Source organism: Rousettus aegyptiacus, unplaced genomic scaffold (assembly GCF_014176215.1).
Source record: "Rousettus aegyptiacus isolate mRouAeg1 unplaced genomic scaffold, mRouAeg1.p scaffold_m13_p_1, whole genome shotgun sequence".
In the NCBI taxonomy this organism is placed as follows: Eukaryota; Metazoa; Chordata; class Mammalia; order Chiroptera; family Pteropodidae; genus Rousettus; species Rousettus aegyptiacus.
In genome coordinates, this window is record NW_023416284.1 from 111,208,157 (window position 1) to 112,361,589 (window position 1,153,433).

At 33.0% G+C, this 1,153,433-nt stretch overlaps 2 protein-coding genes, 1 long non-coding RNA gene, 1 other non-coding gene and 6 pseudogenes across 27 annotated transcripts; 4 read left to right on the forward strand and 6 right to left on the reverse strand.

Moving 5' to 3' along the window:
* The first annotated feature begins 10,232 nt into the window (after positions 1 to 10,232).
* Positions 10,233 to 10,351, forward strand: LOC118607226 (annotated as a pseudogene).
* A 48,852-nt stretch (positions 10,352 to 59,203) lies between these two features.
* On the forward strand, positions 59,204 to 59,306 carry LOC118606390. Its single transcript, XR_004952341.1, has one exon. It is a non-coding gene; the product is annotated as a U6 spliceosomal RNA (small nuclear RNA).
* Positions 59,307 to 160,667: 101,361 nt separating this feature from the next.
* LOC107514709 lies at positions 160,668 to 205,582 on the forward strand. The gene is made up of 3 exons (XR_001597852.2): positions 160,668 to 160,790; positions 199,994 to 201,279; positions 205,118 to 205,582. It is a non-coding gene; the product is annotated as an uncharacterized LOC107514709 (long non-coding RNA).
* A 1,976-nt stretch (positions 205,583 to 207,558) lies between these two features.
* LOC118613687 (serine/threonine-protein kinase MARK2-like) lies at positions 207,559 to 210,337 on the reverse strand. Its single transcript, XM_036236844.1, has 2 exons — positions 208,617 to 210,337; positions 207,559 to 208,310 (listed from the first exon to the last, which is right to left on the reverse strand). Exon 1 carries the CDS (start codon positions 210,335 to 210,337, stop codon positions 208,895 to 208,897), a length of 1,443 nt encoding a protein of 480 aa, XP_036092737.1. The 3' UTR covers positions 207,559 to 208,310; positions 208,617 to 208,894.
* Positions 210,338 to 218,594: 8,257 nt separating this feature from the next.
* KHDRBS2 (KH RNA binding domain containing, signal transduction associated 2) lies at positions 218,595 to 725,979 on the reverse strand. 24 transcript variants are annotated; one of them, XR_004950408.1, is made up of 15 exons: positions 725,626 to 725,949; positions 654,124 to 654,251; positions 561,517 to 561,633; positions 489,979 to 490,125; positions 418,241 to 418,368; positions 410,282 to 410,480; positions 285,522 to 285,604; positions 263,059 to 263,117; positions 259,484 to 259,612; positions 242,105 to 242,278; positions 233,290 to 240,160; positions 226,624 to 226,702; positions 224,493 to 224,523; positions 224,214 to 224,271; positions 218,595 to 223,898 (listed from the first exon to the last, which is right to left on the reverse strand). XR_004950408.1 is itself a non-coding variant. In XM_036219037.1 (12 exons), exons 1-11 carry the CDS (start codon positions 725,714 to 725,716, stop codon positions 240,136 to 240,138), a joined length of 1,158 nt encoding a protein of 385 aa, XP_036074930.1. In that variant the 5' UTR covers positions 725,717 to 725,949; the 3' UTR covers positions 218,595 to 226,702; positions 240,100 to 240,135. The 24 variants fall into 24 exon arrangements, 5 of the variants coding, with proteins under 5 accessions (XP_036074930.1, XP_036074951.1, XP_036074938.1 ...); XR_004950403.1 differs by having other exon boundaries at positions 218,595 to 223,958; XR_004950413.1 differs by lacking the exon at positions 224,493 to 224,523 and having other exon boundaries at positions 240,100 to 240,160.
* LOC118606870 lies at positions 434,901 to 435,020 on the reverse strand (annotated as a pseudogene).
* LOC118605143 lies at positions 435,655 to 435,773 on the reverse strand (annotated as a pseudogene).
* A 66,681-nt stretch (positions 725,980 to 792,660) lies between the features above and the next one.
* Positions 792,661 to 792,779, reverse strand: LOC118605195 (annotated as a pseudogene).
* Positions 792,780 to 882,151: 89,372 nt separating this feature from the next.
* LOC118605416 lies at positions 882,152 to 882,270 on the reverse strand (annotated as a pseudogene).
* A 33,065-nt stretch (positions 882,271 to 915,335) lies between these two features.
* LOC118605173 lies at positions 915,336 to 915,454 on the forward strand (annotated as a pseudogene).
* Positions 915,455 to 1,153,433: the final 237,979 nt, after the last annotated feature.

The following is a 1,153,433-nucleotide window of genomic DNA, read 5'->3' on the forward strand; positions in this document are numbered from 1 at the left end:
AAGAATGAGGGAATAGGAATGGAGGAATTTGGGGAATGATGGAAGTACTCTATAGCTTGCGTATGTTTATTACAGGACTGTATAGGCTTCTCAACGCCTCCCCCCACCCTGGCAACTATATATCTAAAAATGGTGAATTTTACTGTGTATAAATTAGACTTCAGTAAACCTCATTTAAAACAAAAATGTTGTTGGAAGAGAAATATCTGTAGAAACAGCACAGTATCTGACTAGTGTTTTGTAGAAAATTGAGAAGAAAAATACCCCTAAATAGAGTTAACTGCATATAGAGAAACAAAAATGTAAATTCTATTTTTTATAAGAAAAAAACAAAGCATTAAAAAGTAACCAAAAATCAGATTTCTGTTTCTTACCCCAAATCTCAAAGTTTTTTCCTAGTTTCTTATATATTTGAATTAATATGTGGCATCCCTTGTTTATAATAATAAATAAAAATCTTTCTTACATGGATGCAATTTTTCTGTCTTCTTAGCAAGTAAAAATTGCATTACAGTTTAATTATTAATTTATAGATAACATTCAAATATTCACAATGCATACACGTTTCCTGTCTCTTCAGAAAGTATTCTTCTAGAATCTAGAAGAATCTAGATCAATTCATTCTTCACTTCCTGCCCTTTGTCACTGCCCATATTCACTATACCCTGTTTCTAATAAAAGTACCTATTCAACTGAGAACAGTATCAATACCTTTATAAAACACAAGAACACAATATTATAGATTATTAGGACTGAAATAAGGCTTCAAATAACCTAGTTTATTTCCTTATTTTGCACATCCCAGTTTGTCAGTTTAAACTATATGCACATCAGTGTATAAGAAATTCAGGAGCATGTGGGGATACTATCTGTGTAATGAACTGTGATAATGACCATGTGACGTATGACCTGGAGAGTCAGAAATAATTGTGTAGATTTTGAAGATTAATGTACATATCAGTGGATGGGGCAGAGCCGGAGTGAAACTAATGTTAACACCCTGATTTTCACTTCCTAGCTCATTTGCCTTGAGATATAGTTATTATTTAAAGAAAACAAGAATTTTTATTTAGGTATTTGCCTGAAATCCTTCTGTCTTTTTTTTAACCTGTTGACTCCTACTCATCTTCAAGTCTGAGCTTAAATTCCTGAGGTCATTCTTCCTGCCCTGGGATAAAATCAAGTTTCTTTCCTGTACTTTATCCTATCATATAGCTTGATTTTAGTTAGTTAGTTAGTTAGTTAATTTGTTTGTTTGTTTTATGCATCTCCCACTCAAATATAATCTCCTGAAGAAAAAGGACAGTATCTGTCTTGGTGACCACTCTTTACCCAGCACCTGATTCTGTGTCTTGTTCAGGATAAGTGTACAACAAATGTTTGATTTTCCATTAGGAGTTTGCTGGTCACGCTGCAGAAATAATTTGTGTTTATTTTTATTTATGTTTATTACCCAGATCTATTACTCTGTGGAATATCCTATATTGGGCTCCTCTGAGAATCCTAATTTGATCAGTGCCCTTGGGAAAACTGGATGGAGGCTCTACCAGAAGCTCCCATCATATCCTTGTCATTGCCAGCAGCTGGACAAATACCTAAATCTCCTTTCTAATATCCCACTCAGACCATCTGCTGTCTTTCTGAAACACTGACTTTAGCGACCACACTGACTTCATCATCACCACCCATCCAGTGGTCCTTTTATATTCTGAATGTCCATCAACTACTCCTTTTCCTTCTTTATTCTAGTTAGATTGCATGACCCATTATTATAATCACTCCTTGAAAATAGCTTCAACCTGCTTGCACCTCTCTTCCTCCATTGTGCTTCCTCCATTGTGCTCATATGATAAAATCTTGCACTGGGAGAGGGCCGAACATGTCTTCATTCCTGCTCCCTTCAGGCAAACGGTGCTTCAGAAAATTCATACATTTTTGAAGTGTTTCACTTTGAATTCAGAAACACAAAAGTTAAATGTATACCCTACGATGCCCAACAACTGTACCAAATGGTCTTTAAATATGAATTACTAGTGAATCAGTAATTTTATTAAGATATATCATTTTCCTGATAAATTTTTAGGAATTCTGCGCATCATGAATTAAATTCTCTGCATGTAATTTCTATTACTTATTGTTTATAGTGCTGTTAAGATTATTTCTGTCTTATTGCACACTTTTATTTTCTTCTGAATATGTTGTCTTTCCAGTGCACCTTTTGTGTTTTCTTTAATTTTCTTGAGAATGTAAAAGAATTGTCTAAAATGTTCTTTTGTTTGTAAAGGTAATTTTAAATGTATTGTGAACAAAAAAAAAGGGTTCTGCAGGAAGTAACCTCACAGGATGATTTGATCATAAATTCCAAACTGTGCAGGTCCTGGTAAATAGTCACACACTAGGCATATAACTTTTTTTTTTTTCATTTCATTTTATATTTATTTTAATAATTTTTTATTTTTCAATTACAGTTGACATACAATATTATATTAGCTTCAGGTGTATAACACAGTGATTAGACATTTATATAACATAATTTATGAAGTGATCACACCAATAAATCTACTACACATCTGGCACCATAAGTAGTTATTACAATATTATTGAGTATGTTTCTTATGCTGTACTTTAAATTCCCATGCTTATTCTGTAACTACCAATTTGTACTTCTTAATCCCTTTCCCTTTTTCATCTATCCCCCTCAAACCTCCTCCCATCTGGCAGCCATCAAATGTTCTTTGTATCTATTTGTTTCTGTTTTGTTTGTTTGTTTTTGTTCTTTAGATTCCACATGTAAGTGAAATCATGACATTTGTCTTTCCCTGTCAGACTTAGTCCTCTTAGCATAATATCCTCTAGGTTCCTCCATGTTGTTGCAGTTGGCAAGATTTCATTTTTTTTTTTATGGTTGAGCAATATTCCATTGTCTTTATGTTCCACCTTTTCTTTACCCATTTATCCATTGACGGACACCCAGGTTGCCTCCATATCTCGGCTGTCATAAATAAGGTTGCAATGAACTTATGGATAACATGTCTCTTTGAAATAGTTTAGGTTTCTTTAGATAAATACGCAGAAGTGGGATTATTGTCTCTTGTTATAGCCTTTGTTTTAAAGTCTGTTTTGTCTGGTATAAGCTTTGCTACCACAGCTTTTGTTTGTTTGTTTTCATTTTCATGAAATATCTTTTTTATCTCTTTAATTGCAGTCTGTGTGTGCCTTTCTATCTGAAGTGAGTCTCTTGCAGGCAACATGTGTAAGGGTCTTGTTTTCTTATCCATTCAGCCACCCTGTCTTTTGATTGGAGCATTAAATCCATTTACATTTAAAATAATTATTGATAGATTTGTAATTATTATTATTCATATTTTTGCTCTTTTTATCCTTGTTCTTAAAGAAGTCCCTCCTTTAGCTTTTTCTTGTTTGGGAAGCTCTTTATCTGCCCTTTGATTCTAAATGAGAGCTGGGTAGAGTAATCTTAGTTGTGGGTCCTCGCTATTCATCACTTTGAATGTTTCATGCCAATCTCTTCTGGCCTGCAAAGTTTCTGTTGAAAATCAGTCTTATAGGAGCTCCCTTGTAGGTAACTGCTTTACTCTTGCTGCTTTTAAGAGTCTCACTTTGTCTGTAACCTTTGGCATTTTAATTATGTTGTGTCTTGATGTCAGCTTCTTTAAGTTCATCTTGTTTGGAACTCTCTGTGCTTCCTGGGCTTGTTTTCCTTCACCAGGTTAGGGAAGTTTTTGTTATTATTTCTTCAAATAGGTTTTCAATTCCTTGCTCTGTCTCTTCTCCTTCTGGTACCACTATGATGCGAATGTTTGTATGCCTGATGTTGTCCCAGAGTCCCCTTAAACATATTTTTGGATTCTTTTTTTCTTGTTGCTGTTCTGATTGAGTTTTTTCTGCTACCTTATTTTCCAAATCTCTGATTTGATTCTCTGCTTCATTGGGTCCACTATTGATTCCTCCTAAGGTATTCTTCATTTCAGTTACTGAATTCTCCATTTCTGACTGGTTCTTTTTTATGTTTTTTTTTTTTTAATCTCCATTTTTGTTTTCTATCTCTTTGTTAAAGTTCTCACTGAGTTCATCTACTCTTCCCCTAAGTTCATTGAGTATCCTTATAACCAGTGTTTTGAACTCTGCATCTGGTAGATTGCTTGTCTCCATTTTCTTTAGTCCTTTTTCTAGAGCTTTGTTCTTTTCTTTTATTTGAGATATGTTTCTTATCTCCCTATTTTGGCTGCCTTCTTGTGTCTGTTTCTATGTATGAGGTAGAGCTGCTATGTATCCCGGTCTTAGTAGAGTAGCCTTATGTAGTAGGTGTCCTATGGAGCCCAGTGGCCCAGTGGCATAGGTCATCTGAGCCAGGTGCTCTAGCTATGTTCCTTATTATGGGTGTGTGTGCCATTCTGTTGTAGCTAAGCCTTGGTTGCTCTTGGCATGTCAGTGGAGGTACTGACCCATGGGTTGATTGGGTGTGAGTAGTGGCCGGTGACTATAGTGAAGGGGCTATTGTGCAGGGGCTAATTCTATGGAGCATGAGTCACTTTAGCAGGGCTCTGGTGCCTTCCCAGTCTACTTTTTGGGTGTGTCATCCTTAGAAGTGGCCCTGGGTAGTGCTCTGGCTAGGTGCACATTTGGCCACAGAGCATGCCAGCCACAGGGCCCCAACCTCTGCCCTGCCCAAAGCCACCTGTCATGAGCCACTAAGCAATCCCCAGATGGCTGCCACCTGTGCAGGGTTTGATGGTACCTCAAGAGGCCAAGCCATATACTGAGGCCAGCTTTCACTAGTGCTGGGCTTGGGCGACTTAGCAAGAAGTATGGGGCATGCTGATGCTAGATGCTGCTAGTTTAGGTTTTGTGAACCTTTGAGAGATTTCAGGAAAGTTTGCAGCACCAGCCAAGATAGGCCATTTATGTGGAAACACAACTGGAAGCAGCTTGGGTGAGCCTGCAGGTTGTCCTGTAGTTTAGTTATAATTTTGATGTGGTCGTGAGGGAAGACCCCTCTTGACCGGAAAGTAAGTGGTTTATTTTCAGTAAGTGTTTTATTTTTGCCTTAAGCAAGCCCTGTCTATTGTCCTTGCATATCTAGTTAACCCATCTTTGAAATAAGCATAACCACCCACAGGAAAGCACACATTCCTGTTAACTATTTTGTAATCCAATCTCTGCCTTGCTGCCTCCCACCCTCATGTAATCTTCCTTACATCCTCTTCTTAATTTCAAATGTGTAAAAGAAACCTTGAAACTGTCATTCTTCAGAGCATTTGAGATCTTGTTTCCTGGCAATTATCATCCATTTTGGCTCAGTTAATTCATAAAAATTATCTACAGGTTTGGATATTTCTTACATTGACAAGATATTCTTCATTTTTTATTTGTTTGATTTTTTTGTTGTTGTTGCTGTTGTTATTTAAAAAATTATTTTCCTTTGATTTTTAAAGATTTAAATAGTCTATGTGGAATTGTTTTCATTTCATTGGGTGAGGGGGATTTACCCCAAGATGAAACATAAGGATTTCCTTTGCATCATTTACCTATCACCTCAGCACTGTTCAGAGTGTTTTATGGAACTAAAGAATGGAGATTTATACTTTCACTTAGACAGGACCACCGCATACGGTTGAATAGCTCATGCACTGCACAAGAATACCCGGCTGGGTATGAGTTAGCTACAACAGAATGGCACACACACCCATAATAAGGAGATGGAAACTATGCTCCGCTCAACAGGTCCTGTGCCCCAGTGTGGAGTGGTGTCTTCCTAGAGGAAGAGACTCCCTTCCATCACAAACATAGTCCACCCACCCAGCTGTGTGTCTACAGAGCAGCCTACCTGCTGGAAAATATTAGTAATCAGAAGAGATCTTCTTCATGCTCCCTGCCTATCAACATCTCCGTGGGTGTACCTGTCTTCTCTCTGAGCCACCCACGCTGAGCTCTTAAAGCTGGCTTTTCCAATATCACCCAGCAATTTCCCCATCTCTTGCATCATAAGTTATTTCCTCACCACCAGAACAATCCCATCAGCATTCAAACATGTTGTAATTTCTTCCATCTAAATAAAAATCTCTTTGTCCCTACATGCTGTTCCATGTACTGCCCCGTATCTCTGCTCCCCCGTCAGAGCATAACTCCTCAGCAGGGCAGAACATTTGTCTCTCCCATGTTAGCTTGGAGAGCTCCCTCATGTTCTTCAGACCTCTGTTCAAATTTACTTTCTCAATGAGGCCCTCCCTAATTACCTTCTTTTAAATTGCTGTCTCCTCCTTGGCATTATCTCTCTTCCCTAAATTGATTTTCTCTATAACACTTAACTATCCGATATATTGTAAATGTTGTTTAGTTTCAACTATCTAAGACTTTGAGCTAGATAAAACTATATATAAGCATTTTCTAGAGCATGCCACCAAACCATTATTTCAGCAAGATTAAAAAGGGTATCTTGTCACAGAGCTAGGTTACTACCAAGGCAATGAAGCTTAAGTGTCAGGATCCCTCCCTGTACAAACCACTGAGAATATTGGGAGCTGCCGACAGTTGTCAAGTGTTCTAGTTACATGAGGAAAAAGGGTTGCCACAGGTAACATTTCTAAGGAAGCATTTCTGGTATATTGGCACAGAAAGCTCAGAAGAAAAATGATATGAATCTCTAAGAACTTTAAAGTGACTTTAAATAAATATATACTATGTCCTTAGCTCTATTTTATTTTGTATTTTTTTTTCCATAAACAGGGTTCCCAAACTATAAAAGTTTCAGGCTTCACAGAACCTAGGTTCAGCACTGTGTGGTTTACTAAACAGAACAAAACAGAATGAAACAGGTTTCCTTCATGTGGAATTTTGGAGGCACTTAACCACACAAATTTGTAATATAAATCTCTTAGAGAAAGTTGGGATATGCAGTTTTTTTTCTAAATGTGCACATTCCTTTTTCCATAAAGCACCTTAAGCAATCAACATTCTGTAGAACATTCTTAGGGAAGCTTTTCTCTGGCCACTGGCCCACTCCTGCTTCCTATCCCATTTCCATCCGAAAGAATGAGCACTTCTTCAACAGCTTTCAGCGAACCACTGGAAATGACTGGAATGCCACTTCATAATGAATTTTATGTTTACAGGAAATATGAAGTAGATTCTTTCTAAGTTTGAGCCTCCTATGTTTATCATGACCCTGGATGACATAAGAAAGCTTAAAACTTTGAATACAGTGTAACTTGCCCATTTTAACCCTTATCTGTCTCTCATCATGAAGGTGATTATAGTTACTTTCCTGAAATGAAGAGTACATGTGTCATTATATTTTTAGATTTAATCTACATTTTCAAATTCTACTGCCCACTGGGAGTTGACAGTAACCTAAAATAGTAACCTGAATGACAGACACCTCAGAGATATTTCAATGCAATTGCCAAATGGAAGCTATTATAACCCTCCAAGAATAATTTTTAAATAGTTTCAAAATGTTTTAAATTGCTAAATATAAAAAAGAACTGTGGTTTTTCATAATAGAATTAAACTAGGTGAGACCCACCCTAAATAGTAGACAATAAATTAAGCTGTTCAGAAATCTGTATTAGAAGAAAAAGTGTTTTATATGGTGAAAGTTAAATTGTACCTTATCCACACTAGGTGGCATTTTAAATAATATTTTCCATAGACAACTCAGTGATGAGTGTGTGTGTGTGTGTGTGTGTGTGCGCGCGCGCGTGCACGCGTGCGTGTGTGTGTTGGCGAGAATCACATCTGTCTTCATATTTGGCTTTCTTCTAATTTTTTTTTCTAAATTTTCATTTTAGTTCTATCACATTTACAACATCTGCATTCACAAGATTACTCACTTCCCTAGCTCAGATTTCATGGCATTTAACAACTATAATTATACTTTTCAAGTGCTGTACCAATCTTCAGTATTACATTCACTGGCAGGGACATTAGCTTTCAAAAATGCTGAAAAGCTCATGGAAGTTTCATTTGTAAAGATGGGAATACTTAATTTTGATGACAGTTATCTTGTTCATAACCATACTAAAAAGATCAATCTTATTAAAAGTGTATTTCAACTGGCAAATCTAAATATAACTTCCTAAATTCTATTATCATATTGTGGAAATGGTCTTAGATATAAATTACCTAGAGTTTAAAGAGGAGAGGTGATAAAAATAAAATTCCCTTACTTTTTGGGTAAATATTGTTAAAGATTCAAAGATAGGGTGAAGATTCGTCCAGATTTTCCCAGTACGGTCCCAGGTTATGCCTATTGTTTTAGCTTAATTATCGCTGTCATCTTCCACTCTCAAAACTTTTTTGGTATGGGTGATAAATTATATAGTTGCCCTGTTTATAGATTATCCACTAAATCTAGAATGATTTGATCTAAGTCATTCAGTTCTTTCTACCACTTTCTTCCAATTCCTGCTATGCTACAAAACTTGGATGGATTTGTAATAATAAATGAGAAAAATATGGTTGTTTAGTAAGAATAATTGAAATTTAAATCATATGACTATTTCAGTTTTTGTGGTTGTTATTGTTGCAAATTTGATTTAATGATAATATCTCAGCACTAATAGAACTAATGTGTGATAAAGACCATTAAGTAGTTTATAATTTCCCTCTTTGCAAAATAACTTCCTTGATTGATGGATAGGATTCTTAGGATAATGTGTCATGGTTTACTTTTCCATTTTATTTATTATATATTTTTAATATATAGAAATATAAAACATAATATTTAAATGGTTCATATTCCCACTAACTGGATTACTCATACGCATTAATATTTAAATATATCCAACCTCTCACCCTTCTACCCCATCACGCACACATAAAATTTTACTTTTATGCATGGTATAATTATCTATTATTGTATAATAAATTACTGTATAACATGTTAGCAGATTAAAACACAAACTTTTACGATTTCTCAGTTTCTGTGGAGCAGGAATTCAGCTGTGGCTTAGTTGGGTGGTTGTGGCTCAGGATCTCTCATGAGGATGCAGTCAAGCTGTAGGCCAGAGCTATAGTCATCTGAAGGCCTGACTATGGCTGTAGGATTTATTTCTAAGATGGTTTACTCACATGGCTATTAGCTGGAGGACTCAGTTCTTTGCTGGTTGCTGGCAGTAGGCCTTTGCGTCTTGCCATGAGGTCCCTTCCTAGGGCTGCTTGACTTAAAGCTATGCGAGTGGAATTCCAGAGAGCAAGTGATCCAAGAGATCCGAGAAGAAAGCTGAAAAATGCCTTTTGTTATCCAGTCTCAGACATTACACACGATTACTAATCATTAGAAGCAGTTCACCAAATCCAGTTCACATTCAAGGAGAGGGAAATTAATCTAGACCTTTTGAAGTGAGGAGTGTCAAAGAATTTGTGGATATGTTTTAAAACCACCACATATGGTAAAAATGTAGGAAGCTAGTGTAAAGTGGAAGCGCACTGGAAACTATAAATCATTGCTGAAAGAAGGATCTAAACAAATGGAGAGATATTCACCAGTTGGAGACTCAGTACTGTTATGATGTTAATTTGCTCCAAATTTATTTATGTATTCTGTGCTATTACAACAAAAACCAAGCAGTCTTTCTTGTAGAAATTGACAAGATGAGTCCTAAATTAATATGGAAGTGCAAAAGGCATGGAACAGTAAGACAGTCCTAAAGAAAACTAGAAAACATACATTAAGACATTTCAAGATTTACTATATAGTTATGATAGTAATTAAGACAAGAGTGTTTGGGGCATGAGGATAGATAAGTAATTTAATGAAACAGAACAAAAAGTTTAGAAAGAGACACTATACTGTCAGTTGACTCTTGGCAGAAGTGCCAAACAATTTAAAGGGCAAAGTCCTAAACTGGAAACAATCAAATGGCTATCAAAAGGAGAATGGATTAACAAATCATGATATATTCATACTGTGGAATCCACTTGGCAATAAAGGCAACAAAATACTGACATATACAAAAGCATGAATAGATCTATAATACATTTTGCTGAGCAAAAGAAGCCAGAAGTAAGTAAATACATATACATATTCCCATTTAAATGAAGTTAAGAACAGGTAAAACTAATCTATGAGAAAAATCAGCATAGTGGTTACCATTGGGAGACAGTATAAATAGGGAAAGAAAATCAGGAAACTTTCTGGGGTGATGAAAATGTTTTATAACATGATCTTCTTGGTGTTTCTGTGAGCATATGCAGAAATAAAAATGCATTGAATCTACAGCCGTGCCACCTTGAGTGTGCCCAATCTCGTCTGATCTTGGAAGCTAAGCAGTGTCAGGCCTAGTTAGTACGTGGATGGGAGACCACCTAGGAAGACTAGGTGCTGTAGACGGAAAAAAAAAATGCATCGAACTTTACATGTAACTGTTACACATTTTTTTTTCCATATGGTATTCATTCTACAACTAAAAAGAAGCAGAATAAAATCTTGCAGTTTCTACTAAGGTACCAAAGTATTATAGAATCTGCATACTAAAAGATGTGCCAGATCAAAGATCAGAATTTACAAAAAAAGTTCAAATTTAGTTTTACAACTTAGACTCCTGAGCAAAATCAAGACAAAATGTGTTCTATCGAGAAGAAACTATACTGTCTTCATTTGATGGATTATAAGATGTGAGAATGTTTACCATAAATCAAATATAGAGCATGCAAGAGAGGCAGCTGGCTTGCCATGTTTTAGTTCCCACCTGGGATAGCAAGAAGACCCCAAAGATGAAAAGGAGCAGGAAGGAACGATAAACATTCATAGTCTTCTCTATAGCATGAAGCTCACCATCTATAGGCCTTATATCTGAGAAAAGAGAATTATTTGTTTTGAATAAAGATTAATGTGTTGCTTAATATCTTGAATTTGGCACCTTCTGAATTTCTGAGTTGACACTGTGGCTTGTGTTTTAAAACCACTCTAAGACTATTATCTAGCAGCAGAAAAGTCACAGAACCAGCCGAGTTTTCATTGCATAGGGGGGGAGGTTTCCTCTACTGCATATAGTTAGTTTGCTGGGAAGAGGAAACTAACAATAAAGTTGTGTTTTTGTTACATCATACGTGTTGTGCCTATTAAACTTCCAGTTATATTCATATTCCTTGGAATTAAGATGCATATTTTGAAGAATGTGGATATACATTTTTCCAGTTTTCAAGAAGGGGATAAAAATACTGATTCTGGAAGCTATACTGCATTGGATCTGCAGTTTTAATTATGTAGTTTCCCTTTTAATCATTGATATGGAAAAAGGTAAGGAAGGAATGCTTATCAACTTTATAGTGGATAAATGGTCAGAGGAATACCTCACATAATGTGGATTTTTAATTCTAGTTAAACAAAATCAAAGACAATGTCAGAGGTGATGATTGAAATTTCTTAAATCGTCTTGATTTCCACTCCAGCTCCTACAGGCATTTCTACCAAATGTTTAATGAATCATGAGTCCAATTCCCATCATCCTCTTTGGTTTTCAAAACCAAACTATGGCACCAAAAATGAACCTTGGTTGCATGACTAGCCTATGAATCATAGCATGTTAATCCAGACCACAGGAGGTTATAATAATAATCAGACTACACCTGGATTATACTGTGCTTTGTATTCCAATGCTTCAGAAGAGTATCACCCACTTGAAAAATATCCCATTGAGCATGATTACAATTATGACATATCTGAAAAGGTTGAGCCAAACTTTGGTATTTAGCACAGAGAAGTCTAAAAAGAAAGCTAGTGCTATCATTTCGAAGTTAACAGGAAATAGATTCTATCTTTTTTACTTTAGAAGCACACAAAAAAGGATGTGTCAGCTTTCTAACAATTAAAGCAACCAACAACAGATTGGTCTTTCCTGTGGGTTTGTTGAGAATTCTGTCACTGAGAATACTTAGTGAGTTAACTGCCACTTTTCAGAAAGTTTATAAATGGAATCGACTTATTGATCGAAATTCATCTGAATTTCTTCATAATACTAAGATAATATTACTCCATGAGTTTATAAATTTTCTTCACAATTCCCAAAAGCAAAGTTATACTTTTATAAAATGGAAAAAATAGGAAGACAATTTTAATAAATTCCAGTAATTTATCTATGTATATATTTTTCTATTACATAATTTTAAGCATATTTCTATATCCCAATGTTTATGTTTTCTCCCTAGATTTTAACTATCATCAATATTTTTTATGCTATTGCTAATTTGAACATATTTTCATTGATGGTATATTTTCATGTAGATATTCTAAAATGTATCAGTTCTTTTCTACCTGAAAATTTAGGTTATTTCCAATTATGTACTAATTATAAATAATACTGTGCTAAGCAACTTTATTTATAAAGGTTGTGTGTGTGTGTGCATATGCACGTGTAGGCATTCTTTCTCCTATTTATTATTTTGCCTTACAATAGATTTCCATAAATAACTATTGAATTAAAGGGATTTAGTTTTGTGAGACTTAAAATATGCTGACAAATTGCTTCATAGATTTTTATAATTTTTACTGCTACAGCAATGTCAGAGAGTGAATTTGTCATGTAATTTGCCTCAGCTTTCATTGTGCATATTTGCATGCTTTTTTAAACTAATGTTTGAGCATTTCTTCATATACCAGTTATCTAGCTAGTTTTTAAATTATATATGTATTAAAGACTTTTGATCATTTATTTGAAGTCTTAGAGCTTCAAAAAATATATAATTATATCCTATAATACAGTGAATACAGTCTGTGGACCTTTAGCAGTTTTACATCCACTATGAAACTATCAAAGATAATTTTTTTTTTTAATTAAAGGCTTTTATTTTGTTTTGTTTTTTTAGTTAAGGGAAGTAGCTTTCATCCAACTCTTAAAGCAGCTTGTGAAAACGAAGGTTAAGAACCGTTAATATAAAAATAGTATTTATATTATCTGTAAATGTTTTCTGAAAATAATTTTCCTGTTTTTGTTTGCTTTTTAATTTCAAGTATGCTTATTTTGTTGGATTTTTTTTTAAATGTAGTCATGTTTTCATTTTTCATGACTTCAAATGCTTCTAAAATAAGAATGCCTTTGTTTCACCAATTTATATTCTTCCAATTTAAAAATTCACTCTTACATGTAAGTTACCTGAAGACATATGGATATTGTATCAATAAATTTTGTCACAAGTTTTCTATTTAATGTCTGTGGAATAATTCATTAAACGGTTTATCTTCTAAAAGTGCTTCGCATATTTAGGATGTACTGGAAGTATCTTCCATATTTTATATTCTACTAAAATATCAGTAACTTTATCACCTGATAATCCTGTTGTATCAGTTGATACTTACCTTATCAATACTACTGTTCCTTTTATTCAACTTTATGTCGAATAACAAGTAGTGCAATTTGATAGCCTCGATTTAAGTAATGATATTTATAAAATTATTATTATGAACCCAAAGAAAATATGATTTATTTCCTTGAAATTTCTTTTCTATAATTTCCATTGAAGGGGTATACTATTAAAGGAAATACAATGCACTCAAGTAACATATAATTACCATTTTTTGAGAATTTTCAATATTATAACTTAGTATGTAATAAATATCCCTGAGAAGGAGTTTATTGGGTCTATATGAAAGCACTGTTCTCAGAATGTGTGCTGTGGGTAGCTGAGTATCATGCAAATATAGTCACATGTTTAGCATCATTGATAATCAATTACAAGGCCTTCATTGGGAACCACAGGGTAGCTCAGAATGGCAAAAACAAGCATTTTGAAACAAACGATAGACAAATAAGTGGCAGTAGTTTTGTACTTCAACTATCAGCCACATTTTCATACCTGTTCAAATATCTTATTCAAAGCACTAAAGTATAACTTTTTCTTCCATCCTAGAGCAGGATCATCATCTCCTCTGTTAGGGTCTGAACTCCTGGAGGCAGGGAAAATGGCTCTTCAGTCTTACTTGGGCCATACCTATGCCACCATTCTGTACATTCAAATGATCGCTTCCTCAGGATTTTGACAGCTAACAGGGATGGAACAAAATTGTAAGGAAAATTGAAGATTTCCTTAATATAACTGAATACTAAGACTCTGAGATTAGCAATGAAACAGGAATCTCCAGGTGAGAATGGACCAATACCCCTGTCTCCAACCATGGAGATTATTTTCTCTTGCTAAATCTTCTACCATTAGCCAGCTGTGTTTTACCAGGAGGATATTCTCTCATTTTTGTCAACTCTGGAAGACTAGGGTTTAATTTATGGAAGGAATCCCTTGGTTTTCCTTTCAGGAGTCCGTTTTATTTTATTTTATTTTTTCCCATTACGGCACTGGATTCACCCTTATTTAGGTTTTTCAATCCTGGCCTCTAGAGTCACTGCCCCCAAATTACAATTTAGTACCTCAACCTAGCTTTACAGAGAAGGAAACCCTGAAACTCAGAGAGATTAAATGACTTGGTTGAGGGTAAAAAATGGGTCATCTTGAATGTGAAATAGAAACCAATTCTTTTGATCATATTTCATGGATTTCTTACCATGTGACTGTGGCATCTGTTTTCGGCTGATTCAATCTTCTTTTCTTCTTCATATTCTCTAGCAGGAGTGTGCCATCGTTCAGTTTTCAGTGACAATGCCATTTCTTTTTACCTGTAATACTGTCTTTTACTTCAATACGTCTTTGGATGTTTCCTATGTTCGGTGTGTTTTGTTTGTATGTTTGTTTTTTGACTACTTGACTCCATTTTGTTTTTACAATGTATTCACAATTTTATGTAAGTATTCTACTCTTAATAGTCTTTCTATTTTTAGAAATTTATTTTCTCTATAATTGTCATCTTTTGCCTTTATTTATCTTTATTATAAAATTTGATTCTTCTTTCAAAATATCTTTTATGTTTACCTGTCTCACCCTTTTCATTAGTGAAGTGCCTAAATCACTACAAACATTATCACTTTCAGTCCATCCTGCATACCACCTGACTAATCTTTTGAAATGCATATTTTATCATTTTACTCTTCTGTTCAAAGTCTACATTTCATAATGATAACTGCTAAAAGGCGAACAGAGATGTAAAGATATTTTCAAACCCAGTTCTGGCAACATTTATGGAAGGAACAGTGATGATAAAAATAAGCAAACAAACAAACAAAACATACATACACAGCTAAGGAGCCTTCGACACAGAAGTTAAAACCTATGCCATGGGATATGGTCCAGGTAGGTGACAGGAGAAATGCCAGGACCAAGATGGAAAATGGAAACAACTCCGCATGGTTCCAAGGATCCTTCCCCAAGACATACATCAGGCATGAGAATATTGGTTACAAAATGCCCAGCAGATCCCATCAGTCTTCCTCAGTGTCCCATAATGTCTCTGGGATGACATACAATGAACTGTCGCATCTCCATCAACACTCCTAACACATGTATTCAGAAAGTAAAATCCTGAAAAAAATGCTTAGGGATGAAGGAAATAAGAGACTTCAGTTCAGAACACAGCATCTCAGCTTGTAAAATTCTCATAAGCGGAGCACTACAGGATGGGCAGGGACAATTGGTAGTGCATTGTGGATTTTGCAGTGTATCTTAGCATATCATATAGCAGGACACTGGGATTAGGAGGGAACCCATCACTTTATAGCATTATTGCACTTGAAGAAAGCTGGTAGGTCACTGGGATTTATACTAATAGCTGAAAGAGAATCCTGTTATATAGCTTTAGATTTGAGAAGGGGTTCAAATAAGCACTCTAAGTGACCACAAATTATCCTGGAATTACAGCTTTGGAAAATACAAAATGAAGAGAGCTCTTTTCCCTGTATGAAAAGGAATAAACAGAATAGAGAAACTCTGGGAAAAGTATTGTAAGACTGCAGAAAGGGAACATCCTCTTGAAGACACAGAGGAAGAGTGAATTTCAGCGAAGAATTTATTCAGAATCCAAAGCAACCTTGATGAAACTGCCATTTTCTATAGGATACAAGAAGAATGTTTTCTATGAAACAGAAAAACACATTGAGAAAGAAGACAATAGGACTAGATGAAAATGTAGAGTGATGAGATAAATGATTTTAAGGAACCTAAAATGCAATAGCAGTGAAGTTATAAAAGACAGAAAAGACACTGAAAAATTAAGTTAAATTAATTATTGATTTGAAGGATGAACTTGACAGGATCTCCCAAAGGAAGAGAATAAGACAAACACAAAATAATTATACCTCAATAAAACTAAAAGCAAAACAAAACAAAACAAAAAATCCACAAAGAAAACTTGTTAAAAATACTTAAGCCATTTGCTTATTTTTTAATTCTTTATTTTTTTCTCCTACAAGAATATGTCTTTGAGGTTAGAAATCTCTTTTATTTTACACACTTAACACTTAGAACAATGACTAGCCTAATGTTAACACTTAAAAGTATTTATTGACTGAAGAGAAAACCTCAGATATATAAGGACCCATATAATGAATTATCTTTGATCTATATTGCACATTTCGTGTTAAGCACATTGAAACTGACAAAAGGAAGACTAAAAATAGTGAAGAATACTGTAAAAAAGGCTTTGCAGCTTGTCCCTTACTTGGTTTGGTTTCTGTGATATAGAAGATATGTGTGCGGTTGGTATCCCATGAGCTCTACTGCTTCCTTTCCCTTCTTCTCTTGCAATTAATCTTCATCACTGTGAGTGACAGTGACATGTGTTACTTCTGGGAGGAGAAATTTAAGAGCCATTGTACTCCCTCCATCTTCTTCTCCCATGTTGTGATCAAGAGGCCACATGTTCCAGATATCAGAGCTAAAGATCTGTACCATCCTTTATAATAATGAGAAATAACCTTAATTGTGTTATAGAACTAAGATTCTGTGGGCTTAGAAAGTTGCAGCAGTTAGCTTTAATAGAAGCAAATTCTAGAATGCAGTTGGTTTATAAGATTTTTAGCTTCCACAAGTTAAAAGTGAAGATTGTGCTTTGGATACTTTTTTTAGGTTCTTTTTCTTTTTTGGTATCAAAAAAGGTACATCTTGAGATTTATCTTTCAATGCAGAGGTCAAATAACATTTTGTATCTTCATTGTTGACCATTTAAAACAATAGTACTGTTCTATTACTGCACTTGTTAACTATGGCTAAGTAGTATTCCACCTGGGAGATTTCTGGGAGAAATATTAACCTTTTCATTCTGCTCTCTTCTTTCTCCAAAATTTGAACTTCATAGAATACCATGATACCCATTTCCATTGCCCAATAACTTTAGTAATGATTTTATGCATCTTAGAAAATAACAAAAATAACACTGAATCAACTGAAACATTTTTTAACTGAAAGATTAATAAACTATCTGATAGATATTTTTGTTACCAAGTTCACTGCATAGCCACATTTATCAGCCTTTGTATGAGCTCTAATATTCTATCTAGTGTGGGGGCCAGCAATGTTTTTCTATAAAGGGCCAAAATGTAAATATTTTCAGCTTTTTGGGCCACATCGTCACTCTTACGACTACAATTCTGCCATTGTAGCATGAAATCAGCTATAGGCAATACCTTAATGAATGAGTGCCCCTGTGTTCCAATACAACTTTATTTATAGAAACAGTGACTATAGTTTGTCAACCCTTGTTGGAGAGGAATGCAAGATATTCCTCTTTGTTACAGTATCTTATTCTTGGCAGTAATTTTCAACCAAGGGTCCCAAATCTCCCAGGAGAAGGATGGTGAGTGAGTATGTAAGTCAGGGTTCTGTAAGAGAAACAGGAACAATAGGATTTTATGTACACATACATGCACACATACATACATACACAGGTGATTCTTGCTGTTTGTACTTATGTTCTATAGTGTCTCTAAGAACAATGAATCGGTGAATAATGAACCATTGATCCATTACTCCTAGGGGAAATTCAGGATAATTCCTACAAGCCTCTAGTCACAACATTTTTGTTAAACAATTCTTATTTTATGCACGCTTCTGTTAAAGACATCTTATTTAATAATATATACCGTTGATTCATTAACATCGAACGGTTGACAGCACTATAACGCATAACTGAATTAAGCTTACCTAACACACGTATTTTCTCTTAAGGCACATCACAGCCTTCTCATGATTAGGAACACTAGAGAACACTTCCGTACTCCACTTGAGCCATTTTAAACAGTGAAATCACCAACCACATGGCCCAAAATGCAAAATTATATATATATCCATCTCTCTCTCTCTCTCTCTCTCTCTCTCTCTCTCTCTCTCTATATATATATATATATATATATATATATATATATATATATATATATAGGCAGGATCAAGTTTAGACTATTTGAAGAATATATATATATATATATATATATATATATATATAGGCACCAAGTAAGCTGTGAAAAAAATGCTTTTTTATAGTTTGAGAACTAAAATGAGAAGACAAAACATTGCCTTGTTTGATCTCAACTGGTAACATTTGCATCTGGTGACTTAAATTTTCTACTATTCTTTGTGTATCCAAGAAGGACCATGAAATTGTCATGAGTGTAGGTTTCAAGGTTACGAATAAATTTTAACAAATTCACCAATATGAAATTTGTGAACAATGAGGACCTTCTACACACATGCACTCACAGAAATACACACACACACACACACACACACACACAATTTATTTCAAGGAATCAATGTACCTGATTGTGAGATCTGGCAAGTCTCAAATTTGTGCAGCAGGCTGGGATCTAGGACAAAGCTGCTATTTCAGTCAAGGCAGAATTTCTTCTTCCTCAGGTTTAAAGATAAAAGTGTAATTAAGCTCTTTTCTTTCCTCTGAGCTTCTCCCTAGATCCCCTCTATAAGGTCAGTGACTCTTAAAATTTTGAGGTATCCTTTTGTAAGTTATCTAGCTTTCCCTTTTCACTAAACACTGCCTGTCAGCTGGGAGCCTCTCTCAGCTCCTTAAGGCTCTTGCCTACATTTCTCATCACATTGCCCTTTCATTTTCAAACCAGCAATAGTGTACTGAGTCCTTTTCGTGCTTTAAATCTCTCAGACTCCTTCTGTTGCATTTCTTCTGCCTTTAGAAAGTTCTCTGCTTTTAATGGCTCATAGGATTACCTTAGGGCCATATAGATCATGTAGGATAATCTATTTTAAGGTCTTTATCCTTAATTAAATTTTGTGAAGTCTCTTTTACCATGTAACAAAACATGCTCACAGGTTCCAGATTAGTATACAGACATGCTTGGGGGCCATTATGTAGCCTACCACACATATCAAAGAAGGCAGTCATATTTCCCTATACATCCCATCCCTAAATCTTCATGCTTATCAGATCTAGGTTTGTAGTCTAACGGAAGAAGATGCATCATATTTAGAGTGGTCTCTTTGTCTTTTAGACCCTATTTTAAATAGATTATTTCATTTTCTTGCATAAAATACTATAATAGCTTACTGTTATACTCAATAAAATTTAAACTCTTCCCCCTGGCTCATGAAGTGGACCTTATTTACCCCTCTCTAATTTCAAGCCACTATGCTCTTGCTATTACCATGTATGTCTAACAACACTGTTCACCCTTTGGTTCTTCAAATACTCTAAACTTTATCCGGCTTTAAGGCCTTGGGACTTGTCCTTCCTCTGCATCAGATATTCTTGCTACTGTCTTGTTGTTCCTGATACTCTCTTGTTGTTTAGTCTCATATCAAATATCTTATCAAAGAGACCTTGATAAGGCATCTGACCATCCTATAAGTTGTCCTGTTTATAGCTCTCCTTGGTAATTATTGATTTGTGTGTTTTCATGGTGCCTATCCTTATATCCCTTCATATGTGGATGATAGAAAATGATTTAAAGATTATAATCCAGAATCATAGCGGTTCTCACCAGTAAATGAAAATACAAAAGTGAATCTTGTGTCACCAAATGGCTTTAGAAAGGACTAGGTTTTTGAATAATTTTTTTTTTTTTTTTTTTTTGTGTGATGTTGGAGAGTTGTCCTCACTGAGCTACAAGAGTGAGAATATCACTCAGTGCCATCAGTTGTGTTGTTCAAGTTCTAATGCTGGTTGGTGATGAGAAAGTTGTTTCATCTCTTTCTCAACTTATTTCTTCTCACATAAAAAACAAAAACAAAAACAAAAACAAACCAGGACCCGAATGATTTAATCTCGGTTTATCTTCTACTTGGAAGATAAATGATTTTGAGTTCTGGAGTCATTTCGATATTAAGAAATCCTATAAAATTTCTTGGATTATATGAGCCAGTAGTTTTCAAGTGTGGCCAGCAGGTCTCTGGAGGTCTTTCAGAGAGTCTGTGAGGTCAAAAGCACTTTAAAAAAATATTAATATATAGTTGTCTTTTTCACTACATTGACATTTACACTGATAGTGTAAAATCAAAAACTTATCAGCACCTTAGCACTAATCAAGGCAATGGCACTAAAATCTACAAATAGTTATTGCACTCTTCAGGACATTAAAAAATACATTCACATTAAAAAGAATCTTTTTCATCTAAGAATGCTCTTAGTGAAGCAGTAAAAATTCTTAAATGTGTTAAATCATTGACCTTGAGTATACATCTTCTTAATATTCACCATGACAAAATGGGAAACAGATGTAAAACACTTCTGCTGCATACCAAAGAACCAAAGTATGGTGGTGGTTGTTTAAAGGAAAAAACTTGTGTGATTGAGTTGCAAGCTGAACCAGCCACTGTTTGGTAGAACACTATTTTCTGCATGAAAGAATGACAGACAAACTGTGGTTATTCATTTTAAATAATAAACTGTATTTGGCAAACATTATCTCAAATTTGAACACGGTGAAACTGTCAATTCAGAGAACACCTCTGGCGGTATTTGTTGCTAAAGATAAAATGAGTTTTCAAGTGAAAATTAGAATTTTGTAAAACTTGTATCAACTTCTCAAATCCTTAAAGACTTTTTGATGAGATTAATAGTGATATTAATATAGGTATGGTTTTTAAAAACTGAATAATGAATGAAATGTGTCGACACTTAAAAGAACTCAGTGATAACTCAGTGAACTAATATTTTCTAAATGAAAATTGAATGATGTTACTGCACATGGACAAAAGAATTATGTAAAGGACCATATTGGACCAATGGACTTAATATAACAACATAAAAATTCATCGGTATGTTTTCTGATACCACATGTAACTACTTTAGGAAACCATTCTTGGCTTAATTTGTGTATGGTCTCAAAGAAAAATATTCAAACTTATCTCAAAGGACTTATAAATTTTCCTTTCAACTACATAACTGTATGAGAATGGATTTTCTTCATATACTTCAACCAAAGTAACATTCTAACAAATTGATTATAGACACAGATATGAAGATAACAACTGTCTTCTATTTAGTTAGATATTAAAGATATTTTTTAAAATGAAACACATTTCCATTTTTCTCACTATATTACTTATATATTGGAAAATATAAACTTCATAAAATGTGTTATGTTTGTATGTGATGAGTTTATTATTTAAAATGAATTAGTTAATATTTTAAATTTTCTGAGTTTCAATCTCTAATATTGTAAACATTAGTAGATATAATTATATAAACAAAAGTTTTTTGGATCCTCATTAATTTTTAGGAGTGTAAAGGGTAGGAATTTTTAGGTTGAGCAGAATCAAATAATGTTTTGCCCAGTAGGAATGACTGACTATTAAGAATTTTTAAAAATCGTGGTAAAATACTTATAAAATAAAATTTGCTATCTTAATCATTCTTAAGTGTGCAGTTTAGTGATAATAACTGCATTCACATTGTTGTACAACCATCACACCATTTACTTACAGAACTCTTTCATCTTGCTAAGTGAAACTCTGTACCTATATTCAACAGTAATTCTGTATTTCTTTCTCTCCCCAGTCTCTGGCAATCATTACTTTTATTAATCAGGATTCCCCAGAGAAATAGGACCAATAGAAAAAGATTTATTATAAGGAATTGATTCATATAATTATGGAAGCTAACAAGTCTGAGATCTACAGTCAGCAAGCTGCAGACTCAGTGGAGCCAATGGTATAGTTCTAGTGTGATTCTGAAGGACCGGGAAGCAGGAGAGCCAGTGGTATAAGTTCCAGTCAAGTCTGAGTCCAAAGCAGGAGAAAACTGATGTTCCAGCTTGACAAGTGAGGCAGAGAATGAATTCTCCCTTTACTCAACTTTTTCATTCTATTCAAGCCTTCAATGGATTGGATGAAGTCCACTTACATTAAAGAGGGGAATCTGCTTCACTCAGTCTAGGGATTCAAATGTTAATCTCATTCAGAAACACTCTTACAGACACCTCCAGGGTAATGTTCAACCAAATACTGGGCACCTTGCAGCCCAGTCAAGTTGACACATAAAATTAACCATCACAACATTCTACTTTTTGTTTCTATGAATTCAACTATTCTAGATTCCTCATATAAGTGGAATCATACAGTATTTATCCATTTGTAACTGGCATACTTTTCTTAGCATAATGTCCTCAGTGTTCATTCATGTTGTAGCATGTGTCAGAATTTTATTTCTTTTTATGGCTGAATGATGTTCCACTGTATGTATACCACTTTTATTTATCCATTCATCTATTGATAGACACTTGAGTTGCTTCTGCATTTTGGTTATTGTGAATAGTGCTATTACGAACATAGATGTACAAATATCTGTTTGAGATCCTGTTTTCATTTCTTTTGTGTATATACTCAGAAGTGAAATTTCAGGATCATATGGTAATTCAATTTATAATTTTTTGAGGAACTATCATACCGTTTTCAGTAATGGCTATACCATTTTACATCCCCAGCAATATTGCATAAAGATTCCAATTTCTCCACATCCTTGCCAGTGCTTGCTATTGTCTGGGATTTTTCTTTTCTTCATAGTAGCCATCCTAATAGATGTGACGTAGTATCTCGTTGTTGTTTTGATTTGCATTTCCTTAATAAATAGCGATGTCATGTACCTTTTCATGTATTTATTGGCCTTTTATGTATCTTCTTTGGAGGAATTTCTATTCAAGCCCTTTGCTTATTTTTAAACTGCTTTGTTTGCTCTTTGGTTATGGAGCAATAGGACTTCTTTATGTATTATGGATATTAATTCCTTATCAGATATGTGATTTGCAAATATTTTCTCTCATTCTGAGTGTTGCATTCTTATTGTTGATTTTGTCCTTTGATCCTTTGATACTCAGAAGTTTAAAATTTTGATGTAGTCCAATATGTCTTTTTTTGCTTTTGGTTGCTATGCTTTTGTTATTTAAGAGATCATTGACAATTCCAATATCTTGATGATTACCCTTATATTTTCTTTAAGAATCTTCTTGTTTTAGCTCTTATGTTTAGGTCTTTGATACATTTTGGATTATTTATTGCTTGTGGTGAAAGATAAGGTTCCAATTTTATTCTTTGTATGTGGATATCCAATTTTCCCAACACCATTTGTTGAAAAGACTGTTCTTTCCTCCTTGACTGGTCTTGGCACATCAAAAATCATTTGACCATATATACAAGGGTTTATTTTTAGGATCTCGATTCTATTCCATTGATCTATATGTCAGTTTTTTATGCCACTACCACATTGTTTTGATTAGCTACTTAATAAGTTTCATAATCAGGAAATGGGAGACCACCAACTTTGCTCCTCTTTTTCAAATCATTTTGGCTGTTCAGGGTTCCTTGAGATTCCATGAGTTTTGTGATAGACTTTTCTATTTATGCAAAATAAAAATGCCATTGAGATTTTGACAGGTATTGCATTGAATCAGTAGGTATCTTTGGGCAATATTGACATCTTAATCCTATTAAATTTTCCAGTCCATGAACATGAGATGTCTTTCCATTTATTTATGTGTTCTTTAATTTATTTAAGCAACATTTTGTGGTTTTCAGTGTATAAGTATTTGTCTCCTTGGTTTATTCCTTAGTGTGTACACACACACACACACACACACACTTTAGTAGGTGTGACTATTGTTTGTAGGCAACATTCACTGAACATGGGCACTTTTCTGGTGATTAAAATAGAACGTCACTTGGATTGTATCCTCAATTTCTGTTAAAGATGGATATAATGCATTGTAATATATACCATAAAGGTGATTTTCACTGGGTACCATTGGAGAATATAAGACTCGTTTTTATCCCAACTTGAGATATCAGGCATGTTGGTAGTTACATCTCAATGGAATCTTGAAGGAAAAGTAGGCTTAAGAAGGAATAAAGGAAAGAGGACTAGGAAGAAAGTTAAAAGTAGAGGAAATATCCCCTGAACAGGAAATTGGAGGTATGAAACAGAGTGATGTGTACAAAGAATTGGAAACAGCTTAATATTTTATGATCATATAGTGCACTGCAAGGAAGCATTGAGAGGAGGCTGGAAAAGCAAACAGAATCAAATCTCTCTAGTTTTAGCTCAAACTGTTACTCTTCTTCAGCTGTTACCAAGTCTAAGAAGCCCTCCCTGACACCTTTTCCTCTCTCCAAGTTGGATTAGATCCCCACTGCTGTGCTCCATTAATAGTTTGGATAAAGGCCTCTTACTTAATACACTTAACATTAGTTATTAAACTTCTCTGAATTAGATACATTTTTGAACAGATGAATTCTATAGTAACACTAATGCTTAAGGAAGATAATTTTTGTTGCTCTTTATCTGACAGTAGGATCTGATTTAGATTGGTGATAGGGAGAAGAAACAATGTGACTAGGGCTTGGATCATCACAGCACTGGAAGTAGATGAAAACAGCCTACAGTGTGCTTCATTTCACCCACTGTGAAAATAAGTGCTACCAGTGAAGCATGGCAGTAGGGTGGGACACTGAATGATGACAAATGCAAGCTGAACTCTGAGGAAGGGCCAATGTCCACAGATTTTGAGTTGCATATGAGAAACACCCGTTTATCTCTTATGTGAAAGACAATCAGAAGCGATGCAGGAATATAAAATAAAAATAGCTGTGTAAAATTTTAAGAGAGATTTGAGAAGAATTTGAAGAGCCTAAAAACAAAAGTAAAAACTCTTGCTTAACTCAAGGCAGTACATGTTTCTCAGACATGAAGCCAAATTAACCATCTGTCTTTTTGACCTACTGTTGGAAGTCCCCATGCTCTGCTGCTGAGGTCGAGTGCTCCTTTCTTGTTTGTCCACCTTCACCTACTGCATGGTGTGAAGATTTTTATTTTTGTCTTTGTTGTAAAAAGGCAAGATCATTTTAGAAAATGAGTTTTCTCAAGAATTTCCGAGTACAGTATTAATCTTTAGTAGTGCAAAATAAAGTCAGCACTATTTCACATTTTTTTGAAGAAAGAAAAATGTGCAAAATTATTCAAGGTGACAGCAACCACCTTCAACTTTTCATATGCCAGCAATGCAAATTTTTTATGGAGTGACCTTGAATCAGTGAAACAGTGAAAAGAATCAGATGTAATATATTAGGTCTGCTGTAAGACTGCTAGAAAAAAAGGAGAAGTACAAATAATTTTTATAATGTAAAATTCTTATAATCCACTGTTTTAAAAATCAGATAGTACATGAAAGCATGTTGTTATCTCTTCTAGCAAGCTTCCCACAATGAGATAAAAACCGTCCCAGTTTCAGCTAGGAATTCTAAAGTAATCTTAATTACTGTGTGGAACATAGCAGAAGTAAAGTAATATATAAATAAATATACATGGATATATTTATTTTTGTGCTTTATAATCATCAATTACTTTTCTGCACAATCTTTGGAAAACCATTCCATTTATTACTTAGAGACCTAAGTTTAAGAGAGAAGCAATATATTAGGACTAAATTAGTGACCTGGCAGGATTTAAGTTTTGAAATTTTAACTTGCATTCCTTCGCTTTAGTTTTTAAATAGAACATAACCTTTGGGTTAAAGCAATTAAAATTTATTTAATTTTTCTGTAGTAGAACATGTCAAAAACTTAAATCCTCAGCCCATGGCCTGAGAACCATAAAAGAAGCAACTGAAAAACAGCCAAAATTGATAATACTACTGAAAACTGGATACTTCACTATTGGGGGAATCTTTCAAATTTTGACATGCTATTGCTACACAGAGTGAGGAGATAGTATGACAACAAACAGGAGCTACCTTTCTTCTAACACACACACGCACACAAATACACACACACACCCCATTTGGGCTCTTTCATATAGGACAAAAGGGCCTAATGATCTTCTATTTCTCAAGTGCACTTGTAGCACTGTACAATCATTGATGCTTGCCATCATAGCTTGAGTCATCTGGAAAAGATTAAATAATGTTTGGTAGTAAATACATTTTTAAGAAAATACAATATAAAAATATTTTAACACTGTCCTAAAGGGGCCAGACTCTTGGCTCTTTAAAATACTTTCCTGTGCAGACTTGTTTCTTGATGACTCTGAATAATTATGATTTTATAGTAGTTTGAGTTAAGGCAGGGTTTGCTATGACACAGTGCATTCTTCTTTTGTTACAGGTGTACTAGAAAATAAAAATATTTTAGTTTCTCATAAATCATATTTTTATTGGGCATAATAGCTAAGCAGGACCTCCTAGTTTGTAGACAAAAGTCAGTTCATAAATTGACTTTTATGTCAATATGTAATTCATAAGAATTACTAGAATGAGACTTGCCATATGGCACACAGTCAGTAGCAGAAATAAAACTCTAACCTTAGCTCCTTATTACCAGTTCAACATTATTTTGTCATGTCTCATTATTTTACCGTGTTTAATAAAGCAAATAATTATTCTATCTACATTTGTTTATATAGTACTGTTGTAAAAAGCATGTCTTGAAAAGCTAAGTTGAATGAAATAAGGAACTTATGCAAGGCAAATTACCGTTCCCTCTAGGAGTTTGAAATAAAGTAAGAAAGTAAGACTAAAATAAAGGAAGGAAGAAGGAAAAACTAGTTTATCAAGTACCTCGTATATCAGGCCTTAAGCTCAATTAATTAAAAATTTTGATTCTCAAGAATTCCTGTGTTACAGGTGAAAGACATGAAATTCATTCTATATTTAAACAACTGATGACCAGCAAAACCAGAACTCTGAGGCCTTTCTGGCTTTAAAATTCCCGTGGTTTTTCACTACACATCCAGCGACACACACAACCACTTAACCACCTGAGGAAGATGAATAATGCAAAACTAGGATCTTGAGAATAGCCAAGGGAAGAGGTTAATTGGGTTGGGGAGATGAGAAAAAGTATACATTAGAAAGAAGTTTTTATAGATTTCACAAAAGGAGAATCTCGGTAAGAGGAGGAAGAGGTAAAAGTTTATCTAGTTTTCGGTCACCAGTTACCATAAATGTTTACAGTTCTTGTATGGAACATTAATATCTTCAGTTTTAATAAGATGGCCAGAATTACAGAAAACATTTTTGTTTTAATAGAGTGTATATTCACCAGTCATACATGCAGGGATTCTTCAAAATTTTGTAAATACAAAAGTTTCCCTGAAAAAAATAGTACATTTGGAATTTTTCTAAAATAGTGGAAATTGAATCACTGATACAAATATAACTACAGATGAACATATTTCTCTGCATATTGATGTTCAATCAGTAATGTTAATATTAATAGTAGTAGCTGATATTTACTGACAACTTTTTTTGCCAGCTTTGACCTGAGCGATTTAATCCTCAGAATAACGATTTGAAATATTGTTATCCCCACTTTACAGACAAGTAAACTGCAGTGTGGAATATTTAAGTAATCTAACTAAGGTAGCACAATGTATGTTGCATTTCTTCATTTTCTCTTCAGATTCCTCTGTATCCTTATGCATTCCATTCTGTGAGTCTTGAGACTAGACTGGCTCCATGAGCATGCGAATGATGCAACACACAGGGTCTCATGCTCAGAAGGGCCCTACATCTGGTTTAATGGTTTGCCGTCACTGCTTTGAAATTCTTAGTAATTTTTCAAAAAGGGGCCCTGCATTTTCATTTTTCACTGCACCCTGTAAATTATGTAGCTAGTCTTGTCTGAACAGCTAACCCATTTGACCCATTTATTAGCATCAATGAACGTCTCCCTGGTTTCACGTTGATTTAGCCAAAGGGAGGCACCAGCAAGAAATAAAAGAGTGGGAAGAAAGTGAGGCTGGAGTAGTAATTACTCCACAAAACCACAGCTCATGTGGTTTCTAAACAGTTCCTTTATTAAGCTCTCCTCAAATTATCCAGTTTGAATATACATCTGTTTCTTGCAGGGACCATGACTGATATATACAGTTACTTAAAAAAAGAAAAATATCTGTGCATAGTAATTAGAAAAAGTGAATAGCTCGGGGTTGGAAAACTCATGGTTTGATAGAAAGACAAACTGGACTCTACCTGCTTCCATTCTATCCCATACATCTTCTAATCAGAGATACAGTAGAAATCACCTCAAGACAGCAGGAGCCAGCCGATGGAAAACTAGGAGCACTGGAGGGACCAGAGGCAACAGGCTCCAGGACCTCACTGCCAACTTTCTCTCCCCATAGCTTAAATAAGCTTACATGCCTACAAGCTCTATGCTTGCATGCCTGTTTCATCGCATCTTTAATTTTACTGGGTTTGGTAATTTGCCCCAACCCTATCTCTGATCCTTAAAGGAAAAAGGGCCCAGAATTGGTTTGTAGTGATGAGCGATCCTGGGAGGGATGGGGGAACAAGAGGTTGGTAAAATATATGTAACTATATTCTACATATAAATTTAAATTTCTAAAGCTATTAATTTAGTTTCTGATAAATACCTACATTATTACTTTCTTAGACAAGCTCTAGAAGTTTAGAATAAATATCTTAATTCCGCAAATCCTCTGACATTAAGAATAAATATGCGAAAGTTTTTGTCGAGGAAAATAAGTAAAATATTAGCATTTACTCTACATTTCACTTTCAATGAGCATGTTTAATGGCTTTTTTTCCTTAATATTAAGATGTTAAAATCATGGTTATTTTCTTCCTTTACAAGGGTTTTCTCTGATGTTCAATTTTATTATGTTTCAATTTCTTATTATAGAATTTTCCTTTTTAGGCAGAGAAGCTGAAGTCCTAGAAATACTTCCATTGGATATTAATAGCATCTATGAATAGAGATTCAAATTTTGGAAATGGGATTTTGTACCTTTACTCTCAGAGTGGTACTAATACATTATTAGCTCATTAGTGTTGACTTAAAGTATATATGAGAGTTGGAGTTTTCAATTAGGACTTGATATATCATTGTACAAGAGTAACTGAAGATTTTTACTCCAAAGGAAAATTAGAAATCATCACATATAGAGTCTCCAATCACTAAACTTTTATCTCATTTCATAAAGACAAAACACTGTCTTGATTTACATCTCTATCAAAAGGAGGCAATATGCTTACTATAAATATAATAACGAAGGAATTTATTTCTCTTTTCTATCGATGCTCACTCCCTTCATGAATTCACTGAGGCTTGTGGTTTTAAATACCACTTATAGGCTGATAACTCGAAAATTTCTATCTCCAGCCTAGATCTCCTGACTTGTGTATACAGCCCAATTTTACTTCTCCTCTTGGATGTTAAATTTCACCCCCCAAACTGGGCTCCTGATTTATGCTGCAGAACTGGTCCGCATGCATCCATTTCGTTTAATGGTACTCATCTTTCCTATTGATTAGACCAAACCCTGGAGTCATCCTCTATATGTTTTCTTCCATGTTCTATATTCACTCCATCAAGAAATTCTATTGACATTACTTCAAAATCTATGTACTTTTTAACACCTCCACTACTACCCTCTGATTTAAGCTACCATCACCTGTCTTCTGGACTACTGCAATAGCCTCTTACCCATTTTTATATCTGTTCTCTCTGTATTGCCTTTGCTTTTCCTCCATTGATTCTCAGCACAACAGCAAAAGTAATCATTAGAAATGTAAGTCAGATTATGTCACTTTTCTGCCTGAAGCCCTGAAATGACTTTCTACTTCTTTAAGAATAAAAGCCAAAGTATACGAGGCTTTATGCTATCTGACTCTCCCTACTTCTTCTCTGACCTTGTTTCCTACTACCCTCCCCTTACTGTCTCTGACCCAAGCACACTGCTACTTCCCCTCTGCTCCCAATCCTTTTTTATCCTGCTCTATTTTTCCTTGTTCAACAGAACCTACCATCTTTTAACACATGATGTCATTTACTTATTATGTTTATTATTTTTGTATTTCACTATTAGATCTTCCTCTGTTTTGTTTACTGATCTATCCCCCTGTGCCTAAAATAGTGTCTGGGTCTTAGTAGCCAATCAATATCTCTTAAAAGACTGAAAGGTTTGTTTATGTTTCCTCCCACTCCCTTGGTAAACTGCTTGTTTGAAGGGCTATGTAGGGAGGTACTTTTATGCCCAAACTATTTGCATGAAAAGATTTCAGATTGGTACCAAGTCTTTTCTCAGTACAGAAAGATTTTGAGAATTATTTTAAACCAGAGTTAATATTTCCTAGTAGAAACCTAAAAGTGATAATTTCCCATTCTGACTATGGGGAATGTTTATGTAGAGGAACTGAAAGGAGTTTTAAAGTTAGTTAGACTGGTGTTCCACATACCTCTGATACTTATGAGTGGAATGGCCTTGCACAGACTTTGGCCTCTCTGAGCCTTTGTGTTGTCCTCTGTGATATGATTATGATAACGTTAGCTGCTTCCTAGACTTAGTTTAAAGTCAGTGAGTTACTACATGTAAAATACCTAGCCCAAGCATGCCATGGAGTCAAACAGGATTCCCATCCAGTGCATTTAATTCAGAATGTGACTGAATGGGGTTCTTTTCTACAAGGACAAAGATAAACTTGATCTTTACCCTGCTGCTATTTGAGACATTTTCAAACACATTCTCTTCTCATGAGTAGCTAAAAAAAAAAAAGAGAGAGAGAGAGAGAGAGAGATAAAAGCTGTTTCAAAATGGGGAGATTCATCACTCCAAAAGTGAAATTACTGTTTCAGTGAGTGAATAGAGCTGAAGGAGTGTGGAGATTTGCAGGTATTAGATATATCATTGGATCAGAGATGTAGTGGTAAACTGAGAATATCAGGGTCATTGCTAAGTTCTTAGTGAATTAAATATGAGGATAGGCTTGTCCTTAAAGGAAATGTTATTTATGGAATGAATTCTCAAGGTGCAAGATGAATTAAAATGACAACAACAGTGACGATCCTTTTCAGAAACTCAAAAGGGTTTTTGAATCTTGTGTAACTAATGTTTATTGATAATTTGGAAATTTAGTATTATTCTCTTAGGGATTAAGTCAAGTCAGTTTACATGTACTATGCATTTGGTTTATACAACATTTTTCAATTGGTAAGATCATTTCTGTTCAGCTTCCCTGCATAATACATAGAAATAATCTTATTTTTCCATTTTAGAGACAAAAAAATTTACAAGAATTCATCTGTTCAACTTCCCTGCATAGTATGTAGAAATAATCATCTTTTTCCATTTTAGAGATAAAAAAAAATTACAAGAAAGGTTAAATGACTAATCTGGGGTCAATCACTCAATCAGTAACAAGACCGGAATTAAAACACAGCTATTTTGATTTTCTTACCAGATTTGTATGTAGTGTGATAATCTCACCAAATGCTGTTAAAATTTTATTTATTTTAAAAAAATTCTTACATAGGGTAGATTAAGTAAGTGCAAGTGACATAATAGCATCTTTCAGCTATGGTAAAATGAATATAAATGTTCCTAATGTATACCTAAACAACTAGGGGCAGCAGAAGCAAAAGCAACCACCTCTCCTCTCTACTGACCTCTTTAGGGGAAATTTTCCCTTATTTCAGAATCTTAGAAGAAATATTCATGCTGTTAACTGTGGGGGAAATACAAATGACAATTGAACTCATCTGGGAAAACATACAGGTCTGTAAAACTCTGTACTTCTCTGGACTTACTCACTTGGGTGATTTCATCTGAAGGTCAGCAAAGAGTTCAAAGAAAGATACAGTTGACAGGATAAAGTGATAAGACTGTCCTTTAGTCCTATAACTGTGCAACTGTTATTTTACTGAGGCTTGGTGCTGGGTGCCAACATCAAGGTAGAATGCATGGAATTTTCTTCACGAAGGTTTGATTGCAGCAAAAGCACTGTAATCAATATGTACTCACCACTATTTTCTACAATATGAATAATTGATTGCTAAAACAGTGGATCAAATAACTGTCCAATTTATCGCTGTAGGAGGCTCTCCTTCAACTTACCATATAAATTATTGCCCTATATCCTTTCATTAAATCTAGTTTTGTATTTTAGCATTATAGAAAATTCTATGCTTGAATTCCCTATAAAGTCATATTAGGCTGCCTATTAACTGCAGGGGCTTTGAGTTTGATGTTTGAGTACTTTAATTGTCACTGTAATTGATTTTACCTTTGACTTGACATGGTGATTTCTTTGTAATTTGTTGATGATTAATGACCATCCTCTGCTTATCGCTGCTCAGCTGGCCAGAAATGAAGCAATTGGTTTGTCTTGCCTCTTAACTTTTCTTAAAAGACTTTAAGAATCAAGGATGGCTTTGTGAAAGGGTTTTATATCCTCTGCGGTTTAACTGCTTGTAGGAAGAGGCTGGAGGTCAGAATTAAGTAAATGTGGGTTCATTTTATCTTTGTCCTTAAGATACATTAATATTTAAAATGTTCTTCTTCATTGTATTTTGTTCAATATATCAGTTTTAGAAAAGTAGTCGCTTTTTTAAAGAGTACAAGAAATTAGGTTATTTGACTTATTACAAAAATTTTCTAAGTAAAAGCTTCCAAAGAAATGATACCATTATTACTAATGATATTATTAAGATCTAAGAAATATACAGTATTCATCAGAACACCTTGGGGCAGGGGTGGGGAGGAGTGCATAATGGCATTAGGTGATTTACAGGGATCTCACTGAATAAGCATTCTTTTGAAGTGATCTATAACTAAAAATTTAAAACATGAAATACAGAGTAAAAATAGATTTGGTGATTACTGATTTGTTAATTTATTTAGCAAATGGGTTGATACTGTGCAAAAGCATTTTTCCAGATACTGATGAGACAAATATGTAGATACAACTTTTTGTCCACCTCTCCCCAATACTCACACAATCATATAGATGTGATAATCTAAGAAGGAAAATTTAGAAATAACAAAAAAGTAGGGAAAATGTATTCCATATACAAAATGGTTATCAAAAAAATTTGAATTGTGCACTGCATCTTTGAATGCAACTTCTTTTTAAAAAAAGAAAGCACACATGAATTAAGATATGTAAATATTTTAAATCTCAAAAAAATAAATAAAATAAGTAAAAAAAATAAAATCTCTGGGAAAAGTTTTAAATACTCTATTGACCAGACTACATAAATAGAATACTTAGGAGTGAAAATATCGTTGGTTATAGGGAGAGCATATAATCACTGAGAAATATATTTAATCTAACTTAAAAATTTAGTCTAATATAGTTCTATTTTGGACATAACTACAAACTGTTGCAATGTAAAGTTACATATTCTCATGTAATTGATTTTCTAAGAGCAACCATTTTTTCTAATGAATATTTACATTTGACTTATGTTGAATGTTATTACACGTTTGTAAATTTTAAAAAATAATCAGTAAGAAAATAAATTTAGTTTCAGGCACATAGATAAATTTCTTGAATTTATAAAATAAGCTAGCAATTTCTGAGTATTTTACTAAAAGGAAAAAGAAAATGTGTTCTAAGTAATTGGGAAAGCTGCCGCCTTCGCCAGGGATTCTGGCCCTGATTTTCAAATATTTTCAGATCTTCAACACATGTTGAAATTCTTAATGGATCATGTTTCAAAAAATTATTACAATTAACAAATTTTTTTAAAATGTTGATTATTTCAAAAGACAAAATATTTTATATGATTGTTACATTTTCAGGACAAGACAATAAAATCTTTTTGTCTCAATATTCCATTCCTGATGATCTTTACAAATAATATAAGACCTTAATCACTATGAATAATGATGTTTCAAAAGGAAAACCTGTTTGGAAATCCCCCTTGAGATAATAGGAACACACTGTTCCCCACTCTGCACCTGTCAAGATTCAGCTACTCTGGGTAACATGATTTGAGTCTCTAAGAAGGTGAGTGCAGGGAAATTAAAGATGGGAATTAGGTTCTCTGCAGCCTCTGGTCGTATAAATCCTCCAGGATTTTTCTTTGCCATTAGCTATTTCTACAATGGAGAATTTAATTCATTTTTCTTCTTTACCATATTACAGAACACAGCCTCTGCTTTTACTCTACCATTGCATCTGCGAGTCCAAGCACATGTTTCTTTTTTAGTTTTCGGGGAACTCTGGAGGTTGGGTAACAGTAGTTCAGTGATAAGTAGTCTTTGGACTTAAAAGAAGTCATCTCTCATTGGCTGAATGATTTGTGCAGTTTATATAAAGCATCTGACTTTTGTTTCCTTGTGAAAATAGTGACTATAATGTACCTTGTGCAGCTTTGAGAAGAAATAGTGTGAAGCAAAACCTGGAGCTATGTTTTACTCACTTAAAACTTGTATTAAAAAAAAAATGAAATGATATAGGTAATTATTCTTTTTGTAGATGAAGAATTCAAGTACTTTTCACATACACTTTAAAGGACTTTAAATGTATCAAGGGCTTTTAAATAAGAAGTATGACTGGGTGTTGGATCATCAAGGGCTTCTAAATAATAAATGTAGCTGGGTACTAGATCAGAAGCTAAGAGAACTGAACCTCTTTGATGATGCTGGGTGGTAGAACAGGGAAAATTTGGAATTCTGATTATGAGACCCAAGCTGAGCTGGTCTTCTCCTCCCTCCCCCCACCCCCACCCCTTTTTTTTTATTTTGGCACTTGCCGTCTTTTGTCATCATAGACTACATCCAGGATCATGGATGATCCCTGGATAATTTCAGAATCAAGAATTAGAGCTCACTAATTCATTCAGACACTTAACAATCAGGTGCTAGGCACCAATCACAAATATATAAATCCTTCCTCCCTGTCCCCTAGCCCACCCCCACCCCCCAACAGTCTGTTTTCTCATAAAGCTTATAGCCCAACAGGCTTACAGATCCAGATCAAATAATCTCTAAGCACATGTAAAATGACAATTGTGACCTATGCAGAGAGGCAAAGACCCACATTATGCCTTGACTCACCACGGGAGAATTTGAACTAGTCCTGAAGGTCAGGAGAGGCTTACTTGAGAAAGTGATGTTTAAGGTAATAGCTGGAAGGGGTTAACTCTTGGGTGAAAAGGGAATAGAAGCATATTCTAGCCAGGGAACATAACTGTTAAAAATCAAGCAAACCAAATGTGTCAGTGCAAGTCTAATGAACCATTTGCAAATGTCTTTACCTAAAGAGCAGTAGGAAGCTTGACAAGTGTTGGGGAGGGCAAGTGGGAAAGCCACAGTAACATGATCTGATAATCATTTATCCAGTTTGAAAAGACTATTCTGGCTGGAACAGGCAGACCTACTAGGGCCCATTGAGTAAGTCCCAGGTGAGAAATGGCACCTTGAACAAGACTGTAGTTGATATACATGAGAGAAATGAAGAGATTAAGAATTATTTAGAATGTAAAATGGATAAGAATTGCTATAATTTAGAAGAGGATTGCTGGGGATCTATAATCCCTATTGAAATTGGAAAAATAAAACCCTGTTAGTCTAATAGAGAAGGAAAGGAGAAAGAGTTCTCATCCTGAACAGAGATTGGAGGTGGTAGGAGATGAGAACGTGTTGGTAGAAATCTTCCAGACAACTGTGTGTTTGATCTGAGTATAGAATTGCTATAATTTATGTTGGCCAAAAACTTATTTTATAAAATACTGATTCATTTCTTCCTCCTTTCTTCTTTTTATCCCTTCACTTATAAGAAAATAAGAGAAATAATCAGTCTTCCATTTGGAGGTAATTAGTAGAAAGAATCAAATATTTTTCTCATGTTTGTTAACAATCTATCAAGTCTGAATGATTCATATTCACAATTATTTATCAAAAAATGCTACTTATACTGTATGCTTTCTAAAAGTTTGAATTTTATATTATTTGTACTACATACATGATATATTATTCAATATATAGCTTTAAACATTGTTTGTGATTCAGTTTTCTATGACTAGTTGCACAATAAAGCCTAGATTGTCAAGGTAGGGTAAGACTATAAAAAAGCAACCTCAACATTTTTCCATAAAAAAAAAAAAAGGTGTATGTCTTCTTATTGCTCTAATACAAATAAGTAGGGGGCCTCTGTTCTACTTACTTAGAGATTTAGGCTACTTCCATCTAGTATTGCCTTCATCTTTCTTTTAAGCCTAGGGGATCTTCATTTGATTCTTCTGCATCCATCAGACAGGCAATGAAAGACATAGAGCACAGAGAATTGTCGAAAGATTTTAGGAGGCAGGCCTGGGAGTGATGTGACTATTTCCACCCACTTTCCGCTGGCCAAAATTCAGTCACAAAACCAACCTACTCTAGGGAGGTGGAAAAAGGTGTACTGTGCTCACTTTTAAAGTTGTTTCTGTTCTGAAAGAAATCAAATTCTGCAGTGTGTTTAAATAATAATATAACATGAAAAAGTATAATTTATTTCAGGAATTTAAGTATTATTCAACACTAAACTATTGAATTCTTTTATTAGTAAATGAATCATGAGAAACCATGACATTTTATCAATAGTGAAATAATTTTAAGTAAAAGACAATAATTTAAACTATAAGTAGAGCAGGAATAAAAGTAAATACCATAAGTATGTCCAGGCTTTTTACATAAAGCTAAAATAAAAGATTATATTAAATGCTGAAATATAAAAGTTTAGAGTACTATAGGTTAGGTTAATAGAGTATTAGTATTTGAGTTAGAAATGAGACAGAAGTCATTATCTCTTGGTAGACACACACACACATACATGTATTTACATATAAAATCTTTGGAAAAGAAAAGGTAGGGGCTAGAGAAAAGATAGTGGAACTTCCAGGTGAACAAAGAGAAAAAGTATACCTCAGTCCAAAGAACAAATATAAGGAAAATGAAAAGAAATAAAGAACAAAATAGAACAATGAAAATCACAAAGTAAAATGGAAAAATAAAAATAATATGCCATTCATTACAATAAACAAAAATGACCAGAAGTTACTTATTACAGTACTAGATTCTTTGGTTGAAAAAAATAATAATAATTTTAAAAAGCTAAATGCGGTAGGACCGTGCTTAAATTCTACTGATAACATAGGTAATACAACCAAATACGAATTTATAAAGGGAGAGAAAAGTTATAACAAGGAAGATATAACAGTTATAAACCTACATGTACCACATAATATAAAAACTGATCCCTCACACACACACACACACACACACACACGCATGCACCTCTACTGGAAATGCAGTGAAAACTTGAGAAAATAGGGAGATAGGAAAAGTAAACAAAAACTAAATAAGGATATGAGCATTTAAAGGCACATTAATGATTATACATAGAACTTTGAAAACTAAATCTACAATCACCAATGACCACAGTTGATTTAAGAAGAAATAGAAAATTCATAGAGAGAACCCTTGTAAAATCTGAATTTATAGTTAATAGTTTTTTTCTCCCTTACCTGTCCTCCTCGCCCTTAAAGAAAAGACCCTATAGGAAAGTTGTAACATTCTTCCAAGGTATAGGTACTAACAATCTTTTGCAATTGTTTCAAAGACAGAGAAAGAACTAAAATTACATAGTGCATTTTGTGAGATTAGTGTAACCGTGATACTCCAACAGAATGACACAAGAAAGGAAAATAAGTACATAGACTTGTGGGGGCCACTTCACTATGTGCCTTTTGAGCACTTGAAATATGGGTAGTGCTGTTGAGGAACTGAATTTTTAATTTTCTTTAATTTTAAAACTGACACTGGTTTCATTTATTGGAAAACCTTACATATGCTTGCAATGACTTGGTTATGTGAATCTGCCTTTCAACTGTAAATTTTATGAAATCTAAATTTTATGAAATACTTATAGATAGGTAAGTATTTTTGATGAAATATTAACAACTGAATTGAGATGTGCTCTAGTGTAAAATATGTGCAGATCTAGAGACTTAGGACAAATAAAGAATAAAATATCTATTAATTACACTGATGTATTATTACATTTATATAATATTTTAGTTTATTGGATTAAATATATTGTTAAAATTAATTTGACTTGTTTATCTTTTAATCTGGTACTAAAAATGTTAAATTAAATGTGGCTCACATATTTCTATTACACAGCACTATTATAAACAAATATCACTTATGAAAAAAATACATGCAACTAATAAAATTTTAACAAACTGAAATTAGCACTGTATAATTATTCTTGTGTATTACTATTTATCACAGGAGCTCAAGGATGATTTAACAATGGAAAATTTATCAATGCAAACACTACATAAATAAATTAAAGTTTATTTTAAGTGCAGTCTTTATTTTTTCTAATTGTCTGTTTGACTGTCCCCTTGCACATATAACTCTTCCTTTCTTTCAGATAATACCTTAACAATCAGTTGTGTAGTGCTCAATAATTTTCTCTATACTTATATATTTGTAGAAAATGTACATGTAATGGACACTGATATATTCTTGTCATTTCCTTGCTTTGAAGATACAATATTTGTGTCTCTGCTTCACACGTTTTTTTATTCATCATATCCTCATTGAAATCACTCTAGGCAACTATGTAACTATCATTCTAACCATTGCATAATATTCCATGGTGGCAACATATAAAATTTGTATAAAAACTTATCCAACCTTTATTTTATTGGAAATAGAATAAAGTTTATGCCACTAGAGCAATGTTTAACATCCTTGAATATATAAAATTTATATGAGGTCTGTCACATCTACAGATTGAAGTGATATCATTGCATCAAAATTTAAGATTTTAATAAATGCCACCAATTAGATTTCAAAAAGACAGTCACAATTTACCTTCTCACCATTAATTATGGTATATTCCTTGTACCATCAATAAGAGCAGTAGGTAGTATAACCATCTATGGAATTCCCCTGGGTAAAAAGGAGAGAGTGACCGATTCTGCAGAGTGTGGAAGAGATATCATAGAAGAAAACTTAAGTCTGGAAAGATAGTTTCATATATTTATGTATCTCGACATATAAAACGAGAAAACATATTCAGTGCACTAGAAATAGTTGCTTCTATATAAAAGTTCTATACTCCTATACAGTCCAGAAGGCAAGTAAGAATGATTTTCTAAGAAAAATAAATTGCCTTCCTTGTAATTAATTTTGTGGATCTTGTTCTTTCCTGATAATTAATTTGTAGGGAAATTTTTCAAATATAGGACATAGATATTTTTCCCTAAAGAATTGTCTTTACTGAGATTTTTATTTTAAAGTGAACTCATGTTCATTATGAAAACATAAAATTTATAAAATTTTATAAAGTAGAAACTTCATGCTCTCATCTGATTTGCTATCAACATGGCCTATCCCTTATAATTCTAATTTTTCACAAATTTCCTGATTCCTCTAGAAAAAGACTGGCAGAATTCATTAGATTCATAAAAATTTTAATGGAATTTTAAATGGAATTCAATTCAATTTATAGGTTATAGAGAATTGAGAGCTTCATAATACTGAATTTTTCTTTCCAGTAACATGGTATATCTTTCCATTTATTAAATTATTCTTGAGCTTTTAAAACTCAATGAGCCTTTCTGAGAAGATGAAATGGGAAATGGTAGAAGGTTCAGTTTAAGCAGAATCAGATTCTCTTTCAAAGCTGTGGAACTTTCTTTATAGTTTATGCCACATAGAGATAAGCTCATAAAATGATATCTAGTTTCTCTGTAAGATAAGACCAGAGGGAGCACTTATCATCTGAAAACATCTTTAAGCCAAGAAACACATTTGTTATAGTCAGTGGCTGACATTTTTAGATTGACTTTCCTAAGCTATGAAATATTTTTCTAACTATCAAAGTTTTTTGGATAAGTTTGAGAAAATGTTGAAAATGCATAAATTATTTGATTGCTTGTACTTTTAATAAAAGATGTATGAGTGTTAGACTCTTAATAACTTTAAAATATCAATGCAACATTTATTTTGCATTTGGATAAACATTTGTTGTTTATCCAAAAGTGCCTCTATGTCTTTTTATAAAAATTTTATTAAAGAAATAATGTTAAAAATTAAATTTTATTAATATTTTTCCTTATGAAATTTGTTACAAAGGTTTTTCTCTAATTTGGACAGTTTATTTGGCACCGACTTACTTCATGTCTAATTCGAGACTTTTGCTTTGGTTTTTTGTTTTGTTTAATTTAGAAATTTGTGAGATTTCAAGGTCTTCTGAGAGTTATGTTGTTCAAATTTAGACCTGGGGGTCGTTCAGTTCTTACTTACTGTGCCCCACCCCCAAAAGCTTTATTTATCCTATTTTAAAAGTTCTCTATGAGTTGAGGTAGCATTACATCTTTTAGGGCTATACAAAGGAATACATTATATCATTCAAGGAATACATTAATTTCTAAATGAGCTTTCTTTTGCTCTCCACACATTTGTGATTCTGTCAAAATCAGTTGGTTAAAAGGCCCTTTATTCTCACATGGGCCTATTTGTTTTTCTCTACTCAAGCACTGGAACTCTATTTCTCCTATTGATGAGTATTAGGAATACCTCACAAAGTGTGTGATCTGCATAAATTCATTAATAACCACTACATTAAATTAACTTTGGTTTAAGGGAGGGTTTTTGACTCACCACTTAATTTTATCTTTTTAGGCTCAATTTCCTTTAACTCCTTCCATTTTAATCGTATGCTTGATTTTTAAACAAATTTTAATTGCTTTTTTCCTACTTTTCATCTTTTATTCTTTTTGATTTGAACTTTAGCTAAAACTGGTTATGCTACCCTATGCATAATTCGTCTTGGATGTTGGGGAAGATTTGCTTGCCTGTCCTTATTCTAGTATCCTTTTCCTATCCAATATCCAACATTCTGTTAGGAAATAATGATGTCTGCCTATATAGTGAAGAATTAACTTTACCTAAACAGAGATCTGACTTTTGTCCTTGGCTACTGGGAAGTGGTCTCAAGGCCCCTGGAATGTCCTGTCTGATAAGAGTGTCTTTGTTTCCCTGAGGTCTTTTGCCACAGGACAGTCTAATAGTGTAATTTATGATGGGCCTTTGGAATATGCCAAACCTGTTCAGACTTCTTGAGAGCTAATAAAGATATTAGCCTGAATCCCCAGGATGGGCTGGTGACTAAAGATCAGCCACGAAGGCAGCATGTAATCAACAAAAACTCTGTACTCTAAAAGCTCAGCTGAGCTTCCCAGTTGGCAATATTCTGCATTATCACACACTGTGGCCACATGCTTTCATGAATTCTGTGTGTCGTTCTAGTGAATTATCAAACCTAAGGTTGATCATGAGAATTCCCAAATTTATAACTAGCTGGTCTGAAATGAGGGATGCCCTGGAGATAAACTCCTCTACTTGGCTAGTGTCTAAAGTGAGGGTGGTCTTTGTGGAGGCTATTCTTTCAATTGTGTAGTTTGTCTAAGTCATAATAATGTTCTAAAATTAATTAATGCAATATATAACTACAGGGTAGTACTTCATTTGTTATGCCTAGATATAGCCATGTTAAAAAGATCTACTTTGTTTAAGAAACCTCACTGAGTGATAGCTATGTGTCAAGCACTGGGAAAGGGAAGGATTTCAGCAATTCCTTTTTCCATAAGCAATGTTATTTTTGAATGTATGTATTGTTTCATCTTAAAAACATATGCCTAACTAGAATATGATAATATTTTAGGAAAAATGAAGTCTAAAAGGACACCACTATACTTGTGAGCAGTTCTAATGACTTGAACTTGGGATACCAGTTAAAAATTAAACCTCTCGAGTCTAGTTATAGTCTAAAATTCTCTTCTATTGTCATTATATGCTTTTTCAGTTTGTTAGAAGACTCATTCTTGTTTTATAGCAATATCTTGAGGAAAATGGAAGAGATCAATGAAACCACAAAATTTGACAATTTAAAGTCTATTTTGAATTGAGATAAACTCCTCTACTTGAAGTTTTTCTAGGTTTCATTGTGTTCAAATGTTACCAGGGATTAAAAACTCCTATAACAAAAGAATTGAAAGACCACAAAGATTACCAATGAATAACCCTCTATTGAGTCTGGAGGAAGTGGTTATTGTGAGACCCAATGATCAGTCTCCTAAAATGGCTTTATTAAAGACCTCAGAGAGACTGTCAAAGCATCTAATGAAATTTCAGAGATGCTAAGCAAAGGTCTTTGAAACACCACAAAATTGGCCAAATTATTTAGCTACCGTTAGAAACCTAGGATGTCAGTATTTCTATGGATTCAAGTAGTAACAGTCAGGAAGCAGTAACAACAATCATGAGAGCCATTTTTGATTTCCCACAAGAGGGTCTGCTCCTGTCCTGCTAATTCATTATGTAGCTTATATATACTTGTGGACTATTTGACTATATTCTGATAGTTTTCATAATTGCCAACAAACCATCTATGTTACTTGAAATTGAATGCCATGGTTAATGCTGTATTCATATTTAAAAGTAATAAAATAGGAATTGACAGTTTTGGTTTGGAGGAAAATGTCATTGAGCAGATTAATTATCCAGCCCGAGCCATTTGATTCTTCCACCCATAAACTCTTTCATGTGGTTATTTTTATAAGATCAAACATGCATGTTTTGCTACATAGCTTTCATAGAATCAATATCTGCTCTTACAGCTAACAGAGATTCTCAATGTTATAATTTTTTCATACTCCTCTTTGAAATCCTTTAAGGCTTACCATCATTTTCCAAGAACAGTGTTAAGAATAATTCAAAACCATTTAGTAAATTGCTGCTTTTATACCTTCTATTCAGTGGCAAGAGTGGGGGATGTAGCTGAAAGAGTTAATGTAGCTTTGATTGGTGTCTATTTACAACCACAGAGTGGCAAGCCCAGGGAGAATACTGCTAAGTGCATGTTTGTGGAGTCAGCTAGTAGCAGCAGGATTTCAGAAAATGACTTAATGCTTTGGTCATGTGCTTCAGTTCCAGGGTTGGGACTATTGGAGTGAAGACAATATTCACAGTGTCTTACACCTTCTGAGTGTTCGACATTATGTTATCCTTCCAACTGTGAAATGAATTCCGGGCTGTCCTTAAATCCCAGTAAGTAACTAAAACTCCTTTAATGTAAAGTAGGTAGCAGAGCAGTAATTACTGCATGCACTTAAAAATGTTCCAAGCTCATTTACCCTGTGTTTTTAAAGTGATACATGGGGTGGCTAAACTGACACTAATTAGACTCATGGGTTTTGCCATAGGACAGCATGGACAAGGACATGATTATTGCAATCACAGCTTCCTCCGAGTCATGCTTTATAGTAGCTTAAAGACTGGGTGTAGTGGGTGTGATACTAAAACCCCAAGTTTTAGACAGAGACTGCAGGAATTTATGACCAGACAATCTTGAGTGTTTCATAGCAGCTCTGTGGGTACACACACTGAGCCATCAAAAAATGTCGGCTGAGAGGTGGATCATGGCTTCTCAAACAGCATCTTCCCCTGAACGGGGCTCAGGAAATTATTCCAAACACAGAAAAACAATGATGATGATGATGATGCCTAATCTAACATGTATGGAGAATTCAAAATATATTAGACATTGTTTGTCAGGTATGAACATGTTGAGTAAACACAACTCATTTAGTCCTTGAAATAGGTTCTATTGTTATTTCTATTTTACAAATGAGAAGGAAATATAGACTAAGTAGTAAGTTTTCCATGGTCACACTGTGAGTACACCAGAATTCAAACTCATGCCATATAATAGTCTCTCCACCCTCAATCACCACTCCATGATGATTTAAGAATTTTGGCATATTTGACCCCTGTTTCTATAGTTTAAATTATGTTTAGAAACTCTCCAGACTTTGATTTGACAAGCAAACTTAAGACAAAAATAATTTTATGCTGGCTTCTTAAGAAGAATAACAACTTGTGATATGCATGACTTTTAGACATCTTGGGAGTGCTGTCAGGTTAAAAATATGTTTTATAAGATCATAGCTATTAGACACGGAGGGGTCTATGTAGATATCTGATGCAGAAATCCTGGTTCCTTGCAATGATGACTTTAAGAAGGTGCTTGAAAATGAAGTAACATGCAGGACATTTTTATAGGTAGATTTTCTCTGAGTTGAATATTTATCATTTTCATCAGATTCTCAAAGGATTCTGTGACCGTCAATATTAAGAATCCAATCCAAATGTCTTTAGATAAGCCTTCTTTCCTTCCTTCTCTTCAGTACCACAATTTTCTTGTGCTCATTCATTTTCATCTTATCGACCCTCTTCCTACTTCTACCCCAAGCCCATCACCACATAGGACCAGGCCCTCCAGCTTCTCACTCCTTTGGAGATCTGATAATAAAGGCAGTTCAGTCAGTCATCTCTGAAATGAGCTCACTATTCTCTTAGTGTACAAAAGGACCCAAAATTCAACTACAGTAATGGCCTGAAGGAGCTTGGTTTTTTCGGGCCCACTTTCCCCCAATTATTCTTCACTCTGCTGATTCTCCTTGGTATATCATGTTGCTGTCTTCCAGAGCCTGAAATTCAGAAAGTTTCAGAGGTTACATAACAAAGTTTGATTATAAAGTCTCATGGCTCTTTATCCGTATGCAACTTAGCCTTTCTCTCATATAAGCTATCCTTTAGTGAGTTTTTTCCTCATGTCTCCTTTCAAGACAGACACCGGAAAACAAGAATGTACTGAGTAGGGAAAACCCAAACTATAGAACACATTCTCCTAGTTTCCTAGATTCTTAACTTAAAACGCTAACTGAATATACTCATCAAGTATCTATAAGTCAGAAATCTCCTTAGTTACTGATTAATTCATTGATTTATTTTTTATTTCATTCAGTGACCTCCTAGGTGCTAATGACATAACAGTAAATAAGCTGTGGTTCAAACCAAACTTTAAATCTTGGGTAGTTAATGAATTCCATGTTTTTAAAGTGAGCACAATATTTTAGTTCTCTGAACAGGGCCAATCATATATCTTTATACTGTCTTGCTAAGTAGCCTATAGCAAATTTTTTAATATTTCAGTTTCTTATTAACTGATGAGCGTGTAGAATAGAGATAATAGTAATGCTGTGTGATTTTAATGACTAGACAGTTTCCTAAAATATGCAGCGCTGAGCGAGTTCCAGGTAGTAAGGGGACCATTTGAAATCTCATTTCCATCTGGCTGCTTATGCAAACGTTTAACTTGTGTGTTGTCCTCTTTATGTGTATTTCCTTTGTGGTTGTAGGCATCCCTGATGCCATTATCTGCTGTTTGACTTGAAAATTGAGTCTGTCTCTTTGAAATATGTTGCATAGTTTAAAAAGTGTAAGCAAACTCTGACATTAAAATCAACTTAAGTAGAAACAAAGAAATGAATATAGATGGGGTACTTTGCTGCTTTTCCCCTGGCTTCTTCCCCCGACTGCCCTTTGGCTGAGATGTGCATCTTCGACAGAGCTGTAATTCAGTATGTGTTCAAACACTACAGATTCAGCAGTGAGCGCTTAAATGGTACTGTAAGTGATATCTTAACAACCGCTGTTAGGCTTAAAAATGAATCCTTGTAGAGACCAATATATTGTACAATTTTTTAAAAAGATAAATGGCAAAAAATAGCCTGACTTTAATAGAGTGTTCTTCCCATAATAGTTAGAATTTGTGATTCACCAGCATACCCACATAATAGTTTTTGCAATAGTAGTATTACAGTTTAAGAAAATCTCCCTAGGCCTCGGTTAATTCAAATATATGTTTAATTAACATAAAAATAGAAATCTAGGATAAAAATTACATCTTTAGCATTTCTTGAAGAGTTTTAGAATCTGTAGCAGACATATTTCTGAACATTGCTTCTCTTGTGATTTTTCCAAAATGTTGAATACAGCTGTAGGTTCTGATTGCTGCAAAAATTGGATCTGGGATAAATGTTTGTCACGGTTGGCAAAGGAGGGTAAAGGTCCCAGGACAGGTGACTGGCTTTCCTTAGTCAAGTTAGGAAACTGACAGAATACAGAATACAGTGGTTCTTGTCTAGTACAGTAATCTTAATTGCATTGGAGAAACTCGAAGCCATGAAAATGTTGCAAAAACTTGGCAACTGTGGGCTTTGAGAATAAGATGGCGCATTCCCTGGGGTTCTCAAAGACAGGCTGTGAGATCTAATAGAGGGTTGGAATCAGCTTTGGCTAAGCGTACCTGTGTGGGAAGATACTAATAAAAGACAACTTTTGCTTGCCTTCGTCTTCATCTGTCTTTTCAAGTTTATTTATTTATTTGGTCTCCAAGAAACTACTCTCCTAAGGGAAACCGAGGCAACAAGCTATATTCTTAAACCATGTTAGCGGTTCTCTTGAAACCTTGAGATTCCAAACAGGCCTATGGAATTTTTTTCTAAGCAAATTAGACCTGCATGCTTGGATAAAGGAACGAACCAGTTCTGGGACAGATTTCTGTGCATTCCTGAGATGCGTAGAGCACATGCAGAAGGAGTGAAGGAGAGGACACAGAATAGTTGTGTGCAGGAGGAGCTCAGACCTGATGAGCTCACCTAATCTCCCTTCTTCCTGTGTATAAATGGACACAGAATAAGTAACTGAATCAGCAGGTGGATAAATAGATGAAGTTAGATAGAATACTCTGAACTTCCTGAATAATATGAAAATCAGGAAGACTAAATTAAGATTATAGAAAATCCAGAGCATACAAAGGAAAAAAAAAAGAATCTCAGAAATATTAAGAAAACAATTGATTTCTGTAAGTGGTTTAATTCAGTGACTTCAAATTGGAGTCCTGCCAGTTGGGTGCTAATTGGAAAGAGTTTCAACTCTGGGAATTTATACAATAGGAAAATTCATTTTTACTTCATGTTTTTAGGGTTCCTACTGGACTCATAGGAAACAATTTTTCGTTAAACCGATAAGTCAACAGCCTTTATTGAACATTCTTTGTAAACAGAACAACATATCTTTCGCTACAGTTTGGGAAACTGAATATGAAGGTTTCAGAGAAGAGACAGATGCAGGTTCGAGTTTGGTAACATGAGGGACCTCATTAAGAAGCAGCCTTACCAATTCTGTGGTTCAGCTTGTAGGTTCCAAAGACTGTGTCAGAACGAGGCTTCTTTTCATTATTTGGGCTTTCTTTTCTTGGAGCTAAGTAATAAATCATATCCGATTGAAGCAGCTGCATTTTAGCATTGGTTTCTTCTCTTCAACAAAGGCTCAATCTCCACAGGAAATTTTCTTTACTATGGAGCAACTGCATCAAATTCAGATCATGCTTATAATCAGATTTTGGTATTCAGAGCAGAACTGTTTCTGCAAACAATCTTTATCTGTCAGGAAATACATGTGACCTTTTCCAAAAAGCTTTAGTTGGTCAATTCACATTTCCCCAATCTCTCCCTGTCCTGTAGGTGCTCCTTCTACAGTTCCCTTCCTATAATCTTTGCTTCCCACCTACCCCTGTGCTGTGCATTATAACACATTCTCTGAAGATAGGGTATTTATCACTTCTAATGGGTACCTGGCTTCACCAGGAGAGTGGGGAGGAGAGCAGTCACAACAAGAATGATAACGTAGGATTTTCTAGCATGAAAGGGGGGAAAAAAACCCGGCACCAAGCAATTTACTTGAGTCATGTACAACTCTGGCCATTTGATGTTTAAAAGCCACAGTAGACCTGCTTTAATCTCTACACATGTTGGTTTAGCTGCAGTTCTTAGCAGAGCATGAGTTCAAAGGGGAAAAATGCAATACCCAACAACAACAACAACAACAAAATCCAATACGTGCTCAGAGGGTTTTAGCAGCCCAGAAGCACTAAACAATTTGTTTCACATGGAGGTACAGACTGGGATCAGCCCATTAGAGAGAGGGGGAGAGAGAGAGAGAGAGAGAGAGAGAGAGAGAGAGAGAGAGAGAGAGAGACAGAGAGAGAGAGAGAGAGAGAGAGAAAGAGAGAGAGACAGAGAGAGACACAGAGAGATACAGAGAGAGAGAGAGATCTAAGATAAGAACTACAGTGCAGTTTTTAGAAATATGCTGCTTCTATGCAGCAAAGTTATGGTTTGAAACATGGAACAAAACGTTACAGAACATTACAGTCACCTTCACTGATTCACGTGGCAAACCCATTGTGATGCAGCAAGCACAGACCTCATGCATGTCTTTAGGTCTCAGCTATTCTGAATAACAAATGTAAATGTGGTTGGTCATCCTGTTAGTGTGCATGATCTGTGTTTGCTTATATAGTGGTGTAAGGTGCTTCTTTTTTCCTACTACCCTGGATTTTGAAATTGAGCTTTATCTCTACAGTATTCTCCACAGTTCTGCACTACAGTGTTCTCAGCTTCCCTAGATTTCTCGCTCTATTCCAAATTGCCAAATCAGCAGCTTAGAAGTTTGGCTAAATTACAACAGCTGTTGCATTAATGGCTTTTGGGTTAATTTGTTTGGAAACTATTTATGAGGGGATGAGTTATTGTTCTTCGTAATACCTTTTCAAATATTCAAATGACATTGTCAGCTGCATTAACTAGCCTTCAGGAATTAAGGGATAATTTCTCTTCAGGTACCACATTTCTGAATGGTTTTGCTTTAGAATACTTTTAGATGATGAGGTTTACCATTCAATAAAAATTATACCTCTGGGGGATGATTTATTCTCTTATAATATAAGTTTATATTGCTGTTACGGAAGTAACGTGAATAGGTAGACCAAGAGATTTTTTTTTTTTTTAATGAGTGGAAAGCACTTTTTAGTAATTTTTTTCTGTTATTAAGTAACCACCTGATAGTTTTTGACAATTACTTACTATTCGTATGTGGCCGCTTACTTGCCCCTGGGCACAGTAAGTTATGCCCCAACACAGCCTATGTGACTGAGGAGATCTCCAGAGTTCACCAATAAAGGCATGAGGTATGCATTTCCCAGACCCATAGATGGATGGAAGAAGAAACATTCTTTGTTTGCAAAACTGCCATTCACACGATTATAAATTAGATTATTTTATTTGGACAGCTTAAATTTTTTAAAAATCCTTTTTTCTCTTTTATTCTTGCTAGTTCGCTTTTCAGCTTAGATCAAGTTTATTTTTATGACCATTTTCAGAATTTTATTAGATCTAAAATATGAAGAAAGGTAGCATTGGTTTGTTCAGAAACCTAGATTTCAGAATAGAGAATTGGACTTGAGGGCAAATTATGTCACTTGCCAGCTGTTGGACCTTGGGCAAATGTCTTCATCTCTTTCTAATCCTAAATTTGCTCATGGACCAAAGGGTAATAAGAGCTTGTTTCTCGCAGCATCACTGTGAAAATTAAAAGCATGATATAAGTAGAAGGTGTTTTTGTTATATCATCTGGGGTTTGTTATTTCAATATGATGATCTAAAATAAAAATTGCTACGGCTATATAAATAATGTTTTATACTAGTTGATTTTATTCCAGTTTATATTTAAAGCCATGGAGTGTGAATTTCAGATTATGGCTTTAAAACTTGTCACTATTGAATAAATGAAAGAGAAAGAACCCTATAAGGAAATCTAAATAACATTTATTTATTCATTTATCAACTCATTCATTCACTGACATTTATTATTTCCTACAATATAGAGGTACTTAATGTGAAAAGTTAATTATGATAACGTTCTTACCTTTGTTGTGATAAGTGTTATAGGTATGTAATAAATACTATAGTAAAGTAGGGTCTTAAAAGAGAAAGATAATTATTCTGTCTGGGTAGAGGAGTCAGGTGGTGAAGATGGGGGTGCAGAACAGGCTTGCATAAAGGTCCTTGTTCTCTAGCAGCCCGTGGCCTGATGGAGAAGCAGGCATATACTTAATTTTAACAAGGAAGTTGCTTCAGTAAAGATTTGTACAGAAAGATAAAGATGTGTACAGATATTTATTTCGAGAGCACAGAAGAGTGACTGACTGCATGGAGAAGGTGGAAAAGGCTTCACTGTGGCTGAAAAACATTTCCAGGAATGCTTTATAGAGGTACCAGTCTCTCCCGGGCTTGTGCCAAACACTTTATAGATACTAGCTCATTCCATTATCGTAGGCAGTATTGCCTGCTGGTTAAGAACACACTTTTTGAGAACCCTAAAAACCTGGATTTTTAGCTTAGTTTACAGGACTTACCAGTAGTATTACTTAAGATACTTAGCCTCCAAACGTTTCATCTGTAAAGAAGGGACAAACATACTACTTTTTTGAAAAGCAGGCATTCAGATTAGTCAGTCTAATGCCCAGCATATAGTAAACAGTCACTATATAGTGCATTATGTAGTTCTTGTTGGAGCAATAGTGGCAGTAATAGTAGTAGCAGAGAAGGAGTGGCAGCAATGCAAAAATGAGGTCAATGTCATCAGTCTCTTTTGACATGTGAGGAAATCAAGTCTTTGAGAGCTCAGTTAAGGAGCTTGCTCAGTGATAGTAGTGACAGAGCCATTCTTAGAACCCTGTGTTATCTTACTCCAAAGTTCAAGATCTTAAACACTGAAAGAACTTAATATTGAGCTGATTTCTGAAGGAATAATTTGGCATCTGTCAAAAGACATGAAGATGAGTACTTTTTGAAGGCCCAGGATGCCATACCATGCCAATTGGAGGAAAAGTATTCACAGTTTAAAAAATATTTGTCCACATTACTGCAAATCAGATCTGAGAGAGGAGGCTTCATGTTAATTAGGTAAGTTCTTTCAATTTCTTCTTGCTCTGAGATTTGAAGAATATATGAATCAGCACTGGCTGCTGTAACAAAATACCATAAACTGGTTTAAACAACAGAAATTTATTTCTCACTATTCTGAAGCCTGGGAAGTCCAATACCAAGGTGTTAGCTAGATGAGTTTCATTCCGTAGGTTTCCTTTTTTGGCTGGAAGGGTGCTGCTGTCTTGCTGTGTGCCCATATAACCTCTTCCTTGTGCACACAAATAAAGAGTGAGGTCTCTGGTGTCTCTTTTTATAAGTACGCTAATCTTATCATATCAGGCCCATACCCTATGACCTCATTAAAGTTTAATTTCTTCCTTAAAGGTCCTATCTCTGTATACAGCCACGCTGGAAGTTATGGCTTCAACATACAAATTTTGAGGGGACACAAACATTCAGTCCAAAAGAAAGAAATGGATGACATATTTCTAGTTATATGTCCAGAACTAGTCTAAATCAGATGTAAAAAGTGGTTTCTATTTATGCATGTGTATATATGATTTTCATCAGCATGTGTGTTTCTTGATGAAGCTATTTTTCAAGTTCATGGTGTCATTGTTTTACCCCTACTCTCCTCATTTCAGAGGCCATAATTTGGGGCACAATACATCTCCACCCACCTGTTAGCGAGCAAATATTTCATATTGATTTAGATGCTATTCCCTACCCCAGCCTTAACAAAACTCTGTTAGCAATAGTTCCTCTCCTCTCTCAGGCTTTGGAACTCCAACACCTTGGAGCCTCATCATGTAGAGCCACAAAAGTTTTCAGGGTGGTAGAGGTATTGCGGGATGAGCCTCTTCGTGTCAACAGGCCTATGTTCAAATCCTGGGCAGGTAACTCCCTTTCTCAGAATCTGTTTCCTTATCTGGAAAAGGAGATATTATCTATCTGTTAGGTTAATATAGTAATCAACTATAAGTGGTAATTAACAATAAGTTATGGTCATCAACAATAAGTGGTAATTGCAAATCGTGATACTTAAAAATAGTAATCTCTTCTTTCATGCCAGAAGGGCCGAGGGCCCTGGAGTTTGGTAATAGAAACTGTCTGTTTTGGAGGTCATTTTAAAAAGCTAGCTTGCTGAATTTTTGACCTCCTCCTTTCACAGAGAAGACAACAGCATGTCAAGTATGCCTTTACCTAGAGACCTTGTCATCTATGGAAAATCCTGGTCTGTGACCCAGGTGGCCAGCTTTGACCTGCCTTCACTTATGAAGATTCTGCCAGCTCTTTGCCAGGGCTCAGCTTCTGCTTCCCACATCTTTCCCTTACTTATAACCAACAAGCCAATTAATGACACAGACTACCTGTTACTGAGTATGTCCTTTAGCCACATTCCTCAAGCTGTGCCCTGCTCTTTTTCCCTAATTTATCTTTACTGACTGGTGCCCATGGACAGACTAGAGTTGGGCTATTATCCCTGGAACTTTGTACTCAGTTTCTCCAACTTGCCCATGTTTGCCTCATGTTCCACTCACTTCCTTAGCACTGTATAATCTTCATTTTCTTCCTTCCATGCCACAAGGCCATCCCCATGCTGTGGAGTGTACAAACCTCTCCTGGGAGCCAGTCTGAGCTGTTACTGTCATTGTTGTGGATGCATATGTTGTGAGGAAAAAAAAGTATCTATTTCACTGTGAAAATCTACAGAAAAAAAATGATAATGCATACGTAAAAAAGTAGAAAATGGGTCTCGTGACCATTTTCTTTAAAATTATTTTACTTTAAAGTGTATCTGCAGGAAGGTAAACCAAAAACAAATGCATTTTAATGGTTGATTATATCTCAGTAACTCAAGTTGTTATGCAGCAAACACCAATACTATTATGAATAGTTCAATATCACCTTGAGCTGAGCTGGTTGATGAAACAGTACTCCAAGATACTAAAAGACACATCGATTGCTTTGAATGAGGAGGGAATTGTTCCTGTTTATCTGTATCATATAGAGCTCATGTGTGCGATTGGCATATATAAACATACACGCAATTGCTCATGTATAAATGTGTTTGTTGAGTCCTATACAAGAAAATATTGTCCTGGCTGGGAAACAAAAAGATAACTAAGACACAGCAAATTCCTTTCAAAGATGTTACATAGAGTTTAGTCTGAGAGATTTTATTCTACACAGTATAGAAAGTAATATGCCATTAAAAAAAAAAGTGAGAAAATGCTACAGGATTTTGCCCAGTAATAGGATGTGGATCATTGCCTTTTGAGCATATCTTTTTTTAAAACTGAGGGACTTAAAAACAACAAACACGCATCTACAATTGAGGCACAGTTCAACAGGAATGGCTACTTTTTGATCCAAGATGTCTTCATCCACGTGGTTGGCACCTTGGGTGGGATGGTCGAGGTTGGCTGGCCTTTCTCTGTAGCTCTTCATAGTCTCTCATCCTCCAGAGCTGCTCCTCACCTTATGGCCTCTCTCTCTAACAAAGTGATCAGACTTTTTTAGATGGTTTCTGGATTCCAAGGAGGTGAATGTGTGAGTTTCCAGGCCTCGTAAAGCCTAGACCCAGACCTGGCAAAGTTTCACTTCTGCCACATTGTACTGATCAAAGCAAGTCACAAGAGTAAGCCTTATTCAAAAGGAGGGGAACTAGCAGGTGTGTACAGGTATGGGAAGAATTACTGGTGGCCATCTTTGGAAATAATTTACTGTACTGGACTTGATAGCATTTGTATAATTAGGGCATATGGAAATGTGAAAAAAGAATAAACTTGTTAGAAAAAGTAGGCTAAGTAAAGGCTTAGACATTAGAAAGAGTGTGAAAGACGATTGTTGAATTTGTTTGGAGCCCAAACTCTGAAGGTCGATCGAGATTAGAGTCTGGAAGACTAAACTGGTCTATAGGTGAGGAATCACTCAATGTTCTTCATAGACCTTCACACACAAACCCCTCATGTTCACTTATTTTAGGTCTGCTCAAAGCTCCAACTAAAGTAATCCAATACATCTTTTTGTTCCTAACCAAACTTTTGTTAGTAGAAAAATAATGCATATACTTTGTCAAAAAAAAAAAAAAAAAGACCTGGAGATTATGTCTACAGACACAGATCTGAGTAGCCCAAAGTGAAATGAAGAACAGTTCCCAGAGTATTTAAGTCGTATTAGATACTGACAGTTAAGCATCCATAGGGCACCAGGTAGGAGAATGGAACCTGCTGGCTTGTGTTTCTGTACATGAAACATAAATAACATAGTATTGATTGAGTTAAGTGACAAATTCTGTAGTAGTCTTGGAGAAGGGGGTGGAAAGGCGAAGCAGAACAGGTAGACGGCTTCTAGTGATAAGTGAGAGAATGTACATTTATCCTAAGTGAAGTGAGAAAACAAAGAAATTCAAAGGAAATACAGCTATGGGATGAGGATGACATCTATTCGATAAACTGTAAGATTTAAATTTTTGTGGTATTTTAAAAAATACTTGTCCGAAATGTACTTATGTATTTATTTATTTGTTCATACATTAAAAATCATACAGATGTGTTGCAGAAAATTAGCTTACCTATAACAATCACTTACGTAGTACTTACAGTGTGTCTGGTGCAAAGAGCTTTACAGCCATTAACTCCTTTAACAAGGACAACTCTGAATTGTACGTTGTTATTATACCCATTTTAAAGATGAGGGAACTGAAGCATAGAAGGCTGCCAGGTTCACACAGTATGCAGTGAGCAGAGCTAGGCTTTACACCCAGACTAGCTCTGCCATACTGCATTATCTGCTAAGTACGGATGTTATGCAATGAGCATGTTAAAATAAGAATCTTAGATAAAAAGGTAGACATAGGACAAAGGGAGAAATAATTACACCAGGAAATTAGTGCAACTAATTTAGTGCAACTAAACTGGATCTTTGAGTTTCTTAGTACTCAGGATGAAAACAGAAACATAATTTACACACGTGAAGATTAGGTATAGCTGCTGACCAGGGATCAATCATAGGAGGAACTAGTTTGTAATGTAACATGATGTGTGTTATGGGCTGAATTGTGTCTTCTCAAAATTCATATGTTGAAGTCCTAACCCCTCAGTATATCAGAATGTGACTGTGTTTGGATGTAGGGCCATTAAAGAAGTGATTAAGTTAAAATGAGGCCCTTAGGATGGGCCCTATTCCAGCCAGACTAGTGTTATAAGAAGAGGAAATTTGGACATCCAGAGAGAAATTAGTTGCACGTACAGAGGAAAGACCATGTGAGGACACAACAAAAAAAGTGGCCATCTGCAAGCCAAGAAGATCGGCCTCAGGAGAAAGCAAACCTACGAATATCTTGATCTTGCACTTCTAGCCTCGAGAACTATGAGAAAATAAATCTCTGCTGTGTAAACCACCAGCCTGTGATATTTTGTTATGGAAGCCTGAACAAAATTACAATGGGGATTGTAATTTCGAACAAAACAGTTTAGGCGGACCTCACAGCAGAGTAGGCATTTCGACCAAGTTTGTTCATCAGTGGACTGTGTAGAAAGAAAGCTTTAGGCTACATTATCACCTCTGTAGAACCAGACAACTCTAGTAACTATCCAAGCACAGCAGAAATCCAATGATGATTATGTTTACTACAATTTATGTACTGGCAGTTTTCCCTGGCACATTTCAAAGAAATGCGGGGGGGAAAAAACTGAAGACACTTTCACGTTAACCAGACGACCCTGTGTTATATGATTTTCTTCAAGAAAAAATTTCCTCCCTCTGTCTGTGGTTTTATTTTAGCTACACACTTGTGAAATCGACTTGCAGAAAAATGTTCCGAAAACTGACATTTTCAGGCAGGTCCAGGCACTGCGTGGGGCACTGAAGCAACCCTCTCCGCGTGTTGACCTCGGCCTTTCCTCCACCAAGTTCTGATCGCAGCGGGAGATTTGAACACATTATGAAATAGAATTCGGCTTTCAGAACTGGGTACCATATGTCTTCCTTGGTGATAAGGTTGACATTTGCATCCATTGAAAATGCATAAGTCAAGTCATTCTTGTGCTAATGCTCAAGGGAAGAACTTGCAACTGACTTAAATCCAAGCACTGACAGGTAGCAGCCAGGGGATTCTGCAGTTTTTCATATCAGCACATCTTCCAGAAGGTGTAATTGTAAGGCAGTCATGTCTGGGAATTTTGAAACAAACAATAGACACGAAGTAAAAGGAAGTTAGGATTTTCTCTTTCTCTTCTTCTTTTATCTCTGTTGGTCACACTGCTCACTGAGAGACTTTCTTCACTGTACAATTTTTATTTTCTTTCGTTTTACAGGCAGTAAATTTCTCTATAGCAAATTAAAAAAATCTCTTTGTGTTCTGTGTTTGTTGAAAAATGTTAATATTGCCTTATATTAGTAGAGAGTTAAGAAAAATGTATTTGCTGAGGTTTCTCATTGTTCACTATATTCTATCAGTGAAATGTTATGACCTTAGAGTAATATTTTATAGAGGGACCAGAGTAAAAAGTAGGTAGAAATAACCATTTTCATTATTTTCTGACTAATATGACTTGATAAATTTAAAATATTCATATGCAATTATAAGGTATAATAATGACCAATAACATGCTTTTTTTCATTCTTATTTTAAAAATTATTTTCCTATTACTTTTAAAAATTAAATTGGTTAATTTTGGTTAGTAAAATTATATAGGTTTAAAGTGTATTATGTATTTAAAGTGTATTACATATGATGTATTGTCGAATGATACATCATAAGTATATTGCATTATGTGTTCAATAATACATCATATTCAATAATATTCAATAATACATCATATATATAGCATTGTGCGTTCACCACCCAAAGTTAAAACTTCTGTCACCATATATTTGATAACCTTTACCCTTATCTATCTTCCCCCTCCCTTTTTTCCCTCTGGTAACCACTAAACTGTCGTCTTTGTCTATGAATTTTTATTTGTTTGACGTGTTCCTGTGTTGCTTTCAGTTTTACATTCCACATACGAATGAAATCATACGGTTCTCAACTTTTTTCTATCTGACTTACTTTGCTTAGCATGATTATCTCGAGCCATCCATGTTGTCACAAATGGCAACATTTCATTTTTTCTTATGGCTGAGTAAAATGCCATTATATATATGTACCACATCTTTATCCTCTTCTATCAAAGGACACTGGTTGTATTCACCGTGAATAATGCTGCAATGAACATTGGTGTGCATATATTGTTATGGATAAATGTTTTCAAAATTTTGGGTAGATACCCAGAAGAGGAATTGCTGGGTCATATCATAATTCTATTCGTAAGGTTTTGAGGAAACTGCATATCGTTTTTCATAGTGGCTGTACCAATTTACATTCCCACCAGCAGTGTATGAGGATTCCTTTTTCTCTACAACCTCTCCAACACTTGTTATTACTTGTCTTGTTGATAACAGCCATTCTTATGGGTGTGAGGTGGTATCTCATTGTGGTTTTGATTTGCATTTCCCTAATAGCTAGTGAAGTTGAGCGTGTTTTCATTTATCTGTTGGCTGTTTGTATTCTGTCTTGAAAGAAGTGTCTGTTCAGAGTCTCTGCCCATTGTTTAATTGGATTGTTTGTTTAATTGTTGCTGAATTGTATGAGTTCTTTATATATTTTGGTTATTAACCTCTTATCGGAGGTGTTGTTTGTGAATATCTTCTCCCGTTCAGAAGGTTGCCTCTTTGTTTTGTTGATGTTTTCTGTTTTTTGTTTTTTTGGTTTTTTTTTTCTGCTGTGCAGAAGCTTTTTAGTTCCATATAGTCTCATTCATTTATTTTTGCTTTTATCTCCCTTGTCTTTGCGGTCAAATTCATAAAATCATCTCTAAAACCAAGGTCTATGAGGTTCTTCTATGCAATTTATTGTTTCAGGTCTTATATTTAGTTTTTGATCCAATTTGATTTAATATTGGTGTATGGCGACAGATAGCAGTCTACTTTCATTATTTTGCATGTGGCCTTCCAATTTTCCCACCATTTATTGAAGTAGTTTTCTTTTCTCTATTGTATGTTTTTGGCTCCTTTGTCGAAAAATATTTGCCCATATGTATGTGGATTAATTCCTGGCCTCTCAATTCTTTTGTATTGGTCTGTGTGTCTGTTTTTCTGCCAATATCATGCTGTTTTGATTATTGTTCCTTTGTAGTATAATTTGAAGTCAGGCAGTGTGATACCTCCAGCCTTGTTCTTCTTTCTCAGGATTGCTTTGATTATTTTGGGTCTTTTGTCATTTTATACAAATCTGATGATTTTTTGTTTCATTCTTTAAATGTTCTTGGGATTTTGAAGGGTATTACATTAAATCTGTATATCGCTTTGGGGAATATGGCCATTTTAACTATGCTGATTCCTCCAATTCATAAACACAGAATGTCTTCCATTTCTTTGTCTTCAATTTCTTTTAATAATATCTTGTAGTTTTCAGTGTATAGGTTCCTCCCATGCCTTTTAAAGTTTATTTCTATGTATGTTTTTGTTACAATTGCAAGAGAAATTCTTTTTCCTGAAATTTTATTGTTAGTATATAGGAATACAATGGATTTTTGTGCATTGATTTTGTATCCTGAAACTTTAATGTATTTGTTTATTGTTTCTAATATGAGTCAAAGATGATTTAAAAGGAGAGATCAGAAGATACAAGGAAACAAATGGGAGTGAAAATACAACACATTGAAACTTTTGCGATACAACAAAAGCGGTAATAAGAGAAAAGTTTATATTATTATAGGCCTATCTCAAGAAACAAGAAAAATCCCAAATAAACAATTTAACATTACACTTAAAGGACTGGAAAATTAAAAATAAATGAAGCTCAAAGTCAGCAGAAGGAAGGAAATACTTAAAATTAGGACATAATTAAATGAAAATGAGAACAAAAGGACAATAGAAAAACACTAATAAGACATAGAGCTGGTTCTTTAAAAAGATTAATAAAATTTACAAACTCTGGCTATACTACTAAGGAAAAAAGAGAAAAGATGGAAATAAACAAAATCAGAAATGAAAGAGAAGTTATTATGAATACCACCAAAATACAAAAATAATCTGAAAGACTATATCCCACCAAATTCAATAACCTAAAAGAAATGGACAAGTTCTTAGGACTATACAACCTTCCTAGACTGAATAATGAAGAGCTGGAAAATCTAAATAGACCAACAGTAAGGAAATTGAAATAACCATCGACAGTCTCCCAAAAAGTAAAGTCTAGGACCAGATAGCTTCACTAGCGAATTGTGCCAGACATTCAAAGGTAACTTAATATCTGTCCTTCTCAAACTCTTACAAAAAATTGAAGAAGGGGCCATATTTTCTAACTCATTTTATAAGGCCAACATTACCCTGATACGAAAACCTAGTAAGGATCACACAAAAAACTGCGGATTAGCGCTTGCTTCAGCAGCAAATATACTAAAATTGTAATGATACATAGAAGATTAGTATGGCCCCTGTGCAAGGATGACATACAAATTCATGAAGCATTCCATATTTTTATGAAAATTCTTATTCTCTTAGTTTAATAAAAGTTTCCTCATTGAGAGTTAGGTTACAAATAAGATAGTAAATAAAATCTAACTAGAAAGATTAAAAAAAACCCTGCAGACTGATATCTCTGATGAATACAGAAACAAAAAATCCTAAACAAAGTACAAGGAAATCAAATACAGCAATACATTAAAAAATTATACATCATGGTCATGGGTGGGGTTCATTCCAGGGGTGCAAAGATGGTTCAACACATTAAAATCGATCAATGTGATACAGCACATAAACAAAACAAAGGATAAAAATTATACAATCATATCATAGATGTAAGAAAAACATTTGATAAGATACAGCATCCATTTTATGATAAAAACTCTTAATAAAATGGGTATAGAAAGAAATTACCACAACATGATAAGGGCCATGTACAATAAAACCCCAACTAGTATTGCACTTAATGGTGAAAAAAATGAAACTTTTTCCTCTAGGATCAGGGGAACCAAGACAGGATTCCTGCTCTCACCATTCTTATTCAATATAGTATTGGAAGTCCTAGATAGAGCAGTCAGGCAGGAGATAGAAATAAAAAGCATCCATATTGGGAATGAAGAGGTCATATTGTCACTTTTTGCAGATGACATGATTCTTTATATAGAACACCCTAGAGACTCCTCCAAAAACCTATTAGATATACTTATTTTTTAATAAATATTTTATACCTTAAATGTATTCAAATTCTTGCTTTGTTATTTATTTGACTTTGAGCAAACCATCTTATATCGCCATCACAATTACTTTGTATTTACACTGTTCTGCAAACAAATAATAATTATTTAGTGGTTAATTATCCATCTTGGATCTTTGGACAACAATGTAATTGCTTAACATTTTCACTAAAGGACAGGAAGAGGGAGGAAGATTTAATAAAACTCAAGTTCATTACCTTAATGTTAATTGGGTATTTGAATGTCTAAAACTTTTCTTTTAAAAAGCACTGAAGTCTTAAGGGAAAATTTAGCCTTTATTTTGTTACATCATTTAAATAAAAACAGGTTGGAGATTTTTCATGGTACAAAAATAAAACAGTGGGGTAGTGGGAAAAGCAATGGGAAAGCAGTTAAGAGGATCTGGCTTTTCATCTTCCTTCTGCCACTGACTTTCTATTGGATCTTACTCTACTAAATTTCTTGAGATTAAATTAGGTGATGCAGGAGAAAGTACCTAGAAAATATGTCATATATGTATTCTTACTATTAATTAGAGGTTTGAGTATTGCTTAACTACAATGTATAGTTAAGCTAAGAATGGAAAGTTCCTTTCTTAAGTATTCCTCCCTCAGAACAGATACTACACTCTGCCTGATTACTAATTCTTTATTTTAATAACATTTTTATAGGTTAAAAAATGGTGTTCACAGAGTCTCATCTAATTTTAGACCCCATAATACTGAGCAGGGCGTGTTGATGTGGTAGGTATTTGATAGATAACTGAACACATTTTAAATGAATGAATCAACCAATAAATGCAAATATGTTCAAGGTATTTCATTCTCAAAAAAAAAAAAAAAGAGGAAAGAAAATTGGACAGTAAAGTATTGTGAAAGGAAAGAAAATTGGACAGTAAAGTATTGTGAAATAGTTTCATGCTACATCATTTAAGATAAGCATTGATTCCCAGTAATAATGTAAACTGAGAAGAAAAAACTATCCCCCTGACATTATTTTGCTTTATATAATTTAGTTATTTCTTATTGCAACTTACTTATCACTTTAAAAAGTTTTTATGATTGCTGTTTCTTCTTATCAAAGAGATTTGGAAGAAACAGTTTTCACCTGCTTTGTGAGGCTCCTTGGATGCACAGGTGGAGGATGATGGGTGATGGGACTCGATGACAGCTGAAGCTAATGCCACGTGTTCTAGCTGCATTCAGGAGATCAGGGAAAGCATTGGAATGAATGTATAAGACAATAGATAGCAACCTGAAATTGAATGGACCTGTCCTGATCAGGTTTAAATTTTGAAAAGGGAGCTTCTCTTAATGTAATGGAAGACGCAGGAGACATTTCTTTTCTTCCTCCCTCTCTCCCTCTGTCCCTCCTCTTCTTTCCTTTGTTCTTCCCTTTTCTTTTTTCTTTCATTCAGCTCTAGGACTCCCTTTTACTTCCTTTCTAGGTTTATAAAATATTCTCCTTTTCTGATATTCCACAGACACTGCCTTTTGCTTTCAGAAAAGTAATTTCTCTGCTTTAGAAAAAGAAACCATGGAGATTGGTCTTGTTCACCCACCATTTCCTTTAACCATCTTCTTTCCATTGATATTACTAAGATTTATAATTGTTTCACAGGATATTGCTTTTCATTCTATTAGTATTTTTCTTATACTTAGGTCATTGACTAAGTATAACTAGTATCATCACCCGGATAATATTGAGTTACCTCAGTGAAACATGATTGTAAGTAGCTGTCCATGAAACAAAAATTGCTTATCTGTTTTTTTCCATGATAAGTTGACCTGGGAGGTGTACTTATGTACTTAAGTGTACACTCTGCTCATGATAGGTGTTTTATTTCAATGGTAAAGATAGCCGGAGTTCTGAAAAATGAAATGCTTGATAGCTAAAAGTTATCACCGATAAAACTGTAAAGCTCCAACATTTTATGAGAAATCATATCAGAACCATGTATACTGAATTTTTTTAGCCCATTTCCAAGATTCTATTCTATTTGCACAAAAAAAACATAGTGTTTAAACTGTACTTTTCAATTTTTTTTGTAACATATTATTTATTGTAGTAGGGTTGACCATGGAAACAGAACTGATAAGATATATCTATATATCAACATCTTTATCTGTATCTATCAATGTATATATAGAAAGACGTTTGGCTCAAATCCTTAGAGTCAAAAAAGTCCCATGATTTGCCATCTGCAAATTGGAGATTTGGAGAAGCTAGTGTTGCGGTTTGAAGGCCCGAGAGCCAGAGAGCCAGTGGTGTGGATTCCAGTCCAGACTCGAAAGCCTGAGAACCAAGAGGTTTTACTGGAAGGCAGTAGAGAAGAATGATGTCCTGACTACACACTTGTCAGAGAGAGAATTCAGATATCTTCCACCTTTTTGTTCTATTCAGTAAAACTGATTGGATGATGCTCGCCCACACTGGGGAAGGCCATCTGCCTTGCTTGGTCCATTCATTCAAATGCTAATCTCTTCCAGAAACACTTTCACAGATACTCAAGGAAATAATGTTTAGCCAGAGCTGGACATTTCTTGGTCCAGTAAAGTTCACATATAAAATTAATAATTACATTTATGTAATTTGCATTTGAAATATCAGTGATAGAATGTTACATTTACAAAATATTTAATTTACTTATAAAACTTTATACAGTGTCTATATAATATCCCACATTAATTGCATTTAAATTGAGAGTTGTCTAATATTAAATTTTTTTTGTAGCTAAAAAATAAAATGTAATAATATCTCTCTAAGACTGGCATTAGAATATTATATGCACATCAGATTTTATTATCTCAGTGATTTAACCTGGCTTCTCCATGCTTATCTGAGTTTATTATTTATTTCTTCTTTCATATACATATGAAAAAGTTTCTTTGTCCATCAATGTATTATAATCTTGATGTAATGAAATTTTTAATTAGCCTTTCATATCTGGAACCATGGTTCAATATTCTTGCATTGTAGGATGATATGTTTTTTTTCAAATATAGATATTCTGGGGACTTAATTGTCTGAAATATGCCTATCTTTTAAACCCGTAACTAAAATCCAAATTGTTTCCCAACTATTGTACAGTTGTGCCATTGCACACAAATCAAAGACATAGGTTTCTCAGAATATACATAAACAACTCGTTAATGTAAAATGTATAACTCTACATGCAAATTCATATAGTATAAGGGCTAATACTTTGTACAAGTATCAAAATTAAAATATTTGAGTTAATACATGTGTGCATCATCAAAGACTGTGCACTACAAAATACTTTTCTCGGACACAATAAGATTTACCTGACTCATTTTTGCTTCCTCAATCTGACTCTTTATTAATCAACTAGGAATTTAATTAATGTAAATAAAGATTCACTGAGAGTTGAAGAAAAATAAGAATACTAACTCTGACTGTATTTCTTTGTGACTTCGTGCCAATCACTGAAGCTCTTTTACCATCCTTGGCTGTCCAACCTCTATATCTCCCTCACCTGTAAGTCCCGCCTTATCCTTCTTAATAGCAATTGGTCTCTTTTTTTCTATGCATTTTTTTTTTATTCACAATCCAGTTTCTGACCATAACACATACCACATTTTCCTCCTGGTATTTTAAATTAGGTCTGATTCCTTCACTATATTATAAAATCTTAGTGGTCAGGGACCAGGCCTTTTCTTTTAGTATCCCTCATGATGTTTTAGATTAAATGCTAATGACAAATTACGTGTGAAACTCTGGAGGGTCAGGAATGTTACCCTACTTGCAAACTAAGGAGTTAGCATGCCACAGAAACATGAGACCTTTGAATCAGAGGACAGAACTTTTACTCACAGAATATTTTGTGCTGGTCTCCTGTCCAAAATTCCTATAGGTCATGCAATGACAGCCAGATTTCCACCACAAAAGAGGAACCCTCAAATATGTAACTTGGAGCTTGTATAGATGGCTGGCTGGCAGGTCTGACCATCTCCTCTTTGGAAGGAGAAAAAAAGACCTTTGTTCTAGAATATAAATAAAGTCTCTCTGGGAAGAAGAGGAAAAGGTTATTACCCTGGAGAGTAAACAAACGGCTTTGGGGACATAAGTCTCTTTATGTCTCCAGGAGTCTCTGTCTTTAGGGTTGTTTTCCAATCATCTTTTAATTCAAATGCCAGTGCTCTTTGCTTAGAAACCTCTGTGTCAAGCAGAAACATGACAATATTCATGGAGCATTTTCTCTCAACACTGATAAGTAAGGTGACATGTAATGTATTATTCAAACAGGAATACTTTGAGAGTGAAAAGTATATTATTAATTTTTTTTTTGCCATAACAATATCATGAAAGACAAAGAAAAGATGAGAAACTGTTTTAGATTAAAGAAAACAAGATGCATGTCACCCAAATTCAATGTGTGATCTGGATGGATCCTGAACCTGAAAAATAAATAAAAAATATTGAGGGACATTATTGGGACAATAGGAAAAGTTTTAATATGTACTATATTTTAGATGACACTATATACTAGATGATACTCTAATATCACGATAGATGATACTAAGGTTAAATGTCTTGACTTTGATAATGTTACAGAAGCCATTTAAGAAAATGATCTTGTTCTTGGCATATACATGACAAAGAATTCAAAGTTGAATTGTCATGGTGTCTGTAACTTACCTTCAAATGGTTTGGGAAAAAATATGTATTTGTGTGTGTTTATACAGACAATAAGAGAAAGAAAGAGGAATTCTTTGTACTAGTTATGCAACTTTTCTGAAGTTTTAAACTTTTCAAAATTAAAAAAAAAATTGAAAAATGTTTACATTGGGAAAACAAGAATATGCTGGGGCTGTGCCAGGCAAACCATGAAATAAGATTACTGTTAATAAAGCATATAACTGTGTGCCAAGTACTATTCTAGCCTCTGGGGATAGAAAGCTAAGGAATTTTTTTTTTTTTTTTTGGATATCATCACATAGAGCAAAAATAAATAAATAACAAATGTGGAATTTGTTGCAGGGAAAATTTTGTGTAGAGATAATATTTTTGTGTGTGTGCCTGTGGAGTTGAGGGCATTCTAAACAAATTTTCCTGAAACTTGAGATCTGTGCTAAAAGATCAAGCTACCAAGAGAAATTTACAACTGTATAAAGTAGTGAGAATTCCAGGGAGATTTACCTAACTTCAGAAGTTTGTGTTTGTGTTTCAAGGAGGGTTGAGGCCTGAGACCTTGGGAACCTCTCTGGGTTGTGAGGCTGGAGATGCTAGCTTTATCTGGCTGGTAAAGAGATTTATTTATATATTAAAGGTTATAGTAAGAACCTAAGATTCCTCCTTAGTTTTCATGGCATCATGCCAGGGATAAGAATTTCTCCAGTGCTATTTGCTGTGAGTGAATAACAATCCATCTCTGATCCAGAAAATGTAGTACATGCATTCAGGACAAAGTTAATGAAGATGAAAAATAAAAACCCAACAGAAATACATTAGGGGTTCTATTAAATAAGAGTTATGAGCGTTTTGTAAACAGAGAGGACAGGATTTAATGTATGTGTTATACATTAAGACCTGTCTTCCAGGATTTGGTCAGATCTGGAAGACTTACTAGTTTGACAGAAATGAAGAAAAAGAGTACCCATAATTGTTTCTGAAAATGTGCATTTGAATTAAAACATGTGTCATGTTTCACTCTTTAAATTTATAGAGTGAAACCTGTTCTTGTCTAAAAGATTATTTGGAAAGACTGACATAGACTAACAATTAGCAGACATTCAGGGGCCAGCATGTACAGAGAGTGTGCATTCATGGGCTTCATTCAGAGCCAGTCAGACCTTAGTTTGGATCTCATCTGTGGGAGACTGGACTTGTTAATTAAAATCTGATGATCAGTTTCAATATATTAAAGATGGAATATTAATGTTTAATGTAAAGGATTGTAACTGGTAAATGAAATAACTCATTTAAGTGCTTAAAGAGTAATAGAAATAATTGGCATGAAATAAGTATTTGTTCTCTTTCCTTTTTTTTAGTTTTTTCTACCATTTTGTAAAAGGCTATCACAATTATAAAACTGAATAATTGAAGGATATTATTTCTATTATGTACTTGTGTATGCAAGTATTTCATTCTCAAAATGGGACTTTGTACATGTTGATCTTTTTTATGTCAGGAATTGACTGCACATTGCAAACATATAAAAAGTAACTTTGCTTGAGCGGGTGGCATTAGACTTTTGAGAAATCTTAAAGGAACCATGGGACTTGGAGACCTATTTTATCAGTTATCTAAAATCAGATTGCAAATAATCTTAGTGTATTAGTCACATTCTAAACTCTTTTTAGCTAAACACAATTAAATGGGAGAGAAAATGCCATTTTTTTATTCATTCATAAATTTCCATACTTTATTGAAATTATTTAAATATTGAAATTTCTATAGATGCACAATCTGAAAAATATAAGATAGGTATATTTCTCCAACTATTTGCTTTGAAAAAAAGATTTTTTTTCTAACGAGATGATCCCAACCTTCTTAGCAGTAGACTTGTTTGAAACTGAGTCTATCTCAGAGGAGCTGTGCAACTCAGACTTCAGGTACTCCATATTTCTAAAGGTAAGAACTCCTGGGTTTTCAGAGTGAATTTAGTTGAATCATATTTTGTTTGTAGTAATAAGAGCTGAGAGTTATTTATATGTTCCTTTTCCCATCTTTGTTTATGGTGTAATACCCGTGCACAGAAATATTCCCATGGACAGAGAAGAGAGTCATGTGCACATGTTAATGGGAAATAGAAGGAAGACCACTAAGGGTGATGATATAACTGTTGCAAAAGATTTCTTTATGTAAGACCAGATAAAAGAAAAGTGCATACCATTGCAAGAATACAGTCATCATCTTTTCTCTGTGCAGTTTTCTGATAAAGGAAAACAGTCCGGTTTTCAAAAAAGATATTGTATTAGCTGGATTAGCTAGCGCCTTCTATTTCTTTGAGATCATGGGCCAACCAAATGGAGCTGTATATGTGATGATTGAGTTGCCTCGAATGCCAAAGCTCCTTGAAGGAATGTTCCTTTCATGCTAAAAAGCAGGAAAACAACAGGTTCATTTAACATTATGAATAGTAGTCAGTCATCATTGATCTAATTACCCAAGTTATTTTACCTTTGTTCTCTCTTTCCTCGCTGTCTCCTAGTCAGAGCCCTCTCACTTAATGGCAACATAAAGAAAGTACATGACCGGGAGGTGGTGAGTGGGTGAGTGGGTGGGGGTGTTTGGGGGGGTTTGAGGAAGACTGGAACATTTCGATTTGTTTTTCCAGCAACCCATAATCTTTACTATGGTAGAGCTAAGAAATCTGTCTCTCTTTCTGTTATATCACTAAAGAATTCAGGCCGATATAATTATTCCATTACATAAATCATTTGACAGAAAGATCCTTAAGTAACTGGAACCAAAAGAGACAGGGACATAATTCATCTGCTTGATTCCTCTTTTAAAATATGTATATCTGAATTCTCTTCCTTTAATTAATCCTACATTAATCTTCCTTGATATTACTTTTAAAGATGTCCTATTGAAAATTTTTTTCCGTTTCAATATATCAGGGAATTTACATTTTTGTGGTAGTGACTAGTACAGGTCTAGTTCATTTTTATCTTCATGATATTTATTTGTTCTCTCAATAAATATTTATTGGGGCCCTAATATGTGGTTGGCACAGTGTCTTCTCTTGAGAAACTTACAGACTAGTAAAAGAGACAAAGAAAAAAAAATACATGCTATGAGGTATGGGGAGATAAGAGAGCTCATGGAATAGACATCTGATTCAGTCTTGATGGGGTCAGGGAGACCTTTCTGGAGGAAAAGTCTCTTGTCTCAGTTGATATCTGAGGGATAAAGGAAGTTAATATGGGAAGAGGTGGATACAGTACTTCAAGCAAATGGAACAGAATGTGCTAGAGACCAGACAAAAAGATGAGAATGGAGGCATGACAATTTGGGGTAGAGGAACCTGGGTGGTGGAGGGAGAGAGAGTTAAAAAAAAAATAGTTAATTAAGAACTAAGATGAGCTAGTTAGAGTTTTCACAATGATTATATTAATAAGTTACCTCATATTACTAATTTATTACTCATGTCTGAGAAAATGATAAATTTCAGCAGTGATTTCACATTGTTAGACATTTCTCATGATTTAAGGTTCAAAACTGTACATAGCACAAATCATCTTTGCTATAATAGAATTCAACTTTTTAAAAAGTTTTCTGAATAAATTAATATAGTTTGGCACAATATGCCAGAATATGCACAGAGTACATATGATAAATATGTTCTATCATGTTGCTTTTCTCCTTAGAAAAACTGTTTTGCTTTACTTTATGAACTGAAACCATTAGATAAGGCTTTTGACGAGGTAGACAGGATTTTTCTTTGCTTAGTCTTGCATGCACGCACACTTAATCAGATCATTCTATAGCAGTTTATATGAATTTGCATAGACAATCGGTGTTTTGTTGCCCGTCCACCTTATATATTCATAATTATAATGACTGTTATGCCTATTACCAGCCATATTAAAGAGTCCACATAATGAATTAAATAAGATTTCCTATTGTGCAATTCATTAGCAGTAGTCCTGGTCCATTCAACTACAAGAAAAAACAGTTTCAGGAAAGGAATTAGCTAATACATATGGACGTGGCTATTAGTTGTGGAAAAGGCCTACCGTTTAAAATGTTTTGTCAAAGCAAATGTTTAAAGCCAGTGAATTTTTCTCTTTTAAGGGACTTTGCCCATATAGAAATGTAATATTTTGCCTCCATCAATGGTACCATATTTAGAAGCCTATTCTGCCTCCTTTTAAACTAGTCTATATAAACAAACAACTAAGTGTATTCAAATAGTAGACAACCTAGAACATTTAAAGACAATGGATTTGTTTCCCAAGGTCAAATTTGTTTAATATGAATTTTGTCTGGTGAATTAATATAATCTGAGTTATTCCTATGCAATATTTAGTAGAAACTTTGCTTTTGTCACTTCCTCCCCTTGCCTTTTCCATTCACATCTATGTTTTAAATGTCCAGCGCTGTTTAGCAGACCCTGGAATCTCAGACGCTCTCCTGAAGCCTTCTTATTATACTCTCTTCTGTGGTGGTCTCAAACTCCAGGATATTTTCCCTAAGTTCTTCAACTGAAATAGACATGACTACACACGTTTTCCCATTATATCTGAAAACAGAGTGTTTCTATGAAATCTTTTTGTAAGCCGAAATGGCGTAAAATGAAGTAATTACCTTAGGACATATCTTGCCAAAAGATGCACAAAATAAATTGATAAAGCACAGATGCTCACAAACGCAATTCAAAGCTCTGATGGCTTCGTGCTGAGATGCTGAGTAGTCCCGGAAAAGGAACTTGGCTGGGCCACTCTTGATGCTGAAAGTGTGAGAAGGCTCTGTAAAGCCTCACTGCAAAACAAATCCTGAACACTCTTTTCACTTTTTACCTCTTTTTCATAAAAGTGAAATTCCTCTTCAGATTTCTTTTTTGGTTGGAGAAAACAGGTACTAACGTAGGTCTTTCATAAAAGCAAAGTGGTGTAAAGCGAACTTTGAAAAGTGGTGGAAACTTGTAATCAGAGGACTATTTTCTATGATATTCTAAGAGTTCCTATATGTTTGTTAGAACACAGGCATTATAGTAGAAAGTCAGTAAAATGTAAGAATATGCAATTCACAGAAAAATTAAAATCTTACTGAAATACATTCAATGTAATTTATAATTAAATAAATGCAAATTAGGACAAAATGTACTTTTTTCACAAATATTCAGAAAGTTAATGGTATCTAATGATGATTTTGTGGAAACAATTATTCTCATAAACTGTTGGTTAACATAAACTGACATTATTTTTGGCAATTTAGCAGTATTCAGATTTTTAAAATGCTCACAGCCTTTTACTCTACAATTCTACTTTTAGGATATTATCTGCAGCATAAACTCACACAACATCATTTGCAACAAACCATACAAAATATCCAAAAGAAAAAGTAGAAACAATATAAACTGTAGTACATCTACTTAACCTTACTATGAAGAATTAGAAAGATAAAAGTAGATCTGTACATTTTTTTCTGGGACTATTTATGACATTGTGTGGGAAGAAAAAGCAAGTTGCAATGTACATAGCAAGACTAAAATTTCTTGGTGTGATATTGTGATTTATCATAAATATAGATATATTTGGTCTTTGTGCCTTTTCTGGTATGGGGCTGGTAAAACTCTTAGAATTTCCTAAGCAATGAAAGAGAGAAAGTTGTCTTTTGTTATGGTAATGAGGTGACTTTTGGACAGCATGGAAGGATGAAGGCTGGTTGCTAGGAGAACCAACTATATGATTAGATTTTTTATTTTTTATTTTTTAAATTTTTTATTCCACCTCCTCCCTGACTTCTGAGGAAGGGAGAGGGGCTGAAGAATGAGTTCCGTTGTCAGTGGCCAATGATTTACTCTATCATGTCTGCAGTGAAGTCTCCACAAAAGCCCAAAAAGATGGGCAGACATGGGGCATGATCTTCTTCCAGTGAACAGTACGGATGCAAAAGCCAAATCAAACCACATAAGCATATTTAAGACTGCTGGTTGTGTCATATTGTTAATATCCTGCTATACTGTACTATGTTTCTTGATTTAACTACTAGAGCAAAGACTTGATATAGAGCTATCGCCCTCATTTGTGACCATGAAGTCAAAAGCCTGATGACAAAAAGCCAAGATGTAGAGGATGGCAGAACAAAAAGAATGAAGCCTCTGGATCCTTGTCGAGCTGCTGAATCAGTGGTGGAATGCTTATGTCTGTACTCTTATTCAGTAAACAAAAAGCATTCTTGTGATTCATAACACTGTAGTCACATTCTTGGTTATTTATAATAAAAATTATTCTTAATGGAGCATGGATAGTATGATCACATTTGTGTAAATATGTGTGTTTGTGGTAGTACTTTTTAATTTATGAATTTAATGCACATCCTTTTTTTTAGTGTTTTCTCATTATATTATTCACATTATTCTTAAAATAATTATGTAAAGTAGGGTATAGTTAAATCTCATCTCATAGAAGAGAAAATGGAGACTACTGAGGAGATGAACCAAAACTTAACACAAAAGAAATGATGTAATGAGACAATGCATGTGGCTCTGAGATCTTTTTCTTTTTTTTTTTTTAATTACACAAATCTGCTATTTGTTAATCTATATAGGTATTTTATGGGTTTTCAGTCTATAATGGTAGAAATAAAGTTGGGGTTATTTCTTTAAATATATTTGAGGTGGCAATAATGGAAATGAAGACTCCCTAGTCCTAATGTAGCATGGAATGAATTCAATATTTGTGAATTTAATGCACATTTTTTGAATGTATTCCTCTAGGAAGATACCTGATAGAAACTGCTGAAAAACAGACATTGCTGTCCTCATATAGATTGTATTTTAGTAGGGGAGAATGGTGATCATTAAACAGATAAATTATTACAAATTAGAGATGCCATATGTAGTAAAGAAACGAACTGTTATTTTTTGGATTATACCTAGCCATGTACCTTGTTTTGGCCAATGGGATGTTAATAAATATGACACAACTAGCAGTCTTAAATATGCTTGTATGGTTTGACTTGGCTTTTGCATCCCTACCACTTACTGTAAGAAGAGTGTGTTTTGGGTAGTTGCTGGTACTAAACAGATAAAAGGTATGTGAATCCTGAAGCCAACCCATAGATCTGTGAGTGAGAAATACATACTTGGTGTTTTAGGCACAGAGTTTTGAGGTAGTTTGTTATAGAGCATCATTGTGGCAATAGCTGACTGGTATATAAATAATACTTTTATGTGTTCCTTAATGGGCTTATGTTTCTTTTAGTGTTACTTTCATGCAGACAACTTCAATTTTTTTTTTTTTTTGTAGCAAACTCTTAACTCTCTTACCTGCTAATCAATCAACAATATTTGACAATGAAAGTGGGACTTAGAGTAGGATTTTATATAACTTACCCTCAGAGAAAATAGACTGTGGAACCAAGTTGAGCTGGGGCGAGAGAAAATAGACTGTGGAATCAAGTTGAGCTGGGGCGAATGAGGATCTCTCTGTCCCAAGGAGGAGAGTCAGCAGTTCGTGGTCAATAGCAATCAGGCAATGAGACAAACTATACCCTCAAAAGGTGAAGCTGTGGGGGGCGGCCACAGAGCAATTCTTGCAGAAAAAGAACTCAAAGAAAGTTGTGATTAGAGGCATAATTCAGAGCATTCAATGTCTATTAGAGAAAGTATGATTTCATTCTCATATAATTCTGCTGAAGGAACATTGGTCTTCTACAGTGTGCTTTTGCATGTGTTTCTGTGTTGAATTGAAACTTCTTATAGTTCCCAGACAATTTAACTTTTTGCTTCTGTGGTGAAAGTTAGTTAATATCTTCATTGTCAAACACAAGATGAGGAAACATGGGAGGAGTGGAGATTCTGAATATGCAGCCCAGTATAAAGCACTTGCCTTCGTGTACCTCCCCCAAACATCTACCTCATTGTGAGATATATTCAGTCATGAGGATTAAATGCTTCAAGGCTTAGAGAGATTGAAAAATCATAGTAGAAAAATAATATTTAAAAAGCTATGCTTTTGTCAGTGATTATATAAATAAATCAAATGATTATATAAACGAAGGCAATAATAGAAAATTGCATGCACTACTATTGTATGCAGCAGTGTTTCCTAAACGTGCCTTATCATTAGAATCTCGCGGGGCTCTTATTAAGCACACAAGGTCTTGTTCCAGCCCAAAATGACTGAATCAGATTCTCTAAAAGAGATAAATTCACATATTTTAAAAATGCTCCAGGTGAATGATATGATCAGGGAAGTTAGAAAATGCAGGTTTATTAGATTTTATTTCATAGCAGCAATTTTCAACATGTGAGTCCTGGACCAGGAGCATCAGCATATTCTGAGGACTTGTTAGAAATGCAGAGTCTCAGGCCTATTCCAGACCTACTGCAACAGAAATTCAGGGAGTGGGGCCTGGCAGTCGAGGTTATATAAGCCCTCCAGGTGATTTCAATTATGGCTATCGTTTGTGAGCCAGCGGTAAACAGGTTAAAGAATGGTGAAGACCAATTGGATGTGCCTACAACAAATCTAAAGTAAAAAGCATCAATACTTAGAGATGTTAGACTGCATGATGGACAAGGAGCTTTTAAAAATGGACCTTCCCATTGTACTGTAAATAATACATAAACATACAACTTTTGAATTTTCTCCTACTGGGAAGAGTGTCTTTCAGCCAATCAATTGAATGGCTACTATGTGCCTGGCACTGATGAAGCCCTTTTGCTTATAGCTCAATAACCATTGAGCTCCATTTACAAGTGAGCACTTCATGGAGTGGCATTTTAGTGAGACCTTGAAAAGTAACTAGATAACTAGTTTCAACAGGTAGAAAACTGGGGGAAAAGTCAGAAGGCAGAGGAAAGAACATCAGCAAAAGCAAGGACAATGAAAAATAAGGCAAATTTCAATAATAGTGAATGGACTAGAAAAGTGGATCTCAAACTTTATCTGCGTCAGAATCACCTTGAAGGCTTGTTTATACACTGGGATCTTCCCCCAGAGCTTCTAATTCAGGACATCTGGGGTGGAGCCCAAGAATTTGAACTTAGAAAAAACATTCTCAGGTTGCGCCGATGCTGCCAATCTGGGGACTGCTCTTTGAGAATCACTAGTGTAGTGTGTGTGATGGGAGTTGGTGGAAAACAAATAAATGGAAATGTTGTTATATGAGGCTGAATTCATCCCATGAAGTAATGACTTATTTTATGCATATGTGTATTTATTCATTTATTTTGGTTGATATTTAAAGGAGGATCGATGACATGGCCAGGGTCATTCAGGATTACGTTGGTGTAATATGCTCAGCTGAATCAAGGAAGGAGAAACAGGTGTGTTCTAGGATTACCTAATTCCAGTTTGCCTACTTTACTGCTATTGTTCTCACCCTTCAGCTCCATGCCTCTTAGAAAATATATTAAATTTTTTCCAGCTTAAACACAGATCAACAAAGGAGATGACAGTGTGAAAGAGTGATAATTATTTAGCAGTCCTTAGTTATTTGCATTTTAAAGGTGGTACATACTAATCTCAATGAACCTCTATTCTGGAACTCCAGCTACGATTATAGTGTTAAGAGAAAAATGCCAGGCAGTGTGTGAGAGGAAAGGGAATGTAGCCTTCTGAGTGGGAGGGCTTTCTTGTAGGTTGCTCTAAAGGTTAGTTCTCCCTGTCTGATTCTGCTCTATGGTATTACCTGCTTCTCTTTCATGACCCACAGATCTCAGACAGTGCCAGGTTTCTCTGCAGTAGATTAGTTTCTGACTGCAGTTATATTCTGATCCATTGCTAACCAATCAGCTGTACCAACTATGTATAGTGATCTGACTTTAGTTAGGGTATGTGCTTTCAGAACCTATTTAGTTGGAGTTTTCAGATTTCTCTAGAAGTAAAGATTGAGGATATGTTAATGCAAATTTTTGTTAGTTTGTAGATGAAAATACTCCCATGTCTATGTGGTTTTTGGTCTGTTTTTTTTATCCTTATTTTAAATACCCTGTGCGCATTCTACTTTTACAGTGAGTTTCCTGAAATTCTTTTGGGAGTTGGTAGGGATATGGATAAATAAAACATGGGAATATCATGATATTATTGTTGTCTTTTATATGCTGCAGTTCCAGTTATCACTTCAATTCCATATTAGAGACACATGTAAAAAAAAAAAAAGATGATTCACTTTATATGAGTGTTATTTTCTCAGCTAATGCTTCAATAAATAAAAGCCTCTCAACAAAATAACTTGGCAGAAGTATCATTTAGCTCTTTAATGAACAGTTCTCCTTGTCTGCAGCCACATTCCTCTAGCTGTTGCCACTTCAAGAAAGCCAGAAAACACTTCAGTAGATGAAAGGAGACTATAAACAGAGGAACAGGAGAACTTTATCCAGGAAAATAATATCACAGACTTTAACAACCACCAGCGAGAACGGGACAGTAATTTGACAAAGAAACATATGAAGTTATCCAGATTGGAAACAAACTAGATGAAGATGAATAACTATTTGAAAAAAAAGAAAGAGACAAGTAGAATAAGACAGTAATGTGAGCCAAAATGCATGACCCAGAAATTAAAATAATATACATCCATTTGAAAAATATACTCTAGGAATGCAATAAATGGGCAATTAAGCATATTTAAGTTATGCCCAAATATATTGAGACCAGTAAATTTAAGACCATCCTCTGGGCTTGTGGAAACTAATTTTCTTATCTCGACAAAGTCAGTTGAAAACTGCTCAGAAATATAAGTATACACACATATAAAATACACCTAACATATTATTTTACATTATAGAGAACAACATCGAAATAAAGAAGATGTTTTCTGAGAGGTCACATATTTTAAAATGAATCAGAAATGGTGCTGATGATAGGTATTTTTATTTCACTCTCTCAGAAAATGATACTGGACCTTTCCAACTACACCATCAAGATAATCATGGTAGTGATATATTAGACTTGATTGAGATTTGAGTGTTTCAATGATATTTTTACTAACATCATTTTTCCTGAAATAAAATGTCATTGGTGATACTTCTCTTATGTCCTTTCATGTCTCAATATGGAGCAAATATAGAAAAGCACAAATAATAGTTGGGGCAAGGTCAGTGTTTAAATCAGGGTATAAATCTCAGAGGATTTCATATTCGATGTCATTTTTTGCTGTTGACATCAGAGGAAAAGGTTAAGATATCTACTTTCAGCTTGCGGGAGGAATCTGTTGCCCTTTTGTTTATAGTGGCACTATCCCAGCAGACTAATGAAAAAAATTTTTTAAATAGGCCATCAAAATTGCTATTGAATATTCAAGTATAACAGTATGTGCTTCTCTCTTCCATTTTAAATAATGAGTCTATTAAGAATATAGATAATATGGTGGTTTTTTTTTTTTTTTTTTTTTTACCATTGATATCTGTCTGGTATTCTATAGCCACTCATGAATGATGTTGAGAATATAATGCAAAGGAGAAAAAATATGCACGTGAATATGTATAGATTCAGAGATTATTAGAACTGAAAAAAAAAAAACAACTAGGAGATCATCTGGACTACTGACTTCTGAGGCATCAAAGCATAAGACTAAGTTTGCCATTATGGCTCCATCATTTACCAGCTGTGTAACTTTGGATAGAGTCTCAGTTTCCATAGATAAAATAAAATACTTCAAATATACTTTCTTTAGAGTGGGTTCCTCCAAAAGTAGAGCCTCAGTCAAGAACGTGAGTACAGGCAGCTTACTTGGGACATGATCCCAGCATGCAGGAGTAAAAATGTAGGGAAAATGAGACTGGGAAGGAGGCAAAGCCAAGAGCATAAGGGTTTATGATTGTTTGCTATTCTAGCTAATAGGGCCTTGATTCCACTTGGGCTTCTGAGGAGAGTCTAGAATACTTCCTAGAAATGTTGCTCCAAAGGACAGGAGATTGAAGATTGAAGATTGTTTCCAGGGTCCCCCACCCTTTATGCCGCTCTTGTAAAGGATCGCAGCTGGCTCTCTAAGGTGTGGAGACAGAACAGTAGAGACATGTGAAAATCTCTTAGTGCACATAAAACTTCTCACCAAAGCTGCAGCAGAAATCAGGGGTAGATTGAAGCGATGAGGGGGCATCAGAAGCATATAAAATTGTTTGAAATACCTAATAAGATTATGTAATTGACATACTCGATACTTTGTTAGCTCTCAGGAAGTGTTTCCATTTTCTTTATTTTAAAAATGAGAGAAGACATTAGCAGGAGTATTATTCAATTTCATACAGTTATTTAATGTCAGAACTGGGGCTGGATCCCATGTCACCTGACTCTCATTTAGTTCATTTCTCTTTTCTGGTATACCACCATGAATTTGACTTAAAGTACAAGATTGTATACTTATTATCATTCTTTAATTAAGCTTGGAATAAATGCTGGGCATTTTATTTGTAATGGTCTGAAATTTCTACCTACCTCTTTCCAAAGAAGGGACAAGAAGAAGAGTAACATTAACATAAATTTGATCTTGTAAAAATGTGATTAAACTTATCACATGGTTGAAATCCTAAAGAAAAATGGTTTTTAAGTAATTGTTGAAACTCTTTTTTCTTTTAGGCGTGAGGTAGCGCTCACCCTCACACACATCCCAGACCTCCAAAGGTAACTTATCGAGGCAGGTTTAGTGATGGAAAAATAGGTCCCCTGGCAAGAAAAGACACTATGTTTTGTTTTGTTTTATTTATTTATTTATTTTTTTAAAGTGGTTTATAGCTTTCACTGCTTCTTACATTTTTGTTTGCTTTTTCGAAATCCACCGCTTTCACTTTCACATATTGGTTCTTTAAGTGGTTTTTATATGTCTAATTTTCAAAAATGTATATTATAGTAACTCTCCATCCCACAGGCTGATCCTCAGGTTTCCTATCCACTCCTTCCTTCCTACCCCACTACAAATCTGCTCACTACGACTTGGCAGATAACAACTTCTAACTCTTCTCTTAGGATTCTATTTTTACTCTTTCTCAGCTAAGCTACATGGCAGGCAGTTGCCTTTTGGTTATCAAATAATTTATTTGTATTAACTTGGTCTCGTTCTCTAAAATGACCTGAGTACAAATTAAAGGGTTGTATATAAAAGAGAAATGTCCAAGACGATCATGGAAATAAAGAGCTTTAATATTGTGGTGCTGGCAGATTGTCAAAATGATTTCTTTTCTGGGCGTGCAATAAAACTACATTTCCCAGCCTTCCTTTCAATTAGGTGCATCCATGTGACCAATTTCTAGCCATAGAAATAAGTGGAAATAATGTTTGTCATTTCCAGGCCTAGTCCATAAAACCTCCCAAGTGATCCTCAATGTTCATCGACCATTGGTCAGTGAAATATCAGTCCCTAGGGGGACTCAGGAAGTTACTTAAAGATGGTAGAAATGGCAGCAGCGTAGGTCACTGAAAACTGCAGCAGACCCCCTCTCCTTACCAGGTGAACCCAGTCTCATCTGTTACGTAAATGATAAATAAAGTTGTACTGTTTTAAGTCAATGAAATCTTAGGGTTTCTTTGTTATAGCAGTCATATTTAACTAATATAGAAATCTTACCTTATAATTGAAAACACTTCAAAAAAATTTTACATACTCACTTGATGATTATTTCTATGACATATTTTTCATACCCATTTTCAAATAAAAGAATTAAGTACATAGTGTTAGCAAGGACTTAGAGTCAAGTTCGAGATAGATTTACATGGCTTGAAAGATTAAAATACCACTATTGTGACAGGCAAGAGGTCGAGTGAAAACAGTAAGGTTTGACACACGAGTCTATAGTATATAAACATCCAGTAAGGCAGGAGACATAAAATACAAGGGCTGATCCTGGGCCAAAGACAGAGTATTTTCTCCTGTGAATTAGAACTGCAAGAGTTTTCAGCAATGTGTGTGGATGTATAGCTAAAGAGAATGAAGCATCCCCAGAGGTGCAGCTCATTCCTGAATAAATTAGGTTAGAGGGCTAGGCCTTCTGGGAGATGCTTATACTAATCAGAAACTGTGCTAACACATACTGCCTTCCTAGCCACTAGACTTCGCTCAGCTCTCCATAATTATTTCCTTCCTAGGCCCTAATGTGATAATGGGGTTCAAAAGTTTTAAACATATAACTTGAGCTCTTGTTACTGTGAAGATAATGAAATCTCTGAGGGATCCTGTGTGACTGGCTGGCAGGGAATTGGAGGTCCTGCTGTGTGATCCAAAAGTGTCTCTTCCCAGGTATGGTTTGGTATCTTCTGGTTGCTGTTGTCCCCTCCACTTAAATTCTGTGGAAACAATACTGATCCTGTGGCTAGCTGGGATCCCTACAATAATGGCAGGTCTATTTGTCTAACTTTGTCCAATGTCACAATGACTTAATTAGTGTAGTTTATAATATTCTTTATGTCTCATAAAATATGGCTACCTTCTGTGTTCTACTTGAGGAATGTCTTATTTCTTCTTGAGCTTTTATATTTCTATATAAATTTTAGAATAAACGTAATTGATTGGGATCGTATTGAATCTAAAAACATATTTAAGGAACATTTACTCATGTCACAATGAATATGAAGTTTTCCAATTCATGAACTTAAAACATTTCTCCATTTATGTACATCTCCTCTAACTGGTCTTTAGTGCATTATAGTTATTTCGTGTAGATAAGTTTTTTTTTTTAAAACAGCTTTATTTAGACAAATTTATATACCATATAGTTCAAATATCATCCTTTAAAATACAGAATTCAGTGGTCTTTACTACATTCAGTATATTCATCTGTTACCACTATTTAATTCAGAATGTTTTCATCACTCCAATACCCACTAGGATTCACTTCACATTCCCAAGCCCTTTACCCTTGGCAATCTGCTCTCTGTCACTATGGAGTTACATATTCTGAACATTTCATATAAATGAGATCATACAGTATGTGGCCTTTTGTGACCAGTTTCTTTCATTTAACATACTGTTTTCAAGGTCCATCCATGTTGTAGCATGTATTATTATTTCATTTCTTTATATGGTTGAATAATATTCTGTTATCCATTGATCCATAGATGATAGACATTTGAGTTGTTTCCACTTTGGCTGTTTTGAATAATTATTCTATGAACATTTGTGTTCAAGTTTGTGTGTGTGGTGTGTGTGCGTGCGTGTGCACGTGTGTATTGTCTTCAGTTTTCTTTGATATATATCTAGGAATTCAAATGCTAGGTTATATGATAACACTATTTTTAACTTTTTGAGAAACTGCCAGACTGTTTTCCAAAGATGAACCATTTCACCTGTTTACCAACAATATATTTCTAATTTCTTAATATCCTTGATAATACTATATCGCTCATCTTTTTGACTAGAGCTATCCTAGTGAGTATGACATGGTGTTTCATTATGGTTTTAATTTGCATTTATTGGATTGCAAAGGACATTGAGAATCTTTTCCTGTGCTCATTGACCATTTGTATATCTTCTTTGGAGAAATGCCTATTCAGACCATTTGCACATATTTTTTTATAGAGATATAATTAATATATAAGATTGTATTAGTTTCAGGTGTATAATAATAATGTACAATAATAATAATGTGTTGATATGTATTACAAAATGATCACCATTTTTTAAAAAATTAAGTTTATTGGGGTAACATTGGTTAACACAATTATATAATTTTTGTAATTTTCATAAATTTTATAATTTTTATAATTTGACATCTGTATATTCTATTGTGTTTACCACCCAAAGTCTAGTTTCCTTCAGCTGCCATATATTTGATCCCCTTTACCTAATGCACCATCACCCTGCCCCCCGCATATGTGACCCTCTTTACCACATCTAGTTTCATTCTTTTACGGGTGACTTTCCAGTTTTCCCAGCACCATTTATTGAGAGGTTTTCCTTTCTTCACTGTGTGTTTTTGGCTTTTTTTTTTTTTTTTGTCAAAAATTATTTGCCCATATAAAATGGGTTTACTTATGGTCTCTCAATTCTTTCATGTACCTGTGGGCCATGTGCATGTCTTCTTTACAAAAATGTTTTTTTTGCCATTGAATCATATGAGCTTCTTATGTATTTTTTGGATATTAACAACTTATTGCATATGTGGCAAATATTTTCTCCCTTTCTATAGGTTGCCTTTTCATTTTGTTGATGATTTCTTTTGCTGTGAAGAAACTTTTAAATTTGATATAGTCACGCCTGTTTATTCTTGCTTTTGTTGCTTGTGCTTTTGCTGTCATGTCCATAAAATTATTGCCAATGTCAAAATTAAGACTAATGTCAAAGAGCTTTTACCCTATGCTTTCTTCTAAGAATTTTATGGTTTCCGGTCTTTCATTTAAATTTTTAATCCATTTTGAGTTAATTTTTGTGAGTGTTATAAGATTGGAGTCTGGTTTTATTCTTTTAATGTGTTCTTTTTTCTCATTAACAAGTGCTTGGCAATGCAGTAGAATACAACTAGCATTCACAAATAGGAGCCATTTATTGAAGAAGATTTTTCTCATTGAGAATTCTTGGCTTCCTTGTCAAATATTAGTCGACTGTTTATGCATGGGTTTATTTCTGGGTTCTCAGTTCTGTCCCATTGGTCTATGTGTCTGTTTTTATGCCAGTACCATACTATTTTGATTGTTTCGTACTATAGTTTGAAAATGGGAAGTGTGGCTAGTGTGAATGAGGAATTTAATTTTTCATTTTATTTCATTTTAATTCATTTAAATTTGATTGGAAATAAGCACATGTGGGTGGTGGCTACATGTTGGTGCAGCTCTTGTGGACTCAGCTTGCTTTCTCTCCTTATTCAGTTTATGTGATACATTGAGAGAGTTTCTTTGGTGGCAACACTCACTTCATCCTTGTCTAATTTTAATACAGGACTTCCTTCATGATTCTAAAACATGATGCTTAGTGCTAGATATATACACACTCACATTGTTTAGAGGTTCTGACACTTAAGGGTGCACGAAGAATGAAATGGTAATGGTCTCAAGAAATCTCCCCTCCAGGGAGGTTTACTTTCACTCATTTAACACCAAATACTCTTACCCTCCACTCATTCACAGTTCCTTGTGAATCATATATTTATAAAAACAAAGTCTTCTACTACGGGTCAAGGGAAGCCCGGATCTCTAAGACCAAAAGCCTTGACTCCTCCTTTTGAGGGAATGAGAATGGAAAAACCTCTTTTTTTCTTTTTCATGCATGGCTCACAATGGTGAAAACAAAGACACAGTTAATTTCTTAGTCAAGCTATCTTGCTACATATAGATCAGTGTGACAAAAAAGTTAGGAAAAATCAACAAATGAGGAAAATCATGTGTATTCAACACTATATGCTCCTGTTTTGAATGCTAGTTATGTTCTTGCTGCATTGCCAAACACATAGTAAATGAGGGGGGAAAGTGCTTAGAAATATTCTTTGCAAACATGAGTTTTGCATTTCTGGGAACCAAATGCAATGTAATAACTGTGTAATAATTTACGAATTATTATAGAAGCCTAGCAACATTTCTGTGTGAGCAAATTCGAAACATAGAAAGATTATAACATAAATGGTCATAAAGATTCAATGATGACTGCCTTAAAATGTCCTTGTTTCCATGGCAATTCTAAAGTAATTATCTCATCTCTCAGTAAACATATAAATTCAGGTTTAGTTACAGAATATTCAGATTATATGTTGTGTGTCTTGTTATAATAAAAACAACCTACCTATTTTTTCTTATGTTAGTGAACATACTCTCATGTGATTATTACAGCTTTCCTTAGATACTTGGCTAAACAGCTTTTGCAAATTAGCCAAATAGAATTTTTTACATGTCACATGTGATTTATGAATTACAATAGGAAATAAAAAGTAAACATAAGCCACAGTAATTCTTATTAAAATCGTGTTGCATTCATGGTGTAAAACTTTTTGTGGAATAAGTAACATTATTATATCAGTCACAATTAACTTGCAGAAGTGAAAAATTCACAAAATCGTCTTGGCTATCATCATAAAAATAGTATGGCTTATCTTTAGTAACCATTTTGAATGTGGATTAAATTGAAGTATATGATTTCTTTGCTATTAGAGAAATATTGCCTTAATATATGTTAAAAACTTCACCACTTATTTTGAATTAAATAGGACAGAGTGCAGATAAATAATATATGAGATACTGAATATGATGTGACTTAAAGAACTTGGAAATCATCATATGTTAAAATGCAAGGTTATTTTTTAATATTCCATATACGTTTTTTATGTGTAGATTCTTTTTCTGACTTATATTAAAACAATAGACATAGACTAGAAGTAAGAAACCCTATATTCTAATCCTAATTCTATGACCTGCCAGCCATGAGACCATGAGGAAATAATTTTTATATCTCTCAGTCATAGTTTATTTACTTATTAAATTGCAATAATTTCTACCCTGTTCACCCTAAAACCTGGTAGTAATGATAAAATGGTATTGTTAAAATATAGAGAATTTGTGATGCTTTTTGATTAAATAGAGAGCTACTGAAATGTCAAAGCACATCTGATTTCAAGGCAAAAAATAGGTAATCTGGTTTAGAGAAGGCTTGGGATAGTGATTGTATAAAATCAGGGTAAACAGTCTCCCTATCTATTGGGTTTAGACAGTGTGTTAACTATAAATGTGTAAAAAAGTTTTAGTGACTGCTTAGTATGAATATCCAGAAGCCATATTTTAGAATGGAATTTCTTCCCAGCAACATTATGGAGTAGTCCAACATGGAAAAATTGAATATGCAATAGAAGACTATATGGATGTTATGGGAGTGATAATGTTGGCAAAGGGATATGAGAAGGTTTAGGTATCTGTTAAGATCCAATTATCCTGCATATGACTGAAAGCCTAGCATATTGGCTACACAAAATATAGTTTTATTTCTTATTCATTAATAAGAATCAGGAAGAGACGATACTCAGCTAGTCTGGCAGGTCCTTACTCAACCAGATGCCTTCGTTCTTTACTCCATTATCTTTAGTGACGTCACTCTTCAAGGCTGACATATTGTCCAAAATAGCCACAAGTCTTTGCTCCAAAAACGTGGTTAAGAAGGGTTTTTAGAAATTCTTTTTACTTTTTTTATAGTGTTTCATAAACCTGAATTTACTTCAAAATGAAAAGTTGACAATTTTTAGAAAATATAAAAGAAAAGAGGGATTCAATTGGTGTAGTGGCGACCATTTTAATTTAACATATATCATACAATGGCCAAGAAAATGTATTAAGTTTTAAACATAATAAAGATTATTTCAACAGTAGTTCACAATCTTGATGAGGGAAGACAGTAGTTGTTAATCTTAATATAAGGAGAAGGATTAAATGTTTATCTGTACATTTAATGATTTAATAAGAATGTTCATTACTTTCATTAAAATTTCAACAGAGTAACTTAGAACAAATGGGTAAGTTTTAAATTTCATACTTAAACGATCTCTCCTTATTCAATGAATTTTCTTCTTAAATATCAGTCAAAATAAAAACCATGAGTTCATACTACACAAAAAGGAGAAAACCAAAAGCAATATAAAAACATAAAATAAAACTGAACTCATTGGTCATAGGAAGTAACGAGGACACAACTCTTTATTATGAAAATTGGCAGTTAGAAGGAAAGCAATTAATTTTGTTTTTCCCATAAAACTTCCATTGTAGGGTAATCAAGTAGCTTATATTGATAAAAGAAAGTTATTACTCATAGAAGAATCTATGCCAGTAAATGTAGAAGAAATAATAGAATTATAAAATTATGATTTTTTAAATCCTAATTCCATAGTCCTCTTTATTGGTTGAAATGATTAAATAAAGATTGATGGGTAACTTTACAATAGAGGAGTGTGTTGCCTAACATGAATACAATTTGAGATTCAAGCAACATTTATGAAGTATTTTTGCCCAAAATATTGATCCTTAGTCCAACCAATCCTTCATAAGTAACTTCTAGCTTATACAAAATATGAAAGATAAGAACACAAGTTAAAAACACTACGAAAGTGGAGGGCAGACAAATTCAGAATGCAGGATAGTCTATAGAACCTTGATCAGTTCTTTCAATAAGTAGGTAGCACAAAAAAAACTAGAGAAAAAGAGACAAAAATAACAACTCTGGCAGACACAGGGATATAGCTCTCAGATTCTCCTTCAAGAAAACAAGTATTGCTTAGCTGTGACCAGTGTGGCTAACTGAGAGCCAACAGATATGAGTTTCTGTAGAATCTCTTCAACTTTTCTCTCTGCTTTAGCTAATGATTGAACAAGAATGTGGTACAAGGGCCTGGGCATTTCTGCCCTATATGGGGTGCTTAAAAAAGGCAGTCTTTGCTCCAGAGCTTCCTGTTGGACTAACAGAAATTTTGTTACAATTGCATAATGGTCCCTCTGTCCAAGTCTGCTTTCTCTCTTTTTCCTACTCCCAATGAATCCATTGTATTCTTAATGCAGTTTTTCATAAGATGATAAGTCCAGTGTGACCACAAGAGGGGACATGGAGAGGCACAGGAAAGCAGTTTATTATGCTCACAGGTCCCAGAGAGCCACCCTATGGCACTAAGGGGTCACACAGGCCGCAGGGGAAGCACCCAAGATTCAGGCTCAACGAAACAGTTGGGGAGTTGGTAGAGAGAGAGAGAGAGAGAGGAGAGGTGAGGGAAAAGGGGAGAGGAGGAAGGGAAGGGAAGGGAGAAGAGGAGGAAACAGGAGAGGAGAGGATAGGGAAAAAACCCATGGGCAAGTGCCTTAATTGAGGGCCAGGGTGGCATACACAAGCAAAAGATGAGGGCAGGGATTTCACTGGTGTGTTCGAGTGTCACTAGGTCAGTCAAGGGGGGTAGGTAAAAGGGGAATTTATGACAGGGACCAGGCTTATCACACTAGTTTCTGGTTACCTGTGGGCAGGATACTCAACAGCTTGTTTGTGGGAATGTTGAGGCAGTAGGAAAACACCTGTTTGTGGGGATGTTGAGGCAGTAGGAATTATGAAGTTTTAAAATGTACAATACATCAACTAATGCCAACCTCATGCCTCCTGGGAGACTTAATAGTCACATAGAAATGTGAGGACCTTATTTGAATTGGGAATCATAAAACCAAATGTGAACACACATTTTTTTAGTCAATTAAAAAAATTTGAATATGACCTGAATATCATGCCAAGGTATTTTCATTTTATTGTGTATAATAATGGTATTAGAATTATATGCGAGAATGTTAACATTTTTTGGACACATATACTAAAAGAAGTAGTGAAATGATGTGACATATAGGCTTTACTTTAAAATGTTTTGACAGATGAATTAGAACAATTATCTTGATAATCTTGGTGATGAAATCACTATAGTATTTTTAGTTTGTTGATTAAAACACACTAGGACTAGTTTTTAGGCATTTAATATGTGACCTTGGGTGAATTAACATTGAAGAGACCACACATTTGTTGTGGGACTACATGAAATGGAAAAAGGAAATAAGATGGGTCGTTTATGAAGACAGAAGAACAATAGGAAGCTATTTGGAAATAAGATTTGTGTCCTTACTCATTGCAGCCATTTCAGCTAACAACTTTAAAAGGTGAATTGCTATAAGGGAAAGGAAATATCCTTTTTAAATCAAAAGACCTAGACCCTATTATTACTTACATCACTGGTAAATCATCTCTTGTATTTAATTTAAATTATTTAACTATACTGAATTTCAGTTTCTAAAATATAAAGTGGAAATTATCTCCATTCTTTTAGTTTATGATCTATGAATATAATAAATGGACAAAATGCAAGGTACAATATTATATACTAACTGAATATTTTGAGTATTGCATCTGACAAGTTTCAATGTATTATAATCTCAATGAGATAAAAATATGCACAGAAGTAAAAAACAAAAGCAAAAACAAAAGAAATAACATATAAAATCATTAATAATAATTATTTTCAGGAGTTTGAGTAATTTTATTTCTTCTTTATTTCTTTATTATTTTATCATTTATTATATTTCCTAGGTAGAATGAGCATTAATTATTTTGATAATTAGAGGACAAACTTTAGACAAAAGGATCATGTTCCCTTAAATTTAAATACATTACACAAGATAATATAGAAAACTTCTTTTAAAAATGTAAAATGCTATACATTAATAATAGCTAACATACGTTTAACACTGTCCGAAGTAATGCTGTAATGCAAGTGCTTTACATGCATTACTTCATGTAATCTCTGTATGAGCTCTGTGATTTTAAAATGATGCATGTGAAGAGAGGGCAAGCACGCTGTTCAAATTTACTTGGCCAATGCCATAGTTAGAATTTGGACCCGAGAATTCTATCGCAATATCCCGTCCTCTTAACCACATAAATACAATATAGAATAGCACCCTGTTATTAGGAAATGGGAATGTGATAATAGAACATCTGCTTATAGTTCTTATACATCATGTTAGAAAACATGGTGTGATAATTTTTACCTCCTTTTGAAGCACAACTGGCATTTTAACTATTTTTGAGCAGAAAAGTAAGTGCGAGCGAATGGGATGCCTTTGATTTTCAAGACAACCTGAAACCTCTCACTTATTTCATTGGCATGTGTGAAAGCCTGACACCTATTCATTTAGTGAATAAGCATGCTTAGTGTAGGCATATTCACTATGAACAAGCTAGTAAACTCTATTTTTCAAGTTTATATAATCACAATGATGTCCTGTCTCACCCTCATTTTTTTCCCTTTCTGTGAGAAATGAGCAGAGCTAATGAAAAGTGTCACGGTTGATTGACATGAATTCCACCTTCTCATTTTGATGCCCACTCTCAGGAGTGAGTCAGTGCTAAGGAGCCCTGGAATGCAGAGGGACAGGGAGCAAGAGGAAGGCCAGACATGCAGGCTCTGTAATCAGCTCCTGAAAACTTGAGAGCTGGAAGGATTTACTGAGAGCTTAATTACTTGAATTATAGATGGCTAGTCATCTTCTGTATTTTGTCTAACATCATTTATCACATTTTCCTCCATCCTAACATTTGAGAAAACAGAAAAAGAGAAGATACCGCTATTGCCTGAAGCTATGAAATGAAATTGGAATATAATTCAGATATTTCTGACAATCACAGCTGTATTTGGAGCATGATGGCCATTATTGTGATCCTTTTCATGATGTTCTCTGTATATACACATCACTGTCTTTTTTGAAAATGTTTAGTAAAACCTGGAGGTCTTCATAAATATAAAATTTCCTTGCAAAATACCGTATTATATTCAGTTATACTATGGGTCAAGCCATGTCCTCCAAGGGGGGGTGGAATATATATATATACATATATATATATATCTCAAGAAAAAATGTATATATTTATGTATATAATTTGGAGTATATTAAAATCATCTGACATGCTTATTCAAAGACGTGTTTCAAAGCTCCACCCTCAGAGACTCTGACTCATTATATGTGATGTAGGGTCCAGGAATTTGAGTAGTCAATTTAATTTCCATTACTATCAGTTCAAAAAGAAATCTCAATCCCATTAAGCTATTACTGTCTGCTTCCGTTCTTCTTCCAGGTCTTGGCAACCATTAATTTATTTTCTGTCTCTATGGATTCGCAAATTTTAGACATTTTATATAAATGGAATTATGTACATCTTTATCTTGCACAATGAATTTGGTGTGTAATTATACCACTTCACTTATAAAAATGAGAACCTTACAAGGTTTTCCCTTCTTGACCTTTGTATTCTTGTTGCTATACATTATCCTTTTACTTGTGATATAACTTCCCAAATATGTTATTTTTAAAAATACTCAGATATCTTTGAAGGAGATTTAATTAATAAAAACATCTCATCTAATTTCCTGTTTCCAGTGTTATTTATCCTTTATGTAGATCCATATTTACAATTGGAATCAAATTTTTTTTTCCGTATTAGTTCCCTTAAAACTCGTTTTAGTGCAGGTCTGCTGTTAATGAATCCATTCAGCTTTTTTGTATGTCTGAAAAAGTGAAAAAATATTTACTTTCATTTGTGAAAGATATTTTCACTAGGTTTATAATTCTAAGTTGACAGATTTTTTTTTCTTCTTTGATTACTCTAAAGATGTTTCTTCAATATCTTCTTAGTTGCATGTTTCTAACAAGAAATCTGCTGTCATCTTTATCTTCCTTTGTTGATAATGTGACTTTTTACTCTGGTTGCTTTTAAGGTTTTCTCTTTATCCCTGATTTTGAGCAATTTGAGTGAGATATGCTTTACTCAGATTATTTTCATCATATTTCTTGTGCTTTGGATTTGTTGATTTTCTTGGATTTCATTATATTTAGGAAAATGTTGACATTATTATTTCAAATATTTTCTGCCTTCCTCATCCTTTAGGCATCCTCCTATTGAAAGTATATGGGGCTTTTTGAAGTTATGCCATAGCTTATTCATGTTCTTTTTGCTTTGATTCTTTTTTCCCTACATGTTTCATTTTGGATAACTGTTGCCATCTTCACCTTTGCTAATCTTTTCCTCTGCAATATCTATTCTATATTAATTTAATTCAGTATATTTTTCATCTTTTTTAATCTTCCATGTCTCTACTTAACTTCTTGCAAGTATGGAATACTGTGCTACTGACCTTGACTGCTAATTCTAACATATGTTTCAATCCTGGTTCAGTTTTAAGGTTCATTTTTCTCCTCAATATGAGCCGTATTTTCTTATTTTATTGAATGCCTCAGAATTCTGGATGAATGTCAGACATTATGAATTTTATCTTGTTAGATGATATATTTATTCCCTTAAATATCCTTGAACTTTGTCCTAGAATGCAATTATTTGGAGCCTATTTGATCATTTTGTCTCTTGCTTTTATGATTCGTTTTATGGGTTTGGAGCAGTGCTCGCTCAGTCTGAGGACAGCTGTTTCCCACTGTTGGGTCTAGCTCCTTATTTGTATTCTACGCAATGTTCCATGAATGTGTAGTTTATCTTATCTAGTTATTAGAAACAAGCACTCTTTCAGTCTCTGTGTTGGCATCAGACATTATCTCTAATCATTTTGTATGTTTCTTTCCCTGGTTTTAGTGATAATCAGTACTCTGCAGAATACATAAAGAAAACACTAAAGATCTCTGGAATTCTCTCTCTGTACAGCTTTCTTTTCTCTGGAACTCTATCCTGAGAACTCCAGTTGCCCTGATCTCTTTGGACTTTCAGCTCCATCTCTTCAACTTAGGGAGTCCATTTGGCTCCACTTGGGTTCCCTCTACTTATGCCATGACCTGAAATTCTGGCAAGGCAGTGAGCTTGGGCAATTGTAGGACTCACCTTATTTGTTTCCTTTCTCTCAGGGACAACTGTTTGTTGCCTATAAACCATTGCTTCATATATTTTCTCCATTTTGTGTGTGTGTGTAGTTTCAAGTGTGAGAGCATATAAGGTCCCTGTTTATTCACTTTGTCTAGAAGCTTACTTGTGTTCATTTAACCATTCTATTTAATGCCTTAGGTAATTGCTTTCCCACTATTCCTCCTAACTAAACCCACACATCCTCCTATAACGATACTCTGCAATCCACCCAGAATCTTGTGTGTTCATCTAATAAGACCTTACCATGTATCTGTCTGAATGATATATAGTGATTTAGTAGGAATGAGAAAATTATGTTTTTATGGATGTAGTCAAATCCTCTGTCTACAAGTAGTTTAATCTATAGATATAAAGACAAGATATTGAGAAGCAACTTCAGAATAGAGATAAATAGAGATAAATTTTTAGAGCATGAAGTGTACAAATAATTTTCTGTAGATTTATTTCTCTCTTGCATGCAGCCTATATCCCCCAAATCTGGGAAATTCAACCTACTGGACAATCTCGTGCTCTTCTTTCAGAGTAAAAACTCGGGTCATAAAATATCTTTTAATAACAACAATAAGCAGCGTTATCCGTGGCCTCTAAAATAGCAGTGCACTGCCTGCTCTACATAGGTTTTTGGGACTTGTCAAGGTCATTTAGAGCCAGTGATAATATATATCATTTTGCATTAAAAGACCTCTCTTCATTTGGTTTACTGCTACTTTTTATTTGGCCAGTGCTATTGGCATATTAATAATCACACCAAACACTATTACTGGTTATTTTTAAAGCATAAGCTGGTGCCTTAAGCATTATATATACATGGTTTTAGTTAATCCTTGGAAGCCCCATTTTAAAGTTAAGAAAACGAATTCAGAGAGGACAAATGATTTTCCTAGGTTTAAACATAGTTGGTAAGAACTGAAACATGTTAATTTGATTCCAGGGTGCTGACAGAGCAGCTGTAGGACACAACACTGAGTTGCTATAAGAAATAACAGTAACAGCAGTTAACACTTCTGTAGTCGTTACTACATGTCAGAGTTAATCATACGTACACCAGAGACATTAAATAATTTAATTATTATAACTACCTTATGAAAATGGGATAGGTTCTATTATTATCCTTATTTTACAGATAATGGAGAGACAAATAGGTCATATAGCTAGGAAGTGGCAGAGCTGGGATCTGAATCCCCATATGCCGTTTTAGGAGTTCATGATCTTAACTTCTTATCTGTGCTAACAAGGTCAAGTGCTACCATGTGACCTGCTGGTTTCCATTTTAGCTTTTATATGTCTTCTCTGGTTTTTGCATAATTACCCTGCAACCAGTAACTGGGCCGAGGAAACATTTTTATATTTTTCTACCCTTTTAACATTATTTTCTGTTCTATTAACTTGTTTGGGAAATGGCAGATAACTAGAAGGTCATCTCAGTTAAGGTCACCTCTGACTCACTCGAGCTTTGTGTTATTGAAGAAATCGGCTATTCTTTCCCATGTGTGCTGTTAATTGTTTTATTTGCCCTCAATTCCTGCTAAGAGATACTGAGGCATGTTTACCAAATGAAGAACATACATACCACATACACACATGCAAGTACCACCAACGAACCATGACGGGCATATTAATACAGAACACGCAAATTCTGTGTGTGTGTGTGTGTGTGTGTGTGTGTGTGTGTGTGTAAAACATCTGTTAAAAATGATAGGGCATCAGAGGATATTTTGGAGAAATTCATTCTTTCAATAAATCTATTATATTTCTCTTTGATCTAGCTTGTCTTTCTGAAATGTATTCATGCCTTAACACCTTCCTGGAGCCTTTCTGGATCTGTTTCCTCTTGTCAAACGAGTGTAATAGCTCTTACTGTGATCATTACATTTATTTAGTCTTTCCTTATACCTCTTATTAGACTCTAAGCCTCTGAAGACAAAGAGCTTTTAAACTAGTGCAATTATATAAGTTAAAAGCAATCTCCAGTTCACTTACTAAAGTCTAGGGAACTTTAATGTTTGTGGGACCATGACTTTGATCTATCTGCAAATACATTTCTGACAACTCTTTCTCTCCTATATATCACTCTGCCCCATCCTGCCACAATTCTTTCCTGTAAGTTTCCTGCTTGCCCAATGCTTTATTTTCTCTTATTGATGTGTTGGAGCTTGCAGGCTATCTATTATTGTAAGTTAGACATTCTGTCTGTGTCTAAGCCTTTCAACCTAAAAATGCTATTGAAATCCAGAAATCATTCCGAAAATCAAGTTTAAAAAGTAAGGTCAATTCGGCCTGATCCAAACACTCTCAGTATGGGGTCCCAATTAGTTCTTGGCCTTAAGACATTGTTTGGGATCATCTATCACTTACTCAGCTTCTATTAGCAAGAGCAAATATAGGGAGAATGGGAGTTTTGAACTCTAGAGTTGGAAGGGAATTTGAGACCTCTCTTAACTCTTTGCCTCCAGGCAGAAATAGTCCTACTCCTTACTAGACAGCTGGATGTGTGTCCTATTTTCCAAAAGAAAGAAACTCAGCTCTTGGAACACATACTAGCGTTTATTTAAAATTCAACCACAGGCTTTAAAGTGGAGAAAGATGACAGACACTACCACAGCCATGCAATCTAGGTCAACATCAATAGTCATGTTGGTTTCATGTCCCCTGGATGTGTTGAGAATAACACTTCGCCTGTGACCTTCCTCCTTTGAACCCATGACCCCACTTTAACAATAATATAAACATCAGACAAACCAAAACTGAGGGACATTCTATAAAATATATAACCAGTACTCTCTCCAACTGCCAAGGGCATCAAAAAGAAAAAAGTCTGAGAAACTGTCACAGCTGAAAGAAGCCTAAAGAGTCATGACAGTTAAATGTGATGTGGTATCCTGAGTGGGATCCTGGAACAGGAAATGGTCATTAGGGAGAAAGTAATGAAGTTTGAATAAAGTGTGGATTTTAGTTAATAATCCAGTATCAAAATTGGCTTACAGGTTGTGACAAATATACCGTACTAATATAAGGAGTTAATCATAGGAACAACTGAGTACAGAGTATGTGAGAACTTTGTACTATCCTTGAAACTTTTCTGTAAAAACTTATTCTAAAACTAAAAATTATTTTAAATGTAAAAATGTCATCCAACTATAGGAGATACTTTTTCATTCAGAAAAGAATACCTTGATGCAAGCAGAAATGCACATTTGTCTTGTTTTACTACAATGACTAAGGCTATTACAGAATTGTGGATTATGGTAAGTGTTAGTATTTGGGTTGGTTATTTCTTTAGACCTTTTGAAAATCCAGAAGGTTTAATAAGCATCCCAGTCTTTTAAAACTAAATCAGTGGTTCCTTATTATTCAGCAATTTCTATGAAAGTGGGAGTCTTCTTACAGTGAAAAATTTCTTGTTCATGCTCAATTTGTTGCAGAGAGAGTTACCATCACTTGGAAGGATAATTACTTCTAAAATTTTGGGGAAACAATATTGATGTGGTCATTTAGCATAGGCTAGGAATCTTGACACTTCTTGAAGTGATGTCCTAAAAATAGTACACTACTTAATTTTTGTACAACCAGAGCCATGGTTATATGTCTTATATACTAAACTTCTTTTTTAGGACTTGTGCCTTTGTACTTTTAAAATCTTTTGTAGAAAAAAAACACTTCCTGCTTTGATCCTGTTTTATTCCTAGAACACATATCGTTTATGTGGCTGATTGAAGAGTCTTTAAAAAGCCATCCTGAGACACAGTTCTTTATCTGCACAAATAAAGTAAAGAATAGCAATTGTATGTGTTATATTTTACAACTCTATGCTTATTTCATTTAATTTTTTTATCATCTTTTAAATTTTGTATCTCTAACAAATGAATTAGTAGCACTTTTAGTACTTTGTATAAAATTTTCTGCTACTCAGAAATTCATAAATCTATTTATTTGACCTTCATAATGAGGTGGAGTTGGTACTATAAGGTTAATGAGGCAATTATTCTTATAGAGAACATCCGTCATGAAGGCATAGTTTTTTCCTCCCTTTAATATGCACATTAATTAAAATAATTTTTTCTTGCTATTTGCATTGATAAGTAATCCTCACTGAAGGAAGAAATAATTAAGTTTCCAAGTATCTCAACTGTAGTTTTGGATCTTAATTTCTATGGTATAAAACTTTTTCTAATAACATATGTACTTTCATATTTGCCCCCAATAATTGTATATTTTTTTTCTTTTTTTCCACTTATTGCAGAGGCAGAAGCAATGGATGTTGCTATAGCTATCTGTCAATTATGTGCGGAAGAACATATGCTGAAAGTATTTCCAGAACTTGCCCTTGACTACTAAATACAACTCACTTGGTTAGTCATGACATTTAATCATAAACTAATAGTTCAAAATTATTTATTGACTTTTCTTTCAGGTTAACCTGTAGAATCTTCTCAGGGTACAGCAAAAATTGTTTTCTATTAATAGCAAAATACACATTTATGGGTACACCTTTCAGAACACAGATCCTTAGTAATTTTTCATTAACACGAGTTGAATCTACCATAGCAATGAACCAGCCAAACCAATGGATTTGTAAATTTATGAATAAGTTTAATTACATATTATTTGACTGGTGTACAGTAACTTTCTGTACTAAACCTAAACCAAATTTAATTTAGTTTAAATATAGTTATATGTATCAATATATGTATTTAGAAATATATTTATACACACATATTGAAGAAAAAATAGGGATAATATATGTACATCTGTAACTTTGAGGAAGAGAATCATTTTTTCTCAAGTTTACTTTCTTTTGCCTAGCAAAATGCTTTGATGAGACACTTGCTTGTGAAAAATGGAGCTTAGACATAGCTAGGAGGGCTGAGGAGGTAGACAGATAAATATTAAATTTCTCTTCATAAATGAGACTTTTTGAACTTCTTGACAACAGGTTGAAGTGGGGGAAAGGAAAGGGAGAATGCCACTGAAAGGAAGGAGGAGAAATGAGCCCAACAACTCAAGAAAGCCAGAATGCTACATAGTGTGATGGTCAATTAGCATGGCTCTGAAGGATGATTAATAAACATAATGTCTGATTTCCCATAATAAACTCTTGGCTGTACAGACTCTTTGTCAGCTATCCCCCACCCTGCCCTTGTTTTATAACTCCTCAAACTTCTGTGAAAGTCTGAGCAAGGGCACACCCACTTGGGGAATAGATACACTTTTCAGGAGAATGAAGAACCACAGAAGAGCAGCACTCTCCTGTCTTGAATAGAGAGAGAGAGGACCCTGCTGGGTAGAATAGAACTTAGAGCTAGCAGCGTTCAGAAACCAGTGAAAAGATTCTCCCCTCTGGTTTATACACATTTCAGGTGAATGTTACAGTACGTTCAGTATGTCCAGGTTTTATATATAACATATCTCATACTATGTGAACAAGATTTAGTTACTAATAGCATCATCACATTCCCAAAGAATATTATCTAAGGATTTATTAGTGAATATGCTAAACTCCAAAAAGAAATGAGTTCTGATTTTGAGAAAGTAAATGCCCCAAATAATAAAACTTAAAGCCACCTCTCTTGTATATGATAACAATGTTAGATTAAAGCACCACATTTCTCTATGGTTGTATAAACTTCTCCATAGAAATCTGGTAAGGAGAGTGTGTCAGTATTCATAACCACCCAAACTGGATGGAGGGAACTTGGGCTCAACTTCGAATTTTCCATTTAAGGATAATAAGTTGCCTTATATTTTACTATTTCTTTTCTTAAGCTGTAGAATGTAAGAAATGATTTGGGGTCATAATTAAAAATTAATCTCAGTTAAAATGTTTAATCCTTGCCCCATATGGCTGACAATCAACGCCAAATTCTGTTAATTCTGTTAATCAGGTTGGTTGCCAGTTGTTACCATTTAAAGTTGTTTTATTTTAAAAAATTGATTTATTTTCTTATTTATGTATTTTGAACAAAAAATAACTTTTGAGAAGCCTAAGTTATATACACTGATTATGTTGAGTAATTTTTTTTTTCCCTTATAAGATTAGGAAAAAAACTGCATCTGGAGTAAAATTTTAGTGTTTCTCATTCAGATTAAAATTTCACAATTTCGAAACTTATTTGGTTAAAAAGAGACTTTTTTAAAGTGGAAATGATGAGGGACATTAGTCATTCATACGTTAGTATTCATTGTTTAGTAGATAACCTTTTTTCTAACATGTAGGTAAAATCAGGCACAATGAATATTTGAGAGTATTAAAAGAGCCAAAGAGAGGGAAGTTAATTTTGAGTGAAGGCTAATAATACTATCATCCCTGATAGTGACCCTGTAGGAGGTCCTTTGGGGAAATGAAAAAGATAAAAATGAAACAAGAACATGTCAAGGTAAACAGTCTTCTTTGCAGTTTGCCTATAGTAATCCATATACTAATCAGACTCAACTATTAAGATAAACATAAGATTTAAGATAATTAGGGAAAATGTGGGTAAAACACATTTTCTTTTTTTACAAATTAAAGCAGTGGAACAAGAATTTTAAAATCTATTTCTGTCCAACACTCTTACTTAAAAAAAAAAAAAAAGTGCTATTTCTGTGTATCTCCCCTCTAGACTCCAGCGTCTTCCAACAATAAATCATTAGCAACCTTATGAAATGCCACAGAGAATGGGCTTTTGTGGTAGAAAGATGAACATAAAAAGAGAAGCTGAGAGCAATCAAACATCCACTTAGGAAGCAGTTTTACCTATGGGACTCTTCATTGGGTGCCTTTATTTCATTTTGATTACTACCTTTACTGTTTCCTGGAGAACAAAGCCCTGATTTCTAGAAGTATGCTTTCTCTCCTGAGCACATAATTTCTGAGCCCACAGGTATCTTATAGATACTAACTACACTGATTCAATAGACTCAGATAATTTCGTATTTCTGATTTTTTTCCTAGGTGGATTCCAAAGATTTAGGATAGCTATTTTTTTTCCGTCGCAAATACATATAATACAGTGTAAAAATGAATTTGCATCACTATGACGATCTTGCAGGATGCTTTTCCTCTAACAAGCTCAACAAACTTTTTGGCATGAGTCGAATTCATTAGGACCCTCAATGACAAAGTGGAATGTATATTGAATTTCATTCTGGTGCCCCTCAATAGTAATTACTGTCCATAAGACAGCGGAAAGAATTATTTGGGGGAAAAATCATTTGAGTTTATGAGATAAGAAATGTAAACATACCATAAACTATAAAATACATATAATTTCCTATATCCATGCAGTCTGTTTTCATCACCAGATACAACACACTTTGCCTTACACTATAATAGCAGAATGTATGGTAAACATATTAGCATAAGGAGATTATGTACATGTTGTGGTATATAAGGTCATAACTATTTCTGGCAGTAAATCAGATAACACTTATTCTATTGTGAATTGTTAGGAATTACGTTTTGCGAATGTCAGTACCCTTTTCTGCTTTACAAGGACAGAATGTCGGAAAGAGCAGTTAGGTTAGATAACCTGTAAGGTCCCATCCAGCTCTAAGATTTTATCATTTGAGGACTAGCATGTGTTCCATAATAAATAGTGAGTTTCCAAACTAGAGTCTAGTTAGGTTTGGGGAAAATCTTCCTTATTTTAAATATCTTGACATTTCTGTTAGGTAGAATGATAAACTCTTTTTAGTTTGAGACATGTCTATTTATAGAAACGTGTATAACTTGCTCGTGGTTACACAGGATATAATCACAGATGAAATTTCTTGACTTTGAACCTTTTCTTAACATCTTTGCATGTTCTATTGGGTCTGAATTCACTACAAGAAATAGAAACCACTCTAGGAATTTTAAGCAGAAAGATAATTAGGTTCTTATTAAATCACTGGAAGGGCTGGAGGAAGCAGAGATCGTGCTGGGCTTTTAAGAGTGACTCTCAAAACACCAAGGAACTGACTGACCTACCAGGGGAGCTACCACGCCTGCAGAGCCAGAAGCTGAGGACTCAGGTCACTGTGAGAATCTCTGCTGAAGCTGAGCTCCAGGGAAAAGGAAGCTGAAACTAGGCCACCTCTGCTGGGAGCTGGACACAGGAATGTTACTGTAGAAAAATTCCAGTTCTCTATACACTTGTGCGCCAGCAGGAAACAGCCAGAAGGAACATGAAATAAGCTTCTGCCTTTTGTTCATTCTCTAAATCACAGGAGATGGCATTTAATTGATGGAACCTAATTCACTTCCAGATTCTTAGCTGCAAGGGGATCTGGAAAACGTAGTTTTCGCTTTCCAGTCTCTGAAACACAAAGTGATAGTGGTTCTAAAAGTATTGTACTTTAGAGCAGTAGCATTAACATCTCCTAGGAACTTGTGAAAAATGCAAATTCTTGGCCCACTTTTCACCTACTGAATCAGAAAATTTGGGGCTGTGGTCCAGCAGCCTTGGTTTCTAATGCACACTGAAGTTCGAGAACCACTGTAATAAGGCAAACTATAAATATCTGGAAAAGAACGCTGATTGCCATTCAATCATATTTAGTAAGTATGTCAGGAAACACATACTATGACACACAAGTGGTCCAAAGAAGGAAAAAGGAACATAAATTAACTAAGCATGCCGAAAATTTAAATCATAACCTGTTTATTTTGGTTAACTGTATTGTTGTTAGAAGTATACGACCTTAAATTCTTATAAAATTGAACAAATGTTTCATGACTTTTATGGGAGTTTATTGTGTTCAAGAAAAGTAATTTTTATGTTTTGTTTTTGATCTTTCCATTTCAATACCTTTATGAGTACACCACTAGGTGAAACATGCCTGTGTGAAGTTTTAAGAGGTTATCTGCCAAAAGCCCTCACAGAAGAATCAGCAAAGTTTATTAGCTTTTACATGGTTTTTCTGAAAACATAACTTCTTAATTATAAGAATCTTTGCATTTAAGATTTCTTTTCAAGTCAAATTAATGAACTTTCTTAAAAAGTGAATGTGTCTATGCATATTAAGAAGACCTAAGTTTGTTTGATGTGATATATTTCATTTTCAAGGAAAATGAAATTCAATTGCTAGAGATTTAAATATTTATTAGTTTTCAGAATGTGAAAAATTAACAAAAAAAGTGAAAATATCCCCATTATTTTACCATTTAAAGGTAATAGAAAGTCAATCCCACTCCATCATTCTTTCCTTCCAACCCTCTTTCAGAAGGAACTACTGATAATAGTCTAGAATTTTTGATGCTTATACAGATACACACATAGTAAGATAATAATTAAACAGTTAATTTACTTATTCATTTACCTGGAAAAAATCACTTATTTTTATGTATAAACCTACATGTTTCAATTATTAGTCGTATCATGAATTTCTTTTTAAATTAGTAGTCCATTTTTTATGATCGCTGTATGAATTAAATGATATGAATGTAACTAATTATTCTTCCATTACTATGTATTTATGTCTCTAATTTTCAATATTGAGAACAGTAATGCATTTAATATTTTTGTACATACATTCTTATATATTACTCTTTGTATTTTCTAGGCTAAATCTTAAAAGAATACTTATTGAGCCTCACATTTTAAAAATGTCAATAGATATTATCTTTTATAAAGATTACTCCAATTTAAACTTTCAATAATTATGCACCTTTTAAAACTTTATAAATTGAATAGATTAAAAATGAAAGTTATAATCTAAATCACGGGAGATGGCATTAATTTTCATTTCCTTAGTTAGATGTAAAGGTGAAGAAATTTTAAAAATCTTACTATGTTTTCTGATGTGAATACCAGTTCTTATCCATAACTTAATTTTTTCAACTGCACTGATTTTCTTCTTTATAAATAGGAGTTATTAGTATATTTGAGATACTAACCATTGTTAAATATATTGCAGATATTTTATCTCAGTGCATTGCTTTAACATTTTTTGTTTTACTTTTTATTATGAGTTAGCTTTAAATTTTGGAAAGTCAGATTTGTCAAAATATTTAATGGCTTTTGGGTTGGGAAACTATCTCCACCTCAGGATTATTTTTTAAACCTCCTTAATATTTAAAATTTGTATAATTATTTATACTTTGATAGTTTTATTTGGTACTTCATATCTTTAATCTACGAGTAATATATTTTATAGTGTACATTTTCTTATACGAATGGATAGACATCATTTATTGAGTAATCTATCTCTTTCCCATTAATTCGAATGCCATCTTTATGAAACATTTAATTCTCAAATACTGTGTGTCGGTCCTATATTTTATTTTCCTAGTCTGTACCTTACTGCCAGTAACTTACTTAATGAAAATAGTTTTTTAAATGTTAAATTTTGTCTCCTTTTGATGACTTTTAAATGGTCATACTAGCAGAACTATTTCATTTCCCTTATTTCCAACAATCTTTAAAAATTATGTGTGTATGGGAATTTCTAATGCAGCCTAATTTTCATTTTTTTCAATTATTTTCAGTTTTTGATATAAATATTAATTAACCTTTATTCACATATGGCATAAAAACCCTGTATAAACAGTCATTTATAAATTCCTAGGAGTGCTTCTATTATAATATTTTCAATTTAACATTGCTTTTATATAAAGAATATTTTCAGCAATGTATCTTTTCAAGGAAAACCTAAAAAATCAATAACATTTCAAGTACCTGACTAAGAAAATGGAGTTGTCCTTATTAAATTCTAAGTTGTTATTTAGTGGTGTTCAGTCTTATTAAGAACAAGTCAATAATAGTAACTTCTAACAAATGTATATTGAGCACCCAAAGGATATGTGTAAACTGCAGGATTTCCCTGGAGGACAAAGTAATTCTCTAAAGAATTCTCTGGCTTTCTAGCTATTCAATAAGATCATCACTTACCACTGAAAGGCTCAGAGTAAAGCTATATTACCATAGATTTTTTTTTAGGAAAGGAAATTCAGGGGGTAGGAGTGAAGAATTCTAGGGCTGGAAATTATTTCTTGACATAAAGATTTCCAGTTTCCTGAAATACAGTTCTTTCTTTTTTGAATCTAATCTTTACTGAAATTTATAAAGAAATGTTAGCATAAATCCTCTCATGAAATAACTAACTTCATAAGTTCCTATTCTGTGGACATGCTCAGTGAGTCAATGCTATGGGTTAGCAATTAATCTACCAGGTTGCAATTGCCTTTACAATTAATTTATGTTAGAAACTTGTAATATTTTTAGTGCTGCTGACTTTTGCATGATTATTTGCAAAACTTTATTGTTTTATTATTTCCTTCTAGTGTTTTATGTATATCATCACTTAGATTGGCAGTCCGATGATTGGAAATGATGACAGTGAAGAGATTCTAATATTGCCTATTTTCGAAAAAGCCAGAATATGAGATAAATTATTTTATTCAGTGGTCAAATGTAGCCACTCACCTTTAAGAACAATATCGTAGTTTTCGTATAACAATATGCCATAAGATAAAAACCTTTCCTTGACTTTGCATCTGGAAAAAAACTTAAATAGTTAAATTTCGCTCCATCAGATAAAAACGATTTTTGTTATTTGTTGATCAGAATGTCTGATTTATAAACGCTAATTGAGGAAAGAGATAATTCCAATAATTCCAACCATGATTTGTTCAATATGCAAGATTTCTTTGATTCGCATGTCTAAAGATGCTGGTATGAATCACAATATTTTTTAACTTCTATTTTTATTCAACTGGCATTTTCAGTTATTTTACATAATCACACTTTCTTGGCCTTTGCTTATATATGTCTTCCTCTGTACTTTCCACAAATAATAAAACCTCATTAAAATGCTGTTTTACAAAGTCAGATATACTGCAGTTCAAATCATGTCTCCTGAAACATAACTACATACAGTAAAACCTTGATATAAGACAGCTTAAACAAATGGGTGTTTTTATTGTCCTCTGACAGTATCATAAAGAATTTCTGTGACTACCCATGTATAATCCAAGAGTGGGGAAATAGGGTAGATGAATATTTCGTAAATGACAGAAACGCTTTGAAAAACAGTCCTTTCTTTGGTAACTTGCCAGGGTAATCCCAGGTGGGGTCAGGACCTGGGGTAGGTGCTAATTTAAGGTCTGTTACATTGAATTGTGTTTTTAAGTATCTGCTGCCTGTCCAGTTAGGCACTGTGTTGTGCTTGGGAAATTTTGAACAGATATTAGACAGATTTCCTTCTCCTTTCCTTACTCAAATTAATGATTTTTTTTTTTTTTTTTTTTTTTTTTTTTTTACTTTTCTAAGCAATGATTCAGAATTCAAAGAGACAAATTAAAACAGTGTTTCTCAGACTATAATGTACATAGTAATCACCTGGGGATCTTGTTAAAATGGAAATTTTGATGCAATAGGTTTGGGGCAAGTCTGAGAGGCTATATTTCTAACACTTAAGAGTAGTAAAGATCTAAAGAATTTTTCATCAGTGCATTTTTATTCTCTACTCAAAATAATATTGAATAATAATCATATACAATATAGCTTTCACTGATGTCTTAGCCCTCTAGTGGTGAAGTTACTATTTTATATAACAAGTAATTCTAGTGGACACCACCCCACTTCACTCTGCTGTTTTAGGAAGAGTGGTTTAATGAGATCGAAATTTTAGAAATGACCTGGTCACGGCTTCCGAAGAGTACAATGAGTCGATTGTCTTTGATGATGAAACTATGATGATGAAAGTGTTAACAAGCAAATCCAACACTTCTCTTGTCATTTGAAGACTAACTGGCTAGCTTCCTCTATTTCCTAAAAGACATGTTACAAAGTAGAAGCCACGTATCATGATTTTTCAAGACACAGAGAATATATGAAAATTTTGTAGAACATGTTGCTCTTATATTTTTTGTTGAAACTTGAAGTAAATGTTTTTTTGGAATTAAGCATTGAAAGCCTTGCTCTATCGCACTCTAGGAATTTCAGTGAGAGTTTATACAACCTACTACTTCACAGATAAAGAAGCATAGCAAATAGCCATAGGCATCATCTTTGCCTACAAGTACAGGATTTTAAATGTGTCCCAGATAATAAGGAAGTACAAATACAAACAAAACATCGTATTTAAGGGATTTACAATCTAGTTTTTTTTTTTTTTTTTTTTTTTTTTAGTCTTAGCAATAGGTAAGCTGTTTTTTTAAGGCATTACAGTCTGAATTAAAGGACAGAGCATACCATACCTTTCACATTTGAACGCACAGAGAATTTGTCTAATTATTTCCAAAATGAGATTTTAAATTTATCTTATTTAGTTCCTTCTTTGTGATTTGCTTGAAAATTGTCATTTTCTCAAATCTAACGTAGGCTAAGATTTCCCAGTCATTTAGTGAAAAAAGACATTTCTGAATAGTAAATTTATTACTCACTGTTCTTTCTCTTGTTGATCTTAACCTTTCTCTATTAATCACATAAATAAAACTTCTTTCCGATGTTTCATTTTCTGTGTCCTCATAATATTTAGCATAGATTCCCTTTGAATCTATCTTAGTCATGGTCATTATCCTCCTCCATATAGTATCCATCAACTTCGTTCCCTCCTTCTTACAGTTACCCTAATCTTATCCTCCTCCTTTGTATCTCTCCTTTGCATCCAGTTGTATTATTTCACCAATCAGGTCTTCATATTTTTTCCAGCAGTAACACAGTATTTCACTTCATGTGTATTTCTACTTGTATCTTTATTATATCTTTTTTACCTTTTAGATTTTTTGTGGTGATTTCCTTTTATTCCTCTAATATCTCATTCGAGCATAAAATTATTGTTGCAGCTATTACCTCCTGATTTTTAGTCATCAGTCCCCTTGGGAAACATGATACCCAGGGCTTTATCAGATTTATCTCAAATGCTATAAAGAAATATCCATTTTTCAGCCTGAGGTTTTCTTCTCCAGTTCTAATAGGAGCATCACAATCCATAAAAACGAGGTCAGGTAAAAATACAAACAAAAAAACAAGCAAACTTGCATCAACTTCTCTTATTCAGATAAAATGAATTCTCCTCCCCTTGGTAAAGTCTCAATAAGTCATTCTTATTGCTGATGGATAGTTTATAAAATTAGCCTCATTATGTAAGAAACATTTCTGGATTTTTCAGCCCTTCCATATGTGAAACTGCCTTGAAAATTAGCATTTATGTGTACTGTATAATTTATATCTCATTTTCTTCCTAAAATGTTTTGTCAGTTTTTAATAAAGACGCACCTAAACAAGATAATTAAAATTTGCAGTTAAAAGCTAATGAAACAAACAAGTATCGGAAATATAGAGGAATTGAGTCAAATCTAATATTCCATTCATTTATTCCTGAAACACTGTCCAATATCCACCGTTTGGTAGGTATTTGTTAGGTACTTGATCAGAAAACAAAATCAAAACAAAGGGTACGATATAGTTCCTAGTTTTCAGAAGATCAAAACCTAGTAAAAAGAGACAGACAAGTAAAAGTTAATTAAATGTCAATATGTTGACTGCTATATGCAAATATTGCATATTGAATATGGGACTAGAGAACTTGATTTATGCTTCCTTTAAAACTTGTCAAGTGATCTTGGTTCTTCTATGTAGCCTGGCTATGTTGGCTATTTGTAAAGATGAGGCCCATCTAGATCCTTTAATGATAAAAGGAAAGATACTTTTACTGCATCTTATGAAAAAAAAATCCTGCTATTTTTTTGGGATGAGGGGGCCTTTTTGTTTCAGTAAATCAATTACATAAATCCCATATGCCAATTAAACAAAGAAAGGAAAAGCCAGGTTCAGTCTGCTCTAAGTTATAGTTAGAAACAGTTCACCCCAATGTACATTCTGAGAAAGTTAGTTGTCTTTTTAAAATTTCATCAGATTTGAAGGGAATTTGTGATAACTTTTATTCTACTATAGGTTGATGCTCTATAAAATGAGGTCTGGATTGAATTTAAGAGTATATTAGCAATGTTAGAAACAAAATTGCCAAATTACTTCTATTTGAGAAAAGTAAGAGTCGAAGGTTGTGATTATGAAATATCAGGTGATGTTGAATCAGATGGATAGTGTATACTCAGCTGTGGGTACCACCTCCCTTGAATTCTAGGACTGGTCCTTAGGGGTTTTTTTTCCTATCTAAGACCAAGACTATAGGCACATGCACAGAATTTATTAATTCTACTCATTATTTCCCCAGCATTGACTTCTACAAAAACTACCTAGCTTGTCTTCGATTATGCCATTCTTTTTTACTATTCCAATTCATACTTCCAGCTGACGCCTTTATGGTTTCTAAGCTCAGCTCTAAATATTAGCACCCTGTTTGCCTTCTAAAAGCCCAAACTCAATAGCCCATCCTTGATGACTCTGTGTTCTTTCCAAATTTGACTCCAACTGCCCTCATCACCCTGCTGGATCTTTCATTCCAAATATACCCACTCACCATTTGCCATTGACACCCAGGATGTTCACTTTTACTTTTATGTCTTTGCTCACATGATTCCCCTTATGTATCCAAATCCTGCATCTCTTTCAAACTACATCTCTACAACTTGAGCACAAATTTCATGCCCTATGCAGACTTCCTGGTATTCCAAGTTGGAAAAACCTTTCTAATCATTAACATGTAAGACTGGCACTGCATCTTTATCTCTTTACATACACTCACCACTTTCTGGGTAACATTAAATTTGATAAGTTCTGTTCCCTTTAAATATCTTAGGAAAAAGGTCTGTCTTATTCATCACTGAAATAGTGATAATAATAGGTAACATTTATTGAGGGCTCACTCTATTATTTTAATACAACTGGGCAGTAAAGATTACTGAATAAAAAGAAAGTCCACTTAAGAAATACAACTAAAGAATGACTAAATTAACTGCTCCATTAAACATGAGACATGAATTATCAAACTTACTGCCATAAAACCATGTCCTAAGAAGCAAATACTATTACCCTGTTTTATGTGGGAGGAACCTAATATTCACAGAGTTCAGAAACTTCACCATTGTCACACAGTGAATAAGTAGTAGGCTATACTTCTAACCCACATGTATCAAATATCAGATCCAAATTCTTGACCATTATTCTATATTGCTTCTCATGCATTTCAATCTATATTTTTGTTTAGTTTTGTGTCTCGGGTTACATACGTGTTTTTATTTTTGTTTTGCCATAGGAAGTGGTTATGGAGATCTGTTGGAGAAACAAATGAGTGATTCAATCAAGAAAGACACATATTTAAGGGTTTATACATGTTTATTTATGTCTAGACTGCAAGATATAAAAATTTCGTTCTATGTATATAGAAGATAATTTACATAAAATTTTCTCCCTGGCACATAAACTCTAAGATTTATGCTAGAGTTCCAATTTGTGCTTTTCATCACATAAAATAGGAGAATTATAGGTTTTTTTTTTAAAAATTAACTTTCTCCTTTGAAATTTTTAAGAACTTCAGGAAATAATATGAGTACATCATTCAGCAGAAAGAAGTTACATAAATCCAAATTTTTATAAAAGATCTTTCATTTAATGTCTGATCTGAGCTTTGACCTATTTGCCCTTATATTAATTTGTTCTGCTTTCTTCTCTTTTTTTCTAAATGGTGGAACCAATCTCTACGATTTGTTTCCCAGCCTTCCAGTTGTGTTGGGACAATGTGGGGTCCTTGAAGAAGACAGGAGAGCAGGAAGAAGGGAGAAGCTTGAGTGTTTCTTGTCCTCTCTGTCGCCAGTGACATCTTCTGTACTAGCTATATCTCCTTTTTAGCTCTAGTTGCCTTAGACAGGCCCCATTAGGGATTTAGCTTTTACTATGGCCCCTGGGCTCTGGTAACACCACCCATTCTTTGTATCTTCAATTTAGAGATGATTCTGTATTCCTGCAATTGATAATCTCTGGGTTGCTTCATTAACCCTAGTTGGTGTTTTAGCAATTCTATCATCTATGTCCTGATTCCTGGTACTAAATCCCTTCTGTGGGATCACATCTCTTCGATGATATGATTAAAGGTAGAAAAATTTTAGATTTAATATTGGGAACATTTAAAAAATATTTATGTATGTTTGTCTCTCATTGATGTGCCTCTTTTTTGGAGGATGTGAAAGTTAATAAACAGAAACCTTAATTAGAATGGAGTTGGGAGTCTGGAAGAGAGCATTCTCATTCAGTGCACAACAGGAAGAGACATGCCTTGCATGTCCAACAGAAAGTGATGCTACTTTACTGCCTCAGCGGGTGGAAGAAAAGATTCCTTCTTGTGCAGTAACAGCTCAGCCAAAAGGACACTGCCATAACTCAGTCAATGAAAAGTCTTTATTCTTTGAACTTTGTTTCCTCCAATAGACTCTTTGCTTATAACACCCCCTCCAAAGTCCATAAAAAAGCATTCTCCTTTGTTTCTCTGGACTTGCATGTGGTTTACCATTGGATTACATGTCCAGAATTGCAATTCTCTGTTGTTTCTGAATAGTGCTGGAGAAATATCTGGTTGTCTATTTGTTTAAGTTCATCAGGCACTTGCTTTTTGACTTCCTTTGCTCTGCTATTGCAGTTATCTCTTAGTTTTCCATCTTCCAAAATTTTCTTGACGTCTCATGCCGATTCTTCTATTCTGTCATCATTCAGGGCGTACATCTGTTTTAGTCCTTTACCTTCATTTTTGTAGAACTCTGGGGGCGAGAATGAGGGATAAGTTTGCTACATTTAATGGGAAGTCTATTTTTACACTTATAAAACTACAACCTTACACTTTAAAGCACAAAAAGGGAGACAAATATCTCCTCGAATACATGAATATCTTTTTAAATTTCAATTTTAGCTGTTCACCTACTTCAGAAATATTTTAAACAATGCATATATGAACATTTTTATTTCAGAATATGGCCTCCTAGTTTATCTTCAGATGTTGAAAAAGGCGATAAATCAAAACATACTAATGGAAATATGTAATCAGTTTCTACAGCCATATTTTTTTACAATTTAAAAAAATATGGATCAATAGGCATTGATAAAAAAAAAACACTCTTTTCAGCAAATATTATGCATTTATTCTTTAAAAGATAAAATATTTTATGAACTTTAGTCTCCTGATGCCAGAGTCAGTGTTAAATTGTGCCAAGTTAGTTCAGTAACAGCATTTAGTCTTGGATGATTTTATCTAGCATTCACTGTGAACTGGCCTCATGAGCCTCCTGCCTTTGTTTCTTTCAGTCTTATCACTTAGTTTAGAAAGTACAAAGACTTCATTCTAGTGTTGAAGAGTGAAAGAATGAGATAAAGATCATATTACCTGTACGAGAAAGAGAAATGGATGACTTATCAGGTTTTCATGTTCCTAAGGTTTCTAGGTGAAATTTCCTACCATAAATGTCAGTTAAATAAATGTCTGGAACAACATAGCTTCTTTTTTGCTTTTCCCCCTAAGACTGGCATTAGAATTGTTCTGAATTACTTTGCCTGTGGGACTAGCAGACAGAGCTCTAGAATTTGTTCCGTTATCACCTTTATACTTTTAGGAATGAGATTTATTTAATTAAAGTGATTGAAAAAGGGACACAGAAGCATTAGCCTTATAAATAGTGAGGAAGTTATAAATAGTCTCTTGCAGAAATTTTATTTCCAGAACCAATCATTTAATTTTGTTTCATGACTTTCTCTCTGTGCCATAAAGAAATGGCTTTTATAATTTTCTGTGATGAGTTTTAAGGCAATATTTTAAAAAGGAGGTAACAGCCATATATTGTTGCTTCTCTGGAAACTCATGTTATAGCATAAACATGAAGGCAAGTATATCTTACCAAATAAGAAACAGACTTGTAAAAGAAAAAAAAAACACTTTTAAAATCATTTTAAAATCAAATAATACATTTGTACTTCTAAAGATGAGTTCTCAAGGCACTATTTTGTACCTGTAGAAATGTGTATCTCTACCTGCAAATATTTTTTATTCTTTTCAGAGAAGTGAATATTACTAATTTAATGTAAGGAAAACACTTTCTGTGATTGAGACTTAGAATGTCTCCCCCCATTTTTTTAATACATTTGCATATGTGCTTCTTGCATCAGGAATGGGAGCCAGCATATCTAGGTGGACTCCTCACCTTGTATCACAACACTCCAACTTTTCTGCCATGGAATGATCTTGAGAGCACCAGTGTGACATGGATATTTTATGTTCTCTGGGAGAGATGTTCCTGAACCTCTCGCTGATGACTCACAGTCCTTCCTGAGAGGCTTATAACATGATGCAGTGTCCTTGATCTTAAACTGCTTTTGATAGACTAAGGGTTTGGAAATCAGGGAATCTACCAGAGTACACTCTCCAATTGATAAATTCAGATCTTGGCACAGTGTGCTCTATTCTAGCAAGGTTTATCTGCGTATTTAAACCAGTCACAAATATCCAAAGTATGACTCACATGCCTAATATTAGGATAGGCCCGTAAAAGGATGAGATAGCAAAACTCTGAGGAACAGGCAGGGAACCTACAGAGACGGTAATATACTCTACTTCCCCTTCATTCTCGCTTTTGATTCGTTGTTTTGTTTGTTTGTTTTGTGTTTGTTTGTTTGTTTGTTTGTTTTAATCAGGCTCTGGGGAGCGAACTGTGGAGTGTATATGAGATGAGATGTTCTTCTCTACAGACCAACATTACGGGAACAAAGTTGAGGATTGTTACTGTGGATGCAAATAATACTTTCCAAGCTGTATAAAACTTTGTGAGTCTACAGAGTTTCGAAAACTATATAGTATCATTACAGCAGGAATGCCATCAGTATAGCCTAGAAATCTAAATTAGATTAAATAACCTCTGAGGCAAAGGTCAACCTTTGAAATTTGTGATTTGTTTTTTTCTCGACATCTATTGTAAACATAATCCAGTTAGTGTTTTTTGAATGATTTTCTATAAATTTTAATTTCCTTATCTAATTGGTTCACATAAACAAAGATGCAAAGATTTTAGCTATCTTAAAATTCACAACAATTTCAAGTTTATATCAAATTATACAAATTTTGAATGAAAATATGCATCCGCAGATGCTGCTGAATTGCATAAAATTAATTACTACATGTGCAAGTTTTCAGTAATTAATTCCAGCGAGGCCTGTAAAAATCCATTGTGAGCAGAATTACATGCTTCTTAACCTCTTCCCTTCCAACCTGGCGGTTACTTTTTCACTTTTGAGAACAAGTTAAAGTGACATGGAAACATAAAGCTCATTCAGGGAAAGTGCATAAGTTTTTCAGGATAAAACAGAACCAAGCTCTTGGATTATGATGAGTTCCCATAGGCTCGTAGGTTTTCATTTAAAGAGTGATTGATTTTTCTCAGTGGTAGGATGGAAAAGTCAATATTGGCAATGCCAGGGCTGTTGCTTTGCATACATTGTCTAGCTATGCCTGGGCATAGATTGACAGTGGGATTTGTCTAGTATCTCAGTCCTTGGCCTTAGTATTGCTATGGAATGTTCATTTCTCCATCATTTTTCTGTGGTCTTCATGAAGGAATGATTACCAGACAAAAACTTAATTCATGCAATTGAATATTTTCAGTATAATAATAAGTGTTTCTGTCAATAAAAGTGAAGAGGCTGCTAATACCAGATGATGAAGAAACAGGAAAATTTCAGACTTTTAATTCATACTAATAATATTAAAAATGAGAATTTTTACTAGGCTTTTAGGTTCTATTTTGAATCATTGGTCTTCAGAGTCTTCATGAGGACTGGGAATTGTGGAAATTTCTATGCCGTTCTCATCTCAGCCACATGGCATAATTCTGTCTCTATTGTGAAATCTGGTGCTAGATTTAGATGTTTAAATAGAGGCATTTTGTGTAGCCACCATTTATTCATGTGAATGAAATCAAGAGGTAAAAATATCTTAAACTCAAGCTTGGAAGGCTCTTAAAGACTGACTGCTCTCCAGATACTTTTGAGTACCAATATTCCATTTCTTTAGGCACACATACAGCTATGACTCTTCACGCTAGCTACACATCAGAGTTAACTATGGGGCTTTTCAAAATAAATTTAAAGCTTGAGTCCCACCCCAGGAAAAGGGAAATACATATACATTCACCCACGTGCATACTCATTCACTCACACACACGTTACTAAACTATTTCTTGGCTATCTTGCTGAAAAATAACCTATACAAAATTTTGGATGAAAAATTGCTGCTTTTGCTTTGTAAGAACATGATCTTCATTCTAGATTCATGAAGCTTTCCTTGGCCTAAAGAGAGATTAGAATAAATTACAGAAACAGTTCAAAGATTGATATTAAGTAATATTTAGTTTCTGACATTCAAAAATGTAACTCCTCAATAAAACAATGGATTCTATACAAAAATACTTCTTTTGAGGAAGGATTGTCTAAATTTTCTTACTTTTCATTCAGTTTATCAGAGAACAGACTTGGCAGATTACATCTTAGAGTTTTATATAAAATAGATACAGATCAGAAGGAAGAAAAGTCTTCTTTCTGATGATGAGGGAATTTTGAGTGGAAGAAGGGGAGAGAGAATTAGGAGTGCAAAATGAAATAATTTTTTTTTTTTTTTTTTTAGCTTTTCCAAGTATTGTTCCTAGAGGAAGAGAATTCTTGTCTTCCTTCTTCCTGTTTGGGACTCTTTTTGAAAAGATGCCACTTTGCAATCAATAGTTTTGGCCCACAGCTACATCGAATAAAATTGCCATCCCTGAAAGGTTGGAAAGATCTAAGGTGTCACTTTCCTGTGCTGTTGTTATCTTCTAAGTCAGTAGTCTCCGACCCCAGGCCATGGACTGGTCCCCATCCATGACCTGTTAGGAACAGGGCCTCACAGCAGTAGGTGAGTGGTGGATGAATGAGCAAAACTTCCTCTGTATTTGCAGCCACTCGCCAACACTAGCATCACCACCTCAGCTTCACCTCAGATCATCAGGCATGAAATTCTCATAGGAGCCCCAGTCCCTGATGCCAAAAAGATTGGGGACTTCTCTAAGTGACATTGAACAGACTCAAGTAACTGAAGATATAGCTAGTAAACTTGACAGAGGAAGAAGTTATGTTGGTACAGAGTAGTTCTGGGGTATGGCACAGGGGAGATCCCTTGAGCACAGAGTGAATGTAAGTTGAAACCTACATGACAAAAACCAGGGTGAATTCAAGTTGAACAGAGACCACCACCAGGAGCCTTGCCTAGGCCAACAGAAGAACTATGAGTAATTAGCTGAAGACTTCGGTATAGGAGGCCAACAGAGCATCTAGTCGCTTGTCAGTCAATGGGCATTACCTTGGTGACCTGAGCATGCTAGCCAGCACAACCTCAAGAACTATGAGAGGTTGCAGACCCCCTTCTACCCCACACCATAGGGATATCTATGCTACACTCCTATCCCAATGTATACCTGAATGACATCTTAGGAAGAGGAGTAGGAGGAAAGAGAGGTTATTATCAGAAAGACTATGCTAAAAATATATTCTAGGTAATTAAGCTTTAAATCTATTAAGACTGTGTTTGTTTATTTATTGTTTGTTTATTTTTTTCTGTTAGCAGATCCGGACTTGGGAGAAAAGTCAGATTTGTCCTATAGAAATATTTTCTCTGCAAATTTGAGTTGTAACATAATATATATTTGATGTATAGTCTTAGAAAATTTAGCTGACATCTATATATTTCCACTTATACCACATGTTTGCTTGGATTGTAATTCAAAAGCATTCTCACATAAAAATTGAAATTTTTGAATTTTACTGGATGCAGTGAATAGTAAAATTTTATTGATGTAGAATCTAATCCATTATATTAGTTAGTTTGAGCTGCCATAACAAAATACCATAGACCAGGTGGCTTAAACAATAGAAATTTATTTTCTCGCAGTGCTGGAGACTGGAAGTCCAAAATGAAGGTGCCAGCAGGGCTGGTGTCTGGTGAGGACTGTCCGTTTGAGTAGCAGATGGACCTGCCTTCTCACTGTGTGCTCACATTGAGGTCTCTTCTTTATGCATTCATAGATGCCTCTACCTTCCTCTTTTTATAAGCAAGCAATCCTATCAGATTAGAAGCCCACTTATATCTTATTTAATTTTAATTACTTCCTAAAGGCGCTCTCCCCAAATACAGACACATTGGGGATTAGAGTTTCAACATATGAATTTCGAGAGAACACACTTAAGTCCATAACAGGCATGAAACGCAAACATAGTATTTTTAACATAATTCTGTCTAATTCTAATTTATGTATATAAATAGAACTTTAGGCAATGTATGATAATGAAGTGCATTCTGAAGCAAAAGCAATGAATTAAATTATGTCCAGTATACTTCTTGTGTAAATTATTTTTAAACTGGTAATTTATGTATAGAGCATATGGTAGCATTTGATAACTAACATAATAAGTTGACCACTGCATTCTACTCTTTATTAATTATGAGAAAATAGATCTCATCATATTTTCAGCTGGGAACTGATCTAACATAAGATATTTGAATGTGATGCAATGCAAGCATTCATTTAAGCTAAAACTTTTCTAGTATGCAGAATAGCTAGTAAATAAGAATTTCTTTATTTAGCCATACCCAGAGTCATAGCCAATGAGTTAATTAAGTGTATGTAATTGGAATAATATTTTGAAACCACTGTAATTATGTTTTTTATTTCTTGTCCTTATAAATTACATTCCCAAGCATTCTGCCATCATTGTGGCCACAATGACAGGGGGAAAGCAAATGTTTTGTTATGAGGCAATAGTCTCTAGCTCAGGGCTGCCACAGAGTTATTAGTCATCAGGGGTGTATACTGCACGATGATACCATATCTAGCAAGGCTCCGTTCACATCATAGGCAACATAGTTCGCATATTTATTTTAACAAAAAGTTCCCAGCAGATGGCAGTAAAATGTCTTATTCTAAAGATAATAACATAAAGCAACAATTTTCTTACAAATGGAAATAAAGTTTTTTGAGGCAGGATCACATTTTTCTAATTTGCAAAAAGGTACTGAATAGGCTAGCTCATGGAGGATATATACCTTATGGGGGACTTCTAAGGATTAAATCAGTGACAATAGTTCCTGGCTCACAGAAAGCTCTAAATAAATGTCAGCTACTAACAGCTATGACTACTACAATTACTACTACTGTCACCAATATCATTATCTCCATAAGTATAAGTAAAGAGTCCTCCCATATACAAGTGACATCTCTTAGGAGAAGAGAGATGATATAGAGCCCTTTCTTACCTAGAAAGACTGACTGTTCCATTAGATATTATTTAAACAAACCCAGTTGGGGATTTAAACTTAAAGTAGAATGAATATTCAAAACAAAAAAACTTATATGTTTGTTTGATCAACTATTTTGTAAATGCAAGTTTTTTTTTTTAGGAGCTCTAGAAACATTTTTAAGAAGGAGAGACTTCCATCTCATCCCGTGTTTTAAGTGTAAATGCTTTTTTTTAAAAAAAGGTGAAATCATTTGCTGGTTGTTTACTTTGTCGTACAACCAGAAAATAATGGGATAGTGAATATGGGAGGTTTTGATTGTCTTGGGTGTCACTTTAACATTCCATAGATGGGGGTAGTTTTTATATTCTATAACACCAAGCATACTAAATGGCAATTTGGAGTCAGTCATGTGTTTAATATGTCTTAAACATTTTAAATTATTTGTATTCCCATGTTTTTGGTAGAATCATTTCCTAAAGAAAACTTCTCCTTGATCTTGGCTCTCCTTGTCAGAGTTTTGTGTAACTTCTTTGTCATGGTAGTCCAGTTTTCCTAGTAACTTTGTTAAAGTCCTGTGAAAATTTGGTTATGTAGTATATATGATAGTAAATTGTCAATTAGTCGGACTTTGATGTAACAGCATATTGACATTTGAAGATATTTGTACTCGATATTAGGAAAATTAGCCTCCCAATTTTAAGTTGGAAAGTCACTGGAATAACTACTTAGGAAAGAATCACAACTATGTGACTTTTTAGGTTTGTGGTAAATACGTTAAGAATTGTGTACAAATTGAAATGTCTGTGTACTTATTCTCAAAACAACCAATAAAATCTCAGTTATAAAAGAAAAAAATTTATAGGCTAAACCAACTCACTTTAGAGACAAAATAATTTAACGTAGTGAATTATAAGTATTAAGCAATGATGATTTGGTCAGGAGAGGTGGGTTGGATTTTAAAATATCAATTTAGTTATTAAGTTGTCAAAGGAAGTAGGAATCTAAACACGAGTTTCTTTAAAATCTCTTGAACATATTTGCATTTCAAGAAAGAGAGAAATTTTTAGAAACAAAAACAAAACACTCTCCAAACTTAATTTATGGAAATGTCACTTGAGTGAATTAGTTCCAACATTCTCCAAGGCATTTTTATGAAAGAATCAAAGCTCTAGGGTTTAGACCCTTTTCTAGAGTAAAACTTTATTACTATTTTATGGCACTTTCTCTTAAGTACATGACAAATGTAATATTAACATTTTATGACTAAGATTTATATAAACACTTCAGTAAACTGGGGAAAAAAATAGTACCATCATTAGATGATAATCTATTCCACTCTTGGATGAGAAATTTCTCTAAATATCAGAATATTTGAAATCAGTATGTGGCTAAAGGAAACACAACATTATTGAAAAACAACTAACTCCAATTATTATTATTTAAAATTTAAAGTATATTTGATATTATTGAATAACAACTTTACATTTTGAGAAAGTCTATTAGACATGGTTATTTTCTACTAATTAGAATATGTTCAGAACGTTAATGATAAATGATGAACTCACATACTTTTATCACATCTCCAAACTTTTAACATAGATGTATAGAAGTAATTCCCCAAATTTCTTTTCTTTTTTATTTCAAGAAATAATTTTTTTTCTGATGAAAAAGTTGTAGGATAAAAACACATAGATACACATGCACAACATACAGAAATCACTTGTTAATTCCTCTTTTAAAGGAAACTGTATAAACAATAATGACATTTTAAATGGTTTATGTAATGACAATGAAAGACTGCTGAGTCCAACTGAATGCATTAGAGAGTCAAAATGAAATTTAGCTCTTGGGTCTCTAAACTACATATATTTACACATCAGTGTGTGGGAGAGGAGTGTTGGGTGTTGGAAGGAAATTGTTTTCTTATTCCAATCGAAAGCTTGTTGAATAGAATCATATCCTTGTGAATCAACTATATTCACGTATTTGAATGAGAATTATACAGTTCAGTGAGGTTGGTATATACGTATCTATGCCTAAGATCACATTTAAAAAATCCAGTAAAAGCATTAGCAAGCACACATTTTCTACCAATTCCGTAAATCCCATTTTCTGCATACCTGCCCAGGACAGCTACTTCTCTCCAGCCATGACTTGACCACAACTCGTCTCTCTCCACTCTTTACTTGACTTAATGAGTTCCAGCTTCACTGGCTATTTCCCCAAAGCTCTAGTGCTCTAATTCTTTCTCCTAATAATCGGAAGAGAGTTAGAAAGCTTTTGAGGAGAAAAATTGGGATTGTCATAAATATGTATGTACAGAAATGGTGGGACATATAAAGCTCCCTTCACCAGTGCACTCTGTTGAATTTATAGAACACATCATCTAATTTTGGTAGCTATTTATTGATTTATTTTCATGAAAATATTTCCATTGCTGTGTTCTAAACCAAGTCACCATGAATCAAATCACCCAAGGTGTTCAACTCCTGTGGTTAGAAATCTCTATCATCTTGAAGTTGTGATGTAATTGGGTGTGTGTGTGGCAAGTTTCTTAAATGTATTTTAAATGTGGAGGTCCTACTAAACAGTATAATAAGAAAGAAACATTACAAGCATGTAGCAAAGGCATTTTCTATGCCTCGTATGCTCAGCCTGTGGCTCAGTGGCCATTAACTATGATTACAAGATCAAGGTGTACGTATGCTTTCTGTGTGCTTTCGTTAACCTTGTACACCAGACTTCACTGCATAAATATTCAATACATCATTATCTGGTTTTGTAATCAAAGGCATGCAGTCTGCCAGAAAGCAAAGCCAATTCATACTTCTATTATACTGTAGTTGTGTTTTAATGTCAATTAATCAATTATTGATTTGATTTTGAAATTTTCTTATGTTACAAGGTGGAAAATTGTGTTTTCCAGAAATCCGGAAGTATGCAATCATGTAGGAAAAGTGATAAGAGCAGAACGCTATGCCAAGGTGACGGAGTCATTTGGGTAGGGGTACTTAGGAAGGCAATTGATAGTGCGGAGAGAGAGAAGGTGGTGGAGGGGAGATCGAGTGTCCAGTGTGAAGGAAGAATGCTATAAAGAGGGCAGGAGACTGAGGGGAAAGGGAGGGGAAAAAAGAGAAAGGAGGAAGAGGAGGACAAGGGGAGGGAGGAAGAGAAGGGAGAGAGGGATAAAAGTAGGGACAGTGAAAGAAAGCGTCAGAGAATGGGGAACAGACAGATATAGAGATGAGAGAGAGAGAGAGAGAGAGAGAGAGAGAGAGAGAGAGAGAGAGAGAGAGAGAGAGAGAGAGATTGAGAGAGATTGAGAATGCAGACACTAGACATTAGAAATAGAATTTGTCTGGTAGCTCCGAAGGGTTAAGAAACCTCACTCAGTAAAAGAGTGATAGCAAGCAAAGTAGTAAATGGGAAATGTTGGATGCTATGTAACTTCTTTCTCCTATTTCTTAAGATTTTTCTGAATTTTTGGCTTCTCTAAGCCTCTGCAAAGAAACACTTCTGAACTTGATTTTTTTTTAATGTGGCAATCAATGTATGTAAAGTGGTCCCCAAAGTGGCAGAAAGAGCCAATTTGTATTTGAATGGTATAACGAAAATCATGAAACATTTTTTGAGAAGTAATAAAATAATGTACCCTGTAGCATTATTATTATTATTATTATTATTATTATTATTATTATTATTATTTTAATGTGGCTCCTTCCAATATTTTAAAACTGTTTAAAATCAGTCTTACATCTGATCTTGGCAGCTAAGCAGGGTCAGGCCTGGTTAGGACTTGGATGGGAGACCACCTAGGAAGACCAGGTGCTGTAGGTGTAAAAAATAAAAACATAGGAGATTGTGAGCTGACAAGGTCCTTGCAATCTGTGAGGTCAACCAAGAGTTGCCTCACCTAAAAAAGAAAAAAATAAAAACAATCTTACAATTTTGAATGCTCGTTTCCATGTTCCATACAGTTCGTCTTATACTTGACTGTCGCCATTAACTCAGCTTCATCCTTCTAATAATTCTATGCTCTTTTGTCAAAGAGGAGGCATATTTAAAGAAAGCATTTGACAGACTCTTTTCCTTAAATTGTTAATAAACGAATTCTTACAGATTTCCAAAATTGCATAAAACAACAAGCAAGTCAGCTTCACAAAATGCAGTTGTTTTTATGGTTCAAATATGGACTGCCTATAAGAGATATAAAAATTTTAAATATAATAGAATATGAGAACAATTGTCTAGGAACCAAGACACTGGGGCATGTGAAACACAGCTCTGCCTCAAGTTAGTCCTAGGACCTAGGCCACCCCACTTTAAACTTCCTTGGCTTCTGTTTTTTATCTCTCATATGAGAAGTTTTATCTAGGTGACCTTTTAAATCTCTACCAATTTTAAACCTTTATGTGTGTTCTAAGGGTTCATCACTTGAAAAATCAGGGGTCAAAGAGTACAGTCCCTGTGTGTGCAGTGAGGACTGGTGTTTATAGCTTGCTTTAATTCTGATACTCAGCTGTAAAGTAGTCAATATCCCATAGTATAGCCTACTGATAAATTTTTTAAGTAATATGAATTACCACTCTGTTCATACACTACAAAATACAGTTTTTGAAAGTTTTCTGAAAGTTTTGTGTTCAGACAAACTTAAGGGTTTACAGAAAGAGAGGAGACCCTTCCATATATTTTTCAAATTATACTTTTCATTTTAAGATAATTGTAGATTCACATACTGTCGTAAGAAATAGTACACAGAGATTCTGTGTACCCCTTTACCCAGTACATCTTTAAAACTATAGCATCACAACCAGAATCTTAACATTGATACACTCAAAATACAAGATAGTTTCATCACCACGAGGATTCCTCCCATGTCCTTTAATAACTACCCCTATATCAATCCCACCCTCACCTCCACCTCAACCCCCTGGCAACTGCTGATCTTTTCTCTATTTCTATAATTTTTCATTTCAAGAATGTTATAGAAATGGAATTATAATATTTAACCTTCCAGAGTTGTATTTTATAATTCAGCATAATCAGCTAAAGATTCATCTTGGTCGTTGCATGTATCAATAGTCCATTTTTATTCCTGAGTAGTGGTATGGATGTGTCACAGCTTCTTTTACGATTCCCCACTGAGAGACACTGGGTGGTTGTTACCCGTTTGGGGCTATTGTGAATAAAACTAATATAAATCTTTGAGTACAGGTTTTTGTGTGAACATAGGTTTTCATTTCATTGGGATAAATGACTATCAGTGCAATTGCTGAGTTGTATGGTGGTCGCTTGTTTCATTTTTTGAGAGACTGCCAAACTCTTTTCCAGAATGGCTATACCATAACGCGATCACATCAACAGTGTGTGAGTGATTGTTACTCCACAACCTCTTCAGCATTTGGCATTATTACCAGTTTTTAAAATAATAGACATTTTTAGGAGAATATTAGATTGACATAAATTCCTCACCCCTCCCTAGTTTACCTTATTATTATCATTTTACATTAGTATGCTACATCTTTTACAATTAACAAAACATTAGTGCATTATCATTACTGAAGTCAATAGTTTATTCAGATTTCCTAAGTTTTTACCTAATAAATTTTTAATATTTCAGAATACCATCTAAGACACCACATTATGTTTAGTTGCCCTATCTCCTTAGGCTCATCTTATCTGTGACAGTTTCTCAGATTTTCCGTGTTTTTGACGGCCTTAATCTTGATGACATGGTGTTACCATTTTACCAGTTCAAGTGAAGTGCAAAACCTTTCCTTTATAGCCTGTTGCCCTTCCTCATTTGTAATATAATTGCCTTAAACATTTCTTCCACATACACTTAGAATCATATCAGTGTTTTCATTTTAGCTCTCTCAAATATAATTAAGAGGAGAAATATAAAAATTATTCTCGAGAGAAGAAAACCAACTTAATCCATATTTTTCTTACTGGTTTTTCTTCCTTTATGATTCTCCAAGAGTTCTCCTTTTATTGTTTCCTTTCTGTTTAAAGAGCTTCTTTTAACCATTTTTTTTAGAGTAAGTCTGCTGACGACAGTCCTTTCAATTTCCTTTCATCTGAGCATGTCTTGATTTGCCCCTCCATTCCTGGAGGGTACTTTGACTGGATATGGTGTTTAAGAGTCATGATTTTTTTTTTTTTCAGGGTTAGAAAATATTGCTCCACCTTTTTGTGACCTCCTTGGTTTCTGATGAGAAATCTTCTATAATTCAAATTGTTTTCTGCCATAGGTAAGGTGTTCTTGCATTGCTTCCAAATGTTATTTTTTGTCTTTAGTTTTCAGAAGTTTGACTATGATTTGCTTGGCGTGATTTTTTGTGTCTGTTTTTTTCTCGTTTGAGATTGGCTCTGCTTCTTGAATCTCTATGTGTATGTCTTTTTTGCCAAACGTGAAAGGTATAAAGCTATTACTTATTCAGTAACTTTTCTGTCATACTGTCTTTATCTTCTCCTCCCAGGACTTTGATAACGCAGGTCCCTGAGACTCTAGTTTCTTTCTTTCTCTCTCTTTCTCTCTCTCTCTCTCTCTCTCTCTCTCTCTCTCTCTCTCTCTCTCTTTTTCTTTCTTTCTTTCTTTTCCAGTCAGATTTCTCCTTGTTGTCCAGACTGGCTAATTTCTCCATTTTCATCCTGAGCCCATCAATTGAATTATTTTTTATTATAATTTCAGTTGTGTATTTTTTAGTTCTAAAATTTCCATTTGGTTTTTTAATGTATCTTCTATTTGCTTAGACTTTCCATTTCTTTGCCAAGACTTTCTATTTTTCATTTATTTCAAGCATGTTAATAATTCTGAATTGACTCATTTTTATGATGGATACTTTTAATTCTTTGCCAGATTCTAACATTACAGTCATCCGGTATTGCTCTTTATGAATATATTTTTCCATTCAGCTTGAGATCTTCTTGTTTTTTGATATGACTAGATGCTTCAATGTCGACTGGAAAAAAAATTTTTTTTTATGAGGTACTAGTTTTTATTTAAACCTTCTGTTTTAGCTGGCTTCCTCTTACCTTGTTCTGATAAGGGAAGAAAATATGCACTACCTGTGTTATTGCCAGGTGGGGATAAAAGTCCCAGTGTTCCCCACTTTTCCTGTTTTAGGAGAGGTGTTCCTCATTATTGCTAAGTACAAGTGGACGTTTCAGCTCTCCACCCCCTCCACTGATACCTCCCTGGCTTGGAGACATAGGAATGCCTTGTTACTGCTCCCCAAATTACTTCTCCTGACACAGCATTGTAGGAGTGGGGGCATGATGAAGGATGGCCTTATCACTGTGTGATGGTGAAAGTCTTGCCTCTCCATCATGCATCCTCTGACATCACCCCAGTGGGAATAGGGAGGTGTATCCAATCAGGATAGTGGGAATAGGGAGGTGTAGGTTACTGTTGGATGAGGATGCACATGGTCTGCAGGCCTAGTTACCACCTGGTGGGAATGAAAGTCTCAGTCCTTTTCTTGGTCTTCCATAACACCAAAACAAAGAGAGAGTTGGGATGCATTAGTATAGTCTGATAAAGGTTAAAGTCAAGGTTCTCCACTCAGACTTTGTTGGCATGGATGGGGTGGGTCTACAGTTTTTTTTCTGTGGTTTTTGGATGGATTAGACCAGTTATTGTCTAAAAGTTTACAGTCTTGTTAGCTTGCCCATTTCCTAGTTCTTCGTCTGGACAGAGACGACTTTTGTTGGGATTTTTTCTTGTTTTTTTCTTTCTGCATTCATTGATGTTTTGGAGTTGCTAGCTTCATCAGTTCCAAGTTGTGTAGGATAGATGAAGCAAATGGAAAACCCAGAGAACTCACCAGCATGTTGTTCCACAGGTCCTGTGTCCCTAGCCTCTCTGCCTTCTTTTCTCTACCTTTCTGAGTCTTCTTATGTTTATTATGTTCTTATATTTAAACATATTATATATATTATTTATGTCTTATGTTTATTATATATAAACATATTATGTATATATATATATATAATAAACATAAGAAGAAAATTTCTGTCTTTGAAACCATAAGAATCTTTTACACTTGTTTTATCTGTGGCCACTCTACTTGTGGGTATTCTTACCTCCTGATTTCTTGCTGTGATTTCTGACTTCCTCCGGAATTTGCATTCCCATATAACACCAACAACTGCCCCAGAGTTAATGGTTCCAGAATCTGATCTAGTTTTACCCATGCACATATTTTTTGCTTGTTCGATTGATTGATTGAATACATGGATGTGTTTTCAGTCACTGCTGGCCACTCACTTAACTCTTGAGACTGAAATTATTCATTTAATTTATCTAGTCTTGATCTAGGCTTTTTTCTCTTCTCATAATTATGAGAACCTTGATACTAATAACTGATTGTAAAAGTCAGGCAATCATAAGATAGATAGATAGATAGATAGATAGATAGATAGATAGATAGATAGATAGAAATACACTTTTTTGTATCTCAGAGCTCGGATATTTCTTTCTTGAGATTTGCCGGATGGCTGGAGGATTTCAAAAGTGTACTAAATAATCCCAATTAGAATCTCAGTGTGCCTAGATAATATCCCTTTACAGCTTGGGGAAAATGAGACTCAAAGAAGTGAATCAATTTACCTAAGTTTATGATGGAAAATGGTTTCTGATCTCAAAACCTGAAGTCTGTTCACATGTCTCTCTTTGTGAGGCTGGTGATGCTTACACATGGAAAATAATTGTTCATCTGAGAGGCAAGTTTTTCTGTATTTTTAGTGCCCTATACCTAAATTCTTCTATTCTCTTTGCTTTGCCCACCTAAATCTTTAGCTTTCCTAGCAGCTATGAAATCTAACATCTCAATTTCCCATCACCTAAAGGATTTATCAGTTGAGTTCATTTTTGATTGACCAAGTTTTGGGTTGACTGTTTACTTGATTGCTAACCTGCCATCTATCTATGTGAATGCAGTTGTCTCTTTTTTTCCTCATATTTTAAACTTTCTCTACTCTAATTCTGGTACATGTGAAATTTGAGCTCTCTACTCTCAGAATCATTGTCTAGGTCAGAACTTAGACTTTCTAGCTATGCCTCCAACTCACCTGGTTCCGATTCATTAATTGCATTATCTTGGCAAATCTCTGCTTCCTTATTTCTGGAATGAACATAAAAATACTCCCTCAGCTTCTGTGTCCATTGTTAGGCAATGATGAATGGAGAGGGGACTCAAGCATAGTGCCTGACACATTATTTTACTATTATTACTATTTCCTTTAGAAGAACACTTTGCAATCCTATAAATTTAGCACTTTTAATTTTAATCTTATTACAAGAATACCTGTTTGAATTATGGCCATAAAACTTGAAAGATAGGCTATTTAACTTTCCTTTTAATTTTCTCTTTTAACCTTTAAGGCTAAATTTATTATAAACAACCCATTACTATGAGTCTATTAACCTCTCGACTAGTTTATAAAACTGTTAATTGGTTATGGAAAACAGACATCTACTAAAACTTTTTTTTTTAACTCAATACCCCTATTTTAATTATTTTTCTATTCCGAACATCTTGTGATTTATGCATTTTTAACATTTCTTCAGTAGATACATAGTTGGCTTTCTGCACTCAGTTGTTTCAGTTGGCTTGACGGTGATGACTTTGCATTTGTAGGTTTAGGGCAAAGTAATTTAATGAGAATCATTGTTAATAAAAACCAATTTTAGGATTTTTTGTTCCTTTATATAACAATATATATTTTTCTTACAATCAAAGGTCAACACTCTAGGGAAGGACCTTTTTTAGGTTGCCTTTCAAATGAACAATTATTTTCCATGTGTAAGCAAGAGGAACTATTTTGTAAGAAACATTTATTTTCTCACTTATTTAGTAGCTGTTCCTGTTTGCCCAATTATAGCACAGGTCTCTATGTGCTTGAAGAATCTGGCATGCAAGTTCGCTCACTAGAATTCTCAGAGGCTGATCAGCACAAAATTTAGGAGCTTGAAACATTGGAATGTTATTTTTGATGGAAGGTATTATTGAGCCCCTATCAAAACAAGGTACATTATTTGATTTACCTAGTGACAGATTTTATCCTGATTTATTAAGTAATTTTTCTTACGTATTACCTAAATGGGACCAAAAATGAATTCTAAGATTTATGTTTCTCTTCAGCGATCTTTACAGGGTTTGTTTCATAGGTTTGTGTATTTGTTAACATGGATTCTGGCCTAAGAGCTGGCTTTGAGAGCAGAGAGTATATGCTATAATTTATGTTATGATATGTGTCTTATCTGGGAAAGGTTTCTTAATTTATGTGTCTCTTCATTTTAGACTAAAAAATTATCATCTTTATAATTGGGGTTAGCTTGAAAGTTCTCTATTGCAGTAGTAAGTTAATGGTAGATCATCAGTGTAATATTTTGTTTTACTAGGCCTTGGAAGGCAATAACAACTGTCAGGAGAGAAGAGGAAAAGTGAGAACTAGAGGCAGAACTCAGAAATTTTTGTAAGGTTAGAAAAAAAGTCATAGATCTAACTATAAGAGCAAGGCCAGAGATAAACACATAAGAGTCTGTGTGAATGGAAGAAGAATTGTTAAACTAAGAGGTCAGCTGGATGAAAAGTGGGAACTTACTTTAGGTCTAAAATAGATCTAGTTAGTTTTTTGAATTATGATAGCATATTTATGTTAATGCTTTTGATAGTGGCTGGCACCTGGTAAATGTTTAATCAATGACACCCATCATCATCATCATCATTTATATTTAAAATGAGGAATCCATTTCTAATAATATTTGCCAAATATGAAAATTTTGAAATGGTTACTTGTATCAAAAGTAAATAGGTATTTGGTGCATGCTTTTTTAACCCTAATGCCATTGGAGTTCATGTCACATGTTTCTGCTTTTTTTAAAATTTTTATCACAGAGGGTACAGCCTCCCCTTTCTACTCATGATGAGTTCAGTGATTTATAAACCAAGCCATGTAGCCACATTACCTATTCAGTTGCTGAACTGTGACACTAGGTTTCATTAGTCATACCCGGTTGTTTTGGAACTATGTCCCACCATCTTATAAATTATGGAACTGCTATTATAAATTCATAACACAACTATATGAGAAGTTTTAGATTAAGTGCATATTTTCTTTAGCTGAATTAAAATATGAATGAGCTACTTTGCATCCAAGAATTTGGTTCACAGAGTGTCTGAAGTGGGAGACATAATGTTAGATAAAAGTATATGAGAAAATAGTATTATTTGAAGTCTATATCCAACCTGTCATTTTTTCAGATACATGTTTTTGGTTTAGTCTGAAAAAAAATTAAGAATTCTAGTTCAGTATTCTATGAGGGAAAGAAAATCATCATGAGAGACTCTAAATAAAGGAGGAAGTTTTCTACCTGATGATATTATTAACTCAGGATGTTGTTTATGGCTCTAGTAAGTTATTGTGTTATTTTGCCATGTCCTTAATTCAATCAAGCAATGAGGATGTATTGACTGCTAGGTTATATAGATACAATGATTGGTACCTGCTCTCTAAGGGTATGTAGGTACAGTGTGTGTGTGTGTGTGTGTGTGTATAAGTGTGTATATATATATATATATATATATATATATATATATATAGACAACAATGGTAGAGGGTCTATTTTATTGTTAAACAAATTATATTGAAGGCAAGTGCTATCAAACTTCAGTGTATTGCCTTCTGTTCTAAAAATGTTGTAGGGATTTCACTCTCAGGCTGGGAGTAGTAACTCTTTACAGAAGACTCCAGCCTGGCCTCCAGCATTGACATCTTTACCAGCTCAGGTTACTCACCTCTCATCACTTGTGGGATAAACCAGAGTAGGACTTAACCAGGCTAGGAGAATAATTATATGGTGAAACCATATATAGATTATTTACATGATCCTAGATAGCCATCAACTTATGGTCCCCCAAAATTCATTGTCAGATGACATCAGATTCCCTGATTGTAGTGATAGTGCTTAGCACAAAGAAGAAACTTAACAGATGTTAGTATAATCAATGGTTTCAAAAGTTATTTTAACCTGCATTCGGATGTCACTATGTTTTAAAATATATAATTCCAACATTACTGAATTGCATTTTCTGAGAAGCCTGATGACCACGACCTATGTTTACAAAAGTCTAGCATTATATGGCATTCACATACCTCATACACTATGTATTTCCCTCAGAAAGAGCCTTTGCATATACTTTCTGTATTTATCTATTCAGGTTTTCCTTCATACCAAATTTATTGAGTGCATATGATTTTAAGATTCTAGACACCAGGGATGCAGTAGTAAACAAGATATATGAAGCCTTTGTCCTTGCATTCTGTTGAAAAAAAAAAAAAGGACAATAAGCAAATGCAGACATATCAGCAATCATAAGGGCTAAGAAGAAGAGCAAAACAAAGATGAGAAAATGCAGAGGGATTAACGGTAAGAGAGGGGGGCTTGGTCAAAGTAGTTCTCTTTGAAAAGATATTTGAACTGAGACCTGAATGAAGTAAGGAAGTAAGCGACAAGCATTCAGGCAGAGAGAAGAGCAACTGTGTGGGTACTGAGTCTGAGGCATGTGTGGTATGTCCAGAGGCCACGGGCTGGTGGCATTGAGGCAGGTGGACAGTGATGTAGTATGAAGTTAGAGAGATAGTAGGAGCTTTACTGGAGAAGGATTTTTAGACTATCCTAAGGACTTTGTATTTACTCTGTGTGAAGCAAGAAAGGAATGACAAAAATTGACTTGTGCTGTAAAAGGAAATCTCTGTTGTGTTGAGATTAATGTTTAGGAAGTCAAGTTAGCAGCAAGGAGAACATTTCAGAAATCTCTGGCAATAGACCTGAAGGGAAATATGGTAGCTTGAGTGGTAGTGGTAGCTGTTAAGTGGGAGATATGGTAAGGCTTCTTGATAAATTTCAAAAGTAGATCTGATGGGGTGTGTTAATGGGTTGAATGTGAGTTGTGAACGAGAGGATCCAAGTGTTTTGTAAGCATGGAGCTTACTGAGATAAGGAACACTGGCAGGAAAGCAGGTACGTGTGTGTTTGTAGGGACAAAATAGTTGGTTTTGGATGTGTTAAATTTGAGATAGCTATCAGACACCAAAATTGAGAGGTCTAATTGGCAAGTTTAGAGTTGGGGGAGCAGCAAGGAATAAAAAATATAATATTGGGAGTCTTGGGCATGTACCTAGAGGGAAAATGCTGATATAGAAAGGAGTAGATTAGAGAGCTGAGTCAGTCCTTAGGGCTCTCCAAAATGTCAAGGTAAGGGAGATGCGGAATAGTTATGGTACTGGTAGAAGCAACAAGTGAGGAAGGAAGATTCCTAAGAGAGAGCATCATAAAAGAGAAGAAGGTGTTTCAGGAAGAGGGAAATTGTAAGATGCATTAAATGCTGTTGAGAGAGTGAGTAAAATGAGAATTGAGAATTGACCAAAAGATTTTAGAATAAGAAAATCATTGATTAACCTTTTCCTGAAAGGCCCTTTTTTCACCTTTCCTATAACTGATTACTACCCAACATTCAAATCCCTATAGTACAAAAATAATTTTCTAAAAACAAAACAAACAAAATAATTGAAAGAGGAGAGAGAGAATGAGAATATAACTGAATATTATATCAATATCTAAAAATATTAAACAATAAAATAGGGGTGGATTCTCAGCAGAGGTCTAGGCTAAACGACAGCATTGGCAGATACTGCTGAGTTGGAGGTGAAGGGATGAGCCATAGGCTAAACATGCCTATTAACAAGCCATGTGGGAGAAGACATCAAAATCTCGAAAGCGTGCTATGATAGAGCATGAACTAATACATAGAAGAGTTCAAAAACAGAGCTTTTCTCTCTTTGCATCATCACCTAATCTGATGACAAATGAAAGTCAATTTTCAGAAATCTTGTTATTATTCCAAGAAAACAAGCTGTTGCTATCACTCTGTAAGATTTTTTTTTTTTTTACACAAATATGCTAGAGAATAGTTTGTGAAAGTACAATATACATTCATTTTGAGTTAGGAAATATTTGAGATAATAACACTACTTTCTTAAAGTCATTTTTAGTAAAAACACTAGTATGAATGAAGGAAAAAAGAAGTAATTGCGGCCTCTCCAATAAAGACAGAAGAATGCAGGTGGCTTACTAGATAACTTTATGTATTAAGTAAAATATAGTTATCGGTGGAATGGCTCTACAGTCTATCTAGATACTTAAAGGAATTAAACTGAGCTGTTTGAGAATTATTTTCTTAAGTCTTGTGGTATTAGGAAACAGAATTGAGATTTAAAAATTGTTTGGCTTCAACATAGAGCCAAGAAGGCAGATGCATAAATTACAATTGAAACACGTATCTATAGTCCAAGAGAAAACAGGGCTAACAGAAAGAGGATAATGAATTTAAAAATAGCAATATTATTAGTAATATTAATAGTAAATTTTATTAATTTTTCATGGAATGTTACACTCTTATCAAGTGAGGAATGTTGGCTGTATTGTTCCAGGAAGACAATTATTTCCTTTTTTTAAAACAATATAATGGTTTCAGATATGATATTATAAATATAAGAGTTGTTGCCACAAATGTGTGGGTCTAGCCAATTGCTGTTCAAACTTTAATGCACATACAATTTAACAGGGGATCCTACTTTAGATTCTGGCTCCATATGTCTAGAATGGGTTCTGAGATTCTGCATTTCTAACCAGTTTCCAAGTGAAGTCATTGCTGCTGATGGTGTATGATGCTTTGAGCAGGAATGTACAGAGGAATTGTACTTGCTAGGTGCTTGGTCTGACTTAGAAATAATGTTTCATTCTTTCTCAGAGTGAATCTCTATGGAATGGATTCCACCTTATCTTTTCAATTTGCATTGTTCTTCATGTATAAATGATGTTCTTAATAATAACTGAGTTGGCTTAGTCGAAGTGATTTGCATTTGTCTCTTCTCCTTTTTGCCCAGGCTTTCTGGCTAAGAGGGACCATTTTGAGTATTGAGGAACACTCTGTAGCCATGGGATAGAATGAAGTCAATGATCCAGTGTAAAGATTGTGACCATGGTCTCATTAGCACTGTGTTTTAAAGGAGGTTTCATTCAGTTTTGTTAATCAGTTAGATTTTTTAGATAATAAGACTCAGAGTGGAGCCAATGATCTCTATCTTGTTCCATGAATGTGGACTGCATCCCAAACCAAACTAGTTATTTTAGAAGTATGGGCCATTGTTGTTTGAAGATCAGGTGTTTTTAAAGAAAAGTGGCACAAATACCAATACTTATAAAAGCCACTCCAAATTAATCATATACATAGACTAAAACAACCTCCTTCCTGTCTCTATCCTCTGCAATGGTAGCTCTCAACCCTGGCTTCCCATTTGTACCATGTGGGGAAACTTTATAAAATATCTAAATCTGGATCAACATCTGTAAAGGTACTGATTTAAGTGGTAGAGTGATGTCCTAGGCATCAGCATTTTTTAAAAAGATCCTTGTTAGTTCTAATGTGTAGTTAATTTTAAGAACCGCTATTTTAAGAGCTGGAAAAGGGAAAGTTTACACATTTCCCTTTTTGAGAAAAAATATAAACCACATAATAAGTGGCTTCAAAATAGTAATTGTTCAATAAATATTTATTTAACAAATGAGTGGTATTTAAAATCAAGGATAATGCTGCTTACCTGATCTGTGTACTCCTTCAAAAGAGATACAGAAAATGAGTAATGACAGCCCTGGAGTTTCACAAGATTTCTTTTTCTCATCTCTAAGCTGAAAAACAAATATCCATTAAATTTTTAATAGTTTTCTCAGTACCTAATAATATGTTTATACCTCTTCTAACTGACAGTTGTTCAGTCAAATGTGACTAGGACAAACCACCTTTCTCCTATAATATAAATGAAAAAGTTACCATTTTTTGAAAGGTATCTTGGTTCAACTATCTGAAGTAACACTTTCAAAAGGATTTTCTTTCTTAGCAAATTATATCTACATATATCTACTACTCAAGAATTCCAGTTATTTTTTTTCTTATATCTTTGTTCATTTATGAGATTCCTATTCTCACATCCACAAAACTATAAATTAGAGCATTCTACTCATTTTGAAGGCTATATTTGAAATTCTGCTTACTCCATGAGGCTTTCTTTTTTCCCCTGGTCAGAATAATTCTCTCCTACATGAAATATTAATTATAATTAATTTAAAAAATAAAGACTTATCTTTAATAGAATATCATGCCTTGTCTAGTAATTATTTATGTATATTATTATTAATAAACAAATTCTATTTTGATCAATTTAAACTAATCTTCAATAATATGATTTTATTTTTATTAATTTTCAATTCAGAGGATGTTCTACTGATTGTATCATCAAATTTTTGGACATTGTACTTTTTCATTTGTGGACCAACCATATTATGTGAATTAAAAAGTATAAATTATTTAAATTAAAAGCATTGTATCTACTCCCAAAATTTGAAAACATTTATTTGTAAAGAGATATGCACACCTATATTTATTGCAACATTATATGTGGTGGCCAAGACGTGGAAACAGCCAAAGTGTCCTTCAATAGACAATTGGATAAGAAAGATATGGTATATATATACAGTGGACTATTACTCAGCCATAAGAAATGATGAAATAAGTGCCATTTGTGACAATATAGGTAGAGCTCAAGAGTATCATGCTAAACAAAATAAGTCAGACAGCAAAAGTTGAGAACAATAAGATTTCACTCATGTGTGGGATATAAACTTGAAAGCCAGAGATGAACAAGATGAACAAACAAAAACTCATAGACACAGACAACAATTTAGTGGTTATGAAAGAGAAAGAAAGAGAGGGTGGAGGTAGAAAAGGGTAAAGAAGGTTAAATATATGGCAATGGAAGGAAATTTGGCTTTGGGTGATGAACACACATTCAATATTCAGATAGTGTATTATAGAATTGTATACTTGGAATCTATTTATGATTTTATTAGCCAAGATCACCCCAATAAATTCCATTAAAAATAAATAAGTAAAAATTTAATTAATTAAAAGCCATTTCTGACAAAGAATATAATAGTGACATTTTAAAAAATCAATCCTTCTATAAAAACCAGTTAAATTAACTAGCTTTGTTTTTAGCAAGCTAGATGACCAGAATTTCCACAAACCTCAGAAGATAGGAGGATGTAGCTAACACTCAACACAGGAAGCTAGGCATATAAATCAATGAAACACAAAATTTTACACAAATTCTAAACTGCAGACGAGAAGGAAAAGCTGTAAGCAATCACTAAGCACTCAGAATCTCATACAGCAGTGAAGCAGCCTAAGCCTGCAAGAATCTCAATGGTATTCAACAAATATTCCCTTTTCAAAAGATAGAGAAGCAACTGAAGAAAAAACTATTAGAACAGAATCTAAACTGAGCAAATTGAAACCTGAGGGAATGGGCCAGAAGAGAGAAACCTCAAGATATACTATAAGCACTTGAGGACACTGATGTGGAAGGCCGTAGAACTCTAGATCTATCAGAAGTAGAGTCAGGACAACTTTCCAAATTGAGCCTAGCTTCCAAAGACAGAAATGGAAACAAAAAAGAGTTATATTTCTCAAGACATCGTGGCCACAACAGAGAAAAGAGCTCTTGAGCCATGAATTTGTGAAAGCTACTTTGACTTTTCTCTATACTCTGTGTAGGAACTTTCTTCTAATAGTTAAAAAAAAAAGAAAAGAAAGAAAACATTTAAACAGAAAAAAAAATATTTACAATCAAATTCCATATAAATAAATTGCAAAAAATATAAAGATAAGCTAAATAATTTCCAACAGACAATGAGATCACACTGGAAAAATGTAGCCACAAAGAAGATAAAAATTGTACTCTCTGATTTTTAAATAATCTAGAAAATTAAGAAAATGATCAAAGTTTTGCAAGAACATCATAAGTAATATAACAGCTTTGAAGTGAGAGGTAGCTAGACAATAGAATCTGAAAAAGGAGTGGACAGGAATTAGTTATGAATTACAAAAATACAAAGCAGAGATTTTAGAAATGGACATTTTAAAATAGAAGAAATACAGAACATATAGTTGTAAACTCAAAAAAGAGTAGTGTAGGAAATAAGATATAGAATAGAGAAATGCAATTTTAATGAACAACAATAAAAACAACAACAAAATAAGATAAAAGTATTTAAAGAGAAAAAATTATAAATACAGAAACTACATATAATATATATTGTTATATCAATAAATTGAAACTGATTAACTTAATAAAAAATAATTTTGGATTGGCCAATAAAATAACATTCAATTTTATTGCTTTAACAAGAGACAAACATAAACAAATTAATAGATATTAAAAATGAAAAGAATGGATAGAGATATGTATCAAGACAAGTAATGTCTGCAAGCCATTTAAAACATATTGAATATATAAAAGTCCCAATTAATAATCATACTAAAACAAACCAACCAAAATCAGAGAGATAAAAATTATTGTATTTCATTGGAAGTGGCCAGAACCCCCACTTACTACCTTGAAAATTGATTATTGAAATAAAATAAGCAGTTATTACCTTTAGGGTAAAATGTATATTTCAGGGTAACTAAATAGCCTTAGTAGGTAGATTCTTCAATGCATAAGATTTCTCACTAATTTGTGTAAAAGAAATAATAGAATTAGTGATCTCAGATGAAACAAATTATCCAGACAGTAGGCATTAATAGATAGATAAGCTCTTAGGTAAAATTTGATGGGAAACTTTTCAATGAAACTTCTCAATTGATCCTTTTCAATGTTGCAATTGATTATTTGTATTTTCACTAAAAATGAGATACCTAGACATCATACGCCTCTTAATGTGATGTAATATGAAGAACATAGCACCACCTATGAAGTATTCTGGTCACACACACACTGGGAGTCATGGTTTACGCCTGTTATCCCACTTAATTATTATTGGTCTCCTTTTTCTTTTACTCTCAGAAGTATTTGGAGTAGGGTTATAGATTATGACTACCTTGCTTACAAGACGTATAGCCAAATACACTGAGGAGATTAATTCGATGCCGATTCACACAAACAAAAGCCCCCTTCCAAAAGCCATCCTCCAAAAACCCAAACAAACAAATAACAAATCACACACATTTTTTTCAACAATTGGGTGAGTTTGAATATGAATTGGGATTTGGGTGACATTATGGAATTTCTTTTAGGGAATTCTTTGTGACAATGACATTGTAGTTATATATTTTAATATATCAGTATTTAGTCTAAAATGACATGATGCTGAGATTTGTTTTAAAATACTCAAGCAAAAAAAAAAAAGAAGAGAGGGAGAGGAAGGACACTTTGAGGATTGAACATATGTGACAAACACGGACAGTTGTGGAAGCCGAGAGATGGGTATACAGGTATTCATTTACTCTCTGCTTTTGTGTGTGTTTGGAAATTTTCAAAATGAAAATTTGAAATAAAATAATTGTTTTTATAGAAGAAAAATATAATACTGATCACGTTTAGTATCAGTTCATCATCAATATGAATTCTAAATGTTTATATATCTGACCAAAAAAAAAACAATTAAAAAGTTAAATACAATAATTCACACTATACAATAATTCACACTAGTAGTCAGAGATTTCAATACTATATCCTTTATTCAACAGTGTTTTGAAGGTTCTAGTCAGTGCAACAAAATAAGAAAAAATAAAAAGCTTCTGATTTGGAAAGGATTAAGCAAACTGATTTTAGTTGAAGATAAAATTATTATCTATGTATAATTATGATGGAATCTACAAGAAAACCATTAGAACCAATAAGTTAGGTTAGAATGGTTGCAGGATAAAAGATCAATATACAAAAACCAATTACTTTTCAAAAATCAATATTAGCAACAGAAAATTGGAAATAGATCACAAAAATAAAAATTCCACGTGATTGGATTATTGGCCACAATTATTAAGTATTAGTATTAGTATTTGCTTTAAAAGGCACTTTGAAGCAAGTGACAAAAGGAAAATAAGGTTAGTCAATTATACAATAGTATTATATCGATATTGATTATCTGATTTAATAGACTGTAGTTGTGAAGATTCATTAGATACTGGAGTGTTCTAAAGAATTTCAAAAGGTTAGTCTGTTTTATAGACTATAGTAAAGCCTTTGACTGCTTGGATCATAAAAAGCTGTGAGTTGTTCTGAGATGAACATGCCTGAGCACTTGATTGTCCTGATGTATAACCTGTATTGTGACAAGAAACCAGTGTCAAGACAGACTATGGAGAGACAGAATGGTTTCCTATAGGTCAAGGCATCAGACAAGGGTGCATTTTATCTCTCTATTTATTTAATCTGCATGCAGAACATTATCATACGAGAAACTGGACTAGACTCAGAAAAAGGAATGAAAATTGGTGATAGAACTATTATTGAGTTAAGATATGCAGATGACACTCTCTTATAGACAGAAAGTAACAATGACTTGAAATGACTTCTGATGCAAGTGAAAGAAGAAAATACCAAGCAGGATTGTATTTGAACACCAAGAAGACAAAAATGACTACAGAAGAAATACACAGCTAACATAGACAATGAAGGCATTGCGATTGTGAAAGATTTTGCCTATCTTGGTTCAGTCATCAGTTCAAATGGAGACTGCAGCTAGAACATCAAGAGAAAGCCTTGTAAGATTCAGAAGGGCAGCAGTGGAATAATTAGGAAAGATCCCCAAGAGCAAAGATGTGTCATTGGAGACCAAGGCTAAGATCATACACACCCTCATATTTCCAGTTACTATGTTTGGATGTGAAAGCTGGACAATGAAGAAGGCTGATAAAAATTGAATCATTTGAAATATGGTGTTGGAGGAGAGTTCTATGGATACCCTGGACGACCAGAAAGAACAAGTAGGTCCTGGAGCTGATTATGCCTGAAAGATCACTGGAAGCAAAAATGCCAAAACTGAAGCTGTCCTGTACCAGGCACATCATGAGAAGGCAGGGTTCTTTGGAAAAGACAGTAATGCTGTGAAAAATGGAAGGCAGCAAGGAAAGAGGAAGGTCAAGCATGAGATGGATTGACTCCATAAAAGAAGCCATAAGCATGAATGAGTCTACAGGAGCTTAGCAGGACTACTGAGAACAGGACATTATGGATGTCACTCATGCATAACATCGCCAAAAGTGGGAACTGATTTAATGGCACTATGTAAGAGACTAATCTTATATTTAGGAAATGCACAATGAAGTATGTTTAGGTTTATAAGAGACACTTTGAGTAATTTCGGAAAAAAATTAATATGTGTATATGAAAGTAAAAGAGAAATGATAGCACAAATGATAAGGTGATAATCAGGGGATCTAGATGAAGGGTATACAGGACCTCTTTGTCCTATTCTTATATCTTTTGTATAAGCAAGGCTGAAATTGATTTAAAGTAAAATATTAGAAAATAGAATTTGAGAAAATAAATTGAAAATAGTGTGAATAAGCCACTCTTTGGGAGAATTTTGCTGTAAATAGAGCCATAGCAGATTGGACAGGTAAGGGAAAGAGGTATAAAACCTTTATAACATTTAGCACAGAGAGAAGGCATTAGGTCAGTGAGACAAACCTCAGAGAAAGGCGTATCTAGGTCTTCATACTCCGATCACTCTGATGAGCTGAAATCAACACCACCATTAATTCTCTTTCCCTTTCTCACTCTTTCATCTCTCTGACTCGTGCAGTTGAGTTTTTGTAAGTGCCATCATTATACATTGTATTACCAAATCTCATACCCAAGACCAGAATTTGCAATGTACATCCATTTAATTTAAGATGCCAAAAAAGCGTCAATAATCATAATAGAATAAATTTTCTTTCTTTTTTTAAAACAAAATCCGCATAGTTCTCCAAACGGGAATGAGGCAGTCTATCATCATCAAGATGGGACAGCATCTACTGAAACAGAAGTAGGGAGATGATAAAAATATTATTTTTTTTAACCAAATGATTCCCTTTTGTAGATCCTTCTCCTATTTATTGTCCTCCAAGGTAAGCAGGACAAGTGAAAGCTCTTCTCTAAAGGACCCTGATACTTTTTCAATTTATGAGATGCTACTTTAATCTTCTCAGACCATTCTGGGTAATGTGACCCATAGGATTCTGCCTCCACCATTATTAACCCACTGCTCTGCAAGAAAGGTAATCAGAGAGACTGGGGAAAGGGTGTGGAAAGCCTTGTGTTGTGAATACTACGGTCAATATTTTAATTAAAGTTGTATATTTACAAGAAAAATACTCGTTATATGGCAGTTTTCCTAGACTTAAGTCAGATTAGCACCCTTCAATAACCAACACACATTTATCTTTGACACTTGACAATATTATTTAGTAGGTGGCAAATTTTTCAAAAGTGTCCTCTCTCTTCTTAATTAGATGCTGAGAAAACATGGTTCTATTAACAACATATAACAAAACTTTCCTCATTTTTTTTTCTTTTTTTTCCTGCAATAGATGAGTCTTTTTTATTATTTTTTTTTCTATTTGAATTTTAGAGGATGAGTGATATCTAGGAATACTTTACTATATCTTGTTATTTACAGTGCCCAAATTCAAATTTAGTTCCCCATAAATAATACTTACTATATTGTTAGAAGGTGAGATACAGTGAAAAGAACACTTTATTCATTTCTAGAAGCAAGAGAGGTGTGTGTGTGTGTGTGTGTGTGTGTGTGTGTGTGTGTGTGTGTGTATGTGTTTATGCCAGTATGGCCACTTACTAACTCTTGGGGTTCAAAGAAATCATGGCAATCAATCATAGAGTTAAGATCCAAATAAATTAAGGTAATAGATGTAAAAGTGATTGTAGAAGTTAACAAGTGCTATATAAATTTTCGGTATACTTATTACCAAAAAAAAAGAGAAAATAGCATTTAGCAATAAGAAGATTTGTGGTTAGTGATATTTATTTTAGGATGTATTTTTTTCTTTATAAGCTATTTACACCACAAAATTGGGCTAAGTTGTATATTTATTGATGTTTGTTGGTAAACCGATCCATTAAAAGGCATACAGGAATACAAAACAATAATACAATGCAAGATATAAACTGTAAAAAAGTCAAAATGTAATTTAGGGGAAGAAAATTTGAATAATGTCAACTTTATAACCTATATATAGGTGGAAAGATGTATATACTGGGTTGTCTGATTAAAAATAAATTGGAATTATAGTATATGTCCAACATGATATTAACTGAATTTTTGCATTAAAAATAAGAAGACAATACTGTTTCCTATCCTTGTCTGGCCACACCATCCCTACTAAATGGTGGTCTTTTGACTATCTCAGTAATAGCCGGCAGCAAGGGAATTTGCAGAATATCAAGCAAGCAAACTAGAGACAAGAAAGTTTGACTTCTAGTGGAAACAAAGAACAAAAACAATTCAATTTATAAAGCTTGGCCAAATTGAAATGCTTCTAGACAAGAATCTGTAGGGTATAAAGGAGAAAGAAAAATTGTTTAGAATATAGTAATGGGATGCAATTAGGGAAAAGAAAATGTAGGCTGAATATTAAAAACAATTTCCTAACAGTCTATTAGACTGTACATTAGTTTCCCCGGGGGAAGAAATGGAAGCCTCATTGCCCTAGTCATTTAGAGCTAGACTGATTCCCAGAGGGTGTGGTAACCTAGAAGGAAATGAAAAACGAAGAGTCATGAAAGTCTGTCTAAATTAATTTTGTAGCACAGTGAAATGCTGTTTTAGGTATTGGATGGGATCTGAAATCACTGCAATGGACATATCCTATCACTTTAAAATTAGTGGTTTAACCAGCCTTATACCATCAGCAGCATCAAATAAAGTCCTCTTTTAGGCAAATCCAGTACAATTTCTGGGTTGAGGGCTGGGACAGAACAGCAACAGATGCCATTAAAATGTGAAAAGAACCACAATATGGCTGCAACTTCTACTACTCCAAGAGGCCATAGGGCTGATTTAGATAATCCAGGTCCCTAGCTATGTTTAAAGTATTTTTTTCTAATTCATCCATTTTCTTCTTATCACCAAATATTCGGTATTTCTGATGAACACTTATCTCTCCTACCCCGCCCCAAGATTTTCCAAATAGTTATGTTCAGCCAGCATTAATATAAACTAGAATGTAGGTTTATTAATGTAAGACACCATTATGACTCACAAAGAATGAAAAACACATGCTTTCCATTAAACTGGCATGACTTTACCTCTTATAATTTTTATCTGTGCTTATTGAAATAGCTTTTTAAAGTTTTTTTTTTTTGTTATTCATACTCATGTATATTTTTTAAATTGGTGGAATAAATTGCTCAAGCTATTCTAAAACAATTTCATATTTAAAGTGCAACTTTCCTGCATCCCTTTTAAACCAAGAGTTATCGATATCTGTTACTGATGCAGTGTTTCTTTAAAAAGTGCTCCACTATAGTCTCTGGAATTTTCTCACAAGTAAGTGACACCTGTTCTGCAAAATTTTGTTGAGGGCACTTTCTTGTTTAGCATTTATTAGTCAATAGAAGCAAAAGACAGCACATCTTTATCTTTTTGTAGGGCCTTTCTTCTTTAGCTCCAATAGATCACTTTGTTTCGGCTGCCCACGAAAATAAATATTTGCATTCATTCCTTTTAGGTTGGAAATATGCATCTGGGCTATTAAATATATGTCCTGCTATATGGTTTCCATGCTTTTCTGAACACAGAACTTTTCATTTCAGTGCAGAATCATAATAAAATTCTTAAAGTCGTTTTAAATGGTAATTAAAGGTAACACCTGCGGTACTAACATAACTCAATTAAAATGACAATATGAACAGCCATGACCAAATTTGCTTATGTGCAGGCAATGGTATCTGCATCATTACTGCCACGTGGTTAAAAATGACAATAAGATGTGAAAAAAACATTTTTTTTTCTAAAAATATATTGAGCCCCCTGTTTTTATAACACTTTCTCCAGGACTTATTGGAAAATTCCACCTACCCCTGAGTTAAAGGTAAGTTACTAAGAAAAACCACTGGTATCTTTCTCAAGGAAAACTGTAGGGCTCCTTCTTTTCGTGCTCACGGCAAACACCATTTGATGAAAATTCACATGTTTGAGTGCTTGAAACTGCTTGCCATTCTTAGAAATTTTGTTACATGTTGTGAGAGGGGCTCTGTCCCCTCAAAAATCTGTAAAATTAGTGCTCTACATACTGACTTCAAAACAGTTTTTCTTCAGAGGCTTTCTTTCTTGCTGTTCTTATCTAATAAGGAACAATACTTTATTTCTTCAGATCTTATTGATTTGTATGAGTATCATTTATTTTAAAATGATTTCATATTTTGGAGAGATTAAATGATGGAAAAATATGTATCTTAGAATTGATTCAATAAAGTATCTGTCACTATATAGTTTTCCATTCCTATTTATTTTAACTCTAGCTAACACTAGGTACCATGTCTGTACTGGGATTCTGTTGCCATATACTGAATATTATTTGTGTCTCGCTTCCTTCCTATGGATAATCCTTAACTACTGAAGGATTCATGCAAATGCAATGTTTTGTTTTGTTTTGATTGTTTGTTTGTGACTAAGTACCATAACTTTTATTTTTTAAAGTATCTTTGAGAGTTACTAATATTACTAGGGAGTATGTACACTCTCAGCCATATAAATTCATGTTCCCTTTTCCTAGTGAACAAATGCTTATTGAGCATCTACTATGTACCATGTTTCGTACCAGCCACTAGAGAGAACAATGAATGAGGTAGGTAATTCCTGACCTTGCAGAGTCTACAGACTTGTTTTACACAAAGTATCTATAGAATGCTGAGAAACTGATGATTTGGGCAGCTCCAGTATCAACCTGTCCCTAAAATTATTATAAAAATGGTCCTGAAACCATCCCCAAACAAATGCACTGGAATAACTGTGATCTGCATCACAGCAGCTTTGGAATTGTGTGTGTGTGTGTGTGTGTGTGTGTGTGTGCGCGCGCGCGCGTGTGTGTGAGCGTGTTAGGAGATATAAACTATATCTAAAATATATCTAAAAGTACCCAAAATTTTCTAGAAAAAAGCACTAGAGATAGTTTTTGTTTGCATGTGGGCTTCTCTCAAGACTGTCAAAGCCTCTTCTTGAAATGAAAGAGCTGAACTTTGAAGTCAATAGAATAATTTTGCTGGCCTCTGTACACTTGAAAGAAATTAATGGAGAGAAAAAAATACCCATTTAAATTAACCAAGGAAGTGCTTTTAAGAGACTGAAATAATCCCCTTCAAACCATTCTGTTTCAAAAGGACAAACAAGTTGTTAATTGAATGTTTAATTAACATTTATTGCTAGTATATTAATTTTACATGACTCAGATTGAGTAATACAGTAGTGTATTGCTACCGTATGTGCACTTTACAGCATACTCAGTCCCCATGTATATAATCAACGCATATGGTTCATTTACACCTACTTTGTCACACTCAGAATATAATATCCAAATTTTAAATGATCATAGGGGTTTATAGTTCCATCACTATTTCCACTGAATTCAGGAAGAATTTATTGAGGAAACTAAGTATCAAGTACTTTGCTAATGACACTGCAAGAGGCATAAAGATGAAATAGATATGGTATGGTTCTCCATGCTGCTTAAAGAATTTGGCATCTGAGGGTAGAACAGGTTTTTATTATGCACCATTACATGCTTTGTACTAAGTTAAGCACCGAAGATTCAGAGAGAAGAGATCATTTCTACCCTATGCTGTTTAACTTTAGCGGGGCATTGGGCTAGCCAGAAAGAAATGCAAGTATGTTCAAAGAATCAGAGGCAAAAGAGATAAGGTATATTTGCAGAAATATGTATTAGCATGTATTAAGAATAGAAGTTGAAAGGTGAGAGAAATCGCTGGAAATCAGGTTGTGTAAGTAGGCAAAGTTTTGACAGCAATAGGCTTTATGTTATAAAATTTGAAAGAGAATTAAAGATATTCATTGATGAGGTTTTAAAGTGGGAGTGACATGGGGACTTTTTGTTTTAGAAGAATTACTCCAGAGATGGCAGAAGAGATAGAGAGGCAAAGATTTGAGGGAGGTTAGGCCCCATTCCTTGAGCTAATAAATGTAAGATGTGGGGGGAATTGAAGGGTGAAGATTATAGAGTCTTCCTAATAGTTCCCCAATTTTGTCTTTGCTTTTACAATTCACTTTATGTCCCCAGGCCAAAATAGTGTCATCTCTGCTTTTGTTTGTAGGTTGGCTCTGTTATTCCTTCATTATAACAAAATTATCCTTCCTATATTTCATATTATGTAGTTCAAACCTTGGAGGAAATTGGTCTAACTGACTAAATTAATATCTTGGTATTGCCTGGTTATTCCACAGGCTGCTTCAAATTTAAATGGCCAACTATTAATCTATATTTTTGAACATGTACTGAATTCTAGGCAATATGCTAAGTAATCGGTATCCGTTGACTTTGAAGAAGAGCTAAGTACTGTGGGACTCCCTAGTGCTGTCTTGGTTCCTGCAGATGTGCTGTCCCAATTCCAGGGCTACTATATCATTATCATAGACCATAAACTTTTTTCTCTGAAGTTGGCGTGATGGTTAATATTATGTGTCAACTTGGCTAGATTATAGTACCCAGTAATTTAATCTAACAAATCTAGGTATTTCTGTGAAGGTAATTTGCAGATGTGGTTAACATCTACGATCAGTTGACTTTAATTAAAGCAGATTGCCCTCAATAATATGTGTGAGCCTCATCCATTCCTTGAAGTCCTTTAGAGCAAAAGCTTGAGTTTTCTTGAGAAAAAGAGGAATTAAGCTTCAGTACTGCGCTTTAGATATCCTGCCCACGTTTCCAGCCTGCCAAACTGCCCCACAAATTTCAGACTCAAGACAGCAGCATCAGTTCTTGCCTGGTTTCCAGCCCACTGGCCAACCCTACAGATTTTGAACTTGCTGTTCTCCAAAATTAATGTGAGCCAATTCCTTAACATAAATCACATATTCTCCTGTTGGTTCTATTTCTCTGGAGAACCCTGATTGATAACAGTTGGCTTTTAGTTTCATTTTAGTTGTTTAGTCCCAAGGATTTTGTCCCTAAGTGGGAGCCTGAGTAGTGGGAATGGGAGAGAAACTCCACGTATGCCAAGTAAAAGGTGGCTTAGGACCCAAACATTGAAAAGTTTTGAAAGTAATTTATTCTAAGAATGGTTCCTGTTCTTTTTGATTCCTGGACTTTCTTATTACTTTTATTATATGACCTATTTCATGTTTTCTTATTAGATCTAACTCTCCACAGGAAACACAAATCAATTTTTATGTGCTATGTTATATGTTTTCATGTGCTATTTGTAGGAGTTGTCATTAGTTAAAGAATAAAATGACTGTAGATATACTTTGGTATCAACATAGAAAGCGAGTAGCTTTTTATCTTTTTATATTCTTTTTACATTCTTCTTTGCACTGCTGCTATTTATAGTTCTAAATGATATATATTCAGTGTTACAATTTTCATAAGTGACTTTTTTTTTTATTCAGTATTTTATTTTTAAGGTAAAAGATTCACAACCATTCCTGAATAAAAACCATGGAGGCATTTTTTTTTTTTCCACCATGACTTCCATCTCATTGCTACTTTCAGAAGCAGGCAAAACATTTTATATTCACTGAAACACTGTGGGTAATGATCCTTAAAAATTTTAGCCATTTTCTCCAATTAGTGCCTCCCCAGGGAGGAAGTGGTGGCTGTGGAGGAAAAATTGACTATATGGGTATTCTATTGATTAACACTGCTGCAATAGGAACAGACAACAGGAAGATAATTTTTAAATTACTAAATTAGTTAAATGGAAACCAATCAATTGGGACATATTCTATTCAAAGGTAGCATAACCACTGCTCTTCATAAGTGATTCAGAATGCCTTTACCATTGTTGGTATAGCTGTAGATTTATACAGTGTATTTCAGTGATGAGAGGGCATAAAGAAAAGTAAGGAATTTTGAGTTCTAATCCTGGCTATTCCATGAGTTTTAGAAACTGATTCCACATGCATTTCAGAAAATTATTATGGTGAGTGACACCTTTAAAGATCTTTAAAAAAAAAAAAGCCAGTAATAGGTATAATGTTAAAAAATAGAATTGAAGGAGTAGAAAATCTTAAAATTAGAAGATTGCAGGATATAAGGTGTGACACTGAACTTTATTCTCTGCTCTTACTCATCATTTTCTGGAAAGAATAATTCTCCTGAGAACTTCAATTACTCTGCATGTAGTGGCACAGGGCTTTGTAAAATCACTTTAAGGAAAACAAAATGAGTTCTAGTTAAGGCTTCCAGTTAAGAAAATTTGACTGTTAATATTTAAAAGGCATTAACATTTTTAAGATAAAAGTATTGTTATCTAAAGAGGATTAAGTTCTTTTTTCTATTTTATTTCTTAAGCTGAACACTATATACATATATAGTTCCTTAAGCTAAAATGTCATCAAAGCTGACTTCATGGGCTTGCCACCTGTGCCATTGAATGTCCCATGCATAGAAGAGCCATAAACTTGTTTTTCCTTTTCCTCTACTGAGAACGATTTTGTCTTTGAATATGTTTCGTACATGAAATCCAATGGCACAGTGGAGCCCATGCTTAAGTAGAAGACATATATTTGTAGCCATATACATGTGTCTGCCATTTTTTGTTACTCCAGTGTGTAGTATTTGTGACATCACGTGAACATAGAGTTCTTGTGGATTTAGGATGTACTGATGTTCAGAGAGACTCAAAGCAATGCCAAGGAAGCGTGCTACTTCACCAACTGGTAGCAATGAAAGTCCTGGGAGGCTATGCTTTTTCTTTGAACCAGAAATTGCTTCAATGCAGACAGAAGGAAGTGGCACTCTATGAACATTAACGACCACAAATGCTGCCATATTTTTTCTTACTCTTGTTACCTTCCTGTATCAGCCAACCACCTATGATAAAAATGATATAGAAGAAAAACAAAAGAGTGAGGAATCTACAGCCCCTTTCCTTTCAGTCCTTCCTTACCAGTAAGCCTGTGTGTTGTATTCTCCCAATTATGATTGCAGTAATTATATTTGACCAATACAGAGCTTGACTTTCACCTGAGTTACTTTCCCTTAGGTCTCACTCCGCTCTTTCATTCTGATCCCACATGTTCAAGATACTGTGGGTTGCTTTCTACCTAAGTATAGGATGTTATTTAGTTCTATTAAATTTAATCATGTTGACATATCTCATTGGCAAAATTGATTTTCTATTAATTAACTCTTATAAAATAGTACTGAACCCCGAGACAGCCCTCTTCATTTTGTCAAGATATCTTGACTTCGAAAAGATCTTCACTCCAGTTCAGTGTTCTCTGCTGCAAGAGATATTTATTTCCTTCTCAGGAACTTATCTTTTTTCTCTAAGATTTAGAAGGATTTTCTTCATAACATTTGGCTTACTCCAATGACACACATGGTGGCTATTACTTGTCTCATATTCAATCACCAACTAATTATATGCATGAAGTATAATTCAGTAGTTTTCCAGCTGGGTACATCAGCCTAAAATACTAATCTTTAAGGAGAACTAATACAGTTTTTCCGGCTTTAGTACGTTTAATAAGAAACTCCAAAATTACTTCCAAATAATATTAAAATATGTGTGTGCTTTTACATTGTAACCAGATATTATCTGTTGTCTGCTTTCATATATTCTTCACACCTCTTTCCAATACCTACATTTATTTTTGCTTATTAAAAAAGGTAACAAATGTTCTCACATATATAAACATTATTTAGCAGTTTATTAAGTTACGTAACACGTGAGAAGCTTATTAGTGATGAAGCACCAAAATTAGTTTTCGTAAAAGTAACCTTTGCTTAACCGATATTCAAAGAATTTTAAACAGGCCAATTGTATAACCTTGGACAATTTACTTGATTAAAGGCTCTGCCTTCCTTATTTGTAAAACGAAGGTAATAATAGAACCTAATTTAAACTTCTGCAAGAGGAATGCCTGTGACACCATAACCATTCAATAAATGCCTTCTCATACTGCAGTGTTTTTCTTCTCCTCTCTGCCACTCCCCCACTTCCTTCTCCTTCTCCTTCTTCTGTTTATTGTCAAGTATAGCTAATTGCTACAAATTTTCCCCTTCTTCCTAGCTAACAGAAGTTAGACTGGGAATCGAAGCAGCACTGTGTTTGCCTCAGGAATTGGGCCATGATTAGTCTTAGGAAGTAAGAACTATCCTGTTTCTTGCTCTTTCTTAATTTCCCAATATCCCTTGTAGTTAGTGAAGCCAAATACCAGTTACCCTAAAAATAAAAGGCCTTTCAAAGTGAGAAGAAATAAGCCTTTATTCGAGATCAAAGAATAGCTATTTGGGAAGCACTGATTCAGGCAGAAGCCCAGATGTTTTGATTATGAGACAAAGGCAATGGATATTTATGATGAAGGAAAGGAGAACAATTATATCAATAGAAGGAAGGCATTTCTATTGGTTTAGATAATATAACATACTGATGTTTATTTTAAAGGATGTTTTTAATTTTTAGTCCTGTAACCATCAGTCTGGCAGTCATAATACCAGTTTTCTTGCTATCTTTGCAAACACTTCTTTGGGAGACAATGTTGCTTTCTACCCTGTTCAAAGGTTACTTTGCCCTATTTTAACATTCCAAAGATTTGAGGCATAAGACAAACAAGACGATTCTGTCATGGCAGCTCTGGCTCCATTTTAAAGTGGCTACATTTATCATTTCTTTTTTTTTTTTTTTTTTTAAAAGACCCACATTGGGCCAATCATATCTAAGCATAAATTTTCTGATGAGGTTTATGAGAAGACATTTATATACTTTGTCAAAGGGAACAGTTGTGGCTGGAATAACCCCATGGCCCCATAACCTCTGGCCTCTCCCGTCCTTTTGCTTTCTTTGAATGTGGACCTCATGCAACAGCCATCGTTTGACAAGGTGTAAGGATAAAAGCAAACAGAAATGGAAAGGATCTGTGTATCTAATGCCGTCACTGAGCAGCGATGCGCAGTTTGTGTACATCCTATGACCGCTAAGGAATACAGACTGGCGTCATTTTTAATACTTCCGATACTTCTAAAAAGATCGTACATGATCTTTCAGATAATTTTCTTCTCAGTGTATAACTGCAGTAGCATGTAGTATGTAAATAGAGTCTTTAAAATGATTTCAAGGGAAAAAACTGAATTGCTTAAGTGATTTTCCTGAAAAATTGGTTGAATATCACCTTTTAGAAAATTTCAGAATGATCTGGCTATTATTGTCTACTCATTTCTGGATCCATAAAAGTCATTTAAATTAAATAACTACACATTATTTTAAAGAATGGCCTTCACACATATAAAGTAGTGGTCCTCCACCAACAACGCCTTTGCAATTTGCCATGTCCAGAGGTGTTTTTAGTTTAATACTGGAGAGCATCTATTGCATCGTGTGTAGAGGCCCAGGATGCTGCCAAATGCAAATATTATATAATATACAGTAATTTACCATGCACAGGATTCCTGCCCCCACTGCCAACAAAGAATTATCCTGCCTAAATGCCAGTAGAGTCAAAGTATTTACAGAGATTTGGAATGTGTTCATTGGAAATGTTAAGGGTTTACTTAAAAAGTATTTTTCTTAATTAAATTATTTCTTATTTAGTCATACTTAATGACCAGATTCTACTTGTGGCAAAGCTAGTGCCGAAATTCAGATATCTTGACAGTTTCTGTAATTGAAATGATGTCCATTTAAACAAGTTTTGATCGCATAGCTAGAGATGAGATCAAAATATTAACTTATAACTACACGTAGTAAAAATCAGGCAATACACATAGTGAGACCATCCTCATGTTATAAGTGGCCTCCACTCCACTGACTAATGAAGAACTAATGTTATTATTTTTGCATTTTTATCCCTTCAAAATCCCATACCCTATGGTTCAATAACAAATGTATAAAAGTTAAAAAGTTGTCATACGTTGTATCTATTACCATAAATATTTTGTATTAATTAGATGGTTACCACTAGCTTAATTTGCAGCCAAAAAACTAGAGGAGCTAACATAATCTGACGTAAATTCACAATTAGAACCTCAACCATGGGAAGTCAAGTTTGCTATTTAATTTATAGTACTAAGATACACGTGTTTGGGCACATACTTTTCACAATTAATTTTCTCAGTATGTTCTATTCATTCTTGTACTTTTGACTGCTTCTGGAACAACAAAGTATTCTATTTTAGTTTTCCTAAAAAAGTTATGGGACCATACAAAGTATAACTGCTTTTCTGTAAGGAGCTGGGCTCCATTCACCATTCATTATTTTATGACCATGGAGCCACACTCAGAATTTTGTATAACAGGGATTGCAATAAGGTCTAAATGAGATTTTGCAGGCAAAGAAAGTGCTTCGCCCTACCTGGCACAGAATGAGTTCTCAAGAATATCAAGTTACTTTCCATCTCTTTGCTTTGGTATTCTTGCTCTAGCACAAGTGCTTGTGATGATTCATGGCTCGTTGTCATACCTTAAAACTCACCTTGTTTTTACTGAGCAACATCTGTGTTTCAGAAGAGGAAATAGATCCCTGATGTCCTCTTTCTAATCTATCAATTTTTATGCTATTGAGTTTTAATATTCTGCTCATTAGACAGACAATTTCATTGTGTGTATATGCTTTGGATTAAACAATGAATTAAGACAAACAGATTTACTTTAAACAATAAATTGGAATCCCATGACTTGAACTGACATTTAAAACAAAGGGTTAATGAAATCCTCCTTTAAACTATAAGTCTTTTCTTTATCATCAAGTTGAAGTGTAACTGTTTTCCTGCTTTATATTCATAAGAAAAGATGAGCTTTAATATTATCAAGTCCATTGGAATCCCTTCAGAAGTGATTTTTTTTATATTGTTGACTTCAGGGGTAATTTCTGTTCAAACAGAGATCGCGTTAAATAGGTTACTTAGGAAAATGTCTGCCATTTTAGGTTGCAACCTGCCGCTTTGCTTTTCACTGGAAGCCGTGCAAAGCCATATGTGGTAGGGTAAATTGAGAGAAGCCCAGCCGGTGTTAACTTGCTCCATGAAGATCTAATGATATACCTACTTTTTTGCTGAGGATGCTTTTGCACCAAGGAAGAGCACAACTGAGAGATGCAGGTACCCAATGTCTGACTGACAGCAGATGTGAATCTTTTTTAACAGGTATATAACAAACAAATAGAATTCAGCAGCTCTTAAATTAAGAACAAGAATACTTATTTTATTTTTTCTACAATCGCATTATTTTGTGATTCAAATGTTAACTCATCCTATGTTATTTTTAAGCTATAGTCAAAAAAGAACAAAATTTCCATACCCTTTGAAAGGTTCTAACCTCATTTCACAGATGAAGCTTGAACAGTTTACTCAGATTTTTTCTTAGGACTAGAAACTGTTTTTTCTCCCTTTAAGGTAAGTGATTTTGAAGTCAATATGCTATGTTATTTCTGGTGTAAACAGGCATAGTCTCTGAACAGTACTAGGTTTGAAGTAAGCTTGGAGATTTGTCTAGATTAAATTCAGATCTGCTTTTAGATTCAAAATGACCCAATACATTCAATTTCAGAATCACCTTTGTTTGCTGTGATGTGGATTAGAGACTGCACACCCTGAGATTTTCATTTTCCTTTTTGAGTATGCAAGTGACATTTTCCTGTTCATCTGAAGAATAAAGTAAACTCGATTAGATTTGTTCTCCATCTGGGAGCAGGAAATTAACTTTGAAAATGATTTAAATCTCTTGCCTGGGGAGGGACTTTTACTGCCCTGAGTTCAATAGTTCAATTTGACAGAAGCCTCTGCCAGATTTCTAATACATAGTTGTGTTTAAAAGAAGGATGAAAATGAGCTGCTTTAAATTTTATTAACTGAATTCTTATATCAGGCCAAATTTGGAGACTGTTAAATTGATAAAGTTGGCCCAATAAACCTTTTAAGTAGACATATATTACTAGTTTCAAAGGATAAGAAATCTAGGCTTTTGTGTAGAGGAATTCTTCAGGTCTGACAATTATTCTATGTGTGTGTGCGCGTGTGTGTGTGCGCGCATGTGTGTATCTTATATTGTAACTATAAGGACTGCAAGTCAGAAACTATGAAAAATGAACTCATCGTCTATTTCGATAATCAAAAAAAAGTCATTCTGACACATTTCTTTTGATAAACATAATAATTGTGCTGAAAAGTGTATAGTCAAAGATATTAAGATGCACATAAATAACTTTATTTTGAAATTTTTATACAAACACATGCCAATTTTAGAGTGTTTTCTTCTCAGTTTGTTTATTTATACATAGCCATAATTAACATTGGTGATGACAATATTCCCTTGTGACTATTTCTTACAGCCTCACACACATATTTGTGTTTTCCTTAATGCTCATACTTCAAATGAAGTTCTTGTTCAGTATTTACGCAGCAGGAAATAGTTTAGGTTAAGTGATATTGTAGTAGCAAACGATTCCTAAATTTCTGTCTTTTTTTTTTTAAAGATTTGTTTATATATTTATTGGGAATTGATCATATTCTGCTTTATGCCTTTTTCATTCAAAGACTCAGGCTGATGGATTAGTTTATATTGCGATATTATCAAATTCATGGCAGAGGAAAAAGAGCAGAGGTGCTTTTAAATTTTCTGCTTGGAAGATATAGCATCATGTCCCCTCATATTTAATTGACCAAATCAAGTCATGTGGCCAAGCCCAATGTCTGTAGGGTGGGGGATATAATTCTTGCCTATGGAGAGGTTTGACAGGGATGCATCTCAGATATTTGAAATAAATGTGACTGAGACCACAAATGAAATACATTTTAATGACTCTCTATACATATGCACACATAAGCCAGTGCAGGAACATGGTAGGTGTTCAATAAATATTTCTCAAATGGATAAAAGAATGAATGTGTCCATTGCCAAAAAATTACTATATGACATACTCTGATATTTCTATTCTATTGTATTCCCTTATATTGTATTCTCTTTCATTTTGTAAAGTCCTAATCATGACTCACTAAATTGATTTCATGACTTACAATTTAGAAACACTGATTAGCAAGTGTAAGACTATGAAGATAATATTTTCAATCCTTGATTCTGTTCTTTTCCTTAAAAAACATAATAAACATTTTTTAAACATCTGTGTGCTAGGTATGTGTTAGCATTGGTGTTATGAAATAATTATAAAGTTTAATTAGACATCTAAAAAGCTCAAGGTTAATACCTACACAATTAATATAAAAGAAACGTATGGAGATAACTCTTATGAGAGAGGTAGAAAAACTGAGAGAGAATTGTAAAGGTTTCCCCAAGGAAATGATGCTTAAACTAAGTCGTGATGATGAATAATAGGATTTTGAAACCTAAGAAAGAACTGCATAAGAAAATTCTCAAAGGTGTAAAATTTTATGGTGAGTTTGAGGAAGACAAATGTTCCAAGAGAAGAGTGGTCAGAAATATTGATAAAAAGTGAATACTCGTACATAACCAACTGACTATTGTTCATCTACTAGATATGTCAGTAATTCTGCCCCTTTAAAAAAACAGGGGAAAGGAAAGCAGAAAGTTGTGAAAATTAGAACTTTGTTTCATAAACAGATCATATTTAAGGTTTACAAATTCCCTCACATTATCTCACATATTTATTAGATGAGCTTTTTGTGTCTTCCAAGTGTACTGGGCTGATTTTTTCTCTTTTTAAAATTTCTCCCATTTGCCATTTGCCATGTACCAATTAGATAGTTGTAGAGCAAATTTGCCTCAATTTCCATATCTATATAAATAATTTCACAATACTTACCTTCTATGTCCTTTAGGAAATAATTTGGCAGCATGTAACAACAACAACAACAAAATACTGCATAACGTTTTAATTACATGAGAACTAAAAGGATACACCAGAACAGATAGAATGGCTCAAGACTGTTGAGGCCAACATCACTATGTTTTTATAGTTTTTCTTCATGCTTGCATGCTAATTCTTGCCTTTCAGTTAAAATATCCATATACCAGGCAGAAAGGAGAAAGAGACAATGAAAAAGAGGCAAGCCTAAATCAGCAATCTAAACTTTTCCAGGAACTCCCAACTTTGACTCACATCTTAATGGCCTTAGTCCATATTCACATCATATAGTCACTTCCAGCTGCAAAGGAGTCTGAGAAATAAATTTAAACTGTGATACTGCTACCTTGAATAAAATTCGAGTTCCTGATAATAAAGAAGGGGAGATGTTAATTGCCACATCCTCCTACCTCACAGTGTTGTTGAAATCAAATAAGAATATAGGTATAAAAAAAAAAACAAGTAATTTCAATAATCATGAGCGTATACAATATTATTTTTAAAAAAGTAAGAAATATACAAAATTAAGCTTAGCTAGTTGTTTCTGACATAAAAAATAGTTGGAAATTCCAACAGGCAACCTAATCATTCATACACATAGGTGCTGCATTGATGTACACAGTATATAAACATTTAATTATCTATGTGTATATGCCTTTATATGTCATTGACAAATAATTTATACTAGTTAAGTTTCACACATGTAGATGTAGCCACATATAATTATATAAACTCAAAAAAATAACTGTGAAAAATCAGATTATATTTTTCTCTTAACTTTATGCTACTGACTCAAAATTTCCACAATGTGATATTATGAATTTATTTTACAACCTCCCACCAAAGAGCTTAAGATTTACATGGTAATTTTGTCTTTTCCAAGAAGACTTTCTAACAGAAAACTTGGAATATACAAATTAACAAAGGGGACACACGTATACATTCACCACAAAGTTCACAGGCAATTTGCAAATCTCACATAGTTCTGAAAATTCAGGTGGAGTTTAGAAAAGTTGGCTCTGATGGACAAAGAAAACAAGACCAAAGGAAAGCATGATAACTCTCAGATATATAAAGGTGTGTTATAATGGGTTCAATCTTCTACAAGGAGTGTTTTATTAACTAATACGGGAAAAGGCAATGGAAGCTTTCAGAAAGATGCCTTATTACACCTACTGGAGATATCCAAGGAGCAATATCATTGATATTTTGAGTATGTCTTTCTGACATAATAGAAGAGCTACTTTAATTATATCCTCTCTGCACTTTTGGACATTTTATTTTAGTTTTTAACATTATTGTTATATTTTCTAGAACAATTGGCTGGGAACTTTATATTATTGCACTGTAATTAAAGCAAGATAATATGCATGAAGACCCTTCCTATACAACAAAATACTATAATAAAAGCATAAGCAAACACTATGAGATATTATTATGACTGTATTGTAACACAAAATCCTGGGCTGATGCAATACTACAGAGCAGTGAGTGGTCTTCTAAGTGTAGCCGCAGATGCCTTGGGGGCCAGAGACTATTTCAGGTGTCATGTGAGGTCAAAAGATTTCACAATAATGGGAAGACTTATCTGCCCTTTTTTATCATGTTGACACTTGCGCTGATGGTGCAAAAACAATAGTGGAGAAAACTACTGGCACTTTAGCATGAATCAAGACAGCGGCACCAATTGTACTAGTAGTTATAGTTTTCACAACCATGTACTGACAGTATGAAATAAAATAAATAAATAAATAAATAAATAAATAAATAAATAAATAAATAAATAAAATAAAATAAAATAAAGCCAGTTTCACTTAGGAGTATCCTTTGTAAAGCAGTAAATATTATCAATTATGTTGAATGCTAACTCTGAGTACATGCTTTTTTAATATTCTGTGTGATAAAACTGAGTTGGGAGAGGTGTCTGTAGCACTTCTGTTGGACTCTGAAGTTCCCAGTTTGTCTTGAGGAAAAGCACTGTGCTGTGAGCTAAACTAGCTTCTTTTTAAATTGAACTTTGTCTTTTCTTGAAAAAAAAAAAAACCTGACAAACTATGATATTGACTTAGGGCCAACAGTTTCTCAAAAATAAATGAATTGAGACTATCACTTCAAGGAAAAAAACTTACAATATGTTTGCCAATGAATGTATTTGAGCTTTAAAGTGAAAATTAGAATTTTTTTTTTTTAAAGCTTGCCTTTGCCACCATGAGCTTGACTGCTTTCCAATTCTTACTGACTTTTCTGAGATCAGAAGTGATATTAATGAATGACATTTTTGATATCACATAATGAAACGTCAAAGTTTGGAAGCTCTGTATAACTCAGTGAAATAATATTTTTCAAATAACCAATGTGATGAGTGAAAGATCTATTTAACCTGTAAAACTGACCAAATATTTTAATGTAACAGTACCAAGAGGTCGTTGATATGATTTATTAAAGAATAGTTGCCAAGTTGGATCTGAAACTATCACTTGTTATGTTTTGGTGAAGAATAGAAGAAACATATCCACAATCATCTGAAAAGCTTACTAAAATACTTCTTCCAACTTCTTATCTGTGTGTGTCCAGATATCCTTCGCATGCTTCAACCAAAGCAAAATAAGACAACGGAATGAATGCAAAAGCAAATAGGAGGATCCGGCTATCTCTATTGAGGCAGACATTAGATCTGCAAAAACAATGCAATTTTTTGTTATACGTGTTTGTTGGGGGAAAATATAGATATTGTTCATAAATAATAAGTTCTTGTGTGAACAAGTTATGGGTTTTTACTATTACTTGTAAGTAGCTTAATGCATAAAAGGTATGAAATATCTCTAATTTCGAATCTTGCAAACACCAATTGATGTTATCATATAAATAAATGCTCATTGGGGTATTCACTAATTTTTAAGATTATCAAGGAGTCCTGAGACCAAATGTTTGTGAACCACAGCTACAAAGAAACCATTAAAACATCATTGTTTAACATCATGCCCTTATTTATTTAATACAATTTAGACTTTGATCCATTTGTCACTTTTGTGTTCTTCCTTTTGTCCCATGCTTTGGTTTGTTCTCTAATATTTATTTTCACCATTCAGATAAGAAGATGGTCTCCTTAAGCTTCCTGTACTTTTTAAATCCTGAAGCTCTCCAAGGCTATTGCATTTCTCACTGTGTTTCACATTAGGTTTGCATTTTTTTTGTTCCAGAATTATGTGATAAGCCAGGAGCCATGTTATGCTGGTAGACCCACTCTGGGGACGGGGAGGAGGGAAAGGCCCTGATTCAAAGCACTTGCTATGCCTTTAAGCTACCAAGTTGGCATCGCTCTACACGGAGCTGGTGTTGGAAAGAAATGCTCATAGTTGACTCTCCTGGTAGGAACTGGCTCCAGCACATGCTTGACCCAGGTCAATATTAGTGGCACGTGATTTCTGTCTTTCATGTTTAAGGAAAGAAAATTCCTTATTTTTCCTGTTTATCTGTGGTGATGACGCTGACATCTCTGTCAAAAATTAGTCAGTTTGGTTTGTTTTTACTTCTCTAAATCTAGCAGTCAACCATTTAGACCCTCAGTGTTGTGTGGAGATGCCTGGCATTATACAAAGCTGTTAGAAGTATCAGATGTTCTCTGCTCTGGAAGAGCCAGATTCACCTGATACACTTTGAATGTTAAAATGGACTATTGTGTGGATAACCTTATCAGTGATAGCTTTAACGAGGAATAGTTTGCCTTGTTACTCAAAGTATAGTTATTGGACTGCAACTGCCACGTCCCCTGGGAGCTTGTTAGCAATGCAGAATCTCAGGCCTCACCCCCAACTTCATTAAAAGCTGCATTTTAACAAGATTTCCAGGTGATTGTTATGGACATAAATTTTGTGAGTGCTGGTTTAGGGTAATTTGAGCCCTAGTGATCTCAATTAGCTTATATTGGCAAAAGCTTACCGTGTAAATGCAACCTTCATAATATGTGTTATGTTTCAGGATATTAGTCAAAATATTCTACTTGCCTTATTTCTCAGTTTGTCCTTAACGTTATTTTTCCCTCGTGAATTGAAATTAAGTCTTTCTTCAGATGCTGGAATGTTTTTATGTATTATCATAATCTATTTCCTTTAAAACATAGAATTTCTATTCTCTTTTGAAGCATCAGATTCATCACTTCAGCTCCTATTAGATTTTCGTCTCCTTGAAAATATTGATGTATAAATTCTTTGGTCTGTGGAATGATCAGTCAGAGCTGGTACATATTTTTTCGTCTCTGTTGATTTGGAAATTCACTTTTATGTGTTACTAATTTAGTAAAGTATTAAAACACTGTGCCTCTGAATTCTGTGAATCATCCCCAGTCCCTTGGCTATAAAAGCTAACATAATTTATTGTCGTATAGTTCAAGAGCTTGACAGAGAAATTCGACATCTTTTAGAAGAAGATTACATATAAAGTATATTAACACATTTATTGGAGTTTAAACAAGTCCCTTTAAGGCAGCCGATCTCACCCAGATTGCCCTTTAGAATTATCCAGAAGTTTTAAAGAAACCCCAAGACTGGGTCTTCTCCCCAGATACAGGGTTATTTTCCTGTGTCTGTATTGTTCCAAACTCTTCCAAATGGTGTAAACCAGGGACCGAGAGTCACTGCTCTACAGAGTGGCAAAGCTAAGAATAAACAGGTGTTAGGTAGGTATAGTGCTGACGGCATTCTCTTTCCTTAAGGGGTTTGCTTACCCTATGTCCTGGTATGGTGATTAAATCTGTTAGCTGGGTCCGTCAAGTTTATGTATCTTTAACAATTACAGAAATGTTTGTTTTTAACCTTCCCTTATGAAGACAGCAAAGAGACTGGACAAAGATCAGGAGGTTAGACTATGAGATAAATTATATAAAGCTTAATAGCTAATTTCAAGTTACATCTATATCCATCAAACTAAAAAGAATGTAAGAAAAATATATATGTCAATTTCCTCAAACCTGTTCTCCAAGTAAAACAATGTAAATACACAATCTCAGTTGAGTCTAAAGACATAAACACAAACTAGCCTAATACGATAACTTGCAGTTGTTTGAAGTTTTTCTTTAAGTTTCATGTCAGCTTTGCATTCCTTTTATAAATATATTTCATAATAATATATTTAATATATGATTTAATGTATATTCTACTTATTAATACATAATTTAGAATATAGTGACTTTTAATATTAATTTAATATTTCATCAGAAAACTTCTGTCAGAAAACTTTTCATTATTAACGTCTTCAGGTTAAATCAGAAGGAGAATAGATTAAGCTTTTCAGGTTAATGTCCTATATCATTATATATTTGATAAAAGTATAAACATTTAGAGAGACGTATTGGCTTTGGCTGTCATAACAAAATGCCACAGACTGGATGACTTAAGCTACAGAAATCTATGTTCTCACAGTTCTGGAGGCCGGAAGTCTGAAACCACAGTATCATAGTGGTCAGGTTCTAGTGAGAGTTCTCCCCTTGGATTGCAGATGGCTGCCACCTCCTCTTTGTGGACTCTCATGTGGAGAGAGTTCTCTGGTGTCTCTCTTATAAAGTCCTTAATCCTGTCAGATCAGGGCCCCCACTTTTATGACCATCTTTAACCTTAATTACTTCTTAGAAGTTTCAGCTCCAAATACAGCTATGGTGGATGTTAGGACTTCAACATATGAATTTGGGAAAGACACAAACATTCCATAACAGAGAGGTTTTCAATCTATCATATACATCTCTTATACAACATTTACAATATGCTAGAAATACTGTTTTTGAGTATGGCTTGACCTGTGTGTGTGAACATTAGAAGAAATATATACTGAGAGGAGAGAGACAGAGACAGACAGAGATTGGTATTAAATAAAAATTATATAGATTACCCATGAGTTGACATATCCCCTTTATTCCTCCTTCCCAATGTCCTAAAATACTATGTCAAAAAAACACATAATAGCTAAGGATCCAAGAATGAGGTTTGGGAGTCTCCTTCAAGTAAATGGAGAAGAGTAAACCCACCCTGGGAAAGGAAAAAACAGCTGGGAATGATGGCCTAACACCTGACTATCACTACTTAAGCCTGACCATGTTCCCACTGAAGAGCTAAAAACGTTGAGCCAGCCACTAAGAAGCTTTCGCCTCAGTTTTCTAAAAGAAATTCACTACTTAACCTAGTGTAGTGTCTAGAAAGTCTTCTGGAGTATCAGTCATTCAGCCACATCTGGAGAGTCAGGAACTAAAAGAATATTTCAGGACCTCTACCTTATCACCTCCCCAAATAAAAAGAGATGGGAGAGTGATAAGCTTTTGAAACCAGAAACTGTCTTTGCCTTTTGTTCTTCGTTACCATTTTGGCCTTGAGGCAAAGTGCTTTTTACTTTAAAAAAAAAAAATGAGAAGTGATTAATAAAAATTATTAATTGTTAATAAAGAGTTTTCAAATTCAAAAGCAACCCAACCTCCACTTATAAAATTTTTAGTTCCATAGGGCTCTGAGTTAAGATGTTTATTGTAAGAGCTACTGAAGTTACCGGCTGATTTGGTGAGAACGACAATGTTCATTCAGAATACCAATCTACAATTTTCCCTGTCAGAGGTTTGGTCCTTGTTGTATGCACATCCATATGCTGCCTCACCCTCACCTTTAGCCTCTTAAATAGGAAGCTACACCAGTAAAAGCACACTTCTTTTGCCAGTACAATACTCTCAATATTTCATGGCCAAACATTTCACATAATATCTTCCCAGACATAATTTTTATAAACAGACAAGAGAAAAATTCTGAGAGGTTCTAAATTAAATTACAGTAGGCAGGAGATTGGGAGGAAGAGGTAAGAGATTAATCAGTTAACAGAACCACAGGCGGAAACCAGCAAAGGACTGTTCATCATCTGAATGTATGTTAAACTTTGAATCAACCCTCAGGTGGCTATCTCAAAAAAAACAGCTGACCACCAGACACCACCACATCCCACATATGCATGAAAATTCCGGGCTGTTTCCCATAACCAGTCCAGAAGTAGGAAATATTTCTTCCTTTTAGACTGTGCACCTATCCTAGAATTGCCCTCACTTCACCTTTTCCTTCCCTTCTTATCTATAGCCTATGTAAATTCTTTCAAAACAACTTATATCTTTCTTCCCCAAACTTTGTATAAAAAGCCCTGTGAGCTCTAAGATGGGAGATACGTTGGTCTTTTTTATCCACCCTACTGCAGGTGGTTCTGACTGCATGACCCAGGACCAGGTGCCTTTTTGGCTGACGTATGCCTCAATAAGGCCTCTCATTCAGAAAAGCTTTCAGCCATGAAAGTTTTTGTTTAACGAAACCGGACAAAATGGCCATATTGACCATGTTTTAACTATAAAGAAATCTTGAGATCGTTGACCTCATACAAGCATAGAATTCCCATAATATCGTCTGCATGGTTCATTCCGTAATCTTTCTTGCACATGTGTAGGGACAAAAGTCAAAATTAAAAATTTTTTCTTAAATCTTCTAGTCAAATAAATAGTTTAGGGAGATAAGACAAGTTTGTCCTCACTTAAAGCAATATCAGGTATTTTCTTAGAGTGAGAGGCAAAAACAGGGAGACGGCTCAGTGTTAACCAATTTGGGCTTTGGTAGATCGAGCAGCCATGAATGACCAGGGCAGTGGCCCTGCCGTGGTCCCTTAGGGGGGATCGCTTCACAGTCTGGTTTGCGACTATTGGTTGATTCACAAATATGTTTCTTGTGTATGGTTGTTGAAAATAAGAAAAGAGATTTCCATCCTCTCCTTTTTCTTAGAGGCTTTACTTTAGAAAAACTTTGTAAGTACTCTCTTCTCTCTTTAAAATGTACATAACTTTAGAAAACTCAGTAGACCATTTGTCAGCTTTAAGACCCAGGAATGTCTTTTTCAAGGACCTAGGCTACATATTTTTGGAATATAAACATCAAGGGAAATAGCACTCTTATCTCTCAGTTTTTGAGGGAGGGCAGGAACATAATTTGGATGGGTGCCTTGCTCCCAGTTGCAAAACCATATCCTGTCAAAAAAGATAAGTTTCGTTTTCCTTTGGATAAAGATAATTAACACAGATGGTCACTCCAATTAGCAGGTAAAGTTAAGATGAATAATGTGTGACATCCGGTACTGTCAAGTCTTCTTACTTGAGGACTAGTTATTGTTGATCTTGAAAACATGCAGGTAATTGGTTATATAGGCTTGGTATGCCGATTTCTACCCGTCTTTGCACTCTGAGCAGATGGCCTGTAATGTACGTCACATTCTGGTTTAATACTTATTTTCTAATAACGTGTTTTCATTCTCTACTATAGATTTGTGGAGAAGATTTCTGGGTTGGGAGAAGACTTTGCTTTGAATCGTATTTCCCCAACACTGGTTTCGTTGATGTGTGTTGCAGGCGCCATCTATGAAGTCCTGTCGTCTTTACATTCCTCAATTAGAAAGTATTTTTAAACCTCCTTATTTTTAGGTAGTCAGAGAATAACTTCTAAAGTTCTCTGACTTTACTTTTAAGGGGTAAATGTTAATTGCTTATCTTGGGCTGAATTTTAACTAAGATTGCTGACCTTTACTCTATTAATGTTAACACTGATAAGATCAATTTAACTTATTAACAAATGGAAGGAAGGTACAGGCATTCCAAAGAAAAGTCATGATCAATAGATCATAGATTTACAGGAATTGAGGGTAATCTAAGCCACAGCCCTTTTTACCTCCAAAAGGCCTTCCTTCTGAATAGACTTTCAGCTGTACTTTTCAGACAAAGTATGTACAGAAAAATGTCTAGTAAAATAGATTCCAAAGCTTTTATTACTGAGACCCAGTCATAGAAAATGCATTACAGAGTGTCCGTTAGAGCTTAAGAGGGAAGGGGATAGTTAACTTGAGCCAAAAGAGCTCACTGCAGCACGTGAAACAGCATTTTGAAAGTCATTTGCACATAAATGAAGAGCTTGCTTTCCACTACTGCCTGTTAAAATTTTGAAACATGCAGCAGTAGAAAAATGGGAGTCTGATTATGCCCTTGGACAGTCTGTTAGAGCCAGTAGTCTATCTTATTTTCCATGTGGTGGTCATTAATGTCAGGTCAAGTAAAAGCATTTTTTCTCCCTCTGTGAGTACTGGTATGAAATCATCAGCTTAGAGAAAACAAGTAGTTGTCTGGGTCAAATACCTCGGCCAAGCACAAAATAAATCTTTGTAAAAATCTTAAAAGGCACTAATCAGCCCCACAGCATGTCTATCTTTAATAAACATGACAATTCACTTAAATTCATTATATTTAGCGCTTACTGTACACCTTTGTTGCCAAATGCTCTGAAAACTTTAAAGGAAGTAGAAGACGTAGTACCTATTCTTTAAAGAGCGCAATATTCAAACAGAATCGGAATGAACTGAGTGAAAGTTCAGAAATAATTTTCCAACCTTTCTTGGTGTATAAAATAGTGATGTACATTATTATCTCCTCTGGGTGGGAAGAGCTATAAATGGTTTACATTTGTGTAATGGCTTTCCTTTTGTTCCTTCTGTTGTCTCAAGTAATTGCTTGTTTATAACATTTTCTAGGTCTCTGATGAGTACCTCCCTCTGTTATGAAAAATATAGGTCATTTGGATTCTTCCAAAACATAAAGCTGAAGTTGATTTCTGAAGAGTGAGGATGGTATCACAACCCTGGGATACCTGGGAGAAGACAAGTTCAAAACAGAAGTAAGAAATGTCTACTTCTATCTCTTTTGTTCTGTTTACTAGGGAAAAAGTAGGCTGTGGGGAAGGAGATGAAATCAGCAAGTTAAGGAGGTGATTGTATAAATGCTTTGACTTTGAATGGAGCTCTCAATTAGCCATGGCATTTCCCTCTCTAGGTCAGGCTTACCTCTGATGAGTACCATGCTGTCAAAATAAAGTTCTGATTTTTCGGGCCAATCAAACTACCTCTTCAGTAAGTTATTCAAGGATCTAAGAAGCCAAATCTGCAGGGTGAATAAATGGATCCTGTCACTTACTTATTAGAGTCTTCATTAAAGATATGCTAAATAAAGTTAGAATAATGACAAATGTAAAAAAAAAAAAAATGCACCGGATTTGATACATAGGCAAGGAAGACTTCATTCAAGACTATTGTAATAGAGGAGAGAGATTGAACTCAATTCCTCGGAGCAGGGGTGGGAGGGGTGGGGGGGTGTTGGGTAGAGGGGAAGATGGAAAGATTTTTAAATGCTAGGGTTTTTAAATGGGGGAGAGGGAGGAAGGTTGGTGAATGTGATTAAGCATCTTTGTTTGCTAATTGATGAATTTAGACTCCTGCTCTCCCACAGAAACTGGGAGAGAAGGGCCCTATCTCCTCCCGTGATTACATTTCAGAGGGGTGACTTCTAGATCCTTAAGAGAGACATTTCTAGGTTGTAGAATATTTATATCTCAAAGAGGCTGGGAAAGAATCTACAATAGCAAATTTGCTAAAGTAACTGTTCTAAGGAAAGATGGGTCAGGGGCCTAGAGTCAGGAAGAGGCCTGCCTAAAGTTCAGCCAAGATGAAGGGAATGTTAAGGCTACCTTGGTCACAAATGTAAGTGTAAAATATGGCTCAGGTTTTTTTTCTCTCTTTTCTTCCCTTCCTTTCTCCCTTCTTCCTTCCTTCCTTCCTTCCTTCCTTCCTTCCTTCCTTCCTTCCTTCCTTCCTTCCTTCCTTCCTTCCTTCCTTCCTTCTTTCTTCTCCCTCCTTCTCTTCCTGCCATCAATTTTTTCTTTCTTTCCAGTCTATGAAATGACACTAATGTACATTAGTACATTAACTTTTATTTTAACCTATATGATCTGTTAAGGGGAATTTAGACCAAGAACAAATTATCATAATAATCATACATTTAGCAATAGTCAATTAGAGTGTGATGAAATATAGCTATACTTGGAATGTGATAAAATGTATTTATCACAACAATACAAAATATAATTGGTTTGTCATTCATGAGATACTTGAAATGTTTTGTGAGTTATAAATAAAATCACCATTATCTCATAATTTTTAAAAGCCTGAAACAATTTTGGTTATTTTATAATATTAATGGCTTTAGAATAGAATGTGTAGAATGATATTTTTATTTTGGTAACATATAATTGTGAAAGTTAATGTTATGGAAATAGACCTATTTTCCTAAAAGTTATACAGAATTTTTGACGTTTTTTTATTGGTGTTAATTTAAAAGGCAAAAATATTTTTAAAGTATAAAAATTGTGATTGAGATTCCTAAAAAGATTTAATATCAAAGCAATATTTCAATAAGTATATTCAAAGATATCTATCATATACCCTGTAGGAGTTCAAAATAAGTTACCCCAAGATACACTTTTGTGGTATGCAGATTATTCTGAGCTAAAGGCAACTGAGACCATGTAGGCTAAAGAGAAACTTCTGCCTCTCTCAACTACCTAGGAGAATTTACCTTTTTTTAACCTATCTGTATTGCAGGGCAAACTATTCATTACTGAACACCCACTCTTATGTGGGGTTCCCATACATGCATGTATAATTAAATTTGGTTATTTCTCTTGTTAATCTGTCTCATGTAGATTTAATCATTAGACCAGCCTAAGGAACACCGAAGGATAAGAGAATGTTTCTGCCTCATCTATAACCCTGACTCCAATTAGTTTTATTGTGTGCCTTGCTCATTCAAATCCAGGAATACATGTCTAAAGACCATGACTTTTCAATTTTAAAATAGTTTCTTCATAATCAGAAAATGTAATAGTCCATAATCAGCCAAGACCTGGATGATTATTGACCCACTTTATCTTCTAGGGCTAGCAAAGATAAGCTGATTACATATGATTCTCTATTTGTTCTTACCAGTACTAGGTTATTTGTTGCCTATAGTAAAGTTTTAACCAGGAGGAATCCAAATGCTATGGTCAAAAGCTAGGTAAAGAATTTTACTAAAATAAAAGCTGAGAAAAAGAAGAAAGAATAAATCAACAGTTTGAGAAGACAGCAAAAAAAGTCAAGGCTATGAAATAAGTAGAACTTGTCATGTAACAAAGCCTAAGTTTAGCAGGCCAGAATTTACCTGTTAGTTACAGAACTATGCATAGGCCTGTCCTCTGAATCTCAATCAATTCCTTAAAATGGCCATTGCCTTGGACCTAAGCTAAGAGTGATATAGAACAGCTTTCTTTTTTGAAAAAATGACATCAGGGAAGACTCTGATACTTTCATGTCTCAATTTTGTCTTTCGGTTGGATATTTGAGAGACAAAATGTTATGGTGTATAAGAGCACAAGCTTTGGAGACAGATTGCCTGAGTTTGAATTTTAGCCCTACTGCTTACTAACTTCATGACCTGGACAAGTTACTTAACCTCAGTTTCCCAATCTCTCAAAATGAAGATGAAAGTACTCACAGGACAGGTTTTGTATGAAGATTAAGTGAAGTAATAACAAGATATCACACTGGAAATCTCAACTTAAGTACCAAGAGATAAAAGAGATGCTAAGGTGATTTTGTAAGATAAAGCATTCTTAAAGTAGAAATTTCAAAGCTAGATGATGATATATCACTTGTATAAAAGAGATTATTGGAGATTAAGATATCTGTGAGCAGAATCAAGAGAGCAGCTACTGCCCTTTATCTGCCCTTCACCACCATGCCAACGTGTAAGAGTATGGATACTTCTGCATTTCCCTCAGGTCAGGGAAGAAGGCTTCAATCATAGCCTTAAGAGAGCTTAGTATGTCATCTAACTTGGTGGATACATCTTATTCCTACCTTAGGAATCGTTGAACTTGACTATCAGAGTGAAGTCAAATTGAACTTTTTGGCTTTCTTCTGCATCCTGCACTCCTAATATTGGTTCCAGAAGTAAATGCATGGATATTTTCTGTGGACTAGATGTGTTTTGAGAGATGTATCCAAAGGGACTTCTTGGAGGACTATCAGGCCTCAACGTGGGGGAAGCTGAATACGGACCACATGATTTCTAGGAGCTAAGGACAGAGGAAGCGGTCTTAGAGGGTTCATTTTTCTGGATACTGTGGACTTTTGAGGTAGTAACCACTAGTAGCCTTATGAGAAAAGGGTCAGGTGTCGGCACAGCAATCAGGATGTCATTTTGTGAGGCTTCTTACATGAAATTTGTTCATGTAAGAATTTTCCTGACCTCTTTACCTTTCTGTGTAATCTTCGTCCTTTGTCCGGCTGAGAAATTTGATTATTACATGGAAGGACAGAATTTTTTAATTTACTAAACCGAAGCTGTGTTTGTAATGTAAAAAGATGGCAGGGCTTATATTGCCAATGGCAGAAAACTCATATGAACCCACCGAAGTTTTTCAGAAGAGAGAGAGACATTTCCCAATTGAGTACATTCATAGAGAGAAGAAATAAAAAATAAAGTTGCATTCTGATTATATCCCAGGAGTCAAGCTTGTTCCATAGACATAGTACAAATATAAAGCAGTTAGAACTGTGATTAGCATGTAAGAAACACTCAGTAACTGTGAAGGCTTCTTTTTGTTAGTTTTGTTTTGTTTTGCTTTAATGATTTTACTTACAGGCTTCCATCTGAATCCAGAACATTAACCGTACCTGGGAATTTGTTTCCACTTTTGCATGCACAGCATAAAAACTCCTTTGAGAATGTCAAGTTTTGCTTCCATTTTACAGGCCCTTATTTTGGGTTTCCTCCCTTTTTTGTCCCATCTTTTTGGGTTTTGTAAATATCCTGGTCATTGATTATCTACCTGAAGTTTTCAAATCTCAGTTTGCCTGTGTCTTTTGAATCATGGTTTCTGTCTGCCAGACTTAATGTCTGATTCATGGTTGACTCCAATTTTGAATGTTGGTATGTTTCTGAACATTTTAGTGATTTACTATCATTTTTCATCTTCTACCTGTGTTGGGCATCTAACCTCTGGACTAGACCACACTGTACTGGACTTCTCGTGTTCCCATACTGTATTCCAGCTGCTCATGGCTGCAGCCATTCTGAGTGACCACTTTAATCAAACAATGAGGGATCCTGACTGTCTTCAAATCTCGTTAGTTACTTAATACAATGAAATCTTTTGAGACCTTTTTCTTGTTAAAGTAACCCAATTCTGGCACAAGTGAATAAAAAGTATTCCTTTGTGCTTTTCTGTGTATGAACCTCTATATCCTTCTACACTATGCTTACCTTTCCACATATGCACCCCGAAAACCTGAAAGTAGAGGAAAATTCCTTGCATTAATAGAAATTCAGCTATAACTTACGTTACCCGCCCCATCTCAGAAAATTTAATGTGTCAACAGGGAGGGAGAAGGGCAGAAGATTTGGAGGCGCGAAGCATACAAATTGTAGTCTTGACTTTAATGGAAACATGAAGCATAATAAAACTCTTCTTCCATCAGAAAGAAGAGAAGATGGATGTTCTTTCCACTTGTGTGAATTGCTATACAGCGATTGCACTGGAAACAGGATTGAGAGCGCACACTGATAATCAAAGTGTACGTGTCTCCTTCTCAAAGGAGCTGATTTAATAAAAAGAAATGGGGAAGACAGAGAACTAAGGATATGATAGGAGATGATGTAATTATTGCTGACTTGAGTCCTACATATTTATAATGTGATTGGTAGTGATCCCTTTGGGTCAGTTGTTTTCTGAGTCTGTTTGTTTTATTCATGCTGACAGGAACACTGCTGACAAACTACATGTGGATCATCAAATATTTACTCATTATTGAATTGATATAACACCTCCCTTCTTAAGAGCTTACTGTGCTCTGCATGAAACTTTTAAATGGTACAACTAACTTTTCGATAAGTACTCACATACGGAAACAGTAAAGCACAATATCAAGAGCCTGGGAGAAAAGCGATGGGAAATGGAATGGCAGGACTAGTACTTGGTTTTCTCTAACCTTTGCCCAGCCATGTTCTAAAAGAAATAATAGAAGAGATGTTTAAGCCAAATACTCTCTCTAATTCCATGAAGAGAGCAACTGCCCAGAATTCTGCTTAAATTACTTAAGGATTGGAGTAGGCAGTTAGAAAGAAATTTTTTCCTTATCCACCCTCCTACCCCACTTTGCCTCCCTCCTCATAATGAAATCCCAAAGCAAACTTCGAGGAGCCTCCTCTCCATTTTTTCTCCCTTGGTTTGTCTCAACAGTTCAGATTTGATGCTAGTGCCCAAACCTCAACCTCAAAATGTACTTTCTTCAGTCTCATCATAAAATTAGCACTCTATATAGGCAGAGTGGAGAAGGAAGAGGTGGATAAAAGCTGTTATAATTCTTCATATACTCTATAAACAGGATAGCCTACCCTCCACCTCTAATAGCAAGGGGAGGCAGATATAGGAAGATGTTACTTACTTCTGTGTCCCTAGGAAATGGATGTTGTTCTCTCACTTCCAAATCTGTTTTTAAGTCTCATCTAGCAGAGTGACAGTCCAGGTGGGTTCAGCAGCTTCCAGGCTAAAGCAGCTGGAGGAGGTCAGATTTGAATATCGTGGTGACAGTGACACAATATAAAAGAATCATCTCAACACAGGATCTTTGCTGAAATCCTCCTGGTTCCTAGCATGGTGCCTGCACATAATAGATGCTTAATAAGTATTTGTCAAGATAGCCAGTTGCAACAAAGTAAAGATGTGTTACCCTTGACCAATAGATATTAAATTGAATTTATAGCAAGTATAAGTTGCCCAAATGTGCAATTTGGTCTTCAGAGGAGCTAGCAAAAGTTTGGACTTTTCATATCAATACTTTCAGATCTTTATTCGAATTTAGATTTCATTCATTAGATTACGGTCCAGTTAAAAAACAATGGCTCCTCATTGCCTGTAGGACAATGTCTATGCTCTTAAACCTGGCACTAGCTTCTCCCTTCTCAACTCCTAGAAACCTATCATGATTATTTTTAAAAGCTTATTAAACCATGGGTGTTGCAAACTATATTTTACTGATGATTGTGTGAATATTATAGTAAGGAAAATGATTTTATTTACTTGTCATGTCTCGTTAAATAGTAAAAAGAGTTATTAATATTTATAATGATTAAAATATCACACCTATGATCTCACAGTTTTGGAAAAAATGCTAAAGGCATTAAAAATACATAGTACTTATTTATCACCCTCACCAATGATCCCATGGTTTAAATTGCTGGGTGAGTCAATGCTTCCTTTAAGGTAAAAGGAAAAAGTAAAGTGCTTAAAGTTGATCATTGAATGTGGATAGGTTTCAAGTAAGTGAATGAAAATGGGGAAGGCTTTTCAGGAGATATATCCAAAGGCACAGAAACTGGAATATGCCTGACTTCCGGTGGCAGAGTAATAGGAGATGTAGTGCAAAGATGTAATTTAAATTGAAAAAAGAAAGAAGGAGGAGCAGGTGGAGGAGGGGAAGGGGAAGAAGAAGAAGGTTTCAGAAAATTAGAAGCTAATAGTGACTTAATGTGCTTAGAAGAAAAAAATGACCCTGGCTCTCTAAATTATACTAAAGTTTCTTTTGCACATTCTGGCTCAATTCACCCTAGAACAAAGGTGGTAGTTAAGTGCCAAAATAAAAGACCTTAAGCTGATACTGATGAAATTTTTCGAATTATTTTCTTTGTCACTCACAATATCTTTGATTATTAGTTAAAAGTATAATTTTATACCAGTTCTTCTCTGTTCATTCTGAAACATCTTCATAGATTTTTTTTTTAAATTCCCGGTCATATTTGTAGATACTTTGCTTACATTCATTTTAATACAAGAGAATTACTTTTTTTCCCAGTATAAATATGAGTTTAAGCTAATAATTACTAAAGTTGCATTTTATGCTCATCTATTCTTTTAACTTTTATCACTGTAACATCATTATAATGTAGCATTAATATTTAGGATGTTACATAATTTGGTAATGTACAGAATACAATAAAAAAAATTTTAAAAAATGCTCCCACATAGTTTAAATTTACTTTAAAACCCAAGAGGATTCCAAAAACAATTTTAAACACTTTTGTGAATAAGCAATACATGCAAACTGTAAAAATATTTAAGCTTTCAATAGATTATCATCACAGCAATGTTCTAGGCATATATAGGATTTATATAGTGTATGTATGTATGTATATATGTATGTATAGATATATATATGTAAACCCATTGCAAAATTTAAAATGTTAACTATTTGAAAATTGCTCTACAAAGTGAACTGCCAATTATACTTTCCACAGTAAAACAGCAGTATATGAAGATCTCTGTTTCCTTACATCCTCATCAACCTAATATACTATCAAATTTTCTGATTGGTATTGCTTTGTAATCTTAACTTGCATTTTTCTATCGTGAAAGAGGTTGAGTGTATTTTCATTTGTTTAACATATTTATTTCTTATTGTTTGCACCATCTGTGTATCTATTTTTACCATTGTTTATTGTTTGTCCTTTTCTTATTAATTTACAGTAGCTTTTTACATATTAAAGAAATTAGACCATGATTCTGATATGAGTTACATACTTTTTTGTGAAATTTGGAGTCTCTCTAATTTAATATTTTTTCTCTCATAGAATCTGGTATTTGTGTTCCAATACTCAATTTTTTTTTTCCCAAAAAGACATTAAGGTTTCTTCAGTATTTTTGTTTGTTTGCTTTTCTGGAATTTATTTTGGAATAAAATATGAACTGTAGAACCTACTACCTAATACCCACCCTGCACAAAAACATGTGGCTTTCTAATTGTCCTAACATCGTTTATTGAGAATACAGCTATTTGTCATATCCTAAATTCCAGTATGCATTTAGGTGTATTTCTTGGCTCCCTAGAATTCAATTCTATCTATTCATAAGCCAGTTCCACGCTGTTTTAATTTTTGTGACATTATAAAACATGGTACAATTAATCCTGCATAGTTATTTTTAATTAGTCAGAAATTTTTTAGTTAATTTTGTTTGTTTATTTTTCTATGTAAAATTTAGAAACATCTTCTTAATTACCTCCCAAAAAATTATGGTTAGAATCGTTAGATTCATGTATTTTTTTTTGAAAGAATTGTTACTTATAAGATATTGAGTCATCTTTGCAAATCATAGTAAGCCTTTTTAATTTGATCGTATTCCTTTACATTCTTTGGTAGAGTTTTAAAAAATTTTAGTTCGGTTTTTGCATATTTTTCCTAAGTTTATTCCTAGATGTTTATGGTTGAATTGCTTTTGTAAATATGGCCTTTTCCTTCCATTAATTCTTCTAATAATTTTTTTATAAAGTAGTGATTTTTACAAGGGTAAACACTGCAGATTGGTGTACCCAACACCAACTACATCCAAATCTCCTTCTTCTTTGTCTGCCTGCACTATAAAGATTGTCCAAAATAATAATTGAGTTCTCAGCCTCAACTGCAAGAATAAGTATCCACTCATAGTAGCTATCTTGTGGCCATCGAGGGACAGGCCTAGGGAATGTCAGAGACATTAACAGTGCTATTATAGAGTCATTGATCCAACACTAACAAACCTCCTACTCCCTGCCTGACCTCAGGCTTTTGATTTTGAGGGGGGGCGGAAAAAAAAAACTTCTTATAAAACTTTGAATGATTGTATATGATTGCTATGAGCATTTTTTAAGAAATCATATATTTAAAGATATTTTCCAAAAGAATTACCTGTAATCAGACTGTACATGCAGATTAATAATACTAAAATCAGAGTATTATACTAATAACTGAAATGCTCTTTATATGATATATGTTTTTCAAAAAATTAAAAATATAGAAATAATATTCTTATGGTAAAACATTTATTAACATTTTAGAATAGCTGTTCTGGGGCAGATAAAAAACCACATTCATTTTGTTTATATAATCTCAGCCTGACAAACATGAGAGTTGTAAAAATTTTAGTCAAAGAATGAGAATATTTCCCTCAGAATTTTTAATTCAGTGATTATTTCACAAAGTTAAACTTTACAGTAAAATTAATATCAATAGGCAGATATTTGAGAACTACTTATAAAGAAAACCTGTCTTTGTTAATAAAATTTAACTTTTACTATTTTACTGAGCAAAAATGTATTTCTGACCTTTGAATCATAAAGAAGCCTCATACACGAGGAGAGGACACATTGGACTCTTGGGGGAAAAAAGGATATATGTAGTGTCCTCAGCTGGGTCAAAGCAATGCGAGCTGTGGGAGATGGTGGAGGTAGGGTAGAGCTTGAGGTCAGGTCATAAGGAGAAAGTGTTTATCTTTATAGATTCCATTACTGGTGCAATACATTAACATCTTGTTAAGTGTTTATGATATTATTTGCTTATTTTCATTCAAGAATTCAGAGTGATCATTCAGAAAAATAGTACAGTAGTCAAAAATATGTGTACAAGTGATTATCGTGACAATTCCATATCATGATTGCATTTAAAATTGAGAAGGCAATGTGGCTGTGAAATCCCTGACTTCAACAGAATGAGTTTTGGAGTCTCTGGTTTATTAGGTCAGTTGCTTGTATCTCCAGAGCAGTAAAGCTTTCAGCCAGATAAAGCGTTGCAGATATCATTGCCCTTGCATTCTACAGTTCATCTGAAAGTGCTTTTATCTGCCAGTAAAAATTTGCCGTATAAACACCAAATTGGATTCATCAAGTAAGAAGTGTGGCTGCTCCATTGTGTCTGTATCATAGTTGCAGTGATAAGATATTTTTAATGTGATGAAATTATCTTTTTTCCAGATTTGTGGGTAGTAAAGCTATTACAATCAGATGTTTGGACAATGAAACTATCCTCACCGATTAAATAAAAGATTCCAATTTATCGAAGGCAATGAGAAGCAGATTTTCTTTTTCTTTCCTCTTTGTCTTCGTTAACATTTAGCTAGCACTTTTCATTTGCATCTAAAACCTTGTACTTTCTGTGGAATTTACATGTTACTGGTAATTTCCTCTCTCAGCCCTGGAGTGAGGTCCGTAATAGTTTTATCCCTAGTTAAACAAGCTCGGAGTGTGACAGCATGTCACAAAATATTAGTTTTAGTTGGTCCTTGAAGCAGGGAGAGAGGGAGGTGGGCTGCCAGTGCTAAGTTACATATAGAATGAGGATGAGGGTGAGAATGAGGCTGGAAAAGTACAAGTGTACACTCCGATTAACAGCAGTAAAGAGAACTGTTTCTACCATTGCTAGGAACCTCAGTCCTTCACTGTGCCTTCTTTAGAATTTCCTCTTTAGGATCTTAATTCTATGTCCAGCTCAGTTCTGTTCCTGGAACTCTGACCTCAGCTCACTCCCTCCTTGATAATGAGGGATAGACTGTTTGGAACTCAGTGTTTGGAAATGTTAGCCCTTATGCAAACTGTGAATACCAGATCAAGACTGTTAGCAAACCTGTATGGTTAAAGTACAGAGATACTGGGAAGCCAATGCAAACATTTTCTTATGAAGGCTGCCAAGGGTCTGAAACACAAGCCTCACCCTAAAAGACTCAAAGACTAACCTCATGACCCCCATTTGCCACTCATTCTCAACACAAACTGTCTGCCTCAGTCAAGCTACTGAGCATGTACTTTACAAATCATATGCCATATCCTTCTCTCTGCCTCTGTCCTTGTTCTTAGCCCTCAAACTGGGATGTTTGTCTTGTCCCTTTCTGTAGTGGTGGAGGGCGGGGGGGGGGGCATTTCTTCTATAAAAACTTCAATATCACCTAATAAAACTTCCCTTTTTTGATTGACCTTGTTTAATCTGTGTTTCTGTCTTTGGGGCTGAGATGTGTCTCCTGGAGTCAGTATATGGTTGGGTTTTGTTTTTTGATCCATTCTGCAACTCTGTGCCTTTCTATTGGTGAGTTCAGTCCATTTACATTTAGGGCGATTATTAAAATATAATGTAATGGAAATTATGACTAACACCACAGAAATATAAAGGATCATAGAAGAATACTGTGAAAAATTATATAACACCAAATTTAATAACCTAGAAGAAATGGACCAGTACTTAGAAAAATACAACCTTCCTAGACTGAATCAAGAAGAACTGGAAAATCTAAATAGACTGATCAGCAGTATGGAAATTGAAACAATCATCAAAAACCTTCCAAAAAGTAAAAGTCCAGGACCAGATGGCTTCACCAGTGAATTCTACCAAACATTCAAAGAAGATTTAATACCTATTCTCCTCAAAGTCTTCCAAATAATCGAAGAGGAGGCAATATTTCCCAGCTCATTTTATGAGGCCAATATCATCCTGATACCAAAACTTGGTAAAGATAAGGCAAAAAAAAGAAAACTATAGACCATTATCTCTCATGAACACGGATGGGAAAATCCTAAATAAGATATTAGTGAACCAAATACAGTGACGTATTAAAAAGATTATATACCATGATCAAGTGGGTTTCATCCCAGAAATAATCAAAATTAGAGTGGAAATAAATGTAATGGAAATTATGACTAACACCACAGAAATATAAAGGATCATAGAAGAATACATGGATGATTTAATATACTCAAATCAATTATTGTGATACACTATGTAAATGAATTAAAAAATAAGAATCATATGATCATATCTATAGATGCAGAAAAAGCCTTCAACAAGATGCTTCAACAAGCATCCATTTATGATCAAAACTTCTAACAAACTTGGTATAGAAGGAAGGTACCTTAACATAATAAAAGTCATATATGACAAACTCTCAGCCAACATTATACTTAATGGTGAAAAACTAAAAACCTTCACTCTAAGATCAGGAACACGGCAAGGCTGTCCACTATCGCCACTGTTATTCAATATAACATTGGAGACCCTAGCAAGTGCAATTAGGCAAGGGAAAGATATAAAAGGCATCCAAATAGAAAACGAAGTCAAACTGTCAGTATTTGTGGAAGATGTGATTCTCTATATAGAAAACTCTAAAGATTCCACAAGAACACTACTAGAAACAATAAGCAAATACAGTAAAGTCTTCGGGTACAAAATCAATGTTCAAAAATCCATAGCATTCCTATACTCTAATAATGAAGTGTTAGAAAAAGAATTGGAAAAATTAATTTTTTTCAATTGCAACAAAAAGAATAAAATACCTAGGAATAAATCTAACAAAACATGTGAAGGACTGATATAATGAAAACTATAAGACCTTAGTAAAAAAAATCAAAGAAGATACAAGAAATGGAAAGATATTCTGTGTTCTTGGATTGGAAGAATCAACATAATTAAAATGACTATCTTACCTAAAGCATTATACAAATTTAATGCAATCTCCATCAAAATGTTATCAGCTTTTTTTTTTTTTAAAGAAATAGAACAAAAAACCATTAGATTTGTATGGAAGCACAAAAGACCTCGAATTGCCAAAGCCACCCTGAGAAAAAAGAACAAGGCTGGAGGCATCACTCTGCCCAACTTCAAATTATACTACAAAGGGACAGTAATCGAAACAGCATGGTATTGGCAGCATGGTATTGGCAGCACATGGACCAGTGGAACAGAATTGATAGACCATAAGTAAACCCATATTTATATGGGCAAATAATTTTCAACAAAAAGCCAAAAACATACAGTGGAGAAAGGAAAGCCTCTTCAATAAATGGAGCTGGGAAAACTGGAAAGTTACCTGCAAAAGAATGAAACTAGATGATTGTCTTTGACCACTCGCCAAAATTAACTCAAAATGGATAAAGGACCTGAATATAATACCTGAAACAATAAAATGCATAGAAGAAAACATAGGAACTAAACTCAAGGACCTTGGACTTAGAGAGGATTTTATGAATTTGACCTCAAAAGCAAGGGAAGTAAAAACTAAAATAAATGAATGGGACTTCATCAAACTAAAACGCTTCTGCTCAGCAAAAGAAATCATCGGTGAGGTAAAGAGACAACCAGAATGGGAAAACATATTTGCAAGCATCGCCTCTGATAAGGGCCTAATATGCAAAATACACAAAGCACTCATAAAACCTGTTAGAATAGCTATAATCAACAAGACAAATAATAACAAACGTTAGAGAGGATGCAGAGAAAAAGAAACCCTCATACTCTGCTAGTGGGACTGCAAACTGGTACAACCACTATGAAAGACAGTATGGTTCCTCAAAAAACTAAGAATTGATCTACCATATGATCCAGCAATCCCTCTACTGAGTATTGACCCCAAAGACTTGAAAACTCAGATCCAAAAATATATTTGCACACTGATGTTCATAGTAGCATTATTCACAGTAGCCAGGACATGGAAGCAACTGAAGTGTCCTACAATAGATAATTGGCTAAAGAAGCTGTGGTACATATATACAATGGAAATATTACTCATAAGAAGAGATGAAATACTGCCATTTGCAACAATATGGATGGACCTGGAGATAATCATGCTAAGCAAAATAAGCCAGACAGAAAAAGTTGAAGATCACATGATATCACTTATATATGGAATATAAACCTAAAAAGCAGCAAATGAACAGGACGAACAGAGACTCATGGACATGGACTATAGACTAGTGGTTGCCAGAGAGAAGGAGGTGAGGAAGGAGGGGGGAGATAGATGGGGTAAAGGGGATCAATATAGGGGGGTAGGGGGAAGGTGAAGTAGGTAAAGGGGATCAAATATACAGTAGCTGAAGGAAACTGGACTTTGGGTGGTAAATACACAATAGAATCTACAGATGTCAAATTATAATATACACCTGAAAATTATATAATTGTATTAACTGACGTTACCCCCAATAAACTTAATTTAAAATATATATAAAGGAAACATAGAATTATAAGGAAAAATTCACAGAAATATAATTGATGTGGGAAATCTGAAAACATCACTCTCTTTTTATGACAGCTCAACTAAACTATATTGAAATGGGGAGTCTGAGTAACATTTAAAAAGGTTGATAAAGAGATATATGGAAAGATCTACACCCAAGAATAAAAAAGAATATACATTATTTTTAAATGTCAGTGGAACATTTTTAAAACTTATCTTTTTTTAAAAAAAAAAAAAAAAGAAAATTAGTAATGGTAGCAACCACATTCTTCAATCCTAAATCTAGATATGAATAACAAAGATATCTGGGGGGCAATGTCCTAAAACTCAGACATTTTTTTTTAAAAAGAATCTCGATTTTTTTTTTAAAAAAAGATAATACTACAACTTACATAAGTAAAAACCAAATGAAACACCTATTAAATCGGTAGTAAATTTATTACCTACAAGCTTTTATATTAAAAGAGAAAGAGTGAAAATAAAGTGAAAAATAAATAAACTAAGCATTCAGCTTAAAAAGTTTAAAAAAAAAAGAGCAGATATAGAACAGTATATAGAAGGCAATAAGAAGCAGAAAAGCAGAAAAACAGTAATTTCACACGGACAGATCCAAGAGTTCTTTGTTTCATTTTTTTAAAGAAAACAATACATGAAAAAATCTAGAAAGCTAATGCAGAAAAAAAAAATAATGATATACAAATAGATACAGCAGATATTAAAAATAAATTACGTGCTTCTGGGAAAATATAAATGACCTAAATTTTCTCAGAATAAAGTATAATGTCTGAATAGACCATTAAGCAGACAATTAACTAAAATAGTATTCAAAGCACCACTAATAAAATGATTCACGAATGAAGTGGTTTAATAGACAATTCTTACCAACATTAAAGAACAAAATTTCCATGTCATATAAAATGTTTTAGGATGTAGAAAAGGAGGGAAAACAGCTTATTTTAACAAGTTTAAAAAATAAAATTAACAATCTGACAAAGATAAATTCTTCATACTTCATATGATAATTATGTAACTTGGTATTTTACTGGGCTCTTTAGAAGCACAAAGATAAATTTAAAGTTCAAATATAAATATAGGTGCATAGTTGTAATCATCTTTTCTTGGTTCTGTTTTTCTTTCGATCTCATTCTCTAATTTATCTACCCCAGCTTTATTTAGAAATTAGAGAAAGATTTATTTTTGTGCTTATCATGAATGAGAAAGCATGACACCTTGGAAGCTATTCGCAGCTATCTCAGGACCACAAAGGGGAAGCTTGCTGAGAGTGCAGCCAACACTGAGAAAGAGCTGTCGAATGAAGACCCAGAATCAAGTTTATGATCACTTTGTTCAAGCTTTTAAATCAAGTGTTACCAGAAAATACCAAAACCTTTAGATTCTTTAGTTACTTAAATTCCTTTATTTTCTAAACTAATTTGGTTTGGGTATCGATTACTTTAACCAAAAACACCCTGCTTATATTAATTGGGGAAATACTTTCTTTTAAACATAGCTAGACAGGCTTCAAAGACCATGTGTCTCCTCATATGTGTAGCAGTACATTGTCCCTTTAGTGGTGATTTCTTTTCCTGCTCAGTACATTTCCCACTTCCTTTCTTTTTTTAAATTAACAAGTAAAATAAATTTTTTCCCATTTCCCCAATCCCTCCTCTTTGGCAGCCATCAGCTGTTTTTATTTATTTGTTTGTTTGGTTGGTTGGTTGGTTTTTTATCTTTATATCTATAGGTCTGTTTCAGAGTTTTGTTTTGTTTTGTTTTCAGATTCTACATGTAAATAAAATCTTTATCTGACTTCTTTCACTTAACATAATACCCTCTAGGTTCATCTATGTTTTAACAAGTGGCAAGATTTTGTTATTTTTTTATTGCTGAATGATATTCCATGCATATATAGATCACATCTTCTTTATTGACTCATCTATCGATAGACAGTTAGGTTGCTTCCATATCTTGGCTGCAGTAAACATAGAGATGCATATATCTTTTTGAGTTAGTGTTTTTATTTTCTTCAGATTAATACCCAAAAGTTAGATTGTTGGGTCATATGGTACCGATTTTTAAGTTTTTTTGAGGAATCTCCATACTGTTTTCCATAGTGGCTGCACCAGTTTACAATCCTAGCAATGGTGTAGAAGGGTTTCCTTTTTAAGAAGTCCTCACCAGCACCTGTTATTTGTTTCCCATTCCCCTTCTTTATGAAACAAATCCATTTCCTTTGGGAACATGTTCCATTTATTCCATCTCACTTCTTCTGGGACCAGCTTATACTTTCCTCAGGGCAACTTCCTCACTATTTCTGTGTGTTCCGATGGTGCCTGTAATGATAATCTCCAAGCCATTTATGCTAGCTTGGGCCAATTAAATTATGCAAAATTCTTGGTAGAGTGACTAGTACAAGGCTAGACATGTGTCTCAATAAAGGATTCAGTTTTCTTTACATCAATGTATGACATCTAGAAAGAGGAGCCTTTTTTTTCTGCTTGGAGTTCTAGGATGGGAGGATTTGAGTTTAGGAATCCCGATGACCATGTCCCCAGTCACTCAATGGGAATGCATATGCAATAGAAAGCATATGCAGTAGAATGAAGCCAGACCAGAAAAAAAGCAGAAACAGAAGAGAGTAGGAGCCCAGAAAATAGCATTCAACACCAATATTCCTGACACACTCAAAGCTAGCTTTATCTTTGCACCTTTCTGTTCTTTTGGTTAATAAATTCCTTTTTGAGGTTAATATAGCCCAAGTAAGGTTTCTGCACTTATCAACACCTAGCTAATAATACATAGAAAAACCTGTTCAAACTTCTGCATACATAAAGATACCTTCTGATTAATTTAGCTGCAAACCTGCTTATTTCACTTTCTCCTTGACATTGGTATTTTTTATTTCTTCAGCATTCGATGCTCTCATGGTGTTGGGGAAACTGATAGCACTCCCTACTCACTCCCCACACTGTGCTGTCCATGCCTCTCCTGATAGCAAGCCTCCTAATGAGGAAGCAGCCATTGCTGACTTTTTGAATCACTGGTTGGTGCCTTATATCAACTAGACTTAGCAGGCATTTCTATTGGAGCTGCCATATAGAGCATATTGGCCTGCATATGAATTGATTAACTGAACTCTTACCGTCATTTTGCTGACCTCGTACCCAGGGACAGTCAGATGGTGTTAGGGAGATGATGATGGCATTTTAATCTCTCTCTCTGCAAACTTTTTTCTAGGACAGAGCCAGCTATTTGAGCACATCCGTGAAACACCCGGTCTCTATCATCACCTTGCATAAGTCTAGCTTGATACTGAATTTCATCCTTATTTTTGCTTTTTAATGGACAACTTACTTTTCTTTCTATTTCTAGATATTCAGAAATAGCCCTAAGGTTGGCATGGATGCCCCTACTTTCCTCAATGTGGGGTCAGTTTAATACAGTACTAGTACTAGGTGAACTATGGTTGAGGCCAAATGCATGGTATATTTTATTTGACAAATTATGCTCCTTTAACTGTATCAGAGCAATGTATTGGTTAACTTTCAAAATGTCACTTGTTATTGTACATACCTTTATACTAAGCTGTCCCTGTCTTTTTCTCTGACCCGATCTTTTTTCCAAATTGCCCTTCCACAGTCCCATGCACTTACATCATTTTAAATGACTAATATCTCCCTTCTAGGGATTTGTATTACCATCTAGTTACAGGCACTTAGAAAACTAATTATCAACATCTTTCTCATTCTTGCATTTAAACCTATACTTAAGAAACTATATTTCATAGAGTAGACTGCTTCATCCTTTGTCTATTCGAGCCAGACACCATGGCAAACAAGAAAAGGCTACACCCTATTGTCATCAAGCTAGTTGCTGAAAAATGAGTTGAGGAGTTCTTACATCTATTCTTATTTAGTCAACTGTCCATTTATCAGGGTTTAATGCATCATTCAATTATAATTCATATAACTACTGTTTGTACACACTTTGTAAATTAAAAAGCTTTATGCAAATATAAGTAATTAATTGTGTCAATAACTCTAAAAACAACAAGAAGATAAAGAGGATATTTATTGCAGCTACTGCTGTTTGTTTTGTATCCTTCTCTCCACTTTTCTTATTTTTTAGGCACAAATTTAAGGACAATTAAAACTTCTTTAACAACCATTATGGTAACTATATTATTGCATTGCCTGAGGATGCGAGAGTGATCATTTATGAATCATTGTGATTTAAATTGGAAATCTCCACAATTATACCCAGATATAATACTTAAAAAAAATAGATGCTGACATTTTACAGATATTTGATTAATTTCACCATTGTAGTTAGATGGTTCAGATAATTCTAGGTCTAGACTTGTAGTTTCTCAAAGAGAATGAGAGTCATTGGGGAGACCTCTTGGGAGACTTGCCTGTCTTGGGACAATATCTGAATATACATTTACAGTTGAGAATGAATATGTATTCCAGCAACTAAGTTCTAGCAAGTTTTTTTCTTAATTTCTCATCAAAATGACATTTTCTTTTCTTTGTTAACAAGTTTTTTAGGATAGTGCAACTGAAAAAGATCTCTTAACTAGATACATAACTAAAATTTATGCAAAAGTGCCCTTTTCATCATTCGAATATAATTTGACAACATGGTATAAACTGAATAGGGAAGATTTAAGGAAGGAAGGCCTCTCAACCCCAGACGTGAGTGATTATCTGACTCTGTGTCTTCCTTGTAGTAGGTATTTGGAGAAATTTGTTTACCATAGAGAAAGGTTGGGGCAGTAGAGAAATGATCTTTTTAGTTACATTTTGGCTGGAATTCCCCACATTCTCCACAGAGGTTATAGTCAGTTCCAACCACAAACAGTGAAAGGAAGAAAGTCTATTGATATCTTTTTAAATTTCCAAACGTTCAACTGCTCAAAAATAGCCCCACTATGGTAACAGAAAACCCTACTATTGGATGTGCCTACTTTGGGATATACGCAAGGCATGTCTATCCAGGAAGTATCTGCTGAAAAATAGAATAGCAACTATAATAGAAGCATATGTTTACTGAGAAACCCTGACAGTTTAATCTACTGAAATTTTCTTAATCCATTTTTTTACATTCCTGAATTAATTATTCAGGTCATGAGGCCTGGGTACTGGGATCTTAAAATACAAATTGTGATGGTAGAAAAATATGAGGACTATTTAAAGTATGGAGTACTGATGCTATATAGAATTTCTTGGTGTGGAGTATATACACCAGAAAGATATGACTACTAAAAATTAATCATTACCAGACACATGGAGATGTCTAGGTATTGTCTCTTAGACACATACAGACCTATAGTCTTTCAGGAGACCATCAGGTGACATGTCTTTTTGGTGTACCTTTTCCCAAAGTATTATCTGAAGAAGTAAATCTCAAGAGCCACTCTGAAATAAAATAATTTAGGAGTAAAATAAGTTTGCTTCAGTATCATATTCTGCTATTAACGATTCAAATATGTTGCATATAATACATTAAGAGATCTGAGAAGCAATGAATTAAATATACCCGCTTAACTTTGTTTCACATGGTAAAACCTCTTTTAAAAAAAAAAAAAAAAACAAGCAACATCTTGTGGGTTTACTTTGGATAACAGGGCTTATGTGAATTTTATTTGTGATGTTTTTTGTCAACACTTATAAAATGTTGTCTATATGGCAAATTACTTTCTTAGATGGGGAAGCTGAGACGACAAGATGTTACTGTTCTCAAAAGGTGGAGCCAGAACTGAAACTCAGATAGCCTGGTGCCAAAGTCCAGACATCTGATCACTGCACTTTAAGGTTTGACATTAAATCTTGGATTTTGGGAACTTGAATTTGCTTACAAGTCACAAGATGCTCCATCTGTAGGGTTGGAGGCACATTAAACAAAATTAAGAGAATGAAGTTTTAACTAGATTGTCTACTTCCTTACTTACAAGCAGTTGCCACTATAGAGATTAGAACATTCAAACTATATCATTTATGCATTGTTTCCTTCTGGAAGACCTATGTGGGAAGCCAGACCACATGCAAAATACTGCTGGATGAGAATAGAATCAGGACAAGGAGAGTTGATTAGATCAGCTGTGCTTCAGGAACTCGGAATCACGAGAAGATGAGTCGACATTCTTCATCATTGATATGGTGAAGTTCAATTTTTTTTCCCATGAAAACTATCAGTAATAGGGAGACTGTACCAAAATAAACAGATTGAGAACATATGCTTACTCACCTTTCCCTCTAAAAGCCAATGAAAAGAAAAAAGAAGATTCATTTATTTAATGAATAAGTCCATGACTATGGAAACACTATACAGAATGTCATGAAATAGCCAGAACTATCATAAAACTCCTGAAAGATAAAAAGCAAATATGAATAGATTTTTGAAGAGTAGAACCACCGGAAAACAAAATATAAAACATGATAAGAATATTCCTAAGGTGGTAGTGATACTTCCTGAATAATCCTGACTTGATATAATGAACATAAGCGGTTAGGAAGAACATGGAGCATTGGTCAAGACGATTTCATGACTGAGCTGCATCTTGTGCACCTAGAGCAATTGCCCTCTCCCCTTTCCCCTCTACTCAATCGAGCAATGCTTTGGGTGTTATTTGATCACAGGACAAAGAAGAATACCAGAACAGAATTATGAAATCAAGGCAAAATACCAAATAGCTATTGTTCTCCAAAAAAGACAGAATTGCCTCTATTCATGAGACAATTTAACTCACATCTCAAAATCACCATAGCCGTGCCCACTTATCTCCAATTAGCATAAAGGGCAAGATGTGGTCATCAAAGTAGTCAGGGGTTGTCTAATTTAAATATGATCAAATAGCCAAATATATGAATCAGCAAGAATCGCCAAGCAATTCTCAGAGGTAATTAACAGTGTGAGAGTCACCAAAATAAACATATGTCCAAATAACATCTGACAAAATAGAGTATTGAGAAAAGAGGAAAAACCTTCGGATAAGCATAATCAGTACAGTTAAGGGGAGTTACAAAAAGAATGTTATGGTTATAAAAATGAATAAAGTAGAAATTTGGGACATTAAATGTTCATTGAAATTAAAACTACAATAGAGGAACTGGATGTAAAATAGGCACAACTACAGAGCATATTTGTGAGCTGGGAAATTAACCTGGGAATTTTCCGAAAATTTCACAAAAATTTTTTTAAAAGGTTGGAACATATAGCACAATAAAATAAACCTATAAAAATAAGAAAAAGGAAATTAATTCAGATAAAAACTAATGAATGTAAAAACCAAGAGAAACAAAACCTGTTTAAAAAAAAAATGAATGAAATAAACAAGACTTGGGAATACTTCATCGAGAAAAAGAGAATATGGAAATAAATTTTATTAAACATTGAAAGAAGATATAAATACAGATTCAGGGGAGATTAAACTGTGTGAGAAATTCTGTACAATTTTTTGCCAATGCATTTAAAAATCTACACAAAATGGATGACTTTTTAGAATTGAAACTCGCTGATATTGACTCAAGAAGAAACAGAAATTGTGCAAAGACCAATAACCAATTGAAGAAATAAAAATATGGGTAATGATTTACTCCAAATTGATCTTTGAACTAAATGCAATTCCTACCTAAGACTTGATACACTGAGTCTCTAAAGTTTATATAAAAGTAAAGAATCCCAAGAATAGCCTGGATACTTTTTGTAAAGGATAACAAGAAAGAAAACATTTCTTGCGAGTTCTCAAAGCATATCATAGCTATAACAATCTAAGCAAATTTACATTAGTACAAATACAGAGTTAAAAAACAGTTCTATGAATATTTGTGAGAATTTAGTATTTAAATTTAGAGGTGAAATGATGAACTATTCAATAAATTATGTTGGAATAGCAAGGAGGGTTATATGCATATTTACTGAATTAATTTAGGATAGATTAAAGAGCTAAATGAATTTTACTTTTAAAAAAAACTCTGAAAGCATTAGAAAAACTAAGAGTTTTCTTTTAATAATGATCTGGTGATGAGGAAGACTTCTTAGGTAAGACACAAAATTTAGAACTTATAAAATGTTAGAGAGGCAACATGGACCTCATGCAAATTAATTTTTTTTTCTGATGGTAAATCCCCTAAACATGGTTTTAAAAAGCTAACATAAAAATATTTGTTGCTTTATTTATAGCCAAATATTTACCATTATGATATTTCAAGCACTACCAAAATTCTGTCAGAAATCATCCCATTAGAAAAAATGGCCCTACCAAGTCTCCTTTACTATGTTATTTTCCTCCAGAGTACCAGACATACTTACATATGTTACTTATGTGCATTTTAGTGTTTCCCTTCTCCCTATGAGAATGTAAATTCCAAGACTGCAATAATTTGGTTTCTGTGTTGGTCAATTTTGCATCTTCAGTTCCTAAGGTATCATAATGGTTCATAGGCAGTTCATAGAACCCAGATACAAATAGTCAATGGCATGTGATTCTCTTTGAGAATCCAGGAAGAGCAAATTAAAACAAGTTCTAAATTTTTGTTTATTATGTAGGCAAAAAGGAAAAGGGTTTTAATGGTATTGGAAGATATGGGAAATAAGTTTTCTTCGTGGAATTTTAAACAGAAGGGCACTTTTAGAAAGCAATTTGAAATTATTTATTGACATTTAAAATGCATAAACTTTTTGTCCATGAAATTTTACTTCTACGAACTATTTCTAAAAAATACTTGTACATTTGCATAAGCTATCTGAGCAAGTATGTGTTACAAATCTGTCAGTTCATATGAAGTAGATATGTATGTATTAATATAGAAAGATCTAAAAACCTTTTAATAACTTTAGTTATAAAAGATAGTTATGGTTTTATCTCTACATAAATATATAATTTATAAACATAAAACTACAAAAGGATGAGACCAATAGGATGGATACACACCAAACTTTTATTAGCACTTAGTCTGGGTAGAGGATAGAAGTGGAGGATTTTAAAACTCTGTATCTTTCTGTACGCTAAAATAAGAATGATTTCCTGTTTTACCTGTGTAGTTAAATGTGTATATGTATTATTAGTGGTTTACTCTAAGAGGTGATAGCAGAGTTTTCTCAGAGCTTATTAAGAAATATCTTTTTTTCTTTTGAACTAAAATTATAAACACTATAGACATTTTGAAAAACAAAACAAATAAAATGTGTAATCTTTCTAACTACCGCTTTTATGTAGCTTATTTATATTTGTGAATATCTTTTCAAGATTATTTCTAATGCATGTAATATTCATGTTGTCACGATTATAATATATTTGATTTCAAGTCCTTAAAATCTTGCATTATGTAGATTATAGGCTTCATAATTATCATTTATGCTATTTTAATATTCTCTAAAACTGGCTAGTCACTGATTTTAGGTAGGTTTTTAAACGTGCTCAGTGGAACTAGAAAAGGATTAATGAATTATTTGTTGAGTTAACTTTGGCTAGTTTAAGCCAATAACCCTTCAAAGACAGAAGAAAGCTTATGAATCTCCAAGCAGTCAGTTCTAACAGTAAGAGGAGAGTATGCTTTAAAATAGTTTTTCTCAGAATATGTTCTGAGGACCACTAGTCTTGGATAATTCAGATCAAATATTTTGAAAACAGAAAAACTTTAAAAACTATAGCTTTCCTGTAGTAGTTGACGAATTCTATTAAAGTTCTAGGGAAAAAGTCATAGATCTCTATCATGGCTAAGAAAAGATTTTCCTTGATGTATTTAACAATTTTATTTCTATTTAATAATTTTATTAGTCTTCTGTTGCTTTGTAACAAACTGTTTCAAATTTTAGCAGCTTAAAAGAACAAAAAAAAATCTCACAATTTCTCTGGGTCAAGAAATTGAGGGTAGCGTAGCTGTATTGTTTCTGAGTAGGAGCCTAATGGGTTTGCAGTCAAGACATTGGCTGAATGCCTTCTTTAGAGAAATGTCTCTTCAGATCCTCTGCCCATTTTTTGATTGGATTATTTATATTTTTGTTATTGAGTTGTATGACATCCTTGTGCATTTGGATATCAACTGCTAATCAGATACATCACTTGCAAATATTTTCTCCCATTCAGTATGTTGTCTTTTTATTTTGTTGATGGTTTCCTTCACTGTACAGAAGACATACAGATGGCCAACAGACATATGAAAAGATTCTCAATATTACTAATCATCGGGGAAATGCAAATCAAAACCACAATGAAATAGCACCTTATACCAGTCAGAATGGCGATTATCAAAAAGTCAATAAATAAAAAGTGATGGCGAGGCTGTAGAGAAATGGGAATCCTCCTCACTGTTGGTGAGACTGGAAATTGGTGCAGCCACTATGGAAAACTGTATGGGGATTTCTCAAGAAACTAAAAATAGAACAACTATACAACCCAGCAATTCCACTTCTGAGTACTTGTTCGAAGAAAACAAAGACTAATTTGAAAAGATATATGTACCCCTATGTTCACTGTAGCATTATTTACAGTAGCCAAGATATATAATCAACCTAGGTGTCCATCGATAGATAAATGGATAAAGAAGATGATTATGTATGTATGTATGTATGTATGTATGTATGTATGTATGTATGGAATGGAATATTACTCAGAAATAAAGAAGAATGAAATCCTGCCATTTGCGACAACATGGATGGACCTAGAGGGTATTGTGCTAAGTGAAGTAAGTCAGAGAAAGGCAATGATGTGTAATTTCACTTAAATGTGGAATTTTTAAAAACCAAAAGAAACAAACAAAAGAAAATAAAAACAGACTCTTAGAACAAAGAATAAGCTGATGGTTGCCAGAGGGGAGATGGTTGGAGGGGTGGGTGAAAAGGTGAAAGGGAATATTGTCAATAATAGTGTAATAACTTTGTATGGTGATATATGGTTTTGAGACTTAGTGTGGTGATCACGTTGTAAGATAAATAAATGTTGAATCACTATGTTCTACACCTGAAACCAACATAAAATTGTATGCCAACTATATTTTAATTTAAAACAGGATGTTTTCTGTGGCTTCAGTTGCCTAAAAGCTTCCTGGCCCTAGAGGATACTTCCAACTTGGCTCACCCACTTACCAGCCTGAGGTCTATGTTCCTTACCATGCAGAGCTCTCCAGAGGGCTACTTGAACGTCTTCATGACATGGCAGCTGGCTTCTCCCAGAACAATTGATCTGAGAGAGAGGAAGGAGGAATGCAATCCTTTTTTTCTCCTAATGCCTTTTATGACCTTGTTTAAGAAGTTATACATTAATAAAAACAAGTCACTAAGTACAACCTGTACTCAGGGGGAGAGGACCTAATTTCTAGTTTTTGAAGAGAAGAGCCCCAAAGAATTTGTGGGCATATTTTGAAAAACTACAGTAGCAGAATCCTTTCTCATCCTTTAATATACCTGTTAGCATCCTGAGAATTACTTTGGGAATACATGACAATAGGGTTTTAACCCTGAAGAACGTGCCTTATGTCACCTCTCTGAGGGAGAGAATAGGAAAAACTGACTAGTTCTGTTTTAAGTATTTGCATGGTAACTGCATTTCTCATCTTTTTAAGAACAATATATTTTAAATAATGTATAAATGTGTCACCTATGATACCTTTTCAAATGAAGTAAAGTACAAATCAAAACAATCAATGACATGTAAATCCTGTAAAAAAATCAAGCAATTGCTGATGAGACGTGTTATTGTATCTTGGACTGCTCTCTAATATTCACTCATTTTTCTTTTCATCCATCTATTCATCCATCCATCCACCCCTCCATCTATCCAACCATTCATTATGAACCTGTTTTCCAGAACTTATTGTTCACCAGACTTTTCTGTATCGTGGTATACAAAGTCTAGTGAAGAGAAACCTCCACCCACCTCTTGAAAAATATCAGTCTCGTGGAAGGAGACATACATAGAACTATTTTTCAAGAAAAAGGCTAAAATATAAACCTTCTCAGAGATAAGACAAAAGGATGAGATAACTAATTATTCTTGGGGACTATCTAATTTGATACCAAATCAACTGGGTCTATAGGTATGGGTATATGATTAGATACATGAACATACATAACCTTTAGCCTGTCAGAGTCATATGCAAGAACTAGAAAGAAGCTAAAAGAAATCTTGAAGATTTTCTATGCATTTTGTTTTTCGAAGTTTGCTAGAGAGAAAGCCTGTAACATATGGTTGCTATCTGTATAGGCTTTATTTATTTATTTTTTTTAGGACCAACCCAAGTCTTATTCTAAGACTGGGGTTAAAAGAAGAGCATAAAATCTTATATAATGGCTTTTTGTTGGGGGAGAGAATGAGGTCTGTTAGAATAAATACAGGCTTTAGCATCATTTTTTAATAAGCTCAGTATTGCTGTCTGGGTGACACTAAGTATTTAAATTCTGTAAGCCTCAATTTTCTCAACTGTAAAGTGGGAATAATCAGATCAACTTCCAGCATTGTTGTGGGAGAGTAAATAAAATATTATCTCTAAATGCTTACTTTATTACAAACGTGTTAAGCACTTCATACACATCATTTTTAAAATCCTATTAACTTGTAACAGACTGAGGCCAGAAGATTAGGACCTTTCTGAAGTCATTGGCCAATAGTAAATCAACCCAGCATTCAGACTCAGGTGTGCCTAACTGTCCTGCAATTAGTGCCTTCTCTAGCAGTTTAAGTGATACAGTGTCATGCCCATAAATTTTTTTTTTCCCTGTTACATTGGTAAATGTCCATATGGGTTTAATCTTTCAAAAGTGTTCTAGATGTAAAGTCTTTCAAAAGTGTTTTAGATCTAGGAATTTGTCAAATGGGTCATATTCTTTTTTAAAAAATCATATTTAGCTATGATAATCAGGAAAAATGATTATGTCCCTATTACCAGCATCCAAGACAAGTTCCAAGGAGAGTTTCAATTATAGAGAAGGGAAAAGAGGACTTTTTGCTGTGTTCTTTCAGTAATCTCTTAGAGACCTATTTTGGCTGTTACCTTTCCATAGTCACTTATCTCTGCACTTTTTCATTTATACCACTGTTTCATGAACCCCTTGGGAATGCTGCAAAATAACATAGAATATAGGACAATATTTGATACATATTGGGGCTCAATGAGTGTCATTTGATTAAATAATTGATTAAATGAATTCATGGAAGGATGGATAAATACAGAAAGAATTGATGAGATGCAGGGTGGGCATGAGGTTGAAGGATGATTCTGACATCATAAGCCAGACCTATTATGGAAATGCATTAATATTCCTCAACTCACTGCTTATGGAGCTCTCAGAGTGAGCAGAATAGCACTCAACATCACTGTGTCTTGCAGACCAGGACAGCCCATGTATGGTCCAACAGAGCACCTCTGAATAGGAAAGTCACGTGTTCCTGTCACCCGCCAGTGCTCAGGACTTTCCATTCTTTACATTTTTATGGATTCAAATGTTACAGGTACCACCACCACATTATCTCCTCCCCACAGGTAAAGCAGTCTAATGCAATCTAAAGTATAGCTTTTTATTTGTTTACTGTTTCTCTTTACAGTTTCCTCTTCTAGAATGTAATGGTCATGAGGACAGGAACCTTGTTTGACTTATTTTCTGCTGTAAACTCTCTTCCTAAAATGGTGTCTGGCATCTAATAGTTGCTCAAGAAATTTTTCTTAGCTGTTTAGTGAGTGAATATTTATGTTTGGTAACATTTAATTTTACAACAGCTCTTTGCCAAAACTTAATAGAATCATAGAATGTTTGAGACCTTGGGACTCAACCTAGTGAGTCCATTTCATTCATTTCTCAAATAAGGCAGCTGTGGCCCAGAGAGATTACATTAGTTGTAGAAAATCATATACCATTTATTACAGCATTTGACTGAGGAATCAGGTCTCATGTCTGTCAGACAAAGGCATTTCTGACTCATCCACATTTCTTCCTACTTTTCTTACACCCACTCTTTACTATTATCTTTCTACAGTCACTATAATCTTGCTTTCTTTAGCTGTAAGAAACCCTTAGTGTTTATTCGTTGGTATACATAACTCTAAATAAAGGTGTTCTTTGCATCTGGTCAGTATTCTGCTAGATAATGCAAATTTGTGTCTCAAAGAACTAGAGGAAAGCTATCACTATGAATATCAACTGCCATCGGAAGATGTACCAGAAAAACCCATGGCATAAACTCTTCCCTTAAACTTGCAAACATATAGACAGCATTATTTGAGCTTTTTCTACTCAAGCATTTTACCACATGATATGTTGAGTCATCTCTCCATTTGCTGGATTAACCGGCCTACCTCATGGCTGTTTCATCATCTTGAACAACAACAAAAAAAAACCAAAGTCAATTTATACACCCATTTATTTTGATTCAGGTCAGAAGGATTTTAACCCAGAAGTGATGCTTGACACCTTAAGATACATTACTTCATTTGCTTTTTTCAACAGTACCATTAGCCCCATTTTAGACGAGAGAATGAGGGTCCCAAATGATGACTTGCCCACAATGACATATTAAGTGCAAAGTCAGAGTTGAGGCCAGTTTGCTGTGTTTGCTTACTGAACATGTTGTGACCTCTCTTTCCTGTAGTCACCCATGCCTGTGGGGATGGTGGGTGGGAAGCATAGGCATCACTATCAATTCTGGTGATAAACAATCAGGCTGACTCAGCTGTTAATTTACCCGCCACTATGATTACCAGAATAGATTTACAATCTACTACTTTTCTCAACTTCATTGGTAAGGATAACAATGCTTCCAAAGATTCCTAACGTGACAATTCACAAGACAAGGGAATTTTATTTTTACTTCTTCTGATTAAATATAATGGCTGAATCTGTGGAATGATAATAGTCTCATCTTTTGCAGTGACTTTCTGTTTGGTCTTTCAGGGTAGGATGTAAATTATAATGATCATTAATGACAATCTGGGCTACATCTAGACAAAAAGAATAGTGAGATGAGGTCCACTTAGTCTACTAATATTTTCACTGTAGTTGGGGGCATCATCATGAGCATCAGATTTTCTTTTTTCAAAGAGTACAATGAAGTTTTTGCTTTGTTTTAAAATCATGACTTGGAATTTTGTATTAGTGTTAAAATGTCAGGCTCCAGAGGCAGTGTGACCTTGGTTTTAAACTTAGGTCTGTGACATGCAAGCTAATAAACTTTAGCAAGTTAACCTGAAGGAACCTAAGTTTTCTCATCTTCAAAATGGAAATAACAACGACAACAACAACAATAATATATTTCATATGCTTAATATCAAGATTAAATGAATTACTGCAGATAACAGTACATGGCTCATTGTAAACATTAAGTATATATTAATATTTGATGAACTTTACCTAGCAAAGAGTCTGCTGGCCTTTCTTCTTTACTCATATTGGAGCAATTATAGGTAGATCTCATTCAAAATTTAAAACATGAAAAATCAGAACTAAAAACTAATTAAGTAATAAGCAACATTGCCGCTTTTTCATACTTTGTCTACTCCCATACTCAAAGTCAGATACCCTCTTCTTTTTCTTTGGGAATCACTGAATCCCTTGATGTTATTGATTGATAATAGCCTGGACACATTACCTAACAAAAAAGGAATTGGATAAATGGCCTAAATCTGTTCATCTTAGTTGTTTTATCTCTGCAAGCATTTATAATGTCAGTTGGATAAGTTCAAAGTTGACCAATCCATTAAAGTCTATGAAAAAGACATTTAGGGCTGTTCCAAGTATATTATAAAGTACAACAATCATTTTTTTCCTCCAAATGTCACTTTTTATTTCTGTTAAGAGACAGAATCCTGAGTTGGATAAATTATGGTTCTGTCTAAAAATGGCATTTGCTTCCTGAAAGGAGTTGACTATAGACAAATGTTTATGTTCCTGTGTCCCCTGAACTATTCGGCAGCAGAAACATTGAGTATTAATGGATAGTATGAAAGTGAGAATTGTAGGTGCAAAATATTTATGAGCTAAGAATGTGACCAAGCTTATTGTTTGCTTTAAAATGCTCTAAAGCCTTCCTGGAAGATTAGGACATATGATTATATTATAACACTATTGTAGTATTTCATGTTGAACTCAATGGCCACGTGTGTTGGTTTGAAGGAAGGATTATTAATGCATGGTTAGCTGGAAAAATGGAATATGATGATCTTAGAGTAAAAATGTTTTAACAGCATCTTAGTTATGAGATGAAAAAATGTTTAAAATGCTATTGCATTCTAAACTATTCATAGCCTAAACTATTTTTGTAATATTTGTAGATGATTGAGTGATTTAATTAATTTGACTCATATGCTAGAATGGATCCTTGGCATTTGCTAAGGCCAAATATGAATGATAAGCTTATATATATTAAACATGTATATTTCCTTTAGCTTGATCCGAACAATCCTGCTGAGAGGCATATTAATGAGATGTCTGAGGCTCACTGGAGTCAAATGTTTTACAAAGTTTGGTTAGACTATTGATCCCAGGTATATAGTAGACCAGCTCCCTGCATTCACCATTGGAACTTTCCTCCGTCTTTTCTCAACTTAAATGGAGAAAATTTTTAAACATTCAAGAGAAATCTATTTTATTAAGCTAGATTCAAACCTACGAAAACAATCAATGTCACAATGACTGTTCTATTATCAGGCACAAGTTATTTCATTGAGTAAGCTAGCTGTCAGGTTTTTTTTTTTTTTTTTAATGTATGCAGAAAATAGGAAGAAGATGACAACCAAAACTTTATGCCAGTTGAGGCCAATTTCAAAACAAGAAAAATGAGAATGTAGATACAGATGTGAAGCAATTATTTTCACCGAAAATAATTGGACGATTGGAATTTAAAAATATATATGTATGACATCTATTTAGATATATATATATACAAGTGTTGAGTTTTGTCTTAAACTTAGAAACAGTAAAACTAATCCCATACCACATTTTAAACTGTAGTCTCTCTACAGGTCTGTACACCTTGAATTTAAAAACCGATCCATGAAAAAATGGACTAATTTCAGCCTTCTCAATGACCAGTGTGGCTGTCTGCATATATTCTGGGTGTTGATTTTTGAAGTAGAGCTGTGCTTTCATCCAGGTTATCTATTTCTTTGTCTCAGCCATCATCTTATTTTTGATGATCTTCTTTCTAAAACACTACTTATTATTAAAGTAATTACCTCTGAATATTTTTCTTGCATCAGTGCTTTATAACATTCCAATATCTAACAAACCACATTTATTTTAATATGTTAGACAGCCAGACTATGTGATTAGAATTAAATATTAAAAATACAAATTAAGAAGAATGTTAATTTATTTTGTTCTGAAAGCTTATTAACTGAAGAAGTCTCTTATTTTTTATCTATTTTGAGTATCTAGTGTCAGCAATATCATGTTCATAGCACACCTCATTAAGTAAAGCAATTTAACAACAAAACTGTATCCAAATGAATGCTAATAACTTATAGAAGTACAAATAAAATTGAATTTGTATGAAGAAGTGTTTGTCTATGTCTAGACACTAGATAATCATTAATTTCCACATATTTCCTAAAAATTATTAGAAAATTTTATTGTTTTGCCCAACCTTTTGATTTCCAAGAATCCTACATGATTAAAGTTAAAAATTAAGCCATAAATCTTAACTTCTCCAAATTGTCATTTTTTAAAGAAAATTTAGCACTATTTTAAATCAATTTGCATTTATTTCTTTTTTCTTTCGAAGATTCTCATTAAGTTTCATATCGAATTGTGAGTTTTCAAAATTAAGAAGGAATTTGAACGTGAGTAGAAAGTCACAATAGTGAGTAATGATGTTCTTTTAGCAATTATAATATTTTTGAAGGCAAATATTTCCTATAGATGCTCCTGAATCAAATCAATCAACAAATTTTGACTCCACTACTTGTGAGACACTATTTTGAACCCAGTAGCCTCAGAGGCTGTACCTTTGGGAAACAACTTTCTCTTATACGGTGGTCATCTAGTTACCTAGAAGTTCTAGGATTCAGTCTGCCTTTATACATGGAACTTTTTTTAAGACACATGCTTAATGTGGCCAGTTTTCAAGGAATAAGATGGTTTTTAAAGGAATTTTGAAAATATTTTAATTTTCACCTGACATTTTTCTGTTAAACAATTACTGATCTTAATGTGGATAAGCCTTTTGAGGTATACCTAGCCACTCAAAAAGTTGCAGCTTTTTTAGTAGACATTTGCTGACATCTGTATAACTGATCATAATTTTTTTTCACCTGTCTAGTTCTTTCTCTAATGCCTTAATTAATTTATTTGTTTATATTTTTATTCATCTATTGTTGGTCTTTCCAACTAGAACATAACCTGTATCAGGACAGAGTTTTTTGTCTGTTTTGTTTTATGCTATTTCATTTTCAGTAGCGCATTTAACCTAACATTGTCTCTGTCCTTAGGAACTTGGTCTTTTTTTTCCTTTTTTTTTATAATGGTGAAGAGTAAGTGAGCTAAATTTTGTTAATTTACTCTTTTAGAAATATTGAAAGTTTAATCAAAGTCAGTCATTTTGCATTTAGACTTCCAGTCTCTTTAATATGAAATTATTTGTGCAAAGTTTGTTTTAAGAATCAAAAATATAATAATTATGAATCACTTAGAAAAATGCTTGCCACAGTCATTCTATCATTCTATTCTGTCCTCCAGACTTCACATATAGCCTTTTTCTTTGCCCGATTTTTTAAATTAAAAAAAAAAATTAAAAATAACTGTATAGTTATATGATTTGAAAGTCAAAATTGTGTTAAAATTTATACCTTGAGAAGTTTGCTTCTATTCTCATGTCTTTTACTCATTCCTTCTTACCTGCTTTGGAAATTACTTTTTTTAATTTTCATTTATTCTACTAATGACTATAGAACATTATTCTACCAAATGACTTATTTCATTAGTAATATTTAATAAATTTTAATTGAAAATTTTCCTATGTATATCTTGTACATTTAAGGCAGCAACTATTCTTACCAAAGTTCTTATGGTGAACTAGAGGTACATAGTTAGTAATTATAGTATTATAGTCTGTTACTGGAGAGGCACCATGGCTTCTGAAACCAGGCTGAATTCAGTTAACATTCTAGCTCTGCTACTTGTAAGATGTGTGGTTCTGTGAAGTTAGTTGGTGTTTCTGTGCTAAATTTTAGCATTGCAAAGTGGACACAATAAAACCTCTTAAAGATTAAATGAAATGTGGTAGTTATGGAGTTGTGATGCTTAGATCTCCCTTCAAGAGAAACTATCTCTTTCTAATAAGAGATAGCATGTTTCCTATTAGTGCAGAAACTGTAATGGTATCTCCCCTGCAAGGCAATAGAATTCCTTCCAGGAGTCGCCCTACTACCTCTCCTGGCTGCTAGGGTTAAATCTCAATATAACTTGGCTGGAGACAAGCTGAGCCTTATAATGGAGGAAAAAGAATATATTCAAAGGAACTACAAAAAGGAGTTAGCACATGCTAGCTGGATCCAAAGGAATGCCTCTAAGATTGGATTTTGAGTTTGCTTGACCAATTAGGCCAGAATGTAAATCTGAATATGCAACAATGCATTGAATTGGATTTCTTTTCTTGGAACATGGGATTTAAGACTATAGCATGGGAAATGATGGAGGACAGGCATGTAGACTTGCAAGGAATTGTGGGGATGGTTAGTGATGTCTCTAGGGTCAAAATAGATAGCAGTCTATAAGGGAGCTGCTTAACATTTACACACAGAGGAAAGTAAATGTGAAATCATTAGTCTGAAGGAAGTCACCTTTATAAAAGGCATGATCACTTACTCAGTCCCTGGACCTGAACAAATTTTCTGATATGAAACCCACTTACTAAGGAGATGGGCATTCAAACAAGAAGGATACTGCAACAATAGAGCAAATATAGACCGTAAAGTTTCCTCTAGTCTTTGTGGTAGATTTTATGGTGTAGTAGATGTCAGTGGTGGGTAATGATGCAGTGTAGAGTTTATAAGACCTAGTGGGAAAAATTACAACATAGGTCTCTGGGTTTCTGGAGCAAGACTATGCTGTCTGTAGCAGAGACGTATATGCATTCTGAGGAACCACCCCTACTGTATTACTGAGCCCTGGAACAGACAGAACAAAACCCTTGTCCGTGGGGTAACAAATGAGCATGCATTCAGAACTATTCATTATAAATTGGGCTCTTTTGGAACTGCCAAGTCATAAAGTTGAACAGGCTCATCAGCATTCCATCATAAAATGGAAATAGTATATCCTGGATCCTGGATGAACCAGAAGAGGACCAGAGGGCATGAGCCTAACACATAAGCATGTTACCCATCACAGTTGCATCAGTGCTCCTCTATCAGTTTACACCTATAGCCTGATGAATGGGGGTTCCATATGACCAGATGAAGAAGGAAAAAAGTCTGAGTTGGGCTTATGGATAGGTCAGTTTGATACGTGGATGTAAGCAGAAAATCGATGTTGGCTAAATTATTGTAACACTCAGGAGAGGCTTAGAAATTCAATGGAGAGTGAAATCCTTCCCAATGAGTGGGGCTGCAAGCAGTGCACATGGTTTCTGCTTTCTGGGGAAGGAAGAAAGGCCCGAGGTAAAAATATATGCAGACTCTCAAGCAGAAACCAATGGCCTAGGACTGGAAAAGAACAGGATTAGAGTAAGGAAGATACGGTTGTCTGGAGTAGAAACATGTGGAAAGACATATGGGAGAGACACAGAGTTTGAAGAGTTTTGTATTATAAGTCCGTGCCAGCCGGAAATCATCTCCTACTGCAAAATTACTGAATAACTAGACAAAAATATTTGGCTTTAGCTTGCCTTTGTCATTGATTACCCCAGAACTGCCATAATGGGCACATGAACAGAGCGGTCATATAGCAAAGATAGGAGTTATACATTGGTCCGATAGCATGGATTCCCAATTACCAAGACAGCTACTGCCACTTTTGAAGGTTCAGTCTTTCTGCAACAGATACCAAGTGAACACTTGTTAACAATTCATTTACACTGGGTTTGCCCTATTGAAAGAGTCAGGAGTTCACCCTCACAGGGATACTTATTATGAATATGGATACACTTACTGGTTTCACTTTCCTTCCCACAGAGCTTTAGTCAGCACCACTATTTAGAAGTATACTAAAAGTTTGATCCATAGGCATTGAATCCCTTATAACATCATCCAACAGGGAAACCAATTCAGAACAAAGTCAGTATAGTAATGGACCAATAACCACAGGATCCACAGATTGAATCACATACTACACCATTTAGAGGCAGCTGGCATCACAGAATGCTGGAATAAACTCCTAATGGAGTACTAGCTTGATGGCAATACTGTGCAAAGATGGGTTGCCATACTTCAGGATGTATTACATGCACTAAGTCATAGGTCTAAATAGGAAAACTATATGGGCTGAAGAACCAGGAGGTAGAAAAAAAGTAATGCCACTTACCATTTACTATAACTCCCAATGACCCACTGTGGGACTTTTCAAATAAAGGGAGCATTAATAACGCTGACCTCATCATTTTTGAATTTGTCTCATAAGAATGAAGTACTCAAGTAACTGCTATGTCAATTTTGGTTTTACATATTTTTAATCACATTTTATTGTTAGGGATCGTTTTATATGGTTGTAAAAGATATATTTTAGATATCTAGTGAAGAGAGAAGATGCAAAAAGAATGGTTTCTATTCAAGTTAATGTTAGTATCAGGCTAAGTGTTGATTTCTTTTGAAAAATATGCTATATGTGTTTGAGTTTCTTTCCCATGTGTATCCATTTGTCAAAGACTTGGCCCCCAACTGTAGCCCTTGCTGAGTAGCTATGAACACTGAACTATACCATATGACCTTTCACTTTGTGGTCAAAGTCACATCTGTAGTCCTATTTTCTCTTTCTATCTCCAGCTTGTTTCAGAATTTCAAGTCTGTTGCGAGATTTCACCTGAAAGATCCTAGACTTACTTCAAATTCATTCTGCTATGTAACAAAAAATTTGACTTTTGTCTCTGGTTTTGGGGAGGGATCCTCTAAATCTTTGGATTTCTCAAATGATAGGAATGTTTTTGTTATTTATGGTGGGTCTCTTGGGCCACACCTGAATTTATGCTAATGAGATGAGTCATGGAGTGCCTGCCTGTGGATAGCTTTTGCTAACAAAAGGAATCAGGATGGCAACTAACCCTGCCAGAGAGATCAGTCATATGATTAGTGGTTTAGGGCTTTGAATCCTGTGATATCAGCCTGGCCTTTGTGCAAGGGAAGGGACTGGCAATTGAGTTCAATTTCATAGCCAATGATTAGATCAATCGTGCTTCTGTATTGTAACTCCATGAAAATTCTGTACGATGATGCTTACTTCCTTCAGTTTTTTGGCCAGCGATACACATTGATATGCTGAGAGAGTGATACCCCTTAGGGACAAAGGAGCTTCATGTTTGAGAAGCTTCCAGATCTTTCCCTATATGTTTCTTCATTTGGCTGGTCTTGATTTTTTCCTTCATGATAAAACATTAGCTTTCCTGAATTCTGTGAATCGCTCTGAAGAATTATAAAACCTGAGAGAACCCCTAAATTTGTAGCCAGCTGGCCCTAAGTGTGGGTGTTCTGGGAACCCTAGAGCTCACGGCTGGTGTATGAAATGAGGGTACTCTTGTGGGGGACTGTGCCTTTAATCTGTGAAGTTTGACCTAACTTGGGTTGTTAGCATCAGAAATGCATTGCACTCTTTAAATCCTCAAGCAGAGCACAATCTCCTCTGATAGTCGACAGACTTATCTGCTAAACTTTCTATTTCTCTTCCCACATTATAAGCCATTCAGTTCAATTTCTTTTTCCTTCATAACAGCTCTCACATGCATCTCCTTCACTTCAATATGATTTAAACTGGTCTATCCTCATTGCAATCTACTCTGTATTATTCAGTCAAATTTATCTCCTTTACCCTCCCCTGAAGCTCAAATGCCTTTTTCAGAGATATGTTTAGTGCCCACTACAACATTTCTCAAATAGCAGACACTTATTTATATGTCGAATAAATGTCTCCCTGCAGTCTAAACTCCATAGCTCCAAGGACCCCACAAGTGGGTCCCTACACATCTCTTCAATTCCATAAATGGATCCTTTTTCCAACTCAGTTACTTTACTTATTGTTCCCAAACAATATGGGTCCAACTTCATTCCATTGAACAAACTGCATGTCTGAAATGCTTCATTTTCCTTTCTACTTGTCTAAGCTCCACCTCTGCTAGCCTTCTTGGACTTCTCCATTCCTCAAGGATTGCTCTCATTTACGAATTCTCTTAGCACATATTGTATGCATATTGTATGTATTGTGTTCAGTTCATTTGGTTCTTAGTCTAGACCACCAGGGATTTTTGCTTACCTTTTTTTATAATTTCAGATTCTTTTGAAAACTGTGTCATGGTGTTTTGAAAACAGGCAAATGCAGTATAATTTTTTTGTGAGCTCAAGGACTAGTAGGTAAAAAGTACATAAGCTTTTCAGTTTTTATATAGATTTTCTTTTATTCTGTATAATCAGCACAAGCAGTCAAGTCTGATATGTAAAAACAACAAAGATGGGAAAATAGCTTAGCTACTAATTCTGAAGCTGTTCTAATCAACCCAACAATTTTGTGTCTTTGAAATCATAGAGGTAATATTGTCCTTACTGTCCTACTTATAGCCAGAATTACAGAGAAAATAGAAGTCATTTGTGGTTCTTCAACAAGGCATGTGTGATTTTTTTCACTTATGTATTGTTATCTAAACTTTTCTCATCTGAATGTCCAAAGTCAACAAAAGTTCACATTTCCCACCAGGAAACCAAGTGAAAAATGCATTTACAAACATAATACAGCAGTTCTCACTGTTTCCAAACAGGAAAGGAACCATGCCTCAAGCATCATTTAAGCAATACAGCATTTCAAGGCAGCTTTGCAGTCCTTTATTTAGTATATCTGCTTACACTACTTGCATGCCCAATATATAATTGAGAACTAAATATTGACATGACTTAAGTTTTTTATTTTGTGGCAAAGAGAAGAAAAACAAGACTCCAGTCTCACTAATCAGGAAAGATACACCATTCAGCATTCATTTAATAGAGACATGCCTTGGGAAGAATTGACCTTTCTGTGAGAAAACACAACCTTTAAAAAAAAATCAAATCCTAGAAGTGACTTCTGGGAGTTTACTAAGGCTTTTGGGCAAATAGGCTCTGGGGCATTAGGTCTACATTTGTTTTAAAGAAGTTTATATGTTCTTAAACTGACTGATCAATAATAATACTAGGATGTTATAGAGCTGAATTTTCAAGTACAGCACATCTAATCTGTGAATAAAGATGAATGTGTTTGAAAATGAAGATAAAGGGAATACTGAAAACTTACTTCTCTGGAAAGTCTTATCCAATAAATTTCAAATTTCCTTGTAGGATTCTACATTATTTTTACTTACTGTCAATGGAAATACATTTTTACAGATCTTGCTTTGTCAAATATAATCTTGTAGTAGTTCCGTATCTCTACACCTGAGTTAATGGTTTCTCTCACATAGTATTTTCAACCATTTACAGGTTTGTGGGTCAATACACATTTAAAAACACTCAGTAGGAAATTTTAAAATTAGCTCCTATTAACTCAAAGTAATAGCGAAACTATATACTGATATAATGGTCTATAAAATGAGATGGTGATTGAAAAGTTCCATTATTTTTATTGTCTTATTCCTGTCTCTTGATTTAGTTGTTAAGCATTATTGAGCTAGCAAGAAATCAGGGTAGTAGAAAGAAATATAAACATGCAAGTATTTTAGATGCTTGTTTATTTTCAAATTTTACAGATGTATGATAGGGTCTGGTTACTGAAGCTCATACTTGGATTGAAATTGATTTCAAGAATGAAAGAGCGAAAATATAGATGAATGACTGCTTTCTGGTGAAGGTCCCCAGCTCCAGCTACTGGAGGCTCCAATGTCTTCCGTGGTGATAAGATTATCTTTGGAGGAATGTACCTAAAACCAAACCAGTGGTACATAATTGAATTAAGAAAGGCTTCTTGGGAAATTTCTCAGGTGCAATAAAAGGTTGTATTATGGCAACAGTGTGGTATATGCTTACAAAGCAGAGTAAGTTTTGAATTTATGCCTGAAATGAGGAAGCATTGAACAGATACCAATGGACTGGTTTTTCTGTCTTCAGAGTCCTCAGACATTGGGCCAGAGAAGAGAGTGACCAGGAGACGGTGGCAAGAGATGTGAGTAGGGAACGAAGAACTGGGGCTCTATACATGGAGGACATAAACTGTTTCAAATAATGATATTATGGAATTCGATGCATGTTTCTAGGGGCCATGTTGAGTGCTGAAGCCATATGTCAGAATTTCGGAATTCTGCATATACTGCCTATTTCTTTCTTGACTGTAGCTTTTTAGGCTCCTTAGTGAGAGGCAGCATTGCTAGAAACAAGTTCTTTTAAGTTTCACATTGGGAGCCCCAAGACACATCTCTCCCTTTCTTTGATGAATATCTGACTATTTCCAAAGAAGTTAAATTCAATCCAAGTTTAGGAGGTAGAAGAAAGACAAAGCTAGAAAAAGAGAGAAAGGCATCATTTTACCTAGAAGAGACACATCAGTAAGTTTCTGGCATTAGAGACACAATCCCTAATTCAGGAAATGTCGATTTAATAATCATTTTTGAGCATTTCCTACATACCGATTCTTTGGTAGGATTTGGAACTATAAAGATTAGTAGGACATGTTTCTCCCCACAAGAAACTTATATCCTAATACAGAATGCAAACAAATAAGCAAAAAATGACAACACAGTATGTTCCATTCTCTGATGGATATGCCAGAGGTACTCTGGGAAGGAAGGGGTACCTAACTGACATTAGGGACAAGTGGGAAGATTCAGAAAGTATTTTCAAAAAAGTGGTGGCTGAGACAAATTTAAATATCAAATATATGTGCTTGTGACTGTGTACAGGGCTGTCTATTGATTTGTGGCAAATAATATATCAGCGCTATCAAAAATGAGTTAGTATTGGCCCTGAATGTCAAACTGGAGAATTTTGTTTGATAGAAATAGAAGATTATTTAAGATTTTAAACTGGGAATAATATGGCAGAAATGCATTGAAGGCTTTTTATCAGTAGGGCAATTGGGTGAGAGGAGATTGGAGGCAGAGAGGTAAGCTAGTAATTTGTTTTCATCAAAAACTTAAGTATGAGGCTATGAAGACTTGAATCTAGGATGATGGTTTTGGGGAAAGTTCAAATTGTCAAAATGTGAATCTGGATTCTGAGTTTGTCTCAGATGGTTTTTTTTTTTTTCCCCTCCTTAAAAGTGGTCATTTGATTGAAACTAGAGAAGAGAAGAAAGCCGTAAATCATTCAACAAGAGTACCCAACTAATAACTCTTTCGAAGACTATGAAACTCTCTTGAGATGTAATTACAGGATTTGAAAGAGACATGGAAATAGAGGTAAAACTAGAAGGTAATAGGTGGTTCCAAGATGAAGCTTTTAGTGCCCACTTACATGCCCATTTATTCCTTTAACAGTTCCACTTTCCTTTTTTTTTTTTTTTTAGCATAAAATGATAAAATGTTCTAACAGAAAACAGGAATAACTATGTTGTGAAAAGATTGGCCAAATAATGTGAGTGTGGCCAATAAAAACTGGTGATTTAAAATAAACTTTAACATACCTAATAATGAGTAAATATTACTTTAATACCAAATGATCTTTGGAACAGAGTGTATTATGTGGCACTTAGGTAACATCTTAGTATGAGATGAGAATTAAGCTATCTTAAAATAATTTGTCATGATAAATGTCATAGAGAAAAGGAGAAAGAAAACATTTAATGACCACTTATGATATTCCAGACATTATGCTAGGCACTTTATTAGAACAAAAATATTTCTTGAATTTGAAAGTGTAAATGTTGTATTTTATCATTTTAGTTGAGAAGTTTAATGGAATGACATTAATTCATCCTAACAAATAAGGTTATAGCATAAACGATTTTGAAAAATAGTTTATAATCAAAAAAATAAATATTCAGATCAAATTTAAAACATTTAAGAAATTGACTGTGAATGGCATATTCTTGATTATACATATTTTCTACCTTTACTTGTATGTAGTTATATTTGTTGGTGCCTGTGCTCTAGGTTTAGTCCCTATGAGAATCGCAACTTTTCATCTTTTTGTTGGTTGAAGCTACTTTTTGACAGGGACATTTTTCTCAGGGATGGATCACCTCGAATTTATCACTGCCACCAGAAAATTAACAAATCAGATATCTTACTGATCTCAGTTTGCAATAATCATCTACAAATATGAAAGGCAGCGTGCAATTGCCAAATATAAGTGAAAATCAATATTCTCCTTTAAACATTCTAATTTATCTCTGAGTTATCTTTTTTGAAGTATTCATGATTTGAGGTAAAAAAAAAAATGAACTGTCTAAAAGCCTACTTAGAACAAAATAAATTACCCTTTGATATCCAATGCAGCAACCTAGTATTTGAGAAAAACAGAACTTCACAAAAGCTTAATATATTCAGTATTTGACAAAGTGTGACCCATTTACTGAAGCAGAAAACACCACAGGTTTTTCAGTGCTTCTTTTTTTTTTTCTTCCAAAAGCAGATAAATCATATTTACCAGCCAAAGAAAAGAAATACTTCTAGACTTATTTAGGGGAGAATTGGGAGAGAAACAGTAGAGGAAAAATACAACAATTTTGACTCAGAAAGATACTCCTAAAATAAAATGTGGTGGGTTTTGTAGGATATTGAACTGTTAAAAAAGTCACGTGTTCACGTTGCCATTTTTCATAGGCAACTTCTGAGATTTTTGTCAGGATTTTAAGTTTACTGGAAAAAGAATAAACACTTCAATACAAAATCCTTACTCTGACATGTACTCTAAGTGCTCATCTCTATGGTAGTATTTTTTACATTTTCTGCATGTACCAATTTTATTGTTTCCTCCATTAGACTGTCAGCTTCTTGTGAATGGGGATCTCTGTCTTCTACACTTCCATGTGCCAAGCCCCTTATACTACACTAAACACATAATAGATGGATCAACAGAAGCTTGCCAAATGTGAGAATAAGGAAAAAAAAAAAAAACAGAGCCCATGGTCAATTCATTATAAAAAGATCATATATTACTGTATAGATCGATAGATATATGTTTGTTTATCAAGTATTTAAAATTGACAAATTTGATCACTGATTACATTTATATATCTTATCCTTCTAAAAAGAAGTAAAACTCATTTACATCATTGCGTTTTATAAAATACCAAAAACATGTAATTGTAATTAATATCACTTTAAAAATTCTAAGTGATGAATATTATGTTGATAAGGTAGGAGAAAGCTTGAGAGATTTTTTTCTTAACCACATTTTTAGATTTCTTGGATCTTTTAGATTTTTTGAGATCCACACTTGAAGCTAAAGTCAGAAATGGAACTAAAATTTTGTTTTCTAACAATCTAGGTTTTTTGTCTTTCATTTAGCTCAATATAAATTTTAAGTTATGTAGAAGGATTACAGAGGCATTCAAACACAATTCCTTCATTCATTAACAGTCACTCCAAATGGCCTGAAAGAACAGATCAGATGTAGTTAGAATGAGTTGTGTCCAAATGCTGCAGACCAAATTAAGAAAAAAAAAAATTGGAATTAGCTTTTGGCACCCTTGAAAACCACTTATAGTCTAAAGCCACAGGGGCAGAAATGATCAATAATCATGGCTGTTCTGTTCATTCATTTCTTTTAATGACGACACGACTCACTAAAAGCATTCTTGCAGGACTGGAATGGATTCCAATTCTCTGGTGACTAACAGAAAGAGAGCTTTTGATAAAACGTGGAGGGAGTAGTACTGATCCCCACCATCTCCCGCCCCACCCTGCCTCATCATTACAAGTTGGTGCTGTTTAAGTTAGAAAGTATGTCATCTTGATAGAGACTGACAAGCAGTTGCTCAGCAACTATTAGCAAAGTTGTTCATAATCCTTAATGCATTTTATTTTGGATTAGATGATTCTTAATGCAATTTATTTTAAGAAAACATCCTAAAACTTTGAGTTTGTCTCAAATATGTAAAGTCTAGTGAATGTAGGAATAAAACACCCAAGAAGAAATGGGCACTGAGCTGGTTTAATCATTTTATTACTATTCAGTAGGACCATTTCCATTTCTGTAGTCACTGCCCTAGTTCAAGTGAGCATTAATTAATGTCCAATAAAGTGGCATTAATGCTGTAGATACTTATAAACTGCTTTTGATGAATGAACAACATCTGGATTACGGCAGCAGCCTCTTAACTTATCTCACTTATTCAAGTTTCTTCCAATTATTATCTATTATATATCTAACTGCCAGGGGAAAAAAACCTTCTCTTGAATTTCCACCAATATTTAATTCCCTTCTTATGAAACTAGAATTTGCTGATTTAATGAAATCAAAATTCTTATGCCTAAGATTAAATTTTGTGTCCCACCAATTTCCCTAGGTTTTTATTTCTTCCTAACCCATCAATCTCTTATTACTTTCACTGCATCTATACCTTCTAGAGTGCATTGTAATTTTTTGGTGTCATAATCTCAAAAATGTAAGTTTAAGAATTTCTAAAATAAATATACTAGCCTGATAGTAAAGGATAGAAGGTCTTTGTGATTTCAGAAAGTGCCCCTTTCTTGGATCTAAGTCATAAGTGACTTGGGCAAGACTGGAAGATGTGGGGGTGAGGGGGAGGTGACGACTTACTGGGACTTTTTTTCTCTTTTGACAGTTGCTTCCTCTTCTCCCTATTTTTAATTTCATATCGTTTGCACATGAGAGATTTTAATGTTCACAGGGATAGTAAATCTTTCCAGAGCAAATGAACAGTGTAGTTACTAATCAAGAACAAATTCACTAAGTATACATTTTAATTCTTCAGATGGGGTTTTCAGAGGTTCTAGTATTATAGTTGCATGTCACATGAAATTGAATTACGTCCTGTTCTAATTTTTCATGACACGAATGGGCTCTGAGGATAAGCTTAGATCAAAACTCTCAAGAGATGAGGAGACCTTCAGAAGTCTGTTTGTGTGATGAGAGTCTTCATGTGGATAAATATTAATTTTAGCGATCTTTATTCAGCAGACAAGTAGTGAACACTTTTTCTGTGTCGGCACTTGGAATTTAAATTGAATACTTTTCTGCAACAAAAATTCTTAAATTCTTAGTTTCCTACTTTCTATACAATTGGAGAGTGAGTTGTTTTTGAGAATAACACTGTCTTTGTTTTCACAGCTCTGCAATATCAGTTACAACTTTCCACTTCATGGAGTCATAGAATCTGGACATATTTGTCAGTCAGCTCCATCATGAAGTGTCAACCCCATTATGAGAAAGCAATTTCGACAACAATTTATGAGATCAAACATAGAAGCAAGTTATAGAGTTTACTTCACTTGTTTTTCCTTTCTAATCCCACATTAGAAAATACAGCTCCCGTAAGTATATCCTCCAGTCTATGCCAAATTATGTTCTTAACCGAATCCCGGACTTACAATACTTTCTTGTTTGTCCAAATCATTCTGCTCAGAACTGACATATTAACATTTCAAAATGATGCTTTATTTATTTCACCCTCATGTTCAAATGGCATTCCTACAAAACAACAACAACAACAACAACAACAACAACAACAACAAACAAACCATACTCTTTATTTTATAATCAAGGACCTCCATAATTGATTGCTTTTTACTTTATCAGTTTTTCTCTACTAACCACCTCCAGAGCACTGAATGCTACATGACTCTTGAATATAATTTATGCTCATACACTTAGCTTCCCATCATGTGTAGCCAATTTCTCACTATATTCTGTACTCTTGAAATGCTCTCTTCTCAATCTACTCATATTAGCCATCTTTCCCTCTATAGACTTTACTCGATTTCCCCAACTAGAAGTTATTTTCATTAGCAAGATGTGTATAGGACTTTCCATCTAATACAGTGGTTCAAAACTACAAATGATTTTTCACTCAGTTCTCAGGGAACAGTTGGTAATATCTGGAGATATCTTTGCTTGTCACAACTGGGAGGGTGCTATTGGCATCTAGTGGGTAGAGTCAAGGATGCTGCTAAAATCCTGCAATATACAAGAGGGCTCCTAACCACTAAGAATGATCTGATTCAAAATGTCAGTAGTGCTACTGTTAAAATAACCTAACTTAATCCAGTTAGAGACCTCTATTTCAATCCTGCCTGTAATTTTACTTCTATGTGTATGTGTTTAATCATCTGTACTAGAATGCAAGCCTTTAGAATACCAGGGTAACATCTTATGTACAATTTTTTCCCTCAAAAGTCTAGCACTAACTCTGCTATATATGGACACTCAAAAATATGTAAAACTCTATATAATATGGAATACCTGTATCACCATTTATTAAGGAATAGCATGCAAGAAGAAAATACTTGCCAATCAAGTAATATTATGTTCAATGTATACTTTCTTTGAAGGCCTTGATAATTCGGCTGTCATTTAGGATCTTTTAATAATGAAAATCAATTAGGATTATGCTGGTACAGAGAAAATGTATGGGTCTATATATGTATTTTGATAGACCAAAAAAAAAAAAAAAACCAAAAAACAAAGACAGACATGTAACACTATATTTCCATAGTAGATGAAAAATGAAGAGTCTGAGGTTTGCAAGGCTGGTATAGCTATCTTTAGTAGTCATCTTCTATCTCTCCTATGGTAGATTTGTTGTGTAGTGTGTGTTGGTTAAATCAGTATCTAGCTGTTGGGAAAAATAAAACATTAAATTATCTTGCCAACTTGCTATGAATATTTGAGAATGATTTCTATTGGAATACATAAAGTTTTTAAAGTTTCCTTGTGAAACAAACTGATTCGTTTTGCTTACTCATAGGGTATCTATATTTACTTTATATCCAGCAATCTCCAATATCTTGAAAAATGAATGGAGCTAACGGCTAGGGGACACATTCAAGCTATTTAGCCCGCCATTTAAGACCCTCCCCCATCTACCCTCTACTTACCTGTATCTCTTACAAATGTCCAGCTTCAGCTGATTATTTCATTTGTAATTCCTTGAATGTATGTCTTATTTCCTTCACCTCTAAGGTTTATGTTCTTTTTTTTTTTTCCTTCAGGTTTTTCAACCATAGAATGCACTTCATCTTACCCTTCTTAAAACCCAGTTGTCTCTTGAGTTGTTGGTCACTCTAAACCATCTATGTCACAATGCCAACCCCTCTAAAAAGTTTCCCTTTATCTTCTAAACTGTATTTCTGCCTTTAAAACTACAGTATCTCATACCACTTAATTAATTTCTACTGACATGTTGTCGTCATTATATTTGTGCATGATTATTTTTCCTTTTCCTCCAGACTGTAAAGTCCTAGCTTAGGGGCCATAATTTATGAACATCTTCGAATCGCACTCAGCACTAGAACACTGTCCTGTACACGGTAATCATTCATTATACAATAAATAAATGTTGAATGAATTATTATTTTTGCTTTAGAAGTTAAAAATAGTGTGACAAACGGGTCATAAAATATGAAATGAAATTTGTTTTCTAATAAATAAATGTCAAGAAAAAAGTGAAAGAAGGACTGTTACAGACATAATAACCAAAAGTAATATTTGGATACTGAGTTGAATAAACTAACTGTAAAGGAACATCTTTGAAATAATTGGAAAAATGTACATATGGAATGTATAATAGGAATGTATATTAAGAAACTATGACATGACAAAAGCATGCTCATTATGTCAAAAATAGTTCTTGTTAGTTAGAAATGCATACTAACTTATTTACAAATGACATGTTTGATTTAAAATATTCCAATAAAAATATGAGGGATAATAAAAAAGTTGGCGGTGTTTGGCAAAATATCAATAATTATTGAAACAGCAAAGGATAATAGTGTACCTTATACTGTATCTCTATACTTTAGTGTAAGTTTAAATGTTTCCATAAAAAAGTTAAAAAACTTATTAAGTAAAGTGTTATAAGAGAATAACCTTTTAGTCACTTTTACAGTAGCAGGATTATTGTTCAGTCATTTAAGATATTAACTATGAGACTCCAATTGAATAAATTTTTATTTCACAGTGTTTAACCCAACACTTAAGAACCAATTCAACACTTCCTTGTATGTCACAGAAGACTATCAAGTACTTTAATAAGAACAACCCCCTTCCTCATGGAAGAAGAGAGGAGCAGAGGCGGGGAGAAGGGACCCAGGGAAAACAGTCCAGTCTCTGAAGTTTCACCCGGATGGGGGTCCAGGTGTAGATCTCCAGGGAGGGCCCTCTCCCCTTGTCCCTCAGAGAGCTCCAGGCCGTCCTCCAAGCTCACCAGGGTACGATGCTCCTGAAGGCCATGGAGATGCCTGACACTGTGCCGATTTCACTCCTGTGCAGAGAACGCTGAGACAGGTTGCACACCTCCATCGTCCTGTGAATATAATGAAAACCATTGCATCACACAGGTTTGTTTGTTTGTTTGTTTGTTTGTTTGTTTGTTTGTTTTCTTGGACCATACAGTTTATGATACGACTTGGGGAAAACCGAGTACTTTAATAAGAACCACCCCCTTCCTCATAAACATGGACGAAGAGAGGAGCAGCGGCGGGGAGAAGGGCCCCAGGGAAAACAGTCCAGTCTCTGAAGTTTCACCCAGGTGGGGGTCCAGGTGTAGATCTCCAGGGAGGGCCCTCTCCCCTTGACCCTCAGAGAGCTCCAGGCCATCTTCCAAGCTCACCAGGGTACGATGCTCCTGAAGGCCACGGAGATGCCCGACACCGTGCTGATTTCAATCCTGTGCAGAGAACGCTGAGACAGGTTGCACACCTCCATCGTCCACCGGACCAAGTCCTTGCACCTTCCCTCCAACAGCTGTTTGCGTCCAGCCTCCGGCCCATCTCCTGCGCCACATTGCCAGCCTCCCCGGAGCTCAGCAAATGACTTCGATTTAAATTGCAGGGAGAGCGGCTTGAGCTCTCCTGTCGTTGACTCCGACTCTGCCTCTTCCGTCCACGCTTACAGTGGTTTCACCTGGGCCCGTTTACTCAGTTTGATACGATGCTTCTTGGCAAATGGCTTCGAACAGACATGCTTTACTATGAATTTCCAAAACCTCTTGGCCAATCCCCGACAGCCCTGGCCACGCCCCAAGGAAGAGGTTGGGGACACACTGTCAGGCTGCTCAGAAGGAAGGGCATTTTCCCCATGGATTCCTTCTGGGGCTTTGCCACTGCATTTGCTGCTGGTGACATACATAGAAGACGACTCCACTGTGCCACACTGCAGGGCCGGGCTGGGGGTGGCAGTCCTGAAGTCCGGGCTGGGGGTGGCAGTCCTGAAGTCCAGGCTGGCTGGGGGAGTGGCTGGCTCTTCGGCCTTCTGACCGGATGGCTGATTGTCTTTCATCAAAGAAGGACCATCGCTGTCGGGGGAGGACTCTGCACCAGGGAATGGCCTTACTTTGATAGTGCGGTGCTTCACCTTTGGTGAGTTGTGACTTAGGATTAAGTATGTGGCCAACACACTGTTGTACTTTGCACCCGTGACAGCCTCTTGAATTTTTTGCTGCTCAAAGCCCAAGTTCAGCATCTCCTTGACCACCTTGGGGTTTATGCTGTCCCTGGGCAGCTCCGTATAAGGCTCAAGTGCCTCCTCCTGCCCCATATTTACCCACGGGTCTTTCATCAACTGTTCGAGAGTGATTCGCTTTTGGGGGTCGAGTACCAAAATTTTTTTCACAACGTTCTTGCACAGAAAGGACACAAAGTAGGGGAGCTGGAATTCTCCTCTCATGATCTTCCTCCGTAGTCCAGTCTCGTCTACCGCCATAAATGGCCATTTACCCGTGACAACTTCATAAAGGATAACTCCCAGGCTCCATACGTCGGCTCCGGGGCCATCGTAGCATTCGCTCAGGAAGACCTCTGGGGCGAGATAAGGAAGGCTGCCACGGACAGTACACATCTTGCGGCCAACATACGTACTGCTTAGTCCAAAGTCTGCCAACTTCACATTGAGCTCCGCATCCAAGAGTACATTCTCTGCCTTCAGGTCCCTGTGTATGATGTCCTTCTGGTGGCAGTAATGGACGGCTGAAATCAGCTGACGGAACATGTGCTGGGCCTCGTGCTCATTCATACGGCCAAAACGCCGAAGATATCTAAATAAGTTCCCTCTGCTCGCGTGCTCCATGAACAGGAAGATGGTGTATTCGGTGTCAATCACCTGATATAGTTTGACAATATTGGGGTGGTTCAGTCTTTTCATGGTTTTCACTTCTTGTCGAGGTCTGTAGGCGCCCCGCCGATCAATGACTTTGACAGCCACCTCTACCCCTGTAATAATATGTCGGGCCAACTTCACCACACCATAAGTGCCCTCGCCAATGGTTTGCAAGAGCTGGTAGTGACCGATACAAGGCTCCCGGACGGGAGAGATGGCTGCAAGGTCATGTGGCATAGTGACCACTCACTACACTAACTGATACTACTACCACTGTAAACTATACTAGCAGACAATACTAACTATGCTAACTGTGCTAATACTAATCAACAACGCTAACTATACTGATTAACTGTGCTAATACTGATCAACAACGCTAACTATACTAATTAACTGTGCTAATACTAATCAACAATGCTAACTATTCTAACTGTGCTAATACTAATCAACAACGCTAACTAGACTAACGATACCAATACTAACTCTACTAAATGTACTAACAATGCTAACTACAAATACTACCTAAAAAAAATTTCAAAGAAAAAATGAGAAAACAACAAAAAAAGAAAATATGACAAAAGAACAAAAAAAGAAAAATATGAGAAAAGAACAAAGAAGAAAACTGAGGAAAAGAAAATGAAATGGGGGAAACAAAAGAAAAAAAATAAAGAAAAAAGAAAAAAATAAGGAAAAGGAGAATAAAAAATGAGAAAAAGAAAGTAAAGGCAGGAGGAAAAATAAGCAAAACAACAACCAACAAAACCAAAAGAGAAAGCAAGCTAACTAGTCCAGTCCAACAGGTCACCACAGATCAGCTTCCTGGTCTCTACGGACAAAAACCTCAGCCCAGTCAGGGCCTTTTATAGGAATTTTTGGTAATTGCATCACAGTGGTGCTTTATGAGGTCAGAGCACGACGTGGACCAATCACGGCTGGATATAAACCAGTGGTTTCCTCACTTCTTGGTCTCAAGAGCTTATATTTTTTACACTTATGTGAGATAGTAAAGATTGATATTCGCTTTTTTATAAATTAAAATCTGTAGGATGCTTCAGTGACCTTTTCATTTAGAATTTGAAGCTCCGTAATAATTTTTGTCTTTTAAGGACCTTAGAGTATCTACACTTAAAATATTCCATTCTTTGTTCTTAAAAATGATGCTACAAGTTAACTGATACCATGATACTATAGGAAAATGTTCTGTTGAATAAGATAACATCATTAACATCTGTAAAGCTGAGAGGAGGCAGCTTCATCATATTTTTGCCAATAAGATAATGAGCAGATTTCTCAACAGAAACTGTGGTGATCGGGGGGCAGTGGGTTGATGTACTCAAAGTGTTGAAGGAAAAAAAGCTATTAGCTAAGAATCCTATATCTGGCAAAACTATCTGAAAATGAGGGAGACCTTAAGACACTCCCAGATACACCAACGCTGAGGAGGTTCTTTACCACTAGACCTGCCTGGCATGTAGCACATCCTTCAGGTTGGAATAAAAGGACACTGGGCAGAGACACAATGCTTTATTAAGAAATTAAGGTCTCTGCTGACACTCAGTCCATGGACAATTATAAAAGCTAGTACTCTATGGCCACGCCACTCTGAACAAGAGCCTATCTTATCTCGGTAGTTATGCAGGGTCTGGCCTGGTACTTGAATGGGAGACCATCTTGGTGCTGTAGGTGTAAAAAATAAAAAATAAGAGATTGTTAGCTGACAAGGTCCTTGCAATCTGTGAGGTCAACCAAGGGTTGCCTTGCCTAAAAACAAACAAACAAACAAACAAAAAACATTTACAGGTTGTATAATTATGGAACATTATTGAATGCCTCTAAGCCTCAGTCTCTAAATGTAAAATACAGAAACCACAACACCTATCATGATGTTGTTCAGAGGTTAAATGAGGCCACCTATGCAAAGTGCTTGGAACCGTATTCAGTCACTCAATAATGGTGTGATCGTGGATAATTCCTGTAGGCCAGCTGGAAAACATGCATATTTCCACACAGTGGCAATATTTCTTTTTGGTAGTTTCCAATTACAGAAATGTTATGTAAATGATCACACAGTGCTCTAATCAGAGGTATTTTTTTTTACAGTGAACACTAAATAAGCTCCCAGAGCACCGAGTGCCTTAAAACAGTCTGTGTTTAGAGCCCTTGCAGATCTAGAGCGGCGGGATGCGCTAGATATGCACCGTATGTGTCTGTCCCTCAAAGGACAACTACCTTTTGCCTTCTATGTTGCTTTTTGTGGGTTAAAAAAAATACACAAACTCCTTCTCACTTCTAAAGGATCATTTATTACATAAGAAAACAATGCATTTATATGAGCATAATTTTGGTATACAAATGTATAGCATTTGGCAATTATAGAGAGATGCCTCAATACACATTATTGACCTGTAAAGTATTAAGAAGGTAATTGTTCTGGTTTCTTTAAGTTGTAAAGTTGTGAAGAGTATATATAGCCTTTGTAATTTGGGTTTTGAGTATTTACAGAAAAGTTCCTGAGGCTCCTTGGCAACCATAATACCATCATCTTCCAGAAAAACACTCTTCATTCAACTATGCAACCAGAAAGATTAATTAGCTACTTGGACTCTTTGGATCTAACTTTCATCAGGAAAAAACAAGTAGGAAATGAGCACATATGATACCTGTTTAAGTGTGCAACCTTTATTGTCTTAATATCCTCTACTGTTATGGGTCTAATGATAAAGTAAGATCACTAAGAAATGCCTGTGAAAGCATTCTGTAAGTGGTAAGTTATAAAAATATGTTTAATGATAGCAACAATAATAATTTGGTGTGTGGGATTTTTATACTTAGGTCTATAATTTTACTTGTTTATATCGCAAAGGAAGAACCTCTTCAATGTTTCCACAAACAGATATCAATAAGTCAGTACAACATAATGTTTATGTAAGTTAATATGTAATTATCTACAGTTATATGTAATCATAGATAATTACATAACATAAATACAGAATTCTAAAACATTCATTAACCATTCCTTCCAGACATAGAAATTAATTCAGTTCAGTTATTAGTTGTGACACATAAGTATTTTTTAAAAATCAATTGTAAAATACACTTATTATGCTTAAATTTTGAAATTGAGATGCTTCTCAGAATCAATATTTAAAATTTTGCTGATTACTTATCTTTTACACTGAAACGCTTTCATTAATGGTATCTTACAACCAATTTTGTTTCATAGTCAAGGAAGTAGAGGATATTGTACCACCACCGCATGTCAGAAACATTTTTGTGGATATAAATCTATATTACACAATTAGCCTCCATAATCTTTTATGCATTCCATTTATTTTCTGTTACAAAGTATTATGAATGCTTATTCTCCTTTAGTCATCAGACGCTGTAATTCAGAGGCCACAAACTTCTCTAATGTTAGTTTTTGTTTTTAAAGGCCAAATTGTGAATGATGAACATGTATTTTAGTAAAAAATATATGGAAGCAATGCTTTAACACATCCATAACATTCTTGGACCAGTCTTGTTCCCTTAAATGAAACTCAAAAGATAACAGCACTGAAATCACAAAAGGAGTTCTAAGTTAAGAATAGAGAATTACCTCAGACGTGACTCAGATTTAGATCTTATACAATTCGATGTAAAACAACATTTTTTTTCTTAATTTTGAATTTATCGTAAAGAAGCAAAACCAAATTAATATAAGATAAACTTTAAAATGGCCCTGAGTCTTATGCTATCTGGAACTAGCTGCCTTTCTAATTCCTTGAAATATTTTCACATTCCATTACCTCTACCTGTGGTTTCTATGGTACAATACATGTGAGCCTAACGTTCCAATATCCTTATTTAGGGTAAGTGTAGATTCTAACTTCAGACTGAGAAAGAGGAATGGACAGTAACACTAACAAACATGTCATGAAAACAAAAGGTGTACTAATGTTCCTCAGCCACTTGAAGACTTCCACCACCACATTATCAGCACTAGTCTCTACCCATTCTAATATAGTCAGATAGTATCATTCATTCACTCATTCATTCAGAAAATCTTTATTTAGCAATCTGTGTCAGGTGCTGTCATGGATCTCTGGAATTTAGTGTTGAACACCTTCAATGACGGCCTCACGTGGAGGCAGACAACAACCAGATACTTCTGCTAATATGTGGCACAGAGGTAGTATAGAAAAACCCAGGAGCAGAGAGGAAGACAGTCATTCTAAAACAGCTTGGCTGAGTAGGGGAGGAGACAGGGTTTTATCTTAAAGGAGCCAATGTCTGGCCTGAGTTATAGAATATGAGCAGAAATTAACCAAGAGGTTACATTTGTATGTTTTTCCTCTTTACTACAGCTCATATTTTGAAATCTTCGGTTTACTTCTGGGCCTTCTTGCCTGATTTCTATACACTCCTGCAATATCATCATCGATTCTCATGGCCTTAATGCCATCTCTATGCTAAGTATTTCCATATAGACTCTGACAGCAGATTTTTTCCTTTGAGCTTTTTGTAGGAGGTTCAAGAGATTCTGTGGCTGATCAAGGAAAAAGCTTTGATCACAAGGTGGCAGGTAGCGCAAACTTTATTGGGAGATGCTTTGACAGGTTGAGTGGTAAAGTCCCTCACAGCAGGAGTCTGTTTGAAGACGAGGCTGCAACTCAGAATTTGAAGAAGGCAAGGGAATTTCTGGGAGAGAGGGTTTTGTAGAGGGGCCTTCTGTGTGCAGGTAATGTCACTCAGCAGTATGGCAGGCATCTCTGGTTAGAGAGCTCGGAAGAAGAGTAGCAGTGGCTTGGGGTCTTTATGGCCTCGGGTTTATCTATTACTAGCAGATGTGGGATGAGATTTTGCAGTGGTATGCAAAACAGGCAGGCTCTAAATCTGCTTGTTTGGTCTACTGTAAAAATAAATGGATGTGTAAATACTTGATTTTGTTCCTGGTGGGCTTCTGAACTAATATGTCTCAGCCTGCAGTGAAGAAATAAAAGACCTAGGGGCCAACACACAGAAGCCATCTTTGGCTCATTTACATAACAGCTTCACATCAATATATTCAAATGTTTATTTAACATCTCCATTCAGGTGGCACAAAAGTACCTTGAACTTAACCTGATCAAGATGGAACTGGTACTTCTCCAGTTTTTCCTTTTCACTAAATGAATTATTATCTAATATTTGAGGCAGAAACTTAAGAGTCATATATTATTCCTCCCCTTTCAATCTAATCTATCATCAAATTTTGTCATTTCTACCTCCTAAGCACTTCTCATATTCAGTTCTCTACACCCCATCGCCAACGCTGAAGTCTAAGATAAAGTCTCTCTCACTTGGATTATTCTAATGTTCTGCTCAGTTGTCTTCTCATCTTACTCATACCTCCTTTCCATAAATTCCCCATACAGCAAACAGGGTTATTTTTGAACCATAGATCATGCTCATACTAGCTCCTTGTTTACATAGCTTTTAACAGTGTTCAGTTCCACATCGAATATATCCAAATCAGATGCTCTTCTCATGCCATTCCCCCCATTGCTTACCAGTGTCCAGTTACAGTCCCAGTGACTTATGCATGTTCTTTTCCACACCATGATCTCTGTACTGTTGACCATTCTACCTGGAATGTGCTTCTCTCCCAGCAGGTTGAATGGCTGCTTCCTTTTTACCTTTAGATGTCGCTTAAATGTTACTTTCTCAGAAAGGCCTTCTGTAATTGGCCTAATATAGCCCTCGCCATCCCTACCACCCATTCTCATTATTTTCTTTCAAGCTCTGTATTTATTTCGGGCATAACGATGATCTCAATTTGTAATTGAGATATTATGTGTCTTGCTTATTTCTTCAAATCCTCTCTAGGTTTCATGAAAACAGAGATTTTTGTCTTGTTCGCTGCCTTTGTTTTATTGCCTTTTTAAAACCTAGCTTCTAGTGTAATGCCTGACACATAATAGAAACTAAATAAATTTTTGTCAAGTAACATATTCATTTATAAGTAACAAATAAACAGGGAGAGGTGCGGTCAGGTAGAGAAGTATTTTTTTTTAAGGGCTAAAGATGTTATTGTATTATGTTATGCAATTACACAATATGGAAAATTTAATGCCTTTCTTGATGAGATAAAGACATTCAAACAACTCTGGGGAATATGAATGGCCTTCGAATGAACGAGTTTAAAATCACTGAATTAAATTACTTAAACAAGGCTGGGGTTATTAAAAGTAGATTGTAGTCCGCTGTTCTTCAAATTTTTTAGAGCAATAAAGATTAAATAAGAGTAACCATTAGGTATTTAAAAGTTATATGAAGGAACATTTTCTATCAGGAGTAGGAATTAAAGAAAAACTGTTTATGAAGAGGGCATAAAATCTTAGTATTGTCACCTTCTACCATGCCTTTTAACATTTACAATGGATCTACTACTATATTTCCTTTTCACATTTATTATTATTTATATGTGCTTCCTCCATTTTTTCCTTGCCCATTCTTAATGGGAATTTGTCCATTCTGTATTAGAAGTAAATCTGCCTTAATTCGGCAATGGTGCAAATAAGAATATGATTATTGAATATCGAGCATTTACTATGTGCCAGACGTTATTCTAAGGGCTTAATATGTTCTACTTATTTAATCCAATTAGAAGCCCTGTGAGTCAGGTACTAGTATTACCTCCACTTTACAAACAAGGAGACAGAAACAAAGCACGGTTACACGACTCGCCTACAACCTCAGTTAGAAAGCCGTGCACCAGGTGGTCCAGCTCACAGTGCCTGTTGTTAACCACATGCTCGCTGCTTACTCCTATAATTATGCCCCACTCTTTCGTTTTAGTGACCAGAAGTTTATTTAGGAGAAAGGCGTGCACATGCTGTAGATATATTCTAAAGATATCAGGATTGTGCTCAAAGAGAAGAAAGAGGAGAAGTTTGTAACAGCAAACATAGGAATGCCCAATTAGTTTTTTTGCTACACTATTTGGAAATCATTAACTTTTTGCTAAAATATTTGTAGTTTTTATTAGTGGGTAACACCAACAGTGGACAGCAGAGAGTTTCTTGTCTTCCTCTTTCCCCTCTCCAGGTGAAAACAAATTGAGAAGTTTGTGAGCCTCTTTCCAGGAGGAGAAAGATTATAAATCTGAAATTGTGGAGAGAACACTGATTTCTTTCTTTTTCTATGCTTCTATTTCTCTCCTCTTTTTACTTTTTCACTGTAATACTTTAGATGATGTGATTAAGATTGGAAAGAATTCTTCATTCTTACAGCTTCATTCATTCACATATTATTTATTCAACAAATACTTCTAAGATTCTACAATGTGTTAGCCTCTGTGTTAGGCTTGGATGTTAAGTGGTAAAACATGTTGTGGGGAAGAAACTCTGTAGACAGAAAAGGAAAATGAAAACATAATATATAATACATACATATATATACACTCACGCATATGGGTATTTTTGTATATATTACCTATACATATACATACATACGCTTTATATCTACTGTATATTTTATTTATTTATATAAATTAACTTCTCTATATGCTTATTCTACATAAACTTTATATGTATGTATATAGTTATTAATTATCTTAAGTGCTATGAAGGAAATGGACAGGTTTAGTGACAGAGAACTGATTATCGAGGGTGGGAACTACTAGCAGGCCCATACTAAGTTCCTCAGGGGAGGTAACTTGGGGTTATTTCTGGCTTTAAGGAAAGGTGGCAAAGGCATCTTTGAAGTCCCTGTGCTGCTCGGCCTAGCCCACAGACTCTCCAGCCTGGAATAAAGGAACCAACCATGGCTGTGTTCAGTGAGGGTGACTAAATGCTCAGGGGTCCATCCGGCCACAGAGTATTGTGTTCATTCGACAAGGAACTAAAACTACTAGCAAAGATATTGGTGAGATCTAGACAATATTTAGTTCACAAGCCTATGTTTTGAACATGGTGTAAGGAGATAGAAAAAGTACCTCTGACCGCAAAACTTCGAGTTTAATTGGGTAGAATAAACAGATGCATGAGAAATGACACCAGAGGCAATGGACCAAATTGTGCAAAGAGAACCATTATAAAAGGAATGAACAGAGCACAGTCAAGTTCATCCTTTTCAAGGGAAATGAGTTAGAGACATGGCATTTACTTAATTGATGGTGGAGGCAGTAGGAATGGAATATACTTGGACACAAAAAATAAGGGCTCAAATTTAGGAAGACAAGCACAGAAAGAAAATGTAACTACTCATGAAGGAGAACATAAAAAAGACAAAGAATTGAGAAGCATTTTCCTAAACTTGTTCAAGTGCTACTGCTCCTCTTGCGAGCCTATTTCCCTATTTATCAATGTTGTTCAACAAAACGTAAGGACTTCTATATGCGGGGCACCAAACACTAGGCATTTTGTGAAATAACCAGTGTCTGCCATATGGTTGTTAGTAAAATATTCCTAGTGCAAAAAAAAAAAACAAAAAACCAATACAATCCTTTTTTTTTTTTTTTTTTTTTGTCCAGCATAAGATGCCTTGGAGCATTCAGAGTGTGGTTTAAAAGCAGTTCAAAAAATACGTTTTGAATGATTCCTAAGTGCCAAGGAAGTTATAGAGCACTTACTGCAAAAATGAAACACAGTCCTTTCATTTGGGAGCTTAAAGGCTAACGTGAGACAGAGGGAGACATAGTGTATTTCATACAATGCAGTGTCAGGGCACAAATAGGGGACAAGTGGAGTCACCCAGACAGTGAGTAGGAAAGTTCAGAGAACGCTCCTGGAAATTTGGTTGTTTGATTGAGAATACATAACACAACAAAAGAAAATAGAAAGAAAAAGATCATTTCAGGAAGGGGAAGCAGTGTGGCAATGTAATAGGACGGGGTTTGTGGAAAAAGGTGGAAAATCTTTATTAAATTATTGTTTTTAGAAACTCTGGATTAAGGTATGTTTCAATGTTCAAATTCCAGAATGAGGTTAACAAATGCATGGGATATACAACCCTAGTTTGAAACTTTTGGATTAAGAGTATATTTCTAGAACTAATTTAAATTCCTTCAAACCATATTAAAATATGGAGTTTTGTGGCCCAAACTTCCTTTTTTGGAAAGAAAGCAGCAGGCATAGCACTTTAGAATAGTAACAGCTCACGGGACTGACAGAAGCCAGTCCTGTCAGCCATATATGTAGAAATAACCTGGGGACCCTGTCATCCTTTGTGATTTTTAAGGCAAGGCACTAATATTTGGTAGGACAAACACCTGTAAATCAGCTTCCTGCAGTGACTTTGAGGGGTGTAGCCTGAAAGCCGGGGGACAGGCTTGGCTAACAATCAAGTGTAATGGCTGAGTATCTTGTGACACTAATGTGAACAGAGACAAAGAAAATAGTTTTTCTCTGCCTCCATCTCAGGAACATGGCACAGAGCAGGCTTGCGGTAGAATCTTCATTTAACTAAAGAGGAAGGGCTGCAAAAGGAACAGTGACTGAAGGAGTTCGTGCTCTGGTAGGTCCTCTGAGATCTTTGGGATGAATACAGAGTAACTGAATTCAGTTGAACAGGTACCTATGTTAGACCTTGGGTCAGTCAGGGTCCAATTAAGGAAAACAGGATTCACCTGGAATATTTAAATGGTGGCCTCTACTGCAGGGGATTGATTGAAGCATGAAACAGGTGATGAAAGAGACAGATGAAGCCAATTAGAGAAAAGTGAGACAATCAGATTTAGCAACGGAAGCAAGTCACAACCAACACCAGGCTGGAAGGACACAAGGACAAGGAGGGGCTACCTGGGTTCCTTGGCAAGAACTGGAACTATCTATGGTAGGCTTCAGGGGTGGGAAGTGAAGAATGGAAGAGACAAAGCTGATACATGAGAAGGTACAGGAGGCAAACTGAATGTCAGGAGAAATGCCCCAGCTCCTCCTTCTTCCCAGCCTCAAGTCTCTGCCATTGCCCCCGCCCCCAAGCCCGCATTGGCAGAAGCCACTGCAAGCCAACTGAGACAGTTCTCTGGGGAAGAAAGCCTACGTCATGCTCAGGGAGGGGCCGGGAACAAGGAATGAATCCATGGAGAGACTGGTACAAGCCTCAACTAGGAGAGTGAAATTATAGAGCTTTTAGGGTTATCTTGCTTATAAAAAAAAGGAAACCTGGATTTCAAAGATTGGCTTCTTAGAAGGTATGAGTGTAAGAAAAATATCTTTAAAAACGTTCCCCCTCTTTCTCTGCTTTGCTTGGCCAGGTCAACGTAAAATGCATACTCCCAAAATTAGTTTTAATTTGGCTAGAAACATTCATTCAAAAAGACAAACTGATTTTTTTTTTCTCTAAAAGAAATTGCATTTTATTATCTTATTTTGTACAACTTAGCCGACATGTAAGATTTTGTTTGTTGTGCTAGCACATTCTACAAATCAGAAAATCTTTGATTTATCAAACAAAGGCTTATTTGCCTAAATTACCATGCCGGCCTGACACTGAGATGTGTGGTCTGTTTTGAGTCTTTGTACATTTAGTGGCCTGTAGTATTTTGATAAATGCCATTGCCTAAAACTCTTCAGTAGGAGGTTTGGGCACCATCTGTGATTGCTTCTGTAGGAGCAGTAACTGCCTAGAGAAAAATCTGATGCTCATTTCAAAGATGCAGTATAAACAAAATTCAAGATGATGCCTTTAACATAATTATTCCACCTTTCATTTACATAGTGCTTTATGCATTTCAAAGTGATTTGATGTGATTTCACTTAACCGTTCTTCACAGAACTTGTGGAAGTTGGGTATGGGTTTCTGAAAGATAAAAAAGCTCAACAAGGAAAAGAACACTGAAATTATATAGTCTTTTATAAGACTCTAAAGAACCAAACTCCTGTTGATATTAATAGAAAATATTTATTGAGCACCTTCTCTGTGCCAGGCACTCTTAAAAGTGTATCACGTATATAACTCATTTAATCATCATAATTCTGTGAAGTAAGTATTATTATGTTCTCATTTTAAGGATCGGGAGACTGAAGCACAGGGAGGTTAACTTACAGCTAATAAAAGATATGTGAGCCTTAGCAGTCTAACAAAATACAATCTCTCTTAAGCAATATATTCTTTAAATATTTACTCAGAAAGCAACAATCTTAATTACAAAGACATATATTTATATTGGGTTTCTTCTTCGAAAGTGTGCATGTAACTCAGTGGTGTGCTGGTAAACTGGCTCACTGGCTCTCTGCAAAAGAAAAGAAAAGGCATGATCGTTTGTGTACCCCCCCAAATGCACATATTGGAATCCTTAATGCCCAATGTGATGGTGTTAGAAGGTGGGGCCTTTGGGAGATGATTCAGTCGTGAAGGAGGTGCTCCCTCGAATGTGATTAGTGCTCTTATGAAAAGAGATCCCACAGAGCTCTCTAGCCACTTCCACCATAAGAGAATAGAAGGAGAAAAGTCTGCGACCTGGAAGAAGGCCCTCATCTGACCATGCGGCAGCTCGATCTCAAACTTTCGGCCTTCAGGATTGTGAGAAATTAATTTCTGTTGTTTCTAAGCCGTACATTCTGTGGCATTTTATTATAAGAGCTCAGACAGATTAAGACATAGCATTTGCCAATTTCTGTGGTATAAATAGTCCCACCAGTGTCCACTTTAAGCTGTTGAAGTAAAGTCACTGAATGCCTAGTGACTAGTTGAGAAGGGATGCACATAATCAGATCTCGTGAACTTGTGGCTTCAGCACACCACTGGCTGATTAAAATTGCCGTTGTGCTCAAGATGACACGTATGCCATGGAGGGGATGATCCGCTTCAGAAATATTCTTAAAACATGAATTCATTTTATTTTCAACTGTTTTATAAAACTCAGTGTGAATTAAACCGTTTTATATATGTTCATGTTTAATCACTGCTCGTTAAAAATAATGTAATCATATTTATTTTTGGTATGTTTTTCACTGATAATAATCAGGCTTATCTAGGATGAGGTAATCACATAGCAGCTGAAGAAAGGAGAAGGGAGGCTGAAAAAATTCAACTACTCATCTGATGGCCAATAGATATTATGCCTTGACATATATCTATTTTCAAACATAGTTCCCTTGGCTCTTTTGAAGCCAGTAAGGTTACTAAGATTCCAATTAGCAATTGGAAGTCTTAGGTTTTGGTCCGAATAAGAATTTCATGTGTCTCTTATGGCATGTAGTCACTTTAAGAGTTCATTCATTCGTCCTTTAGGGAGGGGTGGCTATTCGTTTAAGCCTCACTAGCGGAGCCATGCCACTGAACCAGAGGCAATGGGACAAGACAACCAGGACTTCCCCGGTGTGGCACCAAGGCTGAGCTGCGCAGGCATGCTGTGCTGTTTGCTTCTGTCCAAGCTCCCTCTTCTGGGTCCAACCTGTCCTTTCTCTACTATCAACACAAGTGGCTGTCTTTATTATCAAAGCTGTATCGCCACCGAAAACATTGTACAAATAAATGTCCACAGCTACACACTGTATCATGCCTCCCACTCTCCCTTTTATTCTCCAAAACACATACATGAATAATAAAATAAAAGCTTTCTGTCATCAGCTCACTATGCTCTTTTTCTATGTGTGTTTTGTTTCCTTTCATTCTTTCTTCTTCCTATTATTTCCCCACCTAAGAAATGTTTCCAAAGGTACTATAAAATTCCACAGGGGGAATATGAATATCTCCTAACATTTTCTTCCATATTAAAAGAAAAAAAAAGTTAAAGAAGCTTGCTCGATTGGTGCTGGAGAAAGGCAATGCAGTAAGACAAAGGTTTTTAGTGATCTTTTCAACAGTCATGCCTTTAAAAATCTCTATTAATAACCCCAACCAAAACAATGACAAAACAACCCTGTTTTACAAAAATATCAGGTCAACAGATAGAGCTTGAGAATGATTGGGAAGCCTTATTCTTTCCTGTTGAGAAGTTTGGTGACTGCTTGCTCCTCCCTCTGGAGAGACTGGTCGCAAAAGAGGGATTTGCCAGCTGTTCTGGGCATAAATAAACATGGATGGAGAACTCTCCTTGCAGCTCTTTTGCCTTTTCCACTTTTCTTCTTCCCCTCCCTTCTTTTCCTCCCTTCTAGGGAAAGAAAAAGCCTAAAAGCTTACTCTTATAAACTAACGATTGTCAAAAGTCTTTGCCAGCTCAGGGGTCCTGGGTCAAAAAACAAACCAACCCAAACCTCCATAGGTAAAATACTTTATCCTTCAGATGGAGGCCACAGAAAGCCACCCCACAAACAGGTGCAATGAATAAACAAAGTAAATCCAAATGTATCATTCATTCAACAAACATATATTATGCTTATTCTAGATACTGAAACATGTGCTAAAGATCTAAGAATCCAAATTTGAATAAAACATAGATTCTGCCCTTTAGCAGTTTGCAGTCTTAATTTACTAATCAATAATTTGCTAATCAAAATTTACTAATTATAATTCAATTTCTTCATTTCAGATATTAATATTAATCCATAATAGTGTACAAGTATGTATTACTTGAATACAAAATAGTATTCAAGTAAGACTTTAAACCTGAGTTGCATTTAGCTATATCATAGATACATTAAAAGGTAATTGAACATTTCTGGGTATTTATTGTTATGAGTCTTATGAGCTATTCTATACCAATCCATTTAGGAATCTGAAATGCAGAAAAAAACAGTACTGAAGGCAAGATTTAATTTTGAGCTAAAAAAGGAAAAGGAAAAAGTTCTGTTGCACCTACCTTCTGTCCGTCTGTGACCTTTCATTCAAATCTCATCTCTTCTATGAAGCCATCTTTTAAAATCCCAGCATAAATTGACCACTTCTCTTCAATCTGCATAATTAACATATTAATATGTTCCACATATATTTTAATCCGACGGTTGCTAATCACCTGTGGAGTTTAAAAAGTACACATTTCCAGGCTCCAACATCATAAACTTATTTAGTCAAGGCAAGTATGGTTTTGGCATCTGTATTTTTAAAATACACCTCATATAACACACTCTCAGTTAAGAACAACTGTCCAAATTACATGATACGATTCAGCATCATATAAGAGCACATAATTCTATTTGCGCATTTATATTATTGTATCCTCAAGTGAACTGTAATCATCCTTTGGGTAAAGGTACAGATTTATACTTACTTTGTTCTCTACAGTACAGAACTTACTCTGCACTAGGAAGAATTTCCACACTTCTCATCTGAAAAAATGACAAAGAATTTCCTTTCAGCAATCTTTATATAATACTATCATATTTGTTTTTCTATTCATAGTGGTGGAACAAATTTGATCATGAGCAAATATTATGTGTGCATGTTTATTTAGCATTGTTTTTCAGAAAGGTTTTAGGGGTGGGGTGTGGTAATCCCCAGGGAGTTTCACAGAAGCATGCTATCACTAGCACAGTGCAGTTAAACTTACATTGGGTCAAATCCAAATTCTCTTATTTAGCCTATGGTGAGGAGAAAAACATGAGAAAAGATAAACGTTTGTTAAGTGCATGCCCTTAATAAGCACTCAATGCATGATAACTAATATAAATATGAGGTATCAGGGAAGTCTCTTTGCCCCCAAGAATTTATCCTCAGCATTTAGATTTTATGCCTTATATCCTGGTAATCAGTTACTCTCAGAGACATCAAATCTAGTCATATAACGTCAGAGTTGGAAAGGCCTGTTGAATTGATTCAATCCTACAGTCTTCATTTTTAACCTTTGAACCAATTTAGGGCTAAGAGCTAAAACCATTTATACACTTCTATGGGGTTCAAATGTTCTGCTTTGCAGCGCTGTGTTAAGGATTAGTGAGAGAACACAGGGAAACCTCAAGTACACTGACTGCCATAACTAGTCACGTAATGAATCATTGCTATTACCGTTAATACGATAGTAGTATAAAAAGTCAGCTGACTTTTAGTTGAGTTCAGTGCTCTTTTCCTGCCTCTTAAAATCCACAGTACTTATAAAAATATTGTTGTAACAGCTAGGAAGAATAACAAATTACTATTGATAATCTTCAAATGCATTAAATAAAACCAAGTTAATCATATTGACCAGCAAATAGTATATCACCTTCTGGCATGTATTGTTGCAGAGTCAGACCTTTATCTGGATTCAGATTTGCCTACTATGAGAGTAGAACAATGTTATTTAACCTCTCTAGCTCTTTGTTTCCTCAAATGTAAAATGGAAACAATAAAATGCTTCCTTCTTTGGGTTATTGTGAAGAATTCATTATGCATGAAAGTATTTTAAAGCCTCTGATAAATTGCAAGCTTCTAATAAAGGTTATTTTATTATTATAAACATTTCATTATTATGTGTAGGTAAGGTTACCATAATTTGTCATCCATACTGGGGACACATCTGAGAGTGGATGGTAATGTTATTAGTAATTGCACTGGGACAACAGGCATAACCAGGATGCATGGTCGCCTTATGGAGAATATATTTTCTAGCTCAAAGCAAATTCCTAAGGGAGTGCGATATACTGTGCAGGACAATTTACATGGACCTCTTTGGAAAGATGTTATGTATGGGTCAGATTCAAGATGAGCAGAAAAGTATGGTGCCGCCTTCTTCCAGACTCCTCTGAGACAAAATAGAAGGAGGCGTGGCGTTTCTATAGTATTTATAACAACTGAAGTCTTTCCTAAGTTCTCTCTGAAGAAAATGTCCTAGGAAATGATTTTTATTTAATTTTTATTTAAAAAATTTCCCTTAAAAATAATTTTTAAAAATTTTAAGTATTTTCAAGAGAAACTTTCTGATGTATACAATTTCCTGTCTCATTAAACAAACATATACATTGTAATTTTTACACTCTAAACAAGATCTTTTTAAAGTGTCCATAAAGAAGAAAACAGAAACTTCTGAATCACCCATATCACTGAGTACTCATGCAGCCCTACATTTATTCCTTCTTTTGTTTTAGAACAAATTAGAATTTTAGGAGAGAACAAATAATCATGGTCCTAGTCTGTTCCATTCTGCTCCATTCCACCCCATTTGATTCTAAAAACATTTATTGGAAGCCCACTATATATCAGCCCTCTCTCTGATAAAACTGAACTTTCACTGTAATACACAAAGGTGATATTAGGAAGGACAAGTACAATAACTCTTTAGACAAAGGCTCCATAAAGATCCACTCAGGTATGGTGGATGACATTTACTCTCCTCAGGAACTTTTGTCCCCTGCTCCCCTTCTTGTCAGAATAGTGTGAATATTTATCACAATTGTCTCGACAAAGTATATTATTAATTGATTTTAGTTCTGGTTTTTACTCTGTAATACAGAAATTCACAACCTTAAATTCAGGTGCTATAAGACATGAAAATCATGTGCATTTGAGAATCAACACATTACTGCTATGCTGTTGCAACGTATAATGAAACTAAAAGTTTCTCACTTGTTTGACGTTAATGTCCCACTTAGTTTCTATCAGATACAAAGAGCTGCTTCATCCATTTAAGCATTTCTTTTGGGGCCCATAATGAAGTGTTCTGTACCTGAAATCAGGAATGGTTTCTATTCTATAAGGGGACTTACCTTCCTTGTTAAAAAGTTTGACCCTCCAGTCAGCATCCAATTTATTCCAGGTCTTGGTTTTTCTATCACAGATCTTCACCTATAGTCCCAAATGAGCAGAACGACTTTAAAACATTATGCAATTACACACATAGGCCTCGATAAGGCATTCCCATATGGGATATCAATTCAGCTTATGGCAATCTTAACAACAGTAGCAGCTGTCAAACATACTCAAAACAAAATAAATTATCCATCCAACCTCTTGTACTTAAGTGCTTTTTATATTCTGTGTTTTAGAAAAACAGTTTAACTTTAAGCAGCATTCTAGCTATAATCAGTCTCTCCTGAAGAAGTTTTTTATGAGATTGAATGAAGATAATGACAACCATTAGTCAGTCATTGCATTAGCATAAGGCATAAGGCACACTACAATATTTATAAGCAGCTAAGCCATGACAGTAAAAATATGACTTCCTATAACTTGGGCAGCCTTCTGACTACAGCTGACTGCTATTTTGTAAAGTAGAACTCGTCTAAGTCTGGTATATTTAATGACCATGTTCATCATAAGACCTAATTGTTTTCCACCACAGGGTACAAAGCTTTATGTCCCCTATCAACCAAAAACAAACAGTCATACTGCTTAATGGCTGTTCAATTAATGTTTATGTGCTACTTTTACACTCTGAATTATTTGATGAATAAACTCTAAGAAGCTATTAGAGAACTAAGTTTAATAGAACCTCTACTATTATTAAAAATTCCCAGGTTCTTAACAGTAGCTGAAACTATCCCAGCTAAGGAATAGAGAACATACATTGATACTCAAATATCTTCTACTCTTCTGTAAGAATGACAGAAAAATCAAACATTGGAAGGCAATGATCTATGTACCTTGAGCCTTGTTGTATTGAAATTGGAGATCAAAACATGTTTAGAATAGAAATGACTGTCAGATGAAGTCAAAAGGTGAGACTTGGTTTCTTATACTAGAAAGACTCAGCTTTTCTTATTTCAATTGCCTTCTCGTAACTCTGTATCTATTGATATTTCTGTTTTCCTTATGTAAGATATAGCAGAAAGCACTAGTTGATTGAATGTATTAATTCAACACCTGTCCTTAGGTAGAAGTTTTGTAAAATTACTGAAAAAATATTTTTTACTGAAAGATTGTCATTTTTGAGTTTATGAGAAAAATGGTTTTCGTTTTTTGTAATTATTTAGATATAGCGGTATTATCTTTATTCACTGTTTTCATTCTACTATATGAGCCCTGATGTCCCCAACACTGAAGCAAATTAGTTGGTACCATTAGACAAAAGAAAAAGAAAGAAAGATGAAAAAGAAGAAAAACTGAGGAAATGTAATTGAGGATCTTTTCACATTATATACATTATTTGCAAATACTGATGTATATATCTTAATGGAGCTGCCGTTGGGGTCTTCTTCCTGTTCTATGGTTTAAGATGCAACATGAGGTTCATAAACAGGGACAAATGAGGGAGCAAGTTTAGAAATGTCAAACATATTTGACAACTCCCCACTAAGAACACAGCTGAGAAATGACAAACTCATTACCTGGTCGGTTGAAGATTAAAGCTGTGTTTCTGGTTATAAGGCAATGAACTTTTCATTTTTTTTTTTTTAGTCTATTTTGTGTGAAACACTGTTTCACTGAAGTGCATATAATTGGATTGATTTGAATTTGATTAGTTTAGTACTTCATTTTTTTTATTATAAAGGTGGCTATATGGTTTTAGTCCATTAAGAAACATTTTTGCAGAGTAATTGACTTTTATTATAATTTTTAAATGTATCATTACTTGATATTAAAACCAAACTCATTGCAACTTAACTGGATATATTTTTCTAATTCTACATATTGTTAGATACTAACTAATATTCTAATTAATGTCTAGTCTATTTTTGAAGCTACTGAGCAAATAACTTGTGGCATAAAATTTCAAATATGTTGGGTGGGCATTTGGTAGATAAACTGATTAGAAATGAAATAATAAATCTTTAATTTTATGTCCAATTAAAAATCCATATAGTATGTTCCCCAGTTATTTTATAGCTGATTTTCATATGTCAAAAATTAGAGCAGAGGAAAATCTTTTAGGAAATAAAATAGTAAGAAAAACCCTTGGGTGTTATTATGTTAATATGAGACATAAATCTTTGGTGTTAAAAGCACTCAGAATTACTAGATGATAAGTGTTTTATGGAATGCATTTTTTCTATTAACGCCATTATAAAAGTACATTTCAAAATGTGAGAGGAACTGAATCAATTGTAAGCAATGCTTACATTCGCCACAAATGAATAGGGGAAAAGAGAGTTGACAGTTTGTTGGCTAATTTTGGCAAATGTCCTATTTTGGACTGATTATCAGTTTAATAGATAATACTTATTTCTAAACCTCACTGTTTTAAAGTAGGAAAAAGATAAACTTTCTAAAATGCCTAATCAATAAAAGTAGAGGCTAGGTAAGTATGTGATATGGAATATAGAAAATTTACACAAATTTCATTAAAGTATAAAGTAAGAATCTTATTCATTCACTTAAGTTCTGGCAAGATCTGAATATCTTTTCAAGGGATTAGTATACCCAATATTAAAGATATTTAAGAAATAGATATTCTATACAATATAAGATCTCATTTTTATTTTTCTCATCATAAAGCCCATTCATAGCTTATTTTGTGCTCCAATAATTTTATTTTGAAGTTTAATTTCATCGTAATATATAGTCATTGACAAATTAACAGACTGGGCCTTGTCCTGAAATTTCTGGTCTCCAATTCCATTTTGTCTATTTGTACATTGAAGGCGATTAAAAATAAATAAAACTACTCTTTTTAGGAACAGTCTGATAAGTTAACTATTTTGATTTGTCTATAATTCTATTAAGAATTAAATCTTAGTTATAAAACGAATGATTTGAGAACTAAGGTGTATGTCTTTTCTACGACTTGGTAAGTCTATAAAATTGAATGCAGCTGCAAACTATTAATCAGGATTACTTTGAGAAATAAGGTATGCAGTAATAGTGAATAAATAAAGCAATTATAAATTATTTTTACATGCTAAAAACAAATCCATCCTCAGGAGAGAAGGAAATACTCCCTAATTAGATATTTATCAAGTGCCATTTTCAAATAATTTATCTTTATAAATAAATACATGCTCTAGAAACACTCTGTATCCTATCGAAATCTTACTGTTTTACTGGCGCGGACATTGTAGATATAAAGTTCTCTCTCATTTTTACTGCATTTCTAGACCCTTCCTTCCCTTACATTGCGTGAGGAAGGCAGTAAGAATGATCTCATCACCAACTATATGTACTTGTTTTACTATTTGAACCTTAAGTGCTGTATCTTATTTATATAATGAACCGTAATATTTTAGTTAGTCATCTATGCTTAATAAGAAAGTACATTTCTTGATCTCAGTATTAACCAGAAATCTGTGAGGTTCTGAGCACATCAGAACCTGAAGTGGATTGCACAGTTCAGCTATCTGACCACAGAGCGAGAATTCAGGAACTCATGTCAAATTCAGGAATGAGGTTTGACCTGGAAACTTAGTAAACCTAAGACTCTCATACACACTGCTTTTATACCACAAAAAGAGCTAGTATGTTTTCTATACAGTGTAACACAGCAAATTATTGTAAAAGTTAAAATCTATATTGATTTGCTGTTTTCCTTCAACAGTAGCTTCATGACAAATAGATATTTCTGAGTCCTTGCAATATCCTTTAATAATCAAGGTGAACAAAGATAAATTGGACCAGATATAAAAATCTTTCCAGATGACTATACTCATGGAAAAAACCTAAGTCTCTGAATTGCTAAATAAAATTGTTCAGTAAATTAAATCAAGATCAATTGCTGTTCTGTTTAATTTAGTCTCAAAACTTCTGAGACCTTTTCCTCAAAATGGTGCTTGGCTTAAAATTAAAAATTACAGTGCCTTTTTTTTGGCCTTTGCAAACTGATCCAAAATTAGATTTTGAAATTTACCGGGCATCAAAAATGTCAATTACCTAATAGTCATAAAGTTTTATTTGTTTTTGTTTTTGTTTTTAAAATGGAAGGACTAATGTACAGAAAAGTGATGGCCAAAGCTATGCTAACTTTTATCTAGTGGTAAAATGATTACCCAGGTTTTGAAGTTCTGATAATCATAGATGCTAAAGAAATGGAGTCTCAATTTTGATGTATTACAAATCAAAATTAGAATGTTTCCATTAATTTCTTAGTGTTTTATACTTTTAGTTAATTAATTTCATTCTCTTGCAGCTAAATCAGAAAAATTATTACTTAATTTAGATATTACAAATTCAGTGTACATTTTTGTAATGATTAAGCTCTTGATTTTGAGTAATTGCTCATACCAGTATTCTGGGTTTAAGTATTCAATATTATGACATGTCTTTAGGAGGTATCTAAATGTTAATTATCAAGGTTAGGAGTAAACATTTATATGAAGGTAAAAGTAAATCTCAAAACTTTCAGTTAATAGTGTTTTTTATTAAAATATATTTAATAATTATTGCATATGAACAGTGTTCTGTCTCATAAAACCTTGATCTCTTTTCTACCACTGGATGCTATCATTTATAAAAACAAGATGGTTAGTTATTTTGGAGATGTTCTTTCCCTGAATATTTCTTGAACATGTTTAAACAAAGATGCTGCACTTGATGACATTTTTCCTTATGTGATAGCTAGCAAAGTATTTAGGTCAGCAGACTATTTGGCATCCACTGAGTATTTTTTTAGCTGTAAAGTGTAGTGAGGCCGCTTTCTTTTGAACTTATTTTGCTTAGTTATGGGTTTGTATTTCTAGTCTCATTTGCAGGTTAAAGGATTTCCCTGAGTAATGCAATAAACTGGTAGAAGTAGTAATGGAAAATTATGTGGATTCAGTAAATCATTTGGCTATTACTTAAAACACATGAACACCTTGAAATTAAAACCTGAGAAAATTAATTAACAAACTTCTGAGCAACAAATCAACTCATCACCAACTCATCACTTATTAGTAATTAACCTTTACATCTTATGTTAGACAATCTTCTGTCTTCTAATAATCCAAATACAACAAATAAGCAATTCTAATTGAGAATTTTTATAGAGTTAATGCTTCCAAAGGATCTGTTTTTTAACTCATAGTGTATAGTATGCCAAATTACAGGATTCTTCAAATATAGATTGGAGTACAGTATCTCTCAAACAATAATTTGTAATTTTCTAAAAGCATGAATTTGAATTAATGTATCCTGTGAGAAGTTGGGGCAAATATTTGTCCTTAACCCAACACTGGACACAGAAATTTTCTGAAGTGGTAAAGAATATCTTCTGGTAGAAGTGAAGGGAAATGCAATGGCCTAAGAAAGTGATTGTTCTGAGACAGACAACAGAAGTTCTAGATATATTCAGTAGCAGAATGTTCTGTATTTGCTGTAAAGGGAAAGCATATTTTAAATTTCTAAAGTTACTGCCTTAGGTGATAAGTTGCAAATGATGGTGATTTATGAGATTTTTAGATCTCAGGAATTACATTCTTTTTTCATATTACTACCTATTTCATCTTAGCACTTCTAATGATTCTTTCCCACCCTCCTAGCTACGTTTCTTTTCTTTCTAAATCATTTTTTTCTTTTTCCTATGTTCACCTTCATTCTGGTATCCTATTATTAAATTTAATAAAGTATAAAACACATTTCAATGTGTGGATCATCGATAAAACAAGCGATAGTAAAGGAAAGCTACATTTTATCTTTATAATCACACTAATTAGGCCAAATCAATACAATAGAGCATGCCATTAGTAAACAAGTAAGTAACCATGACTATTTTTCTAGAAATAAATTTTTATAGTTTATTTTAATTTCATATCTTTCTCAATGAAGTTGTATGTTATTTTATTATTTAGGATGTCTCAACCACAATGCTACAATTAGATACACATAGCTTCCATTTAATCGATAGTAAGACTGACAAATAAATACACTCAGGCACAACATATACAAAGTTTAGGGTTATGTAAGATTGTTTTTTGAATAATCCAGTGAAAAGAGATATTCTGAATATTTTGGCTTATGCACATTGAGGTGTTTAGCAATTTATCGTCAGACTTTAAAGTTAATACTCGTCTTGGAAATATTCATAGTAGAGAATTTCTTTTAATTCCTTTTGACTAGCTTGAAAAATGAATTACACATTTGCATTTTTTTCCCTCTCAAATTAGTATACTACAAAACTTGTCATTAAAATCGGAGGGGAGAGTAGAGTGTAGTGGTTAAGGATAAGGTCTCTGATTGTGACTGCCTGGATTTAGAGGCCACCCCACTGCCCAGTGATGAGACTTTCGGTAGGTTGCTTCTCTCTCAGGCTCAGTTCTCCCATTTAGAAAATGAGGATACCTTAGATCTTATATCCCAGGGTTGCTGAGAAAGTATATTCAGTCATTTCTAAAAATACTTAATCTAGTGCTTGACTTGTATTATGCATTGCATTACTGTGAATGCCTCTTTCATCACATTATTGAAACAACTATATTGAATTATTGCTAATCTTACTTTCATTTTTAGTCTTGACTATTTCAATGTAAACAACGTATGTGTAGCATTATTATATGCTTATTATGTATAAACATATCTTATAATACCTGTTATGAAGATATCCAATATATGATTGCTAAAGAAAATATAATAATGAGCATTTTTATAACTGTGTTCTAAAGTCTACATTAGCTGAATATTTTAGTAAAGGATAATTTTAAAATGTCTATGCTGCTAATCAACTTAGATAATATGAGTATTTTTATGGATTAAACTAGTTTTTTTTTTTTTAAACACATTTGATACATACCATTAAGATATCTTAAAGTAAAAATTTTCAGTCAAGGAAAAATAATTTTGGGGAGAATAGTAACTAAATTTGTGGAGGATATACACACACTTATATATGATTTTACCTTACTTTTCAAAACCTCACAATTCTATGAGTAGGTGCTATTATTATCTCCATTTTACCTGTAATAAAAATGAAGCTTGAAAAGTTAAAGTAACTTCACTTATACTTTAGAGTGTGCAGTGTGAGTTAAAATTTCATAGTGTATTAAAACAACTTTACTCTTCCACACACAAATCAACCTTATAGAAATGGTTATTCACAAAAGAAGAAAATTCACCTCATTTCTGAAAATTAAAATTGCACATATGTATATAGCAGGATCTCATTTCAAATAAATAAATAAATAACAGGCAGCTATGGAATAGAGGAAGAAAAGAAAAAGGAGAGAAAGAAAATCAGAAGGAATATAAACCAATCTGTTAAGAATTATCTTTGAGGAGTAAGATTATAGACATTCTATTTTTAGATTACATATTTACATTATATAGTCTAATTATTTAAACCCTGAGTATGAATTACTTTTGTAATAAAAAAACAGCATATATTTTAAAAAACCCAAAATAAAAACAAATCACCAAAAAAAACCAATACTAATTCACAGACAATTCTGTCATATTATAAGGTAACTGTTATTTGTACCTGAATGATATACTGACTGGAAATAAAAAAAAAAATTTTAAGAAGTTGAACCAATTTGTACTTTGTTTGAAGTTATCAAATATAAAGAGATTCCAGAGAAGTTTCTCTGATGAAATGTGGTATTATTTATTTTAAAAATCACTGCCTTATAAAAAAGAGTAAACAGCATACTTAATATTCTAAATTATTATCTATTGATTAGTAAATCAATTTATATTCTTAAATGCACAACAGGAAAGTTGAAAGAAACATTTTCAAAATTCAACACTAATTCCATTATCAAGATGGTCTTTATGCAACTTGTAAATATAATCTTCCCTGTTTAAAGACATTTAAAACTGTTTTCATTCCAGTCACAGACATTATACACTGATCTTAGTGAATTCTATATGTAAGTTTATTTATTTTTAATTTTTGGGTTTTGTATTTTGAAACAGAACTTAAATTGCAGGTATTTTCTGACCTATTGAATCCCCTTATACTTTATAACTAAGAAATGTGACCAGTAGGCTATAAGTAAATGTTAACAGTTGTTATCTCTGTTTTAATTAAATGTGATTTTTTTCTTTTCATACTTTTTGTTTACAATAGACATATATTGATTTCATTATTAACCCAGTAAACATCTCTTAATGTAAGGGCTCCACTGAATAGATTGGACAGTGTTCCTTCTCTGCAGTCATCAATTGCCTTTCTTTTTGTCTTCTCACATTCCTGTGAGCAGTTGAAAAGATGACAGCAGACATCGGGAAGGGAAGGACCATCGATGTATCAGAGAAGTTGAAAAATGTCCTGATGTCAAAAAAGGCAGGCATGAGGTTAGAATAAAGGAAAAAGGGAACACCTGTGTTAGGGCAAATAAAGAATGAGACAGAGAAGGGAACATTTTCCTACTGATAGAAGTCATCTTTAGAGGCATAAAGGTGGTAGGAAACCTTTGTCTAGTGGTGACATTTGCTTCCAGAGAGGTTCTAAGAAGAAGGTCCGAACTTCTCCAAATATCTTTTGGAAATAATAGATCGTTCACTATATTCCACTGTGCAGTATAAACCATGGCGGAACAAAAGCTTGAACAAAAATCATGTTTAGTAACTTGTTACCAATTCTGTAATTTTTTATGCTAAAGGCAGATAATAAGTTGGCTGTTGTTCAGGCATCTAGTAGTATATGAATCAGACAACTTCCTCTCCTGGTTTCTCCATTCCCCTCACAAAGAAGTGTAAGAAACCAAGATATAAGACAGCATATCAAGTAGAGTGACCTTTTCCTCTCAATGTAAATAATCTTTTAAGTATGAATTAATAAATTCTATGTAAAGAGACTAGAAAATTAAACTTTATGATGGTATGAAGACTGGTGCCTGCCAGTCAACAAGAATAGCTAACTCAAATACTTTAATAGGACATAAGGATGTCCGGACAAATGCTACACAATATATTGGCAACAGGAAATGCTTTGTTTATAAATATTTAACATTGAACGATATCTTCACTTTGTGTTCTCAAAACATGACTGCATGGCTTATGTGAGTCTCATACTTTAAAGCAGAGTTCTGATTTATAGATCAAACAATAAAAGCCTGAAATTGCTCTCATGGTTATTTAATCATGTGTTTTTTAATGTCAAAATAGAATTTAGATTATAAATGAATTCATTTGTTCTACAAAACTGTAGTCTTGCTTTATGAGAAATGTAGAATTCTTCTATATTTTTCTATGACAAAATCAGAACTTCTGAAAGAATGACGTTTGAGGAAAGATCAAAGTAAAGATGCATTTCAAGTTAAACTTTTTTATCATAATTTTTTTAAAGTCACTATCGTATTACTATAGAATAGAAATTATGATAAGGTTATTTGAGATTTTAGATTCCCTTTTCAATCAAATTCATTAAAAGTAAGGAATCACCATAGCATTCTGGAAAATGTGTGGGTTATCAAACTGTTTTAAATATTGGTTTTGCTATGTATTAACTGTGAAATTAGTTAAACCTCTGAATTTCTCTTTCCTCTTCCTCTTCCTCTTCCTCTTTCAACTTTGCTTTAAAATGGGGTTAAGTGTACTTCCTTTGAAAGCTTGTTCTAAGGATTACAGACGTTTCGTCTTAGTTTTACGTGAAAATTCCAGAACCTTGTCAGGGAAGTACACTCAGAAAAGAAACAGCACCACTATTATTGTTGTTGTTATTATTAATACTCTGCCCTCATACAAAATATAAATCATGGTATCGATTTTGTAAATTACCATACAATTAGATATTTTCAATCATTTATTACATAATCTTTTGCAGTAAGTATTAAACCTTCCCATGGAACCTGCGAGAGTGTCGAACAGGTGGAGTTTTCAGTAACACGCAGCCCCTTGATACTGAAACTGCTACTTGATATTTAGCCAACTCAGATTACGGATCACTATTCTCTGTTCCCTTTAACACACACACACAAACACACACAGACGCTCACACATACACCTCCTACAGGCTTCTATATTACATTAATCAAGAGACATAGAAAGAGAGAGATAGAGAATGCTATAGAATTAAAGGGTTACATTTTTAAGGGGCATTAGTGGTTTTCAAAGTACCAATCTATTTTTAAGTAAAGAATGAAAGGAACAAGAGTAATAGTTTAATAACACATTAAAAAAAAAAACAATTTCCATTAAAAGAATTAATGAGAACTTTTAATAAGTCATTCTGTTCCAAATAGTTTTAAAAACTGTCAATACTTCAATTGTTACTAAGCTAAGTGGCCTAAGTTCCATTAATATACTGAAAGCAATAATTACCTAAATATTGCAAATAAGACCTAAAAGCACTATTTGGTCTCTTAATTGGCATCAAATTGATTCTGATTTAATCAGAGTTGAATGTAGTAAAACATTTTGCTGGACAAAAATAAGCAGACAAAAAGACTTTATTACTTATTAATGTTTTGTTACTTTTAATATACTTTGTTTAGTGCCCAACACCTTTGATGTTTTGCTGAGTTCCTTATGGTCAGAGGATCATTAGTGTGCCAAGAGTTACAGCATTTTCTGATAGAATGTATGGAGCATGCACACAGATAACTTCAATTATACTTAGATGGAACTCACTGTAATTTAAAAAGCTTAATTTGCCATTCAAGTTTGTTTGACTTGAACAAGGCAAATGTCAGACATGAGAATGTTTGTACTGGCAATGACTCTAGAACTGGCAGGGTATCTATTCTGCTCTCTGTGGGAACCAGCACATGGAAATTAGTAAGAACACACACGATGTCATGAAGGGATCCAAATGGAACCCAGCAACATTATCTGATACTGACAAGAGAAGAAGGCACCCTCTGACTGGGCAGATGTTCCTTAGTTTGGGTCACTCTTGAAACAGTTTTTATTCTATCGGTTTTTGCTGAGAGGCCACTAACAGAGAAATTCTCATTCCTTTTTGCCCGAAAAACCTACTGTATTCACTTCTGATTATTTTAAGTTAGACAAGTTATGTCATAAACAACAGCAATGTATGTGTAATTATATTTTTTTATACATCAGCTTGATTTCAATCTCAAGTCCCCATACTGCTGGGCGGAGAAAAATAAACTCAGCCAGGTCAGAGAACAGCTGATCTCACTTTTCCAAGTTTTATCCACTGATACATCTGCATCCTGGTCAGTGTTAGTTCATGCAGATGCTACTGAATCCTCCCCTGCCTTCCTGCAGAGGCGACTGTATGTCTGGCTCTCTCTGCCACACTCGCTTCACTCTTGCCAGCACGGAGAAACATTCTACAGAAACATTCTTCTACAGAATTGCACATGGAACACTGACGTGGGGAACGCTGTGAAGTATGCTGACTCCCCAGGTTCCACTTTAGACAAAGGTCCCTTTTATAGTCCAAAACTATCTTAAGCTTTTATCGGATAATTGATGTAGTGTACAGAAACTCATGCTTAAGGCTACACTAATATCTTACACTACTATCTTAGCTGTCGCCTCCTCTTTAGCTTTCTTCTCAGCCTAGACAATATTTGTTTTGTAGATGTGTGGAGATAGGTAGATGGAAGGCGGTTAGTTATGAATCTATCTATTTATGGATGAGAGTCTTTTAAAGCTATTGTTAACACATAAACTTTGTCTCCTACTTAAAGCCTACTAAAAACGCATGTTTTTGAAACTCAAATTTCCTTTCTTACAAATTATTGTTTTTGAGCTTTAAAAATTCTTACTTTTAAACTCAATAGCCAAGAATGTTCTCTTCTCTTATTTCTTCTGTGAGAGCTCTGCCCAGAATTAATGAATTCAAAGATCTACTCTGAATGGTGAGAGAGCCACAGGGTTAAAAAACAATAACAGCAACAATAAAAAAATTACAAAAACATTGATTGATATATCAAAATAGTAGCATAGTGACTGGTTTTCTTTCCTTACTTTACAAGATCAAGCCTATTGTTTGAAAAGGATCAAGGGAAAATAACACATAAAATATCTGGATTAGAGATTCTTTCTCTCCTTGGCTTTTAAAAACTAACATTTTTTTCAGAGTCAGATATGGGAAGTTACTGATAAACATAATGTCAGAATTGCAGTCTCTGTAAATTGATCATTGATTCTACAGCTCAACAAAGGGACATGATTACTCAAAGCATGTACAGTATTAAATAGTTATTTTAACAATTTGATTTTTAGAAAAGTTATCTCAGATGAAGAAGCATTAGTAATTATAAAATTGACTAAATGTAAGGTTTTCCCTGGTTACTTGGGATAATTTCCTTCAGGGAATAGCTCTAATTCTTTACTTTGAAACTACAGTAGTTTTCTTTTATTTTTTCCAAAAAAATCTGAAAATTTAACACAGTATTCAGGGACAACAGTGACCTGACTGGACCTCACCTCTCTGGGTATTTCGTACGCTTTGTGCCTTCATGAATCTGGCCTTCAGGGTTCATTGAACTGGTTGGTTTCCTTTCTAATACGTTCTGAACTTTTCGGACTCCACAAATTGTCATAGCCTATTGCCTTCACCAGGTGGCGCTCCCTTCCTCATCAATGAATTGGTTACCCCTTTCATTCCCTGATTCCCTCAATTTCTACCCTACCTCCACTCATGAGGAATCTCCAGGCTCTCTCTTTTATGGCACTTGTTTGAGGCGAAACTGTATTGCAGATATTTTGATATTTGTGTAGTAAAAAGGGGATCAGACAGAAGACGGGTTTTACTCTATTTCAAATATCATGGCAAGGCCATTTCAATTCTCTGAATGTCAGGGTAGTCTGTGGATTTTGTAACTGCCTTTGCATTTTTTTCAGTTTGAAGTTTATTGGCTAAAGTTTTCAAGTTCTTGTGTACAGAAATCAAGTCCCAATTTCCAATAGTGCTTTATACTCAGTAAACATTAGCAGAATCAAATAGAATGGCAGGTGAGACACAAGAAGTTTACAGATAAATCCAGTGAGATGAATGTGAAAAAATAGCGGTGATTTTAGTTATTTTATTTGACTAAATAAATGTTAATGTTATTAACTATTATCTCATTTACAAGGGGTAAGTGGAGAATTGGTTATGAGGTCTCTTTCTCATCCCTCCATCTCAGCAAACAATTGTGATTTCCTTCTTTTATATCTTCAGGCCAAAAGTTTTACTATTCTTTCTTCATACAATTAAAGAGAGGTAATATATAGTAGTTCATAGCAAAGAAAAGTGCTGAATATTAACTACGAATTCATAATTCCTTTGACAAGCTTCTAAATAACCTCAGAAAGCCTTTCTAGGTAAATACCAAGTTGGATCACTTTATTTCAAAGAAAATAAAAATAACTCAGTTCCTTGACAAGAATCTAAACCTTTTCAGTATTTCAACAAGCGGCATTCGGTGTCGTAGTTCACTGCCATAGCTTCATGTGGGTAAAGACGATCTATTTCAGAGAAAATAAAAAACTAAGCTTACCTCTATCCTTCATAGCCCATCACTTCTGCTATTCAATTATGTGCTCTTTGCTTGTGGGTCCCTGAAACAGTGAGAAAGAATAAAAAAAAAAAAATTAAATATAACGCAATAGCATTTTGTGAAAGGCAAATATTTACAATTTTAATTGATGACAGACACACACTTCATAAAACTATTAGCATGCAACTCCAGCTGCAAAAACTGAACAGCAATATGCCTAAGCTGGTTAGCAGCAAAAAAGTAAACCAATCACATCGACAAAAGCCACCATAAACAAAAAAACTGTATTTAAAAGATTAATAGTTTTGGCATTCATCCCTATCATCAAGTCTTTCACTTTCTTTTTTTCCATCAAAATTTAGCTTACGTTTGATGTTAGCAAGAGTTGCATTACTATTATTGTTAATTTTAGTTCTGTTTATTACCTTGAGGGTTATATATTGTAAAATAATTTTGGTGCCTCTAGTTAATGTTAATTAGTTGTTTTAATAACCTATAACCCTATTTGTTATATTTTTGTAGGTTTACTTTTTTAACTATCAGGAACTTAATAACTGAGAATATTTAACATTACTGTTGCATAGGCAAAATTACATAGTTACTATTAGTGTTACCTGTTTAACGTTTAGTCATCCTTTGAGTCCTGCGACATATTTCCTTAATAATCATCAGCCATCAAGTCTGATAGTCTCAAAAGAAATATCAGCCCTTTAAACTGCCTTCAAGGGCGGTGATATTTAGCACTGAAAATTACAAATAAAGTTTTTGAGGTTGAATAGCAACAACTGGCCAGTGACACTGATGATTTGTTTGTCAAAACAAATTGTTATAAACTACGCAAATGAAGTCCACACACTCCTTTGAGTGAAAACAATAAAGTGAATCTACGCAATGCTTACATGTTGGATGGGATATTTAATGTGCGGGGGAAACTCAAAGGTTGAAGAACTAGGCATTTAGACAGTGGTAAGTGGTAATCTTACCTCTTTATACTCCATTACTCTTTCTCACGAGAGACATGCTAATGCAAACAAGTCAATCAGAATTTGTGTTTAGCAAGATAAAGCTTAGAGGATAGTTTAAAATCCATTTATTATTCTAAATCCATTTTTTTCCATTAACATATTATACATTAGTGTTTACTAACCATGATTCATGTAACAGTTTAGTTTGTTAACTTTTAAATTATTTAACAACCATAAGTTATTAATACATTTTTTTAAGTATTACACAAATATCTTAAAACAAACTTGGGTTCATTTTTGTAATTTTTAAATAGAAAACATTTTAGGCATCTCTTGAAGAAGAAATAAAGCAGGCATTTAAAGCTAGAAAACAAGTAATTCCAAATTTAGTTTTTACAAAAGTTTTCAGCTTTATTGACAAATTATGGCAAACATATTTGACAAATTGTGGTTTCCTATTTAGAGAAGCTTACACATGGAACTTTATGTGTGTGTTTTTTTTTTTTTTAACAAATACAGGTTAAAACACTGAACAAATTCAGTTAGCTACATACATACAGTAGCTGCTTGTTTTCAACCCCATTAAAACAGCATTTAAAATTAAATTTACAAACTTAATATCGAACATCTTCATCTAACTAACATATTAAAAGACAGGTTAAAACATCTTATCTACAACTTTATTATCAGCTAGTTCAAAAACCATATTACAGTCTTTTAGCAACCCTAAACAAAGTTTTTGCTAGTTGAGACTCAAAATCTGTTAACAAATTCATGCTTTCTTTAAAAAAAAAAAAAAAGAAAAAGAAAAAGAAAAAAGAAAAAAAAAGTTACACACAACAATGAAAACAACCAAGAGAATATCATTCTTCTGAATGGTTTATAGACAATGCTTGCCAATGTCTCTTTTAGTCCGTTTTGTAAAATAATACTAGTGTCAATGTCACACCAACAGTATAGGGGAAATACAAGAAATATATGGGAGTAATCATGAGCAGTTATCCTTAGAATAGGAAAAAAAAAAAAAAAAGGACTATTACTTGTCTTGTTGTTGTTTATGTGGAGACCACAGGCTATGAATTGTCTTTGAGGTGAGGTCACCGGTGAGGAGGACCTTCAATATCTACCATAGGGGTGCTCCCTGTATACCCCTCTGGCTGACCTTGGTGGTGGTGCCTTCAGGCTGGAGCGGGTCGTGGCCCATTCTTCTGGTGCTGTGAACGAGAGAATGACAATAACATTCACCTGGCTTCACAGTTATCAGAAATAATCATTTAAGACACATTAGTCAAACAAAGAAAAGAAAATAAAAGATCTCACACTGACAGCACAAGCCTTATTACATGTTCTACATGGTGAGATCATCCAAAAAAAAGTACATATTTTGAAATGCAGCCACTTGGAGTTAAGCTTGCAGGGCATTGTTCAAGAAGACAAAGTCATTAGACTCCATATTTTTTATGTGTTAAATTTCTATGCCACAAAAATAGAAAGAGGAGTATTAATATAAACCATTCCATATTGTATCCTTTATACACACTCCTAAAAGAACTTATATAGAAAACCAGTAGTCCTTAGGCCTTGATTAACTTTAGAATCACCTGGGAATCTTAACATGAAAACAAAACTAAACAAAACAAAATAAAAAAACAAATAATGCCTATTCTCTGTCTCCCAAACTAATTGAGAAGAAAACTCTACATGGTGGAGCCTAGGGTTTAGTATTTTTCAAATGCTTCCCTAAATGATTCTTAAGTGGCCCTGTGTTGATATCCATTGTGCAAAACAAAGTGAGAGGTAAGCAGGATACAAAGCAGAGTAAATTTTATGTAGCAAAATCAGTAAATAGAAAAAAAAATCTCATATTAATTTTTTCAAATAAACAACTTAGAAATACACTGGTACACTAGGAAAACTCTTTATTTACCTGTTAATCAAACTTCCAGCAACCTCAGTGTTTTGGAACCCAGCCCAAACCCAAGAAACAAGCAACCAAGCTTTTGAGTATTATGGAAGATAACACCTGTAAAGTCGATGCCCCCAGAAAAGAAATGCAGCCCTCCTTCAAAGGGCCGGAGCCTAATATTGGGTTTATGATGACTTATTTGAGGCCAGAACTAGGTTATCTGGATTTTTCAATTAGAAATCAGTTCAGGAGAGAGCAGATTTCACACATGAGGCTATGGTGGGAGGAAATACGTACATAAGAAAAGGGATTACTTGAAAAGAGATGCACTGATATTGATAACAGGTATAAAAGGTGGTGGTAATGGCAATATCAACAGGAAAATCATAGCAAACTGAGACTAACTGATGTAGATATATGCTCCCAGATAGTTCAAGTACCCCTAGGAATATCTATAGCCATTTGCCCAAACTGAAGTATAAACTGCACTAACTATAAGATGAAGGATAATAATCAATAATACAGAAAAATGATCAAAATTTATCACGTAGAAACAAATAGCATTGAAATGTGTAAACATTAGGTTTCTGAGGAAATCATCAGGACATCATTATGACAAATGATATCTGATGACAAATGAAAAATTATATATCTCCTTCACAATTTAAGGTAAATAGTTTGTTTCACTATATGATAGGACATAAAATAGAAGTGAGAACTTAAAGAAATAGGAGAAATGTTTCCTTTACTCAGAATATAGAGTAGGGGTTGGCTAACTATGGTCTGTGAGCCAAATTTAGTCAGCTACCTGTTTTGATAAAGTTTTACTGGAACACAGGGATGCTTATTTACTAATCTTGTCTATGTCTGCTTTCACTCTACAAAGGCAGAGTTGAGTAACTGTGATGGAAACCATATTGCCTGCAAAGCCTAAAATTTTTACATTCCGGGTTTTTATAGAAAAGGTTTACAGACTCTTGCTTTAGATCCTATTTTCTTTTTGGTGAGAGACTGAAGATGTTGGTCTTTCTGATGTGATCTCTTAAGGAGGAATTTATCTTTGAGCTTCCAAAATTTCTCAGCATAGACATTTTGGAGAATTTTATGTATATATGTTCTTGTTTGGATTTAAGTAAATTTTCTTTGATGTACTAGAAAAGAAATGAATTTTTGCTTACAAGTTTGAGGTGACTTCTTAGCTTTATGTAATATAAATTTTATACTTTGTCTAAGAAGAATCATGAATATGTTAATGGTTTTTGTCCTCTAATGGTAAAATACCCCAGTTTATTATTGTTTTTAACAATGGGAATGTACCGCTTTTTGCTCGATTTGTTCTAGTGTTAGGGATCCCTGGATGGCTGTCTATAAGGTGGCTGAGATAATATAAATTTCAAGTGTTCTCAGGAAATGGAGGTTCTGGATCCTTTATCAGATGCTGAACATTCCTGGTTAGTTCTGAAAATAGCAGAACAACCATGAATAGAGTGATAGCAATACCTGCCACATCTACCCCCAGATCTGTGATAACCTTTAAACTGGCATAATCTTGGGGATTTGCCACAGAACACATAAGTGTTTAATAAGAACACATTAACTTGGCTTTACCTGACTTCATCTAAAGCTCTAGACAGCCAATTGATGGACTAAAAACTTAGATTTCTTAACCGTTGGCCAACTTTGAAATGGGAAGTGTCACTGTTCACTGCTACATCCTTAGTGCCTGGAAAAAATGCAGTGTCTTGTAGGGGTTTAATGCAATGAAAGAGTGCAAGAATGATTAACTCTAGGGACTATGAGACAGAAAGAGCTTCTGAAGACAACCTTGAAAACAGTGACAATTGAGCTGAAGAAATTCAACATTAATTTTAAAAAAAACTCTAACTAGAAATTTTATATATTTGTTATTGAGTTGAAGTCAGACTTCTTACTGAAGAAAGTTTATTAGGTAAGTACCAAAAATATTCACTCCTAGATTCAGTGAAACAAATAGGCGAATCCCATTACAAAAAAAGTGTAATAACATTATATTTCATTGCACAAAAGTGTGCTCTTTTATAATTTTGTTTGTATGCAAATAAGTAGTAGGCTTTTTCCTTGAAAAGGGTAGGAAAACTGGAAGTACTATTAGTCTTCCATAATTATAACCAGAAAGGCTAATGGGAAGGAATCTATTTTCTTTTTGCAAGGTATTTTCTATTTGTCCCATCTGCTTTTACTTTCTTTTTTCTTTCTTTCTTTCTTCCTTTTCTTAATGTTAAGGAATCTTTAAAAATTCTAAAACTTTACCATTAGCAGAGGAAATCCAGGATTTATTTCACTAAGTTCAGGTCTTGTGTCCATTTTTCACATATTCTCAATAACAACAGTGAATACAGGTCAGGAAAATATTATTCCTATTTGTGCCAAGTTTCCTTGGTCTATTTTTCCTAATATCATAATGTTTATTTTTCCTAATATCATAATGTTTATTAATGTTTATAATACAAGCCAGCTTCTTTTAGTGAAATTATTGTCTTTGATCAGGACTGAAGAGCATTGACCCAATGAATGTTTTCCCTTTGTCATTGAGCCTCAAATGTCAACCAGTCCCCGCATTGCTCACCAGAAGCTATTGAATTTCTTTACTGTAAGTATCGGGATAGATTCTTAGAAATCTAAAGGAATTCTATCTTGTGTCCACATGGAACCCTGCACATGGGAAAACCCCAAACATAGTAAGAGACAAACTATTGTAAGGTCTTCATGGTGGGAATTCTCTAAAATTTAAAGTTATAAAGACCCAGGAATGGGCATAGCATTTATGTTTTCCTGGGGTTCTTCTGTTCAGCAAGCACCCTGAGGTGGTTTTAAAACATTTTAGGGCTTCATGCAAATTTTGGAGCCCTGGATAATTGTTTCTATTCCCATGAGGTGGTCTAGGGGGTCATTTAAAAAAATCATTGCAGACAATGAAATTTAGATATAATCTTTCTTTGTCCTTCTGGAAAATGGTAAAGGAAGTAAGATACTCTTAAAATCAGGATAACTGTCATATGCAAAGCATTAGCTAGACAAAGCATGTGAATTGAGCAACTAAATTATTACTTAGAGAGAGAAGTTAGAAAATAACTGTCTGCCGAGTTGAAATTACTAGAATGGTTTACAGAATTGTGGATCTGGAAATAACAAATGAGGTGATGAAAAACAGCTCAAGTGATTTGATCAAATTCCCCAAATTTCCAGACTTCCCAACTCAGATTTTAATGCACCATAGGTATAAAATAAGAAGGGGGTAGATAAAGCCTTCATTAAATAAACTTTTCGCTCTGTTTTTCTTTACTAAAGATCTCTCATGTACTAGTCATTGTACTTAGTCGTGCATCTGAGGACGGTTTAAGAAGCCTTAAGGAGATCACAGGACAAAACTAATAAGAAGTTTCATAGATTACGATGCAATTATAATTGAAATTTGAGAAAGTTCAGGGGATAGCCGAGAGAAGGCAGCTACTAACTTCCATTATTTAAATGAACTTGGATTGAACTCGAGCATTTATAGTCAAAGAAGTAATTTTCCGAACAAATATGTAGCATAATTAAGAATGCAGATGTTGTTTAACCTACTCAAAGGGACTCACTTTCTTTAAAGGTTTTCCTGTATTAATTAATTTGTATCATCTGGCCTTGTTTCTTAAACTGGATTCTAAAATCTGTGAGAGAAAAGACCTTCTTCTAAATTGGAAGGCACGTAGTAAGAACACCATAAATATTTGTAAGCTACATATAAATGATATTATTAACAAAATGAATTTTGAAATTAATTATGCAAAATTAAAAAAAGATTCTTACTCAGAGCACGTTGTTAGCAATTAGGTTATAGTGTTGTGCATATTTGAAATATACCCATATTCCTTTTAAAAATACTCCACCTCTGGCTTTTTGACTCAGACTGATTGTTTACCCAGCCGAGTCAAGTTTTACAGAACACCTGTAGAGTGCATCTCCATTAAAAGGTAATAAGAATCATTGAGGAACATTTTACTTTGATAAAGGGGTGTAAATTACCCAGGTAACTCTTTCCTGTCCATTAAATGTTACTATACTTAAAAAGCTTTTGCATCTCAAATACTCTGCTCTCAGCAGAATGGGGACTATTAAGTGGTGTGCATTCCTCAAGGTGCTCTCTGCCAGGACCAGGTACCTTGGGGAGCATTCAGAGTGGGAAAGAAAAATCTGGATGATTTTTAAAGTTGCAAAACTGTGTTCTATGATTGTTCCACAGATACTATAAACACTGAGGTTGGTGGGGGGAAAAAATGAAACATAGGAGCAAAGTGCAACTTTGAAAAAAGGTAGCATTATTTAAGTACTTGCAAAGGAAACCTTTAATGTTTATCTTTCTGTAAGTAGGTTTAAAATGCCACCTTCAGAGTAATGAGTAAATTAACTTTAGAAACCAGTTCAGAAAGGATATAAGATAGCAGAGAGATTACTGAGGGCATGGCTCTTAAATCCACACTTTGCTAGACCTACATAGCTAGTTGATATGTTTCTGAGCTCTGAAAAAAAAAAAAAAAAAACCTCAAAAATAATTTATTTTAAACACACTATAACGAAAAAGTACAGCTCATGCTATTTATTTCTGGTACACTATAGACTGATATGCAAAACCCACAACTAAAGTAGGAAACCTAAATTAATCTCTATTGCTACTGGCTAGTGTCTGGTTTTCCTAGTGTCTATTGCTAGTGTCTGGTTTGCCAATCACAAAAGAGCATTACAACAAAATTCGCACTGGCTCTAAGCCACTCGGTTTGCCAATCTCAGTTAAGTTTCTAATCTTTCAGAAAATATCATTCTTTCTAAAATCATCTTTCAAATATACACTTACATGTTATTTTATGGCTATTTATTACCTCCCAAAATATGTTAAATATTTTATCATTGTAATTCACTATAATCATAATGTCCATTTTCTTTATTTAATTTAAAAATATCTATCCTATTTTTTAAAAGGAGATATTACCATCATACTTTCTGAGAGTGAAGCACAATGCTAGGCGTTTTATGTATATTATTAGCAAATACAATTTTTCTTCAAGAGAGGTGCTAACATTGCCTTCCTTTAAAAGATGAGGAAGCTATAGCTCTCAGAAGTTTAGATGTTGGGAAGACCTAGAATTTTTATCTATTACTCTCTCACCTTCTATCGGAAAGAAATTCCTCATTGTCACTTCCTTTTCTTTTCTTTCCCAGAAATAGGGCTTAATTTTTACTCCCTTTGGATTACATAACAATTGATGATTCCAATGATAATTAACTAAATAATTAAGATCATAGCTTTAATTTTGTGAACAAGAATGTGGGCTGCTTGAACTGAATTTCTTAAGGTGAAATCCAGGTGTTCATCCAAAGTGCTAGGCAGGGTTTATCTCCTCATATCTTAGTATTTAAAAAAATTAATGGAATTTTGGAACCAAATGGCTCAACCATTTCATCCACACAATTTGTATTGCCACTATTTGTTATCGTTGAGTTTATGGTTTTAAGATGCAGTTAGTAAAAGAGAAAAATACCGAAGAAGAAATATAGATGACTAGCATCTGTTTTCACAGACAAACAGAGTGAATTATGTTCCAAGAAGAGTTAACTTTCAGTTCATTATTAGTTATGCACTAAGTAAATTCAGTCAGTTCATGGGAAGCATTTAAAAATTCTATCATTGTTTCAAAATTTTTATTAGATATTTTCTGTTAGAAAAAAGTAACACTTGGGATAATCCACTCAGAGATTAACAAAGAGCTGGCCTATTCACAACTCTAGAATCTTAAAATGCACATGGCAGACACTCGGTAATCACTTATTGAATAAATTAATTATGTTTAAATATTTTACATCTTCATTTTATACTCATAAAAGGAACCATAAGCTTCCTTCAGATGGATCCTCCCTCTTTGAATGGGAGTCCCAAAAGTCTTGCAGTGAGGGCTGCCTCTGAATTTTGTTTTTTCCTCTTCTTGTTGAAAGACCCTTTCAGCAAGTCTCTTAATCTGTATACTGATAACACATTTAAATTGTCACAAACCATTCTGGGGTTCTGACATGCATATCCAACTGCCTGTGGGACATCTCCTCAGGTGTCTCAAAGTAAACATTTTCCCAAACTAAACTCATCTTTTTTCCATAGTACATACTAATTTTCCCAAGTTTCCTATTTGAGAGAAAGATGCTACTACCTAGTTACCCACCAAAAACTCTTTGCATCTTCATGACCTCCTCTTTTCTTTGCCTAATGGATCTAAGCAATAACAAAGCTTTATCTTTTTTCTTTAATAGATATTTAACTCATGCATTTCTTTCCATCTCTGTTACCCTTATTTCACTGCAAGTCATTATCATCTTTGCCCAGAATTCTCAGCTACTTAGTTCCTTTTTTATCTTTCCATTATTTTTATGCATTCATTCTATGTTTATATCCTCCCTACTGTGGGTGTGTACAATTCCTTACTCTTATCCATTTTCTAGCCAAGAGACTTTTCTAAGTACAATTGATTAAGCCTGTACAATTGCCCCTGTAGCACATTCAAAATCAAATCCAAATTCCTTAGCAAGGAATTCCATACAAGGCCCAACTTGATCTGATCCCTGACTTCATTTTAGGCAAGTGGAGTTGACGACTTTACTGATCACTTAAAGTACAAGTATTGCACTGTATTCATTGAAAAATTTCTTGGATAAATACCCAGAAGTGAGATTACTTTATCTCTTGGTCTCTTGTTATAACCTTTGTTTTAAAGTCTTTTTTTGTGTGGTGTAAGTATTGCTACCCCAGTTTTTTGTTTGTTTGTTTGTTTGTTTTCATTTTCATGGAATATCTTTTACCATCCCTTTACTGTCAGTCTCTGTGTGCCTTTCGATCAGAAGTGAGTCTTGTTTAGGCAGCATATGATAGGAACATTTAATCCATTTACATTTAAAGTAATTTGATAAACCAAAATATATATGGGCAAATAATTTTTGACAATGGAGCCAAAAACACAATGGAGAAAAGAAAGCCTCTTCAATAAATGGTGCTGAGAAAATTGGAAAGCCACAAGCATAAGAAACTAAACTGCTGTCATCATATACCGAAATTAACTCACGATGTATCAAAGATCTAAATATATGACCTCAAACAATAAATTGGAAAAGAAAACACCAAAAAAACAGATACTAACTTATGGACCTTGGTCTTAGACAGTATTTTATGAATTTGACTCAAAGGTAAGAGAAGTAAAAGCAAAAATAAATGAATGGGCCTATATCAAACTAAAAAGCTTCTGCACAGCAAAAGAAACCACCAACAAAACAAAGAGGCAACCATCTGAATGGGAGAAGATATTTGCAAACAATACCACTGATAAGGGGCTAATATCCAAAATATATGAAGAACTTATACAACTCAATGACAATAAAATAAACAATCCAATTAAAAATGGGCAGAGGTGGGAGGTAGATGGGGTAAAGAGGGTCAAATATGTGGTGACAAAGAAATCTAATTATGGTAGGTAAACACACAGTTTACTGTTAAAGCTGAAACTTACTGGATTTTGTTAACCAATGTCACCATAAAAATAAATTAAATAAATAAATAAATAAATAAATAAATAAACAAATAAATAAATAACATGGGGAGGGGAAGGGGACAGAGGACATCAACAGACACTTCTCCCAAGAAGACATACAAACAGCCAACAGACATATAAAAATGCTAAAATTCGCTAGCGTTAAGGAAATATAATTCAAAACCACAATGAGGTAACACCTCACACCTGTTAGGATAGCTATCATCAATAAGACAAATGATAACAAGTGTTGGAGAGATTTTGGAAAAAAATGAGTCCTCATACACTGTTAGTGGACCTCTAAATTGGTGCAGCCACTATGAAAAACAGTGTAGAGGTACTTCAAAGAATTAAGAATAGAATTACCATATGGCTCAGCAAGCGCTCTTCTGAGTACCCCCAAATTCGAAAACATTTATGTGTAAAGAAACATGTACTCCAATTTTCACTACAGCATTATTCTCAGTGGTCAAGACATAGAGACAACCAAAGTGTTCTTCAATAGATGATTGGATAAAGACAATGTGGTGCATATATACAATGGAACATTACTCAGCCACTAAAAAGATGAAATACTTCCATTTGTGACAACATGGATAAATCTTGAGGTAATCATGCTAAGTGAAATAAATCAGACAGAAAAACTTGAAAACCATATAATTTCACTCACATGTGGGGAAAAAAAAAACAGAAAGCAACAAATGAACAGGAAAACAAAACCACATTGACACAGACAACAGTTTAATGGTTAACAGAGGGAAGGAAGTGACAACAGAGATAGGTACCTGTAAAGAGGGCAGAAAATTTGGTAATGGAAGATTTGACTTTGGGTGGTGAATATACAATGCAATAAATAGATTATGTTTTATTGAATTGTATACTTGAGACCTATATAGTTTTATTTACCAATGTCACCCCGATACATTTAATAAAAATAATTATTGATAGATGTGTAGTTATTGCCATTTTATTATTTGTATTTTTGATTTTTTTTTCTTCTTCCTAAAGAAGTCTCTATAACATTTCTTGTAATACTCATTTGAGGCTGATGAACACCCTTAGCTTTTTCTTGTCTGGGAAGCTCTTTATCTGTCCTTTGATTTGGGGTATTTATCTGAAGAATCTGAAACACTACTTCAAATGGACATGTGAATCCATATATCATTGCGGCATTATTTACAATAGCCAAGATATAGAGACAACCTGGGTGTCCATTAATGGATGAATAAATAAAGAGGAGGTGGTATATATACACAATGGAATATTGCTCAGCCATGAAAAAGAATGAAATTTTGTCATCTGTAATATGTATAGGCCTAGAGGGTATTGTGTTGAGTAATTTAGACAAAGACAAATGCCATGTGATTTCACTTACATACGGAGTCTAAAGAATAAAACAAACAAAACAGAAACAAATTCATAGATAGAACATTTTGAAGGTTGTCAGATAAGAGGTAGTCTGGGTGCATGGATGAAAAAAGGGGAAGGGATTAAGAAGTACAAACTGGTAGTTACAAAATAGTTGTGGAGGTATAATGTATAAGGAATATAGTCAATATTATTGTAATAACTATGTATGGTGTCAGATGCATACTATATTTATCAGGTCATCACTTTGTAAGACATATAAATGTCTAATCGCTATGTTGTGCACCTGAAATATATATTATTGTGTGACAACTGTAATTAAAAAAATATTTAAAAAAAGAAAATCAGTTTCTAAAGAAGATAGTATTAATTCGAAGGGAGTTAGTCTCAGATAAAGCAGGATTAGAGAGGGAAAAATAAAAATAAAATGGTTACCATTTGCAGAAAATATTATTGAGTCTTGAAACACAAGAAGTGTTGTAGTATTAAGATTTTGAAATCTATTTCTCAAAAGCAAAGCCATCTTATCTTTGCAAGGAAATAGACTCAGAGGCAGTTAAAGAAAGTAACTAGAAGAACAAATCAGTTTAAGGTTTCAAATGCAAACGATCCAAACTTTAGAAACCTGTTAAATTTTGGCAAATGAATGATTTCACTTAATGTATTAAGAAAAATTTTCATTTTCCGTAACCATTAGTAAATACTTATGGATTAGCTTTTTTGATCACTTATTTTGATTCATCTTAAGAATGATGATGATCATTTCTGGTAGGGATCTTACAAACAAGAATGGCTTGGGTCTTTTGTGACTTTTGAAGAAGAGCCTCTCTTACTTCCTGGAGAAATGGCCCTAAATACCAACATTCTCCTCAAAAGCAGCAAAATCCGTTCTAGTCTTTGAGGAAGTTTTTAGGTGAAGTCCTTAACTGGCTTTTGAAAGTGGATGTTTCCAGTAGGCCACATGGACCATGAAACAAATAAATAAGTCTGAACTTTATGTGAGCAAATATAAATGTTTAAAATATGTTACATACTGAAAATATGAATGGGTAAATTCAGAAAGACAGTTGATAAATATATGAATAATCTATAATGATGACAAGTATAAAAACTTTCAAGTGTAAATTGGTGCTTGATATTTCTCTATTAACTTTAATTCAGCTCAAGGTAATGTGGCCATGACTGGGTTTTTTCAACCTAGGAATTAAATCCTCTTCCAGTTTCTTTTTTCAGTTTCAGTATTGAAATCTTAGGGCCATTTTCTTTATTTTTTCTCCATTTTTCTACTTACCCTTGTTTAATACCACTCAATTTACTTCACGGATGTACCTAATTTCCAGATCATAGTGTAGTCTCACAATTTTATCTTCTGTGTTAAGCTTAGGTTGTTCGAATTGCTGCTATTTCTGATTGTGAAGTCCTAGAGGGTTAAAAAATGCCCAAAGAGCTTGAGGCTACACCGAGAATAGTATTCCAAATAGTTTAGCTTGCAATGGGTGATTTTTATAAGCTTTTATGTTCCCAGGTGAGGCTTCCATAATTTGCAATGTTAAACAGAATCGCCTTAAGCCAAATATGTTGTGACCAGTATAAAACCCTTTCCCTTGGTGATGGTGGTATTTTTAAATTGTTTATTCTGTACAGGTCAGTGGTTTAAAAAGAAAAATTAAGTAAATATGTATCTAAGTAAAAGGGAGATAAAGATGACAGCTAGAGAAAGTATTTTCAAAATAGAAGGTTCAGAAAAAAAATGGTGAATAATTCAACATAATGTAGAAGCTTATCTGACTTGAGTTTAAATATACTTTTAAAAAACACTTTTATTATTGCCAAAAAAAATCCTGAATTAACCAAAGCCTGTAGAATTCAGCCATTGCCTTTCTTTTGGAATGTACATAGGGACTTTATGAGAAATGCTAGAAGGACGAATAAGACTAGTGATACAAAATAATATTTTATAATTCTCTTCTCAAAGAATTTCAATAATGTCTTTAATTCAGTGAGGAAGGCAGGCTTGGCGACACAGTTTCAGAAGAGATTGAATTTGTAGTAATTTGATTGTCTTATTCTCTCCAAATCCCTCCTATCTATATTGAGAATAGAAATGAGCCCAGTATATTCTTACAGCAACGCTAAGTGATGGGAGTTCGAGGAAAAAAAAAAAAAAAAAAACAGGCTTTAAACTAAACAAAATGTCAATCTGGCTGCTTGACCAGCTCTAACTATCTGGGATTTTGCCTCAAAGTGCCTCTGCTTGCTTTCCCAGGTTGGTACTCTGCCCTCACCACTTCTGTCACAAAAATATTGGCTAGCCTTTGTCCTTGGTTACTGTAACGTAAATTCTAAACCATGAAATTTATTAGAGTAACTGGAGTGTCTTTGTTTTGCACGGTGGATCCCTCTGACCACACCTGATCATTTACTCTAAGAGATGATCCAGGATAGGGGAGGGGAGCTGGTCATGCCAGAAAGACCAACCAAGAGATTAGAGGGTTTGGCTTTGACCATGTGACCTGGGGAGAGGAAGAGGCCGGAAACTGAAATGATTCAATCATGCCTACATAATGAAATCATGATAAAAATTCTGAACATGGAGGTTTAAATGAGTTTCCCTGGTTGGCAAAACTTTGTGTGTCACTACATATCAGTGTGCCCAGAGGATAATGCAGCCCTGAAGATGCTGGAAGCTTCACATTTGGGACTCTCCCAGACCTTGCCTGTTGTGTTTCTCCTTTCGTCTGGTTCTGCTTTCTATTCTTTTGCTAAAATGAAACTGTAATTTTAAGGAGAGTGCTTTCCTTGCTTCTTTGAGTTGTTCTAGCAAATGATCAAATCTGAGGGTTAATAGGAACCCTCGAATTTGTAGCCCCCTGATCAGAAGTAAGGGTGGCCTAGGGTCTACTGAACTTGTGACTGGTTGTGAAGTGGGGGCAGTTTTATGCAGAACCGTGCTCTTAACTTATGAAATTTGGTCTAAATCTGGACACCTCCCTCACCCAGTCTTGACTCTTTCCACTCTTCTCAGCAGCCTGAATCTTAGCTCTTTGTCCGTGACTGGCCAGCACCTGACAGAACTTACAAATGCCAAAAGCCTCCCGGCATATCTGTCTATTGCCTGCCACTGCCCTCTCCTGAGTATGAGGGGCCTTCTCCTGAGATCTTTCTGCACAACTGCCAAGCTCCAAAGAGACTGACCTAAGTAGTCTAGGTATTTTGTTTATGTTTTCCTGGTACATCTTAGCAACTGAGCAAAAAGCTTGACAGGGTACCAGTATGGTTAAATCATTTGTTCAACACAAAAATACATTGATTATAAGTCATCAATAATTATAATTACATTTTCAACTGGCATAGATTTTCCAGCAATCCACATATATCAGTTCCTATTGAGTTATTCAATAAATTATGACATATTTGCTAAATGAAGTGTAGCACATTTATATCAAACAACGTATCTTAGTCTTTTTTTTTTTTTTAAATACATGACCTCTTTTTGATGAACACAAAAATATCCCCAAACTCTGGAAATTATGTAAAGCCCTTCTAAGATAGCATATCTCCTGGATATATATTCTCTTAGCTGGTATATTTCCATGTAGACAGGAAAACGTTTTCCTAGTTTTGTATATCATATTCTGTATTTTTTTAAAAAAGTTTCTTTTTTCTACATTCTAAGTATAAATCTATATCATACTGGATACTTTTTGTACATTATCCATTCACCCCAAGATTCTGACAATAAATGGTTCAATGTTTCCCTCCCCCTCAGTTAAAATGACTGCACCATTAACTCCGGAGAAAAGAAAGTGATAAAAAAAAAACTTTCCTAAGTCAGATAAAGATAAATACCATATGATTTCACTTATGTGTGGAATCTAAGGGACAAAAAGAACAAACTAATCAAAAATAGACTCACAAATATAGTGGACAATTTGGTGACAGAAAGAGGGGCGAGGGGGTTGGGGGACTGGGAGAACTGGGAGAATGGGGTGAAGGGTTAAAGAAGTACAAATTAGTAGTTAGTTGATAGTTGGTCACGCTGATGGGTGAGCATGGAAGAGGGAATACGGTTAGCATTAATATGATGGCTATGTGGAGGGCCCGGGGAGGGAGGGAGCAATGGGGTGGGGGGGTCATTTTATGAACTATATAGATATCTAACCAATGTACTGTATACTTGAAGCTAATTTAAATAAATAAATTTTAAAAAACTTTCCCATGGCTCATTTAATTATGTCAACAAGAGAGTTGTTAGATGCATGTGGACTGAAATTTTTGTAGACCCTATCTGTCGAGTAAATTTTAGACAAAGACAGATCTGAGATTTAACTGTTCAACATACAATAGTTCAAAAAGGGACTAAATTCTACTTCCATTACTTAAGCATATATATTTTAAAGTGAATTTGAAATGCCAGGTTCTATAACATAATGTTTACTTACAAAATACCTCATGTTCTAAAAGTGGTTTGCATATAACTTGCATGTCATCTCCAAGAATGCAAACTCTTGGCACAGTCTTGACCATTCATATTAAGATCATAGGCTACTTTTCACCATGCTCTCATGCATATATCTATCTAAGATTTATTTTCAACCTTTGCTTGCAGTAGGACCACCCAGCAATCTTTAAAACTGATGCTCAGTTCTCATCCTCAAATACTATGATATAGCTGTTCTGGAATAGTAACTAGACATTGATATCTTTTTTTCAAAACTCACCAGGTGATTCTAAAATATATAATTATGTAAAGAATCTCTGATCTAAAATAATAAAAAGCATGTTTCACTTTGGCCTAAAACTGTTAAATTGAAGAGTGCATAATTCAAACAAAATTAAAACTGTAAATACAGCTAATAAAGTTAGAAATACAAACAATAAGGTAGTGGTGTACTGTATACATTATCAAGACTAGTTGTATTAGATGTTCATCTTATTGTAATCTCTGAAATGTAAGAAATAGAAAAATTTTAAGCCAATGTTACATTAAATTCTAAAATACTTTAGAAGCACAATAGCATTAGCCTTTCAGTTAAAAATCTATATAAAAATTAAATTGAATAAATCACTATTATTCTCAGTGGCTTATCAGATAACAACCTTGATATTTATAAACCTAGGACAAATAAGTTGTGTATATTAGTTTTAAAACGACTACTAAATTTTTGCCTACATTAAGAAAACTCAGCTTTATGTATAAAATCGATTTCCGCAAATGTAAATTTCTATTTACTGACAGTCTTTGTTCTTGAATCACATGGCTGGCATGGTGGCCAGTTAGCTTTGTTTTCCTTTTCTGTTTTACAGATTAATCAATGCAGAGCTTATTTTCACACTGGGATAATAATTATCTCAGCTTCTCAACACAAAATGAATATGTTCATGTTCTGCGATTGACTTGAAGTGAGGCACTCAAATGCCCTAGAATATGGCACAAAATTCTTTTTGCTTTCATTCATTTCATGACAATGTATTAATATTATCCTCCTTCGTTCCACACAGCTGTCATCTAAAATGCCACTAAGAATGGATGCATAATTAGCTCTCCAGTTCATACATTAAATACATTTTAATAAATAGCTCTTTCCTCCGAGAAGAAAATACTGCTGTCCATTCTTGGATGTCAGTCTCGGAAAGAATTTAGAGAGTATTTCTTATGTGAAGCATGGCTTAGCCAAGCTGATCTATGTACTATGTTTAAAATGCACCCTAATGACTTATGAGCTATTCACACTTATCTAAAACAATTACAATGACTGATAAGTTAGGAAGTATTTTAAAGATGCAGAATCTGATTTGCAATACTTATAAGTCAAATATTTATATTCTAAAAATAAACTCAAGTTATCAGAAATTTAATATTTAAATATTAAATAATTAACATCAATGAAATATTTACTATATATTAATACATTAAATATTATATGATAAATAATAATTATATTATATTTAGTCCTATTTATGTAAAGATTTAATATTTAAAATTGTATATTTACATTGCTGTAAGAAAAATAGCTTAATATTTAATATTAAATTGTTTGCAAAGACCTTAAATAATTTAATTGCTATGAAGTCCAGAGGATATATGATTTTGTTAGAAGTCAGTATATTTATTACTTCAATATGAATTATGGGCCCAAGAGAGACAAATTCAATTTCAATCCGGGGATACATACAACACAATGTATGAAGAAGTGTCATACTGAACGACTGGATTTTTACTTCTAGTGGTGAATTTAAAACCATTTCTTAAGGAATCCTGAATGAGAGATGAGTTTTCTGAATGTAGGACCCAGGCTCGCAGACGACATGCCTTCTTTCCCTCCCAAAACCACGGTTTGCCCCATAGTTCCTTCTGCCAACCTGAGCAGGAGGGAAGGTAGTCAGTCTGCAGTGGCTTACCCTAAGCCTACTTACACACCAACTCTGGGGCGTTGCCAAGAAACTGAGAGTAGGGCTATTTATTTTATAAAAATACTGACATTCCACTGAGATTCGGCATCTGTACCCATCACACAACCAAAAAGTAACAAAGAGGAATTACTAATTCAGAATGGAAGTGAACAAATAAGTGGAGATGCAAGATTTTCATTTTGGAATGTTATTGACTTAAAAATTGCACGAGGTTCATTAAAGATAAGCTATAAATGGATACTAATATACCAGTTAATGTGAGGTATGGATAATTAAAAACATAAAATTGATGTGAGTGGGTCCTCAAATCGCTTTTCCACATGCATATTTAAATTTTATCTTCTGCCCATTTGGATATCATAGGATGAGCAACTTATCAGCTAGACAACTATAAATATATTACATTGCACTTAATACCAAAAGCTGAGTGCATATAATATATATCAATTTAATTAGACTTTAAGGTTATAATGCTGAGCTCTTACTTTTTCTCATCATTTGACTTGGTCCTTTTTAGATTGTCTATGTGGGATTCGAGCATATGAAAATTAATCAAATTTAAATCTCATGACCATATGGTTGACATGCAATATTTCTCTTTATTACCTGGTTATATAAAAGGAAGAGGTATCCCTTTTCAACTGAACATATTAATAGTTATTTCTGACAGCACATGTGAAACTATGTTAAACTCTGCATTCTGTCAAGGTATAATCCTAATGATACAAAGTGAAAAAAAAAAAAAACTTCTTTATTTTTTGATAGAAAAATCTTAAAGGAATTTTTATAAAGCAGTGTAAGTTGTGTTCTCTTTTTAAATAAAATGCATAATCATGATTGCTTAAAAACTAGTAAAACATGTAACAAAAGTAAAGACTGAATGAATACAGTAGTATAATTTAGAGCGATTTGAATTTCCTTCTGTTCGTGACCAACATTTTCCATAGTGTATGTGTATTATTTTTAGAGTAAGAAAAGAAATGATTTATTTTTCTCTGTTAATCAGACCTCTGTACCAGCTTAGATTTCTAAACACCTGTGGTGAAAATGATTCTTAAAAAATATAATTAACGCACATCTGCTTCATTTAAAACATGGGTGCTTTTGTTCAGAGTTCCCTGACCCCTAATCTGTTGTCCAGTGTTTACCACAGATGGGCCACTGTGAGCCCAGAGGATCATCAGACAGTGGGATGAGCCTGGGCTGCTGAAATCCTGGTGTGTGAGCAGCTTTCTTCCTCAGCTCCACTTCTCCACACATATCATTTTCTATGAAATCTGTACCATGGGAAAAGGTTGTAATGAATTGGTGAGATTTCTTTTCCTCAGTCCCTGCACTATCATCTCTGGACCCTGATGAAATAAGTAAATAAATTCTGTCCTGAATAATTATCCTTCTGACATGAAAAGCAAGCAGCACTTCCCAAATTAGAACGCATGAAGAGTTGACATAACAACTTTTTCAAACAAAGAATAAAAACACCTTGAATGTGAAGTGCATTCTTGAACTAATGCTTGCTCAGTAACATCAGAAAATGGCAACAGATCCTGTGGCCAAAGAAAAGATCACAGCTTATAAAGAACAGTTTTTTTCCAGGCATACGTGTATATAGTCTTTCGACATTACGAATGTGCTCGGTTTGGCTAATATTTTAGTTAATAAAATCACAAAATAAAAATTAAGTAGAAATTGCTGCCTAACTAATATCTTCCTTACTCTGTCTAGGTAGTTAAATCCCTTTCTGAATTTTCCCCATTCCTTTATTAAAAATAATTTATCATCTACTTTCTGTGTGCAGAGAATTGCTTATTGGTAAACATTATTTGATCCAGAATGAAATCTAGTGCTTACAGGCAAGTGTATAACTTCTAAAGTAAAATGGATGTTTGTCTCTAGACTTTATTGCAGTAGAAAACCAAACAACCACAAAGGAACACTGTGAGATCCATTGGTTAGAGAGATGAGTCCATCTCTACTGACTATGGCTCCTGCATCTCCAGTAATACAATAGTTTGTATTACATTTTCCCTATTGCCTTACATGGAATTAACATTTTAAAATTTAAGGATTAAGAAATAGAAATCTTGTCTCTCATTACCAACTACCCAGTCATACATATATCACCAAACTCATCCCTACCATTGATTTCAGTGCATATAATGCTATAAAGTAGAGCTCATATATGTGAATTTCCTGAAACCGATGTGCCAAGTGTAGAAAATAATGACCATATTTTGTAAAAAAAAATTATTTTTAATAAAGTGGTTTATAAATATGTCTTCTCATTTGAACATCAGCTTCAAGAGATTGTTCAGGTCACTACAGCATCTCCAGGGCTGAGAATAGTGGCTTGTATGTATTAGCCATTAAATAAATATTTGTTTGATGAGTACTGTTCTCTGACCTTGTATAGAACTATTGCATCACATGGGTTATAACGTGGCACAATTTTTTATATGTAGCCATGTTTCTCAACAGCAGACAGGAGGAATCAGGGAAGCACAAGGTCTATCTTGCACACTATCATATTCCTAAAGCCTGGCAATATTATGAGCACTAAACTGAAGTTGGATGAATTAAAGAGAGGGCCATATTATGTCTTACTCATTTATTATACTAGTCATACAAGGCCTCTGATTTGATTCCCATTCGATTAAGAATCTGCCTGGAACAATGGAAATATACTTGTTGCTGTGTTGAACTCAGAGAATGCTTCAGTGTTAGGTGTGGCTGCTCTGAAGTGCTAGGCAATCTCTCAGCTCAGCCAGGCTGGCCCATTGATGTAGTTTTGAAGAAGGCCTGGGTTTTGGATGCTATTGTTCTTATTAAACACCAAATGATGACTTTGACCCTTTCTTTTCAAAGAAGGAAAAATATACAGAGAACAAAATTAAAACTATACTTTCTGTGGCACCTCACCAGTTGAGCCAGACCTATGCAAACTTATCCATCATCTATTACTGCTGCGAAATAATTTCCTAAGATATGTTTAAGTTGTGTTGAAGAATATCCATATCTTTCACAGCAGCAAAAGATTAGGTCAATTTGATTGATGCTGGAGAAGCTGGAGTCTGAAAAATATTGAGCCTAGTGCTCATTTTGTATTAACTCTTTATTTTGTTTTCCCTGTGAAATATTACAGACTTTCTTCCCCTTAGATTAGTAGGACAGCAGCTGGTAGGATTTAGAGAAATATTGCTAAGATGAACATCCTTCCTTTAAAGAAAAAGCCTCAAGGTTAAAGTACCAGATCCTGTTCTGTCTCCCAGGGTCCACTGAACTTTGTCTGCCCCAACTCCCAACAACAACAAAATGAGACAAACAAATACAATTCTTGCTCTCCCATTTGCTACTTGTTTAGCTGAGACAGGTTAGTCAATGCTCTAAGCCTTAGTTCCTCATTTGCAAAACGCAGATGACAATATGAGTGTGTAACCTGCTCGATTCTAATGGGGATTAAATTATATAGCTATACATATAATGCGTAATTAGGATTATCTTCATAATCTCTAATCCTCATTATAAATTGTTTGGCAGAGAGCTGTAATAGGTACACTATGCATGGCAGCAGCAATGAATAGCATTCTAACCACTGATGAGAATATAAAAAAAGAAGTTGAGCTGCACAGCTCTACTCTCATGTTGACTTAATCTCTGTTGTGCAGTTTCCTCATTATGAAGATAAAAATATTCAATATTACAATTTATAATAAAGAAATGCAAGAGGAAAATATATGAGTAATCGACATGAATGGCAACCATTGTGGTATTACTTTATTTTTCTACTCCTACTTCTGAGCTTGGCCTAGTTACATTCCTCTGAGAGAAATGAGTCGATTTGGTGACTGTGGTTGCCAGGAGGGTGTATTCTTCCTTTCCTGCCAACGTCTGGGATGTCCCTTCCCCATCCTGATGAAGCGCTACCGCTTCACCATGTGCAGCCCCACACAGGGAACATGCATCTTCTCCTTTACTGCTCCCCATAAAGAAGAACAGAGTGGCCTCGGCATTATTTTTCTAAAACTACAGAACTGGACACATTTAAATGAGTTTTTTTAAAGTGGTCAACTTTGACGCTGCAGAGGTACTTTATAGAACCAGAAACTACCTTTCAAAAGTAATGTACTATATTGGTATATCATAGAAACTTGATACAATCTTACTGAATTGAACTATTATTAATTTTAATGGCGTGTATTTTAATTAGGCAGTGTATTTCTGAAATTAATTAATTTTATAGGTTAGTATACTTATTCTCTATTAATTCTTATGAGTTAAGCATTATTTGGCAATTTTAAGATCTATGCGCACTATAGAAAATAGCTTGAAAGCTACAATATCTGCTCTTAAAAGTTTTTAAATATTTTAACTGCATATTACTTTGATGATTTTTGTGACAGCAAGAAAGACATATGATTATTGTCAAATCAATGAGTCAGACAATGGACACAGTGAAACATATAAGACACTATTCAGAATGTTCACTGTTGCTGTTGAAAATGATCTATGATTGTGATTAATTGCTTTTGAAATTTTGATCAAAATTGATCTGTCCAATTTTCTGGCACTGGCTCTGTACGTCAAATCTTACCCTGGAATTACATAAATCAATTTAGTCTGGACTTCTGTAAAAACTGGGGGGAGAAAGATAGAAGTAATTTCTGAGTTGTCAGTGACTGATGGATGTTCTCATTTCACAGTTTTAGTAAAGAAAAGGTCTTACCGTAGCTGTCATAGGCATCCTCACTTACTCCATGACCGTAGTCATAGTATTCAGGCACACTGCAACAGATTTAGACAGCAATCAATGTTACTGTAATCAGGAGGGATCAACCCAGAAACTCATATGGAATTTGAAAGCAAAATGTGTGCTAAAGCAGCATCCAAGAATCTGTGGCATAACACAATCCTAAAGAAATAGTAAGAAAAATACAGGTTATCGACAAGGAGTGCTATGAATTTCTCTTGCCACATCGGTACTTCTTTATCTCTATCCCCCAATTTATAAATCAAATTTCTCCTAAAATACAAGTATAATACTTCAAAATTTGTCAAGAAGAGGATTATAAAAGGTCTATTTCCAAGAAAAAGTGCTATATAAGATGACAATCTGGTCAATCATGTATGGCTTTTAATGCTGTTATCTTAAGAAATATACATCAATTTCATCTTCACTTCCAAACACTGAAATTATATTTACACACCTGTCTACAGCATATCCATGCACTCCTCAAATATACAAGCTATTTCTTTTTACTTAACATTTTGCTAGATGCTTCCACATTTCAGTAACTGAGAAAAAGGTGTTCTTCCTTTATTTCTTACTCAAGTTACTTAAAATCCACCCCCACCCCACTACAATTGTCATTACTTTGTCTTATAGCAAGTTTCCCCCTGTAAGGCACCATTCCTTAGCATCCAAGCATCTTATATATCTCCCAATCTCAAAACTCCCTTCCTCATCCTGAGGTCTCCTGCTAGTGACTCACCCTTTCTCTGATCCTTCATAGCAAATTTCTTGAAAAGAAGCAACTTCATTCCCTCTTTTTCACTGCCCCTCCTTTCATATGCATTTGAAGATGTTCCAGTCAGGCCATTTTCTCCACCGAAAAAGCACATCTCAATATCTTGACATTTTCAAATGCAGTGGTCAAGACTTGGTCCTCAGTTTACTCTAGAACCGTTTAACATAGTTGACCATTTCCTGCTCCTTCAAACACTTCAATTGCTTTTGAGATGTTCCCTCTCTTGGATCTCCTTAGCTCACTCTATTTCTCCTACTTCTCTACTGGTATCTCTTTATTTTTACAGCCACTTAATTCTGAAGACCACTGGGGCTCAGTTATTAGAATTTTTCTTGTTTCTATTGATACTCCCTAGGCAATCTCATTTGATCCTATTGTTTTAATACCATCACTACTCTGATGACTTCCAAATTATGTGTGCAGCCTTAGCACTTCCCCTTTACTCTGGTCTCAGACATCCAGTTGCCTTCTGTACATTTACATTTGGATGTAAAATTTAAAATAATTCAATAAAAATTTTGATTTTCTTCCCAACTCAGATGTGCTCCTTTTGAATGCTGTCTTTATAAAAGTGTTACTCATGCTGAAAAAGTGGAGTCCTACCCTTTCTATTCTAAGGTTATCCTTAATGTTTAATCTAACAGCAAATTCTTTCACTTCTACTTGAAAAATATATCCAGAGTTTGAACATTTCTAAACATTTCCACAGCTATGACTGTGGTTAAAGTTTCAGTATCTTTCACTTAAACAAATATATATCCTTCTAATTAATCTCTATGCCCTGCTTCCTCAGTCTCTATTTTCCACATAGCAGTCAAGATAATTCTTATAGAAGTAAATTAGATCGTATTAGTTCTCTATTCAAAATCCATCAATAGCTTCCCATATCCTTTAGGAAAAAAAAATCTTATTTTGCTTACACACATTGGCATCCTCGTATTTCTTAGAACTCTGCCTCTTTCCCTTTTGCATACTCTGCTCAGGGCACTTTGGCCTCCTAGCTATTCCCTGAACATGACAAACACATTACTGTCTCAGCACCTTTTCATTTGCTATCCCCACTACCTGGAACATGCTTTTTTCTAAACATTTAGTTGTCTATTCTCTCATTCTTTCAGAAGTCACGTCAATGGCATATATGAGAGGTTTCTCTCACTAATCTGTTTAAACTAGCATTCACGCATCCTTACCTTGCTTTGTTCATCTTAGTGTTTATCAATCATCATTGCACATATTATATAACTAAACAAGCAAACACACATTTGTTTATTTACTTATTGGCTGTTTCCCACTTTTAGAATACATAAGCTCTCTGGTACAGAACTTGGTCTCTCCTTTGTTCACATGCTCTCATTGTTCCAGGCTGAGTGATCCAGAAAAATGCTTGGCACATGATAGCTGCTCAGTAAATATTTACGGAAAAGTGTGAATTGCTCATAGAAAGATTAGACACCATTTATATGAGTAGCCTAATGTAACCAAATTATAAATTTTTAAAGTACTTTACAAAAAGTGGAAATTATTTTAATTGAGCTTAGTATTTGGATAACCAATGCATTTTTAAATCTTGCTTAGGGATCTATAAATATTTATGATACACTTGTATTCTCTCCTAAAATAAACTCCTTCATTTAAAGTCTTCTGCCTAAATCTTCATTTATAAATTTACATATATATGAATTTATATTACAAATCATCTCAAGATAATATTCATTTTAAGTATATAAAAGTGTGGCAAGAAAATGGTTTTATGTCAAATACCAAATTGTAGAAGAGTTGAGGATGAATGATAGATGCCAAAGGGTTAGGGTAGAAGGAAAAATAAGAAAGCCTAAAATAACGTGTTGTCATTATCCCTCGGAGTAATTTGATAGGTCTCATTATATTAAATACTTGAGATTTCATTGATGATAAGGAAAGAGAAGCAAAAGTAAAATGAAAGTCTATATATTAGAGATGAAGTGAGAGAAAGAAGTTCAGCAATCTTTTATCTTTCTGCGAGGCAACTGGTAATGCACTAATTCAATGTCAGTGTAAAGCAGCTTGGAAAAAAAATAAAATTACCTAGCCCAGCCTTTGTGGTGGAGGATATTTATATACAATCTAGGAAAAATGTATGGTAATATGTTCTGCTCCCCATTCTTCTAATGACTTGAAATTGGAGAAGTCTAAGGCCATCGGCTAGTGGCTGGATGTTTATCTCCTTTTTCACATACTGATCTTAATGGAAATGATGCAGCCCAATTGAGAGCCTTCGTATATGTGTAGCAAATTCCCGAGAGTCGTTACATTGATATCCTGGATGATCAGGATGTGGCAGTCCTGAGAATATGATTTAAGAAGCAACGTTCCCATTTACAGGGATGAAAAGAAAAATGAAGGCATTGACAGCAGCTCTCTCCGCCTTCCTCACAATCAGCAATTTTTTCTGTGAGCAAGCCTGATTATGCTTCCCAAAGTGTGCTCTATGAAGACTAGTAGCCTCAAACACTATCTAGTGCTATTAATATGTCTCTCATTGTATTTCAATTTTAATTTTAGTTGATGAAGATAAGAGAGTAAAAAAAAAATAGTGGTGAGAGTCCACGACAAAGAAGCTACAGTTATTGTCTATCATAAATGATGCATATGCACCGAGAGAATTTTAACTTTCAGAACTCTAAAAAGGAGAAAGTGGATCATATATTTGTATGATAATACATAATGCAAAATAATGGAAATAGTGGGTAGTAATCATGATGGACTCTGCCAGAGTCCATACCTTTGCTTATAGAAGTATTACTTCTCATTTCTTCCATAGGAAAATATTTTACATGGACAAAAAATACACTCCTCAGCCTTGTTTGCAGCTAGAAGTGCCCTTGCGACTGAGTCAGGAAACTTGGGATGTGCACACAAGTGAGGGTGGCAACCTGGAGGCCATTTCCAATTTAAGAGCAAGCTCCTCATCTTGAACTTGTGCACCATCATCTTCTCCATTGGTAGAATGCACTTGAAGTGGTAATCAAGTATCTCCGTGCAAATAAAGACAATACTTTAGGACCATAACTTTCAGGGAGCATAATATTGGAGGAACTTGTCTACAGCCAACCAAATTGAAACAGATTTACTTTAAACCACTCACCTCAGAGATTATTCTGAGAAAAAATAAAAATTTTTTATCTTTTTTGAGCCACTGAATGTTGAATCTCTGTTACAACAACCATTTAGTCAAACATTGAAATAAATATGTAGAAGTGTAGAACTGCCTTTAAAATCCCTAAATACAGGTTTAAGCTTAACAGGTGGGTGAAGAGCTCAAGGAAAAAATACTGCAGGGTGCAAAGCTGATAACCCTTGTTACACCATCGCCAGTAAAAACTCGGACGGCAGGCTATCAGCCTGTGTATACTTTGGCGCTACAGGAAAAAAGAACTCGACAAATCCTATTAGTAATTTTTGCTGCTTTTGAAAAGGTTTACAAAACATATAAGCTTGAATAAAAATAAGCCATTTTTTTCCAGAAGACAGAAAAGTGAATAGAACTTTGCTAAGGGAAGTTATAGTTATCTCTGCCTGACTTATAAGCTAGTTCTATCATTTAAAATGGGAGAGGGTTCAGAAATTTGCGGCGTAACAGGATTAGAGAAATCAACTGTTTCTGTCTTCTGAGATAATTAGTCTTGCTCAAAGAGTCCTTTATATCTTCTTATTAGACTTTGCTACCATATATGAGCCTCAGAGCAATCCGCAGGTCCTCAAACATGCAACAGAAGGAAGCATGCTGCAAAACTTGTGAAGTCCCCAATGAGGCCATGCTCTACTTTACTCCATTCACATATGGCCATGGATAAGGCCATTTAGCCATTAGGATAAGGAAGAACTTTCCTGTAAAGCTAGTGTGATTTTCAAAAACTAAAACCAGGGTTCCCAGATGCATTAATCAGAAAAACATTTCAGTGCTGCCGGTTAGGTGTTTAATCACTGCTCAACAGAACTTTGTAATCATTATTTCCTATGGAGCCTTCAGTGTTTCCCCGCAAAAATAACTGTTGTAGTTATTCTGTTCCTTTTCCGCTACTTTATATTAGGTATTTTGTATGGGCAAGAGGACAGAAAAAATAATCTGTCAATTATTTTATAGGTTAACAGACTTCAAAGAACCATATCAAGACCAATGCAGAGGTCTGCATATTTCCCAGGATTCTGTATTTTGAGCTGGCTGTAGTAATTAGAACTGAACTTGGATTTTCCCTGTTGGTCAGAAGCTAGGTATATCTTTGCTTGTTTGTGTGTTTGTTTAATGAGAAAAAGTGTATTCACTCACATTTGAATGACTAGAAGTTGGGCCATAGAAGGCATCTAGTTACTACCTTCTAAAACCTATTTGTCACTTCTTCCAGAAGAGAGACACACCTTCTTAAGATTACATTTCCTAGTCTCTTTCACATTTAAGTGTGACCATGTGCAGAGTGATATGTACAAATTCTTCGTGATTTGCATAAAAGTAAATTCCATGTCCTCTACTTCTTTCAATTTTCATGTAACTGGCTGAAAATGTCAATGGTTGAATCCACTTTGGAAAGCTAATGTTAATGATGGTACAATGGACTGAATCTTTGTGTCTCCCAAAATTCACATGTTAAAATCTCAATATCAAGGCATTAGGAGCTGGGGCCTTTGGGGAGTAATTAGTTCAAGAGGGTGATGCTTTCACGAATAGAATTAGTTCCCTTAAAAAAAGGGACCTAAAGAGCTCTCCTGCTCTCTTTCTACCATGGGAAGGTACAGAAGACAGTACTAGCCTTCAACCCAGAATTCAACTATGCTGGCATCCTGATCTGGGACTTCCAGCCTTCCAGACTATAGAAAATTAATTTCTGTTGTTTATAAGCCACCCAGCCTATGGTATTCTGTTATGGCAGCCTGAATTGACTAAGACAGATGGCAACCCACTAGCTTGGATCCCTAAATGGTGTCATGGAGCAGAGCCCATCTACTTGCCCTAGTCTATAATGTATGAGAGACATAAACCTTTCTCTTGTTTGGACCACTGACTTGTGGATCTCCTTATTATGGAAGCTTAGCCCATACCCTAAATAATATAGTTGACAATTAAAGCAATCCCTTGAGGATAAACAGATACTCAGTAAAGATCTACTGAATGAATAAATGATTTAATCAAATAATTAAAAAAAACCCCAGATGATTGCATTTAAATATGAACAATCTTAGAATATTTTGCTATAAATATCTTTATAAAACTTTCTACATGCTTCAGAAAGGATGCCTATGCATATCAACAGTGATGGAAATACTAAAAAAGAAAAAAAAATCACCCATTTATTTTCTAACATGAATGAAATTCAGATTAAAGTTTAGAAATAATGTAACTGACCAATGCATGTGGGACTTTTATAATGTTATGTTATTTTTCAATTTTAAAAACATATATAATTTGGCTAGATGAGGTATACTATGGTGTTGGTTTTATGCTTTCCATTTCATTATTTCAGAAAGCTACTATTTCATTACACTGTTTCATTAGCGTGTCTAATTATTTTAAAATATGAGAAAATGTGGAAAAATGAATTCAGTATAAACACGACCAGGTTATTTAATTTTAAAATCATTATTATTTCATCTTATATTTTAGAAAATATAGTGATCTAGGTTTCTAAACATACTATTACAACTATAGAGGTATTAATTAAAATTATGACAATTATTAGAGATTTGGAACTTATTCACATGGTTATAGCAGACATAATTTCCCTAGAAACTGATATATACAATCAGTATATAACATGTCAGCTCCATTGACTCATTAAACAATATCTAAATATTAGTAAAATTCTATACAAAATTTTGGCCTTTAGATATCAAGGCTTTAGACACTAATAAATATTTGGAAAATAATTAATAAAAAAGTAAAGTATGGTAGCAGGAAAATATGAGATTAAGTTATTAATGGCCAAATTTAAAACTAGATAAAAATTTTTGGCTTTTTTTTTCTTGGTGGGTAGAAGAGTGTTTTACTGTAAATTGACCATATTAGCAGTATACTAAGACAATTAATTAAATGGAAATGAGCACAATAGAAAAAAATTAGGATGATATTTGGTTTCTAGGAAACCAAATAGTACCTTCAACATCGTTAAACTATTTCTTCCAAGCAAGCTCTACCTGTGACATAATAACACATATATTTCTGTAGTGCTTCACAATCTAGCAGCTGGTATTTCACATTCCTGTAGCAGGAGATACCACACTGATGGTGGAGCAGACTTGTTTAGAAGTCAGTGAGACTAAGCAAGTTTGTAAAGGAAACTTTTTAGACATCCAATTATTACAAATCAAGATACTGGCAGTGATATAAATAATAGCATTGCTCTATACAACATGTTCATACAATCAAACCATTTAGACTGGCATAAGTGGGAAAAAATAGAGCATGCAACTTTAAAAAAATCAACACTTTGTTTAATATTTGAACTGCTTACTTGGTAGTATATAAGAATTACCAGAGATAATTAAAAATTACAAATATATTACACCTTGTTGTGGCCCTCAAAAGAATAAAGCTCCCACATTCATGGTTTCCAGTTGCATTTGGTTTATGCCATGTTGTCCTTCATTTAAGCCTTTCCCTGACTCTTGACTAAGCTGAAGATTTATGTGCATGAAAACAGGACCATATGAGAGTGAGTTTCAACTAAAGCTTCCTTAATTATTTTCTGCATGAAAGAAAACTAAGAAATACAAAATAATACTTTAGAAGAAGGGATAAAGGGATGATTAAAATATTAATATGAAAGATTTATAGCCATCCAACTATTTTTAGCACTTAAGTGGGTGCCTTAAAATTTGTTCTCTTCAATGTTTATGCTGAATCCTCGTTATGTTGTGCATTTACATTGCATTTCCAGAAATATCTGTCAAGTAAAGATAAATTTTCAGCCCTGCTCTCATCCTCAAATTGCAAATTGGTAGTTTCTTTATTTTCATATCCATTTATATAATTATCAAATCTTTCTGTTAGATATCAAAAGCTCCATGGAAGTGCTACTTACAAAGCTGTAAGCCTAGTGTATAGATTAATGAGTGTAAAAAATAGGTACATGTGTCAATTCTTATCACCAAGCACAACCCTCCCCCAATGTCGTTCAGGGCATTAATCAAACATGTTGGGATGGAGAAAAGGGAGACTTCACTAAACAGCTCAAGGCTCCATTGCTTTCTTCTATATCATATTCCTGTACTGTTACCTGCGAATTCTGTTATTCCTGGGTCTTTCCTTGAGGCCATCTTCTTTTATTTCCAGCACTAAGGGTGAAATTTACCAACATGGGATCAACTCTATTGTTATGATGGAAAATGGGACCTAATTGCAAATAGTTTTTAAAATGGTTTTCTTTTGTCTATCTCTTCTAGAACAAATCTTACCTTCCCATGGAAACTAGCTGCATATATCTCTCCTCACTCGCCTCTCCCAACATATTTTTTTCACTTTCTGTATTGCTGGCTACACAAAGTAATTTTATAATAAGACAAAACAAAACAACAAAACAAAAAACCCTAACAGCTACATATAGACATATTGCCTATTCTGTAAAGCATTAAAAATCAAACAGGTGGGAATGAAAAAGCCTTCATAAAAATTATAATCTAGCAGAAAAGCCATTTGACAAGTGATAAGGAGTGATTCATTATCATTATTATTTTCCTTTCATTCATCAAATGATGAAACCCTGAAAGAGAGGAGGAATTAATTGCCCAGGTAAATGGAATGAAGGAGACTTACAGGCAGGGGTCAGCACCAGCCAGGGTTCAGAGGCAAGAAAAGGCGTGGGTTCGCAACTACTCCTGAGTGTTCAGGAGGTTACTAAAAGGGAGAGAGAGGCCCAAGGTTATATCTCAAGGACGCAGAGGCCACATCTTAAAGGACCTTGTATTAGTTAAGGTAAGGAGTTTGGATTTTATCTTAGGCTACCAGTGAAGGATTTAAGAAGGAGATAGACATGCTTATATGCTCATATTTAGCCTTAAACAAACCCCTCTGTTGCTGGTATCTTTTGTTGTTGTTGCTGTATCATCAGCTCCAGGCAGAGCATCTAGCACATAGTAGATACTCAACAAATATTTATCAAATAAATGAATGAATAAGTATATGCCTGTAGAATGAATATTCTTCTTCATAATTGCTGTTTCCCTTGCGTTTTTGCATTTCTATTTCCTTTATATCCCTGGCTTGGGTTTTTTTCTTAAATTGTGTGAGAAAACTTGCATATTAGGGTAAATTATTGGTGAACGTAATTCATAATTATTTCATTTCATTAGATGCTACATTTAGGATCTAGAGTTTGAACTGCTAAATGTCTTTTTATTCCCCCCACAACTTTGCAGAAATTAAAAAGCAAGACAAAAAGAAGACAATTATGGTTAACTTCAGTAAGCAGGTCAAAAAAGTATTTTTGGAAGATTTAGTGGCTATTGAGAACAATACATAAATTAACTCTGATGTTTTGGAGGTCCAAACCCAAATGTGTGAATTATAAAGAGGCGTGATTTGCTTAATTCTCTTTTTGCTAATATTTTAGTAACATCTGCAGTGAAAGACAGACTCTATATCTATTAAATGCTATTTCCTTGCTGGTTTAAAACTTCTTTCCTATTCCTTCACCAATTCTACCACTCGATTTTTGAATTGAAACATTTTAAATGGGAAGGGACCCGAAACAAGAAATTTAGTTATTTGACTCTTTGAAATTCTTCTCTTCTTCCCTCACAGAAGCAATGATAGCTGTAATAACCATAAAGACATATATCTAATATGTTCCAAACACTTAATACATGCCAAACACTGCTAAGAGCTTTACATACCTTGTCTTAATCACCACAACAATTTTTTAGTTGGTATTAGGTAAAGTACTAAAGAAGAAATCTATGTTTAGCTGATTAAGTTACTTGTCCTAAGCTACCCAGCCCTTCAGTGATGAATCTGGGATTTAAATCTTCATGTATCTGATGATAGAATTCATATGGACAATTTGTAATTCATCTAGTCCATTGTATGTATTCAAACAATCATTATTAACTTCATCTGCATAGTACCAGACAAATATATGGAAAATAATCTACTTAAAGCCAGTATGATCTTGGGGTAATTGTGGTTAGAAAGATCAGAGGAGCTGTGAGTTCTCCTCTACGTTTACCTGTTCTCCTTCTCAGAAACATGCAGCTATCATCAATAACAAGGGCCTGACAAAAGCACACAAAATTCACAACACCCTCTTATCCCCTCCTGATTTTTTTCCTTCTCTAGGAAACCTTCTCAGATCCAAAATAACCCTACAAATATACTTCCCGCATATCCACATTTCTTAGTCATTTTTGTAATTTCACCTATTATTTACTTGTCTGTTTCCCCAATTAAAATAATATTTTTGTGAAGTGAGGGCTATTTGGATCATCAGAGTAGTCACAAGTAGTAACTCAGCACAAGGCACACAGAAGATGCTCAAGATACCCTGACTAAATGAATGAATTAAAGTCATGGAACTGAGGAGCTAGCTTTGTATTTATTCCAATTCTAAATAGCAATCTGCTAACCTGAAGGCATCATCCAATCCACTGTATTGATCACCCACCACCTATTCTTCCCTGTGTTCTCTCCTTAAACTCCCCCTTTTATTTGGGGAACCTAATGCTATCTTATCTCACTAAGCTTTTATCATTCAGTTATATTTGGAATGAGCTCTCCAATTTCCTTTACCAATTTTCTTGCTCCTTCTATAACTTTATTTCGTTTAGAGTCAACTCTGTAACTATATATTTAAAAAAATGTAGTCAACCCTCTAACTACATATAAGAAATGTATGGGAGACCTAACATTTTGAGATGTTTATATCAGGAAAAGTAGATTTGGTGTTTACTTAGAAAGCTTCTAGGTGACAGAATAAAAGATGCTACTGACCTACAAAAGAATAGGGGATAAGCTAGGGGAATTAGACAAGATATCTTTAAGTTATGGTAGACTGAACCTTGGGTTTTAAAGTATGGAGATTTTGAGTTTCCTTTTCTCCTTTTCAACTTCCTGTGAGACTAATAGCAAAACTTTTACATTCTAGTTATCTAGAAAGGTGTGATATGAAATTTCCAACAGCTTTGCTTTTAGAATATTTTCCCTAACTGTATTTTCAGTGGACCAGTTTCATATGCTATAGAGATAGGGGATCTCTGTTGTCTTTTAGGTAAAGTTTTCCAGAGAAACTGCTTTTCAATTTTAAAATGTGTGGTCAGTGAAGAGATGTAATGCCTGTACAATGCAAATAAGAATGTAGATTACAGAAAGATGTCAGCATTTGGCCTCTTTTGTCATTAATCTAGGCAGTTGGGTTTGAACTTAACTGACACTTTTAGAAAACATGTACATGTCTGTTTAGCAATCCCCATTAACAGTTATTTGATTTTATGCCAGTGACACATAGTGTTGGTATAAAATAAACCATATTAAAACCCTTAAACTTTTCTCTATAACTTTTATTTTATACATTTCTGGAACAGAAATAATCAAAATGGATTTGATAGAAATTAAACTTTCTTAAAATATTTTTATTCAACATTAAAATAGTTTATCATTTCATGTGTGTGTGCTCAAAATTATTAAGTGAAATATACTTTTTGTGTGTACGTGTTGCAACTAAATTGTAAATACCCCGTTTTATACTCTAGCATCACTGATTTTAACAGAGTTCTAACAAGGGAAAGATGAAGGCTTTAGATAACATATTTCTAAAATATCTTTGAAATTCCATTAAGAACGCATTAATAGTTTTAAAATAGTTTTTGAAATTTATTATTGCATTATTTATTTATTCCTTGCATTTAACCAATAGTGTTATACAGAAAGCATTGTGTAATATAGTAGCCATCTTTGCGAAAAATATAATATAAATTTGTGTCTTCCAAAATTAACTGGTAAACTAAATACTTTAAACTTAAATATATAAATAAATAGATAGCACAATAACCCACTGCAGTTATTTTTCTGGCCAGTTTGCTTTGAGAAATTTAAAGATAAATCTCTCACTCAAAGATTCATTACAACACAGAACTCATCAAGAAAAAGAAAAAGTCTATAGGTTCAAGAGTGGAGAACAGTGAGGTTTCCATGTTCTATTCGTTTGGAGGAAAATCAGTATGTCCACACAGAACACAGAGAAAAGGTATTGGAACTTAAATTCAGAGCTGATATTTTTATTGAGTGTGTCATTTTGGAAAAATCATTTAATCTCTCTAAACTACAGTTTCTTCATCTTTAATATGGCAATAATAATATCTACCTCAAGTATTAATAAGATAACCTGAGATAGCCCCATGATAAGTGCCTAATACATAGCAGGCACTCAATAAATATTAAAAATGGGTAACTATCCAATCAATGAAGGCATAGACATAAAATATCTCTCTTCTCATATTCATAAAGGTTTCAGTGTTGATAGAGATTTCATCTTCTTGAAATATTCTGAAACATTACATAACCATACATGCCCTCTTAAGTTTCAGTTGATGGCATTTAATGTTCACAGGATGAAATATAGGCTGATTATTCATGAGAGAAGTGACATATTTGTTCTGCTTATAAATTAAGGATCAAGATAGATGATCTATGTATAAAGCATCTAGGGTGGAATTATGATCAGCTTTGCAATGATCTTCTTATAGAAAATGAATGTTTAGAAAGTACAACCTCATGCCCCAAATGAGATAGAAATACATTTAGATATGTTTGTTTTTTGGATTCAACACTGTTCATACATTTTTGCAAATGGTCTCTGTTTCTAGACACTCTTTGAGAATTTTTTCTAATTCAGCTTGTATTTTTTGCTTACTTTGACCCTTTATTACACAAATGAGGGTTGAGCAAAATTATAAAAAAACATTAATCTTCTGTTTTTTTATGTGGAATTATCATTAGAACATAGCTATTATTTTCTATAAATAAGACCTTCAACTGGCTGATTAATTAGGTTCATTGGTACATGGCATTATTAAATGAACCGTTACATGCCTTTGGTACAAATACACAGAAGTTATTGAACCTTTGTTTGAAATGGACATAATTCTAACTGTATACACATATTTATTTGGCCAAATCATAATTCATGAGTATCAGTAAGATTTCAGTGCTGTAGACATAAACATAATTTCTAATTATTTCAATGATTTAATCTAGTTGACTTTGAGACCGAATTCACTGGTGCAGATTGCACCATGGCTATGTGTTAATGGTGATATATTCTACTCCATTCAAATCGCAAATGGAATCTCACCTCACCTGTGTTGTGTAATGTTCCAGAATAACTTGTTACTTATTAAAGAAGTGTCATGTACCAGACTTTGGAAATTTAAATAAATCAACTAGAGTCTGGGAAAAGAATATATGAATTGATAACAATGATTCCATTTGACAAGTCTAGTCTTTATGCAAAGAAACAAGGCTACATTCATCCAGAAACTCTCAATATATTTCAAGTTAGTAAGGCTCTGTCATGTACCACCACTGTGGCAAGCTTTGAACCAAATTATAGTTATATATTTTAATGTCTTCCTTTTCTCTAATCCTCAGACTATGAGTGGTAATTCCTTAGTACAGTGCACAAATTCCTTTTCTATCAATGTTCCAATGACCTATATCTAGTCTCTTTCCTATCACTCCCTTTTACCACATCCTACACCCTGACATGGTAAAGTGTCTCCTGGAGTCACAAACCCTTTCATAAAACTGTGCCCTTGACCATAGTTATCCTTCAAGCTAGATGGAACTTCTATTTCTTGTCCTAGGGAGGTAGTTGTCATCTTCCTAAGATCCAGCTCAATTGTCAGCTTCGTATGAAAGCTTTACTTAACCTTGCAGGCAAGGTGTCACCCCCTTCCCACTTGCCTTCTGTAAGATCTTGCTCACATCTTCATGTAGAACAGCTCTCATTGTACCAGAACTCGCTCTCTCTCTCTCTCTCTCTCTCTCTCTCTCTCTCTCTCTCTCTCTCTCTCTCTCTTTTTTTTAAATCTTTCTTCTCTACTGGCAGAGTGGCTCTCAGTATCTATAGTGTGCATAAACATCATATGGGTATTGTGCTAAAAATGTGGATTCCTGAGCCCCATTCTTCAAACTCTGAATCAGCTGGCCTCAGCGGGGGACCAGAAATCTGCAATTTTATTTGCAGGTATTTCTGATGCAGAAGTCTAGGACCATACTTTATGAAAAACTATATTAATTGTGAATAAACTGGTGTCTGGGCTATGTCTTATTTGTTTTGAATACATAGGTCCAGAACAGTAATGTTGAATGAATGTTTACTGAATAAATGAATGAGTAGTTTTAAAATACTATGTAATTTATTTTTGAATAATTTATAAGCTGCCTGACAGTATAGCCATGCTGTTTTTTGACTATGTTAACAACTGTTCTCATGGAATTTTAATTAATGGTCCAATGCCAACTTAAAGTTGCTACTGAACTTTGTCTTCGGTACTCTTTTTTTTTTCAAGAAAAATTTTAAAGTTCTTGATAAAGAAATATAAGCTATGCTAGGAAGTATAACTAAGAATTAGTATTGCAACAAAGTTTTAAGTATTAATATTCCAACAAAGTAGCTTCAAATCAACAAGAGAAGGCCTAAATAAAAAGGTGAACTGTCACAGAGATAAATGTACATTTCTGTGTTTAGGTTAAAAAAATCAATTGCAAAGATGCAGGATGGTTGTAGAACTGGCTTGACAGCAGTTCATTGAGAAAGAACCTAGGTTTTCAGTTTAAAACAAATTCAATAAAACCTAATAATGTGACATAGCCACTTAGAAAAAAAACCACATGGTCAGATGTTGAAAGGCTTTAAAGCAAGAAGCGCAGGATGCAAGAATGCCATTTGTTTCTGTACTGGTCAACTCTCATCTGTTATATTGTACTTCAAAATCTCTGTGCCACAACTTAAGGTGGAAATTTGGACAACTGGAATGGTTTTAGAAGAGAGCAACTAGGACATTTGGTGAAATAGGAACCACAACATACCAAAAACAGTTGAGAAAAACTATATCTATGTAAATATTTACCCTGGATACTGGCTTGTTACCGGTACAGTAATGTTGCTCAACAACAACAACAAAAATCACAAAATATTAGCATCATACAACAATAAGTAATTATTTGGGTCATGTGCTTTGGTGTGGTTGGAGGTTCACTGATCTAGGTTGGGGTTACTGGGTTTCTGTTCATTGCTATAGATGGAGCTGGGCTTGGTTTCCATGCGGTCTGGGCTCCCCCATGAGCTCAGTCTGGAGCCCAGATGAAGGATGCAGCAGCTACCTGGAGAAGTTCTTCTCATGGCAATGGCAAGAGAGCAAGTGGGAAACATCGTCCTCTTCATGAGTAGGTATAGAAGTGGCATTATTGTATCAGTTAAAGTAAGATACGTGATAGCGAGCAGTCACGAAAACACACTCAGCTTCTCTTTTGAGTGGGACTGAAAAGTCACACAGCAAAGGATGTGAGCACAGGGAGGTGAAGAACTGAAGCCAGGAATGTATTCTAGCACACTCTGGATGGATACTGAAAGAGGGATATTATCTTCATAAAAAAAGGCTGATATGTGAGGAAAAGCTAGATATATTATTTGTAGCTTCACAAAGCTGATTAGTGATCAATGTATATAAATGGAGGTTACAGAGAAGGAGATATTCCTTCAGTTTATGAGTTTCCTACAAAGCTGAAGTATTAAAAAACGAAACAAAGTATTGGGAAGGCAATATGGTATTAGTACAAAAAGCCCAGTTTTGAGAATTGGACAGGAATCAGTTCAAAGCTTGGACCTTTTACTAGTAGGCTATAAAGTCTTAGGCAAGGTAAACGTTCTGAGTCCTAGTTCCTTTATTTGTAACATGAGTATCAAACTATCCACATCATTCGATAATGTTTATGAAGTACCTAATATAGGCGCCTGCATATAGCAACTGGTCTCTATTGTGGCTATTATTATTAGAAATTACCTTTAGTATCGGTCAAGTGTTCCCTGCCCAGTCCTTCAAACACATCTCTTGCTTCTTTCACACATCTTCTATAACTAAATCATACTGAATATTATAGAATACAAGTCTACTATTACTTATACTTGTATACCAGGTTCAAAAGCTCTGAAACCAAAATTATTTTAACTGGGTGTCTGAAATCATTATGCAATAAAACTCTGATCTAAAGTGATAAGAAGTGATTTACTGCTATGTATATTCTATGTAGTTATTCATATATTTTATGCATGCAGAGATCTATATTACTCATATATTTCAATATAACAATATTTAATATATATATTTGGCCCAGATACCACTGAAAGTGATATGTAATATATAGTATATGGATTGTATTGCCTTCATAAAATACAAGTACTTCTGAATATAAAACATCTGGTCCACATTTTGCCCGAAGTTTCCTTTTTCCTGTTGAGGGGTATCTCTAGATCTAAACTAATCTGCTGAGGAGAAATGGCTGACATGCTGACATGTCCTGCTATTAATAAATGGTTAAGCAGGTTTCAGTTACTAATTGGGATACTTCCTTAAAAGTTCTTTTTCATTGGAATAACTAGGGAAAATAGTTTTTCTAACTTCTCATTAGAGTCTTAGAAAAATAACTTTAATAGTAAATTTCGACGTAAAAATGATTATTTAAGCAGGTAGTTTACTTATCATTGAAATTAACCTTAAAGTAAGAAAAAATTAACAAATACAATGACTACATAATGAATAATTTGATGAAAAATGCGGTTTGTTTCGCAAAAGTAATAAGTTATCTTAGATACATAAAATAAATATGACAGATGAGGACAATAAATAAATAGTTTGTATCAAGAGCTGAGTCACACCCTGATGATATAAATTTAAATAGTACCATATCCAGCATTTATGCATGCAGAGGACTGTAGATGGCATGAAAATACAGCTAACTTGTAGAATAACTGTGGAAAATATTTCAAATCCAATAACCGTCTGTAAAGTTAATGTCATCATTGACTAGAGTCTGAGACATAAAAGAATTGAATTACAAAATGAGGGTGAGTCACTTTACAGTGAATAGTGTGCACTTAAATGACCAGGACAAGCTGTTATATACTTAACATTATAACTTTTATTAAATTACAGGGTAACTGCAGTGCCTTACACTTAAGTTTTCATTAGAAGGGTTTCTGTAGACTCTTAGTATCATATTAAACTTGTAGCCTAAAAACAATAGTTAATGTAAAATAATTGCATTCTTTTTTTTCTTGATTAGAAGTATCCTTTGGTCAGAGCCTTTTGAAAAGCGTGCAAATAACTCGCTATATTCTTATATTGAATGCATATTCTCTCTGGTATGTTCAGGTGCATAACAGAAACCTGAATTGAATCAATAAATTAATTTAGGTTTTAGACAATATTTATTAGTCTTTATGTCTGAGGTCTCTGGAGTCAGCAGATATGATTTTGAATTCAACATTTACTACTTGAATGAACTTGAGAAAGTTACTTAATATTTTTAAGCTTCAATTTTTCTCTGCCTCGCATGTCTTTGCAAGGATTAAATGAGATAAAGTGGCCTAAATAATTAGTATAGCAGCTAGAACAAAACTAATGTTAGTTATTATGACTCCTGATTTCCAACTAGCCTCTGAACAACAGAGCAGCAGTTCCTAACCTTTAGGCTCTGAGACTTGAGGAGCTAAGAAGTTGTGCAAGAGGGTCCAAGAACCCATTTGTTCACTGCATATTCTGCCTTTTTTGGCTATTGTGCTGAATCTTTTCCACTTCTATTCTTCTCTCCAATCTGCATTAGACCCTGGAGATGACTAACGGCAACTCACCTACTGGGTCTCTCACCCTCTGCCTCCTAATGGCAGCCAAGGGGAGCAATGGAAGTGGCTGCCATTCTGAATCAGCTCCTATCTGGGGCCCTCTTTGACAGCTTTCACTCCTTTTTATTCCTAGTTTTGGTGGCAAACACCCTGCCCCAGGGAACCAAGCACCAGGGGACTGCATTCTCTTCTGGTTTCACTATACTCTGTCACTGAAAATAGTTCCCTTATTAAATTCTTCTTAAATTATCCTAATTTAAGAGTATCATTTTTTTCCCTACACTGTAGACTCAGGTGTATACATAGGTATTCAGAAAGGGTCTACATCCTAGAAAATTTTGAGAACTATTGACTCATATATCACAGGGAGCTATATCTTTGCAATCACCACATTCTTCCATTAATTTACAGAAAAGAGGATTCTCTTCCTAGGTTGTGTGAGTTTCTCACCTGATTCATGCTTCAGGAAAGAAAGTAAAGGCTTCCGTTTTTGATATTTTGTTTATTACATCAACCTATAGTTAAAAAATTTACACTGAAAAATTATAAATTCTTAACATTTTGCATCTCAATTAAATTGCTGATAGAATCAAATATTGGAATCGGTCTTTTGACTTTCATTTGCAATACTTCTATTTGTTTCTAAGTACTGTTAATGAAAGTTACTCTTTTCTACATCTATTCTTGCTTAAAATTTGGGCATTAAGAAAAACCAATTGGTTGGTAAAACCTTATGAATTTACATAATTTAAGAAGATTGATCTCTGAAAATGTTAATGACTTTGAAGAATACATTAACGTGTTAAAATGGGGTATAAAAATATGAACAGAATTTAATATTTGGTCCAATTAAAGGTGTTAATCACAGGATGTAACTTGTCTTCAGCCAAAGACTTCAAGTAATTGTGTTCCCCTGGAAATTGCAATACAGTACAATTCGAAGCTTGCCTACTAAATTTGTCATCTATTTCTTTACTTTTTCTCCTCATAGACACAGAGCAAGAAAAAATGATGGCTGGAGACCAGTCCTTAATATGTCATTTAGTCGAGTTGCCTCTTAAGGACTCTTTAGTGAAGTTCCTTTTCTGTTCTATTTGAAATTTTCCAGAACTAAAGACACCTTATCAGACAAGTGGGGATTAATTAAAATTGTTACAGCTTCTGAACTTCAGGTGAACCTTTTTAGGGTTGTTACCTTGTGAACTTCCCTTAGACTCTCTACTGAAAATGATATAATTATTCCATTTAGGCACTTGCCAGATTTTACTTTATAATTTTCGCAAATTCTGTACTCACTGGTGCTGACTAACTAGTCAATTAAAGATAATTTTCTCTAAATATTTTTAGTTTTTTATCTCAGTTCTGCTAAGTCACCAGTATAATCAATTTTTTTTATCTTCAATCAGCATTTATTGTGATTTCGACCATGACAATGTTAAAATAACATTCATATTGTTTGTAAATAATAAGGAAGGTTTATGCACAGTTATCTTTATATTACTTCATTAGAAACTTACTGCATTTCCTTCCATAAATCCAAATCACACTTAAAATCCACCTTGTAAAAAAAAAAAACAATTCTAGACTCTTATAGGTAATGAACTTTCACTTCTAATTTCTAATACTTGATCATCCTATAGTAGTTCTTTCACTTATATTTATTTAAATATATACACAGCTTGCAAATGGCTCATCGAACAAATTTTTAGGGGCAAATACTAAAATATATTTCAAAATTAAAAAAAAAAGTACTGTCACTATATAGTAAGTATACTTTCTGACACACATAATTATTTTTAAAACGCTCATTTAACTGAACTGTTAATCTTAACTTCTGCTGGCATAGTTGGATCAACAGAAGGAATCTGAAAGTGGGGATTTAATACATTATGTAATAAATTTTCTCAGTGTTTATCCATTTGTATTACAAATTGGTATTAAAGTTAAGAATACTTCCACAGAGCTTTCTGAAATAATACTGTTAATTTCATTTATTAATCAATTCATTTATTAATGCATTTATTTATTTATTAATGCATTTATTTTTATTTCATTTATTCTTTACTGAGAACTTCTAGTGTGCCATACACTATACTACTATTAAAGTTCTGTTTTGGCCAAAATAGATAATTCGTAATTACTGTAATAAAGAATATTATTTTATATTAATTATAATAAAGAATATTAGTATCATTTTGACTAATTTCATGACTTAATTTCTTTATCCTTTTTTAATTACCAGTAAGATATCTCAGAAATGTACATTTTAGTGAGTAAAGATGATACGTATAATTCTGAATATTGTATTCTCTTTGAGGGATGAGACTCTTATCTGTTGGTATACATTAGGCCTATAATTCATGTATTCAACCTGCACACATTCTATGAAATACTCAATGCTAGATAATGTAAAGGACATGATGGTGCACCAGACAAGGATTCTGGGCAAGAAGTAAGGGTGGTAAGGGAGAGTAGTACACAAATGATCCCAATGTAAGATACAGAAAGTGCCAAAGAGAGATGAAGATACAGTGTTACTGGAATTCAGGGCAGAAACAGGTTATTCACGAATAAAGAATTGAGGAAAGACTTTTTGGAAGAGTTATATTTTGAGCTAGACCTAGAAGGATGGGGAGAATTTAGCATAGAAAATTGAATGGATAATAAAGGGAAAAGAGAAGGTAGCACGAAGCACATAGAACGTGTCCTTTTACACATAAATCGTACTTTGTTAAAACAAAGTATTTTCCAAAATTATTTTATGTTGCCATTACTTTTTATACATAATCATGTGCAATTATCCTAGTACTCACTTTTAGAATATTCACATATAAATTATCCTAATTCCCAATTTTTTCTTCTTCTTTATCTCTTGGCATCAGTTACGCCTATTTATATTTAACCGGAAGAAAGATGTAGAAAGTTCCTTACTTTCAGAAAACTATTTCAAAATCTTTACGAGTTAAATGTAGCTCTGCAGAACTTCAACAAGAAATTATTTTACTCATATTCTGGTTGTGTTTGTAGTGTGGCAATTGTGCTTTCTACCAAACAGTTTCTGAAAAAGTTATAGAACTTTATTATCACTATTTTTATGTGCTAATATACAACAATGAACTAGCAATTTAATTGAAAATATTAGTTTTAAGTATGTAGCCAAGTTGCATATACTGCTGTATTCAGTGTCTGTGATGTGATGCTAAACTTTCCCCAATCTTAAATAACTGTGCTGTGTTCCAATAGATAATTGGGTAATTAAGATATTACCTATAGTAAAAACTCTTAGTTTATGGTGATTTTTCTATTTAACCTACTGTAAATTCACCAATTTCTAAAAGTTGAAGATGTCATTTTCATAATGATACCTTATGCTTAGCTTTAAAGGTATCAGCTCACACTCATCTTTCTCCTAATTGCCTACAATATTCTTTTTAAATAGAATTTCCCTTAACCCCTTTCATTATGTTGTCCCTCAGGCCATGAAAAATGCACACTTAATACATGTAGATTTCCTCCACCTCATAATGACCTAAAGTTGTTTCTTTCTTTGTTACCTTCCCTCCTCTAAATATTACTTACTAAATCATTCAAATTTCTTTGGGTGCCAATATAGTTGATTTAAAAATGGTCAATTCTATAATGATTTTGTGACAAGGAATTCTATTGGTTTCTGTCAATCACAAATAGAATCACTTAATTAAGTTCACACCAATTTGACTTTTCCATGAAATTTGTAACTAGGTAAAAAAAAAATTGTTTTTTTCAGAAAAAAAACGACTGATTTTTCTAAAATTCGTTTGTTTTTTTATTAATTTTATTCATAACTGCAAGAAAATAGAGACAACCCAAATGTCCTTCAACTGGTAAATGAAGTACTGTGGTATACTCTTACAACAAACACTACATGGCAACAAAAGGGAACAAAACACTGATATGCATAACAACGTGAATATCAAACACATTATATTAAGTAAAGAAGCCAGACTCAAAAGGCCACATATTGTATTGCTTCTATTATATGATATTCTAGAAAAAAAAAAATTGTATTGACAAAAAACAGGTCATGGTTGCCAAGGCCTGGGTTGCTAAGTTGTCTATAAAGGTCCATGAGGAAACATCTTGGACTGATTAAAACGCCCTGTATCTTACTTTTGGTGGTGGTTACATGATAGTTTGCATTTGCCAAACTCATACAATCATACCCTCAATGGGCAAAATATAGGTGTATAAATAATACCTAAATAAATTTGACTTTAAACAAGCAAGAATTCATTGACATCACAAATTTTGAGTCAATCTAAAGAGATATATGTTCAACGAATCATTTAGAAATCCACCAAAAAGGTAAGGAATTCTTGATTCATTAAGGTATTTTATTAATTTCCCTGTTTTCAGAGCACCAATAACATTTCCTTATCTTTTGTATAACAAATGAAAATTATATTTTAGAGAAAAAAGTTACATTGAACAAGTAACTTGATTTCACTGTTGTCTTAATTATGAATTCACTAAAATAATTTCTAAAAATAACAGTATTTCATTAAATACACACTTGTTAATAAGTTGATTGGTTATGATAATCATCTAGTCTTAAAATAACACACTATTTCATTATTAGCATTGCAAGATTATTATCTTTTACCTCTCAGAGGAAACAACTTGATTCAGAAAGACGATGGAGAAAAAAATGCTACTAGAAACTCTCACATAATATGACTGATATTCAGATACAAGAAATAAAATAGCAGGATTAAAAATAATCCTGGGAAGGATGCTTTAGACAGTAACTGCCTTACCTTTGCGTTTGAGTAGCATAGCTGTTATCGTATGTCTCATAAGTCTGGTCATCATATTCACCCCCGTAGCCATCATCATACCCCTGAAGCAGAAAATGGTGGAAAGACCTATTAGCAATCAATTGGATTAATTGTGACATGTTTTTCCTTAATTGAGATTTTATATAATATGAGCTTGATTTAGATTTTAGGTTTGGTTAGTTACTCTGCATCAGAGTTTACTAGATTAATAATTTCCACATGACTTTGAATAATATTTCATGGATTGGATATTAATGTTTAATACTTAAATTCAGTACATCACTGAAGTATTAATACCTATGCTAGGATTTATTTAAAATTTTGATTAATACTAATGAAGATGATTTAAGAAATTAAAAATAAGCTTTTCTTTTGAAAATATTATGGGTAGATAAAAACAACTGTGATAGCCCAATAGTGGTGCTAACATATTTGTTACAATCCCACTGGGAGTTTATTCTTCCCTTAATAGTAACTGTAATTAAGACTGAGACTATGAAATTCAGGATCCTTAAATTGTAATTTTCTGTAAAAAATATGTAGCCATTATTGCTAAAAAAAAGAAAGTATAGAAGAGAAAGGAAGGAAAAGAGGGAGGAAAGAAAGAAGGAAAGAAAAAAGAAAGGAAGAAAGGAAGATAAATAAGCAAAATAAAGACCATTTATTTTGTTGTGCATTCTATGGTTTTTAAATCTCATAAGTAAAATAATGTTGTGTGGTGAGTTTGATTACCTGACTGTATTAACACTAAATAAGCTAATGCAGATTTGTCAATGCAGAATGTGCAAGCAAGTTAGCAATTAAAAATTTTAGTTATCCATCACTCTGTGAATGATTTAGTTTTATTTCCCTTTGAGGTCATTGGCTTTACTCTAAGCTCTGTTCATTCATCTTGATTACTACCTACTTCTGAAAAAATCTTTAGTTTTTCTGCTTCTGGACATTTGCTGGTGTGTTTTTTTTCCCCTGGAATGTACTTCTATACTACCCCGTCAATTCATAACTTCATTTTAGTCTGGAGGTTTATAAATCTATCTTGTTTAGAAATGTAAACGAAAATGTTTAGATGTGAAAGTTACCACATTAATCTCAACTAAGACTTCTGAGATCATTTAATCTGAAGAGTAGTATTTTTCATCAATTTAAAAAGTTTTTAAAATGTTATTTCTTTATTATTTTTCCATCTGGTTTTCTTTTTATAGAATATTTACATATGTGATTTTCTGAGTGTAACTTCCATTTCTTTAATTTTTTCATTCATGGTTTCCAGCTCATTATATTTTTGCTCTGTAGTATGGGATAGTTTCGAGCTGTTGAAATGCTACTGATTTAAAGTCCATTTTATAGTGCATGATCTTCAGGAAGTTTTTCCTGCTCCTTCCAAGTGTATGGCAACTCTCTACTCTCTGAATTCTAATGGCCTGGTTTCCACACCTTCCGCCCCCACTGGCACTTAAAATGTCTAAATGTGTATTGTATTTTTCTTACAATTTTCTCTATTTTTAGAATTTAAGTTCTTGCATTGCAGGATCTATATCATTATCACTTTTTTTTTTTTTTACGGTGCTTAACATAGTGTATTCCAGAGAGTATCTGCTCAATAAATATATATTGAATTGTTAAATTAGTACAAAGGAGACTATTCTCATCTAGTATAGATATTGATTGACTCAAATCGATGACCATTAAAATAGAAATATTTCATATGATGGTTATATAGTCGTACTGCCTCTGTTTATGAAGGATAGCTTTACTGTTTGCTCTGTGGAAGACTATTTTATTTTCTATCCTCACTTACACTTTTATTTCTTATAAGTCTTACACAGAAAATCCAAACTATGTAGAAATCCTTGAAACTTTCATTTATGTTGGCAAGTAAAATTAAAGGGAAATCTCAAATATATATGTCAGAACTTTACTCATTTGTCAGTGATGTGAACAACTTTGTTCTGAACTGGACAATGGTTTTCACATGCTAGAAGAATATTTCCTCGATTTTGTGTTCTATGCAAAATGTAATGGCTATTGACATAATACACTTTAAATCTGCATTATTGGTGTTTTCTCCATCATTTTCTTCAGTCTACATAAACATTGTAACAAAAGATTAAGTACCGGTTTTATGGGTTTGACAATATGTGTGGCGTAAGTACTCTTACCATGGCTAATTTCAAGTTGTCAACGTGATGATTTTAAACACAGATTTGGAAAAAGATAAATAGTAGTGCACCATTATATATTACTTCTACCATGCAGATACAATAGACATAAAAAACTCAGAGGATAGATAATAAATTAGATAATAATGACTTTTTAAATGTTGACTGTCTTTAACATAATTTATTTAATTTTAAGTATATATAACTTAAATTTTAATAATAGTTGTGTTTAAGAAGCAATTCACAAAATTATTACACGAGATCTCTCTCATGAGCCAGCATGTCAGTTCTAGCATATTACTGCTCTTGGTCTACTAGAGGAGACCAACAGAGATATAAAAAATTGATATAAAATATCAATGGAAAGTGTTTCAATGGAGTATGCAATAGGTACTATGAGAACATTGAAAAGAATGCCTATATATGTCTGAGAGTTTTAAGGAGAACTTCTCAGGGAGGGCCTCATTTGAGATGGTTATTTATACATAAATATATATTTTCTAAGTAGACAAGCAGGTAGTATGAGAGCACTCCAATTTCTAAGAGCATCAAGTGTGAATGCATTGTAACATGAAAGAAAACATTGTGTTTGGTGGCCTGCTATCAGTTGGATCTAACTAAAGCACAGAATGCTTAAGAAATGGTAGGCAGATAGGTTAAAGAAGTAAGTAGGAGTCAGGACTGAAGTGCTTCCTCTATCTACCATGGTAAGAAGCTGATCAGTATCTATAACAAAGGAACAAAGGAAAGGTTTCAAGCAGTGAAATAACAATATATAGAATGCATTTTATAAATTGCATTTGACTCTTTAAAAAAAAATTCCAAGTCTTTTGGGACTAAGCTCCATTTTTCCCTCAACTTTCTTGAGTATGTTAATTATAATCGCTATAAAACCTTTGGATGATAACTATAACATCTGAATCATCTGTGTCTTTATTTTTTCTCTTGCTTTTTGTTGATTTGATATTGTTTTTAGCATGCCTTATAATTTTTCACTGAACTCTCATTATTGTGTGTGTAAATTTGTAAAGGATTTTGGCTAATGATGTTTTCTTCCATTGGATTAAGGGTTCCCCTGGCAGGCAGAAATAATAACAACAGATAACACTGATGTCATGGAGAAATGGTTTTAGGCAACTGAGATAGAAGAAATATGAAGCTCACACAGTCTGGGCTAGAGCTGTCACTCTGGAAGTCATCACCCTATAGATGACAATTGAAATGACAACCATTGTTCAGAGTGTTTCCTGAGAAGAGCAACTTAGGCTACACCATACTTTACATGAACATTGCATTATAAGCCCCACTTCTCCTCTTTAATTGTTCTTTATATCACTAGGACATGAAGGCACAAACGTCAACTGTAGTAAATATAATGATGTTTTCTACAAGAAGACCCTGTGATAAAAAGAAAATCAGTCTTGAACTTATAAAAAAAGACATTATCTTTTGAAGGATCTGTTGTAAAATCCCCATGCCAATGTATTTCTTAACACTGACCTGTGAGAATCTCTGGCTGTACCTTTGTGTATACTACCCATAGACACTAAATAAAAAAATGCTGACAAAAAGGGAAAGAAACATAAACAGAATATATATTAAATTTCCTCTAGAAATAGAGCTTTTCTAATTAACACTCATTTATAGAGTTTTCAAAGGTTTCTTATAAAAGAAAATAATAAAAGAGTTTAGAACATCTCTCATCACATATTTTAGAAAATACTTGCTTCCAAATATTATATTATGTTACTGACAGTTTGACTAATAATTACTGCATTGAATTTTCTTATTTTAAAAAGTTAAGTTGGATTATATGAAATTGCTATTTTTGTAGTGTGTACTATATATATATTACACATATTACACATATTATATGTATATAGTATATACATTTGAACTATAGTTAAACCTAATATATTAGAAACTATAAAATGACATGTTTTTGTTAGCTAAAGAGAAACAAAAATGTCTCATGATGCTAGTAAGCTACTGTGGCTTCTAGAAGAAATTCTTTTGAAAATTTAAATGATATGAAATGTCATCCGGACTCTGTTATATTACCCACACTTTATTTGAAGACTTTTAAATTTCACAGGCCTTGGTGACAGAGTTAGCATTTGATTATTATTCTCATTTTGGGGTTTTATTTTCTGTAGAAGGTCAGCAGATATTAAAGAAAATAAAAGGAAATAATGTGGAATTTTCTATAACAATTATGAGGGGAAAAAAAGTCAAGCTGTGTGCAATCAAGAACCATAAAATATTCTAGAATTAAATAATTTAATTATGAGGGTCAAGATCATAAATTTGTCACCAAATATTAAAATACTAGGCATGGAAGCAATTTGCAAATTCTGCTCTTTAATGTTATTGAATATAATTAACAGGTCAGATAGGAACGTGACATTTAACTTTCTTTATGAAGTGTGGTTAATTCTTATAAACATACGTTCCTTTCTTAATGAGTTAAACTACAAAATACATAGCATGGCCACTTTATAGATAACTTCTTGTTACTACGAAAGCACTTCATTATAAAAGTTCGAATTTTAAAACATATCATGAAATATTATTAAAACAAAAACTAAACACAGAATACTAATGTTTTAATAGACACTATTCCCTTAGGATAAAAATGATCAATGCTTCAGACAAGTATCTGAATTATTTATACTTTCTTATGTTTCTTTTCTTTAAACTTCTTTAAAACTTCTTTACAGTTTTATTTTTATGTGAATATCTCCATACGCTTTTATCATACATTTTCTGCTTGATGTTGAATAGATGAACCTCTTATAAAATAGAAAAGATTTTAATAGCATCTTCTCATCTCTTTTTCCCACTGAAAAAATGGGTGCCTATTACTGACTGCTGGCTGGTTTGGATCAACATGGCAATGGATACCTCCCAATGTGTAGCTTTTGTTACTGGTGCAGTAGGTCAGCTCACTCACTCTCTGTGGGAAGTCATTATCTGTTCAAAACTATACTATAGCATGAGGATCCCACACAGTCAGTGAGGAACCACTACGCCTAAGTCTAGCTCTTCAATGAGGGGATACTTCAATTTTCTGAAAGTTTTCTATGGAAATAAATGAATAATTCCTTAATAAGGGGAAAGGTACTCTATTACATCTTTATCTCCTGGGTGGATTGTAGCTATTAAACAAATTCCCCATGTAAATATAAACTCAGTGTGAAAGCTGGAAACTGTATATTTCTGAGATCGTACTCTTTGGAAATTAAAAGTTCCCAAGTAACTATAACTATCTCTGACAGCCATGCATATACATACTCTACACTGCAAAATTAATCTTGAGGGAGGCTAAATCTAACTTTTAAAGCAGCTCAGTAAAACCAAATAACAAACCTTAGCAGGTACATATGAAGATTATATACAGTTAAAGATGAAATTAATAACATTCCATTCAATTGAACATTTAGTTTCATATATGATAAGAATGTATTAGGAGGTAACTAAGTGACAGTATGTGAAGTGCTTATACACACAGTATTTCATTAGCAACCTAAATCAACCTCATAAGCAATGTTCTCTATCTTTACATCCATTTTACAGGTTAGGACAAAAGCAATTGCGTGAGACCATAGCCTGTCAGCAAGAGGCCAGGCCAGAATTCAAATCCAGTCTTTGAAATTATCTAGTGTTTAATCTCTAGTTGTGTTACTAAAGGTCTAATATCATTAATGACAAAATAAAATTCTCATGACTATTTTAAAATTATTTTGAATATATAAGTTTTTATTAAAAATGTTTGAGGTTGTTAAAACAGACGTGAGGAAATAATTTTAAAATATTTTGGGGTAATAATTTTTATTATCTATTTCTTAAAAGTAGTGTTCTATTTTTAACTGTCAAGAATTCTACAGGGTCTGAGATTTTAATCTACTTATAAGTTAACAAGCTAGCCTGTTACTGTTTCATGGATGCCGGCAGAAAACAAGACTCTTGGGTCAGAGACAAGGGACTGCACAGTGAAGCAAGAGCCAGAGCTTCATATTGGTTTGTGCTAGTTCTCCATGTGTCCCGCATTCCACAAGAGATAGTGCAGGTGGGGCCGACCCAGCCGTCTTTGCACTCATTGAGTTGCATTACAGGGGAAGAAGAGAGAGCTTAGGGAATCTTAAAACAAAGGGAAGCAAACCTACTCTTTATCTGGGAGGAGATGTTACCTTATACTTTTAGCAGCGTTTCTTGCTTAAAGCACAGCCTTGAGAAATAGGAGTAAAGAGCAGCAAGGCCCTGTATTATTTGGCATACCCAGCTAGGAAGTGCAGGGTCACTCAGGGTCCATGGCAGATTGCTTTTGCCCACAAGAGCGAAGCAGAATGTGAAAACTATAAGTCTTTTTACAGTGATTTACAGTATAGAAGAAGAAAGGATGTCTTATTAAATTGTTTCTTTGTTTAATGAACATCTGAAGGCTGAGTCAGCAGATGATAATATGTGCCTTTAATTTTACTTCTTCAGCAACATTCAGTGTGCTTTCTCCTTTTTTATTCTGCGTTCCTTTTGTCTCTTAGTTTTCTATACTGTTTTCCCATGGATTGTGCCAGCCAGCAACCCTTTCCTGTCAGTAGCAATAAACATTGTCAATTGTGATATATTATCTCCTAAAACATAAATATATATATTTTAGTGAGGCCCTCTGGTTCCTGCAGAATATTAACATTTTCTACCAAAATGATTTTAAATCTGCTTTCCTCTGTTGGGAAGAATGACTGTAAATAAATTTCCAAAGTTTTACAGGTTTTAAAGCTCATCTAACTGTATTTTTGGTGATCAATATTATTTAATGTAGTTTAAGTTTCTAAGTAGGTGATTTTTGATCATAAACACTTGTGTTAATTTTCTGTTAAAACAACTATATAATAAAGCAAGATATATCATAAGCTCCAGATTAATAAAAATCATCAAACTTTGTATTAGTGAGGACAGAGGAAAGCAGTACTTATTTATAGAATGCCTCCAGGACATAATTCAAATTAGATCTACTGTAATATTTTAGTTATTTTTCTCTAGTATGCTAAGAAAGGTTGTTAACTTTGTGTCTTTTTTGAAAAGATTCATTTGTCAGTACAGTTCTCCCACCCCTGTTTTTATAACTACTTGAGAAATTAGATAGCAATATGTTCAATCTAGTTAATGAACAGAACTATGACTAATGAAACTGGTAGTTTACAATAATGTACTAATGAGTGCTAGTTTGCTTATGGATCCATTTTAAATGTGTTAATGCTTTATGTACTTCACATTGTAGGCATCATTACTACTTCATAATCGAGCTTTAAAAACAGTGGTATATAAGTCTCTAAGGCCTTCTAATATACTCAATGGAAGAAAAGACAGTTAAAATTGGTATATCCTGCATGACTAAGAACAAGATCAAGTTTTAGAAGATAATTTATGTTTCTCACTTGTAAATACCAAAAGGTTAAAGATGAATAGAAGAGCATTATCATATCTTAATATATTGCTAATCACAGGAATCCAGTGGGCTGGCCTCACAGAGGGAGAGGTTTTATTTTAAAGATCTTTTTACCTCCAATAATCTATCTACATAGTGCCTTGAGGTTGCTGCTGTGTATTTTATATTTATGCTGCTTTTTTAGACTATAAAAAACCAAAGTCTAGAAGTTGTTAACATCATCGTAGTTGATATGATTCAAATGATCTAACTCAACCTATATATGGCAGGGGATAAATTAGAAAAAAAAAATGCAAAAATTCAGCATCTTATAATGACTCCAGCCACACTTCTTGGTAATATGATTTGGGTTGTTGAAACAGGGATTTTATAGCTTGTAAAACAAGAGAATAATGGCATGATATATCTATTTAATATTTTTTTGATATTTCTTTCCCCAAAGTATTTGAGTTTTTATCTTTAGTAACATTTTTCAATTAGAAAACAATTTACGAACCTATTATTTACATTTATAAATAAAGCAATTTTAATATTTTTGTTTTACGCAACTATTACTTCCTAATAAATTATGTATCAGACAAATGAGTTTCAAAAATAAATAATTTTACATAAATCGATTAGGTAATTTTCATATTTATGGTGATTATGTGGTACCACATATCACACAAATTCCCTTATTTTCCTAAGAGGGAGGCATTTATTAAACTTTTTGTGATTTCTATGATCAGAAAAATATTAAGATATGATAATGCACTTCTATTCATCTTTAACCTTTTGGTACTTACAAATGAAAAACATACGTTGTCTTTTGAAACATGATCCTTACTGTCTCATAACCACTAACTGTTGTCTGTGTCTATGAGTCTGTCTTGTTAGTTTGTTGCTTTCAGTTTTATATCCCACATATGATTGAAATCAACACACAAGGGAATTTACATATGTTGTATTATTGAATTGTACACTTGAAACCTATATAATATTTACTCATGTCACCCCAATAAATTTAATAAAAATAAATAAAAATAAATTTGATCCTGTTCTTAGTCATGATAGCATTACCAATTTTATTTTTCTAGAATGTTTGTGTTTCAAGCAGTGCTTATTTTCACAGAGAAAATGTAAATATCCTAGTTAAGTAAATTATTAAAAATTAAATATTTATTTTGATACTGAATAAGAAAGGGTCTGACTGCTGAATTAAGTTTAGTTCTGATATTTAATATTCTACATTTTAAACTACTCTCCCTACTCTTGGTCAGGGCCTGCATTTTTTTAAAAATAATTTTCAACAAAGGAGTCAAAAACATACAGCGGGGAAAGGAAAGCCTCTTCAATAAATGGTGCTGGGAAAATGGAAAAGCCACATGCAAAAGAATAGAACTAGACTGTTATCTGTCACCATACATCAAAGAGAACGCCAAATGGATCAAAGACCTAAATATAAGACCTGAAACAATAAACTGCATAGAAGAAAACACAAGTACTAAATTCATGGACCTTGGATTTAGAGAGGATTTTATGATTTTGACCTCAAAGGCAAGGGAAGTAAAAGCAAAAATAAATGAATGGGCCTATATCAAACTAAAAAGCTTCTGCATAGCAAAAGAAACCATCAACAAGTCAAAGAGGCAACCAACTGAATGGGAGAAAATATTGGCAAACAACATCTCCAATAAAGGGCTAATATCTAAACATACAAAGAACTCATACAACTCAGCAATAAAAAAAAAAATCCAATTAAAAAGTGAGGAGCGGACCTGAACAAACAGTTCTCCCATAAAGACATACAAATGGCTAACAGACATACAAAAAGATGCTCAACTTCACTAGCTGTTAGGGAAATGCAAATCAAAACTACAATGAGATACCATCTCACACCTGTTAGAAAGGTTATCATCAACAGGGCCCGTTATCACAAGTGGTGGAGAGGTTGTGGGGAAAAAAAGAACCCTCCTACATTGTTGGTGCGAATGTAAATCAGTGCAGCCACTATGAAACGTACAGTATGGAGGTTTCTCAAAAAACCAAAAATAGAATTACCATATGACCCAGCAATCCTTTTTCTGAGTATTTATCCAAAAAATTTGAAAACATTTATCTGTAAAGATATATGCACCCTGATGTTCATTGCAGCATTATTCACAGTGGCCAAGACATGGAAACAACCATAGTGTCCTTTGATAAATGACTGGATAAAGAAGATAAGGTATATGTAAATAATGGAATATTACTCAGCCATAAGAAAAGATGAAATACTGCCATTTGTGATAACATGGATGGATCTTGAGATTATTATGCTAAGTGAAATAAGTCAGACAAAAAAAGCCGAGAATCATATAATTTCATATGTATGTGGGATATAAAACTCAAAGCAACAAATGAACAAGACAAACAGAGACTCATGGACAGGAATAATAGTTTGGTGGTTACCAGAGGGAAAGAGGGGAGGGTGGGGGGTACATAAAGTTTAAAAGGGTCAAATATTTGGTGACTGAAGGAAATTTAACTGTGAGTAATGAACATAGACTGTGATATACATATGGCATTATTAAATTGTATACTCAAAACCGATATAATTGTAATAAACAATATCACCGCAATAAATTTAATAAAAAATAACACAGAATAAATAAAACATATTTACTCATAAAAAAGAAAGAAAAAGAACCACCACCTTGGGTTACATTCTCCAAACTATATAAGCACTTCTCAGAAGGTAAAAGTAACAAAAGTATTGTCCAGTACAATAGAGATAAATCTCTTTCTTTAAGCAGAGAAAAATTTGAAACTTATCGTCAACCCCACTGAGTTAGTCAGTAATGGTTATGCTAAACCAATTGTGGAGCTTTTGCTCATATATGTGCAGTGTTGGGACTTTCATTTTCTTCCCAAAGCTGTATAAAAAGAGAAGAAAGCGCAAAGATGGGAGGGAGTTTGGGAATACGGCAGACATACAGAAATGGCTTCAACTCTGTTACCCACCTCTACAAATAAGTTGTTGTAAAATGGTGTAGACTGATAATAGCTCTATATGTCCATATTTTAATGCCATGGATCTGTAATGTTACTTTATATAGAAAAAGGATTTTTGCAGATGTAATTTAATTAAGCATTTTGAAATGAAAAGATTATACTGTATTGCCTAGATGGGCTCTAACTGCCATCACAAGCGTCTTTAATAGAGAGAGGCAGAGGGATATCACACACACACACAGGCGAGGAATGCTAACAGCCACTAGAAGGTGGAAGAAGCAAGGAAAGATTCTATCACAAAGCTTCTAGATGGAATGCAACCCTGCTGACACCTTGATGTTAGACTTCTGGCCTCTAGAACTTGAGAGAATAAAGTTCTATTGTTTCCACCATATTGTAGTTTGTTACAGCAGCCATAGGTAGCTAATATAGATGGGAAGGAGTAAAAAGGGGGCTGGGATTCTCAGTTAAATCTAATTGAGAAGCTAGAAGCTATCTACATGACTTTTTTCACCTACTATACTGTTTTTGAATATCATCTATGTTGTAGTGTTGTGGCGCGTTCAAATCTAAGACCCACGGAGCCAATTGAGATAAATTATGAGCCTTTATTAGTCGGCCTGGCCGGCGACTGACTCTCCCCATTAGAGAGTCAGCCTGGAACTTTCAGAGGAGATCCCTTATAAAGCCTACAATTACATTAAACAAGCAAGCAGGTTTACAGAAGCAGGAGTTATCCATTAGCATATCTTTGCACAGGATAACTCCCAGAACTATACCCTGGTTAAACATTAAACAAGCAAGCAAAAGTTGGCCATTCGAAAATCCGCCCCTCCCTTAACAGTAGCATATATCCTTACTTCATTCCTTTTTATTGTCAAATAGTACTGTGTGGTATGTATATATTACATTTTGTTTAGGTATTTATCAAGTGATGAGTATTTGGGTTATTAGCATATATATATTATTTTTTACATTTCTTATAGGCTATATAAAGCTGGGTCTTTTAAAAATTATTCAATGTGACAATCTTTGTCTTTTAATTGGGGGTATTTAGAGCTATTTACATTTTGTATGATTATTGACATGGTTAGGTTTAAAACTATCATTTTGTTATTTATTTTCACCTTCTCCCATTTGTTCTTTGTTCCTCTTTTCGGACTTATTTTGGATTAATTCGATATTTTTATCATTCAATTTTATCTCCTTTGTTCTCTTTGTTTTATTATTTTGCTGGTGGCTTTATAATTTGTAGTATAAATCTTTAAGTTATCACAGTCTACCTTCATGTGATATTATACTACTCATTTGTTGTATAAGAATCTTACATTACTCTACTTCTAGTTTCCTCTGCATTGTTATGCTATTGTTGTCACACAATTTACTTTTATATGTCATGGTCAATTATTTTCTTAAATGACACAAGTGCTAAGAAATAAACCTTATACGTTTACTCATGCAATTATCATTCTTAGTCCTATTCATTCCTTTGTGAATATCCAGATTTTCATCTAGTACGACCCTTTTACTTCTGCCTAATGAACTACTTTAAATAAATTTCATAGTTCGTGTGTGTCGCTAATGAGTTATTTCAGCTTTTACATGTCTGAAAGTGTTTATTTCATCTTTATTTTTGAAAGATTTTTTTTTTTTCCTGGGTATAGAATTCTAAGCTCAAAGTCCTTTCAGTACTTTAAAAGTTGCTCCACTATCTTTTTGCACACACCATTTCTTAGGAGAAATCTGCTATTACCCTTACTTTTGTACACTTGCATATTATGTGTCCTTTTCCTCTGGCTGTATTTAAGATTTTCTTTTATTGCTGGTTTGATCAGTTTGATTATGATACACCTCAGAATGGTTTTCTTTATGTTTCGTATGCTTAGAATGCATTGCATGTCTTGGATGTGTGTAGGTTTAAACAATTTTCATGAAAGCTGAGAAATTTTAACTAAAACTCTTTTCAAAAGTTTTTTTGTCCTTTCTTTTTTCTACTTCTTTATATTTGGCTTCTTGAAATTTTCCCACAGCTAGCTAGTGCTCTATTTATTTTTATTCCTTTCTGTGCTTCATTGTACATAGTTCACTAGTCTTCAAGTTCCCTAGATTTTTCTTCAATGCCTTATCTGCTATTAATCCAATATGGTTTCTTTTTCATCTTAGATATTAGATATTCGATACAGAAGTTTGATCTGTATCTGTATCTTTTTTATGTCTTTGATGTCTCTACATAACATTTGGAACAACTAGAATATAGTTATAGCAGCTGTTTAGTATCTTTGTTTACTAATTTTAATGTGTGTCAATTCTGGATAAGTTTCGATCGGTTCTTCTCTTTACTATGTGTCATGTTTTCCTACTTTCTTGCATACCTGGTATTTTTGATTGGATGACATACATTGTGTATTTTAACTTTTTTAGGTGTTGCATTTTTAAAAATATAAATATTTTAGTTTTTTTCTGAGATGCAGTTTAATTATATGAAAACCAATTTTTCTTTCCAGTCCTGCTTCTAATATTTGTTAGGTGGGACCATGGAAGTGCTCAGCTTAGGGCTCTTTATTCCCTACTACTAAATAAGACCTTCCTGTGTCCTCTACTTAATGTCCCATTAATCATAAATAATGTTTTCGGTATGAAAGTTGGGAACACAATAGTGTCTATTCCTAGTCTGTGTGACTGCTGGGCGCTGTTACTGCTAATCCTTCTGGGTGGTATTCTTTTCGAAACTCAGATATTTATTCAAACACCTGTGCTAATCACTATTCTACAGATTCTAGAAATCACTCTCTGCGCTTCTCTCTCCTGTGGAGCACTCTGGCAATCTCCAGCTGCCTTGACCTCCCTGTACTCTCAGTTCTGTTTCCTCAGTTAAGGAAGCTTGTTGAGAGCATTCCAGAGTCCCTCCTCACCTTATCAGTGTGGAAACTCTCTCAAAGCTGTAAGTTGGGCAATCGCTGGGCTCATTTCATTTGTTTACCATCTCTCAGAGATCACTGTCTTTCACTTACTGATATCCAGTGTCATGATGCTATTATCTCATATATTTTGTGTGTTGTTTTGCCATTTTAGGTGAAATGTTTGCTCCATTTGGCCAGAATCACTTGTTATATGAATTTACATTCTACTTGTAAGAACAGCTTTGTGTCTGTCTCCACCGCTAGATCATGAGTTTTTGACAGTTTTGTCCGTTTTTATCTTAACACCTCTCCCCAGTGCCAACACAGTATCTTTCTTGTATGTATTAAGGATTTAATGATGTTTGTTCGTTTTGAACAGTTCATCAAAGCTCCAAACTGGGATTTGATGACTGTTGTATATTTTACTCTCCATAATTCAGAAACATGGAAAATTATCCACCCTCACCCCCTTACCACATTTTATAACTATATCAAACATGGCCCACAAGTGTGAATATCTTTTCCCAAACTAGAGTCCAACATAAAATGCAGTCCTGTTGTATTATTTTAAGCAAATTACTTAGTCAACTTGTGGTAGATGGTTTATATCCATCTATAAAATGGATATAATTATGCTGGCCCTCAATAAATGATCATTATACAGTCAAAATGAAAGCTCGGTGTATATGTAACAGTGTTCTCTCAGCAGCTATCTGAAATATTAATGAAAATAGTGATTTTGCATATAGATAATTTGATGTTCGAAGGACTCCAATTCTTTCAAAGAATTCAGTGGAAAAAGCATAAGAGCATAGTCACTAGTCCTTTATTCAAAAGAATAAATACAACATTATTAACTCGATATTGTTAAGGGTGGAAAATTTTCAAAGTGAGCCAATTAACTAAGTCAGCTACAGAGAAGAAATATCTTTAGATACCAGAAGTTGTCCTACTTGCTTGGGTATGGTTTTAAGAAATGCATTGTATAAAATATGAAGATGGCCAGTATCTGCTTCTGTAATCTGCTCACTTATTAACCAGAGTGTAGTACAAGGTGATGTATTTGTATTGTGTTAATGGTCAACTCCTGCTTCTGTAATCTGCTTACTTGTTTGATGTAGTTTTAGGCTTTATGAGCTGTCTCTTTTGAGAATGTAAGGGTAAAGACTTCCCAGTAAATCGGTAACAAAGAGGTGATTCCTCTAGGCACCAAAGCCCCAAGAAGAGGTGCAACATTCCAGGATACAGATAACAAGACTGTCTACCAGGCTATGTTTGATCTAGCAATTCCCCAGATACATTTATCTTTGTAAAGGACATTAACGGTTAACTTATGCTTTCTATAATTTCTTTACTCTCTTTGTTCTAAGATGTAGTCAGAGGCTTCATAAACTGCCTCAAACAAAGACCCGGGGCTGATCTCCTCTAACCCTGTGTGGTAGAGAGTCAGTCACCACAGGCTAATAAAGGCTCATAATTAATCTCAATTGGCTCCATGGGTCTTAGATTTGAATGCTTCACAACAGATATCTGTTCCTATATGCAGGTTAGCAATGTTGGTACTGTGATGGATACTAAATCCTGACTTATATAGCACTGCTACACCATAAGTACTTTCCCTCCTACATTGCTTTATGCATTTCTTTGTGTGACTCTGTCCTTTCTATGCTTCTTAAAAATAAAAGTTAAAGTGTGATGTCCATTCCTCTCATATAGTATTTTTTAAATGTATCACATAAAAGCAATTTTAATAGCAATTATGAACCTTCTTACATCTTATAATTTAAAATATTATCTTGAGAGTATCATGCTAAGTGAAATAAGTCTACCGGAAAAGGACAAGAACCATATTATTTTACTCATATGTGGGATTTAAAACAAAAAGGGACAAATGAACGAACAAAACGAATGCATAAAAGGACTTACTGTTGTTACTTCTTTTTTTCAGTATTTTATTTCATTTTATTTTTTGAGATTTAAGAATTGTGTTTAGTCGACTAGATTATAGAAGTACCCCAAAAGTTAGTCAGCTCTCCTTTTTAAGTACAGGAAGTCAACCTCACTAAGCCACTTACTTGCTCCCAGTATGTAGCTCATTCTTTGACATTTGTAAAACACCAAACAACATAAGAGCTCTTTCATTTCCCCTGGTAGCACATTTCAGCCTCAAGTCACTGTGAATAGCAGCAGCCTGATACAATTGATGAGCATCATAATAGTAGGATTTGGCTAATCAACAAAAATTAAATGAACACTAGCAGCCTAAAGGAACCAGAATGTGTGCAAAGGATTGTTGTTTCAGCTTTAATTAACTTTTGTCTTCGCCCAGAACATTCTCTTTTAAGCTCAGCCAAACTTTGTAAAGGTCTTAGCCTTTGGGCAGGCGTTAAATGGCAAACTTAATTTACTGGAGAAGAAATCAGTTCATTTGTACTTGTTTACTTATTCACAAAATAACTTGAAAAAAAAAATGCACTTAATATTTTGTATGTCCTATTGTTGAACTTCATCTAAAAAAAAAAAAAGATGAGCTATTTAAAATGCATGCTGCATTATTTTTAATTGGGAAATTCAATTATACATAGTCTGCTTAAACATTCTGAAGTTATTATAGGTGAGAGAAATTCATTAAATTTATAATTGTCTTTCTAAAAGCATTTGTATTAGTCTCTTACAGAAGGTTTGCAAACAAGTGTGGAAATAAAGAACAAAGCTCCAAACTGTTCTTTATACCAGTAGCGCTCTGGAGAGGAACTTTAAAAAAGAAAAGCCTTTACTAACAAAATAGTAAAACATTCCTTTTAGGAATATTTTATGACAGTTCCAGTTTTAACATATCTGAAATGGAAATTTACAGAAAACTAATAATTTGACAGAGAGTCTTAACATTAAGCATAAAATCTAAATGTGTTGGCAGATAGACACACATAGACTTATTGAGTGACACATTGGAATACTGTGGAGAAATGCTTGAGTAGTTTTGAAAATTTCGTCAATAATTGAGTGGCAAAGATAATTGTTTTTTGTATCACATTTTGTTTACTAATAATATGAAACATATTTTTAGTGGTGGGTTTCAGGCAAAAAATCAGGATTGAAAGGTATTTTAAATGAAATTTGCAGCAGCTTTGCTTTTAGAATATTTTCCCTAACTGTATTTTCAGTGGACCAGTTTCATATGCTATAGAGAAAGGGGATTTCTGTTGTCTTTTAGGTAAAGTTTTCCAGAGAACCTGCTTTTCAATTTTAAAATGTGTGGTCAGTGAAGAGATGTAATGCCTGTACGATGCAAATAAGAATGTAGATTACAGAAAGATGTCAGCATTTGGCCTCCTTTGGCATTAATCAAGGCAGTTGGGTTTGAACTTAACTGACACTTTTAGAAAACATGTACATGTCTGCTTAGCAATTCTTATAAACACTTATTTGATTTTATGCCAGTGACACATAATGTTGGTTTATGTTTTTCATTATAATAATGATATTCTGATATCAGTTTATAAAATTCTAATGGTTCGTTTTAATCTGGAAGAATTCGTACACACCAACTAATATGTCCCTTATCATTATGTTAGGTATGTCATACTATTCGTTTGGACACTAACACCATAAATATCAAAGATCACTTAGTACAGATTCTTTAAACCTGCTGATGGAAATTCTATGAAATAAATACATATATATATATATTAAACAGAACTGTTTTTACATATGCAAGTTACAGAAAGTTTGCAAGATCAGTGTGGTACACTAAAAAACTATGAATTTTTAAACCAAATTAACCATTACTTGAATTTTGGCTTTAACACTTCTCCATTTTGTAAAATGTTGATAACAATATATACATTGTACTTGTGAGGAATTTAATCTGCACAACTAAACTCAATTGCCTTGGTACCATAAATTTACAAAATATTTAAGTTTTGTTCCATTAGGCTTTTCAAAAATCCTTTCTGTAATATCTGTTATCACTAAGAAAAATATAAGTTCACTTACAATATCAAATAATGTAAATATACTATAAAAAATATGGTCTAAGGGGGAAAAAAGAAATCAAAACTCTTGGTTTTCTTCATTTCAAATGAATAATTTGTAGATGCCATTATAAAATGATTTAAACTGGCAAAGGGATAATTTTCACTGGTTATGTTTCATATAGTTCAGTGATTAGCCTAGTATAAATGAAGGGCATAATCCCTAAGAATAAACAAAATTGAATAATTTGAAAAAAATGCTGTAGAAAAATGAAATCCTGCACAACCTCTCCATAACCATTTCTCAGGTTTAGCTACAGAGAAACTAGTCACTTTTTCTTAATTTTTTTTATCATGAGAAGAATCCCCTTTAGACTTGTATGTTAAAAACAACAGGGCAGACTCTAAGCCAGTCTCAACATGGTGCCATAAAGAGAGAAGCTCAAGTTCAATGCCAATAGCCTTGAACAACAATGACATTTAGGGGTTCTCAAACAGGTAGCAATAGGGCTATAATGCAGAGCAGAAGGTCTCAAAGCTCAACATATTAAGTAGGCCTGACATTTCTTCCTGTTCCCAAACTCTTAAAACACTTCAGCTGAGGTTGGGGTGAGCGGGTTCAGGGGAAGCAGGTCTTCTGCCTCTTCGTCCTCAGCTTCTATAAATCTCACTTCCTCACTCCATGTTCTGCCTTTGGGATCTATTCAATCCACTTTTCCACGAAAAGCTCCAAGTTCTTTTTAATCTATATTAACAAAATCTCCTCCCAAGTTCTCTCTTCACCTGTGACCTCATTTGGAACCAAAGAAACCCCAGGAGTTGAGCAGAAAAATCAAAGAAACCTCCTAGAAACAGCGATAAAAACTGAGAATAGAGTCCCCACAAGAGGAATGGTGTTCATGTTTTGTTCACTTGGGTATTCTCTCACCCCTGGCTCATAGAAAGGGCTTGATAAATGTTTGTTGGATAAATAATTGTATGAATAAATGAATATTTAAATGTCAGTACTTTGATTTCCTAACACTCTTGTATCTCTAAATACTATACTCTAGAAGCAGTATATGTAGGTCTCTCAGATTTTACTGTGGAGAATTTGGAACATTGCTTGAACCAAGACAGGAGATGAGAGTATAATCAGAGGCCAAGGGTTCCTGGAGAGTTTGTGCTGAGCACCAATAAACAGGAATTTCTGACCAGATTCAAATATGAGCTCATTAGGCGCCCTTTCGGAGTTGAAAATGGGGCAAAGTTTCTAAAATAAATAAATACATAAATAAATAAATAAATAAATAAATAAATAAATAAATAAAAATGTTTTTTATACGATGAAAGCACATGAGTCATAAAATATTGAAAGCAAGCCAATAACAATAGAGACTCACAACTTTTTAAATGTATATGGGGGAACCTCATATACATTCAATATTCATTGAATTTCTATGCGCAATTGGGTGGCTAGGGACTATCTTTTGGTTCATATTTCTACATCATATTACAGGTGTGCCTTGATTTATTTTTTCTAAAATTTTGAAAACTTAAAAAACTTAAGAAAATCTACATTAAATAAAAATTTCAAAAAAGCTAAATTAAATATAGATTAATAAAATAGAACCATTAGAGGAAATTATTTAAATTGCAAAGGACCTTTCTCAGGTTCAACAAAAAAATACATAAAAAATTCAAAATGGTTAACTCATTGATTGTAAAATTTGATTCAATTTACAAAGATTTAGAAGGAATCAACTTTCTTTTTAAAACAAAGTAAATTTGTATCGTTTTCCTCTAAAAGTGAAAGAATCATATTGCTAACTTCAGCTCATTTCTAATCTTTCTTCAAGGTCTTTCATGCTTTTTGTGTAGGGCAAAGATAGATATTCATATAAAAGGCACGATGTATGTAACCATCTTTCTGTTTGATATGTTGCATTTTAGGCCGATGTGAAGCAGAGGTCACCTAACATATTTATGATTAAAAATGATACTTTACTACAGTTTTATCTGTAGTAAAGGACCTGAATAAAGGAGGGAAAAAGTGTATTTTCCCATGTTGTGCCTATTAACCCATTGACAATGAAACAGCAACACTAGAAACTACTGCCAATAGAGAAAAAGAGTAACAAAGTTATTTTGCTTCTCATTTGCAAATAAATATTGAAGCAGAGAATGCCAAGAAACCATGAGAAAGCATTAAAAAAATTCTAAGTCTTACTTACTCATTTGGAAATGAACAAAGTGAAATTATAAAGTGATACAACAACGGAAGCATCCAGAGAGATCCATGTGTACGGGAAAAAAAGTTACCTGTATGGCTGTGGTCTCTGATGACAGAAACTTCAAAGGAAATACCCTCTTTAATGTGTAAAGAGCATGACAACATATGTTTGGTACCTTTCCAACATTTCAGCACTCTTATATTAAGGGTATGAAATATAATATCATATAGTTGTAAAAATAAAGATTTGTGTCAGCCGCCATACTTTTTAATAAAAATTATTTACCAGAGTGTATCTTTGAGACAATGAACAACTACTAAGATTTATTAATACCAGCTCCAAAAATCAGACTTTTGAGGATTTATTTAACTCCATGGAGTTTGGCACTATGTCAACTGGGTCACGTTGGCACCGCCTATTATGCCCAGGACTGTGTGAGGTGCTTTCTCATCCTTAAACTCGTGTGTAACACCCTATCGTAACTTGGTGAAATTACAGCTGAAGAAATTTAGAGGTGATGATAATTTACCTAAGACCACACAGCTGGTTAATCTGACAGTGAAGTCAATTACTATGTGTCTCTCCAAGCAAAGGGCATAGTAAATATGATTCACAGATAATACTATAAATTAAAACAGGCTGTTAAAAATAAAAGATAAAAAGACTAATTCGATGGGTAGAGGTGTTCAAGCATAAAAGATAGTTTTCTAAAGTCATACACCGCACAGATGACTCCTCTTTGCCAGAACATAGTGCCACCATGCCACAATGGCTTTTCTGTGTCTTCTTTCCTTCCTTCCTTCACTTCACTGTCAGTTCTAAATTACATACTCTATCCCTTAATGGCAAAAGAAATTACATTATTTTTTATCTCTTTGTTCCGTAAATTTAAAGGACAAGATGTCAGAAAGAAGAGATTGACTATTGACTAGAAGCCAAACCCTTCTGCCTTGATTTCAGACCCTTAGCAATTTGGTTCCACTTACTTCTGTAACCTTATTTCCCCAATGTACCTTGTCCACTGACGGTCCACCACTCAGTTACTCTCTAACCCCTGTAAGTCTCAGACTCATTTCTACAGACATTTCCTTTCCTCCTATTGAACTTATTACCCAAATGTGCTCCAGTTTCTCACTGCTTTAAAAACGAGAAAGGGGGCACTTAATTTATTTGGCTATTTGGGATATTGGCAGACATTTTCCCAATCATAACCCCAGTTTCTAAACTGATTATCTTTCTATCATGCCATCCATCGACATGAGTAGAACACATTCCTCTATTTAATTATACTAATTTGAATATATAAATGTAATGTAGTATAAGAATTTTTATTTTATTTTAGTTATACCAAAAATATTTATATTTCTTGAGTTCACTTCTTAGCAACCAATATCTGAACTCTCTTCCTGTGGGAACCATAAGAAATATACCCCCCAGAGTTGCAATGGTATCGGATAATATAATAGCAAAAGCTAGACATTTGTCTTAATAAATGTGGCAATAATATAAGGGTGTATATACTATGGAAACAGTTGAATTAAAATTGCTGATTTTTAGATGAGTGTGTAGTCCAAGAAGAAAAAATGGGGTAATCTATATTTGTGGCAAATGATATAATTCTCTTGAATGGATTAAACTGAGAAATAAATGAAGGCATAATTGAGAACATTTGACCAGAAAATGTGTAAAATGCTTAATTTTTTAAACCACTCAATCAGAAAACCATCCAGTTAGAAAATATGATAGTGGAAAACAAATGTTAGACTTAAATTTATATTAATAATAATAATAATAACTAACATTCAATAGATGTGATATTGCAGGCACATTTCTTATATTAACTATTATAATTTGTTCTGATTATAACCCCTAGAGGTAGGTACTGTCAAACTCCATTTCACTCATCATAAAACTGAAGCACAAAGTCCAAAAACATACAGTTCAGATATATCCAAGCTAGGAATTAAACCCACATTTGTCTGACTCAAAAGCTGATTGCTTAGCATTCGAAGATAGAACTTGATGATAAAAATACTATAAAAACAGAAGAAATTCACCAAATTGTAGTACTTTATTTCTTCAGCTGGGTTACATTTCAGTACACTAACTCTCTTTGTACTTTATACAAACAGGCCACATGTTACAGGCATTTTTTATCCATGAACTAGACAGAGAACTTTATTTAATCAATGACTTAACAGTAGTAGTATGAGTAATTAAACTTAGCTAAACTTAGGACACTCATTTTTCAGAGCAAAACTGGAAAAAGCTATATCATCAGTACCAAAATGCAAAACACCTATAGGTTTTAAAAAATATGTAATACTCCATTTTACCAGATGTGACTAGTATTTCTCTTCTTGAATTCTTCAAATCTGTTCATGATCATTTTTATCCCCCGCAAAAGATCTACCCATGGCTCTCTAGTAATTTCCTTTTAACAAACAACAGTCATTTACATATAATTTTGAATCTTCCTCTGAAATTATATATTTTCACTATTTGGGAAAAGAATAAACCATTTATATGATAAATGTATACCTGTCGCTACCTATTGTTGTCCATATGAGAAGCAACCTGCCTATAATCAGAGTGGCTGCCCTTGTGCATTTCACCTGGGGGCTCCTATTTGAAACCATTTTGTTCCCTCTCAGTGGCATCTCCATGCATTTAGGGTATCTACTCTGTTTTGCAGCCATATGAACCTCTTCTGTACTTCAGATTAATTTATTACAGAAAATGGTGGCCTTTTGCTTTGAGGGCCTGGTAAAGTTCCTAAGTTATAATTATGTAAGCCACTAGCCAATATTTAAAATGGTATATCTCAAACATATGTTCTAAGTTTGAGGAAAATGTGTCCAATTATTTTTTTTTATGATGCAATAACACAAAGACAGAACTTTAATTTTATTTAGATTACCTAACATCTCTTTCATTCTATTCTAGACGCCAGAAAAATATTGAGAATTTTAAGATATATGTGCATATCATTTATTCCTACAATAACTCTCAAGCTACATTTACATGAAATGATGTTCCAAAATAAAAGACAAAGTAAAAATTGATCAAATGTGAATAATATTTCTATTATAAACTGAATCTTCCCTTTAAAAGATCAATTTTAAGAAATTCAAGCTAAATTTAAGCTAATATTTTTCTACAAATTTCTTTTTCAAAATCACATTAAGTGTAGACAACTTAATGCTATCAATAAGACCTGTTATCCAAAACAAGAAAATAAATAAAAATAAAATAACCAAAACATTCATTTTCCAGATTAGAAATTTCTAAAGTTTTTGCTTCCCCAAGCTTTAAAACTGGAGGACAGATGATGCTTACGAAGCTCCAAGGAGAGAGAAAAAGAACCTTGTTATAAATTAACTTTAAATGCACTTTAGAATCTCACTCTGAGAACCTTTGTATAACAAGAAGAGAAATTGATTTCACCCAGGGAATACAAACATGATACTGAGCACTGATTCCTGTGCGCCAAATTAAGTGTTTTGGACAAATGTTGGAAGGGGCATGTTGAATGATATATCTCCTGTAAGGGAAATTGGGGAAGTGTTTATTTATTTATTTATTTTTCGCTGATTGGTTGGCTTGCTTGTTTTGTTTTTGTTTTTGAGAGTTGACAATCCAGTCTCTATCACATAATAGGAGACCAAAGTCTCTGGCTACTACTGGTTAGGTGTTTTGTAGATAATGAGCTGTTTTTCTTGTTGTTGGTCCTCCCATCCCCCCCCCCCCCAGGAAGTGGTCTTGCTATGTAAACAAAACATCAGTGTTGTAGCAGCATTCAGATTTGTACATCTATCTTCAGGTTGGGTGGCTTTGCTAAGATTTGTCATGAGTTAAGATCAATAAACTGATTTTAGTTGCTAATTTTATTCCCCTTTTATAGACTAAGAAATGTCATTTATGAAGGGCCCAAATATAATCTTTCTGCACAAGAATCTTGTTTTTTCAGTGAGGGTTTAATATAATTTATAAAAATGTAGATAAATCCAATTTTCCAAACAACTGTAACAAATAAATTAAGTTCTTCCCTCCATTCAGAAAAGTTGTATTGACCACCAACCTGGTAGGATTTGTGCTCAAAACTGTGTATTAGTTAGCTATTACAGCACAACAAACACCACAATTTCAGTAGCATATAATAATAAGCACATATTTTTCGCTCATGTGTCTCATGCATCTTACTTATATATGACCTGTCTGCAGTTGGGTTGATCTAGGCTGGGCATGGCTGAACATACCCATAGCTGAAGGTTGCATCCACACATCTGTTATCCTTCTTGAACTAAAGGGCTACTCAGGCCATATTCTTTTAAAGGAAATGACAAAGCAGAAGAGGACTCAGGCACATTTCATACCTTTTCTTACTTTATTTCACAACATGACATTGGCCAAAGCAAGTCATATGGCCATGGCCATAGTCAAAGGGTAGAGAAACACACTCTGTCCACTATTAGGCTATGTCAAATTATAAATGCATAATGCTGGTCTGGGTGGAATGAAGAATTGAGTAAAATACTTGAAACTCTGATAACTTGGGGGAGAAAATAAAATTTTTACAAAATGAAAATCACTGTTGGAAACAATAAAGATCCTCAGACTCTATCATTGTACAATTTATTTGTAATCAACTGCTTCTTATCACTCATTTCCCTTCATGCCCACACTTGGCTCTTTCTCCTAGAATGTTTTGCTCCCTATTCTCAACTTGTTAAATTGTTACATATCCATATGCTCATTACAGTTGACCCTTGAACAACATGGGTTTGAATTGCATGTGCCCACTTATATACAGTTTTTTTAAAAATAAATAAAATAAATATGTGCTGTACCATAAATGTATTTTCAATTCTTTATGATTTTCTTAATAACTTTTTCTTTTCTCTGACTTAATTTGTAGCAAGAATCAATATATAATACATATAACATACAAACATGTGTTAACTGTTTATGTTATTGATAAGGCCTCCAGTCAACAATAGGTTATTAGTAAAGTTTTGGGGGAGTCAAAAGTTATACCAAAATTTTCAACTCGTGGGGTTTGGTATTCCCTAACCCCCACATTGTTCACGGGTAAGTTGTATATTTTTATTATGAGAAGATAATAAATGAAAACAAAAGAAGCCAAAAGACACAGTTCCTCCCTTCAAAACTCATGTCCCACATTTTTTCTCAATAGTTTTATTCAAGCAAATTTGAATTATAAAGTCAAACTTATTTTCTTAATGAAATGGTCACATAACTATGTAGATTATCCATTTAAAAATTTAATGCCATGTTATCTCCTAAAACGATGTAATATGTATTTATTCTATAAAACTAATTGAATTTTAATTTTATATAGAACTATAATATGTGTAGGAGATTAATAAAAGTAGCTATTATCTATACAAATTTGAGCTTGGTTGTTAATCATTTATAAACTACCAAACTGCTATATTAGAAAGAAAATATAACATTTAATTATTATGAATGGTTGTTAAGAATTACTTGATAACATCGGGTACAACCCTTTTAAATTATAAAATGTGAATCACTGAAGTAATTAAATTATCACCCTCAAATTTCATTAAAGAAGTATAAAACAAATCTTAGAATGACTCTATCAAGTAAGTGTCTTTTATTCAGTCAAAAAAAAAAAAAAGAAAAGAAAAGAAAAAAAACCCTGAAACTAACCTACCAAGTATAGATTTCCCAGCTGGGAATAACTTCTGAAAATTATTTCCAAACCAGAAATTCTGGTTAAAATACACTTATTTAATTTGAATGCACATATATATCCCCAAAGGCTTTCAGTGTTTTATTAATCTTAGCCTCATATTCTGGGATATAACTTCCAATTCAGAATTTGAAAAGTATTTATTAGTCATTATAGTAATCAAGTGATAAATTTTTAAAATGATCTATTTCATTTAATGACTTTGTCAAAAATTGTACTTTGTCTTTTAGTAATTTTTAAAGGTTATTTCTTTTTAATTATTTTGAAGGGGTAAATTTAAAAAAATCTATACCAGGAGTTATAGTATGACAAATAACTCAAAATATGAGTAAGAACGCTTTTTTCCAATTCATCACACCAATTTTGTTTTTTAAATTGATTTAGTCTGGAAATTAGCATGGTATATGGTATCTCCTTCCATTAATGGTGTGAATATTTAATAAAATTAAGTGCATAAATATGAACTGTTTCAACTTAACACTGTTACTATAATTTCTGGTGAATATATTAGGTCAAACCAAATAGTATTGACAATATCTATTGTTTCTTTGAACCCACAAAAAATGATCATTTTACATGGTTGACTTTACATAAAAGATGTATTAACAAAACACTACACATGCCTGTGCATTCATGCAGAAATGTTAATGTTTCATTTTTAAATGATTGCCAAATTAGGATTTTTAAGTTACTCAAATTTTATGTTTTAAAAAATGTATATATAAACAAGCAATTAAAGAAAATAAAAACATGGAAAAAGAGTATAAGACATGCTACTCAGATTTTAATATTCAGAGAAAGGCAAATTTTATAAAATGAAATAATTCTTTTTTGCCTCTCACTTCAACAAAAATTACAAGCAGTTGTTATTATTCTAATGTAGAAAAAAGTAATATTTCTATTCTTTGATTGTGGTAGTATGAATTTTGAACAGTAATTGGACTTATATTAAAATTTAATTTCAAGCATATTCTAGAACCTAGCATTATACTTATAGAACTCTATTCCACAAATATGCGTTGGTGAAAGTACAATTGGACCCTTTTTTGAAGAATAATATGTGTGTATATGTGTATATATACAAAAAATTGACAATACTGTTAAAATAATTTTCTATGAGACTGGTATGGGAGAGATTTTAAAAAGATATATTCCAATCTAAAGAGAAAGAAAATATTGAGATTATTTAGCTTGACTGCATATGTTTTAAAAATACTTTCTATATCAAAATTGCTTTACAACATAGAAAATTAAATGTTGCTCATCCCTGACGTCCACAATTAAAAAAGGAAAAAATAAAGTGTATACATTTTGTGACTATGTAAGAGTACTACATTAAAAAAAACCTCTGTTTTTGTTTTGTTTTGTTTTGTTTTGTTTTGGTCTCCCAGTTTTATTCAGTTGAGCTTATTAAGGCAAATGTAATAATTTATATTTGTTCTCCTGCTGACTAGATCTCTGGCTAAAACCAAACCAAGACACACACACACACAACTAATTCTGTCATTTTCTAGGTACCAAGTACTCCTTTAAGACAGTTTGAAAAGAGCAAACACTGCTAACCTTTAAACTACATTTATTTATTTAGTTTCTATAATCAAATGATAAAAGGAAGAAAGAAAGAAAAGGGAATGTAAGACAGGAAGAATAGTAAAGGAAGATGAGTATAGAGTGGAAAAATTTTGTTATTAAGTCAATTAATATATGTTGAAAAATATTCCATAACTCCCAAACATGTTTCTTTAAGTGAATTCCCTGTCTTTTTCATGATTAGAAGTCTTATTTAATCATGAAATATAACATTATTTGCTTAATAAACATTTTTGTTTCATTAGAGAATTTTAAAAAATATTTTGAAATTTAAAATCATTCACGATTCTTTCAAGACCGCTAGAAAAGCAAAGAACCTGCTAGATAAAATAAAACTAAGTTTATAGTGACTTTAAATGGGGAATTAGAATGGAGTATGTATAGAATCTTAGGACATGGGCTGAGTGATTTTGAGGTGGGCCTTGCAAGTAAGGGAATTAGGATCTGGCACAGTTTATGACATAACTTTGGATTGGTGGATGGAAAGAACAAGGCAGAGGTTCTGATTTCCGTCTTTATGAGTAAGTGGTTAGTTTTGTACATAAACTGTTTAGTTGGTTTGATCTTAATTTCCAGAAGTAGGCACAGTAACTTCAGTATTTTCTATTGTTCTCAGTATGCTTCAGACACACACACATACACACACGTACACACACAAGAATAATACATGCTTTGTCACAGAATCATTCAGCACCAGAATAGGAAATTATTTTGGCTTGTCTCAATTCCATAATCCAAAAATATTATCAATAAAAACTTTAGGTAAACGTCATTACCCAAATTTTCTTTTATATAAACCTGTACATATTTTTATACAATTAGTAGAATTTTAAAATATATAATATGTAATAAATATATAATATTCTATCAAGGAAGCTATTTTCTTTATTCTTAATTCCTAAAATTATACTATATTAGTGCACAGAGTTATGGTGTATTTAGAAATGTACAGAGATTTATTTTATCCTGTCTCTTTTACTTGATATTTTAATTTGTTTTTGACATTTGGTTCTTATAAGTAATGCTCTAATGAACATATGTGCATATAAATCTCTGACCTCATCTCCCGTTACCTACCTAGGACTGATTTCTAAAAATAAAATTTATTGCCAAAGACTGTCCACTTTTATTTAGTAAAAAATTGTGAGTGATTATATATGACTTTACCGTGATCACAGTTTCAATCTTATAATTTTGGGGAATATTGTATAACAAATGCTATTACAGAAAATAAATAATTTACACATTGTAACTCTTATGGTTTTTCTTTACAAATGAAAACCATGGATTTCCTTTAGAAAGTGATTACTCTGCTTTATATGTCTCTCATTAAAAAAAAAAAAAAGCAAAAGGTATTGTATTAAGCACTCCATCTTTCCTCTTACTAAATTTTATCACTTATTTGTTTTCGTTTTATTTACTTTGTAAATGGTCTTACCTATTATCAATCTCAAAAGCCCTGGTATTTTTCACTGATGTCAAGGTCTTAACCTGAATTCTGGCACAATGCCAAATTGAGTAAGTGCATATTTCCAGCCTTCTTACAATCAGCTTCATTTGGGAAAGTTATTCTCTTCTTCCTTTGAAATGACAGTGTGTAATGTTACTTTTACTATAAAAGTGTGTTTTTAAATGCAGACTGTATTTAAGTAGTAAAGGTTTACCATTATCTCAGCTCAGCTCAGGAAACCTGCAGTCAGTTTGCTCCCTAAAAAGTTGCTTTATGTGTAGGTCTGAATAACAACACACTGTATGCACAATACATCATAATATAGCATTGTTTGGACACTGTAATCTATTATGTAAGTATTATATTTTAGTAAAGTTCACTGATATATTTTTTTGGAAATAACTTTTTCTACATGTGTCCCAAATTAATGTTGGCAAAAAATTGGGGTACTTTTCTACTTGTAAGCAAAATAGTATTTATAAGCTATTAAAAACCAAAATCTTCTCTTAAATATTGTTAGGGGAAAAAAAACTTAATCATTCTCAAGCTCTGAAAAATATTGATTGTTTTTGACTCTGGCCTATGTCATCTATGACCAAAGACAGAAATATCAAGAACAAAAATTACTGAGAACTCCTACTACATATAGCTGTTAGATGAGGTTTATGTGGTAATTATTTCTAAGCTTATTGTCATTTCAAACAAATCATGTGCTTAACATCATTGTATTTTAATGAGAGTGGGAAAATAGTTATTTCCATCTGTAGCTCAAATGTTGCTTTATTTTATCATGCAAAATATCAGTGTGAGAACAATTTGTTGGTATACATTTGACATCTAATTGTGAGATATTTATGTAGTATCTCACATATTTTTATCTGGCTTTTGTAAAAGAGCCTTGCATATTTTATGCAAATGTATATTCCCTTATTCACAAAGAGACAGCACATATCTAATCAAGTAAAATTATTATAGGCTAAATTCAGATAGGCTAATTTTATTTAAACTTAAAACTCCCAAGTTTCCCCCCCGCCCCCAAACTCGCATGCTAATTCTAGGACGATAATTTTCAATCAGAAATTTAACTGAAGACAAATCGACTTGGGTTCCTTCAAAATATGCCATTGCTAAGAAGAGAAATATTCATGGATTGCATTTATAAAAACCATATATCATGATGTTTGAAAAGCACACAAAATTTTCTGGTATTTTTTTACACATTAAAGACAAGATATATGTAAAAATGATGAGGATAAATTAAAGATGTAGCAGACTGAAGTTAAGTGTAGGGTTTTTAAAAAATAAATTTATATATTTATATTAGTTTCAGGTATACAGTATATAGGTTAGACATTTATAATGTTCACAAAATTATCCCCCCAATTGCTCTCTCCTCCTCTGGCCCTCCACTGAGCCATCATATTAAAGCTAACTGCATTCCCTCTGCCATGCTCCCCATGCCCAAGTATCAAATTTGTACTTCTTTAACTCTTCACCCCAGTCTCCCAACCCTCCTCCCCTCTGTCCATCACTAAATTGTCCACTATATTTGTGAGTCTGTATTTGATTAGTTTGTCCTTTTTGCTTCTTAGATACCGCATATAAGTGAAATCATATAGTATCTGTCTTTCTCTGTCTGACTTATTTCACTCAGCATAATAAACTCTAGGTCCATTCATGTCATTGAAAATGGTAGGATTTCATTTTTATTTTTTTATGTTTTTATTATTTATTTTTTAAAGTTGTTTATTGGGGTAACATATTATTGGGTTAATATATTATATAAGCAACACCTCCCACAAAGGCCTAATATCCAAAATATACAAAGAACTCATATGACTCAATACAAAAAAAAAGACAAATCATCCAGTCAAAAAATGAGAAGAAGATCTGAATAGATATTTCTCCCTAGAGGACATACAAATGGTCAACAAATATATGAAAAGATGCTCAACATCGCTAGCTATTAGGGAAATGCGAATCAAAACCACAATGAGATACCATCTCACACATGTTAGAATAGCTGTAATCAACAGGATAAGTAATAACAAATGCTGGAGAGGATGTGGAGAAACAGGAATCTTCATACACTGCTGGTGGGACTGCAAATTGGTACAGCCATTATGGAAAACAGTATGGTGGTTCCTTAAAAAATTAAGAATTGATCCAGCAATCCTTCTACTGGGTATTTACCCAAAAGACTTGAAAAATCATATCCAAAAAGATATTTGCACACCAATGTTCATAGCAGCATTATTCACAGTGGCCAGGACATGGAAGCAACCGAAGTGTCCTATGGTAGATGACTGGCTAAAGAAGCTGTGGTACGTATATACAAAAATTACTCAGCCATAAGAAGAGATGAAATATTGCCATTTGCAAAAACATGGATGGACCTTGAGATAATCACGCTAAGCGAAATAAGTCAGATAGAAAAAGTTGAAAGTCACATGATATCACTTATATGTGGGATATAGACCTAAAAGCAACAAAGGAACAGGACAAACAGAGACTTATGGACATAGACTATAGACTAGTGGTTACCAGAGGGTAGGGAGTGGTTGAGGAGGGGGGAGGTAGATGGGGTAAACGGGGTGAAATATAGAGGGGTAGGGGAAGAGCGAAGTGAGTAAAGGGGATCAAATATACGGTAGATGAAGGAAATTGGACTTTGGGTGGCAAACATACAACAGAATATAAAGAGTAGAGTTTTTAAACTAAATTCTTGGATTACAATCATGGATTTATACTTAGTTACTTGGACAAGTCTTAACCTTTCTATGTCTCATTTTTTTCATCTGCAAAATGGTTATGATAAGAGTTGTTATCTGGTAATTTATATAAGCAGAACAGTGCTTAGCACCTAATAACCTTCAATAAATATTAACACCATATTATTATTACCAGCTTATTTTGAAAAGTTAAATATTCAGTCATTAGTTAATATTTGTTGAAAACCCAATATATGCAGACTGTGTATAGATGTTAGTAATTTGCAGAGCTAATTGAAAAGGCAAATCTTGAGTATTTAAAATCGAAAATATAGTAGAAGATAAGCATAGGCATAGTGAGAAAGCAGATAAAATTACTGGACAATTGGCAGTGAAGGTAAAAATAAAAATTAAATAACAAGTTTATTATTAAATATAAAAGAATAAAACAAATTTGAAGAGTGAAATTGCTAAGCACACATGCATGGAAAGAAGAAAAATGTAGTGTTTCTATTTTAGAGGGACTATCTGTGTAGGTAGGTAACATGTGTTCCAAAGATACATTTATGATGATTAGCCAAAAGAAAACTCAAAAGAATCAAAAAAATAAGAGGCCCTGTAAATTAAGTTTCTATCATTCTATTTTGACACACAAAGGCCAGGGTTTTGGGTTCTCTTATAGGAAGGGTACCTTTGCAAGACATTTGGTCCTCTCCCAAATGTTCATGGAGACATTTGGTCATTGCAAAATGGTCCTCGATATTTGGTCCATGCTTAGAAAACATCCCTGAATTCAAATAGCCCACAATGCGTGTTTATGCTTTCGGTTTACATGATTAATACATAAAAAATATCATGTTTCATTGATCCAATAATTATGTTCTGGCCATATTGCAAATAATAATCCTTTTGTTTCAGTAGTCTAGTTGGTAATGGCATAGGATCAAAGACCTTTTGATGTGGACCAAATGTTTATGTGGGCATTTTGGACAGAATCAAAATGTCAAGGACCTTCTGACATTGACCAATGTCTTTGTGGATATTTTGAGCAGGACTAAGTGTCTGCTATTCAATGGGGCTGGTTTGCTGTATTTACGCTTAAATATCTTGTGACCAGAGAACAATTTTCAAGATAATTCTTTAGAGTTAGAGTTTCAGAGTTTGATTAGTAAGTGGAGTACCAGTAATCAATGCATGATCACATCTACATTGGTAGCCAGTGAAAACCTACCTAAGAATACTTATTTCACAAGTATCCAGTAAGCATTTTGCTTATTGTGGAGGAAACAAACTTTTTTTTTTTCATGTGTTCAAAGTCCAACAGCTAATAAGTGAAAAAAAAAAAAAAAGATCTGAAGTCCTGCCTAACTTCTATGTTGATTTTTTTTCTGTGGAAATCACACTGTCTTGATAAAACTCAAAGGGAGGCATTAGAAAGCATGGAGATCATAAGGCAATAGAAAGGAATGGGAAAAGGAGAACTGAAGATTTCAAATATTTCATTTGAAATAATGCACAGATAAAGAAGCAGGCGATGGAGACACTTTTTTTTTTTTCAAGCCTTGAGCAAAGTGCTAGAACAAACAAAAAAATGCAGCCAACAAAATAGTGATCATCCACTTCCATAAAACAAAGCATTGGTGCCATTGGTAATTAGGAATTGTATACTTCCATGAGATTATTATTATCAATTATTGTAATTCTTGGGAAACGATGTTTTAGAAAAAGTGAGGGTAAATAATCTATTATTCAAGTTAGTCTGGGCACAAACACATTGATTCAAGCATATACCCCTTGTAAAATCAATGGTATTTTATATCCAGAACAAGACTATAGATTGTAATGACCAAAATGAGCAATGCACTTTCCATATTAAGGGTGCTTTTCGAAAGATGTCTTCATTAGAAATAAAGCAGAAATTCTTGTAAAAGTAAAATACGACCAGGCTTTCTTCATTAGGTAGTCCTCTGCCTTTCCCTCTTCTTATTTTGAAATATTTGCCTTTTAGTTTCATCAAGATTTCTAATCCTTTAGATTTGAAAAATGCCTAAGTGAGTGCAATATAAAGCAGTGATTACTAAAGAAATTAATCAAAGCTCTCACAATATACATTACTTGCAATTTTGTTTTTAAAACAAAAGCGGAGTAACAAAAGAGCAGCCTGAACCAGCAAGAATAATTCTTTAACGGCAGTTCAAATTAAGAAAACTCTTCACCTGTGCTGTTTCACCTGGGCATCAAAATAACTCCAAACTAATGATGTGAATTTTCTCCTTTAAGCTGTTATTCTCATGAATTCATTCATTGATTTTTAAATTAAACTACCTTGTGTTCTTGGGATAAACCTAATTTTTCCATCGCATATTTTCTTTTGTTGGATTACTGTTATCATTGTTGGATATAGTTCCCTAATATTTTGTTTAGGATTTTTTGCATCTGTGCTCATGATGAGTGACAGTTCTCAGAAACGCACCTTTCAAGTAATGCCCTTGGTGTTCAAGTTATGCAGATTCAAAAAAATGGTTTCTGAATTTCTGTATTCTGCAATAGTATGTGTAAACATTGGCATTTGTTCCTTGAATGTTTCATATAACGTCTGGCGAAGCCATTAGGGTAGAGAATCTTCTCACAATCCTATCTCTTTGTCTTTATTTGGCCTTCATGTTCTGTTCCACCCCTCGCCCCCTTCTGTCTTAAATCTGTTGAAAAAAATTTTCTGATTCTATGTTTTGCTCTTTACTGGTTTGGAAATTAAATCTTCTGCTTTTATTCTTTATCTGTCTCCAATTGATTATAAAGTCTTTAATTTGTCTATAGTTACACTTAATTTTAAAGAGTCTAAAATTAATTAACATATCTGTATGAATTTCTTGAGAAATAGGACATTTGAACACTTTAATTCCATTCACTCATTTGTTGCCTTGATGCATATGCTACTTATTTACATATAAATTTGTATTTCTATTTAAATTTTATATTATTTTAAATTACATAAGAAATATCTAGTTCTAGATTGAAAAATCTTTACTTTTGGTACTTTGAAAGTATCACCCCTATCACCCTATTTTCACTATTGCTGATGAAAAGTCAGGATGACAAAAACTAATTAGGAAAATATAATAAAAATTTTTAAAATACTCTCCCCAAATCTATAAGGTGACTAGAAGTAAAAATTTAGTATAGATTATTCTGAGTAGACAAATACATCATATTCTTGAAAAAAAAAGGACTCAATATCATAAAGCTATCAGCCCTCCCTAAAATAATCCATCAATATGATATAATTTCAGTCAAAATTCTAAAAAGTATGTGTGTATACACATCTTGAAATTCATATGGAAGTATAAACAGTCAGTAATAACAGCCAAGAAAATTCTGAAGAAGATTAAGAAGAGTAGTGTGGTTTTTCTCTACTTAATTTCAAGACTTATTACAAAGATCTGGTGATTGTTATCTTTGAATTTATATAGGGATAAAAAAAAGAAGAGAAAGTTGAGAAACAGATCTATGTATATATGGAAACACTATATGACAGTGTGGATATTATAAACAGTGATAAAACAATGGTCTATTTATAAATGTGTTGAGACAGTAAACTTAATACAGAAAAAAGTAAAACATGGACTCCACTAGATTTACAAAATAGATTTCAGATAAAGTTCTAAATCAAAAAGTGAAACGTGAAAAAAACTGAATAAGTAAATATAGGGTAATATATGTATGTCATTGTATAGGGTCAGGTTTTATTAAGTAAGAATGGCATGAGAAAATAATTAAGGAATATATATTTATGGATGCATATAATGTAGTAAAATATAAAAATATAAACAGAAACCTACCAAGTTAGGTAAACTAATTAGGTCAGGATAAAGAGATATGGAAAGGGAGCTTCGACAAAACTATAATATCTTATTTCTTTAAAACAAATCAGTTAAATCAGGATACTGCAATATGTTAATATTAGTTGGTGAATCCAGGGAGGTAGGTCACATTATTTTGCATATCTTTCAATATGTTACAAATATTTCATAATTTTAAAAAGTTGCTTTGGAAATATAAACTGGTTTGCAAATTGCACCAGATGCTACAAACCAAATCAAACAATTATTTTTAATGGTTATATACATACAATGTTTTTGTTCCTAGTGCACTCACACTGATTTTTCCAGATGTTGCCTCATAAAGAGATCATAACCATCAACAACTATGGCATTGCCTATGAATTATGAGTGTTAATGTCATATATTAGAATAAGAACAGTTCTCATGGCAATGGGCAATGGCAATTTACCTCAATGATGATGATTTCAGTATTGCTTTATAATTCAAATTTGGCATGCTACCAGGACAGTAAATCACACTAGGATGTCTTCAGTCAAAAAACTGTTAAATATATAAAATGCAAAAATAAATTTACAAAACAACAAGGTTTAGACTGTTTTGATAGTACTAAAATCTTTATATACTACATTAATAGCTCAAATTACTGAGCCCTTCCTAGGTTCTGAGCAGAGTGTCAAAAATTGTATATACATAAACTTGTGTATTATCTTATTTGATAGTCACAATCACCCTGGGAGTTATAACCATTATCCATTTCACTGAAGGGGAAACTGAGGCTTAGTGATCCAACACTGTGTCTGAGATCATAGAGTAAGTGACACAGCACAGCAAATGCAGCCTGTACTGGGTCCGAAGCCCTAGCCATGAACGACAACTTTATAATTACCACATAAGTCGTTTTCCCCAGCAAGAAACATGTTTTCTATGGCCTGTTAGCTAGCTCTATTCTAAGATGTCAAAGCATCTGTACATTACAGTGGCGAAGAATTTTTATCTAGCATCAAATCTAAAAAGAATCAGTTAAATGTAATAGCTTTTACATGCCTAGATAAGGTTTCACTAAAAATTCAAACATTTTGTTTTAGAAATAGTGTTTTTATCTCAGAAAATATGTGAAACTTTACCAAAATGATATAGAGAACAAGGAATTAGAATGGTAGATTTTCAAATTATAAAATCACTGAAAATTTGAAATATAGTCAAGATTTCTTCATAAAGTACCACAGTAGTTCTTTACAAGTTTAAAAAGTTGTATAGGCATAAATGCTATCTATCATCTATCTATCTATCTATCTATCTATCTATCTATCTATCTATCTATCTATTTATTTTTCTTTAAAATAATTTCATTTACTTAGTACAGATAATTGTGTAATTAATATATATGTCAGGCAACCATTGAGAAACACCACCGCTATTTGATATTATCAGACACTTGTTTTTATCTAGTCTTTCAAAGCCCAATAACATTATGTTAAGCAATATCTGACAAATCCTGACATTTATGGACTTGCATATTTCTCTTATGAGCACTGTTTTAAAATATTGTAGTTAGCTGACAGTTCACCTTTAGAATTGGCTGTGTGCTGGAATTTATTATTATTTTTAATTTTTTAAATTTATTTTTTAATTGAAAAAATGATTTTAATTTTTTCCCTGTCTACCTAACCCCTCATCCTACCCTCTGTCTATTGTCCATAATGCATGCTATTTTAAAAGTATGTCCCTGAAAATTGTTTTATCAGAGCATTTTTGGTGAACCAAAATTCTTCCAGAAATTAAAAAAATATTTAATGTCATTTTTTGTTTGCATATTATCTATACTATCTTCTAATTATGCATTAGAAATACTGAACTCAAAATATTAAAGAATATACTATTAAAAATGCTGAGAAAAGAAAATAAATGATTAGTCAAGGTTTGTAATACAGCAGAAAACTCAACCTGAAAACATCTAAAGAGAGGCATGTCAGTTTACATACAAGATTAAATCTCCTGGCTGCAAAATATTTTGTAAATAACCTAATGGGGACTGCATACAGTCAGAGCTATACTTGTCATACACAAGTACTTGCACATCTTTAAAACTGTTTTAGTTGAGGCAGGCATATTGTATCCACTTACATAAATAACATTTTTAAAAAATCAATGCTCACTAATGTAACAAGAAAAAGATGGTTTTGATGTCACTTTGTTTCAATTTTATCTCTCTTCCGTTGGTTTCATGGCAGGTTTTACTTGCCACAATTTTCTTACTTGTATATACCCTCTCCAGATAAGTGTAATTTATAATTTGTTCTTCCCCTGAAAATCAGTTTTACAATTTTTTTTTTCTTCTTACTGTAGAGTATATATTTGAGCAACAAATAAGATACTGTACCCTTTGGTTTATTTGGTCTGCTCTACTTCAGTCATCTTTCAGTAGACATAAGTACTTTTTTTCTGAAATAATGAGGACTGTCGTTGTTCTACTATGATTGAATCCCTGAATGTTAGGATCTTTAAAGGGAAGTAAAAGAAAAGAACAAATGGCATAGTCAAGTGGTGAATACGGGATTTGGAATAAGATGGAAAGAGTATGAGTCTCAATTTCGTCACTTAAGCTGTGTGACCACAGATAATTTTGTTTCCTCATTTGAAAACGGAAAAATATTAGTAAGGCTGTTCTAAGATTAAATGAGATTTAAAATTCCACTTTCTGGAATACAGAAAATACTAGTCTTTCATAATTTCACCAATTGACTGAGATCTTTATTTATCAATCAAGTATGATTCAAATGATAAAAGTTTGGTATTAAACAAAGCAAGTATAATTTTATACTCACAAAACTAACTTTTTGAAAATATTCCTCTTAAAGGTTACATTAAAAACCATTAATTTGATATAGTCCCATTCATTTATTTTTGCTTTTACTTTCCTTGCCTTTGAGGTAAAATTCATAAAATCTCCTCTAAAACCAAGGTCCATGAGTTTAGTACCTATCTTTTCTTCTATACGATTTATTGTTTCAGTATTTATATTCAGGCCTTTAATCCATTTTGAGTTAATTTTGGTGTATGGTGACAGAGAGTAGTCTAGGTTTATTATTTTGCATGTGGCTTTCCGATTTTCCCAGCACCATTTATTGACAAGGCTTTCCTTTCTCCATTGTATACTTTTGGCTCCTTTGTCAACAGTAAAACGCAAGGCGTTTATTTCTGGGCTCTCCATTCTGTTCCATTGGTCTGTGTGTCTGTTTTTCTGCCAATGCCATGCTGTTGTGATTATTGTCGCTTTGTAGTATAATTTGAAGTCAGGCAGAATGATACCTCTTGCCTTGTTCTTTTTTCCCTGGATTGCTTTGGCTATTTGGGATCTTTTGTGCTTCCACAGAAATCTGATGATTTTTTTGTTCTATTTCTTTAAAAAATGCCATTGAGATTTTGATAGGGGTTGCATTAAAGCTGTATATTGCTTTGGATAATTAAGTTGATTCGTCCAATCCATGAACACATACCTTTCCATTTCTTTGTGTTTTCTTCAATTTCTTTTAATAATAACATAGTTTTCAGTGTATAGGTCCTTCACACGCTTTGTTAGGAATGGTAATATATAAATACAATAGTTATGTAATTTCAAATTAATATAGTGTGTAATGACAAAAGAATCCACAAATTGCTTCAGGAATTTGAAAAATCTTTAGTATCTAGCATGGCTGTAATTTTCGTTATGCAAAAGATTTCCCATACACTTAAAAAATATATTGGCTATATTTAAAAGGGACAATATATTTGATTTTTGCAGACTTTCAAAAAATGTAATTTAGCCTCATATACTGTATACTATTGCAATAGTTTATTAGAACAGATGATCACGCTTGAAAATATGTCATGGAATATGAGGACTGCCCATTATTTAATGAGAATTCTTTATTACTTTATAAAATGATGATAATGAACTTGAGTTTCCAAGCTACAGAAACTCAAGTTTTATATTTCCATATAAACATATATGCAAAACAAAATATGCTGAACAAATATCAAAGTTTTCTAAATTATGTAGGTGATTATAGAGAACAAAACTAAGAAGTCTGGTATTTTACACAATGAAGCTTCTGCTTGAATGCAGCATCTCTTTGCAGTCTCTTTGTAAATTAAGAGAAATTTAAAAATACGTAAGTAGCACTGAAGATACATTAGCAAAACATGTTTTGATCGTAAAAGAAGGAAAAATGAGGATCCTGTTTCATGTTGTGATTTGGAGAAGAAAGAAATTGAGCAAAGGGAGAAAATGTCTGTTAAGCATCAGATGGCATACTATGCCAAACAAAATGCTACCTACGTGAGTTCCCATCCATGCATAAAAACCTTCTAATAGCTTATTAGGTGTACGTGACATATATTTTGTTTCACAAATTTTCATCACAACCCAGTAAGAAAGGTATTTCTATTTCTATATTTATCAACAAGGACATAGGATCATGAGCCTAGCTTGCATGAGATGAGAGAAGCATGGTAACTGACCTTTAAGACTCAATCATGGCTAATTCCACAAACATTTTTTTAAGCACTTAACAAGTGCATAAGGGCCTGCTCCCACCTCTATTAGTGCTCTTTCCTTTCCACTCCTGACCTCTGAGCTGTCTGGTCCTTTCTAGGAAATTCCAAGTTTCTCCCTCATTGGTTATACCTCACACACATTATCTAATATTGCCCCATTTTAACATAATAGTCTCCAAAGTAAGAATAACTCACTGGCCTCACAAAATAGTCTAATGATGATAGCACATCAGTAATGGTACACACACAATATGTAACTACTTCAGATAAATATACATGCATTGGTAGAAGAGATTTCAATATTTTAATTGAAAAGAGAAATATTTCATGCCTGGATTAGTATAACTATCTCCAGGTAGAGGGGTCATTTTTAAAAAGTGAAATATAATTGATATGTAACATTGCATAAGTTTAATGTCTACAACATGTTGATTTAACATATTTATATTTTCCAATATGGTTACCACTTTTTCTTTAGCTAACACCTCTAAATTGTTACAGAATTATCATCTCAAAGTTTAAAATACAGTTTTGTTGATTATAATCACTATGTTATGCATTAGCTCTACAAGACATATCTACTAGCTCCCAGTTTGTACCCTTAAACAACATATCCCAAATTCCCCCAGCTCTAATCCCCTGATGACCACCATTCTACAAGTTAGGTGTTTTGAGATTTGATATATATATTTGCTATCATACAGTATATGTTAGTATGTGTCTCACCATAATGAGCTCAAAGTCCATCCATGCTGTTGTAAATGACAGGATTTCCTTCTTTCTCATGGCTGAATGATATTCAATCATCCATTGAAAGACACTTAGCTTGTGTCCAAATCTAACTATTGTGAATAATGTATTAAACAAAGGAGTATATATATATGTCTTTAAACTCCTGTTTTCGTTTCCTCTGGATATGTAACCAGAAGTAGTTCTATTTTTGATTATTTAAGGATTCTCCATACTATTTTTCATTGTGGCTCAATCAATGTAATTTTTTACCCACTGTGTACAAGGGTTCTCTTTTCTTCACATATTTACTAGTGTTGTTATCTCTGGTATTCTTGATGATGGCTATTCTAACAAATGTGAGGTGATATCTAATTGTGGCTTCGATTTGCATTTCCCTGACCATTAATGATCTTTTTCATGTACTTGATGGCCATTTGGATGCTTTCTTTGGAAAAATGTATATTTAATTTTTGGGCCATTTTTTTAATAGGATTTTTTTTATTGAGTTGTATGAGTTCTTTATACATTTTGAATATTACTCCCTTATCCAATATATGTTTTACAAATATTTTCTCTCATTCTATAGGTTGCCTTTTCATTTAGTTGCTTGTATTTTGATGTTGTCCCATTTGATTTTTTTTCTTTTGTTGCTTGTAGCTTCTGGTGTTATATCTAAAAAAATTATTGCTCAGTCCAATGTCAAGAACTGTCTTTCCTATGTTTTTCTTCTAGGAGTTTTGTGTTGTCAAATGTCTAAATCTTTAATACAGTTTGAGTTCATTTTTGTGAGTGATGTTAAGATAGGAGTCCAATTTAATTTTTCTGTATGTGGTTATTCAGGTTTTGGTTTTTTTTTTTTAACACCATTTTCACATCGATTACTCTCATCGCCCTTGTCAAATATTAGTTGACCATATACATGGAGGTTTAATTCTGGGCTCTCTATTTCATTCCATTGGTCTATGGGTATATTTTTTTTATCCAGCACCATATTGTTTTTTTTTTTAATACTTGTGTCTTTTTATTAAAAATTATTGGGGTGACATTAATAAAATCAAATAAGTTTCAAGTTCATGATTTAAGAGCATGTTGTATGTATATTGCATTGTATGTTCACCTCCTAAAGTTAGATTTCCTTCTGTCACCAAACATTTGACCCCTTTTACCCCTATATACCTCCCCCATCACCCCTTCTCTCTGGAAACCACTAATCCACAGTCCATGTCCATGAGTCTCTGTTTGAATTGTTTTAATTACTATAACTTTGTAGTATAGTCTGAAATCAGGAAATGCAATCAATGCCTCTGGCTTTGCTCTTTCTCGGAATTGGTTTAGCTATCTGCGGTCTTTTTTGTTTCCATGAAAATTTTAGTATTGTGTTTTCTATATCTATGAAAAATGCCATTGGGATTTTGATAGGAATTGAATTGAATTAATAGATGGCTTTCCATAGTATGGAAATTTTAACAACATTAATTATTCTGATCCGTGAACACAGAATATCTTTCCATTTATTTGCATATTAATCAATTTCTTTCATCAGGGTTTTGGAGTTTTCATTGGACGGATCTTTTACTTCCTTGGTTAAATTTATTTCCAAGTAATTATAATGTTTTTGAAGCTATTGTGAATGAGATACTTTTCTTTATTTCTTTTTCTGATATTTCCTTGTTAGTGTATAGAAATGCTACAGATTTCTGTATGTTGATTTCATATTCAGCAACTTTTACTGAATTCATTGATTAGTTCTAAGTTTTGTTTTTTTTGTCTTTAGGATTTTCTATATAAGATATTATCATCTGCAAATAATAACAGTGATCGCAACTTATTTGTTTAATAGTTATTATTTGGGGGGCCTAATTGATCTAGCTCTGAATTCCAGTACTATGTTTAATAAGAGTGGTAAGAGTGGGCCCCTTGTCTTACTCATAATCTAGAGAAAAAGCTCTCAAATTTTTACCATTGAGTATAGTGTGAGATGTGAGTTTGTCATATGTGACCTTTATTATGTTGAAATATGTTCCTTCTATACCCAATTTACTGAGGGTATTAATCATGAAAGGATGTATTGTGTCAAATCCTTTTTCCACATCTATTGAGATGATCATATGATTTTTATTCTTCATTTTGTTAATGTGGTTTATCATATAGATTGACTTATATATGTTGAACCATATATATCTCTGACAATCAAGAGATAAGCCATACTTGATCACAATGTATAATCCTTTTAATGTATTGTTAAATTCAGTCTACTGATATTTTTTTGACCATTTTTACATCTATGTTCATCCAGAATATTGGTCTATAGTTTTCTTTTTTTGTAATATCCTTATCTGGCTTTGGTATAAGGGTAATCTGGCCTCATAAAATGAGTTTTTTAGTGTTGCTTCCTTTCCAACTTTTTGGAAAGGGTTGAGAAGAACTGGTATTATTTTTAAATGCTTGGTAAAATTCTCTGGTTAATTCATCTAGTTCTGATCTTTTCTGTGTTGAGAGGTTTCTGATTATCAATCTAATATTCTTTTTGTTATCAGCCTATTCTGATTTTCTATTTCATCCTGATTCAGTATTAATAAGTTGTATGTTTCTGGAAGTTTATCCATTTCTCCTAGGTTATCCAATTTTTTGACATATAAATATTCACAATTGTCTCATAATCCTTTGTATTTCTGTGGTATCAGTTGTAGTGCCTCTTTCATTTCTGATTTTACTTATTTGAGTCTTGTCTATATATATATATATATATATATATATATATATATTTTAGTTTAGCTGAAGATTTGACAATTTTGTTTATCATTTCAAAAAAGCAGCTCATTGATTTTTTTCTCTATTGTTTGTGTCTGGTCTCTGTTTCATTACTTTTCTCTCTGATTTTTGTTATTTCCTTCACCCTGCTAACTTTGAGCTTCTTTTGTTCTTCTTTTTCTAATCCCTTGAGGTGTAAAGTTAGATTGTGTGAGATCTATTTTCTAATATATGAATTTATTGCTATAAACTTTCCACTTAAAACTACTCTGCAACAACCCATAGGTTTTGGTATGTTGTGTTTACATTTTCATTTGTTTTGAGATAATTTTTGTGTTGCTGTTTATTTTTCCCTTGATCCATTAGTTTTTTAGGAAAGTTTTGTTATTTTCCACTTATTTGCAGATTTTCCTCTTGTTGTTGATTTCTAGTTTTATACCATTGTGACTGGAAAAGATACTTGGTGTCATTTCAGTATTTTTAACTTTGTTGAGACTTGTTTTGTGTCCTATCATCTGTTCTGACCTGGAGATGTTTCATGTGCACTTGAGAAGAACCTATAGTCTGCATCTGTTGAAAGGAGTGTTTTAAAAATGTCTGTTGCTTATCGGGGATCATTTTATAAGTTACGAAAATATCTAACCACTATGCTGTATACCTGAAACTAATATAATATTGAATGTCAACAGCAATTTCAAACTAAAAATTAAAATTAAAAACTAAAAAATTAATTAATTAAAATGTATGTTGGATCCACTATTTGGTTCAATGTATGGTTCGAATCCATTGTTTTCTTTGTTGATTTTCTGTCTGGAAAAAAGACATATCCATTACTCTAAGTAGGGTATTGAATTACCCTAATATTATTGCATTGTTATATATTTATCCCTTCAGATCTGTTAGCATTTACTTAATATATTTAGGTGCTCCAATGTTGGGTGCATATACATTTATGATTGTTATATCTTCTGGATGGACTCACACTTTTATTGCTATATAATAAATCTCTTTGTTTCTTGTTACAGTTTTTGTCGAAAGTCTGTTTTGTCTGATACAGGTATAGCTATGCCTGATTTCTTTTGGTTTCCACTTGAATGAAATATCTATTCCCACATACTCGCTTTAAGCCTATGTGTGTTTTTAAAGTTGAAGCGAGTCTTTTGTAGACAGCATATAGTTAGATCTTGGTTTTTATCCATCCAGTCACTCTATGCCTTTTGATTGTGAATTCAATCCATTTACATTTAGAATTATTGATACGTGGGCTTACTTATACTATCTTAACTGTTTTGTATTTCCATTTTTTTTTTCCTTTTCCTTTTATTCATGCCTACCTTTATAAATTGGTAATTTTATCTGGTGCTATGCTCTATTTCCTCTTTATTTTCTGTGCACCTGTTCCAGGATTTTGCTTTGTGGTTACCATGAGGCTTATATAAGATGTCTCATAGATAAAACAGTCCAATTTAAGCTGACAGCAAATTAACTTCAATTGTCTATAAAAGCTTCACCCTTTTACTCCTTCTCTTTTTTATTTTTGATGCAATTATTTACCTCTTTTATAGTATGTATCTGTTAACATATTGTAGTAGTGATAATTGCTTTTAATACTATTTTTCTTTGACCTATTACACTATCTTATTACAGATTGAGAGTTTTCTAAGTCTGAATACATATTTACCTTTATCGGTGTGTTGTAAATGCTCATGTTTTAATGTCGCTGATTAGGGTTTTTTGATTTCAGCTTAAAGAACTTCTTTTAGCATTTCTTGCATGTTTGTCTAGGAAAGTATTTCTTTTTTGTATCTGAAGGATAATTTTGTTGGATAGAGTATTCTTGGCTGGCAATTTTTTTTTTTTTCAACACTATGCCATTCTACTTTCTCCAGGCCTGTAGCGTTTCTGCTTAAAAATTCACTGATAGCCTAGTGGAGGGTTCTTGTAAATTACAATTTTTTTTTTCCCCCTGGCTGCTTTTTAGATTTTTTATTTGTCTTTGATTTTTGACAATTTCATTATAAGTTGTCTTTGGGAAGGTCGTTTTGCATTGAGATAATACGGTGATATAAATTCGGATGTCTAATTCTATCCCAAGGTTGGCAATTTCTTAGCTATTATATTTATAAATAAATTTTTCTGTTCTATTCTCCCACTCTTCTCCTTCTAGAATTGCAATTATTCTAATATTCGTTCTTTTAAAGAAGTCCTATAGATCACATAGGCTTTCTTCATCCTTTTCATTCTTTAATTTTGTTCTCCTTTAACAGTGTTATTTCAAAATTCCTATCCTCCAACTCACTTACTTTGTCTTCCACTTGTTTTACTCTACTGCAGATTTTTCATTTCATTCATTGTGTTCTTTAGCTCCAGATCTCTGTTTGATTCATTTTATATAATTTCTGTATCTTTATGGGGAAAAAAATCTCATTAGGAGCATGTATTTTTTTTTTTTAATTTCATTGAATTGTCCTGAGTTTTCTTGCTGCTGAGTTCTATCAGCTATTTTGAATTTTTTATTAGCTAGATCATAAAAATTCATGCCTTCGGGCCTGGTTATTAGAGAATTATTATTATTTTTTGTGTGTGTGTGATAATGGTTCCTTTACTTTTCATGTTCTTTGTAGTTTTGTGCTGCTGTTTAAACATTTGAAGTAGCACACACCTCTTTAGATCTTTGCTGGTTGTCTTCGGTTGGGATATTTTGTTCAGTTGGGATATTTTGTTCGACAATGGTGTTTTTATAACATGGGTTTTTCTGTCCTTGTACTGGTAAGCCTGCTGCATTGTATTTGCTTCCTCTTGTGGCAAGATTTATGTCTTTTCTAGTTCCTACAAATCACCACATTGCCTACTAGAAACCTTTTTGTTTCCAGAAAGTGGGGCTGTAGCTCAACTTTGTGGTTTCTCTCTTGCCGCACAGTCCATGGCCTGTTTTCTGAGTGCACTCTGTCTACCTCTCTTGATGCAACTCTTGGGGGAGGTGTGAATGTAGTCCTCTGGATATTGCGCACAGGCCTGTGGACCTGTTAGGGAGGTCCCTGGGTGTGGTATACCCAGAAGCTCTTAGGTAGACTTTCTGCAGAGTACAGTTAACAATAAAACCAAGTCCCTTATCTGCTTCTTTCTCAATCTCTTCCCTCCCCAAGTGTTGAGGATCCCACTTTAGTACTTGGTGCCACTGGAGAGAAATGGGTTTCTCCACCTATATAATGGGAATAGCTAGACCACTCAGGTCTCCTTTTACTCTATGGGAGAGATTACTGCTGCCAGATAGGCCAGCCCTGTGTACCGTTTACTTAAAAATGAGAGAGACGTTGGGAAAGTTTCTCTTACAGTTGCCTCCTCTGTGACCAAATGTATTTTTTTCTCCAATGGTGTGCCTAAATCTCCCTTATGGAAGGCTGGACTTCTGTACACTCTCTTTCATGTGTGAGTATCTGCCCAGGTCAGCACTCTCTAGTTTTTTTTTTTTTTTTTTTCCAATGGGGCCAAAAGGGGTCTGAGTATGTTCACTGTCTTCCCTGGTTCTACAGCTTGTAGTGAGGTCTGTCTGCTTACTACTAGATGCACAGGTGGGTGCAAGCCCTTCTGGGTCCCTTGGCCTATAGTGTTAGATCCCATAACGTCACAAAAACACTTTTGTTTGAGGATGGATATCTATTTCATTGTTTAAAAAAGGGCTTAAAAAGGAGGAACATTTTACACTGCTATGCTACTGATATCACTCTCCAGAGTGGTCATGTTGATGTATTTGCATCAAACTCTTAGCAACCTATGTGCACATTTCATTCTCTGTATGAGTAGAAACATACAAATGCAGAAACAAGAACCCTATGCAATGTGAATTATTTCATCTTGATGTTCACGAGCATGAAGTTGCCTAATCTGTGCTTACTGTCAAAGTAGCAAAGAGTATACAAGATCACATTTTGTACCAGTGAAATGTGTTTAAAGTCATGTAACATCATTAGAAAAGAGTAATTAGTTTTGATTAGTTTGGTAAGCAAATACTGTAGTTCATTCATTAATGTTTATGTACAAAACATAACCATTTTTTCAGTATAAATACATTTTATACCACTTGTTAAAGTAATCCAAAAAAAAAAAACTACAGAATTTTAGGATATTCGAATAAGTTCTAAATTATAAATTATATAGTCATTCTACTAGGCCACCACAATCATCATAAAAGCAAATATGTATCTTTTGTTTCTTATTACATTAATGTCTTGGGTAAATGATGTATTGTAGCTTACTTAATATTTAAAGGATAAAACTGGAAACTATATTTTTTATGTTTTTCAGTTATTACGCTGTAGTTTTCTCCTAAATAAAAAAAATTATACACATTTTATAGTAGCATATACCTATAGTATATATAGATATATACTATGGTATGTATAAGACAAAAATAACTGTTCAATATATTTAATTCATAAGTAAATAGTTATATAGTTGTAATATTAAATTGATAAAATTAGCTGAAAATAACATAGAAAATTAAAGAATTGATGATGAAGACATACTTTAGCCTCAGTTTTTGACAGCTATTAAAATTAGGGTCAAAGGAACAAGTGAAAAACTAACTAGTCTGGACTTGAAACATCTTCTATGAGGCTTGGTATTCTTTTACTAAGCTTTGCAGTATTAACCATGAATTACAGTACAGCAAGTTTTTAATGCTCTAGTTTTTTGTGTTGTTCTTTCTTTTTTTTTTTTAATTTCCAGGGTATCAGTTCTAAGACATTATTTTATTTTTATTTTTATTTTAGAAATCATTAAATAAGTAGTCATGGATATAAGCAAGCACAGATATAAGCTATACAAGTGTCCTTTTTTTCTTTTCTTGTCATCATTTTGAATATCTTGAGGATATTTCATTGCAGATTCCTACTGCTATAACCTAAAAAATGTGTTCTTATTTCTAAGCTTACTATAACTCTTTTCCTTTTACATAGTTCATGCTTTTCTGAATAATGTATACCTTCGATAAAATAATCAAGAGATATTACCATTAAGAGATACTAACATTTGTTTTATTAAGAGACCTTCATAAAACAAAGTAATGACTTAGAATTTCTAATATGAAATCAAAAAATTTTTAATACATAATCATCGAAACTTCATAGATTACTTTTCCAGTTAGCTTCCTTCTAATTAAAATTTCTCAAATTAATCTCTTGGCATATAAAACCAAAACCTTCATCAACACTACTATATGACTAAATTTCTCCATATTGTTATATTCATTCAGGCATGGAATGTACTACTACAATGTTTAGAAGAAAAAAAAAAATAGCTGGATGGGCAGTTAAATGAGGTTTGAGGAATAATCCTTACTTTATCTTTCTGAACTTAGCTTCTTCTTTCAATATTATAATTCCACTGTGGTTTAACAGTTCTATGAAAATGTTATTTATGGATATTGATCATTACATGTAAAAGTTATAAAGTAGTAAGTTATGTGTATTAATTAAAACACATGAGTATCTAAATTATGAGTATGCTAGTATATACACACACATCTCTAAGTAATAAGATTTCCTTTATAATATGCTTATATTTGGATCTCTCAAATCTCTAAGAATGACTGAAAAGGCTTTTTTTTTTTTTTTTTTTTTTTTTTTTTGCATCCTAAGCTCAAGTTTGGAACTGTAATAATGCTGCTTAGACTTAATCTAAGGATAAGAGTTATTGGTCCCTAATTAATCTTAGTGCAAAACTCTTACAAAAAGAATGATTCAGAAGTTAATTCCATGTTTTTGTAATTCAAATCCTATACAGACCAGCTACATATTGTACTGTTAGGTACAAAGTCAGGTAATTCTGTCTGAAAAAAAGGTGTTAAAATCAGCTTCTTTGACCATTAACGCGAGGAGCTTGAGCGAGGTGATCATGACTGCTCCTTTCTGCTGTGCCTAGACTCCCTCAATTCCTTCCCCATGAGCAGCAAAGCAAATGCTCCATGTGTCTCAGAATCACTCCTTCAAAATTAACCTGCTTCTACACTGGAGAGTAGTTGTGTAGTAGTATCAGTGCTACATTTACCTTTTTTAACATGAGCTAATTGGAAAAAAAATCCTACTCTGATGTGCTATTTTCAGGGTCTTCCTAAATCTGGATATTTCTCAAATTAACAGCTGGATCTACTTTCTTCAGATATGGGGCCCATTCTGGCTGTAAGTAGGAAACAAGGCCTTCGGGTATTCACTTTTATTTCTGACCTAGGCATCTCCATCTCATACCCTAGTATGGAAATCACTTTTTTATCTGTGCACCTTTGCTTAGTTCCTGTTTTAGATTTCTATCTGTAGTATCTCCTTCTTCAGGATTGGGACACCAACTTGTTCTTGCCCGTTCTTCACACTTGGACAGCACTCCTACTTCTAAACACCTGTGACTGTGGACCTCCTTCCTAATGTAGATTGCTTTGGGGGAAATCTAAGTATCATCAGCTCCTAGATTCTGTGTGGCCATAGCCTACTCATCTGCTTGTTAGGACAAGCTGGGCGCCTATGCTAGATTTCTATCATGTCAAATACCTGTCTGCATTAGTGCACCTGTATAGTGATGATAATAGGAACATAACAATAGTTATTACCATTTCTACCATAATTCTAATTCCTTACATATTTTGTATATTATACTGAATCAGTAAATTTTTTTTCTTGCTTTAATTTTAGATAGCATGTAATATATGAAAGCAATTTTTTTCTCAATTTTCCACTGGTTATTTTTTATTTAACAAATAATTTCGGAGCATCTCATTACACTAGAACATTTCCTAGGGATGATAGGTATTATTTTTTTATCCTTAAAAAGTCCAAATACTACTTGGAGAACAGAATATGGTAACAGCAGGTGGTAGTTCTGAAAGAGTATAAGAAGGGCTCCCTAATTAAGCTTGGTTGGAAGAAAGAAGGAAATGGCATCAATTAGAACTTTTTAGAGGAGATGATAGTATTTATATTTACCTTTAATGATTAAGTACTTTTTATCAATGTCCAGTGAAATTATATCTGCTTCCACATTTCTCTACGGAAATTGATAATTCATAGATATTATAATTGGTAAAGAAAGAACACCAATAAGCAGCTCCTTGATCTTACTTGCTCTGGCTGCATTTCAGTCAAAATTGATTTAAGGTGTCACTGCTCCTAATTTTCTGTTGATGATGATAATTACATGATGACAACAGTGGTGATGATGATAACAAACACCACTTAAGTGTTCATATATTCCGGAAAGTTTGCTAAAATGGATTTATAGCTTATATATTTGATCTCGTTAGATAGATCTTAGCAGTATGTAGAATTTTAAGATGACTCCTAAGATTCCTGGCCACTGATGTACACACAACTCCTCCCAATATTCAATCAAATACTAATTTAGGTACTGCCATGGAGGGATTTTACAGATGTTATCAATATCTCAAATATTTGACCTCAATATAAGGGTATTATCCACATGGTCCTGAATTAATCATATGAGTCCTTTAAATCTGGTCATAGAGAGAGGTCAGAGACAGAGAAAGTCGGAGAGATCCAAAGCATGAGAAAGATTCACTGTGTCATTGCTGGCTTTGAAGAAGCCACATGGCAAAGAAGTGGGTGGCTTCTAGGATATGAAAGTGGCCCCTCGCTGACAACCAGCAAGGAATCAAGGGCCTCAGAGTCTACTCAAATGAGTAACTGAATCCTTCCATGATCACATGAGCTTGAAAGAGGACTCCAAGCTCCAAATGAGATCAGAGCTGATACCATGGTCTTAGACTTCTGAGACTCTGAATAGAAGACCTAGTTGAGCCCACCAAGACTTCTGAGTCTTGACTGTAAGATAATAAATGGGCATTGTTTGGGCTACTAAGTTTGCTGCAAAAAAATATAAAACTGATATAATTTTTCTAATCAATAAATTGGTAGCATCGTTATACTCATTTTAAGATGAGGAGAGTGAAACTTAAGGATTTTCCCAAATATTGTTCATATTTACCATGTTTTACTATGGCTGATCATACAAAACACAGAACTTCTTCAATATTGTGAAATAATGCTTTCATATTATACTAGTTTTACTCTTGATGTTATGACTAAGGGCTCATGTCTACTAAATCTGTGCACAAGACATTACAGTATTTTTACCCATAGTCTAGCTCCAAACATGGACAAAGTAGACTGAAGTGACTCTTATCTTATGTCCTTAAGTGCAAAAGGCAATATTTAGAAAATGCTCCAAATTTTATTCAAGGTGAGGTAGGGGTTATAATTGTCCTCTCTTTAGTATTTTACCTATAACTTTATCCATTTCTTTAGGTACAATTTGTAGCTGTGGGTTTCAGAAATGTTTTTTTTCTCATCTATTCATTGGCAGATCTTTCTCGATGGGTCATGGAAAAGAAGCCTAAGGATTGCTATATTCATGCCCCCCAAGAAAGTTATGGCTCCGCAGATTCTAATAAAGAGTAGATATAAAAACTGAAGGCAATTATCTCAAAAACTTAAAAGAAATTAGACAGGTTTTTTAGCCTGAGATCTTTTGACTACAACACTGACTTAATTTAAATCTCGAGTGTTTTCACAGATTCAAAATGTACTTTCTGAATCATAGACTGAATCATACTGCCCTGCTTCCTCCTCTTCCCCTCCATAATCAGTTCTCCAGTTGTTTTATGAGGGTAGGAATTGAAGACCAACCAATTTGTCAATTGTTTGAAAACACAATAGGCAATTCTTTTACAGGTGATCTTGTTGCTTAAGAAAATAATGTTTATTAAGAAGCATAAGAATTAAGGTCATTCCCAGCACCCCTTCCAGAGAGGCATGAATGCTCACAGGCATCCTTATAAGGAAAAAATATTAAAAGTCTACTGACTCTGGATCTATAGGGGTAATTTAGACACACTTCCTGTTACTGAGAACCCCACAGTCTCATATATGTTATACTTTCAAGCTTACTTGAACAAATGTGACTGAATTATTGTAATAGTAGACACTTAATAATCATACCTAGTATATGTCAGGCACTGCACATGGCACTTTTACACATATCATCTGATTTAATCTTTATAACAATACTGTAGGGTAGGCACAACTATTATCCCCACTTTAGAGATAAGAATTTTGAGGCGGAGTTGCTCAACAATCTGCGCATGGTCAGATAAGTAGTTAGTAGTTGAGCTGGGATGTGAACCGAAAAAGTCAAGCTTCAGAGATTATGCCCTAAACACTGATGCTGTGACAGAATTTCTTTTTCAAAGATGTTTGCAACAATATGTCATATCCAACTGGTTTTCTCGCAATGTAATATGGACACTGGAGCCCTGAGCAGCCAGATAAGCACTCTAATATCCCTGGGGTCACCATCATGTGAGGAAGCTCAAATTCGTCCATGAGTAAAGAGACCACATGGAGAGGCCCTGAGTCTGCATGAAGATGGAGAGATGCCTAGGAAGCCCCCAGCTGCTTCAGCATCCCCACTCTACTCCAGTTCCAGACACCATCTGACTACAACCACATGAGAGAGCTGAGTCAGAAATGCTTAGCCAAGCCATTCCCAAACTCCTGACCCCCTCCTCCAAAACCCTGAGCAGTAATAAAATAATTGTTAATATTTTAAGCCGCAATCTCTGGGGATGATTTGTTATGTAGCAACAGATAACTAGAACGCCCTTTCTACAAGTGCATTCAGTTAAAAATGAAGGATGCACAAATAATATATGTACTGATTTAAAGTGTTTAAATTGGAAGTTTAAATTTTGGTATATGTCCTGGTTTCCCAAATAAAAATTTTCTTACAATGACATTTTTGTTTGAATCTCAAAGGTTAGTTTAATCTAGTTTTCAGTTTTGTCTTCTGTATTTCAAAGGATGTGTTAACTTCTATAGAAACTACAGTAACTAAATTTTAACACTTTCAACTTTTAAAATTAATATAATTTACTTACTGTCCTCCCAATGTAAAATCATTTCTTCAAGATGAATGTACTCTACTTGCCTGCAAAATATCCCTTTTTCTGTAAAACATATTTCTACTTTATGAATAAAGTACCACAGATCACTATAAATAATATAGCCAGAACACCCCTACTGAATAGTAATATTAAATCAACTGTCATGTTAGGGGGAGATTTGAAGAAGAAATTAAATTCCCATTCAGTTACTCAAATAAAGCAACTGCTTGAATGCTCACCCAGTAGGCATCATCTTATCATTCGGTGGGCATCTTATTTGAGAAGGAATATTCCCACTGGCAAACTTACTTACTCCCTAATTTAAATATATACATCAAATAAAATGTGAGAGCATGAACTCAACTACTGTGAGTTGTTAAAATCTATAAAATTGATTCATCTTAAATATTTAAGTGTAGAATTCCTTCTAGTGGACAATCACATTAAGTACCTAGTTTCCATGTATGCCTGCTAAAAAGACACAAAAATTAATATTAATCCATTAATATGAACATGGAGTATTCAAATGGACTCTAAAACAAAATATAAAACTGAGGTTTTACATGATGTTAGATTATGAACATGAAACTATATCCAGAATTGTAGTTCTAGTTCTATTAAACAAGTTTTTTACTAGAAGTCAGTGTAATTACAATGAAATTGAACTTCGGCAATAGGTTTCTGAAGAAGTATTGACCAAAGGGCAAATGTGATTTCTCTCAATGACATGATCTATTTTCTCCTAAATGTAACTCTAAAATGGCACCAAAGGAGTCATTGCTGTACTAATGTGTGCTCATTAAAGATAAAACTGAAAATAAATAAATGAGACATGCATTCTTTGCAGTATTTTTTTATGTTGGATATGAATTACAATCTATATTTCTGTATTTCAATTACTGTCATTGTAGCGCTAGGAAAAATAGGACATTTTAGGATTTAAAATGAGCTTAAGAGATTACTAAATGTGAAAAAGATATTCAGATTGCCATTTCATACATTTTTAGCTGTTTTTATAATTTTTTCCTCATTTATGATATATAGATTGAAGGAACAATTTCATCTCTAAAAAGAATGAAGAGAAGATAAAAGGAAAAAAAATAATTAAATTTGGCATAAAAATCTGCTTAAAGCAATTTGTTGAATGCATCTATTTCTTCATTTCCAGGATTGAGATAAAAATAATCTATAGTAATGATTTCCTAAATATAAGTTTCTTACCTAAGTTGTAGCCAGTAGATTCCACTGGAAAAAAGGTAAACTATCAAGTAATGGTGTCACACTTAAGTACTAGCCTCCTTTTACTATATTTGCAGAAGTCAAAATGCACTAATATCAGAATAATGTTTTGTAGTCCCTTCATGTAGATGGTGGCAAAGCAGGCATAATAAATCAATAGAACAAATTGTCAGACCAGTAATGTGGCTTCTGTTGTTCTGTTTCTCATTAAAAGCAGTGGCAATTGGAGAAAAGCTATTACTGCATCCAGAATTCTTAATGAGGTTTGCAACCAATTAGTTTACTGCCCAAGTATATGCTTTGACATTTGGTTAGCAAGAAAATTGGGCAACTTTTCATGCAAAAGGATATTATTACACATAAGCCTGAAATGCTTAGCTATTTTAATGTTTGAGTCAGCTAAGAGAATAGGTACCTGCAAAATATCTTAAGAAAACATTGACCTTCAGATTCCTGCTTTCTTCTGAGTTGATGCTGAATCGATAAAGAAACCTAAAGCCAATGTTTTATTGATATGTGAACTAATACAGTTTGCAAAAAATTTTTATTAAGCTTTGCAAACCAATGTCAGCTTAAACTATTGTGCCCAGAAAACGTCATCCTCAAAAAATTGTCTGACAAATGTGATGGAGCTTCTTTGACACATTCTCATTAAGACCCTACTCTGATACCTTCTTCTTTTCAATCACTTCAAAGCTATGAATAAATATTGCAGTAATCTTTATACTGTAACTAGGATTTTAGCTGTATAAATCATGGAGGGAAATCCTGGTGCATTGGTCATTGAATATTTTTAGTTTTATCACTGTAAAGAGAGATTTGTAATATAAAGAAAATTTTGTAAAATATTGTAGGAGAAAAATCTGTAGCTTCTGTCACAGGATCTCAAGAAAATTCACATTTAAAAGAATACTAATACTCCTCTGCATAAGAGATTTTTGGGTAGATTAAAGAGATACTGTTTATTACAAATTTAAAAAGAACAAAGACATGACACCTGATACTGAATTAGGAACAAAAACTTTCTAAAACATCTAGAGTATCTGAGAATTAAATACAATAAGCTAACTTTTATAATTCAGAATAGAGTAAAACAGCATTATGATTTAAAGAGTAATGAAGAAATATTCTTTGGGGGTACAGAGGGAAGGATATCTAGAGTCAATATGTGTCCTGATACTTCAGCTTCAATATCATTTGCTCAATCTGGTTCTTCTCTACCTGAATGACATTTATTCCTGGCTTAAACCTATTTAACATTTTTCTCATTGCTTTTTATATTTCTATCTGTTCATATACCTAAATGTCACAAAACTTCAATTTTCACTCCTTTGAGATTTATTTATATTCAGTCCATGATCAAATCTGAAGTTTCTTCATGTACAAGTTAGGTAACATTTTCTTACTCCAGGCCCAATACTATTGAATTTATAGCCATCTAGCTTATGACTTAAAATGCCTCATCAATGTTAACCTTATCAATAAAAAGATAAACTGTAAAACAAATCACTACTTTGGAAAACAGAATAAACATACATATAATGTGGTAAAATCTCCAAGGAAACAAAAACAAAAAATGTTATTAATATTCTATAACTTGAGAGTTGAGATATGAGCATTTACCTGTTTTTCTAATATATATTCACCATTGGTCTTAGCATATTTTCACATTTTTATAGATATGTTCTTATATCTTTTTCACATGTGTGTTATGTTCATCATATTTTAAGTTACCTTAAGTTTAATTTTGAGAACCCCTCAAAATCTAACATGGTTTGCAACTAAGAGGATTTACATCCCCAATAAAAAATTTTGAATGTACCATCATATATCAAATGTGCATGTAAATGTATTTGGGTGAATTCCGCTTAAAATGTGGGACTTAGAATAGAAAAGGCATTTTGGTATTTTGGGAACTACATGGAGGAAGAAAGAAAAGATGATCCAAGGAAAAAGGTTAGGCTTAGTTAAGTTAATGGATCATATACTAACTACTCAGATGGAAGACTGACTCTTGCTATGCGACAACATTGTACTTATAATTATTCTTGATATTATATTATTAAAGCCCACTGACCACTGGGAGCTCAACTATAGTCAAATAAAATTGGGTTTATTAACTTGTTGTAAGGAAGACCACGTAACTAGGCAGACTATCAAACTGGCAAAGATGGGTCAGAATTTGTACACTAAAGAATTTCTGGATCCACACGAGTCTGTGAGGAGTTATTATTTGCTGTAGTTTTTGGATCTGATAATTCTGAATGAACCGATATTAAAAAGTTTGAGCTTAGACAGTTTGTCTTATATATCATTATTTGCTACCTTTTATTTGTTTTGAAAATCATAGTACAATCTTGCAAGGTGTGGTTTCTATTTGAATTCTCAGTTCCCTGCTCATCACTTAGCCATTAGCATAACTGCTTTTACTTACCAGTATCAATGTGGTCAAATCCAATAAGGTTAAAGGAAATTAACTCATGTTCTAGAATTAACTAGACAGTAACTAATTATAACAAACAAAAGAGATTTATTTTCTCCTTGATGGTTTCCCAGTTCATAGAGGAAGTGCTGTTATACACACTTGGAACTGTCCCTCCATTACTGCCTCCTCTTTTTCCTCACCTTCCATTGTTCTCCAGTATTTGCTGACCCACCCTTATCCCTTCCATGTTTACGTCAGTAACAAAGTGTTCAGTCCTGGCTTTAGTCTGGTTGAACTCCAGCAAGATTAACAAAAGAAATAACTGAATTTATGTAATCCTTTATGGAGATGTGGCTGAAAATTTATACTAGCTATCTTCCAGCTTCATTCAAATGAGAATTTCTATGAATCTTTGAATCCTGTCACAAAAATATATCAAATAGATTCTTCAAGGCAAAACAGTCATTTATTGATTCAACAAAAATCATAACTTTGAGCCACTGTTGCCTTCTATAACAATATAACAATCCACCATGATTGAAATTAAATTATAACAATCCAGTCCATGGGTTAAAGGAAATAAGCACTATTAAAAGTTGTACACATGATGCTAATATGGTTTAGGCCTTAACCTAAAATTTGGAATTATAAGTGTTTATTTGATTCAAGAAACTGCAGTGGGAAGTTAGCATAAATAACATGATAAAGATAATAATGTTCTATTCCTTCAAATGTCATTCCTTGCTCATAAGTAGCTAAGCATATACGTTACCTGCAGTTTTAGCAAAGGTTATGAGTTCTTGCTGATATACTTATATATTTACAGTGGTCTGGACTTAATCTATATTTGTGAGTGGTTGGCAGGGACTGCCATTCGGGTCAGTGGCCATAGACATGTGAGACTGTACCTGGTCCCCAGGGCATTCAATCTTGAGACAATTATTAGAATTATTATGGACTTGATCTCCATAAACACTTCTACTCCTGAAGTAATTATTACAGAAAATAAATTTTTGCTCTCGCTTTTAATGAAAAATGTATAATTAATTTTCTCAACCAAGTAAATGAGTTCTGTACTCTACCTTTACTTTTGGGGCCTTCTTCATCCTAGACAAGGTTACATAAATTTCGGCCTTTGTATAACTTGTCCATGGATACCCATCATAAAATCTTATATTGATAATAACCAATGCACTGAGAAACCTTGCTAAATGTATTTTTAAATCTGTTCTACTAGAATATTTGTTAATATTAAAACAGAATAAATAAACAAAACTCAAATTTTATTATAGGAAGGATTTCTAGCTGTGTTCAACTAAACAGAGCTCTCACAAATATCAAAATTTCCTTAGTGAACCAAACCTCACCCTTACCACCCACTCCATGAAATCTAAGATGATGGAGTAATGCATCTCTCAGACTTATCACTTGTCAAAACAATAAATAAATTTGAGTTAAAATAATGCTTCTGATTTAAAAAATACTTCCACAAAACAGTTGTTACAGATTAAATTGTTTCCGCAAAAGATATGTTGAAATTCTAACCCTTGAAACCTGTAAATGTGACGTATGTGGAAGTAAGGCTTTTCCAGATATAATTAAGGTAAGATGAGGTCATTAGGATGAGCATTACTCTGGTATGTTTGGTGTCCTTATAAGAGACAAAAACTTCATGTAAAGCCAGAAACACAAGTAGAATTCTATGTGTCTACAGAGGAAAAGATTGACATGGTGCAGCTGCAAGCCAAGGAATATCAAGGATTGACAGCTATCACCAAAAGTTAGGGGGAAGCAAGGGAGGAGTCTATTTAATTTTTCAGAGAAAGCATGGCCCTGCTGACCCCTTGATTTCAGACTTCTAACCTCCAGAACTATGAAGGAATAAATTTCTATTGTTTTAAGCCACCCGTTTTGTGGTATTTTGTTACCATGGCCCTAGGAAACAAAAATAACAGTGTTATTTATCTTTACAATCAAGTCTGCCAAAGAAAAATGACTTTACTCTTAATAAGTTTATTAAAATGTGGACTGTCATGAAGTTATATAATGAAATGAAATTAACTCATCATATTCATATGATGTGATCTTCCCACATGAATTTTATTCATACTGATACGTTCAGAGAAAAAAATATTCTTTTTCAATCTTTGAGAGTTGTCCTAATTTAAACCACATATTTTCTACAATTGATAGCATTTCTAGAAGTTAGTAGATTTCAATTTTGGTGCTTCTATTTAAGATAATTTACCAGATGGTATTTCTGTCATGGTCCCCAGAAACGAGGAACAGAGAGGTGGCTGCTGATCCACTAAGTAGAGGCAGAGAGGTATGAAATCGGTATTTGTTCCTGTGGAAAACATGCAGCTTTTCTGAAAAAATTCCCCAAACACAACCTGAGTTCTCTTGTTTTTCTACAAAGAATGTAAATGCTGCTTTCCAAATGATGGCTCTACTGCAAAGTGATGATGATATTTCTCAAGAATTACATTTAACAGTAATGAAAAATAGCATTACTGATAGTGGTGGTTTTTTTTTTTTTTTTTTTTTTTGAAGCACTTACTTTGGAAAAGAAGATGAAAGTCACTGCTTTATGATTTTCTTGTGCTCATGTAGAAGTCCAAAATTATTCCTATACACATTAGTTTTCTTTGTGGAGTTCTCCATCTGTCATTTATCGTGTCAAAATATCATATTAAATGCACTGCTATATCATAGAAGAATGGCCATTATTGAAATGCTAAGCACTATATTAAAAAACTCACACTGCTAAATGTCCACTGGTATATAGATTTATTTTTTAATTTTAATTTTTTTTTTTTTTGCCACAGGAAACATCTAAATACCTTTTCTGGAAGAAAAATAAAATACATTAGACTTGAAAAAGTAAATGCTATGTTTTTAGATAGTTATTAATAAATGCATTTGGTTTAGGAAAAATTTCAATTCACAAAACAACTCTCTATTTTCACCACCTACTGTGACTTTCAGTATTTATTAGTTATTAGCCATATTAGTACCAAGTCAAAGCTGCGGTTTTGTATACACCACCCTGAAAGCTCACCCCACTAACCTTTACACAGACTTACAAGTCACTGATGCATAATAAGTATAGCCTCCACTTAATGAAGCTAGATCTTTATATTTTTAACACCCATTTGGAAAACCAATTAACTCTGGCTCTATTGAACAAATTGAACAGGAAATAAATCAAGTGTTAAAACATTGGTGATGAGCCAGACTATCTGTAATTAGGGTGCTGATATGCCCAAGGCTGTCTATGTAGATTGACAACTTTGACATATTAAAGGCATTGAATTTTTTTTAAGACACTGCCCTTTTCTCTCATTTCAAATCACAGGAAAAAGTCTTAAAATGCCGCACAATTTACAATAGGAATTGCACTTAGCATTTCATATTCCTCTTGCCAAGATAATATTTACTGTGCTAAGTAAGATGCAATTCTATTGTCCTTCACATTAGTTCCAATTCAGAAAGGACATTTTGCTGCCTGGTTTTTTAAAAAAAGATTTTCCCATTATTAAAATCAGAAATTAGTCAGGGGAAGCATAATGAAGTAAAAGAAATGGAAAGCAGGCAACGGAAAGATCAAGGAGAAAAAAAGGATGATAGAAAGAAGGATGTATTATTGAATTATACACTTGAAACCTATATAATTTTATTAAACAACATCACTCCAAAAAATTTCATTTCAAAAAAACTATTTACTAGAGTTCTGGTTTTGATAATAGTTGTTTTTTTTGGGGGGGAGGGTGGACAGTAAATTATATGGCAGTAAACACCAGATAACTGGAAGAAGCAAAGTGCTACTTGGACAGACATATTTGTCTGCTACTCCTTCCTCATAATCTTGAACAACTCTGCCTTGGAATATTTCCTTTCAATTTTCCCATATTTCAGAGGTTTTCAAAGTGTAATCTGCAGACAACCTCTGTCAGAGTTTACTGGGGCACTATTTAAACAATATGAAAACCTAGGCCCTATCAAGCCCTCTTAAATCAGAAAGTCTAGATTTAGGGCTCAGAAAGGGCATTTTTAATAAACTGCCAGGATGATTCTTGTTTTTGTTAAAATTTGAGAATAACTGCTTTACTTAATTGGTACAATGTGTGTAATTGTATTGTCTCATTAATAGATGCAGTATACGAATTAGGACTCAGCCCTATCCATCTGGAAACTTTTCAGTAGACAGGTTTCCATGACCTAAAATGCTGACAGAATACATAAGGTAAAATGACACTTCTAAGATTAATTATCTCAGAATTGAAGGTGAAAATTTTATTGGCACACTTCTCATTCCACCTCTCCTTTATTATGCTCCTACTATCCCTCTACAGATTGCTACAGTGATTGGAGATGAAAGCTCATTTTATTACTTCAATGAATTTTTTTTTTCCCACTTAAAAGTCTTAGAAAGATGATTTCCATTTAGCTAAGGTTTCAGATGTCCTATAGACTGCTTTCATTATTGGCGGGTATCATATCACTAAGGTGTTCCATCTCTTCCCCTCGCCCCTCCTCTGCCCATCAGAGCAATCTCTTCAGCTTTATATAATTCTAGAACAACACTGCGCCACACCTAGGGACCAATGAAGGGGATTCCTGGTAGAGTAAAAATTCAATTTAAAAAGTCTAGACTTTATAGGTGCCTTGAATAGTCTAAGGCTTCAACATGTTAAGATGCTCACCCCAGATAAAACTTTCTTCGTTTATGTAGTCAGGAGACACAGTTGGCCCATGTGTAAAACTTTCCAAAGAATTTTCATAAATTCCCTTGAATGTTTTTATTATTTGAAAATTTCTCATTTATGTGCCCCCAGATTAACTCTCCAGGCTTGCCTATTTCCACTTTATGCTTCGTGCACTTCTGTTCAGTTCTGTGACTATACCAGGTCAGCATTGTGCTCTTACAAAGGAGCTTTCTCTCTCAGACTTTAACTTCATCCTCCAAATTATGAAATGGATTTAATCCCAACCTATAATATTCTCTTTTCCAGCTTCCGGTTGCAGAGATCGGTATCTCTTTTCTCCGTATTCATTATTACCTGTATTATTTCCATTTCAATCTGTGAAACAGTCTACTCTCGTTAGCTGTTTTTGTAATTCTGTATGCCACCAGTTGGTCGGCTCCATGAGCACAGGCTACATTCCTACTTATTGTTACTCTTCACTGTTGTGTTTCCAGTGCCTAGCACTGTGCCTAGATTAGCATATATGTGCTGAACAATGAATGATGTGGTGACTCTGATAGATGCCGTTTGCCTGGTTTAGATTCCAAGCCTCTGATGACTTATCGGCAAAGGGGCCGTGAGGAGGGATTACCCATGTCTGCCATAGTCAGGACGGTAGGATCTGTGGAACATATACCACAGTGTTGCTGCCCTGTAGCTCTGGATAAGGGTCCCTCCGCCCCCGGCTCTTTAGCGGGAGATGTTAGGAATTTATATTGGAATCTTTCACAAGAGTTGTATATAATATTTTATATTAAGCTAAAATATTTTAATACTTTTTTTTCTGATAAACTACGTGGGTTCAGTGTTTTGCAACTTATCACTGTTCTTCATAAAATTCTCACTTAAAAATGAAGCCTTTTATAGATGAAGAGACTGAGTAGAACTTATTTGATGGCTACAAATAACATTTCAGTGCCCCAAATGAGCACATTCACCACCATGTGACTGCTTTCACAGACTATCTCTTCCAGAATCTTGTTCTAACATGGATTATTTCTCTCTGAATCTGATACACATTATAAGCAAAGTAGTGTAATGATTCTATTCATCAATGCGGTTATTGCGTTAAAATGGTTTCCCATTATTTTTTTCCTGAATATCAGGAAGTATCTATGAATAGTCACTTCCTCATAACATAATTTGCCTCCTGAATATTTGTGTGTGTTTTGGATGATTTTGTGTTGGAAGTAAAAGTTACTCAAATTTAGTTTTCAAAAATGCGGCTACTATAAAATCTAGAGGTGACAAAATTAAAGCCAAGAAACTAGGGGCTAGTAAAATATGTATATGGGTCTCTTAATGAAGAAATAATGCCTGAAATAACATGCTCTCAAATATCAGATCTGTAATCTAGGTTGAATCACATAGAAACATTTATTATTGATCCTTTCTTAATTTGGTGATACGAAAACACATTTAGTTTTATCTTTGGAGTTTTCCCTGAAGATAGATTTTCCTCCCTATTTTAATTATATGAGAGGTGCATGACTGTTAAGCTCAAAGAGTATTTTAAAATCATCAAGCATCTGAATTGACAGCCAAAAAGCTCTGAATTGAGTAAACCTTGTGCTGCTATTTTTATTCATCCTGTCTAGTCAACATTGAAAGCAAAAGACTCCACTTTATACTAGAATCTGACCACTGGAAGACATGCATTTTAGAACTTCCACTTTCAAATACATCGTAAAAATTAAGGTACCCTGAAAATCTGTACAGCATACATACCTGGGAAGGAGGCCTGATTTTAAGTTTTAATAGTAAGACATTCAAATCATTTGTTTAAGGTAATACTATGATGTGGTTCAAGTTCAGTTGTTAAATTGTTTGCAAATGATTTCTGATGTAAAATTGCCAGACCTTGACTGGAAACCTAAATTCCTAAAAATAAAATTTACTATATATTTTAAAAGTGAGAGTAATGTAGTAATCATAGTCAAGCCATTCAAATGGCCTATTGTCCAGATTTATTGTGCTAGGTGGTTTTAAATCTATAATTTCACAGCTCTTATCTGGAAAAATTTCATAGAGACTCATCTTTTTATCACAAATTTAATTAGTATTTACTTTAATATTCATTTTATTTTAGTCAAAATCAAGGGGTAAATTATTTTATTAGCCAAAAACATGTAGAAAAGGATATGATTTAGGTTGTAAAAATGGAATTCATTTATGTTAAAGGGTATTTTTATAAAATGTCATTGAGGTCTTCAAAAATTATACCTGTCAAAAAATTCTCATCTGAGAATGCATACATTTTCTTTTTTATGAAAGTAAATGAATTATTAGCTTAAAATAGGGTTTCCCTATTGGGAAACACATTTTGAGTCTTTGGGATTGATGGACTTGCTGGATTTGGTCACATTAATAGCTACCATAATGATGAAACAAATTATACTTACTCTTCTAATGTGCCTCAAAATTTCCAGTTCTGAAAAAAAGCACCATGATCTATGTGTACTTACATGAAAATTATCTCGACCAGTTTTTGTAGTAGATTTGACTGTGAGGAGACAATGTATCTTCTCTACAAGTTTTATAAACAAGTTAATATAGAGGATTGTGAAAGTTCATGGGCAAAAAAATCATCTGATCTGTTGACATGGTCACTATTTAAAATTTACTTGTACTGGGAATAACAAGTCCCCCATAAAAGAGGCAGCACATTGTAACGATTAAGAGTATAGACACTGTAGCCCAAGAGCTTGGTAGAGAAGGTGGCTCCACCATCTATTATCTATGTGAATTAGGGCAAGCCATTTCACTTAACTGTGTCTCTATGCCCTCAGATACTAAATGAGGATGATGAGAATTGAGTTGATTTTACATCACTGTATGAGAATTAAATTAATAGGTCAGTATCTATAAAAATTTTCAGAGCAGCACCAACCATATAATATTCATTATAAAATTGACTGTAAATAACATTTAAAAGAAACAGTGCTAGATAAAGATGTCACCACTTAAAAGATTTTTCTCCTTTCCAAAAATAGAAGGTAGGATATCCTTTACCAGACACAACAATGGAAGAAGACGTCTGCGTTGCAAACGATGAACGAAGGGTTTTTTTCAAACATATTCTGCTTATTTTCCAAAGGTTCTTAACTTATTTTCAGACTTTGGCCCTGATTTTCATGTAAAGAATTGTGGCATTTTTAGGGGTCTCCTGATAGCTGTTTTTTGTTTGCCTTCCCATGTCTATTATTTTGCCCTATTCCATTATACTCTGTGCCCTAGGAGACTGGCCTCTACAGGTTGTATCACTCGGGCTCTCTTGCCATCTTGCTTTCTCTTGATTAGGCCACAGGGAGGCACTAACAAGAAATCAAAGGACAGAAAGACAAAGAAATGAGGATATTCACCCCCCACCATCACTCTTGATGTCTTTTGCTGGACCACGATCTGACACTGTCACCTGTAGGATCCCTTTACCACTGTGTGACTGCTTTTACAGATTCCATAATAGTGTCTTCTGCTTGCCCCTTTTGGGTATGCTTTTTAAAAACTAAATTTATTGGGGTAACATTGGTTAATAACATTATACAGATTTCAGGTGTACAAGTTTACAATATGACATCTGTACACTCTATTGTGTGCTCACTACCCAAAGTCTAGTCTCCTTTGGTCACCATGTATTTGACTCCCTTTATCATATATGGGATATAAACTTCAAAGCAATAAATAAATGAACAAAACAAACAAACACTCTCAGAGCAGGGTTTTATAGGCTTCTTGCTATTAGTAGACTCTGATTGCTTTACCATCCCCAGTTGACATGGTCTCTTCAGAGTTCTCTTGAATTGGCTATGTGAGTGTGCCATCTGGTCAATGCTGACAGCTGGGCTCATATAGGTAGTATTCATTAATTAGTTATAAATTTGGTTTTTCTGGTCTCTAAAGAAACTCGTGTTCAATTTTCAAAATAATTGAATAATTCATTGTTTCCTATCTTCTGTGGAAATGTTTATTTGCATAAAATTTAGGGGTTCTTTGGGGAAATATTTTCTACTTTTTTACTAATCAATAAAATTTCTACTTTTTTACTAACTGATAAAATTTGGCAATTTTTTTAGAGCAGAGAGCTTTCATAATTTTTCTATCATGAGTTACAGAACCCAAAGTAATATTAAAAATGAACCCATCATAACATGATATATAAAAATTGACTGTCAGACAGAAGGCACCAAAACCTGTTTGTTTTTTTTTTTCAATTACTCTACGTCTACAAAAACATAATTTCATTAAGGAAATCGTTTGGACTACATAAAATTAAGCCAATTGTTTGCTTCATTAGAAAACATAGGGCACTCAGTTCAATGACGAATTCAATCACCAAGTGGAAGTAGAGTATATTTCTTGGGGCTTTACAGAAACATATTTAGAACAAACAATATTATAGTTTTACCCAGCAGTTAATATGCATCATTACTTCACTCATTCTTTCAATAGTTCTGAGCTGGCTGTAGCTCTGTGTTATTCTAGCTCTGCAAAGTGCTGGATAAACACTATTGAACAAAATACACAAAGTTCCTGTCCTTATCAAGTTGGGAGGAATGTATGGAAGCAGCCTGCCTACAATCCCTTCCCTCCCTCTGCAGGAGCAGGAGTCTCGGCATTGACCCTTGGGAAAAAGAGAAGACAAAGAAACACAGTATATTTTTTGACCTACTGGATTTCCAGGTAAGCGGACACATGCCACTTATTAGGAGGAAGAGGTCATCTCTGTTGAAAGTGCTAGGCAGGATATCCTTGGCTAGAAGATTCCATATGGTTAATATATTCAGAATCAATGGATTTATGAGGCGTGGTTCCCTGTCGAATCTGGACTACTTTCTGGAATATTGTCCTAGTTTGTTCAGGGTGCCATAACAAAATATCATTAACCGAGTGGCTTAAACAACAGAAATTTATTTTCTGATAGCTCTCGCCAAATCCTGGAAAAGTCTAAGATTAGGGTGCCAACATGGTGGGGTTTTGGTGAGAGCTCTCTTTCTGATTTCAGATAGTCCCTTCTCTCTGTGTCCTCAAAAGGAAGGGAGATAGAAAGTAAGTTCTCTTGTATCTCTACTTACAATGGTGCTAGTCCCATCATAAGGGTCCTACCCTCATGACTTTATCTGAACCAAATTATCTCCCAAAAGAACCATCTCTAAAAACCATCATATTGGAGGGTAGGGATTCAACAAATGAAGTTTGGCTCACACAGGCCCACAACTGATATTTGATGGAGATGTTGTGTATATTAATGCTTCTTGGTCCATAAGTTGACTATGAGGACCTCATCTAGAGACATGATTATTCTCGGATATATCTGATACAGGAAGGAAGAACCTAGGAGATGTTTTTGATGCCTGTGAACTCTTTGGCTTCTGTACCAAAGCCTCTGGATTGCCTGTATCCTTCACACTTAGTACAATCTCTGATCAATGGATGCAATTTGACAAACTGATCCAGGATCTAGTGAGGATGCAGTGCACAAATAAGCACAGACACAACATCAAATTATGAATTTTTATAAAGGTTATAATAGAAAAAACAAATTTAGATTTGAGTGTCAGCTAAAGTTTCCTTGAAAAGGTGACTTTGGGTTAAGATCTGAATGTTAGTTTCAGATTAGCAAAGAGGGTTACAGGCTGGGTATGGGAAGGGAGTTACAAATTCTCTTTAGTTATTTGTATGTTTAATTGTTATCAGTTTTCTTCATTTCATTATTAACCTAATATTCAATAAAACATCAAGAGTGCATCATAACCGATGATTAAATCACTAAAAGTGTTAGCTATTCTTCAAGTCTTAGCTTAAAGTTTCTCTCTTCTGTGTATCTTGTCTGTATCCCTCAGGTGGCTGGGTAACAATTTCCACATTTTAAGATAGCCCTCTAGTCTACTCTGCCCCTTGCCTGCCTTGAGATATGCTTCTCTTATAGCATATATCACATTGATTCTCCTTGCCTACCTATGAGACCCTTGATGCTAGATGCCATTTTAAATTCATATTTGCACATTTTTTCTATCCTTCACTTGTCCTATGTATTTTTATTTACATTTCTGTATTTTTGTGTACCTGGCACATATTTTTGTATACCTTCACAAAAGTTTGCCAAATAAATATATCTTACGTTGAAAGTGTGTAAAGCATTTATAGTTATCCTTATGCGGGGAGTTAGAAACCATTCATCATGAGTAAAATGAGTGTTGATAATTTTATTTAGTTTTTGACTCCAGAGAGCTATTAACTATTCATATTAATTTGGTAATATCTATTAATATAACACTGTGTGTATGTATGTGCGTGCGGGTGTGCAATTCAGATAGTGTGTGTATTTATAGTTAAGACAGGATTTTGAGTAGTTCTCTTTATTATTAACTTAGAAAAGTAAACTGAATCGAGAAACATAAACTCAAGAAGCGTAGAAATCAAAATGATCTAATAAAAGAAAGTATAGTAGTATATAATGATATTTCTTAAAACTATTTACAGGTCTATTAAACACCATGGGGAAAAAAAAGTTACAAAGTTATATTATAGGTAGAGCCAGAAGCAAAATATAAAATGGTCCCCATAAACTCATATACCAAATCATTTTCATGAGTCCACAGTAATTCATCAATTTAAAACTAAAGTCCTACATTATATTCAGTCTTTAGTGCACTAAAATGGTCAAGGCAAATACTAGACCCATAGTCTGGGACCTCACAGAATGTTCATCCAGAGTGAGTGAACAAAAAGTGCTGTGACTGGATGAGCCCCACTGGAAAGCAACAAGGAGATTAGAAGACAAATTTCATTTTTATTTTTTTTCAGGCAAGGCAACCATTGGTTGACCTCACAGATTGCAAGGACCTTGTCAGCTTACAATCCTTTATTTTTTATTTTTTACACCTACAGCACTGGGTTTTCCTAAGTGGTCTCCCATCCAAGTGCTAAACAGGCCCGACCCTGCTTATCTACTGAGATCAGATGGGATCTTGTTCAGGGTGGCGTGGCCATAGAGTACCAGCTTTTATAATTGTCCATGCACTGAGTTTCAGCAGAGATCTTAATTTCTTCATAAAGCTTTGCGTCTCTGCCCAGTGTCCTTTTATTCCAACCTGAAGGATGTGCTATGTGCCAGGCAGGTTTAGTGGTAAAGAACGTCCTAGCGTTGGTTTATCTGGGAATGTCTTAAGGTCTCCCTCATTTTCAGATAGTTTTGCCAAATATATGATTCCTGGCTACTGGCTTTTTTTCCTTCAACACTTTCAATACATCAACCCACTGCCCCCTGATCGCCACAGTTTCTGTTGAGAAATCTGCTCATTATTTTATTGGCAAAAATATGATAAAGCTGCCTCCTCTCAGCTTTACAGATGTTAATGATGTACCTTATCTTATTCAACAGAACATTTTCCTATAGTATCATGGTATCAGTTAACTCGTAGCATCATTTTTAAGAAAAAAGAATGGAATATTTTAAGTGTAGATACTCTAAGGTCCTTAAAAGACAAAAATTATTACGGAGCTTCAAATTCTAAATGAAAAGGTCACTGAAGCATCCTACAGATTTTAATTTATAATAAAGTGAATATCAATCTTTACCATCTCACATAAGTGTAAAAAATATAAGCTCTTGAGACCAAGAAGTGAGGAAACCACTGGTTTATATCCAGCCGGGATTGGTCCACATCCTGCTCTGACCTCATAAAGCACCACTGTGATGCAATTACCAAAAACTCCTATAAAAGGCCCTGACTGGGCTGAGGTTTTTGTCCGTAGAGCCCAGGAAGCTGATCTGTGGTGACCTGTTGGACTGGACTAGTTAGCTTGCTTTCTCCTTTTTTGGTTTTTTGGTTGTTGTTTTGCTTATTTTTCCTCTTGCCTTTACTTTCTTTTTCTCATTTTTTTATTCTCCTTTTTCTTATTTTCTCCTTTTTTGTTTTTTGTTTGGTTGTTGTTTTGATTATTTTTCCTCTTGCCTTTACTTTTTTTTCTCATTTTTTATTCTCTTTTTCCTTCTTTTTTTCTTTTTTCTTTATTTTTTTTCTTTTGTTTCCCCCATTTCATTTTCTTTTCCTCAGTTTTCTTCTTTGTTCTTTTCTCATATTTTTCTTTTTTTGTTCTTTTGTCATATTTTATTGTTGTTTTCTCATTTTTTGGTTTGAAAATTTTTTTAGATAGTATTTGTAGTTAGCATTGTTAGTACATTTAGTAGTTAGTATTGGTATCGTTAGTCTAGTTAGCGTTGTTGATCAGTATTAGCACAGTTAGCATAGTTAGTATTGTCTGCTAGTATAGTTTACAGTGGTAGTAGTATCAGTTAGTTTAGTGAGTGGTCACTATGCCACATGACCTTGCAGCCATCTCTCCCGTCCGGGAGCCTCGTATTGGTCACTACCAGCTCTTGTAAACCATTGGCGAGGGCACTTATGGCGTGGTGAAGTTGGCCCGACATATTATTACAGGGGTAGAGGTGGCTGTCAAAGTCATTGATCGGCGGGGCGCCTACAGACCTCGACGAGAAGTGAAAACCATGAAAAGACTGAACCACCCCAATATTGTCAAACTATATCAGGTGATTGACACCGAATATACCATCTTCCTGTTCATGGAGCACGCGAGCAGAGGGAACTTATTTAGATATCTTCGGCGTTTTGGCCGTATGAATGAGCACGAGGCCCAGCGCATGTTCCGTCAGCTGATTTCAGCCATCCATTACTGCCACCAGAAGGACATCATACACAGGGACCTGAAGGCAGAGAATGTACTCTTGGATGCGGAGCTCAATGTGAAGTTGGCAGACTTTGGACTAAGCAGTACGTATGTTGGCCGCAAGATGTGTACTGTCCGTGGCAGCCTTCCTTATCTCGCCCCAGAGGTCTTCCTGAGCGAATGCTATGATGGCCCCGGAGCCGACGTATGGAGCCTGGGAGTTATCCTTTATGAAATTGTCACGGGTAAATGGCCATTTATGGCGGTAGACGAGACTGGACTACGGAGGAAGATCATGAGAGGAGAATTCCAGCTCCCCTACTTTGTGTCCTTTCTGTGCAAGAACGTTGTGAAAAAAATTTTGGTACTCGACCCCCAAAAGCGAGTCACTCTCGAACAGTTGATGAAAGACCCCTGGGTAAATATGGGGCAGGAGGAGGCACTTGAGCCTTATACGGAGCTGCCCAGGGACAGCATAAACCCCAAGGTGGTCAAGGAGATGCTGAACTTGGGCTTTGAGCAGCAAAAAATTGAAGAGGCTGTCACGGGTGCCAAGTACAACAGTGTGTTGGCCACATACTTAATTCTAAGTCACAACTCACCAAAGGTGAAGCACCGCACTATCAAAGTAAGGCCATTCCCTGGTGCAGAGTCCTCCCCCGACAGCGACGGTCCTTCTTTGACCAAAGGCGATCAGCCATCCGGTCAGAAGGCCGAAGAGCCAGCCACTCCCCCAGCCAGCCTGGACTTCAGGACTGCCACCCCCAGCCCGGGCTTCAGGACTGCCACCCCCAGCCCGGCCCTGCAGCGTGGCACAGTGGAGTCGTCTTCTATGTATGTCACCAGCAGCAAATACAGTGGCAAAGCCCCAGAAGGAATCCATGGGGAAAACGCCCTTCCTTCTGAGCAGCCTGACAGTGTGTCCCCAACCTCTTCCTTGGGGCGTGGCCAGGGCTGTCGGGGATTGGCCAAGAGGTTTTGGAAATTCATAGTAAAGCATGTCTGTTCGAAGCCATTTGCCAAGAAGCATCGTATCAAACTGAGTAAACGGGCCCAGGTGAAACCACTGTAAGCGTGGACGGAAGAGGCAGAGTCGGAGTCAACGACAGGAGAGCTCAAGCCGCTCTCCCTGCAATTTAAATTGAAGTCATTTGCTGAGCTCCAGGGAGGCTGGCAATGTGGCGCAGGAGATGGGCCGGAGGCTGGACGCAAACAGCTGTTGAAGGGAACGTGCAAGGACTTGGTCCGGTGGACGATGGAGGTGTGCAACCTGTCTCAGCGTTCTCTGCACAGGAGTGAAATCAGCATGGTGCTGGGCATCTCCGTGGCCTTCAGGAGCATCGTACTCTGGTGAGCTTGGAGGATGGCCTGGATCTCTCTGAGGGACAAGGGGAGAGGGCCCTCCCTGGAGATCTACACCTGGACCCCCACCTGGGTGAAACTTCAGAGACTGGACTGTTTTCCCTGGGGCCCTTCTCCCCTCTTCTGCTCCTCTCTTCTTCCATGTTCGTGAGGAAGGGGGTGGTTCTTATTAAAGTACTCGGTTTTCCCCAAGTCGTATCATAAACTGTATGCTCCACAAAAAAAACAAAAAAACAAAAAACAAACAAACCTGTGTGATGCAATGGTTTTCATTATATTCACAGGACGATGGAGGTGTGCAACCTGTCTCAGCGTTCTCTGCACAGGAGTGAAATTGGCACGGTGTCGGGCATCTCTGTGGCCTTCAGGTGCATCGTACCCTGGTGAGCTTGGAGGACGGCCTGGAGCTCTCTGAGGGACAAGGGGAGAGGGCCCTCCCTGGAGATCTACACGGGGACCCCCATCCGGGTGAAACTTCAGAGACTGGACTGTTTTCCCTGGGGCCCTTCTCCCTGCCTCTGCTCTTCTTTTCTTCCTTGTTCATGAGGAAAGGGGTGGTTCTTATTAAATTACTTGGTTTTCCCCCAAGTCTTATCATAAACTGTATGCTCCATGAAAAAAACAAAAAACAAAAAACAAACAAACCTGTGTGATGCAATGGTTTTGATTATATTCACAGGTACGTGTAACCATCACCAGAGTCAATTTTAGAACATTTTCATTGAAAAACTCCTTACTCTTTAGCTGTCATTTCCATCTGCCGCATTCCTCTCCCCTAGCCCGAGGCAACCACTAATCTACTTTCAATCTCTATGGATTTCTCTTTTCTGGACTTTCACATGAATGGAATCATACAGTATGTGGTCTTCTGTGACTGGCTTGTTTCACTCAGCATAATGTCTTCAAGGTTCGTCTATGTTGTAGCATATATTAGCGCTTCATTCCTTAACGTGGCTGAATAATATACATATACCATATTTTGTTTAGCCATTTTGCACGTTCATAGATAATTGAATTGTTTCCATCTTTTGGTTATTATAAACAATGCTGCTAAAAATATTCAGTTACAAATTTCTGTGTGGACATATGTTTTTATCTTTGTTGGGTATTTACCTAGGAGTGGAATTGCTGGGTCATATGATAACTGTATTTAATCCTTTCAGGAACTGCCAGACTGTTTTCCAAAGTGGCTGCGCTACTTCATATTCCCACCAGCAGTGCGTGAGGGTTCCACCTTTTCCACATCTTGCTAACATTTATCTGACTTTTGGATTCTTGCTCTACTACTGAGTATGAAGTGGTATCTCTGTGATTTTGATCTGCATTTCTCTAATGATGCCGAACATCTCTTCATGGACTTATTTACTATCTGCATATCTTCTTTGGAGAAATGTCTATCTGGATCTGTTATAGACTAAATAGGTGTCGCTCAAACTTCAATGTTGGAGCCTTCATCCCTAAATCTGATGGTCTTTGGAGGTGAAGACTTTGGGAGATAATTGGGTTTAGATGAGGTCATTAGGGTAAGGTTCCATGATGAGATCAGTGTCCTTATTGGAGGAGAAGAGAGACCAGTTCTCTTTTTCTCTCTGTCCACCATGTGAGGACACAATGAGAAGGCAGCTGTCCATGAGCCAGGAAGTGGGCCCTCATCAGAAAGCGAGGCTACTGGCACCTTGACCTGGGACTTCTCAGCCTCCAGAAATGTGAGAAATAAATGTTTTGTTTAAATTACCTAGTCTGTGGCATTTTGTTATGGCAGCCTAAGCTGACCAATGCAAAATACTTTGTCAATTTTTTTAAAAAAAATTATTATTAATTTTGATTATACAGTACATTGGTTAGACATTTATATAGTTTCTAAAACAATCCCCCTAGTTAGTCAATTTTTAGTTGAGATATTTATTTTTAATTATTGAATTGTAAGAGTCCTTTATATGTTCTAGATACTAGTTCCTTTTCAGACATACATATGAATACAAATATTTTCCCCCATTCTATGCGTTGTGTTTTCACTTTCTTGATGATATCCTTTGAAGCACAAAAGTTCTCAATTTCGATAAAGTCCAACTTTCCTTTTTTTAGTTAATTGTACTTTGGTGTCAAGTCTTAAAAGGTTTTGCCAAATCCAAAGTCATGAAGAGTTAGCTTTACGTTTCCTTTTAACAGTTTAATAGATTTTACTCTCAATTTAGGTCTGCAATACATTGTAAGTTGATTTTTGTAGATGGTGTGAGAAGAATATCCAATTTCATTATTTTGCCTGTAGCTATCTATTCAGTTGTCCGATTGCCATTTGTTGAAAAAATTATTCCTTCCCCATTAAGATGGGCTTGGCATCTTTGTCAAAAATTAGTTGGCCATATATGTGGGGGTTTATTTCTGTATTCTCAATACTGTTCCTGTGTATTATGTATCTGTCATTATGCCAGTACGACATAGTCTTTCTATTTTTTTTTCACTTTTAGAGAAGGTGTTTTTTAAAAATTAATTTATTGATTCTAATTAGTTTCAAGTATGCAGCACATTGGGTAGACATCCATATAGTTCGTAAAATGATCCCGCCAATTGTTCCCTCTCTCCTGTTGCCCTCCACCTAGACAACATATTAATGTTAACTGCATTCCCCATGCCATGCTCCCCATCCCTGTGACCATCCATCAGCTACTAATTTGTACTTCTTTAACCCTTCACCCCATTCTCCTAGCCCCCCAAGACCCCCTCCCCTCTGTCCATCACTAAATTGTCCAGTATATTTGTGAGTCTGTTTTTGATTCATTTGTTCTTTTTGTTCCTTAGATTCTGCAGATAAGTGAAATCATATGGTACTTGTCCTTCTCTGTCTGATTTATTTCACTCAGCACAATAATCTCTAGGTCCATCCATGTCATTGCACATGGTACGATTTCATTTTTTTAAATGGCTGAGTAATATTCCATCGTATATATGAACCATAATTTATCCATGTCAAGACTCTTAATTTAATTACATCTGCAAAGACCTCTTTTCCTTCGCAGGTAACATCTGCAGGGATTAGGACTTGACATTTTTGGGTGGCCGTTATTCAGCGTGCTACGCTTGTTATCCTGTCTACCGGTAGTACCCTTTTCTTTCGGGTTCTTCCTCCTCTTTAACACTTCAGGGCATTGTGAGCCAGAAATCACAGATGAAGACCGAATATCATAAGAACTATTTTTTGTCACTGGAATGACCTAGCATTCCTAAAGTTGTAACACTTGTATGTGAATCTATACCAGCTCAACTTTAAGAACATATAAAAACTCTTCTTCATAGCTCTGACCCTAATACGGTGTTGATGTCACCAAATTACATCTTTATACATTGTATGTCCAAAAACACAGACTAATAATTTTATTTTACATTAGTCTCTTAAGTCAGATAAAAAACAAACAGTATAGCTACAAACCAAAGTCACAATAGTACTAGCTTTTTAAAAAAACTTTATTTTTATTTATTTTCTTAAGCAAAGCAACCCTTGGTTGACCTCACAGAGTGCGAGAACCTTATCAGCTTACAATTTCTCTTTTTTTTTTTTTTTTTTTACACCTACAGCACCTGGTCTTACTAGGTGGTCTCTTATTCAAGTACTAACCAGGCCCGACCCTGCTTAGCTTCTGAGATAAGATGGGACCAGGCTTGTTCAGGACAGTGTGGCCAACGAAGAAGGCAAATTTCAAAAACTGCTTTTTTATCTCTTATTTCCTATGCTCGCTCATAACTGTTTCAGAAAAACTGCAAGATAATTTCTTATAATTCCTAATTAAGTTGACTTCTACTCTGAATCGACTCTGGAATTAGTTGAAAGCAAGTTCATGCTGCATATAGACATCATCTTGAGAAGCTTGAAGGCAAAGAAATATGGACTATTTGCAGTTTGAAACCACATTTTTCACATCCTCTCTAATTAAATTTTTGAAGCAGATAATATAAGAATCTCAAATGTATATTGATGTTGGTGGAGCCAATTCTTAGAATGGAGGAGGAATGTGGTCTCCATCTCAGCCTAGTCACATTTTAAGTAGTTTTTGCTGCCTTTTCCTGTTTAGGGCAAATCCAGAGTGAGTTACAGGAGTGATATGTGGAAAGGTAAAAATTCAGTTGTTTTCAGAGACTTTCTCTACCATCTATCTAAGTCTTTTCCAAATTTATCCTTCCCCAACTCACTGTCTATGAAAGGAAATCGGAAGGAATAATTGGCGAGCAATACAAAATTTTGCCAGCATATTTGCAATTTTCCCTAAAGCGATAGAGATGAATGTTGAAATCTCTATTTATTCTTGAATTCTGCATTTCTGCATCCAGCACAGAATTTTTTTTTTTGAATCTCATAATTCCCTTTCCTTTCTTTTCTCATTGATAAACAGGCTGCCAGTCCTGCTTTCTCTCCTAAGTCTATCTGCTTTAACTTGGCTCCTGTATCACTGGCTTCACATTTGTAGGTCTAATGTTGTAATCCAATTTCCAGTTCAAGTTAACTTGTAACTCACCTCCCAACCAAAGGGAAAAGTAGAAGGTGAAAGATATGTTTGTTCATTGTAACAATATACTCTAAAGGCTTGTTATTAGTCATGATAATACAATAAAAATAATATTAGGGATATGGATAATTTGAACACTTGATAACATTTTACTTAATCAAATCTAAGACGTCTTTAGATAGGTCATCATTTTATACCATTAAGAAAAAAAAAAAAAAACATGCTCTTAGCTAAACGCTGACTTTAAGATATACCTCTTTTTCAGAGATCTTAAAATGTGAAAAATGTACATCTGAATATTTGAGAAAAGCTGTATTTAGATCAGATACTTTTTTTTTTCTTAACATACTTAGATGCACTGAACACAATAACAGGTCAGAGGCTCAGTGATTTCTCTCTTTCTAAAGTTGGGAAATCTGTTATTAGCATTAAGGCTTCTTAAGCCTTAGTCAGATATGTTTAGCAGTTTCTACACCAAAGGAAATTTTTGCTTTATAGGACAGTTAGCAATATCTTTTTGCTGTCTTAATTCAGGAAGATTATTGAATGACTGGCTCGTTACTAATATTTTATTACATTATAGACTAAAAAACACAAATAATTAAAAAGTAACATATCTATTGACACTTACTGTATCATCAAGTGCACAATTCCTGAAGGCAACACAAAGAAAAATGTGTGTGGTGTGTGTGTGTGTGTGTGTGTGTGTGGTATACACATTAGGGTTTATAATGTACCCTTTGTTTTAACTTAAAAATATTACAGGTTTCTACTGGGTATTTTAATTATTTCTGTGTTTCCTTCATTTGTCCTGTGACTTAAAGGGACTTTTGAAGATGTATCTTGAGATATAATTAATAAATATTTGTAACATTACTTTGTAGTGGAAAATTAAATTCTAAGCAACTGATTAATACCAGAAACTTTACAATATAACTTAATTAAAAATTGGGAGCTTCTTGTATTTTCATAAATGTGATTAATATGTTCAGTGCACATTAAATGTACTTAATATGGTCAACAGATTTAACTATAATTTCTCAAATATCTTCTGAAATCTTATAGCGATAATATAATTAGATTAACTAAAAAATCCCTTATTGACAAATGAAATTATCTAGCTCTTCAAAATATGTCAATATAGAACAAATTAAGAAAGAATTTAATAACATAGTATTTTTCCATAATAATTACTAAGGGCATTTTAACCATAATAAACTGTAAACATACTGTAAGTATAATTACGGATAATAAGTCATCATATGAAGTGAAGATATCTGTACACTAATAAAGTGGGGGAAGTATTAAAAGTTCTAAATAATTTCTAAATATTATAATGAATAGATATTTTACTCAGGGCTGGTTTTAAAAATGAGGCCACTTAAATCATAATTTAGAGTGTGGCCCACATATATTCTTATTTAAAAGTCTCTTCCCTCTTGTCTACTATGTGTGTCTCAAACGTTCTAACAGATTTAAAAATATTAAAATATAATAAATTAAATAAAGGCTGCCATTTGATATCAGAAAATTCAGCTGCCATTTCTGCCTTTGGAATGCCGTGGTTTTTTTTCCTCAAAGCAGATGAGATGATTAGAATACTTAACGTCCAAGGATTACTGAGAGGCACACAGGAGAAAATATTTGCAAAAGCCAGTTTTAAACTGTGAAGTATCATGATTGGCAGCTAGTACTTTGTTAGGGATTAGGGGCAGCTGACTGGTAACTAAACTCCTTAAGAATGGTCCAAATAGAGAAAGGAAAATTGCTGAACACCAGTTATGATCTGGCTGCTGCTGACCCTTGGTGTTTTGAGAATTTAGAGACCAGTGGGAGAAGAGTCGCAAAGCCTTTTGTTTCTAAATAAGGCTTGCATGATTGAATCCTAACTTTTTTGGTTGTAAGTCTTAGAGTTAAGAGTGTAATTCTTAAATGCTTTTGAAGGTCAGATTTGTTCCATATTTTTATCTTTAAAATGGTGATTGAAATTAATAGTAATTTAAAATTAGCAAATAGTAAGTTGAAATTAAATTTTATGAACCTTTTAACAGAGTATAAATATCTAGATCAAATACATGCAATTTATGCTGCTCCTCAATTATACACACTAATCGCAATTTGATTTTTTTTTTCGTTGTAACTTTCCTATAAAGCATCTTCTCTCTTTTAATATTTCAATAGATTTACCAGAATGGATGTTTAAAGGACAAAATGGGTAGGCTGTTTAGATTAGATATCTTTGTATATCTATGAAATTACAGTATGTGAAGCTATTATTGACACTGGTATGAATGATGCCTGTTGCACAGAGTCATGACAATTTGTTAGCAATGCTTTCTGGCCTGAGTGACATTTTTCACATTACCTACATTCTTTGTCCTGGAGTCTTTTTAAAACTCTTGCTGTTGATTAAATTCTAGGCCAGGCAATTGCTAACATCTCCAAAATGTAATATTTTTGAAATAGCTTTGAAAATACAATTTCACTCACACATTTTGGAAGAGTTTCTTTTCCTATATAATACCATATGTTCAGCTTCTATCATATATTCCCAATTCAAAAAACCTTCTGTCTTACAATGCATCACATCAATCAACACGGTGTTTATTTAGAAGACATTTGGTCATGAGCTATAACATTCCTTCCAGATAAAAATTAAATGAAACCCCAGCATATAGTTCTCCATCATTCATCATTCCAGGTAGTTGGACAAGACAGGCTTTAATGACTTGAAGAGCTCTTCCAAAGGCAAGAAAGCTCCAGACATTTTGCTGTGAAAAATGCTATGATTACACTGAATTCATGCTTAGTTTCTCTCCAGTAAAATATATTTCTGGGACTTTTTGAGAAAACCAATAATATCCGTAAGCAACTCTTAATTTCTTTAAAATTTCAGAAAGACTCTCTCTCCCTACCTCTCTCTATCCCTCTTTCTCTTTCCATTTGCCCCAATTCCACCTCCCTCATTTCCTCTACTCTTCATTTAAACTTTTTTTCAAATGACTGTTAGAGTTTTTCTATACAAGAAGCCGAGTTTGGCTAAAGATCACCTACACATGGACATAAAACAGAAATGAACAAACATCTGATAGATACCAGTGACCTGATGGATATCTCTTAGTGGATTTCTAAATGAAAAATCATGTTACTTTCATTTTCTGTGCCAACAAGCTTTCGCCTGTACTTCCATTAACCTCAGCGGTATTTTTGTTTTCCTTTTATTTAACCATTTGTATTATTTCTATATATTACTAAACATTAATATTTTTGAAAAAAGAAATGCTCTTAAGGTAGTCACTCAAATAAAGAGAATTATTTTGTGCTGCCCAATGTATTTTACCCACTTTGGGAACCCAAACATTTTTTTCATTATTGTTATTTAAAAACAAAAATATGTGTTTAATAACCATATGAAATTAAAGATACAATGAAACTACATAATGAATGAACGTGCAAATGTAATCAATTAGCATCATAAAGCTAATTAACAGCAGAGAGGATGAGTATTTTCACCTTTGGTTGTTCTGATTCCATTTTAATTTTCTGTATTATAATTGCAGTAAAGAATACTCTCAAAAGTTAACTCCTTTTGGTTTAAGGGCATCTATTGTATTTGCATTTTTATGTTTGTTACTCTAGAAATAAATGCAAAGATGTCATTGTGTCAATATCCTTAGCAGATGAGAATCAAGATAGGGACTTGGTTTTCTTGTAATTATAATAGGGTTTACCATTCAATTCAAAGGGTATACCGAAAATAAGTCAAATTGACTAAATCTTAATGCACAGGCATCTTTTTTGTAAAAAGGATAATTTAATAGAAAAAGTACAATTCTATTTTATGTTTACTTATAAATTTGACTAATTTTTACTTGTCTATCACCAGGCTAATTGAAAGTCGATGTTGCAAAGTTTTAAAATAATAAATGTATGATTTGTTGATAGAAAATTTACATATATTCAATTAATTTTTCCTTATTTCCTTCCACCATTTCTCAATCTCTCTCTCTCTCTTTCTACCTTCCTTACTTTCAAACATTAAGCATCCACAGTGAGCAAAGCAAAGGGATGCAAAGTGCATTTATTCATTGGGGTCTCAAACTGGAATTCTTTTTTTTTTTTTTTGCCAGAATAATGCCTTTGCTATCACAGATTTACTCTCATCAGATTTTTTAAGTTTGCCAATTTGATTAGGAAAGTGAGAAAAGCTTAAGATTCATCATTTGAATTTTGGAGCTTTTAAGTCTATAGAGATCCAGCCAAAATCTGCCCGCTGACATTTTGAATAATGCAGATGGAGACGACAATTCAGACTGTACCAGCTGGAGAAGGTTCCTTAAAAACACTCTTCTCATGCCGACACAGTAATTTTATATGAAATGTTTCTTATTATTGTGTTTTAATTGCAACAGCGGTGTGGTTGAGAGTCAGGGGTGTTTTACTAATCAGTCGTAGTGTATGAACCTTGGACATAGCTTCTTAATCAGAGCGAGCATTTCTCTATTCTATGGCATAGAGATATAGCCATACGCTAGAACTGTTGGGTAGCTAGTCAGACATGAGCAGCAAGGGTAACAAGGGAATAGATGCCCAGCCCAGAGATCACCCGAAGAACACCCTATTGGTAGTTAGAGAATCCCTCCTGCATCCCCACAGACAAAGGGCAGGAGGGTCACGGTCTTAGCTGGACTAATCCGGCTGCAGACACCTGCGCAGGAGGTACTACCCTAATTTGCCCACAATTTAAACTTCATTATAATACTATGTTTATGCCTAGAATGTACATGAATCTAATTATAACAGACTGAACTCTGGGTAAGTACATGTGCACTAGGCAAAGAGTTATATAGCAGCCAGGTGTCAATCAAAATGACCTCACTTGCCTATCAGCTAGAAATGCCTTTGGAACCACTCATCACAGTCCACATATAAGGCAGACATTCCCATTTCTGAGCTCTTTTTTCTGCCCTTCTGGGCCCCTTTTGTGTGGCCTTTTGCAGTCTTTTTGCCTCTTTTTTGAGCCCTTTTTGTGTTTGTTGCAGGGCCGGGATCATGTGCCTCCTTGGGGCATCCTTTGTCTTTCTAAAATATGCTTTTAATAAATCTTTTCTAAATCTCAATAGCCTGTGTCCCTTGAGGAAGAACTGAGGGGAAATGCTAAGTACACTTCTGAGCCGCTGTTATCCATCTCCCTGCCCTCTGCCGTTGGGGCGACATCGAACTCCAATCGGACTTATCTCACGGCGTCATTGCTAGGATCTACTGATATAATGAATATGAAAAAAAAAAAAGTTTGAATAGTAGAGGGCAATGCAGAAAGACAAAAACATATGTCAACACAGAATGTACATTATATTTTCCCAAGCTTTTAAGAGGATTAAATTTACAACTCTGGAATAAAACAATATTGTACTGAGAGCATTTCTAGATTCCAAAAATATAGACTTAAATGTACTGTGTCAGTCACTGCAAACCCAAATAGGAATAGTTAAGGTACTAAGAAAATTCAGAATATGCTGCAGCCTTAGCAATGAATTAATTAATTAGTTTTGCAGATCTAATGACCATCATTCATTTTCTCAGCCATTCATGCACATATTGAGAATTTGTTGTTTAGTTTATTATTTTTAAACTTGGGGAAGTTTCCCAGGATGACAAACTTTAATCATGAACAACTTCATAAACCATCTATGTTAAACTGTGTTCCTTAGTTTTTAAAGCGATAATCCTAAAGTTCATGAAGGATTAAGTACTCTTCTGACTCAGGACAAGTAGAGCTGGAATACCTGCCTTTTTTTGAACTTTATGAAATTTTTCATATTTTATTACCTATCTACTCATAAAATTAGATAGGACTTGTTTTTAATGCTTCCAATAAACAAGAAAAATGTGCCTGCAGCATGAAAAATCCTGTGACTGCCTTGTGTTATTTGCAACAGACAAATCTAATTTGTATTCGGACAACTATAACTAACTAGAGAAATAAAATGGATGTCTATGACTGCTCTTTAATTATTTAGTAAGGATGAAGTGTCAATTGGCTAAAAGTAATGACGCTGTGGCTATATTTAGTGTTAAACTTAAGATAGAATTCAAAATGGGATATGCACATATACACACATACATACAATAGATTAGTAGCATTGAAGGTTAAGCAAGCCATAACCACCATATTACTTTTTGAAGACCAATGTGTTTAAACTCAATTAGTTGGTGTTGACAAGAGGCTTAAAATTATTCTCTCATATTATGCACATAGAATAATGTTTTTTTCTTTAAACATTTCCATATTAGAAAATAAATTATTTGAAGGTTAAGAATCTATCTATTGAGCAATTGTAGTAAATTCATTCATCCATGACACATCCTTCTAGACCAAGGATATAATGAGTGTTAAGAAAACTTTAAATGTATTATAAAGCATATTAAAAAAATTAGATGTAAAGTACCATTCTGGGTTTAACCCTAAACGCAGTAACCTTTGTTCATGTATTCCATATACATTTCCAGATTTCTCTTATGCATAGACTCCACTTAAAGTAAGTTTCATTTTTTTTTTTTTTTGAAACTTACATGTATCATTGGATATGGTAATACTCATCATGATACCAGTTGTAACTTTTAAAAAGCAATAAAAAATAAAATTCATAAATCACTACGTTTTATTCTATCACTAACTAAAGGCAAAGAATTATTATTTAATGGCAGATAACTATTCAAAATGTACCTTATTGTTCCACATTTCAGTAAGTACTGAAATAACAGAAAATATGTGGGCTATAATTTTAACACAAGATTCTACATGCTTTTCTGCCTCTGTTGTCACCAAACTTTTTTACTCTGGAGACCATCTCTTCGTTAGGCACCAATGGCTAGACATGAGTGAGCTACTATTTTGGTGAAGGAAAGGGTCATAATAAAACCCAAAATTGAAGGCAATGAATTCATGACCGTGAAATAAAAGCTGCTAGCCTTAGTTTAAGACAGAAATATTCAAACATTGACTTAAAGAGTGAATATCCCCACCCTTTTTACTATTTGGTGGGAATAGGTGAGAAGTGACTGCACCAGCAGGGGTACCTCCTGACTCAAAGACTGAAAGTTTCAAAAGACCACATGTCATTTTTCACTAGCACAGGGACCAAGTGGGCGAACAGTTACCACTTGTGTGTGTGTGTGTGTGTGTGTGTGTGTGTGTGTGTTTCTGGTAGAGACACCTAATTCATTAACAGCCCGGTTTACAAGAACTCCCTTTCTGACCAACTTTTGTGAACAAACCTCATTTAACAACTCAGGAAGCTAGAGGACCTGCCTACCCATCATATCAGAAATGGAGGTGAAAAGCCTGGACACCTACAGGAGTAGTATGAAGGAGATGTCCCTTCAGCTGACCGAGGAGAGGAAATGTATAACTGAGAACTTCCAATAATCTTAGACAATGCCAAAAGATCCTCTTCTGGTACAAGTAAGAGTCAGAAAGAATTTAAATACAGAATATTTTTCTTTAGAACTAAGAAAAGGGAAGGAGAAAAATAGCACACTGATTTGATAAAATTCTTTCCACTATAGGAATTCAATGACAGATGGTCTTGGTTCATTATTGACACAGACTACTTCTTACACATATAGCTTACAATGTTATGAAATTAATTAATTGGGGGTACATCCAACATTGTTTTAAAAACTTATGTTGTGAAACATATTACATAAATCAATTTAGAGATGTTAAAACTTAAAAAAAAATTGTAGAAGAAAAAAATCCGTAAGTTATATTCAATTCATGTCCAAGCCAAAGATAAAAAAAAAAAAAAAATTAAAGAAAGGATATCATCCTATCACTAACCCTGTCATAAACAAAGAGCATGATGATGCTTTTATTATTATTAATAGTAGATCATGTGTTTTGGAAATATTTCTTCTATATGCAATTTATCTCAAAAATATTTACACAGCCACTATGGAAAATAGTATGGAGTTTCCTCGAAAAATTAAAAATTGATCTACCTTATGATCCAGCAATCCCTCTACTGGGTATTTACCCTAAAAACTTGAAAACATAACTGAAAAGATATTTGCACACCAATGTTCACAGCAGCATTATTCATGATGGCCAGGACATGGAAGCAACTGAAGTGTCCTACCATAGATGACTGGCTAAAGAAGCTGTGGTACATTTATACAATGGACTATTACTCAGTCATAAGAAGAGATGAAATACTGCCATTTGCGACAACATGAATGGACCTCAAGATAATCATCCTAAGCAAAATAAGCCAGACAGAAAAAGTTGAAAATCACATGATATCACTTATATGTGGGATATAAAACTAAAAGCAACAAACAAACAGGACAAACAGAGATTCATTGACATGGACAATTGACTAGTACTTACTAGATTAGGGAGCAGGGGGGAGAAAGATGGGGTAAAAGGGGTCAAATATGTGGTGGCAGAAAAAAATCTAACTATGGGGAGTGAACACATAATGCAATATATATGTATGTATGTATATGCCTTACTGTCGAATTATACACCTGAAACTTACTAGATTTTGTTAACCAATGTCATCATAATAAAAAATAAAAGTAAATAAATAAAAAATAAATAATAAAACAAATTTTAAAAATTGATGTACTCCATTGTCAAATACCTTATTGTCTCTTCTAAGAAATCAAAGCTCTAACTTACGTTTCCTTTTCCAATTTGTATATTGTGAAGAATCCAGTAAAGATATAAAGGAGTCTGTAAAGCCCAAAATGATTTGCTTAGGAATAGAAATATCCCTGAATCCATCTACTCTTTTCCAATCTCATCATCACTACAGCAAGCCAAGATACTATCACCTTTCACTTGGACTAAAATAATAGATGCATAAATGGTCCCTACTTCTTCACTTGCTTCCAATTAATTTTCTGTGCTGTAATTGGGTGAAATCTTAAAAATCAAAATGTGTTCATATATTCTATTGCTTAAAAGTTCAAAGATTTTTTATTGCATAAGGTTAAAGAAAAACTCAGCATGAGTAAAAGTTGCTGACTAATCTAGCCCTGCCTACCTCTCCTGGGTCATTTCTCACCACTTTCCTCCAGGCTTATAATGCTCCAGTAACTATAGATTTCTTTTAATAGGCCAACCCTTTGCCCACCTGGGGGATTCTGCAAATGCTTTTCCTGTAGCTGAAATGGTGTTCCCCTTGCTGTAACTGTCTAATTTTAAGAAGATCTCTTCTTAAAAGTTCTTTCCTCAGAAGAAAAAAAGGCTTCTTTGAACCTCCAATTTAAAATACTCATTCATCTTATACTATCTTGTAACATCTATTTTACTTATATAACAAATGGATTATAATTTGTAGTTATCTATTTATTTCTGTGATTATTTGTGTTATTTCTCTATCATTTCACTGTATTTCATGACTTTTGTAGTTGCTATACATTGAATACCCTGTTCCTAGCAAAGGCATGGCTAGTAGCAAACCAGTAAATAAATATTTGTGAGAGAGTGACTAAACGACAGAAGAGGTGGATAGGTGGATAAATGGACAGAGCCCAAGGCTAATATCTAAGGAAGAAAAAGTGTTTGATAGTTAAGTTTACAGGGTTCATTGTTGGCGAGGTTTAAATCTCAGCTTTGCTATTTATTTTCTCTGTGATATTGGACAATTAATAAACTTCTAAGCCTTTTTAAATCTTTCTTTAAAAGTTTTACTATAATAGTAAAATTGAGATTATCTGTAGGATAAGAAAGCTAGTAAAGAGGTAAAAAATGAAGAGGTTTTAGGGGAAAATAATATGTTAATAAGTTATTGAAAGTCAGTGAAAGACCAAGAAAACAGGTGTTTGGACAGCCTTAGATAAGAAAGAAGCACAAATACTGCAAGAAAAGAGGAGAGAGAATATCATATGGATATTGAAAGAAGGAAGGAAGAATAGATGATAAAGAAACATAGAGGATAAAATAACAAGTTCATGACTACTGCTTCTAGTTTTGCTATTTCTTCCCACATTGGAATGAACATTTATTTTAAAATGAAAATATCTAAAGATTGTTATTACATTAATTTATTAAAAATATTTTCAATAAAACAATCTATCGGGGTTTTTTTGTGTTACCTTTATATAATAATATACGTCCTCAATTATTATTAGGGCAAGGAAACAAAAATTTAAAATATTGCATTAGTAAAAACAAAAGGCCATTTTCAAAAAACTTTCAAAGGAATTTTGCAGCATCATTTTCAGTTCAAATGAGAAGAGACCTGAACAAAAACCTGGGGTTTACACTGTAAAATGTATTAAAATTGCGTATTTTAAAAATATGTGTTTTGCCTTTGCCAGGCTAGTAGCAAGGGATTTATTTTTACATCATTAAATGTAATGACTTTTAGCACTGTAAAAATAGATAATATAAATAAGTTTTTGTTTGGTGGTTGCAATATCTCGATTCATATATTCTAAGATGTAACTGTAACACATAATCTAGTATGTTTTAAGTAACAGCAATTTTCTGTTAATTGATAATAGTTAAAGCTACTTTTAGTTCATAGGACAGGTGCTTTAGCAAACAAATAATACAAAACAAATAAACAAGGAAGGGGAGAACAATCTGAAGCTTAAAGTCCTCTGCAACAAGAAGATACTAATAGAAAATAAATAATACAGGTTGATTCTAACTAACTTATGCTAAGCTGGCTTTTTCTTAGAAGTCCTGGGCACCAAGAAGAGACAAAACAAGCACGGGTGCCCACTGAAACAGAGGGAGAAGTCACCTTCTCATCCAAAGCGGCGTGTGTGATGGTACTTGGGGATGCTGGGCATGACTGGTGCTTCTGCTTCAGCTTCATTCCATAGTGAATCCTCAATGTTGGCAGCCCAACTGAGCTCATTAAACTCAGAGGGTGGAACCAAGGAGAAATAAATTCTCATCCTGCCTCTCCGGTGGAGGAGAAAAAGAGCTCTCTAACTCTAAGTGCCCATTTTTCATTCCATCATCACACAGAAAATGATCTTTAGAAAATAAAATGCAGACATGTAGCCCAAACAGACCTCTGTGACCACTGGGGTTTGTCTTTATCATATGTGTTTATTATGTCCTGGAATTAAGTTTGAGTGTTAAATTTTTATCAAAATAAATCTAAATTTTTACCCTTTTAGTAGTCCTCAAAACAACTAAAGTTCCACAATCTGGGAGGCATTTGAGCTCTGCTAGTACTAATCAAAAGAAATGGTGGTTTCCTTATTTCTAAAGTAAAACAAACATCTGACAAGCTCCAACTGGAACTGATCAGTCTCAGTTTTAGTAATCTTTTCCAAATTACTCTCCCAAGTGTTATTTAAATACTCTGAAAATATAGTTTTTCATGGTTACTAGATTACAAGCCCTCTTCAGGGAAGACTCCACATTTTCAAATTTACCTCCTTTCCTATAATGGTGCTTCACATGTGAAAATATTCTGTAAATATCATCTGAATAGATTTGTAACACAAAATAATTCAGCTTTTTAAAATTTCATCATTATATTTAAAATAAAGCAGCAAAGTAGATATAGAGAATAAACAAGATCCAGGAGATTAATTTTGCTTTACAAAGACCAATGTTACTCTCTGCTTTTATAAGTAACTTTATTAAAATACATATTTATTGGGACCTTTCTGATGACATGACCCTGACCTTGGTTCTATGGATTAAACACTCGTTATTTCCGTGCACTCTATTGAGACAGGATTGACTACATCTTCCCGAATGAGCACCACACTTGCATCTTCCTGAGAACAGTAAGAATCATTTACAACAGTTAGCACTGAAAAGCATAGTTGATGTGGTAGCATTTATTATAAAACATACTCATCTGAGGCAGTAATTGTTCTGCTACTAGGGCACAACCTTTTATAACATCCTTTAAACAGCTTTTTATGAAGATGGAACTTTAATTTTTTTAGAAGCTACCAAGTGCAATGCTTGAGTACCTTTCCTCATTTGTTTTTCATCATGTATCACTACCCAGAGGCGATCATTAGCTAATTTGCTGATTTATGGTTGCAGTTTATGAGCATTAAACAATGCTAAACCATTTTTATTCCTTCCTCATTGCACTGGCAGATGAAGAATGTCTGTCCTTTATATTTTTAGCTGTGTAAAGAAAATGCGCCTCGTCCTATGTGTTCTTGGCTTCTATGACATCTGAAATTGCTGCCTTATTACTTTCCTGCTGGATCTTAACTGAAAGCAATGTTTACCTAGCTACCCAATCTGAAAGCTGCTAAAGTTCTTCGTGCTGCCACCTACGACAAAACAAGGTCAGAACACCAGTATAGCGTGAGAATCTAACAGCTATTACTTATGCAGTATTCTAGTGACAGACATTGAAGAGCAAAATTGGTTACCGCTGTGTAGGCTGACAGGACCTGGCATCCTAGCTGTGTGAGGCATGTATTCATTATTCAATGAGACACAAACATTCGCATTCAAAATTTGTTTTGAATAAAGACAATCTATATTATATTTGCATATGTGACCCAAATTTCACAGGAAAGAGGGGAAGGATTTAGAATGCATCCTGGGACTGACCTGATAGCTGAGTTTCAAGTGTCTGAAGAGCTGAAAAGGCCAAGGTATGAAACAGCATTAAGTATGCATCTACATTTGCAGACAAAATACACATATCAGATGGACAAAAGCAAGTGTTGGCGAGGATATGGAGTAATTGGTACTCTCACACACTGCCGGTGGGAATATAAAATGGTACAGCTGCTTTAGAAAATAGTCTGGCAGCTCCTCAAAGAGTTAAAGATAGTTATACTATGACCTACTAATTCCATTCCTAGGTATATACCCATAGAACTGAAAACAAATCAACACAAAAACTTGCATACAAATGTTCATAGCAGCATTATTCATAACAGCCAGAAAGTGGAAACAACCCAAATACTATCAACAGATGAATGGATAAACACAGTGAAGTATATCCGTATATTGTTCAGCCATAAAAAGGAATAGTATACTGATACGTGCTACAACATGGATGAACCTTGAAAACATTATGCTAAGTGAAAGAAGCCAGACACAAAAAGCCACAGATTCGATTATATGACTCCATTTTCATGAGATGTCCAGAATAAGCAAATCCATAGAGATAGAAAGTAGGTTGGTGTTGGCCAGGGGCTGGAGGGAAAGTGGAATGGAGAATGAAAGACTCATAATGGGTATAGAGTTTATTTTTGGGGTGAAAAAAAAATCTAGAATTAGACTGCGGTGTTGGTTGCACAATTGAGTGTACTAACAACCACTGAATCTGCGCTTTAAAAGGATGAATGATATAGTGTGTCAATTATATCTTAAAAATTCACATTATTTATTGACATCATTTTGTGATATGCAACTTCATAGTAGACAATGTTAGCCATGATTTTTCTATCTGTTCATAGAAAGCTTATTTGTATTAATTTCTTTTAACAAGCCCAGAATTTAGTTTTTAAAATATAGTTGTTAATATGTCATTTGATCTATCACGTTTGATATTTTTTACCTCTTTTTCTGAATGAATCCCTGTTTCTCTTTGTTTGAATTTTTTTAGCATGCTTAATGTGACAATTTTTCTGTTTCTGATAATGAGAATTAAGTCATCTTCAATATTTATAGTGGTTTAAAATCAGCCGTTGGAGAGGGAGATGAGGAAGATGATCATGCTGTTTCTACTTTGTGATTCTATTTCTAGAAGTCTAATGGAAATAGAATTCTATCTCTCATCAAAAATAAATACATTAAAGATTTCAAATTATCACATTTCTCAAAATTTTACTACATGATTTCAGATATTTTATTACCTTTCACTGGGACTATAACAATGGTCTCTTAACTGGTATCACCTGATCTCTGGCCCCACCTCTGGTTTATCCTACACACTTAATCTTCACCAAAGCACATTCTGTTATAGTGTTACTTTCCTCAGAAACCTTTGATAAATACCACTTTCTTCTTGATCTTAATATAATTTTTGGTATGGTATTTTCATTTTTCTCCCCATTTCTTATCTTAGTAATTCGTATTTGTACCTTATACTCCCTCCTATTTTCTATTTTCTCACTCATTCTTGCCATGATCCTGGTGATACCTCATTGCCTGGAATAACTGCATTTCACTTACCCCTGTCGATAGTCCATCCAACTCTTAAGGCTTCCGTCAAGGGCAAGTAACATGAAAATCCCGTTAAATCAAGAACATTTTCTTGTTCTCTAGTTTAATCATAGGGACCAGAACGGTCCCTGGCACTAAGTAGACATTCAAACAACAAATATCTTATTTGCAACATTCAAACAAATAAGCAAAAAAAAGTCTGTAGTTAAATGAAGGCACTAATAGATTCTATATATCCTTTTTGATAACCCAATTCTCTCTCCTCTTCTAAAATCTCGTTAAACTACTTTTTCAATGTACTTAATATTCCACTATACATTTGAGTTATTTGAATATTTATCTTTATCTTCCTGTCTCTTATTCATTTCTTATTTCCTGCATTTTTTTATACCTCACCTTGAACTTAGTCTCTGTAGAGTCAATATTGGCTGAATTAAATTAATCAACATAGCTCAATATCCCCACTTTGGAAACTGTATTTGCTTTGCATTTTTTTCCACTGCAACCTGACATACATAAATATTACATGCTCAGAAAGAGAAAAACTTTACTTAAGAAAGAACAAAGTAAACTCTAGAAATTTTAATAATTTAGTTTTTATTTCAAATGGTATACATAGTGATATAGTTTCTTTGGGAATTTTGGATTTTTGCAGAAAGTGTCTTTTACAAATAAGTGTGATTGACATATAAGACCACACAAATAAAAACCATTCAAAAGCCTGGGGCTTTTGAAGGTAAATGTACATAGTATTTAAACATATAAACATATAAGCATTTTCCTACTTTGTCAATTGTCTGATGGCAGAGGCTATCACCTCCCAATTCTGATTCAACTTTGAGATCAGAGTTGATGTCAATGCAATTTTAGAACATTTCTCACTAACTGCTATTGGCGGGGGATGTGATGGTGGTGGATGTGGAGAGACTAAATCTGAGAATGCCTCATTATCCATCATTCTTTCAAAGGAACATCAGTGTTTCTTAGAAGCTGTGCACCTCTCATTTCCTTACTATTATTGTAACTATATTTCTGGGCAAGGGAAATATAGACCAAATCATAGAATACAGGACAAATTATATGGAGAATATCTTCATGTCAATTTATAAGTGGATTTCTCACATAATATGATAAAAAAAAAAATCTAAACCATAGTTGCTATCCTTGTTTACCCTACAGTGGCTACAATTTCCATAAAATGAGTCACATATGGATGTGTTACTGCCTTCTTGATTGGTTACACAGCGCACGGCTGCTATCTACCTGCTAGTTAATGAGTTCAGAAAAGTCTGACCTGAGCTGGGTTTTGCTCTATTTAAAATATTTCTCTATAAATATATTTCCATCTGAGAAATTAAACTTAAGGACAGTAAATCGATAATATTTTTAAGTAATTTAATAGTAAATCATTGGCAAATACAAATTTGTCTATCCACTGAGATGTCCTGTAATAATTACAGAGATTTATAATTCAATTCTTAAAAGTAGAAGATATTCCTTATAGGTTTTAAACAGTTGCATAAGGTAAGAACTCCAAAAATAAACACCATGGAATCTGGTGGTTCTAAAAATATAAGATAAGATAGAGTTCTAGCAAAAAAAAAACAAAAACAAAAAACATTACACACACATACTGATAAGCATAGGCAATCATTGAGTAATTTCTTGGACAAAAACAGTAAAACATTTTAAAAGTTACATTTACAATTATTTTTCTTCAATGCCATTTAAAGATAGAAAAAATATGTATTATTTTGTTCCAGTAAAAGGGTAGTTATTGCAATACATGTATGATGGTTTTCATATTGTTGTAAAGACAGAGTAAATTGTAACTATCAAACTATCATAGTTCTTCCTGAGAAATATACTTTACTTTCAAACATTTACCGAGTAAAAATTTCATTTTATATTAAGTGTATTATGATCATTTAATACAAATCACAAAATTTAACCTAAATAAATTGGTTCTAATTTTATACTCTATTATATAAGGTCACATAATATTTCTACCCACGTTTAACTTCTATAAGGCAAGGACAAATAAAAATTAAAAATAAAACGCTAAATTCTCCCTGTTGAAAATAAGGGAGGTGTGTGTGTGTGTGTGTGTGTGTGTGTGTGTGTGTGTGTCCTTTTGAATACCTAGGAATATCTTTCTCAATGACCTGAGAGCTAGTCCACTGAAATGTAAACATCATGGGAGATGGCACTCTTTTCTCCCAGTTTCTGTGGGAGGGTAGGAGCCAAATTTGGTGGGCACTTTGCTCCAAATTGCAAAACTACCCCTAATCATAAAGATAACAAGAAGTTTTTATTTACCCTCTTTGGATAAAGCCAATTAGCTAACACAGATGGTCACCTCAATAACCAAATAAAGTCAGTATGAACTCTGTGTGACAAATGGTGCTGTCAGATCCACTTACTTGAAGATTAGTTACTGTTTATCTTGAAAATATGTATGTAAAGGGTTGTAGCCACTTGGTTAAATAAAAGAGTGAGATTTCTTTCTGTCTTTGCAATCTCTTAGTGGATTGTCTGTGATGTCAATCACATACTAGTTTAATGCTTATTCAATAACAAAAATGTTTTTATTATTGAATAAAATGTCAATCACATTCTAGTTTAATGCTTATTCAATCATAAAACTTTTTCTCTACCATGTTGGTGGAAAGGATTTCTCGATTTCTCGATTTTGCTTTTAAATATTCACCCAATAATTCATTAAGTTATTAGCATATGTAGGTATGTGCTTTCAGAGAAACAAATGCTATCAATTAATTGTATTTTACAAGTCAGAACATATTTGATACAGTTGTTAAAAATAGTTGCTTCTGCTTAATGTTATAAACTGATTCAACTGTTATTAAGAAATCACTACTACTCTTCCATAATTGGAATACTTTAATACTTTTTTAGATACTTTTTTGCATCCTTCTTCTTGGTTTACTGACTGGCACACTTTTGGTAATCTCTAACCCCCTAGCCAACTATCTGTTACAGTACTAGCTCCTAAAGTTCAGTTTAGAAAGCAATTGTTGAAGTACCATTATGTGCCAGGCTGTACACGGGCTGTGAGTACAAAACAAGGCAAGATGGTCACGAGGGAAGTGAACTCAGAAACCTGTCTTTTTAAAAAATCTCATTATACTGAAGCCCGCATTTTATAAAACACCATTTATAAAATTGACTAGCTTACCTCTATTTCCTTACACATCTAAACTTCTAAGACCCAAAATATCTATAGAAAATTGCCTAACATATATGCCAGTAAACAAGTGGTAGGTTGCAATGTTATATGTACAATATTAACATGTATAAAATTCCCCATCTAGACATGAAGATAGAGGGAAATGCACCAAAAAACTATATGTTGAAAGAGATAGAGGTATATTTTCTTTTTGCTGGATTGCAAAAGTTCCTTATAGTCCACCTGTTCTTCAATGTATTATATATACCTCATGTCATCTCCTTAAGGAATTTTTCTGATCACCGAATCCTGAAATCCATGGCCCACTTCAGAATGCTACCATTACTTATTCATATCTCTTTTACTATGTTTATCATAATACATTGTATACCTGTTTATTTCCCTTTTATACTGTAAAGTACTTGAAGACAGGGTAAATTTGTTATTTACATTTTCTACCTGTATTGAGTTGAAAAGCAGACACACAGTGTATAAATTTTGAATGGTTAAGTAAATATATTTCTTCACAAATTTGAATTTAAGCATTTTGTTGCCAGAAAAAATATTCAAACTTTGATAGAAAGCAAAAAGATGGCCAGCACAATCTTTAATTATCACACAGATGCAACAGCTACCCATGGATTGTCTAGGGGTGAATTTGGTTCAGCTCACTGTTCATTTTTTTATACAGACTTTGCTTGCTAAAGTCTAGATTTTCTTTAGAAGAAATGCACGTTTCTGTTTGGTAGAACAGATAATCATAAAGACTGATGGCCTGTTAGATAGTAACCAGTTTGTATCTTATTAATCAGTTTGTATGCTAATTTAACATTTCTTTGTTAAATTGCCTACAAATATCCTAACTTCTTAAATGCTCCTTGACCTGATCACAATATTACCTCTTCTCTCATTAATTGAGTTAAATAGAACCTTTGACACAGATTTCTGTAACATTTGCCTGGCAGTAATGGTTCTCCTCTTTGGAAATTAAACTTTAACAGAAATAGTTTTCTTTATTAAAAGAACTATTTCTGTTTCAAGCATCACTTAGAAGTTACTTACATGTTAATAAAAGTCATGCTATTTTAAACATTTCCCTTATAAAAAGTAATCTATGACGTACATAAACTTAGGCTTTATTCAAATGAACTAAAAATCTCTTTAATGAGCTCTAAATAGACAATTTAGCACCCTTTTTGGATTATCAATAACGGGCTTATTTTAATCGTTAACTTGCTAAGTCTAAGAAAATGGATCTGCCCTTAGCATTGCCTTTAATGGCCTGAGAAGTAATGTTTCCTTTCTTAAAGAAATGAGGTGTTTATTTTGAAAATAAAACTTTTCCAAAGACACAGAGGAACTTTCAATGAGATTCATAAAATGCTATTAATATGAATCACGGACCATGATTAATCCTCTTTAGAATATTACTGTGGATAAGATCTCTTAAGAGCTCCCTTTTGCTTAAAGGTTTACTAGAACTAATTTTAACCTTATAGTGGGAACAGGAAATAGCTACATTGCTGTTGTGGGATGATACATGGCTAATTGACTGGGAAGGAAGTACCAATATCCATGGACCATCCTAATGTAAATGAACTTACTAGCATCTCAGTTAATTTAGTCTAAACTCTGAGAACCAGAGTTTTCAAATATGAATACTTTCTAAAATCAAAGCTCCTCATCATAATAGATTAGGCTTTGCTAGCCGGAGACCTGGGTGAAATCCAGGCCTTGACTCTTACTAACTCTCCATACCTGAGTAATCTTTCGGAGCCTCAATCTCTTATCAAGTAGAATAAAGATACAAACTTATGTTTTAATGGATCCCCTGGGGGGATAAAATAAGAACACTACTATATATATATACACCTAGTCCAAAATCTGGTACCCACTGGTCAGACTTCCAATACAGCTCAGCTATTACGTTAATACTTGCTTTTTGACCAGCCCTAAGTCACTACTATTATATCTTAACTAAGTGTGACCATCTAGTATTCAGGGAAAAATAGTAATTTTTATTGTACCATTGGTAAATACATTTGTATGTCTTATGAATAAGTGATTAGCAAGAAGACAATTACTTTAAAAAAAATTAGTCTATCCTAGCTTGAAGATTTCTGTTAATATTTCCAGCTTTACCTAGTCATGTGATGTTGACTCAGTATCCAAAGAAGCTATTTAAAATAATTTGCCTATAATTTATACCAATCATGCTTCCAAAAAGGACTTTAGGCATCTGCTCTCTGAAAAGTTCAGAGTCAATTATCAGAGTCATTTGACACAAAATTTATTTAAAATGCTCAGAGGTCTTTTCTATTAAAATGGAATTATTATAATTTCAGACACTCGTCTGATTTCAAATTTTCAGCTACCTAGCACAGAGCACCTGTCAGTGTCGTTCAGATGACTGCTGAAGGGAGGCCAAAGCAATGCTTCTGAAGGGAGTGGTAATGGGCTCCATGGGGATGGGCCTTGGAGGACCAAAGGCAACAGGGTGCTGTAGAACATGGATGTCCCTCACATTATTGTCCAAGCTACCATAACCACAGGAATTTTGTTATATCCTACAGTCCTATTCATGATGGAGAAGACTGTAAATGACCCATCTAAGAAAAAGAAAATGCCTTCTGAATGATTCTCTTATCCAGTACCCTGGCCACATGATTGAAGACTTATTCTAGCTAGTTACAAATTTCCATTTTTTCTCTAATCCAGTCTACCCTCTACAATGCTGTTCAGATTAACTGTCATCCAATAAATATGATTATTTTACTTGCTTGCCTAAAAACTGAAAAGTAGAGCAAAAAAATATATCCTACTTACCATGATGTAATGTAAATCCTGCCTTTGGCATTTGGATATTGTTATGGTCTGAACTGTGTCTCCACAAAATTCATGTTGAAGTCCTAACATGGCTCAATATTTCAGAATATGACTGTATTTGGAAATAGGACCTTTAAAGAGGTAATTAAGGTGAAATGATGTCATATGTGTGGCCCTTATCTGATATATCTGGTGTTCTTATAAGAAAAGAAGATTGGGACACAGACAATACCCAGACTGAGAGGTGACCAAGTGAGGACGCAGCAAAAAGGCAGCTTGTGGCAAGCCAAGGGGTGAGGCCTCAGAAGAAACCAAACCTGCTAATGCCTCAGTCTTGGATTTATAATCTCCAGAACTGTGAGGAAATATATATTTCTGTTGTTTAAGCCACCCAGACTGTGTTATTTTGTTAGGGCAACCCGAGCAATCTAATACATATACATTAAACAAAGAAATAGTCACAAAGTTTTATGCTTTATTACTACTTCATCAGTGAATTAGATGCAATATGTGTTTGACAGGCAAACACATATTTATTGAAGAACTAAATTTAGTATATAATTATAAGAAAATATCTACTCCTGTAGTAATAAAAAAGTGTAAATCAGAATAACATTGATTTTATCGCCTATCAAATGTTTTTTTTTTCTTTTTAATTATTTCTGATAATACTCAGTATGATTAAAAAAGAAGGTCAAATCCATTACTGGTATCAGTCTTATTTGCTAGAACTTCTATGGAAAGTAATTAAGAAAATTTTATAAAATGATTTAACAAAAATATAAATAGACTGTGGCCCAGAAATTCCATTTCTCCTAAATGATTTGTGGAAGTAATCTCAAAAATTGTGTGTGTGTGTGTGTGGTGTGTGTGTGTGTGTGTGTGTGTGTGTACTGGATGATGTTTACTTTTCTTTATTGAAGTATTATTTATGATGAAAAATTAAAAGCTACCTGCAAATGTGACCATGGCATATAAAGGATCATTTTAATCTCATCTCTGCCAGCCACACCTAATCACTGACACAAGAAGAACCTTCTAAAATGCCAAGGCCCTGTTCCCTCCATCTTACACACACACACACAGGTGCACATGCACACATATTCTTGGCTGCAACTACAAATTTCCCTGCCTTTGGCCTTATAAAGTTGGTATTTGATATCTTTGCTTTCCTTGACCTTGCATTCAGCCCTCCTCTATGGACTCAGCTTTAGTATCTTCGGCTCCTTGGGCCTTACGTTATTTCAGTGAGTTCTCTACAGCTCTCTAGAGCCTATCCACAAATCTACTCACTGAGTTCGTTGCCTAACAAAGCTATTCTTAGTTACAAACTCCACACTTCATAACCATTACATGTATTTGACATTTGCTTTAACAACTTATAGTCATTAAAAATTATGTATTAAGGCTATGTAATACTGGAGAAAAATAATAAAGTTGCATAAACACAATTACATTTATGTGACCAAAGCCTAAGTATTAGAAAAAAGATTAGAAGGAAATTAACTAAAATATTAACGAGGTACTTTGTCTCCTCCCTCCTTTCATCCTGTCAACATTTAGGGATCTACTGAGTAGAAAAATATATTGAAAGCAAAGGCAAAGGTTACTTAGGCAATTTGATATACATCAAATATATTGTATATCGGATATATATGTAAAATGTAAATCAATATGTATCAAATACATCAAATGAATACATCAAATATAATTATAAATGTTAAGTGATACACATATGCAGCAAGAGTAGCAACATTTTACATTTGCTGAATTTTGGTTTTGGCTGCAGTAGAATTAGGTTCAGGAGCAGGAAACATAAAACTCTAAAAGAAGTAGTTTAAACAAGACAGAATTGCACTGCTTTTTTGCCTGCAATTCAGGTGGATGTAATAGGGTTGTTGTGGTTTTCCACATGTCAGTTCCTTCTATGATTGTTGCTCTAACCTGTATGACTCTGAGCTCAAAGTCCATTGGATGACATCTGCTTTCTTGACAGCTGGATTAATGAATGGAGGCTAAGGGAAAAAGGATCTTTCATAGTGTCTTAAGATTTTTAGAAACTTCCACAGAACATTTTACCCTGTCCAGAACCTAGTCACATGTCTTCACCTAGCTCCATGGAAGTCCGGGCCATTTAACCTCTGTGTAGGATACCCACGGCCTCAGCTAAACATCTATTCCTATGGAAAATAGGGAGAAGAGTTATTGAGGATTTCTGGCACAGTCTCAAGAATTACACAAATTTTGAAATATAGTTGTCAAATTCAAGTTGTGGATTTTTGTTCTGTTCATAGCAATTTTACCATCAATTAAATTTTTCTTCAGCCTCCTCATTCTATTAATATTTCTTTTGGCTTACACCATCTTGATTTTAATTTCTTAATTATTTTATAATTGTATTCATTTTCTTCTCTCTTTCTTTAATGTATGTCTTTCGTAACTTAAGTATTTGCTCAGAACCAGAAGCATATGACTAGGTTTTTATTAATGTTGTTTTCCTGAAGCCTGGGAAAAACACTCAGCCTATACAGGGACAATCCAGACGTTCAAGGGCATTCTGTGCTCTGAGGGATAGCAGTATATAGATAAATGACCCAAACTCTCCTGTGTTGGGACAAGTCTGAGGTGTCCTCCATGTGGCCCTTCAGAGGGTCCCCAGTGGGAAAGAGCTCTTGTTTCCTACAGTAGTAACCAATTCATGAACACGCTTTTAATTGGCTTTCTTCTTTTTCTCTTCCACTTAGCCTACTTAAATAAGTTCTTGGATAAGCTACCTGCACCTAAATCCTCTTAAATCAACTACTTACACCTAAATCCTTGCTTCAGGCTTTGATTTTGTCAAAACAAAAAACTAAGAAATAAATGATCATTCTTAAGTCCAGTTTGAGTCACACATGTGATTGTTGTCCACCACGTTCTAGTCTCACTGCCTGTTTATTTCTCTTATACATAGAGAGAGTTTTAGCACAGTTTATTTTTTTCTCATCTTTCTGGTGTCTGTTTAAATTTCACTATGTGCTTTTTTTCATTATCTATTTAGTATTTCAATTTGTCTGTGTCTCCTCTTCCTTGGCCCTTGTATTACACTCAGTATCAACATTGGGATCTATCATATCTTTTCACATTTTAATTTTCACTGCTAGTGAGGTGGATAACAAATAACACTGATTTATCTGAAACCTGTTGACTAGTGTGTTATCTTGCTAATATCAAAATATCCTTTATTTTTACTTCTTCATAATACATACATATTTTTACCTAGGGCAGATGACTAAGTTTGAAAGTTCCTCAAATCTTTATAAACTTATTTAAATGTCTCATGGTTTTAATTTACCTGAAAATAGAAAAATATTGTGTGGTATGATGAAAAGCTTCTATTATAGTCAATTTATTTTCAAAGTTAAATGTGAAGTATTTTTTATCTTAGAGGTAAGTATTATTCTGTGGAGTTTGTTTTGCTTCTTAAATTTTTGGAAGAAGATAGACTTAGAAAGTTTCTTTCCAGTTTACTGAGTTAGTTTATTGTTTTATAAAACTATTATTTTTTTCCTTCTGCTTTTTCCTGGGTCTATAGGTGTATTTTCTGCTAAGACTTCAATAGCAGTGACTTTTAGTACTTGCAAGTGCTTAAAGAGGTCAAGACACACTTCTGTGATTGCCAGAGGCAGAGTGGAGTCAACAATACAATGCAGTAGTTTTGTTAACCCTGTGGTTCTGTGGTTTTTTTTACACATAGTGTTGGAAAAATATCTTGGGTAGAAACAGTTTTTCTGTCCAGATATGAGAACAATTACAAGAGGTAGGTCTTTGCCTTCTTCAAATATTGTGCTGATGAGCGTAGCTCCAATCTTGTTTTGGGACACATAATAACAGTAATTCTAGTAATGATAATAAATAAACTTTTACTAAGTGACTACCCTTCCTGAAGGCCCCTCTTTTTTTCTTTAAGACTTATGGATTCCAGTACTTTTTTTAAATTATGTATCTCAGAAATATATGGAAAAGCATATGCCAAATAAGTCTTGGATATAAAAGCATACTTATTCTTTCAACTAATATAGTGAAATGACTATATAAATTGGCAAAAAGAATGACTAAATATTTCTCTTAAATATCCATGACTTTTTAATAACATTCTTTTTTGCGTAAGTCATCAACTTAACTATAACTATAGCTTAAAAATCATCACAAATGACCCACTGGCATTTGTGATAAAGAATAGGAGTATAGTGTAAAGAAATAAAAAAAAAAAATCAAGGCTGGCATAGAGGTTTATATTCTTTCCATGTCTCTTCAAAATAATCTTTCCTAAATTCTGATAGCCTCTATCATCAATCTTCCATGGATAATGGAGAATATAACTATTACATATTTAAAAAATTACAATTGATTTCTTTTTTAAAAAAAGACATCTTAGTAACATACTGATATTATTGCCAGAGTGAATCCCAGCCATTTATATACACAGAGACTCCCTTTATAGCTTCTGGAATTGATCAAACAGTAAGATTTCATATAACCTCAAGCCAAGAAATGCCGATGTGATTCTAAATCATTTGTGGCAACTCCTGCTCTCTAATACTTTGAAATTCTTGGTATCCGATAACTTCCTTCATTAAAAGATAGAGTACATGATGACGTGGATTTTTCACCAACAGTAAATAGTATACAGCTATGTATATGACAAATCATTTCAACTTGTTAAGTGTACTATTTAAAGTTTATATGTTATGTCATATTATGATACAGTATATCACATAAAATATCATATAATTGTATAACACCTGAAAAATTTCAGAGTCAACAAATTGTCATAGTCAAGTAACATGGACTTACTGTGAAGAATTAAATGTATTCAAGATTGATATGTCAAGGATTTAAAATATGTCAAGGATATTGTCAAATAACTGGACTTATTTTGTTGATTTCCTATCTTTTACACAATCAAGTGAACACTTAAGAAGCATTTATTCCTATTCCCTATTCTACATTCTCTTTTAATGGACATTTGTATCTGAGACATAATATTTCATTTCCAAGAATCTTCTTTGCAATTAAAGAAACAAAAAACAAAAGTCAATATAATGTAATCCAACATTTTTATTTCTTTATACTCTGAAAAGGCTATATTTACTCATAAGATAATATATATTACTCAATATCGAATCATATTATCTCATTTTCTATCAACCAAATCTGAGATAATATTATTCATTATTTTTCAATATTATTTTTTGTATACTACCTTTAGCACCTGCCCTATAAGTTTAAATTTTAGCAAGAATTTTTATCTTTGACTTATAAAAATATAATAACTTGAAATTTTATGAAAAGGCATGCGTTTACACTATTTAATTTTTTTGCAACATGATATCAGGACCATTTCTTACCTTATAGGCAACAATAGCTTCCTGAGGAAAATTATTTGCAAAGCATATATCTGATAAGAGTTTAATATCCAAAATATAAGAGAACTCATACGACTCAATTGCAAAAATAAACAAACAAATAAATAAACAACTCACTAAATAAATGGGTAAAGTACTTGAATGGACCTTTTTACAAAAAAGATATATGAAAGTCCAACAAGTACATGAAAAGATGCTCAACATCGCTAGTCATTAGAGATAGGAAAATTTAAGCCATAATGGGATACTACCTCATGCCTGTTTGAATGGCCATTATCAAAAAGACGAGCTAACAAATGCTGGTATAAATATGAATAAATGGGAGCTATTGAGCACTGTTGGTAGAACTGTAAATTGAAACAGCCACTAAGAAAAACAATATGTAGGATTCTCAGATAATTAAAACTAGAACTAGCTTATGATCCAATGATTCTACTTCTGGTAATATATTCAAAGGAAATGAAAACACTAACTCAAAAAGATACCTACACCTCCACGTTCACAGCAGCATTATTTACAATAGCCAAGATATGGAAACAAGCTAACTCTATCAATGGATGAATGGATAAAGTAGCTGTGGTATATCACACACCACACACACACACACTGGATATTATTCAGCCATAAATAAGTGAGGAAATACTACCATTTGTGACAACATGAAAGGACCTTGAAGGCATTTATGCTAAGAGAAATCAGAGAAAGACAAAAATGTATGATTTCACTTATATGTGGAATCTTAAAAACAACTCTCTTAGATATGTGGAATCTTAGAGAAAACCCTCTTGATATATCACACACGCACACATGCGCGCGCGCGCACACACACACACACACACACAAATACTCCATTGTGCATGTGATATATCAGGCTTGTAGTTATCAGAGATGGAGCCTAGGGAAATTGGAAGAAGGTGGTCAGAAGATTCAAACTTCCAGTTATGAGTACTAGAGATGTGATGTAGAACATAAAACCTGTAGTTAATGCTTTACGATGTACAGGAAGGATTTTAAGAGAGTTAGTTAATCCAGAAACATTTTTCTCTTTTCTTTTCTACTGGATGTTAGCTGAACCTACTATGGTAATCATTTCACCACATATGTAAATCAAACTATAAATGCTGTATGCCTTACACTTATACAGTGATGTATGCCAATTATTTCTCAATAAAACTGGGGGAAATACCAATAGCTTCCTATCTTACTGTATTAATTTTACAACATATAGGCCATATGAACTTTCTAAAGGTCAAAATTTTGCTTTCCTTTTACTGAAGTCTACAAAGAAATACATTTTCCACAATTGTTTTTTGTCTGTAACTAATAAAAATCAGTACATACAAAAACACGAGATTAGTTTTCATATTCAAAATGTATCTTCTCTAATTACTAACTTTATAATGTTATATATAATAGCTCTTTTCTACATAAGAGTTGTATATTTGCCAGATACTCTCAGAACCTATGCAAGTGATATAATCTATGGGATTAATATTCAACTCATCATATAGTTGCATATATATTTTCATTTATAAATTTAAAATTTTGTCTAGATGTGGATAAAGGCTAAAAAATACAGAAAAAAATAAGTTTTTCTCAGAAATACTATGGGTGAAAAATTCAGTGAAATATATTTTTATAATATATTAGACCAAAACATGGGAGACAAACTATTTTTTAAAACATATATTTTTAATTATATTGGTGAACAGATATAATAATAAAGGAATCCCTCAGGACTCTCAAATAATTACAAAGTGTGATTCTAGAAAATTATAATTCTCTGCGGCCAAAGAGTTTCCTCAACATATCTACTTACCCATGCTGACTAATGATTGATTTTTAATGGGTAGCATACATGCCCTGGACAGAAGATATAGTATCTCTAACTTTAGAAAGGTATAAATCAGGCAAAAAATAAAAATCTCACAAAATGCTGGAACCCCTTTTAGGATAACACATTAGTGGGTAAGTAAGGAGAAAACATCTAACAGAGAAAAATCAATGGAAATACCTTCCTGAAAGGGTGTTATCATTGAGCAAAACAGAAGGGAAAATGTCTCCCATTTACATTGGTTTGGGCCTATAATCATATCAATTATGCCAAAGCCCCTTGAGCCAAAAATTGGGTTAGGTAGTCCTGTTCAACAGTGCTCCCACAAGTCTGGGAAGTATGAATGTGTATATGAACATCAAAGTATAGAATAATATTAAAAAAGACTCCATGTATTGGAATTACAGAAAGGATATATGTGTGTTTAATATGTTTACATAAATAGAAAAGGGTATGTGAGAAGGAGCAGGAGGTAACAAAATTCGACTGGATCCAAATATAGAACTTTTATATATTAAATATATAATAATTAAAACAAATCAAATATGATTAAATAAAATAAAAGAAAATAGAAGAACTACCTGAAAAATTACAAAGATTCCTGCAAAAGTGAAGAACAAGTGACAGTATTTAAGACACGGAGAGAAGAGAATGAGTTCATTGTATTATAATCAATGTCTGAGAATGATATAATGGATGGAATAAGACAATAAAAGTTTTGAAATTACATGAACTTTTAGAATTAATGAAAAATACTAACCACCAATTTAGTAAACCTTAAAAATTCAAAGTAGAATAAAAAAAAATTCACTTAGACATTTCATAGTAAAAACAGTAGTACATCAAAGAGGAAAGGAAGATCTTAAAAGCAACCAGAGAAAAACTGGTTTCCTAAGCAGAGATTTGAGTCAAGTTTGACTTCTCAATAACAATAGAAATGAGTTGAATATCTTCAACATAATGAAAGAAAATATTTGGCAACATAAAATTCTATATCTAGTGAAAATATCTTTCAGTGAAAAGGGCAAAATAAAAACATTTTAGATAAAACCTGAGAGAATTATTAATAACAGACTGACAAAATGAGCTCTTAAAGAATGTATTTCAAACAGGAGAAAATTCATCCAAAGAAGGGCTGACAGTAAGAAAATAGGACAAGATAAATTTTAAAAAACTTGGCTAATGAAACAAAAAATTCGATCACTTAATTCAGGAGTAAAGTGAAAAATTACTGAATAATAACGTGATTTGAGAGGGATACTAGAATTAATTCACTCTGTGTTTGTTGCACTAGTCTTGAGGAGTTTTAAAATATTGATCAAATGTATGTTCTATTAAGTTAAATGTAATGCATGTAGGTCTAAACTTAGCAGTTCAGATAATCTTCAGACAAATTATTAGAATTGGTAAGAAGTTTCATAATATTGCTGGTGATGATATTAATATACAAAATTTAAATAATTTCTATATAATAACATTTATTGAGAATAATTATAATAATAATAAAAATATCATGTATTAAAGTGACACAAATATAACACCTAAGCTTAAAAGGTGTAAAATACATATAGAAAAACATAAAAATTTTTGAAAGTACTTAAGAAAAAGCTAAATAAATAGAGAAATATACCACATACAAAGATAGGGAACTCAGTCTCATAAAGATGTTAATTCCTTCCCAAATAATCTATCAATTCAATTTACATGAGAGAAAACAACACCGAGGAAATCTATGATGATCCTGAGTAAAAAGATGAAACAAAAGGTCTTGTATGACTAGATATCAGAATTTAGTTTAAAAAGCTATGAAAATTAAGTTGATGTAAAGTTGGTGGTAAAAAATGAAAGTCTATGTATATTGTGTAATTGGTGATAAAAAATGAAACCTAAATCTCTTCACATATCATACATAAAATCTGTTCCTGGTTAATCAATGTGGAAAGAAAAAATGAATACTATTTTAAAGAAAAAATTATGGGAAGATTTTTATTATCTCAGAATAGGTAAGAATTTCTTATGTAAGACAGAAAAATCGCATCCTGTAAAAGGAAAGCTGATCAATTCTATTACACTCAAAGAACAATCTATATTCAGTAATCATAAAAAAAAGAGTGAAAAGATGAACCAAAAACCAGGGGATGATTTAAAAAACTAATAAAAATGACAAAATGTTAGTATTCAGAATATATAAAAAACCCACACAATTAAATGCAAAAAACAACCAAATAGAAAAACAGGTAAAGATCATACAAGCATTTCCCAGAAGAGAAAATAACAATAGCCAACAAATATATGAAAATATAATGTATCTCACTAGTAATCAAAAAATGAAAACTAAAACCACAATAAAATTTAATTTGATTAATTGGCAAGAATATGGAATAATAAGGACTATAATCATATACTAGGTCATTTAGTCTATCTGTTTAGAAAAACAGTTTATCTCTGAAAGTTGAACATTGTCATTCTTGGTGCTCAGCACCAAGAAATTAGCACAAAAATGTTCATGGCAGCACTTTTCATAAAAGCAAAAAATGAAAAATATCCAAATATTTATACACAACAAAGTGGGTTTTTAAAGTTCTAATAGTGAAATGAACCAACTACAGCTACAATTTGAATGAACCTTAAAATTAAGACTATACATAGCCTGGGTCCTTTTTTTATAAAGTTTAAAAAGAAACAAAAGTAAACATTATATTGTTTTGAGATACATATATAAGTGATAAAAGAAAAGCGAGGTGGTGGTTATCATTCAGTTTGCGATATCATATCTGATAGGGCAATAGGGGAATATGATTGAAAAGGGATGTATGGGGGCTTCAAGAGTTGTAACATGTATGTTTTAGCTGTTTATCTTTTACAAATATTACTATTCTTTAAACTACACATTAATGATATAGACTCCTACATGCATGAAACTTTTTATAGCATTAAAGAATAATGAAAGCAACTTTTAAGATAATGAGATTATTGCATTTTTAATTTTTAAAAAATTGCCTTTGATTACAAATTATTCAGTTTATATTAAATGCCAGAGGAACTAATTCATTTGTTAATTTTTCATGTAAGAAATAGGAGCTAACATTAATTACACATACACACCCAAATAACTTTAATAGTAAATGTTTCCACTAAAAATAAATGCTGAGAAGTATTTTTTCTAAGCAATTTAATAATTAATACCTTTTCCCCCCAATAAGTGCCTCATTTAGCACATCTGTCATTATTGCATTAAAATTCATACTGATTAAACAGAATAGCTTATAGAACAAGCACAAAAGTAGTATCTAATTTAGATCAGGAATTAATTGATGTTTTTTAGCTACCTCTTACCTAAATAAGTATACTTCTCCCTCTTTCTCCACCCAAACCAGTAATTACTCCTAAGCAAATGCTTTATTTTTATAATCAGTAACTAGTTAATATTTGCTTAGGTGACTGTTCTTCATGCCTCCACCACAACTTTGATCCTGGTAAAGAAAGCTGTGTCTCAACACAGATGACAAGATGAGTACCTCCTCTAAATAAATCTGAGAAAGCTCAGTGATGAGTCAAACAGATCTGAACAAGTACATATAAGTAACTAGTTTAGGTGGAGTGAGCCTAGATATAATATGGCACAGCTTCCTCCTACTGTGCCCCAAGTCCTGCTGGAAGTCAGAACTCCTGATGCCATATTTAACAGTCTCTTGGGATTTCCTATGTCCTCCTATCCCCTTCAGGGGTTCCACATCTCTCTTCAACTGTCTGACTAGACTTATAAAAAGCATTCTTAACCACTTATTATTCGCAAAATAATGCAGGAAATAAGGAAGAACAAATCCTTATAATCTAGCAGAAGAGACAGGCAAGTATGTAATTACATTAAATTATTCACAGGTTGAACTAAGCATCATCATTTTTGAAAGTGCTAGTTAAGTAATGGTGGTATGATTTCTGAGTTGGGGAACTGAAAGGTTGAGTAAGAGCCCATCATGTGTAAGACTGTGTGTGTGTGTGTGTGTGTGTGTGTGTGTGTGTGTGTGTGAGAGAGAGAGAGAGAGAGAGAGAGAGAGAGAGAGAGAGAGAGAGAGAGAGAGAAAGGTAGAAAGAATTACATACAGAGTAAAGGCAGGGAGCTGTGAAAATGCATGTAATGTTCTGGGATAGTAAATAGATCAGCCTGAAACCACAGTTTACAGAATCACTTTGCAGGAGAAATGAAGTAGGACGTCAAGTTTGCCCAGGAAAACCCAATTCCAAGGTAAACAAAATGCCATTTGAGATATGCATGTTATAGGTACCAATTAGTGAAATACTTTCAATGTGTTTCACTCAGACCCCGCTCTTGCCTGAAGGTGACGCTCTTCTGAAATTGTACAGTCTACGCGATCAGGATGGATTTAGGCTTGACTCTGAAAAACTGGTTGCAGTTACATCTTTATAACCACCCATCCCTCACAGACCAGAGGAGCCTTGAACAAGAAACTGTCCACATTTCCATGAGATATTACAACCATCCTTTTATAGACTTGTGTCATGACTATCCTATCTCTAGTTAAAATCAAGCTGCTAACAGGCATCAAATACAAATAGAACTTTTCACCCTCTCTTGTCAATTTGAGAATTATTTTAATCTCCATGTCCATAATTGTTAATTCTGTATTACCTTATTTCTGAAGTCAAGCTAGCATATTTGGTTATAACTTTCCAAATTTAAATTGAGTTATAATCACCTTATCATATTTATTTATACTTACTATTATATTCCTTTTTTGTCATCTGTTGCATGGTTCTGTTTTTTTCTGCTGAGCCTCTGTGAAACTGAGGTAATTTTCAAAGACTCAGGTCTATTCCCTTCAGATTAAAAAAAAATGACAATGGAAAGACATTATTTATTTATTTGTTTGTAATATGGAGAGTATCCTAGAGCAGGAGTAGTTGACAAATAAATGACCAACTTGAAAGATTAGGTTTTGTAACCTGTTCCAATTTCTCACTTTATGGCCTACGAGCCATTACCTTGAAATTCAGTTGTTCCCTCTCTGCCTTACTGATTGCTAAAGTCTCTAAGTGGCCTTAATGTCAAATCTAAGGTGCTAAATTTTATAACAAGATCAATTTCCACAACATTTTTACTGCCAAATACATTTTTTAAAGGATGCATTAAATTTGAGTCTGTCTGAAGCACGATGGCTAACAGGTTCTTTCAGAAGAAAACAAGTAGTGCACTTGTGTGAATATTTATCTGACAGTAGCTTACAATACTAGATTATTACAAATGGCAGGGACATAGCACTACAAGAGAGGTGACACGGGAGAATTTATCATCAGAAGTAGGTAGCTTTATAGAATAGTAGTATTACTGTACCTACATTCTTCTAAAAAAATGAGGATCCAAGCTCATTTATCATTTAGCAGACACTCACTTGCACAATGCCTTCGTCACCCAGCCTTCAGAGCTCTGCTGAAAATGAGATTTTTTCTTTAATGGTATTCAGCTGTTGCAGTGAGCAATTTAGCAGTGTGCTGTATCACATATATATCTGTAAATTTAAAGGGAGGGGCCTAAAATGAAAATAATTCTATGTAAGCCACCATCTCTGAGAACTAATGGAGTAAATTTGATATGGTTTTATGTAATGTTCTATCCCTTCTCTTTGACATGAAGCAGCCTCAGAAATTCATATAAACTAAAATTGCCACCATTGCAGAAATATCTTTGTTATTAATTTGATTCTAATACCCGTCATGAGGTAAGCACAAAATACAATGAATGCTGCACATTAGGCCAGAGATCTGCAAATTATGGCCTGTGGATCAAATATGGCCCGCCCCCGCTTTCTTAAGTAAAGTTCTATTGGAACATAGTCACCCTCATTCATTTGCATATTACATTCAGCTGCTTTTGTGTTACAATGGCAAAGTTGAGTAGTCATGGCAGATTGTATTTCTCCCAAAGCCAAAAATGTTTACTTTTAAGCCCTTTACAGGAAAAATATGCCGACCCCTGCATAGGACCAGCAGTCTCGTGTACTCTCTGCGTGTCCTGGTTCTTGTCTCGCTAAAGGACACAAAGGAACAAGAAGAAAGGTAGCAAGCCAGAAGAAATGGGAATGCCTAGAAAATATACTGGAATAACGACAATTCCACAATTCCTAAACAGTATCTTTTAAATGCTTTCTTAGGTGTAGAAATAGAAAATTCAATGGAGGCTGCAAGGAAGAGGAACAGAATCTTTCTAGTTATCAGAAAGTCCTAGTTTTTCTTCCCTCTACCTTGCCTGCATGGTATTTGGGCCTCCTGCTTCCCTCCTTTGATTCAGCCCCTGTTCCTTCTCCCAAGGGGTTAAAGCTCACACAACACACACACACACACACACACACACACACACACACACACACACACACACACACACACACACACACACACACACACACACACACACACACACACACACACTCACACACTGCTCCCTTCAGGAGTTGCAGAGGTCCTGCAGACAGAGAAGTAATTTTGGACCCAGGATAGTGATAAAAACTACTAAGCAAAACAAAACAAAATAAAACAAAACAAAAACTACATTTTTCACTATTATGCAACTTGAGCAAAGGCTAAAATTGCCTTTGACAGATGGGTGCCTCTAAAAAAAGAATAGTGTAAGGCTCACTGTGCTATAGCGATAATATGTTTAAAACATCTTTTAGAAAGTGGTTCAAGCATTTGGTTGAAATCTGTAGTCATGATATGACATTATTTTACTTATAGTAAAAAAAACATTTTTCTCTTCTAAATATCTTCTTTAAATCTCATCTAAAGACCATGATTTTCATAAACAATTGTTTAAAATGTTTTCTAATTGAAGCTTTTATCACAATGTACATAAATTGGAAAACAAGATTTACAATAAAAAGAAATGTGATAAAAAAAATAATATCAAAAGTGGGAGAAATTAGAGGGATATTAGTCAAAGGGTACAAACTCCTACCTGTAAGATAAATAAGACCTGGGGATCTAATGTACAAGATGTTGACTATAATTAACAACACTGTACTATATGCTTGAAAGTTGTTAAGATAATAAATCTTAAATGAAACCACACACACACACACACACACACACATTCGTAATTATGTAAGGGAATGGATGTATTAACTAACCTTATTTTGGTATTAATTTGTCAATATATACATGTACCTTTCTTCCATTGTATACCCGATACTTACATGTTATACATCAATAATATCTCAATAAAGCTGGAAAAATTAAAATGGCCATATATATAAATTTTTAAAAAAGACATTTTCTAGAATAAACTACTTTTAAGCCTAAAAAAGAAAAAAATATTATATAACATTTTACTTTTAGATCAGCTAAAATGTTTTGCGAAACTGAAATTCTGGAATTAGTTCCAGATTTTGGTCTAATTAATTTACTGTATCTTCCATAATGTTTCCCAGTGTCTTCTCTTTTCTATTTCACTCTTGTGGAGACTATTATGTAAGCTTTTATTTTTAAACTTTTTATTTTATTAAATTTATTAACATTGGTTAATAAAATTATATGTTTCATGTATACAATTCAATAAAACCTTATATGTGTATTGCATTGTATGTTCACTATCCAAAGTTAAATTTCGTTCTGTCACAATATATTTGACTCCCTTTACCCTTTTCTACCTCCCTCCTCCACCTTTCCCTCTGGTTACCACTAAACTGTTGTCTGTGTCTATGAGTTTTTGTTTGTCTTGTTCATTCACTGCTTTCAGTTTTATATCCCACATATAAGTGAAATCATATGGTTCTCAACTTTTTCTATCTTAGTTGGCTTGGCATACAGAAATATTCAAAGTACCCTTCGATAGATGGATAAAAAAGATGGGGTACATATGGAATATTACTCATCCATGAGAAAAGATGAAAGACTGTCATTTGTGACAACATGGATGGATTACACAAGCTTTCGATGGCACTTCCTGCCTCTGGTGTCTACCTGCCTCACTTATGTTTATGTGCACATCCGCATTAATCCTTGATGTCTCAGAAACATTTAACCAGTCCCCACTAACAATCTACTTAATTATTAAATTTTCTTCTAGGCATTTTTTTTCACAAGTCCTTCTATTGTTTTACCCCCTACTTGTCTTTCAAGCCCTCTCTATTCTCCCTACTCCCCTGTTTTTATATATTCGCTATAGTTCAGGTAGATTTACTAGGTGGTTCCTTAAAGTATTTCACTCATTTTTCCTCACTGGTATCATTTACAACTAATGGGCCAAACGATATTTTTGCTAGCTTCTCCAGAGAAAGCAGAGTAGGGTGGATTGGAGCCAGAATGCTTGATTTGAAACCCTAGTTTCACTGCTGGTTACCTGGCTGATGTTGGCTCAGCTATTCAATCTTTCTCTGAAAGTAAGCTTTCCTATCCAAGAAAGTAATAGTATTTAACTCATAGAGGTGCCAATGGATAACTTAAGTCTAGGTGTGTAAAGTACTTAGGCAAGCACATGCTGTGTTAAGTACTATATTGTTATAACTTAGATACTATGAGACCCACCCTTGAAATCTAACTTATGAATACTAGCTCTGTCGCTTACTGGCTAGGTAATTTTGCATATACTACTTAACCTCTTTAAACCTCAGTTATAACTGTAAAATGGGAATAATACCAACATAAAAGGCTTTTGTAAAAATTAAATGCCGAAGGTAAATAATTTGCATAGTGTCTGGCTTATAAGTACTTAATTATATTAGTTGCTTCTATTATGAATACCATTATTATTATTTACGTTGTTGGTTTTTGGCTACTTTTAATATTATAGACTTCCAAGAACTGCCCCAGTTTATTCTATCATGAGTACTAAAAAGTTGATGATCATTGGTTGTTTTTCTCCTAAATTTCTATTTTTGCACAATATCAAGTAGGTAGCATTAAAATAATCAGTTCTCCAACCTTTCTGAGTGGAAGTAAAACATTTTTTTAAACAACAGTTTAATGGGGTTTCCATCAGGTGTCATAACTACTTTACACCTCGTTTGTGTTGTAGGTCAGGAAAACTTCTGCATATATCTAACAATGAAGTTTTGAGTCTGCCTTCAAAAGTTACATACTCTACAAAGAACTTATGCCTATGAACTTTGCTTTTTGTCTAGGTAAGTTACCTGTTGCCCCTTTAAAGCCAGGGGCTTTTCCTTTTAAATCTTTCTATCCATCAAGCTGTTAATTTTGAACACAGATCTGCCTGGTTCTGCTATCAGACAGGTGACTGACAGATTTATCTAATTGTTGACCCTCAAATTCTTTAATGGGAAAACAAGGATTATGCCTCTTACCTTTTATTATTGTTGTGAGTTTATGCCTGTTAAAATCTTAACATACAATAGACATCTATTATAGATGACTTTTTTATTATCTCTAATTGCTTCTTCCTGCGAAAATTTGCTTGATATAGAATGGCCATTTAATTAACGTTAAGTTGAACTGAATCAAATAGCACAATAGATTTTAATATACTAAGAATTATAAAGTTTCTGCTAACTGTATTGGCTATGTATTTAAGATTTTTTTCTCTTGCTTGCTCATTTACTTTATTTTTATTCTTGGTCAAAATCTCATTTGAAAATAAAACATGGGTAACTAAACTCATAAAACTAAAGTACTTACCTTCATCTCATAATTTTATGTATGTAAAATTAAGAAGTTGGAATTTTACCCTTTGGGGAACAGGGAGAGATTGATAATTTGAGGAAAACTAATCTGAACTAAGCATTTGAAACAAAGCAAAGAAAGAACCTAAAGAAGACTTTTAGATTTTTGAGGTTCAACTAAACAGTAGACAAATGAGGAGAAATCCTACGTTGGGAGATGTTGATGAATGGTTTAGATGCAGGTGTGTAAGAAGAGAAATACTGTTTGAATGGAAAGGTCCACAAATAATTGGAGACTCTTGAACAAATAAGTCAATAGGAGAGTCAAGGTTTATGATAGTTTTGGAGATGAAAGCTGAAAATAGAATGTTACAATAACCTTGTAAGGAGCTCAGAATAGAAAAAAGTGAAATACAGCTGGATGAAACTTGTTAGTTTGGGAAGAAATCGTCACGGAGATTGTTTTCTGAGAGGAGGAATTTGTTAGATTTATTTTGGGATGACATTTGCTGCCTAAGTTACAAATGAAACTATTATATTCTGTTATCTAAATTTTAAGAGGATATTTTCTTATGTAAAAGAAAATCTTAAATGAGATCTAGATACAAAGTAAAATATATTATTGTTTCACTGTATCTAGACCTTTACATTTGTAATTTCTTCTACAATGTATTGCTTAAAATGCTTTAACTTACATTTGGAATGTCAAACAGAAGAGAAGTGTTTGCTGAAAATCTGGTTTCGAACATAGAAAAAGTCAGTTCCTACTCAATGAGTAAGTACTTCTTTTAACCTATTAAATCCCCAAAGATACCTTTTAGAACCTTTTCCTACCCTTGGGGTATTATTGTTACATTACAAGAAACTATACTCCTGTCTTCACAACTGGACCCCTTGCTGTTGGGTATAGTCTTAGAAAGAAGAACATGGTAAAAGGATATTCTTACATGATTTCCACAAATCCTGTTTCCAAGAAGGAACTACTCTGATAAAGAAAGGAAAACTGGGGTCCCCATTTTTATTTATATTTTGTTTTTGGTGAACACACATTTTGGGGGGTGTCAGTAACTAAAAAAAAATAAAAAAAGAGGGTGTGTGTGTGTGTGTGTGTATGTGTGTGTGTGTGTGTAACTTCTAGAAGTTCCTCGGGTTTCTGATAAGGGAAGACTGGACACCAAGAGAAATTTAAGTCCCATAAACTGGTAGATTTGCTTGGGATAAGGATTCAAATATTTTCATATTTCATCCTCTCAGTCTACTCCCTGCAAATTTTAGAGAAGCCTGAAACTCATCTCGATGAGGGTACCAGATGATTAGTCTAGTTACTTGAAAGACACTTGAGTGAGTGCATTTGTGCTCTACCCCCTCCCTTGTTCTCCTTGCAATATTCATTAGAAAAAGCGTTGCAGGGAAAATCAGGAGACCAAGTGGCATTATGAGGCATGTGACTTTAGTCCAGGCACTCATTCTCTAAACCTTAACTTCTTTAACATTAAAATAAAGTAGTGAACAGGATCAGACCCTTTATTACAGCCAAAGGTGCATGACGGTCTTTTGCATTCAAGAGACTGTACATATGTGGAGCATGGCAGATAAGATATATGAGATTACGTTGAACGTACTCCACAGATGTGAGACAAGCTGGGAAACCAGGAAAGAGAATATAAATTTCGGAATGATGACAGGCAGAGTACTGGTGATCCTCAAGCCACAAGTGCCATCAGCTATAACTGTGACCAAAAGAGGTTTTGGTGTAGTGCCACCATCTGTCTTGAACAACTGCCCCCAACGGCTTGTCTAAAGAATCCTCACAATCTCTGTTTAGTTGATTTAATTTGTCATTTTGTGAAGTTGTTGTATTTCTACCAGAATTTCACCACTATGGCAGTGGTACAACATTTAACAGCCAGAATGTCTGAGGCCCCAATCAATCAGACCTGTGATCTGCTCAAGCAAAATGTACTTGTGCAGACCAGCTGAATGTATCAGTGGTGGGTACCAGTTACTATTCTGGCTGGTTATTTATTATTCTGCAAAGGCATAAATCCCGGCTGCATTATTTAATTAAAAAATACTGCAATATAAGTGACCACCAGAAATTACAACGTGGGCTGAAATTACAGCAAAGGGCACTGGCTTTTATTTTCAAGTAGTTACATTTAGTACTGCTGCTCAGAGAAAGAACAACAGGAACATTAAAAGCAAGATCTCTCTTATTTTCTATGACACACAGTTCCCATGATTCATATCATGGGAGTTTGTGTTTTAAATATTTTCTTACACCAAGAATAGAAAAAAAGAACAGTAAAGATTTCAGGTTTATTCATAGAGGTGGAGAAGAAGAAGAAAAAGATTATCCCCAAGAACAAATTGCTCATCCTCCAACATCCTAAACTTTCAATCCAGCACTCATACCAGTTGCATCTGTAGCTCTCCAGCTCTGTTAGTCTCCATGAGGGTGTAAAATAGAGAACAACTCACTTAACATGGATGTCTGCAAGTCCAAATTTCTGCAGAAGAGTAAATGTAAATGTATGAAATACAAAGAAATAAAAAAAAAAAACCATTATTGGTATATTCTCTATTTTACTTCTAAGAAAGACAAGCAGAAGTGTTAGAGGAGGGTCCTTTCTGTGTCCCTCTGCCAAACTGATCCATTATATGGTTTCCTACAAAGAGAAAGTATAGTTTCTCATCATCAATAATGAAGAGAAACTGTCTTAATTCAAACATTGAGATCATTAAAAGCTATTGCAAAGAACATTTGGAGTTTTCCCAAGTAAAAGCCTTTAGCTCATTACATATCAATAATAATAATAATAATCACAAAGATTTGTGACTGGCAGGAAGATTTAGCAGCCACCATTTTCCACAGAATGAGGAATTCATAATGCAAGCAGGCTGAAATCAAGACAAGACTCAATCCTATTTACACATTCCTATTTGGTTTTCTGCAAAAGCTATTGACAATGTAGCTAGCAAGGCAAGTGGTCTTTAAGTTTTCTTTGACAGAAAATTAAAAGGGTGGTGTTGGCAAAACACATAGAACAGTGCTTTTTCAACCAGCAAAAGAAAAATAAATTTTAGGATTCCTAGGTATGACCTACCGCCCTAAACAGGGTCTTAATTTTTCAGTGGGTATATAATCATCAAAATCAAAATCAACTCAGAAGAAAAAAATGATATACAAACTATTAATTTGTACCCGGTACAGCTTTTTAAGAACATTACTGTAGAAATAAATTGTCTCAACTCACTTTCATTATTAATCCTTAGGCCATATGTATGAAGCAAAGATAGAAAATAATACAACCTAAAATATACTTCTAATGTTAAAAACAAAAGAATGGTAGAATCCATTAAGGCTAAAGGGGCAATTTTTGACTTTTGTCACCACTTTCCTCCCCACATGTATAGCAGACACTGCAAAAAATATCATGGCAATTTCCCCCCAGCAGTGCCTAAAGGAAACTTTAAAATACTTTATGATATAATATTTTTCCATCAGCTAACAGTCATCTCAAAAAGGTACAGAGAGGAAACCTATTTTCATCATGCAAGTGTTCCAAAAGATATTAGTCATCATGGTAATTATAAGATACAGGTTTGGCTATAATCCTGAGTGCTGTGGCCAATAGAAGAATCTGCATCTGTTCTAAAAATGATCTAAAAATCCAAGACATAATGCTAGAAGAAAGATAGTTTATTTAAGCTTAAACTTCAGAAGAAAATTTTAAAAGACAGCATCTTATATTTTTGTGGAAATAATTTAATTTTTTAATAGTGGTTAAATACCACTCACTTTCTATGGAGATTCAGACCACAGTAGTATTATGACCATCCTACAGTGTCAAAAAACATTTCATTAACCTCCCTCACATGTTTTGGTTATTTTAAATATCAGTTACATTTCAAAACATAAAAACCTACGATGTATTCTGGTACATTACTCTCTACTGAGAGGAGACTAGAGCATGACACAAACAAGAACGTTTAATGGAATACAAATATCCAACCTAGAAATGCTAATAAAAATCTCCTTCCATTGAATGAAGGCTCTTGGCTAATGCAGAGAAAACCACCACACACGGTTCCCCTCAAAACACATTACAGATCAAGCTCATAATCTTTCCTTCCGCAAAATGGCACAAGAATTGATTTCAATTATCATTTAATACTTATTTCCCTCTCCTGTCAAAAAAATGTTCCATACACATGAAAGTGAAGGTTGGCAGCCTGTACTCATTTATGGAATTTTAAGGACTATTGATTTATCACTGAATTTTCTAGTTTTCTCGTTGTTACTGGAAGGATGCCTCAGAGTCTGAATTAGATGATAAGATGGGCTGGAATGCTGATAGGATTAGTTAAGACTGATGGAAAGAAACGCTTCTTAAAGTAATGTCAAAACACATTTTATAAATTAGGTTAACATGATTGATTATACTTGGCCAAAATTTCTCATGTAGCATTGAACTCACATATCTTATTGCTTTGTTGTGCCCCCATAAAACTCTTTGATATCTGAGTGTTAATCATTGGAAAAAATATGAGGTAATTTAAAAATAAATTGGATAGATGTCTTTGGAAACTAGAAACTATTTTGTACACCTGAGGATTTTTTTTTTGTTACTGTTGTTTTTTGTGCTACGCCAACATATAAACAATGAGAGTGTTTAATCAAATATTTATATTGTCAGTATATTTTCATAGGGTGTGATGTTCAGATGGACATTTGCAGAAGGTATGTGTCTTTGCTGCATATTTAATTCTCCCATACAATCTTTGTTAAAAATATAGCATCGACTTTTATTACCAGCACCAACATGGTTATAGCAAAAGTTTCAGTACTAGAAAGAAACTAAGGTTACTTTAGAAAGAAACTAAGGTTATTTCCTCTAGTCAGTTTTTCCTTTAAACAATAATCTACCCCATTCCTCCGGCCCTCCATATACACTTTTCTATAAATGTTGCCATTGTTGCTGGCAGATTCAGTGTTTGTGGATCCTGAAGATTATATAATTTTGCATTCTATAAGAAAAGGTTACAAAATTATGAATACAAATTAAGCATGAAAGTGAATATTTTGAATGAGAAAGGCAATCACAATTAATTGCAAAATTTTAAAAGCTGAAAATACTACAAATTTCACAAAATCCAGAAAATAATATAGTATTTTTGTTAAATGCCTGATATAATCCCTGTGATATTTTCCCATACTTTTGTAGGTTTAATTTTTAATCACCTTCAAAAATTATAGTATTTTCTATAGTGAGGACAGAAAAGTCAGGGTTTTTTTTCTCTAGCATGTTTGATAGAAAAAACTTGTTTTGATAGTTTTGAAAAGTTTCAGTTTCACAACTTACGACTGGTTATGTTATAGACCATTAGGATTATTGTCAAATTTAGAGACACGTCTATCAAATTTATTTCATAGTTGAGCTGAATGATATGGAAGAGTTTTACACAGGAAAGATCTGGTCCCAAATAATTCAAAACTTGTTTTTCCATCACTAAATACATATTTCCTGCACCAGTGTCGCAGTTCACAATCAAATAGCAGTCAGACCTCCAATCATGAATACTTACGTCATAAACTAGGTTAGCTAGTAAGAGTATTCCTGGAATCATTTCTGTAACAGAATGTTAGGAATACCTAAACTAAATTATGCAAATAAAAAATATTCCGCTAAATGCAAACTAAATGAGTCTCCAGGAAAAAATTCACTTAGCAAGATCTCACAAACAGCCATACCCACTGTAACACCACTTGACCCAAGGGGAAGTGTGATAGGCAGAGAAGTGATCTCAGCTGATAGCAAGTAAAATAAATACCTTACTTTTGCAACAAGAAACATGATCCTGTGAGCACAATGATCGGAATCTTCGAAAGGAACTTCTTTTACTGCCCACTCCTCCCCGCTAGAGCCCTCCCTTCTGTCTCCTCATTCTCTCCCCCAACCCACAGACTCACATACCTTTGAATGAGCCTTGATTGCTCTTTTTTTTCCTCCCACATCCACTTGTCATCAAATCCTATTGTTTCCATATTCCGTGCTATCTTTGGCCTTGATATTTTCAATCCCATTCCTATGCTCAGAGCCGAGGCCACATCTCAGTAAGCCTCACTTATATTCATTTTCTAAATCTTCTCTCCTTTCTTCACTCTGTTCTTCAATCCACCCTAAACAACTGAGAATTATAAAATTCCCCCAAACCTTAGTTTATCCTCTGCTGAAAAACCTTCGGGTGGCCTTTTATTACAATATGTGAAGTTATGACCACAGCATTTGCAGTCATCTGTAAACTCCATTTTATTTCTATGTTTGTCCAAACTGCCTTTCCAGATTCTTTAGATTTACTTTAAAAAAACAATTTTTCCCCTTTTCTCGCCTTCCCCCTTCTTACCCCTTTTTGCATGGAACTTCTTCCTTCTTCTCTGCTCAGGTTATACTAATTCATCTTGGTCTGCTACTAGTGTTTTCCTTACCCTCTCACAGGTTTGTGAAACACCCATACCACTAATGATAATTCCCTTTAGAAGTAGGTGTAGTCTCTCTTTGGCAATTAGTATATGCTATGTTATACTTTCATTAATTTAATATTTATATAAAATATATATGTATGTGAGTGTGACTATGTAGAATGTCTTTCTAAAATATCATAAATAGGTTCAATTCGATTGCTATCACCAAGCACTCTACTTAGGGCTGCAAAGATAAAATAAATTTAAGAAACACTTTGTGCCATTAGGATGTTGAATCTTGTAAGTAGGAGGAAATAAGAGCAAAAATTACTTCTAATAGAGAGAAGAGTAAGAGCCCTATATAGCAATTACATACTATGTGTTAACTATTAGACTAATCTTTGTCTTTTCCACTAGACGGCATGCTTTTGAGAGTAGAGGCAGTGTCTCTTTAATCATAGTTTTTATATTTCCAGCACCTAACTTCTGGAGATATTGAGTTCACCATTGGAGATGTTCACATAGAAGGCTGAGAGATGTCTTAACTATAGCTAAGGGGATTCAAACACTGACTAGTTGCCTGGATGGGAGGTATGAAAGACATGTCATCTGTATTTATGTGTGTGAGTTCTCTGTGAGAAAAGTACTCTGTAGAATATTTTAATGTGACAAAATACAGAGGTTTCGAAGAGAGAAAACTAGGTGCAAGTCTCAATTCCACGCTTCAGTTTCTTCATCTACTAAACTACTTAATCGATAACTGGTTGGTCATGATATCATGAGATTAAGTGAATCAATGTACAGTGACTGGAACTTAGTAGGTATTCAAAAGTTTAAGTTTTAGTTTACTCTTAACATATTATCCTCTATAGAGCTCATCAGCTTCGTATTTTGTCGTGTGCCTGTTTTTCTGAAATCTACTTTTCATTTCCCTAAATCTACTTCAATCATGATGATGGATCTGTAAAATGTAAATATATACTTCTTAGCAGAAGGTGAATGAAAAGAAGCTTTAAAATATTTAAAGTTTGGATTAGGATGTGTAACAAACTAAACTCAAATTTTTTAAGACTCAGCGAACACTAATGATGATTCAAAACAGCTATCTCATTTACAGTAAGCTGTTTCTTGTCAGGCGAGCTGCAAGAAGTAGGTTTGATTACCTATATATATATTCTCTGTGGTCAGAAACTTAATGCTGAGACTCAGCAGGAGAGAAAGAAAAGTCTGAAGAGTGAATTGGCTTGTAGTGCCATTTATAATAAAGGGAACCTTTTCTAAGAAATTTTATCTGAAAGTTAAGAACTCCTTAGGATTTTCACCATCAACTCAGCATGGTGCTATTATTTCGTTACTGAGACACTTAAACTTTGTTTTTCTTACGCCTTACAGAGGAATCAATAGTTTAAAATTAGAGCGAAGTAGCTGGCTCTTGTGTGTTAATCTGGGCTTGGTACTGAGACTTCAAAGATTGCTGTCAGCAGTTTACCAGCATGTATTAAACTTTGTGTGCACTCACTGGTTTATTTATAAAAAAATTAAAATATATGACAGATTTTAATAAAGTATGGCATAAGAGAGCTTTTAAGAGATAATATCTACTTTTTCTTGTTATCAACAGTATGTTATTGTAGATTTATTTTGGTAAATCTGCCAAATTCATAACACTTTCTTCTTTATTTTAAACTAGCGTCTCCCTCATATTAGCCTTGGGGTTAAGTCCCCAATAATCATGTTTATATTTTGTGAACTTCGCCCCTACCTTACCCTTGCCACTGGTGGCTGATTCCAGACCTAATTTCCAGAAACTCCTGTCTAATTGTTTCTAGCTGACTCACTAGTGTTAGGTACCTAACAATCCTGAGTGAATACGCTTCTTCCACCTGGGGATCTAGAATAGGCCTGAGAGATAGTCAGCCAATCAGTAGCTGTGGGCAATGAGAACTGGACACGTAAATGTGGCAGCCCTAGGGTGGACATATGTCACCATGTGCTGAACTGTATTGATGAAAGAAGCTCAAAAATTCAGTCTGTAGATTAAAATGGAATAGAAACATATATGCTGAGAAAACAGAGATGAGATACAGAGGGAGATTCGTGATAGTTTTCTAGTCCTCGGTCCAGACCTTTCTTAAGGCCTGATGGCACTCTTATTATTAAACTTCATGATCTTATATTCATATTACAACCCCCAAATGAACAAAGTGTGTTTCTTCATTTGTTTACTTATTTATTTATTACCAAATGAAAATAAAATTGCTTCTGCTATTTGCAATCGATGATGCCCAACTAATTCATAAAGGAAGGTAAATGTGTCTTTAATGGGTCCATAGATTATCCCAGGCAAAAATTAAAGAATATTTTACATGATGAAATTTTATATAATAGTTACTTTATACAGAATGTCTATAATGTTCTATCTAGGTCATTATGCACACATGTTATTAGTACTATGAATATTATTTCTAATACTATCTTATGTATATGACACACACATTATATTATTTCTAATATCAATGCAGTCTGGTGAGGCTTAAATTATTATCCCCACTATACAGAAGGGAAAGTCAAACCTCAGAGTGTTTATAAATTACGCAGCTACTGTCACAGCTAGAATTCAAATCAGGATGCTACTGTCTGTTTCCAAAGTAGGGTCCTGACCCCTCGGCAACACAACAGATTTTGCTGAAGGCCAAACACCTTCAAATAGGTTCTCACACTGAACTTTCCACTTTCCCTGTGGCATTCTTTCTTTCAAAAAGTGACACCTCAATTTGTTCAGTGCAAGGTTCAATTTAACCTTCACTTCACAAAAACTTCATAAAAACTACCCTTTACTTCTTTCTTTTTTTCACACATCCTACATCTTATTCCATCCTGAAATCCTAACAGATCATTTTCACAGTGCTCTCAGAATTCAACCTCCTCTCATCCTTTCCAAGACATAATTTTGTCAGTAGGAGACATTGCAATGAGTTAGTCACCAGTCTCCCTGTTTCTACTCTTGTGTTCACCCTCGCCCCATATTTCTATTCTACATGATACAGGCAGAATAAACTTTTAAAAACATCTATCTGATCGTGTCACTTTCCAGCCCCCAAATCTCCAAAAGCAACATGAATTGGCCTGTCCACCTTTTGACCTTATCTACAACCTCTCCCTCACACATTCTGCTCCAGCTTTAGTGTCCTCCGGGCTGATTCCCAAATATTTCAAGCAAGTTCCATTTCAGGGCATTTATGTTTGCTGTTTCCTTACCAGAGATGCTCTTTACAGAGGCGGCCCCTTGACCTAGCTGGTCCCTTCATTTAGGCATTGGCTGAAGTCTTCACTTCAGAGAGATCTTCCCTAACTGCCCATTTTATGCTAGTGCCTTCCCTCTACTTCCCTTCAGAGCCTTTTTTCTCTATCTGCCATTACTTTATTCATTTACTTGCATATGTTTTTCTGTTTCCTTCCACTAAAATGTAATCTTTATGAAAGCAAATATTTGGTCTGTTTTGCACATCTTTAGGACCTTCAGAACAGTACCTGAAATAAGATAAAGGCTCAGTAAATAACTAAGTGAATGAATAAAAGGGATTAGATAATTTAAAATCTAAGTAAAAAATTCAGATTACATGACTTTACATATTTTCTTTTACTTAATTTAAGAACCACCCTCCTCCTAGGTTTCCTCTTTCAGAATAGAACCTTTTCCACCCATGTTTCTTTAAACTCTTTATGCTTTTGTAGCTTACTCTTATATGACTTGTATCCCAGTGATTTATTCACTATAAATCACATGATTGGCTACAATGTTTCATCAATCTTGTTTTCTTTCAAGGTGCCCTATATATGCCTTGTACATTTTTTGATTAATGACAGTGTTGACCACTATTATCTGAAAAGCTTTACTCTTTCTTTTAATTTTGGATCTAACTGTTTAAGCCTCTATTTGGAAGACAAAAATAACACAGTGATGATGTACATAAAGATGGTACAGTTAGAAGGTTCCTCAGAGATTATAAAACGACCCCATCATCCCTGTTGTGGATTTTAAGTCTACTCATTCAACAAGTACTTATTTTGCACATACGACATCTCAGGGAAGCGATGGCCTAGTCCTGAAATTTTGAAATTTCCTGATGGTTTACGATTTTAAATATTGAGACCTGGTGTTTTGTAAAAGATACTTTAGATGAACACATTTACCCTTTTCTCTGGGAAATGGATTTCTAACAGTAGTTTCTCTTCACGTTTGCAGATATTAGTTAATGTTTCCTATTTAAGCAGTAACTTCATTCCTAAAAACTAACATAATCTTAGTATTAATATATTCTTAGTGACCCTTATTGACCATGTTTTCTTTATTATAGGGTTAAGTTCAGTAGGCGATTAACCAGTCCATTGAACATTTATACGTTTTGAGTGTCCAGCATGTGACAATAACTGTCCTTAAAGAGATTATATTTAATAAGTAATCATTCGCAGATGACATTTATGAAGACAGCATCTTTGTGGATGATTGAACGAAACAAACACCTAGATCAGGAGATGAGCGTGCTGGAGAGGTTAACGTCAAAATGAATGTTTCGTAGGATGAGGATCTGGTTTGCATCAATTTGATTTAACATTTATAGTGTACTCACCGTGGTTACACAAGCGAATAGAAGACCGTCCCTTTTTACAACTTTCATAATCTAGTTGGAGAAACAGAAATAGGGACTAGAATACAATGCGACCTGTGGAACTGTAACGCCCTGAATGAAAGGTCAAAGGGAGTATCAAGAGATACAGCAGATGGGAAGGGAGGGAGATGTCTATAGCCATTGCATTTCATTCTACATTTTTTTTTGAATTCTTCATATCTGCTAATCCCATATCTTTCATATAGTGAAAGAGAGAATAAGGATATTTGAACGAAAGACCAGACATATGGCCATGCATGATTACCAGTTTCTAATATATTCACATTATATTTGTCAAATATTTCTGAGTTTTATGCTAACCTTTATCATGTTCCAGAAGCTTCTGAATATATGACACATTATGTTCATAATTACTTCCACTTGACATTGATCAAGTCTTCTAAATATAAGAAAACCAAAAGATTGATTCTTAAAATGCAACCTATTTAACTGGTACTAACAACAATCATGGCACCTGGAAAATGAAAGCTTTTCTCAAAATGCTATCATTTAAATGCACTGCTTAAACTCTGCTGCAAATGAAATTCGTTTTTGGCAACAAACATCATCTGTTATATTCACAGTATACGAATATCTTTGAGGCTTAGCTTGTCACCCAATTAATTTAACTTTTCTTAACAACTGATTTCTCAAGGGTACTTACATATTCTTCATAAGCCTCATGGGCTGGAGGAGGGGGTGCCCTGTATCCTGGCACCGTTGGTGTGCCCCGGGCTCTTGGGGTAGGAACACCTCTTGCTACAGGGGGCACTGGAAGAGCTCCACGGGTCACAGTGGTCCCTCTGGGAGTGAGGACACCTCGCCCAGGTGGCGGGGGAGGAGGAATGGCACCCCCACGGCCCCTAGGAAAAACAGGACATGTACAGATGAGAAATAAATGATGAAAGGGACTAAAACAGATAAATCTCTCATCTTACAGCCTCCATACGATGGGAAGAAAACCAAATTTCTCTCTCTCTCTCTCTCTCTCTCTCTCTGTGTGTGTGTGTGTGTGTGTGTGTGTGTGTGCACACACATGTGTGTAATTATGACTCTTTAGGATGTAAAGTGCTTTGACCTCCACAGTTGAATAAAAATTTTAAATACTAGCTGACTTAGTTATCAAGAAAACCAGGTAAAATACTTTGATAGTTTCTTTTATAAAACTAAAAAATATAACTAAACCAAACAAACAAACAAAAACCAATCCACTGTCATTTTATTGCAAATTTACCAGGAAGACCCAAATGAGTCTAATATATGACTCACTGGACCATCAATGAAACTGCATTGTTAAATGTCAGTGTTTCTTCCATGGTAGACGTTATTGACAGTGATGTGCAATGTTGTCATTTACCAAAAAAAAAAAAAAAGTCTGCCTGCAATTAAATACTTAATAAAATGTGGAGATTCAACCATCGTGGTATCATTTTGTTTTTTATAGTAACTTAAGCTTGAGGTCACTTGAAATCACAACTCATTGTTGTCGATTTGTTGTCATGACTGTAATCCCCTGAACCGGTACAGTCTCTGACAAAATGTAGTTTCTTCTGCTAAATGTGGTGCTAGTGAAATACATTAGGGGTCTGCAATAAAAAGAATAGACTGAATACTCTGTACCACAGTGCTTGAAACAGAAGTAACTTGTGCTAAAAGCCTAAGATCAAATGGATGCAGCCAACTTTTATGGCATTCTGAGGCCTTTGGAAAGGTTGAATGCCTGAAGTCTTTGGGCAAAAGTGTGGCTATTACACTTTGTATTGTCTGAAAGGCTAGTCTCTAGAAAGTACTACTTTCAGCAGGAACACTAAAGCTTTGGAAAAAAATAATGATTATTGGGATGTCAACAATCACGCCGTCTGGCTGTACTCACAGATGGGAAATGTAGGTTATGCTTTCTGCTATGAATAGCAGTCAGCTGGCTCTTTCTTGCTTGCAGAAAATGAGCTTTTACAAGTGAATAGTAAGAATGCTGGTAAAGCTTTTAAAAGTTTTAAATAGATTACAGAGTTGATGAACAGAGAAATTATCAGAGAATTTATTGTGAGTCCACTATAGAAAGAACATTATCCTAGTTTGGGGGATGGCAAAATACAAAAGACCCAGAATGCCCAGTGCCTGCTTTAAGCACAACAGCGCTGAGGAGGCAATATTCCACATTATCATAATAATATAATACGATAGTCTATGTTATCATGATAATATAAAAACATCTATAAAAAAGGATATAAAGACCAATATTACCTTTACTGGGCCAAGGCACCTATCAGTTTCCTCACAAATAGGGTAAGCATACATCCAGGTTTGTCTGGAATACTTCTGATTTATAACTGTTATCCTAGCTTTCTATTCAGTTTAGCATTTTAACACTCTCAGAAGTCTCCATGTGTGGCTAGTATATTTATGTCACCCTGTTTTAAATAATATTCACAAGTCCTGGGTATTAATCATAGATAAGTATTATAAAGTCCTGGGTTTTTTTTTCCCTAATAGGTAAAATCAAATTTCTGAAAATGTAACATTTCTTCTTGTTCTAATATTATGATGCTTGCATCACATCTAATTTCTCATTCCATTCCTTCATCAGCTGTGTCATCAGACACAGCCCTAGTAAACCTGTCTCCTGAATCTGACTCATTACCTCCTATTCACTGTGTCCTTTACCTGGAATATTAAGCTCTTATCTCTCTTCTCCACTTTAACGCAAGATTCATGCCACCTATTTTAGGATAAGGCTGAATCCACACTCAGTATTTTTTCCTTCATTTTTCTGACTTCTTGTAAGCTTTCCATCTTTAACTCTTCAACACTCATTCATTCTTCAATCACAGGTAATCTAGGTATTGATTTTGCCATTTTGTTAAAAAATATCCTTGACTGAGCTCACCAGTAGCTTAATGATTTCAAAATCCACTGAATTCATTTATAGTCCCCATTACCCACATCTCCTTTATTATATTTATCACTATGGACTACTACTTGGAAACACCTGCTTTTAACTTTGTCTATTTATTTGTTTTTTTATTAAATTATTTTTTTTAATTTAGTTTCAAGTACACAGTACATTGGTTAGAAATCTATATAGTTCATAAAACAACCCCTCCAATTGCTCTCTTCCCCCCACTGACCCTCCACCTAGGCAACATATTAATGCTAACTGCATTCCCTCTGCCATGCTCTCCATCCCTGTGACCAACTATCGGCTACTAATTTGTACTTCTTTAGCCCTTCACCCCATTCTCCCAGCCCTCAATGCCCCCTCCCCTTTGTCCGACACCAAATTGTCCACTATATTTGTGAATCTGTTTTTGATTAGTTCTTTCTATTCCTTAGATTCCACATATAAGTGAAATCATATAATGTTTATCTTCCTCTGTCTGACTTAAATACCTTAACTAACAAAGCAATATCTTTTTCTATCTCCTTCCTTTTCATATGTAGGGGTCTTGTTTTCTTAACTTTTCAGCCACTCTATCTTTTGGTTGGAGTACTTAACTCTTTTCCATTTGAGGTAATTATTGATAGTAATGTAGTTGTTACCATCTTAATTCCTGTCTTTGATACATGTTTTTTTCTTCTTAAAGAAGTACCTTACCTCCAACATTTCCTGTAATACTAGCTTGGTGGTGATAAGTTTCTTTAGCTTATTTTTGTCTGGGAAACTCTTTATTTGTCCTAAATGATAGCTTTGCTGGATAAATTATTTTTGGTTGTAGATCCTGGGTCTTCATCCTGTCGAATATTTTTTGCCAAGCCTTTCTGTCTTGCATAGTTTCTTTTGAGAAATCAGCTGCCAGTCTTATGGTTTTTTCCTTATATTTAATTATTTGTTTTTCTCTTCTTGCTTTTAATATTCTTTCTTTGTATTTAACCTTTGGCATTTTAATTATGATGCGTCTTGGTGTGGGCCTCTTTGGATCCGTGATTTTTGGAATTCTCTGAGCTTCCTGGGGTTTTATGTCCATTTCCTTCACCAGATTAAGGAAGTTTTCCATCATTATTTCTTCAAACAGTTGTTCAACATCTTCATGTTCTTCAGGTACACCAATCAGATGGATATTTGGAGCCTCAATAGTGTCCCATATCCTCCTTACATTATTTATATAGTATTGGCATCTTTTTTCCTGCCATTCTAATTGAGTGCCCTGACTGGCTTTCCTGTCCTCTAGATAGGGCATTTGATCCTCTTCTTTATTTACTTTGTTTACTCTGTTGTTTATTCCTTTTTATACACTTCTCATCTGAGATAACGTGTTTTTCATTTCTGACTGGTTCCTTTTTATAATTTCCATTTCCATTTTTATGTTTTTTATCTCTCTGTTGAAGTTCTCACTGAATTTATCTACACTCCTCAAAAGTTCATTGAGCATCTTTATAACCAGTGTTTTTAACTCTGCATCTGTTAGATTATTTGACTCCATTATATCTAGATCTCATTCTCTTCTCTTATATGGTTTCTGCTTCTTTGTCTTCCCATTTTGGCTGTCTTTCTATGTCTATTTCTATGTATTAAGCAAAGCTCCTAAGTCTCCTGGTCTTATTAGTGTGGATTTGTGAAGTAGGTGTCTAGTGGCACAGGCCTGAGAGGGTTTCAGCTGCAGGCAAAATTTAGCCCAAGCCACTACCCCTCCAGGGCCACCTGTCAAGATTCATCCAGCAATTCACAGATGCTGTGCTTACAGTTGCCTCATAAAGCCACACCAGAAACCAAGGCTGCCTCCAGTGTTTCAGCAAGGAGCACCTGACTCGCTGAGGATACACCTGGATTTGGCTTGGGTGGGCCCACGAGCTGGAGGAGGTGAGATTTCAGGGAATCCTCTGGGCAGAGCGATCTCTGTTATCTACTTTGATGACATCACAGCTATGACGTTGCTGTGTCCTGTGCACTGCTAGCAGGGAGGGCTCAACAGGGAACGATGGACGCTGCCAGCACTTCTGTACCCAGCGAGTTTTGCCTTGACCCTCACCCTGACAATGTCCCCCTGTAAGTCCCTGGTGCCCCCTGCGCATAGTCGAATAGGCACTGGTGCCCAAGAGTGAGCAGGTCTGTCACCGTGAAAATCCGTTTGTGGACGCTGCCCCTTTAAGAGGCGTCTGCCGCTGCTGCTTCCACTGCAGCAGCCTCTGTCTCACTCAGCCACTGGGGACCAGGCAGCCCTGCATCTTCATCCTGTTCTACCTTCTGCCATTGCAGGGTGTTTTCTTGGACTTTTCCTGGGTTGATAGCTTGTTCCTCTAGAGGGCAGGCGATTTTTCCTTGCTGCTGCTCCTTATTTCCCTCATTACTTTGATATGGTCACCAGAGAGATGAACAGAGCCTCTATCATCTATGCCATTTTTTTCTCAGTCTTCCTGGAACTTTATGACTGCTTTTCTGCTCACCTCCTCCTTACTCTTTTTTATTCTTCAACTTCCTTCACTGGCTTCTCTTTTCTCGGGCCCACCTTAGAATATGGGTGTCTGTCCTCTAGCCTCTTTCTTTTTCTCATGGTGTACCCTACAATCCCTAACTCAAATAATGGCTATTATCTATTTCCTTCCTAATTTAATTTCCTGGATTATGGGCCTCACATCAGAAGTTCCTTAACTTGCCTGCACACTATAGTTACCTAAAGACCTTTGAAAAATTCCAACTTCTAGACCATACCCCAGGCCAATTAAATCACAATCTCCAGAGGCAGGAAGCCCTCAGTGAATCCAGTGTGATGACCCCTGACTTATATGCATCATCTAATTAAAAATCTTGACATGCTTACCATTCCTATGCTATTTTAAGGGTTGAGGATCAAGGCACAAAAAGTATGGATCACTTTCCCTAGGTCACACTAGCACATCCATAGAGCTAAAATTAATTATAGGAATCATAGTTTTTATTAACTTAGTCATTTATCTAGTCTTAGTTGATGATATGATAATCTCTAATCAGGTTAGACATCACAGTTATCCTTGGGCCCTCTTCTCCAACAACAAATTGAGCACTGATTTATATAAATTCTAATCTCTGATCTGGTCTTATATCTCTATATACATTTCTCTTTTGGGTAATGGACTTGTCTTCTCACTGGCTTCCTTGCGGTGAGTCAGTGTCTTTCTGCCTCTGTCTGGCTCTCTTTGATTGCTCTAATTTTTCTCTATCACCCACACCGATGACTTAGTGGTCTTTTTTAGAAGCAAATATGATTACTCCCCTCTTCACTAAACTCATTACTTCTGTGTATGGATTCTCATTAGAGTAAAAAGCCTTCAAAATCAACCCCTAAAGTTTCATTTTGCAGTGTTTTCTCTCATTCAGCATGTAATGGTGATGTGTGTTAGAGATGGCATGTGGCTTAATTTTTTAGTCATATAACATAAATGATTATAAAATATATAGATGTGATGCTTTTGTTCTCTGAAAACTAGATATGTTTACTGAAACAAATTCCTTTAATTAAATACATTTTCAATAAATTATTATATAAGTTTCAAAATATTCTGGGTACTGTTCTTTTTAAATATGACTGTAACCGAATAATGTAATAGTTATAATTTAATAATATGTACAAATTAGCATTAGTTAGTTTATGTTTTCAAGAGATTTCTGATCAATATGATTTTGTTTAGCGAAGTTCTTATTCCTTATTTGTAGATACATTTCATCATCTAGTTTGATAGAGAAGAGAAGGGTTCTTCATTTATTTTCATTAATGTTAAAATAGTAAAGATATCAGTATAACGTTGGTAGTAAGGTTTAATTTTCAACATTAATTTTGTCTTTTTATATATGCAGTATCAGATGTGTATAAGAGATGTTAAAAATGAAAAGTTTTCAATTTTTTCTTTTAAGATAATCAAAAATCTAGGCCATAAAGCAGTATTCTTTATTAAATCATTAGCGATTAAAATTTTAGTATAAAACTACTGAAATCGAAACCTTATATGATTCACTAAAATATGGCAAATATTACAATAAGGAATATCAGCAAAATAAAATCTATTAACACGTGATTTTATAATCTCAGAAGCAGGTTAATGCACTATTTTAAAAAGTGGTCCCAATTTCAAGGAATATAGACTAGAAAAAAATTTGTGTCCTCTGTAGATATAAATTGTTTTTTTTTTTTTTGGAAATGTAAGAACAACAAGATCATGATTTAAACCGTATGACTTAATCAGTTAAGGTACCTGCTATGTCATTTAGCAATCCATGATGATGAGGTTAGAACTGTTCAGGTTTTACAAAAGTCTGATTCCATAAAAAAAGTATGTCCGTAAAAAGTTATGCCACATGAATTTTTAGCAATAAACAAGTATTTCTGGATAACACCAGAGAACTCTTTTTTAATCTTTTAAAAATAAAAATGTAAAAATAAGCTCTAGAACATTTCCAGAAATTTTCCTTTAGTCAAATGTAATTTTCAGAATTGCTACATTTTACCTTTTTACATTGTTATTTCCTTGGTATTTTATTTGGAAGTTTATAATTCTTAACTTTTTTTTCTAATAAGTTTGAAATTGTTTGTAGTATTTAGGATTTAAATATTAAAATAATGGTTTTTCACAGTGGCAGTTGAAATATTTGAGGCATAATTTAATAAATAAACTGAATCAGCAAAGTACTTTAGAATCTCGTTAGATTATTTCCATGCAATATATAAAATAATATACTAAATCTATGTTCTTTAGATAGTTGAAGGTCAACTGTAATAAGTTGAGAGAATGATAGAATTACATAGTCTGTGTGTGAAGGCTATGAGTATTTTTTACTTTACTGCTTTGCAAACCAATGCTTTCTTTTGAAAGCTTGACAAATTCAGAATCCTACAAAACGAATGTTCTCTGATGACCAAAGACATTGCAAAGTCAAATGTAACTAAACTTTAAATACTCTTACCATCTGCCAGTAAGAGGTGTGCTTCTGGATTTCTGTACTGGTGTTATACATATATTATCTGTCTATCTGTCTATCTATCTATCTATCTATCTATCTATCTATCTATCTATCTATCTACCTACCTACATACCTACCTATCTATCATCTATCTATCTATCATCATCATCTATCGTCTATATATCTACCATCTATATCTAATCTATCTACCTACCTTTCTTTCATCTTTCTATCTTTCGATCATCTATCTTCCTGTCACCATCACACATCTCCCTACCTATCCAAGAAGGCTATATCAATTCAAGGACCACTTAAGGCACAGACACAATTTATAACTTTCTCTTCAGGCAAGGTTATCCTGGTCCAAAAGACAAATGACTGTATCACCTGCATACCTTAACCTGGGGACAGAACCAAAAAGTAGAACGTTTTGGGATTGTTCCTCTTATTTTCTCAGGACAGTAGTTCATTCTGGAGTCAACCTGTCTGTGTGACCTTGGGCAAGTTCCTTACACCTTTCTGTAACTGAATTATTCACCTGTAAATAATTAATTCTAGAATGGAAGATTTGATGAGTTAATTTATGAAAGTTCTTATGTACTATAAAAGCATGTATTATTGTTTTTCTGGTGGTGGTGGTTATCGTGGCTGATATTATGTTTTTTCTTTATCATGATTATGCCACAGAGCAGGCCAGTACAAGATTGCCATCCTCACTGGCTGTTAATTTACTTAAAATAAAAACTAATGTACCTTGAAGGAGTTGTGGGAGCTATTCTGATTCCTCTGCCTCTAATACCTCTGCCACGACCAGAGTCCTCTGAGCCATTTAAGTAAGATAATTCACGTAGTTGTTCTTGACGAATTTCATCATTGTAGTCCTAGAAGGGAAAAACATGACTTGTTGAGTTAAAATGGGGCATGGGGTTCTTGGAGCTTAACAAATAGTAAAAAAGGAAATTTTTCATTTATTTTCTGGAGTCTTGTATATAAAAATCTAAAGTGATATAAAATCGTATATCCTTTAAATTCTTATTTTTACATAGAGAAACTGAAGTTCCTTCTTTTATCAAGGAAGTAAGTCCTCAGCAAAAAATCAGGTGAGATTTGTGGGGCTATCACTTCATGTGCTTGCCAGAAAAAGAAAAACAGCAATATAGAACAAGATCTTGGAACGTACCAAAGTTATGATTGCTAACAAAAGAATTACTAAAAAAACAACTAGAATAACTGCACGATACTCATATAACTCCTGAAACATAAACCCAAAAGGGACAATCTCAAGGCCCAAAGTAGATATTGAAGATGTATTGAAATCATTAAAAAAGTACAAATAGTAAGGCACAGTTTCAGATAACTGGGGAGCTATGAAATCCAATCAAATGACTTGATGAGCAATGTTTAAAAATAAGAACTTTCTATATTGTAGAATTGGACTGACAGAAAGTAATAGCCATAGCAGAAGGCAAATTTCACAGTAGTAACCAGAGATTCAGTCAAAGTCTAAAGGACTATCTCTCCCTTCATGAATGTGGAAATGCATCAGTCATTTCGACAGATAAATTCTATCTTCAAAAAAACAAGTGTTGGTCTTAGTGTTTCTCCTTTTACTAATACACTAAACACACACATGCACATACACACACCTAGTTAAACATTACAAAGCTAATTTTTTTTGCTAATTAGCAGATATTTGGGCCAAAACATCTATAAGTTTATTTGGTTGATGCTAAATGGTCTTTGATATTTGGTCCAGTCAAAATGTTCACGCTTAGAAAACATTCCTGAGCATGAATAGCCCACAATATTTATTTATACATTTGGTTTGTTAATACATAAAATATTATCATTTTTATTGGTCCAATAATTGTGTTGCAGCTGGATTGCCAATAATAACCCTGCTTGCCTCAGTAGCCTAGCTAATAATGGCTCATAAGTTTAGATAGATGGATGAGCATTCAAATGTTGCAGAAGAGTAGGATTTATATAAACCATTATTATTGAGGAAGAGTACTACAGGTAGAGATATGCACAGGGTACAGCAAGTTGAAGATAGGCTCTCTCAATTCTTGATGTGTTAATACTATAGCATACATCAAGGATCTTTTTGGCGTGGACCAAATGTGCCTATGTATGTTTTTGATAGGGCCAAAATTCCTGCAAGGATTTTTACCAAAAGGCCAATGTGAATAATTCTTTTTCAGTAAAAATATGTTTAAGTAAAATTGACTTAGTGGATTTTCTAGTGTTGAAGAGAGGTTTAGGAGTTCAAACTAGGAATATTTGTGAAATGTGAGCTAATAGAAATGATGTTTGAGGCTTAGCTGTGGGACCAAAAATCAAGTCTATTATCTCATCAAATGATGCCTGTTTAGCTCTGCTTATATATGTAATAGGGACATTAAATAATAATTGTGTACACTCAGCCAGACACTTCTGTCTAGAAATTGGCAGGGTTGTATTCAGTCTACAAAGATTTCTAGTGCATGGCTTGACCTCATGCTCAAAAAACTGCTTTGATTACAAGCAAAAGTAGTAGTCACTCAAAGCATTTATTTTCTTATTTTTAACATATTTCTTTCATGTTCATTTTCTTATGCATTTGATTATAATAATTGGCTCAACACAGTTGGCTGACAGGAGAGCTACACAGTTTCTCATCAATCATATATTATTCAATTTTTACCTCTGAATTTTCACATTCAAACAACCAAACTAAAAAGTAAACATGTCTATTATTTTATTAGGATCAGGAAATATAATGAATTGCTACTTCTGAGTGAACTGACTGGCCACCTTAAAATAAAAATTCCATAATTTCCCCATACAATATTTCTAATAAGAAAGGGGATCTACGCAGCTTGTCTAAGAAGAACCATAGACTCTCAAAGTCCTTATGAATTGTAAAAAGGAATGAATTTTCATTACTGGTAACACTGAAGGTTGGAATGAAAATTAACAAAATTGCAAATGAATTCAATATATGTAAAAATTATTGATGCATATATATATATTTTTGCCAGAATCAGGAAATATAATAATATAGGTGTAACCTTATTCATTATATAATCACAAAAAAACTTCTTTTTAATGTCATTGCACCAGGAAAGTCTAGAAGCTTTCACCTTTCTTTTCTGTGGGTCAGATATTACACAGTTGTGAGGGCTCGTCCAGCTTCCCTGCTACATATTTATGCTTGTCTAATGGCTTCGGAAGACGCCAAGAAGAGGGAAGACATAAGGAAGGAAAGGAAGGAAGGAAGGAAGAGAAGAAGACAAGACAGAAAGAAAGACCAGCCAGAAGAACTCTTCCTCTCTCTCTCTCCCTCTCTCTCTCTCTCTCTCTTTCATTTTTCTATCTTTCTTTCTGTCTTTCTTTCTTTCTTTCTTTCTTTTTAGTCACAGAGACTGTTCCCTAATAAAATCCTTACACGTTTAATCCCAGTTTCTCATCTGCTTCTTGGAGAACCCAAACTAACATAAGAGTGTGGATAAAATGAAGTTCCTAAGACTACAAAGCTGAGAGCTTTGGTAAATCCATTAACGTTGAGGCTGGTGGAGCCTATTCCCTCCACAAACTCAGATTAAATTGAAGTACTTGCCATTCTCTTACTTAAAAATGATTATATACAGATTAAATATGAAATTGATTAATGATTGCCAAAAGGGTACAATCAATATTTTTTAAGAAAATAAACTGTATTTGCCCTTTTTTTTTTTTTAACACTTCACTTAATAAGAAAATATAAGTCACAGAGTGAACAAACCCAAAATGTATTTTGGGCTGGAGATTAGAATGATTGGTTGGTGTAGATTAATTGTGATAATAATGAAGAGGCTGTGTGCATGTGTGTTGTGGGATAGGAGAGAATATGGGCAACCATAAGAAACTTAAGAGCACTTTAGTGAGAAGTTGAGTTATGATTGAGAGATACAGGAACAAAAGAAGTTTTTAGGTGCAGACATGACTAGGATTATAACAACACCATTTACTAGAGAAAAGAAGAAATGAAGAAAAAAAAGGTTGGAGGCGAAAAATTTTATAGTTGACCTTGATCATCTTAAGCTTAAAATGCCAAAGAGACATTAAGGGCTACCTTAGAAATTCAAATCCAGGTTGATGGAGTAAATTTGAATGTCGTCTGCACACATTTGTGATAATTGAAGCATAGATTACATAAGAGAACAGTAAAATAGTGTAGTGCCAAATTTTCTAATCATACTTTTATGCAAATTTGTATCATTGAAGATAATCAGTTGACTTGTTAATTGCAATGTTTGTATCATTACATGTTAAATGATCAGGTCTTTTAATATTTTAAACTTTAATTTCCTAATTAGACAATCAAAATACATATACCACTGTATTTATAGTAATGAAGTAGCTAAATGTTTCAAATACAGAAGTTATACTTTTTTAAATGCCCAAATGTAGAGATAGTTGAAAATCGAGTCTCTAGACTAAATATATCTTTTGTATTATTTTTATAACATAAACGTAATTTTCTAACCACCAAAGTCTATAATTTTATATCGTAGGACTTATTTCCACCCTTCATTAAGCACAGATCTAACTTTGAATTAATCTTTCATAACTAGTACATGAGTCTGGCTGAGCTAGAACACACTGTTGAAATTTAATTTTGCATGTATTACTGATTATTCAGTTATATAAAATCTGAAAGATACTTAGTAAATAAAATATTCCAAGTTTACTTTGTAAATGTTACCTTATCAGAAATATTCTACATATTAGTTCATTTGAGTAGTACTGACTTCTATGATTCTGGAGTCATAAAATATATATATATAGAAATGGATGGTTTGTTGTTTTATGGCTTTTTAAATTGTATGTTAAATTTCCTAAAACAGGTATTTATTGAAAAGTGAAAATATAAGTTCATAAACAGTAATATAATAATCTGTATTTTTATATTTTATTATTTATTTAATATTTTAATATTGAAAAAAACCTTGAGAAAGAAAAAAGATATAATCACCTAGGTTTGTGAAAAGTTCATAAGACAAAGAAGGTAAAGTTATGACAATTCAGGATGAAAAAAATTATAGTCATTTTGAAGTAAATAAATATTAAAATAAAATAATATATTCCTTTAATTTGTATGCAGAACTGGAAATTCCAAAATTTTAAAAATAAAGTATAACCATATTATGATGACAATATTCTTGTTTAAAAAAATGAAACTTATATTTATAGACAAATCTTAATATTATTTCAGATAGGATTCTAAATTACTGAGATTCCATGCTTCAAATAATAAAGAATGTTTTACAAATTTGGGGTATACCTGCAGTAAATAAAACATACAAATGCTAAAAATACTCCATACCTTGCAAGATGAGTTATAAGGCTGCCTTTAAAAATGCTGATTGGTTTGATGCAGCTTTGATTTCAGACAATAGTGACTCAATAAGTAATGGTGAAACTTTAAATAACTCTATCAAGGCCTAAATAAGCATATCATACAAAGACATTTTAAGAATTGATCCAAATTTTAATTCTCTTATAATATCCAAAAATTTTGCTCTTTTGCTGCCAAAATTAGTTTTTAAAATTTGATATCTAGAAATAATAACAAAGATATTCACAATACTTGTATGTTCCTTTTGCTCAGAGTGAGGCATATTCTCTCTATGAAACGATTTTCATGAAATTCATGAGTGCTCCTTTTTGCATTTTCGACAAGGCCCCCCCCCTCCGTGTTGGCATATGGTGTAAACATGATACACAAAAGCTCAGAGCAGACAGATGTTTGGATGTTCCTAGAAAGGACTCATGCTCATAGGCCGCATATTTAATGTATATGCATAACTTCCTAGTTACATACACTCATGTCCATCTGCTATAATGGCATTTTGCCCAAAAACAAATTGGGAAGATTATTTTACTTGCGAATAGATGCCAGGTAATGACAGGTGTAGACAGGCAACCTGGGGGCACAGTGGGAGACTATTTTCCTGCCAAATCCCCTCCTCTGAGACTATGATGCTGCACGTTTAAAACTGTGATTATAACCACTGGTTACAAGTGAACTTATATTTGGCTTTACTGATGCCAAGACTATCAGACGACATCAGGGGAGAATGAAATGCAGACGGTAACCCATCTGAGCCATGACAAAGAGACCTGGGATTCCTTTAGCCTTTACAAACAGCTAGGTTAGGACACTTTTACCAGTGTAACAAGCAAGAAAATGTTGGAAGTGATGGGTCCTGTGCGAATATCAACTCTGTGGCTGTGCTGGAATGGGTAGAAGGTTCTTTCATAAAACTAGTGCCATGCTGAATATTATTTAGCAAAACATTTTAGACTATTAGATAACATTTCTTAGCCAACACAAGGTGAGTTTTAATCAGCCCAGGCTAGAGACCAGAAAAACTCATTAACAAAATGCGTTCAAAAAACAGTCAATTAAGATTTATTAAGAATCTGCTTGATGCATGAGGTCAGTATAAAGGTTTTATAAAGGTTACTTATCAAAGGAGATTGAATATCATCAAGTAAAAATGTTGCGATTTTCTGTATAGAACTAGTATAATTTCTGTCATTCAAGAACGTTTTCTCTTTTCCATTACCAAAGTCATATTGCACACTGTGTAACAACCTTCAAAAATAAGATAATAACTCTACAGAGTTTATGTAGATATTTTGCAGGACTATTAGAAAGGTTTGTTTTCTATTTTATTTTACCATAGTAAACATTGGCCACTGATATATGAGGCCCAGGAACCAGGACCTCTGGAATGAGCACCGAAGGACTCATGTGTTAGGTGTTATACTGCCACCCATCCAAGGTTATCAAGTCGGTCTCTACCTCAGGTTAAATTTAGGGTGGCAGATAAATATTTAGATAACATTAAATGAGAGATCTGGGCTGTTTTCTACAAATACCGAGTTTCATTTTTTTTAAGGTAGAATCAAAATAACTATATTTTATTTAGTAAATTTTCTTGGCAAGTTACTATGCACATGATACAGGAACTCTATTTGCATTTTAAGTTGCAATAGTCATTAATTTAATACTTTGGCAAATTATATCTAATTTAATTTACAAGTACAAAAAATGAACTCTGTTAACACAGAATTGATGATGATTATTGGTACACTGATCCAATGGGCCCAAATTCTTCTTAACAAATAAATCATCATGATAAGGATACCTTTAGAGGAGAGTGCAAATTCTGTGCATGACAATTCCATGCATTGATATAGGATATGGCTCATGTGACTGATTTTTATCAACAACCTTGAAATTCCAGGCCTTCTCTTAGACATGGAAATTTACATATTCAAGATAGTAATGAACCTAACCAGCCAGATTTTTAAAAAGTGCCTGAAGTTTTGCTATAATAAATCATCCTTTTATTTATTCAAAGTATTTCTGAGCAGCAAGTAAGTGCAAGGCACTGATGTAGGTGCTGGAGATACAGTAGAGGAAAGCCCCCGAATCAGGAGAGTTTAAGTAGATATAGATGATGACATCCCTACACTGGTCATAAAATGTCAGAGCAGGCACCATTTCTAAAAAATACCTAGGCAAAGAGAAAAGCCTTTTATTTATTTAATTTTTAAAAATATTTTTAAAGTTTTATTTAGTTTTTACGGTGACATTGGTTAATAAAATCCAATGTTTTAGCTGTACATTTTAACAGTAAGACATACATATATTTACACTGTGTGTTCACCTCCCATAGGTAGATTTTTTTCTGTTACTACATATTTGACTCTTTTTACCCTGCCTACCTCCCCTTTCTCCCTAGAGAGAAGCCTTTTAAATATTCTCTGAATCAGTGTCTGCTCAAATCGGCTTTGATTCTTTTTGTTGGTTTAAAAAATAACTTATTCTCAATACTTCACTAATGTTTTGGTGGCTAATACTTTTGGTTTGTTTGTTTTATTTAAAAAAAATTAAACTCTACATTTCTGCTTAAGAAAGAAACGTATTAGTTGAGGTAGGTGTCTCATCAGAAAAATCTCTCCTAGAAATTCTCCTTTGCTTTCTCCCAAATAAAAATGTTGTAATGATTACTTAAGACTGTATCATTTAATCAGGAAAATGACAACCTACTCAGTCATGCTAACTGTTAAAAAATTCTTTGAAAAGAGTATAAAATATGCTGTGCATAGATATTTTAGAGTTATCTTTTTATTTGGCAGTTTCTAGTGACCTCCAAATTTATTCTTAAAAAAATCTTTGCATATTATTCTTCCTGAATATTTAATCATATTTAAATAGAGTCGTCCTTAAAAATAATGAAAGTGCCGCTTTTTAAACAATGTATTGGAGGAGAGCAGAATCATTTACCAGATGAGAAAGAATAAAGCACTGAAGATGAGCAAAGGCAAGCAAGAGTGAAAGTATCCAGCTAGGGTGAAGGATGTTAAGTAAGGATGCCAGCTACTAGATACTTAGGAAGAGAAAGAAAGTAATGGTTAATGAAAACTTTAGTTTCATGGTCAGTAACTGAAGTAATGGACTTATGATATCATATGAGTGCAACAGAGTAAAAGAAGCATTTGAAAAAAAAAATGGAAAACTACATGTTAAAATGTGATGTAAAATTTCTCAACTGGCCTCATGAAATCAGTCATAATTGAAAAGTGAAAAGAACGGAGACTAGAATTTGAAGACCTGAATGTGTAACCTTTATTCCTTTCTTTGCTTCCATTGGTTTTGCCTCAGTGGGAACCACCTATTGGATTATTCAGTTGTTTGTCTTCCATAATTTGCTAAGGTCTTGCAATGGCTGATAAATTATATACGCATATCTGTGAAGTGGATTCATTCAGCATCCAAAAAGGTATTATGTTGTAGCCTCTTTGTCTTAGCAAGGAAGACCTGGGGTGGGCCCATGCAGAGCAGCTGGCATACTGGGCCACTTCTCTGAAAGGGGAATTGGACAACTCTCTGTCTTTAGCTTCTCCCAAGATTCCGTAATTCCACAGGGCATCTTCATAGCTCTCTTCAAGAGCACTTGAGTCAGTTGAATAAGGCAAACCCTCTTTCCTTCCTCCACACAATGAACATAACATACCAGGTAGTCAGAATCACCACTAAATCCTCCAACAACCACGGGATTGCTGGTTCTTGTCCAAGGCTCCTTTCAGATCTTGGATCTTCTCAGCTCTCTAACCCTGCATCTCAACGAATAAAGGAAATGCCTGCTTTCTTGGAACCACGTCCGATGTCAGGTACTTCAAGACCATTCAGCCTCTGTACCAAGATGCTTGTATCAAGTCTTCTCATTAAAGACTGGGGAGAGTGGTATCAAGAATTGGCATTTAGGTCACAATCTTTCCCTAACCCCTTTCCTCAAACATTTTTAGAATTTATTCTGCATACTCCAATTGGGAGAAAGGAGCCATTTAATCGTTCCATTAAGAACATGCTCTAGAATTCATCAACATTAGTTATGTGCTCTGTATTGAGGTTATAATCTGATTTGCTTTCATCTCAAATAGGGAAATTATAGGGTCTCAAGAGGTGAAGATAGCCAAAGGAGTTTCAGTTTTCTTTCGTTTCCTATAAAATGTAGCATCAGGCAACATCTGTATATTATTTATAATGTTCCTGTCCTTTGTCTGAAGGTGAGATTCTTATTCTATTCTAAAGACCTACAGTACCCCTGGCACAGACTCATACCATTTAGTACTGGGGACAGAAAGCAGAGTGTCTGTTGAACCTTGTTATAGAAATAACAAGACGAAGAACTGAGAAAGGGAGCATTTGGACTGTTTTATCGCTTGGCTCAGGGAAAAATATATTATTATTAAATATATTAATATTATGTAGATTAAATGTATTAAATACACTTATTTGTTTATATATTTGTCCCAGGTACTGAAGATATAGTAAACAAGAGAGTCCTCACTGAGCTTACATTCTAATGTAGGGAAATAGATCCAAAGAAAGCAAACAAAGGAAATAAGCAAGTATATTTCAGACAGTAAAATGCTATAAAAAAAAGAACAGGGCAACATGGCCAAGGAAGCGTAGAAATTGGCTTAGAAGAGAAGTCAGCCACAGTCTCTCTGAAGAGGTAATACGGGAACTGAGATTTTACAAGAAAATGAGCCTGTCATATGAGGACCTGGATCACTAGTCTTCCAGGTAGCTGGACTGCAAAGGTAGTGAGCCAGGAAGGAGCAGAGCCTCTTTTAATGACCAGCGAGAATGCAAGTGCATGTCTATCGAGAATTTAGTGAGCAAGAAAGAGAATGGTATTAGGTTAGATAAGCAGACAGGGGCTAGATCATGGAAGTCCTTCTTGTCCTTACGCTAAAGAGGATATTTCAGCTGCTATGAGGAAAGTCTAACTGAAGTGGAACCTGGGAGAGGGGTTAAGACACTATTATAGCAGTATATACATTGGCTGCTGCAGTCATCCCCACTGTTACCATGGAAAGTAGTGGGGAGAAACAGCCATTAAATAACTGCAGATATAGTTGCAGGCAGAACTGGCAAAGATTGCTGATAAATTAGATATGAAGAGTTATTAAAAATGTGGTCTCAAAGGTGACTCCTAGATTTTTGATCTGTGCAACCAATTTGGTGGTGTCATCACTGAGATGCGAAAGGTAGTGAATGTGAGTCTCCTTCTTGTCTCTCTCCGTTCTTAAAAAGGAAATCAGATGTTGTTTCTCAACAAGGAGCCTTTTTAGTTTGGGGATTTCTAAGGTGTGATATGACTCTCTCCTATGTGAGCAGCCTATCTTCTGGGCAGACATACAAATCTTTAAGAACCCTGGTTAAGAAAACATAAAGGAGACAAAAGACATAGTTGTTAATCATAAAAGGAAAAAATAAATATCTTTACATGAAGGCTTCTAGGGATCAAAAAAAAAAAAAAAAGGTGAAAAGTTAGAGGACAATTCGGCCAGATTTCTATGTATAAAGTTATGAAGCCATAACAGAAAAAATGATAGGGCAAGAGAATAGTTAATGATATTACAAAAATATCATGTCTGAAGTGGACAGTAGAAGGGTGTGTGGATGGAGCATAGGTTGGGAGACTGAAGCTTTGTGTTCTCAAGACAATTAGTACTCTCAGATTGGCATCACCATGAGCAGGCTTTGGAAAGATCCCTCAGGAACATGGATGAGTTACTAGAGCTGGAGGAATGTCATTCAGTTTGTCTACAGAAACAGAATTACTTTAGAAGACTTTGATAGCAGTCCAGACACGAAACAGTGAAGGATAGAATGAGGAAAGAATTCAAGTTTTACTCTTAACTAGTTTTGTCCCTTTCAACAAGGCATTTCTGGCCTAGTTATCAGATGTGGAAAATAAAAAAAGTGTTTCTGATGATCCAACTGAATAATCTCTGAGGTATCTCCACCAGACTTTCTCAGGAAGAAGTCTGTTGTGGATATCAGCAGAAGGGCAGGGTACTGAATTTTACTTTCCTACTGTAGAATCAAAATACAAATGATTAAGGTCCTAGGTGCATTTGGAAAAGTGCTATCTCCTTGTTCATTTATATAATAATTTCTTCATAAGACACACAGATAACAGTTTTCTTTGCAAGCCATCTCATTCTATGTATTTCTTAGATGTGAAGTCTCTGAGATACATAGAAAAAAATTTTTTTTTAAAGATTTAAAAAATAGTATTAACAAACCCTCTTAAGAGAAAGAGAATGTTTTAGAGACATTCTCTTTCCTGGGTTTGTTATACCAGCTTTAATGCTGGTATAGACTATGAATTGCAATTGGAGTCTTAGAACTAGTAGCAGTAAAGGGCTTTTGTGGTTATTAAACACCTCAATTTTACTCAGGCATTTAGCAAACCACAAAAGCCATTAATTGGCTATCTTCTGCACCATCACGGATATTGCTTCCAAAGTATCAGTAAGTACAGAGCAGATCTATGGTTCTCTTTCCTCTATCACTCTCCAGATAATTTATAGATTAGAAATACACACCCAGATATATGCTTTTACTATGAAAGAAAAAATTCTTCCAGGAGTTATGATTTCCAAAGGTTTCAAAACCACACTTAATTCTAAACTTAATTGGCCTGATGCTTGAAAGCCACCCATTTTGAGGCTTAGAACTTAATCTGAGTGATTTTCACATGACTTTGTTCTGAAACGCTAAAAAGATATCTGTAAAATGTTGTTGGCTTATAGACCTATATTATTCTAAGTTATTGATGTTTATACAGACTGAGGTGAGCATAATCCAACTCTTGCCAAATTACTAGAGTTTTAATTTCCACCCAAATGTTTAAGATATATCAACTTCTGTTCTGTCCCTATTTAGGATATAATTGTAGTATACTTACATATACAAATCAATAGTGGACGAATTGTCTAGTCCTGCCTAACTAAGCATTACAAAGAAACATTTATATTCATTATCACTGTCAATACAATATTGATTTGAAAACTAATAAATAATATGAAAAATGATTCAGGATAAATTAAAAACTCAATCAAGATTTCAAGAGAATGAGAACACAAGCCACGTACTGGAAAAAAATATATATTTGCAAAAAACATTTCTGATAAAGTGTTATTTAAAATATACGACAAAGTCTTCAAACTCAACAATAAGAGAAAAACAAAATGGACAAAAGACCCAAACAGATGCTTCACTGAAGAGGATATGCAGATTACAAATAAGCATATGAGAAGGTGCTCAACATTGTATGCCATTAGTCAGCTTCACATTAAAACAACAAAGAGAACATACCTACGAGAACGGCAAAAATTCACAACTGACATCACTAAATGATGGTGAGTATGTAAACCAACAGGAATTATCACTTATTGTTGGTGGGAGTTCAAAATGGTACAGCCACTTTGGAAGACAGTTTGGTAATTTCTTACAAAACTAAATATACTCTTACCATACAATCCAGCAATCGTGCTCCTCGGTATTTACCCAAAGAAGCTGAAAACTTATGTCCACACAGAAACCTGCACACAAATGATTACAGCAGTTTTACTCATAATAACCAAAACTTGGAGGCAACCAAGATGTCCTTCGGTAGGTGAATGGATAAACAAACTGCAGTATATCCAAACAATGAAAGATTATTCTGCATTTAAAAAAAAAAAAAAAAGAGCTTTCAAGCCATGAAAAGACATGGAGGAAACAAATGCATATGAAAGTAACCAATCCAAAAAGGCTACAAACTATGTAATTCCAACTGTATGACATTATGAAAAAAGCAGAATTATGGACACCTTGAAAGGATCAGTGGTTGCCAGAGGTTAGAGGAGAAGGAGAGATAAATAGGTAGAACACTGACAATTTGGGGGCAGTGAAACAATTCTGTTTATTACAATAGTGGTAGATATGTATCTTGGTCCGTTCAGATTAGTATAACAGGATGTCATAAACTGAGTGTTTTGTAAAGAACAGAAACTTATTTCTCATAGTTCTGGTTCATTTATGGACTTCTTTTATTCTGAGTCCTCTCACATGGCAGAAGTCCTCTCATGGCAGAATGGATGAGGAGTGAGAGATCTGTTTGAGTCTCTTTTAAGGGCACTAATCCAGGTATGAGGGCTCTAATTTCATGATCTAATCACCCAAAGTCTCACTTCCTGATGCTATCACCTTCAGTATTAGGATTTCAACATATGAATTTCAGGGTGATATAAATATTTGGTCTAGAGCAATACATGTCACTATATATTTGTCAAAACCCACAGAATGTACAACACCAAGAGTGAACTCTAATGCAAACTGTGGACTTTGGGTGATATTGCTGTGGCAATATTGGCGCATCAACTGTAATAAATGCACCACTCTGATGGGGAATGTTGATAATGGGGGAATCTATGCATGTGTGAGGGCTGACAATACATGGGAAATCTCTGTACCTTGTTCTCAATTTTGTTGTGAATCTAAAACTGCCCTAAAGTAAAGTGTATTTAAAAAGATTAATTAGGATATTATTTTGATTGCATGATGCCATGAAATAAACACTATTTTTATCAAGTTGAAATAACCTATGCAAGCTTAAAAAATTACGGTGCTGGATAATGGTGCTCATCATCGGAGGGAGAAGGCTGCTCAAGCCTCCTCCATATGCACTGAAGATCTCCAAGGAGCCCTATGTGCATCATGATCATACTGAATTCATCTTTATTGCACCTCAGTGAATGATAAAGGGTTGGAGGATTATCACTCTCATTTACAGACTCAGAGGTTAAATGATGAATGGAAAGCAAGTCACAAGCAGGGATTTAATGGTAGAAAACATTTTAAATGTCTTATATTTCTCATCATTATGCCAGTTAAATTGTTCCTATTTCATTGTCCTCTTGTTCTGAGATTCTGTCAGCCTAGACCTATTCGGAAATTAAGCATGCTGAAATCAAAATAGCATAGATTTCTGAATCGGAGCTCCAACTCCCTTACTCTACATATGTTATTATGGGCTAGACAGGGGCTATCCATCCTAATCATTGTGCTCTTCTAAAAAACAGAAAAGGAAATCAAAGATTATCATAGTACCTTGTTGATAAGTTGGTATTGCTGCTGCTGTTTTTGACTGTGGTGTTTCTTGTTGGTGGTGTAAGAGTGTGTTTGACATATGTGTAAAATGTATGCATATTAGTTGTCTGACTAATAGATTGGCCCAGGTAAGCAAATGATACAGGTAATTGTAGAAATTGGATAGGCTACTTTGTAGGTCTGGAGAGAGGAATTCTAAGCTCTAGTTTGAATTCTGTCTGTGTAGTATACAACTCACCTTTCTTCTATCTACTATTTTATTATTTATAAATAAATAAACGACTGAATGAATGAATGAATGAACTTCTGAATATTTGAAGACAACTCAAACTATACTGTGAGCTTCCAGGTAACATATTATCTCACACATGTACATTTACATGTGTGCTGCATAAAATTAAAAACAGAATGAAAACTGAGGGCAAGGACCAGGTAAATGGAAAAGCAGAACACTCAGCAGCCTGGGGTTTATTTGGAATATGTGATTGTGCAAAATTTTTTAAAAATTCAAAAGGCATCTAAAAAAGTCAGGAAAGGATTAGCAAGAGCAACGGAAGTGTGACTCAGGGCACAGATAAATGAGGCTGAGTAACTTACATTAAAACAAAATGGGCAATAAATGGTAGTATAGTCATTTGTCGGTACATTGGAAATCGACTGTACAAAGCTTGATGACATCTAAATGCACAATGTGAAGAGATGAAACTGTTATATCAAAATTATTCGTGTAAGGCAGCTAGCACATAAGGTTTTTTTTTTTTTTTAGCTTTTATGTATTGGCTAGTTTTTGCATAATTTCTATTTGTAGATACATGACTACAATACGATCTTTCATGTAGTGCCTCCCTTTTAAAAAGTAGTCTTTTGTCTAATTTCTTCACTTTGAATTATTTCTGGCCATGTTCACTGTGACTTAAAATCTAAAAGGAACAACCACCGAACTATCACACTTTTCCGAATTCTGAAAACCATTGGCCTACTTAAGAAATAAGAAGAGAAGACCCATCTTCTTCTCTCTGTGGGAGCTAAAAGTTTGGTATTCTCCGTGTGGGGCCCTATGTCTGGGTCTTTCAGGGAGACCTGGAGTGAAATATCACTTTAGTACGTTTCTCTCCCCTTCTATAATTCTGAGAGTAGTGTGAGAAAATCTCTTTTTGTGTGTTTTGAGTGGAAGCAAAAATCAATTTCTACTCAAAAAAATCATACAAGATACTAAGAGCTTTAAAAAGATAAAAACCTGATTGTAGCATTACTGTACAATGGTAGCATTTAGGTTTTTAATTTCAGGATAAAACAATTTTGGGCGCCATGCCAATTTTCAGAAGAGTTAAATTTTAAAACTGTGAGCAAAAAAGAAATTACATTAATGTATTACCGTATTGGACTCTGGAGAGAGGATGTCAGGTAGCAATTATGAATGCCTGGTCCCACTGCCGGAGTCAGATTCAGGCATTGACATTTATTATCTGTGTGGCTTAATTTAAAACATTAAGCCTTAGGGGCCTAAATTTTCTTATCTATAAAATGGGATTAATAATAGGAATAAACAAAAGGGTAAGACTTTCGGGATTAAATAAATTAACATATGTAAATTGCTAAGATGGTGTCTAGTGCATGCTGGGCACATGATAAATGTTAGCTATTATTTTCCCCAGGCAGTTTACAGAGTCCTCTATTTTGACATACCACCTATTTGAAATGATAAGGTAAGTCTGTTGTATCCACTTTATTGTATTTCTTTGAAGAATTTTAGCTTAAAAGGGAATTCCAAAGTGTTATGTATATGTAAGTACATCCTATCCCATATTTTTCTAAAATAATGAAATATCTTCAAACTACAGTAAATGATAAAATATGAGAAATTTGTTTTAGGATATATATTTTTGAAAAAGTTAAGGCTTTGGGTGAAAATGTGTTATAGGGCAAACACTGATTTGAATTCAGGAAGATTCATAGTCATGAATCTGTTTAGGGCTGCTACTTCATACAGTACATTTAATCAAAAGTCAAATCTGAAACTATTTTCAACTGAGTATCTGGAAAAGATCCAATCCTAAAAGAAGTCTGCAGCCAGATCATATTTCGACTCAGTGATCATAATATCATTAGTATAATATGAAAGTCTACAGAATACAAATAAAACAAAAACACTGGCATTTAATAGAAGGGTTTGCAGAAATGCAGCTGGGGAGAAAGTGAAATACTTATGATGAAATAGAAGACTCATGCAAATCACTCCATAAAAGCAAAAATGAATAAAAGGTCAACATAAACCAAAACAGTTATTAGGGGAAGGGGTATTACCCATTTCAAAATAAGATATGTTTTTGAATAAAAAAGAAAATTAAAAAGGCAAAGAAGTTTTTTAAAAAAGAATATACGATTCATTTAGGAGAGATGTATAAACAAGGAAAACACAAAATATCAGTTCATTAGTTTGAATCAGGGATCTCATTTTAAATTGCATGGTATTATCCTTGGGCAATGAGCAACATAGCTTAAAGCTACAGGATATGTTAGAGTATTTTTAAATGTTCCTGTATTTTCCACTGTCTTATTTTCATAATAAATGTTAAAGTGTCCCTATCACCAAGTGTTCTTTTAGCATTTATTTACTAATGAACTTTTTTTGCAATCCTAGATAAACAGTATATTCTATTAACTTTCCAAGTTTCATCATACAGACATTAAGTGGCCTTCTTTATTGATTTTCTTTCAATATGTATGTGAATATTTTAGCAAATTACTTCGACACTGGTTGGCAACATTCCTAGGATTTTTATTTTTATGTATGTATATATGTATGTATGTATGTATGTATGTATGTATGTATGTATGTATTTGGCGAGGCAACCCTTGGTTTACCTCACAGATTGGAAAGACCTTGTCAGTTTACAATCCTTTATTTTTTACTTTTTATGTCTACAGCACCTGGTCTTCCTAGGTAATCTCCTATCCCAAGTACAAATCAGGCCCAACCCTGTTTAGCTTCCGAGATCAGATGGGATCGGGTTTGTTCAGGGTGGCATGGCCGTAGACTGGGATTTTTAAATTGTTATGAAATTTTAAATTTTACTCTTAATTTTTAAAGTAATACTTGCTTAGTATAAGTAATGTGATCAAAGACAGATAATTAAAAAATTATTAAAATTTCCATTACACTTCTCCAACGCACCCTCAAAAACTAGGATGGCGTTTATCCTTTTATTCTTCCTTTCTTCCTTCCTTCCTCTCAAAAATGATTATATTATTCATCTTGCTTGGCATATTTCTCTTTTAACTGAACAATATGTAATGGCCACTCCTTGTGAAGGTCAATGAGACAGAATTCATTCTTTTTACTAACTAATTAGTTTTCCATATATGTGTAACTTGTTAGTACATTTGACCATTCTTCTATTTATGGATGTTTGAGAGTTATCCATTGCTTTGTGACTACAATGCTATAATTATCACTCTATTATGATTCCTTTTTATCCTGAGGTTATAGTTTCTGAAAAGATACTATTGTAAATGATGTGTAGATGTTTTTATTCTTTTAATTTTTTAATTTTTTAAAAAATTTGTTTGTTTATTTTAGGCAAGGCAACCCTTGGTTGACCTCACAGACTGCAAGGGTCTCGTCAGCTTACAATCCCTTATTTATTTATTTATTTATTTATTTTATCTTTTAAGCCTACAACGCCTGGTCTCCTTAGGTGGTCTCTCATCCAAGTACTAACCAGGCCTGACCCTGCTTAGCTTTTGAGATCAGATGGGATCAGGCTTGCTCACGGTGGCATGGCCATAGACAGCAGATTTTTTTAAAAAATACATATCTTCATACTTTCCAAATGGTTCATATTATTCATATTATTATCAAAAGGATAGTAAAATGCTTATTCCCCACAAATTTTCTAACAATGAAAAAATTATAACTCATGATAAATACTTTTTTTGTTAGCCATTTGGATTGCCAACTTTCTGAAGAGCCTATTTATTCTTCTATTGGGTTATTCCTAATTTTTAAGTATCTACTTGGAGGGACTTCTGTTTTAAACCAAGATGAAATTACTGGGAACAGATTTACCCTCCTATCTGGGAAAAAAAGTAAAAAAAGTAATAATAATTTTAAAAATGTCAATAGCTTCAAAGCATTGGACTTTAGGCAGCCAAGAATAGATCCTTGAGTGATGGGAAACAAATGAGGTTAAGTTCTATGATAACTGTCTTGAGAAAGCCTTCAAGCCATGATACAGGGAGTAATAATCCAGACAGAGCCCAAAAACTTCCTCAGGTGTAGAGATGTTTTTGAGAGTCCAAGAAGTCCCTGTTTGCTAGAGCTCCCAGGAAAGAGTAATAAAGAGCTGCAAAAATAAACAACTCTGAAAATCGAAGAGGATCCCGTTCGAGTATTCAACATAGTCCTCTTCAGTGCCTGTGTAAATGCGAACCTCCTGGGTCCAAGAAAAAAAATACAGAAAACTAGAAGAAATAGTCCACATCGTCCACACAGGACCAGAAGTGGAGGTCACACTAGAAAACTTAATTTATCGGACATTGGGTATAGTGCTCAGAAGGGTCTTTTGTCAATGGTGGAAAATAATAAGCCCTAGATTAAACAGTTCTCTGACCTTGCCTAATAAATTTGAAAAGACGTGATAGAATCAGTTTACATGTAACTTAACAACATTCTAGAATAAAGTTGATGAATACTTACAGTAATAAAAAAATTCAGCACTTAATAAGGTAAGAATTATAATGTCTAGCAATCAATCTTAAATTACCAGACAAACAAAGAAAAGTAAAATATGATCAATAATCATGAGAAAAAATTAATGAATTGAAACAGATCCAGAATGGATAAAAATATTAGAATTAGCTGTCAAAGATATTAAAATAGTTTTTATAAACTGTATTCCATTTAATGAAACAGATAAGTAGACATGGGGTGGGAGGCCTAAATTGAATTTCCAGAGGTGAAAATTAGAATGTCTGAAATGAAAATATACTAGATAGAATCATGACAGATTAGACACTGAAGAAAAAAGGATGAATGAATTTGAAGACACAGCAATAGATAATATCCAAAATGAACACCAAAGATAAATAAGAATTAGAGAAAAATGAACAGAAAAGAGAAGTCATGAATTACTAATATCAGGAAAAGGAGAGGTAATATCACTACAGAGTATGCAGATGTTAAAGAGAATGGGGATATTATGACCAAATTGATATCAAAAAATTAAACAACTCAGATAAAGTACAAACTCTTTGAAACACGAAAGCTACCAAAATTCACTTAAGATGATACAGATAATAGGTAACTCACATAGAATTTTATTTTCCATTAAAGATATTGAATTTATAGTAAAAAATCTTGAAACAAAGAAAAATCCAAACTTGAATGTCTTCATTTATAAAATTTACCAAACATTTACAAAAGAAATACTAATTCTCCACAAACTCTTTCAGAAATTTGAAGAATATGGAATATTTGTCTGACCAAAAAATAATTTAAAAAAATAAAACCTCAGGAGCATAGAAGAAATAGAAGCAAACTTGCTTAACCTGACAAAAACGGCCTAAGAAAAACTGACAACTAATTATCATATTAGTGATGAAAGACTGAATTATCCTAAGACTGGGGAAAGGGCAAGTCAGCTTGTACCACCTCGATTCAGTGCTATACTGGAGGTTCTGACTAATGAACAGGGCAAAAAAAAGATAAAATTCATGCATATTGGAATGAAAAGAGTTAAACTGCCTTTGTTCGCAGATGACATATTCATCTATGTAAGGAATCTAATTGAATTTACTAGAAAGTTAATAGGAGCCATGAATGAGTGAATTCGGGAATGCTGTAAGATATAAACTACATATAGAAAAATAAACTGTATTTCTATGTCATAGCAACAAATAATTAGAAATTGAAAACACAAAAACATACCCTTTACAGTAGCATCAAAAATATGAAATAATCTTGCAAAAGATGTGAAAGACCTGTACATTGAAATTTATAAAACTTTGCTGAGAGAAATTAAAGAAAACAAATAAATGGAGAGATATACCATGTCATGTGTTAGAAGACACAATGTTGTTAAGCGGTCAATTCCCCTCAAATTGTTTTATTTATTTAATGCAACCTAATCTATACTGTCATGTTAGGGACAGTAAGTAGGCCATGGGGATAGCTGAAATAGATTTTTACAAAGGGCTGTAAGAAAACTTTAGGGGGTGGAGATATTCATTATTTTGAGTGTAGTGACTATTTCACAGATGCATACATATGCCAACATATCAAACTTCCACTTTAAATAGGTACAATTTTTTTTAAATCAATTATACTACATTAAAGTTGATTTTAAATATGTAGACATTTTATATTATGACTATTAATCCTTAAACTGTGATGAACAGTATAATTTTTTGAAGTCTAACATTGATCTTCAGATTTTATATCTTTACTATATTTATTTTTATTAATATATAGATAAATGTTTAGCAAGATGAAATTATCTAGTCTCATAAAATTTGAGACTTTGGGTTACATTAAAATAATGGCAAAAACTAAGGTTATATAAATATTCTCATTCTATTTATTATTTATTTTAGATTTTATTCAATTTAGAATTTATTAGTTCATTAATTTATTAATTCTAAGTAGCTAAACATATGTTAATTATTATACATTTAATCATTATTACTAGTGATTGTACAGAAATACATAACAAAACGTGGGACATGATAGTTAAGATTAATTATACTTACATTTCCTTTTTTTACTTATCAATATCATTTAATATTTATTGAGAGTCTATAATGTATCAGCACAAGAGCCGAGTGAAGTAAACTGACAAATGTTCTTGCCTGAAGTGAGCTAAAAATTTCATGTTGCGAGTGATAGACGACAAATTAAAAAGTGAAATAAATAATGTGTTTTGATGTAGTATGTGGAATCTTAAATATGTGATATGTGCTGTATAAGTAAAATGTGAGGTATGTGTTATATTAAAAAATAACACAGAGAAAGGAAAAAGGATTCCAAGAGGGTGGTAGGGATTTCAATTTTTAAATAGGGTAAAATCAGAAATGGCTTCATGAGGTTACTCGTGAGCTGAGACTCACAGGGCGAATGAAGAGATCTGGATGAAGGGCTTTGTGGGAAGCGGAAAAGGCAAAGGCAGAGGTTTTGTGGTGGGACCGTCTATGCCTGCTGTGTCTGTAAAATATCGGTGAGGCCAGCGTGGCTGGAGCAGCCTTTGGCTTTTACTCTGACTAAACTGGGAATCACTGGAAAGTTTTAAATAGAGAAGTACTATGATATGTATGCTTTAAAAGGATCACTAGGTCTGCTGTGCTGAGGATAGCCTGTGTGCAGGATGAAGGACCATGGCGGATGAAGGCAGAGCAGTTATGACACAATAAACTGTTTATTGTAGCCTAGCAGCATGGTACCCAGACAAATCAGGCACATGGAAATAAAGCCAAACCAGGTGGAGACTCTCTATGTATTCAATAGCCACTCATCGTTTTTCTAATTGCCATCAGACCACTCTCCTTAGCTCCATACTGGTAACTGGGTAGGGTGGTCAGACATTATGGGAAAGATTAATTATATCAAGGGCATAATATGGGCTTGAGTTTAAAACAGTTAACACTAATGTTAAGCCATTTAATTCTTTCACTTAAATGAGCATCTTTTTTATAATGTGGTGCCTGAAACAACATCTAGCCTTGTAACAGAATTGGTTGACATTAGAACTCACAAAATTAGCTTGCTAAAAGAGTGATCACTGATTTCCAACAAAAGTCAGAAAAATTGAGATGTTCTGTTTTATAGGGTATGTATTGTGTGCAGTGGTTTGCACACTTTTAAGTCACTACTTAAGTGATATTATCAAGTTTACATCAATACTCAAATAATGCGCACTTTCTGGAAAGATAAAGCAAGACTCAAAATTAGTGCCATAGAATTGTTGAGGAATAATTCACTACTTTGTAAAAATATATTGGACATATACTGTGTGCCAGCAATAAAGGAATCTCTTGCAGTACAAAGATAAATATTACCTTTTCTTCAAGAAATTAGTAGTTTTGTGGAGTAATAAAACTTCTAATAGAGATGAGCATGTTAGTATTACTTCAGACATTTATTAAGCACTTGCTGTGTGCTAGGCATTCTGTTGCATGTATTATATCTCCAATCTTCACATATCTATAAAGTAGGTAGTATATTATTGCCATTTTAAGAATGCAAAAACTGACACAGGTTAAATGACATATCTATAATTAAACAGGAATTGGATTATAAATAATTGTAAAAAGTACTTTGGTGTTATATAAGAGTACCACAGGTTTACAGAGGGAGGTCCAACAGCATACAGGAACTACAGTAAAAGAAGGAAGTAACGTGGACTAAATCCTGAGTGACAGAAAAGAAGCAAAGAGCATGACAGAAAGACTCATATGTGCAAAGAGACAATTTATTTTTTAAAGAACTATGTAAGAAGTGTTCATCATTGCTGGATGGTGGTGTATGAGTGGGTGAGCTTAGATGGAGCAGGAACTCGGCTTGGTAAGGTAGTTTGGAAGAAGATTGTGAAAGCACCATTCGTAAGAGCAAGAAACTGATCTTGTGGGCGAAGGTGTTGCCAAGGTTTTTTAAGTCGAGTGTGAATGTTTTAGAAAGACAGTGGACTGAAAAAGTGTAGAATTTTCTCCTGAGGTAGTAACTGCATAACATGCTGCGAGATGGGCAGCAAGCAAGTGTATATTTGGAGTACAAATCTGAAAATACTAAACCAAGGAGGAGTGGTGCTCCCAGATGAGTGCTCAAGTCTGAATCACTGCACTTAAGGGGCTGCAGCAAACTCAGGTATTATATGTGAGAGGTTCTGTGAGGCAGCTGGGATTTGGGATTATTGGCCTGGAGATCTTTGAAATCAGGTAGGATGGGCACAGAGTCTATGGGTTTGAAATTCAGGAGAGAATTTGAAGCAAGATTTTATGGTGTTGTCAGCAAGCAGGTGGGAATCAGAGCAAAGAGAGTGAAGGATGTTGTCTAGAAAGAAAAGCTTTAAATAAAGAAAAACAAATGGGCCACAGACTAGATGCCATTTTCCTGGATTTTTATCTTTTTTTTTTTTTTAAGTCACTTCTCATGTGCATAAATAAGTGGGAAAGGGTTTCAAACAAGTTTCTGTTTTCTGACTTCATTCACCAGCACTATCTTCCTTAGTACTCATCATCTACTGCTTTTTCCAGAAGTGTCTGGTTGACACATATAGCTAAGGAGAAACTACCTAAAATTTGGAAAAGGACAGGCTTTAGATTACTGACTTTGTCAATTAATAGCTAGGTGAACAAGAAAATGTGCTAAAAATTTCAGAGATAACAACGATAACAACAACAAATAATGATAATAATAATAATTTGTCTTACAGAGTTGTTAGCAGGATGAGTGATAATGTAAAATAGTAGGTTTGCAGACTTATTTTACAAAATATAGTAAAATAACTGCTATATGCTAACTATTGGGGTTATTGTTACCATTCTAAAATGTCTTGAAGTCAAATATCTTGGGGCTATCATACCTTTTTAAATAAATAGAATTTCATCCCTCTACCTCCAAAGTAAAATTTCCTTGGGTGACTAGTTTAAAGATTTGATTGTCTGAACTCCCCAAACTGCGTTCCTTGAACATTCTATTTGGTGGGCCAAGAGAGTCCTGTGATCACATTCATAATCACTTTAAAAACACACGTTGATTCAATTCACGACAAACAGATGAAAATATGTTGTAATGTATAACACTGCATAAATGTACATCTGCTGCACAGAAATGGAAACACACAAGGTTGAGATATTTATTTTAAATCTTACAGCTGAGTTTTGCAATCAGCTATAAATTGGAGTATCTGATAGTTCTGTATCTACAAATAAAGTAGGTTCTGAGATCAGCTAATTATTGGGGTTTGTTTCGCAGATGGAGAGATTGACACCATTGACCTTTTCTCACAGAGTTTTGCCAGTCGTAGATACTCCCTACACTTGTAGTGGTTTCTAATATCAGAGGAAATACCAACTGTTTCACTCACTGCTTGACTGGTGAGCAAATCGCAGTCGTATGTTTATCTCATTGTATAAAATGTTAAAACTGCCAGAGAAAAAGGGAAGTTTCTAATGGAAAACAATGTAACTGTTATCAAGTCAGATTTTGATTGCCTATTCAAATTCAATATATAATATAGCAATTCTTTTTGCCTTCTACATTCAAATTTATACTTTTTTAAAAAGGTAATTGTAGTCTCTAAAACATATTAGTGTAAAATGCTAAGCAAAGCTGAATGAATTCTAGAGGAAATCATTCCTTTTTCCTCCTCCTTATTTACAACACTCCAATCCCCAGAGGAGAAAAACACTATTTTCATGATAAAATCATAAAATTGCTATGTAGAAACAAGTTAGTGAAGAGGAAATATGAGTCTGCTATTTGTATAATTTTCATTCTGTTGAGGCATGAGTATTTTAAGTTCTAAATTATTCATATTGTTACAATGATCGACTATCTCATACAATGACTTCATTCATTTTATTTAATCTGACTCACAATATTCTTTTCAGCATGTTTTAAGATCATATAAACATAACAAATGTGCATTTTAGTGAGGTGTTAGCTACCATATGACATGGATTTAAAGCAGAAAAATATACAGGTCATTATGTATATGTATTTTTAAAATTTTGGTTTGTTTGTTTAACTAATTAATTATTTTTATGGTGACATTAGTTAACGAAATCCAGTAAGTTTCAGGTGTATGATTTAACAGTAAGGCACATATATATATATATTGCATTGTGTGTTCCCCTCCCACAGATTTCTTTCTGTCACCACATATTTGACCCCTCTTACCCTGTCTCCTCTCTCTCTCCTCTTCCACGTACCCTCTGGTAACCACTCGTCCATGAGTCTCTTGTTCATTTGTCCTGTTCATATATTTTTGCACTATAGGAAGAACAATTACTTGTAAAAGGCATGTATGTTTTCTTCAGTTTTATCATGCGTGGTATTTCTGCCTATATGTTTAAGGCAAAGAAAATTTATGACCTATATCATAATTATAGCTCAAAAATAGTTTCATGATGCTTTTGAAAGAGCATAAAACTAAGATTTTTTTTGTTGGGCTATAAAATTGATTTTCTTTCTTATTCTCTTTTCCATTATAACCACTATTTTTAAAAACTACTGAAAACTCTTTGGCAGTAAAATTTAAAAGTAAACAGTGTTACTTATGACAAAATATAATATTTTAACAATTACATAAAATTACAAGTCTTTACAAGAAAATTTCTTTCCCCTAAAGAGGGCCGACAAAAGTTCAAAATTAGGCAAAGAAGTACAATACCAATCAATAGGAAAGTTGAATACAGTACAGCTTTGCTCCTGTGTGGTTGTTAATGTCACCAGAAAATAGAGTGGGAAGAAGTGCTTAATGCGAGAAGCTATAAAGAAAATAGTCATTGGGGATTAGAAATTAGAACTCAGAAGTTTATCGTTTCATTAGAATAACACATGCCAGCTCTGTGCTTGAGTGTATAACAACTTTCCCATCTGTTACCAAAGCATACCTTAGCAAATGGCAATGTATTTTGATATGCAGTTCTAATAGTTCTATATAAATATTCAATCTTAAAATACTGGCAAATATTATTCTTTTCGCTCATTAGTTTCTCGGACGTATTTATTTTTTAAATATTGTAGAATAATAGCATGTTAACCATTCTCATTAAATTGAACTTTTACAAAGTGATGCAAATTTTACGTGCCAATGGCATTCATTTCCCATTGTTTGTATGCTTTATACACCATTTTGAGATATTCAAGTGTATTCATTTTTAAAAGTTTAAACTAAGTTTAAAAAGCAATCTTAAATATTAAAAGAAATGTAACCAACTAATGTCATGTTCTATCTGAATTAGATGTGTGTAAAGTGTTCTTTTTTACAAGTAATTACCAGAAAAACCACTTTGGAAGATGATTCTAATTTTACTGATAGTTAAATCTTAAAAGCAAAATCTCCAGATTGATTTTTCATAGCTGTACTTAACATGTGTGGATGTAGGCCAAAATAAAAAACTACCATCAGTTTTTCTACCTGCATGAATTTGGCTTAGAGAACAGTTGATTACAGCACCTAATTTCCATCACTCAGTCATCTTAATAGCAATATAATAAGAGTGTGCCCAAAAGCGATTTTCCACCATCTGGATATCTGTAGGTTGGTTATTAAGACCTCCTCAATCATTCACATTCAACTTACTAAGAAGTAAGGGGAAAATTCTAGAGATACAGGGAAGATTTTAGCAATTGGGAATGTGGCACAGAAAAAGATAAAATTGCCTATTCAAATGAATTAATTTAGCAAGACTCGTTGATATTATGAAGTTCTTGAACATTAACATAAAATATAACAAAACTACACTGTGAATTCAAATTTGAGAACACAGAAAACTAACAAACTAAAAAAGATATAACTGCCCTTTAACAAATGTTTAAACAGAGGAAAGTTAATCTGCATTTACTATAAATAGACATGTAATATTTTCAAAATTGTTGGATGAAGCCATTGTTTGTATTGACTTTTTACATGAACATAAACATGCCATCTTTCTGGGTTTCACTGTCTTCTTGTCCATAAAATAACAGGTCAAGATTATTTGATTACAATAATCCCCAAATCTAACAACCAGTTTGCTATCTCTATTTATAAAGGCAATGAAAACAGAAGTGTTGATAAATGGCCAAGTTCTTATCATTGATAATTCTAATAGGAAATGCTCAAGGAGAGTATTTTCCACCACTGTGGACTTTCTGAATGAACTGGCAGGTGATAATGGAGTCCATAAATTCCCTAAAGAAATATGACTACTAACTTTAAATTTAATGAGAATGTGTGTGTGTGTGTGTGTGTGTGTGTGTGTGTGTGTATGAATCATAATGAAAATAAGTAAAGGAGAATTTAACTTAGGTTAGTTCATTAGTTGCCTGAAAAAAAGCTAAGTACCAGGTTTCAGTAGAGCTTTGTGTCATTTCAATGTCTATTCTAGTAATGTATTCCATACTCAAAAAAGATAATTAAAAAGTAACACATGCAATTTTTCTAACCAGGTGGGTAAAAATAATCTGCTGACAATTTTTGTTTCAAATAAGCAACTCTTTTGCATATTTGAACTGTCTCCACAATTCAACATAACGATGTGAATCAACAAATAATGAAATCATATCACACATAAACAATAAAATCTTCTATATATCCTTTTAATGGAAAAAAGATACTTTAACATAAATATAAAACGTTGTGCCTGAAATATCACCCCTATACATTTTCATTGAGATTCACTCTAAGAAAATACAGTTTGATTCCTTTACATAGAGGTAAATAAGTTGATTTAAAGTGTATGATCACAGATCTATAACCCTGATAGTAATTTTCTGAAAATTTCTAGTAACTGAAGTTTTTATAAAGGTTAGACATTTTATAAAGGCTAAAAGAATACTACTACTAAAGAGAACTAAAAAAATTGAATGTTGGACTTAAGAACTGGTATTTGAAATTTTAAGGCTATATATATTCAGATATAGATATAGATATACAGAAAAAATCAAAGAAGTTATTTTATGTAGTTTTATATGCTCACTTTTTTTCTTAGTAATACAGAGTTTTAAATATAATCTCATGCATTTGAGAGAGCACTATAGAATAGCCAGCTCTTGAACCTCACAGAAAAGTAAGGTATCACAGTGGTACAAGCCATCATAGAGTACACGCTTGTCACAATCTTTTCTCCAGGACATACAGAAATGTATCCAACAAATTCTGTCTAACTAAATAGGCAGGTTCTATTTTCTCTATAAATTGTGCAGTCCTGTGTAGTGTGGATCTACTTATTCAAATTTAGTCTTGACTTTAAAAAATTAGTTTTCTTGATTAACAGAAAATTGGCTAAAAATATCAGAATTTAGTGTATTAAAAACTAAAAGAAACTGAACTTCACATTGCCAAAAGCTGTATTATTATTATTTTACATAAATGGAAAACTTCACTCAGAATTCCAAATTGGGTAAAAGAAATTTAGAATTCAGGAATTATCTCAGATTTACTGGGACAAGAGTTCAGAAGATAGAGAAAAGACTAGAAGATAGAGTAAACTCTAGGCATATCAAAACTTTCCTATTGCTTTCTAAGACTGTATTTTTTAATTTAAGGAATTTAAGTAGACTGCTGAGGATATATGGGTTGATGAACAGACCTCTTAAAGAGAGGCCACGAGAATGTAAATGTTGCCTGAAAATCAGCATCCTTGAAATTTAGCAAAAAATCAGTAGATTTTGAATGAGAGATATTCTTAATGTTTACCTACCCTTCTCTTCCCTTTTGCCCCTGCCAGTCTCTCCTCTGTCATTTCTGGTCTCAACTAACAACAGGACAAGGTAGAAAGGGAGATAATGACTGAGCACTCTCCAGGTAGCAAAAAGATGACTCAGTGAAGATCAGCAAAGAGAAGCAGTGAGAGCAAGCACAGGGGCAACTTGGAGAAAGGGACATGAGAAGCCCAACCAGGGAGTTCTTCAGAGGTCATTCCAGTACAACACATTGTGTTGGAGACTGTCAGAATAAGCACAAATGCTTAATGTTTTATTGCTTAGAAAATTACAGTCACAGATTATATTATCTGAAGTTTTACAATACTGTGATAGAAATTATGCATATTATCCTGCAAATGAAGAGCAAATTCCCCTGAGTGAAATTATCTCAATCCTGCTAAATTATCAAAATTATCCATATTTCTCACAATGCACTAAGATTGAATAAGCCTTGTGAGACAATTTAGTGCAACTTATTCATTTTAAAATTAATGAAATTTGAGCATCTGTTAAGTAAAAAGCCACTTATTTGAGGACAAAGATGGAACTAGAATACATGGCTCCTCACCCCCATCTTCATTTTTAGAAATGAAATCTAACTACAGAGAATTGAGGAGTAACATTTTAGATATTCAACTGTAGAGAACTTCAGAAAATAAAAATCTATCATCTTAATTTCAGTATAGATTAGACGATAATAATGTTTTTTTTTTTCTTCTTTTTTTTTTAGGTGAGGCAACATTTGGTTGACCTCACAGATTGCAAGGAACTTGTCATTTTACAATCCCTTATTTTTTATTTTTTACGCCCACAACCCCTGGTCTTCCTAGGTGGTGTCCATCCAAGTACTAACCAGGCCCGACCATGCTTAGCTTCCGAGATCAGACAATGGGCTTATTCAGGGTGACATGGCCGTAGACAATGGACCCTGGCTCCACTGGGGCACAAACCCAGGACCTTCTGCATGTAAAGCAGATATGCTAACCACTACACTATGGAACCACATCTAGAGGAACTTTAAATTCACATTACTAAGTGGAAAAAAAAATAATATGAAAAGGCTACATACTATATGAGTCCAACTATAAGACATTATGGACGAGACAAACTATGGAGACAATAAAAAGATCTGTGGTTGCCAGGGGTGGGGTAAGGAGGGAATAAACAGGCAGAACATTAGTATTCTAGAGCAGTGCAAATACTCTGTAGGATATTGTAACAATGAACATATGTCATCATTCATTCATTCAAATCTGTAGAACATACAACACCAAGAATGAACGCTAAGGTTAAACTATGGACTTTGAAGGACTATGCTACATCAATGTAGATTCATTCTTGGTAACAAATGTACCATTCTGCTGAGTGATGTTAATAATGGAAGAAGCTATGCATATGTGGGGAGGGGCAGAAAAGTATATGGGAAATCTCTGTACCCTCGTTTCAATTTTGTTGTGACCTAAATCTCTAAATAAATAACATTAAAAATAAAAAAAAGATTCAGAAAAGCTATAAAGTTAGGAAAAGTGGTTCCAGTAAAAAGAAACAGGATATGCTATAGAGGTGAGGATGAACAAAGTTTATTGTGGGATAATAATTATTACTGCCTCACCTTGAGCAGAACTATATCAGAAAGCAAAAAAAACCTAGACCAGATCCTGAATATGTTATTTTCAAGAGTCTGAGCTTTCTTTATTGAGGATATTTTAAGTAAGAATATTATGTTTTGAAATTGGTGCTCTGAGAAGGTTAATCTGTCAGTGTTCTACATCATGGCATGGGAGAACAAAGGCAGGAAGGCACTGCAATAATTCAATTGTAAAAGGATGAATGCTCACATTAGTAGATTGGTAGTGGAAGTGGAAAAGAAAGAGAAAACCAACAGAGGCAGCTTTATATACTTACACCCACTACAGTATTTTTATCTCTGACCTCTCTCCTGCCCACCCTTCTGCAATTGTTTGAACATAAGCTCCATCAGCTGAGAGATCTTTGCAAATTTTTGCACACTGATATTTCCCATTACCAGTGCTTGGCACAGAGTAGAATCTTAAATACTTTACGCACTAATGAATGAATAAAGTTAGTAAAAAAATCCATGGATTTCTACTGATCTAACTAATGCCATTGAAATTTAGAAATTAAGATACTTAGAGAAAGGGAGAGTAAGTTATGAGTAAAAATTATCTTCCTCACATCTAATTTTGTTTTTTTCATGAAGAAGCTGAATTTTAGACTCCAAGAATACCCCTTCCTTAAAGAACCAATGGGATGAATGGGATTCCTTAACGCTAATTATAAAACTTTGGGAAGAAAACAAAAGACATACTGGTTCATTAGATATTGGGGAAAAAAGGCCACAGGTGTGAAAGAGTGTGTAGGTGAAAAATTATTGATATTCTATCAATGTAGACATATTCTAATTCTTCTCTAGTAAAAATAGTAGCAGAATGTTTTGTTCCCCTGACATTAAATCCAGAATAAAGTTCTCCCCTTTTTCCTTTGGTACTTTCTCTGAACCCATGTTCACAAGTGAAATTCATGATGATATTAAATCAAAAAACTAAGTCAAAAATTTATAGCTACATTACTGGAAAAAATATCTATTCATATATTCAAATGCATTAGCCTTGATATAAATAACTCTATAATTTATCAAAACTAAAGATAATAACTATTAATTAAATATGTTTAATGAAATAATGAAAATGTTTAATATTAGAATATGAGCATATAACAGAAAAGTTTTTAATAATACTGTATAGATAAATCAATGTTCAAAAAATGAATATATTAAACAACCTATATGGAACAGTAGAGATCTTAAAAATATATACAAGACTTATCTTGCTAAATTAACATAGTAATATTTTTTAATTTAAAAAGGTCACTTAATATCTCAATACTTTAAAAACACGCTTTTAAGATGAATAAATTTCATGAAAATAAAATATGATTGCCTTGTTTAGAAGATCATTTGTTAAAATTTTATAAACTTAGTATTTTCACAAGGAAACAATTATGTTCAAATATTTATTGTACTAAAAAATGTGCTAAGCTTAGCCTGAAGGCAGAAAGCATTACCACTTCTCTTTCCCTACCAGCTTCTCCATTTCTACAAGCTTTATTTATATTTTATATCAAGATATAAAAGACATACTTGAACCACATCTTTCTTTTTGACTGAATTTAATACCCAAGTGTACAAAGACATATTTGCATGTAAAATTTTATTTATTTTAGAAGCATTTTTTTTTGCAATGTGTTTCTCTCTGTTCCCTGGAAACTGAATTTGCATGGATTTAATTGAAATGTCTTTTCTTAATTTTAATTTTCTTTCTATTATTTCTATATAAAATTAAGCCACATAACACCTTTCAAAATAAACAGAAATGTGCTCAGTATACAAAAAAAATTGATACTATCAAGCAAAATACACACAAAAAAATGATAAGATTCTAGAATAGTTACATCGATATTTGGAATCCATTTATGACTCATTAATAATAAGCAGTTAATTCATAAGCAAACAACGTTTCACTTAGAAAAAGTATTAAAGTTGAACATAGAATAACACAATACAGGTAAATAAAGAACTAGTAAATCTGCCCCTATAAATCACCAGATATTTATGTATGTGTGTGTGTGTGTGTGTGTGTGTGTGTGTGTGTTTCAGTACACATACACACAGACTTAGAAAGAGAGAAAGAGAGAAGGAGAGAGAGACAGGAGATGATGGATGCAGGTTAATCCTTTTGTACTAGGAAATAAACTGTAGATAAAAGTGCCAGGTGTAGATATCAGCTGCGATTCAGAAGTCTACTTAGAGATCACAGAATCAATACCGTCTACCATATTTAAAACAACCAAACATTATAAACATGTTTATAAATCACTTCTGTACTTCTTATTATAACTTAGATCCACATTGATGTCCATTAGATTAATCACCAAGTTAGATTCCTTTAGCAATATCATAGTGGTAAAATATCATATGTAAAAATGCACCATATCTGTCTTTTAAGAATTACCACTTATCCCCTCTCCTTTCAAATTTTAAAATAGAACATTAAAGAGAAAAACATGTTCGAAACTGGTAAAAGAAAAATGAGTTAAAGTCTCAGATCATCTGTGCTTGGCACTAGACCTGTGAAGAGGATCTGGTCTTTCTCAGTTACTTTCAGATAGTGCAGAAGACTATCTTAAATTCAAGCCTATCCTAAAATGCTTTAAACCTACTTTTTTTTTTTTTTAAGTTAAGGAGAAACAAAATACTGTGTCAGTCAAATCCTAGCAAGAATAAAAAATTCACACAGACAGTTCATAAGGACCAATTTCAATGAAAGAGTTATTTGGAGATGTGTGGGCTGGAGAATATAAGCCATCTTGAATCTAGCAACATGACAAGACACTGGTACTGAAGGGACAAGGGAGGAAATAGCCACAGGAGTGCTGGAACCATGGAGAAGGGACTTCCCAGTGGATGTTTAGTTCCAGGGAGATGTAGCCACACATAGCTCTGAAGCAAGGAGGATCAGAAGGGTAAAATATCCAGACCTCTCACTCTCTGTTCCCACTATCTGCATCCCTGGTATTGCCTCTCATTGCCCAAATCAGGCAACCCACTTAAGCCTGAGGGCTAGGAATTAAGGGAGATTAATTAATTCCAAGATTCAGGGGTCAGCCTTCCTGGTATTAGAACAGAGAACAAAAGAGAGGAGAATGAACTAGGGTGGGAAAATGGAAAAAAAAAATACACAGTCTGTTAAAACTCTATTCTTGTTTTCACTCTAAGGAATTACATATTAAACCAAATTAATGGGATCAAGTATCAAGGAGGAAGATATGACCAAAGCTTCTAGCCAAAATATGTCGGTCTTGTCTATTATAATTTATCCATTGACATTAGACAGCTGACAATTGTCCATTTCTTACCACCATCTATTATAAGCCATCTGCAAAATAGAGGTGAGTGCTCATCTGTCAGTTAATATAGATTGGCCAAAAAATTCTCAACACAGCATAATAGCACTGAAGCAATAATTTCATAAAGACTATACCAGGTGATCCAATTTCGCTAGTCATGACACCGCCTAATTCATTACTCAATTCCAGGGCACAGAATTGACATTCTGATAGATCCAGTTCTTGGCACAGTCCCAACAAAAATGAAAAGCTCACTAACTATTTGTTGAGTTGAGTTCTGTTGTATGACGTAGAGGTATTGTTAATGAACAAATGAGATTTTCAGCAAAGGAGAGAAAAAGAAGAGTCAAAAGACTATGGGGAAATGTGGCATCTGGCTTTTGAGCTAAGAGTTCTGAACAGAATTAAAAATTGTGGTCTTGGAAGTGTGGGTCACATCTCGATAGTGGATAAAAAGTTCAATCTAGTGGGTCTTCACAAGAATTTTAAATAAATTACAAAAAAGGAAAACGTGAATTTTTGGTGTATAGCACAAGCAGTAAAAATAAGTCTTATAAAACTTTTATTTCACATTCGTATACAAGACTGCACTGTCAAGATATGAAATGCATCTTATTGAACCTATCAATTAAATTAAAAAAAAAACTGGCTTATGGCAGCTAGACAAGTCCACTCTGATTTCAGTTAGAGACATTAAAAAAAAAAACTTTTTATAGGCATGACTAAGCATGAGAGAATTAAATCTATGGTAGTCATAGAAAGATAAGCATGGTTATCTTAACAGTACATAAAAGGAAAATATTTTCTAACAATTCACCTAAGAACAATATTTCAGAAACCAAAGCCTACGAAGGCTGACATTTTAGTTATATTTCATACTTTAAAGATAATTGGGAAGAAACTATTCTGGGAAGGCAAATGACTATAAGAAATGCAAATTATATAACATTCAAGCAAATAGGGCATTCATACAGATAAATGATATATGTAGCTAACTAAATGGTCTTTAAGTCTAACTTTGTTTTAATATTTAATCATTATTTCATCTATGTGATTTATATTATTGCATTTTTACAACCAATAATTGCACTGGGCATAATTTAAAACAGTTCTCTTTTTTAGCTGAAGAAAATCTAAGTTAAAGTCTCTCTCTCTCTCTCTCTCTCTCTCTCTCTCTCTCTCTCCGTCTTTCTCTACATAAATATATCATAAAGTGTTTATATGTACGTACTTTGTCACTTGATGGCCTTTTTTTTTTTTTTAATTCCAAAAGTGTCATTGCTGGTAATTAAAGAATAGAATAGATAAGTCTGGCATATCTAACCATCTATGTATCTTTGAGCAGGTTTACTAAATTCTGTCACCCTCAAACTCTGTCATCTTCCTTTTTCTTTTTAAATAGAGATTCTAATTCTTGCCATAAAGTGTCACTATGAGGATTAACTCAGAAATAATGCACAGTAAGCAGTTCATAATCACTAATTGTAATTTTACTTCCAGGTTTATGTTAACAGGCAAGATAGTCAGATAGTTTTTGCATAGTTACAAAAAAATCATCTAGACTAAATTTTTTAAAAAAAATAATTCATACTCCCAATAATTAATTTATATTCTCGGGTATAAATAATTTCCAGGTTGAAGTAGATTTTCCTGAAGGTGAAACACCCATAAATCATTTTATCTACCATTCTTTTACCTCATGTTTTACACTTGAAATAGAAATAGGCAATACTACCTATAGCTAGTTTAATTGTTAAAAAACGAAATGCTTTTCTTGGGATAGCAGAAAGTTTATCGACACAATACTCAAAATCAAAATGTGGTATTCCATTACAGCTTAAAGTTCTGAAAGGCATCAAACACACTTATCGTTGTTAAATTTTTAAAAGCCTAATAACAGAATCAACAGGAAGGTGGGTGGCTATGTGACTGAAAATTCCTGTCTCTTGGGGAAGAGCTGTCTTTGGCAAGCTTATTGCATGACAGCTGATATGCTATCAGAAAAGACTCTCTGCGTGAAATTCTATTTTGTTGCATCTTAATTCTCTCCTCTTGGATACAGTACAACTCCAAGAGTTGAATGGCTTTCTATTTAACAGTAAGTGCTGATGTTGAAAATTCAATATATTACTCTGGTGTAAATGATCGTATAGCAATCATTACTGATATCACTAACTTCCTTCTGAAACAGATGCTAGGAAATGAATTTCCTGAATTAAGATAGTAGAGTGTTAAAATGCTCTCTAAAAGTTAACATTCCAGATGTTCCAAGACTCTTTTAATTCTAGATTTTTTTTTTCATATAGATAGAGCTACCATCTGTTTCCCAGATCAATCAATGATGTTGAGGTGATTCTGGATTCTGAGTTAATATACCTAATATCAAGTATTAGAAAAGTGTGTATTTTCTATTAAATTCTGTTAATCTTTATTTATTTAAACTATGCTAGCTTTTGGTTTATTGGCCTCCCTGGAGAAGGGTTATATGTCTTTACAAGACTTAGACTGTGTAAGACAAGATATCCCTTGAGGATTTTAAGTGATATTTCCTTTAAGTTGATTTTCCTTGAGGTGAGGCTGAATGTCATACTTCCTTTCAGAGAAGGGAAGGAATCTGAATTCCACTGCTGTTTGGTTGGGTGGTTGTTCTTTGCTTTTGCTTAAATGTGTTATGTTCTCAGTTTTAATCCCAGTGATTTTGCAGTGATAAAATCTCACAAATATTATTTTTATGATTAAGGAATATTTACTAGGCACAGATTCGAAGTGAGTGAAGTATCAATTATTATAGACATACATAAATTCTGAGAGGTAAACTGTTCATGTCTTTGGCTTTTTCTCCCCAGAGAAGAATGAGACATTAGAAGGCATGGAGATAGGGTGTAAATTCATGCTATTTCTGCTCTATTCTACAGTTCTTTTCTCTGAATGACAAAACAGTGAGGATCATTCAAAAATGGGAAAGAATGAGTAAGAGAGAAACTTTGTTCTATATCAATGAACCTGTATTGGAGGTTGATTTTTCATAATACTAGAACAATTACTGTAGACAAAGTATCTTTGCTGCTCTAAAAAGGTAGACTTGACAATGACAAATGGCACTATGTGCAAACAGGGAGTAAATCTCTTTGGGGAAGAAGTCTTTGGAGTTACTTTAAAGAGGCTCTCAAAAATATTGGGGATGAGACGGTGACGGGATATAGTTCATAATCTACCAATAATTTTTAATTGGTATTCAAACTACATATTTTAGTTTTTAAAAATGAGCATTTTTTCTGTACTAGCATTTTACTAGAAATGGTCCAGTGTTGCTGCTTTTGTTTTTAATCAAAAGCATTTTTTATGCAGATGATTGAAAACTTGCCTCCTAACATGATGGTCAAGAGTATAGGGAATTTGTACAACATCCTGCCTTGCTAATATATCTTGATTGCTCACTCACCTAGTTCCTTCAAATGTATTAGTCTGACAGGAAGCTTCTTTAAGACATTCAAAGGCAGGAATAGCAGATCAGCATACAGTGTAGATTACTGAACACTAATCTTGGGTTAGTGGCCATAAAGTGACCTTGACAGAGCTATTTACAGCCATGTTTAAAATGCCCAATTTAACCCAAAGTGAATAAGAGGTGTTTATCACATCAGTGTCGGCATAAGTAATCCCTCACTCTCTTGTTGAGGATTTTTTTTTTTTTTTTTTGGCATACTGTCACAGAAGTTCAAAAAACACATTGGAAAGGTTCTATAATTATAGTTTTTGCAGGTCAAATGGCCTTGCTAAAGTGAAGTAAAATATTATCTATACAATCAAAGAAAACTACTCCTTAGACCAAGGGCCAAACATTTTACCAGAATTCTGTAATTATACTCAACATATTGCACTGAAAATGATGTGACTGCCATCAGTGATAGATACTGTATGTATTGAATGGTCACAACTAAGGCAAAATTCACAAGACTCCATAAACATTTCCAGTTCATTTTTACTTATAACTAATCAGAAGAATACATGACTGAGCACTTTGTTCCATTTTTAACTTTTGAGTGATGACTTACGCTAAGTATTTTTAAAAGGTTATCTGGGAGTGCTTTTCAGTTAAAAGCTATATTGAAAAGGCAAACTGAGAGATACATAAATCAGAAGCAGAATGAGGATGACATGACTAGGAATAATGGCTTTGGTGTCAATACATTGAATACTGGAATCACAGAACATTTTTGGACCTTCTACCAAATCTTTTTCTATCATTTTCTCAGTTTGAATTTTTAAGACTATTCACTGAATGCACTGAACATAAGGTCAAAATTAATAAATAGCATTAAAAAAATTTTTTATAAGTCCATAGATTATCCCGACTCACATCTATCTTCCTTACTCTATTCATTACATCCTCAAGCCACGTACAATTTTCTACCTGGATATCAATAAATACTTGAAACAGTATATAATAATTACCACAGCCTAATATGTCAAGTGCATTACACATGTCCCCAAAGTGTCACTGTGACTTGTAACTGTCATTAATAAAACTAAAGAAATCAAGTACATCAAACAATTTAGTCTTATTAATTATTTTGCCACATTTAATCTCAAAACACTTGTGTGGATATCCTGCTGTCGTCCCCATTCATATAGTGTCTAGGGGAGCTGTGTTACAACATTGTTATCAGGTCTACTCTGAAACATATACTTTAGAAGTTCCTTCTTTGTTTCATATTTGTAAAAAATGTGAATATATTAACGACCCTGACTCAAAGGTAAAAAAAAAAAAAAAAACAAAAAAAACCTGTTCATATCTTATTCAGCTCACTAACGTTCCAAATGCCTTATATATTTCATAAACATGAAATCTTATATTTCTAGGATTTTCAAAACACTTTCATCTAAAGTAGATGCACAATGGCCCAGAGAAAGGCACAGGAACTACTATCATTTCTGTCTTAAAGATGAGGAAAACATGGTATAAGTATTATCGCTCAGACCGCAAATATTCTGACTCTGACTCTACATGTTGATAAGCATCAGAAAAATAAAGACTGGAATGGCAAGTATTTTTGGCCTTGCCCCCACCCCTCCTCCATACATGCATTAATACACATGCCATCTTAGAACCGTCTAAACTGAACAAGAGGCATTGAAATTTGTAAACATTATAATTCTTAAAAATTTCTTAAGAAAACTGTTATGCCACCTCAGCTTTGACAGAGGTGTAGAATATCACTTAATATTGCTAGCATCTTGACAGAGCTGCTTTCGCGTCTGACGACAATGATGCCCTTCAGCCACCAACTGAAAAAGCAGGTTACTGGAATGATTAAGTATTGCTTTCAGCCATCAAATTGTTAAAATGAAGCTCTCTGTGTTCATGAAATTCATTCTTCTATAGGAAAACAAAAAGCATATGACCCACCCATGCTTTAGAAATCAAAACAATTTGCTGATACTGTTGGAAAATATACTGCCATGACCCCTCTGCCTTCTTAGAACATACAAATGCGGCCTGAGACATAACAGATTTAGAGGTTGACTCAGAAAGAGTAAGGGGAAGGGCATGGGCCACGAGCAAATAAAACCCAAGCAAGGTTAACTCTGCTGCTAGCAGAGAGGAAAGAAAAACTGTGAGCAACTAATTTAAAGAAGACCTACGACAAGTTTCTAGACTGAAAAAATAAATGGGGGCAGGAAAGGAAACAGATGGCGATGGAAACACCACAGTGAATAAACAAGACATCAGGACAAGTTGCCACAAAATCAAGGTCTGTCAAATAGTAACAGAAAAATATCTTGGCAGAGGGAGGCTCCACAGGCATCGCAGAGTGTCACCAGGCATAACACTGAGAAACATGCTTCAGTGGTATGTCACTGTTGCTGGAAGCACCTGCCAAGTTCTGGCACTGTCTTCAGTGCTTTTTAATTTTAGTCTAAGAAATCAGTGTGTGTGTGTGTGCGTGTGTGCGGTATGTGGTATGTGTATGCTTGCATATGTGTATAGATTGACAGATAATAATATAAATAATAATCACTAATACTTACTGCGTACTTTTAAGTGACAAGTGGCAGTCACCTATCTAAATGCACAGAAGGATACTATGAGCTCAGCACTATAATTACCCTTAATTTACAGATGATGACGCTTCTTCACAGAACAGTTAACTTTTATATATATATAGTTATAGCTAGTAAGAGAAGGAACAAGACAGTGGCTCTAGAGTTCATGCTCTCAACACGCTCCTAATATATGTTTTTTTGACTTATGATGGGGTTATATCCTGATAAATCCATTGTAAGTTGAAAATATCTTAAGTCTAAAATAAATTTAATACCCCATAACCTACCAAACATTTTAGCTTAGTCTAGCCTGCCTTAAATGTGCTCAGAATACTTACATTTTAACCTACAGTTGTACAAAATCATCCAACACAATGAACACACTGAATATTTTTATTTGCCCTCGCGATTGCCTAGCTGCTTGGGAGCTGTGGCTTGCTGCTGCTGCCCAGCACTATGAGAGAGTATCGTACCATATATCACCAGTTTGGGGAAATAGCAAATTTCAACATTCAAAGTGCGGAATCTACTTAATTGTATCACTTTTACACCCTAGTAAAGTAGAAAAATTTTAAGTCGAACCATTGCAAATCAGAGACCATCTGTATGTAATTCTGATTCTCATGAATCAACGTTAATGACTTTTTCTGTGGAGTATCAACAAGTACATTTAGAGGGCATCCTAAGATGTAAATTACTAAACATCACATGATTCACTGATGAAATGAAAATCAAAACAGCCTGTTCCTTCTACCTCCTTGATTTCGTGGGTCACAGTTGTGGTGTTTTTCAGTCATCTCAAACACTTTCTACCCTTACAGTATATCTTTTGTTGCTGCTCCAGGCTGCTAATCACTAAAGCCACTATTAGAGCCACAGTGAGCATCTGGGGACCAGATCACAGAACCCCACCAATCCTCCTCCCACCCTCTTCGCATAGATGCCAAGAAAAGTCCACCATGGATTAAAAAGGCTGGTATTTAAAAAACAAAACAAAACATGGGATCAGGTAAATTCACCATTCTCCAAACAACCCTGTATCTTGCAAACAAAGGTACACCCACCAATCCTCCTGGCTTCTTCACACATCAGCTGTGTGCCTGAAGTCTCTAAGACTCTCTGTGCCTCAGTTCAACTACGTTTTAAAATTCAAAACAATAATACATCATCTGATAGTTTTGAGGTCTGAACTAAAGCCAATTAAAACAGCACCTTTCCTGTAGCAAGCATTAACAGTTAGCTTTTTTCACCATCATTATTACTATAATCTATCTTTGTATCTCAGGCTCAATCATAATGTTCACATGGTTTTAGCCCCTAATCCAGCCTCTGACTTCTCTATTCACATCTAAATTATTTCATTCTGTTATTCCATCGTAAAACAAAAACAGAACAATAAACCCTATGTTCTCAGTGGACACATTTTCCATTTTCTTAACTAAAGCCTGGCTTTCCCTTCTCTGTAGTCCAGTTATTGTAGGCTGTTTCTATACATCTTGATGCTGTTAAGGTCATAAAGAGGAGTAAGTTTTCTCCATCTTCACTGATGTTGCTTCCAAGGGCTAAATTCCTGTTTGGTAGGTTAAAAAAATGCCCGCACTCTTAAAGAAAAGGCCATTTGGCCACCCTCCTTCATATGCTGTTGTCTGCAAACTGTCTAGATAAAACCTCATTCATTTGGGACTTTAAAGTTTATTCTGAAAACACCTCATTAATATTAAAAGATTTCAAATAGCCATATGGTGATGTCATCTATCTTCCTAGCTCACACTGCAGTGGTATTCACTTTTACTTCAGTGACCCATTCTTGATTTTGCTTTACCTGGTATTACTTTACCTCAAATATTCAATTTAAGAACCATCATGCTTGTTTATAACTCTGTTACAATTTTATCTTAGGTGTTCTTGCTTCTATAGCACTTTTTCTTTTTAAAAATATAATGCTCTATTCTATCCAATTTCTTCTCTTTATTGTAGCCTTCCTGTCTTTCCTCCCTCCTCTGTTGTATTTTGACCCCATGATCTGTAATTAAAACCATGCCCTCAACAACGAATTCCGTTTTCTTGGCTCTTGTCATCTGACACAAACCTCTTCCTCTTAGCAACCATACTCAGGTTGCTGTGCCTAGCTGGAGAGACAGACGACATTGCAGAAAGATGTTCTCCAACATCAGTGGCACTCCTATAATCTCAGCTGATGCCACTTCAACAGCGTCTAGTTCTTCAAATGTTTTAGGGTTTGCCTAGTCTCTCCTATTGTCCACAAGCATTTAAAAGATTTTTATATCTCCCCCATCTTCAGACCCAGCATCTCTGCCCTTACACTTGGCAGACAACATAGCTTCCTACTTCACAGGAAGTTATTAGATGAGATCTTTAAGAATGGAAATATTGATTCGGGTTAAAAATATAAGGGTGTAGTCTTAGTTACCAAATCACTTGCCAATGCTTTCAACTACCTTCATTTAAGGACTGCATATTAAAAAGAATTTAAAGCTATATTTAAAACTACTGGTAGTTTCTTTAAAGATTTAATCGTAGCTGCAATGGAATTTCAGTTAAGGTAAATGGAAAAACTTGACTAGTGAAAGTTCTTGAATTTAAATTTTATAGATACATCAGACACAAGTAAATCAAATCTGGTAGTTCTTAATAAAGTCAGAGAATATATTAAATGGAAAAACACACATATCAGCCAGATTTCTTTTGGCATTAACAGGCAGTAAAATGATCCACCACACACTGCCAAGCTGCAGAGTTCTGTAGACCAATTCTGAAATTCAGTATGTAGTTTGTGGCAACCATCTGCTGAAATCTCTTTACTTCCTGTCATTCGACTCACATGAAATTAAAATATCGATAGAAACAATTTCTGCAGGGAAATTGGAAAAGCTAATAGGAAAGTCAATAAAAGGTTTCGTGAGATTATACAGTCTAGTTTCTTGATACTTTTATTACTATTCTTAATGACATAACAGGACTAAGAATAAAATATAAAATGTAATTGAAAGTAGCCTCTGCCAAGTGTAAGCAAAAATATGAAGGTATTTATGGGGTAGGTAAAATAAAATACAAATTAGATTTGCCACAACAGTCAAATTCGCATTCAATGTAAGCCATATTAGTAGAAAATTCTAATAAAAAAGTAAACTGTATCTCTCTAATAAAATATTAAATGTGTTTAATGCCACTATCGGGAACTTCTTGGTTCCCTCCCTTTGTTTTTCTATATTCCAGCTAAGTATATGCTTTTCATTTTCAATTCACTCGAGATTTGGTCCTGAATTCATTAATAAATAAAATACAAGGATTTTTGTCTCAGAAAATGCTATGTCATGATCAAGACTGGTCAATGAAATGCAGAGCCCAGAATTAGTGCTTAATTTCTTAACTCTTGTTGCATTCTTCAGGCACCTGGCTTGGCCTCATAGCTCTTTGTGTTGACCTCCAGGGCTCAAAAGACATCCTCCTTTTAGAGCCTTTATTAATGAATTTTTCCTTCAGAGCTGATTTCCCCACCTGGGTTTAGAGTACCTCTTGTCTTTCCCTTAGTCTAGTTACCTTTCCTGGCCACAAGGTGGCCCTAAACTCTTATCAACCCATATCTTCTAGTCCCTCTGCCCCTTGTCTCTCCACAGTTGTACCCTTCTATTGATATGAGACAACTAGCAAGAACTACACAATTCCAGAAAAGATTTATGGTGGCTTCATTCAAAGATTTTTATAATAGCCCAGAATAATCAGCAAATACAAACTAAATTCTGTATCTTGATAAGGAAAAAAATCTATAACTTAGAATTACATTCTTAGTTCATTTACAAGGCTAATTTATTTTTTGTATTGTCATTAAATTTCCAGAATAGTAAAAATATACTTTATGTCCCGTTTGAATCACATGGAATCCAGTCTCAATCAACATTTTCATACATTTCAAATTTCAGTCCATACAAAGTTTTAAATATTCATGCTAATATTATTAATAGAAATGGACTCATTAATTTGATAACTGTTATGTCATGCTGAAAATATTAATCTACAGAAAATATATGTTAATCTATACATTGGACACATGATACCAAACAGAATTCTTGGAAATGGTCGCTATAATTTTGAAAGTAGTTTAACTGTTTATTGTAAATCAAATTCATAGCCAGAATAACATAGATAAATTTCCATTGAACATGTGTTTTTTAAAAAAACACTTAATTTAAATACATATTTGTTAAAAAAAAAAAACTTGAAGTCTTCATAAGTTGAGGTTTCCAAAAAGGAAAGAAAAAACTAACTGAAGCACCATGATAATTTTTATGTCCTAAAAGAATATAATATTAAAAGAAAAGCAAAATCTTTAGGAATCGGGTGTGGTTCATGTCTATAAAAATGTTAAAGCATTGATGTTTAAAGGGTACTGAATACATCACAAACATGGATTCCATTCTACTGATTTTGGAAAGAATTATAAATAAAAATATTATGATGCTTTTCTGATTTATATTTGTGGAACAACACAGGGGAAAACGGCATTCATGCAGGGAGGTGTTTTTATAGTCAACCAACTGATTGTTAATAATCACAATTATATGTGGTTTGATGTTTTCCACAAAACTGTGGTCAAAAAAAGTGGAATAATTCAGAAGCAATAGACACATTGAACCTCAGATCAATAAAAACATGAGCAGCTTACACTGATGGGTTTTACAAAATAAATATGAAGGTCAGATCTGCAATGTTTCAACAAGAAGCAGTGTGTCTCCATAAAAAACCTCAAAGATAAACTATTCTATGCATTTTAACAAATTTGCTCCATTAAAATGGCCAATTTTCTTCCCTCTAGATACATTTATTTTTTATTGTAATTCTATACATTTGAGAGCAAATTTTGAGCCAAAAAGCTTAATTTTAATGAGGCAAGAGTAGAAGAAACACATTGAGAGATTCTGCTTCAGGGTAGGATGGAATTAGCATATTCCACACTATTTCTCCCAATGACTGCACGAGGTGGTTAGTTGAGGAGAGCAAAAAAATATCAAGCAGATTGGGGAAGAAGACCAGAATTTGAAACAACACTAAACTGATGGTGAGTTTAATACATTTTTCCCTTCCTCTATCTCCTGGTCTGGAATCAAGTCAGCACACAACTTGGAAGTGGATATTCTCATGGATAAAGAGAAACTTGAGGGGAATTTTCCCTATGAGTTCTTAAGCAAGTGAGCATCATATTATTCTGAGACAATAGCCCTCCAATAAATTTCATTCATTGACTGAAGTGACAATTATCTACTGAGTGCTTACTGTGAGCCAGGCATTTTTCTTAGCTCTGGTGAAAGTGAATAAATACAACAGAAAGAGGTCACTGGGTTTTACATTCTAGTAGAAAGAGACAGACAATAAAAAATAGACCTAATAAGTAAGCAAATTATATCATGGTTTAGAAGGTTTTTAGTGCTATATAAAATGATAGGACAATACTGTAGAGTCAGGGGAATCAGAATTGCTGGTGGGGGAAGCAAGATGAGTTTATGTAAGGTTTTGGGAAGGACTGGGGGCGGGGGGGGGGGTAGGGGTGGTGGAACATCTGAACAAAGATTTGCAAAAGGTCAGGAAGTCTACAGTGCTGAATGAAGTAAAGTGAATTTCACACAAAGGAGAAACATAATCAAATGCTCAAAAGTGGTAGCAAGCCTGACTTGCTCAAAATAAAGTGGGGTTAGAATGGCTGGAGCAGAGGAAGCAAAGGGAAATCACAAAAAAGATGTTAAAAAGAAATTGTGCGATGGCTAAATCATGTAGAATTTGAAAGCCATTAGGCTTTCAAATTCTACATGATTTAGCCATCGCACAATTTCTTTTTAAAAAATTTGTTAACTTTTACTCAGCATGAAGCAGAGAGCCACTGCAGGGCTTTGCACACAGGATTAATATGATCTGGCTTACTGTTTAAAATGGATCATTCTAGTTGCTATTTTGAAAACAGACTATGTGAAGACCATATAATAAATATAATAAATACAACAGCACATTTTATAGAGCTATCTTATAAAATATTACTATTTAGAACAATGTGATTATACACAAATGTGCGAATGTATATATCTACGTGTGTGTGTGTGTGTGTGTGTGTGTGTGTGTGTGTGTGTTCTTTGCAGAGAAAATACTAGGACTTTTGCTGCATGGAAAACACTCTAGGAAATATAATTCATGTATGTATTTATGACCTAAAGGCTAACATATCTCATAGGCAATCTTTAATAAACATTATGTGCCACGACTAAGCTTTGATAAGAATTGGGGAGCCAAGTGTTTGAGTTTATAATCTCTGGCAGGATCTAAAAGGCAGATCCATTGTGTTCCCAATCAAAGGTATAACCATAGTGCTCTGAAAGTCTACAGTTTTTAAATAGCTAGTATTTGGACCAACTGACAAAGGGATACTTTTGGTTATCTCTGATTTACAGAAGAATTGGTAGGAATGATAAAGAGCAGTGAAAATAAAAGAAGGGTCTCCCTGGGATGCCTGTCTTGGTAGAAAGAAACATGACCTCACGTCTTTATCAGTTTGTGCTGAGGCAGTAACTATGCGCATATCCAAGACAATTCTGAGGAAACTGTCGTTCTAACACACAGAAAATACTGTGTATGGCCCCAATTCTGTGCTCTATTGCAGTGGTTCCTAATCTATGGACTACAGACACTAGGAGGTCAGATTTTTTGTGGGAGTTGTTAAGGTTTTGCAAAGGTGTCTGTTTATCTACCTTTGCATGTAAATTCACCTTTCAATTAATTTAAAAGTACAGCTAGTACATTGTGGAAGACCCATTAAATTCCCCAACCTTAAACATATTTACAAATTGGGGGTCTCTTTTTATAGGTAGAGGATGATCAGTAAATTTATTATGATAAAAACACTTGAAGGCTGTATACCAAAGATTATGGTTTTCCTTATCAATTTTTATTTTTGCTTTGTGCCAAAAATTAGATACTAATGCCAGTTATTTAAGTCAGGTATCTTAGGTTGTGACATTAAAACAATATGTAATTTTATACAAATAAGATGTATAACCTAAATCTCACCTGCTCTCTTTGTAGAATATTGACTCTGGAAGCCCAGACTTTCAGTTTATTAAAAGGGAAACTAATTTACATTTTAAATGTGATATTAAATGTGTAAATAAGTCTGGTCTTGTGGAGGCAGGCACGATTAAAGAAAAATGGCTCTCAATGCTAAGCATGTTTGTTAATCATCCTGTTCTTACTTCTCACAAAAGTAACAGCAAACTTGTTAATTATCAAGCACCACTTGAGTTGGTTATTATTGAGTAGTGAAATAAAACATGGCAGTAAACATGCTCCAAGGGGGCATTAGTACAGACAAATACATGCAAAAGCAGAGAATATCTCATGGTAATTTTGTTGCCTAAGAATATGTTCGTCACATGAGGTGAAGCATTGGTTAAAGGTCATTATAAATTATGACTTTGGTGTAATTTAATATGTTATGAAAAATAAACAATAGTGGTTTAATAATCTAAGAGAAGAACACTTGAGAATACAGAAATTTCAGGGTGAGGTAAACACCACTGTTAGAAGAACTCACTTTCCATAAGATAAGATCTCGCTATAAGATAACATTTTCCAAAGTATGTTGAGAATGAGTGAGATATTTTTCTCAACAAAAGGATACTTGGCCAAATATATATTGCAAATCCTGGGTTAAAAAGTTAGTGCAGTTTACCCACTTCAGGACCTCACAGAGCCTTTAAAATGGTAATTCAGGTTGAGAATCTCTAAGAAAACACTTAATTGACCGCAGGGACCCTCTAACTTTTTCTTTTCTCATAGACCACTGTGTGGAATGACTATTCCATAGAATATTTTGGGAAATGTTTTCATTTAGCCCATCTAAATGAAAACAGCTCCCTAATGGGGTTTCGTTGGGGCACACAGTCTGCAGATCTTCCAGGTTCCCCTCATCCTCCACATTTTGACAGGAAAGCCTTTCGGCCCTAATAAATTCAAAATAAAGATTTCTTCTTGATAACCACAACTGTGATCTATAAATTAGAATAAATATCTTAGCAATATGTTAAAAAATAAACCTGAGGAAATTTTGCTCCTTCCCTTATACCTCACTACATGGGCTTTTCTATAAAGATAGTTTTTAAGAATCTCACACTATATGCCCTATGTAATGGTCAATTTTAATTTTGTTTTCCAGTTGATTTTTGCAATGAATGATACCTAAAGATATACTAAAAATCCATAGATGTACTCCTTTCTCTCTGAATATACTGCAGTATAAAATATCGAGCCTCCTTATACTGCAGCCCATTAACCATATGGATTCACTTATAGAAAACACCAAGAGCGAAGCTAAAAGGTCAATAACTTACTGGTCATTGTATGAAAACTGGATCTATAGTGGGATAATGCTGCTCTTTAGAAACCTATACATATCATATATACATATAATATATAGGCACATATACATACATACATACATACATACATACATACATACATATATATGTATATACATACACATTGTTGTAGAAGAATTTCTGGCAAATGCAAAAATTCAGTTAAATATTTTGAACATTTCTCCATTGTTAAGAGGCTCCTTCCATCAATCAATATTTTTTGAGAGCAACAGTGTGTATAGTAGTATCAGGCAGCATGGGGCTTGTAACATGTAATCTAGCTCTGATTTCTGACTTCAGGGAGCTGGGTTTCAAGGGAAAAAAGAAGAAAGATACATGTGCAGATAGCACATCCATTGTCAATTCACACTTCTCTCCAGCATATTAGATCTGCACTAGCATACTGATCAATCAAATTTTAATTTCTAAAAGTAAATTGACTATTTCTGAAAGATAAATCATTTTTTCCTTCTTGAAATTAACAGCTTATTATTACTGGTTTTGATTGGATTTTTGAATCTTTTTAAAAGTAACTTCTGAGGAATTTAATTAGCTAATGTGATTTACAGACATCGAATTATCTAAAAAAATAAATTAAGCAATCATTGTCTTGGTCTAGCTTTCAAGTGATTCTGACATTTAAATCATAACATAAATAACAGATGAATGAGCCAAGCAGCAGTGGCAGAAATATGCTTCAAAAGAAAACCACTTAAGCAGATTTCCACACAGGTGTTTAGGCAAAAATAGAATCTGTCAACAGGATAAAAAAACCTTTAGTCAAAAATGTGTACCTTTTATCTACATATGGGTACACACCTGGATACCTAGAAATATTCAGATAGTTTCATGTTTCACTGTATATTGCATTATATATGTAATTCATGAATATCAATGTATGTTATGGAGAATGTGTTAATCCTAGCAGTCAGATGAGAAGAATAAACTAAGTTTTGCTGCTGTTTAGAAAAGGGGAGTTTGATACTGGCTTCTTAGAGTTGAAATGGGGGAAAAAAAACAGAGAGAAAATCCTGAAATCAAGTGACCAGAGCTCAGAGTTTTTTCTGTATACCTCTGTGAGGGTTTAGGGTTTGCTATGTGGTGATGGCCAGTTTCATGGCACTTGAAACATCTACTCCCTCCCAAATCAGTCATAGCCCTTATGGGTGCAGAAGCTTGAAAGCCATGAAAAGAGGCAAGGGGTCCACGTTCCAGACTGATGCAGGTATGGACCAGAGCCAGGAGGAGGTCAGAAGGACATGAGGCTTCCTCCCCATTCCCTGTCTCTGAATACCTATGCTCAGATAGTAAAATTCAAGAGGGATTTAGAGAGATGTTTATAAGGTTTTCAAGTCAATATCATTTCTCATCATTACTTCTTCTCCCTCGTAACTTTCCTTCCCCTGTAATCCCATGTACAATGAATGCAAATGGAGACTACAAAAGGAGGACAGATATTTTCCAGACTGGTGAAATATGGGGTAGTAGAAAATCTGATAACCAAAAATCAGTCACTCTAGTTACTAATAAATGGAACCATTGCTCCTATTATAATATACAATTATAAGAATCTGAACACAATAACAGGTATACATGTTGGAAATGGATTGCACTGTGGTAACACGTTCCTACTTTAGAGGATGCTAAGGCATTTCCTCACAGAGGAGAGCAGACGGCAATGGGACTACTGATGTCGTGATGGATAATCTCTTAGAGAATCATTTTAAGTGGAAGTGGAAGTTTGAGTGACCTCAATAAATTAATCCAAAATGTAGTTCCGGTCAAGATGGCAGAGTAGGAAAACACTGTCCTTGCCTGCTCCCACGACCACCTCAAAACTACAACTAAACTATAGGTCACCATCAAGAATCTCCTGAAGTCTAGATAAACAGAAGTCCTACAACTAAAGACATACAGAAGAAGCCACTTCCAGACTGGTAGAAGGACCGAAGATGTGTGGTCCCACACCCGTGTGTGGTGGCTAAAAATCGGGAGGGCTACCTCAGCTGCAGAGGTCCCCCAGGGGAGCAAGAGGTCCCAGCTCCACACCAGACTCCCCAGGCCAGAGTTCCAGTGCCTGGAAGTGAAGTCTTCACAAATTCTGGCTGTGAAAACCAGCAGACGCAGTGGCTGAGTGAGATGAGGATGGCTGGAGTCTCAGGTGTTCCTCTTAAAGGGCCTGTACATGGACTTCCTTGTCAAGAACTCACTCACTCCTAGCTCCAGCACTGGGACAACAGTTTGAAAGATTCCAGGAACATTTAAGAAGGAACCAGATTGTCTGGCTTCAAGTTGAGGTTGGAGGGACAGCTTTTTGTCAGACAGAAGAGCTGGCAGAAGCCATTGTTCCTTTATTGAGCCCTCCCCTCACCCAATCTGCATGAGTAGGTCGAGTGCAATACCTGAGTCTTGATCAGCAATGGTGAGCTACATCACTTGCCCTGCCCTAATGATTCCCTGGCACACTCAACTTGAGGGCCCACCCAAGTCCCTTCCAATGGCTTTTCCATACAAATGACCTGTTTTGGCTCATGCTGTGGACTTTCCTAAATTTTTTCAAATATTCACAAACCCTAAACAAATAGCATCTTGTGTAGGTCTCGGGGTGCCCCATACCTCTTGCTAAGCCTCCTCAAGCCTGGCACTAGTGGTAGCCAGCCTCAGTTCTTAGCTTTACCTCTCCCAGGTTATCTCCAAGCCCAGCACAAGTGACAACCATTTACAGATCACTGTAGCTCATACCAAGTGGTCCCAGACAGGGTACAGGCAGTGGCTGAACTTGGCCTACCCCAGAGCCTCTTCCAGTAGGCCTCAGAACCAACACGCCACCCAAACACCTCCATAAATGACACACTCAAAGGGCAGACTCGGCAGGCACCAGAGCCCCCCCAAAGCAAATCCTGCTCCATAGCATGAGCCCCTGCACAACAGCTCCTTCACTGAAGTCATGATCAGTCCTCACAACCAATCAGCGTGAGGGTCAATCACTTCCACTGATGTACAAACAGCAACTAAGGCTCAAATACAAAAGGAGGGCACACACAACCCACACAAGGGACACACCTGGAGCACTCAACTCAGGTGACCAGGAAAACTGTGCCACTGGGCCACAGAGAACACTCTACTAAGACCAGGAGACATAGTAGTTCTTCCTAATAAATATGAACAAATACAGGAAGGCAGCCAAAATGGGGAGACAAAGAAACATGTCCCAAGTGAAAGAATAAAACAAAGCTCCAGAAGAACTAAGCAAAATAGAGACAAGCAATCTACCACATGCAGAGTTCAAAACACTGGTTATAAGGTTGCTCAGTGATCTCAGTAAGAAATTTATCAAAGAGATAGAAAACATAAACATAGAGACAGAAAACATAAAAAAGGACCAGAAATGAAGAATACAATAACTGACATAAAGAATACCAGCAAATTAGATGAAGAAGATCAAATCAGCTATTTGGAATATAAAAGAGAAGAAAAAACCCAATCAAAACAGCAGCAAGAAAAAAGAATACAAAAAATGAAGATAGTTTAAGGGGCCTTTGGGACAATGTCAAGAGTACAAACATTTGCATCATAGGGGTACCAGAAGGAAACGAGAAGAGAAAGAGCAAGGAATTGAAAACCTATTTGAAGAAATAATGATGGAAAATTTCTCTAACCTGGTGCAGGAAACAGACATAAAGCCCAGGAAGTGCAGAGTCCCAAACAAGATGAACTCAAAGAGGCCACACTAAGAGACATCATCATTAAAATACCAAAGGTTAAAGACAAAGAGAGAATATTTGAAAGCAACAAAAGGAATTAGTTACCTACAAGGGACCTCCCATAAGACTACTAGCTGATTTCTCAACAGAAACTCTGCAGGCCAGAAGGGACTGGCACAAAATAGTCAAAGTGACAAGAAGTAAGGAATTACAAAAAAGCTATTATTTAGAATTAAAGGACAATCAATTCCCCAGACAATAAAAAGCTAAAGGAGTTCATCTCTACTATTATTATAAGAAATATTAAAGGGATTTGCTTTAAAAAAATAAAAAATAAAAAAGATGGATAATAAAATGGCAATAACTACATTATCTCTCAATGATTACTTTAAATGTAAATGATTTACACGTTCCAATCAAAAGACATAGGGTGACTGAATGAATAAGAATATAAGACCCATGCATAGGTTACCTACAAGTGACTCGTTTTAGATCAAAAGACACACACAGGCTGAAAGCAAAGGGATGGAAAAATATATTTCATGAAAATGAAAATGTCAAAACAGGTGGGATAGCAATACTTACACCAGATAAAACAGATTTTAAAACAAAGGCTATAATAAGAGACAAAGAAGGACCTAGTAATCCCACTTCTGGATATTTATTTGAAGAAACCAAAACATTACTTCAAAGGGACAAGTGCAGCCATATGTTCATTGCAGCATTATTTATTATAGTCAAGGTACGGAAGCAACCTGGGTATAAATCAATGGATGAATGGAAAAAGAAAAGATGGTACCTGTATACAATGAAATATTTCTTACCCATAAAAAAGACTGAAACCTTGCCATCTGCAACAACATAGACCTACCTAGAGGTACTAAGCAGAGTAAATCAGGTAGAGAATAACAAATGCCACATGATTTCACTTATATGTGGAATGAAGAGAATAAAATAAAAGAACAAACAAAACAAAAACAAACTCATAGATACGGAGAACATTTTGATGGGTGACAGATAGGTGGGGGGTTAGAGGGTAGATGAAAAGGAGAAGGGATTAAGAAGTACAAATTGGTAGTTACAAATAGAAAGATGTAAAGTATAGAATAATGAATTTAGTCAATAATATGATAACTATGATATGGTTTCAGATTGGTACTAACTTATCACGGCAATCACTTCATAAGTTATATAAATGTCTAATCACTATGTTGTATACCTGAAACTAATATTGAATGCAATTATAATTGAAAAAAATTTTAAAGGGAATAACACAAAAAGTAAAAAATAAAATAAAACTTAATAGACAACCAATAGTCAAGTGTTTCACCCTTGTGTATATTTTTATAAAGAGCTACATTTCCTGATTTTATTACTTAGATAAGAAATTGAGGGTCAATTGCCAATGATAGTGGAGCTTCATACTTATTCAGCATGTACAGAAACTTATTCCTACTCAATCAAAGAATTATGATTTATATTGAGGAGAAAAGTCTAAGGAAATACATTCTAAATGTACTATAATTGATACAGCATTTGTATCGGCTTAAATAAAATTTAGAAGTGAGAATTATGCTGAAAGGTAATGGAGTACAGTTGGTAGTGAAATTATCTCACTGTAAGATAACATATTCATCCATTTAAGAAGACGACTAAGAAAAACTATTTTTCTATTATAATTATCTTCGAGTAAGTTGAGAAAAAATGACCTGTGCTTTTCAATATAGATCATTTAATTTTCTAATATAAAACAAATTTAGCATTTTAATGAATTTTAGTCATTCATTTTTTTTTAAATTAAGTTTACTGGGGTAATATTGGTTAATAAAATTATATAATTTTCAGGTGTACATTATAATTTGATATCTGTATATTCTATTATGTGTTTACCAACCAAAGTTCAGTTTCCTTTTGATTATTGTTGCTTCATAGTATGATATGAAGTCAGGCAGAGTGATGCTTCTAGCCTCGTTCCCGTTTCTCAGGATGGCTCTGGCAATTCGGGGTCTTTTGTGCTTCCATTTGTGCTTACAAATCTGATGACTTCATGTTCTATTTCTTTTAAAAAAGCCGATGGGATTTTGATGGGGATTGCATTAAATCTGTATAATGCTTTAGGTAATAAGGTCATTTTAACTATGTTTATTCTTATAATCCAAGAACATGGAATATCTTTCCATTTCTTTGTATCTTCTTCAATTTATTTTAATAGGGTCTTATAGTTTTCATGATATAGGTCCTTCATTTGTTTCGTTAAATTTATTCCTAGATATTTTATTCTTTTTGTTGCAATTTCAAAAGGAATTATTTTTTCCACTTCTTTTTCTGACACTTTCTTATTAGAGTACAGGAAAGCTATGGATTTTTGAAAGTTGATTTTGTATCCAGAAACTTCCCTGTATTTGCTTATTGTTTCTAGTAGTGTTGTGTGGAGTCTTCAGTGTTTTCTATCTAGAGAATCACGTCATCTGCAGAAAGTGACGGTTTGATTTCTTCCTTTCCTGTTTGGATGACTTTTGTATCTTTCTCTTTTCCGATTGCACTCACTAGGTCCTCTAATGTTATATTGAATAACAGTGGTGAAAGTGGACAGCCCTGCCTTGTTCCATTTCTTAGAGGGAAGGTTTTTAGTTTTTCACCATTAAGCATAATGTTGGCTAAGGGTTTGTCATATATGGCCTTTCCTATGTTAAGGTACTTCCCTTCTATACCAATTTTGTTAAGTGTTTTGATCATAAATGGATGCTGTATCTTGTTGAAGGCATTTTCTGCATCTATTTATATGATCATATGATTCTTATTTTTTAATGTTTATGTAGTATATCACATTAACCGATTTGCTTAAGTCGAACCATCCCTGTGCCCCTGGGATGAAGCCCACTTGATCATGGTGTATAATCTTTCCAATACGTTGCTGTATTTGGTTCACTGGTATCTTATTTAGGATTTTTGCATCTGTGTTCATGAAAGATATTGGTCTGTAGTTTTCTTTTTTTGTGTTATCTTTACCAGGTTTTGGTATCAAAGTAATACAGGCCTCATAAAATGAGTTGGGAAGTATTGCCTCCTCTTTGATTTTCTGGAAGAGTTTAAGGAGAATAGGTATTAAATCGTCTTTGAATGTTTGGTAGAATTCACTGGTAAAGCCATCTGGTCTTGAACTTTTACTTTTTTTGATGGTTGTTTCAATTTCCATATTGCTGATCGGTCTATTTAGATTTTCCAGTTCTTCTTGATACAGTCTAGGAAGGTTGTATTTTTCTTTCTAAGTACTGGTCCGTTTTTTCTAGGTTATTAAATTTGATGTTATATACTCTTTCATAGTATTCTTGTATGATCCTTTGTATTTCAGTGATATCAGTCGTAATTTCCCCTTTCATCTCTGATTTTATTTGTGTCCTTTCTTTTTTTCCCTTAGTGAGTCTATTCAGGAGTTTGTCAATTTTATTAACGTTCTCAAAGAACCAGCTCTTTGTTACATTTAATTTTTCTATCATATTTTGTTTTCAATTTCATTTATTTCTGCTCTACTTTTGATTATTTCTTTCCTTCTGCTGACTTTAGGCTTCATTTGTTCTTCCTTGTCTAGTTTTTTAAGATGAAGCATTAGGTTGTTTATTTGGACTTGTTCTTGTTGCTGGAGATAGGCCTGTAATGATATGAACTTTCCTCTTATGGCCGCTTTTGCCGTGTCCCAAAACTTTCGATATATTGTACTATCATTATCATTCATTTTTCTGTATCTCTTGATCTCTCTTTTTATTTTTTCTCTGACCTAGTTATTCTTCTGTAGCATGTTATTTAATCTCCATACGTTTGTGGTTCTTCCTGATTTCTTTCTGCAGTTGATCTCTAGTTTCCGAGCATTATGATCAGAGAATATGGTTTGTATGATGTCATTCAGGCTATCTCTGTGTCCCAGTATGAGTCCGATTCTTCAGAATGTTCCATGTACTCTAGAGAAGAATGTAGAAGCAGCTATTTTGGGATGGAAGGCTCTGTAAATGTCAATTATGTCCAGTTGGTCTAATGAGTCATTTAAGGATGTTATTTCCTTATTGATTTTCTGTTTGGATGATCTGTCCATATCCACAGTGGGGTATTTAGGTCCCCTACTATCATAGTGTTTTGATCTGTTTCTCTCTTTAGTTCTGTTAGTAACTGATTTACATATTTTGGGGCTTCCTGATTGGGAACATAGATATTAATAAGGGTATGTCTTCTTGGTGCATGATTCCCTTTATTATAAAGTGTCCCTCAGTATCTTTGTTTACCTTTTTCATTTTGAAGTCTATTTCATCTGATATTAGTACCACTACTCTCGCTTTTCTCTGAATGCCATTTGCTTGAAATATCATTTTTCCACCCTTTCGCTTTGAGTCTATATTTGTCTTTGGAGCTGAGATGTGTCTCCTGGAGTCAGCATACTATTGTTTTGTTTTGTTTTGTTTTGTATCATTTCTGCAACTCTGTGCCTTTTTATTGGTGAATCCGATCCATTTACATTAAGGATGATTATTGAAATATGAAGTCTTCTTACAGTCATTTTACCTTTTGCTTTCTGGTAGCTCGGTGTTTCCATTGCTTCCTTGTCCTTGTGTTTCTGTTTTCTTTATTTTGGTTAGCTTGTGGGTTTTGCCTTGGTTCTTCTTGTTTTACGTTTATATACTTCAGTTCTGACTCTTTGGTGTGTTGTTACCATTAGAAATATGTAAAGGATAGTCATATATATATATATATACACACACACAGTCATCCATTTCCTTCTGCGCATGCCTTATCTCCATTCCTCTTTGCAAAAATGGATCTTTGAATCCTCCCCTTTTCAGTCATTGTTATCTCAATTTGTTCCTACGGATGTTGAACATTCATTACTATCTTGTTATAACAATTCTCTTATTATTATTTAAACTTATAATGCTCTTTTCTTAGTAAGGGTTGCACTCTTCTGTTTCTATTTGCCTGAGAGTCACCTTACTAACTGTGTATTTATTTTTTTCATTTTTTTTTTTTTAGGTGAGCTGACTCCTTTCAGTATTTCCTGTAGTGCAGGCCTCATAGTGGAGAATTTCCTAAACTTTCATTATGTTGGGAAAAGTCTTAATTTCTTCTTCATATCTGAAAGAAAGCTTAGCTGGATACATGATTCTAGGCCGGTAGCTCCTTTCACTTAATATTTTGAATATGTGATTCCACTCCTTTCTGGCTTGTAAGGTTTGCGCTGAGAAGTCTGAAGATAATCTAATGGGTTTTCCTTATAAGTTACTGTTTTCTTCTCCTTGGCTGCCTTGAGAATTCTGTCTTTGTTGTTGATTTTTAATAACTTTAATACAATGTGTCTTGGTGAAGGAGCTTTTTCGTTTGAAATAATTGGGTGTTCTGTTCACTTCTTGAATTCCAAGCTCTAGCTCATTCCTTAGATTTGGGAAATTCTCATCCACTATTTGCCTGAAAAGGCTTTATAGTCCCTGTATCTTTTCCTCACCTTTAATAATGCCCATTATTCTTATGTTTCCTCTCCCGATGGTATCAGGTAGTTCTTGAATTTCTCTTTCATTATTTTTCATTCTTCAGTTTCTCTTATTCCTTCTGATTTATTTCTAGATTTCTGTCTTCGATATCACTCATCCTTTCTTCCACTTGGTCGACTCTATTTCTCAAACTTGTAATTTTATTTTTCAACTCTTGCAGTGCATTTTTTATCTCCAGAAGATCTATTTTGTTCTTTTTGAGGGTTTCAATCTCCTTGCTCTGCTCATCTAGTTGTTTTTCCAATTCCTGAAATTGTTGATATGACTTCTTTTGGAACTCACTGATTTTTTCAAAAGTACCATCCCAAATACTCTGTCATTTAAGTCGCATATTTCTATGTCTGTAAGCTTATTTTCTGGAGATTTTCTCTTTCTTTCTAAGATGCCTTGTCACCTTGGTTGTTCATGGTATTTAATGGACTATTTATCTACCTAAGCATTAATGGAACTGTATTCTGCTCTTTTCCAGAAAGAAGATTTATTATATAAAGGTCTCCCTTTAGCCTGCTGCAAAGAAGGTGCTTTTCTTTTGGTTTCTAGTAGGTAGTGTCTAAGCCTCTGGATCCCTGCTTTATATAAAGCTGTAAAAATGCCTTTTTATTTTCTGATATTTAATCACATTCACTACTCTCAGTTTCAGTCCCTTTCAGTGTTAGTGATAGTTTTGGTAGCATTTGCTCATATTCCCCTGAGGCTCTATGGTGATTGGTCTCTGAGAATACGGGGGGAGGGGCCCTCTGGGTTGGGGTTGGGGGCTGCAGCTCAGCTTCAGTTTTGCAACCACAGCTGGTAAAAATCAACTATTGTTTTTCTGCCCCAATGACTGGGCCCTGCCACCTGCTGACCACAAGGAGCTCACAGCTTTCCCTGGCAGGGCTATTCAGGGAACTCGCAACTCCTTCTCCTCTCCCCCTCCTCCTGCAGGGAGCTCTGGCAGCTGCAAGAGAAGGTGTCCTTATTTCTCCCAGTCCACTACCCGACACCTGGGGTTCTAATCTGTGGCAGCTCTTATGTGCAGATCCCACGCTCATATGTGCTGGTGTGCAGTTAGGGAGTTTTTTGTTGAGTTATAGATGTTCAGCTTACTGTTATTTCAAGGGGAGAGATCTAGCACATCTCTCACTCCATCATGTTTCCAAAGATCTCAGTCATTCATTCTTATATTTCCTTCTCTTATACTAAGAGTTCAATGCTTCTAGTGTAAGTCCCTTAATCTTTGATCCATGAACAGAAACCCTCTGGATTTTTTTGTAAAATATTAATGTGTCTGTCCATTTTTTCCCAAAAGAGTATCTGGAAGTTTCAACTGATTCTACAGTGATCAGTGATCTACCTGGCAGCAGAAAATAAGAATAACACAGTATTTTCAGAAGCCAAAGTCCTTGTGATATCATATGATGTGACAGTGAAATGCGTTTGTCTTATAAATACCATAGTTCTCTTTTGTTTAGCTTTATCAAAGTATATTTAATGAATAAAACTGTAAAATATTTAAAGCATAGAATGTGATTTGATGTATGATAACTTTGATAGAATTCCTTTCTAACTCATTTACAATTGAGTGAATTAAAGTATCCATTGCGTAACATATTTAACTTTTTCCTTTGAATTCTTAACATTGTCTTTAGCTGTACGAGGACCCCCAAAAACCTTTCTGACACTAAATTCATCTCTTTGGAAGGTGGATTTTGAGAGACCTAAGAGTCTTTGGGACCATTGAGAAAAGGTGAATATTCCTGGTTCAGATAATTAATTTTTTCTTGTTTTGCCTAACCCTATATTTAAAGAAAACATCTCACTAAATAGTAGGATAATCAGATGTTATTCATATATTAATTATTTCTAAAAATCAAGCTAATTTAAGCAACATTAAGAATATATTTTGGCAATTTATCAATACATATCTATTAAATGAATGGGATAGCGTTATGAACTAATATCTATAAAATTATGTATTTTTAATAGAAATATATTTTAAAATAAAATAGGATTTGTACTATTTTCTTTTAAAATTTAAAAATTATTCTGTTCAGTTAAAGTCACCCAAATAAGAGGGCCCTGAAGTTTCAGAATGGTAATTTCAAATAGTATTTTGTATTTATTTCTGAGAATAACCTATATACATATATATACACTCAAGATTGTGTCACTCCTTTTTTGCCTTCTGCAGTCTATTTTCTAAATATATTTTAATGTGCTGCATTATTAACCATTACTACTAACTGTGAGAATGACCACATTATAATGCAAAGAGGCATCAGCTTGCTGTTAGAGATGATAGAGTATTCCTTAGAGTGTCTGGCAATGTATAATTTCAACATATGTTATTTTAATGCTTCTACTCCTTCCATACAAGTTCTGTCACACATCCATTATCTATGTTTAAAACAACTTAAATGTGATTTCACCAAGGGTATAATGCATTTATGCCATGAGAATAAGATAGTGAAGCAAGGAAGAGGCTTCCAAGTGAAACAGAGTTATAAAGATATTATTGAATTAATAAACAATAAGAATGGGCAAAATCGCACCTGCCTTACCACTAAAGTTAATATTGGCTAATGCTTACTGAATGATAAGCCCAGAGTTGTCTATGTGACAAGAAATAGGCATATAGGATACTCTAACTATGGAGGATCCTAATGCTAATTATACAACCATTGCCCATGCAAGTGACTTGTTTAGTTCTCTCCAATAGAGTATGAGGGATCTTATAGAGTTGGGCCATCGTATTTTGACCATTTCCCTAATGAGGAGGCATTTGATCCATCCCGCTTTTGCTGCCTGACCTTGGGCAGTTGAGGTAACAGTGTTGGTCTTTAACATCCCCACTGGTAAAATGAAGGTTGGATTCCACCAGTGGTTTTTAAACTACCCTTTTTGGAACTCTATGGTTCTGAGTATTCTTTAGCAGATTGGCAAAGACTGAAGTATTTTCAAATATTTTCATCCCAACCATTAATATTTAAATTGCCTTGGAAACCTATTAATTGCTCTGAGCTTAAAAATTCCTTCCAGCTCTACAATTATATGAATGCATCTATATAGCTGTGGGGATAAAAACTTTAACATGGAAAAGGTTTTCTGGGAGAGGGGGCTGGATTTAATTTCAGATGTCAGCACCAAGAAAGAATATACCTGCCCATAAAAACTCTTGTAGTTAATAGGGCCGAAATTCATAATCAGAGCCTAGCAGCCAGTGTTTTACTGAGATCTGTCATGCACACTGCCTCTCAAGAAAAAGCTTCAGACTGAGCTGTCAAGCCTCCTTCACTGTGCTCCTACCATCTGAGCTGACCCTTACAAAGAAGCTCCTGGTATTGTATTTCAATTAATGAGACTGGTCCAATCAGACCTGAGGAGCCATATTCTCATTTATATCTTTAGTAACTGGTCAGAGTGGTTCCAGAATGACCAATCGGAACACATAATTCTGACCAATCAAGAGAGTACAATTTGAGCTGTTTCACTCAAATAAAGCTTCTCCCTTCATGGAACCCAAAATTGGGGACTTGGGTTGGCTTTAGATTTGTGGCAGCAACCTTTTGTTGACACAGGGTGGCAGGGTACCTAAATAAACAATGTTTAGAAACAAAAGTATCTTTGTTCATAGAGGCTAAGGTTGATGTTATCATTCTTATAGGTACAATCTGTATTTTGCGTATTTTGATTTGGACATCTAAGTTCTAAGGAGTTACTTTCCTTGTATGACATATTCATGTACTAAATAGCTAATCATTAATCCTAGTAATTCAGTGTACTTCTTTAAATAAAGACTATTTCTCACACAGTGGGTCTTTTATTCATTTCTTACACAGTAGGTCTATTTCACATTTAAAAGTTTATATGGAATAAGATAATGTTTCTACTTTGCATGAGGACTGGTTTTAGCTTAAACCTTATCCTATCCGTAGCTTGTCTATTTATGGGTTTAAGAAAGATAGTTATCTACCTTCTATATGTAGGAAGTCCTCCTTTCAATTTTAAAAGAATTCCACTCTGATCCTGATATTCATCCTTGCTTATGTGTTTTACTCAAATTTCTCTAATTTCTCATATAAGAAAAAGATTAGGACTAAGAAGGAAAAGGCAGAAAAAGATAAAATGTAACTTATTTTGGGGAGGCATGCTAATACCAGATGGTGTTTTCTATTTTTTCAAGGTTGGATGAAATTATTACGAGAACCTGTGTGCTCAAAATTTGTTTTGACATGAAAAAATACCAGTTGGAAAATGTAGATTCTTAGATGAATGATGTATTTAAAAAAAATAGTCTCTTAAAATTCTAAGATTCTATTATTCCTGTTATAATAGATAACCAACATTTCCATATTATAGCAGCCAAGCCTCAACATTATGAATTTCAGAATAGAGAAAAGAAGGTGAAGAAACAAAAGGCATAACGAGAAATAGTAGCAATCTAAAAGTAAACAGATTTTTAAGAATCTCAAAAGTTTACAATTAAAAAGAGCCAGTTTCAACAGTTATTCCATATTGATAACAAATACTAATTATGTAAATAAAAATACCATACATGATTATTTTCTATATATAGTTATAATATCATAGTCCTGTGTAATTGATTAATAAAAAATGGTACTATTACTACCATCAAATATCAATAATCCAACATTTCAATCCATGTTACTTGATTGGGTCATTTGGAGAAGATTCTTTTTAGCATGAATAAAGTGAAGCTTACTAGTTATAATGACTGCATATTTTCAGTTTGTTTAAAATACATTTTAAAACAATCTCATAATTCTATTCATTCACTTTCATAGGAATCTAAATACCTGTTCTTCTTAATTTATGTTAGAAGCAACAATACAAAAAAAATCCAGATATTCTTGATTTCTCATAGGTTAATTAAAAATTTGTATTTTTATACTCTGCATGTCAGGGTATACTCTCAAATACCAGATAAAAAACATAAAATAATTCATTAAATTATAATAATTTTTATCTCCTCCTCTCTTGTTTTGCTGAAAAAAATAAGAAATGGTACAAACAAATAAGGAAGGAGATTCTTAGTAGGAAGAATCTCGGCCTAACATCGGAATTTGAAGACTTTAAAAAAAAAAATCACGTGGTAATATCAGCTTCTTACAACAGTAAATTACTATTCTCTGGCAATTATTTATCATATGTATCTCTAAACAGAATTATAAACCCAAACATCTGATGATAAACACCAAATGGAAATAAGCAAAGGTGATATTTTCTAAGTTTTATTCAAATCTAGTTTATGTCACTTTTCAGTGGTACTATAATTAAAAAGAAATATATAACTGGATCAAATCCGAGACATTCCATTCTTCTTTTATTATCTAAAGTGGGAAAAAATACACTGTTGTGAGAAAACTATGGGCATTAAAGTCAGGTAGGCTTTGCTATCCCATGCTACTTACGCTGCTTATGTTGTTACACAATCTTGCTCAGCCTCAATTTCCTCATCAATACAATAAGCATTACACATCCTTCTTAGATTTGTGGTTTTAGCAAAAGGTAATGCCTATAAGTTACCAACCAGATGCCTAGCAGGTCACAGATTCTAAACAGCTGTCACTGTTCTTTCCCTAAAGAAAAATCTACAGGTAAAAGGTATACAAAGAGAGTAGAAATAAGCCATTAGTATTTTAATTTTTCTACTGAAAAAATACTAAAATGAATATTACCCTCAGTATTGGCTATTAATGGCAAACGGGAATTGTTTTTGACATATTTATCACTTATGTAAGTGCTCTGAATTCCAAAATAGGTTTATCATTATATTTCTACCATTAGAGAAAGGCTTTCATTACTATCTGTGCATATTACCTTGACAATGTCTATATAAAACATATAAAAACAAATGTGTAGTCTTTACAGAAGTAAATGTTCATACAAAATTATGCTTTTGATTATTTTGTTATTTTATTTTAAATATATAATTCCTGACTTATTAAAAAACAAAATACTCATCTTAAAAGTGTCATATGATATATAGAGTTTAAATTTAAAACCTCTGGTGCCTATAAAGTTACTTTGGGTGCTTTCTTCCACATACTAAATACAAAGAGAACTCATTAAACTAACTGTAGAAGACCTTAGTAATTCTGGAAAGATAGTGATAAAAATGCATCTCCTTTTCCTTTAACACACCAGTACATTCTGGGTGAAATAAAGGCTGGGTTTCTCAGAAGCTTACGTGCCCGGGAGGCCTGGAGTTCTCTGAGAGGCTCAGGTACAACTGACTGGTAAGGCCTATATTGCCTGTGGGCTGAGTGAGCACATGGAACCCAGTGTTGAAAAATCCCAGAGTAGAACTGGCAGTGTAGGTATTTGGAAAAGAGTATGGCTTGCAAACATCTATACTTTGTCTAAATAGAAAGTTATTGCAGACCCACTTGAGTATGCCTATTTTCCCTGGCCAGTGAGAAGCTAAGAAGGACTGAGCACTTAATTCTGGGAAGGTAAAAGGAGATAGGAGAACATGAAGTCAGTTTTTTCAAGTTTTCACCCAGTTTTTGGCGGCCTGCTAGGCTCTACAACCTTGGTCCATGTGGGGAAGACTGTTTTACTTTCTAACACTTTAGAGGATTGGTGTCTCTAATGGTGCCTATGAACAGACCTAAATTGAGATAAAAAGAAAGAAAGAGAAAGAAAAGAGGATCCAGAGAAAACAAGAATAGCCAGAAAACCTGCCAAGGGAAACAAAGCTGCTGGAGAAGACAGAAATAAACCTGAACAGAACAGGAGAAATACCTACGACAACACAGTTGTAGTAGTTTCTGAAAAAATAAAATAAAATGAAAACACAATATCTACATAATTTCAATTTAAACAATTCACTGCTAAATCATGAATCTGTGGCTTAGAAGACCTTGTAGAATCTATCTTTGGAACACATGAGCAAAACGCTAAGATGGAAATTGTTAGAAAAAGACAATTAAAGAAAAGGTCTAGGAGACCTGCTTATAAGTAATAGGAATTATAAAAAGAAAAAAAGAAAGAATAGAGAGAAAAGAAAATATACAAAGAATAGGAAGAGAACTTTCTTAAAAGGAAGACCAAATGCTGCCAATTTAGAGAGCTCACTGTTTTCCAGGCTGGGCTGATGAGGGCCGGCGGCGGGGAGTGGGAAGCCAAACTTGAGCATATCTCAGTGAAATTCTTGGAACTCCAAGGACAACGTACAATAAACTTACAAGCTCTCGAAGAGGAAGAACGAGTTTGGTACACAGTACAAAGCCCACTTGCAACACCGAAAGCAGGAAGATGGTAGGATAGCACTAAGAGACTACTGAAAAGGGCATCACTATGAGAACCCTGAAATCTCCCCAGAGGTTGGTCAGCTGAAAAGAAGAGAACAAGCCTAGCAATAATTTTGTTAGTCTGTCATTCGTATATGCCATCAGAGGTAAATACTGAAAATAAGCCTCAAACCAACCAAACTAACCTGATCCATTTTACTGCCCATCTTTCTTTAATTTCCTAGTACCTCCAACCCCGCCTGCCAAGACCATTCACAAGCTTCAGAAGCACTAGAAGCTAGAGGGTGGAGAAAATGGAAGGAGATAAATGAGCAGACCATGCCTCCTTCCCCCCTGCTACTCCCCAAAACATAAATTTGGGGAGGAGTGGAACTTTGAATTGAATTTGAAATTGAAATCATAAATTGGAACTAACTAGGCTTAAAACTTTATAGACTCTTACAGGAGAATGAGTGGAAATATCTGTGATTTGCTCATGCTGTTGGTAATGAATATTTTTAAAAAACTGTTGTATATGAATCCTTACATATACTATGTAGAGAGGCTGGGTGGGACAAATGAACGAACAAACAAACAAACAAACAAACAAAAGGATTAGAGATAAGATAGAAGATACATTTCTCACAGGAATAGGGATATCTAAGTTTCCTGGATGTCAAGTTTGAATACTACCTGGAGGAATCAATACATTTTCCTAGGTAGCTTGCTGGAAAAAAAAAAAAAAAAAAAAAAAAGCTTCGGAGTAGTAAAATGAGATCAGTGAATAAAGAAGGGCAATTCAAAATAACTTACATTGAATCTTATGTAGCTGCAAAATTAGTTGTTTAAAAACTTAGAACTAATTGCTAGAAGTTGAAGACATATTTCAGAAATACTATTTTATAAAAAATGTTTTAAAATGTGTTATTCTAAATTTTTCTTGTTGCATTAAAAAAAGTTTCAATATGAAACACTCTTTGACCATGGATCATCAACACCTTCAAGAAGTTAATCAAAATACTGTCGTCACTCCTTAGCCCCCTACACCCCTGTCCCACTTCTCTCTTTCACTCTCTGTCTCAACGAATGACTTACCCTTATCTGTATGGTGGTGGTTTTTGTCAGGAATAGGGTTTTCTTGGCTCTAGAAATAATACTTTCTGTTTGATATATGTTGTCTGGTCTATCATCACTATTGTTCATATTATACTTATCCAATTTGGTCTCTCATTCCATTCTCTCTCAAATATTTCTCCATAATATTTATCTTTTAAATATTAAAAATAGTTTTTGGTTCTTAAATTCTACAAGGGCAGTAGCTAATGTAACACAAATTCCTAGACTCATGACTGGTGCATATTTGATGATTAGAAATACTTGTAGAATTGAATTTAAGCAAACTTTTTGCCTTGCATTAATTAGTATTATTTATTTTACTGACTTAAATTATTTATTCGGTTAAAAATTATACACTTAACAGATTGATTATTGAGTTACTTTTTTGTCTTGATTCCTTATTGTACCAAATTCTTCAATAATCATGAATCTTTTTGAGTTACTTCCATGTATAAAAGTATTTGCAAGTCAGTGTTGGCATATGTTTATTATGTACAAGTGCAGGATTAGCATTCGGTAAATGTTTTGAATAAAATATAACATTTCTATTTAATTCTCTAAGATTTTCCTTATGCCAGCATCCAATAGAGTTAAGAGGTAAGATAATTGCCTTGGAGATCAAAGCTGTATCCTTAGAAACCACAGATTTTTAACAACACAGATAATTTTTTTAGGAATGCTGCTAAATCTTCATGTTAATGACTACATATGGAATTGCAAAAGCAGTCCTTTTGATTATAATGTCAGTTAATGGGGAAGAAGTAACTCATCAAGATGAAATCAAGGTGCTGATAGACACAGGAGAATGATACTGGCATCCAGAAAGCAATAAAAGCTCATGAAAAGAATGGCCTTGGAGGATTCAGAACCCTGGCATCAAATGAGAGCATAGATAATTAGTGATAAATAGTTTCTTAAGATAGAAAGCAGATGATCACATCCTGGCCCTAAACTCATAAAGTGAACATTTGATTATCTGTATTAGTGAAGAGTAAAAAGACACTTGTATTAGAGTGTGTAGAAAAATCACACTCAAATACTTATCCACTGCTTCTTTGAACTGTCTTCCAGATTACGTCAATTAGCAATGCTAAAGTGGCCTTGATTTTATAATAATAATAACATATTATCATATTATAATTAATTATGTAATAATTAGTTCTGCTCTAAAAGTCAGTAATAATTTTAATATTTTTTTTTTCTGTTATAGGCCTGTATTATCTATTATAACTAATTGAGTAAGAAGAAATAGTCAATGTTAGTTACTATAAATTTCTGCAAGTACAATCAGAATATATGAGCATACTGCTGTAGCAATACAGGAGACATTTCTGAGCAAGTAATAGTTAGATAAATACATGTGGCTTTGTGCTTAGTGCTATTAGCTACCACACTATCAGAATATGGCTAATTATGGGAAAGAAAAGGCAATTACCTGGTTTTGAAGACAGCAATCCGAGGAAACTCTTGACAGCTATTTAATAACAACCACAACAATGAAGGAAAGATATCCAGGTTATAAATCCTGTTTTCTCCTCTGCATTGAACTTTAGTTTTTACTCTGCTACTGATCATTCTCTTGGCTATAGGAAGTTGTTGTTATATATGTTGAACTCCTGCCATCAGCCAAGGAAAAATGTATCACCATTCCCCACCCTGTGAGCCTTGCCATTTATCAATGCTGTTTTTGCTAGCTGGTGGGTTTTTATTAAATACATTGTTTTCCCTACATATTCACCTACATGAAAGACTCTGACTAAATATTCACTCCTTATCAAATTATAGTATGAATTTCAGAGATATATGTTTTTAATCTTCCAAAACTTTACAAAAAAAATTTTCAGCGTATGAAAAGTCCAAGTCTTCTTACATCTCCTAGGCTGAAATATGCTGCTTTTCTTTTCTAATTTCCTTATATCTACTTGCTTTCCTGTATGATTTCTATTAGCAATCAGTGTAATTTCCCCATTTCAGAGCTAGGATTATAGCCTTTGAAGAATGAATGGCAAGAATGTCCTCTATTTGCTTCTACCCTAAAAAGAAAAATGGTTTTACTTTTCCTCTACAGTCACAACTCTTGGTAGGTTTTCTATATAGGTTTCCAATATTTCAAACTTGAAATGATATAATATGCCCTAATTGCCCCATTTCAAGAATCACGGCTGTCACCAAGACATACAGCCAGTCTAACACTGAAAGAAATAAACAACCTGCAATGATGCTTTCTTTCTTCTGTCTTGAACTGACTTAAAGTCTTTTATGTGAGACTGATGAGACTAACAACACACACACACACCAGAAATAAAAAACTTTACATAGGTATAAAGTTATATATATATGTATGTATGTGTGTGTGTGTATGTGTATGTGTGTATGCATGTGTGTGTGTGTGTATATAGGTGTTACTATAGAAGGCACAAAAAATGCTTCAAACAGTATGTTTTACTTTTTGTTATTCAGAAGGAACAAAACATGGGTTGTTGCAAATGTTTCTCTGGACATATATCATGTGTATTCCTTTTCTTTAAATGATACGGACCTCTAGTGATGATAATTAGAGGCTTAACTCTGGCATGACAAATATTTTTCAAGTTATGTTAACTTGTAATATTATAGTGTTGTGTAGCATATTGTACTGGGAAAGATCTGAGGCCTTGACAGGTCCTGGTAGAAATGAAGGCTGTGATCTCTTAATTCTGTCAACAACTAAATCTGTGACCTAAATCTAATCTATTTTTATAGAAACCTCTCTTTTCATCTTTTTTGATGAAAGTATGTATAAACTCACATTTAATGAGCAGAATTTTGCGGAACACTTCATGAGTTCTAATCATGAGACTACAACATATTATGTTTCAATCATGAATTAATTATTAGGCATTGGTAAAATTTACTAATTCATTTCATTGAAAGTGAGAGTCATGGATTTAAGAAAATAAAATACAGTGTTATTATTTTTAAATTAATCGCTGACTAGGGTTGGAAAAAGGGAAGGTATATTCTGGGATACCAGAGGCCTCATTCATAAATGTCATCCTCCACCACTTTGCAAGGCATAACCTGCACGGCCTAGTGGGCAGTCCTAGTGCCTGAACTATAAAAGAAAGGAGCATTACAAAATATAACAATAAATTTGTTTATCCCTTGACATCTCATAAAGGGGAAGAGAAGATTAACATTATTGAAACATATATTAATTTAATATTTTATGTCCCTTTTGTCATTTTTTCAAATAATTTAATACTCCTAATCCATAAGACAAATTAGCAAATATAAGAAAAACTTTAATATAGCATCTGCTCAAAGCAGTAGAGATTTAAAATTAGCAAGGTTCAATTTTGACGTTTTATTGACCTACCACTCTACTTGTTTTGATTAACTATAGTGACTGAATGGGGACCAGCAAGCAGAAATTTTCCCGGGCAATAATAATTTTTTTGTCTTTAACAAGTCATTTAAAGTACTGAAACTGTGTTATTTTCCAACATCTTTCAGCATCCAGACATTGTGTGAAGAGTTGTATGTTCCAGAGTTGGCAGTTTTAGATGATTATAGCCTCTGGACTATAGGCAAGCTGTGTAAATATTGGATGGCAAACAGGAAGAGGAAGAAGGTAAAAGTTCTAACCATGAAAAGACACTCCATTTTGTAGAGAAATTAGATACCAGTAGAATTCCAGATTCTTCTTTTACATTAGCTTTCTATGTTATTCTAGCCTGCTTCTTACTGGCTATTATTCTTCACCTATGATGCTCATAAATGTTAATGTCCAGATGTATTAACATTTTTCTGGACTTAAACATCAAATGTCAAAAGCAACCTGGATCACCAAGTGATTTCATGTAATAAAGAATTGGCAGTTAATTTATCCCCTTGCAGTTGTAGTGACAGATGCCATCCTTTGCTCGGTGCTGAGGCAAAGTGAGGCAAATGAAAAAACATTTGTCAAGTAGAAGGACTTTCAATGATTGTAAAATTTGCTAAGAAAACATAGACAGATATCAGAATAGTTATTTATTTTATAAAAGCTTATTTATTCAATCATTTATCCACTCATAAAAATATATGTATTAAGTGTTTTCTATGTGCCTGGGAGAGTTCAAAATGGGAGGATAAAACAGTGAAACTAGATGATAATCTCTGCCCTCATGACATTTATATTTTAGCAGGGAAAACAATGATAAACAAAAATACACACACACACACACACACACACACATATACGCACACATAGATATGAAGGTGATAAGAGATAAGAAAAAAATTTTTTTTAAAGTGAAGAGAGCTAGGGCATAACAGACAATGACTGCAATGTTAAATCATGTAGCCGGTGATACTGTGAACAAAATATAATTGAACCGTACAAATGTACAGAGGCTATTTTAGACTGTGTGGTCAGGGAAGAATTTCCTTCAGTGTTTACATCTGAACCAAGACCTGAATGACAAGGAGATAGCCTTGTCAATATTTTGGAGAAAAATCTTCAAAGGCCCTTAGCGTGGGAGTATTAGAGTACTGGGAGCCTAGAGTATTGGATGAACAGAAGCCAGCATGTCTGGAGCATAATAAACGATCAATTGGACAGGCAGAGATAAATTTCCAGAGAAAGGAAGAAACAGGTAACACTGGCCAAGAATAAGATTTTCAGTCTTCATCTGGATCTGTATGTACAGTGGTACACTATTCCCTGAACCTGACCCAGACAGCTATTCTACCCTTCTTCATCACTCCTGGCACCCATTTGTCAGCCATTCTATTAGTCAAAATATCAAATGAATATTCATTATGAGAAGCACGATGCTAAATAATGGGACTATAAGAGAGACACTGCTAGCCCTGTCCCCATAGAGTATATATTTCAGTGGAGAAGAAATAAATGAAATGATCACAAGTATCATGAGGCCTAAAAAATAAGGTGTATTCGTGGCGTTTATAATAAAATAGGGTTAACCTAACCTACAGCCTAGGTCCAATATATATGTAGAAATAAAATAGTATTTCATCCTACATATTTCACCTCAAGAAGTCATTTCAAGACTCCATCTACTATAACAATAAAATAGATAAAATACAACCATTTATATATTTTTTATAATTTTCTATGTCCTTTCATGTGTATATGCCATTTAATATTCACAATAACCATGACAGAGGTCAGTTAATTATAATTACTTTCTTTTTAAAGCTGAATAAGCTAAGAATTTAAATGACTCATTTACTGTTATGAAATGAGTTTGTAATGTAGATAGTCCTGATCTTTTTTATATTTCCTACATTCAGAGGTCTGGTGTGAGCTAAATATAGTAAAACCATTTACCCAATAGCACTAGATTTGTAGTTCAGCAGCAAAAATAAGAGACAACATACATCTTCATTTTTAATGTGGGATCTATTAGGTAGGTGTTCAGATAAATACCAGATAATAAATAATGTAGAAATTCAGTGTGCAAATGAAATTAGGGAATAACCTGAGTGGTATGGGATTATTTTATAATCTTGTCTTGACAGAAAATTTAAACTGGTCACATAAATAGATTATATGGTTAGATTTTGATACCTTTACATTTTGAAATTGTTTTATTCTTTTCCATTCTCTAAATCACTGTCATTCTATGATTCATCAACTATTCCTCTGAGTTTATTGATTAGATTAGAAATCTACTGTGTTCTTTGTTGCACAGATTAATTTTAGCGCTCTCTCTCAATCTCTCTCTCTCTCTCTCTCTCTCTCTCTCTCTCTCTCTCTCTCTCTCACACACACACACACACACACACACACACACAGAATTCTACCCAGGTATTCCAGAAAACCTTCCTCGTCATTCTCTTGTGATTATCTTATTTCCAGCTCTAAGCCTGATGCCAAGATTTCTATTTAAAGGACCTGTTCATAGATTGCTAAATTGTCACCCATTTGGAAAGCTTCATTTGTTTACTTTTCTTTGATTTCTTAAAAAATCAGTAGATTATTCCATTCAGTATGCAACCCTGAATTTGCTGCCTTACTAACCGAATATCCTTTTCTGTTCTCACATAGTTCAATGAACTTATTTTTCTCAAGTTTTGCTTGATGTTTTAACAATGTCTGTCTCTATTAATATTGATTATTTTACATTATGTTTTATTATAATGAGCCAGCACCTTGCATAATATCACATAAAAATATATTTGGCATTTTCAAATATCATTCTTTCTGCAAATATTACATATCTAATGTCCTTCCCTTCTACCTGCAAATACTTTATTTATTAATTAAAAATTGCCAGAAATATGTCATTTACCAATAATTAAGACACGAAAACAAAGTATATAACTTTAATTATATTTCTGTATTTATGTGTTAATTATCATATTCTTCATGGTTAAGAATCAGTGCATGGATGTAATGTACTGAAGACAAATACAGTCAGTCATCAAACCATTACTATGGGGTGACAGGCTAAGTCCTGTGCTAAGTGTTTTTGCATTCTATTTTGCTTTATGTTCACATCGACTCTGAATAGTTAGTCTGCAAAATGAGTTTTCTTCTAAAAAGTAAGTGAATAATATCAAAGGCATATTTTAAAATAGAAACTGATGAGAAATTTCTTTGTAAAAAATGAAAAACACTTACAGGAACTAGGAATTTTTTAATCTCTTCCAGTGCATGACTCATACGTGAATAAGCTTCCCCAGGTGGAGCAAACACTTCAATTAATACATGAAGTTCATCACTCAAGTGGGCATATTTGGCTTCCCCACTCTTCCTTAGTTCTTCTTCCTGTGAAAGAGGTTATTTTTAGTAATAAAAATCCACTCATTTTGCACTGATTTAACTTTTACTGAGAATATGACAAAAGGGTATAATCTAAGCAAATTTTCCATAAGTAGAAACTCTTTCAGAAATAAGAATGAAGCAAGCCATTTTAAAAATTTAAAATCATTTTTGAGTGAATAATTTTTTAAAAACTAGCATAATTATCAGCTGTGCAGATTTTAATCAGCTAAATCTGAATTCCACTCCGTGGAAAATTGAAAGAAAATCAGGACAGCAAAATACTTCTTTTCAAGGATATATACCAAAGGTTTCATATATCATTTCTACTTGCATCTCTTTGGCAGGAGTATAGTCACATGATGACCCCGGATGCAATGGAGGCTAAATGTCATCTCAGACTGAGCAGCCATACAGACTATCTAAAATGTGAGGGCTTCATTTATGACAGGAAAATTGAGAATGGATACTGGGTGACAATGAGCTGTCTCTGTCATTCAGTCATCATTCAGGGCTAGTTAAAATGATACTTGACTATTAAATAGTGCTAAATGGCTGGCCAAATTTTATTTTCAAAAACAGTGTTATACCCCCAGTTGGAGTGGTAACATAAAGCTCTAAGTTTCATCTGAATGTAAGCATCACAGGCATACTGAATTGCAGAAGTATCTGGACACCAGTAAGAATATTTATAGTAATTTAATATAATCTCTTGAGGTATTTCTTACCAAAGAATCCCAAATGTATTTTGGGAAAATGTCTATTTTTACACCAAATGCATTATCTAATAAGTTGATTATGAATGGATTAGTAGTGGTTCCATGTTTCTGCCCAATTATCTTTTGTGTGTTTTATAACAAAGATCATGGTACCCTGGGAGGCTATGCTAGACAGAACAAGGAATATAGTGGCAAGAAGAGTAAAGAAAAAGATTAAGAAAATTACAAATGCTAGATAATCTTGTATATAAGCTGAGAATGTATAGTTCCAAAGTTAACTCTACAGAAGATTAAATCTACATCTAATAAAAGCGTTCAAAAGGGCACAAGGATTAATCAAAAGAATGTAAGATGCACGTACTAAAGGTGAATCTACTTGATGGTATTCAAAATTCTGTTTAAAAGAGTGTACACTCAGTTGATATTATTTAATATCCCATTAAAAAAGGCACATTTATTCCATTGAGGTTATTTACTATAACCACTGACCTTCAGAAAATGATTTGTGGTTTTCAGCTATTACAGAACAATCACGAGTTAATTATTTTAAGTTAAATTATTAGCTGCTAAACATAAATCCTACCACAGTCATTAGGAAATATCAAATCTAATTTTATATATGTTAAGGTAAAATATAAGTAAAACATACCAGTTTTTATTAGTTATTTTATAGAGAAGGGAATGACACCACTAGAGTCTAAAATATAAGTAAAACATATCAGTTTTTATGAGTTATTTTATAGAGAATGGAAAGCACTACATAGATTCTAATTGGAAATGCTCTCATGCATTTAATTACTAAAAGGATTTTAAGGAAACTTTTTCGTAGGAATTATCATTTGCATTTTACCTTCTTATAAAAGACTTGGTAACAATTTGACAATTAAAAAGTTTTTCTCTTCATTCAAAAAAGCATTTTTATTGAAGAAAAATCCCAAGAAGTACAAACATTTTATTAAAAATCCACAACTACATAATTCAAGATATATTTTTACCATTTTCAGTGTATATTCTTCAAGCCTTTTTTTTCAATGATAATAGTAATAGAAGTCCTAATTTTGATACTGCTTCTTAGGTTACAGGCATACAAAGTACTTTCCATGGATTATCTAATTTTATCTGCCTAACTATACCCTTATGCTAGATAATGTTACTTCCTTCATTTTATTGTTGAGGAGACTATGGAACACAGAGAGAAACTTGTCCAGAGTTACACAGACTATGAATGATGGAGTTGGATTAGAATCCATGTAATCTAATACCAAAGGTCAAGTTTTTAATCACTTTAGGTGTGTGGCTGATACGAGTTCATATGTATAAGTAAACATTTTATACATTTAGATTTCCCCATGGATATCTCTAATTTCTGGAAGACCTTGGCCAGTGGTCTCTCAGTAATTTCCTGCTATCCAGACCCATGTGGCCCTGTGCTCAGCAGGTTACTGGTCCTTATACATCAAGCACATCTGCCATGAATTTTCTTTCCCTTCTCCTAAAAGCTTCTGATTTAGCAGCTTTGTGCCCATCAGTGCTGGGCGAAATTACTGTTTTCAAGGTTCTCACATATCTTCTCTATAAAGAGCTTTATGAAGGGCTTACCTAAAAATGCTAGTGATTTCATATTACACTGTTTATCCCTAACTCTGTGTTTGCAACCATCAGTTCCAAACAAGTAATTCACCCAAAATTTTCAAGGTCGAGCTCAGATTAGTTTGCACAATTTCTCATGGATAGTTATGTTGTATTTCTAAGACAATCGGCTTCATGAAGGGTCTTTCTTTATTTCCCTGCACAGTGGTCTAATAGTAGGGGGAGATGGTTAGGACCCTCCATGCTCTGATTCTATTTCGGGGTAGGGATTCAAGTCATCTCACAACTGGGTATTTCATCTTAGTTCAAATGATTCAAAGCACATTGCCCAAAATAAGACATAGGATCAGATGTCCCCTTGTGTTCTGGTACTGAGTCCAGCCAGTTGGTCCCCGCATCTGCCAAACGCCAATTATAATATGAAACTCAACATTTCTTAAAATACTCTACAAATTCTACTCTCAAAATCACTTGTGGGTGACATAGACTTCCTTTAAAATATCAGAGGGGCACAAATCAAAGAGGTTGCATTGGTAATCACATTACAGAACAGTTCAAAAATCATCATTCTCATGTCCCAAGCCCTTCTCCGCTTCAATATACAATTTTAATTTTTGTCTTGTCTCTAAATTTTAAATTACTGTCTCTTCCCACCTGAAATTTCCTAGAGAATTTAAAATTATTTTCACCTCTATTAAACAGAGTAAATTAGTTATTGAGTGCTAATTCCCAAGCTTATACGTCCAGTTTATTATAGAGCTTAGTGAAATAAAAGGGACACCAGTTAATTGACCCTATCCTTAGAAGTCACAGTTTGGAATTGCACACACATATATACACGGTGCTCTTTAAATTGGGAATCTAGTGAACAAAATGTTTCCATCTGGTCAAATTAAAAAAGAGTAGTCACCTGCTCTGGGCATTTTTTTTTTTTTTTTACAATATGTTATAAGTTGTTCATATTATGATATAGACCATATATTTCTCCTTTGCGATTTTTCAGATTTTGGTATTTTGTCCTTCAAAAGTCTCCTGAAGGGGATCCCATAACTGATACCACTAGCAGAGAGAACACCTGAGTAACTGAGTTGATACCCTATTCATCACTTTTTAAACACTTACATGTTCATCTAGATTTATACATAATATGTTGTCATATACATGTAATGTTGTCTTTCTTAAATATTTAATTGTAGTAGACTTTACTCTTATCTATTTAACTTACTCAAAGTTATTAACCACAGACTAATTCTTCAAAAAAATATGTACACTAATCTAAGATAACCTAACTGCTTGAGCTCCCACTACCTACAATTTACAAATAAGGAGTCAGTGGTATTTGTTCTCAAAATTATTTATATCTGTTGTATCTGTTGGTATTGTATTTTACTGCATTTTTATAATTCTCATTTCAATTTTTTTTTAAATTGTCAAAAGTCTTCCATACCACAAACACGTAGGCTGAGATTTTACTATATCATAAATTGCTCCTGTAATTAAATTAACTCCTTCATTTTTTCCCACAATACTTTGTTAGTAGATCAATTGCAGCATTATCTTTCTATTTCATAATTTATCTTTACACATGTCTGTTTCATCATTTTCTCATTTTCCCAAATTATTCTGCATATACAAATGTATCTGATAGGACATGGGGAAGGTACTCAAAAAATTCTTTTTGAATGAATTACTTAATGATGAAAATTATGCTGCATTTTTCCCCTATCATCAAGCCATATTTTCACTCTACTGATCATGCTAAGACTTTATTTAAATGCTCAAACATTAATTGTCCTAAGACAAATGGAATGGAATGAATTATACCCACTAACATGAATTTCTCTTTAGCTTAGGAAAACTGTCTCCAATTATTAATAATTGGACATGTCTCCTGTTAAATGAATAACAATGTATACATTGCATATATGCAAATTTAGTGATAATTTATTTTATAATTAAATAATTATGCAACTGCAGTTTGTACCATAGCAAGTATTTGTTCTCTGGTTATAAATATGGAGTCTGTATAAGTAAAACAGAAACTACTAACCCCAAAGAGTACGATGGTGCTGCTCATAAATGTGTTACAACAAATAACCTTTTTGACAACGGCCCCTCCGATCTAGTCCCTCCTATGGTTTGTTACCTTATTAGATAAGGATTGGGAATTGCATTAGTTTTTATTTATTAGGCTATCAATTTCAGCAAAATCTATGGCTGTGTAAATACAGTGCTTACTCTTTGCACCCAAGAATCAACCTTAGCAAGCTTTTGAGTAGAGTCCAGAGAAAAGATCCTAATGACTGAAAACTTTATAATAATATTTTAGTAACAACTGTCACCATCTTAAAGATCGAAAAAAAAAATTTGTATTACTCCGTAAGTATAGAAACAAATATTTCAAAAATCCTACAAATAAAAACCAACCTGTGCTTTCCTGGAAGCTCTCATATATGGCTGTGAGTCCAGGAAAGCATCCTAGACCAGGACTTAGAAAGTGTCAAATGTAATGGCTCTTCTGGTCATGGCTCCACTACTAGGTATCAACTTTAGAAGATATTTTGCTCATGTGGCCCTCAGTTTATTCATATACAAAATGAGAGGTTACTAGAGAGGTAATTTTCAAATGGTGATGTACAGAGGCCAAGAGAATTCCAGAAGGGTGAATCACTTTAGCGTAAAATGAGGATTCTTCCCCACCTCACTCAACCATATCAGCTCAATTTAGGCCTGTTTATGTATAAAAATATCAGGTAAAAAGATACTGTTCCACAAGCTCACTAAACTAAAAGCAATAGACAGCAGTAGACATGATGACGTCTAAGGTCTCTCACAGCTTCAAAATTCTGTTACTCACCATGTGACTTTTCTTCGAAGGCATCCTCATCCTGCTACTTAGAACTTTAGTATTAGAAAATGCTACCTTCCAAATGGAGTGTATTTTAAGATACTGAGAAAAATCAAAATTCAAAATGGCAATTATTCGTGTTAATCTTTGAATAACTACAATTAGACTGTACTGCATATCTTACATACATTATATCATTTAATCTTCAAATAAACTTTAGGTAGGCATTGGAAGCAGTAAAGTGTAGTAAAAGTTAAAAAAAAAAAAGATTTGGAGTCAGAGACATCTAGATTCAAATTAACAGCACTGATATTTATTATTGATAATATTTGGAAAAAGTTATAAAACTTTTTGAGATTTAGGCTCCTAATCTACAGAATAAGGAAACTCTAAATCTCTCATGTATAGATGAAATGGGGTAATGTATATAAATCACAAGTATAGTGCCTGGTATACTATAAAGACTCAGCAAAAGTTGTAAGTTTTCTCTTAGAGGAAATAAGTAATTTGGCTGCAGTTACTCAAGAAGTAAAAAAATTTGAATTTGGTCTTCCCAATGACTCCAAAGCCAAACTCTTATGTTAATGGATGTTTATGATGAACATTTAATTCACTTGAAAGAATACACATTCGAAAGTTTCAAATTAAGTGTTGCTTCGATGAATGTAGCCAGGAGTGAATCAGTTTGATGCTAGTTACTTATTAATTTAAACATATAACTTTATTTTAAGAGAAGTATATTTAAAATTACCGTAAGTCAAAGAGCTCAGGTTTTAGAAAGATAGGAAAAAATAACATCTCCATGTGTACTTTCTTCAATTTTAACTTTCAAATGAATAATAAATTTACTGTCTATAATATGTCACATGGACCATATAGCATTGAAAGGCCACATATCACATTAATTAGCAGCCCAGGTTCTAGTCATGATAGCCAGGGTTAAAATCCCAGCACTTCTACTTAATAGTGTGAAAACTTGGGAAGGTGACCTCCATATTTTGGGCTTCTAATTCTTCATCTGTAAAATGATAATGGTAATAACATAGTAAGCATTAATCAAATATGACTATTGCTAAATATTATTATGCTAAATATCTAAGATTTAAAACAATATACAAAATTACATATGAACTGAAAGAGTTAATGTATTCAAAAATCCCAATTAATGTCCTAGGAATAGCTCTTCCAGTGACAAGAATAAATCAAATAATTTTTTTAAGTTGAAAATACATGATATAGAGTATATACAAGTTTCATACTACTTTTTTTTTTTTTTTACTCTAGCAATTATTACTGTCGCATTTTATCTTTAGAGTTATAATTTACTGGAGTGCTTTTTGAAGGCTTTTTCTTCTTAATGCCCCATGGAACATTCTTTTACTATAAATCATCTTCAGAAATAAATAAGCCTATTGTCTGCATGGTTTTCTCCATCAAGAAATTCAAATAAACACATATTTCTTATTTATACCTTGGCCTAAACAGATCAGTCTGAATCACCTATTTAAAGACATTTTTAAATACGTATATGTGAATTCTTTTATGCCAGTACAAATAAGTTGTCCAAAATGTACCCACACAAAAGGTGTTTATACAAATGTATATACATAAATACATGATAGAGAAGCAATGGCTTGATCATAAAGAGCACCTCTGATTCTTGTCAGCTTCACTGACAAATTCCTGCTCTCTTGAATTGAATGTGGAAATAACTCTTCCGTGTTATAGCCATCCATCCTCCAAATGGTCAGCTACAGGAGGAAAATCTTTCCAGTCTTCACACCAATTCTAACACTGTCTAGATTCATGAAGGGTGAAGTACCAGAATCATCAATGGAACCAATGGTGATATTTTTAAAAGTAGGTCAATATTTTAAAAGCAGATTAGTGGATACTACCAAACAGAATATTCTTTATACTTGTGTCTGGAAATTGAGGATTTATGAAAGTCTAAGAATGTCACTTCAGGATAATGAAATCATACACTCTAGGTTACATCAAGAATGGTCTAACTTTTCAAACTATAAAGGTGTGCAATCCACAACAGTTAAAAGGGTTTTCTGATAGAAAAGAATGGGTTAACTGTTATTCAATATAACATTGGAGGTCCTAGCAAGTGCAATCAGGCAACAGAAAGATATAAGAGGCATCCAAATAGGAAATGAAGAAGTCAAACTGTCACTATTTGTGGATGACATGATTCTCTAGATAGAAAACCCTAAAGACTCCACAAGAACAATACTAGAAACAATAAGCAAATACAGGAAAGTTTCTGGATACAAAATCAACGTTCAAAAATACATAGCTTTCCTGTACTCTAATAATGAAGTGTCATAAAAGGAATTGTAAAAAACAATTCCTTTTGAAATTGTAACCAAAAGAATAAAATACCTAGGAATAAATTTAACGAAACAAGTGAAGGACCTATATCATGAAAATTACAAAACCCTATTGAAAGAAATTGAAGAAATTGAAAGATATTCCATTTTCTTGGATTGGAAGAATCAACATAGTTAAAATGACCTTATTACCTAAAGCATTATACAGATTTAATGTAATCCCCATCAAAATTCCATCGGCATTTTTTAAAGAAATAAAACACAAAATCATCAGATTTGTATGGAAGCAAAAAAGACCCCGAATTGCCAAAGCCATCCTGAGAAAAAAGAATGAGGCTGGAGGCATCACTCTACCCGAATTCAAATCATACTACAAAGTGACAGTAATCAAAATGGCATGGTACTGGCAGCAAAACAGACACACAGACCAATAGAACAGAATCAAGAGTCCAGAAGTAAACTGATATTTATATGGGCAAATAATTTTTGACAAAAAAGCTAAAAACATGCAGTGGAGAAGGAAAGTCTCTTCAATAAATGGTGCTGGAAACTTGGAAGGCCATCTGCAAAAGAATGAAACAGACTGTTGTCTATCACAACTCACCAAAATTAACTCATAATGGATTAAGGACCTGAATATAAGGCCAGAATCAATAATACTCATAGAAGAAAACATAGGAACTAAACTCAAAAACCTTGCACTTAAAGAGGATTTTATGAATTTGACTTCAAAAAAAGGGAAGTAAAAGTTAAAATAAATGAATGGGTCTACATCAAATTACAACGCTTCCGCTCAGCAAAAGAAATCGTCAACAAGGTAAAGGGACAACCATTCTAATAGGAAAATATATTTGTAAGCGATGCCTCCAATAAGGGCCTAATATCCAAAATATACAAAGAACTCATGCAACTCAATAACAACAAAAAAACAAATGATCCAATCAAAAAATGAGCAGAGAACCTGAATAGACACTTCTCCCCAGAGGACATACAAATGGCCAAGAAATATATAAAAAATCTCTCAACATCGCTCTCTATTAGGGAAATGCAAATCAAAACCACAATGAGATACCATCTTATATCTGTTAGAATAGCTATAATCAACAGAACAAGTAATAAATGTTGGGGAGGATGTGGAGAAACAGGAACCCTCATCCACTGCTGGTGAGACTGCAAACTGGTACAACCACTGTGGAAAACAGTATGGAGTTTCCTCAGAAAACACCATTGGACTCGGTGGTAAACACACAATAGAATATACAGATGTCAAATGATAATGTACACCTTAATATTATGTAATTGTATTAACCAATGTTACCCCAATAAATTTTTTTTAAAAAGTAAAAAAAAAAAAAAAAGATTAAATGAGATTTTATTACTCAAAAGGAGGAGGTAATCGATCTTCACCAAACGGAATCCTTAGGGAGATTTACTGGTCATCCTCCTGAAGAAACATATGAAAGGCCTGTGTCTCCGCATTTAATTATTTAAAAGTCATTTGCTTAGTAATTAAGATACTCACAAACATTTATTTTGTAGGAATAGAACAGTCTGGAATCACAAATTATTTAAATATGTTTCTCTAGTCACTTCCTTCCCAAATAGAAATCAATGTAAAGGGGCTTTGTTCAAGTTTAGTAGAGGGAATTGTTTTGGGCATGTGAAAGCACTTTTTACAATGGTGTTGGAACCCACTGGATCCAAAAAGAGGGAAATGGATTCTGAAAAGAACCTGGTACTCAGAGATCTATGACCATTGTGGGAAAAGGACATGTGCATGTAACAGTTTTCCCTGACCTCAGAAGAGAAACTGAGCAGAAACCAAGAAGTAAGTTAAGCATGTCCTACATTTGAGGCTGAGAGAAATAAGGAAAAAAAGGGAACAGGGGTCCACAGGAGTGAAAATCCCTTTCTCCCACCCAGTATTTAAAGGACTTCACTACTTGATTTCAACAACCATATCTAAGCTCACGAAGAAAAATAGCACGCAATATTAGCAGCCATAGACAAGAAAGTCAAGCAGAACATCTAAACACATGCCATTTGAATACTGCCAAATGAATTGTTAGAAGTGAAAAATGAACACTTTGATAAACACATTTTAGGAAGCAGTTGAGATAAAATTCAGGTACAAAAATTTTACGGTTTTAGAAAACATGATTTCCAAGGTAAGAGCAAATAAGAATTCAAAATAAGAGGCTTAACTCTCCCTGATGAAAACAAGAGAAGATATTCCCCTCCCTCTTTTTTTCCTCAGAGCACTCAGTTTTAAAACACTCAAGTTCTCTCTTTGAATGTATATAAATCCTTTTGAAGATAGAAAGTCCTTTTGTCTGCTTTATGACTTAGAAACACCTTTCTCAGACACATGGAAGACATCTCTTTGAAATGTAAACATCAGGATAAATAACCCCCTTTTCTCCCAGTTTCTGTGGGAAGGTAAGAGCCTAACTTTGGGGAATGACTTGCCCTAATTGCAAAACTGCTTCCTGTCATAAAGACATGAGAAGTTTGGTTTTCCCTTGGATGAAACCATTACCAACATTGATGGTCACCCCACCAGATAAATTAGGATAAACTGCATGACCAACGGTGCTGTCAAGACCTCTTACTGGAGGACTAGTTATTGTTTATGTTGAGAACAAGTATGTAATGGGTTGTATCTGCTTGGCTAAAGAATGAGATTTCTTTTGGTCTTCATAATCTCTTAGTGGATTGCCTGTGATGTCCATCACATTCTGGTTTAATGCTTATTCAATAATAAAAGTGTCCTCCAATCCTACCTTTGTGAAAAAGACTTTGTTATTAATTACATTTCCCAACACCTATAGAAACAAATAGTGACAGATGCTGTTGGTCGCCTGCCCATGTTCCCCTGCCTTACCATCTTTATGGAAAAAGCATTTGTTCATCTTTTTGCCAAGATGGCTTGGTCTAGTCGTCAGAGAAAGCCCCACCTGTGCACGCAGCAGGAAATGCCAGGGAACTACCCTCATCTAGGGGCAGCTCTCAGCTAGTGACTGGAGAGAGTTGGCTTGCAAACACCCCAGCATGCTCAATTTTAAAATAGGGTGACTTGCATCTTCTTCTTTCTCAGAGTACCCCAATGGGATAATGTTCAGGTTTAACTCATTTGAGAATGCACATTATGTTATTCATTCAGTAATTCATTCATTCATTCATTCATTTATTTATTATAATCCTCTACCAGGGATTCAGAGATCTCTTTACAAATAAACTTCGCATAATTAAATCCTGCCACCCTGTCTTTTCCTAGGGGAACTCAAACCACAACAACAATTCAGTAGATTAAATTATGGAGAGGATGTCCAGAAAGATTAAAAGCAAAGAAAAGCACATGAATAGATAATGACCACAAAGTAAATAACACAGATATGAAGGATAGATCCAGGAAAGCTAATATGTAAATAATAGGAATTCCACATGGAGAAAACAACATAAGGAAGAACAACAACAAAAATTAACATCTAATAGAAAAAATTTACACTCTGCAGATTATAAGGGCTCAACTAATTCCACCCTGACTTGAAGAGAAAAAAAACACACCTTGGTGTGTGTCTCATTAAAATCTCTGAACTTTAAGTTAAAAAAAAAAAGCAAGCAAGCAAACACAACAAGAAAAACCTCTTACAAGCTTCCAGAACTAGATCTACAAAGAGAAAAAATATCATTAGCAGTGGACTTCTCATCTACAAAATTTTCAATTTAGAAATATGAATAATATGTCTATCAGTAAGTATTTATCTGGCCCTGTGCTGAGCACTTTCTATGCATAGTTATATTTACTATTCCAGAAATGATATATAGTATTAACCCTTCTCAAGTGCTGAGAACTGTATGACTGTAGAATTCCCAGGACCATGGATGGTGGTGATCTAATAAGGTGATAATTCATTATTTTAACTATTCCACTACAAATTATGGATGGCATTTATTATGCTCTTCCAAGAAACCAATGTTTAGATTACCTGAAATTAATTCCTTTGAAAAATTTTCACTAATGCAAAAGACGAGGCCTATTTCCAAAAAGTCTCAGTAATCTAGAATTAAGGAGGATTTAAATTGTTCTGAGTACATGCTGATGAAAGCAATAAGCAAAATGAAAGTGTTTGGCAATAATATGGGTAAACATGGAAAATATTTTATGAATCACTTTACTTAGCATGCTATAGCTCTGTATTCCCTTTCCATTTCAAGAAGAGGCATCCTCAAGGATAAAAGATTTCATGAAGCCTGAGACAGATATTTTTTAAACTCGGAATTGGGGCTGGGAATAAAGGTGTGCTGAAAAGAAACCTATGAACCAATTAAGAAGTGAAGACAACAAGTGAGCTGTCTAAGAGGATTTCAGGAAAGTCATCTTTAACCCAAGAGATATTTCCAGAATTGCTTCTGAGCCTCATGATGCTTAAAGGGCAAGTTGTCACTGCCAACCAATAATGGAAAAGCAAATACTAGTGAATCGCAGCTGGCAGGGATCAACAGGCCAAATGCTGGTCTGAAAGAAAATTTAGAGTTGGAATATCAGTTTGGGGGAGACTTCATGTGCAACCGGACATGTTTGTAGAAGAGACAGCAATAGGACACCAAAACAGCTCTGACCCGGGGTGCTGACTACAGCCAGAAGGAAAAAAACAAGAACAACAGAAAGGCCACAAAAAGCTGCTCAAGAAGTTTCTGCAGAATTGTAGAGATGCTGCCCACTGGAAATGCAATAGCAGCAGACAAATCAATATGGCCCTTGAAGATATGATATAAAAAACTCTGCTTTGAACAAATGCATTATGCTGTTCATCAGGCAACCAGACTGAGAAGCAAACACATAAAGTGGCTAACCACTGACTAGAATATACCTGGTATCAGTGTGAAAGGGCATCTAAATTTACAGCATAGACTCAAGGTCAATAAATGCCATGAGCAGAAGAATATATATTGTTGCCACTTTTAGCTTTCTGAAAAGGGTTTCCAGATCATATTATTTCCTGTTTAAAAGCCTCTGGTGATATTTAACTAAAATTCAACAATTTCAACATACATTACAGACCTTTTTAATATGGCTCTGGTTTAGCTTGCAGTTTCATCTTCTGCAATTCCCTTTGCAGACACTATTTTGTAATCACTAAAGGAGAAAATCCTCACCTTTCTCTGAAATCATTGTCCTCTTTCAGACCACTGTGGATCTTTGTTTTTCTTACAAGGTTTGGATCAAATGTGTTCATTTCAACTGTACACAGCCAGCAATGCAGAAATGTTTGCTCCGCAGAATCTTAACTGTAGCATCTTCTAAATAATATCATAAATATTTGATATTATATTACTAATATTGATAGCATCTTCCATCAGAACGTTAGATAATATAGATCTTATTAAACAGGGAGTGTATTTTTCTGTAGAATCTTGTGTGTGTTATGTGTGTGTGTGTGTGAGAGAGAGAGAGATAGGGAGGCGGATTAGGTCCGAGTATACCTAAGTGATGATTCTTAGAACATATCTAAATATTAATAAGATGTATAATCTCTACATACTTTAATATTAATTGTTTTAATCAATAAACAGTTAAGCCCTCTGTTGCTTAGATAATGAACACTTGCCAGGAAGAATGAAGTACGTAAAAATTTGATCTTTTGGAGATTATAATGTCTTATCATATTATTGTTTTCCCTTTCTCTCTTTCACTCTGTTTCAGCAAAAATATATTTAATAATATCTAAGAGGAAAGGTTTTCTTATAAACTTGACAAAAGGTTGGGGGGGTGGAGTAAGGATATCTTTGAATTTTCAAAGAAATCAATTACACTGAAAAGACTAAAGCTGTAGTAAATCAATTCTAATTTTATAAACATATTTTTTTTCCCTAACAAGCACACCTCTGTTTTGTCATTACAGACCTACTGAGTAGTTTTATCAGGACTAAAAAATACAAATCCAGTACTAGAGATGCTGGACATGCGTAAGAGAGCACATCAGAAAAGGGTGTACTTGAGCCCTTTTGTAACTAAGTTTCAAGCACTATTGTTTAACAGCGATTCGCATTTTGGCATATGACACTAGAGCTACTTAAATATTCCTTTCGTGTGTGGAAAGCCCTTCTTCAGATTTTTCCTTTGACTTTTCAGAAAACAGTGTCAAGGAAGAATATGGAAGGAAGAGCAAAGGACCTGGACTTGGGCTCCTCATAACATCTCATATTTGTTGATGTACATTTTGCCTCATATCGCCCAGAAAATATCTCTTCCAGAAGAGGAACTTCTCCCTCAATAACATTGATAAGTGTTCATTTCATGGTATCATCTGAAAATCTTTCAGCAACACCTACCTATGCTTAATGGGGTTTAGATTCACTCTTTATCCCAAGGCCACAAGCATCTATGGATACTGCATAAACAGAAGGGAAAAGTAGAATCATAATAGTTTAAAGAACTAGTATTTATACCTTAGCACCTATAGAGGATGGATATAAAAATTACATTAGAGTCTGCTGAGTTTTAATCCAATTTCTTCTCAGCATAGCTCCTTCCCTGCCACTGTTAGCCCAATAGCAAACATGTCCGTGGCTGTGGCTGCCAGAAATGATGAATGTATCTAGAGAACACAGGTCAGAAACAGGAGGGCTGCAACTGTCTGCCACTTCTTCAACCACAAAACAAAAACTAGCAACATACACATACATACACACGTTTTTTTTTGTTTTTTTTTTTTTTTTGAAGTGATCATCATATGTATTTAGCTGTCTTGCTGGTAACATTGCTAGTTAAGGCTCTGTGCAGGACAAAAACAACATATACTGATTATCCATAATGTGCTGAGATTTTCTCATTTATAATCTATAATAGTGTCCCACTTTTTTTTAAGGAAATGAAAGATTTTTTTTTAATGAACTAGACAAAATCGTAAAAAATGGATTGACTCAAACATTGGCTCATGATAACTGTTAAGTCCATAATTAGCAATCATATCTTATCCCACATCACAAAAATAAGTAAAGTCGAGGCTGGAGGCTGGATTCTGACCTGCAGGATATTTTGCTGTTTACCTCACTGTCAGATATTAGAGAAAGTAGCTGACAGGAATACAGTGGCTTTTAGTAATCAAGAAACTCTCCTTAGTGAGCTAAATGAAAGGTACTAGATATCGTACAAGTTCACAGGAATTCTCATCAGGCCTTAATTCCTAAGGGAAGGTTTCTGCAAAGAGGAATAACCCAAGGGTAGAGCAACCCATATCTAAAAGACCCCACTGGTGATGACAATAGGTGTTGAGGTAGAACTCACCTATAAAGGAATATCTCTCAGGGCCAGCATGGATTAACAGTGTATTACTTTTATTTGACAAGCCAACTCTGTTCAGAGGAAATCTATCACTCTAAGGATCCGCTACCATTCCCCTTTTGAAATAAACTGGATTTTTCTGAAAAATAAGTATCTGGAAAGACTGCATTGATGGTTCTGCTCTAAAGAGTCACTAACATATGTTAATTTATTTAAGTAATAAATACTTTAAATGCACCTTTATGTAAAGAGTCTGTGCTGTGGGTTCTCCTGGGGAGCTCCTGACCTTGGAGAGCTCATTGTAGACATGGAGAGAGAAGGCATCTACACATAATAAATTCTGCTGACAGAGGTCAGAAGAAAAGTTATGAGAGTTAATTCCTGGGCATATATATTCACACAGCAATGTTCACTGAGGCCCCTTGCCTTAGGAGAACTGGTCCAATGTGGGGACATAGCAGTAACCAAAAACAGTCTGCTTACTGAGCTTAGATTCTAGTGGAAGGAGACAAGTAATAAAATGATGCAAAAACTTCTATATAATTTTACATCATAAGTGCAATAAAAGAAACAAAAGAAGAGGTAGGAAGAACAAGGAGAAATAGAGCATTATTTGGATAGGGTGGTCAGGGCATGTCTGAGCTTAGTACTGAGTAATGATAATGTGCTGAACTAACTGCACAGATTGGCGGGACAGTGGGCAGGTGGGAGTGCTATTGTGAGCAAAGTGAAAAATAAGAGAAAATATCTTCAGACAGGATAATTTTGGCATGTTTGAGGAAAAGGAAAAAAGCTAGTTTGGCTTGTGCACGGGGAATAAAGTAGAAAGTAGAAGCAAATGAGGTCTGAAATAGAAGGTTTAGAAAACTAATACAGACTTTGTAGACCATGGTAAAGAGTTTTAGAAATAGGAGAGACATTTTCAAAGTGGATATATGTATATGTTGTTGTCTCTTTGAAGAAGGGGAAGATTTGTCCCTAAGTTTTGTGAAAGTAGTCATAGAATTTTGCAAAACTACAAAAGGTGCAATTAATTGAGAAGATCAGAATGACAATAATTGTTCAGTTTTCCAGCGATAAAATTATTAATGTAACATTTCCATACATTAGAAAAAAAGAGTACTTCAGACTAGAAGTGACTATTTTTGCTTCACTATTTGACACATTTAATGTCTGTTTTCATAACTTACAAATTATTATAGAACAGGTGGTTGTTCAGTTGGGTTTGAAGGATGGCTGGGATTTGAAAAGGAGAAGGGAGTAGGTCAAGAAGGAAGAATATCATGAATGTAATCTTGCTTACCTGTTTGCCTTGGAGAGTCCAAATTTACACCATTACTTTTACACAATAATTCACAGTACCTCCTCTCACTGTCAAAAGTGTTCAGGTTTGGACAATAAGTTAAATGGTCTGTCTTAATCACAAATAAAGACATGGATGTAGAAAAACACACATTTATATCAGAAAGAGCAAAAGCTCCTGGTAACATTTACTAGGTAGGTGTGCCAGGAATGCAGCATGATCTGAGGTGAAAGAGTTTAAATGAATCTGAGAGTGGAGGCCCTGTAGTCATCACTAGGGAACTGGACTTTAATTTTCTAATCTAGGAAGGGAATTGGGGGATACGTGAGGAGGGTAATGGTAATTCACGACACGTTTCTGAGAAAAAAATCAGCAGGAAGGTTATGAAATGGAAATGCTGTATCTATCCTGTTTTAAGTTGATTCACATCTTTTCTCCTGCCAATTATCTATCTGTAAATAGAGATATACCTTAAACACCTGTTTTTCAAACTCTCATATTTCATGGGACTTTGTCAATGGCCTCATTTTAAGCAAAAAATTACTGTTTGTGGAAGACACATTTGTCTGTAAAGACTTCCATCAATGCATGCTAGCTTGAGATGCTTATAAGTCATATAGTAATATTGGTTTAAAAAGGAAGGAAACAAAAAAATTGAGCACATGTATAATTATTTTGGGGGATTTGACCTCACAATTGACTATGTAAACAATCTTTTAAAGATCACTTAAAAGGATTACTATGTCTAATCTGCTTAGAGGGCAAATGTTAAAAAAGTTGTAATGCTTTATAAAAAGCTATCTATAATTTGGGATGACAATTCCAATTACAGTATCATAGAGAGATTCAAAAAACACTGTATCACAAATAACTTACATGAAAATAAAAATGATGTGTTATGGAAAGCTTTTAGATGGCCCGAAATTGGTTAATGAAGATACTGATGTCAAGACTCATATATATAATTAGACATTATATATATGAAATAATTAGAAAAGAACACTATATCTTTGTATTCAAATTAGTTTTATATTATAAGCAGATAGCTAACTATTATATCTATATTTCTAAATGTCTTTATAATCAATTTTGCTAAAAATCTTATTTTCTGGGGCTTCTTATTAGAATACTAGGTAGTCATTTTATATTTTGAATTGTATTATATTAAGGAATGGTTAGTAGACAGAAAAACAGAACTTCTTTCCCTCTAAAAAAGTAATTTATTCTAATCCAGGGAGCCCCTATTTCTTACAAAGCTCTCCACATGAAGTTGAAATCTAAAACTTTAAACTTCTATGAACTGCTTTTTTTGCTCTCTCAAGTCACATATAAATTTAGTATCTATTATCATAACCTTTTAACTATTAAACACACACACACATGTATTTTTAAGCTTAATACATTTCCATCATTTGTTTTCTAAGTCAAACCAATTTTTGGACCATCCTGGACTCTCACTCTGATTACTTCTACGTTGCTAACATTCCTCTTAAAGTGTAGCTTTTAAAACTGTCTACAATTTTATTTTTAGTATTTTTTGAATCAGTGGAGAGAAAATAATTATCATCTTATTGGTTCTGGGTGGAAAGGTACATAAACACCAGCTAAGACAGGCTGTCCCACCCTTGTCTCACTTTAGCTTATAGTCAATGGAGACCTCCAGAACTATCTCACATGTATTGCTAAATGCTCAGAAGTAACATCATTGACAATTTGAAATTGAATGTTAAAAGTTTTAATTGAAAGAATCAGCCAGATGCAGCCCATTATTCAAGTCTATCTATACTAGTTTGTCTTGCAAATTTTGTGAGAATGATATTGACATTCCCATCTAACTCCACCGATAAAATTATCTTGCCTCAATTTAGGGCCTTCTTCCAATTTAACACGAATTCATTAAATTAGCACTTTTAGAGTTCAACAAGCTATGCATCCTCCTAATTTTGAATAAAGCCCTTCAGGGTATAATGAGAGGTAACATATATCACTGACCCTGGAGGATGCTCTCTCAAGGCTGATGTCAAGACTTTGGTGTCCTCCCAAGGCTGATGTTAGTTCTCCCAACCAACACCCAGCCCAGGTATATGTTCTTTTTCTAAGCTCCAATGAAATTCAGTTGCTATGATTCAAAGTGAACAGCATTCTTCCATAACACACACACAGTTTTATAGAAGGGACAAATGACTATAATACATTCAGAAAACATTAGCTGTTCTAAAAAATGTCTAAGAAAAATGCTTTGGACACAGAAGTTGGAGCCTAATATTAGCTAGAATCAATGTTCGGTTTACTGTTTGAAAATGTAACTCAGTTTGAGATATAGTAATCATAATTAATTTTAAAACTGAATTATAGGTATAAATTAACATCAAATAGTTTAATTATTATGCATACAGTGGTACTGGAAATGAAATATATTTTCTTTTTAATATAATTAGTTAAATTCAAAACCTAAATCAGAGAGACTTATTGAAAACTTCAAAACATTCTGAAAGACTATGAGTAAAATAAAAAGTCATTAAAGCAGTTTAAGGCAATTTTAAAAAGTGAAAAGCAATTGGATTAATTCAGTAAATAAGTATTTCAATCACAATTTTGTAATCGTACTTCATTTACAAAATTTTAGTCAAAATATAATACTGCTATTTCTTATGCTCCTAAAAGATTCTAGGCAACAGTTTCTGGAAGGCATCCAATTCCCCCTAGCAAAAATAGATTTTTTGGTTATAGAATCTATATTTTTGTTTTAAGTAATACTTAATTTCTTCTCTCTCTTATGAGCAAAACCAAGTAAGTCAAATACACCAAATTTGACAGGGGTTTTCTTTCCCAGAAAGGAAAACAAGTTCTTTATTGACCTTTATTTTATGAAGTTATGGTATTAAATCATGTTATACATATAGATGTTCCAGAAAATTATTTTGAACTTCCTTTCTGGCATATTTAAAAAATATATTTGTTTGTGTATCTTCTCTTTTGTTTTGTGCATTTCAAATTCATACCAAGCATTAAACAGATGAACTTATTTCTAAAAAAATAAATAAATAAATAAGAAGAAATTGATCTATAGACTACAGGATAAAATGGATACATTTTTCCTCTTTTTGATATTTCATACCCCAAAATTCATCTCAAATTTATACCTACTGTATGTTTATCTAAGTATAACTTTATCATATATAAATATATATGTGTACATATTTTTAACTAATTCGTGTTAGGCTTAGTCATATTTCTAAAATCTTTTTCTTGACTACACCTTATTTCTTTTGTTTCTGAACTTCCTACATTTATGCATTTGCACTGACTAAAATTTCTCTTGCACTAAGGCAAAATATAGATCAATTTGAAAATACCATTAATTTTTTTTAAAAAATCCTCTAAATTGAACTTATAAACTGACCAGGAAAGTGACCTGACTCATTTACAATAAGATAAATAAATAAATGTTTGGCCACCAATTTCCACAGTTAACTTTCTTATCACATCAAAGTCAACTACCTCCCAGGAGCTAAAAACATTTTTAAGTGACTTTTTTAAATGCCTTCAGAAATGCAATATTTTCTTTCTGTATTAGCAAGTAAGAAATCACATAGAAACTCAGTTAAATTTGCATAGTTACTGAAATTGACATTTTTAATGTCATATTTTATGTCTGTAACCTCTTCTATAAATTAATATGTGATCAAGTATCATTGTTATGGGCAACAGTGTGGCCATAACTAAAAGATGTTTTCATTATACTCCTTTCTTTTATACACTGTATGCACATGTTTCATTTATGAACCCTAAAGTAACCCTTTTTAAATCTTAAAATTGTCCCTAGGATACTTAAGATTACAATTTTTTTTTTTATTATCCCACATATTGCATCTGTTTCAGTCAACTAACTAGAAACAGATAATAAATCATTAACCCAAGAAGGTTTTGGTAGTACTAGAACAAACTAAATTTTAATGCCAGTTAAAAACAATATACTTATTAAATCATGAAAAAAATATATTTCATTTTTTAGAATATTTTTCAGCCCTTCAGACTCTCTGTGGTGTTTATTTGACAAAAAATATTTACTAATAAAATAAAAAATATTAGATATTCATTATTAAAAACAAATACAAAATTAAAGATTAGATTTTCCTCATATTATTATGGAAATCAAAGGACATTAAACAAGTTGTTTTCCCACAATAACATAGTCAAGAACAAAATAAACATCAATAAAACTATAGCTGAGCCCAAGTAGATAGCTGATCTAAGTTGTAATAGAGGTAAAATACAACTAAGCGCTAAAAAAAAATCATTAAAATATCTAGAAAAAAGCAGTTTCTAATTCTCAATAAAACATATGATCTAGGATTTTAAGATTCATGGTCTTTTTGTTCAACACTATCTAGTCATTTTATAGCTTGGCTTCTGTGCTAATACTTTAAACTATTTTTTAATAAGTAAATGCATCCTTTGGATCTAATGACTCAATCCAGAGTTTTTATTTATAGCAGATGTGTTTTCAAAATGAGATATGCAATTTAAAAAGTCCACTTTTATAGAGGCAAGAATACTGAATGCTAAGAATTAAAAACTGTAAAAAGAAATGTATCGCTTTTTTTAAAGTGGTATAACTTAAGAATTTAAGATTAAAGACATAACAAATCTCAGAATTCAGTAATAAATAAAATAAAATAAAATAAGAAAATAGATTTAAACCTATATTTTAATTTTTAAATTATTTTTATTTTTCAATTAAGAGTTGACATTCAATATTACTTTATATTAGATTCAAGTGTACAGCATAGTGGATAGTGGTTAGACATTTATATAATTTACAAAGTGATCCCCCCATTTAGTCTAGTGCCCAGCTGGCACTGCATGTTTTTAAAGTGCAAGTCTTAGATCACTGGTTTGTCAAAATGCAGGTCAAGACCCAATACAGGTAGTGACGTTGATTTATTGCATTTCAACTGACACTTTAAAAGTGAATCAGAATGTCATATTACAGCACAATAATATCAAAGAGCATCGGGTATGATAAGGTTTGATAAGTATGCGTACACACGCACATACACACAAACGCACACACACACACCTAGTATCATTTGATAAAACGTTAGTTTCAGTTATATATAATTATATTAGTTTCCTATTGCTGCTGTAACACATTACCACAAACTTCGTGGCTTAAAACGATACAAATTTATTCTCATAGTTCTTAAGGTCTGACATCTACACCATTATGTCAGCAGAACTACATTTCTTCTGAAACTTCAAAGGAGAAATGCTTTCTTGCCTTTTCTAGTTTCTAGAGGCTGCTTGCATCCCTGAGTTTACGGTTTCTTCTTCCATTTTTACAGCATATCACTCTAACCTTTATTTCCACCTCACATATGCTCATTCTGTCTTTATATTTACTTTTTCTAACTCGGATCCCCCTACCTTCGTTTTATGAGAACACTTGTGTTTACACGGGGTCCTCTTGGATATCCAGCATATTCTTTTAATATCAAGATTCTTAAGTTAACTACACCTGCAAAGTCTCTACCACCATGTAAGGCAATATCTTTACAGTTTCCAGGATTATTAAGATGTGAAAAATTTTGGAAGGTATTCAGTCTATCACAATTGTGTGTGTGCGTGTGTGCTTGGGCGCGCTAGGTCATGAAATAAAGACTTCTTACTGTGAGTTCTGATTTCAAAAAAATCAGGAACACTCACTTAGACACAGTGACTGGCTGATATGCAACAAAAGTTTCCTCAATTTCACAGCCATAGTAAATATCACTAATTGATCTTAATTTTTTTTCTGCTGAACTCAAATATAACAGAATCCTTCTCAACACAGATTCCAATAAAATATTAGTTGATTAGATTTATAATGTAAATACAAAACTTTTTACTATCCCTCAAAATCACACTATTGTTTAAAGAATGAGCAAAAATGGGCTCTAGAATTAAACTAAAATACTACTTATTACAAACTTGGTATTGAACAATGGAATAACAGGAAAGGGAGATAAAAATTTCAAATCAAACATAATTCAGATTTGTGAGATTTAATCAGTATCCTTGTAAATGGTCAAGCATAGGTTTAACAATTTTCAAGTAACACAAAATTGAAAAAAACATGGTCCTTTAACAACAAAAATAAAAATAAATTTAGCTATTATAAAAAACTGGTACTGTTAAGTCTGTCTAAAACTTATCAGAAGCATGGTCATTTAACATGCAAAGAAACACATTTAAAAATATTTGTCAAAAGGAATATTGGCTGAAAAAGTGACAACGCTTATGCATAAAGAATGATGTATTGTGTTTGAGGGGCATGCCTTGTTTTTTGCACCAGTCAGAATATCATTGTAGTAGCTTGTTTTGTTTTAGTCACCTTACTTGAGAAGGACAATTTAAATGATTAGTGAAATGTAAAAGTACATGGGCAACTCAAGGGCAAAGTCCTTAAAGAACATGCAAATTAGGTTTTAGCCTAATTAGTGGAGTTAATGGGTCAGTAATCTCTGGTTTAAAGTTTAAAAACCATCAAATATAACCAGTGTCATTAAAGAAGGTAACACTTTTCTATGAATGGAGGATCACTTAAGTTGACGATATAAATTCGAAAGCCGTACTATCATTTATTTTTTCTATATCAGGCTCCTCTTACCATGACACTAAGGTTACAGACATCAAATAAATTAGAAAATTAAAATATTTTTCAACATAACAGACACTTCTGAGAAAATAGTACAAAAAATGAGAACTTGAAATTGTCCAGGATAGGAAAAAAAATAACAGGTAACCAAGATTTACAATAATACCAAAGCAAGCCTCAGTGAAAGTACCATGGACTATAGTCTTAAGAGGATTTAATTTTTGACTTGGTAGACACATTAACTTCTGAATATTAATGTAAGTAATTTCTAGATTTTGCTTGCATTACTTTTTTTTTTTAATCTGTTGAATACCAATGGGATAATTTGGCTTTTCCACGAAATATGACCAATGAGACGTGTGCAAACACTAATAACATACACAGAAGATGAACTAAAATGACTGGGGTGAGTAAATCTCAGAGGTGAAAAGTTATTAAGTCTTTGTTTCTATTTTCTTCATGCTTACTACTAAGACATCTATTTCATACTTAGGTTGAAGAGAGGTAGATGATGTGACATGTCTTTTACTGAAAGAAGGTTATTTGAGAAATTATCTGAAGGAAGGAACTGAACTTACAAAGTATATCAAAAAGAAATTAAATTTTAGCATATTATGGCATCATACTCACTTTAGATGAAGCTTATGAGGGGTAATGTTCACTGATCTCTGTATGGCATTTGCCAAATAGTTTGAGCACCTTCCTTGAATAATCAGAAAGCAAAAGCTATTGAAACCATTCGTTTTCTATTGTTTCCTTTATGGGCATTAAGCAGCATAGTCACCAGAGTTATTTTGTAAATTCAACCAAAGGTGTTTGATATTTTTCTTTAAGAGTCTTCAAAATTTTCTATTATTAAAGATAGATTATGTGTGAAAGAAAATGATTATAGTGAATGTGAGTGCTTTTCTTGGGACATTACTATTGCTAGAAATAATAAAATAAAAGCTGAAGATTTAAAAAAAATATATCAGCTGAAATTGGGGAACTTTTCTGATAAAAATGTATCTTAAACCTACTAATTAAATATCATAAATACTTGCCTTTTCCATCATGTCAATCTAAAATAATTACAATATTAATAAATATAAAAGCATAATTTTATTTAATTTCCTTTTATATAAACATCTGTTTTAGCTCATTGAATATTATACCTATTACTTCATTTTAAAGTAAATTATTTATCTGAAAAGTTAAATTATAATATGTAATCAAGCAATATAAAAATCATAAAATTATTTTAAAATTTCAATGATTCAGTAAAAATTACAAAGGGAATGTAAATGGATATTATAAAACTCTCATTTATGTTTCTTTCTATAATTATACATTAGTTACAAATGTACTACCCCCCCAAAAAATACAGTATAGGTAAATTTACTTTTTGTTAGTTATTTTTATATCCTATATATTAGATTATAAGATGAGGTTTTATCAAATAATTTTAAGGTAACATGCAAATTGGAAAACTGAGACAATTATATTTCCATAATTTCTTCATTTTAACAAAATCATTTTGAGAATTTAGTATATTTGCTACTTCCTACCATCTACTCAAATGTAAAATTTCTCATAGATAAACCTAATGTATATAAAATCATATTCCTTTTTCATTTTGACTAACTCACACATACTTTAACTGGTTTTCCAACTTATTTTCCTTTGCATGTAATTACACTTTAAATTAAGATAAGAGTTCTTGTCTATCTTATTAACACTGTCTGAAACTGATGGGTTCCTCCAAATATTTGTGAAGTTATGTTTTTAACGTATCAAATATATTAAACCATAAAGAGTTAAATGACAAAACAAAATCACATTTAAAAAGATATTCCTAAATCCAGAAGGAATAAAAGAATTAAGAAAACTAATGTGACAGAGTACTTGACAGTTTTACTAAATCACTAGTTTTCTTATCCATTCTATTACCATGTTAAATAGTCTTTGGATGTTAGAACTTTGCTTACTTTAATGATATGAAAGATAACATACTAATTTAACCTAAAATTTCACACTGGAGAAAACAATTTTTCCAGATATTGTCAGTGAATAAAATAATAGGCATTCTGGGAGGTTTACTGAACCAACATTTATATTTATTTGTATTGATCGCTTATAATACAACATTCATAGAAATAACCCTGTCCTCCTTAGACCTAACCTCTCTATAAAAAAAATTATATTAAAATGCTTCATGTATCTCTGGCAATAAATGTAATGGAGAATATTGGTTTAAAACAAGTATTAAGAAAACCATAAGTTAACACTCAGTAAATGTATATTGAAATCAGGATTGCTGAAGCTGTTCGATTTATACCAATCTATCAGTTGTTATATGTAGCATGTGTTGTTAGCAAAATATATTACAATTTCTTCCTAAAATACCACCATTTTATATTGTTTGAGGTAAATCAACATTACCAAAGTGGAATTATTATAAACTCTATGTAATATAGAATTACTTCCAATTCAGTTAATAAAATTCATATCCACATAGATGAATTTAATATAGTAGAAAAACGAAAAAGAATAACTTATCAAAGTAAGATGTAATTCTTATTAGCTAAACCAAAATAACCCAGTGGAAAATCTTTCACTTCCATACAGGCAAATATAACTGCTATGCAATGACATTTATTGTTATTATTAACTTTGTCATTTGTATTACTATTGCTACTACTACCATTCATTTTGAAGCCAATGTAACACTATCCAATTTTTTTAAAAAGGAAACATTAAACTTAATTTGTGCTCTGAAAAAAATAATATCAAATTATTCCAATATGCTTTGGAAGTATGAAAGGTTTAATATTTTTAAGAACTATTAAAAAAACAAATACATATAGAAACCAAAGTTTTAAGATCTTAAAATTATCCATAAAGAATATAAAATAAGTATAAAATAATTATAAAATAATATATATTTTATATACTTATTTTATAAGTTCTAAATGTAAAATATAAAAACAAAAAGATCATATATGTAAAATAAAAAATTAACAATGATAAAACAGATTTTAAAAACAAAATAGAATATTAGGAAATGAAAAAATAAAATTGCTGAAATTTAAAATTCAATTAATGGACCAATCTAAAGACAAGACAGCTTAAGAGATAACTAGATGCTAAAGACATTACTCCAAATGAAACATAGAGATATAAGGAGATAGAAAAAAAAAAAAAGGCCTATTAAAAAGGCCTATTAGCTTAACGTTATAGCTGCAGCCTGAGGGACAGGCTTCTAATTAAACACACATCTAATGTTTGACTATAAAGCTTTCCTGAGACTTTAGCGGGCAGGCACTATCCTCACACTCTCCCTCTGCTTGGCTCCAGAATACCAGCATTTCTTAGATGAGAGTTCTTATATATGCCTGGTGCCCCCAGTTTTTACATTAGGTGCATGGTTTTTGCAGCTGCCACCAAGGAATACACCTTGATCACCTAGCTCTGGTGGCCAGGGGACCATGTGTTCCTGAGTCTCACAAAACTATAACAATCAGAGACGGTTCTTGGCAGACTACCTTCCCTAGGGCACTGTACAGACAGCAGACTGAAATGGATCCCAAGCCTTTCTACGAAAAAGGTCTACCTGCTTTTCCTGAAGTTCCTGACATAAGGGCAGGATTCAGGTTTTATATATATCTAGAAGCTAGAAAGGTATTCTCAGGGAACACAGGCCAAAGGATGCCGTTTTGTACTTTCCCTTTGACTCACTACAGCTCACTGTTATTGCCCAGGAAGGAGCTCATACACTAGTCTGAAGCTCCAATTTGTGTGGCTGCAACCAGGATCCCTCCAGATTACCTGCACTTAGCCCGCAGTCCCATCAAACTATATATTTAGTTTGAAGCAGAAGAAAGGATAAGTACTCCTGAAGACAGAGAAAGGAACCCAATCGGAGAAGCAAAAAGAAAAAAGAAATAAGAAAAGTAAAGTTAGCTCAAGAGAAGTATGGAAAAACATCAAACAGACTGATGTTTGCATTATAGGAGTCACAGAAGAAGAGAGAGTAGAACAGAAGGCAGAAAACTTATATGAAGAAATAATGGCTGCAAATTTCCCTAACCTGGGACAACAGAGACATTGAGATCCGGGACACCCAGAAAGCTCCAAAGAGACACACACTAAGACACATTATAATTAAAATGTCAAAAGTTAAAGACAAGGAAAAAATCTCAAAAGCAACAAGAGAAAAACAACTTGTTAATTGAAAGGGAACCCCCATAAAACCAAGTGCAGATTTCCAACAAACTTTGCAGGATAGAAGAGAGTGGCACAATATATTAAAAGGGCTGACAGACAAAAACTTCCAACCAAGAATATTGTACCTGGCAAAGTTACTATCATCGTAATTAAAGAATAGTTTTCCAGGCAAGCAAAATCTAAAGGAGTTTGTCACTACTAAGCTGGCCTTACAAGAAATGTTAAATAGACTTTTAGAAAAAAAAAATTTACAGAAGTGTAAATATCATTTGTAATGGGAAATATTTAGTAAAAGTAGTGGTTTAATCACTTCTAAAACTAGTAGAAAGATTAAAAGATGAAAATAGTGAAAATAACTGTAACTATGTTGGTTAAGGGATAAAATGATGCAAAATGAGACATCAAAAATATAGAATAGAGTAAAATGCAGAGCTTTAGACTATGTTCAAACTGAAGTTGCTATCAAATTAAAATAGACTGTTAAAATATAAGTTGCTGTATGAGAGTCTCTTGGTGACCACAAAGGAAAAGCCAATTGGAGATACACAAAAGATAATGAGACAGGAATCAAACATACCACTAAAGAAAGTCATCAAACCACAAAAGAAGAGAGCAAGAGACAAAGAAAGAAACAGAAAAATTATAAAATAGTCAGAAATCAATGAACAAAATGGCAATAAGTACATAAGTATCAATTACTTCAAGTGTAAATGGACTCAATATTCCAATCAAAAGACACAGGGTGGCTAAATGGACTTTAAAAAAAGAAACACAAGATAATACTCATCTATATGCTGCCCATAGCAGACTCACTTCAGATATAAAGACATACACAGACTAAAAGGAAAGGAGTGTTAAAAATATTCCATGCAAATGTAAAACAAGGAAAGATGGGTAGCTATACTTATATCAAACAAAATGACTTTTAAACAAGGACAGTAATAAGAGACAGATAAGGGCATTACATAATGATAAATGAGTCAATTCAACAATAGGATATAATGTTTATAAATATTTATCCATCCAACATAGGAATATGAAAATATATAAAGCAAATATTAACAGACCTAAAGGGAGAAATTATCAAAAATATATTAATAGTAGGGGACTTTACTATCCCACTTACATCAATGAATATGACACATCATCCAGACAGAAAATCAATAAAAAAAATTTGCTTTAAAGGACATATTAGATCTGATAGACTTGACAGACATATACAGAAGATTCCATTCAAAAGCAGCAGATTACACATTCTTCTCAAATTCACTTAAAACGTTGTCTTGAAAAAACAAGTCTTAACAAATTTAAAGATGAAATATCAAGAAACTTTTCAGAAAACAATGGTATAAAACTAAAAATTAACTAAAAAAAGAAAAATAGAAAAATTACTAACATGTGGAAATTAAATAACATGCTACTGAATAACCAATGGCTCAACAAAGGAATTAAAAAATACCTTGAGACTAGTGAAAATAGGAGTAAGAACAAACCAAAACTTATGGGATGCAGCAAAAGCACTTCTAAGAGAGAAGGTCATAGTGATAAATGCCTATGGTAAGAAACAAACAACAATAAAATTTCAAATAAACAACCTAACTTTCACACCTGAAGGAACTAGAAAAAGAACAAACAAATCCCAAAGTTAGTAGAAGAAAGAGAATAACGAAAATCAGAGCAGAAATAAATTGGAGAGTAAAAAATCAGTAAAAAGATAAATGAAACCAAGAGCAGTTTCTTTGAAAAGAAACAAAATTGGTAAATCTTAGCTAGACTAACCAATTGAAAAAAAAGAGAAATCAAATAAAAAAACTTTTGAAAATTAAAGAGGAGATGTTACAACTGATATCACAGAAATAAAAAAAGGATCATAGAAGGTTAATATGAGCAATTATGTGCCAACAAATTGAAAAATCTATAAGAAATGAAAAAATTCCTAGAAACATACAACCTACCAAGATCTAGTCATGGAAAAATAGTAAATCTAAACAGACCAATTACTAGTAAAGAGATTGAATCAATAATCAAAAACTTCCCAAAAAACAGAAGTCCAGGACCAGTGTTCACTGGTAAGTTTTACAGAACATTTAGAAAAGAATTAGTACCGATGTTTATTAATCTTTCAAAAAAAAAAAAAAAAAAGGAGGAAACACATTTAATCTCATTTTATGAAGCCAGTATTATCCTGATACCAAAACCAGACAAGAGCCTCATGATAGTGGAAAATTACAAGCCAATATCCCTGAGAAGCATAGGTGCAAAAAGTTTCAAATGATTCAGGTTTTGCCACTTAAGAGTTTTTAAATCCTTAAGTTATCACACAAAAGAATCTGTCTTCCTAGTTATTTGACCTTGACTAATTTATCTCATATATTTTAGACTAATTTACTTATTCGCAATGAGTATACTAAAATAACTACACTTCACTGGAATTTTGTGAGGAATAAAAGAAATAAATGTATAGAATTTACAGTAGTTCTCAATAGTTAACTATCATGGTTATCATTATCTTTATTAGAAGCCTATAAATCTTAACTATAATCAATGTGGTGAGGAATTTCATTTCTAATTAGTATAGAGTATGTGATCTAGGAGATGAAATCATTAAATGTTAACCCCCTACAGTTGAAACCCATAGAAATGAGCCCACATTCTATGGAGTGTTCACTGAAAACTTTTCTTTTCCCTCAGATTCAATCAGAGAATGTACAAACTACATGAAATGCAACTTTGAAAACCACATTATCGAATGTTATAACAAAAAGTTTCTAAAGGATGATAGTTTGTCAGAGAATCTTCACATGAAAATTTAATTTTTCTGATTTAAAATAATGAGTTGTTATTTTGACTTACCAAACTTTTTTGTATCAGCATAAAAGGCTCTACCACTGGCATGACAGTGAATTAAGAACACAACCTTTGCAGTTAAATATATCTGATTTTAAGTCCCAGATCTGCCATCCAGTACTTATAACTTGACATTTGACAAGTTATTTAATGTTTCAAAATTCTCAGATCCTTTCTCTGTACCATAGGGTGATGATTCCTACCTCATGGCCTTCTTGTAAGAAAGGGTCTGGCCTACATAATTACCTTAATCGTAATCATAATTATTCTCATCCTGGGAAAACAAATAAAGGTGGTGAGCTTCTGTAATAAAACTGCAGAGGTTCACGTTCTCTGACTAACAGCCACCTATCCCATGACACCTAGCCTAAGAAAAGGAATCTCTCTTTTTTTCACACATTAAATACAGCTTCTTCTTTTGGGTGAACTGAATACACACTCCAGAATAAACCTTTGTCATCTAGAAGCTTACAACTTAACTTTAAAAATGACATGGAATAATTGAGTGACAAAATAAAATTGTAATAAGGAAACCACTATGTGACAGTGTCTATAAACAAACAAAAAATTATAGAAGGTAGAATGTTGAACAAGGCTTAATGGAGACAGTAGGAATTACACTGGTTTGGAAGTACTGAACAGTGTGAAGTGAGGCAGAGGGGAAGGACATGAAAACCAAGAGACTTCAATTCATACACTATCCCCTGCAAACCTTTGGAGAATTCAGACTACATCATTTTTCCTCAAAAGTAATCCCGATAATCCACATCAATCATTGTGCATTACAATAAAAGGCATGACCTCACAGAATAAGAAACTGGAGGCTTTTTAATCTTTAACCTATGTAATTGTTTATAGTAAATTTGCCAATCCCTAGATCCCTAACAAAAAGTAATCAATCTTTCTTGCAAATTAAAACAATACTTCTAATTTGGCTTACTCTTAGGCTTATGCAAAGTGCAAAGTTTTGAAAAAAAATGACAAACGAATGTATATTTAAAATTTGATTGATAACTGAAAATCAACAAAACACATAGGAAGATATGACAAAGGACAAAGATGACCAATAATTGTTAGTAGTTTTCATTAAGGTATTAATACATGAGTTTTTATTAAACTACTACATGGTGCACATCCCAAGTAATAATATATAATATGTTTTAAAATTCACCTTTTAAAAAAATGAAGAAAAACCTATAAACCAAAAAAATCGAGCCCTAAATACTCTACCTCCAGTATTCCAAACAACAAACATATCTGCCCCTCTTATTACAGACTCTCACTTTAAGGCGCTGTATGTTTTAACTGACTTACACAGGTCCTCACTTTGTAATTTCTAATCCAGAGCTCATTATTAAATAATAAGCTGACATGTAATGATTATAATATTTTGGTAACTTATACCTCTCCCTAAATATGTACAAGGAATGGAAAGAAATTAGAATTGATCATAGCAGGATATGCCATCTGTTCAAAATCACAAATCCTGAACTCAAAGAGCCCCTGGAATGTAGAATGAGTCAGGTAGAACTGGATTTTATTTTTCTTATAATGCTGACAGAACCTGTCATGAAAAATCAAGTGACACTGTTTACAAATATAAATACTGTACCAAGAATCAGTATTACAAAGCAATAACACAATGCACATAAAAATAAAAACAAATAAACATGCAGCTTAGTGGCATTCAACCAATAACATTTCACGATAGAAGAAAGCATTTTTAAGTAATGATTTCTCAGATGCTACGTGAATTTATTGCCATTCACATTAAAACTGAACATCTAATAAATAACATCTTGAAATAATTAAAACAAACTTCTGAACCAACCTCCAAAATCTTCTTCCTATTCCTCATATCACCCTGCTATATTAAAAGCAGATGAAATAATTGATACCTTGTCACTTTAACACTGAAGTTCATTCAATCATGTGAAAAGAGAGTGACTTGGAGGGCATGCAAATTAATTAATAATTAATGTTTTGCCCTATAGAAACAGATTGGATAATATTTATTGAATTAATTATATGCAAGCCATAATGCTAGGTCCAATTAATCAAATGATATAATGAGGTAGCCCCTGCTTTCCAGGGTAAGAAATGAACAAGGAAATGACAGAATCATGTATTTACATATAATATAAAGGTACTACTAATTGTTAGACCCAACTATATTTAATGCACCACTACAAAAAAATGCTGCAATTTAACCTCAAAATATTTTTTTGTTTCTCAGAATTTTTCTTTTATATCATCGACAGTCCCAATTACACTTATTTAGACAGATTAGTTTAAATCCTTTTTCTCTCTTGTATAAACCACAAAATATTAAAATATTATCAAAAGTAATTGGTTCAGGTATTCCTAAAACTTTTTCATAATCAGAGCGTGAATTTTCCAAAGCACTTTTTGACTCAAAATCATTGATATTTTTTTTTCTATACATACCAGTTAGCTCTTGCTGATTAACAAACTCTCCAAAGTTCTAACATATAAAACAATAAACCTTTGTTTTCTATGTATCTGTAGTTAGCTGGGTGTTGGCCGTACAGCTTTTCTGGTACTGGTTAGGTTTACTTGGACATTGAGGGTTCACTGGTTATTGGCTGGTAGAGGTTGGCTTTAGTCGTGTGTCTGATCTTCACATGTGTCTCATCTTCAGCTGGCTGCCACAGGAATGTTCTCATGTAGATGGCATACATGCAACAGAATAAACTCATTTTCAAGCTTCTGTTTACATCATGCACACTGACGCTCCATTGGTTAAAACAAGAGCCCAGTGCTGAGGTGTGAGGCAGTCCCACACACCTATCATGAACGGACAATACAAAGTTACATAGTAAAGAGAGATGGGTGAAGAACTAGGACCACTGACATAGTCTATCCCACCACATGATGTGATCTCCAGCCATACGGAATATTTGATGAATCAGTATTTCTTTAAAAAGTCCTTCACTATTGTTCCCAGGGCTTTCTTTCGAACACACATTCTGTAAGTTTTGAAGCCCTCAGACAATGATAACTATATCATGCTGCTTTGTGCTTTTACACTATTGCATCGTTTCAATCAGAAATGTGAAAATGTGAAAAACACACGTTAAAATCGATGAAATACGGCAAGACAACACCTCCTAAATAATATGCCATGTGGGAAAATCTCATCACACGGTACCAGGAAAATATTTGTCTCCCTTGAATAACCAGTATATTTTCTCCTTTCGAAGACTAAAATTATACCAAACATATAGGAAACAGTTTCACATTGGGTTTAATGACAGTGATGACATTAATACTCTTGGCTAGCATACTTACTCCTTTATCTTCACAGTGTTGATTTCCTATTTTCATTAGAAGTTACTTTTAAAAACCACTGTGATGATTCAATCTGAGAGGAGACCGCTCAAAGCATTTGTGGCAATGGCTGACACATACTAACTGCTTAATAAATGTGAGCTATGTATCATTATTACTATTTATTCTAGTTTATTATTTGCAGTCTCTTTATAAATTTTCTCAAATGTACTATGAGGAAATGAGTTCGGTAAAGTTGCTAAAACTGTTTCTAAGAGTAGTAGAAATTTTAAATAACAGAAACAAACTTAGGATAATATTTACATAAACAAAAAGGGAGAAAGTAGCAAAAAGTAATCACATAAAATAAGCATAGAGAACATGGCATCTAATAAATCCTCTGGACTTGAATTGAGAAACTTACTTCACCCTAGATTTTTAGACTCATATAACAACTCCATTTGTGACATGTCCATGTGGATGTCTGCAAGTCACCTAAAACTAAATTTTATTAATATAGCCCTACCAGACAACAATTGTTTATATTACCCCAAGAGTCCAGGACATATCTTTATTCTTTGCTCTTCTCACTAACTACATCACATGTATCAGTAAGATCTCCAGATACTCTTCGTATCACACACTAAAAAGCCATGTGCTTCTCTCTCCTAGTCTCCTATTCCATTCCAACTAACCACCACATATCATTTGACCACTGCAGCAGTTTGCTAACTAGTTACCCTGTTTCCACGCTGGTGTACCCACAGACATTTTCACTAAACATAGTTTGTTTTGAAATACAAATCAGCTCTTTCTTTCAAGTCTTCTCATTTCAGTTAGAGTAAAATCCAAACTCGTCTTTCTGGCTTAAATATCCTACTTGGTCCTAATCCATGTAAATGCCCTTGACCTCATGTTGTAACACTTCCCTCTTTACCGCCACATTCAAGGGCTACTTATTTAAGTATCTCAAACACACCGAGAAAGTACCTTTCTTCTGGTCTTTGCATTAGCTCATCCCTCTATCTGGAATGTTCCTCATGTGGCTGGCTCCTTCTTGTTAGCAAGCTTATTATCTCAGCCTTCAATGCCAAACCTCAGAAGGTTCTCTTTGACTACCCTGGCTAGAGCATTCCTATCACATTGCCCTTGTTCAGTTACCTACACATCACTTACCACAACCCACTATGCTTTCTTGTCTATTTGCTTGCCTGTCTGTTTTCTTTTGCTCCCACTATACTCCTAAACAGAATTTAACTTTACCGAAAGCAGAGAAATTGTTGATTTTGTTCCGGTGGTATCTCCAGTATGTATATTCTAGAATATTAGTGAAACATGGTAAGTCCTCAGTAAATATTAGCTGAAGAAATGAATGGATGGTGTTGTGGAAGAACAATCCCAAAATGATGCATTTTGGATAATTTAAGATCACAGCAAAGCCTATTTATCTATATTATTAATATTTGTTACTATTATAAAAATTATGATAGAAGTTCTGAAGCATACTGCCTAGATTTACATAATTGTTCTACCATTTACCAGTTGGTAGCCATGATTAAATATCTAAACCTCAATTTTCACATATGTAGAATGGGAACCTTTCACGGAAGGTTGTAAGGATTAAACTAGATTACACACACACATTTATTAGCATAGTCCCTGACATAATAAACACAAAATAAACAGTAGTCACTATTATTACTACACTATTTAATGAACAGTTTTAAAGATAAACATAATACACTTGCTTTTGTAAAATATATTAATATAATTCTAGAAATAACTGATTAAAAGATACAAATGATGCGTCTGATGAGTATTAATGGAAAAAAATATAAAACAAATTTGTAGAGGTGTAGAGATAACCAAGGAAGAATGTAGCTATGATGGAATAGGATTTCAAGGTTTAGAGTGGAAAGACAGGTTGGGAGCATATCAGGGAAGCAATAAGAAAAAAAATCAGAAGCCAAAGAAACTATATCTTAAAAATAAATTATTTTCATTTAAAGATACATTAGTTAGTTTTCAAGTCAATATTGTTATTTAAATAATCTGGAAAATTCAAGCTAAAACATTCATATCCTAATAGAACTATTTAAAAGAGAAACAAAAACAGGATCCAAACATTTAGCAAATAAAATCACTTTTCTCAACATATCACATTCAGTTTTATTGGGAAGGATTTTAGCTTCAAATTTAATCAAAAACTACAGCCACATTTAGTGCATTTTAACACTACATTCAATTAATTGAAACCCTAAAAAAATCACGTGTTCATTTTGAGTGAAAATTACTTTTATCACACAAGTATCTAATTTTAAATTGTCAGCAAAATCATATATACATCTGTGCAGAAAAAGATGATAGATTATAGATGATAGATTAATAGATGATAGATGATGATGATGATGATAGATAAAATGATAGATGCATAGATAGATGATGGATGGACAGACAGACAAATTTCACCAGACTTCATTATCAGAGTTTCAGGTAGTATACCTACAAAGGAATTTATAAGCAATTGTTAGCTATATCAGTGGTTCTTCACAAGGGCCAGAGAACCAGTGAGCAGCAGACAGTTAGAAATAATGTCTAGTCACACTGCAGGACTGTCATGGCGGAACTACCACTGTTGCCCACCACTTAGCTTGATCACATACACAAAGGGTGGCCAGAAGCTTCGTCACAGCCAACCCCTCCAAATCAGATCCATCACCAGCACCTTTGCCAGAAAGCCCAGCCTGCCCGCACACAGGTGCCTTCACTCAGAGCTCCTGTGGTACACCCGACTGGAGAAATGGGACTCAAAGGCTGCAAGGAGGCCTGTAAAAGGCAGGTTAGCTCCAGACGGAAGAGAGTTGAAATGGGTGTAGAGTGAGTCAATATATGCTGTCTACCATATCTTTTCAGTCTGTGGCTTTAAAAAATCTTAGCATTAACAGCAAGAAGCCAAAATCTCTGGTTGCCTACTCTACAAGAAATCTGAAGCTCCTCCAGTAAAGTGTTTTCCTCCTTCCTTACTAAAATATTTCTGAGAGAGTCAAGAGACACATCCTATTGCTAACCGGCTCTTTCTCTCTGTTCAAAGTTTTACCCTGTCTTCTATGACAGATGTCAAGCGTGCTGCCCCTGTTACTTCTAGTGTCCAAACTTCCTTCTCAGGAGTATAACGCCAACAATAATGATAAGATTTTTATTTATTTTGAACTGATCCTCAGACAGACACTGTTCTATGTACTTTCACAAATTTTATCTTGCCTACACCTTACAATAATTCAGTGAGTTGGCACTATTTGTTGACAGTGCACTGTATAACACAGGGGCACCACTCACACAGCATTGCCATGCTATTAATACCTCCATTTTTATGATCACAGAGATACTAAACACCTCATCAAAAATTACTGATACAGCAAGTGTAAGAAGAGCGAGGTTTTGAAATCAGGCACAGGCCAGAGAGATGTGGCAACCAAGAGAAGAGAAGTATTTCCCTCTCCCTCTCTGCATGCTCATTTTCTAGGTTACAAAGCTGTTATGTGTGCCCAGAGTTTCACTATAGTCTTGATTGAAAGATCTAAAAATCAAGTGGATTGTTACAGCCAGATATAAATTACACTGATGATTAACATTTTAAAGAAAATATTGACAAAACATGAGATTAAATGCATGGTGTGTGTACTAATTTGTGTGTGTCTAATTACAAATGTATAATGATAAAATAAGTATTACTTGTTTCCCCTACATAATTTTTAGGTGGTATTTCTACAGTTGGTGAGTTCTGTACATTTTTTCCCAGTCTTCAATGTATTAGTTTTAAATATGTTTAATAAGAATCAATTATACAAACATGTCTTTCTTATTGTTTCTCATAAAAAAGGGATAAGTATACTGGAAGATCTTGCTTCATGTCTTCCTCAGGGTAGAAAGGGATTTTCTTCCTGGCATGGCTTTTTTAAGTAGTGTTTTAATAGGGGTTTTAGTTTTATAAAGGGAGTCATACAATTTGTCAAAATGTAAGCTCCAAATTGTTTTGTGAATAACCAAATGACAATTAAGATATCTGAAAGTTTAAACATATCTAAATGCTGTATTTGTTTCCTTTTGAACATTTTATAACATTATTGGCTAGATAGAGTATGAGTACCAGAAAATATATATATATATATAATTTAATTCGTATGGTAACGAAAGACAATATTATAATTTAGGAAACATGAGATCTAACTAATTTTACTAGCATAAGAAAGATTAACTGAATAGTCTCTCCTTCTTAACTATTATTCAACACTTAATTTGGATTCTGAAATTACTTTTTTTCTGACCTGAAAAATCCTAGACTTTACTTGTCTAGTCAGATGATACATAAAATATTTTCATTTGAATATAATTATTTTTTATATCTAATCATAAAAACATCTTATATTTAATGAATTGTATAAATCACTTTATACAAGAAAACAATAAGAATCCAGTTTCATTTAGGAAGACTCAATAATGTACAAAGATATATTTGTAAATTTATTCTTCAGTCTCCCAATCTTAGATTTCTTACTGGGAGTTTTCTGATTTGGATTAAAAAAAACTCAAATGCTTTCCAGGAATACTAAGAACATTTATGATGACAAACTATAACCACGAAATACGTTCAGGGTTGAATTTGTTTGACACTAACGAACTAAAGGATACATTTAAAAAAGTGATTCTTTCTTGTTTTTTATATCTTTCACACTTACATAATTAAATTATTTTTATAGCACTAATTCATTACTAAATTATAGATTAGTATACATATAGAATGCTTATGACGACATTACAGAGCTAAAAGAATTTTATATTTATGCAATTCGACTTTTACAGATAAAGTCACTGAGGCCTACTGGTGCAAAAAATATGTGGTGACAAAAAATCTAACTATGGGCAGTGAACAAAGTGCAATATATATATGACTTTTGAATTACACACTTGAAACTTATTGGACGTTGTAGATCACTGTCACTCCAGTAATTTTAAATTAAAAAAAAACAAATTGTTTCAGGCCATATAGCTTGAAATAGCTAGTGCTCAGCCTCTTAGATTCCACATCTTGATCCACTTAGTTTTTCAAGGTCACACGATCCTCCTTTTAGCACAGTGACAATTTCCAGAGCTCCAAACCAAACTCCTAAAAGCTCTGTGTCCCTGGTCACCTATTTTGACACCAGTTTCAAGGTCAGGTACTCAGAGATAGACCGGGGAACCCACAGAAACAGCAAAAAGCAGTTTCATCTAAATTTAAAGTGTCTTAAAACATAAGAAAGGCCTTTGTATTTTCCAGTCTTAATGACGACAGCCAGGACTATTATCCACAGGTCAAAAAAGTAGGTTTAACGGTCATTTCTGAATTTTTCTTAGTGTAAGTACAATTAGCATTCCCCCTGAATCACAAAGGCCAAAATGAGGATTTTTTACCTTGCTCGGATGATTTCAGTAATTTCACTCCAGTGTCAACAAAGATAGATGGTGCCATTTATGTTTCAAGGTATTATCCTATCTTCTGAACTCCCTCAAGCTGGTCATCCCTCACCCAGGCTTATCTTTTCAAGTATGTTTTTCAATCGATCATTTAACCTAATTAACCAGACTCACAAAGAACACAAATAGTGACAACTAAGGAGGAGTCCTTCTCAATAAGGACCTTTTCCTTTCATTTTTCTCCCACCACAAATATTTTAGTTTCCAGTAGTTCTACTGATTTATACTTGGAAATTTCAACTTTCAACCAAGGATATTTTAATGGTAGAATGAGGTGGGATAATCACATTTGACCATTCTAAAAAGTTTCATCAATAATTTTTGGAAATAATTTGGCAAACAATCATTTGAACCCATGTGCTAGTGTAGAAAATTTAGTTCTGGTCATACCAGAAGAAATGAGCATTGGACATATTGTTGACTATATATATAAGTGTTCAGAAAATACTTGAAAACTGATGCCTTTGGCAAAGACCTAATAAATGTTTATAATATGTATATACTATAAGTATATAATACACACACATATTTACATAATCTTTAACAGAGATTTTCTGATCAAGATTGACATTTACAAATATATGGTGACAGAAGGAAACTAGATTTTAGGTGGTATGCACACAATGAAACACACAGAGGATGTGTTATAAAGTTGTACACTTGAAACTTACATAATGTTATTAACCAATGTTACCCCAATAAATTTACATAAAAAAGTGGAAAAAAAAGAGTAACATTTAAAGTACTTAAGGGCCAACAGAGTATAGGTAATGATCAATTAGCGACATGTACTGACCAGACATATCTGGACACTGAGCAATCAAGAGAAGCTGGCCATAAACAGCGGCCATTACTGTGTTCTCATTAGATATCAGCGTTGGTATAATGTTACCACTTTTAAGGCAGTATCTTCTACTCCATCATTACATGAAGTTAAAGTGGAGCCTTCATTTCTCTTCCTCAAATTTTACTACTTGAAAGAATATGTCCCAATAAGAAATATTCAATAAATTACAACAAATCAACTGAAAACTATATGTTGCTGAAACCAATTTATCTGTTTCTTTTCTATCAAGTCATGTTCATTCTCTAATTTCTTCTTATTTTCCACCAGTTTTGTATTTTATAAAGTATAGCAATGAACCACACTAACACAGAAAATCAAAGCCAACAATATAGACTATGTTTCCTTTCCTTAATTTTCAATTGATGGTCCACATCTATAAGAAGTTATACCTAGAGTCACATGACAGTGGTGAGTTTCACTAGTATCCAGGAATCCTTACAGTAAAGTAAAACTGCTTTAGACAAGAATTGATTAAATTACAAAGTAGAACAATCAGAACTGCTACCAAAACATGATAAAATTATATAAAGGGATAGCAAAAGGAACACGTATCATTAAATTTTAACTATGAACACACACTCTCATAGATGAAATGTGAATCTGACATGAAATATTTATCTTTCATTAATCCTCAAAATTCAAACAAGTAAAATTTTTATTTAAGGTGAAAGCAAAAAAAAACTACTCATTCATTGTTTCTTCAAGATCTTTGAAACAGTAACTTAAGAAAGGAAATGCAGTATAAAAATGCTATGTTCTAGTAAGGTGATGTCTACATCTATTAGTGGTAGAAATCAAAAATTCACCCTATATGGAATTACCTTTTTTTCATTCTACCAAAAGGAAAATCCATAGAAATCAATACTGAAATTTGCTTCATATAGTTCAGTATTCAGAGATCTTGAGCTTAATAGGTTTAAACTTAATTTAAAACCATAATTTTAGATAACAGTTTCAATTATAACTTTTTTCCTTCTACAAGGTAAACAAGTGGCAAACTAGCAAACACTTCCCAAGTGTAAGCATGCTCAAAACACTAACTTGGTTTGAGTTATGCAACTATGGAAGGCAAAGTCATTGCTATTTTAATACATCAATTTGTTTCTCACAAATGTGATATTAAAACTCCTTTCTGTAAAATACAAAAGGCACAATTTTATTCTAGTACTTATTTATCCTAAAAGTGAATCTTTCTAAAATTTTAACTCTCATTTCCACTAGAAGCATCATGGTTATAACAATTAAAAATAAATGCCATTATAGTTCACCATTATCAATGACCATAATGTGATTTACATTAAAATGGATTACTTGTTAATGCAATAAGCTTATTGTGTTTTTATACTTAAAGTTCAGTAGTATCAGAGATAAAAATTCTTTTCAATTTTAGAAAAAAATTTATATATTGTTGACATTCGAAAAATAATATACATATAGTCAAAAACTTATAACTCAGTAACCTAACAAAATATATTATTAAAATAATGTATAACGATTAAATAAATTTTAACACATGCCTTTTAAACTGTACAATTTAATTAAACTGTTTTACTATTTCATATAAAAATATGAAAATATTTTTAAATAAGAAAGTTTTTAAATAACCCAAATTAAGTTAATAACTGTTTCTTTTCCTATTTATTTAATATTGTGTCAATCAGTCTTTTTTACCATGGGAGAGTTTGGCTTCTTTCATCTGGAATATAAAAGTAATAGTAATTACAATAGAATGAGTAATAAAACAATTTTAAGAGCTACCACTTACATAAAGGTTATCACATGCCAAGTACTTATCCAAATGCTTTCATATATTAACTCATCTTATATTTTCAATAACTTTGTGAGATTAGTTTTATTATTAACCCCATTTTACTAATAGAGAAACTGATGCATTGAGAGCTCTGGTGACTTGACAAAGTTAACAAAGCCCATCAGTGAGGGATGTGAAATAAGAGGTCAGATAGTTTGGTTTTAGTGCATGTGCTAACAATGCTACCGGTGATCTAGAGTTTAGCTAATTTTTTGTATCTTTGGAGTTAAGTCTAAAATTCAAAGTTTAGCCTTCTTAGCATTGCGTAATAAACACGATCTGTCCAGTCTTGACACCAAAACAATGCCGTCTTTATTATTGTAGTTTATGTCTTGAAATCATATCATGTTAGCCCTCTAACTCTATTCTTTCTAAAATATGTTTTGCCCATTTTAGGTTCTTTCTATTTCCATACAAATTTCAGTATCAGAAAATTTTCAGAATTTTCTTCAACAAAATTCTGGGACTTTGACTGAGATTGTGTTCAATCTATAGATCAATTTAGGGACACCGACATCTTATCAGTATTGAGTCTTTCTACCAATGGACACAATATATTTCTTAATTTATTTGCATTTTGCCTAATTTCTCTCAGCAATGTAATGTTCAATGTATAGCTCTTTCAAATTTTGTCAGACTTAGTCCTAAGTATTTCTCATTTGAATGCTATTATAAATAGTATGTTTTCCTAATTTAACTGTCTAAATTATTTTTTGCAATATAGAAAATTACTTTTGTATAGTGACTGATTGTGTATCTTTTAATCTTGCTACTTCTTTTACTAGTTTTAGTTGATTTTTTTCACATTTTAATAAAGTTCTCAACAACCAATTATATTGTCTATAAATTAAGACAGTTTTACTACTTCCTTTCCAATCTCAATGCCTTCAATTCATTAGTCTTGCCTTATTGCACTGGTTAAAACCTCCTATTCAATGTTGAATAAAAAAGGTGGGAGCAGACATGCTATCTTGTTCTTAAACTTGAGAGAAAGTATTCAGTCTCTCAGGATTAAGTTTAATGATAACTCTAGGTTTTTCACAGATGCCCTTTTTAGGGTTGAAAAAGTTGGCTTCTATTCCAGTTTACTGTATTTTTATTAAAAATGGGTGTTGGATTTTATCCAATGCTTTTAATGCATCATTGAGATTATTGTGTGTTTTTTCTTTGTCTCTGTATGAGTCTTATTAGTGTGTTTTTCTAGTTATGATATCAAGGTAATACGGGCCACAGAGAATGAATTGAAAAATATTCCCTCATCCTCAATATCCCTCATCCTCAATTTTTCTGTAGAACTGGTATATTTTCCTTATTCGATTGGTATAGCTCACCAGCAAAGCCACTTTGGAATAATTTTGAGGGAAGGATTTTCAGTAGAAAGTCAAATTCTTTAGTAGATAAAGGGCTATCAGACTATTTATTTCTTCTGAATGAACTTTGTTAACTTATACATTTTAAAGAATTTTTCTATTTTAGCAAAGACATAGATTTACTTATGATTTAATAAGTTAATGTATTGATATAAATATTTTTAAAATTTTTAATAAAATTGTTCATAATATCTTCTTGTCCTTTTAACATCTTTATATCCATAGTAATGCCACTTCTGTCATTCTTGATATTAATAGTTTCTTCTCTATTTTATCCTCGAGTAGTCTGGCTAGAGGTTTATCAATTATACTGATTTTTCTCAAAGAACAAAGTTTTAATTCTCTATTGTTCTTCTGTTTTGCATTTCATTGATGTTTTCCTTGATCTTTATTATCATCTCCTTCTTTGATTTAATTTGTTCTTGTTTTTTAAACTTTTTAAAAAGAAGCTGAGGTTATTCATTTGACAATTCTTCTGTGTTTAATGCTATAAATTTCACCTATTAATTTGGTGGCATCCCTTGAAATGTTGCATGTTCATTTTCATTAAGTTTATACTTTCTAAAGCCCTTTTACTTTCTTTAGCCTATGGTTTAATTAGAGGTGTTATTTAATTTTCAAATATTTGGGGCTTTTACCAGAAAATTTTCATTATTGATTTCTAATTTAATTCCATTGTGGTCAAAGAAGACCTTTTTTAACACTTGAATCTTTATGAATTTATTGAGACTTGTTTTATGGCCCAGAATGTAGTGGGGTTGTTGTTGTTGTTGTTGTTGCTGTTGTTTGGTAAATGACCTTTATGGATTTAGGAGAATGTACATTCTGCTGTTCGTGGGGTGGAATGTTCATATCAATGTTAATTAGGTTAATTTGGTTAATAATGTTGCTCAACTCTTCTTTATCCTTATTGATTGTCTGCATATACCATAAATTATTGAGAGAGGGTATTTTTCAACTATAACTGTGATTTTTCTATTTCTCATTAAACTTCTAAGTTTTTTCTGTATTTATTCAGAGGCAGTTATTATGTATATAAACCTTATAGTTATTATATCCTTTTGATGAATTAACCCCTTTATCATTAAAAAATGGCCACCCTATTCTTGATAACATTATTTAACCTGAAATCTGTTATCTAATATTAATATAGCCATTCTAGCTTCCTTTTGGTTGTTAGCATATCTTCCCCATTCTTTTAACTATTGCTTTATGATTAACTGTGTAAGTATTATGTAGTTGAGACTTGTGTTTTTATCCAATTTGACAATCTCTGCTTTTTAGTTGGGATGTTTAGATCACTTACATTTAGTGTGACTATTCTTGTGGTTAGGTTTAAAAGTTTAAAATCTATCATATTAGTTGTTTTCTGTTTGTCTCAGTTGTTATTTGTTCTCTTTTACCTCTTTCACTTCCTATATTTAAATTAATTGCATATTTCTTTTTGATTCTATCATATTTCTTTGACTGGCATATTGAACCACACTCCATTTTGTTATTTTTGTGGTTGCTTTAGGGTATACAGTGTACATCTTTAAGTACACATTGTTAATTTATTAGAATCTATTCTTGTTATATTATAGCACTCTATGATTTGGTGAGTATGTCACACCATTATGTCTTACACTCTATGATTGTGCTTGTTAATTAGATCATTTGCTATATAATTTTAGTGAAACAATTTGTAAACTCTCAATTTCTCAGCCATTCTTTGGATAGTATTAGATGGACTGAACTAAACTGAAGCTTACTAGTTCATACAATCAAAAGGATTTTTAAATTTCTAAATTTTTAAAAGACAAAAGTCATATAAAATTCATAAAGTAGTACATTAAGGATTATAAGATTCTATTTTACTTTGTCAAAACTTTTATCCTTACTTCTGAACATTGGACTTAAAACTTTACATTAGAGTTATATCAACATCTATCTTTATATATGCATACTCATTTTTTTAGTAATAGTCACAGTAGTATATATAAATATATGTGTATACTGTCACTTCAAATAAAGATAGAGCTGCTCATTTACACAGGAGCTGATTGAAAGTGTAAAACATGACCTAAACATTTGGACAATTCTAAATATGAACATAAATTCTTTTTTGTCTAAATCAAATTTAATAACTGTTCACTGCACAATTCTAAGTGGTTACACATATTGTGTCCTTCCATAAATCCTCTTTACATTTACAAGTTATTTTGGTTAAAATAACAGAAGCTATCTCCACGTGACTCATCAGAATTTACTTTTTTTCCTGGAAGATAATGAAGTGTGGGTCAGTGCTTATTTTAATGTATAATTTAAATCACTGCTTACAGTCATCAGGATAATCATTTGTTTATGTTGTCTTCTGGCCATTCTTAATCATATTTTTAAGATGAAATTTGTCCCAACCAATTTGCCCAGGAAATCAAAGATATTTTGATAGCACTGTCAAATTTGGATTTATGAATAAAGTCATGTGAATATTAAAGAATCTTTCATTTTTACAAACTTCTTCTTTATAAAAGAAAAACTTTATATCATATATTTTTTCACTGACTTCTGAGACTAAAAAATTTCATGTATTTTTTCTAAGTTTAAAAAGAATGTAAATAGTAAACATTAAGTACAAGAATACTAGAAAAATATGAAATTAACCCCAATATTACCAACTACTTCAAAATAATCTTACTTGAAAATAATAATGCACGTTGCCAACATGTGAATAAGAACTATGAAGTACACTTTGCATAACTCATGATATAGTTATGAATAATAGCATCCTACAACTTATAAGAAAATAAAATGGAGAACTGAACAATTTATTATTTGCATTGTGAATAAAGGTGTGACATTCTCAATCTACTGAAATAACATACCTGTGACAGAATAATGTGTCGTGACCAATAGCAGTCAACTACTTGCCACGAAAGGCACATTCATACTTTTTAATGTCACCAAAATGATGTCACCCTTAATGAATCAATATACTTGAATTTTAAAAGATAAAATGAAGATAAAAACAAGTGAAATTCTAAAATGGATTAACATAGCACATCATATAATGCCTTGGAGTCACTTTACTCCTATTGATAGTACAGAAACAAAATTAGAGTCTATGAAAAGAAAAAAAACTTTTTCAAATGGATTAAAAGAAAATAGCAACAAAATCTTCTTCTGAAGCAGATAGGGGCCTTGAAGGAAAGAGCTAAATGATATTTGATATATATCAAATTATTTTAATATAGAATTTAATTATGGAATGAGAAAAAACATGTGTTCGTGTGCTTATATACCTTTTTTGGAATTGGTACAAAACAAAAAGTCTTGATAGTAAGAATACCTACACCAGGTTCCAGAGTGAAACGGTCTTCAGTTAATGCTGAAGGTATTTGAAAAGCTGTCAAGAAATTGTTAGGATTTCACCTTGGAATAGACTGCCCATTGGGGTTGGAAGAAAACTCTTCACAAAGTGAAAATGTTTAATTAGATAACTGCAGTGCAAAGTTATCATATTCTGAAGCATCGTCAAGTTCGCTAACGGCTATAAGCCTGTTTAATTCAACCAATCTGTCTGTATCAAAATAGTAAATCTAGAGAGTATGTTTATCTTCCTGTGTTTCAGCTTCTAGGTAACCAGAAGTTAACATATTATGTTGATCTCCTTACTAGGTGAAGAAATTCTGGGCTAATTTTTTGTGTTATATCAAAAGAAAGATAATTAAGGTTATAAAGACAATTAAAATTATAGCTTAAATGTTGCTTTCTTTATTTTCAGTTGTAATTTTTCATTAGAATTTTTTTTTGCTGTTGCCTGTTTCACGTTAATTAAATTTATTTTCTCCTTCTTTGTGTTATACCACAGCTTCTAATTTCTAATTCACCATAAGCAATACACTTCACAAGCAAGTCTGGGTTCTCATTCCATCAGTGTAATCTTTCTATAGTATGCGTTGGTATAAAAATTTATCCTATTAGACACCACTTGCTTTATTACAGAAGTCAAGTTCTTTGGTTTTTGCTATTCTTCTGTTACCTCATTATGTCTAAGGTAAGAAAAAATATGTTGATAGCCCTGAGAAATCTGGCAGCAGCTTTTGAAATAAAGTTGTATAATATCATCATCAAAATTCAATTCCAAGAAGTTATTAGCCCTTTAAAAGTCTGGACTCAAAAGGGCAAGCTTGCATGGGCTTAGAAATATTGGAAGATGCTTTGCTTGGAACATGGGAAAGTAAAAATGCAATACCTCCAAAATAATGTTTTGCATTTCATCTTAGAGTAGGAGATTTACATAAGATTAGAAGAACTTATTTTTTAAATTATTAACTGGTCTATGTATAAGAAAGATTTGGAAAAACTAGCTTTATTGAATGTGTGTCAGACTGTCAAACAATATTAATTTAAGAAGCAACGTCTATCTCAAAAACTCTGAGTATGTGCTTATATATCTTAGTGGAATTGGTACAAAACAAAAAGCCCTGACAGTAAGAACACTTATAACAGGTTCCAGAGTGAAATGGTTTTCAGTTAATGCTGGCTTTTGGAATAGCAGATGCTCTCTATAGAATGTAAACTGATCATAAAAACAACTTTGCTTCCTAGTCATCATTTCCATACTTCATTGACATTATCTAAATTGTTTCTAGTTTAATGGCAAAAATGTGACCCAAAACGGCACTTTATTTTGAAAAATGCTTTTACTCAAAAACTATTAATTTTGTGACTATTCCTTTTGAAACACCTAAATAAGTAAAGATCTGATGATTTTAGAAATTGAGGAGGACTTACATTTATTAGAATACATTTATCACTGAAGTAAAAACAAAAACCATTAAAAAAAAGCAAATTTATGGTTTCTGTAACATTTTGCCCCATTATGTTAACTAAATTTTACCCCATTATGTTAACTAAATTTTCAGTCAGCAATATATTTACAATGTGAATGAAGTTGGAGTAAGACTATAATCATAATAAATTTGAGAGTATTTGATATAATCACATTCTTTCCATATCTAAGCAATTCTCTCTTAAAATTACTTACATGGAAAGAATTTACACTGTAAAATATAAATATTATTAAAAAAAAAAACAAGATTTTTCACCATAGATTCCATTGTTCTTTAAAATAACACCATTACTTTTTAGCAACTAAGTAGTTATTTGCATCCTTAGGGCACCAGACCCTTATTTTCTGTTTATTGCTCATATGCCTCATCCAAAATAATTTGATGAACATATCCTTATTTAAGAAAATATATAGGTAAGTTATGTATGTATATAGTTTTAATTAACATAGTATTTCAGTAAATATTAATATCATTCTCATTAAAATTAAAAACAGAATTTATTATATTTACTTTCCATTCTACCCATAACTCATAATGTTGGTACACCTACATTGAATATTATTGTAAATAAACAAGTAGCGAGCTGTTATTGTAATGCACAAAGGAACTTAATCTTATATAGAGATAAAAGCAGGATGACTTAATAAATATCCACAATAACTTATTAACACAAATCATAAACATATACTTTAAAAATATGCATTTTGGTTTTTTGTAACATCATTTTCCATTCTGCTTCTAAATACATGCCAGGTAGTTAAAGCACAGACTGTGAAAATTCCTCTAAATAATTTTTTAAGGAAACCATAAATTACTACAGTTTTGCCATATATAAACCTTTTTAAAGTCATAACTTTAAAATTAAAATGATTCACCACAGATACATGTTGAAGGCAAAATATATTACTACTGCAATTTATCAAGAAAAAATAATATATAGACTTATCAATCTTTCTAAAAGAGAGAAAGTACATTAATCTTTAATAGTGATATTATAGACCAAATGATTTTGTTTAGTTATATAAATTCTGTTCATCTTCTTGAATTGTTTATCAAGGAATCTCATTTCTCTGAGCTCAAAGGAATTGCTGCTTTGAGCTTTTATTTTTTCATCATTCTATTTAATTGTAGCTCTGTAATGTAATTTAATATAAATGCTATCTCTATTGTGGCAGTGTGAAATTTCTTGTAACAGTAACTCATTAAAGTATATTAAAAGTATTTATCATGATCCTCAAGAGTACCAATAACACAACAAATAGAAACCTCAGATACATAATCAGTACAAATAATTCAGAAAAATATCTCTGCATTTGTCTACATGTAAAAAAAAATGCCAGAACAATAACAATTAAACTAAAAAATAAAATAAAAATTCATTTCAGAAATATCAGTAAAGTTTTAAAAATTAATCATTTTCATATCTAAAAATCAGAAGATCACCCTAATAATGTGCAATTCCTCTAAATTTGCCATCATTGTCAAATTCGTGTACTTAATGAAACTGATATTTAATTTTTGGAGTCCTTGTCCGAGTTTGACAGTTTATGAGACATTGGAAATGGCATAAAATTATTCTAAAATACTATACTAATGATGATTTAAACTTCATTTTCTCAGACGAAATTTTTCAATTTTGCATGGTTTTCACAATCACTATATTCTCTAATTTAATATTATCGATTGTTTTTCTCTTCCTAATTTTCAATACAGCATGAAAGTACCTTTAAAGATAATGGTGTCTTTCCATCTCTGGGAATAGTATTTTATTATCACTATTTTTAATTTAGAAATTGCTTTTTATAACCTTATTTTTCGATTCAAAAAACTATAAATAGGACTACCATATGACTAGGCATTCCACATTTGGGTATTAACCTGAAGAAACCACAGACTAATTTTAAAAGGTACAAGCACCCCTATGTTCATTGTAGCATTATTTATAATAACTAAGACATGGAAGCAACATAGGTGCCTATCAATAGATAAATGCACAAAGGTGTACATACACATACCACTCACTGTAATATTACTCAGGAATAGAAAAGAATGAAAATCCTGCCATTTGTAACAAAATGGATGGACCCAGAGGTATAAGGCTAAGTGAAATACGTCAGGGAAAGACAAACACTGCATAATTTTACTTACTTGTGGAATTATTTTTTAAAAATTAAAACAAATAAAACAAACAAAAACAGACTCAGAGAAGATAAACCCATAGTTGTAAGAGGCTAGGAGGGTGGAGGGTTGGGTGGAAAAGGAAAAGGAGAATATAGTCAATAATAGTTTGATAACTGCATGGTGACAGATGGTACCAGACTTAAATGTAATGACCACACACACACACACACACACACACACACACATATAAAATCATCATATTGTACATGTGAAACTGACACAATATTGTATGACAACTATATTTTAATATCAAAAGAAAAAAATTGTTATTTGATATATTTACATTTTTTTCTAAAGACATATATCTCTATTTCAGTATTTACTACCAAAGGACAAGAACTTTAAAAAAAAGAACCCAAATACCATTATCGCTGATTAAAATCAACAATGAAACTTTAATTACAACAATTATCAAGTTAGTATTAATTTATCTGATTATTTTTTATACTTCACTTCTTAGCATAAAGATTGAAATTAGGTGCGTGCACTGTGATTGGTTTAAATGTTTCCTAAGTCTCTTTTAATTTCTAGATGTCTTTTAAATTCTTATTTTCTCTCTCTTTTTTTTTTCTTGTAGAAGATACCAAGACATTTTTTCCCCTGTAGTGTTGTGACAGTTTGGCTTTTGCTTATTATATCACTATTATGTTGTTTCACATGTTTTTCCTGTCCTGTACTCTCTACACATTTTTAATTATATCTAAAAGCTTGATAAAAACCAGATTCAACATTATAGCAAGTAGTTTCCATAGCTGGCATTGTATGCCTCTATCACAGAATGAAAATTTTTGATGTACTTCAATTCACTGAAATTACTGATGCTCAAATTGTCCTGTCTTTGAACACAGGGAGTCATTTCAAGTTGTTTCCTGACACCTATAGACCTAACCTTGAAGTAAATAGATTTCCCAACTTCTATTATGACAAAGTGTTTCAAGTACAAAGTTTACATTTACCTATTTATATTAAGACTTCTTTTTCTTATTTAAATGGAAAAATTATATATATGTTTTTTCTTAACTATGCTTTGATCATTTAGCAATTGGCCATGGAGGGAACTCAATAAACCCATTATATTTGAACTCCATAGTAAATTACGCAGAAAAGACTTATGAGAACAGTATTCCCTTAGTTCTTGCATATTACTAATGATTTAAGGCTTTTATGTATAAAGAGTAGAATAGCTGAATAAAAATTCCTGGCTCACATTATCTTTTTTTAAGTACTTGTATAAGTTACTTGATGACCTCTGGGAAAAACCATTGCTGAGATAATCTGATTTTTTTTTTTTCTTCCTTATAAGTGACTTGGTATTTTTCCTTCATGCCCAAGAACTTTTCTTAAGATTGATTTTTTTTTTTTTTAGGGTATATCTAATACCTTATGGTCAATATTCCTAAGTATATGGTGAGCATTTTCTACATGTAATTTCAAGACTAGCTTTTAGTTCCAGAAAAATTTAATTCAATTATGGATTTTATTCTGTTCCTTTGCTTTGGTTTTCTTTTTTGAAAACTCATATTACAGTAAAATTCTTTGCCTGTATTTTTGAAATTTGTTTTACTTTTATTTATAATTCTTTCAAGTCCTTCACATCTCTTTATGAATCTCTTTTCCCCAACTAAATCATTTTGAGGTTTTCTATTTCTGAGTTACCTATCTAAAAAATAAGTAATCATAGAAAAATGTATGTAAATGAAATGTATATTTTATTTTTTAATACACTGTATAAAACCATAATTTTCAAAGAACACTAAGCTGAGCAAGGCAAAACCTGGATAAGACTTAAGGCTATTACTAACTCTTTTTTGAACAGAATACTTCAATGAAAACATTTGAGAACCCAATACTTTCAAATGTAATCTGTATGCATGTGAAAATATTTGACTCTTTGTTGATTATCTGGATCTAAATGAACTGAAGATGAATTACTTGTTTTCTGTGAACTTCTTGTGCTTAATATATTAATTATAATATTCTTCTGGTTTGTATATAATTTGTTTTGCAATGTAAATATCATATTTACTCTAAAGTCACTAATTTCCATATATGCTTATATTTACCATATATCTTTGGATAAACTTTCCAGTCATATATTTTTATCATACTTTTAAAAAAATATCAGATCATTTTGTATGTATATGGATATGTAAGTGCAATACCAAACTAGTAACACTCATTGACAACTTGTTTTCCTTTAGACATTAGCAAATACTCTACTTACATAAATTAATGCTCAACTCTCATCAGTTTGGCAGAATGTAAAATATTGCTTGTCAACACATAAGATAATTCACAAGACCCTTTTTTGCCTTAGGGTATTAACAGCATGTCTTCAAGACAATGAAAATTGAGAAGTAATATATATTTTTTATTTCTTCTGCCTTAAAGTTATTTTCTCTGAACTACAACTAGAATTCTGACAAATTATTTGGACAAAGAATAAAAACAGTAATATTTTTATGTGCATTTAGATCTGGCAAATTATATTCTTAAACCAATGAGTTATATAATCCTTTAAAAAGTTAACTATGGTCACAAATTATAGTATAACTTTACTAAGTATGGGTATTAGTCCCTTACAGTTTAGAAATTTTATTTAATAATTATCCAAACATGTTTTGAAGTACATGGTTTAATGATATTAAAAAAATAAAAAGTTCATAACTAAATTTTACTAACAAGAGCAATAAAATATTAGAGATAGCAATAATACTTATTAATATGGCCAGCCTCATTTATTATGTGATATCTGGGGAGAGGAGTTTTGTTCTCAATGTGGATGATGCATAGCACTGAAGAAAATCTACAAATAACTTTTTAGATATGGCCAATTTTTCTAGCATCTTGTTATGAAATTTTTTACAAAATGTATCAAATATTTTCTAACTAAATAAACTATGCTTATCATTTACCGTAATGTCCAAAATATTTGTGAATAAGTAAAATTATGAGGAAACATAACTCAATTTAGAAATTAATTTGTAACTCTCGTGGAAGACAAGCATTATCTTATCTTCATTTTTCTACCTTTCTTTACTTAAAAGAACTGAGACATCTGCATTCAGTACCACTAATGCAGCACAAGGAGAAAAAAGATCAGAAATCTAAGCACAAAGATAAATCAGAAGTGAGCATGGTATATTAACAGACTTGTGGATTTTCATAATAAATTTATCTCCGGGATTTCTTCTAGTAAAGCAATTTAAGAGATATTAAACTCATGGATTATAAAGATATAGATAAAACTGCATTGATATCATACATAGATTTTGCATTTTTATTTATTTTTAAGTGATTGTCCCTATGTGGATATAAAATCCTTTAGTAAGAAATAAAATACCTGGAGTAAGAGAAAAACAGATACTATCATTTGAAGTAAACCTTCCACCTTCCACTAGAGGAAAAGGCTCCTTTGAGTCTCAACAAAAGCATGTACATTGAGCTTAATGACTAGAGTTTAATTTAACAGTAGAGGAGAAAAGAGAAAGCACTATTTGGGTGGGCGGGGAGGGGGGATAGTCACAAGAGATCCACCACTAAACTGTCAGAGCTGAGAAATGGAAAATCTGCTTTAACATCAGATGTGAGGGAGGAGATGAAGACTTTTAATATCACCACCACTCCAGTGCATCAGCAATAAAACAGGGATCTTACAGCATCTGTTCAATGTCTGATGTAATTCTTTGGTGAGTATTCCCTTAGAACAATACAATTTTCTAAAGTATCAACCCTAGAGTGTGCAATTCTTCAGAGAAGGTTAAATTTTCCTCTCAGTTATAGCATTTTGAAAATGCCACTGCTAATTACATGGAAATATTAGACACTTCATGAATCAATTTGGTAGAACTATTTAAATTGATGCAGATGGCTTCGTTTATCTAACAAATCTAATCTCTCTGACTAGGGAATCAGAATCTCTAGTTTGCTTCTGAACTCTGGTATCCTAATTAAAGGATTGCTGGAGAAATGTTCTCCCAAATCTTAATATAAAAATAACTATTTGCAGAATGAAAAATAAGTAACTAATGAGTCTTTCATAGAATTAATAGGTGTTACTAATGCAAGTAAACCATACCAAAAATCAGAGCAAATATACAAATACATTGAGTACCTACCTTTAACTTTCTAAAAAATGTATAGTCCTGTGATAAATATATTAATAAAAAAGATGATATAAAGGCCATTGTGGTTTAACTTTTGGTGACGAATTGCAAAATTCTATATTGTGAAATCATATATCCATACAGAGATTTATATATGAATCTTCATAGCAGCCTTACCATAGCAGGCAAACTGGACACCATCTAAATTACCCCAAAAGAAGAATAGATAAACAAATTCTGGTGTAGTTCTTCAAGAGGAAACTTTTCAGGGTCAGAACAAACTATTAATATACACAGCATGGATAATCCTCGAAAGCATTACGCGAAGTAAAATAATTCAGGAATAACTCTACATAATATACAGATAAATTTATAAAATTCTACAAAAAAGCTAACTGATAGCAACAGAAAGCAGATTACCAGAGAACAGGGGTAGACTGAGGCCAATAGAAAAATCTGGGGGTTACGGAAGTATTCTTTATCTTGATGGGTGATACAAACGTAACTATATATGTTTGTACACTTAAAAATGATAGACTTTCAATATATGTATTATTCCCTTATACAATTAAGACAAAAATATATAATAATCTGGCCCTGGTGGTTTTAATAAAGCCAGTGGTTAGAGAAAAAATATCTACACTAAAATGACATTTTTGGCTTATAATTTTAATAATAATTTATTTATAGTAATGTGAAAGAAAGTTTCTATTACTTGTGCAGTTAAAAATACTGTGGTTAGTTTTCTGACCTATAAAATTTATAGGGGAGAATAAGTGAGAAAAACTCTCTCTTCCTAAAAAGGAAACTGGGCTCTAGAGACAGGAAGATTTCCCAGAAGCGCCATGCTGCTCCTTGTCTTTCCCTGAGGATGGGGCAAGACCTGCGAAGCAGTTACCTCCTTTCTCCGTGTGTATTATTACTAAATGCAGACAGTGCCAAACCCCAACAAATTGGCGGCTGACTTAGGCATCCCTAACCCAGGCTGCTCCTTTCCCCTTTTTCATCCAGGGTGCACACTGTCTGTGATAAAGAGAACGGGGGACGGATCATGACATTTTCAAAAATTAATTAGAACAGATCACTCAGTTTAAGAGGCCAGATCATGATAAATAAATCAGTCAACTCAATCTTATATATGTAATTTTTATGTTATTTAAAGTAACTTGGATTTGTTTTCTACTTATTTATCTTGGGCATAATAATTTAAGTAACATCAAGAGAAAACTTAATAAAGTCTATCTCTTCTAACGTCATGGTTCCTTGATGCTGATTTAGTAGAACAAGATGTTTTTATGAAACTGGTCTTTCTGTTTATGTTTTCTTTTTTACATCTAATAATTAAATATTTCCTAGTAATTTCCCCGTAGTCCCAAGCAAATTATTGTCTGTTGGGCAATATATCTTGGCTATAAAATGAATGAATTAAACTAATATCTTCACTTTTTCAGTCAACTTTAAGACTGTGTAAGCTAATGTACTATATGCATGTGTATGTGTATGGTTTGGAAACACATAGCTTATACCTCCAGTCAGTTGAATAAAAACTAACACAACCCCACAGGCACCCTCATAATATTAAAGTTTGCTTAAGTTTAATTATTATGTCCCAGATTATTATGTTACAGCCAGAAAGTTGCCAACCAAACATAATTTTGCCTTGCTTGTATTATGAATTCTTCCTTAAGATAAATGATAATCATAATAAAAGTTCCTGCATACCTTCTTTTAGATGATGGTGATTATTAAATAAAGTATGAATAAAGGTTTTTTTAATCTAAAATGTAATGAAATCCTAAAAATATTAACTCCAAGACAAGGCTGGATATGTCTGTTCAGTTGACTGCTTACTATCTTACTCTTTGTTGTTTATGTTCCATAGGAATGACTGTCGACGTGTAAGTTTTACTTAAGTAAATATGATATTCGTGGAGCTGCTGAAGAAATAAACATCTCTCATATATTCTAGTAATATTCAAGAAAATAGAAATGAGTTATTCAGGAAAAATTATTGTTTTTAAATTAATTTGTTTAAAGTAGATAGGTGAAAAGAAGAAAAATAAAGATTGAGAAAAATTATGGAAATAAAATATTTTTCAAAACATGGAAAACTTACAAAAGGAAAACAGTAAGCCTACTACTGAAAAAAAGGAAGCAACAAATAGAGGACATTATCAGCTTAGAAATGTGAACATTAAAGCATTTGGAGATAATCTAAATTCTCTGAGCAAGAACCACATTTTGTTTGCCTTTTCTTTTAATCACATAGTAATGCTAGAATTGTAGATGTTAACAATTATATCCTTCTGAAGTCTAGGTAATTTCGATATTAAGAAAAAAGTACATTAAATTATTTCCCGTATTGACATTTGGTATGCTTGTACCTTGACTAGATGAAGTGCTGGTGACAAGCAGTATTGGACAACTGGGGGCACAGTTCACAGAGAATGCCTTGTGACTGCATCCCTGGAAGTGTAAAAAACATTGTCCTGTAAATATGATTTACATATTGATTGTGTTCATAGCAAAATACATAAAATTTCATTTGTATCCTGAACATTTCATTTTCCTCAGTCATTTTGACTTCACTCTGGGTGAACCAACATACACACAGAAAGCCAAAGTCAACTCAGTAATGTTATTATTTGTTAGATTGAGGAGCTGATGACTTCTTTGTCTTTCTTTGGGCTCTAGTCCACATCATTAACTACAGCCAGAAAACAGACCTCTCTACTTTTTACCAAGGCTTGTCATGAGCTCAAATTTTCAAGTGCTCATGACAATGTTACTCGGCTAAGGAACGATGCAGGTAAATAACTGAGAAAACTACTATTCGACTTTTAAATGACTTGTGAGGTTAACTAATGAGGAGAAAAGAGAATACTAAGTCACATAAAAAATCAGTATGACTAATGAAATTCAGATTCCAACCTAGTGCTGATAGTGCACTTGAGTTAAGTGCAGGGCTTTTCTCTTTAGTATTTCCACTCTGGACCCATTATCCTCTTAACTACCTAAATTCTTGTATCTCTAAATTCCCCAAGCTGTACTAGAATAAGTTGTCCAAGTTTCTCTTCAAAGAACATGGCTTATACTGGGGTCAAGTTTCAACAATTTAAAACAAATATTTAACAGCATCTTTCTAAAAACATGCAAATAACAACTACAATGTTTTTAACAAAGGCTTTTCTAATAGATTAAGTATCATTATTATTTAACTTTTTAGATGACCATTCCATTTGGTTTGACATTAAATTTACCCATAAAATTAAAAATGTATTATGTCTTACAATGTGAGAAATAAAGCTATTTAGAAAATATTTATTTCTGATACTCAATTCTATTAATGGTATATTCAGATGGGTCAACTGCTTTGGTTAATGGGTGTGTGACAAAGCAAAGAAAGAATCCAATGTAAAAAAATAAAGCAAATATTAATTATTTAAAAATACATAGTGAGAGAGGCCACTAAATATGTAATATATATGTAGCAATTAATAATAGAAAATGTACTAACAGCATATAAGTGCATGTCACTAAATTGAATCACCTTAGGATTCTTCTTAGAAATTCTTTCTTAATGTAAGAATGTGGTACAAAAGAAATACTGACAATGGGTACAGATATTGTAGGTAATCTTGATGGTCATGTATTTTATAACTTGATCCCATATCTAAATTCTACTACCTATAAGAAGTGACTGACAAAGCAACAGACTCAGTTCATGTTCTCAGCACAAAAATGCCATATGGCCCTTTCCTGACTAAGACAAATCTTCAACAATCCAACTTGGTCAAAAGAGAGACTAAAAATAAATACTTTCCCAATGGTGGTCTGGGGCAATACTTTCTGTATGGTGCAATTTACTTCCTCTTCTAGAATCCGCTTAACATCCCTGATAAAATGCTGGAGCTCTCCTTTTGTCAGGCTGTAATAAAATTAAGAAGCCTTACAAAGAAATTAGAATTACCGAGTCGCGTGACACTAAACTGGATATTAAGAGGTGCAAAGATCTTAAACCAGCTTATGATTAGCCTAATACTTTTAACTAGAACATATAATTTTTGCTGTCTGGTGTCTCATAAAATACTTCTACCAATAGGTAACATCAGAAGCATAGCTTTGAGACTACAACAAGTTGAACAGCTTTAATCCAATGGAAGATTCCAAACCCAACACCCAAACACTTCTGAGAGATCTGCACATCAAAGCTTCTGAATGTGTGCAAATTGGGCAAGCAGGGGAGGAGGGAAGGAAAAGGAGCAGAGATGGGTGCTGCAGACACAGCCTGGAGCTAGTTGAGAAACCCAGGGGGAGGGGAGGAATCGGGTTGTGACATGCACTCTTTGAAGCCCCTAGCATTTCTGCCTGAGTGATTAGCATGTACTATGGTGGAAACCAGTGATCAGGGCAGAGAGGGAACACAGAGGTACAACCGCTGTGCTCTAGCAGCTGCCATTGCCGGTTAGAAAGTGGAGTCACGGAGCCTTTCACCTCCTCCAACTCTCCCAGAGCTAGTCTCCCTCCTCCCGCCTAGAGCTTGCAGGGAGCCCTAGGAAAAACTGCACCAGCGAGTGTTGAGTGTTGAGCTACAGAGTAGGGAGTGTACAGCCTCCAGACGCAGACACAGGCTGTGGCTGGTCCTAGAGACAGGGTGGAGACTCAGAGGTGAGGTAGGTGAGGACTGGCGGTCACCATTAGGTCACCATTACGGGTAGGAAAAGCAAGCCACAGGCACACCTGCGGCCTCTCCCACCCCACCCCACTTCCACCAATCTATGCTGATCTTGGTGGAGGCACCTGGGACACTTCAAGCAGCACAACACTGCATCTGGCTGCTGGGAAAGCACCAGGACTTCAGGGGCTGTGAAGGGGCTCAGAACTCCATCGCCCACCATATTCTTCCAGGGGGTGAAGCCCTGGGACAGAGGCAACCTGGTCACAGAGAAAACACTCATTTCCCCAGGAAATAAGGGCATTTTCTGCCATCCAGCAGTGATCCAAGAGGCTTGAGCAGTGCAGGAGGCTTGTTCGCCACCTACTGGAATACAAAAGAAAACCTCTTCTTACCAACCTGTGAAAGAGGCCTCTTTCTTAAAAAATAATATTTAAAAAGCAGACTTCATTACCATAAATGCCTAGGCAAAGAAATAATCCAGTAAATACCATGAACAACTAAGGTAACAAGGCAGCTCAGAAAGAAAATGAAAAATCTCCAGAAAATAAAAAGAAGGAAATAGAAATAGGTGATTTAAATGACAGAGAATTCAAGATTGCAGTTCTAAATAAACTCAAAAAGGTGCAGGAAAACTCAGTCAGACAGTCTAATAAACTCAGAAATAAAATCAGTGAACAAAGGGAATACTTCACCAAATAAGCTGAAACTTAAAAAAAATAATAATAATAATAATAAGACAAGAAATTCCAGAGCTGAAGAACAAAGCAAGAGATAAAGAATGAAATAGTGAGCTAAGGAAATATAACTGACAACTGACCAGGTAGAGGAAATAATTAGTAATATCAAAGATAGAAATCTGGAAATGATGCAAATGGAAGAAGACACTTGAGAGTAAAAAAGTAAAATGAAAAAACTCAATAGGAACTATCTAACTCTGTTAGAAAGAGCAATAGAAGAGTAATGGGTACACCAGAGAAGAAGGGAGGGAGAAGGGAGCAGATAGCCCATTCGAAGAAATAGTTCACAGGAACTTCCCAAACCTATGGAAAGAACTAGATTCTCAAATCTGAGAAGCAAACAGAACACTTAATTATAATCACCATAATCAAAAAAGGCCTTCTCCGAGGCACATTATATTTGCACTGTCAAAAATTAATGACAAAAAAATAATTCTCAAGGCAGCCAGGGAAAGTAAGACTATAATCTATAAAGGAAAATCCATTCATTAACATCAGATTTTTCAACAGAAACTGTACAAGGTAGAAGAGAGAAGAATCAAATATTTAAACTATTTGAAAGAGAGAAATTACTAGCCAAGAATAATATGTAAGTTCTTTAAATATGAAAGAGAAAAAAAGACCTTTTTTGGAAATACAGAAGTTGAGAAAATTTTCCACTACAAGGCCTGCATTACAGGAAATACTGAAGGGGGTTATTCTACCTGAAACAAAAAGACAGAAAGATACAAAACTATGAGTAAGATAACTAACAGACAGATGGAAACAGGACATTGCAACCCTTATTCAGAATTGGGTATTATACACTTAAATATTACACAATGATTAAAGAAGGTAAAAACATTTTTTAAAAAGAAGACAATAGCTATTGCAACTAGGAAATGAAATCAGAGCATAAATAGAGATTATTTGAAACAGCAAAAAAATAAATAAAAGGCAAGGGGGTAAAGGTCTGGATTTTCAAAGTGGAATGGAGATAAGATACATGCAGAAGAAAAAGCACTACTGTATATGTGAAATTTTCTTTTACGTAAACTTAATAGTAACCATATACAAAAAAAATTTTTAACTGAGACACATAACATAAAGAGAGAAAAAATGGAAAAATTATAGAATATCACCAAACTAAAATAGTAGACAAAAACACAAGGGGCAAAGAAATAATGGAGACATCAAGCTACCAGATATCAGAAAATAAAATGACTATAAGAAAATCTCATATTTCAATAGTCATCCTAAATGTAAATGGACAGAACTCACCAATAAAAAGGCAAGAGTAGCATATTGGATCAAAAAAACGAAATCCAACTTTATGCTGCCTTTGAGAGACACATCTTAGCTACAAGGACAAATACAGACTCAAAGTGAAAAAGTGGAAAATGATACTCCAAGCAATTAGCATCCAGAGAAAAGCAGTGTCGTTGTACTTACATCTGACAAAATAGACTTCAAGATAAAAAAGGTAACAAGATACAAAAAAAATGACATTTCATAATGATAAATGGGACAATACTTCAAGAAGACATAACATTTATCAATAAATATGCTTCCAATCAGGGAGCATCAAAATATATAAAGCATCTATTAACAGCATTAAAGGGAGGAATGGATAAAAACATAATTACAGTAGGAGACCTACACACCTCATTGACAACCATGGATATATCATTCAAACAGAAAATCAATAAGGAAATAATACCCATTAGAGCAACTGACATAATTTACATTTATAGAGCCTTCCATCCCAAAACACTAGATTATACATTCTTCTCTAGTGCACATGGAACATTCTCAAGGATAGACCATATGTTGGGTCACAAAACTAGCCTCAACAAATTTAAGAAGACTGAAATCAGATCAAGCATATTCTGTAACCACAATGCTTTGAAGCTGGAGATCAACTATAAAAAAAGTGTGAAAAACCACAAATATGTGGAGATTAAACAACTACTAAAGTATGACTGGGTCAAAGAAGAAGTTAAAGGAGAGATCAAGAGTTATATAGAAACAAATGAGAATGAAAATATGACATACCAAAACTTTTGGGATACAGCAAAAGTGGTAATAAGAGGAAAGTTCATATCATTATATGCCTATCTCAAGAAAAAAGTAAAATCCCAAATAAACAACCTAACATTAAATCTTAAAAAACTAGAAAAAGAACAAATGAATCGCAAAGTCAGCAGAAGAAAGGAAATAGTAAAAATTAGAGCAGAATTAAATTAAATTGAGAACAAAAAGACAACAGAAATAAATTAATGCAACAAAGAGCTGGTTCTTTGAAAAGATCAATTGACAAACCTCAGGCTAGGCTTACTAAGAAAAAGAAAAAAACACAAATAAACAAAATCATAAATTAAAGAGAAGTTATGACGGATACCACAGAAATATAAAGGACATAAATATAAAGGAAAAATACAAGAATACTGTGAAAGACTATATGCCACCAAATTCAATAACCTGGACAAGTTCTCCTAGACTGAATCATGAAGAACTGGAAAATCTAAATAGACTCATCAACAATACGGAAATCGAAACAATCACCAAAAATCTCTCAAAAAATGAAGTCCGGGACCAGGTGGCTTCACTAGTGAATGCTACCCAACATTCAAAGATTATTTAATATATGTCCTTCTCAAACTCTTCCAAAATGTTGAAGAAGAGGCAATACTTCTTAACTCATTTTATGAGGCTGTCATTACCCTGATACCAAGACCTGGTAAGGATAGCCCAAAAAAGAAAACCACAGACCAATACCTCTGATAAGATGCAAAAATCCTAAACAAAATAGTAGCAAATCAAACATAACAATATATTAAATAAACTATATATCACGATCAAATAGGGTTCATTCCAAAGGTGCAAGGATGGTTCAACATATGCAAATGAATCAATGTGATACACCACATAAAACAAAATAAAAGATAAAAATCATATGATCATATCAATTGATGCAGACAAAGCATTTGACAAGATACAGCATCCTTTGATGAAAATACTTAAGAAAATGAGTACAGAAGGAAAATACCTCAATGTAATAAAGGCTATATATGACAAACCCTCAGCTAATATAAGGAAAATCGAAAGCTTTCTCTCAAAGATAAGAAACAAGACAGGGATGGCCACTCTCACCACTCTTATTCAATATAGTATTGGAAGTCTTAGCTAGAGCAATCAGGGAAAAGAAAGAAATAAAAGGCATCCAAATGGGAATGAAGAAGTCAAATTATCACTTTTTACAAATGATATGATTCTCTAAACAGAAATCCCTAAAAACACTCCCTAAAAGACTATTAGAAACAATAAACAAATACAGTAAAGTGGCAGGATTTAAAAGCAATGAACAAAAATACATTGCGTTCCTATATACTAACAATGAAATTTCAGAAAAAGAAATGGAATAAAACAAATACATCTGCAATTGCAACGAGAAGAATAAAATACCTAGGAATACACGAAGTATGGGAAAGACATATACACTAAAAACAAAAAAGATAATAAAAGATTTAGAAAACACAAAGAAATCGAAATAAAATCTGTGTTCATAGAGTGGAAGAATCAACATAGTTAAAATGGTCATACTACCCAAAGCAATATACAGATTTAATGAATTCTTGATCAAAATTTCAAAGAGAAGAACAAAAAATCAGATTTGTACAGAATCACAAAAGACTCTGAACAGCCAAAATGATGCAGAAAAAAAAGACAAAGACCAGAGGTATCACTCTATCTGACTTCAAATTATACTACAAAGCAACAATACTCAAAATAGCCTGGTACTGGCAGAAGAACAGACACACAGACCAATGGAACAGAACTGAGAGCCCAGAAATAAATCCCTGTCTATATGGGCAAATAATTTTTGACAAAAAGCCAAAAACATACGACAGAGCAAAGAGAGCCTCTTGAATAAATAGTGCTGGAAAAATTGGAAAACCACATGCAAAAGAATAAAACTAGACTATTATTTCTCACTATACACCAAAATGAACTCCATGGATCAAAGATCTAAATATAAGACCAGAGATAATAAATTTCATAGAAGAAAACATAGGTACTGAAATCATGGACCTTGGATTTAGAGAGGATTTCATGAATCTGACTTCAAAAACAATGGAATTAAAAGCTAAAAAAATGAATGAGATTATATCAAACTAAAAAGGTTCTGCACAGCAAAAGAAACCAGCAACAAAACAAAGAAGCAATCAATTGAATGGGAGAAGATTTTTGCAAACAATGCCTTCAGTAAGAGGCTAATATCCAAAATATACAAAGAACTCATACAACTCAACATTAAAAAAGCAAACGATCCAATCAAAAAATGGGCAGAAGACTTGAATGGACACTTCTCTCAAGAACATAAACAAATGGCCAAAGACATAAGAAAAGATGCTCAACTTCACTAGGTATTACGGAAATGCAAATCAAAACCACAATGAGATACCACTTCACACCTGTTAGAATGGCTATTATCAATAGGACAAGTAATAACAAGTGTTGTAGAGATTGCAAGGGAAAACGAATCCTCCAAAAACTGCTGGTGGAAATGTAAATCAGTTCAGACACTATGAAAAACTGTATGGAGGTTCCTCAGAAAACTAAGAGTAGAATTAACATATGACCCAGCAATTCCTCTTCTGGGTATCTATCCAAAAATTGGAATACATTTATGAAGAGGATGTAGTACATGTATACAATGGAATATAATTCATCCATAAGAAAAGATGAAATACTGTCATTTGCGACAACATGGATGAATCTTGAGTTTATAATGCTATGCAAAATGAATCAGACACAAAAAGTTGAGAACCACATGATTTCACTCATATAGGGGATATAAAACTGAAAACAACAAATAAATAAGACAAACAGAAACTCAAAGACACGAACAACAGTTTAGTGGTTACCAAGAGGATAGAGAAGAAGAGGAGAAGAGAAAAGGGAAAAGGAGGTCAAATATATAATGACAGGAGATTTGACTTTGGATGGTCAACACACAATGCAGTATACATGTGATGTATTATTGAATTGTACGCTTGTAACCTATATAATTTTACAAACTAATTTCTCTCTGATAAACTTAATTTTTTTAAAAAATGCCTTTACCAAGAAGAAATCTTTTAATTGTCTTCTTTGGAAGTCTTTCCCTTACTGGGAACTTTGAAATATAACTTTGACATGTACTTCAATCATCTGATTTAAGAACAGGATTAAAAATAATTGAAAATAACTCGTAAGTTATAAAACAAAAATGCAAAAAGCCAAACATACACACCCATATAAAACCCAAGAAATTATGCAAGCCTGTACTAATTACCATGAGAGGAAGTGGAAATGGTAAAAATAAATTTAGTATTGGAAAATTGTTAACAACTTTGAAAATCATTTAATTTATATATAAAGTCATAGGAATGTGTTCCACTTACCTAGTGTTGCATAACTAACCATGTGAAACTTCGTTGCTTAAAATACGCATTTTATTTCTGTGCATGAATTCTTTGAGTGAAGGATTTAGAGGAATTACAATGGGGATGAGATGCTTCTGCTCCCTGAGTGTGGGGCTGCAGAAAGGAGGACTCAAGCTGCTGGTTGGTTATCACGCAAATGGATAAAAGCCAGTATCATCTGAAAAGTTCTTTACTTGCTTATGTAGTGCCTGGCCTGGGGTGACTCAAAAACTGGGTTCAACTGGGACTTTCCATTATACAAGGCCTCTCCGTATAACTTTGGACTCTTTCCTAGGGCAGCCTTAGGATTGTCAGAATCCTTGCAAAGCAGCTCAGAGCTGCAAGAGATAGTATTCTCGCAAGTAAAGCAGAAGGTGCACTCTGTCTTACAACCTACACTAAGAAACCATAAAACAACACCTCCTCTTCAGTTTATCTGTTATAACTAAGTCACTAAAACTATCCAGTTTCAAGAAAAGAATTAGACCCTACTCATCTCTCAAAAAAAGAAAGTCAAAGAATTTGCATCTTTAAAACTGCCACAGAATGAAAAATTTAAAATATTTGCAAGACATACCTGGTCCATTTCTATATAGATTATATCTCATTTGAACTTTGGTTGCAGTATGTTGGGTGAAGAATACAGTCAAGGACAAAAAGTGATAATCACCTTACTCAGTGGTAGAAAAGAAATACATCATTATAATTTCGATTTATAAAATGTGATATGTCTAGAAATTTGTCTTCATTTTATTTTTAATAATTTAATAAAAATTAAAATTATCTGAAACATGGTGTGAGATAGTTTGATTCTATGATTCCCTCATTTTACTCCTTGTGGGAAACAAATGTGTGTGCAATGAGTGACAAGTGACAATGGAGGAAAAGCTACTATACTGGTAAAATTAAAACATATCACATATAAGCCTTGGTTTATTGATGAGACATCGATACTTGAAAAGTTCTCAAATAGTAAGGCTTAATTACAAAAGTTAAAATAAACTTATCTAGCTGTGAATAAAATCAGACTAGAGGAAAATAATGATTTCAAATTATAAATAAATTATTCACAATACATAAAAAATTGCTACTTCATGCTCTGTCACTGGAGCTTACAAGGAATTGAGCATGGATTAGATTTATGGGGTATTTTTTTTTTTTATCATTCTAGGTCAAACAAAGCACAGTATAGTGAATGACAAATTATACACGAAAGGGTTGATGATGCTAATACAAAAAAATTATTTCTCACTAGTATCATGATATATTTCACTCTTCTACTCAAACTTAACTATTTTAATTGTTTTGGTCACATAGAGTCCAAATATATCATAAGTTGAAATAATTGGGTATAGTTTTACCATCGAAACAAAGGTTTCATTGCGTCCTCATAAAACACATATTTATAATAAAATGTTCCTTTATCACATCTGTGTGCTACTGTTCCGGTGGGACTTAGTCTGTTACTCTAATTTTTCAGAATCAAAGAAATAAAAGAATGTAGTGTATATATCAAAAATAAAATCTCACCTATCTTTAATTTATGACATACTCCACGTTCTTCACAAATTCAAATGATATTTAAATAAAGTGTTATGCTTATTCCTTTATCTCTGTTTGGAAGTGAAGATGGGGTAGGCATTCTTTTCTGCAGGAGGGAAGTTGGGAAAGAAATATTGTTGATCTACTGTGCAGATTATCAGGGGCAAAGCTAACATTAAAATCAGAGTGTCTAGGCTCTTGATGTGGGATTATGAATGGCTTTGTTGTTGGGGATCTTAAAAAGTTGAAACGGGAGTCTCTATAACCAATCCCAGCCTGTCAAGCAGTGAGCATGGCCTCGCCCCTTCAGGATTTGAGAGACTTCCGTGCTGTTTGATGTGAGGCACAGCCCAGAAGCCAAATGAGAGAATGACTGGTGTGGAGTTCACACTCACATTGCCCACCAGGCAGCTGCATTACTTTGAAGGTTTTTAGCTGATTTTAATGTTGATGAAAATCAATCTTGCCATGAAATCAGAAAGGATTTATAAAGCAGTCATCACCAGATATAGAAGATATATTATTAAATAGAAACTGCACATGTTATTAGCACATCAAAAAGAGAAAAGCTTGTCTTGAAAATGATCACACATTCTTAAACAAAACGCCACCAAACAGAACTTCACTTTTAACATATATTTAACTCACTAGTGTGTTTAAAGACCACATGCCATAATTTCAACCAAGCTTATTAATAGAAGTGCCAAAATACTTTTCATTACAGCATAACTTACTTGCAACATGGCCATTTGAGACTTCCATTTAAGGACAATAAATTAAGTATGCAAGAAATCAGCATTCATGATTTCCTGCTATTTCCCCATTATCTGGGTGTGTTCGGCCCTTGTCTGGATTTCTCTAACCATCCAAACCTTTTCTCTTGGAAATAATATATATGTTCCTCACTTTTCAAAGATAAAACTGTAGAACCACTGCCACCTCAGTTCTCCTTCACCAGTCTTTGCCATCAGCATCACTAAAAATAGCAACACTCTATCTGAAGCTACAATAAGTTACCCCTGAGAATCCTCAGAAGCAACTGCTAGTGAAGCTGGCAGATGCATGGTTATTCAGAACCAGTTGACCATATGGTGCACGAAGAACTTGGACTTTAAAGAAATTTCTGAACTGCCAGTTAAATTCCTGAGGTACTTTGAAATACTGCAAACATTCTGTCTATTTTTCTTTCTAGATCTCTCTAAGAATACCATTGTATCAACAAAATCAAAAAGTTACCTTCTGGTCAGGAATTCCTAAATGCTTTTAGGTAAAATGTGAGCTCATATATGCCAGGATCTGACCAAGATGGGAATGAAATCATGAATATACAGTTTGCTACTGGTTTTACCTTGGATATGACTGCATTGTGTTTTTGTTTTCGTTTTTTATCCTTTACTTATAGAGTTACTGGCTAGGTGTAACTAAATAAAAAAGAATGTTTACCCAGAACGGTCAGAAACAAACAAAAAAATAAAATAAAAACATTAAACTTCTTAGAATCTTCTTTCTACATGTATAATGATTTATAACAAATTTTAAACTTCATATTTTCCTAAGAGGATTAAGTCTGATTAGATCTATAAAAACAAAACCAAGCGAGTTTATCATTCTTTCCACCTACTAATTCAAACGACTGATAATTTCTTAACTTTCTTTAAAACAAAGTGTTAAACAGATCAGGATGTTTAAGTTTTGTTGGGGCAAAAATTATGTCTAATTCTTATTTTCTATACAGGATAACATTTAATCTATGGTTGATCACATAGTAGATATGCAAGAAATATTTTGGCAGTTATTTACTTAAACAACTATCCAAATACCTCCTTTCATCATGAGGTAAAGATCAAGTTTAAGACATACATTGTGTAGCATCCTAATAGTACATCCAACACAGAAAAACAATCTGCATTATTTCCTAAAAAGTTAAGGCAAGCCAGTAATTGCAAACAATGCTATTAAACAAGTCTGTCTGCAAAGGCCTGATCATGTGGCTGCAGAACAGACTGCTGACCCAGGCTTTGCCTGCAGGTGCACAAGAAGTGCCTAGTAATGCTCCAGTCATTTATCTATTTTTATTGAAAAAAAAGAAATAATCAGACTTACAGTTGTGAGTTGATCTCCTTAATACCTGCTGACAGAAACTTTAAACAAACACAACTAATATTTGTAGGCTTGAACTACCAAACACCGTTCAGTTTAGCACAAGCTTTTTTCCTTTTTCTCTTTCAATGAGATTCACTTTTGAACAAACACAAAACGAAAAAAAGTAGTATACCTTAATCTTAAGACTACATAGCTTATACTGTGTTCACTGAAGCCCTAAAAGGTGGCAAATATATTTCTCTCAATCTAGTTTTTTCTCTTAGTTTTTTAATAGTTTGCTCTCTCTCTCAATATGTACTTCATAATAATAAATACCATATAGGTAGTTAAACACACACACACATATATCATTCACATACATACATACATACATACATACATACATATATATTTGTGTTAGGACATATTGCATAGGTAGTTAAATATATAAATCTAGAATGTAAAGAAGAGATTGGAAACAGGACCTATAAATTTGGGGTTCGGAAGCACACAGATGGCATGAGATGATGAAGGGAATAAAGGAGTCTGAAGAGTAAGCCCTGGGCTTGAGGTCTGACAGAGGACGAGGAACCAGTCATGAAGAATGGATGAGAGCAACTGACTGCAAATAACGTTTTCAGTGATTTTTACCATAAAGGTGAGCAAAGAAATCAGTGATAGCCAAATGAGAATAAAGATAGTTATAAACAAAGATATGGCTACAGTTATCATAATATGGATGTGGTTATAGATAAAAATATAGATTCTCCCTCAGAGTCTTTATACTTGGCATTCTCCCTCATTTCTGATTTTTCTATGACAGGTTCCTTTTCATTATCCAATCTCCTTCTTGGTAATTGTATCAAAATATTGCTCCTACCACCATTAACCTCTTTTCCCTTCCCCTGTTTTATCTTAATCTATAAAAATTATCAATTCCTGAAAGTATAAAATGTGTCTATTCATTTATTTGTCTGCCCCTCCTATTGGAATGTAAACTCCAAGAGGAAAAACATTTTTGTCATATTCATTACTGTGAACTAGAAATGTGATGGACACACAGTAACTCCAATAAATACTTCTTCAATTAATGCATAAATATATGCCTGTGTGGCTATATACATACATATACACATACACACTTCCATTGCAGAATCCAATGAGGTTTATTTATTTGTTAGAAAAATAAAATCACATAAAATCTTCTTTCCTATTCAGGCCATGCTGTAGAGCGGCAATATAGCAGCACAGTAATCTATAATTTACTGAGGATTTATTTTTATTATAATCAAGTGTTTACTAAGGTAAATTTTTTCATATCCATGCCTGTGATGATTTTATTTCAGCTGTATGTCCCTTTGCAGTGAAGGTCTTATCTAGATTCTAAGAAATGTATTTCATTGTACGATGCATCATTATTATTTCTATTATTATCATTAGATGCTTTCATTTTGTAAAGGACCAATAAAAATACTCAAAGCATAGCCAAACATGAGGAATTACCAAAAAATTAATCAATGAAAAAGAAGTTTACATAACAGGTAATATCAGTAAATTAAACCTAATGGAAACTTAACTGAAGAAAATTTGTTTTGTACCAAATTTTCAATACTCACACTAGTATCTAACATGATCACAGGGAAAATAAATCCAGTTTAAAACTATATGAATAGGGAAAAGTGTTCAAATACATGAGAATGAAAAAAAAATATTCACCCATCAGCTTTAAAAAGATATGGGAGACTATATAGAGGCTCTGGGTAGATAGCTGATGAGGACATTTCTCTGGCCTATGAAAGCTTATAGTTTAAAGAGAAAAACAGAAAATTTCAGTAAAATATCTGAAGTGAAAAGAGAGGGCTTAGCCTATTATACAAGTTCAGGGAAGACCTGCTGGGGGATGACGTCTAATCTAAATCTTTAGGAATGAGTAAGAGTTTAAAAGAATATAATATGAAGTGTATATTCTAAGACAGTGAGATAGCTGGAGAACATATACAAAAACAATATTAAAGGATATGTGAAAGTACAGATATAGACTGTCAGTCAGTTCTCATATACAGAAAATCTAAATTGGTTTGTAGCCAAGGGGTACAAACTTATCTCATGTCTAGGTACCGATGTTACCACCTCTTAAATACTTTTATTTCTTCTAAATGTACTCAGAGAAACTACAGGCAGAAAGATTGGCAAGAAAATAGTCATTTTTGAAATTATACACAGTACAAAGTAACCAAAGTTACAAAGAAGCATCCCTTTTACGATTTATAGAATTAACTATCAAATACATCCTAAAAAGTACCCACTTGAGTCTTCCTCAAACTTCACATATACTTTATTATAATTAATGTGAAATAGTTCTGTTTGAAGACAGAACTTCTAAGCAATTATTTAAGTTAATTCCCATAGTCATAAAAAATATTTGAACATTTCATTTTCCATGGTAACATAGCGAATCAGGAAAGTATAGCCTAGTCAAATGATATTAGTGTAACACATCCAACCGTTCTAAGTGAACTTTAAAAGAATTTTCATGAATAAATCCCTATAAATAGTTATTTTCCAAAGCACTGAATTCTTCTGCAGAGGAAATTGCTATAATTTTATAAAATGGGAAAATGATATAGTTCAGATGTGAAATACATCATTCCAAACATTGAAGTTGATATATTTCTTAGCTTATTGTTCATTGGGGGTCAGGTGAGTTGTTTAATATCATTGAAACATTTCAGAAAATAGGTGGATTCTTAGATTTGCAGATAAGTATTTTAAATTGCTTCAGTAAGAATATGAAAGTGAAACAGAGCAGAGAAATAAAATGAGAGAATGATATAGTGGATGTGATTACGTGATATAAAGAAAAGGGATCCAATCAGGGAATTAAAGTAAATGAACACAGACATATAAAAACACCCTACAGAAGACACTCAAAAAGTAAAAGATTTGATAGCAACCTCTACAGAGACTAAAAATACAGAATTAATATATTCTGGAAAAAAAAGGCAGATAATTGATTTTTATGAAAACAAAGGAGATATCAGAAAGTGTAACAGAGTGGTTACAAGGTGAACTCATAGGAAATTATGGGAGAATAGTTGAGATGTGCCTGTAAGTTTGGCCATCAGTGGGGTAGGTAACTTCCTATATGTGTTAAATATCGAATTCAAAGTTCAGTACCTTTGCTTTATCTCTCATTGATCCTTTGCCTAGGATAGACATTTTAGCACCTGTTTCTTCCTGTAGCCGCTTCAAGGAGTTTCCTCTTGGTCCAAGCAATTTCCCCACAAAATTGAACTAGGAAACAAAATCAACAGAATGCCTGTTTTAAGGTAGAGAAAAATGATAATTTTCAGCAATAATAATTGATGGGTTATGGACTTTTCAAGTTTTTCCACTGAGAAGAGAGTTGACATATACCTAACACACACACACACACACACACACACACACACACACACACCATTTCAGACCTTGAATCTGGGATCCATTTTAAAAGGGATACCTCTTCCTAAAAGAATGCCAAAATTAATAATATGTTAAACTTACCATTTACTATAATCAAATAATTAAATCAATTATTTAAAAAAAAAATTAGAAACACTATGGTGCTTATAGAGGTTACAAATTTTCAAAGGTTTTTTTTTCCTTCTAATCGGATTATTAAAATAAGTAATAATTTTAACATGTCTGTGCACTTTCAAAATTGCAAAAGTTAATATTTTCAATTGATTTTTAAAATAAAAGTTAACATTCAGATTTGTTTGGGCCCATAACATTCTATTGTAAATTTCATAATTTTAGAGAACTTATTATTTTCATAACAATTGGGGAAAAAAAGAGATTCAATTTATTTTCAATCCTACATCCTCTATGTTAAAGAGTTGTTCTTAGGATCAGCAAATAAAAGATGTGAACACATAAAGACAAGTTTAAGATAAAGCACATATACAAAAGAGTTTGTCCAAATGGAAAATTCTGGAGGTCTGTCCAATTTGTTTATTCACCCTGAAACATGGTTAAAAACAGGTGAACTACGAGCAGTTATCTGAGTATGTCGTTATCTACTAAAAAGAACATTACCAAATTAAATTGCTCATATAATCATTCACCGATTGTTTTAAAGAATGCATAGAGCTTAGAATGCATCAAAAATATATATTAGGGGCATGAAAAACAAAAATAAATAAAACTAATATAAGCGCTTTCTAAGTCAGGGTTTTGTGGGGGTTTTTTGTTGTTTTTTTTGTTTGTTTGTTTGTTTTTTTATCAGTGGTGCTACAGTAAGAAATACACCATACTTCTTGGTGAAAAACTAAATGCCTTTCCTCTAAGTTCAGGATATAAAAAAGGATGTCTATATCACATCTATTGAATATTACACTGGAGTGTGGGTTGTGTGCCTATAGGCATATAGATAAATGGAATAGTATAAAATTTAGTAAGACCACACTTAAACAGTAGACTGATTTTCAACAGAAATGTCAAAGCAATAAATTTGAAAAGTAAAGTCTTTTTAACAAATTGCTGCTAAAATAATTGGATATTTATATGTGAAAAAAATATTTTATGCTCTACCTCGCATCTAAGAAAATCTTATTCTGAGATCTATCACAGATCTAAAAAATAAAAGCTAAAATTATAAAGATTCTAGGGAGAACGCATATAAGAATGCCTTTGCAAACTTAAACTGGGAAAGGTTACTTAACGAGGAAGCAAAGACCACTCACTAAAATTTTTGCTGATCCAAAAACCATTATAAAATTGAATAGACAAGTGACAGACTAGGAGAAAATACTCCTCGTGCATGCATCTGAAAAATGACTAGTAACTACAATCTATGAAGAACTCCACTGAGTCGATAATTAAACACAAACAGATGCATATCTGAATTGCTAGAACTAAAAAAAGACCAAATGTTGATGAGGATGTGGAATTACTGGAATAATCACTGTTGGCAGTTTAAAATGATACAACTACTTTGGAAAGAAGATTGGCAGTTATTTATTAACTTAGAACAGGGCTCCACTATGATCCATCAATTCTACATACAAATATTTAATCAAGAGAAATAAAACTATATATTTTAAAATGACTTGTGGAAGATGTCCATGACATATTATTCACAATCGCCATTAAACTAGAAATAAACTAATGCCCTTCCAAGGAGAAGGGATGAACAAGTTTATACATAAATAGAAATAGTCACTGATTGACACAAGAGCAAGAATGTATCCTGCAGACATAATATTAAGTGAAAAAAGCTGATACAAAAGAGTACATTATGTTAGATTCCATACAAAATTCTAGAGGCAAAAATAATGTATACTGTTAGAATTCATAAGGTTGGTTGCCTGTTGAGAATAGAAGTTGGAATTGAACCGGCTGGAAAATGACATGAAGGGAATATCTAGGGTGATAAAATTGTTCTATATTTTGTTGAAGGTATAGTATATTTTTGTCAAAACTCACCAAGCTCCACACTTAAGAACTCGTGCTTTTCACTGTACGTAAATAGTACCTCAATTAAGAATGCAGAAAAAAAGATTTATAAAGTTGAAAATTCAAATAAATATTTTAAATCATAATGTAATGTCCTACAATAAAATACTAGTCCAAGACTACTGTACAAAGGAATCTCACTAAACTTTTAGGAAATATATCATTCCAATCTATGCAAACTGTTCCAGAGAAAGAAGTGAGGAAAGAACCTCTAACTCATTTTAGCACGTTAGTATAAACTTGATACCAAAACCAGATCAGAAAAGGGAATTTATGGACCAAATCCACTCATGAAACAAAACCCATCAACAAACTAAACAAAGCCTGCTGTATATACAAAAAATGAATAATTATCAAGTTGTGTTTATCAAAGGTACACAAGAGGTTTAAGATTTATAATCCATAGTTGGAATTAGCCTATTAAAAACTAATGGAGAAAAAAGTTAACATTTTATTTGAACAGAAAAATAAATTGATACATTCAAATTCAATCATTATAAAACTCACATTATACAAAAAAATGAAGAAAATTTCCTTAACCCAATAATAATGGTATAATTAATAATAAAATTATATCTGAAACAAAGAAAAGCTGCACATTCTTGATGTTCTACTCAACACTGAATTTCAAACCATTAAATAAGACAAATATTAGAAAGGAACAAATATCATTCATAGTTTCTATAATTACGTACATAAGAAGCTTAAAGTAATTTCAGAAAATTTATTAGAAGTAGTAACTTAGCAAGGTGTCTTATACAAAATCAATATAAAATTTAAGTGTATTTTCGTGTAACAGTAACTTAGAAAATAGAAAAAATTCTGAGATATTATTTATGACAGCAGTAAAAATAAGTAGACTTCTAAGAAAAAAATTTATTTATGTATGTTCAAAACTTTTACAGAGAATATACAAAAATACATTAATAAAGTCACCAAGTGAATATAGAGACCGTTCATATTCATAAATAGGAATTCTCAAAGTTCATATTTCTAGTATTCTCAATTACATCTATAGATTCAATGCAATTCTAATTACAATCACTATAAAATTTGGATCAATTTACCAACTGATTCTAAAATCTGTACGAAAATGTTAATGTCCAAGAATCGCCAAAACATTCAGTAGCAGAAGAATAAGTTTAAGGTGATTCCTATCGCATTCAAATATTCATTATGAAGCTGTCTTAATTATGATAGTATGATAAATGTAGTCCTGGGGCAAAGATAGAAAACATGGCATTGAATCCAGAATCTAGAAACAGACTTCTGCTTATGTTAAAATGATATACAATACAGGTAACATTACTGATCACTAAGACAGAATAACAGCTTCCTAAAGATGTCTATGTCTAATACTTAGGATCTATAAACGTATTACTTGCAAATGTGACTTTGCAAAAGTGATTAAATTAGAAAACCTGAGATGATGGGATTATCCTGGATTAGCCAGGTTTGCTCAATGTCCACATAAGTGAAAGGAAGAGGCAGCAGAATCAGATATACAATGGCTGGTTTTGATGATGGAATGGGACCATGAACCAAAGAATAAGGGAGCGTCTAGAAACTGAAAAAGACCAGGAACAGATTCTCCCCTACAGCCTTGGAAAGGAATACAGTTTAGCAACACTTTAATTTTAGTCCATCAGAACCATTGCACACTTCTGACCTCCATAATTATAAAATAATAAGTTTGCTGTATTTTAAGCCATTAAGTTTGTGGTAACTGCAAAAATAAGAAACCACTAATATACTAAAGGAAAAAAAAAAGGACTACATGATACATAGCATAACTATCATAGTAAAGAAAAATGAAATTACTTCCTAAACTGTAAGAAATAAGTAAATATACATTGATTATAGCTTAGGTGTGAAAGGCAAAATTTTAGAATTTCTAAGAGAAAACTATAGTAAAATAATACCTAAGAGTTCTAAAACAAGACATAAAATTATGCTAACTCTAATATAAAAGTTTAATTAAAATTAAGAATGTTTTTTTGTTAAATACACCACAAAGAAAGTGAATACATGAGTCACGAATTCGGAGACTCTTTATATTACATGTTACCAAGAAAGCATTAGTTTATGAAAACAAGAAAAAAAACTGTAAGAAAAAGACAACATAATACATAAAATCATGAATATGTCATTGAAGAAGGAACAGAATGGCAAAGGAAAAAAGTATAAAAACTTCAATCTTATTAGAATTTAAGCAAAAACCAAATTAAGACCACAATGACATATCATTTTAAACACACTGTGATGGTAGAAACGAAGTCAGAAATCAAACATTGGCCAGAATGTGTAGCCACAGACTCATATACCCTGCTCATAGGAATGTAAATAGATGTACCCATTTTGGCATTGTCCTGTAAATCTGTAAATGCATTAACTTATGTTTTAGCAATCCCATTCCTAGGTATATTCTTTAGAGAAACGTTAGCACATTCACTAGAAAACTCAAAGTTTCAATGCTTAAAACCGCAAAAATAATTGGGAAAAAATAACTAGCAATTTAAGAATGGGATACTGTCAACTGGATACCACATCAACACTTGTTTGTGTCTCAGCTACAATTCCCAGATCTCCTTCCACATATGTTTCATTTTGTGTTATAGTGTCAATAACAAAAAGTTACATGAGATTTGGAAAGTGTACATTGGAGTCCATTATTCTTGGCAAGTCATGGTGATCAGACACGGCTTCTTTATTGACCTCTACATGACTTCCCACTCCATAGATACAGGAGCCCCACAGGCTATTCCACAAGCTCCCAGTTTCAGGTCCTTACAGGTTTCAGAGTCAAACTTAAACTACCCATGGATGCCAACTTTCCTAAATTCCCTTCCCTCATCTCTTCTAACAGTCATGTTAGTCCTGAATTATAGATTTCAACTATTAGATACAGAGCAGGTTTTGTTTTCTTGACAGAACCATGACTGGTACAAAGGGATAAGCAAATTGTGACAAATTTATATGGAATATCATACACTATGAGCATAAATTACCCATAACTATATAAAATCTCATTAACAACTCTTAGAAATAAAATTTTGAGTCAAAAATTCAAGCTCTAGACATAAGACACTATATTTTTAAAACTCAAACAAAATCAAGTATTTTATATATTCCATATATATTTCACATATGCATATAATAAATTTAATCTTCAAAAAACGGGTAATAATAAACAGAAAAATCAGGATCTTGGTAATGTCTGGGAAAGGAGAGTAGAGAATGTAATCAAAGGGAATACTATAAAGGTGGTGTCAAATTAAGTAACATTTTAGACTAGTTTAACTTAGGAGTTCATGAGTATTTATTTTATTTTGTTCTACACTTTATATGAAAATTACACATATTCTTTTAATGAATTAAAGATTACATAACTTTTTTAAAAATCAAAGAGAACAATTCCAGTTAAGTAAAATTTTACTGACTTCCTCTTCAGTACCTGGTTACAGAAACTTCTTGCCCCTTTACTGGTGGTAATAGCAAAACATGAAACAAAAATACAAAAGCACTCAAAGCAATTCCTCTACCTGGAATACTTATGACTCTGAAAAGGAGAGATAGCATTTCACTCATTCCTGGCTTAGGAGAGGTTATTAACAAAATATGTACATGGTCTCTACTCTCAGAAGTTTCTGTTCTCTGCCATAATTATTATAAAACATTACCCAAAACTTCTATTTCAACAGAATACCTTTATTTCTTAACAATGACCGACTGAACCAAATTGTTTTGAAGCTGTAAGAGAAATATTCCCCTTAATTCTTTCACAAGCTCTATCTTTCAAAATAGAATGAAAACATCTTATGTTTGTATAGAGATTTAATTTCATAAACTGACAGTATCTTTTATAAATAACATTAAGTATACAACATTATTTTAAGTAACCAGTTTGTTTATGTGTTTTTAAAACTTATAAATGTGCAATCTATCATTTGCTTTTGCTAATTAATCATCATCTAAGTTTGCTAATGTGAATTTATCTTTTCCCTAATATCTGGAGTTTTTGGAGCCAACACTGAGGAATGGCTCAGAAGACATTTTTTCATGAAGGATTGGTTACCACCATTTCTGTTTGAGATTTGAAAACATCAGAAGTAATCACAAGCCTGGTTACATATTTTTGATGTTGTGCTTAGTTTTTGCAAATTTATTTGAAAGTAAACTCTGAAGCTAGCCTCCACAAAAATTATTGTAACTAGTATTTTTTTTTTTACCCTCTGCTTTCATCCTGTACTCAGACCCCCTTCAAACAAAGCCAATTGACATAATCATGACAGGTGAATTAGGAATTCACTGACAACAGCTGGTTCTAACCTTTTCTTTAAAGCAAATGTCTTTTAAACACAGAAAATAACTCAAACGCTACACAGCATTCTTCAATATTTAGTCTTAATTTAGTTAAGTTGGTAACTACTAAGATTCTTAAGACTTACTAGAAAGAAAACAATTGTTTTCAGTAACTTCAAATAACTTCAATGGATTTGTCACATAATTTGTGCCAAAGCGAGTGCTTATTAAAAAATAGGGACATTTTAAGAAAAATATTTTAGAACGTTTTTAACAGAGAAAACCCAAGAACATCCAAAATTAATTGAAAATAGGTTTTAGTTATATTGGGTATATGTATTTCAAAATTTACGAATTCATACTCTAAGCATAGGGTACCCCATAATGTCTTATCTATAAACTCTCATTTCACTATTTCTTCATGATGAATATTATTTCCTCAAGATTAACAATATTTCATCTACTTATATGACATGGAACTTTTTTTACATGGGGCATTTTTCTGATCACACGCGTATACACATGTGTATAAACTAATTCCAGCAACTCCATTCCTTCTCAAATGGGAAAGGCAATTCACCTAGACTTATTCCTCTTTAGTGGGCACTAAGATTACATCTGCTTTGTGATGAAAGGGCAGTGTGATCACTAGGGCCACTTATAAAGAATGTGTGATGATTTTTGCTACTGGCCTCATCTCATTCTTCCTCTGCAATATGACATGACTAAATTTGAACTCCCTCATTTCCTGATCCTAAAATCCCTCTGGTTCTCACGTCTAATATTATTTGAACTCCACTTTCATTTCCACTCTATTCTTGATTTGGGGATGAAGCCTCTTCTTAAATAGTAGGAATTCACAGAGTTGCTGTTTTGTGCTTTGGGAACTCAACATTAAATCAACCTTTCAGTATTTCACCCTTGTGTTTGCTATTAAAACAAAGGAAACCAATTTGGGGCATATTACACAAAGAGAGACCACAATTGCAGAGGAAAAATTTTCTTCTTGTCTAAATAGACAAGAAAATACAACAATTCAGGTACTCATCTCAGCAATCATCAAAGCACATTAGTGAGCAAGGGAATAGACTTTTATTTGATAGCAAAAACATCAAGCTATGTCTGTAGAATTAAAATGTCATTTAGAATTTACAGAGGATTCTATCAAAGAAAATCACTTCCAATTTACCAAAATTGACAATGATGAGTAATTAAGAAAACAGGGAAGAAGTAAAAATGTTTTAGAAATAGCCATTAAATCTAATATTAATAAACTGTCACGAACTCAATTTTATTTAAAAATAAATTAATATAAAATCAAGGATGGAATTAATTCAGTTACTCACTAAACATATTGGTAATATGTGTAGGATACAAAGCGAATCAGACAGAAATACTTTATTCAGGAAACTTATACTGCTGTGGGAGAAAAGGGTAATGTACATAAACTGTTAAAACTATTTTAAAAAAAAAAAACAGTGTTGTTACATATTAAGTACTATGAGAAATCAAAGGAAGAAAAAATGGTTTCAATATGGGAAAGTTAGGAAATTTGTTATTTTTGCTGAACCTTGAACAGGGAGCTATGCATTGAAAATGACAGGGACATAAAAGAGAGATTAGGGAATATGCAGGGAATGGGTAGAAACTAAGCTGGAAGAGCCTGTCAGAAGTTGATTGGCATAACCTCAATAAATGATGGCAGAAGCATAAAGCAGAATGGTGACCACAGACAATAGAAAAGAAGACAAGATAAGAGAGAAACTGGTAAGACTCACCAAGACCTGACATTGTAATGAATTTGGTGGCTATGAAGAGGGTAGAATGAATTAGCAATCAAAATATATCCTATACCCAGAGGATTGAAAAATATTACATAATTAGTAAAATTATAAAAGTAACAAACAATTTTGAGTGAATTTTGGGATACATTCAATTTGAGAAATCTAGTAGCCATATATGAATAGACATCAAGAGAGAAACAGAAGATGAATATACAGGCCTAGTAATTTTCTACATAGGGTGCTACTTAAAAGTCATGAAATCGATAAAGGAGAGGAATCAGAAAGAAAAGCCCAGGAGAGAAACTTGAGGAACACTTATATTTAAAAGAGAAAATAAAGAAGTTCAAAGAACTAGTTTCTGGAGGAATCAGGAAGAATGAGGAAAACAGGAGGACAGACATTTTAATAAATCACTAATACAAAAATATGTATCGAGTGACAATAATTAAGTGCCACAAACTGTGCTAGGATAAGTTTAGGGTTCCACAGGAATATACAACTGAAGTCCTTAGAAAATCTTTTCTGGAAAATAGCATTCAAGCTAAGACATAATGTATGGGAAGTTGGGACAGAGCAGAGAGTAGTGTTCTGAAGGAAACTTTCCAGGCAGAAGGAGTACCATGTGAGCAAACCCCAAGACCATGGCAGATTATACAAACTGAAAGAAAAGAGTTTGGGAGGTGAAGGAAATAGGGCTGGAAGGGAGACATAGAGAATTTGAATGTTCAAATACTGATTGATCCTGTTGAGAATTTTGGTCTTTAGATAAAAGCAATGTAAAACAATTGAAAGGTGAGAACAGGCAATGAGCTGGGATGGGTAGGAAGTGAACTGTGGCACAATTAACTTTGCTTTGAGCATCTTGCTGACTGCAGTATACGGAATGAAAAGCAAGCAAAGAGGTGGAAAAATTAGGAAGCAATGGTTTCAGCAGAGGCGATAGATGGAGGTAGCTGGGAGTTTCAAAAAAACATACTGTTCGTTGGATTTGGTAATCAGGAAGAATTTTGATTCTGTGCTACAACACCAATCATCACAATATATTTAATCTCAGAATTTATATAACACTTGAAAATAAAACAGTAAATGTCAACACATATATGAATTAAAAGAGTTTAAATTAAAAGGCCTACAAAAATATAAAAAGCAATTATTTTTCCTTACCATAAGATCCCAAAATCCCATTTGGGACTGCTCCCTTATTTGGAGATATATTTGGAGAAGAATCCATTTATATGTGAAGAAGAACAAATTTATGCTAAGTATAAAACTCTGAGTCCTTTGAAATGTGTCGGTTGGGTATATCTTATGCTTGATCCATTTTGTCTCTGAGGTTTAAATTAACATGGTCTATGTTCAAATCACACTGTATTTCACAGAGTGGTCTGTGTTTATAGAAATTAGAAACTCGAAGATATGCTGATAAAAGTGATTTGACATGAATTTAATAAGGTAAATACACATATAATTCCTGTCCATTCATTCTACTATAAAAAACCCTTTACTACGTTTCAGCACACTTACGTGTATAAACCATATTTTGCTTTCAAAGACAACTAAAGAGACTTTGGTCATGTTTTAAATGATTTTCATCCTGTGTGGAGCATTCTTAAATGTCTTCTGAGCCACGTCTTTGCCATATTTAACAACTCAAAGGGCACCTTCTCCAAGCTCAACTTATTTTTATTTGAAAGGATTCATTTAAAACAGTATTATTAAGTGAAAAGTATCAACATTAACAAGTAGCCTTAATCATAATTATAACCATAGCTCAAATTCAACTCTAATTTGTCCGGCATATACAATTATCTGAATAAAAATGTTTCTAGAGTATTATATATGTATGAGATTGACATGGAGCATTCGTAGACATAGATGATTAAATGTTTACTCAGTACAGTGACATGTAGGTACATAATTATTTTTTCATCTGCATCTTTGCAATTTTAATACTAACAGATATTTCTTCAGCCTTTTAAATAGTCATGAAAATAACACCTTAATGTCAGCTATATTCTTATATTTTAGAACTTTTTATTTCTTTAAATAAACCACAATGGTGCTGTCACATAGAATCCTAAATTTCTAAAGTAAATCATTTATTTAAATGTCACAGAAGTCTCTTGTAAACTATGTTTACATGTCCAAATTAGAGATCTTTTTCTTTACATGACTTTTCTTTCTCTACACAATGTCATGAAATCAATATGAGCTTATGTTTGATAAGGTCACAATCATTCAAGAAGTGCTTATTGAGCATCCACTGTGCCAAGCACTGTTCTAGACACTAGGGATAGAGAAGCACATGAAATCAAATTCCTTGACCCTATGAAGCCAACATTCTAAATACACATTTATTTTCAACTTAAACATATTTAAATAGCCAACTGCCTTTCTGTTTCCTGAATGGTAGTATTTTTCAAGGTTTAGGCTGCTTAAAAATCGAATGTTGTATTTTTTTAGAATTTAATTGTATAAAATACAGATAATTCCAACCACTCTAAAAGAATATACCTAACTCTCTAAGGTTAGATATTAATTCAGTAGTAGACTGAAGAAAAAGTTTAAATTTTCTTTGATTAGCTCATTTAAATACCATGAATTCAAAAAGCATTAATAAAGGATTTGGTACTGTGAGCAGACTGCTAAGGTTGTTTTACACTCAAATTCAGGTAGTATTACTATCTGCTTTTCTGAAATCCTCAACTGAAACAGATATGGATCCTTCAGAAGAGAAAACAGAAAATCCAAATTTCAAGTTCTTCTTCCTATTCTTTTAGTGGCATTAGAAAATGTAGGTACCACCTATTTGAAAGTAAACTTCTTATACTAGAAATATGATATATTAAACTCAACAACTCTTATGATTCACATGATTCCTTTCAAGTAAAGGACTCTTTCCGAACTAAAGACTGTCTTAAAAGTACTACTGATAAAGTTAAAATTGCCACATCTGCTCAGTCCTCATTATATGACATGTCCCTTTCAAAAACCTGTCTGAATATTGTAAGCATATTAAGATATAATTCAAATACCATAAGATATAATTTATTAAGATATATTTCAAGTACCATAAAATTCACTTATTAAAAATACACAATTCGTTTTTTCATAGATTCACAGGATTGTGCAACCATTGGCAAAATATAATCTTAAAGTCCTTCACTAAAAACAAAACAAAAAAACACCATACCCATTAGCAGTTACTCGCCATTCTACCTCTAGAACTAGACAACTAATAATCTACCTTCTGTCTCTACAGGTTTGCCTACTCTGCACATGTCATATAAATGAGATCATACGATCCTTGTGTTTTTTTGTGATTTTTTTCGCTTAATATCTTTGAGATTCATCCATGTGTTGGTACTTCATTTATTTTTATTGTTCAATAATATTCCATTAAATTGAATAGATTTTAACTGTGTGTTTTTCACAGGAGCCCTCTCTTGAGTTGAGGACATTCCTTTATAATACTAGTTTGTTGAGGTGTTTTGCTTTTTCTTTTTTTTATCATGAAAGAGTGCTGAATATTTTCAAGTGCTTTTTCTGCATCAATTTTTTAATCCTTTATTTAATTATTATAGTGTATTACATTATTCGATCTACAGATGTTAAAACAACTTACATTCCCAGGATAAGTCCCACTTTTTCATGGTGTACAATACTTTTTATATATTGTTGGATTTGGTTTATAGCATTTTACTGAAGATTTTTGCATTTATAGTCCTATATTTCATGACAACTGATCTGCAGTTTTCTTATCTTCTGCTGCTTTTGTCTCTTTTCAGCATCAGGATAACACTGACTCTGTGAAATGAGTTGTGAAGTATGAAGAGTTTCGGAAAATTGAAATTCTTTTCTTTTGGAATGTTGGTAGAATTCACAAGTGAAGAACCTGAAACTGGGATATTCTTTGTGAGAAGTATTTATTACTAATTTTATCTGTATTGGCATAGTTTTATTCAGATTTTTTATTTATTTTGAGTCTTTGTTGATAATTTCTGTCTTTCTAAGAATGTTCATTTCATCTTAGTTACTTTGTTGGTATATAGTTTTTATAATATTCCTACATAATCTTTTTTTTTCACCACTCTAAGGTCAAAAGATAAGTTCTCACTTTCTTTGCTGATTTTAGCAGTTCTGACTCCTGTCTTTTATCTTGGTGAGTCTAGCTAAATGTTTGCCAATTTTTCTGGCCTCTATAAAGAAACAAGTTTTGGTCATTTTCTCTATTTTTTCTTTTTTCCTTTATTTCCTGAGATAATGTCCAAAATATACAAAGAACTCATATAACTCAACAATAAAAACAAACAATCCAATTAAAAAATGGGCAGAGGACCTGAACAGACTCTTCTCTTCTCCCAAGACATACAAATGGACAACGGGCATAAGAAAAGATGCTCACCTTCACTAGTATTTGGGGGAATGCAAATCAAACCCACAACGAGAAACCACCTCACACATGTTAGAATGATTATCATTATTAGAATAAGTAATAACAAGTGTTGGAGAGGTTATGAAGAAAAAGAAACCTTATACTCTATTTCCTTTATATCTGTTCTAATATTTATGATATAATTCCACTTGCTTGCTTTAGTTTTTGTTTGTTTGTTTATTTCTAGTTACTTAAGGTGGAAGGTTAGTTTATTGATTTCAGATATTTCTTCCTTTTTAATGTAAACATTTATTATGTCTTTCTGTCTCTATAAAATTCCCGGTTGCTATGCAGTTTGCTTGTACCATACAGCTGTCAGCCAGCCTCCTGTTAACTGCTCTCTACAAAGGTTTCTATGGTTTATCAGTGCTCTTCATCATGTACATCTCTACTTTGTTCCAAATATATTTGTCCTAAGAGACATAGGAGACTTGCAGATCACTTTATACTTAAGGCCTGCTTTTCCTCTGGGCAGAACTCCAGCACTACTGTCTGGAACCAAATATGAGACTCACTTTTCCTACTCTGTGAGTATGGACTAGAGTCAACTCTGAGCATGAGAAAGTCTGTTAACATGTGCCAGGCTGCACCCTTTCTGGAGCAATCAGAGCAGAACATAAGGCAGACTTGCAAGCACTACCAAAACCACACACCGACCCATCGGTCCAAGGCTGAATCCTCACCAGAAAAATGGGCTAACATAAACTCTGTCCAAACATTAATGGAATAAAAAGCTAAGATTCATTTAAGCTATGTCTGGACTTCTGATTTATAAAAACTATGAGATAATAAATGCGTGTTGTATCAAGCTACTACACTTGTGGCAATTTGTTACATAGCAAATGAAAACTAATTCATCCTGTATACTCACTCAATTGCTCTATCCTAAATTACACATCCAATAATCTTAGAACGATTTTATTAGTACCCCATCCATATGATTACTGCAAGCAGTTTGAAATATATCATCTGTTGTCCCCTTTATTCTCACATATATATCTCCCTTATCCTCAATTTTGGGATCCTTCAACTCAGTTACCCGCCTGTAATGAAACCAAGTGCATGTACAGGCATCCAATATAGTGCCATTTGTGTAACCTCTTGAGACTTGGAGACAAGGGGAACTAATACAAATGGGCCAATGTTTATGCTGCTTGCTGTGTCATGAATAGTTAAGTCTTCTGCCTCTGACGCAAGAGTCATGTATTTTCTGCGAGTCTCCATGAAACTATGGCCTAGCAAATTCTCTCTCATAGCACATGGGATTTCTTCTTTACTTTGGGCCTATTTTGAACATAGATTTCCATTGTTTTTATATTTTAATGCTTATTTCTATGTGTTTGTGTGGGGGGGGGGTTCTTGTCCACACATCTTAATATATATTATTAATAAAATTAATGTAAAATATCTATCTTCACTTCCCACATATTTGTTAGTCTTAATTTAATGAAAACTGAAATTTTAAACAAGTTTTCTCTACCTGCTATAAAACTATACTGAATTAAATCACACAGATGTATATTGTGTTCTTACTATACACATAATACTGAAAAAACATGCTGTTCGGGATTCCAAGGAGAACTAGTTTATATTAACAGAGCTATGATTTTACGCAGTGATAAGGATAAAGCATAATTAATACAAAGTACTAACAAAGGTTGTGTGAAGATGATGAGATGTTACTAGATGATGAGGTTGGGAGTTAAGAAGATGTTTGAGAAAGGTTTGAAGAAGTCAGGGTACATGAAATGTTTCATTAATTTGTCTTAAAGGATCAGTAAGTCAGACTGGTTGCAGTGGTGTGTGAGGAAAGGGTTCTATTCCAGGTGTTCACTGAAAAGTTTTCGGTAGAGAATTAGTTTGAGATCATAAAATTAAGTGATTCAAATGTGAGGTTAAAGGCTCTTGTCATTCAGTAAATATCTGGGGCTTTAAAGGGGTATGCCTAGATAACGAGTCTATTATGTTCGTCATCTCATCTCCAGGGCCTGACATGGTGACTAGAATAGAGCAGGTGCTCAACAGTATATGCTGAGTGAACAAATAAACAAGCAAATAAAAGATTCACTTCAAGACCTTGCAATATCTGTTACAAAATTTATCACTGCAGGATGTATCTTTGGCTGTGCAAAAAAAAAAAAAAAGAAAAAAAAACGTTGTATTTGACAAAATTGAATTCCTTGAAGAGTGAAAACTACATTAGGTATGTCTTTTTATCCTTACTAGTGCATATCGCATAGTGAAAAGTCCAGCACTGGGCAAAAATCTTATGTATCATTTTTCAGGCCTGACACTAGGCAATTATATGATTTGCCTGGCAAGCTTCATGTGGAGAAGCTGCCTGTCCCACACCAGACTCGGTGCATAGCTAGTGCTTTGCAGTTTACTGGAAGTAGTTGCTGTCAGAGACATAGATCCACCAAGTCGGCCAAGGTCACACAGATATCTGCTTGCTTAGTCCTGGGTACCTCCATAGAGAACTCCTTACCTGGGGTCTTCAATGAGGTGAGTTTACTAGTTTTGATTCATTAATTTTCACTCCTAGCCCTTCTCTTTCTGCCCTGTTCCCTGGTCCCTTAGTCCTCACAAAGGCAGTTTCATTAGAGTCTCCTGGCAGTGGGAAATTCTTCCAACTGTATTGTGTCAATTTGACCTTCACCTGGTATCCTGTGAAGAAAAATGGCTGGCACCATTTTTTGCCACTTGACACACTGTCACAGTGAGTGAATAAAGACCTGATTGTTACCCTTCAGTTTGACTTATTGTCCTAGTTGACCACCTTGACACCTGGCAGCTCTAAATATAGTAGATGCTCCATTAATTAAGAGAAGGAAGAATTGATGAATGAATGAATAAGTGATCTAGTAAGAGAGAGAATATGTCACAAGGCAATATGAGATGGGGCACAAACAATACATTAGAAATGCATAATATTGATATGAATTGTGCCTCCTTGATTTAAAAAAAAGATAAAAAATACAACATTTATCTTTCTAAGTACATTTGCAACATAAGGGAAAAGGCATCTTACTATAATTTGAAAATGCACATGTAACAGAATTACAATGGCATTTTTGTTGTTTTCAGCAAAATAACTTAATAAATACTGCTGACTAAGAATATTTGCACGGCACCTTGATTGCAAAATCACCTTAAGTAGCCTTCAGCAGTTTTGTAATTCATTCTTACCACATAACACCCTGATCCATTTTATGAACATAATACAGCCTAATTGTAAATTTCAAGTGATTGAGAAATTTAGAAATTTCTGACTGTGCTTTAGAATCCTATGATCTATATCTTAAAATAATACATAAGAAATAATAATATAATGTCATTTTGGTTGTGTGTGCATAGTTTCTTTTATGTTATCAAGGTTCTTAACATATTTATTGAAGATTCACAGATTTATTAAAGATTTAGAACATTTATATTATAAAACATGTAAAATAATTTTGATTATTTAAATTATCAAGTTTTAAAACCCACGAATATGATTTAATCTCTAGGTACCTGAAGAATTTTTCACAACTTTCCTCCAAAAAGATGAAATTGCTGATTGTCTGACTTTTAAAAAGCAAAGAATCTTAAATTATGATTTACTTTGTATCAGAGGAAGCATGAAAAAAAATTTCTTTGTGATAATTTATACCATAGAAGCCATGACAGAAGTTAAAAGAAAAAAATTACTCAACTCATGAAAGTGTGCATGAAATGTAATAATTATTCTATACCTAAGATCTAATATTCCGAAGAAAATTATACCACAGAAAGTACATTTAATGTACTTTACTTTCTACTTCCATGGTGTTAAAAGGTTTTAAAGTGCTTTGATGCAAAATGGCAAATGACATACTTTAAAGACAATCAATATTTTTTGCATTTGTTACAAAAGGGAATGTTTTTGTATGTCATTGTTGGGAGACTTGCTCATAGAGAAGAAGCTAGCTATAATGTTAACTGATTTCTTCTCAAAATCTTTATCATAATACCTTTTTTCACCATAGGCAAATTAGGTTCCCAACTGACATGCAAAGGGAATTATCCCTTTGAATCAATGTGTCAAAGTCTACTAATAAAATTCTGTGCAGCATATCTGAAACCTAAATCATGAATTAAGCACAAACAATAATCCACCATGACCCATAACTGTCCACTATGAATAATGTAGGTCTTGGATTTCTCTGTTTAAGAGTATGTTTCACTGAGATTTTATTTAGTATGTTTTTTTCTCTTTTCTATTTTAAATGGAAAGGGATTTTTTTCCTATGAATTTCAAATACTATCATTTACAGATTGACATAGTAACCATTTTTGTAAAATATGCCTAGTAAAAAATGGCTTCATTAAAATTAATAGTCACTGGAATATGACTCTGAAATCCTATAGGAAACTACTGCATATCTAGCCCTACTGTACAGCCTGGAATTATGTGTCAGCAGTTATTAAAAATTAAAAATAAATAAACTATCTTTTATATTTGTCACTGCTGAAAAATCTAAAAAAACTTAATGCCATATGCATTGTTCTAGAAAAACAGCTACAACATTTGAGAATCTTCTTAATGATACGGGTTTCAGTTTAATTTCAAACAAAAGGAAAGAAATTTAACTAATAAAGCAAGAGTGAAAATTTAATCACCTTGTTTCAAATACTCAGTTCCATTTACTTCGAAAATATAAAATTAGTATCATTAGCAGAATGATATCTAATTCAATTTGATAAATATTAATTGTACTTCTAACATTTATGCTAAGAGGGATAGAGATAAGACATCTTCCCAAGTACACATATAACTAAAATCCAAGTCTCAGAAAGATATATCCATTCATATATGCTTTTAACTTTATCAAAGAGAACTCTTACAAATAAAATCATACAATAAATTAGTGTACAAAATTTTCTAAAAATTTTAAAAATTAATGCCTACAGACATGCAAACATGGAAATACTATAAGGTTTCTGAGAATGAAGCACATCTGATATAAGCTTTCTTGTGGCCAAAGCTAAATGAATGAATAATCATAAAATTCAAAATATTCTTAATGGGAAAACGTATATTTATGAATAAATAAAATTTAAAATGTACTTAAAATACATAAAAACATGTCAAGTTAATTTTTATGGTTTACAAATAGAGTGATTCTCAACTATATGCAGTAATATATTCAGAGATATATTTCACAATGCAGCTTATTGTAACAATCCTTAATGTAAGCCCAACACAATAACCAATACTTATTGAATGTTTGTGATGTGTCAAGAACCATGCTAAATGTTTTGTATTCATTATCTTATTTAATTCTAAAACTAAACCTATATGGAAGTACTACTTCATAGAGCGCTAATATGGAGTTGTTAAGTAATATACCCAAACTTTGATGAAATAATGTCAAAAAACATTTCAAGGACAGTTATTCTATTAGGCATAAGAATTCAAGAAAATAAGGTCTCTCTCTAATTTTGGGATTAATTTAGAGATGACATATAGATTTTATAGATTTATAAATGAGCCGAAAGCCCTATAATGTATCACCAAAGACATTGTTTTCTTCAATCAAGTATGTGATAAAACTTGAGCAGTGACCTAAAGTTGGAGGTTATATATTGTGGCAATAAACTGGACTGAGATGTTGTATATTAACTTTTGTTCTGGATAGTTTCCATTTGTCCATTCAGATTTATCAACAAGCCTTCATCCTGCTCTGTGCCCCAGAACTGTTCCCTGGAAGTCTGTGGAACCTGGCTCCTTCTGTTTGGCTTCTTGTTGGATTTGGCTAAAAAGAGACAACTCAAGTAAGTGGAGAGTAAGTAGGACAAAGAAATCAAAGTTCTTACTTTCCCGGTGCCCTCATCACTGCACATTGGTTTGGCAGTAACTATGCCTCCTCCGTTGTAGCACACAGCTCTTTTCTGGCAGCCTCTTCTACAGCTGAAAATCTCTTTCTCTTCCCTTGGCCCTTAAGGCTTAGGGGTAGTAAAGCTCCTCACTGTTACTGTCCCAGAATATTTCACCATTCCTTGTTAGTTTCTACTAACACTGACCATACTTTGTAAGTTTTGCCTTCAATAAATTCTTGTCAATCACCACCTTTGAATATACTGCTTTCTTTTGAGAATCTGACAGACACAGTCATAAAGAACAAATGAAAACTTAATGTATTTTTAAAATTTAAGATGCATAACAAGGCATTCACCTAATAGATGGCCAGGTCACATTTATCCAGAAGTGTGCTGAGAAATACAGTAAAATAGTTGTAAAAGTAATGCAAAAATTGAGTCTCCTGGGATCAAAGAAGAACTTACAAGAAATTATATCTGGTTGAAAAGGTTTGGAAAAGCTTCTAGAGAAAAGTAACACTTCATTCTTGACGGATATAGAGGATTAAAATATCCAACAGACAAGAATACTGTTCCCGTATATTGATGATGTATCTAAATTATGAAAAACATATTCTATCTAAGATAGAAATTTGGAAGAATAATTTACTAAAGCTTCTAAAGTGGAACTCTGTAAAACTAGAACTGAGAAAGACAAAAGAATAAAATCAAGTGCTCTTTTAAAGCGAATCAAGGCAGGTGCCAACTTTCCAAAATTAGCTAAATGTATTCAATAGTAAAGCATTTCAACAAGTTATTAAAGGTGAACATAGTTTTATATAAATATCTTCATTACTATTGGGGTAAAACTATACAATTAAATTGTTTCTTTTGTCATTTACCTCTTAATCATAGCTACTATTGGGGATATTTTTGTTACAAAGATGTTCATAAATTTTTGTACTTTTTAGAAGAAAAAAAGAAAAAGAAATTATATATATTTAAAGTTTTTTATTCTTTTTTTGCTTTTTAATTTTTTTATCTGTGGAGAATCAGATTTAAGTATCTATTATAAGCATAATGTCAATAACAAATAGAAACCATGATTGCTATTATTGGAAATAACAAGAAATTAAATTATAATATTGTAATAAATTACAAACACTGCGGGTATTCCACTGAGAATTTAGAATGAAGAATTGTACAATCATAAATAATTGATAATTTATTATTAAAACAGCTACTTTCGGAGGCAACTGTGTCAAAGTCAAACTCTTATCTTAAGAGGAAGCCGATGGGATTCCAGAACTGTGACTAGATTGTTGCCCGGTCAATCTGATTTCCACTCTAAAAGAAAATGACTAAACAAATAATCAAAGATTATTAAAATACATCTAGAGACAAGGAAAAGGGTCCTACAAAATCCTTAGTTTATTGAGGAAACTAATACGCAGTATCAGTTGTGTTGTATGTGTGTGTTAATAACACAACTTTACTACATATTACAGAAACATTGCAAGATTTTGTATATTTATTTATAAGATATGTGTTTTGTCCTGGTCTGAAGAAAAAAACAGGGAAGATAAAGGATAAACATTTAGAATTTTTAGTGAATACATTTCTCTATCTTTATTCTATGTTAAATTTCTCCTTTTGGGAGAACTATTTCATATTCTTTCATTACTGCATCTACCTTCCTATATTTGAATTGTACAGGGGGTAAACTCATGACATAATCCATGCCAGTCACAGTACTTTCTTGGGATTCTTTAAAAATAGAACTGAGAGAGAGAGCCTATCCTCTGGCACGAGCTCTAAATATTAAACTCAGAGCTGAGAGCAGCCGTATTTCCTGCCATATGTAGGAAGCATGTGCATAATGTGAGAGAACAGAGCTGAAACAGAGAAAAACAGAAGTAAAAGATGAATAACGTTCTCCCATGTTTTCGAGTCCTTCTGACTTGTTGTTCCTGAGGCCTAGCTGATCCGTACATGTTCTAGAATTTGAATGTTCAATTCTTTCCTCTAGTATGTGAGAAGCCCCCAGAATCCTCCTTAAATCTCCCTAAGCAATAAATGTGAAAAAAAAAAATTTTAAACATGCCATTAAAGACAAAAGTTTGTGGGAACAATAATTCTCTGAAGCTTCTTAAATTGAACTGTGTGGTACAAGAACTGAAGAACTGAATTTTTCTGTCTTGCAATGAAAAAAAAAATTCCTGGAAAATGTATGGTTTTTTATTATAGAGATAAACTATTTATTGTAGACTCTTGTATTTTATAGGCTTGTAATAAGCTATCACCAAAGTACTTCATTGCATCAGTTATTTGCTGAAATCTACATGGTCCCATTGGAAACAATTAGAAAGATAAAAAGGAATATTCTCAAGAAAGGTGTAGAAATACTAAATATAATCATGAACCAAATTCAATGATAAATAGGTCACATTCATAATATTCATACGTTAGAGAAGGAAATAAACAGAGTATTTATTTTGTGATTCCTTTCTTGCTCTCCACCAATTAGCACCCATTTTTATTTGCCCATATGGTCCTGTAAGATGTAAATATAAAGAGATATTGGATAATGGAGTTTGCAAAGTCTTCCTATCTACCTCTGGTATCTGTTTGCATCATGTTTGGCTGAAGGAGGAGAGGGAATGATCTGTGGGGAAAAAAAGGAGGAAAATGAAGGAGACGGTTTAATGTCTACCCCTACTTACTTACCTTTGTGGATTTTAGCTTCTAAAAAATGAGAGAGCTCATAAAAAAGGCTAAAAGACTTTTGGAGATTCGTCCAATGATGCTGGAGAATTGTCCAATGATGCTGGAGAGTTCTGGTGATAAAACTCTAATGGAATAGGTGAAAGACATCTTCCCCACTTCAGAGTGGAACAAAGCAGAGCACCCACAAAGAAGTCGGTAAAGAGAAAAAAGTCCTGACACTTTGCTGTGTGTACCCAGGACAGAAAGCCCTGTGGAAATTAACATTTTCCCAGAGGAACAATGGATAGCCAGGATAGTCTGCAGATCTGAACTCAGAGATCATTTCTGGAAATATGAAAGATGTTTATAGGGCTATCTCCAAGGCAATCAATACAACTATTCTAAACTAAAAACAAAGATTAAAGTAAAAATACATGAAATTATTCATGTTGCATCATTAAAGATGAAAAATGTGTTTTCTCTATGGAGTCTTAATGAAGTATTGTATGGACTTATAATCATAGTTTTTCACATTTCTCAAAATATGCTTTAGCTGAGAAAAGCACTCCCATTAAATAGTTCATTAAATTTATTTTACCCGTTACAGAAACAAGATTTTCATGACAAATTAAATTACAACTATTTTCCCTTTCCTTTAAGAAAGGTAAATGATTCAATGAATTCTTAATTCTATCACACGTAAACTGACACTGGTGCCCATACAAATCACTACTATAAAACAGTTAAGTGCATATAGGTGAAACTCAAGCACTAATAATAAAATGGCATCAGAAAATTATCTGCATATTATTAAGTTTCTAGAAATTTAAATTTAAATATTATTCCATTCTTTAGGATTCTAAAGGAGTACCCTTCAGTATCTATTCAGCTTTACATTAAGGACCTATTTATGTTTGAGATATTAAGAATGTTATGGTGCATACGAACTAGTCGTCTTATTTACTTGAGACACAAAAGGTCCTGAGACTTGCTAAAATTGTTAGCCAGATAAGATGAAGTTATGAATTAAGGTAATGAAGAATATGGATTTAAAAAGGCATACATTCAATGGATGAAACCAGGAAGAACATGTGGAGTGAGAATACAAAAAGCATAGGAAAGAAGGCTGAGAATCACCCTTAGTACTGCAGGAGGGAGGGTGAAATTGGGAGAGAAATAGCATGATAGGGACTTTAAAAGGGATAGGGAAGGTTAATTAGTGTTAAGGAAGCAAACAAATATCAAAAACAGAAGGAAAAGTTAATGCAATATCATGCTATTGAAAATCTAGTTCCCTTAGATTTCATATACAATTACAATTACTAAATCCACAATAGTACACAATTTAACATGGTAAGTTAAATAAAATCTTATATTAAACACAAACAAAATGCTGTGAAGGGAACAAGTCCATGAAACTTAGCTCTTAGGAAACTGGGGCGTGCGGGATACTGGGGACTGTATTTTCAGAAGAATTATGAGGGGCAAAGGCCTTATGGCAATATGTTGAGAAATAAATAGAATACAAGGGAAACATTTAGAGTTAGGGTGATGGTTAACTGTATGGGTGCATGCTCATGGAATGTTATTACATATTGAAAATGCATGCAAGGAGAACATTAGAAGAGAGCAATGGAAAGGAAAAAAGAATTAATTTGAATAAAATTAGGGTCAGAAATAATGAAAAGAGTATGCAATAGAGTCTATTTTATTTGAAAATTAGTAAAAATTGTGATCTGTAATAGTTGAGAGGAGTGGCTAGTGGGTTTTTGAAGACTGGTGGTGAATCACAATTTGTGGTGGATAATCTGAAAGGGTGCTATATGGTGATAAATTAAAAACAATTAACAATGCACATTAAAATCTTAATCTTTGATGTTTAAAAGAGTTTGGAAATTATGTCTCTAATGGGGTCTATCAACCCTATTTGTCAATCTTCAGTGATATCTGAAATATGGATAGATAGACAGACAGATGGATGGAGAGAAGTATTAGGTAGGTAGGTAGGTAGGTAGGCAGGCAGGCAGGTAGGTAGAGATAGATGATAGATAGATAGATAGAAGATATAAAGATAGATGATAGATGAGAAATAGGGATATAGATAAAGAAGTATCAAAATTAGCTTAGAAAACAAATGGGACTTTAACAGAAATTATTCAGGAAAAAAAAGATGAGAAACTAAGGAAATGACAGCACTACTGAATATTTCTAAATGATCAAACCTAGGATTCTGACTATATAAAGATTTAGAGATATGAAAAATAGAAAGGAGTGGAGAGACTTGAAGATGTAGTGTAGCCGAAGAAAATGCTTAATTGAATAAAACAGTAGGAGATCTAAAATTATAAAGATTATGTAGGAGAAATTTAAGTTTTAGATATAAGAAATAGATTAGAAAATTTTGGGAAGGTGGGGGCAGTGGTGGAGGCAAAATGTTGAAATATCTTTTGATTGCTCTGATAAATACAAACTGGGCAACTAGACAGCAAATGAGAAATCATTAGAAAACATTTATAACAAAACTAGGTGACAAGGACTCTCAAAGAACCACATCACATAAATGGTGGTGACCTGTCTAGTGACAACCTCTGTTCAGGATGAAGAGAGAAGCAATGGGGTGTCTAAAAACAAACCTGAAATTAGGAGCACCTCAAAATAGTCAAATGGTATTCACCAAAAAACACAGCAGGCTAATTTGAGATCAACGGTTGAAAACAAGAGTTTTTCCCAATCCAGTAGCAGGTGTGTATAGGGTATCCACTGTTAAGTTCCGAAGAGCAGTGTAGCCCTCTACCCTCTGAAAATTCACCAGTCAAGGATTCCTTGCAGGGCATAGTTTCACATCAAGAAAAAATTAACAAGAGTGGAATCAAAATTGGAACAGAGAAGTGACAATACAAAGAAAGAAAGAAAAGTAAAAATAAAAGTGAGAGAAGGAATAAAACCCAGGAAGTCACAAAAGCGATATACCATATGGTTCTATTTAATTAAAAAAATATATAAGATGATGTGAATTTAAAAAAACATTCATGAACCATGAACCATGCTTACTTCTAAAACTTCAGAAAAATGTGAATTCACATTTAAATGAGCAACAGAAAAGGATGAAAGTCAAATCTCATGCAGTTATTATAACTCAAAAAAGAATACAGATCCATGTAAAATCTCTACAAAAATGAAAGGTTGCCAGTAATATGTGAAACACACCAAAATTGTATTTTACCGTTTCAAATAACCTAAAAGACATTAATAAAATTATATTATAGTTGAAGATAACTCAGAATTAGGAAACTTCAAAAATAAGTTTTTAAAAAATAAAGAATTAGAAATAAAAGAAAAAATCATTTCATAAACTAACCAGAAAAAAAAAAGACTAAAAATTAGCACAATAGATAATGCCTGAAGCAAATAGAAGGTAAAAATAAAACATTAGAATAGATTAGAAAGAACTAAAAAAATAAGAATGAAATCTAATAGAAAGATAAATATTAAATACATGCAAAGAAGATCTAAATGGAATAGGTTCCCTGAAAAAGAAAATCAAAGCAATAGAATAGAATAAATATTAAAAATTATAATCTTAGAAAATTTTTTCCTGAAATTAAAAAGAAAACAACTGAAGCTTCTATATGTTGCAAGTGCATCATAGGTACCTGAGAATAATGACCCAAAACAATCTACATTAAAATATGTTTAATAAAATTACAGAACTTTAAATTAAACGGAAAAAAAAAGCCTTTGGCCATCAAGTCAAGAGTGACTCATAAGACAAAATAAGATAATCTTCAGGCTCCTCAATAGCAAAACCTTATACCAGAAGAAAATGTAGTAACATATTTAAGATATTCAAAGAAAAAGAAGTATGAGCCAAGAATTTCATATCTAGCAACTTTTTAAGCATAAAGTCTACTTCACAAAAAACCCCATGGAGATATAGTTTTAGATACTCAAAATGACCAGTAAGCCACTAAAATATCAATCAGTAGTGAGAATTAAATAGGTAGTTACATGTAGAACTTGGACTCCATAAGAGTTAAAAGGTACAAAATATTAAACTCTACATTGGCTGTATTTTTATTAAAAAAATTGAAATTAGGGAAGAGCATTTTTTTTTTTTTACTGTTTTCAGTAATCATATTGGTATGCATTATTAAAATTGTTATCCGAAGACAATTGCATATGTAATTTGGGATAAAACAAGTAGATTTATTTATTTTCTATTGCTACATAACAATCACTACTTATGGTTTCATAAGACTGCAATCAAGAGGTTGGCCACAATTGGGTTTTAATTTTAAAGGCCTAAGGAAAAATCCTCTTAAACTATCACTTGGTTATTAGCAACATTCAGTTCTTTGCAGCTATAAAACTGGTAGCTTCAGGGATTTTGTTTTTTGTTTTCGTTGTTTTTAATGTCAGCCACAGGCCACTCTAAGCTTCTACAGGCCAAAGGCAGTTCCCAGCCACCATACATAGTTCCTTACCATGCAGCTTCCTCAACAGAGTCACTTACTTAATTAAGCCAGTAAGAGAGTCTCTAAAGTAAGTCTGCTAACAAGATATTACCTTATGTTGCATGACATAATCATAGAAGTGTCATCCCATCACCTTTGCTATACTATTAATTAGAAGCAAGTCTTGCAGTAAAGGAAAAAGGGAAATCAAGGAGCTGAATAACAGAGGGTACAGGTACGGTCACTGAAGGCCATGTTAGAGTCTGTCTACCACAGAGGATAATCCTGGAGAACCAGGGCTTGTGGTGTGGATGTTACACAAAAAACTTAAGTAAAAATCCCACAGTCCTTGTTGGAATTGAGGGCATCAGTGGGAACTCATGTGATGTTTACACATCTGTACCCTGTACTTTGTCCAGTGTTCAGTACTTGTCTTCTAAAAAGCCCTAGAAACAATGACCAACATATGGCACTCCTGGCACCAAGACTGTGGTATTGTACACCATCTTCCACTAAAAAAAAAAAATCAGAACTCGTTGGACAAATAACATTTTGAGGAGTGGAAAATCAACAAGATGTGTATGAAACATTGGAGTTCTTGCTATAGCAGATAATGAGAAAGTTAACAAAGTTAACAAAGACTAAGGTGATGTCAAAGGATCTTAGGAACCCACTTAAACACTGAACAAAACTCCCACAAACCTAAACTAAGATGGAAAAATTTTAGGTTCAACAGGGTAAAAACTGTAATGTATTATGATGTATGTATTGAAACCCTTCAAATACATTTTCATTCAAGAGTTCATAAAGATACTTTAAAATAAATGAATTCGCCAACTTTGACAAATGATAGGGAGTTAATTTACAATCTCAAAAACTGTTATATAAAGTTAAATAATCAAGCATTTATTCTCTCAAATAGTAGATAAGTAGAGAATTTATTTATAATGTAATTCCAGCTAATATATAACCAGCAATGACAGATTTGACAAATTACCAGTAAATTAAATGATTCAGGCACAGGGTATCGAGAACTGCTGGCATCATAAAAACAAGGAGCTACACTACTATATGGTAGGTAAGGCCCTGCTAAAAGGTTTAAACCTGAGTCTGATAAAGATTCTGGGTCTAGATGCCAACATACAAAAATAAAGGGGTCAGAAGAACATGGTAGAATGTAAGAGAAGCATGCAAACAACAACATTAGGCTATGATAAGAAAAAGATGGATGAAAAGGAAACCAAAAATATGGGCGAGGTTTGAGTGTTGAAAAATTAACATTGAATGATAAACTATAAAGAATAACAAGAAAGTGATAAGTGTAAAATAAATGTAAATTACTTTAGAAGGCAGCACAGTGGTTAATTTTGGTGGGAGGCAGATGGGTTTGCTGGAATGGGGTACAGAGAGAGATGCTAGCAAAATTCTATTTCTTTTTTTTTTTTTTTGCAGGAATTATATTTTTGATAGAATACATTGGTTGAGGCAATTGTAGGGGAAGCATTCATTATGCTGGGGTACACTGTAAGTAGTAGTTTTTCTAGAGTAAAGGGTTTATGGAAAGAGCTTACATCAAAAATGCAGTTAGTGCCAGATACCAGGGGGCCTAGGATGCATGAGAATGAATTTTGAGCTTTATCATGTAGGTAGTAGGGAACCATGGAAGGTTTTCAGCAAAGGATAATGTCAAGGGAGGATGAATCTGGTGACAGTGTGCAGTATGGAACTATTCTTAATCTAAGTGTAAATACAAGATTTTGGTCATAATAATTTATTAAACTATATGTTTGTTTTGTGTAGTGTTCTGTGTCTACGTTTTATTTCACTCTTTGCAGTGATTATGTTTTTCGGGGACGACTGTTTGTGTAATGTGTGTGTAAAAGTTAAAAAGAAAAGCAGTGGAAAAGTTCTAGGTTTAGGCAAAACTTGTACTGAGGGTGCAGATATGAGTTCTAAGGTAGAGGAAACAGTGATGTTCAAGAAACTGAGAAGCCTTCATATTGACCAGGACAAGCACCTGGATGAAAATGTCTCCCAGAATGATAATAGACTAGTGGAACAAAACTTCTTTAAGTAGGAAAAGCCTCAGTAAAGGCATGAAAGATGGCTAAGGTGGGTAGATAATAGAATAAGAGGTGAAGAAATGACAGTAGAGCAACAAAAACAGTAGTAAAACAAGAATAATCAGAAAATTCTTTTAAAAATAACTGGAGACTTGAGTGGACATCAACAAGAACTATTTACGGAGATAGTTTCTTAACTGTACTCAAGAAATTAATCCTTGAAAGGTTAGGAATTTTTAATGGAATTTTATACTTCTGTTCATAGTCGGTAGTTTTAATGACCCAAGAGTGGTTGGCTCTGAAGATAAATATTGTCCATTTATCTCAAGAAAGAAAAATAAATTAACAATCATTATCAACTAATATATATTAATCAACAACTTTGTGTTTGCTACTGCAAGTGCATTATACTGGCAAATAATTCAGTGCATAGCAAATCCCCTTTGGTACATAAATTATATAATGGAGCAGTGCTGTTATCTGCCAGTAACCCCCAGTGGCTATAGGAAAGCTAGTGTTTAACATTCATTGAGCATTTTTTAACATTCATGACGCTTCAGAGAGACCTGCACATGTTTATGTGCCAGACAGAACAGAGGTACCATTTTTTATTATCCCAGATTCTGATTTTAAAAAGAAACAAAAGTTATTAAAATGAAATTGCACAGTATAAATGATAGCCTGCATTTAAATGTAACTTTTCTCCAAGGAACTCAATGTTCTATTTTAATTATTTCAATTTTATTTAAAACTCACATAAATGAAGGGGGAAACATTGCTATATTATTGAAGTATATTTAGGTATACCATTTTAGCAAGTGTCACAGACAACACTGACCAACACTTTAAAATATCATCACTCAGTACAGTTAGTATGGCAGGTTCTGCTATGAGAAATAAACTTACCACAGGCCTAATTTCCACAATCTCTGGGTGACACAGTAATTGGGAATGGCAGAACATGTCACATCATTGATTGCAACCCAGCTGTTGCTCTGCCATGGGGAACATAGTTGAAATTCCACCTGGGTGCCTGTTTGGATGACTGGAGAGCACAATGCCCCGCCCCATAAGACAAAGCAATGCCATAGTCTAATCTCCCTGAACAGTGAATGGGGACCTTATGAGTATGATCATAAAAACTAGAGCTAGTTTTTATGATCTCAAAGGTTGCTGAGTTCATACACATTACTGCTAATAATACAATTGTAACATACTACTCTATATTTTAGGTCGCACAACATATATAAAAATTTTTACTTTTCTAATAATTTTAGCATGAAAAATCAATATTTATTTAATTACCTTTCTGTTATTCATGAGGAAAGAAAATCAAAGTAATGGTAATTTTAAACTATAATTCCCTTGGCACTTAATAGAAAGCTACCAAATTAATTTAATAAGTCACTCATTCTAGAGTAATGGAAGCTGTTGACGTTTTTCATTTCTCTTTCAGTAAAATATGTCTTTCTACAATTACCTGACTGCAATTCATGGCTGCAAGTCAGCTGTCAGAATTAGCAATTAATAATAGATACTAATTTTTCACAAGTACCAAGATTTACATATCATCTCATATCACGAGGAAATAGAACAACAAGGTGACTTGGGCCCAATCCTTGTTTTGCTTGGAGTCCCTGAACATATTAACTTCCCTATACTGCCATTTCTTCACCTACAAAGCAAAGTTGATAATAACAGAGAATTATATGTAAAGTTTTAAGAACAATGCTTACTAATGCTCACTACATATTTACTATTAATTATTTATAATTATTATCTAGGTTCTGGATTAATGAAATCTCAATAGATGAAGGGACATCTAAGCAGATGCATGAGGCTGGGTTTTTGTAGGGAGCACAATGTAAAGATAGTATAAAATTACCCTAATTGATAGCTGGGCCTATTGTTACTGCTCTCTAGTCACATCCAGTTACACATTTGCTGACATTGTGCTTCTTTGTTCTCCAGCGGTTTTGTTTGTTTGTTTGTCTGTCTGCCAGTCCGTTTCCAATAGTTTTTATAATTCCTAGCAACCTGAGATTCCATTGTTCATTCCCAGCATGTCAGATTCAATGGATGTGGGTTTGGCCCCTGACATCCCACCACATGACTTACCCAAATGGCATTTACTGTGCTACAGTAATCATAAAGAAGCCTATAAAATCCTATTTCTGAGAATGATTTAATAAACACAACCTGGAAAAGATAATAACTTTAAGAAAATAAACATCTGCTTCAAATAGGTGATCAGCTTCAAATGTGTTCTCTCAGCTCTCATTGACATCAGAAAGTATGGTCATGACCGAGTCAACCATTTACACAGAGAGACTTTCCTATGTTCTAAAAAAATGTCCTATAAAGCTGGAATGGTAATAACTAATGTATGTTATTTTATTTTATTTCCACTCTGGCCTCTGCCTGTGGGAAAAAATAGGTACTTTGTGCTAATCAAAATTGCCTGCCTGATGGGGGTACACAGGAATTCTCTGTACTTTCTACTCAATTTCTCTGCGAACCTAACTAAAACTGCTCTAAAAAATAAAGTTTATTAATTTAAAAAATACCTACCTGATTCAAGGGAACATAATATTTCAATTATAATTCTGCCTCTTCTAGTACATGTTTCCCTAAAACTTTTGTTCTCTGGAATAGATATGAATTTATAAATGACCTTTCTATCTTAACACTCTTCTCTGACTCTAATTCATAGGCAAAAGTGAAAAATGCAGTGAACAATGAAAGGGCAAGGTAATCATTTAATTTCTATTGCAGAAAAAGAAATTCTTCTTTTAGGATCAATTAGCAATTACTTTGTAAGGCATATAAATGGTGGATAGGATAAAATAAAGAATCCATGTCCTACCTCTAGTTTTTATTCACATGTTAATTTGGATAAAATCACCATGGACCATCAGGCAGGTAAATTTTTAAAGGGCTGATGGCAAAATCTGGGGAGTTTTATACTATTGATTATTTAATTTTGAGAAATCACTTGGAGGATAAGCCATTATATAGCATTTATCTTTATGTAAGTAGATGTTTACATATTTATATACCCCCTTTGACTATGAACAACTGAAAAATTAAGCTTCACCATCTTTTACTCAGATAATTAGGCACAACTCATTCAAAAAAATCATAAAGCAACATCCAACAATTTATGTTATAAAACAATATAAAAAATAAGAAAGTGAGGAGACTGCCCTGACTTTAGGTAAAGAAAGGTAAGATCAAGAGAAAGAATAATATGCAAAACCAAGAGTCTCAGATGGATTCATTAAACCCAAAAGTAAAATCTGCAATTTCTACATGAATAAATAGGCTTCTGAAAATTTTCTGTAAATACTATTTCTCCCAACTAAACTTCTAATAGATATTAAATATCAGTAAGTTTGAGGTTATATTGTCTGAGAAATACCTAGAATTCAGATAGTCAGGCTGCTGATGAAGGGCAGATTCACATTTTTAAAATAATGTTAACAGCTGAGAATAAGACTGACATTCTCTTATTTAAAAAAGGCAAATGAATACCTTGATACAGACCCAAGTCTGCAGAGATGACCAGCTAAATTCTGTATATAAATGAATGTAGGAAGGAAGTATCCAAGCATATCGCAAAGATTCTAAATCCATTTCACCACAGAGTGACTGACACTCTTAAATCCTAGGCCGCAGAGCTCTGGTTTTCTCCAAGGTACCTCAGCTGTCACTATGTATGATAACAAGACATAAATGAACAACCGTATCTATATGACTCTTTCCATCAGGAGAGAATTGGTCCAATTATACAATTGTCTACTAAGGACATTACTAAATTTTTATCAAGAAAACAACAAAGATGTAATATGAATACAAGAAAATAAATGTGTATTTGGTATTTCAGTGAACATGGGTAAACAGAGGCAGAGAGACAGGATACTTGTTCAGCATCAGAAGCAGAGTCAAGTCATTAAGATTCAAATTCAAAAGAAGATATGCTAAAATATGCTTTTGTTTTGCCCCTCTAAAAGTTATAATTTTATCTGCATTGTTCTTATTCCTTTCTCCCACACCAAAATAAAGCATAATTAAAATGTTCATACACAAAGAGAATTGCTTAAGATTCTAGAAAAGCAGGTGCCTATATCAAGTTTACACAAACTAAATAACAATTCTTCTTGATAGCTAGAAGTCAGAGAATATCACAAACAAGCATATGCTTCTTAAAAAATATTTTTCCTAATAGTAATTATGAGTATTATACTAATCAATAACAGAGTAGATATGCTCAATTCCTGCCTATTCCTCAACAGAGTATTTATTACCTTGAAAGGCCAGATTTACAAACCACTGGAAGAAAAAGGTTACACTCTTAAAACGGAATATAAATTAATACAATAAGGCCCTCATTTGAGGGAAGAGAAGTCTAGAGTTGTCGTATTTAAAACAGAATAAACTATTGTCTGGACATTCTCTTTTTTCACTCAATAATATGTTATTTTATCTACACCAATGACTTTAGCATCTATGTGAGGATGACACTAAATTTACGTCTTCATGAGAGGCATCTATTCTACACTGCACATGTGAATTTCTGTTTGCCAGTGGCATCTCCAATATTGATCTTTAAGTGTCTAAATTCAACCTGTCAAACTAGAACAATTAGCTGAAAATTATTCTCTTCCAACATTCTCTAATGTAGTAAAAGGCCCTACACTCCATGCAGTCATTTGTGAAAGTCTACACCCACAAGTCCTTTTGATACATCTATTTTACAGCAATCTTCAATAATGCTGATTTTATCTCTTAAATACTTCTAACCTTTCACTTTCATCCATCTCTACTGTCACTATCCTTACCCAAGAACCACTATCTCTTGCCTAGCATACTGGATTGGCTACCTAACCAGTTTGATGACATTCATTCTCTACTTTATTAATCCGTAATGTGCTTGGCTTTCAGTGTAACTTTTTTATGGAATAAATAATATATCACTCTCCTAAAAATCTTTGAGTGTGATTAGAATGAAGACTTCAACTCTTAACAATCTATGAGGCTTTCAATCTCCTTCATCTATCTCTGACCTCTTGCCACACCACCCCATTTATTGTTCTTTGCTCTTTAGCCACACAGCATTTATCCAGTTCCTATACATCTTGTTTCCCAACCTCCAGGGTTGTTTCTATCGGCCACCTCTTCCTTCCTAGGCTTTACAGACTTCTATCCTTCTCACATTTCGGATCTCAATTCAATCTCACATATTTGACTTTCTAGATGTGACTAGATCCCTGTGATAAACTCCATTAAAACCACTATAATTAATATTTCTACAATTATATGACTACTGTCATTATCTCCTATAAGAATATAAAATAGCCAGGGGAATTATTTCTGTTTATTTTGCTCACCTAGCCTCTAGCTCAATGCCTGTCATGTAATAGACACAAAATAAATATTTGAAGACTAAAGAAACAGATGAAGGCTACTGTAGGTTTTTAAAAGACTAACAAATTGATGAGGATGGAAACTTACCATGCAGAGCAGTTCTCTAATGGAATCACAGGCAGAAAAATGTATCCGTAGTGCCTAAAAGACCTTGAATTTTAAAATCATTTTTTACAGTAAGAAGAGAATTATAAGGAATTCAAAATGTTGCCTTAAGCTTAAAGGTTCAGGTAGTTTACCAGTTAGTTAATTTTCATTTATAATTTAAGGAAAATAAAACATGCAAGCTATGGAACCTCAGCTTCCACAATCAAAATAATCAAATGTATACCTAAGATAGTCCTGTCCTTAAAAGTACAATGACATCTACATGCATTGACCGATCCCAGGTTATGTCACAAAATGTCAACAAGCACATTTTGAGGCAAAGGATTTAAAAGAGGGAAGTGAGCTTGAAACACATTATACAGGGCTTTCTAGGCAACTGCAAGGTTTTGGGCTTTTGTGGAGTAAAACAGGAACCTCTGCAGATTTTGAGCAGACGAGGGAAACACTCCACTCTTAAAGACACAAGGAGAGAAGCAAGGAGATGAGTTACAAGGCCCATGCAATAATCCTGGCAAATAACGGAGGCTCAGCCAAAGCAAGCAGCCATGACAAAATGGTCAGATTCTTGATATGTACTAAAGGTAGAATCAGTAGGATTTCTCGACTGATGAATATTGGGTGTGAGAGAAAGAGTAATAAAAGTTGTTTTGGTCTAAGCAAACGGAACACTAAAAGTAAAGAAAATTTTGGGGGTGGGTAAAAAATCGAGAATTCAGGGTTAGACATATTAACAAAGGGGATGTTAATTCTCATATGCAAAAGTTCATCATTAAGGACCTAAACTTTAATGCAAAACCTCCATTAGTTTCCTTCTTTGTTTCCACATTATTCTTTTATTTCAGACATTTTCAAAAAGTTAAAGAAACAAGATGGCCACAGGGATGGGAAGCATGGCATAGGGAAGGAATGCAGTCAGCATTAATGTGATGGCAAGATAGAGGGACAGAGGAGGGAGGAAGCAATTGCGGGAATCGTTTCATGAACTACATAGATGTCTAATCAATGTACTGTATATTTGAAACTAATTTAAATAATTTTTTTAAAAAGTCAAAGAAACAATAATATTAATATAGCATGATCTCCCCACATACCTCAAAAGGCATACACAAGCACTACAACTCTGCCATGAAGTTTATTCATTTTAACAGAACATTTTCTGTGAGTATGTAAGACTAGAAATGTAAGAAAATGTGCTAGCTGTGTCATTTCAGGTACAAAGCGACATTCTTTAATTAGAATAAATAAATAAATTTTTTGCCTATGTTTATTTTCTGAATTATGTTTATAAAATAACAGTAAACAATAGTACTATATAGTATAATAATTATTTAATAAGTCCTTAAAATACAGGATCCTTTAACCTTATCAATTAATAAATCCACAAACCAAATATAATTTGAGAGATTCTCAAGAGACTACTGAATATTTAAATATTTATAATTGAGCGGTTAATATATTACATATGTCCCTTCAACAATAGATAATTTAAGAATATGTATTAATTGCTTTGATTCAAATGTTTCCAAAATAATCAGTAACCACTAGAAATAATATTAAAACAAATAATAATCTAAGAATGTCAGTTAACAGAATAATAACCAAGCACAAAGGCAGAATTAACACAAGTGCAAAATAATATCTCACTGCTTAAATTAAATTTATCCAGTCAACATTTTTAACCTCTTCCAGTATAATTTAATGAGGTTATACATAAAGATAGACTAGCAATAATAATTTGTTTTTCTACAAGTAAAAATGAAACTCCTCACTGCCTACAGCTGAAAGAAATGTAATTTTGAGTTATACCAGTTAAAGCCAATTTAAATGAATAATATTGGGCCAACATGGAGCCACTACATAACATAAAGTATATAAAAAACAGTTATGCAAATGAAAACACAAAAATGATAAATGTTTTTTGGTGTCTCCAATACATGTTTTCTTATATACTGAACAAATAATTTTACAGGAGAAAGACCAGTGAAAATTCAGAATTAACAATGGGTGGCTTTTCAGCTTCTAGGCAAGATGAAGAATCCAAAACTGGATTTACCCTCCTTCCTGGAACAATCATAAATCAGAAAAAAAATATGAAAATAAAACACACACACACACACACACACACACACACACACATACACACACACGCTTTTAAATAAACTGCTTATCATGTAATAAAGGACAGCTTCCTGAGAGAGAGGAAACAAGTGAGCTGAAGTCTCTATCTTTCCCGGCTTACCGCTTGACAAAGTTTCTAGGAGTAAGAAGGGAGCGAAATCCCAGGCAGAATGCAACGCATTCCCTAAGTTTAAGAGACAAAGATGAAAGTCCAGGGAGACCAAGGCAGCTGAAATTCTTATGAGAGTATCGATGTGAGAATGCTTCACCAAAAAAGAATACCACAGGTTAGCAGAGGTTCCCCTCAAATATTCGGCATAATACTGATTAGGAGATGAATGTGAGGAAACTCTCTGAGGACAGGAAAAGCACCACCTGAAAGATGAAAGGAAACTGTGTAGCACTCACACACGGCTGTTTCCATGAGTCATTTTGGAAAAACTAAAAATTCACAAGTACTGAGTACCTAGCACCTCAGTAGCAGAGAAAAATAGCCTTTCAGCACTTCTCCAACACTAACATACCATTAAAGCAAGACCTGAAAGAATCAAATTGTCTCCAATAGCTCAATACCAACTCAGAAAGAAAGCTCAAGGATATGAATAGCAATACAAAAATATCCAACATCCAACAAATTTAAATGTATAGTCTGGCATCCAACCAAAAATAACCAAGCATGCAAAGAAGAAAACATAATCCATTATTAGGAGGATTATCAATAGAAATAAAATGAACCCCAAACTAGTACAGATGATAGAATCAAAAGGCAAAGACATGAAAACAGTTATACTATTTTCCACGTAGAAAAAGTTATGATATAGAAAATTTTTAAAAGACCCACATAACTTCTAGAGATGAAACTAAAATATCTCATATAAAACAGACACTGGGGTGGGATCGGCAACAGATTAAACATTGCAGAACAAAAAATTAGTAAACTTAAAATAGCAATAGAAACTAAGATGAAACTCAGCAAGAAAAAAATGTAAATTAAAAGAGTATCAGTGAGCTGTGGACCAACTTTAAAAGCCCCAAAATTCAAGTAATCGAAGTACCTAAGGTGGTCAGAAAAAATATTTGAAGATATTATGGCTTAATTTTTTCCAAATCTGTTAAAACTTTAAACCCAAAATGCAAGGTCATTATTCCCAAAGCATCAGAAAAACATGAATTAATAAAAAAAAATACCAAGATACAACATAATTCAATTGCTTAAACTAGTGAAAAAGAGAAAAAGTTAAAAATACCCAGAGAATAAAAACATTTTGAAAGAAACAATAAAGATAACAGTACATTTCTCATTAGGAACAACTGAAATAAGAAGAAAGTCAAGCAAGACTCAAAGTATTAAAAGAAACAGAGCTGTCATTCTGGAATTCTATACAAAGTGAAATATCTCTTAAAAATGCAAATGAAACAATGTTATTTCAGACATACTGAAAACATTCATCAACATTTATTATCAGAAATGTAAAGGATGCCCATTAGGCAAAAGAAAAATGATAAGAAGGAATTATAGATCTATATAAAGGAAAGTAGAATTCTGTAATTGGTAAGCTTAAAGCAAAATATATTATTTTATTATTTAAATCATTTTAAAAGACAATTGATTGCTTAAACAAAAAATATTCACAATGCAGAAGATCAGTGAGGTGATAGAAAAGTTGAACAAAACTATCGACCTAACTGAAGTCTTTAGAACACACTTCCCAACTACAGTACATGTACATTCTTTCCAAGTATACATGAATCATTTATTAAGACAGACCACAGTGTGACAATTTTTCAAGTTTCATTAAATTTAAAATAATTCAGGTCATTCATAATATGTTCTATAACCACAATGAAATTAAAATGATGCCAGTAGTAGAAAGACATCTTGAATATCCCAATATTTAAAAAGTAAATAACAATCTTCTATATAACATATGTTTTAAAATATAACCTAAAGAGAAATAAACTCAATCCAAAATAAAATAAATTCTGAACTGAATGACAATCAAAACTTAACAAATCAGAATCTGTGGGGTCTCACCAAAGCAGTCCTTAATGGAAACTAAAAGCAGTATGTGCCTATAATAAAAAGGTCTCAAATCGATGACCTCAGGTTCCAACTTAGGAAACTGGAAAAATCATAACAAAATAAATCTAAAGAAGCAGAAGAGAGAAATAAACAATAAAAGATTAGAAATAAATGCAATATAAAGCAATATTAGAAATAAAAGCAAAAAAATCATAATAATAGAGAAAAATCAATGGAACACGTAGATTATTCTTGTTGAAGATCAGTAAGGAAAAAAGGCAGGAGTCAGAAAAAAGAAAGAATATACAGATTATCGATAACAAGAATAAAAAATGTGACATCATTACAGAATCTAGAGAGATTTAAAGGAAAATAGGGGGCATCACAAACAATGGTGGAAATTTGACGACATAAAATAAATGGACAAATTCCTTGAAAAACAAACTATTATATCTCATCAAAATAGTGATGATTTGTAAAGTACCATGAAAACTAAAAAAAATATTTTCGTTTAAAAGTTTTTGCATGAGTAAAATCCCAAGTTGGAATGGCTTCACTAGTGAATTCTATTAAACATTTATGGAAGAAATACTACTAATATATATACTCTTCTAGAAAATTTAAAAGGGGCAAAAATCTCCAACTCATTCAATCAGGCAAATATTATTCTGATGCCATAAACAGACAAAAATACTATAAGAAAATTACAGATCTGTATGCTTCATAAATATAAATTCCAAAATTCCAAGTAATATTTTAGTTAATTGAAACTAATGACATATATTTAAAAAATGACCAAGAGCTATTTCTCCTTGAAATGCAAGCTTATTTTAACATTTGAAAATCAATTAATACAATTTCCAATTTAATAATCTAAGAAAGATAAATTATATAATCATTCTAATGATCTCATCAAGATATTGAAAAAGTATGAGAAAATCCAATATTTACTCTTGGTAAAAATGATCACCAAAGTATGAAGAGGACAATCCTTTAGTTTTATAAAGGGTATCTTCCAAAATCCTATAACTAAAATGATACATAATGGAGTAAGAGATATTTTGCAAAGATGTCTGGTTTCACCACTTCAATTCAATATTGCACTGAAGATACTTGCCAGTGAGATAAAGCAAGAAAAGGACACAAAAGCCTTGGAAAAGCAGACATAAAACTTTTTATTCACAGATGACATGATCAATTACATAGAAAAACCAGTGGAATGCACAAAAAAAGCTACTGATAGGTGAGAATAAGGAAGATTATAGTATATTAGATCAAAATACCAAAAAAAAAATCTCTTTGCATAGTGGCAAAAAAATAGAAAACTGAAATTTAAAATGTCATTTATAATAGCATACAAATATATGAGACTCTTAGGTGTAAATCTGACAAAATGTGTAGAGAAGTACAAAATATTGAGAAAAATGTTTAAAATTTTAAATAAATGTAAAGATGTACTATATTTAAAAATCAGAAGTTCAATATTGTTAATATGTCAATTTTCCCCAAATGTGCATCATCGACATTTATCTACAAAATCAATGCAATCCCAAACAAAATCAAACAAGTTTTTTTAAATAGAAATTAATGACTAGATTCTAAAATTCATATGAAAATTCAAAGGTCCTAGAATATTTAAACAATTTTGAGAAAAAGAACAAAGTTGGAGTAGGACTACTTACTTGCAGCTTATTATAAAGGTGTTATAAAGATAGACAAATAGTAGAACAAAATAGAATGTCCAGGAATAAATCTACACATATATGGACAACTGCTTTTTTGACAAAGTTTTAAAGTGAATCTAGTGGAACAAGGATAGTCTTTTCAACACGTAGTGCAGGAAACATTTGGTATCTATTTGCAAAAAAAAAAAAAAAGGAGAAAAAGGAGGAGAGAAAGAAACAGGAGGGGAGAAGAAGAAATGAAGGGAAGAGAGGGAGCAAAGGGAGGGAGGAGGGAAGGAAAGAAGGAAAAGAAAGAATTCTATCTAAACCACATTACTTACAAAAATTGACTAAAAATGGATGCTATGCCATAATGTAAAACCTAAAACTTTAAAACTTCCAGAAGAAAACATACTAGAAACTTGTAATTTGGGGTTAAAAGTAGATTTCTTAGATATGAAACCGAAGGCAAGGTCCTTAAAAGAAAATATCGAAACACTGATAAACTGTACTTCAGCAAAATTAAAATTTCTTCTCTTCGGAAAACAGTGTAAGAGAATAAGAAGATAAGTCACAGACTGGGAGAAAAAAGCATATATTTAATAAATGACTTGTATCAGAATATATAAAGAAAACTCAAAATTCAATAATAAGAAAGCAACACAATACTAAAAATGGGCCAAAAAATTTGAACAGGTTGTCAAAAAAGATGTACAGATAGCAAGCAAGCACATGTAAATCTGTTCTACATCATTAATCATTAGGGAATTATAAATAAAACGAGTGATCAACAAACTATTGGTGGTGAAGTGGAAGAACTCCATACACACCTGATGGAAATATAAAATGATACAGACATTTTGGTAAACAATTTGACAGTTTCTTTAAATGCCAACATACACCTACCATGTGATCCCACTATTCAAATCTTAGATAATTACCTAAGAGAAATCAAAACTTGTGCCCATACGAAGACTCACATGCTGTTCATGGTAGCTTTATTTGTAATAGCCAAACCTTGACAACCCAAATGTTCATTAATAAGTCAGTAAATAACAACTTGTGATATATCCATACAATGGAGTACTATACCACAACAAAAAGGAGTAACTTATTTATACATGATAGAAGATGGATAAATTTCAAAATAATTATGTTAAATGAAAAGAAGCCAAAAAGTATCCTTATCCTCCTTCTAAAGCCCACATCCTATACATTAACTAATTCAGAGTAACTGAAAGTAGAACAGTAGTTGCCTAGGAATGAAGTGACTAATAAGGGGTAGGAGTGATGAATTCAACAGAATTTCATGGGCAGGAAAATTTGGGGGTGAAGGTCATTATGGTCATTATCTTGATTTCAGTGATGGTTTCACTAGTGTAAATATATGTAGAAACTCACCAAGTTGTATGTGATACACACACACACACACACACACACACACACATACAGTTTATCATCTGTATGTCAATCTTACCTTAATGAAACTCTTAAAAAATAAAAAATAACATAAAGCACATATTAATGGCCTACTGAACTAATGTTTTGATGTTAAAAATTAGGACTTGCTTCTAAGTATAGCTGATCCTTGTAATAACTTTATTAAATACATGAAGTAAGGATTTTATTCTTTTAAGCTAAGTTATTCTTCTACAGCTAAGAAACTATAGCAACTGCTTACAACTTGCAATAACCATGTTCAGATCAGATCAGATGTTGCAACTTAATTCTATTTTTCATACAACATACTTTGCAGGTATTTTATACTTCTTTTAGAAGTTAAAGTACAACGTACACACCAAGAAGTCACGGATAGACCTATTTATTTTTCTTAAAAAAATGTACACTGTATTAGGCCTTCCTTAAATATAGATAATGGTATTCAAATATGCTGCATATTGGATTTCTTTAAATTATGAAATAAAGCTTACATGAACTAGGTCTGCACAAAATTCATTCATTCACTCAACAAATATTATTGAATGACTGGTCTGTGTGCTGCCTCTGTCATAATATACTTTACAGAAAATCATTTGCTATAAGTATTCTGTGAAATTAGACAGCATATTTAGGGAATTTAGACACTTCAGGTCTCATAATTAATTTTTCTTTAGTAATTAGATAATTTATTACAGTGGTTCTCAAACATTAGCTGCATCAGGTTCAATGGGGAAGTTTGTTAAAAAAACAGAATGCGGAATGTCAATCACAGAGTTTCTAACTTAGGAGGTCTGAATTGGGTCCAGGGAATTTGCATGTCTAATAGGTGTTCAGGCAAAACTGATGCTACTGGCCCAGGAACCATATGCTTTCAGAAGCATTGATTTATTAGAAATCATTGTGTAATTGCCATGTGAATAATTAAGAATGTAGTTTAAGCCTGAGAAGTAATAAAGACAAGGTACCTCGATAGAAAATAATATATATTACTTAGGAAACACCTTATTCACCTTAAATCTCACCCCACATAATGTATCTCTATTACAAATGTGAAAGTCTAGTTAAACTGAGCCAGTACTCCTAAATTTGGCATTTACACTTGCAATATTTCTTCACAAGACTGGAAATAAATTTTCTATAATCCCAAAATCTGACTGAATTCCCCAGTTAATAGGGAAGACATATTAAAGTAACCTTGATAGGGCAAATGATTACTGTATGTTTAAGCATTCTTGTGACTTGAGTGATCTATATCTCTACCCTAAGAATATTAAAATATCACAGTAGAGCAATAGAACTAGGAGAAACTCTTTGAGCACAAAAGATTCAGGCAACACTGAATAAATAAGGTATCTCCACTGGGATTTACACAACAGTAAATATGTTCACTGAGTTCCCATGAGGAAAAGAGTAAAATAGAAGACTGCAACTTAAATAGAAAAAGGTAATAAAATCAACTTTATATCTTATACAATGATCCTTTCCAAAAATGAAGTTAGATAATGAAAGGGTTGTAGCAAAACTTAGTAAAGACCTTAAGTCACTTTTTTAGTTTCCTGTGTATTTTTATCTCACTAATATAGACTATTTTGAGGAGACAAACATGACTGCACATCAGAAACTTCAGTGGATTCCAAACCTTTAGCAAAATGGTGCAATACAAACATATTTAGAATAACGGAGCAACCAGTGCATCAAAATTATCTTCATCCAAATATTTTCACCGTAATTCTTATCAATAGTAGCTGCTGCCTCCCTCCACCCCATCCGTAGTTTAGCTTTCTGTAGTTTCAGTTATCTGTGATCGACCATGGTCCAAAAATATCAAGTGGCAAACTCCAGAAATAAACAATTCATAAGTTTTAGATTGCATGCCATTCTGAGTAGCATGATGAGATCTCCAGCTATGCCACTCCATCCTGCCGGGATGTGAATCATCCCTTTGCCCAGTGTTTCCATGCTGTACATACAGTACAAGAAGATATTTTGAGAGATACACCACATTCACATAACTTTTATTATAATACATTGCTATGATTATTCTATTTTATTAGATATTGTTATTGATCTCTTAATATGCCTAATTTGTAAGTTAAACTTTATCACAGGTATGTATGTCTAGAAAAAAAAAATACATAGTATGTGTAGGGTTTGGTACTATCTGTGGTTTCAGGCATCCACTGGGGGTCTTGGAACATATCCCCCATGAATAAGGGTGGACTATTGTTAATAAAAATTTTTCACAGAAAAACTAAAACATAAGACAAACTTGCGATGGCTATTTCTAGATCCATCCATTCATCTATCCATCCACCCATGTACATTATCTACATAGCCAGCTATTATTTTTTTTTAAGTAACATTTATTTCTAATATATAACATGCAAAATCGTTTAAAATAATTTGGTCGAAGCCAATGGAGCTGTCAGTGGATGATATCTCATTTGGGATTTAAGCTATGAGAATTGTGCCACTATAAGAATAGTATATTACATACTAAAGCCTAGAAGAATCCTCTCATTAGGAATGGACACTCATTATGCACACATTATGTCACAGTATTCAGGCTCTGTTTAAACAGTTTCTTCCTGGAATATACTGACATCTATAATATTCAACCAATAACATAATTAAGGGAAGAGAGCAAGCAATGTTACAGTCTGCTGCTGAAAGATGAAAATGTAATTTTTTAATGTGATGTATATGCACATAACTAATCCCTGAGAAAATCTGAATTACAAAATGTTAATTTGGAATAATGGTTTTAGAGACACACATTTAGGCATAATATTAAATATAAGATAATATAATAAACATATTGGTTTGTTTTGCTCTAAATTCAGAGAATCAAGCAAAGTCATTTTTAAGTGAAGACAACAAACTTTATCATCCTTTCATTATTTCTCCAAATGCTATATTTTAAATAATTACACAGTTTCCATGCTCATGACTGAGTAATACAGTGGACATGTGACTCCCTAGAGACTTTTAAAAACATGTGAAATACCTTCGATATTTGGTATTTATCTCATGGGAAAAGTTACCTGACAAATTAGCAAAATCAGAGATCTGACAAAATACATTCCCTAACAGGGAATTATCAAATCCCAATCTCTAACACGATCACCATTTACATAATTGGTAATGACTCTCGGAAGCTGGCAAGATGGCAAGATTCCCATTCAGTGGAGCATCATGACTAAAGGAGTCATCCCTTACAACATCTCCCTTAATAAAAATTTGGTGTCCATCCAGAAACAGAAGTGCTTTTGTGGGAGCTGAGAAATCCAGGGTCTTGTGTCTGAAATCCTAGAGGAATCTTGCCCATCTGTGCTATAGGTTAACAGGCATTCAGACCTCAGTTCTGGCTGTGGATCCTGCAGTGGCTCATGAACCAGCTCCAATTCCTCTCTGTCATCACCCAGGATCCTCTGGAAAACACTGCCTTAGATGATCCTCACAGTTGAGAGAACTTTTGTAGAAATTCAGGTTTTTCAGCAGAGAAGTTCTAGTACACCCCTGGAGCAAAATATACAAGTTTGGATGTACTGGAGAAGGTAAGAGGAACAGTTTGACGTTACCTGTATCACCCCTCCAAGGTAGTACAACTCAGGGCCAAGAGAAAACTTTTTACCTTGTCATTACTCTAATGGTAGAAAGTACTAGTATTTGATTGAATAAACACCCAGTTTCTCCACCTGCGCAGCATGCTGCCAAGGAAGCCCATTTTCTCCTGCCCCATCAAGATTACTCATTCATGCTCTGCATAAATATGGAACAAGAAAAGGCTGGGAGAGTGGAAGATGGGACTCTCAGGGCATTAAAAGGAGGCAGATTCCACTAATTGCATCATGGATTCCATCAAAAGACTACCCATGTGTTATTGGGAATGCCTTCCTCACAGTCCCCCCTTAATGGCCCTCTGTGTGCCTCACCCACATATATGCCCACCGCATAGCTGGCTCCTTGTACCCACTCCCAGTGGCAGCACTGAAATAAAGCTTTGGCAGATGACTACTGAGCACTTGCAGAAAGCTGGCCTGTCTGTGTGTGGGACAGAGAGAAATCACAAATTTGAGCTTTAGTGCCGCCTGTGGGGAAACAAAAGGAATGCTGCCAACACCTAGTCTGATGTACTGCAGTATCAAGAAGGCGTACAAGCCTAAGAATACTTCTGTGAAAGTGAGCGGAAGAGTGGAACAGATTTATCCTGAGAAAGACTAAGAAATCCTCAGAATCCTTAGTAGGATTAATGGAAGATATTTCTCTCCCAAGGGTAGATAGTAAAAACTAGAGGAGGTGACTGCTACTTAAAGGAAAAGCCAACAATGCAAAATGTCAAGGAATATGAAAAATCAAGGAAACATGACACCAAAGAAGTATCACAATAACCTTCTGGTAATCGATCTGAAAGACATGGAAATCTGCGATTTACCCAATAAAAATAAATAAATAAATAAAGATAGCTGTTTAGAGAAATTAAGTAAGCTATAAGAAAACACAGAAAAGCAATTTAATTAAATCAAGAAAAATTACATGAACAAAATTATTTACCAGGAAGACAGAAATTCTAGATCAAGCAAAAAGAAAGAATCTTTGACTCAGAGGACAGCAACTTTGAAATTATTCGGTCAGAGGAAAACAAAGGAAAAATCATGAAAAAGAGTGAAGAAAGCCTAGAGGAATTATAGGATATCAATAAAAGAAACAATTTGCAAATTGCTCAAGTTCCAGAAGGAGAAGAAAGTGAGAAGAGGTAAGATTTTTTAAAAAAACAATGGCTGAAAAATTACCAAATCTGGGGAGAGGTTTAGATAGTCAAGGTCATGAAGCTATTAGGTAATGGAACAAAATCAACTTAAAGAGATTTTCTCTAAGAAAAATTAAAACTTTCAAAATCAAAAATAAAAAGAGAATTAAAAGCAGCAAGAGAAAAGAAGCTTATAATTTACAAGGGAACCCATAAAAAAGTATCAGTGGATTTCTTAGCAGAAACCTTACAAGCCAGGAGAAAATGAAATAAAATATTTAACGTGCTAAAGAAAAAGAAAACAAACCTGCCAAACCTACTCTAATCTAGCAAAATTAACCTTCGGAAATGAAGGAGAGATAAACATTCCCAGAAAAACAAAAGCTAAGAGAATTCATCACCACTAGACACACATTACAAGAAATGCTGGAGTTCTTCAAGCTAAAATAAAAGGATCCTAACCAGTAACATGAAAACAGGAAAATACAAAACACACTGGTAAAAGTAAGTATGAAGTTAAATTCAGAATGCTCTATATTGTAATATGGCATTTTAACCACTTAAGTCTAGTATATAAGTTAAAAGAAAAGAGCATTAAAAATAATTATAGCTCTGTTAACAAATATACATTATAAAAAAAGTAAATCGTGACATTAAAAACATGAAGAGGGGAGTTAAAGAGTAGAGTTTTTGTATAAAATACAAATTGAGGTGTTATCAGCATAAAACGAACTGTCACACCTATTAGATGTTTTATATAAGCCTCATGGTAACCACAAAGCAAAACTCTACAGCAGACACACAAATGATAAAGAGATGGTAATGCAGCCATATCACTATGAAAAATAATCAGTTCACCAAGAAGGCATAAAAAGAAGAAGGAAGTAGTGAACATAAAATAGCCAAAAACAATAAGATAATAAGATGTCATCAGTAAGTCCTTACATAGCAATAAGTACACTAAATGTAAATAAAATTCTCCAATCAAAAGATAATGTCTAGATGGATAAAAAAAAAGACTCAACTGTACACTGCCTAAAATAGATTCAACTCAACTTTAAGGAAAACATAGGATTACAGAGAAGGGATGGAAAAAGATATCCCAAGCAAGTGGAAACCAAAAGTGAGTAGGAGTACTTATAATTGTATCAGACAAATAGACTTTAGGCTAAAATAGTAAGGAGCAACAAGTTTCTTACACAATGAAAATGGGGTCAATCATCAAGGTGCTACAATAACCATACATACACACCACACACACACACAACTTGTAATACCTAAATATATAAAGCAAGTACTAACAGATCTGAAGGAAGAAACAGATAACAATACAATAATAGTACTATACTTTTTGTGACTGCCAGAAATGGTAGCTCTGTTTTCACCAGCATCGCCACAGACATGTGAGTAATGCACTGCACTATGACATTATGGCCGCTATGAGGTCACTAGGTGACAACATTTTTTGGCATCATTATAATCTAATGTGGCCACAGTCGTATATGTGATCTGTCATTGACTGAAATGCTATGCTGCACATGACTATACATCAATGTTATTAAGAGTATAGATATTAAATGATCTCACTATAAAAAAGAAACATATGAGGCAATATGAAGTGATGGAAGTATTAACTAATACTACTGTGGAAATCATTTTGCAATATATAAGTGTATTAAATCCAAATTTGTACACCATAATCTTATACAATGTTATGTATCGATAATATCTCAATAAAGCTTGAAAAAATAAATGCAAAGAAAATTTTTAAAAAATGATTCCCTCTCCATGGAATTAGGACCCATAAAATGCTTCAATGACCAAATCCAATATCACTAAACAAATAATAAGAGTTAGTAAATATTTTTTCTTTAATCATGAGTTGACTAAAATGAAAAACAGCACATCTCAGTGACCTACTTCTACAATAAAATAGTTTTGTGATGTTGAGCAGGTTACTAAACCCTTCTGAGTCTATTTCTTCCTCACTTGAGAATTAGGATAGCAATAATAATTACAAAGCATATTAAATAGAAAATATGTAAAAGAATTTAAAACTTTAAAACTCTTTAGGAATATCACTCATCGCTTAATTATGATCTAAGTGACAGAAATTGTATACTTAGTATTATCAACAATGACAATGACAGCTTACATTTAATATGCATTATCATATCTGAGGCATTGTTCTAAGTACTATACCTATATTAACTTATTAGCAGTCCTATTACACCTATTTTACAGACAAGAAATCAGGAGAATTGAACTTGTACACAATGGTTCCAGAATCTGAATTGTCAACCACTTCCATCTTATTAATCATAAACAAAAAACTGTACAGTAAGTACAGGTTGGTTGCAACATGTAAATAACTCTTTCTCAGCTGTCAATCTATTTGCCATCATTAGATTTAAGAGTGGTTCAGACTGAAATATTAAAATGATTCTGAATTACCAGTTTCTCTTTTAAAAACATTCATAAATAGATACAAATTCTCCATTCTAAAATTAATGTTCTGATTAGTGTCTGATTTATTTAAAAAGTCAGTTTTACCCCAAGAAAGAGTGACTTTAAATATAGACCATAATTAATTTTTATATTAAGGGTATCCATGACATGAGGCTTTAGAAAAGAGTGTCAAATGATAACATGTTTATATTCTGCTCAATTCTTACACACTAATGGTCCAGCTCACCCGAGGCTAGCTACTCTTGATGTCAGAATTAGAATGTGCTACTTAATGTAGTTGCTACTATTATCTCAATTTTATAGATAAAGTTTTATTGAAACTTAGAGAGGTCAAGAAACTTTTCGAAGGTTTAAAAGCCAAATGGCAATGGTAAGATGAAAGCTAAACTCCAAAGTCTTAAGCACCTTGATGAACTTAAACTTTAAAGTGTGATATGACCTTTCATAAAAAACAAAATAGCAGAATATATCAGAGGAGGAAAAATGTCCGTATAAATTGGCTTGCCTTCTGCAAGTGATTGGTAAAGGTACAACTTTCAAGAGTCCAGATAAGTCATTTCTTCTTACTAGCAAATATCTCATTTTGGGAGGTTATTTCCACACAGATTGAAAGTCCATCTGACCCTACTCTTTATTTTCTTAAACCTCTCAATGAGATGCATTTTATGTGCTCATGTTTAGCTGTGAAAACCCCACAGTGCTCTTTGACTACATCAGGTTGTCTTGATCCTGTGGGCATTTATGAACACTGTCCCTTTGGTTATTGTCGTTATGTTATTTCGTTGGCAGATCTGCATTTCTCAATTAAAATACAAATGACATATGTTCTTTGTAAAATAACTGCCCTTGAATGCCTTCATAAGATGTGGCATAGATAAAACAACATCACAATGATTCATTGATTTTTACTCTCCCTGTACACCCTTTTCAGTGTATGTTTAAACTGCTTTGGCAAAGGTTACAAGTGACTTCCAAACTGCTAAATTTGATGGATGCATTTCTGTTCTCATCTTACTTGACTGTTTGTAAAGAATTAGGGATTCTAAATATTGGTATCCCCAAGGATCTGAGTGAGGCCCTCTGCTTCTACCTGAGTGACTCTTCGTTCATTTTTTTGGCTTCAAGTGTTACAAAGTAAATGTTTACTTGGAATCTCAATCCTGAGCACAATCTCAAGCAATTTGCAACTTCCTATGAGATCGATGTTGTCCGTTACTCTGCATTACCTCTAAGATAAATTTCAAGCTTTTTAGAGATGGTTACATGGTTTTTCCGTGACCTGGAGTTCATCCACCTCTGTGTCAAATGTTCCTCTCGACTTACAGCATTTTGAACTCTGTGCTGTGGACTAAAAAATATTTAGAGTGTTTTATTATGCAAACCTGTTTTATGGCTTATTCACATATTTTTTCCTGGAACATTGTCTTCTTAAGTCAATAAAAACTTGCTCAATTTAAGAATCAGTTCTATTATGAAACTCTTCTGAATTCTCCTTCTTACCATGTTTTTTTCTATGCCCCTAAAGGCACTATAATGGATTCTACTTTTAAGTTTGCATATGTTCCCCCTTGTTTAAAGCTAGCAACTCTTTAAGGTCAGGAATTGGAATTTTCTTTCACATTATCAGAGCATGTAGATCAGTATTACATGCTACATAGAACAATGCCCATGGTGGTTATTTTTAGCACTGATCTTTGAGTCCTATAAACAGTAATAGCCATGTAAGCTATGATAGCCATAAAAAACTGGTTTGAGGTTTGGTTTGGTTTTGTGTAAGTCTAGTCTGTTACCTCTAAATACATTTGTCCTCACAATTTCTTTGCATGCCCCTCTCTTCTCTGACTCATAAACTTTCTATTCATAGGTCAAGAATATTCATTATTACCCTAATGTTAACAACAATCATGTAAGTTACCTTAATGTACCAATTACTGTTTATAGATCCCTGCATATTTTGCCTCCTTCCTAAGAAAGATGCATATTCTATTAAAGATTTCTTCTTCTACATCTCAAAGTTTTCCATTTTTCTTGGAGCTTAACCAGATTCCCTCATCTTTTACTATCTTTCTGGAGTCCCTGAGGCTGCTATTTTGATGGCTCCCATTTGGAGTGAGAATCAAACTTCACGATTTCTTTAATGTCAATGATACATGCAAAAAGAGGCTAATATCCAAAAATTATAAAAACTGACACAACTCAACACCAAAAAAAAAAAAAATCTAATTAAAAAATAAGCAGAGGACCTGAATAGACATTTCTCCAAAAAGGACATACAGATGACCAACATACATATGAAAAGATGTTCTAAGTCACTAATCATCAGAAAAATGCAAATTAAACCACAATGAGATTATCACCTCATACCTGTCAGAATGGTTATCATCAATAAATCAACAAACAACAAGTGTAACTGAGGATATGGAGAAGGAACCCCTGGTGAACTGTTGGTGGAAATGTAAACTGGTGCATCCACTATGGAAAACAGTAGGGAGGTTCCTCATAAAATTAAAAAAGAACTACCTTATGGCAAAGCAGTACCACTTCTAGGTATTTATCCCAAGAAATCCAAAACAATAATTTGAAAAGATAATATGAACTCCTATATTCATCACAGCATTATTTACAATAGCCAAAATGTGGAAGCAACCTAAGTGCCTATCAATAGATGACTGGACAAAAAAGATGTGGTACATATATACAATGGAATATTACTCAGCCATAAAAAAGTAAAATCTCATCATTTGCGACAGCATGAATGGATCTAGAGGGTATTATGCTAAATGATATAAGTCAGAGAAAGACAAAAAGTGTATGATCTTACTTATATGCAAAACCTACAGAATAAAATAAACAAACAAAACTGAAATAGTCTCATAGAAAGAGAGAACAAACTGATGATTGCAGATGGGAGAGGGATTGGGGAACTCTGTGAAAAGGTAAAGGGATTAAGAAATACAAGTTGGTAATCACAAAATAGCCAAAAAGGATGTCAAGTACAGCATGGGAAATAGTCGATAATATTGTAATAACTATGTACACTACCAGGTAGGGACTAATTAGTGGGACCACAGCCTAACTTATATAAGTGTCTAACCAGTATGCTGTACACCTAAAACTAATATAAAATAATATTAAATGTCATCTGTAATTGAAAAAAATAGCATTTCTCTATGTGGCTGAATGAGTAAGTCATGAATTAGGGCTATAATATCTTTCACAACATGGTGAGAAAGTATGTGATAATTAGAAATATGTTTAATACTAAATAGAGGAATTTCACTTGGTGGGGTTTAGCGCAGGGGTATGGTTAAAAGGTAGTCACTTTATCTTGATACAATGAGATTCAAAACCTAAAATACTAAAAAATAGAATCAAAACATGTGCATAATAACTATGGATATGCTGGAAATGTTTTTAAGATAGAAATATTCATAATTTACGTATTGAACCTGCCTTAGGAGCATGAACTTTCAAAAGAAATAAAAAACAAATATTCAGTATCATTTGTATACATTTTTACCATGTATAATCATTTTTTTTTTGAGCGTGAGGACATTTCCGTTCTACTCTTAGCAAATTTTGATTATATGTGTTAATATAATGACTATAGTCACCAGGTTCAACATTAGGGTCTCAGACCTTATTCTTATAGTTGAGTTTGTACCCTTTTACCAACCCCTCCCTTTATTTTTCCCAAACACCAGCCCCTGGCAAACCACTTTTACACTCTGTTACTTTCTTTTTTTCTTTTTCTTTTCTTTTTTTTTTTTTTAAGTTTCCAATATAAGTGAAACCATGCAGCATCTGTCTTTCACTGGCTGGCTAATTTCACTAAGCATATTGCCTCCAACGTCCATTTTTATTGTCACAATGGCAAGATTTCCTTCTTTATCATAGCTAGATAATATTCAAGTATATATATATAAAATACTTTCTTTATCCATTCATCCATTTCGGTTGTTTCCAAACCTTGGCTATTCTAACAATGCTGCAATGAATGTGAGTGCAAATATCTCTTTGATATCCTGATTTCATTTTCTTTGGAAAATATACCCAGAGTGAGACTGATGGATCATATGATGGTTCTACTTTTTAATTTTAATTTTCTGAGGCACTTCCAAACTGTTTCCCATAGCGACTGAACCAATTTATATCCCCATCAACAAGGATTCTCTTTTCTCCCTATTCTCACTGTGGTTCTGATTTGTGTTTCTCTGATAAGCAGTGCTTTTGAGCACTTTTCATATACCTGATGGCTATCTGTATGTCTTCTTTGGAAAAATATCTATTCAGATACTCTAATTTTTCAATTTCTTACTTTTTTTATTGTTTCTTTTGCTAGAAAGAAGCTTTTCACTTTAATGTCATCCCAATTATTATTGCTTTTATTGTCTTTACATTTGGTGTCAAACCAAAAAGACATTGCCAAGAAAGACATCAAATTGCTTACTTCCAATAGTTTCATCTAGAAGTTTCAAGTCTTATGTTCAAGTCTTTAATCCTATCGGAGTTGATTTTTGTTTTTTGTGTGAACAGGGGTCCAGATTTATTCTTTTGCATGTAATTATCTAGTGCTTCCAACATCATTTATTGAAAAAAACTATCCCTTCCCCCCCAAAAAAAATATATTCTTGGCTTCTTTTTCATAAATTCGTTGACCATACATTCATGGGTTTAATTCTGAGATCTTTATTGTTTGTTTTTATGTGTCTGTTTTGATGCTGATACCATATTATTTTCATTACCATAGTTTTGCAAGACAATTTCAAATAAGGAAGTGTAATACATCTAGCTTTGTTCTTCTCAATATTGCTTTGACTATTCAGGGTCTTGTACACTGTATGTGTTTGGACAATATGTCATGACATGTATCCATCATTATAGTATTACATAAAATATTTTCACCATACTAAAGATCCTCTGTACTCGACCAATTAATCTTTCTCCTCCCTACACAACCCTTGATTGATTTTTTAATTGTCTCCAAAGTTTTATCTTTTCCAGAATGTGATATAATTGGAATCATACAGATTTTAGATTAGTTTATTTCACTTAGTAATATGCATTTAAGTTTCGTCCACATTTTTTCAGAGCTTGATAGTTCATTTTTCTTCAGCACTGAATAATAGTAAATTGCCTAGGTTAATTAATATTCTTCAACATTATTACACACTCTCTTATGCATAAAAATATATAAGCATTTGAGAGGCAAATGAAACATTTAAAACTTGTCGATATTATCTCTGAATTGGTCAAATAAAAAAATCATTACCCTAAAACCTAGCTAATGTATTAATAGGTTACAGATTGATAGTCTATATACAATATGAAAAGAACTGAAGATTTCAATCATATTAAAGTTTCTTACATTTCATAAATTAAGATACAAATGAAAACAACAATTACATAGTTCTTCCTCATGTCAAAATTTGCTATGTTGCAATTTCTACTAATTTGTAATTTGTACTACTTTTGCCCCTTTGGAGCCATATCCTCCATTATCTGAAAGATTTTTTACTAGTAAGAAGGTTATCTTTATCTTTTAAGCCTAACATTTCTTGTTTCTTTATATTTTAAGATCCCTCGAACACTTTGGTTATAATTTTATGTAAAGTCTCTCATATTCACTGATTGATCCATTCATTAATTGCTTGATTAATTCATTTATTCAATCAGGCAATTATTACATGCCTAGAATCTGCCAGGCACCTTGGGTTGTGCTGAGAAGCTGGTGAAAATAGGTAATCACTAATATTAATTTTTTTTAAGTTTCTGTCTTATATTTTTCTCATCTTTTATAGAATTGGCAACTCTTTCTTTTATATCAGCTTACATGAGTCTAGCCTACCAGTAACTTGCCTGCATTTAAATGCTTATGAATCTGTGCTCTACTATTTGCCTAAGTTTTATGCAAAGTATATAGAGTTGAGGTTAAAAGCATGGACTCATGAGCCAGAATAAGTTCAGTTCATGGCTCTGCCTCTTATTCCCTTGGGCAAATTACTCCATATTGCCATTATCCCAGCTGTTAAATGGGGATATTATCAGTAACTACTTCATAGGTTTGCTGCGATGATTTCTGTTATTAAATTGTTCCATCTACTTCCTTTGGCCTTTTAGTTGATGAAAAGATCTTTGTAATTCTAGATATATGTGGATTGTGAGTCAGAATATTCACCATGTAATATATTTTCTTTAAGAATGTGTTTTAATAAGTATTTTAGTGGAAATTTATGAGATGATTTTTAGGAGTTAGACAATATTTGAACCAAAGGCTCCAAATTTCTCTTGAATAATGTCTTTATAAAGAATGTGGAAGTATCACAGACACTTTAACTGCCTTTCAACTCTGTTCAATAAATAAACTGCATTAATTTTGTTTTTCATTCAGCTTAATAAATTCAAAATTTATACCTTTATAAATATATCTTTACTATAGATATTTATAAGCATGACAGAATTAATAACTTCCCCCAGATGAAAATAATTATAAGGAAACATTAAGAACATCAACATTTTAAAACCACATTCCAGCCAACAGATTAATATAAAATTAAATACAAACTGAAAGTAGTTATATTCTGCTTATATATCTAACATGATTACTTTATATTATATAATTACTATGTAGTAACGTAACAGTTTCAGGAGAAAACTTATTCCCTTATAAACATGATAAATATTATATGTATGACTCTCACTGCATGATAAATAGGATCTTTTTATTCATGAAGTTGGATGTCAGACGCAATTGAAAAATATGTATCATATTCAATGTATTTATTCCAAGGCTTGTTAAAATTACTCTATTTTGCTGAAGACAGATAAAATGACAACAATTTTTATAAGTTTTATGAATTAAAACAGTTTGAAATGATGGCTTTAAATTTTCTATGTTTGTAACTTTATTAAAACCCCACAATAAATTATATACTTGATTTATAGATTTATAGAAGACACATTGGACTATATTCTGTAGGTAACTGTCATGATTTCATGGGGAACTGTTTAAATATTGGAGTACTGTGACAACATTTATCACAGCTAAAGAAGGGAAAGTGGAAAAATGAAGTCATAAAAAATATTACACAGAAACAAAAAGGGATGTTATTAGACACAGAATACATAAACCAATTATGGTTTTGATACATTGAGTTAAAATTAAATAGCAACAGAAAGAGAGTCATTAATGAAGAAGATGTAAATATTTTTCATGACAAATATCGTAACCTCTTCCAAGTTTAAAAAGAACAAAACTAGATTAAAAATATTCTTTAAATATGTGAATTAAATAAACGGTGACCAAAGATTGTTGTTTAATATGCTTTCTGGAACTGTGCTGTTATTCAAGACTACGGCCACTAGTCACTTGTGACTGTTTAAATTTAAATTAATTGAAATCAACTAGCATTAAAAATTCAATTCCTCACTCACACTATCCATATTTCAAACGCTCGAAAGCCACATGTAGCTAATTATTAATATATTAAACGGCGCAGACAGAAGATTTCCATCATCACAGAAAATTCTATTGGAGAATGGTATTCCAAAATTTAAAAAAAAAAAAAAAACTACAAAGGGGAATCAGAACTATAGAACTAAATCATTATTTTCACCTGAAATCTATGTTCTAGATATTTAATATAATATTTCAAAACAGAAAAATTGGCTGGAATTTTTTGTATATGGTTAACTGAAAGAATGCCTATGTATTTTAAGACTGGACACATACCTATACGTAACTACTAAACCCAGATATAAAGAAACTAGCTTTACTACTTACGGCTTTTTGTTGTTGTTGTTGTTCCAAAATGCTTAGAAGAGATACAACCCTATATATTAAAATTAACAAAGAAACAAATACAGGTGGTTGCTATTATTCCTTTCACAGTCCTTGGCAAGAAGAGGTAAATTAGAAACACTAGGGCTGTATCATGTAGAATCATGCCCTATGAAGAGTAACAAGAGATATATGATAAGGTAAGAAAACTGACAGCCAATGAAGTTGGGGACCTACTAGCAGTTTGCTGTAGTTCACTAAATGACATGAAGGTCACTGCATAGTGGGGTGTTCAAGGGCATGGGCTCATAATCAGATATTTGAGCCACTGAGTTGAAGTATATAATCTTAGTCAAGTTACTGAAATTCTCTATCAGTTTCTTCAGCTATAAAAAGAGGGTAAGAACAGTATATTCTTCATTATAATTATTATGAAGATACTAGCTAAAAGAGAACATAAAAATGTTAATTAGCAGTAATATTTATAAAGATAATATTACTATTATTAACATTACTGTTTCCAGAAAATCCTGTGGCTTGTCAAAATACAGACTTCTAAAATGCACTGCATACACTAGAATCAGAAATTTAGTTGATGGAGCCTAATAATCAATATGTTGTACAAACTCCCCAAGTAATTCTTACTTGTATCAACATTTCAGAACCTTTGGTAGCAGAAAACCTGTACACTGGGGAGTTAGGAGTTAGTTTGCATACAGACGTTGCCATTTCTTGGAGCCTTGCTATCTTCATCTATAAAATGGTAGAATAGTATTTACTTCATAGGATCATTGTGAAAGTGATATTATTAATTATGAACCCACTAAGATCCAATGACATTTTAATAATTCAAAGAGGGCTTATTTACAAAAGGGCTATTTAAAAAGAGAAAAGTAGTGCATAGGAGCAGCATGAGTGAGTCTCCAAATGGTGCTTGTGGCATCAAGCTCTATATCAGGTCTGAAGGGAGAGGGGAGCAGAGGTAGTGACAATGATGAAACACAGCTATCCTAAGGTAATGTCGCAGAGAACCAGAGAAATAGATATCCTCACCCTGTTCTTTATTTTCCTGCAATCTCTGCTTTTCTGTTTGGATCCTAATTGGTGGAACCCAACAGGAAGCCAGAGGACATAAATCTCTCCAGATGTAATCTATGTATATCAGTCTCTTACAGCAGAAAACAGGGAGGAGACCAGGACAGAATGGAAATGGAGAAGAAATTGGGAGAGATACATCGTACATATAAGGTGCCTAATACATTGTCTCATTTTCAATTAATGGTTTATTATTTTTATGGTAGATCATGTTCTGAGAGTACATGAAAGGTTCTAATGATATTAATAACAACTGATCATGAATAAGATATTGAAGATAAGCTGAAGCAGACAGTTCCGGATAAAAATCAGTGAAATAATCTAGTTTATTTTGTCTAATGACAACTTAAAATCTAGCTAATATTTTTGAAATGTTTGTAAATGTCTTATATTTTAACATTAATTTTCAGCTTATCAAGTAATCAATAATACTTCAAAATGACCCTATAAGGGAGGTAGAATTTCATCTCCAGTATTTAATTATGAGAAAGCTGAGTTATTAATTGACTGATAAATATATGAAAAAGCCAGGGCTCAGATTCAAGTCTTTATTGTTGTTTTAAAGTTTCTTTCTTTTCCTTAAATGATGAATCTATTTGTCATCTAAAATAATTCTTATACCAAAATGTACAAGTGAATATGACAAGGAGTACATTCTTCATTTTCTCATCATTAAGTATCTTAAAGTTATGATTCTCAAAGTCAGGTCCCTTGACCAAGTTGCTGAATCAGCATCACCTGGAAACTGGTCAGGAATGAAAATTCTTGCCTTTCCCCCAAACCAATTTAATCAGAAATTCTGAGAGTGGGGCCCAGAAATCTCTTTACAAGCTCCTCAGGTGATCTGGATGCAACTAAAGTTTGAGAACCACTCCTTTAAAGGATTACCTTTAATTAACTGCTGGCAGCCACCATAGTTGAAACTTGAGTTCCTGAAACCGAAATGTACTCATGGGAACTTTTTACAGTTTCAGCCTGATTTAAAATGATGAATCTGTTATCATGTTAACCTACTGACAATTATGTTTCTATTTTCAGAAAGCCTACCTAGTGGAAATATGCAACAGGATAGCATTATTTTCATTAAGCCATCAATTGTAATGGGTTGTAAAAGGATCGAGCCTCTTATCTCTACCTTTCTAATGGAATTTAGAGAATTTCTGTAAATTTCAGCACCAAGACCAGAAATCATGCATCTTAACATGAGATGCAAATAGTTGGGAACCTAATTAACAAGGCCCATTTTGGTCTGATTTGTTCATGAAAATTAATTTGAATAGAAAAGGCATGGGACAATTTTATTTTTTTCTGTAACTATTTGGGGCTTTTCAGACCATATGGTCTCTTAGAACTAATCAATTACATCATAACACAAATTAGCTACAGACAATACATAAACAAAGAGGTGTGGTTGTGTTATAATAAAACTTTACCAAACAGGTCATGGAATTGGGCCACAGACCATAGTTTGTCAACTTTTGTGGACTAGGGAATCTCATGATTATATGAAAATAAGGCAAGTGAAGGATTTCGTTCAAATCATATAACTTAAGAAAAGGCAGTTTCACTAAATGATTCCCAATCAGAAGATATGCTCCTCTAAATATAAGGAACGCATTATAACTAAAGATTCAGCACCATTCCATTATTGAATGAATGTGTTTTTATCCATTACAATTTATTCAAGATTATCTTAATTCTGTATGATTATTGCATAGAGAATCATGTTTACTTTTGCTTAGATGAAAGATCTGGTTTCTTGAAATTACGTTTTATGATGTTAAGGCTTTTTTTCTTTTCTCTCCCTATTCGGGATGGGGGAGGGCATTAGAAAACTAATTATAATGTAAGATTATCATGAATGTTGAAATGTCAGTGAGTGCTTAGCTCAGCCTCTTTACCAGAGTGAATAGCCAGAGTCACTTCGGATTCTGGCTTCTGCCTGGCAACTGCCTGCCAGCCACTTTAAAAGCACAGCAATTTAGACACACAGTCCTTTGGCCTGTTCCCTAAAGCAAAGTTCATGGTACGTTGGTGGCATATGTAACAGCACCTGTAAGCCTGGTCTCCCTATTTGAAATGTGTTCCACCCCATTCATACTGAACCTCTGGGAGGTCAAACCTCATTTTGTTGCCCTACCATGAGATGCAAATAATTTCGAACCAGATTAAAATGGCCCATTTTGGTATGATCTGTTCATGAAAAATAGTTGATTCTTATACCGAAATAATCCTCAGATTCTGTGACTGATTGTTTTACCTCTGAGATTTGTGTCACCTAAAGGAGACAACCTTCTGGCAATAACTCATGTTAGGCTATGTAATTTCGGAATCAATTTTATTTAGAACTGTAAATTCAAGATTTTCAGAGGCAACTCAGGTAACAATAATAAATATAAATGCCAGGTATTAATAAAAATTACTGCAAGATTTATATTAAATGTCAACTGCTATTTGGCCTCCGTGTCAGTGAACAACAGGGGATGGTGGAGACTTGGGCAAAATAAGGGGCATATTCCATCTAAAGGAAAGAATCACTACTCACTGACTGATTAATGACCTTAGGCTGCAGAAGCCAGAATCACCCTCTTTTCCAATTTTTTTCACAAATTGATTTTTGAAACAGATAGACTTTTCTAAGTGAAATACCAAGGTTTAAATGCTGTCTACTAATTCTTGTTTCTTAAACATGATGAGGATTGAACACACACTTCATCGGCGGCCACTTTAGAAATTCTGACTTAAGGTTTAATAAATTAATTTAAATGTATCAGTTCATATCTTTGACATTCCCAAAGCTGCATAAACAAAGTCCCCTCTACGTGGCTTAATTATTCAATGAAATTTATTGATCTCAGATCCTCAAGTCACATCAAAAAGTTTACAATATGTTGTCTTCCTAAGTTTGCTGTTCTGCATGCTTGTTTTCTATCCTGTTCACTTGCACATTTCCTATTCTCTCATTGTCCAGGCCCACATCTGACAGATGCTAATGATACATCAACATGTGGCCTGACCCCTCTATGGTCTAAGAACACAACCATGATTGCTTACTATCCTGTGAATAAGACTTAGAGTCAAAGCAATAGCATTCGAAGATACTTAATAACCTCTGTCTTCTTGATTCCGAATATCGTATGCATAAAGGTTATTATACACTCCTCTTCAGCCATCTAGGTGATCTTGACAAGCTTCAATTACTCTGTAATTGCATCCATTTTTCAACAGTTGTGCCCTTGGAACAAATTTGCTCTTTTGCCTAATCAGATAACTTGAAGATGTAGTGCCACTTCTGCAATAAAACCAATATTGATAAAGAGTCATTTGGTATTTTAAAGAATCCATATTTCAGGAGAAAATTATACTATCAACTATGATTTATGTGAAACTCTTGTTATTTGTAAAGCAAGTAGGCCTCTAAATTTGTACTTATGCAAAATTTAACCAAAAATGTTATCTCTTCTTACTCTGGCCAATTCAAAGGCTAATAAAAAAAGTAATTCTACAGTGAGTTGCTCATATTGCATTTTCACTTAATCCTAAAATAGCAGTCTGTTGCAAACAAAAGAAATAACAGAATAACTGAAGCTTGTCAGCAAGACCATCTAGGAGGTTGATTAAACCTAGAAATGGTTCTGTGTGAAATTGACTGTGAACTAGAATTTACGAACCCATTATTTTTGGCAGATATGACTTATATAGATTACTCCCTCAAGAAAAATTTAAGGAAAACAGAGATATATCACTAAAAACTGTATGCATTGCCATTACAACAAGGTGTAAGGTTAAATATAAACAAACCTGTACCTTTAATGTTTTATCTTATCAAACTGCCAGCAAGTTTTCACAAGAGTGTAAACCTGGATATTTTAAATTATTCCAAGACAGCGTATAAAATGGCCACTAGCAAGTCATAAGTAATTGTTTGCTATACACTTCTCCCTTAGCAAATACAAGGTTGCTCTTTTTATCTTAAAATGGGCAGAACTAAAAATAAATTGCTTGACTTTTTTTTTTTTTAAGATTGAAAACAGTATTTTTAAACATTTACTTTAGGATTTTATTTCTTTCCAAAGTGCCATTGACAAAAATTTTCAGGAAAAAAAAATTTTCACTAGATGCCAGTGGAAAGGCAAAAGAGGATTATGTATTATTTATAAAAATGACTCTTAATTTGAGTGAAAAAGTTTTTTATGGTTTATATATGATGACAAATCTGAAATATAAATATATTTTGAGACTATAATTTATTGCTTCATCTCCTAAATATTGATTCAATCAACATCATTCTCATTGTACAGCACCTTCACCAGTACAATATATACTTAATCAGAGCTATTTCAGACTGATGGGAACAATGAGAAAGTCACTGGCTTTTAAACCATTAGAGTAACATGATGTAAGTTAAACCATTCACTAAGTGATAACAAACCTTGGGACTGCTTTATCAGTACTTAACCCAGCTTCTCTGCAGATAGTTTATGTTCTGCCACTGTTCCCTAATGCCAGTTCCAACTTCTGATTTTGCTGTGTGAGGTTTCACCTTTATGACTGCAATTCTTTCACCCTGCTCATCTTATTTACTTTTAAATATTCATTTAGAATATTTTAAATGTCTGGATATAAATAAAAAAAAACCCTAACCCTATGATCTATTAATATTATTCCATAATTACAAAGGTACAATTTTCCAGGAAATCTTTTCCTTCAATATTATTTTTTCTTCCATGGTTCTATTAAGCTCCTAGTGTTCTATAGTTTACAGGAAGAATTATCAATCTTTACCAATACTTTAAAATTATATTAGTCTTGAGATAAACAAAGTGAAATCATTGATACAGCTTCTGGCCCACAGCAGGCACATCATGAAAAGAATTTACATGCAGGAGATGACAAGAGATAAGGCAGGAGAGATGGGTAGCCTACATGATATTAAAGACCTTTGATTTTATAAACAGATTTCCATTTTAGGTAAATAATTCTGGCAGGTAAATAGAGGATGCCTTTGTGGGGGTGAGACCAGGCGCAGTAATAGTCAGGATAGTTCTGTAATAAACATTAAGAGAAATGATATAAATTATTGAGTTATCAGTGGATAAAAAGAATAAATGATCATGGGTATTAATTAAAAGTCCATTAATGGCCTTTCATAAGCCCTCTGAAACATAAATAATTCCTTGTACTTGTGTGATATACATGTTACCATCCACTCATACACTTTTTGGGACAAAAAGTCCATAGTTATCAATAGATTCTCGCAGAGATGTGCAAATTAAAACCAAAAGCATTAAAGACAACTAGTGTAGAGTGTTACATGTAGTGAATTAAGAATTAAACCCTGAAAAACATTGATATTTAAAAGGCAGACAGAAGGAGAAAAAGCAAAGAAGAAAACCTAGAAGAATAAGGAGAAACTGATAAATCCCCCGATTTAGAATCGAAGGAAATAAAAAGTTTTAAAAAGAATAGCAAACTTAATTGTTTACAATGAAGCATGAAAGTCTTACATAGAAAAAAATTCTTATGGTATTTACACTCAGAATGCTACTGAGGCCCCTTAAAGAGAACGGTTTTGAAAAAACAATGATTCACCATTAGGGAAATATTACATCAGGGGACATTTTGAAATATATGAAGTGCTTTCTGATTGCTATAACTACTGAAATTTTAATTCACAGGATAAAGGGATACTAAACATTTCCAAGACTGTGGAACAGTTCTGGATAATAAAGAAATGAGCATAAAAGCCAAAATGGAGTGAACTTGAAAATTAATGGCAGCATAGAAGTAAACACAGTGAGAACTGATTTATTTTGTAAAGCTAAAATGAGAAATAGAAAAGATGCTAGATAGCAGCTAGATGAATATTTCCTTTGGAGAATGGGAAAGATTTAGATATTTATATTGACTGAAAGGAAAAAGCCTAAAAAAGGTGATGTTGACAAACAATATTAATAAGACAGGGCTCTAGAAGAGCTCATCGAACAATGTGGCAATTGTGGGAAATTAGGCAGAACAGAAGAAAGATCATCCTATGTGAAAGAGGAAGGAGTTGTCCTTAGATTTTGGAGAAGGAGGCAAATGAGAGAGATCCTGATTTATGGCCTCAATTTTCTCAACAAAATGTAACTGAAATTCAGTTTAGCAGATGTTTCTAGTTTTTCTTCTGTTCACTACATCAAATCTTTTTTTTTTCAAACTATCCTTTTCCTGAGCAAATAAATGCAATGCTCCCTTTTTGAGTTTTTTAAAGAATTGTATCATAGGCTTCATAATAATATTTTTATTTAGCCAGTCTTGATATATCAATACTATAAATTTACAAATTTTTATTTACTTCTTTTTCTGCACACTTATTCTGTCCCACACCATTACTCTGGCATATGCTAACATACAGCGTAGGTAAATTTACTTTGATGTTTCTTTCATTTATATAATACTAAAATTCTATCCATAGGTATTAAATTAGAAGGAAAGTTGGCCTGCAGAACTCAGCTAAATGTATTTTATCTACAGCATATTTTCTAGTATGATTTCACTGAGCTAAAAATGCTGCCTCTCCTAATGCTTTATCAAACAGTGCATGGGGAAGGAAATCTCCCTGAGTAACTTTAAATAGTCCAGACATCTTAATTCACCAAAAGTAGGGAGAAAAAATGACAACCATAGAGCTTTTTGCATCTATGCTACTTCCCCTTCTGTAGAACTTCTATACTTTTCTGATTATACTCAATTTCTGGGAATTATAGGAAGAAGAGTTCTAATGAGGGCAGGAAAGTGGGGTTGCTGTGTCAACATACTGTAAAATAGTAGTGGGTAAACTGTGACTAGGTTTCCCATTGTCAAAAGTCAAATTCTATGCAAAGAGGACATAAAATTGGAATAGGATAGAAAACTGCTTGCCTTCTTCCACATTGTTATTTGGTTTTTGGTTTCTATTTGTGTTTTGATGAGTATAAATGTGTTTGTAGCCTGAAAAATGGCTAATTAATATTCCCTGAGTGTACAACTTTGTAACCTTCCATCTTTTGGGACATATTTACATGAATTTCAATGAGAATATTTGGGTTAATAACCAGTTGTCTTAGGTTGGATTGTCCTAAATGCAGACTCTGAGACAAAGGGTTTAGTGTGAGTCGTTTATTTCAGAGGTGACTGCAGGAAGCACTGGAAAAGTGAGCAAGTGAGAAAGGGACAGTAAGAAAGCCAAGAAAAGGCTACTGATCAAGTTATTGCCGCAAGCAACTATGACTCAGTCCCACTGGGGACCTCCCTCAGGGTTATCCACCCAAGAAGTGAAGAAACTAGGTCATTATCCCCAACTTTTATCTGTCATTGTCCAAGGGCTGCTACGAAAATCATTAATTCCTTAGCGCATCAGATATGACCCATGTTTGTATTAGGCAACTAGTCAGACATGAGTGACAAGGGAACAAGGAAACAGGGACCCAGCCTAGTGACCACCCAAAGAATATCCCAGTGATAGCAGAATTCTGGATATGCACATGCACACTAGGCAAAGTTATATAGCAGCCAGGTGTCAATTAAAATGACCTCACTTGCCAATCACCTAAGAATGCCTTTGGCCCAAAGCTGGTTCATCATGGCTCAAATATAATGCAGACATTCCCACTTCTGGGGGTTGCCGTTATTGTGGTTACGGCACTCTGTTACAGCTCTCCTCACTAAAACTATGGTCCTCCTTGAGGTGTGCTTTGTCTTTCTAAAATATACTTTTAATAAATCTTTTCTAAATCTCACTGACCTGTGATTCTTCACTGCATTAAGTGAGGAAGAACCAAGGAAAAATGTTAACTACACTTCTGCACTGTTATCCACCTCCCACCCCTGCTGTTGGGGCGGCCCCAATGGTAACATTTGGACTGAGAAAAAAACCCTCAAATAACAGTTTGAAGGAACTTCAAGTAGGACCTTATTTTGGCACATACTGGAGTTCAATCAGTGTCTATTACAGCTCATTCTGAGGAGCTGTTATTTTATAGTAGCCCCCCCCCCGCCCCTTCATCCATGGGAGATTAAGTTCCAAGACCACCACTGATTGCTCTAAATTGTGGATAGCACCCGAAATTGTGGATAGTATATAGTATGCTTTTTCCTATACATACATACCTATGATAACATTTAACTTATAAACTAGGAGATTAATAAGAGATTAACTAATAAAATAGAATTATAACAATATACTTTAATAAAAGTTACATGAATGTGGTCTTTCTATCTCTGACGACTGATCTGCTGATGAAGACAGCTACTAACGGGTGGATGGTATATACAGCGTGGATATGCTGGACAAAGGGATGATTCATGCCCCAGGTGGGAAGGAGCGGAATCGTGCGAGTTTTTTTTATCATGGTACTCAGAACAGCACACAATTTAAAACCTATGAATTGTTTATTTCTGGTATTTTCCATTTAATATTTTCCAATCCTGGCTGGCTGTAAAGAAAAAGAAACTGGCTCAAAGGGGACTCCTGTACACAGATATGCTTGGATGGTCGAATATCCAAAATTTTCGGTGGTGCATTGCAGGTATAATGATCTGATTCTTACATTTCGCCATGCTATCTATGTAGTCATGCAGTTTTAGGTAGTCAAACGTTTATGTTATTGTTTATTTGGTGTCGTTTTCTCTACAGATAAACTTTATTTTATTTTATTTTATTATTTTATTTTATTTTATTTTATTATTTTATTTTATATTTTATTTTTTATTTTATTTTATTTTATTTATTTTAACTATGTGAGCACAGGTTATCTTAACGAACATGCTTCAGGATGTAGCTTTTTCCAAAGAAATATTTGGTAAAGTGAACTCTTAATATTAGGGCCATAAGCACAATTAGCTAACCTAAATATCTAACCATTGGGTTTGTTTTGTGTGTAAATATGAGTTTATTTTCACCTAAAAATATTATCAATGTAATTATTCTTAAGTAAACATCAGTAGCACTGTAAATTCAAGTAAACATCTAGAACTCCGCAATGGGAAAAGCAATGTGAATATTTGAAGAAATTTCATGTAAAAGAGAAAATAGGACTTCTCTAAGTCAGGATAAATTATGCCCAGGAATTTAGGAAGAAACAGATGAATGCTAACACTTCTATAACACAGCTATATGTTTATACTTTTTGAAAGAACTGTATTCTGAAGTCCTGTAATTAAATGTCTACATATTACAAAGGAGCAGGTGGTAAAATGTATCTAAGAAAACATTATACATATGCATACACATGTATAATGTATAATATTTATATTATAATATAAATATAATGAATACAAATGTTTATATGTAAACACTATAATATATACAGATGGCATGAATATATATCTGTGTATATATACACATCCATAATATGCCATTCCATTTTTAAATGATTGAATTAATTTGATTTTTGCTTCAATGATTGGTAACAGAATTTTTACTTCATCAACATCCAAATCACAATTACATCATATTTATTGGAAAACAAAGGTATTAAGTTTGTGTAAATTGTTTTAAAATCACTTTTGCTTTAGCAATTTATGAACTCAAGCTCAAAAACAGGATTACTGGTTTTAAAATGATAAGAAAATGCATTAAAAATTTTAGCAAAGTTTCTGCATACATTTGATGTTGCAATCTGTTGATACTAAAATGTATGTGATGCCACTGTGATATAAATTTATTATGATTAGGCAAATGGGTACAATTCCTAACTCACCTACACATTTTCACAAAAGCTTTCCTTTTCTGAAAGACTACTATTTTTTAATACACTAAACCCATAAATATGTAAGGTCTATCGTTTTTATGAGACAAGCTATTTTAGCATTGATGAAAACTATTATAATGTATTTAATAGTTTCAAGAAAATAGTCAATATTATTCACATCATTTGCACTGGACTAAAATGCCTCTCTGTATTTAACACTCATTATTCTTAGATATACTGAATGGACTTTAGAGAACACATTTATTCCATGCTCAGTTATCAACCTAAAATGTTTTAAAATCTAAAAAAAAAAAAAAAAAAAAAATCCCGGAGTCTTCTTTTTTCCAAGGTAAATTTCCAGTTTCATATATTATTTTTCTTAGGAAGTGATTTAAAGGAACTCTCAATCATATAATAGAAATTCTCTTCTGTTAAGTCTTGGTATTATTCTTTTTTCTTCATTTTAGAACATCGGGCTTAGAACAGAGACTGTAATATTCTAATTCTAAAATGTGTAGAATAGAATTACTGACTCATGTATTTTAAATAGCATACTTCTCTTAAGCTGTCCTACATTTTGGATTTATATCAACAGTATGCATGACATGTGTCAGGAACAAATACATATTCTTATAATTATTCCTTTTGAAATCTATCCTTTTTCAAGATACAAAATTTATTTCTTAGTTCAGTTATTTAACACAACAGCCATCCTGTGTGGTTTGAAACAACAAAGTGTGGTGAACCTACTCTCAGTATCTTGTCCAAGCAAATGATAAAAGTAGTGAACATCTCTATAATATGCCAAAATTGTTTTTCAAAATTGACGATTAGTTCAACAGGTATTTGTGTCTCATATTTCTCTAGATCATGAGGGAATAAGTACAATGTCTTAATAAAAACCAGAATGTTAAGTCTATCATATTTTCTTCCTTAAAAAACTGGTTTGACATGATCTGCATTTAGAGATCCATGTGATATTTCTAATCACACATTCTTTCCTGTTCTATATGCTAACTAAATATGTATTTTTTAAATAAACTCTTTTAAGAGTGCATTCAACACTGATAGCAAGTCAACCAGACAGTAGTTTGGAAACTCAATCCTCTAATATTTTATAAAAATTAGTAGGCATTTATCTACATTGAGTCCCCTAGAACTCATGTTTCTTTTCTTCAAAAACACTGAAAATAGCTCAGTAATCTTATCTGCAATCTCTCTTAATACCTGGACATACAATTTCTATGTTCTAGGAGACTCAACTTCATCTGAAACAGCTACATTCTCTTTACAAATTTACTCAATTCTTTGGGTCTCAGTTTCCTTTTACCAATCAATATTTACTCTAATGTGCTGAATGACAGGCACTACCTAATTTAGTTTAAAGGATTTAAGGAAGGCTCCTTTGCAAAAAGAACATTTAATTTAATACCTCACAGATAAGCAGTTTTTAAGTCCATAGAATACTATGTAGTAGAGTAGAAGAATATCCCAGTAAGAAGATGCAGGGTATATGAATGCTTCGAGATAAGACTGTGACTGACAGAATGTGCAGTGAATTTAAAAAAAAAAAAAAAAAGTGTAAGGGAAACAGTAGCATGTCCAAAAAGTTAGGAAGATACAAATTGTAACAGATTTTGTACCACAGGTATCCATTCACCTACGAAAGAACGAATGTTCTGGTTACTTCCAAGTTTTGGCAATTATAAATAAAGCCGCTATATACATCTGTGCATGGGTGTTTTGTGGATATAAGTTTTCAGCTCCTTGGGGTAAATATCAAAGAGTATGAGTGCTGGATCATGTGGTAAAAATATATTTAGTTTGTAAGAAACAGCCAAACTGCGTTCTAAAGTGGCTATACCATTTTGCACTACCATCAGCACGATATGAGAATTCCTGTTGTTCCATATCCTCTTAAGCACTGGGTGTGTCAGTGTTCTTGATTTGGCCCAATAGGTATATAGTGGCATCTCGTAGTGGTTTTAACTTGCATTTCTCTTATGATATATTATGTGGAGCATTTTCTCATATGTTCATTTACCGCATGTATATCTTCTTTGGTGAGGTGTCTGTAAAGATCTTTGCCCCATTTTTTAATTGAGTTGTGTTCTTACTGTTGAGTTTATAAGTGTTATTTTTTATATTCTGAATAAGAGTCCTTTATCGGATGTGTCTTTTACAATAAATTTTCCTAGTCTGTGGCTTGTCTGCTAATTCTCTTGATATTGTCTTTCACGGAGCAGAAATTTTAAATAAAGTCCAGTTATTAATTATTTCTTTCATGGAGCATACCTTGGTGTCTTATCTAAAAAGTCATTCATCACTATTCCCAAGGTCATCTAGATTTTATTCCATGTTATCTCTTAGGAATTTTATATTTAGGTATATGATCCATTTTGAATTAACTTTTGTTGAGGATGTAAGGTCTGTGTCTAGATTCATTGTTTTGGATGTGGATGTCCAGCTATACCAGCACCATTTGTTGAAGGGACTATTGTCTATTATTTTGTCAACACCACTGCCTCAATTACTGTAATTTTATAGCTAGTCCAGAAATCAAGTAGTATCAGTCCTCCAAATTTTTTTGTTCTCCTCTTTCAATATTGTGTTGGCTGAGTTTTCCATACAAACTTTAGTAAAAAGTTTGTCAATATCTATAATGTAACTTGCTGGGTGTTGATAGAGATTGCTTTGAACCTATCAGTCCAGTTGGGAAGAACTAATATCTTCACAATATTGAGTATACCTATCCATCAACATGAAATATCTCTCAATCTACTTAGGTCATCTTTGCTTTCATTCTTTAGCCTTGCAGTTTTCCTCAGAGAGATCTTACATGTATTTTGACAGAGTTACATCTAAGTGTTGCACTTTGGGGTTGATAATGTAAATGGTATTGCATTTTTATTTTCAAATTTTACTTTATTGTTGGTAGATAGGGAAGCGATTGGCTTTTCTGTGTTAACCTTGTATCCTGCGACCATTCTATAACTGCTTATTAGTACCATGAGGTTTGTTTTTGTTTTGTTTTTTCATTTTGTTTTGTCAGTTTTTTGGATTTTCTACATACACAATCATGTCATGCATGAATAAGAACGGTTTTATTTCTTCCTTCTTAATCTGTATATTTCTGTATATCTTATATTTCTTTTTCTTGTCTTATTAAATTAGCAAGGACTTCTAGCTTAGCACTGAAAAGAAGTGGTGAGAGGAGACACCTTGCCTTTTTCTCAATCTTCGTGAAAAAGTTTGAGTTTTTCACCTTTAAGTATTATGTCAGATGTAGAGTTTTTTGTAGTTAGTTTTTATCAAGTTGAGAAAGTTCTCCTCTACATATAGTTTATTGAAAGTTTTTATTCTAAATAGTTACTGGACTTTGTCAAATGCTTTTTCTATCTACATTTATAGATATGATCATGTGATTTTTCATTTTTAGTCTGTTGAGGTAATGAATTATATTCATTGATTTTCAAATGCTGAACTAGCCTTGCATGCCTAGAATAAATCTCACTTAGTCATGGCGCATATATTCTTTTTATACTTCTTTTGGATTTGATTTGCTATTTAATAATTTGCTGAGAATTTTTGCATGTGTGATCATCAGTGATATTGGTCTATAATTTTCTTGTAATGTTTTTTTCTGGTTTCAATATTAGTATTATGCTGGCCTCAAAGAATGAGTTAAAAAGTATTCCCTTTGCTTACATCCTCTGAAAGAGATTGTCATCTTAGTTAAAATTGTTTCAGTTTTATTAAAACATATTTACATACCATAAAATTCATTCAGTTCTATGTACAATTCAATAATTTCTAGTACATTTATAGACTTGTCAACTATCACCATACTGCTCCTCTTTAATCCCATCATGTCACTTTGCATTTTCTATCTAGTATTAAATTCCTCTCAAATGCTTTGTGGAAGACAGATAAATTAGGTTGCTAGAGCTTCCAAAACAAAATACCACAGACTCAGTGGCTTAAATAACATAACTTTTCTTTCTCACAGTTCTGGAGGCCAGAAGGCCAAGATCAAGGTGTCGTCAGGGTTGGTTTCTTCTGATACTTCTCTCCTTGGCTTGCAGATCCTTCTTCCCCTTTCCTCACATGGCCTATTCACATGGATCCCTGGTGAATTCTTATGTTCCCAAATTTCTTCTTCTTATAAGGACACCAGTTGGATTGCGTTAGGGTCCACCCTAATGGGCTTATTTTAACTTAATCACCCATTTAAGGGTCCTGTCTCTAAATGTGAAGTAACAAGGGTTACATTTTAGGGAGAGACATTTCAGCCCATAATGACAGATATTATTTCCTTTGAGTGAATAACTATCTATTTACCATTCAGTATCTATGGTGTAGTGTTACCTCTTTTCTCCCTACTAAATTATGCTTTCCCCCTCCAGCCTCTCACATCTGGGTTTGAAACCTTTTCCTCCACAGTACTGCTTTTGGCTCTTGGCATCAATTTTGCATTATTTCTTCCATTCTACTCATAAACTCATTGTTCCTTCAGTTTCCATAATTATAAGTCAGCAAAGAATCCTCAAATGGGGTTTAGTGATTATGTTGATGAAATAACAAAATACTGCCTGTTTTATTTCTAGGTCTCTGCCACATCTCTGTTCTTAGAGGATCCATATGCATACTTTTCCCCTTGAAAAGTGCATCAGGTAATTTCTCCTTTACTCTACCCACAAGGTAAAACTGCTTGGTTACTACAGAGCATTACTGATGATTATGAATTAATACCTCCCAGAAACAAAAAATGTCCTCCAAAGATTTTAAACTTTCCTCACCATTTTTGTTTCCAAGTTTAAAAATTTTCCTTACATGCTTTTCAAATTGGTATGGTTTTTATTTAAGTTTCTACAGACTTGATTTCCATTCCTGTATAATATATTCTCCACTACAATACTTTCATTTTACAGTCAAGGTCACTTATCCAAAAAGTAATAAATTATTTTCCTTAAAAAAGGGGGGTATGGGCACAAAAACTCCATAGGTGTGCCCACATGTGTAAAGTGATAAAAAGGAAGCTAAATCATAATGATACCTTTCATAAGTATATCTAAATGGATTACCATAATTAAGCATAAGACTAACTTTAGCACTACAGCTCAAGAGCAAAGAAGCAAGGTTTATTTCCTATGTACAATCCCTAATTCAAGGGTTAATTAATTAAGAAAAAATGGCAAGTCAACATGTGTTAACTATCTGAAATATCCACAGACACTCACATGCTGATACAGAAAACATTTATGATATAATGACAAGAAAAAAATTCTGAGATATCCTGAATTCAATTATAATGGGCCAGAGAGTGAGAGAAAGAGAGTAGTTAGCCAGTTAACACCTATGGGTCAGCTAAAAAAAGACTGTTCACATTCCTGAGTGTATGCTGGAACTTTGAATCAACCTCCAAGTGTCTACCAACCACTAGATGCCACTTCATCTTGCCTTTTCATAAACTTTCAGGACTGTTGCCTGTCCTGAAACCAATCAAAAATAGTAAATATTTCTTCTTTATAGAATGTGCATCTATCATAAAACTGTCTCCACTTTACCTTTCTCCACACCCTTTATCTGTAGCCAATGTAAATTCTTTCAAAACAGCTTACATTTTTCTTCCACAAAACATAATGTACAAAAGCACTTGTCAAACTCCAAGACTGCGGACATACTTAGTCATGCTACTGGTGTTTTAAACTTCGTGCCCCAGGACCTGGTCCTTTTCCGGCTAGCAACACGGCCCAATAAACAATTTCTTGGGTCTTGGAAGTTTTTTTAACAATAACGATGTAAGCACAGGCTCCTCTAATGGTTAAATGGGGACCGACCTTTGACCTAGTGAATCTGAGATGTGCAGCTCCCACATAAGAGGCTACACTTTTATGACCCAGTATGTAACTCCACCAGCCATATTTACACTCAGTTGTTTATATCTCTTTTAAAAATGCTTAGAACAGAAGATTTACAAAAGGATATTCACATTATTTAGCCCTCAGACTGGTTGCTCTTCAGAAATAACTTTTTGGGTTATCTCTCAGTAATTCTTGCTTACAGGGTTGCCTGGTCTCACGAGTTTAGAAGTTTACACTGTGTTGCCTCAATTTCCCTAGGACAATCAATATTAGGGATTCAAAGCCTTTGAGTATAACCCAAACTGAAGTAAGCAAGTTTTTCCCTCCCTCTTCCCAGAAATGCTCTACTAAGCAGATCTTCCTGAAATCTTCCAAATTACAGTAATGTTTCATAAGCTAGTATTCTTTTATTTTATAAATTACATCATCAATATATCTTTTAAAGAGAGAAAGAGAAAATAGCCCACTTCCCATAAGTCACTGGTAATTGGACATTGCTTAATTTCACTTTGTTCAATTCTATCAGTGGTTGTTCTTTTTTCAATCAAGTTAGGCTGCAGTATGACTCTTTCAGAACACCAAGAAAGATGCTACTCAAAGGTCTTGTACTGTAATAACATGTTAGAAGAGGGATGAGTAATATCAAAGAAGTCAAATAATTTTTAAACTCTAGGAACTGCCAACATTTTTGAGAGGGTTCCCTGGGATAATATAGAAAATGTTATGGCTGTAGGGAATGATAAATGTAATCATTAAACCACTTACAGTGTCTTGTTAAGAAGGGTGTGTATATGTGTGATAATGCTGAAAACATTATCATTTTTCTTTATACCAAGAGTTCTTTGCTTTTCCCTATTCCTGGTATCTGAGCAGGTCAAACAGCCTGTGACTACTTAACTCATTTCAGCACTAAAAAGTCTGCACATGAAAGAATAACATAAAGCTCTTCCAAGTGTTAACCATTTTGGAACTAGGACCAAATAAAAAAGGACATATGTTCTACAATGCATCAAAAAAAAAAAAAATGTTAAGTGTTCTGAAGCAAGCAAACTGGAATTATTAAGTACTATAAAGGCAAAATGGGTTAAGATACATTTTATGTTGGCATTACAGAACAGACAGACTTCATGAATTGACTTTAGATATTAATAAAAAGTTGTTTGTGGCTGGATTATCTTTGGTCATATTTTTTAAGTGATAATAGCTAATATCTAAATAAAACCAAAGTCCTGGTATCCTTGTTTTAAACAATCTATTCTCTGACCATAGACTAAACCTTATTTTTTATCAATATACAGAACAGAGCCCACTATACAGACATAGTTAACCTACGAAGGCACTTCTTGACTGCCCTTTGTGAGCTTGGCGCTCTGCTCAGCACCAAGAATAAGGAGAAAAAATTATAGTCCTTAGCCTCAAGAAGCTTATGAGTCTTAGAGACAAGAGAGTGTACTTTCACAGAGATTTACAGTGCAATGCAATATAAGTCAGCACGAAGTCCATCATAAGATCTAAAACAAGAAGGGGAAAAAAGTAAACACTCAGAATTCTCTCATCGTACTCAAAGTTGTTTGTAACGGTGCAGCAACAACAGAAAGGCCTCTGGGTATCCACCTGTAACATCCAGAAGAATCTACTCCTTCATTGCTGCCCCTTTCCTATCCCTTCCTCTTTATATGTTAATTCTTGATTGTCTTAAACCTCTTTCAGATCTTATGGAGCTTTTCCTTATTCTGGAGTCTACAACGGGGGCTATCTTACATGCTTCCAAACTACCCTGCAGTTCACCTCTCAGGGTCCATCCACACTGTATTATAGTGGCCTGCTTAGTTATTTATTTCCCAAGTTAAAAACTCTTTCAAGGAAAAATAAGCATTTAAAAACAAGTACGACTACTCTTTTTTGTAGTTCTACTGCCTAGCATAATGCATGACACTAGTAATTTGCTCAATAAACATTTTATAAATAAACTTATGAATAAATATATGTGATGATTAACTGATATAATACAAATAAATCGCTTTATAAAAATTCAGCAAAGATTAGTTCTTTTAAAGCCAAGAATAAAATGGTGCAGCATGTAAGAACTTACTGAATAAGTCATGGTAAAAAAAAAAAAAAAGAAAGAAATTCACCTCAAATAAAGGTATATTAGAAACATGGTGATAGAAGGATACCTGTCACCAGCATTTTCATTCATATAAGCCTGTGTAGTTATATAAAGCTGTGTTCTAACTCTTTACATCTAATATGTACTAGCAGTGGATGATAAGTAAGCTATCTAACCTAACTGAATTCAATTTTTCTTTTTCTTGTGTAAAGTTATAGTCTATGTCATAAATAGTTAAAAGACTTAAATGAGATAACAGAGGTGAAGCATTTAGCTCTGCGCTAGCCTGCAGCACATCCTAAATTCATACTTTCTTTCTTTATTTTAAATCCATGGGAAAATCGATCGGCTCTGGGGTAAGGGTATGTGTTTGGGGAAGAGGGGTGAAAAGGTGGGCAGAGGGGTTCTTAGAAAGTTATCGTAGCCAAGGGGCGATACTACATCCAACCCAGCTATGTTGGGCTGGTTCATTATTGCCATTTTCTAGTTTCATTATTTGGGGGAGTAAATGATTCTTTTCAATAATGGCCCTGATAATATTTTTGCTGCCACCATGTGGTTGGTGGCAGTGGATACAGGAATCATACCGAAGAGATTATTTTTAAAAATCCTTAGAAACTATAGCATACATTGGGAGCTTATTTACTATGTTCTAGAAGGCATGTTGTATTTGATATATATTATCTCATTTAATTTTTTTAATAAAGGGTCTCAGGCTTGTCACAGAAGTCTTTATAGTGCCAGAACCCAGTGAATATTTATAAAGGAGACATCAAATCAATGTGTTAATAGTTTTAATTTATAATTCTATAAGCAACTGACAGGTCTCTATCTTGTTCTTACATCAGTTTAAAAGACAAAGATAATCATTTATAATTCATGATTGATTTTAATTTGATCTTGATTCTCCCAGGACAATCTTTCCTTCAGCTTCACTTTGTAACTTTCACTCCCCCACACCCTAGGAATTTTACCTGCATCTTTTGTAAAAGGACAAGCAGGTGTGGAGGAGGAAACATATAGGGCCTCTGGACTCAGACTCTCAAATTCTGATTTAGCCACATACTATTGACGTAATCCCAAGATATTTAATTAATTTCCCTTAGCTGTGGTTTCCTCATCTCTGAATTGAATGTAAGAACTTACTAAGTCAGAACTTGCCTCTTATTATGCAGCCAATAAATATTACTCCCCCTCCCCTCCTCTAGCATGAAAAACAAAATAGATTTACATACTACCGCATAAAACTCATCAGCTTCTATGTTTCACACAGTCCCAGAATTAATCTTTCCCTCTCTCGGAATATGCCTAAAATGCTGCCTTTTTGAAAATTAAGCAATATGGTTGCTTCCAGATTTAAGATTCTCCTCTTCGGTTTTAATTAGGGTTTTTTTTTTTTTCTTAATTTACCTTAAGAAGAAAAAGATGTTGAAGATTATAGAAAAGAAAATGCTATTTAATCTTCTCTAGACCTGTATAATCTAAGATGAACAAGGACACACATCTTGGATACACAAGTTAACTAATCAAACACTGAAGAAGGTGGCGGTGAATGTTCAAGCTGTTGGTGGTGAAATGAAGTCCCTCTTAGCAGAAGAAGAAAGATGATTCTACCATGCATTCACACACAAACAGACACATACAACAGGCACAGACACAAACAACTTCAAGTATTGCAACATAAATAAAAGATATAAGTAGACTCTCTTAACAAAGAATGTATAGTTTCAAATAAAGATGGCATCTAACACGTGCAGCAAAAGAGTTATCTGCAAAAATATATACATTATTCAGCAAATATTAATTACATGGATATAAATGTAAAGAAAAGAGGAAAATTATGTATAACAGCATAGAACAACTAATATAAATATGTGCTCTGGAGTCGGATTGCCTGGCTTCGAGACCTATACCTGTATATTGAAAGCTATGTAATTAAGCGAAATACTTTTCTTCTCTATGCCTTAGTGTCTGCATCTACGAAATGGGACTAATAATAATATTTATCACATGGGGCATATATGAGCCTTAACTTGAGATGATACTTGTATCTCAACTCAGATAGTAAAACAGAGAGAATTATGCCTGGCACTCAATAAGATTTCACTGAATGTTAATTCTTATGCATATTAAGACAAATGGGGTTAAGTATTCTCCTTTAGAAAAGGCATTACTTTTCTAAAAAGCTGAAGATTTTGGTAGGAGACTGTCTAAAATATAATTAGAGATGATGACAGAAAATCCATATTCAGATCTTGACCTGACTAAATTCCTCTCTGTGGTTCATTTACTCCTTTGCCACCTGCTTGCTCCATGGAGATGGCTGGCATAAATTGTTGCAGACTGTTCTGTGGCTGTCATTTACACACACACATTACTCCTTAAAAATGACTGAGAAGTAACTTGTGCATGAAGAGTGACCTCAGGGAACATAACTCAGATCTGAAATAAACAAATTAATATCTTCAGCCTGTTACAAGCTCTTTAAATTGCATATTTAGATTCCATGAACACATCAGGATAAAGAATCAGAGCCCTGGATCCACCAGATAGCATGGAGGCTTTGGCCCACGTGAGGCTCACTGGTGATTATGTATGTGAATAAAGGACCTGGAGGGGAAACTGGATTTTGAAACATTATTTCACAGTTTATAGCTTGCTCAATGGGATAAATATTAAACTTCACATTTTAAGGTCATATCTAAAGGATTAGTTTCACTCTTCTTCCAAGACTTTGATTCATTACCATAAAGTATGAATGAATTGAACATTAGGGAATAACCTGCTAGTGTTTTAAACAGAACATGCTGCACAGTAAAACTCCAAATCCAAGTTTGCTTGTAAAAATTTAATGTTGAATAAATGATGAATGTCCTTAATTTCTGTTTATTGTAAAAATCTGGTTAGTGATAAAGAAAAAATAACTATAGAGTCATATTTTTGGAGTCCATGCATATGTCAAATAGCAAAAGAACTACCCCCCCCTTTTTTTTTTGCAGTATGCTATGGTTTTGAGAGAAAGCATAATGTATGCTTCTTAAAAATATAAGCAGTTTCAGTCTTTATACTGCAAGAAAAAATAGCACAGGATAATAACTAAGCACAATGGTTCCCCCTTTATATAATCATGTGCTTTTAAATAGAAATAATATAAATATTCACTCCAATATTTATTTTTGTTGAGATTACTTGAAATCATGGGGAGAAAATAATAAAAGATGATCAGTGCTTTCTCTTAAGACCATGCCTACATTACTGTGTGTCAGACAGAGTGGCAGGGATCTAAGAGTAGCTACTGTCAGACCCACTTGACCCTACTTGATGTCACTTTTCTCTTGTTCCCGAAATCTAATGAAGAACATTCTTTTGCCTTTTTTTAAAATGCCTAGCATAATTATACTCACTTCTTTTGAACCAGCGGTATAAACTAAGGGAGATTCTTTTGTTATGACTAGAAGTCTCACACCCAGACTTTGATTAAAGCATTGATAGTAAGGTTTTACAGGCAACAATCTCAAATATTGCTCACAGCCCATTCACCCTACTTTGTCCTCTCCCCATCCACTAGACAAAATGGGAGAAGGCAAGCAGAGCACTAATGGCTATAGTGAGCGCCTACATGAGGAGTTATCAAAGATGGGTACACGTGAATGCTAGGTCAAAAAAAGTCACTGTAGAGGTAAAATAAACATGCCTGGGCTCCAGGGACACAACACCATCCAGGTGTCACTGGGATTCTATCTGTGTTCCCTCTTGATATCTCCCTCTTCCACTCCTATTTTCTTTTGCTTTATTTAGTCTGTTGTATTACTTTTTAACCTAGATTTGCGTAGAAGGGGAATGAAAAGCCCTGCAATTATGTCACCAAAGTGATTTTACAGGACATCTTGCCAGAATACTTCAAGAATATATCAAATTCTAATTAAAAATAGAAAATAATATAAGCCCTGGTTTTTAGGTTATATTGGGGAGAAAAGGATTCTTTCTTACATGCTCTCTTAATCTCTGTTAATTTTCTCTTTGTGGAAGGATTCATTTCTTAGAATCCCTGCTTTTCCTATCCATCTTAAAAAGTGGAGGGAAAAAATAAAAATAAAATGAAAATAGATAAAGGTGTTAAAAAGTCATGTGAACAAAAAAAGATAATACAATAAGAGTAACATAAATATGTAGAAGAGAAAAATATCAACTGAAGGATCACTGTTTCCAAAGTACTAGACCACATCCCTTCATTTTATTTAGATTTTGGTTATATAACCACACAAAGCATTGAGTTTTAAAAATGCCAGAAATACACCAAAAAAAAAAAAAGCAACTGAGGGCAGGATTCAAGGGAGAGTTGAAGTATTAAAATCATAGAAGAAATATCATGGAGACTGGATTTAGAAAGTGGAGAAACATCTCAAGGTCTTATGTAGGAAAATGATACTATCTAAAAATAGTACAAAGGATCTTATTCAAGATCTTTTGTAAAGAATATATCAGAAAAAGAAAGTCTCAATTCTGCAAAACCAGACAGAAGGCTATTACAAAAATGTATGCCAAGTAGCTTGCGAGAGCAGGGTGGCAATGGAGTGAGAGAAATGTGAATGGACTTGAGCTGTGTTTAGGAAGTAAACATGTACAAGATTAAGTGACCAGAAGTCAAAGCAAGAGTCGAAGATAATACTCAAATTTCAAAGTGCTGTCATTGCAACAAAGAGGATGATATGTCATTCACTGATGAAGAAGCAAGTTGTAAGAACAGATTCTAATGAAAAGAAAATTAATTTGGTTTTGATCTTTCTGAGTTTGAGTTGCCTCAGGGACATTCAGGTGAAGATGTCAACTAAGTCAAATGACCACATTACTGGATACATATATCTAGAGATCAAAAAGAGACATCAGCTGATGATACAGAATTGGGCATCATTAGCAAATACATGGTTCTGAAGACCACGGCAGGAGATGAATTGCTAGGAATTGGTATAGAGCAAAATAAAGAACCCAGACAAAGACCACAAAGCATACACCTTCTGCCTCATATACAGACTTGAAGCCCACTAGGCTTGGCTCTGCTCCTGACACTGCCTAGCACAGCAAAATGGGCATGCATCATTTTATTCAACTTCATTGCTAAGCTATTATTTTTCTTTAATGTGTGAACGCAATTCATATAATCTAAAACAATTTTCCTCATATGATTGTTTTAGAACACACAGAATAAGTTTTTCTCAAATCTGCCTTCCAAAGTTTACAAAAATACAAGAGTTTACATAAGTCATTTGCAGGAAAAATGAAAGGGGGTGGGGGAAGTGATAGTTTCTGCGTAATCTTTCCATTTTTGTGAAGAATGAGTGCTCTATCCCACTGGTATGTGTTGGGGGAGGGGGAAAGCCCATCATAATTTCAGAGCACATAATGGGCTTGTTCTTTTTCTCACACATGTGAAATAGGGTTGCAGCAAATTCAGACATGTTGTTTGGCCGCAGAACTCTGTATGTTAATTTAATGCATTTCCTGGTACATTTTCCAGGGTGTAGTCAGAAACAATTCTACACATTCTGAAAAACAAAAACTTCTTAGGAATGCCATCAATCTAATTATATCTGATAGCTGAGGCACAGAATCACTGTAAGAAAATTTTTAATAATCTGAAGCCATCTGTGATATAAATATAAAAGTGATAAATGTGAAAAATGTTTCCCAAATTAAACTATGTGCTCTTTTGTGTGTTTTGAACTATACATTTTTTATCAGCAAAGAAGTTACCTTTTAATAGTCAATTTGAGAGAATTTTTGAAGATTATATTAAATCTTTAAATAAAGCATTTCTTTGAATAGTTCAGTAGACTCAAATTGAACTAAATAAAGCAAGATGGAATAATGGGATACATGATCAAATGTCAGTAATAAAGTCAACTGCATGATTACTATGATACTATAAAATCAAAACCTATTTCAAGGCTTCAAAATTAGATTCCAAAAGATAATCAACACTATCAAGTGTTCATAAATTTGAGGGCTTTTTTATTTGAAAATTCAGATGTGGATTGGCCACTTCAGGAATTAAAATTTCCTCATTAAAAGTTTACCTTGAAATATAAATTCCAATTTTGAGCTAACATTAGCATACTGCTTGAATTGCAGTTAAGTCAGAGTGCAGAAAAGGAAACAGTCTTTTAAGCATTTTCTTAGATTCTACTGCTAAAGACATAAAACAAACAAAAAATATGTTATTAGATTTTCCTAGCACTGAAAATTATTCTTCTAAAGAGTTAATTCTGACACTATGAAATTAATAATTTTTATGACACTATGAAATTAATAATTTCTCATTAGGTTAAATATAATATATTCTAAAAAAAGAAAATTAAAATGAGGCAAGTTCGACCCAACATGGATTATCATTTCTAATTCAATATTACTCAGCCTAGCCCATAAGTGAAATAAAGTTACCACTGGCACAAGAAATGAAGAATTTTATGAAATGCCAATATTTGTTGGATAGTTCTGGAACTATTCAATAAATATTCAACTAACTGAAACACAGAACATTTCATTTTCATTTATTTAGTACATTCAATTAAAAAATAAACTAGCAGCAGCTTCAGTGTCTACCACTAAGAGATACATTCGCAGATGGAACACAGGAAATAAGGAAAAAAATACTGTAGGGTTATGTACTCACATGTTTAAGCAGCTTAAACATAAAGTAGTACACAACTATGAGTCAAAAATCTAATATGTAAAAATACAATAACAACATGGTTTATAAAAACTTATTCATTTCTAAATTTATGACATTCATTTTCCAATTTATGGCATTTCAGAAATTTTAATCTCAAGTTCCTAACATTGAAATGAGGAGGTGGAGTATATACAAACATTTTAGAATTATTTAAATAAATAAGGATGAAATTTAGTTTGTAAATAAAGATTGTAATTACTGAAGAAAAGATTCGTGCCTAAGCTTTCTTCTTTTCTTCAGTCTTGATTATGAAATGTCTACATGACTTTGAAAACTTTAATTATCTGTCTAAATTTCCTGCTCTGTGTAGTACTTACTCTGCAGAGATATTAAGAGGACTAAATTAGGTAATAATATAAAATCACAAAAACAAATACTTAATACATAGTAGTCAACAAACAGAAGTTTTTTACTACCAATATAATCATTATCACATTTATTTATTTTATCCCTATTTTTATTAGTGTCTCAATTCCTCCTTGTAAGGAGGGAGTTACAGAATTCTTAGGAAAATAATTACAACTATCTGCTTTAACACACATACAGAGTCTGGCGCATAATAGGTGCTTCCCTGCCTAAAAGAATGTTATTAAATGAAAAAATCTCATATTTGCCTAGTGATTATTCTTGTGCAAGCGTATGACATGTGCTGATACCATGCTAAATATGTACATAGATTCTGATGTATTCCTGTTGGAACCTCATGGCATGTCATTATACTCATGATGCAGCTAAAAAAATACTGAGGTTGTAGGTGTTTACAGAACTTACTACTATCATTGGCGAATGAAAGTGGTTCTGTGACTGACATTTAGGTTTCTCTAGTTCAAAATCCTATTATTTTCCCATTATATTATACTGTCTTCATAGCTCTCTTTAGCATCTCAAGCAAATCTATATCTTAACATATTCTTACAGATTTCTTTCTAAAACATAGAAACTCTATGGGAGAAGAGGCTAGACCTACAAATTATCACCAGGTTACAAAAACATCCTTATAAATTGTTTTCTCTATTGAGAGGGCTTGAGAGTAAAATAAACATTATCATGATTTTACCTCTCTGCTCCCCTCAATTCTACATCCCAAATAATAACCTCTCTCCCTCTTTCTCTTTTCTGCTATTTTTCAAATAATGGTCCATTCCTCTATACCTTCAACTCCTTTCATTTCTTAGCCTCTAAAGTTTAAAGAAAATTGTTAAAGATGATCTGACTTCAGGCTTTTATGAAAACTAACATATTCCCAAAGCTTCTGGATTCATCCTAGTATGAAGCCACATTAGGACCATTATTTAAATGCACAATAGGACTCCTTGAGACCAGTGAAAGCAGATTTTTAATTTTCACATTTATGAGATGAAGACCAAGTGATTGCTATATAGATCCAATAAACATCTTCTGGATAACTAAATGAATTAACTGGAATTAATATTTAGAATGATATGGAAGCCTTATAGGCTCTTTTGTAAAAGGTCAAATGACGTTCGATATACCACAGTTACTAAAAATGAATAATTATATAATAAAAACTATAACATTTCTGATGCATTTATGTCATATTCAGAAATGAGTTGAAAGTAATTTCTGAGTTAACCTTTTAATATCATTTTAATTAGAAAATTTGGTTAAACAAAGTAAAAGTAACCAATTGTCTAGGCATTAAATTGAGTGACATTTTCATTATAATTGTTTTTTTTCTTATACTTGGACTCTCTGCTAAGATTAGAATTTCACCAAGGCTTAGGCTGAGGACAGTGATACTGGGGTCTCCCTCAGAGGGCCTGTGATGTCACTGCTGTAACCATGGCCCCCAGAAATTCTTTAAGAGGCTAGAGGTAAGAATCAGTAGATCCTTCTTCTGGATCTACTGTACAGTAACTGCATTTCCCCAGCAAGGGTGTCTTAGAGAAGAGGCTGTATAATTATTCTATATTCACTCAGCAAATATTTATTAATAACCTACTATGTGCTAGGCATTGCTCTAGGTGATCGGGACTCATGACTGAGAAAGACAAGGAGAGGTGACATTTTGCAGCTTATGTTCTAGCGTAGAAAACCATAAAAATAACAAATAAGTATATTACAAAGTATGTCAAAAAAGGTGATACATTCTATGGAAAAATAATGGAGAAGGATAAAGAAATTATGAGTACTTGTGTAGGGACAGATGAAGGTACATCCAGAAGCACAGAGGTAGGTTAAGAGGCTATCACAGTAATTCAGGTAAGAGAAGACTATGACTTAGATCAGGACAACAGCAGTGGAAGTGGTGAAAAATATATGATTCCTAATGTATTTTAAAGATAAGACTACCAGGTATGCCTTGCAGGTTGGATAGGGTGTGTGGAAAAAAGACAAAAGTCAAGGAGGAGCCCACAGTTTCTGACCTGACCAAGTAAAAGGATGGTCCTGCTAACAACTAAGGCAAGTAGCCTACAGGTGAAGGACACATGGAGTGAGAATACTGGGTGAATCCAAGATTTCTACACATCTATGTGGTGATATCCAGTCGGCAGCTCCTATCTATGTCTCGGAGAGAGGTCTTGGTTGGATCATCTGCTTATATGGTACATACAACCATGCCATGGGTGAGAACCAAGAAGTGTGAATACAGATAGAGAAGGGCACCATGCATCATCTCTGGGGAATTCCAACATTAAGAAGTTGTATGGAAGAGGAAAAACCAGGAGAGGAGGATGAGAAATGGTACCAATTTTGTAACAGGAGATACAAATAAACTGTGGTGTCCAAAAGCCAAATGAAGACAATGGATCAATGATAGTTCAAGTAAGACAATGGTTCAAGTGTTTCAAATGAATTTATTAGTGATGCAGAAGGCAGAACCAGGACCAACGGCAACCTATTTCGATGAGAAAAAAATGAACAGCAATGTCTACTGAATATTAGATCCAGCTGTTTTATAATGCAGTGAACTTCCTTTTTAATCACTACAGGTATTCATACACAGGCTGATGAGTATCACAGATCTTGTAGAAATGATTCCTAAATTGTGTAGAAGATTAGACTGTAGGACCTATGAGATACTCCAACTAATGAGTCTATTATTTCTGCCTCACTTAACACCAGAGAAGAAAATACATCTGCTTTTCCATCTGTGGGCCTTTGCAATCTTAGCAGTCTGTGTTCAGAATTATCTCAATGCCTCTTCATATAAAAGAAAGTGAATCATAACAATGGTCTAATGCAAAGAGGAGAGGCTTTGGTGCAAACAGACCTGAATTTCAGTGTTAACGCTATCACTGATATACAGTGTAGCTTTAAAAAGTACTTTAAATATTTTTTACACCTTAAGGCTCTTCTTTAGAACACTCAGTGTTCTTGAGGGAATAAAACAGTAGTTCACTGTGCTTTGCTATAATGGGTACTCACAAAAACCTTAATTCTCTAAGTGGGAGATCCAATATTTAAGGACTATTCTATGATGTTTTAAAGTAAGCTGTTTTTCTACACTTGAGTTTTAAACTACACTCTTCATTTAAGCACTATCTTTATGCCTAAACCAGAAATAGAAGTGTATGATTTTTTTCATAAAGACAAAATTTTTATCTGGTTTTTAAGTTCATAATAGATTTTAAGGAGTCATATTTGGGGTCAAATTTTGTACTATATGTCTCAAAGTGTCATTTGCTTACATAACAATAATAGAACCACGCCGTGTGATGAAGCAAAGACAACAAGCTGCAAAGTCAGAATGGCTGCAAATGAATCCCAAATCAGTCATTTCCTAACCATGCAATTTTGGCAAGTCAGCTCCTCTGAGACTCAGTTTCTTTTGCTACAAAAAATAGGAAAGATAGAATTATTAGGATTTGGGGGACAATTAATTGTGTTACTACATGTAAAATATATGAAGTGTCTGATACATAAAAACAGTCAATAACCCTTAGTTTTTATTATTCTAGGGGAAAACAATTTAAATAGAACTACATTTTTCTATTTGGGCCAAACTATTTAAAAATATCTTTATTATTGAGAAAACAACATATTAAACTAATTCAAATAGCACGAAAGAGCCTGCAATAAAAAACCCTTCCCTTTTACTTCTTTCTTTCTACCTATGTATCTGTCTGTCTATCTGTCATTTATCTATCATCATCTTACATACACACAGCACATATATATGTGTATCTATATCCCTTTTATATTCAATAGGAACAAACTATATTTTATATTTTCACTTAACAATATAGGTATGTGTGAGCAAATATATAATTCTAAAATAAATCAAAGCCTGTGCCTTTGTGATTTTCATTGATTTTGCAAATTGCTCCCCCAAATGGTTAAATCTCAATGCTCTGACAGCATATGAAATGTATTTTCCACTATACCCTGACATTATAATCAAACTTTTTTTGTCAGATAGAGAACAGAAGTATTTCACATATATCTTAACTTGTATTTTGCTAATAAGCATGGTACAAAGTTTTTTTCTAATTGCTTTCAACGGTATGTGTGTGATTAATGTCGATACCATTGGCTTCTTGTTTAATTTTTTTAAATGGGTCTATTACATATAAAGAAAACAAAGTTTTTGTCACATGTTTCAATTACTTTTCAAATAATCACACCAGTTTGGCATTTTTTGTGCCTTTGGATTTTGGCAATCATCATCATTTTCGCTTGTATATAAGTTTCAGTTTTATATTGCAAATAATTTTAATAACTTACATATGACTTCAGAATTTTCCATCTTTCTTAGAAGTACTTTCCCTCAATTAAATATGAAATAAATTTTTCATAAACTATTCTGGCATTTTTTCTTTTTTGCATTTAATCTTAGGCCTATTTGAAATTTATATTGATATAAAAGATGAGCTAGAAATTTAGTCTTACTTTTCTTTTGCCTTCAAATTTCTCATTAATTTCTCATTTCTTATCTCTCCAACACTTACTGAATACACGATTTCTTCACACTGATTATAAATACATACTTATTATATAATGCATGCTTATGCTTATTTCATGAGAAATGGAAAATTAATTTTATCTAATTCCTCATACGATCTTAAAATTCAGTAAATTTTCAAAAATATTTTTAATTACAGTCTTGCATCCTTGAAGTAAATGACATTTGAGTATTATTCATTTTGTTTGTAATGTGCTATTGAAATACATAGGTAACACTTTGCAATATAATTTTTTTATTGTGGTAAAATATATGTAACACAAAATTTACCATTTTAGCTATTTTTAAATGTGTAATTCAGTGGTATTAAGTATATTCACAATGTTGAACAAATATCCCCACATCCATTTCCAGAACTTTTTCATCATCCCAGACACTCTACATGCATTAAATAATAACCCTCCATCTCCCCTTCTCTAAAGTCCCCATAACCTATATTTCACTTTTTGTTTCTATGTGTTCTATTAAAGATCTATTTCCTCATTCCTCAAAATACTAAAAATAGAACAACCATACAGCCCAGCAATTCCACTTTTGGTATTTAACCGAAGAAAATTAAAACACGAATTCAAAAGATATATGCAACATTATTTATATTATTAGCCAAGATATGGAAACAAATTAAGTGCCCATCAATACCCAATCAGATAAAGAAATTGTGGTACATATATACAATGGAATATTACTCTGCCTTAAAAAAAGAATGAAATCTTACCATTTGCCACAACATGGATGGACCTGGACAGTATTATGCTAAGTGAAGTAAGTCAGACAGAGAAAGACAAATACCATATGATCACACTTATGTATGGAATCTAAAGAACAAAATAAACAAACAAAACAGAAATAGATGCATAGATGCAGGGAATAAGCTGATGGTTGCCAGATGGGATGGGGATTAGAGGACTGTGTGAAAAAAGTAAAGGGATTAAGAAGTACAAATTGGTAGTTAGAAAACAGTCATGGGGATGTAAAGTAAACCACAGAAAATATAGTCTATATATAATGGCAATAACTATGTACAGGGCCAGCTAAGTATTAGACTAATGAGAGGGATCACCTCACAAATTATATAAATGTATAACCAATATGCTATACACCTGAAACTAATATAAAATAATATCAAATATCTACTGTAATTGAAAAATCAAAGAAGGGGTGAAAAGGTGAAGGGGAATTTCTAGGTATAACACAAATAAGTCATAGAGATGTGGTATAAACCATAGGAAATAGTGTCAATAATATTGCAATAGCGTTGTATGGCGTCAGGTGGTTGCTAGACTTGTCACGGTAATCACATAAGGTATATAAATGTTGAACAATTATGGTGTACACCTGAAACTAATACAATACTATATGTTAGCTATATTTTAATAAAAATCTGTTTAAAATATCAATTCAAAGCCGCTTCCACTGCAACAACAAAAGAAATGATAGAAGAACTCGAATGGGTACAGAAGAACTTATTGAAGGCTCACTAAATTAAACGAGTGAACAAACAAGCAAAAAAAAATGGCAAGATTATAGATAAAAATGTGAAGTGGAAGATCTTTTGGCTCTCGGGGGACCTTTTAGAAAAGATACAGGTTGGGACACAAAAAGGCACCTGCAATTTAATGATCTTTTTGAAGTAGTTTTCAGCTTTCCAGTTGAGGATAAAGGTGAAATAACCTGGAAGAATGAAAACAACAGGTTAAAACAGACTGAAGATTCTCTAAAAGGTCTAGATACAGAAAAGAAAGAGAGATTATTTCAGGAAGCATGAGGACATATTTTGTGAGACGGTGCTAAGCCCGCCAAAAAAAAAAAAAAAAGTATGCGGAGAGCAGTGCACATAATTCAGAAATAGAAACTGCTGGGTCAATGTGAGATGGAAACAAAAAATTTAAGTACCCTATGAAAAAATAAAATTTAAATACATGGCATGAACATTAATTATAAAAAGGATTCATCAGAAAAGACAAATACTAAACATATCACTGCAAATTGCTAATTTTTCTAGAAACGAGGTTATTTCAGATACCACTCAACTGGAAAGAATTCAGTTTACAAGCACTTTGGATCTTTTTTTTTTTTTCTTGTAGGCAATGTGAATCTGAGTGTCACTATTTTCTCAACTGTAATTTAAATTTACAGGTAGGAGACTAGGAACCGATATGAATAAAACTGAAAGCATAACTCTCATCAAATATTTTCTTCCATTTCTTTTAGAAAATTAAAAAGTGATGCTCTGCAATATTCTCTGTCTGGATAAAGATAAAATAAGTTTAAGATGTAAACTACAGAGTGGCTTTTAGATGACTGCACTGCTCAGAAAAGAAGTGTTTCCATGTAGCTATACCAGCTTTGAAATGTGGTCATGGTTTCCATAGTTAATACCCCTGGTCTCTACTAAGTATTCTTAAATGATCTGATAATTACTCATAAATAAGAAAAAAAATAACACTCATCAAGGATTTGGATTCGAGTTTTTCATCTTTCAAAGTATAAAGAGGAAAACAAGCTCTGTGGGATGATATGCTTGGCTGTGAAGACTGTTTCCAACCGGTCACAAAAAGCAGCCCCTCTCTCTGGGACTGAGCACAGTTAGATGAAATATATAGCAAGTGTGGTGCTTTTGAACATATTTTAGAACTTTAATTTTCTGCATTAATCTACATAAGAAATTGATTTGCAAAGCAGCACAGAGGAACATGGCTCCGTTTGATCTTAAAAGGGGCCAAGTTGGGGGCCGATTTATACCCCTGGCGATCTATTGCTTTAAAAAGTTCCCAGTAACTCAAGGAGAGAAATAAAAAGTGGACCTTGGGGCAAATTTAATTTAGAAAAGGTCTGATGTATTTCAGAGGATTCTGAAGGCAACATCAAAAAGATATTTTTAAAAGACACTAAGGGGCTGAATTGCCCAGGTGGACAAATAGGTACAGTGGCAAGCAACAAGTAAATTTCCCACAAGTGCAACTTCCCATCCTCTAATGCTCTCTCAATTTGCCTGTGCTTGTGACAGGCACTCCTTTTGCAGCTCTAGCAGTAACAAAATATAATACAGCTCCAGCCATTTATGTATATCTTTGTTTCTAAGTTCCTGTAATGCACTCATTCATTGAGGACCAAGAAAAAATGGCATTTTTCTCATTCTTCCAAGAATGAGCATTGTCTGCATTAATATGACATTTATACCCCAACCTATGGTTCTATTCTTTTTTTTTTTGGGGGGGGGGTATGTCTATGTAATAGCTTTGCATGCCAACACTATATGATACTGCAATCTTTGAAGACATCTGAAACAGCAACTAAGCTCAATACACATATTTCCAATATTACAAACAATTCAATTTAAGATGCCATGACCAAGTTTAGACGTCCAAAGTTTACAAAACGACAATGAGTTAAGACCACTGCTTGCCTGATAGAGGCTGTAAAATTATTTTGATTATAATATGCACACCAGTTAGAGATGTTAAAATTAATAAATAAATAAATATATATTGAACTATGAAATATATTATGTCTGGATTTAGGGAGAAAGAGTTCATGTTAAGTATGGTATGTTTTCTACATGAATCTCTCCAAGGTCTTCTTCATGAATCTCTTACGATTATAGAGGAACACATTGCCACCTGTTGCCTCCTTGAAGACTTGATTATCAAGAAATAATTGCTCTGATTCTAAAACATTTGCAAATGTAGATGTACAGTTCCATTTCTTTACTACTATTATTATAAACAAAAAATATTAAAACAAGAAAAGCTGTTCATTAAAATAATTTAATAATATAGCATATTTTCTCTAAATTAAGTAAGCAGAAAGTATTAGAGCTATGTAAATCATTCTTGATGTGTTTAAACAGCATTCTTATATTTTCAATAATTTTAAATGTTAAACTCCTTTCAATTCTATATATTATTCAATTAAGTCAGCAAATCAACTTGAAATTGAAGACTAATTAAAACAAAATCTATCCAGAAAGGTCATGTAGTAAAGTCAGGAGAAGGTCATTTCTCTGAGAACTCCCATAGTTATGTATTGCCCTTTGTTAGAGGACTGTGTCACCACCCCATTAATTACCAGTTCAAAAAGACAGCAGGATTCCAGGGAAGAGATGGCTCTGAGACACTTTGAAAAGCAGGTCTTTTTCCAATGTCTCCCTGAGGGATAAATCACTTTTTATTATCAAATACTGAAATTTAAGTCCATAAGTACTGTTGTGCTCTGTTCAACAGTTCATAAAATCACACCACACCACACATTTTACAGCTTACTAACTAACGTACATCAACTATGGCTCAAGTTTAGTGATCATATCTTAAATGAACTCCACTGATATTTTTGTGAGAAGCAACCAATAGTCACTCAGGAGGAGAGAATCACCACTTCTGAAATAAAATATGATTTTCAAAACATTGATTTTAATTTTATTGTTATGCTACAAAAATGAACAAAAACAAATGCAGGTCAACTTAATAGACGATTCTGTTCTGTTTCCCTCTACTCTATTTATACAAGGCCTCTAAGAGTCCTCTTATGTGTGATAATCAGATGTGTGACATGTAAGTTCTTTTAAAAATAAATTAAAGCAGTTGAGCATTCTATTCACCAATTAAAGTGGTAAATTTTCTAAGGCATAATTTGTTATTTGATAATGTTACATAAAACTATTAATCATTAGAAGCTATGATTTTTGACATTCTTGCATATTTTACATAAAAAAGTAATACAAATATGTGGACATTATCAGTCAAGTTAAAAAATGCAATGGCTCACAAAGAATTAAAAATCTAAAATAACAGCAACCTCTCTAAATATTTCTATCTGTATCAAAGATATATCTTTGAGCAATTCATAATCACCCAGTTACCTTCCTCATCTGTAAAATGAAAGTTTTATATAGTCTGTGATTTCCAAGATTAGTCCCAACTTAAGCATTCTAAGATTCTAAAAATTCTGAGTACAGTAATTTGCTAGTGAAGCATGGTTTATTTCAATATTAATAGGCAGTTCTGTTGTTTGATAAATTATGAAATTAAATCTCACACCAAAATAACACACCACAAAATACTGTTTCAATATCCGTCATTATGAATCAAATATAGGCTATTGTAATAGTAAACATAAAATCACACATGTTATCACTTGAAGAGCCATCAGGACTTGAAATGTCTTCCACTACTTTATAACCTATTTTGGTCAAAAACATAGAGCTGCATTTCATTGAAAAGCAGATATTGAATTTGTCATTAACTTTCTCATATACAGACAATAGATAAGTGCTATTTTGAGAAAGAGTATCAGTTATTTAATATTTGAACATTATTTTAAAAAAACTTGTACTCTAGACTATATGGGTTAATTACTTATGTTCCTTAAAAAAAGTGTTTTCTTAATATCCCATCATATTTCTACCATAGTTCATTACTATGTAAAATTTTTCATGTACCTTTCTATAGCTTCCCAATTGAATATTCATAAAAACATGATTGTAAAGTAAATCTAACAAAATTTAATTAAAATTATATCTGCCGAATGCATCTTTCTTGCAATAGAGTAAGTCTAATTCAAAAAAAGTCCCCACAAAAGCCAAATGCTTGCATACCCAAAAACTTCATTTGAATGTTAAATTTCATGGTTTGGTGGGCTGCAACAGTTTTTATTCCTGTTAGAAATAATTATAAACACAACATTCTATTTAATTATATTTACAAAATTTATCATATTAGAAGACAATTGGTAAACTACAGCATTTATTTCTGTAATCTTTATTATTATTAGGATAATTACATGGTCTTTGCTTCAGATTCACTCTTCAGAAAGTAAATTACCAGCTTGAATATTTGAGTTTCTATTTTTAGATTACTTAATTCATTAAAAATAAAAATAAAAACTCCTTTTTGCCCGTTAGAATCTATGAACATATACCTTTTCTAAAATCGTGCCATTGAATGTTATGTTTTATAATCCTGATTCTGGTGGTAGAAATCTCAGAATAAAATGGCTAGTGAAAATACTTTAGAGTGAACAGTATCATTATTTTTATAAATAAATCCTGACAACAGAAGAATAAAGGTTATAATCCAAAGATCTAAAATAGACTATATTGCTTTCTTGGATATAGTAATTCCCTACTGATTGGCTAATGCTATATATTTAGTATCATTAATTCTACTCCCTTTTATAATATGAATATACATTTTAACAAGTATCAAAACATAAGTGAGTGTGCATTTTTGGACAAACTATTGTATAAATGTTAAGAAAATTATTAAAATATATAATTATTAGTCCCATGATCACAGAATAAAAATGCGATAGCCTTCAATTGAAAACTACTCCCATAGTTGTATTTTAAAAATACAACTCTTCTATTTCGGTATCACATATTTCTGTATACTAATATAATGAAGCTTTAAATATTTATTTCAGAAAAGGTGATGAATAAAATAATCAAGTCTTATTGTTATCATTTTTTTAAAAATTCTATGAGGATAAATCATAAAATGTAGTACCTTTGGATATTGTTTCACAGGAATCAAAACTCTTTCTGAGAGCTTTATGTTTTTGTTGCTGATGACATCAAGATATTTCTTTTCTTCATCTTCCTTTTTTCCATCAGAACCTTGAAATTTTTCAATTTCTGAAAAAAAAATTACAAGAAAAAACAATAAACACAGTGAGAAATCATCATCAAATGTTCAGGTTGTTCTTATTACTTCCCTTCTTAAGTAAGATTTGAAGAATCTTGATAAAAGGACTGAAACAGCACCTTGTTAACGGCCACATGAATGCTGCTACTGGACATAAGATGACCTCTGTCAACTAAAACTAAAAGGTAATAACTGAAGATCTGACCATCTTCTTTGATGCATTTAATTAATTAATTTTTAACATCTTCAAACAGAACATAAGGAAGAATATGTTTCTTAACTATTTAAAAAATCTAAGCAAACATAAGTTTCCTAGGATCAATGAATAGAAAAGGTATATTTTAAGGTTTATTTTTTATTTTCATTCAATTATTTCTAAGGAAAAAAATAACTGAAAACAGCAATCATTCATTAACTAACACAGAGTAGTAAAGATAAATTGCATTTTATTTTATATTCTAACCAAACTTGAAGGTAATTAAAAAGAAGGGTCACAGAAAAGTCATATAAAGGATTATATCTGTAAATGCTATCATTCATATTCATCAATATGAAATTATTTGGCTAAATGTTTAAGAGGAATTATGAATTTTGCCCTATGAGTATATTCCCTAATAGATATTTTTGAGCAAACGAACACTATTTATCCATTCTTTCTTTTAAAAATTAATTTATTCCACAAAGACTTTTAAACTTTTACTATGGGTACCACAGATGGAAAAAAAAAAAGAAGAAGAAAGAAGAAAGAAAGAAAATGTGTCTGTTTTCATGGAAACTGCTCTGACAGGGAAACAACTAAAAACTGAACACATGTGCACATGCATATTTATGTGTGGGGTGAGTAATAAATACAATAAAGCTATTAAGAATGTAAAGAAAAGTTAGTCAAGGACTGGGGGCATTACTTTAGATTTACAGGGTAATATTTGAGCAGAACCATGAATAATGAGAAAGACTAAGCCATGAGAAGACTGAGAAATCAAGTTTTACAGTCTGATGGGGAAACAGATTCACTTAATCTTGGAACAGCAAGAAGGCAAGGAAGCTTGTGTGGTTGAAGAAAAGTTAATGTAAAGAAGAGGTTTGATAGTGGTTACAGGAAAGATCAGGTAAGACCTTTCAAAACAAGTGACACGTTCTGCTTTTTATTGTGAATGTAATGGGAAGCCACTGGGTGGTTTTGGTGAAAGGAGGAAACCATATTTGATTTTTATTTGTAAAGATAACACCAGATGTAATGTGCAAAGCCAATCAGTAGAGAGCAAACAAACAAGGAACTCGTATTTGTCTAGCTGAGAAATGATGCTGACATGGTCTAACAAGGTAGGAATGAAATGGTGAGAAGAATATATAACAGCGAGTCACTTCACGGTATTCACTGTATAAAATCGGTATTTTGAAAATCTTGAAATATTCATTTTCCTTATTTCCTTTATGTTTATTAGACAGTTGTTATTATCATAAAATCACCTATAAACATTGCTTCCTTCCTTATTCTTGGCCAGTTGTACTATTTGAAAGCACTTCCTAAATTAAGATATGAAAGTGACAGTTTTTTTGGTTTTGTTAAAGACGAAAGAGGAATATTTTGTTTGCATTACTTTGGAACAAAAAAAAAAAAGGTGGTGATAGTTATTGGGTATGCAAATTATTAATTTCTATTAAATTATTAATTTCTATTCACTCATTTTGAAACAATTATTTTTTAAAGGTCTGACTACTTTTGTAGGTAAGAGAAGCACTACAAGATTTTTTATTTTTAATTAGCATCTTTCCCAAAATTATTTCACATAGCTTATATAAAATCTCTGTAGCATTCCACGTGGCAATCTTTCAGCATATTACTTATTTGGCTCATGTGAAACTTTTTTTTTTAATCTTTTTGAAGTAAGATTACATTGCTTACCCAGGTAATACCTGAATAAATGCTACACTGCATAGTTTGTATAATCATTAATAATCATTATTTTAGTCATGTGCTATAATCTCCCCAAAGACAATTATCTTAAACTGAGCTGTCTGAAAAGAAGTTATATGTAATGTGTCTGTAATTTCTACTTAGTATGATGGCATCAGATTCTTACTTTTCTACTCCAGAGTATTAACAAGTACTTTAACTGATTCTGTGTTTAAACCGAGAAGCGCTCTCAACTTTCAATCCCTTACACAATTATTACATACAGAACTCTGACAACTGCAAAGAAAGAATATTCATTATATCCTCTGATACTGACAATGAACTTTTGATCACTGCCCTCTGGGTACATGCACCTAGCTTGCTGAGGCAATTGTAACATGAAACACAATGAAGAGCCAACTCGATTCTGAATCTATTAAATGTACAGTTTCTCCTTTGTCACTCTGTAATAAAAATAAATTGAATTTGTCTGGTATTATTTGCTCTCTACAAAACTACTACCTTAGGCATTTTTAGATGTTTGCAACTTGATCAATAGATGATTAATTCCAATAACTTTTCTGTCAAGAAATAGAGCTGAATGAAATACCAAGACCGCTGCTTTTTCTGTTCATTTCTACACTTTCCTTTTAAAAATTTTGATACTCTTTTGCCCTTCTGACACTTTCAGAGAGTTATCTTGTCTTCCCTGACATAGCTACATGACTAAAAGCTCAGTAATTGCATTTTTCAATGCACAGTCAGACAATATATGCCAGATTTGCCTGGTTTTAAAACCAGAGAAAGCAACGTATACAGTACCTTTCTTTTTTTTTTAAATTTTAGTGTAAAGTAATACATTTTCTTTTATAATTAATGTATGTTTATCGTTGAGCATTTAGACAACATAGGTATCCATAAAAATCAGCAGGCACCCATTATCATCCAGCAATAACTGAATAGTTTTTGTAGAGGTGTTAAATCATTTTTATACTTGTTTATATGGTTTACTTAAATTTGGATACTATGTTACTGGGAAAACATATTCAAAATAGTAAGACATGCCAATTTTTTGTTGAAAAAAAAAAATGATAAACTACATAGACCTTACCAGATAGGCACTTTTACCAGCAAACCCACAGGGCTCCCTCATAGATTTTAGCATTTTCTGTTTTCCTTTCCCTGTCAGTCAGTTAACGTGTATATACACTCAAGAATTTGTTTTAGTGCTCATTGACTTGTTTTTAGTGGTTATCACTATAGTACTATGATTATATGGAGATTAATCCATCAACTTTGGTCATACCTGTCATTCATCTTATACCGCTTCACCTACTTGTTTCAGTCACAAGGAAGCTATGATAAGAAGGTATATTTTTTTATAGAGGCAAAAACACATAACATTATTTACCATCTTAGTCATTTTTAAGTATACAGTTCATTAGTGTTAAGTATATTCACACTTGTGCAACAGCTCTCTAGAACTTTTGCATCTTGCAACACCGAAACTCTAGACCCATTAAACACTGATTTCCCCTCCTCTTTTCTACCAGGCTTCGCAACCACTTTATTACTTCCTGTTTCTATGATTTTGAACACTTTAGATATTTCACGTGAGTGGAATAAAACAGTATTTGTTCTTTTGTGACTGGTTTATTTCACTTAGCATAGTGTTCTTAAGGTTCGTCCATGTTGTACCATGTGATAGGAGTTCCTCCTGAAAGTCTATATAATATCCCATTGTATGTAAATAGCACATTTTCTTTATCAATTCATCTGTCAATGAACGAGAGGCTGCTTTCACCTCTCTATTGTGAATACTAACTCAATGAACATGAGTGTACAAATATCTCTTCAAGGTCTCCTTTTAATTATTTGGATATATATCCAGAAGTAGGATTACTGGATCATATGGTAATTATATTTTTTATATTTTAAAAAACCTCCAAACTCTTTTCTATAATGACTGTAAATTTTTGATAGGATTCATGAATATTACATGAAAAGGATATATATTCTCTGTTCTTGGGTAAAAAGTTAGTTATAAATCAATGAGATTGTTTTTACCCATAACAAATAACTCTTGAAATAAAAGAGATGTGTGAGAATTTCTTTGGAATATGTATATAAGAGTGGAATTTCTGTTCACAAATCATGCATATAATTAATTTGACTAAACTCTATGTTGTTCTACAAAATATATCATGAACATTCCCACAAACAGAGCAGAGTGTTTCTATAACTTCCATTTTCCTCCAATGGCTTAATGTTTGAACCTCACCTAATTCTCTTATAGAAACAAGACAGAGCACCAAGATAATAAAATAAAAAAGACTAAATTCTGAAAATATCCCCATAATCAAGGTGATCTACAAGAATCCTATAATAAAAGTGGGTTTCTCAAAACAGTGAAAATAGCAGGAACACTGCTGGATACTGTGAGGGGGAGCAAATATGGGTAGATAATGGATAAATAGACCAATTCTGATGGTTTCGAGATATACAAATGGCCGAGAAACATACAAAGAGATGTTCAAGATCACTAATCATAAGAAAAATAAAAATTTTAAGCAAATGTTTTCTTAAAAAGGAGAATTTATCTCTACCATAGAATTCTCAACATGATCTTAAAAACAAAACTGAGAGACTACACAACCTCCAATTTATGAATGATTTTGAAGGAGACAATGGAGATCGTATAATGCATGAGGAAAAAGCTGAAGTTACTTAGAATGTACAAGCACTCTGGAATCTCAGAAACAAACAAACAAACAAAAACAACAAAAATTTCCTTCTTTAAGAACAAAGTCTCTTCCTGAAGGAGAAAAACTGTTTCAAGAAGATCCTAATGGAGCGCAAGACAAAGTCACTATCCTAGTTGAAAAGTCTATTCTATCAGAAACCGTCTGATAGAAAGCACAGGCCAAAGTTCTTCATCTAAACATTAATAAGGGAAACATTGTGTTAAACTTCTTACAAGTAAGCTATAAAAATAATAAGGAAAATAATAAGGAAAATGAGCTAAATAGTATATTGGCAGAAAATGAAAGGAGAAAATTGATAAAGCGGATAGGCACCAAAATATAACATTAAAAATAGAGAAAACAAAGTAAGGAAACTATAAAAGCAAAGAGTACAATATATGTCCAAAACAGAAAAGGGTTGTACAAGAAGCAATTAAATTAGAGGAGCAGGTAAAAAGAGCTATCAGGGCTTAGGAATGAAATAGAAAGAATTTATTTCATAAATGAAGAACAAACTAGAAGTAAAACAAGACTAAATATACAAAAGGAAAGAAATAGAAATAACGAATTAAGAAGTATTGTAAAATCATAAAGTTTAAAATTTTTGAAAAAAAAAAAAAGACAGATATAGAAGAGAGGCAAATGGCCAAGATGTATACACTGGAGTTCCTACAAGATGAAAACTAAAGCAGTAAAAGTGAAAAAAAAAATTAGAAATTATAATTGAAGAAACTACATCATGTTTCTTCATGAACTATGTGATAATATACCATGAACTGAGGAGTATGATTGGCTCGTTGTTCTGAACTGAGGGAGAGAGAGGCAGAAAGAAGAGGAGAGGGAGAAGGAAGAAGAGTGGAAGAGAAAGAAAGAAACGAGAGATTAGTTTTGAGATTGAGAAGAACAAATAATAATACAAGATTTGATACACTAGAAATAATTGGTAAAAAATAATTAGTTCTAAACAATGGTTCAACTTCAGACTATCGAATATGAGCTGCCTTGTTTTCACACCTGGAAATTAGAAAAAGAACTCATGGTTTGACGCGAGGATTAAGTAAGTTATTAAAGCTAGGCACTTAGAGTCTGGCAAAATCATTGTCCTTTTTCTTAATATTCTCAGCATTACAATATTTAACTTAACAAGATCAAGTTACCTTTGAACTAGAGTCACAAGTCAAAATTTCACTAAAGAGGGAGCCAGAAACTAATTCCTAGGTTAAGAAAGCATGTAAAGAAATAGGGAATGCAATTGGCTGGACTGAGGAATCATACTATATAATTCCTATATTTCAAAAATGGCTCACACAATGCAATATATACATGTCTTACTTTGAATTGTACACTTGAAACTTACTAGATTTCATTAACCAATGTCACCATAATAAAAAATAAAATAATTAATTTTAAAAATTGTTCATTTTGCTTATTATTTTTAAAAATTTTAATATCTGCCCTCATATTTGTAATTTAGTATATTCTATAAGATAAAGTATAGTGTAATTTAGTATATTCTATAACATAAAGTATAAACTAATTCTAAAAATATGAATAAAATTTCAGTAAAAGGAATTCTATTTGAATATATGAATTTACACCTATAGCTGCCATATATTTGTAGTTTAGAGGTTCTATAACCTCAAGTATAAATTAGTATTAAAGTGTCAAATATTTATACCTAAATCTGCCCTATATTTACAGTTTAGTATATTCTATAACCGCAAGCATAAATTAGTGTCAAATGCTTTGCAGTTTAGATTAAACTCATTCTAAAAATAAGTAAAATTTCAGTGAAAGGGATTCTATTTGAATATATGAATTTACACCTTCATAGTCAAGTCACTCTCTTAACATACGTGATTTTCTCTGCAATTATAACTCATATTTCTTAAATTAGTTATGTCGAGTATTTAACAGTGGCCTCCCACATACTTCTACCTAGCAGTTTTCTGACCTCCAGAATACAGTTGGCTTAAGATTTTATAATCATTAATAGCTATAAAATGGATGTGTTAGGCTGTGTCTATATATTAATGCTTTACACAAGTTATTTTATTGTGGTTATATTTATTTTGTAATTGGTATATTGGAGAGGCTCATATTTTTATATATAGATGACATATAATTACACGTACACAAACAAAAAGATCATAATTTTCTGGTTCCATAGGAAAATCAGGTTTTTAACATAAATAAATTTTTCTCTTAAAATAAAATTTACATATTTTAAGCAAGCATTCTAAAATTTACATATTTTAAGCAAGCATTCTAAAATAAATACTTATTTCCCAGTCATTTCAGAGAACACACTTTGCATGATGCAGAGATTTTGTGATGTATGTCAGTTATTCTATCAGATAATTAATGAGTAAGGACTTGATTTTTTCATTAATTCCACAAATATTACTGAATTATAGTCTACTTCATGTGTAGAAGATGAAATATAAAAAGGAAATAGTTAAAGCCAGGGAATAATAATGGAAACTTAGCTTACATGATTGAAGTTGAAGAGTCACCAGTAACCAGACTTGGGATAAATCCTGAAGGTAAGACATCCCATCCTAACTATGGATAGGAATTGAAGGGGGCAGGGAGAGAAGAATAGAAGATAGCCGCTAGATAAGCGGTCCTAGCAATGAGGTTGAGTGTGTGTGTGTGTGTGTGTGTTTAGCATATTTATCTGATCATGCTTTTCTGTTGTACCATTATTGCTTAATCTTTTTTTTTATTTGTTTTAGTCATTTTTTAGTTAGCATTTACCTTGAGGCATTATATCACCTCTAGTTTCACTTATTTATTTAACTGAGAAATCATATGACCAAACTTGTTAGAACTATACTAAATAGTTCTAGTCAAAAAATTAACAAAAACCTCTTTATTCTTAATTTCTTCATGGAGAGTGAATTGCATGCTCTTCCAGGTACTAATAATTCTAAAATTCAAAAAAGCAAAGATAACCTTAAAATACGTACAAACATAAATACTAGTTCTAGGTAAATTTTAAAGATTCAAGATACATTTAATTACCAAGCAGACTCTGAAGACAATTTTCAATGCAATATAAAAGAACATTTACAGAATGTATAATTGTAAAATGTATTGAAGCAAAGAACATGGAATTAGTCTAAGAAGAAAATGAGTTATTGTCAATAAAATATAAATGACCTTTAAACAAAACAACCAGAAAAGATGCCAGTATTAAGTTGTTTTGAAAGTCTGAAAAGAGTAGTTTTCAGTTGACCTTTTTTTAAAAAAATTAAGTCTATAGGGGTAACATTGGTTAATACGATTATATAATTTTCATTGTGTGTTTACCACTCCAACTCCAGTTTCCTTCAGCTAGCATATATTTGATCCCCTTTACCCACTTCACCCTCCCCCTATCTACAGTCAACCTTTGAATAAGGCAGAGGTTAGGGAAACCAAATTCCTGAACAGTCAAGAATCCACATATAACTTTTGACACCCCCCCCAAAAAAACTGAACAGTCTACTGTCGAACAGAATATAACATAAACAGTTGATTAACACATATTTCTATGTTATATATATATTGTATACTGCATTCTTACAATAAAGTATGCTAAAGAAAATGGTATTAAGAAAATCATAAGGAAAATACATTTATAGTACTTACTGAATAAAATTTGTGTATAAGTGAACACATGCAGTTCAAATTCATGTTGTTCCAGCATCAAGTGTACAAAATATTTTCTAAAGAGGGTGTAATTAAGGTTTATGTTTTGCCTTAATTGCTTCTAGGTAGCTCAGAGCTAAATATGTCTTTAAATAGCTCTAAGTTGCCTTGGATAAGAATTTCTTGTGTAATTCTTTTTCTTTTTTCCCCTCTCTACAACGTTTTGTTATCTTGTGATATTTTAATCTTTACTTTGAACATGCTTTTGTTATAAACTGCCTCAATTTCAATTCAGAAATAAATGATAAAACCACTTTATTTTAAAATTATATATATTTTTCATTAATAATGATTAAGCCAACAATCTCTACTAAAACGCAAAATTTTTTGGTGTTCTGTTTAGTTTTTGGAGTTAAATTGTGTGCTAAAAGCAGCTTTGTTACTTGCTTGCTACATAATCTTTAGCAAATTAATTAATTTCAGTTCCTTAAAAAAAAAAGTAAATGTATCAGATGATAACATTATGGGAATTAGCATTTTGTACACTTCTCTGCCAATAATTATCACATTGTTTTGATATTAAACTGTTTTAAATCTGTCTCCCACTACATTGTAATCTCTGAGCAGGAGGTCTATTTCACTCATTTTCACAGCACCTGTACTTAGCCCAGCGACTAATAAGGTTTAGAAGAAGAGAAAATTATACCTTAAACTTGTGCTTCCCACCGAAGAAAAATGAAATGGGTAATTTCTTACAAAACAGAGCTTAAATGATAAGTGGATAACCTTATGCACGAACAAAACAGATGCTGGCAACAATGGATCTCTCTGCCTCCAGGTCAGCAGGGCTAGTGGATACTGGTCTAATTCTAAAAGTACTTAAGGGCTGAAAAGTATTCTTAAACATGGAATAGTATTTTTCTTCTTATTGAAGGCATGAATAATTATTTCAGATCCATTGATAGTAAATCAGTAGTAAAAATTTGTAAATACCAAACACCTACACAAGTAATTATTTTGATGAATGAAACAGAAACTGCTAAACTTGATTTAAAAATAAACCAAGTATTTGTTTTCAGCAAGATTAACCATAGTCTATTATTTTAATTACTACTAATTCACTTTAATGCCTTGAACCTACTAAAACTATGAAACTATCTGATATGTGCCCTCCCCACCTTTCTTGGCTGCTTATCCAAATTCCAACCAATAAAAGTCTCAGCTCACAGTTCCCCTCCTCCATGCCATTGTAGAGTAATTCACAGGGATTTCTCTTTCTGAACTCCTATCGCTTACCTCCTGTATTATATATCTGTTACAGTATTATCTTTCAGTCTTAACGCAAAACAACATATTAACTGTATGGCCTTGGACAAGTCACTTAAGCATTCTGGGCTTCATTTGTTTTCTCCTACCCACCCACCCTAAAACAGAAGGGTGTTCTGACATATTGCTAAGACCACAGACTTCCTAATATGGTATTATGTTTGTAACTTACTAGTTGTGTGATACTTGGCATCAAAATTATGATAGCTATTGCTTTCTAAAAATTTTCTGTGTGCTAGGCAATGATCTGATTCTGTGAATGGGCTGTTTGTTTAATCAGTTTACTTAAGTTTTTTTGTGTCCCATTGTTCACTTGTAAAATGGGTACAATATTCTCATAAAGTTGTTGTAAGGATTCAATGAGTTAAGTTACACAAATCACTTAGAAGTACCTGGCACACAGTAAGAATATAATAAATATAAGCTATTATCGTCTTGTTTACTTCCATTTGGGGGCTGGAAATGAGGCTTCACTTAAGTCTTTTTCCATCATTAAAATCAAAGATCATGATAGCCAATGTTATTTCACATGATTACACCTTGACTTTGGGTAGATCGTTAATTACTGAGAGCACATGATGACATGTAGTCAGTGTTTCCTTTATCAGATTAATATGTATATGTTTAAAATGGCACATATACTGACTTAAATAAGACAAATGACACAATGAGAAAAATGATGCTATAATGATAGTAAGAATAGAGTATAGGATAAATCTGTTGAAAACATCATCAAAAATATATTGACCTTTTTGGACAGTATCGTCACCTAAAACTAAGCTGTGGTACTTCATCAAAGTCAGAAGGTCAAGGTGTTTTTTTTTTTTCCAACCCTGTTAAGTGCCAGACACAAATCATAAGTTTTAAAGTTAATATCTTTTTAAAAGAAAAAAAAAACATTTTATTGTTCCTCAATCCAAATATATCTACATACAGTCTTCCAGATTTAGTCACAGAGATATAAAGTATAGCATAAGAAACATAGTCAACAACAGTGCAATAAATATGTATGAGGCAGAGGGGTACTAGATTTATTGGGGTGATCGCCTTCTCAGTTATACAAATCTTTAATCACTATGCTGTACTCTTGAAACTAATATAATATTGTATGCCAACTATAATAGAAAAATAAAAAAATTGTTATTTAAAAAAGTGTGGAAAAGGAGCAGTAACTGCTAGGGTCTGAATGTTTGTAAACCACCACCCCGCCCGCCCCCCCACTCCAAATTCACATATTGGAATTCTAACACTCAATATGACGGTGTTAGAAGTGGTTAGGTCATGAGGGTTGTATCCTCATGAATGGGATTAGTGCTCTTTAAAAAGACATCCCCCAGAGCCTTTCTGCCATGTGACCTGAAAAAGTGCTCTCATCTCACACCCTAGCCTCAGACTGCCAGTGTCCAAAAATGTGAGAAATAAATTTCTGTTATTCATAAAAAATAAATTAAAAAATTTCCAAGAAACTCATACACCTCAAACTGAATTCATCTTAACTCTAAAGCCAATTCTCTCCCCTGAATGCCCTTTCACCACAATATTCCTAGTCGCCCAAGAACAAGAACAAAAATCTTAGCCATTTAGACATTAGTTAGTCTGTGGTCCTCACCTCTACCTGTAGTAGTTACTAAGTTCCGTTGATTCCATCTCTGGAGCTCCTCTCAAATCCAGCTTCCCCGCTCCCAAGTGCTCTGCTACTACTCCCTGCCCTTGCCATACATTTCACCTAGTTTCCCTGAAGATCTATGTATAACTCATCCTTCACATCCAGGCTGCCTTTGTAAAACACAGATTTGAGTATTACACATTTCCCTCTGCTATTGGAATGTGGTATTTGTATTTTATTTATTCCCCGGCTATACTGAGCATTCAAATTTTCTTTGTTGAGTGAATGTCACCACTCTAACACTTACCTGCTTCTCAATACCTGAAGGTTAAATTCTTAGTTTTTTCCCCCATCATTAAAAATTGATCAACCATTTCTTCATTGTCTCCTGCCACATTCTAGTTTATCTCTTGCCACCCTGAAGCAAGCACTGCATTCTATCCTCATACACACCCTAAGCAAAAACCTGTGCTTTCGAAGTCCTCGGGCTTTTGCTCATGATCTTTCCCTCTTCCTCTAACCAATGAAGGATTATCTTTCTTCAATGCCTGAATACTCATTTTGTATGACAACCCCATCCCAGGTCTCCCTTAGCATGTCTTACTTTTTAAATACAGGAGTTTTACCACTTTGTAATGTGCTATTTCCAAGTGGTTTCCCCATTAAACTGTGACTTCCTTGGGGTCAGAGACCACATTACATTTACTATTTTTTTTTTTACTCTAAGCACTCATTACAATGGATGACTTCCAATTATAAACTCAAAGTAAGGCCTGATCTTCAGACTTCCCAAAATAGATTTTCTAAAAGGATGCCTCTTGATTTTTAATACAAAAACTTCATAGAATATAAATGAGCTTCAATGTAATGATTCTTAGGTGGTTGTTTACATGGGGAAAACAAATATTTATTTCCACAAAACAATACCACAATTTAAAATTTATCTTTATTTCCACAAAATGCAATGCAACATTTTTGTAATTTAGAGTGGTTTTAATCTCATGTATATCTTTTGAAAAGCCTAAAGAAAAGAGAAGTGACATCTAAAAGAGACAATAAGCAACCACAGCAACTTTTTTTTATGACTTTTTTATTGTTAGTGGTCATTAAATGGTATTTTTAGCACTTTAAAATCAAATATCTCTTATTACTTACATGTTGCTGTTTAACTATAATTTTGGTTATATTTAAGAAAATTGGTTGAAGTTTTTGAGTTGACATATAATGCATTATAAAATACTGGGAAATAAGCTCTCAGAATTTTTATTCAATATATTTGATTTTTAAAAATAAATTACTAATGTTAAGCGGGAGAAGTCCATAGTCATTTCTAAGTTACTTCTGATTTTCTTATATTCACATTCAACTGTATTTATTTCCAGAGCATAAGTAGAACACATGTCCTATGTTCACGGAAAAAACAAAAGAGAGAGATTTTACATTTGTCCAACTTACGTTGAGCTATACTATCTTAATAAAAAGAAAACAATACATTTAAAAACAACAGCAGCTCAAGCTGCACTGGCTAGATTCAAATTAAAAGACCCTTTTTTGAGCCTACATTTACTGTGATAATTATCTAAATCAGCACGTATTCACCATTTAAACTGATTTTTCAGATATACTACACAAGAAGATGTGCTTGAATTTGCATTAATTTATTTTCAAGATGGTCAAAAACTTAACTGCATTACCCATTCCTCATGTTTAAAAATCAATTTTTCTGAATTGAAAAAAGATGAGCTATTACTCATTGGAGATAAAAATTACTTGTATGTCAATAGCAGAAGGTATTTAAATAGAACTGAATACGACCTGCTTCATATCGATCACATTCCAGGGCACACTGTCTTCATGCAATACTTTCATTCACACAATAGCGAATGAAAGCTATGGAGAGTGTCATTGTATATAAGTCATTAGGAAGCAGAAGAAGAAGAACACTTTGTCTTCAATTGCTAATTATCTAGTAACCAATAATTGCAAGTATCACAGTGAATAGTCTTTATTTTATTGTTCTTCATACCACTCTATATATTTCAATAAACCAAACTTATCAAAGCAAAATTGAGTTTATTAAATGCATTTGCAGTATTTATGAATACATAAATATAAATTTAAAGCCCATCTTCTTTAGCATACCGTGAATTTAATATATGTGAGTAATATCTAATTATGAATTAAAATGTATGTAGAAGAAATTAAGAGAGTCCATATATATATGTATACACACACAGAGACACACACATACATATATACCCACTCACTTGTATATCTATGCTGTTGGGTAGGAGTGAGTGAGTATATATATTGTTTTGATTACTGTAGCTTTGTAGTAAGGTTTAAGAACATGAAGTATGAGTTTTCTAAATTTGTTCATTGTTTTCATAATTGTTTTGACTATTTAGGTCACTGTCTTCTAATATAAGTTTTTGGTTGGTTTGGCAGTTTCTGCAAGAAAGTAGCTCATGTTTTGACAGGGATTGCAATGAATTCATAGGTCCAGATAGAAATATTGTCATCTTACAATATTTACCCTTTCAGACCATGAAAATTAGATGCATTTCCATTTACTTAGGTCTTTTTTAATGTGTTTCAATAATATGTTGTGATTTTCAGCAGACAAGCCTTGAACTTCTTTTTTAAAATTCATTGCTAAGAATTTTATTCTTTTTTATACTATTGTAAAAGAAATTACTTTCTTAATTTCACTTTTGGATCCTTCATTGCTGATATACAAATATAATTTATATTTGTATGATCTTGCATCTTAAAAATTTGCTGTAATTTTTTATTAGTTTTAATATTTTGTGTGAATTCCTTAGGATTTTCCATATCAACTACATTTTAACATTTACAATCTCTTAAAAATCTACCTACCATATTTCCCATCACAGATTCTTTGGGAAAGTATCATTACATTATTCTTTCACATCAGCAAAATTTTTAATAAAATAAATTTAAGGAAGAAGCAATGCCTGAGTGAGAAATTTCTTAGTCATCAAACAAAACTTCTCCCCTAGAAAACAAACGCATTCCTTATAAGCATGGCTTCATTTTTTCATTCTACTAAAATTGGAATTAATACTATGAAATAATGACAGCACTGAGAATCTTTTCTGAGCTAAGGAATGTAAAAAAAGCCCTTGGGCATTGGACACTCAATAAATCTTCATCGAGTGAATATTAAAATGGATGGGGTGTATAAAAATTTCATAAAGTGTGAACAGTCCAACTAAGAAAGATCAGTGTATTCTTGTCCCTAGAGGAAAGTCTCAATGCAGACACGATGGATCCAGCACTGATTCATGGCTTAGGCTGGACAGTAGGGATACTGACTCCTACTTCATATGAACAAATGGAGAGAGGAAAAAAAACAGGACTAAACATTAAAAGTTATTATTTTTAAATTTTTAAATTAATTAAGTAATTAGAAGCACTACCGTAACTTGTTAAGCTATCTGTGTCAAAAAAATGTTAAAACAGAGGCAGAAAAAGCATCTGTCGTGAATTCTACAAAGCGATTTTTTCCATTCTATATAAGCAAGTAGATCAAATGACTTCAGAGTTTCCTGTAGGACCTAAAATGCTATAAATAAAAAGACTCGAGTCTCCAATAAAAATTATTGCAAATAGAATCTGGAACCTCAGGTCTATGCTTTACATTTCCTACCATTTACAGGGCCTGAGGTAGTAGTGTGTACAGAAGCCCCTACACCATTTAGAAGTTATAAACCAAGTTAACAAACTGTTAAGTAAATTCTATTCTTCTACTATGACAAATAGACCTTCTTGCTTAATATTAGTATTGGTATTCATTACTTCTCAATCAGTATACCTCAATTAGGTGAATGGCCTGGTAGCACTTAGACGTCTACAACTCCAAGTCCTGCACCAGAACAGAATGGTATGGGAAAAGCCAGACTCACTCTCAGCTCTATCTAGTATTGCTAAAGGCCATGCCTACATTTGTGTGGACATCCATTCCACACCATCAAACTCCATCCTTGTACAAAGTCATGTCTTGGAACTCTTTAGATCTGGGGTGGATACATCTTTGGTGTGGTCTATACTTGGAATAGAAAAATCCTGCCACGCTCCAGCCATACATCCCTTGCACACATTCTTTAAGCTGAGGGTATGCACATCTATGGGAAGGTGGACACCCAGCCCATACTGCCAAGCTTCAGTTATATACCCGTGGCACAAAGTCATGCCTTGGAAACTTTCAGGCTAAATGTTCATATACTATCAATGAGGCATGCTCTCAGGAAAATAGAACTAAGGAACATATATTTAAATAGGCCCTAGAAGTGGGCTTGGGCCAAATGGGCAGGGATTTGGGAGTTTCGGGTGCTCAGAGAACATTTTAGAGAATGGGGGTGGAAAGACTAGTCTTATATGGGTAGAACAACTTGATCCTAAAAGACTCCTTGCCCAACAGGAAAGGCATAGCCAGAGGGGAACTAGAAGGGGCTTCTGTAAAGCATAGACCTGAGCAGAGGACCCTGTGGCCCAGGTCCAATAAAGACAGTACCAAGTTGGCGATTCTATAATCTGCTTTGACCTCATGCATTTCATTATGCAACATAAAACTCACAATGCCAAAAGGGTTTCTACAATAATTAAAGCAACTATTTAATCTTTTACTATGAAAAAATCAGAACAAGGATTCAGAACATGCACACTTACCTCAAAAAATGGGGTATTGGATTATAATAAATGAATTTGTCATATACAGGTAATTTCAAGGTCCCTTGGATATGTAAGCAAATTTAACAGTCATGTTTCCTCTGAAATTTCATCACAACCCGAAGCAAATATGATAAAGATATGTACCATAATATAATATCAAGTTAAAACTTGCAAACTCAATTGTGAACATAGATCAAAATCCATTTCTGAAAACCTGTATTTTACAGAGGGAAAGCTGGTACAATCAAATGAGCATGAATTCTAACTGGTATCATATACAATATATCACCAATCACTTACAGAAATAGATTCTTAAGATTACTCTAAGAATACTGTTTCTAAAAATAATGAGTCCTGAAGGAGTTTCCTCTTCTAGCATGACATGTTATTTGTCGAGTCAAGTGTTTATCACACTAAGCATTAAAAATGAGCTTTCTTGAGCCTGGTCTTTCAGACTAATAAACATGAAAGCCCTCTCTAGTGTGTCTAGTAAAGACAAATTCCATAAATTTATAAATACAGATTTTAATGTAGGGGTAAAAATTCTTATGTTATATAAACATGTAAAAGAAGCTTACAGAAAAATAGAACAGAAAAGGTATAATTAAAATGTGGCAGATGTGGTAGATATTTGAAAGTCAATTTGAAAGTTATAAGAAAGGGCTTTGAATTTTCAAAGATGCTTACAACAATTGTGTGCAGTTCGTATTAAAACATCCAAGATACTTTAAGACATCATATAAATGACATCTAGTATAAATAATAAAAGACAATGAGCTCCACATTGGAAAATACATGCTTCTAACAAAACTAAATTAATTTGAGAATCAAACTTTCACTTTTGCCTTAGACAAATGAATTAGAAAAATAAAATATTCTGTCCTATGACTTTAAAACATTAATCACTATTCTAAAGGCATTTCTGCATAATGCCTTAAGCTAGTAGCTGAAGAGACTATTTTTATGAAAGATAGCAAATGTTCAGTCACGTCAATGTTTACACATTTCAAAGTTATGCACTTTCATAAAATTCATGACATGAATATTTCAGAAATGTATAATTTATCTCCTTGATTTTAGATTTTTTTTTCCTTATGGCTATGCAGAAAGTCATCATTAAACAACCCCTGGGGTCAAAAACCTTACACAGTTACTTAAATGCAAATGCAATAAATATTTTTTAAAGATGCAGTTTCCAAGAAATATGTGAAAATAACCTTATTTAAAAAGAAACTGGCACTAAGTATAGGCCTTGTGTTTATTCTCATAATACATTTTAAATTAGTACACTCATTCTATCAGTTGGAAATAGCATTTATAATATAGTTATACCATTTCCCAAATTTTATAGTCAGTTAATAGGAATTCTGTTATTACTTCTTCGGTAATTGTGTTCGTCAGACTCCCACACCAATTTTGAGTAATAACTGATCTCCTAATTCAACTTCATAATCTGTTAGCACCTCAAAAACAGAAACTCAGCAACTTTCCTGACCTTGTTTATCTCTAAGACATTAAAGTATTATCGAAGACATTACTCAATCTTCCCAGCTTCATTTTAAAATATTTTCAGAATACAAATACTTACATACATGCATACTCAGACGATATATCCATATTCAAGTATGAAATAAGAGTTATGCTATAATACATATATAGATACATTGAAACAATTGAGAGATATATAGATAAGACACTTAGATACATGGATGAATGGATGGATGGATGGATGGATGGATAGATGGATGGGATATTTCTCCTACTGACTGGCTGAAGGATGCCGTTCTAACTTCATATGTAAACATACTGTTATTGGTGTATCTTTCCCATGCCCAGACAGCCGAAGTCAGGGCACGAGCAGTATGAACTACCTAACAAATCAAGTCTAAAAACTTCTACCTAACCATATTTATTTATCTATCTACCCATACATACTCTACACACACACACACACACACACACACACACACACACACAATTTATAGTATAAAAGTAATAAAAATATTATTGGCAGAAAAAAATAACATGTAAGTAAGCAACAAGCAGAGCAGAAAAATATTAAATAATATCGCAGTTGCAATTGTCAAACTTCTATCTATGAATTAGTCCAGACATTATTTTGTATCTTCAACAGTTTTGAGCGTCTATTATGTAATAGGCATTGCTCAAGATGACTGGGACACATCAGTGAATAAAATAATTTTTAAAGGACTCTGTATGCCATAATATAAAAATCAGTCTCACACATGTACATATATAAACACAGATTAATAATATCGAAATTAATTATTTTAAATAGTATAATTTGCTGTCCAGAGATGTACTCCAATATGTGTTTTCAATGTCTATTTTATCCACAAACTCAAAGGCCAGTTTGTTTTATATGATTAGCAGGACTGCTGGATCTTCCAGGGTAAGCTCAGAAACTGTGAAAACAATGAGAGCTAGGATCCTTACAACTTACGTTACAAAACCTGAAACCTATTAAGCCCTGAAGGTACGTGGATAAAAACTCTACCAATTTATCTCACAAACTGCATGAAACCAAAGTGAAAATCCATGAGAGCGTGGATTTTAAATTCAAAGTTTTACAACAAATAAAAAGTGTATATAATAAAAACCCAAGGAAATTTCTTGTTAATCCACAAAATTCTGTATTGCTATCTAAACATTATATGAAGATAAGCTGTCTTTGACACCTGTAAACTCTACTGACTTTTATATTGCTAAACATAATGCCATCTCTATATTTTGAGAATTCCATGCAAAGATTATTTTAAAAGATACTGGATTATCAACAGGAAGAAGTAGTAAATGATTACTCAGAAAAGGTGTGGTAGAAAGAGCAAAACATGCTTTCAGGAATCTCTCATCTCTACCACTTTCCTTTCTGGTATGTAAGAAACATCAGTCTAAAGGGAAGAAACTCTGAAGACAAGAACAAGAGTATGATGAAGGCAGATCATATTATTTTGTGAAAGTGGATTAGCTTCATTTTTGGTAATTTACAGACCATTCCTCAAAGTACTTTATAAGGTCTTATATACCTCATATGTATATAAAAATGTTTATGCACATGCACACACATATCTATTACCTACCATACTACTAGGAGATACCAAGAATATTACACAAAGTACAATTTAGAACTAATATCTAAATATTGAAAAATAGTTTGGGCTTTATCTGGTAAGAAAAATTATTACAAAGAATCTCAAACCACCTAATTTTATTAGGTAGAACAATAAAAAATAGAGACAATGTTCCAAATAGTCTCTGGTAATAAATTCCTGATAAACGCTTAACATATGCCAGCCACCATGGGAAAATAAAGAGCATATTATTTTAGGATTTTAAAAATCTTCAGCCAATATTCTCTTTTCTAGAAACATCGTATTTCTTCATGTATTTCCAATTAGGAATTATTCATAGGGTAACCTGAAAATGAATAGTTAAATTAACAATCTGATTCAATAAGTAATGATAACATAATCACTGATTTTATTTCAATAATTTGAAGCATGGGGTTAAGAAGCTCTCCTAGAGTTAGTCTCTAATATAAAAATAAAGGACAAAGTAAGGCCCAGGTACAGATCACCAACCCAATGAACTTTTCTTAAGAATGCTCAACATACCACAAAGTTCAATCCATGATAGATATTCAGGAAAAAAAAAAAAAGAAAAAAAGCAAAGCTATGTAAATTTCAAAACCAGCCTAAATTTTTTCTTTCTTTATATACACACACAAAGTGTGCAAACACACACAAAGTTCTAAAGGATCGCCTTCAGTTTATCTCTTATATTGGAATATCTCCAAAAATAAATTTATATCATAAATTAAGCATCTGCAATCTGGCAAATATCAGTTAGTCTTTACCAAAACAGATAATGTGTACTTCTTATCAATGACATCATCGTGGAACATTTCTTTCTTTTAAAAGCAAATACTATGTAAATAAAATTGTCAAGGGATGAACTGACCCTTGACAGAACAAATTTAGTAGAATCATAGAGGGAAAAAAGAAGCCAGATTATAGTCATGGGATTTCAGAGATAAAACAAGTCTAGGAAATATATCTTTGTTGTAATAGAAAATGAATACCCTACACATCTTATTCTAGTACATATTTTGTTTTGTTTTTTCTCAAATAGGTTTTATGCCAAGAGACACAAGTGATAATCGAACACTTCACATTTAACTTAAGTACAAAACGTATTTAGAAATAACTATGAAACTCTAAGTTTTGTCCATGGCAAACTGGATAGCCTTATCATCTATCCTTTGCAGATCTTTCTCTCTGTATGTTCAAGCCCTGTTTTATGCCTTTTGATGCTTCACTTGTTTACTTTTGAGATTTGATTTATACTGCAGAAAATGCATCCATGGCAAAATTTCCTTGTGCAAAATAAATTATTGTTGTGACTGCTGATATGCTTTATTTTTTTAACTTTACCGTAAAAATTTTATACCATTCAGCCAATGCATAAAGAAATTATATAATATTAGAACTGCTGTTCATAATTATATGAAGGAGAGTATGAAATTTTAATATATTATGGATTTCTTTTAGAACTAAATAGGACTGTGACCCTAGAAACCCACAATAATATGAATTGCGGAGACTAAAACTACCTAGAAATAACTTATGTGAACTATAAACCCATTTAAAAGTTGACAGTGGTAATGGCTAAGATCTTACCAGACCAAACCTTCCTCAGATAACAAAACTAAACCCTGGACACAATAAAGAAAAGTAGCCAATTGAAGGCATGGCAGAAGGAACAGAAGCATGTCTGGAAATGACCAATACCATTTTCACTCACATCCCTTTGACCAGAATCATTTACAAGACTAAAGCTTATCTGAAAGAGAGAGTTGCAAAGGTAGTTTTTTTTTTTCTTTTTTTCTGATTGCCCAGAAAAAGGAAACTGGCTGAGCAGCATCTAGCAAGTCTCTATCATAATACAGATTTGACTCACAGCAGCAAAATTTGACTCCACAGTACGTACTTCTTACCTATACTTTCCTCCCCTCCCCAAAAGATCACATTAATCAATTTCCCCTTATTTCCACTCAGTCCCACTTCTTTCAAACTTGAAAGGTTGAAGTTTTCATCACTTTCATCAACAACCTCCAAACTATTTTTTCATTTGTTACTGATAAAATTTATTCATTTACTTAATTTCAGGAAAGACATATACACATAAACCAAGGTATAAGTAAAAATATATATTTTTAAAAAATGTAAAAATCTCAATGATTTAGTTGAACTTGTCACTGTTCTCTTAGAAAGCTAAGAGGGGTTCAACATATAACATCCATTTTCCTGATGGAAATTCAAAACCAGTTGATATATAAAACTGAGGTGGTAGAAATACCAAAAGACCATGTCATTACTAATAAAGCAGAAAATCAAAAATATAACTTATTTACACAGGTAGTAGAAAGACCAAAATACCACATTATCACTGATAAAGCAGAAATTCAAAAATATAACTTATTTACACATACAAGTACATTTTCCAATTCTGAACCCTAGAATTCATCTTACCTTATCTCCTCACCAATTCACAGATTATGTTCATCACCTTCTCTTTTGGATAGGGACCGTGGCCCATTAAATTCTAGGGCATAAAAGAGCAGGGGAAAACACACATTTCCTATGAGTGTAGAAGGAAGAGACAGGGACTGGATTTTGATTGCTCCGTTTCTTTCTCAACCATCTAAGTCATTCTTCCTCCCAGAGAGAAGTGACTGGGGAACTGGAGAGCAGTCTGGTGTGTATGGTTATTGAAAACCTTTCCACATGAAAAGAAATAGTAGGTACTGGGAAGAAGCATTCCCAAGCAGAGTAAAAAGGAAATATCTGTTTTAAAAAATGATGTAATATTTAAATTAAAAAATAATGTTTTCTTAGGTTACTTGAGCCATTCTGAGTTTACGTATTTCCGCATGGTTTTCCCAAACCACCAGAATATTGAATGTTTTTACAATTTTGAATTCATCTTCACTAAATTGGGATCTTCTTTAAAACATGGATATCTCTCAATCAATAAAAATCACTCAAGAATTTCACCTCATAAATTAATATAGGACATTTCCAGATAAATTTAAGATTTTATTATTGTTTATATGCCATGAACTAGCCGCTCCATGAAGTCTGTATCTTATTTAGAAATAACGCTAAAAATTTTTTTTCACTGTATAATTCTTTTTAATTTTTAAACATTTTAGACATAGTAACTATTTTGATATATTGAGTTGATCACATGCTGGCTGGACTCGACATTTTAATTTTGATTTAGCCATAAGCTATAGGAGTTGTACATAAATTATAAAAAGTTTGATTTAAGACTTTTTTTGGTTTTATATTTAAATCTCCCCAAAATCAATAAAGATGACTTTGAAGTACTCATGTCATCGTACAGAAAAACATTTATACTACTACATAAAATACGTAATATCAGTTTGAAATCATTCGACAAAATGTCTAACTATATGATCAGGAATAAGGCTGAGTGATATTTGTAAATAAAACTAGTTACACAATGATTCACTCTGTGGATTTTTACGATCTCTCAGCAAAGCACATCAAATCTGTTTTAAACACAGAATCTAGAAGTTCTTATAAAATACACAGAAATGTTTATATGCCATAAAAACAACAGAGATTAAGAGTATTAAAGGGTTAAATAAGATACTCTCAGCACTTAAAATATGTTTATTTCAAAGATCTCTGGGAAACTGAATTTCCATAGAATTCATTATAATATATTGGGATGGTGGTGGTCATGGGAAACAAACAAAAAAGTCCCATAACTAAGGTCTGATCTACTTTCTTCAAATAATTTGAACATATTTGTTTATTCTTTGTTTTTTTTTCAAATTATTCAAAGCTTATAATTTCTCCTAATGAAAGAAAAGCAAAACAGGGTAGAGTTGAGTAGAGTTAGAGCTTGGAACCCTAAACCTTGGCTGGACATAAGGAACTTGAGGTATGCACCTGGACAGATTTTTCCAGACATCTTTAATTTTAAGTCTCTGGAAAGTCAAATACTATTATTAAAATCAGGGACCCGAAACTTATAACAGTACATAAAGGAGTTGATATCAAGAGCAGGTAGACTAATAGACTATAGGAATTAAATGGCCCAAAGGTCTTCGAATCTTCTCAAAAAAAAAAAAAAAAAAAAGATGATCTGATTAGATAATGTGTCAAAGAACAAAACTTGAAACTATGTTCTTGTCTTCAACATCTCTACCACATTATTATTTGTTGTGAACGCTGAATCAATTCAAAGAGAATAATACATGTACTTAAATAACGCAGGAGAAATATCTCTGCTATTTTCAAAAGGAAGTTGTGTCTCTCTCACAAACCTAAATTCACACACCATAGTACCAAAATCATGAGATTCTTTCTCATCAAACAACTCTATACTCAAAGGAGTGGGGTGAAGGGAGCTAAAAAAAAAGAAAGAATCCTTTTATAATTAGTTTGTGGTTTTTTGTATTCAGAGAGTATATATGTCAGAAATTCGTATTTCTGACATGAAGTAAAAGTTATATTTTTAATTTATTTAAGCATTTGTTGTAGGCTTACTAAATTCCAGAAGTGGATACAAATATTAATGATAATCAATCTTTATTACTGGCAAGCTGTTTCCAAACATATAATTGGCAATACAATGTAGTAAATGTGATAATAAGAATAAGCAAAATACCAAGGAAGCATAAGACAAAGTATTAGCTAGAGTATTTGGAGATAGGCGCATAAGTAAAATGGCATTTAGGCTACACACTTTCTAGAAGAGTGAACAACTAATTTTTACAAATTTTAACAAACGAATAGTATACAGTTTGCAGCCTATTATTATAATACAGTTAAGTTAAAAACAAATAACAAAATAATGAAATAAAATAACTAGAAATCCCTGCATATTTGAAAATAAAGAAATATACTGCATAAACTGTTGACCAAAGATATCACAATGAAAATTTTAAAATGTTTTAAGCTGAATAATAAAAATTGTAAAATTCGAAATTGTGTAACAGGTAGTAGAAACAGATTAGATGTGCTTCTCATAGCATTAGTATTTTGCAAATCTGCACAAAATGTGGTATGTGTGTATGTGTGAAGGGTGTGGTATATATGTGAATATGACTCCCACACATAATTCTTTTGCCTGGTATTCAGATGAAGAAATGGCCAAACTTTCCTAACATTGTTGGAGACACTAGTTATGTAGGACTTGAGAGACTGAATATCATTTTACAACCTGGCACCATCCTATGGATTTCAATAATGATTTTGACATACACAATTTCTGCCTTACATGCTGACTTATGTAACATTTTCTTATGTAACTTATCCTTATGAAACATTTAAACAAGTGTCAATTCAATTCATCTTTGAAATTTTATACAAAGAGTACATTTTACTTAAGAGTAAATTTTACGTAAAAGTACAGAGTTTAGGAACAGAACAAAAGCTTAAGTTTCCAATGTTACTGTACAAAAATTAGCCAGGCAAAAATCTTTTAGATGCCACATTGTGATTATTTGACGAAATAGGATGAAATGACGAAACAACTCACTATCCATGCAGGAATAGAAAGAAAGTTCCATGCTCATCCGATCTACCAGTATTTTAAAAACACGCATTTCCTGGTGGCTTTCTTATCACCTCAAATTGGGCTTTTCTTTTTTTATATATATTCCCTCTAAAACTGCCTAATCCAGTAATTCTCAATTGAGGGTGATTTTCATCCCCAGGCACATTGGGCACTGCCCAGAGATATCTTTTTTTTCTCTGTAACTGAGGGAAATGCTACCAGAATCTAGAAAGGAGAAGGCAGGGAAGCTGTTAAACATCCTATAGTACACAGAACAGTAAATCCCTCCACAAGAATGAAATATCTAGCCAAAATGTCAATAGTATCACACTGAGAAACTCTGGTCCAATCTGAACAATTCAAGAGGGTTTCATCCCCCTCCGACCTTTGTGGCAGAAACCTTATATTATTGTGTCCTTTCATGTTTTCTAGATTGGACACAGAACATCCTGAGAATAAGAAATTAAAATCTGAAATTAGTCCATACGCTAAGGTATAAAGATTAGGATATACTTATTGTCGTCATCTGCAGACTGAACTAGTTACACTTCCATTAAAAGAATCTTTTAACCATATATCTATCTTGAGAAATAAGATTATTGTTATCAATTTGGGATGTGTTCACTTAAATAGGAATTAAATATTTAAATTATTTCAAATTTTATTCATTGGCAATAGAAATAATGATCTGCATGAAACCAGGGTATCCTCTTTATGTATGTCTTGAGACCATGATTCTGAAATTGGCATGTTGGGAGAGGACAAACTCACTCCTTGCTGAATATCTGAATGTGTTATGTCCTTCAATATCCAATATATAGACAAGAAAGAGGCTAGTTTGCATTATATACATATATTTCATTTATTTCATTCCCCCTTCTACTTTTGCAAATCAATAATTTATTAAAACAAAAGTGTTTCGCAAGATGGAACAAAATAATTTTGGGTTAATCTCAAAGAAAATTTAGCAGAAAATTAAATGACAAATGTAATGGCAGAGAGAAGCCCAAAATGAAATATCTTCAGTGTTCTTCCACTATTAAGTGACGCACACAGTCTAAATCGATAGAAAGTTGTTATGATTAGAATGTAAGTAAATTGTTAAAAAATTAGAACACCAAAATTCAGTTTGTACTTCCAGTTTGCAAAAGGGTAATTATTTTTCCTCTTACAAAAAGACTGTTTTGGACAGACATAGCAATATAATAGTTGTGGCTATCACTGAATTTCAGACTCCTAGTGATCAAATCCTAGCTGTACCACTTTAGAACAAGTTAAAAGGATTTAATGTGTGAAAAGTGATTAGAACAGTTCCTGGCAATTAGAAAAAAAAAAATCCCTAATCACTACAATATGTTTTAATTAATGTTTAAATATTATATATTTACCCAATTCACTACCCTCTAATACCTTTTGAAAGTAAGGGGAAAGAACAATCTATTCACAATTCAGAGGTCAATCAAAAACCAAACTATGATGTTTCAGCTTGACTTAATCAGAAGATACTGCCAAATTTAACAACTACACATGTTAAGAGCCTGTGGTTTGATTATTTAGCTTTTCCTGAATAGCCAAGGACCCTAATCACCATATGATTAGCAACTCATATAAATGTGTAATGGCTGTAATTGACTGGGAGTTTGTGTCAAAGCAAATGCAAAATGCCACTGTAGGTAACAGAATAGTCCATGCTCGATATGGTCATGCCTCACAGTCCAATCACTGTTTGAAAGGTCCAAATGTAAGCACAAGTGTAATTTTTCACCAGCAATATCAACTATGTGAAGAATATTCAGTAGTAAAGAAAATAAAACTAACAACAGTACTTTTCATCAAGTTTAATAAATTATGCATATCAAGTTGCAGCTTAAAACTAATAGGCAATAATTATAAAATCTTATTTGTAGTACATTTTAATTTCCAAAGAATATACTTAATATCTTTCATTTTTACTTTTGTTTTGCTTTCTAAAGAATGTGCTTCCTCTGGAAGCATTAACTTGCAGTGTTTATTTGAGATAAAGTGGAATAAATGGTTTACCTACACATGATGGACTACTAAAGACATCAATCTGTCATGATTCCCTCCTGATGAATTCTTATGAAGTACCAGTAAGATATTTCTTACAAACATTAATTTATCATATTTCATAGCAATGAATTGATACAGGGGTTCCTAGGTTAATATGTTTTAAATAATGTGCCTTTCTAATGTGTTAATTTGCTGTATTCTATGAGGGAAGTTACACTGTTGACTTTGGGTTACATTATTATTTTTAGTTATAAAAAGTTATTGGTGTAAATAATTATTTTTAAAAGGAAGAGAACATTTATATCTTTACATAAATGAAGTTCAAACTAATATGAACAGTATAAATACTATATGACATTGTAATTCAGAGAATTTATGCCTATGCAGACTATAAACTCCATAAAGAAAAAGAACTGTCTTGCTAAAACTAAAACTTCTACTTTCAGTGCTCAAAATAGTATGTGGTAAATATTGTCACTTAATAAATAGTTGTTGAATAAATAAGTCTAATCGTTCTCTCTAAATGTAATTGAGAATGATTTTCATTCTATTTAATACCAATGTACATAGAATGAAATGATTATATTCATTTCACCAAGCCATTGCCCAATTATGAAATTAAGGAAAGTCCGAAACAGAAAAATATGCCAATCACTTTATCACTGAAACAAAACACATACCTGAAACAACACCCACACATCTAAAACTTATGCACACTTATTTGATATATGCACGTGTACCTAAAATACACTCATCTCAAATCCAATTATTTCACTATCCTTAGTACTTTATTTCTGCATTTATACACATCTACACAGACTGAGCCAGATATATAGCTCTCTATCTTCTTTTACTCATTCTTTTCTACTCTAAAATTTTTTCTCTCAGAATATCTTACAAGAATCTGTTAGTTTGGTTTTCTCTGCCAGTCCAGAAAACGGACTCAAATGAGTTTCAATAAGGAAATTGATTATCTGACATATTGAGAAGTGTAGAATTATAGAAAGCTGTCAGAGAACTGCAATCCACCAACAAACTAGGTCACAGAGAATTTGATTCTCCTTGCTCTGCCACCCAACCAAAGAGAAGCACAGTCAGGGCTCCTTGCCACACCTTACATGAAGAAAAAGAAACCCCTCTCAGAACCAGGACCATAGTCCTTCGTTCCAGTTTTACTGGACTATTTCGGGCTGCCCATAGTTGCTAGGAAAATATCATATGATTACTGATTTAGATTAACTGGAATGTACCCTTGAAGCCAGTGAGAGTGGTAGTTTCCTCAGAAGCGCAGAGCTGTGTGAAGGAGACACAGATACCAGAGCAAATTCTGGTTTCCACTGGAAAGAAAGAAGGCATAATGGATATACGGGCAATATACACACCCAAGTCTCCTCCTCAGACTCTCCACCAAATTACTGTCTCAATGTTTCTAAACTCTTGGACAGATAAAATGAAAATTTAATAGAGTTGCATCTAAAAGCTACCAGTATCGCAGAAACTGAAACTTCAGTTTTTCATATCCAACCAATAGTTAGTTGTTGAGCTTTTAATGTTTCAAATAAATTTATTATATGGTATTTTTAAAATAGCACAGTTTTTAAAAATCTAATCAATAAAAGTAAAATATGGCCAGAAAACTAGGTTCTAGGTTGTTAATTGCCTACAATAATCATGAATTCAAGTCCTGTTGGGATCTCTACAGGATCTCAAAAAACAGAACATTTCTTCCATGCTCAGTTACAATTAAGTTGAAAATTAAAATACAGGCTACACATAAAGGTCAACATACCTCCTACTGCTGTCAAGAGCCAGGCTGGAGAATGAGGCTTGGGTCTGTTAGCTAAATCCACTCCTTAACCACATGGAGCCTCACAAAGAGAACTTCTCTCTGGGAAAGCAGATCCTGTTACACGTTCTCTGTAGATGCTTTTGTCTCCCAGGATGAAGCAGGTGGGGCTGAACTGAGCATTCACAGATTTACGAACCAGATATGTCTGTCCACTTCAGGGACAGAGTCTACAAGAGGTCCAGGATTATGCCAATAGACTAACTACCATGACAAGAAGCAAACTTCAGGAATGGAGAAAAGCTGTTCTCTACTATTGGTCCATTCCATTATGCAGAACTGCCAGATAAAAAGTAAGTTGAAATGTCATTTATAGATTTCGAGTATGTATTAATGAGCAAAACAGAGAATTTTATTATGACTTTTATCATATAAGCATTGTAGAATAATAAAAGATCAGTTTATCTGTTATATAATTATATAATTTGGGGAGAAGATAGTTTTTGGGGGGGAAATTATGTATGTATTCCAAATTTCCAATTTTATGAATATAAAGTAATACACAAAACACAGTTAAATGCCTGATTCAAAATATTTTGCCAGATCAAAAGAACATTAAGACTACAGCCCCATACCACCAATCTCTTAAACTAGCACCTATGGTTTAGAGAAAAAGAGTTCCAGACATAGACTGAATTGGAGTCCTGGTCTGCTATATATCAGTTGGGTGACCTTGGGCAAGGCAGTTAACCTTTCACAGGCCCTCTCTCTCCCTGTGAGAAATATAGGTTTATTACTAACTAAAAGATACTTAGCTGTAAAGATTAAGTAACTCGCATATATGTATAAAGGTCAATGCAAATGAATCAAATGATTTATTAATTTAGTCAACAAACATTTACTGAGCACTTTTTGTCTGCCAAGTACCGTGGACACAATGAAAAAGACAAACATGATTATATTATATCAAATGTTCCTCATCATACCTCAACCCAAAACTTAAAAAATAAAATATTATATTAAAAATATTGCAGTAAAGTGAAAAGTGCTGGTTTGGAAAGTCTAACTCAATAAATACAAGTAAGAACAAGTTCAATAGAAAGAACAGGCATTAGCATCATCAAAATTCTTTATGCTCCTTTGGCACTGACTGCCTCGTCCCTGACTCGGGCAGTGAGAGGTGACCAGTTCACAGGAGTACTTGAAAATAAATTATCCAGCAGAGCTTCTAATACCACAAAATCATTATCTATTACCATCTCTAATGGCTAAAATAGATTTAACAAGCATTAAAGCTGATCTTTTGGGTCAGGGTAAAGCCCCAAGAGGTTCTCCTTCTGTGCCAAAACCCAACTAAAATAAAAATTTCAACTATAACATCATTATTTTTAAATGTTAGAATACCTCATTTTTAAATGTGTTGGTTGGTAATTATGAACCCAAATTGTCTTATGAAATGATAGAATGCTTATTATGTTCCAAACTGAGGATATTTCCATTTCTTTTATGTTGTTTGATGCCAGTGCAGAATAACAAAGTATTGGATTAATGCTCACATGTTCTGTTTCTATTTTAAGTTCTCAGTTTGAAGATGGCCACATACTTAACAGATTGGGTAGTAACTTGTTAAGAAATGTTGCTCTTTTTCTACTTTCCAACTCACATTCCCTTTTATCTCTGTCTTGAATGTGTCTCTCCACTGCTTCCTGATATTCTCTTACTGTTTGCCACTTAATGTTCAGTCAACTGGTACCACTACCTGCTACTTGCCCCTCACCTACCTATTTATCAGCCTATTTTCTGCTTCTTAATTTTAGAAGTCTTGAAAGTGGAAGTCACATTATATTCTGAATCTTTCTAAGGATAATTATTACAGAGAATTCTATTTGTTTTTTAATTCTATCTTCTGGACCCAGAATTATATTTATTTCCTCTGGGAAAAGATATTATGTGCACTATGTTTTCTCACTGAATATTCCCAATGATTTTTCCAGGAAGGCAAAGGAAATGCAAAATTTCCCCTGAGAACTTGATGGAATAATACAACGTTCTCAGTGACACTCGTTTAAAAGATTAAAATAGAAACACATTCTGAACCCACTTAAAACTTAACAAAATAAATGGCAAGATCAGTAAAGTATTCCCTCCCTTGCTACCATCTACCCCCCCCCAAAAAAAAACAACATACCACAACTCTTCCATGGTGTAACTTAGAGATTTAAAAAATGTGAAAACCAAGTTATTACTTCGAAAACAATGTGTCAAACTACAGAAATGGCAAATCAAACATTTATATTTTTTTAGTATTTTTTTAAACCAGCATTATAATCTCAGATAAGTCACAATACCTATCCAGACCACCATTTTTGTTTTTACTCCAGAGCAAGAATATTACATCATTTTTAAAGTCTTTCCATGTATTAACAAATTATCTCATTAGACTTCCTTGATCGCCCTAGCAAATATTATTTGAGGATAATGTGAACATATAATAAAGAGATATGAAGCAAAAACTGAAAAAGAGTTTAGGGTCTGAACACACTGCATGACCACAAACATAACAGTTTTAGAGAAAATATTGTGCATTTGAATCATCATTCTTTACAATGGCCACATAGCAGAAGTACTTAAGTGAAAAATTTTTCAGCATGAAGGGTAGGGATTGTGCAAAATTATAACTGTATCAAAAATATAAAAAATTGAAGAGAATTACTATTATCAAATGTCTATTTTCAAACAGTAGAACTTAAACTCATTATTTTCCCTCACAGAAGGATGTCTAAATCATACTTAACGGAATTGGCTTAATGGAAGTAATCACAAAACTGTTCACTGACTTGGCATAGTCCACTAACTCATTTTCCAAAGACTTCTTGATTACCAATTATTCTTGTCATACCACTTTAAAAAGACAATAATATATGCATTAGAGTCCTTAATGAATTGTTTATTGTGTAGTATACTCTATACTTTAATAAAAAACATCATAAAATTATTTCATTCATAATATCCACAGGGTGATGAAAGAGGGTAAGAAAAAGTGAAAAAATATATCAATTGCTGCCACTAGCAAGAAAATGCTAACCTTATCAGGTGAGCATATTGTCTGTCCCATCACTGCTCTTACACCAAGAAAAGCATCAGTGCAATATCTTCATAAAAGCAATGATACATAACCGGAATCTCATAAAGACCAAAGACATAAATGGGAATAGTATTGAAAAAAATCTCAGAGTTTTCTAAGGAGTTGGCCTACAAATATGGTAGCCATGAGAAAGAAAACAGGAGAAGTAGAACTGAAAGAGAAATATTTCAACATTCTTTACCTATTAAGAAACTTAAATATTACCTGAGATTTGGACAATAATGAGACAAGGGCAAAGTGTATACATAAAATTTGACTTAAACATTACAATACCAATCTACTTATTTTGCTTAACATTATTTTTTTCCTGAAACAAGCAAGTATTGCTTTTGGTCCTCAAGATACATACATACATACATACATACATACATACATACATACATACACACACACACAAACACACATACTTTATACTTTCCACTGAGACTTTAGACTGATGAAGATTTGAGGGTCCATAATTTTTAAAATATCACATAGTATTAAATTGCAGTCTAATCTAAAGATCTCTTGATTATTAAAATACAAACATATATACCCAAATGTATGCATGCATACATGTATGTCTTCATACATGTGTAAGTATATATGTGTTTATTTCATAGCTATGTACCCTAAAAGTCCAGAAAAAACAATATCCTAATACCAATAAACACGCTCATCACCCTGAATTTTATTACTAAAATAAACTAGAGGAAATGCTAAAATTTTTATAGAAATTCTTAATTCTAGGCTTCCAGTGGAAAAAAGTACAAAGTGAGCCTCGAATGTCTTCTTTTACATGTGGCTCCTACTAGTCAAACTTGGGACAACTTGAATAGAAAGAGAACAATGAAAGCAATAGAGTAAAATATTAAAATAAAATTTATCTGTGAAATCATAGTAATAATCAAATATAAAGTTTAAGAAGGAAAGAAAAACTCTATAGAAGAATGCAAGTTACTAAATGTAGAAAAATGACAGAATTGTAAAATCGCCAAACTGATACATTATTATTAACTAAAATCCATGCTGTATTTCGATTTCCTTAGTTTTTGCCTAATATCCTTTTCCTATTTTAGGGTCCCATCCAGAATAGCACATTACACTTGGTTTTCAAGTTCTACTTAGGCTTCTCTGGGCTATATTTTCCCATTTGTTTTTGATGACCTTAACAGTTTTGAGGCCTACTCGTCAGGTACTTTGCAGAATACTCCTCACTTTGCATTTGCCTGATTTTTTTTTTTTTCATGGTTAGACTGGGTAATGTGTCTTGGGGAAGATAAACAAGAATGAAAATGACATTCTCGTCACATTATAACAAGGATATATGATCAACATAACTAAGCACAATTGGTGTTGACCTTGATTACCTTGCTGAGGTACCATCTGTCAGGTTTCTTTACTATAAAGTTAACTCTTATCCTTCCTTCCCACATTGTACTCTTTAGGAGGAAGTCCCTATGTACAGCCCACACTTCAGGGAAAGAGGAGTTAGTTTCACCTTCTTCCTATCGTGGGTAAAGTGACTACATAAATTATTTGAAATTCTCTTGCACAGGATATCTGTGTATTTCTCCCATTTATCTACTTATAGCAGAGTAGACTCATGGATATTTATTTTCTATTTTGGGTCACAATCAAAGACTACTTTATTATTACTATTATTATTTTACTCAAATTGTTCCAAATTTGCAATTGGGAGGTCCCTCAGGGGGCTCTTGTGTCCTTTTGGCATATTTGCATCAATGTGGACTTTTTTCTTTTTAAAGAACTTTCTAGCTTTTAGTAAAACAAGATGCTCAGGCTCATCTTATATATATCCTGCTCAGTCCCACAATCAGCAATTTCTCCAAGAACCCCAGTTTCTTCTATAATATGTAGAAGTGTATTAAAAAGCAAGTGCTGGGTGCTGGGTATGACTGTTGCTTCTGGGGTGTCATTGTTTCTAGACTTTCTCAGCAGATAGAGCAAGAAAATACATGTGTATATTAATCATGTATATACAATTGCAATACCTATAAATCTAAATGATATATATATATATCTATATATATATATATAATAAACATAACACGACATATGTTATGGTAAAAATGAGGTCCTACTTACATCTTCAACCCGAATCCATTAGCACAGAGATCATTCTAGCGTTCTCCTCTTGCCTGTCCATCACCTCTCATTCCAACAATAAGAAATGTGGCTCCTACCACCTATCATACATGTACCTCATTGTTCAATTGCAGTGAACATATACAGTGGCTTCAGAATGATTAACCCTTATCTCCACAGGACACAACTACATCAACAGATCACAGTGTTTATATGTAGTTTCTTTTGATCTCATGAACTGCATTCATTTCCAAAGTTACTTAAATCAGCACCTTTTCCCCCTATTAGTGTGTCTTGTGTCCCTACTGTAGGTCTGAAATATTTCCAAGTAAAAAATTGTTGAAAAATAAAGTAAAATTATCTTATTTTGGCAAATTAATAAAATCATAAAACCATGGGAACCCATTTCTAGAGGCGCTCCCAGTGCCTCTGTAAAGAACATATGAGAGACCCTAAAGCTTAAGCTTTATTAACTTCCTAGTATCTCCATGGTTACTTTGTGAGGAAAAACTAAAATAATGAGACTAGACATCATATAAGAAAGCAGAAGGTGCTCAAGAATCAATAGGAAAGCCCCAAAACTATTTTTTCTTTTTTTTTTCTTTCTGTGACTAAAGATATAAAGTCATATATTTGAAGTAAGAAGCTGTAGACAGATTTTAGGAAAAGTGCTGAAGGCGATAAAGAGTTCATTTGAAAATAGAAGGAAAAAAATAAAATAAATTGATTACTAAGTAAAACAGCTGAGGTTAGAAATTGTATTTACATCTGTACTATTCCACATAGTTCTACATGATTTTTTTTTTTCCAACAGTGTTCAGTTATCCTGAATAAGACTGCTGAGGACAGGTATTTGCAATGAACTATGGAAGCAGGATCCCAAAGTTAAATTAAGCTTTATTAACTTCTTAGCATCTTCATAGTAACTTTTATAAGGAAAAAACTAAAGATAATGACGAGACTAGATTGGTTGAGAAGCAAAACTTCAGAGTAGTGGTGTTTACTGAATTTAAATAGGAGGACCTTTAATATTACAGCAAAGAAAAAAACAGTGTAAAAGAGCTTTTTTGCTTGGAATTAAGTAAATTTTATTACAAAACAGAGTCAGCCTAGGTAGCACTGAAGAAAAAAGAGAAATACATTTCTTTTATTATAAATTACATTCTCACAAGTAGAGAATTGAACAATGTACTCTCTCTCTCAAAACCAATATTTTTTCTTATTTCTTTAAAGACATCTGCCCTTATGGCATTGACACGATTTAAAAACCAATCCAAAGCTGGCCTGTATGTTACGCCTGCAGGACATGCCTCTTTGCTTTCATATACTTTGGCAAGTGCCACGACTATAACCTTCACAGGATGACAAAAGGTACAGAAGAAACAGTGTATGTGCTCAGATCATTTTTTCAGAAACACCTTTCCACCCTGAGAGTCTGAGTCTGAAATTAAAGGGAAGTGACATAGTGGCCTAAATATAAGACGCAGTGCTCTTTGGGGGTAGTACAAGTAGCTCTAGAAATACACAATAGTTATACCTGAATGGGATATTTGTTGTAAAAACTGTAGTGTTTTACGAGGCAGAAAACATTCAGTTTCTATGTGTTTCTATACTGGTAAGAGAACCTTTTGAAAAAAGACTGACATGATACAGTTATATGTGCTTGTGAGTCAATTTCAAATGTATAATGCAAAATTACTCCAAATATAGTAGATATACTAATATTCAGCAGCCTTAATATAGGAATCTAAACTGAAAATAATCACATTGCTAGTCAGATTTATAAAGCAACTGCAGATATCAATAATCATACTGAGATGTCCACTCTCCAGGGGTGGTTTTCTTATACTTCACCTTTACTTTGAAGTGTGTGTGGGGGGGGGGGGGGGGCGGGGGGATGACATACAGTAGACTTGAAAATAAAACATAACTTCCTAAAAATTAAAAAAAAAAAATTAACTACAAGAAAATAGAGGTGTTGTAATAATGGACTAATGAGAAAGTATGAACTTTGAAGTCAGACCCTGCAGGTTCAAACCCTACCTTCTCAGTTCGTAAACCTTTGGATCTTCATGCATAATGTACAGGTATCACCGCTGACCTCACCAAACTGCGGGAAGGATGGGTTATGAGGTATGTAAAAATGTCAAGCCAAGAACTTGACACACTGGATGTTTACTAAATGGTACACATGAATCTTTAACAGATTAAGGAAGTATCCTGTACACAGTGTACTAAGAATGTATTAGTTTTTTTAATGCCTTTTTTGTAGATTTCGAGAGTATCTAATATCTTCTTTTTCCCTTTAATCAATTAGTGTAATAAATTATATGAATCATATTTCCAATTATTGAATCATGCTGTCCTTCCCGGAACAAAACAGAAACAAAACAAAACATTACTCATTCCTGTCATCTACTTGTAAAAAGATCGCCAAGTTCGCTAATAATTTATTTAAGGTTTTTCCGTCTAAATTTATACATAAAATTACTCCCTTTTTGCTTTGTTTGCTTAATCAGTTTTTGTGCTGGGTTTTGCTACCTATCATAAATACAAGTGGGAGTATTTCATATTTTTCTATCTTAGGAAATTCTTCATATATCATAAAGAGCCTAAATTCAAGTAAAGTTAAATGAAACTTATTTTAAAATGGCTCCTTCCATTGTTAGGCAACTGTAAATTGTTTTTAAATATGAATGGAAGCTGAAATCCATCTACCTATAATGACTCCCTTTGATCTCAATGTGCCTTAAAAAAAAACAAAGAAGGTAGAGAAAGAAGTCAGAGAAATTTAACAAGTATCAACATTATGAGGTAACAAAGAAAGCCCACGGGCATTGTCAAGTGGCAATTAAAATACTGCTTTGAGAATAAATTAAGGACAAGGAGCTGGACTTCAGAAGAAGCAAAGTTCAGGTATAAAAAAGAAACGTTTTATTCTGATATCTAACATCTTTCTCTATCGAGTAGGTGAATTGAGTCACCATAGCATCAATTCAGTGTTCCACTGTAGACTGATAAATAGAAATAGATTAACAAGAGATTTAATCTGTTTCTAAAGATCTTCATTACAGATCTCTGAACTAAGCCTTTCTGCATCCAAATCTCATGCCTTTGGAATGTAATCTCTATGGAACACAGCAGTTTGCATTTGCCTTGTCATGTTTTCAGCACTTGCATCTGGAGCAGTCTGTGACTATTAAGTGAATTAATGGGCAAAGCCAGCCAGATAAAAATACCTGCACCTCACAAACTCGGGGCTGTGGTCATTAGAGCCATGTAGCAAGTTATACCTTAGCTCACAAAGAGGGGAAAGGTAGCTTTCTGTGCCGGAAGAGATGGGAATTATAGTAATTTAGAGTTCTATGGCTTATTCCCAAGATTCTCATATACTAGAAAACTAAAACACAACCAACATTTTCATGAAGCTAGAAGGGTTTTGAAGACTTATTACTAAATATCTGAACACAAGGTAGAAAATGCAACTCAGAAATGTTCTTCATCATGGTAATGCATAAAAGAAAGTATGCTGCATTCTCTTCATTTCTGCTAGTCTCTGCTACTTTTAAACACATATTTTCTGGTGGTTTTCTTGCATTTTAATCTCAGAAATGTCATCACTGTTGCCCAGATATCTTAAAAAGGAAATTCTAATTGAATGTTTCAACCCTCTGTAGACTACATAAAGAAAATTTTAGCTTCCTTACTCTAAAATAGACTTGCTGAACGTTGTTTTAAATGTAGTTCTTCTATTCAAAACTGTCGCTAAAATTCATTGAAAACTCAACATCGAATAATTACATTTGATTTTATTTCTGTTTCTACTTCAAGCACTTTCAGTTGAAAGTAAAACTCTGGCCTAAATAAATGTGATTACTGAAATAATTATTGGCAAGGATCAGTTCAAATGATATTCATACCTTTAAAAAAGTGAATCTATATTTTAAATACAAAATAGAGGGAAATTATGAGCCAATACCTATCTGTTGAGGAGAATTTATAGAAATATGAGTCACGACATGTGTATACACATATATGCGCTCTTGCTAAATAATATGGTCCAACTGGAGAATTTACAAATATTAATATAATTATTTAATATATAAAAATCAGTGTTAAAATTACCCTCATAAGCTAATAGTTACCTTGTTTGATCTATGGAAGAGTTTCATTAAAGTGGAGGAATGTATGTTAAAATAAGGAGTTCTTGTTATAGTGAACTGTCTCAAAAAGGGGACGAGGGAGGTTATAATAGCCATAGGACCAGGACATAGACTAACAGGCAGGCTGAGGAGTTCCATGATACAGACAAGATCTGTTCTGATTCTTTAACCAGTTTTATAAGCCAGCTAGAGTTACATAATTTTGTGCCTTCAGAAACATATTTTCTTAGCTAAAATAAACCTGAGATACCTCTATGAGAAAAACTTTCGCATACCTCTGTTTTCTACTGCTAACACTTCATTTTTCAAGTGTTGTTTCCTAGATTTTTTCATCAACTGGATTGGAAGGATATATAATAGGAATTACATTCTTGTTCTGTGCAATCCATAGTATACAATTTTAAATATCGTACTTCACAAAATAAAAGGAATAAGGAACTTTTCAGTGCATAGTACATAGGGCATTTAATCAAAGTCAGCTCTCAGAAGAAACATATAGAAATCCATTTTCAAATGCTGACAAAGTAGGAAAAAAAAATAAACCCTCATGTAACTTTAGTGAAGTTTTCAGGGAAATATATCTATATATCTATCTACATATCTATATATCTAGTAATATATCTATCTCTAGATATATTGATAGATATGTAGATGTATTTTAGTGATTTTCGATTCCTTAAATACTTTCCATAATTTGGTAGAGAAAAATATTACAGTATCATGCCCTCCTCAATTAATTTCAATTCAGTCAAATATACTAATCATATATAAAGCATTTTTTAAAATAAAAAAATATGAATTTATCAAGCAAGTCATGAAAAGTGGTAACCCTGAATAATTACCTAATAGTGAATTTTTTAAAGTTTTTCTGAGGAAATGTGTAGACACCACTGAGTGGTAGGCCAAAAAGTTTGGGTAAAATAATTTCATCGACACTTCTTATAAAGATGAAAGCTATCTGATCAATTCCCAAACACATTCATACTCACAAGCTGTCTCCAGGGAGAGAAGACAGAGATTTCTTCTAACAGTTTAAGGAAATAGCAACTCTGTCCATTCTGACTCCTCTTGTAAACAGTAGTGTTGTTGTTAATATTTCTGGTATATTTTTAAATCTGCCCACCAGGGCCACAGCTCTACTAGGAAGTTTTATTTCCAGGATATTATAGTACAGATTACACCAAAAAAGAGCACATTTTTATATTTGAAGTCATTTAACACATACAAAAAATTTCTAGCTATATAAGAAAGAAAAGAATTTTGCAGAATTATACAAAAATAACACGGAATATTTTAGAGAAATCGACTGCACTAAATATTTTACAAACATTATATTATGCATAATGAAGCTATTTAGAATGTAGGCTTACTGCATCTGGCACATTTGGATTCTAGACCTTGCTGTTCCACTCACTACCTCTTTACCTTAGGTTTTCTAAGTCTCAGATCCCTCATCTGTAAAAGAAAGCAAATGATAATTCCTACTTTACAGAGCAATCACCACTATAAAAAGAGACAAATGGTATAAGCACTTTGCAGAGGTACAAAATCAGTGCTTAAAATTTTTCAGGCTATACTACTGAATAACTATAGTCAATTAGAATACCACCATTCCTCTCGTGGATAAAGAGGTTGTTAGATAGGTATTAATTTCCTATTTGAAGGGCTCCATAGAGAATAGCTCTATTTTTCAAATCTAATAAAGTTTCAGTGGGAATGAACAGGAGTTTTCCTAGTGTTACAAAATGAGCCTTCCTTTATATTTTCTTTAATGGAATACTATCTTGAAACAAATACACCGTTTCAAATCTCAGTCTCTAAATTATTTTCAGATAGAATTGCCAACCAGGAAATATGTTACACGTAAACTAATAATTCTCAGTTATTGGCCTGTTAGTGCTACCTTACAGCTGGTTTGTAGGAAAAATTTAATCAAATTACCATAAAATTATGGTTGTATCTGTGCTTAACTTCCATTATCTCTATGATTTAAAAAAAAAAAAGGAGTACTAACACAAGAGCATGAGTAATTAACAGAATTAGATAAAATTACTAATACAAAGAAGAGATTTTTTTAAAAAACTGGAATCCAGCAAGATGTTTGATCTAGTGTCATTTTTATTGATGGCATTATGTCAATTTCAAAAGTCTGGTGCAGAACTCAATTAAATTGCTTGATTTTACTTTAAGGAAAACCCAAAAGGGCAAAAGACATACTACAAAATAATTACAAAATAAGCATGCTGTTACAATGCAACTGCAAACAAAGGAAAACAACCACAGGAGAGTTGAAGTTGACTTAAACAGATTGCGTTTAAAATAAAAAAAGAGAGAACATTTAAGTTTAAGGACTTGAGATAGTGAGAGAAGATAGAGCAAAATTAACTTAAATGGTATCATTCTTAAAAGTACTATTTTTGGATAATCTTTTCTATTTTGACCATTTAATTTAGCAAAAATGTTTGTCTAAAAATAATTAGCCTCATCGATCTTTTGCAACTCAGTGCTAAAAAGCCTGTTTTAAAAGATGCTTTAAACATGTCCATTGAGCGATTTCTATAAAATTTTCTGAAGTAATTGATAGGCTAAATGTGTACAATTTTTCAGTGAGAATATTCTCCTGTTGGTTAACTGCCATAATTATTTTCATATGTATATGTCATTACACATTTCTTTATAATGTGTAAAATTTGTGTCACAAAGGACAAAAAACACTAGAAATCCATATATCCTCAAGAAAGGTCTCAATTTATATGCCCCCCCCCTCAGATTTTGGAATGTACACTGTAAAGTACATTTTAAAAAGTACTGAGAACATACTTTAACCTGAATGTTATTTTTAAATGTCAGTTTCTAAGAAAATATATCGAACACTACAAGATATTTGTCATAAGTCACACATATTAATACATCAAAATCTTATTTGAAAATTATATAGTTTATAGGTATTTTAATTTTTCCAAAGAAACCACACAATAGTAGAGAAATATTATTTTTCTTTTCCCTCAACTTGTAAAAAATATACAATAAGAGTATATGACAATTACTAACGTAGTAAATTATAAATAATAAAATAGAATAAAACCAAAAATTTTTAATTTTCACTTTGCCCCCTATAGTTTGTGAGATGCAGCCTGCCATTTAACCCAAATTAAAAACTGTCATCTTGTTATTCGTGCCCAAACCAGTACATTACATATGTTCTATTTTTCTATAAAAGCTCTATTTTTCATGTGGAGTAATTCAGAAAAGTGGCTTTCAAATTTATGAAAAGAGCATGCTCTTCCACTCTCTACTAATAATTAAATCCATGCTGTACATTTCCATAAAAAAGCCTTGCCTCAAATAACTAATATGATAAATTTATTTAATTAAAGTTCACTTTTAAACCGGCAGCTTTCTCAGAGGTTCAGAAGTTCCACTGAGGCACCAATTTTATGCACATGTTGCCTCTTAATTATTCTTTTATTAACTGCAGCGCTCTGTTCTTGTACTGAGGGTTAGAACTAAATTAGAAAAAATACTTTTATTATCCCTTAAAATATTTAACGGAAGTAGTTCCAAGGGCAATGGTCTGCCATTCAGACAACCTTGAAAAGCAAACTCAAGGGAATGTAAAATTCAGGTTGACTCTCCTGTCAGATGAATAAAGGTTTAGCTATAAAAGAGGACAAAGTACTTGCTCGAGATCAGCCACTGTTGATGAAACAGTATAATTATAAAGCATGTTTAGACTTGTTTGTATACATGCATAATATCCTCTCTTGATATTCCCTGTAAATAACACCATAAAATACAAACTTCAGAATACGACTAGCCTTGATTTATCTACATGCAATTAATTAGGCAAGTGTCTTACCATTCTATTTAAATAGATAACCTCTAATGAGGAATTCTATAATCTAATTTAGGAAATATAGATTTTGATTTCAAATGTGGAAAAAGAGTTCAGATAGGAAAGAAGGAAGGAAGGAAGGAAGGAAGGAAGGAAGGAAGGAAGGAAGGAAGGAAGGAAGGAAGGAAGGAAGGAAAGGAGGGAGGAGGTGGGGAGGAAAGAAAAAAGAGGGCTCTGACTTTCAGTAGAATGTTAAAGGCTGGCTGGTATATGTTGAGAAAGTGCTAGAGTTATAAAATGGTCAGCTTTTAATCATCATAGTAAAGATTGTGTCAGGTATGAATTATCAATGGATACTAAATCTAGAGGAATCGTGAGGTATCCCACAGACTGCTTATTGGTTAAGAGTGAAAAAAAATATTAATTATAAATAAATAATAAAGTTTTTTTTTTTTTAAGGGGAATGGTAGTACAGTATTATTGAAAAATGTCAGCCATCAAAGACAAAGACAAGCTATAGAAATGTTCAAGATAATTGAGGCTCAAGAGACTTACTTAATTCATTCTTCAATGAAATATCTGGTCCTGAATTGGATCCCGTACTGTAGAAGAAAACACTATAAAGGACATTCTTGTGTCAACTGATACAAGTGTATTTAAGAAGGGTAGATTACATAAATTAATTGCATCAAAGTCAAATTACTAAGGTTGACAATCGAACTATAGTTATAGAATAGAATATCCACAGTTTTAGGTAATATCCAATAGGCCATTTAGAGGCAAAGAGACATTATGAATTTGGTTAAAGAGTATACTGGTATCCTTTGTGCATTTTCATTTTTACAAATTCTCTATAAGTTTAAAATTATTTTAAAATAAAATGTTAAAAGAGTGTTATGGCAGGTGGATTGATGCTTTTAGTATGGTTCTGCATTTTTTTTAATTTAGCAAACACACAAAGCATTTACCATGTGCTTCATGAGTAGCTTTATAACTATATGCTCATTTAATTCTTACAATTCACCTTTGAGTTATGTACTATCTTTTTACAAATACAGAAACTAAGACACAGAGAACCTGGACCCAAATTATATAGCTTCTAACTGACAGAGCCAAGATTCAAACCTAGAGAGTCTGAGTCCAAAGTTCCTACTCTTAATGACAATTTCATGTTTCATTAAATAAAATGAACATCAGGTTTGTAGAAATAGTCAAGGTATCTCAGAGATTTAATAAATGAAGATGACAATGAAATAGTTTAAATTCCCCTACAAATGAGTTAGAAGATGCCTACTTAATAACAATTCCAGGTACTAAAATTCGTACCTACATATATACCTAACACTTTACAATCGATATAATCTAATCACACATTACGGAAATCAATTTCAAAACCAACAAAAATTATGATGTTTCCTTCACCCATGCATGGCATCACCTTTTTTACTTCAAAAGCACAGTCATTAAAAAAAAAAAAAAAAGCTAAATGTAATTTTAAAGATAAGAAACAAATCATATTTAAAGCTGTAAGAATAATATGAATTCTATGGAAGACTAAATGTTCAGAGTAATTTAAAATCCAATTCCATTGCCATTTACATCTCAAAGTGGGACATTTGTGAACATGAATGGTTTACCTATCACCAAGGAGGAGAACATTCTTAGCATTGCATTTCATGTAATAATATTTGTTGACTGAATATTTAAGAGGAGAGGCATATTAAATTTCTTAGAAATGTGTTCTTTCCCTCAGCTTTTGATATTTTTAATAGGTTCTGACAAACAATAAAGAGAATATTCATTGCTTGATGATACCACTCAATAGTATTAGTGCTAGATTTACTCTAGGAGAACATTTCACGGTCGATGGGACTGCAGCAATGCTTTGTACTTTGAAGCTCTCTATGCTTTCATTCCACCATCATGCCAGCTAGAATGACATCTCCGTTCCCTATTCAGCTGTTAAAAAAAAAAGTTTTATCTCACCTCTTTGAAAAAACATTTCCTGTTTCAGACTCAAATATTTTCATTCATTTAATAATAAACACCAACTTCTAGTACATCTTCTCATCACTTTGAATAGCTTATTTAAATCTTATTGCAGAAACTAGATGTTTTTGGTACCAGTTTTATAATTTCCAACCAAACTGATTATAACCTTCTTGAGACCAGAGACTATGTAAGATACCTTTGCAGAATATATGTCAAAAGCTATTATATCATAACTTTTACAGTTTTGTTTCAATTGCTGCTCATGCATTTTACATGCCCTACTACCTTAGAGAGCAGTAGGCTTAGATTCAAATATACTGAGTCCTGCCTGTCACCTCACCAGCCCCAAAATGGTGGAAACATTTTGTAACCTTTCAGAACTTCACTCAATCATTCATTCAACAAATATCTGAATGCTTAATGTATGCCAAGTACTTCTCTAAATACAATAAGAGAAGAGGGGCAAATGTTTCTGTAGTCATGGAATTTACAATGAATAAAAAGAGTCAGGCAATAAATTTTAGTTAGTAACAAATGTTTTCAGTAAATGAAAACATAATAATGGGGAAGAAGAGAGTGAGGAAGGAGACAATTTAAACTGGCCACAGAAAGCGACTCTGAGATGAGAAAGAATTAATTAGATGGAATTAGCCATGCAAAGTACTGGGGGTAATGCTTTCCCAGAAAAATAAACAGTTAGTACAAAGCCCCTAACACCAGAAAGAGCCAATTGCTAGTCAAGGAAGAGAAAAATCAGTGCTGCTGAAACAAAATGAGCAGTGGAATAATAGTGGTGTGAAATTAGATTAGAAGGTGCATGAGGCCAGAAAAGGGGGAATATGATTTAGACACTGCATTTCATTCTATTTGCAATGGGCAGTTAGGGTCTGTAGGAAGTCGACAATATGCTCTGAAAACTCTGAAAGCAGTTGAAGAAATGGATTATGAATGAATTACAAAAGAACAATATTATCATAAAGGTGTTGTTAAATTGATAATCCATGTGAAGTGTTAATAGAGTACATGACCTATTGTAAGTCTTAAATAAATGTTAATGACAAAAAATTATTGTTATTGTCCCCATGAATTCTGAAGTCTGGGATGTGAGTCAAGACCTAATACTGAAACTCAAGCTAAGGTAAACTCCATTCAAGGCCATGCACATGTAATCACTGCATACGGTGGCACTTTCTAAAATGAAAAAAAATAGGCAGTTTCCATTTGACAAATGGATCATCTTCCAAAAGTTCTCTCATACATCCTTAACTGGAAATGCAGAGTGCATGTTCTCAGAGAAAAAAATGTCAGTTATTTTCTCAGGGTAGCTCAGAGTATTCTCTCATTTAACCTATGTGTACTATTTTGGTTTGGGAGACAGAATTCCATATGATAAATAAACAACAACTGCCATCATTGACTAGATGCTAAATGAGTACTAACACTATTTTAAGTGTTGATTAATATAAGCCTGTTGCAACATCATGAAGTAGATACTATTGGTATTCCAACTAAAAGATGAGACACTAAGAAATGTAGGTTAACATCTGGCCCAGGCACTCAGAGCAGGGAATCAAACCCAGGGAGTCCAAACCAAGCTTGCTTTCTTTTAAACCCTCTTAACAAACATGCAATAGTGTATTTACTATTATTCTTTCTTCATGCTTTAAAAAAATCTGGTAGAAACAGGCATTACTTGCCTGTGAATCCTTATTCCACCCTTTTGGGAATTTATTCATATACCCTGGGGCCCCATCTCAGAATATAGGGTATTCTACTGCACTATCGCAGGGAAAACCATCTTACATGCTTTTACATGACATGGTAAGCTTATAAATTGAATCTTTAACAACGTTCTTTACTGACGAAAATTTAAAAACAAAACAAAAACCTTCATTTTAGGGCTAGGGATGAATTTTAGACTCTAAGTAGCAGTTACAGGGAGCACCTCAGCCCCAACATTTGAATCCAGGCTAGGTAATCCAGAGCCTTTTCAGTAGTAACTTTTTGCCCAGTTTCTCACCTGCATCTACTTTTGAATAATTTATTTATTCTCAAAAACTGCTGGAGGGGCAGCAATGATAATCCAGTAGTCAGGCAAAGGGGACCAAAATAATCATTTCTGTGTGTTCAGGATGCACAAGAAAAAAAATAACATGGAATATGAAGACAGAAAATTTTGGATTTGTATAAGCTGTGGGACTTTGGGCTGCTGATCTGTGTTCTTTAATCCTCAGTCTCCTCAAATGGAACTAAGACAGTTTCTACCTCTCGAGGTTGTTGTACAAAGAAATAATAATAAGGCAGTGGGGGCGGAGAAATAGCAGCAGCTATTTCATTAAATGCTTCCTGTATGTCATGCACTTTACCAGGAATTCATGTGGATTTATCCTCAAAATTATCTTAAGTGTTAGGTCAAATATAATTTCCAAAAGAAGAAAATGAGATATGCAGAATGATAAGAACCCTTCCTAAAGTAAGAGAACGTAGGTACTGTCAGTGAGATCCGAACACTGCCATCCTCAGTCCCAATCCTAACCACTAAGTTTAGCATTCTCCTGGACATATGGTGAGCAATAAAATGTCATTATTATTGCTGCTGTCCCAATTATCAACCCTATTACTGCGTTTTTAAGGAAAGGTAAAGCACTAAAACGTTGACTACCATGTAACCAATGCTTTATACACTAACTACCTTGTGTTCTACAGGTTGTAAATTATCTATTTGGATTCATGAAAACTATCAAGCATGAGAATATTTGAAATAAATATGAAAGTGGATTAATTTTATGGCCACTTGAAGCAATTAGCCCTCCTCTGATAGACATTTGAATCATTTATTACAATTTATTTGTCCATTAATAACTCATATTTATTTTGAAAACTCACTGTGAATATTAAGTTAGTGCTGGCAAACCTTCAGGCGGTTTATTTACCTCAACTCTTGGCTTTTTTCCTCCACTAAATAAGAGATGGTCCACATTTCGTTTGCTTACAAGTTGAATTGCTACCTTCAATCACTTATTTCCCTTCTGACCTACTTTAAGAGTTTCATACCTCACATTCAACCTGGTCTCTAACAAGTTTTTTTGCTGTTTGTTTGTTTTTTTAACACAAAAGTTACTGAGCAAGCACCTTGCTTTTTTTTCCCCCACAAGCATAAACTCACATTCGTCTCCTAGTCTTTACCCAATTACCGGAAACTGTTTTGCCCTGTGATACCTGAAATGACTTGGCTTGGCTTCAAGCCTAAAGGAGGCTTAATTAGTTAGCAATTTATGGAAGTAAGTAGTGCTCTTACTGGTGCCTCTTGGCAGGAGGCTCCAGCTCTGCCCATGTTCCCATCAGGGTGACCGCAAAGATATGACAGCATTCTGGAGAGTGCCCAGTATTAGTTCATAAGTGTATCTTAGGTGGCCAGGTGCAATGCCTTCATTTTATAAAGGAGAAAATGAGGAATGAGGGAAATAGACCCCTTCTCAAGGTCTCAGTTACCAAAGCAGAGGAGAGAAACTAGTCTTGTGCTCTAATAGATGAAGAAGGGAAAACAGATGTGTTTCAACAGAAAAAGAACTATGCCTATTAGAAACACCATCCTCAAGCATGATAGAGTTTTCTTTTGAACTATTTTTCTGATTCTAAAATAAATAAATGGTTATTGTAGAAAATTTGGGAATTACTAAAAATACAATGAAAATTTTCATGGTTAATTCCAGAATCCAACAAGCTTCTGGTGTATGTATTCCAATATTTATGTCAGGATCATATTGCATATGAAATCTAATTTTCGAGTAGCTCTAAACAGTCAACATTATACAGTGTATAAACTGTTACTGTTGAATGTGGGTATAGGATTAGGCTGCTCAGCTGCTGTCAAAAGGCTTTGCAGTGTTGCACACAGAACCTAGGCTTCCCTGTCAGTATGGTCTGGGGTTCGAGCTAAGCTTGGCCACTCCCGAGCTGCATGGACCTTGGCTCTGTCATCACATGTAAATACTACTATGAATCTTCTAAAGTTCTGTTAGACGCTCCAATGAAGTTATATGAACGTTAACCTTATAAAAATTCAGAATTTATTTTCACTGAGTTTCTAGATAAAAGGGAAGAATGACCTTCTCATCAAATACAATTCTCAGGTCTCATTGCCAAAATCTGGTTGTCAGAGAAGTCTGAGCTAAGCTGTGTATTTACACTGAATGGAACACACTGGCAGCTACCCTTTGACTCTTTCTAAACCAGTGCCACGTATGTGTCACTCTTTAGTGCTAAAGAAAATAAAAATTCCCCACTATTTTCAAGCAGTTACCCACTCAGTCCTTGATCTCTGCTTCTCTTCTACTGTCCAAAGAAAAGCCATCTGGCCTTTGTACCTGAAATGCCCAGTAACCGCTTTTAAGTCTGATGCTTGTATATAAACGTATCAAATTTTGAAGCTACTCTATTCTAAGGGAAAATCACTTCAAGAACACTTTCAATGTCCCTGTGGTGGGTTTAACTGACACTGACTACAGAAAAGTCTTCCTCAATTTTTAGGTCCGAGCATTTCCATTTCTATTGCTATCACCTTTATTCTAATCATAATGAGGAAACATAATACCCAAATATAATTTTAAGAATCAGACACACTTAGGAAGTACTTTTTGAGAGAAAAAAAAGTAATTTAGTAACAATTCATAACACAGTAGTCTAGCCTTTGTTTTCCCATATCCAGTTTCAAGGACTTTATTTTTTCTCACAGCCAGAATTCTGTCCTCCTGTAATCTAATCCCTAGCAATAGATCTAATTCTAGGTTACTACATAAATACACTTGCTTTTATTAATCCATAATGATAACTTCTACTGTAAAAAATATAAGGGATTCCAAATGAACATGCTGAAGTTGTTTATTTAAGCGGTTAGTATTTAAGTGTATTTAAACAAATATAATAATTTTACTATTTACTTAAGATCTACAATTGCTCCTTTTTACCCAAAGGATAAATACTCAACTGACAAGGGCATAAATGACCTCATGACTTTGTCCTCATCAACTTCTCTAGCTTCAGCTGTTCTACACAGACCTATGGTCTAACTCCACGGAACTACTTACCAGTTCTGAGCTAGGAAGTCAGAATGAGCAGAATTACTGGCAGTGTTTTCAATTTTGACAGAACTCACCTGTCTCAATGAGTTGCAACTAACTGGATAGCAGCCATTTTATAATATGAGAAACGTCATACTACTTGCAAAAATCATTATGCACAATGACTTACAACTAAAGAGAAGTTCTTCACAATTCTGCCGATGCGGTCTAAAAGTGAGCAGACCTCTGAATCAGTGAGATAAATGAAGCATTTTCTATTAGTGGCAGAGTTAGTCAGCAAGTGTTCTTAAAGCAGAAAGCAAGCAATGCATTTTGTTACTATTTTAAGTAAATCAAATTAAAGCATAAAAAAAATAACTTTTTAAAATCATATATCATGCATCTGCTCCACAGGCAATTGGCTGGTAATATATGAAATTTTTTGAATTTATTCATTAAGCCGATAAATATAAATTCTAAGCTCAGAATCACTGTCTTGTATTTGGGGTACTAAATAGACCATAAAGTGATAATTCTGAAAACACTTGTGTAACAATGAGATTTTTCTCCATCCAAAGTCTTCATGACATCAGTTGCTGAAAGGCATAGGTACATAAGAGTGTTTTTCATTTAAGGCTTTCATATATATATTTAAAAAATGAAAATTTTTAGTTTCTCTATATTTATTTTGCATACTCTATCAAGAAGTAGCCGGACTCATACCTTGGTATTTAGATTTAAATATATGAACAGCTCTGGAAATAAAATATTCTTTTAGTACAAGGTAATAGAAATGAGGATTCAAGAGGCCACTGCGTATTTCCAGAACTTAATCTCATCACTGACATTATTTAAACCTTCCAGTTTTGTAAATAACCAGGTAAATTAACTTCAAATGAAACTACACTAAAACACATCTGTCAGCCATACTGTTTGAGGCTGAGTCACCATGTTAATAATTTTTATCGCTATCATAAATATCAAGTATTTTTATATTTCTCTACATATTTAAGTAATATAATTAGAAAAGAGGTAAAAACTAAAAAAATATCTCTCAAAAACTTGAAATACAGGTTTTAAAGGAGATTTATTGGAACCTCTAATGGAATCTACCTAATATTATTTGAAATTCTGAAATTCTGATTTCTTGGGGGTCAAGGGGCTAATTTTAAGCACGTCTCGCTTTATAGTCTTTATTAGAAATGACCACAGTACTCGAATCACAGTTATAGTCCATAAATATCTGCTAAGTTGAATTATTAGAATGTTTAATATGCAAAAGTATCTGTAAATATATGCACACCACTATTAAAATGAACTAATCTTCAGTAGAAAAAAGCTACAAATATATATATACATTTTCTCTAGAAAGAAAACATTCTCTTTAAAATAAAACAAATATTAAACTGGTGCCACCGTGGTCAGTTTTACCTGTGTCAGACTGACATTCCATTATGCCTACATTTAAAACTTGCAGGCAAGGAAGCAAAAAGCAAAAGATCAAAGTTTGACTATGAGTGTAAACATGAAAATTAAATAAAACAAGCCTGATTTTCATACACTTCCATACCAGTGTTTGGTAACTGTATTGTCAAGAAAACTTCAAAAAAGGGCTCATTAACAACTCAGAATTTTATATTTGCATTTCTTACACCACTTGCAGGAAGTATATTTTCTTTAATTTTAAAAAACACATTCGGTGCTACAAAATTTCCACAGAAAAATCTCATTAACTTTCTAGAGTAATTTTATAAATTATTTCTTATAAATGTATAATTCAGCACAAGAAATGGAATGTTTTTCATGATTAAAAACCCAGCATCATTTTTAGGATCTAGCAGGCATTTGTAACATCAATTCACTTTTCTTCCCATTACACAAATTATCAACTAAGTTTTTAAAAAATATTTTTAAAAATTAGTGTTGTGGCATATTATCTCAACCAAATAGGACATGATTAAGGTCCAATGTCATGAAAACATGTTATTTTTGTTCAGCAAAGGATACTATCTTAATTCCAACCAGAATAATAGCAATTGTTTTAATAGTTTCCCAATTAAAAATATCACTGCACAGCTCAAATCACTTTAAATATAGACATTTTTCTCAACTACACTCCAGAATGTGAAAATTTAAGAATCTCTTTGTAAGTATACAAAAGGCTTATTTTGCTTATGACATGAATTTCTTTTTACTAAGTTTTATTAATTACTACTTTATATTCAATAATTTACAAAAATGTGCACCAAGCCTTATGGTAAAACAGCCTTTACTCATTGGTTTTATATCCTCGCCCACAGAGAAACATTTATGACTAATTCATACACTAAGATGAGTAGTAGTTCACAATTTTGCAAATCATAAATTTTTTTTAATTTCGAAGATATAACCTGAAACCTCAGAATAAAGTTTCTATTACCAAAAAGAAGCACCCAGGGAAGCCTTTTTCTCAAAAAGTATAGTCAGATGCATAGTGACGTGCAGATTGCAATCAGAAAACAATAAAATATTATTTCTCATTTAAAGTAACTCTGACTTAATATGACAAGTAAATTGGCTATTCAGCCAAAGAAATGGAAAGGAGATATTAACAATATATATTTTATATAATCACATAGTAAAAAAAAAAAATCTGTGAATATAAGAAGTGATTGAGTTATATCATTTAAAAAAAAAAAAATACTAGCTGGAAACTTTAGTATATTTCCTTTATGTCCCAAATCTTAATGCCAGATTTAAAAAATCATAATTATCAGTGTTTCAGAAACCTGCCAAAGAGTTCTCTTTATATGAACATATCATACCAAAATCACATATTACTTATTCCCTTTATCAAAAACTCTAAGACACAAAGAAAAATATCCACGATTCTTTTTTAGACTATTCACTCTAATATAGCCATTACAATGATTTCAGTAAAAGACAGTTTATATGTTCACAAAGTAATTTTCAAATCCAACTTGGTGGCTTTTTGAAGCTACACATACAAAGCTGACAATACAAAAAAGAATACATTGGCGATTTTCTTTTATTTTAGCCTTCATCTTATATTCCTACAGACCACTCCTTTTGCAAGAATCACATAGAACTGTTCATAGTTTCAAGTTATTATTATTGTGACATGTAACAGCAGACTGGCTTTGCAATTATTGAGATACTTCTAGGAGAAGATTACAATCACATAATTCTGACTTCACCGATTGGTCATTCAGACTTTTTTTTTATTCTACCTTTTTAATACAGTACTTCTTTTATCATCAAATTTATTGAGTCTGTCTTTTCCCATTCCATTCCTTATTAGAATCATTGAATCTCAAAGCTGAAAAGGAGTTCAAAGATTAAGTGGCATTCAAGTTTGTACACTCTTCCCAGAAATCCTACAAATGTAATTTCTCATGAGAAATAATTGAATAGCAAGTGTTTCCTATACCTATTCCTAACCACTGAGGTTCACTAGATAAATAATTCCAACTACCTAATATTAAAATAAATTGTAAAACACAATAGATCTACAGTAATTTGTACTTTGGCTAATATCAGTAAAAAGAAAGCATTTTTTAATAAGCTGAACGTATTATATAAAACATTGTTAGGTAACTAAGAGAGACAGTAGGCAATCTTGAAATTCTCTGTAGTGTAATATATACTAAAACATTATTTAGACAGACAAATGAACTTATTTGATCTTACCCATATGATGTCTTTAAATGATTACAGGCAAGGATAAAACAGACTACTGAAAAAAACTTTCCTGCAAGCCACCCTTGCTTTCTCCTCTGAACTACAAACCAATGTTGCCAATTAATTATCTTCCAATTTGATGAAGAGAAATGGTAAGATTATTGTAACGTGTGTGAGTTTGTGTGTGTAGAGCTCCCCTATATGCATGCCATTTATCCATGTAGGTATATATGTTTGTTTGTGTATATTTTTGAGACATATCATTGGTAGTTAATTATGCTCTCCTGAATTTAACATATTAAGAGAAAATAAAATGTATGGGATTTTTTTAAATAGAAAGTTAACTGAAGAAAGATTAAGGAAATGAATTTGCTAAATGTTATATTTTCAATTACATTTAGTTTAACCAACCTGAAAGTCAATAAATATTACAACAGTAAAACGATTATTTTCTTATTTTCTTTCTCAATTAGAAATATCTTCTATTCACCTGTGTCACTGCAGGCTTTCAGCTCCCAGCAGCAAATGGAAAGGCAGGGCATGGCAATGGGCCTTTTGAAACCAAAAGAAAAGACTGTCACTCCCAAACTACCAGCTATTTTCCTTTTGAATACAAACACACTATTTGAAGTAATTCACTTAGCTTTTTCTAAAGGCACCTTGTGTAACCTTGCAAGTGATTTGTAATGTGGCAGGCAGTTATCAGGCAGCTACAATATTTTGCCTCAGTTCAATAAAGAGCAGCATTATTCTAAAGTTCATTCATACAGAAACATTTCAGGGGAGGTACTCTCCAAACCTAGTTCATGTTTATCTTTATCCATTTGTTGTTTGAGGGGACAGGAGGAGGCTGGGTAGACAAACCACTGTTCTTATTTAGTTGACTCTTTTCTAACTCACAAGGGACTCTTGAATGTTTTGTCTGTCCTACACAGCCAAAAAAAAAAAAAAAAAAAAAAGGACCAAAGCAATCTTACATTATAGCATCCTATGCACTGCACTGTCAGTGCTTGCCTATCTCTCGTCCTTTTTACCTCAGGGCACACCTGCCTGCCCATCTTCCAACAGCCAAGGCCTATACATTTCTTGCCTAAGAGCTGTCCTTGGCTGTCAGTGCCTGCTTTTTTGTCCCCAAATGACCAGCATGATATATGAGGGACTTAATTCTTTCTAGGAGCTGCTGTCCACCAACAGCTAACAGGATTTGGAGTAAATTCCTTAGCTCCCTCTTCTCTCAGCTTGTATATGTCTTACACTGGCTCCCCAATTTTCCCAATGTGATTAAGCGTCAGTTGCCCACACTATTAACTTGCTTAGGGAAAAGAAAACCTTTGTTGACTGCCTTTCCTTCATATCTAACTTCCCTAATTCTTGAGATCACTTCCAAAATAAATTACCTGCACTCTAGTGTTTGTTTCAAGGTCCACTTCTGGAGAAAATTGTAAGACATTTTGCACGTCTTGGTAAATAAATCTGGAATTATCTTCACCCAAAATGAACAGAGGGAAAATTTGAAATACATATTTATCCTAAATACCATTAGTGATAAAGATGCCAACAAAGAGCAGGATGACCTAATAGTCTTCTCCTGCTTATCCTCATCCTCTAAAATTAATATAGGCAATTTTAATTTTTATAGAAGTATCATTAGACTCACAAGCATTCGAACAAACAAAAAATGCCAATTCTTTAGAGACTAATAAAATTGCTTTGGCATTTTAGTTCATTTCAGTGAGGCAATCAGTGCTAGTACATATGTTTCTACATTCAAATCCTCATCTCAGCATCTGCTTTTAGAGGAACTCAAATGAAACACTATAAGACATTGCTATTATCCTAGAACCAGTTCTTTTTTCTTTTAATCAGTTATTTGGGCTGAAAATAGCATAAACCAATTATGCTTTCTTAAAATAATTATCAGGAAAGTGCACATCTTAGAAAAATTCTGGGGTTTCTCAAGGAACCAAGGTCAGGTGGTTCCTGAAAACAACTTCCTTGGAGGGCCACAGGAAACTCAGGAAATTCTCACTCATGTTGGACTCGCTCTGTGCATGTTTTGTTCTGCTTTGAAATCAGAGCCACAACTCCAGAGTTTACGTCTCCTCTGTATGAGGAACCAGCCCTAACTGGTGTCTTCATGCCAATTTCTCACCAGAAAGTGTCAGGTGGCACTCTGATCATTTGGCTCCACCCAGGTGAATAATCATATATGACATAGTACTCAAAGAAAAGCTTGGGGTTCTAAAAAATAGGGGTCAAAACAAAATTACAGAATCCTCTAGAACATCAATTACATAATATCAATTACTGGGGACTAGAAAATAAATTTCATCTAAGAAAACTGTACTTATTTTTTATTTCTAATTGGGAGTATCAAAATGAGCTACTAACTCTAAACATTCGAGGCATCAGAGAATTTATTCTCTACCTCCCTATGTGAATCTTGAACTAATACTGTAAACATTTAATTTATATAGATATCTCTCTATATCTATATCTATATCATCTATATCTGTCTATATATCTATATCTCTCTATATAGAGAGAGATATTTTCTTTCAGAGATTTAAATATCTCTATAGACTACTATTTAATATAAATCATTCATTCTAACATTTCATGTTGAGATAAATTTCAAAAGCAGTTTTCCATTACGGTAACATAAGGAATTATTTCCAATATTGAAATGGTTATTCATAGGTCATCTAATGAAAACTTCCATTTCCAAGGAAATATCAATATATATCTTTTGAAAAAAAAACAAGAATTATTTTTCCTTTTCTCATACCTTTCTATAGAAGGTCCTAAATACCTCCATGGGAACACATTTCAGTACTTCACCATGCTATATGAACCTGATGGCATCTAAATCCATTTTTCTTCCTGTCCAAATACAAAAAGAAATTGTCTATTGCATCTCTGCTTAAACCCCACAACACAATCTTTTTCCTTCAGGGAGCAGCCTTTCTGCCTGTATAAATAAATATACTCTTCCAAGAATTAGCTTGTCATATGCTGGCAGTGATGTATTCTGTCAGTCAGGGTCATTGCTAAATCTTCTTTTTGGTTATTGTTGTTGACATGATGAGTACCTCTGTGTTTACTAAATGATAGTGGTTTGGTACCTGTGCTTTAGGAATTAATGTAAAGTCACCAGTCACTTATGCCCTTGGGCAATTTCAAAATCTTTATGTCACATTTCAGGGTGATAGCAATGCTGGCAGTTAATATGACACTGAAGATCAAACGCTATAAATGGGCTATCACTGTGGAGGCAGATATAGGTTTCAGTTGTTCATCTGGGGTTATATCTATTTTACCCACTGTAGGGTTGTCAATTCTGCACAAGATATTATTTCTGTACATTTTTTCTTGCAAAAATAGAAAAAGCATATAACCTATTATCTAAACGTATATGGTCTTTTTGGAAAAGTTTATTGTGTATACTATTCCTTACTATTCTATGATACGACAACCTCCTTTGCTACTCGAAACAGTGCAATCACTTGGGTTTTACTAGATACCACTACTGCTCATTAGAAGCAAATATCTTACTTCTTTATTGGTAGAATACTATACTTGTCAGATTCAATAAACACCAGGGCATCTAGGATGGCTAGTCTTCTCCCTGTGATAATAAGAAAAGTGTGTTCATATTTTCTTCAAGGATTATGTTTTAAATTACGAGGAAAAGGCAAAAATTCATATAGTTATATAGATAATTTTAAAGAACAATATAAACACATGTCATGCTTAATAATTTCAAGGCAGTCATTGTTGCCTTTTGTATTGGAAGAGACATGTAGATATTCAATACTCTAAAGTAGTTCGCATACACTTAAACACTGTGATCTCTATTTTTCCTATTTTATGTGTTTAAATACTACACGTTCATTGTGTTTACACTATATATTTGAACACTTTAAATATGACAATGAGCAAAGAAAAATCTCTTCAGCAAATCATGCTGGAACAAGTGAATATTCAAATCTAAAAAATAAATAAATAAGCAACTTTGACTTTCTCTTGACATCACAGACAAAAATTACTTCTAGATGAGTTATAAACCTATGTTTAACAAGCTAAGACTATAAAACCTCTAGAAGAAAATATTGAAAAGACCTGTATGAACTTAAGGTATGCAAAGCTTTCCAAGACAGGACACAAACAATATTAAGTATAAAAAAAATGAAAAATTGGACCTTAAGAAAAAATCAATAGCTTCTGTTCTTCAAAAGGACACTTAAGATCTATGAGTTCCTTATATATTTTTGATATTAACCTCTTATCAGATATATCATTAGTAAAGATCTTGTCCCATTCAGTAGGTTGCCTTTACGTTTTGTTTATGGTTTCTTTTACTGTGTAAAAACTTCTTAGTTTCATGTAGTCTTATTTGTTTATTCTTTCTTTTGTTTCCCTTGCTGAAGGATACATATCCAAAAATATATTACTAAGATATCAGCGTTTACTACCTATGTTTTCTTCTAGAAGTGTTATGGTTTCAGGTTTTACATTTAAGTCTTTAATCTGTTTTAAGTGTATCACTCTATATGGTGTAAGAAGGAAATCTAGTTTCATTCTTTTGCATGTGTCTGTCCAGTTTTCCCAACACTATTCATTAAAGAGACTGTCTTTACCCCATTGTCATAGATTAATTGACCATATAGTCATGAGTTTATTTCTGAGTTTTCTATTTGTTCCATTGACTTTTGTGTCTGTTTTTATGCCAGTGCCATGCATGCTGTTTTATTATTATAGCATTGTAGAATAGTTTGATATCAATAGATACAATAACACTAAAAAAAAAAAAATCCAATTAAAAAATGGGCAAAGGACCTGAATAGACATTTATCCATTTCTCTTAAAAGTACATACAAATGGCCAATATGCATATGAAAAGATGATCAACATCACTAATAATCAAGGAAATACAAATTAAAACCATAATGAGATATCGTTCCACACCTGTCAGAATGACTATCATCAATAAATCAACAAACGAGTGTTGGCAAGGATGTGGAGAAAAGGGAACCCTTGTGTACTGTTGTAAATTGGTACAGCCACTATAGTGAACAGTATTGAAGTTCCTCAAAAAGTTAAAAATAGAACTACCATATGACCCAGAAATTCCATTCCTGGGTATTTATCTGATGAACCCTGAAACATTAATTCGAAAAAACCTATGCACCCCTGTATTCATTGCAGCATTATTTACAATAGCCAAGATACGGAAGCAACTTAATTACCCAGCGATATAGACAACTGGATAAAGAAGATGTAGTATATATATAATGAAATATTACCCAACCATAAAAAAGAATAAATTCTTGCTATTCATGACAAGATGGATGGACCTAGAAGGTACTATTCTAAGTGAAATGTCAGAAAGAGAAGTACCATATGATTTTACTTATATGTTAAATCTAAGAAACAAAATAAACAAAACAGAGACAAACTGATAGATACAGAGAATATTTGAAACTTTGTCAAGTATATAGTACATATACCTGAGAAAGGATGCGAATTCAGAACATATAAATAACTCCTACAACAATAAAGACCAACACTCCAATTAAAAATTTGTCAACATTCTAACAAATCATTTTAAATAAGAGAATACATACAAATGGCCAAATGGCAGATGAAAACATGCTCAACATCATTAATCAACAAGGAAATTAAAATCATAATAAGTTACCACCTGAAACCACTAAAATAGCTGTTGTTAAAAAAACTGAGAACGTCAAGTCTTGGCAAGGAAGTGGAACAACTAGAGTCTTTATACATCATTGGTAGGAGAGTAAAATAGTATAACTACTTTAGAAAACTATTTGGCAATCCCATATAATATTTAACCATGTATACATACTCTAAGACACAGCAATTCTATGCCAAGAGAAAATATGTCTGCAAAAATCTCGTCCATGAATGTTCACAGCAGCTTATTCATAATTAACTAACACTGAACACAGCTGAGAAGTCCATTCACAAGAAATTGGATAAATGAATTGTGTCATATTTATACAATGGAACACTACTCAGCATGAAAAAAAAAATCTGATAAATGCAACAACATGAGTGACTTTCAAAAATATATTAAACTTAAGAAGAAGGAAGAGTATATACTCTATTCCACTTATATAATGTTGAAGAAGTCAAAAGGATCTGTAATGATGGAAATCAGAACAGTGGTTGCCAAAGGAAATCCAGATTAACAGGAAGGGGACAAAAGGAAAGTCTCTGACCTGAAGGAAATGTTCTCTATCTTGCCAAGAGTACTGCTTACACAAGACCATACAATTATACAATTATCAAAATTCATCAAATTATACACCAAAAATCTGCATTTCACTGCTCATAAAATTTACCTCCTTTTTTTTAAGCAAGAAAACCAGACAAAGTGGAGTAAAGAATCTTTGTTGATTTTGACATTGGATAAAATACTGCACATACATCTGCATGGGATTCATGAAACGATTGGTTGATATGAAACAGTTGACAAGACTATTTCATAGATGAGAAAACAAAGCCTCAAAGAGATTTAGAAATTTGTCCACAGTCTCAAAGCAACCAAGTAGCATATCTGGGATTCAAACACTGGTACTTTGACTTCAGCTACCATTTTGTTTCTACTATAACAGCAGCTTTCAAACCGTTTTTAACACAATTCAGAGTTCAGAGTAAGAACTACTACTACTACTACTACTACTACTACTACTACACACACACACGCACACACACACACGCACTCATAAAATAATGTTTAACCTTAAAATATATAATTAAAGTATTGCATAAACATATGTCTTCTTTCAGGTTGAATAAAATCAATATTTTCCCCAGTCCTGAAAAAAAGACTATGAAAGATAACACATACGTATTTTCACACTATATTGTTACTTAGTGTGGAGAAATGTTCATACTATAAGCTTTAAGGAACTAAGTAGAGCAGAGTCAGGTACCCATCTCATGCTCACTGTGGATCATAGCTTCACTGATCAGAATGGAGGCAGCAAATTTCTACATTGGCTATAGAACCATAAATTCAAGGACAAAATGTACCATCAAAACAGCAGTGGTCAACAGAGTCACATGGGCCAACATGTCAAGAACTATGAAAAAAAAAAAGAAGGTGTATGCAATAGATTTGGGATAAAGAACACTCAGAAGTCCAAAGATAGTCTTAGAAAAACATTAAGGAGTAATTCCACAATTTTATGAGATGAGCTGTAATTTTGTACAAGGATGTGCCATGTTACACCAGGAAAAAGAGGGAATGGAGAGCAGATATGATGCTGCAGCTAATGAATCGTGCTGTAATTTAAAGTGAGCAAAGGAAACAATGATTTGTGGCTGTCATTATTTTGCTGATTTAGAGCTAATAGTGTCCTCATTTTAGATGTGAGAGAAAAAGGACTATAGAGGTTGAAGTAACTCACACAAAATAACACAGATATTTAATTATAGGAACAAAACTAAACCTCAGGAATCCTGTTCCAGTGCCTATGCTGTTAATCACTACTACTAAATGCCTAATTTTTTTATACGGTTTCCTTCTATAGGTTAAACCATATGAAACTGCTGTTTTTGTAAGTTGAAATGATTAAATATTATAGATTTCATATAATTCAAAAAAAAAAGTACTCTTAGCTTTCCTCTTCTATGAAGTGAAAGTTCTTGGAAGAGTTTTCCAACCTCATTTTTTTATGATCTCACTATTCACTGCTCGACCTGAAGAAATTTGGGATTTTCTCCAACTCCTCTATCAATTTTTTCTTTGTTGCCAAATCCATTAGAAATGTTTGATCTTTGTCTTACCTGGCCTATCTGCAGCACTTGAAAATATTAACCAAATCCTTCATTTTCAAATACTCTATTTACTTGACACTGAACTTACTTAATCTTTTCTACCTAGAGTCTAGGAAACACCTTTCAGTCAACTTCGCAGACTACTTTTTTTTCTTTCACTTAAATGCCAATGTTCCACAGGGTTTTATTCTAAATCTCCTTCCTGTTGCACTCCATATACTTACCCTGGGTGAACTCTTCTACTCCCAAGGTCAATTGCCACCTGTATCCTAATAAAATCTCAACCATTACCTGCAGCATAGATCTTTATCCAGCCTCAACTCTCCACCTGCACTTTTATTTCAACACCCCACATTCCTTGCAATATGTATCCAACCAAACTCAGCATTAACCTGTTTTTAATTCCTGTCTCAAAAACTGGCATCATCATTAAACCAATTACCAAGAACCTCCTAGGCAACAGTCTTGACCACCCTTTAGTTTTCATCCCCTCTACATAAAATGATCCTTTATACTTCAGTTGATAAATTTCTATTAGCTCTGTTCACTGTTCCCATCTGCACTCTCATTATTGAATTCGAAGCACTTCTCTCCTGGATTGCTACTCCAGCTATGTGATGGCCTGCCCATGGTCTCACTGTCTGTCAAATCCTTTCCCCAAAAGGGCAGCCACATTATCCTTTAAACGAAACTCTGATATCAACTTGCCCCTTTAAACTTTCAAATAATTTTGCTTTTGGCATAAAGTCCAAACTTTTAAAAATAATTTACAAGATATGCATGATAAGCATCTACCATTCTCTTCAGACCCACTTTTCTTGATGCTTTCTCTTTTACTGTATTTCCCAAGAATACTTATTCCTTTGGATTTCTGGACCCAATTTCGACATGGGGGAGGGGGTATACGAACACCACCAAGCAATTCTCAGACACCAGCAAGACACCCAAGAAGTTAACTCAATGCTGATACTATCTAGTGTAAGATTCCACAGGTTAAGGATTTAATCCTATAAGACCGAGCCTGCCTCTAACTTTAGACACCAGTTGCAAGCCAAGGCTGTCACCTGTCCTTTTGACCAACCAACTATAGACAAGGGGTTCCAATGACCATTTCTTTGAACTTCAGAGGCCAGTTGCAAGTCTAGGTTGTTAATTGTATTTCTAATGAAGGAGCTCTAAACTAGGGGTTCCTATAACCTCCTCCTTGGATTTAACTAATTTGCTAGAGTGGCTCACAGAATTCATAGAAACATCTTACTTATTAGATTACCAGTTTGTAACAAAAGATATTCCTCAGGAACACACAGATGGAAGAGATGTGTAGGGTGGTGGAGAGGTAGGGGGATGGGAGGGGTTAGAGTGGTGGAATGTAGGTAGGGCATGGAACTTCCATACTCTGAGCTTGCCACTCTCCCCAAATCTCCATGTGTCTACCAACCACTAACAGGGAAATTCTCCCAATCCAGTCCTTTGGGTGTTTTATAGTCTTTATTACATAGAAATGATTAATTAAATCACTGTCTATTGGCAATTGGTTCAACCTTCCGCCAGTCTCCCTTTCATGGAGGTCAGGAGAAAACATGGTTAATTATCCAACATGGTTAATTAACCAATCCCCATCCTAAGATGGTGTCCAAAAATCACCTCATTAACATAACAAAAAATACCTTATAGCTCTCAGCACTTAGGAAATTACAAGGGCTTTAGGCAATCTGTGCCAGAACAGAAACAGGGAAAAATAGCATACATATATTTTTTATTATAAAATCACAATATCACGCTTAACTTCTACCTATTCATATGAATGTTCTCTTTTTTTCTTTTTTTCAGGTTTTGTAGATGTTGCTTGCTATGTCTATGTATAATTCTCTTGGATTATACACGCTTTTTCACTGTAGCCTGACCACATCCTACTTATTTTTTAGAACTCAAATAATATTCCTCTTCCTATTGAAGATGTTCATGATTTCTGAAGACTTCTTTAGGGACACTACCTGGGACACCTAAAAACTAGTGATTTTCCTTATCATTGCATTTTGCAGAGCCTATAGAAATTGTTTATTTAATTTTAACTCCTGTCCCCTGCTCAACCTAAATGAACATCTCGGACAGTAATACTGAACATAGATAACAAGAACCAACTTGACCAAGTCTATACTGATTCTCATTGACTAGTATATGTTTCTCACACTCATATCCTCATACACACACACACACACACACACACACACACACACACACACACATCTTACTCATTTTACTCAAAGAAAAACCATTCGGCTTATTGTAACTCATTCCAGATACATATCACTTCATCTAATTCCATTAAATGGCTTTTAATTCATACTGCTCTATTCTACTGTATTTTCCTTATATGGATATGGTATAATTTCCAATCTTGTACTAATTTCAGAATACTAGCTTAATGTATAGCTGTCTACCATCCTTAATTCCATTCCAAAACAATTTCATATAATAAAATGCCATCTGCCCTCGGCACACCAAATGTTCTTTCATCTTCACACAATTCCTTAAAGGCCTCTTCTTCCACCAGACTTTGGATAGATAAAGAAGCAGCTTCTACTTTTTGCCTTCCCAAAAGAAGAAGTTAAACTATCTGGAGACATGGATAATCTTTAATTCAATATAACAATTATTTAAATGTATCCACTTATAATATTTACATGCCTAAACATAATATGAGAAATATATTCTATTAGGTATTCATTCATCCACTATCTTTATTTACACAATGAATGAACTGCTGCATATAAATCAAATTTCTACAAAAAAAAAAAAAATCCTTCAATTTCCTGGAAAAAAAATTACTTTAAAGAAAAAACAGATTCTGCAGTAACAGATATTTAACTCTTCTAAAAGTTTTTCAAACCAAGATATTGATATTTCCTTAAACAAGTAATATTCTTCAAAATTATTTAATGTTTCATGTTTCACAGTTGCCTTTTGATGCTCATTCACATTATAATTGGACATTTACCTAACCTATGATTTATTGCTTAAAAAATCAAAACTGATTATGCTACCCTCTAATCTGCCTCTTTATATTTTCCCATAAAACAGGGACAACATCAGCTGTCTTTCTGGATGCAATGTAAGGACTTGATCCAGGGTGTATGTTTGATAAAAGTAGCTATTACTTTAGTCATCCATTTCTTCTCAAAATTAACCAATTTATTCTCCTTTGGCCTCTGTACTATTTCTGTCACAGAGGCTCCCTCTCCTGAGCTGCATGTAGTCACAGCCCATCATTTTCTGATATACAATTATATGAACCTGAAAAAATATCTACACCAGAGAAAACACATTCATTCTGCTTTTCTATTAAAGAAAAAAATAGAATCTTTAATGTTTTAAAGAAAATGGGCATCAATTGTGCCATTTCTAATAACAATGTAGTAATAGCAACCAATCAGTTTCAGTTATTAAATCCTAAAACTCCAGAACCTATAGTTAACACTTAAATCAAATCATGTTGCTGAGTTTTGTTTCTGACTACATGTCAAACCTGTTCATTTCCAAATTTTAAGCAAAATGACAATGACTCAAGGCACAAGAGAGAACAAAAGTTGTTCTTCCTTCTTTAAAATAATTCAACAAATATAAGCAGTTCTCTAAAACTCATGGAAAGAAAAATGCCTCTACAAATCTCATGAAGTTCTCCAATCCATTTCTGTATCCAAAAACAAGCCTGGAATATTGTCCTGTTCCTTGCCACCTCATCACCAAACCCCCTCAGAAACAGCAGTCAATACAAGACACAAAAAAGTTAGGCTGCCTTAACCCAATTATGTACTTAGATAAATTTCTCTGTTTGTAAATTCGTTTGCTTTTCATACACTACACTTATTCAATAATATCGTATAATAATTCATCCAAAACTTACAAAGCTTTGCATGACAAATTATCTCCCAATAACTGTTGATGGCAATGATGATGACAATTATGATAAAGATGATGAGGTTGATAATGAAGAATCTATGATTACTATGACCAAAAAAGAGTCATGACCCCCTCTGAATTCCTATGAAATCATCAGCCTGTAAAATCCAGATCTTCCCATGAATGGTTATTTATATCTTATGCACACTGCTGAATACCCAGATTATTTAAAAACTAATAAATCTGATACCCCCCTCATATGCCAATAGCACATATTACAGATAGTCATTACCAACACACATTCAAGGGCATGTGTGTTAGTCAAACAGGAGTCCCAACCCATTAAAATTCATCCCCCAAACTGTAGCTAAACTATAAGGGTATTTATAGTAAGTGGACTAAAAATTTGTCAGTCAGGTGTTCTTGACTGTTTATTATCTCTCTCTACTGCAAAATCTTTTTGAAAGCAGTATTCATGAGGCAAATGTAAGCAATGAAGAATATGATATAAATATTCATTTCTCAAAATAATTAATAATGACTGAGTAACAGGACACATGGCTATGATTTCTCAAGTTTTTGACAAATAAAACATGCAATCATTTCAGAACTCCCTACTTGTAAAAGTGAAGAAGTCATACCACATGTATTTCTAACATTAATTGGGAGATCAGCTATTAACCAGTACTCATTTTTTAAAAAACCTATTTGTATGTATGCCCTACAGTTGAATCGTACACCTGAAACTTACTGGATTTCATTAACCAATGTCACCATAATTAATTAATTAACAGCCAAACTATTTCCATACCGTTTATTTTGTTGAAATTCATTATTTTTATGAGAAAAGAGATCATATTTCAATCTACAAACATTAAATCTTACACCACTTACAGATTTAAAACACAAAATGGTGTTGATATAATTCCAATTAAAATACATTTCTTATATATTCAAACAAAAAGGAGATCAAATCAGGTATTCAAACAAATAAAGGCATAAGAAAAGCTGAGACACTACAGAGTTATTTCCAAGGGTTTATAAAAACTACCTCTAATACTTCCTTGCCATTTATAGCTCCCATAGCAACAAAGAGTTTCAATCTAGACTACATATTAAACAGAAACCACGAATAATGATCGGACCACAATTTTTTCCCATCCTCAGGTACTATGTTACAAAGTCTCTTTGAAAAAAGTCTCTATATTAATGTACAAGGTCTAACATGAATTCGTAAGAAAATATCATAAAGAAATAAATTAAAAACACACATATAAATGGGGATGGGATATTATATATCAATAAACCATAGAGTAGAGAGAAGAAGGCAGGTTAATTGAGTACCACAACACACAGGAATGACATGGCAATGGTTTCCCTAGTTTTCTTGGGCTCTATAAATAGCAAATGGGTACTAGAAAAGCTGGCACTCCATAAACATCAACAGAAGCAGACAACATAAATAAATAAGGAAACAAACAAAAGCCTCAACAAAAGCCTGCTCTCTGGCCTAAGAACTAGAAAAAGGGCAACCTAGTAAAACAGAAAACATTTAGCAACAAATATCCTTCACCAGCTAAATGACACAGGAAAAACAAAAAACAAAAACAAAAACAAAATAAAGAAAACTGGTCTCTCATGTTCACCCTGTTGAGAAAGGTTAAGTAGGGAGCAGAGACATCCAACCTCGCCCAGCTGTAGAGAGGCACTCTTTTGCCCTTTGGGTGGAATCAGATAGGGAACAGGGATTTCATTTCCACCAATACTCAGGAAGCCTCTTACAGTGGCAGTGGAGGCCACATGGAGATCCTGGATATTCATCATTATGAACAGCAGCACACTCCTCTCTCCAAGCCAGCGTGGTATCAGTAGTCTCATTGCTGCTGGAACTTTCAGCATGCTCCAGCAGGACAGGGTCCTTCTAGCTCCTCTTGATGTCACTACAGGCTATACAGGGAGCAGTAACAAGGTATTCCTCCTGCTCCTGGCCAGAGTGGTGTCAATGGATGCCTAGTGCGGAGCCCGAACTTTCATCTCCACCTGGAAGCATCAAGGTGGTCCTCTCCCTCTGCTGGCATAGTGTCACAGGAGACCTGCTAAAAGTGATTATTATTAAAAAGTTTGACATGGTCACATTTTGATTTTAAACGAATCACTCTGATAGCACAGAGTGTGCTCAGGAGGATGTTGAGAGTATGAAATAGATAAGTAGAGTAAAATCAATAGGGTGTATTGTTTGGAAGCCAAGGGATAAGCCAAGAAATTGGAAAATGATTGACAGTGGAAAGTGCAACCAAGAGAAATGATGACGGGTCAGAAAAATTTTACTGAATTTGGCAATTAGGAGATGATTCAGTCAGCAGAGTCACTGGTTTTAGGACAATGATAAGGACAGAGGCCATGCTGAAGAGTTTTGAAGAGGTAAACTGAAAGTGAGGCGGCAGGTATAGACTAATAATATTGAAAGCTTGAAAGAAATGAAGAGGGACGAGTGTCGAGAGAGATTATTTTTATTACATTTGGCAAGTGAAACAAGTATTCTACTATCTTTTAAAGTTATTCAGATAGGATAAAGTTTATAGGCTGCTACAAGGAAAAAGTAGATAGGGAGGAAGAAGCTGTAGATACTGAAGAAAAGGGTGTAACTGTAGAATGAGTCTGAAGGAGATGGTGAGCATTAAAGTTAAGGATATGGGTGACTGAGTCAACCTTGAACAAAAAAGAAACATTTCATCTTCTGGGAATGAAAGACAGCAGAAAGGAGTATGGAAATGCGTAGGTGTTAGGAAGCTAAAGAATGTCAGAAAAGGTATATCCATTTCCCCCAAGAAAACAGGATGAAGTCAGCGGCCAAGAGTAAAGGACATATGGCTTTATACAGAGGCCTGAGGAGATTTGGAATTACCCTTAAGGACTCAGGACCGATACCAATCAAGCTCAAGTGAAATCCTGACAAGCAACCACTGACTAAGGGAACATGATATTTTAAAAACCTTCGTTGGAATCATTTTTCACAAAATAATTTATTTCACGGTATGGTTTATGAGTTCAAATTTCACTAAGCAGTGATTCAAAGAGCAAGGCAGTACTTTTTTCCTTACAAAATCAAGCTTCAAGTTGAGATCAAGTCCATTATGCCACTAAAATATGCAGAAAATCTTTAAAAGTATCATCTCATATTTGTATATGTTTTTGTTGCATTTTAATAAAAAATTCTATTTATATATAATGTTGCTTATGTCATCACAAACAGCATTTTTAACCTTAAAAGAACCATGCCTGGTAGATGTTACCTTTCCTGTTTTACAGATGAAAAAATTGAGAATCAGAGAGGAAGTAAATGGTATAGCCTATATTTCACAGTAGGCAAAAGTATCAACACTCTATCCCACGTGTTTTGTTGGCTTAAGCAGAATTTTTCCACACTATCATTAATGTGTTTTAATTGCAGATCGAAAATACCTTGAGTTTAGTTTTTCTGACCATTTTTTTTTTATTTAAGAAACATAAATAAAATCATCCCAAATATACTGAGAGAAAAAAAGAAATTACATTAATCAAAGGAAAAGTCACATGAATACTATTTTTTATCAGAAGCTAAGTTTAGACATTATACCAATACCTTTCCTTAAGAACTCACCATGCTTTATGAAAAATATCTTAAGGAACACAATCTATATTTTAAAATGATCCTTATTGAGAATTTAAATGCAATTTAGTCACTACAAATCAGTACTTGTAATAAATATTAAGCACTTCTTCTCTTGTGGTCTTAAAAGCTCATCTATATCTGCAAACATGAAGGCCAATCCTAGGATAGCCAAGTTTTTCACCAAAATTTGTAAACTGCACCTAGTTCCTAAAAACTATTTCAACTATTGGTATATTTGGCAATATATGACTTTATCATATGAGTCAACCAAAGCAATGATGAACCTACCAATATTTGCGAAGAATTCAGGTTAAGAAGTCTTGCCAAGCCGAGGACCCAAAACACTCTCAATTGGACAAGAATTTATTAATCTTTATAAAGGTAAGGAATCATCATAATTGAATCTATAAATTTCAGCAGATCTATGTCTGTCAGCATACAGGCATATTTGACTGCAAACAAAAATATTTCCATGCATATACATTTTTAGCCCCAAACCTTCAATAATAGTTCAATAGACTTTTAAGAATATAAATTTGTCCCCAGTGACCAAAATAATGCATATGACTCAAATTACATTAGAATGCAATAAATGTATTATTAATCATTAAACTAGGAAGGAACAAAAAAAGTTTCAAAAATGTTCAACCATTGATTTTGGTGTTCTGAATACACAAACACCATTCCTTTGCATCAGCAGAAGTCCCAGACTTAACTGGAATTACAAAGAACCATATAGATCATCTAGTCCAACTTCTTAACTTGAAAGGCAAGGAAACTGAACCCAGGAAAGGGAAGCTTACCAAGATTCACTTTGGGCAAAAGTGGAATTAAAATCCAGGTATCTGGATTCACAATTTAGTGCATTTCCCAGAAGTAGCATATATATAAATAACCTCATCTAATTTCATCTGGCAAGCAAATTCAGAGGCTAAGTGGAACTTTTAGGATCATGCTGAGTTTGCTGTTTTATCATATCCAAAAGCATCTTCCATAACAATTGGATGATTAAACAATATATTAATCACAGAGGAAAATTATTTTAATTAATCATCCATATTAGAAACACTCTTCAAACCGTAATATTCAAAATGTTTTATAGGTAAAAACCAAATTCATAAAATGGTTGGACTCTTCCATTAGCTTTCTCAGAATAATTCCTATTGAAAACACACAGCAGAAACAAGTGAAATAAAACAAACCACAAAATATAAGAAAAATAACCACTGAACTAGTACTTTTAATACCACGGCCTTCAATTCTAAACCAAAAATTGTCACAACTGAGCATTAATTTGTATCTATCACCAATGAAAAAAGAAAACCAATCATTGTGAAAGATTATTGTTTTATCTCACTGCCTATATATATATATATATATATATGTGTGTGTATGTATGTATATATATATATACATACACACACATATATATGATGTTAGCTTCCGGAAAAGTCATTCCGAAGAACTGAATCATCTGGATCATTTTTATTACTCACTCAGTCTTGAGACTGTCTGCACAGTACTGACTGAAATGTACTTCAGTGTGCACCTTCCTTCCAAATGAATATCTGTGTCAGGTTTATTTATAGTCACTGCCTTCAATCAGTGCATTTCCAGGTACGAGGAATAAAATTATCTCAACAATATTCTTCTATAGAGATCTGAACCAAAGCCTGGAAATCTTAGAAAATGGCCTTTGGAAAGATAATGAAGATCTATAATGTAAAATGTACAATAAGATTTATTAAAGATTCCAAAGGACACTCACCTTATACTCTTTAATAAGCACATGTAAAGAGCCTCGGGTATAATTAGGAAATAATTTAAACCTTAAGCATCTTTTTGCATATCTCTTTATATACTCCAAGATTTTTACCATCACCTCCTCCATTCTCTTGTCCTTATTATGATTTCTCTGAAATTTGGACACCTCTTTGTTTCTTAGATGCTTTTCTATTTAAGAGCTTTTCCTCCTAAGGCTTTACAAAAACAGGACATGCTTCCACCTACTGGGAAAAACATAAATTGCAAGGTACATCTTCCTAACTATCAAGAAATCAAGTTTCTGGGAAAGATAAAATGTTAAAAGAACCAGGTACATAGCCTTCTCTGTTTCGCCAACAACAGAAATACTCTGCACTCTGTTAAGACTTTCTCACATGGATTTCTTTACCTTGACAGTTTTCAACAGTACACTAACTCTCATTAGTGAAAGATGAATTAATCATTGAGCCTGCTGTCCCAGAGAGAACTCCAATGAGGTCAGAGAAAATCATTAATTTGCAATTTTTTTTTCATTTTAAAGACATTATCAGCTAAATGAAGACACTTCTGGAAAATATACTGAAGTAAGGAATTTGAAAAGGCCTACTTGCATTTTTAATCATTTTGAACAGTACTAAGCACTTGTTAACTAATTTTCACTACTTCTATTATTTTTATGTAGTTATCTTAATTTTTTAATAAGATAGAGGGACATTTTAACGTTTTAATTGATTTTACTTTTCAATTTTAATTTCTATTTGTTTTAATTCAGTAACCAAAAAAGTAGTAAGGATAATTACATTTTAGCTTCCCAAATACTCTATAAAACCAAGTTGTTCAAGGAAAAACAGCTTACTTGTTTCACGCGTTCAAAAATGAAAAATACCTATACTTTGTTTTTGCTATAAATAATCCATCAATAAAATATTTAAATAAACCTAATTCCTATTTGAATCAGACAAGGAAGATAAGAATTTTTCTTTCCTTGTACACTAAGTCTCAAAAAAGAAAACATTTCTTTTAATGCTGAAGGGGTGGGGAAGAGGAAGTTGTCACTTTTAGTTTTGGTATAGATTAAGCCTTTAACAACCTAAACTACAAAACTGCATTGTAGTCAATTTGATGATGAAGCAATTCATTATTAATGAAGCATTTGCCAAAAAAAAAAAAAAAAAAAATCTGGAGTGTGTGTGTGTGTGTGTGTGTGTGTGTGTGTGTTTAAATAATCTTTCAAAGCCACCCAAAGGACAAGACATGTATGTTCCTCAGGGGATGAAATCTCCTTTGACATTACAGGTACACAAAAGAAAATGCACAGTTGGTAAAACAGTTGATCAGTTGTGAAGTGTTCCCAGAGACCAGTAACTCTCAGAGTAACCCAATCATCACACTTCAAATAAATTGATAAGCACTTTAGCCTCTGTCACATTCACAAACATAAACGAACATGCATAGTTTAATCTAGGTTCATTCTAAGACTCTCCATAGAAAAGACTACAATTAGACTAAAGGGTATCAAAATCACTTCCCAAATGCAGAAAGAAAGAAAGAAAAAAAAAAAAAGCTGATATGTAGCTAAGAAGCTTTCAGAACACTACATTGATCACCATTTACTTCTAAACTGATTTCCCTTCCCTCTGCGAAGTGAAAATATCCCTTTAAGCCGTGTAACACTTTATGGTTTCTCTATCGATGATCCTAACAGGTCACATCATCACAGCCATGAGATCTCGTAGCTTTGGTCTTTCTCAAATTAAGACGTAGAGAAGCACTGCTACCCGCCCCAGGAACAGGCTCTGTCCGACCGAGCTCTGAAGCCAGCATCTTCACGGGGACAGTTTCTAGGAAGGAGACAAGCGTCCCTCCCCAACTTCACTCCCCTAAACAAGCCACGAGTGAGATGGGCAGCCGGCGGTTCGTGGGGGCAAGTCCTACCTTCCGCCAAAAGGCGCGATGCATGCACAAAAGATGGATCCAGGCTATCTTTCTCTGCCATCAGCTCAGGCAAGTATTTCTCTTCTTCCATAGCGCGGACTTCGGACAGTCCCCGGGCGAAGCGCAAGGTTCCGCTCGCTCGGACACAGGGTCGCTGGGCAGCGCGCTCCGCCTCCGCCGCAGCGAGGGGATCTCCGCGCGTCCTCACTGGCCCATGCACCGAGCACCTGCGACTCCTGCCGTCGGGCTGCGCGGCCCAGCGCCCACACCTGCCCGTCCCTTCCGTCCTCCCTTGCTCGCGCCGAGTCCTGGTTCACACAAACGGCCTTAACTGGAGAGGCGGGAACAGGACGCGTCCCACCTCTCCCAACCACTCATTGGTTGTGGTGCCACGAGAGGCGGGGCCTCCGCGAAGGCCTTGGGCTCTCATTGGGCCGCACTGCACGTCGGATCGCCTGACTGGCAGGAGGCAGCTGCGGAGGGGAGGGGAGCGCAGAAGGTGCAAGCGCTTTCTTCTTGCAGCCCAAGCCTTCCCTGGTTATTAGGCATGCCCAGTTGTGTGGAGCCCTCTGTGTCTTCAGCTGAGGGCGGGAGGGGGTAGAGAGCGGGAAAAGCACTGGTTAAACAGAGAAGCTCGGATATAAGACGGCAGGGAAGGTGGGGGAAGTGAGCGGCTGCGGAGAGAGAAAACACCAGGGAAAGTCCCAGGAAGGTAGATGAGACTTCACCTGCGTCCCTAAGGCACAGGTGTCTCCTGTCACTCATGCGGCTCAGACGCACTCCAGTGTGCAGGAGTCAGCAGTACACCCGGTCTGGAAATATAATGAAGACTGCATGTGATCGGCAGCTGGTATTTTTAATAGGCCTGACCTACATCTCGGGGACGCTGTAGGATGTTCATTGATAAACAAATAAAGCAGCTCTTGGACGATATTGTTGTGCTGCAATACGCTTTCAGCGTACAATCATTGGGATATTGACTTAGTTCTGGTTTCTTTCCCACCTCCCCCCCTCTCCCAATCCCTACGTATGGTAGGGGTTCCACGAGACGGATGAATTTTAAAACTAAAAAGAGATACAATTAGCCACAGCTAGTGAAGGAATTGGGAAAGACATGTGGAAGAAGGAAGAGACTAGAAAATAGACTAGAATCACGGTCGCTTTAATTTCTCCCCTTTCTCCTTATTTTAGATGTGATAGTCTTTCACCGGCTGCTGTTGCTGAGCTAGTTTGTATCTATCCCACCTCTATTTAAGGAGAGTTAAATTCTCCAGGTATCATCAACACTGGAGGCAGTGCCCATCCTTCTCTTACTAATGGGGCCTGAAAATGTAGCTTGCATGATTCAAATGTTACAAAACAATCTATCCACGGTCTCTTTTCATAAACGATCAGTTTTCAGGTCTCCTCTGCCCCCACCATTTTGGGTGTGGAAGAATGGAGGCTAACTTTCCTACAAAGAAAACATCCTGAAACTTTTCCAAGTTCTTACTATAGTCAAATATTTTCCTTATTTATTTTTCAAGATAAGATTGGGAGATTATATTTTACTTACATAACGTGTTAAAATTTTAACGTGACTTCACATCCATTATCTTAATTTGTCCTCAAAGAAGCATTCTGAAAAACATGGTGTTGTACAGGTGTGGAAACTAAAGCAGAGGCAGAGATGTTCTGTGACCTAGAGGTAACAAATAGGACCTCTTCAGCGCCAGAAATTGTTCGTCCTGCCTTGAAACTGAACGTATGCTACCATGGGACCAATGATGAGGGGATATATAGCTACCAAATCCATAGGACTGTTAAAAATTCGTGAAATAAGCTGTGAGAATTGCGACTCATTGGTAATTTTGTTTTTTGATAGTAGGAATGCTACCAATTTTCAGAGAGGTGTCCAGGAGCTGCTATAGTAGTGGATGGAAAAGATGCCAAATACAGCTGATAAATTGTAAACATTTTAGAAAACATATGAATTAGAAGAATTATTGTACAGTAATTGTAATCGCATTTTGCTTTGCAGTATACTAGAAGATTAAAAGCATATGGTGCTGATGAGGACACACACAAACACAGTTTCAAGAATCAAAAAGATGCAATAACTCTTGTTAAGCCCAGCAACAGCAATTACCATATCCATTCACAGTCTTTTCTACAATTAAAGGTGCACTAAAAAAGATACTATGGAGAGCAGTCCAAGGGTTGAATTTATTATGCAATGTCTCTGGATATCCAGATCATTATAAATATGGTAAGCTAGCTAGCTTTTATTGTACTAATTATTATTTTAAAAGTTGCATAATTTTATTTTTTCAGGTAAACACTCAGCAAATGCCTAAAATGCATTTTAACAGGGAGAATGCATTTTTAAACAGGATATGGCTGAATAAAGGCAAATTCTCCCAGGGGTCTATATGTACATATATCTAACATCAGATCCATATATTTTCAATAGCTAACTCTATGTCATCATATATTCTCTACTTCACATATAAATATTTTACAGTTACCACAATTATTTAGTGGATATTCTCTGCACAGCCTTATTAATACAAACACTTTGTAAATATAAATGTAAATAACGAGACTTCTGTATATACTTGTTGAATAGAGAATATTATATATCTATACATGAATAAATTATAACTACTGGTAAGCCCATCTCTTCTTCTAATGGTGTAAATAACTTAACCATAATTACCATTGAATTAATTTGTATATCTTAGATAAAGACTTATCTCATTGTAAACATGAGCTCTACTCCTAAAAGTTTTTTTTTTTTTATGGTATTTCATTTACTGCACTATTATTTCAATAATGGGACAATATGGAAAATCTTGCACCAACCAAATTTGGTTTTGAAGGATGAATGAGGCATGCATTATAGAATATGTCCTATAGTTAATACACAAACTGTATTTAATACTTTCACAAAAACCCTTATAAGAAAAACAGGTTAAGGGCATTTAATCAGGCTTATCTTTGCACACTAATAAAAAATGCCCAACCCATAATATTAAATAAAACACAGTTTCTATTTCAGAGTTCTCATTAACTTTAGGGATACTTCATAAGCCTGACCACTTACTCCAAGGATTCAGTGGAACCCACTCATGATAAGAACCACAGGTTAACAAAATTATAGCAGCACAATCATTTATACTAGCTTTCTAATGCCTTGGTGCTTAGGATAGAGCATAATAAAGGACTGAAATATTGAATAACTCATTTTCAGCTACTGAAGAGCCTGACAGTGCCAATCACATAGAAGATGTTTTTTTTTTAATATTTCTATTTACTTTACTTTCATTAACTAAACAAGTAGAATCAGTTCCAATTTCTTTTATAACTTTCATAATATATGTTAGGATTGAAAGTAGGGAAGAAGGGAATGGGGACTCGGCATTGCCGACAACCAATAGCAATAGTAGCAGATGCAGTGAGAAATCTCTTCTAAGTAATGTGTTCAAAGTAAAAATTTATGCTATATGCTAATATATCACAGCACAAAATGAATATTCACAACTCAAAGTTGGCATATATATGTCTATTCATATGTATTTGAAAAAAAAGTGTTTTCTGATTGAAAAAATTTTAAATTATCATATTGAATTTTAGCAGATATAAATATTTAATTAAAAGATAGCAGAACAGAGACAAAGAGAAAGAGCTGATATTTGTCGAGAGCCTACTACTGTTTGGAATACTGCTATCCTGAATAAGTAAGAAAGGCCAAGAAAGAAGCTGTTCTTAATTCTAACACGGCCTCACAACTTAAATAAACCATTTATGATGTTAAAATTATCTCTGGAAAACTGGCAAAGTTCATCTTGTTCCATATCTCTACGGACAATCACTGCACTGACACATTTTGGTTGACATTGATAGCAGCCGAGGAATAGTTACTGCATTACAGAAAAGGGGAATGAAGCTATTGTTTCAAGGTGAAAATTATTGACTGTCTTCTTCAAATTAAATCCTTGAACTTTTGAATTGTAGCACACATATTGATTATTACTAGAGATCAATATATTAAGGTTAACATTAACTTCAGTAAAATATAATTTTTTCATACACAGCAAATGAAGATCTAAGCTCTGTTGTATTCAGCTTAAAATTGATAGATGAAGGCTAAGAGATGTTGTATTAAAAACAATGTTCAAGAACACTAAAACTTTTGCCATAGAAGATGTGTAAGTAATTATTTAATATCATGACTAAATTGCAGGATGTGGGGGGGGATTAAATTTCAGTTGGGTTATTTAAAAAAAAAACACTAATGAAAAAAATTAGTCAATATTGAAATAGCATTTTAGAGTACCATCCCATTCAATGTTTTACAATATGCATATACTTGTTGATATAATTTTTTTTTATCATTCTTGTTTTTCACATTAAATGATACTGCCATGAAGGAAACAATCACTATGAAATTCTACTGTATAAAATAATTATAACAAAGTAAGTACAAGGCATTTGAAGAGAATAATAATTAAATTATTAAACACAGTTCTAGAAACAACGTTTTATTGGCCCAACAGTGGAGAGAAAACAAAATAAAAAATCAAAGACATAGACATTGTGTAAGATGTTGAGTGATAGCCTATCATAACCATTCAACCAGAAAAAAAGCTAATAAGTATCATGAAAATTACCTCGATATATGACAACTAAATATAAAGCGTAATCCTAGAGTGACTCTTGGGCCAGATTTTATTTCTATTTTATTTTTATTTTTTAAATAACAATGATGGAATAATTGGCAAAATGTGAATAGGGTCTATGGTTTTAGTTTACTGATTTTGCTAATTGTATTGTGATATCAGTGAGTGTCTGTGTTTTTAGAAATAATTAAGTATTTAAGCGGTAAAGGGGCATCACATCTGCAACTTACTCTCACATAACTTAAGAAAAAAATATGTACATTCAGAGGAAGAGACAGACAGAGACATAGAGACATAGAAAATGATAAAGTGGTTCCACAAATGCAGTATAATATTAACATTTGGATAAATTGGATGAAGGTTGTTTTGGAATATCCTCTATTATTTTTGCACCTTTTATGTAAATCTTAAATTACCTCAAAATGAAAAAAAATCTTCAAAAAAATCTAGATATTACCAAAAATAACCTCAAAGTATCTTATCCAAACCTCAGTTTACTACTTAGCCATGGAGAGAGAGCATAAGTCCATACTTTTATCATGTGGCCTTTGTTATATACCATGCACTAAATACATGAATTTGGTCATAATTACTATGTGTTAATGACTTTACAAATCTCACTAACAAAACAAATACACGTGTGAATTACCTATCTATCCCTTTTTTCCAAACAAAAATATAATACAAATAATTATTTGGTTCAATTATTTCCTTTAAAAATAACATTTTCAGAAATTTTCTATAAATTATCCACAGAATTTCTTTAAATGAATTACAAGAATAAAAAACTTTTATTTTGAATAGATACTAGTAATAACTGTAGTTCTAGTTTAATGATTTGGAAGGAAAATCAGAAGAAATTGCTTAGCGTTCATGCTTCCTGAGTATGATCTTAGGTTTTTGAGTATGTCAGAATATCCCTGCATTCATAAAAAAAAATAAAAATAAAAAATAAATAGATAAATAAATAAAAGACAGCTAACTTTATTATCAAGTGTGAAAGATTGCAAAGTGCCCCACTAGGTTCGGGCACAAGACAAGCCTATTTTCTTTTACCAGTCTATTCATCCAAGTATTGAAAATTCTAGCCAGAGCAATTAGGCATCCAAATTTAAAAGAAAAATGTAAATCTGTATTTATTCATGGATAACATGACCCTACATATAGAAAATCCCAAAGAATACATAACAAAACTACTAAAACTAATTTTAAAAATACAGCAAATTTACAATTTTAAGATAAGCACACAAAATTAATTATGTTTCTATACATAAGAAATGAATAATTTAAAAGGAAATTAAGAAAAAAAAATATTATATTAGCATCCAAAAGAATAAAATACCTAGGAACAAATTTAACCAAGAAAGACTTATAAATTTAAAACTATAAAATATTACTGAAAGAAATTAAAGAAAACCTAAATACACGGAAAGACATCCTATCTCCACGGATTGGAAGACAAATTATTAAGATAGTATACTAACCAAAGCGTACTAGAGTCTATGTAATTTCTGTCAATATTCAGATAGCATTTTTGCAGAAATGTAAATGTCAATTCTTAAATTCATAAAGAATTACAAACAACTTCGAATATCCAAAACAATATTGAAAAAGTAGAACAGACTTGGAGGACTCACACTTCTAGATTTCGAAATTTACTACAAAGCTACAGTAATCAAAAAAAGTGTGGTACTGGGAAATGCATAGCATATGGATAAACCTTTATGACCTTGATTGGAAACGGATTCTTAGATATGACACCAAACGCACATGCAAAAAAAATTAAAAGATAGATAAATTGGACTTCATCCAAATATTAAAATTTTGTGCATCAAAGGCCATTATAAAGAAAATGAAAAGACAGCTTATTTTAAAACCAAATGTCTAATAAAGGCCTTGTATCTAGAATATACAAAGAATTCTCACAGATCAACAACAAAAAGTTCAATTTAAAAAATTTCAAAGGACTTACATAGACATTTCTCGAAGGAAGATATGCAAATGACTAACAAGCCTATGAAAAGATGTTCAACTTCATTAATCAATAGGAAAATCAAATTCAAAATCACAATAAGGTACTTTACACCCACTTTAACGGCTATTATATTTTAAAATAGAAAAATAGATCTTGGCAATGATGTAATAAATTTGAATCTTCATACATTGCCAATGGGAGTATAAAATTGTGTAGCAGCTATGGAAAACAGTTTGGCAGTTTCTCAAAAAGTAAGCATAAAATTACCATATAACTCAGCAATTCAACTTCTAAGTATATATGCAAAGAAATAGAAAACAAGTACTCAATTAACATATACTCATATATTTGTCGCAGCACTATTTACAATAATCAAAAGTGGAAATGGCCCAAATATCTATCATCTATCGGATAAATAAAATGTGATATGTTCACACATGGAAAATTATTCAGTCATAAAAAGGAATAAGATATTGATACATGCTACAACACAGATGAACTGTGAGAACATTATGCTAAGTAAAAAAAGACAGATGCAAAAAAAGTACATATTATATGACTCCATTTATATGAAAGAGCCAGAACAGCAGTCATCATTTGAAGGGTCGACTAAAATGTAGGACTCACCTAACAAAGCTGTTGGCTAAAGGCTTCAGTTTGTTGTGACAAAGAGCTTTCCACAGACCTGTTTACATAATGGCAGCTGATATCTGAGACTACACAAGGGGGTAAATACCAGGATGCAGGGATCAATCATAGAAGGCCATCTTTGAAGCTGCCTGCCACAGCTCATTTATTTCACTTTGACGTGGTTATTATTACTATCTTCCTTTTTTACAATGAGAAAAATTGAGATGTGAGAAGTTTAAGTTGCCCAAGTTCTCAAAGCTAACATGTGGCAGAATTAATATTCAAGCACAGGTAATTGGGCCCAAGAGCCTGAGCACCTGAGAACCACATGATGTTAAAAATTATGTAATTGAATGTGTCTAGGGATGATGTCACACACAGAATTCCCAAGACTTGTGAAAAATGTAAACAATTCTTATATTACCTATAGCCAATGCTACTTTAAAGGCCATCTCTTTGTGGATAATGTATCTTCAAGATAAAAAAAAAAAGTCACCCATCTTCCCATGACTCTTGTTAAGTATTAATCAAATACCACATAGACTTTGCATAATAAAAAGGATATTCAAAACATAGCCTATAAAATGAAGATGTGTACCTTTGTGCATTACAGGCTATCTCTTTAAATTTAACTATTTCAGGATATTGTTGAATTACAGAAGCAGAAATTTTCTCTGATTGCCTGGGATTGTTGATGCCAATTTACTGATTTTGAACTTCTACTTAAATATGTCTGAAAAATGTCAAATGCATTAAACATCACAATAGTCACTATATTCTCCCTGAATGTTATTTAAAGCAAGACAATGATTATTAACACAAATCCGTCAACTGAGGAAGTCTCTTTTCTGGTACCAGAGCTACCAACGTGGTCTAAAGTATAAGTGAGGCAATGAACATATTTTCACTATGCTCTCTTGTAAGTTCACTCCTGCCATGATCTGTTTATTATTTGAAATATATTATAAATTATATGACAAATGTTATGAGATCATGTACCAATTTTTTATTTTAAGAAAATGAGCATGTGTTTTGGTTTTCTATGTTGCTGTAACAGATTACCACAAATTTAGTGACTTAATACAGTTCTATGAGTCAGAAATTTCACGTAGGTCTCACTACGTTACAATCAATGTTTAATCAGAGCTGTTTCTGTATTAGTTTATTAGACATCCGCCTTTTCCAGTTTCTAGAGGCTCCTTACATTCCTTGGCTCATGGACCCCTTTCTTGCTTTTCAAAGACAGCAACAGCAAATTATGTCCTTCTCACATTGTGTCATTCTGACCCAAGTCTTCTGCCACCCTCTCTACTTTCAAAGACCCTAATAATTTCATTGGGCCTTTATGATCTAAAATACTCTTCCTATTTTAAAGTTGGCTGATTAACAACCATAATTTCATTTGTGAATGTGGTGGACTGAATCAATGCCCCTTCAAAATGTCCATCCCCCAATGTCCATCTTCATCCCCAGAACCTTATGCAGCAAAGTTTATTTTGCAGATGTGATTGACTGAAGAACCTTGAAAAGGGAAGATTATCCTAGATTATTTGTTTAAGGGCCAATGTCATCACAAGGGTGCTTATAAAGTGAAAGCAGGAGAATCAGAGAGAGACAGACAGACAGAGACACACAGGAAAACGAAGTCAGAGAACCAGATAGAGATAAAGAGACAGAGAGAAGAAGAGGGAGGAGAGGGAAGGAAATGATGGAGAGAGAGGTAGAGGAGGAAAAAAAGAGAGATGATGAGAGAGAGAGAGAGAGAGAGAATGTTAGTTTTAAAGCCATTACTCTGTTGCCTTTGAAGATAGAGGAAGGAGCCATCAGCAAAAGACAAGAAAAGTGATTTTGCCCTAGAACCCTCAGAAGGAATGCAACCCTGCAAACCCATTTTACAACTCTGACCTCCAGAACTACAAAATAATAAAATTATATTATTTGAGTTATATGGGCACCAGGCCTGACCGGCCTAAGGTCTGGCTGATCCAAAATCTGGCTGTGATCCAGGACCACAGCTAGGAATAGGACCCCAGACTTAGAAAATATGTAAACATAATTCAACTTATGGTACCACACCTATGCGGCTGAAGGCCACTTTTGTACTCTGCTATAGCAGGGACCATGCAGTCCCTGGAGAGCAGAAAGAAGGAAAGAAAGAGGGGGAGAGCAGAAGGGGAGAGCAGAAGGAGAGCAGTCCCTGAGAGAGCAGAGGGGAGAGAAGAAGAGGAGCACAAGAAAGGGGTGCAGGAGAAGTGTATGTAAGACTGTGTGCCCCATGCAATAGACTGCGCTCCCCAATAGAACTGCACTTCCCAACAGAAGTGAGCTCAGCACAATAAAGTTGGTGCCTGCTGTTTCATCCTGGTGTCTGTGTCTTATGCATTCTTCCAACTGGGCCTCATACCATCGAAACTTCTGGGTTCAGTCAGCAATACCTCGAACCTTGACAAGTTAAATTCGTGGTAATTTGTTACAACAATCATAGGAAACTCATATAAGGCAACCTTAACACATCACAGAATCCTGTGATTAAGACGTGGACATCTATGGGAGATCATTGTTACGCTTGCCGCAGCCATAATTTTAGAGAAATAAATTACAAAGTATGCATTCTGGTAATTATATTAGTAACTAAAGAATTGTCTTCTATTTAGGTTAAAATAATTTTTCACATGTGATGATGACCATTACATCAAAAATGTACTCACTTTCTGGTAGCAGGGTAATGGCTTTCAAAAGCCTTTTCCTTTCTTAAAATTCTCTGATAAATCCTCCATAAAAAGAAAAATTATTTCTATAAAGCAGCCAAATGGAAATGTGACTGAGCCAAAAACATAATATTCTCCAATGAATACTAATACATCCTTTCATTAAAAATAAAATATAGCTCAGCTAAAAGTATTGGCAGTGCACTGTTTCACCATTGTTTATGAAGTGTTCTTTGGCGTAAGTTTAAAAATGTACTAAAGTCTCAAAGATGGCTTGTGGAGAGTACAATGAGGGGAAATTTAAATTTCCTACAAGGAAAACCAAAAGAATAAGTGAAACCAGATCAATGATGAAAAATAGAAAAAATTTCAAATGGTACACCAACATTATATGACGGAAAAATCTTTAAATAAAACTAATCAAAGAACAAATTGGAATAGCTACAAGCACTGAGAATAATCTAATGTTATTCAAGATGAATATTGGTTTCAATTAGTGTTTTGTATTCATTACTGAAGGTAAATGTGCTATTCAAGGAAAGGCAAAACAAGATATTTATATTGACAATTGAACACAGAACAAGTTCAGGAGATGTTTAGGACTGACAATCTTTCAGAAAGGATTCAGGGACATGTAATCCAATTGGATTGATTTCTAGGGAAAATAAGTGATTTTATATTCACTATATTACTTTCATATTCATCACTGTACAAGCAAAATGCCTTTTAATCTATTTTTACTTCCTTTCAAACAATTACTGCAGCAGACAGGGCACTTTATAAGCATTTGTGAAGTTAATCTCTATATTTTTTTTTACCTAGACTTGCAGAGTAGTCTGTTAGTCTTTATCCATAAACACAATTTCGAAAGCTATTCAGAATATTTTCTTAGAAGGCAGTATTAAACATGACTTAAAACTTTTGGATTCACTCTATTTCATTTTCACCTGAAGAGTTGTTAAATCCAGCAGATATGGATTTTAAAACATTATTCAAAACAGAATGTTTTAGGATCAGTTCTGATTGTTTTCACATTACGATCAAATTATTTACTCAATGAATATTTTTGAATTAAATATATTTTTTCTGAACTACAACTGTGAGACAAGAAAAATGAAAAAAATGACAAATAGGAAGATGAAAGCCAAACTATCAATCATTCCATAAAAGTAATAGCATCTCTGGGTTTTCAAAAGAATTTCTATTTTCTATATTCTTTCCTTAATCCCTCCCTTCTTTCCTTTCTTTTTTTCTTTCTAATACTTATCAAGCATCTACTATTTATCAGGCATTGTACACTGATAAAAAAAGAAACATTTCCCATCATATGCCTTTTAAGACTAGTGGATAAGGAAAACAGAAATCAAACAAGAAGAAGAACAAAGAAATAAATAAATGTCACTGGTAATTAGTGTTATGAAGAAAAAAAAATATATGATACTCTGAGAGAGAGTAACAGGGGTTGATGGAAGGACACATTTTGTTTGATTGGATTATCAGGGAAGATCTATCCAAAGAAATGATACTAAAGTAAAGCCTAAAAGATATGAAGTTATCCAGGGAAAAAATGTAGTTAGAACCCTCTAAGCAAAGAAAATAGTGTGTGTTAAGACCATGAAGTGGAATATAGTTTGGTATATCCTTAGATTACTGAAGACATACTGGGAGCATACTCCAACCTTATGAGGAAAGATAGATAAGAACCAGATAAAAACAGAATCCCGACTGTTAGGTAGTCACGTTGCCTTAAAATAGATATTTGCCAGGCCCCCTTGTAACTTGTGGGCCATGGGATTCATTTCTGGTCAATGTTATGCAAATCGAAATTTCATGTATACTTTTAGATAGTCGCCTGAAAGAGAAGAGAACATACCAGTCTGCCTTCCTTCCTGTGAGTAGCTGCTAATGGTGGCTAGAGCTCCTGCAGTCATCCTGAACCGAGAGCTTGAGAATCACATTACATGATGAAAAGGAAGGAGCTGAGTTCTCTAATAGCTTCACGGAATGATCACGACAACTCTCCACTACTTAAATTTACATTCCTTTCATTTCTTTACATTTCCTAGGAGGAAACAACTAACTCTTTTAAAGTGATGGCTACTTAGAGTGTTTCTGTTATTGCACCCAATACCTAATATAGGAAACTGGCGTAATAGTTCAAAAGAGACATGACAGTGACTTGTACTTTGATGGTAGTGGACGTGGAGAGTAAATGACATAGTTAAGATATATTTTGGGGGTAGAGAGCAAAGGCCTTAGCATTATGTTGGATATGGCATGGTGAGAGAAATAGAAATGTCAAAAATTAATCCAAGATGAAGTGGCTTGAGCGACCGTTTTGTGGATTGTGTCATCATTGCTGATAGGGGAAAAACTGAGATGGCTGCGACTTGGGGAGGAAATAATGACTTCATTTTGGATATATTTCAGAAATACTAAGTTCTTCATATTTGTTTTAAATCTGTGCTAAATCCATCAAGCAATGCATATATACCTTAAAAAATGAACATATTTGCTAAATTCATTATAAAATTCAGAGTTAGTTATCATTTTACCAAAAGATCTATAGCCGGTTTAGGAATTCTCAAGGAAGCTGAGGTTTTTTTTTTTTCTTTATGTTACTCATAAGTAGATTAAGTTGCTGGGCAAACATGTCATTTTCTTTTGGTTGTTATATATACGAGAGAGGAAGAGGAAAAACCAAATAGGGTTTATATTTAGACTAGTAGCTTCTCTCATTTTTCTCTAGAGGGAATACTAATGTTTTTGAAGCTTAGTGATTTACAATGTTATCTAATTCAGACCTTAGTCACAGGGCTTGTCGTCAACATTTTCCAGATGGGTAACTCAGAGAAGTTAAGTAACGTCACCAAGGTTACATAGCTAGAAAAAAGCCAAATAAGAATTCAAAGCTAGATCTTCCAAATTCTAAGGCCCGTGCTCATACTGCTAAAAGTTCTTTATTTCTTTTATGTTCATCCTATAAATAAAGTCAAAGAAATTCAAAGACACTGTTTTAATGCTAATTAGTTATAATGATGAAAATTACTTTTGCAAATATATTTACATATTTATTCACACATCTTCATGTATATATACTCTAAAAACTTTCCAATGAAGAGAAATATATAAATAGTTCAACTAGAGTAAAACTTTCATAAGAAGCCCTCTATCCTTGGGTAGCCTCTGGCATTGATTAAATTGAAGTTTAAAAAATTATAATTTAGTTCCATTTTCAGACAGTCCATTATCAAAGCATAATGCCTTTTAAATGAGTCGAAGAAAGCCCATAGGCAGTAAAAAGTAGTAAAATCAGGAATGATAGTCTAGTGCATGATATTAAATGAGAAGTGAGAGAAGTAAATAAAAGGGCACTGCCAATTCTAGCCAGGAGAAATTACAATGCATCCACTGGGAAGAAGGATAGAATACATTATTATAAAAAATAATAATAATAATTTAGCGATATAGAGAGTTCTTTCCCCTAGATTCCTTCTTTCTAAAATGCCCTGCTTTACTTTAGTATATCAATTGCTTAATGTCCTAGAGCTCAATTATTTTACTATCTATAAGATGTAAACCATCATGCACTTTGTCCAAAGTATTAGATTCAAATATAAAAAGGTTATATAAAAAAACAAACTATATTGTGTTTCATTGGGAGCTCATTGTATGAAAGAATTTGCACAGAGTGATGAGTGAATACAAAAGAGAAATTAGTGGTTTCTTACCTCAAGGAGCTCATATTCCAGTGACAGTAACATATATATGTGTATATATACATATGTAAATACATATATAACATGAATACTAATACATCCTTTCATTAAAATAAAATATAGCTCAGCTATTTATAAATTATATATAAATAATTGTGTGTGTGTATATATATATACACACACACACACAAATACAAATAACTGTATCAAATGAAGGCTTTCATGTGTGTGGAATAATTGTAAGTCAACAAAAACAAGCTTCACTGCTTATGAACTTATTCTATATGTAGTTCACTGCTAATAGTTGTGGAGAGAAATAAGCAATAATTTAACATACACATAAATTATGTATCTTTATAAGTGGTCTAAAATTTACATACAATGGGCATATTTCAACACTGCATATTGACAACCCAATCATTTTTAACTCTAAGTGACAACTTTTCAATGACTATTGAATAATTAGAGTAACACATTCTCCCACTTCCCTGTTCTGTAACTTTCCTTCTCAGCAGTGTTTCCTATTTTGGACTTCTATCAGGACCCTAACCTCTCTTTTAAATTAGGAAGCGATATACTTTCAGATACTTTTTCATCTGCAGCCTTCCTTGCTCTGTCCATACCACTTGAAAGTCAAGTTCCTAGCTTGGCTCTCTCTGGTGTAGAAGGAATACATGAGGCAAGGCTGATGGCTTGACACTTGGAGGCTGTGACATTTCCTGCTTGAATAAAAGTTAGTATCCTTGCCCTCTCCCAAATTTAACCCCTGGTTTGTCCAACCATAACTCAAAACTTCCAGGTAGACTTTTTTTTTTTTTTTTGTATATTTGAAGGTTTACTACTTTTTGATGATAATTTAACTTTTTAATAAAGTAAAATCTTTATAATAATATCTTTTTCTTAATATAGACTTCTCACTATTTCAAGTTTTTCTATTAATTCATCTTATTAATACTACTTTTCGAAATAGTAAACATTTACTTCTCACAGTTCTGGTGAAGAGGAATTTTCCACTCAAATGACTAACCTTGTAATCGGCTCTTTGTTCTGCTTCTGTAGACATGCTTGCTGCGTAGGCGGAAGGGCAGAGTGATCTCGAAATCAACTAAAGACTCACCCTCCCCTTTGATTGTTCTGTCTAGAGAACAGACGTATTGCCTTCGCTTGTTAAGCCCTATAAAATTAAGGTTATCCCTGAGCTTGGGGCTCAGATCTTCAGAGTGCTAGCTCTTCTGGGACTGTCAGCATAATAAACCTGAGTTCTCCAACACTCTGAATGGTGCTTGGTTTCTCACCGGTCTTGTTTCTGCAACACTGGAGGGTAGATGTCTAAGGTCAAGATGCCAGCAGATCTGGCATCTGATGTGGAAATTTTTCTTAAAATATCTAGCAAAAACTTATTTTGATCAAAACAGAAATTACAATATTTTTAAAGTAAGCAGAATGAGAATTCATCTCTGTCTTTTATTATATTTTAATGCATTGGGAAAAGAAACTTTGAGAGATATCTTTAAAAGTGAGATTAATCTACTTATATATACATACTTTTAAGTATGGTGGCTACTTAAGTTCAATAGATGTTTTAAGAAGAAAATTTTTTAATTATTTGGCATTTGGATGTATTTTCCTTCTAGTGTTGAAGAAAATATTCCTAATTGGAAATATAGAAATGCATTTTAAAACTCAATAAAAAGTAATTTTAAATTTAAAATCAAATCATGTTTTACATATAACATGTAGTTTTAAAGTTAAAATTTTAATATGGTGAACTGACATTAATATTTCCTTATGCGTTAATACAGAATGCAAAAAGAAAATATTCTAAAAGGCTTAAGCATATAAACTAATCAGTTTAACTCCATGAAGACAAAAGAAAACTTTCTTAAAGGAGAACATTCTAGTCCCACACTTCATTCAAATAAGTAAAGGTCAAATTAGAGGTCAGAAACAAATTATTTCACAGAAAAGCTTCAGCAAATTCTAGTCTTTTCTTTTTTAGTTACAAGAATATAGATTTAGAATAATTCTATGAGAAAATGTTTTTTACCAAATGTAGCACAGGAAAATTTCACAATCTAAATAGGCGACTATCGGGTAAGAGAATGAAAATGATTGGAAGAATTACTTCTTGAAGCTTCTAGTCTGAGAGTGTGATACAGGTGAGCTCAATCTAACTTTCTTAAAGCAGCCTTATTCATTTTCTATACCATATATTTCAGAGAAAGAAATATGGCATTGCCATCATTGTAAGAAGCTAGTATAAGTGAAACAAAGCTTTATTTTTGACATCCCAATTCCAATTAAAGTAAAAAATGTATTCATAAATTTAATATAGCAAATATGCTCATTAGTACATTAAAATAGTTTATAGTAATCAAGTGAAATTCTCAGAAAGGCAAAAGTAGTTTAATAAAAGGGAATATAAATCTGTGTTTAAGGAAGGTTTGAAGACTAGCTCAGCTACTTGCTAGATGTTTAACTCTGCCAAAGTAATGAAACTTGCTGTGCCTGACTTTTCTTATCCATAAAATAAGGCTGATATTTTGTATCTCAGACAAGAGTTGTAAGTATTTAGTCTGATTATTCCTGTTAAACACTTAAGAGAGTGTCTGTAAAATTATGAGTTCAATATTGCAGTAGTGATTATTGAAGTTATTATCTTTATTAGAAAAGGGATTAGTAACAATTCAAAACAATATATTACTTGGGAAAAAATATAAGGTGGGAAGGCATTACGTAAAATGCAATACCTGTTACTGAAAACTTAAAAAACAACAGGAAGCTGACTTATCTTAAATTGAGAATGAATATAAAGCTTAAACTATTGTTTGGCATAGTGGTTTTGGTATATTATTATAGTCATTCTTATTTATTGCAACAGCCTCATTTGCCCAACTCCCTCGCCCATAGGGCACTGTTTTAAATACCTACATATAGATAGAGAAGAGGAGGATTTTGAGAGAAATTCTCACTGCTGCCCACATTCCTTTGACCCACAGAACTCAGCCACAAGGTCCCAGAGAGAATAATAAATATAATGTGACCAAGAGAAGAATGAAATAATATTGATGAGTACATAGGAGTGTCTCTTCCATACACCTACTGATGCAAACTTTGGATGCTTTCAAAATTTTATTAACAGGGTAAGTTGTGCCATTTTTCATGTGTATGAACACATCTCTAAGATAATTTCCTACAAAAATAACAAAGATATTTAAAATATTGAAAGATAATTCCAAATTAATCTCCATTCCTTTTTTAAAAGTGAAGATTCTATTTTTTTTAGGAACGTTTTAGATTCACAACAAAATTGAGAGGGTGGTGCAGTGATGCCCATACATCTTACACTCCTTCACATGCTTAGACTCTCCCATTATCACCACTCCCACCAAAATGGTACATTTATTACAATGGATAAACCTATACTGACATATTATAATCACCCAAAGTTCATAATTTACATTAGCATTCACTCTTGGTGTCATACATTCTACAGGTTTGGACAAATGCATAATGATATGTATCCATTAAAATGATACATGGTTTCCACTGCCCTAAAAATCCTCTGTGCTCTACCCATTCATCCCTCCTCTCCGAATTCCTGGCAATCACTGATCTTTTTACTTCTCCACAGTTTTGCCCTTTCCAAAATGTCGTAAAGTTGGAATCATACTATTCGACGCCTTACAAATTGGCTTCTTTCACTTAGTAAATCCATTTAAATTTCCTCCATGTCTTTCATAGTTTGATAGTTTACTTCTTTGTATGCTGAATAATGTTCCATCATCTGGATGCATCGTAGTTTATTTATTCATTTGGCTACTGAAGGACACCTTGGGGAGTTACAAGTTTTGACATTTATGAATAAAGCTGCTATAAACACCTGAATCCTGGTTTTTGTGTGGACATAAGTTTTTAACTCTTGTTGGTAAATGCCAAGGAGCATGATTGTTGGATCATATGGTAAAAGCATGTTTATTTTTATAAGAAACAAACAAACTGACTTCAAAAGTGGCCATACCATTTTGCATTCCCACCAGCATTATTGCCAGCATTTGGTTTTGTCAGTGTTCTGGATTTGGGCCATTCTAATAAGTGTTCCCCATTCATATTTTAAGGATTTATGCTTTCATTAACAATGTATCAAATTCCTATTTCTTCGTACTTTTATAAAGACAATATATTGTCAAACTTTGGAATATTCACTAATTTAATCATAGATAAAACATGCTATATCACAGTTATTTGAATCTGCAGTTTTTTTATTATGAAAGATTGAGCATCTCGTTATTTATAAGATATTTTCATTTCCCTCTCTATGAATTCTGTTCATGTCAAGTAACAATGATAAAAAGATTTTGATGGTTTTTTTTATGTATTCATAGGTATACTTTATATATTAAGAAAAATGCCAACTAGGTTAGGAGATGCAAATATTTTTCCAATAATTTTGGTTGTTGAAGATTTTAACTTTTTATTGATGTATAATTTATATAGAAAAAAGTTAAGTAAATAAATTTTCCCAAACTGAACACTTGCATAAAACCAATATCTAGGTCAAGAAGCAGAAGTGTAGCAGAATTTCAGAAGAATCCCTTTTTATTCATCTTTCTATCTCTACTCAGTTTCCAGGGATAACCATTATTCTGTTTTCTAATATTGAGTAGTATACAAGTTTTAAAAATTTGTAAAATTTAAGTTAGACAATATGTAACTTTTCTTATTTCTTTTGTTTGCAATATTATATTTGCAATATTATGTTTGTAATAAGTTTTTAAATTTTCTTCATGTTATTTTTAGTATGGCAATTGAGCAGTCATAATTACTGCTGTATAATATTGCATTATTTAAATATATTTTTACTTATCCATTCTGTTGTTGATGGATATTTAAGTTCAACTTGGATTCATTAAAATAATTCTGTTATGACCATTGTTTTGCTTGTTTTTTTGGTGAACATATGTACATATTTCTGAAAAGTCCCTATAACTGAATCCCAGTCCTTTCCAGCCACAGTCTGTGAAGAGTCCTACTGGCACGGGGTTTTGGCAGAAGATACTCCAGTCTGTGACCCTGGAGATCCTGAAAAGGTCCTATACTTGACACTAGCCTTTTCGCAGATACAGTCTGCCAACCGTCTGCCAGGGACACAGTGGAAAACACTGCCATCCATAACCCAAGAGATCCTGAAAGGATCCTATATTCAATTCCAGCCCCCTCACAACCATAGTCTGATAGCAGTCCTGAGGATCCAGAGTCCCAGTGGTGGAAATCCCATCTGCACAAATGTAGATCCTGAAAGGGTCCTATACTCCAGCCCCTCTCAGCTGCAGTCCTTGACAATCCTATTGGCAAAAGGACCCACCAGAAGGTACTCTCAGCTATGCTCCAACAGAGATCCTGAAGAGACCTATACTGGATTCCAGCTGCATCACAGCCATAGTCCTAAAGCAGTCCTGCTGACACAGGGACCAGTCAGGAGACACTCCTGACTGTGTCCCAGAGCTCTTATACTCTCTCACAGCCTAAGTTTATGAGAAGTACTGTAAGCACAGGGACCCATTGGAAGACAGTCACATTTATGATTTAGAGATTCTGAAAAGCTCTATACTCAGCTCCAGCCCCTCTTGCCATGGTCAGGGAGCAGTCCAGCCCTCCGAGACGCCTGGCAGGAAACACATCCATCTATGCCTCCAGAGACAAGTCTATGGTACTCACTCTTGCCTATGGAAGTTGAAACAGCCCTGGGGGCTTGGTTCCAGGCCCTCTCATTCAAGGGCCAGGGCCAGTCTTATTCCATCCAGGGACCAAGATATATAAGGAACTTGTATAACTCAATAGCAAAAACAAATAATCTTATTTAAAAAATGGGCAGAGACTCTGAATAAACATTTTCCCAAAGAAGATATATATATATGGCCAATAGTACATGGAAAGATGTTCAATGTTAGTAATCATCAGAATAATGAAATCAAAACCACAATGAAATATCTCATACCCGTCAGAATGGCTATCATCACAAAAACAAGAAATAGTAAGTGTTGGCAAGGATGTGATAAAAAGAGAACCTTATTCTTTGGTGATGGGAATGTAAATTGGTATAGCTTCTAAGGAAAGTAGTATGGAGTTTCCTTAAAAAAGTTAAAAATAGATCTACCATATGATTTAGCAACCCTACTTCTGGGTATATATTTAAAAGAAACCTCTATTAAAGGTATATCTGCATCCCCAAGTTCATTGCAGCATTATTCACATTACCCAAGACATAAAAACAATGTGCTGTTAAATATAAAATATATTTTAAATGATTAATTGAACAGAATAGAGAGCTCATAAATAAATTCATGCCTATATGGTCAATTTATCTACAACAAAAGAGGCAAGAATATACAATAGAATAAGACTGTCTCTTCAATAAATGGTGTTGACAGAAACATGCAAAAAAATTAAATTAGACTGCTTTCTTATACCATATACAAAATTAAACTCAAAATGAATTAAAGACTTAAATGTAAGACTTGAAACCAAAGAACTCCTAGGAAAAAACATAGGCAGTAAACAATTTGACAGCAGTCTTAGCATTATTTTTTTGGATATGTTGCCTCAGTCAAGGGAAACAAAAGAAAATATAAACAAATGAGACTACATCAACCTAAAAAGTTATTGTACAGCAAAGGAAAACATCAACAAAATGAAAACACAACCTCCTGAATGAAAGAGGATATTCACCAATGATATATCTGCTTGGTGGTTAATATCTAAAATATATAAGGAACTCATATAATGTAAGACCAAAAAAAAGCCAATTATAGAATGGGCAAAGGACCTGAATAGACATTTCTCCAAAGAGGATATACAAATGGCCAATAGACATATGAAAAGATGCTCAATGCCACTCATCTTCAGGGAACTGAAAATTAAAACCACAATGAGATATTACCTTTTACCTGTCAGAATGGCTATCATCAATAAATCAACAAACCAGTGCTAGTGAGAATGTGGAGAAAAGATCACGCACTGTTAGTTAGATTGTAAATTGGTGCAGCCACTATGGAATAGAGTATGGAGGTTCCTCACAAAATTAAAATAGAACTACTATATGACCTAGCAATTCTACTTCTGGGCATTTATTTGAAGAAATCCAAAACACTAATTTGAAAAGATATATAAACACTTATGTTCATTGCAGTTTTATTTAGAATAGCCAGGATACGGATGCAAACTAAGTGTTTGTCAATAGGTGATTGGATAAAGGGATAGTTTATAAATACAATGGAATGTTAATCATCCATGAAAAAAATAATAAAATCTTGCCATTTACTACAACATGAATGGATCTAGAGGGTATTATGCTAAGTGAAATAAGTCAGACAGAGAAAGACAAATACCATAGGATTTCACTTGTATGTGGAATCTAAAAATAAAATAAAATAAAATAAAATAAAATAAAATAAAATAAACAGAACAGTAACAAACTTACAGACAAAGAGAACAAATTGACGATCTCCAGATGAGAGGAGTTTGGGGGATGGTTGAAAAAAGTAAAAGGAATTAAGAAGTACAAATTGCCGGTTATAAAATAGTCATGGAGATATAAAGTACGATATAGGGAATACGATCAATAATATTATAATAACTATGCATGGTGTCAGATTAATACTAAAATTATCACGGTGATCATTTTATAAAGTATATAAATGTCTAATTACTTTGTTATACACCTGAAACTGATATAATGTATGTCAACTGTAATTAAAACATAAATTTAAAAGAAAATTTAAAATGAAGGATGGGAGGTGGAGTGGTTAAACACTAGCTCAAGTTCAACCAGGTGTTACCCAGCACATCTGGACCCTGTCTCAATCATCACATGCTTCCTTTCATGTCCATTTCCACATGGCACAACACCAAAATTATTAAAAATATATTAAAAATATATTTAATGAAATATTATTCAGCTATACAAAAAGATGGAAATCTTGCCATTTGGAACAACATGATGGACTTTGAGAGTATTATGCTAAATGAAAAAAGTCAGACCAAAAAAGACAAATGTTGTATCATCGCATTTAGATGTGAAATATATAAAAAGCTAAACTCAGGAGAGTTTAAATAAAGGAGAATAGAATAGTGGTTACCAGGGGCTGGTGGGTGAAGGAAATGGAGAGATCTTGGTCAAAGAGACAAAGATTCAGTTACAAGATGAGTAAATTCTGGGACTTCGGTGTACATCATGTGACTATAGTTAAAAATACTGTATTACATGCTTGAAAGTTGCTAAGAGAATAAATCTCATTGCAAAAAAAAATTGGAATTATATGAGATAATGGCTCTGTTAACTAACACTATTGTGGTAATTAGTTTGCAATATGTATATGTGTACGAAATCATCACATTATACACCTTAAACTTACACAATGCTATTTGTCATTTATATCGCAATAAAGTGGGAAAAAAACATGAAAGCACACTAAGAATTAATGCAATCCTGTGAAATTTGTTTGAGCTTTTTTCTTTTTTTTTTTTAAATCACTTAATGTATGGTGTTTTGCTAAGATTCCATGTATTCTGACAAAATTTGTAAATTCTCATTGTTGGTTTCAGTGTTCTATAGGTACCTGTTATGTCAAATTTGTTCTAATCATTTGTGTTTTTACTATTTTTCTTATGAGTTTGTTCTATCAGTTTGAGTTATGTGAAAATTCTCACTAAGATTGTGAATCACTACATTTATATTTCTAGTTCTATTTTTCCTTCATGTGTCTTAAATCTTATTTAATTTATTGTATGAATATAAATTTATAATATATCTTTGTGATTGATTGATATCGCACATTACAGTGTTTTCATGTGGAACAATATTTTTTCTAACTGAAAATCTTCATCAGTATTTTTCAGTGCAAATCTTCTGTGTGTGTTTATTTGAAACTATTGCCATTATTCTTAAAAGATATTTCAGTAAGCATAATATTCAATAGTGGCAGGATTTATTTCCTCCCAACTCTTCAAATATGTCATTTCAATGCTCTGTTGTTGTTTTAAATCAACTTTATTGAAGTAAAATTTACATATAAGAAAATTCACTCATTTCGAATGTACAGTTTGATGAGTTTAGTGCCTTTTCTACAATTTTATATTCATTTAATTATATATTACATAATTCACTGCATTTGGTTTCTCCTAATCATTGTAGACTTTTTGACATTCATTCACATGGTTGGTATAATAGTAGTCTATTGCTTTTTATGCTCTTATGCCATTTTACTACAAATTGGTTACCCATTCACCTATTGTTGGACATGGGTTATTTTCATTATTTCCATTATTTTATTATTATAAATAAAGCTGGTATGAGATTCACTTATAATTCTTTGTAGGGACATATAAATTTATTTCTACAGAGTATATTCTTATGAGTAGAGTTTCTCAGTAAAATGGAAAGTGTGTATTTAATTTTGTAAGAAAATGACAATACATTTTAGAGTGGGTTGTACAACTTTACATTTCTGCCAGCTAACCTCCATATCCTTGCCAACACTTAATATTGTCATTCTTTTTTATCAAAGCCATTTTAAATAAAAGTAGTATCTTATGTATTCAAATTTACATTTCCTGATAACAACTGAGATTGAGTATTTTTATATGTTTACTGGCCATTTGTGTACCTTCATTTTTTGTGAAGTATATGTTCTAAGTTTTGTTTATTTCATTAATATTAAAAGCTTTATTTTTCCTAATGTGAACATTAAAAAGTATAAATTTTATTAAACAATGCTTTAACTGAATCTTACTGAATATTATCACTACCAATTGTGTATGTTGAGTTGTCATTTCTATTTAATTCCAATTATTTATAATTTCAAAATTCTTATTCTACTCACAAATTATATGGAAGTATTTTGTTCACATTCCAAATATTTGAAGATAATTAGAATATTTTCTTTCTTTTGATTTCTATTTTAAATTTTTTGTGATAGAGAATAAACTATAATGTAAATCATATTAAATTTATTGAGACACATTTTATTTCTAAGTGTAAGGCCTATTTCTGTTAATGTTCCCTAAATTGTTTGGTGGAATATGATGTGATATATACGTGATATTGGATGTATATGCTATAAATGGATATATATAATAGATGTAATGAACATATATTTGATGAATAAATAGATGAACAATATTTTTAAGCTATTTAACTGATATTCTTTCCTTTTCTTCTAGCAGTTGTTATTGCTTTAATTAATGCTGTCGTCATGTTTCCTTGCAGTTTGATATAACCTCTTAAATATTTTCCTGCCCTTCCAGCTTTCGTTTCTTTCCTTCACTTTAATTATTTTTTACAAATAATGGGATTCCTTTTTGTTTTAATTCAAATCTGATCACACCATTTCCCACCTGAGCAAATATTTGAAGGTATATAAATGCTGATAAAGAAGAGCCAGTGCCAAGAAACAAATGGAAGATTTTTTTAAAGTAAGAAAATTGAGAGAGTGTGGTCCTTGACAAGGAGCAAATTGTTAGGGAGCAATACACAAATCCAATTAACTAATTGGTCTTAGAGAGAAGAAGGGACAGACCAAGCACATATATTTGATTTCATAATAATAATAACCCTTATAGATTGTTTCTTGTATTCTAACCACTGCTCTAAGCTTTTTAATGTGTTAACTCATGAGTTAATAATAATGATTATTCCTCATGAAATTGCTCTAAGGTAGGAGTTATTATTCACATATTATACATGAGGGAACCAAAATCTAAAGAGGAATCTGTCCAAGTTAACAAGCTAATAAGTGGTGGAATCAGATGAAGACCCAAACATTCCAGAAATACTTAAACTTTTGAGGGGATGTAATGTAAAGATGAGAATAATGTTGTGAAAGACGAAATTTTAATGAAGGAGCTACAATAGGAAAAAGTGATGAGAAGCTGGGCCTTGTGAGACCACATCAAATTTTATTATTATTGTTCACTAAGTTGTCTGTTCCCTTCTAAATAAAACAAATGATTTCTATGATTTAGATAAGTGAAGTGTAATTTGAGCAATAGTTCTGTGTATTTATTTGAGGTACAAAAAAATGGCTCAAATATATCCTCTGCAACCAAGATTTTAAAATGTAAGGGTACTATAATAAAGTATTTCATTGTGCACAGGAAATAAAAATTGGATTAGAAACTGAATTAATTGATGGTTCCCTAAGCAATAAAGTGAATTAAGTATTGATTCTGATATTTTAAGAATGAGAAATTAATTCATGTCTGAATTCAATGCAAGGTATGCCTCATATAAAAAGCAGTCTTTTATTAAGAGAAATAATATAAAGATTAATAGAAGTAGTAATTCTTAGTTTAATGAATGCAAAGAGGTATCAGTTGGTTGAGAGTGGAAGCTAGTAACAACTATAACAAAAGACTGATGAAATTTTCAGGATTAGGAGATCGGGAATTGTCAGGAGAAATTTATGAAAAACCAGCTTTACATTATTATGTATTTTATTATGACTTCCTCTTGCCTAAGATGGTGGCAACGGTAGAAGTCAGGAAATGAGTTTCTTGAAATCCACGTGAAAAGTTTGAACAATTGGAAATACACAGAAATATTGAAATCCTCCCATGCCAAATGACTATTCAAGCTACATATTTACAACTCTTTAAAAGGTGATATGCAGTGTTTTCGCAAAATTTTCTGTTTAAGAAAAAGACACTACAAGTAGTCACGAGGATACCAAATTAAAACAAAGAATGGTGCCTTGGAGTCTGTGTGAGATGATGATGAAGTAGATATAAAGCCTTTAAAAGGTGGCAAAAAACAAACAAACAAAACGAACAAAGAAACAAACAAACAAAAAATGGCATTCAGTAACTAATGGAAAGTTCTAATCCTGAGAACAAAAAGGGCACACGTTTAACAGTGCATACCTCCCAAATTGTTTTTAACAAACTCCAATTCAGAGAAATATGTGACAACAATAACAACGACAAAAATGGGAAAAGAAAGAAAAAAGAAAGAAAACATATACAGCAATGTTTTTTGAATGAAGACAGAGATTGTGTTTCAGGGACGCCAAAAAAGGTGGAGGCAGGTATCAGAAGCCTCAGAAGATTAGCTCTAAAAGCTCTGTAGAGTTAACTCAGAGCTTTTGCTTTAAGAAGGCATCTAAGCTATGACTACATAGGTGGTTCTCTGGAAAAACTAGTAGAGAACACCTATCAAAGACTGAAAAGGAAAAAAGAGATTGTGAGGCCACACAATGGTGAAGCCAATAGACACGGATTGGAATTTAGGCCCTCGTGAAATGGACTGACCTTAATAAACACACCAGGTTTTCTGTCGAAACTGAAAAAAGGCCATACCGTACAAATAAAGACTATACCATACGAGTAATGATTATGCTCTAGGAATATGTGTAAACTAAAACTGTCCCTCTCTAACAAAGCTTGAAAACAACATCTGACTGAATTAGTATGATCTGAGAATTACTGTGATCTGATGGCAATGTAACCACATCCCAGAACAACTTTTAATATTATTTAGAAGATGTTAAAATAACCCAAACTCTTCAAGGTATTTTCCAAAATATCCAGCATATAATAAAATCACTAGGCATATGAAGAAGCAGGAAATAAAAGGCTCAATAATGAAGAGATAAAATATACTCAAAGATGATCCTGATGTTGAATTTAGCAAACAACAGATCAAAATAACCATGTGTGCTATAAATAGAGGAAATAAAGGAATGCATGAGGAAATTATGGCTACAATATATGAGATGGAAAAGTTCAACAGAGTTGAATAATAATAATAAAATGGAAATATGAGAACTGAAAATGTGTCTAAAATAAAGGAATTATAAGTGGAATTAACTGAAGACGATATAGCAGAAGACAAGATTAATGAACATACATATAGGGCAATAGAAAAACATCAAAATGAACCACACATTTTGTGTGTGTGTGTGTGTATACATATATACATATATATGTGTATATATGAAAAAAATTCAACAAAATCCAACGAGACACATGGTACATGATCATATAGACATGTGGAACCTGTTTATAAGATCTAGGGTAATTGGAATCCCAAAAGGATTTAATGGTGAAGAGAAATGTTTGTTGACACTTCAGATCAGTATTTGTTTTTATGCATAGGTGGATATTATTTAGAAAAAAAGATGTAATTATTTAATAAAGAAAAATAGTTTTATAAAAAGTACATATAAATGTCATGTGTTAAATTGAAAGAGGGAAAGACTTTAGAAGATAATAAATGAACAAAGGATCCATATTCAGCTGGAAGTTGTCATCATTAAGAAGATATCTTTTAATACTAAAAAAAATATAACATTTTGAACTGATCGAATCATCACTGTCTTAGTCAAATATACTTATTTCATTACAAGCAGCTGCACCTGAATATTAACATAATATTCTTAGAAGAAGTATCATTTTATTAGTTACTGTCTCCGATCATCCGTAATTTGATATTTAATTAATATGTGCATGTTATATTTAAAGTATAGAATTTAATTATGTTTTATATTTAATTAATATTTCTATACATACAAACCATACCTATATAAAGTATATTATTTCATAGGATTAACAGCTGCATAGCACCAAAATTGACTCTGTGTACATGCACACACAGAGACAAAACAAATTATTTATTAAAAAACTATTTTCAATATTAACTATTTCTGTGCTATTTTTATAGTGTTATATGATAACTTAATGTTTCTTAATTGTTCTAACATCTAAGGACTGTGCATAAAAATAAGAAAATTATGCTCACTGGGTTCAGTAAAATTTGTTGTACCTTCTTTCAGGTGAGTCACCTGGCTGTAGATCAATATTTTCCTCTGTTTTTTGTTGGATTCTAAGCTCCTTCCCCATAAGATATACTGTAAACTTATTCCCTTCTCTTTCAGTCATCATCTTGGTCTTTCTTTTTTAACCCCAGAAGATGGTTTTGTTGGGAATTTTTTTCTAAACTTGAGCATTCCAGTGTGTGAGTCTCACATATTTCTATTTTTTCCTCAAAGCATCTCTGTCCTAACACTTCTCGTGCTGCCACAAAACATCTTAGCAGCTTCACTCATTGTTTCCACTTTCCTTTATCCTACAACTGGTATTGCCCATGACTCTACCAGGGTAGGGCTATGTCCCTGATATATCCCTTCTTGTTTTGGAACGCATATGCCACTTATGACCCTGTCCTCTTTCAAATGCTACTGTTTCCCTTGGCCTTGCTCCACTTTACCTCTGTTTAGTTATTTCTCACATTGAATACCTTTTCTTTATCCTCTGTCAGCTCGGCTTAATTCATTATGCAATTAATTAGATAATTAATTAATCAATGTGTAAAATAAAAATGGAAATGACTAAGTTCCAATGTTAGAGGAATTTTCTCTCTGATAAATTGAATAGTACCCCTACACAACTGATTACCATAAAAGTAAGTTAATGGTTTTTAGTGATGTACAGACTAAGTGCAACAGGGGCCCGAGAGATATAATGCCCCCCTACAAAGGTTTTCTCAGGAACATATTAATCATTAAGACTTTATTTTGAAATATCTGTAAAGACTGAGTAGAAAGTCAAAAGAGCGGCAATCATGGTAAAAGGAACTATTGACACTGAGTTTTGATATCAAGAAAATTAGACTGGTTGGGAATTGTTATTCAGGAAAAATATAAAGCAATAAGGTGAAAACTATAGATTCTGGGTAAAACATGAAAGTTTTGGAATTGCAGAGAGGAAAGTTTTACCTAAGTGTGTGGGCAATGGACAGCCATTGAAGGTTTTATGTGAGGCTAACATAGTTGGAGTTTTACATTATCACAAAATTTTCTGACAGCAATGTTTAGAACAAATTCGTGTTGAGAGTGACTTTGTTGGAGGACAAGATTCAGGCAGGAGACCGTTCAAATTATTCTTTTAGGAGGTAACACAGTCTATGGAAGGCAGATGAGCACATATGTAAGGTTTTGGGCTCTCAAGGTAAGCTGTTGTTGCTCAACTCCTGACTCTATTGTTTATTAGTTTGGTTACTTTAGGCAAATAATTAAATCTCTTTGAGGGTCATTTTCCTCATCTGGAAAACAGAAACTATATAAAAAGTACCTTTGTTTTAGATTTGTTGAGAATTGCATAAGGTAAGTCATGAAAGGCCCTTGGTGCACTGTTGATATCTAGTAAGTGAGCGTTCACCAAATAGTCACAGCTACAGTCATCATCAATAGTATCAACTAAAAGATGGTAATAGAAGTAAAAATAGCAGAATATGGAAGTAAAGGGGCATTCTGGAGGTAACTGAGGATTTTTCAGCTTATCAAGTAGTTGTGGGGAAGTGTCAAAGATATCTCCGAGGTTTTACTCTGGGTAAGCTGAAGACTGCATGTTCCATTAATCAAAACATGCAAGTCACCAGGAGTTGCTGCGTTTGGAGCTGAAGTAATAAATTTGGGTTTGCCCATGCTGATTTCAAGGTACAAGTAGGTCATATAGATAGAGCAGTTATTACCCAGATGAAAATGCATTTTACAAATCAGGGATAGAAATATAAATCCTAGAATTGCACAGGCAGGCTGAAATCTTGATAAGGAAGAAAATCCCTAACAGTATAAATGATTGTTTCAAGGAATGCAGGAATCACCACACCTCGACCACCCCTGAGGCTTTCTTCTGAATTGTGCTTCTCCCGTAAGTTTCTTAAGTTAATCCTCTTGGTTTCCCTGCAGTGGTGCCACCACTGTCTGCCTCATCCGCTTTAATTTGTTCACTCATAACTCATTTTTCTCTTACTGTCAAATAAACCCAGCTGCCTGCATCTGTGTGACTGTTTGAACAAAGAAATTGAAGTAACCGAGGACATTTCCTCTTTGTACCTGATGACTCTGTGTCAATAAAATGACTTTCAGGGTTCTCTTACCCTCACTCTGACACTCAGACCAAATCCTAAGGAATTAAACTGGAAAGTAATTCACATGATACTCACTATGCTATACTCTGATCTTGTTTCTTGTGATGAATATTTTCCTAGGAGATTCTGTAGTCCAATTATAATTTTAATGCATCAATTCAAATAGACCCGCCCCAGGCCCAGTGAAATATCCTCGTTTTTTTGTTTTTGTTTTTTTTTCTTTCTGTTTCTATTTCTGACTCTTTAGGAATGAGCTCACAGATCACTTCCGTACTCTCTGAAAAAGAATATATGTTTACATTTTAGCTTCCTAGGTATAATGATTGTTATTTTTATATTCCCAAAGGTATTTCCTCAGAACTTCAGGCTGTCCAGAAGTGTACCTAGTCCCCTCTACCTATCTAGTCTGCTACTCCAGAAGTAGAATATATATAGTTTCTTAGATTGAATGTTGAGGAAAACTACAAGCTATATTTGGGATACTTTATAACTGACAAATGGCAACATGAAGACCAGTTGCAAACTATCCTAGGAACTTGGATGAAAGGTAAAAGCAGTAATATGAGACTGAAAACCTTAAAATAAAAAAAGACAGGAAAATTAAGAATATTTTGAGAACTTATATTTCTAAGAGATTTACTTAGCAATTTAAAAATCAAATTTACCAAAAACAGATTTTATGACTCTTGTTGGTATCTGTTTGAAATAATAAATAGTCATGGTAAAGAATTTTTCTTATATTTAATAAATTTGTTATGTTTGTTCTGTACAATTCCAGAGAGCATTTGTGTGATATAGAGATGGTGTATTGCCAATCATAACTTTCTTTTTCTTTACCTAAATATCCATTTGATTCATTTTCTTCCTGCCTTAAAAGCAGGTATTTATGCAAAGAGTATCATGGAGTCGACTCTTGCATTGAACATTGGTTGAGGTATACCCACATAATGGTTCCTCATAGGTTTACAAAGAACATAAAACCCCAAATTCCAACAGCAGAATGAAACATGAAAAGGAGACATGACTAAGTATTGCCAACATTTTGCTTAGTTCACTTCCAAAAAACTAAACTCTGTTCCTCAATATCAGCTTTTCCTGGTACATACTCTTTTCTTGTCTTGGGATTAGAGGGAAAGGAAAAAAGGAAGATAAAGAACAATGAAGAAGTGTTTCCAGATTCTGATTGAAGAATGCTCTAAGAGAATGGAGTGAATCACAGTATGAGACTGGGTATAAATGCAGATGCCGCCCTAGAATCCAAAAATAATTTATTTGTATCTTTAAATTTTGTTTGCCCTAGCCAGTTCCGTTGAAAGTGGGTAAAGAACAATAATCTATTAACAGGCACACGAAAACATGCTCGACATCACTAATCATGAGGGAAATGCACATCAAAAATGCAATGAATCACCTCACACCCGTCAGAATGGCTATTATCAAAAAGACAAAAAATAATCAGTGTTGGTGAGGATGTGGAAAAAGGGAACTCTTGCACATTGTTTGTGGGAATGTAAATTGGCCCAACCTCTATGGTAAACAGTATGATATTCCACACACACAAAAAAATTGAAAATAAAACTACCATACAATTCAGTGATTCCACTTCTAGATATTTATCCTAAGAAAATAGAAACACTAATGTAAAAAGATATATGCATCTCTATGTCCATTGAAGCACAATTTACAATAGCTAAGATAGGGAAGCAATATAAGCATTCATTGATAGATGAATGGATAAAGAAGTTAAGGCATATATATATATATATATATATATATATATATATATATACACACACACACAATGGAATATTAGTAATAAAAGAGAATGAAATCTTGCCATTTGAGACAACATGGATGAACTAAGAGGGTATTATGTTAAGTAGAATAAGTCCAAAAAAGAAAGACAAATATCGTATGATTTCATTTATACATAGAATCTACAAAAATGAAATGAACAAAACTAAATAGAAACAGACACATAGATAGAAGTAACAAGCCGGTAGTTGCCAAAGGATGTAGGGGTTGAGCTAAAATAGGTTAAGGGAATTAAGAGGTACAAATTTCTAGTTATAAAGTAAGTCATGGGGATGTAATGTACAGCATAAGGAATATAGTCAATAATATTGTAGTGACTTCATATGGCTTCAAATGGTAACTAGACTTATTGTGGTGATTATTTCTTAATATATATAAATACTGAATCACTATGATGTACACCTGAAATTAATAGTATATTGTATGCCAATTATACTTAAATTAAAAAAAGAAAAATAATCTATTTACATTATGTTCAGCAAATGACAAAACATCTGTTCAAATAAGACCTTTAAGTAATTCCATATGCTTTAACTTCATTGTAAAATATTTGTTTACAAGTGTATGATTCACTTTTCTACACAGAATGATGGCACAATAACTGTTCTAATGTAGTGATTTACCTTTGATACGTATTATTATCAAAGATAATATAATCTACAAAATTCTGTATTAACATTTTTATGATTTGATATTCTACAAGTATTTATTGACCACATCTTACATGCCAGATATATACAAGGCCTTGGGTATACAAATAGCAACAAAACAAATATCAATCACTGACTTTCTGGAATTGTAGTTAAATGCACAAGTCATATGTGTATTTATTCTATAATCTGTGGAGGAAAGTAAATTTTTGTAATCTGTACCCACAAATCAGTCCCAGTTCTCAGTATTAAGAAACATAATGTCTACTGGGGAAAACAATACATAGTAAAAGTTGAATGAAACTTAGCTTTTCAACAGGATTTTGCCATTTAGAAGATGATTTTCAAATTAACCATTAATGATTATTTCTTTTCTGATTTTGTTTCTAGTTTTATTTTTAGTTGGAATATAGTAATGTTTATAATTTAAAATTATACTTCTGACCTCTTGAATATGATAATTTATTGCCTTCAATTCAATTTTCTAAACATTTTTTCAACTCCTCCTACGTACCAAACACGTGTTCAGCGCTGTGACAACAAATACAGGTATGCCCCGCTTTTCGAAGTTCGCTTTAAACCATCTCACTTTAACGAAAAATCTGTATTAGCACCTGTTTTCACTAACTGAAAAAACAAGTTAAGATTTTCATTTTTATGACAAAAGGCAAAAAGCGAAAACAGCATTCAGAGTTCGTTTTGCAGCAGTCATGGAGGCAGCGTGACCCCGCCTCCCCCCAGGAGTGAGAGTGGCACCGCCAAGCTTCTTTCCTGAAACTACTCAGCATCTTAGCATCAAGCCACCATGGCTTTGAACTGTGTGAGAGCATCTGTGCTTTATTTCAGTTTATTTTGCACATCCATTAGCAAGATGTGTCCTAAGGTAATTGCTTTTTTGCTTCATGCCGTTTTGGCTAACGAAAATTTTCATAGGAATGGTCTACTTTCAGGTACAGTGGGGAAAACCTATAGTATATCAAAAACAAGCATTTCTGCTTTAAGGAATAACAATCTAATTACACATGGACTTCTAAATGTCTTTTAACAGTCTTGGTTTCAGTAATAAATATTTAGCCAATCCCACAATAAAACACTAAAATAAAATTTTAATTTACAATATCTATTGACCCAGTGAAAGTAGTCAGTTCATATTATTTGTTACAATTAGATTTGTAGGCAAAGAAAAAAGACCTGTAGTGGTAAATTATGAACCTTTAATTAATTTAGTTTACTTATTTGAATAATAGATTTAGAAGTTAGTATAGTATCTATAAAATATCATCTACTTGATTATAAGCTAATTTTTAATGAAACTTAGTTGAGTGCTTTTTTTTTTCACTTATGTATATTCAACTGTGAAAGAACATGAAAGGTTCAACACAGACATACACACACAGACACACACACACACACATACACACACTAATTAACTAATTACTCAAAGACAACCTTATGAAGCTCTCCCTAAACTTCAATATTTTATTGACAGTTTCATAATCTCAGTACGTCTCCTTAAGTCACAGAAAGCCTAACATTAATGCTGAATTTTTGCATTAGGACTCTGTTCTAGTGGTTTAAAGATGACTATATCTGTGGACTTTAAAAAATTAAACAAGGCATTTAGAGTTCCATTGCCTTGATAAGATTCTGTTTATTTGTTTGGCACTGCTAAGAGTTGTCCTAGGGTTCTCTTCCTTAGGTTATCAACTTAAAGGAATCGTAAGATATGAAAATAGAAAAAGCCAGTTTTAATGAAGGTATGGGGCTCTTGCTAGTCCAGTAATAAAGATAGCTCATATCTCCTCCATTCCTGGATTATCTGTTATAGGAAATAGCTGAGGTATGATAGAACAGTTGATGTGTACTCAGTAAGCTCTTGCTTATTTACTTAGTAAACTTTGACACATGAATTATCCTGACTGCAAAAATATTAAGATAGTATAATAGCTATTTTCCCTAGATTACAGGACTGTTGTGAAAATTAAATGAGCTCAGTTATGCAATTGCGTGTGGTAATCTATCAAGTGTAATGCAAATGCAAGCATTATTATTATTTCTTTTCTCATGTAAATCTCATCATTGCTTTGTAGCTAATGTTGACTTAATATTACATCGTCCATAGTCTCAGTACATGCGCCACAAAAATTAATGCAGATCTTCTACTAACAAAGTTTATATTACATTTATTTCTACTCCTGATACTATGCATCATATATATACAGTGAAATCTGTGAAGCTATATGCTGAGCCATCTTTTACAACTAAGATACACACCAGATTCTCCGGGGCTGAGGTAGGGAGGTAGTAAAAGTACTTTTAAAAGCCCCACATTCATTGCCATCACCACATCGCCTTTTCAGGACCAGCCACGGTAGAAGTGACTGCAATGATTTGCCTTTGGAGCTCTTCTATTCTCTTAATATGACCAATTATCAGTCGACAAATATATGTGAGAAGGGAATTCACTCCAGGTATGCCTTTGTATTATCTCTGTTTTGGAATTAGTAGCTGAGGAGTTAAAATTTCAAGATAATTTTGTCTGAGTTTAGTTCATGATATATTATCACTTAACTTACCCAAATTTCAGTTTTTCCAGGCCCTTAAGGTCCTGTTGAGATTACCTTTCCTCCTCTTAACTTGTGAAAGAGAAGGGCTAACTCGCATTCTTTTTCCTTTAATACACCAGGCAGAGTTGCTCCTCAACAACAAATGCTGTCCCCTTTGAGCCAGGGAGTCAGTGCTCACCATCTGGTTTGCTCTCACTCTTCTCCTTCTAACACACACATGCACACAACACGTTTGTTTCCACCTTTAGGCTACTATGAATAAGGCTGCTATGAACATTCGTGTGTAAGTTTTTATATGGACATGTATTTTCATTTCTCTTGCGTAAACACCTAGGAGTAGAATTGCTGGGTCTTATGGTAACTATCTGTTTAATTGTTTGAGGAACTATCAATCTGTTTTCCAAAGTGGCTGCACCATTTTGCATTCCCAAAGCAGTGTGTGAAGGTTCTTATCTTTCCATATCCCTGAAACAGCTGTTATTATCTGATTTTTTTATTATAGCCATCCTACTGGATATGAAGTGGCTTCTCATTGTGATTTTGATTTACATTTCCTTGATGACTAATAATGTCAAGCATCTTATTTCTTATTTGTATTTTATCTTTATCCATTTTTAATTATTTTGTTTATTCTCTCATTGAATTAAGAGTCCTTTATATATTCTATATATCTTTATATAGAATATATACAAGCTATTTATAAGATATATGATTTGCAACTATTTTATGTCATTCTGTATGTTGTATTTTGACATTCTTGATTTTACCCTTGAAGCACAAAAGTCTTAATTTTGATGAAGTCCGGTTTACCTATTTTTCTTCATTTGTTACTTATACTTGTGATATTATGTTTAGGAATTTTTTTTTCAAATTCGATGTCATGTAGGTTTATTCCTATATTTTTTCTAAGAGTTTTACAGTTTAACTTTTAATAATTATGTTCTCTGCTTGGGATATTCTTGACTTGGTTCTTAGAATGGTTACCTCTTTTATTCTTCAGATCTTGTCTCAAAAAGTCATGTCTGCAGAAAGGTCTTCACTGGCCACTCAATCTAATATTGACTTTTCTCTCTATATATTTCTCTATTATAATACCATAATTGTTTTTTTAATAGCAGCTTTCATAATCGGAATTTATACCATTATTTCCTTCCTTTCTTCTCTCTCTTTTTTCTCCCTCCCTCCCCTCCCCTCTCTTCCTCTCCCTTCTCTCCTTCCTTTTATTTATTTATTAATTTATTTACTTACTTGCTAACTTACTTATTGTCAATTTCTATCCACTGGAATATAAACTACCAAAATGCTGTGTTATTGCTGGGTTAATAGTGATAGAACTTTGTAGGTGCTTAATAAATAATACACTAATAAATGGCAAGTGATAAAAAGGAGAATTCCCACAGGTTTCTAGATCAGAGAAAGGAGAAAATTTCTGGTGAGTCTACTAGTGAGTGACTCCATAGTTTGTGTTGATATGTTCATCTATTAATCAGATATTCAAATGATGGATTCTACCTGTATTCACAGTTCAAGGTAAGACACTGTAAGTCAGTACCCAAACAAAAGTTTAGGGGAAAAAAATATGTAAGTAGCAAATATCAAGATACAACAGGTCTTTATTTTGTTAGATTAACTTTCTAAGAGCTAAAAAAAAAATTAGTTGATTGGAAAGCTAATTTGATATCCAGAAAATGAGGCTGATATTTAAAGATCGCCTTGACACTATTGATCTAGTCACAAAAGGTCAACTATTTGAATGTACAAGTGATTTACACAAATTAAGTGCATTTAAATGCATCACAACCTGAAATAAGTTCCACATTTTAGTGTCTATGCCTCCAGAATTTTAACTTAAAACATGAACTATTTATGAAACTGAGCTTTGAATACTAAATTTTTTTTTTCCTGAGAACTTTAGAAATTTTCTACCTTTCAGGAATGTGACTTTAAGTACTTTTCCTTGATCTCTCACAAAATTGTACCATTCTGTAAGGACTGCCAATCTCCAGGTCCATCATTCTTGAAATTTTGGAATTTTTTTATTATATTTTTCTGTACTGTGCTGGTTCACCTCTCCGTCCATTATCAATTTAGGTATTATGTTTTCTGATGTTTCCAGCACAATATTTTCAGAATCATTTTAAGTTTTTGGAATTCCAGGTGTTTGCATTTAATTCCATCCCCTTGGATAGAATTTGAAGCTCTCTTATGAAATATGCCCAGTTTCTCTCTCTATTAATAAAGGTTAATGACTTTAATATCTGTTTGACTTGCCAGGACCAGTCCTCCTTTGACCATTCTACCTCCTCAATCTAGAATACCCCTCTCCTTTTCTCTTTAATAAAGCCTGCTTTGGCTTTATGGCTTTTGCCTGTTCTGGCCTCCCCAAGCCTCAGCTGTCAGCTCTGTGTAACTGGGACTTGAGATATCTTAATTTAAAGGCTCAGTCTCCTCTAGCGGCATACACACCATTCTAATCCCAAAAAGAGGCAAAAGTTTTTAAAGGAATATCACCTGTTTCAGAATATTATTTTTAAAAAAGAATAGGAGACACATAAGCATGTTTTTTATGTGAAAAAGAAGAAACTAGAAAAGAAAAAAAATTAAGCCTACATGTGAGAAAGAGAAGGGTTGTAAACAAAGTATATTCAGGGAGACAGAAACAGTAGAGAAATGGTGGAATGGTAGTGGTTGTAGTATTTAACAGCGATAGGGAGGTAAGATCCATTTTTCATTGTGGTAAAAAAGAAAGAAGACTGTGTGTTTAAATTAACAGAGACATTGAGGATGTGAGAAAGTCACAGAATCTCTTGTCAAAGTTGTAAAGCTTAAAAGCCCTGATGTGAGAAATACACAAAGAATTAAAGTGAAGAAGATGCTGTGTGTCAGGCCAAAATGAGAAATCCTGTTAGAGTGGTGTCAGCTTCTGAAGGGTCTACAAAATTAAGTTTGTCACATTGATCATGGAGACAGATATTTTATGCTTATAATCGATTCTGTGGTTGTCGACATGCTCAGTCATTGTACAAGCCTCAGTGTCCTCATCTGTTGTTTGGGTTTTTGTGTGGACTGAGTGAGGTAATGTATGCGAAGTACTTAGCACAATGTTTGGGACGTGGTAGGTAACAGTGAATTTTGCTGTCATGATTAATCAGACAATTATCTTAAATGCAGGCACTTCTCTGAAAAATTTGCAGTTATTTTGATGAAATCATGAGAAATTCAGCAAACATGATTTAAAAATATTACGGAAAAAAAATTCCCACCTGACAAGAGATGGATATATAAGAAAGGTACATGCTATAGATTATAATTTTGCAGTAATATTTAAAGCTGCCCCCAAAGCTTTTTATTCTAATTACTATTACCTGGAAATTATATGTATAGGATCCTTTCACTTCCAGTATTATTTGTCAGAGAAAATGTTTGTTGAAATTCAGAGAAAATGTTTGTTTTAATGTTTTTGATATTCTATTTTTTTAATTAAAATAAAAATATATGCAGGATATATTTATAACTAATGGCTTTTGCACATAATGTCAAGCAAAGGAAGAGGAGTGCATTTTTAAAGCGAATGGTTTTGAAACTTTTTCGTATCAAGGAACCGTGATTCACTAGGCCATGGGCATTGCCAACAAGGATATCAGGCAAATAAAATAGTTTATGTCTCAGGGAGAAGAGACTACGAATTGATGAATAAGTGTTGGAAATTATCCAAATGCTGAAAGCAGTGTACTAAGGCTCAAAATTATTTCTAATGTTACCAAAAACACTGCAGTAAAATGCACCAATTTGTTGAAAAGGAATGGAATAAACCGATGTGCAGTAGGTGTTAGATGGGAGAAACCCTGCAGTCGGTAGCCTCAATTAGGAAGCCATACTCTAGGCTGAAAAATTGAATCCTCAAATGTCTAGGATAAAATTACTTTTTAACATTTAAAAAATACATCTCTTCCTCCATTTTGTGTCTACTCTGGAGTCTACCAAAGCTAATAAGGAAAATGGATGTGTTCATTTAAAGAATTAAAGAATAGTTTTTAATGTTACAAGTTTTCTACTGACAGTGAACTAGATAATTTTATTGAACATGATCATACAACCTAGGAGCATATCTGGACACTCCTTAAACATAGTAGGTGTTTCTTCCTTTGATGTAAGACTTTACTTATTTATTTTTTTCAGAAAATGTTTGAAGTTTGTTTGCCCAAGTGGTTGTACAGTTCTATATGTTTCATTTGATTGTGTACCTCTTTATAACCTGTTCACCTCATCTCTCACTCCAACTATTGTTCCAGCTGCCAGCTTCCCACAGGTGTAACTAGCTTCTTGTGGTCTCAGTTTAATAGCACCTCACCTGAGCCTGCTCAGGTCTTCTCAGTTTCTGCCCCAGTCCCTCAGAAACCCATTTGATAGTCACAGGGGTGCTAGCCAGGATGGCTACCCTGGACCAATAGACAATGAAAGTCAATTCTCAGACACCTTTTATAAGACTCTTCAGAAGGTCTTTATGAGATCGAATAGCCATCACTCACAGCAAAGGCCACCTCAGTAGACAGACACATGCTGTATTCTTCTACCATTTACTTACCTTGCCTCACTCTTGCATCCTGATGACACTCCCTAACAAAGTATACACAAGCTGCTGTCTCAGGCTCTACTTTTAACGCAGGCTTAAACATAGCAGTTGTTTCTTCCTTTGATGTAAGACTAATTTTTTTTTTTTTCAAAAAATGATTGAAGTTTGTCTGTCCAAGTGGTTGGTTGTACAGCTCTGCATATTTCATTTGACTGGATCATTTGTTTGTTTAAAAAGGCAAATGATAGAAAATAAAGCTGATATAAGTTTACTTTAGAAGGGAAAAAACAGCTAACACCAATATCTTCCTTTGTGTGAACACAAATTTAACCCACAGGTTATGTGTGATAGCTTTGTGGTCACCTTGATATAGTATCCAGGTATACAATCACGCAGTAATCTAAATGTTGCTGTGAAAGTATTTTGTAAAAGTAGTTGACATCTATAATCAGCTGACCTCAAGTAAAGATTATGCGTGATAACGTGGGTAGGCCTCATTTGTTCAGTTGAAAAGCTTTAAAAGAACAACTAAATTTCCTCAAATCTGAAATTCTGCCTCAAGACTATAGCATCAACTCCTGCCCAGGTCCTTTCAGCCTGCTGACCTATCTTATTTCAGATTTGCCAGGTCCCATGACCTTTGGCCAATTCCTTGAATTAGCACTTTCTCTCTCCCTCTCTCTCATATGCATATGTATATGCATGAGCGTGTATGTACATGTATAAGTATATGTACATGTATACATATATATGTATATGTATATAAATGTGTATCCTACTGGTTCTGTTTCTCTGGAGAACTGACTGATAATATCATGTTATATTCTAAAGTTATCATATTGCCTAATACATAAAATAAAGAAAAAATTTTGCCATCAAGAAAATCTTTATAGTAAATAAATAAATGGGGAAGAAAAAAACAAAACTTTCTTACAGAATTCTAAATCGTATTTGTAAATACGCTCCATCCAGAAGGCTGGGTTGGGCTTAATGACTCACTTTCAAAGAATTGAGTAGGGAAAAAGAAAAACAATAGCATTAGAGTGGAAAATCCTAGCTAACACTACCTTAAACAAGTAATGAAGTTTAGCGTCATCTGTGATATAATGTGGATAGCATGTACTCCCAGCGTGATATGGAGAAAAAAGCTCTTCACCTCTGTGTTATTCTTCCCCGAAAGCCCATCACCACAGTATGGCATAAAAAAGACATCAGAAAAAAAACAGATTGGGGAATATTCTATAGGACGCATGGACAAGACACCTCAAAACTGCCAAAGCCTTGAAAAAGAAGGTAAGATTTAAAAATGACACAGACCAGAGGAGAATGGAGAGATATAACAATTAAATGCAGTGTGGTACCTTGAATTGAATTCTGGAAAAGAAAGAGGACATGAATGGAAAAACTGGTGAAAGTCAAATAAAAGTCCAGAGTTTATTTAATAGTAATGTACCCATTGGTATTATATAATGAAATTTGTAGCATATGTTCTTGGGCATCTAAGGTTGAAGCCAAATAATTTTCATTTTGACAGTTCTTAAAGTGATTATGTTTTACACTAATATTTAAGAGGCCTTAGTCAAAAGAGATAGGTAATTAAGGTTAATGATATAGTACATTAAGGATTTGGGTTAGCGATAAATTGAGAGTTGGATATTTTTAACCTCAACTAGGGTTTCATTGCAGCATGATGCCATGATTTGTGTCAAACATTTAAAGAAAATTGTAAGTTTGTTTATAATTATTAAAATAAATTTCTTTCAAGTTTCAAAACCAAATTTCCTTATAAAATAATACAAATCTGAAGCATAAGATAAAGGCCTTACACATTAAATATTTTTGATTTAATGAAGAAAGATTGAGAAATAGAAGGGAATTTTTGGTGGGACTGGGTCGGATTTAATTGTAACATATCAAAGGGAAGTTGCAAAGTTGTTGTAGCTCTCTCTTTAAGGGTCAGAAATATAATTCGAAGTTTCTAAAGGTAGAAAAATAAGAACAATACAAATTAATACTAATTTTGTCTGAGCTCAAGGGAGAAATATGATATAGGATAGTTGCAGAATAGAAAGTTAATTTAATCGAGGTTAGCAAGTCACAGTATTGGTGTCACCTTTGTACTAGGTACAACACCTCCTTTAAGAAGCAGAAAAAGTGCATTCATTTTTGGAGAGAAATTTGCCAGTTCAAAGAAGGAATACAGAATTTAAAATATAATAACCACGATCTAACTCTAAATGACTGAATGGATAATGGTAATTTACAAAGTGATAAAAAGTGGGATAGAGAGTTAAAGAGCTTTGGGGAGAAAAACAATTATTTCTCAAAGAAAATCAGTGACAATTGGGGTTGCTATTTTGTTCCACAGAAAATCCCACATTATTCTGGAGAACAGAGCAAATGACAAGCAATTCCGTGGAACTGAAAACTCATCACTTAAAAAGTTCTTTGCTTGAAAATGCAATTAGTAAAAGGTTAATTATCACCTAAAGGTGATACAGAGAAATTTCAAGTGTTAAGTGAAATTACCTAAAATTATCTAATTCCAATACTATCTGAATTGGTAAGAATAAGAACTTAGAAAAGTAAGTTTATTTCTTTATTTTTAGTTCTTCATTCTGTAAAATGGGGTTGGTAATGTTATTTCAAATAATTTTGTGAGGATAAAATGAGATGACGGATGCAAAGTATTTGGCGTCATGTCTGGCACATATGCCTTCAACAAATGTTATTATGTATTTGATATTTTATAATATATAATAATGTAGAATTATGTATAATTACATAACATGAATATATAAATATATGATATTATACATTATATGTTATATTATTACATGTAATATATAATACATGTATTATATATAATTAAAATTATATATAATATAATCTCTATTTAAAGGCTCTAATATATAAATTATGTTATGTTATATTATATATTATATTAATTATATTATATTACTAGATTTATATTTATTTTCATTATACTTGTTATGACTGTTCTGAAAGGTCAGATTTTTAAAAGATGTCTAACTCAAAAGACAAAGAAACCATGGTTTTATTCACCAAATTCTAAGACATTAGACATACTGGTTGTTCCTTCGACACCAGTTTGAGAATAGTTTGTCTTTCAGCAACCCGGAACAGTCGGTAGTTTCCAGCACTGCTAACCTACGTTTCTCTCTGCTTTTAATCACACTTTTTCCTCTGTTTGGAATTTTCATTTATTCCTCCCTTTTCCCTTTTTCTAACTCCCTAAATTTATTTCAGTTTTCTTACAGTCTTTAGTTCTGCCAGAAAGCCATCTCTAACCCCATTGGCACAGGTAAAGTGCTTCTCTTTAGGGCTCCTATGATACTTTTTGTGTAAAATTACCACTTTTCATTATGCTATTTTGTAACAGTGCTTATGTCAACCAGCTTTCTTAAAACAGAGGCTGTTATTATGATTTTGTATAGCATTGTTCAGAATAGCGGCTGGTTTATCACAGATAAATATTATGGACTATTATGATTGGCATGAATAAATACGTGGAATCTGTTAAAGCTGTAGCACAAGTTGAAAAAATTAAAAAGTTCAAGAATTACTTGAAAAATACACAGATGAATGACATAATTACTTATAAGAAATAAATAAAGTAATATAGGTATCTTTAAATATTATTTTCATAGAGAACATTGCCTTTCAGCCAAACGTCCCTGCCATCAAGTATGTTTAGAACAATTAATTAGATAAATGATGGGTCATCCTCCTTCTGATATTTCTTAAATCTGATGTACACCTGTGCTCCTTTATTTTCTCTCTAATATTTTCTCAGAGAAATTTCATTAGACAGAACCAGTAATATTCAAACAAAAGTACCTAGGATTAAATAATTTTTATTTTTTATAAAATAAACATTTGCATTTATAATGTTTTATTCTACTGAAAATAATTTTTACTCTTGTAATTTTCAGTCCCTTCATAATTTGAAATATTAATTATGTCCAATAAAAAATTAAACTTACAAAGTGGTATTTCTCAACAAATTCTTACTTTTAGTACTAAGTTGTATAGCAAACCTCAGGCTGCCTTCTTTATAAAAATGCTTTCTGAAACATTTTGCATTCAAATGTTGTTGAAAACAATTCAATTGATAATACCTTCAGTGTGATTACTGTATCTTTATTGATTATAGCAAAGGTAATTAGTATGTGGTCCTGAGTTTATGTAATATCTACCTGAGAGGGATGAGCATTTATTTGTTGACAAATTTTTATCCCTGAAAAAGAAATTTGAAGTGGTCCTCAGAGGAAAATATGTGTGTTGGAAACAATAACAACAACAACAACAACAACAAAACAATCAAAATAGTTTCAAGGCAAGGGGGAGACAAAGAAGCAATAAAATATGATGCAAGAGGACAATGAATAATACCATAATATACTAGGTGGTTTTGGAACATGAAACAGCAAATATTCTTTTCAAGGCAGTAAGAGGTAATGGAAGACTTCTTGGAAGAGGTGAGACTTAATTTAAATTCTATGGCCAAGAAGACTTTCATAAATGGTTAAAGTCATATAAAATCAAGGGAATAGCTAGAAAATCATAAAATTCTTGTAAAATGAGTATTTTAGTGATATAAGTATGTAGCATACATGGGAGGGATACTGGCAAACATAAGCTAGAGAGGCCTACTGGAATTACATATTGGAAGATCTTGGACTACATGGTAAGCAGTTTAGAGAAAGGGATAAAACCAAAAACTTTTGAGCAGGATGTGACAATGAGAACTCAGGTGGCTTTAAAAGAAAAAGACTTAGATCAAGAAGAATTAGAGAATTATTTAAGTCAGGAAAGAAAAAAATGGAAACCAGAACTAGGTAATTAGTAACATGTATAATTTTTTCACTGGTGATATTTTTTAAGAGAAGGAGCTGCATTTTTAAATATTTCATAGAACCTAACTACCTTTCATAAAATCAGTGTTAAAGATTACTTATTGATAGGATATAATTTTTAAGGAATTTCATCCTGATTCAGCCCATTATTCTTTTTTCAGTTTATGATAGGAATTGCTTCATGTTGTTACAAAATTAACTTTCAATATCTTCATATTTTTGAGAATAAGAATTGATTCCTGGAAAATATGATTAACTTGTATACATTATTGAGAGAATCTGGGTTGTCAGTATAAATTTGAATACAAAATTTAGATTATTAATTCAAAAGCTGAGAAGCAATTTACTCTAGTTGCTAGAGTTTTAGAAAGACAAACTATCCAAAGGAATAATGTCAATAACATAAAGTATTTTTCAAAATGAAGTTTGTTAGCTTTATTTGTTGCTAAATATAAATATATAGGCAATACATCACTGAATAATTGACTGCAAATCATTTTTTCTGATTACATTATATAATCTTAGTTCCTTTTATATTTTTATTTTATCTGTTTTTTCTATTTTAGCCATCATTAAACAAACAAGCAAACAAATTTTGTAGTCCAGAAAGTCCAAGTATTTATTTTGAGCTCCATTCTCAAGGCTGAGTTAATCTTGCTGTTAGATATTTGAGTTGAAAGATTATTCTTTGTAATTTCAAAATCTACCTTAGAGCTGCCATCCTGACCTCACCTCATGGTTTGGATGATTTCCTTTGACTGTTTTCTTACTGCCAATATCTCCCATTTGTCCATTGTAGATAAGAGCAACTGGGATTTTCATTTGGATATTGGTGAACAGGATCTGTCAGAAAGAATTTGAACAGTTCACCAACCCTGAAATGTAGTATTTCCTCCTCTTCTTAGTCCTCATTATCTGTTCTTCCCACAACCACGCATTGGCATCTGTGGCCCAGTTCTGAAGTAGGCTGTTTTTGCTTCCTGTGAAGTTGTAAGATACAGGAATATCATCTACAATTCTAATACTCCCAGCATAATCTCTTCAACCAAGAACTCCTGAGAGCTTATTATTTAAGAAAAATTTATCATTTCACATTTATTTATTTTCAACATTTTATCTTCTTCCTGATTTTATTTTTCTTCCTGATTTTTGTCAAGAGTATGGCTCTAAATTATTAAGCTTCTGTTACAAGGAACTCTTTAAGATAAAGATCAAAGACAAATATGAAAAAGTACAACACTGAACTGTATCTTCAGTAAGGAAAACAAAATATTGTGATATAAATATCATGTACATGAAAATAATGAATTATATTTAAAATAAAAAGTAGAAAATCCTTTGTCAATGAAATACTGAACTTGCATATTAAGTTCCTGGGTTGCCCATAGAGATTATGAACCACAGCAATGTGTTTTTAATATTTTTTACAAAATAAACAGAACTCTATTAAGCTGAAATATTCATTTAAAAAAATAAGTCCCAATTGCTTAGTCATCATTATTTGAAAGTCACCATTAATATCTAGGTTTGCTTTAGATAAAAGATGACTGCTGCATTTTTTTAAGAAATATACTTTCTCAATTGAAAGGTTTTTAAGAACTCCAGAAGTTAAGGTTGATTCTAACAGGTCTTCAATGTTTCATTGTCTTCATGAAAACCAGAGCCTCAAGGAAAAGGGGCAGACATCCTGTTACATTTTTAAACTCCAACATCATAAAAATTATAAGAGACCAAAAGCAGATTTCCTTTACATTCAAAAACTTGACATAAAGACACACTCAAGAATAAATGTAGTATATTTTATTTGCAAATATAAAATTATAAAAGGATGAAGTTTCATATGCTGAATATATCAATGTTTTCTTGTTTTCTTGTGGTCTCTTTCAAAGGATTCATAAACTATAACAAGGTCAAGTGGTCTCCCAAAATGAAGAACTTATATTGATCTATGGAGAATGGAAAGCAACAACAATTTTAATTTAGGAAAAAGCTTAAATTTATAGCAATTATCAAATGTGAAGGATAATGTTACTGAGTTCCTCATGGATTTTCTTCTTTACCTAATTAAATGCCAGGGAGATTTTAAGAACTATAATTCTTAAAATACAGTGGCTTTTTGTCTTGCTACATATTTTTGTTAGATTGAATTTTCCTTTGTATTTAAGTATGAATAGAATTGTTTAAATTATTATGGCTCAGGGATAGACTAATGAGATATGTTTGCTTGCTTACTTTGAAATGTTCAGTAATAGAGCAAAAAAATCAGTTTCAATCCAAATTAAAATAAATATAACCTAATGTAGAATACAGTGAAATTTAATTTTTTTATCCAAAGATTGCAAATAAAGAGAATAAAATTTAAAATTGCTTTTCTGCTATTACTTAAAAGCCAACATTAATGTTTAAGTTTACCCTGGATAAAATATGAATGCTGGATTATTTAGGGAAATACAGTTTCTGAAAGACCTCTTTAGGATATTCATGATGAAGTTTTATTTGCTGACACACACACACACACACACACACACACACACACACACGTACCTACAATAAAATACAAAAATATCCTGATATGTAGGTACCTAAATAGTACCTAAAAATATTTAATGATAAAAAAAATTAACAAGATATATTACTTATCAGCCTATAAGTGTATGGCAGATACATAACAAATAACAAACTTGGTGTCCTTAATCTTTAAAATTCAGTGTTTTCAAAATTTGATTCCTGAGAAAGAATTTTATATACATAGGTTTAGGCTAATGCACTCTCCTCTGTGTTATGACAGCATTCTTTTGTTTAAATTTTGCCCAAATCCCCATTTATGATATTCCAAATGTTTTTTTTTTTTTAACTCTGTTATTCTTTTTCCATTAAAGTTATGGATAATCACTAAGTAATATTGATATTTTTGGATCATAGCAGAATATCTATTTACATTCCTACTTGAATCAATTTAGATGTCTTTTGGCTAATTTTCACATTAGTTGTTTCAGTCTCCCAAATGCTTAGCCTAATCCTGTGGAATAGGAGAACATATTCTAGTTTGGCATTATGTCCTTAGTTTGCCACTATCTTCCTCAAAATCATAGGAACACCATAGCTTTCAATCTTTCCCGACTTCTGAAGAACTGTTCTGTCACTCTTTGCTAAAACGTTCTCCTCCACCCACTGCCTGTCCTCTGGCTTCCTTTGCTTTTAAAATTGCACATCTCGATTCAAATTAAAAACATCTTTGTTTGACTTAAAGACAGTTTGCAATGTGTTTCTTTCTTTTCTTTTTAATCTAAAACTTCTAGAAAGAATAATCTACATACTCAGACACCCTTTTTTTATGCCATCTTCTTGTTTATCTTTTCTAATGTTAATTCTGTGCATTTGCTTTTCTCGCCAATTTTATTGTTTTTGTCTCAATCTTTACTTTCTTAAGTTCTCTGATTTATGTGACAATATAGTCTCATGTTTCTCTTCCTACTCCTATGGGAAAAAAACTTCTACTTTTTATTTTCTTGAATATTAAATGTAAATTGATATTTGGTATTCTCCAAAGGTTAAACTTTAGACCCGTATCTTTTATAAATTTCCTCCCCTAGAGAATTTAGTCGTTATCACTGAATTAATACAGTTCTTTTACTTCTTTTTCTATGCTGTCAGTGTTTCATCTGTCAAAATTACCATTATTTGTTTATTTGGCAAATCTGGGGTTATCAAGTTAAAAAAAATCTATGTAGAACAATGAAATAATTCAGTGAAGTGTGCTAATAAGAATGATGGGTCATTTATAATAGTGACGATAGATTTTCTGAAAGAAATATAAAGTTAAATTCTACTTTACCTCTATATCAAAATATATTTCAGATTAATCAAAAATTTGAATGTAAAAATGAACCCAAGATTTTTGAAAGCATATCTGGCTAAATTTATTTCTAATTTTAGTGATGAAAAACTAAATTGGAAAAATTATATATGTGACAAATAAAGCACTAATTGCCTTACAAGGAGTTTACAAGGAGTTATAAAAATCAATGTTATACAAATCAATAACAAATTACAAAGGTGCAAAGTATATACTAGGCAATACACTGAAAGAAATAGAAGCATATACATATAACAAATGTTCATTTTCAATTATAACTAAGGAGACAAGATACTTGATATTATCAATGATTAGTAATACTTGGTTCTGGCCAATGTATTTATGTGCAACAGGGAACATTTCTGTAGGTCTGTGGTAGTGTAAACTACTATGACAATTTTGAGGAGTAATTTAAGTGTTTCTGTAAAAATCTTAAATGTACATCATTTTGATACTACAGTATCACTATTAGCGTTTAACTATAAATATATATGTATACATATATAAAGATACATCTATAAAAGTTGCAACAGCAAAAAAGTACCATAAATTTTCATCATAAAAGCATCAGTCAATTAAATATATTATATCTATATAATAATTTTTAATCTAAATATAGTACTATATTTTCTAATATAGAAAACATTCTAAAATATATTATTAAATAGTAATAATAATAAAAAAAGATATAAGATCACATGTGGTAATCTGAGTCGCATAAAATTGCCAGTCAACACTTAGTTAATTTTATCTGGTTCAAACTGATATACTCCTATGTACAAAACATCTAAAATAACACAAGAAATTCTTAAAGTGGCTCTGGTTGGAAGAGAAAATGGGTGCGAGTTTGGGATAGAAAGGGTTTTACTCATGTTAAATTTTCTAGTTACATGGACTTTTAACTTTCATTTTAACAAATCAATATGGAGTGTCTGGATGATGGTCTAATGAATAATTTTTTGTTTCCTTCTATGACTTTGTATGTATATGTTTAAAATATTAAATATTATTTTAAAAATAATTTTTATTACTGGAAAACTGCTCCAGCCATTGGAATTACAGACAATATATTCTGTAGAATATTCACTTTGAATACTGACTTTTCTAAAAACAGATTTGTTAGCAAGCTTTATTAATGTATTTAAATATTATTTTATTGTCATTAAATATATTTAAAAAGTGTATATGTAAATGGCATTACCTTTAAAATAAATATTTTCTAGCTTGTTTATTTTTAAGCTCTTTAGTTATCTGATTATCTAATTTACTGGGAAAAATAACTTTATTAAAAAGTATGTGTTGAAATACTTTAAGGATTAATTTGAATTGACATACTGGTATAAAGGAATTTTCTTATGCATGATGCTTTTAAGGGAGATAAACACTAATCCTTAATATAGAGAGACTGCATTATTCATATTAGGGAAGTATGACTGCACATCATAAACTTATCTGACTATTCGGTTAGCCAGAGACTCAATTATAAATACTTGAAAGTTAAACCATTATCCCTGCTTAACACAAATCTATCGTTGCTGTTTTGCTATTTTTTTTTTTTTATTGACCATTTGTATCAGAATCAATAAAAATCAATAATTTTGTATGCTTTAACTAAAGATAAATTAGCTATGGTAACAGTCTGCCTAAAGAAACAATATTTTTATAAATGTATTTTCATTGGTAGTTAGCCATTCTATTACTCAGAGTTTTACATAACAATTATATTATATAGAAGAGAGCTTACTAACCTTTGACATTTCCCATTCTTGCTAGGAAGAGGTTCTATATCAGGTGGATCCCATCTGTTATGGACTGACTTGTGTCCTCTGACATTCATATGTAGAGACTTCAACCCTGAGTGTGACTGTATTTGGAGATAGGGTCTTTAAGGAGGTAATCAAGCTTAAATGAAGTTAAAAGAATGGGGCCGTAATTTGATGGGACTGGTGTACTGATAAGAATGGAAAACACCTGAGATCTCTCTCTTCCCAAATGCACAAAGGGCTGTGTGAGGACTCAATGAGAAGGCAGCTGTCTGCAAGCCAGAAAGAGAGATCTCAGCAGAAACCAATCCTGCTGGCACCTTAATCTTGAACTCCAATATCCTCAGAATTGTGGGAAAATAAATGTCTGTCGTTTAAACCAACCAGTATGTATTATTTTGTTATGGCAGATTGAACAGACTGAGACAATTTTTGTTTTATAGTGAATTAGTCATAGATATGGTTAATTAAAATATCAGCATAATTTTTACAATTTTATCTTTGATCTTAGAATTTTTTTGAGAGTTTTTAGTAAAGAAGTCGGGCCTGTAAGAGTTCATTATTTTCAAAGAACTAGTAAATCCTCACTTCAGAACTGATTAGGCCCAAAGCCACCTAATCAATTGTTTCTAAAAACACAAACTAGAGTGCAGGTTAGGCCTAAAATAGAGTCTGAAATATGGTCTATTTCAGGTCATCATTGTCTCAGATAATGTGGCAAGGACTAAAGATGATTCGAGAGTTCCATTCTGCTCTATGCTGATAATATAAAAACTGACAATTGTTTTTTTAAACTCTGAAAGTTGCATTGAATCTGCATGCAGGAGCCCAAAATAGTCTTGCCTGTCATGTGTTCCTAAGAGTCCAGTACTTTGTCAGCTATTCATACTTAAAGCACCTACTCATCACTCTTATTTATACCCAAGGCACTACCATCTCCTTTCTATGCCCAAGAGTATCCAATATTTTGCCGAGCTTACTTTCTGTACTTTTATTATAATTAACTTTTGGAAAAAGAAGAACTCAATATATAAAAAGAATACAGCAATTTTGTGTGTTCATATACAGTATATATTAAGTATCCTTATGTTTCTTAACTAATAGAAAAATTTCCAGTGAAGTTGTTTTTACATTACAATAATGTGATCATCATTTTTGCTTAAAATAATTAAGTGATTAACACATTTTTTTCTTACACATAGGAAATAGATCATACATCATGTGGAATCTTCATGGGGCCATAGTATTCTCAAACAAAACATTAGCAATTTGAAGGATGATTTTAGTTTCTGGAAGAAATGTAATTTTGAAATGTGTCTAATGTTATCTAGGGCATGGATTATTCAGAGTATCTCAAAAGCAACAATAAAGGTTCATATAAGTGGGATGTCTCTACTGAAATTCTTTGCAGAGTTTGGTTACTGATTTCAAAATTCTTTTATCAGTCTTCATTTTATGTCTTTCAGTTTTTTACATCATTGTATTCTTTCCCATTTTTGTCTTGAAACTCTCTTTCCTCTTGTTATACATGACCGTGCATTCCTCTGATGCCTCTTGGACTTCTCTCAATATTTTTTTCTGTTTGTTTGTTTGTTTCCAGCTTCTATTCTTTATCATTTACATTTGTCATAGGAAAATCTCTTATTATCTTTTGCTTCTCTTGTATTTATTTTTCCCATCTTTCATGCACATTCATGGCCTCAACTTTCTTGCCTATCAAATCGATTTTCTGGCTTCTGAAACTCTTTTTGATTCTAGGTCTTTCACCTCTCTCCCCAGAAATTCTTTCAGCGCATCAAACTCAGTGAGGGCAAAATTAGAGCATTTCTATCTCTCCCACATCTGTCAGTGCTCCTTTCTTCTCTCTTTTATTAAAAGTACCACCAAGTGAGAGGCACACTTAGACACAACACCAAATACTTTGAGTGAATCCACCTTTCCCTTGTTTCCCAAGCAAAATCACCTACAAAACTTGCTGAATTTACTCCTAATTTTCAGGTATACTCCTATTCTCCATTTTATCTCTTTTCTTTAGGCCTTATTAATTCTCACTTGAAACATCGTTACAGCTTCCTAACTAATGTTTTCACTTCCATTCTCTTTCCTTCATTAGCCTCTCATATTTAACATTATCTTGATTAAAAACACGATACTATATTTTTCTGATGCAATCTTAGAATCTACAAACAGATAAATTATCTTTGTTCTTCCTCAACACTTGAAATTCTCTTTCAAGGAGGAAATACACATTTCTAACATGAAATGTTAGAAAACTTGAAATATATCAATATTTTTATACAGACTGCAACAAAATAACAGATATGAGGACTGTCTTTTAAAATTCAAAAAATATGTATAACTTTTACTCAGTACTTACTCAGTGCCACAGATATATCCAATGTTAAGAGCCAGATGGGTTCTATTGCTATCCCCATTTATACCAAATAAATTTAAGCTGGAAGAAGTTATGACCTTATCACTCTAGTTTTAGTAAGCTCTGAAAGAATGATTGTAAACAAAGCACTGTAATTTCAAGGCCCTGAGTCATGTCTTATATTCTTTAAGCATGTGACTAAATAGATCTCCATTGGAGGAATTGAGATGCTATATTGAAAAAGATTGTGCAGGGGAAAGATTATTAGGAAGGATTAGAAGTTCAGATTGAGATTCACTAAGTTTATGAATAAATGTGTTTTATAGTTATTAGGAAAAACTCTGTCAATAAAAACAGATACTATATTATTGCACTTCCAATATCATCATTTAATTTGTCATAAAATAAAACCTCTAGATACTGAGAAAAGCTAAAATAATTAAATATGGACTACAACAAACTGTGAAATGATAATGTGCTTGATGTAAACAATGAAGTCAGAAGAGTTGAGAAATTAAACACTGAGCTACAGTCAACATGAATGGCAGGTGCTGCTCCCTAGAGGTATAAAAATTGCTAGTGAAGTAAAAGAGCTTAAACATCTCGTAGATCCTCATAAAAATATGCTCAATATGACTAATTATTAAGAAAAAATAAATCAAAAACACGACATACCTATTACAATGGTTACTATCAAAAAACCAGGAAAGAACAAGTGTTGGCAAGGATGTTGAGAAATTACAACTATTGTGCATAGTTAGTGGGGATGTAAATGATGCAGCTGCTGTGGAAAACAGTATGGTAATTCCTCAAAAAATTTAAAAAAAAAACGGAATTACTATATGATCCAAAATTTCACTTTGGGGTATATACTTAAAATATCAAAAGCAGAGTCTCAAATAGATACTTGACACCATGTTCATAGCAGCATTATTTACAGTAACTAAGAGACGAAAGCAACCCAAATGTCCATTGACAGATAAACAGATATACAAAATATGACATACACACAATAGGTTATTATTTAGCCTTGAAAATGAAGGAAATTCTGATACATACTATGGCATGGATAAACCTTGAGGATGTTATGTTAAATGAGATAAGCCAGTCACAAAAATACAAATACAATATGATTCCACTTAATTTTTGAGGTACCAGGAGAAGTCAAATTCATAGAGACAGAAAGTAGAATGGTAGTTGCTAGAGGTTGGTGGAATTGGGAGTTATTATTTAATAGGCATAGAGTTTTAGTTTTATAAGATGAAAGGGTTTTGGAGATAGAAGCTGGCGATGGTTGCATAACAATATGAATGTACTTAATATCACCAAACGGTACACTTAAAAATAATTAAAATTATGAATTTTTTGTTACATATATTTTATTACAATAAAAAATTGGGAAAACTACAGTGTTTCCAAAATGAAGGCATTCAAAATTGTTAGCCTTAAAACATTTCTTAGACTGACATATCAGATTCATTCCTTATGGGTCAGTTTTATGTTACTACTTGACAAATCAACCAAAGCAGTTTGTCTGTGTAGACTCATACCTAAATGGTGAGTAAAAAACTAGATTATATTTAATTTCACTGTAGAACTACAACAAAAAATTGGATGCACAGCATATGACTTTTGGTAGATTTTTTTTAACTTTAATCAAGCAAAATGGCAATTTTAAAGTTAAACAAATATTAGGTACTTATGCATAAATAAACTTCTCTAATCCCTTTTATAACTAACTGTAAACGTATTTATAAAAAATTCTTATAAAATTCTCATAAGAAATAATCATAGACCCCTCATGTGATCCAGTCTCTTTTCCTGAGTTACTTTAAAGTATAGTTGTGTGGGAGTATTAAGATATGTATGTATGTACTTTTGGGGAAAAAAAATGGCTGTTATATGTAAAGACAGAAAATTGGAGATACTTTACTTATCTTCCTATTCCTTTCCAAGAATACTGTATTTGATGGCTCATCACTTCTGAGAGACCCAGGGGTAAAAGCACCAGACACTTTAAAAGAGCTGTGGTATATTCTCCAGGCACCAAAGGATTTATGACATGCAAATTTCCATTAGTGCTAATGGGAGTTATTATAGGTGATTCATAGTTTAAAGATAATGAACTAAAAGTTGGTTTCATTTTATCTACTTTATCTCCTTTTGTTTTGCAAAATTCATAGGAAGAGATGAAGAATAAACATCAACAATTCAAATATTTAAAAAAATAACTATGTGAAATGGTGTTCTTTATGGTTGATCAATTTCAAATGTTAATTTTTAATTCTCAACAATATGCCCCTGGCACTCTTTTCTCACTTCTCAGCGTGTAGTCAGTCAGTGAAGATCAATTTTAATATTAGATTATGTTCTGCTATTATTAGTCATATGGAAAAGCCACACAAAAAGGGTTTTTTGGTTGTTGTTGTTACCTGAATTTCAAGTATAATTAAAAGCAGATTATCTTCTAGCAATCATGTTATTTACTGGGAACCTTTAAGGTACTGAACTAGATTGAGATAAAAGCTTTCATCTCTTTGAGAAGCATATGGTTTGGTAGAAAAACAATGTAATTTGATACATGAACACAGCTTTCCCCACTCCTCTCCTCCTATATTGCCTCATATCTTATGGCCTTCCTCCTTTGAGTCAGATAGGACCTCTAAGATTCATCTTAATGCTGATATTCTCTGGTTTTATGAAGCTAAAACACTGAAAAGTGATGTTGAAATGCTAGAAAATCTATTACATGTAGATTTATATGTAAGGCCAATTTAAACGGCTCTCCTTTGGGTTATGTTTACTGATCTTGAAAACTCATTTCCATTCTATTTTGTTTTTAAATTTTTTTCCCCACGTTCTTCTGTTATTTCATTATATTAGCTTGTGGAATGAAACTCATTCACATTTCATTGTGTTAAAAAACCAAATTCGGCCGAGTAAATTTGAAGATCTAATTGGCTTTATTAAGTGATTCATGAATCAGGCAGCATCCCATCTAGCAACCTGAAGGGAGCTCCCAGGAGTTTGTAGAAAATGGAAGGTTTTTATAGGAAGAAAGGTGGGACAAGGGAGCTATTAACAGAAGAAAAGAATGGACTATTTTTAGACTAGGACATCTTCTTTTGGTGGAGGGTGTGGACTTCAAAAGTTTTTGTCATGCAGATCGCTCTTCTTTTTATGGGGTAGAAGGGATTGGAGAAGGCATGGGACAGATTACCTACCTCACTGGTGTTGACCAGAAAATTCCAGACTGGTTAATTAAGATTATATTTCTGAGAGGGGTCACAACAGCAATTAGATCGGGTATTAAACCTAGGTTTGCTATCATGAGCTTTGGCACAAGTGACACTATTTTGTGATTTTCTGTTTAACAACTGTTTCAGTGATTACTTCAATCTCAGGAATAAACAAATCAATCTCTAGAATTTTTGCTCAGATAATGGTATAATGCCAGATTTATAGATTTGTTGAGGAGCTTACACGTGGATTTTGTCTATGTGCAAATGAGCAGAGAAGCTTTACAGAAAACCAACCATTCTCACAGATAGCAACTTCCAGTATTTCATAATAAAATCTGAAGTAATGGTTCAAAATGCATGCTGATCTTGATGACACATGCAAAGATAAGTAAAATCAATTTTAGCACTACAGGTGCAGGTTGCCGTTTCAGATCAGTAGCTGATATAACAAGTAGACTTGGCTTTTTGCAAATATTCTGCTCTGAGCTCAGTGTTTGTGATTTAACTGTGTGCTTTCAAGAGATGTTCATAGAAAGTCAAAAAAGAACTTTAGAGATAAACAACGAAAAAAAATAATATGTGTTCAGTCAAAAAAGTTAAACTTGGTTTTTGTGTATGAAGATGAAAACACCCAGTAGGGATTAAAATATAGTCTTGATTTTAGCTTGAATATGCCAGATGTTCTTAAAAGTTTCATCAATATTACATCTGTATCTCGATAGTGACTGAGACAAAGTTCTTATTAGAAATAAAATGATGCAGGTTAACAAATATTTCTGAATATTTTATATTTTCCAGTTACTGTACTGGATATATAAAGACGAATGACAGTGCCTATCCTTGAAGAGTTTGTGGTTAAGAATGAAGTAGAATACAAATATAACCATTGTATGTGTATATGTATGCATGCATGTATGTGTATATCTATGTATAAAATAAAGCAGAGTATGAGTTATAGCAAAGTAGAAACCTTGAAAAAAGCGGAAGTAGGGAGTCAAATGGGATGTCATAGATTAAACTATTTTATAGGATACCCTTGACAACTCTATCCTTCTTGAGAAACTCTTTTTTTTATTTTTAATAACAGTATATCTCATTGGCTACTTCTTTTAGACTCCTTTCCCTGCTATATTTATTACTTTTCTACACCATCTATATGTTAGAGAACCTCAGAAGTGAATCCTGGTGTGTCTTTCTTCACCTCTCACTCTCGGTCTTAATTGCCATTCATATTTTAATGACTCCTAAATTTTTAGTCCATATTGGCCCTCTCCTGTTAGATCCTACTGTGCACTTGACATCATTACATCATTTTTATATTGGCATCCCAAGTATATAGAAAATATCAATTTGGAAATATTCCTTCCCCTTGCCAGCAAACATGATTGTGCCCTAAATTTCACTTTCTAGTGGATAGTGCACCACTTACCATGTCTTCAAATTCTAAACTGGAAAAGGAAGCATTGACCTCTCCTTTCTTACCATTCTTCAAATTCAGCCCAGCATCAAATCTTGTCCATCCAAAGTATTATATCTTCTACTCTCTGTTTACCTTGCCACTATCAGAGTTCAAGTCAAATCATAAACTAACCCAAACCTTGTTTGTTTTTTTTTAAATAAACAAATTAGCATAAAATCAATTGTCTAAAAGCCAACTCATAAAAACCTTAAGGCCAAAATGAAACTTCACTCCAACACATTTATATTACATCTTCTATAGTTTTCAGCATATTGTGGTGCATGGACAGTTTCAAGAAATTTTGAGGACTTTTTAATTGTCTATGAGATGATTCATAGTAGTTTTAATACAGCTAAATCTTTAGTTGTTTTGCAGTGAATTTATTGATAAAGCTAATCTAAATGTTTATTTTTAGAGTGATTCACATTTCAACTCTTAAATTCTCAAATATTAACTTCATTGAACTTATTGATAAATTTGTGCTTATAAATTTATTGGGAGTTTGAAACTCTTTCATTTTAAAGTCTTATAATGGAAAACGATGAAAACGTTCTCATTCCCAAACCAGGCAATAGTAAAATAATCAAGAATATATTAGATTGTGGCTTCCCAGAGTGAAATGGCTCATAATAAATAAAAAATTAACTGAATATAAAATAACAAATTAAAACTTAAGTTGCTTGACTAAAACATCTCAAAATTTTTCAGTTTATTAAAACTATCCATTTCGATCAAAGTATTTCCAAACTTTATGAATAAATAACGCTTTCCAGTAAATTGGCGAATTGACAAATTGACCATTAACATATTAATCATTCATAATATTTATGAATTACTTTTAAAGATTCAGTCATTCTGTAATTGATATATGTTTCTCTTGGGCAAATTGGACTAAAATTATTTATTATATTTTGATTGGACTATTACAGGTCTTCCTAACTAGTATCCTTTTTTTCTGTTCTTGTGCATTCTACCAGTCCTCTCTGTACACAGCAGCCTAAATAATCACTTCAAAATGCTATTATGATCAGATCACTGGCCATTTAGAGTCTATTAATGAGTCCCAATCTACACAGGAAAATCTAATCTCCTTGTCAGAAGCTTTCAGTATCCTTGGTTATCTGACTCCTGACCACATCTCCAACTTCTTCTCATGCCACTCTTTCTCTGTTTACCACACTTTAGTCAGCTAGATCTCTATCCCACTACAGAAAACATAAAATATTTTCCATTTAGGGTCTTTGCATTGTTCTCTTTGTCCGAAATACTCTTTTTCTAGTTTTTCACTTAGTTGGTACCTTTTAAATAAGATATTTATTACTCTCTTAAATAATCATTGTCTAACATTTTTTATGAAAAATTGAATAGATTATTCTTTATCATAGTAATACATTCCTTTCCTTCAAATTCTACTTCTTCCTGGATTTTCTTTATTTATGTATTAGGTGATGTATTTATTGTCTATCTAATTCCCTGTAACATAAATTTCATGAGGAGAAAGAACTTATTTATCTGGTTCAGCATTGCCTCATCACAGGGCTTAGCATATGGTTGGTGCTTCCTATATATTTGTTATTCCATAAAATAAATCCAATAATATGATATTTGGGGCAATAAAAATACATAGAAATGGACTCTAATAGAAAAATAATGGAATCTAGAATCTATCATATCAGTATGCTTAATATCAAGGTTAAAATTCCACAACAGATTAATAAATAAATGATTTTTTAAGAAATACAAAAGTAATATTGATAACTAACATCTTTGTTAAAAAACATTCTTTAAAAATCAAATTGACTTACTGATTTGGTCTTTAGACCAATGGATGAAGTGACTGGTCTCTATATAGCATATTTTTATTTTCGTTTATATTCAGCAAAATATTTGTATGGCATTATGAATAAGGTAGATAAATAGACACTAGATTATATTATAAGCATGTGGATTAATGGCTATTCGAGAAACCCTCTCAGAAAATGAGTATTTATTAATTAGATGTTGTCGACCTGGAAGAATTGCTCCAGGGTTTGTCATAGGATTATAATTAGGCTTTATGCTATTTAACATTTTTAAATTTCAAAATATATCTAAAGATATAGAAAGCATTTAGTCAAAAGTTACAAAGCAGGAAAGATTGTTAAAATATTCGATGACAGGACCAGAATAAAAGTACATAAAATTAGGCTAGAATAATTAGTTAAACCAAGCCATATTGTTGCAGAAAAATCAGACTGGTGAGAAACCAAGCACAACTCAGAGAGTTGGAGAACTCAGGTTTATTATACTGGCAGTCATAGAAGAGCTAGCACTCTGAAGATCTGGGCCCCAAGCTCAGAACAACCTTACTTTTACAGAGCTTAACAAGCCCTGTTATCTAGACAGAACAAGCAAAGGGGAGAGTGAATCTTCAGTTGATCTTGAGATCACTCTACCCTTTGGCTTATGTGTCAAGTATGTCTACAGAAGCAGAACAAAGAACTGATTACAACGTTAGCCATTTGAGTGGAAAATTCCTCTTCAATATAAGGCTTATTAACAATAAATATACATATATTTTTTAATGCCTACAGCACCAGGTCTTCCTAGGTGGTCTCCCATCCAAGCCCAACCCTGCTTAGCTTTCAAGATCAGACAATATCAGCATGTTCAGGGTGGCATGGTCATAGACTAAATAAATTTTTTAAATTTATATTTGCAATTTAAAAACTTAAGTGTTAGATGAAAGAAGACTGACAGCTCTTTGAGGGATGGCAGGTAGGACACGTTAGTGGAATTCCAGCTTAACCAGAAGTCCCCCACTTGTGGTTGTAAGGATAAAAGTGGTAATTGGAAAAGAAGTTCTATTAATAGAAATGTAGGGTCCAGACAAAGAGAGAGACTTGGTCCATTCCAATGTTCATGAGTCCAACCACTAAGAAATATTATATCTAATTCTAGGCTCTACATTTTGAATATGAAATTAAGAAAAGCTTATCTAGAAGGTAAAAATGCCTGGGAACTGTTATTTAAGCAAAATGTATTTGAAACTGTAGACTAGAAATAGATCTTTAACTAGAAGGTATGTAATATGAAAAGAAAGTTTGGAGAATATCATAAAAAAAATTTTTCAAACATAAAAATATCTGTTTTTATTATAGCTAAAAACTACTTTTAAATTGTTAAGTAAAGAGATAGGAATATTAGTTAATAAGAACAATAGTTCCATGTGGAATGAGAGTCTTGTGATGATAAAAGCCATCATTTATTAAGGACTTATATACCATGAACTATGAAAGATAGTTTACATGTATTATCTCTTATCACTTTCACAGAATATCTTAAAAAATGAATATGTTCTTATCACATAATTAGCAAATGGAAGCATAAATTATTTAATAATTTTTCCAAAGTTTAGAGTAAAAAAAATAGATATATTGGAATTTGAGCCCAAATCTGTTGGACTCTCTAGTCCATACTGTTTCCAATATAATAGACTGTTTTTTCAGCTTATTTAAATTTATTTATATTTTATGTCATTGTAATAACTATTAATTACTCTGAGGAAAAGAAATGTGTCTAAGCTGAAATAATAAGTATTGAGTTATGCTGAGAGCCTGGAAATAGAAGCAGAAAATATCTTGCAAAGAAAAATTTTTGAAGAAAAAATGTATTTTCCTATTAAAATGACTATATTCATTTTTTTAATGTTAGCAGTAGGCTTTTTTAATTTTTTATTTTTTTAACAGTAAGTCATATATATTTTGTATTGTATGTTCACTGCCCATAGAATTCTTTCTGTTACCACATATTTGGTGCTTTTTACACCGCTGCCTACTCTCTCCTCCCTCCCTTCCTTCCTTCTGGTAACCACTAGTCTATTGTTCATGTCCATGAATCGCGGCTTGTTTGTCATGTTTGTTTGTTGTTCTTAGGTTTATATCCAAGTGATATCATGTGGCTTTCAACTGTTTCTGTCTGGATTATTTTGCTTAGCATGATTATCTCAGGGTCCATCTATGTTGTTGCAAATGGCAGTATTTCATCTCTTCTTATGGCTGAGTAATATTCCATTGTATATATGTACCACATCTTCTTTATCCAATCATCTATTGTGAGACACTTCGGTTGCTTCCATGTCTTGGCCACTGTGAATAATGCTGCTATGAACATCAGTTTGCAAATATCTTTTCAGATATGCGTAAAATGGCTATATCCGTTATTTTAATTTCATACTTTCTATAGTTACTAAGAAAATATTTTTCATATCTAAAGTAAATATTGTCTTATGTTCTTGCAGAAAACAGTTTCAACTTTAGAATACCATCTTCGGAAATCCATGAGATAAACCTCTACTACTGTTAAATTAACAATTAACACTTGTGTTATTCCTTCACAGTTTAAAATGTTTCCTCATTTTATTCTCACAAAATCTTTCTTCATTTTACAGATAAGAAATGGAGAATCAGAAAATTGAAGTGACATATTAGAGGCCATAGAGGAGGCAAGTGTTAGAATGAGAGGATAGTCCAGTACTTCCAACTCCAAATTTTGTGTTATATACCACATAGACTCAAAATAGCAAAGGCAGGAACTTCATATAAACTAATGCAAAATGCTGTACATGATAAAAAGTAACATTATTGACAATATCAATGCTGAGATTTTGAATTTAGAAGATAGGCTTTTGTTAATGCCCTTGTCCAGCCGAATATTCTCAAAATCATTTGTGATCATAAATTGGAATCTGTATCATTTTCAAGTCCATCTTTTTTTTACTTATCTTTTTACTTTACTAGTGACTATATTCTAGGAGGAGAAATAGATCTTTAACCATGTTCCTACCTGAAAGAAATTCTGTTCTGTTTTTTTTTATACAGATTGGTTTTGTCACAGCTAAATTGAGCTAATTTATCACCAACTTTGTGGTGAAAAATGAACCATTTATAGAAATATGGTTTAAAACTTTGAATAATTATGGTTTAACATAACAAATATCTTAAGTATAATTTTTTATAACTAACATTCTCTAGAGGTTAAAATCTAGAAGTTACAAATCAATAATCCTGGACAATATTAATACCATTTTTTCAACATTCCAGGAAAACTCTTTGCCCTTTTTAACAAATGAACTTAGATGGAATCTCAAATTTATGATACCAAGGCATCGAATGCATTTAAATTCAACTTAAAATTTAAGGTTATATGTAAATAGTTACTATTCTTAACTGTTCTTTAACAGAATAAACTGTCTAGAATGTGGATTGTCCTCTCAAATTACCTATGTCAAAATTTTACTGTTCTTTCAAGGTTTTTTAAAAACCAATAATGAAGTTATACTTCCCAGTCATAGCCAAATTAAAAACAGGGATTGTAATTTTGTCTCTCCACATCTAAAACTAACCTTGTAAATTTAATTTTAAGATAATTCTAGGGAGTGGCTGGGCACAAATTAAAGACAGATGTATTTGAGGGTGAGAGAAATGTCTTAGCAGATCATTTTTAAGGCTTTAATATCAATGTGTATCTGGAAAGTATGAGTGTATAACTTCATATAATATTTAATTATCCTATCCAGACTAGTCATATCATTGTTTAGCCTGAATTTATTTCTTTTGTGTTCTCATTGTTTTACTTTTTCTTTATTCTCTACCATTGCCAAGATTACCATGTAAAAATTAACTTTGGGTGGAAAAAATAATTTAGGAAACAAAATTATTTGATTTAAAAATCAAAATCAAGATTATCTCCTTTTTTTTATTCTGTACTTCTCTTTAAAAAGATCTTACTTTTATAAATGTTTGTTTAGTAGTTGTTATTCAATAATGTTAATGAGTCTGAAATTCATGGAAATGGGAGACCACATCATAGCTTAAGAGCATAAAGAACTATATTGGAAATGGAAAAATAAAAATTGATTATTGAATTTTCTATTTCGGTAAAATATCATTAAACAGCATGCTATTCAAGAAATAGAGAACAAAATAAAGAAAGCCAGCATGATCTCAGAAAAACTAGCTGACAAAATATGACACCAGCAGAGCAAAATGCTCCTAGCCAAGCTAATAGCCCATAGAATGGCGGTAGTATAAAATTTGTTATTTGACTGTGAGACCTAGATTTTCACAGATGCTTCTAAATGTCAGTACTTCTACCATGTCATAATGAAAGAAAGGTAAGCCCTTATGTAGGTGAAACTTACAGCTGTGTTACCATTGAAACTCAGGTAAATAGTACGTTGCAGATTCATGAGGGCATTAAAACAAATTCGGGGATCATGTCATTTGTTCAACTCCATGAGCAGTAGACATATATATTACGAGTCTGGGGTCTGCCATTAAGAAGACAAGCCCCCATAAATCACAAGCCAACCAAATCTTTAAGGCATTCAATTCTGCTGAGCTCAAATAAACTTAGTTGAAAAACGGATTACAAAAAAATGGATTACTGCTCTATGCAAAACTGAAAACAACTAAACTCACAGTAGAAAGATGAAATTCTATGAGAACATGCCTAAGCATAATTTCAAGCAACACAGCATAGCCAATGACTGCTGGGAAACCATAGCAACAGGCAGACCAAGCTGGCATGTTAGTAATCCGAGATGGGATGGTTCTTGTAAAGGGAGAAAAGCTGAGCAAAAAGCAGGATCAAGCCTGCAAACATAAAACAAGCATACTTCCTCTCTTACAGAAAGGAATGCAACCTTATTAGTTATAAGATTCTAATAGATGTCAGCAACAATAGGACCGTCATTAAACAAAAATCACACTGGAGCCTCCTATACCTTTAGAACCCATGTATCAGGACTACTTTATAATAAAATAATTTTGGTAAATCAGTAATTTATCCCTCTTAGATACCATTTGAGAAAAATGTTTCTACTAAAAACAATAATAAAGCATATTAGAATAAAAGTATAATTTTTCTCATCTAAGTTAAATGCCAAAGAATTTTATATGGCAATCTACATTTAGAAATTCAAGATGTACAGAAAATGCTATAAGTGATAGCTTTTTTAGGTGGGACATAGAGATTCAAAATATTTAAATAAGTTCTGCATGTCAAAAATGGAACTTCATTTTCTCAATATAAATCCCGAGAACACAAGGAACATATGAATATGTAGAAATAAAAATACTAAAATTAATTCTATATTTCTGCAAAGGAAAATATTTTCTTCTTTTCCATGTCCACTATAAGGTATTTAATCAATAGTAAAATGTGAAAAGAACCACTGACCACTAATAAGATATAAGATATTCTCTATATTTCTTTCTATTATTACCATCTTGAATATTTATAAGGTAGACTACACATTTTTCTGCATAAATTAGCTATAAATCTCAAGTCATATTTTAGCCAAGTAAATACATCTTCAAGGAAAGATCTTTAAAGAAGGAAAAAATGGAATTTTGAAGCCAAATTTTAAGTGCAACTCCCTAGATAGTATTTTATTTGAGACACTTTGCTGTGCTATCAGTTGAGACAGAATTTTGCATTGAAGATGAGCATTTTAAGAATTAAGATTGAAAGCACTTGGGTCCATAATTATTTTTAACAGGATAAAATAAATTTTTTTAAATCCTAACTATTGTATATAGTAATATTTACACTAGCTTAAGAAAATCAGTACTGTAAAAAAAATTCTTAATAACTGGTACTAATAAATAATTATTAATGCATGAGGATATTTTAACTTTTTTACTTCCATTGATTCCTATCAAATAAATAAGATGAACAAAATATATACAAAGAAACCATTCCTTAATGAAGCAGAAAAGATATCACAACCTCAGTGTACATGTTATATCAAAAAAACTGTCAAGTACTTTGAAATTTGGAACAAAATATAGAGAGACACAAAGATATTACATGCACCTCCTTCCATACGAGGGGGAGAGAGGGTTAAGGTATCCCTAAAAGTATCAATATAGTTTCTAAAAGCTACATCCAGTAATTCTCTAAAATAAAGAGATTGCCAAAATGAATTGCAACAAAGAAGGGAGGGATAACAGTTATCATAACATAAAGACCTCATGAATTAAGGGACTTCATTATGTGTCGTATCGACCAACTGAATGTAAATAAACTAGGGAGGCCATGTCTCAAAGGATAATGGACATAAAAGCTTTAGTGCTCCAGGAAACAATCCTAAACTAAAACTGTGGTTGTCCCCAAATGTCCTCCCTCTATACTACCCCCCTTACTATTTATTATTCGGCAAGTGGCTGGCTTGAGTCATAGATGGGTAATAATAGGGAAGGAACCAAAGGCTATTATGTGTAGATATGATCAAAATTCGAGAGGTAGAGATTGAGATATCAACACAAAAAAGGTGAAAAATATAGTAAATATGAAGTGAAAAAGGAACAATTTAGATAATATGGTTCTCCTTAATTTTTATGTAATAACACATAACATATTTTCCATAAAGAATGAATCCTGCAACTGCAATAACAACAACACAACAAATAAATTTAAGAAACAAACAACTATACAACAAAAAAGGAAAGCGGTTTGAGATAAAAGACAAAAAATTGTAGGTAAGGAAAGGCAAGGGCTGATAGCGGCTTAGATTAATAAATTAAAGGTGAATGATATGAGAAGTACTTAGGTTACAGATAGATATTAGAGGAGAAGTGGGCAGAAATGTAATGGATCCAAAATATAGGGGAAAAGAGTTTTGTGAGCCCCGTTGATAGTTTATAGCATCCCTTTCACCAGTCCTTTTACTGTTAAGGTCTGTTTTGATCTATATATTTATCTCTTCCCAGCTAGCTCTTCTGACTCTCTGAAAACTGGCTCCATTTTTACTTGTAGGACTGATACTAATTAGTCATAAACAACCACGTTAATACTTTCCTCTTTGCCAGATACAGGGTCCCAGTTTTAAGCAAATCAGTACTTGACATGTTTCTGATTAATGATACTGGTTCAGGGGTGGACACATGACAAGGTTTGCTGCAATCATACTAAAGAAAAAGACTTATTTCCGGATGAAAGAAATTTATCTTCTACAATATATGAATATTTTGTTTATGTTGATTAGGCTGTTGAATAAATGAATCTGTTTTAATATCAGGTTTAAATATATTAAATTGAGAGTCCATGGCTTATAAGTAACTGGTATGTTGAATAAGAACTCAGGATTAATTTGTAAAAGAAACTTTATTTTATTTCTCAATATCCTTAAACTTGCATACTACGTCTTTTCCAATTAGTGTTAGGCAATAGAAAAACCTATATTATTTAAGATGCAACACAGTCTTGAAGTGATTATTGAAAATGAACAGTCTCAATAATTAAAGCTTTGATTTAGATTTAATGATAAATTTACTCCTTTCCCTCCTTACTCCTCTGCTGGCTGGCCACTTGATGTGGGAGTAGAGGGGTGTCATCTTACTTCTTTATCTCTCTCTAAGACTGCTAACTCTGACTTCAAACCAGGTCCAATCAAGAAGAGAGAGTTAAGTAGGAAGGAATGTCCTTACACAGACTGATAAGTTTCTAAGATGAATTTGTGTTTTCTGGGTCTGGTGTATATTTAAAGATAATTTTTTTTCCTCATAGATACTTTAGAAGTTTCTTTAGGGACCCACATTATTGATATTTGACTGTACTTAATGGAACATGGGACTTGAATTTCCCTTGAATCCTCCTTTTTAATAATTTCACTCCACTCCTCCTTAGGTTCCCATTCCTCCTCTGGAAACCTTCATAGAGGATTTAAACAGGTCTCAGTTTATCTTTCCTCCCTGCATCGCTCACCTCTGATGCATGAAAACTCTTAGGTATTTTTCTTGGATGATTTCCAGAAGTCAGGGCAATTCCAATGCAGCAATAACTCTCCTTTACTCCCTCACTCAAGTGGCAAGATTATTTTATCCTTACAATTAGTCCCTAGATAGGAATCAAGCGCTAGTGTACACAGCCCAACTAAATTTACCAAACACATACTAAACTCCTAAACAGCACTAATGAAAGGTACCGCTTCTCAGACTTAGGAACCCAACAAATATCAATCAGTAAAAATAAAAAGAAACATATAGCTAGATACCTCATGGTGAAGCTGTTGATTATATCTTTCATATGTCTGTTCCTTTTTCTGAATAGCCTATGTTCTGTATAATTTCTTCAAAAACACTTCCAAATTCTTTTTCAATGGCGTTTAGTAAAAGTAGAATAGCATAAGAGGGAAGAGTAATCCTCTGGGGACAGAATGGCTGAGTTAAATCTTTATTTATTTATTTTTTTAACACCTACAGCACCTGGTCTTTCTAGGTAGTCTCCCATCTAAGTACTAATCAGGCCCGACCCTGCTTAGCTTCCAAGATCAGATGGGATCGGGCACATTTAGGGAGGTATGGCCGTAGACTGAGTTAAATCTTAAATCTTCTATTTAACAATCATACAATTTGGGGGCACCTACTTAACTTTTGTGTTTTTACCCTTTTCTGCTGTTTCTGGCCTCAGACATGTTTTTCCATCAGTTCAGCCTTAAATAGATAAGTAGATAGATGAGAGGTGATAGATAGATAGATAGATAGATAGATAGATAGATAGATAGATAGATAGATAGATGATAAAGAGAGAGAGAGAGAGAGAGAGAGAGAGAGTTAGTGATAAATATTTAAATTTAGGCATTGAGAAGACCTAAGGATATAGAAACAAATGAATACTATGATTAAAATCAGTGTGTTGGCTGTATTGGTGAGTTAGACAACTAGTGATCTCAATTAGGATAGATTCTGTGGTTAGGAATATTTTAAACTCATAGAAGAAAATATAGCTACTAAACTTATGAACCTTGGTTTTAGAAAGGACTTTATGAATTTGACCTCGAAGATGAGGGCCGTAGAAGCAAAAATGAATAAATGGTACTACATCAAACTAAAAAGCTTCTGCATAGCAAAAAAAACCATCAACGAGGCAAACAGGGAACCATCTGAATGGAAGAAGATATTTGCAAACAACACTTTCGATAGGGGCCTAATATCCAAAATATATAAAGAACACATACAACTCAACAATTGACCAACAAAAAACAAAAAACAATCCAATTAAAAAATGAGCAGAGAACCTGAACAGACACTTCTCCCAAGAAGACATACAAATGGCCAACAGACATAAGAGAAGATGCTCAACTTCACTAGCTATTAGGGAAAAGCAAGTCAAAACCACAACGAAATATAACCTCACACCTGTTAGAATGGTTGTTATCAACAAGACGAGTAATGAGTGTTGGAGAGGTTGTGGGGAAAAAGGACTTCTCATACACTGTTAATGGGAATGTAAATTGGTACAGCCACTGTGGAAAACAGTAAGGAGGTTTCTCAAAAAATTAAGAATAGAATTACCATATGACCCAGCAATCCCTCTTCTGGGTATTTACTCGAAAAATCTGAAAACATTCATCTGTAAAAATATATGCATCCTGATGTTTATTGCAGCACTATTCACAGTGGCCAAGACATGGAAACAACCAAAGAGTCCTTCAATAGACAATTGAATAAAGAAGATGTGGTACATGTATACAATGGAATATTAGCCATATAAAAAGATGAAATACTGCCATTTGTGACAACATGAATAAATTTTTAGGTAGTTATGCTAAGCGAAATAAGACAGACAGAAAAGTTGAGAACCATATGATTTTATTTATATGTGAGATATAAAACTGAAAGCAACAAACGAATAAGACAAACAAAAACTCACAGACACAGACAACAGTTTAGTGGTTACCAGAGGGAAATTGGGGAGGAGGGGAGCTAGATAAAGGTAAAGGGGTCAAATATATGGTGATTTTGAAGGGTGAACACACAATGAAATATACAGATGATGTATTATAGAATTGTACACCTGGAACCTATATAATTTTATTAACCAGTGTCACCGCAACGAATTAAAAAAATAAAATCCAGACAAGTGGTATTAGGAACTTATTCTCAATTATAAAGGATATAATTGGAAGTGAGATGAGTCATTTATAAGTGTAAATATTGTAATATGTAATATACAATATTATAAAAAATAATTGCATTTAAGGAGTGAAGGACCAAATATTAAGATTTGAGACAAAAGAACCTAAGAAACAAAATGTACTTAGTTTAGGCGCATTATGAAGTCCTGAGATGATACCTGTGTGTTTGAATGGCATTATTTATGTATATCTGTACCTCAGAATTAGGTAAAATACATAGAAATAATAGCCAATACTGCTAAGGAAGAAAGTGTCAAGAAAGAAAAGTAGTGTGTAAAAGTACCCACGTATGCCAAGAAATCAATGACATTTAAGCTTCTGTGCCCATCACTTGCATGAGCTCCTTCCAAAGCAATGGGAGGATCCCTAAGAATATTTTCGCAAGGTGATATGTTTTTGAAAAATTTGTAAAATTAACATTTTTTATTCTTGTCTTTAAAAAGAGTCTCCCTTACTCTCCCTGACCCAATTCAATAAAAGCCAGGCCTCACAAAACAACTACTTATTTTAGTTTTGCATTCTCCTGAAAGCAGAACCTGACACAAAGACTAATGCTGATCATCTATTTTGAAGATGACCCCAGGGAGCAAAAGAGAGGGAGCTGGAAAGTTGAACGAAAGAAGGAAAAACTAATATAAAGATGAATTATCAACCTTGCTGCTGTAAATAATGGGGCTCAGTTCGACCAGAGCTTGTAAGAAGCTTTAAATTGTCCCCTAGATTTATCCACCTAAAAACTAGAGGCCAAGCCATTTAGCCACCAGTTCTCATAACCCACAGGTACAGGTTTGCCCCAGAGGTTAATTTTTGCTGAATTTCTGAGATACTTCCCAAATGAACAACCCTGGTACAGAAAATGCCCTGAGGCAAAATGCAGAAAGAATTATGCACTTGAAGTGGGTCACTGACAGCCAAGAGGACTCTGAACTATCTACCAGAATGCATGTTTGAGTCAGAGAAAGGCTGAGGGCATGGGATGCATTTATGAGAGACATCTGTTTCAATTCCATGGATCAAAGCATAAACTTCAGAATGCCCTTATTTAGAGTGTAAGAGAAGGAAAACAATAATAAAATTAAAAGATCTTAAATAATATGAAGATAAGAAGGGAACTAAATCAAAGCAATATTAGAGAAGCAAAGAAAGGAAAGAATGACAGAAGAAAGTCTGATCAAATATTACGTTTTATGGGGTACTCAGGAATGATATGTTTTAAAACATACGTTGAGTTGGGTTAATGAGAGAAGATAATTGACTTTACAGAAGATTCTTTGAAAAATGGGTCAGACAGTCACATTAAACACCATAAATACTTTTTCTGCATTCATAAGCTAATTTTTTCTTTGAAAATTCTGCCACCTGAACACCTTCATGTTTCTATGAGAGTTAAATGAGATAATATATATAAAGTCCTTCAGACTCTGGCATATTGTGGACACTATGAAAATGTTTCATACTACCACTGCTATTATTATTATTATTATTATTATTATTATTAAGGAGATTGTGAAGTCATTGTCAACGATCAAAGTAGAGACCAATTTGAAGATTGTAAAGAAAATAGTATACATAGCAAGTTCTCCTCAAGTCAGAGATCATTTCATGGCGATCTCAAGACCGCTTGGAAGCATAAGATCAAAGGGGAAAAAAAAGGCAATGGTGGGGGAAATCCAGGCTCTAGTGACAGAAGTCAGGAAGGTCTAGAAGAGGCTCAGGGATTGAAACAACAGGGATGGCTTAAGACTGATTATAGCCAGTAAAAGAACAGACAAGTGATAAATTAAGAAATGAAGCTATGGAGATTGTTTTTGGAGAATGTCAAAATCGGAGATATTAGAAGTAGAACAATTCTAACATCTATAGGTATAAGTGTAGTTAGATATGATATCCAAGTGGAATAAACATTTCATAATTAATATATTAATAACATTAAATTATATTTTACAGCTTCCAGAGCCTCACATTTCTCAAAGTAGTGCATACATGCACACACATATGTATATATATGTTTTCTCTTTCTCTCTCTCTCTCTCTCTATATACATGAATGTATGCATCTCACTTTATATGTATGTATATAAGCAAAATACACGATCTGGCTGAAAATATTTGTTATCTAAATTAGCAGTAAGCTAAAAATTTGAAAAAATAATAAAAAAAATTTTAGATTTTTTTTTCCTGCTAACAATTTCACTAATGATTGCTCCTTCAGTCTTTATTCTAATTAATAAAACAAAGTAAAATATGACAGTGATTTACAGACATCATTACCTTATTAAAAAATTTTACTGATATATTTTTCATATTCTTATAAAAAATACAAAGTATCTCAATATTCATGACTAATAGACTGAGACTTATTTTTAAATTAGGTTGTTAATTTTCTGCTCATTTTGTTCATATGTATTGATGACTTCATTTTTATAGTCTTAAATTTTTCAGAGACCTCTCTCAAGTTTCTAATACACACACGTTTGCTTTCTACTTTCAAATAATATATTCTCATTTGTCACAACCTATTCCTTTTTGATCTTTATAGCAGTCATTCCATATACTCTCAACATCTGCTTAAGAAATATATGTTCCCTTTTTTTCCATCTGTAAGCAAATACCAGAGTACTGAAGATGTCTCTAATTTTACTACACAGAATATTTTGGAGACTGTAAGCTTCGGTCACTTACTTTTTCCATCAGCACAGAACATTACACTCAAAGATTCATTCACCTCAGTGCCTTCCAGTTTTCTCAAAAGATTATTTCAAAGTGTAATTGTTTTATACAAAAGAGTGAACACTCATATGTTACTATGGTATTGACTGTTGCAAATCAATATGAATATACTCTTACTATCCAAGCAGGAATATAAAAAAAAGGCACATTATGTTCCCATGTGGATAACAATTCCAGAATAAATCTTCACTTTGGAAGATTAATTTCATATGATGAGTAGCCATAAATAAATTAGTATATGAATCAACTTGTTACTGTCTCCTATTAATGCAAAATATTTTATAGAAATATCTTTCCATAAACTTTGAGCATAAATTACCAAAATAAAAATTGCAAAGATATCTATTTTATTTTATTAGAAAAGGAAGAAAATGAATATTTTTTAGCCTGTAAGGAGATTTTTAACAAAATGTTTTAAAGCCTTTTTTGAAACTTACTGAATTAACCAATTTGCCTTTTCAAATTAATAGCAAAATAAGAAACTACTGATAAAAAAAAAAATACCTTTCAGCATAGAGATGCAATGAGATGATCACTGTTTAATGGCTTTTTAAGGGAACTCAACAGTCACTTTCTAAATAGGGTTGTAATTTGAATTCAGTGAAATTAGTATTGGTAAGGTCTTCATCTAATTAAATGCAAACAAATGTATCTTAATTTATGTCCCCAACAGAAGTAATCCTTTTATATCACAGCCAAGTTCAATGCTTCCAAAGGATTTAAATGACTGAGAAAGGTCCTTAATCAAAAACAGCTAGTTATTCCAATTAACTTTCTGTTAAACATGAATGATGCTTCGTTTCCAGTGTTCTGTGCTATAAATGGTGACAATTACTTTATTCGTTCATTTGTTAGTCAGCCAATAAATATTGAATAACTACTACATAAATAGAACTGCTCAAAACTTTGAGAGTTAAAAAACTTTCCAGTAATCAAAGAACATAAAATCTTTATTTCTTAATAAAAGGCATATATAAAAATAACTAAACTAAAATATAATAAACTTAAAATTGATGATTATACTCTAAAATGAAAAATATTGTCTTAATTTTATGCCTTTCTTTTCTTCATCATCATCTCTATAATATACTTTAAAAGACCTTTAATTTTTGAAATGTGATTTGACCTGTTCTTGATAATATACATTTAATGATGTTAACGGTGGTAGTGATAGTGGTGACAATATCAGCTAACAGGTAATGGACATTATGTGTCAGTCACTGCTCTATGTAGCTAATATATATTACTCTGGTAAATCCTTACATCTCTATGAATTAGGTGCTATTATATTCACCATTTATAGAGAGAAAACCTGAACCATAGAATTGAAGTAATCTTCCCAAGTTTACATAGCTTATATAGGTTGAGCTAGGAAGCAAAATTAGGCTTTCTGGTTCTAGAGGTTAGATTGTCAACCCATAATACTGTCTCTCAAGTCATTATTACATATATAAGAAAATAAAAGAAAATATGCTCTATAATAGAGAAATTATATATAGAACCATTCCTCTATAGTAGGAGTTGATAAACTTTTCCTGTAAAGGGCTATATAAAAAATATTTTAGGTTTCATGAATCACATAATCTGTATTGCAAATACTCAACTCTACTGTTATAATGCAAAGGAGACATTAACACTATATAAATAAATGTGTGTGGCTGTGTTCCAATAAAACTTTATTTATAAAAACAAGTAATAGGTTGGATTTGGTCTGTTTTCTAGCTGTAGTTTACTCCCAAAAGGTAAAGTAACAAATATTAGATATGGCGGTGTTTCAATTAACTAAATACTTTTATTTATTTTAAAATTCAATTGCTATTGAAATGTTTTCTTAAATGTAAGTAATTAATAAAAAATTAAAAATAGCAATGAATTGATTAAGCTATATATCCCAAAATAACTCCATAGAAAATTATAAAAAATATTATTCTCTCACATCTTCAATTGTTCTAGTAATCTTTAAACTCTTGATTAATTTCTTCTGCTCCATGAGCTGTGTAACCTTAGACAAACTCAGGTTTAAAGTACTTAGGAACTATTGACCATTATCATTTCAAATATGTCTTCTCTACTCTTTTTCTCTTTTCCTTCTAGGATTCTAATTATGCATATATTAGACCACTTGATAGTGTGTTATGGCTTTTGTATACTCTGTCTTCTCTGTCTCTTTTCCCCCTACCTTTGTGTTTAAGTTTAGTTAGTTTCTATTGAATTTTCTGAAAATTCACTGTTTCCAACCAAGTTTGTGGCACATATACTATGAGCCTACTGAGGGCATTCTTCATCTCTAATATCATATTTTTTTCTAGCATTTCAAATGGATTTTTTCATGTAGCTTTTACCTCTCTCCTGGAGCCTTTAACATATTAATAAGAGTTATTTTAACTATTTTGTCAATGTTTCCAATATCTGGGTGATCTCTCAATCTGATTTTGTTCATTATGTTGTATTTGTAGAGTGGGTTGTTTATTTTTCTATTTTGTGTTTCTTATTTTTTGTTGTTGTTGTATTTTGGACACTGTGTGTATGATGATAGTGACAGAGGTAAATTATTTTCTGATCTGGAAACAGGCATACTTCTTTTTTGGCTTAGCAGTAAGTGTAAGAAGTAGAGTCAATCTAGTCACAATTTGGATTTCGCTGTTGCCGTAGTTACTTTCAGTGCACTTATAGCTTCAAATTTCTTTATCTTTACCTTGCAGTTAAGACAAGGACTTGGTTGCCAGAGAATTTTGCTTAAATTCTTCCTATTCCATCCTCACTGCCACATGGTCTTTTTCCAGGCCTTTGCTCCTCCCAGAACTAAACAGCTGATGACTAAACAAGACTAAAGAGTTTTCTTAGTGCTTGCTAGCCTGGTGACACAAAGCAGGGAAAGTGCTCTGTTGTCCTGATCCAGTCTCAGTCTTAAGCAGGGGCTGTGCCCACATGTCTTCATGGTGGAAATGTGGAAATAACATTATCCATCTCTAGCTATAGAAAATTACTAATGGTCTGGGCTCAGGATGATTTTCTGTCCTTTTCTGACGGATAGAGGAATTTTTGTCTGTTCTCCTCCTCAGCCTCAATGAATCCTTGCATATGCTTTGAGGTCAATAGTGTTTGCTGCCCTTCCCACAAAAGATGAATGCTTTTGTTCTGTAAGAAATAAGGATGCAAGTGGGGTTTTCTCACTTCCCCAAGGTGGCAAGCCCTCTCCTTCATTAAATCTGCAAATTAGAGGTGGTTTCTTGGGTAACCACCCTACTCTTATTTTATTTGTGAGCATTCAGCAAAGATCTGTGTAGAAGAGCCACTGAATGAGCACAAAGTGCTCTTCTATCTGCAGTTCCCAAGGCTTCTAAACTCTTACATTAGAGCCTTTAGCATTCATTAAAAATTTTAGCTGAAATATTTTTACCACCTGTATGAAAGCTTCATTTTCCTCTTGTGGTCTGCTCTACATAAGTCAGCACTCACACTCCACTTCTACTTGAAAGTTCCTGCCTTCCTTGGATTATAGATGGTTTAATTTCTCTATAACCTAATTTTTCTGATAGCTTGAAGGAAAGTCATTATTTTTATAGGTTATCTTATATTTTGATATACATTGTAATTTAATCTTTACTAAACCACTGAATCTTGTGTGTTATTATCATCTTCATTTTATACATAAAGAAACTGAGCTGCAGAAAATATAAATCATTGCCCAATATTGTTTGGGTCCTAAATGACAAAAAACAGTTCTCTCGACTTCAAGATCAGTTCATTGTATAGAGCTGGCTAAGCCATAGGTCATAATGTTACAAAAATGAAAAGTAAATGCAATAATATTCTACCATAATACAGGGAATCGCTTAGGTGCTTATAACTCTGTGGAAGTTCAAAAAGTGAATATGTCAACCTTCTTCCCACATTGTGTTAATGGTAATGAGAATTTATGCTGAGTAAAAGTCAGGCATAAATGCGTATATGCTGTATAATTGCATTTATATTAAGTTCTAGAATAGGACAATTAAGCTCTGGTAATATAAATAAGAGTATTAGTAGTCTCTGAGAGGGAACTGGTCTAAAAATAGGCATAAGAAAACTTTATTATATGATGATAATTTTCTTTGTATTAATTTTTATGATTGTTAAGTGATTTACCTTTTTAAAACTCATAATATTGTACATATGTGTACTTCATTATATGTAAATTATACTTTAATAAATTTTAGCTATAATCAGATATAATAACCTTAGAAATGTTATGAGGTCAACAGAAAGTTTTAGTTCTATAAGTAATACTTATAATTTTAAAATATTTAAATGTGCATTATTTTATTTAATCTTTACTGGGAGGTGTGTATTACTATTATGCTCATTTTATAAATGAGGTCTTCTGACTGCAAGTTTGGTTCAGTTGGCTACATCATGAATTGGAAATGTCACAAGTGAAAAAATGCAATGATATCTTACTGTAATCCATAGCATTGTATGAGAGGTTTGCAACTATACGTGGTAGGAAAAAGAGAATGGATCCAATTCTTACTCATATCACAGGTGACAATGAAGCTCTCACCTCCAGCATAGAAACTGCCACACTCCATGTAGATATGGAAATGTTATTTTGAGTAAATGTCTGCAGTGAAAATGCATGATTATTATTTTCTTCTTTAGTTAATTGACAAGAACATTTTTGGCCAATATAACTGAGTTTTTTCCAGAATACATACCATAGGCCCATCCTGTTACTAGGTTAATTAAAAACATTGATTTGATTGTTACTTTGTTCATTTGTATATCACCAGTTTCCTGAGTGTTTGGAATACTTTGATAGGACTGTTTTCACACACATTACTATAATGAGATGAATTAAACCTATAACTATCTAAATAAAATATAGCATCAATAAAATGAGACCATTATTAAAGAAATGTGATTATCACACAGGTCAGACAGTGCTTCACCAAATAAATGGATATATTCAGCATATGTTATAATCATAGTTTCTAATGCGAGTTTTAGTTCTGGGCTTCCATTAAGATAGGATGTTATGCTTATTTAGGTTTTTTTTTTTTTTTTTATTCAATGTTCACACAAAGCTCTGGCACTTAAAAATGACCTTAAGTCCTAATACAGTAAAGGTGGTCCATTTGTAATTTCACAGGTACAAGACCACATCCAAATAGTTGCTTACTGACTGGAACACACATTTAATAATCCACAACCGTCACTATCATTAAGTATTTTACAAGCCTTGCACTTTTCCTTATCTGCTCAAAGATGTACTTATGCACAGAGATACTGCCTAATGATAGAAATGACTAACATGATTTGAACTTCAAAGTTTGACTCATAATATGTCATGGATGGCCAGATAATTTAGCTCGAATTGAACTTTTTGATCTCTAGTTGCTACACACACAGGGAGTTCTCTCCCTACTGTTGTTATTTTCTCATTATTCACTCAAAATGTACTCCATTTTGCCATTTGCTCTTGTCTATGCATGCTGGACTTGTGACTGGCCTGAGTAAAGCAAAGCCAAGTGGATGTGAGCATTTGTTTTGTGTCAGAATATTGACTACTTCCCAAAACATCATTATTTCAGGATTTCCCCCAGCTTTTGGTGCTGATTGTAATATCCAGAGCCACTAGCAAATTATTTTCTGAAGGACCTTATGGCTTTATTTTTAAAGTAAGGTTTTATGTCGTAATTGGAAGGAACCCTTAAAAAATTGTAGAGCTGAAAGAAAATAGCCAAGTAGTTGCCAATTTCCTCTCTGACACTTTTTTTTTTTATTTTACTGACTTAAAAAAAAAAATCTGTCTTCTAATCATGCAGTATAATAAGAGAGATAAAATTAAAGGTGATTGGACTCTTGAGATCACAAAGCTGGTATTCACCTGCCTTGGTCAGAGAGCAGATAGCCAATGCCTATTGTACATTAAAGCTACTCTTTTGGTTTGGGATTTGGTAACAGCACTCTAAATCAGAATCATCTTTCTCTGTCTTGAATTTCTTGATTCCTATTTTTACCTCCTCATTAATCAGTGCAGTACTGCAAGTGCCAATGAGATAGTAAATCAAATGATAATGTCCTTCTCTGATTTGCTAGCTTAGACAGTTTGCAACTTCTAATAGCCTGGTTTTTGGAATTCTATATATAACTTGAATTACTTATTAAATTAAAAGAGGGGGGAAAAAAAAACCCTTACATCTCTGTAAGCAGAATGTATTTTCTCTTAATTTTTTTTTTCTGAGACATTATAATCAGATATTGTAAGCCATACAAGTAGCCATGGCAAAACAGAAATAAAGTGTTGTCCTAAAAGAAACGAAGACACATCTGAAACCGGGTTTTAGATCATTTCAGTCTCAGTTCCTGCTCTATACAATGAATAATAAAAGTGTGTCTAGCGTCCACCTTTCCGCCTATGTTTCTGACGGTATGTAGTTCATACAGGGGCTTTCATAGTAAAATCATCACATGGGTTTTTAAAAACATTTGCTCGAAAGCCAATATACTACATCTTTTTCCAAATCCAAGTCCTCTATCTGTGTTTGGTCGAAACATTGAGAGGTGTGTCCTCTTACCACTTTACCCTTTCCCCTTCCATGTGGCAGAGACAACTGTGGCATGTAAGAAAAGGTATTGATCTTGAAGGGGACCTAATTTCAAGTTTCATGTCAAATAGTTACTAGCTATGTGGTCTGAAATAAGATGAATAACATTTGTGGATCTCAATTCCTTCCTTACAAAATGGGAAAACTATTTGTTCATGAGGTTATTTGAAGGATAAAATGGTGTGAGACAAAGTGCTCTGTAATTAGTTATATATTATACAAAGATAAGATTTGTTAAAATAGAATTTACTTAAAATAATCTCATTAAAATGAGGTTTTAGCTACCTATTCTTTATAACCATGGGAATATAATAGAAAATAACATAGAATATATTATTATTTTAAATTTTCTTAAGATAAGAAACAAACCATAAAACTTAAATATCTCAATGTTTTGTTTATTTGGGTTTTTTGGGGTTTTTTTTTTTTTTTTTTTTTTTTGGTATGTAGTGATAATCAGAGTATTGAAAATTTCCAGCATCTTAAGTGTTGACTGCAAGATCCCGCGCAGTTATCATTAGACAATTTCATCTCCAGCTTTGCCTCCCTCAGTAGTAAGCCATCAGTTCAGAGGATGGAGTAGACAGTAATTTAAGATGATGTCACATTTCTGGTGCCACTTTTTGGAAAATTATAGGATGTTGTGTTCCATTTGTGTCACATTTGGTGTTAGGAGATGGAGGAAATGCTAGTGTTGTTACCAGAAAACCACTTTTCTGCTCTGTGACAGTGAGAAGATCAACCATGTCCATTTAAGGCACAGATGTGGTGATGACAATCTGTCAATCTGAGAAGTTCGAAAAGTACAACAAAACTAAAAAAGGTATGTTTGCCTTCACTTTGATTTAAACTTTCGAATACTTTTTCTTTGCTTAACTGCTGGTGTGATTTACTCATGAGTTGCAATAGATAGAATAAACTTTTTAATTTACTATACCTAAGTATTTTTAATTAGATAGATACAACTCCGAAAATATTCATGTGGAGGGCAATCATTTTAAGAAACATCACATGAAGCAATTGTAAGATGCCTATATTTTGTGTAATTATATAGCTCATTCTTTTTCTTTCTCAGGAGAATTTTGTATGAGATAATAACTTCGGAAAATGATATTAATATATCTGATGCCAAAGCTATTACCAATCCTAATTTGCACTTTTCATGCTACTTTGAATGTTTTATTTATAATGAAATGTCAACTATACAACTGAAAATGGCCCAAAAGAAACATTAGCCATCTATCTCTTTGGGTAGAATGCCTCCATATCATCCCTGACAATATAAAATGCTTTAAGATACAAGTCTGCATACATTTTGTGTTTATAGATGATTGCAGGGATCAAAAATCTCATAGATAACTTATTCTTATTTTCATAAATTTCCAACACAGAGGTACACTTATAAAAATGATTGTGAGGTTCTGATTAAGATCTGTATTTTTGGTGGGTGTGGGAGGGTGGCTAACTCAGATAAATGCAGTGATTAAAGTGAGCACAAAGAAAATTTGGTAAATGATCCAGAGTCAGAAGAATACCTAGATCTTCCTATAGAGTTTTTATGTTCCCTGGTATAAAAAGGAAAGTTAAGCTCTTTTTGTGAACTATTAAGAAATATAATCAGCAGAATAGGAGTAAGAAAATGTGGTCTTTGAAGAATGTAGTTCTGCAACAACCATGCCGTCCATTTTCCTTTCAATTTCTTTATTAGAAAGTGGCCGAAACATTTTCCTAGGCTCCAATAAGTGATGCCCTCTTGTGAGGAAATTGTTGAGTCACTAAGACAGCTTAGTTTCTTCTATTATTTTGGCAGAGAAGGGGCAGAAACGAAGGGGCAGAGTTGAAATTAAAGCCTAGATCACTTTGACTTAACGCAGCAAAATGCTTTCCCATAGGTTCACTGGGCACTTGGAATGTTTGCTGCATTTTAGGAATTTTTGCCAATGCTTCTGAGGGGACACCAACTGCACAAGGCTATGAGGACACCAAATGCACAAGGCTATGAGGTCGATGGCCTGCTGCAAAGCTTGGATTTGAGGAGAAAAGGAGAAGTTTGCACTTAAGCGGCTCTCCCATGACAGGAGATCAGTCTTTTGGTGAACCAGAAAATGCATCACCAGGAGATGGCATTAGGACACACAAAATACAGAAAGAACAAAGAGCCAGTTGGTATTAGGCAGAGAAACAATGACAACTAGCAGCACCTCAGCGCTGTCATCAACCTTGATGTGTGAGGAATAGGGCTACTAGCGTTGTCCAATCCTGCAAGAATAGTACTTAAAGAAATGTCTTTGCACTCTCTCCTCTATCTCAAGAAGAAGACTACTAGGAAGACTGGTTTGAAAAGTCAGACTAGGCTGCCGTTCTCGCCAACCCCGACACCTGGAGCTCTCAGCCTAACACAGCTGGGAATGAGGATGAGGAATGTTTTGACTTTTTTGAAAAATTTATCTACTGTTTTACAATTTATAGTTCCAAAGGCTTTAAAACGTAAGATTTCTAAATTTGTTTGTGGGTATAATAGCGGTAAAAGTTCAAATCGAGAGAAAGAGATCACATGTTCTAACCCATCATGACAATGCAATATTTAGCTCTCTCCTTTGTGGGTGGAACTTGGCAATTTCTATGCTCTATATCTGCTGGATATTTCTTAAACTTTATAGCATCTCACTCAAATCTCTGTGTTTACTTGTTGATTAGTAAGGTACCTTAGTTTTCAATCTCTCACAGTTAACATTTTATTGATTTGTGAGAGGCTCCTCTGGATTCCGATCTCTCCTGCATGGCCACAGCATGTTCCTCTCAGAGCCAGACCTAAGTGCTTTCACAGCTGTCCTGTGCCTCATCTTGTAAACCATAAGGATGCTCTCATATTTACCATACTTTAACTTAAACTTTTCCTACTGGGCTTTGAATCAAATGTGAAATTGAAGTATTTGAATGAACAAGATCAAGTTTTGATTACTGAAAGCAGACTCTTCTGGTAACTAAAATAATTAAAATTTTAGGGACTCAGACTAAGATATTATCAAGGGACAGGCCAAACACAAGAAAGGGGCAATTATAGACAGCTCGATGGTAGTAGTTTGCAGAAAAATAAAAAACAATTTTTTTTAATTAAGTTGAGATTCCTAATTTAAACTTGTAATAGATTTTTAATATTCTAGTTAGGAATTTTGAAAGATTTTACAAAATCAAAATTTTCTTAGTGTTTTTGTGCATAGAACTAGAAGATTTTTTAGTTTTTGCAAATTTCCTTTTTTTAAAAGTTTATCTGTGCTCAAGACATTTCCGTAGAGCCCAGTTTATGTAAAACTTTATGTTAATGTATTGTGAGATACAATAAAGTTGTTGGTGTTTTAAGCCATAAAGTTTAGAGGTAGTTTGCAATGCAGCCATATTTTAGAATAATATTTTTTATTTGTTTTACTTTCCAGATTATCCAAACCCTTTCCTTTTTCAGGAAGTTAGGGTGACAGCTGATTATTCTGTTTCTTCTTTAATTCAAATTGAGCTGAGGTTGGAGTGAGTTCTCTTGTGTTCAAGCCAAAATTTTTACCATGTTGTCAGCATATGAAATTATCTTACTAGTAGTTGAGTTGGGCTGCAGTTTGAGATATTTTTTATTCACCTTATCTTTCAATTCTATCAGAGCCCTGGAATCTAGTAACATGAAAATGGGGGACTATGCAATTATTCTCTGCTGTCTAGCCCTTCTTCCATGTACTTTCTGGGTAAAATTGGTGTGTAGTGAAAGAATTTTTTTGGCCATTCGATTTGCAGCTACTGCATTTGGGCTTTTCCTGATTTTATTTCAGTATATCTCCCTAGCCTCATCTAAGTCTCAGCTGATTTCTGTTCCCCTGTCCCACCACCCCCATAAAGAGTCTCTATATCAGGGCCACTCCTCAATCTGCTCATCCCAGCCCAAATGTCCACCCTAGGATAAAAGTTGTAGGCCCTATTACTCATAGAAGAAAGTCTTGTTTTTCTCTGGAATTAAGTTCTTCAAGGTTTTCTTGTGTCCACTGCTCTTTGCGAGCCACATAAAATATATTTATTATTCGCTCATGTTTTCTCTTCTTATCATGAAATAAATGTCTTCCACATCCTCTTACACCCTGATTATAAGTCTAAACATTTATAGTTAGGGCTATTGTTAGCTATTTAATGTTTTAATTGCTCTTGCAAAAATATCACTTTTGCATAACTTCTAATTGAATGAAAATTTTGTATCTTCTTTAATTACAAAAGTTAACCCACTTAATTTGATTTTATGGCATTAGCTAGAACTTCTAAAATGGAAGGAAAAAAAAACGCTTACAAATAAAATACTTTGAGTTTCACCATAAAATATGATGTTGGCTATTAGTTTATGAAAGAAAATATTCATCATATTAAGAAAAAATTCTGCCATTAGTAATTTTAAGAATCTCTGACAAGGAATAGTTGTTAAACTTATATCATCACTTGAGAGATTTATACGTTTTCCTTTCTGGATCTATTGATGTGATATATTAATAGATTTCCTAAAATAATCACAGTCTTTCATTCCTGGGCTGAACATCTTAATTATAGTAGCTAGCTATTGTCTACTGTAGTTCAGAAATTAATTCTGATGTTATATGTGAATTTACATATATGCTATTTCAAAATAGTTTTTTATAGCAAGAATGGGAAATGCCATCATCTGTAGAGCCACACATGTTCATGGCAGATATAATCGGTGAGAGCAAATGAGGCTAATGATTCATTATTTACATAATACTTGTCAGCAGCTACTACTAATGAATCTGAGTTGGAACGAGACCTGAAACTTGCTGTCATTATCTATGCTTTTTGTTTTTTATGTTCTCATTGTCGATTTTAGCACAAGTTGCATAATATTTCCTCTTTTTATGTTTTACCACAGTATCAAAACCTGTAAGTTTTCTATTTCCAGAAAGTTTAAAATAATTTAAGCTTAAAAATGCTTGTCACAGAACCATTGTAGGAAGTGATTCCTTAATTACTTTTTCAGTGTCTTCTATGTCTGGCGATTTATCCAGAATTTAAAAAATTCCTGGTTGGTTTATTCTTAGTAAGCTTCACATCTTTAGACTACTGTGTAAGTCATACTTTTCCACTTCCGATATAGAAACGATTAATGAAAGGTACTAATTTTTTAATGTCATAAAAACTGAGATTTTATTACTATGCATTCTTACAGTTGTATGCTTATACATTCCAATCTGGGCTAAATATTTTCTCTTAAATTTATTTCAAATAATTATATTTTGTAGCTTTTAAAAGTTACTTTTCTTAATGTTTTTTATATTACTGAAAATGCTTTGTATTGTCAATTTTTTAGTGGAATTTTACATATGTCTACTAGATCAAGTTTGTATTGTGTTGTGTTGTGTAATTTTTCTAAATTCTTACTAACTTTTGTCCATTTAATCTGCCACTTACTAAGAAAGTACGTTAAAGTCTCACACTACATTGGCGAATTAGCTATTTCTCCCTATAGTTCTATGAGGTTTTTCCCTTATGTGTTATATAATACATGCTATGTTAATGAGTCATATATGTTCCAATTTGTTATAACTTCCTACTTAATTGAAATATTTGAAATTTTTTTAGTGATCACTTTACCTTTAGTAATGACTTTTGGGTAAATTCTATCATATTTGAGATTGTTATAGTCGTATGCTTTTTTATTGTTTATATCTGCCTGTTAAATTTTTGAGTTTTGAATCTTTAAAGTATCAATATTTTTGTATATTTATGCTTAAGTGTATCTTTTTAAAACAGCATATAACTGGGCTGAAAATCTTTGCTTTTAGTTGGAATACTTAGTCTTTAAATATAGTCTGTCTTATTGTCTCATGCTTCTTATTTGGATTTCTCTTTTCATTTTCTTGACATATTTGATACCAATTGAGTAGACACTCACTTTCTATTTCTCTTCCTCCACTTATTTGGAAATGATACTCTCACTATTCTTGTAATGATTATACCCTAGATAAGCATACTTATCAATATTTAAAGTTAATACCTTTCTCATCCTTAGAAAAATATAATCATCTTAGAATATTTTAATTCTAAAACCCTGACCCAAATTACATATTAATATTTTATGATATTTTTATCTTTTTTTTGTTATTTTAATCTTATCTATAAGACATTATTACCATTGTCTTAGTCATGTTTACTTGATTTAGCAACAAACTTATCAATCTTTTTGCCCACCTTCCTTACTTATATCACAGTATTTCCATCTGGGATTATATATTTTTTATGGCCAATGTACTCATTAAAATTTTATTTACTGAGAATCTGTTTGTGAAACACTCTCTCAGGCTTTGTTTTTATGAAAATATCTTTATTTCTAACTTCATTTAAAAAAATAAATTGATGGTTTTTTGATTACAAGTAGACAATTGTGTTTTGATAGCACATTTAATATTTTGTTATAATCTCAAAAATAGTCATCCAGTAGACGATATCTTCTAACATATTAATATTACTCCCTCTGAACTAAGGAATCCACCATACTGTGGGTAAGCCTAAGCTAGTCTCATGGAGAAAACAATTTCTAAGTGAGCTCAATCAGCACACAAACACATGAAAGACAAAATGTTCTTTTAAACCACAAAATTTTGAGCTGGTTTATTATAAAGCAACAGAAAATTAGATCATTTCTTTTTGCTATTTGTTTTTGAAATGTTTTTTACCCATGTAATTGATGTTACTTTACAGGTAAAACAAGATTGAGGGGTGCAAGAGCTATTTAACTATGAAATTTGAGGGTACAGTTCACACAAGACCATTTTCAATTACAGTTTGGGGAGGGTTCAACCTCAATTTTGATTATTTGTTAGCAGGACTCACAGAACTCACTGAAAGATGTCATAGTCATGCTTGTAGTGTATCACAGAGAAAGGATAGAGACTAAAATCACCCAACGGAAGAAAGGCACAGGGCAGTGTGCAGGAGGTTTCCAAACGAGGAACTTCCAGATGTCCTTTATGCAGTATCATAGGCAGTGGTAACACCTCTTAGAAACTACATGTGATATGGAGCACTGCCAGCCAGGGAAGCTTATCCGAGTTTGATGTCTGAAGTTGTTATGAAGTTTTATCACATAGTCTGGCTGACTTTCCAGGTGGTTTACTTCAATCTGATACTCCATGACCTAAAGCCGTTACCCTACATTGCATTATTAATTTAGTACAGGGACTCTACTCTAAATCACATTATTACTATCTAGCTGGCCCCAGGCAAACAGACTCTCCTATCAAGTACAACATTTTAAGTAAGGGCTTACAGATTGCCTCTCAGAAGCCAAAGACAAAAGTCAGACCTCTTTGGGGGCAAGGTTAAACTCTACTATGCAAAAGTATTCTCGCTTGAGCATTTTAGCAGAATTTTTTAACAAATTGCACTAAACTTTTGCCTTAAAGAAAAACAGACCATATCTGCATAACCCTTACTCTAACTATCAATTCACTTCTTTCACTTCTACCTAATTGAAAGACTTGATAATTTCCAAATATTCTGACTGCTATGAAATTGTTTCCTATATACTGAATCTTAGGCATCAGTAAGAGTGTAAGAGTATGGTGGTGTTTGATGCTCATAGTTTTAAGAGAGTAGGACACTCTAAAGAGAGTAAAATGTCTAGTAAATATGTATTTATTATAATATGATCTAAGAGAAATCTTATAGCTAATGTTGCTAGATTTAGCAATTAAAAATACAAGATTCTCAATTTGAAATTCAGATAAATGACCAACAATTTTTATAAGTATGTTCAAACTGAATAGCTTCTGCACAGCAAAAGAAACCATCAACAAAACAACAGACAATTACTTTTTGCAGTTGTTATTTGCAAACAACACTTCTGATAAGGGGTTAATACCCAAAATATGTAAAGAACCCAAAATATATACAGAACCTAAACTCAACAACAACAAAACAAACAATCAAATTAAAAAAATGGGCAGAGGATTTGCTGGACATTTCTCCCCAGAAGGCACACAAATGGTCAACAGATAGAAAAGATGCTCAACTTTAATAGCTACTAAGGAAATGCAAATCAAAACCACAATGAGATAGCACTTTATACCAATTAGAATAGCTATTAGCAAAAAGATATAACAAGTGTTGAAGAGGTTGTGGAGGTTAAAGGAACCCTCATACACTACTGGTGGGAAGATAAATTAGTACCACTATGGAAAACAGTATGGAAGTTCCTCAAAAAATTGAGAATAAAGTTATCGGATAACCCAGCAATCCCTCTTCTTCGTATCTACCCCCCAAATTTGAAAACATTAATTTATAAAGCTATATTTACATTGCGGCATCGTTCACAGTGTTCGTTGCAGCATCATTCATGGAGGCCAAGACATGGAAACAAACAAGGTTCCTTTGGTAGATGATTGGATAAAAATGATATGGTGCATAGATACAATAAAATACTACTCAACAATAAGAAAATATGAAATACTGCCATTTGTGACAGCATAGATAGATCTTGAGATTATCGTGCTAGGCAAAAGAAGTCAGATGGAAAAGATTAAGAACTATATGATTCCACTCATATGTGGGATATAAAACTCAAAGCAACAAATGAACAAACAAGACAAACAAAAACTCATAGACCCAGACAGCAGTATGGGGATTACCATAGGGAAAGAGGATTGGGGAGAAGGTAAAAAAAGGTAAAGGGAGTCAAATATGTGATTATGGAAGGAGATTTGACTTTGGGTGGTGAACACACAATGCAATATACAGATGATGTATTATCGAATTATACACTTAAAAACTGTATAATTTTATTAACCAATGTAACCTCAATCGATTTAATAAAATTTTTAAAAAGTGGATTGTTTCCAATGAGGGCACCTTCCCTTAGATAAAAGCAGGGGTTCTTATCAGGCAGATTATTTCACTAGTGTTGATCAGAAAAATCAAACCTGATTGGCTTAAAATTCCACTCCTGGGAGAGGCTGAAACTGTAAGTAGGTCAGTTACTAAGTTTTGGGATGGTGACATGGCTTAGCAAAAGTGACTCTATTTTGGCCTGTTACTTTTTGTTTAACAGAAATGTAGCTGATGCTTTAATATCAAACAATATGCATGGCTATATCTGTGCGCTAAACTCTAGCTACTTTAAGTATTTGATTTAAATTAATACATAATTAATGTTAGCTTACTTGATAACATCATGTTGTGTTTTGACAACCAAATAGTAAAACTTCACTGTGCTCAACTTATATCTTTTTGGAATCAGCAGATAGAAACCAAAAATAATTGTTACATGCCCTCTGATAGTACCAATTAGTTAACATCATAAAGAAATAGATGTAAACAAGAACAGTGGTCAAGCCTGAGTCATGACTTATAAACTTACAAATTGATTTTCCTATGCTTTTCCATTGACTTAAACCTTAAAAACATGTTATTGATTAAGCAGGTCCCACATTGTGTATGATGATGAGAAAAAAACTTGAAAAGATTGAAACAGAAAACAGCAGAGCATTTATCTCAACAAGAACTGTTGGCAAGGGAATCTACTTATTCACCATTTTTTTTAACTGATGCAATTATTGGAAGCCTCCATTATACTAAGCCATAATATATAGCATGTTCCAAGAGATTTTGTGAAGGCAGGAAAATTCTTAAGAGGTAAGAGTGAAACATAAATTAGTCTGTTTTTGTCTCTGCAAAACTTATTGACACAAGAAGTGCTTAAATATTCTCTTGCTAAATACTTTCTTTGAGAAATGTGGCTTTCCATTATTTTCTCCCTTTATATTCATGTCACTTACTCACTCATTTATTCATTATTTCAAATCTGGATTGAATTTTTAGTAGAATACAACACAAAATGTTATGTGCTGACTCTTCCGAGATGAATAAGTCATGATAGCCTCCTTCAATGAACTTGTAAGTTGGTGGAGAAAAATAGATGAGAAAATCAATTATTGTAACAAAACGCAAAAGTGTGAAAAGCAGAGAATGCATAGTGGAATAGAGGAAGATAATTTTTTTCAGACTGTAGGTGTGTTGGTGAAAAGAAAATATGTTAGAAAACATTTCCAGAAGGACATCTATAAGCTAAGTAATTATCTTACATTCTTATTGAAAACTATTATCTTAAATATCTACCATGGAAGAGATTATTGGTGTATAACCCCAAGCATGAAATGGGATAAAGATTAGGGAAAGAAAAAAATACAGATGGCTGTTAGAAATTCCACCCTAGGTTTTAAAAATTGGGGAGGTGGTGGGGGCAGGTTAAGAGTTAGCTAAAATGTAGATCATGAAAGAAACAAGCCAAGAAATACTTTGCATGGGAGTTTTTGACTACTCAGTCTGGAGATAAAATATTTAAAATCCATACTTTTTAAATTCTTCTCTCATTGGCTTGTGTCCAGTAATGTTTTCTCATTCATTTAAAAATTCCAAGCAAAAGATAACAATTTTCATTCCTAAAATCATCCAGATTTCTTAGAAATGTTAATTCTGATTCCTGTAAACTGTTCCAAATTAACTCCAAAATATGATTGCCTAATAGACTCAAAATATGTAGTCAATTCCATTTTAATGATTCATTGAGTGTTCTTATTTGTTATTTTGGAGTACAGCTTAGTTTTACACCTTTATTTTATGCCATTAATAAATTACAAGCCTAGGATTTCTAATCCAATATTATACAAGGAGAACAAGTGAACATTAGACATATTTATCCCTTTCTTAATCTCTATCTCAATCTTTTTACTATTTAAAGAATGACAAAGACTGTGGGCAAATGACTGTCCTTTTTTAAAGCTTTTGGATATGGACAAGCATGGTTCTGGGTCAAGATGCAGAAATTAATGTAGACTTTAGTCTAGATGATGTTTTGCAGACTTCAATGAAACAGCAATGAGGAGATAGAAGAGCAGGAGTAGAGATAATTTGATATTCTTCCTTTCATGGAATTATCCTCAATTATTTGCATTCAGTTTTGTAATTTCTGGATAGAATTCTAATATCACAAACCAAGAGAGTAGCCTCATTTTTTTTTTTCAGGTATTTAACTACTTTATACAACATATTTAATATAAAATATTTCAAAACAAAATGTGTTTCTAATAAATATTCTTCAAAACTAAACTGATATTTACAGTCAACAACTATATATAAAAATTCAAATTCAACATCCTTTATTTGGGGTTTATTGCATCTACTCATCTTAGTAGGTTCACAGTTCTGCCTCTGTGTTTCTTGCTGTTTCAGTTCTTTGTTTCTCTATTTCATATGTCTATACTTTTTCCTTTCTACATCTTTTTTCTTTTTTTTTCTTTTCCTTATCTTCATCCTGCCTCATGCTTGGCTGAAATATCTTCTGTAATACAAGACAGATTAGTAGGAAAAAAAGAACCCACAAAAACAGACATTTAATAACATATAAACCTCCTGTATATAATGCAGAGACCCAAAAAAAAACAAATAACTGCTAGGAATAGCCCAAGCCATCACCTTAAATACCACTTTCAGCTAACAACAAAAGAAAGACATTGCAAAGGGTAGAGAAGGGAGACCAGTTATGAGAGATTAGGAAAAGCACAGTAACAGCTAACACGATTATGGTTGTTATGTAGATTTAAGATTTTGTCTTGTCTATTAATAAAATTTTCTAGAGATGTAGTTATCCTCTTCTTCCTGGTACAGTAAAAAATAAACCCTTACTAATAAAACTTTCCCTTATAAATATAAACATGTCTTACAAAAGGGTAATTTCTACTCAGTTTTCAGAGCTTTGTCTATGTCTGCATTTTCTTAAAAATAATCAGTTTAAGATATTCCTTATGCAAAATAGGTATATTATGGGGTGGAATATTTTGCTCCTTCATGTATATTCTCAAAATTTGCTTTCTATAAAAATGTATTTATTGTTAAATGACTGTTAATATTTAAAATAATTTATTATTAATAAAAACAAAAAAGAAAAGGTAAAAAATCTCTTAACATTTGAGATATTGACATTCTTTTAAAAATTTCATGTATGTATAATTAAACTGTATTAAACTGCATTAATTAATTAATTAAGCTATAAATCTTGAAAGACTGGTAACCTCAAAAAGCACATAAATTTGAAGAACATAAACATGGCAATTCCATTCTTATGTCAGCTGCATCTGCTCTTCTAATTAGTGACTTATGTCAGAGACTCAAAATCTTTTTCTTGCAGTCTTTTCCTAGTATATGCCAATGTTGGGGAGGCGGAAATTTCCCTCTACCCTTTAATGTTCTTTCGGTTAGTCTAATAATTAAATCTAATGAGACAGATTAACAAGGGAAAATAACCAAATTTTTTTACATATGTACATATGAGAATTCCACATACATGAAAGATTCAGAGAATTTCATATTTGAGTATCTAAGGATTGGTCCCAAAGACTTCTTTACCAATACATAAGATATAGATAGATAGATAGATAGATAGATAGATAGATAGATAGATAGATAGATGATAGATAGATAGAAAGATATGATATATATATAAGATATATACATAAGATATACATAAGTGTGTATATATGTAATATATACATATATATCATACACACACACACACACACACACACACACGCACACTACCTGGTGCCCTGTATCAATGGCTCAACTTTTCTGTACTGGGCAAACAATTCATTTCAGCACAATGACACCCTCACCCCCCATACCCCCCCCCACACACATACACTGTACCTGACTGTATATAATGCTTTTTTATTATACACTGTATGACACCTTTCTGGATGAAAGAGCCTCTCTCATCTTCCTGTCATGAACTGCCTCCTATTAAATGTCACCTTACTACTAGAAAGTGAATAGTACCCCTTTCATTAGTTTGATAAAGGAAGACAGAATGGTCTAGATTCTACTACTAAGTGCTTGTGTTAGTTTCTGGTCCTCAGTGAAGAATAAAAATATTGAAGAAATTTTGTTCTGAAATTTTAATGAATGTATACATTAAGAAACTTTCTTTGATCAACTCTACCTTCATCATAATGTGACAGGCCTCACTTAGAAGGCAACTAAAATAACTGATATCATTAGCTTTACTAGAAAGAGGAAAGTCAGGAACTCCAGAGGGTAGACACACAAGGTTACTGTAAAAGAGCTGAAGAATCAAGTGGCATATAATCTTAGTTCATATTGCTATTTGGCTTCATTAAACTGAAACCTGATAATAAATTCCACTTCTACCAAGCAATTTTTTGGTAAGTCTAGTATTTTGGGAGGAGAATTCTCTGCATTGAGTCAGTAAGACTCTTAAAGTGACTTCTCAACTCTTAAAACTTTTTATGACATTCTTACTGTAACTTCCTATAAATTTCTTTTTTAATCATCAAATATGACATAGAAAAAATTATATCTGTTGTTTCTACACTTCCTTCCTGTTACTTGTAAGCTTACTTATTGTTATATCTGTAGTACCTATTTTTCTTATTTCAAGATGAAAAAATATTTTTTTTTCCTTGCAAGGCCCTTCTTTTTTCATTTTTTCCCTACCACCTTCTCTTTATTCTCTATCCATTTATTTATTCAATACACACTGAGCGGCTCAATTTTTCAGATATTTCAATTGGGCACATAATACTCTAACACACTAAAAATGTCATTATTTAATAAATGCATCGCAGACTTTAAAATTGCTTTCTTTTACCCACACTGCTCCTTTTGTTTTAAAAGACCAATTACACAGTACTTAATATAATTTTCATTGTTTAGACTAGTTCATTATTGATTGAGACTCTTATCAAAATGTGGCAATTATTGCTATCAGCCTACAAATAAAGTAATACTCTTTGGTTGCTATCTTTATAACTGGCAAATATTCACAATTTTTCAATTAAAAAAGAAAATCTTCCCTAATAATGAATTTTTAAATAGAAGTGAATAAATCCACAAAAAAATTAACAATCAAATATTTGTGAAATTAAGAGCATGTGTAATAAGACTTTAGAGCAAAGAGTACTAGTATTCTCACATAACTGAAACTAGTAAAGTTTCCAGGGGTAAGTGATATGTGTGAATTTTTGTCTTCTGAAACAGTAAATGTAGAGAAATAAGAGAAATGGAAAGTATAGTCATATCATTGATTCATATTCATATAAGTCTAAGACAATCTAATATTAGTGACACATTTCTAAGATAAAAGCTAACTTAGATGAACTATATCTGATGATTTTGAACAGATCTATATTTGACGGTCTGAAATAGATGAAGATAGGGCTATTTTGAAAGCTTAGGCCCTGAGGTTAATTATGACATTTGAGAACAATATCTAAGAGTAAAATGAACCACATGGAACATAAATTGTTGAAATTTTAGTGCAAGAAAGTGTATTAGAAACAGTATATATTTTTTTAAAAATGGATAACAGTCTTACAGATGGAAAAAATGTAAATTCTGATTGAATGCTTAAGAGAAGTTTTCTGAATATGAACAGATGATTTTCATAACAATCCTATCACAATAATAGTAACAGTACAACTTACTAATAACGACAATCACAATTATTTTTTGAGTGTTTACTGATAGGGACTTTAGGCATTTTATGCATATTTTTCTAACATAATAGAGTGTATAGGGTAACACTATAAAGTGTATATTTTTTATTTTATAAAAGCCAGTCTCATTAAAGTTAAATACATATCTCAAGATTACAAAACTAACTAGCAGATAAAATTTGTAACCTCTCTCCCTCCACCGCACATAAAACCCAGGTACAATATATTGCGTAGCTTCTATATGTCAGACTTTGAATCTGTTATCTCTGCGACTTAAAAAACAAATCTAAAGCCACTTCACTGTCATTTTACAAGTGAAAAAACTATACATCAGAGAGTTTAAATAACTTTATCACATTTAGAGAGTTAATAAGTGATTGAGCTAGCTTTCTAACAGTTTTATTTGAAAAGCATGTACTCTTGTTCCAAAAGCATGTACTTAACTCACTACTATATTTTGCATATTACAGTAAAAAAAGTAGAAAATTCATGTCCTTAAAAATGACCTGAGATAAACACACACACACACACACACACACACACACACACACACACACATTTGCATGTGCATTTCAGAAATTTATATTATGTTTCTTAATTTCAATATCTTTTCTTCCTGTGCTTAGTTTTTGCTATTTTATATATTTTCGGCATTATTATCATTATGAAATCAAAACCATTTTACTAATTTTCATCTATCTTTTATTCAGAATATCGTAATCAGATTGAATCAATTGAGCCCTTTAAACCTGAGTCTAGAAGTCAAAGACAGAAGAATCAAAATCAAAATGAGGAGATTTAACATGGGGGAGAGTTTCCAATACTGACTTTAAAGATGGAGGAGCCATGTGGCAAGAAAAGTGGGAGTCCTTTAAGAGCTGAGTGCCCTGGCTGACAGGCAGCAAGAAAGGGGTCCTCAGATCTACAACCATAAGGAAACAAGTTCTTCCAACAACTAAGCAAACTTAGAGGAGGACGCTAAGTGCCAGAGAAGCACTGAACCCTGGCTTTGACATCAGTTGGTGAGAGCCCAGTGGAACAGAGAATCCAGCCAGCAGTGCCAGGACTTCTGACCTCAGAAACTGTGAAATAATAAAGTTATATATGACAAATTGAAAAGATATATCATAATTATAGTGTTTATTCATTCATTTATTAATTCATTTAAATATTTATTGATATATTTGTTATACTTTCTATATTTTTAAATAACTCCAAATATTTTTTCATAAGTCTTATAAGAACTATGTTCTATATGATTAATTTGTTATGAGGAAAGGTAGACAACATAAATAATACATGAAAAACTATAAAAAAAATAAATGGAAACACTAGGTAATTATTTATCTGATATGTTTTACATTTCTAGTTATTTTGGAAATAATCTAAAATTAAATACAAAGGGGAAAATAAGTGAGGAAAACCAGAACAGAACAATGAAAGCTGTGGAAAAGTATTTAATAGTCTAATATACAGTAAGTCCTCACTTAACGTTATCCATAGATTTTTGGAGTCTAAGTTTAAGCCCAACGACTTTTGAGAAAATCAGTTTTACTATAGGCTAATTGATATAAACAAGAATTAAGTTCCTATGGCATATTTCTAGTCACAAAAATTTCACCAAACATCTAAATAAAGACTCAAAACCCTCCTAATATTAAAAATTGAAATAAATGAGAGTTACACATACATTTAAGAAAAATCAAAGAAAACAAGTAAGACTATTATTTTCCAATCTGCTTGTCCCAGTTCAGGGTCACAGGTGGCTGGAGCCTGTCCCTGCAGCTCTGGGCACAAGATGGGAACCAAGTCTGGAGAGGACATTTTTCCATTGTATGGCAAACTCACACACACCCCACATTCACTCAGACTAGGACAATGTATTTACAACCCAATTCACCTCACATGCACATCTTTGGGATGTGGGAGGATACCGGAGTACCTGAGAAAATCCACACAGACATGAGGAGAACATGCAAACATCACACAAACAGTGGCCCCAGCTAGGAATCATTTTTTTTTTCTCCATTAACATTATAAGAATAAAATGTTAAATGAAAAGACATTATCAGAGGACCGGCTATGCATTCAACTGAAGTCCCAGGAGAAGTGGGTGAACATAGACAGATAAAATATTTGAAGAGATAACAGCTAAGAATTCCCTAAATTATTGAAAAATAGCAAACCAAAATGCGAGAAACTCACAGAATTCTCTAAATGGGATATGTACAAAAAACTCAAAAAACAAAAAACAGTTACACCAAGGAAAATTATCATTAATCTGATGGAATCTAAAGGAAAAATATTGAAGTTAGCCATAGAAAAAATAACAAAAATAATTATGACATCAGATTTCTCAGTAAAAACAATAAGGAAAATAGACAACAAGGCAATGTTTTTTAAAATAATGGAATGGTAGGCTTTTCAACCCAGAAGTAGATAGTCAGCAAATCCATATTTCAAAATGAAGGTGTAATAAAGGATTTTCAGGCAAACAACAACTGTAAGATGTTATTACCATAAGATCTATGCTAAAAAAAAAAAAAAGAATTTCTTCAGACAAAAGAAATATTATCAAATGGAAATTTTAATCCACAGTAAGAATTTAGCACAGAATATGGTAAATGTGTGAAATACTAAAAACATCAGATTTTTACATTTTAAAATTTTTATAAGATAATTGAATATCAAAAAAATAATTTATTATAAAGATTATGACATATGTAAATATAAAACATTTGAGAACATAAGTATAAAGAATGGAAGAAAGGAAATGAAAGTATACATTTCTAAGTCTCTTACACTATACATAAAGTGTTAAAATTTCTCTTAAAAGGAGGTTACAATAAATCATAGATATACATTATGAACCTAGATCAATCATTAAAAATTACAAAAAACTATTTTCAATAAACAATAGTTGGGAAAAATTGAGTCATAAAAATTGGTCAATTAGAAAGAAATAGGAAAAGAGAGAAAACATATAGAGAAATAGAACTAATTGGATAAATAAAAAGAAAAATATAAGACTATTTTGATAGTTCCATTAAATACGAACACTCTAAACAGACTGAATGAAAGGCAGGGTTTACCAAATTTAATAAGCAAAGCTCAGCTATTTGCTATGTAAATTCGACTTTAGCTGAAGAAAATTCCAAAGATACTATTATGAATATCTTCAGAGAAATATTACTTCCATAAAAATGAAAAACATACTATAAAATGCAAACAGTAAGAGGTCAAATATGCAGACTTGAAAGTTATTCCTGAGATATTAAAAATTAAGTATTCAATAGTATAATTTGAAGACAAATTCTAGAAAGTCTCCCCAAAAGTAGTCCCCAAAAGAAAGACATTGATTGTAAAAATGAAAATAAACAAGACTAGGAATAAAAATGATGAAGTTTAATATCAAAATAGTCTTTAAAACAAAAGACAAATTAAAAAATGGTGGACAGGAAATATCAAAAAATTAGACATATAAGAACATGTTTCAGAGCTTAAAGTGATCATGAAATGTACAGAGTTATAATAAAAAACATTTACAACAAATGCATATCATCATGAAATTTTACCACAGCAGCAATAAAGGAAAACCTAAAAGCTTCCAACAGGAAAAAGTTTGGGTTATACAAAAAAAAAGAAAAAAGAAAAAAAAAAGAAAAAAAAAAACAGCACCTACATATCAACAGGTACTTTAGGTGAAAAATTGGGAGATAAGTCTTTCGTAATTCTCAAAGAAATTATTTCCAATCTAGAAATCTATAGCCTGTCAGAGCATTATTCAAATATGCCTGTAGAATTAAGATATTTTTCAGATTCAAAGACCCCCAAAATATGCCTTTTATCTACCTTTTATTAGATACATAGTACTGGGAAGTAGGGAAGAGAATATAGGAAAATAAAGAGTATGGGGCAGGTGATTTTTTATAATTATTGAATAAAGAAACCAGATTCTAGCTAAAATAGACAAATTAGAAATATTAGTGTCCAAATTATTTAGACACAAACTTTTAGTAGTATTTGGTTTTAAAAATATTTGTACAATTCTGATAAAAATTTAAAAAAATTTAAAAGTGAGAAAATTAGTACCTTTCTGCATTTATATTGAGTTTGTCAACTATCAGAAATTTTGAAAGGTGAGTTGTCATTAGTCCTTTTTAACATTGGAAAAGGTCTTCCCTAATATCAATAGGGAAGATAAAACCATTGTTGGAGTAGTGAGGCACTTGCCTAATTGGCACAGAATTTAGGGTGTGATAAATTCAGTAGTAATCAAGAAAATTTTAGTGCAATACTTTCAAGAAATCAAAATTAATGCAAAAAAAATCTATGATAATAAAAGTATCAATACTTTAAATAAAGGCGGGACCTGCATCTCTATTTGCCTCACTTGGCCATGCTCACTCTCACTCAAGTTAGTCTAATTCCTGCTCTGGATAAATCTAAACGATCCTAGTCTTCCCTAAGAGTTTGTTCAAATTCCGAAGAGAATAGCAATTCATTGTTTCTTCTAGATAATAGACTGCAGACTAAGGTGTTGGGGAAGGAGATGTTATGGGAATGCAGTGAAGGAAACAAATTTTCTATTTAATTTTTTTTAATTTTCAAAAATTAAAAAGTTTAAAATTTAAATTAAAAAAAATAATACTCTTTTCAGCCCAATTTCTGATTATTATTTTCAGTTGTAATTATCTCATACTCTGGAGCCTCTTTGGGATTTTATTAGGTAAAATGATATATTAGTTAGGATAAAAGCTATGCTGCTTTAATAAACACACTCCAAAATACAAACCTTTAAAAAGACAGAAGCTAATTTTTTTCTAACATTAAAAAACACAAAATTTTATGGGTAATGCATAGTGTGATAAGTGACTCTGTTCCATGACATTATCTGTAAGCCCCAGCTAGTAGATTTACTTTGTAATACTTGGCATATGAATTCTTTCTCTAGGACTAAGGCAGCTTCTTTGGTTATTGCCATTTTCCTGCCAACTTAAAAGAGAAGGAGGAAAAAGGACACAATCACCTTCTTTTTATGATTTTGACTCAGAAGTTTTACACATCAAATTCTCACATCTCATTGGTCTAAATTTAGCTACATGCTTGTATTTAGCTACAAGGGAAACTAGGATACATAATCTCTGAGCCATATTCATTGCTAAGAATGGGAGGCTGGATGTCAGCATGTTTGAATTATCAAAAAGGAAGAAAGGCAGAATAGATAACGGGGTATTTAGCAGACTCTCTTATAAACTGTCCATTCTTTAGATATAATATCTTTCTTTACATGTTGTTCTATGTAAGATTTCTTTCCTTCTGCTTCATCAATTCTCTTCCATCAGCTTTTCTTTTTCCAAGTGTTTTGATAGAAATCTCATTTAATAATGTCTCTCTGATTCACTTTTTGATGTTAGTTTATATCTTTTAAAATTATATCTTTCTCTCATGTTGACTTCTCATTATGGAGAACACATATTCCCAGTTTTTAAGCTTGGATTGTAACTCTCATTTTTTACAGATCTGGAATTTTTCCTTAAAACTCATTTTATGAAAAATATGTTTAGTACGTACTATTCAATTAAAGTGGTTCTACTGTAAGAATCCATGAGTGAAACTGAAAGTATTGTAGCCTTTATAAGTTCATTAGAGTAAAATAAACCATTGTATATACCCGTTGCATACACGTCTTAATGTATATGAATGAAAAGAGCTGGGGAGGGCTTGGGGAATTAGAAAAATTTAAGACAGTGATTTTGACCAAATGATGTGGTATTGTTGAAATTACTCCATATCTAAAATATAATCTTACTTACACTTGAATCTGAAATCCTGGAACAGAGAGAGTAGAAAATGCAAATATTTTAGCACTTGAAATTTTGTTGACTAAAGGTATTGTTAGATAATGGTTATACATGGCAATTTTTTTTCTCTGTTGAACTAAGATGAGCCATGAGAAAGTATCATCTACAGGATTTTTCTAGATAGCAGTAAATTTCTACTAGCTTTTTCTTAGACCCTCTTATCACAATCAAAAGTATTAATCACAGCACTTAATATTAATATACTTTATTATGTTAATAAAATGTTTTCTGTACATCAATTTTTATTATTTTTACCATATAAATTGAAAAGTAGCTTAGTGCTAGTGTGGTATATTTTTTGAAGAGAAAAGGAAATTGGCACAGAGATGCTAAATGCATTGTAAAGGTCAGCATAAGGAAATATTCTAAGGTTTTCCCACAGGGAATATTGTCTCAAGAAAAGAATAAAACTTTATGTTTTATTCATCCATCCGCCCATTCTTGTCTCACTGACTTTGGGGCCATGTGTGTAACTGCTTGCTTTATGATAGTCCCAGTCAGTAAAATTTTAATTTAAATTATTGTACTTTTCAGCAGTATTACTCCCAATTTGTTCTTATTATAGTTTCCACCTCTTGTGGCTATTTCTCATTTGTGTTTTATCAGCAGCATATTGTTTCATCATTTAAATATATTTATAATAATGGTTTTAATGCTTTTGTGAGCTAAAATCAACGAAGGAGCCTGATTAGAGTCAGTTTCTATTGAAAGCTTTTTATTTTCCTAAAATTTCATCTCACTTTCTTATTTATTTGTGTGTTTACAAATTTTCAGTTGAAAGCTAAACATTGTAAATGAGAAATGGCAATTTCTCTGAATTTTATGCTATTCTTTAGAGGATGTTATGTGCCCTTATCACTCACCACCTGAAAGTTTACTATCTAGGCACCAGTAACTGTGGAAGTTACATCCTGGGAAGTCAATAAAAATTATATATATACATATATATATGTATGTATGTATGTATGTATGTATGTATGTATGTATGTATATACACACACACTCATATACGTAATATGTATATATATATATTGTTAGGTTCCCTGAAGGAGGAATGCTAGGGCCAACCTGGACTTAACATACATGTTTATATATTTGTATGTTTGTTTATTTATTTATACCTTTGAGGGTTATCCTTTGTGTAATTCAGTTAAGTGGTCAGCCAATAATTTGGATATAGGGTAAGAAGCTGGATCAGACATACAGAACCTGAAAGACTTCTACCCTCTGACACTTGAGCTATGTGGGAGTTGCATAAGCATTGTGTAATTCAGCATCAAAGATGCTGCAAGTTCCAAAGTCTCAGTAGGCTTTCACTTTTTCCTGGCACTTTAGGATCTCCTCTTTGCAAATGAGGTTAGCAGTCATCCAGGATTTAGTGGAAAGTTTACTAGATCAGCCCTTCTATGTCATTCTCAAATCTAGGACCTCTATATTATAATCCTCCCTGGACTTCCATTTGCCCAAAGTGAGACCAAAACCTTGTGCCCGTAAATTTGTTTTTTTTATTTGTGTATGTGCATGTGCTTTTTTCCCCCTACATTGTTTTGAATCAATCATTTTTAGCCAGTAAACTACAAATTGTACCCCTCACCCAGAACCAAATCAACCACCTAACATTGTAAAGTTGCTGGTTTCCACAGACAGCCTCAAACCCAGTCTGATATCACATGACTCAGATAAAACTGGGGTTTTGCATCCTGAGTTAGAACAGAATGAAAGGCAAGAAGGCCAAAGATATGGAAGCAACCTAAATGCCCATCAACAGACAATTGGATAAAGAAGTTATGGCTCATATATACAATGGACTATTACTCAGCCATTAAAAAATAAAATAAAATCTTACCATTTACAATGACATGGATGGACCTGGAGGTTTTTATGCTGAATGGAATAAGTCAGATAGAGAATGACAGGTATTCATATACAATATTCATATAAAGCAATAAATACTAATGTTATATAAAAAGAAAAAAATAAATTAAAAAAAGAGAAAGATAAATACCATATGATTTCACTTTATGTGGAATTTAAGGAACAAAAACAAACTAATAGAAAACATATTAGCCAGACCTCTGAGAGCAGAGGCTGGAGACTGAGTTCAACTTTGTGGACAATCAATCAATCAATCATGCCTACATAATAAAGCCCAAATAAAATCTCTAGACACTGAAGCTTGGGTGAGCTTCTCAGGATGACAATACTCCATATTGTCCCACATTGAGAACAATGAAAGTTTTGTATTTAGACTCTTCCCAGACACTTCCCATGGTAGATTTTAATGTTTACTTTCCCTGTAATAAACCATAACCATGAATATAATCACTAAGTGAATTTTGGGACTCCTTCTAGCAAATTACTGAGCTTAATGGTGGTTTGGGGAACTCCCAAACTTATACAATGTATCTAAATATCACCTAAAAATATAACATAAAAATATAACAATCCAGTGGACAAGTGGAGTGTGGATAGAACTATAAGTAATATAAGAATAGTAGAAACTTCATCATTGTTGAAGCTAGGTAATGGAAAGGAAGATGGGTACCAGCCTTTATTTTTTATATTTTTTAGATAATAAAATAATTTTATGTAATAAAAAATTTTTTTAACTTATTCTTCATAGTTTTCCAATTTAGATTAGAAAGATTCAAAGAAATGCAAAACATAATTATACTATAATTTATTTACTCGTTAAATATAGTAATCGTCATTTTGAAAGTAATGATAGTAAAGTGAATACTATGAAATTAAGTCATCGGTTGCTGTCAGTTAGTTTCTATAAGTTTTACTTCTCTAGATTATATTTATTTAATGTTAGACATTTTAGTCAATTTACTTGATTTTTTTATGTCAGTGTTTTTCTGAGCATCTCTAATCAACAAATTATCTTTTTGGGGAGTGATTAGATTACTCTGAATGAACACAAATGAATAACAAGATTATTTGAAATGAAGAATACAAAGATAAGAAAAAGTTTATTCAACAGAAAAATCCTCTGTTTTTGTGAATAAACATGTGCCCTTATCACTCACCACCTGAAAGTTTACTATCTAGGCACCAGTAATTGTCAAGTGACTGACAATGAGTAAATGAAATCTCTCCTCAAAAGAGCTTATCATGAGCATTACATTTAGGGACCTCATCCTAACAAGAGCTGTGTGTCAGGTTCGTTCGCCTGGGAAACATTTTCAAATAGACATTCTTCAACATCACTACATAGATACTTTGAGGCAGTAGATCTAGTGGGAGCCAGGCATATGTGTTTATGAATCTTACCAGATACCTTTTAAAATCTTTTATTTTATAATTAATTTCAAGTATACAGTACATTGGTTAGACATTTATATAGTTTATAAAATGATCTCCCTAACTGCTCTTTCTCTTCCCTGGCTCTCCACCTAGCCATTATCGTAATGCTAACTGCATTCCCTATGCCATGCTCCCCATCCCCATGACTGTCTGTCCCCCACCCCACCTCCCCTCTGGCCATCACTAGATTATCTTCTATATTTGTGTGTCTGTTTTTTATCAGTTTGCTCTTTTTGCTCCTTAGATTCCACATATAAGAATACTCTGGTTTTTCTTCAGATCCTATAAATCTTTTACCTTTTACTAAAGATTCCACATATAAGTGAAATCGTATGATATTGATCTTTCTCTGTCTGACTTATTTCACTCGGCATAATCACCTCTAGGTATATCCATGTTGTTGCAAATGGTAGGATTTCTTTTTTTTAATGGCTGAGTAATATTCAATTGTATATATGAGCCATAACTTCTTTATCCAATTGTCTGTTGATGGGATTTAGGTTGCTTCCATATCTTGGCTATTTTAAATTGTGCTGCCATAAACATAGGTGTGTATAGATCTTTATGAATTATTGTTTTGGTTTTCTTTGAATAAATACCTAGAAGTACAATTGCTAGGTCAAAAGGTATGCATCACAATTTAAGAACACACCTGACTTAAGGAATTATACACATTTGTTGACTAGAAACTGCCTATGTCTCTCTTTTTAAAAATATAATAATAATTTTCTTCATTCTAATTGTTACATATGTTTTAAAATAATATTACTTTTTAATGTATTGATTATACATATTTTGTATAGTAATTGATAATATAACTTAAATGCTGTTCTTCTTACATCAATTTTCTTTTATTTATTATCTTAGCTATATCTTAACATATAGATAATAACATTGAATTAAGAAACCTTCTGTTCTGTCACAAAAAAAAAAAATCTTTGCACTTCCTCTCCAAAAAATCTGCAGTTTTAATTTTAACTTTTAAATCTTTCCTTCTGTCATTTGTCAAATTTCACTATTCGCGAGCTTTACCAATTCAATTATCTATCTAGTCTGAAAAGAATAGGAGCCGTACTCTCTGGGTTCAAAACTGGACTTTACTATGTTTCTCAACAGCTATTCAATTTTTACTTCAAGGAAAGTTTCTCTCTGTACTTGAGAGGGAAAATATTATTTATTTTATTTAGTTTTTAAAAATAACTCTGGCATTTTCATAAGGAGAGAAATCTATCTTTTGGTATTAGAAGCAACACAGTAGAAAGCATTTTAGACCATGAATTCAGAGATCTGCCTTCTACTCCTGGCTTTGTCACCTATTCTGTAGTCATAGGCAACACTGTCTTTTCTATAAGTCTGGTGTCCTTGTATGAATGATGAAGAATTAAATAAATGCTCTCTCCAATCTCATCAGCTCTATGAATTTATGCATCTGGTTATGCCAGGAGAAGTCTGTTTCTGTCTGTTTCTGCGTTTCTACATTATATCAACAGAATTTGTCATAATCCATTCTGATGTAACATTGGGTCAAACTGATCAAGAATGATTCTTCTACATACAATAGTATAGAATAATCAGGTTAAGTAACTACTTGCAAGATTTCTTAGATAGAAGTAAATCCCTAGAACCCAAATGTGAGAAAAAAATATTTTGCCCGTAGGAAAAAAAAAATACCTGTTTATCTGGAGGGAGGACAAAGATATCTGAGGGGTGGAAAGGAATATGAAATCAGGAACATGACATTACTTTGCTCTGTAATTTGATTTGCATAATTTCAAAACCAGAAAATTTACCAAGAGAGCCAATTTACTGAAAGTATATTTTTATGGAAGCTAACAAAGGGACTAACTTCAAAACAGAATAATATTTATAAAATCAAGAAAATTTCATGTAGATGTAGAAACAGAAAATGAGGGAGTAAAATTGAGAAAATTGTATAGATTTATAGAAAGTGTAAGCAGAACTTTATATTCTCTTGAACCATAAAATTGATGTTTGGTTCCAGTTTAACCAGGTCTAAAAGACAGAATTACTGATATGTGAGTTACACAAAGTAAAGATTTTAAAAGTCTCTACTTCCAGATTTCATACGTTGGTGCCCTCAGAATTCAACTTAGGAGCAGTGATTAACTATGGAAAAAGTAGAGAAATCCATCAACTTTTCAATATTGAGTCACAAGATCTATCTCAATCAAAAATTTTTACAGGTGCTTATTTATTATTCTGATCTGTAAACTTGTCAGGACTTGTTAGTATATGCTCTTCTAATCTTTCTCCCTTTTCTGTTGTCTTTATATAAGCAATCAATACAGAAACGTCAAGAAAAAAAAAAAACACAAAGAAAAACAGTGAGGGTTCATAAGGAGGGGAAATACTTGTGACTGTACATTGTTTTCTTGGAGAGTAACATCTTTATAAGAGAAGAAAGACTGAGTGAAAAAAAATAAACATGCTTATGTTCTGATGATGGACTTCAAGCATGAAAAATTAGAGAAAATAGTTTAATAAACCGCAGTGTATCATTACCCAGTTCTGACAATTAATGCATGGCCAATCTTGTTTTATCTACACTCCCTTTCCCTTCCCCCACCGCAAACTACTTTGCAGGAAATTTGAGATATTACATCATTTTATCTGAAAATATTTCAGAATCTTCTCCAAATAGATTTGCAATACTATCACACCTAAAATATAAAAGTACTTTCTAAATATCACCTGTGCCCACATTTCCCCCATTGTTTGTCTCATAATTTTTTAGACTTTGTCAAGCAAGTGTCCAAAAAGATGTCTAAAGTGGGATGGCTGATATAAGTTAATATGCTCCTTCAGTTTTTTTAATCTATAACTTTATCTAGAATTATAAAATCTATATTCTATAATTGCTTCCTTTGGATTAATTGCATTGCCTGAGATCTTCAACTTAATGTTAAATAGTTGGACAGAGAATTGATATTCTTTTCTCTTTTTTTTGACTTTAGCAGGAAATTCTCTGTTACTTTCCCACTAAGTAACACACTAGCATTTGCACTGAATTATGCATATTTTATTGTAAAGAGAGTATCCATAAATTCTTATTTTATGCATGATTTAACATAAACAGGTGTGGAATTTTGTCAAATGTCTTTTCTCATATCTATAAAAGTAATTATATAATTTATTCTCCCTAAATTGTTATATAAAATTCAGAACAATACCAACCAAAGCACCAAGAAGATTATCATGTAACTTGAAAAATAGAAATTTTTCTGAAAAATTTTAACATATTCTTAAGGGTCATTTAGATGCTGGAAAAGCATAATCAAGTGAGACAGTTAAGCTCTAGAAGATGTTAAAATATATTTTAAAATAGAATAAAGAGATTTCTTACCAATAAGACTAAATAGGTCAATGGAACTGGACAAGAATACAAAAACAAATTTAAGTCAATTTTGGAATTTACCATAATATTAGCATTTTACCAGTTAACAAAATATTATTTTTTAAAAAAGGGGTGTTGGAGAAACTGGTTAGATGTTTTGAAAATAGTAAAAATATTGGGTTGTGTATATTTAATAATCTTTTTAATGCTGACTTTGTTCATGTTATTTTGGATACAATACTTCACATACTAATTAGTTTTTTCAGGAAATTCAGGAAGTAGTTGGGGGAAGACTCTACTAACATAAAGAATTGGGAACTAAAGAATGTTTTCATATTTTTAGAGTATGAGAGAATAAAGTAAGTTAAAATAAAAACGTCTAGCATGATATTCAAGTTAACATGAAACTACACAAATACCCCTTAAGAAAGTCTAAGCAATTAGGCTTAGTCCTCATGAGATTAATGACATAACAAAAAAAGTAGTAGGTTGAGACTCGCTTGGAGGAAGAAAGGAGATGGAGGCAGAATTGAGGTAGAGTTTGGGGAAAAATGGTGCAGTGAACTATAAATTAGGCAATGAAGAAATGCAATTATGATCTAAACAAACCAAAATACCGTAAAGTGAGCATAAAAATGATAATACTTATTGTTTGAATGAAGAGCATATACTAATAATTTTGCCTGAATTAAAATTGCTCTGACTCCGAATGTTGGTATGTGCTGGTGGTGGTCTTTATAATTATCTCGTGTGCTAGCTTTGGAATAATTGCCATTAATTGATGCCTATTGTAATGCAACAGAAAATTTCAATTAAGGTGAATATGTAGGTAAACCTCTTAATTCAATACACACACAAAAATTGGACTAGTAGTAGACCCTCACTGCCATATGAACTGTGCAAACCAGGACATATGCAGTCTCGGCAAAACTTATACACCTTATCGCTGGAAATGGAGACTATTAGCAATGCAATTGTAAGAGAGGAAGATTAGCCACTCAATCCTGTGGCTTAAGTGTTTTCTTTTATTTCATAAATTTTGCTGCTTAAAGTCTGCTAGACTGCTGTGTTGCTGCAAATTCGAGGTGCTGAGGTAAGGGTTACCAGGCTCAGGCAGTTGGAAGAAAATGTGGAGCCGTAGGCAGTTACGACATAGCTCTTTATCCCAGTGGGAGCACAGCCTGCCTCATGGGTTGGTGGCATCTTTTTATACACAGGTTAAACAATAGTGGCACACTGCCAGGTTATAGAAGCCCACACATGTGTACTGGGCACATGGTTACATGAGGGGAGAAGTGCTGAGTCACTTCTACCAGGAAGCTGCTGAGGATGTCAGGAGGGAGCCTGACTACAGCCATTTCTTTCTCCTCAGGCTGCTGAGCAAAGAAATTATTGGGAGATTCCCCTGTGGTAAAAAAGAAAAGAAGTAGCTAAAAGGAATGTATTTATTTAACTTCATATTGTTTTAAAAGGAGAAATTCAGTTTGTTTTATTGCAAGGTGTCTGATAAAAGCCAATAGAAATTTCTTCATCTGACGCTGTCATCAAAGAAATTGTTAAAAATCAAATTTAGGTATTTTAGAGAAATGGAGTATTTTGAATTTTCAGAAGTACAGTAAATTCTTTGTAACTTCGTTAATTAAAATGATCAAATGTAACATAAGTAGACATGTTCTAACTCAAAATTTATCATGTGCTTATATAATATTCAAAAGGAGCATGAATACATTAGTACTTTTATTTTTAAAAATTAAAATCAATAAGATTAAGTATTTTAAATATTAGCTCTTACCTGTATAACATAATCAAAATTATTAAATCTGTGCTGAGTTTATACACCATTCCAGCTCAGAAGTTCCCTGCATAAACATTGCTTCATGATTCTCCAATTCCTACACTGCCTTGATTTTGTACGTGTGTGTTCAAATGTATTTAATACACATATATATTTTAATCCTTTGCAGGTGAAGTTAATACATTATTGCTATACATGAAATTTAAAAACTACTATCTTACAAAACATAGAATTGCCTGATTGAAAGGTTAGAAAAATGACTAGAAAAGTCTGCTGTGAATGAAGATTACAAATATTACTATATTCAATTTTACTTTATCAGAGTTTATTTTGCTGTTGTTTTTTATAAAGAGAGCCACCAAACTTTTTCTAGAGAGGGCCAGATAGTAAGGTTTTTGGTTTTATAGCCCATATGTGTCACAACTACTCAATTTCGTTGCTGTAACGCAAAAGCAGCCATAGACACTATCTAAACAAATGGATGCAGCTGTTGTTAGCCAATGAAACTATTTATGAACATTGAAATTTTAATTTAATGTAATTTTCATGTGGCATAAAATTTCTTTTTGATTGCTTGTCAATCTTTTAAAAATGTAAAAATCATTCTTGGCTGATGGACAATGGAGAAACAGCAATAGGCTGGATTTGGCTTCCAGAAAATATTTTGCCTATTCCTGCTTAATACTAATTTCCATCTCTCTTACAGCTATGGGGAAAAGTCGCTACATATGTATAGCTTATTTATGAGATAGGTATAAATAAATAGTAGTAAATATCTATTTATAACATATTCTTACCTGTATATACTTATTCACTCAGTCAAGATATGTTAAGTATTTCCCATATGCAAAGCATGTACTAGATGCAATGAATGATATACAAAGAGAGTATGACACAGTTACTAACTTCAAGAGGCTTAAAACTGGAAGTTTTGCATGATCTACTCTACACAAATAATTATAATATGAGGTCGCTTAGGGTAACTGTCAAAGTTAAGAGATACATAAGTACTATAGTAGTTCCCAGTAGGAGATGACTGCTGACGTCATAGCAATTATTTTCATGATGCAGAATGCCTTTGTGCTAAGACTCAAAGGGTGGCAATATATTTAAAAGGAGATGGTAAAGAGGTAAAAAGATGAAGTGAATTCTGGGTAAAGAAAGGCAAAATTATCAGTCGATATCTTACAGATTGGTAACCTTTTTTTTTTTTTTTTTTTGAGAATAGATATAGTTGGAATAGGCAATTACAGAGGAGGAATTCTCTAGTAACAAAAGAAATACTGTTCTCTTTAAGGTGAAATTAACACAATAATAATTTGGTATTGATTATGTGCCTGTCACTGGCTTCAGGTTATGAAAAGTACTAACAAATGGTTTCTGTCTTTGAGTTTTTTGCAGTCTAATGGAGGGCTGTAAACTGCACACCAATAATTATATCACAGCACCAGGAGTAGTAGAAAATAATGCCTGTAAAAATAAAAAGAAAAACACGTTGCAGATATTGATTAAATCTAATGGATGTGTGGAGAGGTGAGGGAAGACTTCACAGGGAATGTAATATTTTCTTTTCTGATATTAATGACACTTAAAAATTTTAAAGATGGGAAGGAGAATAAGGTACCCAAGTACAATAAGCAAATTCACAGACATAAGAAAAAGCAAGTTATGTTTTCCTGCATGTGGAAGGAGAGTGAAGAGGATGTTGCTAAGAGATAAAATTAGAAATTCATCTCCAATCAAATAATTAATTAAGCAATATTAATTTTTCAGGTCTTAAATGGTAAATAAGTGTTATAAGGTAAAATTTTAAAAGTTCGTTTTATCATTTTCTGGTAATGCTATCCCAGGCCTCTCAAGCATTTTATGTGAGCTGCTAGCTCTGAAGATTGCATCGGAGAAGTAAATGAAAACATTGCTTTAGTTCACATTTAAGATAATCAGTATTTTCTGTTCACATATGATAGAAGATAAGTAGGAGATCATGTAAGTGCATGACACAATATATTATTAGAAGATTCTCTGCCTCAAAGAAAACAACAGACTAATTCTGGCTAGATATCTTCCAAGTTTTGGGAAAACCTTTCTCCATAATGATACTGATGTTTGCCACCCATTAAAAGTAGAAGAGTATGACTACAACTGTTTTTTTTAATCTCAAAATATTTTTAATCATAGACAAACTGAACAGAAAAATATAATGTTTGTTAACTGGTAGTTTATATCATTTGAATTGATCTTTTTTTCAGTCGTCTTAAAGATGAAAATGAAAATAGCGAAGCTGGGAACTTAACGCAGATCAAGTTGAAAGTAAAAACTGGAGTCCAGACTAATGAGTTCAGTATTTTCCTTGATAGAGTACAAGAGATTTGTTCTTCAGAACATAGAAAGCCTCTGTTGGATCTGATATTCAGTGAAGAAAGATGTTAGGTTCTGAAAGAGTTCAGAACAGACCTCTCTAATACGTGCCACTTTGTCATGTGAATTATTTTGAGCTGGAGGTAACCAAAACCCTGCAGGCTCAAGAGAAATTTTGACTCCTCCCTTAAAAAATTTAAATTGGGGCCTTGCCCATAATAAGAGTTATCACCAGAAATAACTTTTTATGATCTAGCTATAGGGCAGGAAAAACTTCTAATTACTGAACATCTGCTCCTCTTATGGTTCTAGAAATCTCCCTTTTCCCCTCTGAAGCCCCAGGTGCCTGATCTCTTTCTTTGGATAAGAATGTCATATATACCTCATTTTACCTTTGTGCTAGGTTCCTATATGTACATATGTAATTAAATTTGGTTATTTTCTCCTGTTAATCTGTCTCATGTAGATTTAGTTATTAAACCAGCCAAAAGAATCTAGGAGAGTAGAGAAAAATTTCTTACTCCCCCACATTTCTCTAAGGAGTTATGTCAGTTAAAATAAGTCAATAATTTTGTCTAACTTTTTTTGAGGATTAATATACTTTATGTTTATTTTAGCAGAAAATTTCCGTTCAACTAATTATCCTATACATACTTTTTTTTTTTTTGGTGAGAATTTACCTTTTTAACTTATCTCTTTTTCTTAGTAAATGATCTTAATATATAGTTTTCAACTGGAGAGTGAAAACATTGATCAAACAAATACCAAGCCTCAGGCTTTGCAAACTGCTCAGTCATTAAACAAGTAAGGAAATGAAATTCAATTCAAATCCAGACTTTGCTTACCCCCAAATGACTGTATTGTATTACCACTGAGTATCACTCTGTGTAAAAACTCTGTATACTAAATGCAATATGAGATAAAAAAGAAAAAAAAAAAAAAAAAACAAGAAAAGATAAGGCATGTCGATAAGATATAATTTTTCCTTCTCCGAACTTGCTTCCTTTCAAGCCCCGTTGCTAACCCCTTCCTGTTCTTCACCTTGTCAAGCTCACTTCTGTCCCAATGTTTTACAGTTGCTATTTTTTCTGTTTGAATCACTCCTTTCTCAGATAGTGGCGTGACTCAACTGTCTCCTCTGAGTACTCAGATCTCTGCTCATCACTGTTTCCTCCACAGAGGCTATTTACATAACTCATAATCACTGTTTATTCTTTTAGCCTGCTTGATATTTTCTATACCATGAGTCTCTTATAATTATATTACATATTTATAGGTTTTGTTTATTTATCTGCATAAATTCTAGTAAACTCCATGAAGGCAGAGATTTTGTCTTATTCACTCTTTTTATATTCAGGGCCTAAAGTAATTCTGAGCTCATAATAGGTACTCATAAAATAGTTGAGGAATGAATGAATAAATAATTCAATTACTCAATTATCTGAGAAATACATTAGGAAAAAATGTGTAATTGTAAAATGAGAGAAATAGATACCATGTGTTTAGTAATATGTAATATGGTAAATACATACCATCTACTATAATTAGATCTGTAAACAAAAACCTGTGGGATTCTAAATAATGAAGCAATTATTTCAACTTTGGGATTTATAGTATCAAAAATGAGCTGAAATTCGAGCTGTCTTGGAAAAGTGGTATTTCAGAATAAGAGGGTATAATAAGTACACAGTTCAGGCAAAAAACGAATACTAGCGGTGCTGTTTATAAAAGATTCTTATGGAAAATAGACTGGAATTAAAGTTTACCTTGAGTTTTATGAAAAACTGACTGGACATTTGCAAGAAGCAGGACACCAGGTAGTTTTATTGAGGAGATAAATGCCTGTTTCCCCAACTGGCTCCATCAGGCACCAGTGATCAATCTCTACTTTCAGAGACAAATGAACAGAAATAGAATCTCAATGACTCTGATTTCTCATTTATTTAATTGACTTTGGTGAAAATACTAGTTCCTGGTCTTATATGAAATATGTTCAACTACTTTGAAGCTAACTCATTCTATTTAGTTGATGTGTAGTGGTATACTTGCAATTAAAGTGTATCACATATTGTTGAGATAGAAACTGATTGAACAAAGAGATTTTGGCAAGTTCAAGACTATTTTACAAGAAAGAAGACCATTAAAATGGTTTTCTTCTCAGTCAAGAGATACAAATTCCAATATAATATCTATCAATAATTTAATATATGAAGTAAACTTTTGCTTGATTCCCTTTACATTAAAATTAATATAGCCCTATTATACTTCTAATCCTAATAAAGGTAATATGGTATCTTTTTGGTGTTTTTGGATCAATTCCAGTGTGGGAAGTATTCCCTATACAGCACCAAACAATTTTTGGATGCCAGCAGGGTATTTAAGAGTTCAACTAAATTTAGACACTGTCCACCTGGAGATAACATCAGATTCCACAGCTTAAGGATTTAATTCCTACAAGCCTCTCCACTCCACTTCAAATGTCAAAGGTCCAGGTTGTTACCTGTACTTCTGACCAACTGGTTATAAATCAGAGGTTCCTATGAGACCAGCTAGAGTGGCCCGCAGAACTCAGGAAACCTGTTTACTCACTAGGTTACCAATTTATTGTAAAAGGATATAATTGAGTAACAGCCAGATGGAAGAAATCCATAGGGTGAAGCAAGGGGAATAGAGTGAAGAGTCTCCATGCCTTCTGCAGGTACATCGCTTTCCCCAATCACCAACCCAGAAGCTCTTCGAACCCAGTCCTTTTTGGGTTTTTATGGTTGCTTCATTACATAGTAATGACTAATTAAATCAATGGCCATTGGCCATTGGTTTAATTTCCCCTCTCCCTTCCCTAGTCTTTTCTTTTGGTGACTGGCCCCCATCCTTAAGTGCTGTCCAAAAGTCATTTCATTAACATAAAAAAAGACATCTTTATCACTCTTATCACTTAAGAAATTCCAGAAACAGGGATAAGAACCGAATATATATTTCTTATTGTAAATCATAATGTCACAAAATATTTTACATCAAGTTTTATTTAAGTATAAATAACAGTAAGCAATACAGACAATAAGATACATAGATACTAAGGCAAGTGCCTTCCTTGAAGTTTGCTAAGAAATACATTTTATTCTTCTGTTTTTAAATGATCAATATTCATATTAGTTTTTAAAAATATTTATTAGATATTATAGTCATGAAGATGAACAAAATAGGTTCTGATCCTCAAAGAACTACTTCAAAGTACAAAAAAATGCATGTAGGTGGTAAGTTGAATTTTAAAATTCAAGCTAATTTTTTTTCAAAAACTTTATTCATGATATATTCCATGTATATATAAACTAAAGATCATATCTTAAAAATAATCAAAGTTTAACTCTAACATGACATATTCTTAATGAATAGAAATTAAGAATGGCTATATAAAGGATCTATATATATATATATGTATGAATAAATCTACAAGTTTTTAAAAAGTAGATTGTGAAAAAGTGCTGATGCAAAATGGTAAATGGAATCTAATCTTTGTGACTGGTTTTGTAATTGGCAGTTTGTACCTCATAATCCCTTCCCTTTTTTACTCATTCTCTAACCCCAATCCCATCTGGCAACCACGAAAATGTTCTCTGTATCTATGAGTTTGTTTCTATTTTGTTCATTTTGTTTTTTAGATTCCACATGTAAGTGAAATCTTATAGTATTTCTCTTTCTCTGGCTTATTTCACTTAGCATGATACCCCCAGCCTTATTGCTTTTATCATTAATAAAATATCATACACAGTACAGGGACTCAAACTTGAATGGATGGATGCTTGCAGCACTCTAGTGGCCATTCTTTAAAAGTGCAAAGGACTTTGTAGTAAAATAAATCACAGTGAATGAATGACACAGATGTTATTGAAAAGATAGTCTATATTTATAAACTAGCACTGAGATTAAATTTGGAATTTGTACATGTACATAATTAAATTAGTGTATTCTGTCAATTTTCCTCTTTTCTAAATGCTGCACATTTCAGAGGACAACATTTGGGGGATATGGCAGTGCAAAGTGATTAAGGAGGCGAGGAAATATAAAAGGTAAAGTGCTCGTTCAAGTCAAAGACCACAGAGGAGCTAGTTTGGAAAATTCTTTTTGAGGAATTAGAGTTATACATAAAGGCAGATTAGTAACTTCATATTCCTAGAGTGTAATCAATTTTGTCCCTGTAACAAATAATGTATTTGGCTGACATAGAGTCCTCAAACTTATAAGAAAAAATGTGAATTGATGGGAATGCCATCTATGAACACCTCAAACTGTTTACCAAAGTTTTTATTTTACGCAATATGTGATCACTATAAGAATGAGGAAGGATAAGTGGATATTTGGAGGAGTAATATGAATTGTACAAGAAATCCATTAGAGAGAAACAATATTAAACATGAAAATAAATTAAACAGAAAGAATTCAGACTTAAGAGACATGTGAATGAGAGTCCAGCTACAAAATAAGCTGCCAAAAAAACCGACATATTTATCAAATCATTTATTTACCAAATGGATAATTTTGATGAACTTGTAATTATTTTCTTTGTATCTGATTTTAAAATTTATGGAAAATACCAATTCTAAAAAAAATACATTTTAAATAATTCATCAACTTAGTTAAAATATTACTCTTGCCATTTGATAAAAATTTGGTAATAGAATGTAAACTGACAATGAAATAATGTTTAGATAAGCTTATCTGTTCTTCAGCAGAAATATGTGCATGAAGTTGTCTACTGTATAAATAATAAACATATCTTTTAAAAATTCACTTAGCTAATAAAAAGCTTTGTAGATGTCAGAAAAAATAAGAGATAGCATTTTATTTTAAATAGCTTTGTTTTCAACACATTGAGTCAATATTTTTTTTAAGTTTAAAAAGATTATTTTTAACCTTAAGAATTTCCTTCTTTGATGCTACATGTAGGTACATGTACAAGTCAAATATTTTTTAAAAATCTATGTCAAGCATTTAAACAGTTGAATTGAAATGTTTTTATCTGACATGCAAACACAGTTCAGATGAGATAATACTGAAATGATCCCATACCTAAACAGTTTCTAAGCTATCTTTTTATATAAGAGAAAATACATAATGTTAAAATATTTCCACATAGTTGCCAATATGTAAATAAATTCTTAAGGGAGTAAAAAGTTGAAATAAATATGACTATATTCAAGCTCAGAATAATATTCATTATTTTACACATTTATGCAAGCCCTGTATATATATATGTTTGATCAGATAAATAGGAAATTCATCAGGATATGTTTTTAAAAATAAATAATTTCTCACTTTGGTTTTAGACATCCTAGATATATGGAATTGGTTACAATCAATGGCTCATACTTTATTTGCACAAATTGTTGTCTAAGATTAAATATGTACATTCAAATTATACATGATATATTTCAAAGTCATTTATATTAGGTATTACTTTACATTAAATTAATTTTCAGAGTAAATAAAAACTATGCTACTTAAAACAAAAGAAAATATAATTTTAAATCTAATTTGGAATATTAGATTTTCTTAATTTTTAAGAGGAGCAGAAAAGTAGCAGTGGGTAAGAGTTGCTCAAAGGCAATTGCTTGTTAAAGAAAAATTATTTTGGCACTTATTAAAGTGGTATTCAGAACTATTGCAATAAATGTCAAGATTATTGCAGTAAGGGAGAGAGATTGGGCTCCACTTCAAAGACTGCAAAGGCATCTGGGGATTTATAGCCAAAGAGCAGAGTAAGGGGGTCAATGGATGGAAAATTACTAAGAAGATACATTAAAGATAAGGGAATTCTTGATAAACCAGCTTCACAGGATTCTTGCTGAAGGCAGGACAGGATAATTAGGCATTAGAGTGAAAGTTGAGGAATTTAATCAAATACGAGGGTATTCAGATATCGAGATGAAGAATTCTTGCTAAACTGACTTACTAGGACTCTTACTACCACTAGGCTAGGCAGTCTGACAACAGGGTCTGAGAAACATAAACTCAGAGGAGCTTGTCTAAAGTTTGGTCAAGGAGAGAGTCTTTGTCATTCACAAAAATCATTTAACTGCTATCATTCATTTATACATACTGAGTACTCAAAGCATGAGAATGCAATAGGCCGTGCCTTTTCGATATTTACTTTAAGGTATATTAAATATATAACACACTTAAATCATTATTATTGTAGTTAATGTTTTACATCTATTATGTTCTCTATTAATGAATTTATTTTTGTGTATGATACACTCGATTAGAATTTGTCTTGTGCTTTGAATTTCTCAGTACTTTGTAATCATCTATTAGTCATTTCTTCCAATACTCCACATGTGATAAGTGTAATTCTTTGTCATTACATAATGCTTCCAATTTCAGAGCTTTGAATAAATGTCATCCAACTAGTCTTGACATCACTCTTGAAGGCTGAGTATATCCCATTTTATTTTATAAGGTTAGTAGAAACAGAATGGTTAAACCACTTTTCTGAATCAATAAGGAATAACTATGAGGAAGAGGAAAATTTAATCTCAGTAAAAAAAAAACACAAGGGAGAGGCCATAGAAAATCTATAGGCACTTCATTATTGTGATCATTTGGATTTGGTTTTACACATGTGTTCTCAATGTAATCTAACGAAAAAAATAATTAGGAACTATATACCATTTTAGCTAACTTCCATGAAAATTTAGACAAGTTGCTTAAACTTATTTTGCAACACCTTACTTGTAGAATGATTGTTTATATCATTCTAAACTTTTTTTTGGTAATTGTAAATAAACTTATCAACTAATGCATGTGAAAAAAATGTTTAAAAGAACAGCATCATTAATGATGTTACTACAGTTTTAGAACCGAAGGTATATCTGCATTGTGCTATTGAATAAATCTGTTGATTCACAAAATCCTAAATAGATTCTCAAATTCTACCTGTAAAATAATGTCTCACTTCTTTTGCATGGCTACTTAGGCCTTCTGTGTGCACTCAAATCTCTGCATGACCTGTTTCCTACATACCTTTTAAGCCTCATTTCTTGCCAATCTCTGTTCTTCTCATTATGCTCCCAAGACTCTGACCTCACTCTTTCAGCAAAAAAACTTTCTTCCGATCCTTCGCGTGTACACTTTCCTATTTCTGGATGTCTCTTTCTAAATGACTTTACCTAGTTAATCCTCCTCATTCTTCAGCATTAAAAATTCTTCAGCAAAACTTTCTGATCTTCCAGGTTAGTCCAATTCTTTCTGCAGTACAATCACAAATTATCATATACTTTCTCTTTATACCACTTTATCACGGTTGTGGTTATATCGTTATTTATGTAATGATTTGTTTAATATCTACTTTGCTCACTAAACTGTGCCCTTCATGAGGTCTGGTGCCACACATATAATGTTCACAGCTATAATCCCTATTCCCTAGCACAGTGTCAGTACGTAAAAAGTGTTACCTGAATATTTGTTGAATTTGTAAAGTTATATTGTACCTGCTAATCACTTTCACACTCTAGAGCAAAAAACTTCTATCCTAAGACAAGGAAAGAACAAGTGGACTCAGGAGCAACAACTGACTAATACTGGGGGAAAAAAATAAGAAAATTGCTGATTTAAGGCCCTACTTATCTCAACTGGTGATGTCACTTTACCTTAGCCATAGTAATGTCTTAGGATACGAGAAGAGGATCTTAAGAACATGAAAAGGGACATTCTTAGAATTCAAGAAAACTCCAATATCATGATTGGGGTGAGATTTGAGGGAGGAGTCAGGACAAAGAGATGAATTTCATCATTAAAGGCATAGGCAATACATAGGAGGTCATTGGGGAAAAAAAATTAACAACAACAACAAAAAAGATTTGAAATAGAAAACAAGCACAGTTTGGATGTGACTTAATAAAATAAGAAATCCATTTCAAGTATTATCTGCTTTGTGATCTCTGACAAATTCAAGAAACCCTGGATTTTATAAAAATGCAATGAAAGTCAGGATGATAAAATCTTTCATTAAGATAAAATGCCATTTAAAAAGAAAGCTAAATGAGATAATAAAAAATTAAAAAGAACCACAAATTATAATGGTATAATGCAGAACTTCTTTGGCACTACTAAAGGCAAAAAAAAATAATAATAATTTTTATGGGAATAAAATTGAGCAAAGGATTGAAAAATGACAAATAGATGAAAACAGTTAAAGGTGATAGTTATGAAGAAGGGAAAAAAGACTTTATGGAGTATTAACAGGTAATTTTGAGGAAGATCTGAGAACAAATGTTATAAAAATAATAGGCCTGGATAACTAGAAAAATAATTTTTCTGTGCCAAAGTCATAATTTTATACATCTGAAAAAGTACTTCAAATACTACATAACTCAGAAAAGAATACAAATTCCTAAGTAAATACTGGCAAAATGATTCAGTTGTAAGATAAAAGAAAACATATTGTATACATATACAAACAGAACTTTTCATTAAAGGCAATTATTACCTGACCCTTAGTTTTTCTTTCTGCTTTATTAAACAGAATAATTGGAGAGATTAGTGTGGAAACAATCAAATTCGTCCCTCTATAACCACCTTGTAAGGCCAAAGGAGAAATATTCTTTATATACAATTCAACTGAAAAAAAAATCGAATTCAAGAATGCAAATTTGTGGTTTAAAAGAATGAAGAATATAACATTACCTGAAAAATTTTGAAAGTATAATTATAGAGGTGAAATTAGTTCTGTACGAAAGTAAGGAATATACAATAAAATAAGGAAACTAAGAGAAACATAGAAATCAGTTCTAAAATACCAAAGCATACAAACACAAATCCAACAATTTTAATTTTAATTATTAATCCTTAGAAAATAATCAAATTTATATGCAAAAGTATTTTTGAAAAAACATTTATTGCAAATTTGTCACAATAAAAAAAGAAAAAATGTTCCATTATATAATATTGGTTAAATAAATTGTGTTATATCCTTAAAAACGAAACTCTCTTCATTCATTAAAAATTACATTTTATCAAAATATTTAAGAAAATGTGAATGTATTCATAATATGTGTTTAAAGACAAAAGTAGATTACAATAGAGGGTGTGCACTATATTTCAATTAATTCTATAAAGTGCCACACTTTTATAAGTCAATACATATTTTTCAGAAATAAATTGTTTTAGCTATTTTCATGTCCTAGAAGTATGTTTGGAATTTGAAATAGATTAGGTTAAATTTAAATATTTTGGAAAATTTGAGAGGCTATAATGCTATTTCTAGCCATTTCAATTATGTTTTCATTTAAAAAAAAAAAGAACTATATTAATTAAGGCAAAATGATTTGGAAATCTAAGCTATAAAAGGATTAAATTCATTTACATATATTTAAAGATAGAATCAGCCAGAAATCTATGGTATCTTATGTTTCAGTAACCAACAAACTTTATAACTGTATTTTTATGGGTAAACCAGGGAAATTTTATAGTTGGTAAATATTTTCTTGAAGACTTTAAACATATTAAGATTTCCTCGGAGGAGTTAAAAAGGTAATGATAAAAGATATGATGTAATTATGTGTAGCTGGAGTCAGAAAGCAAACATATATAATCTAACTCTTGTTTTCATACTGTCGATCATTATTTGACTTTCTCTTTTAGATTTCAGTTAACTAATATTGGTGAATAACTGATATTATTGCTAATGTTTATAATATTATACCATAATACAACTTTAATGGTTAATAAGGAATATTATAAATTTATAATTAGTTAATTACTCACCTATAAATAGTTTTAACCAAATAAAAAGTTTGAGAATTGATAATATTATGCATTAGTTCTAATAGTTGCTGTTTGCTGTTGTTACATCCATATTATATTAGAGAGAAAAATTAATCTTAATGAATAAATATTTAACCTTGAATTTTATCTTTCTCTACTTAAATCTGTATTTTCAGTCTTCGAGCAAATTTCTTTTTTGATGACTTTCCAGTTTGTTTATTTCATTTTTGCTTTTTTTCAGCTGTGAAAAATAATTTCTATAGAGAAATACTAATATGACTATCTTTCTTCCAATGGAAACATAACACTTAAATATGAAGGCTATAAATGTGAAGCAATATCTACTATAATCATAAAAACAGATATTTTACCATCATATAATCTTTAATCATCTCTTTTCTATACCTATGAGCTAAACATGTAATGTTAAAGTTTTGAGTGCCTTTTACTCATTTCATATAAATTTAATAGTGTAAAATTGCTTAACCGTTTTGATTCATATCATTTTAGTTGTGATGATGTTAGTGTTCTATCAAATTAAAAAACTACATTTGTTTATGCAACAGGTTCTTCAGGAAGACAAAGAACTGCTAATGCAATCTGTTAGCTCTCTTTGTTTTTTTCGGCGCTTTCATTGTGAATTCATGTGTATCTACCTCTTTGAACCAAATTAAACTATAATTCTAAACAAATCTCAAAATTCTCACCTAGCAGAAAAGATGGGAGAGCCTTAGAGCTTCCACAATGCTAACTAAAATGAGCACCTAACTGCTAACCTCAATCCCAATTTTCCCTTAGTCTTGTCTGTTTGCTGTTAATTCATTTTTGTGACTTTCTGATAAATATCTGCTTTCATCACTATACTTTAAGCACAATGACAACAAAGACCACATTCCACCATTTTACCCTCAGGATAGGGCTTGACTGAAGAAAATAGAGACAAGAGTTGCAACAGGAAAATGTAGGCTGTAGGATTCATGGGATGGTTATTTAGAGTCCTATTGCAGTGGGCAAAACAGCTCTAACTACTTTTCATGTCCTTTGATTCATGATTAAAATGTCCTGAAAGGAGACTCACATTGTTCTGGTCTGGGTCCCTTGTCCACTTCTTGGCAAAAAGAATACAGTGCACCTTGATTGACAGCCACTGAGGCTTTTTGGAATAGAAGAGTAGAAGTTCTCCACAAAAAAACCCAGGTGCTAGTATCAGACCATGGTAAGGATGGATACAATGAAAGCAAAATTAAGAGATTTTTGGCATAGGAAATAAACAGGTAGTTCTATACCTCTGACAAGTTTTTGACAATAGCAACACCAGAAGATCTGCAAAGAAGTTATTAAATTCCCCTTAATGTTCATCTCTCCTTAGAAAAACCAATAGCAGATAATTTTCTGTTAAAATTTATTTTGCCAACACATATCAAGATGGCATATATCTGTAAAGTACTTTTTAAACATTAATTGTGAGGTGTTTTTCCCTCACAATTCCATCAAGGGTGGGACCATGTCTGTTTGTGCATCTGTATTCCTAGCACATACCAGAGGCTGGTACAAAATAGGCACTAAACAATTATTGAATAAACCAAGGAAGGACTATAAGGGCTTTCTAATTATGTATATATCTTTCTAATTTCTTTCTTTTGTGAGAACTCAAAAGAAGTTGTTTAAGCTTGAAATTATTTTCAGAAGGATTTATATACAAATATGGGAGCTAAGAAAGTCAATCCTAGTGCTTAAAAACATTTTAGGAACATAAAAAAGTGGTGTAAGTTGACCTTGTGCTAATTTATCCATGCTCCAAAGCAGAAAAATGAAACTTCATGGACTGGTTTGAGGGCTTGAATTCCTACGTAATAATTCTAAAAGCATGAACTAGATCGTGACACTAATTCATCCAGTACAGTATTATTTTCCCGAAATAACCCTCCTCGACAATTTGTCATGAGAATCTATCAAGTGTACATATATCTTCATCTATTAAATCTTTCCTGTTGACATCTCCATTAAGTGATATTATTCATTCTGTTCAAAACTGTAATTCCTTCTCAGTTGTCCTATAAACTGAAGGCCGAGATGTCTCTACTGACTGTTGGTCACATGTTATTTTTTCATAACCATAGAATACAATTTTTTAAAAGCAAATAAGCTTTACTTCTCTAATTTCTTGATGCACTAGTTTACTAATCTATAGAACTTTTTCAGCAAGAAAACATTTGACACTGTAGCATCCCTCGTTAGATGAAAACCTGTTCAAATTTAGTGTTGTTAATCATATAGCAGGAAGGTAATAGAGTACTGTCCTGAATTCAAATTTTGGCATATTTATTAAATGTGTGCCTTTTGGAAAAAATATTGTTTTCTGAATGTTTGAATTTTTGTCTGTAAAATGAGTGTAATAATGTAAATAGCCAATCTGCTATAATGAAATGAGATACCGTATGAGAATGGCTAGCTAGCACACTAACTCATGACTGTATTTGAAAGTGGTATTTTCTTTATTTCTAAACAGGTAGTGGCTACACTTTTTCTGACCTAGTATATCTACTAATGACTGAAAAGTATCTTCTGCTATGAGGTGGACATATTTTTTTATAATAAAGAGTCTGATCAGCCAACCATTCTTAAGCGGAAGCTTATGGAAATTTCATGGAAATTTTACTTCTAGCTCCAATAAAGTGCTAGCATGAGTTAGTATGTCTTTGCCTATCATACATACACTTGTAAATGGTTATATTAGATTAGAAGTGTTTATTTTCTTTTTATCTGATACATATTATTGCCATTGTATTTATAGCTGGAATAGCAAGATCAAGGACTATAAGTGTCATGAAGCCAGAACCATAAATATTATATGTAACCAGCATATAACTATTAACTAACACAGTGCCTAGCACATATTAGATGTTCAATAAACTTGTAGTAAAGAAGTGAATAAATTAAATAACAAACAAGAATAAGAATAAGACAAATGATGAAGATTTTTCTGCATCTATAATGAAATATCTAAACATATTTTTCATACCTTTCTTTAGACAGGATCTCACTGCCAATCACATACCAACATATTGTAGACACTTCAATCTAGTCCTTTATGTCCAGGATTGAATTGCTAATACTAGTATTTTGTTCAATTATGCCTACTCCTTAATGAAACATACCAGTCATGCAAAGTAAATATGACATTGTAGCATGTACTGTACAAATGCTATTGTTCATCTTGCCTGATGTACTGAAGACATAGACTAAAGACATATAACTTTAGCATTATTTTAAAGATGTTTAAGAAAAACAAACAAACAAGAAAACAAAACAAAACACCCCCCCCCCAAAAGTGTCATTTTATGGTTATCAATAAACTAATTTGGGGGGAAAACTTTGTATTTAATTTTATTGTTACCCTAGGTAAATGAGCCTATCTGTACCCCCAACCATACAGAAAAATACAAAGGGCAGAATGTAAACACAAGCTACAGCACAAAGAAAGATATGAGACCCAAAATAGTGAACAAGAGTTCTGAAAGAGGGTTTGTCCAGACAAATATTATAGATCAGGAAAACTCAATTACATAGGGGAATTTTTCCATGGAGAAAGCATTCCAGGCAGAGGAACAACATGTACAAAGACAAAAATGAAACAAAACAACAAACATAAACACAAGAATATAAGATGTAAAAAATATATAATCAGTTTAATATGTCGGGAGCATAGGTAAGTGATAAGTCAGACTCATGATAAATTTGATTAGTGAAGTTAAGACATTTGGATTGTGAACAAAATTAAAGGAAAGTATTGAGAATTTTGAGCAAAGAATGATATATTCGATCTATATTTTAGAAATATCACTCTGGCAGTGAGGCAGAGAATGAATGAATTTTTTGGTGTGGGGTGGGGGGAACGTGGAGGATGGTGGTGGTAAAACATAAGGTATAAAAAAAGCATTTAGAAGTTTAGAAATGATGAACTAAAGTAACAGAAGAGAAGATGGGGCAGATGAGGGGGATTAGAGTGACATTAGGAGGGCTATTATCTGAAAATGAACTGGTCAAATTAAAGAATATCTTTTGATGAAATGAAGGGATATCATAGCGAATTTGTTAACTTTGTTATTTATGATTTTGAACTTGAGAGAGTTCATGGCTAATGAATTCAATTTAACCCATTCATTTAGAACCGGGCCGGGGAGAGGAGAACAGAGAGTCTACTGAAAATGAGTGTGTTGAGTGCTGTGAAAGAGGCTTAAGAAAAGGGCAAAGCTTCGGGAGATGACTGAGGAGAAAGAATGATGTAGTGAGCTGGGTAAGACACAAAGGATTTTCAAGGACCACTGATGATTCATCTGAGTTTGAAGGCTAAATTTGCATTGGCACTGATCCACATGGTTATGTGACTTCCCCTCCTGCCCCCCGACAGTTACTCAATCTTTTAGTTATTATATATATTAAAGGCGGATTATAGTGTTAATCCAGGCATATTTTTCAGGTGAGTGCAGTAAAGTAAATGTGTAAGGTAGACAGATTTTGACCACTGAAAAAGAGTTGTGAAAGTGATCCAAGCAAAGAGGGTAGGAAGTAAGCCAGGCAACATGGATAAAGTAGGGGAAAAAGGTTCTGAAAGTCTAGATGGTGTCAAAGATCAGAGACGGATATAGTGATGGCACAGAATGGGTAAAATATGGAAAATGGTGATGAGTGCAAAATATTTTAGTGTATTCTTTTGGACAAGAAGTATGAAGCCATAAGGAATGTTAAAGAAGCAGTGCACTATTAATTCATGAATAAATGGTTACGGTGTTAAATAAGTGCTCAGAAGGGGAAGAGGGGTCCATCTGGGCTGAAATGATTTTAGAAGACTTAGTGGATTAAGAGAAACTTGAGCTTGAAGGAAAGACTGAAAATTAACTGGCTCAAAAAAACAAACTAAAAAAAATATTTTCCTTACTCTTCTTTCCCCACAAAATTGCAGGAAAAGAGTGACGGCAGAGCACATTTACAGGAATAGGAGAAATTTTTGTTAAAGAAAAGAAATTCCTGAAAGACAAATAGGAAAAAAATGAAACAGGAAGCATTGTTAAAGACAGAATTCAAAAATTTGATTGTCAAGTCAAGGAGTTTGGACTATGTTGCTTAGGTTGTGCTAAGTTAGAAACGTTTAGGTTGATTAATAAATATATAACGAAGGCTGATCAAATGTTTTTGTCTGCCCTTTATTTAAAGCCAATTAATTTCTAAAAATATACAACAGAATTATCAATTTAAAACATCAGATTTTCCCGAGTTCCTCCAGAACTAAGTTTCACTGTCATTTGGATTACTTTGTGTTATTTATTATAGACTCAGCATCATTGTGGTTTAAGGGCCAATTGTTTGTTAATAGAATATAAATTTATGTTTATTATGACATTTCAATTGGGAAATTTTTCTAAGAACTCTAACAATCACATCTACTTAATTCTCTGGCAAAATGTGTAACTAAAGTGGTAATATACTATATATGAAAAATATATAAGTAATTTTTATGAGCATTGATTCCATTACTTTTTTCTAGAAGAAAGTAGGGCACCATATAATAAAGGGGAAAGGTGAATTTTCCTAAGAAGAATTTGTAAACATGCTTTTGATTTTGCCTTGGGAGAGGGTGTGGGGGTTTAATATTAAGTAAATGTAAACAAATAGACAGATTCTCTTTGCTAGAGAAGAGGAACATTGACTATTTGCTGTCAGTGACTTTTAAATTAGCTAGAGTAATTAAGATCAGGGGAAAGAGGTTAATAATATATTTTGTCTAACCTGTCTGAATAATTTCCTCTTAATCTCAGGCATTTATAAGGGAAATACTAGTATTTTGGATGGTGGTATTTAATAGTAAATACCAAGGTTGACCCAAATATCAATCCTAGTTAATTATTCCTGATCCCAGAGAAAAACAATCTCATAATCTGAGCATTCTATTTTAGGGATTGCTGCAATGTTAATGGGTTCTTCTGGGTTTAAGATAATCCTCAGTCAATCCCAGGGCTTCTGCTTGAGAGGGTTTGTTGAAGTCAGGGTCAGGGGAGTTGGTCCGAGAAAGGTTTAAAGCAAAAGATGTCATGGAAGATGGTCAGTAAGCATCAGATCTAGGTTTTGTGAGGTATGAAGCCACACATTTTCCTTTACTCTACTTAAGCAAAATAATACAAGATTAGGAATAAATTGAATATTTACTTAAAATTAGAAAATATTTCACCAAAAATATAAATTTTAAAGCTGATAGGCATCAAAAGCATCACAAAATCTAAAAAAAAAAAAAAAAAAAAGTTTTTTTTTTCTTTTTTTTTTATTTAACTGCATAAGCCATCCTATTTAATACCTTTTTTTTTTTTTTTTTACATTTTATCGGCTACAAGCTCTGGTAGCTTGTTAGTAACAACAAATTGAATAAAATATATTTTTTGTCTAGCATAAATGATCAAATTTTCTTCATTATTGATAGTTTAGAAAGCTACTTTCAGCTTTACAGTTCATTATTAGTAAAATCAAATAATTAGAATTATCATTGAATTACTTTCTCATGTGATTTAGAAGGCATTCTGCAGATCAGCTCTGGTTATGAGCAGTTCCAACCCTATTTCTCCTCCACTACATACCTATATAAAAATAAATATCTTTCCTTGTAAAAGACATAGATTATAATCATTTAGGCCTTTAGAAAAGGTAAGATTTTATTAATTATACAGGATACTAAATTGAATATTTTTTCAAAATAATAGTAATTAAAAAATTATCCTTAGAACTGTTTTCAAACTAATATTTTTCATGAAGAATAAATAAAATTTAAGTAACTTTTTCTATTTTTTTTATCATGAAAAAGTAATTGAGAAAAACTAAAGGCAATATACACTACTCTTTCATTCGATTGAGTGAAAGCATCCCTGAACCAACCTATATATTCTCGCTATATATTGAAGGGGTGGAGAATGTGCCTCACCAAATATGCCATTTTGGCATATTGATTATTTTGAATTAAAGTTACTTAAGAAACAGCCAGTGTAAGAAGGGCACTGTGACCCTCCTTTGTTCCCATAAAAGCAGGAAATTCATATCCCATGCAAAAGGTACTCTCCTTACACCAGGATTGTGGAAGGCATTCTTATCATGAGAAATAGGAAATTTAGTGCCAAAAAGGTTGTATAAACAAACCTTGCTACTTTCTCACTAATTTGCTACTCCCCAAGCCTAAACTTCTTTGTCAGTTATTCACAAATAAATTTTTTCTCTCTCTAAAAGATATAAAAACCTTCTGTTTTGGTCATTTCTTGCAGTCTCATATTCTTATGGGGCTCCCATATGGATGAAATTAAATGTTTTTTTCCTGTTAATTTGTCTTATGTCAATTTAATTATTATTAGACTAGCCAGAGAAACTTGAAGGGGAGAAAGAAAAGTCTCCTGCTCCTATAATATCTTGGGCTTCAGAGTATTTAACTCACTGTTACTGTTAAAAAAAGAGTGAGTGTAATTTCATGTTAGACACGTGCCTAATATTAAAATGTATCTAAAATTACCTTAAACCATATTTCTTTCCATTTTTCCATTTTTTTCAGGTACTCAATGGACTAGATAAATTTCTTCATTCTAAAGCATGCAAAAAGTGTTTTTTTCCATATCATATATATAATTTTATTATATTAGGTGAAAAATTGTTTAAAAATTTATTTCTATTACATTATTATGTTAAAAAGATATTTTCATTAACTTTACCAAAATTAAATTATTGTTTTGTTGACGGCAAGGCTTCTCTAACATATACATGACCTCAAGGCACACTTAATACGTCTTCTTTTTAGGGGTACATTTTGTACCTAACTCATCCTTAGATATAATCCAAACTGATACTTCACAAGAGACAGGTCATACCAATGGAAATAAAGAAAGGACTAGGGCCTCTTTGGCAGCTGGTTCGGATGAGAGTCAAGAGTTAAAGCTAGGGCAATAACTCTTACTAAACGAAAAAAGAAAGTTTAAATAATAGTATGTAAAGCTAAACAACAATATCGGTATGGAAGCATACTAGCAAAAATATTTAAAACAGTCAGATGTAGTGGTGGACTCTAGGCTGTGGTGACCTTTATTATCAAGCAGATTATAAAGTAATTGGGTTGTGGTTTGGCTGATTACTCTCTGTGTGTCCCTCCAAATCTACTCTCTCCCTTTCCTTGTATTGCTGTACTCAAGAGATGACTTCTATAAATTTTATCACTCAGGCTTCCTCTTCCTCTATCATCTTGTGGGGATTGCTCAGTAGAAAGTACCAATAGAAGATAGAAATGTGGAAGGAAAAATAGTTTAGAGTTTCTTTGTTTCTCTGCATCTGAATTGTGTTGGCTGTTGGGACAGAACCAGTGAAGTTTTAATAATTAAAGGCTCAGGAGAGACAGAGAGAGGGAATAATCAGAATAGGATCTACAGATACAGCCCATTTGGATGGCCCCATTTCCAAGGCTTTTAGCTCCCTACGATTTCCATTCAAAAAAAATTTCCTCTTGGCCCTTCAGGTCTCATATAGTAATAGCTTCCTAATATTCCCATTCCCAGGGCCCTTCACTAGCATTGGTTGCCTCTTAAATTTCTCCCCACTTTTATTAAACTCTTCTTAGTTAATACTCTCTTAGTATAATATCCTCTGGATATTATACCTTAGAATGTACTATCTATTCTCTGCCAGAACTCTGATTGAAACTTGGCAATCTGCCCGGTTTGAAAAATAACCCAGATGCACTCAAGAGGGATTGAGCAGGGACTGCCTTCTGGAATGGTACAGTGAGGAGGGCACTGAATTTTGTTCCCCATCAAGAGGGGCAAGACAAGAAGACTAGAGTCTACTACCTCCCTCCAGTGCTCCCTTATAAATAAGGAGTGTCACTCAGCAGGAGAAAAATGACTAATCATATGCAAGGGAAACTCAATAAGATTAATAAATAACTTTACAATAGAAACAATGAAGACTAGAATGCAGTAGGATGACATTCAAAGTGCAGGAATTAAAAAAGATGGCAATAAAGGATCTTATATCTAGCCAGACGCTCTTTCAAAAATGTAGGGAAAATAAAGAAGTTCACAGATAAGCAAAACCAATGAGAATTTGTTGTCAACAGACCTGCTTTACAAGAAATACTAAAGGAAGTTTTTTAAGTGAGAGCAATTGAACTCAAAGAGTAATTGAAATTCACTTTTAAAAAACAGAGTACTGGTAATTGAAGTTATGTAACTAATTGCAGAGAATGGTATAATTACATACTACTTTACTTTTTTCTCTTTTGACTTAAAAAGTAATTTTATAAAAATATATAACTAATCATATTAATGGGCATATAAGATATAGAAATGTGATATATTGGCCAAAAATTAGCACAAAAGGCACTGGTTGGAACAAATCTTTACTGAGTAAGAAAATTATATTAGGTGGTAATTGAAATCCACAGGAAAGAATGGAAAGAATCAGAAATGGTATGTATGGGTGGAATTTGTCCCAGAAATGCAAGGCTGATTTAACATCTGAAAAATTATCTGTGTAATACACCATATTAAAAAATAAAGGACAAAATCTATATGATCTTTAAAATGAAGAAAAAATTAACAAAATCCATATCTCATTCAAAGAAGTGCAAAACTTGTACAATGGAAATTACATTGTTGAAAGAAGTTAAAGATCTAAATAAATGAAAAGATATTGCAAGTTCATGGATCAAAGAATTATGAGGATGATAATATTTCTCAAATTGATCTCCAAACATAACATAACATAAGCCCCATCAAAATTCCAGTTGTCATTTTCCCCCCAGAAATTAACCCATTATTTTTAAAATTTCTGAATCCAAAGAATTCAGAATAGGCAAAACAACTGTGATTAAAAAAACAAAACAAAACAAATTGGAGTGCTAACACTTGCCAATTTCAAACACTATATTAATCAATACAGTGTTGTACTGAAATAAGAATAAACCTATAGGTGATTTGAATTGAATTGGGAATTTAGAAATAAGCTCAGATATTTATGGCTAATTGGCTTTTGAAAAAGGTGTCAAGATAATGCAATGGAGAAAAAATAGTCTTTTCACCAAATGGTACTGAGAAACTAGTTATCCATATGCAAAGATGAATTTGGACCCTTACTTTATACTATACACACATATTATGTCAAAATAAATCAAAGACATAAATATAAGAGCTAGAACCTTAAAACTCTAAAAAGAAAATTTCTAAGGAGTAAATACAATATCAAAAACACATGATAAAATATATCCAAAAGAATTAAAGTCACAATCTTGAGGAGATATCTATACCCTCATGTTCACTGCAGCATTATTCACAAAAGCCAAGAAATGAAAACAACCCAAATGCCCTTCAACAGATGAATAGATAAAATGTGGTATATACATAAGATGAAATGTACTCAGCCTTTATTAAAAATAAAGGAAAATTCTGCCATTTGTGACAATATGAATGAATGTAGAGGACATTTTACTAAATACAATAAGCCAATCTTAGGAAGACTTATATGAGGAATCTAAAGTAGTCAAACTTATAGACGCAGAGAATAGAATGGCAATTGCCAGAGTTTAGAGCAAAAGGGAAATAGAAAATTATTTTTCAATGAGTATAGAGTTCCTTTTATGCAAAATGGATAAATTCTAGATACCTCTTATACAACATGGTATCTATAGTTAACAATATATTTTGCACTTTAAAGTATGTTAATAGGATAGATTTCATGTGACGTGTTCTTTACGAACAAATGAACGAATGAATGAATGAAAGAAAAGAAAGAAAGCCCACAAAAGAACACAAGGAAATTTTTAGAGGTGATGCATATATTTAGTACCTTAGTATTAGTATTATGTTTGCAAATATCCAAACTCATCAAGAGATATACATTACATGTGTACAATTTTTGTATGTCAGCTGTACCTCAATAAAACAAAAAATAAGTTGTTAAGACTTATGACAAGATAATCCATGCAATGAGAGAAAATAGTTGTAACTCATATATGTCTGATAACATACTGTCTCCAGAAAACATAAAGAACTCTTGCATCTCAGTAATAAAAATACATTTGTTCAATTAAATATGGACAAAAAATTTGAATGGAAATTACTCCAAAAAAATATATTCAAATAGCCAGTAAGTACAAGAAAAGATGCTCAACATCTTTAGTCATTAGGAAAATGCAAATCAAAACTACAATGAGATATCACTTCATTCCCATTCAGATGACTATAATAAAAAAGAAAGACAATAATACATCTTGGTGAGGATATGGAGATACTAGAACTCTCCTCCATTGCTGGTGGAAATGTAAAAGAAATACAGTCACTTAAAAAAAAAAGTTTGACATTTCCTAATATTTTTATGCTTAACTTTCTCACACTATCAAGTAATTTTACTCCTGGGTATTTATCTAAGAGAAATAAAAACATATGCTTACCCAAAAATATGTACTTGAATGTTTTTAGCAGGATCATTTATTAACAACCAAAATGTGGAAAAAATTCAAATGATCATTAACTTGTGAATAAGCAAACAATAATACACGGAGAAGTATTATTTGGCAGTAAAAAGGAATAAAGTTCTCATACATGATGCTCAATACAAATCAATCTTGAAAATGTTATTTTAATTAAAAATAAAGTTTAAAAAGATTATCATGTTTTATGATTCTACTTATGTGAAATGTATTAAACAGGGAACTCTATAGAGATAGAATACAAATTAGTGATTGCCTAGGACTCAAGTGGAAAAGAATGAAGAATAATGTATAATTGGTGATGGTATATTTTGGGGGTGATAAAAATGTTCTAAATTAGATTGTGGCGATAATTACACAACTCTGAATACAATGAAATCATCATATTGTACACTTTCATTGTGGTATGTGAATTAAATCTCAATAAAAGATGTTTAAAAAATAGTAATAGAGCCAATTCTTGCCTCTGAGAAGAAAAATCTGGTAAGGTTTCTGGAGAATGTCTATTTCCCACTCATTTGAATACCAGTTTTTATGAAAAACAAACAAGCAAACAAATCTATAGTTAAATGGTAATGAAAGCAAAAATTGATTGCATATTGTGGCCAAATGTGGAAATATGAGGAAGTTATGGTTTGTTTGCCCAAATCAATCAGTTATATTAGTCTGCTACTTTGGTAACACTCACTAAACTAGCCTCCCAGTATATACACAATTGCGTAGTCCACTTCTCTTAAATCTGCACTGGCCATGTGACCCAATTTAATCAATATAACATGGGGAGCAAGTAATGTTCAGTCAATTATGAACCTATGGCTTAATAAGGCCTGGAAGCTTCTACTTTTATGTTCTTGGAATTTACTGCAATTATGTTAGGTGGGAATAGAATCAGGAAACCCCAACTGAGTGCCCAGCCAATAGCCAACATCAAATGTCAACTATGTGAGTGAGCTACTTTGGACGTTTGGGCCCAGTACAGTTTCCAGATGACTGCAACGCCAGCTGACAACTTGTAGAGCAGAAGAATTTACCAACTGAGCCAAGGTAATTTATAGATTCATGAACTATAATAAAAGGGTTGTTGCTTTAATTTACTAAGTTTTAGGGTTGTTTGTCACACAGATAATTGAAATATGGAGCATAGTATACTTCAGACTTACTTGCAAAAATTGATTGCATATTGTGGCCAAATGGGTGAGGCAGTTTCTAATTTATTCCTTGTTCTGGTATTCTGATAAAATGTAAAACAGATAAATGTACAGTTGGTAGAAAACTTAGTTGCTAGTAATCTATTCGATAACATATAAGATATGACATTCAGGTACTATTGAAAAGATTCAAAAATTATCTTTCCTTTTGACAAAAACAAGAACATACTGAGTTTACCCTCATTAACTCAGTTAATGAATATCTATGAAATTCTTATTTTGTCCTGGGCAATTTGCTAAGAATACAACCTTGAGTTAATAAAAGGACAATTTCACTAACTACACAGAGGTACTGGCTTTGGAGGTTGTGATAATTCAGGTAAGATATGTGGTGCCCTGTATTTGGTGGAAATAGCATGGGAGAGGGAAAATAGTGGTTAAGTTCAAGAGATGTATAATTTGGAGATATAAAAGTTTCTGGTTAACTAACTCTGGCATGAGGAATAGAAGAAGAAATCAAAGTTAGTCCCTGGGTTTTTGATTCAGAAAAATAAAATTGGAAGCAAGCTGATTTTTTTTTTTTTTTTACTGACTTTAAGATTTCCTCATTTTTTAGGATTGCTAAGGGAGATAGTTAGAATGGAATTTGAAGAGCCAAAAACTTAGAAAAGAGACATGGGCTGGAATTATATTTTACAGTTATCGTGGATGTGCCTAAATCTGTGGAATAGGCTAGGGTTGCTGAGAGAATAAGTTGAAAGACAAGAGAGTTTGAAAAAGAAACATGGACATAACGACCTAGCAGAGGGAAAAGATACCATAGAAGAAAATAAGGAATAGACAGAAGTAACAGAAGAACCAGAGATATGTGATATTACAGATGCTGCCAAATGCATTTGAGAGAATATGCAAGAAAAGGGATATAAAATACTGATTTGATTGACAAATAATTCAATTATTGGTAACCAAATAAAGCAACTTCAGTGGAAAAATATAATTTCTATGAGGAAATAAATGCATTGGACATAAAAAATAATTTCATGATGTTGAGAAAGCAAAAGCAAAAAATAGGGAGTGGAGTCAATGGTATTGATGAGTGTTGGATGGAGAAGGTGGATATTGGTGTTTTCTACCCACCACGACGCAATAAGACTGCTTATCTGGAGAGAACTATAAAATAATAATAAAATTGACGAAAAGTCTGTCTGCTTTTATTATTACCATGTATAGGCAATTTAATGATAAAATATTCCTCTTTGTCAGAGCAGACCACATATCTCTATTAAGTAGTTAGTCAGGTATGAGTGACAGGAATGAAGGCCCAGATCTGTAGCTATAGAAACTTCCCTTGAAGACCTTCTTTAAAGACCTCCCAGAGACGCTTCCCTTTTAGAGTTTTAAATTTCTCTAAATTCTAGAGGACAAAGGCCATAAAAGCTGTTAGCTTAACCAGCCATAAACACATGTGCAGAAAGTACTACCCTAACCTGCCCCTGGGTAAGCACATGCACAATAGGCAAAGTGTTATATAATAGCCAGCTGTCAGTCAAGGTGACCTCATATATGGATCATCTAGGACTTTCCATCATGGCCTACCTTTGCTGAAAACCCACCTCTCCCTTGGGGCATATTCTATCTTATTCCTTCACCTCCCAAATTCCACAGGGCTTTAGTCTTCCTTTGCTTGGCTTATCTCCTAAAGTGTACTTTCAATGAGTCTTACTTTTTCTAAACTCCCCAACCTGTAATTCTTTGCTGTGTAGGCAGGAAGAAGTGAGGGACACCACACAACGCCACCATCCTCCTCTCCCATGCTGCAGGGGTGATGCAAGATTTCACATCACGCCGATTGGTAACATCTCCACCATTTCCTCCCAAACAGCACTACTTAGGAAAAAGTGGGTGAGAGATAAAGAAGCGTTTGTGGTTTACTTGCCCTTTGCTATAAGAAGGGAAATATTTGTGCACATTTAGACAAGCCATTGCATTCTCCTCAGCTTGATCAAACTTTAGACAGTTTTCTTCCTGCCTCTAGGCCTCCCTCTTCTTACAGCCTTTACTTCAGAATATTTGTAATTGCAAATTCTTTCTTTGCCCCTTTGAGATGTAAATATTTTTAAAACTTCTTGCTAGTTTTGCAGACCAGAATTGTTTTTCTTCAGGACTTGAGAACAATCCCTTTGAAATGCAATCATCAAGGAAGACAGTATCATATCTCCCAGGCTCTGTGGGAGGGTAGGGAGCTAAGTGCTGGGTCCCAGTTCAAGTAGTAAAACCATCTCCTGTAATAAAACTATCAAATTACTTTTCCTTTTGGTAAGGTCAATTAGCAAACACTGATAGCCTGCAATTCACCCCAGCTCAGTTCCTAAAAATTTTCTTACCCTTTGTTTTAGCAGAATTAACAGTGCATTCTGGTCTGTTTCATCTACTGCAATAGCTGAATAAAGTTTTCCTTATCTGTAGGTGAAATTTTCACTTTGACAGTTCAGAAGTAATGAGTAGAGTTTGTAGATTCAGGTGTGTGAAAAGATAATTAATAGAGTAGAGCTTCTTTAAAAAAGAGGATGAAAGATATGTGGAGATTTGCTTTAGCCTCAAGCACAGCCATCCCATGGTTTGCAATCTACCCACATGTTTCTAAATGATACCAGACTGAAGTATACTGGCTTTCTCTTTAGGAATAAGTGATGACACTCTCATTCTTCGACAAGAGAGTGACTACTTTGATGTCTTTATATTGTATATCTAAAATTAACCAATAGCACATATGGGCGTTTATTAAATTTTCAGTCGTGCTAAACCTCTTCATGTTTTAATTCAGACAATAATTGAGAGGAAACACTGATTGTTTCTGTTCTTACCATTTACTCTTAGCTCAACTATTATTGCATATTTCACAGCACTTTTTACATAGACATAGTGTTTATTTAATTGAATTGAATCCCTAATTTTAGTTGAAAGATCTTTATATTGGTCTGGTACATTTTTTCTCTTGGCCAGCACATCTGCATGCCCTTTGCTGGACACCATCTGCTGACTGCCCCCTGGTTGTGAAGGCAGCTTGATCTGGGGCTTTAGAGCCCAAAGGAACACTGCTATGGTAGAAGCTGACAAGGACCCATCTGCCAGCTCTGCTGAGCCCTGGGATCACACCTGGTCCTGGTACTTTCTAAGTGCGTGAATCAAACATATTACCTTACTTTATTGGGCTTCGGTTTGCTCATAAGTAATTTACTAATTTACTAGCATTAAGTTCAAATATGCTAACATGTAGCTTATTTTGGAAATTGGAAATGAATATATGAGCAGTCAGTATTTCATAAATAGTTGTCACTATAAATTTGTTTATGCAAATAGACTATTTTATGTAATGACATTAAGCAATACCCTAACCATGATATCCAGGTTTCAAAAGATGCACCATACTTAGTTCTAATGTGAGTGGGGCATTTCCGTCTATCCTTTTAAGTTCTTCTGGCTTGTCTAATAATCAAACTGACATGAGACAGATTGTCAGAAGAAAAATGAATTAAAGTTTAATAACATGTACACCATCTATGTACCTAGGAGAGACCCAGGAACACTGAGTGACTTGCCAAAATGGCAGAAGCCATCACCTTAAATACCACTTTCAGTGGAAAAACATAAGATGGTGGGGATGGGAAGTCAGTTATTGGAGGTTACCAGGAAAAGTACGGTAAACAAGAGTAATGGCAAGCAGGTTTAAGTCTTTGTCTTCTGCATTTGTAAGTTTCCAGAGATAAGTTCATGCACTCTCTTCCTGGTACAGCTAAGAAGACCCTTACAAATGGAGATTTCTCTTGTAAATGTCTCTTAAAAGGGTAACTTCTATTTCTTTTTCACATTTTCTCCCATGTCCGCTGTTCCTTAAAATTTATCAGCCTAAAATAACCCTTATGCCAAAGAGATATATTTTAGGGTGACAAATTCTGTTCCCCTTCACTAATATTGATGTCAGATTTTGAATGCAGAAATTAGAGAGTTGCTATGAAGTATTCGTCCTCAGCTTCTTTTTTCATTTTCTGAAATCGCAGTGAAAGTGGGGTTCTCAGAGTTGCTGCGTTCTGCCATTAGTTGGTGTTATTTTTAAAATCCTATATTAACTATTTGGGTTTCGATAGAAGCAAGAGAAACCATCTAGATGATCACATTGCTTCTAAGAGTGTAGGGGTTCAGAAAGAGTCACCCCAAGATGTGCCTCTGTGGTATGCAAATTATTTTCAGCTAAAGGCAACCAGCACCCTGAGGGCTCAAGAGAAACCTTTGTCCCCTTCTTAACTACCTAGGAGAATTTAAATGAAGGGCCTTGCCTATAATGAGTTATCACCAGAAATAACTTTTTTTGACCTATCTCTGTGGCAGGGCAAACTACTAATTGCTGAACATCTGCTCTTCTTATCATCCTGTAATGACTCCAAGGGCAGCTCACCTCATCCTTAGCTCAGAATGCCATTTTCACCTTGTTTTAACTTTCTGTCCCTGAACGTCTCATGTTTGAGGGGTCCGTGACTCTCATGTGTATGGGCTTCCTGTGCACACATATGTAATTAAACTTGGTTATGTTCTCTTGGTTATTTGTCTCATGTAGATTTAATTATTAGACCAACCGAAAGCACCTTGAGGGTAGAGGAAAGCTTCCTCACCCACAGGAGCAAGTTTCCCATTGCTGATGTGAAACTATTCACTAAAGACAGTAAGAGCTTATAGAAACAATAATGGATTCATGCACTCTAATAATTATACTTGGATTTTTCTTTGAAAACTCACCACAATGTCTAATTAATTGAATTTTTCACCTATGCCTTTGAATGAGGAATATGCAATTCTGACAGGAGAATATGAGTGGTGATTTACCTTCTATTAGTATTGAAAGCATATTATTCTTAAATTATTTCTACCGAAACTTGTATATCCTTTTCAGCATAAACATGAGACATATTAAAATGTTCAATTAAAACTAGGAGTTGAGAGATATCCTAGCTTTATGAAAATCTAGGTGTTTGGATATAGATATGAAATAGTATTGAGGCTAGTAAAATAAAGGATGAGGAAAGTAATTTGCTGAAGGATAAAATGTTCAATAGCCTTCTTATCTTTCAAGAGGAAGGTAACTACAAGAATTAATTACACATTGGAGATTCAAGTGTGTTAGATAACATTTTAAAACTGGAGCTTCTAACTATATTTAAAGCCTCCTAATGGAGGCCCAGTTGTTGTAGTGATCTGTGTGTGTGTAATATAAGAATATAAGAATTTAAGAGTTGTATTTCTCAGTGTGTGTGTGTGTAATATAAGAATATAAGAATTTAAAAGTTGTATTTCTCCCTGCTGCTACTGTTGCAGTGGTTTGTAACCCAGATAATGCAAACCCAAGGGAAAAAAATGCTTTAGCCACCTGAAGTGTGTAAGATAAACAGACATCCGTGCAGCTGATAAGACACTAAAGGCGTCATCATAAAGTATAACAACGAAAGAAATTCTAACGCAAACTCCTGGGACTACGTTCCTCCATCTCTTGGTTCCTGACTGCTCTGCTTTGAAGAAGAGGCCTTCGCTGATCAACCATCGCAGATAGACAGCATCCAAGCCATCATCGACTAGTCACTGTTTAATATGTGTCTTGTCCCTGCCAGCAGCGCCGGGTGGGCGGCTAAGACTGAAATCCATCAGGATCTGGTATGATTAACTTTGGGTGATGCTTTGGCAATTATTTGTGTGTGTGTCGTCCTTGCTTAGTTGGTTTCTCGCTGGGCTCGTTACATATACGTATCTTAGACGAGTGCTCTCCGATGCCCGTACTGGCTTGGCCTTAGGGAGCGAGTTGAGCCCCCTGCGCACGCGTCCACGGAGACGTTAGACACCAGTTGCCTCACTTTTCTCCCTTCTCTTCTTCTAGACTTTGTCTAAGATGTGTTCAGCTGATTTTAGTATTAAAACCATCAAAACTCAACAATGAAGTTTGACCTATTACCTGTGTCTAGGTAAATTCAGCCATATATCTCTAATGTAGCTGTTTACATATAGATTGTATATGGCTATAAGCTTTTAGAGATACTGTATTCTTGCAAAATATCACCAAGTCTGGCTATACACTTATTTCAGCGATGACATCTTCAAATTCCTCTCATATGTTTTGGTGGTGTTATTAGGAGGGGTGTAATATCCTGTGGTAAATGTTAATGTTAACTTTGTAAATTAGCAAATTCTGAAGTAATTTTTAAGTTTTCAAAAGAAAAAATAAGAACCTTAATGTTGATGGATTTTATGAGGAAAAGTTAAATATTACAGATTAAATTTTGGTTACTAGATCCTGCATTCGACATTAGTTATTCTTATATTTTTCTTTTTCTCTTTCTATATAGATGGACATATACTCACATATGCCTTAAATTTTGTGAGTAATATGTAATTGTATATCTGGCCAGTATTATTTCATAACTTGAGATAAACTATTTGTTCTTTCAATATTAACTATTCTTAATTCTCATTTTTTTGAAAAATCAAGTAACTTCAAAAATCAGAGACTATTGAAGCTTAGACAAATTAATATTGATATCGAATGCGTAATAACTCTTTTTATTCCAACTATATAACTATTTTAATCATATTTCTGCTGTGTTAGGAATCTACTGTGGTAGATATTTTCTTATGACCTAATTGCAAATATATATTCTTGGCTTGTTTTCTGCTGTATTTAAATGCATTGCGAAATTGTTTGATAAGTATACAATCACTTCCAAAACTTTTTATTATGCTAATTTAAGACATTACTTTCTATTTAAATTGTATAATTTGACACCAAATAGTCTTTGTCTTCTGTTTATTAGAGAGGGAAACTAGGAAGGGATAGAAGACAAAATTCAAACTGAGATATGGTGCTCAAGAAAAATTTGAAATATTTTTAAATGAAGCAACACATTTTAATCCAGTTCACTATTTAAATGGCCTCATGAGCTTTGAAAAGAGTCATCTCATATTAGTTAAGAGAGAGAAAGAGTACTATGGGAAGACTCTTGAATATGCAAATTAACCAGTATTAATTAGCTCTGGCAGCCATATATTTTAAGTTTAAGTGTTAGAACTTAGCTAAGGCAATAAGACCAAATCAGGTCTCAGTAATTTACATTTTTATAGTTCTTCCTAAAGCGATCTAGGATTGACTGTTATAGCCAAGAGAAAGCATCAACTAGAATGTAAAGCGCACTGCCCTTCGGGCTATGCTTTTAAGTATGATCTCATGTCGATTCTCAAGATTTCTGCTTAAATTGGTAATATTTTAATAAGGCAGACTCTTTTCTATGCTGTTAAATGATGGTAAATAGGATCTCTATAATCAAGTGACATTTAAGACTGACAAGAGTGTTTCATTTTCTTTGGAATCTATTCATTTTCTCTACCAGTTTTCATTTTTATCCTTGCTGTACCCTAAAGGCATACACCAAGATCTCCTTTAAAAGTATTTTATACTCAGCCCCAACATCAAAGCAAGCAAGGAGCTAGGACTAAAACTGGCTTTAAGCCTGTCCTGATATTTGTTTTTCAGGCATGTTGCTTAGAAGTTCTTAGTAAGTCACACTCAATCATCTCCGATGTAATGTTATCATATACATAGAGCTTTGAAGCCATTGAAAATAGTATTTCACCCTTCACTTCGGACATTTCAGGGATTTAGAGAAAACTTACTTGAAGAGATTGAGTTCATGAAAGCAAAAATTATGTCTCATTCAGTCTTGCTGCATGATTGTACAATGCTATTTTCTCCTCCAGAATCCTGGTGATTATACAGGGTCAATAATAAGTAATTATCTATCTGAAAAGGATAGTGTTAAGAGCTATACTGCTTGTTCCAGACAGACAATTTTCAGGGCTAGAAGTCACTCATGGAGATTTCAAAGGTTGGAATTTCTTAAACTGAATCTTGAAAGGGCTTATTTCATCTCATATTATTTTCACCATACTTTAAAGCAGACTTTTTACCTCCAAGGCCCCTATAAGTGTGGCCTCATTTCCTACATATTCAGTCCAATTTACTGCTGATGGGATAAGGTTAAGCCAACCAGATTTCATAGCAGTGGGCTGCTCAGGATAAATATCAGTCATTGGAAAGGTAATAGGGTCACCAGTATCACAATTCTAAAGTGATATGGAAGAGGAATTAGCAATGAGCCATAATTTCGGTGCATTGCATTATGCAGATTGTGGATTATGCTATTCCAAGTAATTTCTTTTCAACAAGCACATTTGAAGCCTCCAGACAGAGACCTTTGCCACTCTTTAAGACACAGGGGAGTTTTCAACATCATATTACTCTTATTTCCCAAAAAGAGATTTTTTTTTTTTAAACGACTCAAATTATCATTACATCTGGTTGCTCCCTAATGAATACTGCTATCCTCCATCTTAGTGAGGCAGGCTAGATTGCTGAAAACTTTCTAAGGGGTATCACGAAACTGACAGAGCATAAAGTGAATATGAACCAGGAGGTCCATTTGGACGGAGTACTCTGGTTCTGCTTTGGTAATAGGAAGTTGAAGGCATCATTATCTGAAACCAATCCTAGTAAAAGGTGTCATTTATTGGCAACTGTAAAGCCAGCTACTGTATTTCATTCCCAATTATCAACTTTAAATTAAAATAAGCTGAAGTCTCTTTCTTAATCAAAAATACACCTGATTCTTCATCATCATGATAGTTGAATTAATAATCCAACCATGTCTCTTAAGAACTTAGTACAAATGTTGTATCTCAACATCACCTGGTAATAAATTAAGAAAGAAATACTGACCATTTTTAGTAAATTTGACTCTGAGTACTAGTTTCAAAATTGAGTTACAGCATTAAGTCATAAAATACATTCTTTTTTGGAGCAAACATTTGCATTTCATGCCCCAACACCAAAGGTTTCTGTATAGGAGCAATCACTTTTCCCAAAGCTAAGAAAGTGAAAGAATTTTAATTATTAAACTGCTTTAAAATAGATTTTCTGTAAATAGGACATCATTATTTATATAGCAGGTGGAGATTTTCTAAAATAATTAAAATAAAGGGAAAGATAAATATGTCAGAATCCCATTACTTTTAACCATTTAAGAATACAATGAACCAATCCTATATATTTTGTCTTTGCTTGTTTAAAAATCTAAGACATAGATGTCTTTTTTTTTTTTTTTACAAACTCTTAATTTTGAGGAGCAAACCCTCCCTATCGAAGGACCTGTACTGATTTATATCAAAAAGCTGCACTGTTCCTCTTTAAGTTTTCTATGGCTTCCATTTTAACCAGATTGGAGTACATTTTATCTGCATCATCTCTGGCTTAGAAGATAATTTCTCTTACAAAAATCTCTGTTAACATAAAACTCTAAAATTAACTTTCTAACACCAACAACCTAATTTGAACTTTTGAGAATGATTTCATATATTCTTCCAGCACTTTCTGTCCACACTTCTCTTGCCCCCACCTACTTCATTTTGATGCCAGAGAGCTCCACAGGGCAGGAGTCCAAAGAGAGACCCGACTTGGGAGCTCCAGTGACCAGGTTCTTGTCTTATGCCATGAGAAAGAATTTAAGGACACAAGGAATAACAAGCAGGAAAGCTCAAGTTTTATTAAGGTGAAAATACATACCTAAGAGAAAAGTGTGGGCAGCTCAGAGAGAGAGTCTGCCTGGAGCTATCTGAATTATGGGCTTCTGTTTTCTTAAAAGTAGATGGTGTCCCAAGGCTATCTAGCCTGCCTCCTGGTCTTGGCTTGTTTCCCAGGCCACCTGGAGGGGAGGAGGTAGCCCAAGGCCATCTGTCATGTCTCCTGGCCTTGGCTTGTTTCAATTGCTGAGGTCTCAAGGTTGAAAGAAAAACAGAGGGTTGAGTAAGGGACAAGAGATAAATTCCAGAGGCACATCCTAGAGGTAGAGGTCACTTCCCTAGGCTAACTATCCTGCTTCAGTTTCACTGGCTTGTAGTGTTAGTATTTGAATACAAATCTGCTTCAGTCACCAACTGTAAATTCAGTTGAAGCTGGATATATGTTCTCATTTACATACAGTACAAAGGAGGAACAAGTGGTCTGATCTATGGATGTCAGCAAGGTCTTTGACATTCAATAGAGTCTTGAATGGCAAATGAGGGTTCCTAATATTTTTTTTCTTTTACTTATAGACTTTTCAAGAAAAAATATATCATATTGGAAGTTTCCAACACTTCCTTCACACATTTCACTTTACTACCTTACATTTCAATACTAGATTTAAAATTCAACAACTGAAAAAGCTCTCGCATGGGCAATAATGACCAGCAAATTGTTAATGATCGCACTTTTCCTAGGTAAGTCCTTACTATTTATTTGGAAACTTTCTGCTGTTTTGGTATGGGCACCTCCACAGGAAGACCTTGAGAGAAGAATTCAAGTGTAAGTATTTATATGGGAAGTAAAAGAAATACTGTGGAGGAATGGGAAACAGATAGGGAAGGGAAGACAGCCTATGAAGTATATATTACGAAACCAGCTAATGCTGTGGTAACAAGAACTCAAAAACATAAATAAACTCTGGAAAGTAATGTAGAACACATGCCTTAGAATTATTCACCCAAGAAGTGAGAGAACTGGGGTATTCATACAAACGCTATTGATCAAGGAGTAATTGAGGAACCAGGAGAAGCGTAATTCTAAAATAACTTCAGCCTGTCTTGAACAGATGTAGAGTGGCTGGGGTGAAAGGCTATGACACTGGAAATTCTCCAGCTGGCACTGAAGTGAGTATGGCACAAAGGTGTGTGGCAAGGGCCCCAGACTTCTGCAGCTGACACTATGCCCTGTTAAATGACATTTTTTTCTTCTACAAAAGAGTATTTTACTATCTGTATCTGTATCTATTTATCTCTCTATCTATATCTATCATCTATCTAGAGATCTAGATCTAGTTACATACATGTGTATGTTTATAAATATGTAAATCTGTGTGTGTGTGTGTGTGTGTGTGTGTGTGTAGAAACTTCCTTGGGTCTTCTTCTTTGGCAGTATACTAAAACATCAATGATCTATTCCCCACAGACAACTCCACAAATTATATCAACATCCCAGCTTAAACATCATTTCTTATATAATAGTTCCTCTAATATTCACTTTCCCCTCATCAGTGAACTCATACTTTTCCACTTAAAAGAACTTTGCTATTTTATGTATATCATTGCTGTGATTTTGGAAATAGATCAACTTTAAAGTAAAATGACTTACATTAGCTCATTTTTAATGGAACGTATGTATTTTCAGAATGACAACTGTAGTGCTTTTCATAAACAACTATTTAACTATGTTGTTTAGTTTTGGAAATCATTTATTCAATGATGATAAATATATTTTCATAGTACCTAGCAATTTTTTGAGTTTTGCTTTTTACCAGTGATAGTATATCTATTTTCTAGTTTTTAATTATATAAATAGTACCTTTATGAGAAAATCAAATACATAGTAATATGAGAGAGTAAAAAAAAAATAAAATCACCTGAAATCTTAGTAACCACAAATAACTGCCATTAATTTGTTCAGTGTCTGTGATCTTACATAGATATTTATGCATATAATCATATGCATTTCAATAATTTAAGTAATTGACTTCAGTGGTATACAACATATAGTTTCTTTGATGATATCTTTTAGTTGCTTTACACAATTTCAAGCTATTATAAGAAAGTAACTGTGCTTATTAAAAATCTAGACTTGTTCTCAGATACTTTATTATAAATGACATCCTATTACAATTATGTTGTTTGTTTGATTCAGGTTTCGTACACTTGTTTTTTTTCTAATAAACTTATTCAACTATTAGTTGCTTAATTATTAATTCCAATAATTTATTTATAGGTTTATTTGTATTTTATATGAAAATAACCAAAACATCTACAAATGATGATAGCCTTGGCTTTCAACCCTTTTTACCCTCTTGTTTTACTGCACTGGCTAAGACTTCTCAGGTTGAATAAAAATGAAGATAGTAGGCTTTGCTATTTGGTCAATAATATTTCCAAAGGTTTTTTAGTATATTTGTTATATTTGCCTATTAATGTGGGAATGAGATACATTGTATGGGAATGACATTTCCTAATTTTCTACTACTAAATTAGTGGATTCCTGGGTGAATTGAACTTTATCATGATATATCATCTGTCTTATACATAGGTGGGTTCTATGTATGAATAATTAGAGATTTTTGTATTTATGTTACTGAGTTATATTTTTCTGTAATTTTTTTTGTATTATTTTGTCTGATTTGGAATCAAGGTCAAATGTGTCATATACAATTATTGTGAAAATATTTGCAGTTTGGTCCTAAACAGTGATGAGCTTCTTAGGTTTGAAAACCCTTTGAGAGTCAGATGAAATCTATCTAGAGATTCCATTTCGGTGAACTTGTGGAGGTGCTGGGAAAGTAGCACGCCCAGAGAGGCACAGACACTCTGTACCCCTTCTCACATATATTGCCCTTTTCATCTTTTCTGTTGGCTGGTCCTGTGTTCTACCCTTATATAGTAAATAAGTAACCTAGTTAAAAAAAAGAAGAGAGAGAGAGAGAGAGAGAAGAGAGAGAGATAGAGAGAAGGAAAGTATTCTCAGCATTAAAAATATAATTCGAGAAAAGCCAAAGACCCCAACTCTGCAATATCTGCGAGAAATCTGACCTAATTTTAGACTCTCAGTTCTCTTTAAAATGAGCCAAACTTTTAGGGGCAGATTGGGTGAAATTTTGAAAAATAAGAGCTTTAGGCCATTGACCCATTGAAAGTGTATTTATTTAATATCAGTCAATAGAACGGCTTTCTACATTATAAATTAATTACCAAATGCAGTTATTTTTTCAGGATCTATTTTTAAGGTTTAATTAATCGTCTTTGTTTTCAATAGTACTCTGTCTTTGGAAATAAAGTTATGGAAAGATTAGTCTCTATCTAAGATTATTATGAAATTGAATAATTAGCTCTGCCATCATGCATTATATACTTGTTTGACTCTTTCTTAATTGAATTTTTAACTATTACTGTAAATACTCTAACTTAACTTGTTATAAAGTTATCTTACTAAATAGTTCAAAGATGCTGACTTAGTATAGAGGTGAATCAAATGTTTAAACCATATTTTAGTTTAAAAGAAGGAAATAAAAACAAAATTTTTTTTTTGCTTTCATTTGCTTTTTCTCTTCATGTAATTTCAAACTTCTGAAAATGTTACAAGAACTAAATAAGGAAATCCTAAATAACTTATACTCCAATTGACCAGTTGTTTATAGTTTGTCTTACTTTATATTTTCTCCACTCCCTCTCCTGCTTCCCTCTCTCTCCTCCCCTCCCCTCTCTTCTCTCCTACTTCTTCTACTATTCTCGCTCTCTTTCTCTCTTGCTCTCTCTCATTTTTCATAACTATAATTGACATATGTTTGACTGCTTGATGTTCCCAAAAGTCACTCTATTTGCACTTAACAATCTTGTTTTCCTTTCTATTCTTCAGGTAACATAATTTCTATTGCTCTATCTCCAAGCTCACTTATTTTTTTGTTGCCGTTTTCAATATGCTATTTAAGCCATCGATGGAGGACTCATTTTATTTCATACTTTACTTTTTAGTTTTAGAATTTCTATTAGTTTTTTAATGGTTTATAGTTTGTTGCAATTCAGCATTCGCTTATATTTTTATGACAATATATCCCTGTAAGTCCAAACATTTTCATAATAGCTGCTTTACAAGTCTTGTTTCCTAATTAAACTTCAACATTTAAGTAATTTCAGGTTTGGTTACTATTGATCACTTCTTTTTTTTTTTATCTAATGGTTATATTTTCCTTCTAATTCACATATTAATACATTTTTTTGTTTTTATATATTGGACATGTGAATATTATAACACTTTGAGTTCAGTTAGCTTCCTTTGAAGAATTTGTTTTTTTTTTTTTCTATCAGGTAGTTAATTTGGCTGGACTTAAACTCTGAAGTGTGCCTCTCCTGTAGTGAAGGAGAAGTTAAGTATCTTCTTGGTGCTTATAACCTTTCATTCATTGCTATCTGCAGGGGACCTTGGATATTCCTGTATGTACGTGTAGTTTATGGAAGAAGCAAGGATGTAGGTAAAATTTTTACACAGGTTTTGGTGTTACCCTTTCTGCGGAAACACCTTTTGCCAATATCTCCCTGGCATTTTAATTTCTCTGGGAGCCCTGAACTCTAGTCGTACCTTTTCAAATTAGTTGGACTTTGACTTTTCTGCTTAAGTTCAAACTATCCCACAATGTATGGAGAGAAAAGACACATAAACTCAAAGATCTTCCAGTTAAAATCCTTTTTTCAAAAGTTATCAACTCTCCAGTTCTGCCTGATTTAGGTTGTTTTCCAGTACTGTTTTTCAATACAGTAATTATTTTTTTCAGAATTTTATCCCAGATTTTTTAAGTACTATTTATGAGGATGAGTCTCCTATGAGCCATTAAACCATTATCAAAAGTAGAACTGCTTTATCATTAGTTAATTAAATTTATTTTCATTTGTACATACATTATAATTTGAGACACTGAATATTGATTCTGTAAATACCTTGCATAAAACTTTATTTTGGCATTTAAATTGTAAATAATTAGATTTCAAATATTTTTTATGCTCCCCCACCAAAAGTACTAAATTAAAATAGATGCTAAACATAGGAATCATTATTGCACTATCTACTTGGAAATCATTAAGAAGAACCATGTGACGTGAGTATTATTGTTTTAATGAAAAGTAATTAAGGCTCAGGAGTTGGATATCTTGCCCAAGGTGACAAAATTGCTAGACTCTATCCAAAAAAGATTAATTCATAACACCAGAATAAACTAAACATGCTAAAACTTCTATTACAAAGCAAAAAAATATATTTCTTTTAGAAGTATAGCTCTATTTGTCTTAATTTAGCTATATATCAAGACTGAAATTCCTTAAGAGTTCCAAACAAAAGTTATTATCGACAAATAAAGAAGCTGTACAATTATTATTATTTTTATTGTCTATTAGAAAACTGCAGAAGACAAATGATATATCTTGGCCTTAAAATGATTGTCGAAAAGTAAGTCATCTTTCTAAATTCAAGATGAAGTTTTTATTCTTTTGCGTTTAGTCGAAAGCAGCCTACCATTTAAGTCATATTTTTTAATACTTATAACATTGGTGCCAAAATGAAGAAATTGATGAGGTTACTTATTAGCGATCAGTTCTTAGGTTAATTCTCATCAAAGTCATCAGAATTTTGAGTCATTTGAAAAACTGTTTTGTTGGAATTTGGACTGAATCCCTCTCTATCAGCAAATACAGAATCTGGTTCAAAACAATCTGTAGATTTCCACACCTGCTTATCACAATGATAGGCTGTCAGAAAGTCAGGTTATCAGCTACTTCATCTAACTATCTCAGCAAAAAAAAAAAATTGTTCATAAATTGAGAAAGTTAAAAATTGAGTATGTTTAGCCTCAACTCAAACTATTTTATTATATTGGAGACAAGGTCTCAATAGAATGATTATCAGTTTGATTCTCTCTCTCTCTCTCTTTCCTACACACACACATATACACACATACACACATACAAACACATGACAGTATGACATCAGATATATGGATTTGATTCTAATATTATAAAAGAAATCAAAGAAGGTAGTGATTAATTTTACCTGTAAACATCATGAAGGCAACATTTTAATGAAGTTTTAAAAATGAGAGGGGTTGATAGTAAAAAAAGAACATTTATTCTATGGAGAAGGAAAAGCATAAAATATGGCATGGTGTTATCACTGAACTGTGCGAATTTTTGCCTAAATGTAGGGTGTATGAGACAGGTAAGGCAGGAACTAATTCTGGGATTACAAAATGTGATGGCATTGTAAAGGGCCTGGTATGCTACATTAAGGTGTTTAACGTGGGAAACCATCTCAGTAGAGTCTTGATATATTTTTTTCCAAAATGGAAAAAAGTCTGTAGTCAGTCTTTCTGACTATAAGTGTGATATATACTTTTGGTTAAAAAAGAAAATACCATAAAATATAAATGAGAAATAGATGTCTAAAATCCCATGAGACCCATAATAACAGCCAACACTTTGCTGTATGTCTTCTGTGTATATTTGTGCTTATAGAGACTACCCATATTCCATAAAAGAGTTTTACAAATCCTTTTATAGATTGTTAAATATGTAATAGGTTTTATAGGAAAATGGTAAAAAAATTCAAGAAAAATGAGTCTTATCCTACTTTTTCTCTATTCCCCCATGTTCACTGTCCGGAAATTACAAATCTGATCCATAATTTTGAAAATATCTATGCATATATAAGAAAATGTACATAATTAGCCTCTGCTTTTAAAACATACTGTAGTGTATTATAAATATGTAAAATGAAATACTATACTACACTATACCTTGCCTTTTCACATAACAATTTATCCTGATAAGTATTAAATATTAAAACACATTTTTAAGTAGAGGTAGAGAGAAGGTGAGAAGTAATAAAAGCATATGAATTATTCACTTTTGCTTGTTTTATTGATTTCTTGGTTTATTTGTTGTTTTATTACATTATATACATAGCATAGTGTTTCTGGTAATTTTATTGTTTTGAATTTACTAAGCATTTTTTGTAAAAAATATGACTGTCTTATAGCACTTGGAAAATGTAAATTGTATGCTCAGTTGAGCTATATTATTTTGATTAATATAAGCAATAAGGTTATTTAGGTCTTATGTACTTTTTTCTAATTTAATCTATTAAAGGCTAAGAAAGGACCATACTAATAAATTTTTTTTAATGATTTTTGATGCAATTATTTTATATATAGATCATGATCACAAAATGTTCATTGTGGGTTAAATATTTTATAAAGGCTTTTTATTTGATTCAATTTTTAACAAGAATTATGTATTATCTGATATTAATATGCTGAAAAATTTTTAGTCTTCAGTTTCTTATTATGTCTTTGTCTACTCTTTTACTTTCAACCTTTCTGAGTTACTTTATTTTATGTCTCCTTTACATAACATGTAGTTGGGTTTTGCTTGCTTATTTAATGTGAGCATATTTTTTCTTTTCATAAATAAGCAAATCTCATTTATATTTATGGAGGTAAAATTAATGCTTGGTTTAGTTTTGCCACCTTAATTTATTTTATTTTTTTCTAGCATTCATATTTTATTTATTTTCTTTCTTGATAAGGTCTGTGTTTCCTTTGTTGTGTATGTTTACTTCTTATAATTTAAAAAGCTTATGCCTTTTAAAGCTATTGTGGTCCTTTATAATTGTGATTTATTTGGTAGAATTAATCTATTTCTTTGCCAGTGCCTATTGATTTCCTACTGCAAGTAATGTTGAAATTTTTATATATCTACTTTCTTACACCTCACAATCTCCTTTGCTCCACAATATGCTATTAATAATATAATGCTTGGCTTTTCTAGAGGTATATGTGTATTTAATATATAACAATATATTTAAATACACGTATACCTCTTACTTGATTTACAAAATGTACATAATACATCCTTACCCCCTTACGCTTATTTATCTTTAGCTTATAACTACTTCTAATCCATAGGTTTTCTTTCATTCTGCAATGCACTTACAAAAAAGGTGGATTTCTTTAGTTATCCCAGCTTCTTTTGTGATATCCTAGTATCAAATAAGTGTGAGAGAAGTTTCTGTAGCAGTTCTTATCATTGAAACAAATCTGCTTTTTCAAGTAAAGGAATCATTGACCTTGCCACCCAGGGTAGCCCTCCTATCTTTAAGAAACCAGTGTCCCAACACCTTTGCTTGAAATCTGCACCAGCAGATCTGCTTTTTAGACATTCATCTTCATCTCTGTATTATCTTTACTATAATAGGGTACACACACACACACACACACACACGCACGCACACACATATATTTTTTGTAATATACACAATATTTTTGTAAAGATTTTTTTTGTCATCAAGGTAGATTTCCACTACTCTTTCTCATTGCTCTTGTTATCTATTAAAGTCAGACAGTGAAAGAGGAGGTTCTCTATTTTATCTATAAGCCAGGAGTTCATTTAAAAATTTAAGATTAAAGGTTGCCATACATGACTGCATTTTAGAAAGATAGTATAAGATCATTTCCACACATGTTGATTCAGTTGTGACTTTTTTAACCTACAAATATTTCAGATATCTCTGAGTTTATCTAAAGACTCTTCTGTTACAAGATACCTAATGATACACAATTTAATTTCTGTATTTTGAAAAGAAGCAATTTAAGAAATTCAAGTACGGCACAATAGCCTAAATGTCCATGGAATCACCATGCTAATGCCTGAATTTCTACTTTTAGAACTTTACCTATGCTTACTATTGGAATTATTTTTAATTTCAAAATGCCACTGTTACTAATAACTCTATAACTGACAATCACTTACTCAGACCTTAGTATCAATAAAAATTTTGTAAAACATTTTTGAGAGGGAATTGAGTAAAAGTAAGAATATAAATTATAGGAACTGCAAGGCATTAAGATGCAGAATGAAATATACATTCTGCAAGTTAAAATTTGAAGAAAGTCATCAGATATGAACTCATTGAGAAGTTAGTTTACAATGATGAGTCAGGAAAAACTTAATTTAAGAATTTATATTTTGACATTAAATTGTATCTTAAGATGTTTTGATATTTTAACGCAAATGAGACATACTGGAAAAAAAGTGAATTGAAGGCTGAAGGAATGAAATGCTCTAAGGCTCAGAAATATTGAAAAAATAAAGTGATTAATCTGAGTAGGCTTAAACCAATGTACAAATAGGTGAATAGCAAGACATATGTGTAGGTAGGTTGTCTATCAGACACTTTGGATGCCAATGACAGAAATTCAATATAAACAAGGTTAGTCTTAAAATAAAATGTATCATCTCTCAGATCTAAAGTAAAGGAAGGTCAAAAGTGAAGCTTTCTCAGAGTCAACAGAAAGACCCCTGCTTAGGCAGGAATTTTGTTCTTGGTTCAGATAACTTCCCTTCAGGTTAGATTGTAGGGGTCAGTTACCAAAGGAAGAAGAGAAGAAAAAAATTGCAGATAAAAACAATTGACTCCCAGTATATTTTATCACAGTGTAGTTAGTCAACAGCCATACACATACAAACATCCTCACACCCACATACCCGCACAAATATGTGTGTATATTTCATAGAAAAAATCATTTACCTTTTTTTAAATGGAGACAATAAAAAAATGGATCCATCTATAGATCAGGATCTGAGTTCTGTTTCCCTCTACATTATGTCTGTTATTCTAGATCAGATCTGGTTGTGGCTCAATATAATTCTGTAAATATAGCCCAAGACATTCAATCAAAGACAATTTAGAATAGGGACTCAAATGTAAGTAGGATTCTCTTCAATTGTTCTCTCTGCTAGTTTTCTGCATTTTAATTTCATTTTCCAGCTTCAGTTTCTTCATGATCAGAGATCATGGTCAGAGGCAAATATATAATCAGAATATAAACTAGAGCATACACTGTTAGGTAGACTAATCAAGAGAGAGAGGACCCAAATAAAATCATAAATGAAAGGGGACACATTACAACTGATAACACAGAAATTCAAAGGATATATGAGACTATATACACTATATATCAACAAATTAGATAATCTAGAAGAAACTGATAAATTCCTAGAAACATTATCAAGACTAAATCATGAAGAAATAGAAAATCTCAACAGACCAATGACAAGTAAGAAGATTAAATCAGCAATCCAAAAACTCACAACTAAAAAATCACAGGACCAGATGGCTTCATGGGTGAATTCTACCAAACATTTCAAGAAGAATTAATGCCAATCCTTCTCAAGCTCTTGCAAAAAATAGAAGAGGTGAGAACAGTTCTAAATTTATTTTATGAGGCCAGTATTACCCTAATACCAAAGCAAGATAAGGAAACTACAAGAAAATGACAAACCAATATCCTTGATAATATAGATGCAAAAATACTAGCAAACCAAATTCAACAACTTATTAAAAGGATCATATATCATCATTGAGTGGGATTCATCCCTGGAACACATGGCTACTTCAACATAAATAAATCAACAAATGTGACACATTATATTAATATAATGAAAGATAAAAATTATATGATCATCTTGAACAATGTAGAAAAAGCATTTGACAAAATGCAGCATCTATTCATTACAAATACTCTCTAAAGGGCATATATGACAAGCTCATAGTCACATAAAACTCAGTGATAAAATGTTGAAAGCTTATTCTCTAAGATTAGGAAAAAGACGAATGTACCCGCTTTCACCATTCCTACTCACATAGCACTGGATGTCCTAGCCAGAACCATCAGGCAACAAAAATACATAAAGTGTATCCAAATTAGAAAGGAAGAAGTAAAATCATCTCTCTTTGCACATGACATGACCACACATACACACACACACATACACACATACACATATAATCTTAAATATTCCACCAAAAAACCATTAGAAGTAATCAAAGAATTCAGTCAATTTGCAGGGTACAAAATTAACATATTCAAATTAGTAGCATTTTTATACACTAACAATAAACTATATAAAAAAGAAATGAAAAAAATCAATTTCATTTACGATATCATCAAAAACAATAAAATACTTAGTAATAAATGTAATCAAGAGGTGAAAAATCTATATTCTGAAAACTATAAGAGATTGATGAAAGAAACTGAAGTAAACACAAATAAAAAAAAGATATTTCATGTTAATGGATTAGAAGAATTAATATTGTTATAATGTCCATACTATTCAAAGCAATCTATAGATTCGAAGCAATTCCCGTCAAGATTCCAAAGGCTTTTTAAAAAAAAAAAATGAAGAGAAATGATCCTAAAATTTATATGATACCATAAGAGAACCTGGATAGCCAAAGTAATTCTGAGAAAAAAGACAAACCTGGAGGTATCACACTTCCTGATATTTTCAATTACAAAGCTATTGTAATCAAAACAGTATGGTATTGGCATAACAGACACATTGACCAATGGAACAGAATTAAGAGCCAAGAGGTAAACTCATGGATATATTGTCAGCTAATATTTGACAAGTGAGCCAAGAATACTCAATGAAGAGAAAATAATATATTCAATAAATGGTGGTGAGAAAATTAAAAAGAGTGAAACTGGACCCCTATCTTACATTATACAAAAATTTAACTAAAATGGATTAAAGACTCAAATGTAATACCTGAAGCCATAAAACTCATAGAAGCAAACATAGGATAAAAGCTTCTTGACATTGGTCTTGGCAATAATCTTATGGATATGACACTAAGAGCATAAATAATAAAAGCAAACATCAATAAGTGGGACTACATGAAACAAATCTTCTGCACAGCAAAAGGAATAGTAAAATGAAAAGGCAACCTACAGAATAGGAGAAAATATTTGTAAACCACATATTTGATGAGGAGTTACTATTCATAATATATATGAAATTAATAAACTTGAAAACAAAATAAAGAAAAACAAGTAAAAAATGGGCAAAGGATATGAATAGAATTTTTCAAAAGAAGTTATTCAAACGGCTAACAGGTACATGGAAAAGTACCGAATATGACTAATCATCAGGGAAATGAAAATCAAAACCACAATGAAATCACACCTTACAACTGTCAGAATGGCTATCATCAAAGAGATGAAAGATAAGTGCTTGCAAGGATTGGAGAATAAAGAACACCTGTACGCTATTGGTAGGAATGTAAATTGGCACAGCTACTATGGAAACCAGTATAGAGCTTCCTCAAAAAATTCAAAATAGAACTATAAGATTCAGCAATTCCACTTCTGGGTATATATGTGGAGAAAAAAATCCTATCTCTAAGAAGTATCCACAGACCCATGTTTATTGCATCATTATCTCCAATAACCAAGAGATAGAAACAATCTAAGTAAGTGTTCATCAGTGGATGAATGGGTAAAGAAAATGTGATACACACAATGATAAAAGAGAAGGAAATTCTACCATTTGCAATAACATAGATGGGCCTTGAGGGCAATATGCTACTTAAATCAGATAAAGGCAAACACTGTATGATCTCATATATATGTGAAATCTAAAAAACACAAATTCATAGAAACAGAGAGTAGATAGATAGTTGCAAGGGGTTGAGGGAAGGGCAAAGGAATGGGGAAATGAGTAAGGGTGGTTAAAGGCTACAAACTTCCAGTTACTAAATAAATAAGTAAATAAATATATCTTGGTATGTAATATATAGCATGGTAACTAGAGTTAACAATATTAAATTGTATATTTGTAAACTGCTAAGAGAGTAGATCCTAAAAGTTCTCATTAAAAAAAAAATGTAACTATGTGAGGTGATGGATATATTCAGTAACTTTATTGTGGCAATCATTTTGAGTTATATACATATGTTAAATCATTGCACTGTATGCCTTAAATTTGCACAATGGTGTATGTCAATTATATGTAAATAAAAAACAAGCTATTATAATTGCAAATAATTTTACAACCATAACAAAAATATAGAAATCTGCTCCCAGGAGATCCAATGTGTAAATCTCTGGGATAGGCTGACCTATTGGCCAAAAACTCAATCTAATGTAAGCACCATGCCTGGGGGAAGGGCAGAGATGGAAATAAGTAGTGGTGGTCTGACTTTATGTCCAAGGTCCGGGAGATTGGTTACTAGTCAGTGAGTGAAGAGAAGTGTTGAATAGAAATTACAACTGGTGTAAATTACGTCTGGGAATTGGAAAATTGAGGCCACTCAGGTCTGTTGATATGACTTATTTTTCCTCTGAATTAAACTATTGAATAATTTATTTTTATAGAGTGGTTCATGCTTAATGAAGCTAGTAAAACTGAGAGATTTTTGCAGAAGGGACTAAGAGATAAGATTCATCTCCAAATTTGAGTGGACAGAAATGATTCACACCTGTTCTTTTTATCTTATACATTGTGTCTTGCAACACCTTGATCTTTTCAAAGGCAAAAAATGTTTCTAAAGGTTAAGTACCCAGGTGAAATACAATGTAAGAGAAAGTTGCAAAGATTCAAAATAGTTTTTGTTGTATCAGATTATATCCTGACTGTATGAGCTAAATGGCCACTCTCATTATATCAAAAAATTTTCTCTGTCATAAACATTCCTAAAAATCCAAAACCTCTCACCCAAGCACATTTTTAATACCACTTTGGTTTCACAATCTGTCATCTGAATTAGTTTATGAGACTATCATAACAAAAAAATATTGCTTTCTTCAGAAATATGAGTTATAATAATCGAAAGAAAAAGAAACTAGCATTCCAATTTTCTTCAATAAAATAAAGATTTTGAATCTTATTTATGGCCCAAAATAAACTCAAGCAAATTTTGGAGTTTTAACGAAAGTAAAGTAAAATTATATTAACAATATAAATGATATTGTCATTTTTGTATATTCATAAAATGCAGAGATATGCCTATTAATAAAGATATAACTAAAATAGTCTTCAGGGAAACATTTAAAAAAATTAATGCTATAAAATATTCTAAAGCTTCATTATGAAATAGTATATCCAGTGAACCACAGAAAGTTCATGGGATGGTTGAACTAAATGTGTTTGGATTTAAGATATTTTCATTTCACTGATATTGGCATAGCGTACTTTTGACAACACTAATTTCATTTGTAGTATTTCTCTTTGAAATAACTACTAGTGCAAACTATTCATATATATAATGAGCAAGATGCAAGTTGAATTGTGTTCAACATAGCCAAGATGCATTAGTTAAATTGTTTTAAATATGTTTATTTGGAGACTAAAAATATATTATTTATAATAGAAAAATATCTTCTAGATGTAGAACTAGGGTGAAAGAGACTAACATTTCCCAAATACCTATATTGTATTAGCTACCTAAGCACATTGAGAAAGAGAAGGGTGGAGCTAAAAAATTAGTGGTGTGATATTTTCTAGGGAAAAAGTTCTCCTTTGTTTTTCATGTTACTTGCCTTATATCAGATAGTTTTACTCATAATATCATATTTTACTCACTACTATTACTTTTTCTTTCTCCTGAGCACTACAGGGTTTGTTAAATATCTACCGAGACTGAATTTCCACTCTTGTGTCTTTTCCATACTCACCCTAGTGATTCCTTTTTATCACACAGACTTTCTGTCTCACAGCATGTTTTTATTTTTGCCTGAGACATTCTAATACAGTAGAAACAATTTTAACTTGATGTATTAGTTTCTTAGTGCTGCTATAACAAATTACCAGAATCTTAGTGGTTTAAAACAGCACATGTTTATTATCTAATAGTTATGGAAGTAAGAAGTTTGGAATGAGTTTAACTGGGCCAACACCATGATGTCAACATGGCCATGTTCCCACCATCTGGAGTTCTAAGAGAGAATAAGCTAGTTTGCCTTTTCCAGTTTTTATTTTTTTATTTGTTATTTATTTATTTATTTATTTATTTATTTATTTATTTATTTATTTATTTTTTAAGGCAAGGCAACCCTTGGTTGACTTCACAGATTACAAAGACCTTGTCAATTTATAATCCCTAATTTTTTTTTGTTTTTTTTTTTTGCCTATCATCATTTTCGTATATTCATAAAATGCAGAGATATGCTTATTATAAAGACATAACTAAAATAGTCTTTAGGGAAACATTTAAAAAATTTAATGCTATAAAATATTCTAAAGCTTCATTATGAAATAGTGTACCCAGTGGACCACAGAAAGTTCATGGGATGGTTGAACTAAATGTGTTTGGTTCAACCTATAGCACCTGGTCTTCCTAGGTGGTCTCCCATCCAAGTACTAACCAGGCCCAACCCTGCTTAGTTTCCGAGATCAAACGGGACCTGGCTTGTTCAGGGTGGCACGACCATAGATGCCTTTTCTAGCTTTTAGAGCTTCATTCTTTGCATTGCTTCACCCATGGTCTCTTCTTCCATCTTCAAAGCCAGAGTGTAGCATGATAAACCTCTGCTTCGGTTTTCACATCACCTTCTGGCCCTCTGAGATCCCTTGCCTCTTTCTTACAAGGATCCCTGTGGTTACATTAGGCCTATGAATAATCCAGGATAATCTTCCCATTTAAGATCTTCATCACAACCATATCTGCCAAGCCCCTGTTGACATATAAGGTAGCATTCATGGGTTTCAGGAATTAGGAAATGGACATTTTAAAGGCCATTCTTTAGCCTACTACACACAGTTAATGCTTTTAAGCTATGTGTACTGGTATTACAGAGTGAAATTTGTGTGACCTCCCTTGAAAAAGATAAATTTTTTTCAATGAATAGGCACTGGAAAGCTAAATATAGCTTTGCTATCACAAAATATACAACACATTAATTATTAGATTTCCTCAGAAACCAATTCTTCAAGTAATCAATATATATAAATACCAATATATTAGTTTTTCATTAATATTTCTCAGTTACTAAAGAATTTATTAACTTTTGCAGAGTAGTTGGCATTCCAATATATTTTTAAGATACATCAAAAAATGTCTTTTATATATAATGTTTAATAATGTTAGGCAAATTAGTTCTTAGATTATTTTTGAAAAATTATCTGTTTGGGATTGAAGTTAATTGGCTATGCTTAATTTATGATTTCATACACTTCTTCCCTTGATACACAACAGGATGTAAAGCCCTTAGTATTGAAAAAAATGTACCAATTTCTAGGAAAGATTACCTTTTTCTAAAACATGGATGCAAAATTTATTATCAACCAAGTTATGACGAGAAGAAGACAACTGTGTCAAGTTTTCCAAGAATATGAATGTCAGGTTTTAAATAACACTGCCTAGTATCTCCTGAGACAGCCTATCTTGAATTTACATTCAAATTACAAAATGACACTGAAAATGGTGAGTAACAAAAAGTTGTACTATGAAAAACCATAACTGATGGCCTATGCCCAGAATCTAGGAAGAATTTTTACTGTAAGAAATATATATATTTGATTGAGAAAATTACCAAAGAGACCACATATTTTTTACTTCATGTCAAAAAGCTATGGTTATTCTCTGAATGAAAGTAGAAAAATGCACTATAAATTCCCTATTCTCTGATCTCTGACACAAATATTGCATCTGGTATGTGGATAATGTTTTGAAGAATTTGAAGCATGTTAGTAACTCCATCTACTTTCTACACTTTGTACCATCCTGGAAAATAATTGGCAGATATCCGGGAGAGGGGTTTGATAAACCAGTGCTTCTCAGACATAAAGTCAGTGCTCGAAATATAGTTGCTGAATGAATTAATGATTATATTTATTATTAGAAGTAAAGCATTCCTGATGTAAAAGAGAAAGAAATCATCCTCAAGCAGTATGTAGCCAAGCATTCAGCTTAAAATACAAGAAAATCCAATTTACAGTGGTTCCACTAAATAGGAGTTGTTTTTCCTTTAGAGGAAAAAATTCTAGAGTCATGCACCAGTGCCCCTGATGCCAGAGACCCAGTTTCAGGTAGCTTTCTGATCTTCCCTCTTGGTTTATGGATTTCATTCACAATGCTTACAGTAGTAACACTCATCACAAGATGCTATTACACCTCCATATACTGTGTCTACATTCAATAATGGGCAAAGAACAGATTAGTCCTATGAGACTCTTTCCAAGAAATCCTTGCAATGGTCTTTCGATTAGGTTTCATTGGCCAGAATTGGGTATAAGGTTGTATCAAACTTTGCAAATACAAATATAAAGCATCCAGTTAAATTTGAATTTTAGAGAAACTGTGACTAATTTTTACTGGAAGTAGGTCCAATGCAGTATTTGGGACATAGAAATTGTTTACTTGAGATTTGTTTTAACTGAGCATCCTCTGCTTCATCTGGCTACCCTAATTGAGTCACACAGCTACCCTCCTATAGTGGAATCAATCAAGACAGTCCTGACTATCCTAAGCCAATCATGATCCATCGTTTAGGCCTGAGAATATTGCCTGTCTGGGGGAAAAAAAGAAAACCAAATTTTTTGCAAGAAAAAAAAGGTAAGAAAGAAAACTCAGAACAATATAGTAAAAATATTTTTTAAAAAATTTTTTAAAGGAAATAGAAGAGGAGAAAAAAGAAAGAGAAGGAGAGGGAAGAGGAAGAAAAGGAAAATTATTTTATTGTGTATAAATTTTAAACAAATGTTGTCACCTACATGTATAATGTATACATGTAAGTAAAAAAGGAAATTTAAAAATCACTCACTTCTTAGTACCTCCTTTCTAAGCTAGCACAATTAATAGCTAGTAACAGCTAGTTAAATTCCTTTATAGCCTTTACTGTATATTTTTGTAACATTTATAGATTATATATATGTTGGGATCATATTATATTTAGTATCTTATTTTTTCACTTATAAGCATTTTTCTATATAATTACATATTTCATGTATATTATATAATGATTATCCATTGTTTATTTTGTTAACCATTTTCATATACTTAATGATATAATTATTAAGCATAATCTATATATTATACTTGTATATACAGTAAATATGTACTTATATAATTACTTTAATTAAAAAAGATAAATATTTTTTAAAAACTGAATGACAATATTCTTGGAGAAGAGTTGCTTTGTTAATTTTGTGTTAGTTATAAACAGAGCCTCAGTCTCTTATTATATTCCTTCATACCTATCGACATGCTGCCAGGACAAACTATCTGGCGTGATATGCTACTTTTTCTTCTTTGGCTATGAACTACAAATGCAGTAATTGAAATAGAAATGGTTATCTTTATTATTTTTTTCACACTCAACAGATTTAGAAAGAACAATAAAATATTCATTAAAAATTTGTTAGTTTTTGAATATTATCAAAATAGAGAATCTGAAAGCTCTGATATTTGCATATATACTTTTAGATAATTTAAACTCTGTGGTATATTTGTAAATTTGCCATGCTGCAACAATTATAAAGACATATAAGAAATCATTAGGCCATTAGAAGAGTCAGATCTTTGAAAGGTATAGTGCCTTTCATTATGATGGCAAAGTAAGAGAGAATAGGTAATCAATGGATTCTATATACACAAAACTCAATAGCAAAGTTTAATTCAAGAAAAAGCTGATTGTAAAATCAGAGATAATTCATCTCCATGCATAAATGCACAAGTATCTCAGATAGTAACTCAGATTTCTAAAAGATAAGTTTTCCCCAGCACACTGTCTTACCTCTCCTCCTAGGTATAGCTCAAGATCAGAGGGCCACCTTGTAATGTCCAGGTGGAAAGGAGTTACATTAGAGGTGGATATTGTTTGTTGGAGCACCCAGTTTAAGTTCCATGACATTTAAAAATTCCACAGCCTGATTACCAAGTCCAAGCATGCAGAAGTAGGAATTGGAGCCAGGGTAACTCTCGTGATGAGTCTAAAATATTAAGTGATGAAATAATCAATAGGCGGCAACATGGTGGTTACCAGGGCCACAGGGACCCCTACTTCAGTTGCTAGATTGACTAGTGCCATGTAAATGAATCTGGCCAATAAGGGAACAATGTCCCAAATGGAGTCAAATAATTTATTATTTATAGAGAGAGCAACAGCAAGATCAATATAGTGCCAGCTCTTCATTCCCCAAGTTCCACAGGAAATTGCACATTTGGAGGGACTAGATAACAGGCTAGCATGTATGGCAGGTTGCTCTGACTCTGAAGAGTTGACTGTAAAACTCTAAGCTAAGGGATTTTAAGGTCTGAAGTTGTACCTTCTAGGAGGGTAAGGTAGAAAGTCCTGTGCTCAATTGTAACTAAGGAGTTAGAGTAGAAACAGTATCGTGGCAGTTTCTCCATGATAGGAAAGTGGGTAAAAGATGGTCTTGTGGAAACTCCTCACCAAGCTTCTTATCATTCCTGGCTTCAGGGAAATGACAGGGTATTCTGCAAGAATGGGTTAGACCACAGTCAATTCTTGCCTACTTGGTCTATGTGGACATGTGCAGTTACCAGTACTCCATGGTGGAACTGTTCCCCTAAATGGGATATTAGGCATTAAAATTATAACTAGAAAAAAGCTGCAAGAACTTACTATTTATTTATTTATTTATTTATTTATTTATTTATTTATTTATTTAAATTCAAAGACATAGGCATGAACTAAGCTATTGAGTTTTAGATCATGACTCTGGTGTGTATCTTGACTTACCAGTAAGCAACACATGGAGAAAACAAATTTTCAAAAAATAATATATGGTTTTGAATCAAGTTAATTTTCACTATAAGCTGCTATGTATTAACCAGTCCCTGTTGGCCTTAAGTCACAATTGATTTTCAAGTAGATTAATAGACTGTAGTTTCTGTTTTGTCACTCATTCCCACTAGTGAACACACTATACCTTGGGTATAGCCCAACATCTCAGACTACATACAAGTCCTTGTCTACATAGAAGACAGCTGATCTCTGCTTAAATGCTTTTGAATCATAACTTCATAGAAGAGATCCTTACATTGTTAAACAGTTCTAATAATCACAAAGTTTTTCTCCTTAGTTTGTAACTAATCCTGCAACTTACAAAATTTTTTGTTTATTTTTTTATTTTTTGTATTCCTTTTTCTTTTTTCCTACTGGAAAACACTGGAGAAACATGCTACATGATCTGCATGATTGTTCTCAAAAAACTAGGACCACTCATCTTTACTTTCTTATCATTAGTTCCTAGAAATGGTCGAGGAGGAGCAGAGAAAAGAATGTTTCAGGGTTGATAGCTTCCTCTTGCACAGAACTATAATTCAGTGCTCCTAATTTCAAGAATTAAGTCCTTGGACATCAGAAAATCTAAATTGGTAACAAAGAAATGAACATCTTTTGAATCTACAATATTGCAGCTATTGAATGCAGCCATCAAAATATTTTAGTGTGAAGTACTTGCCAGGGACACGGCATCTTCCCTTCCTATACTGAGTTCTGACCTTGCCTCTTCCTTCTTACAATCGTCTACTTAAGTTTATATCATGAACCTCTGGATCCATCCATTCAGGGAACACATATTTATTGAACATAAGTGAGTGAGTACCATTATAAATTGTGCCTTCATTTACTGTGCATTATGGACAATCAACAACTTAATAAAGATTAATAAAGAGAATGGGTGGAGAGTTTTTTATAGAGACTTTCTGCATCTGGAGCAACACGTTCTTTAACAACAGCTACTAAATCTCTTTGTGGGAAAGATTCACCAAAATGAAGACACTTTTATATAAATAGGATTTTATATGTTGCAATTTTCAATTTAAAGTTACTAATTAAATTTATTTAAGATGTACTTTAGGAAATTTGAATTGAATACAAGAAAACTTACAGAAAAGACTAATTCTACCTATTGTCTTAAAACACTAACATATTTAAATTTGTATTCTTTTAATGTATTAAAATTGTGTTCATTTTATATCCTTACAAAGTAATAATGACCTTTCTCCTTTCTTTAACCTTGAAAATTTATACTAATTATTCCAGATTCAGCTAAAATTCCATCTCTCAAGCACACTTTTCCTGTTCTTCCAGTTCTGTTTGAACTCCAAGTCCCCTGTACCTTTTTTCTTGCTTTACTCATCCTAGAACTTTGTCTCTGAATAGACCATGAGCTCCGTCAGGGCAGCAGTGGTTAGCCATCTGCTAGGGATAAACAAAACCCCAAATCAATGACTGATTGAGCAATGTGGGAGGAATCATGCTGTGTCATGGTTATAGATGGAACAATAATATCGAAGGAAACTGCAAATGTGACAAACGACTTTTATTCCTAGATACAAATTTAAGTTGTGACTCAAAAATTACTAAAGAAAAATACCTGTATAAGAAACATGTTTTAAATGTAGTCGAGAATAGCTTTGCTTCTCCTAAAGAACTGGTATGCTTTCTCCTCACAGTTAATGAAAACTATGTAACTAATGACATTTCTTTTTTTGCTTTGACTTTTTGGGATATCAGCTACAAATTTATGTTTCAATTATAGCAACCATTTTGGTCTTTATGTCTGCTTATCTGTGTTCTCTTTTCCCCTTGGTCTGTGCCTCCTATTCTAATTTATATTTTCCATGGTCCTGATATTTTATTTATGTTTTAGCATTTTGTTGGTTGTATTTTTATAAGCCATACTAAATCCTTTGTGGATTAACTAAGGATATAAATAAGCTACTTGCTTAGAACTGTTCTGAGTATATTACCTGTACCATCTCTAAGCCACAGAAAGTCTCAGAAAAATTTTTTTCTCCTAGCTTTTATAATTCTATTTTCTCATAAATGTTTCTCCAAGAAAGAGTAAATTTTAAAAATTATATGTAATTTAATATGAGAAATTAACATAAATTTTAGGTATTACCTAACTTTATTCTATTGTTTCTAAAATACTCAAAAAAAAAAAAATCAAATCCGTTTTATGTTAGTATGAATCATTCTTCCAAGGGCTTACTACTCTCATTTCATTTTCCTTTTAATTTTTATCTTCACATTTATTCCTGGATATGATTATGGATTTGTTCATAATCTATGTATATTATTCTTATCTAATAATTTCAGAATCTGATTTAAATCTAATGAGATAATTTAAAGCAACACTTACAGAAAATGTATAATATCTTAGAAGCTATTGATGTTTTCTTGCTAAACTTTAAATATCTGTATGGGAAAATATCATGAAGGAATTTTCAAATGCAAAAGGAAACTACAAAAATTATTCAATTCACATAGTTAACTAAGGATCATTTTTTAAAGTGCACTAAAAAATTTTGTGAATTACTAAGAAAAAGAAAATTATTCAAAAGATAAATGGTTAAAGTATGTGAACATGGAGGTCACAGAAAAATTAAAATGTGGAAGGATATGTAGCTTCGTCATAACAAATGCAACATAAAGACCCGTGAGATCTCACTTTTTATTTATCAGATAGGCAGAGATTAATTCTTTTGATAACAATGAGTTTTATTCAAAGCACTGAGAAATAACTTCACATGTTATTATTAGTCAGAGTACATATTGCTGTAATTTCAGAAAGCAATGTTTATCAACATTTTAAAATGTATACATTCTTTCATCCAGCTAATCAACTCCTGGGGATTTTTTACACATATATTTTTATTATAGAAATGTTAAAAAGATGGTAATTCCAGTATTACTTGTAATCCTGAGATATCTAGGAAAAATAATTATCAAAAGGTGTTTAACTTTGGTCATTTACTCAATAAGTAATCATTATTTATTATAGTTTCAGGCTTTGTAGTCTGAAGTGAATAAGATAAAAATTTACATTCTAGTGGGGTTCATAAAAAATGAATGAGTGGACACAAATGGACACATTTATATATGTATTCATATACATATTTAGACTGTAGTACATGCTATGAAGAAAACAAAATTAAGAAGAGTAATGGGGGAGATAGATGGCCTATATTTGATAGAGTGGCCAAGGAAAGACTCTGAGAAGGTGATATTTAAAGTGTGACTAGAAAAATTTAAAGCATTTCTTCAATTAAAAAAAATTAATAAATTTTAAAAAATAAAATAAAAATGTAGTAAAAAAAATAAAGTGTGACTAGAAGCACAAGTCACATGATAACAAGGGGAAGAGTACAGTGGCACGTTCATACAAAGCTGCCATTAAAATTGAGGTAAATCTAAAGGAATTGTTACAGAATGCATTCTATGATCTTTCTTGTTAAGAAATTATTGTTAACAAATGTTACAGAATGGCATTATATAATTCTATTCATTTAAATAAATTTATTCAAGTGTCAGTGTTTCCATGGTATGTGTGTCTGTCTGTGTACATATATAACCATAAAAAATTTCTGAAAAAAAAATTGATAGTGATGGCATTCCCAAGGAGTGGGATTGGGATATTACATGGCTTTAAAATTTCATCTTATACCCATATTTTTCATAAATATTTTTATCATAAGAAAAAGTATTTAAAAATAATAATTTCAAAGTTAGTATATGTATATATTGTACATAATAAGTGAATAATAGACTAAGAAGGGGCAATCTTGAAATAGTTCTTTCTGAATGCCATTGCAGGTTTTCAGGTCTTTCTTAATTCATTTACTTAATGAAATTATCATCAACCTATTTGTAGTTTGCATTTAGATGAATATATTTTAAAAATCAAACTGATACATGTCACCATTTAACTTACTAAAATAATGTTACATTTTGCATTCCAAATAGCATGTCGTTATTGCTTAAGAATTCATCCTTTCACTTATCTATAATATTATGTGGATATGACCAAGGGATTGTTTTAATGGATGATAGCACTGATGCTGAATAAGAATTAGTTATTTTAATCACCTATTAATTACTTATGTCTTGTTTAAAGGAGGACCACCAGAAAGATCTTTCTTTAGAACTTAATATATTAAATATCTTGTTAGTATAAACATATTATCTTTTGCTAGCACTTCTAATTTATTTCAATTTGGATGGCACTTCCTAGATGAGTCTATTTCTGACCCAGCCAGCCAGAGTTAATTATTTTCTTCTTTGTAGTAGTACATTGTCTTGACTCTGTCGTTTCCCTTGCTCTATTGTTATTATCTATATTGACTGTTATTTGTCAGATTCTTCTATAGCATTGTGAACTCCCAAAGGAAAACTAATATACTTCTTAAAGCAAAAACAAGGGCTTATTTCCTTAAACCAAAAGTTTTTCGAGTCTAAAGAAGTAAAAAATAAAAACATATAATTGCACAATGAAAAAACTTACTGCTGTTTTGCAACACATTCTGTTTATCTTTTTATACAATTATAAGTTATATATACATAAAAATATTTTCCAAAATATTATGTTATAATATTTACTTTCACATAAACTGCATTTTTGGACTAAAGAATATACCATGAATGTGTTTCATCATTAAGTACTATTCTACCAAGGCATTTAACAGCTATATAATTCCATTGCACATATATTAATATTGCTTTAATAAATCTTCTAACATTAAAATTTTGTTTTTTAAATTTTTTTTAAGAAAATAGTTACATCAGATAAAATTAGAAAGATAAATGTCAAGATGTTCTGATGCTCTGATGTGTAGAAGCTGAGATCGACTTCACTTCTACTTCTTCACATGGCAGTATAAGACACCAGCTCTCTCTTTTTCAGGACATGATAGGGTTGGGCTTATCAAAATGACAGTTTTTTAAGCCATACAGAACACAGTGTTTGATGCCATTGTTCTGTAGCTTGAGCAAAATCCCAGGGAAAATCTCTCTTGTCTTCATCTTTTTCTTGTCTTGAAGTAGTAGGCAAAGTTGCTCCTTACAGGATGACCAGATTCTGGTCTAATCAGTAAAACTTTGTGAGCAAAAGCCAATTGGGTTCCAATGGTGAGAGTTGAATTAAGTTAGAAAGATTTAAGGTAATTGAATGTTGAGGTACCATGCTCACGGGCCTGAGCTCTAATAAGAGCCTGGATCATTTCGTACAAATCAGAAGGCCCTTCAGCTCTCTCCCAGGAGAACCCATGTAGCGTGGTCAGGCGCATTGGCTTGGCTGATACCAAATACTCATTAGGGTCTGATGACTTAAGAGACTAGAAGAAGAAAATCCTATACCTCATGGACTGTAAAGGTTCATGTCATACCTCAAGACAGTTAGCTTCACCATCATACTGTGCCCTTCTGGTAGTAGCCTTGAGTATATGTTTGTTCCTTGTCATTAGATAAAATCTAAAAGCAAAGAAACTTGAAAATAGCTCCTGCTTACAAATCCAATTTATGCAAGTGCCAACCTCTGATTTAGAATAGTGGTTCAAGTGCCTCTTCATGCAGAAATTTGCAATTGGAAGAGACATGCACAGCATCAAATCAAATAATGAAACAATGTATTCTTATTGTACCCTAGCATCAGGGATGTTGAACAGTTTTGAAAAGTGGTAAGGGAGCAGAGCAATATTTTGTGTCACCTGGAATGTTCAGGGACAGAGAAAAAAGAACAGGTATTCTGGATAGGTCGGGTTGACTTAATGCAGGGTCCTGATATAAACATAAAATATCCTCACATCCTTGACATCCAGACACCTACTATACTATCTTTATGCTCAGAACAAGTGAAAGTGATTCCTGAGCTACAGAAAGCTTTTCTAATCAGTAGGATTGAAAGATCGAAGAATGGCACGTGCCCAGGTTGTCAGGGTCAGAAGTTACAGAGAAGAGCTAAATCATTTTAAGTATTTATGTCATTGTCAAAACACACATTTTCTCAAATGAGAGGCTTCAATTTACATAGTACAGCAAAATAATGACAGAGCTAATATATCTATATCTATATCTATACCTATGTGTGTGTGTGTGTGTGTGTGTGTGTGTATTTTAATTGAACCATACTATCTCCAAAACATGAAGTTTTGTTAAATAACCACTCTTTCTCTTGCTTTGAATCTACAAATCTTCATTAAAAATAAATATTCAAAGCAGATATTTTGACATTATCCTCACTAATTGTCAAGACTAATAATAAAATTTTTTCCAGGTAAAGTTTACTATTTCATCTTGTTAAAAAAAAAAAAGTGCATATATAGAATTAGTATTTTTACCTCCCTTGTGTTAGTCTCCAAACTATGTCATTCACATACAATTACTTTATAGTTCTCATAGAGACCTTATAGAACAGATATTCCAACATAAACTTTGATTCACAAGGTATTCTTTTCAGAATTATGAATCATTTATGGTGCTTCTCAGAATTTTAGAAGTGCTACATCTCTACTCCTAAATCTTCTGTTGGTGTTGGTGAAATTATCATCTTACCAACTTGACTCTCCAGCTTCTTTTTAGAGGTTATTATTTTTATGCTATTATATAACTTTTATAGCTTGAGAAAGCATAGGGACAAGTTCATTTAAAATAGAGACATGTGTTTCAATAAGCCTGGCAATGTAATAGTAAAGAAGAGGATGACTTTATCTCTTCAAAATCCTATTCTGATAGGTCTGTTTCCTCAGAAGTTCTGTAACGGCAGAAGACTTCTAAATGGTGAGGAAAATGCTTTAAATGCAGACATTTTTTTCTCTATTTTTACTATTTTTCATCTGCCTACACATATTTATGTGCTTTATTTCCTTCTTAAAATATGTATTTCTTTTAGATTAAATACAGTTGTTTTAATTTTAAAGTCAATGCATTTTAATGAAATAAATATATCTGAATATCACATATTCAAACAGTATGTTTAGAATGCAATCTGGCTATATGTTAAGCTGAATTCTAAAACAACTCCAAAACTAAATCACTAAAGAAAACTTTCTTTACCTAAAGTAAAATTGCTTTCTGATGAGTGAGAGTGTCCTGAAAAATGCATGATGTATGGCTTAGATGTCCCTCAACTTCTTTTTAACACCTTTTTCCCATTTTTAGGTATTTTTTCCTTCTTTGGAATTATGGTATTATTATTCAGTCCTCTTCAAAGAAATTTACCACCTGGGAATCACTACCAGCCTCCTGCCTGGATAAATGCATCCAGTGAATCTACTGTTTATACAAAGACCTTCCCCTTATTTCAAAGTGAGCTGCAAAGGATAAGACAAGATGTAACCTAAAGGTGAGAAATCATATTATTTTGAAATAGCAGACATTGGGACAACTTGCTATATTAATTTGGTGGCTAAAAGTTCTACTGCTTAACCAGTGAACCTATATCACATTAGGCTAACTTATTTTGACGGCTAGCTTTTTCTTAAAGCATACATATTTCCCAAATATTAAGATTAGCGTGAGATTACAGAGCTAGCGAATGAGCTGACATTTTCCTTTGATTCAACCACACTATCTCTGAAACATAAAATTTTATTGAAATCACTTTTTTATATCTAATTTTTAATCATTTTATTTTGTTCTCTAGCTATTTTATCTATGGTCTTCATTAAAAATAAATATCCAAAGCAAGTGCTTTGACATAATTTATATTATTGCTATTATATATTATTTGCTAATCTTTTATGTGTGTTTCCTTATTTTGACTGCCTATTACAATGCTGGGATAATAGGCCTAAACCTAGGTTTAAAATATCTGAAAAATAACAAAGATTTTCTTTTCAGTGTTAATATTTTCATTACAAAGTTGTTGTTAATGGTATTAAACAAGAATTCTAACCTTGCCCGGAAAGCATATTTATTTACAGAATACTTATTTACAACTATAATGACAGTTTTAATATAATTGTCTTGGAGAAGATTAACATTCATTAATGCCTCATGCGCTGATTGTTTTACCTCAAGCTTTTATTGTTTGTCAATATTAATCTATGAATACAATTTGAAGTAGGTGATATGATTCTGTATGGTAGTAAGTTATGTTATAATAAAAATGTTATTATAATAATTTTTCCCATCATTAGGTGTTTAAAAATCAATTCATTATTTTATGGTAATTATTTTGGTGTTGCATAAAACAGTTCTTTAATTTGAATACTACTAAAATATAAAGGTAAGTCGTGCCATCCCTATTAGTTCTCTGAATTTGGGTTTATTCTTGTTTTATGTTTTCTTTAATTTTTAGATCAATCACATCTCTAGTCTTTGCTGAATTCATCTAGCCAATTATTAGCTAGGGTATCATTACTTTCCAGGGTAAATTATTTAGTAGTGTGAGACTTAATGTACTCTAGAAATGAGACTGTGTGCAATAAACTCAGAAGTTCAGAGTAATTTGTCAAAGTTCAGAAGAAAAAAAATCTCAATGAGACACTGAAAATTAAAAGGAGAGGTATGGTAAAACCTTGCTATACTCATTTGTACTGTGAATTAGTAAGTATTTGGAAGGAAGAAAATAAAATCTGCTGATTAGAACATTTTCACTTAGGATTCTCCTGCTAAATTAGCTATTTTTCTGAGGATCATACCAGACAATAATAAAAGTGGCCTATGTTTTTGCTTTTACCATCTGGAAGTAATCAATAAAGGCAAATGGTGAAGAAATATTTAACCTAGAAAAACACCATTATGAAAGTTAGGAAAGGGACTGAATTTTCAACTAATCTTTGTCACTACCTATTACATATCAACCATTGCTCTGACTCTCAATATATTTTTTCTGTAAAATGAAGGAAACAGACTACATGGTTTCTCTACCCTTTTTATTTTTTTTTAACAAGGAGTTGGATTTGTATGTATGTAAAAAAAAAAAGGCACTAATATAGACTAATTATAGTAAAGAATAAATTTAAAAAATGTGTATACATAGACCAGGCGGAAAGGAGTTTTTTTTTTGTCACCCAACACCGTGAAGGTTCTCAGATGTGGATGGGCTTCTTCATGTCAGCTGAGACAGCATCATGGCTGCTGGTAGGAATCACATCTTGTGGGAAGAGCAAAGTTTTTGCATTATAGCTGCAGCTATGGTGGCACTAGTGAAAAGATTATAGTTCTCAGAATAAAGGTCACCACAGGCTGAATGTGCATCTGTGTTCACTAAAGAAGTCCATCTCAGGCTTTTCTAGGCAATATAATAGAATCACTCAGGGAGTTCTAAAAAAAACAGTGATACTCAGCCTGCACCCTAGAATGAAGAAATCGGAATCCCCTGGGGTGGGGTGCAGGCACAAGTAGTTTTTAGATGACTGTCAGGTGCTTCCATCATCTAGACAGGGCTGAGAACCACTGATGTCAAGCACAACTGGCAAATTCTCTTTCATTTTAATTACTGACTCAATCCAGTTGTTAGTGGGAGAAGTTAATAGAGGTAGCTTTGCTGAGAATGATTTTGAGATCATAAGTCTATTGAGCTGAAAGAAGAGCCGAAGAACCGTGGTGTCAGTGATGAGTATCACTGGCAAAGGATAGCTGAGTGAGGGCATACTGTCACATAGTTACCATCCCTGCATTAAGGGGTTTGTTTGTTTGTTTTTTTTTCAATTTTTCATTTGTTTTGTTCTGTTCTTGTTGTTTGGTTCATGTTTTTGTTCTGAAAGAAATTCTTCAAAGCAACAAATAGTGTGTACTCACAGAGGGTTTTTTTGGAAATATCCATGAGTTCTTCAGAACCTGTTTCTTTTATCTATTGTGATTGATTAAGCTTCACCTTCACTTCTAAATGAGTAAGCCCAGGTTGCACAAGTTTTGCTCCTGGAAACCTCCCAGGACCAGCCAAATAATTGAGAATGCATGGATAAAACACAAACCCAGTAAACAATAAAAGCTTGTCAGCTTTATGGTGGCTTTGTAGACATTGGTGCATTAATTCTCATGAAACACTTTAAAAATAAGGGTATGCTCATTGTAAAAGGCTAAAAATCAATACCCACTATATAAGTGACTTTTACTTTTGTTAAAAATTATCTTCCCTTTTGTCTTCGAACTTGCAGCATGCATATATCTTTCTAATGTTAAAACAAAGTGTTTGAACTTACTACCTTTTGCTTTTTTACTTCTTCTTTATGTTTTAAAAATTATCTTTTAGAAAAAGAAAAAGTGTCCTAACCTATTGCCTCTGTGTTTTTACTACTGAGTTATTCAGACTCTTGCAGCTGACTCCTAACTGCTATTTTATGTAAACTATCAATTTAGGGTTTCCATAGACAGATGGTAGAGTGATACCAAATCACAAAATCTCCCTTCTCCAATGCCTAATAACAAGCAAAATTTAAAATACTGTAATCCAAACATTTACCAATATCAAGCAAACAAGAAAAAGATTTTAATTTTATACCATAAACGTCAAAATGTGACAGCCAAGAAAAGAACTGGTGAATTCTGGAGTAACACTATTCCTAAAATCCCCTAACTCAACCTTACAAGTTGTACTCTGGGTAAATAAAATCAATATAATTGTCACTTAGATCATCAAATTTGTAAGTAATTAGGCTTAAGGGGATTATTATTTTTACTTCTTGACTCAGGAATGAGAATTAGAAAAGGTGGAAGGGCAAAATATGGTGAAGTGAAAATAGAAATGGTGCCTTAGAGAGCTTGGCTACATGATAAAAATTAAAGACAATATCTGACTCTCCCTGACAGACGTAGAAGCTCTATGGTCTGTTGGTAAATCAGGGAGCTATCAGAATTCATATATCTATTCATGATAACTGGCTGCATTCCCTGCCAGGTCAAGTACAACCTGGCGCAGGACAGTTAATCACAAAAAGAAGAGTACTGAAGTATATGTAATTCCAGCTGAGTTCTCTTTATCTGGGCTGCTGAAGTTCAACATGAATAAGATATAAAGAGGCATGGTGGCTACTGAAAAAATCTACTACTGTAAGAAAGAAAGAAAGAAATTAAAAGAACATAACTTGTAAATGAAAGATGAAGTATTGACTTAGGGGAAGAAACTCAAAGTTAAAAATTTCTCCTGAATATTTTATTTTTTAGAAAACTTAACAAAATGAATGCTTAAGATCAATGATAAAACAGCATACAGGGTAATTCCATGGCTTTATTCTGTCTCAGAATTTCAAATTTATAAAGCCAATTCATCAGATGGATGTGTATTAAATATTTCAAAGTTATAATCAGAGCTGAAGTCTTCAATTCTAAATGTGCTTCTACTTTAGCTCCTCTTCATTACAATAAAAGCCAGCAACAACTACATATTTGCTCATCAGAGCAAACATGTGATTTTATTTGCTCTTTTATTTCTTTTTTTTTTTTTATCATTTCTCATGGCCAATTCATCAAATATTATTTAGGATTATCACAAAAAATAATCAAGAAATGAGATCCAACAAAAATCAACTATTAAAAATTTTCCTGAAACAAAACTGCAAAGCAGGAGTAATTATAAGGCAACACTCTAAATTGAATAGATTTAAGTAAGCATTGGTCAATATTAAAAACCATGTCGAATGAGAAATTTAAGAAATTAAAACAGAAATAGACAAAAATTGAAATAAAATTGTTAGAAGTCAGAACGGAAATGGATGTAAAAGAAAAAGCTTATGTCAGAAAAAATTAAATTACAAACTACATGTGAAAGACTAAACTTCAATGATAATTTAATAAGGGTCATTGAGTAAGGTAGAGAATCAATTAAGAGAATGAGAAATAGATTAAGAATCATTGCAACAGAACAAATTTAAAAAATCATTACTTCTCATGTTTATCTTCAGGTGGATATATTCGAAAATCTAAATTATATAATTTTCCATGGAAATATAGATTATGAAGATTGATCTCACCATATAGAGAAAGCTGAAATAGACCGATTTTCATAGAAAAAATTGAAACAATAAAGTAACTGTACCTTCCTCTTAAAGAACAATTGGCCCAGATATTTCTATAGGAAAATTCTACTAAAACTTCAAAGACCAGATAGACCTAATGCTTTATAAAATTTCCAGAGAATTGTAAGGCAATTTTACTCCTCAATTCTTTTTATAAATTAAGTATAACTAAACCTGGTAAATACAGAAATGTATTTGCAAATACTAATGTAAAAATACTAGGTAAAATATTAGTAATCTAAATATAGTATGAGAAATGAACAGAAGTAGTCAGGTGGAATTTATTCCAGGGGTAAAAATTTGGTGGACTATTAGGAAATCCTTTACTATCATAAATCATAATGATATATCAAAGAAAAAATCATATATTTCCATAGATGCTGAAAATTCTGACAAAATTTCACATCTTTTTCTGATTAAAAAGATGACAAAGCTAAAAAAAAAATTAGCAATATCTTAGTTCTAAGACCATTATCTTATAGAATGAGAAAACACTAAGAGATTGTTCTGAGATGAGGAACAAGGCATAAATACTCACTCTCTCCACTATCATTTAACATTCTATTATATATTTGGCAAATAAATTAGACAAGATAGATTAATTAGAGTCAAAACGTTTGGTAAACAAGAAGAGTATCTCTATTCATAGATGATATCACAGTGAACTTTTGAAGCTAGAGAAAATTATTGATAAAACCAACAATTAAACACTAATAATACAATAATAAATAACACTAAAACAATAAAATACTTTAGTAAGGTAGCAGACTATAAAATTAACATACATAAATAAATAGCATTCATCTATATAGAAAGTTAGCAGTTAGAGGACATAATATTAGAGAAATAAGTAGGAAATAAGATTTCTGTGAGTATGATATCCACACACACCTGTGTCTATACATACATGGTATATATACACATTTATATATATCTGTACACATGCGTGTATAGATAGATAGATAGATTGTTAGAAATATGTGCAGATATTTATACATACAAACAAGTATTTCTTGGCTTTGTATGCTTATAGGGAAATGTCACTCCAGTAGCAAAACCCAAATTTGGGTTTCTCAATAAGATTTTTCACTACAAGTAACTTGTGTTCTTTGGAGCAAGGGCTAATTCCAGAGCTGAGGTGGGGAAAATTCAAAATGACTCCAGAACATCCTGTGGTGTTAGAAAGTAATGGGAAGCACGTCAAAAGGAATCAGGAGTCTCCTTGTAGGAGCTAAATCTGGGAAAATTTTAGAAGCAAAATAATGATAGTAATATATTCTAACTCATATAATTAAATAATTATCTATGAGTTCATATTTATATAAATAAACAAATAGGGGAGACTGACAGCTCTTCCTTACAAGAAAATTTTAAATGATAGATGTAGAAAAGATCATAGAAATAGTAAATCAACATTTGGAAAATAGTACAGTAATAAATTATTCAGGAAAGAATCAGTAATAAATGCTAAAATTGGCAGGTACATGTTTGTATAATTTCAGCTTATCTCTCCACAAGGTATTCATTAACAAAAAAGAGAAAAACAGTTATTTTATAGTGAAGAAATTGTCAGACAAAACCCTTTTGGTTACTTATTATACCTGAGCACCAAACCTACCATTCATCAACTGCTCTGAGATTCTAAGTTGGATGCTGTATATAATTCTCCTTGGCCAGCTGGAATAATGTGAAGCTTGCTCTTCCTAGTTCTGGTTCTTACACGGTGCTTCCTTTGGTGGGTCCCTGCAGCGTGCATGGCTCCTGCAATGCCTAGATCCTGCATCATGCAGAGGCCGGCACTTTATCTCCTCCCACAGGTGGTTTCTCATTAACTGCTACTGGCTTAGCATCACCCCATGTGAGTCCTACAGACTCGCAGATGGCTTTGCACCTCCCCATGGACAGCTTTCCCTGGAGTTCCAAAAGATCTACTTCCAGGGGATTCTATCAGTGTAAACCTCAGTAAAGCCATGACCCTGACCCCTCCAAATAGTCCTGGATCTCAGCCCTGGAGAGATCCCTCTTCTGATTTGTTCTTCCTTCGAGGGCTCTATATAAACACTTAGCAAGTGCTAAGAGTAGTGATGGCTGCCCTTGCCCCATACTTGTGATTCTATATTCCTTAGCATTCTCTTTATATCTTACTAGAAATTACTCTCATTTGCTGTTATTGTTAATAATTCTTTATAACAAATGTCTCCTAATCAGGTTATTATATAATTAACTTCTGTTTATTGATTGGATTAGGTTGACGCATACCCTAAACAAGTAATCAAAGTTAACAGTACCAGCAATAAGACATAATGACCACATGTGCTTTCTTATATGTTGTCTCTCTCTTCTCAGGGTATCTCATTGCTTTTTAATGTTCTTTCCAAGAATGAATAACCTGAATTTAATTACAAGGAAACAGCAGATAAGCCCAAATCAAGAGACTTAAAAATAACTGGGCGAAGATTCCTTAAAAGTATGGAATTTAAGAAAGAAAAATATTTAAAGAAAAAAAGAGTAATTTAAGCCTTTTAATGATTTCTTGTCACACTTGTAAACACCCTAAATACGTATCTTGATTTACAGAGTTCTATGTGATCTGACCCTGTCTCTTCTCTGTGACCACATCTCATATCACTCCTCCTTCAGCGTGCTCCAGCTACCTGGCTTTATACACTCTGTCTACCCTATTGCCCTCTATCCTCTATCCTACTGTATTTACTTCTTTTGTATGCAAAAACTCCAAAATAAAATTTAATCAGTCTCAAATAAGCTGTCATTAAGAGTCACTCTTCTAAAACGCAAACTCTATGAAGGCTGGCCATTGTGTCCCTTGGCCCTCGTCCCATCTGCTTAGTACACTGTCTGGCACATTCTAAGTACTAAATAAAAATTTTTTTGACATTGACTGTTTGGCTCTCATGAGCTCAACTGGAAGACAATTTTTTTTTAACCTATTATACCATAGTATTTGTCTCTGTGGCTCACTCTCCTTTAGTCTTGCTCTCCCTTGATTTTGTGACATTGTCCCTCTAATCTTCTTCTTATCCTCCATGTTCTTTTCTCTTCTTCATGGCTTTGACTTTCCCTGATTTTCACTTAAATGTTTTCAGCAGAATTCTGTTGGGCTAGAATGGTAAATGCCTAAATTTGGGAGTATAATAATGGCCTAGAACCTACAACTCTTACAATGTGACGTGTTTGACCTTAATAAAAAATCCAATCTGCTTTCATGTTAGCGCTCTAGGAATCTTCACCATCTTTCTATGCATTAATCATAGTAACATTAGTCATTGTGACAAACAACCCCCAACATTTCATTAACATAATTGCATAAGAGTGTATTTATTCCCCATGTTTAAGTATATAGTAAGTCCTCACTTAACGTTATTGAGAGGTTCTTGGAAACTACAACTTTAAGGGAAAGGACATGTAACAAAACCAATTTTACCACAGGCTAATCAATATAAAATAAGAGTTAAGTTCCTATGGCATATTTCTGGTCACAAAGACATTAACAAACTTATAAATAAAACTAAACCACTTCAAATATTAAACATTGAAATAAGTGTGGGCCACACATACATTTAAGAAAGATTATTAGAAATAAATAAGATAATGATTTTCTAACACTTATTCTAGTTCAGGGTCATGGGTGGCCAGACTCTATCCTGGCAGCTGAGGGTACCAGGTGGGATCCCACCCTAGACAGGACTCTCTTCCATGGCTGGGCCACTCACATAAGTCCACACTGAGACTGGGACAATGTAGATATGCCAATTCACCTCATGTGCACGTCTTTGGAATGTGGGAGGAATCCAGAATACTAGCAGAAAACCTACACAGACATGAGGAGAATGTACAAATTCTACATAGACAGTAGCCACACCTGGGAATCAATTTTTCTTTTTACTCATCCACGTTATAACAAAACAATGTTGAACAAAATGACATTATTCAAGAAACTAGTATACCTGTTTAAATAACTCTTTTCATGTTGAGGCTCTGACATCCTCTAGGATCTTCAAATCATTTATGTACAGTTAGTGGATGGAGGACGAGCATGAAAGGAAATGAAGAAGATTATCCACAAGCCAGGCCTGTACAGGTCTTCCATCATGTCTGTTCGTATGGCATTGGTCAAGAACACTCAGTTACATGGCCAAACTCAACTGCAAGAAGTCTGAGAAATCCAGCCTAGTTGTGAGCTCAGGAAGGAGTGCACACAGGCTTTGTGAACAGACAGTAGTCTCCATCAAACCTTGTGTGGAAAGATGGTGGAAGTCTACAAGGCAAACACAATACCATTTGGTTGTTAACCTCATATAAGAAGAAGTGATAAGACATAAATTTTATAAGCATGTCAATTTAGCGTGCTCAAGGAAAACTCTTTGCTAGGACATGAATGACCTTTGTGGAAATAGTCAGGTTACTTGATTTTAGTGTTGTGCAGTAGGCCATTAACTTACACTCTGACTTCGGGATTTCAGAGCTATATTTATGAAGACTATTAGTCTCCCACTTCACATGACCCCATTGGTGTGGAAATTATTGTATTGAGTTTTCCAAATTTAGAGTGTGCCAGTGACTCCTTTCTCAGCTTTCAAAGGCAAGTGGTTCTTACATATCCTGTCAGCCTCTTCTTCAGCCATGTCATGGTGGAGCTGTGGTCTAGGTTCCAGGACTGAGAGACTCATCTTAGCAGATTTTCTATGTGCCTTTTATTTCTCTATACACTCTCCTTTAGCAAGCTCAGAAATTAGCCCATTTTCAAATATCCTCTGCACTCTCATGGCATCTAAATTTATATCTAGAGTTGCATAAGCTTTGTAACATTATTTACAGTTGTTTGCTGAATATTCTAACTTAGAAGTTGTGTTTGTAATTAAAGCTGAGAACTATAATTTAAATAGATCTTGGATCACTGACCTGTCATTTAATAGATGTGTGACCTTCGGGAATTGGCTTAACCACTCAAAGCTTGAGGTTTCTTATCTGGGTTGGGGCCAGGGTTATGTGTGTGTTGTGGGGAGATGTGATAGAATCTGTTGTTGTTGTTGTTGTTGTTAACATCATTCAATCATAATATATCCTATAGATGATATTTTTCTTTCTATATCTTTTATTCTAATTAAAGGACATGAGTATCCATTGGATTGCCCAAGTGAGAAATCTGATTGTCATCCTGAACGCATTCACTATTACACTTCTCCATATTTAATTAGTTGTCAAGATGTATTAATTTTACCTTTGTGACAGAGACTGTTGGCTGTTCAAGAAAAACTGATTTCTCCTCTTTCTGAGCATCTGGCTAGGCTATATTTCCCAGATTATTTTATGGGTAGGGGTGGTCCTATGACTGATCTCTCACCAGGGAAAAGTGGGTGGAAGTAATATAAACCACATCCAGGGACGGCTTATAAAGAATTGCAGATATGACTCTCCATACTTTTTCCTTCCTGCCTGCTGGGTTTGGACCCCCAGAGTGAACTTGTCCATCAAATGTTAAAGACAACAAGCTTACTACATCTCTCTAGGTTTGTGAATGACTGTGTGGAGCAGAACACTATTCCACTGCCATATTTTCAAATCCAGTTAATTTAAACCTGCCTTGGAGGTTTTAGACTTTTTAACTGAGCAAGAAATATACTTGTGTTTGAACAGTCAAATATTTGAGGATACATTTTTTTATAATGGTTTGACTACTTTTAAAATCCTTTAAAAACTCTTGTTATCTACAGGATATTATTTATGGTCCACAAGGCCCTTAATAAGCATTACATTTTCCTCTTCTTTCAAACTGCTCCCACCACCCCCCTTGTATGCACTGTATATCTATACTAAACCATCTCACTGTTACAACAACGGAGCATGTGTCATTTTCCCTTCGTAGGTTATACTCTATCTCTAAAATCTCCCTGGCTCCTTTATCTATACAAAGGATTCCCATTAATATATGGGGGCTCAATTCCAGTATCTCTCTCTCTGTGATTTCTTACCTCATGCCCACCTTCCATTTACAATGAGATATGTTTTCATCTCTTCTTCTATAATACTAGTATAATACTTCTCTAGTATTGGTCTTAGCAAACTTTTGTATAACCATTTGTTTACCTGTTCTTATTGCCACGCTAGGGTGTGTTTTCATTTAAGACTAGGGATTTTGCTCTTATTTGACGTGCTTTTTTTGTATTACCCGGCATGCAGTAATTTTTGGAAGATATTTATTGAATGAATGAACATGTTGTTCCTCTACTGCTGCATAACAAATCAACCCAAGGTTTAGGGGCTTAAAACAACCATTTTATTTTGTTTATAATTTCAGAGGTTAGAAGTTTATAAAGGGATTGGTCACACAGTTTATTTTTGACCCTTGAGGAATTACCTGAGTCAATAGGCTGCTCAGGGTCAACTTACAAAATGTCTACTTTATTCGTATCTCTGGGCCTCAGAACTCTACTCTCTCTCTCTCCTTCTCCTTATCCCCCTCTCTCTATCCCCCTCTCCATCCCTTCTATATGGTGTCCCATCCTTCAGAGAATCTCCACACGGCTTATGCTTCTCACTCCATGGCAATTTCAGGGTTGCACTTTTTCATTTCTTCCAAGAGGATGTACACAAAAACAAGTGTTTCTAAAAGTCTGGGTAGAATTTCTAAGACTGGTTATGATCTTGCCACAGATCCCCAGGACATCATTTTTTCTGCATTTTTGTAGGCAAATAAGTCATAAGGCAAGCCTGGTTTCCAAGGAAAGGAATTAGATCTCTCAGGGAAGAGAAGCATCTTTAATTTACCACATTGAATAAATGAATATGCTAGGTATACTCCGACTAAAGCATTAAGATCTGAGTAGTGAATATATTAATGATTAAAAATAAAATCTCCAAACAAGTACACTATGACGTTAAAATATTAAATACTCAAATGTATTAGGCATCGCATTAATTTAGGCAAACTAAATGATCTGTGGGGTTGGGAGTCAAAATCTAAAATTGGATAGGTGTGTAAATGAATCATAATTTTGTTCAAAGTACAAGGAGAGTATATAATTGTATCAGAAGTAAATTCAGTAAAAGGCCAAAGTGAAAATATTCATAGAAATAAAATTAATTTTAACATGAAGAAAATAGCTTTTTAATCATGGAAAACACATAAGAATAAGTGCGTATATAAGAGACACCCACTGTTGTTGTATCAGTAAGAACCAACTTTTTTCTGGCTTAGGATTTTACCAACAGGTATTAGGTAATAATTAGTGTGTTTTGATATAATTATGAATATTATAAAACAAACAGGGACAAAATAGAATGAATACCTTTTATTTAGGAACTATGTACATGTCAGTTTCTATCATGATTATTTTGAGGACACAGAAAAATTTGTGAGCGGGGAGTCGGGTTTCAACTGAAGTGCACTGATGCTGCCACTGACGACTACCCAGGAGGAGGTTATTTCTAGGACAATCAGTGAGGTAGGTTTTAGAACCTAATTTAGAGCTAACAGGTCTATGATTATGATATTGCATGCCCCAGAACTATTTCAGGAATAGTGTTCAACTATTGCTCATCATGTGAAAGCAATTTGGAAATAAGGTTACGAAAATGAGTGCACTGTTCATCAATGATGGCAACAGCTGCAAACTTGGTGAAATGAAGCAGAAAAAAGTTTCGGAAACAGCCAAGTGTGGGCAGCCATGAGTGAGCATAATGAATATCTGTCATAGTTCGCTTATAGGAAACAGCAACCATTCTAGTTTTTTTTGAGTAAATTTATTGGGGTGACATTGGTTAATAAGATTATATAAGTTTCAAGTATACAATTCTATAATATATCTTTTGTATATTGCCTTGTGAGCTCACTACCCAAACCGTTCTAATTATCTTAAAGAGAAAGGAATTTACAACAGGAAGTTGTCATAAAAATTATAGACTGAGTATTTAGGAATGAACCCCTAAACACACCGCTTAACTAGCCTACCATAAGAGCCACAATGAGGATGGAGGGGCATCGTCTGGAGGTTGTCCCTTACACACTAAACTCAGGTGCTCACTGATGTAGCAGTGATCCAGTATATCTACATCTTAGCACCCCCAAAGCCAATGACTGGAACACTGCCACAGGAACATCCCACATCTTCACAACCCTTTTGCCAGCAGCAACAGCAGTTATCTGCAGCCTCACTTCTGCCTGCCAAATATCTTAGGAGTGCATGTAATTGGCTGACACTAATTTGTATCCATAACTCTGGCTTTGAAAAATAGTGTTTAGCTTTCCAGCCTCTTGCATTTAAGAAAGAGGTTGAAATGGCTAATGATTGCCACTTAACTTCATCCACCACTGGGCGCTCCTGAGTTCCTGTCCCACTGTGCAATAAGAACAGTCAGAAACGATGCTTTGTATGGAAGAAGGGCACTGTCCTTCCTCCAAGGCTGTGTTGGGCTACTAAAATTCATCCCATAAGAAGCCAGCTCTCCTCACAGGGCCAGGCAGTGGTAGAAGCTGCTGCACAATGGCAAGATGTTGTAAAAAAAAAAAAAAAAAAAAAAATTAGTAAACAGGGACCTCATTTAAAATAAAGGAGGCCAGAAGGGGAGCTCTCATGACCATACATCAATTGCAAAGCACAACAAGAACACTTTGTAATAGCACTCCCAACTTCCTCTTCCGCTTTATTAAAGAGTGTTCTTTCCTTTGTTTTAGCAGACTTGCATTTGGCCAGCCATGGTTGCATGTTATATATTGCAATTCTTGGTTGGTTCTCAAAAAATCCATATTTTCCTGGAGAAATAACTAGTTGACTTTTTGTTTTAGGTCAACAATATAAATTCTGGAGAGCAGAATGACTGAGGAAATTGTTCTCAAATGTAGCTGGACAACATATCTAGGATAATTTTCTTTAATTAAGCTAGTGAAAGGCTCTTGTTCTAATAACTTGTTTGTATGAAAGAAATAAAATTTGCTTTTGTTGTCACAGATTGATGAGGCCAAGGATGCATGGGTTATAGTGCAGTTCCTATATTTATGAAAAAATCCAAAAGGCAAAGTTTGAGCTTAAACTTCAACATCTCCCAAATAAAACTGTAATAGAAGCTATTCTAGAATTCTAAAGCCCTGGCTAAAACAGGGCTATAAATTAAAAGCTCAGAAGTATTTTAACACTTGTTTACAAATTTCAAGACAATTACATTTATTTGTTTTAAAGATTATAAACTTTTTGGTGTGTTTTTATATAAAGAAATTTTTATGTCAAGCCAGTATTGAAACTAAACGGCATAATTTTGCTAATTTATGAGAGCATGCAATGTGTAATTTTTAAATCAAATAACATTGGATTACCTTTTAAGTTTAGCACTTGCAGTAAATGAACATGGATGATAAAGCTGCACTGAGGTTGATCTCATTGGTATTGCTTGAATAAATCACATCCACAACTGGAAGTATGAGCCTACAGATTGCGCTGCTTTGTGGGTAGGATTAAAAACAAATTGATAAATAAATCTGCTCTTGCAATAAGAATGTATTCCTATTGCTCCTATGTTATTTGTTTTTCTTTTCATGAGAAAACTAATACCTAAAAGCTCTCTAATTGTCCTCAGCTATGTTGCATTTATTATAAATGTAGCTTTAAAAATGAATAAATTATTCTTTCACATTAGTAAAATAATGTACAAATGAGACTTATTACTAATGAACTAGGGATTATTTTACACAAATATAGGTAATCATATAAAATCTTTAAGTGAAATTCAGACTCTAACCTCATACCTCTGTCAAGTTCTTATTAACTCTGCACATTGCACAATCTCCCCCTGCCTTCATTGCATTCTGTGTTTTCCTCTACTGGAGTATTATTTGCCTTGATTTTAACTTTTGGTGGAATTTTCTGTCTACATGAATATAGTGTGTTCCATGAGGTTAATGTCTTTGTTTTTCTTTCTGCTTAGAATCCCAACAACAAAAGCATACTGTCTCACATCAAATAAGTTCTCAATAAATATCTGCAATTTCTTATGCCTTTAGCTGACTTATTAAATCCATCCCCTTATGTTTCATTCTATAAGAAAATATGCTTTAACTTCTACAAGAGATTATTAAAGAACATAGATAAAATCTCTGCCTGTAATTGTGTTAAAGAAAAAAGGCTAACACACCAAAAAGAAATTTATATAAGATACTAACAATGGTGCACAGTCTAATCTATGTGATAGATTCAGAGCTTCAGTCTAACAACTAAGATAATTTAAGGAAAGGAGAGATAGAAACAGACATGTGTGAAGATAAATGATAAAATTATTTCTGCATGAAGAGGTCAAACTGAGGTTACTGATCTGACTAAAGATTTCTCAAAATTTTACATTGGTAAATACTTGCTGGGCACCTACAAGGGAAGGTGTCATTTTTGATTCTATAGCAAATACCAAAATGTAGAAATTCAACTTATAGGAGTTTTCCTTCTAGAATTCTCAGAGAATGTAGGGGGCTCTGAAATACTGTTGCAGTGTTTGTTTTAGTAAAGCCCTGCCTCATGAATTATGTATTGTGCCTGAGTAATATCCAGAAGAATATTACCAACACAAACAACTCCTGTCCTGACACCTGAGAAAACATTAGCCCCTGGTTAAAAACAGATACCTAAAAAGCAAATACTAGGTTACAAAACATGAGGCAGACCTCAGGGTAGAAAAAGGGTGAACATTAATAATGACAAAATTATCAAACTAGGTTTATAAGAATTTAATTTCATTATGTAAATTAGATGTTTTCCTAATTCGAATTTCAGGTGTTTGAATAAAGTTGAAATTATTATAAATCTACATAAACTAACTTTTACTTTTATGATTCTTTACTCCATCTTCCTTTCTACCTCCTGAAATAACTTGAAAAAAGTACTAAGGAGAAAAATGCAATTAACTTATTCAAGATTGCTTATTAAATAAAACAGATAATGAGCAATCAGTTTTTACTTGCTTTCAGGTAGTCACTTTCCTGTTAATTTGGTAACACAGACTGTTCTTAAGTAGCATTAATGTCATTACCTATCAATTGAATCGCATATAGTATTTATAAGTTTGAACAAATTCAATCCCTATTTGATAGTTAAAAAAGCATAGTTGAAGAAACACTGAGAAGATGTATAGCTCTAAAGCCATTCACACAATCAGGAAAGAGAAAATATTGGATAGAAAATTCCCCTGGCAAAAAATGCTGAACTTGCATTTTCAAAGAAAACTGAAACTATACCTCTAACATTTATTAGATAGTATTCACTTAAATATTATCATATACAAGAAAATGATTTTTTATTCTTCCCACACCAGAGGTTCCATGTATTTGCTGGTTTGTAATGCAAAAGAGTTTCCAAATGAAGCAGTTTGAAAATAAACTAAAAAAATAAAGTGTCTTTATGGAAGATTTTTGAGTTATTATAAACTATTTTGAGTGAATAATTTGAGTTTAGTTTTATATTACCTAAGAAGTAAAATCCACGATGTTACAAAGGTGATGTTGCATTTATGAACAAAGTTTTTGTCCTCGAACTTGCTCAAAACAAGTGACTATCTGCTCATTTTAATAATATGGCATTAGTATTATGTAGCCATTTTAATCTTAGAAAGATTCTGTTGTTTTCACTTCCTAGAAGTATAGAAAATTTCCCTATTATCAGGTACACTGCTTTTTCTTATCTTCTTAAGAGCATCTTACCTAGTTTTCTCCTGTTAGAAAAATAATAAATGATCATTACAGAAAATGTATAGTGGGTTGATGGACTTCAGGTCAGTGAAACTTCTGAAATAGTGTGAGAAATACTGCATGTATCTGAGTATGTCTATTTTTTGGTTTTGGTCCATTCTTTTACAGATTCTCAAATTGGTTTGTAGAGAGAAAAAAAGATACATTGGCTCTAAAGGACTTGATTAGTAAATATCTCTTAATGTTTAAGTATTTATGCTTTCTGGTCTTCATCTTTTATCCATTTTCATTTCTGTCTGTCTCTTGTGCTCTCTGCATTAATATCAAGTATGGCTAGGTAACCATTTGTAGAAAAGAGGTTAGTAGTATCTGTACATTATCTTGCTTGCATATTATTTATGCATTTGTAGTTTTAACGTGCATTGTATATATGCATTCATGAATATTCATTAGCTACTTTATTTCTCATGTTACTTTCACCCTTTTATGTAAGAAGCATTGGTAGTATTTGACAGTATGATTAAATCTTTAGTTTGCTGAAAACAGATGAATAATGAATGAACTATAGAAGAAACTAACATCACACAGAGTTGAATATAGTGACTTCTAGATCCTTGTATTTCCCCTTTTTCTGAAAGCAACTTAGAGTGCCTTATTAGGTGAAAACATGAAGTGCTTTTATATATTGTGAATGGAAGATTCATAGGGGTACAATGGTAAAAATAGATGCTTAAGAGCTATAGAGGTAAACCATGAGGTACCTGTATTTTGGCTCTCAGATTCATTTCCTTCTTTCCATGCTTTTTTTCTAAAACACAGGGGGCTGGAAGCCAGCAAACTACATATCCCAGATTCCCTTGGCAATTGACTCCTAGCAGTGTTCTTATGATGGGAAGCCCTGGTCTGAATATGAAAGGTACAAGGGGAAAATGATATTTTCTTGTTTCTGGGGTGCCTCCAGCAGCAGCGGCGGCGGCGGTGGACAGATCTAGATTTGGGGGCAATTCTCAAGCAGGAGAGTCCTATTCACAGTTGTGGCAAGGGTGCTGGAGCAACCTCAGCAGCACAGTGTTCATGGGCTCCGGTTGTGGCCAAGACGGTGCCAGTTGTGGGCAATGTCAGAATTCCAAGCTTCTGCCTTGAGTGTGTGTGTACACTGATGACTTTTATGTAAGGTGCAAGTGGGAACATGTCCCTCAGAGAACTGTGAAAATGAGACAGAGAGACATGCCAAAAACAGCCAGCCTAAACTTAAATGTAGAAACCAAAAAATTTCATTGAAATCATTTAGCTAGTTTTTTTTTTTTAATGTATGATTTAGATACATAAAAGTAGCCAAACAAGTTTAATAAACATTGCAGGGTTATAAATTTACAAAAGAAAGCTATCATGAATGATACAGTAACATGAAGTCTGATTAAAAGGTTTCATAATTGTGGGAATTAGATTTTAAAAATTAAGCACTTTTGTGTCCTAATTAAGTTGAGTATTTTGTTCAGAAGAATGCTTTAAGAGGTAGACACAGGTTGCACTTTGACAGGAAAGCCACTTCTCATGAATAGGATCATATAATGAATAATTTTTTAGAATGAAAATATCTTAGAAATCACTTTGTTAATAATACTCTTTCTTCTCAAGGAAACCAAAGGATAATTCTGGCAGTGATTTGTTAAAATTCACAAGACTAGCTGGTGACAAACATGGAACGAGCACCCAGATTTTTTTTTCTGTGTAGTTGGGCACGTTGCTATAAGGAGAATGATGAGAATGAAAGCAAACCCTTACATAGGTTTACTATACTTCTTTTCTAGGCATATTGACTTGATGATACCTTGCAAGATCACCAGGTCAGCAGAGAGAAAAGATTGATGCTTTGGGAAATCTGTTTTTTAGCATTCTGCAGAGTTTAGGTGAATTCACACAGTTTAAAGACACTTGCTGATCGTTTTCATTTTACAAATGGCATTAGGCAATTTCACCTGTATGTGAAGTGTCTCTTCCTCAACAGATGTTCTTAGGTGATCTTGTTTTAGCTTTTAGGAGGAAGCCTATTTTGTTGAACTTTATAAAATGGTTATTTTTTAGGCCAAAAATGGTCAAATATCAACAATTTCATATGGTTCAATCTAGTGAAAAGGAGTTGGTATTCCCATTAGTCTTTTTTTTTTTTTTTTTAAATCAAGAGGTTCTAAGTGTATCACATATCAGGAAGACTTTGCTAATATTATCTTAGATGTAGAAATATACTGAGATCATCAAAGACCTTTTGATTTTTATTCTTATCCTCTTAAGAATAAGAGGATTGATGACAGCCAAACATGTCACAGAATGTATAAAGCATATTTGTATTGGGTCAATTATAGTAAACCATTTATTAAAGATATGAGTGGAAAATACATTTCAATTAAATTACCATTGAGACATATACTCTCTAAAATCCGCTGGAGGATTTGAGTGTTTAGGTCTTGGTCTGGGTTCAGGCATGGCCAAAAATGACTGTTGAGGGTATCCCTGAAGTGGAGGCCAACATCCAGGAGACAATACCACAGAGTTAAGGTCATTAGCAAAGTCAACAATTTATCTGACTGTTTTCCTTATGTATCAAATAAGTTTATAAAGTAAAAGTGCAAAGAAAATCTCCATTTCCACTGACTTCTTTTTTTTTCCTTCTCCCCCTCCTTTGTGTGTGTGTTGAAAAAAGAACTCTTTATCATAGATGATGTTAGACTGTGTAGATCTTGCTGACTGATAATGCTTGAAATGCAGACTGATCAGAAACACTGAGAAAGGTTACTTGTCTAGTCAAACGTATCAGTAGAGATCAAGATACAGATAAATGTGTTCATTACGGTTCAGTCTAAATAGTGAACATAAATCTACCTGGTAGATAAATCTGTATTTGGACAGTCCATTAAAAAAGGCATTAACAATTTTAAATGCATCATTGAGCATTTTATTACACCTACCTATTGGCTTGAAAACTCAATAATAGGAAAGAAAAATATCTAAATTAATATACATTTCTGTTTTGCAATGTATGGGTATTGATTTAGGTTTAAACTAATTAATAAATTTTTTAAAATGTCAGGATCAGCAGTATAGAATTAGAATTATATGTCTATAAGTATAAATACTATATATCTTTAACAATTAAATATGCTTTATGGAATGTAATTTCTTGTTCTTTCTTAACTCATTTTTGCTACGTTTTTAAGAACATGTTAATTAGGAATATAAGTTATAGAGAAAAGAATGTTCCTAAAAGTGATAATAATTTTAATATATTAATTTAGAAAGGTATGATTAGGAAATTGTATTTTCTGAAAGCAACAAGAGTTTCTATATTATTTATTCCAATTCTATCAGTTAGGATCTAGGCAGGTAAACAGAAACTACTTTCACTCTTCAAATCATAAGAAATTGATTGAAATAAATTGATTATTCATATAATGGAAAACCTGTGCAGGCTAAAAGAGAGCAGTGAAACCGGCAGGAAACTGTAACTACCCCCAGGCCTAAAAGGACAATGAGAAAAGCCCATTGAGAGCATGGAAACCAGAGCCCCCCTCTTCAGCCAGGAACCATAGCAGAAGCTGCCCAGAAATTCTGTGACCATAGACAGAGGGGCTGTCTCATAGGAGATGAAATCACAAAAGAGCCTCAGTTGCTGTTGGATAGTCAGCCTAAAGAAAAAGAGAGGGAGAGTAAATCTCTGGCATCCCCCTGTCTCCTATCAATATTACCACCAATGTTTTTCTTGGGCTGAATAGATAACCGGTTGAAAATGGAGACTGGAAAATGTGTTACTGATGGACTTGCAAATGTGCATCCAGATCTGACAGAGGGAAAGCAAGACTAATAGTTTCGCGCTGCTGCTTCCCTTCTGGATCTAGGCCCTTGTTCATATCACACTTTTGGAGAGACGAACCCAGCCAGTTAACACGGACCAAATAAAAAGTCCCATTTGTGCAAGGTGTCAGACTTTTTTAAAGCATGGCCGTAATTTGAGGATCTGCTCATCAAGCTAAACACGTTTTCTTAGTACTGCACTGTGGTTTTACACTCTTCTGCTCAAAAAGGGTCAGACGTGCATTAACATCTGAAGGTACTCCCCACCTTCTTTTGCTCCCTTGTTTTATTTTGCCTTCACAGGTACTCCCTCAATAAATCTTTCATGTATCTTTGGTAGCTTTCAAAGAGGCCTTTATCTCCTGCAGCGGAATAACTGATGAAACTAAGCAGGGCTAAGGTTCTGATAATTAGTCACAGAGCTCCAAAGACATTTAAAAGCTGATTCAAGGCAAATGCCGTGTACTATAGTCAGGGTACTGATTGAGAAAACCTGGGACTGTAAAGCATGGGTTGGAGACTTTGATGAGGAGGGTCCTGAGCATCTCAGCCTTGCAGATCTTCTTGATGCCCTGAGCTCACACTTTCTCATGAAGACGTAACACTTTCAGCATGCTGTAAGACTGCAGAGGTACCTACAAGCTGACAGGTACGAGCTAACAGGTATCTCCATTTAGGAGTGGCCCCTATTCTTGCTTATAGACCTAAAACAACTGTAAAATCCCTCCATAGCCTAGCCAGGGAGTCAGTGTGCCTGGTAAGAATGGAAAAAGAGTATACACCAAAGGAACTATAGGAACCACCGGGTATATTCTTACAGGAAAACTAGGGGAGTACTAGGGATGCTTGATCAAGGGGTTTGGGTTATAGAACTGGGTAAGTGAGAATTTGTTAACTTGAGGGGGCACATGCTCAGGTTGTAGGACTTAAAACCCTAGAAAATACCATAGAGGATGAGGTAAAATTGGCTGATAGGTGGCTCTTAGAATCCTGGTGAAGTCAAGAGCCAATGCTGAAGCGGAAATGCCTGGCTTGCTCTGGTAGATAGCAGACGAGGGAATAAAGGGGCCAAGGGAAATGGACATGCTAGAATGAACATATCACATAAGGCCACAAGACACAGGAGAGAATTACGCTCTACCGGAGGGCCCGGATTTCATACCTTTCATCGACCCATCAGGAATGTGCTAATGGGAACAGGAGGGGATTCACATTGGTAATTAAACGCCTACCTCCCAACCTATAAATTCTGTTTTCATCTATGGCCATGCCACCCTGAACAAACCTAATCCTGTCTGATCTCAGAAGCTAAGCAGGATCGGATCTGGTTAGTACTTAGATGGGAGACCACCTAGGAAGACCATGTGCTGTAGGAGTAAAAAAATAAAAAATAAGGAATTGTAAACTGACAAGGTCCTTGCAATCTGTGAGGTTGCAAGGGTTGCCTCGCCTAAAAAAAAAGAAAAAAATATGTTTTCACTTATGTTTCAAACTTTTTCATCAATAAGAAATCCCCTAATTTTTTGACTTTTCTCCAGTGTTCTTAAAATATTATGATTGTTGTTAAGTTATATTGTACATAATTTTATATATTGCTGTTTAAACTGAAAAAAAAAAAAAGCTTACAAAAGAAACTTCTACACTAAAATAATGACCTGAACCATTGTACTCTATGCTTAAAAGTAAGTGGATAGAAACAAAACAAATTTCCATCAGGGATAAAATTGATGTATCAATAAATATCCACACAATGAAATAATAATAAAAATGAGCAAACTACATTTATAAGCAATAACATTAAAGACTCACAAACATAATATTGAGTGTAGGAAGGCTGATACAAAAGAATAGATAATAATCCACTTATGTATTAAGCATATCAGTAGGTGAACTAGAATTATTCCCAGGAAAAGGAGATAGTTGAGAAACTTCATTATATGAAAAAAATATTGAAAGGCTATTTAATTCTTCTTTGTTTGTGAGGCAGAGAAGGCCTGGGCATTATACATTGTTATAGCAATGTGGAGAAGATGCTTTCATTCCTTGCCTGGATCCCCTAATATTTTCTTCTCCACATTCCTGTGACAATATCCAATGATGCCCAGCCTTCTCTATTTCCAAATCAAACTCAGAATTAAACCTATGTGTCTGAGATCTGGCTGTTTAGTCTTGATTACTGTGCTCCTGAGTGATATCCTATGTATTTTTACTGCCAACAAGATCCTGGCCCTAACTGCTCAAGAAACACATCTTAAGATTTTTGTGTCATAGTCATATTTACCCACCACCATTGATCCTCTAAACCTTCCTTTACCCATCCTACCTCCAAATAAATACCCTCTTATTAGCTTAGTCTAAAAAAACCAAAGGACTAGATACTTTCCTACTTCCTCTTCTATATTCTCCCCACTTTTTACCTAGATATATTCAAATATGGAACTGTAGGTTGAGAATCTTTTTCTAAGCTTTGGTTTTATCATCTTTCAGGGAATAGAACCTGTACCTGGGCCTAACCCAAGGTTGAAGGCTAAGAGTAGGATCTAGTTCTACTTAATGAATTTCTATATACTAATTATTATAAGAATTCCTTAGTACTATGCTCTGCTCATAATACTAAATTTTCTTTATCTTGAATTATCCTCAAATTAAGTTTGAGATAGTGTCCGGTCTACAAAGCTACCCTGAAGGTAGTCTTTGAAGTGAATCCATTCCCTTGACCTCACACCTCTACACATGCCTGCTTGGTGCTTCCTCACACTATAATCATGCATAATAAAAATAAAAAATTTGAATGAAATTTATTTTTCCTGAAAAGAGAAAGATACTGTTAATTATATTCCATTAATAAAATACCAATATCTCAGAAGTACTAAATTTAAATAGTGATTTCAATACATGGCAGAGAGAAAAATGTATTTGATACTAAATTCTATTTAATCACCTTTTTATGTCTCACAGCATGAATATGTTCATCACTGACTCTTTAAAAGTGACTGAGGTAATTAACAGGAAAAATTATTTCATTTTGATTACTAGAAAAGCATCTTTTAAATTATTGAAATATTCAGGCAAATGCAAAACCTATAATTATGCATTTAAAAACAAGGCAGCATTTCACAGCCATTAAACCACCTCTTCCCTGAAGAAAGTAAGCAACGTTGCTGTTATTTAGGCTATAAAACAGAGTGTAGAGACAGAGCCTAGAGAGCTTTAAGAATTGAACACACACCAAAGGAGTTTATGTTCAATTGGAGTATGGCCTAAATGGCTGATCTAGAGTCCCACATGACTAATTAAATTGACAGACACTCAATTATTAAAATGGTAAAATCTTCCAAATTATCCATGACAAAGAGATATAGAATCTGAATAATTCAAGCTAAATCAATTATTTCTGAAGTTAAGAGAAGAGACCAGAAGGCCTCCTCCTATATGTGGAATATTCTGAGAATTATATATTTACTTTCAACATGTTTTAAACTATTTATTTGGTATGTAGAAAATTATTTTTAATGGGGGCAAATGATGTACCATCTTGAATATTTTAGTTTTTAGAGGGGCATTTTAAAAACGTTTGAATAGACCACATGTTGTAGAAAAGTATTGTGGTTGATGGTATATATTTACAAATTAGAAAGAAAATTAAAATATGTAACATCTAGAGAGTTTTTTAATAGCAAATGTAATCTATGTAGAAATTTTACTTCTTTTAATCAGAGACTTTAAAACATAGGGAATAAAAAATATATTTTTCAATAATAGAGTTAACAGAGTGAGGGAAGTACAAATACAGCATAGGTATAGATAACAACTTTAGTTGAGAAAATTTGTATAAGCTTTCTAATACTGGCCAGTTTATAACATATATAAGTGGAAGACAATGTAAAAATATTTTTTCATGTTCTGATTTTGTGGCCATAATCTAAATTCAACTAATGAATAAGTAGAATTTTACTATATTATACTATTTCTGGTTAAAATTTTGGCAGCCAAAAAAAATGAAAAATAGAACATTTTCTCTTTTAGCCATTATAACATAAATATAGTAGTAGAAACTATTTCACAAACAGACATAAACACTTTGACCACAGACTATTTTCATTTTTTTATATATATTCCTGGGATCTGTTTGATAGTTTTGATTTATATTGGTCTATTTACTTATATCTTACTGGCCTATTTACTTTTCTTATTAAAAACCCTTTTTAAAGAATCAGATATAATATGGGAGTGAAGACACTAAACAAAAAAATGGAATTGACAACAGGTACTGGGTGATATGGTTTGGGGTGGGAGCCATTTGGCTGGCCCATAGTTGTGGAAGCGGCTGCTACTTAAAGCTTTCAGGATTGAGAGAAGAGGCCAAGGACAATTGGCAACTGAAAGTAGAATCTATAAAATTGTTGGTAAGAAACTATCTAATTCTATAAAGAAGGTTTAAATAGCTATCTGGCAACACCTAAACAATATAAACTTTGAGAAGAAAAAACTCTATTTTCAAGATCAAAAGTATTTAAATCTTGCTCATTGCAAATGGCAAGATATTGAGATAATGACGATTTTTATTTTATTATAAAAATTGAGGTGTTTGTAATATTCAAACTGTGAGAGGAAAAGGTTTCCTTTTTATTAGAAAATCTTATTGAATAAGTTTCAATTGTGTGTAAGAAAAAATAAAATGTATTGTACTCATTTCTACTCCATGGGGTATTTTATTGAGTCATGATCTGGAAGAATAAGTTAATAGTGAGTTAATAATATTTTCACATGAGCTAATATAGTATGGGTTTAAAGTATAAATTGGTTGTGGAATTTAAGAGAGAATAACAAAAAATAGTCAAACAAAGAAACTGTAACATTTTAAACACACACACTTGACTGTGTGGACACACATATTATTCTGAGTTAAAAAGACAACCTGGGAGAGTTGCTATATTAGAGTACAATATTTTAACTAAAATAAATCTACATCTCAATGCCATTTTATCTTACATGAGAAGATATACAAAGTTACAATTTTTAGGAATGTATAATGTGAACACTATATTTAACTTTTTGTAAACTGCTATTAGGTAAGTCATTCATGAATAAACAAGCCTTAAACAATAGGTCAGGAAAGGGAATGTCAATTCCTGAATTCATGAAGTTGAAAGTTAATGGACTTTTGAGTCAAGTACATGTATATTTAAATCTTAACTCTACTACTTTGCATGATCTTAGAGAAAATAGTTTATCTCTTTGTGTCTGAATTGCCTGTCTGCAAAATTGGGGTAATATTACTTATTTCAAAAACTGTAATGAATATTAAGTAAAATAAGGCTTGAAAGGGTTCATTATTCAGATCTGTTACCTCCTATATTGTGCATAACTATGCACAAAATTAAATTATGTATAATTTTAAGAGCACATTAAAAAACTCAAAATAAAAGTATTACAATATTTACTACGAAGCTGAGGAAGCTGGTTTTTAGACTAAAAGGATCAGTCTTAAAACCCGGATATGCTGAGGAAAGAGTGCTAAATATGATTATATCTACTGTCCTGACTACATTTTATTCCTCAACACCTTTCATTGGCACATATGCATTTGCTCTGATTTCCAAAGGCTACAGGTTAATGAAGGACCTGAAGCTGTGCTTGGTGAAAATAGAGAGAGACAGCTGGATTTTGAGCTGTCTCTTGATTCTCAGACTTGGAGACATTAAAACCAAGATGTTGGATAGAGATTTATTTATGCATTTCATATCACAAAAGAAGACCTTGCGCTGATGAGCTAACTTGGGAATCATTAGCATGTGGTTACAATTGCACCCATAATTCTGGATAAGTTACCTAGGAGGAGAGCACAAAGTTAGAGGAGAAGATGGCGTAAGATTCGCTCTCTTCAAATCCACCATTTAAGGATAGAGGTGAATGGACATGCCATGGAATCTGCACTGAGAGAGAGTAACCAGAAAAATGGAGGAAATAAGGAAAACTCAGGATCAAAGAAGACCCCTTCTGCATCAAAGATATCTGAAACTAAAGTCACTGTGGAGCCCAGGCATCACCTTTTATATTTTGATATAAACATATCCCCCCAAAAATTCTTGATTTCATTCCCTGGTGCTGTAGCCCACAGTCCAAATTTCTTCCTAGGGAAACCTCAGCAATTCTCTAAAGGCCTAGCAACTGACGGGACAAGGCTCACCCAGATGATTAAGAGTGATGGCCTTCACTTAAAGTCAACTGATAGTAGAGATTGATTATGTGTACAAAATACCTCTAGAAAAACATGGAGATTAATGTTTGAGTGAATAACAGTACTGTATGTAACCTAGGGTTGATGCATAAAACTGACCATGATACCTGGCCTCTAGCCATATCCCAAAACAATAGATTTGCTTAGCTAAACCCATTTCTCCTGCTTACTTACTAAAGAGCTAGAATTTTTTGTTATATAATGAAGAATAAAAATTTAGTATTTTAAGTGTACCATAAATGTCATATATGTGCACATATATAAAATTGCATTGGATAGTTCACATTTGTATACTTTATATATGTTAAAAATCAACAAAACATTTTTTAAAATGTACCTATGAATTCTCTGAATGGCTTTTATTCTAAAATTGTTTCTAGTATACATATTTTTGAAATTAAAAATTTTAACCAAAGTATTTTTTCCCCAGATATCTAGAGAAATACTCCTCACAAGTTGTAAGTGTAACTATTTTCCACCTATAGATTGGTAAAAATCCACATTATTATGAGTCACCAAACACCAGAAATAAATCCAGTCTATCTTAGGTCCCTGAAACCTCAATACTAAAGTATACTTCTGACCAAATGTTGCTTTGTAATGAATTCAACAAATAGTAATTTTTAATAATGTAATTATATAATATAGAATAACATAATCATTTTTAGAGTTGACAATAATTTCTTTTATTATAAAAATTTGTAAAAAAGATTTATAGTGTCTATTTTTCCACTAATACACAGGGGTAACAGACAAGTGGTTAAAAGGGCAAAATTATGCCCTTTTGGGATATCATGGTATGGATAATAAACTAAATATTAAATCCTTTAATGCTAATTTTGCTATCAATATTGTAAAAATATATAGTAAGAATCACAGATGAATCAAAGATGCAATGACAATACTATAAACACACTTACATCCTGTTGCAACCTTAACTGCCAAGCCACTGGCAATGAAATAAATTTACTGGCTTCTTTCTCAATATTTATTTTGTTTTCCCAAAATTATGATCTTCAACATCAGCAAAAAAAAATTCACCTCAAGGGTTTTTATTATCCTACAATTATGCATAAAAGATATTATAAGCATTTGGCCTTTGGTTCCCAACCACAAAACAAATCTCGCCTTTATGACTCCAGGATAGTATTGTAGGTCCCAAGTAGTGCAATGTCGCAGCAGGCGATTAAGTGGAAACCAAGCAATATCTTCCCACATACTTTTTATAGGTCATTTGACAGAATGCAGAAATATTTTATACAATGGGTAAAAATGCTAACTTTGCCACAGAATTTTTAGTATAATGAAATGTCAAGTATATTTCTGCCTTCCAGGATCTCCTAGAAAGAACTTAAAATTTCGAGGACTCCGAATGTAGAAACATATTATCAACACATGTGTTTGTAACTGTTTTCTGTTGCTTAGAGGGGGCTGACACTTGTAAGATTCAATGACAACACAGCAAGCTTCTGTTTGACTGCATCGGACACTTCAACACGTGAAGCAATGAAACTATTAGTATTGTTTAAGAATAGCCAAATCCTAGTCCATAAGTTAAGAAAAAAGTTACATATCTGAACCTAGATGCTATGAGATATTTTACAAAATTTAAAGTCATGTCTTTATACACTAATTATGAAAAATATCTTTACAAAAGTGTCTTCTCCAATATTTATGAGACAGATAAACATGACAATAGTTAATAGATTTTCAAAGGAAAAATTACTATAGCAAATAATTTTTTTACCCAAATTCTAGGCTTTGGATAATCATTGTCATAATATCTATTATGTTATGAATTCTTCATAAAAATTATATTTAAAAGAAAAGAAATATAAGAAAATTCTCTAATGCTGAATTTTTAATTGTAGGTATTTAAAGATTTCTTTTATTTACAATTTATGTATTATTTATCATATGTAAAAAAATTAAGAATAACAGTTAGAAAAGTTGTGAATAGCAATATCTACTAATTTGATGTTTTAAGAGTTGAAATCCTTATAGAGTTGGTCCACATCTGATTTGCTCAGATTTTTTGAGTTCTTATAAAACTTGTAAAGACCTTTATTTTACAAGATGTGCCTCACACTGCAAGTTTATCTGGTGATTGCCACAGTCTCCAAGGAGTGAGTTGTATTTTTTTTCTTTGTATTTTTTTTTAACAGTAAAATGTACAATACATGTATATGGTAAGACAAACAAAAAACCTGTTAAATATAGCACTTTGATATTAACTGAAATATTTTACCTTCTGAGAAACCAGAGCAATACCTTATTTTCCTTATGATACCTTAAACAAATTTTGAGGTTGTTCACTGAGGGGGAGGGAATCTAACTTTGAGATTATCTTCCAGGATAAAAAATTGTCATGAACACCAGATTAGGAAGTCACAATAGATATAACAGGGTGGCAAGCACTCCTGAGGACATGTTTTCATTCAAGGACTCTCTAATCTGCATGCCCTTACCTTTTTAATTCTTAAAAGCATCAGAGTTAAAAACAAATTACCTGCTAATCTATCAAGAGAAACAGCTTGCTACAGTGTATAATGTTCTGCTTTCTTGTTTGAACTCAGCCGTTGTGTAATTTGAGCACATCATTGTATATGTACAATCTGAATAGTTTGCAGTAGCTGTAAAGCAAATGATTGGCTAAGATAATGTTTCTTTATCTAAAATATTTTACGATTTTCTTAACATACATTTAGCCACTGATGATATTTAACATTGTGCTAGCTGTTGTGTGGACGTTAAAGAATGACACTACCAAAGAAATAATAATATTATTGCCTTCGAGAAATTTAAGTTAGCAAAGGCATGCTTGGAATAAATAGAGAATGGTTAAAAATTTTTAGAAGTGGAATGAACAGAAATTAGTTGCTAAGAGGATGGTTGCCAAAAACACAGGGGGGAGAGAGAGAGAGAAAAAGAGAGAGCGCGCGAGCGAGAGCACGAGCCTTTGGAATGAGTCAAATCTAAAATACTGAATATCAAATTCTTGCAAGGATATGGAACTGCTGGAATTCTCATACATTGATGGCAGGAAAAGAATAAATGTTGAGACATTTTGGATAACTCTTTGGTTTTGCTTTAAAATTAAGACATAACAATTCTGCTTGTAGATATTTACTCAAAATAAATAAAAACATATGTTCACAAAAAGGCCTATAGAGAAAGATTCATAGTTGCCTTATCCATAATAACTCCAAACCAGAAACAAACCAAATGGCCATTAATAAGTGAATTAATAAATTGTGGTACATGCATACAATTAAATACTACTCAGCAGTAAAATAGGTTAATTATGAAAACATGAAGAAACATGATTAATCTCACAAGTATTTTGTTAATAAAAGCCAGACTCCTAAACATACATACTGAAAGATTATATTTAGATGATTTCCAAGAGATAAAACAAATCTCTCTTAATAAATATTATAAATATTGTATATACCTCTTTATAAATATTTATAAATATTGTTGTTTATAGGATTGGGAAAATTGCCTAGCAGAGGATACAAGGGAACTTTATGAAGAATTAAAAAATTTTCTCTCTTGTTTATGGATATTGGTTACATGGGTGAATAAAATTGTCACAACTCTTCAAAACAGAACATGTAATATCTAAGTATTTTATATGCATAAATTATATCTCAATATCAAAATAAAAGGATAATTAGATGGGCTAATATAGGAATTTAGAGCATATTTTTCCCTTTAAAAAATATATGGTAGCAAAAAGATTGATCAATAAACATGTTGAAGAAAAATATATACATATTGCTACTCTTAATATGTGCCTGAGACTTCCAGTTTCCAATCTACTATGTAATAAGCTAGAAGTTGCCACGTCATGCTAACAACGTGCAAAAGCTAAACAAACTGAAAAAAATTAACAACACTTATTAATCAGAGTCAGAGCAAAGCACTGACCCCCAAATTAGTGAACCAGTAGGCAAAGACACAGAATCATGACTTATTGGAGCAAGAATCCATGAGCACAAATCTCTGCAGGAACCAACACCCAAATAGGGAAACTTAAACTGTAACTGACAACTTGCTTGAAGCTTAACATGGACATTCTAAGAGATAAAAATTCCATGAGGAGTCCACGTTATTGGGGGCTTCCATATGTTTGTGCATTTTACCTCCAGGACCTTGACCAGGTAAAAATTTCCTAGTGCTTTTCACAAGGGAAGGAAAAAAAGAAGCATTCTGAAATAATCTGGAATACTATGTTCTTCACAAGGTCTGCTCTCAAGAGAAACTAACCAGAATCTGATCTGCTGTGGTTTTATCACAGCTTAACTGAACTGAGGGAAGGGAAATATCCATCTTCAGCCCACTACAGCCATTCTGTCCCAGCAAATGGGTGGCGGCGGGTCAAAAAACAAAAACAAACAAACAAAAAACGAGAAGCACATGTGAAGTTCACAGTCCAGAGGGACAGGCTCACTAAAAAACTGAGACCTACACATAGGACCGTAGAACACTTCTCCCCCAGTCCTTATCACCACATTACTAAAGGCTTATTTACACAAGTTCCTTTTACCCAGTACATAAAGTCTGATTATCAAGAAAAAAATTACAAGACATACTTAAAGACATAAAGGACAATTTGAAGAGACAGGGCAAACATTAGAACTAGAATCAGATGTGGCAGGGAGGTTAAAATTATAAAACTAGGAATTTAAAACAACTATAATTAAGATACTAAAGGATCTAATGTATAAAGTAGATATCATGCAAGAATCAATGGGCAACGTAAGCAGAAAGATGGAAAAACTAAGAAAAAAAAAGAAATGCTAGAGATCAAAATACTGTAATAGAAATGAAAAATATCTTCATGGTTTTTTGGGGAGGCTAGACATGGCTGAAGAGAGAATTTCTGTGCTTGACAATATAAGGAAACCACTGAAACTGAAAAGCAAAGAGAATAAAGACTGGAAAAATGAAACAAAATATCCAAGAACAGTTGGATAACTGCAAAGAGTGTGACATATGAGTAATGCAGATTCCAGAAGGAGAAGAGAGAAAGAAACAAAGAAATATTTAAAACAATAATGACTGGGCATTTTGCCAAATTAATATCATACACTAAACCACAGATCCAAGAATTTCAGAGAACACTGAGCAGAATAAATGCCAAAAAAACTAAACCTTGGCATATTATTTTCAAACTACAGAAGATCAAAGATAAAGAAAAAAATTCTAAAAAAAGTCAGAGGAAAAAAAAATGCACCTTACCTATAGAAGAGCAAAGAAAAGAATTAAATTTGACTTCTTTGAAACCATGTAGGCAAGAAGAAACTGGAGTGAAATATTTAAAGTGTTGAGAGAAAAATTCCACAAATACAGAATTCTATATTTTATAAAATTAACCTTGAAAAAAGACTCTCTCAAACAAAAATTGAAGAAAATTTTTGCCAGTAGACCTGACTTATAAGAAATGTTAAAATAAATTCTTGAGAGAAGGAAAATTATAAAGATCAAAAACTTGGATCTATATAAAGGAAGAACATCAGAGAAGAAATCAGTTCAAATAAAATAAAACCTTTTTCCTATTCTTAATTGCTCTAACAGATAACAATTTTGTTCAAAATAATAATAGCAAGTTTTTGATCATATATGTATATATATGCACTATACATGCAATATATATAATACATGCTATATATATACTTATGTATGTTTGTGTCTAAGTGAAATGAATGTAAGTAGTGATACAAATGACAGGAAGGAGGAATTAGAATTATTTTGTTATTGTAAGGTACTCATACTATCCCTGATGCAGCATAGTGTTATTTGAAAGTGGACTTGGAATAATCGCAACTGTAACTGCAAACTCTAGGGCAATCACTAAAAATAGGTAAAAAAGAAAAAGTATAACTGATATGCTAAGATAGGTGAGAAAATGGAATTTTATAAAATGCTCAATTAAAACCTAAAAGACAGAAAAGCATGAAATGCAAAAGAATAAATGACACAAAAGAGAAAATAGTAACACATAATAGATTAATTCAACTATATCAATAATTACTTTGAACACCAATAATGAATACACCAATTAAAAGACAGAGGTTTTCATAATGTATCAAGAAGCAAGATCCAACTACATGTTGTCTACAAAAAAGTTTTATTTTAAATATAACAACAGATGTAGATTAAAAGTAAACAGATGAAGAAAAATATAAATTAATGCTAATTTTGAAAAAGCAGGAAAAGCTATATTAATTTCAGACAGAGCAGACTTTAAACCAAAAAAAGTTATCAAGGATAAAGATGGGCATCATATAATGATAATGGAGTGAATTCTTCAAGAAGACATAATAATCCTTAATGTGTATGTACCTAAGAACAGAGAGTCAAAATATATAAGGCAAAACCTGATTGAACTGTAAAGAGAAATAGATGAATCCAGGATCATGGTCAGAGAGATGTTAATACCTCTCTATCAAAAATGGATGGACACAGCAGGCAGAAAATAAGAACCCAGCTGAATTCATTATCATCGATCAACTGGTTGTAATAGATATCTATATATAATGTCATCTAACAAAAACAGTATACATATTTTTCTCAACCTTACATGGAACATTTCACCAAGATATACCAAATTGTGCACCACAAAACACACTTTAACAAGCTTAAAAGAATAGAAATAATATAATATCTTCTCTCAAACCAAAAAGAATTAAACTAGAAATCAATAACAGAAATAGCTGGAAAATCCCCAAATATTTGGAGATTAAATAACATTTCTAAATAACACAAGGGCCAAAGACTGTTCTCAAGAGAAACTAAAAAATACTTTGAACTAAATAAAAATGAAAATACAACTTATTGTAATTTGTGGGATAAAGTATAAGCCGTGTTTAAAGGAAAATTTATAGCACTGAATGAACATATTAGAAACAAAGGAAAATCTAGAAATCTATCATCTAAGCTTTACCTTAAGAAACTAAAAAAAGAAGAGAAAATTAAATCTAAAGTGAGCAGAAGAAAAGAAATAATAAAAGTTAGAGCAGAAATCAATTAAAAGAGGAAATGAATAGAAAAATCTTAATGAACCAGAAACTGGTTCTTTGAAAGATCAGTAATATCAACAAGCCTTTATTTACAAAAAACCTAGAGCTAACAGCATTTTAATGATGAAAAAGTCAAAGCTTTGCCACTAAGGTCAAGAAAAAAAAGCATGAAATTCTCAGCACTATTTTTTAGCACCATACTATAAGTTCTTCCTGATGCAATAAGAAAGAAAAAAGAAATAAAAGAGTGGGTTGGAAGAAATAAAATTGTCTTTGTTCATAGATGACAGGACTGTCTACATAGAAAATCCAAAAGCATCAGCAAAAATATTCCTGAAACTAATAAGTGATTGTAGATGGGTTGCAAGATGCAAAGTTAAGACAAAAAAGTCAATTGCTTTCCTATATATCATCAATAAAAGGTAGAATTTGAGGTTAAAAACACAATACTATTTATATTAACACACCAAAATTAAAATATGTACACATAAATCTAAAAGAAACATTCACAAGATTTATATGAGGAAAATTATAGAGTGCTGATGAAAAAAAATCAAAGAACTTAGTAAACAGAGATATTCCGTGTTCATAAAGACTCAATATTGTCAAGATCATAGTTCTTCCCAACAAGGTTGATAGATTCAATGCAATTTCAGTCAAAAATCCCAGAAAGTTAGTTTGTGGATACTAACAAACTGATTTTAAAGTTTATACAGAGATGGTAGAGATCTAGAATAGCCAAAATAAAATTGAAGGAGAATAAAGTTAGAGAATTGACACTACCCAATTTCAAGCCTTACTTTAATGTTACAGTAATCCTGAGAGTGGTATTGATGAAAGAATAGATAAACAGATCAATGGACACAACAGGGAGAACGGAAATAGGTTGCCATAAATATCGTCGACTGCTCTTTGACAAAGGAGCTAAGGCAATACAATGAAAAGACAATAAGTGCTATTGAAAAAAATGACAGTCACATTCAAAAAAACGAATCACTTTAGACACACTTTACAGTCTTCACAAAAATGAACTCAAAATGGTTCACAGACCTAAATGTAAACTATAAAACTGTAAAATTTCTAAAAGATAATAGGAAAAAAACCTAGATGACTTTGGGTATGGCAATGATGTTTTAGATACACCATCAAAGGCATAATCCATGGAAGACATGATTAATAAGCTGAAATTCATTATAATTAAAAACCTCTGCTCTGTAAAAGACAATGCTGAGAGAATGAGAAGACAAGTCACAGACTGGGATAAATTATTTTCAAAGGACGTATCTGGTAAAAGATTGTTATCCAAAATATACAGAGAACTCTTAAAACTCAACAATAAGAATACAAACAACTCAACCAAAAAATTGGGCAAAGATCTTTACAGATACCTCACCGAAGAAGAACGTATGAAAAGATGTTCCACATCATACGTCAGCAGAGCGATGCAAATTAAAACAACAATGAGATAGCACTACACAGCTGTTCCAATGGCAAATTTGGAACAATAACAACACTAAATGCAGGCTAAGATTTGGAGCAGTAAGAATTCTCATTCATTGCTGGTGGGAATGCAAAATAGTACAGCCACTTTGGAAGACAGTTTGGCAGTTTCTTACAAAGTTAGATTTATGCCTACTATACAATCCAGGAATCATTCTTCTTGGTATTAACCTAAAGGATTTGAAAACCTTTGTCCACACAAAAATCTGCATATGGATCTTTATAGCAGCTTTACTCATAATTGTCAAACTTGGAAGGAACCCATTTACCTATCTTTCAGTAGGTAAATGAATAAACTAGTACATTCAGACAATTGTATGTTATTTATCACTAAAAAGAAATGAGCTACCAAGTCATGAAAAGACACAGAAGAAACTAAAATACATATTACTAAGTGAAAGAAGCCAATCTAAAAAGGCTGCATACTGTATGATTTCAACTACATGACATTCTGGAGAAGGCAAAAATATAGATACAGTAAGAGGATCAGTAGTTGTCAGCAGTTGAGGTAATAGGGAGAGGGATAAATAGGATTTTTAGGGCAGTGGAATACTCTGTATGATACCAAATAATGGATACATTTGTCCAAAGTCTTAGAATGTACAACACTAAGAGTGAACAGGAATGTTAACTATTGACTTTGGGTGATAATGAGGTGTCAATTTAACTTCATCACTTGTAGCAAATGTACCACTCTGGTGGGGGATGTTGATAATGAGGGAGGCTATGCATGTGTGAGGGCAGGGGCATATGGAAAATCTGAATCTTCCCCTCAATTTCGCAGTGAATGTAAAACTGCTCTAAAAAAGAAGCCTGTTAAAAATAACTTTAAAAATATGTCTCAATTATATTTGTGAGAGAACTGAACAGGAATGTGATCAAAGATCAAAGAAAAAGTAGTTTATTGGTCAGATTAGAAAAAGAATGTATTAGAATTTAAAAAGAGAGAAGAGAGGATAAGTTCATGGCTAGGAATAAGTGCATGGTTTACAGAATGAGTGAGAGGAGAGACAGAGAGAGAGAGAGACAGAGAGACAGAGAGAGAGAGAGAGAGAGAGCGAGCATGCAAGCATAGAGAATATATATAAAGCTATTGTAGAGAGCCCTTCTGTTATAGGGCTGAAGAAATGAAAGGGATCTTGGCACATTCATATATATTCTAACATAAAGCTACACTGATTAAAGCAAGAAGGCACTTAGATAATATAAATTCAGACAGAAGCTAAGTGGCTAATAATGGTCAGTCTTATCTCAAGAACACAAGATTCTTCACATATCTAGAACTATATTAGGGAGAAATTTGAGATTTCTTATCTGGGCTTCTCTGCTATTGAACTTTTGATTTCTGCTAACAGCACCATATGTTTCAGCACAAGTCAGCTTAAGAATAATTTCCCCTTACTAGTTAAATATGAGGCAAATATAAACACTCAACTTAATCTGCATAGTATAATCAATCATCAATGTAAGCATTTGTGCTTTTCACATTGTATAGAATGCATTCTCAAATCTAGTTCATTCGACCATAATAACTGACACCAATTATAGTTAAAGAAAAATATAGACCTTCTGAATTAAACACCAAACCACTGATAAATCTCATGAAATCAGTGACATTGATTCAGGCCCCTACAGAAGCATTGCAGCTCAGGGACATTTATTGTTCAGTTTGCTCAGGCATTAATTATGGCTTTCCTATTTAATATCCCTTGAAATCATATACAAAAAAAAAACCATTAGTTAAAAGATGTCAAGATAAATTAACAGTTCAAAAATATTAAATATAAATAAGATATATGAGGGCTCTCTCAACATTCATTAGGTCAATAGTTTTTATATGCCACAGTAGGTGATACTAATGATTAGATAATGATGAGTACCTAATCCTGCTGTAAATGGCTATATTATCACCAGCTTCCTCTCTTCTCTCCTTTTTCCTTTCCTCCCATTTCCATTTCCAGTGGCCTAATTCAGTCAGGCTTCCCTATGCTTACATGCTAGAAAAATACTTTGTCTTTCTCTATTCTAGCAACTAAAAACTATGCATAAAACCATACATAGCAGCATGTGATTTTTTTCTGTTAATAATATGTGCACATTAATGCAAATAATTATCACATAATAAATTGTTGGACCTCTAAAACTTCATCTCCCCTATTTTGTTTATTATAAGGCAGAAACCCCAGGGCCTTAACGATAGGTAATGATATTCTACTGCTGTAGTGTATCTTTTTTTTTCTTGTCTTTTTTTATAAATCTAATTTGGTGTAAATCAAACATCACTTGCTCTTACCAACTTCTTTTTACTACTAATAAATGCTTACATAAGCCTTCTTGACACACTTATACACATCCTGTCTATTATAGAAAGTCCAGCTAATCCTCTCCCAGAGCTGCTTCTGCCCTTTCTCCCATGAATCTGGTAAGCAGTTTTATTTGTATCCCTATCTTTCAGGTAAGCTTTCAGAGTTATCTCACTTTGCTCTTACCCAAATGTGTGAGGATGACCTAAATGTCAAGCATAATTTCAATGTCCTCAATCTGGGATTCTTTTTTCTTTCTCTTTGAATACTGGGTTAAGCCTAGTCATTACTCATTTTTCGTTTTCTCCAACTAGAAAGGAAAATGTTGGCACTCTGTGGATGGCCCCACAATAGTCTCCAATATATATTTATAAATAATTTTTTGAAATGGCCTAAAAACAGCAATAATAGTTTTAAACTACTAAATAAAAAGAGATAATCTTAATTCCCACCAAGACTCCTTGGGATATGTCTGGTGCCAGTTATTGACTATTTTGTATATTCATGTATCACCTTTATTATCTTGGAGCGAATTAATCCCATGAAAAATTACATAATTGTCTGGTCCTGTATTGGGACAGTAGAACCTCCTGAACTCACCTCGTCCCATGGACAAATTGAGTCTACTCTGAAAGAAATCCAGATACTAAACCCAGCTAAGCAACACTGATACATCAGCGAATGAGAAAATACTCATGTCGCCCACATCAAAATGGGCAGGAAAGGCTAAGACACACTCTCACCATAACCCCCACCAACAGCATAGTGCCATACAATAGGCAGCAGGGTGGAGGAGGAATCCTCTCAGCTTCTGCCTGAGGAGTGAAAAGTTGGGACCCCATATATAGTGCCCCAACTTTGAAGGCTCCTGCCTGGAGGCAGATGCCCAAAACGCCCAGCTCTGAAAGCCATCGGGGCTTGCAGCTGTGAGACCACAAGAACATTGTGAACAAACAAACAGTTCTCAAAGGGTTCACAAAGACTCACCAGGGCTGTTCCTCCAGGGCTCAATGCAGAGTGAAGAAGCAGTCAGAAAAACACCCATCTTCCAGCTTTCCCTGGAAAAGGCCTATCTGCATAATTTAAAAGCTGCTGCCTGAGAATCAGGCTTCTGATTTAGCACACGTGTGGGAGCTAACTGCAGTCCTCCCCAGAGATCCGGGAAGCCAGAGAATCCACCTGGGCTTCTTAAACGAGCCTACTCCAAATTGCCAAAATCTCCCTGGAAGGAGCTTATATAAAACTCATAACTCAACAACAACAATAAGAACAGCAACAACAAAAAACAATTTGAAAGTGGGCAAAAGATCCTAATAGATATTTTGCCAAAAAAGACATATGAATGACCAACAAATAAGTAAAAAGGTGCTCAACATCACTAACCACCAGGAAAATGCAAATCACCTGGGCTTCTTAAACGAGCCTACTCCAAATTGCCAATATCTCCCTGGAAGGAGTTTATATAAAACTCATAATTCAACAACAATAAGAACAGCGACAACAAAAAACAATTTGAAAGTGGGCAAAAGATCCTAATAGATATTTTGCCAAAAAAAGACATATGAATGACCATCAGATAAGTTAAAAGGTGCTCAACATCACTAATCACCAGGGAAATGCAAATCAAAATCACAATGAGATATCCCCTTGCACTGTTAGGATATCTGTTATCAGACGATGACAAATGATGGCAAAGATATGAAGAAAAGTGAACATTTGTACACTGTTGGCTTGAGTGTAAACTTGTATAGCTACTATGGAAAAAACTGTACTGTACAGCTGAAATTTGGAACTTAAGTGTTCTCATTTTAAAAAAATAAATATGTGAAATGATGATGTGTTAACTCAATGGTGTGAATCCTTTCAAAATGTATATATATATATCAAAATATCACTTTGACACTAAAAATCTACAATTTTATTTGTTAATTATAACTCAACAAAGATGAAAAAATGAACTGCACATAAATTCAAGCCCAAATGATATTTTCTTCCTAGGGTTCTTTTTTCCTATATTATAAGGGACAAAGCAGCATTTTCAACACAGTTGCTAATGTTACTTAGGTTTGCTCCAACATTTTAAAATTGAATATTTAGCACAGGCTTATGGCAAATTAATTGCAAATTTTACTTATCTTGTTGACAATATAATTTAAAACTGCTATGTAATGCACTTTGTGCTAAGTATCCTCAGATTAACCCATTTTGTGGATAAGAAATCAAGCTCAAAGTGGTCAAGTAAACTAGTGGGCAGTATATCAGGAAACTAGTTGTCTTCATTTGATCCCAAGTTTGTTTGAGTCATGAAGAGAAAGTTCTCTTAATGACTATAATATATTAGTAATAGAATGAATGGTGACAGTAGTTAAATGTATAGGAAAAAACTCCAGAAATAATGTTTCTGCATTGCTATCCTGGCAGCAAAAATGCATAAAAAAATATACCACATGAGAGAGGAGCCTAAAGCATCATCACAATAAGCTTTATTCTTTTGTAGCATAAAGTTATTTTTGGTAGAAAAAAAAGCTCTTTAGAAATCCCATGCATTGGACAGGAAGCTAAAGAATGACTCTGTCTGGCTCAACTAGAGTTTTCTTATTAAATTATGTCCAGCTCTGAATGAATTATTTAAAAAAATATTACTTAATGCTTTAGCTTTAAGGAAAACCCTTACAACCATCTAATAATTTCAGGGATGCTGTAATTACATTGAAAGGGATTTGGAGTATTGATGTTATAAGCTCAATAACAGGTTTGGAACAAATTAAAGGTTATGCAGAAGGCATACTAGGTTTAGATAATTATATTAAAGAAAGAATGCCTTAAAAAAGTGAACACAATTTTGAAAGAGTGAGCATATTTTTTCAAGGGATTCTCTCAACTCATTGAATATTCAATTCAATTCAATTCAATTCAATTCACAATTTGGAAGGCAGAAAGGGCTCTGACACTCACCTTCTAACTGACATATTAATCCTATGATTGTCCTCACTGTTTTGTGAAGGTAGCAATAGTGCTGTCTTCAAAGAGTTTACATTTTTGTAAGAGATATTCAAAAGACATCTAGATAACCAAAACAGAGGACTGCCATAAAAAAGATAGGACTAGAAGACAGAAGATCTAAGAGAGTAGGTCTAGTTTTATAGTGGCAAGACACTTTAAAAAGTGAAATGACATTTGATGTGTGCATGGTGCGTTTAGCAATATCTCAGCAGAGTGTATGTGTTAAAAGAGGGATGGCATTCAAGATGGATATATATGTGTAAGCCAAAAGAAGGTGGGATTTAGGGATGTTTGATCTCTCGTGCTCAGTTTAATTAGGCTTTATGATTGTGTTTCCTTATAGACTTCTGGGTACTTTTTAATGAGTAATATAAATATATTTATGTAAATAAATAATCACTTCCATCTTAACAAGAGTGACATCACATATCCACTATGAATTGAACAAGAGGAAAAGTATGGTATTAATCAGTTGTTTGGTAGCTAAAAATAAAGGTTAAACTGATTTTAAAAAATTGATTGGCTCAGATTATGGAAGCATCCAAGATTATGGCTGGATTCAAGAGCTCAAAGAATATCATAGAACGCCATCCCTATCTATGCCTCAAACAGTTTTTCTTTGTATGGTAGTCTTAATTAGGCCATATTCTCCAGCTTAGCCATCACAAAAAAGAGTGTCTTCCCTGACAACTCAGAGAAAAAAAAAACTCCCCCTGATTTGCCAGTTTGCATCACAGGCACATTTTTGCCAATATGGTTCTAATTGGTTAGCCATAGATCAATGTATCTTAATAAATGATTAAAATGTATTATTTTAATTTAAACATAGTACCTCATTTAATCCAACAATTCTGTGACTAAAGCCAGCTATTATTATACTTATTCTACTATGTAAAATGTTGAGGCTCAAAAAGATGGTGGATATCATAAATAATGGAATTTATCTGAGATTTTAAAAATCCAACAGTGAGCAGAATTTTGGAGTACCTATATATGAGAACTGGAATATGCCAAAAAAAGTAGTAAAATAGACCAGCGAGGTAAAAAGAACATTCTAGAGCCATGAAATAGAAGGCACAAGGGAAACCGCCTTCAAGACAGAGCAAATGATAAAACGCTGCATTGCAGTTGAAGAATAAAACTGCAGACGAGGCCATCATATTGTAAAATATCTATGTAGAAAAGTTACCCTGAAATAAAAGCATGTTGAAGAAATCTTCACATGTTGGAAATTTTTTTCATGAAGCTTAATAACAGCACTAAGAAAAGCAATAGAACTGTAGCTAAAAAGAGAAGCAGGAATGAAGAATAAGAGTAATTTTTTTTTTTTTTTGCTTTTTAGAGCAGTCATCAATTTTTATATGAACTATGAAAATAGACATGAAGTATACTGAAAATATTTTTAGAAGTAAAAGTGTCATTAGAAAAGATACATATTAATTCAAACTGGTTTGAATACAACAATCAATTCAAATAAACATTCTGATAATCTTGTTAAAATTCCATCTCATTACTTGATATTTGACTTCTCACATCCTGTGACAAACCACTGACCAGAAACAGATTAAAAGTTTCCTGTGCTCTGAGGTCTAAATGGCAGCGACCATGTCTCCATCTATTATCAATTCATGATTGTAACAGAACAAATAGTTGCTAGAGGTTATCAAGGGTAAATTTGTCACCTTTACAAAACTGTCACAAGCTTGGCAATTTTACTAACTTTGGTCAATAGGCTTTTGTCTTCTCGTGAATTGCCCAGCAGTATTTCTGGTGTCAGTCCGAGAGATTTGCCGAAGATTTCTAGGCCCCAGCATTCTAACTAGACCTTGACTCCTCTTTTTAAGTCTCTGATGTGTGCTGAGCACTCTCAATTAGTTGGAGTCTTTGGAAAGAATAAAAGCTCAGTAAAATAAGTTGATGGCTATTCTTAGCTTTTTTTTTTTTTTTTTTTTTTTTTTTTTTTTTTTTTTTTTTTTTGCTGTTCTTAGTTCTGTTTTTGCGCTGTTAATAGAAGAATATTTGACCTCATGCTGCTTTTTAATAAATATATCTTCCTTGTACGTCCAATGAGATTGCGTCTTATTAAAAGCATTTATTCTAGGATAATTCTAAAAGGCAGTTCAAGGTTAAAGATGTTAAACTCTAAGGAAGGAGGAATTTGATTTTGAACACAACTTTTATATTTCCTGTTTGTATCATTTTTTAATGTATTACTTTTTTAATGTGCTGACTACAAGTTACAACTTATGTTAGCCTAGAGAAAAATTAAAGAGTCAAAGGAAAGAGCTCCCACTGATGATGCTGTAGTTCAGAGTCTCATTTCAGTAACTTAATTTGTTTAAACAGTGATATAGTGAAATAATTTAGTGATTTCATACTTTTATGGCATCCAGAATTTTTTTCCAACAAAATCTCGTATATATTACCAGCCCAGTAGTAATCGGATATGAAGTCCTTTTTGAAAGAGACAGAAAGAGCCCACAGCCCCGCCTGACTATCCTTCATTGAAAACCACTTAAATGGGCAATTGATATTTAAGATAAGTCTTATATCTGAAATCTTATGGGCAATATGTTAAGAATGTTGATCTTGGATTTTAGAGGTGTTGAGGGGGTAAGGGAGGAACATATGGTTTTAGCATGTATAATATAGTCAATACTTTATTCTGTTGAGCAAAGTAATGATTGATATATTACTGATAATCCTAAAAATTAGAAAATTTTCATGTGGGGATATATTCTTCACTCCCTTTTTAGTAGTATGAAAAAAACATCTGACTGGGTTGAGACAAATATTACTTTGTGTGAGTACAGAGGCAGTGATACTACAGCTCTAGGGATGGGGAAAGATGTACCTCTAGATGAGAGAAAAATTTCAGTCTAATAGCAGTCTGAAATGTTTTTTCTTTAAAAAATTCTCTGCCTTGACATCAAAACTTGGTAAAGATAACACAAAAGAAGAAATATACATCCAATATCTCTTATGAACATAGATGTGAAAATCCTAAAAAAAATACTAGAAAATCGAATACAATAACACAAAAAGATTATACACCATGATCAAAAAGACTTCATCCAAGGAGCACAGGGATGGTTTAACATATGCAAATTAATTCATATGATACATCACATAAACCAAATGAAGGATAAAAATCATATGATCATATCAATAGATACAGAAAAAGCATTTGACAAGATAGAGCATTCATTTTTGATTAAAACACTTTATAAAATGGGTATAGAAGGAAAGTCACTCAAAATAATAAAGGCCATATACAACAAATCCTCAGATAACATTCTACTTAACGGTGAAAAACTGAAAACCTTCCCGTTAAGATCAGGAACAAAACGAGGCTGTTTGCTATAACCACTATTATTCAATACTTTTTATCAGTATCAGAAGACCTAGCCAGAGCTATCAGGCAAGACAAAGAAATATATGGCATCCAAATAGGGAATGAAGAAGTCAAATTGTCACTTTTGTAGATGACATGATTCTCTATATAGAAAACCCTAAGGATTCCACTAAAAAACTATTAAAAACAATTAACAAACACAGCAAAGTTTCAGGACACAAAATTAATGTACAAAAATCTATAGAATTCCTATACTCCAACAATTAATTTTCAGAAAAAGAAATGACAAAGAATTTCCTTTGGCAATTGCAAAAAGAATAAAATACCCAGGAATAAACCTAATGAAGCATGTGGATTATCTATATACTAAAAACTATAAGATGTTATTAAAAGAAATTGAAGAAGGTATCAAAAAAAAAAAAGTAGAAAGATTCTGTGTTCAAGAATTGGAAGAATCAACATTGTTAATATGACCTTATTACCTAAAGCGTTATACAGATTTAATGCAAACCCCATCAAAATCCCAATGGCATTCTTTAAAGAATACAAAATCATCAGATTTGTATAAAAACAGAAATGACCCTGAATAGCCAAAGCAATCCTGGGCAGGGGAAGGGGGGAGACCAGAGGTATCACTCTTACTGTCTTCAAATTATATTATGAAGGGACAATAATCAAAATAGCATGGTATTGGTAGAAAAATAGACACATAAACCAATAGAACAGAATTGAGAGTCCAGAAATAAATCCCTGTATATATCAGCAAATAATTTTTGACAAAGGAGCTAAAAATATACAATAGAGAAAAGAAAGCCTCTTTAATAGCGCTGGGAAAATTAGAAGGCCACATGCAAAAGAATGAAACTAGAATGCTATCTGTCACCATATACCAAAATTAATTCAAAATGGATCAAGGACCTAAATATAAAATCTGAAACGATAAATTACAAAGAACAAAATGTAGGTACTAAACATATTAACCTTGGATTTAGAGAGGATTTTATGAATTTGACATGAAAGGCAAATGAAATAAAAGCAAAAATAAATAAATGGGACTATACCAAACTAAAAAGCTTCTGCACAGCAAAAGAAATCATCAATATGGCAAAGAGGCAACTTATTGAATGGGAGAAGATATTTGCAAACAATACCTCTGATAAGGGGTTAATATCCAAAATATATAAAGAACTTATACAATTCAACAATAAAAAATACAATTCAGAGATGACCTGAACAGACACGTCTCTGAAGAGCACACACAAATGGCCAATGGACATATGAAAAGATGCTCAATTTCACTAGCTATTAGGGAAATGCAAATCAAAACCATAATGAAATACTACCTCACGCCTGTTAGAATGGCTGTCATGAACAGGACATGTAATAATGAGTGTCGGAAACGTTGCAGAATAAAAAGAACTCTCCTACACTGCTGGTGGGACTGCAAACTGGTATAGCTAGTATGGAATTTTCCCCCAAAAACCAGAAATAGAATTACCATATGACCCAGCAATTCCTCTTCTGGATATTTACCCAAAAAAACGTGAAACCATTTATCTGCAAAGATATAGGCACCCTGATGTTCATAGCAGCATTACTCATGGTGGCCATGACATGGACACAATTGAAGTACCCTTATATAGGTGATTGGATAAAGAAGGTGTGGTACATATATACAATGGAATATTACTCAGCCATAAGAAAAGATGAAATATTGCCATTTGCGGCAATATAGATAGATCTTGAGATTATCACGCTAAGCGAAATAAATCAAACAGAAAAAGCTGAGTATCATATGATTTCACTCATATGAGGGGTACAAAACTGAAGGCAGCAAATAAACATGACAGATAAACACAGACTAATGGACAAAGACAGTGGATTAGTGGTTATTGGAGGGAAGGGAGAAAGGAAGGAGGCAGATAGGGGTAAAGGGGGTCAAATATTTGGTGATGGAAGGAAATTTAACTTTGGTTATTGAACACACAATGCAATATACTTATGACCTATTGTTGAATTATTTATTTTTAAGAAAATTTAAAAAAAATTCTCTTTGGTGCTTGTGTGGCCAAAGAGTCAAAAAAGGAAAACAACTAGCATGGCAATTAGAGCAGCATGTGGGGCAGTCTTTGAAAATGAAATGTCCTAACTTTGCATTTAGAGAAAATATGTGTGTATGCTGATGAAAATAGCTACTTCCAAGCTGTTAACAGGGACATTTCTAAACTTATGTCAGGTAGTCAGAAGCTTTTTCATACCATCTAATCTAAACATTACTCCTTTTATTATTTTCTTCCTATTACCCTTTGTTTTCATTCAAAGAACACATTAATATTTTTAGTATGTACTTTTTTGGACTTAGGTATTCAATGCTTCTTTACTCCACTCTTTGGTTCACCCAGTATAGAACATTTAGACATGTTTAATAATTTTGTTGAGTAAATGAATAAATAATGAATAATGACGAGTGCCTATTAAGAGCTACAGAACTGTAAACATTGTAAAGGACACTAAAGGAGGTATGGATGGGTTTACAAATGGACCTACCAATGAAGACCAAAGGTTAATACAATCACCTACTTTCCTACTTTCAAACCGATGACCTCATTTAATTAAGGCTTTTCCCTGGAGTAGGATTTTTTCCATGTCAACTTATTGCAATAGACTTGAAGGTCCATGATATGTAATTAACTTTCACTTCTGCTGAGTCAGAATGTGTTTGAGACACACGTAGAGGGGGTGGAGAGAAGGAATAAGATTTTCCTTTAACTTTCACAAGTAGACTAGACAACTGCTACTGACTATAGTACATGAAGGTTTGTTTTCCTCTAGTCATTGATACAAAGATTTTAACTTTCATAACTTTTTGTCCATTTTATAAAGATAAGCACAAGGAAAACAGAACTCTGTAGAGATATGACAAGTGAAATGCTTTTAAATATGTTCATGTGACCTTCTTTTGTATAGAATTATTAAATATTTAATGGGAACCTACAAATACTTTTAAATTACAGTTTACTTTGTGAAGAAAAGTACTCACTATAGTGGATTTAAGGGATTTGAGAATTCTCAATTAATATATATCCTTTATAAATGTCAATGATATACTGAAGAATTTCAAAATTCAAGTTTGTCAGTATATGCTAAAATAACATGCAAGTATCATTGGGAGCACATATGTGTATGGAAGAGAGGGTTATTTCTTTATAGCTGTATCTCAAATTAAGCTACTATTTCTTGCTTTGTTTAAAAACCCAGACTTTCTAGTTGCTTTTACAACTTCTGTGTTTTATACTCAGTTTCCATAGCTATTTAGGAAGTGCTCATGTTGGAAAAATATTCAATAGGGAAAGAAAAGTTTTGAGGACAGAAAAATGCATCTAACAACGTGCCCTGCAGCCTACAGTATAATTGCTTTAAAAACCAGGGAATGGAAAACAGTTAAAGAGTTATACCACCATACATCTTACAGGGATTAAAAGTTATCATTTTTCAGACTTGTGCAGGGCTGTTTGCTTCAGCATGGCACTCTGCCACATGGTGATATATTTGCCTGCAGAGATCACGCTGAGGCAGTATAATACCCAGTCCTGCTTTGGATTTTCCCTAAAGGCAGACACAGTCACTACAACAATCGTGATTAATTGTGTGGCACTTTGTTCAACAGCAAGAGATTCCCCCCAATTTTGCAACACTTTGAAACATGTTGTCCATACTGGGTTTTTGTTTGTTTGTTTGCCTTTTTAGTTTTTCAGTTATAGTACTCAAGAAAATACTGGTACCAGGATTTAATTCTGTAAAAGCTGATAACCAACATTTTGTTCAGTGGCCTTTAATGATTTTTTTCAAAATATTTCAAATTTTAAATCATGAATCAGTTAAGGTAATAAATAAGTATTTTCCTATAATAGAAGAAATTTAACTTCAAATTATATTTATTTCATGGGACATATGTTTGAGTGACAGATAAAGACCTAATTGTTGAAAAAACAAAAATGAGTATGACACACATCCTAGTCATCAAGGAATCTAGAGTCTTTCTGTGAATTCAGCATGATTACATGTTCTTAGCCTTTCAAGTGATGAATCTAGACTTCATCGATTTGTTTTGTACCCTCTGTTCTAAAAATCTGTTATATTTCTATAGCAGAGAAACTGTGAAAATTTCATAACATCCAAGGACAATGTCTGCATTTGAATGAGGATCAAAGTAAAAAAGAAGTGCAAGAATGACTACTGTATACATGCAAGTTTTGAGAGCATGCATTTCAATAATCCAGCTTTATTAAACTAAACATTTATTTCAAAAACACATATTATATAACATGAACAAATTTATACATAACAATCATAGCTGAACAAATAAGTAGAGAATAATCTGATGGCACAGAGTAGGAATTCTCTTCCCATAGAAGTGATATATGGGAAACAGGTAATTAACATCTTGAAAAGAACAATCGAAAGATATTTACAAGGCCATCGAGGTCAGAAGTGATGAAAAAAGTTTACCGTGAAGTTCTAGACTGTATGACAAACTGAGCAGTGTTGCTATTAGCCAGCATATCCTAAGAAGCCAAAAGCATTGAAAAATTCTCAGAAAGGTAAATATTTTAATACTCCCTTTGTTGTAATTTTTAGCCTTTATTGAGGTTTCAGTTCTCACTTATAAGATTTACATCTAGAATCACTCTTCCAAATACTGTTCGGATGTCTCACATTGATTTTCAGAAGTTTAATTTCATTTTGTCAAAAATTCAATTCATTTTCTTGCCTTTCTTTTCATAGTCCTATTATTTTCCAAAAGACTCACATTCAAAATTCCACATTTTCTCTTTCTTTTCCCCTACATGTAATACATTACAAAATAAATTTTCATACTCTTCTTTTTCTCTCTGTTCCTCTGGCCTCTGTATTTTTCAGATTTTGTTAGGAATTGAAAACATAATGTTGTAGAAAGACCGTAGATTTGCAAAACGATAAACTCTGTTTTGGATCTATTTCATCCTTTCTGTTATATGATTCTGTTAAATAATTTCATCTCTCCAGGCCTCAATCTATCAAATTTAATAAGTACAAAGTACAGCATAGTATTGAAGAATGAATTCTCCTGAATAGATACATCATCATCTCATTAGTTAATGAGTTAATTGTTTTATTCAGAAATATGTATCAAGTACCTACTATAAACTAGAAACTATGTTAGGCACTGGAATTGTTCCACCTGGAAGCATATTGGTGTCATTAACTGGGATAAAGAACATTAGAAAATGCCTAGATTGGTGGCATAAATCAGGTAGCAAAGAAAAAGAAACATGCTTATATATGGCATTTACCTACAGGAGACAGAATATAGTGAAAAAAAGAAAAAGACAATGATGTAGCTTTGCTCTTAATGAACTCTGGCATTTCATATTTAGAAAAAAGTTAATCTGCAAATTGGATGACAGAGAAATCACAGGAAACAAGGAGATTTATTTTGTCATAGAAGTCAAGCTAAGAGAGCAGTTCAAAAAGGGAATAAATAAACTGTTAATTGTTGCTCGGGGGTAACAAAAAAGGAATATGAAAAAAGGCCCATTGGATTTAGATTCATGGACAAGATCATTGACTTTAATTAAAGTAATTTTGCAGATGGAAAAAAAAAATGAAGCGTTTGCCTGATTCTGCTGTGTGTTCCCCAATATTCATTCTTCTCTCCTCCTGCAGAATAGAACCTCCAATTTTTAGCTGTACATATGATCTCCAAAATTAAGCCAGCGTCTCAACTACCCTTGCAGATAAGTGTGCTCATGCTGTAAACCTATAGATTATGTAACATGACTTCCTGGGAATATTCTTCCTTTTTCATTTTCCTTTTTTCAGTAATCTTTGACCATGCAGATAAAGGCAACATATTATAGATATCAGAGCAATAAAACGCAGGTTTTGAAAATTCATTGGAAGGATGTTTCCACAACAGCTCCAACTTTCATAAGAGAAAGATAATTTAATTTCGTTTAGCCTTTTGTTAATTTTGGATCTCTTTGTATCAGCTGGACTTTATACTAGTACACAGTGAATGAATGAGAGCAAGTTGCAAAAATGGAGACAGCATATATAGAAAATTTGTTTCTTGCAACATTGGCTCAGAAAGGGAAGGGAAAGCTACTGAAGTATCTAGAAAAAAAATGAGAAAAACAGTTATCATGGTGAGGTGTGTTTTTCTCCAATGGTAAAGATTTGAATATATCTTAAATCCAATAGGAAGAATTCAGGTGACGGGTAGAGGCTGACTATTAAAAGGCAAAGGGACATGGAAAGAGATATTCAATAATGTTAGATTTTTGAATAAGGAGTACATTTGATTTACAGTGCATACAGGGGCTTTTTCTCTTATAACAGGAAGGAAGGAAGACAACATGTTTACAGATATATTTATATGATCGGATTGGAAAGTTCCTGGGCTCTTGTACATCTTTTATAAATCAGGGCTTGAGGTTTCGATGGAAGAAAACAAGGCATGAGATTTAAGGAGACTGTAGAATTCTTGAGTGTGCATGTATGCACACATGTGCCAATTATAGGGATGAAGTAAAGGCAAAGGATAGAATGGAATTACCAATTTAATTCCATTTTAAATGATTGGTCTTGAATTTATAATTGAACTTACCTTATTTGACTTTTCTTCAACAGTGCTCGACTGCTGGTTGCAAGCATGAGAAAACTGAATAGCTGGGTTAGCCAACAATGAATGTTTGACATATTTAGTGTGATGAAAATATAACAGATAAAGGAGATTTGCGATATCATGGGAAGTGCTAGTTAGGTGGTAAACTGTGTTTAGGCAGATATGATGACTCTTCCTTGCTGGATGTTGGTCCTGGAAAGTCTCTTTGATCCAGTATGGTTAAAATCCAGCTATCTAAGAGATCAATCAAGAGTCTGACACTTCCTCCATTCTTTTCACATCTCCCTTTCCTCCACATAGGATACATGATACCTTTGTTTTTTAACTACTACAATGAATTCAAGAAAATCAGATAAAATGTAGAAAGAGTTCAATGTCTGTTTTATGAATGAATGAATGGACAAATAAATAAATGAGTAAATGAAAATCCATTTCACTTGATCTGCACTGTTTTTTGTCTTTCTATGCTTAGATTTGAGTGCTAAGTACCACAAAACATAACTGAAACAGAAACAAGAAGATTTAAATGGGCACAAAAGATTTTTGCATTATATCTCTAAGGGAAATGTACATGCACATATTCCTAATCTATTTCATTATACTGTATTTAGAATTGTCATTGAGATTTTTCACCTGTCTATATCTAGTATACCCTGATGAAACTGTATTTGGCGGTTGTATTTTCTATGCTTTATTCAACACAATTATATTCAGATAGTTTAAATCCATTATTGTTTTTTTCCTGCCTCATAATTAAAGTCAGGATTCTAATCCTAATCTTGATCATGATTAGGGGTTTAGCATGCAGACCTTTGTTAAATTGCATTTATGTGCTGGTTCCATTCTTTACTTTGGGAGTCACCTATTCCCTGGCATTTCTTTCAGCTGCGGCATTTCCTTTGTAATGAGTCTCTGATGTAACTTTGCTGCATACGTTTCGTTTCTTTATGTTGTCCTAGTAACTGACACAAAAGAAAAACATCTTGAATGCAGACTCTAATTGCCATTCAACCTCTCCTTTTTTTTATTTTTTAGATGTTTTCACTAAAATAAAACAAAATTTTTTGAGCTACCTGAATTGTGTGACTCATTGTTTTTTAGAATTCCAAAAGATTAGAACATTTGTACAAAAATACAACTGAAATAAAGAAGTATATCAACCAAAATTTCATATTTCAAAAATGTCTACACAGGGCTTTATAAATATCCATGGGTATAAGAACTTGACAGAATAGTAAAATTATTTTTTTTTCTTTAGTAACAGGAGCCATGTTAGCTCTTTCAAAACCAGTCGTTAGAATTTCCAACTTTTAAGTGCCAAAGCCAATGCAGAATTTAGCCCCCGCTCCCAGATATTCTAGATCATGTAAATGATTTTGAGAACCAACAATCAGAAAACAATGTTTTCTGTTTGTTCATAGGAAGAGGGAGACCAAAGAGATCAGAGGTGCAGAATGAGGGGTAGGAATACATAAAGCAGCTATCATTCATAAAGTAAGCTCTCCCGTATTGTGCTAGAGTCCTGTCTCTTCTCTTTAGATTTCAGGTTTCTTTGATGGTCTCTCAGGACCTCATTTGCATTAACACTCTATATGATGTGATGATCATCACTCTAGAAGCTGTAAAGCACTATGAAATCATTGTCTACTCAATATTCTGTATTACTTTTAAGAGGTTGTGCTATTTTAATTAACACAATTTAAACTCTGACATTGGTGTACCTAAAGTTACTCTCTTACTTTAATGATATACTCACAAGAGGAATCAAAGACTAAGTCAGGAAAATTGCAGGGATGTGAGAGAATAAAAAGGGCAAGAGTCAGAGGAAGTGGGAAAGAATGGAATGCAGAAAAACACAGAGAAGAAATGGAAAGACTATGTGCAGAAAAATATGGGAAATAATAATTACTGGCATTTAATACAGTAAATGGATGAATGAAAGACATTCCCACATGCCTAACTAGTCTTTGGTTGTGATGAACATTTACTGAAATCACTTATCTTTCCTCAAGGCTATTCTTTCCTTAACTTATAGTTATAGTGTTGGTCTAAGAAATGTTTAAGTGCTGCAATATCATCATTATCCCTAAATATTTTTGTGGAATTTGTAATTACAGGAATTGGCCACACAACTCAGGCTTTGCTGTCTGAGTATGAGCCGAATAACAGATGTACCGTCACCTCTCACCAACGACCTTGAAAGGTTGGGGAGGGCAGTTTTCCTTGTCCCCTTCTGGGTTCTTTGGCTGGTCTAATAATTAAATTAACATAAAACAAATTAACAGGAGAAAAACAAATTTAATTTTGTATATACAGAACGCAAAAGATATGAGGCTCCCAGACAGTCAGGCAACTGAGGCTTATATGCCTCCTAAGCTAAGGAGAAGTGGGTAGGGGTCTGAGACTTGAAAGGGAAGGAAGACAATTCACAGGGAGATGAAAAGAGCAAACTTTTGGTAAACAGATGTTTGCCCTACCATGCAGAGAAGTCTTTCTGATATAAAAAGAAGTTATTTTTGGTATTGACTTTCTTTTCAGGACAAGTTCCCCATCTAATTTATTTGTAAACAGTTAAGAGGGAAATAAAAAGGAAAACATCCTAAGTCTTCTCTTTCTTAAAAATAATCAGTTCAAAATAATCCTTATGCCAAAGGAACACATTTTGGAGTGCCAAATTTGCTCCCTTACAGAATAAATCAAGTGATTGGTAACTGATCATAATATACATTTGTTGTTTATGTAGTGACCTGTAGACTGAAGAGCTGGGAGCAAAGTCTATAATTTACATAATTACAGTAATATGTGGTAACTGAAATTTGAATTGTATTGTTGGGGGACCAGGTGTGATTTAACCAAAAGGTGTTAACTGAAACATGCATATTGTACCATGTGAAGTGAACACCACTGTATTTTAAATGTTACTTACTCTTTCTAAAATGAAATTATTTCGCTAAGTGTTGAAGCTTATTTTCCCAATAATATCTTGAAAACAAGTACGATTTGGCTCTTTTCCCAAGATAAAAAACCTGGAATGACAGTTTGCTAAGCAATGTACAGTGAATTCCTGAAGGACAGTAACTATAAAGTACTCAGCAAATCCCACCAGAATCTAATTGTGTGTGAGAGATGTTTAATATGAATGAATAAATGGATGAGTGAACAAATGAATGAATGAATGAATCAATAAAAGGGAGAAAAATACTTCTTTTCAATATGTATGATGTATCCAAAAAAAATAAGTTTCATTTACCAAAAGTAAAAAATGTAATCTTTCCTTTTATATTAAAATATGGACCTATAAAATCTATAATCACATTCATGTCATAAAACTTAAAAGATTTGATAGAATAACAATAGATAGAGTGAAACTAAAATTTCTTTCCTTTGAATGTTCCCAAGGAAAAACCAGAAAATATGTACATATGTTTTCTTTATTCCTTGGAATATTGGCAGAACTATTCTTCCTATATTGTTTTTATTCTGAGGAGTTTTCTAGGAAATAAATGCACCCCTAAGTCTGAGAAAAGCCATTTGTATCTATGGCCCCATTTGTGCTTCCTGCAAACTCAGTAAAGCTTTTATAATTCTCCTCTCTAATCAATTGTATAAATCAATAGTGATCTGGATGTGTTTATTCAAATGCTATAGCATTTTTGGTTTAGTGATTAATATGTATTTCTTGCTTCCCTAAAAATAAAAAACCATTATTGTGATCTTATTGTCCTTATAAATCCAACTTTGAAAATTGTAGATGACAATATTTAACCAATAAAATCAGACAAATGAAAAGTAATAAAACATAAATCTAGAAAACCACACCATGGTGGATAGAATCTTTCTTCTAAGGAGGATGTGAATTACACTTGAAATTTTTGTACATTAGACAGGTGTGTGGAGATAGCATTTCACATTAAATAAGAAGCAGTCTGATTAATTCTGCACCAGTGAGGTAAACTCTGTCTTCATTGTTTATGGCTAATTAGCATGCAGACATACTTTTGAAAGTCAGCGCTGTTCCCTTGTCACTACTTTATGTCAGTTGATATCTTATACATTGTAACTTCTTCGAAGTATATATTTTTGAAGCATGTGTCTAAGTAATCAGAAAAATGTCAAAAATATTTTTTTCAAATCAAATATCTAATATTACTGAAATAAAAGGAATCAATCTCTGTTTAGACTAGAAGATAGAAACTTATCTTTAAAAACCTTATATTTACCTATCTTCACTTTTTAAATTTATCAATCTGAACTTGTTAGATAAGAAAACTAGTGAAAATGGATTCAGGGGCCCCTTCTGGTTTTCTGTCATCTGGTTTCCTTCAAACTGGGAAAGGAAATCAAAACAAAACATAAAATAAACAAAAACTTTATGCTTCCTCAAGCAGTTAACATATTTAAGGGAGTTAGAAAACAACTAAAACTGTAATAATGAAATAAATGTTTTTAATTGAATTATTTATTAATTTTGTTTTCTGAATTAAACCTGACTAAATCTCAACATTACAAATGGGGAAAATATTTTTATATTCACAGACTGTTTTAAAGACAAATTCTTAATTTCTATTACATTGAGAATTTCCCATTTATGGCTTAAATTTTAGTATCTCTGAATTCCCTTACTTGAATTAAATCGTGGATAAATCTCTTGAGGTTGAAGTGCTGGAGAGAAGGGAGGTAAAAGCACTAGTCGAAATGGTATCAGCTAAAGCAAGTTTCTGACCACCATGTGTCCAATATCCAAGGTGAACATATACTTTGTATTTCCATTGGGAAACTTTTGAAAGTCAAAGGAAACGATATTATAGTTACTTTTGGAAAACAATAATAACAATACTTTCATGGCAAAACTGAATGTAAGGCCCCTTCTTTAGACTGTGAGCTCTTGTGGATTATGGGCAGAGAGTGTGCATTCATTCATCTTTGATTCATACGTCTTTGAATTCTTGACTCCTACCATCTTTCAAGAATTCAGTGCATTTTTTAAAAGATGAAATATAAAGAAAATTGGAGTAAATCAGGGCAGAGCAAAGAGAAAAGAAGGGGAAAAAAAGAGTAAAAAAGGGAAAAAAATTTCAATAGAAAAACTCATGTACCACTGACTCAATAGATGAGATCTAGGATATTTGTATTTGAAGAAGGAAAGAAAATTTAAAGAAATTTATATTTTTACATAACCCCAGTTTTCATTAAGAAAAATACTGATATATTTTATACATGTGTGTCATGGGATACAGTGAACAGATAAAAACCACTGATCCCAGAACATGTAATTTGCTGGTGCACTGTACTGTCAGTCAGTCTGTTTGTTGTTCCCCTCCATCCTAATTCTACCATCATTAAAACTTCTTTATGATCAAACTATGGTTTTGCAAAATTAGGTACATAATCATGTGGTGATGCTCATCCTGGAGTACCTTATAAACTGCTTTTCCTGAAAGTTTAACGTAAATCAAAATTAACTTTGTTTTATTTTCTTACAAAATGTTTCAAAACTCATGCAAGTACTCTTATATATCACACAGATGGAAATTAGAAGGTTCATTTCAAAGAAAACCTAAAAATAGATGTTGAATATAAAGTCTTGTGAGATAGCCCTGGTAAATACAGATACTTTCTCTATTGAGTTACTTTTTCTATTCAGTCATGGATATATTTAGTTATTGCAGCTAAGTGTGTTTCATTCATTAATATTTCATTCTCAGTTACAGTGACACTCAAATTTCACCACGGGCTTTTAAAATTACAGACAGTCGTGAAATTGCATCTTACTCCAAAAAGGATAAAATAGTTCCCCCATTAAGTGAAACTTCTTAAGTGTCATTTCCATAGCTGGCAAACCCTATAATTCTCATTGCATATCCAGCGGTCTTCCTCCATTTATCAACAGCAAATCATTAGCTGAGAAGTGGAGTGAGACCTCATTATTACTCACATTAAACTATTTTCACAAAATGTGTTAGAATAAATTTGCTAGTCTACCCTGAAGCATTATCAAAGAATTGGTACCAAACTACATTTGTCAAGGTAAATGAACAAAGTACATTTTGTGATATGGTCTTCTTCATTTTTAATCATGTTTCCTGGCTTGTTCACTAATTCATAAACTCCCTAATTGGCAGTAAGTTTGTCTTATTTGTGTAAATTAAACCCGGCCTTCTATAACTTTAATATACCAACAAGCCTACAGTTTTGTGACTATTTGTAATATTTAAAGTATAAACATAAATAATTATTAGCTTATTAATTAGTCTTTTGTTATCTTTGATATACCATAATGCATCAGTAGAGAAAATGTTTATTGTATGGCTTAAAGCTGTAGTAGAGTTTGCAAGGGAAAAGAAAGTATTTCAAAAACTGAATTACAATATTCCAAAATTGATTATATAAAATTAGAATTTTTCAAAATTAAATAATTTAAAATACTAACAAGAACATGAGAAAAGTATGAAGGCTAAAGTGGCTAAATTTGTTAACATGAAAAGAATTCTTATAAATCAAAAGATAAGGACTAAAGCTCAATATAAATGGGCAAAGAAAAACAAAGGACTTGAAAAGATGTCGAATCTCATTATAATTAAATAATGTAAAATAAAATAACAATGAGGTACTATTGTTTGCCTAAGCAAACTCTTTAAATACACTCAATATTTGATGAGAAAAAAGAAACAAGCCATTGAATGTTGTTAAAAGAAGTATAAACTCATAGATGTTTTTTAGAAATATTTCAGAAAATACCTAAATTTGCTTTCTCATTACCAAGAAAGTTTACTTCAGGGAAAATGGAGATGCAAAAATACATATATATCTGCCGTGAAGAAATATACATAAACAAATGCGCATAGCTATAGTAAAATGTTACCGACTCTATGCTATTACTGAAAATACCTAGGAATAATAAGTGCTCATTGGTAGCAAATTTGTTTAATAAAATATGGTAGTCTTATTAAATAAAGTAATATAAAGCTTTTAAAACCAGATCGTTCTATGTATACTCCTATATGAAATTTTTAAAGTTGCAAATATACACGTGTAATATAAAAATCTATTTATGATTCAAGTATGTTTTCATGTGCAGAATGCCACTACATGCTAATAGTGACACACAAAAAGAATTTGATTCACATAGAATTGTATTTTTTAAAGGGAAAGGCAAGAATGGAAAATTTTAGTTCTACTTTAAACACTTTGTTTCCTAATTACAGTCTAAATATAATACTTATTTGATGAAAATAAAAAGATACTAAGATAATAAGATTTTAAAAAACCGTCACCCTCCTATCTCATGATCAGTTCTTGGTCTTCTAATACCATTTATACTGAATGAAGAAAATACATTTTAATCTGTGTTGTTCTAGTCCAAATTTAAAATAGAAACATAAAAATAAGCTATGATAACATGGACAGACAAAATATTTCTCAAAACTCAAAATTGTATCAATTATTAGCCACAGGGAGAGAAACAATACCAAGAACACTCTCTAATCAAATAGGTATTCTTTACAGCAATGTCCTTAATGCATAGAGTGAGTAATGGGTAAATCACATCCTCATGACCTCAAACAATAAATGTAAAGCACCACCGGACGATGAGGCTTATTATCTGGAAATGTAATTAGACCTAATTATGTCCCATATTTATATTCCCTAATTTTTCACTCTCCTGGTTCTCATGCATATTGATTATATCACATACTCATGGGCTTACTGATTTGTTGCCTTTTTATTGGCCTTGAGTGTTCCACTACTGTATATTTCTCTTCCCAGTATCACTGTGGAGCTTTTATTTTCCAGTGCCTTCCCCATGTTCCTTACTGCAATTGACAAACAAGATATGTTTCTTTAATGAAAACATGGTGAAGAAGAAGCTTTTCAGTGTGGACTATTAAATCACTTAATAAAATGGGAGAAATCTGACAGGGAAGGTGAGATTCTGTGTTGTCAATTGGATAATACTAAAAGAAAATTAAGCAATAACTTTATAAGTAAGGGTGAATGAAGTAATTTCAGTTCCATGAATTAAACTGAGAAGTGAAAATGGTCACACAAAAAATAATCTTGAATAAATGTCATAGGCCTAGTTATGAAAAGGGGCAAAATAATGCTGTGTTCACACGCTTTATTTTTAAATAGTAAATCCAGAGTTTTTTCATGATCACTATAATAAATATAATACTAAATGAAAATGTTTGAAATATTACAAGAATTACCAAAATGTGACACAGAGACATGAAGTGAGCAAATGCTGTTGGGAAAATGGCATGGACAGACTTGCCCAATGCAGGATTGTCACAAATATTTAATTTGTAAAAAAAAAAAAAAATGTATTATGTGAGAAGTAAATACAGCAAAGCACAATAAAACAAAGTATGTTTGTATTTGATTTATTAGATTTAAATGTTCTATATTTTCTCTCATCTATTCTCTAGGAGGCAATACCTTGAAATATTCTGTTGCCTATTATTTTTCTCTATTTTCTTTTTATTAAAGAGAAATAGTTGTATTATTTCTTCTTCTTCAACGTACATGCTATTCACATAACAATGTTTAATCTTTATTCCTTCCTTTGTCTCTTTTTATTTCCAAATATAATTAATATTTTTAATGTTGAATACAAAGTATTCTTTTAATATATTCAAGATATAGCATTGCTGAAGTTTCCAATCATCTTTGTTCGATGCAGCTCGTTCATCCTCTAGTGCAGTGCTATTCAATAGAACTTTCTGAAATTATGGAAATATTCTATATCCATGCTCTTCAATATAGTGAGCACTAGTGAATGTAGCACTAGCAAATGCACATTGAAATCAGGTTACTATGACTGAGACTGAATTTTTAATTTTATTTAATTTTAATTAATTTAAATTTACATTTTTATAGCTACATGTAGCTAGTGGCTACTGTTGTACAGCATAGTTCTATTATATTCTACAGAAAGAGCTCAGATAAGTAACAATTCTTATTTTCTTACATGTTCAATATTGTTTGTCTTTAATTTTTACTTAGCTGACTATAAGCTCCTGAGATTACACTTGCTTTTTACTAAAATCATTGACAAACCAGAAACAAAAAGTGAAAGATTCAGCATTGTGGGTGGGTTTTCATACTATCTCTAACCAATTCATTTATTTCTGCAAAAATAATAATAATAATAATAATAATGTCATAATGTACAACAGTGCACTACTGTAAATTTAATGAAGCGGTAGTCTGATAGCAGAAGCTGCAGAGCTGTATGGAATATCTTTACTTGAGTAGATCAGTACAACCTCTGTCATTTGATGGGTGGCTGTGGAGTTAGCAAATGTAATCTCAATATCCACCCGTAAGAATCAAGTGCAGATTTGAACTACATGGGAAGGACAGTGATATGTATTCACTACAATGATCCAGAGGTATAATACCTCCTGATTTTTTATGGTCCAGAAGGATCATCATCATCTTAACATTTCTTAGAAAATCATTGGAAAGGGAGATAGAATTTTGAGGAGAAACAAGGAAATGTGGAATCTGGAAGAGAAAGTGAATAAATTGACTATGGGAATAAAAAAGAATTGCTGAGCAGGGTTAAACTTGTGAAGACTTCTGATTATGATTTAATATGAGTCTTTAGAATCAGCATGGTTGTTTTTCCAGCCACAGTCACCTGCATGGGTCTAAGCAAAGAGGTAGGGTTAGGTTATGCAAATATAATGGAAAATGAACTAAATATAGGCTTTTGTACTCAATTATAGAGTTCAGCAACCAATTTACTATTGTCTTATTATTGCTAGCCTACTCTACTTTCTACTACAATAATATAGATATAACTGAAATGGTAAGAAATGACATTTCCTAGTGTCTGTGAGTTCCTTTTGCCCAGGAATGCCTTCTATGACACTAGGGGATGTTTCATGGTCTTTTGTAGATTTGGGCTAAAGATAAATTGTTTTGAGGCTAAATGTTACCTGGAAGACAGCTTCATAATATAAGAACTCCACCATGGTTTTTCATCTCTTATCATATACTTTCTTATTGTAAAGGTACCTTTTGTCTTTAAGCTTTTGTAGCTCAATAAGATGGAAGAAAGCAGTTTATTTCATTCTCACTACATGTGGTTTTACATTAATTTTAAAAAATTAATTAAAACAATGCTTTGGGAATTCACCATGGCATTAGTAAAAACAAATGTTTGTTAATATAAAGTGGCATCATATACAATGTTCGGTCTTTCTTATAAATTGCTTGACTCCAGAGAAAAATCATTTTCTTTAATAACCAGTGGAATAAGGCTCTAGAATAATTGTTAGAATTTTTCACCCATCTAAAATTATGATGAAATAAGTTATGTGTTACACCAATAAATTTGACTTAAAGTATATGTTCATAATAGTTTATATTTTTATGTTTATATAACATAGTATATGTATATATTAAATAAGTTTTAACCAGCACATAACATTTAAACAAAACATTTTTTTTGATTTCTCACATTTCATCATGTTACTTATAATCATTTCAATAAAGAAAATTTGAGTAAAAATTTGTATGTAGACTTTTTTGTTGTGAATGAGTTTAGGAAGTAAGGATTTTTGTTTTAGTAAGAAACAGTTTTAGAGATTTCAAAATATTTAACATGATCAAAGCAACAGAAAGTACATTTAACATTTTTTATTTGCAAATTCCATATTAAGCAAGGAATCTCTTTCAGTCACATAGGGGAAACACATCACCACAACATTTAATAATACCATATTTTTTAAAATTGTGGTAAACATACACATAACAAAATTTACCATGTTAACCATTTTTTAAGTGTACAGTTCAGTGGCATTAAATATATCTACATCGTTTACAACCATCACCACCATCCATCTCCAGAACGTTTTTCATTGTCCAAAACTGAAACTTTGCACCACTTGAAAAAATATCTCCTCATTTTTCCGCCTTCCTCCCCCCAGCATCTGGGAACCCCAAATCTGTTTTCTCTTTATGAATTTGACTACTCTAAGTACCTCATATAAGTGGAATATTACAGTATTTATTCTTTTGTGACTGACTTATTTCGCTTAGCATGATGCCTTCAAGTTTCATTCATGTCATACCACGTATCAGAATTTCCTTCCTTTTTAAGGTAAAATCATATTCTCCTGTATGTGTATATCACATTTTATTTGTCCATTCATCTGCCAATGAGCACTTGGATTGCTCCCACCCTTTGACTATTGTAAATACTGCTGCTATGAACATGGGTGTACAAATATCTGTTCAAGTCCTTATCTTAAATTCTTTTCATTATAATCTCAGAAGTGGAATTGTTGGGTCATATGGTAATTCTACATTTAATTTTTTTAAGAACTGCCATACTATTTTCTATAACAGCTACACTAATTCACCTCTCACCAGCAATGCATAGGATTCCCATTTCTCCACATCCTCAGCAACATTTAATATTTTCTCTGTGTGTATGCATGTGTGTTTAATAATAGCCATCCTAATGAGTGTGAAATGATATCTCACTGCGGTTTTGATTTGCATTTTCCTAATAATTAGTGGTGTTGAGCATCTTTCCATGTGCGTATTGCCATTTGTGTGTGTGTATGTGTGTGTTTCTCTATATATGAGAAATGTATAATCAAGCCTTTTGCCCATTTTATCAGATTTTTTTGAGTTTTTTTACATATTCCTTGTTAATTCCTTGTTATATGTATAATTTATAAATATTTTCTTACACTCTGAGGGTTTCCTTTTTACTTTGTTAATAGTGTCCTTTAATGAACAAAAGTTTCTTTTAAAAAAAGATAAAAAATGTTTATGTAACTTTCCCTAAAGTAGAAAAAATAATTTAAAAGTCAAGCTTAAAGCTAGCTATAGCCCTGGTATTTCTCTGCACTATTAGAGTGAGAAAGTTATGTTAGTTTAGGTGAGTTTAATAAAAAATGATACTATTTAAGTCTATGTTTTATCACTAATTGTTTTGTGAAGATGACAGCATCACTTAATTCTATCATTGAAATGAAAATATTTGCAAATTAAATATGTTTGGACTATATTGTTTGTTGTTTCTTTAAATGGAATTATATTGAACTAAGGAGAGAAATAAATGACTTAAGAAAACAGTTGATAAAATAATTTGTGACTTTTTACATCTGCGATATTAACTTTTTGCCTTTTTTTCCAGTATGGGCACCAATTATATTCAAAGTTCGCATCCAAAATGTCAAATAATGTTTATGGAACCTGAACTGTTTTCTAATTCCAGGCCTTGTATACTTGATCTTCAGCCAGAAACACTGTTCTCCCATAGCCTTGCATTTTTAGTTCTGACTCACCATTCAGAACTCAGCTCCAACATCATCTTTTAGAGCAGTTTTCACTGATGTACCTGAATTAAAGCAAGCCCCACTCCACCCTTTATCAGTCTTTACCCCAATTAGATTCCAATTGGCTTTAGTTTATAGCACAGAACTTTAACTAATGCCTAAAATTACCTATTTATGTGTTTACTCAGACAGTCTCTTTTCCGCAATCCCACTAAATGTATGCTCCATGAAGGACCTCTGTCTCATTTACCTGGCTCCCCAGTACCTAGAATAGTAGTTGGAATACAGTAGGTAATGAATAAAACATTTACAGAAGAAATGAAATAAAATTATGTTTATGCTAATATTTCTAATGAAATCATATCTTTTTCTCACATTATTGAAGTAATGAGATTTTCATTAATTACACAGGCAAATCTAAAACTTGATTATACATGAAACATTTTTTAGTTATTTTATGACAGCCGTTTATGAGCTCATTCATTGGTCATTATAGAATGTACATCATCCACGTCTTGTCTTTCATGGTGAATGGACATCTTGTGATTAGTTGTATCTCAGAATCTAGGCAAGATACTTACTTTCTTTTAGACTTTTTGTCCACAGAAAATGTATCTTTCTCTCTGATATTGTGAAAAAAAAAAATTGTATTCCCTAAGTGTTTGAAAGCCATTTTATTTCCTCCATCTTTAGTTCCTTAATTCAGAAACACTCAGTAGTAAATCAGTGTCCATTTCTAAGAACTGCGTATGAAACCTGAATGAGACATTCAATAGCATAGTAGCATTTTACAAAATCTATGCAACACTATTTTTAACAATACTAAGAAACCTTATGATTTAAGGAAATTAGATATTCATTGGAACTTTATTTTTTCCAAGTCTCTTAAAAGAGCTACACACATATTAATAATTAGCCTTTTTGAATACCATAACTACAGAAAGCTGCTGCTTTTAATACATCTTGCACCATATCAGTTTACAAAGAAACTGTTGCTTCATCAGCTTAGACATTATTAAGATCTTTTTTCAATTTCTTGTTAAGAAATGCCTCAGGTTCTTTTTTAAAAGCACTGTTTCATTTCAGCAGAATGATACATTGGAAACAATCTTACTCATCTTGAAATACTAAATACCAGAGTGATTATTGAACGATGGAATGTTTCCATTACTTTTTGTCTTGCAGAAGGTTTTTTGTATCATTAATTTTTTAGTGCCAACAGAGTATTGCAATATTCTAAAGTGCAGCCCCTTTCTCAGTGAACCTCATAAATCTCATGGCCACTGTGGTTAGAAGGCAGGGGGCTTTTAAAATTGCAGATATTTCTGGTCCAAAGACAAATATCTTTCAAGGATTTATTTTTGTTGTTGTGATTACATAGAAGGGATATTTCAGGACAATCGTGTGGTGTAACTTGATGGGCTCTGAGTAAGTGGTCTGAAAATCTTGGTTCTGATTCAAACTGGGTCACTGGCTGGCCACATGAATGTGGAGATACTAATTTCTTCCAGGAAGAATTAACATTTTAAAGCATAATTCTGCTACTAATGGTTTCTAATTTGTATGATAAAATTAAATACATCAATACACTATGATGTTTTTTGAAAAGGAATGAGCAATTTTTTTTTATAAAAGAAAATCATGACTTCCTAGAAAGACTTATCCTGATATTGATATTTCTGACTGAAGTTAGAACAATCCTATCTAGTTTCCTAGGAAGTTTTTTTTTTTTTTTTTTTTCTGAGAAGCTAGAGCAATTATCAAGGTGGCATTCTAATTTGGGGTCCTCAAAATTAGGTCTCCTGAATTGCTAATTTTTGGGACATTCAACATGGGAAGCAGTAATCTGATGCACCCTAATCATAGATGCCCAAAGATTGAAAAATCATTTTCTACTCCAAATAAAAGCTTCTACAAATAGAAATCAGTGTACTTGAAAGTATCCTGAAAGTGTAGCCTCAGATAGATTTACTAAAATGCTTAATAATAGCTAATAATATCATTAAATTACTATATGCTTATCTTCAAGTATAAGAGACAAGAGCTACTGACCATGTCATTTATGTGTCTACCATCATTTTTGTAGCACCTGAAAATATTCGGGTAGGTAGAATGTAAGTGATGATATTCAGTAAGGTCTTGAAATAATTTATGAAAGCAGACAAGAAGCAAAGAATTCACCAGATAATTTTTTTCTGGATAAATAAAAAATATTACATAATTTAACTCACAAATCATATTTAGTTCTTACTTCTTCATCTTTTATTTCAGAATAGAAAGTTCATATTTAATAAATATATTTAATGGAAGTAAAAAGCATCTGATACCTACTTTGATAAAAATAGACTAAAATCTTTTGGACATCATGTATTTTTAAAAGCTCATAGTTTTGTTTTAAAAAGTACCATGCTAGCAATTATTTAAGACATATTTTTAAAAATATTTATGAACTGAGTTAGACACATGCATTTTAAGTTTCATACATTAAATTTTGGTGGCATATTGCTGCTAATTATTTTATTTTTGTTTTATTTTCATCCACATAATTTTATTTATTACATAGATGTATTTACTATATAAGTGGTAATATTTAAATACTTTATTCATTCTTATTTTCTTCAGGAAGCCATAGCATAATAGCCATTAGTACTGAAAATGGGTACAATATTTTAAGGACTTCAAAATACAAATGTATGAGATACTTTTCACAATGATTTGAATTTTTGTTATTAATAATAAGGACAGATCCCTGAATGTCCCTGACACATCCTCAACAACTGCCTTTCCCAAAATCTGTTATGACTGGCCTTTATAAGTTAGGTTAAGCCATAGTTTGGTTTTTAACTTTTTCTGTACCTATATTATTTCCATGTGACCGTGGCTTTAAATATTATCTATATTTTTGCTGACTCATGGTTATCTACATTTATCTCTATGCCTCCTTTGAAGTTCAGCCTCAAATGTCCAGCTGTCTTAAAACATCTCATCTGCTGAATAATAGTTACCTCAAATTTAACATAGGGAATGTAGACACTTGATTCATCCCATTCAACATTCCAAACCTATAAGTATGTCTAATTCCTGGTCCTCCTCATCATGATAAAAGAAAAAAACTAAAAGAATAGGTAAAAAAAAAATCCAAGGGTGGACTTTTATTAAACTTCTTCCTTTTTCCCTGAATTCAATCAATCAGTGAATCCTATTGACTTGATTTCCAAAATATATCTTAAATGTATGTTTTTCTTCATCTCCAGCGTCAACTCCCTATTCCAGCATAAATACATTAATACATAGATAAATCAATAGATATGAAATTTCAGTCTTACACTTACATATCTCCATAGTTGTCCTCCACAATCTGTTGCTTTAAAATTTCCTCTTATATTTAGAATAAAATCCAGACTCTTTAGCATGGCTCACAGTGTCATACATACCTAGTTCTTGTCTATCTATTTAGAATTATCTTCTAAATCTCTCCATCTCCCACCCATGCTGGTATTTTCTTTTCTGTTCCTTGAAGTTGCTAAGCTTGTTTCTCTCTCTCAATGTCTTTGAGCCTGTTGTTCCTTCAACCTGGAATTCTCTTACTCAGACTTCTCAGATTTCAATTTTCAGTCCAATTTCACTGTCTCTGAGAGGCTCTGCCTGATGTACACCTGTCAGCCACAGTTTTACTCCACATCCTCCATGAGTTATGGGACTTTGTGTAGCTCATTTTGCTTAGGATGGTATCTGGGTGATTAACTGATTTAATTAAAATATTTGTTAATTAAAGCTCTCAAAAAGTAATAAGAATGTATTCACACTAAAGTATAAACAACTAATTAAAGAAAGATTTCTAACCTATCATTAAATTCTAAACTTAAAAAATAAAGCTTATTAAAAATAGTTATTATTATGAGGGATTTAAGGCACCTTTCATCAAATGGTGGCAGAATTTGAAGGGGACGGTCACTGGTCTTACTGCTACCACGAGTAATACCCAAAAGTCATTCCTTCTAAGCTTTGCTACAAAAGTATCCAAGAACATTGATTTTCTATCATTTTCATTTTCTAATATACTTTAATTTATTAAATTGGAGTAAAAACATTGCATCAAGGAAAACAGCTTATAGTACCAATACGAAAAATAATTTAGAAATATTTTTTATCTCCATGCTTTATAAACATGCTTTAAGTACATACTGTTAAAGCATGGAAATTGTGAACAGTTAACCATGAATTGTAGAGTTATAATTTTGCTGATGAAATCTTGAGGCACAAAACCATGGGTCATATCCTACTATCGAATTTAATTTGAAACTCTTTTCACAGTTAGAGGAATTCCACTTGAAAACTGATAAGACAGGTTGTGAATTAATAGTCATAAAATGCATTGTTCTATGAACACCATATTGAATTAATAAAAGAAATCAGATTAGTGAGAGAGGAAAGTATATTTTCCAGTTTAGTGAAAGAATATGCCGAGGTCATTTTTTAGAATTAGGAATGAATGCTGTAATTTTCTTCAAGCTATAACTGTTTTCAAAAAATTTTTTACCCAAATGAGTCAAACCCATACAGATAAAATGTTTTGATGTTGGAGATTCTAGGAAGTAGGATGCTGCCATGGAGACACATGGACAATGTTTTACTATTTTATTCATCATGTCAATATCACATACACATACTTTTAAATTAGACCTTTGATTTTCCCTTTGGAGAGTCTGCAAAGTGACATGGGGTAAAGGATGATCTGATCTAGTCTTTTTATTTTACATATGAGTGAGTATATCGAGTCTGAAATAAGTTAAATGACAAATGCAAAGAATTTGAACTTGAAATATGACTACCTAGCTCTAACATCAGCCATAAAATTTACTAGCTGTGTAACCTTTCCCAAATTATATAACCTCCAAATCCTGTTTCCTCATTTGTAAAGGGGAGAATAATATTTACCCTGCAGATAATTTTATAAAAAATGAAGTAATGTATAGGAAATGTATGTAAAAAAGTAACAACAGAGCTTAGTGTCTATTTCCCAGATTCTATCTACAATCTAGCAATGTCTTTCTGCCCATTTAATTATTAAATCTTCATTTGTTACTTTGTTTGCAGACTTAGTTTTCTCCTGCACCATTTTCTCTTACTTCCCTATCTTTAAAAAATACAATTAAACTAAATTTTTCTAGAAAATAAGTTGACATCAAATAATTAAACCAGCATCAAAACAACTATAAAACTAACTAAATATGTATATTTTCAATTTCATTTTGTTTGTACTTAATTCTTGTTTTATAATTTATTTTTGTAAAATAAACTTAACCAAGAAAAATATTTTGAATATTCGTTTTAAGCAATAAAATGCAACATTGTTATAATCTTTCCAACTCTACCTCCAATGAGCTCTGTGAACCAGAGTGTGGAGCAAATTTTCTGAGACTCAGGTTAAAAAATTAATAGACATATTAATTGACATACTGGCATACTATTATGTAAACACTAACTTTTATGATATTAAACCTTGAGATAATTTGTTTTTTGCTAGATGACAATGTGACATGTTTAAGATTTAGATTTACAAATTAATGGATGTTAAAAATGGAAACATTTTAAAAAACAAAAAATCAAAACCAATATAATTGTCACAGCTAATAGACATACTAGAGTAGGAAGTAAAGCTTATTTATTGGATAAGCCAGGCAAGCAAGTAGTCAGTGTAATATATGGTCATTTGCTTTGAAGCTGGACTATTGCAATTTTTACTTGTAATCAGAAAAAGATCAAAACCATTTGATTTCTCTTATTTTTCTACTGCTTTACATACGAAGACTTGAAGAACTGAACAAACTCTATAATTTCACACTTAGCTGCACTATTTACTCAATTCATGTGATTACTGTAAAATACAACATTACCAATAAACAAATACAGACTCAGCACCTCCCAAGAACAGAGCTTGTGTTAAGCAGAGGTTGGAGCCAACGAAATGAAAGACATGGTCTCAGGCCTCGAACACCTTATAATCAGGGCTAGAGAATGTCACTGCTATGGATATTAAAAAAAAAAAAAAAAAAGTTGAGATTATGTTGTGTTTCCTTAAGAAAGGATTTGAGTCATAGGCTAAAAAAGAAAATGTGATTTTCTAAAAAAGTAATTCTTTGAATTATCAAACTACTATCTATATCAGTTAATGTCTGCTCCATTTTTACATTATTTATTAATTAATACACTGATGCTCCCCATACACCCGACTGGGGAAATTTAAGGGGAAGAATGAAAGGTTGAGAGGCGATTTTATGAATAAAAATAAATTGTCAAGAGTTTTAAAGGCACAAGAGATAAATAATAGAGTTTCATAAAGATAAAAAATAATAGAAACAGGTAGAAATACACAAAATTTGGAAGCAATGTTATTTAATATTACTAGAAAATAATTATTTGAGCTACATGGCTCAGAAAGAGTGAGAATAACAAAATTTATTTGCTTTTGTTCACTTTTCTGAAATCACCTTAGTTGTTTATTCAAAAGGGTTTTTTCTTAATCAGCACAGAATGAATCATAATTTGCTCATAGAATAATGTTTGCTATACATTTGTACATTCTATCTTATAGAGAAATTTTAATATATAAATATTTTAATATTTATCTAAAATTTTTCCTTTTGGAAATGGCTTTTTCTCTTTTTCTCAATAAATTTTACATAAAATTTAGAATTAGAGGTTTCCACATTCAATGGAAAATAAGATTGTATCTGCAATAGCATATCAAATGTAAGACGTTTACATCCTCATTTTAATTATGGTTTCACAGATACATATATATGTCAAAACATCAAATTATACACTTCATATGCAGTTTACTGTATGTCAACTGCACCTCAAAAGAGCCGTTAAGAATCAAACTGAAAAATCACATTTTAAGGCAGCATGAGGTAAAATTGCAGAAGGCAAGTAAAATTTAGAATGTAATAGATACATATATTTTAAATATTTTTTGTTGTGTTTTATTAGGGACTGGTATCTAGAATTTCCTACTCTTATTCTTATCCTTACTAATTGTTTTCCTCTCTCACTCCATCATGCGAATTTATAGCTTACCACCTTCAAGGAAAAATACATATTACTTTGAGATGCAGTCATTTTACAGTTAGAAATGTTATCCTCCTTGTGAGACAGAATTTATTTTATTTGACTTCTATTAGTGTATTTCTGTCCTGCTAGACCCCAGAATCATCTTCTTTTTCCATAGATACATCTGAAAATAGCTGAAGAAGGCTATTTTACACCTCTGAAACCATCCCTTCTATGATAAAAATATACCAGTTTATTCTGTCATTTCGAGATATTATTCTACTCCATTCATCTCCCTCAAGATTCCCTTGAGTTTGTTAGTGTCACTCTCAAAGTATGAATCTAAAACTAAAAGCAATAATCTGGATTTAATATGATCAGCACAGAGCACTAGGAGACTATAATCTCCTTTGTTTTGAGCCACATAACAGCCCAAAATTGGATTACCTTTTTTAGCAACAGTGTCATGTGTCATTTCCTATTGAACTTGAAGCTAAATAAAACTTCACATTTTTATGTTTCAGTAGAATGGCAATAAATCCTGTTTTTCTACTTTTTATTTATATAAAACCAAATGTTGGAACCTAAATGCAGAAATTTATATTTGCTCCTGTGAAATTACATCTTGTCTTATGCTTCTCATTTCTGCCTGTTGAGATCATTTTGAATCTAATCTTTCTATCTACTATATTTATAGCTCCTCTTAGCTTTAGGTAATTCACAAATCTCATACACAGCATTGTATTTCATGTGTTCTCCTTTAGCCTTATATTCCCCTCTAGCTACCAATTTACCTTTCACCTTCACTTCACAATTACAGTAGACATATATTATATACTGCCCAATGCACCTTTCTTTAAGAAATAATTTCTTCTCTTTTATAGAAATGGAAAATTTTAGCAAACCTACTCCTCTTCCACTAGGTAAAATATGATCTATGCTGGTCAATTTGAATACTCTATTTCAAAGGCTACGGTGACTGATTAATGAAAGGACACATTACCCACACTGGACCAATCAAAATCCTCTCCAAGAGTTTTACACATATGAAATGTAAAATGCACTTCCTTGCCATTCAGGTCATGTCACAATAACTGGAAGAATGCAATCATCCTATTTAGCGTAAAGAGGGATATCCGCTGAGATTTATAATCATAGATGGCTAGAGAAGGGAAAAGAGCTGTGACAACTCGTGTTAACCTTTGGATCCAACTATAACTAAGTCATGGTCATGCCTTAACATCCTTGTAATGTTAGCTAATTAATTCTGTTTTTATATAAACTTTACTTTTCACTGTTAATAATAATTAGAGTAACATTTTATTATAAAAATACAATGTATGGAAAAGCAAAATTTATATATATAAATATGTAATACTATATTATAGATAGAGATCTCTTTAAAAGATTATTTCTAATCCCAACACGCCCTGTATGTACAAGTACTTTTTGTTTATTAACTCTATGGAGAGTCAAAAAGATGTCATATGTAGCAGACAGTGTCAGTGGTGTAGTTCTGCTCCCCTAGAACTTAAAATTCTAGGTAAGCTTTGAACACAGAATACATTGAATATGTTTTTGCAACCCATTACTCAAGTAATCTCTCCCTTCCTTCCTTTTTTTCTAAAAACAAAATAAATACTCGAAACTCACTGTTTCCAAATTATTTTACAGCCATGCATGCCCTTGAGGTGATCAGTATCTGTATGATGGAAATACTACATAGTAATATGCATTGTGCCTTTCTTCCCAGCTCTCATTCAGTGACTTTATGATAGATAGGATCAACCATCATGGGAGTATTTATATTATAACATTGGAAAAAACTGCAAATCAAGCCCCCTTCCCACCACACCTGATTATGAATAGTTTATAAGCACACCAAGGAGTAGAGTAATAGAAACAGAAAGCACTCGACGCTACTCTGTATCATTTGGTCTTCATGCCTTAAGTACATTAACCCATTTAAATCTCACAATAACAGTGTGAGCTGGGAACTATTTTTATCCTCATAGGGTGACAAAACAAAGAAGTTACATAACTCCTCTGAGGTAGCACAGTTAGTAAGTTGCAAACTGACAGCATAGAACAGTTTGATCTTTGTCATCTTTTATCATTACATGAAATATCATGAGCTGAGAATGATACCTTACATTTTTAAAGGGTTGAGCAATGATTTCTCCAGTTTGGATATTTCAAAAGACTCCACAGAGCATACTCATGAAAGGCTTTTATTTGGTTCATTTTCTAGCTTAAACACTTTTAAAGGAGAAAACAATAAATGAAACACTTCAATAATTATCTTTAGCTCCTAAAAACATAATCCTATAACAATTTAATGTGTTTCATATCACTGAAATGTTCATTATATTGTCACGAGATTTATTTGTTAGTGTTTTCTTTATTTGATATTCATTTCAAATTTTCGTTTTGCTGCTTTTTTTTTTTGAATCTGAGATCTTCATGGATATAGTTCTTCAAATGTGTCATTACTTTGGATATTTTTTATTTTCCATGTTTCTTTCTCACTGTGGTTATTCAGAATATATGTATATATTCAGATCTGTTTTTTTTTTTTTCATAAAATTTGTATGACACTTGGGTCATAGTCTTTCTCACATTTGCCATTAGGTTATTACTTTCTTCTCTTGAGATATTAAACACTTCTTTTCCTAAAGTCTTTGGCCCTTATGGGACCTACAGCTCAATATTCCTTTCCTCTGATTTCACAAATATTAAGATGGCATTCTTCTTTTTCCCATGTGTAACAACTAGTTCTATAACTCATATTTTCATTCTTAGTATGAATGAATTTCAAAGTAATGCTTTCCATTATTGTTTCTTATATGCTCTAAATTTATCAACAAATTAATTTGAATTATTTTAAGTCTCTATTAAGTCTCTATTGTCTGTGTTTTTATTTCATATAGAATGTCAGAAAATTATGAAAGAGTCAATCAACCTTGAGTCTGAGTACTGGATCTGTCTTTTACTAGGTTTAAAACCATCAAAAAATTAATCTGTGTTTTATATATTCAAAAGGGATTACATATTAGCTATTATATTACTTTGTAGCAGCGTTACTCCTAAATGGCATAGTTAATGTGGAGCTCTTAACATTATGCCCGACACATAGTAAGTGCTCAAAAATAAACCTTCTTATAAGAAAATAGTTCTTGTCCCTAAATTCAAAAGTCTTGAATTCATTAAAGAAGATAACTGAATTTGAACAAAAATGCAACTCAATTGTTCCTTCTATGACAATGGAAGGGACACATCACGATTGTGATGACTGATTATGATGACATGTGTAAGTGCCTAAATTATATAACTGATTCTATGCCTACACTCCTGCTGCATTTATCTGCAGATTTAAAGTGTATGAACTACTTTTCTCATTTTATACCTGGTTAAAATGGGACTCAGAAAATTAAGTGACTTGCACAAGATCATTCTATTGGTTGCAGATCTACAATTCACATTTAAGTTTGTCTGATGTTAAAGTATCTTTCCACTATATTGTGTTCTTTCTGTCTATATCTAGAAGCCCAAATGTTTTGAATTTAAGATTTAACTTCTAAGTAGGTAAATCCATAAAAAGATGTAATAATCTCTAGATCCAAATCTGTGCCATGTTCATACAATGGCCCATTAAAAATTTCATATTAAATCACATACATGGATGGATAGATGGATTAATGAATGTATAAATAGATAGGCAGATATTTCTAGCTCTTAGTACTTACTCAAATTGAGAAAGTATGCTTTACCATACTCACTATACCATTATATTTTTATGCAAATCACTTTCAACTAACTTGCTGAAAAAATAGGAAAGAAAAAGTAGCAAAAAGAAAAATGTTTTCTCTTTTATTTATTTATTTTATTTTTATGCCTACAGCACCTGATCTTCCTAGGTGGTCCCCCATCCAACTCCTAACCAGACCTGTCCCTGCTTAGACCCTGCTTAGCTTCCAAGATCAGACAGGATCAGGCTTGATCAGGGTAGCATGGCTATTGACTAAATGTGATTTAAATTGATATGATACTAGTCAAAGCTTATTCATTAATGACTAGAAGACTGCACTAGATTTAAGTTGGATTAATTAGTTCACTCTACTTAATACAAGTATAATTTCTCATTTTACTTTTAGTGACATTTTTAGGTTGTTTAATTGCCAGTGAATATAGAACTTAAAATATCAACATTCTTTTAAAGTGTTAATGTTGCCGATTATGAGGGGAAATATTTAGTGTAAAAAGAACATGAGACCTAGGATCTAAAGACCATGGATCGAGTCCCGAATCTGACATTTCCTTAATACATTAGGCAAATTATTTCATTTCTATGGCTTAATTTTCTCTTTATTGAAATTGTGGGAAATTATATTTCTAAAATGAACTAATGCAGGTGAAAGTACTTTAAAAACTATAAAGTATCCTGAAGTGAAGAAATCATCATCATCAGTAATAATTTATCACCTAAAAATAGTTGAGCTGATGTTTAGCTTAGATACTATTAAAATAAACCCAGAAAGGACTTTCTGGAATCTTTTTATATCCAATATGATTTAGGTTCATATGTTCATATATAAGTAACTTGAATCCAATAGAATAATTGGTAAACTTAAAAAAAAGATAAGTAAAACAGCCAGAATGAAATGAAAGAAACTTTTACTAAGATGGATTTTTAAGAGAGTAAACTATAAAATACATAAAATTAATGATGGTGTTCCCTTTAAACACAACTAAGAATCATTGATATTTTAATTATAAATTTACACACATAATTATAAATATGTACATGTAAAAATATATAAATATACATAATTATAAATTTTATAATATAATTATAAATGATAAATTAATGATTACTAACATTTATTGAGTTCTTATCTTTTCAATCACTGGTCTAATCATTTTATACACATTATTTCTTTAAATCCTAGGACAACTCTATGTGTAAATGCATATTATTGCAATCCTAACTGTATATTTTAAGAGATTAGGTAATTTACACAAATATACACAATAGTAATAATATCAAAAAATTACTGAGAATTTATACTCTGGAGATTCTTTTGAGCACTTTACATATATTAACTCAGTTCTCACCACAACACAAAGAGGTAGGTACTATTAGTATTTCTATTTAACAGTTTTAGCCCAGAAGATTTATATAACTTGCTTAAAATCACGTAATTGGTAAGCGACAGAACTGTTAGCCCCAGAGGGCTCACTTCAGCACTACAACAAGCAGTTCATTATCTGTGTCTTATTGCTAGACAGTGATAACATCGGGATAAAATGTTAGGCAGGCTACTCTGTGCCCAGTGTTCTTAACCACTACTCCGTGTTTTTTCTGAAGGCCTACCAGACAGCAAGCAGCCAGCAGAGCTGAATCTCTGTTCCCTAGGAAATCATACCAAATGGGGGAGATAGATTTGCTACTAACATTTATTCTGCCTTGATGTTTTAAGGTTTTCACACCATACATTTTGTTTAAGTCCTTTCGTTCTTAGCTATCTTTCACTTTCAGTGATTCCCAAATTCCTACACATACTTGTTTTTGTTTTCTTAATCATCATAATCCTTTATCTAATCATGCCATATGCATGATATACTCATTTTATTTAGTTCTCTCCATTACACAATGAAGTACAGAACTGTAAGAAGAGGGAAAGAGAGGACCTAGGTCCCCAATTGTACCTTTATGGTGCACAACAAAGATTACGGTCAATGTGGATTCTAATATAATAGCAGCAGATCTCTGGCAGAAAAGTTGCAAGCACAGTACGCTGGTGCTGGGAGTTACTTACCTATCTGGACCACTGGTGAAGCCAGTCATATTTTCTTCATCATTTTATAGATAAGAGGCCCGGGGCTTAGTGCGGTTAAATGATTTGGTAAAATTGGGCTAAGGCGTGATAAATTCAGGAAATGAATCCATTTTACTCCTTGTGATCTACCAAGATACCTCCCCTCCAATTCTCTCCCACTTATGACAGAACATTTTAGGTTTAACAGTTTACGAGAGAGGATATCTGTCACTTTTATGCCCAGGTGTACACATATTTGATTGAATAAATGTAACTTTGGAATATATTTGATTGAATAAATGTAACTTTTGTGGTTTCTATTTCCCTCAGGGAAGATTATGATAACACTTCTAATTAAAAAAAAAAATCTTTGAGTTCTAATTGATACACAAAATAATCATACATTTCTAATGTATACATATTTTTGAGTTTGGACATTACGCACACCTGTGATGCCATCACTACAATCAAAGAACTAAGTATATCTATCACCTCTAAAAATTTCTTTTTGTTCTTTTGTGTAATACTTGCTGGCAATCACCATTGAGGAGGTCAGTGAATTTGGATAGAGAGAAAAGAGCCAGGTGGGAGCAACAAGTCCCAGACTTTAACTTCTTCCCTTTTGTAGTTCAATAGTAGCAAAACTTCTTTGATAAATTACTGTCTACTGGCAAGAAAAAAAATTAAACACAAGGAAAATGCAACATGAGGAAAGTGTGGTCTAGTGCCCTGAACTCTATAGAAGTGTTCTAAAGCCTTGCAGAAAGGAGTAGTAGATTAATTAGCTGTCTCTACATAACACAGCATCCCAAAACGCACATGTTTAAGGCAAGCATCATATGTTATTGCTCATTAACTTATGGTTTAGGTGAGTGGTTCTGCTGAACTGGGCCAGGCTTGGCTGATATTAGCTTGGGCTTGCTCATGATTTTCTGATGACTGGCAACTACTCATCTCAGAGCCCTCACATGCCCTGTGGGGGATGGTGATATTTCTCTCTTGATTCATCTGACTAGCCTAGATTTGTTCAAATGGCAGTAGCAGGGTTATCAAAATGAGAGGAAGGGTGTAAGGCCTTCTGAGTCCTGGGTTTGGAACTGGTATAGCATTACTTTGACCATATTCTAATGTTCAAAGCAAGAGTCAGGAACATCCCAAATTCAAGTGGTAGGATGTTAAACTCATTTCTCTTGATGAGAGAAACTGCAAAGCCACACAGTAAATGGGGATGGATAAGGGAAGTGTAGGAAATGCTGCCTTTTTTTTTTTTTTTTTTTGGATTAACCTTGTAGTGGGTGTGATTTAGAAACAATGGCTGTGCAGGTCACTCTTGATTAGAAAACTATAACCTCAGGAAACAAAACGTGTGAAACACTGAAATCTGTGAAAAATGATTTTGCAGGGAGAGTTTTCAGTAGTGCATCATTAAAGCTTTGGCAGAGGAAAAATCAGTAAAACTGACCCTCCAATTACCTCTTCACCTGATATTTGGAAGCATGACTGATGCTTTCTGATGGAAGGTTTCCGACTTCTTTAGATAATTCACGCCCAGGGCAGGCTTCATAAGAGATATTGATGTCTTAATACAGTTTGAGAAATAGATGCTTGAGCAATTAATTTGAAAAAGAAAAAAGGTTGACAATATTCACACCCATAGTTTTTATAGCTGCTTATATCAGAGACCTGATTGTTCTACTTGCTCGATATTTTGACATTTTGTGTCAATGATTTCTCCTGAGATTATATCTGAGCCCTCTTCTCTCACTCTTTTCCATCACATCTCCCCTACCATGTAAAGTTTATTATCTTTTGATTCCTGTTTTAATGGCTTATATGTTTGTATGATTTTAGCCTAAACTTAAAAATAGTGTGCTACACGTTAACAGGACACATTTAAATATATTTAAGTTGTTCAATCTTAAAATATAATTTTCTATATTTGTACAATTTATATTTTACGGAGCCACAAAATGAATGCTAACAGAATACAGTTATTTTCAACTGAGGCCCATAGTGATTAAAAAGAAAAAAGGCAAATGAACAGTTTCTAAAAATAATAAAAAGGTAAAATAATATGATGTGCAATTCTTGGTTACTTTGTAGTTTTAATATTTTTAATATTACTTTACAGAAGGAGCACATATTTTGATGTATTTAGGAAAGGGGAGAAAAGGACAAAGAAGAGAATTAAAATAACCAATTAAAACACTCAGAAAGCTGCTATTATTATTTTGATGTGTCTACTTAAAAAGGAATTTTTTTTTTCTGAATATAATACATTGTGGCAGAGTTAGTGCTCATCAGATACTCCACGCACCCCTTACATTTCCTATGATCTCTTACATGTATGTGTATGCTGTGGGTCTAGTTCTGAATAATGGATTGGGTGAAAACATAGCTCATCTTCTGGCCAAGCCAATTAAGGCCTTGTGTAGCTCCACCATCTCTCCCTTCTCAGCCACACTGATCTTGGAGACAAAGTGTGCCAGTGAGTGTAGCTTCCAAATGAAGGAGTGCACCCTGATCTGCTTCAGCCTTTATGTATGTGAGTAATCCAATATTTCAGGCTCTATCTGTGACTGCAACATAGCCAATCCCATCTTAAAAATATCGTTTTACAAAAATGTGATTATTTTATATATCAACCTGGTATTTTGGCTTTTCTCACTGCACATTATATATTTATACATATATGTGATATATACATAATCCATGTTATAAAACAGACTTAAAATAATGATTTAAATGGCCATAAATAGAATTATATATATTTAAAAGTCTATTATATACCTTACACACACACACACACACACACACACACACACACACACACACCCTATTTTGTTCCAGGCATATAAATGTATGCATTTTATGTGACATATAGCCTATATACTGATTACACAATCATCTGAAGCTAAGAAATTTATGCTTAGTTCCTTTTTTTCTGCGGTGACTATATTTTTGAACATTCCATAAAAATAGTCAAAGTGAATTTCACATGTACCATATAGTCTTTTTTCATTAAGCCCAGCTATCCTAAACATGTTCTTCAAATTTTGCTCAAAGTTCTTTTTCATTTTTGATTAATGCTGTAATAGATGGATAAAAATGTCATTTTATATTACAGATATTAGATAAAGTGATAATCTTTTAAATTCAGAGTATAAAACAACACATTATAATTTGCACACTCCTCAAATTGTAAACATTTTAAAATCTTATTAATTAGGATTTTTAAATAGAACGTTTTCATCCAATATGAAGAAAAGGAACAATAATGAAGAGTCAATAATAACTATTTGTAAAAAAAAAAAAAAAAAAAAAAAACCCTTTCCGACTCCACAGTGTGTTTTCAGTTTTACATGCCAGTACTTATATTTTACATAGTTTTTGTATGTATTGGACTTTTACCACTATTTGGGAAAATGAGCTGATTTTAACTGCCTTGATTTCATTTTCTTTGTAGGATTGATCCATGCGTCTCTTAACTGTATAACAAAAAACTCTGTAAACTAAAGAGTGGAAATAAATATATCTTACAGCCCAAAGAACACAAAGGCTAGTGATCTGCTCTTTCAGTTACAGTAACTTCTTGCAAGTTACCTTCCCATTGTATGTGCTTTGTTATTTGTGGCTGTGACAGTTTATGAAAGGACTTAGTCTTTCCTCAGAAGCAGATCACCATGAGGCTAATGATTTTTTTATACAAAGTGGATTATTATATTATTAGAGCAAACCCATATACATTTGAAGAGCTACATTTTTTGAAAGAGACAGATTTATTTTTGTTCTACTTTATCGTAAGGCAGTTCAGAGATTTACCAATTTCCATACCATGTATCTAGTTGTATTTTATGATAAATGAACATAAACTCAAGACTTCTATGGAATTTATTTCTCTATGTTTTTAAGGTGAAAAAATTCTAGAAACAAGTATAAATATGCAATAATGTATGGCTCATCATGTTCCTTGACAAAATTACTGTGAGTTAGGTAATAAGGTAGAAGAGTACAAACCAGCAAATTATTCTCCAAGACCTTGAATATTTTAGCAATCTTAGTCAAATGAAGTTTTCATTTCTTTGATACCCATGTCAATTACTGAAGGATGTCTTCTACTGTCATTTTGCAGTGTAATTGTTGTGATATTTTATCCCGATGGTGGTCTTTAAAGTTTCACTGAGCCTAGGATGAGCCAAGAGGATAAAGGTAAAAGGGATTGGTGAAGATCAGTAAAGTAATATATGCTCAGGAAGAGGGAAAATCAAACGGGGCAAACTCCAAGAACTAAACCAAGAATTTTAGAGTTATGGTTATCAGGTGGATCCTGTTGTAGCTGATAATTTACATTAGCTGATGAATTACATCAGCCAGGAAGATAAGCAGTTTGGAGAAATGGGTCGTTTTCAAGTTATTTCTGAGTTTTTGTTTTATTATTTAATTTTATCATGTGATTAATTCACATAACATTAGATATCCAAAGCACCCTGAATATTAAAGAGTTCAAAATACTTGTTAGTCTGCTTCTATCCTTAGTAGAACAAATTTAAAATGCAAATATATCTCACATTTTCATCTACCCCCAGTTAAGTTGACCAAATATTCATGTTTTAATCTAGTGTATATCAGACTTGCACTCGCTCGTCTCAAAAATGAATAAGGAGATTGCAGGAATTCTGCTCACAAGAATTTAAAAGTTATTTTCATCAAGGTTTGCAATATGTGTTACATTTGCACTTAGTTCTTGACCGTTGATAGACAGATAGATATGTAAACAGACAGACATAGAGCTATACAGATCGGTAAAGCAAACACGAATAAAGGGTATAATACTAAGGAAAGATCAAAATTTTTAAAATCTATTATTTATATTCATTATTGTTGATGCTTCTAAAAACATACAAAACTCCATGTAAGTCAGTTTCTGAACACACTTTTCCTGAATGTAATTAATCAATAGCAGATTTTGATCCGTTCTTTTATGTTTGACTAGGCATTTAATCAATGGATTCATCCCTAAAGGCAGTGGCTCTCTAAGTTTGTCCTATGTGAGTGCATTTGAGAGATTCATTTTTGGGCTCAAAAATATGCTACTGTTGAAGAGTAAATGTTTTCCTATTAAAATAGTTTACTTTAAATATAAAATATTTGCATGCTTTGGCATGATCAGAAGTAATAATTTCTTGAGCTTTATTTATCTGGAAAATATCACATTTTCAACAGTTTTAATGTTCTCTGATCATTGAAATAAAGTGATAGTTTGTAGGAAAACAGCCTCCAGCAGTTCTAAGTACCTCGTCATAAGAAGGCTCTAGAAAGTTTAAATTAACAAAAATGTCTCCTAAAAATTCTATTCATAGCTATAACACCAGATTTAATTTCCATAAAAATGTATATTTCAAGTGATTTACTCAAGTGACATCAGCAAACTGGTACAATAGGAAGCCCCACTGACTTAAAATAATCCATGGCCCAAACTATCTTTCTGAGAACTACAGAAACCAATTAAGAGGTTTAAAGCATCCCAGGTGAGTGCAAAGCCAGAAAGAGCTGGACAGAAGCCACTGAGAAAGTTCCTCACAGTGGAGACCATAGCCCATCCCACACCCAGGCATAGCATAGCAGGATTTGGAACGAACTCCCAATTGCCAGGCTCTATTTCTTTATTATCATTTTGCCAATACCACACTGCCTTGATTACCGTAAGTTTATAATAAGTCTTGAAGTCAAGTAGCATTAGTCCTTCAACTTTGTTCTTTCACTTCAATATCATGTTGGTAATTCTAGGTGTTTTTCCTCTCCACATACACTTTAGAATCATGTTGTATATATCCAAAAAATAATGCTGACATCTTGACGATATCGAGTTTTCCTAGATATGCGAATATGGACTATCTCTCCATTTATTTAGGTCTTATTTGATTTCTTTCATCAGTGGTTTACAGTTTCCCTTATACAGATCTTGCACATATTTTGTTAGATTTATACCTAAGTATTTCATTTTTGGATGCTAATGTAAATAGCATTATGTTTTTTAATTTCAAATTCCACTTGTTCATTGCTGGTATATAAGAAAGTGATTGACTTTTGTATATTAACCTTGATTCCTGCACTTTACTATAATCATACTTGTTTTTTTTCAAATGTCCAAATTTCAATAAAAGATCACAGGGTAAATGAAAAATCTGGAAAAAGTAGCCCAATTAAATTAACAAAATAAATTTCTAGAAACTGACTATGCAGAAACAGAGATCTAAAAATATGTCACAATAAATGAAAATAACCATCTTAAAGATGCTCAATAAGCTAAATAAAGCACAGTTAGACAATTAAATGAAATCAAGATAAAGATGCACGACCAGCATGGAAATGTCAACGGAGAGATAGAAACTATAATAGAGAACATAACAGACATTTTGGAGCTAAGGAATACAATAATGATACAATAATACATATTCACTAGAGAGCTTCAACAGCAGTATTACACAAATAGAAGAAACAAACAATTTAAAGTTAGGTCACTTGAAATTATTGAGTCAAAGATACTAAAAGAAAAAAGTCAAGAAAGCTTACAGGTTTTATGAGACATCATCAAAGAAACCAATATGTGCATTATGCAAGTCCCTGAAGGAGAAGAGAATAGCAAGGGGCAGAGGGCCTCTTTAAAGAAATAATGACCAAGAACTTCTCAAATTTGAGAAGGGAAATAGTCATAAAAATTTAAGAAGCTTACCAAATTCTAACTGACATGAGTCCAAAGAGAGTCACACTGAGATATATAGATATCAAAATGTCAAATTGCAAATAGAGAATCTTGAAAATAGCAAGAGAAAAGTGATTTATCACATGCAAAGGAGCTTCTATAAGATCATAAATGGATTCCTTAGTAGAAACCTTGAAGACATGAAGGGTGTAGGTTGGTATATTCAAAATGTCACAAAAACTACCAATTCAAAATAGTATATCCAGCAAACTGTCCTTCAGAAATGAAGATTGGCATTTCTCTTCTGATTGATGATGTTGAGCACATTTTCATTTACCTGTTGGTCATTTGTATGTCTTTTTTTAGAGAAATGTCTATTCAGGACTTTTGTGCATTTTTTAAGCAGGTTATTTTTCTGCTATTGAGTTGTAAGTGTTCCTTATATATTTGGATATTAACGCATTATAAGGTACATGATTTGAAAATATTTTTTCCCATTCTAAAAGTCAAATTTTTATGCTGTTGATTATTTCTTTACTGTGCAAATGCTTTTAATTTGATGCAATGTCAGTTGTTTATTTTTGTATTGTTGCTTGTTCTTTTGGGGTCACATCAAAACACATTGCTGTACAGACCAATGTCAGGAACTATCTTTCCAATGTTTTCTTCTGGTAGTTTTACAGTTTCATATATTACATTTATGTCTTTACTCCATTTTAAGTTGATTTTTATAAATGGTGTGAGATAAGGGTCCAATCTGATTCTTCTGCATGTGGATACCCATTTGTTATAACCATCTGTTGAAAAGACTATTCTTTCCCTAATGTCTATTTTTGGCAACATCATCAATGGCTATTATCAAAAAGACAAAAGATAGCAAATGTTATGAGGATATGGAGAAAAGGGAACCCTTGTGTCTATTGGTGGGGATGTACATTAATACAGCTATTATGAAAACAGTATGAATGTATTTTTTAAAAATTAAAAATAGAACTACCCTGTGATTCAGCAATCTACTTCTAGGTGTATATCCAAAGGAAATGAAATCAGCTTTTTGAACAGATATCTGCATTCCCATATTCATTGCACCATTTTTCACAATAGTCAAGGTATAGAAACAACATAAATATGTGTTAATGGACAATTATGCGTCAGTGGTCAAACAATCTATATATCTCTGTGTGTGTGTGCATGCATGTGTTTGTGTGTGCGTGTATATAAAACATACATTTTCCAAACACACACACAAATGTTATTTGGTCTTAAAATTAGGATGTCTTTCCATTTGTGACAACATGGATCCATTTGTGACAACATGGATGAACCTGGAGAACCGTAGTGCTAACTGAAATAAGTCAAACATGGAAAGACAAATACTGAATGATTTCACTCATGTATAAACAAAAACAGTCAAAGTCATAGAAGCAAAGAGCAGGATGATGGCTGCTATGGGCTGGGGGAAGGGAGAAATGATAAGATGTTGATGAAAGAATATAAAGTTTTAGTTATGCAGGATGAGTAAGTTCTGGAGATCTAATGTACAGCAATTTGACTATAGTTAACAACACTTTATTGCATACTTCAAATTTGCTAAGAGATTAAATCTTAAGTATTCTCACCACACATACACAAAAGGATAACTATGTGAGGCAATGAATATGTTTATTAACTTAAATGTGGTGGTTTTCTCACAATGTATATGTATATCAAACATCAAGCTGTATATCTTAAATATATACAATTTTTATTTGTCAATTATACCTTGATAAAACTGGAAAAAATGAAGATGACATTAAGACTTTCCCAAGTAAACAAAAACTGAGTGTGTTCATCACCACTACACTTACCCTAAGGAAATGCTAAAGGAAGTCCTTCAAGTAAGAAAAAAAAGATGCTAGATAGCAGTATGAAAGCACAGGAAGATATATAGCTATCTGACAAAGGTATATACTGTATTATTATAGTTGGCAGTTAAATAACTTTTTATTCTGATACAGAATATAAAGATAAAAGCATAAAGTATCTATAAATCTATGTTAATGACATACAATATAAAAATATAATTTGCAAACTCATAACATAAGCGGAGAGGGTAGAGATGTAAATAAATAAGGATTTTTATGCAATAGAAGTTAATAATAATTTTAGATTATATGACTTTAAGGTATTCTAGTAATCCTGATGGTAACCCAAAGAAAATACGTATAAAACATATACAAAAAGAAATGAGAAAGGAATCAAAGCATATCACCATAAAAAATCAACAAAATACAAAGAAATGCAGTAAGAGAGGAAAAAGGACAAAGTAGCTACAAGACATACAGAAAACAAAAACAAAATTGTATTAGCAGCTCCTCTCTATCAGTAATTACTTTAAATGTAAATGAATTATAGCCTCTAATAAAAAGATATTGACTAAATAGATTTAAAACAAAAACAGAAATAAAATAAGATCAAACTATATGCTGTCTAAAAGAGACTCATTTTAAATCTAAGGATACACATAGGCTGAAAGTAAAAGGATGGCTAAAAAAAGGTACATCATATAAATGGTATCTGAAAGAAAGGAGTGGCCATACTTATATCAGATTAAATAGATTTTAAGTCAAAGACTGCCATAGGAGTGAGACTTCATATAATGATAAAGGGTCAATTCACCAGAAAAATAGCACTTATAAATATATGTGTACCTAATATCAGACCTCCCAAATCTATGAAGCAAATATTGACAGAATTGAAGAAAGAAACAGATAGTGACAAAATAGCAGCAGGAGGCATCAATGTCCCATTTTCGGTAATGGATAGAACAATGAAACACATCAGTAAAGGAGAGAGAACTTGAATACTATCGGTCAATTGTACCTAACAGAACAGTCCACTCAATAACGGCCAAACACAAATTCTTCTCAAGTGACATGGAACATTTTCTAGAATAGATCATACTAGGCAATAAAAGAAATCTTAAGAAATTCAAGATTAAAATCATACCAAGTCTCTTTCTAAACACAATGGATTGAAACTAGAAACCTTTAGCTAAAGGTGCAAGACTTATATGATTTGAAGAGAAATCAGAGTAGGAAACTAGAAACCAATAGCAAGAGAAACGCTGAAAATTTTTTTTATCATCTTGACCATTTTTAAGTACGCAGTTCAATAGTGTTAACTATATTCACATTGTTATACAACAGATATCTAGAACTTTTTTATCTTGTAAAACTGAAACTCTATAACCACTGAACAACTCTCCATTTTTTACTCCTCCAGCACCTGGCAACCACTATTCTACTTTCATTTCTATGAGCTTGTCTACTTTAGACACTTTGATATAAATTGAATCCTATAGTATTTGTCACTTTGTAACTGACTTATTTCACTTAACATAATGTACCCAAGGTTTGTCCATGTAGCATGTGATAGGATTCACTTTTTTATATATTGTATATATATACTCCATTTTATCTATACATTTACCTATCAATGGAAGTTTGGATTGCTTCTACCTCTTGGCTATTGTGAATAATGCTGCAATGAATCTGTGTGTGCAGATATCTCTTAGGGATCTTGCTTTCAAATTTTTTGTGTGTATACTTAGAAGTGGGATTGCTAGATTATATGGTAATTCTATTTTTAAGCTCTTGGGGAACCTCCATACTATTTTCCGAAGTGGTCATACCATTTTACATTCCTATCTAATGTATACAAATGTTCTAATTTCCTAACACTTATTATCTTGTGTGTTTTTGATAGCAGCCATCTCAATAGGTATGAAGTGACATCTCATTGTTTTTAATTTGCATTTCCTTAATAATTAGTGATGTCAAACACATTTTCATATGCTTGTTAGAAATTACACATCTTCTTAAAAGAAATGTCTATTCAAGTCCTTGGTGCATTTTAAATTGGGTTATTCTTGTTTGTTTCTTAAGTTGTAGAAGTTACTTATATATTCTGGACATTAAACCTTAAAAATGTATAATTTTCAAATATTTTTTCCCACTCTGTAGTTGCCTTTTCATTTCCACACTGTTGATTGTTTCCCTTAATGCACAAAGTTTTTATGTTTTATGTAGTCCTGTTAATCTACTTTTGCTTTTGTTGTCTGTGCTTTAGGTCTTATGTTTAGGTCTTTAATTCACTGTCAGTTAATTTTTTAAATGTGGTATATGGTAAGGGTCCAACTTCATTCTTTTGATGTGGATATCCAGCTTTTCCAGCACCAGTTTTGCAAGATGAAATCTGTTGCAAAGCAATGCAAATATGATCAATATTATTGAACTGTAAACTAAAAATCATTAAGATGGTAAATTTTATGACATATGATTTTACCACAGTTTAAAAAATAATTTAAAATGTTACTTTCTAATAACTACAATGTTCAATGTTAACTTTGGCCTCTGAGAAGTCATATCAGAATTTGTACAATGCTGTACTTCAGATCAATGATTCCAAAAGTATTGTCATAGGACTTGAAGGGGTCCTTCTCAGGGAATGTGTGAGGTCAAACTATTTTCAAGTAAACTAAGATATTATTTACCTTTTTAAACTCTTATTCTATTTCACATGCACAGTGTTGGCTACATGACAAATCGCAATTATCTGGAAATGCTATTATACTCTTCTTTTTTTTAACTACATATTTACACAAAGCTAGAAAGTCTTCATATACTGTCACCAGAAAACATTGTACTATTATGAGAGCAGTAGCAGATATGAGAATCCAACATCTTCTATTAAGCCAGACATTAAAAAATTTTACAATAATATTACTTTTATCTTTATAGAAATTAGGAAAAATTTTTATTATTTTTTAAAAAATAGATAAATCATATTTTGCATTAAAATATATTATTTGTCACCACATATAGTGTTATTGCAATCATTTAAATGTGAACTAATGATAAAAATGTGACTATACTAACAACACTGAGAAGTATACAAATAAATAGTTAAGATTGTAAAATTTGTTGTGTATTTTACAATAAGAAATTAAAAATGAATTAATATTTTTAAAATTACTGTTTTTAATTTCTAATACTATAAATATTAATAATGACTATAATCCACATGAACAAAAAACTCCTAATTTCACTAATTTTTGAATATAAAAATGTTCTAAGATTAAAATATTTGAAAAATGATGCTTTAAACATCTTTGTTATTTTAGCCTATTATTAAATTAGTATTAAAATCTACTAACAAAATGAAGAGGTGCCATTCCTTCAGAAAAAAACATAACAATAATTGTCTTGAAACAAATAAAAGTTGACTTTTTTATTATTTATCAATTCTGTTTTGTAAACAAAAGCTACAAACAGCTGTGACAGCGGCAAAAAAATATCTGGCATGCTTAGCAATTAAAATCAGTGTTTTCACCATTTCATTACACAATTCAAGTTTTTCTCATGTATTCGTAAAGTACATTGTCTATGAGTTTTCTGAATGAAATAGAAAGCTGTTCTCCAAAAGAGGGAAAATTGGTGTTTCCCTCAGTAAGCACAAGAAATTTTAGTCTTTAAATAGATAGTACACATGGCATGCAGTAGATCTGAATTTCTCATCTATTTTGCCTTTATATTATGAACTCAGCAAATAGCAATTTTCTTTTACATAGCTATGAAACAACACTATTGTTATTATAATAAAAGGGACTGTGAAAGAGAAAATGGCAACAGCTTATTTTCCACTTCCTTTGTAAAAAGAAATGTAATTGTTAACAATTGTTTACTATATTGCAGATATGAAATTTAATAAACAGAAACCTCATTTAAATTGGAGTTGAGAGGGACTTTAGAGAAAGCTCTCATGTCATACTACTCATAGTCAATTACTCCAAACAGGAATAGACATACTTTCCATGTCTAACTTGAAGATATTTTTCTACTATACTACTCCAGCAGGGTGAAAGACCATCTTCTCCTAGCCTGTCAACCACTCAGCCAATGAAAAGCCACCGCACTTCAAATTCCCAGTTTCCTCCAATGAACTCTTTGTTTACAACAGCCCCTCTGAGCTTCCCCTTCTCTCCATAAAAGAACATTTCTCTCCTTTGTTCTCTGGACTTGCGCATGATTCTCATTTAGACCACATATCTCAGATTGTAATTCTTTATAAGTCTTGAATTAAACCCATTTTCCTGAAGAAATATATATGGCTGTGTATTTGTTTCAGGTTATCACCTACCAGTTGTATTTGCAGTGGTTCTGTACATAAAAAATAAATACCTTTTCCTAAGGCAACAACAACAAAATTAGCATTATAGAATTTGGCAAAAATCTATTTTTATCTTTAAAAATGAATAAAACTGGATTATGTGGGTATTCATAATCTGGATATAGATGGCAGTACTCAAAAACTGTTTTATGAAACCTATGAGTTCTTTTACTGTTTTATCTCTGCCACTCACTCTTCCTTCCTCAGTTTCCTTTGCTTTCCATTAATAATGGTTTTGTTATCTTTCAACAATGTGAGTCTCATAGGTAGTGGTTCTTTTAGAGCAAGAGTGACAAACGTTTTCTGTAAAAGGCTACATGGTAAATACATTCAGCTTTGAGGTCCAGGCAATCTACTGCAACTACTCAACTCTGACATTGTATCAGAAATACAGCCATAGGCAATGCATAAATGAATGAGTATGGCTGTGTTTCAAAAAATTTTATTTACAAAAAGATGTTGGAGGATGAAACACAGATTTGGCCCATAGTTTTAGAACCTGTCTTAGAACATCGCTTCCTATTCTCTCCCCATCAGTAAATCAATGTGTGGTAATTAGGCCATTGTGTTTCCATCCCAGAGTTGTCTCATTTGAGAAACAAACATTTGTTTAATGAATAGATCACTAGCAATTTATTAAACATATTTGAAATGCTGCTGCTCTTTATTATTATTCACAAAACTCTCCCTTACTCCTTTTCAATTTTGGCCCAGAAACATGAACCTTTCCATCTTACACATTTAGACCAATTTGGATTTTGGTTACTTTAACTATTCATTGACAGTCACGACCCACTTAATGGACATTACTTTGTAAACCAGTGAAGTCTGAAGAGAATTTTTCTTCTACCTTCTATACTTGCTAAAGGTCACATATAGAAAATAGAATTTCACAAATTTCCAAACTGCCTAAAAGTATACTCTGTGGTAAGTAAATCCCCCACAGTTATAAACACGGTTCTAGTGTTGCCATTTAGAAATATACTGCATTTTGCAGTCCAATGGCTCAGTAAAAGCAATTTTTATTTTTACCTCCTGTATCAACCTGTGTGAAAGTCTTTCCATGTCAGAGAGGCAATAGGAGGCAAACATTAAAGTACTTTTTTATTTTACTGTTAGAAAAACAGTCCTCAGAACACTGTCTATCTCAAAATGTTGACAGCTAAAGAACCAGTGGGAAGTAACCTAAAAAGCAGGTTACTACACTGCAATAAATGTTTACGTATTAAAACATCTCTAATATCAAATTAAATTGTTAATAAAATTCCAGCTTGTTCAATTATTGTTTCATTTATATTCCTATTTCAACCTCTCTTATCTTCCTTTAACCATTTTTAACTTATTTTCCTTTATCTCAAACTACATTTTGTACATTATCATTATCAATGTTTTTGTTCATAAGTGTATACAAAATTATGCATGTTTACAAACTGTGGGAAAAAATTCAAGGTTCACTGAGGATTAGGAATAGAGTTTGATTGTTTCACTACTGTAAAAGTCAATTTTCCTTTCTATCTCTGTTTTTCTTTTACCTTTTGTCCTTCTCTGGTCTTTCTCTGATGGTCAAAAACTTCTAGATTTTTGACTTTTTTTATTTTATCATATATGAGATTCCTTTCATGCCTTTTAAGGCCATTAGTAATTTAGATCCAGCATAATTAGCCAGTTCCAGAATGTTTTTTCTACTCAAGGCACACTAAGCACCTTATCCTCGAGGATCCTAAAGTAATTCCTAATATGTGGTTGCTCATATTGAGTAATTTACTAATAATAATGAGTCAATTCAATGTCTATCTTCTCATTAAAACCTAGTTCAACTCTCAATCCTAGAGATATCCTCTCTGTGTCTATTTCTTGATTTCTGTCCCTTCTCATCTCAACTCTCTCACCCAGTGTTCTCTTTTCATTTATGCCACTTTCACTATTCTGCCCTCTTGAACATACAGTCCTGCCATGTGGCCTTTGCACCTGACTTCTCTGCTTGAACTACGCTTTCCCCATGATCTGCATGACCATTGCAGCTTCTTTCCTTCCTCAACAGTAAACTGTACACTGAATACCTTATCAAAATTCCTCATACTATGCTGTTTACATTTCATATGGCCCTTTCTTTCTCATTGTTTCCCTTCAGCATCCTTTATGCATTAATGTTCACTTATTTATCTTTCTTGTCTGCTCTACTATACTATAACCCTGTGAGAACAGGTATTCCTATCAGTTTTGTTCAATACTATATGCTCAGCACTTAAGGAGCACCTGAAACAAGGTTCTCCATTGACATTTGCTAAATGAATGACTATCAGGAGCGTGGTTTAACACTTCATATTTCATCTTGCTTTCCTGGCACTTATTACTCCCTGCATGATACTTATCTGATTCAATTAGATTGTCAGAATGAGGTCATGGCCTAGGTTTCATCTTTGTGTGTTCTGAAAATATCTAGAACAGTGCTAAAAAATATAAAAACATATAGATAAATATAGATAAGATGATATAAATATAGGTTAGATATAGATATATAGATATAGATGACATAGATGATAGCTATAGGTATAGATATAGATAGAGAGATTAGATTAGATAGATAGATAGATAGATAGATAGATAGATAGATATAGATATTTAAGGTCTTATAGTGAAAAAGAGTTGAAGTGAAAGAGAATGTGACTTTATCAAAAATAGAGTAAGCTCACAGGTTAGTTTCTGGGAAATGTATTTCTGGTTAGAATAAAGAATTAAAAACCAAATTCCATTTACCACTATCTCTCCTCAGTAATGCTTTCTTCTTACTTAAACACTGAGACTAGATAATGGAAAGAAAACAAAGGTAAGAGGACCAACACAAACTGAGGGATGGCTGAGAGGAACCTTCCACACCAATTAACAAAATCCATGTCAGCATTCTATCCAGAATGAAAATAACTCACACAATATTAAATTAAAATAACTTCTTACCAGTTTCAGAGCCTATGCGTGTCATACTTTAATTGTACATTTTATTTGTGTTAAATATTTTTCTCCACTTAGGAACATTATTACCTAATGAAAGTCCCTAAATTTACATAGTGACCTCAATCTAACAGTTAGAAGAATCCATGGTTTAGAGCATGTATAGTAGCTGATGCAATAATAAATCAACCCCAATTAGTGTAGTAGTGACTACCAAGCAGCCTCCCGAAGTTAGAAATCTGTGGGTCCAAACTTAGAAAGCTCACCTGCTGAGAATGTTGTCTACAATTCAGCTGTTAAGCTTGTTTTGTTTTCACATAGCTGCATAGTGTATAAGAGCCAACCCTTATCTGAGCTGAATCAGCTATCCAAGGAATCTACTGTTTGTCAAACAGACCCCAAATCAGTTCTGTCTTGTAATTGTGGCACTGCTGCTGTGATATTCTTTTTTAAGAGGAAAACTCTAAATCTATAATTTGAACACAAAATAATACAACGTACACTGACAACGATTAGAATTATTACACCAAGAAGTGAGATTCAAAACTGAGAAAAATAACCCCTCCCAAAAAGAGTGTGTGCACATGCGCACATAACCTCTCCCCAAATCTGCTCCTCCCTTTTTTTTTATCACCTTGAATTGCTCCAAATGAGATATCTCAGTCTCATGTCATTATCCAACAATAATTTCCAGTCCTTCTACTCTTGAGCATTACTTCCTATGCAGTTTCTTTCAATTAAATAACTTCAATTCATCCAATCTTCCATTTTTCACCTAATATGTAAAATGTCTCTGGTCTCACCTCTTTTTGTGCTTGGCTTACCCTTCTAGAATGTGCTCAAGAATTCATTCAACAACCATGTCCTCCTGTCTTTACACTGCAATTGTGTGGCAAAATTGTAATTTTGACTCAATCCCACAATCCCTTTCTTCATACCTAGGCCGTTTCCTAAACTCTGCCAAAGAAAACCAAGCAACCATTCAGATTAATGACACCAAAAAAAATAATATTTGAAGAGCTGGACTTTCAAATCTATTTAACAACACATTTATTTGTTCTTAGTTCCTCCTTTTATTCTCCTCACTGACAGTTCTGTTTTTCGAGCTTTATCCTGTATCATAATCTTTTGGTAAATTTAGTTCAAGTAGAAAACTGAAGTAATTCAGAGTAGATACTTTCAGTTTACTGTCACTTTTACTTATTAACATACCCCGATCCATATTTTCCTTCTTTCTTCTATTCTTAGCTGAAGACAAGTTCCTCATTCTCTTTAGGGTTAGTTCCCTAATTTTCACTGATTCAGAGAGATTTAGAGAGATTCAACAGCCCCCTAAAGATTTTTGTCCATCAGGTATTTCTCTTCCTCTTCCAGACTCCCTACTGGCTCTTTCTCCTCATCCTATAAATGTGATCTTTTGAGACTATTCTACTAACCTAAGCATCTCCATCCCATAACAGCTAAATTTCATAAAGAAATATTACCCAGCCATCCCCTCTCCCATCTTTACTCTTCTATCTTCCATTCACTTTTTCAATCCACTGAGATTATCTTCTTCTTCTACCACTTTTCAGTCCCTGGGAACCTATCTGGAAATGAACCTATGATCTCTATGAGCCTAAGTCAATGGACACTTTAAAGACCTGAACTCACTGAGAGACTATGTCTCATCTCCTTTGGCTACTATGTTACCCCTGTGTCTTTTAGATCTCTAGGTCTCTGTCTTCTTTGCTGTATCCTTCTATGCTGAACTCATCAACCAATCCCAAACCTCTTTCAAAATAAGTCTTTTCTCATATTACTCCTTCCACTGCATTTGTCAGCCATTTATTTCTGATCTTAATTCCATACTACCTCTTCCATACATACTTCCCAGTGAAAATATTCTTTCTTTTGGTCTCTCACTGTATCATTATCTTTTCCATACTACTTACTGAAACATTATATTAAAGATCTTTGTGTCTCTCTTGACCAAGTAAATTATAAAATACTTAATGGCAGATACCTGGTTGTGACCATCTCTGTTTACTCTATTATACTTTTGACATAAATGGTGCTCAATAAATTAAACTAAATGTAAGTTCCACTTACTCTTTATAGCTGAGTATACATTTTTCAGAAGCCAGATCTCACTTAAAAGTACCAGGAAACAAAATTACATTATATAACATTTGTATTCTTGGATACCCTCAAGGAAATTTCCTTTGCTTTTACCATGTAGTAAATTTTCTTACTCACAGATTTCCTCCTCTACATTTGGAAATTATCAGCATAATAGTACCAAAGAGAAGGAAATTTAGTATTTATAAAATCACTTACTGAAAGATTTTTGCTTTAGAAACCTACTTGGCTTTACTTTTACTGCAGAGAAATTGGGAAAATAATTACCAGATTTTTCTTTGTATTTCAAAACAGAGGAAGGGAATTTTGGATTGAATGTCAATAAAAGGTCACATTTTCTGCCCTCTTGCCCTAGGGTATGCTCAGATTGGGCCAGACTCTTCCATAATCAAGTGATTCACCTCAGTTTTAGCTGATGGAATTCTCTTTGAAAAAAAAAAAAATCACATGGTATCAGGCATCGAGAGTTTGGCATTTCAATATTGCTGATCAAATTTTAATTCTAGCTCTTTTCAGCCCCATGTCTTCAAGAAAGGCAGAGAGCATTTCTTAATGAACATCATATGCAGTATGGTAATAAAAATAATTCCTTTTTAAAAGGGTATTTTTTTAGGATTAAGCGAGATGATGCTCCTGAAAGTATTTTAAAAATATAATGCACTATTTAATTTTGGGTAATTATTTCCATTTTCAAATTTGCTTCTCTTTTGGAATACCTTCTCATTTAGCCCTCTCAGCCATCATGTTGGATCCAATTAGCATTTCTTCATTATTACACCACGATCATGATTGCTATGTTTATTTTCTATATATCAGCCCCAATAATGTTTTTCCATACAGACAGCTCCATGGATGTTGTTTTGGGTTCTACTAAGTAGATTAGTCTCTGAAAAAAATTATTTTTAAGAGCGATTCTTTATATCATCTTCATGCCTTATACTTTACCACTGAAAAATTATCATGGGGAATATTCTTGTGAATTCATTAATAACACCTCATGACTAATGCTCAACACAAACCAATTAATGAAAGTAAGTATTCAGTGATGTGATATAATTTCAAACCCGTGCTTTATTGTAATTACTCTGGGGCCTTAACAAGTACCATATTCATATTTAGTCAAGTTGGATGGCCTCAGATTTGGACAAATAACATTTTATTCCTTAGAACTCAGATTTTTCAGTGATTTCTCTGCCTTTAGTACTCAGTGTCTGATGGTCTGAAATAGAGTTGATTGTCACTGTTAATGACTTCTTCACATAAAACCTACAGTTATGGGATTATATTATTAATTACTTTGGTTTGCAAAGACAGTAATAGCACCCATGAGAGTTGTCAAAAAGCATCTAGTGCAATCAGACATGCTGTATTCATTCAAGTATTCAAATTCATTTTTGGAAAGATTTTAAAGAATTTATTATTTTTTCAATAAAGATATTATAAATCCCTCTTATATACTAAGACCAAATGTGTTTTCTTTGACATATGCAAAACTATAATTGAAACAAATATATCTATGGATATTAATATCAGAGTCCTAAAAATAAAATCTATATTGAAAATATTGCTTTTCTTCCCATTTCACATAGCTACTTTGCAAAGTCTGAGAACAAACCAAATTATCTTTGACAATTTAAACATAAAATAACACTTGCACCTAGCCATAATGATGTCATGATGAATGCATAGCTAGATACAGATAGAAAGGAGGTCTGTTTTAGATTAGAGGGAAAGATGCTTTTGTCGTGATAGATTTAGGAATCTTACATATATATGGTTCAATTTAGGATTTTAGATAACAGGATCCATTTGTCACTGATTTAATAAACAGTATATATTCTAGTGTCTAAATTCCAAAAAGTGTTATTCAGAAACTAGGAGTCTGCTATGTATTTGTTATCCTATTATAGATTCTTTTCTTTGGTATTCCTACAATATCCCATGCACATTCTATATTTGCGTTTAATGCATAGTTTCTCTTTATGTGATGTTTCTTATAAATATGAGCTCTTTGAGTGCAATGCCTTTCTTATTTAGCTTCAGAACACTTGCACCTAGCCATAATGTTTGGCATACAGTATGTACAGAGCAAAACAAAGAATGACTAAGTGAATAAATTAAAAATAATCCACAGTCTACCATCTAAAGTAAAAGTGGTATTATTAGTTTTGATTTTGACTCATTCTTTTTATTTCCTTATTTATTTCATTTATAACAATTTTAAGTGAGACTATTACTAAAATATCATATAAACTAAAATAAAATATATTTGGATTTTTATTAGAAAGTACTCTATCATGACTTGTATACAGTTGCGTGCTTATAAATCTTTAAGTATTGGCTCTCCAAAGAGTGGGGAGCAACTCTTTAAACATCCTACTAACTGAAGCTTTGAAAAAAATCAAGAGTAATGAGAGCTATTTAATTCATAAAAAAAAAAGATTAGTAGCATTTTCTGATTTCTGTGGCATAATATTCCTGCCATGGTCAATTGCAAGCTACCAACATGTTGCTGGCATAGATTTTAGAAGAGATACGCACAACTGGCTCTCTCATGTTGTGAAAGCAGATGCCAGGGCATCACTGGCTACTTCTATACCCTGTCCTGTATTATTCACTTGAACTAACTCTACTGAATTGAATTCTACTACAGGTTTTCTGTTGCCCCTTTCAATGATTGATTTCTAAGGGAGTGGGTAATAAATCAATGGCATTATAGCTGTAGGCTGCCAGATTACTTAAAAGTGTTATCTTTAAATGTAATCCTTAAGATCACCAATGAACCACAAGGATAATCAACACTTTTTTGGGAAGCATATTTTAAAAATCATTTAAAAAACATAAAAAGTAAAATATGGATACTTTTGGAATCTATTTTTATTTCTGTTGGATAAGCTATAGTATAATTAATAATTACATCCTTTTAAGGGGGAAAACTAGACTATTATCTCTAGAATATCCTGCATTGTTTTATGTTAACTACTTAATCCTCATTTCTCAATTAATTAAATTAATTTTTCAATTAATTTAAGTTTAGATTATATCTGCTAGTAAAATTCTACAACTTTAAACATTTGTGGTAAACCACATTTACATATTTATGCATTTTAGGTATCTTGGTTTCTGGCTTACAGTTATTAAAATTGAAAGAGAAAAGACCAGCTCAGCAGTTTTCTAAACATCCTACCAACTGAGGCTTTGAAAGAATTCAAGAGTAAAGAGAGGTATTTAATCCATAACCTGACCCTAGGGGATTTATTGGATTTCTTTTAACCATCTGGGTTATACAGAAAAATTTTAAAATATTTTATTAGTGATAAAGTCCTGTGCTTATTTTAAATCACAATAGTGATTAATATGCAAGAGAAAAAGATTTCAGATAATTGTCTTCACTACTCACACTGTCAAAAATTATTCGAAATTTTTCTGTAAAACCTTGAAATATGTAAAACTTTCAAAAGTCAAAATTAAGCATATTGGTGGTAATGTCTTTCTAATTTTGTTGTCTACAAATAACCTTTGGAGTTCAGTGAATGGAATCATTTTCTTCTAAGAGTCCAAACACGGTATATTTTTAGAAGAAATTGGATAATTCATTGAATTCTGGGTGTATATATTAAGTTTAGAAGTCATATCTCTCTATAAAAGGAGTAAAAAGAAATAAACATCTAGAGCATGAGATATTACAAAGCTCTAATTCCAAAGATAGGTTGCTATTGCATTCAAATTAAGTGTAAATTTAAATATGAAACAATATGATTTTAATTGATTTGTACCAGATTGCATAAGATAAAAAGTTGTTGATATCAGGTGGAATGAAACAAATAATCAGAACATCCTGGGCCTTTTAAATATAATCTCAACAGCTATGCTCACTTTTGTAAGATGATGAATCATCAGGGGAAGTTTGATTATGATCAACACATCTGTTTATTAAACCTTATTAAGGTGGAAAATTGTGCAATGTATTTAAGCAATTATACAACCATGTATACATTTATATGAATATGTATATATAAATAGTACAAGAGAAAAAAATCACTGAAAAATCATGATAAATGTTGATCATATTTTTAGTTTACAAAGTCTAGAATCTGCCAATTTGTACCACTTCAAAAATCAAAGCCATATATACTACTTTCTTTAAAGACCAAAATAATTTTTTTATAATATTGTCATTCCACAAAACTGAGAGTTAACATGTGAAACCCTTTTGAATCATTTGTTGTAATGTGAATCTGGTTCTCAATTAAATGTAGCAGACTATCTGGCTTCCTTTAATCTTGATCTGTCTAGATTTTTGTTAATTCTAATATATCTAGACATTAATTCTAATATGTCTAGAATTTAAAATTTCTAAAAATATCTATTCCAAAATTTATACATAGACTTGATTAACTAAAGGAAAGTGTGCTCATTTAAAGGTTATAGAGCTATTTGAAACATTTTAAGTACATGTATATAAAACTAAGGGGGGGGGGGGCGGAACACAAAATGTTATTGGAAAATGAAAACAAAAATCAAAAAATTTTTTTTAATTAAAAATAAATTAAAAATAGGTTGTACTCTAAATGACATACCTTAGAAATTATGTAATGTTTAATTTTAATGATAGAAAAATGACAACATATTATCTTAGTAAAAGTGATAACATTTCTAAGGTTTAGTGACTGCTTTTCATACGCCAAGATGCACTCTGCTAAGTACTTTACATGAATTATCTAGGATAATTGATATATTTCTACAAAATAAGTATTAATATTATTTTCACTTGCACTTTAGAAGTTGAAGCACAGAGACATTAAACAACTTACTTAAGTCACAGAGCTGAGAATGAGTTGGGCTAAGAATCAAACCAGATTTCAAATCAACACTACTACCTCAGTGACATTTTAGGCAAAATTTAAGCATACATCTCTGAATGCTAATGGTCAGAAGTCAGCAAACTATGGTCAAATCCAACCGGGTACCTGTTTTGTAAGTTTTATTGGGACACAGCCACACCTATTGATTTAAATACTGACTCTGGCTGTTTTGCTACATTTAGGGACAAATAGGATGGAGTGGTTACAACAGAGGTCATAGGGTTTGAAAGCCTAAAATATTCACTATTTGGCCCTTTACAGGAAAAGTTCACTGATCTATGTTTTAGATTTCTAATTTAAAATTTGAAATCAATTTTTTATGTTGGTATTTACTATCTGACTTATTTTATCTAGCAGAATACCCTCTAGGTCTATCCATATTGATGTAAGTGGCAAGATTTCATTCTTTTTTATGGTTTTTATATTCCATTGTATATATGTACTACATGCTCTTTCTCTATTCATCTATCAACAGACACTTAGGTTGGTTTCATATCTTGGCTATTGTAAATAATGCTACCATGAAAACAGGGATGCATTTATCTTTTCAAATTAGTGTTTGGCTTTCTTTGGATAATTACCCAGAAATTGGATTGCTGAATGATATGATAGTTCTATTTTTAATTTTCAAGAAACCTCCATACTGTTTTCCATAGTGGCTGCCCCAATTTACAATCCCACCAATAGTGTGAAAGGGTTCCCTTTTCTTCACATCCTCACTAACACTTGTTTGTTGGTTTATTGACAATAGTGATTCTGACAGGTGTGAGGTGACAACTCATTGGTTTTTATTTTCATTTTTCTTATGATTAGTGAGGTTGAACATTTTGTCATGTGTTTGTTGGCTATCTGTATGTCCTCTTTGGAGAAATGTCTATTCATGTCTTCTTTCCATTTTTTAAAGAGAACTGTTTGTTTTTAACAATATTTAATATTTTAATTCATCTTCAGGAAACTGATTTTTTCCTGGTTTCAATGACACTCAATTCTTGTCTCTTTTCTATTCCTATTTCTCTGTCTTACTATCCTTTAAGGGAAATTTGAATATTTAATTATGTTTTTTTCAAGTTCTTATTCTTCATGTTTAGGCTGTAATCAGAGAATTGAGTATTTGTGGCCTGACATGTTGTGTTTTTATATTGCGCTGATGGGATGTAGAGATCAGATAAAGAGTATACATGGCATCTCACTCATCTCACTCTTGCTAGTAATTAACAGGCAATGTGCTGGAGGCTAACAAGGTAAAATCTTTGGTATCCTAACATGCCAGAGACCTTATAGTGCCTTCACCATAAGCAATAGACCAATCATGCTCCCACGAATGGTTGAGTTGTTGACATAATATGACCCAGCTCCAAAGACCTCTTAGTCACTCTGGTGATTGATCTATCACTGTATCTGCTCACTCAGGTATTCTAAGAAAGTGGAGTTTTCTCCACTGTTGCCCAAGTACCTTAAAATTAGCTTAATTCTCATCTCTGTAGTCATCCTCAGATGACATCTCCTAATTTCTTCCTATACTCAGATATATAAGCTCCTTCATATATAAGAACAGAAAGAACTTAAATTGTCCTCTTTGGATTATATTCTATTCTTTCTGAGTAGCAAGGTGAAGGGGGAAAACAAGAAAAGAAAATTGCTTCCATATCTAAATGGTCTAAAGGTTTATATTTCTAAACATGTCACACTTATTTTTTATAACAATCTCTGAATTAGGTATTGTTTTTCTGTTTTTTAGCATAGAATATTTAAATAACTTGTTGAATGTGACTTAACTAGTAAAGGATAAGTCAACCAACAAATCCAGATGTACCTGGTTATTAATCACATAACCATTATTGTTTTTGCTCATATATTCCCAATAATGTACAGAATTAACAGTAATACATGAAGTATTAAAAACTGTGAAAAATCTTGTTTTATTTTTAACATATGAAATTCTTAGTATAATGAGACCACACCTATATTCTTTATAAGGAGAATCAAAATCTGGCACAATACAGTGTTCTTTGGACCATTGCTTATTTGTTTGGATATAAAATATTCTGAGTGAAAGTGGACTCACACTAAAAGAATTTTTATAAAAATATGTAAATGTTTTAATCTGATCCTCAAGGATTTTATTTCCATATAGCTAAATCCACTTTTCAACTGACAATAAGTATGAATCATTTCATTTCACCAGTTAATTAGTTTGGTTACAAGTTATTGAAAATAGAGACTTTGAAGTAGAAGTGCCTTTCAATCATATTTGTCTGAGTAGACACATTCTAAAAAGAACAGGAAATCACAAATCCTGGTGTGAATTGCTGTAGAATGGACCAATGAGTAAACAACAAATGCAGCTTTTTTTTTGCTCTCTGTAAATCCTTTTTGACAAGAAAGTGAATCAAAAACCTGCTTAAAAACTCAGGAGAACTACCTAAGGAAATGAGTAAAAATTTTCCACCTTTAAGCGAATCACTAGGATTTTTATTTGAGGTTTGCGGGCAGTAATGCCAAATGGATGGTCTTTGCAGTACATTTTAAAAATGTCATCTGGTAGCCTTTTATGCAATTATAATAAGATTATATTTATTTAATTTTCTTTAAGAATGAAGTTATTTAAATGACACGTTCTCTTTTTCCTCTGGAGGATGTCAGAAATGGCTTCACGGATGAGATGACAGAAAAGCAGGATTTGAAAGATGAATTGTAGTCAGAAACAATTTTACTATGAGGTGGATGTAACTCAGAAAATAGGTGTTTTCACAAATAACCTAATCAGAACACTCACTATCCTTCTCAAAACATCACCCAAAAATACTTGTCGAGCACTATGCATGGCCCGATATTGCATAGAGCCCAAACCAGGGCTGATCAGTATGCTCCAAACCCCTAATTATTTATATAGTAGGTAAATGATTAACTGGCTTTGGGAAAAAAAATAAAAGACGGGGAATATTACTTGAGAAGGAATCCAGAGTTCTTTCAAGGTAAATATTAAAATACATTTAAAGCTGATTTTTATACATGGGACTGTTCCAGATTGCTGTAACACATAGCAAATCAGTTTTCTGAGCCTCAAATTTCTCAGTTGTAACATAAGGGGCTAATGTTACATAATGGTTAAGTTACTCCACTATCCTTAAACACACACACACACACACACACACACACAACTCTTGTTTCTAAAATTACTTTATAGTCATGAGATTTTGGAAAGCTTCTCCAACAATATTGTTTATTGGGATTAGTATCATACTAGTCCTTATCACAACGTAGTATTAGGATTAATGATACTTAAACAAAGCTGATTCACAGGATCTCTTAGAGAGCACAAATTGCTCTATAAATTAATTGAAATTTCAATTAAAAATGTGGATAGAGTTTATTTGAAGTGCTGGCTCTAAAATTTATAAGAAAGAGTAAAAGATCAAGAAAATGTGAGATAATTCTGAATAATAATTAATTATTGGGTACTTCCTATTTGTTACGAATAATTCTAATGTTTTATGTGAATAAGCATATTTAATTTTTGAAAAAAACACTGTGACACAGGAATCATCATCTTTATTTTTCAGATGAAGAAACTGAGGCACAAAGAGTCTAAGTAACTTGCCAACGTTATATTGTTAAGATTGAATTGAAATTTGAATCCTCTTATGCTAGCCTCAGATATACATTATAAACCAGTACATTATACTGCCCATATGGAAATGTAAAATGGGAAGACTTAATAAATAGCAAAATAGATTCAAATTAACATATTATGATTTTGGCACAGGGATGGAAAAATAGAGAAGTGAAACTGAAATAAATTTATGTAGGTATGTTAGTTCATTTCACTATATTAAATTTTAAAATTTCTGTATGACAAAATAATAAAGTTAAAAAGCTGTACACTGCAAAATTATGTTTATATTTTCTATAACAAGTCAGGATGTAGTTTCTGAGTACACTAAATGTTTCTAAAAATAATAACAAAAAAAAAAACTAAAACAAGGCAAGGATTTAAACAAGTAAATCACAGATGAAGAATCGGAATTGCCAGTAAACATATTTCATTAGCTCAATATTACTAGAAATCAAAGAAATGTTTATTAAAGCAATGAGTTACAAAATGTGGGTAGTAGATACATTGTAGTTACTATTGTGTACCTTTGCTAGATCTTTTTAACATTTCTCAATTTAAATATTAAAATGTAATTTACTTTAAGCTTAATGAAAGTGATGTAAATTTTATGGTTTTAGCTTTCCTTTGGTCATCTGAAAGACTAAAAATAAACTTTTTAAATAGTATCATTATTACTTAGAATATAAGATTTGAATTCTACAAAGTATTTTAAAATTTACATATTAAAAATTCAGAGATTAAATGTGCCCTCAATAGTGTAGATGCACCTCAACTTATGGTGAGGTTACATCTTGATAAACCCAATGTTCAGTTGAAAATATTGTTAAGTCGAATGCATTTAATAAACCTAACCTACCAATATCATAGCTTAGCCTAGTCTACCTTTACATGCTCAGAACATTTCCATTAGCCTACAGTTGGGCAAAATCATCTAACACAAAGCTTATTTTATAATATAGTATTGAATATCTCATGTAATTTATTATGACTATGGCTTTCACGCCATCATAAAGTCAAAAAAATATAAGTTGAACTATCGAGTATTGGGAACTATCTGTCTAAGGAAATTTCTTGATTTTCGAATACAATATAAAGCAAAGGAGTAAAGCTATGCATTTAGCAAGTAGGTTTTAGAATATATATATATATATAATAGACTGTTACTCCAAGGCTACAATCCTGTATAGCATGTTATTGTACAAATCAACACAAGGTTAAATCAAGCACAAGAGAAAATGATAATGATCAAGAGATAGTAAACAGGAGACATATACCAGATGGCATACTATTTTACAGCAAACTTTTTTTTTACATAAGTAACAATAAATAAACTCTAAAATAACAATAAAACATAGTACAGTATAAACATAAACCAGTAATAATGATTTATTATCAAGTATTATGTACTGTATATAATTGTATGTGCTATACTTTTATGACTGGCAGCACAGTAAACATATGAATAACATGCTGCACTATGATCTTATAGTAGCTACATCAGTAGGTGATAGGAGTTTTTTAGCTTCCTTATAATCTTATGGGACCACTATCATATATGTGGTCTGTCATTGACCAAAGCTTTTTCATGTGGTAAATGACTATATACACACACATGCACAAACACATGCACAATGATTTTTCATTTTAAATTACAGTGCCAAGATTTTGGTTTCTAAATACTGTACTGAGTTGAATACTGTAGTGAGTTGAATAGAGTTCATCCCCTTCCAAAATTTATGACCACCTGGAGCCTCAAAATATACCTTATTCAGAAATGGGTTTTTGCCAATGTCATTATTTAAGATGAGGTTATACTGGTTTAGGATGGGACCCAAATCCAATGACTGGTATTTTTATAAGAACAGGAGATGACACAGAGAGTTACACAAGGAATAAGGCACATGTGATGATGCAGGTAACAATTGGGGTTATACAGTTATAAAACTAGGAATGCCAAGGGTTTCGACCAAACAACAGAAGATAGGAGAGATATATATAACAAATTTCCTTCAGAGTCTCCTAAAGGAATCAGCCCTACTTTCATCTTGATTTTTAACTTCTGGCTTCTTAAACTAGGAGACAATAAATTTCTATTGCTTTTAAGCCATCCGGTTTATAATAACTTGTTATAGAAATCCTAGAAAACTAATGTAAATATCATTGTCAGATAAAAAGCATTAGGTCTCCTTGGAGAAATGTCTAATTCCAAGCCTGAGGCAAGGAAAATACAAGCTAAGCCTAAAGCATTATCTTCTGGTGACACAAAGTAAGGAGGTATACACACACACACACACACACACACACACACACATGCGCGTGCATGCGCACAGAAAAAAAGCCACATTGGGCCATGTCAAAAGGACCTCAAAGTGAATCTAAGAGAGATCCCAATGGCAAAAGTTGGAACTATTTAAACAATATAATAATAATGTAAATATTATAATGCAAAAAATAAATCTCCATGAAGCTGTACTGACATGAATAAATAAGTAAATAAAACAATGGGACAGGTGGAACAAAACTTTAATTAATTGATAAAGAAGGAATTGCAGCAGTATCATCCACTGAAGAATACTAAAATTAGTAGGTGAAACAGAATCTTTGCATAGCCCTAAAATTCCTTTTCAAAATTTAGTAAGTATGGTGTAATTTTAATATATGACCATAAATTCTTTAATAGCCTTTCTTCTAGGAAGTATAGTTTCATTCTCCTTGTCTTGGGGGCCAAACTTAGTGATATGCTTCTAGAAAATAGAGTTTGGAAAGAGAAGAATAATAACTTTAGAGCAAGGAAACCTGATCAAGGTAAACATCACCAGTGAGCAATATTGATATTATGTTAATGCTATATGAGGCAGCAAACAGAGTACATAACATCTATGACATTCTTTTCCCCAATCCAAAACCTACACCTATTTATTAGAAAACAGCAGACATACCCAAACCGTGGGACATGAGACAAAATACCTAACCAGTATCTTCAAAAGTGTGAAGACAAGGAAAGAATGAGAAATTGTTACAGTTTGAAAGAGACTATGGAGACATGATAACTAAATGCAACGTAGGATCTAAGATTAGATCTTGAAACAAACAACAAAAAAAAGCAGTAGAAAAACTGATGAAATTCAATCAAAGCTGAAGGTTTAATTAATAATAATGTTAATTTATAATTTATTAGTTTTGACAAATATAGCCATGTAAGATATTAACACTAAAGAAAGTTGGATAGAGTATACAGAAATTATTTTTGTCACTTTTCTATAAATCAATAATTATTTCAAAATTAAAAGTTAATAAATACATGGTACCAAAATTTTGATATATAATTAATTTAAGACTATAAAGCTCAGACACTCATCATCACCTTGATTATATGTGGGGTTGCTCAAAAGCCTAGCCAAATAAATAACTTGTTCAAGGTCACAGAACATATTAGCAGTAGAGAAAAATTTTTACCAAAGACTAAAGTTATTTTTGAAATAATAAAGAATATTTTCTTTGAAATAAAAGAACTAGAGTGACTAATAATGTATATGTAGCAACACCTCAGAAAGTCTCCTCCAAAATTCTCTGCAAGTGTTTTAGTAGCTTCCCAAAGGATTGTGGATGTCATAATCAACCTAGGATTCCATTAAAAATTCAGCATAGTTTAATTTCAAGACTTTAAAAAATGTTGTTAAATTTTACATTTCTCTACCACAGGACACAGAAGATTTATGGATAATTTCAGAGGAAATGGCCCTTAGAATTGAGTGCATGAATTCATGCTGAAATATTTGATTAAATTGAGAAAAATGACTAACTATTCATTCAGTTGCTAAGGTTCTCAAAAGGTTTGGAATGGTCTGTAAATATTCAAAATGGATTAAGGTACTCAACTCTTTATGGAACACTTCAAAAATATTTAATTTAGAAACAATTCTACCTCTGTGCCATAATATTTTATTCATCTTTTCATATTTTTATTATTAATTTCTTCATAGTCAATGTCTAGTTACTGCATTTGGATAAAAGAAACTATCAAAATAAACATTTAGTGATTGTTTTTCAATAAGAAAAATTGAACTCTAATCAGATTAATATGTGAAATCAGAGCTGGGATTCTCAGAGCTTAATCTGAATATGGAAATCATTAAAAATGTTTCTTTGCAATGTATCTATTCTACAATTATTTGGGAAAAGATATTATTAGTCTTAAGCTTAAACTAATTCTATTTCAGTGAACACAAATTAATTCTAAATTCTAGGCTGTGCCTACTTTAGCTCCATACTCATTCACATAATTTTATGATTCCTTTTTAACTTAGGCCTCCTTATAAATTTGATAGGTGAATGTGTAACTGATAGTGACTGATTACAATTTAGATTATGCTGATAAATTATCTGCTTTTCACCTTCCCTTCTCATTCACCTTTAAATACCCAATTAAGTACCTTTAGGATGGTGTCATCAAGTGGTTTTGAGTACATGGTATCTTCGTCATTAGAGTTGGGTAAAACTGCCTGTTAAATGAAAAAAGAATGAATATAAATTTTTATGCTAATCTCTGAAAAACTTATGCTAACATAAAGAGAATATATTTTTTTACTCTATAGTGTTACTAATTTTTTCCTTATCATATTATGATATTCTCTTCTTACTTATCAAATGTTTGATCGATTGAAGTGGGCTTCTTTGTTTTAATATGACATATTTCTAATACTGTTTGTTTTCTAGAGATGAAACTTTCTGTGCTCTTATTGACTTATTATCTCTACAGAGTCTATGAGCTTTAGTTTTATATGTTTTCTGTTCTCAATCTTTCCCATTTATTGAGAAGAGATTCAATGTCTAGCAACAACCTAAGGACAATTACTATGAAATCAGGGACTGTAAACTTAAAAGATTGCAGTGGCCAGGCAAGTACTGTGAAGTGGACCAGCAGGGCTTCCTTTCAGTATATCTCCTTCTGAGATATACTGCACCACTTAGCTATAGTGGATTGTTGCCTTGGGGGAAGGCATGCTTAACATTGGCAGATGTTCCATTATATCAAGCAATGCTGGAAATTAATACTTTTATTGAGAATCCCTTGATTTTTTTTTTAATGCTGATTCCATGTTTTTTGTTTTTTTTAAGAGAATTAAGCTGAGTTATAATAGGTCTGCAAGTTGAAATTGGCCGATCACCAATTTGAGCCCACTGGCAATTCATAATAACATTTTATAGCACTTCTCTGTTAATATGTAGAGTGTCAAAGCTAAAATTCCCTTAAAGCCTTTTTTTTTTTTTTTTGATAGAAGTTAAAATAATAGGGAGCTGGTCGATGGCAAATCCATGTCAAAGAAAGCATTTCTGAAAATCTGGGGATAGATGAAACTTATATATTTTTTAAATTATGTTTTGAGAACCCTAGAGTTCAGAGAGGTGTTAATAGGCGTTAAAGAATATAGATTCTGAAAAGTAAGCTTGTGAAGATTGTTTTGTTCAGCATGACTTTTTGACTGTACAGCTTCTCCGCATCTTTAGTGTGCCAATATTAGGGTAATTTTCCTCAATTCTAAGGTGTCACTTGAATTAAGATATCATTCAAAGAATGTTTCATTTCACTTTATACGAACAGCCAACTACATTGAGAATTTAGATAAAGAAGATAAATATCCATAAACAAGCATTGTAATTATAGCTATTAGAATAAAATCTATTGAAAAAAAGATTTTCTTATACTTTCTTCAGAAAATAAAATTTTAAAAACCAGATTGATAATATTACAAACAAATAATCTCACACACTCTGTCACTAATTTTTTTTCCACATAATCAATTCTTGTTCAGCTGATCTTGAGTGAGTTAGTAGTCTACTTTTGTGAAGACGTCTGCCTCTAGACAAAAAGTACTAGAAATCCTGGTTCAGTTCCTCAGACAACTGACAAGTGTGCTCTTGGTGGTGCTGGCTTCCACCTGTACTCATGAGGCTGCTACATAGTTATCTACTGATAGTCAACAGCATGTGACACAATCCTTATTGAGATTATCATTCTTTAAGATTAAAAGTTTTGGTTAATTTATTATAGTGCTGAGAAATACAAAAATGAAAGGTTATAGAATTCTCTTTGAGGGTATTATAATACAACCTATTGAAAAATCTTTAGCTACCGATTACCTTGAGGGTAATAATTTATTATAGATGGTGAGGACATTAACAAATTTCTAGAGACTTCTAACTCATCTAAAAAATTGTGTCACAAATACCATGAATCTGCAAAGATATTTTTAAACCATGAAAAAAATATATTTTATAATATAAACTTACTGACAGTCATTATGCCAGTCTTTGTACATGAACGTGAATATGCATCTGTGTATCCTGAAAAGTATAAAATTGCTTAAATGTATTCATTTTAAAAAATATTTTACATTTACATAATAGACATAGGGAAAAATTTAGCTCCTTTATTTGATTTGTCTGACTTTCCCATATTGTGGCTTAATAAAGAAACAGCTCATAAGGTAGTGAACTAATTAAAAATATAGGAAATGCTAAACATATCTAGCTACACCCAGCCTCCTTCCCTTTTGAAGGTGAAAAAATAAAACTTCCTGCTATCCAATAGCCAAATGGTGATCTCCAAAAACAGTTTTGCATGTAAAAAATGAAATAGTTTTGTTATTCTGAATTTGGGCCTGAAAGTCATTGTTATATAAGAACACATCATAGATACCCACCTGAAAATGAGAAATAGCTTCAGTCTTTGTTTTGTATAAGACTATTCCAAATGAGCAGAGCATTGAGTAACAATTACTAAGAATTCTAGTTCATTTCAGAAGTGGGGAATATTTGCTAAAACAACAAAAACCAAAAAGTCAATAGGCCCTAGGAAATAAGAATCTCCTGGCGATAAGCAGAATCTGTGCTCTCTGGACAAGCAAGCAGGCCCAGGATGCTTTGCTGCTGCTTCTTGTTAACAACTGACTGAGATCAGTTTTCTCCCAAACTATTGAATTTTCCTTTTTATTATTTATAAGCTTTGTTGAATAATAGTCTAAATTTATGTTTGTTGTAAATATATACACAGTTACAAACACAAACACACAAATCTTGTCAGCATAATACATCTACTACATTAAAGCTACTATTATCTTAATTAGAGTTTTACAAATATCAAAAATATTTTATATAAACATGAATTATGAGGTAAAACCATACTTGGTGACTCAGATCATTTGCATTCTTTATAATTTAAATCTTTTTAATCCTCATTTGTTAGCTCAATTTCATATTAGTCTTAGAGTCAATTAGTTATATCAAAACTATGATTTAAATTGAACCTATCAAATAAGGAAATTACAGTTTAGATCAAATGTTTTTCAAAGAAATGACATCAAATTTTTATCTAGGTAGTTAAAGCAGAGAAGTACCAAGGTAAACATTGACTGAGGTTCACAAGAACAAATCTTTTTAAAAAACAGTTATTCTAATTCAGCATATTTAAACAAATGCCTACATGTCATGATTTTAAGTAGTTTGATCATTTGTCAGACCCATAAAAGCAGTGAGGGAAATTTAGAAAGCTCAAAGAAATGGAGAAAAAAAATTCAAATCAAACATAAAAGAAAATGTTGCATTTGCATATTTCTCATTGTGGCAGGATCAAAGGTAACAGAGAAAACATACAGCTATTTTTACAGGAAATTATTAAGCTTGTGTATATTATTCAAAGATTTACCTTAATTAGTAATCATACATGATTTGGGGTTCTTATCGTTCTTTCTGTACTTATTTTACAATATGTTAACAATGTTTACTACTTTTTTTGTGTGCCATTTTATGACTATTAGTTATTCCTGTTTTTTTTTTTTTGTTTTTTATTTGTTTATTTCTTAAGTAGCAATCAACCATAGTTTATCACAGCTCAATTTTCCTGAGCTGGCAGTTTTTTTTGACAAAACTTTTTCTTTGAATAGCAAATTCTTTTCTTCTGTCACTAAGTAATTCTTGATTTCCCTTATCTTAGATATACATGAGCACTAGCTTCATAATAATAGCTCTATTAAACATGAACAATCATATTTTAAAATATATTAATCTATTCTAAAGATAGGCAACTTTTTTTCCTTAGAAAATATTTCAGAAGAATATTATTAAACTCTGGCAGGTTAGGCATAGTCTTTTACTGCAGAAGATAAGTTCTTTTCCCAAACACTAAGTATTGGGAACAAACCTTAGTTCCCATAAATGTCCAGAAGTTCATCATCAAAGCACACTTATCTTTGTTTCACATATGCTGGTTTTCGTAACCCTCATCCAGTCAGATTGTGGGTCAAACTAGGGGCTCAAATATGAAATTTAATACTTCATTACCAAAACATAAAGCTTTTTCTCACATCTGACTTCACTAGTTTATATATTTAATGGAACTTTCCTACTTTGTATGAAAGAAAAAAGCACCGACTCATAATGTTTCATATATTTTAGCCCCATTATAGGAGGTCACAAAGCCGCTGGAGAAGGCAAATATAAAAGTACATGTACTTGTCTGAAACCCAAGTATTCAAGATTTATAACATGTATTAAGGTTCATTCATGCAATTGTTACACAAGCTAGACATTGTTTGCTGTAATATCAAAAATCTCTTATCTTCAAGTTTTCCAAATCCAGTTTTAAATCTTTAAATAGTCAAAGGTATTTCTTCCTTTTTGATACAGCAGCTGTCTCTTTTTAAGTTAGTTATTTTGAATTGAATGTCTATAGTAAATATAGACAGATCTGTATGCCTGATGAGTTCCTAAGAAAGACTCTACAGGAAAGTTGTCTATAGATTCAAAGGACAATGATTGGAAATAATTAATTCATTGTAGTTATTGACATTCTTTTTTTTTTTTTAAGTGCAAAGAAAGGCTTTTCTCACAGAATAGCACGCACAGAGATCTAATATTATCTGGCAACTCAGCCAGGAGTCAAAAGTTAATACAGTCAAAAATACATATGCAAACAACTTCTGCAGGGAAGGAAGACAGACACATTGAACCAAATAAAAATAACATCACTGATGTTAGACTTGACATGTGGCAACTTTTTAACACATGCAGTTGAGACCCGCCCATGATTTCTACTAAATGGCTGCTTTTATAAGGCAGCAATGTAAAGAGATGAGTGTTTTAGTTACAGGAGATACCCAGGAATCTTGTAAACACCCAACCCAGAGCAAAGGCAGGCACCAATTTTTCTGTACCTGCCATTACTAAAGAGGAACAAGAAGCCATTAAAACAGAAATAATCCAGATTGGTCATAAACCAGATCTATCCTAGACAACAAGATGACCATGAATTAGGGTCATGGGGAGTAAAACTCTATTGTTACATGATTACACTAATCCTCATTACACAAGGGAGATAAGACTGGCACAGAGGATCTATGAAATATATTTCCTCGGTAACACAATTCACAACTATGTGAGTGTTTTCTGTGGAAATCGCACTGGGACCCACTATATAAATTGACTCTCTCTCTCTCTATACACACACACACACACACACACACACACACACATACACATATATGTGTACATATACATTATTCACATTCTATATATAGTAGAAAAAATTTTTAAAATGGAATGGAGTTTTACTTACAATCATAAAATAGAATGCAATAAAGTTCAGCTTTCAGAACAATTGAAATTTCAGAACAAATAAAAAAGACTCTATTGATTGTTTAAACTATTTTAAGACTATAAAACTCTGATGGGATAAGTGTGGCTTTGGATGAAAAGAGAAATTTTGGTCTTTGATAAGGGAAAAAATAATCTTAGCTTATTTTACAACGTAATGCTTTTCTGTGTCCCTGAGTCTGTTTGTCTTGTTTGTCTGTTGCTTTCAGTTTTATATCTCACATATGTTAAATCATATGGTTCTCAACTTTTCTGTCAGACATTTTGCTCAGCATGATAATCTCAAGATTTAATCGTGTCCTCTCAAATGGCAGTATTTTATCTTTTTTATGGCTGAGTAATATTCTATTGTATATTTATGTACCTCATCTTCTTTATTTAATCATCTATCGAAGAGCATTTTGGTTGTTTCCATGTCTTGGCCACCGTGAATAATGCTGCAATGAACATCATGGTAGGTATATCTTTATAGATAAAAGTTTTCAAATTCTTTGGGGAGATACCTAGTAGAGGGATTGCTGGATCATATGATAGTTCTATTCTTAATTTTATGAGGAACCTACATACTGTTTTCCATAGTGGCTATGCCAATTTACATTCCGATCAACAGTGTATGAGGGTTCCTTTCCCCCCACAACCTCTCTAACACTTGTTATTACTTGTCCTGTTGATGATAGCCATTCCAACAGGTGTGAGGTAGTATCTTATTGTGGTTTTGATTTGCATTTCCCTAATAGCTAGTGAAATTGAGCATCTTTTCATATGTCTCTTGGCCATTTGTATGTCTTCTTGGGAGAAGTGTCTGTTTAGCTCTCTGCCCATTTTTTAATTGGATTGTTTATTTTTTGTTGTTGTTACTGAACTTTTCATATGTCCTGAAACTTATGTTACCTTTTGGAATGCAGGGCTTTTCTAAAATGTAAAGTTTTTTCCAGGCCACAATAATTCAAATGTCCTAGATTAGAGAGGGGGAAAGATAAAAGAGAAATGTCAGTTCCATTGTTTTAACTTAAAAAATATATTTAAATTTAAGAATTTTGAGCTTGTGAAATTGCCGTTAAATCTCATGGCTTAGGTTAATTTAAAAACACAATATAAGCACACCCATGTTCACAGCAATACTATCTGCAACAGTCAAAATAGACACTTGAAGCAAGTGTCTATTGACAGGTGAATAAATAAGCAAAATGTGGTTTATATATACAATGGAATATTATTTAGTCTTTAAAAAGAAAGGAAACTCAGACACATGTAAAAAAATGGTACATCTATAAAAAATCTACACATGAATGGCACCTATGGTTACCTTTAGGAATAAAAAGAAGACTTTTGCAGCAAAGAGAAAATATAAGCAATATATTGTATTTGCTAGAAAAAGAGAGAGCTGGGAGGGATAATAAATTGGAATTTTTGGAATTAGAAAGTAAAGTTCTTATAAATTTAATGTTAAACATAAATCAATAAAGAGAAAATGACTTGATTGAAAGAATTTTCAGAAGTTTTACATATGTCAGAACCTTCCAAAGATGGAATATTATGAACAAAATGACAGTTGAAGAAAGATTAATCCTATTTACTCATGCTCTAGGTAAGAGATAAATATGTACATAACCATAGTCACTATTTGCTATTCAGTAATGTCCATTGATAAGCACGAAGTTGGTGCTCTAAAGTCAAAGGCTTGTGGTTTTAGTAACCCCTGACAAACTTTACCATACTTATTTTTCTTAATGTATAAGCTCATTAGAGGAAGGGAAATCTAGAGAGACCAGAAACTTGGAAGAGTAAAACAAGCAAATTGATTACTTTTCCAGGCTCTATAAGTACTACTTTGATGTGTTAATGTACATTATAGATAATGAGATAACTTGAGTAGGCAAATAAATATAGGATACTTAATAGACATTTCTAGTGAAATTTGAAAAAAATTCATATTAAAATAAATAGTGCTATATATTTGAAGCTTTAATTTAAGTTAAACTTTTGGAAAATTAAATTACAAAGAAAATTAAATTGTTGATACACAATGAAATTGAACATGCATTTTAATAAAATTATCACTTCTATGATTTTATTAAAATATTGAATTATGTATCAGAATTTTAAGTATCAGAATTTTACTATTCAGATAAAATGCAGATTTTTCCTTACTAATTGGATTGCTTTAACAGATGTATCAAAAGGGAATTTATTTATTAAGCACAGACTATGTTCCAAGCATACTTAGGTACTGTTTCCCATAAGAAAGAGACAGAATGAAAATATATAAAGATAATATAAAATAAGTCAGTTGGTGATATTGCAAGAGGCAAGATTGATAGGGAAAGAAGAGAGTGAGAGTTGGGTGAGAGTGATGATTTTATGTAAGGTGTCACAGTAGGCTTTCCTATTAAGATGACACCTGAGGCGAAAAGAAATGAGTGATCAATTTTTTTGAGTGGATGTCTAGGAGAAAAGTTTTCCAAGAAGAAAGAATAGCAATTCCGATGACTTTGAAGTGTGTTTGTGTTTGCCTTGTTAAAAAAAAAAAAAACAAAAAAAAAACAAAAAAAACAAGACACAGTGAGCCTGAAACAGAATTTATGGGAGAGAGTAAGTCAACAAAGAACAAATCATGTCAAATTTTGGTTCACACTGTGAAAGACAATAAAAGCCATTGAAGAGTTTTAAATAGAAAAATAACATAATTTGACTTACATTTTGAAAAGTATAACTCTACTAGTCACTGGGCCAGATAGAAAAATTGAGATCTGGAGCACCTTGAATTAGGAGTTAAATAGTCCAACCTGGAAGTTGTATGTGTCACTTAATGCTGAAGCTTCATAGGCCAAATTAGAAACCTGGTGTTCAACACCTTAACCAGGTAATCAAAGTTAATATTCCAGTTATAGGAAAAAATATCGTATAAGCCTCTTGATAAGATACATTGAGAAAGCACAGTATTACATTACTTATGTGGGTTCTAACAAAAATGTATAAACTGACTATAATCTGGAAGGAACATCATACACCTTATTTGTGTTAAATCTACATGTATGTTGGCATAAACTCACTAAAAATGTCAAGGTCACAAAAACAAACAAACAAACGAAAAACAAAGAAAACCTGTAAAACTATTACAGATTAAAGAATATTAATGAGATGAAAAATTTTTTAAATGATATTTTTTGGTTTGTTTTGCTTTGTTGCTATGAGGGACATTATTGAATTTCAATATTTGAATGAGATCTCTGGGTTATAATAGTATCATAGTGATGTTAATTTCCTAAAAGTGATGATGGTTTCAGTGATGTACTAGTAAACTGGCTCTCCTGAGATGATGATTGGGAAGCTCAAATTTGTAACATTTACTTATTTCTTAGACTTGTAACATTTGTGGTTACTCCCACAATGACCGACTTCAAGCTACTAACGTGAAATTACTGAGAGGAGCTGGGAAGAGATGTGCACATTTTGCTTTTGAAAGCCAATTCAAGCTAGTCGTAGCACACTAGTAATTGGACTAAGGTTATGCACAAAAATGTGCTTGGCTTTTAGTTACAATGGGCAACATGTTTGTAATTTATTCTCAACTGGTTCAAAAAATAATTATATACATAACATAAAATAATTTATAAAATATAATTTTATATAAAGTAAATATATAAATAAATATATACATACCCACATATTTACATATTTACATATTGAGAGAGAGAATGATAAAGCAAAGAGATAAAATGGTTAAGAGCATGTGGGAATGTTTTCAAATACTTTTTTAACTTTTCTGTAAGTTTGAATTATTTCAAAATAAAAAAGTTAACCAAAAGAAGAGAATAAGAAAGAGTAAGTTTATAAGAATATAGTTGCTAAAACAAGTCACTATTTTAGATAATAAGTAGATACAAACAAATGTAATTACATATACTAGATACAATGCCAAAAAGAATAATTTAAACAAATGTCTCTAAGAGATGGAATAATTTTGTACCACAGAAATGGAAATGAGTTCTAAGACAGTGTGCTCTAATAAAAACTAGAGGTGATATTTTTGTCTATTTGAAACATTTTAATATTGCTATAGTCTAGAAGCACCTTAAAATAATGAATAATCTGTCAAGATCTAATTATGTGTTAAATGCAGAAGAGAGATCAGATATTTGATAATGCCAGAAATTCAGGAGTGGGTAAAATAATTAAACCTATTTTGTCAATAAATAAAGGAGTTTTTGATTTATTGACACTCTAGATTAATCTGATACCACATGGGGCAGTGAAACAGGGTAGTGAACTCGATTTGTGAGAATATGAAAGAACAACCTGAGAAGTTACAAAATTGATCATTCTTTACAAAATGTTTTTGTAGAGCCACAGAATAAAATAAGAAAATGTGACTAATAATTTTCCAATTTACTTAAGTTATAATTACTTTTAAACTATTTTGAAAAATAAATATTTCATGATGTAGACTAAAATTACATAAGCATAATTTTATGCCTATATACACAAGAAAAAAATTGATATTAATATTTTCAGTGAGGTAGATTTTTATAATTTGCACTATTTTATGAGCATATACTACTGAAAGAAATTATCCATTTTAAGATAGATTTATATTTTTTTGAGATTTTGTGGCCATGTCTTTGAAGCAGATGTAGAGGGTGCAGCAAAGTACCAAAGGAAAATGGTTTCCAGGCTTAAACATCAAGTCTTTAAGTGATTTTCTCCTAGGAGTCAGGAAGAGATTTAACCCTGTTTTATGTAATGTGTTTTTCCATTTGCTATGCAGATTGTTTAGTCTTCTTTCTTTTTTCCCCTTCTTTTATACGTATTAAAGTGGTGTAGTCAAAACATTCCTCCGTAGCAGCTAGAATATATCCAACCTTCATTTCATACTAAGGTTTAACACTAACAAACATCTTTAATTTTTTTGTTTGTACAATACTGTTTTTTTTTGAAGTCAGCATAATAAGGAAATACAATGACATTGTCATGAACAAAAGCATAATAGAGTATCATTAATTAACCAGAATCACTTTGTCATTTTTTCTCTGTATTCAAATTTTGAGGTAAAAATTCAATCACAAGACCAACAACCAAATACATTTCTGGGTTTTATCCTGTAATTTGAATGGATACACCTAATGACCTGTTCCTTTATATAAATGCTGCCTGGAGTTTACTGATATTCAGAAAGATGGTCCTGAGACTAGGACCCTTAATCATCAACAAAAGATTTAATTAATTTTAAAGATGTTCACAGATATATAGAGCAAGAACCCGTTTTCAAATTCAAAGCACACTCATATATTTTTTAGTTTCTTTAGCTTTCTTTCCTTTACTTGTTTTGCATATCTTTTTTTAAATTTGTTTTTACCAAGGTTCCACATTTATTTCTGTTTTATTGAGAAGTAATTGACATATATTACTGTATAAGTTTAAGGTGTTCACCATGATGGTTTGTTTTACATATATTGTGAAATGATTACCTCATTATGTTTAGTTAACATCCATTATCTAAGCAAAAATGTCTCCTTGTGATGAGAACTCTTAGGATCTATTCCCTTAACAACTTTTAAATATATCATACAGCAGTGTTAACTATATTCATCACATTGTACATTACATGCCTAGTATTTTTTTTTGTATATTACATTCCCATGCCTTATTTATTTTATAACTGGAAATTTATACCTCTTGACTCCTTTCATCTATTTTCTCCACCCCAACCTCAAGTACACTGCATTTACTACAAAATATAATCCTATTTCCTGAGAAATATTTTTTAAATTTTATTGACAATGTTAATCAGAATATCCACTTATTTAGTCTAGTTTAATAATGTTCTATTACTAAATGTAACAATAATAGGGAATTCTCTGCATTCAGTTGATGAATCGAACAAATGAGTAAATATTAATTCCTAAAAACTTAGAGTAGCTAATGTCAACACTAATAACAACAAAAATATTCAAAGAAATGTACAAAATGTACCAAAAATATTAATTGTTAAATCCTGGACATATAAGAAAATTGCAGATATTAACTAGTATGAAGATAGAAGCCATGAAAGGAAAGTGATTTGAATTATAAATTAGATATTTTTGTTTAAAGTCAAGTACTATAATTTTTACACCTGGCACTATCCTGGAACATACTCAAATGGGAAAAACAGTTTCCTGTCTAGCAAAATATGATATTCATGTTAACTTTTCTAATTTTATCAGTGTAGTTGTATTATTGACATTAATTTGAAAAGCATTTAATGACTGGTACAGTTGACAAAACAGAAAAATGTTATTTTCAATCTCTTGGTATTTTGGTTTAGATGACACTTCTAGATTTATAAAAGAAAAGAAATTTTACAGCTTAAGTATTGGACAGTGATATTTTCTAAGGTAATTCTTTTAAAATAAGTGTCATAGAAAAATATTTCTTTGTGATTTAAACAAATATTTGCTAAGGATATATTTTCCAACATATATTACTTAAATATATTAAAAGCCAGACAAAACAAAAATCATAGTCAAATATCTTTGGGAAGTATTGAGTACCAAATTCTCACTTGAATAATTATACATTCAAGGCTCTGAAAAGTCCTGAGAGAGGAAACAGTTCTATTTACTTTAGATTTTTCCTGAATATCATTTAAAATGTCAAAACAACCTGGACAGGATATGGAGGTGTGCAAAGAATCATGAGGCTCATATAATTTAGTCTGCTGTTAAAATTGCATAAATAGAATAAAATGCGCAGAATGACCAAACTGATGATTTGACTTGTAACTTTAAATATTTTTCCAGTTCATAAAATTTTTAAGAAAAATGACTCTGCAGAAAGAATAGTCATACTTCCAGCTCTACACCATAAAGAAGCATATAAAATATTTTCTATTCTAGTTAAGAAGGAGATAAGAGGAAAAATAATGCAGTTTTTTAAGGAGGAAATGAAATCAGGAGAAGATATGAGGTCAAGATAATTCAATGAATATAAAACAAATGGAATATAAAACAACCATGAGCTTTCCACCAAGATGTAGTAACAGAAACTAGATTCACCCACTTGACTGATAAAACAAAACAACAACAAAAACAAACAAACAAATAAAAATAATGACAACAAGAATACCATGAAACATTATCTCAAGACGTTGGACAGCAGGCAACTAAGGACAGTTCTCTCTGAGAGATGGGAAATAAATGAGATGAGATTTAAGATTGCCCCAGATCACTGTGTAAATAAAATTTCCAAGCAACATGGAGGGAAGAGGAGACCATGGTCCAGAACTGGGTGGTCTTCCCAAACTGAATGGACTGACCTGGGAGACCAGGAAGGCCAAAGCATTCAGAATTCACCAAGAAAAGGGAGCAGCAAAAAAATACAACTTCAGATATAGGCATAATTGCCACTGAGTATTCAGCTGAGTACTGATTAATGCACATTTTTAAGAAAGCTATGGAAGGCCAGTTAAAGAGTCACCTAAACAAATAAAAGAAATAGTCACCAAGGTTCACATTTGTTCAGGAATAATGACTGTTCCCACTAGCTAGAGTGGAAAACCTTATAATTCAGGAAGCAATGGGAAGAGTACTGAGAAGCGTGTTACCTCATAGTGGGATATGATTAGCTCTAGACTGAGATCTGCTTCTGGACTCCTTAATTTGTCATTAAAGCAAGACCTTAAATTAGCAAATTATTTCCAAGAAATTTAACTGTGTCCTGGAATAAAATTTAAAAATATTTATAGAAATACAAATTATCCAGCACCAACAAGGTAAAGTCAACAATGTTTGGCATGCAAGTAAAATTTACCAGACTTTCAAAGAAGACAAATACTACCCAAAATTAAGAAAAAAATGTCAACCCATCAAACCATGCAAGCAATGACACATATAATAGATTTATTAAATAAGTATATTAAAAATTATTATAATTGCATTTTACATGCTTAAGCAATTAGAGGATATTGGAACATGTTAAGAAGTGACATGAACAATACAAAGGAAATCTAAATTGTACTACTAGATATGAAAACTACTTCTGAGAAAAATAAAAAAAATTATATGTCACAGAAGACATTGTTGGAGGCACAGCAATGGAAACAATCCAAAATAAAACACAGAGAAAAAAGAGTGAAAAAAATTGAACAGAGCATCAGAGAGCTGTGGAGCAACTTCAGGCTTCCTCATATATGTATAATAAGAATATTAGAAGAAAAAGAGGAGGCAGACACTGAAAGTATTTGAAGAATTAATGGCATAAATTTGCAAATATTGGTAAAAGTTACCCAGCCACAAAAAGAAGAAAACTACACCTAGGCAAATCACAATAGATTGCTTAAACCAGTGATAATGAGAAAATTATAAAAGCACCAGAGGAAAAAAGACACAAAATATACAAAGGAACAGAAATAGTAGTTTTCTTATCATGAACAATTCAAACTCAACTAAGGGACCAATATATTCGAAGTATGAAAGAAATAATTCTGTCAACCCAGACATCTTTATATAGGAAAAACATTTTTTAAAACAGAAGGTGAAATAAGAACTCTTTTAGCCATACTAAAGCTGAAAAATTATTAGAGACCTGAATATAAGATATAATTAAAGGAAAATCTTCAGAATAAAGGAAAATAATACCAAATGGAAATATAGATTTATAAAAAGTATGGAGAGACTAGAAATAGTAACTATGTGGGTAAATACATTTTATTTCATTTATTTTAGTTTAATTTTACTTCATTTTTAAAATTCTTTAAAGGATAAGCCAAATATTTAAAAAATAATCAAAATGTATGTGAGGTTTATAACATATCAAAATAAAATATATGACACTAGCACAAAGACCAGAAGGGGAGAAATGAAAATATACTATTATCGAATTCTTATACTGTACATAAACTATGTGTGTGATAGGCAGTGATAAATCTATAAAATATAAATCAACCATTATATTAACAAAAAAGTTATAACTAACAGGACAATAAGTAAAATTAAATGAAACTATAAAATGTTATTTAATTAATCCACAAAAAAGGTAGAAAAAAAAAGAGGGAAAAAGAAAAAAGAAAATGGGACAAATGGGAAATAGAGCAAGATGGTTGACTAAAACTACCATATCTATAATCACATAAATGTAAATGTTAAAACACCCCAATAAAAAGATAGATTATTACATTGGATGAATAAACAATACCTTATTGTATGCTGCCTACAAGAAACCTACTTTAAATATAACAACCCAAAAACTTTACAATAAGAGAATAGAATAAATATATGATACTAACACTAGTCAAAAGAAAACTTTAGCAGATATAATTAATATCAGACAAAATAAGTTTTAGAGCAAAAACTTTACTTGGGATAAAGGTTATTTCATAATGATAAAGGACTTAACTAATCAAGAAAACATAATAACCTTAAATGTTTACATCTCTAATGAAAGAGCCTCAGGATATATGAAATAGCAACTGATAGAACTAGAAAAAAATAGACAAATTCACAATTATAGTTGAAGATTTCAGCACTTTTCTCTCAGTAATTCATAATTCATTGAACAAATAGAAATCAGTGAAGATATAAAAGTTAGTCTAGACTGCCAGAGTAGAAATTATTGCTGCACTTTTTCTAAATTTGTGTAGTTGAATTTAAGAATGCTATGAGAAAGAGACAGGAAGAAATTATTTTATGGGCTAAAGTTTGAATAGGAGAGAGCTAGTAATTTTTTTTCGTATAAATTTAATCATAAATTGGTGCTACATATACTCGAATTAACTATATTTTCTCCTAATTTATAACTCTATTTAACCTGTGCGATTTTGAATTCATTAATATCTATTGATAAAAAGCTTCCATAAAGTGATTTTTATATGCCTTTCATAAATTAAGTAAAATATAATACTATAACTTTATATTTTATAGTGCAAAAGATAACCAGTAAGCTTTCTAGTACTCGTAATTTAAAACAAAAATTTAATTCAAAGGAACTTAAATACTGATAAATTTCTGTTAATCATCAATAATATGTTTGAAATAAAAATTCTAACTTTTTTTTCTAGTCAATAAAAATCAGAGCTATATTTACTAGAAAAAATGATAAAATACAACTGGAATAGAGATCCTTTTAAGATATTCATTGTTAATTCCTTATAATAAGAGTTTGACTTTGGTTCCAGTCATATCTAAATGAAAAATTCTTAACATAGCTTTCAGTATAATGTATTGGTGTCTGATAATCAGGTAATTCTTTCATTATACCATATTTCCTTTATGATGGCTAGACTCATAAAAATGTGTGAAATTACTTTATCACACTTATTTTGTGAAGCCCATTTACTTTACACAGATAACATTTTAAAGATATTTCAGGTAAGTAAATCCTAGCGAAACTAAAGGGTCAAAAAAGTTCACAAACATCAAGTAAAACCAGTGAATTGCTGAAGTAGTAATTAGTAAAAGTATGTTGTACACACAGTAAAAAGACAGTTTGCAAACCAGAAGCACTCAAACCAAAACATGAAATGAGGCTCATAGTGTATATTGTTATAAAGCAGCTTAAATAGTGAGAAAGCAGTGGCTGCTTATTGTTCACAGTGATTGGTTATAACATTAGAATTTTCTGTGTTTGCTTTGGCAGCACATGTCCTAAAATTAGAATTTTCAGTGGTTGCCTTATATCGACCTTGGGGAAAAGTTCAGGTTTTGCTTATGATTTCCAGAAGCATAAGCCAGAAACAACCCAGGTCAAGTTAGCCTTACAAAATAAGCTAAATTAAACTTTGCTTGTATGATCAAACTGTTTTTGTCTGTTCAGAGAATTTTCAAGATTAGTCTCCATTTGTTTTTTATCTTAAAAGCAATGGAGTATATGTATTTGTCTTTCATACCTACTTTTGACACATGATTCTACAGATGCATAATTTTTCTGGAATCATGGGGCACTGACTTGATTACTTCTCAACCTCCACACTGAGCAGCCTCTTAAGATGTAAAGAAAAATCCTTTATTCAGCAATTTACCTAAATTTATTAAATTCCTCAAACTCAATTTGAACTTGAATCTCTAGAATCTGAAAGCTGTCAACTTTTCCAAAGAATACTACTGGTTAGAGAGGTGAGTTGGCAATTTACTTAAAAATTAAATGGAAGAACTGATTTGACCTTCTTATTTTAAGACACAGGTTATGACTTCTCTATACCAACATTTCCTATGCTCTGAAAGATATACTAAAGGAATTATAATATAAAATAATAAAAGATAAATTAATTTTTATTAAAGTAAAATACTGTGTAAATGCAGATTAACACAGAATGAAAATATATCAATAGGTGTTACATGCTGTAAGTTGATACTTTAGATGAAACTGAGGTATTTACATAGGACTTTAAAGCTAGCATAGACCATAAAGTCCATTTGGAAAAATTCCAGAGTGACTCAAAAGTTGGGAGATACCTCTACTTCAAGTTATGGCAACAGTAGAGAAAATATATTTAAAGACTTAAATAAAAGGTATTATTAGGGTATATAAAAAGTTGACTATCTCAAATAATTAATAAGCTAGGAGAAAGTGCAAAACACTGAATAAGACAAAAGTTGTGGAGTGTCTGTACTCCAATCTGGGAGCAGGGAGTAGAAGCCAGGAAATGAAATTCTGTGGAGCAACACAACTCAAAAAGCTTTACAAAACAGAAAGCCAGGCTTATTATTAGAATCCAAGGTTAAATTTTCTACTTGAGATAGAATACTTAAGCAGTAGATACTAAACCACCACAAATGACTATAAAAAATGTTGTCTATATTGAAAGCTGAGGACTCTGGTTTGGACTGAGAGGTAAGTAATGAGTGATAAGATGAAGGAAACCATTTTTTTTTTTTTTTTTTTTTTTAGCTACTGAACAGGGAGCATTAGAAAGAAAAAAACAATAATTACTAATAGAATATAAATATAAAACAAAATAACTCTCATTCAAATTGCAAATGCAAAACAAAATTCAAGAACACAAAAATATTTAATGCTAAGAAGGATAGCTTCCAAAATGTACAGTCAAGTATTAATTTATATCACATCTAAATAATTATATAAAAGCTGTCTGACAATGTGTTAAAAGTAAGTATATTTATGTTGGTTAGAGATAATATATGACTCCATAACATTACTTAAAAAGTATATTTAAAGAACATGAAAAGATGTTCAATATCAATAGTGATGAAGAAAATGTAAATTAAAACTACTGCAAGATACCACTGCATATCTATGATAATGGATAAAATAAAAAATACTGACAATATATACATATAAAGACAGTACATACATACATACATACACACATACATACATATATACATAGATACCTATGTAGCTCTTATAATTGTTGATAGCAATGTAAAATAGTATAGCCTCTCTGGAAAACTATTCCTGCAGTTTCTTATAAACATATACTACCAAATGACCTAGCAATCCGACTCCGAGAAAGAAAAACATATTTCCAAAAAAACCTGTACACAAATGAGTATAGAAACTTTATTAAAATCTCCAAAACTATAAATGACTCAAATGTCCTTCAACAAGTGAATAAATTTACACAAACTTAAAAACTATGCCACATTTATAAAAAGGAATACTACTGAGCAATATAAAGGAACAAACTTGATACATGCAACAGCTTGGTTGAATCACAATAATGTTATTTTGAGTGACAGTAGCTAGTCTTCAAAGATTGCCTACTGTATGAGTCTACATACACTAACCTACATTTGTGAAGATAAAACTTTTTAAGGTAGGGCAAAAAACACCTGCTAGGGAGCTACAAAGTGAAGAATTCTCAGAGCTCAAACAGGAATAAAAAATATCTGATTTCATTGATATGATATTGTCCAGAAGATAAAGGTAATTATGTAAGATAATGAATATATTAATTAGCCTGAATATAGTAATCATTTTACAGTATATACATATATCAGAACACTGACTTGTCCATCTTAAAATATACTTTTGTTGATTATTCCTCAACAAACCTGGGAAAAATAAGGACAATGAATTTTGGAATTTGTAACATGCATAGATGTATAAGGAATGGCATAGTAGCACAAGGAAATATACTTGTACAAGGTACTTATATTATATGAACAAATAAATATTATTTGAAGGCAAATTGTTATAAATTAAAAATATATATTATAAACATTTAAAGAATGATTAAAGTTATAAAATAAAGATGTGTAACTAATAAACCAATAGTAGAGATAAAATAGGATTGTGAAAAAAACACAATTGAAAAGAAGGCAAGAAGAAAAAGAAAACCAAGTAGAGTTGGCACTAATTTAAAAAAATAGAAATCCGATAGAATTAAACCCAAACTTATTCTTTTCAAAAATCTATTAAATATAAATTATTTAAACATTGAAATTAAACACAGATTGTCAAACTTGAAAAATGCAAAATAAAACTTTATGCTATGAGAAAGCTAATTTAAATATTTTTAATACTAAAAAAAGATTAGAAGTAAAAGAGGCACCATATATCACAAGAGCACTAATTACAATAAAGGTAGAGTGGCTAAATTAATTTCATACCACATAGGCTTCAGGATAGGAATATTATCAAGTATAAGGGGAACCATTCAGTCAATCAACATTAAGACATAGCAGGCCTAAATGTCTATGTATTCAGCAATTAAGCTTCAAATGCATGAGCAAAAAGCTGATAGAAGTTAAAGGAGAAATAAACAAATGTTACTTTACTGTTATTAAATGATATAACCATCAGATAGGAAATCTTTAAAAAATAGAAGACTAACAAAATAATAAATAAACTTGGCCTATTGTATAAAATTATCAGGCATCTAAACAAATCCTCAGGACTTAAAGATGAGTTATTCATAATGAATTATATATTTCTATACTGGCAATGACAAAATTGAAATTAAAAAAAAAAATTAAATAACATTTGCAAAAGATTTTGGAAACATAAAACACTTAGAAATAATTTGACAAAATATGTGCAAAATGCTGAAAATTACAAAACATTTCTGGGAGAACATAAAGATGACTTAAATTAATGAAAATTTATACCAGACATAGATTAAAAAATTAAATGTTGTTAAGATATCACTTATAATAGATTGATTTATAAATTTAGCGTAATATCAGTCAAATGTAGTGATTGTTAAGCTATCTAAAAATGTATAAGAAAATCCAATGGAGCTATGATAGACAAAATAATTTTAAAAGAGAAAAGCAACTTTACTAGACTGACACTACCTGATTGAAAAGAATAGTGTGTCTCCCACGGACACAACACAGTTTAGTGGTTACTAGTGGGAAGGGGGAGGAGGTAGGTAAGGGTAAAAGGGGTCAAATACATGATGAGAAAAAGAATTTAACTTTGTGTGGTGAACGTACAACATAATGTACAGATGATGTATTTTAGTTGTACACTTGAAACCCATATAATTGTATTAACCAATGTCACCCCAATAAATTTAATTTAAAAAAAGAATCCAACAGGTCTAGAGACAGCATATTTTTCAAAATGTAGAAACTTAGCTTTTCAACTAATTGTCAAATCATGACTAGATAATAATTTGGAATAATTAACTTTGGCCCTTATACTATATAGAAAAATTAATTCGAAATGAATTATAGACTAAGCAAAAAAGCTAAAATTATACAATTTATATAAGAAATGTAGGTGAAAATATTTGCAACTCAAAAAGTAAATAGAAGTTAAAATTTTGGCATAGCCATATGATGCAATATAACCCTATGTTCAATATTGTAACCATAGCCACACGTAGTTATGGTTACTATATTGAAACATGGTTAGTTTAAATTAAGAAGTGCTACAAGTATAAAGTGCTACAAGTATAAAGTATAATATCTCAATAAGGATTTTTATATTATCATTGAAATGAGGGTAGTTGAGATATATTGGATTAAATAAAACATATGATTAAAAATAATTTCACCTATTTTTTATTATTTTAACATGTTAAATTTTAAATTATATAGGTTGCTCACATTAGTGACTTGGATAGTATTTCTGTTAAATACTTCAGATTATTCTGCTGTGCAGTAGGCATAATGGCCCTCAAGGATGTCTGTGCCCTAATCATTGGAATCTGGGAATATGCTATGTTACATGGCAAAAAAGACTTTGTAGATGTTAAGTTTACAGATCATAAAATAGGAGTTTATCTGATATTATGCAGATAGACCACATTTTATTACATAAAACTTTAAAAGCAGAGGACTTTCTCCAGCTGGCATCAATGAGTTGTAGCTGAAAAAGAAGTTAGAACCTGAACTTTCACCACGGCCCTGAGTTAACAAGGCTATGCCCTCTTGAGATCAGTAAAGGCTGTGTGGATAATAATAACAAAGCATGCCTACCCTTCTCAGATACTGTGTCTTCAGTAGAGGCCTAATAAGGAGTCATAACTCCTACCCCAGCAACAACAAAAAGAAAATGACTTGAACAGGGAAATTGACAAGTGTGAGTGAAGTGTTCTGCCTAGATTTACATAATTAGTAAGGGATTTAAGAATAAGATCCTAGTTGGACTAGCACTGGACCCCTTGTGGTCCATCAGAGAAATGATGTTTAGTGAAATATAATTTTACAAATTGCTGCATTGCAAGATAAGGAACTGTGCCAAACAATTCCTAAGCAAGAAGGGAATTAAGAGCAAACTGTGTGGCTAAAACTCAGTCTCAGACATAGTAAAATTAAATCGCATACACTGACTCTTTTTTATATTTTTCTATTCTGTGCTGAGAACTCATTAATTCAATACATATTTATTGAATTCCTTGAACACATTCAAATGTGGCCAGTTTTCTGGTATCTATTGCATTTTGTCTAGTAAAAAATAATCAAATAAACTTTGTTGTGTAATCTTGGGAGATTTATGGGTGAAATCTAAAACCGATCCTTATACACAGAGAGCAAGTAAAAACTGAAGTAAGAAGTGGATTACTCCAGGTTGGTAGATAGCAGGTTTAATAAGCAAGGAAACTTACTTACAAGGCTTGTCTTGGCCAGCCTCAAGACAAAAAGATCTCTGTACCTGCCCACCAAAATCTTAAAAATTTATGTAGAGGCCTTCACTGGGTTCAGTCACGTATATCATCCAGATGGTCTCTACAACACATTGCTCTCTCAAGGTTGTGTCCTTCAAAATGGCTCCCATTGTGTGAATGATGGGCAGAAAGTATTTTCAAAGGATGGCGGAGGGAGTCAGGAGTCTCTGATTGCCCAGGTCCAGCTCAAATGTCAACCTGCAATCATGTCCTCTCAATGACCTCATCCAACACTATTCCCTATGAATGTATTTCTTCTCAGAGTCAACACAGTGTACTTAACCTTTAGAGCAATACTGATAGTAGTACTTCCTGACACCATGCCAGGCAAGTTGGGTCTAAAGACTGAGATATTTTGGTCTGGGTAAGCAGTACCCTTTCTTAGATTGTACTTCAAAGGCACATTTAGTGCTAAAGTTATATCATATTTGCCTGTAGTAAGCAGTTTGTGTGGGAATTTTTCTTTCGGCTTCAATTCTTTTCTATGGAAAACAAGAAACCAATAGCAAGAATCTTGTCCAGTTGATATAACACATTTTTTTTTTTTCTGACATGGCCTTGGTTAGAGCATCTATTTATCTTATACATATTGATTTACTTTATGTATACTCTATTCAGGAATGCTTACTTGAAAATTACTCATTTATTAATTTAAAAATAATGACTAAATTCTTTATGCTTCTACTGTCTTTCTAACCATATCTACAGTCGAGACTAGATCAAGAACTCTGTGACATCTTAATTTATTTCCTAATGTGAAAAAAAAAATACCTTTGCCTCTTTGAGATTCTTTAAGTGCATAGCTATTTTAGAAACATTAAATCTGAGAGGGATTTCCCCTTTGTTTAATGTTTTACTTAGGGAGTTAACAACTTTATGCATATCAGTCCCCAGTGTTATAATACCATTTCTATTTAGAAACAGATGACCATTTTTTCATTGTAAGACATTTTCCAGATTTATAGAGTCATAAACCTGATGGCATTTAGGGATGCTCACATGGAGAGCAATAGGCACATTAGTACAATGATAACAAATAGTAATATTATCTTGCCTGGCAATTATTTTGTTTTATCAGTTTGGGTTTTTTTTTTTCTGTTAGCAAATTCACTGAAAAGAAGGATTAGCATGGATATTCTGCACTTAAATGCTAAGCAGCCCTTGATGATTAGATGAGCTCAAAAACTTTGAATTGTTTGACTCTCAATCAAAAGGTAAAGTAGAGATTCCTTCCTATTTAAGAGTGATTCTTGAAAGTCCTACAATGAGTTAATATGTTTAATTGATTAAAAATAATATTGTAAAAGGTAAATAGTGATCCCCTTCACATTCAAAGATCTTTTTTTCTCATCATGCTTAAATATTGATTACTAAGTTCAATAAGCAACCTCTCGACCGAGTGCCATTATTACCAAAGGGAAAGTTAATATAAATGCATACCCACCTATAGGAAAAAATATTTTACTGATGATGAATTGGTGACATAATACTTTTAAAAACAAGAGATTATTATTATGCTATTATTATTGGTTTTATTATTATTTCAAGCTAAAAACAAATATTGTTACTCTTGCCAACATTTTACATTTAAATTTTAAGAATCTATGTGGGCATATCAATATGTCAGTGTATACCAGTCCTTTTTCCTTTGAAATATAGTCATTTTTCCATTGTGCATGAGAATAGAAGAGGGGAGTAGTATGGATAATTCAATAATAAGCCAATAAAATTCCTCTCTGAATTGAGATTATACTTTATAATAACTTTTATAGCAGATTTTCTTTTCTAGCTCTTTTGATTAAGTTAAAACGAATGGATTAGTTTACTCCCCAAGCACAAACATGATCGCTGATTTTCCAAATTAAAAAAATATATTAAAAAAATAAGACAAAACAAACAAAACAGGAAAAGACTGCTGTAAAGGCACTTTTACAGTTATACTCAGGTCCTGGCTTGGAAATTTTACCTTGCACATATCCAACAAAGAATTAATCCGGACCCAGCCTTTCTTCAGATAATTTTTTAAAATACTGCTTTAAAAAATATACTTCTTAAGCTCTCTCATGTGTAGCCCTCTGCTCTTTGGGGGAATATCTAAAGAGATGCAAGTCTCAAATTTGAATATAACCTAGATAAAGAGCTAAGATATCTTTTCACCTAAAGTTCTTTCTACTGAGCTTCTACCATCAACATTCAAACATATTCACTCTCTCATACTATTAAATGACAAATCCTCCTTAAATCTATGTCTCCTTTTATCTATAACCCTGTCTTGCTCCTGGCTTGACAATCAACCTCTGTGAGAAGCTATTTACTCACTCTGTCTCCATCTCTGTATAAGGGTTGTATTCTAATGTCTCATCTACATTATTAAATCAAATGGACAGTTTTCATTTCTTGAATGCTCAGAAATTTTTTATGCAAACATTCTCTTTACTTATCTAAAAGTCAGTCCTTGGCTTCCTACTTCCATATCATAGTCTTCTGCTTTCCTTATTCACCTTGTGTTCTTTAAAATTGGCTAGATTTTTTCTGGCCCGCTCTTTAATTGATCTCTTTAGAGATCATCCATTCTTATGCCCTCGATGAATACTTTCTTATGCCAATGACTCCCAACTCTTCAGTATAGGGCTTTCTCCTGAGTGTCTGACCCATTTATCCCACTGCCTACTGGAAACCTTCCCTTTTATCGTTCCCAGTTACCTCAAACTTGACTTATTTAAAATTTACCATATTTTTGAGTGCTAGATAAACTTCTCTTCTAATGTTTACTTATCTCAGCTTATGGTCCCTTTGATCTCATCGTACAAATATAGGTGGTCTTTAATGCCTTACTTTCTTTTGCCTCTGTATGAAATTAATCATCAAGCCCCACCCATGAACTCTGACTCACAAATGACTCTTGCATGTGCCTTCTTCTCCTGGACACTACTTTGGGATACACTCGTCTAAGCTACACTCATCATTCCAAAGCTCACAACTTCTCTTCTCGCCTGTAGTCTTCTTCTTCAATCTATTCTCCATATTTTATAAATCAGGTTTAAAGTCTTTTAATTCTTCGTCATTGTGCTCATGAAAATGCTCAAAATCTATAATATAATTTGTAGGTGGAAAGGAAATACATTACAGCAGGCCTGTGATACATTCTCACTTTACCACAGAATGTCCTGGAAATAGAAAGAAAGATGACCCTGTCAAATCCCCTGGTAAACATGTTATTGAGAGACCTGCTTCAAGCACATTATTGGTATTAATAAGTGGGAGAATCATTATCTATAGAATGCTTTCAGCAGAATATACAAAGTTTGAATAAGATTGTTTATGGCAAACAAACATGAACTCTGGATTTATAGGGCATTGGGTCCAGGGAAAATATTACAGAAGGTAAGTAATTCCTTTTTGTGTAAATGATGACCTTGTACATTTAGGTAGTTCACCTTTACACGTGGCCCAAAGAACATATTTTAATATGTCAAGAAGAACCCATGAGGTCATATTGGTTGTCCCTAACTTCTTTCTGTTTTTCCTAGTTTTTTATATTACTCCTATACTTAATATTATTAGTAAGACTTGGTTCTAGATAATATTGCTGCTTCTTATGACTCTGATTTGACAATATAATCCTTTGAGTTAATTCAATAAATCCTAATTTAACGTAGTCTTAAATTCTTAAGCTTCATCTCTTCATCATAGACACTATACTCCAGTCTTACTGGACTAATTTTGGTTCCTCACATCTACCCTTGTTTCTGTTTATCTTATTCTGAGTTTTTAAATAAACTGTTCTCTTACATAGAGATGCTATCTCCTCACTTACTTTTTCCCCATCATTCTCTTCAGCAACCATAGTCACTCCTTTTGTCTATTAATCCCTAGTTATCCTTTAATTTTCAGTTCAAAACAATTTTCTTCGTGATAACTTTCTGGCTCCTGTATTCATGTTATGATAATATCCTTTACTACTTCTTCAGTAGCATTGACTACCTGTACAACATTGAACTCCATGAGGGAAAGAACCTGTCTTTCTTAATCCCCTTTCTGTCCCATAGCTTTACAAAGCTTGTTGCATAACAAGTACAGAAATACATGTTGACTATTTGAGAACATATTATAATTGTTAGACTAAAATAGCTCATAACAGCTGAATGAATGGATTTCAGAAAGCTCTATATTATACATACGGCAGTGTAAAAACTTAAACAGGTCTAGAGGAAAAGTTTGAGAATACAAAATTCTGGTTTTTTTCTTGTTTCACATTATGTAAGAACAAACCTTTTCCTACCCATTTTGTGACCAGAAAAGTCTCATAATCATTTAAATTCCTTACTATAAGATGAGAGTAGTAATAATGTCTTTAAAGTAATGGCTCTATGAATTGCTTAAATTTCTAAAAATGTTATAAAATAATATTCACATTATATATAAATTATTTTAAAGTGAAACAGATGCCATTTTGTAAAATGTTTTCTTTGCTTTGTGCCTTTATTTTATTAAAAGTATACATAGTTCCTAATAGGAACTACACCAGATTTCCCACAAGCTTCTGTCTACTTTATATTTACTATTCTTCTTGTTTTGAAATAGTATTCTAGAGGTATGACAGCAAGTTTGATAATTTGTATGTGTGTTTCTTCTTTTAACAATGCTGATGGATTTCCAAATATATTCTTGTTAATATACAAAAAGTCTAGGAAGTATATTAGAAATGCAAAATATTACAGCCAAACAATATTTTTCTATTCTCCAAAAAGCACATTATTTCTATTGTAAAAGAGCCTTCATGTATTATAAATTCCTTCCTGCATTACCAAAGTTACTCTATCATCATCTATACCCTTATCTGATTACCTAAATGTATAGGATAGACATCAGTCAATACTCCTGGAAAAATGCAATGCCTAGTGGCCTTTACGATTTTAGAAACAAGATAAAAGCCTTATGACTCAAAGAAAGCAATCAAATGCATTTTTGTAGCCACCAGCATTGTATTTACTTAAAGGATCGTAACTATAAAAGCAAATTTCTCTTACTGAAGCCTGGACAAAAGCTGTCAGAGAACAGTTAGTAAATAGCTCTGAAATTGTTTTCTGTGCTTCCTTCAAAAGCTTAGGGCTACCAATGTTTGACCTTTTACAAATGGAACAGTTTCCTACCAGTCTTGGTGCTACACTGAATGCTGATGGTGGTGGGGGCTTGATGCAGTCATCAAGAATGGTAAATATGTTCATCACTGGTGCATTCTTCTGCATCAAGAACATTTTTCTTTCAGTGACATTTGCTGGTTCCCTCTAAGAAAAGGTATGGTGATTCTATTATTCCCCAAACATTTTCCCTCTAGTGTCTCTTGACCAAACAGGTCAAAGAAAATTGTGTAATTGTATAAAATGGCTCCATACAGCTTAGTCAAAGGAAAATAAAGTCAGTTTGAACAAGAAGGTAGTTTACTGAGAACTTCTGGAGTTAACCTGTTATCATCTTTGCTATACAGCAATGAAGAACATAAAAATATATTTGAGGATTATTGACAGCCTCTGCCTTTTGGAGACTGTATATTAACATTAATCTCAGTTTCTGGTGTTATAGTATTTGCTTTATAGTTTCAAATACAGAGATATTGAAATATTAATTGAGAATGTTCTGTGGACAGTTTTAAAGGTTAAATATCTATGTAATATATATTTTTAATATTAAAAAGAAAACTGTAAGTGACAAACTAAAAGTCTATCTTACATCTACTTATGCTCTATAATATTATAATGTATTATGCTTAGCCTCTATAATGACATTAAAGTGTAACATTGTTAACTTGTGAGTGCCTATCATGTGTTAGACTCTGTTTTATTTTTGATACACATCTGTAAGGTAGTGGTTATGATTCCTTTATTTTTATACTTAATAAAAACTTTGGCTCATATAACATATGCAATTGTCCAGGTCACATGAAATAGTTAATGAAGGAATTGGAGACTAGATTGGAGCCTGGGTCTTTCTGAATCCAAATTTCATGCCAGGAAAATTTGCAACTTTATAAGCTATGTATGTATGTACATTCTGAAAAAGGAACACACATTCTTGGATTCTATTTTATCTTGCCTTGGGCAAATTTCAGAGGATACTTTAATATTTAACATGTATTAACAATGTACTAAGCATCATGCTAGTCTTTCATTATCTCATTCAACCCTCATATAGGAGAAAGATACAATTATAATCCTCAATTTACAGAAAGGGAAATTGATCAAGTGGTAATACCTTTATCCTCTCTTTCCCTCCAGATCTTTTCTCTGCATTTTTCTGCCCTGTTCTGACCCTGAGTCTGACCTCTAAGGCCTCTTTTCCTGGGATCCAGGGCTCTTTGGCCTCTGGTCGGGTTTGAAAGTTGGAAGAACTAAGAGGGAATGAAGTGTGAAGGAAGAGATCAGAATATTTACTCACCTTGCTAAGGTTCTGGCAGAGATGGCCTTTTTTCATGACCCCGGCTCAAATCAATGGTCCCTCTTCTGTGCCACCAGCTGTCTCCATAACGTGGTAACAATTTTCCCTCTCCTTTCCTTTTCAGGCCTCAGTGGAAACAGCTTCCTGTGTTGCTAATTCTGGCTCTTCATTACCCTTGTTCCTTCCTTCACTCTGCAGAGCCTTGTTATGCTCTCTTTAATTACACCCTTCGGAGAATGCCAATTGTTGACTGCTGGGACCTTGACTGACATAAAAAGGTTAAGTAAATTGCCTTAGGGTTGCTTGATTAGGATTTGGCAGTGTTGGAGTTCAACCCAGGTTTGTTAGATGCCAACGCCATTAACCACTGTGTTATTCTGCCTCACAGATTAATCACTGCAGGGAAAAGGATGAATTGTGTCTCAGCCACTAAGGACATTTGCATTCTTTTCAGGGTCTATTCCTTATCTAGAAAAGGTGCCCCTGACATTAAAACACTGCTGTCTAGGGAACCTAACAACAGACTATCAAAAGCAGCTCAGATCCTGAGGATCCAGCCAAGCAGAAAGCTGTTGAGCAGGTAGACAAAACTTCTCAATGTTAAAAGGCAGCAATACTATTCTGGCAGTTGTTAGAATAATTACTGCCAGGAACCTCTCCTGCCTGCCATACCATAAATCCAGGGAGCTCTGTACAATTAATTCTTGACCTCAGTCCCAGATACCATTCAATTAATTCATTAAACTTAATATCCCAATTTTTAGTCATTCTTTATCTCTTCAAAAATTATGTGTTAAATTCCTACTGTGGGCTAGACATCATGCTAAGAGCAGGGCATATAAAGATGAATAAGAAAAGGTTTCTACTCAGAAATAAATAATAGAATAGATAAGCAAGTGCAAAATCCTGAAGTCTAATAAGGAGTTACAGTAGTTATGATTGAAGTATCCGTGTGTTCCTGTGGAAGAATAAAGTGTGCATATTTTCACCTTATCCTTTTTTCTGGCATCGCATGGCCACATACTACTTTTCCCCTAGTGCCTAAAATTCACAACCCAGGCCCTAAGATATAAAACCTTGGTTGGGGAGTCCTAGGAAATAATTAGCACACAGAACATGCTGAACTGCTCCTCGACAAACCCCAGCCCTTTCACGTTCTAGTATCTCTCAAAACAATAACTAGATTTTGGTCATAATTAACAGCCCATTTATCTTGTGTTTTTTTCATCTTTAAGCCCACACAGTAATTGTTTAGACACTATTTTAAATAATAATGCCTCATCGGAAGTTCAGTCAGATATAAACCTAAGAGAGGTATTTTATAGTCAGGGGGATTTTACTTCCAAGATGGGATGGAAAGAGTTCGAAACAATAATTCGGCCTTGCCTTTCCATCTATCTTTCACTTCCTGTCTTCACTTTTCCCCCTATCTTCTCATAACTTTCCATCTTCTTTTTCCTGCCTCTCTGATTTTCCCAAGTCATCTTTCTTTCCCTCTCATCTTCTTTCCTTTATCTTCCTCTCCCAGTCAAACATCGTACAAAGGATTATCTTAGGTGAGATTTAACAATGAATAAAACTGATGGATAAAAGTTTGATGCGTAATCACGAAATACCTTCAACAAAATACTAATTAACTGAAAGAGAAAATAAATGAAATATGTTTGTAAAATTCTTTCCTAATAAACAATTTAGGACAGTCAAAAAAAAAAAAAAGAAAAGAAAATATGGGAAAACCTCGCAGATATCACATGACAATATCACATGACAAGGTGAACATGGTGAACAATCCCTAGTGATTGGATAATAATATGCTGCAAATAGTGCATGGAGAAATTCGAAGCATTATTTTAACAATATTATTGCTAAGACTTCATGAAATAAATTCAGTCATGAGTAAAAAACTGGTACATACAGAACATAGGGTCGTACTCTTTAAAGCTCATGAACATAAAACAGGGGAAAACTGAGAAACTTTCAGATTAAAGAACTCTGATGAGAAATGACAAATAAATATAACATATATGACTGGGTCAGATCCTATACAAGAAATTAAAAGAAAACATTATTAGTACATTTGGAAAAATTTGCATGAGGTCTCTGTATAAATGGTAATGATGATGAACGTTGATTTTCTGATTTGAAGGATGTATAACTATTTTGCAGAAGAGGGTTCCTGTTTTGATGAAATACGCACCAGAGTGCTTGTGGTGAAGGGACATCACATCATGTCTGCAAGTGCTTTCAAAAGAGTCAGAAACAAATTAATATAATAGTGTGTGTGTGTGTGTGTGTGTGTGTGTGTGTGTGTGTGTAGAAAGACAGAGAGAACAAATGTCATATACATTTCTAACAATTCCCTTTCCTGGGGGAAATGAATATTGGATCTCTATGTACTGTTCTAGCAAATATTCTGTAAATTTGAAATTGTTTCAATATAAGTTATCAAAAAAAAAAAAATACTGCTGGGCTCAACATCTGTATCCAGCCAAGTGAGAATAACAGAGACCAAACTTGTACTCTAAATTAAACAACTAAAAAAAAAAAAACACACACAGATAAAATATTTTAAATAATAAATTTTAACCCTGGGGATAGGCATCAATTATAACCGCTGATCCCTGAGAGCGGCAGAAATAAAAAATAAAAATTCTCCGAATTTGGTGAAAATCATATATTCACAAATCCAGGAAGTACAATAAACCCTAAGCACGTAACAGTCAAATTTCTTGATACCAGTGATAAAGAGAAAAAAATTTAAAGCAACCAAAGAAAAAAAGACACATTACATATTGAGGGAAAAAATAAGAATGAAAACAGATTCTCTTTAAAAAGAAAGAGCAAGTAACCCAAAAGATGCAGGAGCAACACCTCTAGAGTACTAAAAGAAAAAAAGAACTGTAAACTATAATTCTATATCCAACAGAAATTTCAAGAACAGAGGTGAAATACTTTTCAAATATACACATGCAAAAAATATTTTTCATCAGAACCTATAATTTAAGAAATATTAAAAGATCTTTAGGCAAAAGCAAAATGATATCAAGTGAAATAAAAAGCACCAAAAATGGTAAATATGCAAGCAAATATGAAGTAATTTTTAATATTTTAAAATATCTCAAGTGATAATTAACTATTTAAAGCAAAACAAAATAAAACAAAACAAGAAAACCAAAATGGTATTATGATATTAGTAACAACACATGACAACAGTAGTCCGAAGACTAGGAAGAGGGGAAAATAGAGAAATACTCTTGAAAGTTTTTGATCATATGCATGAAGAGTTTTAATTTTACTTTCAGTTAGGCTGTGATAATCTAAGGGTATATGCAATATATTGTAAAGCAACCACTAAAAGAAAAACAGTTATTGAAGCTGATAAGCCCAAAAAGCAAATAAATAGAACCATTAAAAAATAATCCAAAGAAAGCAGAAAATTTAAAAAAAGGGAAACCACAAATTGGACAAGAAGAAAACAAATGTATGATAATTTTAAACTTACCAATACCAATAAGTAACTAAACACCCTGATGAAAAGATAGTTTTTATCAGATTAGATGAAAAAATAAGACCAAACTATGTGCTACCTAAACTGAATGCAATCAAAAAACACCATCAGCTTGGTGAATGCAGATCTGATTAAGGAATAATTCAAAATTTTGAATTATTGATATGCTTACTAATATTTCATTATTTTTTTAAAATACATGTGTATGTGTGCGTGCACTCACGTGTGTGCATACATTCCTAGGGACTAGATCTGAATGGAGTCCTTCTCTTCATTTTACTTTATTCTTATTTATCAAAACTCTACTCTTTCTCAAGGTATACTGCAAATAGCACAATTCCATGATGAGTTTCCAATTGGGGTTGGGGAACACAATTTGATTCATGCTCTTCTCCGCAACTGAACCAAAAACTTGCCTTCTAAAATTTTATACTTTCCATCTTTTTGGTGTGGAGGGATGGAAGTTTGCTTTAAAACTCTTGCATAAATTGTCTTATTCTGTAAGAGAAGCCAGTCAGTTTCTGGTGCTATTTACCATAGCATTGCTTGCCTATGGTGATGCTGTAATATAGACAATAAATACACATTTGGCACAGATATACCTCTTTTACAATTATTCAAGCAACTATTTAATTTAGAACTGAGTAACCTAAAGAGTTTCTTGAATAAATAGGAAAATAAGCTATGTGGTTTTCTGAAGTCAATTTAAATATACATAAACTATAAGTACAATGTATATATACATCAATTTCCACATGTATCTGTTGTGAAATACCAGGCTCTAGGAGAAGATTTTAGTTTAAGAACTTCAAATAGATTTTTTCAGTCCCGATTTTAGCTCTTTTTTGTTTTCTCTTATTAAATAGCAACTTTCCTCTTTTGGGCACTTTTCTGGCTCACACCCACTCATTTACTCCTGGGATCTGAGTAGACAGGTCAACTGCCAAGAAACACATTTAGCTTTATTGTACATAATTATTTGTAAGTTAAGAATTTAAAATCACCTTAGAGTTATATTTTAAGTTGTATTTTTTACAGTTCCAATAATTTCTATTTTAACTGTCAGTCAAAAATATGTAGACATTTGAGAAATCAAGAGATTTATATTCAGGTCTCTAATATTTGCCTTTAAAATCGCCTGCCACCGTAGCATACTGAAAGCAATTTCTCTCAGCTATGGCTCTAATGGATATGACACAGAAAGTCTCTATTTTCAGTAGAGAATAACAAAGTTCTGGGCCATTTGCTGCTTTAAAAAGCTGACCTTTAGCTGTTTTCTTTTTTCAAATTCTTGTTTTTCAAATATAATTGATATTCAATATTATTTTATATTAGTTTTAAGTGTACAGCATAGTGGTTAGATGTTTATATAACAGCTATTTCTTTTACTGTATAAAGGAATTGCCAAATAGTCTCCTCTATTTAGCAGTAGCTGTGGTTAAAATAATCTATTTGTCTCATTTCTGAGTTTACTCTTTTTAAATTCTGTCTATATTTTAACCCCAGATCTATGTGTAATATACATTATTGAATTAAAACAAACCAAAGAAAATGTGTATTTGTGAGGGTAATAAAAGTCATCATATTTAATTCAAAGCTCTCTCTCTCTCTCTTGCTCCAGTTTTCCTTAGTCTTGGACTAAAGAAAGAGGTGTGCTCTACTCTCTCCTGTATTGCATTTAACTTTCTATGTTTGTACTTAACTCTAGGGTTGAGACCACGAGGAGACAGAGGAGAAAGTTGCCATCTGTGTGACTTTCCCTGCTGAGGCTGCTATCCTTTTTCCGTTGGCATTCACCACTGTCGAGCTCCTTGTCTATGATTCGGCATGTGTTGTGAAAGCCCCCAAGGCCCTGCTTATGAGGGACTCCATCCTGAGCAGATTTTCTAGGCACCGATGATCCTTTGGAACACAAATTCATCTCCCTGCTGTCCTCTGAGGGCAACACTGACATGCGTATCTCTGATCCACACATCTTGACTGCCAGTCAAGCTTGATGTCTCCAACCTAAGGCAGGTAAAAATAGGCAGGATCCACCTGTCCTGCTCCAGAACTGAGAAGTCAATGGATAATTTTTTCCACTCTCTACCTAAGCATATCATTAAGCACCTCTTTCCCACACTCTCCTTCTCCCTAATACCGGTAACATTCAGTACATAGGTCAATTATTTCACTAGCTAAACAGATGCCCACTTAAGCAAAAACGTGTTAGTCTCTGCAGAAATTTTTGTGCAGAAATTCTCCTTTTCTTAGCTTTAAGGAAGGGGATCAGATCAAATATCATTTCCCTCACTTTTAACAACAATCCCTCCTCGCTTTTCCCACCCCATTCCTTTATTCCTTAAAACAGAGGTCCCCAACCCCTAGGCCATGGGCCAATACCCATCCTGGCCTGTCAGGAACAGGGCCACACAGTAGGAGGTGAGTAGTGGACAAGCAAGTGAAGCTTCATCTGCATTTACAGTCTCTCCCCAGCACTAGCATCACTGCCTCAGCTCCGCCTCAGATCATCAGGCATTAGATTCTCATAGGAGTACTGGTCCTTGGTGCCAAAAAGATTGGGGACCGCTGTTTAAAAGAAAGTAAGACAAATAGTCCATCCTCTCTTACTACTGCTAAGAGCATGGTAATTTCATGCCAATGACTATGCCATCTTTGAAATTGTCCCCAGAGATTATGTTCATTTTATCACCAGAATCCATTTCTATAGTAATTCCTACAAAAGTTTGTAATCACTTGGAGCAGAAAATGTTTCCAACCATGACTTCCCACCATGCTACCACACAAGGCAAGGCAATTGCAAGAGCTCACATAAGAACACAGAGGCAAGAGGGACATCACCTAACATACCTTGCTTTGTGGATATGAGAGGTTTCCTATGGGAGAGAGAGACTCTTGAGCAGAGTCTTGAAGGTTGAATAGGCATTATAGGGGCCAGAAAGAAGAAAAGCAGAGATGTCAGAATGAACAAATGGGGGACATGAGAATCAGCATGGGCTGTGTAAGGAATTGTAAGCAGCTCACTGCTTATGTAGAGAATATCAGTGTTTTCTAAGCAGCAGGATATGATATATGTATAAAAACAAATTTGCATATAGTGAGGCAAGAAGTAATGAATCTATGAACAGGTCAGAAAGGCTCCTCTGAACACTTGTTGAGATTTTTATTTTGATGAAATTTTAGAATGAAGGAAAGTAGTCCTTCCTTTTGAGTTGAGGACGTATACTTGGATCAACCAAAGCTTTTGCCTTAAAAGATCATCATATGTACTTAGAAGAGTAGGTCACTATCTATTGATAGTTTTCAGACTCATAGCTAAAAACCTACATTTTCAAATTTGTCATACATTGTTTTGTAGGTTAGAATTAGCTAGTCCATGTTTCTTTTCACCACAAAACTAAAATTTCTACACAGAAAAGTTTAACTCTCTATGGAGATATCTTGGGGTTTTCTCAATATATAAAGTAAGAGCTTCACCATCAGCAAGACTTAAAGCCAAAAGTTCTATGATAAAAGTTAATTGAGAAAATAAGTTGTCCAATGGAATCACAAGAGGTACCCTGATGTTACCAAATGACATTTTCCCCTCTCCATAAGAAATTGCCATCATAATTGCACTATATTAAAAATTCTGGAGTATTTTTTAAATTAGTCCCAAAATGTTATTTAGCTTATTCTGTGTTATAGTTCTTTTGTATTAGGGCCAACATCTGAAAATGCTGTGCCATAGTGGTCAAAGAAAAAAAATGAAGGCAGGAGTACAATGAAGCACAGTCAATTCCAAAAATCCTCAAAGTTCTCTGAAATTAATAAAATTAAAAATAGGCAAACTGTTAATTAAAGCAAGATTGAAATTCTCTATGATATCCTGCATTAGCCTTAATTTAAGGCCAATTTTACTCTCCATGAAATTAGCCTAACTGTAGATGTAAAATTCTAAAATACTACTGTTCAGAGCTAGAAAGTCAGCAGTTTTGAAGTTATTGTTATGGTATTCTTCAAAATGATGTTTTATTTAGCCAAATAAATATGTAATTTTATACATCCACTTGACTGGGCCTCTGGAGTGCCAAGATATTTGGTCAAACACTATTCTGGGTACATCTATGAAGGTGTTTTGGGACAAGACTAACATTTGAATTGGTAGATTGAATAAAGCAAATTGCCTTTTCTAATGTGGATATCTTCATTTAATCAGTGGAATACCTTACTCAAGTGTTAGGTGGCAAAGAATACCCTATTGCATCCCCAGAGACAAAGGACAGGAAGACCATAATATATAGCTGGTTTAATCCAGCTGCGTAACACAGATGGGTGTGTAGAAGGTAGTACCCTAACCTGATCGCAACCTAGGCCTCATCATACTGTCATTATAATACTATGTTTATGCCTGGAAATTCATGTATCTAATTATAACAGACTGAATTCTGGGTAGCATATGCACATTAGGCAAAGTGTTATGTAGCAGCCAAGTGTCAATAAAAATGACCTCACATGGCAATCACTTAAGAATGCCTTTGTAACTACCATCATGGCCCTAATATAACACAGACCTCCCCCTTCCCTGGAGTTACAGTTCTCTATCTTCCTTGGCTGTAAACAGTTCCCCACTAGGGTATGTATCCTCATTTCCATGTGGTTAGCCAGTTTTAGGCTTGACCTGTCTTCTACCTCAAAACATACTTTAATAAATAACACTTCTCATAATCATCACTGAGTGGAAATTCATTCTTCATCAGTGATAAGGACCAAGACCTGTGTGTTAACAAAACTCTGATGACCGCAATTGTGACAGAAGGCCTCCCACGAATAAGGGGTAATTCCTGCCTAATTGCTTCAGCTGAGACATTACCTTTTTTCCTCCCTTCAGACTCAAACTTAAACAATGGCTCTTCTTGGGTCTCGGGCCTGCCAGTTTTCACACCGAAACTACACCATCACTCTTCTGTGTCTCTAGCTTGCTGACTCAGATCTTGAAACTTCTCAGCTTTATAATTGTGTGAGGCAAGTCTTTATAATAAACTTCTGTTTGTTTGTCTGTCTGTCTATCTGTCTTTCATCTAGGACCTGACTAATACAGATTATACTTTAATTCAATTCCCCACTCTCTAGGCGACCTGATAAAAAAGATGAGAGAAATAATGACACTCTTTTCAGTTGGCATTGAGAAAGCTATTATTAAATGAAATGAAGAAAATATGACATGGACATATGTTTCTTCTACTCAGTATTTAAACTTAAGGTTAATAACTTGTCAGAAAACTGTAAAATAAGTATTCTTAGTCTTTTAGCTTGGGAAAATAAGGTAATACATTATTTTTAATGATACAATTCCCCAAAGTGTGTGTCTGTGTGTGTTGGTATGTTCCATTAGAAAACAATGGAGTATGATTTTTTTAAAGGTTATTAGAAATCTGAAATTTGTCATAACTTCATAATATATTGCTCTCAGAGAGAATTTAATAGTACAAGAGTTATTGTTTGAAAGCTACATAAAGACCAAGGAAGATATATTACACACAATAATTAAAATTTATAACAAAAAAATTCAGACAAATGAAGATAAATAGCTATATGTATTGTACACTAAATTAGTTAAGAAAATAGTAAAGTTGGTTTGAGACTATATTTCTTTAAAGGAAGGTTTCAATATATGATTTACTCACATTACATTTGACAGTGTCAACAACACATACAATATTGTCTAGGTTGTCATTAGAAAAAAATGGTTAATCTTATATTTATTTTTGATATACTTTTAAGTAACTTTCTTATTCTACCTATTTGTAATTTGTCCCAAGCATCATATTCCTCGAACGGTATTTGAAGATCATAAATATTTTCATCGGTGAAATATTAAACCCTCAAATTGAACTGTATAGTGATCCTAATAATATATTTGAGTATTTAAAAAAAATAAGAAACCCTTCCCTGTTAATTAATTGTCTGAAAAATGAAGAGAAGAGAGAACAGAACTTTATCCTGTGAGTATGGAGAGTATATGTGCTCACTGTCACAAGGGAAAGGCAGCATTATACCCACCTGAGTACACTACCACATGCTTGACTAACAGTAACATGACTCATATGCTTACCTGTATTATATAAGAATTTCATCAGCTTTTCTTAAATTATATGGTCATTATTCATTTTCCCTGACTCATTTCAAGTTAATTTAAGCTATCTTGCATAGGTGAAGATAGATAACATTAAGATTTGATATTTTAAATTTCACTTTCCACGTAGTGCTTTGAATAACAATTATTGTCTGAGATAAAATTATTCAACCTCTAAAAACTATCATTTTCCTGAAACGTTATAATAGTAAAAAAAAATTAAAATATGTCTTATAGCTTTAAGAATTAGGCAGTCTTCTTAAAAGTAAATATAGTTTTAACATAGTTTTTAAAGTCAATGTCATCTCATGGTCTCTGTGTGAAGCCTAACCCAAACATTTTTACTTCACACAATATTAATTCATTTTGCCTGGCATAGATTAAAAATTCCATTTCATATTACACATGTGGAAACTCTCATTTTCATAACACTGCACATATTTCTACCATTCACAGGTATTTTGTTTAAGCAAGTAAATACAAAAATTATAATTTTTTTCATAAAGTACTCTGGAATATAAAAGTATAATAATCAAATTAAATGTGAGATTTATTATAGAGTCTACTCTCACTTAACTTTCAAAGATTTTTCTTTATTATATAAAAAAATTAGAATTTCAACCTCCTTAAAAATAAAGTTTTCTTTCTCTCATATGTTGTTCAAGTTTTTGTACTATATAAAATTTATTTTACTTGAATGTAAACATCGCATAGATGCACTTTTTATGTTTCCTGTTTTCTCTCAAGATCATAAAAAAGTATGTTCTCATATAATCAATATTTTTATACTTATATTTTAGTAGCTTGAAACTATTAAATATTAAGTGTTTTTGCAGATATTCCATTAAATTTGGCACCATAATTCACTAAATAATTTTATAGACTTATAGATTAAAATTTTTTAGAATATTTAAAAAAAGTTTTCAAAAGAGATTACTTGTACAAGGTGGCAAACATGTTTGTTATTTTGATATGTGCTTGTGTATTATCTTTTAAAATATTGTAGCAATTTACATTGTCACTCATAATGTATAACAATTTTAAAAGTCATGTCAGAATTTGAAACTATAATTGCTTTTTAATTGTATTAATTTAATAGATGTGTAATAATGTTATATTACTTTTAAAACAATTTTGATATACATAAAGATTGAAAAAATTTTTATGCTTGTTTACTAACTTATTTTGCATGAATGATACTTACATATTAGTATTTTCCCTATAATTAAAAAAAACTCTTTACATAGTATATTTAGATTTTACCTAGCACATTTTCAGCAAATTTACTCCAAAATTTTCTTATTCAAATTTTTCTATGATATTTTGTTAAGTTTACATATTTATGATCATAATTTGAAATATGTTCTTTAAGATTTCCTTTATTTTGACATTTATAATTTATCTAAAAAGGCATAAATTTCGGTTTTTCTATATCTAAAAAGAAATTCTATTTTCTCAATTACTCTGCACCATATATTATACTGGCATCAAGGACAGTAACTTTAAGATAGCAAATTATGCAGAAAGAATTAGAGCACTATTTTGCTAAATCTTTTCTAGAGCACATTATTGATAGATATAAAGTGGTGCAACCTTTTCATCAAGATTTTTTAGAAGTTTAAAAAGCACTCAAGTTCTCACTCACTTTCCAGAAATCAGAAGTATTACTTTTAATAAAAATTGAAATATTAAAAGAACATCAAAATTGAAGTTGCAATTAAAAATTCACGTATCTGGTCCCCTCTATAATTTTTCTGCCAAACGACCCACCAGTGCAATTAAGAATTTTCAATATCAGTATGCATATTAGGGAGGGAATCCCCCTGTAACTCTGGTAAGAAATGTGTACAAAGTGAGAGAAAATTGAAAAAATCTATTCCTTTTTGCCTTTCCCCAATGTTGCAGAACTCAATTAGTGTTCTCTATTCAGGGTAAATGCTGAAGATGGCTCTATTTGACATCTGACTGGGTTTAGAGTAGGTGGTGCATGAGTTAACTGCTTGCAATCCATATATATGCTGCTAGTACTCTGAGTGGATAAGCCATGGAGAGAAACAAGAACACAAAGATTAGCTCTTATTAAAATAGACCAATTGAAGAATGCTCTAATTGTGTCCAAAAAGATATGAGACTGTTTCTAGATAAAGAATTTTGTTAAGATCTACAATCTCTAGTATAATATTCCTCAATTACCAATAAGTATCTTTTTTTTTTTTTTTGCATGAAAATAAAGGAAAATCATAAGAAATAAGAGAAAATTTATTAGGTCAAAAGAGAGAAACTTGAATGAAGTATACATGTTTTCATTATTTGTTCAACAATAAATCTAAAAATCTCACAAGTTTTTATTTTTCTATGCCTATGAGAAAAGATGAAAGTGCCAATGATCCCTTTTTCATTTGATAGAGAAACAATTTAGTGACTTGAAATGTCAATTCAACATTGTTACTAGGTTAAAAAACAGCCAGATAAGAATAAATCTTCCCAACACTTTTTCACAGATTGTAGCAAGAATTTCTAAAGTCTTGAGAGACTTATAATACTATAATGCCTTTGTTCGAAGTGTATTATCATGAGCACAAGTATTTAACACAGGACAAAGCAAGTTAATAATAGTTATGAATAGTCACATATATATTTATTTTACACAGAAGAATAAAACTGATATTCTTGGGAAAGTTTTTATTTTAATGCCTTACTATATAAGATTATTTAAACAAGTTTTATGATGTAAAAGAGTATCTCTCCTCCAAATCTGCAGGGAGAGAATATATCTTCATTATTTCTTAGACTCCTATTGTTAGTTATGCAAACTTGAATTTTTAAGGAAAGGGTCTGGAATTTTATTATTTTGCATTATAAGAAAAGTCTCTCTATAGACTCCAGTTTGACTAGAGAAAATAGAGAAAAGGCTGAATGAGATTTTAAGGATTTTATTTAATGAGCAAAATAAATGAGGATTTTATTTATTTTAATAGAGATCTTGTGGCAATTTTCTTTCACAAGAATTAATTTAAGTATTCAGGCAAGTTGAAACAAAGTTTCTAAAAATAGAATGCATTATAACACATTATAAAAATATTTACTATGAATCTTATGAATATATTGAATCAGTATATGATGGCCATACTTTCACAGTTTGAAACAATTAGAAAAGAATTATTGGGGATTTAAAATATAATTGTTTACTAATAACCCTAGTGCAGCAATAACGAGCCAATTGGATATGGCAGAAAGACAGACTTCAATATTAAAAGGCAAGAAGAGGAATTTTATCAGGGAGGAAAAAGATAAAAAGATAAATGAAAAGATATATGAAATTGGCAGACATAGAAGTGATATAACGTGCAAATGTAAACGCTCCAATCTAAAGAGTAACATTACCAGAAACAACCCCAAAAAGTTAAAGAAGAGAAAGCAATTATAAAAGAAATAGTAGTATACACTTGAATTGGGAGGAAAAAAGAAAATACCTTTAGTATTAGTATTCAAAATTATTCTGGCTTCTTATTGTTGCTAACAAACTATCTTAAAACTCGATTTGATAAAACAAAAACCATTTTGTCATATTCACAAATTTGTGTGTTTGAAATTTAAGCAGGATTAGTTCATCTTTGTCCATGGTGATGGAGTCCTCAGCTATAGAAGTTTAAATGGCTGGAGATGGTCTGAAGGTATAAATGGGGCCTATGTCTGAGACCTTCAATCTAGGTGCCGTAAGGGTTCCTGTCTTCTTTACATTGCCATCTGCTGGACCTAGTATGTGCAAAATTACTTCTTTCATGTGTCATCTTGGCCTGGAATAGGTACAATAGGTGGGGCAGAGTTGCTTTAGCATCTTTATCTCTCTCCTCATGACACTTCCTTGAATCTAACGTGGCTTCCTCACAGCATGGTAGTCTCAGGATAGTTGGACTTCTTACTTAGCAGCTTGACCTTACCTTGGACAATCCTTAATAAGAGGCCTGGATAAAAGCTACAAGGTTGCTTATAACCTAATCTCTATCGTATCTGTATATTCTATTCATCAAATAAGTCATAAGGCCAAGATAGATTCAAGGGTAATTAGATGACAATCATTAATGGAAAAAGTAGCAGAAAATCTGTGTTTATCTTTATCACAGAAGCCTTTGTTTTCTCATAGATCAATAAATTTATTATAGAATAAAATCCAAATTTGAAAGAGAAAGAGATAATTTTATAAGCATCTAGGAAAGAGGAAGAATATATAAACTAGAAACTCTTGGAAACCTAAGAAATTGACTATATAATAGATGCCAATTTTAACATGTACTTAGAATATTTTCAATTATAAGAAAAATAAAAAGATATTTAAATAATATAACTTATACATTTTTAATGACTAACTTAAAAATATATATTTATGCCCCATATACTTAATATCATACTTAAATATACTGAGAAATCTCTATCTCTTTTCAAATAAACACTGATTAATATAATCCCCAAAGGAAAAAATTACAATCCAAGCCGTGACAAAAATCAGATACATCTAAATTTTTAAAAAATGTAATTGTGTAGAAATTATTAAAAGCTATTTTAACTGAGGGTTCTCAATTGGTGGTTTAAATTTTACGTGATTGATAGGCATGTTGACATTATTTGTAAAATGTTGAGTGATTGTGCATATATGTGTGCATTATTTGGAAGAAGAGGATTAATGGCTTTTACAAATTAAATGACAATGATTTCTATACTTACAAAATGTTACTCTTTCCAGAAACCCTTGTTTCAAAAAGAAGATTAAAAAAAGCTAATATATATGATTTGTAAATAACAAAAACTCTGTTATATATCAAAACTTATAAAATATGGTCAAAGCTATATTTCTGGAAATTTAGAGTAGTACAATGTTTATATTTATTAAATCAAAAGATCAATTTTATAAATGTTGTGTTTTGGTGGCAAACTATTGATTTTCAAGGAAAAGTTGATAGAAGTTAGTAATAAAACAGCTATTTATTAGACACTAAAAAAATAACAGTGAAATTAATAAATAAAAACCATGAGTTACTTTTTGAAAATCCTAATAAACAAATTTCTGGCAATTCTAATTAAGGAGGAAAATGGATAAAAGGAAAAACATATGTAAACAAAATATTATAAGGTTATAATTACTTATCCAAGGGATTTTTAAAGTTAGAAGTCTCTATGTAACTCCAGTTTTAAATTTTAACTTTTTTTTCATTTACAGTTGACATTAATATTATTTTATATTAGTTTCAGGTGTACAGAATAGTGGTGAGACATTTATATAATTTATGAAGCGATTCTCTCATTTGGTCTAGTATCCACCTGGCACTATTCCTAGTTATTACAATATTATTGACTATATTCTCTATGCTGTATTTTACATTCTTGTGACCACTTTGTAACTATCAATTTATATTTTTCAATCCCTTCACCTTTTTCACCCAGCACCCCTCCCATCTGGCAATCATCAGTTTGTTCTCTGTATCTATGAGTCTGTTTCTGCTTTGTTTTATTATTTTGTTCTTTATAGTTTCAAATAAATAAACACATTCACAAATGACAATATGAATTGTGGAGCTTTATTCAAGAGGAAATAACAATTGTGCTTAGATAAATAATTATGGATCAAAATTAAAAGTCTCCCAAAGAACTAAGCTCCCTTAAGTATTAAATAAATATATTTTAAAGGATGAGTGTTAGGTAAAATCTATGTTATTTCATTTGTTCCAGAGTAAAAATGAAATGCATGCTCTTTTTTTTTTTAAAGAAACTAATACTAATTCCAAGATCTAAAAAACAAAAATAAACTAGAGACAAATGTCTTCTATTAATTATAAATATGAACACCTTAAATAAATTAGTTGTATCCAGCTATGTATTAGTACATCAAGCTCAAAATGTGTATTTGAGAAATGTCATTATGATTGCACGTGAGATAATGTATTAATAAACTTTATCATATTAATACAATAAAGGTACAAAAGTATATATGATAATTTCATGAATAGTAAAATGGCATTTACCATTGTGACCATTCTCTCTGCTTACCTTTCTACTTTAAATATGGCAACTAGCTGGTTATGAATGAAACTTGGCAAATCCTGCTTCAGCTGCACCATTTACCTCTGGCTTTCTGCCCAGGGCTTCTCTGTTGCTAGGATGGGAGGCCTATTCTGACCCATGCACAAAGATGAAAGTACAATGAAATTAATTGTCCATAGGTCAAAATTTGACAAATTAGGGGTTCACAGTTGAATACTCCCCTATTCTGCCTCTCAGGAACACGGTTCTAATAAAAATTGTGTACAACTCATCCGATGCTCTCTAGCAGGATTGAACTTCAGTTGCTCAAGATACTGGACCAGCCAAATAACAAACCCATTCCTCCACCATCCTGTTTTGAGCATTTCAAGGACCCACACCAATACTTGAAATCACAATATTTGTAAGGATTTTAGTGTTGAACAGGGTTTCTCACTTTTAAAACACTAAGGGTGTTTTATAGGTTTTGGGAAAATAAAAAGTCATGACCCAAAGAACCTGCTGATTAAAACAACAAAAAAATTGGATTAGTTAAGTTTATTATTGAGGAGGAAAAAATAGAAAAACAATGCATAATGATATTTCACAATTGCTATAAAGCTGTAGTGAATTTTCAACTCTAATTTATGAACTTAAAGCTACAGTTGTTATACATCATCCCCTTACTAGTAAAAAGTCAGTACCTACTCAATTTATAATGGTAGTTATAGTGTTTATTCTGACAATTCTGATTTTCATAATTCTTTATCAGTACCTCCCACAGTTACCCCTGACAGTACATCTACTTGACAGTACACATGGTTAGTCATGGTTTTCAACATTACTCAATAACATTAAATTAATTTCAATTTCCCACAAACATTCCAACTTTTGATACTATTCACAGTATCAAAGTTTCTGTACAACTTGCATTGCAATGTTGATTTATTTTTGAGCTGTTCTTAATTTTCTATATAGTCATCAAGTCCAAAGTAATATCCAAAATAAAGAAGCATATTAGCTTTAGGTTAAGAGCTTTAAAAAATATAGCAGTGATATTTAAAGCAGATTCTTCATTAGCTATATGTAATGATTCTCTTTCATCATATAAAAGCTTTACAAATTATTAACAAGTTTTAGTGGCTTATTTTTCCAAGTGCTTTACAATTTGATAGTTATTCTTCAGTTATTTTAGTTTTTCCCAGTTGATACCTAATGCATGATCAACAGTAGGGACTTAGTCTAAAGCTTTGGGTTGAATTTTTTCTACGTAGCTCAATATATCTCTTGCGAGCAGCCATTATTGCATATTATATTATTCTTACAGGTTAAATCAGGGCCAATAGAAGTAAAACTATCTTCCCATGTAGTGCTTATAATGTTAGACAAACATAACACACCAAGTCTATTATCCATTATTAAAGTTTAATTGTGGCATATTCATTGTAAGGTACATACAGAACTATTAAATTATAAAGAATAGGGGAATCTGTCCCAAATCTTGGAGGCAACCCCATCTAATTGGTCAAATTCTAATATTTTGCAATGTCAAGACTTTTGCATTAAAATTGTCTCCTTGAATGAGAAGCACTCATCTAACATATTTGTTCCTTATCAGTATAGGCGAAAACTTACTCTCTTTAAACAGTATACAGGTGAAGGATTGTGACTGTTCTTTAGCTATATTTTGTTGCAACAGTTTATTTCAAAGACATCCAATTCCAAATGCTTTCCAATTTCATTCTAATTGTGCAGTTGCTACGTCTTGCATTAGGTTATGATTACATACTATTTGCATCTAAATATAATATTGTTAACTATAGGCTCTGTGTTATATAGTAACTCTCTAGAATTAATTTAATTTGTATAACTGAAACTTTGCACACCTTGACTAAAACCTCCTGGTTCCCCGATAACCACCATTCTATTATCTGTTTCTATGAGCTTGACTATTTTAGTTTGCTCATATAAGGAGGATCATGTAGTATTTGTCTTTCTATGTCTGTCTTATTTTACTTAGCATAATGTCCTCCGGGTCCATCCCTATTGTCACATATAGTAGAATTTTCTCTTCTTTTAAGGTTGAACAATATTCCATTTTAAGTTATATTAAAACAAAACTGAATTTTCCAGCTATGAATCTCCTTTACTAATCGCCCACAACACTTTACTTCTGACATTTCTAATCCCCAAATGTGTAGATTTTCTGTCCCCACACCACTAAGTTGGGTGTCCTACAACTTAACTCAATTCTGACACTACCTGAGGATAGCATCAGATTCCACAATTAAGGGCTCAGTCCCACAAGACTGTGCCCTTCCCCACACACATTAGATGTCAATCTCAAATCCGGGTTGCCACTTGAGTTTCTGACCCATTGGCTATAAATCGAAAGTTTCTACAATCCCCTCCTCCGGTTTGATTAATTTGCTAGAGCAGCTCACAGAACTCAGAGAAACATTTACATTTATCAGTTTATTAACGGATATGACAAAAGATGCAAATGAGCAGCCAGGTGAAAAGATATAAGGGGAAGGTCTGAGAGGGTCTCAAGCGCAGGAGCTTCAGTGCTCACAGAGTTGGGGTGAGTCATCCTTCTGGTACCAATGTGTTCACCAACCTAGAGGCTCTCTCAACCCTGTATTTTGGTATTTTATGGAGGCTTCCTCATGTAAGTGTAATCAATAATTAACAATGTTTTGAATTCTCTCCTCTCTCTGGAAGATGAGGGGTAGAGATGAAAATCTCAAGCTCTTAATCATTGCTTGGCTTTTCTGATTTCCAGCCCCCATCCAGGAGAAATCTAGAAACCCACCAGAGTTACTTATATAGGATAAAAGATGCTTCTATTGCTCTCCTCACTGAGGAGCTCTGTGCCAAGAACTAAGGACAGAGACTAATATATATCTTTTCTGTGACCTCATGTTTATACCACATTTTCTTTATCTCTTTGTTCATCGAGGGCCATTTAGGTTATATCCATGTCTTGGCTTTGTAAATAATGCTACAAAAAACATGGAATTATAGATATCTCTATAAAACAGTGATTTCATTTTCTTCAGATAAATACCCAGAAGTGGAATTACTGAATCGCATATATGGTAGTTTTCTTTTTCAATTTTTTTGAGGAACCTTCATGGTGTTTTTCATAGTGGTTGCCCAAAATTACATTTCTACCAGTAGTGCACAAAAGCTTCCTTTCCTCCACATTCTCATTGATGCTAATCTTTTTTTGATAATATCCATCCTAAAAAATGTGAAGTGATATTGCATTGTGGTTTTCATTCGCATTTCTCTGATGATGTTGCCTATCTTTTTATACCTGTTGGTCATCTTCAGAGAAATGTCTGTACAATTCCTTTGCCTTCGCCCATTGAGTTATTTGTTTTTTTTTTTCATTGTTGACTTGTAAAAGATACTTATATATTCTGTATGTTAGCCCTTTACCAGATATATGGCTTATAAATATTTTTTTCACATTCTATAAATTGGCTTTTCATTCCATTATTTTCTTTGTTGTGCAAGAAGCCTTTTAATCTGATCTAGTCCCACTTGTCTATTTTCACTTTTGTTGTCTATGCTTTTGGTGTCATATTCAATAACTCATTAGCAAGACCAAGAAGGCTTTTTCCTGTTTTCTTCTAGAAATTTTACAGTTTCAGGTTTTATGTTTAAGTCTTTTTAATACATTTTGAGTTGATTTTTGTTTACTATGTAAAACAAAGATATTATAAATATCTAACAAAATTATTCTATCTCAGTTACTCAACCTTTGTGTTGCATTCCTTTATTTTAAATTATATCTAACAAATTATATCTAACAAAATTATTCTATCTCAGTTACTCAAACTTTGTGTTGCATTGCATTATTTTAAATACTACAAAATACTTTTACCAATATGCTTTACAGAAATTGAAAATAGAAGATTATGGAGCTTCCATCAGATCCAATATCTGAGGAGTATGTGGGGTAGAATCCTTTACTGGGCTGTACTGGACATGAAACATCAAGAAGAAATAAATTTCTATTTGTGATATGCTACTGAAAAAAATTAAAAGTATAAAATAAGTATTTTATTTTTACCAGTGTTTTTACTATTTCTGGCATTTGAAAAATCTTATGTATATACAGATTTTCATTTCATATCTTTTTCTTTCTTCCTGAAAAACTTTTTTGAACATGCATTCTGGTGCAAGCTTTCTGGCAATATATTTCTTCTGTTTTTAAATGTTGGAAAAAATATTTATTTTTACCTTCCTTCTGGAGGATATTTTTATTAGGTATAGAAATTTGCAAACTTTTTTTTTTTTAGTACTTTTTAAAATGAGTATACATTGTCTACTGGTTTGTATTGTTCTGAACATAAATCTCTCATTAGTCTTATCTTTTTTCTTCTCTATACAACATTTGCTTTTTTATTTTGGCAATTTTCAAAGTAGTTTCTTTGATTTTCAGCAGTTTGATTAAAATGTGCCTAGGTTTATTTTTCTATATACTTATCTTACTTAGGAGTTCTTCATCCATCGTGATTTTATAACATTTTTTGTCTTTTATTAATTTGAGGGAAGTTGTGACTATTATCTATTCAAATACGTCTTCCCTGTTCTTATTTTTTCTACTTCTAGGACTCCAGTTACACATATATTAGACCATTTGGCATTGTTCAACAAGTCTCTAGTGCTGTTTTGTTTTTGCTACTCTTTTTTCTTCTTTGTTTTTCAATTTAGATGATTTCCATTGCCTAGGTTCAAGTTCATTGAGTCTTTTCCTCTACTGGATCAAGTCTAATGTAAAATCTCATGGCAGGAGTTCTTTGCTTTTGACATCGTATTTTATTTTTTACTTTATTTTTCTTTCTGAAATTGTATTTTATTTGCACATTTAAATATATATATTTTTTGTTTTCATATCTCTACATAAATTCTTTGTATATTCATTTTCACTACCTTTTACATCAAAACCTTTAATGTATTAATTATAGTTATTTACATGTTTCTGATTGTTCTGATATTTAAACAGTGTCTGGGGATGGTCCTGCTACTAGTAGTTGTTTTGTTTTATTTTCTTCTGTTTTTCTCTTTTCTGTTTGTCTCCTAAGTTTTGCTTAGTTGTTGGATATTGTACAAAAAAGAACAGTGGAAACTTAGATAAATGGTATTTATGCTCATAATGGATATGTCACTTTTTTCCATTAGACTATTATGTCCGTGATTGAGTCCATCTAGGCATACTTGAGTAGAGTAGTTGTATTATTATTATAGTTGCCTTCAGTTGATAACAGAGTTCAAATTTCTCCAGAGGTGGAGCACAAGGTGCTTCCTTGTGCTTAGTGTGAGGCCCCTGGTGGAGGGTTTTTCTAAGTGGTTCTATTTTACCATCAAAAGTCTTCCAATTGCTGCATATACGTATGCCATAAATGGAGTCTCTCTCCCCACTTGCCTTTCCCACAACAGACTGCTGCTGCTTGTTGTTCAGTTTGAGGCTTGTGGTAGAGTCGAGATGTTTTTTTATTTCTCCTAAGCCTAAGTTGGACACAAAAGCTACACACCTGAGCATCAAGGGTGGGGATTCTCAGCGTTACGGCTCCTCCCCAAATTGTAAGCCAAACATTGCTTTCTTTCATTTGCAGGAAGGTAGTGGGTCTTGTGCAATTAAGAGTTTTCTGTTCCTCTTTCATCAACAGCAAATTTCTTCTTCGCATCAATATAAAATGCTGAACATAAAGAAGTTTCCAACTTTTCTTCAAAAGACAGCTTTTGCCTTTTTGTTTTGGATGGCAAAAAGGCCTAGCATGGGGAATGGTTTGTTCTTCTCCCCAGGGACTGTGAATTGCCACCTACATGCCTGCCTTTTATTACATAAATAGAACATATCTCTACTGGTTTGAGAATTATATTTTTAGTCACATATAGTTATTCTTAAATTATCGAAACCCATATTAATGTTTACCTTAAAAATGTCTTAAATTTAACATTTATTCCACTTCCATCTTCCCTGACCCATCTACAATCAAGATAAAAACCTTACTATGCCTTCATCTCCCTCTCATCTTTAGTCTCCACTGTTATTCACATTCACACCACTATACCTGCCATGTTGCTATTACATAAGATGTTATTTGTAGAATATTGTTATTTGGAGAGCATTATAATGTATACTTTCTTTAAAAAACATTTTGCTTACTTAAACAAAGAAAATTTGACTTTTTATTCATTCTCCATACCCTTATATTCTCAGTGCTCTTCGGTTTTCTCTTCTTCATAAAATATTCCCTTCATTATTTTTTTTGTGTAAGGTTTTCATGTGTCTGAAGTCATATTAACACTGATTTGTATATTTTAGTTACAAATAAAATTCAAAGTTTGAGATTGAAGTTCTCTTTCTTCAACTCTAAAGTAAAAAATCTATTGTTTTCTTATATTCAGTGTTGCTGTGGAAAAGTTTGATATTATATTTATTTTTTTCAAGTGACCTGGTTTTTTCATGGAAATGTTGAGTTTTCCTTTTACTTTGATGTGCTAAATTTTTATAAAATTTGTATAGGTTTTTTGTTTGATTGTTTGTTTACTTTGGTTTTATTGCTGTTTTCTCTATCCTGTTTGGCACTATTCACTTTTGCACTATTCAATTTGTCCTTAACTTGGAATATTCTTAATCATTATTTTTATTACAATTATTAATTTCTTTAGATTATAGAATCCTTTTCAAGAGCTATTATTGTATAGGAATATTCCTTGTACTTTTTTTCACCCATATTTCTGAAAATATTTCTCATTCTTTACATTCATTTATCTACTAGATTTTTTGGCAGAGTTTATTAACACGATATTCCAGGTTGATGCTCTAAAGTGGTAATAATGAAAGCAGTGGCCCTCACAGTGTCATTGCAGGAACTCCATCAATGCCTACTCTCCATTAGTGAAACACAGGTCTTCTATTTATCATTTTCCTCTCTTTTACCTCAATCATTTCTGTCTCCACAAGCCTATCTTATAATTTTGTTTTACATTTTGGATACATAAAATACCTCCCGATTCTATGGCATCTCTAGATTATTATTTGGTGAAGGCAGTCAGAAGCATTTTTTGTTTTGCCATCTTCTCCTAAATAAGAACTCTCCAAGAATTTATTTTCTTACTCATCAATTTTGTGCTATGCAATTTTTCTTGTGTAAACACAAAATAAGATAAAATATACATTACATGTATATTTAAATCTACTTAATTTGCTACTGCCATATCTCTTGTTTTGACTGACAACTTCAATTTGAAATGATTTGATTCTAATTTGGGATATTTTTTCCCTCTAAAAGTGTATGTAAATTTTTATTAATTTATCTCAATACCGAAAAATTGGAGACGCTATGTTTTTAATGTGGGAAGGAGATACTAAATGTCTATCCAAATCTTTTTTGACATAATTTGCTTTCAACTTTACTCATAAAATGTCTCGAGATATATTTTTCTCCTGCTATGGTACCTTGGGAAACATTAATCTCAGAATAATTGAGAAACACTAGCTAAGCTGTTAATTTTAAATGACACATTAGTAACTGTCATTTAAATTGATAGAGCTATAATTGAGAGTAATAATAAAAAGGTAACTTCTTTATCATTGAATATTTAGTGATTATTAAATTACTTATCTGATGCAACTTTGAGTCTTGTATTTAATTATAATTAGAATGTATCAGAATCTTATAAATAGATTGTTAATTTTCTTAGAGTCATACTTTATCTTTTGTCTTAAGTGTTTGTAAATTAAGTATCTAAATTTAGTTGGACATTAAATATGTTCAGAAAACCTTTAAGGCAATGTCAATTGTCCTGAAATCTGTAGCTAAAGAATCATATATTTGAAAAATATGAAGAGAAAAAATAAGTAACAAGGATGTTAATACATGCAATGTTCTGCTTAGGTTATGTTAAACAGGTTCGGTGTTTCTGTGCAAAAGCCAAGTGTTTGAGTAATTCATGTATTGTAGGGAGAAGTGTAGTTAACTTTTATTCATATCATGGATCTTGTAATGTAATTATTTTTCATAAAATTATAAATGTGTGTGAGTGTGTGTAAAAGAGAAAGTGTGAGAATTTTAAGGGAGAATTTTAAATTAATTGGAAAAGAACTGTGTTTATTTAGGTTTTCTTACAGAATGAAAACAAATTCATTTTGAAAAGAAAAACACTCATTTGGTTGCAATTAAAAGAATCTAATGATAATATCTCTAATATTTAAAAGTAAAGTTTACATGAACAGTAGTTACCTCTCAAATCCAAAACACTTTAAATATTTTGTGAACCATATCTTCATATACATATTTCTAAAATAATCTCTGATGCAAAATAACTAAAATTTCTGTCCATATTTATAAAGTCAAAGAGATACATTATAAAATTATAACTTAATTTTACCCTGTGTAAAAAGAATATCTTCCTCTTCCTCTTCCTCTTTTAGGAGTTGAAAGCAGTAATAACTGCACAAGAATATCCTGATTTCAGCAGCTCAGTAGACCTCACATATTAATTATTTCTTAAGTTATGAGTTTAAAGATATTCAATCACTTATAAGACTGCAATATTTTATTGCATAACTAAAGGGGTCTATAATTAATTATTGGATTATTACTTCAATACAGAATAAAATTTATATCTGAGGCATTTTAATTTAAGATGAAATTTTCCTGAAATGCTTAGGGGGTAGAAAAATAAGTTTGGTTTAAAACTTAACTAATTGCTACTTTTCTCTGATAGTATTGTACTCATACCAATGTTTATTTTTAAAACATAAATAATCTGTAGAATTATTTGTATAATTTCAAGAATCTCTGAAGTAATCTTCTCTCAGAAGATTTCTTTAGTCAGAGCAAAGCTCCATCTTTCTATAATTCTATTTGAGTATATAACACACCTAAATTATATATTTGTCCATCATCACTAATATACATTTTCCTGTTATGAATATAAGTAATTCAACTTAAATAAACATTCGATAATTCCCTATTAAGTATGAAGCATTTGACTAAGAATGAAGTTATGAATAAAAGAACTAACATTATCAAGGGCAATGCCCAATAAAAGCTCCCTGCTCTAGACTGCATCCGCCTGTTTGCTTCCCTTCCATTCCCTTCCCTTCCCTTCCCTTCCGTTCCTATCCCTTCCCTTCCCTTCCTTTCCCTTCCCTTCCTTTCCCTTCTTTTCCCTTTGCCTCCCCTTCCTTCTCCTCCCCTCTCCCATCCTCTCCTCTCCTTGCCTTTCCCTCCTTCCCCTTTTTCCCCTTTCCACTCTCATTCTTAATCTCTCTCTCTCTCTCTCTCTCTCTCTCTCTCTCTTTCTCTCCTTTCTTTTTGTTGACAATATAAACTCTCGTCGTACACTTGTAACTAATATAATATTGTATGCCAACTGTAATTGAAATTTTTTTAATTATAAAAAAAGAAAATTTAAGCCTTTAAATTTAAAAGGATATATTTTTGTCCTCTAAAACAACAAAAACTTGTCTCTTAAAAGAACAAAAATTTACAGAACATTTTTATTTGTACAAGAAAATATAATATAAACTTTAAAGCTGTTTTCTATGGTGGTCTATGTACATGTGTGCTGGAGGAGGTTTCTTAGTCTCATTTTACAACTGAGTGAGTGAGATCCAAAGAGACAAGTAATTTATAAAATCCTCACACAACAAATAGAATATATAATCACTTTCAACACACTATGATGAAAGAACCACCCAGTATAATATAAGGTTAGGCAGTTAATTAACAAATGCTTGTTAGTAAAATAATATAAGGTTAGGCAGTTAATTAACAAATGCTTGGCAGTTAATTAACAAATGTCTACACTACTCAGTTTTTCCTAAATATCTAAATATATACTATAATATTTCCAAATTTTGAGAGACAAACAGTTCGAAATATATGAAATTCTCTGTTGCATGCCTTTTGGATAGCACATTTTTTTTTACAATAAAAAATATAAGTATTTGACTTAAAAAATGCCTATGATTAAAACAAATATAGCTGAGAATGATGGAGACTGTGAATTGATGCATTTGATGTGAATTTCTCATTCATATCTGCTAAGTAGAAGAAATAGCTAATAGTCTACCAAGGACTTATGCTCCTTTCCATGGTATTGATATTGCTTCTAAGATTCATCTGCACAGACAGGATCAATAATTCCCAGACTTCTTTGCAGCTGGATGTAAACAATGTGACTAGTTTTCACCACTAGAATAAAAGAAGGGACATATATCACCTCCACATCGAAATGAATTAAGAGCAGATGTATTCTCTTCACCATCTCTTCCATGTGGTGACTGGCAGAAAGTGACAGTGTCTCCTGGATTGATCTCTAAATAATATCTTATGACAAAAAACTTCCCCACCTCCTAATAAAGAACACTTTCATTTTCATTGTATAAAGAAATAAATTTTTATTTTAAAAGAAACTGATGTTTTAAATGTGTCAATTACAAGAACTATTATTGGCTCGCTTAATACAAGTTGCTTCCACTGTAACAACCCTGTTGTCAATTTTGACCTTCAATGTATGTGAATGACCTAATTATTTTTATTGGTTCTTATTATTAAGAGTTGAACTAAGAGTAACTGGGAATTATTCAACATAAGAGAAGAATAAAAGGATAAATAATGCTAGAAAAATAAGAAGTAAGTGGGAAATGCATAACAAGAGAAAGATCAGAGACTTCTAAATGACATACTCACTTGGCACTAATTAATTTAACACTCTCGGAAACGAAAATTTACAAATCCACAATCAGAGGGGGAAAAATATACCAACTCGATATTGAAGAAAAGCTGTCAAAATACAAATAGATATTAGGCACTATATTTTTTCTGGCACACCAGAGCAAGGTTGAAATCTAATAAAAGAAAACAAATGTAGAAACAGGACTTAGAGATGTGAGCGGAATATTTCTAAAGCTCTACAAAGAGTATTTGGAAAATTTTACACCTAAATCAACACATTGGAATTCAGAAGGTGTTCTTACAAGCTAGAAGTGGAAATTTAATTCCATCATGTAGAGGAAAACAGGTGAAATGGCAGGAAGTGTTGCTGGTCTCCAGTGAATAGCAAGGAAGACTACCAGAGGTCTCTTTCTGGAAAGACAGAAAAATTAAATGAGTGACTGATCCAGCATTCTTTACATGGGCCAAAGAAGTTATTTTGGTAGATCCTTGTTCCTATGTGTATAAAATTCAACAAGCTCCTGAAACTGAAAGTAAGATTTGAGTTATTAAAGATCTCAGCTGTGGAAGGAATCTTACACAGGTATAAAACAACATGTGATTATCAACTATGTGATAATGTAAGTGCCATCCTGATTATGTAATACCTGGGCTATGCCAACTGTTAAGTGTTTTTGAGAGGTTCCCTGTAGTAACTCCATAAACTCCTATTTTCTTCTTCTGTGATACAAGGTAAAATCTAATGTTTTGAGATGACATAGTGATAGAAAGTATGTGGGAGCTATTTTTTTTTTAAATGTTTGTATGCTATCATTTTCCAGATCATCTTGTTTATAGCATGCAGTGAATTTTAAGTGGATACTTTAACATAATTCCCACCCCCCATAGGCTTGAACTAAAAATAAATCAACTGTTCTCAGATCTAGTGTTTTCAGTTTCTCTACAGTTTCTCTGGAGATAGAACCCATGGCAAGCTCTTTTAAAAAAGAGCTTGACCTGTTTCTTAGTGACTACACCAAAGCTCAGGTGAAGCCACCAGTCTCAGAACTGTATTTCAAACTCATTTTGGAGACAGCAGAAGTGAAAGCTCTGCACTAATTAATGACAGTGCTGTTTCCCTTTATATATCTTCACATATGTCATCATTCTAATTTATATACATTTAAATGCACAGTAAATTTTTTAAATTTGAAATGAGACCAGGAATGGAATAAGCTCTGATGTGTGATACAATCTTGACATCCTCCGAACCTAGCATAGGGATAAGTTTATTAGATTCTTTACACTGGATTTCAATGGAATTCTAAAACTGAAAGTCTCATCAGAATTCATCTAGCTTAAACCCTCATTCTATAGTTAAGGAAAATAAAGCCTAGAGAAGGGAGATGATTTACCCAAATCTTATAATTAATTAGTGACAGAACTGGAATTAAAAAACCTTGCTTTTTTTTTTTTTTTTTTTTTTTTTGGTATTAGAAGGCACCGACTTCCATAGTTTGATAACTTGCCGAATGTAAAGATTTCCTAAAGCAATGGAGAAATTTAAGAGTGCTTTACTTATACCTTTTACCCTCAGATATAAAGGTGTGTAATAACCACCAGGAAAGTTTGTTTAAAATGCAGTTTTCCTGGATATTGTGCCCAAATATTCTGAGTTAGAAAGTCCGATGTGGGACCAAGGCTTCCGTTCTGATGCAGGTGGCCCGTACACTGCTCTTTACAAAACAGTACAAGTTAAATAAATAACTTGCTGCACCGCCTTTTCCATCTTTTCTTCAATAAAGGTTAGGAAATTTAGGCTTAACATGTTAGGAATATATTGTTAACAGTAATTAATGAACTCAGAATGTATTATAATTGCTACCATTGAGTCGATTTCTATGACTTTGAGTATTTTCAAAATATAGATCATGGTCATCATATTCACATGGCTTATGTAGTTATATTTATGAATTTCTTACTATTCTCTATTATTCATGTAAAGTTTTAACTAATACTTTTGTATTTATGTTATATAAATAATTGTATACTGCCTTTAATACTTTACTCCGAGGAAGGCAACTTCTCTATAATAAAGGTATCTTTTTCATAAAAAAAAATACTCATTTAATTCACCCAGTAAGAAATGGACATATTTCATAGAGTCACTCAAAGGGATAACTCAAACTTGTTAAACTCATTTTTTTTAATGGCGGAACCTGTAATTACTTTTTTCAAAGGCTATATGGTGACTAGCTAGAATTGAAATATTAATGCCATCATTCAAGAGTGTCTAGCGTAAAAAATAGTTATAATTCTCCATTAAAATCTGTAATTTACAGGTATTATCTGGAAATACAAATGCCACTATCTATTGCTATTTTCAATTGGATATTATGTGCTCTATTAGGTTAGTATTTGCCCTAGTATGGTGGCAAAGATTTTATTATACCGATGTGTGCTGCTACTACATTATTCTAGATCATTCACACCCAACACTTTTTGCAGACTTAAGATATAAATTACTATGTAAACAATTCTTAAATTGGCTTTCCTCAATGTTCCTGAAGACATCTTTTACATTTCTTTTCCTCTGGCTTTCATCTCTTAAGTAAATAAAAACCACATCCCTCAGTCGAACTGAAAATGTGATATGTTATAATGCATAGCAGATTCACAGAAAGCATTTTTTAAACCAGAGCTAAAAAGTCATAGAAGAATTAACTTACATGAGACAACTGATGTTATTTAAGAAAAGCGAATACTTTTATCTGAGATGTTGTCTTTGTGTTTTTGGTTTAGAAGGGTAAATGTTTGAATATCTGATGTAATAAATGATTTTGGGAATAGAATCTTATCCATTATTTGACATTCTTGCCAACTTTCTCACAAAGGGTGACATTATTGTATACAGTTTTTCAGTTTCTATTATGAATTTTATGGCATTACGAGGTAATTTCATCAGACAATGGTCAACTCTATGCTTTAAAAACCTAATGCAACTTTGTGACCAAATCACAAGAATACCTGTCTTTTTAAAATCTTTCATTTGGGGCAAACTGTTACACCTAAATTACTCTCCTAAATTTTGCACTATATTTTATACTCCATTTTGAAATGCAATTGATGTTCTTCTACATATTGGTCTTATATACATATTGGCCAACTTCCTATGTTTTTTATTATGCCTAACAAATTCTCTGGGAATTACTTAAGAGTCTCGTTAAATCTGATAATTATATTATTTATAAATGTTACCCTTATTCAGCCCTCACAACCCTGCCCCTGTATTATTTTGTTAAGAGTAGTGTACAGACCACCTACATCAGAACTGAAGCCTTGGCCCCAACCTGGACTTTCTGACTCAGATTATTTGGGCACAATATTTAGGAAAACTGCACTTTAAACAAATTTTCCTGGTGGTTGTTACACACCTTTATATTTGAGAGTAAAGGGCATAAGTAGGACACTTTGATATTCAAATATGTACTTTCTTTAAAAGTAGAAGGCAGAATAATAAAGCCCCATGTATCTATCAATCATACTGAACAATAATCAATTTGAAATTAGCATTGTTTTAATGGATGCCACAATATCATTATCACATGTAAAAATATTTAAATTATTTTCTAATGACATCAACTATTCAACTAGTATTCAAACATCTTCAGTTGCCACATGTTTGTATTTTTATTACACCTTTTTTGAGATACGATTCATGTGCATTAATATCTACTATTTTAAAGTGTACACTGCAGTTACTTTTTAATATTCATGAAGTTGTGTGACCATAATCTCTACCTAATTTTAGAATATTTCCATCAACTTAAAAACATTGGAGGGATTTAAATCTCAGTCATGTTAGAAGTTTGCTTCTGTGCTTGATAATCTTTGACTCAGATGTGATTAGTTCATCAGTGGCAATTCCGAGGACCTTACTTCAGAGACACTGTGCAATTGTCTTTTTCAGAAACCCAGAGATGTTGTCAACTTTGGGAATTTTAATCCATTTATAGGATTTAAAACTTAATGCAGTAGTAGCAGGTTCAGCTCTAACAACTTGCCCTTGACCCAGACCAAGGAATTCAAATTATAGTGCAAATATTGGCATTTGATCAGATCAAGCAACAGAGCTATTGTTAGTATTTTCTTAGTGCTCAAGACTTTTTGCTCTAGCTGTGTTTATTTGTTCATTTATTTGGGCACCAAGGGACCTTTGTGGTTTCTCTTACTTCTTCTGCCGGGCTAGAGATGTCTTCAAAATATCTTTTATTCAAAATCTAGTTGTTTTGCATAGGAATCATTTCATAGTGTCTCACTGGTCAAACTGACAAAAGAATAAGTGTTAGGTTATTAATCTCATTATTTTAAAATTGTTATATCTTAGACATTAAGTGAAATTTCCAGTATCACCCTCTTAGGAGCAGACATGAATTTAATCTTAACTCTCTCAGATGTCAGGGTTCATGCTTCTAGCAACTGCTCTTCATTGCTCTCCATCACCAAATTAAATACAATAATTGAAGTACATGACACATGCTCTCAGCATTATTCCATATAGAAAGAGTTATTCTGCCTTGGAAAGATGATGAAGGTGTCAAGGTGCATTTGAGTTGGACCTAGCAGGTTGAATTGAGTTAGAGCTGGCAAAGTGTGAGAAAGGGCATTCCTCGTAGACAAAATTATTCAAATAAGAGCACTGAGGCCTGAGATCAAGATGACCTATTAAGGAAGGCAGAATCTGACATGGTTGCTGTTTATTGAGAGCCTCGGCAAGTGATAACAGATTGGGACCAGTTTGCAAGAGACTTTGGGGCCAACCTAAGAAACAGCATTCATGAGATGGGCATTCGAGAGCCGCCAAAACTTTTGTGAAGACTAGAAATGAGACATGACTTGGATTTTAGTGAATAACTATAGCAGCAGCCTAAAGTGATAAAGCTAATATCTATATTCAGGTAGAGTAGTTAAAAGATTATTGAAATCATATAAGCAGCAAAGGAAGAGGTCAGAGCTATGGGAATGGAATTTTTCAAGCCATAAAAGTATTATAAATTTTTAAGCTCATAACTCATCTTGAGATTTCTAAAACTAAAGTATTCCTCTTTATATCTAATTAAAATTCAACTTCATATATTTACATAATATTCTATATTTATTTCTGTGGCATTTTTATCTTTAAATACTATAAATAATCTGGAGTGAATATATCAAATAAATTTTGATTATTTTTATATAATAAATTTTAGTTTTTCTTTAAAATAACATATTATCCAGAGATAAAACCTAATGTAATTGATGGTATAATTAAACAATTTTTAACTTAGTGTTAATATGTATGCAGAAGCAAGAGGCCGACAGAAGGTTAGGCCTGGTGCTTAGCAGCCCAGTGCCTTGACAAGGAATGAAATGACTTACATGAGGCTATCAGACCTACATGTGGATAAACACTCACAAAATAGCATTTCTACCCTGACATTGAATCTATCAGTGATATATAAAAAATTATCAGTCTTTCATACTCATACATATCTACATATTCCAACTTTGTATTTGTTTTATACACAAATAAATTATAAATTTAAATAAAAAACCAAAAGATTTAAACTTTCATTGGTACACTGTGTTCGAGATCCTTTATTGAGGTCTTTGTAGGATAACGTTGCAATCATTGTACTGCCAACATTTCATGAAAATATTGACTATTATAATTGCATGCATTAACAAAACTAAAAGAATGATTAAAGAAAACATCTCAATCACTTTCATAATTGATCACTTCAATATTAAATTATAGAATGCACAACTTGTTCTTCACATATATATCCTGAAGTATGAAATAAATACATAAATTCGGAAAAATGTCAAAACCATATAATAGTATCCAAATATAGCCAAACAACAAATACAACACAGGGTGCCAGTGTAACAGGTTATGCATTCTTTTTTTATTCTTCTCATTGTCATTCTACTCTACCCCAGGAGGAATATGAAAATATTCCTGAGACATAGACCAAAGTCATAAAGCATACAAAGAAAAATCAGCATCTCCCAGAAGATCAATTCATTACATTACCAAATTTCTTATTCATGAAGTTTGATCTAATTGCCTCAGCATAGAAGTTTATTATTTTTATGGATCATAATGATGCATGAATGTAATTACATTAGTGATTTTCACATATTAGCAAAATAATGCCTGTCTCTAACAGTGAGACAGTGTTTGATTTCTTTGAAATACAGCCTACAAATTACATACATAATAAAATTATCATGTTCATTTTAATAGCTTATGATATGCTGACAAGTATAAATTATAAACATTGTTATATGTAGTTTTCATCTTAAATACATAATTTCAATGCATACAGGTGAATTTATAATTCACATAGTTTACTATCAACATAATTCATATTTCCAAATAGTTTTCTAGATTACTATCTCTAGCTTATTAAGCCTTTAAAATTTCCTTTTCTCTGTCCTTGGTCCAGGCATATAAATTAACCAACAACCATTATAGCATATTGTCAATCAACAAAATTGAAAAATGCCAGTCTTTCCAAAATAACCTTTTAGATTACAACTATTAGCAATTGCATTAGGGTGGCATTTTTAAAAGTAATTTTTATTCTTTTGAATTATTTGACTAGTCTTTTAAGATTTTAAGATTTATTAATTTTCTCGATACTGGTCACCAACTGATCAAAGCTCAAGCTGACTTTTCAAGTCAAACTGTAAAGGAACTGATTCATGATATATTTCCTTAGTTTCTTTTTTTGTAATTTATTTAACAATTTCTAAACACAGTTTAGTAACAAGATTTTCACTCTGTTATGTTACAGAAAAAGAGACTAATAGCAAAATTATTGGCCTTTTATAAAATGAATCTGGCTTACACATTTTTAATTTTTAAGACTAATTAACAAGTTTTTAACAAACTTTATTGATGTATAATTGTTAAACACAAAACTGCACATATTTAAAGTATGCAGTTTGATGATTTTATACATTTGCATACACGTATAAAACCACACCACAATCAAGATGATAGACATATCTATCACCTCTAGAAAGTTTCCTCACGTCACTTTGAGCTTTGTTTTTGTTTTGTTTTGTTTTGTTTTTGTTGTGTGTATGTGTGAGTACTTGTGTGTATTAAGAATATATAACATAAGATTTTAAACTATTTAAGATATGAGAGAATTAAACAAAACAAAACAAAGCTCCAGATTATTGAAGTACTTCTCAAGTAAGCCTTTTATTTTCAAAATCACTTTTGATTTACCTTATCCTACTCCTTGAATTTGAATTTACTCTTTTATAAAATCAAAGTACTGTATTATGCATAAATAGGAATCTGAATACTGAAATAAGAGTGCTAGAATTTGTTTTTAAACTGCGACCCTGAGAAGTAGTCTCATTAAGATAATTCATATGTTTAGTTGAAAGTTATCTCAAGCTGTGACTCAGAGGTTATGGATTGTGTTACTATGTATAATAGACATTGAGGTCATCTATCACTTCAGTGTCAGCCTCCTTGCTTAGCCCAGAGGGGTTGTGATGCTACATACAAGACCCTAATCCCTTAGTGTTAAGATTGACATTTGGTGCCTTTTATCTTAATGGATAAGTTAGCATTCCTTCAGTACAGCTTTGAAAAACGTGACTAGGATGCTCCAGGATTATTAAACAAGATGAAAGTCAGTTAGATACAAGAGTGTCTATGAACTGAATCAATAATACAACATTCAGAATGTACTTCTTTCTTTTTTTTTCAACAATTTGGAAGTTAAATAATAAAATAGTACTTTTAAATCAGGAACCGGTGTTCAATCTTGCAGGTAACAAATTACTAATGTTGTTTTTCCATAAACTGATAAAGATTTTTTGAAAACACATTCATTATAGTAACTCTAATTTTTATTAATTTAAGATATTATATTTCCCTGCCTAAAATACTTTTTTAAATGATAACCAAATCTTTGACCCAGTTTTAAACCACCAGAAAGGTATCCCTTCTGGATTTAAAATTATGAAAGAATTTTACCTTCATTTACTCACAAAGCAGCAGAGAGAGGGTTTCTTTCTTTCTTTTCTTTCTTCCTTTCTCCCCGCCTTTTTTGTCCTTCTTTCTCCTAGTTATTTCCTTTTCCCTCTTCCTTCTCTTTCTTTTCCTCTCTTCCTCCTCTTATCTTTTATTTCCATCTCTTATTTTTCTTGTAACTCTATCGACATCATGACAAAATTAATTTTATAATGAAATCGACATGGAAGGAATATTACAAAAATACCTGTTTTCCAAATATAACTACAAAATTATGGTTGATTCTACACACTTCATATAGAAAAATGAGGGCCTATGATTTCTACATTAAATTGTAAATATACGTTTTGAGAATCTTTTGAGAAATGCAGATATTTCTAAGAGTTGCTTGTAATAGTAAACAAGTTTTTAATAAAGGATAAAAAAGAAAACTAGAAAGGATAATGCTATCCTACCTGTGCAGGAAGAAGAGGGTTTAGTGGATAATCAGATGGTTCTGGAGTGTATAGTTGAATTTAACTCAGTGGTTCTGTCAGCTGATTAAGGTTACAGTTACATTGGAGAAATAAGAAAGAGTAGAAAGAAGACATTGAGAACCAGAGATCTCTTTAGTTGGAAGATGTTTCCTGGGTTTAGCAATAAAATATGAAATCTCTTTGCCATGAAATCCATTTTTCCCCATATATGCATATCCTTCCTGGTAAAAGGAATATTAATTTACTTCTTCAAATTTGAAACAATTAAGAAGTTGTCAACTGCTAAATTGAAGAAAATATCCTCTTAGTAATAATAAAGCATGATGTTAAAATTGAAAAATCAAGTAAATCTTAAAATTTCTCATCATACACACAAAAATTCTGTAACTATGTATGATGATGTTAGCTAGTCTTATTGTGGTGATCATTTTGCAATATACACAAATGTCAGATCATTATGCTGTACACTCGAAGCTCATATAATGTTGTATGTCAATTATACCCCCCTCACCAAAAAAAATTGAAATACTTAATTCCCCCGTGCAATGTTATGGTCAAATAAGCACAACTACCAACATCTTTGTTCCCCAAAAGAAAATTTTACGAGCCAAAATATTTATAAAATAAAAGAACAATTAAAATTAATTTTCAAAAATAGGTAAATCATAATTTCCATACATATGAAATAAGTACATGTTAAGTTTTTTTAATTCAGTAATGACTAATTTAAAAAAAAATTAACTCAGTGTTACAATTAATTCAAAGTAGAATCCAAACAACAGATATATAAGTCCAGAATGTTAAAATGAATGGATAAATGTTCAAAGTTGGAGAGGGAAGTCAGTTTTACCTCAGTTGGAGAGAAATACATGACTGTAGGCAAGAATTATTTTGCATTGCTACCAGCTCTGTAAAACTTAGACAGAGTTATAAAATAACTTCCACTAGAAACAAAAACAGATAACTTAGGAGCGTGTGCTCCAGACAGTGCATAATTTTCCAATGAAGCACAATTTTTTCCTATCCCCTAATACTTTTTAAAAGTATAGGTGCTTCATAGTATTAGGGATGGCCAAATAGATTAATGCTTGAATGATGGGTAAAGACATAAAGGAATGAAAGAATGAAAATAAGAAAAGACTCTGTATAGGAGATATTTTCGATAACCTCTTCTCACTCCCTCATTTGTTCTCAAATAGAAACAAATTTTCACCTCATTTTTTTCCAATTTTTGTTTTCTTACCATGATTACATTTTTGTAAAATTTTTGTTAGCCAATCATCTCTCTTCTGCTTCCATTTCCTATTTTTTTCTCAAACTTTTTATTTTCCCAGCCATGCTTTTTTCTTGTACTCCTTTTTAACAATCCCTTTTTTAAAAATAATAATCCGATGGATGAAAGTGAAATCACCTAAAACTTCACAATATATATAGTAGAAATGAAAACTTAAAGGAGATAGAGTTAGTTTCTCTTTTTAAATTGAATATATTCTCCCCTCCCTCAGTACTTTTTGACTCCTGAATGCTGGATCAGAAGGCCCAAGTTAAAAACAATTCAATATTCAAAGAACAAAACAAAATGAAATCTCATTTAAATGCCTCATGCTGGGTTGCTGAAAGATATGAGGATGAAACAAAGTGTAGGAGAGAATTGCAATTGATGATAGAAAAGTAAAGACCATAAACAGATGTCAAAATTTTGTTTTGATTTTTAAAGGGATAGAACATAATGGTTTAATATATGCATACATTGTGAAATGATTACCACAATTATGTTAGTTAACACATCTATCACCTCACATATTTATCATTTTATTTTATGGTGAACACTTAAGGTTTACCTCTTAGCAATTTTTAGATACACAATCCAGTATTATTAACTAAAATCACCATGCTTAGATCCTCAGAATTTATTCATGTTATAACTGAAAGTTTTACCCATTTATTAACATTTTTCTATCCTCCCCACCGCAACTGCACCACACCCCCTCCCAATTCTTGGCAACCACCATTCTACTCTTAGGTTCTATGAAGTCAACTTTTTAAGAGTCCACATGTAAGTGAGATCGCGCAGTATTTTCCTGTCTTTGGCTTATTTAATTTAGCATAATGTCATCTGGGTTCATTTATGTTGTCACGAATGGCAGGATTTTTTTCTTTTTCACAGTTAAACAATATTCTTTTGTATATTACATTTTCCTTATCCATTCATTTATCAATAGATACTTAGGTTGTCTTCATGTCTTGGTTATTGTGAAAAAAAAATTGTTTCAAATATGGGGATATAGATATCTCTTTGGGATACTGATTTAATTTCCTTGCATAAATACCCAGAGGTCAGGTTGCTATATAATATGGTAGTTCTATTTTTAGATTTCTGAGAAACCTCTATAACGTTTTTCATAATGGCTGTGCCAATTTACATTCCCACCAGTAGTGTACAAAGGTTTCCTTTCCTAATATTTTTCTCCTAACGAGTGTCATCTGATATCTTATTGTAGGTTTTTTTTAGTTTGGATTAGCTTATTTGTTTCTTCTGTTATACTTTTCTGGCTTCCTACCCTGGATTACAAGCTCATTTAGAGTAGGTCACACCTCAGTGGTCTTAAATATATATATATATATATAGATATATAGATATAGATATAGATATAGATATAGATATATAGATATAGATATATATACACACACATACATACATACATATATATGTGTGTATATATATATTTTGTTAAGATTTCTCTTACATATACATTGATAAAATATTACCTCTTCAGAAATTTCCAGAAGTTATTTTATTGTATGATTAAATCAAGTTAAATACATGAAAAAATATATATCTCTTATGAAGTACATAGAATACAACCATTCTTTTACAATTCATCGTTTGACTAGTGGAGATATTCAGAAATATCCAAAAATATTTTATCTGTCATGAGTTCCTCGTGGTTTATTTTTGCTCCTGCTTGGTTAATAAGGAGAAGCAGAGGAAGAATTATAGCTATCAAATATTTGCATGTATTTTCATTATGTACTATTTTAGAAAGTAAAAGAGATTAAAATGAGAATTACCTTCAAATTAGAATCAATAAATATCCTTGCAATTACCATATTATTTTCTTTTAAATTTAGAGAGCATTATATAGTAATTAGAAAATTATACTATTTCAGTCTCTAGAATGTGAGGAGGCTTGGGGGAAAATTCCAAAACCCCTCTTGGTGTCTCAATCTTCCCATTTTTACTTTACATTATTTTTTCCATTTTATTGAGATATAATTGATAAATAACATTGTATTACTTTAAGATGTACAACACAATGAGTTAACATATGTATGTATTGCAAAATGATTACCACAAGTTTAGTTAACATCTATCACCTCACATAGTTACACAGTTATTTTATGATGAGAATTTTTAAGACCTACTCTGTTAAAAACTTTCAATTATACCATCCAGTATTGTTAACTATAGTCACTATGCTATGCATTATATCTCCAGAACTTATCACTGAAAGTTTTTGCTTTTTTACCACCTGATATATTTGTTGTCTATTTTTATGTCTTCTTTGGAAAAACACCTTTTTAGGTCTTTGGCCTATTTTTAATTAGATTATTTGATTTTGGGGTTTTTCTGCTGCTGAGTTATAGGAGTTCCTTATATACTTTAGACATTAACCACTTAGCAGATATATGGTTTGAAAACATTTTCTCCCATTCTATATGTTGCCTTTTCATTTTTTTTTATTATTTCCTTTGCTGTACAGAAGCTCTTTAGTTTTATGTAGTCCCACTTATTTTTGATTTTTTGCCTCTGTTTTATGTGTCATATCTAAAAATTTTCCCTGTGTTTTCTTCTTGAAGTATAATGGTTTCAGGCATTATGTTTAAGTCTTTAATCCCTTTTGAGTTGACTTTTATATATCTTATAAAATAAGAGTTCAGTTTCAATCTTTTCTTTATGGATATCCAGTTTTCCCAACACTGTTTATTAAGGAGATTATCCTTTTTCCATTGTTTGTCTTCAGTGCCCCTTTGAAAGATTAGTTGATCACATATGTGTGGGTTTATTACTGGGTGCTCTATTCTGCTCCATCAGTCTTTGTGTCTGGTTTTATGCTAGTACCATACTGGGTCTTTTAAAGTTTTTTTTAATTTTTATTTTTCAATGAGAATTGATGTTTAATATTATTTTATATTAATTTCAGGGGTACAACAGAATGGTTAGACATTTATGTAATTTACAGAGTGATCCCCCAATTAGTCTAGTACACATCTGGCACTATACACAGTTATTACAATATTATGGACTATGATAATAATGTTTCTTTCATAAAATAAGTTTGGAAGTTTTCTCACTTCCTAAATTTTTTGAAAAAGTGTAAAAAGGCCTGGTATTAATTCTTCTTAATTTTTTTTGTAGAATTCATTCATGAAATCATCTGATATTGGGCTTTTCTTGGTTGGGAGGATTTTAATTACTAATTCAATCTTCTTACTCATTATGGGTCTATTTAGATTTTCTATTTCTTCAGAACCAAGTCTTGGAAGGTTATATATTTCTAGGAACTTATCCATGTCTTCCAGACTGTCCAATTTGTTGGTATATAATTGTCGACAGCAGTCTCTTAAAATCCTTTGTATTTCTGTGGTATCAGTTGTGATGTTTGCTCTTTCACTTATGATTTAATTCACTTGAATTTTATCTCTTTTTAGGCTTCATTAGTCTAGCTAAATGTTGGTCAATTTCGTTAATCTTCAAAAATCAGCTTTTAGCTTTGTTAATCTTTTCTACTGTTTTTATTAGCCTCTCATTTATTTTTGCTCTAATATTTATTTCTTTCTTTCTGCTAACTTTGAGCTTAATTTGTTCTTTTTATGGTTTCTTGAGGTGCAAAGTAAGCTTATATACTTCAGATCTTTTTTTTTTCTTAATAGGCAGTTATCACTATAAACTTCCATCTTAGAATTATTTCAACTGCTCCCCATAAATTTGATACATTATATTTCCATTTTTGTTTCACTCAAGATATCTTTTGATTTCTTCTCTGACCCACTACTTGATGCAGAGGTGTGCAGAATCTGTAGAGGCTTGAGCACACTTTCTGTAGGTAGGCTGGGTAGGAGAGTGTAGGTGCATGCCCAATGTTGGAGAGCAGAGGTTCATGGAGGGCTGGGGGCATGCAAGAGCTAGATGTGAGGTCTGCAGGTAATGGGTCCTATAAGTTTTGTGGCTGGGCCTCTTGATGGAGTCCATGAGTTGGTTAGTGGAACTAAGACCCTTTGTTAAGTTCCTCATGTCTTTATCCTGCTCTTAGCTTTATCCAGACTATTCAGCTATGCTAATCTCCCCAGTGTTCTGGGCGAAGCAAGAAAGAATTGGGCCTCTTGGGCAGCATCTCACATGGGTTGGAAAGCCAGGTGCTCATTACATGCTCATTTTCTCCTATGGGAGAAATTGTGGGCTAAGTGCATCTTTCTTGGTACTGAAATGTGTTACATTAGGGGAAGGATGATACTGGGAAGTAAAATTATTCTTCCTATCCTCTTCACTGCATCTATTCTTGATGTTTTTGCTCTAATAGTATGATGGACTCCTGGGCTCCCACAAAGTTGCTCTCATCTGTGAGTGGTTACAAAATTCAGTGCTCTTGTGAGGGTCAGGGGTGGGAGCTGAAAACTTCAATTCTGACAACTTTTTGATATCACACGTGTGGATTTTTTAAAAGTAAAATAACTGCAAACAACCTACTTGTGTGTCAGTAGATGAATGGATAAAGCACAAGTGCTATATCTACTACAGGTATTATTTAGCTTTTTATAAAGAAGGAAATCCTACCATTAGCAAGGATATCAATGAAACTGGACAACATTATTCTAAGTGAAACAAGCCAGGCACAGAAAATTCAAATATGTAAAAGCAGAGAGTAGAAAGTTAGTTGCCAGTGGTTGTCAAGAATACAGTTTCAATTATGCAGGATGAATAAGTTCTAGAGATCTAATGTACAGCGTGGATACTATAGTTAATAAGACACTATCGTACACTTGAAACTTACTGACAGTATATCTTAAGCACTCTAACCACAAGAAAAAATTAGCAACTATACAAAGTGATATATATATATGTTAATTAGCTTAATTGTGGTAATCATTACAATGTATATCAAATATCACATTTTATACTTCACATTTTATACAATTTTTATTTCTCGCTTGTACTTAAAGCTAAGAGAAAAAAAGACAATGAAACTCGTAATAACAATATGTTCCACTTAGATAATGTAGTCAAACTAATTTAATAAAAAAAAAATTCTCTGCACATTCGTTTCAGTTTTCACTTTACTTGTGAGAGTAAACAAAACTAATATCGTGTTCTACTTATTTTAAAAAAAGAGGAATGGTTTTTTTGTTATGAATGTTAATGACATTTTATTTTTATACTTTAGTCCCAGCTATTACTTATGAATTATACTAAAGGATGATCTTCTGCTTTAAAGGCTTTGTAAGATATAATTTTGTGATTTACATGTAACTAGAGACATATGTAATCAGTATAGGTTGTAATTTTAATAAGTAATTAAACTTGTACATTCAGTCTAACAAAAGATACTAAGATTAAATTATGCTCCATCTCCTTTCAAATGCTATTATTGCAATTAGTTTTTTTGTTGTTGCTTTAATACTCCAAAAAATTAATTTTAAAATTGTATATCTCCTTTTAGTGAGATAATGAATACCTGGCATGGGCTACATTAGATTTTTCCTCAATTATAAGAATGCAATTTCAGTAGAGATAATTTTTAGGGATATCTTACGAATCTATTTTTGGATGAAACATAGTATCTCACTGATAAAATAAACATTTATATGCATGAGTGAAATGATTTCATGTTGTTGTTTTTTTTTCATAATGATAGCCCAGTAGAAAGATATATATAATTATCTAGCCATTTCCTTTTCACTGCTGGCTAAAAGAACTGAATGGATGCATTGCTGCAGAAGCCTATGGGGTGACTGACAGACTCTCTTGTGCAGGTTTTACAAGTATTAGGTCTACTCTTTAACTAAGAGAGTTTATGAGCGACAGAAAAACATTACAGGGATGTGGCTGTCTGCTCACATACTGTTTGGCGCTATATGTTGATAGCAAAGATAAAGCACCAAGCTATCTGAATAACATCTCTAAAGTGTTTCTCTGCATGATGGGAGGAAAGGGAAAGGTTAAATAATAGGGAGTATAAGGTATTGATAGGGGTCAGGAAGAATGATGTAACCTCATCTCCTATATAAAAGTGTGGAAAGTATCCCAAAGTGCCTTTCTATCTTCCAGCCCTCCCCTCCTTCATAGATGCTGTACATAATGATAGTGAATCATATTATTTTATTTATTCATTTATTTATTTTTTTTGCAGCGCCACATAAAGGACGTTGGTCTAGCAGGAAGTACACAATGTCTATTTCCTGCTAATGGTCATCCTAGAATCCCTTTCATTAGTGCTTGCTCTTTTACAATTGAATATTTTTACTACATATCTGAATTATAAGTAATATTCTCGTGTATAGTTCCTCTTTCTATAAATATTTCATTTATACAATCATAAAATAGTACTTTAGGAAACTTTTGGATAAAACAGTAAGCATGGAGCAATAAAAACAATTATAATAATTTTCTAATTTTGTGTGCATTTAGTATTTGATATAAACTTCATATTGGATTCTGAGTACTATAGATAAAACATTTAATCGATTTTATTCTCGCTATCAGTACCATTAAGTTTGAAATATATTGATGACATTGTATAGCTCCCTCTGGTGGTTAATTTAAGACCTTGATTTGATCACGGACAAGTTAGGAGAGTAAATAAAGAAAAAAGGTATCTCTGGTGCAACAGAATTGAGGATAAATAAACTGGGATTATTTTTCCTTTAAGCGTCTTTATAATTGGACTGTATTTTCTATATTTTATTTGTTGAAGTAATATTCGTTAATAACATATCAATGTTAAGTGTAAAAAATTATAATTTGTTATATATACACTCTTATTTCACGCACACCACCAAAAGTCTAGTTTTCTTCTGTTACCAGGTATTGGACTCCCGTGACCCATTTCGCTCTCTCCCCACCCTCTACCACCATTCTGTTGTTGTTTGTATCTCTGATGAAAAAGATGTGGTGTATACATTCAATGAACACTAATCAGCCACACACAAAAAAGATGAAATATTGCTATATGTGACAACATGAACAGATCTTGAGGGTATTATACAAAGTGAAATAAGTTAGACCGAAAAGGACAAAATAAATATAAAACAAAAAAGTAACCAAAAACCTAACAAAATGAAACAAACAAACAAAAATTCATAGGTATTTGTTTTATGTCAAATCATGCTAAGAGCTTGCAGAGATAGTAAATAAAAATGTTAAAATCACATGCTTTGCCCCAGCCTAGTTGCTTGGGTTGGAATCCCTACTATTCCATTTAATAGCTGTGTGACAGACACAACTTATATTTGACTTCAGAGTTTGAGTTTCCTGGTCTGTTAAGTGGGCACAATGATACTACCTACATTTTAACATTGTCTTGTGAATTACATGACTTAATTTAGATTAAAGTGCTTAGAACAATAGCACAAAACATGAGAAATCCGTACCAAGTATTCATATGAGAAATTGAGACATAGTAATAAAATATCAAGGGCACAGAGTCAAATAAGGCAGGGCTTGAACAAAAGGAATAATTCAGCACACGAGGCTGAATTATTGCTCACTGGCACTTCTCAGTAGAACCAATGATCACTTTGGAGTCTCCCTGCTTTTCTTAAGCATAACTAATTTTTATTGTTTTAATTTTTTTCCGCTAGTTTTTATTGTTTTAATTTTTTTCCACTGAAGAAGCTCACTCATTTTCAGAAAAGCTGGAATAAATCTAAGTTGAAGCCACAAATATTTCAAGGTCACTAAAGGTGTTTCCTGCTCCTCAGCAGTTGAACTCTTTGAATGTTTTCCCTTCCCATTCATACAAGTAAAAAATGATTGGAGGTAAATAAATGATGAAGGTTTAGCTAATCTTTAAGACATTCATAATAATTCTTTACTGAAAAGCAGATTCTAGAAGTGTATCGGAGTAGCAACAAGTTTTTAAATGTCTACACAGATTTTTAATGTCTCTAGCCATGATTAGTAACACTTCATCAGCCCACTGTTACCTAAACTTGAGAAATGTAATGGAGAGAAGGAAAACCTTGATAATTACTTAATACCTTTTTTCCTCTGGCAAATAGAAGATGTGTATATATTTGTGCATGGAAAAAATAAATTAAAAAATGCCACTTCCTGCATCTGGTAGTTTCTAAGTTGTTTTTATAAATTTAATCTTTTCGCCCACTTTCCAATATCTCATTGTTAGGAAACTGCTGAATGTTGCAAGGTGGAGGTACATAGGTACCTCAAGGCAGATTTTAAGATGTCTAGGCTTTAGGTAATACTGCCAAATATATGACAGGCCTATTTTTGTACCCTAAAATTAGACATCAGTATGGTCTTAAGAGCTATAAAGATTAGGAAAAAGATTCTTGCATTTATGAAAAATAGATTTCTTCCAGTGCAGAAGAAACAACATAAACCTAACTCTGTGTCTCTACTATTTTCTTTAAAGAAGGGATTTGAAAAAATAACGTGGAAGAACTCTATTTCTCTTTGCCCTGTCTTTAACATAGATGACTATAAACATGGTAGAAAAGGTATGGTCCCCAAGGAGGACTATCATCTCATGCTGAATTTGGGATAAAAATGTTTAAGAAGAATTCTTATTTTATGATCCAAGGAATAATTCAAGAAACATATTTATAAGATCGTCTTAGTGTTTTTGTAATCGTGTTGCAATAGTTATAATCACACTTGAATTAAATATTTCTTGATAGAAATCTGATTCATTAAGCCACCCACAGATAGTTAATTGAGAGTTCATCAAAACATAACTAACTTAGTTAAATATGATGTAAAGAAATAAGAATATCCATAATTTTATATTGAAGAAAAATAGTTTTTCGAGCCTTCTCCACAAATATTTAAATAATCAACCCGTGTAAACATCTTCACTATTTCTGTGCAAACAATACTGTCATATCAAGCATCCCTTTTTTGTAGTATGTTAATAATACAGTGCTAGAACTTCTGTGTTAAGCCCATGTTTTAAAAACCAAATATTTCGAAACAAAAACAAATTTAAAATCTTGATATTATAAATGTCTTTGTGTTTAAGGTTTCCTTTCGTAGCATTTTCTGCTCATATTTTATTTTTTATTGAGACACAGAAACAAAAACCACACTTTCATGTTGACATTGTCAGGTTAATGGATTTAGAGTTTGAATAGGCACCTAAAAACCTTAGTTTTTTCCTTTGTCAAGGACTACCTGCATGCACATCCACTCTTTAAGCCAGAAAAAATATACAATTCTAAAAGAGTTTAGTTCTAATTTGGTTTAATCAAATATGAAAAGGAAAATAATTTTTAAACAGTGAAAACTCTTATACAAAGTTACATAAGTAATTTAATTCTGCCATCTATTCAGTATTATTTATTCTGAATTTATTTGTGTTTGATTTTATGTATGTAACATAATGGCATTATTTTATGCTCAAACACCCAGCCTCTTAGTAAACTTCTAAAGGCTTGCTAACATGTCACATGGTGGAACAAATCTTTCATAGCACAGAAATCAGAGAAGTGAACTGAGAAAATTGGTCATCCGTGGGATTGTAATGCCTGCAGGATAAAAACACTATGTATCAGACAACATGGCATACTATGGCTTAGACTTGGACAAACCTTGTCACAGAGTAAATGTTTGTATGCCCCTTTCTCCAAATTCATATATTAAAATTTAAATCTCAATGCAATGTTATTTGTCAGTGGGACCTTTGGGAGGTGAGTAGGTCATGAGGGCAGAGCCTTCATTAATGGCATTGGTACTCTTGTAAAAGCTGCCTTCCCTCTACTGCCATGTGAAGACGTAGTGGAAAGACAGTTGTCTATGAATCAGGGGGTTAGTTCTCACCAGACATGGAATCTTTTAGCATCTCGATCTAGGACTTCCCAGTCTCCATAACTACGAGAAATAAACTTCTGTTGTTTATAAGCCAACAAATCTATGATATTTTGTTATAGCAACCTAAACAGAATAAGACAGTGCTACATTTGAATCTCTCTTCCCAAACTTACTGTAGAACTCTGATAAATTACTTTATCTATTGGAGTATAGATATTTGATTACATATTTGAAATAACTACTTTATCTATTTTACCCAGCTTTCCTATTATTTAAATGGGGATAATGATGTCTATTTCACATAGGATGACAATTAAATAGAATAAAATCTCTAAAATGTGGAGCCTCTTATGTGATTTCAGAAAGATCTCATAAATGGCAGTTGTGACTTTTAAGATATATACAATTCTGGATCTCCTGTGGTGCAAGTTTTACTTCCTGATTTCACTAAACATTTATCTGATGCCTACTGCATGTCCTGTGTTTAAGCTGGCCTGGGAAAAAAAAAGAGAAAGAGATATGTGCCTGGTCCTTGAGAGCTACCTATTGAACAAGTATTAACTGTATTGTAAATTATGTGTTTATAATTTGATTTAAATTTTATTAATTTTTATTAAATGGGATTTTATTTTAGTGTTTTGCATTAGCCATTGACATTATTAACAATTAGGAAAAAGTCAACAAAATTCATAACATCACTCCTTTGAGTATATTTATACACTTTCAAAACAGGACCCTTATTGCAGAGATCCTTGGTCAGAGCTAGTCATAAAAGCCGAAATCATTTCTTCCTTGGAAAGTATTTGTTTTATATTAATCAATTTCAGATAGGCTTTTCTGGAATATAACATGGAGATCTTGTTCAAAATTTTTTTTATGTGTATTGGTATTTTCTGTAACAAATAATTATTTTTTCAACTTTCCACTGACAAATTTCATCTAAAGTTAGATTTGCTATCAGAAAGAAACCTATACTATTTTCACTTTATTTGAGACTTTAAGTATTAATACATTAAGTGTATTTAATGTATTATTTCTTCACTCTTTGAGTTTGACAAAGAAATAGGTCAGAAAATATTTATGATATTTAAGTAAAAACCTCAGAACACAAAATGATTATTATATCTACTCTAATTCTCAGGGAAAACAAGAATTTTTTACTCTAATCTCACAGGAAGAATATATTGATGTGTTTTCAGACAAAATATTATCTTCAAGTTACAAAATGAAGAAATAAATTTTTATTATAAGGGAAGACAGCTTTATATTTTTTAAAAAAGAAGGAAAACTGGAGAGAGAAACTTTATATTTTTAAATTATTCTTGGAGCTGAAACTTCTCTTTCTTCTAAAGTTACTTATGTTATAGAACCAATGTCCATAATTCTCTCTTGTTTAGGTTGCAAAACCATCCTTCAAAAGCTAAGCAAGATCCTGGTTTAAAGCTGTATGTGGTACAAATATGAGACGACAAGCACAGATGTGCAGGAAATGCCACATTCCTTTATTTTTTTTAGTCGACACATATTATAATTCAAGTTCATGACCTTCCTCAGAGACTGAGAAATTAGTATCAGTCATTATTCCTAGTTACCCAACTTCCTTCCAGTCTGCCCAGGATACTAAAATAAAATGGTAATATGGGGGTTATTATGGCCTTTAGTGAGAGGAGGGAAAATATCAGGAGACTGAAGATTATCCGACCATACTAGAAAGAAGTGAGAGACTTAAACACAAATGAAAGAAGGCAAACTGTTTTCAAAGCACTCTCTGCGTAGCACTCCTCTCTTTTCTTTCCTGTATAGCTAGTGTGGTGTGACTTTTAAAAGCTAAGCAAGTCCCTAGAAATGAATGTATTACAAGTAATTCTGCAAATGATAATACAAGAATTAAACCTCTTAAGTATATGTGGTGCCATCAAAAAATAATATAGCTTAAATTATCTATTCATTAATCCATTCATTAAGTAAACATATTATGAGCATGCATAACTAATTAAGTATCAAGATATCTAAAGCTGGAAATATTTATAGGATAAGCTCCGTAAAGGAAGGCAGCCTTTAAAATGAGTTATCCTGAATGATCTCTACCTCCTGGTAGTCATGCCCTTGTGTAATCCTTTACCCTACTACAGGCTGGATTTATTGACTTGCTTCTGATGAAAAGAATATGGCAGAAGTGATGACATGTCACTTACAGATTAAGTTATAAGAGGACTATGGCTTCTGTCTTGGGTACACACTCACTCTTTCTCATTCTTTCTTGGGTCACTTGTCCTGGGAGAATTAAACTTCCTTGTTATGAGGCAGCTCCATGGAGAGACCCACTAGGCCAGGGACAAATACTTGACAACTACTATATGCTGAGTGGAAGTGGATCCTCCCTGAAGTCGAGCCTTCAGAAGAAACCACAGTCCCAACTCACAGCTTGACTGTAACTACATGAGAGACAAGAGGAGCTCGGCTAAGATATGCCTAGACTCCTAATCCACAGAACAATGAAATAATAAATGTTTGTTAACCTGCTAGCTTTTGAAGTAATATATTACATAGTAATAATCTCTGATACACAGTGGCTTTGAATCTCTTTTCCAATAGTGTTACCTTAGTTCTAGGCTCTCAAATGTTTTGTTAAATAAAAGAAATGAGGAGAAAAGAAGCTCGAAGGTTAATAAAGTAAAAATATAGAAAACAAATTTAAAATACACAAGGATCATAATGCATTATGTCTCCATATCGACTGATTTTTCAAGTAACAAATTCTTCTTTTCTAGCATATTTTCTTATTATTACATATATGCCAAGAATTATTTTATAAACATGAATTAGTGAAAATGTCATTCTATGTTGATATGAAATAATTTGTTCTAACTTTTAAATATTTATGTTTCAAATAGAGAATTCTACATTAAATAGATTTGGTATTTGTTTGAGAGCAAATAGCTTGCCTTTTTTTTTTTTTTATATAGGAAATTAGATGATGCTGTTGTCATACTTTGATAGCAAACAACTCGTCCTTCTGGTATCATCATACAATCTGACATTCCTAGAGTAGCTGTGATTTTCAGAGAGAAACTAATTGAATAATTTTTGCCTCATAATTTTTATGGATTTCTTTCTGGAAAAAAAATAATACAGTGTGTTAAATGTCATTTCATTTATGCATGTATATAAAAGCTTCTATGCGAAAAGCTTAGTGTTTTGCTTAGATCAAGAATGGAATAAAGATAAATAAATACAAATAGACCTAGTAGCAAGGTAAAAGTACCAGAAGTTAAATGTTAAACTTTTCATGTTTCTTTTCAATGTTTATTGAATGTGCATAAAAAGTTTAAACTGATAATCTCAAAATTGGTAGGCATCCAATATGTATCTGCATATATGTATTTGTCCATACTGAGACTCTGTCATTTGGATAATATTTCAATCATAAGTGACCTCAATTTTTCAAAATGGTACTTGTTGGAGATGATGATTTAAAATCTAAATTTTGTTTATTATTTTTGTAATACTGTTGCTCTTTGATATCATAAGAACCCCTAAAGATGACAGTTAAATGATGTATTGGAGAACTGTCAAGACTATTTTTTAGATTTTACCCTATGAAAGATATATCCCATGCATTATGTATATGCCATGTCCTACTCAGGAGTGAGTGTAATCCACAGAGAGTGACAGGTTCAGCTAGTTCTTCTAGGCCATTGGCTGTCATAGATGTTTATCCTCTCATATTTTACCTAATATTAACAAATGAATTACATCCAGGGACAGAAACCTTTAGACCATAGTTATATAGCTTTATAACAGCACTTGATTGACAAATAACTAAATGATATATGTTGAAATTAAAGAATTGTTTAAGGAGACATTAATAATACCTTTAGCTGAGGTACTTTACTCAATTACTTTTGTCTTATGAGATAAAACATAAAATGATTCTACAATTTTCATGGGCACTGGAATATTTCCAATTTTTTAACAGTGCTTTGCTTAAAATGATGGAATAGATAGTAATGATGAGACATTAAACTACAATTTATTGTTTAGCTATCACCTCTTCGGTAGTTGCAAAAGGAAATGAATAGGCAAGCCCAGCCTTCAGTAAGAAGTAAATGAAATAGCTTATAAATGTATCCTGAAGCAATTGTGTAACCTCAAATGAAATTCAAGTCATATATTGTTTTTTAATCTATTTAAAATTTTCATTTTATTGAAGTTTAAATTCATTTAATAATAAAAGTCAGTTATGTTGGATTAAATCTGGACCTTCTGACCTCTTTCTACTAAAGAAAGGAATGAAAAAGTGAATTTCCTGAATATATGGAATCAGATCACACTAGTTTATAATATCCTCTTTTATGTAATATTTTAAGAGAAAATAACCTAAATACGTTTCAATATAACATGCTTTTGTTTTTCTAGCACTCATTTAGAAGTTTAATTCTAAGTGGAGTATAATATAAAAAAGCTTTCTGACATCAGCAATTTGGGCTCATAATGAGACAACTGTAAGTTATAAGGAATCTCTCATACTTTGCTGTCTAGAGCTTAATACATTATTTAGTGTATCCACCAAATGTTCTTTCAGTTCTTGATGTTAGTTAAGATTCATTAATTTTATAAATTTTTGGCCCACCAGGGAATTTTTATTAATAAAAGATCAATAGAAATAAATTTAAAATGGCTTCCCAATAGACTGCAGTCTAAGGAACTTGAAATCACCCTTGAGGCTCAGAGGTACTCTAACTTACATGTCTTATTTTTCCAAATTATTTAAAATCATCTAGGACCATGTGATTAAGTAACTAGAAGTCCTATCTCTTCTGCATTTGTCTGCTTTATAAATATACGTCTAAGAACCGTGGGGGACTGTGGTTCCATAGAGAGAAGGGAGAATTTTCTGATTTTTTGTTATAAACAGAAGTAACCAACAGTGCCATTGTTGATATTAATTTTTTCTGTCATTCAGAGTGATCGTTTTGAATTGTCCTTCATAGTCCTTCAGATACTACTGGGTCACTTAACACCACTGCCTTCCTAGTTCAGATTAGTAACCTAGCCCACTAATCACCTTTGAAATGAAGGCAATTCTAATTGAAGTGATGATAGGTAATTTTATTGAGTGTTAATTTATGCACAGGCATGATCATAAATGTATTATATATTTTACCTCACCTTGAACAACGTCAGATGATTTAGGATCAGTGTGTTTTCTCTTGGGCTACTTCAGTACTACATTCCGCCAGATTACCTATAGTAATTTTCCAGGACCACTAAAAAATCACAACAAAAACAAAAACAAAACAAAACGAAAAAACCCTACAGGCTGGGTGGCTTAAACAAAATTTATTTTCTAACAATTCTGAAGGCTATGCATCCAAGATCCAGGTGTTGGCAAACGTGGTTTCTTTTGAGGCCTCGCTCCTTAGCTTACAGAGGGTCACCCTCTTGTGTCCTCACACGGTAGGCCCTCAGCCTGTGCATGCACCTGCTTGGTGTTGTGCCTTAATCACCTATTCTTCAGTCAGATTGGAGTAGGACTCACCCTAACAGCATTATTTTAATTTGATTAAATCTATCTCCAAGTACAAGTCACATTCTTAGATATTTGCATTAATGTTTCAACATATGAATTTTGGCGAAACACAGTTTAGCCTGTAATGTTATGTTAAACCTCACTTGAAGTGTTAAAACCCCCCAAAGAGCAATCACAAAGTATGCATAAAATATAATCAAATAAATTACAAAATAGAGACTTCAAATAATCACTACTTACTAGTAATCATCACAGTATAAAATGAACGAAGAGGATATCCTTTTTCACCTTTGGAAATGAGGTTTAAAAAAGAGAAAATACCAGTAATGCTACAGCAAATTTATATTCACATACTGCTAACAGAAGATTATATCAATTCAAGTTTTTGGAAAAATTATTCTAAATATAATAATATTTATGTTTAAATTATAACAAATAATATAACACTATTTAATAGTAACCTCTAAACCACTCATAACCTTTAACCAAGGAAAATCTTATCCATAATTACAAAATCCAAAAATCTCTTTTAACAAGTTTTTCTTCAATCATTTGTCACAAAACCAGATCAACTTAGTGTGATTATTTGTAAACTGTATTGTAGAAATACAAACGTATTTCACAAGAGAATGGTGCCTCAGACTCCAGTGGGAGTGTTATTAATATATCAATCATATGAACACTATGTTACCTTTCAAAAATACAAACATTTCTGAATTCTGAAACACTTCTGGCCCAAGAATTTCAGATGATGAGTATCAATCTGTAATTCCTTATCAGACAATCTATCCTAAGAAATTATCACGAAATGCAGAGAATTGTCAGTAGTTTGGTTTTAATTCAAGAGATACTTATATTATTTAATCATTGATAACAGAAAAATTCAATAAGAGGTTATAAATAGGTTATACAACCAGTAAAATATAGATCTTATAGAATGTTTAACGGGCACCTAATATGGGTTTACAAAAGTGAATAACATGATGCATTAGTTAGAAAAGTTTCAGCTACATTTTAAAAAATGGCCTAGATGTGATTTTCAAAATTCTCTCATATAGAAGTGTGAAATATACAATTTAGGCCTAGTATTAAGGCTCCATGAACAGTTTCCAGGGGCTTTTTTCTGTTTCATTGTTTTCACTGTACTGCTGCTTCAGGTCCAAGATGGCTGCCTAAGCTCCAGTTACCCCATTCACATTCCATTGAGCAGGAACTCAGAGGAAATGTTGCCTCTATCCATTTTTAAGAGATTTTCTGGAAATTGTATATAACACCTATAACAGCACATCCTCTCACAGTTAGGGATACGTAATGACAAAACAAACTGGGAAAGCCTGTACCTAGTTTTAAAAAAGTTTCATTGAGAAAGAAGGGGAGATAAATACAGTTTGGGTGTTGAAGGGGCAGAGAGGGCAGTGGGCTAGCAGTCTTTGCACACATGGAAAATATTTATATTGTTATTAATCAAGATAATCAGGTTAATAATAATTTAACTAGCAGGATATCAAGTAAGTATTGCTTGAAAAAAAAAACTGAAAGTAAATACCACAAAATGTTATGAATATTTTTCATAAATGGCAAAAGAATAAATCATTTTTGGCTTAATTATAGCTTTTCTGTATTTCCCAAGTTGTTTTTATTATGTTTTTATTATTTTTATGAGGGAAAAAAAAACTGACTCCCCATTCCATCCCCCAAAATAATATAAGACTGGGATGTTGGTTCAGGAGACATGAACTAAAAAAAGAGAGCAGATCTTAAGTTGGCCTATTCGAAAGATTCAAAGAATGGATGTGACTTATAGTAATTGTTAGAGTCAATAAAAGAACCACAGAAGAGGATGTCATGGGCTTGAGAGTTAAATTTCCATCAAATCAAAGATAATTGTGGTAAATCCAAACAAGGATAACAAGAAGCAGGTGGTGGGGGAAGTCAGAAATGATGGTAAAGGCAATGGCCCTCTTTCTTAATTGGGAAACAATTCTAAAGGTCAATCCCTGCCTCAAAACTCTATATAAAATGTTTAAGGCTTTCAACAATGCAGCAGCTCAGCTTCTCATTCTGTCCTTCCTGTTCTTCCTCACAGATATTGATCTCTAGAGCCTTACTAAATAAATGCCTAACAGCATATTTCAATCTCAAAATTTGCTTTCCAGGGAATCCAGTATACAATATCCAAATAAGGGCAAAAATTTAAACCATAGATAGAAGTAAGAATTTTACTGAGAGAAAAAAAAAATAGAAAAATAAAGAAAAAGATTTGGAGTAAAGCAAAAAGAAATCAGAAAAAGTAACAGGAGGACCTAATAGATGCCATGTCTGCGGATACAGGAAGAATACTTTAAGACAGGTGGCCAAAAAACAGAAATGAACTTGAAGTTAGTGTCCATACAGTTGTGGGCAGTGTAGGAACCAAACGTCAGGAATTCAGAATGGATGGCGTGATTGAACAATATTTAGAGAAGAACACAGATAGTTTTATATTTGTTTATTTTTAGAAAAAGGTTATCAAGGGATATTTAAAAACAGTAGGAAAAAAGCCTTTAAAGACAGAGAGTGTGGAGCTGCAAATTGAAGAAAGTATGGGTAATAAAATTGGGTGTCCAAGAGGTGGTTATTAGAAATGAGTTTCAGAGTACAGGAAAAATATTAGATTTAAACAACAGTGAAGACTTACAATTTCTGCTCATAGAAGTAGAGAACTGAAAAAATCATTAGCTCCACCCTTGCTTCAGGAAAAAAGCTGAATAAGATGCAAGGCCATGACTTTTTAAAGAAACTTTCAGAGTGAAGAAATTACAGGACAAGCAACTAACCCAAAATCTTGGGAGAGCAGGCACCTGCAGGGAGAGATAAGATGCAAACCCTTGCTTATTTGAAAGAGATGCCTGTTTATAGCAGCAAGAAAAGTCAACATATTGAAAGAGGTTGAGTGCAGGCTGGTGGAAGAGTTAGAAGCCCCTGGGGGCAATTCACACCCTTTCTGTCTAAGAACGACACCAGCTGCTTAAGGGAAGAAGCCCTAGGATAAACCTGATAAGGATTGCCTGATAGTGTAGGTCTAGTGGAGGGAAACAGCAGCTTCCTTGAGATGGGCAAGAAATGCTGCCCAGACCTTTCTGGCTTTTCTTTCCAGTGAGACAAACTAGTTAGAAAAACACCATATTCATTTTTTTAGGCAAGATCAACTTATGAATGCTAAAATTAGTGAGTGAAAATTTGAAGAGAAGCAAGATATTCCCTGTTTCAAAGCATCTCCCCCCAAGAACGTTATTAATTACACAGGGAAAACTCATAGTTTTACTTAGAGAAACCCAGCAGACATTTTCTTAACCAACCGACCCAAGTAAACATTGCCAGGATTAAGAAATATTACCATCATGAATCCCTGATATAATACATTGAGAATGGTATAACATTTTCTGTGGTATTGATATCAGAAATGCATAACCTCAATCCAATCATGAGGGACATTCTGCAAAGTAATTGGCCTGTACTCTTTAAAAGCATGAAAAGCAAGGAAAGATGGGGAACTTTCACAGACTAGAAGAGACTGAAGAGACATTACAATTAAAAGCATCGTGAAATCCTCGATCAGATTCTGAAACAAACACAAAAAAGGACATGGTGGAAAGACTTATGAAATATGGAAAAAATCCTTAGTTTAGTTAGTAATATTGTAACAACGTTAACTTTTTGTTAAAAGAACTTTATCACAGTTAAGTAGGAAATTAACATTGGAGGAAGCTGGGTGCAGGGTTTATGGCAGGCCCCGTCAATTCTTTGCAATTGCTCTCAAAGTCTAAAATTATTTCAATAAGAAAAGTTTAAGGAACTCACTTAAAAAAAGCAATGAAAACTGTGAGACTTAAAAGTATAAGAAAAAAACAATAAAACAATTTAAATTGAGAATTTTAAAAACCTTCTCGGGGACTCTGACCTGCAGGAAATGTCAAACTAACAGGTTAAACTATCTGTAAGAGAAACCTCCTCACCAACATTAACCTTCAGTTCCTATTGAAGACCACATAGAGTTCAAAACAATCTAAGACGTGGTGAAATCTCATAATAGGCATGAATCTAACCTGCAACAACATACTCACCTTCATAAACACCATTCTGCCCTTTAAGCTATCCAAACTCATATCTCATTCTCTGCTTACCATTCCACAATCCTGACTTGCTTTTATTGCTACTTTATACACACTATCTTTTTCATCTGAAAGTTTATGCTTCGCTTCCCACTTCAAACACGTAAGCATTGACTTCAATTTAGCTTCTCGTGCCACTTCTTTCCTTCTGCCACAGGTCACCACACAATAAGGGGAACTTGAACTGACGAGAACATATGAGTTTCTATCACTGCAAATTAGAGCTGCTACCATATGCTATAGCAAATTGGAAAGATTAGAGGAATTGAGATATATTTTAAGTACTCAGTAAGATTTAGGCAGAAGTCATTTCAGGCTAAGATATGAACAATGGCAAAAAAAAAGAAAAACAAAGAAGAGAAAAAAAAATTGTAGATAATAAGATTTGGAAATAGCCTCAGAGAATGTCTGGTGCAGTCTTCTCATTTTTCAGAGGAGTATTTAGAGGACTAGAAGTTTGTCTAAGGTCACATAGAAACTAGACTCCAAATTAGTGTTACTTGTTCCATCTCATACCAGCTCAGTGCGGTGGTGAGAAACATCATAATGTGAGATAACAAGAAGAAAATTAGCAATGGCTGTAATTTAAAAGGAAAATTGTGAAAGGGTTTTGAATATCAGGCCAAGGAACTGGAATTTATTTTGAAGGTTATTTATGTAGTGGTTTGTTTATTTTGTAATTATAGTTTTCATATTCAAGGGTCTCAAATATACTTTCCTTTGAATCCCAGATTTCTTATCTGTTAAATGGCAATAGCAATATTAACAAAATAATGTATACACACACACACACACATATATATATAGCCTAATGGTGAAAAAATGACAACCATTATTACTGTTATTATTATTGTTATTTTATGATTTCTGTCACATTTTTAATGTACCAATACCAAGGTATACTTTTGTTGTTCTTTCCATTCTCTATTTTATTCATATGCTCTTTATTTCACTATTTTTTTTTTTTTTTGGCTTATAACAACATAGGGATAGAAAAATGAACTTTATGAGATTGGAATATTGTTGTATTTACAACTGCACTGTACAGCAAAGATACAATATAATTTGGGGCAAATCATTAAAAATAATGAAAACTGTGTGAAAATATACAATATAAGTGAAATTTAGATTTAAGCCTTTTACCTGAATGTGCCATGAAAGAAGATAGTACACTGATGACAATAGAAAATTTAGAATAGTCAAATTAAAGTTTTCGAGGGAAACTCATATTATCATTTTTTGGATATGAGGATAAGAATGCAATAAAAAAAATTCTGATAATAACAGCATAAGAAAGTGATAGCAAAATCTGAGTTGATATTAAAACAGTACACCTTAACTTAGTTATGGATTTTTTTAAGGTCACTCAACGAATTTATACTCAGTGCTTCCTTGGCAATTTTATCACACTTATTCTAGACAATGACTTAATCAGAATTTATCGAATGCCTACCATTTGTCAAAAACTGGGTGAGGTCTAGAGGCTAGAGAGAGCAATAAGAAATTGTCCTTTGCATATAAGTTTTGAGGATAGACAAGGTGGATATGCCATAGCTAAATTAGTATCTATAAATAAGCAGTTTTGTCTTATCTGTACTCATAAGCTGAAAGAGGATATTAAAATTTGTGAAGAGACACAGAGCTGCATAACTATTATTATGGTAAAGTTTGAAGTTAAAGCAAGTATTCAAATGCAGTTTTATAACAACCAGGAAAAAGAGGTACCAATAAAAATGAATCTTTGTGACTAAATCTAAAATGAATTGCTGCATTGGTCATGGGAAAATTTTTAATCATTAATAAATTTTATTCTTCAATCAGTAACTAGTACACTAAACATATTCAAATTATAAACAGGGAAATAATACTGTAAAATTGATGATTTAAAGTTTAGGCTGACAAGTCATTCAATTTACTGAGTTTAAATATCAAAATTCGTATTTATTAACTTAGTAGTGACTAAGACTTGCTTTTAAGTAAATTGTTTTTCAATGAACAGAAAATTATTAACAATAGCAATGAATTTTTATTTCCTCATTTATAGATACACTGACAGAAAAAAAAATTGTTTCATCACCAAAGAATTACTAATTAACAGAGAGTACTAAAAAATTCTAGATGAAAACATAATAAACAAACTTTACAGATTAAACAGAAGGATAACTATGTCTGTTCCTTATCACTAATTTCATTTAAAGAAAATGAAATTCTTCCTATGAGAAAATCGATGCTCATAATCTTTAATCAAGAGACAAATAATTGATTATTTTTTTCCTTTGAGATTCACTAAATGGGAAGTTTTCTAGATTGAAGCCCACATATATATTAACTGTTTAAACTCTCCAGTAATTTAATTAATACTTGTTAATACACCTTAGAAATTACTTTTCTGCAAGGTATTGGACTCAAGCATTTAATCAAAATGAGTTTGTAAAAATATCTAACTGTAGGGCCATATCTGAGTTAATAATACTACCAATGGCTTCAAATTTATTAAAAGAGAACAGAGTCTATTATGCATGCAGAATAATATTCTCACATTTGACTCCCTGCTAGCATCTTCTTCTGTTTGATCCTGTCCTTACAAGCCTGTAATCATCAAGTTTCAGGCAGTCAGTTTTTTAAATGTGAAAATTGAAATAGGCTGAAAATGTTATTTCCAAAAGCAGGTAACACAAGATTGTGCCCTGCAGTGCTGTATGATACAATTCAGAGAGAGTTGTATTGCCACTTAAATTGTGGACATATGGAATGGGATCAAAACAGGCCAGCAGGTGTATGGGATCACTGCCAAGAAGGTCTTAGAGAAAAGTGTTTCATTGTCACCTTCACTTCATGGAGATAAAAGCTTAACAAGGAGCAAGTGATTCGTTCAGGTGATGATTACAGAAAGTAAGATGAGCTTCTGGAGAGACGCTAAAAAAAGAGCAGGCTAGAAGTTTTAAGTGACTCATTGCTAATTTGGAAACTTTCATCGCTCCTAAATGTCATTAGTGATGACACCACTGTGAGAAATGTGTTTGTGCAAGAAGTTGTAGGTGGCTGAATACAGAACACTAGACACTCAATTACCCTCTGCGTTAATATGGGCTTATCAGCTCATGGCTTTCAACAGGGATGCACCAGCCCTGGTCATTTTTAATAACACTCGGATGTCAGCACACAAGCCGTGAAGACAGTGAAGGGCCATGTGCTGCCAAAAGCAACAAAATATTTTCAGCAGCAATTTCTTTTAAAACAATTGTTTACATATAAATGTCAGTACTGATATTCAGGCTCTTTATTTGATTTCTCTTGAACAGATTATTCAGCCCTTTGAAGAAAAATTCTTTTAAATATGAATCTAAGGATCATTTTTTCCTATTTGAGGAGAGGTTATGCATATTAACTCTGAATATAAAAGAAAATTAAAAATTTTAAATGTGTCTATGACATACAAAGTAGAAAAAAATTCAACCTTACATTTCTAGGTAAATTAAATGGCAGAGTAAAGATGGATCACAGAACTGTCTTTCCCCAATTCTAAAAGCAATAAGCAAGAAAGAAACAAGAATCTTAATAACAAACGATTAATCAACAACTAACTAGAAATGGTGAACAATCTCATACATAAACTGTGATATGGTTTAACCTGATTTCTAATTCTACCCCATCTCCCAGAAGTGGTAGAAGAGTAGATAATAATCCCACCTTGTCACTCAGGAGCTATTTTAGGAGAAACAAGTTGATGATTGAGTGATAATAATGATAATATTAGTGACTGCAAGGATTTCCATGAAAACATGGGTCATAGCTTTAACCTTCTGAAAAGTAAATCAATCTCTTTAGGGTCTACATAAACCTAAGCTCGAGTTTTACACTACAGATATATTTCTAGTCATGGACCTCATCGTCCCTGGAAATGTAATTACATACCTCCAGAGTTAATTTAGAAGTCTACCTCCTGAAATAACCATTTGTCTGTCAAGGAAATGTTTTATTGGTATTTCTTTTGGTTTATTGTATAAAGTATATAAAATTTTGTTCTGATTTTATAGTCTCTTGCAGACCTTCCACATGCATGGATATTGATGAGTTTACTCAAGATAAATCAATTTTCTTTATTTCCATATTGATTGTGAAGAAGTCGTTGACAGAACTTTTATTTCCTCAACTTTTGAAATAGCTAACTCTAACTCTTACTATATTGACACATTTAATTTTCTTATGAACAAATAAGTAAATACTATTATTATTCCAATTTTACAGATGAATAAACTGAGTAAGGGAAAGAAAAAACAATTGCCCCAAATCATGCAGCTAAGAAATGTAGAGTTAGGGATTAAAAACAAATATACTGACCTCTACTACCATAACATTTCAAAAGATTAAAACACACAAATACAAGCCAAAAACCTGACCATACTTTAGAGCTACCTCTCAAATGGGAAGGGGATATGAAATTTAAGGGGAGTTTCCCAGAAGTATATTACCTAAACAAGAAAGTAGAACATCTTTAAAAAAAAAAAAAAAAATCCTGAAACAGCAGATCATTCAATAAAGAATTCTAAAAGGCTTTGCTGAGATTTCTCTATCCAATATTTTTGCTGTCAGGCTACCAAGAAGTAGAAAGAAAACAATACCTCATTCTCCATACTTAGCTATGGTAGGAGGACAAATAAATCCAGAAAAAAGTAGGAAGAGAACCACTGATACTTCATCATCATTAAATCGTACAAATGAGTGGATGAACTTTTTTTATGAACTATGAGCAAGATGTATATCAAAACAATTTGAGAAAAGATTATGACATGCAAAAGACTGATCCAGAAGCCAGTCCTCCCTGCCTCTTTATCATTTCTATTATTTGCAATGTTATGGTCCGAACGTTTGTATCCCACCTCCTCCTTCAAATTTGTATATTGAAATCCTAAACCTCAAAGCGATGGTCTTAGGAGGCGGAGTCTTTAGGAGGTAATTAGGTCATAAGAGTAAAGCCCTCATGAATGGAATTAATGTCTTTAAAAAAGAGACCCTGGAGAGCCCCCTCACCCGCTTCCACCATGTGAAGACAGGGAGGAGAGAGGTGTCTGCCACCTGGAAGAAGGCCTTCCCATGATCTTGGACTTTCCAGATCTTGGACTTTCAGCCTCCAGCACTGTGAGAAACTAATTTCTGCTGTATAAGCTACCTAGCCCTTGGTATTTTGTTATTGCAGCCCAAACAGATTTGAATATTGAACATAGGGTTTAACCTCTTAGAAAATTTTAAGTGTACACTACAGTACTATTAGCTACAGGCAACGTTTTGTGACAATGGTTTCATAACTGTATACTTATACTCAAACTCACGGAGTTGTATATAGTAAATATGTACAGCTTTTTACATGTCAAAGATATAATGTGTTGTTTTTATGTGACAGAAATAATGAAAATAGAAACTGCTGAGCAAATCAGTATACTCCTATAAAAATAATAAGTAAATTGAAATTGACAGCACATACTGATTTTAGATAGTCAAATGGAGAATTTCTGAAATAAAAGAAATATGAAATAATTAAGATGGATAAAAAGAGGCAAAAAATGATTCAACATTAGGATTACTGTCTCCCTAAATTAGAAGACACACACACATACAAATACTTAATAAAATGACCCATAATTACATTTAGCTTTTGAAAATTTCTCTAAAGTAGAGAAAAAATAAAGGTTTAAATCAGTTAGCTAATGTAGTTCTAAATGCTAAGGTAGTTAGCTAAAGCTAACTGCTATAATGTTAATATATATAGAGAAAAAACTTGGACAAGGACCTTTAAGTTATTAAATTTCAATAATTAAAAAAACAAACTTTTTTGTATAGTCAAGCAACAAAAATCAATCGCTTAGAATACAGGAATTTGTTACACCATAATTTAGTAAGAAAAGATGTTAAAACTATATCTACAAAATTCAGGGAGAAAACAACTAAACTTGAAGTTCTTTTTTTTAACCTCCAAACATGGCCCCTTGTGTATGGATCCACAATTTTTTTCTAAAACCTTTGAGAACAAATGTGTTTTGCAATTAAGAATTTGTTGGATTTTAGAGAGATTATATGATTCTTATACTGTTTCTTACATAAGACTGGCTGTGTGCTAACATCTCATAATCACATATCGTATGCGCTAATATTTCTTCAGAAAAATTTATCAATATTCACCTTTGACAATAAATATAAACCATCTATAGGCTTCCATCAGTTCATATCAGAATCTACTGCCATATAGTATTAATATAGGCACACACATGCATGTGTACACACATGCATGTGTACACACACACACAGCCCTTTTGTCTAAGCTATTAAATGTTGAAATTATGGTTAAAGGCAACAGATATACATTTCAACCTGATAACTGAAGTTTTAAATATAACTGTAAACTGTTGTTTAAAAAATTATTGATAGGAAAATTTAACCAAAGATTAATTAAATAAGGAATTCAAGGGGTAAAAAGCAACTATGGTAAAGAACTAAAGGTGAATATAAAATGTATTTGAATACAGAACTGCAATTATATAAATGAGAACTTTAGCCAAAGGAAATAAAATAAATTTTATATTATTATATTTAATAATATAATAATTAGAGTTATGTAACTCTATAAATTATTAGACTAATAAACTGAGTTCATTTGGGCTGCTGTAACAGAATACTATAGATAGACTGGGTAGTTTATAAATGGTAGAAATTTATGTCTCACAGTTTTGAAGTCTGAGAAGTCCAAGATAAAAGCATTGGTAGATTTGATATCTGGTGAGGACTGGTTTTCTAGTTTAAGAGTACTATCTCCTTGCTATGTCCTCTCATGGTGGAAGGAGTGAAGATCTTTGTGGTCTCTTTTATAAGTCCATAAATCCCAGTTCTGAAGGCTTTACCCTTGTGATCTAATCACCTCCCAAAGACCTCACTTCCAAACACCATGACATTGGGAACTAGGTTTCAACATGTAAATTTTAGAGGCATACAAACATTCAGTCTATAGCAAGAACCCAAAAAGATTATGACAAAGTAAAATTTTAAAAAATTATAGAAATATGAGCAAACACATTGGCAATCAAAATAATTTATAAAAAGCTTATGTAAACATTTTAAGGTTTACTATTAAAGAGAAAGATTATTCTCCTAGCTATGTGTTCATAATAAGGAAAGATATCTAATAAGACTTAACACTTAACAACACTTAAACACATCAATAGAGTAAGACATACCATATAGGATTTAAAAAAAAAAAATACACCAAGCGTCAAATGTTTATAGCAAGAACAGAAAGAAACAAGAAGAAATTTGAAATTCAAAATGATAGTAGGTTTTAAAATATTGTTTTCAGAAATAAGTAGGCTATGAGGCAATTGAGTTATAAAACAGATCTATAAAAATAGAGTTAGGGGATGAGGTGGAGATACTCAGAGACATATAGAAATATGTCTATATACCTTATATTTCATAAACATAAAATACACATTCATTTCAAGCAGACATGAATTATTCACTAAAAGTGACCACTTGGTAAGCCATAAGAAAATTTCTACAATTTCTAAAATGCAAAACCCACCAAAGTCACACTTCCCACAGTAGTTAAATGAAAAACACAATAAAAGGAAAAATTTTTTAAAAACTTTATTCATTTGAAAATTTAAAAGCTGTCTTCTTAATAACTCTTGTATTAAAAAAATAAAAATGGAGGTTAAAATATTTGAAATTTTATGACTGCCCTAGCAAAACCCAGTAGACAGAAAAAAAGGCACTCAGTAAGAAGTTAGTGCATGAGTACACAGGTGAAAATGGAAGAAAGATTTAAAATAATTGAACCATTTCTCATTCAGTAAACTAGAAAAATATCGATAAAAGGAACACAAAGATAGTAAAATAAAAGTAGTAAAAAAATGAAGGCAGAAATTAATGAATTAAAAAAATTGATCAGTTAATGACAAAATTGAAAGCTGCTCTTAATACATATAAATAAATTAGGCAGGCAACTAGTCTGCTTAAGAAAAAAGAAGGAGCATAAATATATATTATCAGAAATGAGAAGAGTGTAAATGCTTACAGTTTTGTTTTTATTTTTTAATTATGATGACTATGATGATACTTTGTCAGTAAATTTGAGTTTAAATGAAAAAGGTAATATTATTAGAATATATATAAAATTAATATTTTTAATATCAACTTTTTAAATTTAAAAAGAGAAAACCTTAAACAATAACATAGAAGAAAATGAAAATGTTGCTGCATTTTCCTATAGTAGAAACCTTGGCCTGAGGAATTTAACAGGGAGTTCTACCATTCAGTCTCGCATACATATAAACTGCTTCAGAGCAAGAAAAGGTGAGAATGTTCCCAGTTCATTGTTTAAGGTAAGCATAACTATTGTTCCAAGAATGACACAAAAGTACAAGCTAGTGGTTAATCTTACTTGGGAAATATAGAATATTCTTATTTAAATGTGATAAAAATATCAGCAAAGTTGATCTAGCTGTACTGTATATACTGAAGGAAGAATACATCTTGACCTGTGAGTTTTTTCTCAGATATGAAACAATTGTTAAATAGTGAAAGGTTGTTAATGTAATTAATTAAATTTACTAATTAAAGGAGAAGAACATTTCAAAAAGAATGGTAAAATTAAACATTCATTTTTTAAAAATAAAAACACTCAAGATTCTAAAGGAAAATTCTGTAACTTGATAAACAGTACTTAACAGAAACCTCAGCATACATCAAAATTAATGGTAAAGTTGTAGAATTTTATCACTGCATTCAAAAATACTTTTATTCATTATTTTTGAATTTTTATGACAAAGACATATTACTGTATCATTAAAAATAATTTTTTAAAATTATGATTTAAAATAATTGCAGAATAGAAATTATAAAAACATATTGACATTGATGTCGGTTGTTTTGTGTGTGTGCTTACACAGATAGACTTTGTTAATCATTTCCTTACTTATTAAAAAATGTTCTAAAAACTGTAAGAAAGCACTTTTCACTATTTAAAATAAATAATCTCAAATAATTTAATTTTGAAATAACTATTAAATTTTATATTTTAGAAAAGCATGAAATTGGAAATAAATGAGTTTAAATTTATCAATTAACAATAGATATTTTTCTGTACTCTTATGTGCTTATCTGTGAAGTAGAGAAGAAATTAGAGAGTATAAAATACAGATAAAAAACTGAGGCAAAGAGACATTACAAAGCATGTACGAAGACATACAGCTAATAATTGTCAATGATACCATTGACCCCCAAAGCTTATACATTCCAAAAGTTAAAAATTTTGTGCTTGTTACCAATGATATGTATCCTTAAAGAAGTCATTTAACCATTTGGTGTGAAATTTTTTAAATGATAACATAAAAAAGTTTGGATTTATGGTACCTAATTCCTCTAGGTACTTATTTAAAAAGTTCATTGCACAAGAAAAGACACTCTTTCTGGTAGTTTTTAATGTTTATAATAAAGATAAATAGATAGAATTTTTTCTTAACTAAAATGGCAGTTAATTTTTTAGTCTTAGAAACAGGTCTGAAATGGATACACACACACACACACACACACACACACAGACACACAGAGTAAATTACAGCCATTTTAATGATTGTGTGCTTTTTTGTTCCAAAGGATATGTGTTAACAAATAGATTTGATATTTTTTATATTTTTCTTTTAATACAAAGACCATGATGTTTATTTTCTAAATGTTTTACTAAGAATGACCCTCAGCCAAATAGTAAATTCTTACACTTTTGTGGAGTTTATGTTACTTTTCCCTCATCCAACTCATTTCACCTTGGCTGGTTGTTTTTAATAGTGAAACCATCATAAGTAATGTATAACTTCCTTCTTCTTAGTGTGAAGCAATTTTAGTTCTTATAAAGTATTTATCTTGAAGTTTGAAGGTTTCCATTTTCTGGTCTAGAGAATATAACTTTTTAATAAGAACATAGAAACATAATGAGTCTTAGTCTCCTGGGCTCTGCGCCCACTCTGAAAACACAATGTTATAATTTAACGTCCCTGCAAGCCTTTCATTGTATAAATGAGGATTTCTTTCCATTCCAAAAATGAGAACTAAGACACTAGGTAAATGTCCAAGGCTTTATGAACCCTATGTGGGAGGGAGAGTGATGAGAGGAGTCTTCTATCCCATAAACATTTGGCTCTGCTGAAGAATGTCCTTTAATAACAGGTCACACAAGGAGAGGAAGTGTATAAGTCAGCTTCAGTCACGCTGTCCAGGAAGCTGAACACCTTCTCTATGGCCATTGCCTGATGCTGATATAGAAAGGACCAGTTGGGGAAAATTGGAATACAGCCCTTCAAGCTAATGCTAGCTCTTCATTTCTCTGTTCATGGTTTCATTGGCATGGACAATTTAAGGCCCTTTTGGTACAATTGCCACAGAATACAGTCAACTTTTTTTTCACCTGACCTAGGGACTGAGTTAGTAAACAGCTAGTTGATGGATTGAAAACCTCACTAACTTCTTCTTTTTGTTACCATTTTCTCTTTAAGAATTGACAATGTCTGACTAGACCTCATAAAGTAAACAAATTGAAATGGATGCATTGTACCACCTACCGAGGAAGAAAAGGTGAGTTCCTGGTTGTCATTCATGAAATATTTACAGTCCAGGGACTCACGAGTTAAAGGAGAATTTGCTAAGGTCATTTATATCTTCATTCCGCTATGATGTCCAGCTGAGTGACTGGAGGTCCTCTATCAGGCAAACGGAATTCCTTTATAAGTTTTCTTGAATGTGCTGCAAAATTTCCTATCTCTGTGCCTTTGATTACCATTTTTTTTTCATTTATCCAAAACCTACCCCTTCTGCAGTGCAAAAATATTTTACTCATTGCTATGTTAGTCTTATCTTCCCTAGAAGATTATGGCCCTTTGAGAGAGTCTCTTTCTGTTAATCTTAGTCTTCTCACTTATAATTTTTGCAGTGTCATAAACACAGGAATTTAGTAAACATCTTAAAAAGTATATAATAAAAGCAATTTTATAATTTATAAAATTCACACCTATTTTATAGGATGTGCACTTCACTATTAAAAAAATATAACTTCTAGGGAATTAATTTTCAAAGTTTCTTCATGGTTTAGAACACTTTATTCACATCAAAATCTTCCCTATGTGACTGCTAGGTTCAAAGGGTTTACTGACTCTATTCAGGTGGGATCCACATTATCCTTGGGTACTTGGGTACACGTGCCTGGTGGAGGAGTCTGCAGGCAATGACAGTGAGGCTCACGAAGAATTCATAACCATGTGGAAACTGCTTACGTTATAATTAATGCTAAATTTAAAAGGCAGGATACAGAATATTCATGGTTACATAAAAACAAACAAGACACTAAAATAAATATATATATACGTATATACATATATACGTATATATATGCGTGTGTGTGTGTGTGTGTGTATACATATATATATGTATGTGTGTGTGTGTATATATATATATATATCCATGTGGCTACCACCACAAACACACAGAGTCCCTCATGGAGCATTCCAAGATCCACTCAAAGTGCAGTTTGAAAATTGCCTCCTTAGGTGCACCATTCTTAGTGCACACGCATGTGTGTGTGTGTATGTAAGTTTTCTTGAAAGCACCTAGGAGTATTATGGAGTTATTACTTAATTGGATTCACAGGATACCATACAAAAGGATTAGGAACTATGCATTTTAATTCCATATATTACCTAAACTGTCTCAAAACTTCAGTAGATGAAGGTAAAGGTTGGATAGATAGAAAAGGTAGAAAGGAAGAGAATAAAAAAGAATTAAAAAATGAAAGGAAGAAAAATAAATGAAAATGAGGATTATTAAATGATGATAGGATGCTACTTTCTACAAGTAAAAAAAAGAAAAGAGGAAAGGAAATAAAGTGTTAGGCCACCCTCTCTTCATCAAGGAGGCTTTCAGAGTCTTCCTAATCCAATTCTCCTGGGCTAGGTTAATTACTTCTCTTTGTTTCTCTGCTACTGTTCTAAATATTGGATAGTTAATTGAAATTAAATAATTAAGTTCTCTTTTAAGTCTCTCTCTATATATAGAGAGAACATACCACTCAAAATGTAGACTATCATACTGAAAAAGCAGGATATTCCAAGTTCGGCACCTCTCTTTTCTCATTTAAACATCATGTCTATTGGACTCTACTTAAGAATTGTACATAATAAAACATTACTACAAGTAAATGTTATTGAGATTTAGTAAATAAGATGAAGTACAATAGTTATTACCTATACCACCAGATTATGTTCTTTTAATTAGAAAAGTACTATTAAAATTTTGTGTTCCAGTCTTGTAGTCAAATCTTATTTTTCATACTTTTATTCTATTCACAGAATGCAATATGGTTCTATATAGTTACATTATTCTTCACAAACTCCTTAACTTGTAATCTATAAGAAATATTCTTAATGTATTTTTTATAAAAAACCCATATTTTACCAAATTAAATTGCTCCTTTCTGAAACTTCATATCGGTTGAGGATTGCAGAAAGGAGACTTAAGGATAATCCTGGTTGCAAGATGTCACAGAAATGCAAGTGCTATTTGCTACTACTTTATTTGGCTGCAAAATGTAGAAAACCAACAACCGTAGTACTGCGTTCTTGCCAAGCATAGTTAGGTTATCAAGGGGTTACAGTAGTGAACTTACAAATTGAAAATACCTTCTTTTTCATTTCCTGACCAACCACGTATTCATCATTTGACCTTGGAAAGTCAATTTTCCTTCTTGTACCTCAGTTCAACAGGAGAATTAGATAAAGATTAGAATTTTGCTTATAGCTAGATGTTGCATCTCATCTGAATATATTACATAGAAATTATATAGTTTCCTTTTTTTACTATGTAAAAACTTGACAATGACATTTCTGCTTCACTAAGTATAGTTGATCCCATATAATACAATTATTAAAATATTTCTCACACCTAAATTAAAAAAAAACCTTGAATAACTATTACTTTTAAATTTAACTAATGAGCATATAAACTTGGAACATTTATCTTTAACATAAACATGAATGTATTCAAATAATTTTTGTATAAAAATATCTTCTATTTATCTTATTACATACTTTATAGTTGTAAAATAAATATGTATATATGTGCACAGAAGAAATAATGATCTGTTGAATGAATGAATGGGCAAAATATCCTGACTTATTACTTCTGCAATTATGTACATAAAGTCATACTTGAATATGAAAAGGAAAGTTACATTAGTTCATGTAGCGAAAAAGTCTTCATATGTCTTTGTATGGAAGGAGAATGGGGAAATACTACCTGGAATAGAAAGCAGTGGAGGGAGAGAAGGTAGCAACAGCAAGCTACTATTTCAACATGGTAATTAGTGGCCTCACTTTAACTTTCAGAAACCCTTCTATGCTACCTCTTCTTATACGTGCTATTCACTATTCATTAAAAAATTAATAATAAGTTTTGTTTAAAATTATGGTAAGAACTTGAGTTCATATTAATAATGTCTATGGATAGATTTGGCTAATCAATTTATGTCATAATAATCCTGCTCCACTCTATGCGTGTGGGATGCAGAGTACAAACTTAACAAATTTAGGGAAAGAGCAAGCAAATTATAGAGAATTTACATATGAAAATCAACTAAGGAAATTTAAAGACAGATAATTAAGTATACACAGAATCAGTTACTAGTCCATGTCAAAATAACTGAAAATTTAGTTTGGATCCAGTGAGGAAAACCAAGTTGTCTGCATCATTTATTATACTTAACAACAGATTAAATCATCAAAGTCAATAGCCCATATCTGTGTATCTTCAATATTTTTTTGTCACTGATTCCACTAAAATTATAATCAAGCTCAGAAAAGTGCATGTATTCATGTACATACACACATGCTTGTGTACTCACACATACATTACCTTCAGGATATTCTTGAGTGAACTAAAGTTAGACCTCAATGTAAGATTCCCTACTACTGAGCTAGAGATACAGGATACTTATCCATTTCTTATTTTCCTATGTCAAGCAACAACTACTAGAGTAACACTATTAGCCTCCTCACTTACTCCTTAATTTATCTTTGGCCCCTGGGGAGACATTTTTTTTTTTTTTTTGGTCTGATTGGTGACATCCATTGAACAACATTTCTCACTTGCAGAAAATGAGTAATTGTTTTCTTTGCTACTCTCTCTTCTCAAGTCTCTGTGTGGCAACAATCCAGGATACATGTGTTCGCTCCATACTCATTTTTAATCTCAAGGGTATTATGCCAATGAATAAACTAAGGGTAAGAAGGTGAGTGAGCTGGTGTAAAGGTTGGCAAGATATAAAGCCAGTTTGGCCACAGATCAAAGCTTTTCACTTTAAGTATCTGTATCAATAATAAAGCTCAATTTGTTCCAAATTTAGGAAGTAGAAAAAGGATATTATTTAGTAACCTCCTATTACCTTAATGCTAGTCATATATAGACACTTCTTCTACATGGCAAAATAAAAGGAAAAACTTGAAGCAAATTATAATTAATTTTAAGATATTTGGTGAGATAATCTGTTCAAAATTTGTGGAATTCTTTTTTTTTTTTTTTTAACTCAGCCAGCAGTCTCTTCTGCCTAACCATTAAAAAAAAGAAAATCTGATTCAACTTTCTAACCATGGGATCCATAAAATCAAATAATTTTAAAACAAAGGGTACTTTGAAGTTTATTCAGTTAAAATCTTTATTTTTAGCTAAGTAAAGTAAAAATATTTTTTAAATTATGTGGATTGATAAGTACCAGTCCTAGTCAGACTTAAGGCATCTCAGTTATGTTGTCTGCACTACTTTTAAAAACTTCTTTTGTTCCACACAAATAATGTAGAAGAGAAATTCAAATTGTATAAATGTTACTATTTTGTTCAGCTTGGGCTGCTATAGCAAAATACTGTGAGACTGAAACAACAGACATTTATTTCCCACAGTTATGGAGGCTGAAAAGTACAAGACCAAGTTGTTGGCAGATTTGGATCAAGGTAAGAATCTTCTCCCTGGCTTGTATTGTAGACAATGGCCTTCTCATTGGCCTTTCTTAGGTGCATGGATGTGGAGAGATTTCTCTCTTTCTCTCCTTATAAGGGCACTAATCCCGTCATAGCATAGTGGCTTCACTTTAATGACCTCATCTAAACCTAATTACCTCCCAAAGGCCCCACCTCCTAGAAACGTCCCCTGGTGATTAAGACTTCAACATATGAATTTGGAGGATACAGGAACAGTCAGTTCGTAACAATTACCAATTCAATTTTATAGTATATATGTATAGTTAAAGACTTCTTTCAATTACTTTATTGTTGATGTGTTATGACTAAGATTCATATAGATATTGGAGAAAAAAAACAATCAAATAAAATTGCTATGTGTAGAGGTTTGGCAGATAAAAGAATGAAATCCTAAACATCTACCTCCTGCCCTATCTTTGAAGTTTTTTCCCTGTTTTCCTTTTACATCTTGCCTTCAGGAATGACCATTTAAATAGATATTTTTACTCTGCCTTGTGGGCACCCCACTTAAATTGTTCAATAAAATCAGTTGTATATGAACACTGCATTGGAATCATGTTCTAAAAATGCTTTTGTTGTTTCTATTTTATTAGCTCTCATGCAGCAGCACAATGAAAGAAGCTAGTTTAGTTTCCCCATATCTTCTGAAATACTGGTTCTTTCTGCAGTTATTAAATCTTTCGAGCCAGCTAGTCATTTTATTACAGTTGTGCTGTCTGTTTCAAGGTCTAAATTTCTTGCAAAAGTCGAATTACTGGTTTTTATATTTCAGTATACACTTGGGAGTCTTTTTCTATTTGCAAATATACTTAATAACATATTTGTTATTCATCTTTTAAATTCTAAATTATATTTTACCTGTCAGGAAGATCAACTGATTCCCTAGTTACACTGAAGGAGGTTCAACACTATTTTCCTAAGTTTTGTGAATGCATTTCCACTTGAAATTAATATTTAGTACTAACTTACATAGATGCAAAATGACATAAAAAGTGATGTGATGAGTTCAGAGTTTTGACCAAAACAAGAACCTATTCCTTCACTTGTCAATCAAACTGCAGTAGTAATCAAAGTATTCCCCGTGCTGGTTAGACTTTCCAGAGTCTAGGAACCCATTAATCCAGACTCCTTTAGACCTACATTTAAATTGAACATATCAGTCAGTTCCTCTGTAAGATAGCAAAAGTATGGCTTCCCGCATGCATGTGCGGAGCTGATGAAATTAATTCAACTCTGGCATTCCATCTGGTTGTTACTGTTTTTTTTGTTTGTTTGTTTGTTCGTTTGTTTTAAGAAAGTCAAACAAATTTATTGGAATATCTAGTTGGGAACTAGATATTCTCTACACAGAATAGTTCTCCCCCTCAAAAAAATTCTCTAGTTAATTGTGTAATTTTCAATACCTCAATTTATTTAACACGTATAGGTTTAAATTTTTAAAATGTGTTTTGAAACTCACGAGTGATTTTTGTATGATTATTTTAAATATACAGCAAGGAAATAACACAAAATGTCACTTATATTGTTTTTGAGAAACGAGTAGATAGAATCATTTCATCTACTCTATCCTCTGCTTTCTGAATTTTGTGAATGTTAGTTTGAGTAATCAAGAAGTTAGGGTCAGCTGCAAGGCAGGGTGGTAATGAGTTTGCAAGTATTTCAGTAGGACATGCTCTAGGATGCCTCTGCTCTCTTTGTTCAAATTTCTATGGAATTCTCTAGTATCAACAAAATTTTAAAAAGAGAATGGGAATTATGGAACTATTTCAAAATAACACCGATTGAATGTAAACATATTCTTTTCCTATTTAAAGTGTTCTCACTGAACCAGAAAGTTAGTGTTCTAAAATCTCTGTTCTTTTTCTCTAAGATTACTTTGTAATTTTTAGGTACATCATCTTCTGAATTGTTCAGCTTTTTCCATCACATTCCATGTTTCCTGACGGTAGATTCATTCTTATGAGCAATCATAGACTGTGTTCCACTGCTATAAATTTGATGTTTATTGCTAGCCATTTATAGGTTGCAGAAGATTAAAAATATTTATCTTAAAGTCTAAGAGTATATTTTTATTGTCTCCTAGACAGGATAAGATGAAAACCTCTGGACAGTGAAACTAAGTGGCACATTTTTTTGACCTTCTCTATCCTAAATTGTTTTTACACTAAGAACAGATCATCATATGCTTTTTGCAGGCTTCCTAAAAGTGATGTGCTATTTTACAAGTGAAAAAGCGTCCCTGTTGAAATGCGAGACTTAACCTAGAACTTGAATGATATTTTGGAAAATAAAAATCAGTTCCTATGAAGATCTCAGTCTGAGCTATTTATAATTACGGGCTAATTATAAGAATCTGTGGATGTATAAGGGGCCAAATACTAGAACCGACAAGCTCAGGCAAGGCCAGCATGGTGGGCCCTACAAATTCAGAGGCTGAAGTTAACCACATAGGATGGCCTGAACATAAAAATTACTAACTGAAAGCAAGTCACATCCTGGGCCTATAGCTCATTTGACAAAGGTCAATCTGTACCTTAAATAACTCTAGTCTTTTTGTATCTAAGACAACAGACCCTTAGAATGTCAGCGCAATCCCTTTATCCAGGCCCATCAGAGCACAGACCACCATACCAGAGTGTGAGACCAAAAAACCCCTTATGATTATCTAGTTCCTCGAACACCATCTCTATATGCTATAAATGTTAATTATCAACTATCTTGTACCTACTAATGTAAACGAAGTATGTGTCTCTCCATTTCACTTTTTATCCAATCCCACAGATTTCCCGGCTTTGCTTTCTCCCACCCCCTTAATCTACCACCAATGGATTTCATGTAACCCTGCTTACATTTCTTCCTTTGATTGTAATGTATAAAATACACTGCAAAACTGCCATACTCCATTGAGAGTTTGCTTCCCGACAATTGTCACGAGTTTGGCTCAAATAAACTCATTAAAATTCTCTACAGGTTTGGACATTTCTTAGTCAGACCCGAGATGTAGTTAAATTTGTAGTTATTTTTCTTTAGCATTCCCTTATCTTGCTATTCTACCTCTTCTTGTTTATGATTAACTTTTCCCTATTTATGTGTATTAACTTTTGGTATGTGCCTTTTCCCAATGCATCACTCTGCCTTGTATGTTCAAGATAGATTTTTCTGAGGTTAATTTTGGATTAACAAATATGCCTTTATGCTCCAACTTAAATAGGTTGAAGATGATTGCATATGCTTATTGTTTTAACTAGCTTTTGAATTTACTTCGAACAATTTAAAGTACCTCCTATATATAATTCCTTCCTAGAGAAAAGGTGTCCAGCAAATGGGTTATATAAATTTGCTGCCATAAATTATTTGTGCTTATAATTTGTTTTTAGAACTTATTTCACTATTTTCTCTTGCTAGGCTTCATATCTTTCCTGAAACATATCAAATATATTGTTTAACTTTATTTTTTTATTACTTCACTTCTTCCTTTTTTACTACTACTCAGTTCATTTACAATATCACATTACATTATCACTTTTCATATGTATCCTCCAACTAATAAAGAATGTTTTTATTTATGCTACAGAATTGATGTCAGAATGTATTTGGCTGCCATACATAGCTGACTAGTACCCACACAATAAAGAATGAGTTAAGTAGCTCAAGTAACAAAAAGTTATGAGTACTCAGAATGACATCAGGCTAATTTCCATATTTCTACCTAGTAGCCATTTTTATTTTGCCTTCCTACAATGATTCACTCATAATCTCACAGTTCTCAGATTACCAGGAGAAAAAGATACATATTTATAAAGATAAGTTTTGAATAACATGGGAGATTCCATGAGGAAATAAAGACCCAAAGAAATGGTTAGAGTTGAGTATTTTATGTTAGGTTCAAGGAAAAATGGGCAAGTTTGTAGAAATACAATAGCTTAAGGAGTATAAGGTAATTGTGGTAAACTGTGGGACACTTAGCAAGACCTGTTTATCAAATTCTTGGTGTCATATTGTTTTTGAGATGAATATACTTCTTTCTTTCAGATACAGGGAGGACACCTCTCATGTGAGTGTTTCATTACCTGTTCAAGGAAAGAAAGGGGATGGGAAGAGGGGGTCAGAGAAGCCTTTCTGCTTCTTCCATTTTTTCAAACTCCTTCGGCTTAAAATATTCAATATGCCAAGGTGCCATATTTGGGATAGTGTGTCCTGAACACTCACATCAGTCTAAAAATAGAAGAAAAAAAAAACCCCTTTACTCTTATAGATCTATTTTTAAAACCTGGGCATCCTTCCCAGAAGTCCATCTATTGACTTCCCTTAAGGCTCATAGTTGTAGTCGGTCAACATAACTATTCTTTAATCAGTCACTGGCTAGAAAAATGGCATCACCACAATGGTCTATGACAATTCACATTCTTCTCTGGTGATTCGGCAAGAGTACAGCACAAAGCTTCCTAAATCTAAGAAATAAAAAAAAAAAAGAATTATATATGTAAGACACGTGTACAGAATGGCATTTGGATAGGCAATGAATGAGTAACTTCTGTCATAAACTGTAAGCCCCATGAAAGTAAATCTCATGCTTTTCTTATTCAGTGCAGTATCTCAAAGGTTTAACACAATGCCTGGTATGCATAACAGGAGGCATGTTACCTAATCTCAAAGCAACTATAAGAATAGAACATAGAGTCTTTGTCACAAGACTGTTTTAGAATTTTACTTTAAAGTCCCTAGTGACCTCCAGGGTGCTGAACTAATGGGTAGTTCTCAGTTATGTTACTTGAATTATGAACAGTATTTGACACTACAATCATTTCCTCTTTACATACTTTCTTCTTTTGACTTTTGGGGTATCACACTTTCTTGTTTTCTTCCTCTCTCATAGGCTGATCATTTTAAAAGGATTTTAATGTCTTTCTTTCTTTTACTTCTTTATATTGGAGTGCCCCACGGCTCAGTTCTCATTCCTCTTTCTATTTATATTCACCCCTTTGATGTTCTTTTCTGTCTCTTGACATACTATATTATCCAGATGCTGGAAAATACCAAAAAACAAAAATATGCTCATGTATTTCCATAATTTTTCTATCATTTTATTGTTTTACTTTTTTTTACTTGTTTATTGATGTTGTTGTTGTTGTTGTTGTTGTTGTTGTTGTTTATAGACCAGGGTAGAAACACAAAAGAAAATAAAGTCGTTTCTTTGATTGCAGAATTATTCACAGCAGTCTTTGAAGAAACAAGCCCATTGGGAGAAATGACACAATTCAATTCAACAAATACCTATGCTGCACCTATTACGTGAATGACACAGCGCTAAGAAGCCGAATGGGAATCAGTCTCACTCTCGAGATGCTTATAACGGCGCACAGAGAATGTCAGCACACAAATAACTATAACTATAAAGGAAAGCAGAATAATCCCTAGTTCCTTTCCCTTAGCTATAAACTTGTTTCCTTTCTCTTCTGAGCTAAGAAAAAGCAAAACAAAACAACAACAAACCACAAGAGCAATTTTTGCCTCAGAACTGCTTCCTTCCCTGCTTCTTAATTCCAAATCCTTGAAGAAATTTCTCATACTTGCTCCATTTACTCCTTAAATTCTAATATTTGTATGACATCACATCATTTGTACTAAAACTATCTTAAGTTTGAGTGAGCGCTGACTTCTTTGAGTCAACCTCTTTCTCTCTAGTCCTCATCTTCCTCCATCTCCCCATTGTATTTTATACTGTAGCCTCTCCCCCTTCTTTAAACTCTATCACATTTTTCTTTGTCTTTTCTTCTTTGTTCACTTCTCATCTCTTAACTGCAAAATAGGAGAATCTTGGCTTAACATAAATTTATGTGAAAGGATTTTATTTGGCACAAAGCACACTAAGAATCAGCAATATGAAATATTCATGAAAAAAAAACACACACACACACACACAGAGGCAAGTTTATATTCCACAAGTGCAAGTACAAAAAAGGAGAAATAATAGTTTCTTTGTAATCTGAAGTCATACTTTGCCAAGTTGAGTTATAAATTCTATGTTAAAAGGAGTTAATTGAAATGCATACTCAGGAAGGCAACTAAGTAAGATATTGAAGGAATTGGTAAAGCAAGTCACACAGTAAATAATTGATGATTTAAGATATGTTTAGCCTGAACGAGACATAGAAAGAAACATAATTATTGACTTTAAACATCTGAAGAACATGTATAAAAGGACAAGCAGGTAGATATTTTAGGAGAGGTATTAAAGAATTCCTAAAAATTTGAGATATATATTATTGGAAAAGATTGTCTTGTGAGCAAGTTAGTTCAAACAGAAGCTGAATGGCAATACATAAAAAATGTTTGGGAAAGGATTCTTGTTTTGGATGGGAGCTAGGGCTAAATTAAAAGCCTCTTTTAAATGTGAAAATACTATGATTAATGAAATCATACAAGTAGATCGTTAGTTTAAACTTTCAGTTTATGATCTGGATACCTTTTAACATATGTTTTCACCCCAGTTTCTTGGATTTGGGGTTAGAGGTGATTGTGTGGACAGAGCTGACTTTATCTTAAAACTAATCCACCCTCTTAACTGAGCTGAGAAATTTGATCCCTTTTCTATCCAGGGAGACTCTGGAATGTATACAGAGGCTCAGGCTAATCATAGAATTCCCATTAATCTTTCCTGCAGGCTAGGTGCTCTCCTTGTGATGTATCTCTCTTAGCTCCCCTCGGTGCCAGAGCCTACCAGTATCTGGTTTCTTTATTTCCTGTGATCACCCACACATTTATTTCCTAGCAGGTAGGTTCACTTCTAGAGGGATAAAGGCAGGTTGTCTAGGAGGTGAGATTCATAGATATGACAGTCCTGCTGCTATCCGGGACTTCATTTCTGTGTGTAAGTCCCTTATTAAACTCATTAACCAACAAGCAGGACTTGTCAGCCTGGTCTCTCTGTTCCTTTGACATTTGGGGACCAGTTTACATATATGGCCTTTTCGAGGAATAGCGATGAAAGTTAGTTTTGCTATAAATGATTAATGCATTCTAAGTCTGATGGAAAGTTTTATACAAGAAATGTTTAGCCCTCAATGTGGAATCTATAAGATTTACATGACAAAACTATTTTGGAGAAAATTTAGCAAAAGAGAAAGTAGTACAATCACAAATATTTTTTGGTGTCTTTTTGATTAGGAAAACTATTTCGTGAAGTGTCTAATTAAAGCATTTTATTTATGTTTTTCATGAAGAAATAAAAGATATAAAAATGTGAAGACTTTATTTATAGTTACTGATTGTGTCTTTATAACAGTGGCATGACACTCTCCTTCAAAGTATAGTACATTAAATACACACACGTGCACACACACACACAAAACAAAAAACTTTGTCTCACTTATTCAGAATAAAGACATTTTCAGTATCTTTAACAGTTTAACATATATGTATGAATATATATGCTATGAGTATGTATATGTATATATGCACACATATGTGCTTTCTTATGCATATTCACATGTAAATTTCATATACTTTTATATGTAAATTCATACATATGTGACCATATATATGACATATACTTTATTTCTCCAATAAAAAGGCAAATTACAACTGATAAGTAATTTCGTTTGACCTCTTCCTACATTCAGGCCCTCTTACTTGATATAGTCCTCAGTTCGAAGTAAATTTTCAATAATAAATTATTGAGTTTAATTAATTTTTGTTTGAAATATCCTATAGCATGAAGAAAACTATACCTGACATTTGCTTTTAGAATATTTTTAAATATTTAATGTATGCAGTGAGAAGGGACATTGGGGCATTAAGGATAGAAAGTACATTCAAGACAATATAGCAGTCTTAAAGATGAGATACATCATGTAATCTATGAAATAACAGATTATCATGAAATAAATAAGAGTCAACTCCTAATTAAAAAGTGAATGACAACAATTTAGGGAAACCCAATTTCATACTAACAATTATTTCTGCCAAGAAGCTTTCTTTCTCATCTTTAAGGAAACAAATGATTGTCATTAACCTGGTGTAGGTGTCCATTAAACATTGCTGCTGTCAAATGATGTATTTTAAGAATGGGAGGTTATCTTTCATGTACAGACCCTCTTACTTATATTAAGACACTGTTCAACTTAGAAATGACAAATATTGTGCAAGCCCTTCAAGGTCATGGTTCAATTTAGACATTCATTGTCTTGTTTATTTTTCCAACATATATATCAATGTTAACTACCAAGCTGCAGATTAATAAGAACAATTGATGACTAGAGCTAGATACACACCATTAAAATCAGAACTGGACTGAGTCATATTAAGCAAAAGAAAGTGCAGCCTGTGGAACAAAGGTAAGATCGTAATAATGCAAACGGGTGGTAGAATTCTTGCAGCCCTTCAGAGACTTGAGTTATCTTCCCCTCTTGCCTCAGGAACTGGTGCTAGATTGCAAGTTTCCAGAAGGCAGAACTAAAGTGATTTGCATATTTAAATTTGACCCAATGCCTAATACATTATTTAGTACATAGCATAGCATGGAGGAATCATTAAACTGATTTCCAAAGATTTAAATAGATTATATTTTATCTATTTCCTATTTTTAAAGTGTTTCTTTGTTTTTCAGTATATATCCACAAAATGTGTGAAAAAAATGTAAAGATTGCACAGTAAAAATGAAGAAAGAGGTTTTTCATTTTTAGCGCAGTGCTGCATGAACCTCCTATGGATCCAGAAAATCCTACACGAAGGTCATTGATCCCTTTCCCATGAGAGTGCATTTAAAGAATGTTCTCTTCCAGCATTCTCATTCTCCAAGCAACTGAAGAACAGCACATGTAATTTCAAAGAAATGAGATAAAATCTGTGATGTCTTTCCTCCCAAACATTTTACCTGCTAATCAAATATTTAGAATTCACAAAACCATTACAAAAGACTTTTAAATCAGGGAGACATATATTGAGTTTCTTACAAAATGTAATGTAATTACTACCATATATTTTGAGAGCAATAATATATTCTATTTATTTTATCTTAGAGTTGTCAATTTTGTTTTATACTGAGTTATTTAAATCCTCCCATTAGATTTGGCTTTCGCTATCAGTTATAAGTTTGTTGTGAGAATTAAACAAGTTAATGTTTATAAGTTAAAGAACATAGCGTCTGACATATAAGTATTCACATAGCTATAATAACAGTGATAATGATAACCACCATCATCATTTTCTGCTTGCTTTTTTGATTTTTGTCTGGTCCTAACAAAGTCAATGAAAGATGAGTCCATCATTCATGTATATACTGCAATCTGATACAGTCCCTTCATTTATCTCTTCATATATAGTCTTTTTTCATCTGCCTTTAAAAATTGTTTATTTTCAATTATGTGATGCAATAGATTGATGTCTTAGACCCTCATGCAAGTGATATCCTAAAACAGCAATTGACAATCTTATATTTATCTCTTTCTTTAATATGAATTTAACAACCTTTGTTTAAAATGCTTTATATACTTGTTAACCTTTCTTAAAGGAAGGAATTGATATGCTTTGCAGCTCTATCCAAAGAGAATTTTAAAACAAGGCCTCTATCTCTCTTACACTTTATTCCATGAGAATTGACATAATAAGAGAAGTTAAGAGTGAGACTGTGTTGCAGAAATAATTGATAGTTTGCAAGTTTAGTCACCTTAATGCTAGTAGTGACACTTCTGCTATATTATTGTGTTAGTTATAAGCACAGTGACTTGATCCACATCAGCTTCAGCTTCATTACCATATTGTGAAAATGGCATCTATCTCATAGGACTTTTGTGACAATTAAATTAGCAAAATAGAAAAACATCTATACAATGTCTAGAATGTAGTAGCTGGGGACGGCATGTTATTTCCTTTTTGTGTCTCCCCCACAACTTTCCTCCAATAGTTTTCACCTCTAACCTTAGTTTTCTTGCAACACTTCAGGTCCTTTCTAACAGTTACAATGATGTGCCTATTTGTTTTGTTATGTATACCCAGAAGCTTTTCTTTTTTCTGCCTTTCTTGTTCTCTAGTCCTCCATTCCAATATGTAATGCCTTTTGATTTCTTGACTTGAAATTTTTTCCAATTCTAGAATTCCAACAACAATCAGAGATGGAAAAGCATTAAATGGTTGAGACAGAAGAAAGTTTTCAATGATATCTACCAAACTTCATAGACGTTAAGTCACAAATATTTTGAACTTTTAATTTGTTGAAATTGGGCTATATCTTTTAATCAATGGCATCTTGCAATTGAAAATATTTTACCATCACTGTAAGAAAGGCAACTATTTCATTCATTTTTCATTATTATAGCATGGTGAAGTACCAGGTAGTACATCAAATCTTGCCTATTGTGTTTCAACCTATAAAACTATCAGGAAATGATAGTGAAGGTCTGTTAACCTTCAGAAGACAAATTGTGTTGAAGAAGGGATGAGAAATGTGATTAGGAATATTTATTAACTCTACTTAAGCAGGAGTCCAAAGAGGACTAGCTCTAGGCAATTGCAAATTTTGGTTAGGACCTCATATTACTAATAGGTTTAATTCATTTATGGAATTTTAAAAGAACTGCTGCATCACTAATGCATTTGACGACAGAGCAGAACACATAGTGTGAAAAAGTAAAACACTGTCTATAAATTGAAAAATGCTTTAGACCCATTATGGAAAAAATTTGGTAATACTTTAAACTATTTATTTATTTTCCTTTTTATGTATGCACAAAAGCATACAATGGAATTTATGTTAGATTAGGCTTAAAATATCTCTTTGAATAAATATAAAATTTCTAAATTAAAAGAAAGCATGTTTTATAGTTCAACGGAAAGGTGTTTCTTCTTTAAAAATAGTGCTTCTTACAATACTGTCTACCTTAAATTTTAAAGTATATGGTATTAAATTGCTCTCAATATAAATAAAAGTTTTCTTATTATTTGTCTATTAGTTTTCATACTACTCCTATCTCAGTACCTTGTATTACATAATTTTAGCTACTTCCAAATAATGAGCAAATTTATTAGAGTACATTTCGATTAGTTATTTTTAGGTGAATCTGTTGTCTCCTAAATTATTAAAAAATGTAGTTTAAGAGCCTAAACTATTCTGACTTTACTTCTCTCATGTTTTCTTTTTTTCCCCCAAACAAACAGTATTTAATTGGCTGTGTCACATTTGATCTCCATTTTTGTCTTCCCAACAACTAGTTCTTATTCTAAATAATTATTCTTAGTTTAGGTCACTGAAGATTAACATATGCTGAAATGCAATCTGAAAATCAGAAAATATGCGTATGTTAGAATTTTTCAAGATAGAAAATTAAAATTCAGAAAATTTTACTATAGTCAGTGTCTTAGTTGGCTTAGGCTGACATACAAAATGCCACAGACTGGGTGGTTTAAACAACAGAAATTTATTTTCTCACTGTTCCAAAGACTGAAAAGTCTAATATCAAGGTACTGGGTAATTTGGTTCTTGGTGAGAGCTCTCTCTTTAGGCCATGACTCACATGGCCTTTCCTCAGTGCATGCATGCACTTAGGGAGAAAGGGAGAAGAGGGAGATCTCCATCCTTCTTCTCATAAGGCCACTAATCACATCATGATTGCCCCACCCTTAATGACCCAATTTAACCCTAATTACTACCCAAAGGCCATCTTCAAACAACATTACTTTAGAGGAATAGGGCTTCATTCAGTATATTTATTTTGGGGGGGATACAAACATTCGGTCCATAACAGTCAGAAAAGAATGTTATGTAGGTAGTAATACTTGAAAAAATCAAGAATCAAGACTCTTTTGAGTTTTCCGTAGACTAGAGGAAAATGATAAAGTGGTATTTTAGGAAGATTATTTTTTAAATACAGGACCTAATCAGACAATGAAAAAATATTTGCATAAAGTCAAAGGAGTCCACATTAGGGTAGTGACATCTTTGAAACCACAAAAACATCAGGTATTATTTTTTGAAGATTTACTATATGCCAGGTGCTTTTAAAGTTCTATGAATGCACTATTTTACACGATTTTCATCAATCCTACGATGAAGGTACTACTATTTTTTCTATTTTTGTAAATGAATAAATGGGCTTAGAAAGATTAGTAATGACCTGCTTCTCTATGGAAGAGAAAGATAAAGGGTCATACAAAAGAGTCAGTCTGTAGAAATTAAACATACATGCTTAGGATGGTCGCAAATTATCACAAGATACTAAATTTTGAACTACTTGGTTAGAAATGAAAATTGAATTTGAGTTTATTTGAAAGAATGAAAACAGAAAAAAAAGAGTTTTGGATAAGAAAATGAGGGAGAAAAACATAATAAAGGAGGGTAAGAAGCCAAAAAATAAGATCGAAAGACTTTCAAATTAGGTAAAAATGAAAAAGCAATTTGTTATATATTGAAAGTGAAGAATTAAGGAGAGTTTTAAAATGGTAGATGTAATTCTCTGTATTATGAATAATCAAGGAAGAGGAAAGCAAGGAAAATAGTAGTTCAGAAAGAAGTTATTCAAAATATAAATAATTTTAAAAATCTTTTTAGTGATGAGTATATTTCAGTAAAGAAATTTGACTTCAAGGTGATTAGATTCTTTTTATAGCTGTTTTAGGTCAAACCAAATATACAAGGGAAGAAAGTTAGAATAAAGAAAAAAAAGAGAATGAGAGAATAAGGCAAAGTGACAGAAAGAATAAATGTGTATATAAAAACACGGAAAGAGGGAAAGGAGGAAGGAAGGAAGGAAGGAAGGAAGGAAGGAAGGAAGGAAGGAAGGAAGGAAGGAAGGAAGGAAGGAAGGAAAATAGATTGGTTGAATAGAAATTACAGAGGGAAGAAATAAAGAAAATTGTACAAGAAGCAGGAAGGGATGGAGAGAGGAAGCGAGAAATAATTATTCACTTTTTTGTTTTGTTTTATATACATTACTGTTCATTAAAGGTTAACACATATTTTATGTATAGAAATAGCATCAAAAGATTAATGTTAATATTACATAATATTTTAACTGATTGACAGTATAATAAAATTGTGAGTGATTCTATTTAACATAGAATCTGGCTTAACAATGTTTTTATTACGGTGACAATTTAATATTTTTTATTAACCACATCCTTATCTAATGGAAAAGGAGAGCTCAAAAATATAAGAGGTTTGTCTTTCTTGCCAAAATGAGTGAGGAAAGTTTAATTTATATTTTCTTAAACTAAAGTAAAATAGATACCAAGCTTAGAGTGCTGGTCTAGTTATTTTATTCTGGATAAAGAATAAATCTTATTAGTTGCTCTCAACTGAATGCAGTTCAATAAGCAACAGCATTTAACTACAAAAGCTGATTTTGTAAAGAAAATAACCCATAATATAATTAAAGATAGACTAGTGAAAATAAGCAAAAAACAATCCAAAGGGTGTTTGGGTACTCAGGTAAGTAAAATTTAAAAAAGAAATCTTCAAAATATTTATGTAAATATAAATTCAGAAAAAAATTATAGAGACTAAAAATTATAAATGCTTTAAAAAAATTATTTTATTATTACTTAATTGTAGTAAAATAAGCACAACATAAAATTTTCCATCTTAACCATTTTTAAGCATATGGTCCAGTAGCATATTCACATTGTTGTGCCATCATTACTACTCCAAACAACTCTTTTCATTAAATAATACTCCCCATTTTTCCCAACTCCCAGTTCCTGCAATCATCATTCTATATTCTGTCTTTCTTATGAATCTTCTCATTACTGATTTTTACTCATAAAAGTGATTTTATTTTTACATTAATTAAGAAACTCACAAAATCCAACAATCCTACTTGTAGGTCCTTATCCAAAGGAAATTAAACCAATTTCTCAGTTATCTGCATGCCCAAATTCATTGCACCATTATTCACAATAGCCAAGAGATGGAAATGACTTAACAACATAAGTGTCCATCGACAGATAAATGGAAATGAAAATGTGATATATATATAGATAGATAGATACAATGGAATATTATTCAGTGTTTAAAAAAAAAGAAGTACACTAATATCCAAAATATACAAAGGACACATACAACTCAGCAAAAAAAAAAAAAAAAAAAATTAAAAAAACAATCCAATCAAAAAATGGGCAGAGGACCTGAACAGATACTTCTCCCAAGAAGACAGACAAAAGGTCAACAAACATGGAAAGATGCTCATCATCGCTAGCTATTAGGGAAAAATGCAAATCAAAACCACAATGAGATACCGTCTTACACCTGTTAGAATAACTGTTATCAACAGGACAAGTAATAACAAATGTTGGAGAGGATGCAGAGAAAATGGAACCCTCATACACTGCTGGTGGGCCTGAAAATTGGTACAGCCAGTACAGAAAACATAGTTTTCCTCAAAAAACATTGGTTCCTCAAAAAACTAAGAATTGATCCAGCAATCTCTCTGCTCAGTGTTTACCCCAAAGATTTGAAAACTCACATCCAAAAAGATATTTGCGCACTGATGTTCATAGCAGCATTACCCACAGTGGCTGGGACATGGAAGCAACCCAAGTGTCTGATGATAGATGATTGGCTAAAGAAGCTGTGGTACATATATACAATGGAATATTACTTAGACATATGAAGAGATGAAATACTGCCATTTGCGACAACATGAATGGACCTCTAGATAACCATGCTACGTGAAATAAGCCAGACAGAAAAAGTTGAAAACCACATGATATCACTCATATGTGGGATACAAACCTAGAAGTAACAAACAGGACAAACAAATAGAAACTCATGGATGTGGACAATAGACTAGTGGTTACCAGAGAGGGTAGTGGGGAGGACGGAGGTAGACAGGGTTAAAGGGTTCAAATATGTGCTGACAGAAAGAAATCTAACTATGGATAGTGAATACACAATGCATTATGCATTTGCCTTACTGTTGAATTGTACAGTTGAAATATATTGGATTTCGTTAGGCAATGTCAAGCAGAAGGAAGAAGAAGAAGGAGGAGGAGGAGGAGAAAAGTAAATACTGCCATTTGCAACAAAATGGATGAATTTCTAGGACATTATGTTAAATTAAATAAACCAGGCACAGAAAAACAAACACTGCATGATTTCACTTACATGGAAACCAAAGAATGAAACTTTTGGAATAAGAGAGTAAAATGGTGGTTAACAGGGGACGTGGGAAGGGGAAAATGGGGAGAGGTTGGTCAAAGGGAACAAACTTTCAATTATAAGATGAGTAAGTTCTGGAGATCTAATGTACTGTATTGTTACTATGTTTAGTAATAATTATATACTTAAAATTTACTTTTTAAAATGGCGTTTTTGGCATACTTTATATAACAAACTTACAATAAATAGAAACTTATAATTGATAACTTACAATAAATAGAAAAATAAGAAAATGAATTATTCCTGTAACAAATATATAGGTATCACTGTTTTTTGTTTTAAACAAGGCACTTCCGACGGTGACTAGAATTTGAATAGCAGGTGTGACTGAAGAAATTATTTTATAAACCAATGGGCCTTTTCACTCCATACATTTAAGAAAAGTGTAGCTGCAGAAGAGATTCTTATCATTGTCCCTAGAATTTTTGTTTCGGATTTATGACATACCTCACCTCCTGTCTTCACAGTAAGGTCAAGATTTCTCAAAGTAGTTAATGTTGTTAAATGTGCTGCAGACTATTCTTAAATCTTTTGTTTTCTCTGTTGTTATCTTGCTATAGATTCCCACAGGAAAAAAAATACTATGTAAATACCTCTAGTCCATAAATTATAAGTCCAACATGATTTTTTTGTCACAAAAATGTGGGGATATCTTGCTCAGGGGCATTCTACTCTGTCTCTTTTGTAGGTAAGGACTCCTTTGAGTTCTTCTTCGAATCAGTGACGTGAGTCTGACTAAGATACTCGTTTGTTGTGAGAATGGCCCTGTCTTGACCTTGAGATATAGAAAGCAGATGGCACTAGATTCATCATAGCTGACATGGAAAACATAAGGTAAATGTTAAATCAGATAATGAATATATTCAATGGGTCATTTCAATTTTCTTTCACGGTTCCATCAAATGTAATCAATCTGTTTTTGAAGATAACTGATTTGGAGAAATTAACAACATTTAATCAAATAAAAACTATGTTAGACATTCTCCAATGCATAAGTGTTTACTTAGCTGTCTTGCAAAGCAATCTATGTTACTTTAATACCTTTTAAATAGTTCGAAGTTCCTTCCTTGATATAAGCCTACAATACCTCCATTTTATGTCCTAGTTCTGCATACATGGAGCAAAATAGAGCATTGTCTGACAACCCTTCAAAAATCTGAAGACTGCTACCTTTCCTTAGAATATTCTTTCTTGCAGACTAGCTCCTTCCATGCCTCTCTCCTTACCACACCCTAAAGGACTCCTCTTTATCACTTCCATGGCCCTTACCATCCTCACCATCCCTTCCTTAACCAGTGTTTCTCAACCTTGGTTGCACATTAGAATTACCTAGATACCTTTTAAAAATCTCAAGCCCAGGCCCTTCCTTCAATCAGCGAAATTAAAATCTCTAGGGATGGAATCGTCATCAACATTTGAAAATCTTAGAGATGATTTCAAATATAGTCAAGGTTGAAAACCACTGTTCTAGATGTGCTCTGGTTTACAAATTTAGCTTTTAAAATCTGGCATTCTAAATTGCCATAACAATGTATTCTATATATTTCTACTCCAGAAAGCTTAATCTGAATGGAGAAATGAAAATTATGTTTCTTTTAGTAGAATTCAAGTTGGAAAAAAAAATGTTTGGGACATATAAAGGAATCCTTCTAAAAGTTCACTTCGTAAATTGTAGTCTTTCTCAAGATTCATCCTTTTTTGCTCTCTATATCCATTTTCCCTGAGGATCTCATCATTCCCATGAATTCAGCTTCCTTCTACTGACGAACTTCTGAGATCTAAACTCTCATATCCAAACCAACTATATATCATGTTAAAAGATAATTTTTAAAATATGATAAAATTATAATTCTCATATAGATATAAAAGTGAATCAATATTAAAGATTTTATTTCACTCATTTTATATATATATATATATATATATATAGAGAGAGAGAGAGAGAGAGAGAGAGAGACAGAGAGAGACAGAGAGAGAGACAGAGACAGAGAGAGACAGAGAGAGACAGAGAGTGAGACAGAGAGAAAGAGAAAGAGAGAGAGCGCAAAATATGGGGATGGTGGTAGGAGGGAATTTGGGAGTGGGAAGTCATTTGCATCTGTATGGCTAAAATTTTATAACCTAAAGGATGTAGTCTATGTAAACAATTCACAGTATTCCATCGATACACATTTTTTTTTCTGGAATATTCACTTTTTAAGAAGTGAACTTTTCATTGTCTTTCTCTTCCCTGAACCCTTCGCCAAAACACCCCTGAAAGATAAGCACTGTATCTTATTTTCCATTATATCTCAGTGCACAGTATAGAACTTGTTACACAGTGAAGCTTCAAAAATGTGAAACATCTGAATGAAATTATAAAGTATACTCTGAAATTGCTAACCTACACTTACAGTGATTTACAGCTATATTCTATCTTTTTTCTCCTAGCCTGTTTTTGTTCATGTAAAACGTATGAAATAAACATACATTTACACTCTTTCAAAATTGATTATAATTGCTAATTTGAATAAACAAGAACCTTTTCCTTACACCTATTAAAAGAAAAGTCTATAGTTTTATATGGAATGAGAATGGGAGAGCGGGGTTTGACGGGAAGGAATTTAAGGTTCAAATTCTATATAGAGGAATTGTCAGAGTATATCACAGACACTCAATAAGTCTTTTTTTTATTATTATTATTGATTAAATTTTGAAATTTACAAGGCTATGTTAATCCCATACCTACAGTTACAGCAACACTACAAAGATTAAGAAATCAAAAGTGTTATCTGCCTGGTGATTTATAGAGGACCTTATAACTAATTTGTCATTTAAAGGAGACAGAGGCTTTTAAGTGTTTAAGAGATTAAAACTGTGAGGGATCCTTTCTCTTGATCTAAGCCATAGACTTCTGTTTTCCTACTGATTATCTTAAGGTGGATCTTTAATGCAATGTAATTATCTGCATGTTAGACTGTGAATATCTGCACTTATTTGTGTTACTTTTGCAGGAAACTGTGATAATCTTTTATTAAAACTACAGAAATAATAACCTCTAGTTTAAATAAAATAATAAATAAATTAATGTTTCCATTAGGTTGTCCCAAAAAGATATAATTACACACATTTTTTCATATATACATATATATGAAAAATATATATATATAAATATAAAACACATGCAAGTTGAAAACCAACTGTTTTTTTCTCTATGGTGAGAAAGTATTTAATACTTGCAATCATACAAATGACTTGCCATAAAAAGCATCAGGATTATATTATGCTAGTGAAACTAGAGGACTCTAGGGCCTCATAAATAGACCAGAAAAAAAAAAAACAGTTTATTTTTATTATATAATCTATAATCTATTTCAATAAAATCCCTAAATTATTTTTATCTATTTGAATTAGTATTTATAATTTTTACTGTAACAATTACTTTAATTCAATAATTTTAATTAAGCAAACTCTTATGTTTAATATTCAGAGAATAATGAATTAATTCCTGCTGGCATAATAGTATAGATTTTAGTTGTTGATTTAAATAAAGTGAAGCATTCCAAATTTGCTGATTTAATAAAAGGCATTTTCTAACCTAATGGCCTGCTTAAATTATAGAGGTAAATGTGTTGGAAATATAACATTGCACTTTAACTCAGAAGTTTAACTTTTAGACTTCCAAATTACTTACAGGAAACAAATACTTGTCAGACACATTTACAATTTAGAAAGGGCTTTAATTCTTACACTAAATGTGTGTAGTGCCCCCTGGTGGAAATAAGCCAAAATAAAAACTTTGCTATTTAATGTATAATAATATTTTTAGTCTAAAATCAAGACTCAAAAGCTTGAATTATTGTTGTCAAAATAATAAGCTCTATTTCAGTTATTAAGATTAGTTAGTGTTTTATATAGGCTGTACAAAGTAGTGCCTTATAATGTTTGTGTAAAAGTCACCAAGTCTCAATAACGCACCAGTTTAATTCATTTACCTTGTTTTATACACTTCGAAATTAAGTTTGTAAAATAACCATCTACTGTATAACTATCACCTATGATGTTCCAATTCTTTGAACATTCTTTAAGTTTTAGTATTGTGAAGGCAGAGATTTCGAATGCTAAGCTCATTGTTGTACACTTGGTGTCCAACAATGACTTTGGCATATGGCAACATTGTGCTTTATTTCAAAGATTTTTTTCAACATACTTGAAGGCAAGACTTATAGTGCTTTGCATGCAGAATCTGGCCCTCAAACTGAAATCTGTATATTAAATACTGCACAGACATTTCTGGGGATTAAATTACTAATATTAGGTTATTTGCTATTATGCCTTATTGGACATAAACCAATACTAGTGAATATTCTGGAGTCTTCAGCAACACGCCAAAATATTCAATATTCACATGGAGTATATAGAAACTTACACTATAAGACCTTGTCAAAATCTGAATAAAATGGCATGAAACTCAATTTAAAGGATTAAAGGTAAAATGTTTGACCTTCTGGTTCAAGGGAGTTAAATTATTCTGAAGCTATATCAGAAAGTTACCCCTGTAGCAAAATATTTCATTACTTCAAAGGATTATTTATACTTGTCAACGGCTATGGAAGGCATATGTGGCTAAACACCAGAAATTAAAAACGTGTACTATAAACTTGAAATGTCACCACACTGAATGAAAGAATGAGAATTCATGATTGTCAATGTTAAATCGCAATTATTCTTTTTGTCTTTAATTGTGAAATAATTGAAAACCTTCAGCAGTTAACATTCTTGCATATCTACTATTACTCCCATGTATGGAACATTTGATGAAAATTGCTGCTATGAAATATTGGGATTGTTCATTGTTTTATTATTATTATTATTATTATTATTATTATTATTATGTTGTCTGCTATTCCTCATGGTTTATTTGCATCAAAATTTTTTATTGAAATAGCTAGAGCCTTAAACATTTTTCATACATAAAGAAATGCTCTGTTCTTATATTTTGACTATTAAATATTAAAGACAAATTTTCATATGTGAAGTATCTATTGTGAGGAATTATTACATGAGAGTCTCAGTCACAAATTACATTCAAGAAGGAAGTATCATAAGCAAAGGTTTGAATATGTATATATGAGAAAACATTTAGACAGTGTGATTTAACACCTTTATATTATTATTCTGATTGAATTTATATAAACACTGTCTCAATGATAAATTCAGCTACTATATTTTCAAATATTTATTTCATATTCTGTTTAAATAACCATAAGAATAATACAGTGATCTGAAGGCTAAATTTCTTGTAGTGAATCAAAAAGCAGGGAAAAAATGAATATCATCATAGAGAATATTTAAAAATAAAAATTAAAATGCTCACAAATTTTCAAATCTTTAAGGCATATTTTAGAATATGACACTTTTCAAACTTAGAAATAATTTCTTTTTTATTAGTTTCAGGTTTACAGTACATTGGTTAGACAGTTTATAAAATGATCCCCCAATTATCACACATCTAACTCTACACATAGTCATTACAATACTATCGACTATATTCCCTATGCTGTACTCTACATCCCTGTGACTATTTTTTAAGTACTAATTTGTACTTCTTCAACCCTTCACCTTTTTTCCCCAGCTCCCCAATCCCCTTCCCCTCTGACAGTGACTAGATTGTCCTCTATATCTGTGAGTCTATTTTCATATAGTTTATTCCTTAAATTCTGCATGTAAGTGAAATCATATGGTATTCATCTTTCTCCATTCAGCATAATAACCTCTAGGTCCATCTATGTCATTGCAAATGGTAGGATTTCATTATTTTTATGGTTGAGTAATATTCCATTGTGTATATGAACCATAACTTCTCTATCCAATAGTCTGTTGATGAACATTTAGGTTCCTTCCATATCTTAGCTATTGTGAATAGCACTGCCATAAGCATAGGGGTGCATAGATTTTTACAAATTAGTGTTTTGGTTTTCTTTGCATAAACACCCAGAAGTGCAATTGCTGTGTCAAAAGGTAGTTTTATTTTTAATTTTTTGAGGAACCTCCAGACTTTTTTCCATAGTAACTATACCAATCTGCAATCCCACCAACAGTGTAGGAGGGTTCCCTTTTGTCCACATCATCACCAACACTTGTTTTTTGATTTATTAATGATAGCCACTCTGACAGGTATGAGATAGCTCATTTTGGTCTTAATTTGCATTTTTCTGATGATAAGTGATGTTGAGCATTTTTTCATATGTCTACTGGCCATCTGTATTTCCTCTTTGGAAAAATATCTTTTTCAGGTCTTCTGTCCATTTTTTAATTGGATTGTTTGTTTATTTATCTGTTGTTGAGTTGTATGAGTTCTTTAGGTTGTTGTCTTTTCAATTTGTCGCTGGTTTCCTTTGCTGTGCAAAAACACTTTAGTTTGATGTAGTCCTGTTTCTTTGTTTTTTCTTTTGTTTCTCTTGCCCAAGGAGATATATCAGAAAATAAATTACTAATAGCAATATTAGAGTGTTTACTGCCTATGTTTTCTCTAGAAGTTTCATGGTTTCAGATTTTACACAAATCTTTAATCTATTTTGAATTTATTCTTGTATAAGGTGTAAGATGTAGTCCAGCTTCATTTTTTTTTTGCATGAATCTGTCTAGTTTTCCCAACACCATTTATTGAAGAGACTGTCTTTACCCTATTGTATATTTTTGTCTCTTTTGTCATACATAAAATGAATATATAGATGTGAATTTATTTCTTGGTTCTCTATTCTGTTCTATTGATCAATGTATCTGTTTTTATGCCAATACCATGCTGTTTTGATAACTATAGCTTTGTAGGATAGTTTGATATTAGGTAGTGTAATACCTCCAATTTTGTTTTTCTTTCTCCATTTTGCCTTGAGATCTTTTATGGTCCCATATAAATTTTTGAATTATTTATTCTAGTTCTTTGAAAAATGTCATTGGTATTTTATTTAATAAAGGGCATTAAATCTATAGATTGCTTTGGGAAGTATGACAATGTTGATTCTTCCTAACCATGAGTGTGGTATATGCTTCCATTTATTTGTATTTTCTTTAGTTTCTTTTTTCAATGACTTATAATCTGATTCCAAAACCAGACAGACATTACATAAAAAGAACACTATAGGCCAATATCACTTATGAACATTAATGCAAAAGTTGCCAACACAATACCAGCAAACTGAATTCAGCAACACATTAAAAATATCATGCACTATGATCAAGTCGGACTTATTCCTGGGATGAAAGGTTGGTACAATATTTGCAAATCAATTAATGTGATACACTATATTTACAACTAAAAGATAAAAATCATATGATCATATCAATAGATGTTTAAAAAGCATTTGAAAAAATCTGGCATCCATTTATGATAAAAACTCTCAGCAAAGTGGGACTATAGGGAACGTATCTCAACATAATAAAGGTTATATTTGACAAAGCGACAGCTAACATCATACTCAATGGGGAAGAGATAAAAGCATTTTCCTGAAGATAAGGAAAAAAGACAAGGATGTCTACTTTCTATTCAACATAGTATTGGAAGTCCTAACTTCAACAATCAGACAAGAGAAATAAAAGGCATACAAATTGAACAAGAAGAAGTAAAACTATCATTATTTACAGATAATATGATATTATACGTAGAGAACCCTAAAGATTCCATCAAAAAACTGTTAGAACTGATAAATAAATTCAGTAAAGTAGCAGGATACAAAGTTAATATTCAAAAGTCAGCTGCATTTTTATACACCAGTGATGAACTTTCACAAACAGAAATTTAAAACATAATCCCATTTATAATTGCATCAAAAACACTAAAAAACTTAGGAATCAAATTAACCAAGGAGGTAAAATACCTGTTCTATAAAAATTATAAAAAATAACTTATTTATAATATTATGAAATAAGTATTTCTATTAAGATAAAAATAATAATAGAAAACATTACTCATAATATACATTCTTCCGTCAACTCTCATTGAATTCTTTTCAATAAGGATAAAATAATTCAATAAAAGAATCTTTTAATGCACAAAGAAATATTAGATATCATAAAACTTCAGTCTGAAATAGTTCCCTTTGAAAGGACTTAAAGAAAACTATTGTAACATTATGATCATAACATATCTTTGTTAAACAAAGTTAGAATAATCAAAGACTATTAAAAAAATGAAGCTCATGTATACTCTTACTTTTTAAATGACCTGAAAAATATTTTGACTGTGTGGATATGTTAAGAGAACGATTCATTTGAAATGGGTAGAATATTAGAAAATTCGTTTTCCTGTTATAAAAAAAGCCAAGTCTTGAAGTACTCTAAATATTTACATTTCTTCACTGCCAAGCAAAAGAAGTCATGCACAACTGGAGTTCTTGGTAAAACCATGTGACCTGCATATGTTCTTGTTAGAAATTCTATTGTAATGTCTTTTTAAAATATCATTTACTTTGGGCTCAATAATATGTTTTCTCATCTTTTGAAACAAGTCAGTTTGCAGCTATAACATTTTTATTCAGCATGTAGGTCAATCAAAAATATTAACTTTCTCAATATTGCCAGCTCCTGGTTTTCATTGATTCTGAGAATTTTGATTCCATCAAAAAAAAATTCTTATCTGACAGTATTCTTTTATAAACTGCAGTGTTGATCAAAGAGTTGAAATTTGACAAGCACAACTTAGTTTAGAAAGAATATATCAATGCTCTATGCACAGACAAGGGGGCTGATGCTTGGAAACACATCTAGTTTAGTTGACTTGATTTAGAAAAAGTACTATTTGACATTTTGTCCCACCCCATTAGTATCAGGGATTCTACTAAGAACCCACATGTAGCCCGACTTACTATATTTTACATATTTTTTCAATAAATGACTAGTTAATGTAATATTCTTTCAATAGTAAAGATCTTTTTTTCCTACCAGATGATAAAACTGGAAGCTCTTGATGACCACTTGAGCAAAGATTTCACATTTTTGGAAGGTAAAGCAAACCCAGATCCCAGCAGAATAAAGAGAAGTTATTCATAACTTCTTGAATTTGTATTTTTGTTCATAAATTAAGGAAGTTTTTGATTTAAGGTTAAGAAATCATTATTATAATTGATGCTAAAAGTATTCAGTCAAGCTACTACTCTAGAAGACAATATTAAAGATTGTCAACTTTGATATTGTTCCAAATATACAGGAAGTACATCTACAAAATGAAGAATATGAAAAAGTAAATCAATATGTAAAACTGATTATTTTATTTCCAAGCAGATATCTTCAGAGGTATCTGGAAATTTTGACGAAGTCTTTAAAAAATAAGCTGAACTAACTCAGGCAACTCAAATGCTACACATTTACCACCACATGTAATAAAGAAATAAGGCATCATAAGTACAGATAAAAGCCCCTGGGAATTTCAACAGGATTGTTTCTACTCCCTTCTGGAAGGTCAACTACTATCTTGAAGCTGAATTTCTCAATTTCCAGTATTTCCTTATATTTTAATAAGAGGCATACAGCATTACTAAACAATATAGAGTATCATCTTTATTTGTGATATCCTCTGTGTAGCCTATTGCAATTGCTCATAATTATTTTGGAGAGAGATGTTTATATTTGGATGTATAATTCTAGTTCATTAGTTTTTCATAGCTGTGTAATATATCATTGTAGTAGTGTTCTACAATTTATTAATTCTCTTGTTGATGATGTTTAAGTTGTATATCAATTAAAAGAAGCTAAGTTTATGCTGAGATAGGAAACAACCCAAAAATATCAGAAAAAAAATTATTTCTGCTCAGGTAGTCTGCTATTCTTTAAGAAAATGTTGGGCCCTATAAAGTACTCAGGAATCCAGCTGATATGGGCTTCCCATCTAGAAAATGACAGTCATCATGGAGTGGGAAGAGAAACAGAAATATTGTACAATTCACTTCTACTCCAAGTTGGCTAGTCAGGACAAATCATGTGGTTCAGTTTGGAACAGTAGTTACCATAAACCCTAAAAGGAAAAGAGAACCAGATTTGGCTCGCTGTAGTAATACTGACCATCATTTGGTTCTAGATTTTACTATTTCAAACCCTATTGATGCCTCTTTGCATTCATGTGAGAGAAAATTAGGAGTGAAATTGCTGGGGCTGAGGAAGATCACTTATTCAGCTTTCTTCAGCAATAGTTAAACTACATTTTTAAAGTTTTACTGTACTCTTACCACTAAAGAATATGAATTTCTGTTTTTCATAGTACTTACCAACATTAAATTCTATAAGATTCCACCCCTACCTCAATTCGATTGGTAAGCATATCACCTAATTGTGATTTTAATTCACATCTACCTGGTTGCTGATAAGGCTGAATATCTTTTTTATGTGTTTTTTGGCCACTCAGTTTATCTTTTATAAATTACTTATTAATATCTGTTGCCCATTTTTCTACTGAGTTGTTTGTCTCTTATTACTTTGTAGAAGCTCTTTATATGTAATGGTTGTATGCATGACAAATACAGTCCACAAATTTGTAGATTACATTTTTTAATTTTTTTGTACCTTTAGATGTACAAGAGATTTTTTCAATTCTAATAAAATCAAATTATCAATCTTTTTCTTTACAATTGGTACTTTTAAAAAACAATCCTTATTTTACCATCTTAAAGACATTCATCACTCTTCTAAAAGTTGTATCAAATTTAGTTTATTCCCATGAAATTCTTATGTTATTCCTGAAGAAATAAATCAATTTTAAAAAATATAAATAAGCAATTTTTCCAAGATAGGTTACTGAAGAGTACATTCTTTTCTTCTGAACTAAATGTCACTCTTGCCATATAGAGGTACTGTGCATATAGAGGTACTTTTCTTGATTTTATATTTAATTAGTTGATCAATATGTGTACCCACAGAGCTAATATACAACTGTCTACATAGCTTTACAGTAGCTCTTGACATCATGTAGGACAAGTTTCTTCATTTTGTTCCTTTATTCAAGCAGTTTTTAACAGTTTTTGGTCCTTTGCTCTTCTGTGGAAATCTCAGAATCACCTCTACAATGTCTATGAATATTACATTTTAAATAATTTTTGCTTGTATAAAAATGCAGTTAATTTTTACATATTGGTATATAAAATTAATCCCAAAAGTATGCTTGAATTTTTTCTTAAGGTTTCTAATAGAGAGTTATAATGCTTATAAATAATGATTGTTTTACTTCTTCCGTACATATTTTATTAATTTTCCATCTGTTATTGTATTTACTGGGGCATTCTGGAATAATATTGAATCAAGGAGAGCAAATATCCCTATCTATTTTTATTTTTTAAACAGGATGTTTTTGATATTTTACCATTAATTATAACATTTCATAAATGTTTAGTAGCTAGCCTTTAATTAAATGAATACCTTTCAATATGTTGAGGATATTTTCTTTGTTTTATTTTTAATTAGCAACAATTATTATCATAAATAGTTATTAATTTTATAAAATGGTATTTTTTGTATCTATTTATGTAACCAGATAGTTTTTCTTTTTATTCTTATTTCATCTCATTTAATCCATTTATTTCTGGGATTGTCCCTACTTTCATTACAGTACAACAGTTACTCTGTATTGAACTTTTGTATCTATATTTATAAATGAAATTAATCTACAGTTTTTATTATCCTATCCTGGTCCGATTTAGGTTAAATGGTTATCAAGCTATATAGATGTACTTGGGGAATTTTATTTCCTTTTCTAGCCTCAAAGAGTTTCTGTAAGACTGGAATTATCAATATCTTAAATGTTTAAAGAGCACACCTCTAAAATTTGACCCACAATTATCTAATGATTTATATAACCTTCACTATTTTGTCTACAAAAACAGGATTATTTTTACAGATTATACCAATATAGCCAAATTGAACCTAATACAGCTCTAAAAACAGTCTTACTGATTTTTGAATTCTTATGTATCCTGACATAATAACTAACATTTGACAAATATGGTAAAGTGTTAGATTCTTAATATTGAAACATTTTATAAATAAATAAGAAAAAATAAATACCTACTAAAATAAACAAGCAATTAAAAAAATAAATATAAATAAAAAACATATAACAAAACCTTCTCTAAATTGAGATTTCTCTCTTTATCAGAAAAGGTTAAATAATGGTAATAGAGCTGATAAATGCAGTCAAACAGCCACTTTTGTATTCAACTGGTGGCAATATAAATTGGTACCATCTTATTTTAGTTATTGATAAATTTTTGAATATATTTAAGATCTTAGAGGAAAGATCATTATCACTATAATAAAGATAGAACATTCTTATCAATATATTGTCTTTGTTACCTTCATAATACCTATTCTAGTGTTTCAGAATGGAGTAAGATCTCAGATTTGTTATTCTAATGAATAAATAATTGTATCTAAATCCCTTATTTCACATATTGAACATTTTTCCATATGTTAAATACTAGCATTTTACATATTGAAAAATTACATTTGTATACATATGTTTCTAATTAAGTCATAAATATTTGACATCTTAAATAGTTTTATTTAGAATAGAATGTAAATCAAAAATTGACTTATGATAATCTCCATGAGTGCTAAGTTATAACTGAATTCAAGTGTAGATTTTGTGGACAATCAGTCATTTGTCTACAAGTCTATGATAACTTTTACCTTTTTACCTTTTCCTATATAGTTAAAGTCAAAATGACCTGCAGTTAATCAAATATTTTTCTGGAGAGTTAACATCATGAATGTTTCTCCAGCTTGCTAAAAATAGTAATTTGACCCTGCTTAAGGAAGCATGGCATCTACTCTAACTACCTTGTTATTAAAGATAGAACTTTATGGTCGATTAGCTTAACTCAATGTAAAATAGACTTATTTGTAGAAGCTTCGATAAGAAAATTTGAAAAAGAGCTTACCATCAAAAAATTTTTTAACTTGACCTGATGAGACTGATCAAGCCTATGATGGTGATTTAATGGTGCAATCAGCAGGGTGTCAAACCTGAATGATGTGTTCCTTCAGAGGCTGGCAGGCAACTTGATCACCAAAGCTTCAGACAAATTTTTTTCCAAAGACCCTCTGACTAACCAGACCTACAGATATTCTTTCAGTCAATTGTCTTTTGTCCTTGAGGCAAAATGATTTTTTTGTTGTTGTTCAGCCCCTCTGCTTTGAATTGAATAGCACACAAAGACCTCAAGATGTTATTTATGATAGAGAGCTACACTTACCTTTCAAAATGTCAAATGTGTAGTCAGGTGGCAAAAAGTGATTTCTCTGTGGAAATTTAAGTAAGAAAGTAACAAATGTAATTTTCACAAAACACTAGTTTTAATAGCTATCAATATGTTATAAACACGATGGTACTTGGTCAGCACTCAATTACCATCTCTCCTTAGCTCTCACCTCCATGGGTGTAGACTTACTGCTGAGAAGGCAGCCTGCACATCACCAGTATACACATCAGCTCATTGTAAATCAAAGGCGAATTAAATGATACAGTCTCAAAAATAATATGCTTTTTGCTTATCATCTGTATATTTTGTAAAGTTTTATTAAATATTTTACAAAGTTCAAGGACATTTTTGCACTATAACATGTACTTCCAGCTCTGCCTCTAAAAGACCTTCAAACATTGAAGAGTGGCAGAGAGGAAATTTAGACTCTAGTATCTGAGAAGTTACTGGAAATGACTCATGGTTCATCTAAAGTCTTAAACAGGATCCTAGAATATTAACCATGGATCAGCAGTATGAGTATCATCTGGAAGCTTGCTAAAAGTGCAGATGCTCAGGCCCATCCCAAAACTACTGATTCAGAATCTTCTTTTAATAAAATCCCCAAGTGAATTTTATGAATATTGAAATTGGAGAGACAATAACTTAAAAGATTACTGTATTTGAATATCGGAATGTGATTGTTTTTTCACTAGCCACACAACTAGTTCCAATCCCTTAATTTTTCTAAATCTGAAGTTCTATATAAATTCAATAATTAATACATCATCTATGCTGACATCTGAATGGAGTCATTATAATAAAGACCAAATCACAGCACACAGCTAGGTATTTGACAATCTTAGATAGCTTATTAATCATTGTTACCATATTAATTCTTTTAATAGGGAGCTCTCTAATCACTAGTTCAGAAATATGGCATTTCCATTGCATTATAAATCAAGTGTTTTTTCTATAATACTATAGTAAAGTTTTTTTTCTAATGCTCATCTATGTCAGCTTCATATTTGTGCCAAGCACATGGAAATTATTTTACTTCATTGCACCTAACCTTTGTATTTAACAGGGTCATGTAACCAGTTTGGACAGTGGTCCTGGGCTAGTGTTACTTTTAGATAAGAATATTTATTTGCAAATGTAAGACTCTGCAGCTGTCTTTCTTCTTTTCAGCCTGGCCCTTCTATATGGTGGGGTTTCCATCAATTTGAGTTTAGAAGATATAGGTGGGATGTGGTGAACATGTATCATGAATAAGAAATAAACACTTCTTGGTTTAAGATCCTGAAATTTTAGAGTGGGTTGTTAATACACCATAACCAAGTCTATCTTGACTGACAGACACATCTACTTTGCAGTGTTAACCTTCAAGACTACAGGTTACTTTTAGATACTTCAATAGAACTGTAAGTTCCTCACAAAATACACCATAAAATAACAAAAAAGAGATATGAGAATAATCTATCTGGTTTAATAGCCACTTAGTCTCTTCGATGTAGTCTTGCCTCTTCAATCTGCCCTGCATAGTTGACCCAAACCAATCTTCCTTAAAGACTCTGATATCTAAGATTTCTCTAGCCCCTATTTCTGCCTACATAATCTCAGTATTGCAAACACATCTCATATGTTATTTCATAGTTCAAGGAAGACATTGATAATTGATGACAGTAAGATTTTTCGAAGAGGCAAGAAATTCCCTTATAATCATTTTTAACTCAGAGATTTTGAAAGCCTCTAATAATTCATCAGAAAGATGAAATAAATTTGCTGTCATTGATCTAAATTTTTCAGCTTAATGTCCTAAATAAACACTCCCTAAAATCTGGTCTCACTCTTTAATTCTAATTTGCATTTCCTACAACTTCTCAAAAAATAAAAAAAATAAAAATAACCTTCCTTCAACCAGAACACCCTTTGCATTCTTTTCCACCAGGTAAAATACAGCAGCATGTGAGGTATGGTTGGGGCTTTTTTCCCCCTAGAGTTTATTAAGTAGATTACAATGAAGATAAAACCTATTGGAAACTAATTTGCAGAACTGCCTAGTTTTTGTTATGAGACAGTTGTGTTCTCAGGTATGAAGAGAGTAGCTGATTTGCCCATCCTTAACAATGAGAAATCAAAAAAACGGGTACAAATGAAAAAACCAGCTAAGTTTCTCATAAATCACTGAATTCATTAGAGAACCTAAAATACAACATCAGAATGATTCTGAGGATGTAATATTGTGATTCTGAATGTATAACATTAAAAGGCTAAAGGAAATAAAAAAATATTAACAATAAGCATAGAAATAACACATATTGAGTGCTTATTATGTGATAAGTACTTTGAGAAATTCTTTGCATTTAGTTTCCTCATATTCCTTTAAGATAGGCTTTATTATTATTCTCTTTTTATAAATGGAGAAACTGAAGCTCAGAGAGTCTAAAAATTTGCCCATGGTCCCATAGCTAATAAATTTTAAAAATTGGACTTTCTATCTCCAGAGCTTACATGCCTAACCCCTTTCTTCAGAACCCTCTAGGCAGTAGTGGCCACCCTCTTTAGAGTAATGGAAGGGAAGGGAGAAAACTGAGGAAGAGTTATACTCCTGCTTTAGTTCCAACCAAATACAGTTTCAAGTATCCATTTGACCATGGATAGGACCACTAATTCACTTTTACAGCCAAGATCCAGTGACTATTGTATGGTCTACCATCTTTTACAAAACACTCTACTGAAAAGCAACTTATGAACTAAATTTTTGTACATGTAATTACTTTATATATTTTAAAAGGTTTGCCATTGACTGAAACTTTACATACATATATTTTCCAAAACAAACAAAAAATATCCTCTTTTTATGGAAGCAACAACTTGTTATACATCTGGTTTGTTATTAGAGATTTTTATATATTGATATTTTTCAACAGCCAATCCTAAAAGAACTGAATTTCTCATTTCTCTCAACTTGTTATATTTTTTAAATCTTGTAAAAAACTATTCCCAAGTAATTTGTTAATTATTCAATATTAAGTTCCAATTAATTCAAAAGTTTTCCAAAGTCCAATTTTCAATAGCTATTGAAAATATAGATAGGAAGTAGAGAAACCTGAAGATGCTGAAGGAGTTTTGAAAGTGACACAAACATTAGAAACAAAAAGTTCTGAGCAATTTTTTTACCAAAGACATTAAGAGTATATTTTATGCTTCGGAGTGGCTAGTATATTGAGAAAGCATTGATTTGGTTATCAAAAGATTCTAGCTACTATTTAAATTTGAAAGTTATATGACTTTAAATTGTTTTTTTTTTTTTAACCTCTCTGAGTTATTTCCTCATCAATAAAAATGCCCTACCAATTGCATGAGACTGAAGTAAGGAAGCAATGAGATCAGGTATGTGAATTGTTACAGAAAACAAAGTTTTGTTTTAGTAAATAGTGTTTTTCCTGTGGAATATATCGGCTGTTTCATTTGCGAGGACTAAAAAACATGTGTAGCCCAGAGTAATTATTTTATAAGTAAAAAATAACAAGGTTAAGATCAGTTTTACTTGCCTATTTTGCCTTTATGAACACAATATTTATTGTACATCTTTTGCTTGTCTCTGTATTTTATTCTAGTCAAAAAATCTGCTAAGACCCCCCAAAGAAACAGAGATTGTGTGTGTGTGTGTGTGTAAAGTGATTTGGAATAAAGGTTGTGAGATTACTAACTTTGGATATCCTTAATGTAAATATTTTCAATATTAGCCAGCTAATAGTTATCCAAATGGAGTTCATCATTATCATCAAATGTATACAGACATAATTATTAATTGCATTAATCTATGATAAATGGTTAGTTAACTATTGTAAAGTAGCTTGACGCAATGAACATTATTAAATTCTGTGTATCGATCCCTTATTTTTTAGTATGTGACAATTTTAAGAACTATAATATTTGATAAGAAATAGCTACATGCTTTATCAATAGAGGAGCAGTATTTCGAAGACTTGTAATTAGATTAATTTGATTCTTCAGCATCCAAACCTTGGAATAGAGTCCAAGAGAAGTAGTATCAGTAATTTTATTCTACAGAGGCAATTTCAATAGTTTTGTTTTATTTTTGTTCACAGTAAACAAACTTATAACCTCAGAGCTATTTCAGAAAGTAATTATTTAAAACACATTTACATTAATATGGATTTCATTACTGAGAGTATATGGAAATGACTAGATAAGAAGACATTTCACGTAATTCATAGTTATAATTAACACTATGTGAAATTGAAGACTGCTAATTTTGAAAAGTGACAGTTTTTTAGAAAAACTTATTCTACTTTATTAAAATGTAGTCAATAAGATTCCAAAAACAAAATCAATTCTAGCAGTTCATATCTGTAATAACTTTAAAATTTTAATTATAAAATTAATTTTCTAGGATCACCAGCTGAAATGAGATATAATATTTATGTTGACTTTTTTCCACTGGATCACTCATCTAAATAATTAAACTTTCTGTCATTTTGTAAGTCCAAATAATGTTTTATAGATTTTCTAACAGCAAAGCAGAGACTCAAAGGGTGATTTCTAAAAGTTCTTTTTGAAAATTCCTATATATTCTCAGACTGCCATACTGTTTTTAAATAATTTAAATTATATTTTAGTATTTGGAAGTAACTTAAAATTTTTATTGAATTATAATATCAGAAGAGTAAACAAGCCATAAGTGAACAGTTCACTCAGTTGCCTCAAAGTCACCAAAGTAACAAACTTACAGGTCAAGAAATAGGTTATAAGAACACTGGAACCAGCTTTTGTGTTCCTTCCCAATTCAAATTTAATTTGCTTCCAAAATTCTAATATCTCAGGATGGGTTTTATAGTTTTTTTTTTTTAACTATTTAATTCTTATGTAATAAGTATCCTCTTTTGTTAAGCTTCTTTCCCTCATTATTTTTGTGAGATTATTCTATGTGTTTACATGTAGCAATTTATTTATTATTGTTTTGTATAATATGACATCATATGAATAGTCTCTACTGTATCCATTTATCTAACTTATTTAGCCATCTATTTATCTTTTGATGTATATTGGAATTTTTATAAATGATGCAGCTATTAGAATTCTATTTGGTGTTTCTTCGTTACGTCTACCTAGGAATTAAATCGAACAAATATATTCAATTATATGAGATGCAGTCAAACAGCTTCCCAAAGAGATTGAACATAATTTATCTTCCCAAAAGCATCTAGTAAACTCTTCATTACTATAATTTTGCCAATAATCATTATTAACAGTACAGTCTTTTTCATCTTATCTTTTGTGGAAGGTGTATAATGATTACTCATTAAGTTTTCATTAGCCTTTCCTTAATGATTAATGAAGTTGAGAATCTTTTTATGTCTTTTATTGGTTTTCTAATATCTATATCTATATCTATATCTATCTATCTCTCTCTCTATATATATATATTTTAAAACACTGAAAGAGAATTTTTAAAAAATGCTGTCTGTGTGTGATTAATCTGAGTCATCTAAGTGAGGACCATTTGGTTCTACATATGGAGAAATACAACCATAGACAAGCACTTTAATTTTTTCTTTGTTATTGGTTAATCTTGGTCCTTGAAAGATAAATGAAATTATATTTTATGAAACATAAAATAGAACAGTTGATGTTAGTGGATGCAAGAAAAAGTTTTAATGATTTGCTTTTACACGATTCAAGGAGTTTTGCTGAAAAATCAACTCGATATTCAGGAATGACTTAAAGTATGATAAAAATAGAATTATACTTCTAAGACATAATGCAGTTTTCAGATAAGTATTATCTATATTACTCCTACATATTTGCACAATTTTTTTTTGTGACATAGGCAGTGTAAATGTAATTAACCCAATTTTACAAATTAAGAAATTTAGACTGAGAAGTGACAAATGATATATCCACAGTTTGAGAACTAGTTGTGGCAAGGCTGGAGATTTCTTAAAATAGGTCTTCTTCTACCTCCTTTATTTTTCTTAGATTTTTTTTTCGAACACACCTTCCTAGACATAAAAGGCTAGTAAAAAACCTGACACATCTCCCAATGATTCTGTGTGGGTTAGGCTTTTGTTTCAGGGACTCACACTCAGCTGTACAGAAACATCAGAAGATACTTACACAGTTATTCTCCCTACCTCATATGAAGGGATTGAGGAGGCTGGCATGTTGATTGATTGGCATGTGGTCAATGACAATGTGATAAAAGATCTCAGAATCCACTCTGGAGACGCGTGTTCTGCTTTGTCATTTATTAGCTGTACATTTCTCAGAAAATAAAAAAAAAAAATCACTCTGAAAAGTACATGTTTTGCTATCTTATCTGATTTATAGTTTTATTACTATCAAAATATCTATGTAGAAGTGAGGTTTCTAAACCAGAAATAAGTTGCAGCTTGAAGTCCTTGAACATGCTGTTGCGAAAGGTGTTTTATCAGTCTCTTCCCATTAATAAAATTAAATCCTTGATTTGAGGATGAATTGATTTATACAAGGTGACTTATTATTGTCTAAACTGTCCATAATTTCTGGTTCAGGAGCCTCTCAACGTGAGGTTAAGGGTAGATCTCACCATTGTATTAAAAAATATTGGTTGAGCACACATGTTACACAAAGCACTCTATTAGATATTTCATGGAATAAAATATTTATTAAATATGTTATTCAACTCAAAGAGTGTATGAGACACATATTTTAATGGTATTCATAAGGCGGTGTGTAGGGTGATATATGATGGAACATAATAATGAAATATCTAGAGAATTTCATACTGACTGTAACTTAGGTTTTGCATATGATAGTAAATAAACGCAAGATTTAGAAATGGAGATTAAGGCTAAGTGCAGTGCTCAACACATGGAAATTAAAGAAGTTGAGCTTTATTCTATAAGCAATAGAGAAATCACTGAAGGTTTGGTTCAGCACTTTGTGAAAATTAATTTGAAAATTGATGAGCATAATAAATTTGGTGGACAGAATCTGGAGCTAGGAGACTATTTTAAAGGAAATATGTATATTGTGGGGTTGTAAAATATGGGTTTGGACTGGTGGGATTGGAAAATGATACAAAGTAGAAATTATTAACATCCATTTCCAAAAGCACACTAGGTTTGTGGTTGCAGCAAATTGCTACAATGGACTTTTGCTTACTCAATATTTTAAACTCCTGACTAACACTTCAAGAGCATCCCCATCCTACACCTTAGTCATATTAGTGTGTATTCCACTTTTAATGTACTTTTGGCATTAACCTTGGTCATTGCATAACGATCAATCACTGTTGATTAGAAATGTGTACCTCATCTCCACCTGAAGTCTAAAGATTTCTATCCTAATGAATAAAATTATTTTATCAATAATAAAGTCAAACATTTCTATTGAGTGTATATTGTATATAGGTATTAATCTGAATATTCAACAAGAATTATCCCTTAGAATATGTCATTTGTTTATTATATATCCAAATGACAGGTAAAGAAGCTGAGGTGAAATAACTTACTCAAATTCATACACCTAGGTAGTAGCAGAGTCAGGACTCTGATTTGGAATGTGACAGAAGTCTATCGCAGAGCTCCTGGTCTTGACCAGGGTGGCATTATGGGACACTAAATTTAACACTGTAAAAGTACTTTACAATACTTTAAATTGGTTCTCTAACTATTTCTTTTGGATTCCTCTTCCACTAGACTCTTTCTGCAGATGAATTATAGTACATGGCTTGCTCATTTTACTTCTCTCAAAAGAAAAAATAAATGATAATAAAGATGGCTTGATATTTTTTTTGCATATAAATAGGAAAGAGGAGGAAAGAATCTGTCATCTGAAAAGAAATCTATTAAAAATATATTTCTACAATGACATGAAATGTCAACATTGAAACATAATAATAATCTAGTTTTAAGTATTATAGCTGTCAAGGACACAAATAACATATGGCCTAGTCAGTTAAATGTGTCTCACAATATAATTTAAAGTTGCTAAAAAGCCTTGTGTTCAATAAACTTTATTGTTTAGGAAACTACATTACAGCTAATTTTCCCTTAAAGTGTTTCTCTAAATGTATGTAGGTATAACATCAAACTACATCATAAATTCTAATAACTAGGCAGCATGAAGTCTACAGAATGAATCACTTATTTACTCTTTCCATTATTTGTTCTTTCAACAGATATATATTGAGTGATAGCTGTGAAAAAGATATTGGCAATGCAAAAAGATAAAATTGTTACTTTTTTGTTTCTCACGGAAGATGTTGAATTACCATTGTGATTGGAGGATGAGTACGTATACAGAAAGACATGATTTCAGTCTCTGGACTAATTTCTTCCCTCATTTGAAGAAGGAAGCTACCGAAAAAGATATCTAATATCAGAAGCTGTGGCAAAAAGTAAATTTTATAATCAAGACTCACCTAGGGCAGACTCATTAGGAAGTGTAGGGCAGAGGGTGAGAAGAAAGTGAAAGTTTCCCCAAAGGCAGGAAGATGTTGATCACATTGATAATTGTCCACTGATTTTTCTGTTTCTTCAGTGAAGAATGTTCCCTTATCCCAGTTATCAGGCTATATAACAAACTTAACTCAATATAATACTTGTTATAAAAAAAAGTAAAAAATTCAGACAACAGAAAAATAAGATGAAAAGAATATCTGTTGCCCACATTAACTCAATAACAAAAAAACAAAACAAAACAAAATACAAAAAACAACAAAAAATGTGAATTTATGTATTTAACCTGGGTATTTTGACAAGACTATGCCAAAAGGGCTTCATTAAAATGAACTGTTTCATGTTTATAATTCCTTAACTATCTTGAGGTAGATCAATTTATACTACTCTTTACTTTATAGATGGGAAACATGAATTTACCATTACACTTTTGAGAATGAATAATAATGTTAAACTTTTCAAACAGTCATTTAACCTATTTCTTGTTTTAAGAAGGATATAGTTTTATCACTGCTCTAAAATTCTTACTAGTCTAAAACAAAACTATTACTGTTTTATATGGAGCTTGTTAAAAATGGAGAAACAAAAAATACTTTTTATCTAAAATTAGTAAGTTTGGCAGTTTCTGACTACTGAAGCAGAATTTGCTTTCCTGAAATTGTGAGAGTGCCCAATGCACCTTCTCTCAACTACCACATGGCAGTCTTAATCTACTCTTTTGGGAAAAATAAAACTTCCTTATAATGTGGAGAATTTTAAAGGACTTTTTAATTGACATTGTCAGCATGAACATTAAGAAATAGCCATTGAAATTTTCCATTTATTAAAACATAATTATTGAGTTGTTGCTGTGAACCAAATACTTCTAGGCTCAGGAAATACAGGAGTAAAGTTATTTTTTGAGGAATATAAGAAGACTTTGAACACATAAACAAATATATGTGATTGGGGAGAAGTCATGAGGTGATTAGTAAAATATAAAAGAAAATTTAGGTAGGATGGGGGACGAATGAGTTATTTGTAAAGAGAGACATGGAGTAATAATGTAGTAAGCCCTGTGGATATCTGGTGAAACAGTGTCAGAGGCAGAAGAAACAGCATGGGCAGAAGCACTACGGCTTGGCAGGTTCACGGAATTGTCAGGAGGATAAAGTGCCTGGAATGAGCCTGCAGCTGTGGGATATAGGATCAGTTTAAGATATTAAAACACAATTGTCTGAGACAGACCAGACCTAATAGAAATGGATAAGTATCTGTATGTACAGATGTTATTAAGAGTTTTGAACTATGTGCAGGCTGCTTATAACATTTATTATCAAATGGGTCATCTGTAAATAGCTATTCTCTTCCTTGACTCTGTGTTACTATGTTAAACCTGATGTCTTTTCCTATCATTCAGTGCATCTTGTTTACTCTTGCTGATTCTACAAGAGATCTTACAGGTTTTGAGATAGCCATAACCTATAATCTGTAAAACAATAATTTTAATCTATATTTCAAAAGATTTTTATAATAAAAAAATTGAGAAAAGTACACCAAATATCTAAATGTAGGGTAGTTACTAATCCATTTTTTTGGCAAACAGTTTATAGTTTCCAAGTTAAGATTATGCCAACGAAGATTATTTCATTATATATAACATTTCTCTGAGTACTTTTCACATTAGTCTACTATCTATCATTATTAGAAACAATATTGAAATTTAAATTAATTTCACTTGAATCACACAGAATTTTATAGTAACAATGTTCCTTATAACATGAAATTTAATATTAAAGGACTCTCCTGTACATTATTTGAGTTTATTTAATAAAGTATTAAAACTGATTTTTTTATGTATAATAAACAATCGATTCCTCCTCAGTAAACCACATCTCAATATAAAAGCTCTTTTACAATTGTGAATGTGAACTGTATCTCAAAACATTAAGATTTGGTTTCTTTTTTTGCTTATATTGTTGGAAAATTCATCAACTTACACTGGAAACGAATGAAAGATTATCTATAGGTTTTGTGAAAAATATACATAAAGGGGTTTAACAAAAACAAAACAACCACCTTTGAACAGTCAGTCTTTTCAATACAGTGGGCAAAGGCATTAACATTTACATATCTGGCCTTTAAACTACATAGTACATTTATTTTAAATCCAAGAAAAATCTTTAATCTTACTGATGTTTAAAGGTATGTGAGTATTTTATTTTTCCATCTGGAGAAATTTTGCAAGTCGGTTTTTATGCAACCAACCCAGAGTGAGCACAACGTGCTAAGCCACTAAGAGTTTTGATGTTTTAGTGACTCTGGTTCTGAGAAAGAACTGTGACTTTATATCACTTCAGGCCATCTCCTCTAATAGTAAGTTTATTTGCATTAGTCTGTGTAGCCAATGCAGCACTGGAGTTTGGCTATGGAGTAAAGGACACTGTGTGTTTAAAACCATATCCAGTTTTTAGAACATATTTTTTGGTAGCATTTCATACATGTGCACTAAGTTTCCTTTTTCTTGCTTGCAATGCTTAAATAAAGTTGATTCTAGCTTTTTTCAGGTCTTGTAGTTGCCTTAATAGCACAGCTTTTGAATTTGAGAAAGATGTTTTGAAAAATAAAGCACTGTAATTATTAGAAGGCCACTGAAAATTATTTACTATCTGTGGATATGCTGTAATATTTCACAGAAACTTAAAATTTTCTTACTGACTATGAGCATTTCTTGCAACAATTTAGAGTTACTTTCACGTTTGAATGAAACTTATTTCTAAGATTTGTTTTATAGATTCTGGATATAATTTTCTTTATAATATAATGTCCAATTTGCTTGTGTCTCCTCTTCTGCCAGTAATTTACTCTGTGATATATGGTACATGTCTCAGGACATACACAAATAGATGATGATAATTAACAGCATTTAGAAAGCTAATCCTTACAGCATTACAAAATATTACTCCGTGTAAACTGAACTCCAAGAGTAAAAGAACTTTTCTTTCTAGTTCTTTATAATGTTTACATATTTTATTCTTCACTAAGTGACCCATTTGCTTTGTCTTAAGTGGACTTTGTTTACCTAGAAATTTGTGGGCATTGTTAAAAAGACTATTTTTCAAAGTAATGAAAACACTCTATCGCCATTGTGCTACTTTGAAATCTGTTGCTAAAAGGTTTCTATTTAAAAATAAAAACAAATTGTATGCATATTTATAAATGTTCTTGAATTAAAACCTTCCTAAAACTTCTCTCCATGCTCCATCTTATTAGTTCACTCCAGTTTGAATTAGATCCAAATTCATGTCTACAACACAGTGATTGATTCTCTGCTCTTTGGTGCACAGCATGTGCTTGTGGTCTAGGTAGCAAATGTTTATTCGACCTTATGTGTCTATTTTGTGACAGTCCTCACTTTGGGAATGTCTACTGTCTAATTTGGATGCTCTGTGTTAACCGGATGCATGATAATCAGAGAGAGCATGGTTCAAATTTCACTGAGAGGTTGCATGCCTGTGGTGACCATTTTTCTAAATCAAAAATTGAGACAAATTGTTTGACAGATATGAATAAACTTGTGGGCACAGAGGGAGGTAATATTTTAAAATAGAATAATCCTGGAAAAGTCCATGGTGCATGACATTAAGTGAAGACACACATAAACTCAATCGTGTACACACACATGCACATACATATCCTTGCTTAAAGTCATAGCCGCCCCATTCTTTTCAACAGAAATTACCACTGGCCAATGGTAATTTGCCATTTATTTGATATAGAGATATCTACATATTGTGTACATCTTCCATTTCAGTCAGTTTAATTTACATAATTTTTTGGATGCATCTCAAGAATACACTTAAACATTAGTTAGATATTTTCCTAATAATCCAGTGAGTCCAAACATTTTAATTTTATGTTTACATATAGCAGTTTACTAAGTTTATAATAAATAAAAATTTGAAGCCCTTCATCATTGGGATTCTACATTTGTTTTTTGATTACCAAACACTCAAACTATGTGTACAGTCCATAGGAATATATTTTGTTCAACAAGAGAATAGAGAAAATATGGTTTTAAACACATAACTGACAGAATAATCTCACAACATATTAAATATTAAAGTAAAAAAATTAATCTCTATCATCATCCTTATATTATATTCATTATAAATACTGTACACATACACATACACACCACATATACTTATTTATCTTTAAAATTGGAGGTTCCTCAAAAAATTAAGAATAGAATTACCATATGACCCAGCAATCCTTCTTCTGGGTATCTACCCCAGAAATATGAAAACATTTATCTGTAAAGATATATGCACACTGATATTCACTGCAGCATTATTCATAATGACTGAGACATGGAAATACTGAAGTACCCTTTTATAGATGATTAGATAAAGAAGCCATGCTGCATATATATAATGCAATATCGCTCAGCCATTAGAAAAGATGAAATACTGCCATTTGATACAATGTGAATGGATCTTGAGATTATCATGCTAAGTGAAAAAATTCAGACATAAATTATCGAGAACCATATGATTTCACTCAAATGTGGGATATAAAACTGAAAGCAACAAATGAACAAGACAAACAGAGGCTCATAGACACAGACATCAGTTTAGTGGTTACTAGAGGGAAGGGGGGAGGGGAAAAAGTAAATAAGGGTAAAGAGGGTCAAAATATGGTGACAGAAGGAAATTTAACTTTGACAGAAGGAAGTTAAACTTAACACACAACTATACATATGACAATTAATGAATTAGATACTTGAAACCTATATAATTTTATTAAGCAATGTCACCCCAATAAAGTTAATAAAATAATAAAAACACCTACCCTTTTATAAGAAATAAATGTAGATCAATTTTTTTGAAAGTGTTTATACTGCTTTTAAGAAATAAATATTTCCAAGTGGCTTAAAAAGCAATTGTTACAATCAAGGCAAATATTTTAGAGTATAATTGCTAATAAAAGTATTTCATATGATACATGTTCAGTTCTATGGAAATTTTAAGGGTCCATGCAGACAGCTGCAAGTTGTCTTGAAGAATCTATAATGAAGATAATTCTTAGAGACTTATTCTCTTCCATATGGAAGAAAATAATACAGCCTTGACATTGATGTATGCAATGTATTTTTAAGATGACATTTACACAATACCATTCTTGCCAGTAAAAAGTAACAATCCAAAGAAGAAAGAATTTCTATTGTATAGTGCAAAGTGACTGAAAAGGCCTAATGTTTCAATTTCTGCATTTTTTCTACTCATTCTCTGAACGAGTCAGACTATCCTAATGAAAGTATTTATTAAGCGATTCAATATGTATTTATTTATCTAAGTATTTGTTTATCTAAGGAAATTTAAGTGATCAAACTTGATGTTACAAAAGAAACGAAAGGAGAGATATCATACAATACTTTCAGTTTCAATTATTGTAAGAAATGACACATCCATGTGCATGTTTGTATCATGTGTCCAAATGATAGAAGTCATGCTTAATTAACCTGGTTGACAACCACAAATCAGGCATGGCAGCATGGACTTTGGATAATAAGATCAAATTTTAAAAGTACCTTGAAAAGTCAAAGAGAAAAAAAAGAGGATTAAGTTCAAGGTCAGGCTGATTCTCAAGGTCAAAAACTATTAACTCCATAAATACAATACAGAAAATAATTAATGAGCATGACATATAAAACTCAGCTCACAAATTCAGGTATTAAAGTAACACTGTAATAAATTTAGATTCTAAGCCTCTATTCTATAGGGCAGATAAAAAATATTAACATCTGTCCCTCATGGACATATCCTCTACCCCTGCCATTGACTTTTGTGACATGATTTTGGTATCAAACCCCATGGTATGCCAACGCTGTGTTTCCCAGGACACCTCCACATTACCAGGCACTGAGACTTCAGAAGTCAGCTTGGCCTCTCCACATTTAGACAGTCCCTGTTTCTCTTTGAGATACGAGGCTTTTTAAATTTGTCAACTTAGAATCTTGATGTAGATATTTTTTCCCTGGGTCATGTTACATTCATGGTGAGCTACCTTGACTAAACTAGAACCCCACTGATTTCTCTCTCTCTCTCTCTCTCTCTCTCTCTCTCTCTTCTCTCTCTCAACTCTTTTTTCCTTTCCTGGGAAAATACTTTTTTAGTCTTGTATGGCTTGGACTACTGAATGAAAATTTCAAGTAGGCCTAATATAAGAAAAAGAACTTGGAAGTATATAAGTGTAGCCAAGCAAGAATTCCCTTATAGGATAACCTAATATGGAGATTGGAGCAACACCATGGTTCCCCACCATCCTAAGGCCTGTAATACATTTGAGAGTGGAGTCCACAGTTCTGGGTTCCTTTTGTCTGGTAGATTCTTCATTTCTTACCGGCTTCTAAGACCTCTGAACTTAGAAACACCTTTGTGTGGAAGTAGGCATCCTTAGATAATAATATCCACTCACTTATATCCTAATCCTGTGTTTTTTCCATGCAGCAAATTTTGGTTCTGGTTTGGTAGTAAACCAAACTGAAAGCAAACCTGGACAAGTCTGAGTGACCATTCTCTTGAAACTTAGAACCCGCCCCAAGCTTTGTGGTCTAACCTATCTCACTTTACTGTTTCTATCTATCTATCATTTCCCCACTCTGAGGCTAAAGGTTTTAGAAACAGAAGGCAGACAATATACTTTCTTGAGCAGAAAAGGAAATGCATTGAGGGTAAGAAAATAAAAATGTATGAGAAAAACAACTCTATGTCACAAAATATCACGATAAATAAGCTCTTAGTCTTTAAATTTGATATTTATGAGAAACAGAGGCATAAGAGATAGAGTTATGAACTAATTTTTATATTTAGCAAGAAAAAGATGCAATAATTCACTTAAAAAAACACACAATTCACAAGTGAATATTCCTTGTTTCTGAATTATCTTATTTGGCAATTCATTTGCTACCAAAGATTTGGGACATCTCTACTAGACCTGGTAGAAATTGTAAAATATGTGTGCTTCTTTTATAAATCTCTGACATTCTCCTTCTTTCAAGAGTGATACACCTGATTTCTTCCTAAAACCTACTCTAGAAAAGATGTAACACATTTACAGCATACTTAAAAGACAACTCAGTAAGTAGGGAAGTTATATTTGGGGTGAACAAATATTTATGGAGCCTCAGGCCTCTGATCAATGTCCCTCTTCTGAGGGACACAGCATATTTCCAATTTCAGACCAGCAACTTTTTTGGTAACAAATTCTCTGATAGATTTTTCTCCCTCCACAAATTAAATATTTAAGAATCAAAATTCAGTCCCTCACCTATATATTTTACTTGACATTAACCAGAATTCTACAAGATTAATCCAGTATTTTGCTTTGAGGGAAAATTCCAATCGAGTAGAAGAAACAGGCACTTACAGAGCTAACAACACATGCTTCAAATATTGGGGCCTCTAGAAATCAGGGTCACAATTAGATTTTTCTTCTCTCTCTTTCTCACTATTCTTGCACATAAATAGAATTTGACTATAAGTTTATTTTTATGTCAAACCTACAAAGATACAGTAAAACATATTTATGTTAAGTTCTCAATGAATTTCAAACAACACAAATCCATAAAATCTAAGGATTTAGGGAGGGGAAGACTTCTTTTCCTAAAATATAAGATTGATAGTAAGGGTAGTTTTTAACTTAAAAATTATTTTCAAGATTTTACTTAATTAAATGATAATAATCTCTTACCTGGATAGGAACGCAGTACTGTGAAAAAATTATGGTGAATTATGTATAATATTCTCAACTTTCTAAGGTGGTATGCCTGAATTTTTCCAAATAAGGCTTGGAAAGATCATACAGAAAAAGTAATCACAGATATGTTAGTCATGGATATTCAGATATAGTAATAAGTTTCAACAATTTAGTTATATAACCCAATGTGGTTACCATTGCTTTGAAAAATCTTCTCATTAAACTTTCATAAAATTTTTGTCCCAAATGTGCATTTGGAAAGCATCTAACATTTAGAAACAATGGAGTCCTAAGGGTTCCATTCAAGGTGACAATCATGATCCACAGTCACTGTAACTGGGACAGGAAATTTATTATGGTTCTAGTAATTGGCATATTTTTATAAATTCATTTTCTAATTTGGCACTCATTCAACTTCAGTGCTCATACTACATAGTGGCATGATAAATTACTGTGGGTTCTTTTCATTATTATTAAATTTAATTATTTTTTGCTCATGTACTCAGATGTGAACAGTGTCAGGCTTCTAATCTAATAATATACACTGTTTGGAAAATATGTGCTGTCAATTGAAGACATTTTATAATGGAAACAATAAAAAGAATCATTAATAAAAGATAGTCTGCCTCTCAATGTACTTCACACTAGTTAATCAGAGGCACTTTGAAACCAAAGTAAACTTTTCTTGCTTTTATACTAATGAAGCACTCTGAAGCTTAGTTTTTAAAATTATAAAATTATAAAAAGAATAAAGTATTTTGCTTTTTCAAAAATGATTTTGTTCACCACCGACATATGGCAAAACAATAAGAAAAACAACAAAGAAAATGAAGTTTTAAATTTTCAGCTAAAATGGAAAATTTTTCTGTAAATTTAATAAGTACTTTTGTAGAGATGGATGTGATGAACCTTTCACTTCTTCTGCTGGTTATTCTCCATTTCTTCTCACATCAATTGGTCTTAAATCATAGAAGATATTACCTAGAGTCTCTTCTGGCTTTCAGTGATTTTGACTAACAAGAAGCAACAGTGGGAGATTGAAGGTAGAACAGGAGAAGTTGGAATATTTCTTTCTGCTTTTCTCTTTGACAGCAACTGCATCTCTCCCTCTTTATAGCTCTTTCAGTGTACTCCAGTAAAATATTCACCTCTCTCCATGGATGACAATGGTTTCCTAGTGCTGCTAGTCTGTGAATACTGCAAAATTCCTCATTATTTCCTGTCCTTATATCTGTACATATACCATGATTAAAGGTTTTTCATTTAAGACATCTAAATGGATACCATTTTCTGTTGAGACAGTGGCTCACATACAGTCACTACATATATATTTTTTTAGAATACTATTTTCATATATCATTCCATGAGGATAAATACAAACATAAGAATAAAATTCAGCATATTAAGAATTTTGTATGCTAGAAAGCTTTTCTTAAGGTAAAATCTGTTATTCTGTGTACTTTTAAGGAGAACATCCTTTTTTCACTAGGTGTGTCTCATGACCTAGAAGTAATATGCACAAAAATTTAAAGGCATATTAATCTTCATTTCATTTTAAGATATGACATTAAGAAATGATGCCACCCCTGAATCTTTTAATAAGATCAATCTTATTACTTATATACATTATAATCATAAAACTCAGTAATTTGCATCAATGCGTTGGAATAATTATAATTTCAGAAATAATTATTTGCTACCTAAAATCTTGCAAGAGTTCATTGAACTTATCTTGGTGTTTTTATTTTAATATACCTTCAAATTTGCATTACTTGTAGTAGCTTTACTTTTAACACAATATTCCATATTATTTTTGAAATTTAAAGTCAATAAAATTTAGAGAAAAATATGTTTTTAGTGTCCCATTGTTATTGCTCCTAGTAACAATTATTATGATAGAAATTAGTCAGTTAATATATGATTGAGTACGGTAATATTTTCTGATAGATTCATTGGAGCCTATCAGGACACTACTCCATTATTAATATTTAAATATCTAGCAATATGTGATATGTTTCTAATATTTGAAACTGTAAGCAATTATTTTAGATGACTCATATATTTTACAAAGCATGTGAGTTCAAGAAGAATGGCATTCATTTCTGACAGATTTGTAGCCTAAGGGTCTAATGTAACTTCTGGAACATAGTAAGTGCTAATCAAATGCTTAAATAAATGAAAAAAATTCTGGCTTTAAATATCTCCAAAGCATTGGTTAATCTCGAAGTGATTAAAGCTATAATTTGTTTTAAAAAAAATCTTTTTTGAATGTTTTACTGAAATGACTCAGGTTCATTTAATTCATTCTTTTCTTTGTACAGTATTCATTAACTCTCTCCAAATCTCAGTTTAAGCAATTAATAGTTACATTACTAGGGTTTATTTACATGGGTTTTAATATGATTATGGGAAAAATACTTTGACTTCAAGCTTTTGGAATGTTTTCTCTGAAATAGTTTTCTTTACATGATGAATTTACTTGTTCACTTTAAATGTCATGACATCCTCTTATGTAATCACACAGAATAACTCCAGAATTATATGATGCAATGTTTATAAATTTATGTTTTATTTAACCTTTATCTCTCTGAATTAATTGAGGGTATGTGCTAAATGTTGTGTCTTTGCCCCTCCAGAAGCACTGCTCGCCCTCCTTCATTCCCCTCAGAAAACTGAACTTTATGAACTGGATATCCTAGACTCCTTTGGCCCCTGGAACCTAAGGTATGTTTGGACAATGGGAGGCACAAGGAGGAGCTCTAAAGGTAGGAGAAGAATAAGGTAGAACACTGAATCTTCCAGCTCCCTGCCTGCTGGGATGTGAACATTTAGGGAAGGCCACACTGACTACTGGAGAATTCTCAACTGGAACCATAACCCTCTTCAGTCCTCACAATCGCTCTCTTCAGCCTAGAAATCGACATAGCTCCCTGCTGTGCTAGCTTTGGGGAATACCACCATTCCTTAGCAGTGTCCCATAGTCTATCTATGGCTTTGTAAATAGTCCCTTCATTCAATTAATTCATTTAAGTGAGCAATTTTTCTCCCGAAAGGACCCTGACCGATGCAAGACATTATATTAGTGTGATTTTTACTTCTTCCAGATAATTCAGTTAGAAATGTTATTAATTTACTCTTCCTTTCAAAAAGATTCATTCCCACTGACACAGATTTGTTAATTGAAAAGTAAATAGTTGACATGGAGAGCTTAATATTATCAAACTTCTGAATTAAATAAACTTTTTAGTCACATTTATAAATTGTGGAGGAGAAAGTTTCACATATATTCAAGAAATTTGTATCAGTATTTAAAAATACAAATGAAGTATTTTCATACATAAAGGCAAGATGATAACCTACTTCTAGAATAAGATTAAACTGTATAAATATATGAGAAGTGACATGACATGAATAGTTCTGTTATTCTATGACATAAAACACATAAACATTTATAAAGGTAGTCAATAATCATATTTACCATGATCTTATGATCCAGTTTTACCATCATTTTTCAGGTTTTTCCTATTATTAAAATGCCATGCTGCTTTGGATTATGCAGTATATAACATTACCAACACAGCTGATACTGATAAGGCAAAGCTAAAAGAGCAAAAGAGGACATATTTTTCCAAATGACCTGTTCAGATTATTTTTAACAGTATTTCTACATATGAGCAATTATTCGTATATTACTATATTATAATAAAATAAATTTCTAAATATTATACCATTATATTTATAAAGTGATTCAACAAATACTTATGGGGCACATACCATGCTAGTGGCTGTCAGATGTTACCAATGCAATGAATGAAATAATTCACTCATAGAGCTCACATTCAAGAAGAACTAGAGAGATAGTAAATATGAGTAACTAACATACATAGATAGTCAGGTGCTGATAATATTATGCATGAAAATAAAGATGGGAAAGGCACAAGGTGCTGTAGGTAGGAATGAGTTTAATTTGTACATGTACCCTATAGTCAGACAATATGAGGTACTAGAACAATTTAACTCCTTTGCCTTACCTGCTGTCTTTTGGGTTATTGTCATGGTTTTTTTTTCTTCTACATATATTTTCAATTCTAAAAATAATTGTCATTGTTCTTTTATGCAGTAAATATTTCTTTTTACATTTTCTCAGCTAATTCTAATTTTACTATTTTTGATTCCCTTCTGCATCATCAGCCTTCTATTTGGGATTTTGTAAACCTGAAAACAATCCTTTATTATATTCTTTATCACATCTGTAATGATATATTCAGGATTTTTTTTATTGTCCAGAAATTGTCCTCATCTTCAATCTTAAAGAAAAATCTCTTGGATTTAGCACTCTCATTAGCACTTATTTTATTTTGGCATCTTAAAAATCTCATTCCTTCTATCCTCCATTGATGCTCTTTGCAAAGTCATATCTCAATTAATTAATTCTCTTTAATTGCATCTAATCTGCTGTTAGCTCCTAGCATTCTCAATTTTGAATAGTGATTTTTTTTCAGTTCTAGAGTTTTCATTTGACTTTTTATAGCTTCCAATTCTCTGATAAAATCTCCAATCTCATTTATTATCTTCTTCGACTTAGTTACCACGGTCATTTTAAAGAGTGTGTTTGATCATTCCTTTATCGGAAGCTCCACAAATATGTTTCTGTTCTCAATCGCATTTGATTTTTTTGTCATTATTTTCTTAGCTACTTGTGTTTTGTTATTTTTAAATGAGTGTCAAGTATTGCAAATCTGAAATTCTAAAAATTATATGAGGCTTCAGTGATGACGACATAATACTCAAGAGATGATTTACATTTACCTCTGGAAGACTGGGGACACTCTAGAAGAATCTTTATCTAATGCTAAGGCTTAAAATAATTCAAAGATTGTGTTCAACCTGCACAAGGCTGAAATATTTTGATTGTACTCTTACTCCTGAGTGCAACCCTTGAGGATCTCAGCCAAAAATAGGACATTCAATGTGCCCACTTTTGGAGTGTTTAGACTTGAATTTTTTTCCTCCAGCTTTATAACATTTTCAAAGGCTCCGTTCAGTTTCTCAGCCACTCAATCATCTCACCTAAAATGTACAAAAATCTTTGGGATTAAAGTAGCGTTGAATGATGGGTATACCTCTTTTCCACCAGAATTAGCTTTCTCATTCTTCACTGCTTTATTGGTTTTTCACACCTTCACATAAATATTCTGCAACTTTTCTCATTTTTCTCAGCAAGAGAGTTAACCAAAATTTCCCAATCTGTCATGACTGAAAGCAAAAATCTGCTCATAAATTTATTACTAAAGCTATTGGAAAACAAATTGTAATTAATAGCTACAGAGAGATTGGAGGAACAAAAACAATGGGTAGATATTTGTCAGTTTCAAAAAAAAAAAAAAACTCGGCCTTAGAATTCTATATACAGATTCTGAAGTAGAAAACATAGATTCTAATGAGAATATTTGTAATTGAGTAGACTTGAAATGCTTCATTTTCATCTTATATACACCATCAACTTGTATATAAAACAGATTTTAGAAAATAAATGATATAAAATTAAGTTTAGGCAAAGGTATTAAAACTCAATCGCATACAAATTAGAGACAAAGAGATTAGTGTAAATTACAAGGATTTTTAAAGCTCTCATGCTCAGATATAAAATTTATGTTTCACTATGGCAAAAATAATTTTACAGATACTTATTTTTTAATTTGATAATGCCAACATTCTATCAAATAACTTATGTTTATTTATTAATCTTCTAGTACTTACCCACAAGTATGTTGATTTTTCTTATAGCGTTGTAATCAGGTACATAATATTTTTTTTAATTAACAATATAAAAATATCTCATCAAATTTCTACTTGTTTTTCATCTTGATTATTTAAATGTTTGTATTAAAATCCCAAGGTTTCATTGGATTCTAATTGTTTTTGTTTTCTAAAACCCTACTCTAGAGAAATCTATAATGTGCTATAGCTTAATATTCAAAATCAATTTGAAGATAGATTTGAATTTGAACAAGGACCCTCCTACTTGCCACATCATTATTTATCTCCCTGATTCTGAGTTCTCGAATTTGTAAAAAGGGCTAATAAGAAAACCTATATAAAAATACCGTTGTGAGAATTTGTGTTAATTCAGGTAAAGCCCCAAACATGGTCTGGCATATAATAAGTACTCAATAAATAAATATCAGTTTAACAACCTCATTTAATCACAGATAATTGTAACTTTGAACTATTGTACAAAATATTACATACACACTAACCAAGAAGCAAAGAGCACTAGATTTGATATTAGAATGAAGGACTTAAATCATGGCTTCTTTACTGGCTGATGGCCCAGTTGGGAAGTTACATAACTACTCTAATCCTTAGTTGCCTTTCCTGGATTTTAGCCAGAAGAAAACTAATACAAAATCTGTGAGAACCACTTATATTGTGGTTAACATTAAATTCGGTGTTAAATTCCTTGTCTCTGTTAATGTTCTCCTATCAAATTCACAAAGCACAATTTGCCATCATGAACATTATCCTGTCTCTCTAATCCTTCTTCAGCAGCTCAGCACAGAAGTTAAAAACTCTTTTCTTGGCAATTGTAGTTTTTAAAAGTAACAAGTCCTTTTTGGCTATTTTAAAATGCCAGGTCTTGGGCACAGAACGTTTCCAGAAAAAAAGGGGACTGTTATCAATTTGGATGGTCTTTTTATGATGGTCAGAAGCTGATACCATAAAAGTCAAATAGAGGATATTCCTCTCCCTTCTCGAAGTATTGTATTTTCCAAGAAAAGAGCAGAGGATTTTGTTACAGATAGAGCCAGGTTTATATTTGGAACTCTCACTCTTACTGGTTACATGAGTTTGCAAAAGTTATTTAAACAGTCTGAGTCTCGGTTTATCTATCTATAAAAGTGGAATGATAACATCTGCCCTAAGAATCATGTGAGGACTAAAATGAAATAATGCATGTAAGATAGTTGCTCATAACTGCTTTGAAAAGATCAGTCTTGTCTTCTGTTAATTTTGTAATAAGTTACCATATCTAGCTATTAAGAGAAGCAAAATATCTATATATGTATATCATATTTATTCTTGTTAAGAACTTCCACAGATGAAAAAAAAAAACTATACAGAAAATCCAGTTAAAAAATAATAATTCTACTCATTAGGGACTGTGACTAAAGCTGAAAGCACTCACCTGAAGGTCTAGAGCGTTTCACTCATCTTTGGCACTTTCATATCATTCAACTCTCCTCTACCTCCCATTTCTAATAACTGAATCAGATTCTAACCATGTGATTTGCATAGCATATGAGATGTTCGCTTTATATGCTTTTGTTGCAAATATCATTTGAACCTAGAAATGCAATATCGTAACGCACAAGAAAAATCTTTTCAATTGACTCCTCTATATGTTCTCCACACCAACAATATATAATGTACAAATTTGACACTTCAGTCATTATAGCAATAATAGAACATTGTATAAAGATAAACGAATAGTTATTTGATCTCAGTGATTTCAAAGATATTTTAATCTTTGGATGAGAAAAAGGGATATTTTTTCTTGCAATTAAGTAAGAGAATAAAATAATGCCATTACATAGTAAATTGTCACCTTTCAGAAAATTGTGTTTTTCTCCCTAGGTTCATTTTAATTATAATCTAAAGATTGTTCGTCCTGAAGTAAAGGAAACATACATTTTATTATATAGTCAAGAAAATAAGGTATGTAATTTATTATTTTTTTCTTCTCATGCTTCATCTTTAAAAAGATGGAGCTTATTTTCACAAAATTTTGACCTAAATCTCCTTATTTATAAGCAGACAATGTTCCTTAGCATCTGTTTTCTCCATACTACCTTTTTATAACCATGCCTATAAAGGGTATGGAGCTCAAATGTTTGAAAGACCAAGATTCAAAACTGAGTGGAGGCAGCGAGAGGGACAGATAAAAGGAATGAAAAAAAGGGAAAAGAAGAATAAGGAAAGACACAACTGGAAGAACTTTCTCAAGAAGACAGGTTTCTAGGAATGTCTTCATTCAGGGTGCTATAACAAAATGTCATAAACTAGCTGGCTTACCAACAGCAGAAACATATTGCTCATAGTTCTGGAGGCTGGAAGTATAAGATCAAAGTGTCGGTTTTGTCGGGTTCTAGTGAGGGCCCTCTTCCAGGCTGCAGTTTTCATTGTATTTTCACATAGTGGACGAGACAAAGCATCTCTCTGGAGCCTCTTTAATAAAGATACTAATCTCATTCGTGAGAGTTCCACCCTCATGACTTAATCACCTCCAAAAGGCCCATCTCCAAATATCATCATCTTGGGGGATAGGTTCAACATAAGAATTTAAGGGGATACATACAACTCATAACAAGGAAGAAAAACAATATATATGTGAGTATGTACACACAGAGTTAAAATGAATATATCCTGACTCTAATAAAAGTGTATTTATTTCTATTCAGTTAATTGGCTTTATTCAAAGTTAACTCTAAAAAACAAACAAACAAACAAAACAACAACTTACATTCAGGAAAATCTCATTAGATTAGAACAATGGTCAAAAATGATCAAAATTAAATGTAATAGAAATTCATAAAACATCCTACAGTTAGATTCAAAATAACATTTGAAATTTTGAATGAGACATTGTTTATAAAAATCCTAGGTTGTGATTTTTGTATCTGCAAGGTTAATTGCAGATGTGAGAAACATATACACTGCAACATTAAGTTAAATGAATAGAAAAAGTTATTAATATATATTATACCAATATATTAAAAAAACTTAAGGTACATTCTGTAATGGACATTTAAAATATTGAAAAACATTGTACTTTGAGTCCAGCTTATGTGAGAAAAATAATAGAACTGAGCTATTTGGCCTCCTCATGTGAATAGAGAAACTTACCATGCTCCATGCCAGAGAGCAGACTGTGAGAAAATGTAAATTAAAGGAAAGTGCAATTTTGTTCAAACTAAGGTAAATGTTCTAATAATTGAGGCTATCATTTCCTTTCACAGTTTACAAGTTGGCCATTACCAAACATTTTCACAAAAAACATGTGAATGACTACTTATCATTGTTTTATTGTTTCAGTTGTAGTTTTTTTACATGATATAATCCCCATCTTTTAAAGATCTTTCTTCTAGCCAGTTTCTGGCTAAATGATGGCATTGAGAGTTGTTCATGTTGGGGTTGGAAAGCAGAAGAGGACAATCAGTTAGTCTCTGACAACAACATGGAGTTTTGCCTGTGTTTTCATTGCAAGTAGCTGAGATCATTGGCAGTCCCCTCCTGCTGCTACTGGATAATTTAGATTTCCTCTGGAGAATCCCCAACTTCTATGCTACAAATAGTTTCCAATCATATTCCCTGTATTATGCCTCTAATTTTCTGTATTGAAGCCTCTTCCTGCTCAAATAGCCTAGAGTGGTCTTCATTTTCCTGACTATAAAGCACACTGTAATATCTATAGATAAATAGATAGGTAGATAGATAGCTAGACAGACAGACAGACCAACCGACAGACAGACAGATAAATAGATAATAAATGGATGGATAGACGGATGGATGGATAGATAATGTATGTATGTATATATATATTTAAATCATATGTATATATTAGAAATAATTGCTTGAATAAGAAATTAATTTATTTATATATTTATTTGACTTAAGAACAAATATGCTATTATATGCTGTTTCAAAAAAATACACACTTTTAAATGTGTAATAATTTCATGTGGATCAATACACTGGCTGGAAAGGCAAATATTATATATAATTTCTGATTATTCTTAAAAAGTAAAACACTGACTTCTTTTGAACTCTTAGTAACATTAATAAATCATCTATCATTAGTTTCTAATCCTTAATGTCTGAAAAATGAAAACTGTCAAATTGTATTCAAAGTACTGTTTTCCCTTTGAAATTATATTTCATTTATGAGTTTTACATTCAATCTGAATTAAGGAAGGAGGGTAAAGCCAAGTATATAATTATGATGCTCTTCAAGTTGAATAGTCATGGGAGTGGCTTATTCAAACTTGTGAGCTATGGGAGGAAACCACTTTTCTGGAAGGTGATTTGCAGAAGGTTAAACCTCAGAAGTAGTCCTCCACTTAAGGGAAAACTTGTCAAACACAGATCAGAGCACTGAAAAAACCCAAGTATGGGAAGTGAGTGCAGAGAACTAACTTGTGGGTGTCTGACCTCAGACTTACAAAGGGATTGGGCTGGAATTCACAGACAAGCAAGAGAAATAGTCCAGA

Coding starts and splice junctions, on each gene's coding strand:
- LOC118613687 (XM_036236844.1), bottom strand. CDS start 210,337: ATGCCACATGACCTTGCAGCCATCTCTCCCGTCCGGGAGCCTTGTATC.
- KHDRBS2 (XM_036219032.1), bottom strand. CDS start 725,716: ATGGAAGAAGAGAAATACTTGCCTGAGCTGATGGCAGAGAAAGATAGC. Junction 561,634..654,123: donor CTGTGAAACAATATCCAAAG/GTACTACATTTT, acceptor TTTGTTTCCTAG/TTCAATTTTGTGGGGAAATT. Junction 285,605..410,281: donor ATGAGGCTTATGAAGAATAT/GTAAGTACCCTT, acceptor TTTCTGCTTCAG/GGGTATGATGATGGCTACGG.